Source organism: Falco peregrinus, chromosome 2 (assembly GCF_023634155.1).
Source record: "Falco peregrinus isolate bFalPer1 chromosome 2, bFalPer1.pri, whole genome shotgun sequence".
In the NCBI taxonomy this organism is placed as follows: Eukaryota; Metazoa; Chordata; class Aves; order Falconiformes; family Falconidae; genus Falco; species Falco peregrinus.
In genome coordinates, this window is record NC_073722.1 from 73,647,825 (window position 1) to 74,801,257 (window position 1,153,433).

The 1,153,433-nt window shown below is 38.3% G+C and overlaps 3 protein-coding genes across 6 annotated transcripts in view; all 3 read right to left on the reverse strand.

The window, feature by feature from the left end:
* Positions 1–10,752: 10,752 nt before the first annotated feature.
* On the reverse strand, positions 10,753–12,578 carry ATOH1 (atonal bHLH transcription factor 1). The gene has a single exon (XM_055797258.1). It carries the CDS (start codon positions 12,503–12,505, stop codon positions 11,621–11,623), a length of 885 nt encoding a protein of 294 aa, XP_055653233.1. The 5' UTR covers positions 12,506–12,578; the 3' UTR covers positions 10,753–11,620.
* Positions 12,579–26,554: 13,976 nt separating this feature from the next.
* On the reverse strand, positions 26,555–756,783 carry GRID2 (glutamate ionotropic receptor delta type subunit 2). Its single transcript, XM_005232525.3, has 16 exons — positions 755,712–756,783; positions 609,697–609,852; positions 335,725–336,009; positions 321,072–321,277; positions 266,213–266,266; positions 258,092–258,265; positions 252,842–253,003; positions 244,452–244,571; positions 187,830–187,931; positions 169,162–169,359; positions 161,704–162,016; positions 140,275–140,413; positions 129,873–130,068; positions 98,839–99,005; positions 33,130–33,370; positions 26,555–29,005 (listed from the first exon to the last, which is right to left on the reverse strand). Exons 1-16 carry the CDS (start codon positions 755,797–755,799, stop codon positions 28,583–28,585), a joined length of 3,024 nt encoding a protein of 1,007 aa, XP_005232582.2. The 5' UTR covers positions 755,800–756,783; the 3' UTR covers positions 26,555–28,582.
* A 160,890-nt stretch (positions 756,784–917,673) lies between these two features.
* Positions 917,674–1,153,433, reverse strand: part of CCSER1 (coiled-coil serine rich protein 1) — a 712,966-nt gene continuing 477,206 nt past the window's right edge. Inside the window, exons 10-12 of one of the 4 annotated variants that reach the window (XM_055795212.1) lie at positions 1,063,068–1,063,113; positions 1,022,379–1,022,425; positions 924,029–924,158 (exon numbers count right to left, since the gene is read on the reverse strand). In XM_055795212.1, coding sequence (XP_055651187.1) covers positions 1,022,400–1,022,425; positions 1,063,068–1,063,113 — 72 coding nt within the window. In that variant the 3' untranslated portion in view covers positions 924,029–924,158; positions 1,022,379–1,022,399. Of the gene's footprint in view, positions 924,159–1,022,378; positions 1,022,426–1,063,067; positions 1,063,114–1,153,433 lie in introns of all 4 variants that reach the window. The other 3 variants (XM_055795210.1, XM_055795213.1, XM_055795209.1) reach the window with 3 other exon arrangements.

The window sequence follows — 1,153,433 nt, forward strand, 5'->3', positions numbered from 1 at the left end:
TTTCAGTTGCATCAATGAAAATCACCTGGCATGGTTTGTACAAAAGACAGTCTGTAGACCCCAGATGAAGTTACAAGTCTGTCCCCTGTGTCACGAGCCAGGCTCCTGTGCCTCGGGTGTCACTCGGGTCCCTTTGCTGTGGGTGCTGTGCAGGTTAAAGACTGACACTGCATCGAACGGGACAGGGTGGAGGGGATTTCACTCTGCTGGGGGTCGGTTTGAGTGGGTTTGGTTTGTTTGGGGGTGTTTTGTTTGTTTGTTTTGGTGGCAGTCGGTATTAGCAGGAACGGACTAAACTGAGCGAACACCCCCAGAGTCAGCCAGCGGGGGGAAATAAACTTATTAAAACCAAAAGTTTAAGAGACAGCACAAAGCCCAGGAGCGCCGGCGGAGCCCGCAGCGCGGCGGCAGGACCGGGAGCGGCCCGGGGCTACCATGGACAGAGCCCGGGGCCGTCCCCGTCCCCGTCCCCACAGGGGATCACCCCTCTGTGCGAGGCGGCGCCGCCCGCAGCGCGGGCGCTGGGCAGCCGGGTTAGCGGCGGCGCGGCGGGCGCGCAGCGGGGCAGCCGGGCGGGTTTATCAGCGCCGCTTCACGCCGTTTTATGGCGATTTCTGGCTTCGCTCTGTTGATTCAGGGCATCATCCTTCGGAACACCTGCCTCAGAGCGGTTACCGCGTCTATATTAGGCGAGCTCAAAAGCCATGAAGTTCAGTCGCAATAAAACGTTAAAAAAAAAAAAGTTTATTGCAGGGTGTGTAAACCTAAAATTTTAAATTAATCAAGAGAACAGCTTACAGGCAACTTCAAAGGTTATTTTGTTAAACGTAACCGTGGCCTGCCATTTACGATACAAAAGCTTCGTTAAATACATTTTGGTTTAGGCAAACTATTCTTCCCGCAGGTTGGTCCTGTAGAAGGGGAAATCATGACCCTCATGGATTTTCACCCTGGGTTTGCAGCACACTCAGCTCGGGAATTTCCTATTACCCATTTCGTGGCCTGCTGTTTCTGAAGGATGGTTGCCATTAATGCCTATTTTTCCTAGATAACATGATGCTAAAGGGAAATCTGAAACGGCAACAGGAAAGCTGGAATGGATCTGTTGACACTGCACTTCACATGATTTTTCAAAAAGCTCCAAAAGTACAGCCAATATCTTCAAACGGCTCAGTAGGGGCCAGATGCTAGCACTGTTATTCAAATCAATTAAGTGTCATCAAAATCTGAAACTGGACTCCGAGGTAGAAATGAAAATGTGTAAAGCTGATTAAACTATCTGATAGTTATATAAAATAAAATGTTTCTTGTCCCAACCAAGGATTTTTCTGAGATTGTCAGTTTTCAAAAGGTAAACCCTCAAGCAACCTCACTCAAAAGTCAGTGATCTTAAAAACAAATTAACCAAAATGCAAAAGTCCATTTAATTATCAGAACCAGATGGATGGTTGGGGTTTTTTTCCCCAGTCTTACCATTAAGATTTTCAGGAAATGCAGGCTGAGGTTGATGTGTAAGTGGGCCACAAATCTTGGTGGGGAATGGCATTGCTCAGAATTGCCTCTGTAGTTTTTCCTGTCTGTCAAACAGACACTTTGACTTGATGTTTTGCATTCCCATTTCTCAAATTTTAGTTCTTGAAAATCAAGAGGATCCACCAAAATCGATGCTTTTGTAAAAAAGATGTTCTCGACTTTGATAATCTGTTGGGGTTTTATTTGAATACACAAAGGTGTGCCAAAGAAAAACAAGCTATTTTTCCCCCAATATTTCCTGCAGACTTTGAAAAGTCTTATTCAGTTTTGCCTGCTGACCCTCTGCCTAGACCCTGATCCTGCACCACCATTTATTTCAGGAACCCCCATATCAGGTCCCTACATCTCCACCAACATCATCAAGGTGTGCAAGTATAATAATTACAACTGCAAAATGCACCTACAGATACCGATTCAGTATTTAAGTAAGAAGCTGAGTATCCCTCCGCTCCCTGCTATGCGCCCAACTGCCACAGAAACAACTGAAAACCTCTGAAAACTCAGCAGCTTTTGAAAAATAAAAGCCCAGTTTTAAACTCTCATCTTTAATTTCACTTATTTCTATTTTCAGGAATAGCTTTTCTTGCTCCTTCCTTTAAGGGCACGTGAAATTATGACCACAGAGTCTCTCTGATAAGCTTCGACCCACTGCTTTCGGTTGGGCCAGGATGATGCTCTTCTACTTACTTTTCTCAATGACTCGGAAAAACAAAAGGAAACCAAAGACAGAAATATTTTTTCTAGATGTCACTTCCCCAGGGGATGGCAATACTGGTGAGAAAGCTATGAATCACTTTTTAAACTCTTGTTTGACCAGGGATACATAGAGGTTAGTGCCCCCTGCACCTACCTCCATAGTTACATAGCCACACACATGCACAGCCACAGACCCTTCAGCACTGGAAAGTATCTGGGAGGTTGTGATCTGGGGCTGCCACCACAGGCTCCAGCTATGGAAGTGCTGCAGGTACAGGCCTAGGGATACCTGCCATGAAGGTGTCACCCAAGCATCACCACAGGCCTAGGCAGGCACACGGCGATACTAGGAACTTCCTAGGATGCTGTGAGTCCCTCACAGCTACTTAAGTTACAGTGTACTAAGCTCCAGCTGCTTGAGCAGCCCAAACCTGCAGGCCAAGGTTGTGAAATCACCACTAAAAAACACAGCACAGAGTCTCTGCACCCCTGAGGAAGCCCAGTTGAGAAATTGGTTCCTTTCAGTGATACCTAGTAGCCTTTGCATGATTAGCTCATGAAACCAACTAAAATTGTCTTTCCTCAAAACATGCACAACTGCTGCAGCCTCAGCTTTGAATCCTGCACACTACAGTTTCCAAGGTGGGGGGGGCTGGTAGGGATGGAGTCAGCAGTCACAGGCAACAGCAGCACCCACATGAAGCAATCCCATTACTTGCTAACCCCAAAGTTACAGCCAGCAATGTTTCTAAGCTTTTGCTGTCCTTCTCAACAAGCAAACCCTGGGTATCCAACGGCAATTGAGAGACCTTCTGCCCTGGTTTCTACCCTCACAGCACCAAACCAGTTTTTCAAGCTTTTTTAAACAAAAACCTTTCAGAATGTTCTGAAATACAAAGAAGTCACCAAACCTTGTGTTTGTGTGGGTAAGGAAGAGAGTTATTTGGATGCATTGCTAGCCAAGTAATAAAAGCATAACTGATTTCATCCAGAAGCCTTTCCATAACCAGAGAAGAACCACATAAAAGTTTGCTTTTTTGCAAGACATTATGGTAAGCAGTGTAACATAACAATGCAAGTTTAGCTGTATTTATCACAGTTTCACAACAGACATTGCAGCACTGGTAATTTCAGAAGAATAACAGGGTTTTTTCCTACCTGAGAGGTGACTGAGGCTGGTGGGTACTGCATGTCCTGCATATCAGGCTGTGCCTTGCCTTCTCACATACCTTGAAAAACTACTTCAGACCCATAACCTCACCCATACTAGAGAGGAAACTCCAACAGGAGCAATTTGTGCTGCCTGGTTTTGGCTGCCTCACCTCCAGGTGCTCCTTATCAAACTTAATGGCAGAACAACCTATGGGTCAGGAGAATGATTTTACTTACAGAAGCTTGCATCTAGTTGCTATCCTTCCCAAGGTGTTGTTCAGCTTTACTCTGCAACAGAAAACTCTACCTCTCCCTCCCCCTCAACCCACCCTAAATAACAAGCTACAGCTGGCAGAAGGCATTTGCTTTGTATCCCCCTTCCCTAGGTGTTGGTAAGGGATGACCCTACTAAAAGGCATGGTGAACCATCCAGCCCCAGGCTGGATAGCTTTTGCTTTGAACAAAGTCTTACAACTGGAAATGTTTATGAAGTGACTGGAAGGAAGTGTGTGGGAAGGTGGTGGTGCACAGCTGCACTTGTGTCCTGCCTTTGATTCTGGGGCCCTGTTGTCCACAGAAAGTCACTTAATGTTTCTGGGCCTCAGGTCCTTCTTCACAGGCAGGATAACACCTCCCCAGGACACTGAGGAGCGACATGGGAACTGAGAACTAGATAAGCTTTAGTCAAGCTCTCGACTGTACAATTTCTGTAGGGTTGAGTACATAGTTATGACACTCATCCCACAGATCATCACAGCTTGCTGAGAGTCAGCATTTTGGGGGGCCTTCATATAACACTGGCCCTTAGTTCAACATTAGTACTGATTATCACATGATAAAAATAAAATAACAATAGTAATAAAATAACATGTGGGTAAATACAGAACAAATACTGAAGTATTGCTTCTTCCCACAGCAACTGAAATCCAAAGAAAACCAGCTGTATGGAAATACTTAGCCCAATTTTTATTGTTGGGTTTTTTTTTTTTTAATTGAGGTCAAAAGAGCGCTGCTCTGACAGGGATCCCCACTTCCCCTGGCTCCCAGCTTTGCTCTGACCCTGTGGACAGCCTAATGCTGCTCCAGTGGAAACCAGCAGCAAACCTTCTCCCAGCCTCACTGCTGGCAGTATCTCTCCTTGCAAAAAGCTTAGGCAAAAGAACTAGCCTTCCTATGTTAAAAAAAAAAGCAAACAAAAAACAAAAAAAAAACCCCACACAAAACAAAACAAAAACACAAAAAAGGAAAAAAAAAAAAAAAAAAGCACCACGACCACCACCCCTTTTTAAAAGGGGACTTTAGAGAAAAGATGTTGCAGCAGACATTACCGTGCACGGCTCTCCCAGGTGATGGGCTAGGCTAGGCTGGTGGATTTCATAAATAAACAAACAAAACAAGTCGGCCTCCTCGCACCGCTCCCGGGGAGAAGCGGGGGAGGCCCCGGGCGGGGGGGGAACGGTGCCCGGTGCCCGCCGGCTGCCGGGGGAACGGCGGGAGCCCGGGGTGTAGCTGCTGGTCGCGGATGCCGCCCCGGAGCTGGGATCCCTCATCGGCCAGGATGGAAATATTGACTGTCGATAAATATTGACTGTAGATAAGCGAGTTGCGGGTGGGGACTGAGGGCACGGCGGCGACTGCGGGCGGGCATTAGCGGCGCTCGCCCCTGCCCGTGTCCCCGAGCGTTGCTTTTGGGGTTTTACTGGAAGCAGGTGATGTCGCTAAACGGTGTCGAGCTTAGTTCAAAGTGTGCCCTGAACCAGAAAACTTTACACCTGGGAGGGGGCAGCGGAGTAGCCGGGTGCTTCGTCAGTGCATCCCGCCTCCCGGCTCGGCAGAGCCCTGGCGGGAGGGAGCAGAACACAGAAATCGAAGTTCAGAAATTTGCAGAGTCAAACCCTTCCCCCTTGCCCGGGGCCGGAGCTCCGACAGCTCCGCTGGGTCGTCGTCGGGACGCACCCTCGGGGGCTGCCCGGGGACCGGGCGCAGGCTGGCGCCCCCCGTGCTGGGCAGAGGGACGGACCACCCGCGGCGTGTCCCGCCCCGGGGAGCTGCCGGAACGGCGTGCCGGGGTCCCGCAGCGTTGGGGGGCGACGATCCCCCCGCCCCTGCCCGCCTCCTGTTAGCAGGAGGATTTTGCAGCGCGGTTTGGCACCGCGGACCGTACGCGATGCGCTGCTCACTTCCCACCCTACGCACCTCTTATTTCTGCTTCTGGATAAAACTGTGTTGCTGAGTATTGGACGGGAACAAAAAACCGCCAAACCAAAGCTCCTGAAACATAAAAATATTATTGGGTGGTTGGAGGCAAAATGATAGGCACTGACCCGGTGGGATTGAGGGATTTGCTTGTCAAAAATAGATCTTTTGCACACCGATCTGACAAGTGAAGAGGGGTTTGCCGCGCCGGTGGGCTGGGTGTCTCATTTCAGCGGGTCACGTACCATTAAAGAGGCACTTCTACAAGTTTGCGGTGAGGCGACGAGGCATTTAAAAGCTGCTCGCTGGGGAGGAAAACCCGCGTCGGCAGCGCTCGGGGAAGGGGTTAACCCGCTGGCCGCCCTGCCTATGAAATGATGGTAAATTACCCGGCGCGTTCTCCCGAGGAAGAAATTAGACTTCAAAAGGGCTGGAGCCCTCCTGAATATATATCAAGCAGATGGGCTGATGCGCTGTCTCGCTGATGTGCAGTTGATTAACCGCCCCATAAAAGTGCAGCAGCCCCGCTCGCCCGCGGCGGGTGCGCGTCGCCGCCCGCCGCTCTCCCGGGCATCCCGGCGGCGGCAGGGCGCTTCTTCGGGGCTGCCACCTCCCTATAGAGCAAGGGGAGGGAGGAAGGGGTGTCCGCCGCCGGGGACCAGGAAAGCAAGGGAAGAAGGGAGCAGAGAGGAAATAACGAAGGGAGGGGTGGGGGAAGGAGGGGGGAAAAGAGAGAATGGGGAAACAAATGGGGGTGAAATCCCAAAAGAAAGCTCGTCACGAGCAGAGGGGATTCGCTCTCCCACCGCCAAATCTGGCTTTCCCCGGCAGCGCTACAGAGCCCATCTCCGCCTCGACACAAGCTCGCACCGCAAGTCCCAGCTGCCCGCCGTGCTGAAGCGGGTGCGGCGGGTCGGCACCCCCGCACACCGAGCATCCTCGGGGGCGAAAAGCTGCGGGGAGCGGCGGAGGAGACGAGCGCTCCCCGCGCCCGGCTGCGGGACGGGGCAGGGGCGGCCGCTCCGCTCGGCGCTCGGCGGGGAAGCGCCCGGTGGCGGCACCGAGCTGCGGTGCGGGGGCGTCGCACCCATCCTTGTGGCACCTCGGTAAAAACGCCCTCTCCCTCCTGCCGGTCCTGAGCGGGGAGGGAGAAAAGCACACGCCAGAAACCCACCCATTGTAGCGCTTAAATGCCTCGCCGCTCCAACCGCCTGTGACACGCCTTGGCTGGGCTCCCAAAGGCATCCTGTGCCATTTGATAGCACTTCAGAAGAGGCCTCTCTGTGTTCCCCGCGCCGGGGCAGCCTGGAAATGGCCCGGGCCGAGGGAGGCAGGGCAGCGGCAGCGGCAGCGCCGTCAGCGGGGCCGCGCTCCCGCAGCTCCCCGGGGCTCGCAGGGGCTCTGGGAAAGGGGACGTGGGGAGAGACGGCCTGAAGTTAAGCGGGGGGTGGCGGCAGGGCAGCAGATGGCTTCCTGGGGTCAGACCCCAGCCCCGGGAGGGTGTCGGCTGTGCGCCCCGATCCCGGGCACAGCCCCTTGCAGCGTTGCAAGGACTTGGCCAGCGCCGGACGACCTGCCCCCTGCCCCCGGGGTGCGCCGGCGGCCCCTCGCCCCAGCCCGGACGCTGCGGGGCTGGGCTGCCCAAGGACGGGATGCTCGCCACGCCGGGCCGGCAGGGTCTCCGCCTCACCCACGCACAAGCCGCCCCCCTCGCCCCTTTCCCTGCATTTTTCTCTCCCCGCTCTCCCGGACAGGCACGTCCCGGGCAGAAGCGACGGCGGGTGGCCGGACCCACGAACGACTCCTGCCGGGTGCGGGGGTCGGTGCCCGTGGGTGACAGTGGCAGAGGTGGGGCCACGTGTGTCGGGGGCGCACAGCGGAGCCCAAGCCGGGAGGTGCCCCACGCGGGGCCGGGACTGTGGGGCGGAGAGGGGCCGGGGTGCTTCCCCCTGCTCCTGCACGGCAAGAAGCGGGCGTGACTGCGTGTCCCCATTCCTGCTGCGGCGGCTCGGACCCCCGTGAGCGTGTGCACGCTCGTGCATGCTCCCACGCGTGTGCACGCCGTGCTCCCGTGTATGCCGGCCTCCGCGTGGGCTCGCCGGTCCCTCTGCGGGCGCCTGCCTCCCCGCGCCATCGGAGCAGACACGCTGGGCCGTTCCTGCGTATCCTTTTCTCCTCCTTTGTCTCCCTTTCTTTGGCTTTGACTCTTTCAGGTGCCCCGGCGGTGCCCTCGCGTGCTGCTGGTTGCTGGGAGGTGGCGTGGCTGCCACTGCGCTGCTGTTGTGCGAGGAGAGGGAGGGAAGGGGGCTTGAATGCTGGCTGTTGTGCTCGGCTGGGGTGGGGGGCCGCCGAGGAGGAGGAGGCCGGTGATGATGATGATGGAGGGGAGGGGGTGACGATGGAGATCACCGCGGGCGCGCAGCTCCCTGGGGAGCCGCCTGAAAGGCCGCTGCGCTCACCAGCTGACAACGCGTGCTCCGCTCCAGACACGGCACACCGCGGCCGGGAGCCAGGCCAGACCCCCCCACCCCTCTTCGCCCCCCAGCCCCCCTGTCCCCCCCCATTGTCCGCCCCATCGCATTGTCCGTCCCGCTCTAATTAAGAAACACTGGCCCCACGGCCAGCTCCCCCCCTCTTTCCCCCTCCCCGTGGTCCCTGCGCTTTTCTGGTCTCCCCTCGCCGGGTTTAACCCTTTCTCCCCCGTCCCTCCCTCTCCCGCCGCGGGGCCAGAGGTTGAGCCCACAGCAGCCCGAGAGCTGCAAGGCAGCATTGCGCTCCGGCCGTCGCGCTGCAAACTGGACCCTCCACCCCCACGCCGCGCCTCGCCCCCCTCCGGCCCCCCAGATCCCCGAGCTGCACCCCGCCGCCGGGACGGGCGGGCAGAGCCCGGCACTGGAGCCCGCGGCCGCCGTTTATCCGGCCACCGGGGCTCAAAACGCAACGGAGCCGCCGTGCGCCTCGCACAAAGGCGACCACCTCCCCCAGCCCCCCGCCCCCCCCCCCCCCCCCCCGGCAGTCGTTTTGCACACCCCGGAGGATATTTAGCGTTCAGCCAAAATTTAACGCTCGGGTAGTGCGCTTCTGACTCGCCCTTTTCAAATAAAAGCCCGTTTAAGATGATAAAACCCCACGAAGCAAACGAGGCGAAACTGCTTCCAGGGGCTGGTGCGCGTCCCCGCTCTTGTTAAAAAACTTTGCGCTAGTCTGTACAAAACAAACACTGTCGCAAGCTCAATAAAGCGATTTATCCATCTTCATTACTTAAAGAAATGTTGTCTCTTTGTTTGTTTGGGAGATATTAAGCATGCTTAGCTTGCAACACATAGTTGATTCCTTTGCTAGTATCTTGGATACTTGGATCTGACTTTGGAAGGTAGGAGCTAATTGCTAATAATGGAGAGAAAGGAACCAGCCAGCATAGCGGGAGTGGCCTGGCATATGGGGAATGAGCAGTCTGAAATACTCAATATTCAAGTTTCCAAAATATTAATGAGATTATAGCAACCTGCAGCTATACGTTACAGCTTGTTAACGGAGTGTAAGAGAGGGGGGCTGCCAAGCGGTTGTTATGCAAACTCTATAGCTGAACCTTAAAATGGAAATGCGTCTGGGTATCTCTTTCAAAGACGTGTTTGAAAACAAAAACAAACAAACAAAAAAAAACACAAAAAAAAAAAGAAGGAAGAAAGAAAGAAAAAAAGAAAAAGACGCTCAGACAGCGGGCTCCGCGCCGTAGCTGCGAGCACCAACTGCGCCGTGCACTCATCTGCCGGGGGAAGGGTCCGCGGGAGCGGCAGCGTTGCGGGCTGCGCTTTTCAACCCCGTTGCATGACCGCGGCCGCCGGCGGGGCCGAGGGAGGGTCCCGCACCCCTCCAACGGGCGGCCGACCCGCCGGCACCCCCGGGTCCCCGCCGCGGGGTGCTGTCCCCGGCCACGGCGGCAGCCGCGTCTCCCGCGCCGGGCGCGTACCCCGAACGCAACAAATAACCAAAGCGACACCCCCAGTTCCCCCACCCAGCTCCCCCCGCAAACCGGCGGTGTTTTGCTCCGCGCATCACTGCCGCGCCGGGAGCCCACGCGTGCTCCCTGGGAAGCGAGGCGGGCTCCCAAAGCCCAGAAACAAATACCGTAAAGCGCAGGTGAGCCACCCCGCCATTCCCGGCGGTTTTTAGGAAGGCAAGTGCCCCCAGCCATGAACTTTTCACCCTGCGGGACCGTAGCCCGCCTGGGCAGGTGACCGCGGGGCTGCGGCGGGCAGGGCAGGGCGGCAGCCCGGGGTTATCGGCGGGGCAGGTGCCCTGTTGCTGCAGGCGAAAGCGACACTCGTACAGGCTCCGTTCCCGCGAGGGCCGCTCGGTCCCGGCTGCGCCTGGTTAACTGATCGCCCCTTAGACACACACCCCTCCCCAGGTGTCACCTGCTGAACCCAGCGGGACCCCGGCACCGGCATGGCTCCGGTTTAGCCCCGGGTCTGGTGTCACGGGCAGGCCGGGCATGAGCGCTCCCCCACCCCCGGGTTTAACCTGAGCCCAGGGGCCCCATCCTGCATCCTGCTCCCCCGGCCACCTGCCGCGCCGCTTGCGTGTCCCCAGAACCCCGTCGGCTTCCCCCGCCCGCTCCCGGCCCCCGCCGCACGCCTTACGGCTCCCCCTGAGGCTGGGGGGGGGGGACCCGCTCGTGCCCCCGACCCGGGGCGAGGGGAGGGGGGAGAGAAGGGAGCGGGAAGGGAGCCATGTGACCGGAGCGGTGGTGCGGGGACAGGCGGGCGCGAGCCGCGCGAAGCCCCGCACCACGCACTTGTCGCAATTCCCCCGGCTCAGCCGGGAACGGCGGGACGGCGGCGGGGCCCGATCCCGGCCATTCGCAGCCCCGCGCCCTCCGGGGCACTCACGGCCCGGCCTCCCCGAGCTGTCCCGCTCATCCTCCGCCGCCGGTGCTGACACCATCCCGGCTCGGGGCGTGCGAGAAGAACTAAACCCCGACCGTGATTTCAGGCTGTGTTTGATTTTTGTTTTGTTTTGGGACTTTTCCCCCACGTTTATTTGATCTCAAAAAAAATTTGTTAAAATTAAAATACATAAAACAATGGCAGCTGGCTTTGCTAGAATTAAAATAAACGATTCTTGTCGTAGAAAAGCTTTTTTTTAAAAAAAAAAAAAAAGAGAAGCAGAAATAGTAGCAAACACTCCATAATAAATACGCTTCCTATTACCACAAAAGCAAAATAAAACGGACATAAAAGTTTGACACGACAAAACTGTTTTCGTTTTTACGGGAGCATTAGGATTAAGTGGCTTAATTAAGTATTGGTCTCCAATTGGCAGTTAGTAGCTTTCCTCTTGAAACCGCATCTCCAGCCGCTGATAAAGTGCTTGCGCCAAGTTTCCCCCCGCAAAAGACGCCGACATGGTGCGCTAAGGAAAATCCACCTTTTCTCCGCTATTCACAGGACAAGTCGGTGCGTTATTTACTTCGTGTGTGTCTGTGTCTGTGTGTGTGTGTTTCCATAGCAATACGGCCCAGGACAGCAGTGTCCTGGAAGACGCGGGTGGCAGCGCGGGTGGACGTCCGGGTGGGGAGGGCGCCGGCGGGACCCCCGCCCGCCCGCCGGGCAGCAGCAGCAGTAACAGCAGCAGCAGCAGCAGCGGGGCCAGACTTTCTCCTGGTGCATCACCTGCTCGCCGGCGGCGCAAGCCAGGCTCCGCGCTGCAAGGTGGCGTGTTGGCAGGAGGGAACGGCAACGACTTCTAGGCAAAATAAACTTTTAAAGTGGTAACTAAAGATGGAGAAGAAAAAACAAAAACAAAACCCCAAGCAACCCTGACAGAGGGGGCGGGTAGAGTCATTCGCTAATAGCCGTTCCCCTGGACAAACGCAGGAGCTGCCGGGGGGTGGGAAGAGAGAGGGGGCGGATTGCGGGGCGACCGAGGGGAGCCGATGCCATCCGAGACGGCACCGCGGCCGCCTGCTCACCCCGCGGCGGAGTCCGTGCTCCGAGGGGCGGCCGCGGCCCCGGGGGGTGCTGGGGACGGCGCCCCCGCCCTAGCTGGCCTCGTCCGAGTCGCTGTAGTGGGAACGGGGCGAGAACTCCCCGTCGCTCCTGTGGGACCGAGGCGACGTTTTGCTCCTCTCCTGCGGCGGCTGCCCGGGCTGCGGCATGAGGAGGGCGGGGGAAGGGGCTCTCTGTCCCATCAGGGCGCCCTCCGCGAAGGCTGGGAAGTGCAGCGGGTCTAGTTGCACCGCGTAGCCCCCCGCGGCCGGCGGCGGGGGGAAGCGAGTCCTGCCGTGCCCGGGGGGCGAGGCTCTCGGCGGCCCCGGCGGCGGCGGCGGCGGCGGCCCCGGCGGCGGGCCGGCCCCGGCGGCGCAGGGCGGCTCGAAGGGAGCCCCGCGGTGCTCGGCCTTGCCGGGGGCGTCGGGGGGTGCGTCGGGGCTGTGCAGCAGCTCGGCCAGGGCGCTGATGTAGATCTGCGCCATCTGCAGCGTCTCGTACTTGGAGAGCTTCTTGTCGTTGTTGAAGGAGGGGATGACATTGCGCAGCTGGTCGAAGGCGTGGTTCAGCCCGTGCATCCGCCGCCGCTCCCGCGCGTTGGCCGCCAGCCGCCGCTGCTTCTGCACGCCGCTCACCTGCGCCCGCAGGCCGGGCCCGCCGCCGCCGCCCCGCGGCCGCCCGCCGCCCGCCGCCGCGCCCCGCGCCCCGCCGGGGCCGCTCCCGCCGCCCCGCGCCGCGCCGCCCTCCGCCGCCTCCTCCTCCTCGGCGGGCAGCAGGTAGCGGGGCGAGGCGGCGGGCAGGCGCGCGGCGCAGCACACGCCCAGCCAGCCCGGGGCGAAGCCGCAGCCGCCCGCCTCCGACCCCGGCCCCGCCGCCCCCGGCCCCGCCGCCCCCGGCTCCCGGCCGCCCTCGGCCCACGCGGCGCGCGGCAGGCTCATGGCTCTAGCGCGGGCGCCGCGCGCCCATGGGGGCAGGGCCGGGCGGGCTCGCGGCGTGCCAGCCCGCCTCGCGCGTGGCGGCCCGACGTCTCCGGTGTCGGCGGGCGCCGCGCCCCCCTTTAAGGAGCGGCACGCGCCGGGGTCCCCCCCCCCGCTCCCCCCTCCCTCCCTCGCGCCCCACCCCTCCCGCCGCCCGCCCTCCACTCGCGCCGGTCGCGTGTCGGCGCGGCCAATGGCGCGCGCGCGGGGGCCGGCGCGTGCGGGGAGCCAATGGCGCGCGGGGCGCGGCCCGCCCGGCGCGCGGCGCGGGGGAGCGGAGGTCGAGGATGGGGGGGGGGGGCGGGGGGGGGGGCGAGCCGGGGCCGGCGGCACGCGCGGTCCCGCCCCGCCCCGTCCGGGCAGGCGCGCGCCTGGCGGCCACCCCGCGCGTGGCGGTGCGGGGCGGTGCCGGGGGGGAGCCCTGACAGCGGCGGCAGGCCCCGCCGACAGCGGGCACGGGCGTTCTTCGGCACCGAGCCCGGCCCCGCCTCTGGGGACACTCCGTCGCGCCCGCCGGGGGAACATCCACCTCCTGCCCCGCCGGGCCGCCGGCCGGCCCCGGGGTTCCGTAACCGCCCGCCCCGGCGGGCACGGCGCCCTGCATCCCGCGCCCGGCGGCCGGTGGCTGCCGGTCCGTCCGGCGCTCGCTGGCTGGCATCGGCCGCGGCGACGCTGCCCGAGCCGGCGGTAAGGACCCGGGACGCCGCCGCGGGACTTTGGCCGCGGAGGTGCCGGGCGGGCGCCCTCGGCCGAGCCCGTCAGCGCCCGGGACGCGCGGGCGGCCCGCGGTACCCGCTGAGGGGAAGCGGCGGCGCCTGCGGCCGGGGCAGCACGTGGGCATCGCTGCCGGCAGGTCCCGGTCCCCCGCCAGCGCGGCCTTTTGTCCGGCCGACAGCAGCTCCCGCAGGTGGCGGGGAGGGAGGTGACTCCGAGCGCGCATCCCGACTTCCCTCCGAGCAGCCTCCCCTCCTGCCACCACCGCCCGCTCGCAGAGGAAAAGTGGAGGTTTACTCATGTGAATAGGCGTGTTGAGAACAAAGTGATGGGCACAGTATGAGGTAGATACGTTTTTTCAAACCTCAATAACTCGCAGGCCAAGGAGGGAGCGCAGCGGCCCCGAGCCGCGCGGCGGTGACATGAAATGAGCAGCCTCGGTGCAGTGCGGGGCCGCTGAGCCGCGGGCGCGGTGCGGGCCCTGGGGCCCACCTTCCGTAAACAACCGCATGTGTCGGGCAAACAGGACGCTGATGATGGGTTTTCCTTAAAAAGAAACCCAGGCAAGCCAGCGCTATTCTTTCCAGCTTTGCAATTATGTTTCAAAGGCAAAGCTGCTGGATTAGTTTTTCCTCCCTAAACATGTTGTCAATTTCTGATCAGAATGAAAACTTTTTACCGGGTGAGAAAGATGAAAAAGAGAGGAAGTTTATTTTGTTTCTATCCGTTATCCATGGAGTTGCCTGGCCACTTGTATCCAGCAGTGACTTTTGTAAGTTCCTATCTTATTACTGCGCACACACAGATGCTTATATAATTTTAAAAATAAAATCCTTTCTCCCCTGTGCTGAGCAGTACCGTTTGCCAGCTAAATACCCACCACCCCTACGGCTTTTCTTTCCATCCCCAGGCACTGGTGCATGTTCCCTCACCAGGTCCCGGTGGCACCGGCTTGCTTTGCGAGGAGTCTGGCTGTGCTTCCACCAGGGTTAAGCCCCCATGTTCCTAATCGGAGTGCTGGACACTAGCTACTAGCTGCTCCGTGCAAGGATCATGGGCCAAAGCCTGGAGATGAGCAGGAGCTTTGCCGAGCAGTAGCCACCGACACACGTTTCCAGAAGCCTAGCAAGCTCGCAGGCACAGGGAGAATGATGAGTGATGACCACGTGGCGCTGAAGTCTTTAAACACCTCGCTCCCAGCCGGCGGGCCACAGGGCTGTTGTTCCCTGACAGCAGGCCCAGTCCTCCAGCCCACAAGCCGCCCGCTTTCCACGGCTGCCTGGCCAGGACCATGGGCACGGAGGGGAGTGGTGTCCCATTAGCATCCCATGCCGATGTGGGGTGGCTGGTGCCCGGAAGGGGCCCTGGCTTCTGGGTACCCCGCGTTTCTGGCAGGTCCAGGGCTCACAGCAGGTGCCAGGATGCTTCCCTTAGCGGGTCCACAGTGATTTTATGGAGCACAGGGGAGATCAGCCTAACACCCTGGCACGTTCCTCGGATGGTCAGCTCGGCTGAGAAACACTACCAGCTGCTTATTTTTCAAGCACGTGTTTTGTGAGCACGCGCTTTGAAACTAGAGGCATTTGAGACTCACTCGATAGTTTGCCTTTGAAAGGGCATGCACAAAAAGCCTTTTTCCCCACCAACAAACACGGGGCGGGGGGGGGGGGGGGCAGAAATATTTCATTGAAACCCACTGCTCTGCGTATACCCATATCTGCTGTGCACACACATGCACTCAGAGTCAAAGGCAAAGGGTGGTTTATGTCAGTGCTGGGTTTAGCTCTGCTCTCCCAGAGTAAGATAAATGTAAGTGATGAAGAACTCCTGGGGCTGGCTGAACTCATTTTGTATTCAACACTGCCTGACCCTTTTCTCTTCCCTTTCTCCCTCTCTTTGTATGTTCAAGCCTACTTGAGTTTCTTTTTTTCTTTTGTAGAAGTTGGTTCTTTTGAAGCGGTTCGAGGCACGCCCTGCCGCAAAGGGAACTTCACGGGAGTCGGAAACACAGGCACACCGGTCTGAAACACTTACTGTACAATAGCAGGAATGTAGGAAGCCTTGAAAATGAATCTGCTCTCTAAGAAAGTGTCAAAGCTTTCAGAGGAAAACAAACTGAACTTATCCCTCTATCTTTATGCAGATTTCCCCTCCGTCTTCCATTCCCCCACTGCCCCCCGCCCCCAGTTAAGGGCTGAGGCAGCAACTCAGAGTCAGGCACATATTAGTGTTACAGAAAAATGGGTTACAAAAGAGGGGGAGAACAGACTTGCAAAAAGCCTCCTCTATCATTACAGCCAGAGACATTTTCAAAGCACATGGGTCAGCCCTCAACTTAATTGTACTGAATAGTCTAATTGCTCATTCAATCCCATTTCAAGATCAGCTGGCTGCTCTTCAGGCATCACCACCGCTTAGGAAGGATTTTATTCCTTCTCTTCCCTTGCCCCACTTTCTGCACATATTCTCCTGTTCCCTCCCTTCCTTCAGAAAACCAAGGGGGAACTCTGTTTCTCCCCTGGCCTGTGATCTGGGCTTCAGGCAGTTAAACGCACACGTGGACAGAGACAAAGTTGTGAGTGTTGCTTACCGAGGTCAGGTAATCCTTGCTGAATCCCAAGGGCAACCTGCCCAGGCCTCCAGCAGGAGCAGGGAGGGGCGATTCCTCCCCACCTGGAATGGCAAAGCCTATCTAGAAGCTACTACATTGAGCTACAACACAGAAAGACAATGCACAGTCTAATAATCGTTAGTGTCATCGACTGCATCATCAGAATATTCATTCAAAGGAAGCATTTGTATTTACATTATTCAGATCAAGTGAGCTTAAAGCAGAGGAGAGTCCAGCAGCAAGTCTCTCTTTGACTCCTCCTGTGATCCGTGCCCGATGCTTTACTGTCAAATGTGTTTTAAATACACAATAGACATGATGACTGCAAGGAATGCAAAAGCCCAGGTACCTTGGGACATCACTATGGACTCCAGCGTTCATGAAACCTGCCCCTTTCCACTTGTGAATAATCAGGACCACGCTGCTGCTGAAGCACATGTGCCCTCATTTCTGCAGAGCGATCTTCCTGGGCGGATCGTTACAATTACCTGATGTCATTTGCTTTGACTCTTAAATTGCCTGGTGGCATTTACTCCTGTAAAGATCTATTGCAGACCTATGCTCTGGGGCTAACCCTGCAGACACTTTTTGTTGTGTACAGTTAATTCTAGCGCAACTACTCCCACTGCCTCCAAGAGAAATGCAAAGCATTGCCGTAACAATACTTGCCTGCCTCCTGGGGTCATTGTAAAGCATAATGAATTCAGCTTTGTAATATATTTGGAAATTTTATCTATAGAATTTATACCTACATACACTTGGTCCTTTTTGTTTAAATGGCTATAACTGTTCCTGAGAATTTAACTTACGCTCATATTTTAAAAATGAAAAGCTTCATATTCAAGGAAGCATCACTAACAATAACAGTTTTTCTTCAGTCAGTTTTAAACACTTTCTTGTTTTTACACTCAGCTTAGCAAGGAATTTCCACTAAAACTGCTAAATGCCTTCAGTCTCACCGAAGTCTTGGAAAATTGAGGAGCTTCTCAGATGTGGAACACTTTCAACAACAGGTCTCCAAAAGAACAAAACCAAACCGTAAGGACCACTATGCAGGGGTTTGCAGGGCTGTTCCCATGGTCTGATAAGTACTGCCATGGCCCCAGACGGTTAGAGGACCTGGTCTGGAAGGCAGCAAGCAGTTTTCTCCTCTCCTAAGCTTGGAAAATCTGTCCACAGAGGTGCAGAGGCCTGCATTTGTTTGGTTACTGCTTCTGACAGGAACTGTAACCCAGAGAGTTCACAATAGCTTAGACAGGCAGCTTTTGGATTAGGGTCTGCATTACCAAGTAGACCCCAGAGCTAAGCTCTAGGAGTAAGAAGAGTTAATGAGTTAAAAATATACACTGCACAGAACTGGAAGTTTTTCCTTGCGGTGCAAGACTGCTTCAGTGCAATGGAAACACTAGTATTAAACCCAAGGGATCTGTTTGTGTCAGAGGCTTTATACCTTCCCATCCTGGAGCTCCTCATGTCTTTGACACCAAGTTATTCCAGGTGTAGTTTGTTCGCCCTTTGCAGCAGGAACAATTCTGCTGGGCCTGTGTGTGCTCACATGCACCACCCACAGGTCCACCACTTCAGCCACTCCTGAAATGAGCCACAACAAAACACTAATAACTGTCCCTGCTTAAGATGCTGCATGTTAGAAAGTGCTTTAAAAACAAGTGTTGTCTAACATGCTTTCATTAGGCTGTTACTTCATACATGTTACTGACATAAATCACTTAACCAAGAAAATGAGCAGTGTCAACAGTTTTACAGCATAAGAACAACGCTTCATCTGCTTTAAGATTGGAGAATTAACATCCAACCATCCAGTCATCACCCATCCACAGAGACAATATATTCCCTTCAAATCACCTCGTTACCTCCACCTCAATGTATCTTGCACAAGAGACCACGGAGTGTAAGTACTCCAGATTTCTAGGCACACAGAATTGCTGGTACTAATTTTTTTTTTTTTAACTGGTCACCACAGCATTTCCTCTTTCACTGTCCCTTTAGCCACTGCACAGAGTATAGTTATAAAGGTTTGCTCTGGGAAAAGATTCTAATCATAGGCTTGAAGTATAAACTAAAAATTTAGCTTGCAGACTCTCTGTGGCACAGTAGTAACGTATTTCAGTGGACAAGTGGGAAAAAATAATATTGACATGTAAGGAAGAGGAAAAAAGGAAAAATCTGACATTTTACACAGTCTGCATTGCCTCTCAAGAACAGCATTGCCAGAGCAGTAACCTGGGAGCGTGGTGGGGGTTGCTTTAGTCGTGCTGGGCCTTTGATACGGTGTTCTTCCACCCATCACCCACAAAGCTCTTGGCAATCAGGCAGCCTATGCCTGAAGGAAGTTTCTTAGTAGTGGAAATACCAGCCTGAAATCGGAACCTTTGCAGGTCTCTCCTGAGAAGAGCTGGTCTCTAAAATACAAAGAGTAAATATTTACAGTCACAGAAGCCAAAGTAATGCAGAGAACAGTGGTCTCTCTAAGAGGAGAAAAGCAAGCAAATGGACCCAAGCTGGTGCTGATCAGCACTTCACATCAGTCCTCCTGAGCAGAGAGCATTTCTGCACAAAAGAAACACTTGTCAGCCAAGAAAATATACTACCATGCCATCCACAGGAAATCCTCCTGTTTAATCCCTGACAGCAAAGAGCACAGGGGTTTCTAGGAACAATCAATGTCCAACACAACAGCACCAACACAACTTTCAGACACTACCCCTGTGAAAGTCTGTGGAAACAAACCCCTCTGAAGACATCTTCCTCTGGTCTACTACCTCATAAATGAGGATGTCTTAAGAATTTGTAGACTTGTTAAAAAAGTAGAACCATCCCTTTTATCTCTCTTTTTGTTAATTTTTTCCCTACATGGGGTTAAGATACACATACATCTCCCGGCACCGAAAGATTTAAAAATACTCTCAAACAAATCCTGCGTATGACAAAAATTAAGCATTTTAAGAGGCCTGGATAGGTGTCCTCATCGGTTGTGTTCAGAGACAGCGGTGCTCAGCTGCAGGCCTGTAGCTCTTGGGAAGCAGCTCTTCTGTGGCAGTAGGCTTGCAAAATACTGCCTGTGGCAAGATCTGTACCCCTGGCATACCCTTGAGCTGCAGATCTGATTGCTCCAGAGCTTCAGAGATACTTGCAAGTTTGGAAGCATTCCTGTTTTCCAGGCAAGAGGGACGTTTTGAACTCTTACAGAGGAATTTCCACAGCCTAATGTTCATCTGCAGTGTGCAAGAGCTACGTTGAGGCAGAAGGCGACGCTAGGCACACAGCCGATGGCCGGCTGAGGCCAGGCACTTGAAAGCTTTCACCAGGAACCTCGGGTTTTCACTAGCCTGGGTGTACAGCTCTCACAGTCCGTGTCACATCCCCTGCCTGGGTCACACAAGTGTTCAGCAGCAGAACACAAATGGCTCCGGCTTGGGAGGGAGGGATGGCAGGAATAACCTCCATCCCACCCTTCCTCCTTTATCAGCACAACCCCCCACCTCTAGCTTCATTGCACCCACGCCACTAGAAGTTATTTTTGCTGCAGGCCTGCGCGTACTCACATCCCAGAGCGCACTCGCATCCCAGCGCGCACTCGCATCCCAGGGCGCACTCACATCCCTGGGCGCACTTGCATCCCAGCCCACACTCGCATCCCTGGGCGCACTCGCATCCCAGCAAGAGCACCAGGAGACAACGTCTTGCTGGGAAGGCAGCGCGCGAGCAACATGCACCAAGAGCTGCTTTGCTGAACAAAGCCTGGTGTCCCCGCGGGTCCCTCCGTGCCCTGCCACAGCCTGCGGGGATGGACACACGGGCACTTCTCTCCTACCTCTCCCGGACAGACGGCTCTCCCCGGCTCGGGCCACCCGCTTTGGTGGCCACCATTTGCCAGCGGGGCTCGCAGAGCCCAGGCCATGCAACCAAAGCCACTTCCCCCCGCCGCAAAGCCTCGCCCTCGTGAGATGGCAGCGAAGCCCACCGGCCCGGCCCCGTCCTCCCCCCGCGCCCCTCGGGTGGGGTGTGCGCCCCGGGGCTGCCCCTCTGCCGGCAACAGGTTGAATATTGTAGGTGTGGGTGATTAAAGTGTCGCCGGCACAATGGCGGTCTGTGTCCCATTCGCCACGCCCGGGCTCCTCTTTGCAAAGCGCACACAAGAGGTGACACAGCGCTGGCCCCCGCCATTATCCCGGCGGCATAGCGGCGCGGCCCGCCCCGTCTCCCGGGAAATGGGGCTCCCCCGGCCGCCGCGGGACCACCGCGGCCGCGCACGGCTCCGCGCCCCCCCAGCGGCTGCCCCCCAACGTTGCCCACCCCAGCGGCTGCCGCCCCCCAACGGCTCCCCCTCCCAACGGCTGCCCCCCAACGTTGACCCCCCCAGCGGCTGCCTCCCCACCAACGGCTGCCCCCCCCAACGGCTCCCCACTTCGAACGGCTGCCCCCCAACACTGCCCTCCCCAGCGGCTGTCCCCGTCCAAAGGCTGCCCCCCCAAACGGCTGCTCCCCCAAACAGGGACGGGGGGTGCACGGCGAGCGCCCCGCGGCTGTGGCCGAAAAGCCGCCACCGGCGCCCCCGCGGCGCTCCGCGAGGACCAGGCGCCCCCCCCCGCGGCCGCCCCCGCCGCCAGGGCCCGGCCGCCCGCCCCGCAGCCCCAGCGCCGCCGCCGCGGCTCGACAGCCGGAGGCGGTGCCGCAGCGCCACCACCCGGGCACGGCGGGCAGAGCAGGGCGGGCAGGGCTGCCGGTCCCAGCCGCAGCAACCATCGGTCCCGGTCCCTCACCGCCGCGTTTCCCCGCCTGCCCCGCTCAGCCGGAGTAAGGGCGGGCCGAGCGCTTGTTGAGCCCCTGCCCCCGGGGGGGCAACAGCCCCTGTACGGAAAGGGTAACTCCTCGGGCCCGGGCTTGCTCCCGGGCAGCGTGCAAAGCCGATGAGGAGAAGCGGCATCATGGCCTAGTGGGGACAGTCCCCTCGTCCCCATGGCCCGCGGGACGCCCGTGCTGCCGGCCGGGCGCAGCTGGGAGCCCTCGGCACGCCCCAGCCCCGGGCCACCGGTGCCAGGCCCTTACCGGCGGCGGGGCGCGCCCGAGGCCGTGCGGGGCCGGCCCGGCGGTGGGTGCCAGCCGGGCCTGCAGGGAGGGCACGGCCACGGGCACAGGCACCCCTCCCTGCTGCTCGCAGGCACCTGCCGGCTGCCAGTTCTGCAAGGAAAGATTTGTCAATATTTACAGAATCAATGTTTTAGAAGTATTTGTGGCAGTGCGCTTTCCCTCTTCGGGCAACTGGTATGAGACAGCTAGGCCTACGTTGGTCAGGTGATGCAGCAAGCCTTTCAAAGGGCAGATCACAGTGATATTTCTTGAAGACAATGAACGTGTCTTTCAAAAGTCAGGTTTCCAGGTGTACCAGCCCTGCTTCCACCTTTCAGCCTGATGCAGGAAACACAAAGCTCCTCGTGTCCCGTGTCAGCTATACCCGATAATCTTATATACAGATACAGTCTATACATACAGATAGTCTTAACAGGACGGGGTTTTTTTAACCATATAAAGCGTTTTAAGGCATTCTGTTTTGTCAGGGCAGAGGGAGAAAACTTCATCACCTGCAGTCTCCTAAACCTGCAGAGATATAAACCTGATTCAAGCAACAGCAGATATTATTTAGAAAGGTCTGTGAAAGTTAGAGCAAGACAAACCATTCTGGCGTTGCCTGAGCACTATTTTGTAAAGCAACATGCTTTTCTGTTACACTACATCAATTTCTCGCTGTGTTCGCTGTCATGCTGCAGAGACTTGTCCTTAAAAATGTGTCAAGATACTAGGAGTAGCAAGTAACCACATTATTAGCTTTGTTCACAGTATTTGCTTTCTCTCTCCTGTTCCCCCAAGTGTAAGCAAAAGAATTAATTAGCAACAACATGGGTCAGCTGTGATTACTCGTACTGTGGTCCACAGTGAATATTCATATACAGGGAATATTCAAAACCAGACAAGACCTCCCCACTGTGTGTGTGAAGAAGCATGTCCCTGGCCAGTGGGGGAGAAAAGGGAGCTTACCCGTGGTGGCAGGGCTACAATGCACTCCCAGAGCTGCCCACTCCCCCCCCCCCCCCCCTTTTTTTTTTCTTTCCTGGCACTTGACAGGGACATGAGCTAGACCGGCAGAGTGAGGCAAATAGAACACAAACAACCCATGAGGAAGTGTGTCCCCCCCACCCCCAACTATGCTTTTTAATTTCTAGAAGTCATATAACACTTACGACCTTCACACCAGCCTCCCAGGCAAAATGCTTGCTGCAGCATCTTCTGGCCACCTGTGGCTGGGCTGAGTGGGAAAGGAGGGTCCTTCTGCAGTTGAGTAAGGGGTGACACCTCTGAGCCCTTCTTTGAGTGACAACAAAAGTTAGATTAAGGTGGGGCAATCTCCTATATGTAGAAGGAGGATATAATATTTCCATTCATGAGGCTGGTTCCCACAGACGTTTGCAGCTGGGGCTTTGATCTAGTTGATGACACATCCTGTACACAGAGAGCTAACAGGAAAGCTGCGTAGTTAGAAGGGGCTGCTGAAAAGGAAAGGACTGCTTTCCCTGGCTTGCTACATTTTCCCGGTGATGCCTCATCTATATGTACATGTACCTATATGTACATGTAATGTACCAGTGTGGGAGACTGGGATACTGCTCCTTGCATAGCAATGATGCTGCCACAGCCCTGCAGGGAGGGGAAGGCCAGGCAAAGCTTGGCTGTCCCAGTGAGCCACCAGGTATGAACCCTTGAATCATGTGTGTGGGGCATCTTTGCCCCGAAATAACCACCCCTTTGCTTTCTCACTTTCCCTTTTCTCAGAGCACGCACCTAGTGGGCTGCAAGGCAAGGTACTTAGGGGGCTGCAAAAGCAAACCTGAATGTTACACTAGGCAGAGGCTGTACTGGAGCTGCCAGTTTCCACACCCTGTGAGGTGGCTGCTGCAGCAGCTGTGGCATGGGCCAGGATAGCAATCTAGGGAAGCACCTGCAGCTGTGTGCTTACTTGAGGACCTCAGTGACTGCCTCATGCAGACATGCATGTGCGCACCCCCCCCCCCACCACCTTTTATTAGTTGATGGGTTTGCCAGTCTTATAATGGATGATAGCTGGATTTGCAAGTAAAGCTGCAGTTAAATTTGGTTTTGGCACTCTGCAGTAGTCCCTTATCTCATGTTGGTGCATCACCTGCTTGGAACAAGCATTTTTTTTGTAAAAAGGAAAAAAAAATATTCTGCATTGAAAAAAAGGTTGGCCTTACTAGTGCTGGTAGGAATAGTTAGCTACAGGAGCACTGAACTGTCATGTTATGGTGCAGGGATGTCCTGTGCTTGCTGGGCCAGGTAGCTTGCTTTTTCTACCGGTATGGATGTTATTGATCCCAGCCATTTGTACCAGAGCTCATATGGTCACTGCACCTGTTCACGTATGCCTTGCTTTGGGCAGCACAACCAGCACCTCTAGGGAGAGCTCCCTGTTGTGGAAAGCTAACCTGGCGTACAAAGGTCTCCTGCCCCAATATGTGGCACTCCCCAGCTGCTGGTGGGCTCACACACCACTTCTGGTGGGAGCTAGGGAGAAATGTGTGACCTGCATATTTGCCTCTGTAGCCCTGTTTATGAGCTTCAGAAATGTACCTAACAGCCCCTGTGCTGTTTTTAAATGGGTGAAAAACTGGTCTGAAATGAGCACTGAGGCAGAAGGAGCCAGTGGTGAATGTGTTTCTGGCCTGCGAACAAGACAACCATTGCCTCTTCCCACCGCCAACCCACCCAGGTGGTGCAGCCCTCTCCTTGACTCCCTGCTTGCCTCTCTCTTGCCCCAGTACCCTCAGGGAAAAGGCCATCAGAGTATTCAGGGAGGAAAGATTTATTTTCCCCCTTACAGCAAGGAACTGGTTCTGAGACACTGAATTCTTGCTTCTGCCTCAAATTTCCTGTGTGACCTGACTTGACAGTTCAGTTTTCGGGCTGTAATATTTTCTTTTCTTCTGATGAATGTTATAGAAATAAATTCTGTAGTACATGCAGAGCATCACACCACTGTGATGAATGGGAGGGAAGGGGGCAGGTTTTGTAAGTCTTGACAGACAGTAAATCTATTTTTATAACTATACTTCTTGAAAGGTAATATTTTTTTTCATGAAATTCATGGCTCCTGTAATTTTGGGGGCATTGGTACAGTATTTTGGTTAGGAGTTTGTTGGGCTGTGAATCATTTCACCTGCACTGAACTTCCTCTGGAGGCTTCTGTTTCTGTCCTCACAAATGACACCTTGGATGAGACACAACAAGCCGACAGGTTGTTATGATGCATTCGCAGTCGACCACTGGTCTTGATGTGACATGTGGATGCGTGTGTTCATGTCCCAGTGTTTATCAAAAACTTTGTCTGTGACTCATACTTAGGGGTAGATACTTGATTTTGACTTTTATTTCAAAACAGCTCCTCAGAGTGAAGAGGAAACAGATACCAGGACTGAGAGAGAAATGAATAAAGCAAGGATGTGTTGGTATCATGACTTTGTTGTTTTGGAGACTCTATTTTTTCATTAGCTACATCCATGAGCATGCACACAGGAAGCTGGTTTACTTTTCGTGTCATCACCTTTGTGCAGATATGAGAAATTAAACTTATCTGTGGTATTAACCTCCAGCACACCATACAGTAAGTGTTCACAGAAAGGCAGCTTTACATTCTTAGCACTTCATAGCGCCCTATGTGAGTGGGAAAGAAAGATACTTCCAAAAAGTCTGATCTATTTAGGGAAATGATACTAGCATTTTGTTTTGTGAAGACAGGAGGGAAACCCAGGAGACTGGCTCTGGTCATGCTGCGGCTGAGTCAGTGACAGCTATAATCACTCACTTGATTGACGTGGTGGGACTATTTTTTGTCTCTGGGTATTTCACTGTTGGTCAACACAAACTTCTTACTAAGTGATTCTTTGAAATCAGAGAAATATGTTTTCTTCCACTGCTTGCTTTTTGTTTGTATCTGACATGTCAAAATGGTTGTATGACGAATCGCCATGCAAACAACTCATCTTTATATACAGCTGCCTTGTATTTCCAGTGGAGCTATGGCAGCAGGTGCACTTCACAGTCTTTAACACTATTAGTTCACTGGATTTTTCTTTAAGGAAAGAGGGGAGAAATATCCACGTCTTCTTAATGTAGCGTGTTATAGAGAGTACATATATAGCATCTGTAAAACTACCTAGTTCTAGAGAGGGTGTCTGTTGAGTGTAAGTGACAGGGACAATGCCTATGTTAAAGTGAATGACTTATGATGTCAACAGGACAGCACTTTCCAAGAGGTCATGATTACGGACAAGGAATAGCCTAAAACTGGGACCCTGACCATGGAAGAATCTTTGTGGCTAAGGGAACCCCTACTAGACACTGTAATGTGCATGAGGGCTTGTAGGGCTGGTGCCTCAGTCTGCCATAGTTTGGCCTCAGAGAAAATAAGTAGAGCTCATCCCTTGGCTAATTTTTATGAAATAATAATAGTAGCCTGATCATAAAAGATTCTAGCATCCTATTCCTAGGCATTTAGTGCCCACTGATGTACGAGTCTGTTGGCATTAGTGTGTAGGCACCTTTACATTTTAACCTCAAATTACTTTCAATAATTTAATTTCCTTTAAATTTTTATGTTATCTGGATCTATTTATTTTTTTTTAATGTAATAATGAAATCAGGACTCCTTCCAGTGTATTTTTGAAACTACAAAATGAAATCCCCTGAATGCCTGCTAAGCTGAATAGAAAATTGTAAGAGGTCAAAACTATGATTAAATGAATTAAATATACTGAATGTAAAAAGCCAGCAGACCAACTTTGAATGGCTGATGTTACTGCAGTACATTCTGCATGATTTACTAATGACTAGGCCATTGAATTTAACATGTTAATGAAACTTAAGGATTGAGAAGGCCATAATGAAATATGGGCTAAATTCTCTCACACTAAAATTCTTGTCAAATCTAAATGCAGTGTATGTCCAGTATCAAAGCAAACTAACTTCTGAGCAAATAAAGATGGCAGAATGTGATTCTGTAACACTAATGACCATGTTCAAAGAGAGTTCCTAGATTACGCTAAAAAGGATTCAGGTGGGATGCAGCATTTCTACAAATTATGTCTTGTACATGTCAGTGCCAATGAACTCTAAATTTGTTCTCCAAAATGCTGTCTGTATACATTTTCTGAAATCTAAGCTTGACCTTGATAAACGTGGTAAATCTTGGTGATTTTTGTGGATGCTCTACACTAAGCTGACTCACAGCAGCCTGGTGAGGTTATCCCACCTCTGTGGGCTAAATCCCCTTCAATAATGGTGTGGCAAAAACATTAAAATATTCTCAAGTGGATGCCCTGCCACGGACCAAAAATCCCACAGCACTCAGCGATTAAACAGGAGGAAACACAAGTTTAGAAAACAATTTTATTAGACAAATTATTTAGACAAATTATACACAGAAAGCTCTGCCACTTGTAACTGAGGCCTCCAAAAAGTGTTTGTGTATCTGTATAATAGGCAACACATCAAAATAGGCCTATTTTAAATATTGTACATGGTTAACAGTTGTTTTTTTTAATAGCTAAAATCACTGCAACATCTGGTATGTCCCTACGTAGCTTGTTGAAAAGAAATTTTCTTTTTTTTTTTTTTATTTTACTCAGAAGTGTGGATGAGTTCATGAATGTTACAAGGGGGAAGCAAGTTGTGCATGCTCGTAGACACTTGCTACCCTGGAAACAAAATAGCCTTTTGCACAATAAGAATCTGTTCTGCCTTACACAGTAGACAATATTTGAAGATTTAGTACAAAAAACAGTGACAGTACAAGATGCTCCCCCAGAACAGAATTAGCATCAAAATAGAATAGATTTGAAGAATATACCTTTTAATTTATCCTAAAGCAAATCACATAGGCTGATTCCTATTAATCCTAGCCAAAGAATGAATTAGGTTAAAATAAGTGTATGGCTGCACTAAAAACAAAACCAAACCAAAAAACTCACAGGATAAACTGCTTGCTTTCTACTTAACTGCATTTTTAGTTTTAAGGATTACAAATTGAAAGCTCTTCCTACATTTCTAACTGTTACTTTAAAAAGCGGGTGCCGAAGTGGGCACTGGTTTTGCTCTCACTGCTGTTCTTTCTCTTGTTCTACACAGTTGGCACTAATGTAAAAAGTACATAGCTCCTCTAAATCTAACTTAACATATAAAGGGTTAAGATGAGTGCCAGTTCGTATTTTTTTTCCTTAGAACAATAAGTGATTGTAATTAAGGCCACATCTATATTTCTCAAGGGCTTTTTTTTTTTTTTTTTTTTTCACTCCGCTAACACCATTATTGTATTGATCAACTGCACTGATTTGGAAAATAATTTATTAACCTTTGATCTATGTATAAACTTCTCTAGAGCTATATTAGTTGTTCATGAACGTGGTATACCTAAGAGAGAGTTCCGTTTGTCTAATTAATTAATAAGTAAAATTATCAAGGTTAGCCTTATAGAATACTCAATAGCCAATGCAAAACCTAACCAAAAAAGTTACATCTAGGTACAAATGTTAAATTGCCCTGGATGTTCTAATAAAAAAGTATAAAATATGCTCTGTTGGCAAACAATGCAAGTCAGAATAACATTAAAGCAACCTGTCTTTTCTAAATGAAAAGACCCCCTGCGCTGTACATCCTTCCTGTATACAACACATTTTTACTAAAGCTTTATTAAATGAATTGCAATAGCAACGGCTGCCATTTTATAGCTATATATACATGTATATATATATATACATACTTGTGTGTATATATGTATATATATATCTGTATGAGATACTAATTTATTTAACACAACAGGCTTCTGCCATATGATACAGTTTACTGTACATAAGAAAAACTTTTAACACTGTACAATCACATAAAGGTCATATGCACTGTTGCAGTGCAAAAGTAGATTTAACTGTAGTTTGTACTGGCATAGTAATGGCTTTTTGTAATCCTACAAAATTGCATTCTTGTATTACGGGGCCTGAATGGTCTTTTAATTTCATTTGTTTTGCTTTCTTTTTTTTCCTTTTTTTTCTTTTTGCCTTTTTTTTTTTTAATTTTTTCCATTTTTTAAACTGCAGGGTTGCCTTTGGTCCACAGTTAAAAGGACACACAGCAGTGGAGCGCTGACTGGATGCAGCAGAATATATGAAAAGGACTTAAGTTATTGCAATTATAGTAAAAAAAGGCTGTGGGGGAGGAGTGAATGCCCTTCTGTAAAGTAATCCTCAGGGTTTTTCTATGCACAAATCGCTGCACATTTCCTATATTTAAAGTATATGAAAAGCCTGAAGTAACCAAAACCTAACATGGTGATAAATTGAAGAATAAGTGATTCAAGTAGTAAAGAGAGTAAGGGGAGACAGAGGAGACCAGACTGAGAAAGCGGAGAGGAGGTGGAGGAAGAGTTGTTACTAATTATCCTGATTTTTTAAACAAAATAAGAAAAAAAACCACAAACAGAAAATAACCCCCAACAAATTAAAAACAAAACCCCTCAAAAACAAAAACTAAGGAAAAGAAAAAAAGGTTACATCCATGTTAGTCCCACAATATTACAGCTGCTCCTTGCAAAGGGAGTCCTAAAAAAGAAACAGTGAAGAAACTTGGTCTGATGCTCAGATGGAGGTGCCTCGGTCTGGGTCACTACCAATATTCAGCCCCAGAGTAGGAGTTGGTTGGTAAGGGATAGATGACATTGTTTTGATGGGGCTTCTGAAAAAGCCACCGTTGGGTGCCCTGTGCCTGAAAGGGCCAGTTCGGTGCTCAGGCACACTGCCGAAGGAGAAGCCCGAAGCAGCTTTAGCAGACAACGTGCGGCTCAGAGTCTGGATCTGTTCTGGTATGAAGGTGGTTGTGGTGATGTGAGTGTTTCTGAAGTCACTGATTTGCTCCAGTGCCTGACGTGTGGGTAAAGTGTCAATGTCCAGCGGGGTCAAGTCAATCGACGAGGTGGAGAACTGTTTATGGGGACTGTCATCATCTGTGCAGAGGCTGTTCACACGCCTGTGGAGATGCTCCAGGTCGACCTCCTTGTCATCCTGGGGAATGAGAAAAACAAGAGCCACCGCTCACCATCGCCATTTGTGCTGAATTGAAGCTTCACAGTGCAATTAGAACTGTTTGGGAAGTACAATGTGCAATTAACTACAGCTGGCTGTTGGCTGATGGCATCTCTGAATGTCACCAGCAAACTCCTCCACTGCCTGAAGCTGGGTGGGCTAAGCCAACCTGATGCAGACCCTTACACCACAGCTACTTTCAAACCCTGAATCCCAACAACAGAACTCCAAGCACTACCAGTAGGTTTTCATCAGGAAAAGCCAGGCTCAGAGCTAGGTGGGTTGGACTAAGCAACAGCTGAATAACGGTAAACTTTGTGCCATGAGAGCAAAGCATAACCTCAGATGCCTGGGATGATGCTAGTTCAGTTCCGCAACAGGGACTAAATTTGGATATCAACATGGACGTCAACAGCTCTGAGGGATCAGGCTGCTGTCTTTGTCATCTTTTCAGGGCTTAAGAAAGGACTAAAAACATCTCAGGTTGCTCTTTAACTTTATAACATAAGTTGTGGTGTAGAAAAGCTGAACTTCCAGACAAAACCCCAAACATTTCTGACTCACTGACGTCACACAGAAAGGGGTACACCAGGCAATTTTAAATTATGATGCCAACAGAGGGAATAATTCTCCCCTTACCTACAAAGAAGCAATTCCATTGATTCTGATGGAATTACGCTCTTGTGGGTAAGAAGAAGAGGCAATGGCCTGGGATATTTATTATAAGAAATATATCATCCCTTCTCTTAGCTCTGTCCCTTCTCTGTCCCTTTTCCTTCTTAAATGTCTCCTCCCAGAGAACTCAGTTAAGCAGGTAGGTTTGTTATAATTGAGAATTTAAATGCACGGAAGTCTAAAAAGTGGAGAAAGTCCTGGGTGACAGAGTAAATCACCTATATTGTACATACATATTTCTACTGAACTGCAAAGCTTAATTCAAAGCAGTGTTAAGTATACACATACAGGGGTATTCCCTCAGTCTAGATAGCGCAGCTCATTCAGAACAAAAATCGATTTCAACTAACCTTAAAATTTACCTTAAGCTCTGTGAAATCTACTGGCTCTTCCAGGCCACTAGAAATATGTCACACTTTAGGACCTCACAGAGGATAATTAGGCAGCCGATAGATGTGCACTGATGACTTCCAGCCTTGATTACTGCAATTCAATGACTGGCTTGATCCAGAGCTCCCTGAATCAATGGCAAAACTCCTAGTATACCGAACGGGCTTGAGATCCCTCCTTTGCCTAGGAATGAAGTCAAGCACTCTGAAAAAGTCCACACCTAGAACAAACTGCAGGAGTTCATCTGCTTAGCAAAACGGATCACTGAATATTTGCGCTGGTACCACGCCGAACACAGAGCCCGACTGGAAGGAGCTGAGAGGCCAGCTCCCCTCCGGGATTTTACCCTCCAAGGGCAGGGACAGGGAGACAGAGTGGGGGGAAAGGGGCAGGGAACAGGGCATCAGGGATCAACCAGGGACTGGACGATCGCTGACCACAGAGGCTTGGGTTGGAGCTCATCACAGGAAGGAAAAAATGCAGTGCTCATTTCTTGGACTTAGCTTTCTGTCTAGAGTTTATTCACAGGTGGACATAGACATGGATGCACATAACAACCACACAGGTGACATCAAAACCAAACGCATTCACCAAACGCTCTCTCTAAAAACTTTGGAGATGATATGGTTGCAGGAGAATTGGGGCCACATTGGAAGCTAAAGAAAAATACAGAGGCTCTGTTAGCGAGTGCAAGTCATGACTATGTCTCTGAGGGACAGTCCTAAATGTTTTTCCTTTTTTGTTGTTTTGGTTTGTTTTTTTTTGTTTCCTTGTTTTTAATTTTGAAAAAGCATACAAACACTTTGTAATTTAAAATGCCAATTGGGAAAAGATTGGAATTTCATCACTTCTGAGCCTCTATAAGTTCCTCAAAATTGTCCTCTTTCTTCTCTTACAGAGATGCATTTGGGGCTAGGGTCAGACCAGTGAAAATATAAAAGCGGTGATATTCTCCCATGCTTCGCCCACAACCCGATCTCCACCCAATCGATACACCAAAATGAGACCCACTCACAGTAAGATTGTGCATATCTCCATAATATGATCTTTCCTCTTCTCTCTTGTGTGATCAGTAGTGAAATATTCAGCAGTTTTCACATTTAAATTATCATCAGGCTTCAGAGTCAACATCCCATTGAGATTACTGGGGCGGTTCATACTTCTCTCAGAGCTACTGTTTAAGGCTGTCTGCAGACTCAGGCAGACATCATTGAATGGATTACTTCTGGTACGCGACCAAAAAGTTATCTTCGCAACCATAAGACAATTTTTTTCAGTATAAATGCTTGCATTCTGGAGCACAAGATGGCAGCCACCAGGAAAAAGGGTTGGCTTGCTGACCACAAACTGGCCCAATCTGACCCCCGATTCTGGACTAGTGGCCTGGAAGAGCCAATGGATTTCATGGAAGCTAAAATGAATTTTAAGAAAGTTAGTTAAGAGGTATTACTTTGCTGAATGACACCCACATCCAGGATAGTGGGGACATTCAGCACGTACGTCCATGTTAAACGCAGTTTTGAGCCAAGCTTTTCAATTTAGCGTGGAGATGCAATTGTAAATGCTAAGCTAATGACCACATAAAAAAGATCAAGGAGGCCAAATTATACCATTTGTGGAAAGTACACACTTGAATTTCTCTGCATTTGGAAATTGAAATAGGAAATTTTATGGTTATATAAAATATCTGTGTTGATTTTATCTTTTCCTTTGTTATTTATTTTTATGTTTTGCACCAGATAAATATTAAGTATGAAGTTCTGAAAGTTTGGGTAAACAACAATCCAGTAAATTATAGGTTTTAAAAGTAATTCACCAGCTGAAATTATATGGTTTCCATTCCTGAGAAACCCAATTTAGACTAGAGATTCTTTTTTTTTTTTTCTTTTTTTTTTTTTCTTTTAATAATGGTCCGGTCCAGATCTTGAAAAAAAAAAAGCTTGGGAATTAAAACAGGCAAGAAAAGATTAAATGTATTCTAACATCAGTGCCAATGCTGTCTAATTAGGTAGTGTAATTAATCCTGCCTGATTACACAGCATTAGATTAGCAGGAATAAACACAATGGAGAAACTGCAGAGAAGGCGAGACTACTGCACACAAATTAACAGCAATACCCCACAAGCTACACAGATGCATCTAAGCTACACAGAAAAGCTATAATTGATAGTGCTACATTAAAGCTCATATTTAGGTTCAGTTTTGGGCATTGCTGCCAAGTACATCTTAATAACGTCTTTTTTTTTTTTTTTTTTTTTTTTTTTCAGTTTTTTGTAGATCCAAAGACTTAATTATGAATTTGTTGTAAGACTGCATAAAGCTGAGATGGCTGGTAAAGGGACAGGTAGATTGCCACAGGAAAGAAAGCGTTACACATGCAGGTGTGGAAGTAAACTCATCTCTGGTGTAAAATAACATATTTGCACATGGTCTGTGGCCAAGATTTTCTGAAACACGTCTGTAGTAGGTTTCAGAAATAAGTCTTCCCTGAATCTGAAAAATACGACATACTCTTGCTTCCCTGAACTTCAGATAATAAAACGAGAACTGAAGTTCGTAGAAGTCTCAAGAGGTTAAGATTTCTGAAAATGAGGACAAGCTTATTTAAGGAGCTAACTGCTGATTAAAGGGCTAAGCTTTACAAATCTATTTTGAAAGACTCAGCCACTGAGCCGAGGGGATACATTTTTCAAGTAGAAGCCAAGAAACCTTTGAACTTACTGGTGAGAATTAGCTCTCACCAATGGGAATAATGAACTAAATATTGATGTATTAATAATGTACTACTCTACAAGTAACAGTTGTGTTTTACTCAGAATAGTTGCATATTTATACATCATCAATATATTTTTTTTTAATTCAAGCTTTTCTAGAAAAAATAGATAAGAGATTTTGAGGAGCAACATTTACCTTAAAAAATCAGGAAGCTAAGGAAATATTTCTGAATTTGATTCCCCACCCTCCCTAATGTTATAAAGTCAAGGCAGCAATCTTTAGGGTGCATGAAAATTCCCCAGGAGAAATGGAGGGTCTAATACCTCTTTTGATGGAACCCGGGAGCCTTTCCTTTTGTTCCACCATGTTTCCAACATTGCAATGAAACAGGATAGGACAATTCCAGCAGCGAGGATGCAGAAAACACCTGCAAAACTTTTTATGTCCAGGGCACCTCCTTTCTGTTTGGTATCCACAGATGAGTAAAGATCACATTGACCGTTCTTTGGCCACCACTTATGCTTCAGTATGTCCATGTCACCATTCTGCTGCAGCTCCAAAATCCTTGAGGAGAAAGCACAGAGTCAGGGGTTACAGTGGGGCAATGAAGGTGGCACCTGAGGGTGTGAAGATGTAATCCAACCACTTAGAACCTTCCCATGTGTCTCGGAAAGCCAGGCAGCTGATGAATCCGGACAGACTGGTTTAGCCAGAAAAGAAAGCTTGAATATGGGTTGCCTGTAAATTTGAGCATATGGATATCTATGCTCCACTCTAGATACAGGAAAGCACACACAAACCTCTCTTTCTGTCTTTTAAGACACTTAACTATTTTCTTAACTAGCCTTCACTACAGTTCATTACAGACTATGTCAATTGACTTTTGTAGTGCATTAGGTATTTGAGAATATATATTTTGCATTTAATCACTGGAAAAGAGGCATTTCAACTAAAAAAAAAAAAAAAAAAGAAAATACAGTTCAGATGTACCCCGTGATACACATTACCTTACTGTAAACAGATCTTTATCAGGTTACCTACTTGCTGCTTTGGAGAAAGAGCTGAACCGTCTTAGTTGCAGTCAGTGACGACCTAAACTAATCCTGCTCAATAGGAGCATGCGACCTGCTGGTAAGTGATTTCCATAGGAAGGTTCTTTGCTGCGGAATTCACTCATCCTTGCACCTATGTACCCAGTCCACCACCAAAGATTTATTAGGCAGCTTGCAAGGCCAATGTATTTAGCTAGGCTTCCTGTGGGATGAACGTTTGAGAAACGAGAATTTTGTTTGGAAGAAGACTTTCATATTTAGTTCATTTATTCCTGAGGAGAGTGTTTTTATTTAAAAACATCCAGAAGTGACTAGAGTAGCAGCTGGGTGCATCTGGTTACCCAAAATAAAAAATTCAGTGATTACACTTAAAAAGAATAAAACAGAGGGAATGTTTTCCTTCGTGTAATAAATTTGTTTTTCATTTCAGTGTTGGAAGGCAAACAATTACTTGTGCAATCATTTGACACAGCATGACAAAAATCCAAATGTACACAAACCAGGGGAGGTCTGGGACATTGCTACCAGAGACTGTACTGCATTGAAGTGGAAAGAAAAGCTGCTACACTGACTCTGGGATACTGTAACAACTCAATGTAGTGGTCTACCTCAACCTCAGAAATATAGAGTATTAGGAAAGAGGATTTCAATGCACCTTGGTAGCATAGGGTTCTATACAGGGATCACTCAACCTCTAATGCCACTTAAACGGGTAGTCACATCAACGAAGCCACAAAATTTGCTATGGCACATCCAAACGACCATACACTTATGCTGTAGTCCTACCAGGAATGGGAGACTTCATGCAGCCATCGGCAGCTGCAATGACAGCACGGCTCTGGAGTGAGCTTCTGCTTCCTACCCAGGAGTACGTCCTACGGCTGAGAACTTGACCTGTTCAGAAGGGAACTGCTTGTCCAGCTCTGTGCTATACCAAAGGGAACGGTGCTCCTGAGGAACAGATTGCAGGTGATATGCATGGCTTTGGAGATGCCAGAAGCACCCTGTTTGCATAGCTCTGGTTACAAGAAGTGGGGCAAATTCTGTGCAATGTCTGCTGACAATACATTGCTGAATGTCCAGCCCTGGAAAATGGCAAACAAGGTCAGAATTGCCTGGGCTATGTTTTGAATTGTCCCATACTCAATGCCAACTTAGGGAAGCCCCGTCCCGAAGCTTCCGAAGGGGACAGTGATATGTCAAGGACAGGAGGACTTTCCGTTCTGTTGCAAGAGGCAGAATAGCTGCTCTGAGGCATCCACGTCCAGAGGAGCTGTGGAGGCGTGGGGACCACGTGCAGGTGGCTGTCATTGCTGCCTACAGCTGCCTATTGGGAGCATGCAGACAATCTGGAGCTGCACCCAGGGACAGAAAGAGATTTGTCTCAGAAACAGACAAACCGGGATAAGAGCCATTCCAACTAGATAAAAGAAAAATGGAAGAGGTCAAACACTGGAACACAGAATCTGTGGCACCTCCATCCTTGGCAGTATTCAAAGTCCCACTGGGCAAGGCCCAGAGCAACCTGACATAACGGGACCTGCTTTGAACAGAGGGCTGGGCTGGAGACCTTCAGAGGTCCTTTCCCACCATAAATACTCCTCTGTGACTACAAACGGAGTCCACATGCTACTCTCTATCATGGCATACAGTGCTTACAGACATAACTCGCCATAATTCGGGTTCTCGCTGCCCTAACATCCTGCATTAGGATTTACGTGAGTTTGGGCCCAAATATTCCAGTCTGTCAGGTCAGCAGGAGCAGCAGATAGTCAGTGTAAACAGAACCCTTTCATATACGTTTCTGCGGAGTAACAGGAGGTTAACTTTTGATGCCCAATCCAAACATCTGGCATATATGTTTTTATATTTAGGAATAACTGTACTATCTACACAAGACAGTAACAGAACAACATCATGGGAGTTTTTCTTCAGCAGCTTTTTTTCAGCAGCTCTAGTCCCTCAGCAGGGCTGTTTTCTCTCTTTTATTCCATCAGTAATAGAATGAACCATCCAACTGATTGCTCTATTCTCATTAATTAAATGATTCTTCACTTGTCAGTATAATTCCCGATTACACAAGACATCTTTTTAACAATAGGCATTTGCATAAAGACACTGAACTTTGGCTTGTTCCTTAACAGAGATTTATTCCTAATTGTACTCCTGGTAATTACTGGCAATTTTCTTTATGGATGTAATATATAAGTTCAATTATTTAAAGGAAACATAAAAAAAAAGAAGCAGAAACCAGGGATAGTAATTTTATCATTACATGGAAAAGCTTGAGAAATGGAAAGCTTAAAACGAAGCCTTGAAAAACTGCAGCGGTAAACAGATGTTAAGAGATAAAATACGTATAAAGAGAAATTGTAAAAGAATGAGTATCTAACTATATTAACTTCATACAGAGAAAAAGGTAGATCCCACTTCCGTTAGACTTAGTGAAACACTTTGGTTTTGAATTCACCTGTTTGTGGAACCAAAATAATAGTTAACATATTAAGAAGATTTAACACTACCAGGCTGTTCCTAGTTATGAAACTTCCTATTATTGTGGCACATTTTCAGAAATGAAAACCGTACTTTTACTGAAATTCCATGAAAAACAACACGAGGAAGGGAGGTTTCTTGCACGCCTGCACAGCACGTAGGCATTGCGGTACTTGGGTGCCGCAGGAGCGTCCCACACGATGGCACTCTTTCCATAAAAATACGCGCTTTTGCTGCAGTTCCTGGTGGGTGCCCTTAGACACTCTTAACAGATACCTGTTGGGTGGCAGACGCTACCATCAGTTTGTTGTTTGATTTTCACGTTTAATAAATGACTAAAATAATAACACGCAGTAACTAAATGATATCTGAATGATAATGGTGAGCTAAATGGCTATAATTCCAGAAAGTGCCTCTTTTCACAAGTCCCGGATTTTTACAACTGCACTTTTCCTTGACAGCCTTGGCTCCTTTGAGCTGGCTGTATTGGCACACAGTAGTACTGCAACATAAACTGGTAGTAAATGTAGTGGAAAGTAATAAGTAGGGTGTATGAGTTCCTGCTGTTTTGAAATACCATAGTCTTAAACAGCTTACAAAAAACCCCCTATATATTAAAACATTCTGATTTGTCTGAAAAACGTGACCTTTAAAACTTGCTTATGTATAGAGCACAGGGCTTAATATATTTTCCTCTAGCAGGCAAACTGTTACAGCAACATTTTTCAAGGCAATGGCGGAAAGTTATTGAGCTGCAAAAAAGAAAATGTCTGCATGCACTTTAACCAATTTGGTCCTGAATTCACAGTGCCAAGTAATGTCTGGTGGATATACAGAAAACTAAGCTGCCTGTGGTTTCCAAGTCTGACAGCGATGTGAACAAATCCTACTGAATCAATGGGAATAGGGCTTGATTCAGCTCAGTAACTACATACTTTGCTGCTGGCAGTGAAGTATAATTACTCCTGCAAAATACCCACAGATAACAGATAACAACCTGTAACTCCTTATGATAGCAAGGTGTCACAAATGCTACAAAATTGAGACATCTGTGACAACACTTTTTTTGATGCTTTACTCTTTCCGAGTTATCAGTAGCGAACAAGAGGTGCAACAGGCCTTTTACAATGAGATCAGAAACACCAATACATGGTCTGAGATGCTGAAGACTACTGAATATCAGCTTCCTGCACCAGGAATGTGGTATCCAGAGGAATAACCTCACCATCAGCACTGATGAGGAAGAGGAGGTGATGAGGTGCTGCTCTGCCTCTAGTATCTGGGATTAGGCTGCAGCAGAGATAAGCAAAGCCATGCAACGAGTGACTGCTGTCAGAAGTGGGAGAATAAATAAATAAACAAACAAATAAAAGCAAAGCTATATGTGTACCTCAGTGGGCTGTGCCGGAGGTCCTGAGCCAAGGCCCCAGCCCTTGCACTGTCTCTTGGGTAGCTCCCACCGGTGGCCTTTGGGAGCCCTTGGTGCCTGCAGGTGGGGCTGGGCAGCTGAAAGGGTTCAAGTAACTTCTCTATTGGCTCGCCAAGAGTCACATTCCCCAGGCACAACCTCTGGTACCAAGTCTTCTTAAAATTCAGCTCCTCTCTCATAAAACAAGGTATAAAACTACCCTGATTTGTGACCATCCTTCAGTTACCAAAGCAAACAGATAGGAACCCACAGGGAGGGTTGCTGGTTTTTTTTTTTTCTTTTTTTTTTTTTCCTTTCAGTGAGGCAACTGCCTAAATCTTTCTTATTCATGGCAATAACTGGAGTGATGCCAATTCCTATTGCATCTCCTTGAGCTGCCTTTAGGTTTTGGCAAAGCAGGCCCCCCTCTCGGCAGCCGAGCAGCTTTCGCAGGTGCCACCTGCGAGGCTGGCTCAGGGCTTCAGCATCAGAGAGGGGTGGCTGCTGCCTGGACATACGTGCTGCCTCCTGCCTGGGGAAGAGACAGTCCCAGCCGTGGGGAGGGAAACAAAGGATAAGGACGGAGGCAGGCAAGTAGGAGGTTCCTGAGGATCCTTTTCACCTGGTCCCCCACCAGCGGCACCTCATAGTCTCACTGAAACCTGATGAGTTTTCATTAATTTGATCTTATCCTTGGGGCCTTGCAGGAGACATGTTGATGCTCAAAGCTTTGACTTTGATGCTATTCCCAGTGCCAACAAACATTGTCATTCCCCAGCTGCCCAACAAATCAAGTTTGCATCACGTTACAGCCACAGACAGTTATGAGGCTGCTGAGGAGTCTGAAGGATATATCTGTATTCACCTACAGGAGGGGAATATTCCTGTTCAATTTTGTCTTGTTCAAACACACAGAATAAAGAGATAGGAAACGGTAAGAAATAAAACTTAGAAGTGTTTAGGGAGCTGGTGGGAAGGTGTTCATTCAGAAATGGCTGCTTGCCCAGCACCAGCTGTGCTACCCAGTCAGGCATCCCTAGATCTAAGCCTAGAGTTTAAAAAGGGCACTAAATAATTGAAAAATGCAACCCAGAAGCAGAGGCGGCATGGGAAGGTGTAGGGCAGAAGTACCTATCCTGAGGTGAAAGAAAGCAGGGGAGCCATGTCAGTGCTTGCTCCTAAGCAGACCAAGGACATACTAGGAGAGCTTGCAAGATGAGCAAAGCACCTGGAGGCAGAGAGTTCATTACTATTCCAGTCCTTCCTTCAACTACAGGTCTTGATATCTGTAAACAAAAATGCTGGGTTTGGAAAGAATGTTTTCTGGTTTTCTGTGTGTCTTTTTTTTTTTTTCCCAGCCAGCATTTTAATGAGCTGCCAATCATGGGCTCCATGAGAGGAAATTTTTCATGCCAGCCAAATGCAGCTTGGGCTGCCAGATTAGATAAAGTCACACTCTCTCTCCACCCATTCCCACCACTTAACTCAGCAAAAGAGCACCCTTGGGTCCAGCTGCGAAGCCTGTTCTTTGGCAGGAACTCCAAGCAGATTTAAACCCAACTTGTGCCCCAAGAGGGCAGGCAGGTGGTTGCCTTCTGATCTGCTCTTCAGCAGTGCTCAGTGTCACACTGCTGTCAATAAGAAGTCAGTGTGCAGAAACAAGGATAAGCATCTCACCTTCTAGATACAATAGAGGAAGCAATAGTAAACCAGACCTGCTGTTCAGCATTAAGGATTTGCGAATCAAACAATATTAAAGAGAGAAAGCAGCTGACCTTCTGTTTTGCTCAGCAATAAACCACTAGCTTCAGATGATGCAGCACGCGCGACTTGGATTCCATAAATTAGCATCGCTTTGTTTAAATTAGTGAGCTACTTCTTACTTAAACTGTTAAACTTACATGGACACTCTCTCAAATACAGAAGGTTAAACTTAAATGAAACGGCACCTGCAGTAATAAGAAACGAGATATTAGCACTATTTATTATACAACTGTGTTGGAATTTTATAAGGATAGCTCTAGAACAGTTTTGTTCAAGCTGCATAGTTTTGCTGAATGCTAAAAATCCAGAAACGAGGTAAAGACAAATTTCAAGTTTTTCAAGATCTTCTGCTTACTTTTAATATAGAAAGAGTTGAGTTGAGCTTAACTGGCCTTTCACCATGCAGATGTTTCCTGCTCAGGAGAAAGTGGTGATAAAAATATTAGTACCCATTTATAAATCCCAAATGGCAAGAGAATATCTACAGACAGTTGCATAAATATCATGAGTTCACTAAGCTCAGTGCTGTTATGATAAACACTAAATTAATTCATTATAGTGAGTCATGGCATGCTACCAACCTTCTTATAACAAAGAAATACACTTTCAAGGTATATTGGTTCCTGTGCACTACCTGTATTCCAGTCCTCTTTAGAAAATCACTTGAAAAATGACAGTTACTGAGCTTTATAAAAAAATGCACTCTTTCATGGCCTCAGGTTGTGCCAGGGGAAGTTTAGGTTGGATATTAGGAAAAATTTCTTCACTGAAAGGGTTGCTAAGCATTGGAAGAGGTTGCCCAGGGAAGTGGTTGAGTCACCATCACTGGAGGTATTTAAAAGATGTGTAGATGTTGCACTTAGGGACACGGTTTAGTGATGGACTTGACGGTGTTAGGTTTACAGTTGAACTCCATGAGCTTTTCCAACCTAAAGGATTCTATGTTTCTATGAGCACCTGGGGCCTAGTCTTCCTCTTGCTTTCATTACCACACACCAAAGGCAAGTCCAAGTGAAGGCAGGGACAGTTTGTGGAGTCTGCAGAAGAAGAAAGCCATCTGATGTGCTCTCTGCAACTGGAACAGCTCTGCACCTCCCCTCCTCGGTTAGCACTGGGAAAGGCTGCCTTGCTAACTGCCATGCTTCCAACATCGTCTCTGAGATCCAAAACCCAGCTGTGATGTTGCATGTGATTGCTGGGGAATGGAGACGGCATTCCTTCCTAAAATTACATGTTCTTCAAACTGTCCCCTGCAATGCTTGTGCAACACCGGAGGCAGTCATAAATGACATTTTGACTGTATGACGAGAAGTCTGATCACAGACATACAACTTAAGGACTCGAGTTGTGGGTCTCAAGCTGCACGTAAGCAAATCAGTAGCTGTTTTCACAACTGAAGTAACTGATGATTACACACAAACTCAGGACACCCCAATGTCTAAGGTCAGTGTTAGTTTCATCATTAACTTACAGACAGCAGAGACCAACACAGAGCACACTTGGGAACCCAGCTCTCCTGGTTAGGCTGTGACAAAAGCGGCGTTTTCCCGCATCAATACAGAATACCTAGGTTAGCCAAAAATGGAAAGCTTCTTACCACATACTTCTTGGATGTCTTCTCCCCAAAATCTCACCTGACTGAGCATTTCCTCCAGTGTCACTTGTCAACTGCCCCCTGCCTGAGAGGCTCTGTGGTTAACAAGCCATGTAAGAAACTGCTCTCCCGCTTAGCAGGATAAAGCTAACAATTGAGAAAAGTAGTTTAGTTTTACTTTGTTACTGTTTTTTTCAAGAGTGAGATGCAAACAGACACTTATTTGGGTCAATTACTGTTTAACCTAGGCCATTCTCAGACTTTTTTGAACGCAAAATCATAAACGTCATACATTTTCCTTAAGAAAACACCAAAATGACATCTAAAAATGTTTGTCCTTTAAGGGAAAAAAAAATGAAGAAATTAGATTGTAAGGAATAACTTTACCTAATTTCTTAAGACCATCTGCTGATGTCCTATAAGAAGGATAAACAAATGAGTTTGCTGAACCTGACCTACCACTGAATGAATATGCAAGCCTCATCTTCAGCTAAGAAGTAATTACTTGAGAAATCAAATTACTAACATGATTAATCTTAAGAGTTGTGGTGATTAGTGAACTTTAATTTTTATATAGCATATATGTTTATGCTACCTTTAAAAGTCAAGCACTCATTACAGCTATGACAATATGGTCTTTGCTAATATCAAAGTTGGACTCCAATGAATTGATAACCGGCAGAACGAAAGCATGCTGAAAAGACACAAGAGAGCTGAAAAGGAAAAGACAGGAAGTCCCACAGAGACCCAGAGCATATCTTCAGTGAGAAAGGGAACACCATGGGTGGTCTTTGAAAACATCAGCATCATCCTTAAGCACACTGTGGTATTTGGTTTATCAGGTTCAGGAGAAGATCTTTCATTTAAGTGTCTAGAAGCGATCATCTTTGCTTGGAGTCATGCTTCAGGCAGTGCAAAACCTCAGTGTGATACAAACTAGCTACATCCACATTCTGAGAAACAGAAGAGACATTAGTTGCATTAAGTCCTGTTAACTGACAGTCTAGAACAGCTCATTTTTAGGAGATCTATGTGGCACTTGCATGTGGCACTTGCATATTTGACATTTATTTGTTGTTTACGGAAGAAAAGATGACAAAATATATAGCTGATGATTCTTTCAGTTTTTTTAAATTGTCAAGTGATTCTTTTGAGCCCTTAAAAATGAAAAGCAAAACCTTCAGAATTTCCTTTTAGATACTATTGAAATGAATGATTTACATAGCTTGATTTAAATATCATAATTTTGATTATAAAGAACCCAAATCAATAGTTTAAAGCTATCTCCAAAGTGAACAGTTGTTGATAGAATAGGAGAAGCTAGACAGATAAATACAGTCTGAAGATCAAATCACAGTAATATGCTTTGTGTCTGAAATTTGACATTTAAAAATATCTCAAAGGCTTTTATCTCCTAAGTACTTGGTTGCAGTAGCGAAAGTTTCCCAGATCCATTCCCATCCAGGGTTTTAAATGTGCTGGGGCTTGAAATCAGTACTTCTGAACACAAACACTGCACTAACAAAACCGGTAGATTAATGTTATATTGAGGAGAGCCCTCTCCAAACAATCCTTTGGACACTGAAAGTGAAAATATTTAAGGTATCCCATAAGTTATACTAATGCTTCAAAATCTAATTCATTATTTTGGTTTGTTCTCCCAAGCAAAAGCATTTCATAGAAGAATAATTTCTAGAACCACTCCCAAAATATGTTCTTTCTTTCAAGCCTTTCTCAAATCATACTAATGAATACTTTTCAAATAGCCAGTATACTACTGTCTGTATCTGGGGAAGCCTAAGGAATTGCCACAATTCTGCCTAGGAAATTATGAGAGTTCCTGCCAAATTTACAGGAGTGAATTTGACCATCCTTAAAAAAGAATAATTAAGATTTCTTACACTAAATCTTGCAGTTTGAGAAATGCAACTCCTGCTGTTCAGGCTAAACATGTGTCAAACCACACTTCTGACATAAGTCTGGCCCAAATTACAAATAGATCTGCCTAAGACACATACCCCTAGAAATACTGCCTAGGGCATCCCAGCTGGTCTGGGGCTAGCACTGCCTACTTGCCCTTCCAAGGTGCATCAGGTAAGCCCTCCTCAAAGACACATAGGATGATAAATTTCTCTACCTTGATGAGCATTCAGATTTTAACCTCCCCTGGGTGTAGAAGGAAATGACACAAGATAAAGCAGTACAACTCTGCAAGCAAAGCCGATGCGATGCGTTTCTGCTGCCTTTTGTAACCATGTTGCTCTTATATACGGGGACGTAAGCTAGGAAATGGTCTAGTTGCTTTTCACCAGACTTAGTAATTACCTTCAATAATACACCAGCGTGCCAGACTGCCAACCTTGTGTACGTAGGTTTTCTGCCAACAGGAGAGCTTACTGACAGGTTTTGATATCTATCATCTTTCACAGTGCACTTGCAGGACTACCAGCAGTACGGAGAGGTGAAGAAGTTTGGCACAGAAATCCTGCTAGCTACTGGGGGTTACAAAAGTTAATAATTGATGGTTTATTGCCCACCTTCCACTGCAGTGTGTGTCCTGAGGGGCTGCAGTCTACTTTGCATGATAGGAATCAGAGCTTTAAGCAGCCTGGTGTTTACTCGAAGAATCACACTATGTGAAATTTCCATATTACGAATAAGTGCCTTGATAAGAACCAGTGCCATTCAAGCTGGATAACAATCCGTGGGAGGACTGAGTGTTTATTCTGTTAATAAAGGCATCTCCCTAGCAATGCTGCAGTTTTCCAAGAGCCACAGCCAGCTACCTATTCTTGTCTCCCAAACTTTGCCTAATCAGGTCCCTTCTGCATTGCAATAAGCAAGGTCTGAACCTGTTCAGGTGCATAACTATTTTCTTTGGCCTCTGGGTTTTAGTGCTTTGGAACAAGGCAGTGCAATCCAGACCTACCATTACCTTTGCTGCTGGAGGAAGCAGAGCGGAAGGAACTGGCAGGGTGATCTGAAGCTTTGCACTTCATCTTATACCTTTTTCCCCCTTGGATCTAGGCCCGTGTTATTCGCACAAACTTGAGGAATGTATGTTCTGAGCAAAACAAGTTTGTTAGGTAAAATATACATGTAGCAAAGCCACTAGCGTATCTAAGTCTTCTGGCAGAAATTTCATCCCAGGTAGAAACAGGAGGAAATAACTGCTTTCCTTTGCAACTAATCCATCCAGGTCAGAACTGAGACTTTTCCATAGAGTAAGAAGAGTAAATAAGCGAGTAAGCAGAGTAAGAGTATGCAGTTCTTGCCACTCTTATGCCCCATATTTCCAATATTTCATATTGGAGCATCCAGTGATTACATTCAACAGCAAACATACAAAAGCATAAATTAGAAACAGCGTAAGTAGGAAAAGTTTCAAGGAGTAATCTCAAGCTTGATTTTTAAATTGAATGCTTAACAAAAATATAAACCAGCTTCCTGACATAGCAATAGTACAATCTATTTTTTTCTTTAGCCCCCAGAACGATTTTAAAGCATTTGACATTGTGACAAAATTTAGTGCTTTTGATAGTGATGAGGAATTCTACCTTATTTCACTGCATATCTTGACGATCAAAGCCCACATGGTTAAACCAAGTAATTATATTGTATTCTTAAAAGTAAGTAACGCAATTTCAACATTTAGTTTTTCAGTCTGAGAGCCCCTAATTGTTTCTCAGCATTTGGGGGGTTTCTATGTTTTTAGAGTTGTGGGGGTTTTCCCTCCTTTCATCAATCTATTGATAACTGACCTGAAGATTAGATTCCATTTGGCTCAGGAGAATAAGAGACATACAAAACAAAAGCTTGCATAGCAATGACAGCACACATAATTATATCCTAAAAGTGTTTTACAGCTTGACCAACAAAACCTGCAATTACAGGAGATGCCTTGAAGCAAAACTTTTTCATAGCCAGCCAGACAACGGGCACACTTACCCTCTGGTATTGTACCATCACTTCTTGCATAAAATGATTAATCCCACTTGCAGTTATGCAACGTCTACCATCCAGATCTCAGAGGAGGAAGCTTGGGAGCAAAAAAGTGAACTTTCTCTCCTTCCCCCTTTCCTCCCTCTCCAGCAGGCACAGCCCATGGAGTAGCTTCCCACAGGGGCCACTGGGCTGTGCTTGCTCATGCTCTCGTAACACAGTGCCACAGCAGGCTGGCATGGTTTGCTATGACTGACAGACAGTGATGCCAGGGTTTGCCATCATTACAAAATGTATCCCTTCATGTTCCTGTGCTCTGTGCCAGATAAACTGTGGCTAAAAGAAATAACCCCAGAAATAAAACACAAGGCATTCCCAGGTGCTATTTTATCAACTCCTTTCTGCAGAAGGCCAATGGCTTTGTAGGGAATGTAACAGTTCTATAGCTTAGGTCGAAACTAAGCGACTTGGCACTGAGATTCAATTTGGATAAGCTGGTGAGCCTATTCAGATGATCTTTGCAGATCTTTTCCAAGATCAACGGCATGAGGTCAAATTCTGCAGCTTCTTTTTGATAGCACATAGAAGTGAGCTCCTTCTTTCTGCCAGCAGAGGTAGAGCCAAGAGCCCCATGAGGGTTTCTGTTGCTGCGTGTTGTTCAGCTCAGAGCATGGGGCAGGTCTGGTGACAACCAGCTCTCAACCTCGCAAGATCTACTGCAGTCAAAAGAAGAGTTTGGACGAGAGACATAAGAGAAAGGGAGCCATATTAAAAAAAAAAAATATCTCCAAAGTTTAGAGAAAGAATCAAGACTATCCTGTCTTCTTTTGAAAAGCTGTCTGGCAGGAGAGATGGGAGCATGAATGGCAGGATATTCCCAACCCTAATTTCCCAATTCCAGAAAGTAAAAGTTTACTTGTGGGTAGGCAAAGGAGGATATTGACAGGTTCTTATTTTTTTTACCCAGCCACCTTTCTCTACCTCTGCGTCAGGCTGAAAATTAGGATTCCACCAACTGGCCCTGTCGCCATGCTGCAAATTCGCAGCTGCAGAAGATGACACACAGTAAATCACTGTCCTCTCCCTGAGAGCTGCCATAAATAATGCCACAGGAGTTCTCCCCCTGCAACCAGCAGCTGCCTGCAACTGCTGGAAGCCGAGCTGTAATGCAGCCCCAGGTAGGGAATGGAGAGAAGGTAAAACAGAACAATCTGAAAAATAAGATCCTAGCATTTATCATCACATTAACTTGTAAGCCTTTCAAAATAATTGCCTCTCCTCTCCCACAGGAGAATTTCTATAAGGAAGTTGCCATAACTTCGGACAAATTTCATGTTAATTTTCTGAAAGTATCTAATCTTACAAGTGTTTTCATTAACAGCAAGTAGTATCACTCTGCTTTCACAGAGCAGAAAGCTGAGGCAGAGACCATGAAACAGGTACAGCAAGATCAGACCTCAGATGAGTTGTGGAAGCAGCAGCTGAACCCGGTCCCTACTCTCTCTTTTCCCTTTTGCAGTAAGCATATTTATTTGTTCTCCTAAGAGAAGGCGGAAAAAAGAGAAAACAAGGGAAAAGGGCAGTTTGGCAGGTTATATGACAGCTGGAAAAGGCTGAAGATGTGAAAGTGTATTAGCCATGACTTCCCGAGCAAGCAGGTGGCTGACTCTATTGCTCAGCCTCTACATCACTGACAGCTTTTGAAGGCTTGTGCTGCAGCACAGCCTCTCTTGCTGGTGGCAGGCACTTCCCAAAGATGGGCACAGCCTCTGGGTTACGGCAGGGATGATGGGCTGCGGGGGAGCTGGAAGGGACACGGCCCTCCCGGCAGCTGGGCAGTACCGCAGCCCCTCTCCTGCTCTGGAGGGATTAGAGCAGTGCCAGTGGCCAGGGACATAAGGGGGTGATGGAAGAAGGGACTGAAACCCTTCTCTAAATTCCCAGCCCTTTACAGCATCGCTTGGCACCTTGAAGGTCTGCACTGTTCACACCTTGCATAATATGCTGTCTTTAAGTACATTTTCCTCACCTAATTAGGGTCACACCTCCCAAATACCTGGAGTCAAGGTCCAGGGGATACTTCTCTCCCTTTCCTGTGAGCGCTTGACTGCAGAGAGAGATCAAGGGTATGTATTTATGTACATGTCATGGATGCTGCCTGTAGCTGGGGGTAAACAGCTACTACCTATGGTAATCTAGATTCAGCCCTCTCATGCTTGGCAAAAGGTAGGAGCAGGGGCTTTCTGCAGCGTAGTCATGCTGTTTTAAGATTTGTATAACTATGATCAACTACATGAAACAGTTTTAGTTAGGAATTTGCTAATCACCAAACATCGGGCTAAAGTTTCCCTTGAATATTTTTCTAGCCAGCATGGAGGGAAAGTGGATTTGCCAGAGTTCTGTAAATACCTTTTTTTAATAAAGATGTACCCAACTTCTGAGAATTGGTTACAGGAGGGGAAAAAAAAAAAAAAAAAAAAGACTACTCCAGGAACATTCAGATATGGCTGTGATTTACTGCGGAAACAGTGATGATAGAGGGAGCTTTCCATGGAGATTGTTCCATGGATATTTAAGGACTAGCAGATTCCAGTAGTTTTTTTTTATTTAGACTAGTTTTTAATTCTGACTTCAACTATAAGAAGATTCCTTCCTCCCCACTCCCATTCTCCCTTTTTGGTTGTGCTTCAGGTCAAATTGGATGTTCTGGCTAAATTTCTCAGAGAGAAAGACACACAATGCAGGATGTATGCAAATGGGGCTCCTACCCTGTTACTCAATTCAAAACAAGGACTAGAAGCCAGATCTCCTGTATAACGGGGGTTATCAGGTAGAACAGTCATGCCAGAGACTCTTGCCCCTGCAAGTAAATCTCTAGTTTAGGAATCTACCACAGGGTGCAGGAAAATCAGATATAAGAACCTGCCTGCATTAATGAGAGCTGTAAGCCTCTGGAAAAAACAGATACTGCATAGTTTTCTTCTTATGTGCCCCCCGCCCCTGAATTTTTGCTTTCTTCTCATGTGCTCCCCACCCCCCCAATTTTTGCTTTCCAACCAGCTCTTTCAAAAACTGGAATTAGATGCCCAGCACAGCATTTCTTTGTTGGAGAAGACCACCTTCAGCTGCTTAGCTTCACCCGCACTAGTCACTCACTGCTCTTTCTGGCACAAGGAGGACATGGATGCAAAAAAGGGCAAAGCTCACCCGTACTGCCTGCCCGAGAAAAGCTCTTTATTCTAGTTAGAAAGATTATGGAAGGCTAGTAGCAGCACTAACCTCTTTTTAGAGGTCAGAGTAAACCCTCTACCTTCTCTCCATTCCCATCTCTTAGGACAAGCAGAGCACCACAGCCAGAGAAGAACCCAACCAACAACACACTGAGCACAATGCTGTGCCTGCACTGTGGTAATAAACCAGCACCTGATGCCCAAGGAGTGTGTAATCACAACATGTGTCCTTTGATGGTGTAATTCCAGTTACAGGTGTATGGGATCAAGGAAAACAGAACCAGCTGTAGAATAGGGCAACACAGACTTCCCCTTGCTGGAAACAGAAGCCAGCACAGCAAGGCAGCAGCTAGCGTAACAGGGGTGGAAGGATATTTTGTTTTAATGCTGCTGCTGGCAGAGGGGAAAGCCAGGCCTGGCAGCCCAGCACAGAAGATGTTTACAGGCAAAAAGATACTTATACTGGCTAATTTTCTTACGTCCATTTTACTTTAGGGCAGCAGTACTGACAAAAGAGTTGGTTATTGTTCACATCTATGTGAGAATTCCCGTTTTACTTCTTTTCCTGATAGATGAGCTCCTTAAGACTACACATATTTGCAAATTGAATGAATATTTGACGTGATACACTATGGATCTTTTAAACTTCTTTTTAGTGTGAGCTTTGGGTTTAACCATGTTTCAAGCAAAACCCTTTAGATACAAGAATGAAGTTCAGACTTACCGCTTGCTTTTTGCTTCTTTTTCTTAAATAAATAAAGCAAAGAATAAAACCCATGTGAAGACTCACCATCTGATGAGTGGTTTCAGTAGAAAAATAGATTCACATTTAATCTTTAAATAATTTTGGGGATGTGCTATAGTTTCAGGTTTCTCTTTTGTAAGTTTTGTTCAGAGGACATGAACGTGAACCTATTTTGCATTTGGCACAACTATTTTCCCAGTTCTGTGCATGGCCCTGGGGCTAGGAAGAGAGGCCACTTTACTGCGTAAGTGGCCACATTACAGTGGTTTCTGAGATGCTTCAGCCTTGTTTACCTGCTTAGATTTTGAAGTCAGGGGAAGGAGGGCTCTGCTTGCAAGGGACAGATTTAAGATCACAGGATTGCTTGAGTCTTATGTCCAGAAAATGCATGAAGAAACTTCCATGCTTCTTGGAGGTGCTGAACCTTTGCCCCAGCAGCATTTTGAACTCTCACAATAGAGCATTTTCCCTAAAGTACCTGCTGAGAAAGGCCAGTGAAACTTCCAGGTTTGCATTTCATTAGCTGTTCATTGCTTGCAGTCTGCCTTGCTGTGGGGAAAAACCATCACAGCATCACCCTAAGATGCTTGAAAACCAGCGAGGAAAATGAAAGTTGTGTTTCCTTTTCTTTAAATGTATCCCTTTTGAAAAGCTAGTATCTGTTTTTTGGGGCTCTGATTCACAGCTTTGCAGTGTGCAGTGCTTTATACCTTTGCTATTTCTCTTCAGCCTGCAAATGAAGGAATGTGATGCACTCCTGTTTACCTCATAATATTACTTGACTTCTGCTTTATAGATCACAGATTAAAAAGGAGGCAAAACAGCTCACATGCTAAGCCAAGAAAGATGAGAGGATAAAAGGTTATGAACCTGAGGTTGAGACAGGCAATTGTACATTTAAGAAAGAGAGGCAGAGGTGGGACATGAGCAGAAACTGCAAATACCTGCTGTGTAGCAGCGCAGCTGTGGGGGATGATTAGGCTGGTAGGGATCATTGGGTGGTTGAAGCTGAGACAGGACATTTAACTGAGGCCCCCTACAACGGGGGAAGGAAATCTTGGTGGAGAGCAGGGACCTGTGGCACTAACCCTGGTGAAATCCCCCTTAGCTGCAGGGAGATGTCCCCAGGCTGGGAGGGCTAGTGCACTGAGGAGGCATGGTGCTGGTGGAGTCAATGTCAAACCTCTCCCTAACCATGGCCCCACAGGTGTTTAGCGTCCAGTTCTCCACTGAGGAGATTTTGACCTTCTGTGCTTTGTTGGAGCTGCTCTCTACAGCTAAAGGTTTAGTGGGGGGAATGGGGTCATCAAACTGATTGACCTCATTTGGCTGGAGGAGGACTGGTGACAACATGGGTAGGTGTCCAAGGAAAGTAAACAGGCTAGTTTTATAGGCTCCCTGTTTTCGATCTCAGTAAATCATATATGGGCTTTCATGACAGTTTCAGAAAAAAACAGAGTTACCTGGTAAGTGGCACCGGAGAGATAGGTGCTCATGCACTCCGTAGAGACATGAAAAAATGGCACAAAGCTTGTTAGTCATGCAGCCTTAAAATGTAATGAATTCAGAGTTTTTCATACTGACACACAGTTATAACATATAACAGTACATTCTCTCCCAAGCTGAGAATTTCAGGCAATGTTTTCTAAAGCAGCTAAATAACACCAGCATCTCAGGATTTTGCAAAAATAGACCACAGGTTTGGGGAATTTTACCTTTCTTGCCATGTTATGAATGGTGGTGGTAAAGGTCCACCCCCTCTATCTCTAACCACCAGGACAAGTCCTGCCCATCACTGAATCCCTACTGAACTTTCTCTTATATGAATGCATCTTAGACAGTATTACATTAATGGCATATCTGACTCTTTCTTGCAGCAGTATCCCGGTGGAGTGCTGGCAGGTTTGAGGAATGCCAGCACCTCACAAGGGGTGCAAGAAGATCACAAGGAGCACATGTTGCAACATTTTTTCGTGTGTGGATGCCCTTCAGAGAGATGAACATTTCTCACACTGGTGCTTTTGCTTTAGTGCAATATGAGATCTCAGCGTGGACATTCAAACCACCAGACACATGCATGCGGCCATGTTAGGGTAGCAGGCAAATTCCATCATCTTTATAGAGCGTGCAATACCACACGTGGCAGTCAAGCAGCAAAGCTATTTTCCCCCTTGTAATTACTTACAACAGCACTTAACCTGTAAAGTGCTGCCCCCCTGCCCATGCTGCCCTGTTTAAATGCTACAAACAGCAAATGAGGTGTGAAGGCCCGCCCTCACCTCAGAGGCCATCAAGTATGGTAAGGTACAAAAAACTCTTAATTAGGCTACCGTGGGTTAGAGGAGTGATTTATATGGAAGCACGCATGAAGCTATTGAGAGGCGCTGAGAGAGGTCCCTGTCTGGTAGTGCTCGTACAACATCAGCTCCAGGTCATTACTGACCTTGACAGAAAATACAAGATGACTCCCCAGCTCCCTCTTGATTACAAGGGGCAGGTGGGAAGAGCAGCCATATGAAGCTGTGCTTACAGTGTCGGATTTTTCTCCAACGTTCAGTACCCACCATGCAGAAATAAAAACGATGCAGCCATAGCTATGTTGCTAAGCTCGATGACTTTATGGTTTGTATCTGATAAGATGCTGGTTCAGAAAAGGTGTCCAGCACAGCCACTTCATTAAGAATGGAGCCCACAGCCTTTCAAATATGGAGTCTTTCTTATTCACTAGATTACTATCTGTTCCCACTGGGCTAAGTTAAGAAAAAACACCCCTTGGCTGACTCATTGCAGCAGCCAGTAGTTGCTCAGTTTTTCTTATTAGTACCTTGTAAAAAAAATTCCCAACATGTTTAATTTCAAAAACTTAGTAGTTGAAAAAAGCTAGCTAGAAAAATAAGATAAAAGGCAACTGTAGAAAAAATCATTATCTTAATTACAGAGCAGCTTTGTCCTCTAATGGGAAGGTAATTTTTTCACAAGAGAGCATTGCTTTAATGGAGTATGTGCTTTAAATAGGACTGCAGCTTGCACACTACACTGAACTTCTAACACCTCACAACTTGTATTTACTGCATTTTAGAATTGTACTAGTGCATAAAAAACACCCATTTCCCCCCCCCCCCCCCCCCCCCCCCCCCAGGATTGCAGATTCATTTTGTAGAGCTCCACTGCTATGGAACTAAATAACCTGTGATATTCAACAAAGTCAATCAATAACAATGGACATTTGGCTCAGCGGGTTTTTGGTTGGGTAGGTGGGTGGGTGGATTTTTTTGCCATGGCAGGCATTGCTTTCTCTTCTCTGCAAATACGACAAACAAACTTGCAGAGGAGTAGAACATGATCCTCTGTCTTCTGCACCCCATGTGGCTGTTGGTCAGCTAAGTGACTCTAGGAAATTGTAGTTGAGCCAAAAAGGGGTTGTTTGTCCCCAAAGAAGTGCTACCTGCAGCCCTTCGCCCTTCTGAGATTTAGTGCCTCAGCTGCAAGCCAAGGGAGCGCCCTGCAGCCCAAGCTCCTGCTTTGCGCTTGAAAATGGTGCCATTGCTCTGCCCTGCAGGCTCCGCACTACTGGCTGCTTTTGTCCCTTCTCCCATCCTCTGTACTCCTATTATTCTGTCTGTCTTCAAGATAAAGCCAAACGTGGTGGAATACTGTGGATGCCTACTTCACAAGAGACTGCTGAAAAGAAGTTATTGGCAAAGAACCTTTTTGTTCTATGATTGCTATTCTGTCTTCTTGCCTCCAGCAAAACAGAAAAAAAAAAAAAAAGAAAGTAAAACCCCACAATCCTTCTTGATGTAGGGGTTTTGATGTCCCTTCGCTAATACTGGGTATTGCACTACACTATCCAGTTGGGAACTGGTCTTGATGTTAATTCTGAAAAATCACGTTAGCTGAAATCACATCATTTATAACAAAGTTGCCACTTTGCATGTCTGGAAATTCATTAAAGGCATCCTAACATGCTGGGTGCTCAAGTGGCTCTGGCTAAGGAGTTCTGTAGCAGATTCTGAAGATACAGCACTATTTTACACAGCTCATATCCTAAAGGAAAGAGCATTACAAACATTTCTCTGCTACACTTTTTCTTGCAGTCCTATAAATACTCAATTAAATTCTCTAATAGTGTTATCCTTTTAGAGGGGAATATAGAACTGTCCTTTTCAGATCTTGCACAAAAGCATGCTTCTCCTGGGTGGGAGTAAAGGCTTGGAGAGCATCAGGTTAACTCTGAGACTTAAGGCAGTCTCATAGGACTTATAGAGGACATAAAGGATGGAAGATTCATGCAAGCCTTAAGCTGGAGTCTTTACAGGGGAGGTCCTTCTGATCAGCAGTTGCTCCTGAAAGGCTCAAGGGCAATTTATAAAAGAGGCATATCTTTTATAAAGATTGAAATGCACAACCACAGCTTTGAGGAACCCATTGTCAGTGGAGTGAGAAAACTCATGTTCATGATTACAATGAGAAGACATGACGGCTGTAAGGACTCCTGAAGAACATTGAAGTGACTTAAAAATAGGAAGCTACTTGAAGATTCATAACACTCCATAGGTTGGAAAAGTTGTTTTGTTGCCACTAGCTCTCTTTGGTAATCAACATCATCACAAAGCTGTCTGCTTCCAACAGACTCAGATGTTCCTTAGCTGGCAGAAAATACATTCAGCCTGCTTGCTTGGATGTAGGTAGGACAGGAACGACCACCAGTGCCAAAGGGCAGAGCCACAGCCACAGCTTCCCAGTATCTGTAACATCTTTAATATCCCACGCAGGAAGTTGGAGGTGTTGTATGATGTTAGTCAGCTGGAAAGTATTTCTTATCTGCCCCAGTGGCTCCTGAAAACTGTCTGTCAAAGTAGAGAGAGGGTGGAAGCGCAGATCTTGTCTTCTGGGAGTATGCCAGTGGGAGGATGCTGGATGAACGGTTCCAACACTGGTGCTAGAAGTGCTCTTGAAGCTTTTGAAAGTGTCATTGTAGAGTGCTACAGGAGCAACTGAAAGCTGATGGGGGCCAAAAGTGTATTTTCCAGGAGGCTTGTAGTCAAACGTAGCAATCCACTCTACTACACCTTTCTTAAATATCCAAGGAACTAGGCTGGTGTATACTCTCTAGTGCACCACTAGAAGAAGAAAGGATCATTGGATTTGATCAGGAAGGTGGTCAAAACTATCATCAAAAAGGCTGCCCAAAGAACAGTGGGACTCATGGCAACATTCTGGTGGCCTTCAGACTTGTGGAAGATGTGAAGTAGGGCTGCCTAGCTCACAAAAGTGTTTCCCATCTGGCACATGAGAGGCACAGCCATGGCACTGTCATGGGCACAGATCCCATACCAAAATCTCCAGCCAATCACCTCTGGGAGATCCTCAGAGATAACAGAAACAGGAGTTCCACCTTCGTCAGGGATAGAAATAATTTCTGGTGCAGTGCTGTGCAGAGAAAGTGCTTCTCCTGAACCTAACAAAAAGAGTTAGGCCCAACAATCTTTTTCCACTCAATTTTCATGAATTAGGTTTTTCTCTCAGTGGTCCACTTTGGATTCATGAGATGAGTTATGACAAGGACATGTCCTTTTCTGTCAAGAATGTATCATCCACCCTGGACCCATTCTTGATAGGGACAAACCATAATAAGATTGATTTCTGATCATAAGCATTGCTTGGGAAAGTAGTTGCAATTCTTTTAATTTACCTATGTAAAAAAAAAAGTAAACTAATACTGGCTCAATGTCTGTTCAAGGTTATTTTTGTTAAGCTATATATAGTGCAACATAAATAGGAAATCTAAATATTCTATGCAAATGTCAAGACACACTAAATATTAGGATCCTATACAATGCACAGTGTCAAACACGACAATGAAGGCAGGACTTACTGCTCACAGTCCAAACACGTAAGCCACCATTAATTCAAGTGCTGCCAGTAGCTGATCTACTTTGTATAGAAAAATTACACTAAAATATGAATCAAAATTTGAGCTGTGCAAACTGAGTTTTCAGAGAAATACTTGAAAATATAGTGCTGCAATAATAAAACAAAACTACAAATTATATTTTCAGTACCCAGCTTGGCATATATAATTACTCATTTCCGAGAAAGCAGTTTGGCTCAGTTTTTGATAATTTTAACTCAATATTTTATTCATCATGGTGGCTTGTGGAACATCAGTTAAAATAGGAATGCTCATACTTGCAATTCCTCTTTTTGTTCGAATAGAACTTCTCAGACCTGTAATTCCCATTTTTGTTCATGCACTTGCAGTTATGGCTTTCTCGCAATATTTTTTCCTAGGGATAGGTGTAATATTTCTGAACATTACCATCTGTAGAAGAGCTGGTTCTGTGTTAAAGATTCAGAAGTGATAGCTAAGCAATACAGATTCAGTTCCTTACCAGGGAACAGCTGCCCAGTGCTTTCATATAGGAGAGCCTGATTTGCAACTTCATTGAAGAGGAAGCACAATAATGCAAAGTACAAATCCATCTTTTATTCTGCTCTGCCAGGGAAAAAATACATTTCCTCTACAAAAATGGGATTCCTTTTAGAGTTTCTACATCCTCATTCAAATACAATGAATAACCAATAGGCTATATCTAATCTCCTGTCTTGATCTATAAATATCATTATGACAAGTGTTTCTGCAAAAGAACTTTGTCTAAGGGATACTGCAAATCTTGACTTTCAATTCTAGAAATCTGGGTTCAAACCTTGGAAATTAAAATTAGGTCTGTATAATGTTGACATAGATGACTTCCTTTCTTTCTGTACTAGAATAACTTAAAAACACATCTCTCCAAAATTGGGAATACAGTCTCTTAAATCATGAATCAATTCTGGGCATTCTTCCTTTAGGCAAAAAATCTAAGTTTTGACAATAAGCAATGCTGATTTCAGAAAGTAAAATATGCCAACAAACTTTATGGCTATTGAGGGTAGAAAAGATTATCTTCACAGCATGGTCTCCTGCAGAAGAGAGAGAGGGAAAGAGAAATTCTGCCCACAGCTCCCACCACAAGCCCAGCTGGTGCTAGAGCAAAGGCACATCTTTCTGAAAGATAAGATTTCAAATCTCTAATAGAAAATCTTTCATGCCCCCCTTCCCTGCCCATGGAATTGTTCCAAAACATAATTCCCATTGTTCAAAAGAAAAACACAAACCAAAAGAACCAAACCCCAAGCTTTAACTCATGACTGAGTCCATCTGCCTTCAATTTCCGACCTTTAGGCTTTGCTGTCCTTTTCTCTTCCAGAATTCTCATCAAAATTTTCTTCCCACATAATCACACTATAACCACACCATAACTGATCACCTTTTCTTTCTCATTTTGATAAAGCTGAGTAGCTTGAGCTTCTAGTATCTTTCATGACAATCATGTTTCTCAGATTCCAGACTGCTTGTACAGCTCTGAATTTTTATGATGAAATGAACTCTTCATTTACCAGAAATGACCTCAGTACTAATGACCAATAAAAATCTCACCAGTGTGGCATACAGAAACAACTTTTTTGTTGTTTCAATAGCATCCAACTTGCGCATTCAATTCTCATTATTCCTCCTTAGGACTCTCCAAATAATTAATTTTAGGGGCTGTTTGTAGTAGAAAAAGATAATTTCATTTCTAGCAAAATGCTTCATCTGGTCTGTAGTACACGCATTGTTTCAGACTTAAGCAGTTAAATCTTTCATTTTTTTTAAAGTGAAATGAAAGGCAAAATTAAATGAAAAATATAAAATTAATGTTGAACAGAAAAAATATTAACAACATTTAGGGCCAATATTTAACATTCATTTTTGGGCCCAATTTCTGAAAACAAAAGAAATTTAAGTCCCCATCACAGCATACTTTCTCTCCTCTTGCATTCTTTTCCCTCCTGAAATATCTCAATGATTTCAAAATTTCTATGAGGGCTAATTAGGATTAAGCCAAACTGCAAAACCGAGACACAATGACTACAAAGGTCTCATTTCCATGCAGTTTATTCCACCTCAGAGTGAGTCAAGTTAAGTAAGAACATGGTACTCATTATTCTGACGAATAATCTTTATACACACAGTTATTTACATGAAGGTGGACTGTAGCAACCTGACTGCAGGGCCCCAGTACAGGCCAAAAGAAAAGGAGGGTGCCCTGAGTCACTCAAGGCGAAATACAACTCAGAGAAACTTTATTAACTGTAATGCTAAGTTAGCACCGCGCCGGTGCAGCTGGCAGCTAGGAAAGGAGAGAAATATTGCTGTTTGAAACTTGAATATCACTGATTTGAACATTTTTGAAACTATAAACGCTGGACCCAGCGATGTCATTTTAAAGTTAATTTTCAGAGAGCTAATACAAGAGTAGTCAATGCTGCAATAAACCAACACACATCACTGAACTATTTATTGTCAGAACAATAGCTATGATACGCACCACCACTATTCTAGAAAACAGCCTTGCTATTACTTTTTAAAAGGGAAACAAATGCAATAAAAGGTTCTCAGCCACTGCAAGAGCAGTAACAGTATTAACATTGTTTGAAAAGATGGTCAAAGCACATGAATCATCAGCATCTTTTGCGATGTAACTGCTGTGTTTGGAAATTGCATTTCCCCACTCATTCATATTATTCTAACCATTCTTCCAGCCCATCTGGTTTTTAAAAAGTCACCACGTGTCCAAGTCCAAGAAAAAGTAGACAAGAGCCTTGGATATGCTTTTCTCCTGCTTTCATTACAGACAGGGAAAATATCGTTGCAGGTGCCCCCTGTGAGCAAGAAAAGCTGTCCTTCCTGACAAGCAGCTCTGCAATGTGACCACGACCTGCTGATGGAGTTGCTAAGGTTATAAAGAGGTCCTCTGTGGGAGACATCTTCACTTGTTTCGCTTAGATTTTGATGGATGCAGAGGGATGCTTGATGTGGGAAGGAGGGAAGGATGAAAAGCCATTTTATCCACATGAAAGCAGAGTTACCTACATATGAAATGGTTTTGGAGAAAGCCCTCTTTCTCCAGGAGCAGTGCACCAGGACAAACCTTGTTTCTGACATACAGGGGATTTCTGCACAGGCCAGAAGTGACAATCACACACAGAAATAAAATTAGCAGAAGTGAATCTGGTCTTTACCTGTAGATTTTCCTGCAATCTTATGCAAGAGACTATTACACTTTCCAAAGGGCAACAAGGCTAGAAAAAAACTAATAGGAGTGAGGGTCTGGATATGGCAGGTCCTAAGTGAGGTTTTGTGTCCCTGCATCAGAAACACTAAAGGAAAACATCATCTGGGCTTTTCATCCTAGCTGCTTCTACTTTTGTTCCTGAAACCGTGCCTCCTCAGTAATGAAGGCTACTAATGAGGGGAAAGGCAGAAAGGAGCTGGGGAAGGTGGAGGTGGCCTGCCCCAATTGGGACAGAATTTAAAGCAATAAAATGTTGAGCATCAGACTGCAGCACTTACAGACTGCTGAGGAGACTGGTTAAAGCATCAAACAATCAAAAAGCCTGCTTCCTCTAGCCCCTCTATGCTTCTTCTCTGTCCTTTGAGATCTGGACCCCTTCACAACAGTCCTACTCTCTTCCCCCACACTTCTTTCCACCCATCTTGCCAGCCTCAGTCAAGAGGGCGACTATCTCAGATAGCACTGGAAGGGAAGCTATGCCTCACTTTGCAGTTTATTAAACTATTTGCCTCATCATATAAAATGCATAAGTTTTTGTTCCCTCTCCTTACATCCTCATCTTAGATCTCCAGAGTAGCCTTTTCCATGGGAGGATGGGGTGGGAGAGCTACATCTGCTATAAGAGACATCCACCCTTGTAAAAGGGAAGAATGAACTGAAAACACCAGAGAGCTCAAATATTGACAAACAAAAATCCTTCCAAATGAAGTTTTAGTGAAAAAAAGGTGGCTGACCAGAATGTTTCAGAGCATGAAAAATTGTGAATAATAAACAATATGAGTTCTGTTTTACTAGAAAATCTCATCCCATAAAAAAATAGGTCTTGTGATTCATCCTTGATGCCGGTTAGCAGACTCTACGTTCAGAGCACAATGTCTTCACTGTCTATAAATATTACTATGTCCAGTAAATCCAAGGCAATGGCAAGGGGGCTGTAAAACTATCAAGGGTACCGTACACTGCAGTGGCTGTAAAAAATGCCATAAAAGAAAAATGATCTTTTATTAACTCTTTTGTTTGGGTAGAACTTCGCATTTTAACAGGGCATTTAGCATAGGGATAGCTTTCCAAAAGCAGCAGTCTCTCTGCCCACAGAGCAGATCTGGAGCCCTGTGAAATCCTAAAATGACTTCAGCCAAGAGGTGAGGCCCATCCCCATCTGAAGAAGCAGGACACTCAGTGCTAACACAAAGATCACCTTGCCATCCCTTCTTCCATACTCTTTTTCAGTATTAATCACACTTGATGTAAGGGGGAAGGTGAAATACAGCAAAGAGCCTAAAGCAGTCTTTTCTGTTACAGTTTTGCTTTCAGAAATGGAAACCCTAGTTTGCCAACTTGCTGTCTACCCAGATGATGCCCAGAGCCAGTGTGAAGCTTCACTGCCAGTGCCAAGGCAGGAGTTGGCCCCATGGCACAGTGTGAAGGGCCACTACTGCTTGTGCAAGAGTTACTTGTGAGATGCTCTCAGGACACACTTGACAGCTCAGGGGCCGTGGATGGCTGATGGGCCACATTTATGCACTGGTACCAATCCATCCATAGTTAGTATGGTAAGGCAGTGTGTGCCTTTCACTTACAATGAATTCAAGTGTGAGTGTAGACTGATAAGTCTGCCCGTATTTTTATATGTTCTCTGCTGAGACCAAACCTCCATCACCTGCTCAAATATTTTTAATTCAAATATGCAGAAGCTCAGGAAAAAAAAATAATTATTATATTCCTCTGAAATCTCAATACATAACTGCAAAATCTCAGTGTGGAACTGCAAAGACTGATGTCTAAAAAGTTACGCGCAAGCCAGCTAGAACTAAATGCTATCCATTTTAAATATCCCGTGTTGCTAAGACAATAAGAAAGTTGTGTGGGGCCTGACAGGTGCTCTGCTGTGCTGTGGCTTAATACCACAGCTGATAACCAGGCTTTTATTATTCTCTTCCTGCAATGGGATATGTCGGAAAGTATGCTGGTGTATCCATAAAAATCAGAATGGTGGGGAATTCTGAAGTGCATCAGACTTAAAAGATGAGGGAAAAATTTGGTCTTGACCTCTAAACTGTTTACTGGTCTTAAAGCAAATACTAAAGGGCCTTCAATGCCCTGGCCAGGGTGGAGACAACACAGATACTAGAAAACTCAGTTGAACTGCCTTCAAGTGTCAGACCTGACAGGGTTATGACCAAATCAAGGGAACTTTACAATTAGAAAGCCAGTCGCAGCATCCTCTCAGACTAGACAGACAGAAGTTGATTATTTCAATGGAATAAAAATAAATATATCTTTTACAAAATAAATATTTTAGAGGTTTGATAGCATTTGTCAACAAGTGCAATCATAACAAAATACAATACACCCTGAAGATTAAGTATGACTCTCGTGTAATGCCAAATGAGTACTTCGGGAGTTGTTTTTACATATCAGGGGTTTAGAACTTGGCCCTAAGAGCATTAATATTTCCTTTAGGAATAGCACATTAACAGCAAATTCAGCAACTCCCTTCATGGTACATTATAAACACAACTAAAGCAAACTCTGCCTCACCCACAGAGAGGTTCAATCTTTGGATAAGATAATTCAACACTTCTCATTCCTATTAAAAATATCCTTCAGATTGATGTAAATTCAGTCTGTATCATCTTTTCTATTACAAAAGGGTCTCTCTATATTAGGACGTGTAGAGCCTAATCAAACACAAATGTTTACTTAAACTAGTCAAGCTCTCTGTATTTTGTACTAAAGCCAACACATTGTATCTGATGAACCCTTCTACTTTTCTGGCCATGTTGCCTGGATTGCATCTGAGAACTAAACCTATGGAATTAAACCTATGGAACCTATGGAAACTAAACAAAGGAATTTAAGTAAAGAGCTTAATGAGGGAAAAATTGCACTCTGTTCACTTTAGCCTTTTGCTGCATTAGCTAGTAACATTTTTAATATGGCCTGTATTCCACCGAAATGCGTCCCACAAATACTTCTGCAGCTGCACTGAGAGGGAAGAAGGCAGCACTGCTTCCACCCAAACACGATTTGCCAAATCACACTATAGGATACAAGAGCAGGATTTGCTCCTGCAGGCACAGTAACTGAATTTCCAAGGTAAAATTGGATGATGTGGTTTGCACCGTCTCCAGAACCCCTTGATGGAATTACATCTGACTGATAAATGATATAGTTTTCAGAACTGTATTTCACACAATGCGTGGAGCCCTGTGTCCTAAAATCTCGATGGGTATAATCTACGTTCTGCTCCTGACATTCCACCAGAGGCTTACAGTACAATGAGCTGCCCTTGCTCAGACATGAGGCTGAAGGGGAATGCCCACGAGCTAATGGCAGCCTGCTCCTTGCCTAAAGGAGCTTTCCTTTCACAGAGGACTCTTTGTCCTCTCTCCCTAGGCTAATGAGAGAGACAGGAGGTGGCAGGGAAATGGGATGTCTGCTGCTGTCTACAACTCCTCTCCTTCCCACAGAAAAGCAGGACAAACCCACAGAGCATCATCTACCAGGTTTTCATATGCTTGGTAAACTGCAAGCATGACCAGCATCAGGGACAGGCTGCTGAATTTGGTTTGACCAATATGTCCTAAAGAATTGCAGCGTTCTTTTATAGCTGAAATTTTAATATGCTGATAGAAAGTGGGAATGAAGAGGGATTAAATTTTGGGTTCCTCTCATGCCTTTAAGTAGAGGACAGCACATGCCGAGGGAATGGATTTCAGTCTAAAAATGTAGAAGAAATTGAAAAATAACCTGTATATAACTTATATAACTGTAGTAGTCCTAATGGCAGCCTAACCCCCTGAGAACTGATGAAAGAACAAGGTTTGCCTTCCTCTATCTGTCCCCTGACTAGAAGGGAATACGCAATGAGGTTGGACAGAGAATAAATGAATGAGAAAATAGTCATTTAGTATACTTATTTAATTAGTTCTTTCTGCCTCTAATGGTAATGTGGCAGGATACGAGACTGAACAGAACAAGGTAGCTGCCTGTGGCATAATTAGGCCTTTTAAGGAGGGGGAGAAAGGCATCAGTCTGCACGGGCTGGCGAGAAGGGAACTTCAGTGAGCACCCAATTCCATAGCTGGAAACATGCAGCTTCTTTAACTAATGCATCTGATAAAGCATTCAGGTTGGTTTTTTTGGTTTTAAATTTTTAAATAAAACACAACAGTTATTTATCAGTTGACAAGTACTTATTGGGTGTTCTGTCTGCTAGATGATAGTGGAATCCCCAGACAAAAAGCTGCTCCCTAGCCCCAAATATGTAAAAGATTACCTTAAGTTTTAACACCTGAATGCTTTTTAAACAAAAGAGTGAGTAGAACTGGGACATGAAGAGCGGAGGTCACCAGGAGGGAGGGCTGCTCAAACCTCTCCTCATCCCCCTGTCCTGGTTTCAACAGGGACTTATTGGTTGTGAAACTACCCTGGTCTGCGTACTCGGTGGTGGGTCACCCCTGCATGTTGGGCAGTCCCTGGGCTAATAGAAGGGCTAAAACCCCTTCTCCCCAGGGCTAATTACTGGAACATTTAGGATTTTTGAAAATTCTGAGTATCTTTGGTCCATTGCAAGCACCATGGCACAGGTCCTGTGACCCTATTGCTAGGAATACTGCGTGTGGTTTTCACCTCCTGGACTTGGTGGATATTTACACTACCAGTTGTAACTACTCTAGCCCCCATGGCAGAAACAGTGACTGCTCCAACCCCTGTGGCTGCTTCAGCCCCCGCAGCTGGCCCTGTGGCTACTCCCACCCGTGGCTTGCACTGCAGCTACCTCGGTGCCTGCAACGAGAGATGCAGAAGACCAACCTGTGTCAGTGTCAGCAGCCCCTGTATGTAAGCAGAAATGGAAACAGAAAGCAGCTTGTTTGGTAAAGGAGAACAGGAACAAGATGAAGAAGGCAAACAAGAAGTAACCTCTCATCCCTGTCTCTGAGTGAACTGTGGGATACCCTGAAGGATTATGCCCATCAATCAGGTGAACACATTATCACCTGGGGGTAATAGTTTAAAGCTGGAAGGCAGGGAAGCCAAGCAGCTGGGATTGTTTTCCAGAGAAGGGGGCATTGACAAGGCAATTGGAAAAGTAATGTGAGCCCTCAGCCTCTGGAAGCAACTTCTGTCAAGTGTTAAGGAAAGGTATCCCTACAAGGAAGATATTATGTGTCACCCAAGCAAGTGGACTGCAACAGAGAAGGGTATCCGGTACTTGAGGGAATTAGCCATGAGAGAGATGATTTATTGTGACCAGGATGACCCACAGTCACCCATGGATCCCAATGAAGACCTACGCAGACGACCCATGTGGCAGGAATTGATACAGAGTGCACCATCAGCGTATGCCAACTCATTGGCAATAATGACTTGGAAAGACAATGCACCACCAGTGGTGGATGAAGGGGTTTGCCATCTCCAGGACTATGAACATAGCATCTCTACCTCCATCATCTCAGCTGTGGAGAGGCTGGTCCAGTGACCTGATGAAGATATATCCTACTTTTCACCTATACGGGCCCACATCTCAGTTATCAACCTTCGATGCATTTCTGTTTGGAAGGGAGAATGTAGAAGATGCACACCACGGCGTACCCTGTGGTTTTACTTGTGGGACATGAGGAGGTGGGATGGAAAACCTACCTCAGTCCTGGAGGCAGCACTGCATGAATTACAAGGAAAATCAATCACAAATAAAGAGCCTTCCAGGAAGGCTGCTGCTCCAGTATCTGCAGCGCCTGTTATGGGGGCTAGTTCAGGCCAGCTGCCCTGGCCATGTCCCTTCCCACTTTCCCGTGCCCCTCCAGCCCTCTTGCTGGCAGGGCCTGAAAAACTAAACAAGTACTTGACTTAGTATAAACATTACCTGGCAAGAACTAAGAACATCCCTGTGTTATCGGCAGTGTTCTCACACCAAAGCCAAAACACAGCACCACACCAGCTATTAATAAGAAAATGAACTCTATCGCAGCCAAAACCAGGACACCCCTTTAGGGCCAAAAATAACCACTTCAGGTTTTGACTGAGTGCCCTGGAGCTGGGTGCTCCCCTTTTCCTAACATACATGGCAAGGAGCATCTTAACACACAACCACACACACCCCACTGGGGAAAGGAACACCTTTTGAGAGGTTATTCAGCCCACCCAAGACACTACTGGAAACACTCAGACAATTTGGTTACCAGCAGCTTGTAAAACAAAAGTAGTGTAAGGTAAAAAGCTGACCTTGTAAAAGAGCACTCATAGATCTGTGTGATTTGTTCAACACATACACTTGTGTATCAGGAGCACACACACTGCCAAAAATTCTAGTTACAATAAAGCAGCAGCCTTAACTAAAATTCTTTGATTAAAAATACTATTTTGGGCAAAACCTAAATATTTTCATTGGGCCAAAATGCATATGCATACTCACATATACACATCCTCAGGCAAAGTGTAACTCTATTATAACCCTACATCTGTAGCATTAAAATCTGGACACTCAGATAAACTAAGTTTCTAATGGATGTTTGAGCTTTTCAAAGAATCCTGCCTCAAGTCTCACTCTTTGCTGTCTTTTTCTAATGTGTCAGGTCTCCAAACAGCTTCAGTGTCCATCTGCAACATAGATCACGGCTTGGCAGAACTCTTTCCCTTAAACTAATCAAAGTTTTGCTCTAACCTACACTCCTATGAGAGATAGGACAAACGTTACCTTAAGTGCATCACTGTTCATTTAACAGGGTACAATAAAAACACAGAAACACAGATCAGATTATATCTGGTAAGAAGCTGCTCTGACTGCAGTTGATAAATAACTAGCAACTGATTTTAGTTGGAATTGAACTACCCAACAGGTCAGTAAAATTAGTATCTACCTGAAAGTTACTGTAATTACTCCAAATTGTCTCACAGAATTGCATAAAAATAACACACAGGATCAAATGAGGAATTAATGTCAGGACATTGAAAACGGCCTAGAAAGTAGTATTAAAAAATGTGGTCTGATATTGATCACAATATTCCTAATTCAATGGCATTAATGTTTATGCCTTTCTCACTATTAATAAGCCTGCATTTTTCTGCAGCACACGGAGAGACACTTTACGGATCCTTCAGTCTTATTTATCAGGTAGACAAGCATTTCATCAATTATTTTTGCTTAGCCATGCTTTGCACGGAGTTGCCCTTTTATCTCTTGCAACGGTCTAATTATGCAATTAGGAGTTTTTTTTCCTTTTTTAAAATTCAACTCAGCTTTGTATTTCAGCACGCTATCTTTAGCTGGGGAGATGAATAACACCTCTACTTAACTTTCATGGTTAAATTTTTGAAGTCTGGAGCTGTTGAGGCCATTCCTAGCAGATGTTTGGCATCAGCTTGCCCCTGTAGAGCAGGTACCTGGGTTTTATCAGCCTGCAGGTTGCAGCCAGCCTCCCCAGCTGCTCATAAAGCACCATATCAGATACCTCCACATTAATCTGCCCTCATATCTCCCCACCTAGGACTTGGCCTTGACATTTTCAGACCAGTCCATGCAGAGGTGCAAATCATTGTGACCACAGAGCGTGTTACTTGCACCTTCATGCAAACACAATAGGCATTAGTTAGACACCTGGGATTCTGAATGCACCCCAAAAATCAGTCTCTCTGGGTGTCATGATGATGTCCACCATGCCTGCACGGGAGTCAAGACCCAGAATTGCACTGGTGGTGGTTTTCAGTCCGGAAACCAGAGCCAAAAAGGGGGTCAGCCTGCACATAGCAGGCAGCTAGCAGGCATGCCGCCCTCACGTGTTAAGTGGCAACAGACTGCTTCATTTTCAAGAACTTATCTTTGTTTTTTTCCTAAAGGGAAAAAAAAAAAAAATCAGCAAACAAGCTGATAGGTGACAGCAGACTAAGCCAGTGCCTACTGAATTCCTGGGAGAGAATAATTGACTTTGGTGTGTTTTGGACCTCTCCTTCATTTTGCAGGATTATTATTTTATCTTATATATGCATTGCTTTATATAAGCTTCGGTGCCGCTCCTGCAAATATCCTGACTTTGAAAAACTAGAGCAAAGTATAATATCTTTGGAGAAGAGAGAGAGATGATAACAACGCTACAAAACAGACTGTATATCTTGTAAAAAAATACTAGTGTCTGAAGTTGCTGCTATCCCTTTAATCATACTACTTAAGCTGAAACAGAGATTTTGCAACTTTATGAGCAAGATTTGCTCACTGCTAGGAACAAAAAGTGAGCACAGGTTAACATTAGACTGGACAGTGCACCTTCTGGACATGTTTGTAAGCTTCTTACTGGAAGCAAATAGTCATACGCTTTTCAAGTTGTGCTCCTTGGAGAAGCAGCAGCTTTTTCCACTTTCAGATGGTTTGACTTACAACTGTTGCATGTACTGAAGAGAACAAAATAGTAAGTAGGTTTTGGGGTTTTTGTCAGGTTCAAAGTATCAATTTAAAATTGCTGCCTCTAGTATCACTTTAAAAAACAGAACAGGTGTACACAGCATTACTGTTTCCAGATCCATATGTATTTATCTCAGAAACCAGAATACTGGGTTTTTTTTACAAGCAGAACTTTAGCATCTCACCATTCTATTAAAATTGGGACAGGATAGATGAATTAATGGATTTTGTTTACAGTTTCTATTCAGTTCATTTATTCTAAATAAATACTTAGGTGAGAATGACACAATATCAGCAAATTGAAGTGATAAATTTCACATTTAGTGGTCATCATGTTACTTCTTTTTTACCATTGATTTATAAAAATGATAAAATGTACTATATAAACCAAATTAATTTAAAATTTACATAGGAATTATTATTTATTACCAGCAGGAACAGCTGCTTTCAGGGTTGGGAAGTCAGTACAGAGCCCTGATCTAACCTGAATCAATATGCCTGAATATCTGACAGCAGCTTTCTGAATATGAAACTTTGATACAACCTGGTATGATGGCACAGGAATAATACTGGTCCAACCCTAAAACTATATTCTTTGAAAGGAGTTTGGCCTGTAGGTTTCACACAGGGTGTGATTTCTTCTGTCCTTCCATTTCCTGCTCTTGCTGGCTGCTGGAGCCTGGCAGTGCATGTGATGTGGCTGTTCAATAGCCCAAAGTATGAAAAATACTTAATAATGACTTTTTTTTTTTCACCACGGTTAGCATGCATGAAATGAATGAGGCTTCCTGCACAAGGGATAAATCTATAACTAAATGTCAAAAACTATAACTCTCTCTGAAGGTAGCTTATTAAGAATTTGCTATGGTTCATTTTACAGTGACACTTCCATATTCAGGAGTGTCAGAGTACAGAGGAGCAGCCTGGGATCAATTCATTCTGACATAAAAAAAAAAAAAGAAGGGAGATTTAAAAAAAGGGAAATGAGGGAGAACAAACTGGTATCTAACAAAGCATCTGGACTCATTCAAAGATAAAGCAGATTCAAGATTCATTACTGAGCCCCCCAGCCCCTATCGGACAGGCTCTGTGACACAGTCAGGGTGATAATAGCTCACTGGAGGAATGCATGGCAGTCCTAAAGCCCCATTTGCTTAAATAGCATGATATAGTTCTTCCTCCCAAATCACGTATTAAAGCTCTGTAGAAAAACAGTAAGAGTGAAATACACAGTATGTGTATGCCAGAAAAGACCAACACCAAAGCTATTGGGAGGAAAGTGAATTAATGACTACAGTAAACTCACATTTCTGGTACTATTACTTTTTAAAAGCAATACTGGAAACAAAGCAAGGTTTTGCTTAGAGGCAACAGCAAAACACAGCTCTAATTCTGCAAACAGAGAAAGAGAACAAGGACATAGGTTTGAGGTTAACAATCAAAACCCAAACCTGTTCCAGGTGCTGTCTAAATAACTGCAAGTGAAAACTTCCTCTCTGGAAAAGGCATCTCTGTAGTAGTGTGCCAGCCTCACCAGAACACTGGTGGGGAAAGCTTCAACACCACTGGAAAGGGAAATGTCTCTCCATACTGTCTCCCCCAACACACAAACTTGTTTACTGTTTGTCATCATCTTCTGCTTGGAAAACGAGGCACGGGCATTTTCCACCTTTAGTGAAGCTTTTAGACCTCTCTAAAAGAGAAAAATGGCAATGAAGGTCAGGCGCAGCTTCAGGGAGCACTGATCAGCTCCTTTGGTCCCTCCAAACTGCTGCAGAGGAAAATGGTGAAAACGAAGGGGAAGCACGAAAAGCCGTGTGTTCCTGCTGGCTCAGCGAGACCCTCTGGCAACGTGTCTCAACAAATGCATCGTCCTGAAGGTATTTATTTATAAATTTGCTTTCACAATACCTGTCTGATAGCTGAGGTGGGACAGTTACCAAACTACCTGGGTGGTTATTGGCTAAGTACTCAATAAAAGGGATTAAGACATGCTCTAGCAGCTCTGTGATACATGGCAGTATTCCTGGGAACTACCATCTCTTACTGGCAAAAGTTCGATGTCACCTTGTTTGCATTTAAGTGCAAACTCCTGGAGAGTAAGCCTCAGCCAGAGATGTTTGCAACTCATCTTGGCTTTGTTCAGCTCTCAGACATCTCCAGTTCTGGGGCAGTTTCTCCACTTACATATCTGAATTCCAAGTTTTTACACTGACCTTTATATCTTAGCTTTTGTAAATAAATAAATAATCAGCCATCTTTTAATCCCTTTTATCTTTTGGGGTTATCTGTAATGCCACATCAGAAATGAAACCCATCTTCTAATGAACTAAAAGCACCAGAGCTCCCAGACCCGTGCATCTTTTATGGAAGTCGGTCTCTAAGAGCCTGTTTATGAGAAAGAAAATTACTGCCTGGCCCAGAGCTTGGACTTTTAGGTGCTGCCTGCCTATAAATTTGCAGACTATACATAAGAAAAAACAAAACACACAGGGAGCAAAAATTAGGATGCTTTTAAAGGTTCATAAAAAAAATGGTAATTGTAAACCACCTGACACACCTTTATGGTCTTGGGTAGGGATAACATTATCAGTAAAAACGCACAGGTATCTCTAATAAGCTAGCAATTTTCTCCTGGGGCTTCTCATCCTATATTTGCAGTGTCTTACCTCCACAGCTCTGGCTTTGGGTGTCAGCAAGCCTGGATGTGGCCTGGAAAGGACTGATGGTGCAGGGCTGTGGGGAGGTCCCAAAGAAACCAGTCTGGGGAGAGAGTCAACACTGAGGGCCCCTTCTCTTCTCCTTTTAAAATACTGTGATTAAATGTAAATGCAAGGAAAGGTCCCTGACTTTCCAGAATATGAAGTCTGGTCAAGGCCATGAGAAGTTACCTATGATTTCTAACAAGTGGCTTTTTACTTTACCACAGAAGATGCCTCAAACTGCTCACAGTGGCATTACCTGGGCAATAACAGCTCAAATGCCACTTCTGCTGATTTTTCCCTCCTTATGAAAATGAACAAAATTGGGTGTTAGAGTCACCTGACATTGCCGAGGTACTGCTGCTGCATCTTCTGCCAGTTTCTTAGATGCTTTAAACTGTTATTAACAAAGAGAAAAAGTTTAAACAATGAACAAGCCAACAACTCTCCACCACAAGTAGATACATAGAGAACAAGTGAAAGCAAAAAGGTTAAAAAAACCACAAAATAAAACCCCATGTTGCTAAGGAATCTCCCAATTCCTGAGGTGACTCCACATGCTCTTATGGAGGTTGCCAGTAGCTCTAGTCCCTGAGGCACCTTCTGCCTAAAGACTCTTGCTACATGAACCACACTGAAATGCTCCCCATGTTTATTCTTGTGTGTGTAAGCGCATTAACCTTGGCTTCCCTTTTGGCAGCATCTTGTCCTGATTTCTTCTGTGCTCCTCAGCGGCTGGAGCTGACTCATGTGCCATCAAAAGGAACGTGAAGGGCAGTGCTGGTCGGGGGATGTCTCCAGCCCTACACTTTTTGCAAAACTCTTCTCAAGTGCATCCTGGCACAGCACTGACTGTACCCATGCTCGGGTCCTGAGCCTGATGTAAATGAAGTGCTTGGAGAGCAACCACTGTGGTTTAAACTGCTGGGAGTGTGAGCACTTCCAGCGCCCTAATGCAGGATAAGAGGCTTCTTTAGTAACTCTGTTGCAGTCAAAGGATGATGCACATTCGGAAAGCTAATTATACAAGCACATGTTTCAGGACAAAGATCAGATTAATACTTAGTTCCAAAACCCTTCCTTACTTGTGGTTTTTAAGTGGCTATTGTCTATTCTTTCTCACATTTTTGATCGCACAATTTCTGAGTACAGAGAAACAGGATATATAAGTAATATATATTACACATGTATTACATTTTGTATTAAAATGATTCAAAAGACACCTCTGATGCACATAATGCAATAGGGGGTCTGTGCTCTCCAAGAGCCAAGGCAGGAGGTTTCTTCTGGAGAATTTTGGAGGCTTCTGGACAGAAGACAGCCACATTTGCAAAGGAACAGACAGTGAAGCTCTCTTCCCCTCCATCCTGACATAATTTTCTGTCTTCTTTCTTCTGCCTGGTTTAGAAGATCTACTTTCTCCCTCACAAAGAGAAAATACCTCTTATCCAAAAAAGCGTCCATTTTAATCACATTAGCATTAATTAGCAGAAAAAAATTATATTCTTATGACAATACTAATTACTTGCGAAGTTCTAAATACCTTCAAAGCATTGCATAAGAATGAGTAGCATAATGCATAACTGCATGCCTTTTATCAACTCCAGTATTAGTTGATGATCATTAAATATTTTCTGGAATTAAAATGCACGGTACTTTATAACTGAAGGCCCAATTGTTTAAAAGAATAGAAGCCACAGAAGCAGCTTTCTAAGATGGAAGAAAGTTTCCTTTCCTCATCAGAGCAACAAAACATGTTTAGCTTAGTACATTTATTGTTTATCTTATTATTCAAGGGAGCACTGTACATTGCAGTTGTGTGTCTGTTTTTCAGAGGGACTGTGGATAAATACAGTTTATTAAACCCTGCTGAGACAATCTGTTGTGTCTGTCTGTTTTAATGCTGTTATAAGTCAGTTAAGCATGTACCATACTTGTTAGCTGCATATATACTAATCTAATGTATTGATGGGCTGTCAGTACAAATACCTAATGAATATTAAAATACAAACTCAGATACAGAAATGCAAAGCAGAGCCAGCATGTGGTCAGCATTTTGAGGGACAGGCAGAGAAAGGAAAAGACCAGAGTTCAGAGTAAATGACAGTAAACACTCATGAAATGAACCTGAAAACAAATCGCTAGCAGCTTCCCAGGAAAGACGGAAGAAAATAATAATTAGCAGTCTCAAAAACATGGGCTCTAAATATATGCTGCGAACTTTGTCTTCTGCCAGCTGATTTCAATATAAATGAAACAAAGGACAGTTAGAAGACCACTGTGCCAGTAAGACAAAGAGAACTAGAGAAAACAGAATAAAGACACCGTACCAGGGGAGGGAGGGCAGGGGAGAAGAAGAAATCTCCCACTCTCTCTTCCACAATGTTAATTTTCTGTTTAACAATGGCTCTAAAAATGGATAACAGTTGATACTTTGCATGCTCCGCATAATATAGTCTTTCAGCAAAAGCATGTACATACAAATCTCTCCTGTTTCGAGTGAATGTGGCAGGAGTTTGTTGAGCATGTTTCTCCCTATTAGATCATATTCAGAGCTGCAGCCAGCTGCTTGTTAGAGATTCAAAGCCTTATGCACCATTCAGTCCGAGCTTAGAGGCATGCTGTCTCTCCTTCATGAGGTTTGAAGTGAAAAGCAAATTACAAAAAGAAAGCCCTTGGGCCAGAGGAGAAAATATCAAACCACTGTGAGTGGAGAGGCAGCAGGGTAGAGACACGTGAGCAGCCACAGGGCTGACAAACCCAAGAGAAACAGCCCAAGTCATGCAGGATCTGCCTGGAGTCTGATGGCTGCTTCCTTCTCCCTCTCCTACCTCTCCACAATCATAAAAGCATCTCAAGGTGACAGGGAACTGGTACAACTACCAGCTGCAGAAAAAGGCAGAAGAAAAGAGCAGTTAAATAGCAGGAGAGCAAGAGGGAGCTCATGGTGGACTCCTACCGGGGAACACCCTGCCACCAGTGCCGAAGGAACACTGAAAAGTGTCCAGCCCCAAAAGCTACCCCTGGAGCAGGTAGATCCTTTACAGCTGGAAAGCCTGCGTGGACCTCCTGCTCCCACCCTACTGGGTGGTGACCCACTGCCACCCAACCAGCAGGGACTGTAGGGATCTGCATCGTCCCTGGGATGAAGGGACTGCAATGCAGATGCTGTGTGCTCATCAGCGTGTGGGGACACGTGGAGGCATCAGGAAATCTCTGCCTCCACAGGCAACAAGGGAGATGCAAAGCTGAAGCAGGCTCCATCAGCGGTCGTTAGGGAGAGTGGTCAGTTTTGATTTAGAGGTGAGTGACGTTTCGCACAGCAAACAACGGGGGGTGGGGAACCTGCAGATTTATCTATGGCAGGGCCTTCCTGATTTGCAGCCAGTGGCTGTGTTTGCTGATGGGTAAGATGCACAAGGGCTTGTCAAAATTTCAAGCATTATGTAAACACCCAGTGGAAAGGCAGACAGCAAGCCTTTGAAATGAGAGGGAAAATCAGTGAAATTGTAAAATCATGTTCATAATCAGAACCCCACGTTACATTAAATATAGGTGTCCCTGGCAGCATCAGTCACAAAAAGATTTAATAATAATCTTCTGATCAAATATGATCAAATACCACACCTTATAGTTTGAGCTAGAAGAGAAGAGCTAAACATACAGGTTTCTTTAACATCCCTCTGCCCCCTTTGCTGCTCCTCTTCCCCAGTTCTTCATCAAATGACTTTAGTTTTTCCCCTATAAAGCTATGGGGTGTGAAAAGCTCTCTGTTTCCCCGGTCATTTGGGCTCTGGCTGCTCCTTCTCCAGCCCAGGAGAACTGCAGTGGTGACCATCAGAAATCTGCTTGAGGAGCCACAGCTGGGTGGCAGGCTGGGATAGTAAAGCAGAGGAGGAAAGATAATCATAGCTTGGCAAGGGGTTCTTCATCACCTTCACTTTACAGGTAAGCAATCTCCCTGGGTGAAGTGGTATGGGCAGGGTCACTGCTGGTAGAAGAGAAGAACAACCTGCTGGGAAAGTTCAGGAAGAAATGACTTTTTGGTCCACTGGTTGGGTAGATGATGGAAAACCCAGCTACAGAGATCAGGCAAGGAAAAGGAGCACATGATTTGAATCCAAGGGGACTGACAATTTTGGGACAGTGAAGAGCTGAATTCTGCACTTATTAGAGCTTTCTTACTCAAACCAAAATGGGGGTTGCGTAGAGCTCAGTGCAAAGCCACCACCAGACTTTTAACAGACAAGAGGGATCTGGACAAGCACTACTGCCTAGGTCCAATCCATTTGTAAATCACTATTCTCCTAATTTCCAGTTGTGGTTTTGTTTTTTTTTTAATTTGCTTTCTGCCATCAGAATAAGGAGTGGTACACAAAGGTAGATGTCAAGCAAACATTCAGATCAGTTTAATATGATAGAATGTAAATAACACAGACTCTACATTCGACGCTTACTAAATAAGACTGCACTGCATTATTCCTGTCTCTTGTGGCTTTTTTCATTGTTTCTGGCAGGAAAGCATAGAAAGGCAGGAAATAACTTACTCTGAGGCTTTGCTTCTGTAATAACTCACTAAAGGCCTAATCCTGTTTGGTTTGAAAAACTTTGATGGGACAAAGGATGTTTAATTTAATCAAGTATTAAGGTCATGCAGAGAACAAAAAATATGGAAAATAAAGATGAAAAAAAATGGAATCCTTCCACCAAGAGGCTGAAGGCAAGAAAAAGAAGTAATATGCTAACTAATGGCTTCATGCATGAGTGGCTAGAAATATTTCCTATGCCCAGTGAATAACCAAAACATCTGAAATCACCCTTTAAACAGGAAACAGCTCCTATTGCTGAAAATGGACAAGCCTGTAAAATGCTTCACTGTGCAGCAGCAGCGCTGAACTGAGCGGGGGCACAACTGTGAAAACAAGGCTGCACACACTAATTTGCCTGTAAAATAGGGAGGAGAGGAGGGATGAAGGCTCACCTCCATGTGCCTCCAGTCAGGGAGGGATGGCGGCCGCAGCCAGCTAGTGCAGCTCCTGGAGAGCAGGGCTAGAGGGGTGTGAGGCCAGGGCATCGTGGGGATGTGCTGAATGAGGCAGAATAAATCCCTGCTCAGCCAAAGCTGACCTGGTGAGCATGGGGAGGTGTAAGTGTGCCCACTGGGGTGAAACATTTCCAAATTCAACCAGCCATCCATGCATCCATCATCCAGGCACGAGGGCACGGAAAACGACCTCATTTCCTTTGCTCAGTCATCTTAACAGCAACAACAACAGAAGAAACTGCCTTGAAAGCCTGGCTTAGCTAATATATGCAACCTCAGGTTCCCATCAGCGTCACTCCTGCCTGCTGCCTTCTTCAGCCCTGCCACATGCCAGGCCCGCTTGACTTGCCTTGGTATTACCTGGGCACTCAGTGTGCAGCTTAGCTACTGTACAATCCTACTGCTTCAGCTGCAGACTCGAGCATCATCTACTGAGAGTTTTCAAAATACCTCTTTTTGCATTGCTCTGGTCTTGCAGTTTCTGTGTTGTTAAAAGTCCAGAAAATAAACTGGTCTCTGGCACTGTCTGTGGAGGAATTGAGGAAAGGGAAATGTATTGCAACTAAATTTCACATTTGAAGCTATGTAAAGTTAGTCCCAATCAACCCATCACTTGTCAAAAATTAAGAGAAGGCCATCATTAGCCCTTATTTCAGCTGGTTTGAAATCAGTAATTAACTTCTCAGAGAAAACAGATATTTTGCAGGAAATCAGAGATGATATTTTTGCGTGTGATGTACTTTTTGAGCCAAAGGAGGCTGCACACTGACAGTAAATATTATGCCAACAAACCTCAGTAGGTTGGAAGAATCTTCTTCTGCCCTAATTGGGGATGGTTTTCAACAGTGGGGAGATTAAAGCTGAAGTAAGGCAAGACATCTAAAGGGCACTAAGCAGAGCATTACCAGCGCGAGGTGTTCTTATCAACCACTAGCAGAAATGACAGAGGAATAAACGCAGCAGCGACCAGCTCTGCCCTGCACTGCTGCTGGCTAAGGGGCCTTGACCTGGGAAGAAGAAAGCAGGGAGAGAGGCAAAGCAACGTTAGCCCACCACAAACCCTAAGTAACAGGGACTCCAGGGCAGGAATGCTCTGGCTCACCGGTGCTTTCCTCTTGCTGGGATCTCATGTGGACCAGAACAAGGAGCAGCTGCAGGCTACAAAACTGCTGGCAGATCTTGCTGGGCGAGTCGCACCAGTCACAGACCTGGACAGACTTGGTTTGTCTGTAACCACAGCACCCAGTCACTTTTGCATCCGTAGGTTGGCTGCTCCTTGTTTGCTTTTTTTAAAAAGCTGGGAATTTGGGAAATGATAGAAAGGCCTGTCTTATCTCATACGGGGAAAATGCTGATACAGGCTAAAATCAGCAAGCTCTGTAAAATGCTGCAACTCATTTAAACAAACACAATTGCACTCACAAGCATAAGTATTAAGAGTACAGCTGACAATCATAAATCATGCCAACCCACTGTGCACATAGGAAGGGAAAAGAAAGCTGTCACTTTGGTGCTCAGACACCACAGTGATGGGCACCATACAAGTGGATAGTGCTCATCTAATATAAATTAGATAGTGGTTGCTTAGAAGACTACCATTACAGAGTATAAAGTGCTGAAACTTGGGTAAACCAATAACATAATATTTCCCATAGCAAGGAAGACAGGAATGCCACAGGAGGGTGAGGTTTTTCTTATTAATGACTAGATAAAATACGTGATTCATTCCACTTTGGAAAAACCCAAGACAGCCGAAGCAGAGGGAAATGCAGAGGACATATGAAGCACCAGGAAAGGCAGAGGACAGATCTGCCTTGTCAGGGAAATGAGCTGAGTGATCTAACAAGCCTTTTCCATCTCCAGCTCCTGTGTTAAGGGCAGGGTTTTCTTCAATTTGCAAAACTGCCTCTGCCCCAGTCAGGGCAGCATGGGAGAGAACATGCAAGGGGAAATTTCCTGGCTTCTCTTTTGCAGGGGTAAAAGCATGCAAACCTGCTAACCTGCACCCTTGCCTCAGCTCAGAGGGTCTCAGCTCTACTTAAGTACCAGTGCAGCTAAGAGTCAAACCGGTACCTTTTATGTTGTAAAATAAATTTAATGCAACCGGGAAAATAAATTGTATTCTCTTTTGTTCTAAACTGGGATCTAGTTGCTGACATGGATTATTAAGTAAAGGAGAACAAAAAGGACTGGGAATAAACAAAAACCTATTTAACAGAGCAGCAGCCCTACCTGTAAGGAATAACAATGAAAGGACAATGTAGAGTATTTAAGGTGGTGGATGACTTTTCATGCCCATATCATCATGCCAGCACAGTCCAGCTACTCTGAAATTTGTTTATGTAAATAAAAAAGACAGACACAATGTACAAAAAGGAATTTGATGAAAGAAAATTAAACTCTCTACAATAGCGACACCCAGCACTGTTATGGATGCAGACCCTTGGAACATTTTTTATTATAATCTCTTATAGAAGGCTCTAAATTTTACCATAAAAAAATTGCTTCATAATAACACTTGGCACACAGCACAAGATCTTAGCCCAGAAGAGAGTGCTGATTTCTTTTCTTCTCCCCGTACAGACCAAATCCTAAATTCACTTCCAAAATGAAAACAAATAAATACATTTTCATTAAAGAAGAATTAAGCATGACAGTTTGGTCTGTCTTACACATAAAGAGAGAAAAGAAAGTTGTTCCTCATTTAGAAATATACTGCCTTCATGGGCCACAATGGCAGCTGGGACCTAAGCAATGAAATCTGTCAATTCCGCGTAGTGATTTAATTGCTTAGGGTATTTTAACAAGTTCCATACCATACAGGATAGCTATTGTTACAAACAATTGCTTTCTTAAAGCTCCATATTATGCTGCATCTAAATATATAATCAGAACTGGCTGAAAGTCATTGAAGCCTGCAAAGCCACGAGTATTTCCACTGGGTCTTGCAGGTAATTCAGCCCAAACAGACCTTGCAAAACTAGGATAAGGGAAGGTATCTCCAAGATGTTGCTGGACAGAAGAAAAGCTCTACAGATCCCTTTTTGTAGTACAGCCTTTGTTTAGTCTACTTTCCCAACAGGGACTTTAAAGAATCTGACTCTTTTCTCCCCACAGAAAGGATGCTCAGCATGCTGGAACAGATCTGTGCTAAATACTTAGAAATACTGAAGGAATAAACAAACCCGGGAACGTTTTTTTTACAAACATCCTCTGTGCAGGCTGATATATACAAAAGTTCTAGTTTTAAGATGACCAGAGCATGGATATTGCTAACTAAAAATGAAATTTGAGCATGTTTATTCTCACTAAAGAAGCAGCTATCAAAGGCAAGTATTAGCTTCAGCAAATACTTAGTTATTTCAGTAACAAATTGCACAAACAGAAAACTCCAGAGTTGGCTACAATGAGCTGATCCTTAGAGATCTAGGCTATGATTAAGAACAGATGAGAAAAGACTTGCAAACCTCTGAATTATCCTTGCCTTTTATGTAGTCGGTCTGGAAGGCGATGCTTTAATGCATTCTTTAAAAAGGGATAGAAATTAAACCTGATTTTGCAGGATGTATGGAAAACTGAATTCTGAAAAATTAGTACATCTCTCCGTTTACAAATGTGACAGTGCATGAAGTTAAACGTTTTCCATAGTTACTCATGCATAATTACAAAAGATTTAAATAGCAGCTTTATGAGTTTTAAATGAAGGCAGAAGGTGTCCAGCCTGTGAGACTGCTGTGTTAAAATATATTGGCAGGGACTATACAAAAGCAAGCATTTTCTAGTAGGACTGGGTTGCTCAGTATTCTGAAAAACAAAACAAAAATGCCCCTCCATTTGGTAAACTTGATTCCTGGCTATTGTCTCCCAGCTTTGCCAATGGCTAATATACGCAGGTATCCTTTATGTAATAGATCCATTACATTTTATTTCCTTGGCTCCCACCAACAGTTTCTACGAAGAATGCACTGTTACTCACTTAAATTGGACAATTTGACAATAGTGGAGGGAATAATAGAGAGGAACCACAATTCCTCAAAATGATAATAACCTGCAGAGATATTTTGCTGCTCATTTTTTAACCAAAACCTGACATTTCTCATTATTTCAGAGTGCAGACTGCCTAATCCAGAAGTATATCTATCACAAGTAATCCAGGTACAGAACTGACATTACAATTATTTTTACTAGTACTAGCCAAAAATGAACTATGTCTTGATGACCAGAGATCAAATTTCTCCTACAGATATAGCAGCGTACCTGCATTGAAAACTTCCAATTATTGGAATAAAAACATGCAGTTGTCAATCCCAAGAAAGTGTTTAGGGAAGAAAGCGTCTCTATTTGACTCCATTTATTACTTGCCAATAACCCATCCCTGTCAAGTAACAACAGTATTTTGTATGTTATTTAGCATGTAAAAATCCATCAGAAAGCTTAACAAATTTATCTATCAAGCAGATAACAGTAGTTCTAGTGTAAAATGCTTGCAATAAAATTTCAATCCATTGGAAATGCACCTGAGTCTGGGTTTTGCTGGAGACTCAAAAGCAAGCCCAGTTTTGCTAAAAGGTTCAGGACCCAGTTGAAGAGCACTGAGGAAATTAATGTTTTTCATCTCACAGCTCTTACATGAAACCAGGCTCTTGGTGGCAATCACAAATAATACCTCTGACTATAAGAAAAAGAGAAAAATAGACTCTGTTCTACTTCTATCAAGGCTGTTCTGCATTTTTTTTGCAATGAACTGTAGTAAATCTCAATGGCACCATAGAAAAATTCAAGATTCCTGTAATTGTTCTACTACAATGAATAATCAGAGACCAAACGTTGTGTTATTATCATCAGCTACATCTCTGATGCAATCTGCATTTATTATTCTCCAGGTTTACAAAGAATAGAGACTTGCTTAGAAGCACTGTGAGCTTTAGTTTATAACAATGGCATTTTCTTCTGTGTTATCATTCTCTTTATGTTGAAGGACTGTAGGTGTGAGAAAAGTGAATGGAATTAAACGTTCTCTCAAGAAAACCCTGAATAACCAAATAAAGTGGTTTTTTTTTTGCTGAACTACAATAAGACATTCATATCAGGCCTTTTCCTACACAAATGACAAAAATTGGTATTACCACATTGCTACTTCACTACATGATTGGGAATTTTCTACTAAAGGCCATCTTCAGGTTCAGAGTAAAACAAAACAAACAAAAAAATAGCAATACCCCTATATTTATGCCTCTTATATTTATCACTTTTACTGAGGTTTCAGTAAAAATTATTTACCACGCTGAGGGCTGGAGTGCATAGCTGATGAAGAACAGTATAACATACCAGCTAGGAATTTATCGCTTGGATATGAATGAGGACAACAAAGGTTGGGGTGTAACAGTGACTAACTACCACCAGCGCGATGAAGTTACAAAATGGGTAAATGCTGTGCCAGATATGCTCAGCATCATATTACTGATTCAAATTGTGGAAGGTACAGGCGTGATCTCATCCGACACACTCTGCACAACTTCCCTTATCCACCTTCAGGAAACCAGAACCGGTGTAGATAAAGAGACAGGGGGATGAACAGGAAAACAGAGACCTTATCTCAGAGGAATAAAAGCCTTTCAGATGTGTATGAAAAGGAGGAGAGCTTAGAGTGAGTGAAGGCAGAAGCAGAGAAAAGCACTGTGAGGGAAAAGCAAATGTTAATAAAAGCAAACAGTTACACAGTGGCTACGAAGAAATCGAGACTGTAAAAAATGGGAATAACATGAACGTGGAAAAGCTTCCCAGCAGGAACAGCACCAGAAAAACAACAGACCTCCCAGGGGAAAACACTCAAGTGAATAAATATCCTCCAGACTGGTATTGAGATTGTGCTTGATGAAATTATGAAAGGACTCATATAGTGTGCTTGCCTATCATAGCAGGATAATGGATTCGGTGACCCAGCAGATTCCTTTGATTCTTACGGTCATATAACAGCAATAAAGCAAATTGCCTGTAGCTTTGTCACTTGGGTCTTATATCAGACAAATGAAGATCTTGGATTGCAGATCTTAAACAAGCACCCCAGTGCAACAGCAATGGGATTTGGCATGCCCCATTGGTGTTCCCCCAGTGGTGAAGGAGATAAGTGGTGGATGAAGGACACCAGACCTCACATCTAACCACACCTGCCTTTCTCTGCTCTGCCCTCCTCCTGCCAGTGTCCCTTGGTGCTCCCCCTCTGCATGCTTGCCTGGGAAACCTGGCGTGGGGCAGCTACCCGGCTTGGCCAGCTGCAAAACTGCCCATGTCTAGCTCCCTGTATAGCCAAAACACGAGCGGGATCTCCGCCCAAAAAGGCCACATCAGAGGCAATTTGGAGCACCTAAGGTCAAGTAACCTCTGGAGACCCTTGTGTGGTGCACAGCTGTCAACAGCTGGCTGTCGAAAAGTTAGCTTTCAATGGCCTAGAGTAAGTGGTCTTTCTAAATAAAAATGACTATATAATAGTAATGAACCATAAACTTTATTAATGCCAACCAAGCTTACTTAAAATATAAGTAAGCATATAAATAGCTAAGTAAATGCAAAGTTATTTCAGAGCTCTGCAGGGGATGTTAATAATGATAGCTTCATGCTGGTGAGATGAGACCCTGACGTTAAGTCTGCTCAAAAGTTAAGGTTCCCTTATGAAAAATACACCTAAGTCTTCCTGGTCCAGCAGAGATTTATTTACAGCAACCCACTTTTAGTACTGCAGACTATAACACTATTACTCTGGCTTTATTATTAGTGTGTAAAACACATATACTAGTGAGCTGAAGGTCAAATCCAAGTGTTTGATGGATGGATGGTTCAGGTACATCACCTCATTGCAAAGATATTACACTCCATTCTGTGCTAAAATGTGATACTGGGAAGCACTTTCTTTCCTCTCATTCACTACGTCTTTGCAAAAGAATATAAGATTAACTCACTTCACCAGCCCTCTAGATATCTGTAATCTCAAACCACTATCTCTAGTGCCTTTTGCGGCTAATAATCCTTGATATACAATGTCAGCACAACTATGAAATTAAAGCCAGCATCTTATGGCAAAATGCCTTCCAACACTGTTAAAAGTTTTGGCCTCCCACAGGAAATGAATCATTACAGTATTTGTTTCCTTCTGGCTTTGCTGTCAAGTTCTCTGTACCAAAAAACAGCCCAGGGTTTTATAATGGCTTCTGTCATCCCACGTCCAGCTGCCTCAGAAACACATAGAGTTGACTTCAGCCATCGCTTTATCCATAATTTCATCCTAAAGAACCCCAAGCCCATCAAAGCCACAGAAGAAAAATTCCCATTTTATTATCATATTGAACATGTCATGTTCTTGAAATAAACCAGCATCATGAGGCTTTAATCCTCTTTCAACTTACCCTAAATGCCATCAATCAGAAAACTGTCAGCTCAAGTGTGACAAGAAACCTGCTTCCATTCCCCTGAGGCCCTGGTGAAATGAGTATTATTAGCCCATTTTTTCCTTTAAAGGGTCTCATTACAAAAGAGCGAAGCGTCAAGAAATTCAGTCTCCAGCACAAGATCAATATTGATACATCCCTTGTTGAGAGGTTTTAAAATGCTACCCAACATGCATCAAAAACCTTTGCTGTTTTCCTAAGCCTGTGTTTAAGAAAGGCTTTGGAAGAGAGGCTGTGTGACTTCGGCACGCATGTGACAAAGCATCCCTGCAGCAAAGCTGAAGCACATATGTAACGGCTTGTGTGCAAAGACGCTTCTTTTACCTCCATTATGAAAGCCAGACTCTCAACAGAGAAGTAGGCAATGCTTGCCCAGACTTTTGCCAATCAACAAGCTAAAGGTCCTTCTCCTCTTTGTCTAAACATAAACTGGCCATCGGGCAGCCCAGGATATTTCAAAACACCTCTGTTTATTTCAAGTTGCTCAGCAAAATAGTAAGTTCATACCGAGATGTGCCAGAAACATAATTTTGTCCTGTTAGGTGTATCTGACTTGAAAGGAGTGTGAAGCATTTTCTACAGATTTTGACAGAAATGAGTTTGATCCTGTCTATGGAGCTATGAACTGAGAAAATTTTAATACACACTTTCCCCCTTTTCCAGATTTGTTTTGCATGGAAGGGGTTGTTTTATTTTAAGAAAAGAAGATCCCAGGAGAGCATATTTGAATATGTATATATTGTAATACTGCTTCAAGGCCCCACTCTACTAATTCTCTCTGTCATTCTTTTACAGAAAAGAGGATTGATAGATTACTCTTACAAGCACCTAGCATCCTTACATAATTTTGTTTATCTTGCATTTTGGATATCAATTTATGTCTACTTACAAGGATTTAAACTTCCTCAGTCAATACAGACAAAATTCCTGTGGGAGAAATTTAGTGGGTGGAGAGGTTTAGTAGTTGAGAGCATGAAGCCTTCTTGTTTGTGTTTATCATCTGGTAAAAATAATCTATAATTCAGTTAGCAGTAATGGTATGCTGTTATCACGCATAGATCTTCAAGCTTACGCAAAGAAGTTTTCAGACTTAGTTCTGCTTCCACTTCATAAAAAATTAACTAAACCAACCCACCCATGTTAGAAGTAGCAATAGGCAGGCCTAACATTCAAAAACACTGAAATAGAAATACCAGCATGTGGGCTGCATCCACAACATAATCCAGTCAGATGACAGGAGACGTGGTTAGCCTCCGTTTCTGTAGTCTTTGTTCCCTAGAGCATCAGGGAAGCTGGGGCTAAGCTATGCAGAGAGGATAAGGACGTTGATGAGAGTTCATGATTTTTCAAACACGTTTGGGGCTCCTTTGTAAACTGCCTCCTAGTATCAAATGGCCAAACCATCTGCAGGATGGGTGGACGTATGATTACTATTGCAACTTGAAGAATGTCTTCATAGAGAACAACCCATTTCTTTCATCAGTCATTTCAAATGTCATCATGAGTATTAAAACCCAAAATAATAATATCCATCTAGGAGCTAATGTGAAATACATACAAGGTATTAATTGAAGTCAAACTATCTACCAACTGCTAGAGCCCCAAACATTTTGGTCACTAAGCTGTATTAGAAATTGATACTTTATGCCTCTTTAAACTGATACTTCTTCTGGCCATCAGTTTTCCTACCTTCCTCCAAGCATACAAGATGGAACCATCTGATGGTAATTGCCATGACAACTGATGCTGGTCCCAAGAGTGCAAAAGACAATACCGCCAGCAAAATTCAATAAACAGCATAATGAAGTAGAACAGATCACAGTAAGTTAGTTTTGGTTTCATGGTATGGACAGGGAGCAGTCTGGAGGATCTCCTGGGTGTCCTGGGGCTATACACATCCCTGGCTGGAGCATTCACATATGCTGCTGAGGGTGACCTAAGTCCCTTAAATATGTTGGAGAGATGCTGCAAAGGAGCAAACTATAAGCTTGGAGGAGAAAGGCAGCAGGCTGATGGCAGGGGAAGAGCTGTTTAAAATGAAGTGAACAGATTTGCAGTCAGCACCCTGGTCCACAAAGCATGTCTGATGTAGGAAAAGCTAGAGGAAGATTTTCAGAGTACAAATCAGGATTAGGCACCCTCCCTCCAATGCATTTTCAACTTCCTAAGCTTTCAGCTTACTGGCCTTCCCATCCCCGCCACAAAGTAATCATCTAGACAAAAGACAAAAAGACAAAAATCTAACATGTTCTTACAAAATTGAAAAGAAAAGAAATAACCACACTTGTTTTTATCTACTTAGGTTCTAGTAACTAAGGAAATGCCTTAATTATAAGCATAGGTTAACCGCACGACACCATTTTAGGGCTGATTTGGAGCTGGCTGGCTGAATTAATTGCATCCCTTACCTTCAGGTTTCTTTGATGTGGAACCTTAATTCAGACTCTCCTCATTTTATGATGACTGATTCTGGAATTATTATAAGCATTCTTTTCTATTTCTATCAAATAATGGGTTTCTACTTTCAGCCTTTACAAAGATTTCCATTTAAGAACTTCTAATGACATTTAAGTATCTAGCTAATACTAGGTAATTTAGCTAACTACAGTGTTATCATGGAGCAGACAGGGTAACATAGGAGAAATAGTGTGCTGAAAGCATCAGTTCTGATTTACAAGACCTTGAGCAACTGCCTCATAATTTCATAATTTGTTACCTATTTTGATTTAAAAAATAATCCCTGAATATAATACTATTTCCTCCTTCAACAACAAATTACTCCATTTCATTAAAACCAAGTTAAAAAACTGAGCTGAAATTTCTTTGAAAGAAAGGTCAAGTTCAGGGTGGGTAATAAACCTCCAGCCAGGAAACAATTCCCTAGAAAAGCAAACGTTGCCAAGAAAGCTTCCTTCAACCCTGCTGTCAAAGAGCTATGACTCAAGGCAAGCACCACTAACACCCCAAATGAAAGCAATGGAGACTACTGAAAAGAACAGCAGACAGAAATAAGGAACTTTCTTGCCCAGATGCAATGTTTACATTAGAGCTGGCAGTATAGCAAGAGGCTCACGAAGGCCAGCATCAGGCCTATGGAGAAAAAGACTTTGGTTTGTAGGCAGCACACCAGATAAATTGCCATATCCATGAACAGTAAATCATCAGTTTTACCTGAAAGTATCACAAACTGAACTTTAAGAAGGTGCCTCCAGACAGGAATAAAGGATCCTGTCTATCCAGATCAATGTATCAGTGCAGACCCACAGCATTTCTGTTGAATAAGGATACTGCACTATTTACACACAGATAACCTGCACCATTACTATTAAGATTCAGCCCTGCGATAATTCCAGCTGTAAAGGATTGGCTAGATGTATATTATTGATCTAAAGGGCTGTAACATTTCAAAATTTAGCAAGGAGCTTATCGTTGCCTAGCCAAGATGAAGGGCTGTCATCTCTACTTTTTCTTCAATTTGGAAAAAGATACTAGTGTGTACGCAAGTGCCTGTGGGGAATGAAAAAGCTTCTCTGTGAGCAAGCAGATCTTCAGAATTGAACCTGAAATGCAGCGCTGTGGGAATCATCTTGAATTGCAATGGGCTGAAAGGAGCACAGTATGATCTGCTCCCAGTCCTGCCCAGGACACAAGTCTCGTGGCGAGCATCACTTACCCCAACTTTATTTCAAACACAAGCAATAAAATGATGACAGTTCAGCCCAATGAGTAGACAAACCACTCACACTTCTTAGAAACTGGGAAAAAAGGGAAATGATAAATCCTCTCTCCTTCACAATGAATAACAGCACTGATTCTAAACACCAGTTTTGGGTTTGAGGTGGTTTTGAGACCACCTCCCTCAAGGGGCAAGCTCTTACAGCCCTCTTTGTACCACCTGGACCCAGATCCTGCCCAGCCATGCTGGAGGCTGCTCCCTTGCTCCCATCCGGGACTTCACCCCGTGGACCACTATCCCTGTTTGGATGTGCATGGGACAGGAGGTTTCTACAAAACACTGAAGCAGCAACAAGGGTCGGTGTTAACTGAACCAGCAATAGGAAAGAACTTTGAGCAGAAAAAAGGAAACAGCTGGTGGTGCCAAGGCACCAGGTAATTTGAAATAAAGCTGGCAGGAGGGAGAGGAAGGATGCTGTGCCTGCACTCAGCCCACGGCTGTGCAGGCTCCGCAGCCTGCAGCCTCCCTTAATCTCAGCTATTGCAGCTCTCAGTGGAAATAGAGAGGCTGCTTCACCTCACCTCTGCCCTGAAAAAAAAAACCCACCAACACCAAAATGACCCTGAATTTGAATTTTTTCCACGAAAGAAAGCTAGTGCTCGGAATAAGGAAGGAAAAGCTGGGAAAATGGGCAGAAAAGGGATGGTGGGAGAAGCGATGGCTTTGCTAGCCGGCTGAGTGATTTGTGGAGTTATGTTTGATGTGTCATTCATCCCCCTGAGTTTGGTTTCCCGCTACCCATGGGAGTGATAGCCCCTTCACTTGTAAAGCAGACAGAGGGTATTGCTATGCTTTAGTCCTCTGCTCTCCGCTGCTGGCCCAGCTGTGCACAGAAACATTTCATTTTGGGGGTGAGAATAAAATATAAATGCTGCTGCCGGCAGAGTGACTTACCTATATACACAATCATGGATCAATTTGTTCTTGGTTTAAACACCTATCAGTCATTCTTTCTAAAATCCCTTATTTTCAAAAGGCCTTACATATTCAACTTGGAGCAAGACTGCTACTCTTAAAAAAATTAAAATGACCGTTGTAGGTATTTCTAATTTAAAAGGGACACAAAAATGATCAAAACCCCTTCACTTCTGCTGGGTTTTAACCATACTTCATTTTCAATTGCTTTCTTTTTATGGATTTTACAATTTTCTCCAGATTTATAAAAGATGGTGGAAGAACACAGGGGAACTTGATGCCACGGGTGAACCCCAATGGCTTTTTGAAAGCCCTGGTCGCTGCACAAGCATGACTGTCAGAGCTGACATGTTGCTGTAGCTTTGCACAGCATTTCACAGGCAAAAAAAAGAAATGAACATAAATTCCCTGTTTCATGGGGATATTAATCTTGAGCCTTACATCTAAATTATGCCAAACACATATTTATAGGATTAAATTCTCCAGTCAGCTAAACCAGTATAAATCTAGTGTAATTCCATGATCTGAAGATCCACTGCTAATTAACTCAAGTCCCCGCCAAACCCAAGGAAATTAATACAACCAAACTGCATTGGAAATAGAATGCATACTTCTCAGCTAATGCAAGGCTCAGTCCTGCGTGCTTCCTCTCACATGTTGCTCTAGGAATACCCCAAGCAAAGCCAAAAAATATCAGTCCTTACCCTCTCTTAAGGCTGCAAATATGTGCTTACTAATCTGCTACTTTTCTCTCCAACTATTACTGCAATGAAGTTTGTTAAAATAAAAAATTTTGAATTTTTAAGTAAAAAAATCCAAACGAACCCAAAACAACAGAGAACCTGTCTTACGGGCTTTCTGTCGGAATCTGGTGTCTTTGGCGATATCAGTGCTCTCTTTGGCTGTGTTTAGGCATCCCACCTACGAAACTGCAGTCAACAAGTTCTTTTGCCCTTTCATGCTTGTTACTAGCTGAAACCTTTCTGCTTTGGAGGGAGCAGCTGTAGTATGTAGTTATCTACAAAGCCAGGTAATTAACTGGCAGCTTTTCTTCACTGCTTTGGTAATTCACCTGTTGTTGTACTATTCTTTCAGCTGAAGACAACAGTAGCAAATATCAGGAAAAAAATATTTTTTTAATTACAATAAGCATAATAGGATCATTAGCTTTCCAAACAAGTGTGCTTCCCCTTGGGTTCGGTCCTAAAGTGTAAGGGCGTTTAGAGCGAACTAGCAAAGCCCCTGCATGTTATCAAGCACATGCGAGAGGGAGAGAGATGTGCTCATGTGCCATGATAAATTACTAGCACTAGGACTTAATCAGGAGTGTAAGCACCCTCTCGGGCTAGGCCAAAACCCCTCATTATATTGTGCTGTGGCTATAATGGACTGATTATTAAAATCCTTCTGTTGAGAGTGATCATTAGAGGAATATGACAAAGTACTTGATTATGAGAATGTCCAAGTATGACATACTTTACTGACTCATTACCAGGCAGCAGAAAAGAGCCATTTTCAATACCTTGCATATGAACTTAAAAAATTAGATTTTTCCTGATTAATTCTGTTGCATGGGATTATAAATCCTGCCTTTCCCTCCCCTCCTCCTTTTTAAATTTTTTTTTTTGGCTGGTCATTTAAAGTATCTATTTCTGTTCATTGACTCTAATTTTATTCTGTTTTATCTATTGTTTTATTGAGCAATTTCAATGTTCTAGTTCTATACAAGATTTTTCCCTTAGTCAGGACCTGCAGTCTGTAATATCAGCAATCATGGCAGTTCATTCTGACAAACGTATGTCAGAAAAAAACTGCTGTGACTTTGAAATATTGAAAGTGACTGATAACATAATGTGTGAAGCAGAATAAATGCATGCAAATGGAAGTTTTAGCTGAGCAGTCAAAGTATGAACTAAATACAGTGTCAGAGCTCTGCACTGAAAGCTCTTCGTGCAGGTGGTTACAATGGCAAATTACTAAATGCACTTTGCAAAAGTGTTTTGTGAATAAAGTGACAAGCACAGTTTTCCCCTGGCCACATCATCCTTTTCTTCTGCTTGCACTTAGTCACAAAGCAGAACGAAATCACGTTTAAGTACAAGACCTGGGTCTGGAAAGGCACTTGGTTTTCTGAAAAGTCATCAGAGCTATGACACCTGGGATCAGGGCCCTGCTTTATTTTGGGCTAACCTGATCTGACTACCAAGAAAGCAGCATATAAAAAACATTGGGCAAAAAAGTCCCCAGCATACCTAATTGATTGGGTTGGGCAGAGACTCTTTAATGCCTGCAGCTGGATGTGTGCTCCAGGTGCCTACGTGCCCACATCCCGTGACTCCGACCTTTGGGGGTATGGTACACGGCACAGCCCAGCCAGGCTATGTGGTAATTTTAACTGTGGTAGTGCACGGCACAGAAGTTTTCCAAAGCAATTTACTGTTTATACCATGCCAGACAAAAATCTTGATGCAAGCCTCTCTGCAGCTTACTGCCTTGGTTTCCTTGCCACCACCAAGTCTTCTTTGGGATTTGGGCAGGAGTTCTTGGGACCTCCTGATACCTCATCCTCACAGCACTTTTTTCTCAGGGCTACTGGCATCCCATACATTCAGAGAACAAAGGCTTCCTCACTCCATCTTCACCTTCCAACTAATCCACAATCCTCTATAACCACCGTGCTCAGACATACTGGTGAACCTCCTGGGAATACTATCCTATCCCATGGGCTTGCTCTGACACACAGCAGAAAGCTTCTCTGGGTAGTTTCCTTAGATTTCTCACTTTGCTAATCTCCTCCCTGAATGGAGCTGGGCAATAAGGAAGGCTCCATTTATTCCCCCTCCACAATAATACACAGTAAAGCACCCAGCTCCTTCCTCTCCTCTCGCTCCCTCTGTCCATGCAACCAGCTTTCTTCTTCCTCACATTCTATCTCAGCAAGGGAAGACACCTCTGCTACAAATGCTGCTACCATTCTTCCTTGGCTCTACATTCTGGAGACTTTCTACAAAGCCTTTTTTCCTTTCTTTACCTCTGAACTTGACGGAAGTCATCAAGCAAGGCTAGCACCTTTCTTTGCCTACCGACAACTCAAGGATTGGTGACAAACAGCAGACAGATGTTTTATGGCAGGGGAAATCTCTGCAGGCTGAGGTAGCCCCTGTTGCAGCAGTTCCACGGGTAGAAGCAAAATTCTTAGCTCAGGTGTGGATGAATCCCTCTAGTTGTCATACTATCAAGTTAACTATTTACCAGAGCACATTTCAGTTTTGAAAAGAAGCTCTATTTTCAGGCAGAAGCCTTTCATTTTTATCTGGAAAACAGGGCCAGCTGAAGACTAGTTTTATGGTCCAGCTAAAGGTTAATTACCTTTTAAGCCAACAAAACGGGTTAGGAAAGATTTATTGTTCTCTCCTGTTTTGCCACTCTCGCTCATTTTAACTGAAATAGGTTGACCAGTGTTTTGAACAACGTAGGTCAAGAGCCAGGAACCTCTGGCAGATAGTGCTGGTATGGGATAGGTGAGCTAAACCCTTATTTGTGGTTGTTATGGTTCTGTCATCAAGACAGCTACATGACTGGATCCTTCCTATTTCCAGGGAAAGCTTTGCACTCATTTTCCACCCCACTTTAAAGGCAATGCTGCTGCCTGACTCGGTGGGGTAGTTAAACTTGTTCCTCTCAAGACTGACGCACACAAATGTAAGAGAAGGCAGCCAGAAAACAAAAAATGTACTACACGAAAGTGTACATTAACTGTAAACCTAATCTCTTCTTCAGGAATAAATGAAAAGGAAAATTCTTGGAGGGAAGCCACTCGCTGAAACTTCTTTTAGCTTTACTGTCATCAGACTTATAACCAAGCAGTTTCACGTTCTGCAGCCATGCACTTACTCTATAAAACTTTAAAACACACAAACCACTCAGCTTACAATAAATGTTGCTTCCATATAGTTGGAAGAGGAACACTGCTTCCACTGACTGCTGCACACATGTCACTGGGTAGTATCTGGTCATTTTACACGCCAAGTCTGAAGTGCCTAAGGCTACAGAAGTGAATGGAAAGTAGCTTGCAAAGTGATATCTACTGGCAATTTAACGTGTTACAATTAGACTGTTTTCTTTGGGGTGGTTCATCAGTAATGACGGGGAATTACTTGCCTTTCTGAAACTTTGAATGCAGCGCCCTTTTCGAAATTAGGCATTGATTAGGAAAAAGAGAAGACATGAAGCTTAGTCAGGGCACCTCTTCTCCAGTGTGCAGCAATTCCTTCATCACAGCATCATTTGGATTCAGAGGTGCTGAAGCCAGCAGGCAGCTCGCTGATTCTCATAGCTCTATGCTGTGTGAATGCCAGAAGATCTAGTGCCTTTCCCTTACGATTTTCTTTCTCGTGCTTCATCTCAGTGCTGCTACTTCAGGCTCCTTTAACTTACCCCATCAATTAATATTATGATATATTTAAAAAGCCCACTAATCTGCTTGCTGCCTTTATAAGTTTTCATTAATTAATTTTCATTTATGTGCATGTTATAAACTTCAGACCTGCCAATAGACTAAAAAGTTGCTAAAGTCTGTGTTTCTGTAGGTGTCTCCATCTCTTTCAACTTCTAATCATGAATTTACTGTGAGACCTGCAAGCACCAGATACACACCATCAGGAATCAATAGAACTATTTTTCCTGCTCTTGCAATGCGATGTGTAGGAACCACAGTTTCTCTGCAGTCCTACAGCCAGAAATCCCTGCTAGCAAGTGAGATGCAAATGGATAACAAAGCCAGGAAGCACTTCTGATGACAGTGCAGGATCTTCAAAACCTGCAGCTCTGCATTAGGCAGTTAGTGGATAGGATGCAAAGGGACAATGTCAGATCAGTCTGATCCTTGGGGAAAGCTATTAGCGATGTGCTTATACAGGATTACAGGACACTGTTGGCTTGGATCAGATGGTCGTGGGCTTGGCAGAAAAAAGAAGAGAGAATAGTGGTGGGACAAAAGCCTTCTGCTAGGGCTTTCTATGAAGTAACGGATGCCATTTTTTAAAATCAGAATGAAGCTACATGTTTTCTTTTAGATTACAGGACTTCATCCTGGATTTGGTGGCCCAGGAGTGAGCTGTGCAGAATGCGACCACCCTGTCAGGGCAGGTGGCTGCCTGGCAGAGCAGCGCTTCCATGAGGTGAGTTTCCCGGCATGAAGGCCAGTTGTAGTTTATTTTGGATGACCTGGGTCAGGAAAAAGGAAGGTGTACATGTTTTGAGACTTAGGGCCTGGTGCAATTCCCAGTTTCATCCTTATGAGTCTAATGTAGACAGAAAAAAATAAGGATAGGCTGTGTTAGTTTGGATGGTCAAGAAATATTACATTGGTGTATTACTACAGGGGTTTTTATTTAGTGTCCTGGTTATCTGAGAAATGATCTTGTTATTATGTGCCTCTCTGAAGTTAAGGCTTTTATTAACAGTGACTATATCTGAATCAATTAAGACTGGATTCTCATGTTAGATTGCTCAGAAATCCAGTATTTTGGATTTTTTTTCCTCTCACTTATCTAATTTCAGTTATATGAACTTGTGACATGATCTAAGGGCAGGTTCTAAGAACTAGTTTTCTATTTAAATGCATAAACTTGCTTCAAGTCCAATGATTCTCCCAATTTGTAGAGTTTTCTAATTATCTGCAATAATTAGAAAAAAGTTCTTTTGGTGGGGATTTTACTAATTTCTCTACTATATTTTTCAGAATGTTATATATGCAGCTCAGAATACTATTTCAATTCGAAGCAAATAACCAAGGCAATGCAAAGCTGAGCTCTTACTAAGGCATTCAATGTTCTGCAAATGATTGCTGTATTTACTGATGAAAAATCTAATTAGATCATTATCGTCGTCCTCTGCAGTGTTAGGATGTAACCCAAAACTTTTATTGTCTTCATAGCTGGTAAAAGATAAATCAGAGAGTAAGGGACACGCTCTTGGAATTTCATGAAGAAAAAATAGATCTCCTCAAAGGAAAGGGTACACAGTCCCAAGGACTCAGAGAAAGAAATCAAGGCAGTTAGGAAGGAAATAATTTTCCTTGCACTGGAGTCTTTGAACAATTAGTGACCTCCAAGACACAGAACAAAATCTAAAGCGAGAGAATTAATAGTAAGGAGACAGGAAAAGCACATATTTATGACTCAGGGCAGGAACTTTCTAAAACTCAGGGTTTCACTGATGAGATAAAAAAAGGATGAGAGAAAATCCATACCATTTCTTTAAAGCACATTTCTAATGATTTGCTAAGGGGGAGTCTGAAACGCTACGCGGTGGCTCTCTCCTTCCAAATCTTGGTCATCTGAAAGTGCAACACTTGCTGCCAGTGATGTGTCTTCGGGCTTGCCACGAGGGAATCGTTGTAACTGTCCATTTCTTGCCCTCCCAGGACAGAAAGGAATGATTGGCTTCCCTAGCAGCCACACAAATTCTTTGCGACCTCTATGATTTATCAATTTAACCCTCAGCCAAGTTCATGTATGGAAAGACCACTATTTTTGTAACATCTATTCTTTCTGTAATTTCCAAAACTATAACACGATGATTATTATTTTAAAGAAAAGGACTAGAAAGATGGAAAGGAGTGATTAATTCATGTTTAGCATATAAAAAAAAACAACCAACCTTTTTTCAGAAGTTGAAATAGAATAATATTCCATTTTCTGTCATTACCCAGAAGTGCTACGTTTCTTTGCATTTACTATGCTGCAGACTGTCATGTTGCAACATTTGTGGTCAGAGCAAGACATAGATTTACTTACCAACATACTACTAGCTAAGATTAGATAAAACATAAATGGACAAATAATGGTGCTCTATCAATAAACATATAAGTAGCCTTAAATGACCCCACAATCAGCTAGTGCAAGAATAAATAAAAGCATAAAAGTTTTGCAGCTAGATACAACTGCATACATCTGCAAAGCACAAAACCCCTAATTAATTGCAACTGATTCAATCTGAGGTTTCTGCAGAAGCTATGTGGTAGTTGTACCTTCCATACATTATACCATCTCATACCCCACCTCTCACAGATGAGACACTACACACTAAGAGGTGTGCAGCTGCTGCATCTTCTTTTGACACACAGACAACTTTAGGTATCTGTAAGCTTGTTCTTGGCCGGGGTGAGTGCCATTCAGGGATACAGCTGATGAACAACAAGCAAGAGTCCCACACTGTGGACTCAGGGAAATCTTGCCTTTTTTTTTCTTTTTTTTTTTCTTTTCTTTCTTTTTTCCTATTGCAACTGCTTCCTTTTATCTAAGAGTTGAGTCTTTGGGGCAGAATGCACATGGATGCTCTTGGGACATAAGAAATGCAAAACAGCTACGGCTTGATTTTTCAGTGGTACTGGTGTTGACAGCTTCTAGTTACTTCAGTAAAAAGCTGGCTGCTAGCCTCTGACGAGTATGAAATTGGTGTTTCCTCTCCCTCTGCCTCCAGCACGCTGGGTGGCCACAACAATAGTGCAGAAGAGAGCGAGCCAGCAGAGGAAGCAGGGATGTGAGTGGGATCCGAGCGCTTTGCTGCCACCCTCTCCTTGACCCCCACAAAAAGCCAGCCGCCAGCACAGAGCCTGAGCCATTGCTGCTGCACTGTAGGAAGCAGAGACATCCTATGAAATACACAGAAAGGAGTTTGCAATTATATTTATACCTCCCAGGGGTGCAATGGAAGTTTTAAAGTTTAGGGATGAAAAGACTTCTTAACAGGTGTCAAATTTAGTGTCAGCACACAGTCCCTCATGAACCGAATGACACATCCTCTTCAAACTCTCCTAGGAAATTTGGCAGCTCCTATTATTAAATCATCCGTCATTACCTTGAAAGAAAAATGTATATATATATATATATGTAAAATTGACGTGCTACCTGGATGCTGCTGCTGCTGCTCAAAAGGTTGTCTTAGTGGCAAAGAAAAGGGGTCAGCAATCTACCTCAGCACATCAAGTGGCTGCCTAATGCATGGCCAGATGTGTTTGTTAAGGTCTGCAACACGTGAATGAAGTCATTGGGATGCTGTGACAGGTCCATCGTTCAAATGTTACCCAGATTATTTTCTATATTATTTGCTCTACAGCCACACACCTATTTTCAGGATGGACTTGAAGCAGCTGCTTTCAGAGACAGTGTTAGGCAGAGAGTGGTCACAGCCACGGAGTGGGACCCCAGCTGCCTACTTTACGATCCCAATACAGCAAAAAGCCAATCTCATTCTGCAGTCAGACCTCTCACTGCTCCTCATGTCTTTGTTCTGGCCTAGAAGAGATTTTCTGCATGTGAAAAAGAAAGCTCTCAAAGACCAGTTTCTTTGCGGTGATTTCAGTTGGTTACCCTTCTCATTCACTAAACTGTACCCATGCAAAATGTATTTTTGAAGACATATTGATATTGCACTTTGAATGGTATAACATTTCTCATCAAAAACATTTTGTTCATCCCCAAAATGTTAGATTTCCTTGAGTCTGGAAAGAATAACCCTGAACAGTGTTTCATTTTCTGTGTTGTGTCTGGAATTAACTTTCTAAAAGCCCAGCAAATGTACATGGAGTTTCTAAATTATGTGCCTTTTGCCGCACTCTCTACTAATATCTCACTATACCTGAACTTGCATTTGTAAGAATAATTCTGATCTTAAATTCCATCAGTTCAAATATGTGGGAGCACTCACTCTTCTCTCTAAAGAGTATAGGCATCACCTTACACTTGTAAAATTATAAACACAATATGAACCCATGCAAGCAAGTGTACCTCAATGGCAGCACATTCCCTTTTGAAACTTGCTTCATTGCAATAATTTAAAATCGAGTATATATTGAGCCTTTTCTGTTAATTTAGCTGTAGCCTAATATAAGTATTTTCACCTAGTTCCTTGGTAACTGGAGGCTCATTCTGTTCTGGTAGGACTGCATTCCATGCAAATCCCCAGGCGCTAGCTGGTAGCAGCGGTTTGAGGCTGGGAGCAGGGCAGCTGTCAGCACCAGCTCTGCAGCACGCTCAGGGCACTGCAGCTTGTGTGCTTCGTCAGTGTGGTGGGTACTAGGTAACCAGGTGGTCATCAGCTGTGCTCCCACATCCCAAACACAGGTACATGGCCACTAGGCCCATCACCATGGCTTTGGTTCTTACAGTGTTCTCGGTTGTTTCAGGCTTCTTTTTAGCACCTCACAAACTGCCTGTGGTATAAAGGGGCACAACACCATGATCACTTATGGGAGGAAATTGCATCAGGGAACTTAATTTTTGCAAGGCCTTGGGTGTGTTTTGATGACACCTCAGTCAGCATTTCAAACTGATCACAGGTTTAATACCTTTCTTATGTAGCCTAACTGATGGGTAAACTCCTGTAGAGACTGGAATACTTAACAGAGCAGGTGAGTATCATTGCAGTCGCCAAAGGCCACAGTATTTTGCATGGGTTAATCCCCTGAAAAACAACACAGCAGAAATCCCAAATGCCTAAACTTTACCACAGTGTTATCTTGACTGCAACTCATGCCCCTTAGCACTGGGCAGAAGGGGTGGGTGTTTACGCCTCTCTATCTCTGTTCCTGTTTCTCTGGGAATCGCCTGAATGTTCAGAAAAGGTAATGAAAAGCCTTAAACTCATGCCTGTGCTTCCTGCACTGAGACCAAAATCTGCTGTAAGCTTGCCAGACCTTTTACAGCTGCACCCTAGGGATTTAACACTGTGCAGCTTATGGGTTTATATGAAATTTCATAAAAGAGAAGCCCTGTATTTCCACATAAATATATTTATTTTGGGAAAGATCAAGAAATGCCAATATATTTCAAACTAGTTCCCTACTGCATTAAAGAATGTGAAATATTCATGTGAACATTTGCTAATCCTATACAGTGGAATCTATTTCCCTCTCTATTTAGCATACAGGCTGCAGCAGCTGAAGGTTGTTCAGCCTTTTCATTAGGAAGAAATGTAAGAATGATTTGTGAAAACCACATGGAAGTAATCATATGGAACAGCACTGAAGGGTTTTTAGAACAAAACCTTGTAAGCTACGTTGTAAGCATCTTTCATGTGTTTGTTTCTTATATGGTGTTTCACAGCTTCAAACTGTAAATTTATATTTATGGACATAATTACAAGTGCAATATAATATGCTTTCATAAAACAGAAACGAAAATTTAAGGGGCAGCACACACATTTTCATAATATATATCAGTAGGTAGCATCACTCCAAGCAAATTCCAGTTTCTCTGTTCAACCATTACTCTTGATAATGTAATGAGTAACTTTCTCATCAGTGCCAAGTTTTGCGTATCCATCCAGACTCTCCTGTGGCCCAGTATCTCACAAATAATCCCTTTTTTCATCCCCTCTGATAACTATAGTAGGAAATGGAAAAGGAAGAATTCTGAGTGCCTACGATCCCTGTTTCTATCAAGGGAAAACATCTGACCTTGGGAATTCATTTAAGTCTCCTTATGCTATGGATTCCCTATGCATTAAATAGAAATGACATTTACTTTCCACTGAGAAATGCTAATATTTAAATACTGATTCAAAGATCCTTAGATAAAAAGAGCTATATATGTGGAAATTTTTAATGCTTCTTTCTGCTTTCCTACAGCTTCAAGATATAAGAATACACTGAAATGCTGAAAATTTGTTACGAAATAAAATTGTACTTGGAAATGTCAGGCCTGAACAGACCAAGTCTGTTCTGAACAGTCCAGAAGTCGCTCAAGGCAGTGTGTCAGGAGAAGATGTAACCTAGCCTCTCCGGATGCTGAGTACTGAATACAACCAAGAACATCATCGCTCACCAGACCCAGCCGCGACCAGTTCCCCCATGTATCAAGAACTGTAACAAGTATATAAATGATGTCAGAAGCAGTTCTTAAGGGGCAGTTTGGATACATCCACCCTGAGTTGGAGCGCAGTGGCAGCGGGGATGAGAAATGCTCGACTTTGTGGTCATGAGCCATGCCATGCCATTTGGCAGGTTCACTGTATTTCATAATAAAGACACAGCCTATGAAACTCCCCTGTGTCTTCAAATTTTTGTACTCAAGCTTACATGGGCAATGGTCTGAATAGGATGACAACACCTTGACTAGCACCTGAGATCTGCAACAGCTGGAAGCATTCCTTAGAAAGATTACAGGAAGAAATTTTACTCCTCTGTTTTGCATGGAGACCCCGAACACTACAGAGCCAGAGACTTTTAGCAGAGCCATCCTGGTCATGGCTGGAATATGAAAGTATTCAGTATATAATTGCCTATAATGCTAATTGTAATAGATAAAACATATATACGTTTCATTCAAATTAAATTTTTCATTGATCCTGTGAACTTTTGTATTACATTACTACTGTGTCAGCACAAAATTCAGCCAAATCACTCCCAACACAGAACAGATTCAAAGAATTCAGGCTTTCTTTGTTCCTGCAGTATGTGTGAGCAGACAGTGATTCCTCTGAATCTGCTTATTGTTACTGATTGACTACTTCCCCCCCACCTCATTCTATGGCTGAAGGCAAAGGCAAGAGCCTGAATGAAGCATATTTATATGACATAATGGTTCACATTCATTATGGCAACCACAGAAAAGAAATTACATCACAGCATCTGTAAAGTTTTGTTACATGCATCTAACACAAACCATTAGAAACTGGGTTTACAGAATAGGTTCAGAATGAAAAAGGATCATGAGCTTAGCACTCATCTTCTCCTAAAAGCCAGACTGCAGATATTACACTTCTACAATATTTTGTTGGTTTTTACTTTTCACACACATCCTGATCAAGGAATCAATACTAAATGAAGCACAAATACTACCAAGGCACAGTGCATACAATTATTTTAATATTTTTGCTCCTGGTAGAAATGCAGTATCAGAAGCATCTCACTTTTGTAGCCCAAGAGATGGATCAGTACTGGGATAAGCATCTAAGCTTTTTGGTACTAATAATGGTCTTTTCACTGAAACATCAAATGTTCTTGTTCATCACCTTCAGTTTTCCCATCAGTGCCCAAGCTTACTTTTTTCTCTTTAAGAAAAGTGTTCTGTGACAGGAAGGGTTGGGTTATGCTGTCCCTCTATATAGCAAATGAATCAACTTTTTCCTCATTTTCCTGCTAAGGAAGTTCAGCCTCTCTCATTAATGCTTCCAAAAGAAACAGGAACAATTAAAATAAGAGCAAACCAAAGTATTCTTAATGCAGTTTCTAGAAAAGTGAATAATCCTATGTCTTCAAGGAAATGAATCCCCATGTAAGAAATGAAGTGGTTTGCAAGCCCAAGATGTTTTCCCTTTGCAGAAAATTAAATTAAAAGAAGGATCCAGAGCTGAGAGAAACTTTCCCTTGGGACCTGCTCCTCCTTCTCCAAACCCTTACCTTTGTGAGAAAACGTCTCGGTAGGGGCTGCCGTGCTGCAGTGCGATCCCATATCCTCTGTCTGCAACAGTGTTCCCAACGGTGTAAAAAGAGCAGTCTGCGTCGTTGATGGCCACATAGTCCAGTACCGCTGCATCCCATACAAAGGCGTAGTTCCCATATTTCACCTGCAGTAAACAGAGGAAGAGCTCAAACTACTGACTGTCAAGTCCGAAAGGAAGTTGGTGCTCCTAAAAATGTGGCGGTTTCAGCAGCCTGTTCTTCAAAAAAAGTGAAGTATGGGTGCCCAGCAGCTGCCAGCACAAAAAGCGCACCGTGACTGGTGCCGTGCAGTGCTTTGCCTGAGCGCCTCAGCAGAAAGGAAAGAAATGTGATCTGAAAACAACATGTCAGCGAAACAGCAACATGCAGGAAACCTTTCCTTTCTAGGGAACAAGGGAAACATCAGGCTCCCTCCAGCAATGCTAAATTCCACCCCAAACTTCCCACTAAGCTTTTTGCTTGAGCCATAAAACCAGCCAGTTAGAGGGAAGGTAGGTGTTCACACTGGGAGAAGTGTGGGAGGGTAGGCATGGCTACCCAGATGGAAGACCACTGTTAAGACAGTCCATGTTTCAGTCATGATCCAGGCTGCCATAGGCGTCACCAACACCTATTTTTCCTTTGGGCTCTGTGCACAATTATGAGCAAGTTCATGCAAACTTTTTGGGATTATTTTTCCAGTATAAAGGGCTTTCACGTATCTTCAAAGACTTTCATATAGCAAGATCGTGTAAGCCATTTGAACTATTTGACTAAGATAAATCCAAAACAACCAATTACATTGAAGAGCTATTAGAGTAACATTTTATTATTCATTCACATGTGAAACAAATCCGGATTTTTCTTTTCATTTGAATATCTGGGATGTATACAAAATTTCAGCATTTGTTCAGAAGCAAGCTTTTAAAAACAGAAATTCAGTCTAAACTAATCCTTCTCTGTTTCAGTGAATTTCTACTTTCCAGTCAAATCATGTTTTTCTGAAAAAAATAATAATCTCTAGCTGCTCTACCAGATCTTTTACCAGTTTTCTGTTTTGTTGGTCTCTATGTCATACCTGAAGAATCACATTGCTTTTTTCCTGACCTTCTGCTTGGCTTCAGTCTGCGCTTTCCCTATGCCATATTAGTCAACTAAGCTGCAAAACTAGGCTGAACCCATTGACTTTGTATATCTAATGGGAATAAATATGTGACAGTGAAGTGAAAAGTAAACAAAACGCAAAAAGGCCATCTGGGGCCAGGCAATCCAGAGAGAATTCAAAACCAAGTCAGCATGTCAAAATAAGTGATGTCAGTGCATCATTTAGATTAGGCTTTGACAATGTAGATTATGTTTTTGAAAAGTGTTTACATATCAAAGTTACTGAAGCAAGCCACACCGGCTGCTTGCTCACAAGATGTAGTGCACAAGGAACAATTGCATTTGGGACACATTCCTTTTCACTGCCGGTCTGGAAAAGGAATATTTCCTATTTACATTCATAGGCATGGTACCGGGAGGATTTGTGCAGGTTTTGGATCAGAAAGGGAACCATATTATCTGTGGACTATACATGATTGGCAGGATAAAGAAAATTCTTTTCAAAAGACACACACACATACACACACAAATGCAGGACTGGGTCAGGCTCTGAAAATAGTAAAAAATGCAATTTTTTTGCCTCCCAGTGGAGGTTTAAGTCTATCTAAATGGCCATGTTAACAAACAATACAACTCCTTTGTTTGTCTTACAGGCACTGCAACTCACAGAGCTCTTCCTAGCTTGGGTTATTCTGATCTTCCTACAGGCACCACTTGGCTAAGAAATAGATAGCATGATTGAGGGAAAAAACCCTTCCTGGGAGCGTTTAAAAGGCTTATGACTCAGCCTGAGAAAGAATCATGATGTGCAGACAGTAAGGGAGAGAAATAGAAGACAAAAGCAGATCAGAAGGGGAGAAATGAATCCTGAAAAGGATCAGGTGGACTTTCCAAACAAAGGAATTAAGGAAAAGCGGTGTTCAAAAGCTGAATTATTTTACATGTGGGGAGATAACCTTTGAGGTGATGATGAGCAGAGGGTTCTATTTTAACACCCACTTTAGTCCTAACCCAGCCTTTTAACGTCCTAGTGCATTGAATTCACTTAAGTGCTTGTAAAGAGACTTACCAGCTGCTCAGCTGGTCAGGAAATGTACTCTTGATTTGGCTGCCTCCTGGTAAAACAACTCACAGTGAGAATATATAAAAGTGGATAGAGCACCTACTGTCAATAATATCTGTGATGAAGCAGTATATATAAGATCGTTAAAGCAGACCTGGTAATATCACAGTTCAGGTTCCCACAAAGATACTGTGTTTCATAGATAAGATCACAGTGAGCCTCCTGTGCACATAGATAAGTGCACAGGGCAGGAGAGATGGAAGATCCAGAAGGGATCATCCATCCACCTACCTTCAAGAAGATCACATGCAATAAAATACATCCTTTTTAGCATTTCCCCCCTATCCATTTACAAATCTAGGGAATTCAAATCCATGGCACAAAGCTAAGTTGGAACTGTCGTGCTTGCGATCGCTCTCTTTATGAAACTATTCCTCAGCCAAACAGTTTTAACTGCTATTCAATGTATTTATTTTTACTACTTTTTTTTTTTTTTTTTTTTTTAAAGGAGCACTTTCTTCTGTCATTCCTAGTTATTTCTCCTTTTGCAGTTCTAAATACTCTCACTTTGGGGCTGACACCTTTCCATTCTCAATGAACCTTTCTGTTACTAGTATATATACTGGATATAGCTTTCTTTAATCTTTCCTTGCAAATCCATCAGTTCAGTCCTCATTAGCAGTGACACCACTTTTGAACTGTCTCCAATTCTTAATTTTTATATACAAGAAAAACACCTGTTTCTCTAAGAGAAAATCAGTTTTCTGGCAGATCAGGCATATGATTCCCCTTGAAGCACACCCCTCTTATGAGATTCAGAGCCTAAATTGTCTGCCCATGGATCTTTCACACATCATAAGACTGGTTTTAGCATGAAGTTCTAAGAATAAAATTTTGCTAAAGTATAACATATCTGGAACACTGCTGATATTTTACAGATTTGCACCTACAAATAAGGGGTAGCTATACTATGAAAAGGGAGGATGATGCTCTGTTGGAAAGGAGAAGGGAATTTCAGAACAAAATTTCAATTAAAAACATATATCCTTCTCTCTTTGTCCCTCTTACTATGAGAAACACACATTTTGTAGCTTTCCAATAGCTATGCTGAAGACTTCCACTTTGGGCCTCAAAACCAACAGCAAAAAATCCAGCTCTGCATTATGAGAAAGTTAAGGAGCTTACAGTCAGTCAGTTATGAGCAAAATCTCCTTGGAAAAAGAAACAGTTCTTTGTAACATATATAAACCCAATACTTGCATAAGATCGCATCCCTGAATGTGTATTTCCACAACGTTATATTGGCATTTTGTAGTGCGATGATAACATCTCGGGATGGTGGCAAATCTGAATGCTGTTCACACACGACTGCACAGCCCAGGATCACCAGGGAAGTGTTTGCAGGAGGGCAGTGTATTATCATTCAGCAGCAACCCCAGCTTTCCAGTCTGCCAGGGCACGGAGAACTGACACTTCAGTCTCCTTCCCCGTGGCATCCTGCCTGTCAGCAAGGCAGAGGCTAAAAAGATTTTTGGGGTATCTTATGAGTATTACTTAGGGGTGGTGGTGGTGGTGGTAGTGGTGGTGGGTGGAATTACAGGCAAAATTGAACCTATTAGTTGTTCTTCAGGGTATTTTGAACTCATGCACTACACTGGTCCTGAAGTGAAGCTGGGAGGTATGGTACCAGACAGAAATTTGTGACTTGACTTCAGAGTTTTGTGAGAAATTCCAAAGGAGTTACTGTAAAAAGAGTTATTACACAGAATAGGGGCCATCAGCACATAGGTGGTAAAACTGTTTCTATAAGTCTGTTATATTTCTATTTTCTATCACTGCATATTTACAAGATTTTTATTTGTTGAAGCCCTGCCTGTAGATATTAGTTAAAATTTGTCTAAAACCAGTCGACTCATACGAGGAAAGCATTTAAAGCTATTTCGCTGTTGCATATGCACATACTTCATGCCATCAAGTGGATAGTATTTCTTCTTACAGCTAACCTGTTCAAGCAGAGTAGGCTGAATAATGTATGTGTGTACAATTCTAGCATGCTAAACGCACGTTTCTAGTCTAGAAAATTATAAATTTCAGAAAAAAGTAATTGTAAGTAAACAACAAAGTACTGCAATTTTTCATACTTGAATTCTTGGACAATATCTTTTCGGTAAATTAAATTCCTTTTAAAAAGAAATACAAAGAATCCTCATGAAAGGAAAAATGTACACAGTAATCTGCACTTTAAACAGAACTGGCAGTTATTTTTCCTGCAGACCTCTTATAAATATTTCATCATATATAAAATACGTTACCTGTTCTAAAAACAATACAACTTTTAAGGCCAGGGAAATATTAAGTTTCAACTGATTAAGATGATATTAATTTCCTGGAAAAAAATCTGAAAATTAGATAATGGTGATGAAGTACATTTTCTGAATACCCTGTGCCTACAGCCCAGTGGCGCAGTGGTGATGCTTTTTCTACTGATTTTCATTATGAGTCAGGCACCATCCTTTCCCTCCGAGTGCCGTACACCTTTCCCCGCCTATGAAGTTGTCAGCTGTATTTTAGCCAAGAACACATGAACAGAAACAGAATTCCACAGCACAGCAGCAGTGACTCCAGCTCGGACCTAAACCCAATCAAGGGCACTGCTCCACACAGCACTTTCAGGGTCATGTTCTCCAATAAGGACCACTGCACTGCACTGACTACACAGAGGGAAAACACCATCTGATGCTGCTTGCCACGTGCTTATCAGTGTGGATGTGAGACTTTGGCATTTACAAATACATTTCAGAAATGAAATTTTTGACATAATCTTTGCATATTCAGCAAGAATGCATTAGCTGCAGCCTGCAGAGGGCTGTACTCCATTCCACAAAACTGCCTCGTCAAGGCTGCTATTACATGAGGAATGAAGAAGAGGGAACAAAACCGAACAAACATTTGCAAATATCTGAGTGAGAGCCAATAGACATAATGTGGATATTGTACTCTGAAATGGGAAAAGGCAAAGATAAAATTCGTGGTGGAAGCTTAAATCTAGATTTTCGAGTTGTCAGATATTGCCAAACAGCCTGATGGCATTTACAACACTGGGTTTTGTTCAGCAGAAGGGAATGGAGACACATTGATCTCCATAATGCTCTTGCAAGAAGCCAATGAAATTACTGTTTATTGGACTTAAGCAGAAGTCAGATCTACCTTGAGAGAAATTTTCATTTCCTAATTTGTTTTCCTCCAGGGACAAAAGTTTCAAGTCTTGGTTTTGTTCACAAAGGGCACAATTGTGACTAACTTCTATATGGATCCCAGTGAAATAAAATCTCACATTTCATCGTTGTTGAATAAAACCTAATTTACAGTTCTCTTGAAACCGAACTTTCTGTACTTCCAAAGTACAATTTTGGAGCTTCTTGCCCCACACTCCCTTGCAGGCTTGCACATGTGGCTGATTTGCATAACCTAAGAGTGAAATACAGTCATGCAGTTGGGGATGCAGAATACAAATTTGACCAACAGCTCTTTGCAGTGTTCTTTGCACAGGAGTTGGACTCCCATGTTGGTGTTAGAGCACAGAATAAAAATTCCTATATACATAGAACTCTATTCAGTCATCAAAACATGCAGTTAATTAAATACTACTTAAATACTACTACTACTACTGACAACAACAACCCCCCCCCCCCCCCCCCCCCCCCCTTTATGATGTCATTTTGCAGGGTCTGTAGAAAGCTGTTTAAACTTAAGGGGCACACTGTGACAAACATTGAAACTTATTCTTCGTACTTATTCAAACAGAAAATTGCAGAATCATTTCTAAAAGTGTTATTGAGCTACTGCCCAGCAGAGAACAGCAGCAGGAAATGAAACATCGAGGAGCTTAGGGGACGAAAGGAGAGGTTAGAAATGCCAGCCTCATCTCCTCTTCAGTGTGAAGTCTCTATTTCATTACATTGTCATATCAGCTTCAATGGCATGTCCATTTGCTCCAGATAAAACTTCATCAGGAAAAGCATTAATTCCTCATATGCAACCTGCCACCAACTTCTTGAGAAAAAGCCTCATGATCACACATTCACTTGTTACCCTGGGCAGACTGTGAATAATTCATCCAGTATTAGAGGAATTATTCAGGTATGAGAACTTTGTAATGAGAGGGCAGCTTCAAGTTAGAATTTTTCCAGTGCTCACTGCATTCACATTTTGCCATTGTAATTAAATGCATCTTGTAACTTACAAGAAAGAAAGTAACAAGCAGAGCAAACCAGAGTGGAGGCCGATCAAAGGTGGTTGGGAGAACAGAGCCAGCTGCTTCTCCAGGTAATCACAGCACAGCTTTTAAAAGGCAGCAGATCACACTGATTGCTGACATGCAGCTGAACCACAGGTTTCTTACAGCTAACATTAATTTCAGATGGAAGAGAAATATGAGAAAAAAACAACAGACAAAAATAACTCAGCAAAGCAGACCTTTGAAAGGTAAGGAACCAATATTTTTTTTTTTTATGCTAGCTTCTCATTTATTTTATGACAGCTAAGTGTTGGAAATAGCAATGGACACTCTTTTAAGGGTATCACCAGTGAAGGTCATATACAAAAATGATATGAAAACACTTCAGGTTCCTCAAAAACTTAGATCTGTCATAGCCAAGTGGCAGTCTCAACAATGAGTCAAATTTAAATGAAATGTCACTGAAGCGTCTCCCCCTTTCTGATATATTTGTATTTTTGTGATAGCTAATCTCCAATAAAAGAATGATTAAATGAAGAAAAATACACAGATCAATCCTCTTCATTTGGGTGAAAAAGTAAAATTTTGTGGATTAAAATGTCACGAAGAAGATAAATGCAAGTGAATTTAGAAAAGCAGCACCCTTCTTTAAATCAATCCAGCACCACACTAACTGAATGTTCTTGTCCCCATTCTTCAGACTAGAAGCAGAGTCTAACTGCAATTCCTGGGTAGCATTCTCTATTCAAAGTAGTACTTAATGAATACCAACTGCAAGAATAGAAAAATCACCAAAGGTCAAAAAACTACTCATCAAAACCGTTCATCATCTGAAAAAGAATTTGAACCACAAGAAAATTATTTGAATTATTTGCAGAACTACCAATGTTACTGGAAAATCCTCCAGTAAAAGCTCATTTGAAACAATAGAGATTCATTTTAGAAACTTATTTTGAAGAAAGTGACTTAACTTTCAGTTTTTAATATTCCTTGTACAGGAGCTCTGACCACTTTCATAGTGGTAATAGGATTCAGGATGTTCCACTACTCGTGCAATAGAATTGAACTATCTTGTTTTGAACCATTTTATCCTTCTTTCTTCCATAAGCATCTCCTTCGCAGGTTTGGATGGAGCTAGCCTGGTATTGTACATCTAGACTCAGTATCCTGAAGCTCCAAAAGAAATTTTTTCCCCCCCACCCTGACATTACATTGCACAAAAATTTAGCATGTTTCCCCTCATTTTGGTACCCTGCAGGAGACAAGAAATGCTAACCGCTGGCAGCCTGCACTGCACCTCAAAATCTTGGGCATGAAGGAACAGGTTTGGATCATAAAGCTCAGTGCTTCCACATCAGTTTGCTTTCATATAGATTTTGATGGTCTTGAAAGCTACTTCTTCCTCTGGAAAACCTGCATAAAACAATCAATCTTCTCTAGCAGTGATTTTTCCCTCAAGCACAGCTTTCATGTGGTTGAGGAAATAACCAGACTGGGATTTATCCCAACCCTTTAAGGTTTCTACCCTTCAGCGATACCTGGCATCCCTGTTCCCCCAGAGTTCAATAAGGGCCACTACAGGGTGTCTCTGTTTCTTTCAGGCTGCTCATTCAGGCTGCTGCACAGATTGGCATCACAGACAGTTTCCAGCAAAGCATTCTGGCAAAACTCCACAGTGAAATTTTTGTCCTATTTCCAGCTAACGCAACCATTTTAAGCCCGATTAGGTCTCCTGCAGGCAGGTCAGTCCCTTCTGACCACGTGGCAGATGCTGTGCGAAGAAATGTTCCTGTATCCCAGGGTCAGTGCATTGTTATGAGCTGTTGTTCCTCTAACATGTGGGTTCCTAATGCCACCACACTGCCCCTTGTCGCTGGCTTCTCAGGTCTTTGGAGACCCTGCTGCCGAATGCATTTTAATTCTCACAAGAAGATACTTCAAACCCACAGGAAAGGAAAACATTACGCTATGTGCTAAGAAGGTCTTCTCTTTCTTTTGCAGTTTAGAACCCATGAAAAACATTAGGAGCTGTGGGAGGAGGAAGACGAGTGCAGCAGGAGTTTTTATTCAGTTGAGACTGCCTGCTTGCGGTTACCATGCAGACAGATAAGAAGCTGACACAGTGTAACAAGCTGTCATGTATTGTCCCTGTAGTCTTAAAAGTGACCTCCTCTCTGCTGCTGTCTGCCCCACAGCAAGCTGCTAGGGGGAGCAGGGTGCCAGGGTGAAAAATGCAGATAGCATATCTGCAGTCCAAAACACTCAGCATTTCACAGCTGCTGACTAGGAAGTCAAATCCCTTGTATAAAACAATTATTACAAAGAATGTGGTTACAGTCATTTAAAATGCGCAACTAAGCCTCTGCCAGGCAGAACAACCCAGGTAAAGAAGCAGGCACCCGAGTTCTTTATGTGCAAAGGTAAATAAAGATGCAAATGGTGTTCAGAAAGTGTTTCAAGTTCAGACAGCACCCAAACCACTGTAACTTATGCATCTGGGCCCTTTTCACATGCAATTAAGGAATTTGTATGTTTATTACAACTGTAATTTCAGGTGACATTTGGGCTTTTGCATCCCTACAGAGTGAAATACTTACAGCCTTTGCCTTAACGGGTCATAACTTAGCTCATCTCTGGCCACAACCTGTGTAGGCATTTCCATTTACCCAAGGCTATAACATCCATTTTGCACCTTTGTAAATAATGAATTAAGTGCAAGTCACAGACTCCCATTGTATTTGTTACTAATACATCCTGACTTGGCCACGTAACAGCTCAGATGACAGAAATGAGTTTACAGTTGACAGAATTGGGAAACAGCAGCCAAACATCAACTAAAATAAATAAATTGTTGAAAAGCAATCAGTCAATTTGTTATCATACTGGAAGATCCATTCAGGACTGATACCTTTCATGAAAGATTTCTAATCCCTTCTGTCTCCTGAAACAGAAATCAGCAGAAATTCCTGGGTAGTACACTTGACGCAAACTTAGACAGATAAGGTTAAACACAGATCTTTTGCCTGATGAACGTGATACATGGAGCTGGACAGAAACCAGTTCTCTTTCTGCACAAGGAGTTTCAAGATTTTGAATTAGGGAAAAGTATCACAAATGTTGGAACCAAAACAAATGAAAAAAATCCAAACTGGAAAAGATACTATTTCAAAAGTTGATTTCAACCTGAATTATTTTCTCTGCAATGGATTAATGTTTAAAAATGAAAAAAACATATTTTGATCAAAAAGTTACTAGTTCAATATGGAGATATCCTATGATGACATGTTGACAATTTTAGAGCTTTTAAAGGTAAACAATGTTTTATAAAAATACCTCCTTCCTTACACAGTTTGAATTACTGTAATATTCCAGCAGATAAATCCCTAATGACAACTCACTCTAGTTTACTTGATATATGCTTGTAGGCATCTTAAAAAAAAATCTAAACACATATAAATAGAATCATTAATACAAAAACAATTGTATTTCCTGCTTCACTATAGATTTCCCGTAAGTCTGCTAAATCATGGAAACTTATGTCTCCTTACATTTTCCCCCAAGCCTTTCAGACAAAATATTCTGTGAAATCTCATTATATCATAAACAAGAAGAATAGTTCTTTGGTAAATACACAATGCAATTAGTCAGCCAGTCTAATTTATTTTCTTAATTTGTGTTTGATATGTATACCCTGTGTCACTGGTGGTCTTTTGAAAAATATAGTACAATTGGGTTAAATTCAAGTACTTGTTTAGTCCTACCACATTAATAAAAATGCCAAGGCATCTGAGATGACTAATGAGAAAAGTGGAGTTAAAATATTTAAGAAATGGAAAAAATGATGGTACAGGGTTTTTTCAATTTAAATTGTGATGATGCAATGCAATCAGCTGATTTGCCTTCTTAAAATGAAGTAGCAGTTCACCTAGAATTAGTAACATCAGTTGAGATTTTCTTAGTTACACAGTTCACTTGCAAATCAGGTATTTGTACATGCAGCATGGTCAGCTAAATGCCCATTTAATCACTTACACCATTAAATATCTTACTCAAGTGAATGAAATAATTTCATTAGTTAGCACCAAACAACAAGAAAGGAAAATTAAAACTACAAGCAATAACATCGTAAAATCAACAACTTGACATTCTAATACTTCATCCAATGTTCAGCATGTATGACCTAGCATCTGTGCGGGGATGGCTTGAAAAACGCCACTGCCTTGTTAAGAAATGTAATCTCACTCAGTGTTGTGTTATTTATTTTACTGAAAACCTTGACTACAACAATAAATATCTAAACTGATGGTTAATTGTTAGTTACATTTGTATCATAATGTACCTTAAAAATAACTTATCTTTTCAGAACTATGCCATAAGAAGGACAGTACATTGGACACATATATGCTAAATGCAGGGAAGAACTGCAGGTTTTCCCTGGCTTTGGAAGAATTAGAGAGAAGCCGCAGTATTCCACTGCACCTGGAAACACATGAGCTACCAGCACAGTGGCAAGAGTGGACAAGAGGCCTTAACTTGATGCCAAAGCAAAAAAAAAAAAAAAAAAAAAAAAATTACTTGCCCAGGTCAATTGTACTGGCATTCTTCTTGTTCCTTAAGTATGGATTTTAAAATGGAAACCAACGAACACAATTTTCTTCTTCACTTATTCAGTGAGGTGTTAAAGGATGCTGCATAGCTTCTCATAAATTGGCGATATATGCCTGACCAAGTTTTCAGGAAAAACAGCTGTGTGTCTGCATCTGTACACACAGCTCACACAGACAGCTATGCAGCTGCATAGCCTTTTGTATGTAGACACAGCTCTTTTCTATCTTCAGTTATATTTAAATATAATACACAGTGAAACTGCACACACATGGGTTCTTCTTCTGAAAATATGATCCCTTCAGACACAAACGAAAAGCATAAGTCCTACTGATGGACGGACACCTATATCAAGTTCAATGTAGTGCCTTTGTTGCCATTTGTATACCACTCATGTTAAATTTTAGGAAAAGTTTACTTCACAAGCTGTATACAAGAATGCAGAAAAACACAATGCCAGGAAAATATATCCCCCTTTATCTGATATACGACATATCTACAAAAAGCATATTTTATTGTAGCTGAAGAAGATAAAACCACCATAATATATTCTCTTGTCTCTTTTGACTTCTTTTTAACTATGTTTATTGTTTTTGTCATATTTCAAATTATTTAGAGCCAAATAATGTGAGTTCTATGGGAATTTAAGGCTCAGTACAGGCACCTACATCTGGCAGCTACTGAATAAGTAAGAGTCAGTTCAACGGACTCAGACTGTACCTACACGGGCACACGTTGAGAGCAGAACCTAGGTCTAGCAATGCTCAAGCTGAATGAACTGAGAGATAAAACACAGACCTCTAAGGGCTAAAATATGGCAAGAGCATAATAAAAATTAAAAAATCTACAGGTTGAGTACAATATGATAAAGATTAAATCAAAACTGCAGTCGCATAATATACACATAACATGGGTTTTAGAAACACCTCACAGCTTACAAATTTTAGAAAGCAGTAATAGCTAAAACGTACTGAAATCCATATAGAATGTGTGCAATATAAATCATGAAAGGATGCAATACAATTTGACACAGTATCTGTCAAAAAGTGTACCATGTAAAACTCTATGGGGACCAAAGAAACTCCACCAGGCCAAGGACTACTATTAGAAAGAAATTAAAAACAAACTTTCTGTGAGTTTCTCTGTTATTTAGATGTAATTTGTCTTTGTTCAGCTAGGAATGGATCTGGGAGATTTCCCCCCCACAATATTACTCGGGTCGTGAGGTCTGGAACAATTATATCCCCTTCCAAATTGGTGGATGCAAATACAAAGAGAGCCGAGGGTCTACCACTGACTCTTTTCAATGGATGCCAAATCTGAGCTAATGATTTTTTATGTTGGATGGAGGGAGCAGTTAACTCTGAAGATATGAGAAAGGGTGTTGTAGAAAGACCAGGCAAACCTTTGATGGGATGTTCTAGGAAGGTCGAGGAATAGGTGGAAAAGCCCGTTGATGAGAGGTTGAACTGGGCAATTCAAGATTTTGAAAATCAGGACATTAGTTTGGGAGTGGGGAGGTATGGCAAAAAGGGTAGTAAAATCCATCAGATAGTATTTATGTGGTCTTGAGGTACATGCTTGGCTGATGTTTCCACTCTACTGAACTTAATTTTAGTTTTGCAAAACTGCTATCATGTCTGATAATGTGGGGAGACTCTCAACACCACAGCATGAAAGCATGTATTCGGATGTACAATTCTCTAAATCAAGACCGTTATTGGCATCTATGGAAAACCAAAATAATTCCCTGCGTATTTTCCACAACTGTTGTCATTCCCAAACATATGTTATACGTCATTATTTTAGCCTTAATTTTGGTATGAGCTCTTTTGATTTACTTTTGGGTTTGTCTATTTTGATTCATTTCCTTGATCTCATATTTTGTTTCATTTTTTGTTGTTCTCTCTTTGTTGTGTTCCATCTGCTGCTCACTTTGTTAAATCTAAAATGATATAACGATCAAGCTAATCAAGAATAAGATACTGTTTAAAGAAAACCATCTCCTTCATTTAGCTCTCAGCACAGCTATAGCATAAGCAGAGCTGTTCAATTTAATAATAGCATCATCTGAGGGAGTGAAAGCATTTTGCAAACATTCATTAACTGATGCCTATATTTTCCTTTTGTGAGAAATTGTTCCTGCCTTTGCTGTTTACCCCTGCCCATTCTGTACCTACATTATTGTGTGTTGTCTCCAGACTATGCTGTGAATTGCAACATTAGGGACCCCAAGAGGGATTCATGAAACAACTTGTGTGTAAAGACAAGACTTGAGCAAAATGTTAGCAATTGAGGACAAAATTTTGATTCTGAAGGTACTGCTGCTTATAAGCACCTAATGTTTTCACGTCAAATTCTTCTTTTAAGCAAGCAGTAGATGTGTGCCTCTTCTCTGTAAGGGATGAGCAGACTGGTGTCCTTTCTGGTACCAGTGCTCCATGAAGACTCATAAATGAGGTGATAGAGTACCAGTGCCCACTGAGAGGCCCAGTCCAGCAGCTTCCCCAGTGCATACTTGGAGTGTCACATAAACCACAACCATGCCCAGAACTCCTGCAATGTGTGAAACAAAATTCAGAAGTTTTCAAATTTAGATTTGTTATCTTCTGACCACCTGCGGTGTAGGAAGCTAGCCCACACCATTTCTCCATGCTTTGGAGACACATTTTTTTCCAGTGTCTCCCAGAGGCCACAAATTCTGACTGTTTTGGACCAAGGTATGTTGCAGTACCTTGGATCAATCGCAAGAAAGATGCCCTGGCCATTCATCTCTTATAACAAGGAATACTCAGGAACTGCAGCCAGCACTTAGTGAAAGATGATGAGAAATTCTGAGGTTTCCTGGGAATTTGTATCCCAGTTAGGGACAAGATTCACTAATGGGAAGGTGGCATGTTCTAGATTTGTTTACTCACAGGTTGAGAATTCTTGCTAGGAAGGTATTTGTGCTGGTTTTGGCTGAGATAGAGTTAATTTTTTTCGTAGTAGCTAGTATGGGCCTATGTTTTGGATTTGTGCTGGAAACAGTGTTGATAGTTCAGGGATGACGCTGAGCAGGGCTTACACAGATCCAAGGCCTTTTCTGCCTCTCACCCGCCCCACCAGCGAGCAGGCTCGGGGGGCACAAAAAGTTGGGAGGGGACACAGCCAGGACAGCTGACCCCAAGTGACCAAAGGGGTATTCCATACCATATGACATAATGTTCAGCATATAAAGCTGAGGGAAGAAGAAGGAAGGGGGAGATGTTTGGAGCGATGGCATTTTGTCTTCCCAAGTCACCATTACACGTGATGGAGCCCTGCCTTCCTGGGGATGGCTGAACACCTGCCTGCCCATGGGGAGTGAGGAATGAATGCCTTGTGTTGCTTTGCTTGCGTGCGTGGCTTTTGCTTTACCTATTAAATTGCCTTTATCTCAACCCACAAGTTTTCTCATTTTTATCCTTCCAATTCTCCCCCCTATCCCACCGGGGGTGGGGGCTGGAGCCTGGGGGGGAGTGAGCAAGCAGCTGTGTGGTGCTTAGTTGCCAGCTGGGGTTAAACCATGACAGTATTACAAGGAAATCCCATCCCGAGGTGAGAGGGATAAAACAAAACAAGCTTCCTCTCTTTGACTGATGTTATGGCCAGAACCCCTTGGTACTTACAGACTTGTATAATACAGCTGCTTATCTACTGTTTTTTTCATTACATATGCATTGTATTTTCCACCCATCTTGATACAGTCCCTGGTATTTATATCCCTCCCTATGTTATATTCAGCAGGGAATGGGGTCTGTTTTGTTTGATTAACTAGCCATTCTGCAAACAGCCATAAACACCAATCAGCCCCTGTGCAGTGGGAAAGCTTTAGAGCTGGGAATGGTAAACAACCCTCTCCTGCCACTGCAATCCCGGAGAGGGAGTTGTGCAGTCTATCTAGATCAGTTATTTTATGCAAACTGATTGAAGAATGAAATGTGATTACAGCCTGGTTAAAATACTTCTTAAAATACTCTACGTGGCACTTTAATCCTCTCCTCCCATAGCTTGGCTATTAAAAAGAAACTGATTTGTTGTAGTCACATTTTAAAACCGGACAACTCTGCCACCTAATTCAAATACAAAGAGACATAAACTGCTTGCTGGCAGTTGAACTAAAGAGAACAAAATGGTGGAAACCCCACAGTCATCATTACTTTTCAGCCTAAGGAAAGATTCCGTGTATTTAACAGATGAATTTTAGCTTTACTTTTGTTTGACACACTAAGAAAGCCAGCTTACCTACCTGGCATACCTCCTTCAATGCTAGGCAGTTACTTCTATATTTTTAACCTGATGCCTGGAAAGTTCACTCCATCTACATTGCTTTCCAAGAAAAACACTCAGAAAACATGTTCTCAGTTGCTTGAATCAGGTCAGAAAAAGACAGTAGCAGGAGGCATCATAATATATGGTACAGAAAAAAACCCCCCACATTATTTTTTTTGGTGCTTTAAGGATTTTGTTGCATATGAAAGGTATCAGCCCAATGCCAGAGAATGAAAGGTCTTTTATCATTTTTATTTGCTGCTGCCTATGCAAGTACACCACTGACACATGCTAACCTTGCTGGTTTGAGTAACAGGAGAGAGAAAACTATTTTTCTACATCTATCTGATCCTCTGCTCAGCTGGGACTGCCACATTGGTGACTATAAACACGCAAAACCTGCAGAAACTGAAAATACTGTTTGGATAATGTTTAGAAAAGCTCCTCTGCACATCAGCAAATGAGCTCAGAGGGGCAATGTTATGAGGGAGAGCCTAAATAATGCCCTGCTGCGCTACCCCCTGGTCCATCCCAGGAGCTGTCCACAGATCGTATGCACAGGCACGACGCGCATGCAGAGTCCCATTTTAGTTTAAAACACTTCTCTCTTAGATTTCAGAGCCCTACGTAGATGTGAGGAAGAAAGCTGGGTGAAACTTCTGGCTGAATGAGATTTGACCCCCCCTGAAATATTCAGTGGGAGTTAAAGAGGTGTGTCTTCATTTTACATTACTCCAGAGGAGGCAAGTGAGTAAGGCTGGAGAGCAAAGTGGCCACAAGAGCCCCTGAGCGTGTCCTGGCACCAGACCTTAGTGCAGCCTGACAGCCTTCACACTGGAGACTTTCTGCTTACTGTAATTGTCCTTTAAAGAAATAACCCCTTACATCCCAACCTCAGGATTTTGTTGGCATGAGTATGGTTTAAGCCCACAAAAGTTAATCATATTCTCTGGCATCCTCTTGAGCAGGACACCAAATATTCTGTAACAACTATCCAAATTTGAACAACCGGATCTGGTGCTTCAAACTGGTCCTCTTCATCCTCTCTACCTCCTTAAACACAACATAAACATATTTTTTTTACAAACACTTGGTGTTCAATAAATTGCTGTATTCCAATAACATGCAGTTTTACTAGAACGTTTCCCACTATGTATAATCAGATGACTGAGGACAACATCAAAAAGCAGCAGGCAGCAAAAGTTTGCTCAATATCTAGTCTTTCAGACCAGATGTTTTAAGATCAGACCTCAGAGATCTCTCTGGCTTTACGACCTGTGCTTGCATTTATATGCATATAGGTGTTTAGAAGCACAGACCTGGAGTTTGTAAACATAAACACCATTTTGGAGATATGTAGGTAAAATTTTGGCTTCCTCTTCTGTACCTTAAATGACACTGGACTTTCTCCTCCCTCCTGTTCTGAGACTAGGATGGCTTTAAGGGCAATCATCTGCTTTAATTAAAGCTTCTGATACTTAGATACTTGATACTTATATATATTAGAGACTAGAAAGGTTGATTTTCCTAAGTATTCTGCCATTGTTTTTTAGTTTAAAATTTAATTTTCTTACACCATTCTTACGACTTCCCTAGCAATTCACTGCCTACCAATATGATTATTAATATCTTGATTATATTATTTAAGGATGATAGTCTAAAAATAATTCTATCACAGCAGCTGCAGGCTCTCCTTGAGCTATCCACTTTTGCTCTCCTATTACTTATGGCTGTAAGAGTGTTAGAATTAAAAACTCCTGAATGATTTCATGAGGGACTATTACATGTCTTACAGTAGCAACTTGCTACAGATCTACTACTCACCGCAATTGCATTTGCTGGTCTCTGGAATAGACTTTCACTTTGTTTAGTAACAAGTTATTTAAGAGAAAATTTACAAATCTGTCAAACTGTCTTATGAATGATTTGTATAGCAGCTCCAAAAACACAAACCAAGATCTTCTGTTGACTTTTGTACCTCTCACCAATTCAGACTTGCAGCCTCACAGTCCAAGCCATGCTTTAGAGCTGGAATACACAGCACATTTTTACACATCCCTTTCTCATTACGTCTATTCACATCTTTTTCCTGTCACATATATCCTTTAAACAACCTTACATTCAATCCCATCATTTGCATTTGTTGATGCATCACAATGTATTTGGGTATTATTAAAATATGCTAATACACAAAAAATGATAGCTGGAAACATTTAAGCAAGAAAGTGAATACATTACCAAGTTCTGTGCCTGAAGCAAGAGAGTGCTCTCCTGTCTCCATCTATTGATCATTAGACAGAGCCTGCATTTCCCTGATCTGTGCATGGTATGTCCCCAGTGCAGCCCACCACACTGTGAGCCTGCAAGCGGGCTTCAAAGTGACAGTCAGAGTTTTGGAAAGCTTTATTTGATTGCAAATTGAAAGTCGCAGAGTTCATTGCACAGGTAAAGTGAGACAATGTAAGCCGATGGAGATAGCAAAGGGGATGCATGACTGCATAGAGAGGAGAAGGGTCGAAAGAAGAAGGGCTCAGAGAGCTGGGAGAAAAGTTGGGATAGCTGGTAACCAGACAGAAGGGACAGAGGGTCAAAAAGCAGGAAAATGAAACAATAAGAGGGAGAGAACAAAATGAAGAGAGAATTCAGAAGGAAAAGAATGAGCTGAGGTGGCTGGAGCTGTGCAGGAGTTTGTGTAGTCTCGGTACGGTGGTGTTATTCATCTTCATGGACCTGGAAAAGTTACAGAACCTCCGCAGGAAAAGCACTAAGTTAAATGGAGATAAAATGGAGAAATAAGAGCAAACAGGACCAGAATAACAGATACCTAATATTTTTCATGTCCCCTGTAGCCAAACAAGTTTGGCTCCAAGTGCCAAACTACTCTTCTCTGTCAGGCACTTTATAGAGTTTTTCTTAGGATAACGAGAATCCAGAATGAGGAGTCAGAGCACAGGCACATGTCTCTGCTATGGAAAGGGACATGAGCCACAGAGAGGGTTTGGCAAGGAAGCTGTGGCTTTACTATTGCCTTTGCATGAGTGAGTTAAATAAAGCAGGGGAAGGATAGGAGGAAACAACAAAGGAGGAGACATAATCCAAATTTCTATTTCTCCCTGAGGCAGCAATTTTTTACAGGCTTTTTCCACTGATGGTTTTGAAAAAGGGATATGAAACTACATTTGAGCACAAAAGAAAATGTGTCTTTGTTAAACTACACAAATTCAGATCTTTTCATCACTCTCCCATAGGAAAATGGCTGCAAGAAGCAACCCAAAGAAGTAACAAAAAATTCTTCAAAGAGGACATTTTACTCATCCCAAGCTTTGCTTCCCCACAGGTTGCTCATAAATGGCCCACATCTCATGTGACCAGACTAGGAAAGCATATTCATAGGGGTTTGTAAGTTCCATCAGGAGTCTCTTGTTTAATAAAGAGCAACTTCAGAGGCCTAAAGTGTAACAGGACATACTGTGTCATATTCATTCCAATTCCTGCTAAATCAAAATAAATGACTACTTCCCAAAGGGGAATGATATGCAAGCAGCACACCCAGTTTCTGAGGACACCAGGTGCTAACAGAGCAGAGCAGCGAGTGCTGAGCTCAAAGTCACTCTGCAGTAATAAAACCTGAGATAATGTACATGCTACTCAAAAATTCAAAGCAAGGTATACCCTTCCACAAGCTACTGACACACAAGGGGAGGTTCAATGTTTTGCTAGCATTCCAGCACAGCTTGCTCATCCCTCTATGTTTTTTGGTCATTTAAAGCTGTTGGTCATACTTTCCCGCCCCCCCCCCCCCCCCCCCCCCCGACAATACCGATGGAAAAGCCTAGGAAGGTAGTATATACAATTATAGCAACTGCATTAGAAGTAGATTTATGGGTTGGGAAAAGTAGAAAAAATTTATTATTGAGCAAAAGTTTCCCTGTACCACTTTTTCATTATATATGTTCAACATGCTTTCACTGTCAGATGCCATGCCAGGACTAATGTCACTCTAACAGCAGTGCCCAAATGACAACTGACACCCTACAAAACTGCCCCCTCAGTACCTTTCTGCCCCAAAGAATCTTCCTCTCCCAAACCCTTCCTGGCCTCTACAGCTGATAAACAGGATGGAGATCTTCATCATTGTGTTGTGATTTTAATTCATAAACTCATAGAACGCTTTGGGTTGGAAGGGATCTTAAAGATTGTTTAGTTCCAAACCCCCTGCCGTGGGCAGGGACACCTTCCACTAGACCAGGTTGCTCAAAGCCCCATCCAGCCTGGCCTTGAACATTTCCAGAGATGGGGCATCCACAGCTTCTCTGGGCCACCTGTTCCAGTGCCTTGCCACTGTCATAACGAAGAATTTCTTCCTAATCTCTACCCTCTTTCAGTTTAAAGCTGTTCCTCCTTGCACTATTGCTACAGGCCCTTGTTAAAAGTCCCTCTCCAGCTTTCTTGCAGACCCCCTTTAGTTACTGGAAGGCTGCAATAAGGTCTCCTTGGAGCCTGCTCTTCTCCAGGCTGAACAACCCCAACTCTTTCAGCCTGTCTTCACAGGAGAGGTGCTCTCATCTCCAGATAACAGCATCATCTCCATGGCCCTCCTCTGGACTTGTTCCAACAGGACCATGTCCTTCTCATGTTAGAGGCCCCAATGATAAGGATATTGTGTGGGACAGTGTCAAAAACTTTGCACAAGTCCAGGTAAATGATGTCAGTTGCTCTTGCCCCATCCACCAATGCTATAGCCCCATCGTAGAAGGCCATCAGATTTGTCAGGCATGATTTACCCTTAGTGAATCCATGTTGGCTGTCACCAACCATTTCCTTATTTTCCATGTGCCTTAGCATAGATTCCAGGAGGATCTGCTCCTTGACCTTGCCGGGCACCAGGGCGAGACTGGCTGGCTGGTAGTTTCCTGGGTTTTCCTTTTTACCCTTTTAAATAATGGGGTTTATATTTCCCCTTTTCCAGTCAGAGGGAACTTCACCGGACTGCCATGACTTCTCAAGTATGATGGGTGGTGGCTTCACAGCTTCATCCATCAGTTCCCTCAAGATGCATAGATGCATCTTATCAGGTCCATGGAGTTGTGCACCTTCAGGTTTTTTACATGGTCTTGAACCTGATCTTCTCCTATAGCAGGTAGTTCTTCATTCTCCCAGTCCCTGCCTTTACCTTCTGTGACTGGGGTGGTGTGGTTGTAGTACTTGCTGAAGACCAAGGCAAAAAAGTCATTGAGCACCTCAGCCTTCTCCATGTCCCGGGTAACCAGGTCTCCAGAGAGAGCCCACATTTTCCAGTCCTCCTTTTATCACTGATGTACATATAGAAGCTTTTTTTGTTGCTGGCCAGATTTAATTCTCCTGACCTGATCCCTGGCTGCTTGGACAGTTTCTCTGTATTCTTCCCAGGCTACCTGTTGTCCTTGCTTCCACCCCTTGTAGGCTTCCTTTTTCTGTCTGAGTACGTCCAGGAGCTTGTTCATCCATGCAGGCCTCCTGTTTTTTTTGCCCAACTTTGTCTTTGTTGGGACACATCAAACCTAAGCTTGGAGGAGGTGGTCCTTGAATATTAACCAGCTTTTCTGGGCCCCGCTTCCTTCCAAGGCTTTATCCCATGGTACTCAACCAAGCAGATCCCTGAAGAGGCCAAAGTCTGCTCTCCTGAAGACTAAGGGAGCGAGCTTCCTGTGCACCCTCCTTGCTGCCCTAAGGATCTCAAATTCCACCATTTCATGGTCACTGTGGGCAAGGCTGGCCTTGAGCCTCACATTCCCCACCAGCCCTTTCCTTGCTGGTGAGAACAAGGTCCAGCATAGCACCTCTCCTCGTTGGCTCCTCTAGCACTTGGAGAAGGAAGTTAATGTCAACATTCCAGAAACCTCCTGGATTGCTTATGCCCTGCTGTGTTGTCTCTTCAACAGATACTGGTGTGGTTGAGTTATGCCATGAGGACCAGGCACATGAGGCTGCTCCTATCTGTCTATAGACAGCCTCACTCAGTCTTTCTGGTCAGGCAGCCTGTAGCAGACCTCCGCTACAATGTCACCTGTCCCTGCCCTCCCCTTAATCCTGACCCATAAGCTCTCAGTTGGTTCCTCATCCATTCCCAGGTAGAGCTTCAGGCACTTCAGCTCATCACTGACATAGAAAGTGACACCCCCTGCTCATCTCTGCTGCCTGTCCTTCCTAAAGAGCCTGTATCCTTCCATTCCAACTCTTCAGTCATGGGAGCCATCCCACCATGTCTCTGTGATGACAATCAGACCACAGCCCTGCAGGCTACAATATATGCGCATGTCTCTAACTCCTCTTGTTTACTCCCCATGCTACATGCATTTGCACAGAGGCAATTGTTGGGCCCCAATGAAGCTCACTTACTGGCTGGAGTGCTGGAATTCCTTTGTGTTGCTATTCAGGTGTTCTCCCGCTGATCTGTAATCTCTTTCCAGGCTCAGGACATCTCTTGCTGGCACTGGCATCAAACTGGTACCAGTGGGATGGATTGAGGTTTCCCTTCCCAGGCAATTTTAGTTTAAACACCTCTTCACCAGCTTGGCAAGCCTTTGACCAAAGATGCTCTTCCCCTTCTCTGTCAGATGGACCCCATCAGCCCCCAGCAGACCAGGTTTCTCAAAGCGAGTCCCATGGTCTAAGAAGCTGAACCCCTGGCTGTGGCATGAGTCCCGCAACCATTTGTTGATTTGTCAGATTTGAGAGGTCCTTTCAAACCTCTCCCCTTTGACTGGAAGAATTGATGAAAAAACTACCTGCACTCCAGAGTCCCTTACTCCCACTCCCAGGGCTCTGCAATCCTTCTTGATACTCCTCAGGTTGCTCCTGGCTATATCTCTGATGCTCATGCAAAACAAAATAGTCAGTGGACTGTATGAGGCTTGATAGTCTCTCAGTGACATTCCTGCTACGAGCCCCCGACAAGAAGCACACCTCTCTAGCGAGCACGTCAGGTCAGCAAATGGGTGCCTCCATACCTTTCAGAAGAGAGTTGCTTACTACTATCACTTGAAGACTTTTCTTAGTTGCACTTGTTACATGGGGAGCAGAGAGAGAAACATGCAGCAGAACTTCTGTCTTGGTGCAAATATATCCATAAAGACATCTGTTTTGCAGTCTTTACTAGGGCCTGTATTTTACTTATTGGATGGTTTCTAACAGCACTCATGAGAGCTGTTTCTCTTTCAAACCTCTCCAGCACTAATGCATAATAAATGTGCTCTTCACATAGTAATTACTCAGAAACATTTTTTTATGGAATATGACAATAGCAATAGCATTGCTCTGTTAGACCCAAATATGCACAAATTAAGCTACTTGTTTGTAGGGGTGGGCTCAGCATCCTTTTCTGTTTATGTTACCCTTTCTAGCAGGTGCCTCCCTAATACTGAGTGTTGATAGCTGAGAAAACTTCAGCAACAAATAATGCCAGCAAAAATGTCCTTTGAGCATTATCCTGACATACTCATGCTCAGCTTTTATTATCACTGACTGCAAATGCACTCTTTTTCTTAAATTATTTCCTAATTGTCAGTTTTCTTACTCCCTGCTCCCTTCCAAAATTTCCCATGCCCTAAAAATCCCAGCTTCAGGAGGGAGCTCAGAATTTCTACAATTTATCCCTTGCCAGTGCAAACGAAAGCAGCGCGCATGCTGCTTACTTATTCAGAAGTTTTAAATCTCATATATAAAGCTTGGGATTATGGTATTCAGATGTGATATGGCCATCAAAACAAGTGGGGATACCTACTACTCTGGCAGCAATTTCCAAAGTTGCAGGCTGCCAGAAAAAGGCACATATAAGGGAGATAAACTAAGCATTGCCAGCTGCAAACTCATCATACAGGTAGCCATGAGCAGTTAGTCTGCATGTTGTGGTCTAGCTACACTTGCTGTCAGAGTGTGTGGTGTTGTGGTCCTACCCTCCCCACCTATCAAAAATACCAAAAACTCTCCGGAGATTTAAAAAAAGAAAAAAAAAAAAAAGAAGGAAAGCTCCTATTTGTTATCTCAACAGTTAGAGATTGAGTGCTGTTTAACACAACTTTAATTCTACTTTTTGCATGTATGTAAAGATTGTTTTAGATCAAATACCTGGCAATGAACAGTTTGCCTTACGGTGGCAATTACCTGCGTAGTTCCACAGAGTTGGTCTCCCATCAGGACAGGGATGCATCCCGAATAGTCCACTTCTACACAAAAGAAACTCCAAGTAAAATCTCCACTGACAAAGGAATCAGTTTTCCTCTCCGGACTGTTTTGCCATGTAAAAAGATGACTACAGGGTTAGAAACAGGCTAAAGTGTGAAGCACTTCACTTTGTATTTGGCCACCAGGATGATGATCACTCCTCAAAGGGCTATCAGCCATCGTTTCTCCATCTGAAACACCTGGATTCAGCTCTCTGCAGAATGCAGTTCTACAGGATTCAAGAAAAATTAGTTCCTCAGGGTATATTTTGCCATTTCTTATTTTTATTGGCATTTGTAGTCACAGAATATGATCTTATTTTGATAGGTACTGTACAAAATAGGCTACCAAGAAAAATAGATTCCCAGCTTAGGCATTCCCAACCACTCTCTAGGAAAGGAAATTGTCTACGATAGCAGGGGAAGAAACCTGGGCACATAAATTAGGCATCTAAAGTTACACGTGATGGGAGTACAGTTGTAGCCATGACAGTTTAAGGATCTAAGTGAAGCAAATTTTTAAAAAAGAATCACCTTTGAACAGAAGAAGGGATATATCTGTAAGGGGATCCCTAAATAACCAAGCTTTAGGCAAACAAACCTCTGAAAACTAGCAAAAAACTTTAGGATTAGAAAACTGCCTCTGAGATTAATGCAATTATGTTAATCAATGAGACAATTCAAGAGAAGTGTGTACCTGGCACCACTGAAGCTTGAGAAAATGAGAGATAATAAGGACTGATTGCTCAATAAAATATTCCCCCCCACCCCATCTTTTTGTATTGTGTCAGACTGTTATGAACTTTAGCTCCCATGCTCATCTTTTGAAATATAAGCTGTAGCTGCCCTTTGAGGATGAAGGCTGAAAGGTCAGGCACAGAGAAGCTGTTTTCTGAGAAATACTTTGTCTGATAATGGCCATGTTCATTAACTTAGTTCATTTTGGGATACAGTGTTCTTTGGTTTCACCCACATCACATGAATGATGGTATTTAGATGACTGTAGTGTAAGTCCCTCTGTCCCTCTTATTTGGCAGTTATAAAATAAGCTAAAAGAAGGGAAAGAGCAAAAAAACAATAAAATAGTGCTGCTCAGTTAATGGGTAGTGATTGTAGTACACCAGAGACCTAGTTGTCAAGGTTTTTGTTAGTGTAGTAACAAAGGAGAGTGTTAAGGAGTTTGAAGAAAAGGCAAGACTACTGTCTTGAGGGAAAACTTTATACCTTATGGAAGAGTCCTTGGAGAAAGCATAAAGATGCTTGCTCAAAAAAGGAGTTGTGCTGGAAGCTCACACGAATGATTTCCAATTCAGAAATGAGAAAGCTACTGGGAGAGTTAGAATTGACCATGAAGGGCCTTGAAACTCGAGACAACTGGTTTGTTTGTTTTTTTTTCCTCTTTTAATTTTTTTTTTCCCCAGGAGCATTTTCAATTGAACTGAATGCAGAAAGAGTGTTTTATAAAGGTCCCAGAAAATAACACTGAAAACTAATGAAGCGATGGACTGAGGGTTGTATGGGTAAATCACAGACATGCTATGGAAGGTCAACTGGCAAAACTTAAACAGACACAGAAGCTTAAGCAACAGAAAGTCACAGGGAAGAAAATTAAGATGATTAAGTCAGCTACTGTAGGTTTCCTGTGGAACCAAGTTAGTGGTCAGACATGAAAGGACAGTAGAGGAATATACACAAATTTTATTTCAGATAAAAGGAGCTCAGTTCAGTGTAAGAGAGACAGAACTGCAAGTTGTCTCCCTGGAGCCACTAGCTGAATTTGTTTGGACTTGAGAATACTCTGGGATGAGCTACAGATAGAAAAGACTATGGTCTTAGATGTAGGATGACCCACAAAAACTGGAGAACAGATCTGGAAAATTCTCTAAGATAATAGAGATAAGAGAGCAAGCAAAGACAGTCATGAAAGGTAGAGTAGCATGGCACCACAGCAGGACATCAGTCAGCGACATCTGAGGCTGTTAAAGTGACTGGCAGGCATATGCAGGCTGACCTTTGAACAGTAGTCATGAGCAACTTGGATGGCATTTCAGTGAGAGCAAAAGGGGGAAAGCACATTTGGGAGCACCTAAGATGAAACAGGAGAAGTTGAACTCAGATAAAATTTTCAGGAAACTTTGGAGACAAAAGGAATATGGCAGTAGTTGGTAGTAGGCTTGCTTAGTTGTTGGATGAGCACATGTCCATGTAGATCCACTTCTTGATATGTAGGCTAACTCAAATTTGGACTTACATTTTCATTTGAATAAAATGAAACTCTGCAGAAAATAACTTTTACAGGTGTTCTACTCAAGATAAAACCTGTGAAAACTTAAGAAAGTCAAAGTTATATAAAATTTTAGTATATGTGTAAGAGCATTTGTGAGAGAGAGCAAGCATTTTGTTCAGCCTACCTTGAATTCTAGGAAAATGAGGCAGCAGGAAAACAGTTTTGCATTTCAGGTTTAAAGCCATGCATAGAATCTTCTTCACACTCTGTTAACTGTTACAGATCAGTTATTAGACATCCAAAACACACTGACTCCCTAAGCTAATCCAGATAACTATTAGCCTTTTGATAATGCCTGAAAATAACACCGCACCGTGTTTGTAGTGCTTTCTGGACAGGACTCTACATTTTTGCACTGCTGCAAGTTTGTTTAAGCCCTAGATATGGAAGCAAAGACACACAGGATTATAGGGGAAAAATAAGTAGCCAGACCATCCATGATAATACAAACTAAAGACAGCAGAACTATTTCGTACCCCCAGGCACCTGTCAGCTCCAAGTCATGGACTGTACAGGAGACTGCAATTGCAAAATAGATAAATTGCATCTTCAGCTTTGGGTCTGAACACGTCAAGGTGTTAAGGGTATTCCTGAACCTTATTACTTGTAGAACAACAACAGAACATCTCCTCTGCCCAAGAAGCATCACCTCCAGAAGCAGAGGGGAACCAGGGAACCAGTGTCTGGTTGATAATTAGTTTGCTAACCAACGGCTGCATAGTGTAGCTGTTCTCCTTGTAGTGAATTGAGGTATACGGGCAACTGGAGTACAGTCCAAGCATTTTTATATGTGCTTGCCTTTTTTGCTTCCTATCCATTTCTTAGCTACTGTCTAACTGCTGAATCACAGTACAGATCCAATATCAAAAAAGTCTGTCTTGTTATGTCTTGTTTTCAGTGCCTTTTTATTGGCCAACTCCATGGTCAGAAATGTTCACAACAAAGATGTATGGACTTGCATATATTAACTAGATCTTTTTGTCTATCTGGCAGATCAGTGTATCTGCCACCAGAACAGCAATTCCAACGGCAAATTTGTGAGTAAATCAAGATAATTAGTTAATTCAGGAGTTTTTTTGGCCCATCAGTAGAAATCTTCATGCTGTTGCTACTGCTGAAAACAAATTAAGAATAACCATGTCCACTTACTAACAATTTATTCTAGCACAGAATCGCAAATCATTATTACCCCCTTCTTCCCCAGACAAATCACCTTAGCAAAGCATTGTTATGACCAATCCATAGGTAGTTTAAACAATATTATTACTATTAAGTATTCTCAGGAAGGTAAAAGTGCCACCCACGTTGTCCAGGGAAAAGAAACGGTCTCAGCAGCTGCTAGCATGTTTCCACTGGCAATGCAAGTAGGGTCACAAGAAAATAAAAATCTCAAGACCCAATTCCTTTTAATATTGTGTGCAAGCTGGAGGAAATATTGTTAGAGCCTAAGAGGAGTTTCTTTTAACGCACCATCCAGAGGCATTATTTCACCTGACAGTCATTCGCAAGTTTCCTACCAGCTAAATATTTTACAGATAAGAGTTAAATAGACAGAGGTTTCAAATGCATTTGGATTCTGCCTATGCAGCGCGGGAAAGGAATTTTCCACTTTGTACTGCTGAGAAAAATGCAGACGCTGTAGGCTATGGTGTCATGTTCAGAGGAACAAGGTGGGTAGGATAGGGCATTAGGCACTATTATACTCTAGGGAAGAAAGTGCAGACAGGGGCACAATGGAAGTGCTTCATTATATTTAAATGGGAATAGTTCCAAGGACAGGAAAGCCTGTGGTGCTTGTAAAGGATTAAGCAGGGTAATGTGCTTTTTAAGAAGACATAAAGAGGTATGTAATATGATATGTGTAAGCCTAAATGATTTTTCTTGGAGTCCTCAATGAATGTTTAAGCAGGCATGACTTAGGCCTCTGTAAATCCTCTCCGAATAAATAACTTCTGCAAAAAATAGAGATTCCTTTAACAGAATGAGATGCATATTTCATAACCTATGCAAAAAAGGAAAATCAATTTGAGATGCACAAAACACTTAGGAATAACAAAGAAAAAATAAGATAAAAGTGAATATTCTCCAGAATAATCCAAGCATATATAGGAATGCAGCTACCTCCTCATCCATTTTGATTTGACAGAGCAGGAAGACAACTGAATGCTTTCCTATCTTCAGCTCAGATCTTCAACTGCTTTTTGCTATCTTTTGAGGGAGGAAGAGAGCGTAAGTGGCAGAATATATCTAAAGTGCTTGAGCTTTTCAGGCTGTCTCCTGTTTGAGGTGTTTAAAACTCCGCTCTCGCTTCAGGGTGAATCTACCCAGCTGCTCTCTATCTAGACCTGATGGTGTATATATAGCTTTTCACTATGGATGGAATAGAAGCACACACAGTGATATGTATGCACCTGATTTATGAGAACAGGACCAATAAATAACTAAACCTGAAAACTTACAATGGCACGATCTTCCCATCTTATTTCTCTTGCCTGCACTGCTCTCCTGCCAGGAAAAGCAGGTCACAGTGGATTGCCTGATGCAAAATGGGACTACGCAATCATTGTCATTTGGTTGTATTGTATTTTCACTCACACAGGCGCCATTCCCCATAAAGTCACTGGTACGGGAAGCATGCAGTCCTGCTAAGTGGAATGATGCAATGAGTAAATCAGAGGTCGATCCCCCCCTCTTTCCCCCTGTTTATATATACATTAGTATTAAACTGCTACTTTCCTCAAAATAAGAATTCCAACTCTACTGTAATTTGCAGAATAAAATCAAGACAAAACTGAAGTACTTTCAAGATATAACAAAAATGTTTGGCAAAGCCTTTTCTGTGATGGCTACTCGCAAACCCCATTTAACCTCAGAAAGGGTGCAGCAGGGAGTGTTGTTAAAGAAAAGCATGCCCACCACATCCATAACATCCTTCCTGCACACATCTCTCCCATGGTGGTCGCTTCTACCACAGTCTCTTCATGGTCACTAGGCAGCCTGGTGGAAATTCCTTTCCCTGTACCCATTTGGAAGCACTTGTTAAGTCTCAGCCCTCACTTGGCACTCCAGGAATGTGTGCCAAGGCAATGGCCTTGGAGAGCTTGGATGAACTGCTGTTCAGTCATGCTTTAAGTGCTGATTAATGGTAGAAACAAAATGAAGCACAGAGGGAGACCTGTTGGCTTAGCTTGACTAAGGTTATAATCTGGTTAATAGCTCTGATGTCGCCAGTTAAATTCATTCAAGACCCTGAAGAACATCATGAAGTATAAAAATAGCCTGAGGGAACTCATGAATTCTTTCCTCTGAAATGTTTTCATTTTTTTGAAGTATGTTATAGAGATCATAATCTCTGCCTCTTATCAGCTACCTTTTCCAATATTAACTTTCCTTGCTTAAGACTAGCTCTTAACATCACATTCTTCATCCAGCTTTCTTCCTGAGCAAGCCAAATAAAATCTCCCAAAAGCTTCTGTGTGAACAGCATCTGACAAATAATCTTTTTCTATGTCATTTCTTCCCATAAGGTGAAAGAAGTGGAGGAACTGGGAGAACTGGCTTAGGCCCAATTCTGATGAACATACACATATAGGTGGATGTGTATATTCATCAGAATTGGGCCTAAGCCCCGTGATATTTTAAAACTGGAGGGTGGTTGGCTTTATCCCATGCTACAACTTGCTTTTTCAATATCATTTGCAAGTGCTTATTCCTGGGAAGTAGAGGCATGGGAAATTAAAGATCTCAAATATTTCTGGTTTTGTAGGTTTTAGGATGGCAACTGCCATGTTTCCATGAATGAGAAATCAAAGACACTAATCTGGAATTACCTGCCAGCATGATACGCTGGTTGCTTTTTTCAGCTAAAGACCATTAGTTAACACAGCTGTGTTTGACACACTCTGGTTTTTGATTCCTCTGAAACTCTTACTATAACTTGGGAAGGCAAACCAGGAGGAGGGCAGGTTCTTTTATACAAAAGGCAAACCCCAGTTTTATCAGTCCCTTACAAACTAAACTAAAATATATTTTCTCAAAAAAAGCAATTTCCTGTAGCAAATAAATCTTCAGTGTGTCTTTTTTTCTTTGCTTTTTCAGCTTATGACTTTATCTAAAGGGGTTTCAAAAATGCAGCTCCCCAGGGCCTCTCTTGCCTCTTCTTTCATGCTGTTTAGTTCTTCAGAGGAGAAAATATGATCTCAGTTATACAGAGGGTAGATTAGTGATTGTCAAAACTCCAAAGAATCTCTGTTATTTTGTGGTTCTTTTATTATCAAGAGATCACCAGTGATTTCATAATTCTTTTTAACATATTCTTTTCTCTTACATGTTTGTATCCAGTGTCAAAACAGCAGAAAATACAGGTTTTCCTGGCAAATGGATTTCAGTGGACACAAAAGGCACTTTGTCTGGATTTTCAGAAGTGTATAAACCAAGCTTAAAACAAGTGAACACACAACTTCCTGGATATTTGCTCTCATCAGTGTTCACATTTTGAATTTTAAAATAAAATCTAAAAAATATGGTATTTCTCAGGTTTGATTTAAAAGTCTGAACATGAAAATATGGTAGTAGGGAAAAGGTTTATATACAGTCACTCATTAACTCGTATTCACTCTCATACTGAACCCTTTCATGGACTAGTGTTCTTATAAAAGATGTAGCTGTCAACCAAAAAATTGGGAGGGAACTATGGCTTTCACAAATGTGCCTACAAAAATTGACTCCTGCTCTCAAAGTATTTTGCCACTTTTAAACCCACTACAGAAGGTGGCTCTAAGACTCTTCTTTAAAGCCAGATCATCTTTTTCTGCCTGCTTCTCTTAAAAATACATGATTCAGACCTACAACTGAAAGCCAAGATTTTCAGTGTCAGGAGTGTGCACAAATAAGTTAATTAATGTCTCGTACAGCACATTGCTACATATTCTGGGGTTATAAGTCCAGTGATCCTATTCCCATTTTGCATCCTGACAAATGCAGTCATCTTTCATACCTATAAAACCCTCTTGGAGCAAACATTTTAAAATGTTGAAAACAAGGTATGTAGCTGAGAAGTCCCCATTCTCTGTGCCAACGCAAGGGGCTTGCAGAAATTGGTACCAGGAGTGATCATTATTTGGGTGCAATTGCATCCCTTATAGTTAAAAGCAACAACTAAGCAAATGTGGTGTTACAGCTGAGCATCTCCAACGGGAAACAAAAAGTAAGTCATACCAGTACCTTCTGAATGCCTGCGGTCGACTCCAAGACGTTGTTCTCTGAGCCATTACTTCTGTTAATCATCCGCCACATTTGGGCATACATGCTGTCTCTCTCAAAAGGGTTCATCCCTTTCACTCGGACGTGCTCATAGACTGCAGAGTCCAAGACAGTGCCATAAGGAATATCCGTCTGCCTTGAGAGATCCTGGAGAGACCTTAATTGTTGGTGAAGAAAAGAGACACAGGAGACTTGAAGCCACATTTTCAAGAGGAAGAAGCTGCAGGCAAGTAAAAGGGCAACACATAGGAGGATGGCTGTCAAGCCAGTTTCTTTTGTTGCTGGGTGGCTTTTTTTTTCTCCTCCTTTTTTTTTTTTTTTTTTCCTTAAAAGACAAAGTGAGACTGAAAAACTCTTTTTATGGTTTAAGACAGAAGGAGGAATACAAAATGAAAGGAGTGGAAAATATGAAACTGGATGAAAAGGGAACAATGGAAGGAGTAAGAGGATCCTATCAAATGGTGAGCTCCTTTGAGAGGGGGCAAAGGAGAAAAGGGGGCATTGCAGTTCCTCCAGCCGTATGGAGCAAGTTCAACAGAAGCTGGGTAACTGCCTATGAGAGTACGGTGCCACCACACACCCTGCTGCTGGGGAGCAGAAGAGGTAGCACCAGAACTCACCAAATCTAGCCCAAAGGATCTGGGCTGAGTACTTCTACGTGCTGCTGGGTTACTCAGTGAAGAGCAGCTTTCTGGTGGCATTCCTGCACTGAACGGTGTACCCATCACACCAACCACATCCTACACTATTTTCAGCAATAGGAAGATTTCTGTTGTGGTTTCATGAAATGCCTTTTCATCACAGTTCAAGCTATTTAGTCCAATAAATTTGTTCTACTTTACATATTATCTAGTCTTATCTATTCCCTATATGCAAGAAAAAAAATAACCATTTTAGAAGTTTCTAAAGCAACTCAAATATGGTTTTGTCAGCCCTACTTTGGACTTAAAAAGGTATATTGGAACCTTTAAAGTCTCCTTACATCTTGGCCTTTATTTTTCTGTCCTATAGAATTGCTGTCCCATACTTTTGGTTCTTTAATGGCATTCATTGAAGTTTCAAAATAACTACTGCAATATGTTTACTGCCTAAAACCCATTACAGCTTTCCTGGTGCAAATTAACTTTGTATAAACTGCAAAAATCTAGTGGATGACACCTAAGGACAAATCAAGGAGCTGAATGCTGTTTTAAAGCAGGCAATAGCAAACAGTAAAAGCTCATCGCAGCCACAGAAAATGCAAGCAAATTCCAAGTTGTGTTTCTGAAACATGTAAATATAGAAGCTAGTGAAAATGGCCCTACAGGGGGCAAAAAAAATTGAATTCTTAGGTGTTCCAGGGATGGCACTGAAGAAAACAGTAATCAGACCTCAAAGGATATGTATGCCTCTGAACACAACAGAAAGCAGGAAAAGAAGAAATCAATAGAGCTCAGTGGCAAGGGTTTAGAGGTTAGTTAAGTCAAAAAGAAATCCTTTGAAATTCAGACATATGGGCTTAGAATAATATTGAACAAGACCTATATTCTAAGCAGATAACATACAGCAAATATATAGAAGGGATAAATTTAATTTTGAAGAGTAGATAACTAATGGTATTAAAACCCCCACAATCCTCTCCTCTATCTCCAACAAGATGGCATTCCTCTTCAAGAACATAAGCAGCAGGGAACTTGCAAAGAACCAGTACACATATGGGATCATCAAAGGTGAGCTGCTAAATAAAGCTTTTTCTGAAACCAAGTATATCGGTCTTCTACTAGAGGACTGAGACATGCCCTTTTCTAGGACGAAAAATCTGAGACCCTAGTAGACTCAGATATCAGGAGAATAAGTACTGCAGCTAATTTATAATCAAAAATTATAAAAAAAAAGAAGGAATAAAATTATCAAGTACAGGTAGAAACCTATAAGTTCTGAAAGATTAAATATGAAATGGATGAACTGTTAGCAAAAATGTGAAACCTCATTATGGCCAGTGTGTGAAAGGGAAGCAGTAAATATTTTTTAAAGGCTCTAGTCGTAATCAGGTGAATATGAAAGTAAACTACTAAGATGTTATGCTTAGGTTTAATAAACAAACTGAAATAAGGATTGATACAATTTTAAAGATCAGTCCTGAAGTTTAGATATAGCCACCAGGTAGGTTTCTCCAGGGAAAGCATTTCAATCATCTATTACACTTTGAAATTACAACACCCCCACCGTGAATTTCAAAAAGGCCTTCATCTCATCAGACAATATAAAGAAGGTGGAATATGGACAGGCTACAAAGGATGAATTTAAAACACTTCCTGACAACTCTGAATAGCATTAGGAAAGCCAGTCCTCAGCTAAAGTGAATGCTCTTGAGGGACTTCAAGGGTAGCAAGAACAGCTTTTGCAGAACTAAAAGGCTGAACAAGGCAAGTGTGGACCTGTTTAGGGGAACAGCACACACAGCTAAGGCTGGGGTTCTCAATGCCTTCTTTGCCTCACTTTTCCCCAACAAGGTCTCCCAGGTCTCTGTGACTAGAGGCAGGGTTCAAAGAGGCAATGAACAACCAGCAGTAGGTGGTCAGGTAAATCCCAGCCAGACAAGGCAGGGAGTGATTGACAACACTAGACCCACAGAATCCCATGAGGCCTGGCAGGCTGCATCAAAGGAAGGCTGTGCAGAGAGAGATGTCCAATGTCCTTGCAAGGTGGCTTGCTTCGATTTTTGAAAGATAAGGGCATTGGAGAATTCCCTGACCACTGGAGAAAGGAAATGTCCAGACTATACTCAAAAAACATAAAATAAAATGATTCATGGAATTAAAGCTGGTCATCCAACATCATGGAGTGAGTCCTTTCAGAGCACATTTATGAGCACATGAAGGAGAAGAAGTTGGTTGGGAGCAGTCAACATTGATATACCAAAGGTAAGTCATGCCTGACCAATCTGGTTGCCTCCTACAGTAAAACGACTTGGTTTATGGACAGGACTGAAGAAATGGATGTAGTTTACTTTAACTACAAGGCTTTCAATACTGTCTCCCACATTCTTGTACCCAAATGAGGTCTGCCTGCGTGGGAAACCAGATGGATATTTTCTGATTGGATAGTCAAGATCACAGGGTAGCTCACCTGCAGGCTGGTAACAGATACCAGAGAGGTCTAACCTGGGATGTGTCTCACCAATAACCCAGAGGAAGTGAGTAAGCACTATCTTGTCAAGTTGGCAGGTGACGTGACATTGGGGGACCAGATGATTGCTCAAGGACAGGCTGCTATTCAGATAGACCTAGAAAGGCTGGAAAAATGGGCTGAAATTCAGTAAAGACAAATGCAAAGCCTTCCACCTGGGGAGGAGTAACGCCCTACAACAGCCCAGGCTGGGGTGCAGCTTTGCAGAAAGGCACCCTGGTAAACAGTGGTGGGCCTTGGTGAGCATTTCTCTCTGCTTCACCATTAGGCAAAATGTTGTGTAGAAGTAGGTGTATGACTATTACATTGACAGTCTATCTGTCAAAAGCATCACTGATGAAAAGCACTAGATAAATAGAAACATACTATATTCATCCATTTGTGTTACTGCTGGTGCTGTAAATACACTTCTGTATTTCCTGGCAGTGCTCAGAAGTGCAATAAACTATTACAGGATACATATTGTAATGTCCTGTAAATGTTGTGTTGTTATGCCTGCTGCTAGAAAAGTATACAAAAAGTATTTACTGAGTCTCTAATTTCTAGTGACAACACCTAGTGAAATTGCAATCATTACAAGTAATGTAAGCCATATAATTTCTAATATAAGAAGCAACAAAACATTTTTCTGAAAATTATCGCTAACTGGTATAAGAATGATATGTGTAGCTGCTGCTACATAACAGTACAGTTAGAAACAGCATAAAAGAAAAACAGCTCCTCTGTATATCTTGTGGCTATAAAAGCAACCATGCTACTTTCAGAAAGACACACCAACACAAGACACAAGCTGTTAGTCCAGAAGCGTACTACAATCAGGTATGCAAACCATAATACAAACAGCCTGAGAAGCAAGCAAGAGTGCCATCACACACGAAGGCATCACCAGCAGGGAAATAACAAGGAGGAGAATTATGCCAGTGCCTTCAGGAAGGCATGTTGTAGCTGTCAGGTCTGGGACTAACTACAGTTTGCAGTCCTTTACTGTTTGGTGTTCTCTCCTAAAACACAGGATGCCTCTCAGCTGCGCTGCTCTGCATCTTTTCACAGTTGCAGGTGCTTCTCTGTGCTGATAAAATGATGTCAAGAAGACAAGAGCAAGACAAATATGCACATAAACTCTTTGGATGCTCTAAATGCTGTTGTCAGCAGCAAACTCTAAGTTTTGGTTCACCTGACCCAAAGCTGGAAGTGTACATGTGCATATATATATGCTGCTGCATAGGCAAGATGCAAGAATGAAAAAGACCTATCACATCAGTGACTTCATTGCCTCACACAAACATGTTAAAAGGGATCACAATATATATGATTTCTTGCAGAAGCTGTTTTTATAACCCACTACCCTGCAGACTACTGGTATGACATTCACAACCTAGTAGCTATGGCACAGCAAAATAAAGAGAAATGACAAACCTTAATAAAATTAATACAATTATTAAACCATTGAGGTTCCTTTCTAGAAGAAAGAACTTTAATAACTGCTTTGCCTCCAGCCTGGTTTGCAGGTTACACATTGTTCAATGTACATTTATTCCTGGATTAAACAACTCATTCACTGTCCAGACAAATATATTTAGTGGAGACAGAAATTCCCAGCCTCACTATGTCACCCAGTCTCACCACATAGCTGCCACACCAGATCACAAAATAAGGAAAAAGTATTTTTCAAGCTGATTAATTGCTGCAGGGTAACCTTTGATGCCCAAATTCTGATACTGTTATCCGTGCTGGATGAGCATTTAATTTTGCAATAGTTTTCCTGATCTCAATTGAACTACTTGCAGATCAAAGCATACATCTAAGATGAGTAAGGGAATTATAATCCCACATTTTAAAAAAATTTATCTCTTTGAATTTCTAATTTTGAAGCAATAAGGTAATGAATGATAAAAAATGTTTAAAAATAAAAAAAGACGATATAGTTAAAAAAAAAAGAATATAAAATAAAAAACCTTTAACTGAGCTTGTATATAGACAAATTCTACTTCCAGGGAAATGACCATGCAGTCAGGTCACAGTTTAGCTTGATTTTGGTTATCACTCATGAAACGTTGCAGAGAAAAATGTGGTCCTTATGGTAAGTTTTTTTCTCATTGCAATTACTGGGGTAATATTCCCATACAAATTAACTACAATATAGGGCTATTCTGAGGATGAATTGAGTCATTTGAGGATGAGTTATTAAAAGACATATGTATTTTTCCGCATTTGTTGATTTTGTTTAGTATTCTGCACCTTAGTCGGGCAGCAGTTGTCAGGTCACTTTCATTTTCTGGCTTAGTACAAATGAGTTGCATTGTAATGTAAGAAATTATCTCTGCTTTCACCTTGAAAAAAAAAATCCCAACATATTAGGTTCTGCATATATTTCTTTCCCCAAAGTATACCCACTTCTATAAATTAAAATCCTAGACTTAGAATTGGTAGTATGTTGTTTGTGTATGTCAGCCAAAAGTGTTTAAAAAGTACACAGAAAAGGTAGAAAAAAAAAGGTCATCTCCATAAAGTGATACTGAAGGCTAGTTGTTTTGTTAGGATTGACTGTTGCACAGAACTGTCTGCAAGAAGTAGTCACTAGATTTTAGGAGAAAACGACTGATGTCATGGCTTACACTGAAGTCTTTATTTATGACTAATTCAGATAAAGGTTTCCAATGTTTTTCTTCACACACACACACACACACACACACCCCCCGGACATTAAGTGTTAATTCATAGGCTTACTGAAAGGGCAGACTAGACCAAGATTTGACTGTTGGCAGTGACTGCTTGCTAGCCAGTTTGAAGATCTGTGTGAACCAGAACGTTAGAGGTAAGGTTAAAGAACATTCTGTTTTTCAGCGTAAAGAATTCCTACTCCAATCACTGCGTTCTGGTGTAACCCCCCTGGCAGAAAAACTTGTAGGCAGTTGTTTTGAGCTGTTTAAAGCCTTGGGGACATCTTAGCTTCAAGTGAATCATGGTGTAGGAAAAATGTTGTGAAAAGAATGACTAAACAAAACAAGGATGACACAAGGCATGCTTTACCACTATGCCCCCATTGTTTGGAGGCAGAGGTCTTGCCTATCCCATAGGACATATTACTTATGACATGGAGAACATAATGTGAACTTCTTATTTGACGGAAAACACGAGAGGCAGACGCTCCTCCATAACGTGTACAATCTAAAGTCTTAATCAGGCTTCCATGCTTTTAGAAGTGCATTAGATTTAAACTTGAACATTAGATTGAAACTTGAAACCAGCTAACACCGGCCTTTCAAATGACAAATTCTTTTACTTCCCTGCTGCTCATCCCACTCCCTCAACTTTCCCACAAAATTTCAGTGCCCATGAGAATGTGGTGACACCCTCCCATTACCCAGCCGTGCAGTAGTCTGAGCAAAATCAGCCTCTGCCAGTGGACTAATTCTGTCCTAAAGGAACCATAAAACATGGTAACGACAATACTGGTTCAGTGATGAAATTCACAGCACCAGCACCTATGACAAATAGCTCAAGACCTCCAAGTTTATTTGGCATTTACCAAGAAAAGCCACTCTTAATTATTATTCGCTTATGTTGCATTTGAGACAGCGGTCTAAAGATTTAAGGAACATAGAAACTATGCTTTGCTGCCATGATGTTTTGGCATTCAAAATGCTGACTTGATTTAAATGTCATCTGCTATGTGGGTCAAGTATGAACAAAAAATACATCTAGGAACTACTTTATGACTTTTGTGCCTCTACTCCTGATATTGGCGTGTTGCCAGAAGATGAAAAGCTAAGCTCCCAAAGGTAGCAAGAGTAGCTGTTTTTCAGGAAAAGAAGATTAATGCCCACTCTTATTCTTCTTATGTCATTTAAAAATTGTAACAATTTGATCCAAATTAATCAGTGGACTGAAGAACAAATGCCATCAACTTCAAGTGAGGTTACACAGCAAAGATCTACTTCAAGACTCTCTAGGAAAGGAAACATTTAACTATCCTCCCTAGTGCATTACCTAACAAAATTTTATATGCTTTTCTTCTGAAAATAGGCTTCCGGATACCATGAGGCACTAACTAGGAAGAGTGGCTGAACCTTCAGACCAGCTAACAAAAGGAAGCTGCAAGAGCTCTGAGCACTATCTACACATCCAAAAACTGAAATACAGTAACTATGAAAATGTTTCATGGAAATGAAATGCGCTGTGGGCTGCTTGAATCCTCCTATCTTTTGCAAAAGATATCACAAGGACCATGCCTTCAACAACACGCTGTAATATCTGACACTAGCTAGAAAGCGGAAATGAAAACTTATTAACTACTTGTTACATCTGTGCAAACCCCCAAACTTCAATTTCTTTTATTTTTCTGACTTCTCTGAAGTGGCTGGGTAGCACTACAAGCAGAATCTGGTTCATTTTCTTTAAATACTTAAACTCATTCCCATTCTGGCCTTCAAACCTCCCCAAGGTACAAATTGATTTGTTAAAAAAAAAAAAAAAGAAAAAAAAAGAAAAAAAAAAAAAGAGCATCAGTTTTTTTTCTTTATTGCTTATTCATGTTTCCCACTTTGCAGTAATTCAGCATGGTAAACAAACAGCCTCTCTCTTACTTGCTGATTTGAGTTCCAATTTTGGCAATTTTGTAAACTGAAGTTTTACACTCCCACCATAGTTAGGATAACTTCATTCCCTAATGGATACTTAACACTTCTAATTACTCTATTTCTGAGCTGCAAGCACTATTGAAAAATGTCTCCGTTCTTTCATTCCAGGAGCTTTACAGCTGCAACATTTTCTACTGAATAAAACATTTTCAGTGACTTTGCCCATAAATAATACAGCACAAAGGCCAATGTAGTCTCAACTGTACATAATAACCTCAGAATTCCACTGAGGATTTTCTAGTGACATCATAATAAACTGCAAGAAAAAGCTGAAGATGTATTAAATTATAGTTTGGCTATATTTTGTTCTTTTTTACACATGATGAGAAAACTCAGACATTTGTCACAGTAATTTGAACATTTTTCTGGACTACTTCAAAACTAGAAGGGACATAATTTCAAAGCAGGATGCAGGGGCATATTTCATATTTGTAAGGACAAACTGAATGAATGAATGTATCATTATTATTTATTTTGCAAGTACAAATTCCCATGCTGTTTCTTCATGCTCATTAGTCAAATGTAAAGCTTTTTAAACTTAAAAAAAATAAATTAATCAATCTCCCTCAAAACGTCAAGATCAATGTTGACAAACATTGACACAGAATATCATTTTACACCTGTCATGAATGATGAAGGGATTAAAATTGAGACTACAGAGTTAACAGTTGCGTTGTGTCAAAATACCTGCTGCACATTATGGTCTCAAAGTCTGTTGTTCAGATCTTGAAAGAAAATGGTAACCTGATTTAACTGGTAATACAATTGTACCAGGGGAATTATTTGCTCATGTGATTTTAGTCTGGTTTATGTATCTCTGTCTTAGAGTGCTTAGCCTTCAAATAGATGAAAGTGTTGAGGTTGTTACCCCAGAAAGGAAGGATAACAACCATAGATACTCCATTCCCACATGGGAATGAATAAGGACTGATAATGCTTGGGTAATTTGGACCACAGGAAACCAATTTCCCCTCTCCACCCCCCAACACCCAAGGAGCAGGGAGAAAGAGAAAGGGTTTATGAAGTGTAAGAGGATGCTCCTCATGGGGAGAGTTAAGAGATAACCATGCATTCAAAGTGAGGGGCTCTTTCTCCTCTTGAGTCTGAGCTTCGGCTTCCAATCACAAATAAAATTTGGCTGCTATTGTAGATGTTTCTTTGTCTATGTGCTGCTATGGCCTGGATTGGTTTTAATATGCAGAAAATCCTTACCTAAAGGAAAAGTGCCTTAGAGAGGCCATGGTGATTGGTTGGCATGTAGTGATGCTTGAACCCAACCTATGAATTCACAGGAGTGCAAAGCTCCCCCTGCCCCCTGAGCCACACTAGTGGTTCACTGTCTCAGAGATTTGGAAAGCAGCTGAACTAGAGGCTGCAAGACCTTAGATAATGATACTCAGAAGACAGGGACTTGAATCAACAACTGGAGTGAGAAAACTGAATTTTCCCTAAGGTCGGCATTGAGTCTGAGTTGAACGTCAGAATTTTACCTTTCTGGAGGAAGAAATACAGCAGAACATGCCTTTCTTCTTTATAGTTACATTATTATTTCTGCAAAGAAACATTTTTGGGAAAGGCTAGCTTTGTTACTCTCGCATACTTTCATGGACTTGTAGCCTCAAGACTAAAAACCTGCTATGGAAAAATGGCCAGCTGCTCCTTGAAGTGCTTGGATAGCTAATGCTTCACTGTATATTCTAGTGTCTGCTGTGACCCAAAGGGAAGAATTTTGGGGGTGGGAGAGGTCAGTGAAGCAGAGGGAGCAAGGATAACTCAGCATTCGTCTTGCTGAAGGATAGGAGACCAGAGAACAAAAGGGTGGAGAGAGAGGGTAGGAGACCTAGAAATGTTCCTGTGGCATGGAGACATGAGAGAATCTGGAAAAAAGGACTGGAAGGTGTGACAGAAAAACAGTTCACTGTAAAAGGAATAGAGAAAGAGAAGGACGTTTATGTTAGGGAGGCATGAAGTAAAAGAACCAATAGACAAAAAAAGAGAACAATGTATCTGTTAATGTAGTAAGAGAGCACCTGGGAGCAGGAGCAAAGATGACTAGTAAATGAATTTTTATTGTTGCTATTAACACATTTTGGTCTTGGCAAGAAAATGTGAATTCAGCTTTGAGCTCTGCATACAAAGAAGAACATTGTGCTCCTCCTGATCAAAGTGTCAGAGCACAAGTGTGGGATGAATTTGAATGGAGAGCACAGTCTGAAACACACAAAAATTTTTACTTTTTCATTTCAAATACCGATATACTGCCTATCTCAAACTCAATTGCTTCTTTCAAAATATGTATGTGTGCATACATATGTGTATGTATATATGCCACAGAATAGTATCTGCCAGAGGCCCACAGTCCTGATCCTAAAGACAAAGTGTCTCCAGGGAGGCTGGCAGTCTATGGTATATTGTTATTTTTTTAGCTTCCAAACTACTTCTCAGGGTGATAAAAATTTCTTCCTTTTCTCACATTTAAGTATAACATTCATACCCTTCTTTACGTATATGTATGTTCACCCCCCTTTCCCTCTTTTTATTCTAAATCAACTTACTGGATGGAGTTCTCAATGCGTGTGATGGTGAGGAAAGCTGCTAGGTTTGCTGTGTAGGAGGAGATGACAATCAAAGCAAAAAGCCACCAAGCTCCCATCATCAGTCGGGTTGCCAGGGTTGTGTATGGAACCTCTCCTCCTGTGGGGAAGAAGGAGAAGCAAGAGTTTTAATTTGGCAGAAGGAACCAAGATCCTTATTGCTCATGCGTTGCTGAAGAGAACTAGGTCCCAAGGTCAACAGGGTAAAGCAGTTAACTAAAGCAAGGTGCTTTATTAAATTGAGCAGAACTTTGAAGCACATTTTCTATGCAATGAAAAGTGCTGAAGGAAACCCATACTGTCAGCTGTCATTACTGTATTTAATCTCTTTTGCTGTTGTGCCTTTGACTACAATTCATCTGCCAGTCCAGTCCAGTAATGGAAACAGACTTCAAGATCTCAGAACAAAACCAGCAAAAGTAAATTCTTAAGAGCGTTTTTTCCTTAGAGATCTTACCTACAAACTTTAATTAAGTTTTTCTAGCATTCTTGAGAACATGAAGTTAAAAAACCCCATCAAAACACAATTACTTTTCACAGTTCTGTAGGCAGGCAGATGCTTATGTGAACTATATGTATACACATAACTTCCTGCAAGTGAACTCGGACACGAAATAAAAATAATCAATCACACATATTGAAGAAGAACATAAAATTGTTTTGTATTCCCATAGTTGTTTTCCTTTAAAATCCAACTTCCATGTAAGCACAATGTTAGTAGGAATTAAATTTACCAGGATGAGCTGCGCACTTGTGTGACCAGAGCCAAGTTTAACAAGCCATGAAAAGCATTACTATTTATTCAAATAGCTGTCCCCAAAACACACTAGTTTGGCGTCTTTGAAAGATCTCTTTCAGTTAAAAATGTATGAATCAGAGATTTTTAGATGAAGGAAAAGTCATTGTTTCAAAAACACCCGTTTTGTCCGCAGAATAGGTTCTGCTACAGCTACAAGTAACTAAGGGGAACAGGTGAATGCAGCAAACAGCCACGGTCAACTGCTCAAAATGTTCATCCTTTTCCTCTCCCCGTATACTCAGCAATTTGAAAAGTTGTCATTTTTTTGAGACAGCTTTCTCAGATGCAAAAAAGATGGTACAATACCTGGGATTTGCAAAAGCAGTTTGTTACAGATTCAATCATCTGTAATGTGCTGGATCTTCACTTACATAAAAACTTCTTCACATTTCCCCAGCAAACAGGTTTAAAGGCAATACAAATCACAATTATTCCCATTCCAAGTACAAATAATTTTCAATTATGCACACAAACTAGGTATTTAATCAACACTTGATTATGAAGGATCATCTTACTGTTTTATTCAAAGTTTCTCCTACCTATACAAAGCATTGGGAACTCTGCATCACTGTAGAATAAACAAATTTGAAGCTTTTTCTTATTTCACTGATGTGGAGTTGGTACCATATGTGAAATAATTACTGACTCCATTAATTTATATTTTTGCTATATAAGTATAAAAATCCTTTGTCTTTTAAGAAAAGCCAAAACCTATATTAGACCGGCACAGTTAGAAATAAATTTCCTTTTATTTCCAATATGCCGTGTAATAATCTGAAATAAGAATCTACCAATCAGATCAGGAGATAATTCAATAGAAGGACTTTCGAAGATGAACATCAATTTCAAAATCTCTGGTTTTCTCTCCTGCATAAATTTTAAATGATTTTAATAGAATATTTCTACTTTACTACAGTTTTTACAATGTCTTTGGAATACTTAATTTAAAAATGAGTTTTAATAAAGTGAAAAGAGCAGACAACTATATCAATTTAGTGGAAAAGGCTGTTTGCCCTTTTAACTTTCAGATGCTAATCCCCTCAGATAACTTTCATATTGAATTGAATTGGGTAGAGTGATAGAGAAGAAGCCAATGATCTCCTGGACATCCCTGCATTTTCATTTTTCAGCTTAATGAGTAAAACTTTAGGTTCTCACCTTTTTTTTTTTTTTTTATTGAAACGAAATGTCAGAAAATTGAGGACCACTGAAAGTCACATACCTGCCTTCTGGTTTTCAAGTGAGGATGCTGTGTAACAAGTGCCCATGAAAACCACCGCAGACACCCCAGCCGCAGCATTCCCTTACTGTTCGTACAGCATAGTTTTTCCATACACCGGTAAGGCTGTCCCCACTACTTACTGCTGCCTTTTCTTCTTTAACACCCATGTTAACAATAGACTAAAAAACTGTGAGTGCTGGTTATCCCTAGTGCTTTCACCCAGGTGTTTGTGAAGTCTTCTTCCTAATTCACAGTTGTATCTTGTATATCAGCAGCCAAGAAATGAAGCTTGAAGACAAAGCCCACGTCCAAGTACACGTATAATAAACACATCTCAAAATAATTCATCACTCCTGCTCTACTCCAAAACTTTTGCACTGATGCTCCTTAAACCACCATTTCTAAAGCAGGAGTGACACTGCAACTGCAAAGGTGAATGATTTTTAAGCAGTACAGGCAGGGTACTCCACCCCTGTCAGTGAAAGAACGAAACAAAAATCAAAGGAGACCTTATACTGCCATAGTATCATTTCTTTGGCATCTATTAGGAGACTTAATGTGATACAGTCTTATTCTATTGTACTGTTTGCTTAAACACTTCCCGCACCACGACAGCTCACCTTAAGAAACCTTTTCAGTCCCTTCCCCCAATTTTGTTTCTAGGGATAACACTTTCCAGAGTTTTCTTTCAGTCCAAATTTACATGTTTTCTCAGTGCAGAAGAGTACCAAGTCAGTTAGGAGAGCAACAATCATTGGCTTTCCATTCACGTTACCATGAAAAAGAGCTACAGACGGAACAGTCACTATTGTTGACTTTAAATTAGTATGCAGAAGAGACATGCATGTAAACCCCTCTGAGCTCTGCTTCCCAGTACCTAGTACTAGTTTCAAGCGCATGGACATTTTTATGGATGACAGCATATTCCAGTTACAAGGGGTTAAGCACAGGACACACAGCACAAGGGAAGAGGGAGCCAAGAAGATGATACAAGTCTTTCCCTGCTATTGTCTTTCATATCATACCGGCAGAGCTTAATAACCCCTAATGGCAAAGCGGACCCCCTGATGCCATGTAAACACATGTTGGTGACTGGAGTAAAATCTGTCCTATGACACCTTATTCATATAGCAAAATTCATTAATGGGAGTTAACATGCTGGTTGTGGTTATATTAAAAGCATTACTGCTGTAACATGCTGAGCAACACTTAAAAATGCTGGGCTCCACTTATGACACAAATTGAAATCAGACACCCAGCAGCCCTGGAGTTGCTTTGTCATTTTGAGAGACTGACTTCAAATGAATACAGAGACTGGATTATTCTTTAGATTTGCACACTACCTGTAGATCACCTATGCAGTGGCTACAGCTCCTAGTATAATTCAGCTGATATTTTTGATGTCTACTAAAAATCATTTAAAAATCTAGTCTGCCTTTAAAATTTTCTGATTGCATGTGCAGGAAGGCAAAGATATTTTCCAGAGTAAATTGAACTCGCAAAAATAAATCTTATTGGGAGTTTTCTGAAAGAGCTGAATTACCGTACAAGTGACAGTGAAAGAAATTACTTTTAGTCCTCCCACTCTCATCCAATGCAGCTCTCCTTCATCAATCCTAGACTAGTTTAATGCTGGCCTACTTCAGATGACAGGTTTAGACTGCAACTTATCTTATGAATTTTTGTTTCTTCCCATTTCTTTCCAAGTGCTTCAAGCTAAATATCAGAAAGTAAGAAAAATAACACATTGTCTTGACAAAGCAAACAATATAATATATAATTACAACAGACCTAAATACCAGGAAAGAAAACCACTCTAGGAGATAAAATGTGAACGTAAACAGTTCCCATAGTGATTTCTAATGCCTTTTAAGTTGTTCTTCCTTGTTAGCAATAAATGTAAAGTTTTTTTCAAGTCAAAAATTGCAAGAGAGGATTACAGGCAAGAAGGAGGAATGAAATAATGAGAAAAATGGGTAAAACAGGAAAATTGAGGATCACAGCCTGGTGAGATCTTGGTATTCCATAATTCTAGACATAATTAAAATAATTAAAAATGCATAGGCTGTTTCTCCAAACATCTTGTTCTCAGGGATTTGTCAATTGTTTCCTTGAAGAAAAGTGGTTCATCTGCGTAGTCCAGAACTATGAAAGTATTTCAGATAGAAATGGAGAAAGTTTTTTTTTTTATGAACAAAAAGAAATGTTGAAATATTTCTTGGAGAAGTTTTAACTGAAGTCAACATTTCTGAGATCAAGTCTGGTGGCAGTCATCTTGCTGAAAAGTGGTGCAATTTTTGTTACTAGTCATCCAGGCAGTAAACGTGCAAGGTAAGGTCTCTAATTTAATATCAATTTAACGACTTCACTGGGAATGCACAATATTTATAAATAAAACCCATTTGCTTAACAGCTCAAAAATATTTTTAGTTTACTATTACTACAGCAAATAGCTTGGTAGCACAGAGCCCACAATACTGAGAAAACTCAGAACTGATTATTGAAAACAGTAATGCCTTTTGAAGATTCATTATTGAAATTTATTTTATAAACAACCTCACATGCAGACAAAAGCCACAAACCACCATGATTCTATGTCCTGAACTTGATAACTCTACTAAATGATGTTTCTGTGGTGAGTTGAGAGCTGGACTGGGAGTCTGCTGCAGCTACTTCATATGTGAAGAGAGAGGCTTGGATGAGAAGTCTCTACCCTTCTCCTACAGGAAGGACACTGCAAGAATCACAGCTTGCAATTTCTATTTGTCATAACCACAACTGCCAGGGAAATCCCAAAGACTAGGTTTTCATTATAGACAAAACTAAATTTGTCACCAAGGCTTACTGTTGAGGCTACCCTACCATTCTCACTTTAAGAACGTATCTCAGTTGTGAATAAATTTGTCAGATTTCAATCATTTACTCCTCAGTAGTCTCTACTAGAGGTCTGCACTGAGCTGAATTTCTGTGTAAGGTGTTTTATCCAGACTTTTTAAAAATAATTTTGAGAACCACGAAAAAGATGTTAATTGTCACCATTTTGTTGTGGAATCCAGTACTACCAAACTTGAAAGCCAGAATCTTGATTGTGCTTGGAAGGGGAAGGCACAGAAATAATAGGGTGGGTTATCTGGAGACAGATTTTGGTTTTGCTTTTGCTTGCAAATATTCTGTCCACATTCAGTGAATTATTGGCCTTTGGAAAAAACCACAAAGGACTGGGAATTGGATTCAGTTTAGCCTTTAGCTTGTTAGAACAGTCACATCAATTATGCTGTGCATCTGCAATTTCTATTTGCACAAATATAAAGTGCAGAGTTCTGTTGCAAATAGTTTAGATCAATGTATGTCTTATGTTTTCTTTGTGAAAGGGACATTAATAGAGAGTGGGTGTAAGGGGAGTAGTCTGTATTAACAAAAAGGAAAAGGCATTTTATTTTTCAGCTATTTTTGCCGTGAGAAACAAAGCCTAAAGTTTGACTGAGGTCTGTTATCTTTACAAAAGTCTGCAAAGCAGAGCTCTTCAAAGGCAGAATCTTTCAGGGCATTAGCTATTGCTATTGTTCTGTTAAAAACTTTCTCGATAATATAAAATCTCTCCTGTTTTCAATTGGAAATGTTCAATTGAGTATAGGACAAAAAAAATACTTTACAGTCAATGAAGCCTGTACCTATTTCTACCAGCTGTGAAATAAATGCAGCTTGGAAGTTGTTGGAAAATCTCTCATCATGACTTTTTCTTTCTTTCTTTTCATTTTTCACCCATACTTTTCCATTCTTCCTTGAACCGCGCAGAGTGCATTAATTTCCATAACATATAAGCTGGCATGTCATAACCTGAGTTTATAATATTACATTGTGCGCTGACGTTAACACCCATTGACCACAGCAGGCATGACATGTATTCTTCAACAGGAGAATACAATCCTTTGAATTGGTAATGCCTTCCAAATAAGCTTGTAAATCACTGGTTGAGTTCCCTAGTCTTGCAGATATTGGCAGATTGCAGGGGACCGAGAGTAGGGAAGGAACTGAGCATGAGGCAGGGCTGGCAGCCAGATTCTACAAGGTCTGGACAAGTTCAAAAGCCAGCTATTGCTTTTATTCATCACACCACCTGTTTCTCCCCTAGCACTTTATTTTTATTAAAATGTAGTGATTTTTTGTTTTAAATTTTTATATGAAAAGAAACATTCAGATATTTTATTTTACACATGAAATGTTTCTTCAGGTTTTACTTCCTAAAGAGAGAGCTCTGCACCTAGGCATCACTACTACCGTTAATATTAATACTATGACAATGCTCCAAATATATGAGGTTACAAGTTACAGGAATTGTACTTTTGGTTCACTGGAAGCAGTAGGATTGAAAGGGAACCAATTTTTAATAGTAAAGTGATTATAAAATCTTCCACCAAATCTAAAAGATCAAGCAACATTTTTTTTTTTTTAATATAAATAAGAATGTAAAAGTCATGTGTAGTGGAGGTTTTCATTGTCAAGGTATTCTCACTTATTAGTTTTCTGAAAATAAACATGAAGTAAATGAGAAATTCAGAGGAGATATTTGAAACATTTTAAGACATTAAAATATTTAAAATTTTTCATATTTTCTTCTATTTACCATAAAAATAATTTAGTAGCCATTGTAAACTCATTTGGATGTTGGTATTCGTTAATCTTATAATTTGAACTATTAGATAAATTTTTGAAGTCTGTCTTCCTAGCATACAATTGATAGAGGAGACACTTTCACATGTGTACTCCAACGGCATTACAGCTCTTCAGAGTTTATAGCTGGCCCATTCTTTTTGCTGAACACAAGTCCTTTATGTGACAAACACCGTGCTTAAGGGACATACTGAACATATCCTATCTCTGTCTATACCGAAAATCTCCTTGCGTATCCTTTGTCATCAGCTTCCAACAGTATTCTCTCTCTTCAGGTACTGTTCAGTGTCTAGCTCAGGTGTGGGTCCTGGCGATACATTATAAAGCATTTTCTGTATGCTGCTGATATACTTACCGTGGACAGTCTTTGGCTTCCTTTTCCCCATTATTTCTACAGCCTTCCTCCTCCTCTGGATGATTTTGAGGAGACAGGCTGCTATTGTAGTCTTTGAGAAACACTAATGTTTTTTATCAGTATATATCTTCAATGCCGTACTTTTTAATGGTGATATCTTTTGAAACTGTTAAGTGTTTGTCTATATTTGTGAAGTCTTTCAAGTTGTTACATCCATACCTTAAGGTGGAAGAAACACTTGAGTTGAAGGTTCAGTTTGGTCTTTAGGTTTTACATTATATTTTTCGGCTTTATAAAACCTGCCCAACACTCCAGGAGTCAGATCAACAAATAGTGGTCCTGGATGGTCCTTAACAAGCTCTTTTAAAACGCTTGGGTGAAATTTGCTTGGATGTGCTGATTTGAAAATATCTGATGTTAGTAGCTGTCATTTAGCATCCTCTTGAGTTGCTCTTGACATGGAAAGTGTTTAATTCCCTTTTTCACCAACAAAGAAAAGAAATACTTATTGCTTTCCCAGCATAACTACTTTGAATGGTATCACCTTCACCTAATGCACTACTTCCATTTAAGGTTTCTTTAGCTCCTAATAAAATTTTCAAAGCCCTCCTTCCTGTTGTTCTCAGCTCTGACTCACCTCTGTGTACACTTGCTCCCCACATCATTTTTGCTAAAGTTTGTAGCTTTCAACTCTTTGGTGTAATCAATGTTCCTTTTTCTTTCCATCTGCTTTATATGTGCATTCAAGATGCTTCAGCATGGGCAGCCTGAGACTTGAAACATACATCCTTCAGATTGAATGTCCCTATTATACCTCACACTTTCCCTTATGCATTACAGATATGTGCTAGAGGAGCTAATCTTCCTCTGCTTCAGTGTGATTTGGTGGTCCACAGCAGCCATTGACTCCCATCTCATTTTGTGCTCCAGCTATTAGCACATGGTCCCACAAGAAATCAAGATCAATTCTTTCCAAGTTCTCAATGCCTCTGAAACACCTAATGTCATTTTGACGTAGTGACACTCTTCCCCTTTTGCCCACTTTGTCCATCTGTCTTTCAGTAGTTCATGGTGTCATATGTTCCTGCTAGATTTTAGTAACACCACAAAGACCACATTTATATTTGTGAGTATTTCCAGCTGTTCTTGTTTATTACTCAGATTTCCTGCACTGGTCTATAGGCAAGTCATGAATGTGTTCACTTTGTCGTCTGGTGCCCTGATTAATTACACACCACACACCACCCCCCCCACCCCCCCCCCACCCCCCCATGTCTTACTTCTGAACTAAACAATCACTTACTCTTTACCATTTGTTGTTGTCAGTGTAATGATCCCCTGACTAATCTCATTACACTTGCTCCCTGGAAGATCGTTTCCTTTCACCTGGGTGGGAAGCACTGCCCTCATTGCCCTTCCAGAAGGGAAGTAATGATCCACAAAAGAAAGCTCTCCTCATTTACTTCTCCCCTTTATGTGACAGGGACAATATCTGAGATGATCTTTCTTCTCCTTCAGGCTTATTTCAAATCACTTCTAATCATTTGAAATCTGTAAAGTAGTTTGAGAAGCTGCATCTTATATGTGCTTATAGATCCTTATCAACAAATTTGGAAGCCAGCTAACCTGAGGGCATATGTGCAACTTTGTGCAGGTAGATACAGGCTCCCTCCCACCTCCTACCAAGGAAGCCAGGCATAAACCAGCTCCCATCTGAAAAAGAGATTACCATGCTACCTTGTCACTCTTGGTTACTTCTGACCAGTAATCACCTCCAAGTTACGTTTCCTATCTTGCAAACTCCTGAAAATCCTCCATTTGCTGCTGCTGTACATCTGTTTGTATGTGCCTTTGGCATTTAACTTGCATGCTAAGGCTCATTGCTCAGCTCTTTTTCCTCATTAATAGGAAGAGATTACCCATGCTGGGATGTCAAATGATGGGGCTAATCAAGGACCAGTGACACTGCCACCAAGCCCTCATCAAGTTGCAGCCCAGTGTACGTATCTTATAAATCTAGTCAAAGGGCCCTGACAAATAATGTGATGGACAAACAGAAATGTCCTAAAGATGGCCCAAACGATTACCCACAAACTATTTTGCTTGAAACACAGAATCTTCAGTCATGTTCTTTGAAATCCTCCTCTCTGAAGCTAGGAAATGCTCTAGCACCAAGGAAAGGGCTAGTGCTACCCAGTGCAAAGCATTTCAGCCTACTGCTGCGTTGGCTCACCACTGGATTAGCAACCTGCAGAGTCTTTATAAATTTGAGCCTCTACCACTTCTATTGTCAATTTTTTTTTTCTGTCTTCAAATACCAAGCCTGCCCAGCTTGCTGTCTTTACTGCAATGGCTTCATTCTAGAATGTGACAGAGGGCTAATCATTTGGCCACCAGACTCCCTTGTAAAACTCTGCCAAGACACAGCAGGAACTGTCATAGGCATCCTTGATTAAAATTTTTTTTGAAAATTAATCTATCTGCAAAAGTCAGACATGGCTATTCACTACATGCTTCCAATCACTTGTTTATACAGAGCCCCCCTTTTCTTCCTAGATCTAATTTTTATAAAACAGTAGTTAGAGGCTCTATAAAGCTGAAAAATAATCCATGACAATAGCACTACTAAGGGCAAATCAAGGAGGGCAGCCAGATACAACATCCCTTTATGTAAATGGGGGTTGTACCTGTAAAGGTCTGTTTTAACTCTGTCTTAATGCTCAGGTACTGTGTACAGGCTTTCTGTAATGTTTGCCATTTCCATTTTGAGAATGAATGAGTCAGAGTCTCTTCCAAATCACTGCTAAGCTATGACCATACAGTGCAGGATTCAGCCTCAGAATAATCTAGATAGAACTGTGCTCTGTCTTTTACTACTTTGTAAAGCTGCTGCTTTTTCACAGCTGTAAAAACATTCCATAAACCAAACCCCTATTCATCCTAAACATAATGATCAGGTTTGCAGAGAATGAAAACAGAGAAAATTTGTTGCATGGGAGAAGCAAGAGCAAGTCAAACCCAAAATCTAGTGGACTTTGTTAAAGGCTACATTAAACAGACATTCAAGCCTCTGAGTAAAATTTAGAACAGTACAATGATGAACATTTTTACTTTTTCTATTCAGGAATTTTTAGGTAAAATGCAAACATTAAAATATATACTGAAAGTACAAAAAAGGGTCTAATAACTGCATTCCAGAAGAAAGGGATCTAATGTGATAATGGAAAGTCTAACCTCTTTTCAGCTGAGCTGAGATTCCAATTTTCTGCATCACTAGCAATGATAATGTTACACAAACAGTGTTCAATCATTAAATTAATTCCCATTAAATCAATGTCCTTAAAGGCCAAACAGTCCTTTAATAATTACCTGATTAAAATGATGTTAGCATAACATATTAGTTAGAGCATATTTATATTTCCTTTCCCAATAATAAATCGTTTCTTTCCACCCATTTTGCTGAAACAGTGGCAAAGAGGCAAAAGTTGGGGAAGGAAGCATGTCGTATCACCACGTAGCAAATGGCTGTGGTCTAGCTTCTCCTGGTATTGGTGATACTTCAACAACATACATTAATCAGATTTGCACTTCTATTATATAGTTTTTACAGTATGAATCTTAAAAAGCTAAAGGAATTAATTCCTAGCTTTTGAGTCCAGACCCACAAAATAAATGACTTATTTCAGATATTGCAACTTTGCAGTGGTTGAATTCCATCTTTCTGTGAAATTAGAAAAATAATGATGTTTTCAAATGAAAATCAAAGCACATCATAGATAAAAGAAAATGTTACAAATAATAGTGTGCAGTAATTTAATACCAGTAACTTGTAGTGACTTGTGCAACATAATTGCAGAGATAGGGGATAGATACACTTTAAAGTGCTTCTAAATTTTTGCCAAATGTATCACAAAACTACATTTTGTTTTTCTCTTCTGTTATTACAAAAGAAGAGTAATGGCTGCAGCTAAAGTTTGAAACGGAGGCATCTACTTGTATTTGCTGAAGTTACTGGGAGCTCTTAGATGAAGCATTACTAGATTTATACTACACATATCCAGATGCCAAAATATCATGCAAGTCTCCATATTTGAAAGCAAATCTTTTGATTGCTGTAACTATGACCAGATTGGAACTGTGAGGCTGGCTGCCCAACTCTAATGAATAAGTTGGAAAAAATCTCTCATATTAATGCTGCTAAAATGCATTGTTTTACTAGAAGATTTAGCAGGGTTTCAAATTTAATTTTGGGGTTACCCAATACAGCACTACTCAATCACATAATCATAAATAATAGTGCAATAAGCCTAACAATTTTACCAACAGCTGTTTGCTCAAAAGAAGCTTTGACCAGATAATATTTCACTGCTACTTTTACAACATGGGACAATAATTTTACATGATATGATTCTAGACATACACACACACAGAGGCAAACACAAAATGGAGCTCAAAGTACATGTGTAACAAATATGAGGAGCTTCCGAGGATCCTACCCTGTAGCACTGCAAGGTGTGCTTTTAAGATTGCACCCGACTGCATGCCTGTATAAAGGCACTATTTGGAGCCACCATGAATGCATCAAAATGATACATGCATACTCTTATTTTAAAGAATATCGGCACCTGATCTTACCAAATCACCTTGCAGACTGGCAGCCTTCTGATTAGATTTCAGGAGATGCTGAGACCCAGTCTCCCTATTACTAATGGCTGGATTCAAATGCTCTACAGCCTCAAACGATCCACCACAATTATCATCTACGGTACATATTCATAAGTGGGTAAGAAGTTAACTGTCACATATAGTTTGCATAGTGGTGGCCTTTCCACAGAATAATGGCAGAGTTTTACATAGTACCTTCCCGGATGGCAAAAAAACCCTGTGCACAATGGACTGAAAACAGGCCATCTGTACATGCAATTAACATTAAATCGAACAATGTCATTAATGAGGTATTAAAGTGCTGCTTTAGCTAAGAGCCTGTCAGGGAGGACATTATGAGCACGAGGGAGAAAGTCCCCTTTGACTGAAACTGAGCCACTATGAACCAAGTCAAACAAAAGACAATTCAGTCAGATCATAAGGATAAACAGTAATTCCAGTAGAGCCTCCACAGCTTTTGACAGGTACTTTTCCCCATCATCTTTTTTTTTTTTTTTTTTTTTTTTTTACCTTTACACAGCTCCAAGACTCAGATTTTGGGGGTGAAGGGAATTTTTTTAAAGAAGATCATATACTCAAAGATTGTTTTTGGCTTGAAATTTCAAAGTATTATGAAATGCTTTATAAATCTGTTCTTGCAAGCTTTCCAAGCATCCATCATAACAGAGTGCCACCTGACTACTTTGGAGGCAAGTGAATCACAGACATCTTGGCTACATTAGTTTAGTTTTCATGTCACTAATTCTAGTTATCCTTTAATTTTCAGGGTGTTTCTCTGCAATGAACTCCTAACCTTACAGAATTCAATCATCAGTAATGCAGAAGCTCTAGTTATGTTACTAAATAACACATTTTAAAATTTAGACTAAAATTCTCCTTCAAGGGACATCCTGTAATATTGTTACCAAAGTGATCTCTAAAGCTCAGATAACCTAAAGTAGTACGACAGGTCATAGGAAGAGTGGAAAGAAGAAAACCCTTGTCCTTTTAAGTTTCACTTAGAATAATGCTACAATGTCATTTATTGATGAAAATAACTAAGACAAATGTTTATGTTTGAAAGATGAATAACCTGTTTTTTTACTGCAAATCAGATATCAACCTGCTTAAGATCATGACTCAGATTTGTCAGAAGTGAAAAGCAACTTCAAAGATGACTTTACTGGATTGTGAGGATTTTCCTCTTTGAGAGCAGATACAGAAATGAAAGAAGCTATTGTAAGAACAGAATACATGCTTATACCTAAAAATGTTCTATTAGCAAGTATATCTGGGTGTGAACTATGAACACTCCCACTCAACAGATTTATTATCAGCATTCCTTAACAGCCTGTTTGCAGAAGACTTTCTATCTTTCCCCTTCACTGTTACCTTTATTCTATCCCAGTGTGAGGGAAGTAGACTCCTCAGTCAAAACCACATATTTCTTCATCTCCATTTTTATCTGGTAAATGGGGTATCACACATTTTTAAGCCAATACCATCTCACTAACTTCAAAAGCACTGAAAAGGTAAAGTCCTACTTTATGATCTTTCACTTCCCTACTGACAGTAGAAGAACAAAAATTAAGCAGCATGAGGTTCCTACAAGATAATGCTGCTGTAATGAAGGCAATCCTCTTAATTTGCATGCTGGGAAGCTGAGTAAATAAAAAAAAAAAACAAATAAAAGCCCCAACAGTGCTCTTTTTCTTGTATTTGCTGAGAGCGGACCTTCATCTCAGCAATCAGGGAAAGCAACGGGTTGGTTAGCTTAATAAAAAAATTAATTTCGTATCTTTATATGCTTCCTTTCCATATTAATTTTGGCCTACTCCTTTTATACACATTTTAATATTACAAGAGGTCTGAGGAAAAAAAATCTTGACAGCTGAAGAACAGAGACTCCTGTCAGCAGCATCAAAATCTCTTTGCTGCTCCTGCCTTTACAGTTTACAGGCAATTTTCCTGGCACCTACCCACCAGTTGGTGTTACAAAGAAAAGCTGCATGGGTGGATACAGCTATGGCACAACTGTTGCAGAGGAGGGACTCCCCACAAACCAGAAAAGCAATTGAGAACTACCATGGGTCCCAAACAGCCCAAACTGCCAACTTAAGTGTAAGCTTCTGTGAAGAAAAATCAAATAGCAGGGCAAGCTGGGCTTGCTTTTTCAGTTTCTAAGCATCTTCACAGATAAAAATGTGGGTTACAGTCCTCCTCCATGCAAGAACCATTCAGTTCCTGGCTAAATTGGTCTACCTCGCTTTCTCAATTAAATATATATTATACACAGGTGAACTCTGAAAAGTCATAACTGATTATTTAATCTGATTCTAACTACATTCTTTACCCAAATGTAGTATAAAATCATGTTAGAAATCAAAGTGGTTAAAGAAAATACTCTGAGTAAAATATTCACCTTAGGATGCTTTTGAAAGAACAGAGAAAGATGGATAGGTGCCACAGACACCCAGTTCTACTTTCCCTTTTGCCTCATTTGGTTTTGATCACCATTTATGCTATAGCCAGGCAGACATTACCTTGTCACAGTCAATTAATCAGGCTTGGAGCTAGTCCTAGGGTAATGAAGGTGTTTTTTGGGCTTTCACACTGCCATTTATTCTCCACCTCCTCACAGAAGTTGTGTCAGGCACAACATCTCTAAATATACTGCCTTATGTACCCAGTGCTATTACTCAAGCGAGCAAGTGCACACAAGATATAGAAATCCATTATTTTAGATGCCTCTGAGAACTGCCTGAGCCTTAACTTCAATTTAGGGGAAAATCCAAGTATATCTCCTGGCAGTTTAATACTAGTGATATCACATTGCTGCAAAAAAATGCCCACACTGTTGAACATTTTACTTGGAGCATGGTTATTCCTTGGAATTACATTTTCAAAACGAGACAATCATCTAAATCTCTGAAATTGGTATGCACATAAAGCTACATCCAATATCTGCAAATGTGCACTGTCTGTATACATGACAATGATTCTTAGGAGATATTGTCAGTTCCAGTGATCACTTGTAGTTTCCAAACACATTTGAGACACAGAACACAACCGCCAAAATTTAGTTAGTTTTGAATACTGTTAAGAGGGCTGACCAAACCATTGAGACGTATGGAAAAGCAGCATGGATAACACAGGGCTGTAGTAGCTCTTTCAGAGAGACGACTTTATGATGTAAGCCTAGATTTAATATAGTAAAATGAGAATTTGGGGTTTTCACATTTAAAGGTGGAAGTATAATGCCACAAACACACCTGCTGGTGTGTGTGCTAGAAAAAGATGGAAATTGTTTTTTTTCTTAATATGTTTGGTATCTGACTTTCATTTTCCCAGCTTAGTGCATTTTAGGTTCAGCAATTCTGTTCCTCTTGTTAAAGGAAGATGTCAAGACTTGGCATTAGTTTGAAGAGCAATTAAAATAGTTAATTAATGAGACTGGCATTTAAGTTTTGCTTTCTATCAGAACATATAAAACATATTTTTATGAAGGAAGATAGATAATATCTCCCTTTTACAACCGAGAATTGATATACAAATTATTAAATGAAGTATCTATGGTCAGCCAGAAGATGAGGTGCAGAGTCAAAACTGGGAACTAGGTCTTAGAACTAAAGTCTTTATATGGGATATTTTTTGTTTTCTAAACTTAAAAAATAATTAGGTTTTATTGCATGTGAAGGTATAATTGATTTCTAACGTGTTTTTTTCAAAATGCTTTCAAAGTTTTCCTCTGAAGATTAAATACATAGAGATTGGTGTACAGTTAATTAAGAGAAAATGTCACTAAGATACGTTGTTACAGCATAATGGTTTCCTGCTGATATGGATATGCCAAGAGTGAGATAAGCAAGATGAAGTAACTTATTAAGCAACAGCACACTCCAGGCAGTGCATTTCAGGAGGATTCTATCACAACTTGGGTAGTAATTCAAGGAACAAGACTGAGAATTCTGAGCAGCTTTAACCATCTGCAAAGTATTATAATGACATAGAAGTGCCAAAGCTTGGAGTCTATTTTATTGCTTTTATGAAATGTAATTTAAACAAGGCAAACAGTAAGTTTTGCTCATTTACTGAGCATTATGAACATAATTGACCATTACTGACACCATTGATGACCAATCAAAACCTCCAGTTGTGACCAGAATTTTAAACTAACCAAACATAAGGGGATAAAAAAAATGGCCCACCAGTGATGCTTACATAATTTCATAACTTTGCTAGGTTAAGAAAGAGTGTTAAAAATTCTGATGAAAATAATACTTTTGTGGGTAATACTTCAAGCATCCATTATCCTGTGGTCAAACTGTATTTATAAATATATCAGAATTGTTTGTTTTGTTGTAATTACTGAGAAGTGATTAAATCTTGAATGATTCAGACATTTTAAAGATATTTTCTGTTATAGCAAAAGAGTCCCAAAGATAAAAATCTGCCTGGTTTTGTTTCTTACAGACAATGCCAAGTGAAACAGAACCTTGCATCTTTACCTGCATAATCTACAATCCTGCCAGACCAGGTCAGAAATACTTCCTCTTACACAAAAATGAAAAGTAAAATGAAGGGAATAGGATAAGGGAGAGACAAAGCCTTTCATATAAAATGCAAAACATAGTCATTTTCTATGTAACTTCATTATTTTGTTTACATTCAGCTGAATTCTTTTAAACTAAGTAAGCTTATCACTGTATTCCTGAAGGAAAATTTGAGAGGCTGCTCTCAAAATAAAATCCTCTAGAACATTCCTCTGCAAGTTCTTGGTAAAAATTACAGAGCATTTCACTTGTCTCAAAAAATGGTCTATTATACAAAAAGGCTTGGGAATAACTCTAAATCCTGAACTTCTGCTCCTTAAATCATTGGTTTTCTCTGGTAATGGTGAGAGCAGAGTGCTCTCTAGAGTATTGCATAACAAGAGCCCATAAACTAGTAGGAAGCTGATAGAAAACCTTCAGGAGAATAAACTAGGTTCTCAGCAAGTATAAAGAGACATTGTGCCATTGCAGTGAGTTGATTCAGTTAATCTCGATGAAGTTTTTAGTAAATCCAATTTTCCCTCTGAGACAGTGCTTTGCTCCCTGTTCATATAGCTATTTTCCAACATTGGCGTGTTCTAGCGAGGGCAAAGTTTGAAGGAATAGCAATAATACCAGGGCTGAAGAGAAAGAAAATGCAGTTGTACAGAACAGCACAAAAGCTGAGCAAAGACTATATAATATATCACTCAGACTGGATGAGGTAGGAAGGGACCTCTAAAAGTCATCTTCTTCAAACAGCCCCCCGCCCAAGCAAGGCCACCTAGAGCCGGTTGCCTGGTACTGTGTCCAGATGGCTTTGGAATATCTCCAAAGATAGACACTGCACAAGCAACCTCGGCAACCTGTGCCAGTGCTCAGTTAGCTGGGTGGCCCCCAACATGCTCTGCTGCATGGGGTTGTTCCTCCTCAGAGGCAGGACTTGGCACTTCTTTTTGTTGAGCTTTGTTGAATATATAATGATAGATGACTGGGGAGGAGCCAAGTCAGTGGGGAAGAGCAGTAGAGCAGCAGGACCAGTGGGGGCATGAGTGATACCCAAGACCACAACACTAATGGTGAGGACCAGTTGAAGTGTTAGGCAGGCAGAAAGCAAGACCTGTGAGGAGTGGATTGAGAAGCCAAGGGAAAATATGGAGGGAGAGAGAGAGAAAACCCACTGAAAAGGAAATCAACATCTTCTGTCCAACTGGCAAAGAGTAATTTTGAAAAGCAGCACAATACAGAACTTTTCCCACTTAGTTTTCTGAGATAAGCAAGTGGAAAAGAACAAATTCAGAAGCCTGGCACTAGATTTCAATACGACTGAAAAAAACCACAACTCCACAGTCTGAATCTACAAATTTGCTTCAATCTTTAAACATAAATACTCGGAGATAATAGATGTTATCTGAGCTATTCATGCCTGAATGAGTAGTTTAGAACCAGAAGCATTTGATTTTAGTATAACACACAGCACTGCATGGCAAAGATCACTAAAAAGTCTCTGCCTTCTTAGTGGTCATAGTATATTGCAGATTCAGTGGGTATATTGGGTAGTAAGAGAAAACGTTTCAGTGCACTGGACGTAGTTTTTTGTTTAAATGAAGGGCTTGAGTACTGAATACCCCCCCTCTCCCCTTTGCAGTTTACACACTTTTGTATTAATTAAGCTTCTCCAGTTACATTGCAGTTTTACCCTCAAAATTGTCTCTTGTAATAAAAAAAATCACATGTATCTTACAAATACAAAAATAACGTGTATAAATACACACACACATACACTGATTTCTCTAATGAATGAATATAAAATTAAAAGGGCAACTGTGAAATTCTACCTCTATGTTATGGAGTCTCAAAGGAGTATCTAGACTGGTCACTGCAACATGGGGAAAAAAATAAACAATTGAAAGCCAAGTTCAAGACCTGAGTTTAAATGATATAAGAAGCACTGACAATAAGTTTCAAACTACCTTTAAGGAAACAATTAAAAATACTTACATTTTGTGACTATGACAGTAATTATAGCGCTATCTTAAAACCTATTGGCTTGGTCTGTACTAACTCCAGTCTACAAATGATGACAGTATTTTCCTCTAATGCTTCAAAAATTGCAAAAGGTTAAAACTTGTTAATAGAATCTAATCAGAACATCAGAGTCAAGGCTGAAAGAAAACACAAAGTGACACAGTGGACCAAAGCTACTTGTTAAATCTGCAGAGTTTTTTACTCTTTCAGAAGAAACAAGCAAAAGAAGTCCTCCCTGTGTCAAACAAAATGGTTTATAAGTTTCTTAAAAGAGTGACTTGTATTTTTGCACCACAGGCCTCTTTTTGCCTTAAGAGCCTTGGCAGGTCTGGAGCCAGCCTGTGTGCTTGCAAATCTTTCCTCTAGCAGTAAAGAGTAAAGAAAGAGAAGACTACACTAGAACGTGCTTGCTAACCCCAAACAAAAAATCCAGCACTATCAAAGCAGTAGTAATCCTCAGTTCATGCAGCTTTGCTCCTGTCAGTGCAGGATATGAAAGTATCTTTGACTGTATGTTTTGATAACAGAAATGAGTACCTTGTCATGTTTTAAATCAGCAGCTGAAAGACTTCTTAAGTGAACATGACAGTATTTGAAATGTCCCATGCTGCCACACTTAAGATATGCCAATCACAATTAATAGCAACAGATTTGCTACTCAAAACAAAAAACCCCAACCCGATCCTGCAGAGTTTATCTGCTGAATGAAGAGCTGATGAGTGAAAACAGAAGCAAAATTATCACAATAGCCAGCCTGTCAGTGGAAATTACTTTCATTTGTCTTTATTCACAAGGGTTAGTAAACAATAATGCTTCAGCTAATATAGTTTTTGTTATGTTCAAATTGAAAGTGAAACACTATTATAAATAGATCTCTTTTTTTGCACTGGATTCCTGAGGTCTTCTGAGTCTTTATGTTGAAATTCATCTACATTTCATATATTATGGTATCAACCCTATTAAATTTGTGCCATTTTTCCTTATAGCAAATGAAGGACTGTCCTGCTTGTTGCTTGAAGGAGAGATGTATCTATAGCTTTGCCTCATTCAGTAGGAACCAAGTGAATATTTTATATTATTCTAATGGATTCTAAAGAGTTGTGCTGAAAATCCACTTGGTAGGGTGGTAAGATATCTCTCTCTCTGTGTAAATGAATTCCTCTTAACTTCCAAGATCTGTGAATTTCTTTTTCTGAAGTCCCACAACTGTTTTGGTGCTTCCAGCTTTCAAATCCCACCAGGGAGTTTTAATAATGCTGAGTTGAACCTGATGACGCTCTTACAGTGGGGAGTGGATGCAGATCTCCTTGAAAAAAATTATTTTTATTTCCTTTTTACAGTAAATTCTGCTTTTTTTTTTTTTTTTTTTTGCCATCTGGTCCCTCTTCTTTTCATCTAATTTCTTCCTCATCTCATGCTTAATTCAAGGTTTTCCCCTAAGCCTTCCTCAAGTGCTCATTTTTACTGACTGGTCAAAACAACCTTTTCTTTGTAAGCTAACTGAGCATGGACTGAAGGGCTCCTTTGCAGGCTACCACTCTGGACCAAAGACTTAGGAAGCTTTGGCACACCAGGCAACACAGGCTTACTTGGGTGGACATAATGCAAACAATTCAGATAATAATTCATGAGATTGAAGTGTGCGGTTAAATTACTTTGCCTCCTTTAAAACTTTGCTGGGCAGTCTCCTATAAAGCTTTTAGAGACTAATGATGTTGGAAGTACAGCAGGGATGCTAAGGCTAATACCAAGCAATAAACGTATGTAAAATTACTCACATTCATGCAGTAAAGAAACTAATCCACAAGTTTTAACCTAACAAGCAGACAGATATAATGAGTCTAGCTCTGTAACGGACCAACTGCTCTCTCACAGTTGGATTCCCTAAATGGTTACACTGGGAATATTTTGGACAGAAAGAAAACTTTATAAACCCACCCACATACATCCAAAAAACTTTTGTAGCTCTTAGCTAACTCCGAAGTCTTTGGTTTTCTTTAGAAAAAATCCACAACAAACATGAAACAATCTTCAGCTTTCCTCAGCTGGCCATCACTGCTCAATGAAACGATAGTTTCAAAAGTAAGGTCTCTAGGTCAATGTGTTTAAAATCATACCTCTTGTAGAAATTCTCAGCTTCAGCTTTTCTTCTTTCTTTTGGGATGTTGTTTCATATTTTATTTTCATGTATACCTTTAGCTTTTATGGATGTAATCTGATTGTTTCTAACAGGGAATAATGTAATTTCTAAGTTACAGATCAAAAAAAAATACATCTGGGAGTTTTGAGGCTGCATGCAGTGGCCATGGCTTTTTGTAGAGCAGATGCTCCACACAATTACAAATAGGTATACCTGGGGTGCAAGTAGTGACTGATGAACAATTACATAGATATGCCAGAAGGTATTTGTTTCGTTTTGTTGTCAAGCGTTATTACCTAAATCTTCTTTGTTCTCATATGAAGCTGTGCTTTCTTATTCCACTTTGCATTACAACCTTAATTTGTAGGCCAAAATTTTAAGTAGTGTGTAACAAGCCAAGATCTATAGCCCCTGATGTCTTTAGGATGCATGGTTAAAGCTCTGCCAGAAGAGGTAGACTGTGAAAGACTTGGGAATATAAACAGAATTGGGAAGAGCCTGGGCTACACCAGATGCTAGAGGGGATTGAAAAAGCATCCATGGAGACCAGAGAAGGTTGAGTCTAAACATTAGACAGGAAAACTGAGATAAATAAGAAGAGAGAGGAAAGAACATCAGATGCAATAAGACCATTTAGCACTGGTGACTAGTTCTAAACTTAGTTCAAAAGTCAAATCCCAACATTTTCTGTCTGACTGCATAAGAACATAGCACTCGGGTTAACTATGACCAATTCTCCAGCAGATGATGAGAAATACTTCTTTTTCCCAGCAAAACATCATCTTCCTGTAATTAGACAACTACAAATCAAAACAAGCTAGCATGTAGTGCTTCGAACTTCTCACAGTTCCCACACTGAGTAGTCAAGACTCTTAGAATCCTTATAGCACAAGGCTTTGTAATGCTTCCAGTCCCTTGTGGGCTGTGGGAGGGAGGCAGGGAAGAAGAAGGTCTCTATAGTAATGGGTAGGATATATAGGTTTTCCCTCTGTCTCTTACCTTGCTGCACAAAGGATCCATACACAAACCACATGGAGTTGTAGAGGGTTGTGGAGGTCATGGATCCCATCTGAAGACGTGGGGGGTTGAGCCAGTTCAAGAGGTAGACCAATAGCCCTACTAACAGCACAGTGCCAGCTATGCATGCCCACAGGGAGAGGTCAAATGGTGCCAGGCAAGCAAACATGTCCACTGTCTTCTCTGCCTTTCGAAGCAGCACGCCCACTGAGTAGTCCATGTAACGTGTTGTGAAGTCCACCACATTTTCTCTCTCAGGGGTGATGGTTAAGGCAGAAATCCCTATATCAGCTCTCTGAGGAAAGAGGGAGAGAGAATAACATGCATAAGCTGGAGCTTCAGTAAAGATCTTTCCTCCGTGATTTATTAGCAGCTAAATTTATGAAGAAGCAGATGCCAAGGCCAAAATCTAAAGCATCATCATGTGAACACAGAAACGTGAGTAAGGCTTGACAAGAATAGCTGTACCACCTATCTTAGTTTCTGTAAGCAAATCTCACTTGGTGAACTCGGGCACATTAGCTCTCCATATTGTTATTTTCCAAGGAATCAAAATACTGCAAATACAGATAATAGCTGGAGGAAACCTACTTCTGGTCATTCTCAGCTTGGCTTTCTGAAGCCATCATTGTCATAGTGGCAAAAGGCAGACCTTTTGATTAACATTTCCAATTACAGGAAATTAGTTGCTTGACAGAGCCACCCGATACGCAAAATTTTGATGACATGATGATTGCGACAAAAGGCCACTGCACTGGAGGCACTTGAAATTCTGAAAAACTTCAATTTTAGCTGCGGAGTCTGAAGTGCAGAAGAGCAGATATTTCACACAGTTCCTTTACTATTAACTCCTCTATATCCTCCTGCTAAGCAGTTCTCGATGTCAACCTGTCCTGCAGCTACCTTGGACTTGCTTTGTGCCATTTACATTTTTTATAATTTGAAGAACCCTTTTCAGATGAGAAGAGAATGAACAGCATTCCTTGATCTTATAATTATATTTCACAGCATGTCTGGGTATTAGGTCTCCGGAGACACCAGGTACAACTACAGCAGGTGTTATTTTACTTTTCAGAGGTACAATTAGAACTGCAGTGAAAACAAGAAAGGGTATTTAAAGCAGACACATTATCACCATATTAAAAAGACCAAATAAAAAAAAGACTTTAAATTCTAGATATTTTAATATGAAAAAGAGTGCTTAAAATACTTTAAGCAGCTACTAGTTTGATTTAATCCATTCCTGTTCTGTCTAAAGCAGTATGTGGTCCTTTGGAAGGGGGTGAGGAGAGAACAAAGACTTGAAAGTAGAATGTCAAATTTTATTAACTCTCCCGAATTTCTTTCTTCTTGTCCAAAGAAGGCAGAGATTTCTAGCTCCTTAGAAATGTGATGAGAAATATTAAGTGGGAAGCTATGGCCACTGAAACTGATTAGAATCAAATTTGCAAATCATCTGGGCTCTTTTATGCCATCTGCATAACACTGCAGCCCATGGTACAAACATACCTTTAATCACAGTGCACTTCAGACTTCAGTTTTAATGATGCTACTTCAACTTTATATTAATTGTTCACTGGTTTGAGAAAGTAGCAGAAGATAGCTGGAGGCTTGATGATTTGGACAAAAGCGCATTTGAAAATACTGTTTTGCTTAAAAGCCATGAATTAGAGCTTCAGCTTTAATTTAGGGGTTAGATACTCTAGTGTCTTAAGTGAAGCAGTGTTGATGTGCACAGCTGAAAGCATGTCTTCATGAATTCACTTCATGTCCCTTTCTAACAATTTTTTGTGAGTGATGATTTAACTGTCCTTTGCACATGGGCAACAGTAATCTCAGTCAGTAATCCAAGCAAAAATTTGATTAGAATTGTCCATGGAAACATTCAGGTTGTCTGAGTCTTTATCCTCTGATAATAAAACTTCTAGTCAACCAGTGACTTGAGTGATTCACAGTATCTGCTAATGGTTAAGTCCTAGCTCCAGTGAGCAAGTTGCAAATCAGCCATCATTTGAACTGTTTTCCACAATTATGAATATAAATGTATTTTTAAAATAATTTACAAATTTAAAAGTCCAACGCTCTGTACCAATTGCTGTCAAACAGGAAAATATGGTTATATTTAATGAATAGGGTTGTTTTGGTTTTTTTCCTGAATGTATATCAAAAAGTGAAATTGGAATTCAGGGTTAAAGGAGGACACGTGGAAACACAAAGTCCTAGACTTACCCCCTGCTGTTTAACTTTAGCTGTGTTATTAAGTAGCAGCATGTTACTAAAATACTTCCTTATCACACTAGATTATTGTTATATTTGTAAGATGTTTAAAGATTCTCCACTGAAAAGCAATACATGTAATTAAAAATACTTTTGACAAATAATAGATCACTGTAGGACTGAACAACTAATAGATTTTTTTCTCTGCCTTTCCCCCCCCATTTTTTCAAAGGGAACATTTCTCCATGAAATACATTGAAGGGCACTGCATGAAAAAGCACAGTATGTGGTAGTTGTAGAAATATTGCTTCTATTTTACATCTCTGGGGAGCAGCCTCTCCAAATTTCCCAGCATTATGGTTCAACTCTGGTTGTCAGCCAGCTATGACAGAGGAACAATGTTGCCCTGATGGAAATGTTGCATTTCCTTTGTCATACTGCAGCAGCAACTGTGATATAATTATGTCTTGCAATTAAACAGTGGTAGTAAAGTAAAAAACAGAACGGAGAGAGATAAGTCCTGATTTCTCAGTACTCCTGTGTTAAGCTGTTTAAAAAAAAAAAAAAAAAGAAAAGTTTACACTGAAATACGACAACTCATATTCTTAACTTACTAAATTGAATCATAAACACCAGTTTACCAGAAAACCGTTTAGCACAAAACCAAGCTTAAGCTTAACAGTTGATCTACTGACGGTGAGTGTCCTTAACTACATATAGATTCTGTCAACTTTTATCAAAATTGGAAAATGCAAAAAAATGAAATGCTTGTCATTAACGTGTCAACTTGGATCCGAGAAGACATCAGCTTGAAGAAGTTAAGGTTCACTTAGAGTTTCTGAAATAGAAAGGCAAATCCATGCAATTATGTCAATATTTAGATATAAAGCTGCCAATCTGAATTATAAACATGTAAAACTCTCCACTCATTAAGTTTTTGCAGTGCCAAAATCAACCAACTATCAGCATCTTGGATATCTAACACATTTCTGATGAATGAAAATGTGACTCCTGAAACTGACTGAAAAAAAACGGCAGAGGGCATTATTTTTCTTTACGTGACCTGCTTAGAAATTTATGTTCCTTAAAAGCAGTTCTCCTGAGGTCATTGTAGAGCAACATTACCAGAATCAGAAAATCCAAACTACATGACCAACTGGATCTGATAGCATTGTTACTGGTGTCACAGAACCAACTCCATCAGCAAAGCCTAGAAATCCCTGAAATGTCCCTATGGTATTGCTTAAGCAAGCACATCTCGTACACACAGGAAGCTATCTGAGATGATTCCTGTGGTTCATGATCAAGAACAAAGAAAATAAATGAATCTACTTAAAATTGCTCCTGTGAGGCCTTTCATTTTATCCATTTTCAATGTTAAATCAAGTTTGAACAAATGCTGGAAGCAATAAACCATAGCCCTACAAGTTATGCAGTTATTAATATGGACATGCAAAAATTAATTAGAGAGACATTTTTGCTCAAGTTAACACACATACATTCAAATAATTCTCCTTTTACTCGGCTATTATTTTTTCTAGTCACTTTGTCCTTCCTGTGTGCTTTCTTCCTTCTTATGCTACTCCCCTTAGGAAGGTGCATTAAAAAAAAAGAGCCTCATAAGTCTTGCAGCTTCTCTTAGAAATGTTTAGGCATGTATTTAGTTTTCCTTTTCTGATGAATCTAAGTGGAATCAGGCAGTTCTCCCTATGTCATTTACTCTGTGATGGCTCCTCATTGGAAAAAAAGTACTAGCAACCGGGGGTAGCAAGGTGAAATGTGGGAAATAATGGTTGATGGATATGAATATCACTGAGAAGTCCAGAGCCATGCTGGAAAGCCTACTGTCCTCCCCCAGAAGCAGCATTAACCACATCTCTTGCCTGTCACACAGGCTCATCCCTCTGGTAATGTGGACTTCAGGGCAACTAAAGGAAGTGCTGTGAAAAGACAGATAATTAACCGCAAGAGAAAGATTTGTGGTAAAGCACTGCTCCTCTGAGATGGTTTTAGCCTCTCCACAGAAAGCTGTTCTCTGAACTGATCCTGTTTGCATGCTGAAGCTCTGTGGGATGCACTAAAGGCTCTGGTCATTTGACAGGAGAGGGACAAGAGCACTGGGTGCTTCTCTCAAAGAGCATTAATCCTCCATAGACCTTCTGGTTCAGGTGCTCAGCAAACAGAAAGCATTGCAAAGCGTGGTTACATTCAGCTTATTTTGACAGGCGGTGGTGTATGGAGCAAGGGGGTACCTAATGTGGGTCTTGACAATCAAAGGAAGGGAGGTTTGAATTAGTTTCCAAAGTCAAATTAAAGACCCGTTGCTTTTACTTGCTGATTCCAGCTTCTATTTTAGCAGCCAACAGGGATCTTGTTTTCAAAGCTGGAACAGAGTGAACTTGGCATAGTGTCAAGTCTGTGAGGCCAGCTGTGGACCTAGGTCATGTACTTGGCACTGCAGGGTTTCTGCCCTGCACTGCAGCTCAAGCAGGGCTGCTGCAAATGAGAACAGTCCAGGACTGCCCTCACTGACACCAGGACCTGCATCAGAGCCCGCTGCATGGTGAATCAGGTTAATGCAAACAGTATATGCTGATCTTGAACACAGAAAATATGTGCTTGCTACAGCAACTGCCAATTCATATGGCACATTTTCTGTAGTAGCCACAGACATCCTTTTTAATGAGATGCCCTCTGCAACTATCCAGAAAGAAGGTTGTAGTGAGGTAAGTGTTGTCTCTTCTCCCAAATAACAAGCGCTAGGACAAGAGGAAACGGTCTTGATTTGCACCAGGAAAGGTTTATATTGGATATTAGGAAAAATTTCTTTACTTGAAAGGGTTATCAAGCACTGGAACAGGCTGTCCTGGGAAGTGGTTGACTCACCATCCCTGGAGGTACTTAAAGGACATGGTTTAATGGTGGACTTGGCAGTGCTAGGTTAATGGCTGGACTTGATGATCTTAAAGGTCTTTTCCCACCTAAATGATTCTGTGATTCTATTTGCTCAAAAAGAGAAGGGAGCTATTTTCCATTACCCTTGAGTAGGACTTATCTTTCACTAAATACATGGTTTCCGACTCATTTCTGGCTCATGCACTAACAGGCAAAGAGCACTCCCTCTGTTCCTGGATTTCCTCCACATCTTGGTCAGACTATCGTGTAAGATGTGGTTGGGAAAACAAGGAAACACTGTGTTTTAAACAGGTTAGACATTTAATTTAAAATTATTCTCTGCTCCTCTGCTTCCTCTTACAAAGTTGCTAAGCAGATAGATATCTGAGTTCTGGGAGCAGAACACAGTTCACAGTAAATAAGAAATCAGCCTTTCAAGAACAGCTTGTACTTGGTAAGGGGTAGATATGCGCTGGCTGCTTGCCCAGAGGTTCTCTTTTGCCTTAAGAGAGACAAAGAATGGGAGAGAAGGACACAGTGAACCTTTACTACTAATTATGTAAGGGGTAAGGAAGATAAAAAAATTATACACTGCCATAGCATTGGGAAAACATACTTTCTGAATTCCGAATGCAGCTGTGTTAACACTTCACGCTTTCTAACTGTACAGGAAGATTTCATATTCATTAAGACTCATTTACAGCAAAATTGAGGCAGACTGGTAAATCTGTTCCACTCATGATATCTATTTACAGTTCAAGATGGTTACCATCTTAAGTGTAGTATTAGAGTTATATGAGTCCCTGCCTACTAAGGGGACAAGGACACTATACATATTTTTCAGTGAACCATTTGATTTATTTCAGTTGTTATGAGTTCTGCCTTATGAATCATTCATTCCAAATAAATAAAAGATGTTCCAGGCCCTCTTCCATCTCCAGAGCCATCTAGGACTAAGACCCCTTCAGCTCGTGTTATGCAGTGGCCAGCTGAGTCCTTTGCTGAGTACTGTAGAGAGCAGGGTATAATATAACATCAGATTTAAGGAGCAGAAATAATGGTAAAAATAAATCAGTAGGCCATTGTGGTGCTACATCTCATACTAGACAAGGGACTTTTAGTTGTTAAAGTTTAGAAGATGGAGGAAAATATACTTTTTTAAGTGACTGCAGCTTACCATCTATGATCACAACATTCTATCTTCCAGCTACATAAAGGCATAGGGAGACGGCAGAGGAGGTTTATCTCTACCATGTAGATGTAGGAACCATGCCAGGAGTATGGCACGTGTGGCTGTTTTGCAGTCCAACAGACTTCCTGATACTCAGGAAGGCAGAAAAGGTTAAACCTATCTCTAATTTTTTTTGTCACAAGGATTGGGTTTTTTGGAACTTTTTTCCTTTTATTTTTTTTCCCCTTTACTGCAAGACTTGTTTTTCAGCATTTTTCTAAATTTTAGCTGAAGTATTTAATGATTAGGTCCTGTATCTGACCACATTAGTCCTTATTCTTTGCTGAGAATATCAATTAAACAACACCTGCAGATTTGGAAAAGCACTTCCATAAGCAACCAGTAAGTTATATGCGTGAATATGTACTGCAGTTATTTAAGGAAAAACAGCAAGTGTAGGTCTCTATAGCTGTAAAATCTGCCTCTACAGGTTAACTAAGAACAAATAAAATATGTATGTTCATGGCACAAATGAGACATCAGCAGAATAGAGTCTGCATAGCCCTTTCTCGCAAGATGATAAGATGCTAATGGGGGAATAAAATGGCACAATTATTTGGTTTAATTTATTTATGATACAATATTGAACACAATGTAAAATTAAGTAGACTAAATGGTTTATTAATTACAGAATACAGAATATACTACTCTTGATTCGTATGTCTACATAATGGGTTATTATGTATCAATAAAACATTTCCTGTTGATTATATACTTCATGTATTCATCACACCAACATTTTTCTAAGTGCTATATATTATTTATGTAATATATCACTAATTACTGCAATACCAATTTTTCCTCTTTCAAACAGCCTCTTCAACTCATTTGTGTCAGGTCTTGCCAAATTAATTAGGATGCTGTGCATCCCATTATTTGACTATATTCAGATTTCATACTGCTGTACTTTCGTTGGAAAAAAGAGATTGCCCGGCTGCTTGAAGAGTTGCCAGCAAGTACTATTTCCAGCTTTTTCTTTAATGCCCAATGCACCTGGGCATACTACAAATGCTGGCGACGGGCAATGAACAAAGTGCTATCAATGACTCATGAAAAAAAGGTTACTGGCTGATGCAAACATAATATACCAACCTTACCTTAAATACGAGTTCTCCTATCAGTCCGTTCCATGACCCATCATCCTGAGGACTCCCATACTTGTGATCGGGTGCAACATAAATTTCGTATTTAAAGCCGAGGTAAGTAGCTAAGGCTTCCAACACGTCTATTGAGAAACCTTGATACTTCTTCGGTTTTCCCAGAACATTTTCAGACACCATGACAAAGGGCTCTTCCTAAGTAGAAAACAAAGGAGTCAACTGTTAGTAAAGCAATTACATGTCACATTTGAGTGCTGTTTTACTGAAAAGTAAAGGAGGAACTATTTAAATCCTACAAGACTTTGGCAGTGGTGCCTCCTGCATTCTGCAAAATAGTATTTTATTATCTGTTTCCTTCAACTGAGAAATTTTATTCTCTATTATGTATTTCAGAAGCAAACCTCCTATTGTAACACTGCAACTGAAATGCTTTTTGGTGATGCCTTCTGACCGCACTTATGCCTGGCAGAGCAGACACACACTACATGTCTGTCCATAAATATGGAGGATTCTACAGTGCTGCCAGTTTCCACTGACTGGGAAAACACGGAATCTCACAAACACAGCTACTAATTCACACTGTCAGGAATGAAAAACATGGCAAGATAGGCCATACTGCAGAAACATGCATTTCTCTTGTCCTTCTATTATAATCTGAATATAAACTAGTTAATTTTAAATACTTCTATCCAAAAAGTATGCATTTGATTAGTTTAAGAAGAATCAATGATGGGACTTAAGTCTGTCCATAAGAACAACTGGTGAATATTCATCAAAAAGATGACCATAAGAGGATAGAAGTAGATACTGAAAGTTGGAATTGGTTGATACGATTTCCAAACTATGCTTTGCTTTTCCTTTTTCCCAAGATCTGTAACTGTTTTCTCTATTTTTAAATGAATATTTCTAATAACATTGCAGAAAGAAATGATTTTTTGGCTAACTTTAATTTCTTTCCCCCCTTCCTTCTTTTTCTTTATGTTGAGTATTTGATTTCTAGAAATTCTCCTTGATATCTTTGAAAATGAAACACAAAAAGAGATCATATTTCTAAGCACAAAAAATATGTATTTGCCATAGATGGATCTCAATTCTGTTTGTTCTTTATTTTTTCTGAGAACACCTGTCTGATCTACCTAAGTAGATCAAAAGTATCAAATTTCCCCAAAAAGCATGAGGGCACTGTAACACTGTTGGGTTTGTTTTTTTCTTTATTTGTGGTTTGGGTTTTTTTTTTTTTTTTTTTTTTTTTTTAGTATGCTACATTTCCTCTTTTTTAATTCTTTACATGATGCTGAAATTTAGTATGAGTTTATCAGGAACGTCTATTCTGATGTGCAAAGTTACTTCTGGTTTGTCATGGCTTGGCCATAACGTGTACATGAAACCACTTCCTGACCACTTGCTCCCAGTCTGTACAAGCATACAGAAGAATACAGAATTGTTTTTCTGTAGTAGTTGTAGCCCAAAGTTTGGTTGTATTTGCAGTGGCATTTTTTTGGAGTGTTTAAATGATTTTTTTTTTTTTAAATTATTCTACTACTTATCTCTGTTTGAATCTGAAGCCAAAGTACTTTTCACATATTTTTCACTAATAATTCACTAAATATTTTTGGTTTCTATGTCACAGTGTATGAACAGGTATCACTGCATTGCAGGCCGGATGTTCTCGGAATAAGAAAGCATCATTTGTAAATGCTTGAGTTAACATTCACAAAGATAGCCATATGCTGAGGATGCTGCCAAAGAAACAAGGATGCAACCAGACTGCACTGGCAGGGTGTTCTTTTCTGACTACAAGAAATCCAGAAAAAAACCCCAACCCCCCAAAACTAAAACAAATCCCAAACCCAACCAAAGAACCCCCTCCCCCCAGAAAATAAAAAAGCAGAAGAGTTGACTGTCTCAAGTTACTATTTCTCAGTTGTCAGATAAAATTTCTTTTTTCCAAATTATCCAAGATCAGCCAAATGGAATAAAAATGGAGGACAGCAAGTGCAAGTGAATTTTTAAAGTAATTTTCCAGTGCCTGGGTTCCAAGACCATTGAAGGAGTTGAGACTAAGTTGATGAAAGCCTTTCCTAAATGAAAACAGAGTGAATTCAGCTTTGTTGATGACTTGGATGAGAGATTCCCTACATACAGACTCAAAACTACTGGAAAAAAAATGTTCCTTAAAAAAGTAAAAAATGTAGTTTATCAATTGAAGCACATTATGCAAAACATTCTAAAGATTTGTGTGTACAAAAGATGTTTTAGAAGTTGATAATTTTCATATTAGAAAGGATTTATTCTTATCACTTCTAAGTTATTACAAAATAGTTGTTCATAAACTGAATCTTTATTCAGTTAGTTAAAAAGGAATTGCTAATTGTATTGATTTAAAACAGTTTAAAATGCAGTTTATCATGACTAATTTCAGTCTTCTATTAAGCTAGGTAATATTGTTCGCTGTTGAGAGATTTATAAAAAAATCCAATGTCCAATGTGCTACATATTTAATGAAATATGAATAGTTAAATAGCTTTATGCAAAGCAACTAACACTTCCCAATTTCTGTTGACGCCTGGAGCAGCAAAATATTTAATCATATTCTAAACAAAGCAAAACAAATCTATTGCTATGTTTTTTGTGATTGTTTGAATTTCTCAGAAGTCATTGAAAGAGGACAAAAACATTTGTCATGATTTTTTTCCCTCCATAAATTCTGCAGGCTGAAACTATGCCAACTGTCCTTGGAGGACTGGGAGGGTATTATGGGAGCTCCTATGGAAAGACATATACATCCTTACAATATTTACATTAAAATGATTGTCTCCAATCCTTGGGAAAGCAGATCTTGTAGAAAAAAAATACACAAACCAAAACCAGCCAATACATTTCTCACCTACTGAACAGAAAAATAATAAGAACAAAAAATAAGCTTGTAGAAAGCAGGTGTCAAAAAATGACAAGTTAATTGATGAGTCTGGAAGTGGTAAAATGTACCTGGATGATGAAGCTGCTATTCAACCCCAATAAATTCAAGAAAATCCTGATATACTTTCTCTCCAAAGCAAGTGGTAATTCTAACTATCTGAGCTGGTCTTTCTCAGAGAAGCCATACAATCACCATCCTTGGAGATCCTCAGAACTCACCTGGACACTGTCCTGAACAACCTGCTCTAACAACCCTGCTGAAGGACATTCAAGGGTCCCTTCAAACCTAAATTGTTCCAGGATACAGTGAAGCAATCCAAGGAAGGCCACTGTTCCTGCTTCTCCTTTTCTTCCACTTTTAGAGGCACCTCTCTAGGGGACTGATGAGTTTTTGTGGGGCAAGAGCAGACTCCACAGCCTGTAAAGTCAGGGAAGTCTGCAAAAGCAAAGAAGTCATAACATACATGACTGAGGAGGGGGGGGGGGGGGGGGGGGGGGGGGGAAAGGAAATTAACAGATTGCTCTTCCATAACAAATCTTGGTTTTGCAAGACAGATGATTTGCCTCACTGGGCCCCATAGCCATCAGATACATTTAGAGTATGGCTTTGCGTCCAACCTCAATGGATATCCTTTAAGAGAGGAGCCACTTTCTTTCTACTTTACCCCCAGTGTGACTCCTTGCCAACTGAGCGCAGGGCTATGAAGCCCACAATAAAGGCCTCTGCTCAAAATTGCTCCACAGTTACCACTGTCTGGTTTCTTTTCAGGATCTAAGCTATGCTGCTCGGATACAGAGGAGGATGGGTTTAAGACTCGATGTGGATCCAAAGGATTTTACAGAGTGTTGTGGATTAACCCTGGGAGACAGCTAAGTACCACACAGACAACACTACCTGCAGCAAAATGAAAGTCAGCAGCAAACAGGTAAAGTTTATATTGGATGAAGCTGTGCATATTTCTTTTTACAACTGTAAGAATGCAAAGTCTGGTTCCAGAGATGATTACCCTCTGAGCAAGAGAAGCTGCAAAATGCTATCAGACTATCACATCTTAGGAAGGCTAAAAGCCAACCCAAGATTAAGGCAACAAGGCATAAAAAACCGAAAGTGTTGGAAAGATGGAGTGATAGTACAAGTACGTTGTACAAGAAGCTCACAAAACCACTTGTCTCCATTAATTTACCTATTACCATTGGGTTTATAATTATTTTAAGGAAGAAGCTACACGTAAAGCTTGACATAGGTTAACAACATGCTACACATTAAGACTGATATAATTTAACATCATCTACCAGAGCAACTAGCTACCTTCTACATGCAATAGGTCTGCTGATGCTTGGTTCCTTTATTGAAGTAATTCTACTATACAGCCATCACAAATCTACTCAACTTTTGTTAGCTAAGTTGACCTAATTGCCAGGGGTCCAGACAAGCGCTGAAGTAAAACTGTACAAGCAGAAGTGAGAGAAGTACGTGCCCTTTATTGTATCCGGGAATGGTTAAGCAACTCAGGCATCTTACCCAAACCTATTCTCAGATGTTCAACTCAATATTATTTGAGCACATTTAAATGAATTAGGGTTTACCACTGGAATACTTGGTTGAGTAAAAAGAGTTATCACCGTTTTCCACATCCAGAACTGAAATGCACAGATGGAATGACTTGTAGAGCTGAGAAATGAATCCAAATGTGGTGGGTCAGGGATAATCACCTTAACCATAGAATGTTTTCCCTCTATCTTATTTTGATGCTTTAACCAAATGTACTTATCTATCTATCTATCCATCTGTGTTGTGATGAACCATGAAAGTAAAAGCAGGAAAACCAATAGTGGAAGGCAAGCAGTAAAAGAGAACAAAGCAAGGTGGGATCCAAAACTGAGATGTCTAGACCCAGGGAAAGAAAAGTCTTCCTCTTGAAAGAACTGCCTGACAGGGTAAAACTGCAAGTGGACAGAGATGGTAATGTGCCCTGGTCCAGGAAGAACTGCTAGCAGGGCAATATAGGCACAAAAAGGATGGTCACACATTCAAAACCCAGCTCTTAACCTCCACCCTGAATTTTACACAGTGGGAAGCAGGGTACAGAGAATTTATTTTGTATTATTTTAAACATATCAGTGGAAATCAGACATTGAAAGTACAGAGCTTGAAACAGTCTAGATTCAAGATTAGTAGAAAGAAATGCTGCCCTTCATTGCTTTTTCCAACAAGATAAAGGGCTAACAGTTCTGCCTATTCAGGACTTAGGCCCTGGTGCACATAAAACTGAAATAACACAAGGCTCTGAAAGTACTTCAAAAGTCCAATATTACAAATAAAAAATATAGTTTTTATCTACTCTGATTAAATTCTCAGACATGTGACAATAATTTGGACATAATAGTCTGGAGTAATGTTTTTATATCCTTTACTAGACCACCTAATAAATTAAAAATAAGAAAGAAGAGAAAAGCTTTTGGCCAGGGAAGACCTTCATATTTGAAAACAGAAGCAGCAATACTTGAGCTAAAGAGCAGAAAAGAACAAGCATTCTGAGTTTAACTTGGTTATGTTAATTAATCAGACAATCAAAGAGAAACATTGGTTTGTAACTGTGCTACAGAGGTGGGTGATAAAGTCAAGTGATAAATTCAGGCCTTAGAGGAGGCAGGGAGGGAGAGCAAGAGAACAATTGCTTGTGAAGCATTCAGAGACAACTTTATATAGGGAAAAAGTATATCCCTGAACCCAGAGTCTCTATTCAGGATGATTTTTAGCAGCCAGTAGAATAGTGACTTTAAATTCCAAGTTTTAATAGTCATCTTTTATTTCTTCAATGAAAATCAGGTTTTAGAAGATTTGGTATTTTTGTATAGATTCCTTCTTTTTGGACAAATTACAGAAAACTCTCTTGAAAAAACAGAAAAAACGTCATTCAAATCTTCAAGACAGCACTCTAAATACATGACAGCAAGAAAAAGTTGCATTTGGTGGCCTGTTTACAATGAAGTGGTGGTCTCAGCCCAGCTGTTAATGATTTTACATGCACACCACATCATCACAAGATCAATGAATGGGCAGCAAGGCAGATTTTCTCTGTAATTACAAGGGTGGATTCTGTGGCTTTAAGTACTGAGACTTATTTCAGGATAGAAGCTATATGGAGGCATGATACACTGCTCTGCTGCACTCATGTAAAGAATCTTGCTTGCTTTAAAGTTAAAAATGTTAAAAATAATTCTAGAACAAACTTTATAAAAAAGTAAAACAGTATGTTTGGGACTATTCTGCTCAGCTGAATCCTCTTTTCCTAATAGTATAGGCAGAAAAAACTTCCTACCCAGGAGGCTATACAGAAATTATTAAGTGAACAATAAGTACAAGTAGCTTGTGGGATCAGAGAAATTGATCACTGCTGGGATTTTACAGCACATGTTAGAGCTTGACTCTAAAACTGCAGATGGATGGCCTTCCATGCTTCAAGTATGTTTGGAAGAGAGTTTTGAAATTAGGTAATTATATGGGTGTTTAGAATTCATAAAGCATGTGAAAATGACCTCTGTGTCTACTCATCAGAAATTTCTGAACACACTGGAATATAATACCTTAATAGTGGCACTCTATTTGTTAAATGGGTCTGTTTTAATTAAATCTTCCCTTCTTCTCTACTGAAATTAGAAAGAGAGAGGATGAAACAGAAGTTGGAAATAAAGCTCAGTTATGGGCAAGACTGTCAATCTGTGCTCAGCCCTGACTCTAGAAACAGCGGAGAGACACACTAAATGATTCACATAGCCCAGGCAGAGCCTCAGCCATCACATGAAGTAAATATTCACTGTGACACTTTAAAACTCCCATTACCTGCAAATACTAAGAAACTGCTCCCAAACCTGACATTCACTGATTACCAGATCTCGCAACTCCCTCCCAATGACTGCTGGATGACCAAGCACAGCCATTATAACCAACAAGAAGCACTAAGTCTCACAAGCCACAACCAAAACATTTTCAAGCAGAGGATGCTATTGTATTGTTGCTAGGTATAATTACTTCTTTCTTGACTCATAAAATAATTAACCCCCCACTTTTATATGTTAGCTATTTTGCATTTCTTTCCCCAAAAGATTTCGGTGAAATATGCATCCCCAAATACTTAATTTCCTCAAGTGCTTTATTGACCACTGTTTTGGCTAGGAACAGCACAGCAGCTTGTTACTTTTAATTGAACTGCAATGTACATTACTTCATGTTAGAATCAATGACCAAAATTTATTTGAAATGTTTCATTCTCTCATTACAGAAATTCTCCCACTAGCAATGGTTATGGAAGTTGCTGCAAAACGTAACACAATCCCCACTCCTTAATAACACTAAAACAAAGGTGCAGGTTTCAAACCTACAAAATCTTAGATAATTAAGGTATTATAGTCATTATATACAATATATCCAATTGTGCCAACAGGCTGTATAACAGCATTGGTATCCAACCCCACTGGTCTCAGATCCTGTGCTTTTCAAGCAGACTGATTAGAAAGTCAGTTGTACTAACAGAAAAGTTGCCTTGTCTGCAGCAAGAAGCCAGTTCATGTCTAGAAAAGGTGAATACAATGTAAAGCGAAGGTGATTTTACAGTTGGCCTTTGTTTACCACTATCTTTATGCATCTGTTTAGTCTCTTTTTTTTTTAATGACAGTTTTATTGTCATCTTCAAGAAGACATGAGTTTGACCTTTCAGTTACAGTACTTTCAACAATATTTTTTTCTGCTGAATGAAACGGTGGCTTATGGATTTCTTATGTTATTTAGTTGAGTGCTATTTAAAAGAAACAAAGAAAAAATGTTATCCCCCCTCCTCAGTACCTCCCATTAGTCTGCAACAGGATTAAGGCTTTCAAAGCGATGTATGGCAATGGTGTACTAGGACCCAGCCAAGCTTTGTATATTGATTTTAATTCACAATAACTTAATGCACCTGATATAAGTATAATGGCTCAGAAAGAGCTATGATAGGAATATGGATTGAGAGTGGAATTGACTGGAGTGTTTTAGAGTATGTCTAAACAGCACAATGTTAGCTTTAACATAGCTAGCTCAGGTACTGGAATTAGAAAAAGCGTAGTATGGGTATATTAACCTGCTGGGAGCTGCATTATACCTCTTCCAGCAGCCATGTAAGAGCTTCTATTCATATAACAAATTCACATAATACTTCATGACATTGCGCTGTCGTGCAATTCACCTCCTTTTCTACCTTGCATAGTATGGAGGGATATTACAATCAGAGTAAGAACAACTTTCTGTTTAAAAGCCAAGTTTCCTGTGTGCTCTGGGAACTACCTGAATGCAAATATGCCCACAGAGCAGCTGGGTAAGGGTCAGTGAGAAGTTCAGAGCTAAGGAGCCTTGAGAGGTAGCCCTTGACATACAGATGAGTTAGGTTGGTCCTCCCGGGTTTGGCGTTGCACCTACCTTGCTGTCAAACTGTGGCCCTAGCCAGGTCCCAAAACATTTCAATTCCTTGATATTAATCTCATCTAGTATATAGCACCTGCTACTTCAGAAAAATGGATTGGGAAAATTAATTGAAAACAAAAGGGGCTGGCTTTCCCAGCAGGCTCTGAGATTAAAGCTTGTAAAACAAATGATCGCAGTAAGCATATGCAGTGTGAATAACCATAAGGTTTATGACCTACCTGTTTTAATACAAGCTAGGTAGCTCCAAGGGACATAAAACAACTATTAAAAGTAACCTATTCCCTGTCAGTGGCAATCTCAATTTGGCAGTTCTATAGGTGTGTCGAGGGGAAAAGAAATTGAAAGAAAGGCTCTGCTGCTATCAAGGGATATTACCTTCTGTTATAGACTCATAGAATTGTTTGGAAAAGACCCTTTAAGATCGTCCAGTCCAACCATTAACCTAACACTGCCAAGTCCACCACTAAACCATGTCCTTAAACACCACATCTACAAGTCTTTTAAATGCCTCCAGGGGTGGTGAGTCAACCACTTTCCTTGGCAGCCTGTTCCAATGCTTGACAACTCTTTCAAATGAAGACATTTTTCCTAATATCCAATCTAAACCTCCCCTGGTGCAACTTGAGGCCATTTCCTATTCTGCTGTCGCTTGCTATTTGGGAGAAGAGATCCACCCCCACCTGCCTACAGCCTCCTTTCAGGTAGTTGTAGAGAGCAATAAGGTCCCCCCTGAGTCTCCTTTTTCTCCAAGCTAAACAACCCCAGTTCCCTCAACAACTTCGCATAAGACTTGTGCTCTAGACCTTTCATGAGCTTTGTTGCCCTTCTCTGGACACGCTCCAGCACCTCAACGTCTTTCTTGCAGTGAGGGGCCCAAAACGGAACACAGTATTCAAGGTGTGGCCTCACCATTGCTGAGTACAGGGTAGCTCCCTTGGTCCTGCTGGCCACACTGTTTCTGACACAAGCCAGGCTGCTGTTGGCCTCCTTGGCCAGCTGGGCACACTGCTGGCTCATGTTCATCTGGCCACCAGGCAGCACCCCCAGGGCCTTTCCCACCAGGCAGCTTTCCAGCCACTCTCCCCAAGCCTGTAGCGTTGTGTGGGGTGGTTGAGAACCAAGTGCAGGACCCGGCACGGAGCCTTGTTGAACTTCATACAGCTGGCCTCGGCCCATCGATGCAGCCTGTCCAGACCCCTCTGCAGAGCCTGCCTGCCCTCCAGCAGATCAACACTCCCCTGCAACTTGGTGTCTGCTGCAAACTTACTGAGGGTGTGCTCGATCCCCTCATTCAGATCATTGATAAAGACATTAAACAGAACTGGAGTCAGTACTGAGCCCTGGGGAACACCACTTGCGACCAGCTGCCAGCTGGATGTAACTCCATTTACTACCACTTGTTGGACTCAGCCGTCCAGCCAGCTTTTTACCCAGCGCAGAGTACACCCGTCCAAGCCATGAGCAGCCAGTTTCTCCAGGAGAATGCTGTGGGAGATGGTGTCAAAGGTATTACTGAGGTCTAGATAGACAACATCCACAGCCTTTTCCTCATCCACTAGACGGGTCATCTTGTCATAGAAGGAGATCAGGTTTGTCAAGCATGTTGTTATAATGTTTGCAGGCAGAGGAAAATGGAATTTTCAGACAGAATGCCTCCTTGGGGGAGAAGCAAGGCAGGTGACTGAGGGCAAAAGGCAAAAGGCACTTCAGGAACCTTATTTTCTTCCATCTTTGTTTATGGGTCATCATTCTTAGTCTCCAAGAAAGAAAAGCAGAAATTCCACTTCTTTCTGCTTCATTGCTTTAATACTGGCACTTTCCCTGCAATGATAAACTTTTTAGCAGAACCTGTTGTAATCACACAGGGTGTAATGGTTTGAAACTAAAAGAGGGTAGATTTATACTAGATATAAAGAAGAAATTTTTCACTATGAGGGTGGTGAAATGCTGAAACAAGTTGCCCAGAAGGGTGGTAGATGACCCATCTGTGGCGACATTGGACGGGGCTCTAAACAACCTGATCTAGTTGAAGATGTCCCTGCTCATAGCAGGTGGGGTTGGACTAGATGACCTTTAAAGGTCCCTTCCAACCCAAAGTATTCTATGATTTTATGTTTCTATTCTATATTAAAGATTAAGTTTTCTCATTAGGCACCCAAGTATATTAAGTACATTGATGTGCATGAACCGATGGCATGCTGTCTGCATGCGTGGAAGGGAGAGGTAGTGTTGAAATATGGCCAATATAATGGCAGACATAAGGATACAGAGGTCTGGAAGGGATCAGCATCCCAGCTGACTAGCACAGTGTAGAAAGTTTTGGTTTAATTCAGCTTATGGCACTAATATGTATTCTGGAAGTTTGTGCCTGTGCAGTAAGCTAGGACTGTACAGGCAGTTTCAGGAGGCACAACTAAGGAGCAACTTTTATGCTGAAATGCTGAATGGGAGCGCAAGCTAGAAAAATAGTAGGTGCTATTTGCTATTCAGGGTAAGAGGGAGAAAGACACATATGAAGGCTTCTCTTGAATGTTCATAACGATTATAACTGCCACATAATGCAACTATTACCGACTTTCAGCCTTCATGTTTCTATCTGCCTGACAGCATAAGCTAAAAAGTAGGGAACTTCAGGGAAAAGGTGCCTCATTGTGGAATCCCCAGCACTGTCTCCTTGCTATCTAACAATACCTGGCTCAGCTGAAGTATAAATGTCTTTCCTTATTTTCTAAAATGAAAGGCTTAGCACTGCAATAAAAGTGCCTGGTTTTTATAATTAAATTGTTTGTAACTGGTACTTTCACAAGAGGAAATTTTTACTTAAGAAACAATATAAAATGCATTATATAGAGTCTGGGCATAAAAATACTATTGCATTTCTTGCATACCCTATATTTAAAAATACCCAAATTACAAATAATTCTAACTAAATTTTCTGATCAGAGTCAGGTCAATATAAACTGCTCCTGCAACCCCCTCTCCTTCATTTCTAATTCTCTATACTTGTTACTATGTTCTTTTATTCCAATAATTCCAACCTGTTTTATTTTATTTGCCTAGAAATAGATATGGTTTCATGGAAATGCAAGCTTGAAAGAATCTCTAAAACCTTATTTCTTTCCTCTGACTCAGGATAAATCTACCTAAACTAAGCAAGATAAACATGAACCTACTCTTCCTGGACAGACCTCTGACAAAGCAGAGTCCACAGCCTTCTTAAAACAGAATGATTAAGTATTCTAAGCATTAGAAAGTGTAATAGGACCTCTGAGAACTGCACTTACCTTGTGATGGGAAACATTTCCTGCAACTATTAATAGTCTGTTTATCCTTAAAATCGTTGACAAAACTTGACCATCCAAAACGCAATTAAGTTCCGTTTTTTATTTTAAAGATATGAAAATAATTTTTAGGAGAGTAAAAGGCTATTCAAATTGTCAGCACACATCCCAATCCATTTAAAAAAATCCTCCTTACATTAGGAATGAGCAAACTATTCCTAAAAGCTGTAAAAGTGAATAGTTGGGGTTTTTTAATGTAAGAACTTCAGTTTCAATAACTGCTTGTCCAGAATCATGCCCTGAAATCTGAATTCAAGTTTCCAAATTGGAAAATTTGCTCCATGAAAAGATATTCCAATACCAACTGACTTTTCCATATGTGACAGCCAGTCTTATCATGCATATCTCACACAGAATGACACATTTTATGTCATCAAGCAGGGTAACTATGAAGAATAGTAAATAGTAAGCCTAATCCTGTCATGCATCATTGCTTCTGATGACTTAATTCTTTTACCAATGAAATGAACACCTCTACCACTGTTGCTATAATTTACCACCATTTCACTCAACATTTTTCTTGATGTGTTTGTCTATAAAAGATCCATTCTTTCCAACTTTCCTTCAAATTTTGTCCTGGTTTCGGCTAGGATAGAATTAATTTTCTTCCTAGTGGCTAGTACAGTGCTGTGTTTTGGATTCAGTATGAAAATAATGTTGATAACACACTGATGTTTTAGTTGTTGCTAAGCAGTGCTTACTTTAAGCCAAGGACTTTTCAGTTTCCCAAGCTCTGCAATTGAGCAGATGCACAAGAAACCGGGAGGAAGCACAGCCAGGACAGCTGACCCGAACTATCCAAAGGGATATTCCATACCATAGAACATTATACTCGTTATATAAACTGTGAGGTGTTGGCCAGGGGCTGCTGATTGCTGCTCAGGGACTGGCTGGGCATCGGTCAGTGGATGGTGAGCAATTGTATTGTGCATCACTTGTTTTTTATTCCTCTCTCTCCCTCTCCTCTTCATTACAATTATTATTGCTGCTGTTATTATTATTATTATTCCTAGTTTATTTCAATTATTAAACTGTTCTTATCTCAACCCATGGGTTTTACTTTTTCCTGATTCTCCTTCCCATCTCACCAGGGGCATGGGGAGGAGGGGGAAGTGCACGAGCAGCTGCATGGTACTTAGTGCCTGGCTGGCGTTACACCACAACAAAGATGGGTATGGGCAGCCAAAAGGAAGAGAAATCAAGACACAGGGATTCATTGCTGCCTAGGAAATTTTGAATTCTTTACAACTACCATGGAATATACTAAAATTTCAAGGTTTTCTGAAATATTTTAACTACTGCACACATAGTATATACTATATACATTACTGAGTTATAGTATACAGATTTTATGACAGACTCCAGATAGAATAAACTATGTCACTCAAGTTTTCTGCCAGCCAAAGAAGGTAAGTTATCAGAGAGGGATTCATCCCTTACAGGTAAAAGAGTAAAATATGTTTGCTCAAAACTCAAATACTACAACTGATGAGGATAGTCAAGTAATATTTCTTAACCTTACCAACTCCTAAGGCATTTCTGCTGACATAGGAAATTCACTATGGTGTACTACAGTCCAATATACTAATCATGTTGAGACACAGAGCAATATATAATTTAATACAATACATGCTTTAACTAAAAGTATTCTTTTCAAAGATTGTAGACACTGGTGCATAGAAAGTGCAGCCTGGCAGAATGAAGAAGGATTCACAAAAGTGCACACCATTCAATTGTGAAAATGGGAAAAAGGATCAGAACTACATGGGAAAAGTGAGCATGAAAAAAATGGGAGAAAATGGAAGAGGCAATATCTATGGGATTATTCTGATTGTACACTATTATAAAATATTTGTTGAGTATTTCCTGAGGTATCCCACACATAATCTTTGCAGCAGTTGATATTTATTTTACAATCATTCACTGATGTTTCTGTCCTGCCATTTTTTTATCCTTCATCACTTCTGACCATTTGTTCCTCGGCATATGGTCTTATTTCATCTCTCTCATGCCTTTTCTTTTTCCTATCAGTCTGAAAGCTACTCCAGCTTCTTGGAAAGGACACTTTTTACTTTGTTTAAACCAGTGTTGGAAGTCAAACCCCAAAGACAGTCTCAGCTTTTAAAACCAGAACTTAGCTTTGTATCTTACTTTTGATCTTTTCTCTGAGTGGTAAATTCAACAGAAAAAGGGAATGAAGATCCAGACCTCCTGCCAGCTCATGTCCCTAAAGATATCATCTGCTTTCAGGTTTGTTTTTTTTTCCTAATCTGGGAAACAAATGCTCATGCAGTTAATGCCAACCATTGAGAATTAAACTAGTCCACTACGATAATTTTTTTCTCTGGTGTAAGTGATCTTTTACTTTATCTACTCTTGCCTACCCTTTTGCCAGCCCTCTCACTACACCGTGTCCCACAGTGCCCACCTGGAGCCAAGGGTCACTAAACTGTCTCTGGTCCCTCTAGCTCTATGCAAGTAATCTAGGTAATAACACTCAAGAAATAGTGCATAGGGTTGTATGGCAAAGCATAATTCAGTATGGGTTGTTATTATTTTTCTTTCCTTCATCCTGCCTGCATTTTCAGAACCATCCAGATATGAAAATACATGCCTCCTGCTTGGGAGCTGTATTGAATTTTCATGTAAAGTCACAAATATATTTTGCACCATAAGGAAGTTACATCTTATGCACTTTCAGAAAAGGCTCTGTACTTTTCAATCAAGGTGTTAATTCTTTAAAATGGGGAATTTCAAACTTTTTCTTTTCAAACAACAGGGTTTTTTTTTTTAGAAACATAGTTTTGTGAATACCTGCTGGCCTATTCATTGTCAAACAGGCCAAATCTCATTCCATTTCTGATGGCTTAACATGTATATGAATAATTCATTAATTGCCACTGCTACTAAAATGCTATTATGAGAATATCTGCTGTATTCTAGCTCCCTTTCAGTAAAAGTGAGAAGCTGAAAAAGGGGAGAACAAACTGAAATAGCCAAAATGGATATCTAGCTAAATTTGTGCTTGGACAATTGTTCGTTCAAGACACTCTGAATTTGTTTGGACTTACTATGCTGACCTTTGACTGAGCTGTATTTCAGAAATTCAGAATACATTTCACAAATTCACGAGCAAGTCACTTGAACTGAAAAGTAACTTGTCAAACACAAAGTTCAAACTTCAGCTGAATGAGGGGAAGCAGTCCAAGACAGAGACATTTAAATAAGACAAAATAAATCTTTTTTGTGTAGAAAGTGTGGTACTAATCCAAGTTAGATTAAAACGTTGAATCACATGTACATGGGCATGACTATAGATCCCCTCAGAACGAACCACAAAGAATTATTTCTTATTCCTATTTATGCAAAGGATACAATTTGCATTAACTTCAGAGGAGCCAGGGTTCCCTGCCAAATGAAACCAGAGATGTACAATTTGGGGACACACTGTATTTTGTCATATTCGCAAAGAGATTTTGTTTTAGATCTGCAGATATGCATCCCATAATTATTAAATTTATCTAGGGAAAGGAATTAGTAGATGGATGCAGATGATGGGAATCATTCAGCACTCTCTTTTTGAAGGACTGTTTTGGGGAAATTAGTTGCAATCATTTATCATTTTCAGACTGTAGAATGTTTCAGTTCATAATAAGGATAATGCAGTATAACCCAGGTATTGCAATTCACTATCCTCTCATGTCCTACTGCAAGTTTTAGAACAAGTCCTTTTCAACCTGAAGGCATAACAAAATGAAATTGGAAGATAGAAAGACACAAGAGATTCAAAACATTAACAGAACAAATTAACAAATTAACTTTAACTTCTCAAATCTCAATGAAAAAGAAACCTATTAATAAAGTTCAGTAGCAATATTATTTAATTTTAACATAAACCACCTTGTCTCCCCAGATCAAGACCATACTGTTTGAAAGTGGCAGAATTAATAACTAATCATTCATAGTCAATAATGGATTTGTTATTTTTGACAGAAATTAATTGACTTAATTTAAGAACTCTGAAGAAAGATGGAAAAAGATGTATGATAAATATCATCACTAAAGTAAAGTTGATGGGTGAAATCCCTCCTGCACTCACATCAAAGGGAAGAATCACACATTTTCATCACACAGGTTAAAAATAAATCTCCAGTTTTGTCCTAGCCGCCAGCAGATACAAAACCAGATGAACACTGCAATTCCACAAATTGCTATGGCCCTGATTTACCTGAAAGAGTTCTGTTGGTTTGTTCAAACTAGAACTCGAAATTTTTCTTCTATTTCACAAAATTAATAGCCTTAACAGCAAATTTCCTTTGATAATAGCTGTGAAATGAACAGGGCTTAATGAAATTCCAGTCATTGTCTTTGCTGACCAAGTTTTTCTAAGAACAAGTTTTTCTAAATTGAGTAACAACAAATAAAAGGACTAAAAGTCTAATTTTAAAATGAGAGAAAACAAGTATTAATACATTTTTTAATAGCTTTGCTTAATTTCCAGTGTTATGGCATCCTAGCTAAGACTCCACTCAAATTCAAATATTATATCTATTTATTCATTGTATTCCAGGAAAAAATAATATAATTGCACCATTGTAATAAGCTATGTGAATAAAGATGGGAACCAAGCTATAATTAGCAACAAGTAAAGGCCTGTAAATTTATCCTATAGCAACATATATGTCTGAAGTAGTGATATGATAATGACAACTATTTAGAAGTCAGCATATCTTTATGATTAATCCTTACTTATAGTAAGAGCAGCGAGAGAAACTGTTAAAGGGTAAGGACTGTAACTAATACTTTGTCACCCACAGGGGTGGCAACAATATCTGTGGATATCCAAAGATTAAAAGAGGTTAGAAATAATTAGATCTTTGCAATTCTGGCATCTGCACTGTCCAACGCCTCTTCAGGCTTTTGGTTAGTAACCCTGATTTTCTGCCTGCCTGTCTGCCTCTAAGCCATTGGAGTTTATGGATGAGGGAGAAATGGTATTTTATCTTCCTGATTTCTGGCATATGGGGGAAAGTACCATCAATCAAGGAAACTGATAGTGAAAAATATTTCTTCTGGTTCATGAGTTTATGCTTCTTCCCTTTATGTAGTTTACAAAATCCTTGTCTTTCATCTTTCCTAAGTAAAATCAAACAAACCTTGATTTGTATTGTGGTTCACAGTCGGTTTCATCTAGATTGCACTGACCAACCATGCAAACCTCTACAATTTTAAGAGAATAAAGGAAGCTTTATGCTATGAAACCAATATGAAACATTTGCATCTTCCCCATGTATTGCCTTCAGTGCATTCTATATAAAATGAGACAGTTAGCAAAATGTTAAATTTAAAAAAGCACAATTCAGACTAACCATGGTTTTCACTAGTTGTGCATGGAAGTTGTCATGAGTTGTGCTCTGAAATGTAACAAAGCCAAATGGCTTTTGTGTGCTCATGTGAGGCATCGAGCAAGGATTACAGTGAAGAGACAACCACCATGTGCTGTGTGCTGAACTTTAAACGTCTGCCTTCTGGATTTATTATTGATATAGAATCCTATCAGCATAACTAATGACTTTTTTTGTATTTTTGCAAGTTGCTAAATATTCATGCTATAATGACTTAAAAGAAGAATGTTCACTGGCAAGCAAACTCAAATAACGGGATGAAATCAGAGGAATGGAATGGGGAGAGACAGAAGAAGAAATAATAAAAAATCAAAAGGTACAAGACACTAATTTGAATTTATTTTGCTAGACAACCTCCCTTTTTTTTTAACAGAATATTGTACCAAATCAATTAGCATGAGGGTCAGGCAAATCACAAAGTCCAGCCACTGCCACCATGATGCTATTGTGGTGAACATGTACTTAAAAGTATAAACCCCCCACTACTGCTTTGTCTTTTTCTGTGCCTTCACGCTTATTAGGTTGGGGTTTGCTTTTTTTTGTACGTCTCACAGGAAGTTCTCTAGCATACTAAGAGCTGGAACAGACTGGACACTCCAACAGATAATATAATTAATTGGAGGGGTACAAAACTCCTCTGTTTGTGGCACTGACATGCTCTGGTAATTTCACTTTCCACCCCTGGTTGAGCCTTTTCCTTCATCATATAATGTAAGCAATGCAAACCGTGGAAACCACTCTTGCCTTGTTCTTCATAAGCAAGTGGTCAGGCCCTCAAACACCAAATTGGTAATGGAAATCACAAGGAGATAGTAGAGACAGTGAAGTAGCTCAATATAACCTTCACAGTTCTGCAGCCTTGGGTCAACTTTATGTTTGGGCATCAGTCTAAAGAGGCCTACATGTCTTATTAATTTCTTTTTAGTTCTTTCTTCCCCTCCTCCCAGCTTTAATAAATTCTGCTCGCACTGGCCTCCTACCACAAAATACCTTCCTATTCTGGAGGGAATTGTCTGTTCAGTTTTAAACCAACTACTTTGCTGCAGCTGCTTAATTCAAAGTGTCCACAGAGGGGAAGAACCTGGCTGAAGAAGATCTAGGAGGGGACAGTGGATGTTTTACTGTACTAGAGTTACTCACCCTAAGCTGACCTTGAATATTTTCTGTGTGGCAAATTGTGTCAGACTGCACTCAATTTGGCAAGGTAATTGGAAAGCAGCTACATCTTATGAATCGTTTAGAGTTTTAGCTAGGTAACTTTAGCTAACATGGCACTTGAGGTTGCCCTTTATCAGTTCATATGGTTGCCTTATCTAATTTAGTATGTGTCTGTGGAAGAAGCAGATTTTAATTCTGAAATGAACTGTACTGATAAATAATTTTATTTTGTGTAAATTGCTCCATTGCTCTGGTATTTACAAGCTGGAATCAGACACTCAAACATCGATTAATTTCTTGGTAAAATGGTGTGTTTAATAAAAAGGTGAGGCAAGAGGAAGAAAATACATTCCTGCTAGTGCAAAAGGATGAAGATCTACTTACCAGCACAGTCACCACACGCAGAACCACACCTCGCATGTTATTCTCCAGCTTTCTGTCTGTTAGTGACCCATTCAGACCAGTGATGGGATTCCAGCAGCCAAGCTGAAAGGGAAAACGGAAATGATTTGCTCATTGCCCATTAAAATTTGCTAGTCATTCCTCTTAGGTAGCTTTAAGCAAGAACACAAGAAATAAACAGTACACCTTCTGGAACCAATGAGATGAAAAATCAGAGAAGGGCTTGCACACAGATTCATCTTTAATTTGCAAATTAAGCAATTAGGGATATCAGTTTACGCTCTTAAATACCAGTGTGCAATGGATGACAGCATCCAGGGTTTGGTGGTATATGTATTACTTTAGAAGAGCTCAGGGAGGACTTCTATGTTAATGGAAAATATTTAAAAAAGTAGTATGGCTGTAACAATATTTGTACCTTGCTTTCAGTAATACACTAATTGGAGAAATAATAGCTACTATAATTTTAGCATGCTGTCTGCTCCAGCCCGTCTTTCCTAGCAGAACTCTGATGAAAGGAATTACACTAGTTTTAATTAAAGCTTATACTACTCATTGATAATGAAACAGCAGTGATTTTTAGCAAGGTTAAAAATCACATTTAAAGATGATTGAGGAAAAGACCATTGAATAGGCACACCACGGTACTGAGAAAGGACTGCAACAGATAATGCAGTAAAAAAAGCAGCAGCAAGATGTGCTGCATTGGTGTTATTGCATTTCTTGGGCTTCTATGGACAGAAGCTTTTTCTTCAGGTTTCTCTGTAGGACTAACTGCCTTTCAATCTAGATGTAGTAGATACTGACCTATAAGTTAGCTTACCTAAAAATATAACTTTCTACATTTTTACACAACGGTAGATGCTTGTCTTGGGTACAGAGAAAAAGACCAACCAACCACGCATCCCTTAGTACCATGTACAAACATTACAAAGTTTCATTTTTGGAATTCATTACCACATTCATCTGTCCTGTACAATTACTACTGTTAAATTCAAAACCCAACAGGACAATGACTGATTGCAGAGGAGTTTGGAGCAGAGTCTCAATTATAGCATATAAAATAATTGCCTATGTAAACCTGTTATAGAGTAAAAAGAGGTAGGCACCTGCAGGTACCAGTTCTTGCTCTGAATTGCATCCTCCATGGGCTGTGCACAAAATCTATGGAGGGATGCTTATCTTCTGACTCATGTAGGTAACTTAAGCCTCTAAACCCAGGTGGTTTTCATGTCTCTATTTAAAGGCACAAAAGGTCTTGCTCTAACAAGACCAAGATTAACATCAGTAGGTTACTGCTGGGCCCAGTGGCCTCTACCAGGATTGGTCTCTCAGAGAATGCAACCCTATAAACTGTGAGAAATATAAACTGTAAACCATCCAAAATATTTCTGTACTTTAATGCACAGTCACTGAAATGGCAGGGTACCTGACCCAGCTGAAGGGGTCTGTGAAAGAACGGGAGTACCTTTGCTGGTTGTGATTGAACACAAATTTACAGAAAGAGTTATTTTCAGTCCTTCATGGGAAAAGCTTGTGTATATGTGTTTCATAGATCTTTCAAAGTGAGACAGAAAATGAGGAACTAACTCTGAGTACACACATTTAACAAATTAAGAAGTAGACCGTTCGAAATATTTGTTTTCTCCATTACATCCAATAAGGTATTTCAAAGCAACTTCTAAATTATATAATTTCAATATATTGATATCAATTCTTTGAAGCTGTCTCCTTAAGAAATGCACACCTCAAAAAGCAAAAACCCCAAACCTTTCTGCAATGGTATAGAGGTTAGGTTTGACTCGATGATCTTAAAGGTCTTTTCCAACTTAAATGTTCCTATGATTCTATGTTTCCCAACAGAAGATGGGCTTAAAACAATGTAGCAATGTCTCTCTGCCATTTTCAGAAGGGCTCAGGGCTGTCCTAATTCTTACCACTTTGAAGTTAAGATTATACTATTGTCAGGGGATGAGCAAGGGTAACGATGACCATACTTTTAATGTCAAGTAATAATTGAATCAAGGATCTACTGGATTCAGAACTCTGGCAGAAATCATTGGAAGTAGCAGTAGGATACGAGGAGGAATGAAAGTACGAGGCATCGTATTTTTCTCTTGCAATTACTCACCTTCCCAATAGCTATTTCTAAATAAAAGCACAAACTACCACTGCTTGGTTTCCTCATTTCACATTTCTATCTGATCACAAATTATAGTGGCCATCTCTGCTTCTTCTGTACCTCCACAGCATGTCTAGCTGTCCACAGCAGTATGGATGAACTGCTGACATGTTCCAGGTCCTCATCACTCCTCTGGCAAAGCCTTCCAATGCTTTGAGCTGAATAACCTAATTGCTGAAGTGTGTTACCTGTAATAACGCAGTGAAACATAGTGAAGGCATTTGAAGTGCGCGCGCTGTGCGCTGTATGGGATACATCACTGCCATCCTGGGAAGGAAAGCATTTGATAGTCTAATTTTTCTGTACTAAAAATATTGAAAATGGCATTAAGTTCAGAACAAAAGTGCATTAAATCAATTTGGCAGTTTTCATTCTTAGTCACATAAAGAAACTAATTAGAACTTAGATACAACTAGCATAACCAAATGTGCTGGAAGTATAATCACCACAGAAATTGTTACTGCTTTTGCCAGATTTTAAATCCTAGGAAGTTACTGAAGAGCCTTTGTATCCTTTTGAGGTTAAAGTATATTTTTAATTGTGCACATTAATGCATACATATTTATATAATTAACTTTTTAGCTTGACCAATTCTACCTTTTTAAGGAAAAAATCCCCAACATAACTGATTCCCAGAAATTTATCATAGCACTAATTTTCCTTTAAAAAGGCACATTTTATTTTCAATTATCATGAATTCAATTTTCAATCCAATTGTTCCTTTAAGCAGCACAGTCATGGCAAAGACAAATGTGCAGTGCCTTGCCAATAAAGTTGAAATTGATTTTGAGTGGGAGCTGCTTACTGTTGTTAGGTGAAAATGAATCAACATTTATTGATGACAATTCGAGCTTGTCATTGCAGAAAGGAGCAAATGATACTATTGTTGAAACAGCAAGATGGAAATGGTATAAAGCTACCACTTCAGTTCTACTTTCTACCCCTCAACTGCTTCTGCAAAACATTTGTTACTTCTGTATTTACTTCCTTTTTCTTTTTTTCTGTCTCTGATAGTTGAAATGAGAGAATAGATTGGGCAATAACAGAATCCCAAGGTAAATCTGGTTGATTTGTGTAGAACAATATGGGCGATGGGAACTTTATTTAGGACAGTACTTGTCATCTTCATACCATGGAAATGTTGTAATTTACATTGCTTTGTACTTCTGTTGCAGTTTCTTTTATTTAACGACAGCATTCCCTCTACTACATTCAGATATAAAATGATGAAGATTGAGAAGTTGTCAATGTTCTGCTTCCTTTAATATCCAATTAAAATCTCTTTCTGACCACCCCACCTCCTAGCTTGTTACCCCCTCTATCATCATTATTAGAATGTGTTTTGCTCTCCTATTTTGCTGGCTGAGCCAAAAGTTGACCTCCCTTCTTCATTAGATATTTTTGCCTATATGAACTAGGCATTATAGAAGGTCTGTAATTTGTTTATGGATACTAAAATAGGCAAAATCTATTTTATATAAATCTGCAATTTCCAGACTCTGATTTATAAGGAACTTGGAACACTAAAATCTATAATGCCTTCACAACAGACAGATTTTCTCCCCTACTTCCTATGTATTCAGTGAACTCTGCTGAATACCTGAGAGCTTTCACTTTTTCTTTTTTTCCTGACAGAGTAAAATGCAGATTTCAATTGTGTCAATTAATCAAGAAAAATACATTGGCCTGATGTGAGGACAATCACAGAAAATAAATAAAACCAGAATACTAATACAAATGCATTACTTAAGTGCTTGTCATTCTAGGAGAGTGTAGAGTGTTCCGTTATTTCAATTAATAAAGAAAATATACAGGACCGGTTTATCCAGCTCTGCAATGCAATGTAACAAACTTTGAACTCGGACTGCATCACAACAACTTCCAAAACAGTCAAGAGCACTAAATGCTCTAGAGAAGCTGCAAGGGAAATCTGAAAGATAAAACACCCTTACATCTGCAACTGGAATTCATCAGGATACCAGGATCACTATCACCCCTCTTTCCTTTATTTACCTTGCATTTAAAGAAAAAAACAAACAAACAAAAAACCAAAAAAGAAACCCAAAACACAAACAGAAGAAAAAATATGAACAATATCTTGGTTTTACTGCAGACAGCTGGACAAAATATTTCTGGTGGAAATGCTCATCAGAGAGCACTGTTGAGGAACTGTTTAGCAGCTCATAACAGAGCTGGTCACCCACAGAAATGCCGCCCCCCTTGCTGGCATTACCCATATGTTCTTCAGAAAACCCCTTCTCAATTTTCACTCAGGTACAACCTGCTTTAGGAACTGACTTTTTTCAAGATATGACTTCAACAGAAGAAATGTGCATTAATAATGCCCTCTTCCATTTCAAACAATAATAAACTCACAACTGGAAAAGACACCACGAAGCTGTCATGAAACAGCACTCAGCTAGGAGATTCCAACTCCCAGGTGTGCTGGGAAGACTCAAAATGAGATACACAACAAAAAATAATGATGAAAAAGGACTTTTTTGTGATGTGTAGATTCAGTATTTACAAAATTTGCTAGGACACCAGCTTAGGTAAAATTCAAGCACAACATCATAGAAATAATTTTGCACAGATTATTCCTGATGCCTTTTGTCAGCTGCTGTTTAATGTCTGACAGTGACCAGGAAATCAGAAACTAAATGCTACAGATGAAATGTCCTATGTCTCACAGAAAAGCCAGAAAAAATATGTTTCAGTTGACCTTCTGCTACTATCAGTTATATACAATTTAGTTGGACACCGTCACCTGCTTAAAGAGTCCTTTCAGACCTAACTGTTGGTCAAGTAAATCTGCAAAAAGTCTGATGGTCAGGGGTTAACTGAGGGCGTCTGTACTCCTGGACTTTATTAAAGAAGCAAGGATCAGTTTTGTTCTTCACAGTAATTTCCTAATACGATTGGTTAGCAGGAAAGCTTTCTGTTTAACTTCTTCCTTCACTGGAGCTTAGGTAATAGTCAGCAAATAGTAAGTTGTTAAGATCAATAGAAAATACTGTGTTCAACAAATTGGATAATGTATAGCAGCACTTGCTTCTCCTACATTGTGTGGTCAAACCTATATAGTTCTGTGCATTCAGTTAATTATTTTGTACAGTATGTTTTATTGCTTTAATTTTTCTCTGGACCAGGAGGAGTGACCTGCCCCTGGACTCACTCTATTATTTTCAAGATATGTTAGGAGAATGTGAATACCCAAGTTCAGTTTTATATCCAGTGGCTTAAGGATTATAATTGCAGCAGTCAGGGTGGTCTATTTGTTTTACTAACTGATCACAGACACAAGTGCAAGTGACTTAAGTAAGAATTTCTTTCCTTAAAGCTAAAAACACATGGCAGAATAACACTGTACACAGTTAATAAAATATTTTGCTTTGGGGACTGCCCAAATTTCTTTTTCTTATTGAACTGAGATAAAGAAGCTAATGGAAAGTTACCTGCCGGTAACCTGCTGTTTGCTCTTCTATCAGCTCTTGCCTCAATATTTTTGCAAGGACTCACACACCCAGATTGGTGCCAGAAGTTATAACTGGATGTTTTAGATGACTGACAAACGTTGAATATATGGGGAAAAAAGCACAGACTGCATAGCTGTTCTCAACACTGCCTGCTCCACTTACGAAGCTCATGCCTGGTGATTAGGCCAAGAAGCTTCCAGAGAAACTCTATTTGTATGGTTTCTGGAAAGTATAGTAAATTACCACATCTCAAAGATAACGAACCATCTCCCCAAACCAACAGTGTCATTCTAATGGTCCCTTACTTTTCCTCCCTTCATCTCTAGCTTACTTTTCCTATTACTACTTTCCCTCTCATTTGAAATTTGGTGGTTTTAATAATTTCCCTCCTCTAAGTGCCTTCCTTTTTATCTTTGGAAAACACCCTTTTTTCCTCCTCCAGTCCTCTCTGTGAAGTTAGTACTCCAGCAGTTCCCTAACCTGTGGTTATCTTGCTCTTTCCTATATTGCAATGCCTCTTGCCATTTCTCTGTGCACTTTCAGCATACTTTCTTTGCTCTTTGCTTTTCTCTCCCTTGATCTTCCCTGCTGTTTCCTGTGCCTTTTTCCTGTCTTGCTTTTTTTTTTTTTTTTGTTTTTGTTTAGGGTTGGGGTTGATAAAGAGACCTCACTTTTCACTTCATTCAGCTTTGAATCATCTTTCAAATCACTTTGGGTCCTTCTTCCTTTCTCTTTAACCCTTGGATCTCCTTTTCTCTCAGGCAGTCCTCTCAGGAAACTCCCCCTCAGCTCCTCCCTCTTCTCTCATATTACGAGGCAGATGGGACATAACAAAATACATTACTGTATAGCCCTGCTTCTCTTGCTTTCACTTTTCTTATTTTTTTCACTCGTGTCCCCTGAAATCCTTACAGAACTCAGAACAAAAGACCCAGCAAGGATATTAACGAGCCAGATGGTGATCTCTCTCCCACTGCCTCCATATTTCAGTTAAAGTCAAATACTCAGAAAAGCCTGTTCTTTGACCCAATGCAGATATCATCCATTTTCTATTCGGCAGCTTCACAGTGGATTGCTGTGCAGGAAACCCTCCCCTGGAAATCCCTGTGGTGCTCAGAGATTGCATGGCAGCAAACATTCACAGGGGAAGCATCCATCCCTGTTCATGTACCCTGAACCACAACCAGAGGACAGTGAAAGCACACGCATGCAGGCCACTGGCACGTGCTGGCATTGCTTAAATGCCAAAATGACCTTTGTGAGGAAGCAGGTTTTGCTCTTTTGGTGAAAATTAAGGTAAGAGTGTAACAACCGACAAGACCATGTTGTTGGTGGCTGGGGTTCTTTGGTCAACAGCTATAAAGAGGTCGGTAACCCCCCCGAGGTGAGTAATACACTTGGCTTTCAGACTTCATGATGTGACCTAGCTCAGCCATATATCGCCCAGAATACACTGTGAACAACAGGAAGTTGGTAAGGAAGAAAAAGCTTCACTAAAGAGAGTAATTAGTCGTTAAGTCTAGCATCTACTTTTATATGATTTATTTAACAATATATTTTACTGTCTAGAGTCCATTTTATCACTTTTTATAGTTTATCAGGTGACATAGGTGAACTTAAAATGACATAAATAGACTCCTCCTCCAAAAAAAGGAATCATCTTTCCCCAAAACACATATACATGTATTTGCTTTTCTGTCCGGGAGGCAAACCCTCTTCTGGACTATCAAAGTTCTTCATGAGTTTTACTCTGGCAGTATCATTTTCATTTTACACAGGAAGCTTGCTCACGGGTTTATGAATTATTCCAGGGAAATTGATAATACCAAGAAAGTTCAGGCTTGTGTGCAGTTTAGATATAGTCACTTTGATTTTTAATTGCAAATTCTCATCTCTCTTCTCATTAAGCATATTAAGGGTTTAAAAGGATGTCTTTTATCTAAATCATGTGATGTCTAAAAAAACCCCATTAAAAATCAGAGTTTATAATTGAACTTGGTCCACTTTGTGCTGGGACACCACTGCATCTTCATGAAATCAAAGCAAAAAATATTCAAAATTGCTACTCCAGCTCATATTAGATCACAATATACAAGATTTTTGTATCATAGTAAAACCTTTGATCAAACTTGATCAGAGACAGACAATGAAAAATATTGTTTTCCACTGGGTTGCCTGAAACTCCCCCTCTGCAGGTAGCAAAAATCCTGCACAGCACATTTCAGCTTTTCATCAGTTCCCTGGGAGTGTACAAACATACTTCAATAGGCTCCCAGCTTTTCCTTCAGCTTAGTAAGGTGCTTTTGGGGGACTTGATTTTTCAGAAAGGGTTTGACAAAGTGGAACAACAAAACCTGCTTGCACTGTTGCAGGGCTCAAAAATTCTGGGGGCAGCATTCCAGAAATAAATCAAAATTGTAATAGCATAGAACCAACCCGGCACTGTTTGACTTGGAAAGAAGTGGGTTTCCAGGGCAGGATTCTGAACAAACCTAGTCCAATAAACCACATAAGAGAATCCTTCAGAGTAGACTAAATTGGCTTGTACTGAACACCCTGCTTCTGCAGCAGACTGCTGCCAGCGCTGAGTTGCTTGGGTACTTCTACACTGCATTGCAGTCAGCTCTGTAAGCAGGCATGCTGAGAAGCACCTTGGCTTTTATTCTGCAAGGAAAATCTCCCTTTGAATATAACCAGTGAATTAGCAGTCTAAGAGTCAGTTTTGGAAGTAAATCCATATGGAGAATTATGTATTAGCTTCATCTATCTCCAAGCTGGGAAGAAAAAGAAAGGCTGTTGTCTAGCTCCAGCCTAGGAGCCACAGTAGTAAAGGAGTAGTACAGATCTGTGCTTGTACTATCAAAATCCATGCTTGTTTTAAAGGCAGGTGACAAGGAACAATGTGTGTAGGTACATGTGGGGCCCCATGAGGCTACAGAACATCTGGACTAATCTCAGTGGCACTTCTTTAGCCCTGTTTTTGAAGTGTAAGCAGAATTATCACACTACTGTTCACACAAAACTACGTCAATTTTTGTGTGACAAAATAATTTTTTGCTTTAATTTTTTTTTTTTTAATTTCAAATTTAATTCACACACACAAAAAAGTGTGATAACTCTACAGCTGGTTATCTTTTCATGAGAAGCACAACGTTGTGAAGTATACTTTTTCCCAGGTATAACATATGGGAATCTCCCTTTTTCTTTGCCAGGCTAAAGGATTTTAAATGAAACAGTTCTCTACCACCTACCCAAAAGTAGATGTATTTATTTATTTATTTAGCTACTGAATGCTCTTTGAGCAATACTGCTGCTGTGGTATTCCTTATACATGAAAAAAAAAGAATTGCATTCACGGGACTTGGTAAAGCATGGGAAATGTTCCTAGGATGCGCATATCATGGAAATACATGTTCTGAAAACCTTTGAAAGAGGACACCCTCAGTTTTCTATAAATACTTAGACTTAGCATGTCTGGTATTGCTACGTAATTCTTGACTTCAGCATGAAACACAGAATAAGAGACACAATGAAACACATCCCTGCCTTACTCAAGGCAGTGATATACTGGCATGAAAAAACTCCTTCCAAATCTCAGATACAAAGTCAAAAAGAGGCATGTGTGATAAGATATTATTTTTATCCCAAAGAATGTGGGTCCCTGTCTCCTCAGACACATTCACCCTCTCATCACCAACATGACAGGCAAAGGAATTAATATGGAGGTAGTGTGAGAATTTGCACCACTGTTCAGTGCAGACGATATACATATCTTAAAGCATATTTGTACCTGTCTAGAATCTGTTCAAACTTATACAGCATCAAAGTAGCTTACACTCTCTGTTGTTTAGCGCAGAAGAATTTGCCAGCTACTTCTTAAACATAGTACAAAGAAAGAAAGCTCTGATGGGACCATCTCCTATTCAGACATGCCAGTGCAACATGCTTCCCAGGCACAGGGGCTATGAAACACCTGCTTAGAAAGCATCAACAACAAAGACAAAAAAACCCCAAACAACAACAACAAAAAGCCGATGAAGCATGAGAAATTCATATGAAAGGACAATTTAACTAATTTCCCTTTTATATATGCATATATGAAGGAACTCCTGGGACTGCCTAAACAACGGAGACCTTTGGTGAAAAAAACCAAAACAAGTTGTTACTTGAATATTGCCTTCAAGATTATCTCTACAGAGAAGCTAACATGACAATGCAGCACACGTAGCACTAGATGATAAAGTGCTTTCCGTTGATTCTCCAGATTCCTGTGATGCTTAAATGGGAAATGCAGAGATTGAAACAATCTTTGCTTACACGTAGATCAATACTCCAGTCCTAAAATCCAGGATTTATTCTGTGTTGACAGAAATAAAAAGAGGCTTGCTATGTTGGATATGTCGCAGACTTACTGGCTTGATGCTGGCCAGTAAATCAAAGCAGCGTTTTGTCATTGATATGTTAGAAAATATTATTCCAGTATAACCCATGCTCACAGGATGTATGGCTAGAGTGACACCAGTTTTCAGTGATCATGGACCAGATATTACAAGTGATTTACTGGACCATACATTTTTGAGAGTTTGGTAGTAAAGAAAATAAGGTTGTGGGGTGTTTTTTCCACTCCCTTAGCACAGAGCAGCTGTCTTAGGAATCAGAACCGACAGCAAAGAAATAAAAAAAATTAGCACCAAATGACCAAACAAAGTATCACTACCAAGCAACAGCTGAGAAGAAGCAACAGCTTCTTCTGAGGTTGTTTTTGGACCATGAGGCTTGGAGCAGTGGATAATAGAAAGGTCAAGAGTGAATTTAAGGAGATGGTCATGGCCAGCAACCTGGATTACAAAAGGCAACATCTTTCCACTAAATGCAGCTGCAATGAGAGCAGATGTGTTCACCTAGGGTCCTAAAGATCGGCACAGGGGCAGGGGTATCCGGCACTGGGAAATCTTTGAAGAACTAGGTCATGGTCTGTTTCATACCATGTTCCTTCCCTCCGTGGGTTCCAGATAATCCTTTCCAAGATTTTTGTTTCCAGATGATCTAGCCTTAGTTCCAAAAGCACAAGTCTTTTAGCATCAATAAACTGTTACTGACATTATTTCTGTGCTAGAGGCTCTGAGAGAACTGCTATGCTGATAACCAAATGTTATGCTGATAATGATCAGAAGCAATTTCCTCTCTAACTACCAGCACTATAATCTCATCTTCAGCACAGACAATACATTCAGCTTCTTTCCATTCTATATACCACAGGACATCTGCTACATCATTATGTAACAGAAAGGCTGTCCCTGAGACGGATCTGTGCTCCTATAGCCTTCAAAGATGCCCTCGGTGACACTTCAGAGGCATCATCACCTGATCACCAGGAAAAGTGGCATTCTGAATACAGAGTGTTTTTTGCTGGTGGTGATGCTGTAGAGCAATCACAGCTGAGACACATGCTGTACAAAACCTGTATAAAATGTTTATGTTATACGTGCACATTACACAACATACATGGTTAAAGGCAAGTTTGGAGCCCACTGTATTTACTACTAATCAGTGCTTCACAGAAGAATACCTAAAGAATCCCTAGCTGGACCTGTCAGCAGCTAGTTCAGTGGAGCCACATACAGGAGTGGGTGCTTCTGTATTAGAGAAACAGAGGCGTGAGTGAACATAAATTTCATATGTTGATTAAGTGTGTGAGTGTGGGGAAGTTGCCTGTTAAAGAAGGGGTCTAATAATAGTATGACATTTTGGAAAGAAGTGAAACATTTCTATATGCCTGTTATTTACTACCGAAAAATTTTAAAAGCACCACAATAAAATAGCATTACAGAGACAGGCTATGACTCTCTCTGACGTATAAAAACCTACTCTGACAATTAGACACAAAGTTTCTAAGAAATCTTTGAAATGTGCTAACAACAACAACAAAAAAATCTCTTCTGGTTTACCATCAGCTGGAAAAAACTGGAAGATTAAAGAATTTTGGGAAGGAAAAAGTTGAGTTTTGCTTACTGAGACAAAACATTTTTAGTAAATTGCTCTGGAGAACCTGAATGACTAACAGTGGGAGTGATTTTATAAACTCATTGCTCCATACAGTACAAGTATTTGCTCTTGCTATGGTAAATAGGCTTGTCAGAACAATCTACTACAATCTACAACATTTAAAAGGTAAATGATATGTAGTACAATACCTGAAGACTCAGATAAACGATCCTTGTGGAAAACAGTAAACCATTAGGTTAAAAGATGAACTGACACTTCTAATAAGTCCTCTCTAGAATAGCTGAATCAGTAAAATACATTTTTATTACAAATGAAAATCACAGCTTTAATGATACTAGAATTTGCCACAGAAATAAATTAGCAACATATCTTAGTAATTAAAACTACATAAACACATTATAAATCTATTTTGCAAAGGATCAGAATTACATTTGCTAGTACACTATATTCCCACAATAGATCCTGTTTAGCATACATATTGCTGAAATTGTGTAAAGAAATAAGAACTTAAAACCACTGAGATTTTTCTTAGCTAGTTTAATATTGCAAAGCGCCTTCTAAGAACACACTGTGGCATATATGGCAGTGATTATTTACCCAGCTAAGTAGTTATACTGTGCTCATTACAGTGTTTCTAGGATTTAATTTTAAGGGATAATATGAATTTTAAAATCACCTTTTGATTTGAAAAGATCTACTACTTTTAAGAAGGTAGAAATGTCTGTCTTAAGATTATATTAACAAATCAGTAATTGGGCTCAAATTACCTTCTTGAGCACATTACAGCTACTATACTATACTTACCTTCAGGCACACTACAGCTGCTATGCTTGCCCTGATTGCTTGCTGCTTCCCATTTGCAACAGTACCCACTTGATAAGACTCTAAACAATCTGAGGTAGGAACTATGTTACTGCACACGTTAGTTACCTATGCAATGCAGCTTTTTACTGTAATCATAGTTGTCATTATAGATATAGCCAGAATCAAGTATTTTGTCCTCATTTTCCCCTGAGTTTCATCTATACCTTGTTTATGCTGCCTGCCTGACAGCTACCAGTCTGTTTCTCCTGTATAACCAGTTACTGAGGGACTGAAAATCTCCAAGAATTCTCTTTGTGTGTGATCCACTCATGGATATGCCAGAATCGCAGCCATTATACTATATTGAGGAAAGTAAGTATGTTAAGTTCCTTCCCAAGAGAAGAGAGAAATTTCTTTAGTTGGAAAGGTGACTTAGAAATAATAATATTACTCCAATTGTTAGACACAGTCCAGAAACAGAATCCTGGAATCCTGTTTCTCAACATCCTGTGAATACCCCTGCATTATTTTCGAAGGCACACTCAAAATTTTTCACTGGGGACACTAATTATCTTTCAATCAGTAGGCCCTGAGGTTAACAGCCACACTAAAGAAGCTGTAAATACCTTCAGGGCTAAGAATGCTTGTTTGAAAGCTTACTCTTGTCTGAGCGTTCATCTCCTTTATAGTTGTGACAGAGAATTTTACTGGTTAAAGACATTATTACTACAGTTTCAGAGTTTAACACAAACTTCTCCTACTTTTTCTTTCTTTTTTCTTTTTTTTTTTCTCCCCTTCTTTTACTAATACCATGGTGTTTTAAAATTTCACTGTCAGACTAACCTCTATCTGTGCAATCCCAGGTAATATGCTGTAAATCCGCTACTTCAGGCTGGAGAGAAAAAAAAAAAAGGCAAGAGAGCCTATTACCTCGTGTGGCATCTATCCATAGTCTAAAGCAGAGATGAAGGCTATTAGTCTGTCAGCATTAGTTCTGATTTAAACACTTTGCTCTAGACACTTTCATTAACTGTGTTGGCATAGCTATATATTATTCATTTAACGTGCACTTCATTACACTCCTAACATGCAGTCATGTTTTGCAAATATAAGCCTGAATATGAGGCATTCAAAGCTAGAGTCTTGGTTGCTGTAAATCGGAGTATTTAAGTGAAAATAAGCCTCATTAGTCTAGCTGAGGATCCAACGCAATCTCTACACTTGCAAATGTAAGTATATTTCTTCCTAGAATAGGTCCTGAATATGTCTCTATGTTTAGTATAACACCTGGATTTTATGCTCAGCTCTCTTTTCATTGCATTAAAACACTCATCAAAATGAGAATTTGTACTGTTCTAGGAAAGGTAAAATGACTCTATGTAAGATGCACTAAAACTAACTGAATAATTCATCTATTTTTCATATACAAATTTATTCATGGAATAATATCCTCTAATAGCTCCATTTACAGAGATTACAGGCAGTTTCTCTAGAGCATTCAATAATCAGAAAGCTATGCTGGTTTGTTTGGCTGGATACATTGTCCTAAAAGAGCATCTCTGTCTTGGGACTGGACTATCAGGTTTCTGTCATGAACATCTGCATTTATGATTTCAATTCTTTCCAGCTTTAGAACTCATGAAAATACAGACCACACACTTTCTAAAGTAAGCATTAACAGTAACTTAGCAGAAGCATTACACAGCACATGATAGTCCTACTTTCAATAATTGTCATTCCAAGTTTTAGCAAATTTAAAATCCTTGAACAATCAGAACTAAGTCCTTAGGCAAACAAGCAATGGTAAGTCCAAGCCCCTGGCACACAATCCAGTCTGTCTAGTTATTTTGTAATTTATTTTTTTTTTTAAAGATAGATTTGAAAACTCAAGAGTACTATTAACAATGTTTTAAACTATAATACATTCACTAATGTCCTTCTACCCCAGCTAATGGAATTCATAATTAGTTCAGTAGCTAAGAGAAATTCCTCAAGATTTCTTTGCAGTTCTTGTATGCTATGTCCCTGATGAAAACAAGGTTTAAGCCACTCCACCAGGTCTATTCCTATCTTTAATGCACTGGCATCTTTTACTCGCATCTCCAGATAGCTATTAGAGTCATATCTCTTTTGAAAAAAAATCACTAGTCAGCTCAGTCTATTTCTGTGCTAATTATCACTCTGCTCAGAATGACTATATTGAACAGATAACCTTAACATATGCACATTATTTTGAATTGTGTAGGTTTCTGTCTCCCTGCTCATATAGAAGTGTCATTGTAGTTCTGCTGGTATAATTCTATGTACAGCCTAGGCTTGTAGAGAGAAGTAATATCTTTTATTAGACCAAGAGATACAGTCAGGGGAGAGAACAAGCTTTGGGCTCAGAAGACTAATGAAAGTCCTATGAGACAAAAAAGCTTTCTTGGTTTTCCTCCAGCTGTATTATTTGGTCTTATAAAAGATATAACCTTTTCCCTATAGGCCCGACTGTCCTTGGTTATAATAGATTACTTACAGTGGAGATAGGTCAAGAAGGATTTGTAGAACAAAATAAAGTAAATGAAAAAGCCAAAAACACAGTTAGGGAAGGTAAAATCATGACCTAGATAAATAGCAAGTCCTTGCATAAAATAGCCTGTCTGGCAGTCCTGAAGGCAGTCTTTTCAACCTTAACACCATTGATAGGGTTGCTTGCCAAGACTACTAACCTCTATACAAAACACAACCATCAGTTTTTTAGAGAAAGCGCACAGGCAAGTTGCTAATTATCACCACTGTCTGCTATGTGCAGAAAGCAGGCAAGAAATTGGATGGCACTCAGGTGAAGTTAGGTGCATCCAGGAGATTTAAGGATATGAAGGAGGTTTAAGGATATGAGGGTACTGAAAGAAGAGCTCCCTATGCATACCCATAGCAAAAGGAAGGCTATGGAAAATACAGGCTTGCTGCTCAATGGGCAGGGGACCCAGAGACAACAAGCAAACAGCTGAGGAACATACTTTCTTTGACTGAATCTTTACTAGCAAGGTCTGTTCCTGGGCTTTCCAGCTCCTGCATTTAGTGTCAGAGCCTGGGGGAATGAAGTACTACCCATGACACAGGGAAATCAACGAGGGAATGCTTAAACAAGCAAATAAGTCCATGGGACTGCACAGGTTATATCTGATAGGACTGAGGGAGCTGGCGGATGTCACTGCAAAACTCTGATGTTTGAAAGGTTGTAGTGACTAGAAAAAGGCAAACATCACATCCATCTTCAAAAAAGCACAAGAAAGAGGACCCACTGAAGCAAAGACTGGCCAATATAACCTCAGTTCGTTGAGGGATTATGGAGCGAACCCCTTTGGGAGGCATTTCCAAAGACATAAAGAGGAGGGAGGTGCTGAAGAACAGCTGGCAGAGATTTCCCAGCCAAAACATGCCGGATCTGCTGATTGTTTTTTGCAGTAAGGATGACTGGCTTGATGGATGTTTGCTTGACATTAGCAAGGCTTTTAACATGGTCTGTATTCTTGTGACTCGGGCTACATTAACAACAGCATAGCCAACAGAGAGCTAGGTTTGTTCAGCCAGGAGAGGAGGATATGATGAGGAATCTTATAGCTGCCTATAACTGATGGACAGGTGAGTTACACAGAAGATGGAGCCAGACTGCTTGATGGTGGTGCATAATGAAAGAATGAAAAGCAGCAGTCACAGGTTGCAGCAAAAGCAATTCTTTGCTGATAGAGTGATCAAACACGGGGAACAGAGGACCAAGAGATTTTGTTTAAAAGAAACAGCTTTTGTGTCATTGCAAATTATGACTTTCTCAAGCAAGTTAAATCATTGTAGATGTCTTTACTCAAAGGCTATATAGTCACCACAGTTAACAAAATTTAGTGGGGGAGGAAGGGAACGACATGATCCAGGTTGCCGGTCAGACAGCAGTGAGATGCCAGGCATAATCTAAAAGAAAAGTGAAGCACACACTTTCCATCTGAAGGTGATGTTCTCTGGGGATCAAGGCAGGACATCCTGTCCATGTGCTTCACAGGCAGTTAATGCCTTTGAAATGGGAAAGCAAACTTCTGTAAGTAGAGTGAAGAGAAATGGTGGAGATTTTAAAGCCTCTCCTTCATCCCAGCAATTTCTATCTGTACCTTCCATACAATCCTCTGTATCTTCCATCCAAACAACCTTATTTTCTTTTTAGACTTTGATTCTTCAGATTCCAGTTTATCAATTAAGCCAGATTGCTTTTTACAGTACACAACTGCTTCTTTACTTATCTGCAAACTTTATCAATGACAATTGTCTAGTTTCTTGAAGAATGTTGATACAAATAGTTAAAAAGGAAACAAGCCATTTTTCTTGAACATAAATAGACCTCAGAACTAACAGCAGCTGTAAGACAGAATCATAGCATAAACTGATGTATTACCAGGCAGGTATAATAGATGGAGGTTTAATCACTAGTTATTAAGGTCACCCTATGATTTGTGCTATGAAGCATCCTTTTTTTTTATTTGATATTGGTGATTTGAGCTACATAGGCTGAAGTTTTTCATACCAGATGTCAGTTCAGGGTAAAATAAACTCTGTCATAACTCATACACACACAACATGTGAATTACAAAAGCTAGTGTTTAAATAAATTGGGCTTTTTCAAATTTCTGAGTAGTATTCAACCTTGGAAACGCTTTAAATACTTCTTTTAAAGTGATAAGGTAGTGTTTTAACATAACTTCTCCCAGGTTCACCTCCTACTGTTTTTCTACTTGTTTCACACTTTCTGGCTGGAAAAATTCCAGGTTTTGTCTTTGACTGGCATTTTATTTATTTATTTATTTTATTAAATAGGACAAAAAAAATCCAACTCTGCAAAAGGAAGATTGATGAAAAAACATCTCAAATAAAAAAACCAAACCACAGTAATCTAAAGGTGTCATGACTGACTTTTCATGCTGTTTGGGACAGTGAGCTCGATTCACCAAGGAAACAAAGTCGTGAAAAGTGCATATGCTAGCTGAAGCATTTCTGAGATAGGCAAACAGCTTCGCTGTTTTCGCTTTTAAACTGTCCTACAACTCAGGTGTTAGATCATCTTGATAAAATCTGCTTTAGACAAATTTTAAAGTCCTGCTAATATGCCTTTCCTTGACAGAATGGGACAGAAGTCTTAATTCATAGCTCAGAACACTAGAATTAGAGCTTTAGATTTTAGCAGGCTCTTTAGAGATTGTTTTCAATTACACCGCAAAAGGCACTTTTACAGTGTTAGCACTAACATTGAAAGCCTGAAATTTCCTGTGGACTTCACAAAGCTGTTTCTGATAGACTAGATAATGGCTTGCTAGTAATCAGTCATATAAAAAAAAAAAACAAACCAAAAACCAAAAAACTATTTTATGGGTTTGCTTTCTGCCATTTCTTCTTTGATGAAACAATTCTGTGAGCACCAGGTATTTCTGTCTGTTCTTTAAAACAAGGAGCTCTTTTTTTTTTTTTTTTTTGTTTAGTAGAGCACAGAGTGCTCACATAAATACCTCAGGAAAGATGTCTCTTTGAATTGGATAAACTTGTCTTGTCTAAGGTAGACTTGACTCAGTGATTTGTAATTTCTCCAGGCATCAGGCCAGCTATTTTATTCTGACTTTAACTCTCCCACTTTGAAATCAATCATAGGTGCCTATAATAATTTAAATTAACACCTTAAAAACCAACAACACACTACACCCTTCCTTAAATGTAGAAGAACACAAGATAAAGCAACTTCTGACACTCAAGAAATATCTTTTCTGTACTTTATCTAGAACAGAGATCATGTATAAAAAAAAAATATTTGCAAATCAAGGACCCAAGGAAATTATGAAAAACTGCTGACATCTCTGGATCAGAAGTGCCCTGGGTTTAGCTGCTCAGCCACATTTTTATTTTGTCTTTCTCAAATTCTTAGGGAACGTGGCTGAAAAATTCACTGTGAATAAATTATGTCATGGAAATGAACTGCCCCAGTTTCTGGTGTTTTCTTCATAGCTTTTAGGTATTGACAGAATTAATAAAACCCAGAATATGGCAGAGTCTTAGACCATCACTTCAGTATTTCATTCTTTTGACTGAATGTCTGAAACTCTTTATTGGATCATCTGATAGAAAAGGACTCAGTGGCACATCCTTGGCACAAGTATTTAGCAGGGAATTCCTAGTCAAAGAGGGAAGATGAGCTACAATGGATGACTTAAAGGTGTCCCCACAGACCACCAGCTCTGGGATCTGCCATGGGTCTGGCAACAGCACCAGCATTTGTAGCAGACCATGTAGGCTACAAAACTACATGCAATCAAACTAATATCTGCAAAAATTATTTTTGGAGTCATATATTGGTTTTAATCCCTGCATCTTTTAGTCCCAGAATTCCTAGACAAAACATGTAAGTTAAACCTTTCAGTGTATTGTCAGAATTTAGGAAATGAGATAATAAGACAGTGAAGTACCATAAGAAATAATGGGTGTGCAGTGGGACCACAAAGGATGGGGTTAGTTGCAATATGTAAACACTCTCACCTGATTTCTTTGTGTTAAGGATTTTGTAAAACCTTCAATTATTACAGTACAAGACTGCAATTCTAAAATCTTGAGTTTAATATCAGGCTTCTTGGATTTGTTTTTGTTTTTTTCGCAAAGCAGATGCACTTACCATTCTCTTTCTCTGCAACAGTGAAGCAGCACAATAGCAAAAATAAAATACAAAAACCCAGATGACAGAAAAGATACTGTGCATCATTAGAAGAGTAAAATTCATTGCAGATGAAGAAATCTGTATGAGTTCATCTGCAAGTGTAGAGAATACACAGAAAAAAAAACCCCAAAGACAATTCTTTTGGCTCAGAGCCAGGGCTCACGACAGGTAAATTACCTAGTTCTCACAGATGTCTTCCTAAAGCTTACTGCTGCTGTATCATGTACCTCCTAAATATTTATGGAGCATAGATGCAAGTTAATGCAGTTTACAAATTTTTCTTGCCTCATTCCAACTACATGAAACCAGCAAAGCTCATAAGCACAAGGGAACTGGACTTACAAAGTGTAAATTAAAAGTGGAATTAGGATTTTGTCTGTAATGAAGCTACTGTCTTCTTCAAAGACACAGGTAAGATGAACATGAAGCTTCTTCTGTAACACAGAAGATTCTGCACTTGCAATGCCTATAGTGGGATATGTGGGAGAAACTTGGGGTGATGAGCTTCCCACTGCCCCATATCCAATATCTTGTCCAAATGAGCAGAATCAGACATAAAGATGTATTATTGCAACAAAGGAAAACACACACACACACACATAAAACAAACCCTTAAGGAAAGACACAAAAAATAGATTAACGTCCTGGTCAAGCAGTTCTGGATCCAAGTAACTCAATGAAAATTCAATATCTTTTCATAAGTCTTCATTATCATCTTTAATCATGATCTGCCTTTTTATGACCCTTTCTAAATCTTAAAGGGTAGGTTATCATCAAAATCACATTAAAGAATCACTGTTCCCTTTCCACTTCACATCTGCTTTTGAAACTGTAGGAATATAATGAACCTCTTAAACTGTATATAGTCAAAGGTAAAATGTTGACAGCTGTGATGAGAAGAATGAATTTCCCTTTATGTAAAAGACATGCTTTTTAGGCCGTATATATCTAAGAGGAATATAAGTTTTGAATTTCTTCCTTGATGTAGTATTCATATAAGAGCAGTATTTCAAATAGCCACGGTTAAGGCTGGTAAGAACTGTAGTACAATATAGACTAAGTTCCAACAATTCTGTCATAGCGCTCTTACCATTCCAAGTGATCTTCAAATAAAATTCAGTAGGAAATGTCGATAGTAATAAGATTCAAGAGAAAAGAAAAAGGATGGGAAAAAAATACTACTTAAAAATATTTTGTCTCTTTAATGCTGTCCAACACACAAGAATCTCATTGTCAACGATAAACTGAGTGATCCCTGTTGACTGCAACCTTTCCTCACTGTTACACCATCTTGGTCAGTATTCAAGTCCTATCAAGGGTTTCCAACAATTTGAACCGGCACTGAAATTAGTGCCTGAATTCTCATTCTCTAAATCATGATAGATTAGCTACCTTACCTCATTAGGATGCTAGGAGTATAGTTTTGTAAATGCCTATCACCATTGAGAAGAAATAAACTTTTATGAATACTGAAATGACAAAAGTATTTGGCTAGATAACTACAGACCCAAGTTTAAAGTGGAACAGTTCAGAACGAAACTTCAGAACTCACTTTTGTACCAAAACTGTCCATCTTTTTAGACATTTGTGACATTCTAGCACTCCCTTAGCCACAAATTAAGCCCTGAGCTGTTTGACTAGAGTCTGAGCACTCCTTTGCTTCCCATATACGTTGACAAATATAATACTGACCTCACTACCTTCCTATAGAAACTGTTTCCTGTGAGGCTGACTCAAGCACACATTCACACAAATTCTATTCACATTCACTGCAAATAGCACTCATGACAACACCAAACACCCTATTTTTATGATATTTTGGTTTCAACCCTGTGGCTTTTAAAATTGCATGGCTTATTACATGTTGACAGGCAGTTGATGCTATGGAGAACACAAGTCAAATGCCAGATTACTTTTAAGAGAGGCTGAAAACTGGTAGATAACACAGATGGAATTCTATTAACACAAGGTGTGAGCTGGTCTGCAGAGTTAATGCATAATAGATTTCTCCACTTTGTAAATTCTGTTCCCACTGCTGTTAATGAGAACAGTGCATTTAATTTTCTTTGCAACATATCAACAATCTGATATCACAAAAATGACCAAGTTAAATGCTTCCTAACCTGAATGCTGATTTCTCAAATACACAAAAGCCTATCTATAATATGATAATAGCTTAAGTGCTATGTTAAATAATGCAAAAATATTTTAAAAGGGTAAATCAAGCAGGAATTATGAAAGAAATTCAATTTCAGTGACACAAACTGAAATATGATGTAGATGTGCCTAACTTGTAAATAATTGAGCTACACAAGCCGATATCTATTATATCTATACTTCAAAATAAATGTCATAAATTGCTGTGGAAGCCAAGAAGATTTCTGAAAGTTTCTAGAAACAGTTCTAATTTGGGTGAGAAGTCAGATACCTTTCTTTGCAAGATTATATCCATTATCATATATGAAATCCCAAATGGTGTGCACTCTGAGAAATACTGTTCCAATATGAAATATTTAGTTTGCATACTGAATTACCTGAAAGAATTCTATGTGATCATTGAAGATTATTAATCATATCAAGTTGATTAATTTTAATGTGAAACCAAATAAATCTTAAGAAGTTTGGACATTTTTTCTGCTTTAACACAGTGATATTGCCTAAACTCTGTCCTCCACACCCTAAAAATAACAACATTGACAGAGAAAATTCAGGGATCAATATGCACAAGACTGACGAATTTCATGACCCAGCACCAAACGAGCAGTTATGCAAGGATTTTGATACCACAAATATCAAGGAAGAGTAGAATCATAGAAATGAAACCCAAGTAAAACAGAATATGGTTTTACTTGCCTGAAAGATTTTTTCTGGGGGTTTTTTTTGTGTTTTTTTTTTTTGTTTGTTTGTTTGGGTTTGTTTTTTTGTTGTTGTTGTCATGGACAGAAGCAAGACCTCAAACTCTATCTTCACCATATTTCTGAGAAACAACTGATTTGTATGATTAGACTTGATGGTCTTCAGAGCTTGATATGTAAGCCAAATAGGATTCACTGGTTTTATTTCTTTCTTTTCAGGGCTTTTAAAAGCAGATAGATAAACATTGTATCATTGGATTCTTGTCATCATTATTTCTCATCATTAGAGGTAATTAGTAATAGCACTTTTAATGTAAATTGCAATCTTTGCTGTTTATTACGTGGTGGTATTACTGTGATTATTGCTGTTGTGTTTAGGTACCTAATCAGTACTAATACTAATCACTACAATGATGACTGGGAGAAGAAGCTCCCATCTGATGAATTACAATACAAGAAGGAGCAACCTCTGCTACTCAATCATTTTGAGATGTCACTGTCAGTCAAGTGCTGTCTTACAGTTCAACATCTGCTGGAAATATTTTCCTTTTCCACTCAAGCTCAGCAGCAGCTCAACTACACCATATGTAAATTTTTATATTTTTCTTATTCACATTCAAAAAATTAAATTAAAATGATTAGGAGTCTCCCTACTTTCATAAGGGATATTTATGGATGACAGTCAGTCACTAGTGGCTTGGACTGGATTCCGACCAGTGATGTAAACAAGGAACATTCTGCAATTTGTTATCATTTCCTAAGCTAAGCACAATGATGTTTTACATGTTCACATCAAGGAAAAGCATGTAATTTGTTCGAGCTGCAAGCGCAAACTTCTTGGCAGAGCCTGAGGGAAAGCAATGACAATAATAAAATGGATAGGCAGGTTCTCAAGAGAAGTGAAACTGTTTTCAGCTGCACACTTAAAGAAAATCCTGCAGTGGAGGGGCTGAAAATGTCTGCAAGAGTGCTCCTGGCTATCCTGGAGGTGAACAATTAGTTTATGAACTACAGACATGCTATTAGTAAATGAACTCAGATAAGAGTCAAATTCATTTATTTACTTAACTCTATTGTTGGCAGTGGAGCAAATCCTCAGGGATATAAATTGGAATTGGAGCTATGACAATTTCTAGCATAAGAGTGTTGACCCTAGAAGTATTTATTTTGTTTGAAAAAGTAAAGGCAGTGTATATGTAAATGAGATGCAGCTTTCCAGCTCTGTATAATTTGTCAATATGGACGTTAATTTCACAAAGTCTGAGCAATCTTTTTTCTAGAATAGTAATAGGACTTGATCCCACCAACCCTTAGTTCTAGTAGTAATCTTATTATGGCGGTGGGACTAGAGGAACAAAATAAAGGCTACTGTCATGAACATTTTCAGGTGAATGTGCATCATATGACAATTTCTTTTATATAATTCCTTTGATGTGTTTCCTGGTGTCTTTCAACATAATGAGTAGCGCTAAGAACTAATGATGCTACGGCATCTATTAAAAGCTTTTTGATGCATTTTCAGGGAGTAGTATTTTCTGCAATTGGATCTGGATGTAAGTAAAAATATGACTTTACAGGGGAAAACTGATATCAAAACTACTGCTACCCTTTCTCCTCTTCATTATAGAAGGATTTATACCTGAATGCAGAGAACATTATGGAGCTTAAACCTGTCACATGAAGTGTTACTTGTGAGAATTTCCTCTCCTGGGAGTTTCAGGTATAAATCCAGATTCTCTGATTTATTCCCACTCTTGATAGCACTGGCCTCAATCTGCAGACTCTGCTTTTAAGGATTTGCAAAGAGCCTTAAAGCATCTTTAAAAGTGAGAGTGCTAAATCCATTTCAAGGTGTGTCGTAAGATCATAATACAGGTTATAGACATATTTTTCAAAATGGACACATTTAAAATGTTTTCTCAGACACAACACTGAATTAAATCACTTCACCTGGAGCTACTGAAAGAAAAATGCCAGACATAGAAAATAAGAGCATATTTAATTTCCATTTTCATTTCACCTTTTCCTTAAAACTTTTGGATTTATTTTGTGTTCATTTTGATCTGGCCTAATTAGCATTGACTTCAGGATTTTTGGTTGACTAACAGACAGATCCATCCTGATTGTAGTACACATGTTGTTAGACTCTTTCAATAACATTTTCTCATAATCTTTCTCCAAATCATTCTGTTTGGAATAAAGTTTCTAAGAAAAACAAAGCATAATTTTGTGTAATACATGTATCCTGCGCTATCTTTAAGTTACGTTGAACTCATCTCAAAATAAAGCTTAGAAGCATCTGTTTGTTTTAATAGTTAATCTAAGCCTCTGTGTTTGGGGCGCTAATCTAATTGGTCAATTACTTAACAGTTAAACACACAGCCTTGTTTGATTTTGCTTTGTTTTGTTTATTCCACGTTCTTTTCCAATATGCCAATGTTATTCCTGTCCTCTTTGGATTTATGACTTTATCTTTCATTCATTCTTTATATACCTTCCTCTTTCCTTTCTTATTTCCTGCTGTCTGCTAGACACAATCTCTCCATCCCTGCAGAAAGCAGTGGATATATTTCAGGAACATAATAAAAGCACATGGTTAGGATTGGCTTCTATCTACCAAAATACTATGGATGTCACTGGAATTTTAGCCTGTACTTAAAAATAAGGAAGAGCCAAAGAACTCAAGCCCTTTTCAGACTGGGATGATCAGAAAATGGTAACCTACACCAGTAATAACATTTATCTGGACTCCAAAGTCAACTGCCATAATTAAAACCAATGGAATTCATTAAATGGTATGGGATGGAGAATGGTTGACTTGTACAACACTAACAATGTTAACCAACATCTTCCAGAAAAATCTCTTTTTCATAGCCTTAATGTCACTTAAGTATCTGTAAAGGCATTAACCAGCACAAAGACAGGTAAAGTAGGTATCTGCCAGCCCCGTACAGTTGCTTGAAATATTTACAAAGTCAGAATGCAGGAAGACATATCAACTTGTTTCTAATGCTTTTGCCTTGGCAGCAACTACTGCCATTGTCAGAAACAGGCAATAGGGCTTGGTCGATTTTTAGTCTGATTTTATACAGCAGTTCTTGTCCTACAAAACCAGAAGACCTACATGCCTTATCACAGAGTATTGCCAAAGGAACATCACTGGTGTTCAAACCTCATTTATCAGCCTTATTTAGGAAACTAGCTTCGTACAAGATAGCACATACCACATAAGCCTGCTTAGCCTTATGGGTACTTGAACACATTTTAAACAACTAAATACACACTTAATTGCTCTATTATTATTTTTAGTCAGGATGAATTTAAACATGACCTTAATTTTTTACTTGAATCTGGCCCAGTACATATTTACTTCTAACATCCATACTTGAAACTTAAATCCCCCATAAACAGCCTTGTGCCGTCAAAAACTATAAAATGTGAAGCATGTAATGCCACATCAGTTACCTACCTCACTGGAATAAACAATGTTAAATCAAGCTCAAAAGCCCAAAGGCAGTTTTAAATAAACAGGTAATAAAAGCTTTGTTTCTTTTCACTGGAAAAGGTGAGTTGCCCAGGGAGTATCTTCCCTTTTCAGTCCCCTCTCCCATTGCCTTCCATTAATTCCACAAATAAGTAGCACTTATTTTCTCCAGTTTGCTGCACAGCTCTCCAGGATAGTCCTTTTACATACAGAGTCACAGGTTTGCTGAATTTGGAACAGAGATTGATAAGCCACATTCTTTTTGATTAGGAAAATGTTAATATGCTTTCAAAAAAATAAGGGAACATCTGTATCTTATCAAAGATGATGCAGCTAGAACTTCTGTGAGCCATGCTTGTACAAAAATATTATAGGAGTATAACACCAGAATTCTGTACATCATGAAATAAGCTATTCTTTTCTTCTTAATTTATTGTTCATTGAGTGTATTCTTATTTCCTTAAATATTTACTGTAATGCTATTTCAGCAGGCAGCACATAACAAATTTGTGGTCTTCCCTTGTGTGGTTGTAGGCCATGGGCCTACATAATACATATTATGCAGTCACACAATTTGCAAGTTGTCTCTGTAACATTTATTATTCCTGCTATCATCTCAGAATACTTTTATGTGCCAAGACACCTTTTTTATTACCAGAAAAAAGAGCCAGAAAACATACTAAAAGCAAGATTCACATTTTCCAAGTTATAACTTTCATAGAATGTAGATAAAGGTGGCCTTGATGTTTCCAAAATGCATGTATTCCCGTGATATTCAAGTTTCAGTATCAAATGACTGGGAAATAAAAATGAAAACCCTGATGTTTCTAAAAAGACTTAAAAAAAATATGTATTTGTTGGCCAAAGATATACTTCATAAAAACTGCATCTTACTAAATTTTCCAGAGAATGAAAAAAATTATATGCCTTGTCTGCCCTGCCAGGTTATCAGGTAATTCAGTTATCTCATTCTCTGATAAGTGTAAATTACTCAGAAGAAAAACAATGAAGGAAAAATTTCCTTGGTTTATATCACACACTTCACCAACAGAAAGCTATTTGATCATCCTGTAAGGAAGCGGACCACAAAATCATGATACACAATGAGATGGAAATAAAAGAAATATGGACACAATTTTATTTACAGTGTTAAGGTTTATACCTCTGTTCGATACCTTTACAAAAAAGTGATGTACATCTATTTTTGGTAGATGGGTATGGAAGTGGCTAAGAAGGTCTAAGAATTATTACATTTACGTAGATACCTCTCTCTTGTTCCAAAAAAATGTCGTCAGTTCAAATGTTGCCCAATTTGACTGCAGATAGTGAAATGTAGTTATTTCCATCTTTTATCTGATTTCTAAGAAGAGCCCAGAGCAGATATTATACAGTAGATATATGTAAGAGTGGATGTCAGCATTGCAATCCCCTTTTCTCCCTCCTCTCAGTTTACCTAAACATCTTTAAGTGCAAGATTTTTCAGTTCACTCCATTGATTTATCTTTTTTCTTAAGTAAACACTGACCTTTCCTTCTACTCTCAACTTTTCTCTTAAGGTGTTTTAACATAGTCTTGTGCTTGGAAAAGTAACCTGTTAATTTTAGCTAAAACCAGACAACGTGGCATTTTCTAGGTTAATGAGCTAATCAAACAGGCCTATAATACCAAAACTTTAATGACAGGTAACTTGGTGATTAGTCCAGCTGTTTGCATTTTGCTTGCATTTCTTGTGGCAGACATTCCAGATCAAGTTAAGAGAGAAGTAGCTCTCCCAGCAGCCAGTCTGGATAATACCAGTCAGTTCTGTACTTGGGTGGGGGATACATGAAGAAAACCCAAACTGCATCAGAAAATGGACAGTGTTTCTTCAAATACTGTTGTTTGGAGAGAGTTAAAGTATAATTTCCAGCCCTAAATTTGCATAGACGTATTTTAAACAGCACTGTGCACTAACTGTGCACTTATGCTGGTTTTTACGGTGTTTAGCTACTTTTCTACTGATGTTTGCATTTTTTGAACACAGATTGGTTCAGCATATCAACGAGTTGTGTTTTTTTTTTTTTTTTTTTTTTTTTTGCAAGTGGGAGGAGACTATGTTTCTAACAAGATGTAGAATAATGACCTAAGCAAAGCAGGGAGTTACAGATAGGAGTGAAAATCTCACCTCTAGAACTTTGATATAGCTGGGCACAAACCTGTCTCACAGTACATCTGTGCATCAGGCTCACTCAAATAAGGAGACAGCTTCTGTGTCTAACACCCTCCCTGAAATTGTTTGTCCATGAAAAGATAAGGCAGTCATTTCTGATGAAAAAATACTTCTTTTTCCCCATTTCAAGTCGGTGGAGAACATCAACCTCTTCTGCACAGGCTGCTAGAAACCCATCAAATAGTTGTAATTTCTACAGTAGGGTATGAGCCAGGATTTAACCTTAGGCTGAATGAAAAGCTCACGCCGACTTTCCATCTCTAACATAAAATCCCAATGCACAATGTTTATATGTATTTCTTGGATTCAGGCTGCCTCTTATTTAATCAGTATAAAACTTCATGAAGTCTGTGGCAGAAAATACTCTAAGCACTGCAAAAGGACAGATTTTACATTTATAGTACCAGTAAACCCAAGACAAGTTTACACAATTGCAATTCTGTCTCACAATGAAGCATTTTCATCCAAAACTATTTAAGGAAAATATATACAATTCTTCATCTACAGTCAGACAAATAAATGGGCTTTTACAGTAAACAGGCAACATAAGATATTTGACAGCAACCCAAAAAGAGGCCATAAAACCACCACTTTCAACTTTAATGGAGAAAGAAACACCATGATTTCATGATTAGCCATAAATGCCATGCAGTGTGGAGAGTTTTGTTTAGGAAAAAAAGATAACTCAAAATGAAACACAATGTAATTCAGACTACAGCTAAAACAGATGAGGACAGCATAAGAAGAAAATGAGAGAAGAATCAGATACACAGTAAAAAAAACCCCAAACCCAAACAACGAACCAAAACCCCCACCAACTATATACAAAAGGAAATGTAGGTAGCAGTTTGATTTCAAGACATAACAATGAATTGGCCCGCACAACACCAGGATGCCTGAGGACAAGGAAGAAATCACAGCAAGGGCTCCAACAAGCAGGGCAGGCAGCTCCAACTCCACCATGCCAGAAGCGCATAGGAACTATTAAAAATGCTGCAAAAAGACAGGGCTACCACACTGCTTCACACTCCACAATAACTTGAAGAGCGAAGCTGGCAACCTCTTGCAGCAGCATTATGAAACTAGGATTGCCACATTTCTCCCATGTTGAAGTGTAACATCCCTCTCTTACCAAGGTGGATCCCGCCTAATCTCAGATTAGCCGCCAGGTTTTTTTTAAGCTTGAATATTATCTATGTTTGGATGTCAGTTCAAGACGTATGGACAGAGCTATAGTTGCACCTACTGCATTACTGCCCCTCTTTCTCAGACTCATAACTAGTCACTGCTACACTGCTGCCAACAATCCTTCTTTTCCAGGGGTAGTAGCAGTGAAGCGTGCATTTGGAGGAGCTCGAGTATTCTCACCTTGCCCTTACTACACCTTTGCTGTATACGAACTGTACAAATCAGCACAGTACATAGATTAAGTTTTGAATATTTTACTGGTAAAAACAATATTGCACATTAATTGTTCTTTTCATATGGTTCACAAGTGATTATCAGTGCTTAGAATCAAATCCTGCTATTATTACTAGTAGGACAATGATTGCTGAACACAAACTTGTTTGTGCACAGAAATGAACGCATTGGTGTGAAGCAATTAGGAAGAATAAGTAAAGATAACACTATAAAGTAAAAAATTAGGTTCTGTGGAACATAAAGTTTTGCAACCTATCAGATATAATTGCAGAGGTACGAAGGTCTTTGAAAAAGCAAAGCAAGTATAGTTGATAACGATATTCTATCTTGCAGCAATACCACGTTTTTAAGGTTGTGGTTTAAAGCACTTCGAGTTCATTCATAAATCTAGTGCTAAAAGCCTGAAACCAAATACTAAACTTATTACTTATGTGAGTAGTTTCACTGATTTCAACCTCTGGAATAAATGAAGATAAACGAATGAAAATATGTAAAAGGAATTAACCTGTTACACACGTACTTCTCATCATACTTTAGCATTTCTGATGTGCTACATTACAACTGTGTCTTAAAATTAAGAATTAGGGGAAAAATAAATCTTTCAAAATCATTTTAACAGAAGTCTACATGAACGCATGTGTCCATGCACATACACATACATATATATTAATACACACTTGATGAACATGAGAAAATCAAAGACCTGTGCTTACAGACATGGCCACAGATTTAGATTATGTACATTCCAGATACTCAAATTTCCACAGTCTAGGCCTAATTTTTATAGAAGTTCCATGAAGAGACAATATCAACCAAAATAAACACCTCCTTAGAACAATCCTGACTTGGTGAAACAATTCAATCACTTTAAATCCAGTGGACAAAACACACAGCTTTTTGACCTGTAAAAAAACCCCCAAAATCTCTAGTGGCGTCCACAGATTTGTAGTACTAATTTTGCCTAGAATAAGCACGGAACAAGCAAGACACAGTGCATAAGTCGAGTGAACTTGGGAATATGGTATCCACAGAGACAAATTTCTCCTACCTTTCTTCTACCCATGTCAAATAGGCGGAACTCACATCCAGGAAATAAGGAAAAGGAAGAGGCCAGGTTGTCAGTAACCAGAAGAAAAAGAAAGAGATAGAAAGATTATTCCCTGCCTAAGCATTGAGGGAGGTAAAGAAGAAATAGTTGAAGAAGAAAGTGGAAAGGACCTTGCAAGGCCACCTAACTTCACCAGTTTTTATAAGGCAAAGGTAATTATAACTGTACAAACTTTAAAGACAGACCTTTGGCTCTCATGAACATATCAAGTCATCATATGTTCCCCATCAGAGTACAACATGATGCACTGCACTTTAAAGCTCTGTATGACCTTACTGAATGAAGGGGTTCACTTCTGGCTGTTAAAGCAAGCCACATGTTCTTTAAATACAAGTTAAGAGTTTAGAGCATTCTGTGACTGGATGCACTGAACAGTAAGAAAAATAATTTTATTTTTTTTTCTCCCCAGCTGTATTACTCCAGGGACTTTTCACACTAAAGTGTCAAACTTGAAATGAATGTATTCTTTTCCTCCTATGAATTAATCCGTTAGAAAAATCACAATCAAAACCATATTGGGCATAGGTCCTTATACAGCACAATATTCAAGTCAGATGAATGGAAATGTGTACGTGAATCGGGCTTGCTTATTAAAAAACTTCATTCATTTAACAGGAGCACATTACGTTGATTTGTTATAGTCCTATGGCACTTCAATAGCCCACAAGTACCACGTTACAATATTTAAGAAAAGATACACTATTAGATAAAGTATTTCTGAATAAATCAGCAGTGATTTATCTGATTTTTATAGAAATGTCTCATGAGCAAAGTATATGGGTGATGACTTTTTTCCTTTTGGTACAGGATGAAATTGCAAAATACTTTTTAAAATCTTCAATGACATTGCAAGTTGCAGAGTTTGTCATTGGTAATGTTAGATTGACATTTATCCTTTTGTTCAAATAAGTCTGCCTAATAAAATGTCCATATCTTTTTTTAACTACATAGCTTTCCTTTACACTTGAGGCTTTAAATACATTTTAAATATTAATAAAACTTTCACAGAAATGCAGAAAGAGGGTCAGGGGAGCTACTACAAAAGGCCTTACTCTGTCTCCTTTAGTTTTATGTGGAAGTATTAATGAAAAACTTCATTAATATTATATGAATTCAGAGCCTTCACTCAATTAGAATGCATGTAACTTCTTATTTACATTACTTTTACTTTAGGGTACTCCATTTAACAAAAAATGTAGGGGTCTGAGGGTATTTATGCACATATAGAAAGTGCTATATTGCAGAACTCATGCTCCAGGCAAACTTCTGGATTTATGAAATGGAAAATTGAAATTCAGTGGGAACATTTCCAAAAATAGGTGTTTGATATGACAATTCCAGCTGTGGGAGAGACTTATTATTGTGTGCTGGTTGAGGTTTCCTTCTTTCCTTCCAAGACCTGGAGTGAAAAAACCCGCACTGTTCACATATAGAAACATCCAGAGCCTCCAGGAAACTGGGAAAGGTTGAATAGATTTAGTAACTGTGCTGCTAAGTACAGAATTATGGGGGGAACAACATGCCTCTTACAGTTTAGTCAGAAATAGTAGAAGTTGTCATGGCATATAGAGAAAGTCCTTTCTTAGATAAAATTAAAGGAGAAAAATTATAAGAAAGGAACAGTTTTATATTAGCAGGATATTATCTAATATCCTTGTATCTGTACTAATCTCCTGGGATCTGTGCTTTTTGACATATTCATATGTGATCTAGAAAAGTTGATGAATAGGAGTGACAAAGTTTGCATACTGTTAGCACAATAATTCAATGGAGTAAACATGAAATCGGATGACAAAGAATTCAGATAGATCTCATGGTATTGACTATGATACAACAACAGATGACATTCCGTGTTGATAAATGTGAAGTAAAATACACTGGAAAGAACTATTTTAATTGTAAAAGAACAATAGCAGTGTGTGTGTTCCAGATTTGCATAAATATCAAAATCTTAGAAAGCTTCAAAAAACATAACGAAAAATACATTAATCCAGGTCCATTAAACATAAAGGAACTATCTAGGAAGTCTTTAAAACTTGCAGTGCTGGAATGTGTGAAGGTCTATGGAGCAACTGCAATGTTTTCCTGTTCTTAAGCATTCTCCATCAGTCTTCAACAAAGTGTACTGGACTAGAAGACCTTCCCAATCCCTCTTATATGATCTGAAATACATTTGTTGCAGCCAAAATCAGACCTGTCTGATTTATTATTAAATATTACCAATATCATTTTTTGATCATATTACACTGCAAAAACACTGAAAGAATATCTGCAAATACTCACGCTCACCCCTCCTCCAATTAGTACATCTCCGTTCTTTCCTCTGCAGTATGGTCTCCCCTCCCATGCCTACAACCCTTGCATAAGCAGACAAGATTCACAAATTGAACAGGCTTTTTTTTTTTTTTTTTTTTTTAACATTGGTTCTACTAGATTAGTCCAGCTCTACATATGAAGAAAAATTCAGAAATTACTAGTTTTGAAGAATAATATAACACGGAAAAGCAACATCCTGCAGGAATTTTGCTAACTTCACTGTAATAAAAAATTCACTTGTGGACTCAAACATGTAGTTAAGAATTTCACTAAAAGGCTTTTTGGAATTTGGGATCAGGCTGTTAACTGGGGAAAAAAAGACTGCACAATGGACAATTTCTACAAGATAAGTAGAGTGCAACCAAACTTATATGAGGTTTCATAGTTACTTTTTTTCCAATAAGGCTTATTCATACCTTCCTGGATATGATGTTTTTAATTCCAAACAGTAAGAAAAAAAAAAAAAAGATAGATTTAAAAACCAGAACTAATCTGTGAGCTCCAGGCAATATTATGAATGTAGTGAGCCAAATGCTATAAGTAAGCACATTAAATTTATATTCATCGTTCATTTGTATGGTGTAGACTTACTATTATTTAGTAGGTGAATTTTATATAAAACATGTCCAGTTACTTGCCTTTGCTAGTAAACCCACTTGAGCATTTTCATTATATGTATTACATTTAACAAAGTTAAAAAACTTTTTTAAAATTTAAGTGTCATCACATGTAGATAAAGAGCACCTTAAATTTCTTCTAATAAAACACATTCTGTACTCACAAAATGAGAAGGGGCTTGAGGGAGTCACTTCTTTGAAGAAGGTACAAACCTTGTGGTGAACAATTAGTGTCAAGCTCCAGTTTGAGCTCCTCCCTTTGCTTCCTTACGCCCATCTGTTCAGAGTTAAGTATTTGGGAACGCAGTTCCTGGTGTCTTTCTAATTACACATCAGAGCCCCCATGGTAATGTGCATACCAATTATGCTTTTAAAAGCACTTCTTCATTTAGCCACAGCTTAGTAGGCAGAGAAATGCAGCAAAAAAGGGAAATGTGAAAGAGAGACATGCAATGTTAGGACTTGGGAAAGATGTATTACACTAAAATAGAGGCATTTGCTTCCTCCAGTCAGAATAAACACACGTAAAAGTATATTCACACATGGGTCTGGTGCACTAAAGTTCATATTGTGAATTCTGTGAAACACAGTCTACGCTACCTAAGGAATTTTCAAGCTGTCATTTTTTTGAATCGGAGTACAAAAAGGAAATATCTCCATTCTAGGCTGGAGTACTACTCAACCTGGTTCTGAGGATGTCTTTTATGCCATTTGATACACCTTCTTGCCTCTGATACTGCTGCGTAGATACTAACCCCATGCTGTAGACTTACAAATTTGCCAGTTCTCTCTCTCTATGCAGCAGATGTCTTGCCCTGTCTTTACGTTCCATGAATGGTGTAGCTGAATAGCTGGCCAGTTATCCATGGTTTTACTATATGTCACAACAGACTTAACAGGTAAAAGCTAATTATCAGGCAAGATAGTTCAGGCAATCAGCTCAGTTCCTTAAAAAAAAAAAAATAAGAAGAAAAAAGATGATTTCTATCAAGGTGTTCAGCTGCATAGAAATTGTACTGCAATAGGACAAGAATAGGATTGATTAGAAGCTATGATACGTTCACAGATCATACTGGGAATATCTGGTAAGCACAATGCATCTTTAATGCAAATCAATATAGACAGTCTAATGATGGCCCTTGAGAAAGGAAGTGCAATCAAGCGGCTACTCCGAAAGACAGAGCTGGTCCAGCATGAGCACACAGGTTCTCTCTTCCTAGCATCAATAGGAGTGAAGAATTTGTCTGATAATTATGGCAGTTCAAACTATTTTTGCTGTTAAGTAGGCTGTGAAATTCAGGAAGATATTCTGGGTCTTGCCTTATAATAGCACAATTACTCATTGACAGAGCACAGTAGCACCATTGTGGTGAGCCGCCAGCAAACATCAGCCTCACAAGCTGCAGATCACATATAATTTGAACAGAAGTTGTAAAGTTTTCCCCATATTGTCTTGGGATCTTCAAAAACCCACTCTCAAAACCATGAAGTTTTGCAGTAGCTTTTTTAAAGAGAGTTTTTTGAAAGTTACAGAGTGAAGGCACATATGCACCTCCAAAGCATCCGATCTTATTTTCACATGCTTAGCTGTAATTGTGGGCCCTGTTCACCAAAGAAGGTGAGTAGTAATTTTTACAACATTTACTGATTTATTTCAACACAATATCTAGAGTTAAACTTCTTTCTATGAAAAATTTTTAACAGTCATGCTAAGTCTCTCCAAAAGGTATGGTCCTAATTCTACTGGTTTTAGTAACAAAATGGAGTGGGGGTAAGCAGCAATATTCAGCAAAGCAAAAACACTTACATTGCTAAAATGTAGTCTACATTCCATGTTAATTCAGGACCTTGAGTTAAATATAGATTTTAAAAATAGGTTGAACTAACTTCCCCTATTCCCTGTTCTCAGTAAAGTCATATGTAATTGAACTTGCAGGATTTTGAAATTAAGACTAGAAGAAAGAAACCAAACATACCTCTCCCCTAACAACCACATTTCCGTCTGAAAACATTGATCTCTTAAAGGTATTTCACTGACACTTTAAATGCCTCAGAGTATATATAGGTACACTATTGGCAGTAAGCTATGCTCCTGCAGACCAAGCGCAGGAAGAGATGAGAGAGCTTGCACCAGCCCTTGCGAGGGATGATCCCAGTGATTAACTGACCCTATCCTTTTGCCGTCCTGCCTGAGTAAGTGTGGTGGGGGTCAGAAGTCAGGAGAAGCACCTCTGAGATCACTTCAGACAGGTCCAATGCCCATGGTTTGAATGAATTGTGTGTGCCTGGACCCTTAGATCATGAAGCGCTGTGTGAAGAGCAGCACAATCCTTGAAGCAGCTGAAATGAGCAGAACTGCTCTGTGCATGCTCTCTGCACGCCATGTATCCTCACTAGAGGAAATATGCAAGGGGGAGAGCAAAGTTAATTATTACCTCAAAGAGTAAAACTCAATCCATGTGATATTTTCATCTTTTTGAGACTAAGGGCTACAGTTTCCCTTTGGTTTTTTTTCTGACATATTACACCAGCTTTCATGTGGTGAGGCATCTGAAGGTGTCAGATGATGGCAAATTAGACACTCAAATTCACAGCAAATAGCTTTGCAACCAGAATGCTACTTCACTTTTAAGCAGGTACCTTTTTTAATGGTAAAAAAACCCAACCCAGACAAGTAACCAAGAAATCAAATGAACACATAGTGCTTAAAAATCACATGGATAAATCATCCTTGGAACTTAATTGCCCATACAGTTCTGAACATTTTGTTAAATGGATTAAATACCTGTAAAGTTGTAAAAACACCTTAGATATTATTACTTCTGCACCCAAACTTAGGAACTTAAATCTTTAATTTGCCATATAATTCTAAGTGCTTTCGTTTTTCAAGATACTTAAGACTCTTAGCTCCCATTAACTTTGTAAATTTAGATTTCTAACTTCTACTAAGCAAAAAACAACTCTCCATGCTTCTAGTGTTTTAATCAAGTATACTTTTAGTGTGGGATAATATTTCCCTCTCCAAGGAACAATTATGTAAATAAAATTAACATATATGTATTTATTTACAAAACACACACTTAAAAGCACAGCCTTTTACACAGTGTACTGTTTCATCTTACAATCTTACAGTTTAATGATTAACACATTCATTTATTTTTTTTTTAATTCCTGATGTGTTAATTATATAAATATCCTACCACAACAAAGAATGGGAACTTTGGCTATGTGGACTTTTTTATTTAGTGTATATTCCACCACACCATTTCTAAAGTACCCTAAAGAGTCATAAATGAAAACTTATACCTAAAGGGAGTCTAACATATCTAAAGGTTTTCAAGCAGCTTTACTGAGTTTTCTGGAGATAATGTAGTCTTGTTGGAAGAAAAAAAAAAAAATGAAGTGAAGCATTCCAGTAAAATATATTTGTGTGTGTATATATATATCTGTATGTACTTGTGTGTGTGAAGAATTCTGTTTAGCCTACAGGAAGATTAAAACAGCTTACAGCAAAGAGAATCTATCACAACAAATAACTCAAGCCAATAGAAAAATCAATCCAGTATGCCACAGACAGAGCATGCAGTTTAACAAATCCACTAACACTCAAACATCAGGAACAAAATTTGAAGTGTAAACATTAAAGAATACCACACGGTGAAATAACAAATCTGAAACAAGTTAGAAATGGCCACAATAAATGATATCTATTCATGACTAGAGACCATAGCATGACATAAGAGGAAAGCATAAAGTAGAATAATCTCCTTCTCATAAATCTGTTGTCAGCACTCATGGAAGCTCTAATGAACTGCTCCATCAAAGCCTAAACCCAAAAATAAATGGCAAGTGACCCTCTTTGAATTCCCCATCCAAGTCGCTTGGCTCATTACACACTTACATTAGAGTGATAAAAGTCTGATGAGTCATTCAGCAGAACAAGAAGAAAATCCAATTTGATAGCTTCCCTGAGTCTGTCTATTATCCTGTCAGGGAGGGGCAAAAAGAAGGAGAAAACTGACGACAAGAATATGAAGAGTTAAGAAGATAAAGACAAAAGTGCTTGGAGGTTAAGAAGAAAAGAAAAACCAAGAAGTAAAATGGTTCCCCATAAAGCTATTAATCTCAGAAGTTAAACCCCAGGCACAATTTCCTACAACTGTCTCAGGTGTAATGTATTCATTACTGCTATAAAGAACACTATGACGGCAAAGCTCTGCGTTTACCATCAGTATTTTGGAAGAGAGGAGATGGAGTGACTTTCCATTCAAAGAGGGCTCAATGGAAAGAACTGGAAGAAAACCAAAGAAAGGCCAATAATAAGTGCTGCTATTCACAAGCAACTCATGAGTCTTTTACAGACTTGCAGCAAGTGAGCCCTCTGAGGAACTTAGGAACCCTCTGAAACAGGGATTTCCAAAAGACGTATGACTGCCAGGAGGGAAAAGCCTCAAGGCTTTAGAAACAGACAGAAAGACCTGGAGCCAGAAGTCCACCTTGCCTTTGGAGCATTCAGTATTTCTGAACATCCTGCATTTGAGGCTGGGCTATCTGTTTTCACACAGAGCACTCTTTGGCCTAGGGCTTTATAGGAAAAATGTAGGCCACCGGCTTTTGTGTGATTGCAGCATATATAGGTATGTATATGTGTGCACATATTAATGAGCTTCTGTACGACCTTAAAATGAAACTGAGCTCAGTCAAAATTTTTTGTCAGCTATCCCAGGTCTTCCTACTGCTCTGTGCTTTAAGAGAGAGATGCAATTTAAAGATTATAACTGTTTCTACATATATAAAATATAAAAATAAGAAATTATTCAAGTCTTAAAATTACAAGCAGGCATGGCATTGGGAATTCTTTTCATTAGCTGAATTACATAGACAAGTCTAAGGCCAGTGGCAAAAAGCTAAAAGTAAGTGTTTCCTCCTGATTGATTTTTCATCTTCTTAGGAAGTCAGTAGTAAAAGTTGGACCGTGATCTTCTAACTGTAAAGAGGAACAGGAGTTATCTGTATCCAGCTTTTGACATTTCATACTGATCACACATACTTGGAACCCTTGGATGGCAAAAACAAAGCAAAAGAAACAACACAGAAAGACAGCACAGGAAGCAACCATATTCATTCCCTTCCTAGACTTCTCCCAAAACAGTGTTTATTCCTTGAAAACTCTTCTGTTCCCACATTGACAGGGGCACAGGAAAACGAACATCCTTGTTGTTCTATCACCCAGTGATACCAGAAACTAAAAACGAAGAGGGAAAAGAGATGTCTTGCCATTCCACAACATTATTGAAAGGATTCTCCTTACCACCCACCCTGATCTCCTACCTGCTTGCTCCATACTCATGTCTAATTTGCAGCAGTCCTCAGCCTAAAACTCACCTTCAAGTGGTGATCGTCCAGACTAGTGAAATCCTATACATGGGATATGTGGAGAAATGCACCAGCCAGCCAGGTTTGTATTTCCAAGTTAAAATGTTGGCCTTTCTACTAATACAGAAATAGCCCGTAGAGAATACTAGCTGGCTGTGAATCTGTCCTCTTCAAAAATGCAGTAGGGGATGGGACATAACCCCACAAGACTGACTGGAAATAACAGCTACGTAAGAAAGAAGGCAGGGAATGGTGTGGCAGCCCAAAGGCAGTTCACAACACTGTGTGCCAAGATTGTTGCATCAAATACATTGCATTTTTAAAACATGTCATGATTCCTTTCTTTTTGCTGTGTTGAAAGAGATATGATTGTTTCCCCTTTTAAAGACACAGACAAAAAATTAATAACCTCCTCTCAGCCTGGTTCTTGAATTGGTTTTGCTCCTTCTAATTTCCTGCCAAAGCGTGTAGTCAGTTTGCAAGGTGACATTTGCAGAAGCTCCTTACAGATTGACTGGCTGAACTGCTGGGGAGCTGAGAGAATTCATATAAAGAATGACCTTCATTCATTATCAAGTCAGACCTGCTGATATTGCCACATGCCAGAAAACCCACCCGCTCCCCACTCAGTGATCAGAGAGGGCTGCTGCTGGATGCAATCACAAGCAGGACAGCAAACTGTAGCCTAGATGATCTGCAGTTTCTGAAAACCCTCTGGTGAAAAAAGGCATGGTGCTGCCTACTGAATACTATACAGGAAAGGAAAAACCCAAATTTTTCTTGAAAGACATTCTGGGTAGTAACAAAGCATTATGTGGAGGTTAACAGCAACTTCAGGCAGTAAACACGCAAATATCTTCTCTAAGTAAGCATCTGTAGGCTCCCCTTGTTTTTCCATCACAATTTGCCTCCCTTTCAGCCTTTTCCTTGGAAGCTGCTGCGCTCTTGGTGCAGCTCAGACTTTCTACCACTGTCATGTCTACGCTTCCATTCTCTCAAATGGAGCAACTCGGAACAGGAGCACTTGCCAAATTTGCGTTTGGTACAGAACAAGTCATTGCTCTGTATAAAAACATCTAACACAGATTAAAAATGTTGCTATGTTACCGACAATGGCAAATTGTGTTTTAAATATTTCTCATCCAAAACAACATGTCTGTGCTTCAGCAGCAGAGCAGACTCTGAACTGCTTACGTGGCTCTGGAGATGTACCAATTTTCTGTTTTCTTTTACTTCTTTGGCTTGAAAAAACACATTGGCAGAAGACAAGACGTGTTAGTTTATTTTTGCCCATCCACTCCTTTATAAATATTACCATAACATAGACCTCCCGAAATATATGGCAAAACATAACTTTCATCAAAAATGAACCCTGTGGGAGCTGCAGGCTATATGTACAAAATCTGTGGCATTTCTAAATTATAGTACCTCCTGCAGTATAAATTCACTGCATTTCTGAACCAATAACGCTATCACTGAGAAATTTGCGTGATTACTTTGAAGTAAAACACAGAATTGACTGAAGTTTAACTACAGTCCTTGATTTAATTTAATCAGATTTAATCATGGCACAGAAATCAAAGCTCATGTTTTTGTGATGTTTTTCATAAGGTCTTTCATAATAACATGTGGTTAGGAAATCAGTCATGTTTCAAGGCTCCATGTATGACTTCTCAGTTCTCCCGAATATCAGGCAAGAAGCATCGGTTCAGAGGTAACTCAGGGAGCTTGCAAAACTCGACTTTCTTTTCACAGAGATATGGAGGAGGAAAGATATTTACAGACTCTGAAACTAAACTGTGAAATTAACTAGCTAGTATCTCCAGTTATCTTTTGCAGTTTTGAACTACCTTGTAGGGCAGCACGTCCCTCTAGGTGTTTTAGAGGGAGATTACTAGTTAATGTAGGCACCTGAATTAGCTGTCTAAAATTGATAGATTTTAATAAAATAGTGGCTAGCTCATTATTCCAGCAAGCAATTAAAAAGTCATTAGCTTTTTCATTGCTCACAAGACACACAGACTTTGTTTAAGCTGTTTTAAGAATATTTTTATAGAATTATGGAAAAGGAGATATTGTCATGATATTTGTATAAGGCTGAAAACACAAATAAATATTCCTATAAACATATGTGCACACATCATAGCTCAAACCAATGACATCACTCACAAACTTCAAGCTGAAATAAAGAATACAGCCATCCCAACTTCACGGATACTTATGAAACTACAATATCCAACTTGCTATGATTTCCTGGCAAATAACACCTTGTGCCAAAGGAAAAATGCTTTTTGCTCTTGGTTTAAGATTTGTGAAAAAGAGACCAGTTTTAACTCTCACCAAGAGAGGGCAGTGAAATATCTCAGATTATTAGAAAATCTCACACAAGAGCCATATAACTTTATAGCAAGTATGATAGCAAATAATCTCTGCAGACATTTAATTTTAAATTCTATGGAACATTCAACTGACACTATTATTTTTAACTAACATCGTCTCACCCTTGAGTAAGTGTACTGTTGTGTTTGGAACTGGAAAAAACAGAAAGAGATTATGGATAAAACTGTAAGTGCTTATGAAATAAGATTTTACTTTTTCTTCTGTTTCATACAGGTTTTTCAAAGCAGAATATTAAGAAACACCTTCCTTCTACAGTTAGGTTTATAGCAGTAAGTTTTATTTTCAGTTTCAGCTGACTTCTCCAGAATGTGGGGACTTCACCGCTTAGCTCTGTCCCATACTTTTTCTTCTTTCAAAACCTAAAATGGCAAGTTAGAGGGCTCCTTTCGTTACCAGCTCTTAATGATCCTGTTACAGGTAAGCAGCAGTGCTATGCTGTTCAGAATGATTGTGTTTAAGATGTCAGTATATCCTTTTTTTTTTTTTTTTTCCTAAGGTTATCTCAAGACCTATCTTGAGAAGTTTAAATTATCCTATTTCAAAATCTTTCATCAAAATATCTGTCATAAGTCTGCTATTTGTGGTCTCTAAAGAACTGCAACATCTTCAAGTCAATGGCCTCTTGCAATTCTGAGTCTACTGCTATCCTTACAGTTTGAAGAATACACCTGGCAAAAAGCCAGCACCTTTCCATTTTTCACACCAAGGTCAAGATTACTGTTTTGCCAAGTCAAGATAATAACAACAACAGAACATGTGACCTTTCAATGGATAGACGTAATACACAGGAAAATATTCTGTCATCTACAGAAAGATTTTGGGAGTTACGTTCAGCAGGATTTAAGATAGATCACACTGATGATAGAATCTGGCCAGTCTGGCACATGATTATATTTGTACTTGCCAAGGCACCTTTCAAAATATATGGTAAAAGTGGTTAAAAAAAAAATAAAAAAGAAAGAAAGAAAGATAGAGACTTCCATTTCATTTTATCAATGGTCTTTGAAGGCTTAGAGCAGTTTTAAGTCCTTTTTTTTTCAAATGGATTTAACTAGACTAGACATATATGGCCTTTTTCTCTCTAAGGTAAATGGAATGAAAAAGAAAATACAAAATAAAATAATGAAGAGGACAAACATTTTTTTAACAAGGTGTCATAACATTCTGTGTTTTCCTTACTGATGATTTCATTTTGTCTTGCAGAAATGATTTGCCTCAGTATGATAAAGTGGCACATCAAACTAGAAAGCATTTTTTAATGACTAATGGACTGATTGACAATTTAGATGTTACAAAGATGTTAGAGAAAAGCCTAACAAAACTTAGAAAAAATATACAAACAGAACAAAAAAGAATTTGGAGGAATCAATCTGTGATAAATATGGAGTACAGTGTTACATACTGAACACAGTAAACAAGTGGGTATGTGGTACAGTATCAGAAAAAGTTCAGAATTTCTTATTAAAGTTTCCTATTACGTTTGTCCTCATCCCTCCCAAATTGTAAAAGCAGCATGAAAATATTTGTCATGAAATCAGTTTGATGTGAAATTAACTCCCTTTTGGACTGAGCAGAAATGCTTCAGTACATAGGGATGCTAAAAATATTTGTGTTCAGTGCATCAATCCCTGTTTAATGCAATCTGTTGGTGGCCTATGGTCACAAAGCGACATAAAGATTGTGTTCTCATGTGGGAAGATATCCATCACTTCGTTGGTCTTGTCATATTGCTTTCCTGCAGACCCAGTAAGTGGCAAAGCTAAAAGCAAGCTGGGTGTAAGATCTTCAGCAGTAAAGTTAGTACCAAGAGAGGACAATAACTTCCACATGCTGTTCAGCATACAAGCCCCAAAGCCAAACAAAGAAATCAGTTTAACTATCCAGAATCAAGTGTATCAAGAGACTCATTATAACTTTACTGTAGACCAAATTAGCTGCGAATTATGCTGGCCTTTCAAACATATTTGAAAAGGTAATTTGTGAACAAATAGGTCACAAGATACTGGAGAAATACAATTTACCTTATCTTACACTGACCAAAGGCTGTTCTTTAAAACCTTTCTGCTAGCAACCAGACATGTTGACTGTCCAAGTACTGAAGATTGGGCTTTGGATAAAATATTTCCATATATCATTACAATTGTAGAACAAAAAGTCCACTTTACCTGTTCCTACCTTTGAAACAGACTGTTACAGATAACATAAAATCCATCCAAGTGGCATTTTTTTTTCCAGGCTATAGTCCCACTCTAGAATAAACTTTGTGGAATTCTATATCTACAAGAAAGGCAGGAAGGAGGATCCGGGGAAGTACAGGCCTGTCAGCCTGACCTCGGTGCCAGGGAAGGTGATGGAGCAGATCATCCTGAGTGCTGTCACACGGCACATGTGGGACAACCGGGAGATCAGGCCCAACCAGCATGGATTTATGAAAGGCAGGTCCTGCTTGACTAACCTAATCTCCTTCTATGACAAGATGACCCGTCTAGTGGATGAGGAAAAGGCTGTGGATGTTGTCTATCTAGACCTCAGTAATACCTTTGACACCATCTCCCACAGCATTCTCCTGGAGAAACTGGCTGCTCATGGCTTGGACGGGTGTACTCTGCGCTGGGTAAAAAGCTGGCTGGACGGCTGAGTCCAACAAGTGGTAGTAAATGGAGTTACATCCAGCTGGCAGCTGGTCGCAAGTGGTGTTCCCCAGGGCTCAGTACTGACTCCAGTTCTGTTTAATGTCTTTATCAATGATCTGAATGAGGGGATCGAGCACACCCTCAGTAAGTTTGCAGCAGACACCAAGTTGCAGGGGAGTGTTGATCTGCTGGAGGGCAGGCAGGCTCTGCAGAGGGGTCTGGACAGGCTGCATCGATGGGCCGAGGCCAGCTGTATGAAGTTCAACAAGGCTCCGTGCCGGGTCCTGCACTTGGTTCTCAACCACCCCACACAACGCTACAGGCTTGGGGAGAGTGGCTGGAAAGCTGCCTGGTGGGAAAGGCCCTGGGGGTGCTGCCTGGTGGCCAGATGAACATGAGCCAGCGGTGTGCCCAGCTGGCCAAGGAGGCCCACGGCAGCCTGGCTTGTGTCAAAAACAGTGTGGCCAGCAGGACCAAGGGAGCGATCATCCCCCTGTACTTGGTGCTGGTGAGGCAGAGCCCTGGACAAGAAGAAATGGCCTCAAGCACACCTTTTCACTGATAGGGTGGTGAAGCACTGGAACAGGCTGTCCAGGGAAGTGGTGGAATCACCAACCCTGGAGATATTAAAAAACCACATAGATGCAATCTTAGCTGACATAGTTTAGTGGTAGACTTCACAGTCCTGGGTTAACAGTTGGACTTGATGATCTCAAAGGTCTTTTTCAACATATATGATTCTATGATTCTATATCAATTACACCCACCAACTCCCATCACTAGCTAAAATCCACTGTATGAAAAAACCTGCCCTGACAGTAAACTGGACCCTCTAATTCAAAGCTTGGACTACCTCTCCCATAACCTTTTTTTAAGCAGGTTTTTCCAGTGTGCAAATGAACATTCAATGCATTTTATGTCATTGCCTACATCCCTGCAGCAAAGCACAGAAATTCTCAGGCATTCTTCTTTGCTAATGCAACATTACTTGTCATGCACTTTGCAAGACAAAGCAGGCTCACACAGTCTCCAATGTCAGAAGCAGGACTTGCAATTTGAGGGAAAAGCTGAATGAATTAGCAACAAACATACACTTAGCAGCTGCCCTGGATGGCTGGTTCAGGGATCGCAAGGCAAGGTAGTTGCTACAGAGCAAAGATGATTAGGAAAGGTGAAGATAACTCAACGTATACAGGAATGCATACAAAGAAAAAGGAGTTTATAGAAGTGCTTAACCCTGTGGCATGAGTGGGACTGATACTCCCTTTAGGAAGTAATTAAATACTTAAACAAAATTGCATTAACACCGTTCCAGTGAAGTGATAAATGTGGTATAATCATGGATACATGCTATTTAACTAGTTCCTAACTAAAATATTTGTTTTCTTACTCTGTATATTTATGTCAAATATTTATCTCAAGTAATATAATACACAGTTTAAAATAAACTGACTAATGAGATCTCAGACATGCGCATTCAATGGGGAAATCACACATTTTATCAGTAGTTAATACATTTAGAGAGCTAAGAGTACCTGAGTACTAATTCAGAATACTAATAAGTTTAGAGTATTGAAACATTCTAGAGCCAAAATGATGCAAAATACCAGTATCAAGGCTTTAAAGTATTATCTATTATTTTTTAAAAACAGTCAAGTTATAATGAGAAGTCAGTAGAGGTGTATACAGACTGCACATTGTTCAAAAATATACATAGAAACCACTTATGGCTTGTTATTAAGGCACTCCATTAGAATGCATACTCTAAATCATATTTTTATGATTTATAAGTACATTAATTATTATAAAAGCGTATTTTAAAAATAAAAAAACCACCCGAATCCAACATTCCAGACTAATAGCTTTATGACTAGATAAGGTGCAGAAACAGCCCGGTTCAGCATGGATCAGGAAAATGCAGCAAAGATGAGACTAGTTCTGAGCTTCAAGGGGCTCCAGGAAGAAGCAAAGACGAGATAGAAGAAATACAAGGAGGCAAAGCAGGAAGTAAATTAATTGGAAGCACACAAAACTGCCAAAGATAATACATGTAAAGGGTATAGCATAATTAGCACAGGAGAGAGCAACCTGTGGCAGTAAGAGAAGAGATAACTCTGGAAATATCTGCAATTACACTGAAATAATTTGTGAAACAGTGCATGGCCCAGCCATAGCAAAACAATCCTTACACTTCTTGCTTTAGCCATGGTTTGGCTCCTAATCTCTGGTTTTGGTTTGGCTTCTTTATCCATCTCTCCTAGGCAGAACTGTTGGATACTTTCATGAAAAAAAAAAAAGGGCTTTATTTCCAGGGGTTTAAGGAAGACACCGTTTCCTACACCATACCCTTTACTCTCAATATATATGATTAACAAATATGTTAAAATTATTAGTTACAGCTAGTAAGTCATTAGTTTAAATCCAACTGTTATAAACATCAACTTATTTTTTTTAAATAAAACATACCAGTTTCGACATATTATGCTACATTTTACTAAACCGAGTCATATGTTTTACATATATGACCAACATGAAAGCCAATTTGAGCTCAAATTTCAACAGAACACCCTCTGCAATTTAACCCATTCCTATCCTTTTCTATTTACACAAGAAAAGCATTCTGCCCACTGCTATAATTGAGGAAGAAACAGCCATAATAATTTTCACAGGTTTTGAGAAATGCATAGTAGTAATATTGGAAATAACAATGAGACTGTTTCCCATATAGTTATATGTTATATGAGAAATATAACAGATATTTCCCACAGGTTCCAGACACACCTTGTCAAATTTCTTAAAACTTAGTATTTCCCTCATTTACTTCTAGTCTAAAGAGTTTCAAAGTCTTGTTAGTGCTTACAATTTCCTGAAAAGCTTTATTTTTCAGAAAAAGAGGCTCTGTTTACCAAGATTAAGATGTGAAGTATTTGAGACTTTATATATATAACTTTTTCTATTACTTCTGCTGTGCATTTTAAAGCAGCAATACAGCATGACAAGAGTATTTATTATTAATTTTTATTGTAACTTACCCTTTGATTAAGGCATTATATCATCACTAGGTAAAAATCTGAGCACTGTAATTTTAATGCTGAATCAAAAGATCTTTCAGCATTATGAAAGAACTATAAATATTACGAAGTCATCAAAAGCTTCATCTTTATTATTTGTACAGAATGCAGAATATGCAAGGAGGTGGCCCTTAACAATTACACAGAAATAACTTTTTTATCTCTGGAAATCACGTTTAAGATTCTTTTAATTGCAGGATACAGCTATAGCCACGTTCTGGGAAACATATCACAGCATTGCCATAAGTGCAATATTGAGACAAAATGACATATCACTTCTACTTCTGAAGTTCTTTTGGCAGATAAGAAAATGTAACTGAAAAACTTTTAGGTTAGAAATTATGATTTATGCATAGTAAACTCTGCCATATTTTGAAATATATGAGCTGAGTAATTCAGCTGGAAACTACAGGACATTATAAACAATGATACAGCATACAAGTTGAAGTCACAGGGACACTTCTCTTTGCCTTCTCAAATATCACTATTAGTTTCTTCCCCATCTTAAAAACACCACAACAGACAAAGATTTACTGTACTTTCATCTGTGTTGTGCTAACAACAATGGAAAGCAATTTCCACGGTTTGACACATCATTTCTCCTTTCTCTTTAGCTATCTACTGTACGCACATACATTTTCTGGTCCAACCCAAACGTGAGACTCCCTATCGACTCAAGCTGTTCTCCCTGATGGGCATCACTTTCCTCTCACCAGGGAACAGCTGACCCTTGGCTCTTTGTTAACGTAACTCTTTCTGACACTTGCCTATAGATGCCTACGTCCTTCTGATGAATTTGGGAGCCTTTAGCAGCTTCATGGATGTTTTCACATTCCTGCTCACTGTAAATCTACTCCCATGGCTGTAGAGGCTGAGGGTAGTAGATATTACATATATATATATATACACAGACATATAAGGGTGTTCTCAGTGGAAATCTACAAATCTACATTTTCATTGAGTTCAATTACCAATTTCCCAGTCAGCTAATGACTTGGCTAGCTCCTCTAGATCCCACAACCAGTGAAGGGAGGACTAAAGGAGTTAAACGTTCAGGTTTGGGTTCACCCGCCTTTGGTAGAAAGTGACACTGAATACTTTGTGGCCACAGAGTAAAAGATCATTTGGCTTCTCAGGGCCACTTGCCGCACCGCAGGAAAATGCTGCCTACCTACTGTCAACAAAATATTCTGCATCATGTTCAATGAATTATAGAGTTTTGACCAAAAAAACCAACAATCAAAAAATCCCCAAACCAAAAAGACACCCCCCCCAAAAAAAACCCCAAAACCCCAAACACATAAACAAATGGCAAACTGACTTGCTTTTGTCTCTGCTATACTTTAATATTCAATATCTAACAAGACGTGTTTTCATATTTACCTGCTAATAGGCTAGCTTGAAACAAAGAGATCTTACTGCAAAAGAAGACAGTTCTGCCTACTTTAAAACTCGTACAAGCAAAATTTTGATTGATATGAACCTTCCAGGCCTTTCACAGGTGTACCATAAGGGCTCATCTGAGATTCAGCAGCCTACAAGACATCACAGCCTTCAAGGAGAAATCCCTCACAAAACGTGCAAATTAGAAACAAATTTATTGAAAGGTTGGATCAGATGATCTTTGAAGTCCAAGCTGGGCTGTTCTACCAATCTGTGTTTTATTATGATGGGGAGACATGGTTGGCAGGACGTAGCAAGCTATCTAATCATGTCAGTCGTGGCTTGTGGTTGTTGAAAAAAGCAGTTTATCAAACCTTGTGAAATCTGTGTGGATCTGCTTCCACGTATTATGGAGTAAGATCTCTGTTATAACCCTTAGACGCATCAGACTTCCCAAGGCTTCACATTGAGCTCTTAATTCTGAACACTGAACAATACCTTTTACTACCCTCAAAAGCTAAAGCTAAATGACTTATTTCCTACTACCAACTCTTCATGCCTCCTGTTAAAAGACACAGATCGATTTTTTCTCATCTCTTTCTCCTGTCTACATGGTTTTCCAATTACTATTAATTTTTAACTAGGATACCCAATTTACATCCAAATTTGGATGGAAATATTTAACTTACTGAAGATACAGTTATTATCCCCCTCTTCACATGATAAATTAGCTCCAACACCCCCTTCTTTTGGATTAATGGAGGGTTAAATGCACTTATTACTTCTTCCTACTACTAGAAAATGTAAGTTTGTTCCAGTGACAAGTATTCTAGGAATGAATCAATTTTCATCAGATGACAGCTTTCATGAAAACCAAACCAACTCTACAGAGCAAAAGACAAGCATTGAAAACTTTTGAAAACTTGAATGCTGAAAGGTATCTATAATTAATTGAGAATCCCCACCTTAAAACAAGTAATTCCTGGTCGATCTAAGTGTTTTATCCTATTAATTTCAAGGATGATGAACCACATTCTTGAAACAGCACCCACTGAGTGCTCCTTAAAGGTGAAAAGGAGTCCCTAGTGGGATTTCCAAAATTGAAGAGAAGCAATATTGTGTGAGAGTTCAATAAAGCATGAAGTCCATTCTTAAATCACACACAGTTCCTTCTGACATTATTCAAAATGTCAGTTTTGAGGCACTTAAAAGTCCCCAAAGCACTTCAGATCTCTGAAGTGAGTTACAAAGCTAATTTGCTCAGCTGGGGTGTTTGAGGGTAAAAACTCACCACAACTTGCCAGTCAGTTCTGCAGATCCATATTCACAGCAAAGTTTTCACAGTTACTCAAGCAGAAGAAAAAGGCCATATAACCATAGTAAAGGTATTTCAAAAGTGGTCCAACCAATCACACTGAAAACTGTGAAGCATTACTAATTGCAAACATCGAGTTTGGAAAAACAGAAGTGATATAACCCTTGGCCTGGTTGACCTGTAGCCAACCGCAAGCAGTTCAAGAGAAAGAAAGGAACCCAAAAATGAAGGAAAAATGTCTAACACATACAAATCAAGTTTCACATGCTACATTAACCTGACCAAGATTCAAATCCAAATTCTCTTTCCCAGTGTAGTTATTAAAAACCACCATGCTATTTCTGCTATTCAATATTTTTCAGGGCAAAAAGTTTGTCTGCTGCAAAAAAGAAATGAATGAAGTTCTGTATCATTCTTTGCTTTTATGCCCATTTTTAAGCACTGAATAATCACACAGGAGCCTCTGTGGTTAGGCACTTGCCTAGTAGCATCAACAGAAAAAGGAGTTACTGGTATAATTTCTAGCTTTATTTTTAATTTATTATTTTTGACTGATCTTTCTCAAGTTTCCATTGTCATAGCAAGATATTAAAGGAAGTTAAAAACCACAACTTTGAACATGGAAAATATTTCTCCTGTTCTTTGCTGTCAAGACAACTGCGTTTTTGACAGGAGATGGGTAAAAGTGTAACCTCTTATCCCGATGAACAAAAATTAACAAAACCCATGAAGCTATATAATTTAAAGTGCATAAAAAAAGATTTATCTCTTTGTAATGAAAGCAATCAGTCAAAATAGGCAGTTCACAATCCACTGGAAGTAGTTTTCAGTAAGAAAATTTGTATCTGTTTTGACAAGAATGGAAATTCTCAGCAAAAGAGAGATGGACTCATACCTGCCAATATTGCTAGGAGAAATACCGCAGAGCACCAAGGTCCCAAGGGGAATTTCTGTTTGACATCAGTGCTTCTCCTCAATGTCCCATTGCACTCTCTCCTCCTGCCACCCTGCATTTTCCCTTTTTCACCACTGTTCCCAGTGTAGGAGCAAAGCTCTCTTCACTCCAGAGTGCTGCAGTTATTCAGAAGCTTGAAAGATTTTTTTGTGGTTCAAAGCCCACTCTTCTAGCCCTATAAATGTTGTTACTAAAACCCATCCAACCTGCATGCTGGAAAGTGGATAAACCTGTATCTTAGTTGTTTGACTTGAACTTTTACCCAGGCACTTAACCTTATTTTTCTAAACTGGGAAATCTGGACACCCACTTGTCTTACAGCCTAAAATCACCCTTCTATTTTACAACAGGCTTTACTATATTCAAACGCCTGAGCACGTTGGAACTTAGTAGATGGTTGACTGTGCTGCTTCTAAGGAGAAATAGGTGGGGTAATATGCCTCTATTGCACTATGTTTGCCTTGGCTTTGTGGACATTAGTTTAGAGTTTGAGTTCTGGGTGAATTTGCTTATAAACCTGATCCTGAATCCCATGTATTGCTGGTGGATGTCCTTCTCCACAGGTGAAGAATTCACAGGGAACACATTGCTCATAATGCTGCCTGTAGTAGCAGCTCTGCTCTGCATTTATAAATGATCCCTGGAAGAAAGACTTGAATCTTGGTCTTCCACGTTCTTATGGCAGCATCCACTAAGCCAACAAATCCATCTCTGGCTTCTTTACTTTTCACTTGTTATGAACACTGAAATATTCACTCACCCAGACAAATAGTCTGGGTCAGGGCAGGCACTAGCTGAGGCCAGCACCAAGATTTAGATTTTCCCCTCCACCCTCCATCTGATTTAGAGTCTGAAACATCACAAGTTCTCCAGAGGATACACTATTGATTACTTTGAGTCAGCCTGTCTTTCTGCAGTCTCAGATTTTAAAAGAAAATGCTTTATTCAAAAGTGGAGGTAGAATATTTTTAAACTTTTGAGTTTTTTAAAATTCAGGAATGCAGTTATGGTTAATGGCATTTTTTCCATTCTCCTTTAGACTCAAGTATGCATTTAGTTTGACTTTTAAGCTTGCAACAGAAGCGCGCTTGCAAGTAAATAACAGTTCTCTGCTAACAGTAGTTTCATTGTGATAACATACAAATTCTCAACACTTTTCAGTGAAATTAAATTTCACTGAAATTTCACAAAAGATTTGCAGAAGCCAGCAGAATGTAAGGAATCAGTCACCTTATCTTCACCTATTATGTAGCACTAAATAAAGGAAGGAAATGGTACTCTTCAGCAGATTTACAGCAGATTTAAGTACTGTGCTGAACTGGAATAGCAGGTCCCAGTTCACCTAGGAGTTTAATTATCTCTTTACATTTAATACTAAGTAGTTTCATTCATTTCTAGCAGGCTGCTTAGAAAGAGTATCATGTTAGTACAGTGCCAGGTCCATTTTTTCTATCAGCACTAGAGGCAAAGCAGTTCGGCACAGCAACATGTATTTTCAGCTCACTAGAAAATACACCATTAATAATGTCTCTTTAAATTGCAAGTATATCTTCCAGTCACATCATCAATTGCATGTCAGTCTTTTGAAACAACTGAAACACACCACAGCTTAAAGTACCAGGGCTGATATATATACATTTTTAAAATCACATTACAGAGCTCTATGTTTGATCACAATCACGAAGGGAACAGGTGAACCCATCATTTACCTCAAGTAGCTAACCAAGAGAAAATACTTTTTCCACTCTTGGTTATTAGATAGTGCTAGTTAATAATGTCAGCATTGCTGTATAACTTCTCTTTTTACCTAATGAAGCAAAAAAAAATAATAGATACGCAAGGCAAAAAGTAAGTTTTAACTTTATAAGAAGAGACAGCAGTTTCCCCAAAATCAAACTATACACTTGGAATATATGTTGCTTTGTGACGCAAATGTAAGAAAAATTATATACTGGATAACAAAGCAAAGCCACTATTGTAATCAACAACTGTTCTCAGATGAAGTGGAAGTAGCAATTATTTTACTAGACTGAAAACAAAAAAAGCAATTCAATTTTCCTGTCTCTGAACAAATAACAGAACGATAGAACATTTGATGTAACCCTTAATAATCTGTGAAATAAAAACCTGCACACATGCCTCCACAGGGAAGGTCCTGCAATTCGCATTGGCAGAAGGACAGAGGAACACCACATTTGTCAGGCATTATGGCCAAAGGCCTTCAATCACATTCACATGAAATGCTTTGTGCTACAGATATCCCTCAGATTAAAATAGTTAACATTAACTCCTTAAGGACATCAAATTAAAATAATTTAGGACAGAGCTCTACAATTCTACTGGACAAATATGGAGGGCTTGAAGCATCCTGGATTACACCCAGGTGCCTCACCATCTTTTTTCTTGTGTGCCCACAGCTCCATCCTTGCTCCAATGCATCCCTAGGTGTCCCAAATGCAAAGAAAACTTTCCACAGACATCCTGGTACAGAGAGAGATGTGAGAGCCTGGCATCTCATCTCATTTCCCCACTGGAAGTGACAGAAACCATCTTCAGAAGATAAGAGAACCACATAGGAGGTAGGTGAATGCTAACAGGGATATAGAAGAAGAGCAAAATGCACCATGATCTCCAAATGTCCACATGCACAAGAAAACTACTGAGGGAACAGGAGGAAAGTCCTCTAAACTTCAAAACGTGTAGCACAGAGCGAAGATGAGCCCATTATGAATTACAAGGAACACTGGAAGAAACATGAAACCCACTTTATTTCTGCAGCTCTGATTTCTACACCACTAGGATATATGGCAGTACTCCTCTGAGCTATCAACTCCCTTTTGTTAGTTTGTTTATTGGGTGTTTTTTCACAGGAATGGCAGCTTTTATTTCAACTGTATAGATAAAAGTATTGCACTGAAATTTAAATGTCAAAGAATACATACTCAAATGTCAAACACCAACAGACAAATGCCAACAGAGAAATGTCAGAAATACACCCGTGTCTCCACTGAATGTAACTATATCTGCACAAACGCCACAGTATGATGTGTAAAAAGAATAGTTTTTCTGCAGTTCCCTTGGGATGGTAACACCACTGGTGTCAATAAAATCAGTATCTGGCAGTGATCTAACTGTATTACTCCAAGTACTGACTATGGCAACACATACAGTCTGAATGATCCGTGCAAGGTGATGGATAACATTTACAGACAAAACAGTACAAAATTTGTATTTCAAGCAAATCCTGCTCCTGAATTTGCTCACTTATGGCTAGATGAAAGACCCCAACACAATGAACTTCCACATGAATCCTCCCACTACTTTCTATGCATGACAGCAACCCCCAAACAGAACTGAGTTCAAGCAGAATTCGGACTCTTGAGAAATTCATGTTTATTTTAAAATTTTACTGGCTTTAATTAAAATCAATTGATTGTTCCTCAGGCTAGAAAAAACGCCACAACTTTACACATTTGACTTGGTGTGAACCTCTGGTCCCAAGGACTTCAACAGGCCTTTTGTCATGATTTCACTCTTCATTATCTGTTATAAAAGTACTTGGAAACCTGTTAACTAGGGAAGATGCATTTGTTTAGAAATTTCAGTCAGTCTGCTCATTGCAGCTGTTTCCACTAAAGTTGAGAAATAAAAATGGTTAGGTAGCTCTGTAGTCAGACCACTAAATATATGAAAATCTGAAGTGCACTTTAATTAGTGTAGCTAACAAAAATATAGCTGACTCCTGTAATTATTGCGATTTGCTTCCAACACAAGTGGCTCACACACTGTAGAATAAAATGTAATCAAAGAAAATATGTGAACGTTTGTCAAAAGATTAAACCAACATATGGCATTTTCCCCTTAAAAATTTTCTTCTCTATCTCTGATGTAAATGTTTTAGGATCCCTAGCTTGGGTGTTTTTTTTTTTTAACTGTAAGACATTGAATATAAATATCATATTTATTTTAAATCTTTTTACTATTCAATTTAGTGTAAAAAAAGATATGATATTTAATTGGAATTATTTTGAATTTTCTTTGAAAGATGCTTCCAAGAACAATTATCACATTCTCACAATACATACAGAAATTTCTTTCTAAGGAAAATTCCTTTCTCTACACCAGAACTCTTTCTAAAGCTTTCTCTGGATCACTGAATGCTGTTTAGAAAAAAAATTGGAACAGATTAAATCTTTTCTGCTCTGGACACTTTCTTCTTTTTAACCAGCTGCAGTGCATCACAAAACTCTAGGCATAGACATTTATAGTGCAACCTTCAGCAGAAAAAAAGTCTTAAAATGTCTATATTTAATTTTAAATGCTCATCTTGGCAAACATAAAAACCCATGTACTTTCAGGACCTAACAACTCTGCTTTTCTCCTGAACAGGGTCTTGTGACACTGAATTTGATGGTCTGATTATATTCTGTTCAAAACTCTGTTCTCTTTGACCAACTGCAAATCTATTTCCTTTCAAAGACAATGAATGTCTCTTTGTCCTTGAACTATGATAAAGCCTAAACAAGGAAGTCTAAAAAGTCTATTTGTACTATCTCATTGTTTTGCACAACTTATGGGTGCCTATGGTCATTAATCTCTTCTTTAAAAAAACTGTACTATAGTTTAAATTTGCACTAAAAATCTAAATTGTACCATCAGAAAAAAGTTAGAAAGGCTAGGAAGTCTTTTGGTACTTCTGTACTTCCAAGACTTTTCTGTGCGTCTCTCTTTCTCTTCTATCTTTCTGTGACATGGAAGAACACAATTTAATGCTGCACTCAGGCATTCATCCAGACAGCATGTTTGAAGTAAAAAACCAGCCAAAGTCAACCAATTAAATTAAATGTAGAGATACAGATTTGTCTTAGGAAAAACTACCTGGTTGCTCTAAAGAATAAATAGCTCCTTGATGCATAGCACGAAAAATAAGTCAAGTCAAAATATATTGAAACAGACTGAATTTATGGATGAGGGAATAAGGACTCATCCAACATTCTGGTCACTTAAAGACTTTGCAAAGCACATGTCCAAATATCAACAAGATCCAGTTCTGTTTAGTTTCTGAAGCATCTGTCAGGATCTCTGCTCAAGTTGACGTAACTATAGGCATGCATGTACGTTAAGGTATTGACAACAGATGAAACAGCAGGAATTGAATAACAATTCCAATAAATAGTGAAAGACAAATTTCAGGAGTTCAGAGACACTTCTAACTTACTTATCTTTCCCTTCCTTCAGAGCATTTATCTGTTACTACAGAAGGCACGCAAACAAATGATGTACTTCATCATATAGTGACACTGACAGATGGAACCAGTTTACATATATTAAGATAACTTACTCTGTCATTTGCTTTCAGACAATCACTTCAGGTTCCTCACATATACAACCTAGTGAGATCTGATACACTAAATTAAGAGATCTTGGTATTGTCTTTCAGGAGGTCTGTCTCTTTGAAGGAGACTTGCTCCTGGAAAAGCCTATTAGTCTTTTATTTTCCTAAAAGGTGCCATACAATTCTTGCTACTTTTGCCATCCCAGATGGGCAGTGATCCAAAGTTAAGGATATGTGTTGCAAATAGAGACCTGCTTCCACCATTCCGCACACAGGACTTAAATTTATTTTTACAGACTAACAAAACTGAAATATCAAGAAATAGTAATTTTGCTGGACATGTAGGCCATTTCCTCAAACAATCTAAGTCCAAGTATTTGGACCTTGTCTGGCACCTGGATACAAAATGTTACACTTATTCTGTAAAAGTTATTTTCTATTATAACACCATGTACTTATTTCAAGAAGACAAGAGATTAGAGAAATTTTGTCTATGTTACAACAGATTTTCCGCACCTATGAATTTTAATCATCTTTTGGCTGCAGCATCCCACTTTGGCCATAAGTATCAAGTGCCTGCCTGGGTGCCTTAAACAAAATTCAAAGTAGAATTTGCTATTTTGGAAATGAGTTGCAAAAGTTACAAAACAACAGCTTTCACTGGTCTTTTGCGACAGTCAACCAGCAGCTTAACACTTTCTGTATTAGAAACACCTTGATCAACACAACCTACTGCAAGGCTTCTTTGTAATAATAAAATAGATGGATATCTAGAAGTTCAAGACTTTTTACCCATTTCTTTCTCCTCTTAATGATACACAACAACACATTATCTGCCATCAAACACCTTTCTATTAACATGGAACACAAGAAACGTTAGAAAAAAAAAAAATCAGTAAAAATAGTCTTTTGTATGAATATATGTAGCCTCACCTTGCGGATGCCTCTGCCAAGATCTTCTCCATAATTTGTCCCCAAAATTTCAAAATGCACATTGGGATTTCCCCCATTTTCTGCAAATTCCAGTTCTCCAGTCAAGCCATTCACTCCACCCTATTGGAAAAAACAGGAAAATAGAGTGAAAACTCAGAGGTAGAAAAGTGTAATAACCTTTTGTTTCTTCAATAGATTTGTGCACTAACTATGCAAAATACATGCACAACTACCAGAATTTGGGCAGTTTTCCATAGGCCACATTTACCTAAAAATTCTGAAGCCTAAATTGTGCCTGCATCCGTTAAGTTCTTCACAGAAGAATCAAACTCAGTAATGCTAAGCAGATGCAATACAAACATTAGCCTCTTCGTTTATTTGCACTCCATTTTTTGTCCTTTGACCCTTCAGTGTATATGCATAGACATTCTAGCCCCATTAAATAAAAAATAAAAATAAAAAAAAGAGACTGATTTCTGTGGAAACAAATGTAAAGACAAATATATAAAAGCAGGTGCACAAAATTTAGTTTTGTTTGATCAGTTTTGCTTTTCCCATCCAAAATATTTGTCACCCAAAAGAGATTTTGACTTAAGATGAGGTTGAGTTTTCGATAAAGTTAGGTGGGTTTTGAGCTCAACATAAGCGATCTGCACAAATGAAGAAGGGCTTGTCTAGCTGAATACAGTGATTTTTCTGTTTTCCTCCACAACTCTTCTCCACTACTAAGAATGCATGAGATGAGCAACAACTGCAGTATATTTTCAAGTTTGCTTTTAATTTTACCTTTTTTGTCAGAAAGGGTTAAAATACTAAAGGTGAAACAGTGAATATTTAGTATAAAGAGTCAGAGTTGAAAGGGTTATACGCGCCACAGCAATACTCAAAGTACATTCTATACATGCCACAGCAACACTCAATGTATATTCCAGGGTTAATTCAACATGACACACATTTCATCTTTGTATAAGATCAGACCTGATCTGCAAAATCACCAGAGCCATGTGAAATGCCTACAATGAAAACCTTTAACCTTAAAAAAATTCTTGTTTTCAGATTCAGGAAAAATTAGATGTTTAACCCACTCCCTCAAAAAACTTCAACAGTATTTTAAGTATGTACAAGAGAAAAGTCTGCCTGTGGTGTAAAACCATATGAAATGCATAGCTTTTCTTCAAAACAATCGGCAAGAATTTTGCAGTTGTGATTGCTGTTTCAGTTAAGAGTATTATTATTTCACTGAGAAAAACCCACGGAAAATAAACTCTTGCAATATAAACTAGGCTAAGCACATGAGCCTTGCTGAATGATGATTTAAAAAGCTCTATTCTCACATCTTCAGTTTGAAGAAAATCCAGGAAGGGGTACAAAATTTGCATTGCCAATCCAGATTAGTATGAAATAACAACATGTTATCTTCCTTTTATAAAACATTAGTATGACTATAATAAAAATAAGGAAGTCTATCATTGAGATAGTACCTTTAAAATTTACTAGAAGCTACCGGATTAGTATTGTCAGGGAACAATAATAAATATTTCACGAAGTGCCACTTTCAGTTAAAAACAAGATATTTTGTGTATGTATACATATACTTAGGGTGTTCTTAATCTTTTCTGTAATATTTACTTTTTAGATACTAGAATAAAAATAATCAACATTAAAAAGGAAAAAAACAACATCCTGATTAAGGGTACATCTGCACAGTCTTCTGCAGGAACACTCCCAGGTCATTTTGCCCTCGGTGAAAGCCATCCAGGCAATTTTGATCCATGTCACTATGGGTAGCATGACACTGAGGTTACTTATTAGCTTGAGCACAATTCTGTAATAATCACACCTTCATGGCTTTTAGATTGGGGTTAGCACACCTCTGGCTGGTTCAGAATAAAGACAGAGTGAGCCTGTCTTTACCTGCAAAATGATTTGAACATATCCTTAGGTAAATAACTCAGTTTCACAAATACAAATCTTTTGTGTTAACTTAAATTTGACTACGCCCTATTCACAAACCAGAAGTAAAAACCTGTTCTACATACCTTTTTTCCCAGACGGTCTCATCTGGCTTTTTGGTTAATTAAGCCAGAATTTCATGGTACATGTGATGTAGAAATGCCTGCAAAGCAGCACAGATCTTCAAGGCTTTGGATCCCCATCTAACTCCTGAAAGCCTCCATCTGGCTGACTTACCCTCCCTGACAGCATAACACCTGCTCCTAGTCCTGCACCACTCTGACCCCTTACCATGTACTGCTTTTATTATATTATACTTCATATTTCCTATATTACTTCCAAAAACATTTTCTCCCACAGTGTTAATTAAACCTGTGGGTTTGAAGTAGATAAGGTATAAAAATTAATTAACCTGTTACAGACCACCTGAGCTGCACCATGATTTCAACTGAGCCACAAGCAAGGTATGGAAAAAGGAAGGGGAAAACTGGAAAAAAATGGTAAAAGAAAGGAAATACTCAACCAACAAAAATTAAAATCTGTTAACAGAGATGCTTTGTACAGCAGAAAGCATTTTCCTTTTTTCTTATTTTGTTACAAAGCAGTTTTAAATTGGGAAATTTCAATATGGAAAATTAAAGGGACAATAATTTATGGGAGACTAAGAATCAGGTTTAAAATGTAAGTAATTTTTTGATGCTTGAAACAACAATTTAAAATTTTAGTCAACTTTTAAATTTTTTTTATAAACTTTGTCTTTATTTGAGCAAATATGATTAAAAAAAGATCACTTTTTTATTTCGCCTCAGTTACATTTGAAGTAATGAAATCCACTTTTTAAGAAAACACAGGATTCCTTGGATATACATGGCCCCTAACATATAGTACAGGTTAACAGACTTACCCACCATATTTTGGAATTGAATCCCTATCCAAAACTGTTGTGTAGATCTATTTACCTTGATTTTTAAATGGCTGCAACTGGTGGGGCAAGATAAAAACTGGTTTTGTTGATTATTTTTATATTTCTGGAATCCAGTGGTAACCATAAGAACAATTTCTCTCAGTCATCTATTTTGGCAATTTTATCATGTTCCAAAAATTTCACATAGAATCATTTAGGTTCGAAAAGACCTTTAAGATCATCAAGTCCAACTTTAAAGATTTCTTTCCTAGACTGTGTACATCTCACATAGTGTAATAAGAGCTCAGATTAGATGGGAATGCTCCTGGATTGGAAAGGGCAGAGGCCGAAAGACAAAAAAGTGCATTAACTATAATACCAGTAAAAATACTAAATCTGATCGGAAACTTCTTGGAGGTCCTGATGCTTCCTCCCTACACGGGACGTACTTTGCTGGACCTGCGGGCCATGCAATCCTGTTATTGCTCTCTACTCGTCCTCATTGTCCCACACAGTCATTTTACAAGGCTTACGTGAGGCTGTTGTATTGCTTAGGGCTGAGGGAATGGGACAGCATTTGGCTAGAAGTTTCAGTCCTCCAGTTTTTCTGCATAATTTTTCACCATGTGAATCCCTCTAAAACACATACTTGATTTATGACACATGTTTTATCCCTCTGTGAATGCAGAGTGGAAGGAGATCACGGAGGAAATGGCCACCTGTATGACAGCTACAGATGCAATAACTTCCTGATGAGATTTTTCCGAGTTATTTTAGTGTTAATTATGATAATGGGTAAAAGTCAAAGAAATTTTCCTTCCACTTAACTTACAGAAGCAACACTATTTGGGGAAAAATGAAGACACAGTTATTCCCTACTCTCTCAAATTTCTCTAAGGTTGAGCTGCAACCATGCAATTTCCTGACACATTTGAAACTGAAGAGAGAAATGTCACTTCTTAGGACAAAACATTTCTGATCAACGCTCTGGGCCTTGCAGGGCTGTTATGAAACCTAATAATATAGTTAAAGCCTACTTGAGTCCTGTCTAGACAAGCAAAATAAACTACAGTTTATATATGCTTAGGCCCTACTATACTGTAAGCCCCTCAAGAAAGCACTATTTACCTAGCAGTCAGGATCTCACACTTGGGAATGTCAGCTTGCCAGTCATCTGTTACAAAATATTGTACTTGCTCTCACAGTTCCTGTTCAAAATTACTTCTTTTCTCCAAAAAATATGGTTATGCTCAGAAACTAGCTATTTTGCAATTAAGGAAAAAGCTATGAGGCAGGCAGAAAAAAGCACTATAAGCATTGCACAGGAGTTTCATATTTTATTCTTGAAAAAATCTGATATTGAAAATGTTGTTGAGTTTTCAACTCAACACACTGTTTTTAGCTGCTAATGAAGAGTCTAATTTACTACCTGAAAAAATAATTTGGTGCCTTTTTTGCACGTAACCACTGAACATCACTGCCATTTCTGAGACTAGAACTAGTTGATAATTCCACCTATGACTCATGGAACAGCACATGGTACAGCTTGTTTTCTGCAAAGGAATAGGCTCTATGTTGCTGATAGCACTAAAAATTTGCTGTTTGTCACTGAACTAAACAAATGTGACTGGGCAAAGATAGGTAAGTGTGAGAAAAGGTATATGCAGTAACTTGATATAATTTTTCTGAGTTGATCCTCTATATTAACCTACTTACATTTACTTTCCAGCTATTCAGGAAGATTGATTTTTCCAACAGTAGAATTATATTCTACTAATATTTATTTTTCTTACTGTGAAATTAGCTTTACTGAGAAATAAACAAGTGAGCATGTGTTTGGGGATAGTTCCTGCTACAGAAGTGAACTTAAAACTAATTGCTAGAGCTGTCAAAATTCATTAGAAGTATTGTATTTCCTGATTAATTTAACTATTTATTCAGTTCCATATTGAGTAGAAACAGATATCAGATTTTGATAATTGTAGTGGTATTAAAATGGTTTTTCAGGCTTTGTCCAATCAGTTGCATTCACACAGAAAAAACAGCCTTTGGTTTGTAGAAATAGCAATGCAGGAATCAAATGTTCAACAGTGAAAAGTAAACAATGACAATAGGGAATGATTCAGACAGCTATTCTGTCATTTCAATAAATGTTTGAAACCCCCTCATTCCCTGCTTTTCCCTATTAGCTCATTAATCATAAAGAAATTAGTCTGTTTACCATCAGAGTGCTCCTATTTTTAACAAGTGCTGCTGCAGGTAGAACATCAGCATCCCTTTCTCTTATCTTCTTCAGTGTGTAGCTTTATAGAGATTTCCCATCTTTTTTCTTGTTTTCCCCTCCAGAAATCGAAGAGAGATTCCCTCTGCAGCTAAAACACTGCCAGCTATTCCTGTTTCTTGATTTCTGATTCTAGAAGATAGATTTTCTTCTAGAAAAGCTTCCTCTAGAACTAGTTTTTCCTGCTTTTGTAGCAGCAAGAGTTCACTTGTGTGCAGCAGGAGATGGCAACATCACTTCCACTTTGCTGCTGCCAGAACAGCTACTTCAGCTGCTAGTCCTTTTCTATGGCAGACAGGCTGTAATTAAGCATCTTTTCCTTAACTCTTCCCCCCTGTTGTCTACAATGCAACAATACACTGAGGCGAGGGACAATCTGGGACAAGATGGTGAGTCCAGCTTTGCAATACTGGTCATTATGAAGGTAGAGTTAAAATTGTGCAGAGGATGGAAATTCTTTTTTCAGGAGCATTTAAGAAACATCAGAAGGTATCTTCAGCTTGAACTATATCTTCTTGTGATATTCCATTATACACTACAACTTTGAAACAGTGTTGATTTCAAAACAAAAATGGAGAACCTTTTATTCAGAAACTATTGAAATACCAAGGTAACTTTTTACTGATTTGTTTCAAAATTAGGGAAAACTGGTATGCTTGAGAAAAGCTTTTTATTTCATTCAATTTTAGAGGAAGTTCCAAGATGACAGGAGAGAAAAGATGTTTAAAGGAAAAAAAAGGTGAAAAATTGAAGTATTCTGAAAAAGAGAGATGAAATTCCTTTTATTACTTTTATATTTTATTGTTTTCTGATGCCTCATCAGATATTTGTCAATCATCTTGTTTTATATATAACAAAACAAAAATAATGAAAATCAATCTCAACTTTTTAATTTCAAAAGTACACAGCTGTGATCCTGACATTCTTCTACATAAGTACTTTGGTGAAACAGAAACTATACCACACCAGAAAAATAAAACGGAATTCCTTTTTCTTGTGCAATTGCAACTCTCAGCTGCAGTCTTTAGCATTCCTCTGCCTAGGGACTGACATGGTACATACACACACAGAGGGAATTTCTGTATTTCATTTTGGATGAAATTTTGACTTTCAATTTTAGCATGTTACTTCTAGGAATTGATCTCTGTCAGCAAAATGCAGTATAAGGAGTATCTGGATTATTCAATTTACAGCAATGAAATGGCTTTGCATCAAAGCCATCTCATTCAAATAGCAGAGAAACCCAAAAGCAACAGGATGCAAGTCTGGTTAGCTGCACATGTCAGGAAATTCCTTGGCATTTTAATCAAAATTTAATCAAACTTCTAACCACAGCCCTGAAATTTCCACTTACTCCTGCCTTCTTGATTGCCTTCATATTTCTCCCTACCATTTCTCTTTGTGTTTCAGGGTTAAAGCTACAAAAATTGATCTTCAACACAGTGCAGCTCTTCTGTGAAAGGTCGCAGGAGGAGTTTGTTTTATTATATCACATCATTTTAGGATTGTGAGAATTGGAAGAAGTTAAACTGAATAGCTAGGATGACGTGGCAAAGAATGGAATAAAGTCTGAGATGCAAAGACATGAGATAGTGGTAAGAAATAGCATAAAAGGTGTTTATGTAGGAGAAAAGGATCAGCAGCACATCCAAAAACAATGCAAGCAATAAAATAATAGTAATGCAAAAGTCGGCAGCCCTTTCCATGGTGGAATACTTCTAAATTTAGAGATGCTAGTAGGGCTACTAGACTTTGCCTGAAACTCCAACTCAAATAGTAAATTCTAATTCTAAAGTGGAAGTGGGTATTTTGACTCTTGTGGCTCAGGCATTCTACTTGATTTGGAGTAAGTAGAAACAGCTTTTAGTTTATTAATAAAAAAGTCTGCAATAGTATTTACAAAATGCAAGTTGAGAATAAAAGCACCAGAACTACCCTTGCCTGAAAGACAGCTTAAAATACATGGGACTGACAAATGTCAATTTGAAATTGCTCTGATAGGCTCAGAGCAATACAGTTTAGAGTCCCTCAAAGCCATATCCTGCTCCTGAAATAAGAAATGTGCCCTGGATTATCCTTGCAGCCTCATGACTTCCAAATATTAGAATGGAAACTGGAGACCACCACCAAAAGCCTTGAACTGTTATTTTGGAGCTAATGCAGACTGACCCAGGACTGGGGAAAAAATAAGCAGTGTTCAAAAGAGCCTTACATTTCGCTTCACCATCATTTCTGGTGTAGTTAAAGGCCCAAAGAAGAATGACAACTTCATGAGACAACATCATATTTTAAAGTATTTTTATGTCCTTTTAATGAAAGACATAAATATAGCAAATATAGCAGGGTTTTTTTGGTTTTTTTTTTTTTTTTTTTTTTACTGTCCTGTTTTTATGTATTTACAATGTAGGCACTGAGAACTTTAAATGTAAGTATACATTACCAGGCATTATATGCAGAGAGATGAGAAGGCAGTTTTATGAAAGACATCAGTAACAGAAGGAGATGAACTGAATAACTTACAGGGATGGGTAAACTACCAACCTATGCATATTTTGACTAAATACTGACCTAGAAGGCTGTGATAATTGTCTCTAAGTGTATGGAGGCTGTAAACATCATGAGGAAAGGGAATAACTAAGAAAAAATATCTTTAAGACTGAAGAACAGGAAAAGCAGCTTTGTCATGAACGTGATTTAGGTATGAAATAATAATCACAGGGAAGTAGCGAGAACTTACCATTTGATAAAGCACTGTAGGGACTGTTATATGGAACAGTCCTGCAATGCTAGCATATAGACTGGATAAGTTAGGCTTTTCCTCGCCCTCATTTCTGTTATTTCATTATATTAATGTCAATACCAGTCCAACAGCAAATTCCATAGAACATTACCCAGGTGTAATTATGCAACCTTTTTTTTCTTCTTTTACAAATAAAATTGTAAATTTATCTGCTTTACCTCTTAACCTGTGAAACTTTTTCAGTAGAATATTTTTCATACTTGGAAATTCCACTAGTCTGGTAATTTTGGTAAACAAACTCATTGACTTGATTTCAAATACGCTCTTTATGACATGGGGAAAAGCCTAAAACAACTGAAGACTATTTTCATTCAGAAACTGTAAGTATATTAAAATATTGCTTTGAAAAGACACTGCTGGTACTGGCAAGATTAGTATGCAACTCAGAAGGAAATACTGCCTAATGCAAGTATTTTAGAAATCAAAGACGAGGAAAGACAGGGGAAGGGTACCTTCTTGATGGTTTCCAACATTGATCGTCCTCCTTGCCAGGGCTTTGAGTTCTTCCTGATGCAGGTGAGGCTGGCCATGCTGTGCCACTTCCTGTCCTCCAGCTTCTTATGAAAGGCATTCGCCAACAGGAGGACAGTGTCATATATATACAGGTTTGAAATCTGCAACGACATTAGGAGTATTAATGTTATTATTTGTGGCTTCTTGCCAGCAGCCAGAATTTATCATTTGTTTTGTCTCACCTAAAATTCTCTGATAATTAAATGATTTATTTGGTATTAAGAAGACACTGTAAGAGTCAAAAAGTCATATCTTTGGGTCTGGTAAAAGCTTCAGCTAGGGGCTGTCACACTACAAGCGATTTGCAGCAACAAACTACACACATGTGAAGTACAGGCAGCCCAATAGCTGGCACAGCTCCATTTGTAGGATTTAAAGTGCTACTTGTGAATGTGAACAGGCAGGCTTTCTTTTATTTCTAACCAGTTGCCTAAAACTTTCAATTTTTCAGTCACCAGATACTTGGACAACATCAAATTGTCTTCAACACTGTTTTGTGCTTTTGAAAAACAGAAACTCAGAAAATTTTAAATAAATCATTTCATAGTTGGTTTTGTTCCTGATTTTTGCAGTCAATTCTGATTGAGGCAATTTCTCAAATGAAACGTGACCCAATGAAATTTTCCTCAGTGCACAGTTGCATGTCAATTCCGCAACTTACAGTGTTTCCTCTCAGAGTATTTGGCAACGCCCGTTAATTCCTTGCAGGACAAAAGTCTTACTGAGTAAATGTGTATTATGTTTCACTGTGAACATAGTTACATACATACAGTGTGAGGAAGTTCCAGTATGGTATCAAAGAGAATAGTTGAACTTAAGAAATGACTTGTGTGTCAGTTCCACTTAGCCATGTACCATTTCTATACATGCACTTTTAAATGAACACAGTACCAAGTCAGATATGACAGATACAATTTTATGTAAAAGAACAGAAGCTCAGAATTCATTAACACTTCTGAAATGAGTAATTTACAATATAGTTTTATTTCAGTCACTTCTGTCCTCACACAGCAGGAACATTTAAGTTACTAACAGTGTCATAAAGAGAAAGCACAGCTCTCCGAAAGAGAGGTTCTTGGGAAGAGAAGCAATGTTCAGAAATGAGAAGGAATGTTTAAGTATATTTTTTTTAGATAACCTATTGGTTATTTGAAGCCACGGGGCCAGAAGTTATTCAGGGAAACTCAGTTTCCTCAGCTGCACTATGAAGGGGGCTGCAGAGCATTGCTAGCGCCTGAAAACAATTAGCCAGCAGCAGTTTGCCAACTGAGGCAAGGTTGCTGTTTTTTTTTTTTTCCTCTGTCAGTCATGGAGAAGCCAAAAGACATTTCCCAGATTTGTGGAATGTGTTGGCTGCTCTGTGTAAGGGTTTCTTCATACAGATGGTTTTCTCAAAACCTTAAAAGGAGAAGGAAGCTTACAATAGAATAGTATGCCAACTTTGTGGAGAATGCCTCTATTCTGCCTCTTAAAAATATCCAGAGACTGGGAAAGTCCTGCAGCTATTGGGAGGGGGTGTATCCAAAGAAGGATAATAATGCTGAAGATCTGAAACACTCATTGGCAAATCCACGCATCACCATAAAAAAAAATTTAACCCCCCCCGCCCCCTTCCTGCCTAATTACTCCTTTCCATATAACCTATTTTTAATGTTTTTATTTTCTCATGTAAATTCCACCTTTATGCTGACTTTGCCTGTCATCCACAATCTGCTGTGTACAGTTCTCACATGAAGGTTTTGTGACAGCCTCCTTCCCTACCTAGCATCTAGGAAAGAGGTCATCTTTCTCCTTACCTTGCCAGAGCTTCCTGGGGCATTTTACCTTCCACATTTTGTTGAAGGAGATCTAATACTCTGCTCCTTTCCCTCCTGACAAACTGCCAGGGATCCTCTAGTGCCTTTACAACTCTACATTGCTAGTAGCACAAACACAGAACTTCTGATCATTATTGTTCTTTCCTTTTTTTTTTTTTTAATTTATTTAATGTCAGTGATTCTTCATTCCCTCTTTCTGGAAGATGCTTCTTTATTCTTACTCAAGATTTTCCCATGAAGTCAGTGCCTGTGAATATTTCTGTTGCAATATTCACCAAGGAACTAATTTACTTTCCATGGATGCACAGATCAGGCATCACTGTGCATAACAGGATTAAAAGCATGGATTGACGACCTGGGTTGAGATTAATCAAGCATTTTTAAAATAAATTGGATGATTTGTCTGTGTATTATAAACCTACAAAGAATTCAAAGAATTTCTGCTAAAGCTGTATTTTCCCAAAGAAGTCGGCACCACAGGGACATTTGTTTGAGGTGGAGAGGAGGAATTATTATTATTCTGCAAGGCAAGTTTATCTTACATAAGCCTTTGCCAAAGGGAAAAAAAACCCAGCCTTTAGAGAGCAGAGACAATAAGGTCACTAATGAGACTAAATTGGTACATGAAGGGCTACAGATGCCAAGTCATCATTTCCCAACAAAATGACATTGCTTTCAAGGTAGCATCTGTAACCTATTACCATCAGAATAGAAGACTACTGTAACAGTTCATGAGAAAGGATGCGCTCACTTATCTAAGAGTAATATAGCTGGGCCTTCATCAAATATTAACAGGGCTCAGGAGTACAGAGTTCAGCAGTTATTAAGAATTGTTATTCCTTCACTGATAGTTCAGCTTAACATTTACAGAAATCAATCACTGATAATGCAATGATAAAGACACACCGATTAATTTCTGCATTTCAAAATCACCCTTCCTTGTCACTACCAGAAGCATGCTTTGTTAGTAACTGTCCTGATGTATGGAGTGGGGCTGTAATTTAAAGTAGCTTTAAACTTTATTAATTTCCCAATTAAATTTACTGGGACATTTAATGCATTGCTTGGTATCTATTACTGATCCTTTATTTATTCCAAGTCTCTCAAACTAATGGCATTACCACCTGCATAACCTCCTGTTGACAAAATTCAGAATTCAGATATGATTTTTTGTTCCAGAGTGTAGAAGAAAGGTATTTAGCAATCAGATTAAGTATGAGTGATTAATCTGGGTTATTTTACATATACCTAGACTACTGTACATAATTTTTAGACAAAAGGATTGTGGCACTAAATACTTCCATGAATCCAGTTTTTAACTTCCTGACTACAAAATGACATAAATTTACAGTTGTTGTTTTAACCAGGACAATCTCAGAGACACAATGAGAGATCTTCACCAAAATATTTTTCAGTGTTTTAATAAAGGTGCTGAAAAAAAATAATATTCACACAGACTTTAGGGGGAGTAATTCAGAAAAAATAAATCAAGAAATCCACCCCTATAATTTCCAAAGAATATTTCTGATTAGTCACACTTCAATGGCATTAAAAAAAAAAAAAAAGCATTAGAAAATTTAATTTATAAACTGTTCCAACTCCCCACTGGAATAGAAGTTTATTTTAATATTATTGGGGAGAACAAAGAAGCAGTGAACAAACCCCAAAGCTACTCGAAGGTCTGTGCATAGTACGAAGACACAAGGGAAGCTGTATCAGAGTTCTTCTTCCTTTCATTTTTTAGTGTTGTCTCATTCAGCTACTAATGAAGTGCAGCCATCTCAGGGAAAGCATAAAAAAAGCAACTCAACTGTGCAGAACATTTAAACCAGTCAAGCTTCCATCATTCCTTTGAACCAAAACATTATGAAAGCTTTCAATAGGAATATTACAGCTCTCCAAGCTATATAGGTTGATCAAGAAGCACAGGTTAAGATTTAAGATTCAATCTAACATATTAAATCAAATTTTTCAATTTGTAGAGAAAAAACTTTGATATCTGGAACTTTTCTTTTTCCTAGAGACAGTTCATTATTGAAATGGAAATCAAATGGAAGTGAAGCAGAAAAGAAAACTAAATCAGAACATGAAGCTTCCCATTGATACACAATTTTGGTTTTCCACCTTGCTGCAGTTAGTATCTTTGTTCATTAAAATTGCTCTTTGAAATCTCTAGCAGCTGCACATAATCACACCCTCAGTTTTTATGCATTATCTGTAGACTACCAAAGTTCCCACGAGGACCATGCTGCCATAACAGGACAGTGCGACCTAAAGAATTTTCAAAGTTCCTAAGTAGCCTCTAGAGATATTCTACGCATCTATTGACCTTACACAGCCTTGTTTATTTTAGGAACTCTAATAGGATCACCATACACTGTACTATGGCCAGTTTTCCATGTCATCAATAGTTGCTTACTGGCTGCTTTGTGAACAATAAGTGAGAAGACGACTCTTACAACTGATCTGAAACAGGGCAAGACAGGCCACACTTCTCCTTTTTTTCCCCCTTACATATTTTCATTTTAAGCAAGGATGCACTTCAACACCTCCCTGTTTCTCGCCCATTGCTTTCTCTCACTCTTTCAGTAATGCAAGGCAACTGCTCTTTGCTGCTGTCAGACGTGCTCCTCCTGCACCACTGCCAATGCAGTCATCTTTCCAAAACTTCATAAATGACCACGGAAAAAACCCCTAAAGTAACATTGACATCTTAAGCCCATTTCACACTCTTGATTTGCTGGTGCTTTGTCATGATGATGCCTAAGCAGACACACAAGAGAGATAGAGGACTTGCTCATGGAAAAACTATGTGAAGTCAGGAGACAGTGACCATGATCCTGTTGCTGATTTCATGTAGTAGGAAGGATCTTACAGTTTAATTGTGATTTGTAATTAACAACCAGTTAAGAAAATGAGGCCTCTTTGGAACACAGGCATAGATTTAGATGTGTACACCAAGACATTTGAAACAGGTGATGCAGGTGCCTCCCAGGAAGGTTTTCCTATTGACAACACATTTAGGGCTTAGAGAAGCATGGCAACTCGGGGGACATTGGCTACGGGGAGAAAAGTCTGCTCAGTGAGATGACAAAAAAATTTTAACAGGGCAACAAAACAACTACCCCACTGCCTGGAGATCAGGTGGCTTTTTTTAAACTTTTTTCTCAATTGCTGTGGAGTGGGCAACTTGTTCATCAGCCATACTCACCCACTGCCCCAGTACCTTCCTGTCAAACCATGACCCATTAAACTACGTATCAGAGAGGACATGAAAAGTAAATGTTAAATTACACAAAGCCCCTGTGGAAAAACCTCGAACTCATGCAGAAAGAGAGATCCCTGGTGGGAATAGACTGGTATATAAACTACCTCCATGCTTTGGGAGAAAGGGTCCTTCGGATCACACAGTGATGAAGATATTCTGTGGTTGCCACGGAAGCAGCGCTGGCTTATGTTTTGGGGGACTGGAAATGTCTGACGAATAATTGTTAACCTTCCAATTGACCTTCTCACCAGCTCCTGCACATCCACATCATTTATTTCCTGCAAAATAAGGCAAGGAAGAAAACATGCATAAAGTATAAATACAGAAATATTATAATTGAATTATAAACAAAAAATAAACTGAGAGGACCAAGAGGCCTGTGATTGCTATGCAGCTATTGTCGAGCTCTGCCATAGCCTCAAAAAGAACTTGTGCATGCTTATGAAAACAACTGACATACTGCCCTTACAACAATTACAAAAGTTTAAAAGGTACTGTGCCCAAACCTCACAGAATCTTTGTAGATGTAACTGGGTTTAGTTGCTTCATTTTGGGTTTTCTCTCCTTCTCTTTTTACCTTTGATGTTTTACTTAAAGTTGTTTCACAGCATCCTTGGCAGATAAAGTGTAAATCAGTAGGAAGTCATACCATGATGTATTTCTAAGTGTAGTATTAGGAGCTGTGAAGGTACATACCTATTCAGGCCTTAAATGTTAATATCCTGGAAACAGAAAACCAAGAACCTATAAACACTGTGCAAATTAGCAAACATCATTTACAAAAGTGCAAAAAACCACCCTATGCATTAGAGCATTCTAGGTATATGCTTGTTTATAGCAAGACCCATTTAAAACCAACTTTTTACTCCATGGGGTACCTATTAAGGCTTACAGCTGAACACTCAGCTCTATGGACACACACTTTAAAGAAAAAAAAAAACAAACCACCACCTAAGTAAATACATCAATACATGAAAAGTTAAGCTTAAATATTAACTTTAAGGCATGTTAGAAAAAATAGAAAAACAGTTCTTTACATAGTATAAATTCCTGCAGTTTGGGAACATGGTGTTTAACACCATTGAATGATGAAGCCCCCAGGGAACACAGAGCAGAGGAGCACGTGCTCACAAGCAACAGCAACTGACTCCACATTCGTAAAAGATCATGAACTTTAGTTAAACACAGGCTTTTCCTGATGACTCAAATAAGGTCAAGCTGGTGTCTTTCAAGGCAATTCTGTGTCTGTGTTTTTCTTTAAAGCAGAAGAAATAATTTACATAATTGATCATTTTTTTTACTAGAATCTGTTAATCATGCTGAACTGTTTGTCCATAATCTGTCTGAATTACAGAAGCTGATGTCCCAAACTTTCCAGACATTTAAATTTGTGAGTACCCCCACAGTAAAGGAGGTGCTTGAGGAGCTCCTATTAGCAGTCTGCATTTAACATACCCTGGCATATAGCCACAGCTTATCGAATATTTCTGATTCTTACTTGTGTATTTTCCTTTTTTTTTATTTTTTTTTTTCATTTTTTAAAGGATACAGCACATCTGCACTGTTGTACCAGTAACTAATGCCAACATCTTTTTTTTTTTTGCCTCTAGCTTCCTGATCTATACCCATAATCATGAACTTAAGAGAAACCAGGAGACAGACTTGAACTACAGAATCTTATTTGTGAAAAGGAAGCACAGCTTTTTGAAAAAGCAGCTCTTATAAATGTTGAGGCAACTATTCGAGTGATTTTTGGCTTTTTTTTGAGCTTCAGTTAAGATTCTTTAATTATTTTGAAGCAACTTCTTCAGACATACTGGTGTTTGTTTTTTTCCTTTAAATTTTGGAAGAAAAATACACGAGATGTAACTTTTAACTTCTGATCTTTTAACTACAGCAAAAGTACTTTATTCTTCTTCACAGATTGTCATAGTTTCTGAATTCATCTGTTATTAATGTTCTTATGAAATATAGATTTTTTTTTTCTGCAAACAAAAATAACACATGGAATCATCTATGTCCAGTGTAATATCTCGCATTTCTGGTCAATTAATTCTTTAAGTACCACAGAAAATGGTTTATCTCAGCTTAAGATGCCATCTTTTCATTTAGTCTGTATCATTTTGCTAGCTGGACGGTAAAAAAGAAATAAATGCTGTTTTAGTAAAATGCATGTAAGTTTTTTAATAATACTTTCAATATAATCAGAAAGGAAAGCTCCAGAAGCTTCTTATGTTGATTTAAAACTATATCCTTTCTCAGGGGATTTAAAAAAAGTTTGCCTGGTTTCATTATACACAGTGCCCAAAATGTAACAGCAATACTATTACACCCTTCCTAATAATGTAATTTTGATACCTGCATGGCCCTGTTATATTGTTAAATAATACCTCAAAAGAGATTTTGACTTTCAGCTGCTCAAATATTTATCTTTTCTTCCTCAAAAATGTGTTTATTTTTTATGTATTCAGCATTTTTTTGGTGCATTTTAATTAATGTGTTATCATTTTAACCATTAGGTTACCACTTCATATTTTTATGTATCACCTGTGAACTAATAACAAAATCCAAACACCAAAGAGATTTTTGTATGGTTGCCATGGAGTTATATACATCAGTAGATTAATGACAGCTATTATTTTAAATGCTGTGAATTCCACTGATTATATCATAAATTCAGATTTTAGGGTAACAACAAAGCAACACTACTCAAATTCAACTTTAGTAATTTGCTATATAGCTCTTTGTAATTTTTTTTAATACTTGGCATTGACTGAGTGACAAGTCTTTTATATAATGACTCTCCAATATCATCTCTCATTCTGGAATTTTGGATCTGACTTAAGAAAACTATATAAAGCAACTATTGTATGAGAGGAAACAATTTTCATTTGCACTTCAAAGAAGGATACAGTATAATGATACAAGGATGGCAGATGATCTGTTATACAAGCACCAAATGTCAAAAAAAATTTACAAAATTGGCCAAGTTGAACTGAGTTGACACCTGTATAAATACAGGCTACGTTATATGGGGTTTTCTTTGAAAAATCAGAAATTCAATATATAGTTCCAAACCTTTCTTTTGTTGGTGTGAACTTGAAATAAAGGGGAGGTTGTCCTATTTCAAATGGAACAAGGATAAACTTAGATGTATATTTCATCTGAGTTGGCAAATAAATCAGGAAAGAAATGTTATTTTAAATTAATAGCTCTTCACAGATGAATTAGGAAAAGTGAACTGATAGAGGGTCACCTTGACATTATCAGCCAGAGACTCCAGTGTGAAGAAAGACTATATACTGGACACCTTATGTGCACTGCTGTTCAGCTTTGTCTTGTTATTTCAAGAGAAGCAGCCTAGGCAGAGACTTCCTATGCATCATAAAGCAACTGCACCAGTGCTGAGAGACATGGAGGGAAAGAATTTATTCACATGGTCCTATAACAAGCACCAAAGGCAGCAATATCTTTTCTTATGGAAACACCTCAACTTTGGCCCAAGATGATGATTCCAGTATTTATCATATACTGGACATCCTTTATTTTCCTGTGCATGCTGTGTCTTCATGACATCCTTCAGGACAACTTGGAAAGTGTTTCTTCCTCCCCCAAAAGCCAACAGCAGTAAGTAAGGGGCAGAGTGGGAAAGGGTGGCCACACTGCAGACCCCCTTGAGGCCTCTGGGCTGCCATTGCCCATGCCATAGCATACTTGTGCTATGCCCTTCCAGAATTTCTCAGCACTCTTCAAAAGAGGAATAGTTGATGGAAAGATGTAACTAAAGGCAGCTCCAAAACAAATGAACTGAGATCCTGAACTGCATAATCATTTGCTCCATTATACTTGCCTTAGGTTTCTCAGGTTTTGGGGAGGATGGTGAAAAAGAGAAAACCGATAGGACAAGGAGAAATCAATTTTTAGCTTTCACAGAGAAAAAAAATCGAGTTTGGAGAAAGCAGGGCTAAGTCTGTCTGTTCAGTGGCTCTCATCTGTCTGAAAAAAAAGAGCTGGCAGCTTGGTTGCTGACCTGTACCAAAGTGGGTGGTATTTCACACCTGACCTGCCATCATCATTGGAAAATGTAAGGGTTCAAATGAATCTCTAATACTATTATTAATCAACTATCCATATTAAAATGTAGAATTATGTGAACTCCTGGAAATGAGCTGTGATTTTAGGACCTGATCTAACTGCTCAAGCTTAAAACATAATTATGCTCTATGCTCTTCTTCATGGCATTGGGCTGAAATGCAGTGGAAGAAGATGAACGCATTGGCCAAGGACCAGCCCTCTCCTAGGAAAAGCATGTGTTTATCTGAAAGCAGCCTTTGAATGGAATCTTTTCTCATAAACTGTTCTTTAAAAGATTTTGTGGGTTTTGTTTTTTTGGGTTTTTTTGTTTTTTTTTTTTTCCATTCTTTCCTCAAAGACGGAGTTTTTCTAGACTCTGATGATCTGGTAATTAGAAAACTTTTATTAACTTTTGCCCTCAGTTTATTTATGGGAAATTTGAACTCATTTGTTCTTGTGCCAACCTTGCTCTCTAGCCCTTGATAATGATGCATTTATCCACACTCTGTATGTGTTTATAAACAGAGAGCATATCTTCTGTCAGTCTGTTTTGATAGGCTAATCAAGCCAACCTTTTCAGTCTCTTCTAAGACAAATCAGCTTTTCTGTGCACCTGTTCCATGCCAATTTTAATTGAGCTGGTCATAATTTTACGTATTATTGCAGATGAAATCTAACTAATTATTTGTACAGTAGCATTAATATTTTCACCTCCTGTATGGTAACTTTAGGCAGTGGAAAGTGTTTTGGGCTGTCCTTGAGTAAACAACAGTAATAGTGAACTGATGGCAGCCTTGGGTATAGCAAGACACCCCTGAATGTTTAACAGGAAAATGCTTGAGAGAGACGTGGATTTAAAGTAAGAAAAGGGTATTTCTTTCATTTAAAAAGAGCAAAAGAAAGAGAAGTAATGAAAATAATACAAATGCCATTTCTTCAGTTCCGCTAAATAAAATCTAAGCTTACTGTACACTTGTGATTTAAAAGTCATAGAAGAAATATAATTTTACTCTCCTGGGCTTTTAGAGGTTGTATTTACTATTGCGCAGGGGAAAAGAAGCAAGCAGAGACATACAGACAGATGGAGAGAGAATGTGAGAAATCCATTTGTATGTTTTGTTAAGGCATATTTAACTATGACTACATCCAAATCTATGACTCCTGCAAATTTTAAATAAAGAATTGTACCATCTGTTTTAAGGCCCTGAAGAAAGAGGAACATTTATTTGGAGACTGTTTCCTCAGCTGACTGAACTGATCACAAGAGATCTGTATTATTTGCAAAGGACTTACATGATGTATTATGCTTTAGCAAATTATGAATCCTTTCATTTTAAGTCAATGGCCCTCCTCCCACACATGCATTTCCATTATGATACAGTTTTTAAGCAAATTTGTTGTATTACATAAAATAGCAAGTAATGGGACAATAAAAATTAAGGAACTCTTTCCAGGCATTATAGCATTTAAAGCAAGCAATTAAAATAACAGATGTTACCTCACAAAGCCTAAGCAGACTCCTGATCACAAAACTGAAGGTGGTATTTCCTTTTGTATGACTATACTTGGTGTGTTGTAAGCCCTTGGCACAGTGATGGAAAAGGAAAGACAATTCCAGCTTATTTTGGTATCTCAATGCAAGGAATAACGCAAGGAAATATATGGATTTTGCAAACCAATGCATTTTCACTGTACTAGATCACCATAGAATTTCAAATTAGAAGGCCAGAGGAGCAACATTACAGTTACTTAGTTGGCACTCTGATTTAGCCAATACATGCACACAAACACAGATGTCCAAGTTGTCTTAAGATGTCATAAAAGATTCATATAAGCAACAAAACAGATAGAGCTCTGAGATAATTTCAGAGTTATATGGAATTACTGTGGTCATCAACAGCCAATGAACAACCATATCAAATGGACTTGAATGTTGAAATAGCTATTTTACACATCACACAGTAAGGGCCCCATAAATCACTGCATTTCCAAATCTTACACTGCTGAAGTGGAGGCACTGCAATCTCATTACTGCACTGGTAAAATGTTGCAATAAGCAAGTAATGTTATGCAACATTCATCAGGAAATATTTAAATTTATGTTGTAATTTCATCATAGTGATAAGGAAAAATAGGACAAAACATGATTCTTTCCATATCACTATCTACAAATCCTATTTATTGTTAATCTGATTTTTGTGTCCACAAAATAGAGATTATTAGCATTTTGAAACAAATAGAGCTTGAAAGTAAATTTCTTGAGTGGGAATATGGATTTATGTCCAGAAGGAGATTAAGCTCAGATGGCATTAAACATGTTCACCTTCTTTAAAACCGACAGCAGGAATGACTGAACAAGACACAGAGATTTTAATGGCTGTGGTTTGCAGCACAGTTTGTTAGAATGAACTTAATCATGGCTTTCCCCATTTCATGTATAAGAAGGGATAACGTACGTTTCTCTGTGTATGTCATTCAGTTCTCCTAGCTGTTGGGACCACCGAGCACAGAGAAAGTTCTGGAGTGGAGAAGGCAGTTGAGTGGTAAACACTTCTATCAGTCTGCCATTTAATCTGCTGCAACATGCAAATAACAATGCTCAGGAAGCATTTTTTTCCCCACTGAGACACTAGTTTTTGAATAAAAAGCAAAGAGAAAGCATGAACACTAGGAATGGATCTTTGGCTTTATTTTGCTTTTTAAGGGTGGAGGAGCTGGCACAGCTAAAAGCAAGGACCTTCCTTTGAACTTTCCAATTCAAATAAGATTTAAAATGAAAAAACAGTGGCAATATCTTTAACTTGAAGAGCAAGCCAGTATCTGGGACCTGCTTAAGAAACTGGTGTCTAATCTATTGATATAGCAGTTAATGATGGACTGCTTTAGGTTTAGTTAATGATTTTTAAAAAATAGTAAGTGTTAAACCTGAACAATAGAGATGATTTCAAGATTCCACTTGCTACAAGTAAATTCTAATTTAATCTGACAGGAAAAAGAAAACAGGTATGTTGTCCGCATGACCATCTGTATCTTAAAACTGGGTTCTCAACCAGCTCCATTCAGTGCTGGAAAACACACACATTGCTGGTCAGGAGCAATGCAGGACCCAGACCAAAAATTTCTGCTAGACCTGGATTGTCCTCACAGCACTTTCCGAGGCATTTTTTTCTCTGGGGAAAACTGACTAAAAATCCATTGGTTTAGACTAGTAGGCCATAGTACAATCCCACTGCAACAATGTTAGAACTTACTATAACCTTGAAAAAACAATGCTTTGGATTAAATTATCTCACAGTTAGCACACTGTACTAATGAAAATCTTGTAAATTAAGTATGAAAACAGAAGTGCGCAGTAAATCCGGAGAGCAGACCTGGAATTTACACACAATGTCTCCAAGCAATCTTTTATGCTGAGAATATACAGTACTTGCACGATCTACATGTCAGGGGAGAGTTACCTCCTCAGTGAATTCAGCTGTTCTGGACCTAAATCGTTTTCCATAAAACAGAAGATAAATCTGAATGTTGTCAAATCTACAAACAAGTGCATTGTTCAATGTTTTATATGCAAAGCCACTTCACATATTGACTTGTCATGTTTTAGCTGACAAGTGTTCACGGAAGAACTTATTTCTGTTTTAAAATAGGATCTCAGCTTAACTTCCTTTCTTTTTCCCTTCATGAACATTCACGTATGACCTGATCCAGAAGTCCACCAAAAAGCATCTCAACAATATCAAAAGGTTTGTGTATCAACCATTATTGAATTCTAGGGAAGGGAAAGATGGGATTTTACTATCAAGAAAATTAAAATATAAACAAAACACAAGCACTCCACTAAGAATGATTACATATGAAAAAGACCTTAAAAAGATCCTTTAAAAACAGTCAGTTCAAGTGAAATATGAAATCTCAAGATACTCAGAAGGAAAGGTTTTTTTTCATTCTTCTGCTTAAAATAGGAAAGATAAACCAGCGAAGTCTAAGAACTTGTAATTCTATTTTTATTAAGCAACATCCACTCCCCCCAGCATGCCTGAACTTTGTTGTTGCTACTACTTCCTGTTGCCAAAGTCAAGATCAACATGAATATGGCCAGTAAGCCTGAAAACAGGATTCATGGTAAACAACAATGTTCACTTGACAGTTACCTCATTTATAATGATCCAGTGACAGTCAAAAGCAACCAAATTAGTCTCCACGACCTGAAATAGAGAACAAACCAGGTATCAGTCAGCTTGCTTGTGAAAGCCAGAAAAAAAATTTAAAGGGATGCTCTCTGCAAATGACAAAAGCCGTGCTCTCCAAGACCTTTGTTATTCAACTGAGGATAGAGAACCTTTCTCAAAATTCTGCAGAAGCATTTGTATTATTGTTTGACTTGCTAATCAAACTTGGAAAATACATTTCATTGCCAGCATCACAGTCAAGGATAAGTTTCAGTCGACTGAGGAGAAAATGAAATAATTTCAGCCTTAATATTGTGTATTGAGAGAGCAACAGAGAAGAAGGCAGAAAATGAATATCAAGTAACTCTTGTCAGATTTCTGTAGCTCCTGCCTCTAAGGCCTTTCCAGTGTACGCTTACTTTGGTGAATTCAAAAAAAGAAAACAAGGCCAAACCAAAAATCTCCCACCACAAATACAGGGGTTCATAGAAATGCAAAGAACGGGGAGGAAAGGGTACTCTTGAGAAAAAGGGCTGTCACAGGGATGATAAATGATAGTCTGTCCAAGGCTTCATGGACAGAGGGCCTCTAATCGTCCGCCCACGCATCTCCTTTCCTTTGCTGAAAATTTTTCCAGGAGTTGCCTCTATACTGGACTGAAAATGTACTTTCTAACTGATCTTTAACTCAGCCCTATTCTTTCCTTCCTTGAATCCACTACACTTTTTGTTGTGGGTCATATTTGATTCACTGTTGCAGTGGAAATAAAGAGGGGAAAAAAATACGTTTGATCTGCTTTCATTAGCTAGGAAAGACATCTTCGACAGGAAGGAGGCCAGAAACAAAGTATAAAAAAGGCTGGACACCTTTACATTTTTTTCTAAATGAAATTAAATTAGCATTGACACAAATAGTTTTAAAACCAAATCAATCCCATTTTATATGTATAACCACCATGCTCATCTTCATTCACAATTCAAAACTGCTGCATACTTAAAACTGCATTGAATCCCATAATAATAATAATAATAAAATAATCAAAGACAGACATAAATGGAAACAAGGCTTGGAACTTAAAATGTTTTAATTTTAAAAGAGATGACTAGTGCTGAGCTGTTACTACTTGGACCATTGCACAGCGGTCGTGTTTGGCTTTTAACGATGACCAACACAAAAAGCAGCTGCCAAGGATGGCTGCAATTTATATTGGGCCATGTCCAAAGGAGAACAATTTAAGTGGCCACAAATCTTAAACAGCAGCAAAAGACCGCGTACTGATAACCTTCATTATTAATTCAAAGGCCATTAGAATTGAGATCACTGCTTATTTAGTAAAATGATAGGCAAGATTGGAAACTCTGATCTGGAGATACTGCGAAAAAAGGAAAGAGCAACAGTATATGAATGGACTTCTTATTTGAAACTCTCACATCACCAGTGAAAAAGAAATGAGGGGAAATCAATGCCATAGCTGATAATGTGCTCCTGGAAAAATTCAATATTATTAGCAGTAGGAATCAGGGTCCTCACTTTATACAAAATTTAGACTCATTTCTCTCTGTCGTGACAATGTTTTGTTATGCTGCTTTGACATTCTTTTGCATTCTCCACAGTAGTGTCCACACAGCACATGTACAGGAACAGGATAGAAACTGAATAGCTAAGCGATGGAAAGCATCACAGCAGACCCAGGGATAAAGGATACTTGAACTGGAGCATGGGTGTTCTAATCACATCTCTCATATCAAACCAGTTGAAAGACAAACACATCCAGGCACAGAGAAAAGTTAAAAATCAACAGAATAGTAACCAAGCTCTCAAGGGAGCATTTGCTTCTTATATAAAGTTCCCAAGCACAGAAAGTGTTTCACATTTACAACATAAGCAATGCCATTTAAATTTTCTATAAGACAAAACAAATCACCACCTTACTGAAGCAGAACCGATTCTGCTAGTCAATCTGCATATATTTCTGCTGCTGAAAGCAAGCAGAATAAAAACCAAAAATAATTAAAAAAAAAAAAAAAAGCAGCAGCACATCTGACATTTTCTGGTTTCTTGTCAAGTTCCTGGCAACCTTGTCTGTCCTAACTTCTGTAGAAACTCCCTAAAAATCAAGGCTCCCAGAGGTGTTAGGGCAATGACAAAGACAATAATGTTCCACAAAGGGCTCATAAGCTCTTTCTCTGTTTCAAAATGTCAGTCAACCGAAACTTCAGAATGAAGGAATCCACAAAATGAAAATTCACATTTTCTGTTTGGTTTTTAGTAACACAGTAAAAGCAGAGTTGATTTCTTCCTTGCACCTGAAGTTTTGGCTGATCAGATTTCAATGCAGTTTATCTTCTATTAAAACTTTGGTTTCAGTTTATGTAGCTTCTTTATAAATACTTGGTTCTTTGTATCTATTTAGCCCAGGCTTCTCAAATTTCGATTGGACAAGGCTTTTTCAGCACAGTACGGTTGGTTCTAAATGTCACTGTCTTTATTAGGTACAGCAGACAGACCACTTAAGCCAGACTCTGAAAGAGGCTTCCTGGTCTCAGAAGTCACTCTTATTATTTCAAACAGCTCAGGCTACCTGTGACAGATTTATTCACAACTTGCACATAATAAGATGAAATGAATCAATTTTTTACTTACAGTTGAACCTCCTCAACAGAAAGATCATGTTTTATCCATTGAAGTTTATGCATTCATGAATCTACATATTAAAGCCATTTTCAAAAAGCTTATGTCAAATTGAGTTGAACTTGTAACATACTCAGAGACACTTAAACTAATATATGCTAAATTTAAATGGGCTACAAATAGCCTCTGATCTAAGAATTCATTTTCCCTTTCGGTCAGCCAGAAGCTACTTTTTGGCATTTTCCTTAGCCCATCCACCCTAAGCTTGTTCTAGTATTGACAGTGGGTGCTTAAAAAAAATTACTGATGTTGCCCTGAGAAAGTTCCTAGATTATTTTAAATTTATTATATGAAATATAGATTTACATCTAAAATGGGAATCAGCATTACTCTGGGTTTTCAAGGCCATCTTTTCATCCTTGGGTCATTCAGTCTTACCTGATGAAATCCTAGTCCCACTAATATCACTCACAAAAGAGCTCTCCATTTCAGCAAGATCAGGATATCGCACCTCAGTTCCTCACCTCTGGACACCACTTCTTCCAGTATGGCCCATGTTGTCCATTTAATTGACTTTAAGGTTGGGCAGTGCACATTCTGACTATGTCTATATGAATTGCAGGGTACTGTACTATTATCATCATCATTAATAACTTTCAAATATTTTACTATTATTGTGCTTCTTATGTTTTTCACTGTAGAAAAACACACAAGCATATCTCTTGTTTTAAAGAAAATAAATAGAATACCATGTAAACCTTCAGTTTTGATGCTTGAAGGAAAAAGTTGTTCAACCCTAAAGATTTCTTCAAACACTAACAGTAATCGTGCATAATCTCACAGTCAGAAGATTCTCTCATTCAGCAGTTACTAAGCATAAGTTTAGAAGTTTGAGATTATATTAAATCAGTTCCCAAAAACAAATAAATTAAAATATCTAAAGCCAGCAGCAATACCACCTAGATACAATTATCCACCAGTAAAACAGTCATTACTTGAACACGGCAAGCCTTTACAATCATGACACAATGTTCCACAACGCCTTTGTCTGAATTTGCTTTTTTGTGGGTTTTTCTTTTTTTTGTTGTTTTGTTTTGTTTTGTTTTTTTTACTTAAAAAAGCCACTGCATTTTCACTTGGAAGGTATGATAAAAATTAAGATTGAAGTAAAAAAAACCAAAAAAATCAAAAGAGCATGGCTGGTTCTGCTTACAAGTGAACACAACTTAAAAGCACATGTAACATAGCTTCAATAGAAGTATGTAACGCAATTGCGTAAAAGTTTCTATGACTAGTACATTCAGAAAGTTAAAACAAGTATTTGTGTGTGTATACATATAAGACATATTATCATGTGAGTAATGATCTTTTTCTGTTTGAAATTCACATCTGCATGCATGTCAAGTGAGCTGGCATGAACTTGTGTTCTGTGCCAGGGAATAATGAAAGTAAAACATAATGCTTGCAAAGGCATAAGGGCAGTAATGAAAAAGAAATCTGATAGCTGTATACTAGAAGCATTAAAAGAATTCGATGGGGGCGTGCAGGAGGTAGGGGCTTCAAGACTCCAAGCGTTTGAATACAATGCAAGGTGCAATGGCTCTGTGACAGGAAGCAGTGCTTGTGTGCACTCCTGAAAGGCAAGGGACAGATTCGAAATTTCCATACAAGGCAGGTGAACATATTGTTTATGCAGCTCACCTCTTAAGCTAAAACTGAGAAAAACTAGAGTGTGCATTCATAATGAGAGCTGAACACCAAAATCCTGCACAGCTATTAAATGGAGGAGAGTTGACCCTTTCCAAAACAAAGAAACCCACGTACATATTTGACAAATTTTCTTTTCACATTTCCTCTAAGGGAAATCATACATGAATTCAGTGGTGGGTTACTAAACACACAAAGCTATATTCAGTGCAGAAAGCTCTCTAAAGCTAAACATAGCTGCTAGCTGGGAGAGTATTGGGAGACAGTATCATATATGTCTACCCTGTTCTTAATACTCCCTCAGGTATTTGCTTAGGGCCACATTTGCAGATAAAACACAGGAACAGTCTTTGGTCTGACCCAAGATGGTTGTTTTTGTGCTTTCAAATAGATTTTGCTTTCTTAACTGCAGACACTTATTAATTCTGTATCAACTATTGTGCAGTTCAGACTTTCTATTTACTGAAAGGGTGAATATTTGCAATGCTAAAAAATCCCATTTTGTGCTGTTGAGATGGCATTTCTGCATTCCTTCACTGTGCAGGAACGTACATAAGTAGATGAACTCCAGTATGAATGGGGAGCTGCATCCTTACAGTCTAATGCCCACAAGCAACTCCCACATTCCTGTCTCACACAACTAAATTGGTGTCAGAGGACAAGCAGAGGACAGCCAATATAGCCAACAGCTTCAGAGAATGATTTTTCTGAATTCAGCCATTTTTCATCTATAGGCTGTTAGTATTCATTTATTTTTAATGCCACATCAAATAATTCTCCAGTACTAAGAATCAAAGCAGCAAGTTAGCAGGCCAGTTCTGAAATAGTCTTCATGAAATTGTGGAAAAATCTGAAGAAGAAATTCACTCTCTACCCACTCAACCACTGCTCAGACTGTGAGTTCACACTGGAATATTTGAAAACATTGTGTCATTAGTTGCATAAATCCTGCAGCAAAGGATACAGCCCGTCAAGTACTCGGTGCCATTCAAACTCAGTCATAGAAATCCACAGCAAAAGATATAAAAGATCATTCTTAACATCTTTGTAACTTTAGAAATGCATTCATGTCAAACTCCAGCAGTGCCCCTAATACCCCATTAAAATAAATCAAACTTCTGCTTCATGAGGAAGGTGTTCCACGTAGTCAAACACGGATGCTATTGAACCAATGAGCAAGAACATGGACGAGGCAGAAAACAATTTTCATTTTCTGAAGAATTCAACTACACACCAAGGGAGATTTTGCAGAGAGCAGAAAAATGCTGTCAAGAAGACAAGTGATGAGCAAGGACAAACCATCTGTCACTGGCAGTAACTCCAGAACTTCTGAATCTTTAGAAAAGCCTGACAATTTATCACAACTATTTCTATCGTTCGGCTCAAACCTTCAAATGGGCTAAATGCAAGACAATCTAAGGCAAATAAAGCAGTAGTAGTGCCAGCATGCAAGCTTTTCACATGTGCAATAATAAGCAAGAAAGTAAAATAGCTTCCCAACAAAAAGGGCATGTAATTTAATGAAAAACGACATAGAAATTTCTCTACATCCTTCTTCCTTATACATCTGGGCCCATAGATGTGGGCCAAAACTACAAGGTATAGATCAGGACTCTTACATAGGAAACCCAGGAAAACTGTTCTTGATCTTCAAAATTCACCTTCACACATGCTTGCAAACATCTAATGAGCAGTAATGTTGCATGTATGAAAAGATCCATACAGAATCTGGCCATCTCAAATATCTCCTGCTCAAAACATAGGAGAAAGCTGCTGGGCTCCAGATTTGCCTTTGCTGCTGTTGCGACTGCTCTACAACAAGCCACCCAGATGCCATAACTCATTTCTCAAAACACTGAAGAAAAATGTCCCAACTAGAACTGGCCTTCCTCCTGACTTTCTGCTCCACCAGGAGCTGTGGTAGTGACTGTGATTCTTTTTCTGCTGGACCACCACCAAGCAAACCACATTTTCCATTTGATTTTTCACAAAAGCCAACAGATGGCATTGCATAATCTCTTGTTTTGCAAATGGCTGGTTTTGAAATAATTTAGAAAATGATTTAAAAAGTTAGTTTTCCCAAGAGTTGAACTGGGACACAAACTCCCTGCTAACCTCTTCCAAACATCCTCTGTCTACAATATGTCCTATTTATGTGGTCTTGTAATCTGAACTGCACTCTTCCAGCTGGAAGACTGGTAAATTGTTTTTGTCCAATACCACTAGATTTGTTGCCTGTCTTTTCATAGACTAACCTCTCAGAGCCTCCACTGCTATTTTGCAGGTGAATATATGCCTCTACCTAATTTTCTTTCCTAGGGACATAACAACGTGATGATTACTAAGAAACAATAAAAGCCAGGTTTCCTGTATACTTATGTGGGACCAGAAGCAACCCACCCCCTCAAAAAAAAACCAACCCAAAACCAAAACCAACCAGCCAACTGAACCAAAAAATAACCACCAAACAAACAGAAGTTAGAGGCCATTTCTTAACATTTCCTTTAAATGAAGAGATGTGATTTGACTAGTTTGGGCACTGAAAGCCATCTCCTGTATTATAAATGGCTCCTCAGGCAGTGGTATGCAAAGCAAAATCTGACAGTTAAAGACTATTGTAATAGCTTACGTACATGTAGTACTAAGAAAGTTAGGTGATAAACTGAAGACTACCTTAACTGATCTGAAGTTTGGCAAGGTAAATGTATGGAATTGTACTATTTAGTATGTTGTACTTTGTTAAACACTGCAGGATTTTTGCATGGAAATCCTGAGCTTGTCTCCAAGTTGTTTTTTTTCCCTCTTTTTTTTTTTTCTTCTTTTTTTTTTGTATTCTAACTGCTAGATCATTAAATTACCACCACTTTATCAGACTATCCGTACCATTTCTTCCTGCTGGTGCCACAGCAAGACCTTTTCTGTGACTCTGCTTTTAGTCTTTGAGCTTCTCAGTAGGGAAATAAGTTGCTGATTTATAAAGCTCATTCTTGCACACCAGAAACTGAAGCTCATAAAAATCTCTTTTCACCAAAGGCAATATTTTTGGAATCTAATTTTAATCTCTATCCATTTTCACTCAAGAGAGAGAAAACCCACACATGGCAATACTTATTTTTGTTCTTATGGAGCATCATCTCTTTCTGGGATTCCTTTCCCTGAAGTTCCAAGCAAAAAAAGAATACGCCACAGATCCATTCTGAAACTACTTGACTTTAGCTCGGAACCATGAGCACATTGTGCTACCTGCACTGGAAGATCACTGCTAGAAAGTAGAATAGTATTCTCAATGAACAGTAATGTACTTCCCACATAGAAATTGCTTATTTCAAATAACAAAGTGATTCAAACTCTCATGTAAATTCAGAATCATTACTGTTGTACAATTGCTGATACCTTCCTTTCTTGTTAAGAATTTCTTATGATCTCTTTTATATGTAACTAGATGTTGTTCATAGTGATAGCACTAAATCAATGCTGTAAAATCTCTTGTTCTTTACATGTTACTTACTTTTTTACTTTTTTTTTTAAAAAAATAATTGCTGAATTCCACATAGGAGTGTGAAATCTAAGCAGAAAACTTGAGTATTTGGGTTGAACATGGGCTTTGAATCAAACCGGTTGTCATCACGTTTGAAGGTGAAGAATCAAACATAAGAAGCCTAAGTCTATGCTAGTCTCAAAATTTCCTTCTCTGTATGGATTATGAGCTGGAAGCAGAGATTTCTCCCAACTGTGTTGTTTGTTTTAAACACCTCATCATCTCCCACACTCGAATACATTCAGAAGCTACCCTTTGAGTGAACTTGCTCTAGATTGAAGGCTGTTGACAAATCCAATAGAGGCAGAATAATTGCCTTCCTGATTTTGACATCTTTGTAACCAACTTCATCAAGGTCAGAATTTCTCCACAACAGGGAAATCTGGGGATTAATCAAGGTTTTCCATAGATTTAAATTTATTCTATCCACACACGTTATTTTTCTAAGCAGAAGCAAAAGTTCAATTCCTACTTTTAACCTTTTGCAGACTTCATAGGTAGCAGCAGGTTTATATGTCAAGCCTTACTGATATAAAGAAACCTTTCAACCTGTCAACGTGACATAAGAAGCTCAGACAAACCACCATTAACTCTAGGCCTTAACTTGTAGAGGAAAAAGGAATGTCAATTTGACAATGGATCATTCTTAATGTGTGCTTTAGGTAATTAGGCTGCTAGTGAAGAGAGTTTTGGAGGCTGCAGGAAAAAAATACAGATGATAAAATGGTATCTGTCATAATTTCAACATATGCAAATTTATATTTACTATCTCTTTAAACCTGTTGCCATTATGGAAACATATACATAATGTTTCTAATCGGGAATCATGATTAACCAGATAAAGTTATCACTTTATTAAGACAGTGAACAGTTAAGACTGAAGAAAAATACTCCTGTGAGGCACAAGATTCCTTCCCAGTGTGCATTATTATGGGCTGACTACACTCAGCAAAAGGACATTGATTCAAATAAAACTTGTAATGGAATCATGTAAGGGTAGTATTTTAAATAACCTTGCCCTTCTCATCCAGATCTGATTTTATACCTGAGTAATTCTATAGGTTGCAGTGCAGTTACTCTTGCTTTACACCAGTTTAAATGATAAGAAGAATAGTTAATTACGATGGAAAGCACTATCAGAAAGAGAGTGAAAAACGTGGGGTTTGATGAAGAACTTGAAGGAAGGAAGTAGGGAACAGCAATACAAGAACAGGGTGACTGATTCAGAAAGCTACTTGGTAGTGTGAACAAATATTTTTAACTGCCCCTGTTTAAAAGCAAGCAAATAATCCCAGAGACAAAGCACAAGTTTCTTAATAGCAGCCAATTTTCATTAAAAAAAAATGCTGTCCAGCCCAGGTACTAGCAACACAAATTAATAATAATAATAATAATACTAAAATAAACAACAACACCATCCCAATTGAATTTAAAGTAGTCAATTTGGCCAATTTTTGTCAATTGTTTTCTAGATACTAGGCGTGGGTGCTGCTGTTTGTAATGGTCTTAAAGAATTTAAGTATAAGAACTATTGAACATATCCATTTAATTTATACCTTCAAGCTGAAAATCCAAGGCTTAGTTCACCTTCTTTTTCCAAGAGTATCAAGGGAATATTTCAGACCTTCTGAATTGCTCAGCATCCATAAGTTAGCCAGATTTTCCTCAACAGGGGCTGCAGGATGCTGAGTGCTTTTGAAAACTTGCCCATTCCATTCAGGTTTTTAAATGTAAATTGAGTGCCTTGAAAAATCCAGCCCAGATTATGCTGGCAGCATGTTGCATATTTTATTAGTGATATGGAAATGTGGTTTCAACTCTTTTTGCATCTGTTAGCAAACTCAAGATCTGGTCTGACTGCGTAGCAGGGAAAATGTTAAACATCATGCACTACAGAATATAACGGTGCTGCTCTTTTTTTTTTTTTTCTTCACTGTCTGCCTTAAAAGCATTGTTGCCAAGCGTCAGACTGACATTACTGAAACAGAAAGTATTTCATTTTCCTATCACAGGCATTATTAACAAAAGTCACCTTTCAAGTGACAAAATATCACTAAAGCCATCAGCTCATTTTGCTTTTCGGCTTTATGGTGGTGCCTCTCCTGTCATTTCACATACTACAACAGTGGCAGAGGTTCAAGCGAGAGAGCCTGCATTTCTGACTTACACATAAACTCAGCATTCAGCTCCTCTCCAAGTATACACACTGAAAGCATTTTTTTCGGCTAATAGGAGTTCAAGAATAAAAAAACCAGTTTAATAGAGTTCTAACTTGCTGCAGGTTTGAAGCTCCTTATGAAAAAAACCCTGAGGCACACATACCAAGAAAAAAATCTATTCTAAACACATTGCAGATATTCTGACCACCAAATTGCAATACCAAGTGTGAAGCCTGTTTGCCATTTTGTTTTCTCTGCTTCACAAGAGATCAATAAAATGGACCACTCTTACTAAAGGTCCAAAGACATTGTAAGCCCAGAAGATGTGCACAAGGACTCACTGAGTATTAGATAGGGCATGGATATAAACAGTAGCCTTTTTTGATAATGGTTTTAAATTTTCCTGATAAAATGCCTCTACATTTTGGGAAATTCTGCTATTATCCTACTTTCAGCCAGTCAACTACATGAACTTAAGCCATAATTTAAAGATTTTTAATATTACTATTACATATTTATGATAAGCAATGTCTGTCCTAACATCAACCACGCAACACAATTAAGATTCAGCTTCTCCCCAAAAAACTGCTGGCCAGAAATCTGTTTGCATACCTTAGATCTGAAACCCTTCATATATAACATTGAAAAGTTTTAAGAAAATAAGTTTTTTGAGTTGAATACAAAGTACTCTTACCATGTTCTTATAGTTGCTAATGGTTAAGCTAACTAAAGTGTGACAACTCAGCAGAAACTGATACAGGTTAAATTATATTCCAGCTGTAAAAAGAAAGAAAATATGTACATTTTTTCCATTGTTGTTTGAAGCTGGTTCCATGCGGTAATTGCATATGGATCCAAAGTGTCCAAGCAGCATCTACTTTTTTTTGCAAGACAGACACTGGCGATACAAACATGCCAGAACTGCAGGCTCAGGCACACCTGAAATACAGCTGCAGCTGGGACAGATTCTAACAAACTGGAAAGAACTTTATCAGCAAAAGACTAGCACAACTGACCAACAAGTATTCATTTACAAAAGAAGATGAAACTTTCTAGACATCAAGTGTGGGTGGATATTCTAAAACTTCTGTTTTAAGGTATTAAAAACAAAATGCAGAGGTATTATAGGAGAGGAAAAAGTTGCAATCATAAGAAACCCAGAAAACTATCAGCATTTAACATGCACAGTGCAATTTGAGCAATTCTGTACAGTTCTTTAATAATTTATAGGGATTAAGCTGCTAAGGATTGTTTCTCAAATTTTCACTGTGAAAAGTGGCCCATTTCTTTTGGTTTATTGAACAAAGAAGCTTAAACTAGATCCTTGCTATCATCTTTTAAAAATAAATTGGAAAGCTTTGATCGAGAAAAATGAAAGGAGTGGGAGAACTTTAAGAGGATTTGAGCATTCCAGAAAAGGAAAAACAGCATGCACTCTGTTAAAAATAGAGTTAGTTCTGCATTTTAAGTTTGTGAAAGCAGTGATAGCCTTAGCAAAATGTGCTATGAAGAAAAATGAATACCTTTTCAACTTTTGCAAAAAAGAAGTATTGAAGACCTATCTAAGCCCAGATTCCAACTGTATTTTTTTATGGAAAAGAAGCTAAAAAAAATTTTTAATTGTTTTTTTTGGGGGGGAGTTTAGATTGATAAACATCAGTAACTTGACTCATGGTAACAGTCCCTCTAAAGCCAGAGCAATTGTTCAGTTGATGGAATTCCTCATGTGAGGAAAATAATTCATATGTCTAAGGGATAACCTGCACAGATACCTTGATGTAAATCATGAAAGGCACATTACAGAATGTCATAATTTTTCTAGAATCAGATTTCTTTTTCCCACAGGTACTGTCAAACATCTCTTTATCTTTAAGCACTGCATTTTCGTAGCATTCTTTCAATCATCCTTTTTGACCAACCTGAACCAGAACAGTGATAAATTTCCTCCTGTTCCAACTATCAATATTGTGGGCACGTGGTCTTTGCTTTTGGACAGTGATAGAGGAAAACTGACAGAACCATTAGCCAGACAATCCTTGAAGTGATACACGAGCTTTACACAAGAATGATCAACAAGATAGAGCACTGTTCTTTCCAGACTGATTGATAGGAAAAACAAGTCGGCTATAAGGCTGTATTTTGAGTTGGGAGAAAGTACATCAGAAGTCCTCTGTGGGCCTCCAAATATACAGAGCGCAAAGCTGACCCAGTCAGAAGAATAAAAATAAAGAAAAAGGAAGTAAGACAGGAAGAAAAAAAATCACAGCCATGTAGGAAGGTCATTATTTGGTCTATTATCCAGGAAGTTGGAGAAATACACATCTGTCATGAAGAAGTAAATTACAGTGAAGTTTGCTGTTCACTTAAGAAAAATTCTGAATGTATGAGCATAATTATGGCCCACCTCAAGTCCAATTAAATCCCAACTTAACTGGGGCAGACAGGCTAGCACAACCCAGTAGAGCTGTGTCAAATATCAGGTGACTTCCTGAGCCATTTTCCAAAGCTAAGCTGGGGACAGGATGAGGAAAAAACCTTCCCATGTCCCCCATCCCTTCCCTGTTCAGGAACCTCACCTGTGAGCAAGGGACCATGATCACTGCACACTGCTGTGTAATTAAACGTAACTGCTCAGGCCCTGCTAATTGCAGCTGAACACATTTCTATAGCTGCTTTTAGGGGCACACTGTATTTCCTCGGTGTCTGCACTGCCTATTCTCATGATGGGTACTTATGTTTCTGTCAGCCACAGACCTCTGCTTCAAGTCACCATGCTTTCTCATCTGCCAGTACCACATTTGATCTCCACCACCGAAACACCATCAGGACGAGAAGAAAGATTTTGAAAGCAGAGAAAAACTACATCAGCAGAACCTTTCCTAGGTATTTTTTTGCTTTTTCTGGGTATTCCTTGCCTGTTTTCTTCATCCTTTTGGACCGCTGCCCCCCTGCTGAGCAAGAAGCCTTTTCCCTGGCTGTCACAGCAAGAGCAACCTGGAAAGTTGTGGCACATTTGCTCCCACTTCTTGCCACTTGGTTAGGCAGTGCCTTTGGACTGAATATTTTTATGGTACTTTTTTTGTTATGTCCACACTAAGCATTTTGTCTAGAGGATCCAAGAGAATTATTTAAAAAAAAAAAAAAAAAAAAAAGAGAAAAAAATTACGAGTAAAATCTCTTCTGTGATCAACCAGGAACTTGAAGGGAAAGGGACTTTACATAGATATGTATTAAAGTTCATGAGGGACAGATATGTATTAAAGCTCAGTGAGAGAGACAAAAGCTCTAAGTAATCATGAGAAATTGAAGTTCACAATTTTCTGCACTAGCATCCTGCAAACATTAAAAACCTTCCTTAGTGCAATGTCTGATGCTTGTAACATTGACTACAAACTAGAGCTATCTGAAAACATAGCGCTGTGTTGACTAAACAAAAGCTTATTTTCCTCACCCTACAAGACACTATTAATGTATAAATAAATGCATGCACCACACTATTCTTATTTTCTCTATCATGTCTTGTCCTATATGCTGTCAGCTTTTTCTGAGAGATCAGAAATGTGCCTTTGTACATGTGCTTTACACGAGTTAAAATGCAGCCCCTAAATTTATTTCCCAAACCAGGAATTTTCCAGGATCCTGGAACACAGAAAGTTTTCCTCATAAACATCATAGAAAATTTCTTCCACTGAAAAAGATTCAGACTTTGATCCATGACCCTCTGTACACCATAACATGTCTCCAAAATGGAAGAGAGACCATCAAAATTGCTTATTGTGTATCTATTTCACTCTCCCCTGGGCAAAAGAAGATAAGAGCAAAGCAGTGCCATATTTCTGTCAAAATATGAATCTTCCTGAATGTACATTTCAATAGACTTTTTTAATATATGCTTATGGCAATAAAATATATTTATATCACTATTGTTCTGAACTTGTATGATGTCTAAGAATGGCATCCTGGCACATGACTGAGCAATAACTGAAAAAAAATGAGACACCTTCTCTGGCAAGAAGTTATCAGTGTTCTTATGATTACACACTGGCATTTTAAAGAAAGGAGTTTCCTTTTTGCCTTTACTTTGACAACAAATGCAATAAAAAACTTTTAATTAAGTATGCAGTACCATGTCTCCCAACCCCAAAATCAAATTTGATCTGAAAGTAGCTCAGATCAGAGGCATCGTGACAAGAACCCCTGCTTTTGTTCACTATGAAGAGGTATACATGGAAAAGAATGAAAAGTCATACTCCTAAAGCAACTTAATAAGGGTTGACGTCTTGGAATATTTCATGTTGTAAGCACAAAACCTCTTTCTGGAGGCAGCAGGCTTTTCATTACAGCGTGTACTTCCAGGACACACTCTATTTGTAGTATACCCTTACACATGCACGAAGGCTTTACACAGCCACCCACAGCTGTGCTTCATTTTTTTAAAAGGCATTTAAAGCACTTGCGAAAAAGTGCATGGACTGCCTCCTTTGGAGGTCTCTGAACCTTTGTTCAGTCTGTACATGTATGCTTCTCAAAACCCATGGTGTTATTTTGTAGGTACATACATATTCAGGGAGATGGAGGCACTGAAAACATAATGCTAGGTTAATCAGGCCTGTAAATTGAAGGCCCTACAAGTAAAAATATGTTGTACATTTTTTTCCTGCTCTTCCTCTAGTCCTAGGGACAAGTGGAGAATATAGGAAGGTGCAACACCATGCTCTAATATGCTGAATGAGCCCATATTTCATGTTCAACAAGTTCCCATCTGTTGCACTTGACACAGGTCAGTGCTTTGTAGATACGCAGGCATGGTGAACAGCACCAGACCTCCTGTGTACAGCTATGGGTGTTCTTTTGCACTGGGGCATGGAGCCTGGTCTTTACACCTCTTACAACTGTCACAATTCATTACTGAGACATTAAGAGAAGGCTCTAAGGAAGGGTGCTACTTCCCCTGTGCTCACTTCAGGTTGTGTCACATTATCTCCTTACTGATCAAGACACATATAAATGGGAAAGAGTAGGCTGTACCTTCCTTTCCAAGATAGATAATGAAAGGAACAATTGTGAAATGTGCTACAACAGCTACATGGAACATAACATAGCAGGGAATGGTTTTCACTCATTCTTAATACAATTTTGTCCTCAGTGGGATTCTGGTCCTAGACTCAGCTGGAAACACATTGCTACAAATAAATTATAATAATGGTGAGGTTAAAAAAAATAAATTAATTTCTGAAACCTTTCTCCTCACTGAAAATCTAGAAAGAAGGTATTGCCTACCAGTGACATGAGCAAAGCAGATGCATTCTCAGCTATATTCACACTAGCAAAGGTAATAAATATCCTGTTTCCCCAACACCGTTGCAGCTGAACTGGTGGGTGCAAGTCAGCATTTAAACAGCATTCAAACTTCATTAATGCCAACTGAATGCTGTCTGAGGCCTGTCTACAGTAAAGCATGTGTTGGTGCTAGTATGAATGAACCTACAAAAGTATTAAATTAGATAATAAAGTGATCAATTTCAATGCAATCATAACATTTTTCTGTATTTTGGTCTTGAAAGCTTCCTTTATAATCTCTAGCACATTAATTAAACAGAATTTTACCATTTCTGCTGTGTAAGCATGGAGGAAACCTGAAGGAATCCATAAGAAAAAAGATGAGAATGATAATGAACAGTCATCAGACTGCCTCTTGATTAAACATACACACTAATAAACCCCTGATAGCCGTTCTGTATAAGCACTATTGAAATATTATTGCTCAGTAACTACAGTAAGTGCCACTGACTGCAGATATGAAAGAATACATCCAAAAAAATATATCTGATTTTAAAAATGTGACCTATATAATGAAGCAAAAATGACACCCTCCTAAAGGGAAGGAAATGTCAGGGAAATTCTATGGATATTACCACAGAGCACTGAGCCTCAAACAAGAAAAAACCTCAGACAGAGAAGAATCATGTGCAGTTTACATCTACCTGGCTTATTTTGCATTGTGTTTCAGTCTCAGGAAAGGAACACAAATCTTTCAAAGTATGCACCTTCTTTTTCAACCCTCCACCTTCCTCTTTGCTCAAAATGAGGATATAAAAACAATAGAAAAAGGATATGTGGCCATATTAAATTTGGTCCCAAATTATATCCCTTACAAAGTTAATTTTAAGAAGCTTTTATTCACACTAGAAAAAAATTGTGTTGTTTCCATGACAGCATAGAACAAGCTAGTAAAAGGAGCTTATATTATTTTATGTGAATTATTTATGACAGTGTCCAAAACTTAGTGAAAGATCTATGTTGGTTAGTGAGATAATGAAGGCAATATAAATTGATTCAGCCTGTGTCGTTATATAACCTGGAAAACTGCTGTGTAATGTTCATTTAAATAAGCGACTTCTTTTTACCACAGTACCATGATCTGGACCTAAAATAGGTCCAGTAAGCTAATGTTTTGCCATCTGAGTTTCTGGTCCTCAAAAAGAAAGCTAAATCAGCAGATCTCTGCCAATTTATACTTGCAGAGCTTAGACACCTAGATTTTAATATGCATAGTTAAAATGAAGTTTTATATTTTATATGGTGGAAAGTAGGTGCAAGGAAATACTTACCCTAAAGGTTTTTTTGCTCCCTCAATCTTAAAGACAGGAGCAAACCTTTATGTACAGCCCCAGGACCTTTGACTCTGCTTCACGCAGTGGAAGCCGACTGTTTTCAGCCAATTGATGTTATTTGGCTGTGCTACCACTTCATTCCCAGAATAACGGGGTGGTATTAGGGATTTATTAGGGCAGAAGCACAACTTGCTCATGGGAATGAAGAGTAAGTGTCTCTGAAAATAATCATATACAGATCCTTAAAAAGTCTTTTCCAAATAATTATGGAAAAAATTGTTTCATCATGAAGGGCTCTTACCTGCCCTTCCTTTTGTGACAGTGATATTTTCTCATTCCAAGATACAGAGAAACTCACCTTCCTTGTGTTCCTGTGTCTTCATAGATGAATACCAATGCAAATGACTAAGAACAGAAGGGACTACAGTGAATTATTTTCTTACAGTGTCTCTAGCTCTGTAATTAAAGGCAGGTAAAGCATGTATCAAATAGTGACAAAGAAAAGTAAGCCTCTACCAAGCTTATTTTAAATAAATAAATAAAAATAAATCCCAGGCATACGCATTTCTCAATGAGATCTGAAGCTGGATACGACCTTTGAATTCAATAAGCAAACTCTTTAGCTCATGGATTGTGGGAGGCTGCACATCAGAGTCCAGAACAGTATCAACATACCAGTTCAGCTCTTATGAAATAAATCATGACTATACCTTCTTCTTCTAAGGACGTCAATTATTGATGTACCATGGCAATGCTTGAGAAACACAGGGAGAACAGAGGTTGAGCACAAGCTGTTTAAGACCTGTTGATTTACTTGCAGTTATTTAGTCCTTTCTATGCAGTCAGTTATTGTGCTAAACAAAGTCCTTGGGGTGCAGCATTTACAGTTAATTACGGAACTGGTATAATCTGTCTTGCTTTCAAATTAACAATTTATCATCGCAAACAAATTTTTTTTTTTTTTTTTTTTATTAACAGCATATTAGCACAGCAACTGTAGTGGCCACCCAGTCTCATTTCCTCCCATTATTAAGACAGTTTTTCCTTTTAATTTAGTGAAAGCATGAGATTTTACTACTGCACCTATGACTCAGCTATGAATGACTTATTGAGAAAGTTTTCTTTTCAAATACAAAATAAGTCACAGACATAAATGTAAACAAGACTAAGCCACTGTACATATTCCTGGTGATAAAACTATTAATTTTTTTGATAATAGAGAGGTTTTTCATTTACTTCTTGCTTAGTTGCTACTTTCACGCAACATTCTAATGATTCCAATAAACAGACAAAAGTTCTCCTAATAAAATGTTTCATTATGGTTCTTTTCACAAATTCACTGCCTTCAAAATCTGTAGTGCTCACTATTCATTAAAAAAAAAAAGTAATTACAGCAAGTAAGATGCTTTCATGTAACAAATTGGCAGTCTGGTTGACTCAGAGTGAATGGAACTAAATTCAAATTATTCCACAAAGTTTAAGAGCTTTCTTCAACAGTAGTTGATTTTCAGTTCCCAGAATTTGACTAAAGTTATGTTCTAAATTACACCCTGAGAAAAAAGTTATTCTTGTAGTATTTGTGATTTTGTGAGAATCTAGGAATATTAAAACAGTTATTAAACAGTGATTCTTAGGTGTTTTCCAGACTAAAGACTGTTCAGTTAGATGGACATGCTCCCTGATGTTTATTTTCACCAAACTTGTGCTTCATCTATTCATATTACCACATAGTGAATAACACTGAATAATCAGAGAAAACAAAGATTTATTTCTAGGTTTCCTTCTCACCATAATAATTGCTTCTTAGAGCACTGCTGCAGAAGAATCAACAGGGGCATGCCCCTGAACACAGAAAAATGGCTTCAATGTTAGAGGCTCTGAGTCTCTAACAGGCTACTGACCTGTACCTACGTTAGCCCAACTAAATGGAAACATATTAATGCTATTTATGTTTGTTAATGCAAGCATGTGAGTATGTTGTCAGAAACTGATTCTTTTACTCATAGGCAATATGTACACACATCCTGCAAAACTATGAAGAAGTGTTATGATATACAAACTGAAATATTATATTTTTAGGTAATATTGAGAAACAGCTTTTCCCAGGATAAATTATAACTAATTTATCATAATTTTATAGTAGTGTGCTTTTGAAAAAAACCTTTCAGCTACAGGGGAAAAAGTGTCTCTGCATATATGTATATGTAGATGCATTTTGTGCTATACAATCTATTTTCTGTAGTATACTTGCAGCAGAAATATAAAAAGTCAGAAGAATAAAAAAGGTAATTGAATGAAGAACTATTTGAATAAAGCACAAAAAGCAAAAATCTCACATGCATCCACATATCCTTCTATTCAGAAGTCTCTTCGGTGCCAAAATGAGTTATACAGAGTTCTGTATATACTCTATAGCCCCGCTGAATTCTCATGGTAATTGGTTAATCTGCATATAAGAATATATTCTCTGGGGAGTTTGCTTTAAACTTTTTGACAATTTGAAACAAGAATAGCAGACAACAAAGACAACCTGTCAGCCCAAAGCCCGAAACAAAACCCTGTTAATTACATATAGTGACTTTTGCCTTAGCCAACTTGCTCTTTTAGAATTACAAGGCTACCTGTTGCTAAGTCCCTCTCTTCTTTGCTCCAGTCAGTACGCTGCAGTTTCATCTCAAATTGTATATATATCTCCCAAATGAAAGTTCCATAACACCTAAGGGAATGATTCCCCACAGCTTGAGTCGATAGCAATGCTGAGAACTTCACACAGAAGCATTGAAAGAACATCTAAAATAAAACTACCCTCAAAATGAGAAATGAACTAATATGAAATACAAGGTTAGATAGTTCACAACTGCATGCAATAATATGTTCACTTGCCTTTACATGCATACAAACCATCTAAACTTTCAATAATCAACTGGATAACACTGAATGTATGGCTAGTACACCCTCAAAATGACCAAGTTCCCTGCCTTCTCAGCTAGCCTGAACAGAATCAAATATGAAAATACAGGGCAGAGCAAAGGAAGCAATGACTGATGAGAAAGTAAGATACAGGACATCTGTGACACTGACCAGCTAAGAGGGAGGAAGATCAGCTTCCCCTTATATTATCTACTAGAATGAAGCAGTTCCCACAGGTTTGTTATGAAAAAAGAATGCTGTTAGATGATCCACGACAACACATAAGAAAATATAGATTTCGGTATTTACGTTGATGCTTACTAACTGCTAGATGCCTTTACACAACACACTGCAACAAACAGACAGGCAAGCAGGGGAAGCTCAAGAGAGATGAGCATAATTGTGTGGCATCTCGAAGTTCCCCCTTGTACCTGCCAACCTTTGCTCTTTTCCTTCCCATTTTCTATTAGTTTCCCTTGCTGTGCTTTTCCTGAACTCCAGCTCAGCATAAAATCCCATTACCAAAATGTCAAGGCAATAACCATACCTTTATCTTTTTCCTTCCTTTTTTCGCCTGCAAAATATATACACACTGAAGGTGTTATTATGGCTTTTTAAGTTTTAGATAATTAATGGTTAAAGCTCAGGGTGGGAACCAATTATGCTCCATATCCTGTAGTGCATTCTGGAGACCTCACGGTACATATTGATATACAATGTACATCACCAATTATATGCAAAACATGTAGTTGGTATTCAGTGGAGAAATATGGAAATAACAGTATGGCAACTATGAGGTTACTTAGGAGTCCTAAATCTTATATAAATAGTAGCAGGTACAACTCAAATGCTTAAGGATCTGTAAGTTTATTTTCTAAAATAGACAGAGTTATGAAAACTGATTTCTTGTGCTTTACTTCAGACACTCAACACAACCTGATAAAAGCCTGTAACAAGTCCTTTCTTCTGCAGGGAAAAGGACACTTCTGGTGGTCAGTGGAAAGTTCTCCAGCACTCCTTACACACACATATCCTGCTGACTGCAATTCATCAAATCTCCAATTACAGCTCCAATTTTTCTGTGACACCTAATTGACAGTTATGCAATGGGGAGGATCGCATCTGGCTGCTCTGTCACAGTAATGACACTTGTCCATGAGCCCACCCTGTCCACGTGTGAGAAAGCCCCCTCCTAAAATGCCTCCTCTCCCATTCTACTTTGTTTTGTGAACAGGCAGAGCAACTGATTCAGGTTTAAAAGGATCACAGAACTCATGTGCAATTTCTAAGCAAACATTCCTTGTTGTTGTGGTTGATTATTTCACACCTTTTTCCTACACAACAGGTGCTTGTGGGTCAACAGGCAGAGACTGAATTGGTTAAGAGTAAATGGAAGAGCAGACAAGGCCAGTTCAGTATATATAGGTTTAGAGTATAAACATATATACACAAAGCCCCACTAACTTCTATTGTGTCATGAATACATAGCGCCACCAGAAGTGGAGTATACCAAAAGCAGGAACCCAGCAATAAATACATCTGTCCATCTGGAATAAGTGAGAGCTGCTTCAAATATTTTACTATACAGCAGCTTTCAGAGCTGAAACAAAAGACAGAATATAGCCAATTTTCTTAATCATTAGTCAGCTGTCCAGACATTGGTAATGGTGACATTTCAGGTATAGGTTTTCTTCCTCTCTTTCCTTTTTTAAAGTAATGGGCATGCCCCTGAATCCGCTCCAGAACAGGTTGCCTCACTCAGTGCAAGGAACCTGTATACAACTCTACTTGAAAAGACATGGGCACACCACTGTCAGTGAGGCATCTCTGCTACTTTGTGTGAACAAAGACAAAACACTCAAAACAACAGAAAACAGAGACAAACTGTTAATAAGGAGCAGCAATAATACTTTTCTGGCTTGCTTTGAAAATTATAGAAAGAGGGCAAATCCTTTTATCCTTTGAACATGACAGCACAAGTGCTACCTGGCAGAGCAGAGCAAAGAGCCAGAGTACCAGATCTGTTGTCATCCCTTATTAATATAAATACATACATAAATCAGGATTAAACCCATACCTGAAGAATTTCTTTTTTTAAGACAGGTTTGCAGTATTGAGATTGAAACACTCTTCTGTGCCAGGCTACCTATTTGTAAAGTGTGAATTGACACCCCCACCCCAAATATCAGTGCCAAGAAATGCTGCTCTTGAAGGTCTAGCCAGCAGCACTGTAATGTGGAAGGAAAAAGAACAAAAGGCACCAGTGATCCACCTCTCCTTTCACACCCATGGTTTCTTTTGCTTTCCCTGCAAAAAAGGAACCATTGCTAGTCTAACAACGCAAAATGCTCAGAGCATGGCTCTCTCCCTCTGTGGGCTGTAGGGTTCCACAGTCTCTGTGACACCCACTGGGAAACAGTTCCTTCCCTTGGGAGACAGAGGGTGGGCGAGGGCTCTTCTGGCAGTGACAGCTTGCAGACTTGACTACCTTCACTCAGGACTGTTTGTATTTTCCAAGAATCAAATGCTGCACTGAATTTGTTGTGCAAAATGACAGCTGAGCAGCTGAGTGGCTCCTTTCTCCTCACTGAGTTAATAGCATCAGACACATATGCCACTGCAGAACATGGCCTGCCCGGTGACTGATTTGTCTTGCTTTACACATTACCTGGATTTTTAAGGTTAAAAGGCTGTCACAGTGTAGGGACTATGTAATTCTTTGCATCTGATACAGAATCGAAAGCTGGCAGTAAATTAAGCATGAGACAAGGACAGGATATTGACAACTACCTGTTGTCAAAACCCTCACCATAATAAAAACCTTTTCTGTTAAGAAAACCCTTGAACATTTGTTTTAAAAATTTCTTTCCGTTTTCTGTTGTGATCTTTAGAGATCATATCTATCTTAGAGCTTCACTCTCTCAGTTGGCATGTTCCAAATAAGGCTGCTGATGCCATCCATATTAAAACTAAATTGTTTTAAGATATCAGGAAAGCAAACGGAACTTCAAGCTGGGGATAAAAGTAGGTCATGAAAACTTCAAGGGACCAGCAAAGTTTCTGCCTCTAATGTATGTTTATGAAAATTCACCTCAATTCCCATTCTGTCCCACCTTTTTCTTAGTACACTGTTTGCATTGTAAATGCCAGCAAGCAACAAAATGACTATCCTGAGAAATAAAGAGGAATCCTCTGTAGCAACAGTGATTTCTTTCACTTCCCTGGCTCATTAATTAGCAAATATTTTCTTTTGAATGCCCATAGACTATGTCCAGGAGACTGTCTAAGAGGGGAGAGTTTAAAATAAGCAATGGCAGAGCTGCTGTAACAACCAGCTAATGAAGCATCGTGAATCCTGTATGTGAACAATTCCCACTCTTTGCAGTTTGAATTAACGATGATTTGTAGGGTCAGACCTTCTGTTATGAGAAGTCATAAGCTATTAGCATTTTGAAGAATGTAATAGCAAACAAGGGCTTGAAAGTTTTATTCTCCTATTTTGTAAAGTGCTGGTTGTTTAAACTTCGTTTTAAGGACAGGGCATCTCAGAAGCTCTGTCACCTGGCCAATATAGAGCAGTTGCGGCAGTCTATTCCCATATTCCTAAGAACTTAAGTTCAATAATTCCTAGGTGTTGCAGTAAAGGCAAACAGGGAAGCGTTTTTCTAAAATGCTTAGAAAGCTGAGTGAAAACAAATACTGGATTTCAGAAAGGAGACCAGTATCAGTCTCTATAATGCTCCATGTGAGTATCAGAACAAAAGCAGTTTTACAGCAGAAGTATTTGCTAGTAAGGCTAAAAATGATAAAAACAGGAAGACAGTTATTTAGAAAAGCTGTATTAAGGAAATTATAAAAGTTTTGAACTGGCATCAAATTTTCATCCAGAATGAGATAACTTCACATGTATTTACACAGATTAAGTTGTCTCATGTACAGGCATTAGTCTCTCATATGTTCGAAGCTTTAAATTCTGTTTCGATAGACAAAGACCTAAACTGACCCAAAATTAAAGTTCCTTTCATTTTAAGATAACTTGACAGCTCAGTGGAATGAAATGATGAACCATGAACAGAAAATAAGGTCCAGGAAAATAAAACTCAGTGTATATATACTTGAAATTCAACTAATATTCAATGTTTTTCTAAAAAGCACAACAGATACTATGCCTCAGCATGGCTTTAAGAGTTAAGCCCAAGATATGTCTGTCTTCATCTTTGGTTTCATCAGAAATCTTTGCTTTCAGAGAGAATTAATTTGTAATAAACTAAAACATTATATTCCAAGTGAGAAAAGTGGATTGTAGAGAAATCATTCTGGAATGGCTTTTCTGGGACAACTGTATAGACCGAAACCCCTTATTCTTCCCTCATATGAACTACTCCACTACTTTCCCCTCTTACATTTCCAATCGCAACTAAGTAAAAGAAATAGAATATGAAAGTAAAATGAAGCAGAGTGGCTTCTGATACAAATGAGAGCAGGTAAAAAAAAAGAACTTGGCTTCCTAAAAGTATTTCTCATCTTTAACTATAGCTATACCGTTTAATAAGAAGAAGTGTAATTTCTGTAGGTTCTTGAAAAATCTTGGCAAATTCCTGTGTTAATCAGACAGAAACCCAGAATGGTGAAAAGGGCACTTCAGTTAACAAGAGAAGGCTCTTGTGTTCACTGAACACAAGGAAAGAGAAGGAGCTATGTGGAGCAGGGTGGGAGGCATGTTAAACAAAATACCCCAGGTCAATATCATAGTTATATGAGGTACAAGATAATATTATAGCTTGTAGACACTTGACTACCTCTGGGGCAGATCTCTTGCTTGTGTACTTCTTTTTTCAAAGCTGTATCCTGGATTTTACTAAAAAAACCTCAAAACAAAACCTCCTGTTCTCTCCATCCTGATCATAATATAGAATTTACAAAGGACTAGTAAGTAATAAAGCATGTATGATTAGGATGGTAGCCTGAGGATGGTGATAAAGTCAGAACCCTCATTTTCTAAAAGTAATAACCATTTGCATCCATATTTAAGGGGGTGGCCACATTTTCTAATTGTTATAAATGTTTTGCATAAAACTATTTCAAATGGTTTCATGCAGCAACTCATTCTGTAGTCTAGGTACTTTTCACTATTGTAATTCCACTGTTCTAATATTTCAAAGTGATTAATTCTTGTTCTCACATGAGGTGCTTATTATATATATTTTAATTTCTGCTGATATTTTCTTTCAAAGTATTGCCAATTTCTGGGTAATAATTTTAGCCATTGCTTAGCTGCAAAGCTGCAATTGAAGCCAGGAGATCTCAGAGGAAGATGGGTTCATTTTGGCATTTCTCTCCTGAGAATCTGACAATTAAATATTTTTCAAATTATGTTCAGAAACCTTTGGCTTATCAGACAGGGAGACTATTTTTTCTTTTTCGTGAATGCAGCAAACTGTTTGCATCACCTGAATTGCTCCTTCCCGAAATAATGAAACCTCATGAAAACCCATTACCTAATTACAAAGGCCCTTGGATTCATACTGTAATAATATAATCATTCCCAGCTTACCAACAGTTAAAAAAGACAACTATATGAATCTGATGTTCTGACCTGAGTAAAACTCCATTATGTTCAAATCTGCAAAAGATTATTTTTCCCCTTGACATATGGAACAATCCTGCAGGTAAGATCTTTTTAAAATGCCTAAGGATAGGATTTATTCAAAGAACAACAGAAATCCCAACTTTTTGAATGATCATTTGCATCTACATTGCTATCTTAAAATCTCGGATTCCAAAATTATTTGAGTGAAAAATGAAAAAGTAAGAGGTAATGTCAGTCTCCGCAGGGCACCCAAATGCTGGTTCAGGTCTTCCCTCTCCACTGCCCAGTTCTACCAGTAACACACCAAGCTTAAAATGTAAAACATAATAAAGCCAAGCTGAAAACCTTTCCCAGGGGCATAATATGCTGCAGTCTGTATTTGTCTGTTTTTCAGCTTTATTTCAGTATAAATACAGTTTTCTGTAATTGTAATATATGACTTACTGGTATTCTTCAGAGAGAAAGTCAGTTACATGTCTGACCTCCTAAATTCATCTGCTGTGTTTGTAAGGAAAAATAGCAATATATACATCATTATTCCATGTAAAACTATTGCTTTGGTTGGCAATATTTTGACGTTTTAATAGTACAGATTCTGTATAGTATAGTAACTTTTTTTAGAATACTTACTGTAGGACGATTTCTGGGGTATGATATAATCTATACTACAGAAACATGGGAGGAGTGTTACTTTTAAAAATATGTATTAATAACAATGTCTCTAGCTTTCAGCTTGCAAAAGCTTCTTATGTGACTGCTGGTAAAGGGATTAATTTCTTGCTCTGGATTTGTATGTTTCTGTTCTGTTTTCTCCAAGGTACCATTAATGAAAGCTTCTTCACATGATATTCATTGCCAGTTTACAGGATTTGTTAATAATTAATATGTATATGATATCAACATTAATTAAAATTTAGATTATATGCAGTAACAAACTGTGTAACTACTCAGCATTTTACTTTTGCATAAGTACATTTGCTAGAAGAAATTGAGAACAACAGTTACGACTGCTCAAACTACTAAGACAAATTTTTTTTATAGCTTAACATGAACAGCCACATTAGACAATCTACTGATGTAGGGGATGGAAAATGGAAGACATATAGAAGAAAGGACAGAAGCAAAGGACTCATTCTGAATGGACTGTTTCAGTTCATAGCCCTCTATTCATTGAACAGTCAAGATAAGATAAAAGAAGAAAGGAGGACTGCTGCACTGCTGCTTTCTTCTCTACCTTTAGTAGGTACAGGTGCAATAGCATGACCTTTCCTTTGATAGTATAAAAGACAGGAGGAATTTCTAACAGCTAACATGCAGTACTTGATATCAGTAAGAAACAAGCGCTGTTTTAATTTCTAGTCTACCTTCCCCCCTTTCCAAAACAACCCACAATACAATAAACAAAGAAAACCCTTTGAAAGTGATTATAATTTACTAGATTGACTTAGCACATGGTTTAGGCAAGGACAGCAGGGAGAACTACCCATCACAGGATCATACTTCATGTGTATCTTTTCCCACAGCGTCTGAGCATGTCATGACCATTTCTTGTAGCTAACTGTGCTAGCTACAATAAGGTTAAAAGAGAGGGAAGACCCAGAAGACCTTCTTACCCTTCTGGCTTAGCTCTTCTCTCCACTGCAAGCAGCCACCTTTCAGATAAAGGCACAGCAGGGCTTTCTTTCACCTGGACCTTCCACTATGGCAGCTCAGCATTTTCTTGAGATGGAAAGAGCATTATACAGAAAAACAGCTAAGCTGCTAGCACTGCCTCTAACAGGCACTCAGGTCTGAACTCCAAATATGCATTTCCTCTAAAACACTAAAGCTCTGCAACATAGGCAGCTATTTTCTGCTTACTACTCTTTCTGAGAGGACCTTTCAGTTGCTTACAGGAGCATGAACCCTGTATTCTTGCTCTACAAAGCCGGAAATAGAAACAAAACAGAAATGCCAGAACAGGGCTTAAGAATCCCTTCTTTTTTCCACTTTTTTTTCTTGCATTATATTGAAGAAGCCATGCTAATCAAAAGGAAAGGAAGGGAATGGAAGGGAACTTTCCATGGAAGTGCTGGACTTCATTCCTCATTTTGTAGCCACTGAAAACACATCAGACACCTAGCAAAACACTTTGCCTTTCTGCAGTATCCTAGCCTGAATCACTAAGTAAATAATTCATATGCTTTTTACACTTTAGAAAATTACACTTTTCAGACACTAGACTTAATAAGACATTCCCTCCGGGAGTTTGTTAAGGTGCTAGAAAAGTTCCTGAATTACAATACTGACTTAAGCTTGTTAAAGCAGTTGTTTAGTAACGTTCAACATAACAAAAGATTGTGCTAAGTTTTGTAGCTAGAAGCAGCATTTACTGGTACATTTGGACTACACAGAGTTCTAACTATAAAGTTTAAACCATTTTTTCCCTGACTGTTCCAAGTACTATATAGGAATCTGAAGTGATAAAGATGATACATTGTTAAATTACCTCATTTGAAGCACAAATCATCAAAACTGCATGAGAAAAAGCTGACAGATAGGTTATCACAAGACAAATCATATTTCACATGTTAGTATTATTGAAACACCTGAAAGTGGAATGTAAGACAAGGATCCTTCGCTAGAATGCAAAACAGGTTTTGCGTTAATCTTGGTCTAGTTTCTTCTGCATGACAAAAATTTGTGACTAAGATCCATTAAGTCACCTATGGCAATGTCAGTTACTCAGTGGGAGATACAGCTGAGGGTCTGGCCATCGATGGGGTTGGAATCAGTCCAAATTTAAATGACTTGAGCAGATGTCATTTAAGTTCAATCTACCTTCCACACCTTCAATTACCCTTGAAGACAGAAACATACTCCTGCATTTCACAGCACTGAACGGCTTTGTTATTAGGTCATTTTACCTGCACTAAAGTAAGTCAAGCAGCTAAAATCCACAGCAAAAGGATCCTTTGGCAACTACTTGCATTTCAAAAAGATGCAGATGTGGCAGCCACCAAGAAGCAAGGGACTCATCCACCTTTACAAAGAAAGTCATTACAGGCATAGGATTTTAGATTGCTGACCCCTGCAATTAATGTGCTTATGATCTATTTTCAAGATTTCTTTTCTGTATTTTATTTTAAAAACGCCTGCTTCCAAGATGACAGAAGTTTTCAATTTTACTTGAAAATAAATTTTAACTTCTGTTTTTGCATAACCCTGAAAGGCAGGGCTTGTAAATGGAAACATCAGCAGACCCTGACATGCAGCAAGGCTATAATGCTTCTCCTAATGACTTCATCTTGGCTAATGCAAGGTATTGCCAGTCAACAGACGGTAAAATTTCATTTAGTTATTTATGCAATATGAATACAAAAAATAAATTAGTTTTTTGCTCAACAGCATAAAATGAAAGTACTGAATTTTAAAGTCTGCAAATCTCATGCGGATTTCACCTCGATTCAGATATTATACTGGTGTTTGGAAATATGAGCCTTTCTGTGAAATTTCCATTAAAATCCAATTTACCTACTTTATAATTTTAAAGGCTTAAACTATAGTGCATGGTTTGTGTTCTCTGTAGCCTTGAAACTGATTTGGTGTTTTCCTAAGCTTTGTTGAATAGTTTGTGACCTTCCTTCTCTCTTCCAAATGTCTCTCTCTAAAATATTAATACTCAGAAGACAAGGGAAGAGCAAGCATGTCTGTCTGACAGAGAGATGAGGACAGTAGACCATGGCTCCTAAGATGTGGAGAAAAAAAAAAAAAAAGACTCCTGGGAACAGCTTTAAAACATATTCAAAGATAAAAAAGCTACCTAATGAGAAAATGTGCTCAGAAGAAGCTTCCCCTACTTTTGTCTACATTATGTAATTGCCCAGTTTGGACTTGCAGCATCACTTCAAGAAAGAGAATTGATCTGGGGAGTGGAGGGAAAAAACAATACTTATCAGGCCAGAGAAAACGAGTACATTACAAGAAATGGTGGTACATTCCATTAAGTATACAAACCTTCCAATTACTCAAATGGATTTCCAAGCTCTCCCTCATATTGTAACACCTCATATTATAGCACATTACCTCCCAAGACTGTAACCGTTTCTGTAAATATGAATACATATTACAAGAATCAAGACTCGTAAAGTGTTCTACTTCTGAAAAATGTGACTGAATGCTTCCATTATAAAATACACTGATTGTACCCAGAAGAGAGGTTTAAAAACCTGGAGAAATTGTGGTCAAGTTTTACCTCTCTCTAAAATACTAATACTGAAAGATCCATTTAATCTGATCATAACCTCAGTAACCCAAAGTAACGTGTACTCTCACAGCATTTCCAAACAATATTTTGATTGATTTCAGGTTTTGAATCTGTACAATATATTATGAACAAGTATGAGCTTGCTCTACCCATGCTCTTACCTGAAAGTCAGAAAGACACACTCCATATTAATATTCTGTTTTTGTCAACAGAGATAATTAAGTGACATTAAGCATTATACCATCTGAACTTGGTTAGCTTCCTATCTGCTCTAACTGTGGACAAAAAAAGCTCATGTCTGCCCAAAATGTATTCCATAGGCACAACCCATTGGAAATTCATCTGTTACTAGTCTCCTGCCCCAAACACAAAGGCAATTACCTGCATTACAAAAATTTCTATGTGTTTGTGAACTCACAAGTTTATGAGAATGTGCTAGTTGTAGTATGTTGTCTTTAGTGAAATATTAGGACAATTTAATTTTACTTTCTTAATTCATCCACATCCAAACATCTTGATATTGTTGTTGCTATGGATTTATACTTTTATGTCTGCATATTTATTATTATTAACATGGTATTGCATTTATGCTTTTAGTTATATTTTAGCATCGTGAAAACAAAAAGCTTCAGAAGGGTTTTTTTTCCTAACATTACATTCGAAACAAAAGTTTCAAATACTGGCTTTTCATTGCAGCTCTTTAAAGTTTAGAGATCTCAAAAATTATCTCTTCTGATCATGTCTCTTTACAGCTAAGGTTGAAAATATTCCCTTCTTTATATGCACTTAAACATGTAATGGAATTCTCTTTCAGATTTCCTGAATGAGTAATTTATAATGCAGATATTTGAACTTGACTATTATTATTTAAGGAGCATCTTTTGTCTCTCCAGTCTCTGCCATCTACACACATACTGTGCTGCTGTTTGATCAGGATGCTGATACAGTAGCAGAAGTTTGAATTTATAATTTAAGATTTGTAACCCCATATATTTCACACCTACATTACATGAATTGTCAATAGTGATTTTGGTATAAATATAACACATGTATTACATATTAAAAAAATATCAGATGCACCAAATAAAACACAGGAGTATATTTAACTCCAAGATACCTAAGACATGTGTGATACTTTATGGGCATCAAAATATTATACCATAAAGCCTATATTTTTAAAAGGCTGCAACCAAAGCAATACCTAAGTGCACACTTGAACACTAACCCACCTGCTGGGATTCAAAATGGTCTACACTATATAAATTTCCACTGAGGAAAACTGTGGGTAAAAATCAAAGGGAATTTAAAATGTTTAACCTCCCTACATGCCAGCAAGTGATTTTCAGGTATCAATATATGTCTAATGGCAACATTTTTAATGTTTAGTATCTTTAAGATTTTAGACCAAATGTTAGCATGCATCTCATGTCATTTTGTCTCCAGATGGTGAAACAAGATGGTTTAGCTCAATCTATATGAACAGCTTGATGGAATATTGCCATTTCATAACATCAGGAACCTACCATGAGTACCTAAATGTAGATTCAAAGCTTGCTTCCTTGTCTGCCTTGTAGAGCAGCAGCTACCTTAAGGGCTGATAACAGTAATATTGGAAACCTCTCTGCCCTCTGAGTCAAATACAGGAATATATCTTGTCCTTATTTAGTTCTGAAATCAAAGGCATGACCCATCTTGATTGCCCTGTTGCAAAGTGAAAGCTTGCTGAATTAATTGTCTGACATTTTTTAATGACTTTTTGCTTACAGTCCTAAATCTTGTCTAAATTAATTTCAAAAGACATACATAAAAGCATATAAATGAGACATGTGACAGAGGTCCTGATAATTGCCAGCTGTGAAGCACAGATTCTTTGAGGAACCCCAAGTGCTCACTGGTAAGTCCCAGTTCTAATAGTAATTTGATACCTAATTCTTTTAGGTTCTTTAAATTTGTTGTCAAATTTCAGTTTAAGTCTTAAGTCACCATATTTTTCCTCCACAGTTGAACCAATCAGAATGTTTCTGACTTTCTGTTACACGATACTATGTAAAACAGTAGACATCATCTCAGGGTTACATAATTCAGTACTTCTTTAAGTGTCTCATTTCACATGTAGTAAGTTTTAATTATTGTTGCTGTTCAATTATATGAAGGGCAAAGCACAATTATTACACTTACAATAAAGCAAGCTAAGGACAGTACTGATCTATATTAATCAAAACAAAGACCATTTTACATTTCTTCACTATTTAGATGGTGTATGTTTTTATGTTAAGTCTAAGCATAAAAAATAAAGCTCCAGCAACTTAGTGGCAAGGAATGAGATTCAGCGAAGAAAACTGCAGGAAAGTATATATGAAATATCACATATAGCCTGAGAGCTTTCATCAGCATAACTGTCTCCATAACTATTTCAAACAGACATATTCAAACAGATATGAACAAATATCTTTCTGCTATTATTTGATACTTATAAAAAAAAAACCCTCTGAAAAATTGAAATGAATTTTTCATTTAATAGTTCTCCAAATCCACTCTGCAGTCTCCAAAAGAATTTGGAAGTCTCTGCTCCAGCCTAGACATATGCATCTACTACAAGGCGATGGGTACAATTTACTGTTGTAATTGTGAGGTCTTTTACAGGTTCAATGACTGAGACAAGGTAACTTGATACAGTTCTGAGCTACTATACCTGAAACAATGTATGGTGCTTTTGTAATGAACTTCACATTTTCTAAGGAACTGTGTCACTTGTTCTTGCCCTCTTTTTACTGTCATCTTCCTAACGCCTCCAAAACCAGTTTCTATGACACAGCAAGAAAGCTGCTATGATAGCAACGCAAAACGTTGGATTTCTTAGTTAAACTATTAAAACTTGTTAAGTAGATTGAAAATGTAAAAATCCATGGATATGGAAAATAATTCTAATAAAAGTAATAAAAGGGCAAAAAATACTGACACTTAATATAGATTTTTTTTTTGTTGTACATCTGTTTCAAAAAAGACAGACACATTGAGAAATCACCATGTAAAACGAAAACCTTTTCCAAGCCTGTGCTTAGATAAGAAAACCAGCCACAGGGCACAGGACACCAGAGATGGACATTGAATAACCCCCTCAGCACAAAGGTTCCTTGCATTAGATACTAACTGGCACAAACTAGTGCTGGAAATAGCAGTCGCCTCTTCAGTGTGAATGTGAATAGGTTAACGCAGCTTCAAGTTCACAATAGAAGTGTGTGCTGTCTTGTCACTGAACATTATGGCAAGCATCTTTATGAAAGTCAGTTCAGCACCATGCCCTTGAAGGAATTATTTTTTGTAAACAGGCAGACTATTTTGAGGCCACACATGCTACCTGAACAAACTTTGCTTGCTCACATTGTCTTCTCACTGTTTCTTTCTAAGTTATGTATGACTCGGTGTCACTAACATCACAGAGACATAGAACTAAAGGACCTCTTATTTATCATTTTTGATTTTTCTGATATTTTCAATGTAAGCAACGAAGATTTATGTTTTAGACCATCTTTCATTTTCTTTCTCATACTGGCAGGTAGTTCCTAATTGATATGTTAGCCTTACAATGTACTGTCCTACGGAAATAAAGAAACTTTAACAAGACTGATATAACTTGGAAACACTTCATTGTTACTGAAAATAAAGGCACATTCCTTGAAAATAATTTCATAAATTGCTTGGAGATTATATATGCATATATGCAAATAATTTATTCATACAAAAGAAAGATACTCCATTGCACAAGTGGAAACTGCAGTGTGAGAGAAGTTGGTCCTCTACTTTGTCATATACACTCAGATAACCCATAATACTGACTTCTAGCTCTGATTAACCTCTCAGAGTGACAAAGGTGTTTGAGATGGTAAGTTTACTTCAGCATTGCTGAAGTTTACAAGTATGAATGCCTGCCACATTTGAGGTGAGACTTAAGGTCCTTTAACATCTTATCACTTCTGAATTTTTTCCTAGTTTTACTATGCCAGTTCCACCTTGTTTGTGAGATGGAAACAGTTTAAAGAGTTTAAGAAAGATTAAAGAAATGTATGTGACAAAAGAGTTTGATTTAAAGACTGTAATTAAATGAAGTCCCAATATTTGACTTTACCAGAAACATTTGTTGTCGGTTAACCAAGGGAAAATATTTGTCCATCTGTCACACAAAACAAGTGTTTCTGACATTTTATGAGGAACTAATTGCTATGGATAATATGATCTTTAAAAATAAAAGATTTGTGGATCCATCATCACCAAAACTGGAAATGTCAAACATAATTAATCTGGGATGCAAGGAGGAAGGAAATGCAACCTTAGAGACAGAGATGCCAGATTGTTGTCTCTTTATAGGAATATACAAATATTGAAGAACACACTTGTTTTTGGAAAATGTTAAAAATGAGAACAAAAAAGGCTAATTTCTCTGTCCAGAGAACCTGTGTATACAGAAGGACAACTGTGGAGGTAAAGTTGCACTAGATAAATCTAAATGTATGCAAGTATTGACAGGAGACTAACAACAGAGAGAAAACCACATGTAACTAATGTGTTCAAATGGTAGGAAATTAAATGTTATTACTTTTACCAGTGATTTAAGAAATTGTCTACAATAGCTTGGTTTGTGAAGAACACCTAGAAATTAATCTGAACAAATGTTCGTGCCTTTTGTTGTTTTTTATCCCCTTCTCAGTGATCACAATGAATAGAAGGAGATATAGAAAATTTTGCACCTCAGTGGTTATGGCTGTAAAACAGCACAAGAAATTAAATTATGATATGCACACTGAATAACAGTTAATATCCAGATATAATGTTCTGATGTGTACAAATAAGGTGAACCATGATTTAGATCGAAGTTTTAAGCTAAGTCTTAGAGCAGAGGTATTTTATCCCTTCTATCCTTTTACAGTACTTAATACAAGTGGGCACTCAGCAGAACTAGTCTACAAATACTATGTATGAAATTGTAACATATAGTGTCTTCTGTAGCTAAAATTCACCCCAGAGGAATCAGAGTTGACAGAGTATAGTTTTGGAAGATGAGGAGTTATGACCAGGTCAGATGCGAGAGAGGTAAGTGTCAATAAACAAAACCGTAATCAATTAGAAAAGATTCGAGTTTCACAGCAGTCATTACAACTGCATATACTTATGCATTCAGTATTACTCAGGCATTTTAAATATAATTATTTATGTTACAATACATTTGAATGCATTAAGTACAGGAACCAAAACCTAATTCTTCCTTCACAATGGTACCAGAATTGAATCTGCCTGTTTTATTGGACTTTCACTTATAACTAAAAAGAGTTTCATCATATTTTTGTGTTACCTGAGTTGGTTTTTGATTTTCTATTTTATTTCCAAGGTTTTCAGTAATTTTTGTTTGCAGGTTGTACACATGTTTTAGTAATTGTTTGTACCAACCGATCCATACTAGAGCTACATTAAATATTCTTATTATTTTATGGCTTTATGACAACATGAAGAAACACACTTCACGTTTCAAGTTTTAATTGGTGATACAGATCTGGTAAAAAAAGGTGCTTCATCTGTTTGAAGACTGTTATTAGAAAGTACCATTGTAGCTATCTTACTTGAGAAGCGGATAATTATCTGCTGGGTTAGAATCACAGCACTTTTAAACAACTAAGCAAACAGTTGAAAGGCTGAGAAACAACTAAGCAAATAATAAAAGAGTTGGCACAAAGGACCTGCAACATGCAATTAGGGACAGAGGGGAAGGTAGGACCACAGCAGTCAGGAAATTAGGCTAGTGTGGGACCTCAGCCCAAGGAAATTCTTCATAGTGTTGCATGAGGAAGTCCAATAGGTCAAAACCCATCTGGGCACATGCATAAAAATGAGCGAGAACCTGCCTTCTGAAAGTTAGCACCTGAACTGTGAAAACAACACAGATTGGTTAGGTAGACAGGTGGATGAGGAGCACAAAGAGGCAAGGAAATACTAGTCACTACAGTAGGCAGTTGTCTTAGTGTAGCAGCTGCCTGTACATTGTCAAGTTAATCATAGGCAAGGTGAGAAAAAAATTCTGAGGAAAGGTTTAAAGCAGGATAACGTGTGGTTTAGTGTGAATTAGTAGCGTGCTCTTTCCACATGCAAGGCAAAATCATGGCAGAAGCAAGATCACTGAGAAAGAAAACAATGAACAATAATAGATGGGCAAAGCAAATAAAATCTGACATCTGAATGCCATTTAAAATATGAAAGGCAACATTCAATACTTAAAAAAAAAAAGGTCCGAGAAAAAACAAAAGCTTTGTATTCTATACCACTAAGAAGGCAGACCCAAAAACAGATAGATGATTAGAGCAACAAGCTAGCAAAATATCCTTTCATCAATATTTTTAATAGCTTCAAAGCTGGGTGAGATTGTATTTAGCAAGACCAAAGAAATTTTGCAACTGCAAGGAACACACTGTAGCTGTGCACATTTGAGGAAGTCTGCACCTCAAAGTTACTTTTTCTAGACAGAATTATCTATATTTAAACACTGGACAGATGTGAAGATCCTGAAAAAGGGCAAAACTGAGCTGTAACGGATGGATAAGAATCTAGCAGCTTGCCTAGAATGATTAGAGTAAACAAATAAAGATTAAAACTTGCTTAAGTTTAGGTGATTAGACATTGAACAGATGTCTGGAAGACAGGAAACATGTTTAAGTTGAATGAAGATCCAGAGAGAGGGTAAATCTGCGAGTCGGCAGCAGAGAGCAGAACTGGAATTAATGTTCACAAACATAATTTTCCAGACGTTACATACATAGAGAAGATGGCAGGAAATAATTACGCCCAATTGCAAATCACCAGCATCCATACTGTGAGAGTAATCCATAGAATGAAAGCTTGGGTTACTAAGAGCTATTAGATTGACAAAACTGGCCATAGTAACATATGAGAAGCTAGGACTTACTGATGTTAAATTTTGTTGACTAATAACTATTACCATCAAAGTCTTAATAAACAAAGAACTTCCCTTTCCAAGTGCAATTTTTCATATTTTAAAATTATCACATACTGAAAGGATGATGTGAATATATATTTATACCTTTATTACTGTTACTAAACAGAGAACTTCATTTCATAGCGAATTACCAGTATGGAAAAACATAATACATAATACTAATGTAAAATAAATGAAACTTCCTTATGCAGAAATGTGACAGAAGGATCAAATTCTACACATCGAACAACAGGTATAACAGCAATGGGTTATGTCAAACAAATCCACCCTACAGCTATTACGTGAGATATGAGCTCCCTGAAAAAATCAGCACTACCAGATAATCAGTTATAGGTCATATAAAAGGCATCAGGGAAGGCTTTTTGTGAAAAACAAATTAATTGCAGAAAAGTAGAATAAAGCTATTTATTTGTTCAGATATGCTTTTGTGTGAAATATGCTCTTGTAAAAAACATCTAATACTCCATTTGTCTTAAATGGATCAACTGTCTTCTGCCTCAGAATAAACTTTCCCCACTAAGTGCTGCGTTTTCTGGCAAAAGTGATGAAACTGTCCTTGCTGAAAACCTGGTATTTCTGTATATCACATAATATTGAATTAAACTAGCAGAACCCACGTGCTTGTTTTGGCTGGGATAGAGTTAATTTTCTTCATAGTGGTTAGTATAGGGCTGTTTTGGATTTGTGCTGAAAACAGTGTGGGTAACACAGGAATGTTTCAGTTATTACTGAGCTGTGCTTGCGCAGCATCAAGGCTTTTTCTGCCTCTCACCCACCCCACCAGTGCGGAATCTGGGGACACACAAGAAGCTGGGAGAGGACACAGCCAGGACAGCTGACCCCAACTGACCAAAGGGATATTCCATACCACATGACATGACATCATCTTTAGAATATAAAGTTGGGGGAAGAAGGGGGGTGGGGGGGAGGGGAATGGGATGTTTGGAGTGCTGGTGTTTGTCTTCCCAAGTCACCATTACACGTGACGGAGCCCTGCCTTCCTGGGGATGGCTGAACACCTGCCTGCCCATGGGGAGTGAGGAATGAATGCCTTGTGTTGCTTTGCTTGTGTGTGCGGCTTTTGCTTTACCTATTAAACTGTCTTTATCTCAACCCATGAGTTTTCTTACTTTGATTCTTCCAGTTGTTTCTCCTATCCCACTGTGGGGGAGTGAGCAAGTGCCTGTGTGGTGCTTAGTTGCCAGCTGGGGTTAAACCATGACAACCCAGCAGGAGAGGAAGTTAAATCCTTGAGCAACTAGAGGTGCAGGACTAAGCAAACTGCAGAATGAACTCAAGTCAACACGATAAAGGAGAAGCAGGCTGCAATGGAAGCTGAGCTATGAGTTGTGAGGAGGTATCAAGGTTCTCCACCCTGACACTTGAGGAATATGAAAACAAGCATCAAATTTAATAGGTGGCTCAAACAAATAAAACCAAAATTTTCAAGAAACCAGGAGCTAAAAGTCCTAGTTTAGTCCTACTGAGTGCAGTAGGTGTGATTGCTTCAGGCAAGCAAGAAATGTATGCAGAAGGCAGACAGCTCACCATCTTCAAATTCCAAGCGCTCTGTCTTGAGGTCAGATTAACTGGTTAAAATAAAAAAGATGAAGTAGAAACATCATAAAGCAGTCATATCTCCACCCTAGCAGACTGGGTGCTACTAAAGGAGGAAGGGCATCTCGTCATCAGGGCATTAACTCCGGCAAGATAAAAAAAAACAAAACCAAACCCACATATGGGACTTGGTGTGAATACCATCAGATCATAACACAAAGGAGGATATAACTCAGACACCCCACGAAAAGCAGGATGTCGTCTGATCAGAAGGCACAGATTACAGAAAATATTATTGTCAGATATAAAATAAGTGTGAGTTGCATGCTTATTTTCCCTCTGAAACTATGCAGTAGGCCCCACAAAGGGAGTGATCCGTTAGCTGTGCGCCATATGGACACCAGTGACAAAGGAAGAGAAGGCAGTCATGCACAGAAAGGGACCCATCCAAAGCAGTATGGAATCTAGCAGTAATCACTTAAGACTGAGAGACTGCATGTGATTCCACAGAGATGCAGACAGACAAACTTGTATTCCTAAAAAAGGAGGTGACAAAAAACTTCTTTAAAACAAAAGGAACAAGACCATAGCCATATTATACGTATGTTTCCATGCAAATCTTAGGAAGTTAACAAGACAAGAATGATTAAGTGATCTACCCGATTTTAAGTAACAATCCCTGTACAGGGCATCTTGAAAATCTTGCTCAATGTAAGATTTACGAGGCTAAACATTAAAGAAATTTCAGATATATTGTGGTAAAGGAAAAAATCACTACAGTAAGACATTAAAAAGAGATAAATATATACAAAAGAGCAGTCAAAAGAAGAAAATGCTCTACAATGGAAACTATACGAATTGCATTGAAATATAAACTACATCAGGTGTTCATAATGTACGCAAACTATGGAAATACATTTATTTTGAATCTTCACTTAAATTGATCCTCAACAATCATTAATTTTCCTTGCCTTTCATTGACTCTTTCCACTTAAGTGTTTCTGCAACAGAGTATCTCAACAGAAAAGTAACTTTTCACATCAAGCAATATTACTTCCAAGCCCTATGAGGGGATGCACATTTGCATCAGGCTTAAAACTGTATTTCACACTCTTACTACATACGTGCATATTTGAACTTAAATTTAATCCTGTCAAACTTATTTTAAAATCCAAACAAAATGTTTGTCAAAACTGAAAACAGCTCCAATAATTTCTTCCTGAGGAATTCTCTGCCTTTATTCCTCTTCTCCCAAGGGAAAGCATTATGCAATTGAGACACAATTTTTATCCCTATTTTTGTAATGTACATTAGAAGTATCAAAAAGCCTTGCTTATATATATCTTTTTAGTATTGTACAAGCTTAACAAAAAATTTCTTGAGGTAACACTAACATTTACACCCTAGGGAAAACCACTGTGCTGATAGACAGACAGTATACTGTGAAGTCTCTGCTTTGGCTGTTTGATATAACAAATATAGCGAACAGAAATGACAATGTGAATTTAATTTTTTATTTTGGATTAAAACAAACATTCAGTTGATTTCATATGTTCTTAATACTGTTTTCTGAAATTAAATCTCAACTCGTCTCTCTCAGATCTCCAGACTAGAAAAAAAAAATAATATGGCACAAATAAACGCATCTGTAAGTTATCAGATTTCACCCTCCGTTTCATTACTAGTTCTTTCACTGAACTTCTGTACTATTAGTACATATATTATATGTAAGTTTTCTTATGGCAAAATAGCTGTAAGAAACCAGATCCTTCCTTCTAACTATCAGTTTACTTTAGACCTCAGGCCTAAAAAGGCACTTTTATTTTTTTCTTCAGTTGATCATTTCTCACTGATAATGGACAGAAGTCAGATAATGGCACTGATTTCTGGATCTGTCAGCAATCTTGACATGGTTCACCAAGTTTCCCATGGTTCATCTCCATGGGAAATGGCAAACGTAGAGAATATAGCATGAGGGGTTTGTATTTTCACACTCTTTAGGACTGATCCGACAGCTGGGATGGGAAAGTGGCAGTACGCTATGGGATCTCTCACCCTGTTCTGCCTCCTCTCTTGTTCAACGTGCGTGTGGTGGACCCAGCTACACTTTAGCCTAAGTCTGCCAACTAGTTCAAAGACAGCATGTAGCATTCTGTGTCCTCTTTGAGCACTAGTTTGATAGTCTACTTGGATTCACTGTTGCAATCCTAATTAGGATCCTCAGAAATGTCAGGCTGGAAGCCACTATCTAAATAATATTTAAATGAAGATTGATGAAATGGAGAATGAAAAAGTACTTTCAGCCCAAACTTAGCAGCTGACAATATGGATACTTAAATGCCCCAATACGAATGCCTTAACAGCAAAGACAGTAGTGTTCTCTCTGTAATGAAAGACCCATGACCTCAATACACCAGGCTGAAATGTAAAGCGCTAGGCTTGGAAGTAAGCTTGAAACCTAGTCAGGAGAAAAGCAGCATGAAAAATGTCATGTAACTCTGCAGAGGATGTCGATATTTGAAAATTTGGTTTTATTCCACCTTGGAATAATTTTTAAATTCTATGAAAGAGATTTCAGAGCCAAGGCTATCAGGTAGTCTGCCTGACAATCTTGGAACCACAGATCATAAGAAACTTAAATTTTCTCATGGAAAAGAACACTTAGCTGGCTTCAGTCAGGATCTGAGCTCTTAAAGTCAATGAAGGTTTTCCAACATTTAACTCATTTACAGAACATAAACCACAGGCCCTATTCATTAAATAGTGTTTTCAACAGCAGCATACTGCTGGCATGATTTCTGCATTACAACTACACTTTTTGGCTTATACATGTGTTAGACAAATATATGTGAAACAGTATATAAATAAAACATGTTTTTATTTTATAATTATTAATTTCCACCTCCTAAAATTATGGCAAACTGTACAAAAATATTAAAAAAACAACTAAGCACAAATCAGATCCATATTGATATTGCTACTATGAGGATGTGCCAAAGAACTAACAGGGGATATGAAGCGTGCTTTAATTTACACATTTTAACTGTAAATTTTAACCAGCTGGTAGGTGTGTTTTGCAGGCTCTTCTCTTTGCTGATCTGCAAAATACAGAAAGGCTCTGTGACTCAGCTTTTCCAACTCTAGTTAAAGCTTTTAGCTCCAAGGAGCACAGTTCAAACCTGGCTGATATTTATCACACACTGGTTTTTCAGAGTTGTCCGATTTAGAGTCTGACAGACAACCACATTGGTAAAGAGCTGAGCACACACTACCTACCCTCCAGGCTACCATCTAACTTCACCCGAGACCAAACCACCAGAGCATTCAGAGAACCAGATCTTCACTGAGAAGGCAAAAATGACTCACATATTTTATAAACCACAGAATGGTCTATGGCTGGACTGACACATTGAATCACACTCTGAAGGGGACTAGGAGCTACTGTACAGCTCAGGTTTGAAGAGCTGATATCAATTTGAACAAGTAAAGAGATGGAAAGTTATACTTTGCCGTTGACAGAACATCAAAGCACCTGGAAAAGTTATGACCCAAAGTACCCTGAGGCTTCCACAGAGCATATCTTTCCGTGTTATCACCTGGGGATGCTGAAGACTCCATAGGCCCCAGCTGCAAGGCTGTCTGTGAAGCAGGAATTCTGTAGGCCCAACAAACCCTCTCTCCTGAGAGAGGAAAATTTCAGTACTACAGTGTTTATTTATGGAAAACATATCCATCTCTGTGTCTTGGTTTCAGCTGGGATAGAGTTAATTTTCTTCTTAGTAGTTAGTACAGTGCTGTGTTTTAGCTCTGATGTGAGAACAATGTTGATGGGACACTGATGTTTTTAGTTGTTGCTGGGTGATGTTTATATTAATTCAAGGACTTTTTTGGTTTCTTGGGCCCTGCCAGCGAGAGGGCTGGAGGGGCACAGGAAATTGGGAGGCGACACAGCCAGGACAGGTGACCCAAGCTAGACAAAGAGGTGTTCCATACCATATGACGTCATGTTGAGCATATAAACTGGGGGAAGAAGGAGGAAGATGAGGACATCTGTCATTATGGCGTTTGTCTTCCCGAGTAACTATTACATGTGATGGAGCCCTGCCTTCCTGGGGATGGCCGAACACCTGCCTGCCCATGGGAAGTGGTGAATGAATTCTTTGCTTTGCTTGCATGATGGCTTTTGCTTTACCTATTAAATTGTTCTTATCTCAACCCTTGAGTTTTACATTCCTTTCCGATTCTCCTCGCCATCGCTCTGGGTGAGGGGGAGTGAGCAAGTGGCTGTGTGGTACTTGGTTGACGGCCGGGGTTAAACCACAACACTCTGAAAGCTGCAAGGGCTTTCAGGATGCTCTCTTTGTTCATATACATGCAGACAATTCAAATGTGAACTCCTTTTTGAAGAGATCCCACATGAAAAGCTTTCATTCCTCAGAGCATCTCAAAATGCCAAGTATGTTGTTTTTGAAAGTCCCAGTTTAAATTAGAGCTTGTGGGAAGTTGCTTTCATCATTGGTTGATTAAAAGTAGAGAAAGCTTGATTCATGGACTTCCCTTTCCCTTTTCCTTCTCATACTTCCCCTCAGCACATCTCACTTCTTATTCAATACAAAAAATGGCAAATAACATATGTAATAACTTCTGGCATTTTTTCCCTGCTATAATCCCACAAAGAAATGCTTAGTTACATGATGAGTATCAGTGTACTTCCCTAAGCTAAGTCAAGCTGGCACTGCCTGAAGGTCTTATTGTGACCTGTCTCCAAGTACCTGAGGAGGAGTTTAAAGGAGTCCCTGCTCTGGTGCCTCTATAACTAAATGAATGTTTTATGAAACCACTTTAAGGCTACTTCATTTACTGAATTCCTAAAGAAAGCTGACAAAAATTTATCTCTTCATTTAATCTCTTCTGAATTTGTGTCCATCTAACTCCTCAGTAATGCCGGTTCAGAAGCCAGATAACGCACAAAGGACTGAACAAACCCAACTACTTTCCTCTTTTAACCCAGCAGGCCAACAGTATAATCTTGCAAATTTCCTTTTCCTCTTTTTCTTTCTCCTAGTGTTTTCATGTCCAGCCATTGCTTTTTAAATTAATTTGAGCTGAAAATGAATGAGTAGCAGTAAGAGTTTATGTTATTTGCTCTGAAATGCAGGAACTTCCGTAAGATAAAAATATTTATCTATCTTAAGATAAACATTGATTTCCTTCCTTAGCAAATCTCATGTGGTTCTCAAGATTATGTTTCAAGAAGCCCTAACAGTCTGGAGTATGGTATCACTTTTCAGACTTTGTTTCAGAAAATTATAAAATCGCAGAGTGGTTTGGGTTAGAAGGGACCTTTAACAATCATCTAGTCCAACCCACATTGACCACCTCTTCAAGGTTCAGGTTCATTGGTTATCATGTATCACAACTAGTGCCAGAGCTAACTGATGGGTCACCACTGAGCACGCCAGCAGCAAAAAGGATGCAATCTTAATTCCAAAGAAAAGCACTCATCAAATTTGTGGCAAGTTCTGTCCTAGAGAATCCTGAAGAGGTAACACCACATTATGTACTAGCTACTTTTTCATGTCACCGTGTATTTTTCATTCATCAGAGGACAAATATTCTGTCAGATTGCACCACAGAATCTGGTCTCAGAACGCTTAACGTTACCAACACTCCCAAAACAAGTTTGCCTAACACACATCTTAGTACTTGTATAATTACGTTTTCATGAGCAATAATTAGAGAGGTCTATGTTTTTTTCACTGCAGAATTAAGGTTTATCAAAAGCTTCAGCAGTGCTGACTGGCTAGTCACTTGTAAGTAGAGATAAAATGAATGAACCCTCCAAGGAAGCATGGGGCTCTTACTAAAACATAGGGACCCTAGTATGGATGACATAAAAACCCCGTAGACAACAGGTTTTAACAAAATAAAAAGGATACTTTTTGCATCTATTCTCACAACCAGCAAAAGCAGCTGTTATTATCATTCATGGAAATTCTGAGATGAATCACAACAATTAATTTTCCATTTGAAATGAGAGCATGCAGGACAAACCCCCCCCCCTTCAAATATTTTGAAACCATTTATAAATAAACTAAATAATACAAGTCCTAACCAGGGAAAAATCATGTGGGGAGGTGAGAAACTAATATTGCCTAAAGCTAAAATCAGCTTTTGATATCAGCGGTCCACAACTCCTTACACTCTGTGGAGATGACAAAGTCAGCTACTGACTGCTAGATACTTCCAATACAGAAGAAATTATTTTATAACAGTCCTCAAAAGTAATACTGTTGATTATGAAGTGTCCACAAAAGCAAGCTGAAACTTAAGGTACCCATCATTATAGCAATTGTTTCTAATGGTGTATGAAGTATTTGTATTAATTTGCAGATAATTATCCAATTTGGTTGAATAAATTTGAAAAGAAAGAATTTAAGTTGACACAAAAATTAAATGCCAAAACTGTCACAGCCAGAATACAACTACAACATGCATACTGAAAAAAGGAGAGGAAACATGGGAGACCCTGGCTCAGCTACATTTCATAAGCAAACTACCTTCCAACACTATGAAAGAGGTGACAGAGCATAAACTATCTTTATCTTAGAGCAAACTAATGAAATAGCTTCATCAGTGCCACCGGGAATGTTTTTTAAAACAGAAGAAATGATGACTAGTGGTTCTCCTCATTTCAATCTAACAGACTGACAAAACGATTTAGATATTAATTGATTCTGAGTTAATTAATTGTGCTTCAGGTTTAGAAACATTCAATACTGAATTTTCATTGTATAAGAAATTGGTTACATTTCAGGGATACCTAGGTAAGCTAAAGCACTGGCTATACTTCTGTTTACTGCTGGGAAGGAAGGAGGCAGAACAGTTCTGCCCATCAGGCAACATGACTTTGGAGGAAGAATTGGATTTGAAATAGTTTTGTCAGATCTTATCTCCAGTTTAAGTTAATCCTCTCTAGCTGTCATTTTATTTCAAAAAGACACCCGTCCTGTGGCAGTCAATTGCATATTAGTTTTGCAGATATTCAGAGGGGGCTTTTATAACACCTACGTGAATCAGCCACCCTCAGTTCTGTGGAAAATACATACCTTAATACACAGACTGTCCCTACCAATGTGTATATAATAGCTTTGTTTCATTGAAGTGCTTTATATTTATTTACTTATTCTGTTTGGCTGGTTGAAGCAATTTGCTCCCTATAGGAAGACATTTGCGTCCCAAGAGGAAAATACGGAGGTGTTTATAGTAAAGCTATAAAAGCAGGGAGGAAGGATAAGCAGTAACCAAGACTATCAGATCCAGTTAAAATTGCTGGTGTAACAACAGGACAATATAATTAACTATGATAGCAACTTAAGAAAGCAGAAGAAAGAACAGCCAACACAAATAGAAGAAGAAAAGAATTATTACATCTTTAAAGATCATGGGAAGTCAGCCTGTCAGTTATTTTAGTCCAGAAAACAGCATACCGAGCAAGATCCTGAAGAAGAGAATGTCAATGACTGAGTCATTAAAAGCCGTGTAGAGTAACAGAAAGAAATTTATAGGAAAGCATAAACAGTTGTCTGCACAACAGCAAACATTGCAAGTTTCTCATAAAGTACGTAGTACATCTTCTACGCAGTACTTAATCACTAAAGCTCCTCCTCTTTTTCTCTCAAACACACTAGCAGTTTAACTATTGGTTTTATAAACATTTGCAATAAATTACTTATGAAACTAAAGAGTTGTACTTAGTCATGAATCAGCATTCCATGTTACAGGTTGGAATAGAAAGAGAATTAAGAATAGAAGAAGAGATCTACAAGCTCATTAGTTCCAAAATTCAAAGAGGAGAGTAGGTTCAAATCCAGAATACTGGTCAAAGGTATTTTTCTTGTTTCATTATACTACATGATGAAAAACTTGTAGAACTACAAAAAAAATGATAGCACTGTACTATCTTCTGTACTGATGACAAGACAGAGCAATTATAGTTATGCATAGTCATGCATACATCAATATAGTAACTGTATAGACATTTTTTATTAACAAAGTAAGTTTTGGTTTTATGAACAAAGTAATACGCTACAGATTTTGCTGTTGACACCAGAGAAATAGACTTGGATCACATCTCAGAATTGTGCTGCCCTCTGGCATCAGCTAGAAACGAGCATCATCTGAATATCCGTCTATAATAAATAACACATCACTAAACACAATGAAGACAAAAAGAAGAAAACCCAGAAAGGAGAAAAATGTACGGATATGCTGTGGTTTTCTTTTGTTGCAAAATACACAAATGCTCTGGTTCATATCGGCTTTGGACACAAACTTCAATGACAATCTCCTTATACCACCACCACCGTAAAGGATGAAACGCATAGACAACCATGGTACCATCCACAGGATATATTGATCCCACCAGACCTGTAACATCAGGCAGGCTTTTGTCTCACTTTTCACATCGCAAGCATATGAGGCATGGTTGATAGTAAGATGAGCATGCCCGTATCCTGCTTTTCCTCAGCTGCTGTTATTAGCAACCTTAATTAAAAACCAAAACCAACATGCAGCCAACACAAGTGTGCCAACCTTAATTGTCAGGAAAAACAAAGTACAGCCCTAGTTTTAAAATTCATACCAGTGCAAAGGACCTGCTGATGGCCACCAGCTCCTGTTTTTCTAGGGCTAGACCATTTGTGTTGGGATAGATTTCCCATAATGTTTCTTCTTCCTTTTAGATACTAAAATAAACCACTTTAGCTACAGTGAGCACTGCATTCTGCCCCAAGAACACCAACACTACATTGTGAACCTGAATTTTACTCTCCTCCTGATACCTACCTGAAAATACAGGACCAGGAAGGATTGCTTTAGGTTACAGTCACAGTAATGATGCACATAATACAAATCCCTTTGAAGCTGATTTATTTCACCAGTGAGACTTACTTTCCTCTTTCATTTTTCTGTAACTAAAATGTTTTATCTTTGAACCTTTGCCCTATGTTCAACAAGTGCATGTAAAATCTATACTAACATCACTTTGTTCATCAAGCATTGGAAAATAACAGGAATTTTCACATCCAATCATTCAGCCATCAGCTGGATGGCCTGTACTCAAGGCTGCAAGAGCACAAAATGTCAAGGAGTTAGACTAAATGATAAATCCAGGAACTTTATCAGATTTTAGCTGAAAGATAAAGCCTAGACGCCACCAAGATCCCCATTTCCCCTTCTTGCAGGTTACAAAAAAAAGTCAGCAAAGAGACTTTTCTGCTACATGTAAAGGATGAAAGTTTCAACTTATTCAGCATTCTGAATATGTTTTCTGAACATCCCTTTACTACAGATTTGGAAGATGCTATGAAGTAAAAAATCCTTTAAGCCTCTAGCTCGGTTTGCAGCTACAGATTCAGTGTTTAACACAGGAGAAAATCAAAAAAAGATGTAGTTCATTAGATTGTCATTAACAACAGCATATTACAGCAGAGCATGCTGAATGGGATTTATTCCACCACAGACTATGACATAGGAGAACAGACTCAAAAGAGGCAAGTACGCTCTACAGGAGAGTGCAGGTCTAAAAAGCTTACTCTTAAAAAAAAAAATAATTGGTGAAAAAGATGACCTTAAAGATTAGAGCAAACAGTCACTGACATTGCAAGTTCTGATTTTAGCCTCTCGAGACCATCTCTCCTGGACAAATTTGAGTGTAACCAACGTATACACTTATGATAAAATGATAAGAAAAGGAGATAAAAGTAGCAGTAGGCAAGTTCATATGTCTACTGCTGATTCTTCACCTTCATCACTGCCCCTGCTTCATCAGTTGTTGCCTTTAGAGACTTCAGACTTGCATTTTATGTAAACAGATGTCCTGCTTTCAGCTGCAACAGGGTTATTTTCTTCTTAGTAGCTGGTACAATGCTGTGTTTTGGATCAAGTATGAGAATAATATTGATAACACACTGATGGTTTTGGTTGTTGCTAACTAATGTTTATACTAAGTCAAGGACTCTTTAGTGTCTCAGGCTTTCCCATCCAGAAGGCTGGAGGGGCTCAAGAAACTGGGAGGGGACACAGCCAGGACAGCTGACCCAAACTAGCCAAAGGGCTATTCCATACCATAGAATGTCATGATGAGTGTATAAACTGGGGGGAGCTGGCTGGGGTCTGCCGACTGCTGCTTGGGGACTGGTTGAGCATTGATCAGGTGGTGGTAAGTAACTGTATTGTGAGTTACTTCTCTTTCCCTTTTGGATCTTATTCTTCTCTCTCCCCTTCTCACCACTATTATTATTATTATTGTTATTATAATATTTTACTGTATCTCAATTATTAAATTGTTCTTACCTCAACACACAAGTTTTACTTTTTTCCCAAAACTCCTCCCCATTCCTCTAGGGTGTGAGTGAGCGAGTGGCTGCCTGGTACTTGGTTGCTGGCTTGGGTTAAACCACGACAGCATGATTGTTTAAAGATTCCTGGAGATTGCGAATAAACTCACAAAGATAAACTCTGAAGGAAATAATTCTTCATGTCTGCATGATGGAAAAATTACCCTTTCCACTATTATTACCATCAACTACCTACCAGCTATTAGCTACTACTATATTGAATAGTACCCAGAAAATTATGACATACATACTAAAGTGATAAACCATCAAGTCACCCCTCAGCCTAATGGGAAATCCAACAGGCTTCCCATGAGACCTGCGGATGATTTTCCAGTCTATCACTGGATCACTTCATCACTGCTGAATTCAACTGACAAATCCTTTCTTCTGCTATCTCTGTGTTGCCTTGAAAAGAAGGTGGTCTTCAGACAGTAAAGCTCATTTAAAAAAATAAAATCCACAGTGGGTTTTAGAGATGGTAGATGAATACGCTTTTACTTTTGCAGAAAACATATGGATGTACACACAAAAATGTTTCTATTTAGCTCTTATGCACTATACACAGGTAGGCAGGCATTACTCTTTTTGTCAAGTGAAGACATGTGACTCAATAATACATTCAGAAGTCACATAGCACATGCACAGCAGAAGAGAATCTAGCTTTCCTAAATCCCAATTTGATGCTAAGTCCTGAGACTGGCAGCCCCATGGCACACACGTAAAAGGCAAACCAGCATATTTTATATGACAGAAGATCAAAAGCTCAGATTTACAAGATTTTAAAGATGCAGCTATGGAAAACAGTAGCTAATAGCTGAGCTACAAACTCAGCTGTGCCACAAATAGAGGCAAGGTATCACCTAGCAAATGCACTTAAGGAATTCATTAGATGGGAATGTCTTCTCCAGAGCTGATTATGTGGACTTGATGCCTATCTGGAGTCTTCCACCTCTCCCTGTTATGTGTATTATCTGTCTACACCTGAGCAAAACACACTGCTATCTGCTCCCGCCAGAAACTACAGAATTTCTGTCACAGGTTTCAGTGGAAGTAGCACCCAAGTGCATTAGATTCTTAACTCCTATTTTCAGCTGCATTTACTTCACCTCATGCCTGAATACCACGCTTTTGACTAAAGATGGGATAATTTTCTTTATTAATGAAAAGAAAAAGAAGAACAAACCAGCTAAATGTTATTGTAACATTCCTTAGGATACATGTAAAACCTGTAAGCACAGCACCACAGAATAAGGTAAAAAATAATAATAATAAAAATAATAAAAAAAGAGCTTCCATGAACTTTGGACACACAAAGGCTGAAAAAACTTTCTGGAACAAAAGTTGAATAAACTTTCCTAATTCACAGCAAATAAGCTGTTTAAACAAGCCTATTCAGAGTACTGTGTAACACTAAAGGCAAACCTGTGTCTTTAGATCTAAACAACCTGTGATCTGCTGCAGCATCAAATCTAAAGCTGAAATCTGGTACAATAACAACTATGTCACTATATGAAAAAACTGTATTTTTTCCTGATACTTATGTTTTAAATTACCTATTATTTTCAACAGAGGAATAATAATCAAATATAATAAAACCCAACTTGCCACCAGGAATAATCTCGTTTCACAGAATAAATACTACTTCTCGTTCTATTCACAATAACCTTTAGAAAAAACACAGTGAAGGTTCAATAGTAGAAGGTATTTTAAAATTATATTTTCTCCTTAAACATTAACTTTTCTATCTCTGTTTCACTTGCCCACTACATGGCAAGAACTCCTCCTTTATACTTCCTTTATAGGCTTTATTCTATTTTCCCTGTCTGTTTTAACATTTTATTTATAAAGAATGTTTTTATTCATTAAAGTAGTAGTGTAGCTTGTCTTCATCCAAGGTAGCCTTATTTTAGTACTGTCTCACATAAGTCTAAGGTAAAAAAAACCAATACATGTTACTTTTTTAAAAAAATGTGTAATAGATTGTACTAGTGCCTAAAAGCTACATATTTTTAATTTTCTTTGAAAATGAATATAGACAAATAAAAAGGCACCTAGAAAGGTTGGTACAATAAGCATGTCTGCATACACACAGGACTTATTGCTACAATCCTTCCTAAAACACAAGAATTTCCATCTGAATATGAGCAGAAACTTCACTTTGAGGGTGACAGAGCCCTGGCACAGGCTGCCCGGAGAGGCTGTGGAGTCTCCTTGTCTGTAGACATTCAAAACCCACCTGGACACGATTCTGTGCAACCTGCTCTGCAGAGGGTTGGACTAGACGATCTCCAGAGATCCCTTAGAACTCAATTCTGTAATTCTGTGATTTGGCAGCTGCTAATTTTGTTGAGTTGAATATATATTTTTAATAATTATAACCCAGTTCTGTGAGGCATGTGAGCTTAACAACTTCAAATATATGTTTAACAGTGAACATTTCCAATATCTCTAGCATAATCACTTGCATGCTTGAAGTCTTGATATTATGGGGCTTTGTAGCTTCAAGTTTATTTCAGAATGGAGCCTTTGGAATAATAATAAGTTAGCATTTTTTAATTACACAAAACATACAGTGTACAGTGAGCTGAAGAGCAGTACCCTCTCCAATCTAAGAACTGACAATGCTCACTACATTGACAGTTTGGAGTTGTCAAGTGTTCTCACAACAGCTTTGTTGACTGATACATGTTTCCAGTGCTCTGAAATTTGTTTTAGACAAACTGCTGAATCTCACTGCTGCAGTTAAAATGTGTTCTTACCTCTTTCTGTAAGAGGTCACTATTCCTGCAACAGAACCAAGAGAAGAGACCTAGTAAGAGGCAGCAAAGTATATGGTCACATCTGCTGAGTTTACTGCTGGGATGGTAATCCCTCTGTCAAGGGGAAGAACTAACAGCTGGAGGTAGCAGTTTCTTCAGCTCCTAGACCAAGGTCTTCCAGAACTTTCCTGTCAAAACTCCAGCAAAATCCCTAACTGATGCTAGGGCTCTTTTACCCATGGCTTACTGTATTTTCCATGAAAGTCTTCCGCTAGTAGACATAATTTTCTTATATATCTAAAAAAATGAATCAGCTGCATCATCCCTCCCTTGTAGTCTTATCAGGTCCTGGACTCTGCACAGAACACCACAGTCATATTTCTGCACACAGTTGATAAGGTAGTTTCCTTAGCTAAATGGAAATAATGTTGTAAGCAGAAACATATTGACAGCATTCTGGCGTCACTGAGGACACCTGGCTTGCTTCCTAAAGCCTTGTGTCTCAAAGTGACTTTGTTATCCGCAGAACCTCTGTTGCAACCTGAGTTTCCTGGCCTGTTCCTCCTCCTACCCAGCCTTCTCACACTTGGTTTTAGAAGCCCTGACTTTGCAAAACAGGTTCAACACAGGGGTGATTTCTCTCTTACCTTCCCTAAAACTCTCCTACTGTTGCTTGGAGGTGCCTTCCTGTCATGGCTGACATGCTGATAGGGAATTTCTTGGTCCAAAGAGTCCTTGTTCTTTTGCTAAAGCACCAGGTGATATTTTTCCTCTTTTTTCTACTTTTGTTTTCTGCCACTTGACCCTGGAATTTTGCTCTCATGCTGAGCTGGCAAGGGCAACCTATTCCTTTTCCTTTTCTCTTGTATGGATTTTCATATCCTGGAAGTCCATCACAAATCAGAAGAACACATGCAAAAAACTCCCATCCCAAAACAAAAAGCTAACAAGTGGCATACAGTTCATGTCAGTCACCAGTGCTGTCAGGTAGCATAGCAATTTTTATGCAGGATGGTTGGTTCTGAGGTGCTTTCCAGTAACCACAAAAGATTCAGTGGGAATAATTTACTTCACCTGTGGGACCTGGGTGATTATTTAAGGGTACAGGAAGACCTAATCCTACTGAAAAAAACTGAACGATGTATGTTCAGTTCAGTTCACCGAATAATGCCTGGCTAAGGATTTACCAAGATGCTGCCAGAAACTGATATGGGGAGAGATCCCAGTCTCTGCTAGCTCCATACCACTGCACTACTTAGCCACACTGAATGTCACTATTTTAGCAGATTTTTTTCCGTTCTGCCCCTCCATCCCCTGCTCAAAGCAATGAAAGACATTAGAGAACTAGGCTGGCCCCTCCCTCTTACTTTACATTAATCCTTTAGACATTAAGGAGAGATGCTGTGATACCTGCTTCCAAGTCTTGCTGCCTTTTCATGCCCCACAGAGGGAAAATTAACACATAATAGTTAAAGAGAAGATGAGTTTTAATCTCCATAGCCAGAACACTTTATTTACATCTTAATCTCCATTTTCTTGAGTATGTAAGTGTAGATCTCACCTTTGCAAGCTCTAGAGATAGAAAAGCTGGAGAGAAAGAAGGGATCTAACATCAGAAAAGCAATGCTGCTTTAAAAAAGAAAAAAAAAAAAAAAAAGGAAATTAAACCCCAAAATATTCTTACTTTAAAATAAGAATTTCAGAGAAGAAAGAAATTCTACCACAAGAAACCCCCGATTTACAGACTGCCTGTTTACGCAGGCCAGTGTCTGACTACCCTGGAAAACTTGTTACTTGCATAGTAATCAAGCCTGCGCTTACTACAGCTGTTGCAGAGTGAATGAACAATATTCTCAGCTAAACAATGAGGGGGTTCAGCCAACTCAGCCATCTGAAGGACCAAGCAGCAGAGACTATTTCAGGTCTGGGGAGGAAGGCTTAAAGCTGAATCCAACCATGCAGCTAAAAGCAGGAAAGCCATAAAAACCCCAAGGGCTTGTCTGCATATGTAGCTGTTTCTTATTAACTTAGTAAGGTTTACATGCTAAATTTACTAGGTTAGACTGAATTTTCAAGTTAAACTGGTCATGCACAAGGCACAGTCTTTGGAATAAGCATGTCCACACTTGAATTGTTTAGGAATATCTTAACCCATTGGCAGTCCATAGGCTTTATAGCTTCTTTACCACGCAGTTCAGCTTCTGATTCAACTGCGAAATAATGGCTTTTAATATCCACTGGCAAAGCTATCCCAGCAAATTTCTCCTTGCATGGACACTGAGTGTTGGAGCGCAGTTATACAGGTCATTCCCTGCCGCCAACAGAAAAAAAGTACAGCAGTAATCATACTTCTATTTGAGTAACTCTCCTATTGAGAGTCCTGCTGTCAGTTTTACTAGGCACACATTACACTCCAAATAAATGCTGTTATGCTGGCAAAACCTGTAAGGTAGCACCCGATGTGAGGCTCTCTTTTTGAACCCAACTCACAAAAGGTGATAATGACCTTTCCTGTTAGTCTTACAGCCTCCAGGAAAGAACGAACTTTGGGAACCTTTTGTTGCTAGATTTTGTTTTGTGTTTGGTTTTGCATTGTTTTGGGGAGAAGAGGAGGATTGTGGGTTTGGTTTAATTGCTTTTTTCTTGGGGTTTGGTTGGTTTGGGTTTTGAGCAGCTAATGCCAAAGTGAGAACACTAAAATAAACTGTTTACTTTCTTGACAACATGTCCATGGCAACTTCAAAAGATGACAGTGACTTTGTTATTATGCTTGCGTGTGTAAAAGTAAATTATAAGAAGGTGTATTTTTTAACAAAAGAATGTTTCTCTTTAGAAACAATACAGAAGTTTTGTTTCACTGAGTTATTGTAGTTAGAGCCCTGAACCCTGCTGCTTTTAGGTTGAAATGTTAAATATCTTACAATGCCACTTAAGAAAAATAAAACATTTGTGACTTGGTGATGAAAACAGTGCAGAATAATCTAAAACATGCCCACAAATTGTTTACATCTTGTAAAGCACTGTAGACATTTAGATAGAGCAACAAAACCTCATTACTCAGAATTAGCAAGCTTCAGTGTATAATAAGAACAGAATGCCTATCCAAAAAAAAAAAAAGAGAAAAAAAATTACAAAAAGAAAAAAAATGAACCCTCATTCTAATGTTCCCAAAAGGCATTCAGTTTTTATTTAAATACATAGCATAACTTTAGCCTATCCTCTTAAATTCTTCATTCATATCCAAGCCTTCATAAATTCCTTTACCTTACTACTCAGTAGTACACGACAGATCATTATTAAATACTATTTTATACCAAAAATAAATGCCAATCAGGTAAACACATTTTATCAACAAATACACATTACATATAACTAAATAAAATTGTCGGTTATAAAGAATTTTTAGTGAGAGACACAATGAGCATGGAAATAGCCATACAATAGCCACAAGCTTCAAACAGAAGTTTAATGGCTAATTCTTCTGCATATTTCCCAAATGCTTTTGCTCACACAGAATGTAGTTATACTGTTCTGTATGCACATTTATGAGCATGAAAAAACACCCTTGTGCACGATGATCTTTGAAGAGAGAATATTTAAATTTTTAATTGGGGTTCTAGGGGTTTTTTTTTGTTTGATTGTTTTTATGAAGTCAAATAAGCTAAATCTTTTGACAAACAGCTGCAGTCTTGGACAACAAAACAAGAAGTTACCAGTGATAAACACATACCTCTGTTATGAATGATTTGGCTGTTGAGGGGTTCATTATAAGAATAGCCCGTCTCAGAGTATCCCGATAGCGGTTCAGTTCTTCTATTCGCATAGTGGCAAAGAGCCCTGTGATCATTTTATTGATGTTGTTTTCTACTTTCTGCAGTGCTACATCCATTCCCTGTTGAGACACTTTGTCCAAAAACTCTTGTATTCCACGGATATCTAGGAAAATCACAAGCCAAATAAGATTTTAATTGGTAAGTAGAAAAAAGACACAATTAACCGTTCAATTCCTTTCACAGAAGTGTTTTGTTCAGTGCCAGGTATACCCCTGTGGGCTTTCACTTAATATTAATTGGATATCTTCCTGACCTATGTTCATGGCATTTCTTGAAATACTTAAACAGAGGAGAGAATAGCTATGTATCAGCTACTGTCCAAAAGAACCACTAGAAAACAAATGTAGAAAAATTTCTAGCAACTTTCCTAATTTGGTCATTCAATCATCACACTTGTTCCTTATTTTTCTTAAAGCACTTTCACACTAAAATCCATAAAAAGCAGTGAAGCTATGACTGTAACACTGTGCTTCTTTTGAGTGAAGGTTGTATGAGGGCAACAGAGGGAGAAAAAGGTAGGAAGCAAATAATTTCCTTTTGCAGGACTCAAAATTATGTTATCTACTGCAAGATTATGTAGCTTAATGTATCTAAGTCAAGCTTGAGCTGTTCACTTATCAGAAAGTCTTGTTCTGTTCACTAACCACAGAAAGCTGTGGTTAGTCCTGCAAACATGAGGCTAACATGGCCAGAGGTCCACGCTGCAGGGGGAGAATTATGTGACTCCCCTGCAGCAAAGCATCAGCAACATGACAGAGAAACCTGTGTGATACACCCTTGAAAATATTGTGGAAATTTCACACGTGGATTTAGTATGGGAACTATGATGGTGAAAGTACAAGATCAATGCAACTAAGGTGTGGCTGGTAACCGCGGCAGAGGAACTCTGCTCAGCCCCAAGGGAGCCTAGCAGGAATACTCCAGCATCTAGACCTGATGGGACTTCAGGGAAGAGATGGAAATACCTGAGCTAGAAGTCTTTGTGTTGACTTTGCTGGAAAAACTGTATCAAAACTATAACTCAAGTTTTCCTCTTTTCCAAGCCAAGTGAATACTCTTCTTATTGAGCTATAATTTCAGAGTTCTGGGGAGCTCAACATACTCTGAAGTTTAAAGGTTCTGACAAACACAGGTGATCTTGATGCTTGACTTCAGGTTATGGCAAAATAAGCTATCTAAGAAGTTCTGAGTTTTACAGAAGTCCGGCAGCCCTATCAAGAAGATCTGAGGCTTAGACATTCACACCTTGATCTGCTTATTGTTGGCCACAAACAGCTGCATATGGAAATCAAAATTCAGTCTTTACATTAGAAAAAAAGCTCTGCCTGTCTTCCCCAGCAAGAATGTACTAATTGGAGAGTATTAGAGATAGCCATCTTCCTCCAGCACCAGATTACCAAGATACTTCAAATTACAACGGTTTACAATCAAACAGTCCATGAAAATAATTCAGCAGGGTTAGTCTTGGAAGTTGGACAATCAGCAAGTTGGGTCTCTTGTCTAGAGCTCTAAAATACCATGAATTGGAATGAAATATTATTTTAGGCATTTAGGCTATTTCAGGCATTCAGCACTGCAACCCCATTCTTCAGACACTGCTGAAATACCAGCACAACTAAACACTTGAAGAATAGTTTAAACATGAATAAAATACATGCTTACCCTAAAAATAAACTTCCATAAGAGAATCAGATACTAATTACAGCTTCTATTTAATATCTAAATCAGGAAAATTAAATTCAATCTAATCAGAGATGTCAGAATTTTTTTTTTTTTTGGCATTTTAAATATCAATTTAAGAAGCAACAAGATTACTTGAACTGCTACAAATACATCTAGTTTTATGCAAATAATAAAATAACTACTTTCCACTTTAACCCCTTCATTCTAAAGTTTCTGATGCTCACCCGCTCTGAGTTAGTCAACATCCAGACAAATGAAATAAAAACTGAAGAAAACTGCCCAGTTGGAGTCAAAATTATTGAAGTAAAAGGAACACATGAAGATAGGATCTAGATACACTATCAATATAGGGGGAACACTATCAATCAAGGGGAAAAGGTACTTAGGCTATAAGAACCCTTTAAAGTTCCATAGCATAAATCCATATATTCTTCTCCAACACCAGAAGAGGGTAAGCAGGAACCACCAAACAAAGTTTTATTTGTCCTTTCAAAACAAGAATGTAATCTCCCTTGACCTGAATTTATAAACACACTGGAGTTATTAGCCGATATTCTGTATAATCTGTGTTGTCCCAGAAGCCAGATTATGGGATCAAATGGCTTTGTTTGCCATGAATATCCGCAAATGTAAACAATGAAACAATTATCTTGAATCTTCACCAAATGAAGGGACAAAAGGCACAGAGGTCCAGTATTATTCTACAGTTCTACATTTATTAGGTGACCGTACCAACAGTATGGTACCTATGTGATACACTTTTGGAAGAACAGCATGATTCTAACGGAAAAGATACCAAAGTAGGATTCATAAAACTTCTTTACTAATTCTGCCTTTGGCATTGATACAACAAAAAGCTGTGGGCAGGAAACAAATACAGACTTTGCTTATACCTCAGTTTACCCAGTAGAAGAATGGAGGCATTGGTGATGCTCACCTGCTGCTATGAAACAGCAGAGAGCACATAAAAAAACCCTGCTATTTAAATGCTATTTAAATAATGATGGTGCTTCCAATATTTCGGCAGCAAGTCACTAGCAATGATCATATTCAAAGCGTATGCCAAAGAACAGATGCTGCCACTGAATGGGCAGCATTATCTTTCCTGCGTGGATTGTCTCAAAGTGGCACATATCCACACTGCACTCTGGAATAATCTTTCTAATACGTAAACTCCTTCTGCAGAAAAATCTGGCAAGCAACCTGTGGTACAGATGGCTCTGCTGCGGAGACACAGGACTGTTCATGTTTGGAACACAGGTGTTTCTTGCCCTGAATTTGCTAGCCAACCTGTTGCCCAGCCAGAAGACACATTTCTATTTTTAATTTAAATCAGATGAGTCACAGTAATTTCCAGAAATGCAGAAGAGCTGCCCATTATCACCAATATTAATTATCCTCCTTACTGATAAAAGCCAAAGTTACCACATAGAGACAAACCAATGCAAGAGCCAAAGCTGCTATCTCCTCTCCTGACTCCGTGTCACTATTAGCATTACATTTTCTGTTTTTTCACCGTACAGTCATCACTTCCACTCTACACATTCATGCACAAGAACATAGAATCATTCTGCAGTCAAATACTCCACATCAGATGTAGGGTTAAACCAGGCTGGAAATTTAAAAGAGATATTACCAAACATTCTCTTTTTCACCAAACTTGTAGCTGATTTAAGATATTATGAAGTCAGCTTGGAAAGTCTAATAAACAAAGAGGAAGGCAAGCAAAATTTATCAAGGACTCTTGGAAATTACCTTCCCTGTCTACCCATACATAACCATGCCACCACAAGGCAGACATCCATAGGAAGGTCTTATGCTCTGCACTGCTGGTGCACAGAAGGTCCAGCACTGAACACACTAGACTGGCTGCAGCTACAGCTAAATTTTATGTGTAGAGCATCCTGCATGGGCAACCACAAGGCCCATGGCCTCCTAAACTCTGAGGATCTGCCTGATTATATTCAAATGGAGTTAACTCAGCGTAACACCACTCATGACAAGATCTGAATTCAGGTGCCAGCCTTACCACAGACTTGTCCTTACTGAGTCAGTTACTATGGACCTGTCCTAAGAAAGAACTTAGAAAATAAAGTATAAGTCAAATCAAGTGCAAGCACCTAAACTCACATTGTCTTTTCATTGAATAATATTTTTGATACTGGAGAAACCGCAACAAACAGGTATCTTACATGGTGTTACAGAGCATGCTCAGTGCAGAGTTAAGCGCACTTCACAGACTACGGCTCCTATATCTAAATCGCCTTAAATGACCAGCCTGGCAGGAGCACAGTCAGACCTCACCTAACACAAACAATAGCACTATTTAATGGAAAGCTCAGTCGTTCTGTGACAGAAAATGTGCCCAGCCAGGTGACAGGGAAAAGAAGTCAGTATTTTCAGAAGATCAGGAGGATTTAAAATCTGTGGCTTTCCTTGTCACCAGATATAGAAAAAACTGTCTTTGCTCTCTTTTCATTGAGGTCTCTACACTGTATATAAGAAGATTCCTGTCTTCCATGTCTTGATTTTAAGACAAAAAATAAAACATGGTTCTTCCACAAGGTATTATTTTAGTCACTGGATCAGATGTTCCTCTCACTTCTTTGTTCTCTCTGGCCCTGCGTCACTTCCCTTTGCTATCTCTGTTCCAATGCAGAAGAACAATTTCAGAGGGAGCAAATCTCCTACTCCATCTTGGGGAAAGCTTAATGATCAGGACATTGTAGAAGAAAATATGCCAGGGTTCAGGCATCTCATATAGGAAAACCAGTATGTATATGCAGTGAAGATTTTATAAGCTGTACAAAATGAACAAAAAGTATAAACAATTCACATGCTAAGTACTTCTTATACCTTATTATAAATGAGAAATCTACAAGTTAGAAGCAGATGTAAAGTTCCTAAAAAAATTTCAGATCACACTATGACCAGGAGAAAAGAAAGATGGCACTATTCACCAACAGTAATTAATCTATCCACCTCCATCAGTGTATTTCATCTAAATTACATGGTGCTCACTTAGTACTTTGGTTATTTCAAAACGGGTTTACAGTCATTAGCTCATCCTCCTTCTCATACCATTTTAGATCTGAGAACATTTTCCTCACAGTATCCAGATGATAAATACCAACTGATTCAGCTGTGGCAGTAAAGGTGAATGCGCCCGACATAAATATTCACTGGCTGATTTACACAAAAGACTACTTTATTTGTACAGTTGATGAGAAAAGCCTTTGTATAATAAATGACACTGTTCAAATTCTTAGCAAGAAAGCTTTATAAGACTAGCACAGTGATTCTTCCTTACACAATGATGGCTGAAATGACAGCAACTATTAATTATAGAAATGCACTGTACAGAAGGGGGATGCGCAGCTCCAGCTGAACTATGATGGTGCCACTGCTCTGCTTAAAACCTTGAGCAGTGTTCACATTCCTGTGCATGTGCTGATATTTATTAATATGGTTAAGATCTAGACTGAGGAAAACAACAGTTTGGCATAATCATTCAAAACCAGTCCATACTACTTTCACGGGAGTGGGATTCCCTCTTATTAGTTAGCTTATATGTAGTTCAATGAACCTCCAAAGTAAAACAGACTAATAATACTAAAAAAATTCTACGTAGCTTCTTCATATTAGTGTTTAGGAACCGAGAGTGAGTAGCTATTTGAGCTAGTTTAACTATCTAGCTTCAGAGAATATAGTAGCAGTAAATTCAGGCTCACATGTTTAATTACATATGAAATCTCATTTATATTATCAAAAGTTCTGGAACCTAACATGTGGGGATAAAATTTCTTTGGGAAACTGAAAATATGTAAATGGTAAGAATGATCAGGTTTTCCTCCCTTGCTTGCAATTTTCTGATACTTCACACATGCAAAAGGACAATAAATTTTCTCAAATTTCATAAAATGATCCAGCTGAGAAAAGGGAAGAAAAATATATTTATATATTCTTTTATTTTTGAAGATATTTAGAATTCCAACTGTAATAAAAACAAGCTCAATTTTATTGAGATGAATCTATTGTGGTACTACTGAAACGCCTATGTAATTTTTATTTTAAAGGATCATCCAAATGCCATTTCCATCAATTACTTTCTAGTTTGTCCTATATCAAAATTATTAGAGATTATACTTCAAATAAGTCAATATAGATAGTCTGAAACAGCTGAATCAATGTTGGGGGAGAGATACTAACTTTTACAGTTCTTAAATCCTACAAAACATAAGTTTCCAACATTACTGGTGATTGACACATGATTTTTCCTTTGAGTTTCTCATTTTTTTAACTGGAATGAAAGGAAGAAAGGAAAAAGCAAAGGATAAAAAAGATAAATAAAATTGAAGCTAGAGCTAATCCTTAAGAGCAGCAGCTGCTACCTTAGCTTCTCAAAAATGACAAGGGAATCAGATTGTGATCACCCCTCACCGTGGAGGCTGACAAGGCAATATACTCTATAATCACATACTTTTGAAAGTGTAACCTGCTTTCTAACTCTTCATTCAATTTCTTTTTTTTTACTATAGTTTGTATTAGAGACTTCCAAAAGGCAGGAGTTGCCTTTGAGTAAAACAACCTCTTACAAAGAAATAAAAATTTCCTTGCCTGGTGTCTCCAAAGATTATAATGGCTTAGACCCTACTGCTGTTTTTGTGCCAAACTTCAAACATTATACTTAAATCCTATACAACTGTACAGCACAGATCTATACCTCTGTCTATACCTATATTTAATAACAAGTGAACTACACTTCTGTCTATGATCCACCAACTCTCCCTGTTGGTTTTCATAAGCATGAGGAACCAAGCATCCCCTTCCAAGGAGGGGGTGAGGAATAGCATTCTGGTAATAAACCAAGTGTGACTATGTGTGTGATAACCTTACTGCAGAGAAATTGTTATCTGATTGTGCATCAATCTGCTCCATAATAATTTTCTCAGTTGATAAAAAGTTTATACTATAGAAACAGGAATATTTTATGAGTGGACTGTGCTGTGAACAGAAGCTATAAAAGTGACACTGATAAGCTAAGATTTAGAAATACTGTAATAAATATTTTCTAGCTTTTTTCTGAATCATTACTTCCTCTTTTTCTTGATTGGCTAAAACTCTTAGAAAAGTTCTCTTTTCAATTTATGATAATAGCTGGCATTTCTGATGTTACTGTGCCTAACTCATGCCTTTTTTCCAACGGCAGTATAATTTATTCAACATGCAAAGTACTTTGTTCAATAGTTTCCTCATGTGGTAACAGTTCATTTATTTAGCTGCCAAAATGCCAGTTTACAAACTCAATTTTAGTATTTCTGAGAAGATATTAAAACAGTGTGTCGAGAATTGAAAAAACATCACAAATGGTAGTAGAGATTAGTATACAGTTCAAATATTCAAATACTCTTAAAATAAGTCACTTTTCCTCTGATGCTTGCAGACTGTGTACATATATGAGAAACCTCATGCCTCCGCAAAACCTTGAGATAACATCTCATTTACAGCTATCACCCATTACACAGATACTAGGAGAACATTTACAGTTTTATTTTGACCTCAGCACTGAAATTCTAGATATAATAAAATATTTGGTGTTCCTTCCTTACTAATACAACTCAGACGGCTGTGAGGGCAAGCCTTCAAATACTTTATACATTCCATCCTTAAAGACAACAAACATGAGAGAATGAGAAACCATCTCTTACCTTCCTACATATTCACTTACAGTTCCTGGAATGCATTTCGCCAACGATTATGTGTTTGAAAAGCAAAAGCACGGCCATTGTTCCACTACAGACATTTTATAGAATAGTTCAGTTATCTCAGAAGTTGAATAATTTTAAGGTCAACCAAATTATATATTCAATTTCTGGTGGCAATGTCAACCAGAAAAAGCAAGTTGTTAACAAAAGTTCTCACAAACAGATGCTAACTTACCATATAATTGACACATTAAAGTTACACAGATGAGAAATACATGTTCCTTTCCTTATCAGGATGACATAATAAATACTAAAGGAAAAAAAAAAGTTCAATAATAAGCTTGAATTAATTATATGTTTATTGAGGCACAGTGAAGTAAATGAGTATGGGAAGCTGGCAAAGAGCCAGATGAGTAATAAACAGTTTTAGGACTGTCTGGAGACAGGCTTGAGAATATTATAATCATCAGGCAGCTGAAAACAGCCTCAGGGTAATTATACGCATTTGCAATCTATTAAAGGGAGCATGATTCTTTTATGAATCTATATTAAACTTGCATTAAAACTTTAAATGATCTGAAAATGTTATGGTTTCAAACACATCTTTGTCACCGGTCATCATATATTTATTTCTGGAAAATGTGCGTGCAGGAAAGTGTCAATGGAATTAGTTTGTTTAAAGGAGATAGTAGGAATCCAGGGTCCATATGCACAGGTGGGCATTATCTCAGAATATTACCCCTCTTACAATACAGGAGGTAGCCTTTCTGCAAGGAGCTCAGCCTTTTGAGTTCCAGGTATAATCCCTTTTTTCCCAGGATCTTTAAAGAATAGTATTCCAATCTTATTGCATTACACACTATTTGAAAACAACCGCCTTCCTGGGGCAGGAATGGGGAAAACGCTCTCTTCATATTTTCACAGACCTCTCAGACTGGAATCCTTAGTAATACAGATCTCACTGCTTTCCTCGTTGAGATTGTATTTTATATTTGTCTCTTTCTCCAAAATTCTCCCTCGGGCTGAGCCTGTGACATCTTTCTACTGATGTGACCAGGTACCTAGCACCACTGCCTTCATTCTTTCCAGGTGCACAAATTATCTGAAACCCCAGCATATGCTGAAGAACAAGAAGGGAGATCCATGAGGATGTTTCTGTGAGACAGATTCCCTCTAAAATCTTTCCTACTGTTAATCCCCTCCCCTTTCAGCAGAGTCTTCAATTACTTCTTCAACCTCCATTTGCAATGAGAATGCCTTCTTTAGCTTCACAGGGCAAATTCCCTTCATAGCCTTCATGCTTGTTTTGTTTCTTTTCTTTACAAAAGTTAAAATAAAATTACCACCTAAAGGAATGGTAAGTACCCATTGCCAAATATAAGTAGTATTAGTAGGAAGGTGAAAAAACTGTAAGCAAAAATATCTTAGTTCTGGAATTGGTAAATACCACAAATGAACAGTGATGTTTGCATATCAAAGGCACGCTGTGTTGAAAAACAAAATGTTAGGTCAGAAATTTGGACAGAGAAATGGGGTTTCTTAACCTTTTTTTTTTAATATAAAATGCAGAAGGGTTTTAAAATATTACTGCCACCACTATTAAAAAAAAAAAAAAAAAAAAAAAAAGACAAAATTAATTCTCCAGAAACAATCTTATTTTCCTAGCCTTTCTAGATGAAATGCAGAATCTATCTGCTTTGGTACTAACAAAACATTAAAAATAAATATTTTCAAACAGCTAGACTTTCTTGCTTTCATCTTAGAAATGGAGATACCTACACTGTACATTGCACAAAATCCACAATAATGTTTTTGCAATGATTGACTGGTTTCTTCATAAAGAATTTACTACAACAGAAAAGTATCTATGCATTCCTGGAAAATACAGTGAACTGTAAACTGCCTGAAGAGTAAGACATGAATTACAAAAGCTTGCCCCTTGGTACTCTACAGAGATAAAACCCAGCAATATGCTGGGATTCTAGGTCAATTACTCTGCTTATACAGCCTGGCCTCACACACTCAGATCTCAAATGACTGTTTCATTTGTTTTCCTCTGTGACTGAATGTGTAAGGGTCTTTTTCATGTTACTGTTTGGGGACTGGCTGTTGTCAGATGCCAGTCTGTGGGCTAGGAAGGATTTGCTGTTTCAAATTGCATTTTGCTCACTTTGAACTTGAAATCATAAAGTAAAGACGTAATAACTTGGCAAAGCTTGCTGAAAACATTTACAGATGTCACTGGCTCTTTTTATAAATCTAAATTTTGCGGTTTCCAAAGGTGTAAGTTATACATTTATAGTATCCAGTCTGAAAATGTCTTCACTGAAAAGGGTGCTTAAGGTCCTAAGGAAGAGTTCAGAGACTTACTGGAGGAACTGCCCAGTCTCTACACTAGCTTGTAAGGAGATGCACAACTATCCTCTGCAGCAGAGTGATCCTATGGTTTGAGCTGAGCAGTCAAAAATGTAAACAGCAGGAGCAGATTGGGCTGCTTAAATGAAGTAAATTTGGCTTGTACTTACTGCGTGGATAGTAATTTTAATAGCAGGTTGAGAAAGGCATCAGTCTACTGCATAATTTCGCTGCATTTCATGCCGCCTACTCTTTAACTCTGCAAGAAGACTACCGTTAATGGCATTTGAAGAAGTGTAGAATTGTCCTTGAACGCTTTTAATATGCTCATATGAAATTTTCTTAAACAAAATCAGATTTCATGTGCCAGGTAGGCCTTTATCTTATTTTACCTCAAGGAACAGAAGACACTGAATACAAGCAGACTGACTACACTATTTCCACTGGAATTTTGATCTAGATCATCCCAGCAGAGAACAAGGATGGTGAAAAAGATGATGACTCATCTCATTCATTTTCACAAATTCATCTGAATACACTAAATGTGAAAATACAATTATGGTAATGAAATCCAAACAAACATTACCTAAGTCTGCTCAAGTCAAAATGTTCCCTTTTCTCATCTCCTCACTCATTAATTGTTACTGTGTATTAGCTTCACATTATTTATTGGCAAGGCTCCACCACTGACAAAAGACTATGGCTTTACTATAATCTCTCACTAGTTACTCAGCTTTAACTAAGTTGACAGCAGCAAAATACTTTTTTGATTATTAACAAGGTGTCTTTTATTTGGTATTCAAATAACCAGCCTACTTACAATTTCACTTGGAAAAAACTCATCAGTTAAAAAACTTAGGTGTCAATTATTTCAGAAATGCATTTCTAACTCACTTCTTCAACACCCAGCTGGTTATGACTTAATGAAAGAATTGCTTCCTTTAAAGACTTTGACTGTCTTTGTTTGTAAAAAACCTTTAAGCAGACTTGAATCTTCTAGCATCTAGATAGAAGAAGTGTTGAAATTTTAAAACTGAATATAGTTGTCTACTTCTATTCAAAAAAGAATTTGGGAGTTTTGAAATACGGTAACATTGGGGAGATAACTCTCAGCCCTGCAGAAAGACACATTTCCAGTAATAAACAATAGTCTAACTCTCCGATAATGAAAAGGAATCTATGATAGACTGCAAGATAATAATCAAAAGCAATCCAATCCATAGGACTGAAAACCTATGGTATTGATAAATTGACACATAAATGCTCGCAGCCTCTTTTAAAGGTGCAAGGGATCTGGTTTAGCACAGTATTTACTTTTGATGTGAGCCCCATTTTACTGTAGGAAAATTTATTTTAAATATGAAAGGCACGTTTTCATTCATAGAGTGAAAGTATTGGAAATAATTTCAGTAATACAACTCAAGTATTTTGTAAATTGTTAAATTAAATCACTATACAAAATTTTTCAGAAAGGAAAGTGTTGGTGTTCTGCTGGTTGCTGGAACCATTCCAACAGCATTTTCATATTTTCTAACTTACAAAAAGATGGCAACAATGGGAAAAGAAAAAAGAAAAAAAAAAAAAGGATTAACACATACTAGAATCTATATCCCCATTACTTCTCAAGTGCCATTTACACTATGGAGACATCACTTAGTGTTATGACACACACCTTGAGAAGGAAGGATCACTACATACAAAAAGCCTCACTGGGGCAAGAAATTGCTGTTTGCACAAGTGCCAGTTCTGCAGAGGACAGTGCAAAACATATCAATAATCTCTTCCTAATATGAATTTAATTCTAATACAAGTGTTGCTCTCCCACCTACTTTAATGTTTAATACTAAATGTTACATTGAAATGTCTAATACGAAACTGCTGCAAGCAGTTAAACTGAGCAAAACTTCCAACCAGAATTTGATTTTAGGTCTGTATGAGCTGAGAAAGGCAGTAAGTCCCACACTGCAGCAGACCCTCTCAGGCAAGCTGAGGAATGAGTGGGATATTTTGGAGGGATTTTCAACCACCCTTAGCTGCACTGACACAACAATGGGATTGTTTACCCCTGGACTTCCACCCCATTTCTGCATGCCCAGTCTTGATTTCTTTCTAAAATAGGCACAGAAGCAAAGGGTAATCTGGGATTCTTGGGCCAACGCTCTTTTACAAAACCCAAACCAATGTCGTGCTTTTTGATTTTTATTTTTTAAAGTATTTCACGTCTATACACCCATCTATATGAACAGCTTTCCCAAACATCACAGAATCATAGAATTAGAATCTGATGGGAGTTCAGGACATGGTGTAGTCCAACTTCCTGCTCAAAGCAGGATGAACACCGAATTCAAACTTCTCCACGCTACAGTCCATTAACAAGTGATTACAGCTCCCCTTTTCATGCCCTGAATTTCTCCATACCTCCCACTCTGTGCAAGCCCTCCTATGGCTAATACAGAACCTGGGAAGAGAAAACGTGCATTGCTAACATACTGGAAATGCTTTGAGTATATCAATAAAATAGCAGGAAAAGGGGGAAAAGTGACATAGTTTGTTAAGATTTATAATAAGCTCCTGGCAAGATTGCTCTCTAGGGACTGATAAGAAAATAATGTCATCGTAGGTACTAGGAAAACTACTGCTATAGACCAAAAGCTGACTAGAAGAATTAAGAACAGACAAAATGTGTCAAGCCTAATGATTTCTCATGAAACAGGGTAGGGAGGAATTAGAGAGGCATTCCAGTATGAGCAAGAAGAGAGACAAAGAACAACTCCTATGGTAATGGAAATAACAAGAGAGGCCTCAGGTTACAGTTGGTGATCTGAAACATCTGTTCTCTTGTTCCTTATTAAAGGTGGAAGAGGAGATAGTAAATGAAATCAGAAATATAAAGTTTTATAAACAAAATGTAGGAAGCAAAAAGACTATAGAAACTGCTTGCTGCCCTAGGATGGCTGTTGAAATCAAGGATTTAGCACAATTTATAGAAACATACCTTTGCATAGGTAATAGCCCTATCCAGAGCTGCAGATTAACTGAAAACTCAGGCTGCATTTAAAGCCTTTCTATTCATGATATTAGTCCCAAACTATGCACATATACAAAAAACACCACCACAAAACCCCTAAAACCCCACAACCCCATCCCCCCCAAACCACCTAAAGCACACAAATGGTTAATAAAGGAACAGATTGTTCAATATGTACTAAATGTAGAAGAAAAATTTTGCACTTTCCCCTGATGTATATGATAGTGATCACTGATCAGAGTCAGATTAGCAATCGATTTTAGCCAGTATGGCATTACTTGTAGACTACTGAAGCCAGAACACCGTAGAGGCTGGTAGAAAGACTTAATATTTGCCAAATGTCACATCTTGGGATGACATGTCACTGAATGAGTTACAAGTCTGAAACTTATTCCTTGTAGGCAGACATCTGTGTTACATAAGTCACACCATAATCAGATTCCTACCCACAAATCAAGAACAAAATGACATAGTGTCTGAACTACGTTCTCAAATTAAACAATGAAACTTGCATAATTTAAAACTAGTATGTATGAATATATTTATTCAAAACCATTAATTACAAAATTGGTTCAAGGTTTTTAAACTCAAAAATACATGCAAAAGGATATCTTTTAGCTAGCAAGATTATGATCTTCTTCATAGGTACATTGCTACTTAAATGCCCAAACTCATAAACCATGAACAAATATACTCTTTGCTGCAAGCTTTTTGGATGGTTTTTGTGTGTGTGTTTTCCTTATCCTATGGCTGGTGCTTTTAGGTGCTTCTCTGTTATAAATAGGAATTCTATTCATCATTTTCTATCGTTCTAATTTAAGAATTTATTATGTAGCTGGGGAACAAAAAAATCAATAACACCTGACCTGAATGCACCAGATATTATGCACAGTGAATCGCTGAAGTGAGCATTTTTCCTTAACTTTGAAAATAAGTTTTAAAATGTTCATCCAAACCAGTCATGATTACTTCTGAATAACGGATGCATCTGAAGAAAACAGGTCTGGTTTCAAAGCAATTTTCCATAGGAAAAAGATCATAAAATCAGTTAGATAATGCACCTGTACTAGGGAGAACTATCCAGCTCCCCTCTCAGCCATAGAAAATATCTGTTCTGAACTCAGCTGAGTCACCAAGTTGGATGGTGCAGTCTTGTGATGCTGCCATCTGTGTCGCACTTACTCTAGCACACAATCATCAATTCAGCACCTTTCAGGAACACCAAATGAACTCAATAGAAGGAACACTGTCTTCTACAGGCTCTCCTCCTCAAGTTATTCTTTTTACAGAAATTATCTTTAAAAGTTTTACATTTATGAAGAGAAGCTCAATTCTTGCCAAGGCCTCTGACCTACATTCACCACTGCTTCAGCGTCTGGCCATCAAATATATGCCAACAAAGAGGAGAGATTCACCACGCAATAAACAGTTCTACAGAATGCAAAATCTTACATGTTGGTGCTTGAATTGTCATCTTATATTTCTACGGTCCAAAAAACAAGAGAGCTTGCTCAAAACTTTTATGCTTCATAAACACTGGCAGAATAGAAAGCCAGAAGAGTTCTCCATTTATCAGCAAGCTCAAAGAAATTATCAAATAAACCTGTAAACACTGATGGATTTTAGAAATAGATTTCTCTGAGGTGCTGTGAAATGCTGACAGAACCATAAATGTTCATAAGCAAAACGTAACTTATTGGAAGACTAGAAAAATGTAACGTGACTGCTTTCAACAGAATTACAGATTTAACACAATTACCCTGCTAAATACATACTTACCGTAGTCATTATCATAAAAAATAATGAATTTCTGCCAGGCATATTCTGTGACCACCCTCAAGATGACATCGTTTAAGTAGACAGGGGGGCGGACAGAGAGCGTGTAGTCATCATTGCGGTTGCTCCTGGTGAGCCCACAGCCGCTCCTCGGCGTTCCTGCTGTTGAGCGCTGGATGAAGAGGTGAGGGATGTGCATGGCATCTGCCAGTGACTGCAGGGATCCTGCTGAAGTGCAGCCAATGGAGCTGACAAGGGCCAGGATGCCTTGGTTCATCAGGTCACAGGCTGTAAGACAACACAGGGATATTCAAGATGAGAGGGGTTCAGCCTGTAGGGCCTATTTTGCTGTTGAAATGCAGACACTGGTATTTGCAACACAACAGGTTCAATCAAGTAAAACACAGAAAAAAATTTGCACATTGAGTGGTTTAGACTTGAAATTCATTAAAATCATGCGGTTTCTCTATTCATGTTGAGCTGTCTTGTGGTGAAAGCTGGAAGACTGCCCTGTGCACCTTGCCCAGAGATGAATTACCCCTTGAAAATGACACCCACCCCTGGGCCTTCTGAGGAACTTTAAGAACTGATTCCAACTACCAGATTAACATGATCACCTAAGGAGATAAACACTATTCAATGTCTAGCACAACAGCTCCATGAATAGGATCATTTCATTATACAGAGAAAAATTGAAGAAATAATAGCTCAGGCTTGCCATCAACTTTTGAAGACTATGTATATGATTACACACATTAACTTGCCCAAGCAAAAAAATGAGTTCCTTTTGGATTTTAAGACATATATGCAATAATCTTATGTAACTTTTTTTTTTTACCATGAAAAAGCTAGTCATAAGTAGCAAAATATTTTCAAAATTCAGTGAACAGTGTATACACATTTACTCTTATGGCTTCTTTAAGGAAGGCACGGAGTTGTTTATGCAAAAAGTAACATCTTGTAACTAATGGACCTGTTAATGAGAGCTGTGTTACAGCAGACAGTCTGAAGTATACCACCAATGACATCCACATTAATACTAAAGGTGTTTATAATGATTAATGTTAATGCAATCAATCAATATCAAAGGGATTAATAATGATTAGGTCTGTAATTTTGAAGGATTTCCCTGTGAAATAAAGCAGAGTCAAGTGTTTATATTAGGTTTCTAACAGACTTGAGAGGTTGAATGAAGAGACAACATGGGTTTTTAGCATAATCCCCAGAGCACATCCAAGGCTAAATTTTTAAATACTCCATTTGCCACTGGCAAAGCTACATGTGCAGTTAACCTGCATTTACACACATACATTAGGTAATGGAATGGTAAAGAGTAATATGTATTCACATATGAATAGCTAATGCTAAACTGTGCAATTACTTATTTTGCAGGAATATTCTGTACACAAAACAGGTGCAGGTAAAAACAAGAAACCCACATGTGAAAATATATTCCCCTAAAAATACAAAAACATATTTTAACACCAGACCTGTTGTCTCATATCATATGGCTCTTACTCACAGTAAGTAATGTTTTACTTCACAAACATTTACCGATCTCAATGGGACTATTTACAGTGTGAGGAATAGAGTTCCACATTCAGGCCCATGTGGAGACTGACTTTGTAGCAAAGGACAGCACTAGAGGTCAGGAAGGCAGAGAACCACCTTCTAAAGCCAGTGCATTACTCTTATTAAAATATGGATATCTGGAACATGCCACGATTCCCAAGGCATACTTATCCTACTGAGACTCCGTCCAATGGGAACATTTCTGACTATGTTTATGCAGATACCTATGGGAGGGCAAGTGTTCCCACAGAGAGGTTTCAAAGTCTTTTGGCTTATGACAAAATGTTCCCTCTGTATACGTTCTGAATATAGCTCAGCTTTTGGGCCAGCTTCTGGGCTTCAGGTTAAAAGTAACACATTTTCAATAACCATAAGTATCCTTTTTCAGAAAGGTACCAAATATCATTGGTAATTAGACAAAAAAATTATCAGTATTGCACAAGTTTTGAATATTCAGAACATTTCAAAACAATCTTACTAGCTATTATTCTTTTATGCTGGTTGTTACATTCTTCATCATCACTTTCAACAAAGATAAAGGGCTTGTCAAGTTATCTTTTTTAGGGATATGCTGAATCTCTTTCTTGATATATCATTCTCCTGCACCAAGTACTGCAATATCTAGGTTGCATATCCCAGTGAGATACTACAGCTTGAGAAACAATTTTTATTCAAATATTGATCTACCCATCAATAAATACCTGTAGCTATCTATATGTCAATAGATAACTTCATAGCTAGATAGCGATAGACAAATAAAATTGATGCTAGATTTTGCAAAAGCCTGCTTTTGATTCAGCAAAAATTTAAGTCTACATGGTCCTGATGCCACCTGTTCAAATAAAATATGTAGCGTGACCCTCCAGTTTCTTAAATGAGACTTCTAAAAATATGGCAGAGTAGAACTGCATTACAAAAATTGCTTGAAAATGTCTAAATTTCCATGCACACTTACAGACTGAGAATAACCACTATACTCCCAATAATGTTATGAAGTAGGGAACATGCTTTTGTGAAAATTGTTACTGAAACACGAAGGCGAAGAAAACAGCATGGTACATTTAGCTCCACAGGGACGAATGTTAATACTGGCAAACAAACTGATTAAAGGATTAAAATCTTCCCTCTTGACACTGCACTGCATTTGTTACAATAGCCTCAGGACTGAAGTTGCCTGTGTGGTTCTTTCTTCCATGATATGCTTATGAGAATCCTGTGTGCTGGACTGGGGCAATATGGACTTAATTATGCTCACAAATAGACCTTATTCCTGTACACTTAGAGACTACTTAACATACAGAGAGTTAGCTCCTGAGTAAAGGGCTATTATCTCAGAGGCAGGTTTTTCTAGAAGATGAGTGCATAAGTTGCAGAGTTTGCCTCAGGGTCACTTTGACTGGATTGTTGTTTAAACAGAAATAGGATTTCTACAATATATACATATGAAGTAAAGCCTATATGATATGTCAACCTTATGTATGATATTGATATTTTCCTTAGTCAAGCAGAACTTCCATTGGTTCCAGCAGAAGAGTTGATTGGTAATGAACACCAGACAGGTCTACACATTTTCTTAACCCTTTTTCCCCCTATTTGTTTGTTTCACAAACAAAAGTCCTATTAAGTCCTTTTCCTAGTGATCCAAATCTTTCAATTGTATCTTATCAATTGACTAAAACCTCTGGTTCAAGCATATTTGAAATCCTGCTTGCATTCCCTTCTTAAGCTTGAGCAAAAAGATAACCAAGTGATATTTTTGTCCCATCTGTGTTAAAAAAATCCACACGCTCACACATATACATATATAAGGACTTAAATGTTATCTTGCTGTTCAAAACTCTGTTGCAATTTAATCTACTATGACCTCCTCAGAGATTGTATGTTGAAGCTGGTATTTAGTCTGCTGCCAATATGATCAAGGAATATTACTTTGCCATCAACTAGAGAGAGAAAAATATTGCTCTGTCTTTTAAGTCCTCAGTCAGGACAGGAGAGATGTCCAATTCAAACGGACTTGAAAAGCTCCATTGAAAGTTTAACAAACAAGGAGCAGATTAGTAATGGTGTTCATAAAACACTATTGTTCCATACCATTAGCTATGTTTAAACATAAGTTGTCCAGACATTCATTTGCCCTCATAACCACCAGATCGCAGATGCTATTAAAAACTGGATCTTCAGCTAAAGGAGTAAAACTCACCACAGAATTTTACACGTAACATAGGGATAATACTAAGAATACCTATAAAATAACATAATTTAAAATGTTTTTCCATTGTATATACATGGAGCATGTATAGCACACACTAGCATGTACCCAGCATTACTTTTAACTCTTTAGCTTATCTTGTCTTTTTCAAAATGCAAAATTACTGAATTTCCAACACTACTCGGCTGATCATCAATTAAATGTCAATCAAAAATCAATCAAAACAAAACTCCAATCTTTTAGAGTAAAATTTCTTCTAAGCTAGTTTGGCATGGCTTCTAAAGAAAATAAAAAATCTAATTTTTTGGTCAGTATGCTATTTTTAAGACTAAAGAGCATAGCCAATGCAATTTGAAAGAAATATTTTACATCTAGACTATCAGCTGGTATAAGCACTTCCAGCAAAGCAGAACTTAAATGGCTATGGTTACAAATGTGTCCTTAAAATGTGTTCTCTGTAAAATGGAAACAATTTTAGGTCCTTAAGTAACTACTAGTTGCTGTAAGTTAGAAAAAAAAATTAAAAATCTATAAATAAGAGCAAATTTAAAAAAGATGCAGGCGGAAAAAACAAATATTGAGATTTTACTATTGCTATAAATGTGAGCATATTGCTTGTTTTTCTCTTTCTCTTCCTGATGATAAATCATAACAAATTACCTTCATACACCACAAACTGATGAGCCAAATTTAAAAGAAAAATAGTAAATGATATCTGGAGACCTTAGAAACAGTCAAATTTTGCTCCTATTAAAACTGCTGGTTAAAAAAAGTCAGACCAACCCTTAACATTATTTTTTGGAAAATGCTAAGTGCTGTGCCTAAAAAGTGGGTTGGGTAGTATCCCTTTAAATAATCCGAGATGTATTTTAGGGTCCTTCTTTTTATCTTCTACATTTTAGAAATTACCAGGGTCCTTCCAGAACTCTAATGTTGCTTGAGTGAGCCTATGTTGGGTGAACAGGAATTAGATCTAAATCCTGTTAGTCCTGGTCCCATGGGCCTGACCTGCCCCAGTGTCATTCCCCTCAACATCCTTTTCAAAGCTGGCAGAATTTCAATCTCACTGCTCCTGGATGTTTTCCACATATTACCCACACTGAGTAGTGCTTCAGAGCTATTTAGCTGGAAGCTATAAAGCTGGGGGAAAAAACCCTCTTTACCAGTATCTCTGATTTGGACTACGTAGTGATGGTCTATAAACAAGTTTTTATCTTGTGCATCCACTCTGTATTTTGAAACTGCTATCAAGCACTCTGAAACCAAGAGGGCTCAATACAATTGTGCCAGATGAGCTTTCCCTTAATTTCTTTAGAAGGTGAGTATAGCTTTTTATCTTCTTACTCTCTTTTGGGGTCTGTATGATTCACCACCAGATGGATCACAGGTTCTCTGAAAGGATATTCAGACTTGTTCCCCATTCTAACAAAATAGCCAAGAACCTAAAATCTGATCAGAGGTCAGGGAGAAAAATCAAGTCCATAAGAAACTCAGGTTTTCCCCATACATTAGTCATTAAGAGAATACTTACATATTTATTAATACATTCTGGAAATTCATCATCCATTCCATCACTGAATTTGTACTAACTCACATCCAAATCAGAATAAAAGCTGGTTCAAGGGGCAGAATACATTAGGTGACTTGAACATCTATAAATAGGTATTAAAAAAACAGAACTACTATGTAGATTTGAAAATATAAGCTTTTTTTTTTTTTTTTTTTTTACTTTGAGAATAATATGTTTCTGGCTGCTCCTCAAATCCTTTCTTAGTTTAGGGATGCTGATGAAGACTGAAGGACCATAGCATGTAAATTCCCTGTTGCAAAGGGTAAGAAATAAGTTTGAAGTCTGGATTTATTTCACTGAGATGTTCTGCTCCCTCCTCCTCAAGCAGCTATGATAACCACAATGCAATTTTTTTGGTCTTTGTCATCTTTAAAGAACAGTCCCAAAACAATTGTGAATTCATTGCAGAAAGATAATGTGTTCACATGGAAAAAAAAAAGTCATAAAAACTTACAAGAAGTTTAAACAGATAAACTACAGGTCTTTCTGTTTAGCGTTCATCATTTCAGATGCAAGAAGTAAGGATAAAATGTGATTATGAGACCCATGAACAAGTGAGCCTGGCTTCAAATTTTCAATAAATCTTCTTAGTCACTTTTGGATAGCAATTCTTCTTTTGCAAATTATTTTGCCTTCATAACACAATGGTTCATCTCAGACTTAGAACTGAATTATTTCAAGATGAGTGACAGAACATTTTTAATATATCTTGAAAACTATTGAGAAGGAAATAAGGGTAAGATGGGAGGAAAAAAAAAATTGACTGGATTTTAAAGAATATTCTCCTCTGCAGTGCAGAGAACAGACTCTATCCTGTTCATTTTCTTGATAAGGTTATAGAAAGCCATTTCATTTACATCTTCTCTGTAAACATTAGCCAATTTCCCCCTACCCTCCACTACATTTTACACAACTTGGACAGCTAACAGTATTTTAAATTCACTTGTAATTAACCTTTAAGGGATTTTAGTTTGTCCTGACTCTAAAACAGACTTGTGTTTGAGTCTTAACAGCTGTGCTTCCTAAGCCTTGGGATTTCTTTGTTTGGGAAAAATCATCCAAACTTCTGATATCTAAGAGTAAAAAATATTACCAGAGAGTGTATTTGCATCTCTGTTGCACAACACACCACAAACGCTTTTAGAAGTTTTTACTGAAAAGCATTTTGTGAGCATCTTTTTTGGGTCAGATTTCTTCCTGTATAAAAGCTTTGCTGATTATGGTAATGTTAAATCCATCATATTAAAATTTAATAATTCATCTGAGCCTTGAAAAAATAAACTAGAAGTCTCACAAGTTAGGAGGCAGGTAAGACTTATACACAAATGGTATTTTGATACCAATTCTTGCAGGGCACAATGGGAGAGCATGAAAGAAGCACAGCTGGCAAAGCTTACCAAATGGAAGGCTCCGCAAGTTATCTTTTTTGGACGAAAGTCCAGGATATTTTTTTTTTTCCTCCAAGCCAACTTGCAGTTCTTTTGTCCAATTCTAGAGGCACACAGAGGGCATGTGTCTTGCCAGATTACCCCATCAGGTAGAGAAACAGCAGTACGATGTCTTCTATTTTTTGAATCTGGTTTCACTTGGTATTTAACAGTTGCACCCAGGCTTTGTCTCAGAGGAGGGATGGATTTTAGCCCTTCAAGAAGCTTGAACTGCTTTGAAAAACATTGTTAACTCCCCAGCATTTTAAAGAAGTTACACAGCCACACATCTTCAGCTGAAGAATGGCTTAAGCTGTTGTCTCTTCTAGTACGTGAACATGAGTATATTCCCCCAAAAAGTGCCACAGCTTCTCAGGGTGCCTGTGGTTGAGGTAAAAAGTGGTTGTAGTGCTGACAGGCCTGGAAAGAGAAGACTCTGTCAGCCAGCACTGTTGTAGAAAGGTTCTGCATGAGTGCTAATGGGTGGAGAGGGGCAGGGAAAGGAGGTTAAATTGATTAAAGCCAGGCAGTGACATTTATCGGAGAAAGGGCTAGAGATGCATCACAAAATTGACCTCTAGGATCCTGACATCCCAATGGGGACGTCCATCTGAAAGTTAATGTAGCCCATTAGAAAATAAGGAATGCAAGGAAATCTGGGCCTAGATTCCAAGAATGACTCCAAATTCCTCCCTCTTTTTGTGCTGATCCCTCAACTGACACAAGCCAAATCTCACCTACTGCTAACATCCTTGCTCAAAGTGTCACATGAGCGATTTCCATTCATCCATTCAGCAAAATGAAAGCTTTTCATGTGTAGCCAAGTAGATTACACTTGATTAACTATTTAATGATGAAGCATATAATTATTTTAGTCTACTGTGCGACTTCCTCTGTCCCTTAGTTTGTTCGTCTTCACCCTTGCACTGTTGCTGAATATTTTAATCTCCCTAACCAGCACTGTTTGAGAAGTTATTAAGCAGCACATAGTGTCTGATACCCTTTTAGATAGCTAGCTTGCCTGCTGCAGAGCAGACAATTGCTGCATAGCAGCAATTATACAGAAACAAAAAGGCTGTCTTAATATAAAATTGAAGACAATTTTAGCAAAAGATGACATCCTGATAAAATCATAGGGATTTACTCTAGTTCTGTGTTCTCTAAAATGCTGTGTAGAAGTACTGAGGAGAAAACATCAACAAAAAACCTGTTTAAACCCTGAGCATCAACAATTCTCTTTTTATGGACTTGCTCAAAACAAGTCAGGGCAACATTCTTGTTGAGAGAATAAAACACTAAACTTGATGCCGTTTGACAAAAATTACACTTTCCTTGCCACCTATCAGACAGATTGTCAGCAATTTTCCCTTCCAGCCTTTCTATCTCAGATCTAACTTTACCTTCCTGTCTACTTTTTTTTTTTTTTTCCCTGCCTAAGCATTGCAGAATATTGACTTTCATCCCCCCATTACCTGTTTTCCCTCTCTCCTTAGGAACTGCTCCAGTCAGGCAAACCAACTTGCTCTCCCTCTTCATGTTTCCTCCCTCATCTCTTCTTTTAAAACCTTTTTCTCCCCACCTACGCCACCACATCTCCTCCAGTGTGAAGAAACAAGAATCAGAGGACTTGACACTGGACTGAAAATCTGAAGGCTCATATCCTGGTCCGGCCTCTGCTATTACTTTGTAGCATGACTAATTTTGGATGAGTAATCTGATTTCTTTTATGCTGTGGTGATTATCATACTTTGACACCTTTGTAAAGCAGGTGATGCATGATCTAAATACAAAGGATTACATTTGTGTTTCCCCCAATGATTTTTTCCAAGGTTAGAAGGCCCATTTCTTAGCGTAATTCACATTGCCAGAACTTCCTTTACATCTCCTCTCTTTTCTGAGTGCTCATGCTTCATAGCCTCCCTTTCTTGCCCAAACTATTAGTATGGAGACAACAGGATCTGCTGCAGAGATGCAGTGTGAAGCATAATACCACAACCTAGTCCAGGGCAGACAAAAGAATACACAGCTGGTAGCATTAGTTTAATTGGAAGCCCTACAATGGAAAGAGCTGCCTGTGCTGCCCTAGATGAGCTTGGCATTCTCCCAAGCATAGATATTACTGAACAATACTGCTCAAAATAAGACCATCCCCCAAAGGAAAAGAAATCTGTGAGCAACAATCTGGGAGAGCTTTCTTTCCTACAGTGCAAACAACCAACATTCCGAGAATGTTCTGCTAAGGGGACAGTAAAAAAAAATTTTATTTTTTTTTTTAATCTAACATTGTAGAAAAAGAAAACTATGTTCATAAGCCAAAAAAGGGCACACAATTTTTTCTCTTTTTTTAAAAAAAAAGCAAAGAAAAAAAGGAGGCAATTCTAGTAGACAAGTGAATTGAACAGAGCAATTTGAAGAGCAAATAATACTAAGACTAGATCTTGCATTTGCCATGAAAGAAGGAAACAGACTTTACATCAAGATAAAAGAGCTTTGTATAAGAACAGAAAAAAAAAAACCCCACCCACAAGGAAGACAGTACATAAATTGCAAAAAATACATGGGTGTGAAAAAACTGAGAAGTCTGTAGGAGTTCAGAACATCAGTTCCATTAGCAACTTAGCCACTCAAGAAAACCTTAGACGAGTCAAAACAACTATCACCATTATTATTTGCTAAGAATAGACATTGTGCTTATTTCACTGACTGACACACAGAATAACAATCATGAGAAGAATAAAAATATCAACTACCTTTTATAGAACAGTTTTTTATTTGTAGCTCTGAAAATGCTTTGCAAACAAGCTCAGCATCTTCATCTCTATTTCACAGAAGAAAAAAACCCCACAGATGTGCCAAGGGGAATTACTTGCCCAAGGTCAGAAAGCAAAGCAAGGAAATTGTTTTTCATGCCAAGCTAAAACATGCACAAAGACAGAAAAAGTCTTTTGTTGCAGCTTTTCATTGTTTGTTTTGTGCATTATTGTGCCATTGAAAGCATTTTATGTTGAGTCCAATATAACTAAGCTTTAAGAAAAGCAAAGATTTGAAAGGCAATGTGGCATACAACAACAGGATTAAGTGACAGAGTTCCTGATGTATAAGTGACCCCACAGCAAGAGCACTGTTGATTATGGGGGACACATACTACAATACTGAAACACAGGCACATACATAATAAGGAATGAATCAGGTAAATAAAACCAGAGCTGCAGCTGTGAGACAGTCTTGGCAGATAGCACAAAATGCCAGCAGACATGGGGAATATATTAGAAGTAGAAAGATTCAATAAAGGACTGATCATTTCACAAGGAAATTACACATACAGTGTTCATAGAATCATAGAACGGTTTGGGCTGGAAGGGCCTTACAGGTCATCTAGTTCTAACCCCCCTGCCACAGGCAGGGACACCTTCCACTAGACCAGGTTGCTGAAATCTCTATCCAAACTGGCCTCGAACACTTCCAAGGATGGGGTACCCACAGCTTATCTGGGCAATCTGTTACACTGAAGGGAAGATGTAAGGTATTGAGGTAAGGGCGAAGAAGGAACGGGTTGTGATGACCACGCATGGAAAATTCAACTCTTGGGAAATAAACACTCATGATTGGGCATTTTGGAGAAAGGCATAGACTTATATCAGACTAGGTATCTGGTACCAGAAACAGAGGAAACCAGCATCTGAACTCACATTACTTACAAACATCCTCAGCATAGTTTCATGTCTGATATGCAGCGTGACTGGTCTGAACAACCTCAGATAAGCTACATATTCACTAGCAACTACATAAGGTGGTGAAAGCCAGAACACCACATTTAAAAAGGGTTGAGGATACAATGCTTATGTAGTGAGTCTATCAATTCAGAATGTTAAAACTGTACCAGTGGAAGGCATAGGAATAACAAAAAAAGAGAACTCACATGTTTTCACAAGGAACAACAATAACATAATATGAAGAGTGAAGGATGTAATCACAGCTTTGAGGTCATAGCGAAGGGTATTAAATGCTAGATGGTAAGTGATAAGACAGTGAGATTTGCAGCTGGGAAGTAATAAATCCATTTAGACATCAAGGAGGAGGATGTAGTTTGCTGTGATGTGGGAGTAATAGAAGAGAGCAGAAGATACAGGAGGGAGGCCAGTAACAGTGATACTGTAACAGCTGAAGTGGTAGATAGCCAGTGCATTGACAAATGTGTCAGTTAAAAGGGCATTGAGGAAAAATCAGCACGGTGCATGTTAAAGGCAAAGGAGAAGCAGAGCCTAGCAGCAGTGAAGAGGAGAGAGAAGACAAAATATGCCTAATTCTGAAAGTCTATTTTTTCTCCCTTACTCCAGGAATAATAATGGTGCAATGTTCCTTTGGTGCCAGTTGCAACCTTTTACTGAGATTGTTTTGACTTTAATGGTTGCAAGAGATGCCAGGAAAAGAAGGTAAAACAGTTTTTCTGTTGCTTGACTTTTTCCAAAGTCACAGAAAAAGAAATTTACATAACTACAAAATGGAAAATAAACATTTTCAATAAGGAGCATTTAGGTAACAGTAAACATTTAACCTTAATTGAAAGCAGCAGTTGTTCTAAACCGTGCATACCATGGTAAAATAGGATTGCCAGGAGATTTGAAACCCATCTCTGACAATAAAGAGACACATGTACAACAAAAGACATAACCAACCAACTATGAGAAATCGATTGACACAAATCCTGTTTGGAATCAGAGGCAAAGCTTTCCTTTGCCTGTAAGTAGCATTTTGGAACTGTGCCTCTCCCTTACAAAGACAAAACCACGTAACCAGTGTCACCTTCCAAAATTGGAGCAGAAGTAGTTTTCGCTGTATAGCGCAAGGCAGCAGTGCCACATGCAGGTCCACCACATGGAGTGATGCAGTTGAACTACTGAGTCTACTTGCTTGCTTTTTGCTCAAATGGAAGCTACAAATTTCTTCCACTCTGAAAAACTTTCAATTGCTATTGGATCTAAGCACCTGTGCTCACTGTGTTACTTCAGATACCAGCAACTTTATTCCTTCGTTGCAGTCTTCAGTCCTGTGGGTGCAGTATTTCATGTAGTGACTGACATGATTTTCTCTCCTTTCTGCAATGCCTTCATGAAACAACTGCCACAATAACTCCATGCAAGAGTAGTTACACCACTACAGGATTCTGCCTTCTTGGGATATTTAGTCATTTTGCATTGGTATGACCTCACAAGTTTCAAGCAAGTTCTTCTGTCACTACTGGATGTGAATGAGAGTGGAACCAGGATAATTGTGTATATCGAGAGCTCCTGGCTGTGGATTGCAAATAGCTTCATACTCTTCGGCTTGATTTTTCTATGCAATGTCACAGTGGAGGCACAAAACGCAGGGATGTTAGCTACAGATGTTAAATGCCTCTGGGGCATCACACCTGTGTGTTTAGCTCCAGCACCAAGTTCTGCGCCCGTGTGGAAAAAAAGACCCACTATCATTTAGCTTGCATAGCTTGCAGGGATGCCCTGGAACTGGCACTAAACCAGAGTACTACATACTACCATCTGAACTGCAGTACCACAAATGCCATGCCGTAGGACAGGAAAGAGGCAAAAAAGAGAAAAGAACTGACAAACAGTATTCTTTTCATTCAGGCATGACCAATACTTTATGAAAGCAAGGACATACATTTATTCCCATTTTAGCTCAATATCTGAGGTATATAACAGATTAACATCGGAAAAGCTGAAGTTACAAAAGTCTGTTTTACTGCCTAGTACTTAGGTAAGCAGGAAATAAGTCTGCTGTATGCATCCTACATGCACAACAGAAAAAATGTTGGTGTTTCAAAACTGTTTCTTTAATGCTGAGTAAAGCACAATTTTCTTAGTTATGTGAATACTGCCAAGGGTGTCGCAGCAATGCCTACATGGTCTTTGTGCCATTGGGCTAGTCTGATCAAAGAACAGACACTGCCTACCTTTCCCACTGCATCTCATTAGTGTGCTGCAAGAGGTGTTCCACAGAAAAACGGAAGGTCAGTTTTCAGAAATTTAATTACAGCCAAGAGTAAATATTTTCAAAATGCGTTGTAATGCATGAGTTTGCATAATTCTAGTGCATTATTCCATTGTCTGTAAGTCTGTTTCTGCAGAACTTGTTTAAAACAGGAGGCTTAAGCTTAGCAAATAGCCATGATCTCATTTCACCAGTTTTGAAAGGTGTGAAGTTTTCTGACTTTGGCAACAGTTATGCCTGATCTTTGCCTATGAATTAGTGAGGAGACAGCCAAAGTACACTTTGCCATTTCTCAAGTTCCATACGATCAATTATTTTCCTTTGTTAGCAGGGGAATTTCAGACTGCTATGTACTAAGGCACCATTGGCCTGTATTTTTCTCTTTCTCTCCCCCTTGTTGCTTTTAATGCCAGCTTATTTTTAATAGGAATGTACTCAATATAACAGATTTTTTTTTTTTTAAGAATTATATGCAAATATTTTCTTATTTGGTATGTCTGCAGCACCCATACACACAAATATGTATGTATACAAGAAGTTATCACATGACTGTCTCCAACTTCTCCTTGTGCACAGGAGTATACGGGATAAGCTGCATGGGCCAAATGCAAAACCAAGACAAAAAGACAGGTTTCAACTTTAAGAACATAAGCCTTCATCGTTTGTGGAAGATGCCTGCATTTCTAAGCCTTTAAGTCATCCAACCACAGAAAGTCTAAGGTCAGTGGTTTGTAAAGTTTCAATTAACACAGGCACACATTTAGTATTAGTGCAAAAGATAACGCAAAATCCAGTGAATCTGTCTCCACAATAGAAAATGAAAGCCTTTTCTAGCTCAAAATTGACATTTGAATTAACGCAGCTTTAATTCCTTTTTATTTTGTATGAAGGCAGATGAGCAATATGAAATACCATGAAACAAGAGGATTTGCACAGAAGTTTGAAACACATATGACTGTCAAATTACTACACTTCCCAAAGTAAGAAATAAAAGAGGAGACAGCAGAGAGAGAAAAAAAAAAAAAAAGAATCCTCTTCCCATTAATTTAACAGTCTCACCAGTTTCTTTCAAGGGGAGATGCTTTTTTTTTCTTGTCCCCTCATAGTATTTGGACTGCTTGGTGCCAATTAGCACTTAAGGCAATCTAACTCCATAAATGCCTTAGGAATGCCTCCCAGGTATCATCAACATGCCTTATCCCAGCTCCACCCTGAGGGGCCTTGATTTCCCCAAGACTTCCTTTCTTTTCAAAGGCAATGCAGGTATAGAGCCTTGAAGAGTCCTGTATGAAATGCTTCAGCCTACCTCCCCAGCAGAACAAACCGCAGCCACAGTTTTACCACCGAACTTGTGTGTTAACCTCACTTTTGATGTTTGCCATAAAGACAATAAGCTATATAGATATTTCTCTATCTACACTGTGTTTTGCAGTAAAGTCCTATGTGAACTTCCACAGAGGAGCCTGGGAGATCAGTTATCTTGTGTTTTCATGTACAGATTCTTGGGAGGGTGTCCAAGTCTACCACCAAAACACAGATTTGCAGATTTCACTGGAGAACAGCAATGAAATATACCATAAAAGTTCTTATGATATGGGAGGAAGTTCCAGAGGTCTGCAGACCATAAGCGATCCTCAAACGTCACCTTTTCTAGGATCTGATTCAGCTGTTTCTCAAAAATAACAAATGTGCAGTTCAGGCCATGGTTAGTTCTGAGATACAGTCCCTGGCTGAATGTATCCTACTGCCCTATAATCATGCGTACACCAAGACATCACGATATGGCATGTTTCTAACAGCTGAAGGACAGCTTTCTTCACATGCAATTTTTTTATACCTGGGAGTATAACAGAAATAGAAACTTTTTTCGCTGCAGAATACGTGAACTGCCCACTGCCTTTGGTTATTGTCTTTTTGCTGTTAATAGGAGCTGGCACAGGCTCAGAGATTCACAGTAGCACATCCTGCTGCAGAGCTAGGGACTACTGTTATTTGTAAAGCGTTTCCTCTTTTCACAAAGGAAGATTATAGCACATAATACTGTTTCAGTGGACCGATACCTTTGTTTTATTTTTAATAGATACAACTGCAAAGGGAATTGTTAACAGTATGGTTGTTATGAAAAATAGATTAAAAAATGATATGCTTTATAGAGAACACTGCTCACATGAAGAATGATAAAAGTAGTAGGGCAATTTTCTTAAAATACAGGTTATGACCACTTTCCTGCAGCTGAAATAGAGGATTATCAATTCCACAAATCAGAAACCTGATCATTTCAAGCAAGGGGATTTTTGAATAACACATCCTTATGATGTCAAGAAAGCCTGGACAAACTATACTGGGGAAACCTTTATGTAAAGACAGTCTGGCACTGGGGAGGCAGACATCTGTGACACAAAAGGAGGAACGGCTACCTGGCAAAGATCACTTTTTGTCTGACTTGCCATTAGATACTGACAGCCATGCTTCTTTCCACATTCAAGGGGCATACCACCTTTCTAGATGTTATTGTTCTCACCCTGTAACTTCCATCTACAATACCACTTGGTTTTCCAAACTGTTATGAACAGGAAGGGGACACTGCCAGATATACTATAAATTACGGTAATTTAAACAAACTAAAGACAAGGTCTTACAAACTGAACTAAGATAGCACATGCTGAAAGTGATCTAAATTACAGGGGGAAAAAACTCCAACCAATCCAATGCAGGCACACTGTGGTATCATGTTTACTTTGTATGCCATGCATTTACTCTGTAATGTAATATTAAAAGAAAGACTATTATAGTTCATAACAATTACGTTATGAATTTTACCAATTCAGGTCAATCAGTACAGATCTATTGAAGGCTATATGACAGAAAGTGGAACTGAAAGTAATACCTTAACTTCATCTTTTCAGGAAATCTATCACTACCGCTACAGTTATTCCAGACAGGATGGGTAAAACCCCCAGCACAGACAGGCTGCTGCAGGATTTTAAATGCTGCAGTGTTTTAAAAGGCTTAAGACAGGACCTCTGCATAACTCTTACCAGCAGTTGTCTCTGCAAGCAAATGTCACCGGTTTTCCATCCAGAAGCCTGCTGATGCCTTCAAATTGCTGAATTGGTTCACCTGAATTTGGGCTCATAAACCCTTCTTTTTACCCACTTGCTCTGCCACAGTGCTAAATAACATTTTCTTTATGTGATACAGCCCTTGCAACCCAAATGCAGATATTCTTTGAGGGCCTGTAGTACTGGGCATTTTTTTTTATTCATTATAAGCTTGCTGAAAAACACATTTTTTGTGCCCTGCTTACTTGGAGAGACTTACTACTTGTGAGTAATGCCTACACACATAATCAACACACGAGCTATTAAAGCAGTCACTCAAGATGTGGAGGATTCAAACTCAGGTTTATTTACTTAACACCACCATTCATGCACCCAGTCCAAAGAAGCCTGTTACTACTTGGACAGGAGTATACCAGGTGGTGAAGCCCCAGACTGCCTCTTTGCCCATTTCGCTTTTGCATAGGCTGTCAAACATGTAATGGAACAAGGACTGTAACTCAGGGGTCCAGCAGCATGCTATTCTCCTATCAGACGTTCTGTCCTTATAGTGCAGTGATTATGAGAGATATAAGTTGAACTCTTTTGTGGCAGAAAAGACCTTGTGGTTCCCATATCCTGACCGCATACATGAATCACTCAGCTATCACGTAAAAGAACAAAATCTCCTCCCTTAGGAATTCTGTGAATCTAAACTCTCACTTCCCTTGCTGCTTCTTACAAAAACTTCAGACAACTTACTTTGCTTTGGGTAGATGCGTTCTTTTAATCTCTTCTTTTCAGCAGCCAAACCAAGAAGCCTAATTGCACACAAGCAGGAAATCCCATATCATCCAAGCTGTCTTTAGTAGACTGCTGAGAAGGTATATGGAACACATATCCAGCAAACATCTTAAAGAAAGGAATTACAATTGCATTGCTCCTCTTAAGGACAAATGATATGGCTCTCAAGTGAGATAGGCTAAATGCACATTGCTACCATCGTAATTCATGTATTTAATCTCACCCTGTTGTGACCTCTGAAAATACTAAGGTAATTTATCCCCTTTACTGCAGATGGTTACAGAGCATTTGACAAATCAAAAATTTACACTCTATCCTAGTACCCAGTAACATGCTCTCAATGCCACAGTCTCACGATCTTTTCAAATGTAAATGAGATGCTTCCTCTGAAATCCGTGGACAAAAAACCCTGACATAGAATTTTCAAATCCAGCAATATAAAGAAACCTGTGGTGATTTTTACATAGATTTTGAAAGAAAAATGTGTATTATAAGGGTAGATGACATTATAAAATCATAAGTACAAAACAGGGTTTGACATTTAGCAAATATTTTGCCATTTTATTGATTGCTGAAGAGAGTAATACTTACAAGGAATTGTCCGAGGGCTCACTACTTTGTGTTGTTCAAATTTAAACACACACCACCCCTACCACAATAAAAAGCCACCCAAAGCAAAATGTACAAAAAACCCCAAACCAAAAAACCCAACCCAACTTAAATCCTTCCAGGAAAACAGGAAATGCAAACAAGACAGTCAAATGTCTGAACATAAAAAGAAACTAAAATTATAATGCTTCAAGGATTTTATTATAAAATCAAACCCTTCAAACATTTTGCTACATCCTAAATACTCTCTTACAGAACCTAGGGAAACTCCTTACCATAATAAAAAGAAAATTATATTTATCAACAATAATGTATCAACAGTCCTGGCTAATTAGGAAGGTCCCAGAAGACTGGAGGTTAGCAATGTGCCGCCCATCTATGGGGAAGTACAGGCCTGTCAGCCTGACCTTGGTGCCAGGAAAGGTGCTGGAGCAGGTCATCCTGAGTGCCATCACGCGGCACATGCAGGACAAGCCAGGGATCAGGAACAGCCAGCACGGATTTATGAAAGGCAGATCCTGCCTGACAAACATGCTCTCCTTCTACAATAAGATGACCCACGTAATGGATGAGAGGAAGGCTGTGGATGTTGTCTACCGGGACCTTAGGTAAGCCTGTGACGCTGTCTCCAACAGCAGTCTCCTGGAGAAACTGGCTACTCACAGCTTGGATGGGTGTACACTTTGCTGGATTGAGAGCTGGCTGGATGACTGGGCCCCAAGAGTGGTAGTAAATGGAGTTACATCCAGTTGGCAGTCAGTCACAAGTCACATTCCCCAGGGCTCAGTAGTGGTGAGTTTGGTTTAATATCTTTGTCAACAATCTGGACAAGGGGATTGAGTGCACCCTCAGTAAGTTTGCAGGCAACACGAAGCTGACGGGGGAGTGTTGATCTGCTTGAGGGCAGGAAGACTTTACGAAGGGATCTGGACAGGCTGGATTGATGGGCTCAGCCAGTTGTATGAAGTTCACCATTAAGTGCCTTGTCCTGCACTTGGATCACAAGAACGCCATGCTTGGGGTGGGGAAGGGTGGCTGGAAAGCTGCCTGGCAGAAAAAGACCTGGGGCTGTTGCTCAACAGCCAGCTAAAGGTGATCCAGCAGTGTGTCCATGTGGCCGAGAAGGCCAATAGCATCCTGGCTTGTGTCAGAAGCAGTGTCCAGCAGACTAGGGAAGTGATCTTCCCCCTGTGCTCAGCACTGGTGAGGTCATGCTCAAATAGTGTTCGGTTTTGAGCCCCTCACTACAAGACAGATATTGAGATGCTAGAGCATGTCCAAAGGAGAACAATGAAGCTGGTGAAGCTTCTAGAGCACAAGTCTTCATAAGGAGCATCTGAGGTAACTGGGCTTGTTTACTCCTAAGAAAAGGAGGCTCAGGGGGACCTTACTGATCTCTACAACTATCTGAAAGGAAACTGTAGATAGGTCTCTTTTCCCAGATAACAAGTGACAGGACAAAAGGAAACGTCCTCAAGTTGCACCAGGGGAAGTTTAGATTGGATATCAGGAAAAATTTCTTCACTGAAAGGGTACTGAAGCATTGGAACAGGCTGCCCAGAAAAGCTGTTAAGTCACCATCTCTGGAAGTGTTTAAAAAATGCATAGATGCGGTGCTTAGGGACATGGTTTAGTGATGGACTTGGCAGTCCTGAGTAAACAGTTAGACTGATCTTAAAGGTCTTTTCCAACCTAAATGTTTCTATGATTCTGTATGAAAAGCTTCATTTTAGGCACTTACAGGAATCCACCTTCTGCTTCCTCTAACTCTGCTTTGCTTTTATTCTTTCCTGAACTGAAATTTCTTGGCTGCACTAGTTTGAGACATACATGCTTTTAAGCAGTGACCACAAATGAGCACACACAGCTTTATTCATGAGACAGTGATAATAGATATTGAGCTTAAAGTTACATGGGAGACCATTTACCTCACTGACATATTTTAAGATTTCATTAATGTCTATTGCTTTGCACCTGAACAAAACCACTATAAGGTTTGTTGTCAAAAACATTAAAACCACAAAAATGACACTTGATCAATCTTCAAACCTTGTCTATATTTAGTGAAATAATGCAGGTGAAAAAGAAAAGTTAAAAGGCTTGGTAAGTGGTTATTTTTATAGACTGAAGATGCTGCAACAGGAAAGAAGAAAGATTGAATGAGGGTCATCCCACAATCAACTAGAAATAAAGTTTATAGCACTCACTCATCTAGGATAAGGGGAGCCCAAATGTTTGAGATGCTGATCTAAAAAAAAAAATAAAAATCACTGAAAATAGAAATACGAAGACAAATATTCTACATCCCGTTCGCATATTAACCTGTCCGGTTATTTTTTGGGGGAAAAAACCCCAAACATTGTGGACCCACACAAGTATTTCCAAAAAAGTTCTTTTTGAGCATGCACAATAGCTCCATTTTCATATATAATGGAAACAAGTGTCAGTGTAATTCCCATTAGCAATAATTAATTTTTCTGAGTGGCAAAACCAGGTTAAATTCAAAGCTAGTATAAGCAAGCGGAACTCCATGCTGTTATGGATTTTTTTTAACAAAAATCCACTGCGCTTTCATTTACGCTCTTTTTCTTTGATAGCATTTTACCTAAGGAAATGTTGCCTTATCCCATGACTACTGATAGTACCGCTCTGTATCAACTGGGATGCACTATTCAGTACTCTGAGGTTAAGAAAATCACTCTGTAACATCAGGAGAATCATATCAGATTGCTGGAGGTAACAGCTCTTCTAATCCTAACAGAGAGGCTTCATCACTCCTGGTAATCCCTCAGGAAAGAGGGGATGACAACATCAAGGATGCTTTCCTCCTTACTACACACAGGCCATTTCAGGTTGCTGAGTCATTGGATAGGATCTAAGTCATCAGATCATCCTTAAAATATCACATTTAATTAAAACTTTCTTGACCCTTGCTTCTTTGTCATCCTTCTTTCATCAAATGCAAGTCTAGACATTGAACCTCAGAACAGCCTCTTTCTTTCCTGCTGCCAAAACTAACCCTGGTATGAAGGATATTTATGTTTCTAAGTGGTTGGGGCATGTCCCTAGCCTGAATGTACTTATAAAAAAAACTTACAGAAAGAAGCAGCAAATTAATCTTGATTACTTGTTTTTTTAAACACCGATTCCTTACACAATTGCAAGGTACTGCCATACTTATTGCTTTATAACATCTCTCTCAAGGACTTGTAAAGAGAATGTTGTTAGAGACCCATGCATCTAAACAACTTTAGCAGATTGAGAGAAACATAGATAAGAAAAAAGTGGAGCAGGAAAGAAAATGTTTATTTTTTTCCAGTCCCTTTGGCATTTGTAGAGGCTTTGGAGGAATCAATATTCCCAGATTTATAAGAAAAACAAGCAGGGGGGCCCAAATTTCATGGCCTTTATAGAAGCAGACTTCTTGTTAGCTCTACCAAGGAAATGTCAGATCGCAATGACAGCCCACATCAGCAGCCACTCGAGAGCCATCACCTTGACTAAACAGCCTGGAAATGGGGAACTGCATGAGTCATCAGCTGGAAAGTGCTAAGAGGCTGTCAAAAAAAAATCCACCCAAACCCAAAACACATACACAAGATACTGTGTTGTTTTTAGCTGCAAGTGAACATAAAAATAGGTCTCCTAGTTATAAATTATTTTTGGTGCTACAGAGAAGTGATGTGCAAAGGTGATCTCACTAGATAAAAGCCCCCTGCAGAGCAAACAGAGACAATAACTACTATTGCTAGCTCACTGGCTGTGGTGTGATTGGCCATGATGTGCCAAGTCCAGCTTCAGGAGCAAAATCTCTGTGGGAAACAGTGACTGATATTTGACCACAAGCACTACGGTAGCATTATCATGCAGAAAGCAAACAGCAGATATATTGCACTCCTTCAAAAAGAAATCAGAAAGCTGCACTGTTTTTTAGTTACTGAAAAGAAAAAAAAAAATCATGTAAATGCATATTAGTTATGAGCCAATAGAGCATTCATCTGGGGGGAAAAAAGGGAAAAATAGCAACTTTTAAGAACGGTTGTTGGCCTGAGCACAAGCCAATCAATCCATTATAGTTTAAGAGCAAGCTGCTGTGATAGAGGCTTTAGATCTCCACTATATAGCATTTGCCAGTTTAAGGTGGGGATGGGGGTGCTGGTGGAAGATGTTGGAACCAGAGACCTCTAGGACAGGGGCTCGCCAATAACTTGCAGATGTCAGAAGACTGTTCATTGGATGCAATGTTTTGCCAAATTACCCCACAGGTACAGCAGATGAGAAATGTTCACTTCTCAGAACAGGTGAATTCCTAGGAGTAGGGGCATCTAGATTATATATATTCTCACAACATCTAGGATGGAAGAAATTAAAAAAAACTGTTGCCAAGCCAATATGTACTGACTCTCATCAGAATGCAATTTTCAAACAGCACGCCACACCCCACCATGATATGAAATACATAATAGACTCCTCGCCAGAATGACAGACAAATATTTTTCTTTTAAAAACAGGATTTAGGGATGGGGGAGAGCAGTTGAGAAGAATGTAACCAAGTAAACATATATATTATCCAAAAACATCACTAAAATCAAAGTATAGAAAGAAACATCCACATGCCCAGAAGAAGATGGCAGTATATCCTGCATTCATTAACAGCCAGCTTATAGCTTGCCAACTGCTTGAACTTCTTCCAAATGCTTTAGCTAGCTCAAATTTGACTGCAGTCCATTTTGGCCGCAAATATAAAAATATGTCCTTCCGTTCATGTATATTGCAATCATTTTGCGAGTACTAAAGCTAGGCATTACAAGTACAACATGCATTACACTCAAGCATTTATGTGCTCTATTTGGTTATTTTTATCACATTCATGTATGCAAGCGTTCATCTCAAATCATTCAGACCACATCAATTTCAATTCACTTAAAGCACAGAAAACCTCTATGCTTGCTTCAGAAAGTAATACATCTAAGTGATTCCTTATTAAGGAATGGGAAATATTTCTTTAAATGTCTTATTTTTAAGGCAACCTGTGTTTATTCTTTAGCTTAACTGGCAATTACATTAGTGTAGTACACAAAAATTGTTTCCTACAATCAAAACACTTCATGGACGCTACCAATCTAAGGTCATTTTCCTGTACAGCTTTGATTTAGGAGGAAAAAAAAAAGGGAAAACTCAGATTATTTTCATAAGACTATTTCATACTCCATGGAAACTCATACAGCCAAACTGAAATTATTTTCTTGACATGGCAGTTTCCCCACTATACTTCCTAGACTGAAAAATGACAGTAAACTAAAAAGATAGCACCATAAAGATATTTGTTGACTTTTTAACACCTGAGAACTTCACCTTACTAAAATTTATTTTTTGTGGCGTTGAAAGTTATATTGCCAGGATCTACCACTCTGCATGATTTGTGTGTAACAGGGGGAGGAACTGTATATAAAAATACATACCTAGTGCCATTATTTAATTTAGCAACCACAATACAGAAAATACAGTCCTGGACACTTGCTTGTTTGTCAGTATCCTCTGACAAATGTGAAGAACTAATACCGTCATTATAAATGTAAAACACAGTACTTTCTGGGTGGCCTGTTATAATTATCAGCACACTATCTCCATCATCAATACCAATATTGTGTCTTGCATTCCTGTCTCTCTGTGTGGGTACATAGATGGAGTAATGTCCCCACCTTTTGTCAAACCTGTGGTTCTCCTGAGGAATTATTTTCTAGTTCTTTAAAATATCAAGGTTGTATTAGAACAGTTTTCCCAGTAATGCAACTGCTTTAGTACTCTTGGCATGCTCTTAAAGAAACAGCAAACCCAACAACAAATAAAATTACTTTTGCTAATGGGTGCATGTCACAAGGTGCTGGCGGGGGGGGGGGTGGGGTGTCGCTGTGAGGTTCCTGCAGGTTCCCACCAACCCGCCACAGGGCATGGCCAGGCCCCGCAGCCAAGGTGGCGGTGCCTCAGGGAAAGCGTGGTTAACAAAGGGCAGTTACACAAGAGAGAGGAGGAGAGAACATGGAGTCGAGGAGCGGGTGATGAAAATGGCAGATGATGAAGGCTGGAGCAGGAGAGGGAGAAGGTGTCCATGGCAGAGCACACATCCCTGAGGGACTGCGGCCCATGCATCTATGCAAGATGAAGATCTGACACCTAAAGGGATGGGGCTGGGGAGACAGCGGTCACTGCTTTGGGTATATTTGTGGCATGCTTCCTTGTAGCACCAGATTTACCACAGCACAGTAGCAGTAAACGTTCATTTTCATCATGTGTATTGTTACAAATCTCACTTAAACATGATTCTGACATTTTCTGGTATCAATGGGCAGCTCTCACAGATCTCTTCCACACCAGTAATGAGTTTCAGCAGTGACAAATGATACCCTCTGCAGTTTTTTCTCACTCGTCTTCTCAATACCTATTTTCTTCAGTATTCCCTGCCGAGTATCCTTTAGAAGTTTGAATCGTCTTTTGACATAATAGGCAGGCCAGTGGTTCGATAAAAAATATATTAAATCTTGCAGGATCAAAACTCCAAATGCTACTGGAGGTGGGAAAGAGGCATTCAAATGGTGGGACATCTATGCCAAATTAAGTTATCTTAGCTGAAAATCTTGGATAGTTAGTTTGTTGTTGCAGACAGAGGCTGATTCAAACCTTAAACAATTTTTAAAAGAAAGTCTTTCTGGAGGTGAAACATTTTACCTTAGAACTGTCTGTTAGAAGGCATAAACATCTCCCAATAGAAACTTATATATTTTGGTTTGTTCAGTCCTTATATGTACCTATTTTCAGGTATGAGGATTTAATATTAGGAAATCTTTTCATATCTATACATCTCTCATTCTAGCAGCTAGTATCAAAATGCTTAATTTTTAATTTTGAAATAATAGCAATTTTAAAGTTTGAAAAACCTCTGTAAAACTATTTTTCTGTATATTTACCTAGAGGTTAGATAGTTAAATATGTTTATTTCTGTCAGCCCGTGTTTCATTTGCTATACATGAATCCAAATAGTATTTCCACCAGCTGACAAATAAGCTTTAAAATTTGCTGCAATGTACCAGACATGACGAATACCCGTTAATCATGATCACTTAGCCCAACAGCCACAACTCTCTTCACCCAGATGAAGTTTGCTATTTAAAACCAGTTCCTCCTTTTAGCAGACTATGCTTACCAAATACAGTGTAGGCTAGAAATACAGACAAGACCATAAACAGTAACCACAGTCAAATTCCTCTCAACCTGGGGCAAAATATGAGTACAAAGGCCCTGATTTGCCTTCTTCTATGTGAAAACTTGCAGTGTGCCTCACTGCCTGACCACCTAATTCTCCATATGTATTTGATTGAGAAATGGAAACGTCCTACTACCCTGGTCTCTCTTTGGTTTGGTCCATGACATGCATAGCCATGACAGTAACTGCAATCTGGAAAGTATACAGACAGACAAGAGACTCGATAGACAACAGCAAATAGAAATCTGACAGCAAAGCTAATTAGAAACAGATTTGTGTTTGGATATGACAAATCCCCTAGTAGTTCAGTAATAAGTGTATTAACTAGCCCTGTTGTTATATAATATTGTAACGTTTCCAATTGTTTAACTTGGTGTTATTCATTATATCATACAAACATATCAATTGCCACAAAAAATGCCGTTTTTTGTAAATGGGCTGCAGCACTTGGAAGGTGAAGGTCCGTACAGAAAACCTGGTTCTACTGAAGACAAAGGCTAAAGTCTTCTCTTCATACATCTTATTGCTATCAACAAGCTCACTTTTCTTGCAGAGCAAGGGACTGTTTGCTTACTGTCAGACCTTATAAAGTTTTATTGTATTAGAAGGAATGTAAAAAAATTCCCAATTACCTACTCCTAAGGGTAGAAGAGGAGACTTTTAAACTGCCATTTCTTCTGAATTTCAGTGGTAGCCTCTCCCTCCTTACATGGCTGTAATAAATGCATATGTATTACACACACATAATTATAGTATACATGACATATATACTATATAGAAGTCTCTGATGAGTGATAAAAATAATGCAAGACAATAAAACAGACTAAAACCCCTGGGTGACAGGCATTATCAGAGCTGCCCTATGAAAAGTAGGGTCAGGTCTGAGAAACCCAAGATGCTTTAACATAACGTACATCTGTCACTTAAAAAGAGTTTTAGGTTGAATTTTTATACTGAAGCACAGCAGCCCTCCCTATAATGATGAGGTCTTCACTTTTTACATGGTATAAAGCTATGAAATGTAAGAAGTTCATAGTGATGCTAGCAATCCTTCCAATAGCTCTGGAAACAGTAATTCACCCATTAAATAAAAATTTCTAAAGTTTTACCATCATTTTCCATGTCTGTTTCTTTCCCTCCCCCTCCTTCTACTTTTTTAATTAAAGCTTCTGAGGAGCACTGATTGAGAGGTCTTTTATCCTCTTATTGCTTTTTTAATTCTTTACCTCAGTCCTTTTATACTCCTCCTTAATCATGAATGCAAATAAAATTCAAAGTGTAATCAGCAGCCACCTAAGGAGAACATTGAGCTCTGTTACCATGGGAACAGTCAAGTCAGTCCTTGACCAGAGGAAGAATCACACCTACTTTTTTGCCTTATTCCCTTCACCTCCTTAGGTTTCAAACCACACATGCTTCCCTGGAACATGAGATAAGTGACAACAGATATTTGCCACTGATTAATGACAAATGGTCACCAAAGTGGAGGTCTTGTGCATACAAAATCAACCACTAGTGGCAGTGGCTTATGTGCTGGTCCTCCACATCGCACATCAGCCTAGGGGCTCATGGGTGAGGGTCCTGGTCACCCAAAGATAAGCACTCATCCAGCCTCTGTATCTCTATAAACAGCAGTGCCTCAGAAGTTCTAAATTTTTTTTTCACTTCAACATCTAGAGAGATTACATTATTGCCTTCCTATTAAATGTCTCTAGAAAGGTCTAACTGACCTGTTCAAATAAAGGTGCCAAGACAGGAGAATTTTCAGATGCAAACAGGAAACTTCACATGAACTCATGACTCCTTTTCTACTCTATTTGAGCTTATTTGTTGAAGTATATCAATTACATAAACAGTCACCACCACATTTTAGGTGCAGCTAAACAAACAATGCCATCAAAGTCACAGAGAACCAGATTTTAGTCCAATTATTAAAAGGAGATGAAACTAGACAGATCTTCCTGCAACACTGTAATGGAAACATTTGTAATTTGAAAGATGCTTCCAGCTACCTTGATCTTCCTTTACTCTATGGAAAAAGAGGAGCAAAGTATAACAAAACTGCACAGACAGGGCCATGGTGCTGTTTGCACCAGGTCTGATAGTGCCCTTGTAAGATGGGTTGACCCTGGCTGGATGCCAGGTGCCCACCAAAGCCAGTCTATCACTCCCCTCCTCATCCAGGCAAGGGAGAAAAAATATAATGAAAGGCTTGTGGGTCAGGATAGGGACAAGGAGAGACCACTCACCAACTATCGTCATTGGCAAAATAGACTTGACTTGGGGAAATAAGTTTAATCTATTACCATTCAAATCAAAGTAGGATAATGTGAAATAAAACCAAATCTTAAATCATCTTCTCCCCACTCTTCTCAGGCTTAATTTTACTTCTGAATTCTCTACCTCCTCCCCTCCACGGTGCAGGGGGATGGGAAATGGGGGTTTTGGTCGGTTCATCACATGTTGTTTCTGCTGCTCCTTCCTCCTCAGGAGGAGGACCCCTCACACTCTTCCATTCCTCCAGCGTGAGGTTCCTTCCACAGGAGACAGTCCTCCACAAACTTCTTCAATGTGAATCCTTCCATTAGGCTGCAGTTCTTCACAAACTGCTCCAGCTGGGCTCCTCCCACAGGGTGCAGCCCTTCAGCAATGGACTGCTCCAGCATGGGATTCCCACAGGGCCACAGGTCCTATCAGCAAACCTGTTTCAGGCAGGCATCCCACGGGGTCACAGCCTCCTCTGGGTATCCACCTGCTTTGGCATGAGGTCCTCCATGGGCTGCAGGGGCACAGCCTGCCTCACTGTGGTCTTCACCATGGGCTGCAGGGGAATGTCTGCTCCAGCAACTGGAGCACCTCCTGTGCCTCCTTCCTCACTGACCTGGGTGCCTGCAGGGCTGTTGCTCTCGCACACCCTCACTTCTCTCTTCTGCTGCAATTGTGCAGGTTTCCCCTCACTCCCTTCTTAAATACGGTATCACAGAGGTGCTACCACTGTTCCTGATGGGCTCAGCCTTGACCAGTGGTGAGTCTGACTTGGAGCCAGCTGGCATTGGTTCCATCTGACATAGGGGAAGCTTCTAGCAGCTTTTCACAGAAGCCACCCCTGTAGCACCCCCCCCCCCCCCATCCCCCCAAAAACCTTGTCTCACAAACCCAATACACTTCAACACCTAGATCTTCTGTGTAGGGGCTCTTTCTTACTAAAGAGCCCCACAGCCCTCAGTAGTGCTGGCACACTACAAAAAAAATATTATATTCAAGTAAACAGACATTATATTAACTATTTATATGATTTTAGGATGATTGTTCTAGCAACTTGCACTTCAGCCTGCTCAATGCCTTGCTGAGGTTCTTGCCATACTTTGATACTTAGCATACTTTGTCAGTGTAAACAGCTTAGACCACTGTTTCCAAAGGAGGGGGGAAAAAAAAAAGTTGGATTGTTTCTGCAAATCCCCAGACAGAACTGCTTAAAATTCACATTAGATAAACTACAAGAGATCTGAAGAAGTAGAACTATTTGATAATGATGGCCAGTTTTGTCTTATTACTATATGCTTCACCACAGCTGGAGCTTCTGCTCAGCATTTGATAAATGACTGACTCTTCTGTTGTTCTTTGGTAAGTGAACGGGACTCAACAGATTGTAAATATGCTTGAGACATTCAGCACTAATTAAACTTTTAATAAATAAATAAGAAACCCTGTAATCTCACCAACTCAGACAGAATCCTCAAGGGACAGCCGTTGTCCTGACTGAGGCAACTGGATATTTAAAGCACTTACATATATACATGTATATACACACACATTCAAGAAAGTAAATGAAAACAAATAACAAATCCCAAGTAATTTATTTCCTTTAACTTTTATTGGGAAACTACATTAAATAGCCAAACTCTAGAATTTCATGCTTATTTAAGATATGGTTAATTGCACTTTTACCCCTTGGCACTTGTTGAATGCATCTTAATTAAGTGGAATTCTTAGTTAAAATGTCCCAATTCAGCCAGTCATCTACATTCACTCTCTTTATGCCAAACCAGTCTCATCAGAGATGTCTCACTGATGTCCCAGCTCTAGTAAGTCTGTTCTAATGAAACAGAAGTAAATCACAAAGGATGCCACTGCACACATTTGGGAGAAGGCAAAAGTGAAATACACCACGTTCCCTTGCTGAGTGAATTTTATTCTGAGCCATTCCCAATTACATCTCTGGGAACAGAAAGAACCAACTTGCTCCTTCTTTTCAAACTGAGATCTGACATTCAACTGTACGTGACTACTTTCCTATAATATCTTTATTCCTCTTTCAATCATTTTGCAGCTGAGTACAGCACACAGCATACTTGCAAGGAAGACAAAAAGGCAAGTCCTTGAACAGAACTGTGTGCTTTCTACCACTTAATTTAATTGTCTGTGTCATATGAAGAAACTAGAGGCCCTTAGGTATAAGCAAAGCTTGACATTCAAAGTGCTTGTTAAACATCATCTATGTAAAACCTATGAAGCATAGTATGAGGTCTGTGTTGTGGTTATAGACAGCATTTTTTGCCGGCAATTGTAAACTCAGTTTACTTTTTGAAACATCCACTGCTGTAAGAAGGCTTCAGAAGTTTACTTTGAATGTTCATCTTATTTTCAACAAAGCAGACAACAGTAAAACTGTCACTAAAAAAGGAGTATCAAAATAAGAGATAAATGAAAGATAAAAACCAAGAAAAAGAAAAGCAATCTGAGAAGAAATTGCTTTGATATGCTATTAGAATGACACTTTGTTTTGGCACCATGTCTTCCTTGCTTTATGCCAGAGGCTTACTCCAAATAAAAACATTGTACATTTGTATAAGAATTGATGTAAGTATGAGCAGCAAACCATAATATAATCTAGCAGATTTATCTAACATTGCAATCTCCTGTGGACAGTCATTGTCTGGATTAAGACAGAGAGAGATTAAAAAAAATAAAGAAAATTAAGTCAAAGGTATGACTATAAATGGTAATGAGAAAACCAAAAGGAGTAAATGGGAATTATATAATGTATAACAATTTTTAATTTCTCTGATCAGGTATGATTCTCCAACAAAGGAAGCACAGAGTATCATTAGTATAAAGGACTGCTTAATGTGGTTAGGTTTCCTGTTTCCTGGCATAATGGTGAATATGGGAAAAAGGTGAAATACATTGAAAATACATTTTATCTTCCAGTTATTAATACAAAAACCCAACCAAACAAACCCCAAACCAAAACATTAACACACCAATCTGTCTACATATTTGGTTTGTTGAAGCAAGGCTAAACTGGGAAGTCCAAACTCTATTAACATTTGGAAAAAAAATAAACATCCACCTACCTCAGAACAACTGTTAATCACAAAATAGATGGGGGCACTCCGCCCTTCTCTTACAGTCTATGATTCTTTTTTATCTAGAACAGTAACCATGATAAAACATGTCATCTGTACCTACAATTATTCCAACACTGCCTCTGGAGGGCCCATGAGTTCTTTTTTTTCTCTTACTTTTTATCATATGGTACATTTATAATTCATGTCCTTTAACTACACTAATGTATTTTATCTGAAGGTTGCTACTGTTGCTTTTCGCTTTTTACTCTCATTCTGCTTAATACCTTCTTTCAAAACCAAGCCCAGATGCTCATGCCTCTTTCCTAGATATCAAATTTTAAATCCAATCTGCTTGCAGTTAGTTGCAAGCCTCTGTTAGCACTGTACATCTTATGCTTTTGAGAGCATGACATGTAGCGCACACCCAGCTCTTACATCTTTTACCGTTCTGTTGGTGTACATTCCTTAAAACCAGCCTTGTGGGAGTGCAAAGCAGTTACCTATGCTAAAAGAAAGCTATAGAAAATCACATCACACACTGCCTTCTGTAAGTCAGCCGAAGATTCAGTTGGGTGATAATAAGTAGCAATTTATTCATCACCTCCAAGCACAATACCTAGAAACTGAAGCCCTTACAGCACTTTACATCCCAATCCCATTGGGCTGAGGCACAGACAAGGTCTTGAATTGTTCCATGGTCTGAGAGAAGGAGGTGGAAAAACTATTGTTTTCATAGAACGGTTTGGGTTGGAAGGAACCTTAAAGATCATCCAGTTCCAACTCATCTTCCACTAGACCAGGTTGCTCAAAGCCCCATCCAGCCTGGCCTTGAACACTTCTAGGGATGGGGCATCCAGAATTTCTCTGGGCAACCTTTTCCTGTATCTCACCACCTTCACAGCAAAGAATTTCTTCCTAACATCTAATCTAAACCTACTCTTTTGCAGTTTAAAGCCATTGCACCTTTTTTTTATCACTACACACCCTCATAAAAAGTCCCCCTCCAGCTTTCCTGCATACCCCTTAAGGCACTGGCAGCTGCTCTAAGGTCTCCCCTGAGCCTTCCCTTCTCCAGGCTGAACAACCCCAACTCTCTCAGCCTGTCTTTATAGGAGAGGTGCTCCAGCCCTCCCACCATCTTTGTGGCTCTCCTCCGAACTTGCTCCAACAGGTCTGTGTCCTTCTTACATTGGGGGCCCCAAAGCTGAAGGCAGTACTCTAAGTGGGGTCTCACCAGAGCTGAGTAGAGGAGAAAAATCACCTCCTTCTGTTGTAGTTGGAAGTCCAATCAGCCTCACATGGAGTACCAATTACTGCAGCACAAACAAACTAGCAAGCTGCAACAAGGCTTTTACCTTCTGTCAGATTCTACTGTCTTTGTTGTTTCTCCTTCCTCCAGAGGTCAGACCACACCACTCCTCTATCCAACCACCTCTCCCACAAGCCACAGGGCTATTTAACTATTTAGGAGGAACGAGCTACAGCTGCACATCGTCCATGTCAACGAACCCACTGCCTTCAAGGCAAGGCCACAGCTGCATATTATCAATGTCAATCAACCCACTGCCTTCATTCCTCTACATCCTTCAACCTGGTGGCCATGCCTCTTTTGATGAGGCCCAGCATACGCAAGCTGGGCTGCAAGCACACATTGCCAGACCCTGTTAAGCTTCTCTTCCACTAACACTGCCAAGTCTTTCTCCTTAGGGCCACTCTCAATCCATTCACTGCCTCACCTGCACCTGTACTTGGGATTGCCCTGACCCACATGCAGGACCTTGTGCTTGACCTTGTTGAACTTCATGAGGTTTGCATGGGCCCACCTCTCAAGCCTGCCAGAATCCCTCTGGGTGGCACCCCTTCCCTCCAGCATGTCAACCACACCACACAGCTTGTCATTGGCGAACTTGCAGAGGTTACACTCAATCCCGAAGTCTACATCACTGATAAAGATTTTGAGCAGTGCTGGTCACAGTACTGACTCCTAGGGAACGCCAGTTGTCACTGGTCTGCACATGTGAGGAAATGAAGTCCCAAAATCTCACCTGATCTTCTTTAGGAAGACTAACTCCCAGGTCATTTATTTACTGATATAGGTAGGAGCTAAACTTTTAAAAACTTAACTTCTGTGTATAGAATAATTTCCCTTCTGTTTATTTTTCACTTGCGTGGGACAGATGTGAAAGATACATCATTCACTTCCATTGAATATTTTAGTGCATTTTGAAAACCCAATACGTGGGGCTGCTTTTGTAAAAATTAAAGACAGAGATTTGTTCTTACTGGTGCATTATGGCATGTTTCCCTTAGAAATGTCTCAAAACTCTTTAGTATTGCTGGACATAATGCCCATATTCAAAACGTATATTCATGATTTTCTTTCTCTGCATTGTGATGGTTACAAGGTAAAGAGAAAAAAGTATTCTGTACATTTTCTAAAAATTATTTTAGGATTAATAACTGTACTGTGCCCTTTTCAGGTAGCTACAGATCATTTAAATCCCACATAAGTGTTTATTTATTCCCATTTAGTTTCTTTTAAAAAGAACCCTCTATTTCCCCCTGTAAAATCCGATCAGAAAAATTTTTCATTTTGCATCAGAATGCGAGGCAGGCCGTGAAGAAAAAACACCCTTCAAAATCAAGTCGGAATGTTATAATTATTGCAGCAAATGCACTTTAGTACACATTTGCCTTAATAAGATGTCAAAAGTTATTTCACCATTAATTGTTATGTATCTTCAGTTTTAACTTCTGAAACAGTTTTGCTTTCCCTGTCAGTACCAGAGAAAGACAGTCATTGTTTTAATCAAATAGCCTTCAGTTTTTGTCTTGAAATAAAATGTCACTTTAAAAGGAAAGGCTAGTTTGATGAAAAATTATTTTCTTCTATTTTTCCTTTCTGATCCAGCATGTCTGCAATTTCAAAATGGAATTATCTTCATCCTTCAGGAGTAATCTTCATTAAATGGATTGTTTAAAAAAATAACGTATCTATTGTTCTGACTGTGAAATGTAAAGGGAGATGGTACAGCAGTAACTTTTCCAGTGCAAAATAATAGTAAGGTACTGAAATGCTTTAGTTAACAAATAACTGCAATATTACTTCAAACAGAATAAACCTGATTGCAAGGTGAAATTAAAACAAAACAAAACAACCCACACTCCAAACACTTAACTTCACACCTGCATTTGGCAACTACTTATCTAACTGATTAACAAAAAATTGCACATTTCATTTCTCTCTTATGGCTTAAAGCTGCTTCTGTATCAGACATCATTGCCCCTTTCTCCTTCCCCAGAATTCAATGATATGAAAATACATTGCACTCTCAGTAACCAAGACAGCTGATAATCAACACAAGCCATGACAATGACAGAACTCCTGGTAAAGTGGTAAGGGGTTTCATTGTCATTCCTGGGAGTTCAGAGATGCAAGAAGTATAGGCAGTTGCAAAGTAAATGGCTTAAGTACTTCTAGTTTAACAACTCTAGTTCATTTAAATTAAAATTTTTCTAGTCACTTTTGTAAGTTTAAGTTGGGTGGAAATTATTCGATGTTAAAAAATAGAGCTTAGGGACATGTCAATATCATAAGACAAATTTTGGGCATTAAAATGGCTTTTATATAATCCACAATTATTGCTAGCTTGTTTCATCTCATGTTTGCATACCCTCAGAAGTGATAGCTCTAATCCATCTGGGGTTAAAACAAAGCAATTTATAAGTATCTTTAATGTGGCTATAGAAACTGCCACTACTTTTCCATTGTGGTTGCCTTTAGTTTTTTTATTTATACACTTCAGCTGTCCTCTTTAATAACAAAGTTAGTCTCTTATTCAGGAAGCAATACCTGAATATGAAATATTATAGATCAGATATTTTTTAATGTAGATAAAATCATGGCATAGTAAAATAAAAAATAAGTTCTAGTGCCTCCAAAAAAGGGAATTTATAACTCAAAAATCACTCTTTGCAGATCATGTTTCAATACAGCTATACCCACTCTGTTTTAACTGGAAATAAAAGCAGTATTTCAGTAATAAAAATAAAACTTTCATTACAAGCTAAAAAAGTTTAAAAACCCCAAAGACCTTAATGACAAATCAAAGACATCCAGAAAAAAACCCCCACTGTCCTTCAGCACAAAAGGAGACATTTTAACTTTCATCCCATTAGTAAGTTTCCCTTTGCTTGCAAAATTTCTTGACCTATCTCTGTTCCCTAAAAGCTGTGTTCCAGAATATATAACTTGTTCCATAGGCAGAATTTTGCAGCTCTTCACTTAACCTGGAAGCATAGGAGGAAGTTACCAGGTATGAACATAAATGAACACTATTTATAACTAATTCAGACACACCAAAACAATCAAAGGACATAAAAGTGAATGAAATGTCACAGTACCATGGCCACTAACCAAACTGCAAAGAGTAAATTCAATTGTTTCACACCACAATGTACAAAGAAATATTTTGGGATTCAAGGGACTGAACTAGCCCTGAGCACCAGGCACTGACTTCAGATGATAATTTTTTAACTGTTTTAACAGAACTGTAGTTCTCCTTGCAATATTCCTGATGCAGCAAAGCTTACATGTAACCTGTTAGGAATCTCTGCTGAATCAGGCCCTTTCAGCACTTACAGGCACTTAAAGCACTGATCTACAAAAAGAAAACAAGCATTTGAAGTTATAAAGAGCTAAATGTTACCTGGTATGTTAAGGAAAAATAAGAATACAACCAAAGGTAAATCTTTAAAAGCCGGAGAAAGACAATTCCCTTCCAGTCAAAACTCTTAACTGCTGTTGGAAGTTATGTAAATATTTAAGCATGACCACTTAACTGCCATGGAGTTCTTACCCGTAAACAATGTAATGCTTTGGAACACTTCAAATATACCACTTTACGTTTCTTCTATACTGTGTCTTACATGCAAATGTGTCTGTGCTCTCCTACTGTGTCATAACATGATGAAGACTCCAGCTCAGAGAAAGAGCAAAATGGATATTTTTAAGGATTGGTATGTGTGTATACTTTGGTCTATTCTGCCTTCAGTGACTCCACAAACATTCATTCATTAAATCTGCAGTGTACAAAGGCTTAACACAATGATTTCACTTTTACATAATGGTCTCTGAAGCTTATATGTTTAACTAACCATCTCAGATGGTTCCCTTGTCATCATTTCCCATGCTGACTCTTGGTTCAGCTTACCAGCTAGCATCTGCCAGTCAAAACCAGTCATACTAATATAGAGCTGTGGCCAAGGGTGATGAGTGACGGCTTCACCTCTCTCTGGTGACAAGTTGTTTTTTAAGCGTGAAAAAATGCTGAGATGGGCACTACAGGCTTGTATTTTCCAGTTTACAATTGAGTAGTTTTGTTTTTTGTTTTTTTTTTTAAATTATTTTTTTATTTGGTTGGTTAGTTGAGGCAAAAGATGTCACATCTAGCTTTACAAATGTTTAAGGTGTAACTTTTCCTCACCCCTTCAGAAACAGATCCAACCTCTGTAACTTTCCTCATGGGTCTGAACCATGCACTAGAGGAAAGAAAAGTTAATTTCCTCAAAAAACAAAACAAGCAGCAAATCTGCTTGACATATTTGACTTCTCTGAATCAAAAATACCTACTCTTTATGTTGACGAGAGCAGTTCTTGAGTTCCTGTTGGCTAAGATCAACATCTTAAGCGAAGGATACATCACAAACTTCAAGTCAAAATGATATTCATATTCTGTCAGATAAAATGTAAGCCTGCACAAGCCCAATAAAACATCTGTATGGTATCAATAGAGAGTGAAGTGCTTGAGGTAGGAATGAATATCTTGGAAGTTATGAGTTGGCTGGATATTTTGTAGAAGACAGTAAAAATAGTAGTTTCCCCTGTGTACAGCATAGGGAAACCCTTTGTAAACATTGTACATATTGTATGTACAGTATTTAATGCTCTCCTAGTTTATGTTTGATTTACTGATAAAAACGTTCTGCAGATTTCCCCAGCTGTGCTCCCTTAGCAGATTGTGAGATGCAGTGATCTGTTTGAGAGCAGCTGTTAGTTCACATGTGGTTTTATTTGCATCAGTGTAAAATAGCAGCTTGCTACATGAATAAAACATGCTTTCTCTTTGCCCTATTCTGGTAGAAAGTTTTATCTATTTAATTTGCTTTCCCATGGAGGAGAACTTTATTTTTAAATTAGACTAATTTATTTTTTAAAAATTAAACATAATTTTCAATTATGTATTTTGAGATTCTGAAAATTCTATGTAGTTTTTTTTTGGAACATGTGGGATTTCATTTTGGTCTGAACAGACATACCTTTGCAAATAGATCTAAAAAGGTGTTCAGTCTATACTTTTGTTTGAAAAGCACACCTCCATGCCATTCATCAAAACAATCAAATGGACAATATGCTTTCAGAGTTATATGCAGAAATACGCTATCTTTGATAGCAATGGCAACTACCTAATACTTCAGAAATTTTCAAACAGTGTCTAATTTAAATATCTAGGGAGATATTAATGATGACCTTCTATCCCTATGCCACAGGTGCTAATCAGCATGTAATTTCAGTTGAAGTAAGTAAGCCATAGGAGACCTTCAAGAGAGGTTTTAAAGTGTTTGAAGCCCACTTAGACTGGATTCATGCCCATCACTTCCCAGTGGGACTGACCTTGACCTTCCACATTCAGTGATGTGTGTTATTACAGAAGTGCCCTTGCTGTACAAGGCCACTGATCTCTCATGTAACTTCCCTTGGGTTTCAGTCTCTCCCATCAAACACGGCTGGGAACTAGGTTCCAGCCAGGGACTTAAGAGAAACACTCCAAACAGCAGCTTTTGACAGCTCTGGGCTGTTCTCTGTGATCTCCCTGAATGCTTTCAAACAGCTGTTTTGTAAAGACCACCCACCCTACTGGTGCCTTAATACTGTTTTCTTTCTGTCTTAGGTTTCTTTACTATTTAGGTAGAATCATTTAAGTACGCTGCTCCATAGTTCCTTCATCAGTTGAGGAAATGATTTTTGTCAAAAACATATAGCTTTTTTGTGCTGGGAGGTGTGTGTGTGTGTGGTGGTGCCATGTTTTTTTTCAGAATGCTTGTTTAGTATCCTTTTAGTGATTAATCGAGTTTGATAAATATAACTTAAGACCACACTTCCATGCTGCTGTGTGACAAGAACAGATGAACTGAGGCCGTTTCCTTTACTTTTAAAAACAAGAACCAAATTTTTTATGGAACATTTTTAAATAGAGAGAACACTACCTGTTTGTATAAATGTTATCTCTATAAAGAGCTGAAGAACTAAGAGTGAAATTAAAGTGTGACCTTTATTGCACACACATTTACCTTTCCTCTATCTGTTGCAAGAGGGCGGTAAGGAGGAACTATCCAATATGTTTCATTTCAAACACACCTCTTATGAAACACCGGGATCCAAGGAGAAAAAAAAAAGAAAATTAGTCTTTGAAAACACTTCAGCAAACCTTACAGCAAATACAAAGGTCAGCATCTTATTCCTTTCCATATGAAATAAGTCACAGCTTTATCTAATTTCATCAGGCATTATCCAATGTTTCTTTTATTTTTTTAAGATGTCCATTCTGCCTCCTGGATTGCAATTCCTCTGCCATTCATGAGATTACATCTTTACCAGCTACAGCCTCACCAGCCTTTACAAAAGCTCCCAGATAGCTTCCGCAGATACAGTGCACCAACTGTTTGTCACTTTTCTGCAACAGCTGAACTTTCAGATTGATTACAAAAGGAAACAGTGATAAAGTAAACAAGATGTGTCACTGGTTTGGATTCAAGGAACTAGATTTTGCCACTCCGACAAACAGCATTACTCTCCCTCCAGGGGGGTAGCCAGGCTATCCATAAAGCAAGGCATCATCTACGCTGAACAAGGGTTAAGGACCACGCTCCATATAGAATCACAGTACCACTTAGGTAGGAAAAGACCTTTCAGATCACAGAGTCTGACCATAAACCTAACCCTGCCTTGCGTATATCATAACTATACATCATGTATATGTGTACCATGACACACACATGGACTGCTCCAAATACTCTATTCCTGTTCTTACTCTTTTAAATTCATGCAAACCATGCAGCACCCACTCAGCACACTAGCTGGCTGCAGAACCTGCCATCTTTCCTTATGCAACCTTTGTCACCAACTAGATTTTTGAATGGATTTTAAAGAGGCATTAGCACACTACTCTGCAAAATATGCTAGACAGTTTGGAAATGCTTATTGCATATAAATTGGATAAAAGCCTTATCTTACTCCCCACTTCACTACCTAATGGACAGATTTATCTGCTCTCCCCTCCGCCTGTGCTTCTTCCCTCCCAGGCAGCAGGGAGTATACCAAGATGAGTATACAAAGCACTATGTTTTGAAACTCACTTTAACTTGTTGCCTACTAAAGTTCCTGGAGCAATGAGTCCCACTGCCTAGAGACCATTCTTTTGAGACCGTTCTCTGAAGTGATTTCATGGACTTTTCCCCACTGTACAGCCTCCATTGAAGTACTGTAAGAAACAGTGAGCAAATAAATGAAAAATTCTTCGTCTTATTTATACCTCTCGTGATTTCCAACAACACAGTTCTGTTCTCCTCAAGAATCCTATTCTATTTTAAATCTCTGTGCCTAAAAATTGCAGAGCTCAGCTAATATGAATTTCAGCTGACCATCTTTTTAATAGTGCTGTGTTTGAAAAGTCACAATGTCTCAGCTGAATCCAACTGCATTTTTATACTTCCACTATGGATTTTACATTCCACTGAAATATCTATAAAAAGGCTTTTCCCATTTAATCATGGTGAACCTTAGGCTAGTAGCAAGAAGTTAGTATATTCAGTCCCCTGTCTCTTCACTGCTTCACAAAAGAAATACACTCCAAAATAAATGCATAAGGTAAAATGATGAACATGATAGCAACAGCCTATCACTAAGAATGCTGGGAAAAAAGCTTACTGGTATTTCTATCGAAATAGTGAAGGATAAGCATGAATTAAACTTATTGGAAGTGGTCAATAATTCAAAATAATACAAAGTTGAATAAAAGTATACATACAGAGTAAAAAGACTAGAAGGCAGACAGAAAAACTAATACAAGTGAGCTAAGGTTTATGTTACTGAGGACAAAGATAAGTCAAATATTTTTACCAAACCTGTCTCTCAAACTTACTACTGATTCTTTTTGCCATAGTTCTCTACCTGCAGCATTCAGCCAGCATGAGCTGTAGAAAACAATCTATGGTTCACTAGAGCAGACTAAATGCCCAAAGCCCATTTTCAGTTTTCACAGCAGTTTTCCAAGTAATTTCTTATTGGTATTAAAGATACAGCTTAAAGGTACAGAGTAGAAAAAGTGTCTGAGAATTATGTTTAAAAAATACCCTTAATTCGAAGTGCTCAGGAAGCAACATCCTCAAGAGCCAGACTAAAAGAAGAATTATCACACTCATTCCTGCTCCATTTTCCAAAGAAACGACATTACATTTTAATTCCTGGCTCCAAATACATCTTCTGGTTTGGATCTTATGAAATCTTATGATAAATGAGTAACAGGGTTTGAAACTACATAGAATTCAAAGTAACAAGAAACTTGTGGAACCAGTTCACTGCATACACTGACTGACATTTGAGCTGAAAGCCACCAGAACGGCTCAAGAGATTTTTGTGCCCTCCAGTCAGATTAGATCACTGATATTAATTTTCAAACAAATTTAAATACAACTACTGGTTTCTAGTCTGCTCTCACTTTTTTTCCTATCTTCTGTTATTGCTTAGCAGCCAGTCCTGTTTTGAAGTCAGATTCCTGCTAACGAGCAGTATGACTTCCCAAATTTTGAAGAGCAGGCTTGCCCATTTGGTAAAATAATGCATTAAAAAATATTCTAATTGTCTTAGAGGGGGGGAAAAAAACCCCCAAAAAACAGCAAAACACCCAAGCAATCACCAACCCTCAATATCAGCCATGTGATAGTGTCCTGAAACAACCCAGTTTGCCAGACCTTTACTATACAACACTGGGGTTATGGGGGTTTCCCCCAGCTTTGTTAGATCTTGATGTGGGCCCCCTTCAAATCTCCATCCCCTTTATATCTGAAACAGCCTCCTAACCACTGGCATCCCATCCATCATATTCCCCAGAATACAGACTTGACAAATGGCCAAGTACATGATGTATGGTTTGGAAAGGAGAATGCAAAATTAAAAGAAGGACCAGGAAAATATGGTGCTAAAGCTGATCTGCTGCTTCCTGCCTCAGAAAAGATCTGAAGCTTTTCCATCTTATGTACTCCACTGAAATAAAAAAAAAAAAAAATCTATTCTGACAGCTCAGTTTGGTAAGACATCTGGCTATTGTGGCTGGGAGACTGGAGGTGGAGTGGTTGGTGTTGACAGTATGGAAGTAAAAGCCACACAGAATTACTTATTTTCAGCCTTTCTATAACTGCCAGGTAATCTGAAATACATCAATAGACTCTAACAAATAATTTTAACCAGAGAGAGAACTGGCCTTATGTTCTTCTACACAATACTAAGCAGAGAAAACCAGATCACTTTGTTTGACTTAGCACTGATAGAGCTGCTGCTGCTTCTCCTTCTCCTACAGGTTTTAGGAGAACATTTGTACTTCAACAAAGTACCCAGTCACCACATCCTTGGGTGGGATGAAACAGAGAACCTCATTTCTGAACTCAACTCTTAAGCCTGTGTCATAGGTCCATGTTTGCTCCACAGCTGCTGAGGGATGTTTCCTCGTGTAGCTTTTGCCATTTTTCTGCTGCAGCTAAAGTGTAAAGATCAATGTCAAAGGAAATATCTCAGCAAGCAAAGAAGAGATGATACTAGTTTCAGTTCTAGTGGTGAGGTTCTGCCACTCTGCATCAGAAATAATCATGCCTTTTTACCGTTGAAGACCATGAGGCCATACATAAGCTCAGGCACAGCTTGTGGCAGAACTCTGCTTTTTGAGAAGGTCAGTGAGAGACATGTTACTTTAGGCCCACACAGATACACAGACTCACACAATCCCCATTTACGTTTTTTAAAAGGATTTCATGCAGTTATATTCAGAGGGATTTTTTTTTTCTTAGAAACACTACATAGTAATAATGTCACAAAGCTATACATGCTGCAGAGTAAAAATTATCAGAACCTGCAAACAACCCTAAAAATTCATGCTCTCCCCTGAAGTTAATTTAGTAAAGTTCTTACAAATGTTCCTGTTCAATAATTAAATGGAGTATAAAAAAAATTAAACCTGGCATAACTGCAGTGCTAAAATAATCCTGCATTTGCCCAATGAACTGCTTGGCAATCAGCCAGATGTTACATTTTATTTAAATTCCCATATTACAATGCTGACATTATCCCAGTGTACCTTCTCCTTTCTTTTCTTTCTCCAGTAGCACCAAAACCCTCAGAATACCTCCTGTGGCTGATCCCAAAAGTTCAACACCAGCTTCTTAGTTGTGACCGACTGTATATTACGCCTGGAATTCAGCCAACTTGAAATTACATACAAAAAGTGCCAAACATAGCAACAGGAAAATGAGACAAGTACATGGTTTTCACCTTAGGATATAAGGTTGCATATACATCACTACATTTTAGTACAACACGAATGACTTGCTCAGCTATAGCACAGTCTCCTTCCCCTCAAGGGCTGTAAAAACATAAGCAGAAAGTATCAACCAATGGGCTTTGATATTGCAATTAACTAATATGCTTTAACTGCATAATTTAATAGTGTGTGTGTGTGGGGAAGTAGTATTTGGAACAGACACTTCCTCAGTTAATAAATGTGTGCTATATGAGATCTTACTGTACATCATTCCATAAAACACACTTTTCCCCTCTGGTTTTCTCACTACCACAATGTCATGGCGCTTGTGTCTAAACATGTTTGAATAAACATTACTTTTATGGTTTGCAATGTGGACAACAAAATAAAAGGCATCTTTCTTCTCAAATGGCTTTTTCATTTTCATGTACAACACAGTAATATTCTCCCAGTATTTTCTTAAAAATAAAAACTGTTGAAAGACACTTATATGCAATTCAGAAAGCTACCTGTAATGAAATTATTACATATTACTACAATGATGTGTTCATATCCCAGTGAAAACCCCCAAAGGCGAGTTACTGCAAAGCTTAAATCACCCCAACCCTTTGGCTAAGATCAACTTGAGCAACACTTCAGTATCAGATATACGCTCTGTCTGAGAGACAGCACAAAACCTGATTTTACAGTCTAACAGTTCTTTTCCCCTTCTCAAAATATTTTAGAATTCTAAAGTTTCTGATCTGATGATGTCTTCACCAAGGTCAGGTATCTAAACTGAACTATTATGAAGCATTTCAGAAGAGTCAGTCTTCATTATCATTTCAGTAAACTATGTATTAAAAAGGATTCATGTAAGACAACACTTGCAGACTAGAGGGTCAAATCTTCCTTTTGTAAAGAAAAAAGTGCCTCAAAATACTGTCAGACTATAACTGTGAATTTTCATGGTCCTCGAACTATTAGAAAAGTTACATACACTCTCAAAGTTGTGTTTGTCAACAAAATGAAGCAGCTTTTTTAACCAAATGAGGTATTATATCTATATTTCTCAAAAATCAAGTGAAGCTGCACTTTGCTTACTGCTGAGTTTAGAATATTTTTATCAAATACATCAACATTTTTGTAGGTACAACATGAGATTTCTGGAGGAAGCTTTGTCTTCAGAAAGTGCCAAGTATTCCATTTCTGAAAATGCAGCTCTCTGGAGTTACCCATGCTCCTCACTCTGAGCGAAGCAATGAAAAACACTAGTGAACTTCTACCTCTTCACCATTCAGTGAGTCTCAAACACTCAGTTTTAAAATGGCACAACTTGGAAAAGGTATAGTAGACATCTACCAATAAACAGCGTAATTTTATACTCTGTTATCCCCTTCTGGTCCTCCCCACTCCCCCCAGCCCCCCGTCCCCTCCCCCCCAATAACATTAACTAATGCCCAGCCAACCACCAGGTGATTAGAGAGCATGTGAGGGAATCATTGTACCTACACTAGACTGCGACAGCTTAACATTTGTGAGAGAGATCTTCAGCTGAGGTATTAAAACAACTTCACACAGAACTTCTAAAAAATAACACCAAACAAAAAAAGAAAATCCCCTTTTCTGTTCCTCATGCTGCAGAGACAAGCACCACAAAAGAACTCTTATCAGACATCCCTGCTCTGCTCTTAGCTAGGTCTATGGGTTTGCAGCTGTCACACATTAGGAGAAGACTTCAGAAACCACAGGAATTGCCAAATGGCTAACTCTACACCTTACAAACCCAATAACTGCCTGGATTGCTACAACACTGTATTTTGCACATTAAGACAATACTTCTTTCCAGAATAGACAATGGCTTTATGCAGCCTAAATGAATTGCTTAATTCTGGTCATGGTGAGGCATAATGGACCATAATTTATTTATTTTCTCAACATTTTTCGAAAACTACTTTCTCACCTCAGATACAAAGATCTAAGCTGGTTTTATCTAATCTATTCCCTGTAATTTACCATTTAAACTGAAAACCTTCCCTAAACTAGTTCAAAACCCATTGTTTTTTCTTCCATAAAGTTCTCTTTCTTCAATAATTCCAACAAGCAGAATACAATGATACTTCTAATCTGTTTTAAAATACTATTTGCAAGGAACTGTGTGTTTTGCTTTTGATTACTCTAACAATTTATAACCATTTCTTTATCATTTCTCTTTATTACTAAATTTATAATAATATGTTTTTGTTAAATGTGTAAAAAAATATTAATTTACCCACACTCAAATCTTTGTAGATTTTTGTAAATCTATTACATTACCTACTACTTCATAACCCTATTTCTGTGCAGCAGAAAATTCACAGTAAAGATGGATTATTGTAATACTTTTACACTCACCTAACTTTTGGGAAAATTTTCATATATGGATTCATCAGAAAGTCAAAAGCCTACCAGCTCCTGCTAGTTTCTTAGTTCAAAGTGGCAAAAGCAAAGCAAGCTGTGAAGAACCAATTTATCTATTGCTTCATTTCTGACACAACCCAGAACCTGATAAACCCAGGTGATAGTCTTTAGAGGCAGGTGTAGAGGTGTAGCAACACTAATGATCTACAGGGGAAAAAAAAAATCACAGGGGAGTAACTTTAATGAACCCATAAGAAAACCCCCACTCGCTCTAGTTGCAATATTTAACATTAAACCAAATTTTTTCTTAATAACATGTGGTAAATGAGTGAAACTCATAAAATTAACTCTTTTTCACATTCACTAGCTTGTACTATTAATTTCTCTATTAATCCCCTTGTAGCATCAGCACTAGATGTTCTGCTATACTTTTCAGGTACGCTAAAGAGACTGACTTGTTTGAAACTGACAGCATGAAAGGTGAAACTGAAATGCAAAGGACACACTGATTTGGGAAGGACAGGCTTAGCAGTCACTGTCCTAACTCAGTGAACAGCTCTTTTCAGTAACTCATATATAATGTTACGTTAAAACACGGTTATGTCATTGTGTTGCATCCATTTGTTTCACTACAAAACAATCAAGAGACAGTCTGACTAGGAAAAGAAAATGCCCTAATCCCAACTAGGAAAAAGGCGCCTTTACTGATATTCACAACTTCTTATTTTGTTATTATTAATTGTGTCATATTTTGACATATCCATCACATTGTGACATGTCAAAAATCATTGCCATATTTTGTGCTTTGACTTATGTCATGAAACACCATATAAATGAAAAAGCAAAGCTTGGGATTAAAATGAAACTCTGCATGAATTGAAATGTCATAAATTTCCCATTATTTTCCTCTGAGGGAATTTTAATCAAGTTGGACAATGGAATATGGTTTTTTTTGCTGTAACTTTTCCCAGTGCAAATTTCTTTTGACAAAAATATTCCACCCCTTTCTATTCTTGAGACATCCTAAATCATCTTTTCATTACATCAAACTACTGTTAGTATTTAGCAATAATTAGTGTTATCCATTCAACACCAAACACAATAACAAAACATATTATGACCAAACGTAATACATAATTCATTACATTTTTGAACAAAAAAGCATTTTTCATAGTGGCAACAAAGGTAAAATAGAAAATTTTATTTTCTCCAAACATCCTGAGAAGTCTGCACAATTCATACTATTTACAAAGAATCAGAAAAAGAGCCAGAAAGGATCTTAAGAGATCATTTAAGCCCCCACATCAGGATCAACTATATATAAACTATTCATGTCAGATATTTGTTTAATCTATTCTTAAAACCTCCAAAAGATGGAAATACTGCAGTTTCCCTAGGCAATCTATTTCAATGATTCACATTCTTTAGCTTAAAAGTATTTCTTAATACCTAACCTCAGGCTCCCTTGCTGAATATACTTCCATTTTTTCTTGCCCTAGATACATTTGGAGAATCCTTTGTTTCTGTACTCTTCCAGTGTTACCATCTTCAGGGGTTTTTAGGTTAAATAAACTCAATTCTTTCACCTTGCCAAATATATTCATGTTTCTAACATGGTCAATCATTTTTGTTCATCTCCTTCATCCCCTATACAGTTTAGTTCATGGAAGACTATAACAAAGAAATCTTCAAACTTATGCAAAAGCAATTAATTCAGCCGTACAATTTACTAGTCCACTAACTAAGCTGCATTTCTGGAATAGGGAGAGCATACTCAAGCAAGTCTTGCTACTGGTTTGTACCTTCTCCTACTAAAAACTTGTGAAGGGATTGAACTTGTCAAAGAAGAAAAGAAGGAAAAATTGTGCAAAGCTATACCCATGTGCTTCATTGAATGTGGTGCCCTTGCTATAAAATGCAGTTTCTGAGCTTCTGTGAATTACATACAGGTTCTACTTTGCTCATACAGTGACTTACGGAAGTCCATCCTGGAGCAGTCTTACAGGTTCTGTGCAAACGAGAGATCAACGGTTGCAACGGGGTACCTCATCTGGGGGACTAGCTTTATGCTTTAAAGCTTGGAGGCAAAACCCTAACTTAGAGGTGTGAATACCATAGACTCCTAACCCCAGGGATCTTCTTAACTACTTAGAAATGCTATCTTGAAAAAAAAAAAGACCCTCTAAAACTTAAATTTTACATTATTACTGATCTCTTAAATTCTCTCTCCACTTATTAGTTGGTAACAAGCCTCAAATCATTTTAGGTTGGTATAAGGAAGGGAACTGTGAATAGTGCATACATTCTTCTTTGCAAGAGTAGGTATTTCTTTAAGGTTAACTGACATTTCCTCCACCTCTTTTGCTAGTCAACAAAACTGGCAAGTCACATGCTTGAGACAGCTCTACAAAAGCATAACACAATATCCTTACCCTCTTTGTAAACCACATATTAAAGACATTATGAAAGCTTTGTTAGGGTAATTTATTACATGTCCTTTAACAGGCTGATGAACAGTTATCTGAAAGCTATTAATTACAGGAATACTATATACTTGCATCTTAGAAGTGATCAGGAAATATATTAACATGTCAGGGTTGCAAACAAAACAAACTAAAGAGTTGTCAGTGGTCCCAGTTTTTCTGGGTTGGCAAAACAAATGACAGGTGGCAGAGATTCCAGTCACTCGAGATAGCTACTCCTCCTTCACAACCTACAGCTGTGCTGATTTAGCCCTAAACCATCCCACCTCCCTATTTGTCTGTAAGTCTAATTCCTTGGTTAGGTATTTAGGAATGGTAATAGCTTGTTATAGAAATTAATTATATACTCCCATCACTTATTCCTGTGCCAAAATAGATCAGTCTCAGGGCTATCTAATATTACCTTTATAATTATCCTGCTAAAAACCAACTCAGTTCTAACAACTACAGAAAAGCACAAAAATGTATGTTGGGAGAGACCTTTTAAGGTCACCTAGTCCAATGCCCTGCGCAAAGCTGGGCTAACATCAAAATTAGATCTGTTTGCTCAGGGCATCGTCCTGCTGAGTTTGGAAAACCTCCAGGGATAGAAATCCTATAGCGTCTCTGAACCTCACTTCTAGGGTTTGACCTCCCTCATAAAGAGGATATAAGGAAAGATGTTCCTCGATATAAAACAGGACATAATGTGTGTGGGGAAATAGAACTCCAGCTCTTAAATCCATCTAAGTTATACAAAGGCAAAAGGAGAAAGAAAAATTTTCTCATCAGAAAATGCTGGCAGCAGCAAAATAAAACATAATACATATATACTCCCATGTAAACAACATCCTTCCCTGTAGCCAGCCTGCAGAGGATAGCAATGCCATTCATTTTATAGTGCTCTAACATAATGTTTGAATTGTTTCTTTTCTACAGATACAATAAATGACTTAGAGACATTTATCATACTCCCAAACAAGATCTCCTTCCCTGTTAGGCATGCACTCCATTTTACAGTAAATGTGATTTTGACAAGCCTGAAATGCTAGTTGAAAGAGCTGCCCTTGCCGCTAGATCTAAGAAATGCTTGAGAAGCTTCCCCATGACTGCATCTGTGAGAGTTGTGCCACAGCATTACTCAATAAATTGCTGACTCCACAAGAAGCATGACCCTACAAGTCGAGTGTGCTTTATTGTTAGAATGGCTTACTTACACTTACGGATTGATTAAACACAGAAGCAAAATCTGTCTGCTTTTATTTCTCTTTCTACTGTCTCATTTTATGTAGTAAACCCCCTAAAAAACAAACCCCCGACACCAACAAACAAACTTCATTGCTTTCTTCTTTCATTAGGAGAATATAAAACAATCTCCAAGCATGACAGTTACCACCATGACGCAGACTAGCTAAACTGTGCAAACCTCATAACAGGAAGTTATTTCCTGAACCGAGACAACAATTATGCCAGCTTTAGCTATGGAAATTATAGTATGCATAATCTAATTCTTTTCATTTTTCAAAGGAATTCAAGCCACTGAAATTTATGTAATTCATTCAACTGTTTTATTGAACAAACTCCAGTATTCATCTGCGTGTAACAAAGAGACAACCATATTTTCCATTTCCATTTTCAAAATTAAAGTTACTGCAGGAATGAGTTGCAGTACTCGCAGCTATTATTACCTCTCCAGCCCTCATTGTGGAGGAGCTAAAAGCAAAAATCTGCTCACATACAGTCAGGTTTATGCTCAGATATGACTTTGAGAAGCAAGCAGGCGCAGGCAGTATACAGAGGCAAAGCTGGCAATCATATATTCAAAAGCTGCACTATCACTCACTGAGAGAACTGAAAGTATTTCATTTAACCAGAATATTATAACATTCCAAATATTGTGTGGAAAATTAATACTGACAGAATAAAAGTGATCACATTTACTTAGCCCCATTTGCTGATTTTTTTCCTAAACTGCACACTAAAATGCAATTTAAAAATAAACCCTCATTGAAATATGATCCTTGAAATGTTGAACATGACAGAGGCACATTAAACAGCAGCCTCAGTAGACTAGTCTGCATTTAAAGCTATTCAGTTCTATTAAAAAAGATAACACAGCTCAGGATGTATCTAAAAACATCTCCAAACTGTTTGGACAATTCAACAGATACGTGGGTGTTCTAAGTATGCCCTTAGTTAACTACATAATTATACTTAAATTTCAACTTTGTTATTGCTGTAGATTCAAAGGTGTAAGGAAATTTACAACCAGATATTTTTACCACAAACTTTTCAACGCTATGTAGTTCTTTAAGGCTGAGATCATACGTCAAGCTCAGCATAACTTTTTATAGTGAAAGATGAGAGCATTAAAAATAATAACTGCAGATAAGATCTTGAAAAATATACACTGGGAAAGGGTAAACCAAAAGTCTAAATGCCAATGCAGAGGGAGAAAAGGATACTCCTTGTGTCCATCCTACAAATATGTTTGAATGGGTAGGATTGACAATACTGAGTCCACCTCTCTGATGTTTCTCGCTAGAAGATTTGCCATCAGTTTGAACTTAACGCAGCAAAAGATTTGTTGTCTTTTTGGGAAAAGACCTCTGGCTTTCCCAAAGCCCCTTCTTATTTCAGCTGTCTTTCCACTGAGGATTGATGGGATTGGTATTGTAATTGTACAGAAAGCAGGAGAAAAGGTGGTTTTAAGGAAGGTGCTTAACAGAAGAAACAGCTAAAGGAAAACAAAACTCTGCACAACAGCAGTATACACCACTTGACTAAATCTTTCTGTCCATAGGCTGAAAGTGTTTTTATAGACACAAGAAAAATATTGAACTCTGGGAAATGCTGCTGAAATTGGTTTTCTATATATAGCCTTACAAAGAATTATAACAGCAGATAAAGGTCAGCTACTGTGGTAGGTAGCTGTCATTATCATTTGTTGAGTGTAATGAAGGTTTTTGTGTAATTAATGTCACAAATTTGCTACATTTGGGGTTTTTTTTGTGTGTGTTTTTTCATGCAGGCAGACTTTTGCCTACGTAAAAATGCCACAGGCTACGGCTGGAATTCCAGTGCCATTTTTAGGTAGAATTTCAGAGTATAACTGTGTGTCACAACTTGTACATGGTCTTCCAAACAAATATTGCAATACCACATGCCAACACATGTGGGGCCTGTGACCACAAATTAATATCAGAGTAGCACCTAAATGTTTTAGTTTTCTAAACAACTCATGCAGTCTACATCTATATTTAATGAGTGCATCAAATATAAACAGAAGAAAATGTTGGTCTCATTTACCCAAAATATCTGTTTATTAATGTCATTTTTTTTCTTGAAAATTCCTTGCTTGCTGTAATCAGATTCAAGAATGTTCTTGAGTGGTATTTCCCTACTTTGTTTTTAAGCAATTTTTTCACAGAATTTGCCATAAAATGATAAATTAGCACAAAGAATAAAAAGAGACATGCTTCTTAGCCCCTGAAAAATTGCAAAAACGTATTTTAAAATCTCTGGTTGGTGACCAGACTCTAATAAGGAGCAAGCCCTGCTTTTATTTAGAGGAGGAAAAAGAAATTAAAAAATCGAACTCCTTCGTTTTGCACATAGGGTTTGGAAGTTGGCATAGTAAACAATCTTCTTGGCCAGCATGCTATATTAGGTCCAACCAAAACATTCTGAAGTCACAAGGGAGGAAGGGATGTGGGGGAAAAAAAAGACATGGTTTAGAGGATGAACAGTGGGAAAATGAAGAAAAAGTTATCAGGAAAGTGGGGTTGAAACAGATGTAAAAGTGAACTTAAGAAAGATATGGGACAAAAGAAGATATGCATACTTTGAAAAGCAAGTAAGAGAAGACAGTATTGTGAAATAACGAGGAAAAACATACATAGGGATAGACTGAAGAAGAGTATATCATGTGAAATCACGGCAATTGAAAACCTAGCAGCCAAAGCAACATCAGGATGAAAGAATAAGTAAAAGAGCTGGCATTCAGACAAGCTAAAATTAAAAAACAGAGGCTGTTTTATATTGAAAACAAAAGGCAATGAAGCTGTTGCAAAGTGCTAGGAGAGGGGAAGAAGTAGCGTGGGAGAATTGAAGAGACAATCTAGACTTTCACATTTAAAGTGGTTCAATTACTTTTGAAAAGGAAAAAGCATGGGTTTATTTCAGTAAGTGGAGGAGGAGTGGGGGTGAAGCTCTTCAGAGTGGGATCAGTTTTGAATATAAAGAACAGGAGATACAATAGTCTAGGAACAATTAGTATATAAATCATTTATTGCATCACACAAGAAGTAAAACCAGACAATCCTGCAAAGTGAAGAATCCTATCTGAGCAACCAGGGAATCTAAGAATTTAATATAACACATTCAACATCAATTCATCAGGCACAATAGCTGTTTGTTTATGTAAAATAATATATCAAAAGCTTTATGAATTCTGGCTCACAGACTTGGTATGTTTGATACTTGAAATTTTAATAGGTTTGAGAGAAGAAAACTCTCCAATGAATAAAGCTGTTTTGTCCTACAGGCATCTCATAAACTGTTTAAATAGAATTTAAAACATATTTGGTATCAGAACCAAAACTATTTTTAAAATCAACATATGATGAGTTTAGGGGTTAATTTTCCCACAAGAATCTCAAATACATCACAAAAGTACTATATAATATATATAATGTGTCAGCTGCTTTTGTAGCTTTTACTAATCTATTTCCTAGCCTTCAGAAGCCTTTGCTCCTGAAACACACGCTCTACCTGTAACATAATCCCATCTCTGGATGCCAAGCATTTTCGCTATGGGAGGATATGGTGATGCATGCAGAGTTATTATGTGGCTCAATGAGCTGTGACACAAGGTACAACAGTAATACACTCAGGGTTGAGCGGTGAATTTTAAGGCAAAGTCCAGATCTGAGGCAGTTAAGAGCCTCGCCGTCACATCAAGGAGAGCTCTGAGCACCAGGAACACGGAGTGTGCTGCTTGGAGGTCAGGCACTGGCCACTGGCAGTGGTCGATCTATAGTGATGCTCACCAAGTTTGACCTTTTCTGCCAAGATGACACATGCTTTTGGGATCGTCTAAATGAAGAGGAACACTGCCTACTGCTGGTGGACTCCAAAAACCCAGAAGCATTATTCCCGAGGAGGTGAGGAAGTAGACTACATCTGGCTGGGATGGAATTAACATTTCTCGTGGCAGCCCAAATGGTGCTGTGCTCTGGGTTTGTGGCTAAACCAGCGCTGATAACACACCAATGTTTTGCTTATTGCTGAGCAACGCTTGCACACCTTTGAGGCTTTCTCTTTTTCCCACTCGCCATCCTGGTTAGTAGGCTGTGGGTGGGCAAAAAGTTAGGAAGGGACTCAGTTGACCCAAATTGACTACTAAAGGGATGTTCCATACTATACGTGGTAGTCAGCAATAAAAGCTCAAGGAAAGGTGGAGGAATGCAGGACGTTTGTGGGTATGGTGTTTGTTTTCCCAAGCAACTCATGCTCAGGTCCTGCTTTCAAGGAAGTGGCTGGACAGCTGCTTGCCAATGGGAAGGACTGAATAAACTCCTTATTTTGCTTTGCTTTCACACACATCTTTTGTTTCACTTATTAAACCATCTTTATCTTGATCCCTCAGTCTTCTCACTTTATATTTCCCCCCTATCCTGTGGGAGAGGGGAGTAAAGGAGCAGCTGGGTGAGTACTTGGCTGCTGGCTGGGGTCAATCCGCCCAGGAACAATTTTTGATTTCTTACACTGTGGCTTGAAATTGCATTCAGGAACAAATTATTCATCCCACAATCACAATGATAAATGCAGGACCCTCTCTTATACCCAGATGCTGCATCACAAATATTGCAACAGGTTGATAATAATATAAAAACTCTTTCCTGTTCCAAAATTCTACACCACAAGGTGCATGGTTCCACTTGGGAAAATAACTTGAGGCCTTTATAAATATGTTTAACTTTTCTGACTGACTTGTTTGACAGTTATGTGACTACAAAAGCCAGAGGTAGAGGAACAAAACACATGATTAGAAATTTTATTGTGCTTACACAGCTATGAAATATGATACTGTGCTGGTGCAACCTAAGGGCTCAGACTCTCAGTAATCTATCTGGAATGCTAATTAATGCTTGAAAACATATGAAGGCAGTTTAACATTTCTCCTGGGTGGACTTCCTCAGAGATAAGGATTACTACATCATCAGTCTGATATATTTGTATTGTATTTCTCAAAAATATGGCATCTTCTCAAAAACAAATATCAGCTTGCTGAGCTTCTGTGAACCAGTACAATTTTGCCTGCTGCTATTTTCCTAGAATAGGAACATGATGAAAGACTGATTGGAACGATAGATCAATGTAGTACTCAGATGAAACCCAGTAGAAAACAGCAGTTCTCACCTCCACAGTATCTGTGCATTGATCTTAAAATTTTAGATCCTGGATTCAAGTCTAAAAAGCACTTTAATTTCTAAATACAGTTGTCAGCAGACATCTGCTTGCCTTTGTATTGAAGACAGCTGGTGTGGGAGAGTTAATAACAAGGAAAAAATATAAAAGAAACAGAGTCCTTCATCACAATTGAGAGCCAAATATTAATATTTGCAACTATAGGCAAGTCCAACAAGCTATGGTTTTTATCTCTTATTGATCAACACAGTCTTCATAAATCCTAGGTATGAAGCAATGGGTAGAAGAGACAAGGAAGGCCATAATGCTATACATTTAGCAGTAGTCTAAAGAAAGAGCTGAAATATATAAATTATGCTGCTATTTTCACTGGATCTTTTGTCATTGTTCTTTCAGTGAATATTAGGGACAGAAGAGAGGAACTTCAAAAGAACAGATAATATCTGAAGTATGGACAAGCTGACAAAAGAGATTAGTGATGAGATGCAAGAGATCAGCTCAGCCAGATAATCCTCAACATCTGTGTAAAATATGAAGGAGAACATGAAGGTTATGTACAGGATTACTTTCCCTAGCAAGAATTGTCTGAAGGACAACAGAAAAGAAAAAAAAAATTGTTAACATTAAAGACAGTTACCACAAAAAGGTAAGTTTAAAAGTTAAACAGCAGTCACTGCTGCTTTATAAAGTGGGAGCTACAGGCTAAATGAACAGGGCTTATTACATATGATACAAGAGGTCGGTTCAAATACAGAAATTGCCACGAGGAAGAGGAGGAAAAATGAAATAGAAATTTACATGTCAGGAGGTTGCCAGTCTTCATTGTTCCTTAACGTTAGACATCTCTCCCACCCACCGTTTCATAGACTTTTCCTGTTTTCTTTCTTGTGTGATTTTCTCAGTATGCTTTGGTGGTGACGCTGACTTTTGGAATCAACACCTCACTACCTAAAGGAGAATTTTATACTTCTCAAGATTAGTATTTTGGGTTGTTCACAGGCTTGCCCAAACATCCTCAGTTAGGGCATACACCTTTTGGTTTACACTACAATGGCTTTTGCACAGTTTTGTGAGATACAGACATAGTAGAAATGCATAGTTTCTGCTGTACAATGTGGTGGCTGCACAGAAAGTAGTCACTGATTTCCTAAACTACATTTACACACCAGGGAAGTAACAGAACTTGTCCATTTTGCCACCACCATGTATTACAGTCTGATGAGCAGCATATGTTAACTAGAGAGGAAAAGCCATGTAGAATGAGTGAGACACTTGGAAAAGGATATCTTGCGGTTCTGCACATGCTTAGCATTCTGATGTGCATTGGTAACCTGAGGCAGGTATGCAAATGAATTTGTGAACCTATTTAGGAATTACTCTTTAGAAATTACATGGGACTGTAATGTCTTTTTTACTTTACCAAGTATAGCAAAACTGTGATCTTAGTGATTTTGTACATTTACACCTGGGAACAGAGATTCTCATCAGTTCCAATAAAGAGCCTACCAAGTGTTGCACATGCCTTGCTCAGAAACCTGTGTCATGCCGTGTTACCAATCCATAAATTGTAATGACTGTCTGCCTAACAGGTTGTTGTATGACAATGCATTAGTTCTTAGCATCTATGAAAGGTACTCAGACACTTTGGTGAATGCTACATTTAAGAAAACTGAATAGGTAAGCAGTTCAATTATGTAGCATTACGTCTCAGTAATAGCCAAGTGCTTTGGAGTTTCAGGGAAAGTGAGCATGTGAAGAAACTTGTTTGAGTGTTAGATGCAATGCATTAACTTGAAAAATTACCTCTGGAACAGTTTGTTCTGCAGCAGCAATCAGATACTGCTATATTATCTTATAGCTATTTTTTTTTTCACTTAATTGTAGGAACAAATTCATCAGACCATCAAAAAAACCCTCCTGAGAAGCAGAACAGATATAAATCAGTGTAGCTCTAGTGATTTTAATAGAACCACACCAACTTACTCTAGTTCAAAACAATAATTTAGGCCTTTTCTTGTTGAAGCTCGTACTTCTTGAAAAATAGATAATTTTATATGTATGCTGTAAACAACAAGGACTAGAATCATACCACATATGGCAGACAGGACTGGGTTATAGTCAGCCCGTGCAAAATCTCTAGTAAATCCCACAATGTTACAAAACATCTCAGAGTATGGCCTGCTACTAGTGTTTTTCTTGTTTGTATGCTTTGTTTTTGAATATATTTGAAATATGTTTGAGTTTACCACTAGTGTTCTTTATGTGACAGCCCATACCAATGCTGTTAAAGTATTTTTTTCTAAACACTTGTAGAACTCCCTTGGCTGTAAGTAACTGCTAGGGCTACGTTAATCTCTTTTTGGTGAGGCACCTTGCATTCATACATTATGTCAGTTACAGATGAAATCCACTATTGACTTTTCTTTCCTGTGTCTGCACCAATAGCTGAAGCACAAAGTACAGATTCCTACTTTATGGAAATACATTTGCAACCTTTTCCTCATTAGCTGGAGCTGCCTTGATTCCATTAGCCTTGGCTAGGAACACTTTCCAGCTCTTTCAGTGTCTGACTACTGCTTTACAAAGGGAAAGAGAAGGAGGGAAATCTAGGATTTAGAAACAGTTGTAAACCCTCTTTCACTTCCACTGCAAGGGACTATTAAAGTATTTTAAAATGAATGTCTGAAAGAAATATCATTGATGCACCTATAGCACAGGCATTAAGATAAAATAGAGTGGCATCTAGAGTACCCATTGAACGTGCTTTCAAGCAGTTACAAAGATTTACCTGTATGGCTGAACAATCCCTGGCAGAAGAATCTTGCACAGGAAGATCTGAGAATAATAGAGATGATCTGCTTTTCTTTTTTTAGGACTAAAACTCTTGCCTTGATACACTGTGAACCCAAAACACACAATATAAACTGTATTACTGTTTCCCTGAAGGGTCTGATTTGCCACAACAGGTAAGTATGTGCACAACCTGGATTCAAGTCCCTCTCACTGCTGTATCCCCGTTTCTTAGATTTCTGAAAACATAAAGATGGATCATTACACAGTTAATACAGCACTAATTTGTTGAAGGAGCTATTCGTGGCTGGAATGGTTCAAAGATTTCTCTGTAATAGCTTCCAAGCACTTAAGTAAGGCAACACTAAAGACCAGAATTTTTTAGGCGATGAGAAGCAAAGAGGGTTCCTGTAGACCGGTGAATTGACACAGGCTCATACAGCTTTACTGAGTAACTGCCTTCACTACAAGCTTTAATTCAAGTGTGTTTTCTACACACTAATCATGAATCTCTTAATAAGTAAAATGTTTGGAAAAGGTCTGTGCATAAAGAAACTGACTGGGAAAAAGTAAGTTAATTTTGAAAATGACAGTTTTGCCTGAACCTTGGACAATTTATTTCTGTGCTTTTAATTTCTAACCAACTCTACTTTTTATTTAGATTGCTTTCTTCAGAGCACCAGAGTATTATGTCGTAAGGATTTTTCACAATCCCAGTGATCTTCATTGCTATACTTCCATAAACTCCCTTTTGAAAGTTATTAACCTTTCTTTTTTTGTTTTAAATACTTTTCCCCATCAAATTCCCTCTAACCTTACATATTCTTTTTGTAAACATCAGTGTTCAATGGCAAACATTTTGTCACTAAAAAAGAATAAAAGGAAAAAAATTAGAAATGTTTTCTAGAAATTAATTTTCGAGAGGGAAATTTCATTTATTATATGCTTATTGTATTTGGAAGAATGTAAGGATATCAGAGAGAAAGGATGAAAGTCTTCAGACCTATTAGTCTTGCTATATGTGTGGAGCTCTAGTAGTGTCATGACCTCAATTCCCCCATGATATTCCATCAATAATACTAAGGATGTGGGTAGAGTTTTCAGCCTCTTCAGCTCTTTCTGCTAATTTGTCACTCTCGAAGTTCTTGAGCTAAAAAACTCTCAGGTTTTGTCTTCTATCGATATTTTATAAAAAAAGTTATTTACTGACTTAAAAGTAAAAAAGCTGAATTTAATGGAAGGACAACAAAATTTAATTATCTAATCTACAGCAAATTCAGTGTCATGTTCAGCAAAATCAAAGATTGTAAATATATATTTGAAAGCAAATATTTGTTGGCCAAATACTAATATCTGAAAATGCTCATCTGATGCAAATTAATTGTGCAGCTTATACATTTTCAGTATTCAGAAAATACATGTACAATGAAGTAAAAAATATATTTTAAAGCATGCACCAAAACCTCATCACCCTCTTTAAAATTAAATAAGTATATACCAACATATCATCCTGTTTATTTTTCCAGAAACATCTTCTCTGATTTCTGTCGTCTCTTATACTGAGGCACCACAGAGCCCTACATTTTTAATCATCTTTCTAGATGAAACTTCAGATCTTCAAAGGTGTTTAGATACTTATTTCCCTTTGATTTAAATGAGAACTAGGCAGTTAAAGAATAAAATGTGCCGGAATATGAAAACAGAAATTGTTATCTTTTTCAGGAAAATATTTAAATGTTTAAAATGTATCTTACATAACTACAACCAACCAAACAAAATGGTATCTCAAGTATATAGGAAGAAATTTTCAGCCGGTCAGGATGCTTTATTTACTGAATTCAGTAGATTACTTCAATGGCCATTGACACCAGGGGGTCAATTTTGGGGGCAAAATGTCTTGGATACTGGTTCAGGGAAGGTCTGGAAAATGAAAAATGGTACCACCTCACTACCTGTGCAAGTCTTCATCCCTTCTGATTTGCCCTCACCTGAGACATCTTCTCACTTCTGTCTTTCCACAGTCACCTTTTTATTACTCCTCCTCCCTAGGGTATACACACACTAGGATGTGACACAGTCCCCATGCCATCTAGCAGTGATTCCCAGCAATCCTGCAGAGGTTAAGAAGTTCCAGGGGCCGTTCCCAATAGGTGTGTTTTTTCAGCACCCTGATTTTGTAAAGATGAAGTGAGATCACTGGAATACACAATGGCTACTCACATCAATTGACTCAATGCCTGGGGACAGTGTCAGCATCCTTTACAGTGTTGTCTTTGTTGACACTATTTCTGCCTGTCCTGCTTCTTATTTCTCCCATGAAGTCAGCTTTTACACATCCATATCTTTCTGGCATGGGGAAGGGACAGGAAAGGGTAAGGGCCTGTTGCTGGGCAGCAGTAGGACAGGCAGGACAGAACCAGCCTTCAGAAATAAGGACAATGACAGCAAAGATCCCAGGACTGCAGGAAAGCTCAAAAGTCAACTTAAGACAAATTATTTTTTTCTTTTTTTTTTTTTTTCCTTCCAGAAATCAGTGGAATCACCTTGATTAGTTTCAGAAAGAAAGGGTCCATCTGAATGATACCATAAATGGATGTTATACGAGAAAATTCAAAATGTACATTTGCCATATTATTTTTAGTTATGTAAAAATGATGCCAGCTGAATGTGAATCTTTTAATGCATAATGAGTAGGGGAAAACCACTATTTGAAAAGTTCCAAAATATGCATTAGTACTAATTAGTCTTCTGTAATAGGATTAAAGAGCTATAGTTAAGGACAATTTAACTTTATTTCATAATGATTTATTCTTATACGGCATTTCTCCAAAGTGCCATTTCTCCATCAACCTTTAAAGTTCAGTCAAACCAACTTAAATAAAATCTTTACTAAACAATGAAAGCTTCTTCCTCTTTCTTCTTGACGTACTAGTTCTATGCCTGAAAGAACATAATTGAATGAAAGAATACAAACTAACTGAAACTGCATTTTCAGAATCTCTGTAGGTGTAAAAACATAGTATTAGGAATGCACTTTCCTAAGGCAACCATGTATAGGTCCCACTGGTTTCAATTAAGCTTCAAAGAAAGCCTAAGTTTACAGAAGATATTTTAATTTTATAAACCAGGACTAACACTTGCTCTTGAAGTGATATTCAGAAGCAGATCTAAGCAAGCCTAAATAAGCCCAAATAAAGAATCTGAAAAGATGACGCATGTGTTTTTCCAGCCCTGTCATATATGAAATCAAATTGGGCTTCAGGTTCACATTCACTTGTTAATGATGCAGGTCACTTGATCCCCTTGCCCAGGCTGGTATATTGTATGGAAAGTAGTAGAGGGTGAACCACAGAAGAAAATTATTAAAACATATAGATAAAGAAAACACGAGAAGAGTGGAGAACTGCCTTCTACCATAACTTTAGTGTTTCTTTTTAATGGTTCAAGGTCATATAAATGACATTATGATAAGTGGAACTCATTGTGATATTGGAGTACAAGTGTAGAACTACATCAATTCTAAATTCAGCCTCAAATGACTACTGTATTATCACAGTCTTCCACATAAATATTCTTTAATATATCTCATAAATATCTACAAAAATACAGTGACTTTCTGAAAAACACTCCTAGAAAAAATCACTCGATGTTTATATACTGTTTTGGATTTTCAGAAAAAAACTGGAACAAGACTGAGGTATGAAACAAACATTCTCTTTTTCATCTGAACATACTCCCATAGCAATGCCTTTTTAAAAAGCAAATCTGGCAAGTTGTGTATTTAAAGTATGCTGGAGCTATACAAATCCTTCTAAGTCTTTGAACGACAAAACATCTAGAACAGTATGTCATAGGATGTGACATAGGTATTTGTTTGTTTGTTTGTTTGTTAAGATTCAGAGGAATAGCTGCCTAGATCTCTGCTTAAGTATGTTAAAAGTACAAAAATGCATCAATGGTTGAGGCAGCAATAAACAAATCCTTTACATTTGCATGTAAAGTACTAGGGTTTGGATGTGCAAAAGTCTTGAAAATATTCCTGCTTGTTATATCCTACGTAGCCTTTGCAATTTTTGAAACAGAAAGTATGATGCTTTCATATCTGGCTGTATACCAGTTAGGGTAATTGCATCCTACCTGCATAAATTGCATTGGCAGTTTTCATTAGGCATGATATTATTCTTTATTTCCAACCTCACAGTGTTGCTATATGCTGTTAACACACAGATTTTTTTGTGCTTCAGCCAAGAAGCAGCTGCATGACTGTGAGGAAAAGCCCACATATTCATTGTTTCTTTTTTATTCATCCTATTCCCACTGCTTTCCAAAACCAGTATTTGGGCTAAAATTAAGAAGCTGTGAAATAGATAATACATTGCAATAAGTCTCTAATTTTCTAATTTTACACTCCACTCTGCCTTTTTTAAGGTTATAAGAAAACCTTTTTTTTTAAAAAAAACCACAAACAAAACCCCCACACATTTATTTGTTGTATTTCAGACAATTGTTGAGGTAGTTATAAGCTTTTCTGAGTCCGGGTTTGTTTTATTTTGGGGTTTTTTTGAATGTTTAGGTATTTGATTAGCTTATGGGAAGAGGAATGAAAAATCAAAGTGGTATTCCATCAGAACTTCATCTGAAACTAAACATTAAGGAAGTCTGGAAATACATAAAAGAAATCATCCCCCCTACATAACAGAACATGCTGCCCAAGTCCTGGTGCAGAACCTGAGAAAATCACCACCTATGTTGATGAACTGAAACCAACGGCAGCAAGGCTGTGTCTCCAGCACAGAATCTGTCCCAAGAGAGGTCTTTCTATTTGTTTTGATATGTTTCTGCATATTTATGTTAATTTGTAAAATTCTGCACCAAGCTAGTCTATTTCTTTACAAATATAGTATAGTTGGTTTTGCTCGTAGTTTGCAAGCCAATGCTTATGAAATAATGATTTTCAACTTTTCAAAGTCAAATAATTAAGTAATTAATTAGATATGCATTAGCATCTCCTTAAAAATATTTGCTGAGAATAACAGTCTGAGTGGATTTGATTCAGAAAAATTGTCATTATGTGGGAAAATTCAGATTTCGGTAATAGAGTCAGGAAAGCAGTTTGGACTAAACCGTTGCAAAAAACAATCTCCCTAGCTTGTATTGTTTTGTTTTTAACTCTATGACCTCTGCAATGGAAGATAAAATATCACAACAGTGACATTAACTCCATTTTGCTGCATCAGCAGCATAAATAAAAAGATAACTTAAGGATGGTGCCCAGTTGTACTTTCTTCACTTTTTCTGCCTGAAGTAGAATTAACATAAGGTAAGGTAGATTAATCTTAATTTATCTAACAATCTTGATGACATTCCCTAAGCTAGACTCTTGGAAGACATTTTTTATAACATCAGCCTTGATGAGCTGAAGACAGGAATGAATGTGTACACTCCTGTGGCTGCAGAGGTAGTTTTTCAGACCATCTACCACAATTCCATCGTCAACGATAAACAGAAGTAGGTTATTATACTCTCTCTTCAAAAATATGATTAGGCTAGAAGCTATAAACCATACAGTTACTAGTACCAGAAAGATATTTTCTTATATGTTAACATATGAAACCAGTAATGCATTTGGGGGAGGAGGAAAGAAGGAGGGTGGCAAAGGGCAGATTACTGAGCACAGTCAATAATCAAGTCTTTAGGCAATTACACTGAATAAAACCCCCAAATAAATATCACTCCAAACTGACTTCCATCAGGCCCTGACTTTTTTAATTTTTCTTTTTTTTTTTTTTTAGCAACTTTATCAGATCTAGTAATTATTCAATATTCCTTGGAAGACGTGCCATTGATAAAAGAGCCCCATAATAACATGACATCAGAACTAACAGCAAGTACACAACATGGACCCACATTGAGGCTTTCCATTGACTTCTTCATGGATAACTGAAGAAATATCTTTTCTCTTAGTGTCATGATAAAACCAACACCACAAGAATGCCAAAGCCATTCTCTCATAGTGCACTTTGCTATCCACTATATCTGACAGCCAAGGCAGACAAAGAAGTAAATTTTTGTCTTTGCCAATAACTTCTGAAAATTTCTATGAGACAGAGATGTCAGTGAAGAATGGCCATCACCATACTAAGGATTGCGTTTCTGGAAACACACCAAATATTCCTTGAAGTGATAAATCTAGAGAACTTACCTGTGTGGCCTTACAAAGACTGGCTAAGATGTTTAAAGACTGGCAGAGATGGGGCATTACTCCATCCTCTGTTGTGAAACCAGATCAACAATGATACTCACAGTCAAAACCAAAACCCACTTCCACAGATACTTGAATTGGCTTAATACACACATACATGATTAAACTAAGGAAAAAAATGGCAGAAAATGTGCTTGCCAAGGAATGCTATTTTGTATTTTGCAAGTCAGGTTAGCACTAAGGGTTGTAGTGGTATGAAAAGAAAGATGACTGACAGCTTGAAAACCTTGATGACTTGTTTAGCAATCAGTTGCAGTGCCATTTGATCTGCAAATAATTTTTCCCTACCAATTCCAAAGAGGTGACCTTTCCTTTGGGGTTTGCCTCAAAGGTGATAACTGAAGAGGACAGCTCTCATACTCTAAGGGTTAGAAAACACTTTAAAGGTGCTCAGTGTCTGAAGTTTTAGGTCTTTTAAATTAAGACTACAATTTTTATTAGCAGAGATCTAGCATTAATAATCACAGAGTTCCACTAAATAATCAAGGAGGTGTTCTTTTTAGGAATGGAAATAAATTTTCTGTTTTTCTAAATCTTACAACCAAGTATAATGAATCTATTCTATACCTAGGCCCATATTTCCCTAAATTTTTACTGGAAAGAAAGTAAGACTTTATGTCTTGTGTTCATACAGCCAGTGCAAGCCTCCACAGCCTCTGCTGGACAGAGACATTGGTATGGCCAGGGCAAACCATTCAGAGTATTGCTGAAATCTCTGTTGTTTGTAAATTTTTATTTCTTTTTCCAATAAAGCCTTTAAGGTGAGCAGAACTACAAACATTATTTATCACCTCGCACAGGTAAATCCCCAAGGCTCAACTGTCTCCACTGCATCCAGAAAGGATGTGCATTTCTGACATTGCTCCAGTGGAGGTCAGTGGAACCTACAATTTGTTTTATTGTGTTTATTCTATTGAACAGTCTAACTCCCAGTTTTTCTATGATTTTTAAGCCATGATCTTGTGAAGTAAATGGCAGAACCATTAAAGAAATTTCAGGTGCACCTCTGATAATGGTTTATGGTGCTTCAAATATGTTTGAGAATCAATCATATTCCATTGATTCATAAAGTCAGGAGTAACAATTTTGAACAGAAAATTCTTTTATTATAGATACACATACCTGATCTAGGACTATATGCATTCCTTATTGGTAACAAGAATGAATGCTAGTGGCCTATGGAGTGCATAAAACCTGAATTACTATCACTAGACAACACCTTTACTAAGGGAGATGAAGGAGCAACATTACAAAACAATAATATTTAGGAAATGTTTTAGCAGCAAAATGTGAAACAAAATCCCTCCTTCACTAAGAAATTTTAGTGCACTGAGAGCGCAAATTAAATTTCACATTGAAACAGTTGCAAAAAAACCCCTTTTGATGTTCATATGAACTCTTAAAACAAATATAAAGTGTTTCAAGACGACATCTCTGTTTTCTTGGTGTTAACGTCACAACCCTACCACAAATTTATGTTTACTGTAATTCTCTGAGATTGCTCAATTTAGTGGCACAGTAGGCAACATTAAGAACTACTTCTTGTTGCAGGACATCAAAAAGTTGACCATTTTACAAACTGGGAATAACACAGTTGTATCTTCGACCACAAATTCTCTCCATCCCATTTGTGTTTAATTTCCATTGAAACCTCTAAGGCATACTGTCTGCACTGTAAGCCTACACTCTAGATTGGATGTTTGGGTTGAGCTAAAGTTAAAAAAAAAAAAAAATCAAAAAGACATCAGTGAATATTGAAATGTTATTAGCCTGGTGTAAATGCCCCTCTTTCTCCTCCGAGTCCTGACATGATCTGACTGACTTCTCTTGAGGGTACTGGATTTTTGAAAAGTGGGTATTAAACCATTTCAATGCACTTTTTTTTTTGCCTCTTTCAGGTGCCTCTAGAAGGAATATCCATTCCCAATGAGTGGCACTTTTGTTTTCTGGCCAAATGCTAGCATACTCATTATCTCCCACAGCTTGCAATTAGAGCATCCTTTTCCTTTCAAACTAAACCCTTGGAAATGGATGGAACTGGAGCAGCTCTGCAGCTTCCTGAAAGTAACTGACTGATCAGTTGATCCATGGCTCTATGAAATATCTTTCGTCTTTGGAAGATCGTTGGTTTTAGGAAGTTTGCTTCATCAATTGTTTCACTTATATTGAAGAAAAACTACATTATACTAATCCTAGAGGTAGATGACAAACTGAAAGTTTCTCTGCCTTTGTCAAAGTTTACACAAATCTTGAATGATATTTTTGTTTTGAATCCTTGACAATTATTAATGCAACAAGTTTTCACTAGGTGACTGATTGAAATTTTTCCATCCTATATATAGTAATTAAAGATTGCTGAAAATATATTTTTTTGGCCAGAATGACCATCTGTGAGAAGAGCTCATTGATTTCAAAGGAGACGTGAATACTTCAGGTGTATTTAAACTATTACTGCTTCCTGAGCTGTGCTGGGGAAATTGCAAGATTTTCTGTGACAACTCTCAGGCAACAGAAGAGCCTCAGATCTGCTTGGACTGTCTAAGATCATGTGTATCAGTTACCACATTTCTGTCAGCTGTCTCTGTCAGTGTCCTAATAAGGAGGCAATGGCCATCTGCCTGTGCTAACAGCATCACAGCCAAATGCTGCCCTACAACTGAATACGAGGCATCAGGACCTGACTGCAGTTATACAGGGATGTAAGAGAGGATGCTCTTCATGGATGCAGTCTCTTACCACTTGAGAATATCAAATAGCATTCACTCATGAAAGTGTCCTGGCTAGTGCTCTTATCCACCTTAAAAATGACACTATCTGGAAAACTGCCATAACAGTGTTGCTCTTCCTGAACGCCCAGGAATAAAGGAGCAGATCTCAACCCAGATAAGGGATATCTCTTATGCAGTCAGACACCACCTTTTTGGTTATGCAGCACTATGAAAGTATGAAGGTTCTCTTTCTTGTTTTTAAACTACCACACTGTATCTGGCAGGATCTAAATTCTAATATATTCTGGAAAGAAAAATTATTCAGAGGAACATAGCAAGGATAAATACACATAAACCCTACATTTTGTCTCACACCTGCCACCACCAGAAAAATAATGTTAACTAACCACACTGATGCATATACTTTTACTGTCTGCCACTGTATAAGCTGAGAAACACAGACCAACATATGCAAGCACCTGTACAAGCAATTGCAAACATAGACTAAAATATTTTTCAATATAAAAGTGAGAGCGCTTTAGGCACTCAATATACTACAATTCCATGTAATTCAAAGAGTTCTATTAAGCATTGCTCTAATTGTACATCACAGTTCTTGATCTGTGAAGGGGGATAATAGATGTCAAGTCACTGTGCTAGTAACCCCTCATTCAATTTGTATTTTCAAAATAAAAATCGTCCATTACTCAAAAATCCTTATGAGCACACTAAAAGCATCATCACAAAGCCATCTGTTTTAGGCCATGTAGAGCTCAGTAACAAAACAAATGTTGCATTTCATTTTCAGATCCGGGCTTATTGATTATTTAATCTCCTTTGCTGCAGAGTATGCCAGAAGGCCCTGCTCTGGAGGCAAGTTGCAATGAAAAGAGACAAGAGTTTTATTAGTGCTAGAAGACACATAGCTCTGCTTTGGGAAAAATTACACAGCTCTCCAATGAGAAAAAATAATACAAATGAATGAGGCCTGACAAAAAGCAGAAAAAAGCCTGCAGCTGCCATAAAATTGATAAATGCTGAAAGGGATCTCAAAGATAAGTGTAATGATGCCTAAGACAACGACATTTCATTATTATTTCTCTGTAGTTGTCTAGGAGAGCAGGTGAGTTTTTGATGCGTTCTCTACCATGCCGATCACTATTTTGCCAACTGAATTAGAGATGAATCATCCACAGGATCTGCAGAACAGTCTAGTGCAGCTCCTTTTGAGACAATAGATCCTTTTGACAACGCAACACCTCTTGTAACAGCATTACTGCCAACTTTATTACCTGCTAACAGAACCTAGAAAATTCATTGCCTGTATACATCTACACTTTTTAACAGTTGGGAACGGCACAAGGAAATGTTGAACACTCTGTGAGTGGGTGCTGTTTATGGCATTGTGATCTTTAAGAAGATATGGCAGTCTCTCTCTACTTCACGTATTTTCTGATAGAAGGGAATAATTTGACCCTCTGTTTTCCACTGACAGATGTTTTCAATGGACATAGCTGGGAATAGCAAACAGACTGATGACCACTGCAACCCATTCAGGCATGCAGGCACTCCCTCTCCACTACCATTTGTGAAAAGGCAAAAGTCAGCATAGTCTCAGCTGGGAAAGAAAAGGGATTTATGTGAGTGGGTATACACCCCTCGTCCCCAAGTAGGTGTAAAGACAAGCAGCTGTTTCTGTCAGTTGTGCAAAGGTGACAGATGGACATTAGCTCTAGTTTTAAGAAATCATAGTAAGTAGGAAACATGGCTGTAAAAACCCAAATTTGTCCATAAGCTAACTTTTTCAAAATCTTGCTTAGCTCCCTTCCGGACCAATTTGCTGAATGCTGACTCAGAGTACCAAGTCTGTTTTTCACCTACTCTCTGCATAGAGAAATTGATTCAATTTCTTATGAATTAATTTCTTCTCACTCCACAAATTCTTGGTCGTTTAAATCACTTATTTCTAATAATAGCGTATTAGCATCAATCCTGTTCCCTCTCTCCCAGGGTCTTGCGCACCTTGATGATACCCCCCTCATTCTAATCTCCCCAGAGCATCACAGATCAAATTTGGCTAATCTTTCACATCTTGCAGACTGTAAATTAGAGGTCCCTGTTGCAACCTAATCTCAGCAATGTCCTTCTTATTATAAGGTCACTGGAAGTGCACAAATTACTCCAAATGCAATTTTATTATTTCTTCAATATGTGCCAAAATAATTTAAAATGAATTATAAGCATAACTGTCAATTTACAACCCTATATTAAAACTGGCCTCTTTTTCTGCTGCTACGTAGTACTCTATGCAGACACTATCACCTACAAATAATATTCTTAGTTAAGTCTGCATTTCTCTTCCTTTTCCTGTTGTAGGGTGTGTATTATTACTTTTGGGTCTCAGTTTGATTGCCCTCTAAATTTTTGTCTATAATCCATTAAAATAATCCAGTATAGCTTTCTGTGCCAGTAGATTATTTTAATGGATTAGACATATTGTATTTAAGGAAAAAGTCTGAGTTACGAGCATCAGCCAAAGTCTTGCTTTGCCAGTGACACAATCTTTTTCTAATATGTCCTCCTCCAAGGTCATTTACACATGAAGCAAACAATCATTTCTAAAAATATCTGATGCTACCTAGAAATTCAGCCAAAATTTACCAGTGTTTACCCATTAAAAGAAACAACAACCAAACTCAACGTTTTAAAGCACATGAAATGTTCCTATTAGTTTGATTTCACTTTTTTTATAGCAGCCCATTTTGTAGTATTATAGTAACAAACATTTACTTGAAATTTAGCTGATGAATGCCATATGAGATAGTCCTATAATAGTATAACAGCAGGGCTTTGTGGAGAGGCAAAAGAGTTTTTACAGATACCAGAACTGAATGACTAAATTGCGGTAAACTTTATACAGTTTCTTTTTATGATTCTCTAGAATCTGACAGGAGGGATTTAATTCTCTATTAAATTTTACATAACAATTAAAATATTCAGGCTAATGTATGAAGCATACTTTGAATTACAAGTGAGATTTCTTGCCATTCATGAGCAATTATGCCCTTAATAAGTTCTTACTGTTGTCAAAGCTTTCTAGCTTGTCAGTAAAGGTATGCAAGAACTGATCTCCACAGGAAGATTTATAATTCAAAAATCTCTCCAGAAAGCTCTCAGTAAAATCTGCCTTTAGGAACTACCAATAATTTTAATGCACAGTTTGATGAGAATCACCCAGCCTGGGGTCCGAGTGAATAATTTAGGAAAATATTTGTAAGCAGATCACAATTTCTCTGAATATATTCATTACCACACAAAACTGCAGTAAGCACAAACTTTTCTATTAATCTTAGTGGGTTCTGAATTGGATACTATTTTAATTTCCTTTAAATGCATTTAAAGTAGGATTTTACTTACTTAAAAAGAACCTTCTATACAAAGCTCATTTACAGAGCACTGAGTATTTGCTGGTTGCTTTATTTGGATATCATGTTGTTGCTCACGTCAACATGAATGACATGACACCATTCTTTCCCATTGCAGGAACACGACTCTAATCCTAATGAAAGGGAGAGCATGTAAAGGTAATGGGATATTTTAATGTCTCTAGAAAGGCTCAGAGATCAACTGGATTAAGGTGTTTCAAAAAATTTCTACACCAAGTCAACATTGCTTATCCCCAGAAAAACTATGTAAATTGAACTTACATCACTATGTTATACTGACAGTGTGCAATCTTTACATTCAATTTATTCTATCCTTCATGGACATTTGGGAATCAAAGAGACAAAAATACAGAAGCAATACTGAGACTGTGTAATTTTTGGGGCAACAGCATTAGAGCTTGCAGACAGAAATTTGGCGTCCTGCTTCTTAAGCAATATTCCACATGGAAAAAAAGATCATATACTTACTGATTTTTTTCTTTCTCTGTACCATGAGCCTAAGTTTCTTACACAGATTATCAGTATGCATGAAGTATCCTGGTTAGAGTGGGCAGAGGAATACTAATTCCATGCTCATTTATGAACTTGGTGAAGTTTTCAGGTTCCTGGCAAAATCTTTGGGTGTGTCTGCAGTGCAAAAAGCACACCTCTATCTCTGTACACTCTTTGAAGGAAGAAGTTTAGCATTCCAGTTTATGAGAACAGATGTCTATGCTAGCATCCTGGGACCACAAACGCAGCGTTCACCCACGGCCACAAAGGATGTACTACAAAACTTGCTTCTCACTTACATTAGTTCTGAACTGGAAAACTTCATTGAGCAGTTGCTTAACTCAACAACTCAGTGAAACAATTCTTTCTATGCCCTCTTGGCAAATGTGCAGAGGTGAGAGTAAGAGCAGCACCAAGTTATACAAACAAATGCAGTCTTGGGTATCCAGTGCAAAGCTGTAAGCTGGTCATTTATCCATTAAATAATTTTTAACTTCTTAAAGATTCAAGAAACCTTCCTTTAATTTAGCTTTTAAGCTATTTTGCTATTCTCCTACATGTGGAATTCCTCTCTAGATGTTGGAATTACCAGCAGGTTTTGATGTTATTTTATCTCTTTCGTGAGCGTGTCACATTTCCTTTTGTAGCAGGATATTTTTTAATCCTTTCATCCTAAAGTTATTCTCCCCTCACCATAATGATTTTGGACATACGTATGACAGATAATCAATACTCTGCAAGCAGTGGTCAATGCAAACTAAACTGCATAATGCTTCTTGAGTCACCACCCCCCAAATCTCAAAGCACCTACAAAGAATCCAAATTCATTACTTTATTACTTATCTACCAAAGCTGTGCATTTGGTTCATTTGAACGTTCCTGCAGAGCTGAAGGAAAACCCTGCAGACTTTCAGCTAGCCAAAGTCCACTAATTGCACTGTGTTCCTGGGATGTGATTACTAGAGTGTAGGAGTAGAGTAGCTTTTTTTAGGTTTATTTCCATAATCACACCACCAAAGAACCACAGCTAATGTCCACTTGCATTTATAACTGAAGACTGTGTTTCATATTGGAAGTCAGTAACAGCAATAATAAGGGAAAGTATCATTAAATGGATGGGGTTTGGCTTTCCTCCAAAGCTACGGTCCAGCCACATTTCATAGCTAGATGGACAAGATATGACCTGTTACAGTGTTCTGCAGCTGGGTTGGCAGCAGGCAGCACTTCATGAGTTCATGATTTGCCTGGAATAACAGTACACAGATTTTACCACAAAATTATGAAGCGATTCAGAATTGTACAAGATTCAAATGTGTGTATGCGCAATACATATGCCTCCATGTCACAGGACTAAAACTGGGAAAACACACACAGGGGAAGAGTGGAGGAGAAGTGAGGGTGAATGAAGGCCTCTGGAGATTTTGTCTGAGAAGGTAGCACATGCTAAATGTGATAATGGCAAAAGAAAACCATGAGACAGGCAAACAGCCCAAACAAACTATGTTTCAAATTCAGCAACTCCTCCTACATTTTGTGGGTATTTTTTAAAGTGCAGATTTACTTAAGAGTGGAAGAGATATAGATATCCTGCTAGGCCTGCTGTTTTGATCAATGTTTGCTCTGCTCCATAAGTGAAACTGTGCATGCCAACCTACCCTGCCTTTCTGACTGGGGGAGTAGGAAGAGCTATTTGGGAGCAGGTATCTGCAGCCTGTCCTTCCCACCTCCCCTTCCCAGGGAACTCCAGTCACTCACCAAGGAACGTTGGACAGAAAAGGCTTCCTTACCCCTTCCGTATGATGTCTACCATGGACCTGCTGCCCACAGGTTTGACAAATCCTCTGTGAACCTCCCCCACTCTTGCCTGTTTGCATTTTCTGCTCTGGCAACAACTTCCAAAAGTTCAATACCACTCCTAAAGAAAACAAAGAAAGTACTTTCTCTTCTACATTATAAATGGATTTCCCATAGTTTTGGTGCATGCAGCCCTGTTCTACTTTATCATTTTGTTCATCTCTGTCCTATCCTCACCACAGCACTTCTTCCTCCAGACCAGAGCCCTAGCCGTTTTACTCTCCCTTCAATAGCTTATTCCTTATGCTAAGAAAACTGTTACTTGGCTCTTCTAGAGCTAACAGCCTTGCCACATTTTGCTTACTGTGGCCCTAGCCCTAGAATGTGTATTTATCAATAAAATAGAAAATACTATGGTCTGAGGTTTCTACTGGAAGAAGGGCTTTTTGCAAAGCCTGATATTATTGAAGAACAGAACAGCTCTGAAATATCAAATCTTTTTGTGATGCCTTGGAAGACAGGACACACAGCTTCATGGAGCGAATTAGAGTAATGCTTTCTGCAGTCATGAAAAGAAGCATTTAAAAAGTGAAACAAACAGAATCACATTTTCAAGATGTAATTGCTGTCTCTGGAGTAACTCCCAAACCTCAAGATTTTTGTGCATTTCTCATGGATTCCCAAAAAGGAAAAAAGGTCAGTCTTGGTAATCCTGGTGAAGCTGAGGGCTACCGAGAATATCTTGAATTGCATTATTGGTGTCAATGTTGATAAATAAATTCAAATATTTTCTCATTTTTACTTTCTCTGTAGATTTCATATTGCTATAGTAGAAGGCTAAGCAGACACCGTATCTGTAGGAAACGAAGATTATGAAAGATACCTAAACTGGATCATTACAACAACTGTGTCCTTTGGGACAAGGATGTATTACTGTGATAATACCTGAAATCCTAACACTTCAATATTAATTTAGTATTTATGGAATACAACACAAAATCTTATGTCAGGAGACCTTTCCAAGACTTCAGCACTTTAACACAAGCTATTTAATAAGTAAGAAATAAAAGTAGATGGTAATTCTGTACAACTTTCAAAGCAAAGAACTATGGGACAGATCAAAAAAATAATTTAGGTGCTTACTCTGTCAAAATCAATGGATCCATGTAAATCTTGAACTAGGTGTTATAATTTGGCAGTTCATTAAATAAATTTTGTTTAAAATGAAATTACTGATAGTGTGTAATTGGTTTCTAAAGTCAATGCAAAGTACGTCTTTAGTCAAATTCCCAGTCTGTGAATTGAAATAAAGAAACACAAAAATGGTAATATTGGAGAACTTTGTTTTGCAGGTTGTCAAAACTGGATACAATTTTCCTTAATTAAATCTAATTATTAAATTATGCAGTTTTAATTAGTTACAGATTTCAGATAATCTTTCTCACCAATGTCAAAAGTACCCAAACCATGTCACTCACACGTGTGTTCCTTAGTGAAAAATTTATTGTAATGATGGCTCATAATAACATGAAAGATTTTCTTTCCTTCTTCTTTTCACATATGAAATAGAATAAAAATTAATTGCTCTTTCCAATTCACTATGGTGACTTCTGAAAGTAACCACTCAGCTGACACAATGCAGCGCAGAGGAGCTCATGCTGTTGTTTTTATTCTCATCCTCCACACAGACTCTTGGGCTTTACTTAATGAAACATCTACTATCTCCCTCTCTGTTAGCCAAGGGTGATCTTTTGTAAATTAATGACAGACACTTTCCATAAGTAAATAAATGACACTCCTGAAGGCTTCAGTACAAGATACAATTATATACTTACCCCAGAAGAAATGGTTTGTTTATTGCCAAGATTAAAAACAGAGTCCAGAAAGAGAATAATTTTAAACTAAAGACAAAAAAACAGTGACAAATTCACAAATCTTCAGCTCAGATTTTCCTCATAGGGACAGAAGGTCTTTCTACTTGTGCATTTTACCATAAATAAAGTCACTAGGTTTAAATATGTTGTTGTTGTTATTATTATTATTGATTTAAATACCTTGATCATGCCTATGAAGTAAGCAGGACTAATGGTGACACAGCAGATCTGAAACAGTAATCCATACAGTCCCTTAAGTATTTGGAAAGAGAATTTACCTTAGTCATATTTGTATTCCTTTTTAAGGTAAATTCCTCCACTAATTTCATTAAGGATTTAGAGAAATCTGACCTATTTACTATATTGGAGAATCACAGAAAAATGAAGGGTGAGACCATCAAAAAAACAGAGAGCCCATATCCAAAACAAACACAATGAAGTTGCTATATTTATATATCATCTTTCACAAAAGCAAGCTGTTTTCTGCCCCCATTCCAACCCTCCACCACTGGACTCAGCTGGGAACCAATTAAAGCGGCATATATGCTTTTTCAAAACCCCCAAGTTTGACCCCAGGCACACATTTCAAAGCCCTAATATTATCATTTTATATATTTCTAAATCAGTTTCAAGTTTCAAAATAACCTAAATAATATACCCTCTTTTAGAGTTGTTTTTGTTTTCCAAATGAATTTGTTCTTTTTGGCAAAACTGGTGATCAAGAAGAGATGAGGAGGAGGAAGGGAGGCGAAGAGAAGGAGGAGAGGGAGAGGGACACTCTGTCCTTGAAGATGTATATTTAGGAAACAAATGGCTGAGAGCAACAACTGTGCCGCTGCGATCTGCTTGCCTGAATCATCACTTCTCACCAACTACCTTTGTATGGGAACGTACACTTGTTGTAGAGTCGAGTTTTTTAATGCCTTTCAGTGCATGACAATCTAAGTTGATCAATGTACTACACGAAGGTAGGATCTTAGCCAGGAGGAGACCCCTATATTAGCTTTCATTTAACTAGCACAAGGACAACAGTAAAGCCAGAAGTTTGGCCTTCACTGCATCAACCAGCCAGGTACTTTAGGGTAGAGACTATCGAAATCTGTGTTCTTTCAGTAGTCCTACTTCCTTGGCAGGCTGAAAAAATGACCACTAAGTCCCACGTGGTGTAATCATATATTCATTTACTAGCTAGACACATCCTTCAAACTGAAAAAATCTGCAGGAGAAATGGACATCTTTGCTTCAGATATGCACTCTTTCCCAACGTTATGAAATGAGCTAGGTGTGCCCAGAACTAGTGACGAATGATACTTTATGTAAAAAAAAAACAACCCTGTCGTCTGAAATTTTGTGATCATGTATTGTAAAAAAAGGGAAACACTTCAAATGTCATGGATGTGACACACATCCTTTCCTTTCTTCATGAAGAATTAAAATGTGTAATTTTTACAACTCAAGCTAGTCATTACATTCACCAGTTCTGGGTAACCTGACTTTCAGACCTCTCCATCCAAATTTTGGGAAAGCCTCAATAAATCTCTGCAGACTAGATAGTCTAAAACTAATAGCAAAATAATAGCAAGTGTCTTGTCTTCATATAAAGCTATGTTCTTGCAATGAAGTGTATTAAGTCTGGGGTTATTGTCCCCTCTGTAGCACTGTGCTGTCGCTCCAGTCAGCATCAAACTTGTTGCTGAAGTTTTGTTCAAGATGCATGCCACTGTACGATGCTATTTTTATACAATGTCTTTCAGAGCACAACGACAGTTCTGACTACAGGTCCTTGCTGTGATGAAGAGGTCACTAGGTCATTTTCTAGCAAATAAAGGTTTTTTGTACAACAAAAGCTTGTTGACCATGCCAATCCTTTGATATATAAAAAAAATCCTCTTAGATTCAATAAGGGGAAACTGTATGCTACTGTTCTGTATGTAAACAAGATATTTGACCTATAAAATATCCTGAAAGTAAAGGGGCAATGGAAAGAAGCCAAGTGGCTCTTCAAAACTCTTATTTTTACCTCTGATTTGGTAGTCTCAAAGTATGAATTTTAATATGTTTCAAGTCAGCACGCAGTTTAATTTCATTATTTAGATATAGAGTAAGATGTAGCTATAATTTAGAAATGAAATTCAAATGCATGTTCACATGTAAATAAAGTTTCAGTAATCTCCTACAGACTAGCCACTAATAAAATCATGAAACCAAAGCAGTAACAGTTTTAATATAAACAAACTTAGCCAAGGGTATACATGAACAAGTTTCACATGTGACATCACCTTTCCTTCACAAATTGTCATCAGTTTGCTATTGTCTCATAATAAACAGAAAGGAGGGCAGGAGGTGGAACTGGAAAGAAATAAGACATTTAGCACTGAAATGTTTCATACAAAGTGAGAAACAGTTTCATGCTGAAAGAAATACTTCTGTGAAACACAGATGCCGTGCTGTTTATCTAATGACAAAACAGTTGAACCAGAAAGATGGATGGATTCTCACTGGCATTTCCTGCTGACCACGTTAAGTACCATAGCTGAGAGATTTTTAAACTTTCCTGGAATTACTTGCCATAAGACTTGATTGAACTAAATGTGCTTTATGCAAATCTCTGAATATAATGACAACTGGTATCAGCAAAAAGGGTTTTCCTTGCATTCACTCAAACTACAGCAAACATAGCTATGTAGCCTAAAATGCAGAAATAGTGCTTGCACAAAGACTTCAGGGGGGATAATAACCTTTGTTTGCATCATCAGAGGATTTGGGCATTTTTAGATTTCACTCTGAATTACAGAGGAAATGAGCTTGAGTTTCCACATTACTCAGTGCAATCAATTATAATACTTTGAATTAAAGCAACTATCTCTACAAATGCTCATCACCACCCTGCAACATGATGCAGACATGCTAATTCCATTAGGACATTCTGAAACCTCAGTTACACATCTTGCAATGCAGTCTCCAAATGAGCTACTGTCAGATTTGCCTAAAATTGCCAAGAGAACAGTCAAAGGGAAATTTTTTATGGTAAAGCTTAAACAGGATCAAAAGATAAACTGGGACTACCACACCACTAAGGTCTTCAGCCAGCCAGCAATCCCCCCTCCCCCACAAACAAGAAAAAAAACACTAGCTACAGCTTAAATTGACATAAGATCACTCACCGCTTTGTGGCTAACTCAGTGGCTAAAGTAAAAATGTAGAAAATTATCTCAAAGGCCTTTCCGAGAAGAATATGATCGCTGTTGTTGTTAGACTGTTGAGGCTATTGTTCTCAGAACATTTAGCCTCACTCAGATCTACCTTCTGTGTTAAGTTCAGCCCTTCTCAAAGCGCTGGAGCTGCGTAGGTGAGCTGCACTGATTTACATCATCTCAGAATTGGACTCAAAGACTTTAAGTAGCATGCTGAGATCGGCTATGTAACATCTATACCAGAGCATCTAGGATTTGATTGCAATATAATGAAGAGTCATTTAAGTAATTACTTTTGCATAAATTACTCTATGCCGGTACATTCCAATCTATAATTGCTGCACATTACAAGCACCATGGTTACTAATCAAGGGGAGAAAGGAACTCGAGACCTGGCAAGAGCAAGAGAAATTAGGTAGAGCAAATATACGGTTAGACTAAAGAACACATCATTCATCTGCCATCTTGGCATGTAATACGCATATAAGCAGGAAGGTAAGAAAAAGGACCCTAAAGTGACACACCTAACTACCCCAGCCCAGAGAACACATACTTCCATGTGTCGCATAAATATTAGCATACGGACTAGATTCGATCAATGTAATAAATACCCTCCTTATGGTCTAAATAAAAAGATAAATCACGTTGCCCACATTGCCATGGTTGTAATTCCATAAAGCCCAATAACAGTAAAAGAAATTGTTCCATTCATTAGAGGAAACCCTGTGTCCTGGATGTAGCAGCCCCCCCAGCCTTCCTTTGTTTTAGGAAAGGAGTCCATGGCCATAGCAGAAGTCCTGATGTTGATTTCCAATAGCAGGGAAAGCACCACACAGGACTCCTTGGAAAATGTAAGGAGAGTAACGTGAAGTAGAGTGCTGGTAACCTGAGGGAAAGCCCACACATTCCAGAGACAACATGGGAGCAATAGTTGCTGATGATTTCTGATGAATTTTTACAAGCTTGTTATGAACCTGGCCTGAATTGCAGGCTCTGCAGTCAAAGCCAAAGCATTTTTGACTTGCTACTCATATTTCATTAGCAATACTTGGCACAGCTGGCCTCTTATGAAACTAAATGCCTTGTGACAGTAAGCGCAGCATGATGAAAGCAGTCTGGAAGAGATGCCGAATGATCTTTGGCCTTTATTTATATGTGACATTTCCAGAAAAAACAATTTATTAGATAAGCCACTAGGGAGTAATCCTTCAATAGATGTCTATGACCATGTTCTTCTGGCAAAGATTAGCTTCTGAGAATGTGAGCCACAGGTTAGGAGGATATGTTCTGCAAAGCAAAGTAGAAATGGAAGAATAGGAAGGGAGAACCCTTAAAAGTGAGTCGTATTTGGACTGAATGACTCCTGAGGCATCACCACGTTAAAAGGTCCCCACAGCACTTTTCTTGGTAAAGCACTGGTACTATCCACCAAGATCAGCTGCCCCACAGCTCATTGACTGATGTTAAATAAATCATCCATATGTCACCATTATCAAAAATAATGATTACATACCCCCCGACCATATTAAAAGCAGAGTGGAATATGATGTAAGTACAAGCAATATGAGAACAAAAGGTGACCGATGCAATACACTGACATTTCCAAAACATCACAACTCAAGATGGTTTTCTTTCACAAATTCCATCTGCAGTCCTGTCTCCCATAAAAGTGTGCAAGTTACAGCATCTGTGAGTTTACAGATTATGAAAAATAACATGTGGGAGAACATATCATGTCACTGATAGCAGCTTCAGCCATCATCAGAAAAATCATATATTCAGGAAACTGGGTCAAAATCTGAACTGCTTCCCTATCATCTGGAACGAAGAGATTCAAAGTTTCTGCATAAGGTATGGAGACAGTAATTAGTAATTAAAAGGCATAATCATTGAATACAACATAGAGTGAGAAATATGGGAAAGAACAGGTTTTTTGCACCCCCCCACCCCCCCACCCCCCCCCCTCTTACAGGTTGTGTTGATGGGCTATGCTGTCTAGCAATCTGAAGCTAACAAAGTCTTCTGTGTGGGAATAAATTTATATAGACATATGACACACATAGCTACATAAAGACATATGCCCAAACACAAACTAATCCCTTTGATGAACCTAGCCCACAACTCTAATCATTACAAATTTTCTTTATAACAGAGGCTATATTGAGATGCACAAACTCAATGCAATTTCACTTGTAAAGTACTACAAGCTTTATCCTTTCAGAAGGATATCTGGTTATATTTTCTCCTCAACTTTCAGCTCTCCTTGGGCCCAGATTTAAAATTTTCCTGATGTTAATTTCTGAAGCTTAATTATGCTACCATGGTTCTTATTCCCCACTAGACATACAGTGTACAAATCTACAGAGATACAGCTCCTGGCAAGAGCTCTTGGCAAAGTAGTGTGTCTCAGAGCCATTTTGACTATTAAAGACTAGGCACAGAAATACTACAATTTGTCATAAGATGGTTAGAACTTGCTGAACCCTCCCTTGAAGTCCTGCTGAAATGTTTGAGTCAGGTTTTGAGCATGGCCTTTTCCTTGAGATGAACAGAAATGCAACAGAAAGATGCAGAAGGAACAAGAGAAAACTATAGGAATGAGAATATCTTTGCAGACTAATCCCTCCAAACCTCTACCCTTCTAAAACTATTCTGAACAGATGGCTAAAGGTGTATGAAGCCAAAGCTGTTACTTTACATGAAATCTGCATTAGATTTAGAAGTTTCTGCTGCTCAGTAGTACTACAAGTTGTACAAAGAAACAGCTTGCAATATACCTACATGCTTGAACGATGCTGGCTAATATAGGATATGGCCAGCTATTAAAGTTTCCATTTGGGATTAGACTAAATATTTGATCTATGTATCCCAGCTGATATTATAGTCTGTATGATATGAGGGAATTTCTCCCAGAAGGCAAATAAGTAAATGGAGTAAATGAGATAACAACAAAACCATAAACTTCATTAAGTGAGTTACGGCTATCGAGTCTTTATTCCATGTTGTAAAATTACCTTTCAATAAATACAGAATTCTAAAAATGAAGGAATGAAGTAATATGGGCAGTCATGTAACCTTAGCTCTTTCCTCTACTCTGCAGAATTAGTGATAACTAATGTGATTATTTTTTTTGTTTGCAAGCCTCCCAGCTTCATTCATTGCTGCACATATCTGTATATGTATTGAATCATGAGTAATTAATTGCAACCATCTGAAAAAAAAAACATCTTGAACCTAGAAATGAGGCTGTCAGGCTAGTCATCAGCATCAGTGAAAATTATCACCAAGATAAGTATTTCTCTCCCAACACCTCTGCCTATGATATGGCAAATTTCTGAGAAATATAGCATTGGATGCTTAGATCATACCAGTTGGCAAGTAGAGAAGGTTGTCAGCAGTTGACGGGAAAAAAACAAGAATCCCAGCTTTTTCTAACAGTAAAATCCTTGCTTTCATTCTTCTTCCAGTGAAAAATACAATCCAACACTAAAAACCTGTTTTCAAAACTACCAAATTCACTTAGAACAGAGATTTAGGTAGTCAAACCAGGGTACAACCAGTCACGGAAACTGTTAATTGTCCAAAAGGACACAGTCTTTGTCTCATCTTTTTCATTCTGAAATATGGTGTCTTCTGTAGACAAACAAATCAGATATCACAAGGATTAGATTTACTGCAGTTACAGGAAGAACTGTATTTGCCTTACAAATTCTTGCAGCTCTCTCTTCTTCATCCCTACTAACCAAGCACTAGCTAAACAAGGTGGAATACTGACATAGCGTGGCTAACTTTGTGTTATTAGGGCATTAAACACCTTGTTATTACTAAGACATCAAGAGCAAGGCAAAACTCTTTTCAGTTGCTATTTATCTTTCAATGGTGGCAGTAATAGCGCTGAAATTTCTCTCAAAAACAATTTCAGCTTTCACATTAAACCACCGCATACTGTTGCCTATATAGCATCTATTGTTTCCAATACACACAACAAGCCACAAATGCTTTTTCAGCCACAGGTGTTAAGGATACCCAAGACTTGATTCGAGAAGAGCACAGAAAATAAGCTAAAGTTTTTCACCTCTGTTTCCTCAGAGAACCAGGCTGCATGTCATCTCTGCTCATCTCAGTTGTGAGCAGATTTTAATACAGTCTGTTACACCTGGGACAGAACTTCAGTGGCCACACAAAATAAATTTCCTAGTTTTTCGCTTTTATATTACATTTTTATATTAGACGAATATGCTCTGTTACTAACATAATAGCTTGGTCTGACCTACATAAGGATATATGGACTGTCAATGTCAGGTGAGCAGAAGAGATCAGGGAGCAGAGGCATTCCCCCATCTTGTGTGCATTACTCACTTGAATTCAGCACATGACGGCCAGAATAAATCTCAATTTCTAGCTTAAGCAAGATATTAATTTTTCCAGCTCTTATTATTAACAATGATGGCTGTTTTATTTAAATAAGCTCATAGAGTACTCAGAAAGGAAGCCATGAATTAGATCCAAAGCGCTTGGTTTCCACTAGAATAAATGTGAATTTTTATCAGTGAGCAGAAAGATTTATCAACTAACTCTAAGAAGGAGGATTGAAGTCTTGCTTACACACCAAGAGACATGGCCAGACCCAGAGCTATCACATGGCTATTTTAAAATATACCACTGCTAGAAATTGTATTGTAATAAGTCAGTATAAAGTATATTCTTTAGAAATGTCATCCTGGGAATAACTCAATTCCTCAGGATCTCAAGACCCAGCTGGCTGAGGATTACCGCACAGCAAACAGGCTTGCTGGAGATTTTGTTGGGGTGTTGCCAGTTTCAGTTCTGGTACAACCAAAGTTGTTCTTTGCTATGAGGGAGACAAGGACAAGATGCAGCACCTGATGCGATCATTAGCTGCCCACCTGCTTGTGTTCTCCAGCAGCATGTGAAGCTGGGGCACAGAAGACAGTTTTACACAAAATGCAAGCACCAGTCACCGGGTAAGTGACGGACTTGTCAAAAGGGGACACACAGCAGCAAAATCCCACCTTGTCTGTACAGCACCCCTCCAACTAGAAAAAGCAGCTTTATAAAAATGACATGGCAGCAAGGAAGGAAGAGAAGGAAGAGAAATCAAAGAAAAAGAGTGCAAAATCATAAAGAAAGTGACAAAGATCACTGCAAAGGATACCTTTTAAACAATGAAGTGAGCTGGATGTCCAGAATTGTCCAGCTGGGACTCAAATATGACCTGCACGTTTGAAATCTGTCTAAAATTGCGTGTGGCTTTAGATCTTTCTAGGGCACTAATAGGCTGGAAACATGGCTCTCATGTCACTTCTTTCTCCTCTGTGCACAGAGACGTGTTACAGATGAGTCTAAACATCTGAGTGCCTAGGTTTTGCACAAGCAAACAACTGCTGAAGATGCAAGGAAGCAGAAAGATGAGGACTTAGCCACAGGGAAAAAAAATAACAGATCACTATCAAAAGACCATAATCCAAGTATCTATCATGATTTAATGTTTCAAAATAATAATACTTCCATTAAACCATATAATCAGCTTCCAAACTAGAAATATTTCCTAAAAAATATTTACCAGTGTTAAGGCAAGTTTCTTATTCAGAATTGTAAAGACAACACAAAACAGAGTCTGTCATGCAAAGAGAGTACAACTATCAACATGGAAAATATTTACGATTCTCTGTTGAAGATGATGTTTAATGAAGCCAGTAAAAATGTAAAATTATCTTCTGACTTCAAACTCTCTGAAACATTTAAATGAGTTTATGTCGAGAGCAGCCTGCTTTCAGCAACTACTAATACAAACCATTTCCCTGCCGTCTTGGAAACAGGCCTTTCAGACTTCTATGGCCATATTTTCCAAGTCATGTACTTTACACTACAAACACATCTGTTTGAAATTAACTCATGAACATGATTTTTTAATGTGCACAATAAAGTCACAGGGTGTAGCTGGCCATATGCTAACAACTGAACTGTACACCTACCCTCATATTCACTACAGATCTGTTTATGCACCAAACTACAAAAGCCTGGGGAATTTTGGCTTTTTTTCTTGTTTTGTTTTTCCCCTCTGTATTTGTACACTACTGACTTACAAAATATAACAAACTTAGGGACTGAGATAGATGTTTTCCTACGTGGTCTTCAGCACTTGGAGTATACTATCACTCAGGGCTTGCTTTTCAAAGCAACTCTAACAAATAATTGCCAGCATGTACTTAAATGTGTGTCAATCATGAAAAAACTCACAGTCTGTCAATATGTAGGACGAATTCATTGTGCAATTTTATGTGACATTACTGAGGATTCGCAAGGAAAAAAAAACAACAAATGCCAGAAAAACTACATCCTGTAATGATCTGCTTCCCAGTTACAATGAATCAAATGTAACCATGAAGATTATGCTGTGCTATGAAACATTAAAGTTGATGCTTCATGTCTTTATGCTGCTCTTAATTAATTTATCAGCAATATTCTTCAGAGATGCCAGCATTGTGCTCAAGAGCTTTGTTCACCTTTCACTACTGAACCCTACATTCCAAAAGGCAGTAACAAGCAGCAGTTTGATGTCTGACATAATACATAAAATATAGTTTTAAAAAGATTTGAAATCCCAGTGTTAATTGTGAAGGCAGAGAACGAACTGCAGAACCTTTGGTATGACAGTATCACAGGAGTTACTTACCAATATTTACATTAAATTTATCAACTGAATCTGAAATATTTTTTGCTTCAAAGTACAAATGAAGTCTTCTTATTTCATAATGTATTCATAATATATATATGAGTATACCAGGCAGTCAGGAATCATATTCAAGTGTCTGGTATCTTAGATGATACACGATATCATACTGAAATAGAATTTCTAAATGGATTTTTTTCGGTATCAACTGGGGTGCCCCTTGCTTGACTTGAAACATACTCTAACATTATCGTCTAGAAATGAGATCCAGACAAAGCCCAGGACATGGGATAATTAGAAACTAAACAACCCGCTAGCATATTTGCCCAACCTTCAACTACTGCTGGCTGAAAGCAGAGTTCATGTCCCCTAGTTAATGCTGTTCCAGGGATTGTTTCCTCCTTAAATTTGTCTAATTGCTTTGCATTTTTTTAAAACCTATATAAGCTTTGCCTATCTACATCATTTGGCAAGAAGGTGCACAACAGAAATATTTGTATGCAAAGAAGTAACTGGTTTGTGTAAAAAATATACTTGTGTGCAAGTTGAGTAAGCTCTTGAGTATAATATAGGATTTTGAACATGCAGCTGGGCCAAATAACAGATAGTTGAGATAATTTTGGTGAGTTCTATTCTGGAGAATATCTTACTATAAACGACAGCTACTGGGAGACTGTAGTTCATACCTGGACCTGAATTGTGTGATAACAGTAAATTTTCTTTTCAAAACTAGGGCTGAGGAGGATCTTTTGTTTGAAATGATGGCTATTATATGTGAAAGAAAAATCATAATATTTAGCTTACATGAAAATAACTCCAGAATAATCAATATATAGAAATGATAATTTACACATATCGGAGGACCTGACCCTTTCATATTATAAAAAGCCACAGAGCTACAAAGCCAATGCCTTGTGGATTATAGCTATGCACTCTCAGGTGCTACGCTGTAATGAGGACAGGCCTGTTTAATATTCATTACTCCTCTTTTTGTTTGCTCAGTAGAGAGGGTATTTGATCTCTACAGTGTTCAAATGGACTTTACAGACTAATTTCCCATAGGTAGTCTTTTTGTTGACATTCCTATAAATTGACATTGAATCACGGGAATAAAAGGGGGTGGGGAGAAATAAACAGTTGCAAAGCTTGCTAGGGTTCATGAACTGAAAAGTATTTTCTCTTCTGAGAGCACTGATATTTCAGACATCAGAAGATAATTTGAATTTTAGCCCTAAATTAATTCTATCATATGGTGCTTCCTTCTTATGTTTGCACAGGTGAAGAAAAGACTGATATTTAAATTATCAGTTTCTTTAACATGAATAAAATGCACATTTATAAATGAGTCATTCTGTTATAGAACATGAAAAATTCAGAATGCAGTCCTGCCACTCTACTGATCACAAAGAAACAGGATTTGTGACAAAAGATTGTCAGCTGAATGAAGCAATGCAACAGGTTGCCTCTGGCAGTGACCAGTAGCTGATGCTTTATAACACAGCAAATAAAAACATAATGCATTTAGCCACCCATGCAGTGTTGTACACAAAAGTGGGTTGGTTGGTTTATTTTTTTAATTGATTCTCACATCAATAGGCTTATATTTTCTAATACGCAATTTGGTTATTCTTACTTTCACACAAGCAACAATGCATACATCTTGGAGGTGTTGGCCAAGAACCCACTTATAAGATCCATTCTTCTATAATACAAGAACAACCCAATGCAGAAAAATTAAAATAAAAATCCATAATTAGCAAGGCAACAAATGAACACTGCAATATGCCACCTTGAATAGAGAAAATAATATACTATTAAAGACTCTCTTGGTTATCTTAGCCTGACAGTCTTGTGATTATTCTCATCTTCCAAGTTTTTCTTCTATTGTTCCATAATCCATCGTTAGACATGAAGAACAATTTCTTAGCATTTGTAATGCTCCTGAGAGCAGAAATGTTTTTATTTGTTGTTTAAGATAAATCTTTTACCCTACCAAGATAATCAGTTTGACTGAAGCAAAAATTTTCTAAACATCCATGGTGAGCCAACTGGAAGAGAAAAAGGCAAAACTGAAGACAGGGCTGAGGCCACCTGCTCAATGAACTACATGTGTTCAGATGGCAGAAGTCCAAAGTATTATACTGAAGAGACCCATCTAACTAAATGATTAGATTTCCAACAACACTGAAATTTCTGCACTGTCTTGTAGACAGTTCTTTATCCCTAGACTTCCAAATGATATAAAGGATGACATTAGAGCATTCTGAACACTGAAACCTCTGTAGTGGTTTACAGACAGTTCTTTACCCTCCTTTACCATTCATGCCTTCCACTGACCCTTTACTCATTAATCATGGTTTGCTAGTGACTTCAGAGTTTATCTATGTTTAATAACAGGGAAATATCTACAGTCTGGGAACTGAGCTTTGATTTGAATAAAAAGTTATTTACCAAGCTGCACTAATGTGAAAAAGCCCATGAGAGCCAGGTCTTGTGTCATGTTAGGTCCTCTTTTTGCCCTACAGTCAGAACCCAGAGTCAAACCCATACTGTCGTTGTCAACTCACACTACTTCTTTAGAGGACCTTTGACCAAATTCTTCACTTTCCAAGAAGGATCATGACTTTTTTGTTTGGATTTTGTCTGGGGTTTTGTGTGTGGGTTTTTTTTCCACCTTTTACTACTGTGAAGTTGGAAAAGACCCTGGGCTGTTAATCTTTAATGAAAATCCTGCAAAATAGATTTCAGAGCTCTGCCAAACATTACATGAAGGTAAACAGAATTTAATAATTCAAACCAGTCATTCACCTACATGATATTACAAGTACTTTTACCTTCCACAAATCTGCAGTGAGATTCTTACATAAAGCGTACCAGTAGCTCTCCTTTTATTTATCAACATCTCTATTGCTCATTCCACTTTCATGCAAATATTTCTCAAAACTGCCCCAATGACTGAGCCATCAGTGCCTCATTTTCAAAGGAGAATTCAAGATAATTTCTCAAAATGTCAGAGGAGAATTTTGTCCCAAACCACTATTAAATTTAAATCTGAGCTGGTTACTGGCTGTCCTTCAGGCTGGTAATAAATCTGCCTTAGACATTTGGAAATTTACGAGTTCATCTGCCCTACATAAAATCATAGAATCATTTAGATTGGGAAAGACCTTTAAGATCATTAAGTCCAACCGTTAAGCCAGGATTGCCAAGTCCAGTACTAAACCATGTTGCTAAGCACTGCATCTACGTGTTTTTTGAACACCTCCAGGGATGGTGATTCCACCACCTCCCTGGGAAGCCTTTTCTAATGCTTGTCAACCCTTTCAGTGAAGAAATATCCAATCTAAACCTCCCCTGGAGCAACTTGAGGCCATTTCCCCTTGTCCTGTTGCTTGATGCTTGAGAGAAGAGACCTACCCCCACCTGCCTACAACCTGCTTTCAGGTAGCTGTAGAGAGAGATAAGGTCCCCCCTGAGTCTTCCCTTCTCCAGATTGAACAACTCCAGTTCTGTCAAATGCTCGTCATAAGACTTGTGCTCTAGACCCTTCATGAGCTTTGTTGCCCTTCTCTGGACACGCTCCAGCACCTTAGTGGCTTTCTTGCAGTGAGGGGCCCAACACGGAACACAGAACTCAAGGTGTGGCCTCACCAGTGCCAAGGTCAGGGGGATGATCCCTTCCCCTGTCCTGCTGGCCACACTGTTTCTGATACAAGCCAGGATGCTGTTGGCCTTTTTGGTCACCTGGACACATTCATATTCAGCTGGCTGTTAACCAGCACCCCCAGGGCCTTTCCCACCAGGCAGCTTTCCAGCCACTGTCCCCAAGCCTGTAGCGGTGTGTGGGGTTGTTGTGACCCAGGTGCAGGACCCAGAACTGAGCCTTTTTGAACTTCATACAATTGGAATCCAGTTCAGATCCCTCTGCAGAACCTTCCTGCCTTCAAGCAGATCAGCTCGTTCCTGCAACTCAGTGTTGTCTGCAAACTTCCTCAGGGTGCACTCAATTCCCTCATCCAGATCATTGATAAAGATATTAAATGGGAATGGCCCTAATACTGACCAATTTTTGGTCTAGAAAGCCAAGATGTGACAGGCTTACAGCATGGTCAGTACTACATATGGCTGGCCCTGGAAAGCCTTACAGATAACCAACGCAGTAACACTACTAAGCCCTGGCTGAGAAGGGCAGCTTACCCACACTGGCATTTCTTCCACAGCACAGTTTCCAGCTCCCAAGGTATCTCAGACTAGTTCAAGTCAGCTAGCAGCAAAGCCCAGCAAGTGCCAACGTGAGCAGTGACAGTTGACAGTGCCCACACCTGCCACGTTTCAGGCAGCGGTTAACTTGGAGCTGTGCTGGGCCTGTGGATTATGTGCCCTGCAGCCAACAGGCTACATCTGCCAATTGAAACTCATTTTAAAGAAATCTAGTCAGGATGCTGCAAGTTTATTCTAGGAGGTGGGTGGGGACAATTAGAAGGCATTCAAAAGCAAAATCCCCATCCAAACTGAAAACTCAACAGTGCCCAGCTCCCCACTCTTTACTCCACTGCACAATGCAACCATGCCTTCATTTAAAAAAAAAAAAAAAAAACAAACCCAAAAACCCCAACCAAACAACCCAACACTTTGCATTGCATTTACAGTTCACACTGATCTCGTGAAGTATAACCAATTACCAGACAAGCTCAAATCCCTCTACACAAGCTATATTTGCTCCAATTGGATCCTCTTAAGATTATGGTGGATGATTAAAGTCAATTCCCTAAAAAACATTGAAACTCACATATAACTAATTATTTGAAGCTGGCAGGACTACTACAAATGCCCAAAGTTAATCACTTTGTTGTCTGTAGGACCAAGGAAAAGAGTTCGATTTTAAGTTTTAATATTTGATCCAAGTTCAACTCAACGGGCACAATTCTGCAAATGCTTCAATAGGATGAAGAGCTCTGATGAGAAAAGTTGTGCTGCTGGAAAGCATTCACGAGACAGGGCTATGGGAACTGTGACCCATAAATTAGATGTCACTGACTTTATCCAGAAGAAATCCTTCAAAGTAGGAGTGTATCACTGCTGGAGCAATTACTTTTCAACGGTTTGTTGGGGATATTTTGGTCCTTTTAAATAATTATCTAACCCAGCAGGGTCACATTAACTCTGAGTGCTGGTTCAGTTGGAGCTTGTCCAATTGTAAACTGAAATCCCCTGACCTCTGAGGCTCAGAGAAGACCTGTTAACATAATCTGCACTGATCACTTTTCCTAATTTAAACTGTTTGGGGTTTTTTCCTTCATTTTCTGAAAAACTACCACAGTGTTTATAACAGACACTTTCAGACTCTATAAATTAACTCGGCTTGACCTCCAAAAGAGAAAAATGTTTTAAAAAGAGAAGTGGTAATTATTATGCTTTTTGTCTGTGCTGCTTGTCAATTTGCATAGCATTATCTGTAATGCTTTGCAGAGCTTTTTTTTGGAGGTCATCTAATCTTGTTAAATCTGTCACAGGGCTGCCATCATATCAGACTTGGACAACACATTTGCAAAACACAAGTCCTTAGCAATGGTGATAAATGTGTTTGTTTCTGGCAGTCCTACCACACAGATGCTTATTATGTATGTATGCATGCATTTACATTATTTAATCAGCTTTAGAAAAGAGAAAAAGGTCTCAGGCACCCAAGATACAGTTTGCTTTTGTATGCACTTACAGCTTGCTTGTGATAGTTGTAAGCAAGCATTATTTGCTAGCTTATCTGGAAAGGTCATGAACTTCTTAGGGATTCCACTGTTAGTATTGTTAGTGATTATTTAAATAGTTCTAGCCATGCAGATGGAATAATAACCAAAAGTATCTTTGCCCTGCCTAAAACACACCAACTGGAAACTAAGACACAGTAATCACCATCAAGTTTAGGGAAAGACAAATGTTTCTGTCTGGACTATTTGTATCGGAAATTTCCTGTGGCTAACAAAATACATGAAACTAGTAAGTGGACTGTACACAACTCAGCTGCTCTTATAAAGCATGTAGGATTGAATTAATTTTCACTTTATGAATCCAGTCCATAGGCCTGCCAGAATCACAAAGAATTGCGGGGGAAATCTACAGGCAGAGGTAAATCTTGTAAACCCACACAGACAGGAAAACAAGTGTTTCAGGCACATGTAGAACTAAGAAAGGGAATTTAAAAAAAAAAAAAAAAAAAGACAGATGCTATTCAGAAGTTGGCAGTTAAAAGGTAAATTGCAAGCAAGCCATTTATTTTCCTGAATATGAGAAAAAGGAGCATGTCTGTTTCTCAGTGTTTCATAAATCCAAAACCTAATATCAACCAGCCCGTTTCAAGAGCAGCGTAAGTCCATAAGCTGCTACCAGTTGAGAAACCGAGATAGAAAACTTCAGTTTCACTGTTGTCCTGAACTAGCATTTCTCACTGCTGCTAAATTTTAATTACTTGACCATGCTCGTTAGTATCAAAGATAGTAGCTTATATTTGGTCTAACTTACAAAACAAGAAAATGCATATAAACATGAAAAACTAGGTTCGGTATTCCCGTGCCGCATTCATTTACAGGTGAACAGTCTCTCAAAGCTTGTACTGCTTAGAAGTAAAACTTAATATTTCCAGTATCTTCCATTTCAGATCAAATTGATAAAATAACTAGAAAAATGGAACGATTTCCCTACTGTTAGGGAAAATATCACATACATGTAATGCTGTCAATGATGAAAAATGTTTTGATGGGCAAGCAAACAAGAAATTTGTTACTAGTTACAGTCATGATGAAGAGTGGATGAATTAAGGGGACATGCTTTCATTTTGGTAAACTGCTGAATGAATGTAATTACCAAAAGTATTATCTTAATTTGGTTCAAATGGACTTCACAATTTAAAAGACAATTTATTCTTGTCAATTTAGTGACAGAATGTGAAAAACTGAAAAAGACAAGCTCAGGTAGCCTGAATACTGACTGCTGTTCTGTCATCTCCTGCGAGGAACTTCAGCAAATAAACTGGTAGAGCGACTGTTCTGAGATCAAATGTAGCAACCCTTTGTAGAAAGGTCTGTTTTTTGGGCTTACTACGGAGTTAAGTCTGTTTCAGATTTGATGTTAGTTCTTACATTTCTTTGTATGTGGTGTACTGACCTTGGCCAGCTGCCAGCTGCCCACCCAGCCACTCTCTCATTGCCTCCTCCTCAACAGGGCAGGGGGAGAAAATAAAATTAAAAACCTCATGGGTTGACAGTAACAGCAGGAAGATCATTTACCAATTACCATCATGGCCAAGCCAAACAGAACACAGGGGAAAGTAATTTAATTTATTGCCATTTAAAATAGATTGGGATGGTAAGAAAAAGACAAAAACTAAATCACCTTCCCCCACTCTCACCTTCTTCAGCTTCATTCCTTCATCCCCAGCTCCTCATCACAGTCTTAGCTATTTACAGCAGAGAGTAGACATGCTTAGGTAAACAATGACATCATATTTTGCAGGAAAACACTGATATATTAATGCTGGTTTATGCTAAACAATTACCATACTCATATTAGAAGATACCTCTAAAAAGCTGCTGCTTGAAGGTCAGCTTGACTCTGAAGACAGTATTGAGTTACCAAAGTCTGTAGATTACTTTTACTTGTTTGTCTTTTCAAATCAAGACCCACTTTCAAGTATGAACTTACAAAAATTTAGAGGAAAGCAAAGCTGAGAACCATAGTCCCACATTAGAAATCCTGTTAATAACAAGTGTACAGTGATGATTAACACAAACACTGTGTACAGTAATCCTCTCTGAAAATATTACTTTCTTTTATAGGTAACAAATGACTGTTAAAAGCAGCATGAATAGTTAAATAATTTGTACTTAATTGGTGTAAGTCTGGTAATTTCAGTGGATTTGCCTATATTTCACAGGAGCCACGTTTAATGGTGGATTCAAACCTAGCTTTGCAATCTGCATAATTGGTTTTGAAAGAATAAAAATCACAATTAATCACTCGTTTTTATGGATCAACATTATTTTCACTCTAACATACAGTAAGTTATTTTAGGTAATATAGTATTATCATTTAAAGATTTTTGACCTTTATTCCAAAAGTGAATTTTTATTGTCCAATAATACTTTGCTAAGAATCTTGCAAATGTAGTAGTTTTTTAAAAAGCAAGTTCCTCAGGTAGTATCGTGGGGGTCATGCATGAATTACCAGAAAGAGAGGATGGCAAAGTGACCTCATTCACACTGCTGTTGGTGAGCTGATCTGCAAAAGGTTGCAATGGAAACCAGTTCCCAGCTCTGCAATTATCCAAGTACAACAATTCATGTCACAAGCTGAGAATACTGTAGAACAAGACAGAAATCCATTCTGTTTATTTCTATACATGCTAAGTAATTAATAAGTACTGACTGGAGTAAATCACTTTTCCACTGATACAGGCCACTACATATATTTCTACTTGTACAGCACAAGGAGGTGGATTTTTAAAAGACAACTGAGAAATACAGATCATCAATGAATTCTGTTAAATGATAAGATATGAAGCTCCTCTCAGCACGTTGAAAATTGCCCACATCAAGTGTTTCTAATTCTAAAATAAGAAGTGAAAATTACAGTGTTGCCGGTATGGACTTTAATCTTTCTCTCTTGGTTATGATTACAAATGTCTAAAATTTCTGGATATATTTTCTCGAATGAGAAAACAAATATTCATTGGCCTGAATATACTGGTAAAGAGAGACATATAGCACTTATCATTTGCCAAGAAAAATATTTTTAATATATACAAAATATGTATGTGTGTATGTATCTCTCAGAGGGTGAACTATACAGCTTACTGCTTATATTATTGCGTTTCTGTTTAAGCAATAAGCCACATATTCACTACTAAGTCATAATTCCAAGTCTTCCTTGACAATCTTACTGATGGTTATACTAATATTGAGTCAGATTATCTCTTAACAGATCTTCCCAATCTTTGCAATATTCTAGAAATTAAACATGACAAGAAAGAACAAATTCTTGCTCAAAAGTCTGTAGCTTTTGACCTGACTAAGGCACAAAGTGGCAGAGGAAGGGGTAGAAAAAATTGCCAATCGATTAAATTCTGACTATTGTTTAGAGGACAACAGCTTCATTTCACTATAAGTCAACTTTTGTCCAATCTCTTTGCAAAAAGGCTGTAGTGTCTTCTTCTCAGAAGAAAGAAAGCAATGAAATCTTACCAGTAATGGCAATATAATGATACTAAACAGACAAGATATTTTAAAGGAAAATCCCAACTAGGGAAAAATATAAGTACTTATCATCCATTTAATAAACTCCTTTTGAAATAGCTATTGAATCAAAATTAGTTGGTTTTTTTTTTTTACAATTACATTGAGGCAATCGTATAATTTTGCATAAATGTGAAAACAAAGCGGAATACTGTCATAATTCCAGACAGACTACTGGTTGTCTGATGGGGGGTCTCCTATCTTGCGTAGTCTCGGCAACTTACTACTCAAATGAATTAATCCTCCAGGCAAGAAATTTACCTCAAAACAAAGAGTGGGGGAGAGGCAGGGGGTGAAACAGTACACATGTTTAAGAAGGCATGAAATACTTGATTTGAAATATCTCTGTACCTTTAAATAAGAGCTCATTGACAAAAGACTTGATCCAAAACTTTGATCACATACAAAGATAATTTTTTGCTCTGGTCTACTCAGAAACACTTACAGGACAATTACCTTTGACTTTAGAGAAGTTTAGGTCATTGATTAAAGAGAGGGGAAAAAAGTGTTGTGTTAAGCAACATGTGTGAAAAATGTAAGTTGGCCATTCAACGTTACTCACACTAAGTTGCTGTGAACTAATGTGGATGTGAGCAAGGCAGAGCTCTGGACACTGACATGCTTTTCCCTCCCACAAAGAAGGTGGGTGAGGTGGGGGGGATAGGCAGTCGGGATGGAAAAACACTGAGCTGTAGAAGAGATGGAGTTGACTTCTGCTGTTGACATTATCATTTTCTCACAAATTTAGTTATGCTTACAACTCTGCTTATATCCGATTCAACCCACCCCCAGTAAACAAACTTGATAATATTTCTATAAGAATAAAAAACTAAAAGGGTGTGGGGAAAAAATGCCCTAAATCTTCCATTTGTCAGACTGTTATAGAACAGATTCCTAGAGTAGGCATATGAGCCATTAGCAGAGTAGGAATAGCTTTTTTTTTTTTTTTTTTTAGTTTGCTTATGTTACAGGTTAAAACATATACCATCTTGATTTCCAGGTCTCCAAGGAGACAGGAAAAAAACATATTCCACTTTCAACCCCACAGATATAAAAATGCTTGAAAGTAAAGCAAATTGTAAGGAGATAATCTTTAGGAGATGATCTGAAAATCATTTTGAGAGATCTCAATTTTCTAACCTGCTATACTGGGGGTGATGTAAGTTGATGAAGTATGATCTTTTGTGATTTCAACAACATTTTGTATCTTCCTAGAGAGGTCATGAAGCATAAGAGAAATTACAGACTGTTATTGATCAGCTCGGTGAAGATGCTACCAAAATGAAACAGAAACTGTGAAAGATTTATGAACAATTTCCAATAACTGTTTCTCTACTACAGAGATGTTCCATGGTAGTCACCCTACATGGGCTTAGGTAGTCAAAACTACTTAGTCATTCCAGAAATATAGCACAGTCTATACACAAATCTGTAAGAGAATCATATAAAATAAGTGAATAATTGAATGAAAAGTCAATATTTCAAGGGATTGCTTCACAATGACACAACTAGACACTGTAAGAAAGAAGCAAGAACCCATACAACCATTTAAATATTACAAGCATCAACCCAAACCTTACTTCAAATTACTCGAGATTAAAGAAGTAGTCTAATTAACTTAGCAAATATTTGTGCTAAATCAGGTGTGCTGTGATCTTTCAGTTGAGAACAAGTTGATGAATCTATTACTATCCTCCAGGGTCATGTGTGCTCACTGAAGAGCAAAAGGTTGTGGTTTCAGGAGAAGGGCATGGCTCTGGCAGGGAGAAGGGGTACTCTTAGCAAAGACACCTGCTAATAGCTGGCTAAATGTGACAGAGCAAAAGTTTCAGACCTGGAAAATGTCCAAACTGAACTCCAAGGAGCTGGAGAGTGACTATTTATGTACTCTATTTATCCAATATATCTACGGTTGGACTCTATGATCTTAAAGGTCTTTTCCAGCTAAATGATTCTATGATTCTATATGTCCTGTGCAGTATTAAGTACAAATATTTTACTATTCACAGTTGCCTTTGAACACAAGCCATTTTTGAGTGCTTGTGACAATTCATTTCTGGGTGCTAGGAAAAAGCCCTGATTCTGTAGGCTCACATAGAACAGCATTTGTTTACATGTACCATATGCATATTCTTTCTTACTATGTATATAAGTCCTATTACTCTAAGAGAATACGTAATTCTGTACTCCTTTGCATTTTCTGTTTCCATCCAAAGCTCAAAAATACGGGGGTTGGGGGTGAGGTGGGGAGATACATCTTGGTTATTTCCATCCCAGGAAACAAGCAGCAGCATTATGCTTTGCAAAACAAGCTGTCCCTGTGAAATTCCTGCCTACTTCAGATTCAGTTGGCAGTCTAAGCTTTGAATAAGCTTCACAATTTCTAACATGCTTCTTGGGAAAGCTGCTGCACATCAGAGTTTCCAAACCTGTGTGAGACATACAAACTGTGTATTTTTATTTTTCATGTCAAGATTACTGAATTATTCAAATCTGGAAATACATACTAGCAAAATGCACTTGCCTCTTTGGTAAATGATTAAACAGTGAAGCAAAGACATTTGATACTGGAAATTGATGCCGCCAACTAGATGGCCACACAACTTGTGGTCTCTATATTAAAGTATTTACCCTTAAACCACTGTCTGAAGTCCGCCTTCCCAGAATACTCCCTCTGAGAGCCCGACTGCCTGCATCTGTTCTGAACACTTTTGGAACCCTCTCTTAATGCTAAGACACTCTAAGTCACCCAACACATGATAAGAGGCTCAGGTCTGTGTTTAATATTTCTCCTGCAACTGATCAAAAATTCTGTGCACCACAGGCCAGGGAAATACAACATCCCAGGGCTCTGTGTGGGTTTCTCCTCTTCCTTCTCCAAAGTTCTCAGATTTCCTAAAGTAACAGGATCCTTTATTTATCTTATTACACGGGGCTCCAGGCCACTCACCATCACTCTTTTGTTATAGCACTCTTAATTATTTTCTTTTTATATGAGATGTCATTTAAATATGCAAAGTGGAAAGCTAGTTATGGTAAGCTGGAAGTGTCAGTGGTTTCCACTAGTCAGATCTTGTTCTGTATCTAGAGTCAATTAGATAGGTGGTGGAACCTGCTGTTTCCCTGAATAAATGGCACACAAATGGTGCATATCAAGAATGACACCTAGTTCGTTTCAGGCTAAATGAATCTTTATATACTTCCATATGTAAAGATAACTATAATTCACTGAAGATGACTTCCAATTCACAAAACCACAGAAGCCTGACTGTACATCAGACAGGGCTGAAATCATCACCATGGGAGAATGCATATTTCCACAGCAAAGCACTTTCAAGGATCTTCAGCAAGCTGCTGCAAACTAAGAAGAATCTGTGTCTTCAGCAGTGCCTGATAATACAACACAGAGCTTTAGTTTTACAGGCTGACACTTTGAGGTAACTGGTGTGTAAGAGCACCCACTGGACAATTGTGAAGATTTTTGTCTGCTCTATCAGTAGCTGCTATAATACATCTTCTATAGGGTATGTGCAATGCGGAGTTGTAGCTTGGTGAACATTTGGAGATGCTTGACTGTTATGTTGTAGGAGGAAGTGCTACCATGGTGTATCATGTCAATAATCCATGTTACTCAGAGTGGAGCATCAAGGGATTAAAACATTCCCCAATTACACCATTCAGCACAATAGACTGTAAGAGCTGTGAACGAGCCATTGTGTCACTATTAAGTGTTTTGTCATGGTCTGTCAGAGAATACTAAGGAAAATTCAAGTCTGTAGATTGCTGGTAAGATAAAATGCAATGTCTCATTCAAATACATATGAAATCTCCTTGTGAAAGATTTACAATCAAAGTTCCTCTTCATGCTGTGGGAATTAGCTGTATGAATTCTCCACACACATCACAGGAGAGACCCTTGTGACAGCACAGCAACAAAGGATTTGGAAATTTGCTAGTGAAAAACCATTGAGAATTTACTGGTAGATAGGCTTGCTGTCTTTCACTGGCTTTTCTTTTCAAATGAAATAGTAAGTTCTTTTTAATGCTTTTGTACTCAACCATGCAGAAGGCACTGGTATTTATCTTGCAAAACTTCAACTAAGTAATTTCCCACCCACCCACCCCCTCCCTTACAACCTCCTTTGAAAAGTATCTATACTCCTAAATCTCTCTTGATCCCTCCTTCTGAGTATAAAAGGAAACACTTGTAAATGGGTATATACAAACTTATTGTTGCCATGTTAATACTCAGGGTTTCCAGCAGTGCAGTGTCATTGTTTAGTGGTTTAACCCCAGGTGGCAGCTAAGTACCAAGCAGACTCTTGGTCACTCCCCTCCCTACCCACCCAAGGGATGGGGAGGAGATCTGGGGGGAAAAGTAGAACTCCTGGGTTGAGATAAGAACAATTTAATAATTAAAAAAAAACCAAACAAAAAAAACAAAAAACCCAAACCACCAAAAAACAAAACACAAAAAAAACCCCCAAACCAAAAATAACCCAAAACCAAACAAACAAAAAAAAAACCAAAACCACACCAAAACCCACCAACAACTGTAATGAGAAAGAGAGAGAGGGAGAAAAGAATAAAATCCAAAAGGGAAAAAACCCCAAGTGATACACTACACAATTACTCACAATCTGCTGACTGATGCCCAGCCAGTCCCCAAGCAGTGATCGACAGACCCTAGCCAACTCCCCTCAATTTTTACACTCAGCATGACTTTCTATGTTATGGAATATCCCTTTGGGCAGTTCGGGTCACCTGCCCTGGCTGTGTCCCCTCCCAGTTCCCCGTGCCCCTCCAGCCGTCTTGCCAGCAGGGCCCGAGAAACTGAAAAGTCCTCAACTTAGTACAAACATTACTTTAGCAACAAATAAAAACATCAGTGCGTTATCAACATTTTTCTCATTCAAAAACCAAAAACCAGCACTGCATCAGCTACTGAGAAGAGAATTAACTGTATCACAGCCGAAACGAAGCCAGGCAGAGAGAAGATGTGCTGCCACTTAACAGAAAACAGGACTGATGGAGTCACCCTACATCAGTGAAGCATCCCCGTGATAACCAGCGCAAGCAACATTTCCAGCATCAGGTTTATGGCAAGTCCAGGTTACTGTGCTCATGGCACAGTTGTTACAAGCCTTTAACCAGTCCCACCAGAGAAAGACATTGAAAGCTAGGATGTGCAAAGCATGCCAGAGCAGAACCTGAAGTCCTTCCTGCAGTGCCTGTGTGTGCTTTAAGATTACCACTGCAACAGGGTACAACAACCTCTATTACCACAGGCAAATAACATTCCAGGCTAGAATTCAGCAATATTCAGAGACTTACCTTTTTGTTTTGACATTGCTGTTTTCAGATACAAGAACCCCAGCTGTGTAAACAAGTATTTTCTATGAGAAAATGTTGGGTTTGTCCTTGAGGATCTCGTCCATATTCTCTCCCTTTCATTTTATTCTTTTACATACTAATCTAATATGTTGTTTCATACCATCAGAAGCCTCCGATAAGAGTTAAAAATACATATGACAACTGTAATGTAATTTTTCTTCTTCATTTAGACAGATGGTCACACACTACAGCCCACTCTGTTGTACTCACTTTAAATAGCACCCAATCTTAAGACTGAGCTAAGGTAAGACACATTTAAGGTGATGTTGTACACCAGATCCAACATGGCAGGGTACAGGGAACACTTTTACCACATCTCTAACTCACATAGGGTTAGAAGTCTACATTGGGCTGTTTGCTTTGGACACCCATTATTACAGTCTCGTGTTTTCTTTTAACAAGGTTTGTGCTAAGTCTTTCTGACCAACTTTATGCAAACCACAAACAAATATGTCACCTCATTTTAACTTGCAGATTTGTGATTCATTAGAGGAATGGATAAAAAGAAAGTCAGTAGCCAAAAGCAGTCTGACAATGCCAGACTGTCAGAAAACACATTAAATTAGAAGTTTGTATAGTTTCTGGCCTCACAAAATGAAGCAGAGAACAACTGTGGCTGCAGGGCCATTCTAATACAGAAAGATGTGTTTTAATAATGGATGCAAAGTATTTTATCAGCACAGCAAGGAGGGATGAGGGTGGAAAGATGATGAATGACTTAAAATTCTGCAGGGAGTTTCTACCTATGTAGTTGTTTAGAAAGATGCCATGCTCTGTCACACTGCTTTCCTTTTCTCCAGGCTATAATGAAATGAGTGCAGCTAGGGAATCATAACCTCATGCAAGAGCATGGCATGGTCTTATCTGTCTTTAAGATCTAGTGCTTTACTATCTGCTTCATGTAGCATCAACACAGAAGATTAATTTCCTCCAAAGAACCAAGGCAGAGTCTAGTCCCTTTGCCTGCAAGAAATGCAGTTGGGATTAGCAATCACAACACAACCTTTTCGCTGCACTTAGAGATACGAGTCTATTAAGATACGGCAGATTGTTTCAGACTCTACCTGCACTGCAAAACACTAGGACCTTTTTGTTAACTACCTCAATGCTAAATATTCAAGAGACTAATTATCTATAATTACTGTTCATGAGCTATATCCACTACACCAGCCTTACATGCTTTTGTTCAAAGCCTTTTGTCTTTTGACAAAAGAAATAAGGTCTACTGGTCTCTTTCACAATTTATTTTATGGTAGTGTTCTACCTAGTGCCTAACCGAGATATGGACCCTTAATATCAGCATTAAAAGCAGTTGAACTTATCTATACATACATATTCTGTTTAAGATCAATTCACACCACTGCCAGTGATCCCAGAAAAGCACATTTATATTTTACTTCCTTTAGGACCAAACTAAAACAAACAAAATTAAAGCTAAAACTTCCAAAAGGAACACTTACAAGTTGGATGTGGAAATTTGAAACTCACTGCTCTTTTACATGTAGGCTCTTTCTAGAGAGAACATGCACTTACAGAATATGGGGATGCTTATGCCATTTTAGAATCAAGATTTTTATATTTACTGTACAACAGAAGTCATAAGTGCTTGATTTTATTTTGCTTTTTCCACGCTGCTAGTAGCTAAAGAAATACACAAACCACAGTGCAGATGCTGTGTTTCAGCAATACATATTTCTTTTTTAAATCACAAGCAGTAAGAGGGTGGACTTTCACATGGATTTCAATAAAATCACTGTAAATTTTTTTCAGGTTATTTTTGTTCATAATTTCTTAAAAAAATAGTACTTTGCTAACTTCTAGTAAGACTATTCCACAGGTGTTCCAAGGAAACAACTGAAAAAACGCAAGATTTATTAACTTTGGAATGTGCAACCAAATAGACAGTTTCACATACACTACCTTGGAGCTTGTCACTGTATTATAGGACACATACAGGTCTCCTAAGATAAAGCAAACTGCAAATGCTGTGGCTAAAGCACACAAGCATTAGAGGACAAATTAAATCAGAGGGATAAAAAGCAATACTTGGTATTTTGCTGAGAGTAAACCACAGGACCACAAAGTGTTGCATACAACCTGTATCAGGTGTCAGGGACTTCACACAGCACACCCAATGCAAATGCTACCAGTCAGCTACCAGTTAGAGCAAACAAGCAGATCCTGAGTCACACACAAACCACACACCCCTTAGCAAATTACACATAAAATAGCTAGGGTAACACCATCATAGAAGACAATTTAACAATACTGGAGATACAAAGGCTTAAAATTAAGCTGGATTATGAGTACAAGACCGGGAAACTACAGGAAAAGCCACGTTACAGTCAGGGTAGACAGAGAAACTGTAACATGGTCGGCACCAGCTCCGCTGCTTGTGCAAATGAGTGTAGTTCCCAGTATTTCACCTGAGCTGGAATCAGACTTCTGGCCCTCCCGAAGGCAGGAGACCCAGCCTGTTATCTCCTTTCAATATTTATCTTGCAGAAAGAGCATGAACAACACAGAATCTCTAGTAACAGGTTATGCTTCTGAGGGTCTAAATGGCTATGCAGCCAGTCATGTGCTGACAGAATCCATTGTGTTCAACTGGCTTTGAACACAGGGGAAGAGGCAGCATCATTTGATCAACTGAACTGTTAAAAGTCATTTATTGCAAATTTTAAGAAAATACGTACTTAGATTAGATTCCAGAGAATAGAAGGATGTGTTGACAAAGGGCACATTTATTAAAGGAGACCTAATTGCATACTTAAACTTAGGTACATGCTGCCTTAATGGCAAATGAAAATATGCCAAGCATTTTATATTTTCCAGAACAAGGGCCAAAGACAATGGAAGAATCAAACTCTCAACGCAGAGAAACCTCTTCTTTTTCCCCATTTCATCACAGATAAAGTAGCCTCTGGATGCCCTCAGATTAAAATATCTGCATACTAATAAATAAGATGCTTCACAGAAGAGGATCTCTGTTTTCTGCAGTCCCAGTCACTGCTCTGCATATATACTGCATTCTTATGCATCACAATGGCAAAACAATTGTCCTTAAAACTGGTGGAAAGCATTTGGTAAAAATTATATTTATATCTAACCTGTTTGCACTTTTGTATCTCCATTTTGTTGTATTTCTGTCAAATCCTGTCTTTCCTACCAGTGCACAACAAAGAAGATATCACACTGAGGAAAACTGCCTCCAATCAACAACTATGCCTCTCAGTAGATGATAAAATCACAGAGGCTACAAGGACCTAAATTTTCCTCCAAGGCTCTGGAAGGAGATGATGCATGACTGTATGTTCAAAAATCCTTTTTGAGGGTAAAAAGAAACAAAACAATATCCTCATTGGTTCAAGAATGGGAAACTGAACTGGGAAGAAATCACAACACTGATCCCTCCTTTGGTTTAATCTGATCACCGTGATCATGTACCAGGGAATCTATTTCTTGGTCCCAGAGTCACTCTGCTAGTTTTATAAGTCTTTTATGAACTAGTGATGCCAAAACAGCAAAGAGTAGCTGCTCAGAGATGAATTTTGTCTTTAAGCAGCAAAGGTATTTATTTTGTGCAACGTTGGGGAGCTAGCCGATTTGCACTGGACAAACTAGCTCCAAAGATTTCAGTGAAAAGTTAGGAATTTTATACAGTTTTTTGAGAGGTTACAACATCTTTACATACATACTCATTTGATTTTGACAGCTAACCATTCCATTCACAATAGGTGGGATCTAGGTAGTGAGAGAGAGAAGGGGGGGGGGGTTAAGAGATAGGGTAAAATTTAACGACTATGATAGTCTGCTTAGCTGTTTAGAGTAAAGTTTAACGATTATGATAGTCTGCTAGTCTGCTTAGCTGTTTAGGGTAAAGTTTAAATGACTATGATAGTCTGCTTAGCTGTTTACATGATTTGCTTGGGTGCTGTGATAAGGTATACGGGAGTAAAGGGCTTTATGACCATATAAGTCCAGAGAATAATTACAACTTTGCAAGAACAAGCCAAAGCCGGTTCTGCGGTTTGGACAAAGACCAGGACGTTACTGAGCCTGTGCCAGGTGTGGGGGCAACTAGCGGAAGACTCGCCTGCCTTCATCCTCAGGACCCCCCGACGACCACCACCAGGGGACACTGCGCAAACTCAGTCGAGAGAAAAATATGGAAATGACTCGCAGAACTAATTTTAATATGAAGCGGGGATAGGTAATGCATATGTATAGGCGTATTGCAACATATTATGAATATGTAATGAGTTGCCCTATAAAAATAGAGCAAGTTTTCGAGTCGGGCACGCACGGTTTTTGGCGGGACTACCCCCCGTGCTGCCCAGCGCTGAATAAACATACCTACTTTACAATCTTACAGATTGTGGAGTCTGCTTTCCGCACGTCAGTAGAGTAGACCTTTCAATTTTCTTTGTTCAATGATTTCCTGACTTGATGGTCTCCTGATCTCCTTCAGGTGTCCACCTTATCTTTTCTAATTATTCAGAGTACATTCCATTCTCAACACAAACAGAGCATCACCCAGAGCATTGTACCAAACTCATCCTGACTAATCTTTTTATTTTAAGATCTTGTTTTGTTTCACTGGTCTCTGTGGAAATGAAGGAGACAAAAACAGCCCACAGTCATGTCCATCTCCACCTAACCCATGTGTGTTTAAGAGGAAACCTGTCTGAAGAGTGCAAGGGGAGCCAGAATTTTATTCCCAGGGTGAGATGGGAGGATGCGAACTGCTTATTTACAGAAAAGACAGTGTGTACCTCTTGTTCTGTGAGCAAGGATCATGTCAATGACCAAACAGAAGTGAAAACAAAAATTATGTGGAAAAACAACCTGTGAAGCATCAGCAGCTGTGATCCAAGACAAAACAGACAATGTGTCTCCCTGGTTTCACAAATCAATGGTTCCTTGGGGAGAAGAAACCGTTGTTACATTGGCCCACAGTAGCTTCTGACAAACTGGATGAAAAAAGCCTGACTATAATTCAAAGCAGACCAGCACAGAGGATGGGGAACTGGCACACGCAGATTTGGATGTTCACCCCAGTACATCAATCTTCAGGATTGTTCCAATCCTCTTACCGTGTGCTAAAGATTTATATGAAACCTGGGGCTTAGTCCCAGATGATTTGACTTGCTAAAGACTTCAGAAGAGAAGAAAAAGAAAAACTAGCAAAACAATAAACACTTTTTTTTACTGTATTTCCTTTACCTTCAGTCCTGCTTGTGCACGGGTTGTAGGGGCTCAACAGTAAGAGCTCTGTGCGAATGTGCAATCACAAACCCTCTTGAGACCGCCAGCTGCCGAGCAGGCATGTGCTGTGCATGCACCACACAAGAAACCTAATGGTATAGCAACATATTTGCCACAGTCAGACATTAGAATATAAAATAAGCAGGCACTTGAATACTAGCAAAATAACTTAAGATCCCCATAATTTATCCAAGTGTATATTAACTATGCTTCTTTCTGTGACAATGGCAACTTTTACTGAAAATAATGCTCTCTCTCCTCTTGCAATGCTGTCAGCAGATATACAGAGACTGAAATTTCAGTATGTGACAGAAGTTGCAATTTTGTATTCTCAGAGGTGTTAAAGCATGGAAAACAATAAGAATCCCAAGATAACATGAAACACCAATAACATTTGAGCCTAAAATAGTGGTTTGTATTGTGGAAAAAAGCACAAATACTACCTAATTCTAGGAACACTATAATAAGCAAGCACATATTTTCCTTCAAAATTTCAGATGGGAAATGGGGGAATAGAACTGTGCTTTTGAAGTCACACAAAGACAGCAAGGACCCCAACTCATGTCTTTTTAAATCTCCCAATCAGGTGTGCATTAACAGAATAAATGCATGGTATTGCTTATCTTGTATTTTGAGACTTCACAGGGAAGGAAAGGTTTGCTTGCTTCTAACAGCCTTCTGATATAGCTGGTTTGGCTTGGTCTTTTTAAAAGATTATCTGTCATTTGCATTTATTCCTGTAGAATTTATCAGTCACCTCTCCCATTCTGTTCATATACCTTTCCAAGTTTAATGGATGGGCAGATCATTTAATTAAAAAAAAAAAAAAAAAGAAAAAGAAAAAGGTATGGACTATTCCCAAGACGGGGAGGGAAGGAAAAAGCCCTTTATTAATGATCCATGCATTATTTATCACTCTTATGAAACCAATCCAAACTGTTCATTATGATCCAATGAAATTTTAAGGTATTCCGAGAAAGGTGAAAAACTGACTATGCAGAGAAAAAAATGGTAAGGTTTCTGCAACCATGAAAGAATACATGAAGAATACAGAACAGTGAAGGGGGATTAAGAAAGAATTTACTTAAGAGAAGAATAATTAAAAACTTGAAATGTGCCAAGGCTGGAACTGCAGCTTATCTGAACATTCTTAAATTCCTATAAATAAAAAACCAGGCAAACAAACAAAATCAACTTCTGGTGAGTTCTTAATCCCCTAATTACCTGAAAGAAATCTGTTCACTCCCTGAAAGTTTACTTAACAGCAGAATGTGTACTTTGTGGTATAAAAGCATATTTTTAAAAATATTGTAGTTATGAGAGCAACCTGTGAACGTTTGATGGAACACACTGTGTATTATATTGTCTGAATGGAAGATGACCTTAAGTAATTTGTTTCAGATCCTGAAAGGATGGCTGAAAAAAAGGAAGGCTGACATTTCTCAGAACCTCAGGAGTTTCCAAAAAGATAGTCTGCAATAGGAGGAAAGCTTCATTTCTCTGGTCATTTCTCCTTCATCTCCTTTAAAGTTCCATTCAAAATAAAACTCTACGCTGAAACAACCCTTCAGTGGCTTAAAAAATGCTATGATTTCTTCAGCCAAAATGGCAGAGCTCTGTTATCCCAACTGAACAAACCGAGCTCGCGGTTTGAATCCTCTGAGGGCTACTAAACGCAATGTGTAACCATGTGAACAACTTACTTGAGTTGAAGTCTAACTAACAGCCTGTGTAGCCCTCTTTCCAGGGGCAGTCTGAACTGGGCATCTGGTTTTGAGGAACTTCAGTATTTCATTGCCAATTGAGTGGAAGCAATACCATGAGATTAAAAATCCCCACTTCGGGGGGGGGGGGGGGGGGGGGGGGAGAAGAAAAGAAAAGAAAAAGCAGGTTGACATGTTACCATTCGTGAAATACTTAGCGACAATATATCCACGCTTTCTACTGAAATTCAAGTACTAAAGACAATAAGTACTGTCAATTTATCCCTCCACTAAGTGCTATTTTGTAAGGATTTTTATTCTCTCAATACGTTCCACTTGCGTAGGACCAGATTCTGCTGCTCATACCTACATTTTACATTTTGTCACATAGTACAGTACAAACATCAGCATCAACAGAAACAGGGAAACTAAACTGTTCTTAGAACAAATGCTTTGAGTATTAGATTTTAAAAACTTGTTTGTATCCTTACCAAATCTCAAAATACACTTTAAAGGCCTCCTACTTTTATCGCACAGTTTTCTTCAATGAAGTATGTGTTCAGGGTAATTAATGAGGGTCCTAAGGAAAGGTCTGCTTTCATACAGTAACAAAGTAGATACAGAAAGTTTCCAGAATAAATCTTTTCCTCAGTGATTACAGAAACCAGTGTATCACACATGATTTAGGACTAAAAAAAAAATAAAATCACACACAAAAAAATCAGAAACCTCTTCTTTTCCTTATGGAAAACTTTTATTTAAGTCTAACTCAGAGAATTTGAGGGATATTTTAATTAAAGCCTACTCTAAGCATGTAAATTCAAGGATAACTGGTGAAAGCAGGAAAATACGCTGTAGAATATCTTTGATGCTTAAACAGTCAATAAGGGTACAAGCCACTTTAAGCTATTTAATTGCAAATTGCAAAAACTGCTTAATATCATCGCTATATATAGTAAGCTGTTTTATGCATAAATATGTCAAGGTCATTTGGTGCCATTACTAATATAAGAAGTCATTCAGTAGAAATGTTATTAGTTGGGGGATTAATCAGTCATACAGCAATGCTTAAGCAACTTCTTCACAAACCTTGCAAATTCAAGGGTCACCTCTCCAAATACTTAAAAAGGACAATTACTTCTTTCCTCAGTTTATAAATCCCTCAAGGACACTAAGTTGGGTCCCAGCTATCAACTTCTGAGGAATTTCTGCTCCACAGAGGAAATCACTTCATACCTTTCAAATAACAAATACAACAGTGGCTGTTACCACCCCTATCTGTCCTCAGTAGATGACTTCTTGCACATTACTAATCAGAAGCACTATGTAAGGTTTCATAAAATTAAGTACATTCACTATTACCCACTTTAGCTTATCAATGACAAACTAAACTATGAAGTGTGTCAAAACACCTTTAAACAGTATACAGTTTCCAGGTGAACAGTGTCTATATATTTTTTTTTCCAAAAAAGAAATCAATAATTATAGAAAATGCTTGTCTTAGTTTAACTAACCTAGAAGACTGTTGATATATGAGAAAGTCCTGTTCAGTGGTGCAGTTATGATGACAAAAAGCCCACTGTGACTAAAATAATGAAAGATGCGTTACTGAGAGATTTCAGAAATGACCAAAATGTGATGAACCCTTTATGCTTTGCTAATTATTTAACAGTTTGTAGCAAAAAATATGCAAAATCTCAAGACCATGATGTAAACAGAAGTCTCTAGAAATGAAGGAAAACGTTAGGACTTAAAATTCTTTTATTCCTATTTCTACCAGAAATAGTTCAACCTCTTGTTTCTTTCCAAAGAACACTAAAATTGGAACAAGAAAACCAGCGCAGATGTTAATCACCAGTGTTAACTTCCAAATCCTATGTACTGAGCTAACACACTCCAGAAGATACCACTTTAAAATGTAATCCAAAAGAAATTACTGTCCTGATTACTGGGGTTTGTGTGCATCTTTCTTTAAAACTTGATACATTTTTCAGTTTTCACTTTGCATTGGGACATCTGATACTGCTGTGGGAAGGGAATAGCTTCTGGTTAAAAAAAGATTAAAAAAAAAAAAAAGGAAGAAATTTTTACAAATTGCTGCTCATACTGCAACTTTTAAAAGTCATAAGAGAAATTTAAAAATATTTGATAAATATTTTTCCATAACCAGAGTCACTAAAGACTTACCTGAAACTAATTAAGAGTGAAATGAATAGGCTTTGAATTAACACTTAAAATGTGTGATTAGGATGTAATTAAAGTAAAATGTGAAAAGGTGTGTATTTTTAAATTTCAGAAATTAATCTAAAGCTTATTGTCTTTCCAGATTCCTTCCACGTGTGTTGATAATGCAAAAAGGAGATGAAGAAAACAATAGTAGGTCAAATAACAAGAGGAGGAGCTTTAGTTTCTAAAGCATTAAAGCATTAGCAGATATGAGAAATGAGTTAAAGTTATCCATTCTATTGCAAATATTGTTCATTAAAAGACCATTCATCTGCTTTTTTTCCTTCACTTGAGCAACCTTTTCCAGTCAGAAAGCACAGACCCAATTTGATTGTTCAGAGATTGAGATGAAGCCCATGTAAGTCCATGTTTTCTCATGATGCCAACAGGCTTTGGGTTGGTTCTTTGGGAAGTATTAAATCATAGGATTTCACCTCACTCAGAAATAAGTCACTGGGTAACATGCACAGTTCATAAACATTAGCAGCATCCACCCGTATGGAATACAAAACCCCCTAAGAAATCAAATATGTTTAGCATAACAGTAATATTTTTATATAGCATATGTAACATTTGATATACACACCTGTAGGTATATATAAAAATGTATACACACACTGTATGTACCATTATCTACTTACAGTTTTTTAAGAATACTGTGCAGCTGAAAATTTAATTTAAACTCAGCCAGCTAAATATGTCTGTCAAACTGTAACTCTCCAATGATTTTTCTTCTACTGCTTATTCTTGCCTGTAATACAACAGCTTCAATACACACATATTTACAAAAGCTCTAGTTTCTAAAATAGCCTATTTCTGTTCCTCTCTCTTCCATCCTATATCTATCACAAACCCAAACCCATGATTCTTCTACAGGTGGCTTTAAATAACCTCCTTTTTTCCCTCCATGCAGCTGAGGAGAAGGCAAAGGGCAGGAAAGCAAAGCACTGAACTGACCGTCAGATACAGCTGAGGGGCAGTTTCTTCATGTTAAGGCTGGATGTCAAATGGGGCAGCTGGCTCAAACCTGCACCATGATGCACCTAGATAGGACAAGTGCTCTAATGCTGTCTATCTTTGGTTATAGGACTAAAATGCTTTTTCAAGATCCACACCTGAACTCAACATGGTAATTATCTGCTATTTTAGACAGGAACTTCACCACACACAGCTTTTCCTAAAAAAGAAGCAATAGTGGCAGCATGACTCTGCTCTTCTTGGCCTGCTTTAATACCTGACACCAAGACATAAAGTGTTTTTTACTCTGACAGGGGTTTGTTGGGTTTTTTTGTTTGTTTTTTTTTTCCTAACCATTTCACATCTACTTTTTATAGTACCTGATGAGTCACAGTGAGACAGACAACTCAGATAAATTGTATCATAGCCAGTAAAACCCATCTCACAGCTGCTCTCTACCTATGCAACAGAAACATCCTTCACCATAAGTTCTGTTAAAATAAGCTGTCAATAAAAATTCCCCACATTTATCTGGAAAAGAGTTGCTGGCAGAAAAGGCCAGTAGCAATAAAATCAGAGATAAGGCACTGCTGCATCAGTCAGCGTTCAGCGAGGAAACAGAATCAAACCACTGCTTTACATTTAATTAGGATCAGGCAGAAAAAAATATGGGGCAAAATATTCAGCATTTGTAAATCACCTGAGCTCTGCTGAGCTTTACCTATTGACATCCATTAAAAACACAAGTCTTTCTGTGGAAATGAAATGCCCTGTACACTGATTTGAAAGGGAGAGGAAGATGTTCATACACTTGTTAATATCCTGTACATCCCATCCAACATTTCCCTTTCAGTGCAGCGCCACGTGGACATGTACCAGCCTACCCTGAGCAGATATTTACAATCTCTACACAGCAAAATGGCAGCCCCTGGTCCTGGATGTGGTATCTAGCTTAACTGCAGGCAAGAAGCTGTACTGCCTGGGATGCTCTAATGCTGGGTATGAAACAACACTATTTCTCTATGCACTGCACAGCCACAGGAATACCCTTAATAATCATTCTTGTTGCAAAAGCACTAATATAGTCATTTTATGTGTGATGAAAGTTAGGCAGGGAGACAGTAAGTAAATTGACCAGCTACAGGCAAAGCCAGGAGTAGAAAAGAGATTTTCAAGTCCCAATCCATTGCTGCCACTTCTAGACCATATTTTCATCTTCTTAATGCTCCACTATTGATTCCCCTATAGAGCTCCTTTCAGACTCCATATGTCTTAAGCAGAAAAGACAAAACCAGCTGATCTGTATTGGCACAAAGGCACTCCATTGTCTTGCACTGATGTACTAAAAACAAAACAATGTTCAAAACAATCCAGCATAAAGCACTAGAGCTGAGGACAAAATAATTAATCTTCTATTCTTCTAGGGTTTCACAATATTTCTTTTTGCTTGTAGAGAAATACTTACACAGCACATCTAGAATTGCATCACTACTGTTTAGCTGAGAGCTAGGAAGAGGCAGAAAAAGTGACCTTCAAAATGCCGGTTACAAAAAGAGACTGTTTCGGACCTTTGAAGTACCTTGTTACCCCACATAAGCTTCTGAGGTCTCAACATTTGAGTAACCTATCCACTCCACACAAGTTCCTTCAAGCCTGCTCAAATTGGGTGGTTGGAGGAGGTCTGGTTCTTTAAAAGGAGCAGGCAGAGCTGCAACTCTCTGGTCCCAGTGAAGTCCTCAAAATCCAATTTAAAAAACACTGAAGTGCACAGATCTCTTGCAGGCTCCTTAGCAAGGGATGTGTATCATCAGACACCATAGAGGATTAGTTCGATTAGGTCTGCTTTCCCTCACTGCGGACTATGGAACCTAGTAAAACACGAATGCTTTTCATCAATTAGGTTGTTTGTAGAAAACTTCTTTTACTTCTGAAATTGGCTGCTAACTGAAGCCATATTCACATGATAGTTTGAAACCATGTGTTAATATTTGAGGTTTAATTACAAAACTGTCCCGGATGACGTTGCTTGGTGCTGTTTCCCACTCCCAATAGTTAGGGGGTTTGCACAGAATATGAAACTCATATTCAAAAGGTTGTTCCCTTTTGATCAGAGGGAGGTGAGGCTGTAACTCCCGCTGTAACCATCTGCGTATTTCAGTGGCTTGAGTAAGGTATTCCCAGTTTCTCCCACTGACACTGTTCATGTCAGTGAACAAAAAATGGGCTGGAATATTTTAAAGAAAAAGGGCTGCAAGTCTACCATTCATTTTCCATTCCTTTTAAAGAAATTATGGATTTGGCCTCTGCATTTGTCTTTGGGCATCCTATTCATCCAGAGATGAAACACTGCAACTCACTTATAGTTTGAAACCTCTGTGTATTCATTTCTGAAGAGCTTTAGTATAACTTGGTTTTGTTTACAATTAATTCCTTTTCCTAATCACTGATCTGAATCCTTCCCTCTGTGCATATTCCTTACTTGAGAAGAAAAAAAAAACCAAAAACAAAAAACTTCAGTGCTTTCTTATCATGCATTTTATTTTTGTACTGTGAATCAATACATTTTGCTTTAAGGCATTTCCCTTCACATTCTTCTAACCAGCGATGAGCTGAATGTTCATCAGTAGCTGTGGGATACAGCAAAGAAAGCAAAACAAACTGCAGGGTTATGCACTGCTTTCTTTGGGAATGAGGGATCAAATCCAATAAAGGACTTATACATCCTTAATCTAACTTTCCAATGACTGTGTCACAGAGCACAAAGAGCGTTCAGGGTACCCCACACTGAAAATCAGCAGATTTCATGATTCCACTGGTACCACAAACTGAGCAAGAAACAACCTGAAGTCTGCAGATGGATTATACATCTGCTAAAAGTTCACCAGCAGAAGCAGGCTGAAATTGGTGTCAATCCTTGTCACTCTGTAGGTTCCGTAACGTGAGGCACCTTGAAATGACGGTGTATCAGTCACAGGAGTTCCTGTAATGTAAGGCGCCTACCTATTCCCTGTTTGCCCAAACCTGTAATGTTCATTCATATGGTTTCATAGTGAAACTCAGCAAAGAGTGGAATAGGTGGCAATGATGCTATCCTTACTCCCCTTGCATAAGCAACAACCGTGTGTTGGAAATTCAGAGTGAGGAAGAGACAGCTCTCGATTCATTCTTGCTCCTCTTCTAGAGGGGGACTTAAGTCTACACCTACCAAAGGAAATATGCCCCATGCAGCATGCTGGATGAGGAACTAGGAGATGCAGCACAGTGAAAATAAATCAGTGTTTACAAAGCAGAGGAAGGAGTGCAACTTCACCTTTGAAAACTCAGATGAAAGAAGTCACCCTAATCCCTTTTCTTGGGCTGCCCACGTGCGTCATCCAACAGCTGATTACCTGAGACACCTAAAGCAAAGCCAAATGGCAGGCAGGCCTCCTAGGCGCTAGAAATCAAGCACTACTCAGGGTGGCAGTGCTCCTTTCCCTGAAGTACCTTCCCACTCTGCAGTCTCAACAAACCCCTTCAAGACTCTTCTCCACTGGTCTGAGTGAGGTCAGTTCCACACTTCCCTTCCAGAGGCCTCTTAATAGTGACGTTACTCAACATCCATTTTTCCCAGTAAAAGCTTGATGGACTAATTAAATAAATTTTACAAATACCTTTACTGCAAATAAATGTTATGCCTTTGAAGTCTACAACATTTCCAGCAAATTCCTTTCATTATGCAGTATCCTTTCTACTTCGTAATTAAAACAACTTTAAAGTAATCTGCTGGGTTTTATACTCAGGCCTTCTCAACTCTTATCTTTCTTTATGAGTAATAACAGCCTTATATTTATAAAGCATTATTATATGAGAATTCTCAAGTTAAAAAATACAAACTTTGCACAAATGCAGAGGCATGTTTTTTCCACATAACTCATACAGGAAATTCTTAAGTTTTCCTGTTGAAATTTGGTATGTACCAAAAATGCTGATGAGGATAGTTCCTATACTGATAAAAGGAGATTAGGAAGTTTTACCTCAGACAGAGAGTACACTCAGTATACAGTCTCCTGAACTACCCAGATTCAGGTGGGTCCTTGTCTGAGGGACCCCTGTGAATAATGTTTCCAGCATTACATTTTCTAGGGCCATTATGGTCAAATTTCATTGAAGTTATGATTATGTATAAATATGTGTGTGTAGTTATGTGTATTACTAGAAACTGTGCCATAAGCTGTCTTCTGTACTAGCTGTAGGAAAATAAATCTTGCTCCTCATGCTAACATCTTTAGAGACTCATAAAAAAACCAGTATCTCTTGTGGAGTGTAGGCCAACATATGATATTGAGGATGCATAAGTGTGGGTGTCTGTCCCGTATTTAAAAAGATAAAAAAAGATTATGATATACAAAGGTTAAAAAAAAAAAAAAAAACCAACCCAAAAATGAAGACTGTATTTAAGTGCTGCTTTTGGAACAAGAAGGTGCAAGAAGCATTGCAAGAATACAACCTTTATGCTAACATAGGTCATCTAGTAGAACCTTTTATTGCAACAAGTGAAGTTTAAAGTTTAGCTTTGACATTTTACACCAGAAATGGCTCAGTAAACAACCACCACCTCCACACATCAGGGATATATCAGTTTCATTGAACCTTTTTCCACAATTTTTTTCAGGTCCAGAAGAGAAATTTCATCATACAAGAACAAGTAATGCAGTACTACCAGGGTTTGAAGAGTTTCTAAATGACTCTCTTGAATTCAGGTCTGCCATACTAAGGTCAATAAACTAATGCACATTCCAGGCTAGGTGACCATCGTACTCTACTGACTTCCTACTGTAGGTAGTCTAAGCTTCCTGCAGGGTGTTGGAGTTATTGGTCTGCTATGATAACAGCCATTCCAATTTTTCACTGCACTACTTTTCTGGAAAAAAGTAATAAAATCAACTACCTTTCATGTGACCTTTTTTTTGGTCTAGCTGTCCTGGGTCTGGCTGGGACAGAGTTAATTTTCTTCATAGCAGCTCCTGCGGTGCTGTGTTTTACGTCTGTGACCAAAACAATGCTGTAGCCCACTGATGCTTTAGCTACTGCTGAACGCTGCTTGCACAGCATCAAGGCCGTCTCTGCTTCTAACACTTGCTCCCCCAATCAATAGACTGCTGGGTTTGCAAGAGGCTGAGAGGGGATACAACCAGGTAGATGACCCAAACTATCCAAAGAGATAGCCCATGACCTATAACATTATGCTCAGAAAAAAAGAGGAGAGGAGGGGGCTTAGGGGAGTTAGCCATCTTTTGCTCTAGAACTGGGCATTGGTCTCCCTGTGGAAGGGAATGAGTGATTGCCTTTGCATCACTTGTTTTATTCTGTTTTCCTTCTCTCTTCTTCCACTTCTCCTTCACTTATTACACCTATTTTATCTCAAGTCACAATTTTCTTGCTTTTACTGTTCCTTTCTTCTTCCCCCATCCCACTGCGGGGAGGAGGAAGGAAGTGATCCAGCAGCTGTGTGCTGCCTGCCAGGGTTAACACGCAACAGCAGTGTAGTTCAGTGATACATAAAAAGTGTTTCCTGCTCATTTCTGCTCCCTGGAACATAAGTCAAAACAGAGGGAAAGGTTTGCCTGTTCACAGCTCTTATAGTACATGACAGAAAGGGAGAAGAAAATGGCAAGACACTTGGTGCAGGCCCTCTGTCACTACACACCACCAAGAGCAGCAGTCTTAGACAAACAAGCAATGAATAACTGACTACCAGTGCTGCGCATTTTGAAATGGCTTCTAGTCCTGTGTGAAGACATCAAGACACTGGAGATTTCCCTATTTTGTCTAGTGGCTTATGTCACTGCTGAATTAACACATCATCATCATTAAATCTTTTGAATTTACCTGCCTTTAGCTCTCCATCCTCACTTTTTGTTATGCTTTCCTCTTCTGATTAGAAATACATGTCCTGTATTTTCCTTCTTGAGAAGGTGTTTATGCTTTGTACTTCTCCTATACTTCCCTATTTTCTTAAAAAAATTAAACAAACAAAACCAAAAAAAAACACAAACCAACAAACAAACCCAACAACTAAACAACAAAAAACCCAACCAAACAACCAAAGTCTGGTGATATTTGTTTTATCACCAGAAATATTTCTCTTATTCTTTTAACCTTTGAGTCTCATTTTGGGAGTTAAAGATTAAACCATCAGTAGACTAGAAAATGATAGTTGCCAAGGATTCAACATAATGATTCAAAACATGGGTCAGATGCCCTGCTTGGTACACAAGAAATATTGGTATTTGGTATTTCAAAGGGCCCATTCCCCAAAGCTATTCAGTATTATTTTAAAGAGGTCTGAACAGAAGGAAAGCGTTAGGAAACTCTTGCCTTCTTTAGATTGGTTTATTAGATGACATCCTGAAATTTCTGATGACGTTCAAATAGCTCCGTAATACCATACCAATGGGAAACATCACAGAGAGGTAGGTGGACAGAACAACGGCCCTGTATCTCAGACAGCAATTTATTCAAACAACTTCTGAATCCATGAATCTTTTCACTTACTGTCTCCATCCTTCTGCTGGAAAGAGCTTATTTTCCTTTCATCTAGTTTCCCCGGGGAGAACATGCTAGTGATAGATCAAGATACTCAGCAGAGATTTCTGAGGCTTTCCAGAACAGGTGGAATGTACCATGACGATATGTAGCAGAGGGCACCACCTTCAGCATGGATGCCCAACCCTCCAGCACTGTGCTCATCTTTTGTATGGGGAAGGGACATTCAAGAGTATTCCACACGATAATACCCTTTGCTATTACTTTTCAGTATTAAGCAGGATATTTTTGATCTCCTAAACTGAGAACAGAAGTTGGCATGAACTGGACAGGGTACTTCAGGGACAACTTTGACCTGAGGGCTGAGAGCATGCTTAAATTTCAGAGCTGCTCTACATTTTCACAGGAAGAAACATCAGTCCATCCAGCTGCACTCCCCGCCAGTGCTGAAATAGCCTTCAAAAGAAATATAGATTTTGGGGCAAGAATTCTCAGGGAATACCTTTTGCTTTCTCTTAAAAACAGATGAGATACTTGACAGTTTATATCTGAGCCTCTCCTAACCATCTTGTACTGTTCAGCTTAGGAGACAATTTCCTTCTTGCACACTGCAAATACAGACTATGAGTATATAAATGTGAATTTCTATATATTGTGCCATACTTTGTTTTTGGCTTTGCAAATCTAGTAAACTTTGTCTCTTAAAATCTACCCAAAAAGCTAGCATTCAAATTACAAGCAGTAGAGCCTACTACAAATGAACTATATTAAATACTTTCTACTTTGGCATAATGAATTATACTTCCAGAAAAAGACTATTGAAAGGGCTTCCTGCAATTGTTTCACAGGTAAAAATGTCTCCATCTATAAAAAGGATAAGTCTAATCTGAGAAAAAGGTAGTTTAAGGATTCAAATAAGAATGCTTTTCAAGAGAGATCCACTACCAGCAAGCCATTACTTTAACTGCTATTTGTGATTTGTAAAATGGTGATTTTACCAATAGATCAATTTGCTGATTTGAAACCAAATCTTTGGCACTTGAAATCAGAAACTCATTTTTCACTGAACTAAACCTTACGCATGCTTCTCTAAAAAGCCTGTTTCTAAACAGAGGAGGGGAAGAGCTGACTGGATAAATGATTCTGTTACCAAAGAACAAACACAATACAAAGCTGTTTATATTATCTTGCCTACACAGCACAGTATAACATTCTCCTTCTATATAATAGCATATTCTGCATTTATGGAACAGAGATATTGTATGTTATGACAGAACTGTTTTATCCTGTTCAAAAAATGACATGCATCAATGGGAAAATATCAGAAGAGTACAAGGAGGAGATTTTTTATTATTACAGACATGGTAGACTGTCGTAAATTAGCAAGGCCATTATAAGCCAGAGCACCGATATATGCTCCCTGACAGAAGCTCATTTCAGAAGCTCTGACATCTTGATTAATGCTATATACTAGCACTGCATTTTACACGCTACGTATCTTTAAAAAAGTGTATCACCTTGGACAGGATTTTGTCCTAGTTCTTGGCAACTGACATTAAGAAGCTCGGTATGTGTCTTAGTTAAACATTAGATTATGACTACTAATTATCACTCAAATTAAGACAAGAAGCAAAAAGTCTAACAACTGATTTTGGAAGAAAGGGATTCTTGTTTTTCTACAATGGAAATAAATGCACAAACAACATGCAGTGAGCTTAGGGCATTTGTAAGACAACATATTTTCAGAAGTTAAAACAATTCAGTTGATTGCATTAAGCACTGCTTGTGCTTGCAAATTTTCTTAGATGCTGTTTGCTGGAAACTGTTTCATAGGTGTTCTGTTTCTGTAACCATTCCACTATTTCATCTTTCATACAAAAGGAAGTCAGGGCCATATGAGAAAAGCTGTACTGAGTATTTGAGATGTAACTCTACTGGGTCATAAACACACCATGTGTTTTTTAATGCCTGCATTAAATTTGCCATTACCATTATGCTTTACAAACATGGCTGAGCTTAAGCCGCAGGGGTATTCATCACAAACAGGAAGAAAACAAGAGATAGCTGCCATTTTTTAATGAATATAAAAAAAATGTTTATAAAGAGATTTCTTACTTACCTGCCACACCTCCCAGCAAGACATTCCTGCTACATCCATTAACATGTTAGGAATAACTGACAGGAATGAGAAACAACGTGCCCAGCACCACATACAAATTATAGCTTAGCAAAACCAGACAGAAGTAGAATTCCTTAATTTATCTGCCTCCAACTTCCAAAACCATGTCGCTCTGATTCTCCCTTCACAGCAACAGCACTGCACCAACCTCATCTTCACAGGTGCCCTTCCTACCTCTCAGGCTGGATGATAGAAAACCAAGATCAAACAAGCACAAGTGCTTTCATCATATGACTGATCTGCCCAAACTCAGGAGAACAATCTGATTTATTTTGTAGGAAATAAGAAGGGAATATTATATGTTTTAAAATAATACAACTTTCAGATCCCTTTGACCAGCAGCCAGAGTATGGCACTCTCAAGAAGCTGAGACACTTTTGTGGGTTATTGATTTAAGTGAAGCCAGTGAGACACATTACTGTACCACAGGTGCAACTCCAACAGACCTATGATTTTTATTTGGCTTCCATACTTTTATGCCGATTGGGCTGATATCAGTTTTGAGAGACAAATTGCCTTTATGAAGTGTAATTCATTCAACTGGCAGGTACAGATCTCCAGTTGTGTTTGAGACACAGTGCAGGTTATGTCCAGAGATGGCAAACAGGGTATGTTGTGGTCCATAAACCTTGGAAAACTGTGTTTGAAGAAAAACCACTGGAAAAGAGAAAAACAATAATCAGCTCACCTTGAAGAGCGATTCGGAACCATCCCGTGTGGGTGGCTGTGAATATCTCACACAGTGCACACCATTTCCTTTACTGAGGGCCAGGGGAAAGAAAGCAGACAGGAAGAAAGTCATTCCAATCAACAAGGAAAGCACTACCTGGAGAAGGCTGACTTTAGAAATATAAAGGCATGCACCCTCAAGGTGCTTCTTTTAACTGCAGCTTTGTTTGAAATACATTTGTTACTGCTTTGTGGGACCTTACAGTGGCCAAGACTTCAGTTTCTTCACAGCCTCTCCTGATGATCTTGCCCTCAGGCACATACTGGCATTCTCCCTCCTTTCAACATGTGCAGGCAGGTCAACTTTCTTATTTTTCTTTCTCCTGGGTGCATAGTGTCAGATGAGGGAAGATTAAAGTATTATCACACAGCTTTTGATTTAAAATTAGCTTATCTGTTGAATCTCTTTCAACTGGCCTTTTGAAAAGGATAATATATTCCAGCCAGTGAGCAAAGATGTCTCCTCTGGCATTGATTGAAATAAAAGAGCAGTTTTGCTTGAAGAGGATTCCCTTTCTGACCCTTCTTTCACTTGAGACTTTTACCTGCAATTCTGGTAACCCAAAGCAAATCTCTGGCATATAGTCATTAACCTCATGAACCAAAACAGAGTGAAACTTTGTAAGAGGCATACCAATTTCCACACTTCCCTTCCACCAGAAAATTCTCTTAAATTTTCTAATCACTGTTCATTTATGCTTTACCAGCTAATCTGTCCAGTCATAAAAGAAATAATTAAAAGATTGCATTCATGTACAATTAATGTTCAAATTGATTGCAAGTGAAAGTCAGTTTTTGCTTTGACATAATTATGGAAGTGTACACTAGAAAGAGTTAGACAGGTGAAGACCACAGGGTTTGATATGTGAGCGTGTGGGCTTAACCCAGCTCTTTTCTGCTTTGATGAAGCCATACAGAGAACTGACAATTGTTTTACAATAGAGAGTCCTTATTAATCCCATTACAACCTATACTGCCTGTTCATGTAGACAAGAATACTACATACTGGGAATGATGACTATACAAGCAACTCCAGCTATAGAAAAATTAATCTATCACACCAGAAAGGATCTGTAATTAAATCTGCGTAAAATCAAGCCAAAACTCTCCCTGATCACATATGCCCACAACAGCATACATTCCTTTATAAAATAGAAGGGAAAGGTCTGTGTTGGATCCTGTACTTCTGCTGTACAGAATTTCTTGACAATTTTAGAAAGTTTCCCACTGGCAAGGGATTTAGGGCCAGAATTAACACAAGGTGTGCTAAGGACATTTAGTGAAAATAAGATTTTTGGAACGTGTGGTAGTTTGACCCTGGCTGAATGCCAGGTGTCCACCAGGCCATTTTATCACTCCCCTCCCTCATCAGAAGGGGTGGGGGGAGAAAAATAAGATGGAAAAAATCCCTACTTGTGGGTCAAGATAAAGGCAGTTTAATGAAGCAATAGTAAAGGTTGCATGCGTGGGGGTGAAGGAAAACAAAAAGATGTTACTCTCTACTGCCTATCAGCAGGGGATGTTTGGCCACTTCCCAGGAACCCGGGCTTCAGTACGGATAGCAGTTGCTCTGGAAGACAAACGCCATAAATAATGAATAAACCCCACCTTCCTCCTCTTTTCTCTTAGCTTTTATATCTGAGCCAACACCATATGGTATGGAATATCCCTTTGGTCACCTTGGGTCCCAAGACCTTGCCCACCCCCAGCCTACTGGTGAGGGTGGGGGGAAGGCTGGAGAGCCAGCCCTGATGCTGTGCGAGTGCTGCTCAGCACCAGCCAGAACACCGCTGCGTTATCAGCGCCTTTCCAGTTACCGATACAAGCACAGTGCTGGGAGGGCTGCCGCGGGGCTCAGCCAGACCCAGTACAGAATGCCATTAAAACATTAAAAAAAAAGACAAACAGTGGAGAAGTGTGAAGTACAGCATTTCTAAGATCTCACCGTAACTTTCTTCAGACTAGTTAACATTCACGACCAAGTACATGTATCACTCCTTCCTTTGCCAGCATTATGGTAGTTGTTTCTCATTAAAGCTACAGAAATCAGAAAGTGCATTGTTAGGTGATATCACCAGGAAATCTCCTTCCCACAGTGAAACTCTTCTACTTCTTTTTCCTTTTATAGACTGACATTCAGAAAAAGGAAAGCTTGCCATTACTGACTTTTCAAATGTGCAGCTCAAGTGAAGGTGTGCTGCTCGAAAAACAATGCCCTGCAACATTTTTTTCCAAGTAAAATGTGGATGCACCAAATGTTTACATACTGTGAAACATTCATGCTTGCTTCAGTTGTAGTGAGTTAGCAAAATTAAAGGGCCCTAAGGTCTTAAAAGACCATCAAAAGTACCGGCTAGGAAGGGATTTTATTACTTAGAAAACAGACCTCCCAGATTTGCAAGTTGCCAAGTATAAAAAAGCATAAAAATCTACCCCCACTCCACATTATCTGCCATGTTTTTTCAGTAGATAAAACTGGTTTTGCTTCAAGCAGACATACTACTAATGAGTTTGAAGTTTGAGTTGTTTTATCACATGGTATGAAGCAGGTTTTAGCATTTTTAATGGAACAGTTGATTTCAGATGGTACACTGTATTTCCTCTTTATCATAGCCTGTAAGTTATAGGAAGCTCATCTTTAGTTTTAATACCTGTTTTACCGTGATATTTTCCAATTATGTTTTCTTGAAAAAATCTTTCATTTCCAGCATTTTTATAATTATGTGTTTTAAGATTAATGTGAATTACCATATGGTTTAAAATTCAATACACTTCAGTGAAAATTTGCATGAAGCACACCTGGATAAGTTTGGATAATGGCATTTTTGTCTGTATGGTACTCAGTGCTTAGCTCGTAATCAAAACCTAGTACAGATCACACAAAACTCTTGATGAGCTGTAAATGAGCTTCCATCAATCCACAACCCTAAAGCAAGCCCCACCTAGCTGCTTCAACATTTTTACATGTGCCACTCTACCTGAGGGTGATAGATTTGTGATAGACCATATGAAGGTCAAGTTCTTCATGGTAACTACCTTTGAGACTCATCAGCTGACTTTACAAGCCACAAACCTGGTGGTTGTGTGCAAAAGTGTATGGGATACTGCTTTCTCAGTTTGCACCCACAGTTTGTATGAACATACACACAGACTATTTCCTCATGTAGAATGACTAGAGACCCACGTACAGAAGATCCACTCGGATTTTCGCTGTCTTGGTAAGTCTTACACGCCAGTTTAGGAGACCTCCTGACCAGACGTTTATATGCTAAAGCATCTAAAAGTGCCTGAAAGTATTACAGAAATCATACTGTGTTAGGAAACATTTTGTTATTCCACATGGCTGCAGGCACTGCAATATTGGCCAGCCTGAACACCATGGTGCTTCTACTCCATAAGGCCAGTTAGGATTCATAAACTACGTGCCACTGCACTTACATCCTCTGAGCTGCTCAGCACACACCTGACACAAGCTTGCAACACCTGACTAAGTGCAACACAGAGCAGCAGAAACACAGCAGGAGAAAAAGAAACATGCATTTTTGCAATAACCACCTATCGGGAGCAGGTGAAGGATCACAGGCTGAACTTTTCCCTACTAGAAGCAGTTCAGATCTTCTGTTTATTCACTATTAGTCAACACAAAAGTCTAAACTGGGTCCCTTAGTGGATTTTTTTTTCAAACAGAACAAGTGCCTGAGAAACACTGCAAAATTCAAAAGGACGGAATGAAAGAGGCAACTTGGTACATGAAGAAAGGGATGAATCCAAGGTACACACCATTCATCCCATCTCTGTGAAGGGCAGAAGCAACAAGAGACCTGCTGCCCTCTTCCTGGGTCTGTGGCTTTATCTGTTGGGCTACCGTCATGCGTTTTCACAGCTCTTCCTGTCTTTACTGGAAGGCATGCTATTCACCCCTCTTGAAAAAACGATGAAATGAAGTAAACTCATTACTCTGCAGCAAGACTCTCTCACTCCTAGGGTCCTAATCACAGATAAAAAAGTGAAGTTTGGCTTTAAATTCTGTCTTATGCCAGAATAACCCCTGTATGTCCCAAGATCAGTTTAGAAGTGAATATAAATTCAGAACACTTACCCAACAAAACTTTATCAGGTCATCTATTTCCCTACCAATCATTTCTTAAAGCTATAAGAATAAAAGTAAAACTAAACATTAGAAGCCTTAACCCGTTTATCTGTACAACAGTTGGAGACTCTGCCAAACTGATGTGCTGACCTCTGAAATGCAATATAGAAAGGGGGAAATTCATGCAAAAGTATAGGAAGCTGCAATGCATTTAGGCTCTCTACTGTAAATGAAGCAGCACATGAGTTCCTAGACATATGCCAACCCGCCCAATTCAAGTAACTTTTTTGTCAGTATCAATCTCATGACAAAATGTTTTGCAGGACCAGAAATGCTCCACTGCAAGCACCACAATAAAGATAAGTAAAATCTCTGCAAGGAAGACTCTTCTCTGTAAAGGAAAACATTAGAGAGCTGTTTTAATGCTGCTCTCATATTTAAATAGTTTTAAAGAAAAAATACTTTGCATTTTTGTAACTCCTAATTTATAGGAATTTCAAAACACTCTGAAGATACGAATAAATTCCATCTCTTACTTCCTATGAAGTATGAGAATGTTATCCCCATTTCAACAAAAAGAAGCTTAAGGTTCTGAGATCAAGCAACTTACCATGGGTTACAAAGGAAGTGTAAGGAGGAGAGAGGAAAAATGCTACAACTCTCTCATCTCCTCTTCCCCCCTGCTCCACACAACTGCAGCTTTGCAGAGTAATTTAAAAATGTATCTCTGTGTTTAAAAAAATCAAATTGAACTTTGTTTGCTCTCAACATTAAAAGAAATGTCTGGCATAAAGGGGAATGCACAGCTTTAGCAAAGGGGGAGGGAATAAGTCAGCATGTTCTCAAGGTCTTCCTTTCAGTAGTCTTCTCCCAGCTGCACAATTCATTTGTCTTCAAAATACTCTTCCAGCATAACTGACTCCAAACCACCCCATCTGCTAAACAACAAACTCTTCTGTTTCTTCTCAGTGGGAACGTGGAGCATAAAAGTCAAAGGTTATGCAAAAGTACCCAAGGACTCATTGTGATACACGGGATTAGCTAGAGAAGAAGAAATATATTTATTTGTTTTGATGGTATAAGCGAAAAATACTTAAACAATTGTGTGTGTGTGATTTTAAGTCAATCTGGGGTTCTTTTTTCCTCTATTGTTGTAGTGAGGGGAAAAAAGTCAGAAAAAAAAAAAAAGTCTTCCTCACCTGAAATTAAATTATGCTAAATTTCATTTATCAGAACCGTGTGTGTGTGTGTGATTTTAAGTCAGTCTGGGGTTCTTTTTTCCTCTATTGTTGTAGTGAGGGGAAAAAAGTCAGAAAAAATACAAAACAAATAGTCTTCCTCACCCGAAATTAAATGATGCTAAATTTCAGTTATTAGAACCGCTAATAAATTTTCCAAAATAAATCATTTTCCAAAACAAAAAAATATAATTAGATATCATATTTTATTGTTTATAAAATAAATTGAAAACTATTTTGTAATTAAACAATGTATTTTAAAACATTTCTGCCACCTTCACTCTAGTTTGCAGTCTATCTGATCCAAAGCTAAAGATCCAGCTTTCAGACACCACCTTCAAGGGCCAGGCTGACCAAGGAGATAAGAGGGTCACTGGGTGAAGAACCTCCTATCATAGCTCAAAAGCCACCTCTGCTTACCCCACAATTTGCTGCTTAGGGCCAGCCTCTGGTGTCCAAATGTACTGACCCTGTCAGGTGCTTTGATAACCTTTTGCTATGTTTTTCTGACATGCTTTTTGCATTAGGGAACCAGGTTAGGTACGATAAAAGCCTACTACAGACCTTCCTGTTGTAAATAGCCAGCTGTGAAAAAAGGGGAATTGGGGACATACCAAAGCCTTCAGCTCCAGGGCTGTAGATGTTATGGTGGGGGCTAAAACTAATCTGGCAATCGCAGACACACACACACACTTCTAGTTAAATACCTTCCTTTCCTTCTGACAATAGTAAACACATTGATAAGCAAAAGGAACTGAAGATAAGCTAGCGGGGTCACCTCTTTGTCACATCAATTTTCTCTTGAAAGAAATTGCAGAAAGTACAGATTTCCAAGAGTGGATCGAAAAAGACAGGAATATGGTTGAGCTGTGTGACAGCCATACAAGAAAGAAAAGTCACGTTCTTTAGCTACAATACTGGTAAACCCAAACTGAAGTATTTTGTAGCTATGGAAGTCACCCTAATCATGGCATGCTCCCCAAAGTATTTTACTGGTCATTTCCTTTATACCCAAGCTGGGGCATGTAGTCTGTGTGCTCTTTATAACTTTGGTTAAATATGCTTCACAAATTCCAGCTGGATTCTACCCTGAGTTTATGTATGGTAGTAATAATAGTATAAAAGTCCTCTTCTGAAGCAGCATGTTACTTGTGAACCTCTTCAGGCCATACCAGTGGTGAAAAGTCAAGCTTCAACTGCAATAATCAAGGTGACAGGGAGCAATAGTGGATGGTGAATTATGCTTCTAAATATCATTACACACACACACATGTATTATTTTCTTAGAAAGAGATAAACCGGTAGTTTTTAGCCTGTTAGAAGTAGTATTTAGATTGCCATGAGTCACTGTGGATTTGGCTCAGAGAAGAGATGCTTCGGATGCTCAAGAATTTTTAAATATCAAAACCTTAGAGAGTACATATATAAGGAATTATTTCCACACATCAAAAATAACATCTCTGTTCATCATCAAACAACAATTGTGCTGTATATTTACTCAGGCCATAATGATCCTTGTTTACTATATCAGCCTGTTCTACCACTTCTAGTACTGGGACTCCACTAGTTTTGAGTATTACACTTTCTAATATGGTGTATTGCCCTGCATCCACTGCTATACCTGTGTCAGTTCCTGCCCAGGAACAGAAGACAGAAGAATTTAGCTTGGGGAAAGTGCTTCTGCATGGGGTACAGAGCTGACTAAACAACCCTACATCATACAAGCTTCGCAGTCCCAGCGGGATGCTGTGTTTTGCAAGGGGAAGGAGGCACGTGGCTTTTGAGGGATGCAGGTCAGGTGCTGGCCATGACCTGTTGCTGCTGCAGCAATCCTGCAGCCTCCAGGGGAGCACAGCCTGCCTGAGCCTGAGCCAGGATGGATCTGAGGGTGCTGTGACCTGCACCCGCCGCTGCAAAAGCTCTTACAACAGCTCATGCGAGCGAGGTGTGGAACACTACCTGAAACCCACTTGTCTATCCTCTACTCTGACATCCTTTCCCCTCTTCCTGTGGGGGACATGTTAACCCAGAAAGAGAACACAGGGCAGTATTTCGTAAGGTAAGGTGGAACAACTAACTGCCCACTGACTCTTCTGAAAGGTGAATGTGCAGGACCTTAAACCCCAAACTGACAATCACCAACCAGCTGCTGGCCACACCACTTCAAGCAATGGTGACAGTAGCTGAAATAACAGCATGTGCCAACTAGACTTTGCTCTTTTCAGAAACTGCTTTTTCCACAGGGGCAGATATTTTAGTCTAGGCCTGAAAGCCATTTATTATCAAAGAATCCACAGAAACAAAGAACATTCAACAAGTGGAAAGGAAGTAGCATGGGTTTACAAAGACCCTGGCCCTGCAGAATGTACCCATTTCACAAGACTTGAAGGAACATTTCTTATTTCCATTGTAGAGTCTTAACAGATTAACTCAGCTATCACCCGTCTAACGTGTCTCCCACTTATGTATTGCTTGTAAACCAGGCTGTCCTTTGAGGTCAAAAGCAGTTGAAAAACTGCAGTTTTTTTCCCAGTCTATATCAGAGTTAAAACTCCCCAAAACACAGCAAGTTCCTCCCTAAGTTCCAGAGTCAATAACTGAACTATATTCTCTTACAAAGCATTTGGAAACTCAGCATCATTAACTTTCTAAAGAAAACCCTTAAAATAGCAATACTGTCATATATTGGACATGAATAAGTTTTAAAATCTTTGAACTTTTCACCAGTTTTGCTCTCAATCCACTCAGCTCCAAGCCTGCTCAATGGTTAAACCAGCTTAACTCATTGTCATTATATGTCATAGATACAAATACATTCAATTTGCATGAATAACCCAGTGTTACTTATGCTGAAGACCATACCAATACAAGTCTATGTTTAATTTATTTTTTAAAAGTTCTTTTCCTTAAACCCCAAATTTTAGCATTTTTCTACTCTTTTTGAACACTATTAAAAAGAACTTTGATATGTTATTTATTTAAAGAAACATGGTCAAATTAGGTTTCGTGTTTTAATGCAATTTGTATTCGAAGAAATCAATAATGCAGTAAAAAGGATTGGACTGAAACAGCCCAGCTCTAAAAAACGTGTCTGGAAAAGAGCTTCTCCAACTACATTGGTAACCATATAACAGTATCCATAACTTCCCAGTGGTGAGGGTTTGTGTTTTTCTTTAAACCTGGGTGCTGGATGGAAAGCTACATTTTTGCAAAATGAAGTTATTTCTATTTATACAGGAACAATTCTGAGAACTTCTGTAGCCAGTATCATACAGCACTAATGATTTACCAGTCTTTCTTTCTTCCCCTTTTCTCCTTAATGAAAACAAAAAACAGCCATTTAAGTGCTTCCTGAATCAGGACCAACTTTCCTAACGCAAGACAAAGTGTAACTCAGAAAAAACAAAGCATGATACATGTGGGTTTGCAGTTTTAAAACGGTCTCTACTTCAAGATGCAGAGTGTCTAACACAGTTCCTGTGTACCACATTACAGCACCTGAATTTCTCAGAACATGTTGGGGTAGTTGTTTCTTGTCTGCTTAAATACATTTCACATCATTCTAAGTATTTAATGACAAGACATAATGGGCAAAAGAAAAGAAAGCTGTGCAGATATTTCAATAGAGTACCATTTTAATTCACTTAGGCTTAGAAACTGCTTTTTTTAGCAGGTAGGAGGACCTGTCTTCCACCTGCACCCCCTCCTCATTTTAAGGGTAAATGATAATTAAAACTGTCATTTCCACTTTAGAGTAAACCAAGGATCTTTTGGTAGGGAAGATAACTGTTCTGACAGCTGGGTGCTCCTTTAAACATTTCACTTGCTTTCACTCTCATAATCTACAGTCTGCAAAACAGAAACATGAGGAAAAAAATGCCATCACTGTAATTAGTGAGAAAGGATTTCATCCTTCATGCATCTTAGAGCTACCCTGCAGAAGATGACATCAAGTGCCTCTCAATAACTTCATCATGCCATCAATCCCCGCTTATGTCACATGGGCATTGCTACCACTCACCACCATTCAGGAGGGCATCAGCACCTTTAAGGATGGGATCTTCATGCAAGTGGGAAGAAGATGATTTTCTGTATAGCACCCACTTTCCAGGGGCAGTGGGAGGGGTGGAGAAAGAAAGCAACATTACTACTTCATTTCTGCTTTCCTGATGGTTTATGCAAAGAGGAACAGCATTTTTTTTTGCAAAATGGAAATAGCCAGTCAATTGCAGGAAAAGTAACTCAGCCTCGTGCAGCTGCCAGCCATGTTGTCTCTGGACAAACATTTCAATTCAGTCATGTTTTGTAAATGGGCAATGATGCGTTTGGGGAGATATTTTTTTCAAACCCCCAAAATTTCTACATAAAGTCAGCTATGGAACTCTGCAACTGGCATCCTAATGAATGCCACCAATACATCAAATGCAGTTAAGGAGGTTAAAAAAAAAAAAAAAAAAAAAAAAAAAGTAACCTGCTACACCTCATGAATTCAGATGTGAAGACTTATTAGAAAAGTCTTTCATTTCAGATTCATGAAATGCTTTATGAAATTTATGATTTTTTTTTGTGCAATCCGAGTTTGTAAAATGAAGCTATAGGGATGAGCAAAAGGGCTGCTCTATGGATTAAGAGGGTAGCTAAGAACATCCTTTGCTCTCCGTTCTGACTTGTCATAATATGTCATTGCTTTAGGAGAAAGACAAAACGAATCACGTCCAGTTGCATTACTGGTACAATTTTAACCTCAGGAAAAATTCTGGACCAACAAGAGCACATCATTATTACTTTTTGTCACTATTATTCCAGAATCTACAGTTCTGGAGCAAGAACATAGCATTGCTAAACCACTGCCTGTTGGCAAAATAAAAAAGCTCTTTCACAAAACCCCATGATATCTGAACAAAAGGACAGAAATTATAAAAAAAATACCCTAAACAATAAAAAAAACCCAATAGCACCATACAGATGAGAATGGTATATCTCCTCCCTTTCTATTGTCTCCTTTTAAATAATCATTTGCATCCTTTCATGTGTCTCACTAGTACACAGAAAGGGATACATCTTAGGAAGCCTTCTGAAATAGTACAAATTTTACTGTAATTTCCACCGCACAGAAAGAGCCTATTGACCACATCTGTAGGCAAAAACTCTTGAGAAACATTTGAATCCTGAAAGGATGAATGTCATTTGACCCGAACTCCAACAAGGGAATGTGCCCATTCCCTCTCCCAGAAACCAAAGCCAAGTTATAAACACAAAACCAAAAAACTCTAATACCAGACATTTCCCTCAGTCTCTCTCAATGTTCCTTAGACAAACCTTTGCTAAATTTTTGTAATTGAAAGCTGCACAGTCCTTGTGCAGAATTGCTTTTGCAGACCATAATTACTGAACATGTTTACAGTGTGTCATAACTGTAACTTTAGCACATTATCTCCATTAGATTTTAAATGTAATCTAAAGTAATAGTAAAACTTGCTTTTACATTTTATCTGTGTGACTATCACCAAAACTAAAGAGAAACTGCAGCCAAAGTCCACCCAACTCCTTCAACATCACTTGAGTCAGACCCCTGATGTAGTAAAGCCCAGTGGAGTAACAGAGGCTCCATCATTACACCCGGACTAAAGGAGAGAGGGGCAGAAAGTTTGTCCCAGCCTCCAGATTAAGTGAGTGGAAAGCTATTTGCTTCCCTATATTCAAGGAGAATGAATTTCTCCAAAACATCCAGGATTTTTGCAAGAAGTTCTATTTTGAAATAATTGTCTCATTAAAACAGTAGAGATTAATCTTTACAGATTAACACTAGCTCTTAGTCTTACAAAAGAGATCTTGATCTGTGTAGGAGGTTTTGGGTTTGGGTTTTTTTGTTTGGGTTGTTTGTTTTTTTTTAAAGTTTTTTCTAGCCTTAAAGAAGATCTGTTCTTCCACCTTTTCAAGCTAAAGGACAGTGAAATCATATTTTATGTTTTGGAAGCCAATAAGCCTTCCTCTGGAAAAGCATTTGATTTCTTCACAAGCATTGAACAGTACCAATTTACAAGTTTATGGTCAACAACCTTGTTTTCCTCTCAGCAGGTCCAGCTCAGGAATGCAGCTACAATGCAGTCCTTAAGTCAGCTGAATTCTTCTGAATTGCAAGGGAACTTGGGAATCCAGGTACTTGTATAAATTCTTTCCATTATTATGAAATTTCTGCATCATCAAATTCCTGAATTTATTTGGTTTTTAATGGGATAGAAAAAAAAGAAAAAAAAAAAAAGCATTGACTACTACTTTGTCCCTCATTTCACCTACATGCAGGACTCTGGCACAAAAAGGGGCATGTGGAGAAGTTTGAACTCACAACTCAGTTTTGTCAAGTTTTTCTGTGAAAATGGGATTATTGTGATCATTAATCATAGGAACAGCCACTGCCTCTGAAAGAAAACCCATACATCTTCATCACCACACCTCAGAGTGAAGGAAAGTATTCAAATGACTGTTTTGTTTAGTTGTATGCACTTCTCATTGTTTTTTAGAATTTTCACAAAGTTTCCAATTGGGATATAATGGGAAGGAAAGGGAAATACTGATCTTTGAGACCTAGACAAGTAGGATCCATACCAGTGAAGGGCTTGTGACTCACAGCATGCCTTAAAAAAGAACAAGGGCTGCAGCCTTCCCTAACGAAGGATGGTTGTAAACACATAGGCACAGCAACATGATCTGATCTGATGTGACCAACACAATGATCTGGCACACAGTGAGAGATTTTCAAGGGGGTTTATGACAGATGATCTATTATACTCCCTGTTACCTAAGCAGTACATCCCAAGCTCAAGAAAGGTTATATGGATGGTCTAGCAGGCTTTATTTCTTATATGCAGCTCTAAAATGATGGTCTTGGAATTGACTTTCATTTCCTAAAAAAGTTTTCTAGCTTTTTCTTTTTTAGTGTTCCTGTAACACTATTTGTTGCTGACTCCATCAGTTTTGAGCAACACCACCTGTGTGACACAGATTACAGAACATATGTCTACTTCAAGCAATATGTCTTCAAACAAGATGGGCTTCCTCCACACGTTGCACCTCAGAAGTGGTCTTTCCCCATATATTCTACGCAAGCCAACTGCCTTGCAAAGACTGCTTGCCAAGGTAGCTGAGAGCCAAGGTACTGTGATCTCATACAGATGTGTTACGGTTATGTATGTAAATCTGCAGCATTAGAAAAAAGAAAAAAAAAAAAAAGGGTGAAGCTCCTCTGCTGCTTAATCTTGTTGACATTTGGATCATTGCTGCTGATGGTGCTCGTGTAGGTCACTCTGACAGCTCATGAGAAGGCGTGTGACAACTCACAGAAAGAGATCTCACACTTTTAGCTTCTGCCTGAGCAGGACATCAGTGCGAAAGGACATCCACTCTGACTTGTGGTTAGCACTTCACAGAAAGCCTGGCATCAAACAGGCTTCTTCAGTTACCCGAGAGGGAGCCTGCAGGGAAACATCGCTATTTGCTGCCTCTGTTCTGGATAGAAATGAGCTTGCCCACACTGCTGAAATGAGGTAACTATTGCTGCTTCATCGCACATGGCAATCTCATTTCAAACCACATTATTTCTCCTGTTCAACAGTGAAGTCTAAAAGGGAAAACAGGAAAGCATGAACTAAGTAGTATTGACAGGTTCAATTTAATAAACAAAAGTTTTATGAATATTGTAAATCAGAGTTACTCAGACTTTGAACACTTTTGACAAATATTTCAGCCTTCCAAAAAGAACATATAAAGAGATTAGTCACATGAAACATCTCTGTGAGTCCTGAATACAAACTGATCGTTATATACGGGATGAGGGGGGGTGGGGTGGTGGTGTCTTCCTGTATCTGTAAGCACACACTTCCACTAATATTAATGAATATAATATCAGTCTCATTAGTTTTTTATATTTATCTATTCATTTTTGTAGTCTGGGTATTTCTTGGATAAATTTAATTAAACTGTGCCTGTGTTTTCACACTTGGAGAGCTTGGCATGGGTGGTTGAAATGCACGTGCCTACTTGATAGCCTGTTCTGTTTGCTTAACAGCCTTGGAGGGAGGAGGAAGAAAATGAAAAAAAAGAAAAAGAGAGAAAAAAAGCACGTCCTTCAAGTCACTTTGACTAAAACCTGTATTTCTGCTTTACTCAACATTAACATAAAATCATTAAACTTGCCTGTCTGATTCTAAAAGGACAGAAACTAATTTTAATTCCAGTAACCTGGTCACTCTACATTAGCACTATATAGGGAGGACATGAAGACATCACTTTCCCCTCTCTCACATTTTGCAATGTAAAGTAGGTTACATACCATTGCATGGGTCTGTAATATATCAGTACCAGTCGAGAAGCTGAAAGTGTATTATGACCTTGGCAAGCAGGTAAGAATATACAACAGAGTTTTAAATTAATTGTTATCTAATTGCTGACTCCTTTTTGGAACAGCCGTTATGTCTCTCTTTGTCTTCCTTCCCCCCCCCCCCCCCCCCCCCCCGCCCCGTGAACTCCAAAGAGGGTAATTTCATATCTGAAGTGCTTATTTGGGCCTAAAAATTGAGGCTAAAAATCTAGGTCCTGTTGTAGTTGAAGAAAGTTTTGTCACTGACTTCAAAAGTGTTATACTTTCACCTTGTGAAATTTAAAATCCTTGCTGGGTGAATCTTGCATATGTTTTCCATGAATACCCAATTGTGTCAGCTCTGAAAAAATAAGTTTAAGGGAATGTTGTAGGAAAAATACAGGACAAAAATGGAGCACTTTATTTAGAAGGAAACAGATCTGTGCGGAAGACTTGAGGGAGAGGCCAAAAGTGGGGATTCTACAAAAGAAATAAGGGAGAAAATAGGAAGGCTGTTACACCAGCAATTTACTTGACTGTCAACTTCATGTATGCGTTGTAAGCACACTGCATGTGAAGAGCTATACAATTTCACGAGCTGTTAAATTCTGCTACAAAAATCTGAAAATGTGGGTTTTGGTTAACATCCTTTTTGTCACTGAAAGCCACAAAGTACATAGAAACCCAATTTTAATTACTACTACCTTTCTGATTATCCTATACTTTTCAGGGTATACTATTGTAGTAATATTCGTGGACATTCAACCTCACAATACGATGAGTAAATTTTTTCAATGCATAATCAGTTTGCTCTATATTTTCACCTAGAAAGAGGCTCTGAAAAAAAAACCAAACCACACCCACGTGAGCAAAAAACACAACTATATTTTCATGCAAAAAACCCAAAAGGACTCAAACCCAGATGTGCAACTGCAGAATTTAAGCCTTCACTTTTAAGTATTTGAACCAGTCTTCTCTATCTATTTTGGTTTGACTGCGGTAAAGGCAAAATAGTATTCTTATAGCCACATTCATTAATGTGCAGACTATAGATTCATAGAGAAGAGGGGATACATGAGTGAAAAGCAATCTTAACCCCACATTCACTAACACAAATCATTTATATTTAGGTGGACTACAAAGCAAGTTACCTGCTTTTGCCCTGATTTCACTTATGTCAACCAGTTTTGCAACTATAGCACAGGGTCAACCAAATTCTGTATGCAGGTATGTATGACAGGTTAAGGGGCTTGTTTTCTTCCTTCTGTCCTCAAATTCAACAAAACTGTTATATTTGCACATCCCAACAGCAAGGCCTTTTGTGAGCCAGCACACTTCTGCCCCTATAGATAACGAACCACCCAGAGCATACTATATGCAAACACAGAATAACAGTCTGCAAACAAACCTTTGCATTGCATTCTCATAGATGCAGACTATGTCACCTCCTCCTTCACCTTGTGGCAAGGCACAAGCTCACCCCTGTGGAGCCTGCTCCTTTCCAGAAGTACAGGCAATCCTGATCTCCAGGCACAAGGATTGCACAGATTAGCTTTCCAACGGTATGCTTTCACTACTTTGCTGCATTATTCGCATTACATTTCCCAGTTATTCCTGCAACTTAACTAGCACTATCCCACCAGAACTATCTTCCCTGCAGAAAGGTGCTGCACCCAATATCCATTCATCTCTGCGTTGCTATAATTAATGCTAAGCTCCAAATTGGATTAGCCATGTAAGGCAGCTCCGTAAACAAGTTAATAGGATCTCTCTGCTAATGACACTGTTACCAATATCCAATTACTGTAACCAGGTATTAATCTAATGCTGTTAATCTGTCAGATTCTAAAACTTAAAGCACACTGCTGTAACATTTTAATACAATTAAAAATTAATTTTTCCCCTTGACTAAAATATGTGTACTAATTAACATTTTATTTTGATATCACAGCAATGGATATGTAGAAAACAAACAAACAAACCCCACAAATCAGCACAAAGCCTGGGACTTCTGTTACTGCATTAGTCAAATTGTGATTTTGACGACTTTTTTTTTTTTTCTTTTTTTTTACCTGTTAGGTAGAGTAAGACCAATGTGTCCAATTCCCTTTTTTGAATAAATGGCAAGAAGTTTCTAGCAATTCTTCTAAAACATTTTAAAAACAATTAATAAAAATAAAAATTATTACTACTGGAATCCACTGTGGAATATTTATCTCTGCTCATTATTTAAAACTATTTTTTTTTAATTAACTCTCTGCTCATTATCCACTGCTCATTATTTAGAGCTTTTCTCTTCTAGGTTCTTTTACCCAAATGTTAAATACAGTGTATCAAAGAAGAAATGGTCAATTACTAAAAAGAGAGCCAAAGCTCATTTAGAATAGACCACAAACCTTATCACCCAAATGATTGAATGATTGTTTTTGATGATAGGAAAGGGACTAGACTAACACTATAATTATGATTTCTGTTTGTTTGTTCACTCTTAACATAGCAAGTCATGAGCTTGTTAAGCACTTATACCATCCTCGGTACAGGAAGCTATTGTAGTACATCAAGATACAGCAAGATGAACCCAAAGAAAAAAACAATGATCCACTAAAATTTGCATTCCAGACAGCAGTTATCTCACAAAAAAATCCCCATTATTTTCTGAATATCCTTCCCACTGTAAAAAAAGAAGAAGAAAAAAAAAAAAGACAAAAAGGGAAAAAAGGTAACAATCAATACCTAACATCACAGATTTCATGTTTCTGAATGAATACTAACTCCATTTCCGCTCCCAGTCAAATGTGTTCAGCTCAGCTCCAGGTAGGCATGGAGATGCACTCTGCTGGGGCAGAAGCTGTGGGCTCCTCTCACACCTCCTACGGGCTCCATGCTCAGGACTCCCGAGGGAGACCTATCCCTCCCCACTGCAGAGAAGAGCTATCTATGTGTGCCCACCAGGTTGGTGGGGATGGCCAGGACACCACTGCCCTGGGGGCAGCGGTGTGGCTGCGCTAGTGAGTGCTGGAGATGAGATGCTGGAAAGGCAGATGCAGAGAAACTGGTCACCACTGTAAACAAGCCAGATCACAGCATGAGGTTTACACACCACAGTATGGGTAAGGGATTCAGCTTGCCCTGAAGAAGAAAGAGCTTTTAACTTAGCATAAGATCAAACGACTGATCTTCTCAAGAGTCTGAGGGATAAAGGAGACACTAATTAGGGGTACAGAGAATCATATCAGAAAACAGAAACTAGACTGCAATTACAAAAACATAAAACAATAACGTGAGGCTGGTGTACAAGCCGGAAATCTGAGGCACAAAATCAGATGCAAGCAGAAAGAGATACCAAGGGTAAAAACAAACCGCAAGAACTAGAAAGAAATAACATAAGTGACATCAGATGTTAGAAAAACAGATAAAAGATTGTGTCAGGGGATATGTAGAGAAGTTTCCAGTCCATCTTCTCTGGATAACAGAAAGACACCTTTGCTAGACACTTAAAGAACTGACACAAGCACTCTCGTGGAGAAATGGGGAAACGGTAGAAAACAAGCAATGATCTTTAAAAGCTTGGGACTTACAGACCAGCATCAAGGAGCACAGTTAAATGGCAAATGTAAAAGCCCACATAGATCCAGAAGTTACACAGTTACATTCTCAGTGTGGTGGAGCACAACCAATATTTCCTGGCTGCCAATTAACTTAAAATGGCTTCAGTGCTTCCTGAACTGCGTAGGTGTGTTCTCTTTAGCACTTACTCTTCTGGTACAGACTTACTGACTCAGGTCTCCAATTGATCTGGAAGCTCAAACCTGTGCTCCAATGCAAAGTGTTATGTCCTACAAATCTACTCATGTCTACATTATATTACCCTTATGAAAAAACAGAATTTGACAAAGACTTCAAAATCAGTAATATAAAGAGAGTAAACACATTATTTGTCATCTTAAGTACTATTAAAATGATAGGTAATGGTATATGCTAGTAAGTAGTCCTAACTGTCTCTTCCATGGGAGAAACTGGATAAGATTAAAAAAAAATGTAAATAAAATATTATCACATCATCAGAGGTCTGAGGTTCAAATTATCAGAGGTCCATCAATTTCTCCTTGTACAACACAAGCTGTAAAAAAGCATGATTGCAAGACTGGGACTTGTTAGTCCACCCTTTTCTGACACCCCACATAAACATGTTTGCAGTAACAGGAAAAAGCCTTTAAACCGACAGAACTCCAGACCACTTACTGGCCCACGAATAATCCTCAAGTAACTCTTCCTGAGATCTTCTACAAGCCTTTCTTCATATACTATAGCTCACATCGCTTGTATAGTACTGTAATAAAAAGTGCAATTATATATTTTTAAAGGCCTGATAAAAGCTATCTCTTCATACAGCCCAGAAGTCTTTGTTTCATTTTGTACTTCCTTAGCTAACGTAGGTGATTGAACGCACACCACATTTTATAAAATATAAGTATATAAACTTACAGTATGTTCTAAATAATACCAGTGAAATGTTAATGAAATATAATTACTACTTACTCAGGATCAAGCAAAGAAGGACTTTGGAAAGTATCATCAAAAACTAGTCAGGAGGATCAGGACATGAAAGAACAGATGCATAACTAGCATGTCACGGGAGAGAGACCACAGGGAGATCGCCACATTTGGCCATCAAGCATAGATCTGGCAAATGCAAGAGACTTCACAGAACTTCCTCCCCAACACATCAGCCTCTGCTGGACAGCTTTTACCTTTATTCTCCATCTCCCAATAATGGGTGGGCTTATATTTTCTTTCAGACAGTTGCTAAAAAGCAGAGCCAGAGACACTCGTATTCAACATACACACACACTTACACAAAACCTTGATTCTTCTATGATGAATGAATAACCTATGCAGCCAGCAGAAGTTCTCTGAATTTGAGATGTCTTGCTGTCTGCAACACAACAGGTCAATGGTTCATAAATCTTTTCCTAACCTTTCTGCAACCCCAAAGTGCCCTACATAAGAACAGACAGGCAAGTGCGACACTTACCAGTGCTTGAGTGTTTTATTTTTTTTTTTTCCTTTTCCAGGCTAAAAGGTAAGTAATGGGAAGAGAGATTGCTATATATCTAATGACTTGGCAACCTAAAAATCAGACTTACAAACACTATATAAAGTTACACTTTCTAAATAAATCTATTATTTCCCCAACTATAATTCACATTTTAATAACTGTTGGCATGAGAAGTTATAAAAGTCTTAAAAAAGTGAATACCTCAATTTTGGCTATATAGGGGAAGTATTATAGTGGCAATAAGTTAGACTGTCTTATGCACTATCCCAGCTGTGACCTCCTGGAAACATTGTCTACCTCAGCTATTGTTAAAGCTATGACCACTAAAGGATGAAGTTTTCACTGAATCCCACTTACCAACAGCTGGTATCTGATAGCTCCAATCTAAGTAAACATTAAACATGTTATATATGCTTGCTAAAGCCACAAAACAATGAAGCAGATGTATGTTTGCACTTTATTTTTTGCTAAAGAAGTAGATTTGTAAAGTAGCCTGTGGAGGTATGGAACACAAGACTACAAAACCATAATACCTTCATCAAAACACATTTTTGTTGTGTGGTAAAGAACAGCTGGGGAAAGATTCCTATTTCATAAGTGAATTCAATTGGCCAGGTTTCTCTCTAGGACCACAGTAAAGGTAATAAAAATAAAGGTCTGTGGAGTGGGGCCTTAAGAGAAGACACTTCCACTCCATTTTCTTCCTCAGACCCTACCCAGCTAACAGGAGGATTCACGCACAACAATGTCAGACAGACAAGTTATTTACGTAACACTGTCATGCCTCAGAACTTCACACATTCCTCCCAGAACATGCCAGGACGTAGGTAGGTACGTCAGGGCACCTATTCCTACTGCCACATTATTTTCAGGCCTCTCCTGATGGCCAGAGTACCCAAGGAAACCTTGGCCAGGAGCGTGTTTCCTGCAGGGTGCCTAGGGGGTAAATCACCAGGTCCTGAGAAACCCCCCAGCACTTTGGGACTCCACCATCAGCACTTGCTGGATTATCCTGCTTGATCTTGCTTGATCCTGCTCTTCCTTCTCATATATTATAAATATACCACATGCAGAGTACTTCTCTTCTGAACTACTTTTTAACCTATGTACAACAGGGAGGAGGCCTGCTTGTACCCTTCCCCCTTATATCTTTCCAAACACACAAACAAAAATAATTCCTCCTAAAAACAGGACACTACTGCCTTAACCCATGTGAGCCTGTGTCAGGATGAATACTCTTTTCTAACACAAGACTCCCCTGATGGACTTCCTAAGAAGTCCCTGCCTCATGCACACACCTTCCCCAATCTTCTCCCACTCATCACATTGGCAGCCCAGGGTCACAACAAAGGTGCTGGATGGAGGAGGAATGGAAGAGTAGGTGCGCAGCAAGTAGCATGCCCATACACTCATTCACGAGAGGGTCTACGTACAATGTTACCTATATGCTGCCAAAACAGTTCCCTACCCATGTTGCCACCACACAGTCTGGAACCAGATGCTATTGCCCCTCCCCAGCATTCATTCTTCATTTTCTCTTCCTGTGTGTTCCCTTTCTCTGTTGTCTCTGCTCCTTTTACCCAAGTAGTAACTTGTCAGATACAGCCCACATTCAGTATAATTTTATTGGAAGTAGGTGATCTACTATTCAAAAAAAGATGTGAAAAACTCTGGGGAAACACTCAAAGACATGCAAACACACAATCCTGGCTGCTCAGCTGCTGGGCCAAAAACATGTGGAAAGTTGGGGTACTTGAAGCCCATGATATTTTGCAGCTCAGCTTAGCATGTGACAATTTGTTTTTTTTTTTTTGAGCTCCTGGTCTCAGACCATTTATAGTCTCCTGGCTGCCAGGTCAAGTCCCTGCTGGAAGCTCCTGCAGTTGCAAAGTCCCATTGGGGGCCACCACACTTGCATACAGGGCAGCAAATCCAGAAAACCTGTTACAAACTGTAAAAACACTTTGCTATAAAGTATAAAAACGTATCTTGTTAAGTGCAAGCAAACTGTACTGGCCTTGCAAAGGGACTACTTAACCTTGAAAGGGGTTCTACATTCAGCAGCGCTGCATAGATTTACCCATCTGCTGAGAGAACAAACAAAAAACTAAATACAAAAGAGAACATATATAAGAAGGTAAATTCCTTCACAGTGATACTAAGATATTTCACTCAGAGCACAGTCAGATTACATAAATAAAATTATTTTTTATTCTTCTTACTGGACAAGTACACAATATTCAAAGCACAGCTATGAAATACTTTTATACAGGCCACCTTTATTTATCATGGCAAATACAAACTAGTATTATTTTAAAAGAGAGCACTTAGCCACAGAAAAAAGATCCCTCAAGATCTTTTCAGATTTGCTTATATACTAGAGGCTATTTCCACGGAAGGGCAGATAACTCAGGAAAGGGACATAAATATAAAACAGGTCTGTCTTGACCCGTATAGGAAATTGAAAAATATTCTTTGGAAAGACTGATAGTCTGAAAGACCATCTAACTATGCCAAACAAGAATTAAGTTACTAGGCTCCCTTTCTTGTATTTTTCAGTCCTTGCATCAAAATTACCAGCCATTACACATTACATCAAAAAGTATGAACCATGCACTCAGAACATGTTTGATACCAAATTATTTATCCTTGCTCAGATGTGTGTGGCATCATGACAAGGCATGATCACATAGCCAGACTCAGATTCTGCAGTCCAGAGAGTGCAGGACATAGTCTGGGAACAAGTGCAGTTGTGGTGGAAGAGGAGATGATGGCTGATCTCCCAGTCCTGACCACTGGTAGCCAGAGACTCATGGTGTTATGCCCCAGTGCCAATTCAGATGCTGAGGGATCTCACCCTCCAGCTACCACTCCAGAGGGGCATGAGATCTTGGTCCACCATTGCTGCCTCCCTTTGTACCCTAGACAGTCTAAGACATTCTCTGAAGCATTTGTAATCTGGGGTGTAGCTCTCCACCTCTTGTTTCCAGATTTAGGTCCACCCTGAGTCACAAGAAGTAAGGAGTGCACAATAAAGGAGACACTACTTCTTCTGCAGTCTCATCCTGCACTAGAGTGAAAAGAGATGACAAGGTCAGCATACACCCTTGCTCTCAATATGCAATATTTTGGAAAGAAAATGATGAAAAAGGTTGAAACTTCTTGAACAGGTCACCTTTGCTTTTTATTTTCATCTCTTTTAAACCATATGCCAATCTGGAAGACAAGAGCACTTACGTGAGGTTTGGGTCAGGGAACAATCCTTGCATAGACACTGCCTCTTACCTCTGTCCTGCAGTTCTCTTTTGGGATTCCTCACCTGGTTTCAACCCATTCATAATATAATCCAGAAATGGATTCACTGACATGCTGCTCCTGCTCCTTAAGGGACTGGGGTGAGTTTCCTAACAGAGACTATTGATGCAGGTCTTCCATCTTCATTCAGGGTGAAGCAAAATGTGTGGTCCAGATGAACCCTTGTAGCTCTCTGTGGATTTCTCCTGGCTACCTTACAGCTCTAGAGAAGAGCTGATGAAGATATTTTGGCAACTGCTGGTCAAACAGAGATACTGAGGCACAGTCTCCTCAGAAAGTGGTTTTTAACCATGACATTTCTGTAGCTAAGAACCTGGTTAAGGGAAGCTTGCAATTGTGCAGATATGCAAGATGTTTGACTTTTCTTACAAGACGTACCTCCATTCCTTGAAGTCTGGTGTGCTTCCTTTCCCTCTCTTTTCTTCTTGCAATGATGTGCTTATTCCACATTTCAGATTGCGGCCTCTTTCTCAAAGCCCATTTGGATCTTCTCTGCAAAAGGATTACTTTCACAAACTGTTTTTATTACTTCAGAATACACCACCTTGACCTTTCACATAGCTTTGTGGATAGCTCTGTTCAAACTGTTCTGCACATACACACTATATTGAAAGGAAGGCATAGATCTTCTCTCTGAGCTTTGGGCAGAGAAACTCTCCAATGAAGCACACTCTACTCGATGTGGAAGCATCCCAGCAGCAGTGGGAGATGGATGGTGTGGATCATGCCATATGTCCTCTAGAGAGATGTGCTGGCAGAATCAGTCATTCCAGGTGGGTCCCTATGAGATGTGAATCATTCAGACTGTCTGTACACACTTTGGTGGGTGCTTTTGAGGTTTCACCCACACGTGCCAGATGGGGCACCCTACCGGCACTGCTAGGCACTTAGCCAAGGAAACTGAATCCCTGGGAAAACCTATCAGTGCAGTAGTCATGCTCATGAACACCTGAAGTCACAGTAGACACACTTTCAAGATTGGTGGATGGTGGTGACTGATAAGATTAAATAGCTGCTTTTATAGCATTTCATAATTGCACAGCAGAAATAGCCAAAGTGCTTTTTCTTGTGCATTTCCCCAAGACGGTGATTATGAGCATCAGATAGACTCTAATATCCGATAATGACAGAGGTTCGCCAGCTACACATGGTATTTTTAAAATGATTTCTCAGTATCCAAAAGCCTCAGTCAATAAATGTTCTAAACTGACAATGTAGCAGTTAAGAATGAAAGCGGCATTTTTCATGCTTCTATATGCCCTTAAAAATTTCAGTTTCCCTATATAACTTTAACAGGAGATACAACAAAAATCATGATGCATTAAGCATCTACAGATGGTAAATGTGTAACACTGATGTCCGAAACTTATGGTATGGAAAATAAAAACCTCATTTTCTAGTAGTTTTCTGTCTAAGACAATGAATTAATCATTTCCGAGATAAATTATGGAATTTCCCTTCTGTAACAACAGTAGAGTTCATACACCGTGGTATGTACTAGGAACTACAGAAGAAACTCATCTACCCAGGCACTGCATGGGTTTATTGAAACTGATTTATCAGTTTCAATTCATCTAAGCTCAAAAACATCCTGCGTTCTCAGAACATGATAGGCATTGCTTTTCTTTGGCTCCAAAATAAAACATTAATCCAAGTCAGTTTTTCTTAAAATTTGTCAAATTAGTTTTATGACCCTACCCAGACTTAGATTCATTCAAAATTAAGTAGAAAAGAAATCCTTGAACACAGGTGCATTGTACAAGTCACACCAGAATTTCAGGAAAGCAGTTTAAATTACTCATACTGGAATTTGTCAAAAATAGCAAACTTAACATATCTTTTTTTTGTAGAAGTACCACAGGGTTTAAAACAGTCTGCTCGGTTCTTTAGCTTGACCTCCCACCATATACACAACAGTGCAAATAACACTTTTAGCTATAATACTTCTAAGCTCCATTACAGTATAAAATGAAAAAGAGGAGGACACCTCACATTATTTCCAGCAGTGCCTTTGTTGATACCAGAAGTCACAGCTAAACCTTGTTAAGTTTATGAAATCCCATAGAAGCACTAAACAGATTATTAGTAGTAAATATAGTTATTCTATATACCAAACTACAGAGAAGTACTTTGGTTTAATTAGATTAATTCATGTTTCATAACATCAAAACTTCAGGTCATTTTGCTGGTTATACACGATTTCTGCCTAAGGTTTAAAATGGTATTACAAATTTAACATATAAGCTGCACTTTTACTGTTTTCACTCTCTGGTACCAGCCCCTGGGTGTCTCTAGGTCACCAACAACTGAATATCCAGATATGTAAACATAATTTAATTCATTAATTAAATACAGGCTTTAACATAAGAAGAAAAAACATTATATTCATTGCAAACAAAGGCAAATCAATACTATTTTTTTCCCCACAGAGCTTTATACTATTATTACTTGTCTACCACTGGAGATAGCGATTACCCTTAGGAATTATGAGACAAAAAGGTAAGTCACTACAGTTCAATAGACAATTCTTATTAAATGGAACAGTAATTCATACTTCAGCACATATGAAATCTCTGTGGCTTTTTTTCTCACCATTTTTCCAGCTAATCACAGGATATAGATTATGAAAAATGGGAGTAACCCTGTTCTTTTAAGCTTAAATATTCACCATCCAACTATAAAATTTACAGTATGGAGAACTTTCCCATAAGGCATTTAACATTACTGATCCTGAAATGTGAAAGTTAAATATAAATATAAAAAATCACCCAGAGACAGTGTCTTTTGTCACTATCATGTAATCTCTATTGACACAACATCTATAGAAATGACCATGTTGTTCCAGGAAGTTACTACAGGAACAGCACTTAGAACAAAAAGTCTTGAGTTAGATCTCCTGAATTTTATCCCTAATTAAAACACAGGGTGTTATCTACTATGAAGCATTTAATTGTCTCTCATTCAGATTGAGGATGAGTACAGTAACATTAACATGCAATATATCCATATGAATCATGTATACACATGTGTTTTCTACATATTAATCAACATCACAGATTGGTTACCAAGTGTTGTAATTGGTATCCTTGCCTAAAGTTCCTGTGTAGACATGTGGTTATTATATTAACAAAGTAGGCCTCCAGAAATATTTTACACAGTGATTGAAGTTCTGCATAAAAAAAAAAAAAAAAAAAAAAAAAAAAAAAAAAGTCCCTTTCGGTTCATTAAGTAGATGAAAGAGCACAACAAAAACTGTTGTGTCATATTCTTACTTGGATCATGACTGCCATCACTAATTCAGATATTTTCTTCCCGTCCCCCAGTACTGCAGTCCCAATGCTCTATCCTGTATTGGTTATAGACAAGAGATAATATGTGCTGTCACCGTTTTGCTAATGATGTGGCGGCATTAAGCAGCCAGAAGCAGCAATAACTGTTGTTGCAACTGTCTGTTTGCTGGACTCTAAGTAATAAAAAGTGTCTACAGAAAATATCATAGACAATGATCTATTCCTGCTGCCTTGGCTCCGAATAACTAAAAATAATAATAAAAACAAATATCATGGCTTTGTTAGTGCAACGATGAGTACCTAGCAGGTCTCAGCAGATGACAGGGTGGTGAGAGGACTTTGGTTCAGCTGCAAGCAAAGCTGGAGCATGCTTATGTTTACTTGTGTTACCATTTAATGTACCAAAAGTGTAGTGACCCATGGGGGAACAGCAAGTGACAAGACATCAGCAAGTGACCTTGTTTATAGACAGATGTCGGAGAACATCAAGAGCTCTCTTTGGTTTCAATGACAGAAAACCCCGAGTTCAGAAGGGCCCTATAGACAGAAAGCAGTCGGCAGAGTACAGTACTTCAGAGCCTTTTTGGACATGGAGGTCCTGATGGCTTCAGTCCAGCCCTTGGCTCTCAGACCCACTGTCCCTGACTCTGCTCTGACCTCCATATTCTCAACACAGCTGTACTCCTTCGTATCACCTGCACTTGCTGCTGCCCTTGAGGCCTCCTCAACAGAGCTCACCAGCCATGTCCTGTAGGTATAAGGGCACACATAGACAGCTAAGTTTTTTGTAGTTTATCTAAGCAATTAACTTACCTGAAAATCTTAACTGATAGCCAGTCTAATAGTTCTGAACATCCTATTGACTTGAAAATCTACGGGGCTGTTTAACGTTTTAAATCTTGATGAAAATGTGTTTGGCAAACTGATTTAGATTAAGCAGTGATCTAAGTGTCTGAGATTCAAGCTGTTTTCTTGACATTTTCTTGACACAGAATCTATTATTTTCATGTCTTCAGAGTAACCTGAAGGAGACCAAAATCCGTACACCTTTGTCTTTCATCTAAAGACCTTAATGCTCCTTGATGGGCACTGCAACAGAGCAAATTGTCTCAATGTAGAAAAGGAAATCTGTGAAACCAAGGCATGCTTCATACAATAAACAACACAAAACTACTGATTTTCTATATTTAAGGTACCTTCCAGGTATTTAGCAAAAGAATTCACTAGTCAGCTCTGTTCTTGAAACATTTTTCTTTGGTACTATTATTTTGACATCTTGTTCTGAATTAACTCCCAAGGCATATTGATTCCTTTTCTCTTTGGTCTGCATTTTCCAGATCAGGAACCCTTCATTTACACTCTCAAGACAAAGCTTAAAATACTACTACTACTAATAATAACAATAAAAATGTCAACTTCTTCCTAAACTCCTCAACTATTAAGCCTTATGGTACTTAATATTTCAAGTGTGTCTAGGCTGCATATGATTTCAGAAACTGTTGTCATGATTGCAGAAATTATTTAAATACACAAGTACTCAAATGCATACACATACATGTGAAACAAAGTATTTCACACTCAGAAGATCTGCACTAAAAGAATATTAAAGATGTAATGCCAAGTACTCAAAACCTAGGCAAAGTGCCTGTATTAATTTCTCTCTACACTATCAGTTTTTAATTTCAAAAAGATAATTTATTTCCTTCCTGAGGGATGAGTGTTTCATCCAGTGTGTAGTGTGGAATCATATGACATGAATGAATCAGGGCTGAACAGTGAAGGTTGCTGTCTATGCCTCATTTGTTGCCAATGCTGCAAGGAGTTAATAAATGGAGTTGGAGACAGACTGAAGAGAAATGAAGGTTTGATGGGGAAGGCAATTGAATGCTACTCTGGAGAATTGGATTCCATCCCCATCTCTGCCATCTAGCTCCATTGTGATGCTGGGCAAACACTTCACAGATGGCTACTAATTGTGTCTTTCATTTCCTGCATGCACAGTGGGCAACACCTGAGGCCAGATTTACAGAAGTGCTAAGAATCCAAACAGCTACTGCGTTTGACTGAAACAATTTTCTGAATGGAAACATTACTGTAAAAACTTGATAATTCTGAAAATTCAGATCATGCCTCTTCAAACAAATGGTTGCTTGACAATTTTGGTCACAATCTCCTGAAGAGTCAGTCATGTATTTGTGAAATATAGATAAGGCAGTAACTTCCCTTTGGGTATAGTTAGCATAAAATCATTAAAGTTTATGCAGCACTTCAAGACCATGGCCCTCTAATACAAAATTCCCACTACAACACTGATAATGATGATGTAGAGTATTTAGTGACTAGTTGCAATGAAGTGCACTAAATACAACATTCAGATATGCATCAGGGAGGATTAAAAGTACAAATACATGCACTGAACAACTGACAATTTCCTATGTAAGACTTCTGAGAAAATACTGTGACCTCACAGGAAAAACTGTTTGTAACTATAAACAAAAAGGTAATGGATTACCAACAGAAGGCAAATTGAATTCTGGTATCTCCTACCTTTCAAATATTTGATTTTTGCAATCCTAGCGTTCATATTTTCAGACACATTTTGTACTTACATGAATGCATGTACATAACAGAAAAATTTCTGTCAGATTTCATAACAGTTTGCAACTGTTGCCTTGGGAACTAAACTTAAACAGATCAACTGGTTGCAACCTTGAGCCTTTCTAAAGCTGCGTTGAAATTTAGCTTTTCAATACTCCTCAGTATGCAATTGCTCTGAAAATGAAAATATACCACAGAGTGCAGCAACAGGGTTCCTATGAGATTATGAGCAGTTTCTGTCTACGTTGTTGTTGTACAGTTCATAAATCAGGCTGGCTGATAGTAGAAGTCACACAGGTTTCCTAATGTCATCTAATCCACTTCAAGAATTATTTCTGAAATTAGCTATATCCCCAATTCACTCTGAGAAACAGGTATCAAAGTTTTATCTATATTTTTCAAACTTTGTAACTGAACTCTATTGTATTTGTCTTTACAGTTTGTGCATGTTCTCTTTCTATGCAAATGTTGAATAAATTCAAGATTAATGTTTCACAGTAGGGCTTATCTTGATCCTGTTGATGCATTGGTGGCTATACCTTGGCATTCCCTTTTTGCTTTTATCATCAGATCACAAACTGGAGCCACCTCAAGGCTGGTCTAAATTGTGCTCAAGTACGATAAACAAAACCCTTTGGGACTCTGGGATTTACTCTAGCCAAATTTTTTTCCATCCCCCTGCTCCCCAAGGCATCCAATGACACAAATTTCCTATTGCAGGCTGCAAAGAGAAGTCAAATAAGATAGTTCTCCTGGCACAATGCCACTGAGGGATTTTCTTCCCTCCAGTACACTCCCTGAGCTGTGCCAGCTGCCCTGCTGCTCCTACCTGCTGGAACAGCGCAAAACAGTGTGAAAGATAACGGAAGATGTAGGCCACAATACCTTTCTAAAGAAAGCAATAAATCTCATTCTGCGTTTTGTATTCAGGATGTTTCAGATTAATGCATTTAAAACCATAGCTCTCAGGCTGAGAAAAAGAGAGTTTTGTGTTCCCTTGCCTTGCCTGCAAGAGGCTAAAGTTTAGGGACTTAGAGCACACAACTCAACGGGTAAGAGATAATGAACACAGATTTGCGTGAGTTGGTTTAGCAGCTGTCAATCTGTCACCAGCAGCAAGAAATACCATGAACAGTTCCTACATCTATGGCATTTTTTGCATGTTTCTTTCTGTAAAGAGCTTTCTTCCTGCAGAGAGTGAGCCATGGATATTTACATGCTCTTTAGGTCTAAATAATTATATTTGCAGGCTATTCTAAATAGTATCAGGAAACTTCTATCAAAAACTCAACAACCTAAATTTCTGCTGATAACGGTACTCACCAAGGAACAGTTTCTGAAGAAGCACTGTATGAAGAACTGTCAGTTTTCATTTGAGTTTTGCATCAGAAGGATGCATTTGGAATGATAAACTGTAAATTACAGCAAACCGGAAGAAAATTTTATAAATATTAGTTATATTCACCAAAGCATGACTCCGACACACTTAATACAAGACAATCAATCAAGCTTAGCTCCGTTAAGCTCAGCTACTAACCAAATAGCCGCCAGTGTCAGAAACAGTCATTGCTTTTGAAGCTCTGAGTTAGAAGTGGAAAAAAAGTTTTAGCATGTGGTATGTCATGTGGAAAGGAAAGTACTTGTGGCTTGGATGCACTGTGAAAGGGAAACCCATGTGGCTGAGAAACACTGAGTAGTGCTATTAAGATATAATTTATGCATATTTAAACTTCAGTCCAAATCACCCCCATGTGATTTCTTTTCCATGGCTTGACATGCTTCTCATTATGCTCTTCTACCTTCTGACCAAGTTGTGCTCAGCTGAAGTCATGCACTGAGCGAGACTTTGATACATTGCTATTCTGGCCCTGGAGGTCCACATTTACCAGTGGCAATGCTGAAAAAAAAACCATCAGGCAGATAGATGTATTTCATTCTGAAAGGAAAAAATTCAGGAAGAGGCAAACCAGACATGCTGCATGCTATTCTGAGTTTGCATTTGGTATCTGTCTAACTCTCTCCAGACCTAGAGACCAAAAGCCACGTAGAAGACGACAGCTGGCTTTCAAGATAGTCTTTTTTATTAAAGCGCAAGACTTGCATGCTTTGATTAATTTCCTATTCAAAGTGAATGATAATAACACTTAAATAAATAAAAATCCAGGGCTGTACTGCAGTATCAGCTATTTTAAGATAATTATCTCTGGAGGAAAATGGAATGATGGATGTACCAGCAACAAGTCGTCCTCAGATTTATACACATTTAACAGAGAAAGTGGCAACAAATCCCCAGCTTCATGATTCCATCTGCAGAATTTCAAATTCTTGTTTATGCTGCTTACAGAGACATACACATGGAAGTACTGTGCTCATCTATCAACCCCAGTAGCCTGTACCATAAGCTTTCATAATACAGTGCCTGATCTCCTTTATTTACCACAGTTTAGTCCTGGGATAATTTTTTCAAATTCTTTTTTAAATGTTAAATACACTTAGTTTTAGCTTAATGATCATGTTTGTGACAGTAGACTCTGATCCACTTTGTGCATATTTGCGTTGCATCAATGAGAACAGGACAAAATGACCTTAGTACATCCACATAAATTAGCTTTAGTCCAGCAGAGCATTGCTACAGCTGTACCTCCTCCAGTGCTAGCTTGTCTTAATTTACTTGCAATTTAAAATTGGATTCCAATCCCACATTTTAAAATAAGAGCCTGAAGTTTCCTCATAGCTTTCCCTATTTAGAAATGTAGTTCTGTATCACCCTTAAATATTTCTGCCTGGCTACTTTTCCTTCTGGCTGTCGGAATCTTACACCAACAACTTCCCATAACATTATTTCCTTTTATGCTGGGCCTCCATCCTATGAAGATAAACAGGGCATAAGAGAAATTGAGGCCAGACATGCATGCAATCAAATAATTGTTTTCATGTGTACTACAGCCCTTATTTAAGTCACGGTTCTTTCTAGATTAAAACTGCCCTTCTCAGAGCAAAGGTTATTTGCTGAGGCTTCCACCATGCTAGCACACCCCTACCACTTTTTTCTCTGGCCCCAGTCACTGGAAAAGGGAGCTACTAGGCAGAACAAGCTCAGACAAGTAGAGAATATGAATGTATGAGCAGAGTTTCCATCCAGCTGTGTCCCCCAAACTCTGCAGCACTTCATATTATTTCCCTCTTAACGTCTTCAGCTTTCTCACCAGAAGATTCGAAGTCTGTCATTCAACCTGGAAGTTTTTTGTTAAAGCAAGACAAACCCCCACACTTCAAAAAACAAATTACTTCAGGTTCAGAAGGATGCACTGTTGCATACCTTAAATGCAATATAATGCCAAATCAGGACACCTCCACGGTTCTAGGTACTTCTTAGACTTATTTTAATGTAACCTTTCTGGATTAACTTTTGTTGTCATCTTTATTCACCAAACCTTTATTTCCAGACAGTGAATTTTCACTACAAAATATCACCTTCCAATACGCTTTCTACACCAAACCATAAGTCACTAACTCATCGCTAACTGGAATAAACTCAAAAGAAAGTAACCCATAAGTGTGCTGTATATGGAGTCTTAACATAGGCATTTTGGAGCCCTCACACACTTTTGTGCAGGAGTGTTGATCTGCTTGAGGGCAGCAGGCTCTGCAGAGGGATCTGGACAGGCTGGATCGATGTGTCGAGGCCAGCTGTATGAGGTTCAACAAGGAGACATGCTGGGTCCTGCACTTGGCTCACAACCCCATAAAATGCTACAGGCTTGGGGAAAGTGGCTGGAAAGCTGCCTGGTGGGAGAGGACCTGGGGGTGCTGGTCAACACCTAGCTGAATATGAATGTGCTCAGGTGGTCAGGAGCAGCCTGTCTTGTATCAGAAACAGTGTGGCCAGCAGGACTAGGGAAATGATTGTCCCCCTACACTGGACACTAGTGAGGCTGCACCTCAAATCCTGTGTTCAGTTTTGGGCCCCTCACTACGAGAAAGACACTGCAAGAGGGACACTGAGGTGCTGAAGCGTGTCCAGAGAAGGGCAATAAAGCTGGTGAAGGGTCTGGAGCACAGGTTCTATGATGGGTCTCTGAGGGAACTGGAGTTGTTTAGTCTAGGGAAAAGAGGCCTCAGGGAGGACCCTGTCGCTCGCTACAGCTGCCTGAAAGGAGGCTGTAGGCAGGTGGGTCTTGGTCTCTTTTCCCATGTAGCAAGTGATAGGGCAAGAGGAAATAGCCTCAAGCTGTGCCAGGAGAGATTTAGATTGAGTATTAGGAAAAAAAGCATTGGAAGAGGCTTCCCAGGGAGGTGGGTGTGTCACCATCCCTGGAAGTATTTAAAAGGCTTGTAGACGTGATGCTAAGGGACATGGTTTATTGGTGGACTTGGCAGGGCTAGGTTTACGGTTGAATTTGATCTTAAGGGTCTTTTTTCTAACTTAAGTGATTCTAGGATTTTAACCATAAACCTGTGTGCTCTGCTTCTAGGTTCCCATGTTTGCACACACAACACTAGAATATAAGTTCTGTTGACAAGAAGATCTCACCACCCTAAGATTAACAGAATTTTCCAGAATATTCCAGACAGAAACAAGACAACTTGACAATGTTTTTTGTTTATTTTGAGTTTGCATCCTCAGGAAATGAGGCATAACAGTATTTGTGTTGATATTTAAGAAAGCAGGTTTCCCGGGCAACCGCCATTGCTTTGCCTCCACAGGTTGCTTTAGTCCACCATCGCCTTGGCACTTGTGACACAGTGCAGACAGAGCTGTGCTGGCTTGTGCCACTGCCCCCACCAGCTGCTGACCTTAGGCTGGCTGTAGAGCCCATCGCCAAAGGACGTGACCTGACCTGACTCTGAAGCCTGACCTTGCCTTCTGGGTAGAAGCCCAATTAGTTTTCACAGATCTTTCCTACAGCTTCAGGTTGTCAAACCACGCAACACCAGGCCGGGTTAAACTGTCTCCAAAGAGACAGCAGCTACAGGCCAGCTCTCTTGTACAGCTGGCAGCCCATTTAAATGAACTGATATTCAAGAGCTGAAGGGAGGGAACTCGAGAGAGTGACAGACAGACACAGGGTGAAGTCTTTGCTTCCAGAGGAATTGCTGTGATGTGTCTGAGCAGATGGTAACAATGAAGAGGGAAACCTACAAGAAGAACGGGAACTTAATTTCTATCACAAGTTGTTAATAGTAGCTGAGGCTCAAGCCCTTTCACAGCTGAACTGGCATCTGGATTGATCGGTATTGACAGCTTGTTTACCAGGAAGAACTCAAGAAACTCCCCAAGTAGCCTAAGCTTCTTCCTTGCAATGCAGGGAAAATACAGTGAGGGGGAGGCTAGCTCCTCACACTTTGCTGCTGCAAGAGGAAAAGAAAACATTTTACTTTCTAGTTTTGCATTGAATTTAGAAAATTTGACTTGCTAATCTTTTATATGTTGGCATTCTTTCATCTTCTTGAGAGATAAATATTTTTAATCAGGCAATTCCCTTCAGGACAACAATGATTCAAATTACTCTGATGAATGATATCAATCAGTTATTAAGCATGAAAAATGTGTATATCAAAGCCTAACAATGTTTATACTAACAAAAGTGCAAAGCTTTTTTCGTTCTTCTTAAAAAAACCCCACCAAACTCTAATAGTTTTCTTATACACTCAAGAGATTTCTTTTTCCTTCAAATGTTAGAATAAATCCAGCGGTTAACTGGTGATTTCTGTTTGCAGTAGAACCTTATTAAATGTGGAATTAATCAAATTAATGGGAGATACCATGCTGTATCCCTGCAGATACATAGAAGAATATGTTTTCAAAGGCTGCTTTTTAAAATGGAAAATTAACATTAAAACGACACTGTTGACTTTAAAGTCCTAGACAGCGTTGCCTTTACTTCCTCATTATTTTGCCAGATGTCTATCTTGACTCCGACAGCAACTGACTTTTAAGGATTTTAAATGATCAGCACATCAGGCCTTCTCCCTAGCAAGTTCAAGCACAGAGCTCTTCCTCTCTCTGTTCCTCATCCTAGGAGTCAGACTATGACCCTTGCAGCAGAGAAGGTGGCTTCAGTAGAACAGGACCTCTATGAAAAGTACTCATCACTCAGCTTCTCCATGGAGCAAGGGGAACACCTGGACTACACCATGAGGTTTTTATCAGCAAACACCATGCAAATGTCTGCCCCAGGGCACCTTAGCTGTATCTGGTCATTTTGCAAACTAGCTAGGAATTTCTAGTGAGCTGCTGCAGGAGATGTAAGGGGGAGATGGTTGTTTCAGGCAGAATCTAGGGCATGTATAACCACCGGCCTTGCTTGTAGAGAACCATGAGTTGGCATGAGTAACTGCTATATAACCTGAGCATATACCATGATTGCCTTTACCTTGTTCCTATGGAGATAAACAGGAATGCACTGCTCTCAGCAGATCCTGGTGGCTTGCTGGACAAACTTAGCTGATGAATTCTTAATGGAGGAGCATTTATGCATTTCCCACCTAGTCCACGTGCCTGACACAGTCTATTTACCCTGTCTTACCTTTAGATAAGCAGCATACCTATATGCAACATTCCTTTAATCCACAGCAGAAAGGATGAATAGGTTTGTTCATTTTTAAGAAAATCCTACGAAAATTCCAAAGACCACAATGCCAACAAACCTCATCACAGACAGAATCTGTGTAGTGTGATCAACTTAAAGGGATTCATGTGATGTTGGGATAACCAAGGTTCCCAGCATCAGAAGGAACTTAAGCTTACTATTTCTTTTCCTGCCACTTCTCTTAACAACAGAAGGGACATAAGACTGCTGTCACCTTTTGTACTACTAATGTTAAGTGATAAACTCGTTAATCAACCTTGAATGTCTGTGCCTTTCTTATTGAGATTCCAAAAGAATCTGCACACCCTCTGTGAAGAAGAGGATTAACAAGGTGTATCAAGATATTCATATGCTTCTGTCAGCTACCATACTTCCTTAAGAGAGAGGAAAAAAACCAAACCCAAACAAAATGAAAAAAAAAAAAAATGCCACCACTAAACCAAACCAGCTCTCATTAGCCAAACCATTTGTTTTGAGCATAACACAAGGACTAAGATCTGTAACACAGGGCTGGAAAAAACACACTGCAACATCAAGTACCAGACCTGTTCTTCCAGGTGTGCTCAACATGGTCTGCTTTCTGCACAGGACTAACATTAGGAGTCTCATTTAAGAGGCCACTTGGCTTCACCTACTGTTCACATTCCTCCCCATCACCAGTCACCAGTAAGAGTAAAGTGCTCCATGAAAATCCGCTTGCCCATTGCCATTATTTTAAGCTCCCTCTCAAGAGAAACAAAACTGAATGTTAGATCTCTGACATTCAAAGAAAGGAAGACAATTTCACTGACGTTCACAAAAGGATCTCAGTAGAAGATAAAACCAGTAAGAACCTACAAAAAAATGACATTCTGAAAATAAATCGGGAAGCACATTCACTATACAAACAACTCCCTACAGAAGGCTGACAGAGGACAAATTATGCTCATCTGGATTAAGTTATAGCAAAATTAATTCATTTTATGAACAGAAAATACGTATCAGTAATGAGCACTATAAACACCTAAAGCAATGCAAGATGCAGCTGCAAATTATGGCATAACATCTTCTTTACAGCTACTTTCTTTGTCATTATGGATCTAAACATATTGTTTAGCTGCTGGTTGCAGGACTCATTTTTACAAAACAGTATTTGTTTTATGCACAATACATCTGGTGCTGAAGATAAAAATTCAATATACAAAACATATACATGAAGATATTTTGCTTAAGTTAACGCAGTCATTTGAAACATCCTACCTTCATGAAGGAAACCAGAACAACTTCCAAGTTTAATTGTCTATGCAAAAGATATGTATGTTAACAGGGATTTCTCGCAAACCGTAAATCACAAGGGTTTGCTCGAAGGAAGGTATTTGGCATGGAGAGGTATTAAAGAAGACTTCCAAAAAACCTTGCTGAGAAACATTTTAACTAGGAGTGCAGAAATACAGAAAATACAATCCTGTGCACAAAGTTCATCTCCCAGCAGTGGGTAAATGCCTCATCCAAATTGATTCTGGCCAGTATTTCATGCTTTAATCAACAAATATATGTTTCAGAAATCTGGGGAAATTAAAAAAAAAGAAAAAAAGCAAAATATAACAAAACATGGGTCCTGATCTGATGCCATGAAGGGTATTCATTAATGCAGCAACAGATGGTTAATCTGCCAACTTAAAATATGTCAATTTCATTTAATTAAAAGTCAACATTATTATAATGTTGCCATCATAAAATCATATTCTGACAGCAATCCAAATTTTCCTGCTGTTTTACTTTTAAACAGAAACTTTTTGATGAGAAGCACACACTCACAACTTCTCCTGTGAACATTCGCATGTCTCAGTAAACACAGAGCAATGTCTCTTCTGGGCTCCCTCCTGCAGTGGCTTTCCCACGCACAGCAGCATTTTGATACCTCTACTCCTACACTTGGTAGCATTTCAGGCTGCAGTGGGCTCTAGAGCCAATACAACTATGCTACTACTGGTACTCAAGCTAACCGGTTTTGTGTGTGATTGAATAGCTCAGCCCTCACCCCGAAATTTGCAGTGTAAATACACAGCAGTGGGTATAACTGTAAACGAGGTATAAGTCATCGTATGGGTATCTATAGCTGGTTTAAGTTATTTGTAAGCTACTCAACATAACGATGCATTTGGCATCAGGTAATACTCATTCTTTAATGTCACATGCCACAAAAGTAAGCTGGTGCTGAAGCATGGAGAGGTAATCACTAGCATTGGCTGTTACCACTGGATAGAGCAGTCAACTGCAAAACACCATGACACCAAAGTTACCCTGATCTCAAGTCCATCATGTATGATGCAGATCCAGTTCTGTTAATAGTATGAAAAAAAACACCTTGCTGGCTTGGATTAATTTGCCACTGTCCCAAGAATAAGAAAATAGATATAATGCTTTTGTCTAGAGGAAAACCAAAGCTTCCTTTCCCCCCCTTTTGTTTGTTTGATTGATTGCTTTTTGTTTTTAACTGACCAAAGAGCACCTAATAGTTGACCTACAAATATAACGCATAACAGCAGCACCAGGACATACCGGCTCAGGGACCAGAGTATGAGGACTTATTTTCTATGTTCCAAGAAAACACCTACAGGCAGTCTTTTGAAGCCATTACAAGCACATAGTCTGCAGAGAGGGTGAAAGAAACTCAGAATGCTGTTTCGCTGTATGTTCCTGAGCTAAATTCCTGACAGCCACATCTGCATAATTAGCCAGCAGCCATCTAGCCCTTCCCTAGCCCCTACGGACATCTCCACAGCTGCTGCAGCTCTGAGCAGCGGTGCTGGACAAGAGGCCAGGGAGAAGGACAGAGCCAATCCTCCAGATACCACCACTGAAAACAAGCAGACAAAGCCTACATTTTGCAGCTCCTAAGCACAACTCTTATCTGAATGCAGTGTCTGAATTCGATCAACACGGCACAGCAGGCAAATGTATGGGAACAAATTCATCACTGCTCCAGTAGGAAGGTGTGCAATGACAATGAATAATACAGTATTTACACACGCCTCAAAGTATTAAGGCATGCTAAGCACAACTTGGTACATGCTACCAAAACTTGGTAGATACTAACTTGTTATTTACATTTCAATAACTGTGTCTTTTCCTCCAGAGTTTTTGAAGTTTACTCCTTGATGCACAGAAGAGTGACAACCACATTCCTCTTAAAAATATAAAACCAAAAAATGTACTAAATTCTTTAAAGTGGAAAGGAGAAACGGGTTGCGGGGTTGTCTTAGCAGTTTGTATTGGTTCTTATTTTAATTTTAATAGAGACTAGATCAGCCATTTCAGATGCCAATCTGAAATCTGGATGGCACAAGAAGAAAATATGAGATTTACATACATTGATTATAAGAAGGCAGGCACCAGCAAATTCTGGTATTGCAAAGCAAGTGGGAAGGCAGAAGCTGCAGACAGCTGATACATTCTTGGCTTATATTTCCCATGCACAGCCTTGGGTGAGTTTGCCATTAACAGCTATAGAAACATGGCTGTGCAAAAAGAAACAGTGTCTTAGGCAACTACGTCCTAATCTACTTGAAACTGTAGTATCGTGTAGAGATTTTCTGTTATTATCAGTGTATACATAAAAACCTCAGTGGAAACCCAATGTACAGATCTAAAGATAAAATATAGGTCTAAACCAAACATGATTCTAACAAGCCCATCCAACATTCCCTGAAGTCCTACAAAAAAGCAGAATTCAACTGGGTCCAACTGTGAGAGAAATACACTTTCTGTTAGAAAAATATGCAGTGAACCCACAATCTCTCTATTGTAGGTTTTGTGCTAAATAGCACAGAAATTCAGTAAACGTGATGCCTTGCTGGGTACAGAGATGTACTCAACTTTTCCTGATGTTCAAAGTAGTAAACCTGGAGCGAACACTAATTATGAGTAATACTGCTGTTTGCACAAAGAAAGCACTTGGGGAAATAGGACTTCTTCCTTTTTTGTAATTGAATTTTGAGCACTGTGATTTACTTCAGTGTAAGAAATCATCACCCAGTTTTAATGATTTTTTTTTTTTTCTTTTTGGTCAATATAATGAAGGAAATTATAGTTTTCATATAGATAGCAAATGATTACACCACAAACCTCACTGACATCAGCTACCTTAGTAACTCATGTCTGTTGGAGATGCCCTGATGCTTAAATACTTCTTCAAAGCAAAGAATGAAAGTCCAAGGACACGTCCAGTAAAGATAAATTTTTTCAGAAACAAAACAATTCAGTTCGCAGAGCTCTTCAGGATACGTCCCAAGTATGTCACTATGTCAAAGAAAGAAGAGAGAAATTACAGGAAAATATGAAATGCTTACAACCTGATCCAAAGGTCACAGGAATCAAAGGAGACACTCATAATGACTTTGGCAAACTCTGGAACTTGACCATCGTCACTTGATAAAGGACATTTCAGAAATTTTACTATTTTCTTATGTTATTGCTGATCTAAAATCAAGAATAGGTTCAAAGAACTAACAATAAATACATACAAATAGTTGAGATACTCAGTACTGCTCCATGATAATACACTGTCATTCTCACAGCATGTCTCATGAAAGTACTGTGAATATTAAACTCATACAACTCCTAAGCATTTTAGGTATGATAAATAGAGATCATAGTCAAATATAAAACTTATGCTGATTACCGTATATTTTTGGATATCACAAACTTAACTTTCTATTTCAAGTCATTTATTTTAATCCTAACTAAAAATAACAGACTTGCCAATTCCTCTGCTAGCCTGACAAGTAGTCTAGACACGGTTAGATAATAGCATTCACCTTTGACAGTCCCCCTGAGGTATTAAACATTTATTAATAGTTTAATAAATTCCAGTCAAATAGTGCTTTATGACAGTCACATCAGTTCATAAATTCCAAGATGTTTATAACTACAAAGATCAGCTTTGTCCAGAAACACCTGAATTAGCATAAATTATGAACATACAGGTGTCATTGACATATGGGATATAAATATAATTGATCAAAAACATATTGCAAAATTCTTTTCATTCTCCCATTCATCTCTCATACAGGCAAGAAAGAGATATATTTGTTTTGACAGATAGTCTAATGAGCAAGTAAACATAAAAATATTTTGTGCCATTCCAGAAATTTTCAGTTTGGCAAAACCATACTTAAAATTTCCCTAATATTATTCAGCATTTTGTATTTGTATGAACAGCTTTAATGAGAGGCAACTCTTGGTAGCACTTAGACCCACAAGTCCACCACAAGTTCCTCCACATCCTGAAGTATTTCCTGAAACAGTTTCTCTTTTCCTTATAATCCATACAACCTTGCTCTTCTAGAACTACTTAGTTTCTCAAAGTACACCCAGTATTTCTGAATAACATGCAGCGTTTTACAAAGTGAAGATACTTTTCTTACAAGTACACCAATCCACATAGCAAAGGAAATTTTTCCGTTATAGAAAAATATTTGAAGCATGCATGCTGTTTCAAGGATACGCATTTATCTAAGCCTTGTCCTTCAGCTTTCATATATAATTTCAGGCCATCACTGCCCAGCAGAAGGTTTAGCAACACAGGAGATAATGCCTCTATGTGACTCAGAAGCATCCTAATACAGCAATATCTAAGTATGGGCTAATTCTAAACCTGCAAAGAGCATCTGTATTGGTCGATAAGAGATCTATGCAATCGTTAGGTCACAGATCATTCTACCTGAATATTTCAGGCTGTTGCAGTATACCCTCACAGCTTCAGTGATCATAAATGCTTTCCTATCCCTACAACGAAAGGTTTAATATTGCCAAACACATTTATTTCCTCCATCTTTCTTTACCCCCAACATAGTGCATGAAAAACAGCAGCCTGTACAGTACGGCTAAAATGAATGAGCATATGGACCTTCATTTAAGAAGGATAAACTTGTTCTCTGCTGATTACTTAGAGAAATATAATTGGTGTCCAGCTTCTGCAGCTACCGCAGAACATCTGGATTTCCCCTACCTCTCTTTTTCATAGACAACAGAAGGATGAAAGTTCCCTTTCTATCTAATGACTGCAGAAAGGAGACCATTGTTGGTCTTGGTGGGGAAGGAGGAAATTTGATTTACTGATGTTAACCTGACAATGAGTTTTGGTTGGGATTGTTCCCATTCCTTCCAGAAAGGCAAGGCAGAGAACTTAATCCCCGAGCAGTCAAAATGAGAAAAACAGTCATAAATGATTTCCTGTACAATCCTTGGTTACTTTTTGTACTTGGCCACAAATCAAGAGATCTGATCACAGACCCTTCTGTTTAAAGAGTCAAGGTCGACTGAACTAGTAATGCATGTGTGGTGGGTGGGGGTTGGTCTTCAATGTGATAAAAGCTCACTTGTCTAAGACAGACAGATCAGAGATGTTTTATCCTTTTTAGAAAATCTCTTTCAAAATATCTGTGAGTGCTTCAGGAGCTAAAATACCAACTTACAAATTTGTTCATAAATGATAAGGCTCATAGTTGAAAAGATCTAGAGATGGCCAGTCCCACAGGTGTTACATTTCTCAAACTATTACTGCATGGTCAATTGCTATTACTTTCCCTTTTTGACTTCTCATTAATTCTTTGTCCAAGAGTACCAACACGGGCCAAAACATCTGAGGAGTCACATCACTTTGTAACTCAATATGAAGAGGAAAAACATGCAGTTTCATGGATTCCAGCACATGTGGCCACACTCAGGACCTACAGAACTTCACTGGTGTCAATGCCAGGAGGAAAGGTTGGTCTGTGGTTTGGTGTCACACTGGCTACAGCTTCTATCCATGGCCAGGCAGAACCTCAGCAATGAAGCAAACAGCCAAGAATTGTATCCAAAATACTGTACCACAATTATTTGCAGTCAGGAAATAAGATCCATACACCTGAAATAATGATGAGTCTATTACCCCATAGGCACTCCAAGATGGTTCCACACATCTGAATTTTTCCAAGCAGACCATCAGACACCAAAAGTAGAGAATTCCTACCCTTTGGATGCTAGCATGTAGCAGAAAAACTGAGCCTCTGGGGTATGACCACATTTGTCAGATAGAGATGATCTGCACTGGAGAGCTGCTAGCCTCGGTTCACCTACTAAGGGGATGGGGGTAGGGAGGAGTGCTGCAAGCCTGGAGATGTGTCTGAATGTGAGATGCACATCATCAGGGTGGAATAACTCAGAGCAATCTGCTCCAACCATATTATGAACAAAGCACTGACATGCTTCCCCCTGCTGTGGTCGAGCCTGCTTAGAGTCCTATCCAGGCACTATACCAGCAGAGCAGGTTTTGGTCTTTCTCTGAAGGGCAAGTGATGCTGTATAGCTAATGCTCCCCCTGGCACATCCTTTTCGTGTGAAAATACAATTTACCCCTTTACAACAGTGCCTGCTGGGTCCTGCTATGTGGTACCCTGAGGTCAATGTGTCAGCCATGGTCTGGATCTAAATGGCCTGATTTTTCCTGCCACCTCTTCTCCTTGACACATTTCAGAAGTTTCAATAGCAATAACGCTAAAATAGAAAGTAAAATATCCTCCCAAAGATGACTTAGACAAATTTAAAATACTAGTGGCAGGGGAGACTCAGAGGACACCTTATGGCTCTCTACAACTACCTGAAAGGAGGTTGTAGTGAGGTGAGTGCCAGTCTCTTCTTCCAAGTAGCAAGTGATAGCAAGTGACAAAGAAATGCCCTCAAGTTGCATCAGGGAAAGTTTAGATTGGATATCAGGAAAAATTCCTGGACTTGGCTGTCAAGCACTAGAAAAGGCTGCCCAGGGAAGTTATCATGCCACCATCCCTGGAGGTATTTAAAAGATGTGCAGGCATGGCACTTAGGGTTGGATATGGCAGTGTTGGATTTATGGTTGGACTTGATGATCCTAACAGTCTTTTTCCAACCAAAATGATTCTATGATTAAGATCCTAAACTCATCTCTGTGGCTTGCATTTCCCCTCTTTCTCATGAATATCATCCTGTTTCTCCCCAGCACCACCACTGTTCCATAATCAACTCTACAGGACGAGGTTTTCCCTATTCTTTCACTCCTACCTTGGCTGGATGCTCTTTTCCCCTCAGAGCTCTATCTCTCTTATCCTTCACCTCGTCCACCCTCCCTCACTCTTTCTTCTTGCTTTTTTTCAGAGCACCACCCTTCTCATACCACTTGGTAGTAACTGCACTGATAAAACGTAAGCAAATTAGTAATCTTTTATGAATCTGTGATGTATCAAGGTTTGCAGCATCTCTCAGGTGTTAGCTAATGCTTAACTTCAGGGTTTTTTCCTCAATAACTCCTGCACTATAAACCACAGGATTTATTTGCATGTATCTTTGCTCTTGCCTACAAGTTAGCTATATGAAACGAACTCACAGACATTGGTGCAGATATCTGAATTCTGGGATTTTTTTTGCCTGGACCATATTTCTCCAGATAAGCAAAACAGTCAAGACAAACCCCTTCAGAATATTTATAGTGGAATAAATTGTACAATTTGCTAGCAGCTACTCCCTATGGCATTTTGTTAATATAAGCTAAGTAGCTTTATTTGCTTTACTGCAGCCCTGTCCTGTTTGCCTTTTAATGGCTTCTGTGTGTGTGGCTTTCTTTCATCCATCACTCAACAAAGAATTTTAAGACAGAAAACAAAATCGACTATACCTAAATGATCCTGCTCCCAAATGGGAACTTCTCTTACTGTCATGAACGCTTAACTAGCCAACAGCACAAAGCGTATTTTTGCTTTTGTTTATTAGGAAAAACACATTAAATACATGATAAAGTTTTTTTTTTAAAAAAAAACCAAAATAATTTTAAAAAGGCAATAAAACCTACCAAGACACTGTTTTCAGGTAAAGGAGCAACTCCACTTTGGTACATATTTTGGGAATGATCATGGGAGCCTTACTCGACAAAGCTAGAAGTGAGATATTTTTGCAGGTACATAATTGATGATTTGACACAGACACTGAATGAACAGCAATTTTCCAGATGTTCTGCACCTGAGTTCCCAGCTATAACTGGCAGTTGCGTGCTTAACTGGGAACATGCTTACAAACTTAATGTTTTCCACTCAGAGCACAAAACATTTTCTTTGCCTTTAAGTAATAACTGTTACTCACAGATCAGTCTGAGAATGCATGCAAGCACAGACGTCACCATGCAGAGTAACATATCTTATTTAGGCATTATGAGACTGATTTGAAATTCCTGATGAATGTTTTTTTAGTAGAAAAAACTTGTAAGGGTCAGACTCCAGCATTATCAGACAATTGCTCTGGTTCAACATATAAGCTTACTCACCACCCATCACCCCTAAACTGCAAATGCTGAGCACTTCTTGGGTTGGGGAGTGTTTGAGAGGCAGTGCACTGTAAGCTTAATAATGAATATAATGAAAGAAAATGCCTCCAAATGCACTGGGAGGAAGAGATATTTACAATTATATATTTTCTTACATTCTGGAATGGTTTTTAGTTCTCCCAATCCATTACCTCTGTTCTCCCAATCTATTACCTCTGAAGGTAAAAATTCAATATTAAACAGATCGTATCAACATGTCTTATACTAGTCCTGAATAATTCTTCCAGAAAAACAAAACAAGTTTAACAGTCAAGCAAAGAAACAAAATTAACACAAAAAAAACCACCAAGACAGAACTGAACAAATAACTGATAACACAAATTGTTAGCTATTTGATCCTCATATATTACTCCAGGTAAAAGACTTGTGAATATATATTGCATATAATACTTTTGGGGCTTCTCTGCATCCGATAAGTTTGCATATAAATAGGCAAAGACATAGTGCGCATGACACTATTTCCTCATAACTTTTTTTTTTCTTCTTCTAAGGTTTCTTACCTAATTAGAAAGTATCTCTGCAATTGAGTGAAGAATTGAAAGTATCTACACTGAGCACAACCACAGGCTAGCTAGTGAACTACAAATTTGCCTGCTGTAATTATTCTTCCCCGGCTAGAAAGAAGGGTGAAAAAAGAACCCAAACTTATCTAAATCACACTATTCCGCCACCACATATCAGTTTCCAAAAGAAAAGAATGTCATAGGCCTGAATATAAAGGAAATAAAATTTTTTTTCATCAAATTATCAGACTATGGAAAGTTTCTGGGATGATAGTTATGAAATCTGTTGTTGATATTCTGCAGTCATTCTCTGGGATTTTGAAGAAAACTGATTAATATTTTCATGATCACTGTCAAAGTACGTCTGTAACTAGAGTAAATATTTTCTACTAATAGAGTATTCGGATGAAGATGAAAGAGAGGTTGTTGAAAAGAGGAGTTAGAACCAAGGCCATACTGAAAGCACAAACAGTTTTACTCAAAATATACCTACTTGGGTACCATATTTTGCAACTAAATTGCCTAGATCAGAGATAAACAACAGCTCAGTCAGTTTTCTGTTCTCATCCGGTTCTTAGATTACTTCTGAAATATATCTATTCACGTGGAAACACCAAGCTAGGGACTTCACCAAATGATGCCAAGTTTCTGAAAGACATTATATGGGAAGTACATCCCTTCTGTTACCTTTTCCAGGAGAAAACAATCCTCTTTAAACATAATCCCAGAATAAATCCAGTGATAGGAAAGGAATGCTTTTTAATTTGCACTGCAGTACCCAATTCTGACATGTATCCCTTGTTGCCACTGGCATGTTTTAAGGACTTTTGCTCTGTCTGGAGATCTAACGCACAGTGGAACAAGAAGATAAGGACAACACACCAAAGATTTCTTAAGGAATTTACCTAAGAGCTATTGATGAGAGATAAATAGGTTTTCTTTATTGTGTCCATGTCTTTGTGATCAATTCCAAGCCCTCCACTTATGTCTAAGAAGAAAAAAAAAATGGTTCAGGGACAAGATTTCCCCTCCCCAAGGTAATTTCCAAAAGTGATTTTGTGTAATTCATTGCATTAACCGAGCACTAGAACCCATCTTTTAAAGTGATGAGTCATTCTCACGTAAAATCAAAACCAATTTCCTACACTAAGCGTATTATCTATAGTGCATCTGGTTGGTGTCAGACATCTTTAAAATATGTTAGTCACACCAAATGGTAGGGTGTAGCTTCAGGTTTTGTTCTTACTTTGTGCTTTGCCAGTTCACTAAGAAAATAAAAACCCCAAACCCAGACTTTCTCTATTTTCTTTTGCAGTATCTAACATTTCCATAAAATGTATTATGAAACATACCTGGAGTCTTTACAATAACATTGAGCTGTGTTATGTTTCTAAATCAAAATCATGAAACTCATTAGAGCTATTCAAAGAGTGCAAGAACAGTTCTTCAAAGAAGCCTCAGTAAATTCTAAATATACATATGCTTACTTCAAAAGCTTTCAGCTGAACAGGAATTGGATCTTCAGAAATACTTCAGGATCTAAGGAATGTCAAGGAAAGATGAGAAAAAGCAGAGAGGAGCTTTTTCTAAGAAGTGATAGGGAATCAGACTGAGCAATGCAAAATTTTCAGAATGAGGCCAAACAACTAAGGAAGAGAGAACTGCTCTCCCAGAGGTGAGAAGGCGGCTAAGATCTCCTCCTAGGACTTGGGCATCCTAAGACTAGATGTTCAGTTTGTATAACACTGTACTGATGTAAAGATGACACAAAGGCCTCCTGTGATAGGTTTGCTACTCTCCTATTCAGCTCAGTATACCTGTCAGTAAAGTCCTGAAGTGAAATCACATCTTCACTGATTCATCAGTGTAACACACTTAAAATATCCCTAAATAGACAATCTAAGAAATTTAAGAAGTTAGGGTTTGGTTTTTCTTCTTTTTTTTTTCCTGTCGACCTGTCGATTTTTTTTTGTACACTGATTCCATTGATTTGTACTCAGTTTTATGATATATCCTCAGCCCACTTGGAAATTAAACTAACACTCTGCAACAACCCCCCTCTACAGGAGCTTGTACACTACAACAGGAGCCATTCACAGCCTGTGGCTCTTTCCAGGCTTAATTTTCCAAATGATTATGCATCTTACTGTTCCTCACAAAGCAAATCCTGAATAGAAACTGTGTTTCCTAACATAGGCTGCAAGCTATGTTAGACCATCTCAACCATAGCCACCCACCTGAAAAAAAATGTAGGGAGAATGAAAGTGTCTGCACACCTGCAGCAAACACAGACATTTCACAGAATCATAAAATGGCTAAGTTAGACGGGACCTTAAGGATCATCTGGTCCTTTTTCTTGGCAAAAGCACAGTCTAGACAAGGTGGCCCAGCACTCTGTTCAGCAGAATCTTTAAAGTGTCCAGTGTTGAGGAATCCACCACTTCCCTGGGGAGATTATTCCAATGGCTGACTGTTCTCATTGCGAAAAATTTTCCTCTTGCATCCAATCAGAATGTCCCCAGGAGAAACTTGTACCCATTAACCCTTGTCTTTTCCATGTGACCCCCTTTTAAAAAGGGCATCTCCATCTCCTTTGTAGCCATCCTTTTAATACTGGAACAGCATGACAAGGTCTCCCCTAAGCCTGAAGACTGAAAAACGGAATTCTCTCAGCCTTTCCAGTCTTTTGATCACCTTTGTGGCCCTTCTCTGGACCCTCTTCGGCCTGCCCACTTTTTTTTTTTTTGCATAGTGGGGACCAAAACTGAACACAGAATTCCAGGTGTGGCCTGAATTCACTCACTGAGCAGAATGAGATAATGAATTCTTTATCTTTGTTAGTGATGCCCTTCTTGATACAACCCAGCATCCTGTTTGCTTTCTTTGCCACAGCAGCACACTGTTCACTCATATTGAGTCCACCAGGACCACCAGTTCCTTTCCAAAGAGCTGCTACCCAGCTGGGTAGATCCCAGACTGTGCTACCCTCCTGGATTATGTTTTACCAGGTGCAAGATCTTACACTTGTTGAAAATCATAGGGTTCTTGTTAGCCTACTCTTCCAGACTATCATGGTCTTCCTGCAGGGTGGCTCTCCCTTCTTAAGTGTCCACTTCCCTACTCAGTTTGGTATTATCAACAAACTTCATCAGGGTACACTTGATACCATGTAAAAGGTATGGTGTAACTTTCTGACTGGCATGGAGCTCAAGTTCCTCTTGTTTGTTCCCTAGGCAGCGTGCATTGGTATACATGCCCTTGAGTTGGCTGGTTTTCTGGTTCTCATCTTGGGAGGCAGCTAAGGAACATTTGTCACTGCTGTGGTTGGCCTGGCTTATTCTCCAGTTGGCTGAAATGGCTTAAGTATTGCCACTTGGGACCCCGCCCCACCAAGTACTTGAGTTTAAAGCCTGCCTCACCAAGTTGGCCAGTCTGATGCCAAAGATTCTCTTGCCTCTTCTAGACAGGTGGATTCCATCCTTCCCTAACAGCCTATAGTCATCAAAAAATGCCCCACAATCGTAAAAGCCAAAACCCTCACGACAGCACCAGCCATGAAACCAGAAGTTGAGTTATGTTATATGTTGATTTCTGGCTGCACCTTTTCCTCTAACTGGTAAAATGGAAGAAAAGATAATTTGGGCACCAATACTTTTCACTTCCATCTGCAGGCCTTTGTAATCTTCCTGGATTCTGTCCAGGTTCCAGCTTGCAGCATCATTAATAACCATATAAAAGAGTAGCAATGGATAGTAGTCTGTGCTTTCGACAATCTGTGGAATGCTTTCGTCAACATCTTGGAACGTAGCTCTGGGAAAGCAGCATAGGTCTTGTGACATCCTGTCAAGCCAGCAGATGGGCACAGTTGTTCCATGTAGTTGTTCAATTTAATCTCCAGAAGCGCAATCTTGCCGTCTTCCCACTTGCCACAGATGAGCACCACTGAGATGGTGACTGGGGGAAGGAACCTGTATTACATGCCCACGTTACAAGTGGCTGTGTGCAAACACAACTGTGACCAGTCAATGTAGCTGACACTGCACTGATTAAATCCTGATGAGCAGGAAAATTACTGTACAAGTTGTTCCAATGAACAAATCTGAAAGTAGTCAAATTTCATCTTAAAACAAAGTACAAGAAGAAAGATGCAAAAGGTCCAGTTGCAATGCTGCTTTTATCACCCTAGGAAAGTTTCAAAATTTCCACGTATCCAAATCAGAAGATTACATCAAAATCTGAGGCTGAATGTGAGCTGACAATTAATCAAGCATTAATTCCTAATATTATTTCATCCTATCCTTTGCAAATAGATCAATGAATCATATTATCTTGCTGTACAAAATAATATACCTGCCATGAACAGTCACATGCAATATATTGAAAATTGGATGTCCTCTCATACAAGACAGAAGGTGCATGCATGAATACTACTGCAAGTACTTAAACCCAATTAACTTTATACAATTTATAATTTATATAATTTTCTTCCTCCCATATTCATTAGCATTGTTTCCTTTTCTTTAAACTTTATTTTGACTGATTTTTCATCCCATACTTCTAATAACCTCTGTAGGGACCATAGCATATATTCAAATGCTCTGCAGCACTGTATTCTGAGTCAGACAAAGCCTTTGTATCTTTAAAATATCGGGGGTGGAGGAGCATGTAACAGAGAATCTGGAAGGTCAGTAATGTGTAAACAAGTACAGATGTTCTCTGCCGAAGAGTTGCTGACCTACTAGAAGGCACTCCAAGTGATAGCTACAGAAATGGATAACTGGCAGTCTTCCACATCTGGTCCAGCTTTCACGTTCACCATATATGCACATAGGTTCTGTTAGGAAGCAATTTCAGGGGCGTAAGCCTAGAGTTCAAATCCATCTTGCATTTCTCTGTATAAATCTTTCCCCTTTTTGTGGCCTCCAGCCATTGGGATTAACCAAGTTTCAAAGATGGGACATTGTCCAAGCCCAAATGAAGTCAGAGGATCCTTCCAGGCCTGACGCAGGTACCATCTACGACGCCTAGCAAGCATGCTGTAAATACTAACAGGGTAACCTCCAAAGTCAACAGCAGTTTTGCTGCTCATTTCAGAGGTGAGTACTAAAATCCCACAGGTGTTACGGCAATCCCCCAAAATTAAAGAAGGGCATAACCTCTTGGGTTTTTATTATTGGTTGATCATCCAAAGCACATTGCAGTGAAGAGAAAATCACTTGATCAGTTCTTCATGCATATGCATTTACACATTTAAAAATTTTACAGAGCTGCCAGTGTCATATTATGCTATAATCCAAACTCAAATAATATCAAACACTGTCAGAGGGGATGCATTTAAACATTCCATTTAAAATCTACTGTTGATCATGAGTATAGTGCTTCCTACTGAAGCTTTTTTTTTAACTTTTAATACGAAATACAGACTCTGCTACTATATAGTTAAAAATAAAGCCTGTCTTTCTAGCTACAACCAATGTATTCATGTAACTATTTTATATATACACCAAATACAAAGACAGAAATCCTGATATTTTTGCTTAAGATAGTTACTCCAGTAATTCCATTTCTTGACTATGGACAGCTAGGAAGTGCTAAATTCAGTCCAGACTCTGCTGTTAACAGTCACCCAGTGGCAGTGGCACTTTCCGTGATGCTCTCGGCAATTATGTGCCTGGTCTTAAATAGCTGATTGTAACAGTAATAGTTTCAGGGCCCTGCCCAGATTCAGATTCTGCCTGGAAACTTTTACTCTTGAAAGATTTCCCATTAGTGAAAGGTTTGGCCAGGCAGGATCAGAGCCCCAATAAGAAAGATGATTGCATCCTAGGTGCACAACAATACATAAATCTGACCTCACCTTAGCTAGCAAATAGCCAAAAAAGTAAACAGCAGCTCCTTCGTTCAGCCTTAGCAAGCCATAACAGAAGTAGAGACATGTGTGTTACAAGCACATGGTCCCGTAATACAGCAGAGAACAGCAAGACTGTTCTTTCCTGATGGACACAGATTAACCACATACTCTACCACAGCATCAGGAAAAAAACAGAAGCTGCCCAGAGCAGCTGTTCCTCTGCTGTGTCACAAAGTTAGAAAACCGTCAAAACATCTAGCAGGTGAGCTTTAGTTATTAGCCTGTGCAATTAGCATATACAGAAATAACCTGATGGCTCTTGAGCCATGACTAAGAAAACCCATTACAGAACCCAAGCTGGCAGACCATGCACGACCTTAGAATGGAGGAGAAAAACACTTCATATTCAGCTGAATGCATCTCCTTGTTTTTTCCCCCAATGGATTTTTTTTAACAACTTCACCATCTTGGGTGGTCTCCTTATATATTTAGTACTAAATACAACCTGTGCTTAATTACTCTTTTGTCAATTACATTGTAGAAATAAAGCTACAACCTTACCACCTGTGTCTATGTAATCCTCCTCTGTGTGTCTAAGCAAATGAAGTCATGGTTGTTGCAATCAGGAAGTCTCAATTATATTTTTTCCCTAAACAAACATTGAGACTCTCAGTCTCTGTCTTTCACACACACATTTAGCTTCTCCATGTAAAACCCTCTTAGAAATGTTTGAGAGAATCGCACATCACCTTCTTGTATGGTTACAGGAAACCTACAGCAATTACCTAGGAGGCCCTCTACTGCACTGCCAAGTCTGGCTGTAACCAGCCAGATATACACATAGACACACCAACACCCACATCAACTACAGCGCTCTGGAAAAATCGCTTTAGTCACTTAATCTTTCAAAATCGCTTAATTTCTTCTGGTGAAGGAGGCTGTATGAAACACTGTTGTAAGTCCATTGACAGAATGCTTAGCTGACAGTTGCTCAATTGAATAAAGATATAGAGACCAATAGAGGTTGAAAGAAGAACAATTCAGAACATAATTGTCCAAGGCCCTATTTTCTTAATCCTTCTAAATCACAGCAGTGCAAAGGTTTATGTTGCTCCAATTTGTCTATCAAACTATCAGATCTGTCTGAGACCATTTTAAGCTGCGCATTGTTATAGTTACTAATACTTCATCGACAGATGAAAAGATGTTTGTAAACTGCAAGCAAATGGTCATAAACCTTTATACTAATTCATTGCAGTCATTTTATTTAAAATTGCTTATCAGTTCTAGCATGAGGACTCAATTATCTACCAAGCATTTTCCTATTCATATAAGCATACTGTGCTCAGGGCTCTCTTGGAAGGTTCCCAGATGGATGTTGTGTGAAGGAGGCAAACAAGCAGGAAGAAAATATATGGACCAGAGTCTGCCCAAACACTTCTAAATGATTATTTTATGAAAAGAGAAAGAGAAATCTTAGAGACATATATATTATTTCTGGCAGTAGTGCTTCATTAAAAATAACCCACAAGTGAAACAAGATCACTAATTTCTTACTGAAAAAGGAAAAAGTAGGTCTTAAACATTAACTCTTCAGGCCTCTTACTGAAAACCTCACCTTTAAAACTTCTACATTGTACATAAATTAAGCTTGGCTTCTGACAGAAGTGTAAAATAAGTCAGGGCTACTTGAAAGTCCAACCTTCCCAACAGGGGTGTGGTTTGGTTTTTGTTGTGTATCCTTAGGTCTATCAAGTTGCTTACTTCTTGTCCTTGCTCTGAATACTTTTCCCCTCTGTCAGACTCCTCCCTCACACACACACCCCCACCCACCTTTTAGTTAACTCAAGGAAAAGCCCTTCATCTTTAATTTTCACCTTAATCTTTCATTTTCTCCTTCATCTTTGCTTGTGATATTTTTCTTTGTTCATTGTTCTTTCTAGCTTTATATATTCACCTGAAAGCTGTTCAACAAGCTGCATTTTTTTAAAGTCCAGAGTAGAATATATTTGCATCCATTCAGTGAGTTAATTCAGCTCACACAAGCATAAATCCTGCTTTAAAGATGTCCTACACTTGCAACGAACACAGCACTAGCTTAAAATTACAAAAGTCCAAGAAGCTTTGATACAGGACTTAAGAGAAATTGTACCACTGCCCTACAGCATTTATCACATTTCTTCAATACCCTTCTCTCCATCTGCAGCTCTGCCAAAGTCACTTGCCAGTAGCTTTATGACTACATCTATTTGACATCTTTATCCTATGTTTGTCATTCTTCGCCTTCCCACCCTTAACCTCCCCGTACCCCCTTTCTTGACCCCAGTCTTCTCAGTTACACTGTAATAAGGCTTTCGCATTCTTTTATAGCCAACAGTGCTACTGTTTCATCATAATTCTGTTTCAAAACAAAAAGTTAGAGGAACTTAAAAATTCATCTTCTAATTCATTAAGTGTTTTATTAAAAACAAAGCACAAACACTTCTGCTTTTGGAGCTGGTGTATTTTCCATGAATGCCCAGCAATATTTATTTGGTTCATTCCTCTCTGCTTTTGCTTCCATTTCTACAAAGACATCACATGGAGTTACTTAGTTTCTACCTGGCTTTTTCTTCTTCTTTTTCTGAGCTGCACCAAGCAACAATACTATTAAGAAAATCTTGAATGTACAGACTGAACAAAATATTTTTTTCTGTTAGTGTCTCGGAAGTAAGTCCATCTACCTGCTTGAAATAATACCATTCTTTACATTGGTTAAAATAATGGGATAAACTAATTTCAGCCTTTTAAAATAACAATCAGGCCCAGAGGATTCACCTTGTGTTGTTCACCAAGTATTTTAACGTACCATGCTGTAAATAAAATACTGGCTTCCACAGAATTGACTGTGGTCTTTAAAAAAGATGTCATTATCTCCCTGTTTTGACTGGATAAATTCTTCCCAATAAATCTAATATTTAAAATGTCACATACATTTTATCAAAGTTGTCTTGAAAAGGTTTATTACTGTGTAGGGTTTAATTTCAATCAGGACATTATATTAGAGAAAGAAAGAAGAGGGGGCTGGGTGAGGAAAGACGTTAAAGAATCTATTATAAAGAGGACATAATGAGGGTGGATTGAGCTCACATACTAGGCATATAAATTTTGAAACAGAAACTATGATTTCCAGTATTACATATTTTATGTCTCCTCATAGCTAAGCCAAATATTTAGCCAAAAAAACCCTGATTTCCAAACATAAACCAAAATTAAATGAAAAAGAAGGAAATAAACCAAACAGGATGGCAACTCTTCTGAGAAGCTGCCGAAAGAGTGGATTTAAGCTTTTCATATTGAAGGTCAGGATATAATTCAAGTTGGATTAACAGGCACTGCAACTTAAAATAATTTTAAACTAGGAAATTATATGAGATTTATAATCTGAAATATCAAAATGCATCTCCCACACACCTTATACAACCCTGAATTGCTGGAGAACTATTGATTAATTGTACTCCACCTACAATTGCTATTGAAAAAATAGCAAGAGAAATTGTGAACAACACAAAATACTTTGAGAATCATCAGTAATGGCATGCTTCATCTTTGGAACTGCATCCTTAACATCAACTAAGAGGCAAATAAATTGGAACTGAGAATACAACTGGATTTCAACAGCCCTGAATCACTTTTTTCCCTTTTAGGTTATCCTACACATGCATCATGGAGGAAAGAAAGAAAAGGAAGCACGGGATATGCTGTGCTGAAAAAATATTTTTGATCTTTGGTTTTGTTTGCTGTTGTTTGGTTTTGTGGGTGTGTTTTTTTTTTTTTTTTCTTTTTTTCTTTTTTTTCCTGTAAATACCCTAATACCTTGTCGGAATCACCTTGTTGGTTGGTTGGAGGTGTGTGTTGCCAACCCTCTTTTGCATCAGTTTATTTGGGCATGTGCAAAAAGACTGCACCAGCGGTACATACAAAGCTTAAGAGTATAAAGCAATTACTTATGGATGAGCACACATACAAGACAGCAAGTTCAAGAGTTGCTAGGCTACTCATTACCCTGATAAAAGATTCAAAGGGGTTTTGCTGGTCAGGCAGACCCAAGCCCAGAGGAGAGGGCTCAGCCTCTGGAGCAGATTCTCCGTACAGCCAAGCTGCCACCCTTCACACCTCTGCTGTCACCAAGGACCCGACTGGCTCACAGCTACATCTGGTGACCTACAACCAGCCTCTCCATTTTCTTTGTTTCAGTTTTTTACACTTTTCCATACTGCCTCTTTTCCTTTCCATTCTTTGAGGAACTAACAGTCCTTGTCTCTACAGTTCTACCTCTGCCTGTAATTTTACCTTTTTTAAAAGAAAAATTCTTACAGGCTTTCTCACCATTCTCTCCCATAGCTTCACAATTTTCTCAGACAACTGGGTTGTGCTAGAACAAGACCTTGGATTCCTGGGAGAGACACAGGTGAACTGAGTAGAGCAAGAAGAAGTTATAGGTTAGATGCAGGTAGAGAAGTTTACAGTGTACAGAGAAATCAATATTACAAGAGTAAAATTCTCATTTTGACACAAGTTTCTAGATCCAGCCTAAACCAGAAATAAAAATACCTCAAGTGTTGCACTGAGTGGAAAAAAGTTGCTACAAAACATCAAAAAACCCCAACAGTTAAAATATCTAAACATGGCCTAGGCTTATATGTATTGCAACATTTGCTCTTCAAATTTTAGCATTTATTAAGTTATGGAAATTTCTTGCTAAAACAATTTGCCATAAAGGACTGATACTCTTCTCACCAGCAGTGGAAGATTTATGCTCTTCAGCAATTTCAGTAAAATATCAGACCTTACAATACTGGTTTTCTCCTTGCTCTGATTGCTTATTGCTGAAAAAGTAATATCTGAAACATTTTCTACCAGTTAATTTATTAAACCTGATGTCAGTGAAAGAGTTAAAGAATTTAGAAGCACATTTTTTGCCCTTCCTTAACATCCCATGCTTTGTAGAAACTGGTGACATCTTTAGAATACCTGGCTAGAGTTATTTGAAATCTTATTTCTCTTCTTTTGTGATTTAACCTTTAATTTTTAGCGTTCGATTGCCCTTCTGCCCCGTAAACCCACTTACTGTTTAAGAGCATACCAAAGCTCTTAGGGTATCCTCATATGCTGTGCCATAAATCCTGTTTCTTCATTCGTACACAGGATACTTTCATTCCTCTTATTGAGATAGAAGAAATCTAATTCTCTGTATTAATAGATCCTCATATTTGGAAGTCAGTGTTTAAATATTTCACATAGATGTACCTTATGTCTTTATTTCCTGGAATTAAAGTCTAAATGATCTGGAGACTTCAATGCAGAAAAAAGTGCAGAACAAGTCCAAAGCTACAAAATAAATCTAAAACCCATCTGAATAAATACAAAATTATGTTTTGTTCTTGAACTAGCATATCTCAGATCTTCTTGGAGTTTTCTCAGAAAACAGGAAGAACTTTTTGCATCATGAGAACAACTAAGTTTCTTAATTGCATGCATAGATACTCTGATGCAAAGTCAAACCAGTTTACCCACTTAAAAGTACACAAGTTGAGATGTGTAATCTCTTCAAAGGCAGACAAACTGAAATTCAAGTACATGTGATATTCTGGCAGTCCCACGAAATTACAAAGGAAAAACCATATATGAGATGCTAAACTGCCATTTTTTTTATACCAGCACCCACATGGATACTGAAATGTGCCTTTCCCCCTGAAAAGTCATCCCTTTAAATGTTGTGGACAGGTAACAGATTTGCCTACAATGTTCTTTTTTACCATTATGCATCCAGCTTTCAAAAGAAGAGTGATCCACTGAAATAAACTTTGTAATAAATGATGTTTTCTTCAACTCAGCCCTAGGTACTTATGCAATCTAAAATATCAAGATAGATCTCAGAATTTTTCCAGAATCAATGATCAGCTAAGAAAGGATGTAAATATAACAAGTCAAAAAAACCTGCCTTCCAGCCAGAAATTGATACCTTCCCTTTATTTTCAACTTAAACTTCAGAGCTTAAAAGCCTTTAGCAAGAAGAAATATTTTTTCTATAAGACTAATTGATAGATACACCATTTAGATTGCCAAAAGTGACAGAAACACTTCAGAGATTCAGAATAGCAATGTACCTTTTTGAAAGGTACCCTGTCTGTGCATTTTAATACATAACCAATGAAACTGCTGCTTTTATGTTCAACATGGGTTCATGTGTTTTACTAAATCTAAGCAGGGATTTATTTATTTTAACCTCTGCCTTATTACTTGTTCAATAGCATAAGGGATTTCATGTTTTTATTGTATCAGAAGCCCTTTCAGAATATACATTATATATATATAATTATTACCCACAATGCCTATGATTTTGTTCTGATTCTCTTTCTGACCACTGCATGAGTGCATTAAAATTATATACCACAACTATACTTGCAAACCTACAATTAGTATTTCAATCCTTAAGATAGTCTAGAAAGGTTTTTCAGAAGTTGGATTTATTATCATAGCTACAGAAAGATGGATTTTTCCAACTCCCCTGGCCATTACTTTGTAACAGAAATCCCCAAATGACATGTTGAAGTAAACTTCCAATTTATTTTGAGGTCATAGTTTCTCAGATAATAGGGGCTATCTGAATCTTACTACAGTATGGTTTGTGAACACAAAGGAGAGAGTTTATGGTCTCATTTTTAGTTGCCTTTGAAATTCAGAAACACTGAAGTTTAATGTCATGTTGTGTAAGTTATCAACTGAAACCTCCCAAGCAGCAAAACCTGCTGGTTAACCTCACTGGTAACACATCAGTGCTCCCCTTGCTATTATCTCACACATTTTGAGAATGTTAGGCTTTGCATCTTGAAGTAAGACAGAATATAAAGTATTTTAAAACTGGGCTTATTAGGTCATTTCTTTTGTATGAGGGTCAGCAGCACTAAAGCACTATTGGCAAGTAATACTTGTTCAGCTGCTCTTTCATCCAAAAAACTTTGATAGCAAGACTTCAGTTGCTGAAAAGGTTAATGATTTCTAAATGACAAGAATACGAAAACAACTGCAAGACAAGTTTTCAAAATTACACCTTTTACAGATGGAGCAGATACCTTTCAAGCTTGAGACCACAATACCATGAAAAGCATTTGGTCTTGCCCATATCACAAAGGAGTTGAAGTTTTCCTAAGTAAGAAATTATGACAACCAATATGGGTTTTTTTGCCAAACTCCACATCATCACTAACAGATGATTCAAATGAACAGAGAACAATGCACTTGTATTACTGCAAGCAGACTCTGCTATCTCATTACACATTTAACTCCACACTGGGTTAAAACAAAAAGTTTGCATACTGTACCTCAGTCATTTTTACAGGACAAAACCAGGCAGATTTATGAAGAGAATTTGTTCCTGACTTTTAGCCTAGTGCAGTAATTAACAAGCATTGGTGAGGACAGGAAAAGCTATTATCACACAGTTTTGGGGTTGCTTTACTGTTGTGGGGTTTTTTGTTTGTTTGTTTGGGGTTTTTTTGTGTGTGTGGGTTTTTTGGGTTTTTTTTCTTTTTTCTTTTTTGTTAACATAACTTTTTACAAGTTCTGTTGGATATTTTTCCATCTGTTAAGCTCCAACTTTTCCCAAAGTCACCATTTCCTATGTGGAGAAAGTAGCAGAAGCCAGAAAAGAATTATTGTTCCCCATAAACAAGCCTATCTCAATAAACACTGAATCAATCCACTTCTCCATATTCCCAAGGCTCACACAGCTGGAAATGTCAATGGGCATAGAGAACACAGAGCTAGGCTAAGGCAAGGAATTCAAATTTGTGGAGCTATCACCCATGCAATCTCCTACCTAGGCTCTGGGGAAGACTTGGGTGACTTCAAAACAGGATCAGCCACAGCCAATGTGTAATCAGGACACTGCCTAAGGCAGCTAGAAATAAACTGAGAAAAATAAAACCAATTCCATCAAGGCCAGGTTCACAAAGAAATGTAGACATTTAAACATTATTTCAATATACTTAATCTCAAGAAAAGTTAAATAATCAGTAGAATCTTAGCTCCACCACCATGATGGGGAGAGATGTAAGTATTTCAGGTTCAGAAAGCCCATAACTTTCTGCCACAGTCAGGTGTTGAAACTACTTTCTACCTAAAAAAGAAAAGAATGCAACTCTTCTTCCTTTAAAGTATGTAATAACTCAGTAGAAAGAGGACTCATACCAAACATGAGACGCTAAGATTCAGTTACCTCTTCAAGCTTTCAGTCTTCTCCCATCAGTTGCTGGAATACACCACTACAGACTTAAACTTTTAAAATGACTCACTCTCAAAAAACCCAAAAAAACCCAAACCAAACCAAACCAAAAAAACAAACAAAAAAACCCAAAACCCCCCGAACTGCAGAGATCATAGACCATTTGAAGTGGCCATGGTCAACAAGACTTTGCCATTGTCTTTACCTTATCTGTAAGTATGCCAGGGGGTATGAATTCTGCACTGCTTTTGTCTGTGAAATTGAAGAGATAATGGCCAACATGCAGGTTGAGATCAAAACAGGTGCACAGAAAATGGTTCAATATCTGTTCATATAAATTCACGTGTGATGCTTGTGTCTGTTTTAACATATCTGAAGAGACCACTTCCTTCTCAAAGACATGTTTCTACTGAGATTAAATTGTTGACATACCAGACTTTCACAGGAGTTACTTACTGGGGAGCAGGGTTTTAAAGTTTTTCCCTGTTTTCTACTGATAAACATAACCGAAAACCAAACGACTTGCCTTTTAAATTTTATAGTCACTCACACAAACAGTATTTCCTTTGCTTCTGGGATGACATTGACATGCTTCTTTGTTACATGACTTCCAATTTACTTTTATGACAAAGCCTTCATACTGTTAATTTTCTCTAATTTTGTAAAAGCCAATGCTATTCAGATTGTTCCATTTCTGAAATCTTCAGTACAGCATTTTAATGACATTTTCATAATTTTATGAGTATCATAACTGGCAGAAAATTACACAAATAACATGGAAAACAGAGGAATTCTTGGCAGTCTATCAGCTCAGTTTGAACAATTTTACCAGAAGTTGCAGAACATAACTTAAGTCTTCCACTGCAAGCAGACCTACCTCTTATTTTAGTTCTTAAACCTGCATCTCGTATTTTATTTTGTCAAAAACAAAATGTCAACAATTCAGAGGGGAGCTCTCTTAATAGTGAACACATTCGATATCTCTAGTGTTATTTCAGGAAAAAAACCAACCAACAAACAAACAACAACCAACCAACAACTTTAATTTAAGTGCACCCTGTAAACGGAGAATCTCAAGATGAGAATAAGTTCAGCCACAACACTACAGTCAATAGGCTTTGGGATTTAATCAATGATGTCTTCCATGAGTGGTGAAGTGAATAATTGCAGCTGCCCTACTGTAGTCAAAAACATCATTTGCAGATTCATTTTAGCCTTCTCTGGAATAACACAGCAAGTAAATCTCCATCAAGTCACTCAGCAATGCTTTCCAAGTTTTTTTAGCCCTTGCAGCCCCAGGTGAAAGAATTAATTTAACAACAAAGCACTCCATCTGACTGGGAAATCATTGCCTCATTGATTTTTTTATCACTTCATAATATCACACCAATATTTCTTAAAGAAAATTTACTAAGCTTTGGTATGGCAAAGTGCACTGGGCTCAGCCAGGTGTGCAATTCTATTGACATCTTATGTGTTTGAGGTTCAGATCAGAGAAACTTATTTTTCTAAATAAGATAACTTCACAGAAAATAATTATGAACTCATTTTGCTAGTCTCGCATCTTACATGTGCCATATTAGTCTGCGATCCCTATATCCTTAATACTTTAATCACCACCCAGCAAAATTTCCATGGATAACAAGTTTCCTAGGCTTTTCAAGCCCAAAATAGCAGATTAAACAGGTACGGAAAACAAATGTCAACTTTCCTTTGAAAAGTAAACCACCACATCTACTTACAGCTTGACCTTTCTGCTCTTCAGACCATTCAGCTCGGGACTCACTGATGCACAATCCCGCCTCTATGTGACTTTGTTTTGAAAAGGTGCAAACCATTTCTCTTTGTAATGCCTACTGGATCTCCTAATGGAAATCTGGACGAGGAAGCCACTGAGCAATCAGCACAGGGGAGAGGAGGAAATCAAGATAAATAGGATCTAAATCTATCATAATTAACTTCAAGAGGGCCAGTTCTCTTGCTCTCCAGTTATCAGAAAGGAAATGACACCTTATCTCCCATTTATCAAATTATTAGAAGGCATTCAGCCACAGCTGCATAACAGACTATTGCCAAACACAGCTGTAACTTGTTACTGCCCTATGCTGTCAAAGAAATTGTCAAAAAACTGCTTTCCAAGAAGCCTGAGTGACTCTCATTCATCTCAGCTCCTTTAACATATTCCTTAAGCGCTCATTACTTTTATTACTTTGTTCTTAGTTAAGACATTCTATGCTATTGAAACAAGTTATTGCAGGAAGTTTGGATCTACTGCTGAAAAACATTACACTCTGAGTAATTAACTGCCTCCGATTCTGCTATTGGGAATTTATTTCTTTGAATGTAAACCTCTGATAAAGAAAATCAATCCAAAAGAAAGTACCACATGAACAAAGTAGCACGAAAATATACTGCAAAATGTACTCCCCAAAATGCTCTTACTTAACCATTCAGACATACTAATAAAAATCCACAGTGAATTTCAAAATTTTCAGTTACTTATAAATAGACACACACGTCTGTATATGTCTGTCTCTCTGTCCAAAGTTATTAAAGGTCCTGGTCTAGAATCTGCATGTCAGCTAATGAGTTTGAAGCATTTGTACACAACTAAATTAATTTAAAATACACAAACATGTAAAATAGGAAGATACACCTTTGAGAAAGCAGAGGGAAGATTTTAATTATTTACAAACAATAAAAGTTTTATTAAAAACTTGACTGTATCAATTTAAGGAATGCATTCTGACAACAATGATTAATTTTTAGAAAGCTCCCAGTAAGCCAAACAAATTACATTTTGGACACTTACCAGAACAATTTCTACAAAAGATTACTGTCCCTTTAGAATAAGCCATTCATAATTGTCATTATCATCCCACTAATACAAAATTGCCAGTCTCTTGACCATTCTCCTCGTAAGTCTCCAAGGTTTTCCTGAAAATTCAACATTATAATCCATTTACTTGAAATGAATTTTTCTGTTTAAAGTCTGTCCAAAAGCTTGTGAAAATAAGATTGGAAAAATAAATGCTATCTAAGCTCTCTAATAAAATAGTGCTTCCATTTTTTCTCATGACAGCCTACAGAAGCACTATATTACAATTAAAATTTCCAGTAAGTTTTACCAAAGCAAACAGATACTGTCTTCATGCGCTAACTAACTGCAAACTACTCTCCCTTCTTGTAAAATTATAGAAACAAGGGTTTAGTGGCTCTCCTCTCACCCCTCACCTTGAAGGAAAGCAATATTCTTCACGTTTCTGGATCTGATAAGCATCTAATCATGAAAATATTCATTTGTTCTGAGCTGCTTTTTAGCTGGGCAGGAGTACACAAAACCAACCCAATTAGAATAAACCCCCTGTGTTAAAATCTCAATATGAGTGCAACATTAATAATAAGCACATTCTCACAACATGTAGAGTAGCAGTTCCCATGGAAACTATAAGTCTCACTGTACATCTATTAAAGTAGGGCCCTTCTTCACGTAAGTGCCAAAAATGCAGATAATTTGCCAGCAATTTGTATGTTATGTATTTATATGGGTTTACATGCATCTTCTATTGCATTAGTATGAATCTTACCAACTACAGTTCATGCCACAGTTGTTTTCTCCCACACAAACACTGGAAAAAATCCAGTATGGAAAATTGTTTATCATGTTATACACCATTTCTCAACTATTTTGACATGCCTGCTGTGACTGTGTGACCTTCAAACCACAGACACTCTTTAAACATCCCTTGATGCCAGTTAAAAGGGTCAGAGTCAAGATTTCACAGTAGTTGCTGATACTACATGCCCTGTCCTCTTTGCAAATACAACTTCATGGATCATACTCCACTAATACTGCTTTTGGTTCCTAAGAACCTTCCTGCTTTCTCCTAAAAATGTATTTTCCCTTTGATAAAACAGTACTTGGATTAGTATTTAATTAAAAAAAAAACCCTAAGTTTCTCAAGTCGTCTCTCAAATCTCTTACCATCACTCTGACAGCCGACACCTCACTTAGTACAATAACTCTTTGATTTTGCTCTGCCTTCATTTCACTGATAAATTTTTGCTTTCACTACAGCTGTCACCACCAGCCCCCTGCCCCCAACCACCCCTTTCCAGTCTGCTACAGAAAGCGTTAGACATATCTATGCTACTCTCTCAAGTATACTTTGTGATCTCCATCATGCAGGAAAAAATGCTAGAAAAAGCTTCAGGATCTAAAGACATACATCTGGGTCAGGTTCAAAACCCAAAGCATAGGCCTGGATCAACTGTCTTAAATACTTTCTCAGTCCTGACAAAACATCTCTTTTGGCAGACTCTTAATTCATCCAAGAAAGAATCCTGTCTATGACATTATCTAGATAAAGTGTATGAATACCATTATAATCTCAGTGCTCTCATTTGCATCTTTTATAAATACTGATGCTCCAGGGAAACCTCGAGTTATATACTGCCTGAACAAATTTTGATAAAGTTTAGTATGCAGTTACTTTTCAATGCTTTTCCAAAGTTTATACAAAAAGGCAGACCTTACCTAACTCTGTGAAATCTTACAACCCCTTTCTAGAAGAAGTAAAGCAAAGAACACTATTCTTTAGGACATCTGGGAAGTCTCAATGTGGGATTCATTTAAAGCACTGACAGGAATGATGCACATACCAGAAAAATTGTCCTGTTTGTGTCTGTTCCCAGGTAAAAAGTCTAAGAAACAAACAAAACACAAACCCCTCTGTTCAGAATGACGTACAGACCAAATCTGACTCACTAGATATCCTGGAGCACTAAAGGAGTCAATATTTAATTTGAATGTTGCAAATATGCTGGGATGTACACTGTAAGCTTGACCCTGAAGTCAATTATCTGCATCGCAGATATCAGTAAAGCTATGTTTTTGAGAAATGTGTGCTATATTGTATTTTATCAGCTACATCTTAAACTAAGTTGGTGATGCTCACATTACCTAATCATTGCTGAAACACAGTGCACTTGAACTTCTTTAAACTAGTAAAACACAGTTAATTTCAAGATAGCCATATGAAAAAAGTTCCTCAAAAATATGTACACTCCTAGCTTGAAGTTTAGCAGAAGAGAAGTTCAATAATTAATATATATAAAAAAAAAATATCCAGAAACTCCAAGCAGTTGGAAACTGGAAACTTGATAGGCAGGCCCTATCGTTCAGCAGTAGGATACTAACAGGGAAGTAACAAGATATGCTGCCAATGTTCCACTTCTGAGTCTTATTTTCCCTAACAGTGAAAGAGATCAAATTTGGAAAAGGTACATGAAGTTCTCTGCAAGAGGACTTCATGAACCCTGAGTGTGCTGTCACTGTGACAGCCTTGAGTAGCTTGCAACTAGTCACCGTCACCTGTCCAGTGTTCCCTTCACTTACCAGTTAAGTAGGCTCTTTCCTCATCACCAAACCTCATATGTGTAATATTTCTGAACTCACCTTCATAACTACCTTTCCATCTACTGACCTGTACAGCTCTGCAGACCTTCACAGGTCATCCTCTCACTTATGGAGAAATGTCAACAGAGCTAGCACGTTCAATATCTAATTTATCCCAGGCAACTCTGGCATCCATTTTCAGTTTCCATCCACCTCTGATTTCTTTTTTTAGAAAAAGGAAACAATGTGCACATGCTCTCTTGAGCAACACGTAAGGCACTCTGATGACTAAAAAGAGGCTTTTGAAGTCTGAAGTACCCTCACTGATCCAGTCTGCACTCATAGCCGTGCAAGGACTTGAGTAGTGCAAATCCGAAGCACTGAAGAACTTCAGTCTAGATGTTCACTCAAAAATGCACACTTTCATCATGTTTATTAAAACCTCTCCTGTCTACCAGCCCAGGCCCGAATTTATGAGTAAAATACTTCAGACTTGTCAAGAATGGAAAATGTGGGATGAGCAGAAAATAAACAGCTGCAAAAACAGTGGAGCATTTTCCTTCATAAGTATGAAGTCAAACAAGTTGGATCCCATGGGCAAAAAATCCAAATGTATTCCATTCCACTGGCCTGAAAATAAACAGCAATAACACTAGCATTCTGGATAACAGCACGCTGTGGATCTTCACATGTCTGCAAACTCATTAATGCATTCTCAAAAAGCATTCAGATACAGAAGTATGACTAACCTTCTTAGTGGATTAGTAAAGTAGTATGTGGTGAATTTCTGACTTTCTTGTTTGTTAGAATCATAGCCTTAGTCAAGAGAGATGGAAGGAGTCTTTTAGGAGACATCAGAAGACAGATTTATATAAAAGCCAGTGCAAGTCATCACTCTTAACATCTGTGCTTTTAAGAAGCTGAAGACAACCATTTATAAACCACACCACAACATACACAGCTTACCAAAAAAGAATGAAAAATTGTCAGGGAATGAGCTTTACTCAAAGAATTTCAGGCATGAACTATGCAAGTTATCAACACAAAATACACAGGATGACTGTGTATACTAAGGATATATTAGGAGATATTACCAAACAAAGTGCATACGCTGCATAAAAGAACACTCAGATACAGATTTTCTCATCATCATCTTAATTTTTTTTAACTATATTCTTCCGATTTCCATTTTTTAAAATCTCATTTACTTCTTTCTTACCATTCTTTGTGCGATCTCCCCCCACTTACTAACCATCTTTTTTTTTTTTTTCCTCCCCCCTTCGGTACATGTGATTTGTTTACCTTCTCCCCCATTAACCAGGTAAAACCATTTAGAAAATAAATAACGATACAAGACATTCCTGTAGTGAATTTCATAGAAGGATTAGAAAGCTGTTCATTAAATTTAATTAAATGTAGCAACATTTCTCTGCCTGCTGCAAAGGATTACAATAATGAGTTTAAAGATGAAAAAAAAAGGAAGCCAGAGAAGGTAGGGTCAGTCCATAGCTCCTGAAAGAGAAAAAAAAAAACCATTTGGTGTGTTGATTTTCCCTGCTGATGCCTCAGACTTTCAATTTTCTCCCAAGTTCACTGCTTGCTTCCCTCCTGTACACTCTGCTGAGCACCCGTATTCTCGTAATGTAACAGGCATACAGAAACAGCTTACCCAAGACTAGACAACAAACCAAAGGCACATACTGCCAGAACTAACTCTGATTTAGAAGGTCCCAACTCATTAAGAGAATTGAAAAAGGTGTAAGATACATCCCACATTAAAGATAACGTTCTCTGAATAGGGGAGTTGTAAGAGCATCATGCCCTGAGGGCTGCCAGTCACACTTTGCAGGGGTGGAGGCCAGAGCTCAGTATAGAAACTTCTGCTACTTAATTCACACTTAGTCATACCTGCATAGTCACAATGACCTGAACAACAGCTTGGCTGGCACAAGTAACAGTCTAGAAAGCTGGGAACCTATCATTACAGATCAACTTACAAGTGGAAATAAGATGTTTCTAAGGGTTCAGATATGTTTGATCCAAGCATTTGATCTGGGAATTTCTCCATGTTCTATTTTAATTTATTTGTATATCAATTCAGCTAAAAAAAAAAAAAATCCTTAAAAACTACAGCTGCACAACTTAGCATACATTTTTTTGGATTAACTTAGTTTTCAAATAGAAAAGTGAAGAGCTATTGAAGTTATGAAAACTGGACAAAAGTTTCAGAAATCATTATGAACCATAGCATGAAAGTTCAATTAATAACACATGTAATGCTCAGTGACACTAGCCTCATAAATCACATCAATGAGATCTTAATAAAAGGGGGACAATCCTCACTTTAGATATAATCAGTATTGACACTTGGTCAGAAGAAACTCACAGCAACAAGAGATTTCATCCAAAGGACTACAATCAGATAGATGTTTCTTGTAAAATGAAATCAACTGGCAAAAAAGGAAGAATCCGTATTTTTAAAAATGTATTTAAAAGGGGAAAAAACCCAACTTTCTACACTATGGTACAAAAGCTTATTTACCTCTTTGAGTATTCTAATATTCTTCTGTAAAATTAGGAATTAATATTGACTCATCCAGAAAACACAAAGGATTCAAATAAGAATGATGACAACCCATGGGTTGATTTCAAAATCACAGTTGGGATGTCTTCTATCCCTGACCTTTGTATTCTGTTGCCATGTCTTATAACATCTTTATTAACGTCATTCATAAATGAAGGAAGGAACTATGTCTATAAGCAAGAGTCACATCTTGTAAGGGCAGTATGTTTGACTTTCAAACAAAAGTGAAATGGAGCTTTGCTTTTTCTGTGTAATTAGCCCATTGATTTTCCAGGAAATATCATTCATCTAGTTCCATCCTGTTTGTGTCCTCTTAGCCATTAAAATGCCTGTTCCTTCAGGTACTGGTAAAATTAAACAGAACGTCGGATATCACAACACAGGACATTTCCAAAAGCTAGTAAATAACAAAAAGAGGTAAAATCTTCATAATGCTCTGAGTATTATGGGTGAAATTAATTCCTAAGGTACCTGTATGGAAGTCACAGTAACTTACCCCAATTCTGTAGCCCTACAGGAGGTATAGGACTGTCAAAGTGTTTATGATCTACTGAATTGCAAACCAATGGCTGACATATTGCAGGTAAAATTCTGAAACTTTTGAAATAGGTATTGTTGCTCTGGAAGAAGAAAAGGGCACTTGTTACTTCAATAAATGTGTCATTGCTATGGTCTCTAACAAGTCCCTAATTAATATATTTAAGTATAAGAATGTACAATCTGAAATACAGCTGCTTAGTCTTTATTGTGATGCTTAAAACGTCTTAATAGAAGTGAGGATAGACAGGAATACAAATAATAACAAATAGCATTCATACTATTAAAATCAAGGGAGTCTACATGATGCTGGCAGGGCAAAAAACTGCCTGAATTCACATCTTAAGTCTTCAGTTAACTTGCAAGTGATGCAGTATCTAAAGTAAATGACACCAAGTTACAGTGAGAGTTTATATAGCTCATGTTCAGCATTGACTGACAATTTTGTAAGGTCCATGTTTTCTGAAATACAACTGATATTTCATTTGCAAGGCTTTCTCCTTGGAAATTGGGATTTTGTTGCTAAATATTAATGTGTTCAATCTCTCTCAAAGTTTGCAGTCAAGGGCAGGAAACCTTAATAATATCTTGTAATAAAGTGTGATGTTTGCCAAGAGAAAATTAAAAGCATTTAGTAGATTTCCATCACCTATAATCCATGTTCCTTAAATGCTTACCCTGCCTGATATAGGTTTGTCTGAAATGGGGCAGAAAAAGCCAACAGCTTGTTCCACAAAATACTGCACCAGTGATGTACGTGACAGCTTTAGAATATTTTCAGCATTTGTCTCTATTCCTTTCTTAATGCAACCTAATGATTTTTATGGTTCCCGAACACTAAGTAGAGGTTTTTCCTGGAGCAGTGACAATGTCTAACTTCTGGGGAATGCAGGAGGTCCCTGAGTAGTTAACTTTGATTAGAACATCCAAGTTTTTGTATTACTGTTTTGGAGCTATTTAAAGTAAGCTAGTAAAAAAAAGTGACTTTCCAGATGCTACAGCTTTTTCCCCAAATTTCTGTCCGTGTACCGGTATCTAAGATACAACCTGAATGAAAAAGACTGTTTCAAGTTTTTCTAGACATATAACTATCACAATTTTTTTTTTTTTTGAGAGCTGTTTAAAATTTCTTTTTCAGCTCTTAGAAATGGAATAATTGCACAACCATTCAGTTATGAAGAGATAAAAATCTTCCAATTAAATATCATTCCAACAGCTCTCCACATAGATTCAGTGTAGTGTATGAGTCTCACTTTGACCGTGCACCGTATTACAGCTCACTTATGCCTCTCCCTACAGCTCATTTTTAGTAATATGGTATGTACTGCAATTAGATGCCCGAGTTCGTACATCCATCTCTTTTCTGGTGCTCTGCCTTCCATTTCATGATTCCTTCCCTCCACTGGTACAAGCTGCTCACTCATCTAGAGACCAGAAATATTTAACGCCACATCCTTACTGGTTTGCCCAAAGATTTCTGAGACTGTATTTTTGGTATTGTCATCAGAGGATATGTTAGATTTGTGTCAAATATGAACTACATGCACGCTGCACAGCATTACACGGGTAATATGTTACAAATCGGATGCCTCTGGCTGCTTTCTTGTGCGTTCTGCCATCTAAATTTCAATGTATCTGAGAGTAATCACACAGAAATATACGTTTATTCAACATCCAGTCTGCTTCTGGCAGCCTGAAATAAGAATGTACATAGACTGACTTATTTGTAACAATTACAATGAATTCTGCCAAACTAGCATTGATAATCTAAGACAATCACATCTAAGTTTCAGATGTGGAGTGTTGCTGGAGAAGACTAGTAATATGAGTGAATAACAGGCAAGGTAAGTATCCTCCTGTTAGCTGCAGGACATCTGTGCAGAATCTGCAGTATTTTATATGGTACTTCAATACTTTGTATATAGGTTGTATACAAAATTTGGTATAGAGGCTTATAGAGGCTTTTACAAGTCTAAAAACCCCCAGAATTGGTAATCTATGTCATTCTTCAAATGAGTTAAAAATATAGCTTTAGGTGCTATATCTGCTCTAAAACCTTTCTGCCACATGAGAAAAACAACTGAGTAACACTATTGGCACTGGCTAACTGTTGTTTATGATATACATTGAAACACGAAAGCCAAAAAATACCTTTACAGAATCTGTCTGTTTGTATTTACACTGGTTTTACTAAGAATTCGTCCCAAGTTAACTAATTCAGGAGAAGCCCCTGATTTTATAAGAAGGGTTTAAATGTGGTGCAAACTGCCTGAATAAGTGACAGGCATCCTTGGACTGCATCCAGGGACAGCAGGCACAGCTGGAAAGTGGAAGTCAAAGCGTATTAGTTATATTAGAGGATTTTTAAAATAAACTGACTTACAAATCTAAGTGGATTTTTATTTCAGATCGCTATAAAGAAAAGCAGCAAAATCTTTCAGAACTGTGCAATTCATGTCAAATTCTATCTGGCTGAGATACATTAATCGGGTATTAGTCAATTGAAGAGTACACGCCAGTTTAACCTATTCTCAGCAATAGCCAAAGCAGGATTCCTACACTTTGCCAGTGAAAGTGCCTGCTAGGAAATAACTGCAAAACCCACTAATAATCTATAAACATACTTATTTTCTCTTAGGTATACCTATCTCACGTCCCTTAAATTACCTACCATGGACAGAGCAAAACCTTGGCAGGATGAAAGGGTGGAGAGGAGTACAGATCCAGGGAATTCATGTAAAATTCTGTTCCCAGTGGTGTCAATGTAGATGTTTTCCTGCCTCTAATAGGATCAATTCATTACACCCTAGTAAGTTTGCAAGAGTGAAAGAGCTACCAATTTCTCCCTTCCTAGCTGCTCAGTCTGATATACCCACATGTATATTTTTCATTTCAGTAATTTTCAATTACAACACTTTGCTCTTTGTCTTATGAAACATTTCTTTTTCTGAAATCTGATACATAATACACAGCTTGCAGCTACATATTTTTCTATAACAGGATTTGCTAACACAGTTTCTTCAACACAGCTTTTTCATTGCTGTTGCTGAAGGAAGAATATTTTGACTCAAAAATGCTTCTTTTTTTTGGTCTGCTGTTGGACTGACCACCATATAAAAAGAAATCTGAAACTGAAAAAACTAGAAAGCTTCCAACACAAAGAATATTAAGAAATACAGGTGAATACTTGGATATTCTATGAGCAGGCACATCTTAATGTCAGATTTACATAATCTGTCTGAAGATAAAGGTAAGTAAAAGTCATCTTTTATCTAATCTTTTTATTGACCTTCAAGCAGTGATGTAGAAACAGTAAAAACTTCATGGCACTATTTAAATGAAGGTGAGCTGAATGCATAAAATGTTGTGATAATCAGTTACTGGAAAAAATATTCAGTCTCAGCCTTCCTGGTAACGTTTACCTAAACTTTTTCCCAACCTTAGTATATTTAGATTTTGGGGTTGAGTTTGCTGATGGTTGAACGCCCTTCTGAATAGGACCTTATTTCTTACTTGGTTTTAAATCTCTTCAAGAATTGAAGTAAAGAATTATTCTTGAAGAAACCCAACAAGTAAGCCTGATTTGAACTATTTACTAGTGACACCAGTGAGCTTCGCTGTCCGAGTATCAAGGAACACTGCAGCCTAGAAATAGAGTATTTTGTCACTGCACATGTATACAAAAAGATTGAACCTGGGAAAGTGAGGTACCCTGACTGAAAAATCTCTCTGTCTATAAGCATTCTGCACCATTCTTAAAGGTACACATTAGTCTGTAGGATGTATGGCCATACATCTGTGTGCATAAATCTTATATGTTCTAAGAGAAAAGGAAATCTCCCTAACAAATTTTTCAGCAAGGACAGACTGAAGTTATGGGAAAGACAAATATGTCAGTCTGAAGGGAATACAGGTCTTCTAGAGCAAATTTCGTTTTATTTATATGTCTATAAAACCCATCCTACAGGGAAATCCACCCAGCATTAAACTATTACTCTCTTGAAAAAGAACTGTCATAAACATTCAAGAGCATAAGAAGCATCAGGTCTGAGATACCATCAGTAGTACTCTAAGAACTAGGAATTATTTTACCATGATCAGAGTACTAGACAAATGAGAATAGCAGTGGACTATTATTTTGGGTGGGCAGAACACTGAGAGACTGAGGCTTAATTCATTTGACTAAATCAGTACACCCAGTACATATCTCTGTTAAATATTTGTTGTTATGTCAAATCTTCCCTCTTACAAAAATAAAACCCACAAAAAGCATGTTGGTTTTGTGCTTGTAGCAGTACATATAGCAGAGCAGAAACAGCAATCTTATCCTTCTTAGCCTTATCACACTTTTGCTAGTAAAACATCTGTTAAACCTTCAGCATAAAATACATCCATTGATAATGCGTGGTTGAGCTCCTTAAGTTAATAAGCTTATTGTTTATAATTGTCTAAAACAGTGTAAGCCATTAGCTGGTCACCAGTGAATACTTAGTCTGCAAAACTACTACGGCTCTTCTGATCATATATATGGTCACAGTTGAAATACCTGGACTAGTCAATATTGAAAGAATATCCTAGTATTACCATATCACCTAATTCAGAAACCACAGGAAGATGTTCTCCATGCATGATGGTGATAACACCTACATAGTCTCTTGGGCTGCTCTTGCATTTTTATATGATGTAGCATGGATCCCTGATCATCTGGGATGGCATCCATTCAAATTGACACTTGGGCCATACCTTCAGGTTTTCCGTGAAAAGCAACCAGTATACAACAGCAACAGCGGCAGGAAGGGACGGCTTGTGCACACTCTGGAATCAGGACACTGCACATCTGGGCTCAGACCAGTGTGAAATAATTTGCAAAATGCTCTGAAATATGCAGTATGAATGTCTGCAAACTTTCTTTCAAGCAAATATCTCAGAAACACATACTTGCTTAACAACAAAAGTAATCGCAGAACTATATCCCATACCACACTGATTTATAAGTACTTACGAAGACAGTACAGGTATGCTAGTTTGACTGGGAAAGTCAGAAAATAAAGCACAAAAATAAATTAAGTAACTTTGATATCCTACTATTGCTACATTTTATGGATGCTATAGTTATACACATCAATAGACCTGTGTTCTTTCTTTAGCTAAACAAAAACCTCTCTTAGCTAAATTGTCAGGCATTTGGACTGTACAGTAATAGAGTCCAAATACAAATACAGTATCCTTGTTTAATTTCTGATACCTATGGAGGTAAAATAAACAACCAGATGAGAAGAACCCAGAAACTTATTTGATTAAGGTAAAAAACTGCTAGGGTTTATCACATATGCTTACTTTGAGGACTGCAAGGTCTGTGCACCAAGTACAATGGTTAGCTGGCCTTGAATGAAACAGTGTAAGCATTCAGCCATTCAGCTGATAAACCAGCTGTGATGATGTTAAGGAAAGCTAAGTAGCTTCTAGCTCTAAAATAATATGCAAAGAACAAAAGAAGAAAATACATTAATTCTATTATTTTTAATGAACCTGTAGCAAAAGCTGAAAATTTAAAACTTGAGGTGTGATTGCATATAAGAGCTGGAGAGACTGGTTCAGATAAAATGAGGAGCATCACAGACAATAAATTACCTATTTCTCTGAAATGTAAAAAGTTCAGCTTTAGATGTTTGTTTTCCCTTGCCTGATTTTCCAAGCAAACTAAAATTTGAAGACAGAAAACTACAAACAAGATCAAAAACCTCAGAATTTTTCTGCTCCATTTGTGACTTTAAGGAACTACCAGAAAGCTTTTTGCCAGGACACTGCTCATCGTTTTCCCATGAATGAAAAGACTCAAAAGGATAAAATTTGAGATTAAAAAATCCCTTAGTATGTTATCAAGTGCCAAAACCATTGTTGTTGTGCATATAAAAGTTGCCTATTTTCTTAGATGATAGGGATAAAGAATGAAGTTTAATGCTATACAGTCCAAAGTCAATTAAGAACAAAACCACTCAAAAATTATAGCTGTGTACCGTTTATCTCCTTGAAAGGGCTGAGGTGGCAGGTGCAATACAAATGCTAATTGTGCTAGCCAGCCTCTGGCATTCAGGATAGGGGCATCATGTCAAAGGTAGCATTTAAGAAGTGGTGGGCGGGGGGCAAAGCCACACTTCAGTGCACATACCTTAACCAGATTTAAACAACTTAGGTGCCTAAGAGTTAGTTGTTTAAATCTAAGTCACTCACACAGATATTCCTTTTAGTCAATGGAAGGACAGAGGAAGCTCCATAGGGCTCTGGAGTTCATCTACCTTAAAATAGGATGATTTACCCTTGGAAGTCATCCATCTTTCCATTTACTATAGAAGGGCTTAAACATTAACATAATTTAACATAAAAACCTTTGTATCAGCTGGTGAATGGCAACAGTTCCCCCCAGCTGCTGTTATACATTTCAGGTAAAGGTGAGTCTGCAAAAACTATCAACGTCAGGTTCATAGCACATATGCTTCAATTCTGCAAAGTGCCAGAGCTACACCGGTGGGCCACTGAGGTTCCCCTTACACTGTTCAATGTTAGGAAGCCTGTTTTCTGGTCCTTTTTATGAAGAAGAAAAAGAGTGAAAAAATCCATCACGAACTAGTGGAATGTGAAATTGTGGATCTGTCAGCCTGTGCCCATGAACCTACAATGTGAGGCTGGGCAGACCAAAAATAGAAGCTGAAAGCATCCAAACTGTATTGACGCTTTTAAATTGATCTGGTGCTGAGAACAGGCTGAAGGGGCTGTGTAATTTCTCATATGAAAGGGTAGAGAATGAGCAAAATGAGAAGCGTACAGTCTTCAGTATGTTTTTCCTCCTGAGCATTTAAGATGTTGCAGGTCTTGCAGACATTTGGAAATACCCTGCTTAAAATGAAAGTAGTAAACAACACTGATCTTTACCAACTTAGCAGTACCAGGAAAGGAATGAAAAAGCAGCTCAAAATTCACAGGGGAGACAGAAAAAAAAAAAAAGGCTGAAAGGGTCACTGCGGACAGACTGTAGCTTATAAAATAATCTTTGAAGGTTAAAATGCATCCTAAAGAATGCAAATAGATTATCATTATCTACTCCAGATATTTGCTTCTTATTGAGAAGCTCCATTCCTTGCAGCAATTACTTAATCTTTTCCAGCAGTGTCTCTTCATGCTTTCATTGGCTTTGGTGCGAGCTACTGTACATTATGCATGACTTAAATGGGAAAAAATGTAGCTGAAATGCTCATGGCTACCACTTTTATGGGTTGCTGCCAGCAATATACACACTTTCTTCTGTTTTTTTGTCTTGGGTCTTATTTTAACTTGCTACATTCTAAGTGAACAACCACATGTGACCCCCTGGCTACCAAAAAGAGGAAAAGAGCCTGGTTTTCATTGACTAAATTATGATCTGTTAAGGACATTTAAGTGCGTAAGTTTCTTAAGGGTGAACTTTTCATAAAAGCTGACAGAGGGCACTTTCTGTTTATACTGTGAAGTGATGCTACTTTAGCAGTGACCTTGCAAACCCACTTTACTAAGAATGTATGCTGGGAAAGGGAATATGCTTGACTAGTTTTTCTTATTTGATTTCTATCATGTTTCTTTTAAACTTGAGTAAGCTATGCACTGCTGCATACATTATTCCCATTTTCCCACTTGCATTTTCCTTGAGATATAATTTTCAGTAATACCAGGCTTCTCCCTTTTCCTTTAAAGTCAGAGTTGCCATTTACTGCGTGGGGCAGCAGTAAGAATGACTCCTCAGCATCTCTGCAGGAGAGGTGCTGGCTGCTGTGAGATGCCAGGTAAACCACACGTGCTTCCCCCCTGCCTCACACTCTGCATCCACACAAAGTCAGTAATCCTCTGTACCTGCTTCAAGTGCCACAGAGATTAAGTAGGTTTTATTGGGGACAGCCTTTTGGCTCCCAGGACAAGTTTAGTTCCACATCTTACAATGACATTTTGGTTGATTAGGGGGCTTTGTTGTACTACTGTGAGCTGCTATTAAGCATGTGCTTTAATATGAGTCTAATGTGAGATTTACCGCATTTGCTGTCATTTCATCATTAAGAAGCAAACAACAGCTTCAGCCACTGCCATCCTCCAGCTTCAAAGAGCAATTTGGCTAGCAGCAGTCCATGGGAAAGAAGGGGCAATATTCTCAAGTAAAACAGCTGCCTTTTTTAATACTTTTCTGAGGAGATGGAGCATATGATTTCTTGACATACCCATGCTCCATGGGTAGAACCAACAGCACAGCAAAGTTATTTCTAGATTTAAGTTTTGTTTGAAATGGTAATTTTATGTTTTTCTATTACATGTAAGGACAATTACATTTTTTATGGAACCTTAATCATGGTTTCATTTTTCTTGAACATAAACTTATTTTAAAATGGCTCTGCCATAGAGTAGTGGTGACATGAAAAAGCATAAGATCAGCAGATACAGGGGAAAAAAAAAAAAGGAAGCAGAAAGCCTAAGGAATAAACAACAGATAAACAGCACCACAAGAAGTACATTGTACATGCTTTGTTTCCTAAACAAGGAAAGATAAAGACAGGCCAAAATGAGATAAATTTTGTAGGTTCCTCTTCAAAAGAAATATATAGTGTTTGGGGTTTTTTTAATTGTGTAAGTAAAATTCAGGTGGACTCTATCATGATAGGTGATATTATTTCAGAGCATACAGAAGACGAACGACTTGTATCCAAAATAAAACAAAATGTTACTTCTTGGCAAAACAATCACAATGCAGTCTAAAGAAAATCAGGCTAATTCATTCTCAGAATGATATGTCAGATTAAAATAGTTACTTTCTGGTATCATTATGATGAGACAAATCTAATGTCTCCATCGTACTGTGGAACAGTGATAAACTTTATTGGCAAAGCTTTCACTGTATTTACTGTAAAATAGTCAGTTTGCTCTTTTCTGCAGATAGCAAGACCGTTTGTGTATGATAAAGACAGACAACCTTTACCCAATTATTTATTGTATTTGGTTTCAGTGAGGTTTTAAGGAATTGAAAGTGTCATACACTATCAAAATTTTCTCTTTCCCCTGCAAGACAATCAAAATAGTTTTCAATGTAAAAACAAAACTGATAAAGTCAAAACATCTTTTTGAATTGCATTATCCAGTTCCATAAACAATGCAGGGGGAGAAAGGTGTTAAATGCCCCATAATTCACAATTGCATTGATCAAACTGAAATGGCTTAAATTATTGTGCAGAAAGCTATACTAGCTTATATCATGATTCTTCAAGCCACAGTATGACTTAAAAAAAGTCACAAGAAAGAAGAGCTTCAAGGTATTGTGTGTAGTAATTAATTATATATAATTTTACTTTCCTTGCAGGACTGGCTCTATAAAGTTTGGTTAACACAGCTATAGCTATATTTCTTGACTTAGTTCTTAATAGCCAAATGGAACTCCTACCACTCTGTTACTGAGATTTAGTACAGCTAATAAATAAGATGACAAGTTCCTTGGAGCAGGACTCACCTTATTATTTCTGTAAAACTTAAGCACAATGATAACACTACAGTAAGAAAACACAATATTATCTATTCATCGTGGTCCATTCCAATGAGCCAGTCAGAACTGTGGTCTTGTGCAGAGTTTTATTTTCAAAGCTTCAAGTATTCCAAAGGTTCAATGCATACTAAAAAAACAACAGCTGTAGCTCTCTGAGACTGGATGAAATGAGGTTCAGTTATTCATCATGCTACAGAAACAGGACAATGTGCAAATTTCTGGTCAGAGAACTGGTCTGGGGTTCGGGCGTGGAACAGAGCAATGATGAACAGTTGTGCAGAACTGCTAACTGCAACTTTAAGTGACATCTTATGTTTACTGATAACCAGGATCACCACCAAAATTACACATTACCACTGAGCAGTTTAATATGCCTAGATTGTGCTTGACAGTTATGTCAGTAGTTCTACAAAATACTATGTGAATTTATAGATTTTAAACTCTAGACAGTGAGATGACTTCTGTGATACAAAAATCCAGCACACCGTCATAACATTCATTATAGGTGCTCTCAAACATCTTTTCTTTTTTGGTCGCAAAGTGTATTAAAAATAACTGTAAGATTTGAAATGTCACCACTAATCTTTCTAGTATCGTTTAGCAGCAGGGCAACATCCAGTCAGAAACTAAGCGTCAGCATTGGTTTATATAAGGATGATAGCTATACATAGAATATGGCTGAAAATAGCCCATCACCATAAAGGATTTCACCGACAGAGAGCATGTACACATGTACACATACATACACATGAAAAGGATCCAGGGAAATCCCGGTGTTCCTCTCTCCAGCTTTCATCAACTTAGAGAATCCACGGTAACGTAAGGACAGTGTAACACTTCAACAGTTCATGCAAATGCTGGATTATGATTTATGCATTAAGAAGCTATGCAGACAATGCATATAGAGCACAGCAATACTCCCCTGTTTCTTCTTTGCAGGAGGAAAGCTTTTCCTGCACTTCCACACACTCTGCCAGACTCTGCAAAAAAAGGAAAGCAGCTCCCCACAACATTGTTCCTGGTAAGAGGTGGGCAAAACCAATGGAAACTTGGGGCTCCCTGTGCCTGGATCGCTCCACACAAAAGGTGATGGAGTGAAGCAGCCACACCGCATCCAATACGTAAAGGGAAGCTCCCTCTATGCAGGTATTTTAAAAAGAGTTTTACAGTAACCTCAAGCGATATTTAAGCTGGAAGCACTGAAAAACCCCTGTATAGCCAAACTTACAGATCTGCTTACTTCAAAGCTTCTGAAGCTGAGTGCTCCAAAAGCACCTCCCAAAACTGAGCTGGCTTCATACCATACCCCCACCACCTCCGATGTAAATACCAGGAAGCAGTGGAGAACCCTGGGCTTCCTCAGCAGGAGTTTTGCCAAGGTCCACCACTTACATTCAACACAGTTCTCCTCCCCAACAGAATGGTGTTACAGTCTTGCCCTCCTCCAAAACAACTACACTTCAATATTATTAATGGCTCCTTGAGGTAAAAGCAATTTTTCTGAATATTTGCAATGATTAATAGCTAAAGAGACATAATGTGCATCCTCACAGATTAGCCATTCAATCTTTAAGTTGTCAGGTACGATGTTAGTCTGAAGTGAGATAACGCAACTCGGGTATTTAAGTGACAGTTGAACAAACGAAAGATTAACATGATGTGCCAGTGTTTAAAGCAGCAAGACAAACAGGACACAGTTCATTTTTCCTTTCTTTCAAAAATAAAAACATTAAAATGACTTGTGTTAGTATCTGTGTGTACAATTTACAAGAGCACGTAATGATTTGACTGTGGGTTTCTTTTTAACAGAAGAAATGCAAGAGTCAATGGAAGCTGGATATTCTTTGCAACTGAAAGGCAAGCCTTTAATTTTGAAATTATTGGTGTTTGGTTTTGAAAGTCTTTTCTTCTTCCCGCACTTTCACCAATTCTGTTTCCCTCTATTTTCCTACTTTACAGAGGAGACTACTTTGAGGCCACTTATGCAGGTGGACTGCAAGAAGCTGCTCAGAGCTCCTGCTGTGAGGGGATTCAAATGAAGAGTCAGTTTAATCTGTGCATATAAAATAGGCCAGTGTTATTTACAGTGACAAATTTAGGCCTTGATGTTGTAAAAGAATTATGCATATGCCTAACTTGACACACAAGAATAGTTCCTTTTCTTGAGTTTATTGTAAGGCAGAACAGTTTTCAATGGCTTAGGGGTTTAATTTCCATTTTCAAGTTTATCTTACACACCTATAAGACTCCATGGTTTTGAAAATGGAACTTAGCCTAGATTGTAATTTCAGTGCTTATTTTTTTATACTAACTGAATATATGTTGTACAGTACCTTCAATTCGTTTTTCTTATCTACCAATGTAAAGGAATGAATTTTTAATACAGCACCTCTTTGGAAAGGGACTGCCTGCTGCAGTAAATAACAGGTAAAAATCAATGACAGCTGTACGTTGCTTAAAAATGAGTTCTGCTTTTTTGTCATCTCTGTTCATAATTTTCAGGCTTTAGACATGTGGTTAGAAAAAACTTGGGGGTTTTCTGAAAGACGAGGCTATATACTCAGGTTCATTATTAATATGACAATTAAATCAAACACATTGTACAAGTTCCAAAATTTAATATTCAAGAAGTTGGTGAGTTAAATTGGGGGCGATGGGGAAATAGAAATGTATATATGTATAAAAACCACACTGTTGAATACATCATATTAGCAAAGATCTAAGATGTCTCAGGCACTTCTATACCCAGTAAAGAAAAGAAGCTTAACAATTATATGTACATGAATACAATTTCAGTTCCCCAGGGCATTTTTACTGTGTACTGTATGTTTACAGATGAAATACTAAGATAATGCAAACATTTAGGAACACCTGTAATGGCTTTGACCAAAGGTCCATTTACTTGGTGTGCTGACTGTGATGTGCAAAGATGCAAGATACCAGAAAACTGATACCTCCCCTGCAGCATACCCCTTTGCTTTTGGAAATCAAAGATTTAGAGATATCAAGAGCAAACATCATGGAAGTCATCTACACTTAAAGAGTTAAAAAATTTCACATGATAGACAAAAGACAAAGGACCAGATTCTGCAGCATTTATTCAAACATTTCTTTATCTCAATGACTTCTTGTGATGCCCCCTAGTATTTTGTAGTACATCAGATTTCAATTGCATGCTAACTTAAATATATATATTAGTAGTGGCTAACACCTCATTTAACTTGATTATGACATAGATTTGATTGGTTTGCAAAAAATAATGTCATAAAAAGTGTCTAATACTGTGAGAAAATTGCACTTCTGGACCCTATCAACCTCTTGCATTTTCAGCTGACAAAACACACACGTTTTTCTCCTTTGCAAAGCACAGCACTTAACCTGAGCCTCCCAAAGAGTCACTGAGATGAAAATGATAATGGGTTTGCTCAGCAAGCGGGCCACTGCTTCACCATGCCAATGGGGCCCTTCAGCAGGCATGAGATGCCTGTGTATGGCAGAGTCCTGCACTGCCCACCCCCTCAGCTGCCAGCAGCTACAGGCTGGTGAACTCCCAAACACAAAATATAATATTCTCCCTTTTTTAATTTTTGGTGGTTGTTGAAGTGTTTTCTTACCCTAATGTCCATTCCAGGGCCCAAGCACATCACACTTCTCCCACTCTTGCCTGTGATGGACAAGGAAAAGGAGCTACCAAGCTGGTCATTGAGACAATCCCCTACTGATTTTTGCAATGTAAACAGTTGGGTAAACAACTGCAGTTTTTTCTCCTTTAAACATGTTCCATGTGCTTGATCATTCACAGTGAAATCTGTGTGAATTTTGCAATTGCAGAAATTCTGGAAATTTATTTTCCTGAATTTAATGGCATTAAATTATTCAAAAACTTGATAAACCTCCAGAAACTCAATAATACCGACTTCCAGACTGCATATACATTTTGGCACCCCTCATGCTAGAAGAAATGATTTTAAAAGGCTTATACCATGACGAGATGATACCATTTTGTTACACACGAGATTAGCAATGGTACCTCATTCTCACTTAACAAGAATTAAATTCAGTTTAAAATGAATTATCAAGAACAGCGATGCTGCCATAGTGAGTCAAATTTTCCTTTCACTGGAAATTCTTTTCAACTTCAGTTGTCATTCTGCTGCATTATGAAGGTCAAAGAGTCTTCAGTGCTGCAGCAAACCAGACAGTAAAAATGACAATGTGAAGGCTAAAATGTATCAAGCATTTTCCATGTCAACATGTCCCCAATGAAAACCCCTTCCACTTCATGAACTGGACAAGCTCTATGCTTCATTAAGTCACAGACAGCAAACTCATTAAAGATCAATGGCATCTTCCAAACGCGTTTTGTTTTTCTTTAGTCCGAACATATGGTCATAATAATCATCTAACAGTAAGCTTGGGCACTGATTTTTAATGGAAAATAATGTTCAGATTGGCCCAAGTAATTTGCTTTTATGTTTCTGACCTTGTTCTGAAATGAATCCCCATAGTTCCAAAACATTCTCATTCCAGGTTCTCAGTTCTCTTGCCAAGAAAGGCAGATGTCATGTTTGTAACTTACAGTATCTCTGTTTCAGTCATACCCCTTCCTATAATGCTGGTACTTGTGTTCCCCTCCTATGCACACATCAGCTCCCAAAGAAGAAAAAAGAGGTCCAAAGCATTACCTGTAAACTAAAGCTAGTTATAGCAATGCAGATATCCCTCACAGAGGAATGCTGTGCTTCTTTCTAGCATGAGAAATGTTGTCACTTCAAACATACATCAGCCTATTTTACCATCTGTGTAGGAGCTACATGAGCCCAGAAAAGATCACAGTGAAGTGTGATCAAAGGTCTGGCAACTATAGCGACATATTTCATTGCTGAATGGGGAAAAAAAAGAAAAAAAAGTCCCACCGCATTTGCTACTGAGGCACTTTCATACATTGGGGTCTTATTTCAAATACAGTGGCCTAAAAGCACAAATTCTCAGCTTACACTTTCACTTTTGTTTCCATCACATTGCTAATTACATATACAGGCACTATCAATCCTTTCTTTTCTGGCATCCATTTGATGGTGAGTGCTAATGTGTACAATTGAAGTAGGAGTGATACAGCTGCAAAACCTCAAAACTTCAAGACAAAAGGCAGGTCCTGCCTGACAAACCTGATCTCCTCCTATGACAAGGTGACCTACTTAGTGGATGAGGGCAAGGCTGTGGATGTTGTCTACCTGGACCTTAGTAAGGCCTTGGACACCATCTCCAACAGCACTTTCCTTGGACTTGTTCCTCCAATACAAGAACAAGGACCCAATGCTTTGGATAGCCCTACAGTAAAAAGGGCACTTCAGACACTGATATCCCGTGCTCTGATACTAACTATAATTCTGCATTTAATCATAGTCCATTGACCATACTTCTGAACTCAAATAGCATTTCTCAATCTGCTTTCATAACCATCTTAATCCCATGTGACTATTACATGACTATTTTAAATATTTTCTTCCCATAACCCTAACTCAAGCTTAACAAAATGGCAATGAACTAAAATGCCACCAAAATTAAGAGCTATTTCTTCTGACATTTGTGTTATTCTCTGAGACCATGCAAAAACCTGCAATAAACTGAGGGTTTTGATCTTCTATTGCCAAAACCTAGCCTGACCTCTGGCTTTAATCAGTCAAGCCAATTAGCAGCAGGTAGTCTTGTAGGTCTTCTTTTGTTACACAGTTGACAGTACCTTTTAAGTTCTTATTTTCCAACCCCCTTGAACTGGAAATTCGAACCAGAGCAATGCCTTATACTTTCCTTACATAGTGAAAGCAGAATTCATCTATTGCTCCTCCTCATACCAGCACCCATCCAAAATTCTGGGCATTGGCACACCACAGAGGAATACAGTGCTTCTACCTGCTGCTGCTGGATTCTTACTCCTAACTGCAGCCCTAACCTTAGTTTTTACCATAGCTGAAGGGTTCTTCACTTTACAAAAGCACATATCAAACAGCTAACCATTTAATCAGTAGTGTTCACCTGGTATGAAAGATAATGTTAGTTCTGTAAGCCTAAAGAAAACTACTAACCCACAGGTCTTCAGTAGCTCCTTTCTCAAGCCAGCCCTAAACTTTGTTTTAATTATAGACTAATGCTGCATGTGAACCAAAGCATCCTTCAGATGCTAACAACCATCTTAATCCTAGTAGGTTTACAGGACTTCAGGAAAGACCCCAGTCCAGAAACTGAATTGCCAGCTTCAGATTCTAATCCTAGATTTAAGCATAGCTTTACGACCCATAACTTCACTGATACAAGCATTAAAAAAAACCCAGCAGTCCTTTGCAAAAGGGCATATCTCTGTCCTGTTGATTTTTAAAATGTATTAACGACAGGTGCAATGTGCAAAAAGCTGAGAGGTGACTCTATCATTCTTTTTCCAAATAGACTTCTAAGAGTCCTTTCATAACAAGATGTCCCCAAGAAAAGTGTTTTAAAAAAGAAGTATAAACCCAGGATTAAACATGCTGCAAATTTCCACATGATTTTGATTAGTTAAATGACTTTTCTTTTGTTCCTCATTTTTGTCCTACAAGGTACCTGTCTATATTTAACTTTTTTATTACACGTCATTAACATTCAAAACTGGAAATGAAGTTTGTATCAAAGTCAAATGAATTAACAGTAATTCAAGGAAGAAAAATGTTCAATTAAAATTCCAATACTCATTTTTACAGTTTAATTTCAGGCTTACATGTCACAATAGTGCAAAATAGACAAGACATATTCGATCACTTAATGATGAAGTAATATTTGCATAGAAAAATCCTTCAGCAGTATGTTTATCTCCAGACTCAGACTGTTTGGACTGTCTGGAGTTCACATATGGGAAATGGCTCAGATATTTTGCTCAATTTTCAGTTTGGTTCAAAAACTACTTGTCTCTTCTGTCTAACCATGTCTTAGAAAGCTACCACTTTTCATGTGTGGATGTTTTTTTAGCAGTGTCGACATTAGTTTGCAAAGCACTTCAGAACATGGGGGCTGGAAGGCACTACGCATATTTAAGTTGTTATTATCACATTCTGGAAAATTTATTCTTGACAAGGGTTCTTTTGTGGTTTTAGCATCTTATTTTTCTGCTTTCCCTGGATTTGTAGTCTCTTTCCTAAACCTTCAGCTGTCTAGAGGGTTTTAAGTGGTTGCAGCAACTGGGTATTGTGACATTTCTTTACGTTTTCCTACAGCTAGTGCTTGGCTTCACTCACTTTGTTGCTCTTAGAATTTTGTTAGACTTGTTTAAAGATGCACTTGTTTTAGTGCTTAGAGTGGTCTACCTGCTGAGTTAACAGTTATTATTACTTGTAAGGGGAAAATGTATTTTGAAAGAAATGAAAAACATGCATTAGTGGAGAAGCTTTTCTATCAGCAATTAAATAACTTATCTGAATTACAGTGACAGATTTGCAACTGAACTAAAATGTCACTTAAAAATTACACCTATGAGAGCATCAATGTGGCACAATTACTTAACTGCTATAAAGGAATATAATTCCTCTAGGAAGGAACAATATTGTAGCAATCTAAAGTCCACATACATGATTATTTTAGTAGAGCTGAAAAGAAACATTTCCCCCTCACTTTTTCATATCCATTTAAAAAACGACATACTTTGTAAACGTAAATGTGTTTCTTTATTAGCCATTGGGTAAGACCTTTGTGCAGCCAGCCATGAAGGCAATTCTTCGGTTTAACAAAAGGAAACACAACAAATCAAAAAAAGCAAAGACGACTATTGCTGAAACAACCTCATTTTCAGAGACAGAATTTTTTAAGGGGAGTGTCTTCTATCAGTTTGCAAAGAACCAGAAGTACTAGCACATACAACTCCCCTGATGGTAGCTGATTGTCAGTGAGATTACTGCTACACAATATACCCAGCACTGGCTGCACACCGCTAGTACTGACATACCCAAATCCAGTGCAATTTTTCAGTCATAATTACATTAACTTCACAGAAACTATTTAAGCGCTTCAAGTTAAGCACAGAGTAATAATTTGTGAACTGTTCTGTACCCTCTTAGGATTAAAGACACAGACTAATTGCAAAATATACTAATACCAGTGGTAAAAAAGTATTTTTGATTTATTCACATATTGCTTAAATAGCATATGCATAATTTCACTGCAATCAATGGAAATCACAGATTTCCATATCACATGCTAAATGCTGAGGCTGATTACCATTATATTTAATTTATACTAATCAGTGTGAGCCAAGTGGGGCTTTAATATCATATGGAGATTTATAGCAATTATCTTTTTCTCTTTTTTTTTTTTTTTCCTCCTTTTTTTTTAAGGGAAAAAAGGAAATATACATAGAAGAAATGTACATAGGGCCAGAAATGGATATTCATATAGAGCACACACAATAGGTGCTTAGAAAAAGATAATATGTATTTGAAAGCCATTTGAAAGTTGCCATTTGAAAATATTTCAATACAAATATTTATCTTTCATCTTGGAGATTTCTCTTGAGAAACAACAAAAGAATTCAGTAACCTTTTTAACCCCCTTTACTCCTAAAGATATCTAGAAATAGTTCTTATTTTTCTCAGAATTCAACAAAAATACAAGAAATTTCCACATATTTTTTATATTGGAGGAAATTACAGATTAAAATAATATCAGCATATGGTAAATATGTATGTTACCTCAGCATAGATTGTTTTGATTTATATACTGAAAGTCCTAAGGCTTGCATTGCATCTTGTATTGCATGGCCATAAGAGAAAAAAGCAGAGTGAAATAAAAATAATTTTTTACCATACTAGGACAAGACTTCTGATTTTTCAAGTGGTGCAGCTGAAAGAAAGAAAATTTCAATTGACAGGACAATGCCAAATCTGATTCTCAAAATGCCATCAAATAAGTGACATCTCTCACACAACTGAGGTAACCCCTGGAAGTGATTACCAAGAGTATAGAATACATCAGCACTGGCTTTTATATTTTATAATCTGTTTGGCTGGGGTTTTTTTTGTTTGCTTGGTTGGTTTTGGGAAAGAATGGTAGGAGATTCTACTAAATGTGTAGGGAGGACATTGAAACAATTGGTCTATTTAACCTTCCATGCTATCTACTACTTCTACAGGAAAATAAAGAGGCTGTTTTTCCTCTGTCTTCTGTTTCAAAATGAAGCGTTAGCCATAATTCCATACTAAATGAAACATAACAACACATGTCTCTCTCTTAATACATCTAGATTTTCCTTTTTGTTGAAACAATTCCTATTTACGGCAATAACGTTACAGAAAAGAAAAACTAGGTCCTCGTTTTTTTACACAAGCTTAAAATCTGCTCTCATACAAAATAAGGTTAAGTCAACTGAATTTGATCATCTCTGGGGTCACAGCTGTTAAACATTAATGCTGAAACTTCAATGGTTTAAGAAACTGGAGGGTACTAGTGAAGTAGCACAGACCAGAGCTGGAAGGCCAATTGAAAATAGCAAGACTGTAGAACGGACTTCAAGCCAAGGAAGCTTACACGGCACATAAGATGATATAGTCCATTTTCAAGCCTGTGAGGCAACGTGACAAACAAATCAATGGGCAACCTGTGGAGAAAGCAAACCAAGGCCACAGACATAGCGCCCACAGTCGACAGCATAAAATGCGTTTGATGTATGGGAAAAATAAAAGCTTTCTCACTTAAAACAGAGAGTGTAAGGATAACAATTCTGAATTGAAGCCTTTGAAAAAAACTCAAAGGAAAAAGGTGGCATCTTCTCACCATGAGAACCTGACAAACTATACTGGGATCATGAAAAATCATAGTATGCATTCATATCTTTCTACTGAAGCCAAAATGACTACTTACTTCTTCACAACTGACTTGCAGAAATTATATTAGACTAAAGATATATGAGATCAGGATTACCTAATTATCTCTTTGAAATTGAACTATTACAAAACTCTGAATTTAGATCCAGAGCTCTGGATTAATTCTAACTTTCAAATTATTACTTCTTGAAATATTCATCTAATTTAATACTAGCAACAGATTAATGAAAAATAAAAATAAAAATAAAAAAGAGCAGAGAATGTTAGTAGGAAATACTATTCGAGTTATGTCAGAAACTCTTTTGCTTTGACAAAAGTGAAATAAAAATCCGTTGATTAGGCTACCTGAACATTTCAACTACTTGAATTGTAATAGCAAATGAAAAAGAAAAAAAAAAATAAAATAAAATTAGGCAGCCTTTCTTTGGGACTTTTTTTTTTTTTTTTTCCAAATCAAGACTCTAAAGCTAACTTCATGTGAATTAGTTCATGCTATTCTGATTTAGGGATAAAGGACAGAGACAAAGACATCTGGCAGAGAAAGGGGGGAACTCTGATCGATCCACAAACATTTCCTTCAAGAGGAAATTCACAAGGCAAAGGCAGAAATAGCAGTTAAGGCATGATGAAAATCAGAAACACCTTCTGAAAAAATATTTGCTTCATTAAACATGATCCTCAGACTCATCCATTTCAATTTAAAATGCTAAACCACCACAGTTTGTCACAGCTTCCACACTCTGTCATGTCAGATTTTCAAGACCTAATAGGCTGCAGAAGACATTACTGAAGCAAGATGTTTTCCATAAGGAAATACTATTTCATAGTAAACAAAAAGCAAGATACTGGAAGATATTCCCCCAGTCCTCATCCCCTACACCACTTGGGATGGGGCAGGAGGTAGAGGAGTCAGGGATGAGGAACTGAATTTGAACCTGGGAAAGAGGGCGAGGTATTTTACATTTGGTTGTTTATCACTGACCATGTCTATTTTCATTAGTAATAAATTAAATCAGTTTTCTCCAAATTGAGTCTGTTTTTACCTAACAGTAACTGGTAAGCAATCTCCTTGTCTTTATCTCAACCCACAAGCTTTTCCATCTCCCTCTTGTGGTTTCTCCTTCATTTTCTCCCCCTGTCTGGCCAAGAAGGGGGAGAGAGAGAGCAGCTTGGTGGGCAGCTGGTAACTGGCCACGGTCAATGCAGCACAGTTATTACAGAGGCTGTAGTAACAGGGACAGGTGAAGTACACTCAGCAACAGAATATTCAGGGTGTACCTTAATGTGTTATCTTAAAATTACACCTCACACGAAAGTGTACTACAATGACAGAACAGGTGCCTGCCTACATTTTTAATGTCTTCCCCTATCCTCAGGTTACCTGGAAGATGAAGTGACTCTGAATGTCAGAAGGCATCACGTCATAGCATGTGGTTAGTGTTGAAGGATTGGGCAATGTTAATTTTTGCTTAACATTAATAGCTGCATGGACATGGTTGGATCAGGTTTGCAGGTCTACATATACCTATGCTGGAGCACACTGTTCTAAGAGTTCCTATGTGAAATTTCTATTTCTGTTATTTAGAAAGACATTGATTTCCAAATGATGATTCAGCATCTACCATCACAGACTACAAGTGGAAAAGCATAAAAAAGGACCAATATGTAATTGGTTAGGTCATTATTTAGAATTTTAAAATTATATTGAGGAATGCAGAACAGCTGTACTCTTTTAAAGGGCAATATACCATATATACCTACATTTTATAACACTGTAATAATATCAAAATAGATTTATGATCACGTGAAATAATTAGGAAGGGTAGATTTTGTTTAGTCCCTTTTACATTTATCAAGGTTAAAAGAATGCATAACATTCATTGGACTTCGCAATAACAAGCACAAATGCAGATCAGCTCTTTCCTCAGAGTATTGTTACATTGTATTGCCATAAAAGCTGTTTTCTTATAATATGGCTTTTCTTCTTTTTGTTACTGCTAGAATTAAAGAGAAAATTACCTTCCTGAAACCCCTTACAAGAGACTGAATCCAATTATCCTTCAGCCAGTGAGGTTTGAAACTTAAGCTCTTGCCAAGAAAACAGCTTTTTGGAGTTCAGGTGCACTGAATACACATGAAATCAGAATTATGTCACTATTATCAGCTCCTCACTACACTCTAGGTAAGATTCTAACCAAATATTCGCAGACATCTGTTTCAAATATCAAGAAGAAAAAGGGTAGGGAAGGGAAGAGGTTTGGCCTGGGTAGGCTATAAGAGAATTACAGACACTTTAAGGATGGGCATTGTATTCATCACCTCAGAAGTTAAGCATCCAATTCTTACTCTCACTGGAACAAGTCAGAGAAATTGAGGATCTTGGCTCAGATTCTGTCCAATGGAAATGATGCATATTGAGAAGAAACACAATGCTGGCTTCCCAAGATGGAAAAAGAGTAGTTTTACTGCTGAAATTAACTCAGTCTCAACAGGAACCAGCATCAACACCAGTTGGTCCTACTTGTGTCTGTTTGAATAATTTGTTGATTTTGAAGACAAATGTAAAAGAAAAGCAGTAATTAAGATTTATAACAGCGTTCTTTGTTGCTGCATCTGGCTGGATGTTTGTCTTGAAGTTTACCTTTACTGATTTTATTTCAATCTCTAAGAATTAATAAAGGCAACAACTAATGCACAAACTATGAAGTAAGACCCAAAAGTGTGCAGAGAAAATTCTATGCTCAAAATTATTACCAATTTCAGAAATCAGCATCTGGAATGACTAAAGCAGAAGTGAGAGCAGAATTTATCCAGTTGCTTGGAAAATTAATTCATAGACATAAACTATATTAGCAGTTCCATATAACACTAAATTTCCTTCCCCTCCATTATTTAATCTTACATTCTTTTCTTCTTAAAAATGTGTTTCACAATTGTGTTTAACCAACAGGAAATTTGACTTGTAGTTCTAATACTGAATATTGACAGCAAATTCTCATTATTACACTGCCCAGTTGTATAACCTCAGCACTTTTCATAGTCAGTTACAATATCTAAAAATAAAACTCAATTTTTGTTTTGAAATTTGTCATCCAAATTCCAGCAATAATATCAATCACGAACAGAAGAAGATAGAAAACAATAGATTATAATGGTTATTAATACACAAATGTGGCAGAGGTTGGGCGAAACTTGTCCAGAGCTTTCATCTGATTCTGAGACATCAAAACTGTCACTGAAAGTACACATGCAGCAAGGGCAATAGTGATGCTCTTCAATAGTATCAGAGAATCAGAGAGAATATAATTCTTTCATGTTGGATGGGAAAAGTCAGGAGCATGGTGCCTTCAGAAGTGTTTCCTCATGGTTACTCTGATATGTTACTCGATATAACTTCTGATCAAATGCTTTTTGAGTCCAACGGCCAAACCATGGACTCAGTATAAGACCAGATACAGGAAGATCACACATGCCTTGTCCAAATCATGCAGAAAAAGCAGGCCAAAATTCCCACTGAATCTGGCTCCATGCATATAACTGGAGGACAGCAGTGACAATACAGAAGATGCAGTCTGTTCTAAACAAATGACAAATGCAGTTTGCCTAGAAGTTGTTAGCCACGTGAATCCCATTCAAGAAATCTCCAGAAATCTAGCACACAACAGTCAATGATAGCTTGCCGAGTTAGACATTTTCCTAGTTTCCATTGGTACAGTACCACTGTAAAAATCTTATACTCCTCGGCATATACTTATTTCTTTAAACACTACAGGCAAGGGCGGGGGGAAAGAATAATAATATATATATACAAACACAATAAACTGGTTCTCAGCCAAATCCTATTACTTGGAAATGTAAATTTACATGCTGAGCATGGGTTTTTTTCTTTCTTATCTCCACTTTTTCATTTTGCAGCACTAAAAGTAGCTTTAGGGTGCTTTAATATTTGATTCCATTGAGATTCTTCAATGCCTACATCTAGCTTTGTAAACTTTTTTTTTTTAAAAAAAGAAATATCGCAAATACCATTGGTAACACTTCAATATCTAGAAAGACCAAAAGGGAGAACACATGCATTAATACATCATCCAATATGGGTTTTTTGATCCTAATAGTTATCTGAAAAAAGATTGCCACTCATAGTATTTTAGTAATTCATGTTACATATAACTTCGGCACAAGACAATAAATCTGCACAGACGAGAATCAGGTCACACGACAGAGAAATTGGAATGCAATTATATTTATATAACTTATTTTTTTTTAATTATTTTTATTGGCATAAGGGATTTTGAAGAACCCAAGAACGTTCTCCAATCTAGAGGAATTCCACAGGACACTTTTCCAGATTTGAACTGAGAGTTTATCCTGAGAGACTTATTGGTGCACTGATTCAGATAACACCAAGGAATCTTTCCAATGAACATAGATTTCTTAGGGTGAGCATCATTCATAGTTGAGAAAGTTGGGGACCGTTTAGCTGGGAAAGTTGCTGGGAATAACTTACTTTAAATAGCAAACTTTATGCTTAATTGATCTCAGCTAAGAAAAAAACATTCTGTGGTTATGCTGAAATGACAAAGATAAAAAATGACTCAATGTACTCTTTTAAAGTGTTGCATAAAACATATACACCAATTATGTCAGCAGTTCTCAAAATATTTGTCTGCAGAACTGTTTTATCTTCCTCAAAATAAATTTAGACTATGCATTAGCTTCTCTGTAGTTTCATATATATATATATATACACACACACACATATATATAAAGTGTACCACACCTTTGTATCCTAAACCGTGAAATTAGTTTTAAAATAGCAATTCTGTAAGGTACTCCTTTTTTAACAGATTTTATGGAGTTGAATGCCTTTCAGCCTACCACCCTTTTTTTTTTTTTTTCTTTGCCTTCCAGACTGAATGAAAGCTTTCACATTTTTCTTTAGAAAAGCAGGCAGAAACTTTGCAAAAAAAATGTAAGAGAGAAAAATATAATCTACCTTGTTTTGAAAGTTTTCAGTCAGGAAAAATACCTGATCCATTAATATATAAAATAAGTTGCATCACACCTCTCCTTCCTCCTTTGCTGTGCCGATAAATAATTGTACTGATATTCATCATTAAATATTCTTTAAATTTTACTCAGCTCCTGAATACATTTACTGAACAAATTTCCCAATAAATCAGAGACTTAAGACATCAGAAATCATATTGATTGAAGTAACAAATACCACATGCAATGCATTTGTCTCAAGTCAAGGGTAAGGCTAGTGTTTTGTACATCGTTTTATCCTTAAAGGTAATAGCTTTAATTTCCCCCCTTAATCAAAGTAAAGACAAGCAAACTGTAATCATATTCCAGGAATTAAATTGGTAACTGATTTCAATATTGGCAGCATTAGAAGGGAACTTTCTATTTAGGTCTGGTTCAAAGAAGCTGCAATCACAGTAAGTTTCTTTTCCTTGAGCTGGGGCTGAAAGGGTTCGTTTTCTCAAACATATTCATGAAAATAGGACATAATTCTGTCTAGGAGAAAAAATGAATTCTTTTTCAACACTTGATTCTACTCAAAAGTACCTACTGAATTTGTAAGGTATTAGTTCAGTCTGAAGACCTCACTAGAACAACGTTTCCACAGCAGATAAGTAACCTTTATTTGGCGTCTGTATTAACTGTTTTTTCTGAATTTTAAAATATTTAACTTTGGAGTTTTGTCTTCTCAGTCTTGACAACATATTAGATCAATTTTCCTATGACTGAAGGTGCAACCATCAGCTGAGAAAACAGGTCAACAAACATATTCAGCAGCCTGAGGGCAAAACATTTCGAATAAAACAAAAATAAAGCTTGATAATATAAAGACAAGCATTATACATGGTCCCCTATGAGCCTTCTCCAGCATTTTTCACAGACAGATTAGAAACTATGGAAAATTTATGCTCAAACAGTCTCACTAACATTTAATTAATTTCAATGTACTGAAACAATTTGTTGTCTTGCAATGTAAAACAACCTCACTGAGGACAGTGCTAAAGCTCATCAGAAAATGTTTTTCCCTTTAAATAAGAGCAAAGACATATAAAGTCTAGCAAAGTTATATATGGCTTACAAAAAGCTTGTAAGCTTCAGATGTTGAGAAAGGTGCACCTAAGAAAGAACTGACAATTTAAGCATCATCAATTTCATGTTTTCATCACAGACCTCAAACTGCTTCTTAATTTGGCAATCTAAAGGTTGTATGCAACAGAACTGGTATGAAATAACGTTTGCCTTTAATGCCAAATCATGTAAGACTTTGTAGTTTTAAATGCGGTTCATTTTTCAAATGTGAATGTCAAAGCAAAGCTGAGTTGGTTTGAAAGAATAAATGCAATAAATGAATATAATTCAAACATTAACCTTAAGGATGAGATTTGAGCAACATTTGTAAGAGTGTATACAATTTTATTAACTGGTATATTTTATGTATTCATTCCTTTTCCCACTCCGTAGCAAAGCAATGGTAAGATTAGAGCACTATGTCCATACTATATTTGGAAGTATAAAAATTATCTTACAATGGAGCTTATGTATCTCATAAACTGTTTCTTCCAAGTCATAGATGTAATTTTTCTCATTAAATATGACAGCACATCAAAGCTTTCAACATAAGGTAGATACTGTTAATAACTAGAACTGGAATGTTCCCACCATATAGCACATCAGGCATGGGCAGGTATTTGGAGATATGGCTATGAGATACTTCCACTTCAGTCTCTCTAATAGACTTAACCCCACTTTAAAAATCTTACCCACAATTATCAGGGTAATGACCAGCTTTTTAAACTCCCAAGTATTTTACAAACAGGAAAGAACAGCATCCATTAAAAGTGACCTGAAGCCATTTATTCTATCACATGGGGTTTTTTTACCAGGAATGAAATGAACAATGAAGGAAACAGAGAAGGAAGGAAACAGAGAAGGAAACAATGAAAAAAAACAATATAAAAAAAGCACAGACAATATGGAGTTTATCGAGATCTATGTTTGCATAAGTGTTAAAATCACCAGCTGAGGATGCTAGTTTGGCAAAAAACCCTTCACTTTAGATGACACCACTGGGAACGGCCACAAGCACGGGCTCCAAAAGCAGGGTCTGAGCTAGCACAGGAAGGTCTGACTGTGCAAGGCACAGGAGTATGGAAGCTGTGGAAAACAAATCATCAGTCAGCCACCAGCCTATATAGAGGATCTCGTGGGTGGCACTTTAATGTTGGGGCCTGCAGACAAGTTAGTTGACTTCAAAGACTTAGCCGTGTACGTTTAAGACAGCCACAAACTGTCAGGTATGTAAACAGGATGTGAAGAACCAGAACTTAGAACCGCAGCATACGGGCACCTACAGCAACAGCAAATAGCAAACAAGAAGAAGAACACAAAAACCTGTCGGTGTCTGACACATGTACTGTATAAGATATATAAATAGTTTGTATAAACAATTAAGGCTATTTTGTCCAAACCCAGCCATGTAGACATGGTGTTTTTTTCAGTCCGCCTCGACTTGCGTCACCACACTTTAATGCTGGAAAAACCAACAGCAAAGCAGCAAGATGCTGTTTCTGCAACTGACCTCCCTGCCTGTGCCATGAGATCGCACTAAGCTGTGCTGAGTACGGACCAAAGTGGATTTAAATGCCAAACTCTGCTGAGCTTTCCATCCCATCGGCAGGGCCCCGGGGGACCAGGGCTCCTAACCAAGCTGCACCTCAGGAAAACACTCACTTCCACCAGCACTCCCTGACCGATTAATAAGAGAAAGGGATCTGTCTACTCCGAGTACACATCCCCTGGGATATATTTTAACAGCACCTTAAATGGTCCTGTTATTTCATGCTGGGATTCCTACAGTATCCCTGTTGTCTAAAAACATCTCCTTCCCATATATTGACAAGAAGGAATGTGAAAGATGTAGAAAAGCATGAGCAAAGATAATAAGAACGTGAAATATTTCCTCCTTTCACCATTTCTCTAAGCGTGACTCTTCCTCTTATCCTCTTTACCCCTACCTCGCATGTTCATAGATGGCCTTCCTATTCCAGGATTTGAAGAGGATACTAGATTGACAGCAGATAATGGAATGAGGATCAGTATTTCAGCCTCCTTGGGAATCTCATATTCTGATTTCCAGAAACATGATACCCTGTAGATGAGCTTCTAAATGCATACTTAGCTGCCAAAAGAATGGGTCTGTCTTTCCAGTATAGAGTGACTTAACCCATGAGCTGCTAAATGTTCAACCCTTTTCAATGCCAGTCTATTTGCTTAAGTATTTTTCTTTTAAGATCTCAGTCCAGCTATGTGCTCTACCATCATTCCTCACAAAAACCCACGGGACAAAGACCACAGCTGTTATTTGTTATTGACCAAACACCAACAGGTCCACCAGGTTTCCAGATTTCCATTCACCCAAGGAGTCCATATGGGAGAAGGAAAGGTTGTGATCATGCCTCGGATTTCTTTCCTGGGCAGTTAGAGAACATTTGGGGCTGAGTTTGTCTTGAAATTAGCAATGAAAAAGCCATCTTGGGTTCCAAATTACAGGCAGATTCAAAGAGACAAAATCTATTTCAAAGCTAATTGAAATCATTAGAGGTACTTTGAAGAAAATAAACTGTATTTAGCCAGATTTTAAAAAGTATTAATTAAACGGTCAACACACTGACTTCCCCAGTTGTTTAATGTCTGTTTATTAAAGAAGAAGTTATCACTTGCCATGAAAAATGAACTTTTCCAGAACAGCATGCTAACTGAAAAATTATTTTTCTGTTTAACGTCATCTACTGCATTTACTGTTTATTACATGTTTTCAGTAGTAAATTCCTAATTGTACCAATTCTGTTACAGGTTATACAGATTTTAAGTGGAATTAGATAAATTAATATAGCCTCACTACTGAGCGCACCTGTGCTACGTATCATTCCTAATATCTACTTCTGTGAGTTAAAAATATCTGTCACTGAAGCATGCATTGTCTTTTCTTTCTTTTTCTTTTTTTATTGTAAATACATTCCATGCATAGGTAGGGGACAAAAAGATGAAGTATAAGAAACCACTGCTCCAAAAGCTGTATTTAGTGTCTTTCACTAGTCTGTGAATCTTTTGTAAATATTTTCATACAGACAAAGAATTTGCACTGACTGATGTAATGGATTAATTTGCTTCAGCAACTGTGTGGTTCCAGACACAATCCATCTAAAACATAATTAAAATACATTTGGTAGATTTGAGGCTAAGCTTTTGGAGAACAACAGATTACATTAGAAAGATTTTAATGAGGACAGGGCTGATTAAATCCTTGCTTCCTCTTTTGGATAGGAACTGGGGAATCCTCTGAATGAGGTTAACATACAATTTACCAACTACAAGTATATAGAAAATAAGAAGAAAAGAAGGACTAAAATAATCATGGGGTGTTTTGAATTTTTAGTAGCATAAAATAAACATGTTTAGCTTGTATTCACTTCACTAGAAGAAAAGAAAGTGTCTGTTATGTATCACTGTCACAAAAGCACTCTTATCTATGTATTATTCCCATATCACTTCCACAAAATAGTGCTGTTTTCATATTATGTCAGGTATGTTTTAGCATGCATCATCCTCCACAGCCGAACTAAATGCTAAGTACTCAGTGAAATAAAAACTGTTTGGGTAGAAATATGCCACACTTGTGAAGTAATTTACATTAATTAGAATTCACATTAGCAATGTTAAATACCCTCTGATACCTCTAGATGAAAAGAAAAGTGTTGAGTCTTCTGTGGGATGACAGGATGCTTTTAAAGTTTTCAAAACTTATTGAGGAAGACAGAGGTAAGGTCATCCCCAGAACCCAGATGTTGTGGGTTCAATTCCCAGCCTTGTCACATATTTTCTATTTCTTTCACTTTAGGTAAATCACAGAGAATTTCTCTACTGTCTTTGACAGAATTAGGAATGTAGCAATACCCAATATTAATTCTCTGTCTGCAGACTGAATATATTCATTTATTACTACCATGCTGCCTGGATGGATTCATTAGAATTTGGGAGACAACCAGCTGCTAGGGTGGCAGAGATCATATTAATAATATCAGTGTTAATGATCGAACTCTTATAAATTTCAAAACAATCACCTGAACAAATGTCCAGATGTTCAAAACGATTTACCACCTCAGGGTTCCGGTTATAGACATCTTGCTGGCCTGTCCATTCCCCCAGTACTAGAAACAGAGGGCATTGAATTTGGCCTCTATGAATTCAGGAGACCATGTTATTTTTTTTTTCTAAGATCCTATCCTAAGCCATCCACATTTCCAAGAAAGATCAGGTGAAATAGAATATCTAGAATAGAAGATTTCCTTCTGGTATCTTCTTTTAAAACCCACAGGAAAAGTGCAGTCACAAGCAGTGAGCTGGGACTTCACAGATTCAGAGATGTTCTAACAGTGTCATGTGGTTATCACGCAATAAATCTCCGCTGGTTCGCTATAAGAGCTGGATTCCCTATTAGGATACCTATATGGCAAGATCAGCGTTGCCCAGTGTCCATCTGACCATTTGAACTTCCTCACACACAAGTCTTTGAAACCTGCAGCTACTACAACCTCTTCAGTATATGATCATAGATTTGTAAGATATTACAGAATTACTACCTAATGTTGCATCTAGTTGCTATTTTATTTTTAAATTTTATTGCAAAAAAATAGCTTTTGTAGATCACTTCGGAAATGGTCTAATGTTATGCACAAAAAGCTTAATACCATGTTCCATCTTAAACATTTACACCATGACTCTGTTGTAAATCACCACAATGATACGCTCACTTTGCATTTTAAAATTGAAGCAATCTTTCCAACAGTAAAATTCAGATGAATGTGCAGACAATAGCTCTTCTGGCTGACTGAGAGATGAAATGTTTATTATGATGGTTAAAAAATAATGCTAAAAAAGACTACTGAGCTTATCTGCAAGCAGATCATAAGCAAGGGAATGTATTTCTCAATGTTAATTTGTTAGATCACTGAAATTAGACATAACTGAACTACCAGACACACACATACTGCAGAAGAAGGAATAAGCTTATACACAGGCCCCAGTTAGAACTGGGATTTTTTAACAGTGTTTTTCAGACTAGAGCTAAAATATCTCACAATACTGTGAATGTATTCTGCTAGTATGAAAATTCAACTACTAACAACACTTAGAAACGTGTCTCAAGAAATGAGATGATTTTTCAACAATACAGTTGAAAAAAATTTAAAGACCCCAACAGACTACAACACTTTGGAATACCAAAGGTCTTCAAATACAAAGATATGTTCTAACAACCATATGTGTATACTTAACACCAGTTGTAAAAAATCCAAGTAAGAGGTTATGATGTGCATGCAGACTCCGTGTCAGCGAACCCAGAATCACTCAACAGAAAACTAAAGACAAAGGAGCAAATTCAGAGTGACCCAGCTTACGACACAGTCACACCAAAAAATAGGCTCTTTTTCAGAAAGGCACATACTTGCCCTGGGTGCACTCACATTGACGAAAGGAGTGAGACTGCTGTGAGCAAAACCTGAGCCCGAGGAAATAATCTGTTCAACAAGACGGGGTATTTTAGCCCAGGTGGAGGAGGATGGTGCTTACCACATTCACACAGCCTGGGGGTAGCTCAGAGCACAAGCTGTGGGAGCTCAACATCTCTCTGCCCAAAGCTGTGCTAGCACAGACAGATAAAGAGGTGTCATGGAAAGAACCGAGTGAAACAAGAGAGCAACACACAGGTCAGAGCGTGAAAGGGGGAAGGCCATGAGAAAACAAACTGGTTACCTAGAACTCCATCAGCAAACTATCAAGTACATCCTTTGCTTTTCTACTAGGAGCTTCTAAATTTCTTGATTCAACAGCCTACAACCTTAAAATATGCCTTGGTTTTAGGCATGTCATCCTATATAGAATTATATCTATTTTTAAAAACTGCAAGAACAACTACTACAATGAGCATTTTCCCATTAAATATTAAAGCTTTTTCTTTGCTATAAATATTTTATATCTTAAAATCTTGCATAATACTTTTAGTAGTGAAGTTCCACAGCCACCAAGACTTAAAGTTATATTGTAAACCTAGAGGATTCTTACAATCCAAGTTGGTCAGAGAAGTTCTGCTTATCCTCTTTCATTTAATTAGTGATTCAAGTACTAAACTCGTTTATTTTACTTCTGGGGAATCTCATGTGCAAAAGTTTCTAATCATGTAGAACTGTATTAAATACAATAACAAAAGGCAGGTTATCATTTACTGGGACTAGTACATCTTTGGACAAAGCTAAGCCAGTCAAATGCATATGATTTAATGGCTTAACATGGTACATAATTGATTCAAAAGCCATGCATCCTCCAATTTTCACTTCATTAGGCTATTTACATTTCATAATGCCTTTCCTTTTTATATTTTAGTTAACTGACATCCAAACTTGTTTTGATCTCTGATAGTTCTTCATGAATGGCAGGACACAGGCTGTGACTGACTTACTCTGTCCTGCAAGAGTAAAACATGAAAAAATTGTCCTTCAATTCCACTGATCCAATGTGTCCTTGCGCAAACCAAATCAAAATCACACTGGCCCTTAATTTCACTCTTTCACAGCAACATGAGCATTTTATACTGGGGTCGCTCTGAGAGTCTTCATTCTCAATATAGCAAGTGAGTATAACACCTTTTTGAATGTGCAAAATTTTGAATGTGGAACATTAAAATAAAGCAATATATAGTAATGTGTAATGTGAGCTATAAAAAATGAAATGACAGAGAAAAACTGGCATGTGTGCATAGTCCAGTGACATTACAAAATCAGCACTCACTTCCACTTCATTTTCATTACCTGTTTTTCCCTTTGTTTTGTTTATTTTCTCTGTGAATGTATGCAGTGACATATACTTACTTCATTCCCAAGCTCTCTAATCAGTTTGAACTACATCCTTGTACTTCAGTGAGGCACTCATGAAGAACCAAGCATTTTTCATTTCAGGAACTTCCAAAGATCTTTTGTTTCAGTATACAAAGGTCAAAATATACAATTACACTATAAGAGATGGGCAGATTTCTTTATTTTCAGCACTTGCTTCTTTAGATTTCACCTTGGGGACACATTCATGTGACACGTTCTCCTGTACAAATTATGTGAAGGAGAAAGCCCAGCCTACACAAAGGAAAAGTAAAAAAAGAAAAAAAAGAAAAAAAGAAAAAAAAAAAAAAGAAAATGATTTGCTGAGATTATTTCCATGACTACCAATTACCACTGGTTTTAGTAGCGGTCCGGCTTAGAGGTAAGGATGTGCCATTCAGGGTACCTCTGACTATGGCCACCTACACTAGCACTAGTTATTAGCAGTATTTAGATCCAAATTATGGCTGTTTTTTTCAAATAATATTGCTAACATGGCATATACACAGTGCAAGTGGAAAAGGGACTGAAGCAGGGCACCCACCCTTTAGCAAATCTGATCTCTACAAAAGAAAGCGTTCCAAGCATTTTTCTAGAAACTGTACATAATATTTCAAGTCTATTTCCTTTAAAAGCAGAGAACTATGTTTTTCAATTTCTGCTAATAATATAACTAGAGAGATAAAGGAGAACTATATGGAACTGTTCATAGAATTAAGTTATTCATAAATAAGCCCTCAGCTTGCTATGCAGCTGAACTTTCCTACAAAGTCTGAAAGGGCATTATATCCCTTCCACTGGACACTGTGGGAAGGTTCAAGAAAGCTACACAGGGTGTTATTCTCTATTCAACTTCAGAGCTGTTCTGAATTGTTTCTTTAGACCCTGTTTTATATATATATACGTATATAAATAGATTTATAAATCTAATATATCATATAGTCTTTTTGTTCCTTGGAATTATTTGATGGAAAAATCTTAGTCTTTGAGACTATTACTATCTGTATGGAGTTATTTTGACATGAGCAGTTCTTCAGTGTAAAGCCTCTTTGCTGAAAAATAAGGTTTAGCAGTTTGGGGTGATGAGTTGAGTCCCACTACACCTGTGCTGTGAGAACGTCCACTGCACAGTGCAAAAGCTAAACTGCTATGGAAGTTCCCACGCATGCATGAAGTTTGTTGGGGTTTTTTATTGCATGAAGCAAAAAGAGCAAAGCCATACTGCTAAGCAGAACTGCCAATCATCCCACACTTGCCTGGGATATCCCAAGCCAAGGTCCTGAACAGGCCAGTTTAGGCTGCACTTAAACCTATGTCACCTTCTACAGAGGACAGTGTCCTAGCTGCTGCAGCACTGAGGGATAGACTTTTTCCTCTGCCTGGCATTATTAGAAATAATTAATCATTACTTAATGTCACTCACCTACAGCACAGGACAGGAAGCTGGAACTCCAGATCTAACAAGTAGTTAATTACTAATACAGCATGGCATACTTACAAATGAGAAGATTTCAAAGAACACAAAGCAGGAATGTGGCATATTCAAGATAGGGTTTGAATTAGGTAGGGTGGGAATCTGCAGTCTGGCTTTTTCTATCTCTGCTTTTTAGCCTTTACTTTTGATAAGAAGTCTTAACACTGCCAAAACTGGTGGGAGTATTCCTGCAGAAAGTTTTGGTTTGACAAACCTGTCTGATCTTAGAAGCATAAGCAACAATTTTTCTTTTACCGAACTTATTCCAAATGTTGTGGGGAATTTGAGCGACAAGAATTAGATACTTTCTGGGCTGTCTGACAGAAAGGAGACAGACACTTCGGATTGCCACAAAAAATTACCAGCATGCCTAAATAATTTAAACATAAATTAAATGGTACTGGGAAGGAGCTCTAATCTCAAATGAACACAAAGCAAGTCCCATTCCCAGATCAACAAGCAGTAAAGCAGGTCTAGCCTGGACACCAGAGAAATTGCATCTCTCCAGAGAATGCAAAAGATGTGAGAAGCATTTAAGAGGAGGGGGTGCTCCTGACTGGCAGGAACTGCAGTTTGGTCAGCAGTCAACAACCAGATCTCACTAGTATTGACCTGGTATCTAATGGAAAGTAAAATATAAAGACAAAAGAACACATATGTGGCGCCAACATAAGGTTTTGTAATTAAGGTTTTGGAAACCACATCAAGCCTAGCACACAAGTCCACTGCTATGGCTCTGGTGCTGATGGCACAGGGCAGGACATTTCTGTGATTTTTTCATACTTGCTTTTCACTATGTTTTTTGAAAGACCAGACTGTAATCACACATTCTCATATAATAAATACAGCCAGGTTCATTTCCTGCCCACTTTGCTACCCATTCTTTATTAATAATTATACAATGTAGACTTTCAATAATAATTGAGGAAGAAAAGAATTCACAGCCATTGCTTTTGCTGATAAATACCCATGTTACCTTAGAAGACACTATCATCTAATACACATTAGACTCCCTGTGTGGAGAGAGGTTGTATCTTTGAATTGTACAGTGCATATAATTGATGCCTGAAGAACTGATTTTTTTTAAAAAAAAAATATTTAGAGCATTCAGCTGTTTTTGTAGAAGAGTCTGCTTCTTTCCATTGCATAATCTCTGTGTACACATTTAAGATTTTTACAATATGAAAGGAATATGTTCTGTCACTTTAAAAATTAATTATTGGGAAGTGGGTAATATAAGAACACGATAGACAAGCAGTGTGGTGTAATGGACTAAGCAATTCCTAGAGAATGTGCTGCTGTGAATTCCTCAGCACTTTGCTAGCATCAATTCACAAGAGCTTATCTTTTGCCCTGCATGAATCAAGGCCTCTGACACTGACTCTGCAGAGTGTACTGATAATAACAATAATAATAAAAAAGTTTGGTACTTCATCCTATGTTTGCTTTTGTACTTTTGTGGCAGATATGACACACTCTGCTTCCCATGATGGTGGGGTTAAATAGCCAACAACAGATGCAACATCCAATGCACTGCTAGAACTGTTCAACTGTAAAATAAACACTGCTTAGCATGTTTTAAATAAATACTAAAGAATTAGAAAGCACATGGTATAAACATTAATCTCATAATCCTCCTAGCATGTCTGCTGCTTATGTGAACACAGGCAGGTGGTTCGGGCTGGGGCTGCCATCAGCTCCAGCCTTCAAATATACGCAGGTCCTAAATTTAAAAAAAAACAATGAATAATCACATTCTGCCTGAAGCTGTTGGATCTGGCCTGGTTGCTCAGGACAGTCTGCTAACTGATGAAGGTGAGATGTATGTAAGCCCAGCCTGGATACACAGCAAATAAAAGATGCAGTTCTTGTGCCCAGAATCTCTTATAAAGAGAATAAGCAACTTCTTGCTTTCCGTTTGGAAAAAGTGCAAAATACACAACTCACAGGTATATCCAGATTTCAGCCTGTAAAGCATATCACACAATGGGACTTGGTTAATCATTAATTTTTGCAATCCACCAATGCTGCTGTTTGGCACCTTTTTCTGGAGGGCATAAACAGCTATTTGGTGTGACACGCCAAAACCGCAAATGTGTCCCTAAAACATGACATGCAGTAGCTAAAGGAAACTCGTTTTCCCCAAATCAAAATCAGCATGTCACAAAACAAATGTACGTATCAGGTTTTTTTCTTTGAATATAATATTCATGACACAGTCTGATTTTCTTTCATTCCAAATAATGACAGACTATGAAAGCAACACAGATCAGATTTCTGTTGAGATTTAAAAGCCTTTTGAGGTCTTTCCTGATCCATTAGCTATTGCCTATCAGAATACTGCACATACAGTGCACAAATGCATGCAGGAGGTAAAAGTGCAACTGATTTATGCTTTTATTACTTGTCACTACCAGCTCAGGAAACACAGTCTCTAAAATTACTTAGGTCTGGATGATTTTCTGTCATTAACATATTATAACCAGAGCTCAGAGGTGATCTTTGAACTTTGAACTGTATTATTTCCAATTTAATGGAAACTGGCATCCATTAGTCTTAAAAATAAATTAAGTCCTTCAATAAGGAATCTAATTCCACTTCTAACTATAAACTCCACAATATCTGGTTTCTCACAACTGGTAGCAAGATTTCTACAGTAGGACTAGTTGATCTTTCTTAGAAATAACAAAACCACTTTTTTTTTTTTAATTAATTAAAAAATCCCCAGATTAGATGCTAAGACACTGCAGAAAGATTGTTACATATGCTAGCTCATTTTGGCAGCTGGTTTCTACTAGCTATTGCAAATATTGATGGTAAGAGCCTCTCAGAAGCAGAGTAAATAGTGAGAATGGGAGCAGAATTGGTCCTGCTCTACTACCAAGGAAACTCTTGGTCACCGTCAAATCCAGGAGGAAAATTAAAATTAAACACTTAGAATTCGTTATTGTTATTTAGAAGGAAAATTATTTCCTTACTCTTACACAACTCCAGTTATACTATTCATTATCAGGGCTTCAATTAATTTACAAGTTTCTGACGTCATGACTAATCCCTCTCTGCTTTGTTTTGTTTCTCTTTCTCTCTCTCTCTTCTTTTTTTTTTTTTTTTTTTTTTTTTTTTAACTAATGGCACAGGAAGAAAACAGGATTGGAAAGAAGGAAAAGAAACAGAGGACAACTTGTACAGGGTTCTCTTAAAAAACTGAGTTTTAGGATATCTGTGGATGAGGACAGAGCAGAGAGACCAGTGTGATAGCAGGGGAAGAGATAGGAATCAAGGAGTTGTCAGTGTAACAGTTCTCTTTTAAATGATGAAGTCCATGATCTTTTCTCGTCTCTACTAAACCTAGCAAGGTTTGCTCTTTCCATCAATACTCTTCTTTCAAATCCACACTGTCTCTCCTTCAGCATGATTTTGCTCAAACCTTTCACTGTCTGGAAAATTTGGGTCAAGCTTTGCATTGCACTGCAATTTTTAAAAATCATGCAGCTTTCTCCATCCCTTCCCAAAAGCACAGGAAAAGAAGAAAAATATGAAATCGTATGTTATCTTGCAGAGGCAATGAGCTCCTTTTCACATACCAAGAAAGTAAGTAATAAGGCCTTAACAGTAAAATTTTAAAGCAGTTTTAAAATCTTTCTTACTTTTTTTTTTCTTTACTGTTCTTTCATCACCAGAAAGTTCTATGTGGGGAAGAATTATGTTCTTTACAATGAAGTTTCCAGTGATGATAAGGTAAGATTTTAATATGATATGCATAACAGATAGGTTGCTTTCTAGTTAATAACACAGCAGAAAACCAAACCATGAACCAAGTTCTTAAGGATTCAATAATGTTCTCTGTTTATCATTCCTTTATTTTGATAAAAGTAACTACTGCAGCATGAATTGTAGAATCAAATAGTGCATGAGCTCAGTAATGTGTGAATTTGTTCATGCAAGTATATTGAAGTTAACTGCTTCCATCCAGGAAAAAGCAAAATACATACTCCAAGGGAGTGTCTCATTTTCCACCTTCTTTAAAATTCATTAAGTGACTCTGACTGTTTACTTTTTACAAAGCCTTTGATCTTTCAATGGGATTTTCAAAAAGACCTACATGACATGGAAGCACAACTTTCATTGATTTTTCCAGGAAACCGGTTCTAGATTACTTGTCTGCTTCTGAAAATCCAATCTCCCATGCTTAACCCTCCATTCTGTTCCAGTCAAATACATACAAAAGCTTTTGTGCTGCAAATGCAGTATGTGCTGCCAAGAGTGAGCAGCAATCAAAGAGGAGGGGAAGGATGAACCACACCAGAGGCACCCCCAGAACGGAGAATCTGAGAAGTGCATCTCACAGGTGAAGGCTTTTCACGACTGAAGTCCAACAAAGCAAAGACCAACAGCACAGTTCCTGCATTCCTTTCTGAAAGGGTACTTTGTGACAAGAGATACCCAAGACATTCACATAAGCCTTCTCAAACATCATACACCTAAATGAATCGGGCCCTAGTCTCTCTGAGACCTCTTTGGCTGAAGTGAGTGACTTCTCCAGAAATACTTGGAACAGTATTTTGTCTGGCAAAAATGGGCTGAAATTTTATTGATGTGGCAAATTAGTAAATACGTATGTGAGTGCATCTTTGTTTCTAGTTCAGGATCTGTGATTCTCAGTACTGCTTTGAACCAAATTCTCATTTCTGCAATCTGAAAATGTCTGGAAAGACTGGGTATTACCTATCTCCTACTTCTTAAATGCACCCCAGGGGACTCTGGAATAGTCTGAATGAAATTCACTGCTGCAAATTTAGCTACCAAACACTGTAACATATAGAAAAGTCAATTTCAAAGAAAGTGAGCTTCATGCACATTTACATGTAAGCCCTAATAAACTAACTAATACAGAGCTCAGAAAATTTCCTAAATAAGGCATATCTTTCTCCTCATTTAAGATTCAGCTTTACTGTTCTAATAGCAAAATGTAGACTTAAAGAAGAATTTCAGGAAGATGGAAGGAAGCTGGGAAAAGATGTGGCTGATGTGGCAGCACCAATAGAGTTGATCTAGCGAAGTCCATATTGCTGCTCTGCCTGAAACCACAGATTATTTATGCTCCAGTATTAGAGGAAAAAAAGAGAAAACTGCAGGCCACCTGCTTCTACGTTGCATAAGGTGAGCACAGTTTTGCTCTTAAAATACAGCAATCCCTCACCCTTCAGCTGAAGTATGGCTATGGACTGCGTTAGAGAGTAGATGCTAGCAATTAGCACAAACGAGTCCTATTAATTAAATTAATTTTTAAACAATTACGGTTATCACTATAATGGAATGAATGAATGGGGATGAAAACACTAAATAATTTAGATAACGCACTGGAATAAATAATTTTCTTGTGTTTTTGTCAGCCATATTTCAAACAGAAATATTATATATTGAAATGCTCTTTGCTGTATGTGTGGAAGTGAAGTTTAAGTCCTATACATGGGTATAATTTCAAATCCATACCTCTTCACTACAATAATGACAAACATAACAGCTGGATTTTCATATGATCTACTGTTACAACTAGACTTGAAATAGAAATGCAACTTCATACTACCAAAAATCAGTCTGCAAGCACAGTAGCACAGGTATTTTAATAATGTGAAGCTGTTCCACTGGTACAGAAAATGTAAATATAAATCACTAAGATAAAATACAATAGTTTATTTTACAAGTACACAGAGATAAGATTTCCTTCCCTTTCAATTTGCTTTTTGCAGGTGTAAGTTCTTAGGCTTCATTTATACAAACACCAAAGAAAAAAATGCGGGGTGGGGGAAGTGAAGGAGAAACACTTCCTATGATGCCCTTCAGTTCAGTGAAGCAAAGGTTAGCTTAACCAAACTCTCCTTTTGGAAAATACATGGCTTGCACTGTGTGTAAGAACGGGCAGAAAAGGGGGAGGCATAAAATGGGCAGGTGATAGACAAGTGGGATTCATGTGTTCACAAGAGGAAGTGAGCAAGCGTCAGTCTAGTTTTTTCTGTCTATCTACTGTTCTGACTCCAGATAAGGGCTAATTCCCCTTCATGGGAGTTTTAAAATAACCCTCTGTTCATAAGCCATACAAAATCAAATTCTACTAAAAGTGTTCCTACTTGCCTAGTAAAAAACATTAAGAGCTTGGGAATTCAACATTAATTTTCAAACACCAAAAGAACAAATCATCACGCTTTTAAACCCACACAATTTTGTGCATCTCTAAACACACACCCACACTGTTCTCATTAAATCATTAAATCAAATCTGAGCCCATTTGTGGAGCTTGCAATGGCACCACAAACAAAGTGAAAGGTATTACAGAAAGTTCATGAATAATTTAGGAACAATAGAACAAGCTGTTTTTAGTGTTGCCAAAATGCAATGACGTTAATTTTGAAACTGGAAGAAATATTTTAAAAAATACATTATTAACTAACTATAGCACAAGCCACACTGCCATCCAGAAACTAGATTTATAGGTGTTTCTGTCTGTATGTAATAACAAAGTATTCTAAAGACCTGAATCTACAAATTTGTCTTACCATCAGAAGTAATTATAGATACATTTGCTACAACACTTCTGCATTATCTTCCCATAGAAAGAGAAAGGATCCACCTCTTTTTCATCATCACTGCAAGACATTTTCCAAGGTCCCTCTTCACACTGTGGAACTAAAGTAGTGACTTTTGCAATGTGCTCAGTTCTTTGGAAAAAAAATTGAAAATCACAAGTGGCTTTTGAAAAAAATGACTTAATAAAATATTTCATCATATTATAAATAAGAAGAGAGGCTCTGCATTTCAAATATTCATTACCCAGGTAGAGATTTAAGGTCAACCACAAGCACCACATGATGGCCTAGACTGTTTAATTTTCCCCACATGTATGTTTTTGTTACCAGTTACTGTTTCCTCAGCTTTACTTCCTGCATGATATAGTATTTTTCTATTTCTTATGTCATATTTGCTCCTTCTTAATAAGACCTTTCATAACAGAGTAATCCAATCTATTGATCCAGGTTGACCAAAACCTGCGGTTACGTTTGACTGCTATGTGATGGCCCACCCTCTCTCAGTTACTCAGTAACCACACCACCTCCACCAACACACCTAGCTATGCCAGAAGAAAAAAACCACATCATCTTTAAGCCAGACAGCCTGCGTGTGATTATTTACAGCTTTGTATTTCCACACAACTACTTTGTTAAGGCCACTGTGATTTCCATGATTAGACCAGTTATCTGTATCTTCTAAGTTTTATTTGCTCTAATGTCTGGCAGAATATGATATTGAGAAAAGATATTAGGAACCACTCAATGAATGGCAAAGAATTTAGATGCAAAATTAAAAAAATAATAGGATGACTGTGAAGACCACCAATAACTTCCCTGAAACTCACTTAGTATCATCAATTCCTGTAAGTAAATAAATAGAAATTATGATTATCATCACTGGCCTTTAATACTTGTGAAAGACTAAACCCTGTTTCAGATCAGAAAAAGTGTGACAAATGGCTTAATTCTTTATTTTGGAAATTAAGGGAGACAGTTCTTAATTGCAATGAAAGCTGTAAAAGTCCCAAATTACCTAAGGGTGAAAGAAGTCACTCAAGCTCCATATTCCTGAATCTTCTCAGACCAAGGTGTTAAGTCTTTGAGACTAAGCAGTTACATCTGAAAGAATTAAGAGCCTAAGACCTAAATCTGAGGGATTCAAGGAAAGAAATAATCAAAGACAACAGCAAGTGACCTGAGACCAAAATCTTAAACTGAAGCTAAAAGTCCAAAAGGGGTAATTTTTGTGTTCCCTCATACCCCTGAACTGAACTTATCTTGGAAGTATCTTTTTCCAAGGTGGCGGGGGAGGGCTACTTATTCTTTTCATCCATAAAGTACCGTGGCAAGTGTAACGATCAGCTAGACAGCAGCAAAACTGCTCCATGAGGACACATAAAACAAGGCCACAGTTTGCAGGACCACAAAGACAAAGTAGTAATTTTAGCTCTGGTCTTATGTACCATATCAGCAGTTGCAAACAGTTACAACTACTCATATTGACTGAAAATAACAGGACTGCACAGGTGTAAGTAGAGGGCAATTATACAATGAAAAATATCATTCAAGCACACAACATCATTAAAGTTGCAGCACAACCTGATTTACAGCTCCCAGAAGTACTATGTAGTACTGGCTGTTTAGAAAACATATCATTACTTGTAAATTGAGGATACTTTATATGAAAATCACTGAAATACAGAATTGAAATTAAAAAATGTCATGCTTTCCGATTAACTTCTTGGTCTTGGACTTTCACCCTCTGAATACAGTACTGATTGAAAGAAAGGCTTGCATGCAGGGATGCAAAAAACAGAAGAAGAGAACAGAAGGTTTCTAACACAGAAAAGGTGCTTAAACTTTGACCAGACTCAAGAGGTTTTGAGCCAATTTAACATTTCTTCCTACATGTTTTCCAAGCATGTGGGAACATCAGAAAGGCATGTCCTCCCAGCAGTGCTGGTGAACCAAGAGTGCCTTCCCCATACATCTTCAAAGCCAATACAGGCTATATTAAAACTACTTTCTTCTGTGACAGGAAGAAATCTGAGAAAAATAGCAGTGGTGGATCATAAAACACTAAGATAACTTAAGCATAATCAGTATAACAGTTTTTTTCATTCTTTAATCCCTCTCCAAAGATTGCGGAAGAAGGCAAAGCTTCCAGAAAGCAAAAGCAAAAACAATACTAAGGATAAATTAAATTCCAAATTTATTGCTAGGCATAACTGTGAAGCATTAACAATGTACAAAATTTCATCTAAAGTTATTAAAAACATGACCAATCTCCGGTGTTTTTTAAAGAAATTAAGCAATAATTTTATTCTAAGTGAATGTTCCAGAGGGTAAATGACTTCTGCAGTGCAATAAATGGTACAGCAAATTGAGGAGTATATTTTAAAAGCAGGAGCAATTTTCCTTCCATAACCTTCACTTGAAAGAACATTATTGCTATTTTATTAAATGGACTAAATGAAAAATAAATTAGAAGGTATTTCATGGGGTTTAAATACACTTAATATCACAGTGAGATATGTGGATTTAAATGGCAACTTTCTAAATTATACCACATTGGCAGCACAGAATATACAGAATATTTCAAAGAAATCAAGCAACATGATGCGACATTCACTATTGTTTCCTAGAGGAGCCATGAATGGTATTAAAGATCTATTCCACCTCTGCTTATGCAACTTATTATTCAAAATTTTGCTTCATATAAAACCAAGATTTTGGCAGTGTATTTCTCCTCTGCACAAAAAAAGATCGAGCAAAATCTAGTGTCTTCAAGATATACACTCTATACAACGTATGTATGGGGGAAACTGTCTTTCATGGCAGTCTGATGCCTTTCCCAACCAAGAGAAAGAACATATCACTGATGTGCCAAAAAAGTTGCTGAGCAGGGTAATTTTCTTAATACTAGGAGAAAGATTCAGTTCTCAGAAAATATGGAAAGGTTTTTTGATGTTACAAGGTGTTCTACAACACAGCACAAAATAATTAAGAAAATAGGTCTTACACTGAAGCTGTACAACACAACAATAACTCATGACTTTTTGCCAAGTTGCCTGGTGGGAATGTAAAAATTAAAGACTTCTTGTTTCATTGCAAGAACAACATCTGTCATCTTTACCTAACTTGTGGGTAACTAGGGTATTCATGTTTCCATTGATTTAGTTCATTTTCATAATGTAGTTAAACTGGCTCAAAAGTATAGGGCTCTCCAGTGAATCTAACCCTAAAAGGAAGTTATTGCCTTATGCAGAAAACCCACTGGGGGAAAAAAAAAAAATATTAACAAAACATTGCCACTGCACAGCATTTTTTTTCATTGTCCTGTACTTGAGTCCCTGAGGATTTTCCAAGCTGTTACATGACTGCAAGTTGACTCTGGAACTGTTGCTGAGGTTGATGGCAAAGCTAGGAGCTAGGGTGAGGAACGGCACTGCCAGGCACAGTTTGCCTTTAGCATGTGCCAACACAGGCTGCAGCGTCATGGTGTTTACCTTGCTCACATAACACTCATTGCATTTCTTTACAAACCTACACCAAAATGTCTTCTGCTCCTTCTTTATACGCTGGCAGTTTGAGACTGCTTCTTTGCTTCTGTTTTGTGTATTTTCTTGGCTGAAAATTTTCATATGATGCTTCATGAAGTTGCATAAATATGAATATTTATTACTTGAGCTGCACAGGGTAAAAAGGCATATGGATAGCCATGTGCAGAAGTACTCATTGCTGATTAAAAGTCTATAACTCCAACAATTCCTAGTATTTTTCCATGATGGGGTTATTCATTAGTTCTCATCAGGATATTCAGTCTAATTTTGGCACAATCCCAGTTTTGCAACGGGGTGCAGATCACCCTTTTGTGCAGACTGAAGGACACCCTTTTTGACATACAGAATGTTTTCTTGGTATCTGAACACCAAAGAAAGATGTTCACAGCTACAAAAACAAATATTCAAAACCCCACTGCAACAGCTTTAGCCTAATTTTAAGGAAAAAGCATTGGTCCGCTACCATTTTTTCTGCTTTTTCCCAATAGTTTGAATTCACTGGCCCACAGATTCTCAAAAACAAAAAAAAGTGAAAACCTGTGGGGAGTAGAGGAGGACCACCACCAGGAAACCACTCTAGGAAGGTTCCTTTAGCCCTTTGCCACTTGGGTATATGTCTTTGCTGCTGATAACAAAAAGTTATCACCCATGGGCTGAGCTCCATGACCTGAACCATGGCCCTTTGCTGCAAAGACATATAGTATCTTTGGAAAGAGGGACAAGAGGAGAAAGCAAGGCACACAGTATTAATACTTCTTTCAACTTAAAACCTCTTGAGATATCATAATATTCAAGCAGGCTCTGACTGACTCCAACATGAATCACTTCATTAACCGTAGATATATAGCAGGCCTTTTGAGCTAATACACTTGAGGCACAGATTTTTCCTGTGGTACAAAACTAAGAAACATCTAGAATAATTTTGAGACATTCTCAGACTCTCAGTTCAGAAAAGTGAATTACCAGTAATAGTTTCAAAGCTCAGTCACTCCTTTAAATCTACGCTGGGCTAATTGAACCATTTTCCAATTTCTCTGGTAAAGCTTTCTTATAACTCGTCCTTGAAAACCAAAAATTGGTCCAGAACTTCCAGAGTTCAGACACGACCTGTGCTCCACAAATGTATCTTAAACAAGCTTTCAAGTCTGTCACAATACTTTCCAAGCTAAGGATAAAAGTCATACATGTCAGGAAGATGCTTAATTCTGTGGTACAGCTATATTTGTAAATTATAAGCATAAAGCTTTTTAAAGATATGCACATTTTAAAAAAATTATATTTTATAGTTTAGGCAAATATTTGCCTTTTTTAATTGCAAAAGAATAGTTTAGGACTAAAGCAAGAAACTTTGAATATAGGTAGTTCTGTGCACATGAGTGCAACAAGCTGTCTCCCATCCTGCAACATCCTCACAGTCTGTTGTGCCAAGGGCAGCTTTCCCTATGCTGAGACAGAGTTTACAGTGGCAGATGTCTCACCCTTGTAGTCCAAATTAATCTGGCATAGTGAGGAAAGGATGCAGTCTGAGAGAGAGAATGGGGGAAAAAAAAAAATAGCTGTTTCTAAAGCAGTTTTATAATACACAAGTTGTCTTTTTTGTTGGGTTTTTTTTTTTTTTTAATTATTATTATTTGGGTACCTTGCTCGTCTATGCACTCTGCCTTTTTTCCAATAAATCTCTCTTCAAGATTAACTCTTGCCTATGATCCATAAAAGCCATTAGTTAAAACATTATAGCCAAACTGATTGACATTTGCCAACAACTGATATAATTTATTTATTGACACATAAAGCAACATTTTCAAACTATAAAACTATCTTAAATCATGGTCATATTTTGTTATGCTGAATTTTGTCTTTCTGCCTCTCTCCTCCCATATTTTAGTTCTAGTTATGGCATTTTCCTTCTAATGTGACTACCCACTCATAAGCAAAGGTAGCCAAGCACAGAACAGATAATGAACTTCGGTGCTATCACAAACTCATAAATCCTTACCAGCAAAAAAACCAACAAAAAAACAAAACAAAACAAAACCCCAAAACAAAAAAAAAAGGAAAAAGAAAAAAACCCCTGGCTCCTTCCAGATCAAAATGGTTACAGAAAACCTTCAAGCTGTTGGAGTTATGCGAATAACACAACTGGTGTATTTCTTCAAACACAGACTAACGTAGGTAAACAAACTGTCATATTTTTTTTTACTGTTTTATGTTATTTCAGCTTCTTCAAGCCAAAGAAGAACATGTATTCTTGTTGTAAATGAAAATAATTAAGTGTCCCACCATGAAGAGCCATTTGCTCTTTGAATAGAAGAAATGCAGTACGACATACTTTCTCGATAAAATCTTCACCTGAAATGTATACCCATGAACATGGCAAAATTATATTTTAAAAGGTTCTCCAGAACCTGGAGCGTAGTCTGTCAGGTATTTATTGAAGTCAGTACTTTAGAGGCACAAAGTCAGTATTAAATATGGCTTTGTGCTACAATAGTAGCAAGTGGACCAAGCTGCAAAGAGGTGCAAATCTGAATTTCCAGTAGAAAGGAAATTGCTAGAAACAGACAATGACCAAGTTTTTGCATAGACAAGTAATTTGCTTTGTTGTTCAATAGTTATCTACTTTGAAAATAAAACTATGACAAAAAGTCACTTATACTCCAGCTGGATTGATGATTTATCACTTTTGCTACCCTTTCACTGAGTAGCAGACCAATAGATAGTGACTTCAAGTGACCGTAAACCCAGAATTTTGAATACATTAGAGGAAAATAATCTGTACAGATAAATGTAAAAACAAATACCAAAGTATGATTTTATTCTCTTCTTACACAAAATTGGGATGTAATTGAATTTTGTGATGACAGCTTTGTGTTAAACCATCTTTTTGGTCATCCCCCCCTTCTTTTTCTTACTTTTCCATGTGGACTTTCATGTTCCTAGGAGTCAACGGCAAAGGCTAGATTTGCTGAATTACTACTCAATTCATTCTCCTAGGGAGCAGTGTCTGAAGATGAAGATTTACAGGTCACAGCACCTAGTCAGATGAACCTGAGCAACTCTCTGCAATTGTGTAGGTTTAAAAAACGAGTTTGGATGTGTACAGGCAAGCAAATGCTGAGTAGGCTCAGGAGGGTTCTGATACCTCTGCATCTGTCACCGAATCACAGTGCTACTGGATTGCTGGGTCTTGCCTGGCTGTTCATACTTCAGAAAAATTGTTGAAGACTGAAGAAGCTTCAAAAGGCAACTGAAGAAGCTTCAAGCCCTGAGCCTAAAGAACCAGGGAAGTATGCCATAAAAAGGAGCAGTAATCTGTTTCACTGATCTAAAGGAACATGAAGGAGTGACTTCATTATAGTCTTTAAGAACTACATGAAGCAGAAAAGTTTGATAATGGAAGAATCACAAATGAATGGCCAAAACCTGGAGTAAGATTAATACAGTCTAAAAATAAGGAAGATATTTTTAGCACTGGAGGCAATGATCCACTGAAGCACCTTATCATGGGTTGACATCAGCTCTACAGCATTAGAAACATTAACATTAAGCTTGGCACTTTCCAAAAAGCATAGTTCCACAGATCAGTGATTACTATTTGGAGAAAGGTTCTGGTTAAACAGCAATAATGATCCTTCACAACCTCCTAACACTGAATCTAGAGAAATGATTGGGAGGTGCAGTGGAAGAAAAACTGCAGTGACTGGGTCTCAGGTGACAGTCCTGCACATGGAAACCTCACAGTAAAGCAGCTAAGAAGGAAAGATATGTTGACTTTCCAGCAGATGACATAAACAAATTGTTATAGCATCCACTTAATTGTTTTATTTGAATGTATTTCAAATTCAGTGGCATCCTTGAATGATTCCTAGTCAGAAGGGAAAAAAAAAAAAAACCAAACAAAAAAAAAAAAAGGAAAAAGAGGAGCTTAATTAAATTCTACGAACTCAAGAATTCGAATTGACAAAGACCACCAAAACCAAGATGTTTTGTCAAGGCAACATGAGCCAAGAATTGCCTTTGATATCTGTTAGACCTGACAGCTGATAATATCAGGCATCATTCGTATAGAATACTGATGCAACTAGCTGCGATTTTAATTTATAATGAGAGGCAAAAGCAATGCCTATAAGCAAAGATAAAATCTCATGGTTTAGACATGTGATGTAATTTTTAGTTGGATTTTTACTTATGCCTATCAAGCAATACTGAATATAACCCCTGGATGCTGGTGTCAGACTCACCACAACACTGGTAAGGAAGTGTTACCTCTAAGGGCCCAATTTAATTTTTAGCAGTTTAGGGTTTGATAAATGTTGGAAGTTTAGCAAAAAAGGAATTCCCTCCAGCTAACTTAGTCAGATAGTTTACTACAGCATGAATAACTCCATCTTTGTCAGGTAATTATAAAGTAAAATGCAGAAAGGTATTTGAAAATCATACCTTCATGAGCAACCCAGTTTCCAAAAAAAAAGAAGAAAAGGAAATACAATAGATGAAAAAAGGATAAGGGTATTATTCTAATTTGTGTCAAGCACTTGAGCAAATCAGGAATAAAATCAAAGACAAAATACACAAGTACAGCCATTTCACGTGTACTCCTATGGGCTGCAAGACAAGATTTAACCCAGACCATCACAATCAGGGCGGGGTGGGTGTGGGTTGGGGGGCAACATTTGTGATTAGCCAGAGACTGAATATTTGCATCAGAATCCTGGAGCATTCACTAACTGTTTCTTCCTGATCTGTGAGGCAAATCAGTAGTAGTGGACAGCAAATATTTCTGCTTTCACTAATCATTCATTGCTGAAAGACCTATCTGGAATATGCACAAACCTGGAGCTATAAAGTTGTCAGAGAACTTCTATTTTTCCTCTCTCCCCCTTCCCTCTTCACTGTAGAAGAAAAGCACAACTTACAAAGCAACAGATATTGTCTTTCTAGCACTATGCTGTTCCAGTTGGTTTGGATAAGACAGGTTTTGTAGGAATTAAATAACAGGTGAATAGAATAATTCCCAATATTACTGTATAGATTCATCTGCATCCAGATGTTCTTGAACTCCCTCAAACTACAGTTGCTTCTTAAGAGACTACAGATTAAAAGTAGTTCCCCAAAGCTTTTCTACTGAAGTTTGTTTTGTTACTCTATCCTTAGGCAAACAGAGGCATTAGAAGTTCCTTATAGCTGTAATTACAATTTCCACAGCTGATATTCAGAGAAACAGTCCGGAGTTTCCATACTGTTTCATCAGAAAGTGGAGGTTCACTGAATCCCTTTCTATCATAAAGCATATTCAGACCCTACCACATCTGTCATGCAGATCTGCAACATATCTGTTGCAGTTCCCAGAGATCAGGTCCCCAGGTTGGATGGGGAAGGTGACTGATCCCTGCATATTTTTCCAGCACCTTGTACTTTTCCACTCAAAGAGTAACTGTGCCATTCTCAAAATAACTAACTTTACAACCTGTGGTGGATTTTATCTTGGCTGGCTGCCAAGATCACCCAGCCGCTCTCTCACTCAACCTCCTCCACAGGATGGAGGGGAAAAAAAAAAAAAAAAAAAAGAGACAAAAAAAAATCTTGAGTGGGTTGAGGTACAGACAGGGAGATCCCTTACCAGTTACTGGCAAAGGTAAAAAAGACTTGACTCGGGGAAGATTAATTTAATTTATTGCTAATTAAAAATAGACTAGGATGGTGAGAAACAAAGACAAAGCAAACCTACATAACACCTACACCCAAAACACAACCTGAAGGCCAAACACCAAAGCACAGTCTGCATATCAGACACAGCCACAGCTCCATCATTATTAGTGATTGTCCAAATGTCCAATCCGAAGTGTCCCATGTCAGCTAAAGAACAAAATCCAGAAACTACTTAACATAATTGCGATGGACTAGGTCTTCAGCTTTTGTAAAATGGTTGCATATATTTGCATTGCAAACGATAAGCAACAAAACCTCATTATTCTCACCTGAGTAAACTAGGGGAGAAGACAAAGGCCTGGAAACTGGTATCTCCTGAACTGGCAACAAGGAAATGCTCCAGCCTGTTCATTGAGCATTTGGTAGCAGTGGTAACCAGCACCAACGTCGTGAGTGGAAAGCCATGTCCATACAGTCCAAGGTTTGATGTTTAACTATTTCTATTTTTAAAAGTTCCATGTAGGGTTTCAGGGAAAAAAAACAACCAAAAATAAATAAAAATTGGACAACAGCCTTGCGTGTACAGTACTGTATAAAAAACATGTATGGAAAACTAGACTGCATTTTGGAACATAAGTAATATACAAACCATTAGAGGAGAAAAAAACATATGAAAGTGAACTTGGGAAAGATGATACATTTCTATGAAGCAAATTGAACTTCTGGAAAATTATACATTTCTAATTAAAAGTCCAGAGGAAAGAGTCAGTTATGTTTCTAGGCTGGCCATTAGTTCTTCTCTGTGCTTTTCTTACTGGATCTGATTGCCAGAGCTACCCATGTAAAAAGCCTCGTTATTTTGTTGTTTCAACAAAGTAGTGTGAAGGTGAATGTCCCTTCCCATGCTACTGAAAGAAGATTAAATGATCAAAATAAACCTGCAGTTGAAAGTTAAAAGCATGTAAACTGTAACAGACTAAATTAAGGATTATCACAATACATGAAAGAAAATTACTTTTGTGAACTATGCTTTTCTTAAAGCCAGGCAGCATCCTTGAACTGCATTTAATTAACTGAAAACGAGCATAGCTATCTACAGTATCACTAACTCTCCACTTTTGTAACTGTGTTTTATGAGAGAGAAAATAAGAAAAAGTGAAAACAGAGCTGTCTGTACAAGACCAGTGATCTGCATGATACATTCATGTCTTTGGAACAACACCAGTCTGCTTAGCCCATAATTAGTACACCTGTATTTCCTAAGACCTCACTTTCAACTACGAAATAAAATACACACGTGTAGATTTCCAAATTGATCCCTACAGAACTTACAGTTGAATTTCTGATCCTTCTTGCTTCATGTAACTATGAAGTATACGGACATATTTTTTGCAGATATTTTAGGTACAGAGAGGTTGTTTTGTACTTCCATGTAATAGACAGTAAGTTTTGCTGTCTTGTAAATTCATGGCAGAGAAACCACGATGAGAAAGGAATTATTGGAAATTAAGCATGTAATAAAACCACATACTTTTTTTTTATTTTGGGATTTTTTTTACAAGCTACATATGCAAGCATATGGAAGCCCACCCAGGCCTACAAACTGTAGCAGGAAGGTGAGAGGACAAACCTAACAAAGTCCTTACTTATATTTTTCCTAAAGACCTGCCACTACCACTGCCAACAAATGACCCCATGGGGCAATCATGTTGTTTTATTTAATGAATTCTCTAAATCGTTTTCTTTCAGCACTGCTAAATTATGTTCAAAGACATTTGAACCCTCAAACATCGGCTCTTAAACCTCTTAATACACTTAAGGCTGCCAAGAAAAACTGCAGTCACAGAAAAGAACAGCTCTAATATGAAGGTGAAGGTAGGCAACATACAGCAGAAGGAAGAGAGAATATTTTTATTTCTATCTTTTATCAAAAATATAGGTAGAATACATTTTCCTTAAAAATCACTCTTTGCTAGTCACATATGAATGCCTGAACATTATACGACAAACTGTTCAAGAACTATGAGAAATAGTTTAAGAACTATGAGAAAATCCATCATATGCCTAGCCCAAACTTCTACTGCCTCCAGCTGTGACTGTGAATTACAGTTACAGGTCTTTCCTGCAAGGAGAAAAGAACAAACCATATTTCATATTCCTTTACAGTGTATAATACTTAATGTGTGTAGAGAAAAAAAAATAACGAGGTCACCTCTCAGTCTTTTATCCCTCATCTAAAATTTTATCTTTGCACCGGTTTTTCATAAAATATATTTTTGTTACCTGCATTGACCCGATCATGACTCATGTGAGCTTTTCTACTCAAGCTCATTGTGATTTTCTTCTTGCTAGTATAACAGGTCATTATATTAGACAGCAAAACCATGCATAGTATTTCAGGTCTGAGACTAACAAGACCATATATCCTAGTGCTAAATACATTTCCATTTTATTGATATTTTCTCTTTCATATCCATGGCACTGTCCTTTTCACTGCAACTCAGATTATTCTTTTTATTACTTAAGGTGTTTTAAATAAAAGTAACTAAAGCTAAATCCATTTCTAATGAAATGAGGGGAAGCTCTGCCATTGACCATAGTATTACCATGTTACCGAATAAAAGCTGTGTACCTTTTTGTCCCCTGCATACTATTAATTCTTCAAAGCACATCCAACACTTCCAAACTTTTGCTGATTTTCTAAAGTATTTACATTCTCCTGTGAACGTGCAATGTCTTGCTGCGATGACCACCATCTGCTTTATTTTTAATTTGTCATTTATTATATAATGTACATGTATACCGTATAAAGTATGTTATAATGTAGCACATTGGGAAAAAAGTGCTATTATTTGCTTTGTCTTGCTGCTGCACATTGGATCATAATAAAGCTTCTGGGGAAAGCAAGTATTTCCTTGGGGCTGAGATGCAAGGCGAGCAAAGAGAGGGGAGGAAGAAGGACTGGGAATGGGATTTTACTAAAGGGACATGAGCCTGGACAGCAGAAACGGCTGAGAGAAGTGAGAGGCAGATGCACAGACAGGTCTCAGAGGTGATGGAAAAAAGGACTTTGTCTGGATACCCTGAGGAGACTACATAAACATGGCTCTTTTGCTGCAGAATTGCTGGGGTGAAACCAAGCCTTGAAGAAAGGTACTGGTGGTACCAGGGAAGGAATGTGAAGGCTGCAAGTGGCAAGAAGTCAGGCAGAGTAAAATCTGACAACTTTTAACATTAGTTTCCGTTTACATGCTATTTGGGCCGGGGCAGGGGAGGAGCAGGCAAAAATGTCTGCTTTAAAATATTAATTGCTATAATTTCTACTCAAGGTGAGCCTGGCTTTTGGATTTAAAGCTATTTTTGTCTTTTGGGGACACTTGCTACAGGGAAGAGCCTAGGAAAATCCACCTGAAGGTGTATCTGACTCAGTCTCATTGCACATACAGAATGCCAAATATTTGTGAGACTTGTCTATCACACAAAATATAAACTCATAAGCTCTCATCTGAAGACCGAGAAGCCTTATTACCTATACACAAACTTGTACTTACCCTTGTGACCTCTTTCCCATAGATAGCACAACTCTGCCAGAAAGTCAACCAAATCCTGAGCTGCATCAGAAGAAGTGTGGCCAGCAGGTCAAGCGAGGTGATTCTCCCTGTCTACTCCATTCTCATGAACCCACCCCCCCACACACCTGGAGTACTGTGTCCAGGTCTGGGGCCCTCAACATAAAAAGGACAAGGACCTATTAGAGTGAGTCCAGAGGAGGACCACAAAGATGATGAGAGCTGCAGCATCTCTCCTGTGAAGACAGGCTGAGAGAGCTGGGATGGTTCAGCCTGGAGAAGAGAAGGCTCCAGGGAGACCTTAGAGCAGCTGCCAGTGCCTGAAGGGGCTACAGGAAAGCTGGGGAGGGACTTTTTACAAGGGCATGTAGCGACAGGACAAGGGGGAAGGGCTTTGAAATAAAGTAGGACAGATTCAGATTAGATATTAGGAAGAAATTCTTTCCTGTGAGGGTGGTGAGGCACTGGAACAGGTTACCCAGAGAAGCTGTGGATGCCCCATCCTTGTCTGTGTCCAAGGCCAGGCTGGATGGGGCTTTGAGCAACCTGGTCTAGTGGAAGGTGACCCTGCCCATGGCAGGGGGGTTTAACTAGATGATCTTTAACATCCCTTCCAACCCAAACCATTCTATGATCCTATGAAGTCTCCCAAATTCATGGCCCTTGCATGTAGAAGCTGCAGTCACATTTTTAAAAGTTATTGTGTATGCTCATTGGAGACCTAGGTTTCTAAAAATGCATTTGTCTACAGTTAAGTTTTAATTTCTAAGACACTTGCCCTATTCTGCTCAGTGCCAGTCTCCTTGATGACTTACTGTTATTACGTACAAGTCCCTGGATCTTTCCTGCAGGTAATGCTTGATCTCTCTCATAATTTCAGCAGTAGTACTAGCTTATTTTGCATAAGTAAAAAAACAGCTCTAGTTTATCAAGCAGTTTGATAAAATTCATTTTTTATGTGCATTTATAGCAAGGTGTTCTCTAGAACTTTTTTTGCACTTCAAGAAATTCAGTCTGAAACATTGTTTCTCTCATATTTGGTAAATATTCTTCCTTATGTGGTAAATATACCAGTACACAAAATACATCAAATAGTTGTTTGGTAAGTACAGTTGAGTTTTCTCTGCTAAATAACTGAAGTGTTTTTCAATAAAAGGAGAGGAGAGGTACATACAAATGTAGAAGTACCTTATATGTGATCTGTTTTATTATATCTTGGAAATATTAGGGTATTATCTAAATGCTGCCTAAATAGATTCATTGTCCAGACAGATCCATGGCAGCTTGAGGAATCTTTGGCCTTTTACCTTTCCCTTCCTTCCAGGAGACCTGTTATGCTTAGAGAGTTTCTCCAGCATGAAAACTTTCAAAAAATTATGGTTATTTACTGTCATCTAAAAGCTCTCATGAAAGCTTCTCTGGTAGCCTCCTGCAGAACTAAATGAACTTTTATTTTTCCAGGTTTCATAAAATTCATCCAAGCATTTGGAGCTTCTCAGTGGTTCAAGGGGTGGAGATGCAGTCACTAACATTTTGAGATTCTGCCTCATTGAAGACTAAAAAAATCTGATTGAAATGTGAATTGGATGCAAAATGTTTAACAGGGCAGAGACTACAAACATCTTCAGGACAGCTCATTTTACAAGGGGAACTATCTGAGTGTACCAGAGAAATTGCCTTACTTTCAGATTCAGCCTCTGACACATAGGTCATGTACTACACCACCAAAACCTGGTCCAGATACCCACTGCCCAAATAATCATCTTTCAGTCTAATAACGAGCTGAAAATATCTGCCTAAAAAGGAACAGAATGCAGGCATCCATCTGTGAAAAAAGTAGGCAGGGAAAACATCGGGGCAGTAGTGACTGGTCACTGTATTTATTTTACAAGGGAAGCTGAGGCAAACCATTACAAGAATGAAGAGATTCCTGCAGATTCTGGACTGAGACGTCAGGATGGGACTGCTCCTCTATAGTTTCTGCCAACTCAATACTCCCAAAAGGTAACGCCACTTGCATGTACAGCTTTTACAGAAGGAATTGATGAAAACATTTATAATTCAAATATTAACCCAACTGAATATTCCTTTAACAAAGAATACTGGAGTGGTGGTGTGTTACAGTTAAATAAGAATTCATCACAAGTCTCTCTTGTGGTGCTAATCATTCATTGATGTTTCAGGAGAAAACTGAGGGATCTCTCTAGCAGGTTACAGGAGTTGTGTAAGGAAAAATGTGTTAGCAGTACCTCATACCTAACAAAATATTCTGTCTTACAAGGGAAATACCATACTGAAAAAAAAAGCATGTTCATAGCACATACCAGTGTGGCCACACACACAAAGACAGGCAGCTGCTTTAATCACTGCACTCTTAAAAATTAAGAACTCAATTCTCTCAGTAGTCTTAATACAGCAACAAATATCATAATCATATTAGAAATCAGGTAAAAGAATGGGGGCAGCAGGAAAGCAGATGTGCATGTTCAGTTTTCGAGTATTTAAATTCAGGAGGGAAGCAACACTGAGCATGTGTGTTTTGCATCTGAGGGGTGGGGGGGTTTAGTTCTTTTGCTCTGAGGCAATGCTCATTTGATTGTAATGGCATACCTTTTAATAATTGAAGGCATTTAACCTGAGTTGCAACCCAAACCATTTTCTGCAATCTAATTTACAGCTCTTCAAGGCATGAGTTCTTTGCACAGGGATAAGTAAGAGACGCACCATGGGCTGCCATGATTTTGCTATTTGATTTTTATTTTTCTGCTTCAGGAAATTTCAACCATGCAGTAAAACTAGATAATATTTTGTGGCAGATTATACAGTCTGTGGTATGTACAGGTACCATTCCACAGTTATGTTGACAGTGACATGAATAAAGGCAATTTGATCTTCCCTGGAACACATTACTGCAAAAATGGAATGATAACATGAATCAACACTATATTCCATTTTCAACAACAAGAATATAAACATCTGTATTTGTTACCTTTCCTTTTTCCTTCTCGATCCACAAATATTTATATTTTTTAAAATGCTACCTTCTTGTACATACAAAACCAGTAAATAAATAGCACATTAGACATAAGAAAATGCAAATTCTGTATGCTTCACCCAAGGGCAATGCAAAATCCAGGTAAGCACCTAAATTTCTGTTCTACAAAAGACACACCAGGATACTTGTTTTTCATCTTTCATTGATGTACATTTGCCAGTTGCATGGGATGATATGGGAAACACAGTTAATAATAGACCATAGTCTGCAGTTACTGTATCAAAGCTGAAGCAGTGCTGAAAAAGTCACTGAATGAGAAAAGGCCAGATTTCCTGTTCAGATGATAGCTAACACACAGCATGTCCTGTCACACGTAATTCTTTTTTTCTCTCATAAACCCAATCCTTATTATGACATCAATTAACATACATGCTGAGGAATGAGGGTATGAATAGATGCTAATGAAGCCTAGCAGAGAAACAGACTTAGATAACCTGGTATGTTGTTCCCAACTCTGAATTCTCCAAATCTTTGAACCATTTCAGTGTACTTCAATTTGTATGTCAATAAAAGAAAAAAAAGAACGGACATAGGATGTCTTAAGCAAATTGATTTTAACCTTAAGCACAGAAGCAGCTGAAAATAACCTCCAACAATCTTACATTTAAGAGACAGAATCATACCCAATTAATTTTAATTATGTTACTCCATTAGCACTGATTTTCTTTGAAACTGCAGTGCATGACCTCCTCTACACTAGGTGTTAGCACCAAGGCAGAGCTTCCATCATAACAAACTACCTCACTTAAACTTCATTACATCCTTGCACTAATGGAGTGGAAAGGATAAAGAGAGCATCTTACACTTCTTCTTTTGCCAATATCTCTGCCCTCGCAGAGTACTCTGCTAGTTCACAAGCTCATGTATGCACTAGAAAGATGCTGTTGTCTGCTACAGTAACTTCAGCATAAACTTCTATCTTCCACATAACTTATTTCCATCATAACATGGCAAGAGGAGGCATAAGTTAGCATATCAATTTTTTATTCTATTTCAGCTGCTTTATCCTAACCCACTCATAGCAATTCCGCTACCCCTGCCATCCCAAGTGCTTCTCCTTCCCACCCTAAAGCTCTTCCCACCATTGCCTGGAGTTAAAATTTAAAGGCATTTTGAAGTTAGAATTTAAAAGAATACATATACAGACCCTTCTGTTGCCATCATGCAACATGTCCCCTGAGCAGAAGACAGTAGGCTTCACATTGTGCACTACAGGCAAAACAACCATTCACTTGCCAGAGGAAAAGCACAATTCTACCTCAAACTCTACTCTCAAATTGACACCTCAGATGCTAACAAAGAGGAATTTAGAGAAAAGACACTGGCACCCTTTTTCTTTTGAATGTATTTACTCAGAGTACTGGAAGTTAACCCAGGCATTCAAAGGGTTCACAGATTTTAGTAAGACCTCTTGGAGACATTGCTTCCTGAAACCTAGTAGCTAATGTAACATTTTATAGCTCAATCTAAAGGTAGCCAGAGTCCATCACAAGAGATTACTTCAGACCACTGTGGACCTCCAGAGATAATTTCATTAGATCATTTGAATACTAGGCTTTAAATAGCAAATAATGCAATTTTGAAGAGACTGCATTCTTAGAAACAGTATCCAAAAGTTAAATTATAGGCAGAACTCAATATTAAACCCCCGGAGACTCTTTAAAGCCATTTCTCCCAAGAAATGAGCCAAAACCTCTTGAATTATCAAAGATGGCAAATCTGCTTTCAGTAGAAACTCTCCACAGATCATTTCATTAAATCATTTGATCACTGGCTATTAAATAAATAATAATAATAAAAAAAACGCCACAATTTTGCAGGAGAGCAGAGAGGGAAAATAGCTATAATGAAGTATAGCAATTTAAAGTTGCATTCTTCACACATCATTACTGTCATTAGAAACATACTAATATGCTAGCAAAGTCGCATGCTAGAACCAGTGAATAAGGATACAGAGTTTGTTTGAAGAAATTCAGCAAAATTAATTTATCCCCACAAATATCTGAATTTCTTGCTCAGCTTTGTATGTGGAAATACTGAAAACAAAAATGTTCATCAAGGGTACCAGTAGCCGACTTTCTGTATTTCTCCATCACTATGTAGTCCAGGATTATTGAAAAATGTGCAAAAAGTATTTTAGGATTTTGATGTATCTTCTGCTTGGGACAAATTATGTTCTACACTCCTTTTTAAAGAACTTGACACAACTTCAAATAATTCATATTATTTGTACTTATATTAAAAAAGTGAACTGGAATTCATACATTTGTGGTGTGACCTTGTCTTCTATTATACAACTCTGGGTCTCAGAGGGCAGTGACAAAACACCAATATGCCTGCTACATTTTTTGTGATAAAAACTGGAAAGAGATGGGGGAAAAGGAAAATTCAGCTGTGTGTATGAAGGGAAAAGAAAGGTGACTGTCATGCAGAGACATGAGAAAAGATAAAAAATTTGCTAAAATGAATAATATACAATTAAATAAAAATGCATTCAAATACATTTTTTCTTAAGTGAATCTTAGAAAAAAAAAAAAAACACACAGAAACTGCACTCTTGAAGTCCTTAACAACACAGAGTTTGCCAGACTGCATCAGGCTATTGGTCTATCAAACCAGTAAGCCAGTGACAGAGGCTTCAGGGAACTTGACCATGCAGCATCTACACAATTGCTTTGGACAATTGTTATTTTCTTCTAGAAATTACTATGCATCCTGAAAGATAGATTTTGCTTATTTTTTCTTAGTATGTAGAACTATAAATGTTACTGAAGAGAAAAAGAGGTCCTTGTATTACAGGCTGATTCTCTTTTACCTATTTTCATTGCTACAAAGCACAAGAGAACAAAGGAGACTGTACTAAATGGATGATGACACCAGACCTTTAACAAATAGTTCACAAGAGACTAAAAACTCCGTAACGCATCCTGTTGTACACCATTATACTGTTATAGAAAATATCTTTGTACATGTTGAGGCTATTAATTCTTTCAAGTATGAAGACTGAAAATCCAAGACAGTTTTAAAAAATCAACAGCACTTTAGACCTTCCCTGTGCACATGTAATGAAAACCTCTGAACTTCCTACGCCAAGAAGTACAGACCCCATACCAACTGAATTAATGACCATCATTCCCTGTGTCAGAAACATTTCACAGGACTGCAGTCACATCCAGAGCTTAGTAATTCTCATCATAATGTGGAAATGTTCTTAGGTTATTTTTTACAAGCTAAGCAAGAGCTAATAAATGGGTTTTTTTATATAATCCTGGACTGCACTTCACTGCCAGGAGGAAGACCTCTGCTGAGCACCCTAGCCAGGGAGTGCTGAAGCTGTGACTCCTGAACCTGCTCTGAGCATGAAGTTTCACAAAAGAGCTGATCCAACAAGCTGCTGTTTATGAAAACAGGTATTTACCATGTGCCAGTGTCCTGGGCTCCTGCTTACAGTCATATTTCCACTGAACAGGAGACTCACTTCTTTTTGGCTGGGTTTGTTTTCTTCTAGATTGGTGAACTGAATTGATTATGCCAAGGGAATAAGTGGATAAAATGCATGTGGCCAGGAGTGGAGGGAGGGAAGAAACAGTTAGATCATGCAATCTCACTTTGACATTAAGTGTCATAATTTAAGTGCTGACACTCCCAGGCCAGGCTGAGATAACATGGACCAATGTTCTCAGGTGATACAACCTCCTCAAATATATCTGAGCAATAAAGGCTGTGAGATCTGCTTATTTATTACCTGGCAGTTTCTGCATTCATTTACACTTGCAAAAACGGACTGCCACCAAGTTTAAGGGCATTTTATATACCTTCTTCACAATGGTACAAACATGTAATGCACTGCTCTGGCCTATTCTGATAGGGAATATTAAATATATATATTTTAACAAGTCAGCTGATAGATTGTATGACAAAGCTGCAAAGCTTGAATACTAGAAATACGGAACATGGAGATCCTGACCTAGGTGACTTTGCTGATAATAAAACTGTTACTGATTCCTTCTTAGGTACTGGAAAAGGGAAAAACAAACAAACAAACAAACAAACCAACCCACAACCAACCAGCAATCAATCAATATAAGTGTTACAGATCTGCTAATAAGTTAGAATTAATAGACTTTATTTTATTTTATAAAATCATTTGGAATAAGAAATATATTTTAATGAACCTTGTAGCTGCACAGCAAAAGCTGCTATGAAGTCCTTTGTACAGCCCTGTACCAAGGCCAGAAGAATGGGCTAGAATCATTGTTTAAAACTTAGGTAACAAATTTAGGATTTTACTGATTTCTTTGTATTTGACTAGTCTTCTGTATGTAGAAAGTGTATTGAAATGTCAGAATATAGAATTAATGGGAACTGGGGAGAGTCGACTGGAACAACTTGTAGTTACCTGCCAAGAAACAGTGAACTTTAGTAAAAGGTGATTCCAGTAGGGGGAGATCGCAACCACCGACTCATATACCACCTACCCAAATCGTACCCCAGACCCATTTCTGGACCTTTCTAACCTTTACTGAGCAGAATCAGATATGGGAGGAAAGTATGTTAATGATTTTCAGGAAATACTATGATTATGCATGAATATTTAATGAATATGCATGGATAAGTTCTATATATGGTGTATGATCTTGAAACTTGGTGTGCATTGGTCATGAGAGGACTCACTCACGCACCCAGCAGTCAGTAAAGAAGTGTCTGCTTATCTATATCACATTGGTGTTGATAAGTTCTTTCCTAGATTTCGGTAACATAAGCGTTCTGCTCAGCCCAAGATATTTTAAAATTCATACCTACAAGTCAATAAACAATCACCAAGATTAAAGAACCCATCTTGAGTCTTGGCAAAACTTTTTTCTGTGGGGACAAGGAGTTTACTCATCTGCTTAAAGACCAGTGATGCAACTTCCCATCAGCAAGAGGTCTGGGAGGATGTCGTTAGAGTGCTGGATTACAACACAGATTCAATTTCACAGCTTCACAGCTGCTGGCCTAAGGCATAGGGCTGTAATCTCATCTTTGCAATTTTTTTTTCACATTTTCTGTGTTTCAAAGACTGCCTGGTCTGTGTCACCATCACACCTATGCAACATAATGCAAACACCTGGATAGTCTACCAAGTCATTCCCCTTAGCCATAGTCTGTTTCACATCCAACAGAGAAAATGAGGACATACTTGCAATGACCTGGCATTATTTAGCTATTTCTCCATTTAGTTCGTAGTTTGTAGTTTGTTGAGAGAGACAGATGACAGGCAAAATAGACAGATACTTTAGTGCCCCTCACCATGGCATCTAATCATGGATCTAAGTAGTGTTTTAGGCATAAAATGAAATGAAGGTCACAATGTGAGAAGGATGAGATTGAAACTTCTTGACCTCTGATCTTTTAAGCTCAAGAGTGATGTGTCCTCTGAATTTCAAGCCAAGGAAGATAAAAGGAAAAAATGTGTGCCACCACCATGGTGTAATCATGCATAGTTAGGTGTTCCTAGCCATCAGCACTTTAGCATACTTGACTAGTGATGTATGAAGTAGGCCACCCCTGGAAATTGGTTTTCTTGCCCTGTGTCCGGCACCAGTGTAACCAGAGGCCATAAATACTTTGGCTGTTCGATATCCTTTTACTTTTATTTTTTTAGAATGATTTATTCACGTAACCAGGTTAAAATTGCAGCAGTAATTCAGATTGGGGATTGAAAAGCTGTCTGGCTTCAAGGCACTTGGGAGTTATTACCCATTTAGACTACAGGCAGAACAAGCCCTGTAGCCTGATTTGCTGACATTTGTCCAAAAAGGTTTCAGCACTGCTGTGTTAATCGACTGGCCTTGATTTGGGAAGGGGACAGAGCACAGATTTACTCTCCCTTCTTTCACCATAATCTCAATTCCTACTTCCATACTCTTTTGGACCACTTAAAATCTGTCACCAGAAATAATTAGTGACACTGAAACGCTACTGCTGCCTCTGTTAACCAAATTGTTTTAAGAACTGTGGTTCACTGAAATTATCCATTAGCTACAAAGCACAGTAAAACAATGTTTCTAAGATAACAGCCCTGTTTACGTAGTGCTAGCTGTTTGCTGGTCTCAAATATAGAAGAAACAAAAGATATTGCAATAAAAGGGAGGTTCCTGCTTTAAGCTTTCATAAAAACAGCCTGTCTTAAATTTTCAGGCACATCACATCTAGAAAGCAATTGCTCTGAAATTTTCATGATTTTCAGACCATATTCCAAAAAGTGACTTGCCTATCTACCTGACACAATCCACAGAGCCAATTTAAAGCAGACTTACACAATTCATAGCAACATAGGGGCATAATATCTGGATTATATACCCCTCATTTCACCTACTGAATTTAGTGAGCTTTTCATAGGCCACTTAGGAAGCAAATAAAAATATATCTTCTTTTTGAAACAGAAAGGCAACTTTGGGTCTTCATGTTCGCGAAATAATATTATTAGCTGAGCTGGGACAACAGTCCCAGGAATAGCATATATAAGGGAGTTGGAAAACCAAATGACACTCAGATTGATCAACTGTCATTAGTTGCTTTCACTCCTACTTTAAAATTTGGTGAACAACAGCCTATCCCTTTCCCACCAGTGTTAACACAGTAACAACCCAGATGTAGTGAAATTATTTTATAAATATGGGCTTATCAGCTTTGTTCATGGCTCTTCTTCTCACCTCAATGTAGGTCCCATATGTGACTGAAACACTTTCCTAAGCAACATGTTAATGCAAGTGTGAAAAAATGCAAAAAGCAGTGAAGGAGGTGAACTCATCTAGGAGCAAAAGCCAACCTGACACACAAAAGTACGCTGAAAGACCCTTTGCACCTACTTGCCTAGATGCTGGGGTAGCCATCCTGTCAAGTACTTCAGATCTGTATCACTTCTCCTTCTGTCACCACTTCCATATTGCTGATAGATGCAAACAGTATTTGCCAAAAAACCACATAATTTTTCAACTGGACACCATAGAGTACGCACAAATCATGCAGATTTGGAAAGAATAAGAGCGTAATCTGTTTATCTCCTTGATGCTGAGCTGACTAACTGCACAAATTACAACAGAGGAGGGGAAAGGTGATTCCGTCCCAAAATAATTTGAAGTATCCTGCTGACCTGACCTGAGATTGGAAATTTCCACCAAGCTCTATATCTGGTGATTGGTATCTCCTTTATGTTACCACAAATTACAGAAAGGCATCTAGTAGAATTTTCTCTGCCTGGTCATAGCTTACTTAGCATCGTATCTTAAGCCATAATTGCAGAGTTCATCTAGAAGGATCCCAACTTCACCCTCTGCTTGAAGTACAAGTCTGTAGGTCTTTCCAAAGGTTACATTTTTCTCCCTTCATTCTGAACGTATCTGATCAAAGCAGCTATTTTAAGTCTTTTTAATCAGATATTGGTCAAAAGGCTTTATGCTGGCATGCAGGAATTCATAATCTGAACCTCTGAGATCCACCCACAGTGGAAGAGTTAGCTTTAAAATAACAAATCCAAGTAAGCGCGACGGCACAGAGCTCAGTGAGCAATACTAATTCAGTACCAGGCAGGTCTCAGAGGTTCTGCTGAGATTCATCTTGATGCAGTCTTCAGTATTGGCAGGCTCTGTGCATAGCGGGGTAGTAGTCTTTTTACTGGGGGGAAAGAATGGGGAAAATGTAACAGCTCCTGTCACCTGAAGGGTGCAATGGATACGGAGTGACAGGAAATAAAGCAGCTTGCTGTGCCAGGGCAGTGGGGAAAAAACTGCGCTCTAGAGGGCATGTATGGGTGCACAGAACTGCAATCTGGGCAAAGCACTAAGAGAGAAACACTGGGTGCACCACAGCTGCATCGTACCCTGTCTGAAAACCTGGGCAACCTTCACAATACCTACAAATGCAAAAATACTGGCTCACACTTGACTGCCTGCTCATCATGCCAGAGGTAGCAAATATTAACATTATTCACAAATCTGCGGTAAAACACAAACTTTTCCCGTTATTTGGGAAGTATTTTCAGTCACTGGAATATAGAATCAATTTTTTAAAAAGAACAAAAAAACTCCCCAAAAGACACTCCACCACCAACCCTGCCAACTGGAAGGAATGCTTGAAGTGCTTAAGTGCTTTCCCTTCAGGTGGTTATGATTGCCAAGTTTGCTTTTGCAAGAAAATAAAGGCATTGTAGGCTTTTCAAGTGTTCAGCACAAGGATGCCGCCTAAGTAAGACAGAACTCATGTTGATTATTTCTGTCTGCAGGCAAATTCAAAACTTCTTAGCTGCTTTTTACAACTTCAAGTTGTACCTTTCTGTCCTTTACAGTTCTAGTCATGGACACCTGACTGCACCTTTGGATCAGTATGGTCATTACACTACACAAAAAAAAATATTCATAAGAAGCACAGATTAACAAGGTACATATTATTCCTTCTTCACTTATAAACAAAAGTGTTTTGTTGCATGGTGCTGGGAAGAAAAGCCTGCTAGAAGTTTACCCCTCAGTACTGGATTCACTATTCATACAGCTGCAGGAGCTCAAAACAGAATAATTTTCTTCTGATCTGAAAATCTAGAACTGAGATTTTCACCCATCCTACACTTGATGAGGATGACTCTGGACAGGTTGAACTGCCCAGCTGCTCATCACAGCCCACATCAGAAAGCTTTTATTTATAAAATAATTTTTAAAAGTGTTTTATTTACGTTATTGCAGCAGCATCTAATTGATTCTTGCATCCTTCTAATGATAGAAACATATTCTGATTCCTGCCTAATAGATAGGATAGATGTCACTTTACTAATTTATTTGCTAGCAAAAGGCTCCTGTCTCTGGTTTTATTGGTTGCAATGCAAACTAGTCTGAAGTCTATGTGCAGGCTGCCAAATAAGATGGCTAATGAGAATCTATGAGACACACAGTAGACAAAGACAGTGTTTTACCATGCTGGCTCCCATACCAGATTGTTTGGGGTTTTTTTACTTTTGAAGAAACTGATTTTTCTGAGTGAGAAGGAAGGTGGTAAGAATCACCGCTTGACTAGATTTAATGAGCCTTTGCTATGGATAACTTGGTGAGCAATATATCTTACAGTTTACATTATATTTGTGGTGTTCTAAATTAAACTTTTCTGGATGTCATACCTCTCAGCCTTAGCACCTCAGTCAGTAAGAGATACAACAAAAATAAAGGATATGTACACCACAGAAAAAAAAAAGTAAAGAAATGGTGAAATTATCCACTGTTTTTATATGGTACATGAGCTATATATTCTTGACCTGCCTGTACATCACAGCAAAAATACTCTAATCAATATATAGTAGGTATAATTTATACATAGCTATCTCATAATAAGCTACGTCACTGATTTTCAAAAGCCTAACTCTTATTCCAATATCTGCAAAGAATATTAGCAGAAATTAGGAACCTATACCTTACCACATCTGAGCCTTTATCATTATGCTCAGCAAATACCGCACTCATTTTTTATGCTACAATAGATATATTCTACAGTATAAAGCTATCTAAATTGTGATGCAGAATTTACACATTTTACTTTTCTTAATTTGGCTGAGATCTGTTAAGGTTTCTTCTGTTTGTAATAATAAAAGAATATTTTTCCTTTACATTTAAAGAAAATGGGCAAGGAAGAAACAATAATAATGAGCAGTGAAGATGACGTAAAAATAACTAACATTTAAAAGTACCCTCTTGAAAATATCACTTGTTTGCATTACATCCCAAGGGAGAAAGATTAGTACTAATTGAAAGTAATATTACTGCAGTAATTCCAGGAATAAATGACATGGTTGTGGTTCAAAACTAAGAGAAAGTGATTATACACATCATACAGATTACATACACTCTCAAAAAAAAGAATTTTTAAATCTAAAGGCCTCTCATACCTATGGTATGGGGTCATGTCTACTTCTGCCAAACACTGTGTTCACTCCTGTTGTCATTTTTATATACTATTTCTGTTTTGCTTTTGCTCTGACTGCACTTAAGATTGAGTGTGTTACCAAAGGTAAATTGTATTACTAAACTTACTATTTCGACTTAGCCATTGGGCTCAACAGTGCTCATCCTGTCTTTTTCATGCTCCATCAGTGTTAATAACAATATTATTGCACTCCTTTTGGAAGTCACAGACAGAAATGACGTCAGATAAAATCTAAATCCTACTTGGCAGATATACCAGACATTTTTCCACTGGATCTGCTGCTCATCTTTGATATTTCCACCTCGGCTGACAGAAGCTGATTTTTGCCTAATTAGCACCTGTGTATGGTCTTTCATATATTATGCTAACTGGATCAACCCCCCCAGTTATTTTAATCTGTTAATGTTTTCCATTCAGATTTTGTAAATAATTAATTTTGAAAGGTTTCAGTGAGGCATTGATTTCTTTTTAATCTGTTATGTCTCAGCAATCTCACATAAATAATTTTAACATTCCCTTGTTTTATTCTGTGGAGATGTGTATAGGTAATGCAAGTCAGTGGACAACCACAGCCATAGATATGGTAAAGTTGAGGGTATAAATATGCCCCAGACTTCATATTTCTTTTCAATCACAGAGCAAACATTGAGTACATTAAACAGGATTTATAAGATTTTCGGTTTGGGTTTGGGTTATATAGCTCAGCTATAGAAATCTGAACTTCCAAATTTGCATAAGGCTCAAATGAACAAAATCTCTTGTCTTGGAATAGGGCCATCTCTAGCTGGGATGCAGACAATGCTGCTATTCATCATGTATTTGGTTAGAATTTGTATAATGAAAAAATCCCCACATTGCTATGAAAGGTCCATATGGAACAAGACTTAATTATGATTTGTGAAACGAAAAATATCCAAGCTGATGAAAAGGACAAATGGAGAAATAGGAATTGTTGCACTGGTTTGTGGGAAAAGGGTCTGCGGTAAAAACACTCTTAAAAAAAATATTTTTAAAAAATAGCTTATACCAGATACAATTTGAGATTAAAAAGAACTTTCTGATTATTAACATCACCATATTCAGCAATTACCAAGTCTGTAAAAACTAAGGAACTACTTCTACTAACACCATTTTACTTTATCTCAAGGAAATTGCATTTAAATGGTTTGATCAAGATCACACATAGAATAGAGGTGGACTGCATCATCCCTGTTTTGCCTCCATCTGAAGTCGACTGTGCAAGGTAAAACAGAAAGTAGTCCATAACGAACACCGACTTTGTGAAAGTCTGTGTAACCGTTCTTTCAAAATGTTAAACTGAAAGCACAATTCTACTACAATACTTGTACAGCCCAGTTTTGCAATGCACTGTGTTCGACCCTGTACTTTCCTGAATCTGAAGGACACCTCTTTGTAAATACGGATGTCTCCTAGCAATGAGGCTGGATATGCGATTTATCAAGAAAAAGAAGAGAAGGAAGGGAACACCGTTTCTTCTTAGCATCTTTTCACATAGGTCAAGAAAGCAAAATCTACACCTATCCTCTCTCTCTCTCTCAATCTCTCTCTGGAAAAATAAATAAATAAAATCCAACAAACCGTAAACTTACTCAGAACCAAAGTACAGTGTCTAGTCTAGCTTTCCTGTACCCGAAGAACAATGAGAGAAATAAAGCACTACGTGAGGAAACAGCATAAGTCAGTGGAAGAAACTTCTGCCAAGGTAGCCACATACAAAAGGGCAAATGACTTAGAGAAGCATCCTTCTGCCAGTGTGGGTTTTTTTCAGGTCAGAAGCTCTCCCAGCAGAACAGAGGTGGACTCATTTTTCTCTCTCTCTGTGGTTCACTGGCTACTTCGTATGTTGGAAGATTTCTAATACAGACTGGCTCTCAATTATTTCTGGGATACATCAGCCTACACTACAAACTGTGTTTCCCTTGCAAGAGTCACACAAGGTTTTGTATGAAATCAGAAACATGCCTCTAGCTGTAGTGAAGGAAAAAAACCCAAGGCTTTACACAATTTGAGTGTGGGACTTTGCAGAGGCACACACAACTGCCAGAATATTCATTATCTAGTGATTAAAAGAAGCTCCACAGAAACACACAGGTGCTTTTTCCACTACCTCACTGTGAAAACTGGCATGAGACAACAAAATGGAAATTGCCGGTGTCTACACCTCGAAAAAATTAAGTATAAATCCTTCTACTAAACAGGTGTGAAGTTCTGCTAGGCCTAATACACTCAAAAAAATCCCTTTTTATGATAAAAAAACTCAAGCAATAAATTGACATTGAACAATAAAAGCAGCTTTTTAACCATTTTGAAGCATCATAATTCTGCTTGTACACTACTTTAACGAGCAGAAGTTGAGCTTCTCACTATACTCTAAGCTGCACCATTAACATAAAAATGTATGACATCTATCAAAGTTAATAGGCATAACTTTAAAAGCTTCGAAGTATAAGAGCAGAATAAAAATGAAAGCTCTTGTCTCCAGAATGCCTGTAACTGCGAAATCCGTACTCATCACAGCACTGTGCCCTAGGTTTTTCTGCTCCAAATATAACACTGCCAGAATGTTATTTAAGCAGTGCTGTGAGTGCTCCTTACATTTTTAGAAACACAACCACTCTTCAACAGAGAAACTAACAATAAAAAAATACATATACAAAATAGCTATATTTCACAAATGGATTTCAAGTCACACACCAACTGGAAGAGAATAAGTCTTCTCACTCTATTTTAAGTACTTCTGTTAGCTTGTTTAAATGAAGTCTGGCATCATGCATTATCTGTACTCATGCTTCCAGAGTGATAGCAATACTCAACAAAGAACAAATCCAGTAAGTCCATTAATGACTGTTTTCTTATTACCATACTAAAGGGTGGGATGGTTGATGTCTGCAGTCTGTCAGCTCCTCCAGCAACATCTGATGTCTCAGAAGAAGGTATAAATTGCTCTCTAATTGACCTACTCATCTGTACGTAGGCATAAATTATCTCATTGAAATATATGGGAGATCAATAACAATAGAAATTGGATTTTATGTGTGTTTATCTCATTCCACAATTAAGCCTCAATTGTTCTACATGCCTATATCAGTGCTTGATACTGTCTCTGATAAGAAATATAAAACATAAGCTCAAGCCTAACTATGTTTAATTAAGAAATCCCTACACTCCAAAATAGATGGCTGCTTAAATTAGACTTATAACATATCCATGATAACTTAGCAGTGCAGATGCAAAGACTCATTATTTCCATTTATAATGATTATGAGAGAAGAGGATGATCATATTAACAACAAACCAGGCAAGCACATGCACATTAACATCCTGTCAAACAAGTCTGATGGGGTAGGCTGGCTGAGTAGAATTTTATGATCCTCCTAATAAAATATCTGTTGAATTTGACAATGGGTATTCGTGGAACAGGACATTAATAGACCAAGCCTGAAAGCTGGCCATTTGGCCAGGCAAAAAATGTTTTCTACCTCACTTCCTTGTTACTAACCCAGGAACATAATTTTCCTGGAACCGTTAACAAATTCTCCTCTGACTATTACACTCTAAGCAGAAAATGAAGAAACCAGTTTTTACACATTAGTAAAGCCCACATGATCTGTTTCTCTCTGCATAGCTTGTCTCATCAAATAGGAGCTCAAATACAACCTAAACGTAATATGGTAAAAAAAAAAAAAAAAAAAAAATACTGTTCAGGGATCAGTTTGTCTAATATTCATTCACCTCTGGATGAAAACACAGACACTATTTGATAATATACAGTAATGCTCTACAGACTTCAGGAGGTATAATTCTTATTCTAGCTAATCACATACAGAGTTAGACAAGATGATCTCAGTTTATCCCTTCAACCAGTTTGGCTTTAGCTCTTTAATTCCAGAAAGTGAGTGATAGGTAGAGAGAAAAGGTGGATAAACAGAATTAACTGCGTCCACAAGCATGGAAAGTCCAGAGCAGGCAAGAACGACTGGAGTCAGGAGGAAAAAGCAGTTTGTGGAACCTGTCACTGAAAGCTTTGCTCGACAGCCACAAATAGGAGCTTGGGAAGAGATATGCGGCAAATATAGGTGCTGCCCAGCACTTCTTCTGTGTGCACATCTGCTACTGAGATGCCTGTATGGCTGAGACATCTATCTCTACAATGCTTTGGAAGGAGTTCTTGATTTGGCACCACATTTGGTTTGATGGCATGAAACAATTACCTCCATCCCAGTAAAGCCAATTTCAGCACCATGGCATGTACCTATGTCAGGACATTGGACATTTGCACCTAGTGGAGGGAAGACAGACATAGATTTTGGAAGTGGAAATACAATAAGTGCTCTTAACAGTTTCTCATCAGTCACCATTTTATACCTCCTCTTCCTTCCATTGCTGGAATCACTACATTTGATTGCCAGTACTGCTTCTCCCATTCCTTCCACTTCTCTGCAAAAATGCATACTTCGTAGTTCTTTTCTCCCCTTCTCTCTCCCTAAAGGGAGAGCATCAGGGACCTTTTCAGTTTCCAGCAGCTCTTTGTATCCTAAGATGCTTGCCCTGTGCTGCCAGGTACACATACGTGTACCAAGCTGAATGTAAAGTCTTGGTACAACCATGTAGAGCAATGAATGAAGTGATGAGATGAAAGGAAACAGCAGTTCCTTCAGTGTAAGCGTACGATGAGGTGAGGATGTGTCATAGAATATGTTCCTGTAGTCTAAAACAGTTGCACTGGAAAAGTGAGATGAAATTAAGTTGCCTGCAGTTACATTTAATGATATCCTGAATGTCAGTCATTCACAGAAAGTCGGTATACATCTCAAGTTTTGGGTTCAGTTCTTTCCTAGGGATGTGGGGCTTATTCTGTATGTGGATCTACAGTGAAAGCACAGGCAGAACTATTCCTCAGATGAGAAGTTCTCACCTTACACTCCTGATGGAAAGAAGTAAATTCATCTTACTCTCTGCTGTACTCACGCAAATTAGTTTCAAAGGTACCTAGGTGAATAACAGTGCTGGACACTTCTGTAACTTTCCAGGTATGAAACCCCAGCCTGCTGAATCATACTGTTATGATCTGCAAGCATCAGTATGGCAAATACTACCACAGGAAAAAAAACTACAAAGAGCCAGTGTCCCTCTTGGAGGAGCCAAACTCATGTCACATGCCAGTTCCTCTCCTTCTTAGGCCATCATGCTTTCTCATTTGCTGATTTGATCTATTAACACAATCAAAATAAAAAAATTAGCTGGATAAATGGTTTAAAGCACTACTGATATATGACAGATAAATAACGTCCTAAACACGTACCAAGTATTACAAAAGGTTGCTAAGCCTCTTGTTCGCTGCAATCTCACATTTTACTTATAAACTTCGTGGTATGTAAATACACGCTCGTATCTTAAAAACAGAAATAAAATAAGCAACAAGACAAGAATTTTTTTGATGCCAAGATTATTTGGACAACTTTAAGGGCAATTCTCAGTAACCACTCTTTACTTGGCTCTCTACAAGTTAATTGGTGAATGTCCTGTTTTTCTTTCATTACCCTACATTGCAGTATACACAAATGAATTACAGTCTGACTGCTCTTTATATGAAAGCACTAGTACATCACATAAAAAATTACAAGTGTCAAATATCAGAAGTCTAATGAAAATAAATTTGCTTTCCTTTGATTTTGTCTTCATATTTTTGAATAGGTTGCTGCACTGTGTATGCTGTAATAATACAATTTCCAATGGGTCTCGGTGAGTTGTTGGTAGAAAAAAATATATTACACTATGTGATGTCTTGCAAAGATAAATATTCTTGGGGAAAAGAAAAGGGAAGAGTGATGTGTAGAAGAAATTGTAACTGAATAGGCAATAAAAATTAAGTAGCTTTCAAAAGACCAGTGACTTAGGAAAACAGCCACAACTGGAGACAGCTTTGACTGAAGTTTATTACTAATGTACCTGTAATAATAATTTTAACAATTGCTACTTGGTGGGATGACACAACAGTACTAATACAATTCCCAATCAATTTTCTCTCTCTCCCTCTCTCCCTAAATCTGGGCATTTAAAACTGATGCTGCAGATCTGCATTTTATTAATAGAAAGAATAATTGAAAGAATTTAAAAGCCTAGCAGCCAAATTTCTTTGAAGTTTTCTGCTCTAAAGCCAAATACTCAAGTTGACTCCAACTCACTACAATAGATAGAAGGGTGAAAAAAAGAGTCCTCTGAGTGCTTTCTTGGCATACTGCCATTAACCAAATGGCAGCTAGTAATTAATAATCTTTATCTAAACAATAATTCATACAGGATTAAACTGCCTTACAAATGCTATGGTTTGATGCTGCTGAAATTATCGTGACCTAATTTTAAATCAGTGTTTTCAATGAAATCATCCTCTGACCCATTCTATGTGTGTATTTTGGCTTACAAGGAAGCAGTAGGAGGTGCAAGAATATTTGATCTGGTGAGTGGCAACACATCTACCTTTTTTTTTTTTTGATGATTCTTACGTTGAATACATTACAGAGTTAAGCAGCCTAAAAATCTGCCTAATGAAGAGAAAGTTAATGAACAAAATGCCAACATCCTGCACATTATAGAGAACATCTTTGTCAACTTCAGATAAGAAATAATGAGTATATTCATAATTCTGGCTTCCAAATGGTAAAAAATATACCAGAAAGACAAAAATAATAAAGAGCATATAATAATATGGTTAAAGAGTAATAATAATAATAAAATTCCTTTTTAAACTGATCTCTGTTTTGGTAATTACAGCTTAATAAAACATGAGCAGTACCATTATCCATTATCAATAAATAGCCTCTTTGGGCCAACTTTAATTACTTTATTTGATTAAAGAGATTTTTTTATCTGAATTTGCACTTCAGAACATTTATGAGCTGGTTTAAAATATTATCATCTCAACATCTAATGTGGAGAATGCAGATCCTTTTGCTTGATAGAATTGCCCTTATCTCTAAGTCAGCAACAGTTTAGCAAAAGGCAAACACTAGCCATCAGAAGTCCCAGGGTGTATTTGTCTCATCTTATATGTGGCATTTTTCATAACACAAAATCTATGCAGGTAAAAAATGCTGCCTTAGAAACCCAGATCCTGCAGGCAGCCACTGGATTAGGAGACATAAATTTCACTATCACAAAATTTATATACTCCCTTTTAATATGGGCCATTTTTTGTTCCTCTGTTTCTCAAGTACACAAGTAATAATTTCAAAGTGATAACTTTAAACATTTCAGTGACAGAGCAATTAAAGGAAGCATTCAGCAGCTTTTAGCATGCCTTGGTAGCCTCTGTTCTTCCCTTTAGATTTTGTTCCTTCTCCTGCAAACATCTGAAATGAGATGAACAGGCAACACAGAGAGCTGCGAGTTATAAGTAACCCCCTGCTACTTTGTGGGGTGAGGGTGACAGTTTAATACAGGTAAGCTATTGACTGGTGTACTTGTTTAAGTTTCTGCAATATTTCCCAATGAAGCCGTCTCTAAGAATCCTAGGATTGCCCTACAGCCAATTAAATTACCATGTTCAGCACTGCTGAAGTTGCTATCCTTCACCTTCAAAAACATTAAAAATGCAAATTAAATATATGTTATATTAACTGAATAAAACATGAAGCTCTCTTGCCCTCTTACAATAATGCAGAGCAAGGAGCAAAGAGTGAATTAGGCAGTAAACTTGGGCTTATCTATCCTGTATTCAGAGTTTTAGTTGGGATAGACAGATTTAATTTGTTTGTACAGCTATTGAAAACTACCAGAACGTGATGCCACAGGAAATGGGTGAAGGGAATAGAACGGATTCAGGATGCTCACGGATGTCAAATTCTTGCTGCTCAAGTATGGTGCCTTTCAAGTGATAGCAATTGCAACCCTCTGAAACACCTCCTCTACCCCATGCCTGAATTTCGCAGCCTCCAACACACATTATGCTAAATGACACTCTCAGGACCCTCCAAAACTTGCAAATGGCAAGTGGTATTAGCTCACTCTGGGGAACATTTCTCTCTTCTGCTTGGACATCTGCGCTGCAGTGTCATAGCCTTGCTTTTCCTGGTGGGTTATCATCACACAGTCCTTCGGAACAACCCAAACACTGATGCTGTAATCAGATAGGAAGGTTGGGCTGCTGGCTACAGGCTACTGCAAAGAAAGTGGGGGAAAACAGCACTACCATTCATAAAAGCATGCATTTTCTGTATCCGTTTACATAATTTTCTGGAAACAATCTCATTCACCAAGGAGAAATACTTTCAAATAGGTAAAGTTAATGTCAATAATCCAAGAATGCTAAGAGTCAGATGAGGAAATAGTTGCTAATATGCTAGTATTAAATTTTAAAATAAAACTTGAAATAGTGGGCTTTTTCTGCAAACTAGAAGTGTTATTATTGCAGTACTGAAAGAGGGTGACCTGATAACTACAGGTCACTCACTGTGGTATCAACCATCACAAAGAGAATAATAAAAAATTATAGAGGTGATAAAGATTTAGAGAGGCTATAATCAGTACCAACTGGTCTGATAACTGTATAAGGCTGAGATACAATGCAGGTACACTCATGGGAAAATGTGTATTTTATAACATATTTTAGAAAATTCCAAAATTAGGTTTGTTATAAACTGCTATTTACCTAGAGAGGTAAAACTGCATGAAATGACAACTGTTACTAAAGCAGCTCCTATTAAGATAACAAGACAGTTTGTCTGTAATGAAATCTTATGTTAAGTTGCTTACTCTGCAGAAAACTAAATACTATCCAAACCCTCATGTTTTATATGCAGAACACCAAATAAAACACTAAAACAAAAAATAGCAAAATTCCACCTCCAGGAGCACTAAGAAGTTTTCTTCTGCTCCCTCCTGACCCTCTTTTTCCATCTTTTCCAAACCGCGTAGTGTTGTTTACACATAAGAATATTAAGCAACAAGAAAAACTCAGTCCTAGAGAATAAGGGATATTCTTGGTTTTTGTTTCACCCACACACACACACATTATGGTGAATCTTTGTCTCAGGTAGTAATATTTGAATACCTTAGATTCTACATGCATGGAAATTTTTACCAAAATAGCTACTCATAAGGAAGTATCTTCATGGACAAACTAGCTAATAGTTTGCACAAACTTAAAGAGACCACAAAAAGATATGATCAGAAATAGTTATTCCCCTTTTAATTCATATCATAGCTTAACTCAAATTTGGGTACAAAGTAACCTTCATCCCATTTTGGCCCACTGTAGATTTTTTATTACTAATCCATATGACCACAGCCCTGCAGATCTGTAAAGAGAAAGTCTGCCATAGGGAACCCAGCCAAGGAGCACGCACTTTTTCCACATTTAGTGAAGTCGAGAGTATAGTATATAGGAAGACAAAACATGGTTCAACTGTTTCAAAAGGCAGCTTGGAAACAGCAAAGGTAAACCTAATAAAACAGACCATTTAATTTTACACTTGTATACTTATGCTCTACATAATTCCATAGCAACAGTCAAGATATGAAAACTCGTTATTAAATTGAACTTATATGAATCTGGAGATAATGAAATAATCAGATTGCAGACTTTGAGCAAGCTCTAGAAGAACTGACAGACAAGCTACCAAAAGCAGGCAAATATTTCAAAGTTCACTTTCATCTAAGTGTAGCATACGACCTGGGAATTGTATTTTACTTTTCCAAAAGTCTGGTATTTCCAAAACTGCAATCTATTCTATCTAGATATATATTCCAGCTGCCAGATGTAATGACTCTGCATGACAGATACTTCTGCCAAATGATTTTTATTCCAGGTAAATATTTATGAAATGTCTATTTCAAATGCTGAAGTTGCTGCTACAATGATAGGTTTAATGGAAAAGATTATTGATGCATTTTAAGATAACATCATCTATGTTCTTATAGCCTAGGCAACTATAAGAATTTTATCACAAGTTAATATCCTGTATGTACCTACACACACCTCTACCCAAAACTATTGAGTATTTGTTTTCTGTTTGCAGTACTTTTTTTTTTTTTTCTTTCTCATTAATGCATTGCTAGGCATAATTACAGAGAATTTATACATGTGACTGATTTGAAGAAATGTACTCAGATTCCTTATATTGGCTGAAAAATGCAAACCCATTCCTTTCTTGCCATGTCACTGTTCAGGCTTTTTACAGAGTCCAATAGATATTACAAGCATGGGTTTCTACTCAATTCCTATTTTGAAAGTGACAGCTAGAGAATTAGGCTTAAACCCTTCATATCTGTGTCTGTGATCTATACACCAATTAAAAAGACATAACTCAACCCCATGGGAGATGGCTTTTCAACTCTTTTCAAAGAATTTGAGAGTCCTCAGGAGAAATTCAGAGAAAAAAAAATAGAGATCCTAGGTTAGTCAGGCACACTAATTATTCCCTCTTAACGAGTATGTGTGTTTCATATTTTTCTAAAGGTTTCTTTCATTTCCCATTACAAAAGAACCAGATACACAAACGCATTTTAGAATTTGGAATGATATAATTTACTTCCATTTGAAAAGTATTTACACTTAAATCAAATTTGGTTAATGTCACATATGTTCTTCTGTGCATCACAACTGACATCCTCAGAGGCTGCAATCCTTTCTTCAGGTTCCACAAAACCAGAAAGAAATAGAACAGAAATTTTGGTATGCACAAGTCTTTCTCCAGCTTTTCCATAGTCTTTCTAGAATTCAGCTTTCTAGAGAAGAGGTAACTTAAGAACTTAACTCTTTTGACGTATTTGAAAAGTCTGTTAACCCCTTCAGAAGCCACATGCAGACACCCCAATACTTCTAAAGCTCTCCAGCTCTGCAGTCTTCAGACTACTATTCACAGTAGTATGTGTGTAAAGGCTTACACTTATCTTTTGAAATCACAATGGCCAGCCTACTACTCCTCAAGAAACAAAGCAAGCTGGAAAAAGTGATAGTTTCTTAGGTAAAAGAAATTTCATCCAGTCTCTAATCCTGCAGCTGAGTAGCAAGTACAGGTCTCCTGTGATGGAGAGTTCTCATCCAAAACTGCATTCAAAATGTCTTCTTTCCAGCTGGGATGTTTATTTCCCCAAAATGTACAAGCCGTCTTATATAAGTAATATGAGCCTTGCAATGTTGTACAAGCTGTCTTATATAAGTAATATGAGCCTTGCAATGTATCCTGCACTGCTTCACATGTTCAAAATCGGAGGTAGTTGCAGGGAAGGAAGACTTCAAGCCATTTTTATTGCGCTACTCTCAATAAATATTTTTTTTTTTTTTACTTCATTTTGCATCCTCTTAGAAAACTTAAAAAAGCTACCATGACCTTTTGGCATTTGCCTTTTGGACGGTTTATCAAAATCTCTATCATAAACACCACTGGATTCTAACATGCATGATATTAAACATGTTTGGAAAGGCATAAAAAAATCTGTTACTTTCACATTTTTCACTTTGTACCATCCCTCCCTATTTTCCTACACATGAGTGGTACAGTTCAGCTTGTCAACTTCTGAGAAAGAAATCTTTGGAAAAGTATGATGGCAGTCTGTCTTATATGCTACATTGTTTCTGCCACTTTTTCACAGATCTTTCTTAAATTTCCTTTATTTCAGTTACTTTTAATAAAATTGAACATCCCTTTACATTGTGAAGAATCTGAGAAACTCTGAAATAGCTTCTCCTGAAGAATGGCACCTACCAAGATCTCACACAGCAAGAACACTTCGCAAAACACACAAAATAAAACAGTAAGAGGATAAGATACCTTGATTTCATTTTGCTTCTATTATTTTCAGTCTAAACTTCAAATAAAATCACTACAACAGACACATTATTGAGTACATGGATTTTTTTATATGTAATATTTTCCAGCGTGTTATTCTACAATTGATCTCACTGAAGTTAACAGAAAGTTTTCCTGAGCCTGGTGCCTCTGAACATGACCAACCACACTGATTTTCAGAGGTAATTTAGAGTGTGCAATTTGCATTCTTTCATAATGCCAGCTAAAGCTTTTGTTCTAGATTTTTGTATATTCATGTCGTAAAAATCAGCCAGATAAAAACAATCACTGTCAGAAATAACCCATGACCTGCCAGAAATAACCAACAAGAATAAACTGAGAAGGAGGAAAGGAGTGGATATGTTATGTTCATCCCTTAAAGAAAAGCTCAAGAACCTCTCTAGAATTTGTCTGTGGAGAAGGATACTGGAGTTTAGAAATACAAGAAGCATTCACATGAAGGATAACTGCTCAAGATTCTGCTTTTCATTATCAAATCAACTGTGAAATCACTTATCCATAGGCAGTTCTGAACTCACTTTTTTTTTTAATGTTGTAAAATAAATTACTTCTTCAGTTTCAGATAAGAAAACAGCATCTGCTGATTCACAGCAGCTTCTAACTCTGCCATAAAGTTAGATTGCACATGAAACGAATGTCTGAAGAGCAGAAAATCACCCAAAGAGAGAGAAGAAATTTATGTGAATCGTGTCATAGTTTAATCTCAGACAGCAACTAAGTACCATGCAGCTGCTCACTCACTCCTGCCCTCCCCAGAGGCATAGGGAGGAGAATCCAGAAGGAATGTAAAACTTGAAGGTTGAGATAAGAAATAGTAACAACAACAAATTATAATGAAAGGAGGAAGAAGGAGAGAGGAATAAAACCCAAAGGGAAGAGGGGGGAAAAAACCCCCACAAGCGATGAAAAAATAGAATTTGCTCACCACCTCTGACCAGTGCCCAGCCATCCCTGGACAGTGACCAGCAGGTCCCACCAAACTTCCCCTGGTTTAAATACTCAGCATGACTTTCTGTATTAGGCAATATCCCTTTCGCTAGTCTGGGTGAGCTGTCCCGGCTTGTCCTCTCCCAAATTCTTGTGGCCTTTAAGCCTTCTTGCTGGCAGGGCCTGAGAAACTTAGAAGTCCTGGACTTAGTATAAATATTACTTAGCAACAACTAAAACCATTGGTATGTTGTCAACATTATTCTCACACCAAATCCAAACTACAGCACTGCACCAGCTACTAAGAAGAAAATTAACTTTATCCCAGCTGAAACCAGGTCAAACTGGCAAATATATTACATGAATCAACCTTGTTTAAGGACTTGACACAAAACTCGGAAATTCCTGAGATATGATCTTAGCATGCTCAAATACATTTGACAGGTACATTTCATTTTAAAAAGTGATTTGAGCTTTGGAACTAGTTCTGCTCAAATTCAAAGGAGTCAGGATTACAGCAGTTGCTAAAAACAAGTAATAGCACATTGCCTTTCTTGCTGAGTTTATTGAAAGGAGGAACTGAGACTAGTGATACCCAGCCCCATTTGATATATCCACAACTGTTTTTTTATGTGGAAAACAATTCTTAAAAAATTTGATGCTATGTAACACATCACAACCTGCTAAATTATTTTTCATGGTATTTTGTCTGCAAAGAATCTGAACCTACCTCAAGCAAGCCTAGCTGACCTAAAGGCTCAGCTGGCGGAAGGTTTAAAGTAGCACTTTACAGGAATTATGACTGCTTATCCTCCCTTCTGACACAAAAAGCCCCTTCACAATAAATTTTAATACTATATTTTCAGGCACAAATTGATGAGGGTCAAGGGATCCTATGTAAAGAGACAGAAACAAAACCATTCTACAGAAATTCTTCATGGTGTATTGCAATATAAACAACCAAATATTGATATCCTCCAAGGCTCTCCAAAAAAAGAAGTTGACAAATACTGAAAATTAAGTATGTTTTATGCTTGAAAAATGGTGAATTGAGTGTGCATTGACCTAACAGGGCCAAGCAATTCTGCACAGGGCTTCCCTGGATGCCAAGCTTCTTTTAAAAGGTTAATCCTCCAAATAATGAAAGTCGATGAAAAAAATGTTCCAACTACAGAATCCCTGTGACCTATGAATATAATGCTGTTATCTGGTATTGAAAGAAACAATTTGCCTATTAGGAAGGAAAATACAAAAAAATCCCTCTTCCTTCTTGGAATACAGAAAAACACTTTTCTGAATAGGTTTTCTTTTTTTTTTTTTTCTTTTTTTTTTCCCAAGATAAAGGTAGGACTACATTTTTTCACTCTGTAGGTTAACTAACACAGCAGAGAAGATTACTTTAAAATGTTTTCTTAAGTTAGTGTTTTTGGAGGTTTGTTTTAAACTCAGTTAGAACTATTCTAAATGAAGGTAACTGTGTTTGCCTAACACAACTGGGTTAGGCAAGGTACTTCTTGCTCCTGTGCTGCGCAAATATCTCTAGACTTTCTCCCCCGCTCATCAGAGGAAGGAATTTCTGCCCCACAATGTGTGGAACTCGATGAGCCAAACATATAAAAGAGTATGATTTTGGCTCGGCATTTGATTCATCAGTGCCAAATTAAGATGAAGTGCAAACTACATTAGAAAGAAAATTTTGGAAAGGCAAGAAAAGGCAAGTGGAATTTGTCTTTCTTCATCTATACCCATGTACTCCATTTTCCTTTTTTTTATCAGAGAATTAGGATTAGCAAAGACTTCATGAAGAAACTCAAATTTTACATGTTTCAAGTAGAACTATTGAGCCTTTTAACAAGTGTCTGGACAAGTCTGTCTCTATGCGCCACCTCACACATCAGACTGCACCCATTAGAGGGCACATTAGCTGTTATAGTCTATGTGATCTTCGTTTTTTAAACTCCTAGTGGTCTGAATGGATTTCACCTTCTCCAAACATTCCTCTTCTCTGTTCAGGAAATAAAGTTTGGGCACCCCTTCTCGCTGAAATGGCAATGCAGAAATGCAAAAGTCTCCCCTCTTAGGGCAGCTGGCTGCTGCGGTATTTGACTAATTAATGACTGTTTGCTTTCAGCTTCTGGTGACTAACATTGTAACAAAGCTGGTCCAATACCTGGCTGCATCTAGAAGGGGAAGTCATGCTTCCTTCCTCTGCCCTTTGCAAGGGCTAGCCATCACAAGGCTTACCAGTGAGCCACAGCTTGGTACTAAAGAGATGTAACATAACATTTTTTAAAAAAGAAAGTAGCTTCTTGCTGGCTTCTTTTCCTGTACCAGCTCACAAAGGGATGGGATGAACATAAATTGTTTACCTGTAACATGAAACAGCAATTTCTTAGTACAGTGCTCTGGTGCTTTTTGATGACCAAGCCCAGTACATCATAACCCCCTTGTCATAAAACACAGTGTCAGAAGCAAAACCTCTGTAGGCTTTTACTTATTTAACTGTATTTTGTGGCCTGGTATTCTGGAAGATTCATTGTGATTTTAAACTTCTTTCCAGGTATCACAAGGCATGGCCATGACATGCAGCCACATTTTCTGCTTCCAGCAACAGCAGAGGAACTACAGGCACCTGGCACAGTCATTTGGGCAACCAGTGGTACAAGCTGTTAAGATCTCCAAGTTTCTGAAGAAAATATACCCTTACAGGAAACAAAATAATGACTACTAGCTGTCAAAGAAAATTAAGTCACTGATTCTGCATTGCTTAAGTATATCCCTGCTCAGGAAAGCCTTTAAGCAGGTGCTTAATTTCCATGTGTTAAGACCCCTGTGTTAGTGCTTTACACCCTTACATAAAGATCCCAAACACAAACTCCCTCTTATGTGTCAACAGCACATGAGAGGCTCTGCAAGGGTCCTGTGTCTGTTCTAGGCTCAGAGTAGATGTTTTCTGATTACCATCAACACTACCTGTTGCATCTCCCGCTGCGAGTGTTCCGCTTAACTACTGCCTCCTCCAGAGCAGCTTGTCTCACCTCAATACTCTTTCAGACTGCACAATGAAGAACTGCAAACAATTGGATTTTAAGGAGGAAAAAAAAGTTTCAGAAGAGCCAGTAATCATGGAAACTAAAGGCACACTGGCAATCAAATAGAATGAGCATTAAAATCCCACAGCAGACATCCTTTCAAAAAGATAACATGAAAGGTTATAGTTTTCTGATATGATTAGCATGTAATAAAACTCTGCCTATTTTCAAAATCTGTCCTTGTAACTGATCTCTTTTCTCAGATATTTTTTTTGTAAATTGATATTTAGTCAAAATTACTTGGTAGTGTACAATATAAAGGGTCTAAGTAACAGTGAACCAGGCTAAAATATAATTAATTTCCCCATCTAAGAGAATGACCTTCATAATTCACTTCAGGCTTCACCTCCAGAGTGTCATGGATCATTTCCTCATTATCAGAATTAGATTTTAAAACACTACTGTCCTCCATAAAGTACACTTTTCCTCTGATTATATAGAAAAGAGTATTTTCAAAATTATTTGCAACAGATAAATACCCAGTTGCTCAAATGCAGAGCAGTGTATTTATGAAGAATACAGCCTGTGCCCAAAAAGCTAACAGATTATAACAACAACAAAGAAGCTTGTAAATGAAACAAAAGATATTTGAGAAGAGAAAGAAGAACAAGGAAGGCTCAAAGGGGAGAATTACACTAATAAAACAATTAATTAATTAAAATTAATTACATTGACTTTTAGACAAAACACAGGTGCAGATGCATACAGCAAATATGGATCTGTATGCAGTCAAATCCATATTTGTATCTAAACTATCAGGTGAAACAGACTTTCACTTAATTCAGAGAGTTTAGTCAGGAAAAGCAAAAGCAAAATCCCAAATTAATATGAATGGACTTGGGAAGACTTCATGCAGCAGAAAACAACTGAATGAAGTATTTTATTGCTTGATCGTTGCCACACATTTCTGCAAGCTTGCAGGCTGTGAGGCCTGTCTGTGAATATACATTTCTTCTGTTGAACAGTGATGATTGACTACTGTAGTGATTTTAGTGGACATTGCTTCAGAAAAAGACGGACAGGAAATCTGGATAGGGTGTCCATTACTTATTTAAGGAGACTACTTTGGGGGACTGATAGCCTAGGGTGCTGGCTAAATAATTGGCATCTAGGAAGATGAAGCATCTCTCATTTGCTTTGTCTTTATACTTCTGTTTGTTAAAATACCCCCAAACCCTTCAGGCACAGTGGCTTTAAACATTTAAATGTACTACTGATATTATCTAATCACATAGCAATTTGTATAGCTCTCCTAAAAGTAAACCACTAGCAGTGTGTCAGAGTATATTAACACAGCAGACTGAAGCACTGTGTTTAATAAATGAAAACATATTGGGCATTTCTGAACTGCAAGTGGAAACATGCATATTGCAAAATCAGAAATGATCCTATCTGGATTTAAGGTGTAAGTACTGCAGAATATCAGCCTATCTGATTATCCTATGGTAATGTGAGAAAATTCACTCTGCACTCTACCATCAAAGGGCATCACACTTGTCCAGTTATTTATTCATTTATTTGATTCACCTTTTTAATCGAACTAAAGAGGTTAATAGCCTGCCTCACAGTCACATGCTTTTTAAAGCAAAAGCCAGGGAAGGAAATTCTTTCAAGCCTATTAAAATTCCTGTCTGTCATTTGAAAGTGTAAGGTCTGATAGAAATGTCAAAATCTACCATAAAAATTAATATTGAGCCAAACTTTGGCAGCCGGCAATAGCAGCTGGCATCGGTGTTAGGAAAATAACTCTTGCTGGTTTAAAGTCATGAGAAAGCAGAAGGAAAAAAAGACTGCAGAAAGGTGGTGGGATAGGTAAAGCAAGCTCTGAAACACTAGTCCTTGGTTTGGTGTGTGGTCCTACGCAAATACCTCCAGCCGTATCATTGTATCTGAACACTGTGATGCACCCAAGTATAACAGTAGGATGCTACTGGGTTTCCTGGTCATGCGAAGAAAAGTGGTTTCCGTAGATACACTAGTATGCTTTCCTTAAACCACGACAAAGATATGCAGTAATCATAAAACATACGTTCAATGCATTTTAGGTACTCTGTGAGACAACGTGGATAACAGTAACTAAAAGGCAGAATCTTGCCCTAGCCTGCACTGTAGAAAGCCTCTTTTTCCCCCCTTTGGCTCAGCAATTTGGAAAGCAAACTTCAGAAAGAGCTCTTCAACTACACTAATATCTGTAGTTTAATGTTTCTAGATTTGCCACCTGCGAATACTAAGGACTGCTGAAGTTTGTACCGCTTTTCTTTAAACCATGTTTCTCACATTCCTTAAACTACCCAGGAAAAATCCTTTCTTGATAGACTGATTTGTTTATTTAAATATCTGGATTTGGGTGAGTTTTCTAGACCTGAAGATAAAGGATTCTCTTTATATATATATATATCTTCCGGTATCTGCAAGTCCAGTGCAACTTAGAGCTGCCAGAGTTTGCTTTCAGAATGGAAACAAAGGTAATGGAAGGTGTCTTGCAATTGGAGAAAACATTGTTACAGAAGGAATTAGGAACTAGAAAATGCTGGAGCACAAAATTCAAAGACTGGAGAATGGTGGAAGTCTTGCAATTACTGTTACTGCTGTAACAGCATGAGGCTTTCTCAAAACAAATCTGATCCTCTTTTTACAGTATGCTCTGGGTACATTACTTCCAGGCAAAGGAAGGTCACAATAGCTTTGAAATTGATGCTGAAAATGCTTTAAATACACATTCTGCTCCTCCTAAACTATTACATGCCCCTTTTCTAGTTCAGTCAATGCTCACACTCACCTTCTCCCTGATCTTGTCCCATGCAACCACTGTCTTGCCAACTGTCATGATGTCACCAGTGTTGTAAAGACTTTTTTCTTAAGCTGCCAACACTCGGACTCCTGTGGCGCATTTATGCAAATCAGAGATCTGATTGATTTTGTGGGGTTAGCAGGACTAAAATGAGAACAAAGCCTGTGTAAGAGTACCAGGCTTCTCACCCAGTACTTTGAGAACAGGGCACAGTGCCACCACTGCTGGTATGTTATCTAGATGCACACAGTATGGGTAATTCAAAAGACTTTGCCATATTTTCTGAAGTACTGATGATACAAGCAATTTGTAATTGCAAACATTTCCAACAGTTTCTGATTTTACAATGGAGTTTTATATCACTATTGAAATGCTGCTCCTCCTCTTCTCCCTTAACTTTTTATATTTTAAATCCTAGTTGAAAATTATTTTTTTTTCCTCAGTATTAGTAATATCATTTTTCATCAAAATCCAAATTATTGGAAAAGAAGAAAGCAAACCTGGAATGAAAAGGAAGGGCAGTGAAGAAGTGCAATCCTGTAAAGGTTTAATTTGAAACTGAACATGTACGGGTTAGTAAACAGCGCAAGGAAAGTTGAGAAATTTGAAGAAATAAGTGACACAATGTGAAAGGAAGTTTAGCAGTCCATGAAATCATGAATTTAAACAGGTTTCTATAGCAATCAGAGAAACGGGAAAGGACAATCTTATTATATTCATGTAGTCCCAAAGGCCAAAGCAGATGTATCCATCAGGCTGTAATTCCTGACCGTAAAACTTTGCTTGAATAAAATCCTGCATGTGACCTTCATACATATTGCTGCCCTACAAACCTCTGTTACTCTACAGCTGAATCCCATTTAGTTATGACTCACTGACTTATTTACTTCACTGATCACAATAAGCTTTCAAAAGACATTACGAAGGCTTGAGCCCGTGTCTATAAGCATACTCTGGTGACTAACCTGAATGACAAAAAGTTTGGCTGAAAAAAATAAAACACACATTTATGTGATTGCAGTAGGAAAACTTGTCAAACAAAGTGGATTTCAAACAGTATCAGTCAAATTATTTGTCATGTGTTATTGATAGCTTATAGAAAAATACATTGGATTACAAATAGAGATATTATTTGGATAGGTAAAATGTGATATAGTCAAAAAAGGAGATAGGAGAAAGGAGCAGAATAAAAAAATATCAGCACCAAATAAAAAGAAAATATTTGCCAGGAGGTTTAAAATACTGACAATGGATTTCCAAGGACCCTAAACACCTTTGGGTGTTGGTGCTGCCAAGCTCCAAAGATGCTCCAGAGGCTCCTAATGCCTCCTTGCACTGCAAACACCTGCAGAGTTTGCTCCCTAACTCTTGGCATGCAAGTGGAAATGGCAGCACGGAGGCTGTAGGAACTGTGCTGCCCAAGGATACAAATCAGCACAAGCAAAAGTATTAACTGTGGTTCAAGTTATCAAAGCTCCCCCTGCCCTCCACATGCCTTAGGATTGGAATCCTAGCAGACAGCAATAGCTGCATCAATGGAAAACACCTTCCCTCAAATCTAATTTATTCAGTATTTCAAGAATACAACTTGCAGAAAATGTTTAGCGAATCATTAGCAGAAGACTGAAACAGGTATTTAGTAATCCCTCTACCAAGGTAACTCATAAGAGAATCATACAAAAATGCACAGGCTATTGTAAATTTCACATTAGCCATTCAGGAACCATATGATCATATTATTAATGAGAAATTAAGGATTGGAGAAAATAGCAGGCTTTGAACCACAAAATTTATGTTCTAATTATGAGTGTATTGACGTAAGTACAAGAACAATGAAAGTAAGAGAAAGAAAAGAAAATATATTCTGACAAGCAAGAAAGAGGTGATATATTTATCTTGACCAAATTTCCCAGTGAAAGAAAAAAAAAACCCTGCACATTAAAAAGAACTATAGAAACATGACTTTTCAAAAATAATTACAGTTTATGTATGTTGTAGAACTAAAAACCTTTTGAAGGCCTATCCCACCCCTATTTAAATACTGCTGCAAACTGAAGTCTCACAGGAAAGGAAGTAAACTTTATGCTAATACATATTATTATTGCCACTAGTATGGATCTGGCACCATAATTCCTTACTTCATAATGTTAAAATACCTACTTGCCACCATGTAAAAACTGATTATCCTTACTTTCCTCATTGTCTATACAGAAACATAAATTCCGGCTTTCCCTTTGTAGCACCCGACACGGGCACAGCATAAAAAAGGCAGCCACAATATTCTTCCTCTCTCGATCACAGAAGCATGTAAATATTTTGAGACCTCACATAAAAGTATTATGAATATAGTGAAGTATATTGTACTGAAGAAAGAAAGGAAGAGAAGAAGGAATGTGCCATGTTGGACATTTCCACAGGTGCGCGTCCCTGTGACAACTCAGCGACTGGCTGCAGCTGCCGCAAGGGCCGGGATGCACCATCTACGTGTTCCAGTCACCCTTCCCAGCCACTCTCCTCCTCTGCAAACTGTTCCCTGTTCCTGACAGGCTGGAGCTACACACACTTGGCCACACACCTCGCTGGTCTTCACCCCAACCTACCAACCAGGCTTGCCCTAGCCTTGCCTCCCCCCTTCACAGGGCAACCTCAGCCTCATCCCTTATGATGGGTGTCCATGCCACCCCAGGAGGCTGATTTACAAACATGCAGAGTAAATCGCGTGCATCATGCTCCCTGTTGGCCCTCTCTGACAGAGCATACACTGAAAGAGATAAAAATTTCCCTAAATTTAAAAAACTCAATTTCACCTCCTATTTCCATGCACTAGAACATGCCTATAAATTGTTCCTGAGGGCACTTCCAGTGATATTATGGGGCATGTCATTCACAGCTTTTCTAGGATAAAACCACACAGCTTTGCCATAGTCTCATCACTCCAATCAGAACTGTTAATGAGATGCCCTAAGGTACAAATGGAAGACATTTCAGGACACTGTAATAATTTATAAAAACAGATTCATAGGGAAGAACAGCAAGTACCTCATAGCAGCCAATCATCTTACATTAATTATCTTTACATCCCAAAAATCATTATTAAGCATCCAAGTGTTCTTGTTTACTTTGTTTGGGAGTTACTTCCTAATTTGGCTAATAACATGAAATAAAAGGTAGAAATTATACATATTGTCCATTATGTGAACCATTACGGAAAAAAATCTGTAAATATCTCTTCTGCACTAATGTCTTGTTTTATCAGACCTTTGCTCATGTCTCCGTAGTTTCTGAAATTCAAAACCCAATGCAAGTTTTTTAAGAACCTTCTCTATGCAGTAAAAGGGGCATATTTTAAAGAAATGTACAACAACTTCTGTTATTACTGTGGCTTTAATGCTTGAAGTTAACATTTTACTGGACATTAAAAACTCTTTCTTTAAAGGCTGTTCTGACGTTTAGACAAGATAAAAAAAGTCAAATCCATAAAAACCCACAGATATTCTGAACTAAACCAAAGCAAACTTTAAGCAGTTTATATATAATATTAATAACTTAATAACATAATACAATAAACCCCTAAATTTTGCACATTAAGCTCTACCTAATAAGAGAGGCCATGGTACCTCAGACTCATATTAGTGTTACGCTTCCAAGAAAACAGTCACACTGGCATGGAAACAGCAAGTTTGGGCATACTGAATGCCATACACATTTAAAAATATAAGATTTAGTCTCCTTCTAGTATTTCTTTTACAAATGGAATACAGATATGGCCTAAGTGTTTAGATTAAGTGTTTCTGGCATTTAGTATAGTATATTTTGGCTAAATGTTTTTCCAAAGGATAAACTATGAAATATGGGGCAACACTTAACAGAGATTGCTTTCCCTGCTACAAATGCTTGTAAGAAATCCAGTTAAAGAACAGGGGACAAGTGATATAAAGATGTGGAGGAAAGGAGAAAAGGAGGAAACTGGTGAAAAATAACTGAAATACTACGGTGCAGCTTATGCCTATATTCAGTTAAAACAAAAGAAAAAATATTAACTGTGGTAAAATAGTTCAACAAGCAAAAAATTCACAGATAAATGCACACAAAAGATGCAACCTTTATTCTTCAACCCAAATTATGACAAACAAACCACATAAAAGATAGTGACTATGAGGCTTGGCTAGCTATGCAGCTGTATTTCACCATGCATTTACAAGAAACAATTTTTACTGGCAAATGCTTTCTTGAATTCATCAATAGCATGACAGACCTTTTCCCCCCTAACATATGGAAATAAAATTTACATCCAATCTACTCCATTTACATTTAAAATATTGACGCGACCAAGATATTTTCAAAAATGACAAATGTAACTTCTGCAAAAATAAGTAATAGAATATTGAACTATGAGATCATTAACTTCTTTGGAATGTTTACTTCAGACACCCGTACTTTCTTTAAGTAAGAAATAAGTTGCTTAAAACATCATTCTGAGAAATAATTTCCAACTGATCTAACACAACGAAAAAGGAAATTAATTATTAAGTTTTGGTGTTAATGTTAATCATGGAGCATCAGCTAACATTATCCATCTGCGACAAAATGGAAGAAAACTTAAATACTAACCATGTGGAAAGTATCTAAAAAAGATTGACCTCACCCATTTTTCCCCTCTGGATTCTAAAAGTATCTGTCAGCTTCCATTTTTATGTTTGCCTTTTCAGACTGAAACAGATTTAATTGATTCTGATTGGAATACTCTCAAATCACTTCTTTTTCTGCCCCACCTTATCAAGCCCAAATTGTAACACTTCTCATTACACAGGTCTATGCATTTATAAAAACTAACAAAACAAACCAAAAAATACTAAATTCTCAAAAAAATATATTTTTTATAAATATAAAATTGTCATATAAGCATTAAAAAGCTTTTTATTAACATTGCCTTGTCAATAGTCCATTGAAGCCAAACAGGTGTTGACCTTTGAAATCACAAACATCAGAGCAACTGTTTGCACATTTGCTGTTTAAATCTCAGGTTCTACCTCAAGTGTCAATACAGAACAAATAAGAATACAGAAAGTCACGAAAATTTTGTTTTCTTGTTAAGAAAAGTTTAATACTATACCTACAATAAATGTCTTTATGTGTCTCAGACAGAAGTTAGTATGACAGAACAGCAAAGAAACAACAAATCCTTAGAAAACAGATTTGAGTCCCTATGCATAAAGACTCCATGGAGCTGTCTTGCCAGACAACTGCTCAGTCACACCAGCGATTTGCTAATCCAGCTCAGAGGGATTTCAAATATTGAGTCCTGTTATCATCCTACTGCTATCACAGCAGCCCAAAGCAACATCCTCATCTCTTGTCCAATAATTGGGGAATAACAAAGGACAGACTGAGTACAAAATCATATTGGACACAGGTGGCTTTCCAAGTCATCAGGTTATCTCTAATCCCTCCTATGAAAGAGGTAGCTTTTTCAGTGTATGTGCTGAAAAGATTTTCCACACAACAACCTATGTTTTCCAATTAAGTGCTATTAGTTGCACAAAATTAAACCAAGAAGTAGTATTAAATAGTCATAAAGTAAGGACTATCACTTTGACAATAACTTCAAAACAGCCTACAAAAGAAGTAAGATGTACACAAATTGTCTGACTTTACCATTCTTCAAGAGCCTTTATTTACAAAATAGATAAAAGCTAAGTTTATAGCTTTGAAGTCACTAGACCGACACAAACCATAGCGGCTAAATCCAAAATATTTGCAATAAATGCAATATTTGATATTCTATGTAAAAAAAAAAAACCAATAAAAATTACAAACTTATAAATCCAGGAAGCTATCAGTGTAGTACTTTGCATGTCTCTGCAGAAACAACAGCAAGAAATCTGTTTACATGTCCTACCTTCTTGAACCGCCTGAAATGGATTGTTGCCATCCACAAATGTCACTGAACATGTGATTTTCTCCGTTTGTAAGATTTCATCATTCTGGTTGAGATCAGCAACTGCCATTCGAAAAACTTCCTCATCTTTTTTGGCCGACTCATCAAAAATTGCCCCTGGAGGGAAAAAGAAAAAACAATACCAAAAATTACATTGCACCTTTCACCTGCAGTATCCCAAGCATTTATCATAAGCACTTAAGCATTTTACACGATAACATCATCCCTTTGCTCACTCCTGAAGAGCAGTTATCTCAACACAGAGCCCAGAAGCTACTTTAAAATATACAGGATTTCTGCATTTTGACATAATTTAAGGCATAAATTGAGGAGAAGCATTGATTCCAGCTAGAAATATTGGGGAAATCTAGTTAAAGCACAAAACAAATAATCTGTATAGGAACAAGGCCAAGAAATGAGTACTAATTACCTTTCCAAAAGTGCCATTTAGTACACTGAATGACTGCAACAGGCTAGGATATACATTTAACATCGTGTCTATTGACAATTTAGAAATATAAAATTCAAATGAGGGGAGGTTAAGCCTAAAATGGTATCAGCACTGGGAAAATGAGTAAGAATTGACAACCATGATCAATAGACTGTTCAGCAGCTGATATAAACTATTTCAAGTCTAATTCCTATTAGATTTGTAAAACAACCACTCCAGCTAACTGCCTGACTCTTGAAATCAGTAAATTAACTTTAAGCAGTTAATTAAAATATTTTCTGCCTTTATAAATCTGACAGAAAGTGACTGTTTTGCCTTTTTCCCCAAAACATGTAACCAGTGTGTTGCAAACAAGAAACCATTAAACTCAAGAGGTGGTAGAGTGAGGATGGCCAACCCTCACCCAGCCAATTTTTCAGCTGTATTGCAAAAGAACTCCAAGGCTAATCCAGAGGGTTTAGGGTTTGGTTTCTTTCTTTTTTTTCTTTCTTTAAACCATAGGGGTTTTAACATCACTCATTTCCTATTAATTTACATTTGCTTCTTGTATGAACCATTTATGCAGAGATGGCACAAATTACATTGTTATAGTCCTATGAAGAATGTTATATTGTTTAAAACCCTCAAATCAGAGCTTTTAGATTTTCAAGCACCTTTAAAGCTTTTCTTTCCAGGCAGTACATTAAAGAGACAGACAGGATGCTTCAAAACAAGGCTTTGAAAACTGTATTTAAAAATTATGAAATTTCTTCAGTTTTCAGGTTTGTATTTGTGAGTGTCTGCTGTCAATAAAAAACTTAACTAAGGCAGCATATGTGGTTATGCAGCCAAAGAGAACAGAAAATGCTTATCACTACTGATTTCAGTTAAATACCTGCAATTGATGCTGAAAGAACTGAAAAAGGAAATGGCTACTTTAAGAGAAATAAACCTCATATGCAATGTTTATCACCTTTTTCCCACTGACCTCCAACATTCATCTCCGTGCCAGCACCACTCATCCTATATGAGCGTCATCTCTTCCTACAATCTGACCGCTTTGACTCCAGCATTTTCCCTCCTGAAGCTGCTGCCATCTGGAACAGCTGTTCTTTACCTCTCCACCTCATTCACCTGTCATCTCTGTGCAAATCTCAGCTGAAAACATTAATTTTCTCCCTTGCCTCCCTTTCTATTTCCCTTCTTTTATTTAGCTCCATAAAGTAAAACTAAACATGGCTGAGAACACACTTGGTATGGAAGGTGCTGCAAACTGTGTCTTCTCCACAAAGACGAGTATTTGTGTACCCAGGTAACCTTTAAGGGTACAAAGATTTTGTCCAACAATATGCCTTAAAACAATTTGGTTTTAACCTCATGGACCATTCAAAGCAAACTGACAAATGCTTCACTGTGGGACACCCCTGTGCAGTGATGACATAGCTCAGCAAACATCTGAAGGAACAATTCTAAATGGCTACTAAGTCACAAGGTTAAGATTAAGGAGAGAAAAAAAAAACAACAAAAAAACCAAAAAACCAAACAAACTTGGAAAATAATGATAGTAATTAGTTGAATTCTATCCCTGTAGAGTGATTCTGTAACAAATGCCACACTGGAAGGAAGGGAACACACACAGGTTTACACATACACAGGGCAGCTGTTGACTGTGTTGCAAAACAGCATGGCAAAACAAAGACCTTCCAGCCAACACTGCAGAGTACAGCTTCTTATTCTAAAGAAGGGAAATGTCAGCTTAAGCCTGGCGTTGTCCCCAGAATAATCCAGGTCATTTATTGAGTAGAGGATTTGGCATGTGCCACCATAAAAATCCCCTTGAGCTCCACAGCCCTTCCACCAGGCAGCGGAGAATTGCTCCCAAGACAGTGCATTTGTCAGTCCAGCATTAAGTTACTCAACAGATGCTCCTTCTTGAGAATCTTTCTTATTCCTATCACACACATATATCCCCAATAAACTCCAATGCTTTTTTGCCCATTTCCCAGCCTGACACAAATCCTGCATCTGATGGCATCTAAAGGTATAAGGAAGCAGATTAGATGAAACTTCATGCAGCTGTCACAAACTACACTCTCTCACTCTAGTATAATTGCTCCAGTTTTGCTCTGACCACTGCTTATTTCATTCATGCCTCCATGTATCAGATGCAAACTTCAAAATTTCTCCTCTAACCACCGCTACATCTGGCATTTCAAACAAACTACCTCACAGAAACAAGACATTATCCACGCTCTAGCGCAGGAGTATCTCCATCAGTAAAACAAATACATATGCAGGTGAATTGCAAAGAAGTTGTAATCATAGTTCCCGCCTGAGCATCCTAGCAGAATTAGATTGTCTTCCTTCAGAAACTAAGGCCTTATTCATTAGAGTATCTAACTTAGCTACACAAAAAGCCTTTAAAGATATAATAAAGATGACACTGCTCCTTTCAGGACATGGCGGTACAAGCAGCACGTGCATTATTACACTCCAAATAGTGATAAGAGAAATTTTATTTCATAACTGATTCTCAAAGCTTAATCTCACTTGTTAAATAAATTGGAAAACATAAAAAAACCAAAACAAACCACTTTCCCCTCCCCCCCCAAAAAAACACCAAAACCCCCACACACACAAAAAAAACCACACACCCCCCCGCCAAAACAAAACCCAAAATACAAAATCCCTGAATAATTTTGAAATTGTTACTATTCTCATATATACATTTTTAGGTCCCTGTGTTTTATTTCAGCTATGTTCCATGTGTCTATATAGATCTCTACATTACACAGGTTGGGGGGGTACTGTTTTTGTTTGTTTTCTAAAAGAATAGTAATTTCTATGAAAAGATAAAATATATTGTTTGGATTGTACTAATCATGCTGGAATATTTTCCTTTTCCTGTGGTTTAAGGAATCATCCTCTTATTGACAGCACTGAATTTTCTGATGTGAAACAGGTCTATCTAAATTTTTACAGCTAGCTCAAAACGTAGCCTTTAGCTACGAATACTTTTAGTATAAGGTATGATTTTCTTGAAGTCACACTGAAGTTTTGATGCTTCTTTCAAATAGTCTTTTAACCAAGTCAAACAAACAATCCAAATAAATGGTATCACACTTTAAAATTACTTCCATAGTGTGAGCTACATACGCTTTCATTTCTTCATGTACAGCTGCAAAATGAGAACCGGAATGATCACAAATTTATTTGGAGTACGTGCCCAAAATGAACCCTTTCAACTGTAAGAAAATTTGTTAAAGAAAGTAATGAACAGCTGAGGAGAAAAAGCAATTTATTCCTACAGATAGTGTGAGACATTCACTCTCTAGAAAATGATGCAACAAAAAAAAACTATTTACAAAGCAAAAAAGTCTTCAAAATTGTAAAAAAGTAGATGCTGTTCATTTCTTTTCAACCCCCACTGCTCACCTCAGCTAAAACAGGCATCACACTAAACATGTCATTACTAACTATGCTCAAGGAGTATTCCCATGATCACATCAGGAGCCGACATGCTGACACAGCAACTACTTTGCACCGGTTTCCCCTCCTGCTTTATTAGCATGTCATTATTTTCAGCTTTATTTCAGAATCTGGATGAGGAAAGCACAAATGTAATTCTCTATTGGCTTTTTAAAAAACCCTCAGCACATCACTAGTGTCCTGTAGCTTAGCAGAGAATTCTTTGTGTTTAACTATCTCATTCACCTCGATCATGTCACCAGGAATCTGTCAATTTAAATGTACCTAGACTAAATCATACAAATGCTCAATAAACTCACCAAGTAGTAATGACATCATTAGAAACGCTTTTCAAAGATCACTTGTTCTACTGACCCATACATTTAAAAATATAATCTAAATTAGATATTATCAGCTATTTCTATTATTATCTCAACTTATTCATCAATGACCAAGATGAAGGGGTGGAGTGTATCCTCAGAAATTTTGCTGAAAACACAAAACCAGAAGGAGCAGCTGATACACCAGAAGTCTGATGCGGCCACTCAGCAAGAGCTGGACAGGCTGGAGAGCTGGGTAGAGGGTAACCTCGTGAAGTTCAGCAAAGGCAAGTGTAGGGTCCTGCACCTGGGGAGGAACAACCCCATGCACCAGTACAGGCTGGGGCTGACCTGTTGGAAAGCAGCTTTGCAGAGAAGGACCTGGGAATCCTGGTGGACAGCAACTTGCCCGTGAGCCAGCAGTGTGCCCTGGTGGCCAAGAAGGCCAGCGGCGTCCTGGGGTGCATCAGGAGGAGTGTGACCAGCAGTTCGAGGGAGGTTGTCCTCCCCCTCTACTCTGCCCTGGTGAGGCCACACCTGGAGTGCTGGGTCCAGCTCTGGGCTCCCCAGGTCAAGAGACAGGGAACTACCAGAGAGGTTCCAGCAGAGGGCTGTGGAGATGATCAGGGGACTGAAGCATCTCTGTTTTGAGGAAGGGCTGAGAGAGCCGGGCCTGTGTAGCCTGGAGAAGACTGAATGGGGATCTTATCAATGCGTACAAGTATCTTAGGACAAGTGTCAAGAGGATGGGGCCAGGCTTTTTTCAGTGGTGCCCAGTGGCAGGACAAGGGGTGACAGCACCAACTGAAACACAGGAAGTTCCTTCTGAATAGGAGGAAAAACTTCTTTACTTTGAGGGTAACAGAGCACTTGTACAGGCTGCCCAGAGAGGCTGTGGAGTCTCCTCTGGAGATATCCAAAACCCACCAGGACAGAAGACTGCAACCTGCTCCAGGAGAACCTGTGTTAGCAGTGGGGTGGTCCAGAGGTACATTCCAATCCTGAACATTTTGTGATTACGCAATTTCTATAGTAACTTGCACAGTTTAGTAGAATCAGCCCAGAAAACATAAAAATGGGAGAGAAATGCATCGTGACTGCAAGGATGAAGTATGAAGAGAATTAAAGCAACGCTCATCTTTCTATTGACTAAGAAAAGACAAAGTACACTGCTTGCAGTGTTTTCAAGTATTATGATTTTATTATCTATGAAAGTATGGCATTTCTGGACCTCAATGTCCCATATTAGTCTCAGGAAATTAGGCATTTCATTTCAAAGAGGAGGGGGAGTACATGGATTAAATGCCATTGTGAATTGAGGTCACAGCTCAATTTCAGCACATAGGCTTGATTTTTACTCTATAACATTACACACATACACCTCACCAATAGAATCAATATACAGTTTGCCCAATAATTTTCCAGTTCACAAGTCCAGTAATGTTTGGAGAGAAAAGGAAGAAAATGAGGAAATGTAAAACACAGTAACTTTCTGAGTGACTATATGATCTTCTCAGCAGATGCTGATTTGACAAAAATTCTTTGCCCCAGCCTGTTCCAGTGTCTGAACCCAATTCCACTGTATTATCTACTGCTGCTATCTCATTATTATTCTGAATAAGAAACTTTACCCTGCTGCTGGGAAAAGGGTGACCATTCTCTTAACACTCAGAACTGGAAGCTAGGGGGTTTAAGTCCTCATGGCAAACCTCATCAGAGATTTCCTTCAGGGCTATGAGCATATTGCCACAGATGTAGCTCCCCAATATGAAATCAGGTTAGGAGACATTAATTTCAGGGGGTTTAAATCATTAAGACGGGTATTTGAGATCCTGAGATACATTGTAGAATAAAAGACCATGTTATTTGTAGTCTATATGAGTGTCTGTTTGGAAAAAAACGTATAGAATCAATTCATTTTAACTATAATGGCAAATGGCTGGCTATACAACATACTATCATGTCTGACTGAATGTATACATACAGCTTTAGAAGGCCAACTATGTCATAATGGAATTATTATCAACAAGAACAAGAGGGACTTGATGTGTTTGAGAGTCTAGCTGCACTCATGTAGGAATTTAGAAGGTCACATACAGAGACCTTCCCTTGTGCACACAGCTGCCATTATCATGGAATTCAGTATGCACTACATACAGCTGGACCCTAAATCTCACTTGTGACACATTTAGAGCATCTGTTAAGTTTTCCAACTGACTGATAGGCAGTTGAATATATGTAATCACATCTTGATTTTTATCAGCAAAGGGAAAACATCAGCATGCTTTGCCTTTTTCTAAAGTTGACTAAGTTTTAGAAACCCTTTAGAAAGGGCACAGTAAGTTTGGTTTTGTCACTGCTGCACAAAGGGAGCGGAAATCTTCCATCTCCTCTGTATCAGGAGGGAGTTTCTAGCAGATGTGTCCTCAGCTACCTCACAATCACACAGCAGATGGCAGGCACAGCACAGGGCTTGGGGGTCGAGCCCCCCCCGACCCGAGGACCATGGCCAACTCATGGGGGGTCAGCGGGGGGACTCTATCTCGGGGCAGAGTCAGTCCCTTGCATCTGAAGTCACAAGCCTCAGGCATTTCGTCCCCAGAGGCTCCCTACTCTGCATCACAGGGATGTTGGCCCCAGAGTGCATCTAGGCCAAGCTGAATTTTTTGAAAACACTACTTGTTTGTTCATTTTAATTTTTTAAGACTTTTACAGCTCCCATGATGATGGTGAAAGTGACAGCAGGGTAGGATGAAGAGCACCTGTGCCAGTTCCTTCTGCAGAGAACATAATGTCCTCCTGCCCACCAAACTGTAAAGATAAGATTTCTCTTTCTACTTTATATACCTTGTATTTTCACAAGCACAGCTAAAGAAACTGAACAATACATCAGCACATATTTTTCACTATTTAACATCAGACGTAAAAGAAAGTTAAAATAATCACCTTAACAGAATATCTTTGCCAAAACTAAATCTACACATACATATGGAAGGTCCACATGTGACTTTAAGCAGCACAGGTGAGCCCAGAGAAACTTCACTGCGGTTTTGGGATTACCACTGATGCAAGACTGCTCAAGCAACAGAAGCATCAGGTTTACTGTCTCCACCCCCCACAATGGACTTTCGTAAAGGTCTGCTTCTGATATAGAAGGGTTGATGTTTTACCAGGCCACACCACATGCAATGCCATTTTCCCCAAGACCACTGAGAGTGGTTGACCATACATTACATATACCTGCATACAGGTTGCTGCTATCTCCAAAACACATTCTTTAAGCAACCACAATTGCATTCATTTTTAATCTAATGAGAAAAAAAAAATGTAGCAAGTATACAGTCCACACCTAATGAGAATACATGAAAAAAACCACCCACATTATTTTCCAGGGAAGCCATCCTACCTGAAAATCTTGCCATCTTCTTCTGCAATCTGGTGGACGTATACAAACAAATTGCACATTACAGGTATTAAGGAATTAGAGAAGCTACCCTTTTAGTTGGACAAAACAATTAAACCAAAGATTAAAGAGCTGGATTGGAGAATGAAAGTGTTTTCCTCCACGTTTCTCCATTCACACCCAATTTCAGCAAAAGTTATGTATACACAAGCCTAACTTTAGGCATATGAATCTCTCTCAAGTCACACCTTAAAATGAGACTCTGCTGAGCTTAATGCAGAGCTGCCAACTTTGTATGGCACCACTTACTCTAACCACTGCAGAAGGTACCTCTGCTCACTCTGCAAGCCACACTGTAAAAATACACAGCCCATTTCTGTTCCTTTTTTAAGTGATTAACCCTGTGTTCTCAGTGCAGCTATACGTCTGGAACATCATACAGGCAACAGAGCAATTCCTTCCCTTTACTGCTTTCAGGTTTCTAACTTTAAATATTTGAAATGAAGTGGTGAATGAGGAATTTTACAGTTCTTTTCAGTATGGCAAAGAGGCAATATCTGTTTCAAATACAATGAAAGTAAGAAAAGTGTATTTATCATCTAAACACAGAGAAATCTCTCCATTCTTCTGCTTAAGCATGATTGATTTTGTCCCAATGTCCCAGTAAAACAACCAACATAGCTCTGCTTGTTTCTGACATCTAATATTTGTTTTAAATAACTTGACTACAGAAGGGTATTACACTTTATATATTTATTATTTTTTTTTTATTATCCCCCCCCTCCCCGAGTAAACTACCCAGTTTTGGAAGTAGTTAGAGGGCTTAACAGGTTGTCAAACAAAATAAAGGCTCAGCTTTTTATAAGGTCTTCTGAACAGACGTACATACAGTGAAAGTCAATGCTTCAGTAGGAAGCATCCTCATAAACTCATGAACATAATCAAAGGCATCTTAAAAGGCAATTCTAGAAAATCTCCTAGTAAATAATAAAATCCCTTCTCAGTTGCTCTCTATTCACGTTAACTTAAGTGATATTTCAGTAGAAGTGTAAAAACTACTTTATCAAAGGAATAACAATTGACATATGTCTTGCTTTTTTTATAGCCAACTGATTGCTCAGATTGCAGAACCACAAAGATTTTGTTCCTGCAAATTGAAAAATACTGCATAAATACCTGTTGCAGCATTGGAGACTGCTATCTACTTCTGTAGATGCAGCAGGGCACAATGTTACCATCATATAAACAATACATTTTATACGCAATGTACCTTTCACAGGGTAAAAATTAAGATATATTTTGTCAACAGTTCCACTATAAACTTGATGTGGTGATTAACTACAGAGATAATATCTTCACATTCATTATGCAACAAATGAGCTGATAATAATGAGAAGCTTTTCATGTTTTCTATCATATCCATAACTATCAAGTTGGGGTCTAGCTGTGAAAAGCATCTGGTTTGGTAGATATTATTGCCATGTTATTAATATCCCATACAGAAAGCTAGTGTGATGATCATAAATTTGCTGAATAGTATCTGCATTCTTGAACAAAATATTAAAAAGAAAACTTATTATCTACATTCAGAGCTTGCTATATGCTGTTTTAGAACCAGAGCGAACACTGATTCAGTATACTATTTCGTCATTTTTATTAGCCCATATTTGTGAATGCAAGAATACCTCACAAAGCTATGTCAACAAGGATGACTGCATCCTAAAAAAAACCTTTTGTTAAGCATTTGTCATGGCTTACTGTCTTCCTGTCATACTTGTTGCTCTACCTTAACATGCAATTCTACTTCGTAATTTTTTTTAAGTTAAACTAATGCTTTAATTAATCAAATGATACAGACTGGTAGGTAGAGATGGAAGGAAGACTGCTGCCAAGCCATTTCTTTATGACATGGAGCAGCTGCAGCACCTGACTCCACTAGCAGCTGAACTTTTTAGAGACCAAGATTACCAATATGCTAAAGTCCCACAAAACTATGCCTACATACACACACAGAGAGATGTAAAAGCGCAAGGATTCCAGTGTGAGATTTTCTGAAACACAGTTTTTTGCATTTTCTTTCCTATTTCACTCTAAAATTTACACAACCCTTTGCTGCACGTAGTTTAATCATTTCATGCAGTACAGCAGCCTGGCTTATAACACTGAAATACAAGTGTTGACACTAAAGATTGCCATTGGGAGGGTATTACAGGAACAGGTTATTTCTGGAGTACTACACTGTATATAGATTTAGCCTCCTATTCATTGTAAAATAAGACAGAGAGGCGCTGAGTCAGCATATCATAAAGTCACAGAATGGTTTGGGTAGTAAGGGACTTTTAAAGATCTTGTTCACACCCCCTGTATCATAGCAGGGACAGCTTCCACTAGATCCAGTTGCTCAAAACCCCATTCCAACCTGACCTTGAACACTTCCAGTGATGGGTCATACATACTTTCACTGGGTGTCACAGAGAAGTACAGACAGACACCTGTTAAATATATTGCTTTTAAAAATCTATCTGATACCACGTGTAGTGTTATGAATGCCATGGTCGAGAATTAAATAACAACAGGGAGGAAAGCAGCAGTGAAAAACTAGTTTATGTGCCTGACTAAAAGGCAAAGGCTGACTCTGAAATTAATCCTTGTCTTAAACAGCTTTTCTTTTCTCTAGAGTGGGTTTTTATTCTGCTGGAGGAGAGGCATTCAACAAACCTACACACAAACACAGTCTTTGAATGGTAATGGAAGAAACCAGACAAATTAGTCTCATAGCCATCTAGCCCGTTTTCTTGCCAAGGCAGGACTGCCCTGTAGAATGCAATTTACATTCCAGTTGAAAATTAACATGTAACCTCTTTCACTGTTATGTCACGAAGAGGGTAACAAATCTGGAAGCAATCAGTTTCCGACTTCAACACAAAAAATAGTTATAAAAATATAAAAATCCCCTAAGAAATAGCCACTTTCCAAAAAGAGTACTAATGGCCCTGTCTCTACTACCGTTTCTTATTTACTTCTCAACACTTTTGCTGAAGTAGTGTTACTGCCCTTAATTGTAAACTTTCTATCCTATCATTTTGGTAAAAGGACAATGCATGGTGCTCTAAAATTTGCTTTACAGATATTCAGGGCTATGGGCTCAAAGTGACTTCATGATGATGGATACTGAATACTTAAATTCCTTGCCACTTTTTATAGAAGATAATGCCGTATTATCTTTGTAGTTCTTACACATGTTAGAAACAATAATTTCTAATTTGACAACTCATAATTTACACAAGTGTATAAAAAAATAGACTCTCAGAATATAACTCCCAGTAAGCTGTGTTAAACTTTTTATTTCAAAAATTTCACCCAATACATTCTGGTAATGATGCTTCTATTTCAGAAAGGGCAAAGGAACAACTGGAATATAAGGAAAGTTTAATGTCATTCTACATGAGACACACCAAATATGACCAAAAAGGCCTGCTTTAAATTCCTTCAGTTCTCTGATGCAATTTGACTTCATGCTTTGTTTTTAATAGCCCTTAAGTTCTTCAGCAATATAAAGCTCTGAAAATTGCAACACTGTCATATGAAATGACTGTGAATTTGCATTTCCCAAAGCCTCACTGCAGGTCAATTAAATGTAGTCAAGTTGTGCTAGTAGTTCACAGCATGCAATATATGTCTGTAAAAAAAACATTATTTTTTTTTTAAATCAAGCCATAATTTCTGATTTTTAAGACAGAAACTATGTGAGGACTGAAGAACTATTTCTTCCATTGGTTTCTATTACCTTTGTGCTTTTAGAAGGCAAAATTTAAAAGTAAGAGTGAGACAGCAGCTGAGCTATTTCCATAATTTGTGCATGTTTCAAACAAGTCTTTGAATCCAAATATTCCCTTCCTCTTTCCCACATTTGTAGAAGACTTCCTAAGATAGTGCTATGTAGTAGGTTAATTACAAACGTGGGGCTGAGAACCTATTTCTCTACCATTTAAAGAAGTAACCACAGGAGAAAAATGAAGCATAATGTCAGCCTCCAGCTTCAGGTCCACAGTTGCTATAATCTCAAATCACCCCAAGTTCACAAATATTTTTTAGAAACTAACCTGGCCTTTGACTGTTTTAATGAAACCTAGAATCATACATTTGGTTTATTTCCTGTCAAGGACCACTTACAAAAAAGCCCTATGCAAGTGAATAATTATATTCCCATTTTAGAGATTAAGGAATATTAAGCAGATGTGCAGTGACTTCTCAGACACTAATTAGTTGCCTGCCAAAATTAGAAGAATCTAATAAAAACCTGATTACTCAAAGTACCTGTCTTTATCACTTAACACATATAATCTTGGAACAATGATATTAAAATAATAGTAAGTATGTTATTATTATAGATCCTAGTTTTCCTGCAAATTTAATAGGAAACCAGGCTTGGGTTTTTTTGTTTGGAGAGCTTTAAGGCGGGAGGTTGTGGGTTTTGGTTTGTTTTCTTGGTTGCTTGATTGTCATGGTTCTTTTTTTAAGTGAAGTGGCTGCAAACTGAAGGTGACAAAAATCTTGTGTGTGATGTCTTGAAGATCATTTTAAATTGAATAGACTTGATATTGAGTAACTTAGGTAAATATTTTTTTTAATTTTAACACCTTATTGAAATCAGAAAGAAAAATGCAAGCTTGAAAGTAGCTAAAGAAATTAAGAGTTAATGTTACACTGGAAAACCAAGACAAATATTGTGTCATTAACCATATTCAAATTTAAACATGCAATGTAGAGACTGGAAAATGAATTTTAAAAATTCCAGAAGTTATACTTGTGGAGGGATAAAAACTCTTTATATTATTTCAGGATCTCTACTGATCAAGTTTGTGAGGAGCCAACCAAAGTGAGAAAGAAGCACTTTGCAGCAGCCAGTTGTAGCCAGCAGATCATTTTGAGAAAATGTTCTTATTAACGTACAAAAGCGAAAAAAAGAACAAGCAAAACCCCCACTATCATGAAATATAGATTATATTTTTTTTTTTAACAAAATACTAATAGAAACTAAAATAGTTCCTGTTACCAACATCCTGGGAACAGATCGAGGTTTTGTTTCCTTTGAGTCAGCAGCACAGTAACTATAAACAATATGCATTTTATTTTCTGTCATTCGATAAGTACCCAAGTGATGAATGAACAGGAAAACCCATGTGAGAAGTGTAACTTTCATAGTATCCTTCTTGTAGTCACTACTAGCAACTGTCCCAGTTCACTAGCTTAAGAAAAGACATTGCTTATAAACTACCAATGCAACTTTGACAAAACAGCCCTAGTAATCATGTATATAATAAATATGAATGCTATAGAAAATCAGGAAATTATTTTACGAAGCAGAAGGATACATGTTTCATTCAACTCTAGAATCCAAATTCTGGCCTCCTTTGTACTTAAATACTTCAGTGGATACACTTAGCTCCACTTTCCAGTTACTTCTGCCTTAATCAAATCCTTTTATGGTTTGGGAAAAGGTGAGCAAACAGCTGTCACTGATTTTGCCTGCAGGCCTGTCACATGACTAGACATAAAGCTTTAAAATTTGTCTACAGGTTTTGAATCTTATTATTACTGCATCATTTTAATTAATTATTACTGTATTATTACCAGTTAATGCAGAATACCTTGAGTATATTGTGGCACATTTTATTTGGGAGAATGTTGAATGAATTTCTACCTAATATGAATGCTTCTTGCACCCGTTACTCCTAGTACTTGATTTCCTTTTCAGAGGTTAGTAAAAATCCTGCAAATTTAAGCACCGCAAGAGGGATTCCCTAGAAGAGTGTTGCAAACACAACTGATTCCTTAGATTTGGGGGTTTTTTAATATATTTCTCTTGTTGGCTTGTTTCCAAGCAAAAAGAGGATATCTAAATATTCCATATTTCATAGTAACAGAAAAGGCATTTCTAAGAATTAGATTGCAGCTGCAAGCATGGCTTCAAATTCCTCATTTTTAAAGGCGGGTACTCCTTTAGTGAAGTCATGATCTTCCATGCTAGATCATCAGTGTACAATCATCTCCTGTCTGTAACTAAGTTAAATTTATTGTAAAATAAAATTTCTGAAGACTATGAAAACTATACTGCCCAGGATTAGAGCTATGTACACACTGCATAACAACAGAGTACGTATACTAAACTGGCCCTTAATGAACAGGAATATTTAGTGACAAAATGGTACTACAAGTGCGTATTCACATCCAGATCTCTTCCATATCCTGCATTGCAGATACAATGTAATGTGAGTTTACAGTCAGATATGCAGCTCTAAAATCAAATTGTAGGTTGTAATCCAAGGTGTCATGAGCAAAATTCCACTTACTTCCTCTTGATAAAAGAGAAATAATAAGAACTCAGGACCAGCTAATGCTCTACAGAAAAAAAAAAAAAATAAAAAAATTACTCATTGGATTGACAGGGCAAGCAAAAAGTATTAAAGTATTTCACTGATTCTTGGATTACAGAGGATTTTCTTTCAGTATTACCCTTCCAGCCTCTAGTCATCCCAGTAAAACATCTGATGATTCCTTTTACAGACTGAAGAAAAATAAGCCTCACAAAGCATCTTACACACCATTCAAATATAAGCATTTCTGTTTTTCAGTGGGTTTCTGTGTGATCCCCACTCCCCCACCCACCCCCCACCCATATATTCTTCCTCTTTGGTCTTAGAAACAGAATTCTAAAACAAGACTCCCTGAAGCATAAGGTACAATTTACACCAGGCACTGAAGAAGGCACAAGAATGCAGAACCCTGCCAGTTGTGCCATTACTATACAGAACCTTCCTACATTTCTCTTCCCATCCTCCTTCACTTTCATTGGGCTTTGCTTCAATTAACTTTCAATTACTTTCTGGACAGTAGAACATCTTCACCGGTGCTATAAATATGTGTGCTACAGAATACCAAGATGCTGTGCTGGTGGCCAGGACATTTTCATGGGACATAGGAGTTTAAACTCCTAAAACAGAATAAAACGGAGCAGAGCTCTTGAGATCTTTTTACAAGTTCTTCAGTAATGTCATAGAATACAAAAGAAAATCGCAGGATCCTCCACATTCCACTATGCTTCATAAGCAAGGCAGTTCATGCATCTGACTCCTATCGAAAATTCAAGGATGTAAATCCCAAAGGACTTTCATACTATGGCTCTCTGTTTCTTACAATTCAGGAAAGAGCAAGGTTTGAAAACACAGCTTTATGATCAGCTTTGCTTATAGAAACCAATATGTATTCTGGCTGAAGTTTCAGCTTCTCGCTTTGGTCATCTCGGAACATAATCACAAAACACACATGCAGACCATGTGTGTTTCTGACCCAAGCCCCAGTAGCTGATAAAAGCTTGATGCCTGAGTAACTTTTTACCATTGAATATGTAACACTGGCTATTCCACCTCTTATAAACTGGCTTTGGAACAATTACATATCCTCAGAAGCTTTTAGTCTCCATTTCTGCTTATTTCTCTATGTCTGAAGGCATATGCCCAGAAAACTGGGAAAAGAACCTGTTAACTCAGGCTTGAATATGAACGACTTAGCATATTTCGCTTCTCTAATTACTTTAAAAAAATCCCTTGATACTTCTTTATATAAGGTGGTAGGGAAGTTCCCTTTCTTATCTACGCAGCATATCTAAATAAACACATCATGCTAAAAGGTCACATTGTATTTACAGTCTGCAATAAGCCACCATGCAATATGAAATTCATGGAAACTTTGATTAAAAAATGAAAATGCATATACAAGCTCAAGGAAGAGGAACACTCGGCAGAATTATCTGTGCATACTCATGCATACACACTCTCTAAAGGAAAGTGAAGGAGGAAAAGAACATGTTTCCCCAAAGAGAAATGGCATGATGCATTTTCAAAATGAAGGCAGAGCTTACTAAAAGTGTAACAAAAATTGTTCAGGTAGAAGTCATGTGGGGTTTGTAGGCTCTATCCTAGAACATGAAAGAATGACAAAGCTAACGAAGACTATTTCATTACAGTTCTTCTGCGTTAGCATATATAGGCTATTATATGAGTCCATGTCACAAGCTTCATTATAACCCTAAAGAATAAGGACCCACAATTCAAAAAAGTGGCAAATCTGGAAAAGAAAAAAAATACAACCACCATCACCAAAACCCAACATTGTGGGGCCAGTTCTGCTTCTTTAAGTGACCACTCACGCTACTGAGTCATTATAAAACCTTTTAATTTCCACCTAAACTTTCATAAATAAAATCTTCCAACCGCCTCTTCCTACGACTGTAGAAGAGCCTGTTTACCATACTACAATTATAGATTTACAGATTACCTGACTTTCTTGCACTTGTTCTTTTTATATTTGGTTACTTTCTCAAAAATATGCAGAAGAATTAGACAGAATTTCAGGAACAAAAATAATACCTGAACTCACATTAAAAGATGGGAAAATTTATGCACAATAAGATGATCAAACAACAATTAAGAGTGATTGAGCAGCCATAATCACTCATTAAATGTAAGAGGGAAAACATTTTCTAATAAACTCCTATAATGAAGTTATTTTTTCTAAGAAGCCAGCAGTAAACAGCTATCCACGCACCTTTCATCAACAATATCTTTATTTTGTAGCCTGTATTTCCAAAAACATTTGAAAAATCAATAGCAATCTGCAGCTCTACTGTCATTTAAGTAATAAACCTTCTTTTGAAAATATCTTCCAGTATCTCCTGGGCTGCTTTTTGCAGCCTTTTTACTATCAAATACTATATGCAGCTTTTTGCAACAGTATCAAAATCCTGGCGTCATCTTCTGAAAATAAAGGGGAGTAGAACCATGTTTCAAGAAGTGTGTGGTGTCTGTGATGCAAAGCATGCAAGTACCAGGTTACCCTCAGATACTGGAAATAGTATATGTGGTTTTAAATAAATAGTTATTACCATTTCAATAAAAAAAGAACCTGTAAAAGAGTTTTTTTAAGCAGCAAGCAGGAAAGTAATCATGATAATCATTGCAGAGAGGCTAACCTGCCTTTCACCTGTTACGTTGTTCAGGTACTGAAACAGTCTTGATAGGAATGTAATTAACTGCTTCTTTGAGAAACTAGAACTAATTTTCGGAAAGGTTATTTGTGACACATTTCCTGAGAAACCTGAAAAACTCTGGGTTTCAGGAAAAGCCTGACACTTGACCTACATTCTGCAATAAATCAATGCACACAGGACTGCTTGGTATCTCCACACAAGTCGAGCATGTATCGTCCGTCATCTTTAAAACAAAACCATTCAAACCCAGATTCTCACCAAGCATGGAGACTCAGTGTTGGTAGGGCATGGTAATTAAATAGACAGAATTTTTGCAGCCTTGGAAAACCAATGCTAAGAGCTTAGCTCTTTACTCCAGGGAGCAAAAAATCACCAGTAGATAGAGACTAAAACCCTCTGTCAGGAATTCTCATATGTCCACCAGTTTAAGTTACACTATAAAAGAATTGAATATATTTGAATATATATTCAATACATATCCAATTTATTTTTCCCCCTTTTTCAATTGCAAATCCTATAAACAGGAGTCAGTGTGAAAAGAGCAGTTACAGAAGCTGCAAATGAGATAAAAAAAAAAAAAAGAAGAGGCAGAAATGGCAAGCAAATTACCAAAAAAGAATTTCTAACTTTGCATTACTTCCCGTAGATTTACAGTGGGGTTAGAGATATTATCCAGGCAACCTGACCTGGCTGCAGCCATTTTGCAAAAGAATGGCATTGCGCAAGTGAAGTCCTGTGCTGAAGTGCTGCAAACGTAGAGTAGTAATCGGAGGTTCACTTTTTACTGTCATTTCAAGCATCTCTCTTGCCAAATTAAAGGGCTTGGCAGGTGATTAAAAAGTGACCTGAGGTTGTACTTTAAAGGAAAATATGGCATAGGCTGCATGTCATCTGCAAGGTAAACACATTCTTGAAGAGCAGCTGATCGTAAAGTCACCCTAGGACTCAATGTAGTTGAGGTAATCTGAACCAGAAAAACAGCATTTACAGGGTGCAGACAGTTTTTCCTACACATTTCAGCAGGCTCAAATACCATGCTAAGAGAAAAGCTTACCCAGTCAACATTCACTACACTGATTTATGTAGTAGGCCTCTCTCATGCACGCATATTATCCTTCAGCGTTATTACTATTAAGCTACCAGATCTTTCAAAGCTGTTTGCTAATCAAAAACCCACCAGGACTATCCATTTGCAACTGAAGAACATAGTGTCAAGGAAATTTCTATATATATTGTGTGAGGAAGAGACACTTCCTGTAGCTTTGCTGCCTTTGAGGGGCAGACATGCCAAGTGCTGACAGGAGGATGAATAGAGCCAGTCATGCTAAACATGCATCCTATTGTTTTAGGCTGTGGTGTTGGTCAGATCCACTGTCAACACATTTTCTGTTTCTCCCTCTGCCTCCCCCCCCCCCCCCCCCTTTTGTTGTTGTTGTTGTTGGCAACTTATATTCATCCTGTTGGATTCAAGAATAATATGCTGTGAACTATGCTGTATCTGCTGGAGCCACTCTTTTAAAGAAACACATACACATTTAATATTCTGGGTTTGGATTTTTTTCCCCCAAAAGGAATCTACAGATAACCCCTTGGGAAGTAAGAAATGTTTTCCTCCTTTTGAAATTAAACCAATCTTGTGGAAATTCACCGCATTCCCTCCTCACAACAAGGACAACAGGGTTTCAAAAGAAGGCATTGCCTGGGGGGGCACACCCCTCCACTGCACGCATGTGTGCTGCCACACACACATGTACGTGTATACATGTAGGTTTGCACCTCTTTATTATTGCTTTACAAAAATTATGTTCTGAAGGGAGCAGTCTCCCAAAATTTAATCATGCTTTTTTTAAAAGACGGGTAGCCTGACCAATGATTTGGCCAATAACCCAGCCTGAGCAAGTTCTTTTGGGCAGAAGGAGCTCATGTTGAGTTAGAAACCTCAACGTGGGACATGCAAGTTGGGATTCAAATGCGGACAAAGTCTATGCACTACAGGCGTTTAAGACAATGCCTATTCTACCACTTTTTGTGAAAAAATTGCAGCTTTTCTACAGTTTTTTCACATCCATCTAAATAATTCCTTAAGCCAAAATAAAATGTTAAAAAATGAAATTAAACCAAATAAACTCTCATGAAAGCTGTTTTATTGTGTAAAGATACTTGTGAATGATGAGGTAAAAGCAAAAAAAAAAAAGTGTTATCCTCCAGATAAATATTTTACTTGCAGTGTCACAAATAGATGCATTTCCTGAAGGAACATTGTCCAGGACTTCAGTAAGGTCTAAAGATTATTCAGAAGTTTTTTTCTGCTGGTAAATGAACATAGGGGTGAATGATGCCTCAAAAGAGCAGGAGGCCTAACATAGTTTCAAGCTTAAAACTTCTGGAGCAAGGACAGTGACTTGCAAGACCTTAAAAGTCAATGACAATCCAGAAGGCAACTTTGGTTTTGTTTCATTTTCAAACCAGATTAAACCGGCAACTAGCCTTGAGCTTAAAGAACAATAAAATGTACACACACTGCAAACTGATTCCTTTCAGGTTTCCCCTTAGGGAAAGCAACACATCTGTCAGCTTAGGGAATGCCCTCTCTTGTCTTCCTTGTGGCCAAGTAAAGGAACTGCCTAAAGAGATGCTTATACCACAACCACTATGAATTAAAGCAAAAGATGGTAAAAAGATAAGTTGCCATGGCTATGGCCTACACACATCTGAAGAAAGAATGAAATTACAACCTACAGGGAGAGGCTGTCAAAGCGATGGATGGCAGAAAGTCACCCTGCTAGACAAAATAGGAAAGACTGTGATATCTGTTCTTTATCAATCACTCAAACTGCATCAAATTACTCTTTTTTTAACCCTCAAGCTTCAGGAAGGAGAAGACAGGCTTCTAAGGACCTCTATGTTATTGCAATGACAGGGAATCAAAGAAGAAATAAACCTTATGGAGGATGGGATCAAAAGAAACAGAGGCCTGTCAATCTGTTGCAGGGCACCTCAAAAAAAGGAGAATATTTTCTAAGCCACAAGATATCAAAACCTGTCATCCAGAAACTACCCCTGATCAGCAGGTCATGCATTGAGAGATTTTAAAACTATTCTACTGCTTCACAAAACTATTCTACTGCTTCACAAACTTAAGCTGCTTCTGGTGACACCACCGAAGTACGAAAGATTTTCTAGATTACTGAGTAGACACATCTTACTTCAAACTCTACAAATTTATGAAGAAAAAAAGGAAAAAAGAAATGGCTTGCCAAGTTTGAGTTCTTTGACAAATATTTTGAGTAGTATTAAAAGACTGGAGAGTGCATTCTGAACTGTAAAATAATTATTTATTATTTTAAAAAACAACAACGAACGAACAAACAAAATCTCCATGTTTTTTTAAATGGATTATTGAGCAAAAGATACTGACATTTCTGGGATGTACCATATGCAGACTTTGGAAACAAAGGAACAAATTCCCCTTGGCAATTTTTCGCACCCACATGCTTCAACTTTACCTTGCTAACTAGGTAATGGGATTGATTAGCCCATTATACTGTTCTCATCCTGTGTTATGTGACCTCAGCCTACAGCACATTCAAGCATGGGTACTCTTAGCAAGTCTCATTAATTTCTTCTTTAGTTTTGTTTTTCAGTGTTCTGTTCACTAATGCCTGGATCCTTTTTTAAACCCTCTTCTCAACTCCTCTCTTTCCCTTTCAGCTTTAGCTCCAGTTTGTTTCTCTGCTCCATTTACCATACTATTTCCAATCTATTCCTGTCATCACCCACTAAGCCTCTGCGTTCTCTTGCAGTCTCTCTCAGGAATGTATTTTTCTATCATACCTATAAATCCTAGTCTGCCTTTAGAATATAAATACGATGCTTAAAAATTAAATAGGAAAAGATAACAAAATAAGTCTAATCACTTCTGTACATTTTTATTTTCCATTCCAAACTTTTATTCTCAGTTACACTTTTAGAATGACTTTGTAAAAAAAAGCTATTTAAAAGAAATTGTGACTTCAGTTCTCTGGTTTCCAGTTGTATTATTACTTTAGAAATGCCTATCTATTTATTTTCCACAATAAACCCTAATTGCTGCACTCCTCCTACATCCACTTTCTTGCAACCTAAACACAAATAAGTAGGTGGAGAAGTAAATGGACATCACAAGAAAGGAGCACAAGTGCTAAGAGAAAACCCTGTTTTTATAAATCAACTCATTTCAGACGCCTTTATCAGATTTATTAACATAATGAAATTATCATTGGCTGCATGCAAATGGAAGTAAGAGCAGAATAGGTAATAATTTGTGGTTTGGCCGTATTTTTTGAAAGAAAAAAATATGTTTTTCCAAAAGCTTCTGATAATTGTCACTTTCCAATCTCACAGAAATTGTATGAAGATAAGTACATGAAGAAATGTGCAATCTTTTGATACTACAGTGGTTTGGGCTAAGTTGGAGCCCTAAGGTAGAATTTGTCTTGACCTCAAATTTGTCTAGCAATTCAAAAGAAAAAATAATCACTAAATATCCATATTCTAAGGGAATGCAAATGAATCTATCAAAGTGAGTATTCAGAAAGTCAGGAAATCTTAGTCTGGATTCCTCTCTGGAGCATTTGCTTACTCTTATCATCCCACAGTTAAAATCAGAAAAGCTTTAGCATAGTTATCGGTTTTCATTTTTAGAAGTGCACTAGGCTAGACTTGCTTCATAAATGAACTTGTAGTGATCCCACAGTTGCCATTTTATCAAGAAAAGATTTTTTGCCTATAATAATTACTGTTATGACATCCTGTAGCATTGCTAATTTGATGTTACAGGTTAGCTCAATGATTCCAATATTAGGTATTAATAATGAAATAAGTTGTTATGGGTTTTATATAAAGACTTAGTAACATGTAGTATACATTTTTATTATTCTAGGACTTCAAAATAATATTTTACGTCATTAGACTTAGTCTAGCTTTATTTAATTTAAATAGAAATACTACAATAAGACTGAAATCAAACAGTCCCAGTGCAACACCAAAAATTTCTATCATTTTGCAGATATGCTGTTATTTCAGAGATGCCATTTCTCTTTTCTGAGCACAATGGTGCTAATTACAATATACAGTGAAGAGCATCTGGAATCTAAAAATCAACTTATGCCTCTGTAAAGACATCCATTAGCTTCAGTGGGCATTGAATCAGGCTGTTACTGCAGATCGGTCAATGTAATTCTCCTCGATGTGTCAGACATTAATGAAGTTAATGTGGGAAAGAACAGCACACAGCAAACAGCTGATGACAAAATTGCCCAAAGCGCTCACCTACCGCTGAAGCCTGCCCATCAAGCACAATTTCATAACCTTCTGAAAAGCTTTCAAACTCCAGACAATATTCTGTTGCTGTCATTAGAAGCACACTCAGTGACTTTTCTTAATCTGTTAAAGGTTAGTACTCACTGTTATTTGAGGTTACCTAGAAGCTGCATTCTGGCACTGCTTTACAACACTGATTCCAAGCAGGAAATTTTCTGCCCAAGTTTATGAAAAGTTTCATTCTCTGCTATCTACAAAATCAAAGTAACAACAGAACAGTACTTCACCACCTCCCAGCTCACCCCTGCAGCTGCCATAAAAGATGAAAAATTCACATCTTTCTTTCCTTCGGGGGCATGCTGCTTTTACAGAAATTGTGTCATCAGCTTGGACACCCTGCATTGCGTGAATTTCAACTCCACTTGTTTGGGAGCGAAGAGTTTTGTTGGAAAAGTCACACATACATATATATAAATAAAACCCAGGTACCATTAACCTTGCAAAAATGAACTTGCCTTTGAAGGAGAGCTTTTAGATTCATCTCTAACTCAGCAGTTACTGACATTATTGAAAGCCTAGTCATATTAACCTTTGCAATCAAGAACCTAGAGTCTTCTGGTCTACCGATAACATAGGAACACAGATGGAAATTTCTAGCAAGTCAGTCAGCCTGTAGCCTCAGTATAGGGTACTAACTTAAGACTATATACTTCCCCAACCAGATTAACCCAAATAAAATATTAAAACAGGTCTAAGACTTCTAGTATTCTAATGACCTCATTTAGGTACCACATAATCTCTGGAGCACTGCACCACTCTGTCTGGACACTCTCTACATTTTTCCTTATAAAATGCCTTCTGTAAATATTTTTGTTGGTGTTCTCCAAAACTGCTCATACTTGGAACCTGATACACTTCACTTGCTCAGCCCCATGTCCGACAGGTGTGAACACAGACTCAGCATATTATTTCCTAATAAGATAACATGTACATAACTTCATGTAATGGTCTTAGTAAAATAAGTATTGCTCTGATTTCTAAAGGGAGGCATATGCTTGTATGCAAGCAACATTTTTAGAAGACATTTGAGATATTCTCCATTCACCTTTTCTGTGTGAGATTCTGCACACTCAGCACTTCTAACCGTCAGATTAATACTGCATGCTAAACAGTTTCTTTGTCAAAGGCTCATCTATGCTGGCACACAAGAAAATTGAGATCAACGTAAATAATTCTAGCATGAAAGTTTTCTTGCAGAGTATACTTCTCAGAAACTGTCTTCTTTTACACAGCTATGTTCCAGTAAAGATAGAATTACAGAAATTTAATCTCTTTCATTTGATATAGGCTCATTTTTCACGCTCCTTTTGCTTGACTCAACTTTGTTTCCAGCCTGGAATAAGTAGCTACAAGAAAAGTGTTTCTGTTCCACAGCAGAACTAGCTCACTGCTACTTTGACTCCCCTAAGTCAAGTTTTCAAAGACAGATTCTGGATAATACCTCCTCAATGCCAGATTCTTTTGGGCTTTCATTTTTATCTTTTTTTGTATCATTGTCCAGAGTAGATGTGGCACTACTAAGGACCATCTCATGCACCTCTTACTTAAAAAAAAAATTACTTTGTCTTACAGAGGAAACACAGAATGTCTGAAACAAACTGGTAGGTCTTCAGACGGGAAGACCTTAGATAAAAATGTTACTGAACATGCAGACTAGAGATCTCTGGCAACTTTGGCAAACTTTTTTCTTGTCTGACAAACACAGCCTAATGATTGTAAGATCTGTGCTCTGCGTCAGTAAGGCGTGGAAGGGTTTCAAGGAACTTAAAGCAAGGTTTCACCACACAGAAGAGAGAGGTGTCAAGACAGTGAAAAAGCAGATACCCCCCCAGTTACAGAAAAACGCTCATAGATTAGAGGTGAAGGAGACTGGCTAGGAGTGGATTTGGATGGTGACAATAAACTTTACAATCTTTCAGGCCAGTTGCCAAGCACACAGAAAAAGAATTAGCTGGAAGCTAGGCAAGTTTCTGATGGTGACTCCTTTCCAATAGGAAAATTTCTGTTGGAACCCTGCCTGACTTCTATGCTGTTTTCTTCACCATCAGTTTCTTATCAAAACTGAAACACCTTGCAATTGGCTGGTTTCTGTAGAAAATACCAACTCTGATTATTAATTTTTTTCCTTTACTCTAAATGAAAGCCAAACTGATGCTGACTGTAGTTTGCCAAGCCTCAGATGACTCAGACTGAGTTGCTTCAGGTTAGAAATATCTTTCTGCCCTTGCCGAGAAACTATTTTCTCTTCATACAGAACAGAATCAGAGACTTGCAAGTCTTCTGCATTAAGGTGAACAAGTAAAACTTCAAGTGAGACAGCGCACTATTCTCTATTCAGTAAATCCCAAAGACGTTTTAAGATTCTGAAACTGCAGTCTAAATTACCAGGCTTGCCTTCTAGATCAAGAAATAAAGGTTCATGGGTCTAGACAAATGGGCCAACAATTGTCTCTTTTCAGATGACCAGTCCAAGGAACATTATTACAGTTTGAAGACGTATTAACCTTTTGTCACAGTTACTCATTTAGAAACACACTGTATTGAATGAATTTTCTTCAGTTAAAAAATGGTGTTGTTCATGTGAAGAGGTGAGCGCCACTTAATCAGTGTTACAAACTGCATTAACTGTATCTAAAAATACTGATGGGGAAAAAAATGAGGTATCCTTTTATTGCTTACATTAACTTTATGAATTACATATATAGTTCCTTATAGAGTAATTATCACACCTCTTTTTATAGTCAGGAAGTCAGCTTTCATTTTCATCGTTCTATTAAATATTTTAAACACCACAGTGAGGGAGATAAAGCACATGAAATTCCATTTCTAAAAACACAACAAAATTGGCAGGGTGACTCAGAATCAGATGCAGTTTCTGAAATGACTGTGAAATTGAACGTTTTGAAAATAACAAGATTTTGAATTGTCAACATCCCTTTAAAGTACTATTTTCCGCCAATGTTTATAAACATCTGTTATAAAAGACAGAATTACATTGTAAGTTAATGTCACAGTATGGTTAAAAGGGGAATCAAAGTTTAAACTAAAAGAAAAAAAAAAAAACCAAAACAAAACAGAGCACAGGTAAGCAGACATTTAATGTTAGCCAGCCCCAATAAAATAATAAAGATGATGCTTCCATATTGCTACTTTCATTAGATCAGCAAACTGCATAATTTTCATCTGAGACAGGACAAGCTTTGCCATGTAGCAGAACATGTTTTTTCATAAACATCACAGAAAGTAATTTTACCAGACTACATAATCCTCCACTGCTCTTTTAACAGTATAAAAACTTACAGCCGGACACAGTAAGTCTACTGTTGAGCTATCAAAATACTTGAGGATCTGAAATTATAACTTGTGTGATCATCTGGGACATACTGTTGATGGTTTATGTTAATCCAAATAAAAATGAAACTCACAAATCGAAGTCAATTATTCAGGCCTGGTCAAATTTTGAGGAAGTTAAGATGATCTATGAAGCTCCAGTGACACGTTTTTTATTATCATAAACAGGTAAGACTAGCTAAAGATCTGTCCTTTGAATTCAATTCCATACACTGGTTCTATGACATAACTAACTGAAAATAATACACAATATGTCATTGCTGTTCTTCAACCACACAAAACGTATGGCTACCTTCTGCAGAACATTTCTAAAATATCAGGTTATCTTCATTCACTTACAATAAACTGAGCACCCCGTTTATGATTTCTCACCATATAGGATTTCAGCTTCTAATTGAAAGAATAAAGTAATCTTAAAAGAGAAAGGGAGAGAAAAAAAGAAGGGCAGCCAGAAGACCTGCACTTCTCATTCAGATATTAATCAACCCACAGCATTTCAGGGCAGTTCCCCCCCGATAGAGGTTTGCCAACAGATTACAGCATAAAAAAATCATAATGTTTCAGCCTTCTCTCATACACCTCATTAATGAAGTAAAAGGCCTTTATTTTTCAGTTAACTGTGCTGTTACAGCATGTGTCTTTCCCATTAAAATATAATTCAGACAACAGTAAAGCAAACACCTGCTACTTGCCAAACACAAAACAACCAGCATAAAACTCAGCTTATTTCCCTTTCTGCATTGCAGAATGTGTGCAAACTCTAGGAGGGGAAACTGTAGGATATACTTAGATAAAAATTAGCTCTTCAAAGGGTGCATATTAATTGAAAAAAAGTTTTCTAGAAAAACCTTATAGTAAAAGGTTTAGAGAATTCAGTTCAAAATGTCATGAGGATATATTTTCTCTCACCCTACATCCTAGATGAACGTGGAAATCCTCACCATAACATATAAAAATGATTTAAGAATGGCTATGGTTGGTTTAGCCAAATCATGAATAGCCTTCTCCCTAGAAATACTCCTACATCTTCTTCACTAGCAAGCCAATGCCAGAAGTTTTGCCTCTTATCACATTTAAAAAAAAGCAAAAAAAAAAAAAAAGCTGTCAGTCATAAACGAGAAAGAACTTGGGTACTCAGCTTACCTGTGCACTGCCATGACTGCTAATGGTCTGAGAAAATGTTTCTTCTCAGTGTTATATCTGTTGAATGCATTTGTCACTTATTTGGTCCAAGAGCAGATCAAGAATGCTACCCTGCATGGTCACTGCATTTAATATTACAGCTGATAGACAACACCACTGACCTCTAGAGATAGGCCTGGAGGGCTGACATGCATTTTTTAGAACAAAAAGTGCTATTTCATTGCATGCCCAAGCAGTCCTGCTGTCAGCTCTCTCTTCTAATTGCCTGCCACAGGGTGTTAGAACCAGAAGTCCTTACAACTCCATTGAATATAAAAGCACTTATGTCAGGGGCATGAACAACTTCAGGTGATGTACAGCCGTGGTCAGCTTGACCCTAGGCCACCCATCTCTCTGTCTGATTCTTTTTCTCTACATTTTTGCCAACTAACAAAATATATGTGACATCAAAAGAAGACCTTTGTGTTATAAGTGTATATACCTTCTTAAAGTTAAGAATGCTTGTCTCTCAAAACTGTCTTCAGGTGGGAACGGAAATCTCACTTTAGGAAAGCCAGATCTTCAACTGGCTCTATCATCTTGTTGTTAAGTTTTTGCACTGTCACTGGTACCAGATAATATGATCTGAACAAACACCACAAGAGGTGGAAAATTCCAATAAAGATCATCTTGAAGTCAAACAAAACACAGATCTCCTCTTCCACTTTCTCTCTCCCTCAACAAAACTGACTCATTATCAACACAAGTAAGTGATTAAAAATGATAGTTCTTTGCTATAACAGGTAAAATGTTGGACATCTGTGCAAGTTAACAGTCAGGTGGGTTGGATGGGTCACAAGGAAACTTGTTGAAAGGATGATTTGCATACATCAATAAGAGAGAGAAATTGGTGCAACTCAGTTTGAGAATTAGCTGATGACTTTTGTCTGAGAGGCCTGAAATGTAGATAAACAAGAAAAGAAAATAACAAAGAACAATACAGACTTTAAATGACAGGAGATTCCGTAACACCAAACATAAATACTTAATACCATAGAAATAATAATCTGCATGTATTTAATTCCTATCTTATTAAATGTATTAACATAAATCAAAGAAAACTCATTTGGTGTGAGGATATACATCATAAAGCAGAGATACCTGTATTCTATCTAAAATTACATGGGTTTGTAATTAAAATGTCTAACTGCTAGTAAATATTACTATAATGAATTCTCCAAAGTTTAGAACTACAGCTTCCAGTCTTAAGTAGCAAGGCAAATAACTGACACCTGAACACTAAACATAATTTGGTATTTATGCCTGAACATTAGCTTCTAACCAGAAATAAATGACACCACCACCCCTACACCCCCCAAAAAGAAAAAAAAAAAAAAAAAGACTAGTCTCTCCTTCTCATAGAAATTCTTTTATAAATCTGCATTAATTCTGCATGAATATTGTAAAATCTTTCCCTGTGGCTGTTTTCTGTGGAATGACCTTGTGCAAAAAACAAGAGGCTAAAAAAAGCATAGCTGAAACTTTGTAGAATGGGAGTGCTAAAAGACTGTCCATGGGGACTAGGAATAGAAAAATGCTTTTCTTTACTATTCAGTGGTAAACTCTAGCCCTTATATTTGCTTCTCAGTCCAAACAAGATGATGCTTGCCCCTGTCATAATTGGAACTGTAAAGGCATACATTTGTATGGTAAGTGTAAAAGCACATTTTTTACTTCGCTGGCTTTCTGACTTCAGCAGTGTTTCACGGGGATAAGGAAGACTGTTGGGAAAAAAAAAAAATAATCTTGTAATTTAGTGCACTGGACTTTGCAGGCAAAGCTACTTTCCTACTTCTAAAGAATCAGTAGCATTGTTGGGCACCAGTATTATTATAAGAACAAATTAAAAATCACATTCAACGTTTCAAGCAGAAAAAAAGGTGCTGTCAATGGGGGCCAGAAACCTTAAATACCAGAAACCTTGATGATACTGCTTCTGCTACCACAGAAGAAAATTGAAGACAGAGAGTTAAAACTGAGATCTATTTTCTTAGGTCCTCCAGCAAAATATCAACTGATCAAATGACAGTGACAGTTGCTAAATCTTTCTTCAAGGAGTAGTTCAAAGTGTCACTGTGAAATAAATAGGAGTCTCATGCTTTCTATACAGATGCCCATTGCCTTTCTACTGTACAGGTTTTTTGTACTCAAATTTTGGCTTTGTCTTTGGTTTGTTGGTATTGGGTTTTTTCACCATTCATTTTCAGTACAGCCACACCGAAAGGCTAAATTTTAGGTTGAGAAAAACAGTGAGAATGTTTCCAAGAGCTTTCAAAAATACCAACAGAATGAATAAAATAGTGCTTTCATAGAGCGGCATTTTGAAGCTCATTTCTTCCCAATCCCAGCACAGCTAGGAGACGATCTGCTGTTTGCTTGTAAGAATGAACAAGGAAATACACAATTTTCTGGAAGACTACAAACAACATTTGAAACCTTCACAAAGCTGGGGTTCAAGTAACTTTTGAGCATAAGACTAAAGCTCATAACCATCCCAGGGTTAATGTAAAGCTCCTGCAGTTGGCAGAGCACCACAGAATGTGGGCTCACAGGGCAACTGGCACCTGCAGCTTCCACACCCACCAGAAGACAAACTTTAGTTTGTCTGGATCCAAACCTGAACAGCATGAACACCTCCTCTACCAGTCCCACAGACACTACTGAGGGGAACCTTGTCTCTTTCATGACAAAAAGCCAGAAGGGAGCTGGCATAACATCCCTGCCTTCCTGCAAGCCAAGATACAAGCGTTCGATAATTTTTAGTGACCCAGGCTGCACTCTGACTTGGAAATCCAGCAAAATGATTTCAAATACCAACTGGATTTAATCTGCTAAATGCACCTGAAAGCAACAGTTCTCTGGATTTAATACTTGACATGAGAAGCACAACATAAAAATAAATACTGTCATCTGCTCTGATTAGCTTAGTTGTATCTCTAGTACTTTCCTGCTGTGTCTCAATGTTTTTCAAGAACACATTTTCCCCAAGCAGTGCCAGTCCTTCAGATTTAACACCTTTGCTTGGACAGTGATCAGTCAAGAAAGCTTCTGAAGCCCAGGATGAAAATTCTGGTTGAGACAGAGCTAAAAACTCAGTCCTGATTTAGAGCTGCATCCTTTACATCTCTAGTGAATGTGATATTCCCTATTGGTTGCCTCAAAATGCTTTTCCTGTTCATTTATTATTTTCTTCCAAATTGGACTGAAAAGAAATACTAAAATAAGAAAGTTTTTAATGAACTAAAATGCCTGATTCTTGTCCACCCTCCCTGTCTTTAAGGGAACTCTGGTGGCCACATCTGCCTAATGCACGTTTAACCTTGATGGTACTTGTAAGCTGGGAAAATCCCTTGGCGAAGATCTCATTTTTTTTTAGATGGATAGCTGAGTGATATGCAGAAGTGGTACGTAGTAAGTGATTTATAACTTTCTGTATTTTAAAGTGAGTCAATGATGGGTGTCCCTGGAAGGACACAGAAAAGCCTCTCTAAAAAAAAAAAAAAAACATCTGTAGGTTTTTTTTCCTCAGATTAATATGCATTGGAAATCTTGCAAGAATGTCCTCAGAACCATGAAGAAGTGATATTTGACTTAGAAACTGACTTTTTTTCAGGTTTCTTAAATATTCTGTTTTGGTGAACACATCTTTAACTAAGACATTTAGCAAAGAAGTTGGAAGGAAGTCCTCATGATTAAGAGCCAAAGGAGTTATGAGTACTGGGAAGATCAGCAGCGAAAGAACTGACAAAACTGGTAAGAAAAAAAAAAAATCTAGACCTCCTAGGTCTGCATCGTAAAGAAGCAGAATTAAAAAAAAAAAAATACAGCATAGAAACTCCACATTCCAGTCCTTTTTCAAGTTATTTTCAGCTCTTTTTCTCAGTCTGACCATCTAATTTGTTTCTTTCACCATTTTTAACACCGGTCTTTGGCTTCACATCAGACTTAATGCCATCACAGAACTGTGCAGCCCTAAGGACACAGTAGTACATAGTAACACACTTTTCCTTTCCCTTCAAAAGAATGGCAGGAAACAAAATCGGCTCAGCCTCTGAGTGTTTTTCTACATGCATCACTCAAGGGTCATGTGTCTCATAGGATGAGCTGTTAAAAGCAAGTAGTCTCTGCTTTTATGTCTGTATTCCATTAAGGCATTTAGCGTTGTCAGAAATTAAATTCAGAGTAAATTGTCAAACACACTGTATGTAAATGTGAACCTGAACTCTTCAACCCAGCTGTATTTCAGACTGTGAAGAGGATGCTGCAGCAACTTCGTTGAATATCACTTAGCAAAACCTTATGATTATCTCTTGTTCAATTTAATTCTTAGTTATTTATATTAACAAAAACATAATGAAAACCAAACCCAAATAGCTGTAAGAAAGCAGCAGGGAACTGCTTTTAACTGTTCACTCCCCCAGTTGTATTTCACCTTCTACATCTGTCTTTAAAACTCTTTGACAGCTGAGTTCCAGACTTGATAGGCTTCTAACAGCTAACTGTTCAACTCATCTCCAAGACTTCAAACTGCTCATTAAAACAGGATGGCTATAGGCAACAACAAAACTAAAAGGAGTGTGTTATGATCTGGTTGCTTGAGAGAAACCAAGATGCCTTTGAGAAACTCAAATCCACTACCAGTTGAAAAAGAAAATGGTTCTTTCTGGAGAAAATTTGAAAGTTATAGATCAACCTCATCATGCTTTTTCTCAGCTATTTTAAACCCCCATCCCATGCCTCTCACTGTATTTGCTTACTGTTATTTCTTCATTCTTGTACTTAGAGGAGAAGATCTTAGAGCAGCAACTACTTGCAGCTAGGAGAAACTGTGACCAGCACATATTTCCTAAGATGGCTTTCACATGAAACTCCAGGGTAATCATCCAAGAAAACTGTCAGCAAAATTTAACTGTTACAAATTCAACATTAATAAACAGTATAACAATAAACAGCGATCATTAGCTTAACTACAATTATTTCTACAGTAAATTTTTAAATAGGTACATTTTATTCCACATTCTAAAAGCATTTAAACATATTTAATGTAAGCTACACCAGGCAAAAATCATGCAAATACTGAGCTTTTGCTTCAGTGTGGTTTGCCACGGTGGAACTAGCTCATTAGAGCTCCTCAGATTTAGTATGTGACTGCATGAAAGGGCCTTTTCAAATTTCTGGTTTCTCTCTCAAGATGACCTTGTAAAAAAAAAAAATTACTAATGTGTTTCACTATTACACTGTAAGTTATAGTTTTTGTCAAATTTAGGAAATTAGCATACAATTTTGAAACAATTATGAACATTTTGTAACTTTAGCCCAAAATGTAGTATTTCCCAGGCCTCTGGGCTCTTCAGAACACCTGGAGAGCAATCAGAAACAATATCTAAAGAAAACTAATATAGAGAATAATAATTTAAAAAAAAGGATCTGAATACCTAATATATAATTGCATTTGCATTGGAATTAAAAACCAACTTCTGCAGAAAACGTGCTACTAAGAAATGCAACCCAAGGGCTACCATTATAAACAGAACAAAATAAAAGAGAAGCTGATTTGCCTGGGGACTGAAAATAGCTCTCAAGTTTAAGACAAGATTCTTCTTCTATAAAGCTGTATCTTCATTCTGATTGATTTGTCTATCCGATAGTTCCCCTAACAGTTTTATAATGCTTGTTCAAAGAACAGTCTGCAAAAGTTTGCTTCCTTTCTCAACACAAGGCCTTCTTCCCTTTGCAACTGGCTGACTCCCGGGCCAGAATATAACATTACAGAAAATCTTAATTGAACCCCATAACCTCTGTAGGCCAATTACTTCACTAGCTAAAAAAAGCCCACCACCCCAAACCCCCCAAAAAACTACCAGAAAATCCCAATTATATTTAACATGTGAGTTTATCTGGCAAGTATCTAGTAATGAGAAGCTTTTCAGGATGTTAATGAAGAAAAGGTAAAGCACAGTATCAGCAAAACAACCATCTTCTGAGCACTTAATACTAAATGAAAATCACTCACATACTAAAGTATGTTTGCTCTGGAGTGGCCATAATATTAAGAATGGGGAGAACACTATGGTAAACTATGGACTACTTGCAGATTATTTATTAACCTTAGATTTATTCCTTGTTATGCCCTGAAACCTGTAAGTAAATTTATTTAATGACTCAGAGTATGTTGACAAAATCTTGTATGGCTCCACTGAACCAGATTTTGGGCCAAAATTTTGACTTGTTTCCTCTTTTTAGAGTGGTCTGTGCTAGGAAAACAGTATTATTCTGTGCAGAAAGTCATGAAGATATGTATATCTATGCAGCATTTTAATAAAATACAGTTTTAAAATCCCCAAATCTTCCAGGGTTGGAAACCTGAAGCTGAAAAATCAGGAGATAAACACACAGCTGAGTGTACGGCGTCTAAGCAGTGAGGGAGATTTTGTTATGCAGCATTGCTGGAGCCCTCTCCACAAGACATCATCCAGAACGGCAAATACTAATCTATCTCTGCCTCAAAGCACAATGCACTTTTTATCAAAACAGAAGTCTTGCAATTAGAGATTCCTAAGTAACATTTGACTCTATCAAGGGTTCAATAGTATCGCAAAACAGGCCACATTCATCACTCCCAGATTTTAACTTTCTATAATACGCTGACATTTACGTTGGTCCACATCTAAATGTGTAACTTTGGGTGATGCAAAACAAAGATATATTCCACATTTATTTGTTACAACATTAAGAAGGTCCACTGTTTGGATTTTTAATCGCATACATTTTCTAACATGTACATGGATGTAAAATATGAAGAGAATACAAACTATGTGTCTATAAATGCACATACGTCAGATGAACTGAGATGCTCATGGCTATTGCCTCTGCACGCACAGCTAGAAAAACTAGACATACTTTATCAATATATAGTTTAGTTATGATCTTAACTAAGAAGATAAACAAAAAACTAATGAACTGCCCGTGTGCCAGGTCATAAGAAAACCCGTCACAAAATCTTGACAGAATTTTAATTATCAGGGGGCTTAATGCTAAGCAAAAACATAGTGAAATAATGAGAATAAGTAAAACAGAGTATGTAACCAGTAAGGACCTAATGAAAACCAGTAACATCTCATGATATATAAGGGTAAGTACTATAACTGATTTTGCATGTCCTATGAAGTTGATAAACTGTCCTTGTGAAAGTTACAATGACTGTTAACTTGTCACATTGCTGTTTCTAGAAGCTTCCAGTACCAACAAGATCATAAATTTAATCACAGATATTAAGTACTTGCATGATCCGCAAATATCGGTTCATTACCTAGGCTACCTGATTCATGTTAAAACTGAAACCCGTTTTCTATCAGCAGAACTTCAAAACGTGAATTATAGGTCCGTTCACTTATTTTAAAAACATTTTTTTTCCTTTGTACTAAGTGAATACAGGACAACTCATGGCAATATCAAAATAGCCTCTAGCTATAAAGTCTCCTCTGAGCCATAACCATTTTATCTGCAGGGAAAAACCCAAGGTGCTCTGCTAGAAAGTCAGTGCTCAGTAGCTCGGTAGCTATGCACCTACAGAGTTCACTTACCAATATCTGAACGCATAAGGTGGCATACAAATGCCAAGTTACCAGTTAACTGCATCAAGCAGAATGATAGATCTCTCTTTCTGCCTCTCTCATTAGACCTGGAAGTTGACCTGTGTGTTGAAATGTGCATACTAAACTCAGAAAGCTTATTTTATCTTGTAAAGGTCACACAAGTACTCAAACTGGTATAAAAATTTAAAACACTACATTAGTGCATTTCATTTTCACAATTTATAATCTTCATGACTGATTTAGTACTGTTTAAAGAGTTACAAAGAATATATTCATGAGACTGAAAATATCCATTAGATTTGGATGACAGACTATGGATCAGCAGTCATTACTTGATCTTTTTTCCTCCTCTTCTTTATGTTGGTCTAGTCTCACACTTTTTAGTTTTGTTAGCCCTAAGCATGACAACAGAGTTGAGTACACTGTCCATGATGCATTAAAATTACAAATCAGTTAATTTTATGTGCATGCTACACAGCTGTGACCTAAAGAATCACCAGAAAACAAAAAGAAATTGATTAGCTGCAATGCTTGAAAAAATCAGATGGCACAATCCTGAGGTTGAAATACGTTACACTTGCCTGGACATCCTTGCTGATTTTCTCTTTCCATCACAGGAGATAAATTAAAAAAAGAAGAAAGAGACAAAAATTATGTGATTTGCCAAAGGTCATAAAATACATAAGTGGCTCAGCAGGGAACAGATTTAAGGAGCTCTAACGTCATTCTAAAACTATGAGTCAACAGTACCTTCTGGGTACATATTCACAAGGGAACGCGTGGTGCACAAAGAAATACATAATTTGAGTACTTGATTACTCGCTTTCTTCAAAAGCCAGGACAGTTTGCCCCTAATATATACGTGTAGCATACTCAGTATGTAGCTCACTTTGTCAACTAACAAAAAAAAAAATAAAATATTCCACAATCTAATGCAGATTTAACTCCAAATAATCTGCAATGGCAGGTGATCATTAGCTACAGGTAAGATAATTTCTTAAAGCATGTGCATTATGCAAGACCAAAGTTTTCTGGTCCAGGTTTTTTGTGACAGAAAACTCAAGATGCTGCAACCCTGACTGAGCAGCTAAGAATACAGAATTGTCTTGGCACAACATGGTATGGAAAGGTGCCACACAACTTCAAGCCAAAAGCATCCTATTATCAAGAAAACTTAAAATGCAAAGAATACAAACTCTCTGAAGGAGAACCAAAGTAAATTAAGTAAAGCCTGGCAGCTTGTGTCTTAGTGAAGCATGCTAAATTTATACAGTAGGTGGAGACACCTCTTCCGCAGAGTGAAGCAGAACTCAAGTTGCATCAAGCTGGCATCATCAGAGCTAGTTGGAATTCAAGGGCCAAGGTAACCAAAGGCTATGAAGAAGGAAGCAATAGCTTTAATTCAGGCTGCAAGTTACTTTACTTCAGTGTAAATTTTGTTACTATTTTATTGCTCTTGATACCTTCTTGGTCTTCCAGGTTATCAGTTTCTACTTCTAAACCCTTCAAGGTAGCTCAGTAAGTGTCAGGCTCTGTAAATAAGTTATTCAGCCCTATATTTATTTCTGTACTTTCTGGATATTGCTTTTCTTTTAAAACGTTTATATAAATGATGTAAAATAAGAGACAATGGCGTAACTAATTTCAAGGAAGAGGGTGTCACAATATTCAAAACAGAGCTGGGAAAATTCACTGTTAGTCCTGAAAAATACAGCATACTGTGTGACTTTCTAGAGAAATAAAGGAAAGTTAAGAAAATTATCAATAGATTTAATTTCTTTTACTTCAAGCTGATTGACAGGACAGTATTAAAGGCTACATCAGATTATCATCCAGAATTAAAAATACAAAACAATGTACAAGTGCCAGTCTCAGATGTCATTCAGTGACTGACTCAACCCTTTGGGACTGAAGCAAGAATGATCTGTCTGTAGAAATATGTTCTTCCTCTAAAATGAAAAGATAGCTGAAGAGTCATTATTAATTCCTTTTCGTAAAGCTAAGCATGCAAAAACAAAATCCAGTGAAAAATGCTTGGCAGTGACTGCAGGTGACTAATCAAAGTATCCAGAGGCAAAAGATGTAACCATGGCACTAGAAACTGAACCCTAGTTCCTGAAGAAGCAATAAGGGTTCTTGGTGGTGAAAGATGAGAGAAAGAAAACACAGGGCAAACAAAGTATATTTGCCAGATATAATCCAGAGTTATCCAGAAGCGTGGCTTCTTAGACATTCAGAAGTTTGTGAACCTTCTCTAAGTGATAAATATACAAACTGTATAACAAAATTCAGTGGCCTGGCTGTGCAAGTTGCATATGCAAGCAACAAAAACCTCAAATGCTTGTTGGTATATATGGAGACCCCATGCAAGACCTATGATCCCAGTTTTCCCTGACCCAAAGAGACAGGCTTTTATAGCTAAATACAGAGCACCAAGAGAAATCCAGTATGACCAACTCAAGAAAATTGTCCAACTTTTCCAACATCTAAAAGAGTCATTCAGAGCCCAGATAAGCTTCTACTCTGCTTTTTATTTTCCCTGCTCTAGTTCACACAAAGCTATCATTAATGCTTTCAGAACACCAGAATTATTGGGTTTTAGAAGGCAAAGGATGATTTGTTCCTCTCTTCACAACTGAAATTTTGTTGCACCCTAATCCATGGCAAGACTCCCTTTGATGTCAATGGAATCAGGATCTGAAATCACACTTTTCCTGCTCATCCTCTAGCAACTGAGTTATTGGTGCTAGTTCCTAACTATCAGAGAGGATCAGAAAGACAGCTGATTTTTTTTTTTTTAATAGTGTTGACTGAGTTACCTAGCAATAGTTCTTAAAGTAAAAAACAAAGTGAAATAAAAAAAAAACAACAAAAAAACCCAACTCTGAGAGTCACACATGTGAAGTACTGACTCATAAACCGTACCCCCTACTCATTTGCACAAAAGTTCTGGGTCCTATCTTGGTTGAGAGCAAAAGCATAGGAAGAGGAAATTTCTTACAGTCATTTAAATCATGGGAGCCTTATTTTGCTTTTCAAATGAAAAAATCTAATCTTCAGAATAACTTTACTAGCAAAAGCTGTCTTGAATTCTGTCTTCCAAAGGACAGACCTTAAAGTCATTTGGAAGTTTTAAAGGTTTATTCTTACTGGAAAACCCATTTAAATAAACATTCAGGCAGACTTTCCTTAGTGCAAAAGGAGCTTTTGAAAACTTTAAAAATAACTATAGGGTTTTCAGCCTCCCAAGGTCAGTCTCCTTTGCACAGTGACTGCCAATCTCAGTATCAATCTTATTTCCAACTGTTAAACTTATAGCACTGCTTGAGAAATGCTCTTCCCAGTGGAAAATATTTCTCTTGCAACACTGATAAACATAAGCACAAAATAGAAATCAGGCATATTCACTAAAACAATTTAAATGTAAACAACAGAGACAGACAGGCATCCACTATGTGAATAAGATCCCAATTATCCAACATTGGTCTATGGTTAACTACAGCAAGAAGTTACCACAGCCTTGAACACAGCCAAAACTTAATTGAACTGAAGTATCCAGAAGGTGAAGAATCTAGTTGCAGGACAAAACTTAAGTCCTTCAGCAAGAACAGGAGAAAGAAAGCAGTGCTTTGAACGGCCATGTGAATGAAGGTTGTTAAAACAACGTTTGTGATGTTTCAAGTAACCCTTTCAGAAATGGATTACTGGGATGAGTGCCAAACTAAAAGAAATTTACCAAAGGATAAGTTATTTCCATAGTATAAATGTGTATCATACTTAAAATGCTACCAGAAGACAACGCAACTTCTTTGTTTGTCATAACTTTTCCAAAAAGCCTCCACAGCAGCTTTACTTGATACAGAATCAGATCCTTGCAAAACACTAAACTCATATTTTTTAAAAAACAATCCAGGAGGATTTTTTTTCTTCATTTTATAAAGGTTCATGTAAAGCTATAGAAATTACTTACAGTAATGTATCTTCTAATATGAGGACTTTAGTCTCAATTAGAAAAAGGCAAAATCAGTAAGCACTTTCTTCCCACATTTCCACATTTATGATGTTCTGCGTTAGACTCATTGCTTTTCCAGCAGTGTCAAAGTATGCATGTTCCCCTGGGAACATATACAAATCAGTTACTTGTTATTTTTGTTTGCTTGCTGTGCCAATCACAAGGATGAGCATAAGGATAAAGGATTATTCCAACTTCATTGCTTCTGCCTCAGTGATACTTACTTAGGGAACATAGTCACTAACACATCTCCTTCAAATTTTTATGCAAAATAATATCATGATTCTGCTGTCCTGGTATTTTGAGAGACTAGAGTTTGTGCTGTAATTTGTAGTATTCTAACTTGGTTGCTTCCTGACCTCCTACTTTCTAACACTGAGTAGGGAGTTTAGGAAACTACAGTGCCCATATGTTACCCCATGTGGTCCATAAATATTTCTCTTATACTTTGCTAACTAACATCAACAATATTTCTGATATTTCTTTGCAATTGTCCTGTAGTTTCTTGGATTTATTTTGATTTTGTGTAACTTTTTCTATCTTTTTGACCTATCCCTTTACTGAAGCCTTAAGTTCTTGCTAGATGGTTTATTTTCACCTACAGGAAACTACTGTTGCACCATTAATATGTATTTTCCTTTTTACTCTCTCATCCTTTGCGTGTGTGTAGATACAGATATATACACACACAAAAAATGCATTTGCATATATATGCACGTGTATGTATACATAGACATATTTAATTGTAGTAAACAAACTTCTGAAGTACTGTGAAAAAATACCTAAAGTAAATTCCATGCTTTGTGTTTCCTTATTTTACTCTTTAGACCAGATACACTTGACAGTTTATGAAGATGTGCTGGCAGGTTCCCATTATCTAGTAAAGACTCCTTTTACTGAAGCATCTTAGTCACAATGCCCGCTTCAGCATATTAATCTTTACACCTCCCCTGAGAGACGAGATAAATACTATTATCCACTTTCACATAACCTAAACAGAGAAGTTGCATCTAAACTTGTCTGTGAGTAGCAGTGGCATCTGAAAGAGACTGTCAGACTTCGGTTTCCTGATTTGGTGGTTCATAGTAAATTATTTTCATCTCCAAAAGAGATCGCTCCTTTTTCATTTTTATCACATCCCATAAATATATAGTGTCTAGCTCCTTCCCTGCTCTCACTTGCAGAACCAGCACCTTGGCTGTTGGGATGGGTGCTGAAGCTATGCAGGTCCTCAATAATCAACAGCAAAATGTTGCTTTCTAACATTACCTACAATGATCCATTTCTACTTCCCACTGCCACTGAGTGAAAAGAAAGAAATCAAAGTATAATGTCAAAACAAGAATGGAGAGAAAGCTAAAACATAAACTGCAGTTAGAAGCTTCCATGAATTACAAGAAAAAAACCAGGTTTCTCTTCCTTGGGAAGTCATTCAGATTCTGCCTCAGTGATTGCTGCAGGGGCCAACAGAATTGTCATTTCCACAGGAAGTCATTTTAACGCAAAAAGCCATAATTTTAACTTAACCTCGAGCCGACTGCTTATGGTTTTCTTCTGCTTTGCCATCATAGTGATCCTTCTGAGGTACAGCATAGTTGAAAGCTCTGGAGGTGACTTTATGTAAGAGAACAGGTCAAAGCTAACATCTCCATCAGCTCTGCCTACATGTACTCAGCAGTTGCTATTGAAACAGAAACTGCTGACCACCAGCTGTAAAAAAAAAACCCAACCAATCAAACAAATAAAAAAAAAAACCAACATAAAAAACCACAACAAACCGCACCTGGAAAACTACTCATGGCAAAGGTTCTCAACAAGAGCCCCCATGCCAATTCCAGATAAAACAATCTGCACCTAAGGATCCACTCACATCATCAGGCAATACAAAGAAAAAAAACCATCAGAAAAATGCATTAACTTTAGAATGAAGTATTACTAAATTTTATCTTCTACTTTGTTTTTTATATTTTAGAAACAAAACACAAAGCACCATTCTGCTAATAAGTACCTCAAATAACTCACTTCACCTATCTGCCTCACCAAGAAAGTCAGACAAGCCTGAGCCTGTTTTAGTCATTCTAACATCCCCTCCTAGCACAGAGAATTCACAGCCTAGTCCAGTACTCAGCCATTCTTGCACCAAGAAGGTCTCCTCTTTACATCCATTTTCTCCAAACTAAAAGTCTTCCTCCATATGCCTTAACTAAATCTCACTTTGGCTAAGGTAGCAGATTCCTCAAATACAAATTTGAATAGTTCCATTTTTGTAAAGGCTTTTTACATGTAAGAAAATCACATCTTATCCCAACATTTTTTTATTCCAAACACTTCAAATGACGATGTTCCAACAATCCACAAGAAACACGACATCTTCTAGCATTCCTGCTTTTGTCAACTTCTTATAGACCTTGTCCAAATTTTTCTTGAAGTCCAGAAGCCAGAATGAAACATAAAACTCTGCATAAGATTTTCCACCTCTGATGTAGAAAGTGAAATAAGAGTTTTCAGCTTTACATTTGATGCTGCAGTCCTTAATTAAATATTTTTTTTTGTTTTTCTGGGGTTGGTTTTGGTAGGGTTTTTGTTTTGGTTTGGGGGTTGGTTTTTTTTTGGTCAATACTCTGTTAATTGTCATGCAGTTTCTGCTTCAGGACCGAGATGATTTTCTATCACACTGTTTTCAACCCAGCTACATTCTCCAGTGCTAAATCAATATTTTTTTAATTATTTCTAAGAAGTAATTCCTTTGATATTTGCTCTTGTTGAATTTCATCTTATTGATCTCAAAATCTCTGAAAATTTATAACAGTACAAATTTACAAAGTTTGGGACCGCGATTCCTGTTTCTTAACGAAATGACAGAGAACTAGTCAGGGTTAGTGTGTACAGGGTTACCAATAAGGCATAATTATCTTTGAATCATCTTGTATTTGAATTATTTACAATTTTATTTCTTTGAAAGTCATGTGGTGAGACTACCAAACAACTCACTATATCACATGCCTAGGCAAACGTTCCTACACAGAACGATGTCTCATTTGTTTGACGTTACTTTTCCTTTGTGAAATCATATTGGCTTATTCTTGTTCTCTAGGTTAGTAAGAACCAGTTGTTTGTTAATTTGCTCCAGCCTCTTTTCAAGTCTTGAAGGCAGGAAAGAAAGGCTATTAGATCAGTCACGCTTGCTTTTCCTCTTTTGAAAGATTAATTACTATGTTTGCCCTTCTTCAGCCCTCTGGGGCCAACCCATCCTCTATGAGCTCTCAAAGATAAACACTGCTGGTTTCTGAGCCATTGATTCTGTTAGCTCCTGAGGGATTGTAGGTAAACCTCATCAGACCTAGTTGACTTAAATACACCGTTCTGGGATAAATATTCTTTGACTTCTGCTTTTCCTGTTCTGGCCTATGTTCTCATCCTACTGTTGATTTTAATTGTGTTAAATTGTTGTGACTTTTTTTTAAAAGGCTTGAAACACACAAGAAAATGGAGCATTTCAGTTTCATTTGAGGTATGCATTATTTTCTCTTCCTCTCACTTAACCAATGGATTTATGGTTTTCCTTTGTTTTCTTTTAACACCTAATGTGGCAAACAGAACACCTTTATGGCCTTAATGTCTTTTAGTCACTGGAAATTTCTACGTCTTTTCGACTTTGTCCTTAAATGTCTGTGTCACCCTTTCACGTGCCATTAGCAAGATGGTGTTATTACCAGTGACAATACAGTTCTTCCTGATTTTAGAAAGGTTTAATTAAACCATATTTTTCTTTTAATATACGTTCTGTTTTTTACAACAAAATAATTTTGTGTCTTGCTTTTGATATTGCTTCTTTAAGGAACCTATCCCAAGACCTTTATCCCTTAAAAAATCCCTTCTATCTAATTAGTTTATAAATTGGCTGAAGTCTACCTTTCAATCCTCATTGTTGCTGATTCTTCTGCTGTCATTCCTTCTTATAGTCAGAGAGATGGTTCTCAGTGATCCTTTGAAGTATTATGTTTCTAAGGTGTTTTTGGAACAGTTTCATCCTAATGGCCTTCTGCTTTCAGTCTGAGCTCTAGCCTTGCTATGTGTTAGAATCAAGTCTGAAACAGTTGCTCCCTTGGTTATTTTCCCCACCTTAGCAGGTCTCCTTTGTTTGCTGGAACTATGGAGAAAATAAAATTTATTTTGAGGTGCTTTAGCAAACACCAATTCTTTTAGTCAATCAGGTATTTTCATCGCAGCTGTACACATGAACTACCCTCCCACAAACAAATCTATTGTGACAAGTTTCCACTTACTATTTCCTTTTTTTAATCAATCCCTAAAACTCTTTGATGTGGAGCCAGCTTTAGAATGAAACTGTACCTTCACAGTATTTAGTACACTTCTGCAAATTTTTGTACACAGTGAATGCATTTTTTCTGCTCCTGTCTTTTACGTAGGAACTGACATAGTAAGTTCCACATATTTAAGGAAATCATAGTAAAATGTTTGGGGGAAAGCTGTATAACTTCCTACTAAAACCTGTGCAAAACCTCCCAGCACACAATATTGTGGCAAGTTCTCTCAAATCATCAGCTCAATAAATTCTTCAGACAGGAAGAGGGAAAAAAATTTCTTTCAGCTAAGAAAGATTGTTTTCTATGACTAATCTCCTGCTGGCTTCACTGGGAATAAAAATGATGTTAAACTTTACAGATTGCCGACTAATGCTAGACAACATATGGGAAACTGCTTGACCTGTTTGCACTCATAATAAAGAAACCGTTTTCCCCTAAGGACCTACAATCTCTATGAAAAAAACTCAGTGGTATTTTCATATTCTGCAAATCTTTGGTGTAGCCACTTACTGAATACTGTATGCAGCTGTGATCACAATATCTCAAAAAGCCTATCCTAGAACTGAAAAAAGAAAGATTCTTATATCATGAAGAGTTCGTTGGGGGAGAGGGGGTAATGAGTAGATGTAGCAGATTAGGTGACATGTTCACTTAAAAAAAAAAAAATCAGGCATCTGATAAAAACTATATGCAACATGAAATCTCTTAGTTGTTTTGTTGGGTTTGGTTTTTTGGGGGTTGCGAAGTTTTTGGTTTGGTTCATTGGTCTTTTTTAATTGGAAAGATGCCCATATGGATGACAGTTAAAGACCAAAGAATCTGTAATGAAGTCTCTGAGCTAACATTCCCTTCACTGCTTTTTTAAAAACACAAACTTCTGTATATATTTGATAAAAGGGTCCTATTTTTTTAGTATAGCATTAAAAAATTATTTCAGAACGTTTAAAAATAAAGAGTGTTCAGCCAGGAAGTATATCTTTATCATTACAATTTGCATCATCCCTAAAGAGGAAATGGGAACTCTTCAGCTAACATACAAAACCAGTATTACTGCTCTTGTCCTTTTGTTGTTATTAGCTAAAAAATGCTGCAATGCCCCCATTGCAAGTGCCCAAAAGGTAATCCATCCTGCCTCAACACTGCCTTACACTGAAGGCCAATAAAATGAAGCATCTCCTGAAATTTGAAAACTTTTGATAACTTTTCAAAGAATTCCCAAGATAAAAATATCTAATACTTGGTATTTGGGTTTTAGCACTGACTTCTTGTTTGAGTAATTTTGCCACAGAATGTAGTATATGAAAAAGGCAATTATCTAGAAACAAACATTTTTTTTCCTATTACACTGTAGACTGAGTGATATCTTTCAGAATTAATCTGTGCATTATCAACTGCAAGTAAAAGTGCATTGTCAAAGTTCAAATGTATAATATTTACTTTTTCAAATATTCCTAAGCATTTCACTGCTTAACTGATAATGTTTGAACAAACAATAGATTAGTCCCCTTGCAACTGGATAATAATGAGCAACGGAGAAATATTTTGCTGTACTCAGGGACTGAGGCACCAGAGAACAAAATATTCCTTCCAGCCAAGTCTTATAATATTTTTTTCTAAATTTGCCTAGACTGTGAATAGCGCATGACAGCACCCTCCCTAGCTACTTTAACAGGTTCTAGTGTGATGAAAATGCAATCTACATACAGGATTTATGCCTTAAAACAACACTAGTAAAAAGAAATATCCAACATTAACAAAGATTAAGGTCTGAATTAAACATTACATAAAGAAAACTGAGAAAGTTAAAATACACCTCGCAGGAATACTTCAGTAGAAGTAGTTGAAGTCTGAACAGCTGGTAGCTTTTGCTACCACTTATACTTTGCTAGATTTATGTCACCAGAACTTGCATTCTAAATGTTTAAATTACAGTCCTGCTATGTCAGTGCCCTAGCTTTCTAAATCAGAGAAAGGACTGGGATCAAAGTGCCATAATTCAATGAGCAAGAAACATGTCTCTGGTGCATTCTGGGTCAAGTATTAAAATGTAATCTATTGTTTCAATTCAACATTCCTTTCATTGCATAAAGCCCTGTTACATTGATAAGAAAATGCATTTGAAGAAATGCAGCGGTGACTCTCAAGATGACATCTAGATTTCACTTTCAGTATCAAATAGACTGTTCTCAACTGACTACAGAAGAGACCACAGCTGGACCTCTGTAACAGGTCAAGTCTTTTGCATCTTCTTTGGCTAGAAGTAATGCACAACATCAACCAAAAAAGTAAAATTTAATGCAGGTTCAGTATTTACTGCTTTTTCCATTACTTAAGTGGTTGACACTTGTATCATTGTTGAGGAAAGTGTGATGACACCAACGCCAAATAAGGACACAACAGACCTGCTATAAATTCCACAACATTTTTAGGGTAGAGAGGGAGATTATAGTAAATAAGGATGGTAAAAATTACAAAAAAAATTGTATTTCTGACAGAGTAACAACATTTTGGTTTTCCTAAATGAAGCTCAGTTCAGGTAAGTTATGTGGCACATTAGCTGTGACATTATGGCGCCCCTTGATGCTTTGTAACTAAAAGAACCCGGGGGGGGGGCTGGGGGGGTGTGACATGGAAAAGCAAAACAAAACAACAACAAAAATCCACCAAAACAACCCAACAGGAACAAAAACTTCTCCACATTTCTCAAAAAAAAAACCAAAAAACACAAAAACAACCCAAAAGAAAAACCACAAAACCAAACCAAACCACCAACCCTATAAAACAGTTTTTCAGATTTTACTTTGTAATCCCATACTTTCTTTGCTAATCCAAGATGTTCTGAAGGCAGATTCTGAAAACCACACATTAATGATGATTGATGTGATTAACAGTGCTGAGATAATAATCACACAAACCTCTGCAGTTGGCTGTCAGCTGCCAGACAGGCCCTTACAGAGGTGTGATCCTTTCAGCTAAGAAAGTTTGTTTCTTCTACAACTAATCTTGTTAGCTTCACTGGGAACAAAAATGATACTAAACTTCATAGATCACTGACTAAAGCTGGACAACATACACGAAAATGTTTGACCTGTTTGCACTCATAATAAAGAAACCATTTCCCCTAAGGACCTAGAATCTTTATGAAACAAATTCAGTGCTGAGGTTTCCTAGTTAATGTTTGTAAAATGTGTTGAGGTCTGGGATGGAAGCCACTACAGAAACACCACATAATTTCCTATGATAAAAGAAGAGGGAAAAGCACAGAAAACAAGCTTCTAATCTTGAAAGTAGAAGTGTCATATGAGTTGTTAATTGTTTAGCATAATTGTAACCATATGAATTCTTAAAAGTCTATTGCTCCATTGGGTGCAGCATATTTTCTATAATAGAAGATGAAAAATGACAAGTGAGGTAATATTTTTGCAAAACAATTTACATATTATAATGGATCACAAACTCAACATAAGTAAACAGTGTTATGTTTTTACAGGGAAAGATAAAAATCATACTGAAATGTACAAAGTGGCATTCAGCCTATAAAAGACATCAGTTAATTCTTTCAGTTTCTGCAGTGCTCTCAAGGAAGCTGCAAGAGCACGTTCCACTTTGCACATGTCACATAGAGAAAAATGTAAGTTCAGTGATAGACCATAAGGTGATCCTCTGGGGGAAAAAACCCACAAAAACCACCAAACACAACACAAAAGCCAGACATCAGTGAGGACAATAAAACCTGGAAAACCTGATCTGTGAGGACAGATCGAAGGGAGACTGTGTAGTGGTAGAACTATTAATATTTAATATTTGATAGTCTAGCTAATAAGTTACCTTTACTAAAGTAACATTATTTTTAACTAAAAAGGTAAGAGTCTGTGATGATTGCTAACTCCCCAGTTCTGAGCTAAGTTGCAGCTGAGGTGTAACTATGACATCAACTACATTGTACTCCAGAAACCGAATGACTTAGAGCCTGCCTCCCTTACCCTGAAATCACCCCCAGGGAAAAACCATCAGAGATTAATTTATTCACACAATCCGAATACTGACAGCATACATACAAAAGCTTTAGTGATCCCTTAAAACACATCAGACCAACATTTGATCTGATTAAAGATGAAAAATCTTCCACGACAGCCATACAATAATGGTCTCAATACCTTGAGTTACCACAACTAGGATTATATCGGAAAAATCAAATACCTTCAATTAGTAATACATCTAGTTCAAATGATGAATAATTTTCTCATTGTTTTAAAAAAGGTAGAAAAAATAGACAATAATTCTCACATTTTCTTTTGTTTGGGTAATGATTAAAAGGAAAATCCTCCAAATTTCATTTTAGAAAGGCAACATTAGGGAAAACTAGAGATGTGTGAAAAGTGGGAGTTACAAGGCAAAGTATTTTATAGCAGTTGCTACTAGTAACTGCCATAGTTTCACACACTGTATAAAATTGCTCTGTTGTAGCTTTAGATAAGTATGAACAGTAACTTTTGTATTATAATCTTTACCACCCTTTCTACTTTCAGGAAGAAAATTAAGAAAGCAAATAAACACCTCAAGAGCTTATATTTTTAACTATTCCATTTCCCACTCCTTCCTTCAAACACGTTTCTTCCTTCTTCCCTTAAGTATTTTGATGAGAAGGCAGAGTTCAACACAATCCCAGAGATAAGTAAATGATAGTTAATTCCTACAGAGACCATAAACAACCTCATCACTAACCAACTTCAACATAACTTACCTTCCTTATGTTGAAATTCCAGGTTTCAAACACAATCGGTGTGTTAAAAGTGCATGCTTCATAATTTTGGAGTTCATTAGCAATTTTGAAAAGTTGAGTAAATAGAAATCATTTAGCATTGGGCTAAAGACGACCATTCTGACAGCTCAGAAATAATTGTTTTATGCCAATCTGATTTGTTTTGCTTTCAGAAATCTTAAAGATTTGTTAAGTAAAATAACAGAGTTTGGTAATCACATAGCCCTGTGTCATAAATAATATAAAAGTGGAATACAGCATTTGGGGCGAACAATTTACTGAATTCATAATGCATTTAATATGAATTAGTTTTCTGTTTTCCTTAAAAAATAAAAAAAAAATATCTGCATTTTTGCAGTGCAAGTATCTTGTACAAGCTCTGAACAATCTGGCCACAGTTCAAGGTGGTACTCCTTTGGTCCCAAAATGCCGCACTACCTCTTCCGTCTGCAGGGCAAAAATTTCTCCCCTCTTGCTTTAATTAGAACAGAAACAAGAGTTAGCAATTTCTACAGCATAGTTGAAATTCATCACTCTTGCTGTTTTCAAGTCAACATCCCATTAGACCTCGTTCTTTCAGAGCCCTCTTTAATGCCACAGATAACATCAGATACCAGTTTCCTTTCTGGTCAGTAGCCTTCTGATCCAACGGCCAACACAGAACTTTTCTAATGATGTACAACTTGAGATTTCAATTATTTCATTTTATTTAGAGATAATTAAAAAAAAAATTGGAATAGAAACTGAAGTTAATACACCTACCGAATGGGTATGGCCACATGCACATCGCTGGTTCCTCTCACCCTCACTTCCTACAAATTCATCACAGAAAAAGGCTAATTGATGCTGCTCAGAAGCTTTTTGATTCCGAAATACTTTTTCCTTCTAAATTTCTAAGTCACATTTGTCTTCCACAGAAGCAGGAACTTAGTATCATGGGCACAGATCATTGTGTGAGATACAAAAATGAGACCCCATAACCAGACAATCAAAAAGACTTGGCTCTTTCTATTGTTTTTTCTTCTAGTCCAGCACCTGGGTCTTACAGGCTTTGCTGCACACTGAGACACAGCATCAGATTTTGTGACAATTGGGTAACAAGTGAAAGCACTTGCTCCCAAAGGGTAAGAGACTAAGATCTCAACAATTAAGAAGCTGTAAAACGTGTTGCTTAAGCACAATTTTTGACATTGGTTTATCTCCACTGTCATTTCCCATGTTGTCTTCAAGGGTTCATTACCAAGTCTGTCCTCTCAGCCCTTTCACCAATGAACATATCAACGTATAGTGTAGCAGCACCTGCACCAACGTAACAAAAACGCATCTCAACTTGCAAAGAAGCAGCCTTCCAGAGAGAAGGAGTTAAAATGTGAAGAAAAAAAACATGTAAGGACAGAACAAAAAATTAGTTTCTTAAAACCAGTTTATAGCACATCACTCTGAAGAAGACTGTTTATGCTGAAGGAAATTCAAAGCATGAAAAGAATTGGGTTACAAATGTTTTTCATCAGAGGAAGCCGTATAAACTTGTCATAAAACTGAATTGAAGATAAACAACAATGAAATTTCCATTTCTTAAGGAAGTTTCCAACCAGAAGAGCAAACAGAACAGTCTCAATTCTGCTGCCTGTGATATCCCACGAATATGAATATGCATATAACATAACACACACTTAAACCAGATATTCCTACTGAGAAGTCATTACCATAGTCAATTATTGTTTAAAAAAAGTGAAAAAAATCCCAGTGCCTGAAGTTAACATGTCTAACCACTGAACCGATTTTCAAAGGTTACCCGATGACATTGAAATCAGTAGAGCCTTGCCTCTGATTTCCATTAGACTAGACTGAATTATTAGAGACCTAGTCACTAAAAACTTTTTTTTCTTTCTGAATTCTGAACTAACCTGTTTCTTCTGATAACAGATTAAACTGTGGTGTAGACCTCCTGCTTTCTGAGCCAAGTTGCATTTTTGGATGAGTCACAGACACGGTTCTACTTTATCTTCAGTGAACAAATCGCACCAGAGTAGCGTGCTAATTAGTGAGGAGATGACTTACATTGACAGACAAATATCATTCTAATTACTAATGATGAGAAAAGAACTACAGAAAATACCCTTGTGGTATAACTGTAACACCATCATTGATGAATAATATAAATCCTATTTAACTATATGGAAGTTGTGCATGGAGAATTCTCCAGCTCCTCTTTTAATCAAAGCAATTGCTACAACCTCTTTTACAGTCTATGCTCTTCTATGATTTCCTCTGTCTTCAAAACTACAGAGAAGCCTGAGTCATCCTGCTGCCCCTTTTCAGTAACTGGGTGCCTTAATCTCTTCTTTGATGTTTCTGCGACATCAATGCATCACATTTTACCCACCCATTGAGCTTTTTCCAAATGGTTCTAAACCCTGACTTTGCCCATTCCCAATCTCAGATTAGCTGTCCCCATATAAGAGGCTGGTTATGTCCAGCAGTGAGGAAGTGATATTTTTAAAAAATACATGCTGCAACTGAAAAGATTTGTAGGGAGGAGGTACAGAGCCTTACTAACCCAGGCATAAAATATAGCAAGCTATAAACGTTTATTTTACCCCAGTCTAAAGCCCACTTATTTTCAGATGAATCTGTAAAACTGCCTTTCACCACCCTCCCATTTGGCTAGAAATTATTCAACAGGTAGATTACTAAGAATTGAGAAAATTCTTAGAAAACAAAAAAATCAGGTCAATCAGATTTTCCACATACTATTCTTCATTTTAAAGTTCATGAATAAAAAAAAATAGATTGATTAATTTATTCATTAATTTTATTTTCAGGTTCTTAAGCAGCTGGACACTCCTTTTTCATCTGAAATGCTCTAGAGAAATATTTCAAAAAGCTGAACAGTGATTCTTTATAGGATTCTGTAGTAGGCATTGTTCACCTCTTTAAGAAGTCATTACAGTACTTTGCTTAATATGGTGTTATTTCAACTCTACATAACCTACATTTCAGGAAAAACCTGACCGTAGCAGCCAGCCCCTCTGCAAGCCATACTAAGTCATACCTGTAGTTTCCTCGCTTGCTCTAAAGACATTTGTTTGATTAGCAACTTCCACTTAGAATTTTAATGCCTTTCACCACCCATCTAAAACAAACAGGGCGTCCATCCAAGCACCTCTGAACACCTAGGAACCAACTTCAAACCAATGATTTTCCATTTTTGGTGTAGCAATAATCCTCCCCTGCTGCTATTATTGTTTTACATGCATACCTTGAGGCTTGTTCATGTTGAAGCGCTCAGCACTTGTTCATGAATAAAAATTGTCTTGTTAGTAATACAGTATCATATCAAAGATGGGGATGGTCGGTTTTGGGGTTGATCATGGCACCTAAGTGACTAGTTAAAACTGCAAGAAGCCGCAGCAGGAAGGATAAATGCTGGTGATACAGAATCCTCAAACAGTTACACTTAATGACCACTTAAGAGTGTCAAGGAAATACAACTCTGTTTAAGTGCAAGAATTAGAATTAAAAAGCCAGGTATGACTTTTGGTATAGTGTTATTCTAAGGAGAACAAAAAGAGGTTGCTTTGAACAAGCAAAGAAGAAGGACAAGCATCAGCATGAGACAATGCTCCAGTGATAATTTTCTAAAGCTCTTCAGTACTCCAATAGTGTAAGTCAAAGCTCACCTTAACAATAAGCAGACTGGTGCCGAAAGTGTGTCCAGTGTTAGAAGAAACTATTAGGAAGCAGCTAAAACTGTCTAGCACGTGTCTCACCTCTGACAATCTCAATCTCCTGCTAAACTAAATATACGCTAAGGTAATTTTTTTGCCTTATAACTTTATAACTCCTTCATATTACTTGGTGGGGTTTAATAACTAAAGTTGTAGGGGAAGTTAGGCTGGTTGTTTGGAAAATTAGGTGGAGTTGTTAGAATTTAGAGTTGTTAGAAATTAGAATTTCTAACTCTTTAGAGAGAAATATAATCCAAGAAAATAAGCTGATGACTGCCACTCTTAGTCCCTTCTTTGGAATAATAATAAAAAAAATCAAATACTTGCTGGGAATTTCAGACTCATAGAATCATTTAGGTTGGAAAAGACATTTAGGATCATAAACAATGATGACATAACCGATGACAGCAAAGTCCACCACTAAACCATGTCACTAGGCGCTGCATCTAGGCATTTTTTAAACAAGTCCAGAGATCGTGATCCCACAACCTCCTGGGCAGCCTATTCCAATGTTTGACCACCCTTTCAGTGAAGAAATTTTTCCTAATAGCCAATCTAAGCCTACCCTGGAGCAATTTGAGACTGTTTGCTCTTGTCCTGTTGCTTGTTATCTGGGAGAAGAGACCTACCCCCACCTGCCTACAACCTCCTTTCAGGCAGTTGTAGAGTGTAGAGAGCAACAAGGTCCCCTCTGAGTCTGCTCTTCTCCAGACTAAACAAAGCCAGTTCCTTCAAATGCTCCTCACAAGACTTGCACTCCAGATCCTTCACTGGCTTCGTTGACCTTCTTTGTACATGCTCCAGCACCTCAATATCTATCTTGTAGTGAGGGGCCCAAAACTGAACACAGTATTCAAGGTGCGGTCTCACCTCTGTCAAGTACAGGAAGACTATCATTTTCCTAGTCCCATTGGCCACAGTGTTTCAGACACAAGTCCAGATGCTGTTGGCCTTCTTGGCCACCTGGGCACACTGCTGGCTCATGATCAGCTGGCCATCAACCAGCACCCCCAGGGCCTTTTCCACTGGGCAGGTTTTTGGTTTTAATTTTTTCTTTACATTTATTTTTAAAAAGGGTCATCCATCTTTAACCAGCTCAGCACTTCTTGGTGTCTTATGGTCCTCCTTGGTCACAAACATAATTCTGTCCTTTCCTTCTTGCTTAGAGTAGGACTTGGCAGAGCTGTCTGGTGCCTTCCCTGCAACATGCGCATAGACTGGCCCTGCCAGCACCCTGCCCCACTCTACACTGCTCCTCTACCACCGCCACAGCAATAGGCAGCGGGGCACTGCTCCATGCTATGAAATCATGTCAGAAAAGCTGTTCTGGAGAAATTTGTTTTTAAAGATGATCTATTTCATTCTAACTCTTCATGGTGAGTTGATCATGGATAAAAGAGTAAAGCTCCTGCCTTCTCTTGGAAAATGCCTGACCTCCAGAATTCACTTTTTTAGTCAGATCTTCGAGGTGGTTACTTCATTTTTAGCTCTGCTGTTGCATTTTCAACTACATCAAAGACATCAATATGTTCTTCTGTTGTGCTTAAAATATTTCTTGGTCTCAGGAACCCTAACTGCAAAACACTTCCGCTCCCCTAAAGCAATCCATCTCCATCATAACCCTGGCATTCTTGGAAGCATTGCTTCCTAGTCACAGTGCAAAAAGCACTCTTTTCACCTTAAGACCAGAGTTACCAGTCACTTCTTTGAGCATCCTTTTCTCTTTTTTAGCATGGAGTATAGCATTCTCAATGCACACAGATTAACACCGAACCAAATATTCAGATACAGACTGGAAAGGTCTACAAGGTAGAGGAGGAAAGAGTAGCCACAGCTCTAACAAAAAAGGTAGAAGGCAGAGGGCAGCCTGATTAACTATAACTATATTTCTAAATTTCTTTGCTTTCATGGTCTCTTTCCACACAGTGCCATCTGGTCCTTAACCTACAGATTGTTTTGTGATTACGCTTGCATGAAAAAATGCAAAGTTAAATGAGGTTGCACTTGTTTTTCCGTGGTCAGATAACACATCTCTGGTTTTCAGTACCTTGTAGTCTTCACACGAAGACTACTCACTATGCAGTGCAGGCTCTACTTAGCAGACTAACACATCCACTATTCCCTATAAGTCCAGGAATGGAATGAGTTATTTGGCTTATATTACTTTATTGTGATTGCTTCACAGTTTCCTAATGATCTGCAAACTGAAAGGAAAATCCAAATAGTACAAGAGGAATACTAATGACATGGTGTTTTATGAGACTGTTCAGAAATGCCTCTGATGTACATAGCTGAAAAGCCCCTAAATCTTCGACATTAGCTATACTGCCTGCTACTTTCTTAATAATAATAATACAATAATAATATAATGATAATAAAATAATAATAATAATAATAATGGGGGAATGATACATTTTAACACTTTTTTCAATAATTTGAATTAACTTATTATCTATTGCTGTATTTGAGATAGATATTTCCAGCCTCACTGTTTTTCCCTTTATTTTGGGGTCTGAATGCCAGAATGCCTTCATAGAGCTGAGGCACAATTTTATCCCACTTCGGTGAAGTGAAACAATCTAAAATGTTACCTGATAAAGGGTCTAATTATTTCCTAAACAGGTATCCTATACAGCACATATACTTAGCTTCTCTGAGCTCTTGTGAGTAGCATGCATCATCTATTCAGATTACATTTTTATCTGTCTCTTAGCCAGCACAACTTGGCTAAAGACATATTTCAATCAATAAAAGTATTTTGATTTATATATACATATATTTGATTTATATAGGCATATATACACAGAGGTGCATATGCTCCCACCTATTCCTTTCACCACAAAGTAGACAATGTGTTTAGAAAGCAAAGCAAAAAGTACAATTAAATATGCAATTTTATTACGTCCTGTCTTTGCTTCATTCTTAGTTTTTTTAATTCATTCTTAGGAAAAAAGTCACACCACTTCCACTGACACTTAAGCTAATGTGTTCCTAGCATATAAGTTTTTTCCACATTAAAGAAAATCACCCTAAGAGAAGAGACAGCAAGAAAGAAAAACAGACACAAAACAAAAACAGAATTAGATTCAAGCAGATGTCTAGAATCAGCTCTGACATCACTGAAATTAGGAGTCTGCAGCAGGCATTAATGAACTGCAGACCTACACTGCAACAAGTGCAATACATATATTCCAGGATATTGTCTCAGCTTTTTAGTTGTCATTACACTACTACAAACAGGTTATGAAGTGTACCTATGTTGTATATTTGCAGACTCAATTATATTTGTTATGTTGACAGGTCTTCAGTGCTTATTCAGGGAGCTATTCACTACCAGTTTACCATCTAACTTACCTTTTTTTCAAAAGTAAGAAGGAAATAATAGGTTGAGGAAATAAACCGTTTTCTTCAAGACCATTGCCAGTGCAAACTAATGAGATCTAAGCAAGGTGTAACACTTAATGTTTTATCTAATGGGAAAAGAAAAACCCACAGCAATAACAAAAACCAAATTAGTCTGGTTGCGTAAAATCTTTGGTGACAGGTACAGGCACTGCACCGAAACACCTACTTTGAAATTTGTAAGGTTTTTTCCTTCCTTTTTTTTTTTTTTTTTTTTTTTTTTGAGAATTAAACAATTAGGTTAGCAAGTAAACTAAAAGCCAGCCACTAAAGAAAAGCTAGACATGTGCAACGAAGCACAGCCACCTCCACATCCCCTGTGTAGAATTAACATATATTCATTTAATGTGCATCAACTAATCAATTACTTGGTCACTCCTTTCCAATTTCTATAGGCAGGTAAGTGCCTTTAACACTTCTGCTTAGGATTGTCTCAAACTGTCAGGACTTCCATTACTGCAAATACACTGCCAAGCATGACATGGCTTACTGCTTTTTTCTGTGCTGAGATTAGGGTAAGGGGAAACTTTCTAGATCCATTATTATGTTGGATACTTAACTCAGCCCCAAAGTTCTATAATGAAAATAATACATTAATAAAAGTATTTATCATCTTCATTTTTACACTTTTGTGACTGTGCTCTCGACAAGGTTAAATGCAACATTAAGAAAGGCTGACACTTCCCAAAGCAGAAGCCTGATAAGAAAATTTTACAGGTTATCTAGTAAAAAGGATTCTTCATTACCTACTCCCAGATTACTCTCAAAGTTTTGGAAGACACCATTAAAATGTTTGGTAGGATTTAGCACTTCTCCAGTATTTATGCTTGCCCAGCTGTGGCACAAAGCTGCAACTACTAAAAAGTGTCTGGGCAGCCAGTTTTCAACACATTTTGTTATACTTCCCTTCTTGCCTCTTCCAGCTGCTTTGACATCAGTGACAACTATGTTCAAACACGTGTCAAGTTTGGAAGACAGCTGTTAGAAATATGTATTTCAATTGTTCTTCTGTCTCAGAAACCTGAATGAACAACCCAAGGCATGACAGCCAATTACAGCATATCTGCATGCAAATGAGCGTGCAGACAGGCAACTTCCATTTGAAATCCCACCATGACTGTAGAGCCTGGCCTGAAGGCTGAAAGCAGTTGTAATGCTTTTATTTACTTTCAGAAGGCCTGGGACACAACAGACTACTTACAGCTAGCTAAAAAGAATACTTTATGAAGTGGATTCAATAAATGTGACTAAACCCATACCACTGGTTACACTCATGGTAAATACACTAAGATTTGAGAAAAAACAGCCTTCTCCCTGTGACCCTAAACACTGAGAGAACTACCAGCTTCCACACTAAGAATCCTTCCCATGCAAATGACATAACCAATTATGGCTAAAAAAACCCCAAACTCATTGAGTCAAGTACAATATTGACATGTAAGAACTTTTAAACTGTTCTTCCTACAGTAGGAACTTTTCAACCCAAGCGTCAAATTTTCTCATTTACCAAGATGGCAAGCTGTTTTGCTGCTGTTGCTCTTCTAGATCACCAACAGAAAGACTGAGATTTAAGTTCCCTTACTTAAACACACAAGTTGCTTTTTCAGCTGGCTGGCAGAACTCTCCTGCTTAACCACATTTATAATGAGTATTTCTCTCCCAGGTGGGTGGTACGCAAAGGAAATCCAGTCAGAGCTTCCTACTGGGAATTACCATTACAAAACATCATAATTACACAGTCAATTTTACACCTAAAGATATACCAACACCTTTCTGAGATTTCAAATAACTCCAAGGAGAGCTGAATATACTGAATCTAACTTTCCACTGGTTGTCAGTTTCTTGGTTCTCATGTGGAATGTTCTGCAGTCCCTTTGCATACATATGCCATGGTAGCAAATCAGTCCCCGAGTCCTTTCAGAACCACTGCCACTTCCTTAGCCATGTCTCCAAGACTGAGCTTCTTCTATGTTTTTCCCTACGAAAGGCTGTCATGCTTCCTTTCTCTAGGTGTCAGCTTTCACTGCTACACACTTCCATTAGCCCTGCCCAGCATGCATAAGTAGCTAAGCATACCAATATCTACAGGTGATACAGAAATTATCTTGCCAGCAACATTTCCATTAAAGAAAAGAAACATTAGCATAAAAAGGTACAAATCTATCTTTTCAGTTCCTTACCCTTGTCTTGATTATGAAGCCAAAACCAAAAACTAAGCTTCCCATCAGCACTTCAATGTGTCATTTATGCTACGTAGCTACTATTACTAAAGAGTGCAGCAGCATAAAAATAAAGCGAGTAAACTTGTCTTCCTGTCTGTTGGTATTATTTATAACAATTGCCAGTGGATGGGATGTTAACAAGTTCTTTTCCCAGTTTGGCAATGGGCACAGCCAGTTGATAACAGTCGAGAGTGTTGGAGTAATTACACTGACTTTAAAACTGCTTTGAGATCTTTGTGCTGTGATGAAAGATATCCAAGAGGAGCCAGTAGTTACATAAGGCACAGATTAAAAAAAAACACATGTTTACTATTTTTACCTTGCCAGTAAGTGTGTCTGGATCAGTCTGCAATGGTAAAAAGCTTTCAGAATAATTTAACTCCTCTTGAAAATGTTCTACAAAATAGTATAGTAAGAACAAATTCAGAGGCAGAAAGACATTTCTTTATAAAATCAAAGTGATTCTAGGTGGCCTGTAACAGATACAAAGTAACATAAAAAAGATAAATTTCAGAAACTTCATGTAGCAGGATCTCAGCAGGCTTCAGAAATAATAGTCTATAACTAGCAGTGAAATAATTCTAAACAGTTTGGGATGGAAAAAGAGCTGTTCTCCTGTCAGAGAACAAAAAAGCTCTCACTTAAACTTTATCCCACCAACATCCCCCAAAGAAAAATATTGGGATTTTTTTATTGATCATTTTTACAAAGTTTGCTGTCTGTTGTGGTTTAAACCTGGCCAGCAATCAAGCACCATGCAGCTGCTCACTCACTCCGCCTCACCCAGAGGGATGGGGAGGACAATCAGAAAAAACTTGAGGGTTGAGATAAGAACAATTTAATAGGTAAATCAAAAGCCGCACACACAAGCGAAGCAAAGCAATCATTCACAACTGCCCATGAGCAGGCAGCTGTTCGGCCACCCCAGGAAGGCAGGGCTCCATCACGCATAGTGGTTACTTGGGAAGATAAACACTGTAATGCTGGATGTCCCCCCCTTCCTTCCTTATTCCCCCAGATTATATGTACTCAGTACGACGCCATATGGTGTGGAATATGTCTTTAGCTAGTTCAGGTGACCTGTCCTGGCTGTGTCCTCTCCCAATTTTCCTGTGCCCCTCCAGCCCTTTCACTGCCAGAGTGCAAGGAAGTGAGAAGTCCTTGATTTAATATAAACCTTACCCAGCAACAATAAAAACATCAGTAAAAACATTCTCACACCAAATCCAAAACACAGCACTGCACCAGCAACTAAGAAGAAAATTAACTTTATCCCAGCTGAAACCAGACCACTATCATACCTGTAGTACTTGACAAAACATGGTATCACACAAAGCATTCTTAGAACCAGTTTTTGATTTTTGAGGGGAGTCCTCCAATACAGAATTGGCTGCACACAGTCCACACCATAAAAAGTTGAAAAAGAAACAAATGGTAAAAAAAATGTTAGGGATGTAGACCCTCTAATAACAGCAACATCTGTTTTGAGGTACTTCCCCAACTGGAAGGAGCTCACTCTTACTTATTCATTCCTTTTTATTTCCACGTATACACCAGCTGTAAATGAATGAATATTAATAAATGAGACATCAACTTCATAACTACTCTATTTTCATAGCTATATCTTAAAACATATATCATCTTAGGTTCTCAGATTCTATCCTGTACATATCCTGTTTTGAATTTCAAAAGGACACTTCAGTAAATCAAGATCTCCTCCCAAAGGATTGTTCTGTGGTCATCCTTGTACAAGAACGTTGATAGGTACAGATTCTTAAATGGGTAAACTGATGATGCTCTAGAAGACAGATACTTAAAAAAACCAACCAAAAAACAACAACAACAAACACCAACAACCCCCCCCAAAAAAAACCACAATAAAAAAAGAAACCAAGTGATGCGGGCCAGAATTTGAATTTGCCCATTCTAAGAGAAAGCAGAGGAAGAGGTGGAAAGAATCAGAATTCTGACTTTACATTTATTTTCAAGTATCACTTAGACCAATTTACTATCAAGGGTGAACTGTACTAATATAAGCAGTAACAGTTCCTGCCACAGACTAGAATCAAGAAACAGGATAACCAAACAATAACCAAACTTAGAGAAGGCTAAAAAGTTTAAAATCCCAATCCATTTCATACTCTGCTAGGCTTTTCTGAGAAATAAAAAATTAATATCATAGGCAATTATTGTTTCTACAGCAAAACCAATACACAGAATAGGAGTAGCCAGATGGGGAGGAGAAGACACAATTATTAACATGCTGCTTTTATTTATTCCTTGGAGAGCACTGCAGCTGCAGGGAATCCTGAGTAGATGTTCAATTCCAGAATTTATGTTATGTAGAAAGAACAAACGTGAAACTCTTCACTCTGTTTTGCTGCTAACATGCATCCTTTACATAACTCACTGCATGCAGCTGCCATTCTTTCAAGTACCTGACAAGCCACTAAGCACAATACCTTATCCTTCACTGAAAACAGCTCAATAAAAAATTGACAACAGTTGATTTGTAAGTATAGTCATCAAATTAACAAAAAGCCTTTTTGTTCAGGAAATCCATCATTTAAGAGGATGCAAGCATTACCATACACTGGCACCTAATTGGGACAATTATGTATTTGTATGAGTGACTCATTTGTATTCATACTCAAGTGTACATTGTACAGATGGAGTAATACATTGATATTCAAGCTTTGTGTGTTAACATCATGCATCTTTTTCAAGTAAATTAGAAATTAATTCTGTGTACCATAAGCAATACAGATAACTGGTAAAGGAGGAAGACTATTCACACGGCTAGTTATAACGAAACCCTGTCCTTCACAGGACATCCATCAAAAATAGTTAACTTGATAACAATAACTGGTCTATCTCCAAAAAAACCCAACCATGTAACCACAAACCCCAAGTAAACTAATAATGCAAGGGGTATGTGGAGCATGTAGCAATAAAACCTTTATATTCTTACCAGGCTTCACTATCAGCATATCTGTCTTTACAGAACAATTGGTCTCTGCCGTTTCTTTTCTTTTTTTTTTCTTTTCTTTTTGGTTCCCCTTCTTTAAGATTTGAATTCTTCCTCCTATAGACAACATGTTTTCTTTTCTGTGACCAGATTTGAATCTAGCACATTTTAGGCAGTGCTAGAAACGGAAATGACAGAGTAAGAAGCCCAGAAGCATTAAAATTTAGTAATTAAATTCCTATTTGAAAGCAAAAAACTACTGCATCCTCCATTGAGGAACTGTTGTCAGCCACCAGTTTCATTGGTATTCATTTTGGGTCATGAAAGAGGCAAGAATTGCAGACAGAAGAGTAATATGGTTTGCATACAAAGGCAAACTGCTGTCCTGCAAGGTTAAACAGAGATAATTTTAGAAGCTATTCCCGGTAATGTATTTATGCAAGTTTTACTGACCTAAATGTAAACTTTAAACCAAAATAAAAACCTCAACAATCTTCGAAAGGTGGGGGCATGGGCGGAAGTCTGGGGCATTGTTACTTTTGGCTAAAGAAAGAGGAATTCTCTCTATCCATACATATATAAATGAAGCAGCCAACATCTTAAACATGCAGTATGACAGCTTTTTATAAGGTTAGTTCTTTTAAAATAGCATTTTATTATGGTCCATTTATCAATACAGACAAGATCATAAATAACAAGTTTTTATACATTTAGATACAGAACTCATCCCAGAAAAAGGCATGCTCTGTCTCCTACCCACACATACTTTCCTTCACACAATCACAGAATGTTCAGTGTTGGAAGGGACCACTGGGGATCACCTAGGCCAACCCCCTGCTAAAGCAGGTTCACCCAGAGCAGGTTGCACAGGATCACGTCCAGGTGGGTTTTGAATGTCTCGAGGGCAGGAGACTGCACAGCCTCTCTGGGCAGCCTGTGCCAGGGCTCCGACACCCTCAAAGTGAGGAAGTTCTTCCTCATATTCTGAAGGAACTGCCTGTGTTGCGGTTTATGCCCATCACCCCTTGTCCTTTCACTGGGCACCACTAAAAAGAGCCTCTGGTCCCATCCTCTTGACACTTGCCTTTAAGACATTTGTAGACATTGATGAGATCCTCTCAGTCTTCTCTTCTCCAGGCTACACAGGCCCAGCTCCCTCAGCCCTTCCTCATACAGGAGATGCTCCAGTCCCCTGGTCATCTTCACAGCCCTCCGCTGGGCCCTCCCCAGCAGTTCCCTCTCTCTTAACCTGGGGAGCCCAGAACTGCACTCAGCACTCCAGGTGCGGCCTCATCAGGGCAGAGAGAGAGTAGGACAACCTACCTCCCTCGAAGTGCTGGCTACATTCCTCATAATGCACCCCAGGGTGATCCCACTGGTTTTCTTGGCCACCAGGGCACACTGCTGGCTCATGGGCAACTTGCTGTGCAGGGGATGTACTGGTGCATGGGGGTGTTCCTCCCTAATTGCATCTCCTTATGCTTTCCTTTGTTAATCTTCATGAGGTTCCTCTCCATCCAGCTCTCCAGCCTATCCACGTCTCGCTGAATGGCTGCATCAGCCACTCTTCCCAATTTTTATCATCCACAAACCTGTTGAGGTTATACTCTGTCCCTTCATCCAGGTCACTGATGACTAAGTCAAACAGGACTGGAACCAGCACTGACCCCTGGCGCACACCACTAACTAGACTCTGCACCACTGATCAGAAGAACCCTCTGAGCTCTGCCATTCAATCCACTGCACTGTCCACTCATCTAACTCACACCTCCTGAGCCTACCTGTGAGGGTGTTATGGGAGACAGTTCCAAAAGCCTTGCTGAGGTCAAGGTAGACAACATTCACTGCTCTACTCCTTATCTATCTAGCCTGTCATTTCATCACAGAAGGCTGTTAGGTTGGTCAAGCATGATTTCCCCTTGGTGAATCCACGTTTACTCCTGATGACCTTCTTTTCATCCACATGCTTAGACATGACCTCCAGGATGAGCTGTTTCCAGGGATGGAGGCGAGGCTGATCAGCCTGTAGTTTCCTGGGTCCTCCTCCTTGCCCTTTTTGAAGACTGGAATGACATTGGCTATCCTCCAGTCCTCAGGCACCTCTCCTGTCCTCTGTGACTTCTCAAAGATGAGAGTGGCTTAGCAATAACATCTGCCAGCTCCTCAGCACTCGGTGATGCATCCTATCAGGGCCCATGAATTTCAATTCTATTGAGGTCTTAAAAACCCCAAAAGACTGCAAACTTGGACAGATGCTAGAAAATGTAAGGGACAATCCAGAGCGAGTCAATCTTTCTTTTTCTTTCTCTGTATTGTGAAATTCTCATTTCTAGCCACCCATAATCCATTTACATCCCTATATATATGTCATAGCTATCTCCATGGAACGTAAGTTCCAAACCACTTTTTCCATTCTGGACTGGCATTTTGACAAACCACCAGATTTCTGTCATGCTGCTGCTATTTCTACTGAGAAAAAGGACTAGCACTTGTCACTGAAACTTACTATATATATTCCCTGGCATGTAATTTTCAGCAATGATAATAAGAATCATATCACTTCCAGGTAATTCAACCATTTAAAAAATGTAAATAATATGCAACACAAACTGCTTTTTACTGATGCTGCAAGTATAATAGTAAACATGACTGATATCCTTAGAGGAAAGGCTGTACACATACAAACTAGTATCCCTAGAATCACAGCTGGAAGAATACATTTACAAAATTGGTAAAATATTTTAATAGTATGTATACCATCACATGCATTCCTAGTTATCTTGAGCACCAGAAACCTATGATTGGGAAGCTGCAGAACAGACTTTTCACGGACTACATTAGCAGTGAATCAGAGTAAGAAGATCTATTTCAATGCAGCAGAATATGGTACTGCACTTGTTTTAGCAAAAATGATACAGAAATCAGCGGGCAGAAGACAAGGATCAGCATGGCACTTTATGCTGCCCTCTGGTTCACAACATTGCCCTTGATGTTATCTTATTCTGTGACAAAGCAAATATCAGTGTTCAAAGCCAAGACTCCAGTGAACTAAATTTTTACACAGTATTTCACCAGCTGCTTTTTCAATTATTTTTTTTTTTTTAGCAGTAACTTCAAAAATGGCTGGACAGACCACAGCTTGGGGTCACCAGCTTTCTCCACATTCACATAACATAAACTTCAGATAACTCAAGTTTTCACCAGAAAAAAAATAATATTGTGTAATAAAGTATTTTATTTTAACTAGTTATAAAATTGTGATGTGAAAAAGTGCAAATCAAACACTTGTAAAAACTAAATCAAGGATTTTATTACCAAAAAGGAAGTATAAAAACTTCTCAGTATTCTCACATTCAGAACTATTTCAAAAACAACTCAGTAATTCACCGTTATGTATGCATAGCATTCAAATAATTTCCCTAAGAAAAAAAATATGAGCCTATACTTTCCCCAGTAAGACTGAGAAGTCCATCATTAAAAGAAGAGATCTTTCCTCAGGATTTTGTAAATAAACACTGCAGTGATATACCAACTCTGTACACTAATTTAACCACATTGTACAATAAACTCGTCACACCAGAATGCTGGACGTCTCATCATAGACACCAACTACTGAGCAATAAGTAACAAACAAACCTTACTAAAGGTTGTTGGGTTTTTTTAATTATTATTATTTAAAAAAGAAAGCCAAAACCAACCAACCAGCCACCACCCCCACACACAATATCAAAACTTGAAGGCTCAGATTTTTCTTTCTTTTTAAAAATAAATTCCTAAGAAACTTGACTTTCTTCCATTACTCTGCTCCAACCTGCAGTCCAAAAGCAACTTCAAAGCCTTGAATAAATGAAAACTATAGCCAAGAAGAAAAAATTTCCATGTTGTGTTCATCCTTTCTGTTATTTAGAATGAGACACAATCCTACTGTTTGCATGACTCTGTGATGTTAGTATATAAAGAACGAAGGACAGAAAGCTATCCTTTGACATGAATTTGCTTCAGTTAACTTGTGTCATAGACACACCATTTGGAAGAACTTTTGATGGTTTAATCCTTCTATTTTAATGAAGATTTACCCTTGAGATGCTACTTAAAATCTGATTTGGCATTGGACCAAAAAGTACTCTGATAATGCAGAACAATAAGAAGTTCCATATACTGTACTAGTAATTTCCTTGATACGTTTTCCTTACATAAACTTGACATACATTTATAGTGCCGACACTACAGAGAATGAAAGTAAATACATTTTTCATTTTCTTTGCAACTTTTTTATTTTTTATTTTTTGTTTAAAATCATTCCATTTGTGCTGGATGTAAAGGGGGAATGGGTATACAGGTAATGCCATTAAAAACTCTTCAAAATGGTATCTTGAATGGTATACAACCACTAATCTAAGGTTGTTGCAAAAAAGGAAGAAGAGACTGCATGTCTAGATTTGCTAAGAGGACCAGCATTCTTCAAGAGTTGTGATAGTAAATGCACAAATGAGCAGGTCTTTCCTCTTGCTGGCAGATGTCTGCCTACTAGAAGCTGGATGCCACTAACATATTTTTGGTTTGCCAATAGCAGACAACTCCATTTCTCATTGGTGGTGTTTCATTTCTTTAAGCCCGAGTCGGGGGCCTTTATATGATTTCTTTTGGAAAAGATGGAGGTTAATGGAAGCCAAGCTTCTCATTCACACACCAGTTTACATTTGAGAAACATGAACTGAGAGATCACCCTGATATGTTTAAAACAAAAACAAACAAAACACAAAACTAAAACATGGAATTAAAAAAGCAATTATTCTAACTGCACATTTGGAAAGGTAGTGTGTGCTAGTTTTGCAGCTACGCACGCATTCAGAAAATCATGTGTGTTACCATAAAATCATTCTCAAAACCTTTAAAATTGTGATAGACTAATAATCACAGTGGCAGACAGCTCCTTTTATTTATTTTAGGGTGAACTCCTATTCTACCGGTCAGTGGAAAGACTAAAGCAAGAATCCAACAGCAGCTCTGTTAGAAAGCTGCCTTTCATAAAACATTCCAACATTTCAGGGTTTTTGTTGTTTGGCCAACAAAAGTAAAAATTTCCTATGAAATTTTATTTTGTAAATGTTTGAATTTTTTATTACAGAAATGTGAATGTAAACTTAGTATTGTTAAATCATTCAGTTCATATTAAAATGTTCTATTTCAGTAAGTAAAACTGCTGTCCCTTCTGTATATTTACAATTCATTTCATTTTAAAATTTTTACTAGAACATTTTTATTTCATTTAAGTCTGGATATTTTATTTCTTCTGGTATTAAAATAGGAAATGTTTTATAAAGGAAACTATCCTTTTTGCCTAAATAAAGCTTCTCAACTAATTTGGAATATTTTTTTTTTTTTTTTTTGCTATTGAAGTGTCAAAATTACATTCACACAAATAATGTAATTTTTTAGATGAAGTATTTCTGAAAAGAAATGATTCTGTTTGAAAGTCTGAATCAGTTTTAGGTGTCAGGTGCCTGCTACAAAATCAACATGGGAAGTTTTACCCTGCTGTTGCTACACCCACCCAGTGCCAAAAATCTAAACACCAACATCATTCTGTAGACTTCCAATGGCCTTCACTGGAGAGAACAAGTAACCTAGCAGATGAAAACTGCAGAAGTTCAAATCAAAGGTAATTAGAGGGGAAAAAGAATTTAAAGGAAAAGGGCAATAAACACATGCCTGAAAAAACTACATTGTCGGCATCTCAAACTTCCTTAACTTGTAAATTTTATTGAATGCTGATTATTTAGATAGGAACAACAGAAGCTTAAAGTCTTTATGATACATTGAAACTTTTTAGATACAGATTCAAAGCATTTTATTAGAAAGTCTACACATCTTTTTATTTTCTGATAGAGGGAAGCAAATATCATTCTAATGGCCTTGCAAGCTGCACCTTTAAAGTGAAAGAAGGACATGTATTTAAGCTGTGATCATAAATTTATGTCTCAACTATGGAGTATCTTTTTGTGTTACTGGGAGAGAACATCTTTGCCTCCATACAGGATGTACTAATTTGTAACTCCCAGCCACAAAATAATGAGGTGGCAGAACAGAAGCAGCAAAAAAGACTAGTAAATTGGACTGTATGTTTAACTCCAGTCTCAGCCTACACACAGAATAGGTGGAAAGAGACCTATATTGTTACCTTCTGGTTCATTCAATCAGCTTCTTTTATAGGTTAGTTTTATTATTTTTCACAGCTGCAAAAGTTCAAATATCTTAAGAGCAAAAGAACACGAGACTACTTGGAGGTTTTTAAATGCAATTTTGGGATGAGTCATCCTCATAAAAATTTCCAGTGCTCCACCCCAAAGGTGATCCACCAAAGCAAGAAAGCTGATTAGAGCTGTTGGCTACAAGAGAAGCAAAATTTTCTGATATACTCAAAACAGTCACAAGTGGTAAGGTCTCTATTTAGTGCAATTTAGCTTGAAGGGAAGAACAAAAAATTTACTGAGATAGGGAGATATAACTGAAAATATAATAAATTTATTCATTATCAAAAATACTCATTGTATAAAAAAATGCTGGGATTCTCATTAAGTTGCAATTTGAAAGTATGCCCACCTTAATGAAATTTCCCATGAAAAATATTTACTGTATTCCACCTCATTTGCTGAAAAATAAGCTTAAAATTGTTATAAACTACTGTTTCTAGATATTTAACGTATCAGTCAAATGCTAGTTTTATATAAACATTAGTAATACTGAGGTCTGCTCTATGAAGTAGCTGTGTTGAGCTAACCTAGGCTAAGCAATGAGTCCAATGAATCCATTAACTTTCTTTGATGTTCTACTGCCAGAATGGGAAAAGTACCCACCCAACAATAACCACGTCACAGAACATTTTGTTTGTTCCCAACCAGAGCACCTTTAAAAAAAAAAAAAATATTGAAAAAAAAACCAAAACACCCATAAAACCCATATAAAAAAACCCCAACCAACCACAACCCAAACCAAACTGTGAACACTGACAAATTCCCACCATGGAGTTAACAACAGCATTTCAAGCTGTTTGCTAAGCTCCAAAGACAGATGGCTGAAGAGGTTGTAAGAATGACTTCAGGGATACTCACTGCTAAGAGATCTCTGTTTTAGGAAAGTACATCCATCACTGCTGTTATTGTGCCAATAACATTTATATTAAAGACAACAATGGAAAGAAGCAAGGTCACCTTTCTGAATCACTAAACTCCCAAATGACTCCTATATAATTTTCATGAGAGAACTAGTACAATTACTTACTTGCTCTTAAACAGAAATCTGCAAAGTCACAATAAGAAAAAAACTGATACAAGTTTTGTCGAAACTGCGTAATGATGCATCACTATTATGCACTCCGTGGTATGGTCTTTTCTTTTAACAAACATGCACGTATGAATGAACTTGGAAATTTTGCACACATACCTATATAATCAATTTTTAAAAACATGATATTTGTATTTATACATACAGAAAACATGGAAATTTTTCTATATGGATAAGCAGTAGTAACATGCTTTGTTTGAAAAGTGAAGAGGTTAGCAAATACCAAAATCAGCTATAAATATACCTTGTACATGTGAATAAAAGTACTTTTCACTCTTGGCAACGTTTGTGGTACTTATCTGGTACACTTCAGTATTTCAGATATGTCAATCTAAAGCAAATCCTAGTCAGTGAAGCATTTCCTCAACTCAGGCTTCAGTCTCATTCAGACTGGAGACTTGCTCTTTTCTAAGTTTATCCCACAATGCCAAATGTGCAAACGTTTACTAGTATTAGTGAACTGAAATCTTAAACCTGCTTTCAGCCATGGAAAATGCCTCAAGGAACTCTGGTGGACAAGGTTGTCAAATTAAAAATTTGGTCTCCATGGCTGCTCTGGGAATTGAACAAGGAAGCCAGTGTCACATAATGTTTGGACTTTTCTTCTGACAGCTCATCTCGAAAAACTACAAGAATTCTTCTCAGTAACTTGACAGCTGACTTCATTTCTCACTGCCCAAAAAACAGTGGGCATATTAAAGTGGTGTCACGACCACACAGTGATTTAAGAAAAAGCTATAGATACTTAATCTATTGCCAGGGAAAAACTGAAATAAGATGGCTACTAATTAAGGAATTAGAACTGGAATTTATATGTATTTTCTAGAATTTAAGACTTTGTAAGACAATAACAGATTGTAGATCCAAACAACCTACAGCAATCTCTGTTATCACTTCCATTCCAACAAATATTACAGTACTCAACAAATTTTAATGTATGTAATAGCTTCCAGTCTCTCTTCAAAATTTGACTTGTTTCAGTTGTAAGCTGTGACAAAAATATCATGGCAATATACTTGCAAATAATTATTAAATTAAGGACAAATGAGTACTGAAGACAATTTTCTAAATTGTCAGTTTCACTTATGTGGACTTGTACTATTTTATTTCATTCCTTCCTGTTATTTCATTTCTTCTCCATTACAAAATGGTCTATATAAGTATAATCTGAATGCATTTTTTTTAAAAAAAAATTATTATAATTCTCCACATACTTAAAAGTCAACTGCCTGCATTAATAACAGGGTAAATACCTCACATCTTGAGTGCACAAGATGAAAAGACCTAAAGCATCTCTTAATTCCTGATACAACATTAAGTTCAGCCTTTTATAAGTTAAGAAACTTCATTTAAGCCCAGGGGTTATAATGCAGGCCTGTTGACTCTGGGCCATCTATGGTCACATCACACCCCCAAGATACAAGAGTTCCTCTTCATGCACTGGTGTTCTCAACCTTTGGCTTGCCTACTGCTCTGCCTCCTGCTACATCCAAATTTCAAAAACAATCCACAAGTTTCCCTTTTTAAATCTACATTAGGAAATCCTTTAACAGAAAATGATAATTTAAAAAAAAATTCAGCCTTAATTATAATATATTAAGATATTTTTTCATGTCAAAATCCTTTTAACCTCCAAGAGAAATATTTAGCACAGACTTTGCAAGACTGTCCTTTCACCTTCAGGCCCCATAACAGAAGAAAATGCCATCCTTCATCAAGCACAGAAAGACCAGTCAGATCTCTTTCACTCCCTTCTCAAATACTTTATGTACCATAATACCCTCTGAAGGGCTCAGGGTGGAGAGAACTGGGTAAATTAGAGAAACAATATGAATAACAAAGTCAGCCAAACATTCTAAACTATGAATATTGGAGGGGTGCACCTAAGAGTCACTGGCACACCCAACCAGAAGCCCTACACAAATCCCATGAGCTTCTACAGCTGCCTGTGTACGCACTGACAGTCTCTCCACAGCAGCAGAAAATCCTGTTCCAGAGTGGCAGGTCTGCAAGCCAGTGACCCCTTTCATGTTAAACTGTTAATAATCCAGCTTAAAAGCCTTGTGGCATCATATACAGAGATGGTGTGATTCATATATTAAGGTCTCAATAAAGCCCTTAGAGATCAAAATGAACACTCTATTCCTATACACAATCCTGATGACTAGCTACTACACTAGGAAGTAATACTTCTGATTTGGCATACCACAAATTCTGTGCAGATAGAATTCCAGACTAAGATAAGGAATTATTGGGAAATAAACTACTCAAATTCCAGAAAGAATACATGACAAAATTCTGCCTTCTCATCTAATGAAATTATAATGCTTTGGTACCTGAACCTTTTTTCTTTTCTTTTGCTCTAGATATCTTTTTTTCTTCTGATGAGCTTCAGTAAACCACATAGAAAATAATTTTCCTTTGAAATATCAATAGCTTTGAAATGATAATTTTATTGGGGAAGGGATCCAATTTCATAGGCCATACCAGTTAAAAACAAAAAAACAACCCAAAACATTAAAAAAACACCAAAACCCAATCCTACACACACACCAAAAAATCCTACAACCAAGCTTAACGAATCTTAAAGAAAGGCAAAAAAACACCAAATTGCATTTTGTTAACACTGACCATCACTTTCCCTGATAAAAAATGAAAACTACAAGGTTTCCAAGTGCCCCTGAGGAAACCTATTTCACAGTTACCATAATTTGCCATCTGTAGTTTTCTTCTTTAATGAAGTCTTTAGAACAGACTTCATTGCAGATGAGTAGGAACTGTTAACTCTTCATTGTGGGGGTTTTGACAACTTGTGCAAGCTCTTCCAAATTAGAAGTTTATGCATATTAAAATGTAGGTTTATCCTTTCTTGTATGAATCATTACATATTCTGTTAGCCTGTTAGTCAGGAAGAACATATCAGTTGCACTTTAGAAGCTACAGATTTCATTACTATCCAATGATACATTCAAACAATCTGCTACAACTGAGTACCCAGAACTTCATGTTCAAGTAAGTTACCATAATATAGGCATGACTGACGCTTCATATCTTTTTTTCACATTATTAGATGAGATAAATTTAAAAAAATATGGAAAATATTCTCTTAACTTAAAACTGTTTAAAGTTGCTTTTATATTTGTCAGTCAAGATTAAAATCATCATCTAATGCTTTATTGAATTATGGAAAAAAGATATACTACTGAAATCACTCAAAGATCATTTGACAAGCAGCATATATTACAAAAATTATCTTAAAGCCTTATTTGCTTTCTAAATAAGCATCAACATGATGCTGAGCCAAGATATATATTCATTGCTTTATTGTCACCTCAGCCTTTCATTCTCTGTCTAATTCATCTTTCAGTCTGTTGTGACCTAGACAGGGAGTTCTTTGAAAAATATCCTGTAGGTAATACAGCAAACTAGAAAGCATGACAAAGTATGAACAGGTGATTTTGAAAATGATGCAGTTTTTTTGTCAATTAACTGTCAGAGTCACTTCCCTTTATTTTCACAATTATAAATCATTGGCACATTTGTGACAACCCTCACTTTGTACCTGTATCTTATTTACCTAGAATTTCTTCCTCATCTGCAGACTTAACTGTTTGTTAAAACCACAGGCTATACAAAGTCATGAAACTACATGCAAGTATAAAACCTGCTTCCTACACAAAAGATTTCAACTACTATATAGTCAGCATGCCTCCAAGGTAACAATTAAAGAAGGTATAAGCAGCTAAATCACTGAATATTCCACTTTCCACACATCGGTTCCTCTTTCCAATCTCACCTATGTAATTTTCACTCCCCCACTCCGGTCTATATGTTTCAATGTTTAGCTCCTCCTCTGGTGATGATCACGCTTTATGAAGGGTTACACTAAGATCTGTGCACCTGTGTATATATTTATGACCCAAGTTAAAGGTATATACTGGCTGTTAAGGAGGAAGCATGGTTTGTCAGACTAGCATAATGGAGGTTGAGAATAGGAACATAAACATGGAGTAAGATGGGAAATGGAAAAATTAATCAAATTGTCCAATCTCAGTGTGTAAGATATCCAATCACAGCCATACAGCTAATAAAATTTAAGTGGAAATACACAAAGAATCACAAATATTAAAAAAAATAATAAATGGGTAACCTTAGAAAGCAGCAACCCTGTATTGAAAAAAACCAACAATTTTCTTCCTTTAATGAAGTCTTTACATTTATGCAAACAGAAATTATTCTCCAACCGCTCCAACAATATTTACAATTGCTGTAATATAATCTAATAGACAGTCAAATATGAACCATAAAATACACAATAAGTAAATAGTTCTGTTGCAACTTTTAAGCGCTCGCATTTAATAATACTCTTCTCTTGATTTACAATCAAGATAGTGAGATGTACTTTCAGTGTTTTTAGTACTGTACTAATGGAAATGTAATTTACCAAAACAATTTAAATATAACATCCAGCTTCAGAATACAGTCTTGTAAGATATGTCAGAAGTCGTCTTATCTGTACCATTTCTTTGGATACACTATGTATAATGAGAATATTTATACAGTTCTAGTTTTACAGTCACTTTTCATATCAGTATTTTCATTTACATTAGTAAGTAAACCTGAACTTTCAGCAAGATGTTACCTTTTTGACACCATATGCTTGAATTTCAATTAATGCCATGTGAACATACTTATTTTCCTTTCTCTCCTCTTGCCAGCTACAATGTGGGAACACTAAAGTATGTAAGGCAGCATAGTGTATGAAGCTTTATCCAAATTTCAGTTTCAGAATATTCAATTGCCCTATTCCCACTAATTTTCAACTTCCAGAAGTTACAATCACTGTGTTTCAATATACACATGCTGTCCTAAAAGCATGGAGGTCAGCTGACTGAACTCCATAGAAAATGCTGGATAAATGTCAGACCTGTTCTCTTGCATGGAAATAACACTACCCCAGTAAAAGACTAAAGAAGGTTTATTTACAGTAAGGCAGAAAAGGAGACTTCATTCCTTTTCGTTCACAGAAGTCAGACACTGAACATGTTATCCCCTGATTCCAGGACTAAAACACAAGCAAACTTCTGAATGAAATATAGCTTGAATAGAGAAAGTATTAGACTTTGAGAAAAAAGCATCCTCTTAGTCAGTCATCTTCACAGAACCTAACACAGTCTCTGCATGGAGGAAGAGTGGGGACAATCGTACAGTTCGCACAATAATAACCATGTCATGATAGACTCCCTGATACCTTGTGACATGAAGTGCTTGAGTAACCCAGTGCAAAATTTGACTTAAAAGGAGCTTACTATGATTAAATAAAAATAACTACACATTACATTAGACATATCTAAGTCTCAGTGTTAACTTGATCAATGTCTGCATACGATAGTTTGAGAAAAAGGGAAAGATGTAGAAGAAATCATTTAGGTCAATTATTCTTTCACTCCCCAATACGACATAGACATGGGCATACTGGAGAGATTCCAGCAAAGGACCTCAAGAGAAGGCTCAAGGGGGATCTTCCGGATGTGTAAAAATACCAGACGTTGGTCAGTAAAAGGATGGGGCTGACTCTTCTCAGTGGTATTCACTTAGTCACTGGGAGGGTGGTCAAAAACTCTGGGCATAGGTTGCCCAGGGAGGTAGTGGAGTCTCCCTCCTTGGTGATACTCCAAACCCAACTAGACACAGTCCTGAGCAACCAGCTCTAGCTGACCCTGCTCTGAGCAAGGGGTTGGACTAGATGACCTCCAGAGGCACCTTGTGACCCCAACTGTTCTTTGATTGTGTGTATGATACTTTGAAATCAATTGAAAAAAATTTAGGGACTTCAGATGCTACTCCTTAAAACCTTCTATTTTCTAATTTCTCAAATAGGCCTTAGAAGAATAATTTAAAAAATCAAAGCCTACAGAATCAATAGCTTAAAAACATTACTTAAAGAGTTTTGCATGCTCTTCGTTTTCTTAAGATACCTTGTGAAGTTCCCCCATAGTTTCTCACACATCAGAAGTACTAAACACCATCATTTTAAGGTCTCAGTGCTCACAGAAATAAGGCGCCATCCCTCTCTTGCCTCAGTAGGGAAATACATTATGTTAATCAATCACTCCTATTTCCATCTAAAGAGAAACAGCTAGTACTAACAGAGCAGTGCATCAGCTGGCTCTACCTTTGACACAAAATACTTTGTTGGACTTTAAAAGGCAAGCCTGGCTTTGAATCATTTGGCTGGTCTTGGTCTTTTTCACTGTCAACAGCAACACTGACCATTTTGTCTCAGAAAGCAGTTGATACTTCTACAAGCCAGAAACTGGTTGAAAGCACAAGGTTAATTAAATACAACATGTATATAGGAATATAAACAATCATATAAACATCCTATAACTGGGACAATCCCAGGGGGTGGGCCACAGGATTGTGGAATATGGGGGGGGTGGTGGTGGTGGAGAAAAGTGTACCTCAAATCAGTATTTTCAGCTTTAGACTCCCATAAGTGGAATTCCCACATGCTGGAACAGAATAGACACACAACATTTCTCCCTTCCAGAGCTCCCACATACTGAAATTGATTATATTTTTGTTTACTGATAAATTGCTGTAATGCATATTTCTATTTGTTTCCTTTTTTCAACACAAAGAAGACTAATATTTAAAAAAGAAACATTCTGTAGAGTCTGAGGAGAAAGATTGGGGGGGGGGGGGGGAAGGTGCTAAGAAACTACAGATTTTCCAATCTGTCAAAAATAGACCTTTTAATTTGAAAATGCCAATATGCACAAAAATATCTAACTAGGAAGAAGAGCATAAACACAAGCTTGTTATGGATAATGAACTGCAGTTGCCCACTGTGTAAATAGGGCAATACTACTGAGTCAATACAGTACTGGTAGAGAACAACACATCCTCCTCACTTACTCAACATTTTAAAGCTCTCAAAAAGACTGTCCTGTAAACCAAAGAACGTCAATTTAGACATACTAGCTTACAGGTGATGGCAATTGTGAGCTCTGTCTAAGGCTTCTGAATTAACTCCTGACCTCAAAATTGGTTCAAACCATAATCCTTTATGAGTTCATTTGAAAGCACCTCCCTTCCTCTTGAGGGGGTTTAAAAGTGCCTTATAAAATGATTAAAAGAAAAGAAACAACTTAAGAACAAACAGGAACAAATAATCAAAAATCAGGATACAGTAAGAAAACCAGCACTACAGCCATTACAGGTAGGATTTTATCTTTCTAAAATGAGTAGTACTCATTTTCCGAGTAGGTGACTCTGATCCATCTAAGAGTTCTACATGTTAGTAGTGAGTAGTCCTGTGAACATCAGTGCCTCCAGTTAGATATGGCCACTTATGTGGAAGGCAGAACTTTCTGTCTAACAAACATCCACTCAGTTCACTTTTCCTCATTTACTCCCCCTCCTTCCTCTCACCCTTTGCTTTTCAATGACAGCAAACACAGGCAGTTGAACATTGTTGCAGCAAAAACAAACCAGTAGACTGCAAGAAGGTTTTTACCATTGGTCAGATTCTACTGTCTGTGTTGTTCCTCCAGAGGTCAAACCACCCTGCCCCTCCTTCATCCAACCCCCCTCTCCCACACTCCTCAGTGTTATTTAAGCACTTAGCAGGAACAAGCTACAGCTGCACATCATCCACGTCAATCAATCCACTGCCTTCAAGGCAAGGTCACAGCTGCATATTATCAATGCTCACCAACCCACTGCCTTCATTCCTCTACAGAACATCTTCCTTTGAAAACATCCTCCTCCTTTCCATGAGAGCAACTCCAGACTGAATAGGTCATACCTGGAGTTAAAGCAAGGCTTACACTTATTTTTATAACCTTTGCCACCACTATAAATGGTGACTCAATTAAGACTCACTGATCATGTTTTTCACAGAAGAACAGTTACTGTGAGTCTTACAATAGGACAGAATATGTGGCAAATACATTTTAACATGTCTGTGCAGTCTCCAATACAGAAGAGAGAGAAGACAAACAAGTTAGTTACACACAGTGGTACTAAGATTTCCAACTGTGCAAGGAAACCTGATCACATATTTCTGCAAAAAATCTATCACTTCAGGGGATTAATCACTATAGGGATGATACAGCACCTCTTACCTTCTTTGAAATGGAAAAAAATGTCAAACAAAAATTAATTGGTTACGCTAATGAGTGCCGAGGTCAAGTGGAAATCTGAAGAAAAGCTGTGGCATTCGTAGAACCTAGTAAAAATGGTACTCACTATGAATGATGTAAAAGCACAGGCTGTACAAGAAATACAGGTTTTGTTCACAGTGACAACCACCTTTTCAAAACTTTGCCTAAAATTGTGTCCCACAGTGCCAACTAGGAAAAGAAATTGCTGATTTTTCTATTGTTTTTCTAAATTTCAATATAACCATGATCTGCTTGAAGGTGTGTTCTTTAATCTCAATTAAATCCATTATATATTTTCCTGTGTTACCCCATAACCCATCCTGTAAGCCATTGAAGAAAATGACATTTAGAACTAAGGTTCATTATTCTACAATGTTTTAAAGCAAAAAAATGCCACAGGTCTACTACTTGTTCACTAGAGGTGGCAGAAGGAGTGTTACGCCCCAAAAACTTGATGGGGAAAAAAGCGAGAAACACAAGCAGAATGTCTGTTAAAGGTAGATAATAGACCCATGACAAGGTTTGAGTCTCTTAATTTGCAAGTGAGTGTTGATGGACTAAGACATTGTTTCTCTCCCACAATTGTGATAATACTTAATATGTGGTATTGTAAAAAATATAAATACTTGTACAATTAATGCATACTACTATATGAAATTTTTAAAAAATAGATATGTGGTAGGTCAGCATCATCACAATCCTACCGCAAGCAGACAGAAAGAAGTGGATAACTTCCCGAGACATTTCCTGGTCTACCTGCCTATGTTTTTGTGAAAACAGGTTGTAAGTTGCAATGCACAGCACAGTAGAAATTAATTAAAAAATATACTGTTGTTATTAAAAAAAATAAATGCATGAGGAAACTTGTGAAATTCAACAAGGGCAAAGCCAAGTCCTGTATCTTGGATGGACTGACCCTTTCCACTGGTACCACTGGGCCTAAGTGCTAGGTTAGGAGCTTTACTGATAAGAACCCAGGGGTCCTTGTGGATGTTTGGCTAAAAATGAGTTATCATTGGACTCTGGGATAAACAAAGGCTGATAGCCTACTGGGCTATAACAAAAAAGGTTATGGTAAACATGAGTGAATCCACTGGAGGGCCACCCAGATGATCAGGGACCAGAGAAAACAGATTTGTTCAGCCTTGAAGAAACAAAAAACTCCAGAGAACTTAATGGCAGACCCCCAGTACCTACAAGGAGGCTATTGAGGAAACAGCCAGGTTATTCAGGGTGGTGCAATGCAGAAAGTTGAGAGACAGCAGTTATAAGTGGATGGTTCCAACTGGACCAAGGTGGGGACAAAAGAGGGGTTTACTATGAGGATAATGAAGCATCAGAACCCAGAGAGATTGCCAAAGGTTTGTCCTCAGAGACTCTAGAGCCCTGGACAACATGGTCTGAATTTAATGCTGACTCTGCGCTTTGAGTCCCTTTTGGACTAAGTACCTCCTGAGATGCCTCCTGACCTGCAATGCTACATTGCAGGTGATTCTGCAATGCTACATTGTGAAAGCAAAGGGATACACAGAAACACCTTAGAAAGCACAGCAAGAAAATACCTTCTGTATTATTATTTATATAACCCTTGTATTGCTGATGAAGCTGTCTTTTGAAATAGCTGAACAACTGATTTGGGGACCAATGTATTTGACTATGCTACCATCAAAACAGGAAAAGAAAGCTGCACATTTCTCCAGCATTATTTAGTTTGGAGAGACATTTTAGCAAAAAGCATCATTAATGTTGTATAAAGAATAGAAATGTCTGAATCACCAGCAAATACAAGAGCAGGTTAAATTTCCTGCTAATTCTCACATGATACATAGCTTGGTTGCTCTCCAGAAATAAACAATCTAACACAAAAATACATCTCCTTACTCAAAAGGCAAACAAAACATCAAGTAAACTGAAGACAAAAAAAAAAAAAAAAAAAAAAAAAAATTACTTACTCTTATTTCACCAGAAAGAAAAGACAGGAAATAACTAAAATTAATTTTCATCTCATTCTAATATTTAGCTCAAACTGCTTCAACAATGATTTTTCTAAAACTGTTTTCAATACTGCACAAGTCAATGCTATAGCCACAGAATTCCCAAGAGTGACTATGTGGATATTCTGTAGGAAGATAATGCACACTCTGTTATTCAATTGTAAAATACTAAGGTTGTTCCAAACTTTAATTAGCACTGACATGAGTTATTTCTGAGATATACCAAATTACTTGGGTTTTTTTCCAGTACTTCAAGGTTAGTTATATACGATATACATTAATTCACGCAATGACAAAGAAAAAATTATTCTATATGCAACCAGTAATTTATCACTGAAAACAAAGAATACGTGTAAATGAATGCCTTGTCCTGACACTGGCTTCCCTGCAGCAAAATACAGAACATGCTCCTCCACAAACACACAAATGTACTGATTTTACATGCTGTGATGGTCCTATTGACTTCAAAATACCCCCTTTATTCCTACATTCCTGAAAATCTCACATTTTTCAAGGCATCTTCTCATCCCCGAAAAAAACCAAAAACAAAACAAAACAAACAAAAAAAACCCCACAACCCACAAACAAGAAACAAAACCAAAACCAAAAAAAAAACCAACCAACCCAAGAAAACAACCCCAAACCTGAAATACCAAACCATCTTCTTTGGCACTTGATGAACACTATTCCCATCAGAAATCAAAAGGCAGCATTTGCCTGGCAGAAATCCTGCATTATAAGGGGACTGAAGTGCAGTAGCTAAAAGATGTCACACTGTCATCCTACTTCCTTGATTAAAAGAAAAAATTAAAAAAGAAAGATATAGACAATCATTCTTTAATTACTTTTATAAAATATTACTAACACCAAGAACTACTTGCTGGTAACAACTCTCACTTCAAGGCAACAAATGTAACTCTTATGAACATACTCCTGGAAGGAATGCCCCAGTTCCTTCGAAGAGAAATACGATTCTTTTGCTGCCCTAATCACTGATACATCTTTTCTCAAAAGGAATAAAAGGCCAAACGTACTGCCCTAGAGTTTAAGGCACTTCAGCATATAAAATCAATTGGGCTGTTCATGCACTTAAAACAAGGTAGTTGCTTAAACACCGCTGAATTAGACAAAGAGGTAGAAGTGAGAACAAAAGTCTTACTTTAACTCTAGGGAAAATGTGCTTGGTTAGGCCTGCTTGTTTTTCATATTTATTATCTTATCAATGTCTACAAATACCTTAAGATTGAGAGTGTCAAGAGAATGGGGACAGGCTCTTTTCAGTGGTGCCCAGCAACAGGACAAGGGGGAATGGTCACAAACTGGAACACAAGAAGTTCCTTCTGAATATGAGGAAGAACTTTTTTACCTTGAGGGTGACAAAGCCCTGGCACAGGCTGCCCAGAGAGGCTGTGGAGCCTCCTTCTCTGAAGACATTCAAAACCCACCCAGATGTGACTCTGTGCAACCTTCTATAGGAGAACCTGCTTTAGCAGGGGGTTGGACTAGATGACCTCCAGAGGTCCCTTCCAACCCCGATCATTCTGTGATACTGTGATTTTCTAGGCTGGGGTGCTACTCAGAGAAACGTTTCCCCAGAGATCTCTTGCAGTGACTATGAGAGCCACCTTTTTCTACATGGTATTTGATTCTCACATATCTGCTGGGCAAGTAATGATGAAAACTGATTTCCAGTAAGCTTTATCGAAAAGCAATCCAAAGCCCAGCACTGCTACCAAGAACAAAAATTGTATTGATTAAACAGAAAAGTCATTCTAATAATAACCAGAGACACATGTAATTGTAACTTCTTTCTTCTGTAGAAAGCAGTGAGAAAAAGAAAAGAAAAAAAAAAAAAAAGACAAAAGATCAGGTTACAAGAGGAAAAACAAAAGACTGGAGCAAATACAGGTAAAACTACAGTTTAGTTATTCAAGTGGCATTTGAAAGTCCCATTCAGATCAGAAGACATTTTTCATAATCAGAAGATGGTAGGTGTTACATTCAAGGTACCACCAAGTAAAACTAACCTCCCTGTATTAAAATCAACGATGACAGTATATAAAATGTCATTTAATTTTGCTTAACTCTGTTCTTAACGCAACCTGAACTCTGCTGGCAAACTGCTTTAATTTGCAAATTTCATATATGAAGCTGAAGGCAGAGAAAGAGGTTTGAGCAAAGCATTGTTTGAGGACAGGTTTTAGCAGAGCAGAATTGAAATTGTGGTCAACATTTCTCCTAACCAAAATGTTTCATTAAGCTGAAGCAGTATGCTAACCAAAGAGCTCTAGGAACAGGTATTTGATAGACAGCAAATACTGCCTACTTGGTTTATTAGATCCTCTATAGAAAAAAAGGAAGTATTATTTCACACTGTTTAAAAATATCATTGGAAGGAGACTAGGTTTTCTTCTGATGTCTTAGGGCACTGTAATCACTATGTGTTGAATCAGAACAGCTAGGTAAAAAAAGGCGTTGATTTGAACTGCAATGCATGTTCCTATCATTGCATTACCTGTCCATGCAAGATATGCGACCAGGTCCAGATAAGACCGCTAACTCAGAAACTTGAAACGTTGGCCCAAGGATTGAAAGCAGTACCAAACTGACTCATTTGGGTGAGTGTGGCTTACATTAATAAAGAGGAACAGGGAAGTCATTCTTGCCTTAAGAAAAAAAATCCTTGAAAACAATGCAGTTAAAACCCATAGACTCAGTTTCAATGTCTGGACCAAAACAGGACAGGTCCTTTTTGAGGTCACTTAAAAAAGGCAAAAACCCAAACTGAGCCAAAATAACATTAAGTGATTTAAACTGCTGTAAGAATTTAAACATAATTCAGATGTAATTTCTACAGTGATGTTAATTATACAGCTGAGGTAAACCAGCAAGAAGATAGGCACAAATGGCAGATTAGTTGTCTGAACAATGTTTCTGGCACCAGCAGGGAAGACAGGGGAAGTAGTAGCAGGAAAAAGCAAGTAAACTTGGCCAAAGCACCAAGACCAAATATGTCTTTTGTGGAAATACCTCCCCACTCCTATTGATTTAAACAGCAATTGTGCCATTTACCAACGTGCTCAGATTCAATCAATACAGTATTTTGGTCATGCAGATTATGGAATGATAGCTGGAGTGCTTTACATGCGCTTGGCATAAAGTCAAAAGCCACTGTCCCACCAAGTCTTACTTTGCCTTCAAGAGCAATGGTGCAAATAGAGATGAAATTATATAATGACCAAGTTCACAATTCTGCAGCAAAGAGGTCAGTAAGCTAGGTATCAATAAATTCATTTCAAAAAACAGTTTGGGCTCAGACCCAAGTACCTCTAAACATGTACAACAGAGTCAAGAATCTGCTTGATACATGCTAACATAATAGTTAACACATGTTCAGCTGCTGTGATTTTAACAGTGACAGAAAATTTGCACTTTATTACAAATACTGTTCTGTTTTACAAGGAGCAAGCCATGCTTACTTTCTTGGATTGTAAAGTGGATACATTCCTGCAGCAGTGATGCAGATAGGAATGGTACAAGGTAATTTTACACTAAGTAACATTTATCATAAAACTGTTAACATAGATGACAGTATCCAAGTCTCTTGTTAATTACTTGACTGTAAAACTTTAAGAGCTTTAAGTTGAAGAGTGTTCTCAATGGAACAGACATAATTAATTCCCTCAGAAAGAAAAATAAACAGCATTTTAAAAAATGCATACTTCTGTGTAATGATGCAAATGATGTTTCCCAAATTTCTACCTCTTTCTTCCTATTCCCTCACAGAATAGTAAACATGCGCAGGATTTATAACAACATTGTAACAGTGGAAATAAATGTAAAAGTTGGCTTTCCAAGACTTCAACAGCAAATATGAGGTATGAAACAAGATTTAGAATGAAGAAAAATGTTATTATAGGAAAAGGTCTGTAACTGTGGTTGAAATAAAGAATATATTTCATTAAAGTGAGACCAATATCTGGTACGGTTATTTAGTCTTTGCTAATTATTAAAACCCAGAACAGAACAGAAAAGGAAAACCAGCAAAATAGGATCTTCCAGGTACGCCATATATTCTCATGAGGCTTTTAGGTTTAGTAAGCAAGAGGTGAGGAAAACATTAAAATCCATTATTCTTATTACAGTTTAAGGTTTTTTTACAAGCAACAGGACCCAACAATATACTATAAAGTTGTTAGTGGAAATAGAATTGATTAAAGCAGAAGTATTTTTAAAGATGCTGTGAGAAAAACAGAAGACAATGCTTGCTGTTAGTAAACTAGTGACACAAGATTTTCTTTTAAATAGCAAATGGATATTTGAAGAATAACACATTTCAAGTAAGCTATTAAGGGCTAAGTTTCCCATAATAGAAGCAAATCTCATTTTTTGCAGTACGCATTTTTTAAGGGCAAATCAGAAAAAAGTCTCAGTTTTAACTTTTTATATAATAAAAAGAAGAAGAATAAACAGAAGTATATTATTCATGCTTTACAGAGGATGAAAAATGTACTGTCGGGTTTTCTTCTTCCCTAATTTTCTCCTACTCTATAATATATTATATTGGCAAACGGAGTTACAAAAAGTTCCCATTCCTTTCTCTTCTCGACTGTCTTCAGGAAAGAGCCTGACTTTTTAGGAGCCTCATTGCATCGGGTGGAAGAGACCATCTATTTCCATCCTACACATTTACCCCATTTAAATTTTCAAGACACATTCAACAGAACTTGGAAAACTCATTAAGTTTTCAGTCTATTATCAAGCTTACATTATCAATCATGACTACGTCATCATGGAACTGAGCTCCTGAGTCCTAGACCTATACATTTTCCACACTTAGAAACGGTCTTTACAAACAAGTCAACCAGCTCGCTCTGAGACAATTTTGCTCTAGACACTATTTTCCATATGCAGTATGGACAAGATTACACCTCAGTTGACACATCATGAACACTTGGAACATCTTTTCTAACACTTTCCCAGTGAAGTCTGTGCCTTCAAACACCCTCGATGCATCCTTAAACCAAGTCCCATGGCATGTAACACCTACTCTTATTCTCTTGCTTCAAAAATACAACTTCAGCAGACTACAATACAGGCTTCACATAATATCAATAAGACTGCAGCAAAACCAAACAAAAAAAACCACGAAAAAAAGACCAGAAACAATCATTACAATAAAGGCATGCAGAAATTACCAAAGGCAAGCACTCTGTAGAGTTCACTTTGCTAGAGGACCAACAAGGACAAAGTCAACTTTGCAAATGGTTTGGGAGTCAGGCATAGTGTAGACTTAGTCAAAGACAACAGTAACGGCTGAAAGCACATTTCATTAAGAACCAAGGTAACAAATTAACAGCAGACTAAAAAATCCCTACTCCATTTCCTACAGTTAGTAAACTTGAACTTTTTGAGACTCAAAGGGGCAAAATTAAAGTTGAACTGTGAGTAGTTATAAGGCAACATAGAAGCTATCTGGATCACTCAGCTGCTCCTAACAAGGTATCCAAACAGATGGGTTACCTAAAATTCATAGTTATTTGCAGGAGGTGATACTGGTTTTGGATGGCAGCTGAACACACAAAACCTTCATTTCATCTTGATGCTGTTTTACTCATAAGTTGGGGCTGGCAGACAGAACAAGACAAAAATGCTGATGAATGCAAAGGGCAAATAGAGAATGATCCTTCTTCCTTTGCCTTTGCATCTCCTTCCTAAGGCTGTTCTTCTGACACATTGTGTGTTTTAAACATCAGAGGTTCTTTCTAGGCATGCAATGACAATTTTAAGACAGAAAATACAAAACTAGCACAAGCATAATGTGAGGCGTATGTCTTTGCCCTTCTCCTGCATATTTCTTCCCACTGCTTTCACCTATGCCAGTGTTGCATGTCATGAAGTACTATATTGAATGTCATAGTGCATGACAAGTTATATAATTTTCACATTTGGAAAAGCTGCTGTGCCTGTGGCATGAAGTATTTTTTTCTTTTTAATCAGTATACATCTAATGCAAATTTCGAATAAAGATGCTTATTTACACAGAATGCTGTGAGCAGCATACATATCCTGATACACAGCAAATCAGCACAATGGTTAGTGTTGAGAAAGTGTAGTTAACTGATTATAGCTGGAAATTAAGGTTTAGGACTCCTGGATTCTATTCCTAGCTCTGCCACTGATAGTACTTTATAATATTGTAAAGAATGCTGAGGCATAACTGTCTGGGTTTTACCTGGGACAGACTTAATTTTCTTCTTAGCAGCTGGTGATGTTTTTGGTTGTTGCTAGGTAAGGTTTATACTGAGTCAAGGACTTTTCAGTTTCTCCGGCCCTGCCAGCGAGAGGGCTGGAGGGGCACAGGAAACTGGGAGGGGACACAGCCAGGACAGGTGACCCAAACTGGCCACAGGGATATTCCATACCATAGGATGTCATGCTGAGCATATATAGGCTGCAGAAAGAAGACGGGAGGGTGGGGATATTCTGTGTTATAGCATTTGTTTTTCCAAGTAACCATTATGCATAGTGAAGCCCTGCCTTCCTTGAGATGGCTGAACACCTGCTTGCCAATGGGATGCAGTGAATGAATTCCTTGTTTTGCTTTGCTTGTATACATGGATTTTGCTCTATTTAATTGTCTTTATCTCAACCCATGAGTTTTCTCACTTTTACTCTTCCAATCCTCTTCTCCACCCCACTGTGGGGGGAGTGGCTGCATGGGGCTTAGTCATCAGCTAGTGTTAAACCACACCAATAACTAATATTTATAGCATAATTTAAGGCCCCAGGTGAAAGGCATATTCATCGGGATATAATATGACAATTAAAATTTGCTAGTTAAAAAAAAAGTCACTAGTGACATAAAAATTCAGCATTGTAAAGTGACTTGGGCTTACTGTTTCTGAAGGAAGTCTTCTAAAACATGCCAGCTGAAGATCTGCCCATGGCATTTGGAAATGTATGCTAACAGTTTTTCATAGAATCATAGAATAATTTGGGTTCAACGGGACCTCAGCAGGTCATCTGGTCCAACCTTCTGCCCAAAGCAGGGTCAGCTATTCTTTAATCTTTCACAAAAAGCCATTTATCATTCCCTCATAGTTACCAAGAGCATCGTGGATTGTTTAATAACCTGATTACAACGACAAATTAATCAACCCTGAATTTTACTAATCCAGTTACAGTACCCTCAAAGAACTCAACACATGTTTGGATGCACAATGCAGTTACTAGTGATACAGGGCAATTCATAAAATTTTAAAGATAAAGACAGTGTGGTTTATTTAGCACTGACTCTGTTAAGAGAGTGTAGACATAGGCATTCTCTGTTAAGGAGCCAAAGGGTTTAATACTGTGTTTTAAGTGTATGTAATGGGAGAGAATGCCTACAACGGGTCTTCTATGGATGGGGAGCCAGAGCTCAAGAGCCATCAGGAAGGGGAAACATTACTACAGGTCTGAGAGTGAGGATGCACTTCACTAGCAGTAGCTCACTATTTATATGCACTGTGGCATGAGTCACAAATGGCTCACATGGCCACAACTGCCTTTTAATACAAAGCTGGTAGAGAGCAGCCTTGCCCTGAAAATATGGGGAATCATTTGATAAAAAATCCCTCCATGCATTTTAGGAATGCCTTGAATGACAATCTCTTTCATTTGAACTAATATGTATATATATTTTTGGGGCAAACAACAGTAAGGAAATGGAAACTATCATCGTGTCCAATTGATCACAGAATTCAATCCCCGCAAACCTTCTTCTTTACCTCAATGTCATATATCCTATAAGGTCAGTATTATTTGTTTCAGGAATACCAATAATGTTACTAGCAGAGAGAAGTTACGAAGACACAGCTTCTGTAAAGTTTTTTCCATCTACTTGCAAGTTGACATATGTGAAGTCTTTGCCTAGTCAGATTCCTCTGACAAGACTCTTCAGCTGGCATAAATCGCCACTGCCCTATTGTTGATTTCTGTGTTTTGATGATTCAGCCCACCAGAATCTAAGTCATATCTTCACCAATATTTTAATGTGCTATTTATAAAAAATCGCTTTTCTCCTTTCAAAGAAAAGAAAAAGATGACCACAAACTAATAGATGGATGATGAACACCTGCTTATTTGAACTGGCATTTAAATTTACTCACAGCCATTGGGGATCTAAACAACTGTGACTTGATCACAACAAGCAACCATGAATAGATAGATCTCAGTCTAACAGGAGCACACCTGGCAGAAGTACACTTATTTACCATGCATGTTTCATAACATCTGTGGTTTTATTTACAGATAGGAACTGAGACAAAGGCTAAATTTTATTTACCAAAAACATGAGTTAAAAAAATCCAACTTTATGATAAGATACAGAGTTGGCAAGGTTTGATTTACTCTACAGTTATGCATAGATGGACAGTTTAATCCATAGTAGCTAAGATGCAGAGCACGTGTCAAGAGAAGCAAGCTAAATATTAACCTGCTGCATGTGGATGCAAGATAGATTTGTGTGTGTTAGCAGAAAATGAAATGCATTACCTGACTTGAGGTACAAACAGAAAAGCAGAAGAGAAAGACTAGCAGAGGCACTGCATACCCCTCAGCTGGTTTAGCCTGAGAATTCTTCTCAAAACTGTACAGCAGCTCTCCAGCACATCTAGATAAACGCTACTTTTAAAACTGTTACCATAGCTATCTCTGGAGAAATATTTTTTTTTCACTGCTATGTCTGTTGATTTCTGTCTTTTTTCCTTTGACAGCCCCCAATCCTACTTGAACTCTCCTCCACTTCCAAGTCTGTGCTTGTACTGAAGGTAGCCTCTAGGTATCTGGACTTCAGTGACAACAGGCTGAATCTAAACTATCTTTATTTAAATAATGTTTTAAATTATACTGTATTTCATAATAAAACCACAGCAACCTGTTTTGCTTCTGCTCCTGAGATGTTTACAATTAACCAGAGTATAATCCTATAATGCCATCACACCTCTAAATTCAAGGGTGTGTGAAAAGAGCAGACAGGAATACACACTGCACTCCAATACACATTGTGTGTGCTCCCCAGCTCCCAAGTTTATGAAAGCTACGTTCAAAATCCTCTGTAATACTAACATAATTAAATGGCTGTTTAAAAGCTCCAAGTTCATACGATGTACTGAAATAATTTGCGTAGAAATTACACCATTTCTTTTCCCAAGAAAAGAACAGAATTTAACACACTATCAAGAAAAAGCAGTATTTGTCATTCTTTATAGAAAGAAAGCAATCTCCTTAACACTAAGCAGGTAAGTGCTGTATATTTCATGCATATCCAATACAGTTGAAGAGTGGGGACACAGCAAAAAGATCACTTTCTGGATCTGTAGAATTCCACCAGGCAAACAATTAAGCACTGCTTTGTCTGATTGGGGCACTTTGACCAAAATTTTCTCTCTCCCATCTAACATAATAGAGTATATTTTAGGTCATGCCCAGTTCCATTAATGTAAGTATACTTGCAGCTTTATGCACCATACATAAAATATTTCTATAAAGCCAGCCATAGCAGCAGTGGTATTATGCTCCTTTGCATAGTCATTCTGCCCTTGCAGATTGGGTCTTGTACAGTCATAATTAAATTCAATCAGCACTAATTTATCTTGTATTTTAGCCAAAATTATTACACTGATGGGCTGCAAGTAGCTGTAGGGCTTGCTTTACTCCATTATGACAGGAATTGCATTTGTTTATAAAAACTAATAAATGGTACCCAATACAACTAGAGAACAATATGGTGGCAAGCTACATAGGTTAAAATGCTTTTCCAGATACAAGTAAGAAAGTCCTTAAGACAGAAATACAAACTTTCAGTCTAAATATATCATTAACAAATTCAATCTTTTATTAACTAGGGCCAAACCAAAGACTTCCAAGTCGTTTCTTACTATTAGAAAGGAAAGGACTGCCTAAGCTTTAGATATACCAGTTAGGCAAATATCAAAAAGAGAATAAAAGTTTAAAAAAAAAAAAAAAAATAAAAAAAAATAAAAAAAAAAGGTGCCAGTACCAAACGGTGAACAATTACTTCAAAGTAACAAATAGTCTTGATTTCAGAATTAACCTCCCTGGCCAAAAGAAATTAATTAAAAAGTAAAGACAGTTGCACAGCAAACAATAAAAGGCACATAACTAAGTATTCACAATTTTATTATGTAAAAACAAGTCCGGTTTTATTAAACAATGTTATATTTTTTATCATCTAATGCTACTGCTATTCTGCTGAATACTAAAAACACCTCAATGGATATAGAACTATTTTTCACCATCTATACTACTATTCTCCACGGAACTATAATGATTTATACTAGATGAGGATCTAACCCTATTTTCTTTCCTTAAATCCAATATTTCACATGAAATCCACTTTGCAGAACATGTTTACACTTCATTAATACATGATCATCACAGATTTTATTCTGTTATCTTCTGTATAAAACTAGCCTCATGAAAGAAACAGCTTGTTTATGAGGATTTCAACATCTTAAGTATATTTTGTCCTTGCCAAGTCATATTTTTTTTTTCTAACCAGATAAGCAGTTTCCTGAATCAATATTGTAATAGTATCTGAGATAATTTTGCCTCTGAAATTGGTGTTTAGGCATCCTAAGGTATAATCAGACTTATAGTGAGATGCTGTCTTGGTCTAGGTAAAAAAAACACCTTCCCCTAAGGCTACTACTGGGGGGGGGGGGTGGTGGTGGGGGTGGTGGTGGTGGAATTCAAAGAATGCTCCACCACCAAGGCACATTTACCTCATTATGCTAACAATAACTTTTTTAAAAAGATTCATAAACAAAAAAACCACAAACAGAACAACTGAATGTGAAGAAGCTAAGGACAAGAAGTTACAGAGAAGTATTTCTTATTCTCTAGTAAAAGTACACACACACAAAAAGATTAAAACAAGTTTGGTGATCCTATATAGCATCATAGATATTACATATATTCAGTGGCTGTATCTAAGTCATGCAAATTACAAGTTACAGCTAAACGCAGGTAAAGAAATACTACCTTCTGGAAACGTTCACTTTTTTGAGAGTTTTGCTGATACAGATGATCCCATAGCCAAAGACATCCCACAGCCTCAATCATTTAAGTAGACCTTGTACATATCAGTCAATGCTACTTGGCAGTAGTGTCAAAAGTACTAGAAACTGTGGCTGAATGCTTTCCTCAACAGATGAAAAACCTTTCAAAAATTGCTTTGTTGAGTTTCAACTATTTTTTCTCTCCAGACTGTGGGTAAGGGCTTCCACAAGAAAAATATATTACTATGTATATAAGTATATTTATATAATTATATATATATATACTTATATACAAGAATATATACTCTAAAGAGTAGAAAGCTATAAGTAATGGAAAGAATTCAAAGTTTCAGTCATGAATTTTGCATCTTCATTAGAATGGGGGAAAAAAATAATTCTAAGACAGCCTCCAATATGTTGAGTAAAGTATTAACCATGAAAGCAGCCCCACATGGACAAGTCATGAAGTGCTTTTAGTGATTTATCCATAAACTTTTAAACACAATCTTAATTATTTTGAAATCTTTTATACTATTTTTTTCTGTTAATAAGGGAAATACAAATGCCAATGCTTTATGTTAATTACGTCTCCTGATAACAATAAGCAAATAACCATACTTCTCCAGATATCTTTTTTCTCTCAAAATTACCTCCCCTACTAATGTTATAAATAACTTACATGCAAATACATCTAGAAATATATGACTAAAGTGAATTTAATGTATATATTAATTTGAAACTTGTAATGCAGATGAGTTCCGATAAGCATAAATATTAATACATAATGTGCAAATTAAAATATGCATATAAAATTTATGTTGTTTATACTCTGCTTTCAGAGGGAATAACCATCACTGATAGACTGGTTTGTTGTACAAAATTACTTTTTCATAGTAATACTGATTTTTTTTTTTTTTTAATATCCCAGTATAGGAAGTGGACACATTAATCTACTGCACAATTTCACAAAAATTGTGTTTGGGGCTCAGTTCTCATTCTTTTGCCTTCAGACACACAAAATGGAGGAATCATGAATTTCAGGATTAAAACAGAAGCATATATTGTCTTCTGTCTAGAAATAAACTTGCTAGAGCTCTCTGATGGTGACAGGACAATGTAAACAACTTTTCAAATATTTTGGAGTGCCAACTCATTTTTGCACATGCTTTTTCCATTTCATACTGTGCACCTGGCCAAAAGCATTGTCTTATTTTCCATTATCGTTCAGCCCTTCCCACCTAAGACTGGGATATCAAGCAGTACCCTAACCCTGTACCTTGCTGTATCCTGAGTGCAGAAACTTCTGTTCATTCTCAGTCCGACTATTGGGGCAAGAAATTTTGCTACTTCCCCTAATAAATCCATATTAAGTACTTCTCAAATAGGAAATAACAGGCTATAACAATTTTGTATGGCATTTGGGATAACAGAAATAATATTACTATGTTTATAACTGTAGTTATTTTAAGGTAAAACATTTTGAATCTTGCTGTGTTTCAGTCAGTGCTATCAGTGCTTTCAGTGGAGGGGAAAAAGTCCATTTCTACAGCTGACAAAAATTAGTAATTCACTTATTGATGGTTACTTAGGAATTAGGTTTGTTCAGGAAATAACAGTTTTGCTGCATTCATAAAACTAGGTAGTTAATGTCTGCAAACCCTAAAGGTGCAGTTTGTTATTTTTTTCACACACACACACACACACACCCCAAATATAATGTTCTTCTGGAAAACCAGCCAATATTGCCACAGCCCTGCTGAGGCCTGGCAGGGGCCCAGAAGCAGCGTGATCTCTGGCACTTAGGCATTCAGCTTCAAAATTTGACTGTGTCCTATCGACATCTATCTACAACTATTAGTCTGTTAGTCATAAAACACTTGTTGTCATGGTGGTCCTGATTTTTTTCCTGTAAATATCTATCCACATATCACCTCGTCTCAGTCTTTACTGGGCAAAGCACTGAACAGGCAAGTCTTGGAGGAAAACTTTACAATTTTTTTGCATTATCTTAACATAAAAGTAGAGCTTCACAACATATTTCCTTTGTTGAATGTGGAAATCTTAATAGTTACCTCAAATATATGTGTGGTTACTGCTGCTTTGGTCAATGTACTGGTGATGCTTTCCTCGGTGCTACAGCTTCCATTACTCTGATGAGGCAGTGGCACCCAAGAGACACAGCTTGATACTGTTCTTTCCCTTCCAAAAATGAGGACTATCTTTCCACCCTCTCTTCAAAAATATTCTGTTTGACTTTCCCATGTCCAAAACACCAAAAAAACCCACTTTTTTTCTCTACTTTAGAATATGTTATTATGCAAACCTAAATAAACACAAAGTATTTTTTACACACTGAACTCGCTGTCACTGTTGTCAAACCATGCTCTGAAAAAAAAGAATTGATTTAGTTCCTCACTGTACATGAATGCTTAAAATGAGGAACGCTTCATGGAGTTACGAAAGACACCAAGCTGGCAGGAGGTGGCAGAAGGGGCTGGAAGCGGGTGCAGGTGCCCAGGCGCCGGCAGGGGGAGCTGTGGGACAGCTCTGTGAGGCGTGGCTGGGGCTGGCCCAGGCCAGGCACAGCCGGTTCCCGCCGGCTCCTGCCAACCTGCTGCAGGGCGTGACTGGGCTTGCAGCCAAGATGGCAGTGCCTTGGGGGAAAGTGTATTTAAGAAAGGGGGGAACAAAATTGCGTAACACTTGGTAGAGAGGAAAATGTGTGAGAAAGAGACCAGCAAACACCAAGGTCAGTGTAGGAGAGGGAGGAGGTGCCCCAGGCACCCAACCACTTATCCATGCTAAGGCCCAGGAGAGTGCCCAGCCTGGAGCAGGGGGAAGGTGTGAGGAGGAAGGAGCAGAGAAAGCGACTGTTATGGCTTGACTGCAGCCCCCGCTCCCAATCCCCTGGCACCACTCAGGAGGAGCAGCTCGAGGACATGGGAATGAAAGAACGGAAGAATGAAGTTGAGCTGAGGAGAAAGTGGGAAGAAAGTGTTTTAGGTTTTGTTTCTCACCAACTTACTCTAAAATTGAAGGAAGGCAGATGATGATGGTTTGATTCTTCACTTCAAGATAACAGGGGAGTGGTTTGCTCAAGAGTAAAAATAAGACACAGAACTTTTTTTAACCAGATATTTAAAACCACACATTCTATTCCAGTTTTAGGTCTATTTTCTGACTATGGAAAGTATATTTCTTCCACCACAACAAAATGATTCTATACATGTCTTACCAACTGTCATTGAGTTTTCATTTTCCCATAGGTTCTAACCTGCCCATTAGGTAGAAAAAAAAAAACTGTACAAAAAAGCCTGTTAAATATGACTCAAAATTGAGTTTTACCAACTCTCTGACAGTGTAGTGCAAAATATAAGTTCCCATCTGCAAGAGAAACTAAGTGTCCTTATTCCAGGAAATGCAATTTGGCCGTAACTTTTATGCCCTCAGAAATGTGTAATTTACATTCTTTCAGTTTAAAAAGGCCACTGTAAAAGGTGTCACCTTTATAAAAGCTGTTTCAATAAAACTTTACATCCATGCTATATTTTAAAATTATTTTGACCTTGAATTCTAAATTTCTGAAAGGTGAGTATATAACACTTCTTTCTGGACAACCATTTAAAAAAATATATACAGATATTTCACAATATATCTACTGCATTCTAGACAACAAATTAGGACACTTGGCAAAAAAAGATGTATTCCACCTTAGCTTTTAGGGAAATATATGCTATAGTTTGGAGCCTACTGCATTGGTTCACATAAAACAACTACATTTTTTTAACAGTTAATTAAAAAGCTTAACAGACTTGCATTTCTGGCTTCCCAAGATGGCAGAAGACAAACCGATTTTATGCCAATAAGGGGAAGGATCTGAATCCCTTCAACAGAAAGAATTTAACCCCAGTCTTGCAAGGAAATGCATAAGGTACAAATCAACACAGAGTAGCAAAGCTAAGATGATCAAATACTAGTGTAATTAAAAAACCAAACCAAAACAAAAAAACCCCCACAAAACCAAAAAAACACACACACACAAAAACCCCACTAAAATAAAATCAGCATTTTTTATTTCTTATAGCACATCTCTTGAGACAGATCAGCTGCCAAATCCAAGTGAACATCTTCAAAATATCATATTTCCTATTACCCTGTAACATCCAATATAAGTGCAGTGAAACAATACCTTTTACTAAGGCGTAACTCACCTCAAGACAAGCTGTTTTTATGTGTAGCCTGCTTCCTGCTGTAGTGTAATAGTGTGCATTCCTTAATAGTACTCGCATTATGGGCCAACATCTTTTCTTCAAGGATCACCAGATCTGCACTCTGAAGTGTTTTTCTCTATTCAGACATTTAGCCTTACCTATGTTATTTCACAGTTAACAGCTATCAGCTGTACTCATGTAATTTCTTTCTGTACATTTCAGTACAGAAATTATATATAATGTATTGCAAGTCCTCACATGCCCTTTTCTCCTTGATACAGTCTTACACATCACTAAGTCATTCTTCATAGTTATCTGTTATCTCCCTACCCACTACATGTGACACTTTATACCCTTAGTTTAGTAATTGCTCTCATGGCTTTGTCCTCCACCAAAAGACATCTTCTCAGTACGTTTTTCACATTTCAGTTCTCTCAAACTTTTGGTAGCACATGACATTATTTGTGAGAACGAGAGCTTTCAAAATGACTGAAATTATTTTAGACTTCAATTTCTGTGGCTCACTTCTGGGATATACCTGACAATATAACTCTCTTGGGAAGGGGAAGAGAAGCACTCTCCTTAAGATTTAGGATTTTTCTCTGCTTTCTTATATACAGGCTGACAAAGCAATAGCATTTTGTCCTATGGTCACAAGGAAAGCACTAATTAGAAAAATGGTCAATAGCAACAAACAACCGGTGAAAAATTCTTGCCAATTGAACTCCTGTTAAGCTGAGTTTTAATTCCTATTAGAAAGAGCAGGGCTTCTGTGAAAACAGGAAGATTTTTCGGTTGAGCACAATTCCTGTTTGCAAATATTCTGCCCTTCATATTAGCAGCTGTGTTTTCAGTTTGAATGTATGCTATACTTGATGTTTTCATAAATTACAGATCTAAACGGTGCACATGAGAAGCATGGGAAGATATTCCTGAGGCTTACAAAAGCACAGAAATAAATATGCTATAACATACACATTATTTTTCTCAGATATTTTATTCATAGTGCTCTCAGGGTTATCTGTTTGCACTTTATGAACAGAAGTACATTAGTCCACTATAAACATCTACAATAAATATTGTATGAGAGTACTTTTGAATGTAGGGCAGATTCGAAAATGTACAAAGAGCTCTACATTAGTGGTATTAATTCAGTGGTATTAATTGATGAAATATTTCATTTTTATCTTTTTCTCTATATAATTATGCATTTACTATATCTGTTGTATTCTATTCAAATGGAGGGAAGAACTTCTGGAGCAGTAGTAGCATACTTTTTCAAATGTACAGAAAGAAGTGAAAAGTTGAGATCAGCACACAGACTGTCAAGAACATCTAAGTGTCCTAATTTCCCATTTTGTAGAAGACTTATGTACGTGCATCATTTCCTACACATGTTCAGGCTTCTCTGTAGATACCCGAGCTTCTCAAATACTTGAATATAAACATGCTATGTAGGTCTCTGCAGGACTGGGATCTTTTCCAGCTCTTATTGACTTCAATGGGAATTATTTTATCCTTCAGCGTGTATTGTCTAACAAAAAACATGTTAATGTAATTAGACTAAAGGTAAGAATAGAACAGCTAGAAGTGTCAATAATAATTGGGGCCGTTTGAAATGGCACAACACCTAAATTTTCCTCCAAATCATTAAACAGCAAATTCCCTAGCTTTCCATGTTATCTTTTCTCTCTGGTTTTTGTGCTTGCAAATACAGGAAGATTCAACTTCTCCATTTTCAAGTAATGCATTTTGCATGCCAGTACAAACACAATACCAAGATGCTAAAGAAAAGAAACATCACGACTTATAAAAAAGGGCATGCTAGCACTTCATTTTCCTCTGCCTTTGAATTATCCAGGGCATTACAGAAAAACCTTTCTCCTCTCTTACTGCAAAAGAAGATTATGGTACAAACTTGGACTGTTAAAACAGTCTTCAAACTGAGGCACAAGCATCTTTAAGATTGGTTCAGGTTTTTTAATTTTCTTTCTGAGAGTGACAGAAAGAGTCCTGGGGCAGGGACAGGCAGTGGACCTGACTACAAAAGGTGTGCTCAGGTCAGGACCTCCTGCAGCTGGTGCCCGAGCTACAGGAGGTGGTGAGAAGGCTGCTTAACGTTAGGGAGGCTGAGAAGAACTTAGATAGCTGGTTCCAAGCACAGTCTGCAGTGAACCAACAGCCTGCAGCGAGACAGCTAAAAAACTCCCCTTCTGGCACACACAAAAGAGAGGGGAACCAATATTAGGAAGAAATTCTTTACTGTGAGAGTGGTGAGGCACTGAAACAGTTTTCCCAGCGAAGCTGTGGATGCCCCATCCCTGGAAGTGTTCAAGGCCAGGCTGGATGGGGCTTTGAGCAACCTGGGCTAGTGGAAGGTGTCCCTACCCTTGGTACTAGATGATCTTTAACATCCCTTCCAACTCAAACCATTCTATAATTCTGTGAATACTGCTCTTATATTATAATCAGGACAACGTTATTAACAAGCTGAAACAAGCTATACTTCTTACACGTCATGCTTAAAGACAAGTGGGCTGAGACTGTCATCAAAGAATCCTACTGTCATCATGAAAACCATGCAGAAACAAAGCAGCCCACAGTCTGGACTAGGGATGATGGTATTTCTTGCTGAATCAGCAAGGCTTTTAACAGAGATGGCAGTTAGATTTACCACGTGGCTCTCTAGAAAAAGTGAGGAGGAAATTGAGGTTAGGAGATTAAAAATTTACAAAAATAACTCCAAACTGATAGGATAATGATAGTGTTTATACATTAAGCTAATATAACAATACTTAATTATTCCTAAGCACGCTAAACAAAAGATTTATCAAGTGGGGTCATAATGCAAGTTTGTTTTCATTATATTACTACAAACTACTCATGACTCAGTCCAACTGAGAAGCAGGAAGAGCAATAACAAGGTAGTATTAAAAACATTTGAGACTAGAAATTTCCTATAAATAGCAGTCACCCTATGCCCTCCTCTATAATAAACCCATAGACTTGTCCTTCAGTGAGATTCCCATCTGGATAAACACCTTTTTTCACACAGAGTAACAGTCCAAAATTCCTGGAACCACATTGTTTCACTGCTGCAGTCATTGAAACACAGCCAGAATGTGATCCAGTGGACTATGAAGCAAATAGGCAGGCCTTCATGGCCAGTATAGAACCATGAACAATAAAGTGTCCACCCCTGTACAGAAGTCATTGTAGCAGGTTACAGTCATGGGGTTTCTGCATGAAAATGTCCAACTATCCTGTTAGAACTTTGATTTCAAGCCAGGGTTTTGTCTATATTGCCAAGTGCCACCCCTTTGACACAGATTTTTTTGCATGTGCATGCATGTATACGCACACAGTTTAAAATACCCTGTTCACAGGTGTGGGAAGAGACAATGGGCTTTCTGTCAATGTTAGTAGAAGCAAAACAGTTAAACAGATCTAAAAAGCAAGTAGAACAATTCTGCTGTTGTACAGAGAATTCATTTTCTGAAAGGGACAAATTCTGAATAGCTTTGCTGGTTGTAGCACTACTAATCTCCTTCCAGTTAATGTTTAAAATCAGAAGCTCTAACAAAGATGGCTTATTCAGAAATATTAATATAAGATTTTAGTTCAGTATACACAGCCTTTTCTCTGACATAAACTGGACATCACCAACTTAAAAAAATAGTAACTCACACTTCTGTATGTATTTTGTGCCTTACTTGCAAGATAAAACATAAACCCCACAGTTATTATGCTGAGATTAAAATCTTTCCCTTATCCTCCAAGGAGTGTATTTTCTTTGTACATTCTTAGTAAACGTTATTTTAAGAGCTGAACAAAGTTGAAAATTCCGGAGCTCAGCCATTTTAAGTTATTCTCTTTCAATTGCAATGCATAGTCCTGTACAGAATCTGCAAGAATATTACATTTGCATTTTCAAAATGGCTTCTCTACACCAATTGTCCTAATGATTAAAAGACAAATTATTTGGAAGAAAACAGAAAAACTGAGTGATAAGTTTTTCTGCAATCAGTGTCTCCAATATATATGAGAATGGGATATCACCAAAACAATCCATCTGTGAAGTATGCTAAGGGATGACTACATTTGGATACAGCAATTAATCACCACATTATTTATAGCACTTCAGAAGCCGCTTACAGTACATTAATCAGGGATAACTTCTGCTTAATTAACAGAGCTGCCAAAAACGTCAAACAAGACCATAAAAAATAGAATTGAGTAAGAAAGAATTACCAAGGGACTAGTAATGATGAAATATTAAAAGTTCCTCTTCAGGAAAGGTCTTCTCCCAGTTTCACTTCCTACAGCACCAGTAAGCAAGGAATTCCAGCTACAAACAGCTATGCTGGGTGACTGTATTAGTAGCACTAGATACCAGGAGTAAAAAGAAAACAAAGTAGCAGGAAACTGACTGACCAAGTTTAGTGCTCTGCCATGGGCAGGCATGTGGCTGTGGAAGCCATAGGAAACAAAGAATCAATGGGGTTTTTCAATTTTTTTAAATCTTCCTTTGTGTAATTAGGACCACTGCAGTGAGAAGGTACATGGACTACTCCTAAATTCGTTGTCTCTGTTACAGCATGGACTCTGACAGAAGAAAAGGAGTAGCATGGAGTTTGCTATTTAATCTGCTTTTCAAATCATGATTCAGTGGAAGTCTTTTTATTATGTAGAGGCTAATAAGATAAAATCCTTTTTGCCAGAAGTGTGAAAGACAGTGTAACTCTCCCATTCAAAGTACCTGTAAAGAAGTTTAGCAATTAAAACTAAGTAAAACATTAGTGAGATATGGGGAACATGAGTAATTTGTATGTTGGGGACATGCAAATTAGAAAACAAGATCTGGTTTAAAGGAATAAAGAAATTGATATAATTACATGGCTATTAAAAGTAGCTTATATGCTGAGTATTCTGATTTACATAAGCAAATTTACTTCAATTACTACATGCAAATGGTAATTATATCAAGTAAAAACAAATTTTTATTGAAGACGTATAATTATAGAAAACATTAATGAAAACATTAAACTTTCAAGTTTAGGTCTTCAGTAAGAAGGGAGGATAAATAAAATACACAAAAATGCTCTTATTATTCAGTGCACAGCTGAAAGTTTAACTATGAAGCAAGTATAATTAGGTTTCATCGCTTGTTTTTAGCATAGTGTCTATAGATCTGCAAAGGTATTAAGATAACCACTGGAAATACCAGTGAAGTGTTTATTGTTACTTGTCATAATTTTAAATCCTATAATAAAAATACCCTTTTTCTCTGTTGAAACTGTCTTTTCTTAAGTAAATTAAGGTATCTAAATCTATGAATAGTCTAATATTTTACATGTATAAAGATAGGTATTTAGGAACTTCAGTTAGTCTAATAACATTCACAGAAGTCTTCATGAAACTGTCACTTGACACCAGAACACGCATACACAAAAACCTCTTTAATGTGTATGTTTGTATGTATGTTGTGTTTATGAAATGAAAAAAAAAAAAAGAACAAAAAAAAAAAGAACTGAAATTAGAGTGAAACCCTCTTCTTTTCAGAAGTGGCTGAAGAAAGATCCATCAATTGATTTGAAAGAAGTTATTTACATGTTACTTACAGCTGAGGGAAAAAGAATCTTAGAACCTATGAAGATGGAAAAAAACCACCAATTAATTTATTTGAAAAATATAGATCTACATAAATACCACACCGAGCTTTGTTACTGTGCCCACCTCTCCACCAGGTTAAAAGTTGCTTGTAGTAGTAGAATTTTGTGCAGTATAAAAGCACTGGCCAGTGCTTTTGGTATCGTCATTTCAAATAGTATCATTCACGTAGTTATCATTTCTCTTAATGTTTCTTGAAGTGCATTTGTCTCCTTGTACTGATAACCGAGATTGCCATAAGATCACTCAAAACACACTTAAAGGGTTCAAATTAAATACTCAGGTTACCAGATAACACTCACACTGTTTCAAATCAAGCTAGAAAATAATATACCCCTCCCAGTACTTGTGTTTTGATGACTTCGTTGAGCTTTCTCCTGATGACTCGAGTGTATTTGAGATCAAGGGGTCCTGGGGCAGGAAACCCTCTATAGTTACATACAGAAAGGATTAAGAAATACAGTTTTGTCACAATACAGTTAAGATGAAACTATCAATCAAGAAGCCTATACTTTACTCCATTTTATTATATCAGCACTTTTCTATGTTTTGTTAGTATTCATCAAATGAAGGCTGGCAGCACATAAACATGTATATATACACATGTATATAGTAATTCAAGCAATAAAACACTGTATCAGTCAATTCTCAGCAACAGCGGGCAATGATATAGTTTCTTCAAACAGGTGTGGGGACGTAAAATGTACCTCTACCTTTACCCAGGGACAGTTCACTACAACGAATTGCTTAAAATAATGAAAAAAAAAAAAAAAAAAAAAAAAAGTCTAAAGTGGATGAAACAACCTGATTACTCTTCAGACATCCCAGATTCAGAGTGACTTTAATGACAGTCCAGCATGTATTACAAATGGCAGATCAGTCTCTAAAGAATCTTACAATTCCTACCTAAAATGCAACTCAGTTTGCTATTTAGTGACAAACCCTTTTTGACTGAAACGAAACATTATCCAACTTAAGGCACTATTTCAATACAAATAGCATCAGGCCCCCAGAATCACAAATACAAAACACACTCCTGAATATCTCTACAGCTTGTTGTAAAATATCCCTTTCCTTTCTTTTCTGCAGAAGTCCTTTATCACTGATAACTGCTTTTAGACAGGCAATGTTCTTTCACTACCGATAAGTACCCCTAGACGGACAGACTATGCCAGACAGATAAAACTGATGCAGATAAGCAGTTTGAGCATTTCACAGAACTACAAATAAAATGGTTTCTAGAAATGAATGATAACACACAAGCCCAGTGAAAAACCTCTAAACACAATGAGGGTAGAGTAATTGCCATCACTTTACCCAGAAAATCTGAAAAATAGAAATAAACATGATGGACAGAAAAGACTCCATCTGTAGAAAAGCAGCATTCTGCTTTGAATCAGAATGCATTTAAAAAATGCAAGATAAGTAAACCCCGACAGGCAAGACCTAAGCTCTCTGTGACTATAATGGAGTCAAATCAAATAACTCACCACACTTGGCCACAAAATCAGACCTAAAAACTGGGACTACTATGACAACCTATCAGAGTCACCAAATGGTCTCATGAAAGGTTCTGTATGACACAGAAATTAGTTACCTGCGAACCAAATGACATGGCATCAGCTTTCGCTAACAACATCAGAGACACCTTAAAGTCAGTGGGAGGATTCTCCTAGTCTTACGCCTAAAAAAAAAAGAACAGGTTACCCCCTGATCACACAGCAGCTCTGACAGAAGAAGCAATCTTCAGAAAACCAGTGAAAGAAGGAGAGGTGGTTTTGCATCTTTTAAGGAAAACTCAAACTCACTGAAACTCTGCAGGTCCTAGAATTAGCTCCAGGCATTTATGTAGGCAGATAAATACCAGTCACCAGACAACTTTGTTAGGTTGGCCCAAAATCATGGCCACAGTCCATTTGAATGACAGGTAAAGCCTCAGAGAGAACTCCCTTGAGCATGAATAAACTATTGCAAAATGTCTATCCCTCATTCAAACCTTGAAACCCCAGGGTTACTTGCATTGTCACATGTAATCCAATTAGTAACATTGAGGCTAAGCTAATTACAGTAAAAAAAAAACAAAAAAACAATCATCAGATAAACCTTGTGGTTTCTGTGGTTTCACACTCTGCCTTTAATACCTGTCTTAACACGTAATACAGGATTTTCATTCTGAACCAGCTTCCGCTGCAGTGGGACAAATAAATAACAGAACTACTTAGGAGTCATGTGCAATGCATTCTGCATAGAATATTAGGTTGGAAATGAAACCTTGCATCCTAGTAATCAAAGGAATCAGCTTTCAAAGGGAAACTAATCCTCTTTTAAACCTAAAAGACACAAATAAATCTAGCAAAACTGTACCCTACAAAACTGTTGTCTTTCACTAGCGGATGTTGGAGAGCAATCAGCATGATTTAGCAGCGCTCCTGGAACTGACATTTTACTGGACAATTTCTGATTTGTATGAAATATGTAATTCGGAAGTATTTTGTATATCCATATTAACTAGACATTGGAAATAACTCTATTAAGGATTAACCAGTGAATTGGGCAAAACAATTACTCGGTAAGCAAAATTGTCCTCTTCCCTGATACTTTTATTAGCTACAACTTTGAGCTTAACTTTGGCATGCCTTTGAAAGCACTGTTTATCAGCCTTAATTTTATGTCTCAGCCTAATGTAAAACATAGCCACTTACCTCATATTCAGTGGCCTTTCCTGAGCCTCTCTGTAATCAGCTCTTTGGAAAGCTTATAATAACATTTCATTCACTGGGGATTTTTTAAAAAAAAGAAAAAAAAAAAACATATGCAGTGGAGTTCACAGAAATCCTTTTCTATTTCCTTTTGCTTGGATACCTGGAAGATTTTAATGTTTCTGTTGATCCTCACTATGTTAACAAGCTAAACTGACTGTGCTCTGACAAAAGAAAAAACTAATGAATAAGAGAACAAAACAACATAAAAACAAAATTATATATAAACTACTGATATAAGAGAGGTCTGTGACAAGACCAGGAATGAAATTACAGTATGGGGTCTGTGAATCTACTAAGCTAGCTGATGATCCCTGTTTCATTGTCATACACACAATAAAACATTTACATAATAAAGAAAATTTCACTGTACTTGAATTTACATCTCAACACAGTTCTGATTCTCAGACTTTCTTACAATACTCTCTTAACATGCAATAGCCTACAAATGTATCTTAAATATAATTCTTGTACTTCAAAAATATTCAATCAACCTAACATTTCAAATCAACTAACCTACAGTATGCTATTAGATAAGGATTATCAGGCTTTCTAACACTCAATCCAAGAAAGAAATATTGCTATACACACAAAATATATGCATTTTCAACTCTCTTCCTTTGCCGTTCTCTTGTTGCATTCATGCCCCTCCCATTCTAAATGACATCAACGCTACTCAGCATTGGTACCAAATTCCCATTCTTGCTCTTTCAGCCACCTGTAGTTTCTACCAGCTCGGCTCACTACTCTTCCTTTCCCATATAGTACATTCGCACCTTCCTATTCTTCACTATTGTTATTATTTGTTTCCTTTCATCACAGACCTACACTTTGTTTCTCCTTTCCCATGTGTGTGCCACCATTCTAAAGCTCCTTACCTCCAGCGATTTGCTGCTTAGGAGCTTTCTCAGTCAGTGGTGGTATATTTATATTTAACAGCCCTCTTGAAATCTCTTTCTCTGCTTTTGTGCACTTGCTTTTTTAGATCCATAAAAACCACTCAGCATTCCTAACACCCAACAGCACAATTGTGCACAGCTTAATTTTGTCTTCTGAGGAGCATCTTCTCTTGCTCATTTTGAGACTGCCTTCTGCTAGCTTCATTTGATGCCTTGTTCTTGTAGAGAAAGAAACTGTAAATAATAATTCTCTGTTCATATTCGCTCAGCCTTACAATGACTTCTGGATTCCTGTCATATACCCTTTATTCATATCTTTTTCTAGTCTGAAGAGTCCTTGATTATTCAATTGCTATGAAGGAAAAAATAATTCTTGAATAAACTTTTATCATTCTTCTTCTTACCTTTGCAAGTTCTAACATGTCCATCCAAAACAGACTTCAAAATATGTGCATACTGTGAATGTATACATACCCACAAAAAATGTTTCTGTTTTTTTTCCACACTTTTCCCAGTAATTTCTAATAGCCTGGAATTATTCATTGCAGCACCTACATCTCATTCTTAAAAAGCAGTAATTAATTGGTTACCCATAATTGTGCATGACTTCAATTGGGACCTTTTCCTACCTCTGTTTGCACCTCCCTCACATTTGCTTAGACTTAATTTCATCTGCTTTTTTGCTGCTCTTATTAGTTGCTCCTTCTCTTCATTATCCTGACTAGCTTGGCAATCTCATAAGAATTTCATTATTAGTCACTATAAAACTACTTCTCCAGAATATTCAGACACTGGTGCAAAATCCTACAATATCCTCTCCATTAAGAAAACTGAACACTAACTACCACCCCGTTGTTTTGGGGTACTTCTAGGTATTTCTCCGTTCTGAGTACCTCTCATCTTCTCTCATGGCTAGTTGGTTCTTTCAATACTGTTTTTGGTGAAAAATCGTTCCAAACACTTTCTGGAAATCTAAACAGATCATATCAACAGGACTTTTCTAGACCCCAAAGTGAATTCTAACAGTGAACAAATGACTGAGTAAGCCATGTTGAGTCTTCCCCAACACATATGTCCAGTAACTATTTCTTGTTATAGTTTCTATCAATTTGCTGAATGCAAGGTTGCTGGTTAGTAGTTCCCTAGACACTTCAAGAAAGCATTTTATAGCTCAGCATCACAGTGATCCTGGTCCAACTCTTTGTACCAAGGAAGTTTTAGGAAAGAGACAATGCAGTAAATATAGTTGTTTAACTATTTCACTCTTAGAGGTCCTCTAGAATTCTTGGGCAAACGTCACCAGGCTCATATATTTTTAAACTATATTTACTGCTTATTTTTCAGTTTATTCCACTGCCTTTTCTACTGAATTACATTCTGTAACAACTCCTGGGTGGGAGGGAAGAAAAGATGTCAGCATGTGGGAATCTGTCCAATTTTTTTTGCATCTACTCTTACTGCAATAAATCCTTTGTGTATGTCTGCGTGCTGTGCTTCAACTTATACTCTGATCATTCACTGGCCTTACAGACTACCTGATAGGCACCCCATGCCAGATGAGTTAAAGTCTTTGGAAATTCTTTCTCAATCTTGTTTGCTTTTCCTTACTACCTGTTTTTTACATTTAACCTATAAGATTTAATATTTTTTTTATTATTATTTTTGGTGTTTGAACGGGGATTCACTTTTGTGAATACTATTTGTGTATTTAGTAATCTCCCTAATCCCAGTGTTTAACATTGATGCTCTTTTAATTTTTTTAATTAAATGACTTTCTAAAATACTTTAATGCATACTTTTTTTCAACACAGTGGCCTGAAACAATATCCATGTCATCTGTAAAGATTATTTTTTAGCTGCCTTTCTCAGTTTATTTTTAACAAGTATCCTCATTTTTCTAAAACTCCTGTTTGCGGAATTGACTACTGCTGTACTGGTTCTTCTGTTGTTCCTGAAACGATGTTGAATTTAAGCATGTTGTTACAGCATACTTTCTCAATAACGTTGTGTCAGTAAACTGCCCCTCTATAGATGCTCTCACTAGCTTCCTCAATGAAGTCATTTATGATGTCTAAAAGTTTAGTCTGAAATGACTTGACAGCTACTACCCAATTGACATGGGGGAGCAGCAATCATGGGGAGCTGAAATAGCACATTCCTCTTGTTTCCTGACAAGCGTCTCTGACCTCTCCTGATATGCCAAATTCATTGTCTCCACTGATCAAGCACTTATCAACATAGTCATATTACTTATACTAAATTTAGGCCTGGAAATTCAATAAGGATTCTTAATTACTCCCTGACATAGTTAACTTGTTTATCTGAAATAACCTTGCATTTCATTTACTACATAGCACTATTTCTCCATGTACATGACCTACTCTTTCACACATTACCTTGTTGTTATCCAAGTACTTGTTTTCCTTCCAGAAAATTCCCAGTATGCTTTTTACAGCAATAGCCTAAATTAAAGATAGGCATCCTATAAAATGCAGGTATCATGAATTTTACAGCTCCCCACAGAAACCCTTAGTATTTAAAGAATACAACAGTGGCAAATTCAATACCTCAGACATTGCAAAATTCCAGAAATAAGCCTGTCTAAACAAACTCTCCCCGATATCCTTGTATGCATATAGCTTATTCTCTATTTATATTCAAATACTATATTTCTACAGGACATCTGTTTTGTTCAAAGCAGGGTATGGGTAGTACTCAATTGATAGTTATTCATCTTTTCTTCTCACATTCACTAACCAGAGTGTAATCCCACAGTATGTTTACTGGATACGATCCAAACCCTGTGCTGAATACAGAATTACCTCTTTCCTCATGGGTTTTCTATGGTTCTCTTATTGTATTATCTTGATGTGCTCCTCTTTTAAACAAACGTAATTAATCTTGCTTCCTAACTTTCCTGTAAGGTGGTCCATATTATACACAAGGAACAGGGGGCAGCAATGAAAGGTAAAATTGTCCATGAGTCAATTAATAGTAGCTGGCTAATTAGAAAACAATCTCTTAGAACCCACTATATATCTCTATGAAACACATTTCCAATCGTATGATTAATGCTATAACCGCTCAGAACTTCCTTAAGTGAAATATCATGTGTATCAAGTGAGGGAGCCAGAAAAGAACAAACATGAATATTCAAGTTTGTGTGGCTAGCTGCATATTCAGCAAATGTTGGTTCTTTATAGCAAAGTTTTCCAGGTTATTTTGCTTTCTGTTCCATTACCTCTTTTTCCTATGTGCCTTGTGTTAAATAAAGACAATCTATGCAACTTTGCTTCATTCTCATAGCACAGGTTGTCCTGAATGTAGCCTTTTTAAAAAAACCCTTTACAAAAACCAAAAAAACCCCACTTGATCATATAATTAGATTTATACAATAAGCTTATGAGATAACTGTTAACAAGCACATTGTGATCCTCTGTGTAGACAGTCTGTAGAAGAACACGAGATGCCTATCCTACAATCAGGTCTCACCAGTCCTCACTGTCAACTGTGAGCAAGTTCAAGCCCAAGCTCTGGCGAGTAATACACACAAGTCAAACTGCTCTCCCATTGCTTCTCAAACTTATTCCTGTCCCCCTCTCCTGCATACACCTGCTTATGCCCAAGCTCAGGATTCTTCACTGCACTTCACCAGGGGGGCTGTCAACTACTGAAAACCAAGACAGGGAATCTGAGAAAAATGAAGATGAGGGAAAAATAAACCAATTTGAACAATCCTCTTGCCATGCAAACAGAACAAAATGTTTAGCTCAGCTCACAGGATAGGGAGCACTGAAAACAAGTGCAGCAGGTCCATGCTGCTCGGCAAAGCGATTGAATAGACAGTTGTGCTTAGACACCAAAGCCACATGTTAAAATTTAACTATCTTCTTAGTTTTCCCTCATGTTGCTCGAAAAATGTAAAGGAGTTAAACAGCTTATACCCTCAGTGGTTTCTTTGAAAAACCATAACAAATGTGTTTAAACTTCACATATATGGACATTTTCTTAACAATTCCTTTCTTTCTTTTTTTTTTTTTTTTTGAAGAAAAACGTAGAAGTGTTTTGTCTAAGAAAAAAGCTTTTTCATTTAACTTAGTTCCCAGTTACTTCTAAAATGCACTGAACTCATCATGCAGTTAGAGAAGCAGGAGCACCTTGGGAGTCTGCATTTAAGGCAGACAGAAAGTCACTGAAAAATCTACAACACACAATGGAAAAAAAAATCTGTTTGAGACAAGTTGGGTATGAAAACAGTCCACAGAGATCTGAAGGAAATGTAGTAGAGAAATTGTCTTCCAGGTAAACAAGAAGGGCTTTTTTCAGCCCTTTAAATCTACCCATCTGCCTTTTCAGAATTTCAGATAAGCTCCAACAAATAGTACTTAGGAAGCCAGGATAAAATTCTCTTATCCGAGATCTCAGTGATTACTGAAATAATGTGTAGCAGCATTGAGGACAGGCTACAGATAAGCTAGAGGAGATGCAGGGTGATAATCCACAGGTACATAAAAGGCTGCTAACAAAGGAGGATGGGAATAGCCTGTTTTCCATGTTCATTAATGGATTCAACTTGTAGCAAGAACAATGCATATTAAACATAATGGAAACTTTCAAACAGTGAAAAGAGTAACAGACTGTGACAAATTGCCTGGTAAGGATGTGGAAAGTCTGTAATTAGAACAGACAAGACAGATATCTGCTTGGAACGATACATATAAAATGACTTGGGGCAAGAGCATTACCTCTTGAGGCCCATTCCAGTCCTAGTTTTCCGCTTTTCTTTATACTCTGTAACAACATACCAAAATTAAAACTATTTCCCTAAAATTCTCTGTGTAAGAGAGAACTGGCCCTTCTCCCGGTAGCCAGCGTAAAATTGCTGTGACTATTCAAGAAAAAAGGGAAAAATGAACATTTCAAGTTTCCTTACGCTACATCAACTGAAATACTGAGAACATCGGAAATGCTTCCACCTTTGCATGTGCCAACAAATGGAATAGCTCTCTGGGCACACAGAAGTCAGAGCTGCATATGTACAAAATGATTATGTGCTAAGTCAAAGTGCAGTGACACAACAGCATTCATGTAAAAGTTGATTGCCTGATGTGAATATACCTCATCTACCTTTGGCTGTTGGGAAAAAATAAAAAAAAAGTGGAGGGCAGTGCAAGGGGAAATCTGTAAATAACAGTGTCAATTTTTCATTCTTCTGGTATGACAATGATCGTTCCTTATCATTGTTACAACCACCTGAGCACTTCTTTTTTCTTCTAGTGAGTATCTATCTGAGTCTAATTTATCTTTTTTAAATGAAGGCAATTAAACTGGTATTGAAGAGATAGTGTTCCTCATGTTGCTGTTTCAGCATCCTTCCCCAGTCCCCTAGGTTTCATTTAAAAGGTGTGCTGCAGCCTGTGACCCAAGAGGGCTGAAATATACATGAACATCTGATTCGCAAGGTCTCTTCTGATCTGAATTCACTACCTACACACTAGTGAGCTCCAGCCCAAGACTGACTGAGACCGTCCCTGACGCTGCAGCTCTGGTGGACAGCAGGCAAATCAGGCCCAGGAATTGGAGCAGAGAACAGGTAGCTCATTTCTCCAGTACTTTTCCTAGATTTATCAGAAGAAAAGGACAAAACGTAGTGAAGGAATCTTCATGACAAAAATACAAAAGGAGGACAAGACAGACATCAGAAGGGGTATGGGAGAATAAAGGAAAAGTGAGTGACAGTTATAGGTAGATAAGAAAAGTGACTAAAGAAGCTGGCAGTTGAAGGTTGAAGGGAAATGGTGCAGGGGCAGGTATACGTCTAAAATTCAAGGAAAAGGTGCTTGGGAAAGACATCCAGAATGGCCCTGGGGGGAACCTGGGACTTTATTAGAAGCAGAGGAAGCATGAATAAAATAACTTTTTAGATGAGTATTGGGAAAAACAGGAATACAGATAGTAGGATATAAGAAAATGTAGATAATTTGGAGAGCAGGAGTCTGGATTTGCTTTGCAAGAAACCTGAGAAGGAGAAGCTAAGTGGAAGAAATGGAATTGATATAAAGGAAAACAAAGATCTGAACTAAACCTAGGACTGTCAGGGAGCTGAGGTGGTGGTGGTGGAATGGGACAATGGAACAGGAAGGAGACAATGAAGTCTTGATTTAGATCCAGAGGACAGGGAGAACATAACAGAAATCTCATCATGAGAACTGGAAGAGAAGGAGGAGGGGAAAAAAAGAAAAAGACTGACTCATACAATGGCAGGAGGGAGAGACACTCACTGGCAAGAAGCCTAAGTAGTGAAAACAAGGTCCCAGTAAGTAAAGAGAAATTGCCTAGAACAAGGAAAGGAGAAAAGTGGAATCAGACATGGGATAATTTGGAGTAAATGGAGTATATTCCACACCAGAGCCTGGATTGCAACCAGAGAATCCCCAGCCTCACCAACAGCCTGCTGTCAGCAAGCATCTATGAATCCCATCTGAGTAAAACCCACATATAGTGGGCTTTCATAGTCAGTCAGCAGTTGTGTGCTCTCATTTTCTGGTTGCCTGACTGGAGACCCTAGGGTCTGATTTGCAAAAGTGCTGAGCACTTGCAACAGTGACTGAAGTCAATGGAAGTCACTGTTGTGAAAATAAATTCATTAATGTTTGTGATGTGCTCAGATATAATGGCAATGAGTAGCATGGAAAAGCTCATGAGAAAATGAGTCACTCTGACTTCAGAAAGAATTTAAACGGAATGTAGTAAATAAGATACAGGGATACACATTGAACATCAAGGTAAAAAAGTATCAAAGTTGCTCACAGGGGGAATCCTTTCAGTCTATCCAATGCACTGTGAGGTAGAAGCTATATAGGGCAAAAATTAGAACATAATATAAATAAAGAATATTAATGTAGATACACAAGGAGAATATTTGTCTAGCATCATGAATGTTTGACTTTTGAAGCTGTATTAGCTAATTGGTGTTATTTGTGTAAATGTTAGCTATATATTCCACTCACATAGATAAGTAACTGGTATGACCTCAACATACAAGCTACATCTAAAATGCAGTTCCTGTCTTGCAGACTTATTAGTATGGGTCATACACACTAAAGTCAATGGGTGATTTGGGGATGACTTCCATCAACATGAGTTCAATTCCATTAGTTCCACTTCAAGTAGTAATACAAAATGCTTTTCTCAAATTTGTAAATACCCTGGGAAAAAAAAAAAAAAGATAGTGTTTATTGGCCCATTACAACCTAATAAACATTAAAAGAAATGAAGTAAACAATTGTTATAGCATCCTAAAATAATGAAGTGATAGTTTTAACAGCGTTGGAGTGGTTTTATTCTGCTTAGTACTACCTGATTCCTCTTTTTACTGTTCTCAATTTAGCTAACAAGGCCAGCATAATACCCACAGTTCCTGAGGCTACTCAAACTCACACAGTTTCTCCCATACTTGTTTGCTAGACTAGGGCTCAGATCAGTTTAAATCTTGACCTTCTTCACTGCTAAATTTAGTTTCTTTTTGCATTACAGTCAGTTTACCATTCTGGTTTCCAAATACAGGTGCAGTTACTGTTACATGACAGTTTTCCAGTAAAGAAAAATTCAGCTGGCTTAAGAACTAAGTAAATAAATTAAAGTTAACATTTCTGGAAGGGACTGCCCAAACCCAGAAAACAGACGGTTAGCACTCCCAAAAAGCAGGATGTATTGAGTTGGGCAACCCAAACATTTACCAGCTCAGGAAAAATCTCAATCTGATTGCTCAAATACAAAATAAGCTGGAATGTAAGTCACATGTAAATCCAACTCCTTCACTTTCAAAAATCCATCCCTTTGATTCAGAATGGATCCAAAGGTGCAAAAAGTCATTCACTGCTGATTCAATTGAATCATGAACAATTTAGATCATTATCAAGATCGACATTTTTTCAAGCTACCTCCAAGGCCTATTAGATTTTCACATTATTGGATAATTTTTTATCTGTTTGACAAGATCGCTTATATCAAATATTCCTGTAAAAGCAGTCAGTCCCATGCTATTTGTACAGCACTGGAATTTCATACTTACACATTGGGAACACCTTAGAAAGCAATGTGAACTCCTGTGATTATCAACAACACGGAACAAATGCAATTTTCTTAAATGCTTATGTAGCATCTGCATATGGGCAAGCAGAGACCTACAAGAGAAGTGTCTTCTGCTTTTGTTCAGAGCTTTAAAGTGTGTTGTTCCATAACAAAACATTTTTTACATCCATACTTTATCGTTTGGTGTTTTTTTTTTTTCTTTAAGTACAACAAAGATGAAGGCTCTCATGGAAATGCTTTACACAGTAATTTTCACTGTGAATGTGTGAGCAAGTTCAAATAAGATATGAAACTCCAGCTGAAAGCATTTTGAAATTCCAGCTTTTCAGCACTTTCTGGTTCTCCCCAGCAGCACTCCTATTAGCATTGCAGTAGCATCCAGTGACTCCTGATGTGGCCAAGGACCTAAATTAACATCAATGATACTTCAGAACTTTTAGATTTTATTTAATCAAGTATACACTAATCTTGATGTCTATCACAGATGTCACCCAGCAATCCACGTCTTAAAGTACACACAGCTAAACAGAGATCAGTAGCCTCAGCACCCATGAGCAATACCCTTGCATATCAGTTCCCTGTCATCTGTGACACATGTACATCACAAATGTTCTCAATTTTGAGACTTCAGTCTAATTCTCTAAGCTGTTTGGGGTTTTCTCCATGTTTAGATCAGAGATAAAAATGGACGGGATGAAGTGGGTAAAAGGGTCACTGTTCTGAAGATATTTAGCAGATTTAAACAGCAATATCATGTTATCTGCATCTGACCTGCAGCTTCACCCCATCTGTTGAGAGCTGAAAAGAACGACTGAAACACAAACCATGTTCTCTCATGTTGTGGGTAACCATGTCCCCAAAGATTTTCTTAAATCCCCACAGGGAATTCAAAATGGAAACAAATGGTGAATAAATGCTTGAAAAGAAATGGTCTAACGTCACCCCTCAAATGATAAAATGAATATGACACAAAACATCTGTACATTTTAAAATAAATATATTTTGTAAATTTCATTTGTAAATGAAAGAGTTCCCATCTGAAAAACAAGACAAAACTTAAAAAAAAAAATAAAAATTGAAATTTAAACCCAATGAGATGTACCACAATTTGTTTGCTTCCCATTTTAATCTATTGCATTAAAAGGGATCAGAATTCAGCATTTCACACTTATTTATCACCTGGTTAAACATTTAGTAGCACAGCACCAGGGAACTGCTGTGCCACTGAGCAGAACATAGACTAATTCTACCCTGATCAAGCAGCAGTCATTGCATCTCCATTTCATTAGGTTACCCTTAAGAGAGATGCCCCAGTACTGTGGCTATTCTAATGAAGGTTGTTATAAGTAAGTGAAGTGTGGTGCACAGTAATTCAAATGTTTCTATGGCAGAACTATAGAGCACCTCAACAGGTATGCAAAAAAATATTTATTTTTTTTTTAACCTGAAGCGCACTATAGCTCTGTTTCACAGCTATCGGAAGGAGAAACATCCCAGGTTTACATCTTCAAATTTGTCTTCAGAAATGCGGGACTGAAGTCAGCTGATAAACTTTAAGGCTTAATTGAAAGGAAAGCCTGTCAGTAGCTTTCAGTCTCATTTTCCTTCTGGGTAACAGACTCAGTTTTAATTTGTTGTGCAAGATGAGCATGAAAAGGTAAGACTGGGTCACCTAGTGAGTCATCACACAAAATAAATGACTAATGGGTCTATCTGCATTTGACAGATTGAGGTTCAAATGCTGCTGCTCCTTCAGGAAAGTATCTACTGCTTGAAGGAAAAGGGGTTCGTGGCACAGGTTATGCAGGCAAGTTTAAAAAAAAAAAAAAAGCCAAAAAAGCCAACCACTTTCTACATGCTGACTTTAGAAAGTTCCTGTTAACTTTGTTTATTAAGAAGAAAAGATGATTGTGTGTGCAATCGTTTGCCCACACACAAACTTTTGCACCGACAGATACCACCTTCTTAGTTTTGCTACTGTGACCATGGCTGTTATCTATTCCCTTCATTGACTGTCCTTTGAACAGTAGAGAGTAAATTTCTTCATGTGCTTTCCTGCTTGTGCTTTTCCCCACACTAACCCACTCTGATCACTCTCTGTACTTTTTTCTCACTTTTGCTTTTCCCTCAAATTCTGAATTCATCAAAATACAGGTTTATCGTACCTTCTTTAAATCCTCTCTCAGAAAGTTTTCTCTATCATATATATAGACAAGTATTTGCTAAAACCAAAGTGTTTTCCTGAGGTTACCTACTTAACCACCTTACAGCTTTTCCAGTACTGAAGTGTTACCCCCAACTTACACACAGAATGGGGAGCAAGAGAAATACATCAAAAAATCCCAAACAATGCAACCTCCAAAATCAACACCCCAAAAAACCCAGAGAAAATTGTTTAGAAGACCTGCAGCAATCCAGAGAACCAGCAATCACACCAAGGTTAACACCAGTGTCCAAACCTGGTGTTGAGACCATTATATATATTCTATGGAATAGAAATATTTTGTATGCTTATGCACCAGTCGCTCCTAAACCCCCACACAATTACCACAGTTATTTTCTGTTGATCTACAGGAAATACTCATCTCAGACATGACTGTCTTTAAAAAGTTGCTCATTTTTAATAGAATATTAAAGAAAATAGAATTAACCTTGAATATGCAGGTTAATTAAGATCACGCAACGGCTGAGGTGGGGGATACCTCTGGAGATCATTTGGTCCAACCCCTCTGCTCAGGCAGGGCCACCCACAGCTGCCTGCCCAGGACCATGCCCTAGTTTAAGGTGCTCTTTTTCCCAGCTTTGTGAGGTGGAACCTGTCCCTTCCAAATACCCCTCAGAAAGAGTCCTATGGTCATAAAACCTAAAAACTATCCATTAGTATTTTCCTTTAGAGTGAATGACAGGACACAGGCAGAAAAACAATCCCAAGCACAGGGCTAGTCATCCTGTTCAGATGGCCAGCTTTCTTAGACTCCTACTAGAAAGTTTTAGCTGGATAAAATAAGCCAACACTGAGCCTAGAAAACTACCAGAACAGCACGTCCTTTCTTCCTTGTACAATTCTTTCAATTAGGGAGCTATGTGGAATTCTTGTCGCTTTCGTGCCAGTGCCTACCTCTTACATCAGCTCTGATTGAAAGTACTTTGGTATCGTTTGCTTTGAAGTTGGTAATATTTTCTTTTAGATGCCAACCTCGCTGCAGCAGTTGAGGAGACCACGATGACAGCATCGCAGAGTTAAACATTTGAGACCAAGTAGAGCCTTTAATTTGTTTAAAAAAAAAAAAAAAAAAAAAAAGGCAGAGCAGTGTTGAATAACATTGTTAATAGAAATAATCACCCAACTGCACCTGCATTAGCAGCTTGTGGGGAGGAAGACAACTGGAATGGAGGGAGGAAAATTGTAGCTAATAGCAAAGAGGAAGAAACAGATCAATGACTTCTGGTTTTGTTTCACTGACTGCAAAGGCGGCTTGACTCTGATGTATTCTAAAACAGCAAGTGTTTTTGTTTAATTAGAGACTTAGATTTTCCCAGTTACAGAATTTTTTATGATTTGGTTTTGTTTAATTTGTTGGATATTTCAGAGATGTGACCAAAATGCTGTTTCATTCTGCCAAACGGAGACAAAATAGTGAATTCATAAGAGAGAGAGGTTTTTTCTTTTTTTTTTCCCCAACCCTAGTGGCTTTAATTAAACAATAAGAAAAATTTCAAAAGATTCAAGTTTGATTCCTTTCACAGTTATTCAAGTGTTACTTGAATAACATCTTTATGTGAGTGCTTTGTTAGCCTATTGTACTACTTACAGTGCAAATATGTAACAATGACCTTTACTCCAAGAAGTGTATGAAGGATAAAACTATAGATAACAGCTGAGTACAATTAAAGTACAAAACTGCTATCTTAGACTTCCACAGTCAATCATTTCCACAGTATATCAAGGTCTGAATTTTTAATTAAAAAAAAAAAAAAAGAAAACATTTTAAAAGGAACTCAGACTTTTCTTGTGTATCACAGATCCCAACAGTGCAGAAATTCACTGATGGCAGGAAAAAATTCATTCTGTAGCACCAGAACATGCATAATATCTATCAGCATGAATATGCCTGAACTAAGAACATGAACTCCCACCTGCCAAGTCCACTGAGCTGAGTAAGCACCATAGTCCCAATCTTTAAAACAGATATGAGTACAGCTTTTCTCATCTTTAGAATTCTGAAATATTTCAAGACCAGTGACAACTTCATCCAATATTGCAGAGTGGGAGCTACATTACTAGTCAATAATGAAGAAAAGCCAATATGATACTGAATGCCACTGGAAAGAAGAATTGAGTTTGAGGACTCTACTTTACAGACTCTGTCTGAGAAGGTCTGAAAGGCTGATCAGCCTCAGGGAACTGTGCTAGCCAAGGCAGATTTGCCAGTGACAAATGGTAGAAATTCTGGCACTGCAGAGGACTAGATGCCTGTGGAAATGTCAAGGGCATCAAATTAGGAAAAGGTGTCTCAGCTTGCTGGACATAAACAGTTGTCCTCCAAGATCCTACCATAACAGCTTTTTGTTTTGCTCAGGACTTATAGTTAACTTTGGTGAAGGTAAGTAGGACAAAATATCCAAATGAATGCTTCAGTACTATCTATTGACAGACTCCACCAGGACTGTCAAACTCATAAACAGTGAAGAAAATATGCTACTCCATTATCTACAGTTCCTGTGCTTGTCCCTACCTTCTTTCTACACGAAAAAATTGTCATGCAATGTTAAATCCACTCTCCATTCTCCATGTTGGTCTTTCACTTGAACTCGGCAGCTGTATCAAAAGGAAGGCTACTGACGCGCACTTCACTATTAGCATCTTTTTTTTCCAGAAAGCAATGCAGTAAACTAACAGACTCATTGAAGCTTAAAGAATTACTTAAAATCAGTCACTCCAGCCAACCCAGGTTTATCAAATTAAAACAACAACAACAACAAAAACCCAAAAACCAACAAAAATACCCCACACCATTAACAGTAATTACTTCCCAACTTTTCACCGACAAATGATTTCAAAACTAAAATAGCAGAATCAGATTAAAAAAAAAAGAATAAATCACATCTAGGTAATCACACAACCCCTATTTCCTAAATTCCTTCTTCACCACTCTTTTATTCCTTTGTCACACTAGCTTGTAAAGTACTGCACTCTTGTTGGCCAGTCTCCAGGAGAACATTGGTTTGAAGGTAAAATTTCCATGATTTGACTGTGAAGGACATGCCCCTTCCAGTCACCACATCCCCGAGCTTCTGTCAAAATAATCTCTTTATTATTTGACACTGACATTCTGGAAAACATTACTTGAGGAAAAAAAAGCAAACACACACATGTAGACATGCTTGGGAGATGGATTTGGGTGGGTGGGCATATCTGACAAAACCAAAAGAACACGTTAACCTTCTACAGCAATGAATTTGAGAAGAGTCTGAGGCTCAGTGCCATTACAAAACTGCTTCGGTTTCATTTGGGGAGCACTGATGTATGGTTTAAAATTACTGTTGAGACTTTTAATGGATAAAATAAGTCACTGGGAAAACAGCATCTCTCAAAGAGCAAGTGTCCAGTCTTCCATGTGTGAACATTTCTGTTCACACAAATGTCAGTTCAGGGTACACTACGACACTGCATTTCTTTCACCTCTGACAATCCAGATAAAAGCAGGAAGAAGCAATGCCCACAGCAGTGGTGCTTATGTGATATTGATGATCACTGATTATAAAGGGTCATAAGGTCATTTGGAGTGAAACACATACCCCCATTTTCTCTGTAAGATTAGAAGACAATATTTTCATTTTAGTGTAATCTTTACTCATCCTTTGTTACCAATAATTCAAGCAATACTAGCAACTAATGTCAGTTCTGATACTTCATTGATGCTCAGCTTATAAAACCTCCAACATTTCCTCCCCCCCCCCCACCCCCCAAAAAAAAAAAAAAGGAAGTCTGAACCTGTTTCTCCTCTCTCTTCTCACAGTAATGTTTCTGGGACTGTCTGCAAAGCTGAATGACCCTGTCCCACAGTATCTGTCCAGATGTTGCCTGATCTTGTATTCACACTGTAGGTACTTTAGAGTTTCAATTTACCTTCATTCTTCATCAGTTTTGTATTAACACAGTGGAATCTAAAAATCAGAGTCTCCAAGTGCTACAGTACTTCTACTAATTCCAGTACCTACAATTGTTCACTGGTTTAATAGCATTCTGTAGAGTTAGTTCAGATGTGTAACACAAGACTAACTAAACAGGTATACTGCATACTCTATACAAATACAATAGTTCAATCCTGTTGTCTGGGCTACTCTGAATGTACTATAAAATGACCCCATGATTCATGATTCAGAAAAACGTGTCATTCATAGATTAACTTCTAGCCAGATTTACATCAAACAAGCAGGCAGAAATGAACTTTCAAATTAAGATTTTAAAATTCTCCTGTTTCTACTAAACAATCTCATCACCTCAAAAAGACTTTGACAAACACACATGGGACTAGAAAGAACCAAATATTTTTGATTTCTACTCTATAGAATGTGAATATGTTAATTCTTATGTGTAACATTCAACTAAGAATGCTAAAGATACTGGTAAGACAAATATCCAAAGAGAATTTAGAACTGAATATGAAAATGTATATCCCCTGATTCTCTTCTCACTCTACCTTCACTGAACAAGAGTTTAATTACTAATTTCAGTCAGAGCAAAACTAAACCTTTGAAACCTCCTAAGAGTACATAAGGCACCGTTAGTGCAGGGAATGTATCTGTCCAGGTTACAGACTAGAACAAGCCCAACTCCATTTTGCCAGCACCATAAATGTTGCTGTAAATCCATGGCTTATACTAAGCCCAAGGCAAGGGTGAGCCCCCTCATTTCCTAAAGTACTTCCTCATGAGCTGGGTCAGAAAGACCAGGCAAAAGAGCTCTGAATGCCCGAGAGCAGACCCAAACATCCTGCCTGTACTTATGCCAGACTTTGGCTGCTGAAAGCCTGTCATTCCAAGTCTTGTTCCTCCTCTTATGAACGAGGTTGCAAACTGAGTTGACACCTAACAAACCCAATATCCATACTGTCAGACCAAGTCTGGGTCCCATGCAAGTCTACTCAGCTAGGGGTTAGATTCTACTGTCTGCATGTGAGTATCCTGATTTAAGAGTAAACTGTTCATCTAAGTGTGAGCACAGCAGTAGCATAAGCTACAGAAAGCAACTTTCAGCTCACTCCACATCTGTCAAAAGCAGAACAAAACACGAGGAGATACTAGTAAGCATAGCTGAAAACTCTCAGCTGTCCTGAATGTCAGTGACTACAGCTTGTACAAATTAGTTCAAAGCACTTCCTTGAATATCCTTTAATAGCTAGCTGCTGCTGCGGGAGAAGGTTACACAGACCGGCCAAACAGAAGAACAATTAACTAGGATAGACTTAATGTGCCATGGTCAGGGTCTCTGAATCCAGAAGCCTAGCAGCAATCCAGAGATAATGTTATAAAGTATGAGCATACAGAAATGCCAATGTTGTGTCTCAGCAGCTTTTGCTGGAGTATTTCATAAGGCATACAAGGACAATACTTAGAGTCTTTAACAATAGTAAAAAATAAAGTTTGTTTGCCCAGATTTTTATTAGAGGCAAAATAATAACAACAGCTAAGATCACATTAGCACATTAAAGGCAGTTGACATTTCAGAAGTCTGTGGAAACATCAACAGTTATTACCTCAGTTTTCAATGAAGAGGTAAGATCTTATAAGACAAAACAAGTCTGTTGGTTAAGAACATTACTGAAGAACGGCTTTGTAGCTAATGAACACAGTGCACTTATTTTTCTCCTCAAATCCCTAAAACTCTATCAATCTGTAGTGGTGTTTGTTCACGCTAGACCCCAACTGTTTCTTATTAGAGAGTTCATAATCTTCCTCTTTAAAATCTATTATTTGTGTTCTTAATTCTTCTTCTTCTTTCTTTTTCATGTCATAACTGGCAGATGCCCTCACCTATCTTTTCTGTCCAAAACTAAGTCAGTGAAGAACTTTTGCTGTATAGATTATAAACTCAAAGACTTTTTCAAAGACTGACTGCCTGTCTGTAAAATTATTTCCACATAAAACAGCTGTCTGTCACGACAGCAACAGGTCTGAGTTTTCACACAGATGTGTACATATAATACTAAAAAAACCCAATAAGTCTCTTCCTTTGAAAAATCCATCTTTGGAGTATTCCTCCTCTGTACAGCTGCCTGAAAGCTTTTTTCATTCCTACAATCGTCATAGGTTTCTCACTTGTAATTAAATTCTCTGAAAGCTAAAAATTTGACTAATTGAAAATAAAAATAATGAGGACTGACAGTAAATACATTACATACTTTCCTGAATTATTTAGTCTTGTGTTGCATATATAAACCTCATATTTACAGAAGTTAGCATCAGTAGTGACTCTAATGAGTTTTAGCCAGTAAGGATCTCCAGAAAAAAAAACAAAAACAAAACCAAAAACCTAAAACACTAAAAGCCATCCCCTTCAGCTACATCATAAAAAGGAGAACTAGAACACACACTTGGATTATAAATCACCGTCGCTCACCCCAGAAATGAAGCCATAGGGCAGCCAGGCTGCTGAGGCCTTGTAACGTACCCCCATGCATCACAGCTTCTGCTCAGATGGAGCCGTGGCCCACCAGTCTATGAGATGGTGGGAATATCCAGGGAAGGCCTTAGTGATGGTAGCTGCTGGTTTGAGGTGTCAGGTTTAGTGCTAGCATGTGCGCCATCCAGAGTCAACAGAGGAGGGAAATGAAGCTCAGAAAAATTAGAAAGGGTTGTAAAGCTTTGGTGGCATCAGGCAACACTGTTCTTAAGGTAGCAGCCTCCCTGGTTTCAAATTCAGACACAAACCCATCTTTGCCTGATCCTTTAAGCTCAGAAAAGGTGTTTGGATTGCATCTTACCCCTACATTCCCGCCCACGATCACTATTTTAAATATATTCTTCCAAATGGTTGGAAAAGTTTCTTCCCTTAAGAGATCAACGATTTTATTAAGCAGATCTCAGTAGTTTAGCAGCAAACACTTATCCTATTAATGTAATAAACTGTAACCTCCTCAGCTGTAGGATTATAAATTACCCAGTCCCTGACCTTATCAACAAATGATTCTGTAGAAGAAGAGTTACTGAAACAAGGAGAGATACCAGTTCTCTGATATATGTTACAAAAGCCAGGCAGCTAGTGTTTGTCCAGAAGCGGGTGAAACAAATTCAACAAGGCCAAACTGATTTCATCCAGGCAGTGCCCACATAGCTCTAACTGCAGAACGGGAAGTAACAAGAAGGTTGTTTTCATTATAGTCTGAACCAGCAATGAAGAAAGAAAAGGGGAATAGAAGTTAAGATTTCTTTTAATTTGTGCATGTATCTTTGAAACTCCAGTATAAAGATCAAAGATGTGGTATTCAAAAGGAGGGAATTTTGGCATAGGGAAGATAACCACATAAAAAAATGAGGTTAAAAGAAAAGAATAGAGTGCATGTAAGTTTTATAAGTGAAAAGGCTTGTAAAGATAAATCTAGAGAACATGCCTAGTTCTTATAATCACCTTTAGTAAAGATGTCATCCATTTTATTGTCCACTGACATGCAAGCCACTTCTAAGTAAAGCAAAATTCAGAGCTCTAAAATCAAGCTGGATTATATGCTTTTCAGCAGATGCTACATGAGTACCCACCAGAAAGCACAAGATTCTGACTCTCATAATGTATAACTGATGTAATTTCTGCGCAAGCCCATATGGCTCTTGACTTTCAAGTACAAATACAGACTATTCTATTCCTATTCAACAGAAACAATAGAACTGCACATTCACATGAGTACTCAAAATTCTTAATACTAGAAATATCTGCAACTCTGTGCTCAGAGGAGAAAACATAACATTACCCTGTTGTTTTGCAAACTGCCATATAGCCAAGTCCTGAGGCAATGCTGCTAGGCTTTGGAGACCTGCTAAGGTGGACGTATTGTGAGCTGTTAATCCAACCAAACCAGGAGATGCTGCTGGAGGGACTGTAACACGCCAACAGAATTACACAAATGAATCAATATGCATTACTCTGGTTTGATACAAATCAATATGGCAGGAAAGTTATATGCTTCATACTTCCTAATCTATAGAATGTCTTGTTTTAAGCAGCAGCAAATGAATGTTATAATAGTGTTTGATTTCCTCAGCTATCAATTGATTACATGTAACCAGCCCTCCACCAGCTCTTCATTCACACAGAGAATCCTAAGTAGTGATTTACTATGGTGTTCCAGTGGGGACAGCAAAATCCTGTGTAAAGAGACAGGATGCTCAGTATAATATTTAAGCTTTAATCACACTTGCTTCAAGCTGCCATACAGAGAAATACATGCAATACAATAAAATAACAAGGCAGAATTGTACAAGTGTGACCTGTGTATTCATCCCTGGCTTTGAATCAAAGCCTGAGTGTGCGCCCCTGGCCTTGAAGGCAGCCCAAATTCAGCAACCCTGAAAGCTCCTCTCCTTGAGCAGGACAAGCTGAAACACTGAATCCTGTAAGAAATTGCCACTCACTAGACAAAGAACACCAGCTCATGGTATGACCTGCACTGCCTGCCAAGAATGCAGCTATAAATAAGAGCTTGTTTTGCTAACCCTTCAGGGTGGGAAGAGGCTGCTGATGGCTGTGCTAGAGGGGCTCCCATTTACCCTAACGGGCAGGGTCACCTCCTGTTGCTGGAAACACCCACTACCTTCTGCAGCATTGAGAAGCAGTGATCAAGATCAGAGGTTCATGAATTTGTTCCTACTTGGTATGAAACAGTTCTTACTTGTTGATTACAAGTTATTGTTAATCCCAAGCGAGCATGTGTGTGTGAAATCTGGTCCTTTCACTGTGGAACCCATGAACACAAGTCACAAATCATTAAAGGTGGTGTGACAAGTCGTCATTCTTGTCATTCTTAACTAAGCAGCACCAGTGAGATTCAGCACGCTTGCTAAGTGGCTTTGTAGGGTTGAGACAGTTTCAAGTCCCTGGAGATAGAGTTCCACCCACAGCATGGAATGTTCCTCTGGAAAGTGGTCATGTTTGTGGGGTAAGCTATTCCCTGTGAAAACTGCAAACATTACCAGCACCGTTCCTCTGAAGTTTCATCCATACCAAGCGCTTACTAAAATTCACAGACTGTGGTTTATTGACTTCAGATATGTGAGAAGTTCTTAAGCAGTCCTTGACCAGCAAAACTCTGAAAAAGCAATTTAAAGTTGTCTGTCTTCTTCCATACCTAATTCTTTCCTCTGCCAGGAATTTTAGCTTGCTGGGATTATTTTGGTTTTACTCTACATCAGCAAATGTGGCACAAGAAGATAAAAACAGCTGCATGCTATTTTTCCTCCCCTCAGATGGGGTGTATTTCCCACCTGGAAACAAACAGCACTGTATAGAAACAAAGCAAAACACAGCCTTGCTGACTGAAAATCAATTGTCTTCATATACTTTATGCTTTTTATACACAGTACATTTAATTTCCTGTTTAATTCAGCAGAATCTGTCTTCTTTCTTCTCAACCAGTTTGTCAATTTGTGACACTTGCAATGCACCTAAAACTAGCCTGCAGTTTAAAGACAGAAGTAACATGATGCATATAAAGCTTTTTCTTTTTATGAAATATATACATAATTCTAGAAAAGGTATTTAAATTTGGGTTTGTGTTTAAATTTATAACCACATTAAATTCAACTTGCATGTTAGCACATTGAAAATCTTTGAAGTTCTCTGAGAAGTGTTCTGCATAGGTATGCATGCCCGTCTATTCCAAAATCAATACAGCTGAACATTAAGTTGAGAGACAAAAGAGATCATCTTTCTTAAACTGATGAGAATTACACAGAAAGAGACTGTTTAAGAAGAGACAATCTGTGGCCTTTTCAAGACCCTCTGATAAAACCTAGTGTCTAAAGACAAATACAGGATGATCTGCATCTTTCCTGTGCTGTAGTGACTTCTGTTTGTGGTAGGAGACCTTTCTAAAGAACATCAGTAATGATGAGAGAATACATTCAGGAGATGTTTCAGGAAATGGAATAGAGAGGGGGTTTTTTGTTTCCCCCGGGGTGAAGGTGTATTACTTTTTATCCAAAGACTGCTACAGGTAAAATATGTACTTGCAATTAAAATTACAGCATAACAGAAAAAACCCCTAAACTTCTGATAACTGAAAGTACATATTCATTCTCTTTTAATTAACTGAAATCACTTTTATGTAGATAATGAATTAAAGTTTCTTACAGTTTTATGTTATTGGAACCACAGGAAAAATTCTCACTTTCGTGAGTACTGTGAAAGATATAGCTTGAATAATCTTTTCCAAGGCCATAAATGATTGGAAAGCATCAGCTTCAACCTCCTCGCTACAAACTAAACCTAGCTGCCAGGGCATTGGACCAACGTCAGCTCAGTCAATGAGACACCAGTGAGTGGAAAACGATCAACCTCACCACAAATGTTCATCACCCTAAGCAAAGTCCTTTCCTGTGTGGTTCTCCTGTATTTCTTGGGTTAGTAAACACGTTAGATTACTAAGGTTATTGTTATTTCTTTAAGAAGAAAGTTAATAATATTATATTTCATTTGGCTTCTTGTCACTAGATTTCACCAGAGCTGTATCCACTTACGTCTCTGCTAAACTGAGGGGCTGGGTGGGCTAGCTGGGCATCCATTAACAACACATTCCATTCCCTACCTGCCAGTGATACCACCACCATTTCTCACATAAACGTCAACAGTAGCAACTCAGATTAAGACAACAGGGAACCCAGATTCACCTCAGATACCTGGAGGCTAATGGGATACCAAACTCAGATGAGTAGCTGACCCAGGTATCTTCTACCTAAAACACTGTAACTGTTCAGTGACTGCTGTGGTAATTGTTCAGTGACTTGGTACACATACGTAGAAAAAGTTTATAATTTGGCATGTGCTGTGGGCACTGAAGCCATTTTGTTATGGAAGCATTCATGACATATGCATTTCAACCTGATTTTCAAAAAGTCCAAGAGCCTACAGATTTTCTAGCAAGTTGCCTCAAAGCCGTTGCCCTCACAGGAACGAGACACAGACTCTTTAGTTCAAGAACACATTAAGAAAACCTGCTCCCTCTGCCCTCAGTTACCATTTACTCCAAAAGCAGCAATTCTCCTTGGGAAACATCACAACAGAGTGAAAAGGTAGTAGTGGCCTGGCACCTATGATTAAAAAATAACACGTTCTTTACAGAGGGCTGTACATAGGAGGAAGAGAACAACTAGAGCCCTTATGGCTTAGTTTCTGTCGCAGAGAAATCTTTCGAAGGTCACTGTTTGCCAGACAAGGGGTGGTGGGGGGTGGTGGGGGGTGGTGGGGTGTCCTCCTAGAAAACCAAAACCCCAGATTACCTCAGGTAGAAGTTGTTCAAACCATCAGTTGGAAGGAGCCATGGAGTCTGATTTAGATGTTGTGAAAGCCAAATTTTGTTCACATATGACTGCAAGCAGCCCAGAAGCTATCCCAGGCAGAAAACACTGCTGCAAACAAGTACTAGAATGTAATTACATTCTTATTTTGAACGTAGAGATTGAATAAATATTACCTGTCATGTATTCATCATTCATTTTCCACACCAGTCTCATGTATGGTAAAACACACAAATCAAGCAAACAATTTTGCAAATTTTATTTGTCTTTTCGCTCTTAATAACCTTAAATTCTTTTACCATTTGCCAACATCAGATAGCTGCACAATAGTATAGGGATTAGGTAAACCACAGAGTAGTTCTCTGTAGCATTTTAAGAAATGTTTCTAAACACAACAGCTAGCACAAAAACAAATTTCCTACTGAAGTCAACTATCTGAATCATAATCTGAAGTCTCCAACTCCTTAAGTGTTTTTCAATTGCTACAGACATATGTGTTGATGGAAATATATCACCTAATGAGTTTCCAGCTACTTTGACTGGTCCATCAGCCTTGTTAGTAGAAGTGTGTTTCATTCTCTTTTTCATATTGCTAATGCACTAATGGCTAAATTTTATCATCCTTCAGCACAACTGACTAGTTAACCTAACAACTCACAGTATAGTTCCAGAATGGCTCAAAATCTTAAAATATATAAGCTAATCTCATCTAGGACACTCATTTGATTCCTCTTCAGAGATCAGGGAATGTGTTTCTCCTACCTTTTTACATAGCAAAAAATACACCTTTTCCTTCCATTCTGAGCAAAGTCAGTGGGCAAAGTTGCCACAGAGTCTTGTGGGAAGTTCTGAGAACTGCTGTAGTCCAGAAACCAAATTACTTGCTTCCTACAGAACTAGACATTGCATTAGGTCTAGTTTGAGAACACCAGCAAAACATTAATAAAGCCAACAGGGTACACAAAAATAACAATATTTACATAAAAAAGTCAAGTTATCTGCTAACGCTACCACCTACCTGCTAATATTGCATACACACACCTCCTTCCAAAAATAAACACTATTTAACTGACAGTTTATAGCTGACCATCCCTTTTAATAGGCAACTATGGATTTCAAGAACAATCAACATAATACATTTCTTCCCTCTTGTCTTAAGTATTGTTCTACATAGTTACAAATGATGAATAAGGAAAATTAGAAGATAAATTAATACCTTAATCTATTGAAATACACTGTAGGATTATACAAACAAATACAGAATTATTCATAGATGAAGAGCTACGTATGCATATTGGAACAGAAGGAAAAATACTTAGTATGCAGGAAAAATAAAAGTTAGTAACCAGAAAGAACTGTATACTCTTACCAATTCGGATAGCAGTTATCCATATAGCCAAAGTACTTAAGTCTCAGTCTAGGTTGAGGCATCATATTCAAACACAGCATTAAAAAAAAAAAACAACTTACAAGGAAGTTTTCATTAAGCTATAAAAATAACTAGTGTCCACCAATGCATTTTCTGTGTCTTTAATAAGAAAAAAGATATTAAGGTATGGAATTTTTTTCTTTACGTATAACTCACCTCACTTTTGATATTAGTATGTGGGTCAGCCCTGGTTCTGTAACAAACCTTCAATCAGAAGTGGTGAAATTATTCAAATAATTATTTTCAATCAGTTGTTGAAACAGAGGCCTCTCTGGATATTGTTGAGGAAACAAAATAGTAAAAGTATGCCGTTACATGCAACTGTGTAAGTAAATACGTGCATGAACAGTCCAGGAACTATTCCCACTGCCACACTAAACCATTTTATATATGTGTTGTCATCACCTTGTCAAGATCTAGCAATACCACATTAGTTACATATTACAGATTATATCATTCAGAGGGAACGGAACATTCTGAGCATGACTCAAAGTGACATGGAAAAGCTGAAGACACAGCATTTTGTTTGTTTGTTTTGAAGCTCCAGATACTGCTTATCTGTTCAGGATGCCCCAACTTTTCCATGGTCCCTCATAAATCCTAATAATTGCAAAATAATATGCTGAAGATAGTGATGGAGCCAGCGCTACCCACAGTTGCTCACACAAAAAACCAAGATGAGCGACTTGTCCAATGTCACCCAAGAATTTGTGGGGAAAAAAATGCAGGAATCTCCAAAGTGCAAGTCAAGTGCTTTAACCACAGCATTATTCTTACTTCTAAAGCACACTACTAATCTAACCTTGTTTGCTCAGAAGATATTCCTGAAGCTAAAGTTCTACAATAAGTGCTAACATTTCTTCCTATGACTATTTTAGATAGGATTTGACTAATCCAGCCAGCATAATAAACAATCCAATTCTTTCTAAATTGTGAATGCATGCTTAACATTTAAGACTTACAATTGTTGGGTAACTTTAAAAAATCCTACTTTTACACTGCTTGGCCTAACGCAAAATAACATTAAAAGATTTGTTATTTTAACGAGACTTCCAGATGAAGACTCTGAATTACTTTAAAATAAGATGAGAAGTACATGAACTTTTGAAAGCTTATTCAAACTTAATCGCCATAAATATTTTAAGTACACGATGCTGCAAACCCATGGACTTCAGTGTACAAATAAAGGAATACTTATATGATATGTTTTATACCTGTACAAGGCAAGTACAGATGGAACAAGGAAAGAAGGTTAAGGGGAGCTTCCTGCCCCGAAGAGATGTGACTAGAGATACTGACACATGCGCATTATGACAGCCAGATGAGAAGGATGAAACCCTAGTTAAAGAAACTCCAAGTGATAAAGAGGACAGCAGGACTTCTTTCAGAACATAACAGTGGACACTATCTGAATCACAGAAGAGGTGAAGCTGATGAAGTGACAGCACACAAGTAAGGATATGCAGAGAAAACACTCCTCTTGCATGCACTCTATTGAGTGGAACAATACAGTGTTCTTCTCTGCTCAGGTGTCATGGCACACTGCTTTTTTTCACACCTACTCTGACTTTGAACTGTTTACCCTCAACTCTCCACCCCCAAAAAAAATCTGAAAAATTAACATAAGCAATGACCCTATAGACAATGTTTATTCGTTGATGAAAGTCAACTGATCACTAAGATTTTTTTTTACTTTGCATACATTTTGTACATCAATTTAGTGGTGCCCTCCTTTCAAAAACACACGATGTTTGTAGCAAGCTATGGCTGTTAACTGTTACAGTGTCTTCTAATATTTCCAATGGGAATGTAATTCTCAGAAATATTTTTGCATTTGAAGACAGCACCTTGGTAAGAAGAAAGATGTGAAATGAGAGAAGCTTATCAAGCTCACCTGAAATATAACCAGAAGTTCAAACACAGGCATGCACCGCTCTACACTAACACTTGTTTTGCACTATAGAGTGCATGCCAGGGTTTTAATTAGCCCACTATTGGGTGGGTTTACAGTGCTGGAGTACTCTGTATCAAAGGAAAAAAAAAACAAAAACAACAACAACAAAAAAAACCACAAAAAACTGTAGCAACCACCCTCTGGTAATTCAGGAGATTATTTACAATTTTCAGTTTTAGGGTTTCAAACTAGATAGTCCACATTGAAACTGAAAATGCTGCAGCAGATGCAAAATAGAGCAATTCCTTCAGATAAGACAAGTTCATCTGCAATAGCAGGTAAAAATATGTAAAAAAGAAACAGGTAGTTTCCTATACCTGTGGAGGTGCATTTACAGTGCCATTTGAAACACTGTTACAGCTACCTTTACACAAGCTAGAGCTTGACTGCTTTCGTAAATACACATACACATTTGAAACTTACACATAAAGCCCCAATTTCTGCCCATAACAGTAACCATCCACATCAGCACTTCCCACCCTCCAGTACAACTGTGCAAACAGCCCAGCTTCACGACTCCCAATCATCTTGAAAGCGTATCATAGAATAAGCTCATTGCTTGCGTCCAAATTTTGCATTCCTGAAACAGAATAGCTTGTTCTAGTCACTGATGCAAAAAATACATTTTTTACAACTAACAGTTGTACAGTAAACTTCAAAGCTCTTGGCTGAAATGGTATCACTGTGACTGGCCATGCAGACACAAAGCAGCAAGTGACAGAGATCTACCCAAAAAGTGCAAACACGGCAGACAACAAAGTATTCAGTAAAAGGATATAACCAACCGCATGGAAAACAGAGGTTCAACAACTCAAGACAACAGCTGAACAGGGCATAACATTAGCTCATAAGGAGCCCCGATGGTTTCGTTTTGACAGTTAATATGCCTCAATCATTGTACGTCTTCCTCAAGGTCAGAAAAAGGGTCCAAAACTGAATCCACCTTCCACAAATTCTAGTCTTATTCCTTAACCATAAAACTGTGGTTTGTTTCCTTTCCTATTAGTGAAAATAAAACCAAAGCATGGAGTAGGAGGTATGCAGGGGTGCCCTGGGCAGACATCTGTGTAGACCAATGGTCCATCTTGTCTTGTCATTAGTAGTTGACAGCAATCAATGCTTCAGAAAGGCACTAAGCCCACTAAAAATTAACAAGCTTCTGAATAAGGTTTTTGCCTCTTGAGACAAAAATACTTAAAGGAATACAAACGATTACAACAATAATAGGAATAATGTGTACAGTGGAATTTCCACCTATGTTTAAATCTGGAAATGAGAAGATTCCCCTAATCAGCCTCCCTCAATTTGCACACGCATGGATACTCCATCTACATTACTGAAAGGCTGCTTATGAGTATCAGCAGCTACTAATAACTTGGAATAGAACAAGGCAACAAAGTTGTTAATGGGAAGGAGAAGGGAAGGATAAAAGGACAAGAAGGAATCACAAACACAGAAGATGTGATCCAAAGTCCAATAAAGCCAATGCAATGATTCATACTGACTTCAGAAATCATGTAAGACAGTGTCTGAAAAGGCAGAGAACAGATTTCAGGCCTAATGGTAGACATGTTATTTTTCCAAATGTTCTACAACAGAGGACATGATGTTTTACTCTAAAATAATCATCTGTAAGACTAGAGTCATGGCCCATTTTGTTTCCTTTTAAATGGCTCTGGCAGCTTTTTCTAACATGTGATATGGGAAACATTTTCTTTTTTTTCCCCCATCATATCTCCTAAAAAAGATACTACCCACACACACTCGTGTCTGTCATACTGTGTTAGTGGCCATACAACCACAGTTCTAGGGGATCATGAAAATAACATGAGCTATGAATTACATGCCCTGCTTGAAAAAGTGGCAGTCAGTGGCTACTTTGAAAATCCTGTTAACCCTTTGTCATATTCTGGTCAGAAATGAGAAAAAGGAGTGTGGCCAGCACTCTTTATTCTGATGCCCATTCCAGTAGGGGCTATTACCTAGAAAAGAAATAATAGGAATAAAGTTCCATCCAAATACAACAACATGTTCAAATGCACACTGTGGTCTGGGTTGCTCAGCAGGTGAGATGAGATGATGACAAGTTCTTTCAGATCTTTACTGAACAGGAAAGCCTTTAAGTCTGAGAATATTTCAAGGCTGTATTCAAGTCAGCAGCCTCAGTGGTCAGCAGCCGAAGGCAAAAATACTGCTTTGCATGTCAAAAACAACGGCATGCAAAATCCTTGGTTGTGCCACTGCATAAACTTCTTGGCTGCACGGTTTATGATTCTCGATTAGAAAGAAATAGAACTTCTTTATCTGCTCTTCACTTTTGATTGTGCATAAAAGCAGTTGAATACATACAGTACACTAAATAGAAGACCAAGGAAAAGTGAGTTTGGTACTGTGCCCAGGCGAGTTAGCCCTAGGACCTAAACCAGTACCATTTAAAGGCACTGTAGCATACTATGGAAACGACACCAGCAAGAACCTGAAAATCTTATTTTACAAGGAGCAGACCAATAAATAAATAATTTAAAGAGAACTTAAATAAGTATTTTGGCTCCAAAAATTATGTTGTGCTAATAAATACAATCTGTCAGCACAGATGAGGAAAAATAAGAGGTAATAGAAGCAGAAATATTTCCCAAATAGTTTCAGGCCAAAACTAATATTGATGCTTTCCCTTGCCTTTCTGAAAACATGAATACAAGAGCATTGTCCTGGGGCATGAGACCAAGTAAATGAAACTGACAAGAAACAACAAGACAACAAGATTACAGAAACTTCACCACAGAGTTGCTTTTTACTGTGTACACAGACAACACATAAAACAGGTCCATGATCTCAGGTACTATTACCACAACATGGATACTAAGCGATGCTACTAGATGGATACTACCAGGGAACACAAGGTGCACTTCTCTTGTCATTTACTTACAAATTTCAGCGACAGCTGTTGCCTGAAAAGCTGTTGTCTCAGAAACTTCTCCATTTCCTTCCTACCGTTATGCCACATCCCAACACAAATATGCTTATATGCCAATTCATAAACACATGGTCACATTATCTTAAAGCTTTGGATCTCCATAAAACAAAGGCATTGTTTGCAACACAGGTACTGTGATGATAAATGGCATTGCAGGTATCAAATTCGGTCTGGAGGCGACTGGCCCAAGACACGGTGAAAAAGACTGACAACTGCTTGTAGTAAGTACCTGCTGAATGGCAGAAACTCTCCCCCTGCTTGGCTTCACACTTTAGCAACTCATGAGCGCAAGAAACTGCTGGCATGCAGATAAAGCCTTAACTCTCCCCTGGAGGTGGCTTCTGTGATAGAATGAAAAGGGCAAACCTGGGGTGGAATGAGATAGAAGTAGCTTGCTGGCAATGAGAAAGGTAGGCAAGAGCATACAAAGCAGGATGGTCAGGGCGACCAGGAACACGTCCTAGTTTAATGGTGAGAAGGTGGTGAAAGGAAGGCAACATTACACCTGCCCTGTGTTACGTGCAGCCTGACACAAAGCTATGAGCTGGCTTTGCTGCCATGGGTGGCTCTTCAGCAAAGTGTACCAGGGTATTCCTGGGCTAAGTCATTTAGGTCCCCAACACTTTCAGCCAGGCGGCTCTACCGTTTGGCAATTATGCTTTTTAAAAGACACTTGCTTACCTACGAGTAGAGGTAGGCACTGAGGAAGAGCCACTATAAGGACTATGTTTCTAAACACTTCTAAACATTTTTATTATTTTTTTTTTAATCTTACAAAGCACCTTTCTGGACAGTTTTAAAAAAACGTGTTTAGACCCAATGATTCTAAAGAAAGAAACAGATAATGAACATGTGCCCCATACAGCATTTCACCATTTTTATACTCCACCATGGCCACAAGAACCCCATGATGACCTGCAACCAAACCACCTTCTCCCTTCCCTTGCCCCTTATTCTTTGGTGCTACTACAACAAGCACTTCTTTCCCTCGCTCCTGGTGACATCTATCCCATTCTTTGTCAAGGTGCTGGGAATAAGAGGGATCAGTAAAAATGCAGCTGCTAGAAATAGCCGTGACTCCTTCTAAAAAATAAGGGGTTAATGAGATGGAAATTGTTCTCCCTAGTCCTATCACAAGTTGCCGCTTAATCAAATTCTGTTCCTGCTCATATATGCTTTGAATCTGTCAGTACTAAAGCAGTTTTTAAGAGGGAAGATAAATATTGAAGTATGAGGAAACAAGCAGGGAAAATTAGGTCGGAATGTGTTTGACACTGTTCTCATGCAGTGTCACCATGCAGTACAACCTGGCAGAGATTACTCAGCACCCAGCCATGATGAGCAGAGAGCCCTGGAAGGGGCAGGTTTACTGACTGACAGCTGTGGACTGGCCAATTCTATTTCATCGGACTGTTATTCAGTGTAAGTGCGTGGAAAATCCACTTCTTATTCTTACTTCTCTGTATACACCAGGTATGAAAGGAAACAAAAGCCTGCCTAAGCAAAAAGCAAGAGCATGACAAGAATACCCTTAAGTTAAGACCTTATTTTGACAGTACAAGCAGTTGCTGTTCCCCATGTCTCAGACAGACGTTTGCTAACACAATAGAATGTGGCTCTCTGTACTCCGTGTCTCATATTGGATAAACCAAAACAAGTCTCAGTGATAGTATAAGAAAACATAGCTGCTTGGATTGAGCAACAGACAGCCAAGAAATCTTTCATTTACCCTAGCTCTACAGTGACTAGTCTCAAGCAAGTAACTTTATGGGAGGGTGATCAGCCCATGTACACGAAAAACAAGGAAAGCAGTGTGGGTTCCTGAGGGGCAGTTTGAAAGAAATGAAGATCTCTACACAAAGTAAAAAATGAAAGAGGCCTGACTCTTCAAACAAGCAACCAGTTCCAGTTGTACTTCCAGCATGGAAAAATAATCAAAAAGAATAATAAAAGGTAGAACTGGTATACCATCCAGGAGAGCTGGTCTCAGTATGTTATAGCTACATGGACCACGCAGCCATTGTACCAACAGACGTATGTACACACACAGTACCTGTACCCCAGCAAGAAATATTAATGACAATTATTTCAGCTAAAAGCATATGCGAGGTATGATGTACTTCTCAGCAGACCTAGTTAAAAGCATTAGTTATAGCTCATACAAGACTGAATAAATAAAACTCAGTGAATCCTTTTTAGGAGAGGGAAGAGAAAGACATCAAAAATACTTGAGGTTGGCCACTCTTTCTCTTTTCTTCTCAACTGAAATTTTTATAAAATGCATCATTTAATATGGGTCTCCAAAATCCTTCATAAACTAGGCGATCAACAGACTACACATAGCTGGTCATTACTAGGTTTCTGTTCTCATTCCCTTCTTTAAATACTCTCCAAGTTTTAGCTGTTTGTTAATATGAGTAAAGCAGCCTTAATACTGTCATAGAAAGCATTTCCTAACAGATACCAGTAAGTTACACTGGGTTTTGAAATAGATTTGAAACTGGTCTGACACTCCTCTTACTAGATGTTGAATTACTTCTGCATGTTCAGCTGAGAGAGGTCTGGGGATGGAGATCATCTGCTACTGAGAACTTTTCCAGCAGCTGATCGTTCTCTAAGCATAGACAGATTTTCACATACAGAAAGGGTTGAGTCTTTATGTGACATTCAAAACCCCATAGGAACATTAAGCAAAGGACTCTTTCTCAGTCCACGAGAGCTAAATAAGGAATGGAGCTTTCTAAATATCCTTGGTGAGCACATTCTCTTATTATTTTGCCATACCAACTGTATTTGGAGTTACCACTGAATTGCAATAGTGATGTGAATGAGAAGTGGTCGTAAATAGAAAGGATTCTGCTGAAAAACTGGGGGCCCAAGCTCAAAACTGTTAGAAGCAGGCATCACTCTAAGTCATATACCACAAATATTTACTTTTTTATGTGAGCTGAGAGTGTGACACACAATCTCTCGCAGGCAGTGGTTCCCATAAAGAGTTCGTGACTCCATGAACTGAAATACTAAATTAGACTTTTCTTCACGCCATGGCTCCTCTGCTCTTTCTGGAAATTATGGAGATTTTTAAATAGTACTAATCCTCACTGGCAGATGGTAGTAGCACTTTGTCAGAGCATTATTACATTTAAGTTAACGCTTTGGAATTTTAACGCAACAGCTCCAAGACACACTCTTCAAACCCCTCCATAAAAGAACGATTTCAAAGCTTACATCTACATCTGCTGCTGCCCACTGACTTCAAACCATCGTGAGAAGCGGCCTTTGAAACAGCAGTGTTAAAAATAATAAAATACCTTCAAAACCAAAACGGTCAGTGGGAATTTGTGAAACCAACTGCAACCAGTAACCTCTGTTGTATTGTTAAAGCAACACTAACAATACAAGACCTCTCCATGGCACTTACTCCTGGAACTGCCAGGAATAACCCAAATGCTGGTTATTCCTAGGTAGCAGGCATTTGATTGTTCACCACAGACACCTGGAGGTGAGAGGGAAAGAAAACTGCATGCGCTGGTTCTAAAAGAGAGGGTTAGGCAGAATGAAGGGATGGGGGTTACAGGGACAACTTTAACTGCTTCCAAAGCACCAGCACCAACAATTTCAATATTCTATTTATGATTCCAAGCTAGTGGTACAAAATGACGCAAGGACCTTGTTTATATAAAGTTAGCCTCTCTGTCCCTTTCATGTTCTGGACGGAAGTCTATAAACCTAGTATTTTCTGAAAACAGTTGTACTCCTTACTTGACACAACACAAAGAGCCAATTAATTCTAGCCTCAGGGACATTTGGCAGTCTTACAAAAAATGGGGGGGAAAAATGCATCCCTTTAAAAAAATGCTTAAAAAATCCTACAGTATTTTAATGAACAGTTGTGGGATTTTTTTCTTTTTCCACTCCTAAATCCTGCAGAAGATGATTTTCTGCAATAGCAGTTTCCAAATGCTATCATTATCTACCTTCCCCTGAGGAGGTATTTACCTCCTCCTCCCATATATCATTCACTACTGTTAGAGATCATCGATCTCAAACAGAAAAAAAAAAAATATTTAAAAAGCTATTATCCCCAGCTTTTATTGTGTCTCTTTTAGAGGAAATATAAGTCAGTGGCGGCCCCTTTCCTGTTATAAATGGGGGTTGGACAAGGCTGATGTTGACAGAAAACCAGACTTTAGCTTCAACAGCCCAAATGAGGACATATGCCACAACATAAGCATGAAAGCAGATCCACTCACCACTCCGGAGCTCCACTGAAGAGAGGTCTGATTTTTAATGTAGGTTATGCAGCTATTCGAGATGAGGAGAAAGCTAGAGCTCCCACTCACACTTCATGAAAGACACAACAGGCTGTGAAACCAGAAGTGTGCTACACTATTTTCCCTTTCCTTCCTTCCTAAATTAGGTCAAAAGTCAATAGAGCAGAAGCTGTGGCTACATCCATCCCTTCCTCCTACTCACCAGCCTCTGAAGCTGAGCTTACACAGAAGCACAGTACAGACCAGCCATAAACTGCTGCACAGAGGAAGCAAAGGAAGATTATTTAATCAGAGGGATAATGCTAAATCACAGGGAGGTAAAATACACTCAAAGTTATCCTGGGAGTGAAACAGAACAAGGTCTTAAAATAAAAAGATTAGTCAGGATGAGTTTGGTACAATGCTTTGGGTGATGCTCTGTTTGTGTTGAGAAATGTACTCTGAATAATTATAAAAGATAAGGTGGACACCTGAAGGAGATAAGGAGACCATCAAGTCAGGAAATCATTGAACAAAGAAAAATGAAAAGTCCACTCCACCTAGACCCCACCTATTGTGAATGGAGTGATTAGGTGTCAAAATCAAATGAGTATGTATGTAAAGATGTTGTAACCTCTCAAAAAACTGTATAAAATTCCTAACTTTTCACTGAAAGCTTTGGAGCTAGTTTGTCCAGTGCAAATCAGCTAGCTCCCCAATGTTGCATGAGATAAATACCTTTGCTGCTTAAAGACAAAATTCGTCTCTGAGCAGTTACTCTGTGCCATTTTGGCATCAGGAGCAGAGGGGTAGAAGATGGAACTTCAGTACTCGTTTGTATCTGTGTACGATGGTATTAGGCAATACAATGATAAAACAGTTCTTGCTTTTCGGCAAAGTAACCAGGTACAATTATCAGCTAAAGGGGAAAAAAAATATTAAGATCTGCCACACAAATCAAATGTTTTACAATAAAACTGTAGAGGCTGGACAGGGAGAAACAATCCCATTTTCTAATCTAAAATTTAGTTTCTTTAAAACTTAATATTATCATCTAGATAGATTGTTCTCAAAGCGTCATTTGCATCATATTATTATTCTTTTCAGTAATATTTGGGCCATTTCAGTGCCTCCTTCCTTTGGATTTCCCAACTTTCCTCACATGCATATACCTCCTCTATACAGCCTGTCCCAAACGTTTAGAGCCCTGTCTCCAGCCCACATATACATGCTATTCCCTAGAAGCATCCTGTACTCTTACAAAGCTAGCCTGGCCCATCACTCAGGCTAGCCCCCTCCAAATGTTTCCTCCATCCTTCCACGACTGAACCAACTCCTAAGCACTGCTAACCACAACCCTCCCAAGCCCCTTCCAAAACCTCCACGTAGAAGGCTCCACCCAGACCCCTCCCCACAATACTCCTTCTCCCAGAGCCTCTCTGGTGCAGAGAAGCCCCCAACGACGCTGTGTTTCACACCGACTCACCCTGCCCTTTACCTGCAAACTCCTCCTCTCCTTGCAGCTAGACACGGCGGCACCAACAGTGGCCCTAAGACACCAACCTCCGTGACAGTGACACCAAGCGCTGCTGATCATTCCTTGTCCAGCGTATACATTATATACAGGACGGGCTCTTCTGCCCGCTCCCCTCAACCATTTTATTTGACATAGTCCCTATACTCTTTGCAGCACTGGCAAAAGTAAGAGAACTTTTTGAAGTAGGTGAGTGTTTCTCATGTATCTCCCTGATGCAATCCAATTCTGTAACAGGAAGGCTACTCCAAGGAGTTGGAAAACGATTCCTCCAGATTGTTTCAATAATACTTCAGTAACATTCTAGACACTCCGTGAGAGTAGCTAACGAGGCTGCAATGCTTTCAGAATCACTGATTGTATTTAAATACATCTTTTAAACAAAGTAGGGCATCTTGCAACATAGATTTTTTTTGGCTCTCCCAAAAAGGGCTCTTTTCTTTCTACCTAGATATCTTCCAGAACTGTACTATGAAATGTTTGTTTAAACAAGAGAGATGGAGAAAGAACGTGCATGTGCATAACCACACATTAGGTTCTGTACTAGGTAAAGCCAGGGAGCAATATGTTGGCAGCTGATGACCATTTTTATTTTGCCAATTTAACTAACGTTATTGGCAATAAAGCATTGTAGGCAATGATTAGACACACACATTGCTGGCCTTCATTTCCTGCCGACACTCTTGCCTCACAGCTCTGTAATGGTTGTTATCACGTGTCCCAGACCAGGAAATAGTGACATCAGCCACTCTGCATCTGCCAGTCCCTATCAGGACATCCCTGTAGGCATATCCACCTGTGTTCATTCCTTTGCACCCAGACGGATCATTCACAAACACGAATGAATGAATGAAACTGTCTCTCAAAAGACACCAAAAGGTTTGCAACTTTGTCTCCTGGTGTACGAACTGCCTGAGTTGCAGAGATCCAAGCCCTCTTTTACTACTTCATCTTCAAATCTTCTGACAGCCAACTTCTTGTTTCATATTTGTACAGCTTCTAGCACAGTGGGGTGCCATTTCACGACTTGTATTCGCGTTATGACTTCATGCCTATAAGTAGAAAGCATGCCAAATCTCTGTGTTGTTACTTAGGTGGAAACTAAAGTCATGCCAAATTAAAGGAAAATCCAGTCGAATATTTTCAAAAGAATATTCCTTCTGAATACTGGAAAAGTGTGTGTTTATATATTGTATATGCATACATTAATACATACCCCATCACTGTAGCATGCAACATGAAATTTAAGTAGTAGCCAAGTAGTACATTTTTAAAGATATTTATAGTAAATGTATTAGTGGATATACTTCAATACTGCTTGGGTTTATAAGTTCACAAAAGGGCGAGCTGAAGTAGGACTAGTCCTAAGCATGAAAACCAACTTTTGGGGAATATTTGTCTCAAAAGAAGTCAGAATAAGTGGAATTCTAAAGAAATAAAAAGCAGCTTTATCTGTCCAAATAACAGATATTTGTGTTATGATACATTTAACTTTATTCTTCCTGGACAGAAAACAATCAGATATTTAAGAGTATAAAACATAGCAACTATCACAATTGCTTGCCATGAACTTGGAATATGAGAGAGAGAGAGAGAGAGAGAGAGAAATGAATAAAAATAGTGAAAGGGAAAAGTATGTGTATTTTAATAAGACCAATAATAGCTATCGCCTTTCACTTGCCATGTAACACACAGTCCATACTCTACACTGGTTGTACACTGCCAGGACTCTACAAGCGGCTTCGCTCAGCGAGAACTGGATGCTTTCTGCTCTGTTTTTCCTTTTAGCAACTCTCTAGAACATGAAATGGTTTAAAAACATTCTCAAATGTTTAAGCTGAACACCATAAAGATTGCAAGGTGGCAAAGGGTACACAATAACAAATATCCTTGCTTAATAGCGTTTGGTCTGGAGATGTCCCTGCTGTGTGCCTTCAGCCCATGGTATATTGCCAGACAACTTTTAATACTGGTTGCAATCAGTGAGGTAACTGCGCAATAGTCTCTTGTCACCTGAGAAAGACAAATGACATCTTCAAACATCTCAACAGCTCGGGAGCCTAAATGCAACTGGCAGTCAGTCAGACTTGAGCTCCTGCACACTTTAAAAACAGTCTGTTATCAGGTCTGGGTCCCGAACACAGGTTTTGTGTTGAGTCCCAGGGCAGGAAAGCCTGCCCTGTGCACATTTTCATTTCTCTTTTTAAAATGGATTTGCGAGAGAAGTCATCCTTATACCTGTGCATATTAAAATAAGGCACAGCAAATCCAGGCCTGATCCAGGCAATGGAGTAGTAGTGAAAAAGAGTGAAAATACAAAAACCACAAAAGGCAAAAGCCTCCAATAAATTTCAGCAAAAACCAGCCTGATGTTCAGGTCTGCTGTTACACCATCCTCCACTTTCTCTGGACTGCTCATCTGGAGCTATCTGCACAGCAGCAGAGTGGTGCTATTTGATTTTGATTTATTACAAGTGAATTATTATAATGAAATCACCAACTCGATTTAAGCCTCTGAGAAAGATATGGTTGGGCTAACAAAAAATTGTTCTGCAAAACAAGCAATTACTGTTAGGTTCACTGGATATTGGCCTTAGCAATCCAACTGATTATAGAAAGCTAATGATCTAAAAAGAAATGAAGAAATAAGAGATTAAATCCTTTAAATCTGCATGAAAGACTCCAAGAGGAATTTTACAGTGATTTTCACTGCCTCTTTTATTAGATATGTGATATTTTATTCATGGGTAAAGCAAATATAACAATTAGGAATAATTAGCATTTCAGCACAGAGTGTTATCTAATAGGTTAAAATACACATACAATTCTTCTTTTAAATAATGTATCTTCACGTTTTCCCCTTTCTGATTCAGAACTTTTCCATTCAGCATAGCACTTACAAGGAACATTATACAGCTCCCGAATAAACAGAGAGAACTAATGGCTCTCACCTTTGATATGTTATTTCCCCCTCCTTGCATTTTTTACTCATTTTCAGTTTCCTCTTCAGCATAGCTTATCAGATAAGCCCAGCATAACTTTCAGGAAACTTTTTCCTTTTCACCTTTTTTTCCACTCTACTCCCCCATCATTCCAGAACAAGTGTGTGCAATGGAAATCTGCTTTAAATCTAACCTGGCACTTACAAATCCATCAGTTCACAGTTGACTAAAACTACAGTATTTGCCTCTGTACCACCTCCACCTCTATAACTTTAATGCTGTAGTTACTGTATGATCCTTTCTCATGAAGTGTCCCTTTCTATGTGTGGTCTTTTGGGTTGGTTTTGGGTTTTTTTTTTTAATACAACACTTAGAGCTGACAGGATATCCCTTTCTTGAGCTGATGCAGCTACCACAGACCAAAGCAGGAACAAGACTCTCCAGCTGAAATGCATTCTGCGGTGCAGTACAGAATACAAAATACCTCCTTCTCTGAATTAAGTATATTATCACTGAAACTAGGATATAAATTTTGAACCTTACAAAATTACAGCATTACACAATTTCAAGCCCATTCCCTTGCCAATTTTCATAACTGTCATCCAAACACCAGTACATTTCATCTACTAACCTTCAGTTTCAGCCTGTGTCCTTCCCGTTATATACAGATCAGTTATAACTCTTCAAGTCACATAAACCATTATTAATTATAGTGGTTGCAGACACAAGAGAATCTTTTCCTTACTCCATCATCTCTCACAACTGCTTGGCCAACAATAACCAGAAACCAAAGCCAGACTGCTATAATGAAGTATAGCAAAGGAAACTGCCCTGCTGGTACTCATGGGAGGACTGAAGTACAGAAAAAGAGTGAGATACACATCTTTTTCCTCACCCATTCTTCCTCTAAATGCTTCTACTTTGGTCTTTATGTTTATATTACTATATCAAGAATACACAATTAAATTATACTTTGTAGTGGCAGACAACAGCACTTCCTCTTCTTCGTGTGCTGCTTCAAATGCACAAGCCAGCCAAGAACTGTGCCCAGGTTTTACCCAGTCCTCCCTTTCCTGGTGTTGAGGATGGTTTCACTACCACAGCACCACACTTATGTAACATGCATTTAGCACATACTCCATGCTTAGTACCTCATTGCACCAGCTCAGTATCGCACCTTCTCCAGTACAGTCTACCAGCCTAGCCAAGCAATGAAGAGGTCAATGTGACTCTGAAAAAGGCCAGTGTAACTCATTTTGGTAACTCCTACAAGCAACAGGTCAACTCCTACTTCCTAATGGACACAGTAAATGGTACAGGAAGAAAAAATAACATCACAGAAGGAAAAGAATTGCACCTGTATCCAAGAAGCCCAGTAGGAAGCCAGTTGCTAGACAGCCAGCCAATCCAGGGTACAAAATGCCCCAGAGAAACAAAAGCTTTCATGCCCAGTCCCCAGCATGTGTGTTATGCCTTACGGTTGGGCTGCGGCTGTCATACCTGCCTCTTAGCACTTCTAGATAGCACAAACAAATGAGTATATCTGGGGCTCTCAGAGGTGGGTGCCAGTGTGACTGGAGTCACGAACTGGAGCGTAAGCCCTATAGGATGCACAGGGGTGGAGCCACCCAGGTTTTGACAGACATGCCAAGCCTGCCTCTGAAATCAAAGTTTTCTTCCAATGTCACGACCTTCAGATAATAACATATTCTTTCTGGAATTCAAATCTAATTAAAAAAAAAACAACATGTGACACCTGAGTTTGCAGATGCAGAAAGGTATCCTAGTTTGCCTCATTACCAGTGTATCACCCCAAGTCAACATTTTGCAGATACCAGAGTATCATTTATCTTAATATACTTACATACCATGTATTCAGAGTTTGCTTTTTTTCTCATATGTGCTCAAGATATAGATCATTAAATGAATATTGTTTCCTTTTCCTATTGGTTATTCTTAAGTCCAAACAGCAATTGTCTATGCCTGAGAAGTTTTTTAAACACTGAAGATATAAAACACAAATTATGTTTGGAGAATGTGTAGATGAAGAGAGGTTTACCATGCTGTCATATATGTTTGAGGTAATTAGGGAAAGTAAGTAGAAACTGACAGCCAAATAGAACTACTCTTGCACATAAACTATTTTTAAACCATTGTTAACGTGCTGGGGAAAAAAAAAAAAAAAAGCAGTGGAGTAGTAGTGAAAAAGAGTAAAAATACAAACCTCAAAAGGCAAAAGCCTCCAATAAATTTCAGCAAAAAACAGACTGTCATGGCAGATTATAGATAGCTATATATCAAATGGAAGAAAATGATGTAAGTTCAAGTCTGTATCTAGGGAGTAACCTAATGGCTCACAAAAGTCATCTCCTGCCAATACCACTTGCTTTACAAGGCCAGGGAGTGGAAGAGAACCATACTTAATGCCTTTGTTCATTAAGTTAAATGAACCTTAGTTGGTAGGTTTATGTAGTCACAGTCTTAAAAGATTTTTCTCCAGTGTGTCTTTTGAAAGATGGCATTGTGAGAATAAAGACTCTGTGCATCCAAAAGTAGTCATCTGGAAGCACGCAGCAGCAGCAGCGATTGCCGTGTCCGGCATTTGTTAGGACACCACTTGAAAATGGATGGTTGGGTTTTGGTTTGGGTTTTTTTGTTTGGTTGGTTTTTTTTTTTCCCTCTGTCTTTATCAAGGACAAAGAACTTGAAATAACACTAAGAGTTATTTAAGAACACGAAAAGGAGACAACTGCTGTAGTCAGCAATCCATGGGCTCAGTTTAAAAATTTTCTGAAGTCAACCAAGCAACTCACATGGATTGCGACAGACTCGATCAGGCCCCGGTGATCACTAAGAAACACTTCCAGAAAGCAGTGACACCTAATGGCAAACGTGCCCTTGGAGGATAGCAAACCAGCATCTACAGCAAGCAAAATTCTCTCTCTTTAGCTGCAGAGTAACTAGCACTGAAACACATTGCAGGGACTGAAATACTATGGCAAATCTCAACACCTGCGGGAGAGTTTAAGATGTAGCACTCACAGAAACAGAGTATGTCATGCATGCTGTGCATTTAAGTAGAACATAGCTACTAATAAATCCTACTGGCTGCTAAGCCACAGCACACTGTATTCCAGGTCTTCCTTTGTATGTAAGTTTAAAATAAGCAAGTAACATTGGTGCATTCTAGAGCAGGGAAATCGGAGGATCTGAACACCCATCTGGAGACACTATAGACACATATCTACTTGTTTTTAATACACCTGTTCTGCTTGCTTGTCCTGCGTTTTACAAAACGTAAGTTCGAGTACTGTAATGAACAGTTAGTGACATACACTACATACCTTCTAATGAGGCTTTACCAATAGCACAGCAAATTAAATTCCTATTACCAATGCACAACACGATACAAACCAAGCTGCATTGTAGTACACCAGCTTACAAGGGGAAATGTGGATATGCATGCCACCAAGCTAGAAGAAAATCCCTTACCAAAAAAATAAAAATAAAAATAAAATCTTACATTTTAAGGGCACTACCAATGTCAACAGAAGTAGTAAACAATAGACCCCATGTTGGAATTGCCCTGGTATTATTATACATGGTACAGAAAAGCTTAAAAGCATGAACCAAAGCTCAGGACCCAGCAATGCTGGGAACTTGTCTAACACAAGGAATGCAGCAGTCCTGGCCTGCAAAGTCTAAGAGCTGAAGGGAGCAAGGGAAGAGCAGATCTAATTTCATCTCTTAGCAAAAAAAAATATAATGTATATTTTTAAATATACATTAAAAGCATATGTATAAATATATGTAAAAGCACATATAACTATATAACATATATTCTCTGAATTTGCCATTTTAAATAAAAAGAGCCAAGGGCAGTATGCAACTGACTGTATATGACTGAAGCCACTGATAAACATAAAAAATGACTTGAAGTAATCAGGGTGCCTGCACTACTGCTACACACTGCTGCAATGAATTAGTCTTTTTAAATACTTCAGTGCATTTATTCAGGAAAAACTCTTGTACCGTACTATGTGACCGCTGCCCTAGGTGATTTTGCTGCACCTAAGACACACATATTTGTATATATGTTTCTACAACAGGATATCCACATGCACATACAGATGTATTACTATGCACATGTCAAGGGAAAAAAAATGAGCACAAAGTACAAAATATAAAAGCATGAGACCATCAGCTGTAGAAGAAACAAAGCATACACAAATTGTGCAGTTGACAAGGAATGCCACCTAATCCCTGCTTAATTAAAGCACTGTTCTAAACTCCTGTTTAGGGAGTGAGGAGTGTGGGATGACTGATGTATGAAGAAAATACCAGGCAGCGTGGCTAATCTCAAAGACTTTGGAGCTTTCGAGCTACATAAATCAGAGCGACTTTTTGAATAGCCTCATAAAACACAAAATCATTGCCATTCCACTCACGACTTTCAGATTCTTCCTACAGCATACAGATCATTAGGAAACTTCTAAGCAATCAAGTAATGTGGGGCTGATGAAATTACTCAATCAATGCATGTGCTGAGAGAAGCAGCATAATACAGAACTACAGAGTTTTGACACAGTAACCCTGCCCCTTTCTTTTTTATATAGGGGTAAGGGAAAATCACAGTGGAGTCGACTCATTTCAACATTTTCACAAGAGTGCTTAATGTAGTCTTTCTGAACTGCCAGTTCCTATTTATAATAGCAGGGCAGCAGAAACATACAGACGATAAGCAGCCCTAACAACGTTTAAAATATGATACAGGGAAATGTTTATTTTTAAATGTGTGCATTCACATACACATAGACCTGCTCTAATGATCAAAAGCAGCAGCTGTAACCATTCAGAAGACAGAAATACGAAAAAGAGTATCACATATAAATAACAGTCTCTGTACCCCTCCCACTGCCATCAAGTCATTAATCTCTTCTCACTAAATTGTAACATTTTTTGTCATTGTTTAAGAGGCAGCTGGTAACATTGATACAGAAAACATCCCTTTTCAGGAAACACATCAAATAATATGCAGGCAAGCAGGACAGTTAGTGGATTGTACTGAAAAAGTACATGCTATCGGAAAAAGGGTACGCACAGGTATCATGTTATTTCTTATGACAATCTGCCCCTCCCAAACATGGGAGAGTATTTTCCACCTGACTATCTTTACATCGTAGAATGAGAAAAAGATAATGCATGTATTTTGTTTGTTGCCTAAAGCATCGGTACTACCTCTAGCAGTATTTCTTTTCCCCTGAACTGAGCATTTTGGGGTTTTGTTTGGCTGTAAGAATTCTTCTGCAGTTAATTTGTTCACAGAGTACCCTGCCACTGCTTGTGCTAACTCACATAAATAAATACACTTTATTATTTATGTCTAAATATTTTATACTTAAGTTTACTTGCTGCAAGTGCAAAAAAACAAAAGAGGGTCAGAACATCCAGGTCACAAAATACAGTGGTGTTACTAGGGGCCAGATTTTCATTTGCAAGCTGTACAAGTTGGAATGTGTAGTTGTCTACCCATTCAGTGTTAAAATAGTTCTAATTTCAGGTCATTTGTTTTCATTGTATTCATTTTAGTAGGTTTAAAGCTCTGTGTAACAATTACCGGTTTGCCATTTTCATGGCAACATAAACCAGTCTATAAAAAAGAGGTAATCCCCTTGTCAACTGTACAAATTGTCTCTCAAGACAAATTAATCGTGTGAGAAGCAACTATTTCGGGGTTTTGTTTTGTTGCATTGGGCTTTTTCCTTCTTTTAATGAGGATTTACTGCGTGGCTGCATCTAATCGCTGGCAGCATTATAAAATCCATCAGTGGTCAAATGCATTGCATCCATCATTTCACAAGTGAAACGAACAAAACTGTCATGAACACGAAGAGAGAAAAGCCATCGTCTCCCTTGATGCTAATGCAAAGACACACAGCTAGCCCAGCAAGGCTCCTTTAGCCAGGAGGATGGGAGCCGGGATCGCAAAGAAACTCTGCAGCTGCTACACAGTCAAATTTTCCCCTTAAACCCTAAGGTGCGATCGGTCTGTTACAAGCTCTTAAGAAAGAAGTCTTAAGATGTAACCGTCTCCTAGCGTCACTTTAACAGTCTACAGCTAAGAAGAAATCATAAAAAAAAAAAAAAAAAAAAAGTCATTCTCCCTTTAAAAGGAGGGCGCCGAGCGCTGCCTCCCCGGTGCAATGTTGGATGCGATACAGCCGCACGCTGCCGCCAGGAGTGACCCCCGTGAAGTTGCGGTACCCAAGGGGAGCGGTACCCCCGGCTCGGGGGAGGGAGGGCCACACCGGGGGCTGGCGCATCGGTGTCCTGCAGGAAGGCTCCTGACGGCCGGGCTTTCCAAACGCTCTTCCCGCTCCCCCTTCCACAGAAATCCGCCACGGATCCTCACGACAGGCACCGGCAGACATATTTATAAAGCCAACCCCAGGGAGAGCGGCAGCTGCCCCAAGACCGGGGCCAGCACCGCCCCGGGGACCTCCCCACCCCCCCCGGCGGGACCCTGCCCCCAAATGCACCTTCCCCCGGGCGGCGCGGCGCGGCGCCGGCCGCTCGCCCCCACGTTTCCCGGCTCCCGCTCCGCCTGCGTGCCGAGCCTGCAGATGGGCGAGCGGCCGCGGGGGAAGCGCCCTGCCCTCCCCTCCCTCCGCTCCAGCGCATCCCCGGCCGGCGCAGGGGGGCCGCCCGCCCTCGGGAACAAAACGCCGCTCGGCATCGGGGCTCGGCGCTACCAGGAAGAAGGAGGGCTGTCGGGCCACGGATGGCTCCGGATAACGGGGAGCCGGGGGGAGGGGGGGGGAACACACGACACCGGGAGACGGGAGGAATCCCGGCGCCCTCTCCCCGGCTGGGAGCGCGGGCAGCGCCGTGCTCGGGCATCACCCGAGCCGCCCCGCCGCGGCCGGGAGGGGGGGCCCGCCGCCGCGGCCAGCTGCCCTCTGCACCCCGGCGGGGGAGGCCGCTGCCCTGCCCCGGGTGCCGCGGCCCGGCAGGCGCCCACCCAGCCACGGGGTGGCGGCCTGGGAAGGGGGTGCGGGGCCGCCAGAGCCCCCCGCCCCTGCGGCCGCCCGCGGGAGGGGAAGCGCTCACGTTGCCAAACCACCTGTTCCGCCGCGGGAGAGGGAGGCGGGATGGCGGGGGGGGGAGCTTTGCGTGGCTGTCACGATGGTGTCAGGGTCTCCCCCGCCCGAGGGCGAGCCGGGGCCAAGGGGAAGGCAGGCTGGAGCTGGGGGGCTGCGGGGAGGGACCGGGGAAGTGGCCGAGCCCTGCCCGCCCCCCCCCCCCCCCCCCCCCGATCATCAGCCGCGCAATCCCTCAAGGTCTAAAGCACGCACATACCCCGCCGGCAAGAAACCTTTACCAGAGCGGTAGGGGGAAAGCGGACGCCCAAGATCCTGGTGGGAAGCAATTATAAGAGGGGAACAAACAAAACAAAAAGCAAGCGAGCAAGGGATAAAAGAAAGCGGGGGCTGCGGGGGGAGGGGGGGAAAGCCTGCCAAGAGAAGGAAGGTTGCAAAGGAGAGCTAGAAAAGTGTCCAGCAGCACCGGCAGACGCAGCACCCCCTTACCGATATGAATGATTGAATCTGCAATCGCCGTTTTCCAGGTTCGAGTCCAACAGACGGACACGACCAGGATGAGGGAGAAAACTTCCATCTCCTCTGGAGGTCCAGGCTTTGTAACGACAGATCTCTTCGCCAAACGGTGCCACCGCGGCGCAGGAAACCCAAGAGTTTGAGGTGCCGCCGGAGGAGCGTGTAAATCCCGGTGGCTGGCGCACCGCCGCGGCCGGGCAGGGAGCGAGCCCGGCGCCCCTCTCCTCGCTGAAACCCCGCGTCACTTCGGGGGGCTCCTGGGCAGCACCAGAGTTGCTGGGAGCGCCGGCAGCAAATCCATCCAGCCCGGGCGCCGCCGCGGGCAGCAGCCGCCTCTGCTGGTCAGACAATCCCCATCCTTCCGCCGGGTCCAGGGATCCGCTCGGTCCCGGCTGCTGCACAGCAACTTCCAACCCACACCACGCACACGCTCACACACACACACACGGACACGCACACACGAGCACACACACACGGACACACAAACCCTCTTGGCCAGAGAAGCCCCAGGAGCCCGCAGCAAATAGCTCGCCTTCAGCGAGGGGGAGGAGCGGGCAACCGGGAGAGCAGGCGATCCCGCTTCCAGTAACCAGATTCCTGCAGGAAAAGCCCCCCCGGAGGCCAAAAAACAAAGTGAACTTCAAGGTAATGCAGATAGTATAATGCAGAGATTTCCCCCCACACACAGACCCTTCGCTTAAAAAAAATTGCCCCCCACAACTGGAGGAAAAAAAAATATCAATAAAGCAATCTGCAAAGGAAGCCCGGCGTGCTGTCTCTGTCGCGCAAGGTAGTGGTTGGACAGGGCAGGAGCGAGAGGAGGAGTGCCCGGAGCCAGGCAGAGGAAAGCAGATGATGGTCTGCAGGTTGCTTTTAGAGCTTGCTTTGCTGGTGGGATGCAGAGAGAGCTGGCAGCTCCAGCACCAGCCAGCACGTTGCCTAGAAATGGATCACCTAGGAGAAGGAGAGAGAGCGAGAGATAAGTGCTATCAGCCAGAGAGAGAGAAACGGAGAGAGAGAGCGAGCGCGCTTCTCTCTAATAACCACCTCCTCCCCCTATCTGCAATACAAGGGAGAAACAAAACAGAGCTCTCATCTCCCTTGAAATCTTCAGCTGGGACTAAGGAAGAGACATGGGCAGGAGTGCATACAGTCTAAAAATACATTGGGGTGGGGGAGAAGATCTTTTTGAAGTGTTATGCTCAGCTTAAAAAAAAAAAAAAAAAAAACCAAAAAACAACCACCACCCCATTTATTTAACCTTGTAACTCCACTGCAGGTATCAAGTTCAAAGCTAGATGAGCACTTTTGCTTGTTGGTCTTTGACAACTGAGTCAGGGACATTGCTTGAAGGGGAAAAGGAAAAAAAAAAATATCAGGGACACCTGGCCTCAAGGGGAAAATGAAGACCTAAAAATCTATTAATATGACTTTAATTATCTGTGTTCTTGATGGAATTCTCACAATTCTTTAAAGCAATGAATTGGCTTTTTCCTTCCTCTCTCTTTAGGTAGTGGAGAAATTTCTATGGGAAAACATTTAGAGTGCACTTTTCATGCTCAGGGTACTATGAATTCATTAACCAATTAATCCTCAGACTTCTCATGCTGTAGTTAAATACTTTATCCCCATTACACAGAGAAAGAACTGCACAGAGAGGTTAAGCATGTTCCTATAAACTATTCTAAATCCCCACATTATGTCTTATTACCCTTTCTTCTGACTTTTATTTTTCTAGTCAGGCTAAAGACAGGACACAGAAGTCAAAGAATTGCTCCAACATAGTGGTTATATCCTAAACTTACGTAAGCCATTGATAAGAGCTGGTAGTCCCTTTAGAAGTCTAAGTAGAGGTCAATCAACCCCTTTTCTTCAGAAAGAACCTTTTTTGAAGGCATCTCCTTAAGTTATAGCATTCAACTTAAGTTCATCATACCTGACTTTCACCTGTCTTCTTTCAGCCATGGGACTAGTTAGCACTTGTATACGTACAAGATTTAAGGATTTAGTTCAGGAGAAAGTAGTAATATTTGTAAGGAAAGGCAAACTAAACCAGTGTTAAAGAGCAAGATAACTGAATCTATTAAAAAAAAAACCAAAACAAAACACCCAAACCCCACCCAAACAACAACAAAACAACCCCAACCAAACAAACCACCAACAGCACTGTCTACTTTGCCTGGGTCCACATTGACAGGTGACTGCTTCCCTAAAGATGGTAACACTCAAATGACTTCAAGTGAGATCACAAGCACAAGGCAGGGCTCATCTTTTCACTGACTAGAATGGGCTTTCTCTCATCTAGGAGCTATAACAAATGAAAACTAAAATTGACTGTAAGAGACAAAAGAAAAAGTATGTAAAGAGAACAGTAGATGATGATCAGTGTGAAGCAAAAGTCTCACAAATTATGTCACGTGCTGCATCTGTCCATATCCTCTGTGCGAGTCACAGATCTGTTGTCAACAGCAAACAGTAAAAAAGGTGCTTTTTTTTTCTGTAAATGACAATTTATGCACAGTATCAGTGAGTGTAGTGGGCATTAATTTTACAAGTAATAAATTCTGATTCATCTGAGAAACTTCTGAAGCTGCTTGCTTGAGTCATTATTACTTCTCCACAAAAGAACAGAGTCCACAAGAAATGTTAATTCCCTTCTTTGGGGGGCATGTCAGAGCAGTACTCTTTAATAATGTACAATGCACAGTAGGCAGAATAGGAAATGTAATGAAAACCTTTGGAAAATTATAACCATTTAATCCTCAGTTTAGATAATACCAAGAATTTTGAGGCCTTATTTAGAAAGCAGCTATCCTTACTGACTCTTTTAAGCATCCAGTATCCTGAATTGGTCACACTAAATGGAAATTTTTGCTTAGGTCTGTAGACATATTTAACAGGACAGGAGGCACAGGACAAGCCAAGAGCTTGTACTTCACAAATACCCTCTAAAGAATAAAACCCGCTTTTGGAGTGTAGCTTTGAACAATAATTCCAGTGGTAACACTACCTGAAAATTTGAGAGGAAAAAGACTGCAGTAAATTTAAAAATAAATTTAAATAAACTTACTTTACATAATTAACATATTATTGATTTAACATGTATCCACCACAGAGATAAAATAATTTGCATTTCCTCACTTTCATTCTCTTCAATTCTTATTCATTAAAAAAAAACAACTGCTGTCATCCATTTAAAAAGACTGAAAAAAATCTTACACTATGTGGTTGGTTCAAGGTATCAGAGAAAAGTGCTGAAGAAGGATAATGGATTGAATTATCCAGTTAAAGTCAGGGGGGGAAAAAAGAGTTCCAGAGCAGGAGTTACTGATACTGTGAAAATATTGTCCTAAAAACCCCAACCCCCCCCAAAAAACAACCACAAACCAAACCCAAAAAACCCACCCCAAACCAAAGAAACTACTAATCAGACCTGGCTGAACACCGAACACAGGCCTATGAGCACCATTCTTAGAACTTCAGTGACTGCTGTCTCAGGCACTTTGGAAACAAGTCGCACACGTTTCACCCATGCTGCCCACCCTTCGCTACAACTTTCCTCCCAAAATTTCCTCAGCTACAACATCACCTCATCTTCACCATTAGCATCCATGGGAGAAGCATCACCATCAGCCAACCAATATTGCTAACAACGGGGAGTAGTCGTCTTCTTTCTACTACTCTAACTGAAGTGTGGTTAATGGTTTATGTACCTTATGTATCCACTGATCGGCTGTTACAGTGTGGCACATTAATGCAGGCCCTAGAGGAGCAGCAAAGAAAGGATGTTCTTGTAAAACACAGGCAGCGGGGGAAAAAGAGTGTCCATCTAATGTTTATTTCCTTACACCCACTCATAATACTCTGCTACCTTAACCAAGTCAGCCTGGGACCTGAGCTTCTGTCTATAGAGAAAAGACACTTAAATACAAAAAAGTCTCACGTGCCTTTTACTCACCTATGCCCCTTTTCCCTTCTGGTTGTCCATACAAACAGATCTGACTGTGCAGAGGTCAACTTTTGATTTGTTTAATTCCGAGTCCCAAGATATCCTTCAGGTATTTGAAGAAATTAATATAGTGATTGAACAGTCTCACTTACAACCTTCAGTGCTGGTAGGTGAACAGAATAGCTAAGCCTTACAACAATAGACCTAAATCACATAGCAAGTATTTACCATTCCTACACATAAACATTAAAACTCCTTTTGCACATTAGAATGCAATATTTTATATTCAAAGGTATTTCAAAACATACAAAATGTTTAGATGAGGTGAAATCAGGTTACAGCCTAGGTTAGTCCATTTGCTCAAACACCTTTTTCAGGAAGGCCCATAAGTTATTACATCAGAGGAAAAAAAACCAGTATGCATCCATCACACCCTTCTGTGCTGTACCCAGTGGGAAAGGGAGGTAGGAGAGACTCCTTACTGACCCTACTAAAGCATCATTTCCTATCTTGAAGTTTGGTATTCAATTAACCTTTTAATCTTAGCTTGCATAGTTATAAATCTTGTTAACAGTCACAGAGTTATCCTAAAATTAAAATAAATAAAAAAGGAAAAAAACCCTCTAACCCCCAAACAAACCATCAGCATTAAACTTAGTGACCTTCTGTAGCAGTGGATTCCAGAAGTGCCAACTGGCTGTGAAAAATAAACATTTCTTTTACTTGGTTCTAATTTACTCCCTCTCTTTCATGAAACAGTTCAATATTATTGCATTAAGAGGTGGGATTAAAAAGAACCAATCATCTGTTAAAGGACAGAAGCATCAATCACAAATATGTAACAGTCATACCCAAATTGTTATTGATGCCATTTGAACATGGCAGAAAGGCCAGGAAGGCCCACCTACTACTGCTAAGATTAATTTCTATTTCTGGACTCTTAATATCTTTTCTTCCCCACCCTTCATTTTTACTACATCTACCACATTTTACTACATTTTTACTACATCTACATACACTTTACTACATTACAGTACGACGTACTACTACTACTTATTCGAGTCTTTGTGGGTCATTTTTTAAATGAACGCTCCTGATGTGAAAATTAAGAGTAATTCTGTGAATCTCCATATTTCTTTGATGGCTGTATGGAAACATGCTTTTTTCCTCTCTCTTCAGATGGTATTTGGAAGTTCTGACCCGTCACCAAGTAATAACATTATAGATGAAACACAGGACCCTGTAAGACCCTCAGTACTAAATTCACGACAGATAAGCAGATTCAGCAACCGGCTCAGCACAGGCAGCTCCCTGCAGAGCCATTTCAGTGGACCCAGGATCTCCCCTTAAGGCTGTCGTTCCCAGATCAAATCCTAATTTTCATGTGATGAGGCAAAAAAAGTTGTCATGAATATCAATTTAATTCTTGTTACTTATGATTACTTATGATGTAGGCTGCAAGAAGATCTGCCTGACTTTAAAATTTGGTGTACTCAAGGCTGACCAGATAAATATCTCACGATAGTAAGTCAACTAACCATGGGCCTCCACCCCCCAGTTTGTATAGGACAACGTGAACACTATTTCAATCTAAGTAACACTGAGTTTCCCCTGGTTTAAGAACACCAACTGACAAACATCCCCCACCTGGCACTGCTGGGGTTTTTTTTGTATTTTTGTACTTTTTTTTAAATAAATGCATTTTTGAAGCATTGACATAAAGCAACTGACTGACAGACCTATCAAGAGACCATGTGTCAACAAGCAAATGTCCCTCTGCCACCGAGCCAGCCCTCAGACTCTCAGGAAAGCTGCTAGCTCTGAGAGGTTGTTTCAGTTGACATGTCTACTCAGTCTTTGCTTTACCTGGCACAGCTTCAAACAAGAAGTCATCTGGGAGGGCTTTAGTTAAGAGGACATCTGTCCATTAGGAAATGGACTTGCTTCAGTGACCGCCAAATAACCTTTAAATGCAAGCTTTAGCCCACTGCCAACTTTAAGGTTGGGCTCTGCATTATGAAAGAGGTCGGGGTTAACAGGACCATTGCAATTCTTAGTAGTGGCCCAGACATTGACTCCATAGTCCTGTCAAACTTGTGGTGAAACATGCACTCTTGGGCCTCTGTCCACTTCTGAACGATGGGGATAATCTTGCCTTTACTTAATGGAATACTTCGAAGGACTAAATTAGTTAGTTTTTTTCAAATGCAAACTATTAAATACTTTTTCTAATTTCCTTCATTCTGTTTCTCCATGCCTTAAACACATGAATGCGTCTACATCTGCAAGAGTGTGTGTGTGTGCATGTGCACATTCAGATAGATAGATAGAAAGTAATTTCATTTGGCCGTTATACAAATAAACAGAACATTAAATATTTAATGCATTTCAACAGAAAGTGCACGTTGTGGCCTTGAACATCTTATCACAAAGGAACAAATACCAAACCAGAATCAGGAGTTATCCTGCTGGGCAGAAGAAATGCAAAAAGTTTTGTGCAGTACATAGGAAGGATTTCAAAGCTTTTTTTGCTTTTTTGAAACTACATTATAACTGAATTTAGTTGAGAGCTTGTGTCTTATCCTTTAGCCTCACTACACAAAAGTCAGAAAGTGGGTATGAAGTAAAGTCAACCCTTAGAGCAACCAGTGTTATCAAAGTGAAGTAACAGGGATTGCTGCTGAGGTAGATTTATTTTGCCTCCATTTATACTCATGTTATAGATCTCCTGTGCGACCTGAGCCATCCTGTTATGTACCTCACTCAGAAGCTGTTATGCTACTGGAGGGAGGACACAGTGCCTAATAACAGACAAAGACTTCTTGGCCATGATCTGAACAGGAGAAAAAAACAAAACAGAAATCAAGTCATTCATTTCATTGGCACAGGAGAGAATGTCTCGCTTTTAGATATCTATTTATGTAACATCTTTCTAATCTTATCTAGATTAAAAGATAACCAGAGAATAAATTCTCCCTTCTCATGCTTCACCTGCCCAGTAAGTACTAAATATCAAGCCAAATCCTTCTGATGCCAAGTCCTTCTCTGTCTCTATAAGCACCCAGCGAGTCACCCTCCATCTCTAGAGGATCTTTCTCAAACTCCCTCTTACTCACCACTTTGTTCTCTTCCAGGACTTTCCTGGTTCCTCCTGGAGATGACTGACCATACCTCAATGCTGTATATGTACACTTTCACTCTTCTCTCTTGCTGGAACTTTACATCTTTCTAATATTCCTCCTATCATTCACCACATTTCCACAACCATGGCCCTTGCTGCTATCTTCCCTTTACCACTTCTTTCCTTTCCCTTCAAGAGCTACAAAAAGAGTGAAAGACATGCAAGGCACTTTCTGCCAAAGCCACCCCACAATTATGCTGGGTGAAAAGCAAGTCACAAATGGTGGAGAAAGCCAGCAGGGGAACTAAGAGAAGCAGGGAATATGCTGACACCTGCAGCCACAACTCAGTTTCTACCTATGGATCTTCTATTGGCAGCAGGAGAGGAGTCGCTTCAGCAAGTGCTTGGTCAGGTCTAAGATCTTGGGTAGGGCATGAATGGCAAACGCAGACAGCCCTCCTAGCAGCTGACAAAGGGCATGTGTGTCTTCTCTGTCTGCTGTCCATCTCACTCCTAGCTCCTCTTCTGGTAGCTGTTAATGCCTTCTGGCTCATTCTAGCCACAGGTTCAGGCTATAATAAACCCAGAGCAAGGGATGTTTATATTCTGTGGGGAAGCCACCAAGCCAAATACACCAGTCACTGGGGAAGGTGTGCACAGAGGAGGAGAAGTTGGGAAGGCTGGAGAACTAGCTTTGAGAGCATGACACCTTATAGTGGAGAGGAATCTGTAGAAAAACTGTGATAAAAGAAAGACAGCAGAGTGGTGACAGAGCACAGTGAAGTCACAGTTCACATCCGAGTAGCTCTCCATGTAGCCTTTTAGTTCATGCAGCTGCGGGACTCAGACTATTCTGGTTAGTATGTGGAGTGAAAGAACCAACCAAGAGCAAACCATTTTAACTGATCTCATTCTACATCTTCACTGCTGCTGAGAAGAGGGAGTTTCAACTCCAACAATAAAAGAAAGACCAGTCAGAAGTCACCACTGAACCAGAAATGCCACATGCTGTCTGCTTGCTTCATATCACGCAAGACCAGAATCAGCTCTGCTGCGGGTGGTGGAAGAGATAGTCGGAAAAGCCTAGTATCGGAAAACATTATTATTGTTGCTCTGCGAGCCCATGGTTCAAGCAGGGGAAAACCTGGCACATTAGATTCTTTTACCTATTTGGAAAAGTTAGAATGAAGCCTGTTAAATTTGGTGGTTTAACAAAAATATGACTCAGTCATTTGTGAAATACAAATAGCGCAGGCTTTGCTAGTTGTTTAACACCGTGGTTAAGCTGGCACCTGCAAAGTTGTACATACTTTTTCTATTGCATCTTTATTTAGTAGTAATCATTAGTGTTATATTGGACCTTCTAGCAAGACTAAAATTTCATTGTGGCAGCTACAAAAATGCATAGCAAAATAGTCCATACCACAAATACAGTACACACCAACTACACAAGAAAAACACGAGTCAGAAAGGGAAACAAGGTAGTCAGGCGTATTCCCAGGATCACATGTCGTAAAATCCAAAGCAGAATTTGGATTTGCCAAGTTGCAGCACAGGAAGCTCCCTGCCAAAACTATCCACTCTCTTTCCTGGGTGCATTTGAATACCATCTGGTCTCTTTCTAGCAGAGGTAGCAACATGAGAAAAATTACTTTTATCTGTGAACTTCTACATGGTTTTAGTATCAGGACCCCAGGAACATTTGATAATTTGTTGTAACACAAGATCTGAACTAGGGTGTGTGCTACTTTCTGCATGTTGGCTTAAAAAATATATCTCCATACAAAAATAAGTCCCATGTCTCGCCTAAGATTTGCTGCCCTGTACAATTACCAGTGCTATGTTTTTCCAACAAACAAGAAGTTAACTGAACCAAATGAAGAGGCAGTAGAGAAAGATGACTGCTAAATGTGAGAAATGTATAAATCACTACTATTTATCCGAAGAGTCAAATAATTCTCCATGCCAGAAGGCACTAATTGGTCATTACATAGTTGGATATCAGTATATCTAGTAGTCTCTAAGAGTTCATATGTCTTTCATCGATGAGACAAATATGTGTCTACATCTAAGAGTCTTTAAACACTTTATGATGCACGTTTTCATTCTATTTTCAGTAAGAATTCCTCACCTTTCCTTCATTTCTTTCCCCCCAAAAGAAATACTAAATCAAGGTAGCTGAAATAACCTATTTGAAATTTCTTGCTTTGATGCATTAAACATAATTTCCTTCTCTCTGTGTTTTTGTCATAACAAACAGCATCATTATAGTTGACATTTACCTTAATCCACAGTATTTCTGTCACAAATTAAGGAAGAACCATTAGATCTGATGACAAGGCAAGGAAGAAACTACCTAACTAACATGATAAATTATTTGTGGTGATATCCATCCACCATTTTGTCTGTACAGTACCTAAAATTAAAATAAACAACCTGTTTTTCTCAGTTTTACCTGGCTTCTGCAAGTAATTTTCATGTAATATTTACCCTATATAACCACCCCAACAGGGCTGGAAAGGCCACACAACTCTGAAGTGTTACTATTTCAATGAAAACCGTCAGAAAGACTTCATTTCAAAGAGCCTCTTGAAAACATACAGTTCTGAGGAAATTCTACAATAGATGGAAAAACGGAAACACAGAGTAAGATTATCTTCCTATTATGACCTACTTTTCCTTGATGCCTACTTCATTTGCTTAGAATTATTATCAAGTGAGTTTTGAAAAGAAGAAAGCTGAATCTTCTATTTTGACTAGGTTAAACATTTTCTTCACATTAGTGAAGTCATGCTGATAAATTGAAACAAGTCCTATTAGCATGACTGTAAAATACGTTTTGGATGACTCCAAATATTGAATGTTCCTGCATCATCCCCATCACACACACACAAATCCCACACTATCTACTTATATTACAAGCTTTCCAACCATTACAGTTATCCATGTTCTTTAATCTCTTTTCACTTTTCTTCTTTCATGTTTACTTTTCTGGTCTCTTTCTTTTTTAAGCCGATGGTTAGTATACATTTAGGTGACCAGTGAAGTATAAGATATTTCTGAGCACCTACCTGTTGGGTGAAATGCTGAGAACTATCTTGCCACTGGGGACAATGACAAAGTGCCTCTTTCTGTTGTCTTTTGCCTTTCGAGTTTGTGGCCTATTCTGAAAAGGCAAGTAGTAATAATTTAGCTTTTTTAAGTGTTACTTGCACTGAATACTTTCTACAACCCAATAATAAAGAGGGTAACCACCCCCACCCCACCCCCAAGTTACTGTAAAGCTTCATTTTAATCTTCAGAAAGGAAGGTATCAACATTAATACTGTCAAAATGTAGTGAATGACTAAATAACATTCAGTACGTCTATTGGTCATATGGCTATGGAAAAGAGGGAGGTGTTCAATAAACAGAATGCTTACATATGTAACAGTATAACACCACCGTAATTTGAATGCTTATTGAGGTCTGAAAGAAAATGCAGCTTCAGAAAACCCCACCTAATAATTACTTCATTAGACAATTCTTCAGGTAGTGTAATACTGCAAATGCATATAAATTATTCTTGTAGATAAGCAGTTACATGTTTTATGACCCTCCTTACATGCACAAATCTGAATAGACTTCTACTAATATGTGAGCTAGTTATTTAAGAAGCTGTAAACCACTTAGCTTGAATATCTGTAGCCTGACTACATACTTCTCTTGGGTATCAAAAAGTTATTCAGGAAGTTCAGCTTCACTGAAGGTCTGCTGTAAATACTGTGCTATTATTTCCCACTTCTACTGTTTTTCCCGTATACAGACATGGTGACACATTTACACAAACACTTAGAGTTTTGGTCCTTGAATATACATTACTCCTCCAGTAATTGCAGGGAAGCATAGTGGAATCACTCAAGCAGCAAAGGACATCTGATAGTAGTTTCCACATCAGACCACAGCAATTGACTTCTCTAAGTTAATTGATGAGCTGCAGTCCCAGATTTTAAACTAACACTCGCACAAAGTGAATCTCAAACTGACACAGGACGCACCCAGTGAGGGGAAAACAATAATTGCATTAAATCACATTTGAAACATTTTTGACAGGTGAATCTTGGCACAAACTGCAAAGCAGGACATCACCTCAGGGGTTTAAAGCTCTGAACATATCCAGAACCCTGTGTTAACATCAAGACTTGGTTACCTGACTCCTTTTCAAATCAGTTAAAGTCTCAACTAGATCAAGGCTGAACACACCTGCTCAACTCTGCTTCAGAGAGTTTCAGTGAAATCACAAGCTTTTCCCACATACAGAAAGCTGAACACACAAATACAAGTTTGAGTGACTAGAGTTTAACGGCATATGATTTGTCTATCTGTTCTCCATTGCATTTTTTTACTGCTGTTCTTAGCAAAATAAAGCATTAAAATCGATAAGCCATACGAACTGCCATGTCTCCTTTTTGGCTGTCAAAGGTAAATGGAAAAAAAAAATACACATACTTTAGTAGATGACAGAGCATAAGCAACTTTAATAAACACATTGTCAGAAAGATTCTTCTGCCCCTAACTTTGGGCAGAACTGCCAGCTGCAATACAAAGTAGAAGCAGTCTGATCTCAGCTCAGTAGAATTAGAAAGCAAGTAGTTGCTCATTTGTAAAAGAAAGCAGTTTTGCAAGAGGCTATCAAACTTGGACTTGAACTTACAGTCATTAAAAGGGTTACGCAAATGAAGTCCAGTAGACAAAAGTGATTTTTTTTTTAAATCAAACAATGAATTAAGCATTTTAGACTAATTAGCTCTGTCTTCTATCAAGCTATGTATAAAACAAGAATTATTTTAATATAAACCCCAGACTTTTAGTAGAATTAATTGAGAACTAAATTTTTGGGTCTACTCAGGAAAGCAGAAGTAAGGAAATTCCATCCCTTATCTGCTGGAAAGCCACCTTTAAAGAAAGTAAGTAATAAAAAGAAGTTTCTAGGGTCTTACCATAAAGCACCCAGAGGAAGAAAACCTACTTTCATATGTGACAATATCATATTTTCCCAGCATTTTTGACTAAGGGGGGGGAGGGGAGCTTGACAAACCCCAGACATGTTCTCCTCCTCCTGGATGAACTTTTGTTATCCAGACTCATGTATAAAACAGCACAGGGCTGTGGATCAGGACTGAAGCAGGAGGGGGTTTTTATAAACCCTGTGGGAAATAATACCAAACCAGCTGATGGATGTGAATTTTAAATCCCATTGTCTGTTTCCTGTGGTTTACAAAGCAATACAAAAAGAACTCATCCAAGAACAGCGTATATTTGAATAGAAGGTTGGAGTTTTGCCATCAATTTAATTTTTCTTTAAAAAAAAAAAAGAAAAGAAAAACAATGTAAAACCTGCAAGTTGAAAGACTTTGCATGATACATTGCTATCCAAAAAAAACCCCAACAAAACAAAACAAACAACAACAACAAAAAAAAACAAACAGAAGGAACAGTGTCATTACAGATAAGGCTCTAAGGTAGCAGAGTGGCTGGAACCTGACTCTGTACACTAGGTGAGCCTCTGAATTATTAGGCTATAAATAAGGAGCGGCTGAATGGTGCACACAGCTCTCAGGTCATGGTTCCCTGGGACAGGACCTACCCAGAACAGAAACATTTGCTTTCCCTAGATAACCAAATCACTGGCAGGACAGAGGCTCTCATACACACCTAGGACTAGAGTCTGACACAGCGAGTGTGTAAAAGCAGACCTAGGAGCTCAGAAGTACTCCTTGGTACAGCAACTTAAACAAAGCACCTCAACTGCTCCTGACAGAGCTGTTCCACTTTCTATAAATAATGCTGTAGCTAAGGGAGATTGACTCTCTGCTTAGACTGTCCTCACATATGATTTAATTTGGACCTTCTACCTTTGCAGTGAATGGCTCTGTCCATAGAAGTAGCAGTTATTTGGAGGTGTCTTCCCCCCCCACTCCTTTCTCCTTTTTTTTTTTTTTTTTTTTTTTTTTTTTTTTTTTGTGTGTGTGTGTGTGTGTAGGATGCTTTTGTTGAGATTTAAGATTAACTACAGGAAGGACAGAGATTTAAAAATTTTGAAAGTGTGAAAGAGATTGGTTGTATCACATACCAAATCCATGTATACTACAAACGTCCCCACCATTTTATTTTATTTTTTGAAGGTGTTACGCTGAAGTTGCCATAGCAGAGTGAGCCAGTGGCACTGAAACCCTTTTTTTATGTTTTGAACTTTGGTTTTAAAAGTGCTGAGGAACACAAGGCAAAAGACAAAGATGTGCACCCACCTTTGCTTAAAAAAAAATAAAAAAAAGAGGAAATGAAAGACTACGAGATGAAAGCATCAAAGGTATATTCACTGGTCTTTATAAGAGTTTGTGGTAAAAGTCAGTACAGGTAGAAGAGCCACCCCCAACTCAATGCATCCCCAGAAGGTCATAACCAAAGGAAAGCTAATATATAACAGACAGACTTCTTCCCGAACTCCTACCCAGTAACAAAGCAACCACCCTTTGTTTCAGCTCCTTTTAGAACATCTAGAGGAAGGACAAGAACACTGTGAAAGGGAAATAGCCAGGGAGACAGAGAAACAGAGTTAGTATTTAGCAAGAAGTAACACTCCCCATCGCTCTTGGTCACTTGTAAGTTTTCCATCCCTTGGTAGAAGTCAGTTTGAAAAAACTTTAGAGAGAAAAAGCTAAAGAATGGTGCAATGGGCAGAGCTAGTGCTGTGTTATGAAAAAAAGTGGAAAATTATTACTAAAGATTAAGTGTTAATGACACACTACAGCTGTCAGGCAACTTTTGCTTGTTTGATTTTTAACCACAATATTTTTTTGTGTATGTATCCTCATACAACTGAGCCTCCATACACATTTCCAAAACATGCATCTTAGCCTCAGATGGGGGTGGTGGTGGTGGTGTAAGGAAACGACCTTCAAAACATTTAATCTGGTTAGTGACATTTTATGATACCACTTAGAGTATCCTACAGAAGACCTTTAGCACTCCCGTTTTCAGGGAAATACTGCTTGATGATTTCTAATGGGCAGTCCTAGTCTATAGCATCTCAGAGTTACTGACACATACTGTATGTGAAAACTACCTATGTCAATTAAGTTTCCATACTATTTTTAATAACACTGCCTACTTGACATAGTAAGCAATCTTTTTGTCATGACAATACAAAACAGACTTGTTATGTGTAGTGATGTAAAAGGCAAGGTATGTTACTTCATTGGGTTTTGTCTCCGTGATTAGGAAACTCCAAATATATTCACATACATTCAGATAATTTGCTTTCCAAGCATGTCACATTTCATAATTTTATTGTGAAGCAGACTTACAGAGGAGGCAAAACACTGCCTACATTTGATAGGCAAATATCCACATATATTTACCTCCAAATCCATATTTATGTGCACTTTAAATTTACATGCATACCAATACTGCACATTTGAGAGTAGATCTGAGGCTTCTTTAAAAAGAAAACCTCTTCCTGAAGTACAAAACTTCCAGTTTAGAGTACTAGCACTGAACCTTAGAAAACTGAAGTTAAGGTAACTTTACCTGCATTGTTTTCATATACAGTATATAACAAACAATTTCATACTGGCTTTGAATTTATCTGAAGTAGTTCTGTTTACGCTGAGGTAGCTCTTGGTTCTTGCTAAAAGTTCCATTCATACTCATTTTCTTTCTACAATTGATGTTTTGGTTATTTATATGACAAAATGTTATACTGTCTGGCTAGGGAACCAAGAAAAGCCCATTTCCTTTACAGGGGAAAACTGCAAGTTCCTTGAAAGACACAATATTTTTGAGACTCCATCAAAACCTCCCAAACACCGCTCCTAAAAGTCAGGTATGTGCTTATATGATTTTGAACTAAAGAAGCTACCAAAAAGACAACAGCAAACCTACAGCTTGTTATACCACCAGTAAAGTCCTCCCTCTAAACACTTCGGTAATTGCCATTTATTTTCAATAAGGCATGCAAACATTAGTTTTATTGCATATCTTAAATACCCCCCAAAATAGTAACAAAACAAAAGTAAAGAAAAATCTTGGATAAAGCTGGGAGCATTAATATTCCAGGAGTCAGTAATCAATTTTTAAAAATTTTTACCTGTACACACAAATATATATAAAACCACATATATATGTATAATATACCATATATAGGCACACATATTTCAGCAACCAAACACATTTTCTTTGAAGTCTGGTTTGCTTTCACTGTATGAAACAAGCCTTAATGTGATCTGCCATACAAGGCAAGATGCAAAGTTTTACTTTAAACATTCATGAATTCCTAGAAATCATAGGGTTTTTATTTGAGCTGCAGACTTAAACTATTCCTCTTTAGAACATCAACCAACTACTTTCATTAATCAGCAGTAGAATGATGGTAGTTAAAAATCCAGAAGTCAATTTCTGTATCCTGGAAATGTGTATGGTATATACTAAAAGATGATGGGATATCCCTGAAGTATTTTATTTCTCTAAAAGAAATGTCTTATCTCAGCTGTTCTCCTGTATCATGGAAGTTAATGATCATGCTGATAATAAATGTACAACATCAATCAAACAGCATTTAAAAAAAGTATGACTTCCACCTCTGGTCTCTTTTTCTTAGCCCAGAAATTTTCCTGAAGGTTTTTCCTCTGATTTAAATTTGCAGAGTTCGTCTTATACTTCAGTGTTTTTACTCATAATTTTGGCTGAAACACAAATATTCTGTGATCAACAGCAAATGAGCATCAAGAATATAGATGAATCATAGATCCACAAGTCTTTGAGATCACTTTTAAGACAGAGTTGGGGAAAAGAACAAGGTAATTTGTTGAAAACAATCAAAAAGATTGTTACGCATCCATTTCTTGTTTCCTTGCAAATTTAATGGTGACAGGTACATATCAATCATCCCTTATAATAACCTGCTCAATGAGATCTAACAGTTTTATTTTTATATATTCTTTAGATTTGTCTTTTATGTCTAGCAATGCTACTTCAATCACTAAGAATACTTATAAGTAGGTGTGGAACCCTGACAATTATGAGGATCTTTACTTTGCTAATGTAATACTCTGCTGACATTTTAACAACTATCTTGATACATCAGACTGTTTCCACATCATTTGTTCACTTTCAGACATTCTGATTTCTTTCAGCCAATATATTAATTTTACTCAAAGCTGTCAATTTGTGGTGTTTGAATGTGTAGAATTTCTTTAGTAATTGGATCATCTAGTTTACTTTCCCTTTTTTTTTTTAAAGTACATACTTTGAAAACTTACTGCTCCTCACCGGGCATTCATTTAGCCTTAGAAAGGAGTATGTCTAAATTTTGTGCTTTCTCCAAATATTAATTCCATGCCTAATTAAAATTTCTCAAGTTGCCACCAGAGTTACTGAACATTTTCAATAGATTTGCCAGCAAAGGGATTTCCTCCTTAACAGCCTCATTCCTATACAGTTTGGAAAATAACTGAAATTTCCAGGCAGACCTGTGTAATCTAAAACGTTAACATAAAGAGTCACTTATTGTAGGTGTATCAGGTTCTCTGGCAGAACTGAGGGCTGTGAAACTCCTTGCTAGGGAAGTGGAACAGAGTTTTGGTTTACAAAGAGTACCTCTCTAAGACATCCCAAACTTCCCTGAGCAGTTTTCACATCTGAAAATGACTTTCAAAAATCTAACGTCCAGAGATTTCCAATGCCTTTCCTTATTTCCTTGTACAACTATCCAGTTCAAAAATAAAGTTTGAAATAAAGCGTGGGTTTAGAAATTTTTCCAACTTTTATGCAATAAATTTGGTTAGTGTTTGTAATTTGCACTCTATTATGCAAAACAATAGTGATTTTAAAATAATTTTTAGTAGGTAGAGATTTGCTTAGCCAGAAGTTAATATAAGCAAATTTTACAGCTCTCATTTCTTTGGTGAGGCACTGACAGCTGTTTGCTTCTCATGAACTCCACCAATGTCTTCAATTCACCTGTCTTCAATCAATTTTTTGTCATCTAGTGTCAGAGCAAGACTAAGCACTTTCAATTGTTCAGCACGTCACATATTGGATTGCCACACCACCAGGGTAGGACTCCGAACTATACGCTCTCTTCTTACATATACCTGAAAGCTGAAAACTCTTCTGATCAGCTACACTTCTCTCTACTTTTTACTTCCATCCCATCACATGAGAAAGATGTCAAACAAAGCACATTTCAGAAGTTAAGGGATAAATACATGCAAATTCTACACATTTTCCTTTCTTAAAATGTCAGTCTTCAACTTATTTTTTTCTCTGAAATATGAGTATTTTTCTCCTTCCCCACACTGTGTGTGTGTATACATACATATACTCACACAGAGTTGGACTTTCAGTGTGAACAGTGAGCATTACCAGCAGTTCAAGATAAGTATCACTGTGCAAGGGATCACTACCTATGGTTGAAGGTTTTGGAGATAATGCTTACATCCTTTATCAACTTCTTTGGATTCAAACTAAGTTGGAATGTGAGCAAGATATTTCCAAGTTATTTTCAACACTCTGTGTTTATTTATTTCACATTAGAAATAAACAAAAAATCCCCAAGCAAAACCACTGCTCCTATGAAACTATAAAACTTTCCAGGGAAAAAGCAAGCAAGCAGCAGGCACTGAAAATGGTTTGTCCAGATTCATAAAAATGGGAAAAATAGGTACTCCAAAGAATTTGCTTCAGTTTGTCCACTTTAGGGCAGGGTATATAGGAACAGCCCACTGAAGGATAGCCCCTACCGCAATGATTAAATGCATAACTAGCTTAAGGCAATATAGATGCAATCAGTTCTGCAAGTCGCATTAAAGCAGTAACACTTGCATTTATAAACAGGTGCATCTTAGTACCTTGAATCACAGCGCTCTGGTAAGTCTGCTTTGTGTTACAAAGTAGTATTTCAGCATAGTACTTAGCTTTATCTATATAGATGACAGTATGATCCATGTTTGTGGGAGCCATGAACTGTTAAGTCCACTGATGCTGTATTAAATTATTTGATTAATGTTTCAGTCACCAGGGTATCTATAAGGCTTTGCTGTAATTGCTAGGACATAGAAACTATAAGCAATGTTTTCTTTAATTATTCTTGGTTTCACTTCCTATGGCAGGAACATCAATTTACATGGAAATTAGGAAATTTCAGATCTCACCAATCTATTTGTCACAGATCTTCCAGGAATAGCATCACAGTCTGATCTTAGGCGTGGTTCTTGAGAAAAGACCTTAGTGGAAACAATACTGGGAATTCCACAGGCAAAAGACCTTAATGGAAACAATACTGGGAATTCCACGGGCAGGGTTTTTCCACTAACTTATCTATAAAATATTTATTATCTATAAAAACATTAGCACTGTGAGCTCCCTGGGATCAGATGCTACTTCTTATCAGCTTCCTTTCATAGAACACATTAACCTAAGTAAAAAAGGGACTGCAGACCCACAGGTACATCTGTGAAACCCCCTCTGACTTCAGCTCATTCACTCAGTTACACATGTACCTACCTATTAGTCTTAAATGGGTTTGGACCAGCAGCCCAGGGGAATAATCCAAAAAGATCTGGGTTGTGCAGAAAAAGGTAGGGGAAGCGACAGGCCTGCAGGCTTTCTCTGACTACAGACAACAGATGAAAAGGAAAGAAGTCAGTTTGACTGTTAAATATAAGCTATGCTTGCAGGGCTGCAAGACAGATTTTATGTTACAAATGAGTATACATTAAACAGGGAGAATAAAAAAAAAAACAAAACCAAACAACAAGGGAGATATAATGAACACAGAATCCTACAAAACAAGCATACGAATAGCCTATATTTTACCTAGAGTGACAACTGAAAAAGGCATACTTCTGACACCTTTCTCTTCTCCTGGCAAGACCTCGTTGTATAAATCTAACATTAAAATTCCTGTCGGATTCTTATTACAGTGAACTGAAGACTATGCAAGTTCATCCAGCAGTTATGTCTTTCAACAATAAAACGATAGGTCACGGAGTTTGAAGGCTTTTATTTATTTTCATGGTTTGTGAAGAGGTATTTGAAGATTATTTTGCCCTGTGCATTTCAGTAACAGATTCTGCTTAATTTCAGCTTAATGGGAAAACATGGGGAAAAAATCCAGGTTTTACTCTTTATTTAAGCTACTGGTATTTTCATAAACATCATTATGTACTTGGAACAGAGATAAGGATTTTCACTGGGATTTGTGCTCCTAAAAAAGGCGGTCAAGCAACAGACTATCAACCCATTGCTTTACTCCAAAGCTGAAGGAGTGCCTTACCACAAGGCATGCACCATTCATCCATGCTGAATTTCAAAGCCTCAGGAAAACACACAACCTCAGTTTCTTGGTGGCTCTCATGATTGATTTTGTGTCAACCTTACAAGATGTGCTAGTAATCCTGTGCAGCAGATCCTTTCTTGGCATTACCCTATGTTTCCCCAGCTGAACAGAAAACCCCATGAACTGAGCTACATCAAGAGAGACATCATCTGACAGTTAGGGTAGACCTTGGGAAAAGGGCACTTTGGTGTTCCTGAGTCAACACAAGGTCTTTTCTTCCTTGTGCACATAGTTCACAAAAACATCGGGGCCCACAAAGTTTTTAAGCAGATACTGCTTTCAGTGTTTCTTCTTTGATTATTTGCATTTGAGATGTTCAGTTGAGGTGTCAAAACCAGAGATAAAACCCCATGCCTCAATAAATGTATAAGTACAAATACAAAGTTGGGTCCCTGCCATTAGAGCGATAGCGTCTTTCCTGCTGCAGAAAAGCGCATCTCTGGGGTGTTTCACCTTTTGTGGTGCTGTGCAGTACAAATATCCAAAGGTGGCACCTGCCAGGGGATTCCAGTCATTTTCATAGTAACATTTGTTAGCACCGTGGGAAAACCATTAAATTCAAGTGTTCTAGCACCCAATCAATGATTGCACAGCCAAGGAGTAGGATCCTGCTTGATATTCATCACCTTGTAACTCATGAGACATTTGAATATTTTACTTTTAAGCCACCTATATAAACCATTGAATGGAGAGGGCTGAATATCCCCCTTTTTCCTCCAATGATAACCACATAAAGAGGAAGGAATGCAACCATGTCAGGCTTAAGGAACTTAAATGCAGCGACATGCAAGGAGAGGCCAACACAGTATCCTGAAAGGGATCTGTACAGCAATAAGCCTTCACCTTTCCACTGCCCTCTTTCTCACAGGATGTGTACTGGGTTATCACCATAATCCCATTCCTATATGCTTTGGAGACCTCCCTCAAAATTTTTATGTCTTGTCAGCAACAGTAACTCAGGGTTTTTTTGCAAGTCGTCAGTGCTGAAACAACTGGGCAGATAACTATTGCAGCCCTCAAAGTCCAAAGTGTGAGGGAGGTTTCTTAGTTTCATAGGTAAAAATTTTGAGGAGTCTATGAAACATATACTCAGGTTGAGTACTTCTATGTACATGAATTTACCACCTTCCATGATTATTTGCACACCCAGTTTTTCCTTCTGAATCTGACTAACAACAAAGCATGGGGGCTTTGAGCAATTTGATCTAATTGAAGATGTCCCTGCTCATTGCAGCGGGGTTGGACTAGATGACCTTGAAAGGTCTTTTCCAACCCAAACTATTCTATAACGTTATGAAAGCAACCATCCGTAGCTTTTGGCATTATATGCCAGGAAAGTGTAGCCCCAAAACTTTGTGCCCATAAACAACTGAATGAAGTCCACAAGAGCTGTCACGTACCCTTTAAACTCCCATTCTCATACAGTTCTGCCCCTTCTTCATCCTAAAGGTCATCCACTCCATGGCAAAAATGTAGTTTGGGATATGCACCCTGGTCTTCTGTGTACATTCCACATCATAGATAATATAGTCCTGCCCTTCTTCTGGATTTTTGACCACAGGCATGAGCCACTGCCGCTGGTTTACGTTACAGTTCTGTTCATAGCACATCTGCACTTCCAGCTTTTACATTCATGATGTTTTTCTACATAGGCATTAGACTTTTCACAGATAATCACAGTCAAACAATCAATTTCTTTTTTAACAGCCAGGGGCTTGTGCCTCTGTAAGCACTCCCCAGACCCGCACAGCAGCCTGCAGCTGCGGCACCTTATCCTTGTCCCCAAGTTAACTGCACAGCCATGAGAAACAGAGCCTGCAAATACCTTCCTGACATTGTAACACCATAATAACATTAATCATGTAAAAGGAGGAAACAGTCCTTGGGCTTAAAAATCTCCCAACCCCTTTTTTTCCTCAAATATGAAGTCGATATATATATTAACATGTAGCAGATCCTTACATAAGAGGATGTCACTCACCATGACCTTCCCCTACACAGACCAACCCTGTTTGTCATGTAGCTCTTTTTCTCTGAGAGCATCCATGCTTATCTGTGAGATCCCTCAATGCTGTAAACACTGCAACACTCCCAGCAAAACAGAGATCGTCACTGTTATTTTGATCAATTAAAGTTTTGCCTGTAATTTTGGGATAGGAGATAGACTGCAGCATTCTACATACAGTGCCCCCAACAGCTGTTATGGTAACGATAGTCAGGCAGAAAGTCAGATCAAAACATAGTTCTCTCTTACTTTGCAGGGAAGTACTGACCCAGTCTAAAAATTTCACCACATTCATAATGTTTAAATTAATAGCAGGAGAATATAGTCACACAAGCTGACAGTTTCAAGATGGAGCTGAGTGTAACCACGCTGTTCAAACCAGTGGTGTAAATGATCAAAACTTTGCTCTACACGCTGAACAAATGTTTCATAAGTTTCACATAGTTATACCTGGTTTAAATGAACATTCTTCTAGCCCCAAACATCTGGATCAACCATTCCCACCAGCAGAGATGCTCCGTGGAAGCCACAGGATGGTCTGAACAGTAGCTTGTGTCTTGCACAGGGCAGCACTCAACAGCTGTCACAAAAGCCCAAACTCAAGATTTAGAAGTATGAAATATTGAGTGAAGGGGAGAGAAAGGATGAGAATCAGTTGTACAGTGACTCTTCCAACCAAAGAACCAGAAATGCAGCTAATATCCCAGTTCTGCAGTCAGAAGAGAGGAAATGTTTCTGTCCTCAGATACAGCACCCAGACTCGTACAATTACTATAGCTGCAAGAAAATGCTTCATGCTTCTGGAACAGATAATTTTTCAGCTACTCTATAAAGATGATTTATGAAGAGTCTGGTGATTTCTGGGATCTGCCAGAAGTCTAAATAGGCTGTAACCTGAATAATTTAGCTGATGAACCCTAAGCTAAAAATCCAGTAAAGATTTACTAACATTCAACCTAAAGCAGAGAAGGAAAAAATAAGGAAAAAAAATATTTTTTCTGATAATATACCATTGCACTTCAACACAAAAAACGTATTTATACTGTTGTTTGTTTTGTCTCTCTCAGTGACTTTTAATTATCATTTTATCAGAATAGTGTAGGTTGGAAAGGACATCTGGAGGTCATCTGCTCCAACCTGCCTCTTGAAACTAGGTTAATGACTTATTATTTCTATATATTTTAAGTGTTACTTAGGCTTTAAGGGAGTGAACAGTAGAAGGCAGTCTCAGAGACCTGCCTTTTCTTAAGAAACATATCCCTCATTTTAAAAGTATTCACAGATGAAATATTCTACTGAACTGGAACAACAGACCATAGCTATGTATTTCTATGAAACAAACACTACACATTTCTCTTTACTCCCACTGAAATGAAAAGCAATCCTTAGATTCTGCTTTACATATGGGAACTGGCAAAGGCCAATGTGAAAGGTGATATCGCCCCAGAAGAAAGGTGGCCTCTACTTGTAACTATCCCCATGTGGAATGGGTATTCCATTTTTAGTTTTGTCATGGTTTAACATCAGCCAGCGACTAAACACCAGACAGCCGCTCACTCCCTCCCCCCACGGTGCGATGGGGGAGAGGATCGGAAGAGTAAAAGTGAGAAAACTCGTGGGTTGAGATATCAAGCCAAAGGCATGCACACAAGCAAAGGAATTCATTCACAACTTCCCATGGGCAGAGATGTGTTCAGCCATCCCCAGGAAGGCAGGGCTCAGTCACGAGTAACAGTTACTTGGGAAGACAAATGCCGTAACGTTGAACATCCCCCCGCCCCCGTCCTCCTCCTTCCCCCAGCTTTATATACTCACCATGACACCATATGGTATGGGGTACCTCTTTGGCCAGTTCGGGTCACCTGCCCTGGCTGTGTCCCCTCCCAGCTCCCCGTGACCCTCCAGCCCTCTCGCTGGCAGGGCCCGAGAAACTGAAAAGCCCTTGACTGGGTCTGACCCTCACCCAGCAGCAACCAAACCCACCCGTGTGCTGTCAGCGGTGTTCTCACACCAAACCCAAACCACAGCACTGCACCAGCTACCGAGGAGAAAATTAACTCTGTCCCAGCTGAAACCAGGACAAGTCTGCAGTCCAGTATACTTTCATTTCAATCTCCCTCTATTTCTTCTGTCATTTAAAGTGAAGAAACCCAGATCTGCTTCATTTTGTGCTTCTTGACACAGTGGAATACCTGGATTTGTCTTCACCATGTAAGAAAATGGGGTCTTGTGACTGACATATGACAGTGTCTTAAACAGCTCTACTCATGTCTGCTGGAACTATGGTGATGGCTTAGATAATTAAAAATTTCATCCTCAGATGATGGGGCCAAACGACTCTCCACTTAAAAAAAAAAAATAAATGAAAAGGTAGACATTTCTCTGCAGTTTGATAAATTTTCTTAACAAGTGTCTGTGTGGCTCATTGTTTTTGTAAAGGAGCGTAAGAGTTATCATTGAAAATGTAGGTTAATATGGTACATTACCCTGGGTAACTATGGAAAGAATTTCAGTAGTTGTAGTATTAAAAGCTTATTAATTATCATTTTATTGGAGAACAACATTTACCAACATGTTATATCTCAGGTTTCCTGTTTGTAGCCCTATTAACTGGGGCAATGGCACTGTTTATTCAGGCAGGCAGAGTATACTACTTATCTTTTGGCAGATCTGAGCCCTTGGACTTGCACATGTAAGTAAATGAGAATCTCCCTTTTGACTACAGTAGACTTCAGTTCAAACACTTTATTTTGAAGGCAGAAAGCTGACATCATTTAAAAAAACAACTATCTACCCACTCAACGGTACACCACATTGCATGCTGCCTTCCAGCATTTAAAAACAACAACAAAATACTCGAGAAATATGAGAAGACCCAGATAGGAAAAGGAGAAGGGAGGACAAAATACACCATGAAAACTTGTCCCATGACTGGTGACTTCGATATTCTACATAGGCATTGAGCAAAGCTAGGAGCTGCTTTCTGCAGGACTTCTGTGAAGGGAATTTTTCTCACAAGGGAATTAAACAAAAATGAAGTCACAATGCCATAGGGTTTTGTTGGTCATAATGGAGCAAAGATTACTTCACAGACTTACATAATAGAATAAATAGGCTTTTGAGAAAAAGTCTGTCTGCTGACATAAAAGACTGGCTGACATAATTGCATAATTAGGATTCCACTGGAACGAGGGGAAAAAACCACATCTAAACTGTCAGAATCTACTACCAAGTAGAGGTGTTTTTTCCCTTTGTATAGTAAAATAATTATGTAAGCGAAGTTCTTGCCTTAAGGACGATACTGAGGTGCTTTCAAATGAGCTTACCAGTAATGGTCAAAGCAAAATGACTTCAAAAGGTCAGGAACCACCCTGTCTCCTATCAATGCAAATGCTAAAAGCTTAAAAAGAAGAAAGCCTAAGCTAATGTGGTCTCTTTGCGTGGGAAAATTACTTGGGGGTGGGGAGAATTAGAGAAAACTAGGACCTAATAGAAGCATAGTATTACAGAAAGCTTTTTGTAGGGTATAATACAGCTATCGCTGTCAGAGTAGTTGGCACGCACGGAATCTCCTTTACCACAGCCCCCTAAGCAGCACACCCTGCCAGCCCAGCACCTGCAGGTAGGAGTAACACCAGTGCAGACCCCGCGGCCAGGCTCCATCATGCTCCCTGGTGGCACCACACAGCTGATAAGCTGCACAGCCATTGTCACATGAAGGATCTATGAGAAGATGTCCCCTGCTGAGCCAGTCACTGTGGCAAAATTACTTTCCACAGAGGAAACAATCTCATTGTAATAGCAATGCACACCTCCCTCCCAAAGTTACCTGCCTCCGAGGTGCTACTACACCTCACTGGGCACGTGAGGCCCATCAGTAACAACAACATGTGTGACTGGAGTCACTCAACCTCCACCTCAACGTAAAGAAAACTGGCTCTTCCTCTACTGAAATAAGTCCAGGAGGAGGGGAATTGTTGTCTAAACTCCCAAACTAACAAACTCCAATTTAGTGTTTAACTATACACAAATCTGTGCATAAAGTTAGGTCAAGCTGACCCGTTCTCTAAAACCGTTCTGAACAAAAGGGCTCCTAATCAAGGGAGTCAGCCTTGGGAAGGATGGGAAACAAAGAACAGGTAGTGAAAAGAATACCATTATTTAAGTTACTCAGAAAGAAGCCTTCAAATGAGGAAAGTTCTGGCTATGAGAGGAGACAGGCTGGTAAGGCATTGCAACCCATTGACATCAGCAGAAAGTTTGTTGAAAATAGGACAAAGATAATTGTGGCAGTGGGAGATCACGACCTCCGACTCGAATAGCCCTCCCAGAAGAGGGCAAAACCCCTCTTGAGAAGTATGTGTTGCTAGAACAGAACTTCAGTGGTGCTATCTGAGGATGGGTACGAATTTGCATTAGAAGTGAGAAATTTGTTGCCAATCCTACGTATTATAAATGAACATGCAACGTACTATGAAGTAAAGAAAGCTGACAAATGAGGGGAGAAGTTAGGGAAGACTCCATTGTAACTTCTGGGATCAGTCAACAGGCTGAACCTGTCTTCTCCCCCATAGGGACACCAGGTGGGTAAGAACATTGTTCTATGACTAATTCATGCTAGCTGCCATTAGCTATACTGCTTTAAGCTTGCTTTGCAGTCAGCGTATTATCACAGTCAATCTTTGAACCTTATTCTGTCACAAACTTGTACTTTATAATAAAAATCTTCAGCTGAAGTTATAAGTCTCCAGAGATTCAAGTAGTTGGAATGAACTCCCCTTCTTAACGTGACATTTTGTAATATACCTGCCTATCTAAAGAAAACTGAGTAAGAGCTTCTCTGAAATGCAAAGAGGAGAGGACAGCAACCCCCGTATCATATAGGAAAAATCTGTTACTGTTGCATTTTGTGGCCAGGTAGTTAGAAGATTACATCAATTTAAGTGTTTTACAGACAAAATTATCTGGTGATTTCTCTTTGTCTGTACTGTTAATGAAAAGTAGTAAGAAATTCTTACTTGATTATTTGTTGAGTATGCTAGTCTACTACTAGAATAAGTAATAGCTGTGTTTACATCAATATGTCTACAGAGCATCAAAAACGATATTAAAAAGCTCTGAACATCAAACTGAAAGATTATTCATGTTTTCAAGAAAATTCTGTATATCAAAGGCCCACATTGTTAACGGCTGCAGCCTCACTAAGGAAATAGTTCTACCTGCCAAATCAGAATCTGCATTTCCATCTGGACCCTCTCCAGATTTCTAAATAACTGTCTGCTATAGAAACTGCACATCTTTCTTCTATAGGATTAGCTTCCCTTGGAGGATTTTTTCCAGACCACATTACTTAGAATTAGAATTGCACGCATCAGGCATACTCCAAATCCATTGTGTTTTAAGGCTACAGCACGTCGAGTTCAGTGAGATTTGTGGCTGCTCATCTATTTGTGGAATCAGGTCTTTAAACACAAGGGTCATGTCTGCTCCTCATACTACAATATTTTAATTATATTATGTATTAATAGTATAATTTAATGTAAAACACTAGTAAATTAGTTTATGTAGGTTACAGGTATTAAATTATATTCTATATTAAGTTACTCAATTTACTGTATTTCTGAGTGCTTTCTTTCTTGAGAAATTATTTTATTCTGTACACTTGCAAGGGGAGAAATCTTATTTTCCTTTTGTACTCTGTAGTAATAATAATACTTAAGTTACGTGAATAAGCAATCTCCATAGTATTTCAACTATTTTTTAAATTCTTTTCTGCTTTAGATGCTTCCTTGTACTTGTCCAGTAGACCTTTATGGATAAACAAATACGGTAAGCTATCTTTTGGCTAGAGTATGTATTCCAATTTAGTCAGCAATCATTGGTATACCTGTTCTCTTCCTCAGCTTTCAAAATACATGTATTCCCAAGTACCTTTTAAATTGTAAAGCTAGTTCAACTGCAGGTTCAGGTATCATGTGTCAGAAGTTTCTCTCATTTCCCATTGCTTATTGGGCTTTTTGTGCTATAAACAATATGAAGATTCTTTGTTGCCATAAACAGTAGTCAATCATGTGAGAAGATGAGCATTTATATTAGAAATAGCTGCATGGTACTATAACCACGATACACATGCAATAGGTGAAGTTAACGTGAAGCATGGAATATTAACTCAAACATTTCCTGCCATCTAGTACTTTCCTTAACCATATAATGTTTAGCTTAAGACGACAGCATAAAATTAGCATTATTTGTGTTTTGGAAATAAGATTTTTTGGCACATTCCAAATAAATGTACAATTACTGGAGCATTCACTTGACAGATTATAAACTACTGCTCATTATAATTTACATTGTTTTCATAGCTATAATTGCTGGAAAAGTTTTAAAGTATTTTCTTTTGAAGTAGAGAAGTAATTTTTCACTAGTTTCCTTGTATTCAAAAGCAATTTTGCTTGACAGAGCTGATCAGAAGTTATCTACTCAAAGCAATACTATTCAGAAAGTTTTCAGGTCTGATTAGAGGGAATTAAAACAAAACCTCAATTATACTGATTGTCACAGTGCTCACCAGCTCACTCTGCGAAGAGAACTGGATGGCATTTTGATTGCTCATGTACCTTCTATATTCTGTAACACAGAGACAACTAACCTAACTGCTGCACAATCCTGTGCAGAACTACAACAGCCAAGTTTTCCAAAGGCAGAAGTTTTTAATTTTTTATGTACGTGCATATTTTTTAAACTTTCTAAAAAAACCTGAAAAAAAGCAAAGAAGGAAAACACGTTCAAAGTAACTGGGAGGGATCACTCTGAAATGCCAGTCTTTATGTTTTTTTAGATGATGATGACATGGGACTCACATGCCGTTAAGAATATTGTTTAGCTATGAATGAGAAAGAACCAGATTGTTATTCTCCAACTACATGCATCTTGATAATTCTGCAAGTTACAGTCTGTAACTTTGAAATGGAAATGAAACTTTGAAATGTATTTCTAAGACAAAGGGTGCGATGAATTATCCCTTTTTAACTTGTCTAATTAGCTTCACTTCCCCTGAGTCCCTCTTTAGTGGTTTCTTTTAACTTCAATGTCACCCTTTCATGATGACACCAATCCACATATGAACCCATTACCACAAGTAGACTGGTTTCAATGATCAGTACATAGAAAAAGAGGGAATAAACAACAAACAGGAGTGTTATGATTCTATGATTCTGTTAGCTTGATGGGTAAAATAATTGAGAAGAATCTTAAAAAAATAAAAGTGATATCTGCCACCAGAGATCAATCTTTAATTTTTTAACATAGGAATTGGAATGTAAATATCTAATCTTTCACTTTTTCATGCATGAGAAAATATATTTATATGAATATATGTATTTATTATACATTTTACTGAAAGTGACAAAAAGTTATTCTTTTGCGCTTTGGCTACAACAATACTTCATACTGTCCTAGCCTAACCTAGCAACATTTTTTTTTCTCCTATAATTACCTTTCCAAATGGTCAGTAGTTTCTTTCTTACACATTCCTCGTGTTCATTTTTCTATACAGAACCTTTTCTACAAAGTATATCTCTAATTCCTATTTAGGGATTTCCCCTCTCAAAAAGTGTTTTGATGAGAACAAGCGTCTTAAATGTTCAGAAACTAACATATGCTTTTGTAACCACTGGGGTTAGTTGTTGCTATGACTTTTTCTTCTGTTTGGTGAAATTAACATTTTCTACACCTGAATGGGCTATGAAAATACCATGGCATACAGTAATTTGTTATTTCCAAACACATAAATGACAAAATTCCACAAAAATAACAATTCCATCCAATTAATCAGTAAGAACTGGTAATTAATTTGCTTATCCCTTTGCTTTCCAACTATCTGGGAATCTATTAGTAACATGTTGGATGTGCCATTTTAATCATACACTATTTCTGTATTTTAAGATGCTGACCTAACTTCACACAAGAGGCTGGGACTACTGTTTTCATGCAAATTTCCCTGTGAACAGAGAAAAATTAGAACACCTCAGTTTCTCTAACTCCATGCATACCCCAGAGACACAGAACAGAAGTAATTTCTTATCCATGGCAAGACTTGCCTACCTCCTGCTGTGAGCAGGGACTTAAGTCAGATTTTCTCCTGCTTTCCATTCCCCTCTCAATCTATATGCTCTCAGTCAGGAAGCTGGAAAATTAGAAGAGACTTTCTACAATTTGGCTGGACTCACACACAGGGGTGGCTGGGATAAACCAAGTACCTTCTCCTTCATACTCTTCTTTACCTCTGAACAGGAGCAAAGATAGTCTGTCCTTAACCATTAAAGGTACTCTACCAACAACCTCAAATTTTCACACTTTCACATCTCCCTGGCAAAATATCATCTTCACTAAAACTAGCTCAAAGCAAATGTCCATAATACACAGACAGGAAGCAAAACATTTGGAAGAGATTCAAACATCCAAAAATAAGGTTTTCTTCCTTTGCCATTTCTCACATTCCAGCTAAAAATTCAGTTCAGTGCTGCTCATTCAACTGAAGGCCTGATCCAAATTTTTAGGCAGCCACTAAGACTATTTCAGCTGTACTAAAGTTCGTATTGGTCACTAGTGACTTAAAACGCTGAGTCAGGGTTATTGTGCCTGGTGTTTTTAGACTCCAGCAGAGTGAAGCTGTAAATCAGATAAAGGAGTTTTAGGTTTGAAAGGAATTCACAACTCCTGTACAACGCTGAGGAAAGGAGGAACATTTGAGTTTTCAGAATGAAACTGGATGCCTTTCTGTAAGTTAGGCATGACTCAAAAAAAAAAAAAAAAAAAAAAATTGAGTGTTCAGCAGTTGTAAGAGGGCAAAATGAGCAAGTGGCTTGTAACATAAGAGCTAAAAGCTAATTTCAGTTAGTGACTCAAAATGCACCATGTTGCTATTGTGCTATCTGTATCTTCAGTCCCAGTTTTCCCCATCCTGCTCAGGCTCCAGCTGGTCCCTTCAGCCTGTCACCTCTGAGCACTGCCTCCTGCGCTGTGCTGGTTCAGGAGTTTCCGCAGCTTAAATCTACATGAGCTCCCATCTGCCAGTGGAGGCCTGCTGCTCCTTAGACAAGCAACCCAAAGATGTCCCGCTGGCATAAAAATGGCCTTCAGGAAATCAGGCAACAGGAGAAATAGCAGAAGACTGGCAAAAGGAAGATGTGCTGAGCGATGATCAGAACATGGGAACAGGACGTACAGCTCTATGTTTTAGGAAGAGTAATCAGGTATATAGTAAGAAAGACAATGTGTGAACATATGGGAGTAAACATGGGAAAAGAAATAAATGGTGTGGGTTTGTTGAAAATCTAGTAGAAGATATGCCAAAATAATCTAATAGCTGGCCTGTGCATGTTTATTTCTGATTTTACTTTAAAACAGGAGCAGTGGATACTGAAAACGGAGTTGGGTTTGTATTGGACCATGGGAGCGTTACAGGGTAGCAATATAGTGCCATTACGTTATGGCATGCACAATGGGATTCAGGTGTAATACAATATAACATGCTCTAACCATTGTGTAGCACTGCAAGGTTCAGTGAGCAATACAACCTTAAAAGAAAAAAAAGAAAAAAAGAGAGGAAAAGAAAAAGAAAATCAACAAATAATGTTTATGTTGTCAAAGATTAAAAATGCCCTAATTTTTAGGTTATTTTAAAATAAACACATTTTTGCATCTACTACCTTCTCTTATCTGCATGAGCAACTAATTACTTAATGTAAACCACAGAAGATTGGCATAGTTCAGTAGAAATGTCATAAAATCATGTTTATCATTTAGATAACTTTTCATTCTGAATTTTTTCATCCTGCCATGTACTGAAATGGCTTTAGTCACTAGGAAAGTCTAATTGCTCACCCAGCATACATGTAATTTACATTGAGATGTAGTGATAAAGAATAGTGCACCCAAGTGTAATCGTGAAAGAAGATGTAAGCAGCTAAACTCTAAAGAAGGGACCAGAAATTTCCCATGGCTGGAGTGTTTTGATGAAAAATTCTTAACTTCATCTATTTTTAGAAGTGGTGAATACCTCAAGATTACCTGTCAGTAGAAAGTCACTATCAGAAAGTTGCATGTTATTTGGGGAATTTTTTGCCTAGTACAAGGTTAGAAAAATGTATCTTCAGGCGCAGATTTGTCTTAGTAATTTACCTATATTTTTTTAATATACAAGCATTAAACATAACCACTCTGCTTTATTTTGTTTTATCAAACAAGGTATAGGAACTTAGATTTGCCCAAGAGCATATAACGTATTACCTTCTAGAAATACTAAAATGATTCACAGAACTATACCTAAGCAGACAAAGAAAAACAGTACAGTAAATGCCACTGGAATGCTACCGTAGTGGAAGTGTAGTGTTACAGGAACAAAAACATCTATTTTTGGAATTATAAAGCAATTATATAGGCAAAGAAATTATTTGAGCTATTGCTTCAAGTATTTACTAATTGTATTGCATGGCCTCCTACACCCACACATCTCCTACATGGTCTCCAACAACACATTGGGTATTGTTTGTGCTTTCTGGAGAAGGCTGAAAAGCATTAGAAAATGTTTTTCAAGATTGCCACTAATTACAGTATAATGTGGCGTATCCTACAGCTAAAAATATACATTTTAAAGCAAGAATGTCAATTGAAGAAGAGTCAAGCACTATAAAGTATATGTATTTCTGAAGTTTAGTCCGGCTTCATGAGAAAGGGAAAAAAAAAAAAAAAAAGGAAAGGAAAGTACATACCACATTAGCATGAGGAAAATCTGGAAAGTCCCACTGACATATGTAATTTTAGGGTGTTTTGCCACATTTCAAAGACATTCTTTACATAGTACATTTATGAACATATAGGTATCTCTCTCTTAGCTGTTCTATAAAAGGATTGTCCCCCAAAACATGGAAGAGAGAACCTGAATGAGATTTACCAGTCCCATTAAAGCATGTGTTAAAAGTCCAGTTAACATGTACTTTAACCTTCAGGTACAGGTCTCCAACACTAGTAACTTTCGTAGCTGCTGTAGAGTTCCCCTGCAATGAATTTTCTTCACTAGTGGGATGTTTGATTATGTCAGAGAAAGCATGTACTATAATAAAATACATACTGCAATTCAGCTGAAACATTCCTTCCTGCTATGACAACCATCAGTTCCTGATTTAATACTAAGTTTGTAGTTGCATCAGACTTAACAGGTCGCAGCAATTTGTTCTGTCCAGAAAACCAGAAAGCGAATTTGATAAAGATTAAATGTCAAAGCTGATGGAGCAAACTGAACCCCTAAGAACAAATACAGGACAGAGCTGTAGAAAAAGCGGTGGTCTTCACCAGAATATTTCAAGTTAACAGCCTATTTTGAAAAAATAAAAATAGGCAAAGACTGCTGAAAATATTTCAGGTGACAATGTTATCCAAGTGATTAAACGAACCTCTTATTTAATGCTGTTAATGTAACACATGAGAAGGTGTGGAGCTACGCTCTCAGTGCTTTTGCTTTATGTATAATAAAATAAAACCGGTGTAGAATAAAGGGTAATCTGTCTAAAATATGACCAGTAAACAAAACCCTCAAAATTCAGTTGCTTATACGAGACACAAGCTTCACATGGTGGAACAATATTTTGCCTTTATCAGTTTTCAGTAACTCCTGAAACCAGAGAAAGAGGCTTTTTGTTATGTCCTGCAGATTAATTTTGTGTACCAAGGAGAGAACTGCGAGAAGCCCCTCCACCAGCAAGCACACAACCAGGCTCCCTGGCCTTCAGGTGAAGAGGGCGGCAGTCTCGGTACTTCACCAAATCTGCTACTGACACAGCAGCTTTGCAAGAAAAACAGCTTCTGGAAGAGGGAAATTCAATACCATTGAAGGGTCTGTAAATTCCTACTGAATTGTGCTTGTAGTTGAAAGTCTGCTCAGTACGGACTCAGGATTGCCAGCGTGATTTAGATATATGGTCTGAAACAGCAGTCTCCAGGTGGAAGTTGCGTGAAAGTTAGAGAAGTAAAAAATTAAACAATCTCTCCCAGAACACACACACAAACACCACACGTCCAACACCCTTTCGTGTGTGAATAAACAACTGCCGCAGATACAAAAGCGTTAACTGCAACAGAAGACACTCCTTAATGATAGCAAAATGATAATGGAAAGAAGGCATGTGACTGTCCCACTGTGACATACAATTCCTCGTTAATCTTGCCAGTCATTTTACAGAAACATTTAAGAAAACTGGGAGAACACCAGCGAACCAAATATAAGAAATTTCTTATGACAGAAAATAATTTTCCTGAAGTTTCTGGAGATTTTCCCAGATTGAGACAAACATCTTTGATAGCCAGTTACCTCCTCCTCCTTCCTTTCACTGAGTTAACTCTTTATGAACAACATATACAAGATAGTACCTTACGCATCTATTCACACAAACACATGATCTCTTTTCATTGCAAGTAGGATATTACCAACCAGTTTCTGAACCTCCCCCAAAGAGTTGTCCTAAAAGTGAGAAATACTATATTTGAAACAAAACTCATCTGAATACATCTCATGGAACCTTTCTTTATAACGTAGAAGAGAAAAGATGTACATAACAGATAATTTACCACAGGCATACAGGAAAGCTCTTTGACAGTGTGACCTTCCTAAAGTATTCATTGACATACACTACAGATAACAGAAACACATTACATTTCTCAAAGAATAAAAAAGAAAAACTGAAACATTTAATTAAAACAAATTATCAAATTAAAATGCACAGCATATAATACAGCTTTCAATCCGTCAACGCTCAGAGACATCACACAAAAACTCAAGGGCGGATGCACCAAAGACCAGAACAGCTCTTAAACTTCCTTCCCTTTTTGTTGCTTTATCATTCTGAGATTATTTGCTTTATGAGACCTGAGAGTTGATATAACTGTTGCAATCATCTCACAAAGATAGTCACCTGTTATGAGGGTAGGTGTCTTTGAAGGGCTACTTACAGCATAGACACCTATGTTCATCACATTTTGCTTCAGAAACTGTTCCTAAAAACACAGCTCTTTCACCTCTGAGCTTTCATCAACTTTCATCAGAGTTAAGCAACTGGTGGGCAAATTACCCCACAGTGTGTCTTATTTAATCTGACCTTTCAAATGGTTGAGCCTTTTCTAGCAGTATTTGGTATTTTTGTGTCTTTATTTGAGTGACCTTTATTTATACTAAACCAACCTTTATTTTCTAGCAACTGTTAAACGTTTTATGAAACTGCATAAAATAGTTCAGAGATAAGTGCAGGAAGGCAGGTGACAAATTCAAATCAACAGCATGAATTTAATCCTTGACATTTCACTAAAGATTCAGCTACCCTGTCTAATTTATTAAAGAACTGTATCTAGATAACGTTTCTAAGCCCAAACTAAAACGTAACAGACAATCATGGATTCATGTAATTGCAGACCTGGGACATATTGGAAAAAGATGAGAACAAAAGGCAACATGTGGTACAGTGTGAGAAAGTGTTCTTTTGAAAAGGGGCTGGACCCTTAAAAATCAGTAGAGTTTATTTCCATTAGGAATTAGAAGAGATTAGTTTTTATCCTTTTACTTGCTATGGTCAGAACATGTATATTATATCTGCATGTGAAATTTTTTTATTAAGTAGGATTTAAGCTTGAGAGAATATACCTGCTGTACTATACCAGCAGCACTTTCTTATTTAAAAACATTTTTACCTATACAACAAAAAGAAAAGATTGCATAAAAAGAAGAAAACCTGGAAGTGAACAGGGAGGGGGTCCTGCTGACCATTTCACTGCCCTATAATCCTTAAGTGTCTCTCATCCCAACCGATTAAAATGTGCACAAGTGAATGGCAGCAGGCTTTCACCAGTAAACACTATCACAAGCAGGCAGCAATTTATTTGATTAAAATTCTAGGACAGAAGAAGAGGCAAAATTTTTATCATATTTTGTAAGAAAGACCAACTTATCTATACATTCCTCAAGGACAAGATGAGGAAATAAATTCCGCCACCTAGCATTTACAGACAGAGCATTTTATTCAGTGGGAAAACACTTAATATTTGATTGAGTACAGACAAAGGTTGCTTTTAGCTCTTCAGTAACAATATAATTTGACTTTACAGTCCTTACATTACGGATCTCCAGGAAGTATTGCTTCTCTCCCATATCCTGGTAGGAGTATTGCTGGAAGCACCTTCAGAGAACTTCAGCTTGCAAGTCAGACACAGGACAGCTGCCAGGCCTGTACCACTAAAATGCCTGTTTGAACAGAGGGATGGGATACTGTAGGCCAAGCAAAGCATTTGAAAAGAAACATTTCCAAAACTTCAAACTGAGTTGCTGCCAGAAATTTTCCTATCACCACTTGCAAAACTAAAGCTTGATCTCTCTATCAGTCTTCTGAATTTGTATTCTTTGGCTATCTCTCAAAGCTCATGGAAACCAAGGTGGGACAAAGAGAGTATCTTCTCTCCTTCTTCACTGGTAAACAGCTGGCTCTTCTCCAAACAAAAGATTCCAATACATGTGCCAATATCACTAGGAAGGTACGTGTGCCTTCTGACCTTTATGTGATGGGTAAGAAATGCAGGATTAGGCTCTCCAGCTAATTATCTCTAAGCACATATCTGTGTGAGAGAGATTTCTATGTTATTCACCCCACGCCAGAAAAATCCCCTTAGTTAAATACTTAAACAACTTGCTAAAAGATATCTGGGAAGCACAGAATAACATTTCTCAGCAATGTAGTAACAAGGACAAAAAAAAGTATTAAGTTAAATCTAGACATAATACTTAATGTTTCATAATAAAATATTTATACGTCACTTGTTTCCATCCTTTCCCTGCCCTTCCCCCCCCCTTTTTTTTTATTTTTTTTTTATATTTTATTTTGCATAAGCTCTTCTGCATATGTTCAATGAAAACCCTCCAGAATATGGTTACTTATTCTATAGGTACCTTTATTCCAAGGTGGAAAACTCCATTTAAACTTTCTCAAAAATAAGAAACACCTATTTAAAAAAATCATTAAAAGTGAGGAAGCAGCAGCAGATCTATTTGTTTTGCTGGTTAGATGGATACCAGCAACATCTAAAGGAACTAAGAATCCCATAAAAGAAAAGTTAAAACCTCAAGGAATACAATTACCTGCATTATGGTAATTAGCAATTTTGTCAATTAGTGGCTTGCATTTGGTGGATACTTTAAGTGGTAATTTTGGTAACCCACAATTCATTACCACAAGTGTGTAAAAGAAAAATTCAATTCCAAATTTGGTATAATAGAAATTACAGCAGAGGTGTATAGCAATCCCAGATTTATAACACTCCCAGGTTGTTAGCCAAGGTCTGAGAGAGCGAATAACCTAAGTGCTGCATCATCTATCTTTGTAGAGATAGATGTGGGCCCACTCTAACGTAACGAATGCAAACATACAGTAGTTGATGTAATGCCTGAGCCCTTCACAATTAGATGGATGTTAGTAAGCAGAGCCAAGCAGCTCATCCTCTAGATAATTTTAGGTTTTTAGCATAGTGGACAAAATTTAGTGGCACCTACGCACTGAAATTCAGAATATAATTTCCTAGATATTATGGTCTTCATGCTACACATAGGGACGCCAGCAGCAAGAGAAAACAAAGATGTTTCTATTATTTCTATTATATTTCTATTATTTCACAGCGGGCTCGGCAGAGGTGGGAGCAGGAGCAGTGATTAGACCCATGCTTAGCACAATGCTTAGCCCATCAGATCAAACATCTGTAAGCATCTTTTAAGTTGTTACATGCTTATAGAGCAGAACTACATAAATCTGGGATTTCTACCCATCTGCAAGTTGAGGGGAACACCACTTTTTGTTCCGAAATGATGTTGAAGGCTTCTGAAAGGGTTTCTGAAGTTCACCTTCTTCCCCTAAGTTTCCTCATAAAAGACAGAGAATGATTTTTTTGTGGAGCAGCCTTCTCTGGCACATTCCCTTTCCTCCTTCCCCGCATGTTGTTTTACGATAAAGAGCTTTTCCCGTTGCTCCCACCATTTCTTATTGATGGGCATCCCAGTGTCAAACCCTCCAATTATCCAGAATACTTGCCCTGCTCCCTCAGACCTCTACTCTGCACTAAGTGTCAAGCAACCTCTGCTTCAGGTATGAAGTCTGAAACAATGAGGTGGGCAGGAGAGAAATAATCTGTTGTATCCAGATGATCCTGATACACAGTGTTGGGAGACATAAGCACTGCCATGGTTTTCAGCTTGGCCACTCTGTCTTCCCTGCACCTTTCTTGCTCCCCTGGGCCTCATCTTATATGAGATTATTTGGAACAGAATAAGAAATGTCATTCTGCACAAATCAGAAAAGAACATGCTGCCAGTGAAGTGGTTGAGTCACTATCCCTGGAAATATTTAAAAACATGTGTAGATGTGGCAACCTAGGGACATGGTTTAGTGGTGGACTTGGCAGCGTTAGGTTTATAGTTGGACTTGATGATATTAAAGGTCTTTTCCAACCTAAATGATTCTGTGATTCTATAAAAAGAAGCTGGGATAGATACAACAAACAGTGGACATCTAGGAAGAAACCAAGGCAGGCAAAGGTTGGGAGCTCTAAGAATCATAGCAGGAGTCTAAGAGCCCAGAACCGTGCTGCGTAAGTCAAGCTCCTACCTGTTCAAAGCACAGTACGTCAGATATACAAGGGAAGTGTCTGCCTGGGCCAGGGAGCTGAATCAATATTAAAAGGGATCAAGTAGGAAATGTTTAACTGCGCTTTGAATAGCTAATTTAAGGGAGATGAGTCTTATCCTTAGGGCCACATTTCACATCCTTTCTTCCTTAGTAGTACATTGCTTAATCCAAAATTACTCTTTGCAAAGTATATATCTTTGCAAAATGAGCAAGGGTGTTACAAGCTGACACTTCTACTATATAACTCCTGAGCCAGGGACTAGCTTTTATTGTATGCAGAACAAGCTTTAGTTGTGCTGTTAGCACTACTTGAATATACAAATATTAACTAGGTAGTAAATAAGCAGTCTAAGCAAGCAAAAAATCCTGAACTTAATACTTGGTGCCAAGTTCTCCTAATGATAAAATGTTGAGTAAGGAAAGATGGATATTTTTTTTTTCTCCCCCTAAACTTTTTAGTTACTTACTTCTGTTAAACTCTTACACTTGAAAAATGCTGCCATATTCCCATACATGCAAAAAAGTCACAGGACAACTGAATAAAGACATTCATTATTATGGCTACAGTCACAGTGACAGTCAAACAGCTTACAGGAACCTGGCAACATGAATGTTGTATTATTCCATCGGCTTGATTACAATGCTCTGTATGCTATAGTCAGGGTTAGAGCACTGAATTTAGTACTGCACAGAACATTGGATTTAGTACTGAACAATGACATTGCACATAAAATTTATAGTGCAATTTACAAGTGAACTTTAAAGACCTAAATCAAGATATCATAAAAGAAAAAATGCATCTTTTATTACTTTTTATTACTTAAGAAATTGACCGATAATAACATTAAGTCAGGCAAGGTGCAAATTACTAAACAGATGTAATCATATCACTGACATCTCCTAGTAGCAACTGGATATGAATTAGTATATTCATAGTCTTTAAGACACTGTTACATCATCTAATCTGATTCCCAGTATTTCACCAATTATTTTTTTTTCCATTTTCCCTGTAGCATGCCAATAACCAAGATTTGACTATAGTCAACAGAACAAGAAAGAAATGATTATCTATCCTTATTTTGGCCCTCCAACATCCAAACTCTGAACCAATGCTACTGCCTCCTATGGCCCACTGGTTACACCTTCTACTTAAACCAGGGACTGATACCTACTAGAATCCAAAAGGAAGGTCAGTAGGTGATACTGCGTTTGTGGCAAGGTGAGTGGAAGAAGCCAAAATTGACTGGGATGTGTTAAACCAAAACAAACCAACTCCGAACACCCAAACCAAAACAAACATCAATTCCACTTCTAAAAAGGATTAAACTATTTGTGGACTGTTACCAAGCCTAACTGGCAGAAAGAACGGTTGGTATTAATTTGAAATCTTCAGGAAATACACAACCCACACTTCCCCTTGGCAGTTTGTTTCAAAGGTTAATCACTTTTGGCATAAAAATCTGTGTCTTATTTCTACTTTGAGTTTATGCAACTTCTGCTTCCATTCATTAGTTCTTGTTATGATTCTTTTATTGGATTAGAATAGCCCATTAGTACATTTTCTCAAGCCTGTCAATCATTTTCTATGACTCTTTTCCACATTATCTTCAGGTTGTTGTTCCATTAAATACCAACATCAGATTGTGCAGTGCAGCAGAATCAGTCTCAACATTACTTTTATTACAGAATAATGGAGGTAAAAATCACTTATTTACAGCAGATCTACTATCCTGAGGGGAAAAAATAAACCAAAACCAGAAAAAAAGCTGCGAGATACCATCTCCTGATAGCAAGGCAGTGTTTGTACAGCCTCATTCTGAAACCTCTAGTAATTTAGATTCCTCTAGTCTTCCTTCCAGCTGCTTCAAAACTTCCCCTAGCATATGTAAAAAAAAAAAAACACCCTTCATTTTATGCCCATCGTATTGTGTTTGATGCATAGGATAATATGGAAAATACTTAATTCACTCTGTCAGTGCAGCTAATTTGCATATACTTGAAAACTGTCATCTTACCTCCTCTGTCTCCTTTATATCCCAGAATCCATTGCCTTCAAGAATTCTCTAAACCCTACAGTTTCCTAAGCTTCCTATCATTTTGTCAGTGAAGTTTTTTAGCCTTTATTCCCTTATTCAGAAATTCCATGAAGTATGGTGCAAAAGGTTAGAAAACCATAATTAAGGTAAGGCTTTACCAGTACTGATAAGGCAGTAGGCAGGTCTCGTTTCCTCATTTTACTGATGATCTGCATCTCTGTAGCCTGTCTACCTTTAAGCACAATCCTCAGAGGGCTACGTGTAGAACATTAATGATAAGCCTAAAATCAGTGCACATTTAAGTAAGGTTTGTATAAAAGTTAGACAGCATTCGGCAATGCTCATCACCATCATGAAGGCTCTGTTCAGACACAGTTCTATAGATCAGTAAAAAGGCATTTTTCACAATCATTGAAGAAGTGATGGCAGATGTGAAAGGATGAATGGGTAGTGGGCTCTGTACTACTGCTGCCGCCTCTCACCTGGCAAAAAAACTTTACTTGCCCTAACCAAGGAGAAAGTTTAGTCTGATATGATCTTAGCCTGTATGTGGTATACTACTTCTGCTTTACATATTCTGTGATGAAGAACATGCTATTATGTAGTTTTATTCCTTTTGATAGCATTCAGTTTGGGTCCTTGTCCATGTCTGGGCCATATTTATATTACTACCACTACAATCAAAAGCGGCATACCTATGAAAATGTACCATCTATGTCATCAGAAGAGCATCCAAATTAAATGCAGCATTATCAAAATTCTACTGTAACAGGTCTACATTAGAGATTTAAAATCACAGTTCCCTACACTTAAATTTCAGATTTTCTAAAGCCTGGTTATAGATTTGCTGTTTACAATACAGACAACAAAAGTCTCGTGTGGATAATGAATTCCACAATTTAAGTATATGCTATGCTATTCACTGCAAAAAACTGTCATTTTACCCTTTCCCTCAGTTTTAGAAATAATTGAAGGAGAGTTTTTCTCTGATACATTTCCTCCATCATAGTCTGTCTTTAATATCAAGTTAAGTACAAGGTCTTGTCTTTTATTCTTATGTCATTGTTATGAATATTAATAGTAGAAAGACAGACAGTACTTTTTTTATAAAACTCCATTGATATAATGAGTTCTTAACTGAAGTATAACATATTCTCTGTGTTCAGATTTTCAACAAGTACCGGTACTTTAACTGGGAAAAGTTTGCATACGTGACTTTTCTTTACAAACAACTTCATCATGTATAAAATTTTTTTTCACATGTCCTGCAGTTTGAAGAGGCTAGTCAAAAAAAAAAAAAAAAAAAAAAAAGAAAAGAAAAAGAAAAAAGAGAAAAGACAGATAGGTATAAATATTTTGGAAAGAATTAAAAAAAAAATGAAAACATCATTATAACTCTCTACAAACCCATAGCGAACTTGCTTCTCAAGGAATGTGCAGCATAATCCTCTGTCTACACAGGCTCTAGTAAAACTGGAAAGACTTCAAAAAGGGAAGATGAAAGTATTAGACTGATTCTGTACAAAAAAGTGGGGTTAGACTTGAAGACCTCCTGAAACCTTTTCAACCTGAATTATTCTATGAATGAACAGGTACAGGCTTATTAGTCTGGATAAAGAAAAGGATATGCACCAACTGTCTGCTAAATCATGAATGGCGTGGAGGGAAAAGGTACAGACGGATCGCCACCTCTTATGGTACAAGACCTAGGTTGTCTCAAATAGAAATGACTAGGTGACAAATTTTAAATAACCAAAAGTAGGTAGTTCATGACATAGCTTGTAGCAAAGCTGTAGGGTTCCTGGTGAAAGGATGCTGCAAGTTAGTCCAAGTCTGAGGAAAGCTTGGGTATCTTCATGGAAGAGAAATACTTTCAGGGTTAAACATACAGAAAGCCCTTCTAGCTCAGTAACTTTCTAAGTTATGCATGGTTTGAATCTGGGAAAGTAATGAAGTGTTACTACACACTTGCTTCAGCAGCCTTATGCTCTCTCTCAAGCATTTGCGTTTCCCCCCCCAGCTACTATCACAGACAAGAGAGCAGGCTAGATAAATGTTCAGCCTGTCCTAGGACAATCTTTCCATTATATTACCTTCCTTTGTCCTTAAGCTAAAGCATTGACTTCCAATGTTTTAACCTGAATTTTGCTCATGAATCTTTCTTCATACCCCTTTAGTTGCCCACTTTAAATGAAAACAACCCCCGCACTAAATCCTGTCTTGACTTTGATCTGCAAGTGAAACGTTCTTTCTTGAACCAGGTTTAATAAATCATTAGTATACTTTAATTACGTTTCTGGATTTTCTTAGAGACTTCTTATCTGGGAATATGAGGGCCTGATGGGTTTTCACAGTATGCTACCTAAAGACTATGCCTGCCAGACTCCCACAGTTGTCAAGAAACACTGCTCTGGCACAGCTCGCTCTTCCTCTCAGTGAGGTTCGTGTCAATCAATAACAGGTGCTGAATCAGCCCCTCAGAGTGAAATACTACTTTCACTAATGACAGAGCAGTCCAGGTACACCTGCAGTTCTGCTCAGGAGGAAAATGCCACTGGACCACAAGGAGGCTGAACTAAGCATCTCTAGACTACTGTTCCACAGCACCAGAATGGATGGTTTTGCTTTGACTGCCTTGAGTGTTTCTCCATCCCGTCTAGAGAGTCTTTTAATTTACTTCTATCGACCACAATCTAATGGTGATGCTACCTTCAGGCTTTTCCCTCCCTCCACAGCGTGTCTTCTACACATGTGAAAAAACTCCTATAGAAGACATATATTTGGAAAACCTCTCCTTTTAAACCTGTTAAAACCTAGTTTTATTGTGGTCATGATGCCTAGAAATTATTCCTGTCTGACACTAGTTAAATAAAACACTTCATTTAAAAGGAATCCTTTATTCCATTCTTCTTCCAAGGCCTGTGTTTTGTAGGGCTTGCCCTGTTTATGTGAGTTATCTACACTCTTGTTCTGATGTGCCCTTTATCTCATGGGGAGAGCAATTATATTAGCATTTTCGGTAGCATATGTAGTACAGAAGTGTTTTACTCCTTGCTGTATAGTTCAGTTCCCACACTTAACATATATTTCAAAAGGCAATTTAATCTTCAAATTCTTGCTGGAATGGGTACAATAATCAGATATTTGAAACTATTTGAACATGTTTACCAGCAGTTCAATCCATCTCAGCTTTGGGACCTTTTTCCAGCTTCAACTTCACTTCAATTTTTCAGCTTCAAGGCTTTCAAATTCAGTCCTCTTAAGACTCATACAGTATTTAAGTGGCACTTAGAGATGTTTGAAGGAGCAAAATACAACTCGTAGGGTTTGATACACACATGAAGTTTCACCTTCTAGCAACATCTAGCTATACTAACCAAGCTCTTAATAAGTGGTCTTGACATGAATGCATTAGTGTTGTCCTTATGTGGTTAACATTTGGAGTACAAGTGTGCAGTGACCAAGATACTATTCAAATTGAAGTTGAAGCCAGCTTTAGGATCTCTCTCTCTGTCAAATTCAATTGACACATCTGAGCAGTGAAAATAGATTTTTAGTTAGTTTACATTAAAACGTCACATTCTATACCATTTTGCCCATTTAATGTTGTTCCTTTTTTTAAAAAAAGGTCTGAGTTCTGGGTCTGTTCCTTCCTAGCTAATGGAGAGAGAAAAAAGAAAGAAAAAAAGAAAACAGAAAATAAAAAAAAGCCCTAACAAAACAAGAAAAGAGACACAGCCCCACAGTAATAGTTCCAAAGTACAATCAAGACTTGGTTTCTGTTTGAATCTATTCTTAAAGAGTGCGGCAAACCCTTTACTGGCTTGCAGACCCATGCCTTTAAGTAGCTTTGAAGGAAGATGACATAAAAACATGCTCTATAAGTGTGCAGTGAGCAAAAAAATAAAAAAAAGTAAACTTTAATTTGCACTATAAATTACAGCTATTTTCCGCAGAAAGGTCTAATATCTTTCCTGGGTCATCTAATTCCATCACCTCTCAGATATCTCTTGTTGATAAACATAAAAAACCTCTGCAACTATCTAGAGTTTCCATGATGCTGAGCTATAAATACAGAAAACTAAATAAAATTGAAGTACTGTAGCTGCAAGCAATGACACAATATCATCCACTTAGAAATTTCATCTACTCAGTTGTACAAAGGTCACATTAAACACTCTGAGCACAATGATTCAGGTAAAGGCCTCACATACGACTGCTGTAGCCCATCGTGGTTATTGTGGGGTTTATCCTTTCAGCAAATACTAAGGCACGGATGTTGAGATATTTAAAAACAAGTTGTTATTCTGAATACTGGGAAAGTCACCACTTAAAATGAAACAGTTGTTCTAGTAGGCTACCTACTGTTGCCAAATGTACCCTGGTACACAACAGCATGTGTACATGGGTATTTAAACATAAAGGAAACACAAACTCTGAACCATGTTCAACATCTCAAGTGTCTAATTATGAACCAATAATTTTCTTTGATACTCTGATCTGGGATAGCAGTTTTTCCCAGTAGAAACGAACTTATACTACTGGTGTGCTTGATTTCAGATTATAGAAAGATCCTCCAATGCTGTAATGAATGCTACATCTTTATTAGTGACTGATTTATTGGCTTACATTCCTGCTGTCATGAAGAAGAGGTACCACAGAGTCACTTCAAATAGAATGAAATATGCATTATGGGAGAAAAAGTGAATAACCAGATATAAAAAGTATATAAAGATATATATTTATTTTCAATTTTCTGCTTCAGAAGACAAAAGTAGTTCAATTTCCTCTGCATGGTGTTGCTTTATAATAAAATACTTCTCTTTTTTATTATATATATAATATATATAATATCCATATTATATAAAAAATATTTTTAAAAAAAAAATACTTTTCCATTCAGATGGACAAATCCATGTTTCAAAACAAAAAGAAGTGCTCATGATTTGGGGGCTAGAGAATCAGAAACAAGAAGTTCTACTAGCTACAGTTGCTGGCTTTCAATGTCTCGTTGAGGCAAACCCAAGAAAAATCACCGATGAACAGATTTTCTGTAGTTAGCAAAGAGATATGTGCAAATCATAGTTAAGTTAATGATTAAAAAAAAAGGTTCAATTTTTAATAAAACCATAAGTACTAGACAGCTAGAATTTTCCTTCTTTATTTACAACATCAGCAAGGTAGCCAAACCCTTTAAATAAAGAATCAATACTTTAAAATGCAAGCGATTGTCAAAGTCATACCCTTCTCACATTTTGGGTGATAGAAGGAATATTTTAGCACAGGAGATTGCCCACAAGCACACTGAACAGAGAGAACAAGTGAACACTGCCGAAAAATTACAGAAGTTTTTTGAATCTAATATTTTTCATTTTGGAATTATTTTTCCCATTGCAGTCATTGGACTACTTTTGCAATATTACATTAATAAAACAAAACTCTTTGCAGGTTCTTGGCAGTTCTTTTGCATCATGGGGATTTAATGATACACATGGATTCAATTTAGGCTAGTGTGCTAATGCAATCATTTGGAAGTCCATGGTTTTGAGATTTCAACAGAAGTACATATAGTGAAGACAACTCATGATGGATATAAAGATTAGGTAAAGAACCCAAAGCTGATTTATATGAGCCATGGAAAAATTCTTTTTTGTTGTTAACTACTTTATCAACAAGGAAAATTAGTTTTAGAGAGTTAATACAACTCTTACATAACCATTAAGAATGAGAAACAGAAGGTAAGAGAAGCAGATAAAGCCTTAGATAACGTGAATAAAGTACAAGTTCCAGTCATTTTAATGTTATGTAGTATATGAGATAGAAGAAGAGCCACAACTTTCACAAACTGAACGATGAAGACACGATGGCATTACAGCTGATCATTATAACGTCACATTCTGTCTGTTGCCCTAAGATAAAAAAGCAGACCATTGAAAATCCCATTTCAATTTGCAGCACTATTAAATGCTTCAGAGCAATCAGATAGTGAAGACCAGTTTTAGGATCCCAGCACACGCCCGAAGTTGTAAATGAACTAGCTAGACTAACACCTAGTTTCATTCCTGTGGTTTTGAATTGCATCGGCTGAACTTTACAAACTTCCAGGATTTTGACTGCTGTTCCTCCAGCCACTGGGTGGAAGGGCACTGGTGTGGTTACCTCCACTCAACCACGCTGGAGCCCCAGCTCTGTCTAAGAGCACCCATATAACCGAGGGCAACCTGAGACCTGGCAGGAGAACGCGGCTTCCTCCTCCATTGTGCACTTTATAGGTTATTATTTTAGAGGCAGTCTAAAGCTCATCAGTGGTAGCCGAGATGTTTACATGCTACTCTGTTCAAATAGTAACGTTAAGTAATTTCATGCAGGAAGCATTCACTGCAGAAAGTAAACCGATATGTTCTTATAACCCACACTGCCTTAAGTTACAATGGCTTAAAATGCTCTTGCATTCAGTAGTGGGAGATCATGTCGACGAAAAAGATTGCTCATGAATACTTGAGTAAAAAATTTTTCTGGTGCTGAGATTAAGTTACTTAAGAAAGTAATTAAAATAATTTCTCTCTGTCTCTCTTTTTTTTTTTTTTTTTTTTTTTTTAAGACCTCTCCAATGCTGGCTACCCTGAAGTGCTTGTAAATAATTGCCTGCTTCATTGGAAAGATTCTCATATTTCTGTTACAGCAGATAGTGACCAGGTTATTGTTATAAACCTCTTTCTTAGTTTCACAAAACTGACACGAGCTTAAGCACATGTTTTAATTTGTCTAAGATGGAAGGTTCCTATAGCATGAAAATTACTAGGTTAAAAGTTCTAGTACGTGGAACAGCAGAGTATATTTTGTTCCTATAATTTAATTGCGTTAACAGCCATTGAGCCATACATTTTCCTATAGTTTCTAATTGTTATCTATTCTCTAATGTTTAAAGATGTGCTTTGGAGGGGTGGGAAGAGAACTCCACTTACTTGAGAACAAGCACTACAAAATGGAGTAGCAAGTCCCTCTTAGCGGGGACCTTACTCTGCAACTGCTTATAGTACAGCATGGAATGTTACATATGATAGTAGCAATTTGTGATTCAGGTTGACCAAGAAGAGGATGACATGTCTGCAAGGACAGCTAAGGAACGTTTATAGTGCAAGAATACACTTCATTTTCAGAAACTGGTGAAAACCTGCAAAGCAGTTGCATTTTGCACATCAAAGTTTTAAAAACAAATGCCACACCACTCTCCTGAAAGATAAATAACTAATCTATCCAAACCATTATTTTTTACAGCTTTGATAATTAACTTTTTCACTCAGTTATGAAAATTAAACTTGGTGTAAGTAATTTATTACTTTTAATGTCAGTTTGATGACTTAATAAAATAGTTTCTCATATAGAGAACAGCAAATTAAGACATTTGTGATTTATTAATTGGTATGTCTTAAATTGCAAATATTTCTGAAGCTTATGTACAGGAGAGCACCTCATTATTTTGAATACATCTTATTAAAGGGCCAAGGTCCTGCCTCTTTCCCATGAGGAAATTGTCACTTTATATTGTGCACGAGTTTATAGAAGCAGTAAATCAAGTGAGCCAATGTATAAATTACAGGGCATCATATGAGTATCAAAGTACTTTTTCTCCACTCTCAGTTATCAAGGTTTCAGTCTCAATGGATCTGTGACTTGCTCTACATTGCACTTCCTCTTCTCATATTATAAGTTATATTCTTCAAAGTCAAAGTTCCATGTGAGCAAAGTATTTCTAGGTCACAGAAATAACTGGGATAAAACACATGTGGTATAGGACAGTTTTACTTGACATAATCAGTCCAAGTCAGGCAAGTCAACAGTATCTATTCAAAAGGAAATCTATTTGCTTCTGTTCCCAGAGCTGATAAGTTGACCTGGACCTAATCAATCTTCATGCTGGTGCCTTTCCATCACAGAAAAGAAACATAATAATAACTTACTAGCAGATACTATATATGACACCTAACCTTTGCATCCTGCTCTAGAATCATACTCTAATTGTCATTAAGGCTCCCTGCATGGAAGAACAGATAGCCTAAGTCCTTCCCTCCCTCTGTTTTCTAATAGTCTTCCAATCTGTCCTATAGAAATAACACATTAATCTCTTCTTGGTATGTTTGGGCTATATCCACTGTGCTTTTCAAGATTTGGCATCTGTATCAGACTTCTTTTTTCTCTTTCCCCACCCCCTCATGTTAAGGGTCTTAAAAAAATAAAGGGAAAAACCTATGAGGAAAGTGATATCTGCTTTACCCAGATTTTCAGTTTTGTGGTAGTCATGGTGTAGGTACTGTACTCATGCAAGTCAGTCATACTTTGATGTAGGAAGTTCACCAGCTTAGCTGAAAATGTCATTTGACATTCACATGTGTCATCTCATCCTTAGCCACCTATGATTTTTCTGCTCAAGATGCATCTATCTCTTTTGCTTCAGAAAGATGATTTAAAACTAGGAAGCATTAAAAACAAACCCCCAACAGCCAACTATCCAAACAAACAAACAAACAAACAAAAAAATCTCACACACCAAAGAAGTAGTTCCTAATCACTTGAACAACTCAAAGTTTGTTAGATGTATATAACCTTACTTCTGATAGTCACTGTTCCCTCCCATTTACCTCTGTACAGCAACAGAATCCTTAACACAGATTAAAAATGTAGAAGTAATTATCTGGGGGGCCCAAAACTTAAACAGAAGACAAGGGAAGCTGTTATTTTAACTACTCAGGGGGAAACCATTACAATGGCAGCCCTCTGTCTTAGGGTTAATTGGCACTGGTATCTCCAATATAAATAAAAGCACTTCAAATCAACCTACCAGCACCTTTCACTTGTTTTCTATCTAACAGTTCACCTGCTGTAAAAGGTATTTCTAAGCATCTTAAGTCATAATCTTACCCATCCCGATCTGTCTTCTTCACATCACTCTGAATATAGTGCCTAGGAAAACTTATGTGCTCTCTGAGAGGCAGGAATAAGTACTGGAAGTCTGAGGGGGACTTTGCATTTTTTGATAATGCCTTATTTTTATGTGTCCAAAGAAGAGCAATGAAGCTCGTGAAGGGTCCAGAGCACAACTCTTGTGAGGAGGGGCTGAGGGAATTGGGGTTGTTTAGTCTGGAGAAAATTGGGGGGACGTTACTGCTCTCTGCAACTTCCTGAAAGGAGGTTGTAGAGAGGCGGCTGTGGTCTCTTTATCAAGTAAGAAAAGATAGGACAATGGGAAATGGCTTCAAGTTGCACCAGGGGAGGTTTAGATTGGATCTTCAGAAAAAAATCTTCACTGAAAGGGTTGTCAAGCACTGGAATAGACTACCCAGGGAAATGGCTGAATCACCATCCCTAGGGGTATTTAAAACACATGTGGATGTGCTTAGGGACATGGTTCAGTGGTGGATTTGGCAGTGCTTGAGTTAATGGTTGGACTTAAAGGTCTTTTCCAACCTAAACGATTCTGTGAATTTGTGTTTTCTTTTTTTTGGTCTGTTCACATGGAAACAAGTCGTCCTTTTGTCATTTTTCTCTGGAGCTTTTGAGCTTTAATCCATCAGAGTTGAGTCTGAAGTTTCCGTTTTGGAAAAATAAAAGACTTAACTATGTGCTGGTACTATACAGCCCCCAATAATAAAATAGACTTCTGGAAAGCATTTTAAACCTTCTGCTAAATAATAACACTTATCCACAGAAAAGAATATCAGTTTGTTGACCTGAATATGATAGTGTTTGTCACCTTGAAGCAACAGCCATGGAGTTTTCTAGTAGTGAGATGCATGTCCAGAAAAACAGTATAATAGGGAAGAGTGAAAGAGTAAGTACAGATTGCACAAATCATTGAAGGCCAAACATTATATAAAGGAGAGTAAGATCAAGTGCTGCATAACCATTTTTATTATTTTTATTTCATCTCCTTTTGCTCTGATCTGTTTAACTATGAATTTTTCGGTAAAGATATGAAGCATTCTTATCTTAAAATGTACTACTAGTACATAGCTAGATTAAATAGTATTGACTGAGTTTCTTTAAAATTTGGGTTTGTTTCAGCCAAAAATTGAGAGCAATTTTTTAATTTATTTATTTATTTTTTAAATCACAGCTGTGGCTTGAAAAAAACCAAAATATTCAAATACCCTCAGCATAGCAAAACAGATCCAAACCAAACACTAACACAACACTTTTCCCCAGTAAAGCCTGCTTACTGTTTATGAACTCTATTTTTATTACCAACTGTTAGATTAAAAAAAAAAATCATGTAATTATCCTGATACCCTCTCTAGACTGTATACATTTATAATAGACTATGTAAATAATAAATTAAAGTGATGAAATAAAGAATAACTGCATATTCTAATTTCTTTCCTTCAACTGAACACTACTTTAAAACAACTGTTTCAGATCAAAACATTATAGTCATTCTTTTCATTTCCATTCATGCATTAGAGACAATGGGATATAATTAGAGAGCTGTGACCATTTTTAAACCTTACAATTCTAAGCTACAATTTTGTAACAAAATAGATTTATTTTCTTTAGCTATCTTTCTTTTGTTGCACTGTTAAGCACTTTTCACACTCAATTTCCATTTTGTTTCCTTAATCTGAGTGTCAGGAAGTCTCCATTCATGTCCTATCAAACCATATAAACTGCAATGGATTCCCTGTAAGCAACTGTTTGTCCTATAGGTGTGTGCTAATGAGATTCCGTGACATTTATGAAGTAAACTGACTCAGATGATCTAATAAGATAGAAAAAAAAAAAAAAGGAACCATGAAACCCCATTGTTATCCAAGATCTTTTTGTACAAGTGCTCTGAACACATGTCCAAATCATTCCCTTTAGATACCAGGACTTTTTGCATGCATAAGAGTGAAAAGAATGGTCTCAGTCAGTCACCCGAGTTTTACCACATATACTGGACACCTGTTCGAAAAATCTTACTCGTCTGATGGCACATTTTTCACATTTGCATCAATCCTTACCCTCAGCAGACAGAGCACTGCCTCATCACACTCTGGGGACAGGACCTTTCATGCTTTAAAGTTGTTTATGACACCTCATCTTCATACCAGTGTGAGTTTCTCGTCTTCTCACATGCACTTTTGTTTGTCTTTCCTCAGCCCTTTCACTCCTCCTCTCTCCATCTACTGTCCTTCATCTTTGTCTAACATCTCCAGGTCCTCTGGTTTTCTCTTATCAGTTAAATTCTACTTTGTGAGATCTTCCACCAAGCCTTTATTTCTATTTGTTCCTCAGTGCAGGAAGAAGCTTCTTTGACAACTATATTGCTTTCTCTTCTAGCCAGTCTCATCTTTTGCCTTGCCCTTCACAGCATGAGCTTCCATGGCTTGCCCTTATGCTCTAGATCTGTGCCCCCTTTATATCTCGTTGAGTGAGTATTTGCAAGTATTAAGATTATCATCTATTCTTTTCCTTCATGTTCCTTAACTGCAACCTGTCACTGCCTCAGCTTGTGTCTAAACACAGTATAAGGAACTAGACATAAGGAATATTAGACATTCTGTTAGCGTAGGATTACAGTGCTACATCTAATATTAGTTATAATCACATCACACTTTTCACATTAGTTACAGCTTGTTTATATGGCACAAGTGATGCTGCCGCTCTGCAATCACAATGAACGCTGAATGACTTAATGGATGCTGCAAGGGGTAAAAGTCCATTTAGGACTTGCAAGTATCAGGCAACTTTTCATAGCTTCCCCGAATTGCCTATTTACAAGATAACTCCGCATCGTCTCAGAAGTGAAGTGGAACCTACAGAAGGCAGCAACTTTATCAGCTGGTCTTGTTATGATCGCAAAAGCAGGGCACTGCTGCACACAGTTAAACCATCCATGTAGACATTTGTCTATCCTGTGTCACAAAAGCTACTATTTTGCCTCAAAATACCTTTAATCATAGTTTGAATAAACTGTCTGAAACACTCTTGCTCTCACTGCTCTGCTGTTGCTTTTTCTTTTCCTTAAGTTTAAAGAGGGAGAGAAAAGAAAATTATCTTTAAATCCAGCAGTGAAGTTGCTCTTTTCCTTCACCCACCTGGCTCCTGTCATTGCTGATTCTCTGGCATTTCAAGCTCTTTGTCTAGTTCAGCCTTGCTTTGCCCAGCAGCCCGCTGTTGTGACTAAGGGCAGGTAATCGCCTTCACCACCAAATGACCGAGACATCCAGAGGCACCCAGGGCAGGAATTGCTGTCTGCCCATATTTTGCAAACGTATACAACCTTTGATTTCTACTCAACCTAAGCATAGATGTGCATGTAATTAGGCACAATCGGAACTAGAAGAGACTGGGGGTGGGGGAGTGGATCCCAAAGCATCATTCCCGTTGTGGATGATCCAGCTAACCATCTTTGAACTAGACAAAAACATATTCTACTTGATAATCCCAACCATGAGGTCTTTAAACTATGGTAATATTGCATATGCTTTAGCATAGTGACTCAGGGAAAACGTCTACACCTTGACTGCTGTATGTGAAATCACAGGAGGAAAAGTTGAAACCTATTCACATCCTTCGCACATCTATTAGACTACTGAACTTCTGACAAGATACAGAGGAAAAAAATTGTTCCTTATAACTTACAATCTGGACAAAACTAATTGTTTTTCAACACCTCAACATCAATTAAGGTGTTCCAGTGTACAAATCTAAATTTATTAATATTATATTTCTAACTCATTTAAGAGAACAGTTTTCCCCATTCCCAGAAAGCAGAAAATTCAAATATGATAGAATTTGCACAAGGTTAACAATTTAGGGTGATTGCAATATCCTTACTCATATTGGACAACACTTTACTTTGCCAGTAGCCTGAGTTACTATTTACAGATAAAATTATCACCCGAAAGCAGAAAGCATGACAGAATTCAGGTCTGAATTTTAATAAAATCCAATTTAAAAAAAAAAAAAATGTACAAAATTATATAGTGTATTTACTATTAGGAATACTAATATAATAAAATTATAATAGTGTCCCTTACACTTTTGTCAGATAGATAGCAGCAATTCAACACACACAGGATTGTTGCATTTGTACTGAGATCCAAAAAAAAAAATGGTTGAACCTTTATTACGGAGCAATTACAGATACTTGTTTCCTACAAGAAGACTGAGTCCTTCAAAAGCAAAAAAAAGTTGTGTCCTGTAAGCCTGGATGTGAAGTTACTACCAGGGGTGAAACAGCATTTTCTCTGCAATAAGTGCAGCACAAATAGCACAAGTAGGAGGTTGAATGAAGTTTAAGCTATGTGCTTTATTTTTCAGGATCATATTAAAAGTGTTTAGGTAAGATTGAACTCTCGAACTAGCTGGGTCTCCTTCCTCATTTCTTTGCTTTTGTTACTTGCAGAACTAAATGATAGTTCTCAATGGTTACTTGCATAACATACCTGAATGACAATGAGGAAATGTTATTAGCTAGGAAAAAATTTATAACTGGAAACTGGTACACCTTAATTGAAAAAAAAAAAATCACTTATAATCACATTGCATAGCACATGCCTCGATAAGGACATAATAAAATATATCATTAGCAGAGTGCCCTGTAATGCTCCTTAATACTTCTGTTGAACAGTATGCAACATTTTCATAGGAATCGAGATGCCCACAGTTGTGAACATAAATGTGTCATTATCATCAAAACGAGTAGTCAGCTATGTCAAAACAGAAAACAATCAAGTTTTAATAATTATTCAGGAAGTTATAGCTTGCAAGTACATTCTTTCCTGAGAATTAGTATTTTCAAAATAGGTTATCATCCATATGTAAAGTTCCATATGTTTTAATCTATCACTAAGCCTAGAATTCTTTCTGATTATGCTGGAAAAGTTTTAAATCCTCCAGTTTTATGCATGTAACTAAATAGTAAACAGAAAAACTTTCAGAAAGCAGATGTGCCTTGCCACCCTCAAGAAACCAAGCTGCAAAACTGTTTTTCCTTATACCAATGAAAATTCTAAAATTTATAAATCTGGGAAAGCTGTCATTTACAAAAAAAAAAAAAAAAAAAAATTAAAAAGGTGGAAAGAAAAACATGAAAGAATACCCTCACATTGCATATTCTGATTGCATTCAGAAAATGGAGGCAAAAGGAAAAACTGAAAATGCCAATATGCAACATATATACTTTTCTATTTTGAGAGTTGAAGAAAGTGCTAATCTCTACTATCATCTTTGCAAAAGAAATTGAAACCACGGAAATTGTAACAAAAGGATATTAAGTGTTGATAAGAATATCAAGCACTGCAATAAGTTCCATGTTAATCCTACCCCTTTTAAGTAAGTATTATGGTGCAGACACTCATTAGTCAGCCATGTCCTCTTTTTCTCTTTCTTAAAAAAGCTGTCCTACCTTTGGGATGCACATAGAAATGTGAAGAAAAAGACAACATGTAGAATTAATATTCTTGTAGTTAGTACTCTTGCATTTTCTTACTTTCAAATACCTGACATTTCATACATTTTTTTTTTTTTTTGAAGATGACACAGGACATGAAGCTTTTTTACCAAGAAATCCATCAAAGACTCACTTTGATTTAAGAGCCTAGAATTGATAACATCAGCTTTAAAGAGTCACCTTCCTTCAAGAAATCTTGTAGCTAGCAAACTGAAGACAAGTATAAGGACAGTTACGAAAGAAGGGTCTGTCACAGCACTCTCCAAACTAGCCAGCTGCAACAAAGTCGTTTACCATCACATACCAACATACTCTTCATGCCAGCCCCTCTGGTGCTTTCTCCTCATCTCCCCTCATCCAGGGCCATCTCTCTCTTCTCTTGCTTCTTCCTCTTTCTTCCTTGACTGCCCAACCCCTTCACAGAACCAGCCACAGCTGCACCTCATCTACATCGGCCAACCCACCTCCCCTGAAACCAGCCCACAGTTGTATATTATCAATGTTAATTAACGCAGCTTCATTCCTTTACAAGGTTCTTTACTAGATCATCTTTGAGTAGGTAGAAGCTCAACTAGCTCTTCATGGGGGTTATGTCACTAAGAAGTTGCAAACAAGTCCTGAAAACAGGTACCATGCCAGTCACAGTGGCAAACCCCATGAAGTACCATGGTTACTACCTTGCCTTGCACATGTTCTTGGGTTCACAGAGGGAGGGGAACAAGCATCATTGCCTCCAGTATCTCTTTGCAGACCTTGACTAATCAGTTATGTCTTCAGAGTAACTCCTCCAAGACCTGTTTAGCACATTTGCCTCATCTTTCTACAGCTAAAGCAAGCGACAGAGAACCAAAGGGTAGAATCAGCACGCTGAAAACATGTTGTGCTAACAGGCTGCTTTGGAAGTCTGCAGAGTCCTAATTAACCAGCATGGTTCCAGAAACACCAGTGCCAGCTTGCTGGTGGTACACATTTGCAGTGTTATTCTGAAAGGTCTTTACCAATCAATTATGAGTACGTGGAGCGTGGTCTAGTGGAGGCTGGTCCCAAACTGTGTGTGCATGAGGAAAGGGAGGAGCAGCATGCTGAACTGGACCTACCATTATAACTTGAAAGGATTATTTGGCTGGTTTTACCCTTTAGCAGTGCTGCACTGGCAAGGTGTGCAAGGCCAGGATCCTGCAGGGCCCCGATATGCTCAAGATTGCTCAGGCTTCTATTCTTTACTGATGGCAATTGTAACACATTACTAAGTTAATTGATGCTGCCATCAGTAAGATTCATTTGCTTATCATTCTTTCAAGGACCCCACTTATTTGTTGCTGTTGTAGATGATGGATCTGCATTCGTACCACAGTCAGGCCAACTGCAAAATACAGTTGTATGCTAGGCAGTTGGACCAGTGTGGCTGGCTGAGCACTTGAAAGACTGAAGGCAAGATGGCACTAGCTCCCAGTTTGGATGCAATGGCTCAAAACGTTATTTATAACTCTTGCTGGCTACCTACTGCTAGCATAGCTAAAAGTGGATGTTTTCATAAGGCATGTACCCTGCACACTATTTTATTTACTGATTTGTCCAACTGGAAATCAACACAACTAGCAATATCAGCCCAGCTGCAAGAAAGGCAGTGATGAGTACAATATGAGCACATTTCCAATAACATGATTTGCATCTTGTATGTACATCTTGTCTTGTGCATTGCCACGGAATTTAGTATACCTGCATGGTACAAGAGTTTAAAAGCATGCTTATTTTAAATTTCTGGGATGCTGTGAAGTGTAGTATTTGCAGAGTGTGTTGTGATTGTAAAGCTTAATAGGCTTCAGGCAAGTATAGCTGTGCTGTTTAGCGAGCGTTGTATCAGAATTCTCATAAAATTAATTTCTACAGGTAATTTAAATATCTCTCAAAACTTTTCTAAAAGCTTTTGGCTTAACCACATCTATGAATTTCCTCATAGATATCTTAAAGACAGCCACCTAATAAAAGCAAAACTAAGCACTTAATAAAATATCATGGAAAAGGAAGTCCCAGGCAGACCAGCTCATCACTTGCGATAACAGTACTGACTCAAGGTAATCACCATTTAAGACTAACATTCAAACAAAATTTCACATTTTAAGGATGGCTACAGGCAACTTTAATGTCAGTAACGTCCATATCAGCAACTTTATATCTCTAGTCTGGTGGCAACAGTCTGCCTTCCCTTCTCCTTCACAGGTGCTGCAAGAATGTGGAAGGGTTGTCCGTCTCTGTACGCACCCTGCAGTCCCCAGAGGCTCAGATCCCACACTGTATGCTGCCCAGAGCAAGGCGGGCAGAGCCCCTCACTTGGGTAGACATCCTTGAGCAGGAGCATGGGCTGCTCCAGGGCTCTGCATCCCAGCCACCAGCTGCCCAGCAGGTCTTTCCAACTGTCACTGTCCTCCAAGTAATGACTAAAGTTTGTGAGCACTTCTCAAGACAGCTACGAAATTGCACATTATGAATACCTCTGCAGTACGGCACAGCAGAAGTCATCTCAAAACCATGTGACAGAAATAACATCTGCAGTCTAGCATAGTCTGCAAGGAAAACGAGACTAAGCAAGGTGATACAGTGTGCCATCCAACTACCAGAGAAGCAGGTGGAAAGACTGGAAGATGGTGGCACTGAGTATAGACACCAAAGGTGTGTCTATAGTTGGGCTGTGCTTTGCTGGGATCAGGACAAGACTGTGCATCTCAAACTCTTGAAATAAACCAAATACTTTCCACCCCCCCCTTTCTGTTAAGTGTGCTACAAACCAGGGAAGTGGTTTTGGCAATCTCAAACACAAATACAGGCCGGGCAGAGAATGGATTGAGAACAGCCCTGTAGAGAAAGACTTGGGGTGTTGGTGGACAAGAAACTCAACATGACTCAGCAATGTGTGCCTGCAGCCCAGAAAACCAACCCTATCCTGGACTGCATCAAAAGAAGTGTGAGCAGCAGGTCACAGGAGGTGATTCTCCCTGTCTACTCCATTCTGGTGAGACCCCACCTAGAGTACTGCATCCAGCTTTGGGGCCCCCAACATAAGGAGGGCATGGAGCTGTAGGAGCGAGTCCAGAGGAGGGACATAAAGATGATGAGAGGCCTGGAGCACTTCTATAGACAGGCTGAGAGAGTTAGAGTTCTTCAGCCTGGAAAAGGGAAGGCTCCAGGGAGACCTCATAGCAGCCTTCCAGTGCCTAAACGGGCTACAGGAAAGCTGGGGAGGGACTTTCTTCAGAGGCATGTAGTGATAGGACAAGGGGTAATGGTTTTAAGTTGAAAGGGGAAATGGTTTTAGACTGAAAGAGGGTAAATTTAGGAATTTGGAGGGAATTCTTTTCTGTGAGGGTGGTGAGGCACTGGAACAGGTTGCCCAGGGAAGCTGTGGATGCCCCATCCCTGGAAGTGTTCAAGGTCAGGTTGGACAGGGCTTTGAGCAACCTGGGCTAGTGGGATATGTCCTTACCGTGGCTTGAGGGTTAGAATTAGATGACCTTTAAAGTCCCTTCCAACTCAAATCATTCTATGATTCTCTGCAATGCACAAGTAATTTGGTACTGTTCATATATGACAGATTAACAGAAAGGAATATTGTTGAAAATCAGGATTCACATTCACATATCATTCCTTTTTTAAAAAAAATGAATTGGAAGATTTAAAAAAAAAAGAATATATAATGTCATATTTCTATCAGGGAAAGAAATATTTTTGATAAATTTATCTGCTGTGGATAAAAGAATACATATAGAGCTATGTTGCAACATTGTTTAATGAGGTACACTGAAATGGAATTACTTGAATGCAAAAGCAAGCGGGGGAGTTGGGGAGAAAGGAAGTTGGCTCCTCAAAGAGATAAAGAACAAGTGACAAAAGGACAAGATATGACATTTTCTTACTATGTTCAATTATAGGTGACCACTAGAGAGTGTCCACAGCTGAAGAATCATTTGACACAAACTACTGGTTTACAAAGTGACCTTTAAGAAGTTTGGATTTTTTCCTCTGCCTAAATGCAGTGCCTGAAAAAGGTAGTTACTTCTCTAGGTACAGCAGACTATCTGCAGAAGACTGTCTTTATTGTGCTATCTACAAATGCAAAAAGCCCTCAAAAATATACACAAGCCTGAAGAAGTGGTATCAAGCAGTGGTAATGTGTGGACCTTTTTAAAACACATCATAATAAATTCCAGGTGTGAGTTTAAAAGGAAAATGTTTTACACTAACTTGTTTCTTCTATGTACGACCTTACAGAGAAAGGGGTTTATTTACATATGTCATTATTTAGAATGGAAATGATTAATCTAAGTCAGCTATTTCATTTTAGACTACACTGAAATGAATGCTACAGTCCACCTCATGGGCTCATGCATAGCAATCTAACATGAACAACCTTTGGATGATGCCAAGAATCCACATTTACCTGCAGGGTCCATTAAAATAATAATTTTTCCAAAAGGGTGACTTTGGTTGAGAGGGGTTTTTTTTTGTTGTTTTTTTTTTTTTGTTTTGGTTTGGTTGATTTGGGTTTGTTTTTAAATTAGGGAATTACAGAAGACACTACCCTAGCTAGAGATCCTTGCCTGGCAGTCCCAAGGCTGTACATGGATAAAGCAATACTAGCAGAGTTCCCCTGCCAAAAATTCTAGCCTAAAGGAGGTCTGTGAGACCTGACCTGGAGTAGTTATTTCTGCATGAACAATCCCAACTTCTTGATGATCTCGGGGAAACTGTGTATAGTTATATAGCTTTGCCACTGAAGAGAAGAAAAACCTTTCAACTCCTTGTGCGACGACAGCATAGAGCCGATTTCCATGGAGGGATCATTCTTTCCAAGCTCTTCAGAGTTTTCTAACAGGAGTCAATCGGAACAAAATGCATTGTGTAGAAGTGCACATATACTGGATACAGAGCATCCTGTAACTGTGTTTATTAGAACCGCTCAAGAGAAAGAATGTCACACAATGTTCTGATTTTGACTTTAAAATATTTTATTTCCAAAAGTATGACTTTTACATTCAGGAAAACTAAATATTTTACCTTAAAATTATGAAACCCAGATAATTACTGGAGAATTACTAAGTTGGTAATCATATACTTAAACATACGAGTAACAATTTTGTGGGCATTGGTGTCAAAATTGACCATTGATAATTTATAGGAAATGTTCACAGGCTAACAGGAATCAAAGCACTGATCATAAAGCCAAATTTCTATACTGACTGTAGTCTTTCAAATTTGCTATGTAAGCCTAGAACTTGAAAGAATTTCTGGTGAAAAATAATTTATTCTTACTGCCACTACGAACAGTGGTCAAGTAAAAAGACTAAAAAGACATTTAATTCAGACACTTAGGAGGAGGAAAAGAAAATGCAATGTTTTTAAGCAAGAAGGAAGCACAAAAAAATTTCTGTACGAAATCGGAAGATGCCACCCATAGGGTGCAGGGAGCCTGGGACACCACACTTCAGGCTTAGCACTAATAGTTGTAACAGGGCACCAGGACAGAAATAAGGATATCCACACTCTGCAGTACTTCTTTCTTCACATATACAACAGCATTCACTAATTAGCATTCTGATAAATGTCACACCCCTCTAACTAGGACTCCTGCAAGAGAACAGATTCATCACAGTGTATTGGCATGGCTCTAAACAATAGATTAGCAGTACCCCTGCCTACAAAGGACCTTAATTATAACCCTGCGCTAGGGACAGCACTAGATTGTCATTATTTACCCACAAGGGGAGAAAAGCCTGGTGATATGATCTAATAGGTTGGAACATGGCTTGATGTAATGGATCTGGCCTTGATTTTCCTGACAGAGTGCTGAAGGTAAAGCAATTTACAGAATTAATAGCACCTGCTGCCTAACTGCTTTTGTTTATTAATAACTGTTAAGTAAGAAGCCTTGCATCAGGTTAGGTACAGGAATAACTGAGTTTTTAGGAGTCTTGGCATCTCAGGTGGAATCAAACACAGTGTTAGGGGCCACGGTTTTGCACACTGCACGAGAGAGAGCTGGGCACCTCAGAAACCTGTATCAGATGTGACAAACACTTCAAACTAGTCAATATAAAATCTTATGCTATAGCATAGTATGTATACATATCACACATATAGTATGTTTATATACTGTGTATATATATATATATATATATATATATATTCTGTCACATTGCATGCCTATGAACTGCTTCCCTTCCCTGGGTCACCAAACCCTGACTTGAGCTCACACTGTGCCTGACACTGAGTTGTTGAAGCCCCAAATCGTCCCCAGGAGTCAAGAGGCAAAACTGTTCACAAGGACAGTTTTTCCACTCAACTCCGTGTGTGTTCTGTTAATGTCAATAGTGGTTTCCTCATCATGTTAAAGACTAGTTATTAGTACCCTCGATTCAGAAAAGTGGAGACAAAGTTCAGTTTCTCTCCTAGAGCCAGAAAAAGCATGATGCTATTGATGCTCTGTCATGCCAAGTAGTGTGCTCAGCTTGGGGAAGAGGGAATATTTTGTTCTCATTCCAAAACACTTTTTATATATACACCTGCACACACATTTATAGCTCTATATATACACACATAATATATATATTATAAACACTGAACAAATGGTAAAGAGTAAAAGCAATTATTTTTATTATTTTTTTTTACACTACAGAGCGGTGTTTCCAGAACTCCTCACCTCCCATCTGAGTGCCTTTGTCACTAGACTGCTCACCTCTTATTGCTCCTTCATGAAGTGTTTTGCCTGCAGATGTGCAGCAACCAGACAGTACAGTTCCGTATTAGCTGTACAACTTCTTTTGGTCTGGAAGGGTTTAAATTATTTTTGTACCAGGCTATGAAACAAAGTGTTTTCCACTTCTTTATATCTGTCCCTTCCAGTGGGTGCTGTAAGCACCAGGAGAAATATTATACATCTCTTAATAAGTATTAAGACATTATTTCCAATTCTTGACTTAACTATCCCTCAATATCTTTTTACAATATCAAGAAAGAGATCTAAATCAAAAATTTGCCCATAATTTTTCTTTCAATACGTGCTACTGTCTTTCTGCATACCACATATTTGCAAGTAGACTGTAGTAAAGACATTGAGAATAATGACAAACTAGAAAACAAACAGCTTTGGCAGCGAGTAGGAACATGTGTAAATATAGAAAAAGACAGCAAGTCCCCCAAATAGTTACCAAATTATAAAAGCAAGTAACTAGCTCTTCATTATATTAACTGCAGCTTCTCTTCTACTGCTGGAGTGCAAATAGTTACTGAGCCTCAAATAATATCCAGGGACTCAGGGCATATAAGTACCCTAAAACTAAGTCAGAATAGAAATAATTAAAAGAAACAAAAAACACATCCCCAAGGTGTCCAACTAGAGTAAGCCAACAATTGCAGGCTGTTTTATTTCAAAGATTTGGAGTTTAGCTCGGGTCGAACTGCACAATTGCAATGGTTTCTGATTCTCCCAATAAAAGTGCTTGGGATCAAACAGATCAATCACTCTCTAAAGGCTTAAACCTTTGAAATACTTGGTTGTTTGTTTTTTTTTTCATGGCTATTCAGTTGAAAAAGTTTGCCCACTGGAGTTGAGCAGAGTTAGAGTCCTGCAGACCTGCAAAAGCACACATCGTGACATGCTCCCTTGAGGCCCTGCTTGCTTCCATGTGGAAATGCAGTTGCAAGATATTTGAGGGGAATTGTAGTCATTTCAATATTTTTCCACAGGTTCTGTCAAAAGGTTGGGGAAACCTTTGATTGAGCAAAAGGCCATAACTATCACAGCATGGAAAAAGCACTGTGCAGCTGCTTGAACAGAAAGGTTTATCAAAAGGGTGAGAGAAATCATTCTATTTCAAGGTGATTCCTCATTGATCTTTCACGAGAAAGAGGGGATACTCCTCTCAAAACAAGTCTTTGGAGCTAGGTCGTTTGAAAGCTCCTGGTAGTATTCTTTGGGGACTCATCTCTGCAGTAATTTTTCACAAATAAGATAACTGAAAACAACCCACAGATTTTCTTATCCTATTGTAGCCATGAATCAGAAATGCAAAAATGCTAATTTGTGGTGCTTGACAAAAAATGATTTTCCCCATAGTGGTCTTTGTGGCATTATTTTCCATCTACAAAGGCAACACACAGTCTTATCTTGACATCAGAACTAGAAGGAAGATATATTAATTCTCACTGAAAAGTAGCGTATTTGGTCCAAACCCAAACTAATAGTTCAATTTTGATTAAGAACACATCTTGAAAACTTTACAGCCATCTAGTAGGACAGGAATTCTCCTTCAAAAAGAACTGTTAATTTCCAGTCCTTTTCAGAAAAATGACAATGTGAAAATGACAACTTTCAACTCTCTTCACAAGCATCCAGTCTCACATCATCTGATTTCGGGTCAAATAAAAGATGATACATTTTACTCCTCTTTGTCCTACAGGACTGGGATAGAATGAAAAATCTGCATGCTATTTCTACACCCAGCTGACAGAACAGTCACTAAGTGCTAATCAGTTACACTTTGCAAATGTATTTTGAAGTGGGTTTAAAGTAGCTTGTAAAGCTCCATTTTCAGTGATCAAATGGATGCTAGAAAGACATGGTCATAACTGTACCCATAGATGTTTTCAGAGCTGACAGTTTGCAAGGTGAATAATTTCTAAATTAACTGTACTCCTTTAATAGAAATAGACACACTTCATAGTTAGGTCAGTTAATAGCTAATTAACCCAGTCAATAGACAGATGTATTTAGAATAGATATTTTTCTATCAAACAAGCCAATGACAATGATATTTTAAGTATAAGTTGACTTTCAAAATAAAACTCCCCTTTACTGCCATTGTCAATATTTAGGTGCTGAATGAAGCAATGACCATAAAATGCGATTTTGTAGCCACTGATCCTGAAAGGTACTGCACAGTCCTGGTTTGAGGGGGAATTAAAGGTGTCAGAGTAAAATAAAGGAGTAGACAATAATATCATAGAAAAGTTTGGGTTGGAAGATCGTCTAATTCCAGCCCCCTTGCCATGGGCAGGGTCACCTTCCACTAGACCAGGTTGCTCCAAGCCCCATCCAGCCTGGCCTGGGACACTGCCAGGGATGGGGCACCCACAGCTTCTCTGGGCAGCCTGTTCCAGTGTCTCACCACCCTCACAGGAAAGAATTCCCTCCAAATACCTAATCTAAATCTATCCTTCTTCAGCTTAAAGCCATCACCGCTAGCCCTATCACTACATGCCCCTGTAGAAGATCCCTCCCCAGCTCTCCTATAGGCCCCGTTTAGGCACTGGAAGGCTGCTGTAAGGTTTCCCTGGAGCCTTCTCCAGACTGAATAACCCCAGCTCTCTCCGCCTCTCTTCGTAGGGCAATCTAATGTCATATAGGGATTCATACCTCATGCTTTGGGGTTCATTCTGCAGATCATAAGATTCCTCAAAAATTTTGCATCAGGTGGGTGCAACAGAAAGAGAAGCCAGGCAGCACCCAAAGTTAAAATTGGTAAAATCCCCTGAACCTTCCTCTAAAGGGTTTTTCTTGCAAGAGAAAGCAACAGTTGATTTATTTCATCTAGACAACATGCTGGAACTGATTGAAGTGTTTTGAACATACGATACATAACCATACTGAGGTTTTTTTCCCTGCCTTTAGGGTAGGCCAGTAAAACATTGTTTTACAAGTGCGTTCTTTGGGTTTACCTTTCTTTACAAGGTCACCTTTTATAATTAGTGATGGTTTCAATTTTGCAAGTGCTCCATCTATGGAAGCATTCAGAACTGTGAGTTTTAATCTTGGCAGCTTTCGCTACCAAGTTTCTTGCTAAAGGCAGACTTTCATATGCTTCCTTCCTCCAAGCTACATTTAACTGTGATCATTGACCTGATTTAAAGATGCAGAGGCTAGACAACTATTTCATACAGAATTAATTATGCCTTCAGCCAGTAAGCTGGACACACTGGACACCACAGGTGTGATAAGCTGGGTACCTACATTATCTATCCCTGTGTTGACCCTCGGCTGCAGTCACACTGCATAGTCATATAACCTTCCAGATTGCCTCTGTGATGCAGAGGCCTCTGAACTCAGCAGATCAGGGGCACATGCTTTCTTACAGCAGGTCCCATGTGTTCATGCTGAAGTGCCAAGAGTACTTCAAATCTACAGGAAAAGACGACGCAGAATTCAGAGGCAGCTCTGGATGCCAATGAAACAGGTTGCAGTGCAGCAGCATCCAAAAAACCCTGAAGACCACTTGCAATACTGAACACAAAACAGAAGGAGGCTGCTGCCTGCAAGCACTCTGAATGGAAGTGTAATCACAAAAAACAACAGCTTGAGGAAAATAATTACAAAATTGAGGCTCTACCTTGCACTTTGCTTTCCTCATGGTAACAAGCACATCTAAGGATCTACGTGATCCTCAGACCTGACAATGGCCACATACCATTAATGCATCTGTACAGCCTTAACGTTTAGGTAACATTCAGCCACATTGCACAGAGCTCAGGATGAGATAAAAGACTTACCTGGGAAGCATCTTGCTGTTATTAATCTACTTCTGGGACCTGACCTAACCTAGTGATATTTATGAAATACGTCTACTGACCCAAAGTGATTACTTGGCCAGTAATATTAGCCAAGCTTTGAAGTGCTGCCTGCCTTTAAATTCAGAAGATGAAGAAGATGCTTGGTGCTTGACCACACCGGTACCTGCATATAGCATGCAAATAAGTTGCTTCACAGAAACTAGTACGAGATGGTGACATTTCTGGTCTAAATTAAAGCACAGGGATACTACAGAAGTTGGAGTGAGATACTAGAATGATGTTAGAAAGATTCTAATCAACATGTAGAAATACTTCATAGGGCCATAATTCATGTAATGAACACTGACAATTACCTTATTTTCTTGTTCTGATTTATAGTTCTGGAGTCATCCCCAACCTTCTGCTTTGCTAACACTGTCTCTCCTAACCTGGTACTAGATCCAGACTACAAGCAGTTATAGGGGAAGGATTTAATTTGTAGATAGATAAACCAAGGCCCCCCGGCAATCCACAGTAAGCAAGCAGGAGCTACGTTACTCACATCATATCTTAAGCCTGGTTAGTGATAGCATCAACTGTAAAGGAAAGTTATAGTGCCTTCATGCTACGGTACCTTAAAGACTGTTTTGATCCCAAAACAGCCTAGGGCTGAGAGGGCATGAAGATACTGTAATGCTAAAACCTACTTTACCTTCTACTCTCTAAAGTTTTATCACACTATTCTGGAAAAGCCAGGGCAAACTTCTTTTCTGTGGGTTTTGTGAGGTTTTTTTTGGTTTGGTTTTTTGGGGTTTTTTTGTTTGTTTGTTTTTCTTTGTTTGTTTGTTTCTCTTCTATTTTTTTCTTCAGCGTCTGGGATAAAACTGACATGCAATACAAATAGGCCACAGCAGTATTTCATATTTTTCTAGGAGCCCAAAACTCACATGGCTTCAAGCAGCAGAGGTACAGAGACAGGTGTGTTGGTTGTGGTTGGGATAGAATTCATTTTCTTCACAGTAGCTGGTATGGTGCTGTGTTTTGGATTTGTGCTGGAAACGTTGATAACACGAGGATGTTTCGGTCATTGCTGAGCAGGGCTTACACAGAGCCAGGGCCTTTTCTGCCTCTCAGCTACCCCTCCAGCAAGCAGGCTGGGGGGGGCACAAGAATTCAGGAGGGGACACAGCTGGGACAGCTGACCCCAAGTGACCAAAGGGATATTCCATACCATATGGCATTGTGCTCAGCAATAAAATCTGGGGGAAGAAGGAAGGAAGGGGGGATGTTTGGAGTGATGGTGTTCATCTTCCCAAGTAACCATTAAGCATGACGGAGCCCTGCCTTCCTGGGGATGGCTGAACACCTGCCTGCCGCGGGGAAGTAGTGAATGAATCTCTTCTTTTGCTTTGCTCACATGTGTGGATTTTGCTTTACCTGATAAACTATCTTATTTCAGTCCATGAGTTTCTCACTTTTACCCTTCTGATTCTCTCTGTCCCTCCAGGGGTGAGCGAGCGAGCAAGTGGCTCTGTGGTGCTTGGTTTCTGGCTCGGGTTAAACCAGAACAGCACACCAAAATTAAGTAGCAGATATAACCTGGCAGTCCAAGTTGATTCAGAAAAGCTTTTTACATCTGCCAGTATATCATAACTCATTGCAGGTGAACATAAAGAAAAGCTTTTAGATTTTATAGCAGCACCTGCAGCAAAAAGTTATCCTCAAAGTATGACTCACCCTCACAGCTTCATTCATAACGTGGGTAGCACCTACTTCTCAAGTGCACGGCTTTGAGAAAAGCACACGCAGCTACACACAGATGAGCAGAACCGTATCGCTACATAGCCTGCAGTCAGCAGAGGGCAGTGGAAAGTATTTTCTGCTTAGGAACTTCATTTCTGAATCTAATGTTTCTATTATCCTCTGCATTTAGAAACATTTTGTGATGTTCTGCCCTGATACTGATCTCCCGTGGTTTTATAATGAATTGGGTAGAAAAGCTCCGTGGTTTTTGTTTTGTCTTATGCCTTCAGGCTTTTGGAAGGTATTAGTCTCTCACCCCTCCTTGATTTTAAATTCTGCTTCATAATAATAGAAACTCTGGAAAATGAACACGCTTAAGTATTTCTTTCACCACGTACTAACAAATCTGATTTTAAAAGACACAAGCTTTAGATATAAAACAATTCACAGCCCCTCAGCAAACAATAGCAAGCAATTTCCCCAATTTGATATTCTTACAGTATTTCTATGAGTAGCAGCAAAGAGACTGCTAGTTTAGACAGGCCAGGGGTCATCAACAGCCCAGGCACTGCTTGAGCTAGTCTCATCTCAGCTAAAGTAGCAACCGCTAATTAAAATAGATCAGTTCACCATACTAGAAAATACTTTGAACATAATTTCACATTATTTTGTCAAATTAGCTAGCTGCGTTTAGTAACTTCAATTAAAAATAAAAGACAAATTAAAAAATAGAGTGGTAGTATTGCTTAATCCACGATTCCCATCTTGTTCCCAACACATAACAACTGGGAAATCATTTTTATTCAAGGTTCCTCATCATACTACATTAAATAAAATATCATTAAATAGAAGTTAACAGATTTTTAAATTAAGTTTTTTAACCGGACAAATGGTTAAAAGGCAAAAAAACAGTTCACCTTGCACCATCCAAATACCATATCAACACAATTTTTCAATAAATATCCTTTCCTTGCTGAAATGCTATTTGAACATTTTGAGAAGAGCAGGATATTGCTACAGCAATAGTAAATTTTTAAAGATTTGCAACTAGTTTATTGTTTCTGAAGTAGAAACATACACAGCCAGAAGGACCAGAGCCACCACAAACAAATCTGCACCCCTGGAAAAAAATGCTATGGCTAAAGGGCACTTTGGTTTCTTAGACTTAGAGAAGAGTTACTGTAGAGCAAGGACACCATCTTAAATGCAGGCATCTGCTTTCTGATAAGCCTTTAGTATGTCTTATCAAAGGACCATTAGCCTTGGTTTTATTCATAATCTGTAGAGGGGCCAAAGAAAGGAAGACAGACAGATGTACCTCACTGGGAAATAAAGCTACCGCCAGCAGCTTCTTAGTGTTACTTTAAGGTTTTCAGTTTCTTTGCAAACCTTTATCCCATTTCTAGTTCCCAAATGACTAAAGATTTCTGGAAAAGCGTCTGAACAGACATTTGGCATTCAAATTCCTGTCTTAAGATTGGCATACTGATTTCTCTCTGCCAACGTCTTGTAAATCACATGAACGAAACTAAAAAAAGCAGCATTGTGACCAAAGCCAGATAGCATGTCCTATTAAACTGTATTTTATATTTATAGCCTGCACCAGTAAAGCAGCCATAATTAAAATAGAGAAAATATACTGTGAAAAGGCTACTTGCTTTTACTAATCATTCCTGATGATAGGAATGTGTCCAGTAGCTTTCAGCCAAGACCACATGGTGCTAAATCTTCCATAGCCCACACCGTAGGTTGCCTTTACGTTACACTGTCATTGCTTGCTATAAACCCTAAATGCAAAGGCAAGCTCTACCGTGTTTTTATTTTTCCTCTAGCTTTTTCTTGATATTGAAAAATTATGTGGTGTCTTCCTAAAACTTAGTCTCATTCCTCTAAATTTCAGGCGTTATTGATAGTACATGAAAATCATTGTATGTAAATAATCTTAACTTGGGGGGGGGGGGGGGGGGGCATCGAAGACAAATGCAGTTTCATCTGTAATTATCATCCAGTCCTAATATCCCACATTATCTCTGAGTCATAAAGCAACATTAAAAACTTGCTTTTTTACTTCCCCGAGTTTTTGTTGATTGTCGGTGTGGGTTTTTTTTTAAATATTTATATGTGTATGAAATTGACATTATACCAGAACAACACAAATAGCATCTTCCTAAAAAAGCTCTGTAAGAATATCAGTTGCTGGCAAGGAGTACAGTCTATGAAGTCTAATCGTTACAGCAATATAATACCTCAGTAGGGACCACGGTTGCCTCCTCAGCAGCACTGCAAAAAGCCAAAATTAACTCTGTCTAACCTTTTGAAGTTGAGCAGGTAGCTCAAAACTACCCCGATCCTGCCAAAGATCAATGTTTCCACTAGGTATGTCAACATCACAATTTGTTTTCTAGGCATACACACAAAATGCCTATGACCTGATTACTCGGCATCTAGTTATGAGATCCTTGAAAGGCTTTTCATCAGGAAAGGAAAAAAAAAAAGTTTTGGCATCCTAAGAGAAAAGCTAAAGCTAATGAAATGCACCCAATAATGTTAAGGTTGCTTACAATTGTGAGGCACAGAAAATAAAGGTGAAGGGAACATAGACACCCCACCCCATTCTCCACTCCCGTTCCACTGCTGGCTGCCTTATGCTCCCTTTGAGCAGTTACCAGCACTGTCTGATCAGCACTTAGCTCAGCTTTACCCAAATCTGACCTTGCTTATTTTATAGCAAGTCTCAGTGGAAGTTCTGTAACTTGTGGAACAGTTCAAGCCAGAAAACTTTGCTAGCTAAGAGCTTCAAAGACATACATCACACCCCAAGAGCTTACCCCATTCCAAAAGAGGGTGCAGGCACTTACCTGCAAAGGAGACTCAGAATTACAGCTCCAGATTTGAGCTTGCAGCTCTGTGAAAGGTCTTAGAAAGGTCCCCAGTCAGCACTGATTTATCAAAGCTTGCTGTTACCCCTGCCTACGTATCCTAGAAATTTTGCCTTACTAAAATTTAGACCATAAAAACAGTCTTCAATAGCAGAGCTCTTACAACCATGTACCAATGTTGTAACTTTAATAGAGGAGTGGGGGGTGGAGGGGGGTATTTGTCCTGAAATCAGGGTTTTAATGATTTCCAGCTGCTGGCAAGGCAATTTAAAGCCAGCTGTTGCAAAAGGGCAAATCTGTGCCACTGATTTGATCTGTGATGTCAGCAATACTTAAAGAGATGATTTTTTAATTTTTTTTTTTTTTTTTTTTATGGTGTGCTAGTCAGAAGGCAAGTGTCAAAAAAGATAAAAAGGAAAAAAACCTGAATGTTATATAGGTTGTTCAGGCTGTATAAGGCTGCAGGAAAGTGCACCTGAACCTTTTTCACTATGCTAAGCCATCCTGCGCCCAAAATAGTTACTGAGAATTGATTGCTTTCCAAGCCCGTAGAGTTTACACAACTATTCACAACTGCACATAACTCCTCATACTGAAAAAAGGCACGTTTTCATACAAATATTTCCTACTCTCTAGCTTTAAATTTAGAAGTTTCTTTTGCTAGGTGCTGTCACATTGCAGATGTCATATTTTCTCCATTTCCAAGCATCTGTAGGGTCTTCACATGTCTGAGTAGGCAAAAAGAGTCTCTCAATACATTCTCATATTTCAGGTAAGGCTGAGAGGAAAAAACCCAGCAGGTTTACCCTTCCCAAATGATGTAAAACCTCAATTTCCATGCCAGTAGCATTTGACAGTGCCTTTTGAGGGGCATTATTTGGAGACTCTGCTATATAGAAACCTAGCTTGCTTTCCCTACAAGTAAGGGATAAACCTCTAATGCACAGTTTCTGCAAAATCATCCTATTTACCCTGGGAATGGTAGCAAAACTTAAGAGTTTAAATATGGCAAAACATAAGCACATCTCTAGAGTTCCACAGCACAGCTGCACAGCTCTCAGTGGGAACATTCTTGCCTTTCAGGCTATGACCTGTCTGCTGTGGTCAATCAGCACAGCTCTGAAAGGCTTTGTGTTTCGGATTGTGACAAGCCCAGGATGTGAGCGGTAGACACCACTATGAGAATTCACCAGGCCTCAAGTTTATGGGACTGGTTTGGAGGTGTTTTTTTGGTACATCCCAACTCTTCCTACTTCATAGGGAAAATACAGTACATAAAACCAACCTGACCCAATGTTATATCATCTACTGGAAAGTGCCTGTACAGGGATATATTATAATACATAATTATTCAGAATGGCTCTCATACCCTTGACACAAAAGTGCTAAAATATTAAGACTGTTGTAAAGCAAACTGTTTTGTGAGTTACAGAATTATTTGGCACTGGCTTTCCTTTGTTCTTGGCTTGTGTCGTCTTTAGTTTTGAGTGGTATCTGCTCACCAAGCTAAGCCAACAGGTGTAGATATACCTTTGACAGTGAACAAAACCTAGATTTAGATGCCAAGCATACGAATACTTTACATTGTACTCCACCTTTCTACCACCCTCAAGAACAGACTCAGGGTATGCAGATGATCTTTTCTGATCAGTTACTTGGCAAGGTCTTTAGCAAAAATTGATCATTGACAGTAGAGCAGCACTGACAGTAGAGAGAGCTACAGAAGACTCAGAGAATTTGATTTCGTTTGATACCACTTGCTTATGCTCTCTGCCCAACAAAAGATATCCTACCATACAGCAAAGTTCAACAATGTCCTCAAGCTTTTATTACCAAAAGAAAAGAATTTCATGGTAAATCTCTTTTAGATGCTATGCTTGCTTCCAGCAGAGATATTTCTCTTCAGTAAACTCAGTTGGCGAGAGTACACTCCAGCCACAGCATTCAGTCCTTGCACCCTTTACTCAGTGCCAGCTGACCAATTCTCTTCCTGGAATATACCTCTATACACCACACTCAGAAATGCTGCTGTATGCAGTAGAATCCACTTAATCCTATGTATGTCCAGCCCCAAAACCTGAATGGGAAATGCAAAAGAGAAAAGTATAACCAGGACTGCCTTTTTCCTCTCATTTTTTTAATTAGCCTGGCTGACTGCGTCTGCACACTGCAAAGGCCTGTGCAGAATGGGAGAGAAGCCGTCTTTGTATGTGGAAGAGGTTTGGTAGTAGCTGAAATAAGTGCTCTTCTTTGACAGTGACTGACAAGCCATTTGGTAGGAGGCATTTTAAACAGCAGGCATCTTAAAGTAGCTGCTATCATTTAAAACCCCATTCAGTCGTTAGAAGTAGCCAATACACAGCAGTGATGGGGTCTGTACCCGTAGCCGTGCGAGAGGGCTGATCCGCACATCCACAAACCCATGGAGAACGATGTGGCAGCGCTGCAGCCGCAGTCACAGCTGCTTACAGTTAGCCTGCTGCAGCCGAGGAGAGCAAGAGCTGTATTACGCCTTTCTGAATCAGATTCCCAAGTAATTTTTCATAAATAAGCTGCAGTGAAGAGGATTCACAGAGCATTCCCCTTGTTCCACAAACCTGAGTGATCTGTGCACGCTTACGGAGTCTGTGCATGCATGCAGTCCGTTAAACCAAAAATCTGCGGCAGCAGTGACACAGATTCTTTTTGCATTATCAAGTCAGTTTTAAACGGAGGAACATAAAGGCTCTGAAGGAATGGATTTGTGCTCGAGTATCTTCATCAGAACCCTCGGGGGAAGGTTGTAAATAAAGCTCATCTTTCATTTCAGCAAGAAATCTGTCATCCCATTGAGCCATAGCAGCATGGAGTGACTTGTTACTTACACAAACACTTCACACTGAAGCAGGGTGGTAACAAAGGAGAAGACAAAGCCACAAGCAGCCTGTAAGAAAGTAGCAAGTGCTAAGAAGAGGTAAGCAAGCCGGTCTACCACGAGATTGTCACAGAGTGAATGACGTACTTCACTCATAAGAGGGAAGCAAAAATGCATTTATTGGTATGAAACAGAAATTTAACAGAGTTTGATAGTAAATGTGACACTGGTTTCACAAGATTCGATGGCAGGGTACACTTGGCCGTTCAGTGCACAGAGGATGGTCAGACAAAGCTGTTGGGGAGATCCTCCTGTTGAGTCATGAGGTTCAGGAGGGACCTCCTTGCCTTCTGAACTCCTCACAGCGGACTTAAGGCATGGCTGGATCCAGACTTGGCCAACAGTTTACATCTAAAAGATTATAAGTGAGCAATCAATCCTTCACACCATTTAGCTTAGATTTCAGTTTAGCGTGCTATTAATTACCAATAATCTGTTGCAGCAAGGAATTTTGACCTCAAGGAGTAACCTTGAGAGGTGTACCTACTCCAGGGGAGACCCTGTCACGCAGCCCGCTGCTGTGCAGGAGAGCTCAGCAGGCTCTGGGGCTGTCCACTATTTATGGAGTAAGGTAATTGACTCATAGTCATATTTGCATACCAGAAGTCAGTTTCTTTCACACTTAGCTTGAGTCTGACCAGCACCATTAAGTGGGCACGTCATTCACAACAGCCCTTGTCTATTGTGTCCCCTGAGTTCACTTTGAGTTGGACATAGCCCTCACCACCCAGATCCATCCATAGGGATGGCCACAGATGGTTATCATTTGAGCACTGTTATGGAAACAAAGTGGGGGAGCACATTTTCACACTCCACCCTGTGACTATAATAAATTCATCTTGCCCTCACAGAGCAATGGTACAGTCACCTCTTGCCTCTGTGCTATTAATAGTATACTGATAATTTATATGATTACAGATCCACGGTAAGTAGACAGTCAAGCACTGCTATTTGCTATGCACTGATTTGTATGTTTTGGGTGGTTGATATTGTTTGATTGGGTTTATGATGTATTAAAAATTTATATATAATATAAGTAATAGACGTTAAAGTTAGTAAAATCACAGCTGGGTGAAACAGTAAACTAAGAAGTTCCGTTGCTGTCAGTGACCATCCAAGAAGATTTTCCCACCAATTGTGTTCTCCATCCTTCTTTACTTTTTCCAAGACATGGTGTATCTCTTCTATGTAACGATGAACGATGATTAGAGTTATTTGTCCATTGATTCAGATGTATCCTAGCAGTTGACATGGATCATCGTGCTGCAGCGGTTTCTTCATCAATGTAAGATGTATTCCAATGGGGGTAGGCAATAAATCTGGAGTCAACATATAATTAGATTGTAATAATTGATAAGAAGTAACACAGGCTGAATAATTAAAGTCAGATCCCATAATTTTAGTAGAATTACAAACACAAATATTTGAATGATTACTTGTTTTTACAGCGATGTTAACTACAAATAATAAAATCACAAAGTGTTCTCATACAAAACCATCCTTTTCCAATATATACAAGTATAGTTTCAGGGGTTTTATTGGGATGTATTTCAAAACAACGGACATTTTGTTCATTACCAAGACAAACGTCTTAGGCTTTGATAGTGTTACTCTCACAAATAAGTCCTTGTTGTCCCCATGCAACTCATGCATTAACATCAGTAATTTGCCATTTCCTTCCATTTCATTGGGCCCATACTCTATGTTCTAACGGATATAGTTCCATTGTCATTTAATAATAGTGCAATGATTGGGTATATGGTATATACTGAAACATTGTATATTGTTAAGACAAAAGGCACGGCCTTATTTTTGACGGAGTCATAAGTAAAACTGACTAGATACCACCTAGAGAAATAAAGTCTTTAACACTGTGACTCAAAGAGTTAAAAAAACACCTGCTTTTTCAACCTAAATAGGAGGTCCTGCTGCACAGAAGCAGCCTCTCTATTTATTTTTATGAACTACATTAAAATATTTTTCCAGATAATTCTGCTATTGCAGTATTCCAAAAGGATAGACACATACTAACGATTTCTAAGCAAATCTGAAAGGGTAATGATTTTTACATCCCACACGTCATTTGGTGCTTGATACAAGAACTGTTTTATCTTAAACATCACAAATACAACACTTCCTAAAACAGCACAGGTTGCACTCTGCTAAGCACCACCCAACAGCCACTTAAGAGGGAAAACCACAGGTCTAAATATTAACAACATAAAGCCTGACCTATTTATTTACAATTTAATATAACCCATTGCAAGACATGGGGTCAATTTTACAATCTTTATTTGGATAAAGCTCCCATTAATTTCTAAGATGGTTTTACCTTCTCAGGAAAGATCAGGCCCCCTATTCACCCAGGGAAATATATGGAAAAGGAGTCAGATTTGTCGTAACCACAGATACCTTCAGTGTTAACAAGGCATGCAGGAGAAACTATTTTAAATGGATCAACACCAGATATTATTTGTTGAGAAATAGCTGGGAATGAGGAGAAGACAGGTGAAGGCTAGGAAAACCTGAGCAAAAGGACAGACCAGAACACTTAAAACCAATCTCACTCTAGCCAGCGGTAGGATTTCTCTGTTCTCCTACTGCTCTCTACTCTTAGTCCAAAGAAGTAGCAAACTCTGGTGTTTACCTTACAGGTTGAGAAGGTCTCACAAACACTGATCAGCTGTGGTCCACCATGATCTGATTTGTGGGTGCACCAATTAGAGCACAGTAAAGCTTACCCATTTTTGGTATCTGACCTAGTCTTCTCTCTTGTTTTTCAGATGTTTCTAATTCATGCATTAGGTTTCAGCCACTGGATTTGCTCATAACGTAAGGTCAACAACATGCTCCCTTTGGAGTCCTCTGCATTCTTCCTGAAAGGACTTTTTGTTACCTAATGCTCTCCACCTTCTTCCCTAGCATGCAGGCTTTTCCCGTCTTTCTACTGAAGAGGTATGCACAGCTGTCAGACTGAAGCTAAACAATGCATATGTTCAGTAACCTCAAAAGGTTTTCCTGTATTTTCTGTACATTATAAACCTTTACATACCTTTATAAATGAAGCCACCCGAATCATGGTCAGTGAGATGTCTTCTGAAAAGCAGCAAGCCTTATGCACATCTGATAGCTGTGTGTGCAAGCACCTGAATACTATCATGGATAAGGGGACACGTAGGGAAGGGCAGAGAAGATACCACAGAAAGCCTAAACTGTATTAAAGGAACCTACATTATCCTTCCTACAGTAATAGTAAGAACAATTCAAATATACAGATGATGTTTCTAGTGTAAGTAGAAGTCCAGTGTCAATACATACAGACATACTTGAACAAAGTTAGGTTTCTCATAGATAAAAAACTTCTCAAACTCACACTACTGACTGCCTAGAAAATTATCTTAGAAATTCATCACTCAACCTCTTTATTTTCATAAGTCTTTCTGGTGTATAAGCCTTTTCCTGTCAGCCAGAAACTGCAGCGATGCAGGCTGAAGCTCATTGAAAAGATACAGAATGAAATGATACCAAGAAAGAACTGTAAAATAAAAAATAAAATCATATAAAACCAAATAGATCAAATCACTGTGACCAGAATAAAATCTAAAGCAACAGATGAGCTATAATAACAAATCCTCTATCACTGAGACCAGTGAAGTATGCATATTTGTTGGAGGGAAACAAACTCTGTTACAAAGGACAAAGCATCTGTGATATCTTCCATCAGCCTGAAGAGGAACTCTACCTGAAGGGCTTCCCAGAAGAGCTGTGTGGAGCACCTTGGGAAAATGCTGACAGTGAGAGCTTTAGAGAAATCAAAACAGAATTGCATGCAAGACTAAACCAACACATGGCAGTCATCAGCAAAAGCCCAGCCAGCTCCCAGCTAGGAAAACATGCCTTATCCACAGGTTATAGAATAAACACAGATGCAGCAAAATGAGTCACCAGAGAAAAACAAAAATTTAAACTGGAGGCAAATGAAGCTTTTTGCACATGCATGACAAGAAATCCATTGAGCAAAACTAATTTTATGTCTCCGCTGGAATAGTTGTCTTGCATGTTAAAAATAAAAAGACTACAATGGTGAGAAGGAAGTACCATATAGTTTCAGAGTCTAGGGAATAAAAACAACCAAAACCCAAACACAAAATCAACCAAAACCCAAAAAGCCCATCCAAATAAAAGGGAACATATATCCCAGAAATTTATTTTGTAAATGAAAAATATTAAGAAAATAATAAAAATAGTTCAGTGTTGTCAAATCAATGCGAGAGGAAACAATATCAGCACATAAAATAAACATTCATACTTCTTTTATTAATTTCAAAAAAGTTAGATTCTTTTCACAGAGCCTTATGTTAATATATTTTACTTTCAGTGCACCTCATCTGACAGACAGCAGCTCATTAACCCACAATAACTCGGCTGTGGGTCTAGTATACTTAATTTGTCTTTTCACACCAATAAATCTTACTTTGTTTCAAATGACAAAGCATAACTACTGTAACCCCGTATCCTGAGGCATACAGAAAATAAGTGGTTTCCAAAACACATAAATACATGAGGAACACATAAAGAAAAAAAAAAAAGAAAAAAAAAGGAAAAACAAAGGAAAAAACTCTCACATTCTCACATCATAATGATTTTATTTTCTTTTTCATGAGTAGCAGAATTGGTCATGGAATTAGACCTTTATTCCACTTGGTGCTCTGCAAACTCTGAGTGAAAAGCCAGGTTCAGTTCCGTGTATGCAGTTAAAATATTAATCAGGAGTCTTCTGAAATGTGTGTTAAAGATAACAAATATTTTCATAAAAGCTCGAGTATGAGGGTTATTTCAGAAAAATGCACTGTGTGATGCGGGTGCTTCATGCCCAGCAGATCCTAGCCCTTTACTCTATCAAAGGAAGTGAAAAATGCTTCCAATACTCTGCAAATATTTCTACTGTAAAGTAAACAGGATTTATAAACTCTGAAAATTAAGAAAATGACCTCAGCTTCTATAATTTTTTTTGTATACTATTACGATTTTACATCTATTTATCTCCCAATAAATAACCTTTCTAGCAAAAAACTCTGTTCATAGCATAAGAACCGTTTCCTACAAGCCAGCTCTGCAAAAAGAACTGCTGTCAGGTGGCAAAAGACATGGTTTTTAGTCAAGTGTCACAAGTGGGTTACCCTGTGTGACTATATCATTTTAAGAAGTTGTTTACTCTTTTGGTGGACACCTTACCACCTATGTATGCTTATTCTTGGTTATTTAACACGAGAAGGAGCTGAATAAATACTTTGAAAGTGATCTGCTGTTCTCAGATAAAAGGGGGACACAGGGCCAGATTTTCAGCAATATCCATGGGTATATGTATACTGACATTTGTGTGCATTCATGCTTTATGTTTCAAAAGCTCAAATACCGCAGATTTCAGAAATCTAAACCTGTTAGTTTGTACAGGAAGGGAATATATCCCTTCTTTTAAGAGATGTAAAATCACAACTAGTGAACTAACATATGAAGAGAGAGTATTCAGCTACCCATGGATAGCTGGGCCTTACAGAGTCGTCTGTCTTTTTCTACGGTAATGATTAGTGGTATATGCAAGGTTGTAGTTTGATTTTGGGCATGGACCTGTAGGAATTGCCATGAATTCTGTTACAAGGCAGCTCTGGATTTTTTAGTTTTTCTCATTTTTTTTTGTTTGTATTTTAAATAGGTAAAAAAAACCAAAAAACAACAGATCCAGACAGACTTGTCTGGAGATATATTTGCAACAACAGCAACAACAAAAAAAAATAAATGGAAAATAACAGTAAATGCTAGTTGCTAAGCAATACACTTTTCATAGTCCAGATGGAGTCCCATCCTGCATGGGATTCTTATTGTTTCCCTTTAAATACTGTATAATAACATCAGTTGAAAACATCCTCTCCAAATGGCATCCTGTGATTCTGCAGAGTGCTTGATCCAGCCTCACTGAAGTCCTGAGTGCTGCCTGAGGAAAGCCCGGCTGTCAGGCAGTTCCCATGCCCGAGCCATTCAGCAGTTGTCCCATTAGGAGCTCGCTGCATTTATGGGGATAAGCAACAACATTTGTAACTGCTCCGGGTTTTTTGTCTCTCTGGCAGGTGTGGAAGGGGAAAAAATAAAATATGGAAATTCCACTGGTTCATGCCTAGGCACTCCCCACCGCCGGAATAGTCTTTCTTGCCAGCTCATTTCCACTCAGGACAAAACTAGAAAAAAACCCAAAAACCTAAACACACGCATAAAGGCGATCCACAAGTAAACTACACAAACAGGAAAAAAAATTAACTCAAGAGCAGGAAGCCAATGATTTATCACAGTTCAGCCTTGCGCAGTGCAGGCAGGACCACAGGGCACCGTACTGCCCCTGTATGGGGGGGCAGCTCCACCAGCGTGCTTCCCGAGTTGAGGATGCTTCCTAATATGCCATTACATCTCGAGCAGAGCAGAATAGATCACACACATGTACTTGCACAAACATAAAAGCATGTCCCTTCCAATCACCTTTGCTAGCTTAGTTTTCTGAAATATTGATCAGTATTATCAAGTTTCAAAGCAGATGTACCAATAAACATGTCAAGCCGAAAACTCAAATATTTATTTACTGACAGCTTTCAAATTTCCTGAGTATCACTCATACAAAAATAACTATAAGATTTAAATATCACAGTGTGTTATTGCTGTGAGATGATGTGTAACAGCTGGCAATCTGCATTTTCTGAGTATTAAATATTACTGAACAACGTTAAAGAACAAACATACTGTTCTCATAGGGCCCGATTTGGGAAAATGAGAAGCTCTGACTCCTACTCCCTTTGCTGGGAGCCAAGGGAATTCATCTCAGAGGAATGCTTTGGAAGGGTAAGCTTCAAATTAGATTATTTTTTTTTATTATTATTACATTCTGGATCTATAATAAGCACAGCTGTTTACTTATGTGCTAGCTATATTTAAATAGACATTAGAGGTTAAAATTTAATTTTCTAATTTCAATAGTATGTGCAAATGGCCTTGCTGCTGCCAAAAAGTCATAGCATGCTATAAAAATCCATAACCATCTTCATCTCTGTTTTCATAGTGTACATGTGTATTAGAATGGATAAATGTGCTGACATTCAGAAGCAGCAATGAGCTTTTCAAAATGTCTTCTCAAAAATGGATAGTGTAGCTGGATGCATGTCGTAGCCAATGAAATGTATTTGAAAAAATTACATGGCATTTTGCTTGCTTTCATGTTTATCAGATATTTTCCCAAGTGAGCCTATGTTATACGAAGAACAAACCAGGAGGAGTTTCGCTTTCCTTCTAGTTTCCTTCCATTGCTACACTCTTCCAGAAAATGCAATGCCACCACTTGTAGCCCCTGCAGCTAAACGTAGAGCTGTTCTTTAGTGTATCACACTAAAAGCATCACAAGAAGACTTTTTTTTTTTCAGAAAGGGCTACATTGTGCGACAAAAAGAGAACAAATGAATGTTTCTTAATTTCACTTTAGCTTTATTGCGTTTTCCTTATTCTGTATGTTGTGCCTGAATGTGTTATAGTCTTCTCGTTAAATAAGGTAATTTAGTGAATGTGTATTGTTTGTCTTTTTATCATTAGAAACAATTCAAGCAATGGGAGGAAAGAGAATTTATTCCATCGTTTCTGGTGCAATGGCTGGTCTTTGTCAAGTTTACTGATTAAAAAGGACGTTTCTTCACTTATAATTCTGTTATACTTTAAAAGGCCTGTAAAGAGAGTTTGCATATGAGCTCCTATTTTGTGACCTGCAGGGGTATCTTGGTTGGCTTTTCAGCCTTTGGTAGTTGTGTCATTTTAAAAATATCATGATATATGTTTATATTATTATGTACAGTATGTATATTTATGTGTAGATACAGAGTAGGTAAACCCCTAAGTTTCTGTTATAAAAGGGTAAAATATAACAAATATAAATGGCATTATGCAGCACTGATAGGGACAGCTGTTGAACATTCATTGTTTAACTATGGAAATAAGACTTTTTAAAGGAATAATGATGTTATCTTAGCTTCCTCAGTGTTGTAACATTTCCACTCTTTTGCGACTTAAGAAAGCTTTATTTTTATAGTCTAATGCCAAAAACAATATCGGAGAAAAGTAGAGAAATATGGAAGTCGAACAAGGGAGGGTGACCTGATATGAGAGCAAACCTCATCAGAAAAGGAAGAGAGATAAAAGAAACCTTCTTCCACATGCATGAGCATGCTTAAGCTGCAACGATATTCTCACATATGTGCTCTGTAGGCATAGGGAGGGCTTCAGAGTCGGTCTGAGCAGTACCAGGTAAGAGCAGTCAGTTTGCGGCTAATAGCAAAGCACGTGGGTACATTGAAAATGGAAAGGCTTTAAGGCAAGAAGGAGGAGGGGAGAAAACTGCAAAGGGTGTTAAGTGAGGACACACTTTCAGAGAATATCAGTAATCCTTAATGCAATCAGAGGTCTGGTAAAATTGAAGTACATAACTGCTTTACAGCCATGGAGAACGGGCTGAGCTCAGCTGGCCTTGGCACACTGTGCTTGGCAATCTGCTCTGCAAGATCCTTACTGACTTCACTGGGGTTCTTCAGGGCTCAAAACGGTTTTCAGTGTGAGCCCAGATTCATACCCAGAGAAAGAGGCCCAAAAATAGCCAAGTCAAATGAAAAAATGCAAAGGAAACAGAAAAGGAGAAAGAGACTGGCTTTAAGATGGTCTTTGAGAACTTAGTATGGCATTGCACAGCTTAAAAATTTACAGAGTGCAGAAATGAGAAGCAAAACAGAGCACTGACACACATGGCAGTCTGAGGAATTTAAAGATGAGTATTGGGAGTTGAGAGATGGGAATTAATTCCCTAGTTGCTGAAAGCTGAGTGCCATTCCAAAGTGGCAGAAAAGGAGGCACTGCAAATGCAACATCAAACATTCAAGAAAACCTGATATTATACCATATTTCTACTAAAAAACAGGGTGAATGTCTTAGTGTGACATCAAAGGAAAAAAAGGAGGGTAATGTTATTACTAAGTTTGGTTTGAGGCTATCTTATATTAAAAGTCATGAAGTATAACTGAACACAGAAAAATCCTGGGCAGCAGAAAATATTTCCCAACAACTTTTATTTGTCTGTGGAAATCATTGAGATAAGGCAGAGTGAAAATGTCTTAATATGAGTTCCTTAAAGAGGACATCTACCAGGTGGAAAAACATAGGCAGACAGAGCGAATTCCCCAACGATCATCGTATCACACATGTGTAATAAGCAATGAAGTCCAACTTTCGGTGCCCTTCCACGTGGAGAGAAACACGCATTCAAGTGGAAAGTCCTTGTAGCTTCAGACTGACAGCCTGGTAAAGTACAGCTGTGGGTTTAGTTCGACATTTTCGTCTGTCTGAAAGTTCCAGCCACCACCTTATACTGGAGGAGGAAGATGGTCAGGCTGAACTGAATTCCCTTCTTAAAAACCCTCTCACTCTCTGATTTCCTTCAGAAAACTTTAAGACCACTGATACAAGCTGTAAGATCTGTAGCAGTTTGAAGCTCTGTCAGCTCCATTATACTGAGGCCTCTTTCTGCTAAACCAGTCAGTATGGTCTCTTTGCCTGACCCTACAAATATTCCTCTGTTGTCCTCTGCTTAATGTTTAGGTCAGGAACCATTTGTGCAGGAATTCCGTTTTGTAAATACTTTTACAAACTTAGCACAATTTAGTCCTACCCTAGATTTTAGACATGGTCATAACAAATACTAACAACGAGAGTGGCCAGAATAAAGAAGCTGTTCTCTAATAAAGCTGTGTCACTTGGAGAAGGGATTAACAAAGCAGTAATTGGGTTTTCTGTATAATTTTCACTTTAGCAGTAGAAAGAATACAGAACCTTGCAGTACTTCATGTACTAATACAGTCCTTGAGACAAGCTGTAAAAGAGATGAAGCATCTAATCGCTGGAAGATAGTTATAAGACTTATTTATGCCAGACAGAAATACGAACAGTCATTTCTCTGCAAATGTAACAAGATACTCAAGATTTAGAGATATTACTTGCAGTTTTTTTAACAAATTTCCAAACTTGGAGTGGGCGATAAAATAACTGCAATTGACCATGGTTTAAAAAATGTAAACTGATTTTTTTTTTTCTCAATTTATAGCTGTGTAAAATGTTGGCCATTAACATGGCAAGTAAAAAAAGTTGTGCAAACTGGCACAGCTTAAATGAAAACAAATGCCAGTTCATGTCAATGTGCCCCCAAAAAAGGTATTACAGCTAGAAAAATGTTCTGGTGAAAGGAGGTGACTTGCAGAGGGAAAAATGGCTGCTTACTAGCGTTTTATACCATGCTACCCTCAGATTTTAAAGAGAAAACCCAAACCTCACTAAAGCTTAAAGTAGCAATAGCTTTCCAAGGGTTTAAACTGCTTGAAAAGCTGGCTGTAGTGAACATTGTTAGAAGGCACAAGGTGCACCGGAGGGGTTTGCAGTAAAGCCAAAACCAAAGTAGCTTTCAAGATCAGCCAGAAACTGCTTTTTCAGGAGCTGGGCTAGAATTAATGCCAAATAAAACGCATGCTATTCCATAGAGATTTTAATGAACCTGCTTGAAGGCTATGGAATGAAGGTGCCATTGGCTTGGAGCGACATTTCAAAATAACCCTGAGCAGGCTGCTTGAAGTCCAAACATTTATAACAAAACTGAACAAAACATGAGCAGAAACTCTGAAGAGGGTAATGAAGTTCTGTGAGCAGCATCAATCGCTTCCTAAAACACACAGAGAAAACAGACTATGTTCTTTTTTTTTTTTAAAAAAAAAAAAAAAGCACCATGTGAGATACATTAAAATCCTTTGAAAGGGACGGAAGTTTGCTTAGCTCCTTTGAACATCTTTAAACAGTGACATTCAGTAAACAAGACCTGTAGAGAGAAATTATAGTCGAGCCCTCCTGTCCCTCCAAGCTAAGTTCTTTGGTATTTGTCTCTCTTTTTCTTCTCCATCCACCCCACAGTCCTTTTCATCTGTGTTTCACTTTCAACATACCACTTGGGATCAGGAGATAGCAACAGCCATGGTATTTCTGCATAACTGTGCTGTGCCAGAGCTAGTGATGTTTATTCACTCGTATACCTGAGCAGCAATTCCAAGGCATTCCTTATTTCAGGTTTTCTGTTAGGAGATTTTCTCACTACTACTGGAATCTGAAACATGTTCCAGTCAACTATGTCGTAATTAGAAATTATGCTCTAATAATCGGTGCAGTTTTCAAGCATCTCAATGTTCAGAAAGTGGATCTTTTTAAAGCCAGCACTGGAGAAGAAGGGGTGCTTCTTTCATCAGCTATAATATATTTTACACCTTGCCAACCCCCCAACCCCACTCACCACCCCATTTATGTTCTATGCACCCTGACCCTAAGAAGAAATGACCATCACCACCCGACACTGACAAAGCTGGGCTGCTGTTGCAAGGATGAGAGTGCTTCTTGTTTGACCTCTGAAGGCTGGGCCAGGTTATTGCTCTAGTAGTATTAATTAATGGTGACAAGTTCAAGTTGTACCAGGAACAATGAATGCTGGATCCTGGCACTGTTCTCAGGACAGCTTCTTTGTAGTAGTGTTGCCCAGTGGTATGAGGCTGCAGCTGAATCTGTGAAAACATGGAAGGAAAACCTTAGAGGAATAAGAAAAGCCAGGCCATAAGTTCTACCTTGTTAAGCTACTGCAAACTTTCTAGTGAAAGCTTAGCTTTTTCAGTGGAGACCTTTCAGAAACCTGTTTTTATTTTGAGGAGAGACTCTTTCCTTTTCATTTTTTTGCAGGGAGCTACAGGGGATGATATTAATGCATAAGGTATAGTATCTCAACAAGTATGCCACCCTGATGGAAGAGTTTTTTTAAAACAGTCTGGTAGTTAGATTTTTCAGCCCATTGGTAACTAAGATTATGTCATCAGCTTCAGACACCAAAATGACTTGTAATATAGACACGTTGTAGAAAACGTGTCCACATTTCAATTCTACTTTTTGCTCATTTTTTTCTGTTACTTTTGAACCAAATTTTACAAGAAAAGAATGGATTAGACAGTTACAGCGTATCAATGTTATCATCTTACCCAAGTGAAATGCAAAAGCAAGTAATGCTTAAGTGGCAAAAAAAGGTAAATTAAATCCTTGAAGGTCTTTACTATTTAGTACTCACATTAACAGCAGCACTGTTGATGGCCATTATGAATGTCACTCATTGCCAGTTCTGACTGCACTCCTGTACCTGAACCTGGGCTGGCTGGAGTTAACACGCTTCCTTGAAGAGTAAGAAATCGCAATAATTTACATGTGCAGCTATTCAAGCCTGGCTGAACATGGTAGGGATGAACGTGTTTGGAGCAGGTGTTGAACAGCTCACACATAGCTTGTTTGGTCAGAAAAAGAGAATGTGTTTTGTTAGTTCTATGCATTGGGAACACTTAACTATAACAAAGAAATATTCCCAGTACCAAATACCTGTGCTCTTGGCTATAAATGGCAGACCCAGTGGGTGGGGTGGGGTGGGTTAATTATTTTTTTTAGAGCTTTTAGACATACTTTAGTGAATTATAGTTTGAAAGGCTAATGGGATATTTGCATGGCCCCCAGCAAAGCTGTGGGAAACGTCTGTTTCTGGCAAGCAGGTAAGTGTACCAAAGCTATGAATATCCTCAATAACTGCTTCCCCAGCCATATAAACAAGTATTAAGCACAGCCGAAAATTGTCATCCTCTTTGTGTTTGGATTCATAGCAAGAAATATCTTTTTCTAGACAAGACCAGGAGGAACAAAAATGAGCATAATTCAGATATGTGTGTGATGAAAAAACAGCAACCCCATGCAGAGTACCATTTCCATTTCCCTCTTACTTTCTTTTAGAGAGTATATACAGACATAAGTCTTGCGGACCATCAAAAGTCACAGTGATGCTGAAGATGCACACAGTATAAACAAACTCTTTCAAAAGAAACAGTAGACTGGGTGATATCAGGTTTAGGATCTCAACAGCCTTTCACTACAAACCTCAGGGATTTCAGGACTAGGCTGCAAAGGCCTACTGAGAGAAACATTCATTATTTGCGACCTTGAATAAGGATAAACATAAACAAAACGCTGACAAACAAACAAAAAGCTCAGCAGAAATTATACCAAGTGGTTTTACTACATTGGGAGTTTTGGTTATTAAAGTGTGTGGGGGTTTTTAGCAACAGTGTACCAATTTAAAATAATAAAATCTAATGAAAAATTAACAATAACATAAAATGTTTCAGTAATGTTCCCTGTAATGGCTGTTGACATGGGAAATAAATCATCAAAAGGATTTCTGAAGAACAAATTTAACAAAGAAATATCTAATAAGAGTGGCTTAGATAGCTATTTTCAGTACATATACTTAAAATGTAATTCTACATTCTCCTACATTAAATATTTAAATTCTCATAAGGAACAAAGAGCGCGGGACTAACTCTCTCTCTCTTCAGGCATATTACATTTCAAAGCAAGGATGTCCTTAGGATCCAGCTAAAGCCTGGACCTGCCACTGTATTCTGTTTTTTGGCCTCAAACTAATTGTAGCAGAAAATTAATTATGTCCAACATTTCAAACTTAAACTTTTTAAAAAGCAGCTTGATCCTGAAGGGCAGGAGTTGCTCAGCATGTTACATATTGAAGCTCTAAGTGGCCTGATTTTTCAGAACTGCTTGACTTGTCTAACACATTAGCTTTTGATAGAACCAGATGGTGTTTAGGTCTCAGTATTTCCAGGCACCTTGACACAGATCCTTAAACGCATTTCTGTATAATTCAAACTGATTTTTAATACCCCCGAGGGTCTTGCCCCTGGGTACATAATGGCAACATTCAGAAACTGCAGTCTAAGCATTAAAACGGTGTGTGACTGTGTCTGTGTAACATGTGCAGGACAAACACAATTTGAGGAGTAGAGAACAAAGGAAATAGGTCTTTTTGTATTAATCTAAAACACAGGAGAAAGACTGTATTAAAGTTCTGGCCTTTTTTTTAGTATTATTTTACAGCCTGTGACTTGAAAAAGGACTTCAAGGTTTAAAATCTGCTTAGCTATCTCTAGCTGAAGATCTCTTTTTTTTTCAGGGATATCAGGTTGTGTCTAACAAATTTTAAAACAAATAACTGGAATGGTGAAAGTAAACCAAGGAGAAAAATCCCATGTATATAAGAGATGATTTTACATTTTTTTTATCACCCAAAATACATAAAAAGCCTGAATTTAAATAAGTAAAAGCAAAACAGCTTGAAATTAGGGCTAGTTGATTTGCCAGAGTAGAGTGCAAGTCTTCTAGAAGATTTTGCTTCTGAAAAGTGGTCAAATGTTGCACGGAAAAAGCTCAGCTGATCGCTGCAAGGTGATTATGCTGAGCCTTCTGTAAAAGGACTGACTTGAAATATAAATGTTCTGTCCTTGACTTCTATCAAAACTCTAACACTTTCTGAAGTTTATCACAAATGCAAATGTTGCTTATACCTTTTGGAGACTTTGAGGATTTTATGAAGTTATTTATAAACTGAAATAAAAAATAATGTCAGCTACAATACCTACTTTGTAATTGAACCCCATCTTCTTTTGTGGGAGCTTGTGGAACCTCAGATATAATTTTCTAGATCTCTTTTGTTTAATATTTGCCTACAGCTTGACATGCTGCTGCCTGAATTTAACTAAAGCTATCAGTGAAGCAATGCTAAGGTTTTAAAGCCAGAGCAATCTGCGACATTCACCACCCACCACAAATACCCTATTCATCTTCATTTTCTTTTGAGTGCTACACTAGTCCAAATATCTTCATCAAAATTACTTCCTCTTCTTGACCCTGCTGTGAAATGAGCTGTATGACTTTTACAGACCTACTAGGGATAGCATGCAGAGGGGGAAATATATATCGAAATAAAAAGTCCTACCGCATTTTAATTCTTCTTTTGGCCTTTTAAATACTCCATCTTCAAAAACAGGGCACGGGTGAGTGTCAAGGATAGTAATTTCTCCAGCTCGCTGTATTATTCACAGCATTGCAGATTGTGTAAGCAACTCCTTTGCTTTTGTTACAAACAGATACAAACAGGTATTACTGAGGTTTATTTTGTGGGGTTTTTTTGGTTGATGTTAAAAAGCAGGGAGGAAACAGGAGGTTGCAGAGGAATCAAGATGAAGCAGCAACGTGCACAACCAATCCCCCTTTCAGTGCAACATCCGAGGCAAGGCTTGGTGTGCAGTAAATGTCTCACAAGAGCATTTATTGGCAGCAGGATCCTCTAGTGGCCCTGAGTAGTCAGAGCAAGGAGAGCTCACCTCCTTGGCTCCCCTGCTAAAGCAAATCCAAATGCAGAAAGGCTGCTTGGGTGTCTCATATTGTCTAAAGCAGATTTTAAGGCTGACAGACTGGCAGTAATTATTAGTTTTTTTCTTTATTCTTGCTGGATCCTTTTGGCTCTGTGAGCATCTTACTTCTTCAAAGAACTCTGCTAGAATAACCTTATTTAACCTCATCTTTTACTCTCAAATTAGTCAAAAAGTATTTTACATTTTAATACAACATTCCTTCAACTTGTTATTTACTCAATATCCTAGCAGGAGAGCATCCATTACCTTATTTTGTTTTCATGAAACCAATTTCTTACAGCATCTGTGTATTCATGTGGGGTCTTCTCCTGTCAGATCTGACTTTTTATTGAAGATACAGGCAATGTGAAGATATTTTACAATGTTTGCCCATTTAAACTTACCAGCAAAGTATCACAGCTATAAACAGTGTTTTCATCTGAAATGTAAGGATTAATGTTTATACAGAATGACCTGCAGAGCATGGAGATTTTAAAGTAACGCCCACTTTGTTTTGATGGAAAATTATGGAAGCACTTGGAATTGTACTGTAGAGGAAATGAAGTAGTTGACCTTTTTTATGCTGTTCAATGTGATCTTTACTGTGAAGTAATAATGATAATGATGGCAAAGATGACAATGCTTGCTGATTTGAGCTACTCAGAATAATGAGGAAAAACACGTCCTTAAACCTGACTTATAAGTAAAAATAAGCTGTTAATCCTCACAGGTTCCCTCTAGTATAGAATCAATAAACTCACAAATATATTTTTTTTAAAATCCATGTTACTCAAAAAAGCAAAAAGTAAACAGAAGAGGTAATTGTACTATGAAATCTTTGCCTAGGGATGCTGCATTTAAACCAGCTTCCGGAATGAAGAAATATAACAGTATTATTGAAGTAAATACAATTCAATCTTATTTAAAATGTGATGCATTTCAATGGTTCTGACTCTACTCTCATGAACATTGATAAAAATAATTCAAGACAAGAGTTTCATTGTTAAACTAGAGACAGGCCAGGATCAGGCCCTTGCTACTATGCTCTGCAGCCATACAACTGATCATATGTATTAGACTTTGCAATATTTTTTTTCAATAGAGCTTGGTAAGACACTGAACCATGGCTTTTGCAAAGTGCTAAAAATGCACAGCAAGAAGGAGCACTGAATAAGCAGAGAGATGGATGACCCGAGTTGACCGGTCTTTTCAGTTTTTACCTTGTTATCTTATGGGTCTCTCAGTAGGGAATGAAGAGAAATCCAATGACTTTCCCAGCCTGAGGATGGTGTTGAATATCAGACTCCTTAAAAAAAAAAAAAAACAACCCAAGAAAAAACACCAACCTCTGGTCTTTCAGTTGTGATAAGCTAGAGTCACAAAAGGATTTTGCTGTTGCAATTCTTTAAGCTAATTATTACATCAGTTTCCAATTCCACAATGGACTTCAGCAAGCAGAATTGTACCCCATACATTTTCTTCCCCACGCAAAAGAAGGAGTTATTTTAGTCAGAAAAGAACAAATTCAGAACTGGAAACTGGACTGCCCTCCAACACAACCAAGAGTTCACAGTAATGATGTCAAAAGTTTTAGTCTAGTGTTCCTCTTGAAAAATCTTAAGGGTTTTGGTCTAGTTTTTTAAAAAATGCATCATATGTTTTTATAGGTGAGATATATGCCTTCAATACAGCTCTAGCAATTGTACTGAACAGCCTTGTACAGAGGAGCACCACTTAGCTTATTTCTAAGACAGAAAGGTTTTTTTTAATCTTTTGATAAGAAAAACAGTGATTTTTTATACCCATTGCAGGTTTTCCTTTACATATTGCTTAATACTGGTTGTATGAGAGTTGACATGAGCTGGATTTTGAGAGAAGAGTGGGCACGCAGGGAACGAAATCTTCTCAGTTTAAGCTTCTACTGCCAATGTGTTCTCTGCACCAAACGGCTATCCACAGGTATTTTGATTAAAGAGGAGATCTTGCCTATGACCTAGCCTATTCAAAACCTTATAAACAAATTAAACTAAACTACCTAACAACTGCAAAGAAAGCAACACAAGATAAATACGATCTAAAGAGGGATCAGGAATCACCATTTCATTGTATCCTGAATAAGCAAAAGACTGAAATAAAGGGAGCACAGCAGTCGAAGTTTGAAGTTGGAAAAAGTGATCTGTCATGTCTCCACTGATAGGCACATATATAATGTATGCAAATTACCTACCTAAAGGTGTAGCACAAGACAAGTATCTTTCTATGAGTAATTTAATCACTGAAATCTTTTAACCGGATTAACAGCCTTGAAGAAATTCCCCACCAGCTACATATTGGACAAATTATTCCCCTAATAAGAAGCAGTCCTGTTCAATACTATCAATTCCGCCTGCTCTCAGAAGTGGAACAACTCTGAGGCATCTGGTAGCAACATTACTCAGGTGGTCCCATGGAACCAAAACCAACCACCAGAAGATTTTTGTATCACAAACTGAAAACCAGGCATCCTCAGTATATCAAAGATCTACAGGCTTCAGGGCCACACACCCAGCTGGATATATTGCACCACGCGGGCAATGAAATGGACCCTTTTGAGATACACCACCACAGCTGATATTTAGAATTCTGGCATGATATATCATATTCAGGATAATTTACAAACTCACTGAGAACTGAATAGAATTTATATGTTATTAAAATGCCAGATAGCAAACATTCAGCATAACTCAGACACGGAAGGTTACGTACCAACAGGAGCAAGCTTGCATTCATGTTTGTATATTCTCACTCTTTTATTTTTTCAGCCCTTCAAAAGCTGAACACCATATTACTCGCTCAATATTCATTATTTACCTATTTCCTTGATACCCATTAGCATTTTGGTTTTCTTTGGTGATGGATTAATATATAGACATCTTTATGGTTTTTTGCTCTATTATCTTGCCAGGAAGACTAACAGAATAATATTAGTTACAGAAAGAATACTGTGATTTAATGTACGAAAACAGATGGTTATTTAAAATTACTGAGTTCTAATGTTTAATGTTAAGAAACATACTTAATAACCATAAATGTGATGCTAATTAGGCATAATTTATTCATGTATCCCTTTGAATCATTGATGAATTTATTTGAGAAAACTAGGTTCTTCTGCATGTTAGTTTATTTATATGCCACAAAACCAAAAATATTTTTAAACAGTATCTATTACTATAGATCTATTTTTACTCTTATTCAGAAGAAAAGAATGTCACTTCTGTTTTAGCTTGAAAGTTTTTCTGCTGGCAAATACATTTTGTAAACTGACAAAAGAATTGGTAACTTCAAACAAAACCTAATTTTTGACAATGTACAAAGAGAATTCAATGAACATCTTTATGTCAATAGGAATATATATATATATATATGGTCTGAAAACTCCTTCAGCTAAATAAAGCTGCATTCACGTGATCTTAAAATAGGATAGCCAGGCTACAAATGTATTAGCAGTTTGATTAGACATGTAAGAGCTATGTACAGCACTGCATAGTACCTCTTTTGTAAAAACACCTGTACATGGCAGTAGTTTCAACTATGTTCCTTGAAATGCATTTCTGTAAACTTTTTTCTACAATTTGCCACCCCACATGTAAGAAAGGGTGTGACTATTGGACATGTTATGCTAGCCTATACATATTGACAGATATAATAAGCCCAAACCAAGCTTCATATTCCCTCAGGTGTCTGGATGAGCTAGTAGCTGCAAATTTGCTTAGTCAAAAGTCTAGAACACTCAATAAATAGACATCTATAACATCTGTTCTCCTTGGGTTCTGTTTTCAAATGACAATAAAAAGTTCCAAATGTTTGTTTGAAACAATATGCTTTATATCACAATGTAGTGTTGGTCACACTGCATGTCATCTTTAACAGCCTTTAAGATCTTTGTTGGCATTACACTACACATCAGGCATTTTTGTTAAGAACCATTTTCTCCTCAGTGATATATGTACTTAGTCCACATCTCCAAAAAGATTCATGACTGACAAGAAAAGAATGGAAGTTCTTTCTCCTGCCAAAGCAAATAGTTTTATACAAACTTTGTTTTGCTATAAGGTAACTGAGGGCAAAACCACAAGAAACCTTTTATCCTCAAAGGAATTAAGTCCAGCAACTGCTCTGTATTGCTAAAGCTGTTGCTACTAGTGTAACAGAGTCTTTACTGTATGACTCAAACAGGGCTCCAGAGCACACGGAGAACTCAGGGAGTCCAAGTATGACTCAGGCTTGAAGTGTCAGTAGAGCCTCAAAGAGATACAAACTGGCAATGGTGATGAGGTATAAAAACAAAGGAACAAAATAGCTAAAATTGTTTGTGGGTCACAAAGCACGTATAAGGCAAAGAGCATCAGGCTTCTGTCCATTTTACTACAAAATTTCCAAGTTAGCACCTTTTGCTTTTGCAAACAAACAAGCATAAACCCAAGCGAAAAACACAACCCAGGTTTGCTGTTCTTAACCAACCCTGGATATTTTTGTCACCTGGTGAAAACAAATCTAAACTGTAATGAAAAAAAAAAAAAAAAAAAAAAAAAAAAGATTAAGAAAGAAACTCAAAATAACTTTCTGAAAAGCTACTGTTGAGAAAGAAATACAGAAAATGGACAAAGAGAGGGAGGAAACTTTGCATTATCATAAGCTATCATTAGCAAAAAGCCATGCTGAGAGAAAGATATTTGCTTTAGATAAAGCACTGACAAGCTAACATCCAAAATGAGAAAGCATTACAATTACTACAGTAGTATTTGGGTACAAACATTACATTAAATGTATATGTAAAGAACAGGGGTAACAAGGCCCTCCAAAACCCCTGGTTTTCATATCCCTGTAGAAACGAACGACCTAGGAAAAAAAAAATCCCCGGGTACCCATTGAGCCAAGGTATGAGCAAACCTGCAATCCTACAAGCCTGTGTAGCCATGAGATGGCACCCAGAATGATGGTCTGCAAAAAGCATCTCAGGACTACAGGGTGCCTGCGCTCTCATTAATTACAGTTTCCACTGAGCCATACACAATGCCTGTTTAGTCCTGGCAGTTGCACCCTCTGCCACGTTACTGAAGGAAGACAGGAGTACAATCTTCAAATGTTTCTCAGAGACAGAATACCAAGTATGAAGGGGAAAAAAATAAACAATTGTAAACAGATGGTGAGACGCATAAAAAGAAAGCAATAAGCAGTTAGATTGCATGCAACCTTTCACCTCAGTAATACCAGTTTAAAACTTGCATATTCTAGGGTAGCACCATTTCTCAGACAATAAACATAAATATAAGACTGAGCCTTTGGCTTTATTATCTCTTGTCACAGAAATGGAGAAATTATGCCTTTGGGAGTCTCAGCTCAATGGTAGAAATGATTATTAGGAATTTAAGAATTACTGAAATGGAGGGAAAGAATGGAGTATCACTGTACACATCATAATTCCAAAAGATAATTATTTCAGACATAGATAAAGATAACATAACACTGATGGTTTTAGTTTGAGAATACAAAGTTGTGATGTACCAGGACACGCATCAGCTTTACACAGAAAGTGAAAATGAAAACCACTTTTTTGTATGTGTCGGTACGTTTTTTAACTATTAATATACGCTGCCTCTGCAGCAAGAAACAGTTCCTTTAATTGTTTCCAAAGTATCAGCTACTCAATGAATGCTGCAAAAATGAAAACAACAACTATAGGTAAAGAAATTCAAGTTCCATTGCTAAGCTTGACCATTCGATAAGTTTCAAGAAAGAAATCCAGGTACCACAACTTATTTTCATCACCTCACATGAACCCTTCCCTTGCTGACTGTGCTGTACTCTGTAAGGTTTTGGTGCAGCTTTAATTTCTTCTCTATAAGCATCAATAAACCTGGCTAAGAAGCATGACAAGGATTACTCCTGAATATTCTAATTACAGTGGCCTTTGTATCGTCTCTTGTATTATCATTTGTCTTGCACACTGATGCAAGACAGCTGGGAAAGTCTAATCCCTGTCTGCTGAAATTATTCCTTATGGGCTGCTTACAAATGGCCTGAAATCTAGAAAAGATACAGGTGGCTTAAACATACTTAACTTCAGCACTGTTTTTCTGCTGAGAAGAGCTTGGACAGAGGCATGGTCTCCAGGGACACTTTTTTTTTATGGTATGCTGCATCAGTTGTTACAACTAGAAATATAGCAACACTTTTCAATACCAGTTTCTGTGCCATGGACCTGGCATCCACAGATCTTCATCAGGAATGGGAAAGAAATTAAAACAAAAAAATACCAACAACAAAACAAAACTGAAACACCTATGAAAACACAGCCTTGGTGAAGAGATGAGTTCTTCAATAGAATAATAAAAAGAAAATCCATTCTGCTCTCAAAATCTGCAAGATTTATGCCAAATGACCTGAGTCAAAGTAAAGGATGATGAAAGGCCTGGTTATTTCCCAGCACAGTTGCACTCCTCTTCTGAAGCAAGGCTGGAGCTTACAGTCTGAAAATACTCCCTTTGTTATGATATAATGAAATAAATATCAGACTTTCTGAATTTTGTCCCACCTCTGGAGTTACTGAAAAAATATTTTTATTGAAAAAAAAAATAGTTATACTGTCCTAAAGATTCATAAACTAGAGCATTCTTTTTGTCCTTACTTAAAAAATAGTATCAAATTCAAAGCTACTTTTTTTGTTTCAAACTTGTATGAGTAAATCATAGATCTAAAACATCAGGGTCAAGAAAATGCTTCCGAGTTAAGGTCCAGTTTATTTCAGAAGAATGAAAACACACTGAAAAAAACCTGCCTAACAGTATTAAAATAAAAAGGGCAATTTCCCATTGACTTTTATGAAGGCACAATTTTCCTAAGCAAACCAGGACACTTGTGTACCAGAGAGGACAGTCACTGATTTTAAAAAAACAAAATTATCAGTATGACCATCCCAAGAGACATTTCAGTAGTGAACAATCACCTAATACCTGTAGGGAAATAAACTTCTTGTTGCAGTAGCAACCGCACACCTGAGTGAGGTTGTTGCTGCATTTCTGTTTACGTGGCACTCAGGAAAAAATAACATTAAAAATGGCTTGTCCAAATTAGCAGAGCAGCATGGTGGGATGTCTTCCAAAATCTTTTCCAGTGAATCAAGCTGTCCTTCAAACATATCCATCATTCAGAGGGTAACATCTTCCTTTGTGGTTTATTATACTAATTCTTTCGAACAACGAAAGCTTTCCAGGCAAGTACGTACTGATGTGAAAATCAAAGATGTGCTGGGTTGAAAGGCATCCAATGGGACTACCTGGTTCATATTCCTCCTTTGAGGCAAGATGAAGTGCATTCCTAGGACACCTCAGGAAGATGTTTGCACGACCTGTTCTTAAAAACTCCTGGCTTACCTCTTACCTAAATCTTATGTCTACAGATTAAGATTGTTATGTCTCATCCTGTGTGCAGAAGTGACACAAATTCTTGATAACAGTTTTGATGTGCTGGAAGATTTTTTTTCCCTATCAACACTTTCATGTACCACTAAAGCAAACCCGGCACTGTCAGACTTGTAAATCTATATTAATTATTATTTGAAACCTGTTACTCCCTTCTAAACACCACATTATTTTTAAAGGGGGGTATGTGGGAAGGGTCATGATACTTCTGAGTACAGCATCTGCTATTATATTCCACGCAAAAGGGAACAGAAACAGTGCCAGCATCAGCAGCAACAGAATCTGTTTGCCTTCCTCCTCCAGGAGCAATCCAACATGTGGAAACATGAGGGCTCTGTTATTTGCAGAAAGAATGGCGATTTTAGTGAGACAGGATTTATCTGCTTCAAGTTGAGCAGAAGACTGTTTACATGACAATAATCTCTTCATATGCTGCAGAAGATCTCTGGTACGTTAGCACCATGAGGATGATGTGCAATGCTACATTTACTTATTTAGCCGTAAGTCGTAGGTATCAATATTATGGAGGATTTCACTGAAAACTGACTTTAACTAAAGAAAAATTACAGAGTTACTTGAGAAGATTTGGGAATCACTTTTTACCAAACTCGAAATTTTTAACAAATCTCAACTAACATGATTAACATGGACTGAATTTCAGATATTTCAGGTACAATCTAGAGGATTTTACCTCAGGAAAGGACACTGGACCAAATGTGGGTGTGGAAGACGTATCTTTTATTTATCACAGAAATAAGAGTAAATACCTATTTTCCAGGATTATCTAGCTTACTGCTGACTCTTCATCTGTTACAATAGTCTCCTCTGTTTATTAATTTATGCCTATAAATAACTTGTGTCTGGTAATTATATGAAATGGTATGAAGCACTCATAGTAAGACTAAGCTCAGTGCAGGTTTTGATAATAGGTGTTAAGCATGTCTGATCAATCATTTTGACCTGAATTATCAAATAAAAGCCTAGAAAAAATAATTAAATGAGCCCCTGAAGACACAGATAGGACACCATCCCAACAAGTCACCAAACCCAGGAGATCTAACCTGCAGCTAGTTTACCTGAAAGTCCTTTCTGAGATTTTTCTCAGGAGTAAACATTTATAGTAATTAGTGTATGTGAAGGATGAATTGTAATTCTCTTCTACCAAAGTGTTAACATAAATACAGCAATTAGCAATTATTGATTTGGTGCTCAAAATATTGCCACTTTAAGGTTGTGTTCTCCCCTTTCCTTATTTTCAGAAGTGTTTTGCACAGTGGTGCAGTGACCCCTCTAAACCGGAGAATTATGATGAAATAGTGAAGGGACATGCTATGCCACAATGCATATAACAATACATCTGATGGGTGGGTGCATTTTAATTTTTTCTTTTTTTTTTTTTTTTTTCCTTTTAGCAACTCTATAACCTGGCTTTTAACTACTGAAGTGTCATTCATAAAGCATAGATTATATTCTTCAAAATACTAATGCATTAATCCCCTGCTGGAACATGGATGAAGAACATACATACCTATCCCTGCTGCTGGCAGGTTATCTAGTACCATAAATATAGAATACCTTTGCTAAGACACACTACGCTGCCATGGGAAGAGACACAGTAATAAAAGCTCAGCCTATGTAATACTAGTCCAGAGTTTCATTGTTCTCCTTTTGTTCCTCTAGCAGTCTGCACAGATAAGAGTAGCTCCCAGGTTATCTCATCAGGGACTGGCTCTATAATTTGCTCTGTGTTCCTTTGTCCTAGGAGAAGGCCCAATTTATTCTGCTTTTTTTTTTTATTACCACTTTTTTTATTTATTTTTTTAATTAATGACTGGAATAGCGGCAAGACCTTTTTTTTTTCCCAGGACATTAGCTGATCTTCCAGCACCTATTTGTAATTTAATTTAATTTCCATTACTAACCTATGGATGAGGATTTCCTTGCATACAGAGTAGCAGCGGAAGCTTGCTTGGTTGTGGATACCTGAACAAATACATTTGGAATATTAAAACCTGCTAATTAGAGGCAGTTCTCCAAAACCAACATGTGTGCCTACTTATGTGGGCAAATTACAAATTCCACTCCAGCTGGACAAGAGAACTGGTTCAAGGATTTTGTTTTCAGCAGAGATCATAGCTTTATTCATCTGGAACTGCTCTGTATATAAGGATGCCTCTAGACAGGATAACTGGCCAATGGACATGATTTAAACTAGTTGTTTTCTAATAGATATGCTGTTAGACTAGCCAGTTATATGCCAGGTTTTCTTTGCAGCTTTATGGAATATCTTTATATAACCATTCATTTTCACTGTCAGACTGTATTTCTTTTATCTTAGTGTGCTTCCCAGAAGGAGATCTAATCTTTAAACATAACAGCAAAATGTCAGCTTGCACTGAGGTACCTAAGGCACCATTCACCGCACAAAGATTTTGAGAAATAGCGATGTTGCCACTTAATAAAGTATGAGACAAGTAGCAACAGCTTAAAATGTTGCCTTTAAATAACCTATTGTCCACTAAATTTGTATTGAATTAACAGAATTATAACTAAACCCCACGTTATTTTAAATAAGGTTCTAGGACTAATATTGGCATAGCATTTGCCTTAAGAAAAAGAATTTGCCATGAATCAAAAATCAAATCACTTTTGAATTAAAAAATATTATAAAAACATTCTGTGTTAAAATTACAATAATATCCTTACCAATGTATTACTTGTCATTTTATTTCTTTCTCAACTCCTGGTTATACATTCCTGCATGCTATCGTTAAACTTAGAAAACAAAAGATCTGGCTTTTTTTCTTTTTCTTTGCAAATACATTCCAGGAGTATAATTTTCTTACAAGTAGACTTGTTATGAAAGTTTTTATACTGGTTGGTTTTTTTTCCCCAAGGATGTAAACATACCCAAAGGAGTACTGGCCTTATCTAAAAATATTTTGCAGCATTTTTTTAACATGTGCCAGGCTTTCTGTGTACCAGAATGAAAAAAGGGGCTTTACAGAAGAAAAAAACTCAGAACAACCTAACAACACATTTGGGATATGTTTTTCACAATAAATCTGATTAAAATTATCAGTGGCACAAATTTCCAGGAGCAAACAGTCCCCACCTCTAAAAAGAAATGTCTTGCCTGGAGAAGCAATCACAGTTCTGTCACTGGCAATTCCAACTTCAGATCCCTAAGGAATGTTCTTCAGAAACCTAAAAATTTCTGATCTTAGATCTGATCATCTCCTTTCTCTCTCTCAGTACCTCTTACTGCCTATTCGCTGGTAATCCAGCATGGATAGCAAAAAAAACCCCAAACAAACAAACCAAACCCCCACAACCCTAAAAATCAAAGATACTTGGGAATATGGAGAAAATCTGAAATGGTGCCTTATACATTGGGATCAAAAAGTAAATGACATAGACTAATGTGTGAAGACACAAAACCAAGGTGTATATAAATTGATGGATGATTAAAATGTTAAAATTAGAAGACAGGGGAGAAAGATGGATAATCTGTCATTTTCATAATACATCAACATTTGCTCATATCAGAGATTTTGTTAAAGCCCATTTTATCACAAACTTCAGACTGCTGTTTGCCTTAGGAACAAAGCTTCTGAACAGAGGGGATAGAGCAAAAATGTCTGAAGAGCCTTAAACAGAGCATTACAATTGGATGTTACTATAATAAAACTGCAACACTGCTCTGAAGCTGAAACAGAACCTCATGGCTGTTACTCAATAAATTTCTAAAAGATAGGTTCAATAAAAATATATCCAGTTTCCGCATTATGGAATCTCACAAGGCCACAAAAGCTTTATATATTGTATTGAATTATGCCTGAAGCATGGATTTGTAAATGAGAAATTATCTGTTCCTAAAACCTAGCAAGAAGATATCATTTTGTTCTCCAAAACTGATTGTATCTCTCCCCTACCTCACTTCTTTTTTCCTGGACTCTAAAGAGCAGGCTAAAATAGCAGAAGATATTGAAGATTTTTTGACTGTTTAAAATACTTACCTGCATACCAAAAAATGCAGATGATTTTTTAAAAGTGAACAGTGCCATGGGATATTGTTACACTATGATGGGACAGTCTTTTTCATGTTCTTGCTATGATTTTAAGTAGGTAGGATTATTGTGTACAGCACTTGCTCTATTAGTGAAGCATGAACACAAAGGCTGTTGCTGAGATACAATTGTTTTCTAAAAAGCGTCTAGGAAATGCTCTGTGCTTGCTTTGTTTTCAACCCTAATATGTCTTTTTTGATACATCTGTGGGTTCTGTCTATGCAAATGGACATACATGCACACTAGAGTAAGCAGTTAAAGTTCCTCTCCATTTTGGATAAAAGAATATTCAAATTATTCATTTAGTTTTCAGTAACTCACTGCCTTGGAGTCATGGATAACATTCACTTGGAATAGCTATGATAGATCTGCAAGAAATTTGTCAGAAGTCATTACATTTTAGCTACTAACTTAATAAGACTTCACCATTCAAGAGGATCAGAGGATGAAAAAAAAATATCTAATGAAATTTGGATGCATCTTTCCAACAAGCCCAGAGTTTCTAAACCAGTGTGGATTCTAGTTTTTCATAAGCTCTGAAACCAGTGCTGCAGCCAGAGATTGCTGTGTGTCCTCTGTAATGTCGCCCGGTGAGGGGCTGTATAATTTAGAAAAGCAAATCAGAAGACTGGTGCCTCCCTGTGGAAACATCACTGCATTTTCACAGACAAATGTCAGACTGATCCAGCCATCAAAGGCAATGCTGCTGACTGTCTGAGTCAAAGACAAAAAAACGCCAAATCTAAAGATAACTTTAATGGAACAAATATAAAAGGATCAAAGACATAGAGGAAAGGAGGTGCATGCAACAGTAGCACACATTGGAGTGAAGCTGAAAAACAAGGAAATTCAAAGAGAGGGAGGGGACATGATTTCCTACTTCCAACATTTTGACATAAGCATGGCACCTAAAAAAAAAAAAAAAAAAAGGCATGAAGTCATGAATCTGGTTCACTTCTCCATCAGCTCTGTGAGCTTACCCGCAGTGAATTCAGCAACAACCCCATTGCACACAGTGACAATGTGTTTCAGGCTGACAGCATTTCACTGAGTGCAGGGCAAACGCTATGGTCCTAAAAGCATACTGAAATTTCAGCTACTACCAACTGGAAAAGTTCCACTGGACCATCCTGCTGAGAAGTCACTCTTACCAGTTTTCCACAACTGCCACCCATTGTCATGGGGTTATGAAGCTGCTCTGTTCTTTCCAACCCAAGAGGTACAGAGTCGGATATGAATGGACTATGAGAAGTAATGATGAATAGATGCTAAAGACTGACAGTGGCTGGTTACTGACCTGGTAGGTCTGAAAAATGTTTGTGGACAGGAACAGAAAAGGATCTAAATGGATTTAAAACACCATTTATGGGTTTAGTCCTGTTTTAGGACTGAATTCCTCTCCTGATGCAGGAGATTCACAGCAGTGGTGAACCGACTCTTGCTTTAGATGATTCCTGCACAGCTCGTGCTGATGAGAGCTCAGCTTTTGCTCCAGTTAATGTCATCTAAAGAATAATCTTTTAAGGTCCAAGCCAGATACTATAAGGATAAGCTAATCCCCTTTATGTCTATCTATCTCCAGACTAATAGCAAGAGAGAGTAAATGTTAATATTGTTATATTAGCTCTATTATTTATAACAGAAAACCTCAATCTCTTAACTTCACATCAGCTGCACTCTGCCTAGCTCTGCAGCTTATGCTTCCTGACCTTACCAGTAGCTAACTATATGGCTCTTTAAATAAGATACACATTTAAGTTACAATAAAACCAATTTGCAAGTATTGTTATTCCAGTAGGCAACTGGAAATTGCTTCTTACAGATTTAGTGCATTTTTTGATAGTAAGAAGAGTTTTTAACAAGTCCTAGGGCAATATCAGTTTGTCATAATCAGTAAATTGCATCCCTGTCACAGAATTTTACATAATGACTTCAGCAGAGGTAGCTACAACTATTAACTCGAGTAATTCTTCCACAGTTTCATGAGCAGGAAACCTCTCATGTTATCTCTAAAAATGCATCATTAAAGTTAGCAGCTTTTCCAAGCAATCTACAACTGCAGCTTGCCTTACTGTGAGCATCAAATAAATGTAATTCCTCAGAAGTACCAACAGGAGAAACCCACCACAACATAGGTACCAACTACTTATTGACAACAAATGAAAAAATGTAGGAGTACCTTTTTTCTGCCCTGGACGTGTTAATTTCTGCTCCTCTTTCCTCAGAAACATATGACCACAAGTCAGTCATATGTTGGGTATTGGCCAACAATGTAATCCACATTTCCATCATCTGGAGGCTGGAAAAATTAGAAAATTGTTGTAAAATAAAACTTTTATCAGAGATCTTATGGATTCTTTTCCTATGGTTCTTACAAAAATGTTTTGAAGTAATACTTTTTGAGTGGGTCTACTGGTAATATCTACATATTGCAATGATACTTCAGTAAAGTCTACCTTGCCTCAGATTGTAGGCAGAAATTAGCAAATTTTCAATACCTGCTCTTCTTGATGCTTTAAAAATAAGTTTAAAAAACTGAATTTATTAGGGAGAAGGGCTAACAGCCAGGTTTATGGAAAACCACAAAGCACCAAGTGAAAAGGGGAGTCAGAACCTTGGGTACAGATGATTTTTTAAAAATTTTGTTTTAACACATTTTCAGAAACATAGTGCATGGAAGGAAATTTAAGATAGTCTTTAAAAGACCATTGGTTTCAAATTAGACAGTTAAGCTGTTAAGAAGCAAATAATGAGGAAGTCAGTGAGAACAAAATTGCCAATTATGAGAGAAGTGGAATCTGAAGAGAGTATTAGTTCTCATTTTCATTTTTCATTTTCTACACCTGTTATGTACTATGCAGAATCCAGTGGTTGTTAATCACTCTGCAGTACCACAAACATTCAAATATTAGAAAATATATTTACGAACATTTTTCATTACCTGTTTCTACATATTTAGATATCCACGTACAGGTACTTCTTACCTATCATGTATCTATGGTTTCATGAGCTTTTAAGGTTCAAACTTCAAAGCTTTCTTTAGAACCCTGAGCTCCAGAACTTTACTTAATTTCTTCTCCTTTAAATAGATATGAAGTTGAAATGGTTGAAAAACCAGAAGAATCAAAAATGTCTTTCATGAAATTGGAATCAGCTCTAGGGAAAACCAGCACTGTAGGATAAGGATTCTGACTGCTTCTTTGATTAATGCTTGTCATCTGGGATGGTTTGTGTTGTTGGAGTTTTTTACTCAATATTTCCATAGATCCTAAACAACTCTATAAAATGTATCTTGATTAAATGCAATACCATGTAAATAGAAGCAATGAGGGGTGGGGGGTGGGGAGGGGAGTGAGATTATCAGAGGCTGGTGTGACTTTGAGGAATTGCCAATCTAATATTACCAAATGTATGGTCATAGTTGCATAGGTAGATAATGCTAGTTCTGGCCCTTCAGCTTAGTCCTCAGTTGCACACTGATTTTCAAGTAGTCTTCAGTATTGCCTTGCTTGGTCATATGAAGACATAACAATGACAAGTACAGTAGTACAGAAATGTTACATGTACACAATAAAAAATTAATTAAAATTGCTGTGGGAACTATGACTTTGATTAAACATTGTACAGTATGTTAAGTAGTCCCTTTAGGTATTTGACGCTGAATACTTAACACTAAATTTCCTTCAGTTACTTTGGCTAAAGTATTTCCACGGTTCTTTTTGCAATAAGATTTTGTAAATTTTGTCATATAAAGAATCAGACTAAAGTTTTGATAATTGTTTTGCACTTTTTCATATACCTATAAGGAATTAATAGTGTTTTTACAGGTCACAGTTCTTCTAATCACACATAACAAGGCTGCTATTGTGAACGCTGTACCACTGATGGTAAATAAAACCTTCTCATAGTTTAAAAAAAATGGTAATATGTTTTCTGCCATTACATAAATATAGAAAAAATTGGTTTAAACTAAAATAAGATGTGAAATTAAAAATTTCAAATGTATTATCAACCTGTATTTTCATAACTGCTACTAGATTTTTGAAACCTTTCAGCACTTGACTCAAGTTTTGCCAAAAGTTTGACTTCAGGTGTGTCTGCTAAATCCTTCAAACCATGGCTCATCCAGCTCTCAAGCCACGCATTTGTGTGTGTTATAAACTGAGATTACACTTTCTCTGATTGTTTTAGGATCTACCTAGAACATCACCCATTTCAAATGTGCTGGAAACTTTCCATAGTAAAAGTTTCATTTCAGTAAATTAGATTCAGGATATGTTAGAATTAAGATAGGATATGTTAAACAGAGAGAGTTTATAAAAATATGTGTTTTCCCCTTAATTTTCCATATACAGTTTGCATCCTTTGTGGCCTAAATTAGCCTAAACCCAACAGCAGACAAACTTCAGCTACTCTGACAGAAATTATCTATGTTACATGTCAACCTCCGGCTACCTTCTTTTTCCTTCAAGTTTCATTTAAATTAGTTCAGCCTGCTTTTAGGGGATGAGAATACAGTGCTTTACACTGTGATGGAAAGTTTTTGTGCTTTGAAATGAAGGCTTGAAATCAGAAAGTGAAATGTCTGAGTGTCAAGAATGTGCCTTTTGCAGTCCCTGTGAAAATCCAAGAAAAAAAAAAGTGGCAGGAGGATAATACCCTGTGTTCATCCACTCGATTGAGCTGCTCAATGTGGACCCTCGGGCAGGAAAACACGCCTTCACGGGAGGCAAAAAAATATCCTAGTTCTGACCTTTCCATGGCAAAAATATGGCACGTTGAGTCAAGACAGATCCTCCCCAGGCTCAAGGGGTTTGTGTAAAAGCTTGTGTCCTTTTCAGCAATATTAAAATCAGTGATCAGAAATTTGTGTTGATTGGTGACAATTCAAGTAAAATTCCCTGGCCTCCCTCAGATGCCTTGCCCGTGACCCTGTCTCCTACAGAAGCAGCCCTGCTCTGCTGCGGCATATTGATACTGATGTTAATACTGCTGCCCCCACCCAACGACATGGGGTAGAGGAATGAACTGTGCTCAAAGCTTAACCAGCCAGATTTATTTAGTCATTTATTTATCCAGACCTAACCTCTAAAGAGAAAGTTCTCCTTATAGACAGAGGAGCAGTTTATGCTGGTTTAAATGTACATGAAACTATGGCCTTAGAATTGCCTTTCAAGGAAACAAAAATCACGTTTTAAATGGTGTTTAACAAGGCATTAATGGGTGTGAAACTCTGAGCTACTTTATTAATAATGAAGTTGACTAAAAATTTAAAGAGGCAAAGATCAAATAAAGATGAAACAGACTGAATCTTATTTTTATTCTTGCATCTTTATACAGTGGAGTACTTCATGTCATTTAGTCTTTTTAGACTTGAAGGAAAAATGATCTCCTGCTGTTTTGGGAAAGCTGTTGAACTGGACCAAAACTGTCCACTGAGATACAGTCAGTTAAGGAGAGATTATGGGACTGCACCTTCAAATTATCATTCCAACATGCAGTCATATGTATGGAAGTGTTTTTCAAGAGCAAGACCCAGTTCCCCATAGTTTACAGGAATTTATTAACATAGGCACAAGAGGATCTCCTGTGTAAATGCAGATTCCTCATAGGGTTGTATTCCCATCACAAAGGTTGAAGGGAGGACCAAGATAATACTTTTTAATTCAATGTACAAGTCCACTTTCCATTTTGGCTTTCAGTTCTTTATGTTAGGGGAAGGAACGGCAACATGTTCATAACAAAACATGTAATGACAAAGCATGTGCATAAAAGCATCATTTATGGGTTGCTTTGTAAGAGCATGAGCTAGTCAAAATTATTGAAATAACTCCCTCGCAACTTCTTGCAGTGAAGATATTGTGAATGATTTTTGTAGTGAATTTTCTTCTCCAGACAATAATTTCCCTGCATGCTTATATTCCCTTTCCAGACCCTCTTATACACAAAGAAAAGGAGGCAAATGCAAAACCAAAAGAGTTTTAAATGTAATACATTATGTACTGTGTATTATATTCAAATGCATTTGATTAAAAATTATAGTCAAAATAAAAAATGTTAGAAGTGAAAAACATTTGTAACCATTTAAAAGAAAAAAATAATTTTTCTGGTTCTTTTCAAACTGTCTCCAGATATTGTATTTGACATCTTCAGTTAAAAGACTTCAGTGTAAATTTAAACTTTAGTAACTTGTTTATTACATTTGCATTGCAAATATGCTCTTATAGTGTAGTCTGTTGCCTTGGTTTAATCCATTTTGTAACATAATGTGGTTGGTTCTGATAGTCCCATTTTTAAAAAAAAGATACTAAATTATTGTGTAATTATATAGCAGAAGGCACAGGAATTCTGTGCTTTCATATGTTTACGTTTGCCTTTGTTACAAATCTATCCGTTCTGACAATTAACAGTCCCAATTAAATTGCTTTGGAAACTGATAAAAATCTCCGGGATGTGGCCTTGATGTAATAGAAAATCAGGCATACTCATTTTCACAAGGATGCTTTAAATTTCTACTACCACCAAGAAGACTAAACTCAGGTGCTGACTCTTTACAATTATGATTGCCATTTACACTAAGGCCTCTTCACCTTTTCGTGCTTTCTGAAGTAGCATCAGTGCAAAAGTGAATCAGATCCATTTAGTCAATGAGACAGTAATTTATATATTTAAACTTGGGGGGCTGTGGGTGTGTGTTTATAACTGGCTCCTTGGCATTTTTCTATGATTATTCCTTTAGATGTAATCAATAACTGTTCACACAAGAAATAAAACCTCTTATACAGTCCTTCCAGGGACATTTCTGTAGTTTCTTTATGTTTGTCTAAATAAAAATGAAAATAAAATATGGAAGGTTAAAGCAACCTCCACTTTAAGACATTGCGATCATCTAACTTGTACAGGTTCAAGTAGGATATATTAATATGATGGTTAAAAGTATGTAGCAGTCTAGAATACAATTAGATGCTTGAGTGTGTTTTTGAAAGCATGTGTTTGCCTCACAGCCATTGAGATCGCATGAAACGGCAGCTTCTATCCCAAGATCTAGTCTCGCCACCAGCAAAAGCACTACTTGCATTCTGGATGACTATGCTCCATTAGCAGCATTCAAACTCTTGAATAAGAGCATCCTACATAAAAATATCCCAAATGATTACGATTTCCCCTTCTGGAGGGTTTGGTGTTAACAAATTAAGAGCTCATTTTCTCTTATGCTGAGACAAAGAGCTGTAGCAAAACAAGCTTGTGCTCATAGGAAAATGTTACCAACCAAAGAGCCTACATCCAGGTTGCTTATTTATAGCTCTCAAGGCATTGTTAAAGAAGGAATGTGCTGCTATCGCCATCTTCCAGATGAGTAAATGGGACAGTTTTGTCACAGAATAGTAAGAAATCAAGGCAAGTGTTACATTTATATCATTTTCTATTCAAGTGACACGGGGCTTGCTCTTCTTTAAGCTACGTGCTATATTCCTTTTCTACAGCAGTAAGCCATGGCTACTATTATAAATTTTTTCTGCTCTGAAATTACCTTATTGGAAAACTGCACAATACTTTAAGAGGAATTTAAACCTCCTGGCTCTTCCTGTGTCCTTGGCTTATGTCAGAGCCCCAGCAGCCTGTGAAGTGCCTTAGATGCACACAGAAGCTGAGTAATTATGGCTCTGTTAAATGGAATTCTAAAGAGAGTTCATCAGGGATGTTTAGAAATTAACTAATCCACAAGATAGGCTTGTGAATCTGTTTACCATCCAAACATGAATAAAAACATTAAACAGATGATGGTAAATTGCAGCAACTGTTAAATACTATTGTAAACACTAAAAGGAACAAGAGTAATGGCAGGAGCAGGGCCCAATATTCATGGGGGAAAGACTCTTGTACTTACACCTTTTCAGCTGAAAAATGATGAATAAAAGTTACCAGACTGGAATTTGGTCTTCTCCATCAGCTCTTCTGTGCCAGCCTAGAAAAGCAGCCAGAAATATTTCTTTCAGCAATGCAGTATTTACAAAATATGGCCATTTTCCTGCCCCATATCCTCAGACCATCAAGATAAAAAAGATGCTTACGAACTCCGAGTCTCAGTGAAGAAGCAAGGACTAAAGAAACATCTACTACTCTACTATGAAAGATCTCATACTAGCTTTGCAAAGCTCAACTTTTATTATTACCTTTCCTTTCCATTACTTTGACACATCTCAGTATAGAAGTGCAGAGAGGTGACAATAACATCTGAATATGTTTTATCCCTCTGGTTCATCTCCTTATTAGGTCTTTTCTTGAGAGGACAATTGCTATGGCAGGAACATCAGTACTATTGCTGCCCAAAGTAAATTCCTCCTAAATGTAAATGTTTAAATATTAGCACATTTCTATACGGTAAAATTGATCATGGCTGCATGTCAATCTGCCACCACCCTGAGGCTTGCCTCAGGTTCCAGCAACATCTGCTAGCAAAGAACTGTCTGTGATCTGCCCTATTCCTTCATGCCCCTGGTGTTCGCTACTGCAAGAAAAGGCCATGAAGACTTACTCAGGCACCAAGGAAAACCAAAAATCATGAAATTGTACATGTAAATGTTGATGGTGTTTTTTGTGGTGGTTAGTTTTTTTGTGGTTTGTTGGGGTTTTTCTGGGGGTGGGGCAGGGCTGCAGGGATGGCCTCTGCAAGGAGAGGATTGGGAGCTGAAATGTAAGCAACTTTTTTACCTCGTGTGATATTCTGTAAAACATCAATACAATTAAAGTTGATACGCTAAGGACATCTAAGAAGCAAGGAAACTTAGTTATAACCAATTCCACAGATTTTCAAGTTTTCACAGACACCCACCCAAACTATATGCAAAGTGCAAAACATAGTGTACCTCATCAAAATGCCTCAGCTCAGATCTGCCATTGCTGAATTTCTTCCAACCTGAACTGCTTACCTTTAAAATGCTGCTGCTCTCTTACAGTTTGTCAGATGGATCACTTTTTTTTTTTTTAATAGCTAATTACCTTGTCACAGCCAACAAATGTATTGCTGACCCTTCTCGCCCAAGCAGAAGTGCTTTGGGTTCTTTCTATTCACAGAAAACATCACTGAAAAAATGTCCTGTACTTGGAGAAATACTGTTGTTTACACAGAAGATACAAACTGCCCTTTTCCTTTCAGCGTAAAGTAACAAATCCAGCAAATTCCTTTCCCAGAAAATACTGCCCAAAGAGACATTACTAGCTCTCACTTCAGGGTGGCAGCAGCATTTGATGCACAGCTGAGACCAGCTGACCACTCAGCCCCAGCTGCATCTGCTGTCAGACCTAGGGCATTGCCTTACCTTTCGCTGTTGAGTCTGAAACATCTAGGGCTGCTTCTTGTGAGAAACGGGACTGCAAAAGGCAGTAAAACAGCTATCTTAATCATGCTGGTGGTCTTAAAAGCTAAACTGAAAGAAAAAAAAGAAAAAAAAACCCACCACAAACCCTACAACCTTAAACACTCTGATGGTGATGCTGTTTGGTGCTTGGAAAAAGATGAAAGAACTATCCTTTACCTGAGTACGTGTACACCAGTGGTGTTCCTCTTCAGACAGAAAGGAGAAAACCAGCTCTGTTTTCTGAGGAATTCTTCCTGAGATTGGTAGACTGCTTCAGGGTAAATGGATTTTTGCTCTGGAACTGCTCATTAATTTCAAGTTGGACTAGAGGATGTAAGTCAAAAGTTTGCTAGCAACACTGATAAAAGCATCAAAAGAAAATCCTTAAGTCACAAGCACAAAACAGAGCAAGACCATATGTTTTACGCTGGGGCTAAAGGCCCATTAAAAAGTGCAGGGGAGTGGGAAGGAGAAACAGGGGGAAGTGCTGATGATAACGAATCTCTTTTCTTACCTTGGTTGTACAAAAGAAGAGCTCACATGATCTATTTTGTGATTAAAAGCTTTATTGCTAAAGGAAAATATAGAAAAGAGCTTAAATTAGTGCAAGAGGAGGGTTGCAAGTTAAGTGACTTTTTAGAGTAAAAATTCTGAATAAACCTTGGAGTAAATGGAAGATGGGATTCTCCCACCCAGTTATGTGCCTGAGACTATAGTATCACAGTCTCCTTTTCTTTCTGTTCATAGTTTTGCCCTTTTCTCTTCATATTAAAGAAATTATGGAAAACCTCTTAAGTAAAAATAACTACAATCTACCTAACAGGGGCATGAGAATTGCCTCAGGTAGAGAATGAAGCTGAACTGGGTCTCTTACCATCACCTACAAAGACATTAAGTGGAGCTATTGTACGAGCAGAGAAAGCAGTGAGAGATATTCCTCTATCTCTCTTAAATGACCTGTATCCTCTAGTAATGACTACTGTGTTAAATCCATGAGGCAGAAAGTGGCAAGGGAAGAAAATAACCTTTTTCTGGATAGAGACTCTTTTTAAGCATGGACTAGAATACTCAATCCTATCAAAACTGAAGCCTTTTTAGGCATGAACAGAAGCAGTCTTCTATGTGCCTGTGGAAAATTGAGATTAAAAAGTATGACAGTATTAGAAGAGTGAGGCTAGAGCTGTTTGAAAATGTTTAGGGTTGCAATTTAGGATTTATTTATTTTTTCTATCTCTGACTTTAATGGGTTTGAAATATGTGATGTGCTTTAAATGTACTGACTCTAGCTTCCAAGTCTTGGTCCAGAAGTCTTCTAAACTTTCAGGGGTTAGTGCTTGTACGAAGCGTTGATTCTAACATTTGTTACCTGAGCCCTAGATAATATTCTCATAAAGCAACTATAAAAGTGAGAACCTGAGTCCTGCTTTCAGACAGCTTTATTCTATTGACAAATGTGTGCTTACTCACTGGGACAGGGAGGTAGGCAGGGTGGGGAGAGAAGGGCATTTAGTTACTCTACTACTGCTTTCAAAAGAAGTCCTACACCACATCTGTGATGTGCAAGGGACTTCTGTTTGAAGATCGCTCTGCCTTTCCCCTTATTCAGCTCTTATATCCACATAATACTGTGTCAGGAGAAAATATCAGCTCATGACCCGGAATCACTCTCCCTGTAGCCCCACTCCTTCTCAGATCCAGAAGCAGCATGGTTGGTGCTAGAGTCAGTAATCTCCAAGCAGAATGTCTTTGATCTCATTTTCTAAACCTGTTTAATTATTAAGTCTCTATATCCATTATGAAGTACCAGATAAAACCGAATCATTTAATCAGTGGGTAAAAATATGTCTCTCAAAAAATGGAGGGAAAGCAAGAATGAGTGGGAGTAAACAAGGTCGTGTTTCTGCAGTTATACTTGGTCATACCAGAAGACTATTATCCCTGGCTCTGGGGATTTTTTGTATGGTTATCTACATAGTAATGCCTGGTTCTGGATGGGGAAGGACTCTAGAGAAAATTGAAAATGTCCAAGGAAGAAAAAAGTTGATTCTTCTTATGTAAGTGTGAGGATGATGGGGGTGAGAAAGGTGATTTCTGGACATTTATTCTTTTTAGCACGGTAAAATTTGGGACATTTGGTAGACAGTCCTGTCATGCAGACTTCTTTAAGGGTAGTATAGAGGCGTTGAACCAAGGAACAACAAAAAACTTGCCTTAATGAAATGCAAAAGCCCCATACATTATGCAACTTTTAGGTATACCATATGACCAAAAAGCCTTTTAAATATTGCTGTTCAAAACCAGCTAGACATACTAGAGAAATATAACTAACTTGCCCCTCCCAAGACAAGGACTCACTGCAGCTGAACCACTTCTCTGAAGTCAGATGAGATCATAAAGTTAGTTATTAATACCGTGTATGTAAAAAATGAAGAGAAACTTTTCAAAACAGCAATTCCTTCTATTAGTAATGGTCTTCAAGGGAGATCACTACTCCTGGTGTCCATGCAAATTTGAGTCAGTCTTTATCGTTCATTAATAACCTCCGAGTTTCTACCAAGATAAGTTAATTCCTCTCATGTTTTAGGTTTAAATTTGTTTGTTTTCCTCAAAGTTCTTTAATGGGCATGTTTTGGAGAGAAAGAAGCTGTCAATTACATTTTAGAATGTGATTTTGGGCAGAGACATTTATTTTCTGAGCATTGAAGTCAAATCTGACTAAGAACTGATAGGCCAAAGTCCAACCACAGTGATCTTTGCAAACTAAATACTGTATCTTTTTCAGTATTTTGACAGGAAACAAACTTTTCCAGCTGAAGGGCCATGGTGATACAGTGTATGGAGAGGTGTGCAAATATATGTGTGTGTGTGTGTGTATATATATATATGTGTATGCATTCAGAGCTGTAAACAACTGTGGCCTTTGCTTCTAACAGCATCATCCAGGTGATCCTTGCTGAAGTGTAAGCTTTATGCTACGATATCCACATTTCTATAGGAAGTAGGGAAAATGTGTTTGGGGTGCAGTTTTCAGGAAAGTACTTATTTTTTCAAAACTTCAAAGAAAATTGCATCCACTGCTAAAGAGAAGTAATGGTTAGAAGTAGGGGGATAAATAGATTCAAAGGATTCACAGCTTACAGTGTTTTAAGAAGTGATTGATGAATCAAAAGGACTGTGGGTTAAGTGCAGATACGAATGAAATTTTCAGAATTTACAGATCCTAAATATCTGTACTGTAGTTGAACACAAGGCACAACAACAAATTGATGGATGGGCAGTTCTGTCCCTCCAGTCCATGATTCTTTGGGGAATCACATTAACGTATTATTGATAATTCTGCTGTCTTCCCAGAAGAACCACAGAAGATAATGCTGCTTACTAATGAGACCAGCAAAACCAAAATACATGGGAGATGAGCTCCTATCCATCCATTCTTGCCTGGGGCTGCACTTCCGTGCAATCTATTAGTCTCCTTGCAAACTGTCATGTTGGACTGCTGTTGTCCTGAGGACAAATATGATGAATAGGGTCTCAAACTTCTGTTACCAGATGTAAAGTTTAAATTTAATTTCATCCTAGCTCTCAAAAGCAAAAGTATCATTTTCCCAACAAAGGTTGGTTAATTTAAATATCCCAATGGGAAAAATACTAGCAACATTTCTGTTTTCCCTTGTAACCAACACATAAAAGATCCCAGCTGAAGGAAAGGAGAAAACCAAGAAAATATCGTGGCGGGTAGTCAAAGATAGAATGATGTCTAGCCAGCTTTAGAAGAAAGATCACTATTGTCAAGGAAATGTGAGATGTCTTTTTATGACAAGAAATATACATTTACAAGGGTTAAATGCAGGTAAATTGATATTTTCACCTGAAAAGTGAGCATATTGCTCCCTTTTTACCCCATCCGTATGTAAAATAAACATTAACCGATTTTAATCTTTAAAGTGTGCTCCTAAGAGTTCATGGGAAGCATGCTTTATACAATTCTCAATGCATATTTGAAGAAATAGTCAGAGGTATTTATATGGATATTAAAATCAGCAATGTGTTTTTTATTTAGATTTTTAAAGACACTCGAGGACTCTGGATGTTCAAATGTTATGCGCATTTGCAACACTATTTCACCTAGCATCACTGTCTGAAGATCTCATGACTGCAAAGAGTTATTAGACATGCAGTTATGGTCAAGGATCACAGCAGTATTACAGATCTGTGTTTGTGCTTTTATTGTTCAGTTCTTCTCAAATTAGTCAACGCTAGAAACAATGGTCTTCCAAGACCTCTCACCTCTGGCATCTGGTTTCACTTTTCTGCAGCCTTCTTAACATTGGCAGAGTTACTGCTTTTTTAAAGGTAGATTTTAAAAAATTGCCAAGATTTGTTTAATACTTGTCTTGGAGTGTTACAAAGCCTTGGTCCCTTTGAATGACAGAATGAGTAATGGGTGGTAGAAGCCATTCCTCTAAAAAGAAGCACACTGGTATAAAATAAAGCATTTAAGAGCAGTACTGCCTGAAAGGTAAAACAAAACAACAGTTTCCCAAAATTGTCACTACGCTTGCACTGACTGCGATTATTCTGTCCACATGCAAAATGCAGCCCAAGATGGAAAACCCAAAATTTGGTTATACAGGGTTTGGTTAACTCACATAACAGTAATGATGAATGCAGTAACAGTATGTGGAGAATATATTGGAAAAACTACAGATTTTTAGATCCAGGTTTGAATATTTTTTTAGAAAAAAATAGGGAATTAGATATGACTTGAGAAAATATAATATATATATAATAAAAAGAGTAACTTAATTATTGTTATGAAACAAATCATGTGGTTTGGTGCAAGGTTTTTTTGTATACTACTGGATATTGAAAAAGAATATTTGAGTGTATTTACGCTTATGAAAGCAGGGCAGGATTATAATTTCCAGCTTATTTACATTATAAAATAGAGTAGCTCTCTCCTCCCAATAAGGACGGAAATAGGGCATCTTAACGTTTAGTTATTGAACAGTTGCTGCATGTCTGCAAAATGCAACAAGCATAACAGAGAGGAAGAGGAAGATAAAACAATCATTCTCAGAAAAATTGATTTTTCTCTAATTCTCCCTGTCACTTCAGCATTCAGTCATACAAATATTTATGTCTACCTAAATGAACAGAGAAGAAAGCTTTGTTGGGGCTTTTCTGAGATGAAGCTACACTGACATGACGGAAGTAAGTGTGGGAGACAGTAGACTCAGGAATAAATATTGTCTTCAGTTTTCCCACTCTGCTGCTAGTTTATGTAAGTGTACACCACTCACCCATCTATCAGCCAGCCGCTTCTGTGTTCAAACCATTAAGACTAGCACCTGCAAGATTTCTCAGCCTAAAAGCTAGCCTAATAATTCAAATTATCACAACTCATGTATATATTTCTCTCTAGATTCACATATGCATACCAAGACTACTTCTGGATATCACACTGCAACTAACTTTCACTAATTATGGAAAGATTTCATAATACAAAATCTTCAACAGTAGAAGCAAAATTAATTTTCTGCGTAGAATTTTTGTTTCATCCATCTAAAAGTCTTAATAAGAATATATCTGCAAATTCTCCAATTCTTGCATTTTTAATTCAGGCAACACTTTTTCCTTTAGTTGTTAGGGCTGCACAATCAAATACATTCCTCCTGCATTGTTTCCTAGTGACCATGTAAGTTGCTTTCCAATTCCAACCTGCATGCGTATTTGGAGAAAGGTGCAAAGGAAGGTGACACGCTGCATTTTTAAAATGGAAGAAGAGGCTAAATGTGGCCCCTAGACCTTACACCCCTGAAAGACAGGCAGGCTACATTCTTTTTCCTCTACAGTCCTCTATACTAAGGGGGGCATAACGAAATTTAAATTGTTGTCTTTCCCCCTCCTTTTCTTTGTTTTCTTTGAGGCTCGAGCTAACAAATTTCATTAAATGGGAGCCTGGAGAAAAAATAAAACAACCTAGAAACAGCAGAAACAAGAATACCATATGACATTTTTGGGGTTTTGTTCCCTCTACAATCTACTGAATAAAAAGAAGTCTTGCTGCTGAATTTCCTGGCTCTACTCTAATTCAGACGTCTACTCTCGTGCTGTTAATCGTTAATTTATAATCTGACTTAAAATATTAGAAATAACCAATACAGAACTCCCACAGAGAAAACAAGCTTTTAAGAAAAAACTAACAAAGAGAACAGGTCCAGCATAAAAAAGAAAGGTCAGGGAATAAGCAAGGGTAAGGCTTTCTCAGATACTGTAGCCCTCAATTGTTGTACACAAGATGCAATAGCGTAGTGCAGGTCAACAATATGCTATAAAAATTGATCATAAATCTGAGGATCATCAATAATGCAGCTGCATTGCAGTTTGCTGTATGTAGTTCCTTACAAAGCTTTTTTTTTTTGACCAGTGTTAGAGGGAACACACTGACTTTTGTCTTCCTTTAACTCCTTCCCTTATCAAGGCACAAATGACATTGCACTTCAGGATTCTTACCTCAGCCCCTGACCTCCAAGGGCTGCTTAATAAGCCTTGTATATTATATTTTTATGTTTTCACTGACTCTGAGCAATAAGCAACCTTGGAGAGATTCTGCTTGAGCCAAGTTTTCTTCCATAACTTTTTTCTACTTTATGTACTTACCAGGTAAGCGAGAGGTGAATTGTATCTAGCACATTTAGAGATCTGTGATAGAGGTAGCAATTGTGAATAACTGATTTAATATCCGAGATAATAAAATGGGTCATGAAAGAGGGCACAGACTTTGTCAAATATTCTAAGACAGAAAAAGGTAAAGAAAAAAAAAATTCACAGCTGCAGGAAGTCACAGGTCTTTGACTTGTGCTAGCCAGACCAAAACAAAATATAGGCAAGAACAGCTTCTTGAAAGGAATAGTTTGATGCAAGTTCATGGAAGCAATCTTTATTATGGCCATTATCATCACTTTTTGGCCTCACATTTTAGGCAAAACCAGCAACCCCATGTTTAAATCTGGGTTTTTTGCATTGATTAGTGGTGCCTTAATACTTAAAAATATGTCTTATTCACAGTCTCAGAATGGTATAGTCCTATTTTACAGGGGCACACTGTAAACGATGTGAATATCACTTATTCTCAGTTTAGCTGTTATAATTTATGTGACATGCTGTCAGATGTCTTCCAGATTTTGAATATACACTGTCTACAATGCCAACTGCTAGGTCTGTGATACTTCGAAAGAGCTAAGATTTCTCGCAATTGCTTCCGCCTCTAGCCTCAGTGATCAAATCTCAATATGCAGATTTGGAATGCTTAGACATCTACATGCAAGATTTTTTTAATTTGCTCTTTATGATGAAAAACTCTGGTCTTTTTAAGTCTCAAGTGAAAATATTTCTGACTTTTAAAAAATCCCCTACATTGCATGCCAAATTCTCACCATATAATTGAATATGACTGATCTTCTGCCAAGGCCTGAATAGGAGAGAGAACTGCCTGCAGACATGTTTTAAAATTGTGGTTAATAAAGCACTTCAGTCAGAATTATTTCCTTTTCTTGTGTGTGTTAAAACTTCATTCTAATGTTGAGGGGGGTGGGAAATAATCTGATGCTGAAATTAATTACAAAACAAACAATTTGATCAAGGCCCCAGCACAGATCTGTCACCCACCTCATTACAATCTCAAATTTCCATGAAGTTATCCATAGTTTGCTTTGGTGTTTTCTCACTCTGTTTTCACGCTGGCAAATTGTCTGGTACTACTCTGACTTCAGGAGGTGCAGAATCTGTCTTCTGGATGGGTAGTCCGTTCAACAGGAACAAAGCCAAGACCCCCACACTGGACACCTAACATTTCAGTGCGCTTCTAATTTTTGCACAATAATAGTATTATTGCTCCCACCCTCACCATTCTGTTCAACAGACCCTGGTATTCAATGGGCATACATCTCTTACTGGTGCTGTGTCTGGAAATATTAACCAAGGTCTTTAAAACCAAGAAATTCCTGCTACGATGTTATATTCTAATCCTTACTTATTTCCTGTTAGCTGTAAATTGTTGCTTTTGAATGTTTCTGGTATCAATTTGTTTTGTTTTGTAAAGCCAGAAGTCTGCTTTCAGCTACAGCAGTATCACTGCGGGTCCATACTTGGCAGTTTCTGTAGAATCACAAATAACTTTGTCTTTTTTCTCTTAAACACAGATTCTTTGAAGACACCATTTGGGCATGCCGGAATGAATGATTTCTGGTGGACAGAAAACAAGCCATCCTTTCTGTCACTGCTGTGGTAGGCTTCTGAAACCAGACAAAAGCTACTAAGGAGATACCATCCCACTTACTGTAATTGTATAACCCTTATAATTTTCTGGTGCTACATAAAAGAAAAGGAAACTAGAGAGAGAAAGCTGCACTGATCCTGCAAACAGAATTTTCTTGAACTTGGTCTGTTTGCTGCGAATCAAGTTTGTATCATAAAATTACTACACAGTATTTTTCCTTGATGCTTGCTAGGAATTATATGAGTAATATCTTTCTCCCAAGCACTGGTAGACACCTCATGACTAGCATCCCAGAGGAACACCTGTGGCTGCACACCTAAGGTGAAAAAATTAATGCTACTGCAGATGGCAAAGATGATCGTGCCAGCATACCTTTCTCTACGAGACTGGAGGAAAGCTCAGTTTTGAGGCTCTACTGACCTGGGCAGTGACAGCACAGCAAATGACTAACTCAACCACAAAAGTTTCAATATCAGATGTTTGCGTATGTGTAATGTCATAACTCTGACTCTGTGTTCTGGCGTAACAAAAAGGCATGGGAAAACTACTTGGAAAACAGTTGTATTATTACATCGTCTCCTTCTGTCCCAAAGATCAAAAGATAATAATTTAAAAGGCATGCTGTGGTTGAATAGTGACCAGCAGAATGACAACAATGCAATAACAGACTTCAGTATTTCAAGTGATGAACAGTATCAACTCCCCCCAAGATGTTTAAAAACATACAAATAGAAGTGATTAATTTTAGCAAGTTACATTACTGAGCATGTCTTAATAAAAGCATATTAGAAATGCTAAACCATGCTGCCAATACAGTTTCAGCTCACCTTGAGACTAATAAGATAAAATAAATGTTATGCCATACTATATTTATTAAAACCAGTTCCATATAAATATCTACATGGCTTTTTTATTTAACTGTAACATGAGCTGACCAGAGTATTACATCATACTGGCATAAATAGTCCACAATGACTTATATGTCATGTCACACAGCACTTAATAGCTGTTTAACAGTAATATTGGGATTCAGTTAGAAAAGTAAAAGCTTTCAAAAGGAGATATCATGCAGTAGGCTTCTACTGAGTGGTTCTGAGACACCTTTTGTAGACTGGGGGAAAAAAAAAAGGTAATATTTTCTGTATGTAATCTTTGGCAAATACAGATATAATCAATTCCTTATTCCCCTGTTAAACCATTTGAATAAAGGGAGGTTTCAAATGTGCAAATGCCAGCCAGCTTTTGATTCACCCAAGAACAAAGAGTACGTTGACTATTTTTTATTGTGTTTGTTGAAAAGTCCTTGTTTGTTCATTAAGAAGTAGTTAAAATAAAATGTACAGTTCCGAACCAGACCATGGCACAAAACTGGTCATTTGGTATCTGATGTGACAGATCACTAATGTAAAAACAAAACAAAAGAAGGGGATGGAAAATAGATTTGACCAAAATTTGAAAAATACCAAATGCAGAAAACGTACAGTCACATTAAGGGAACTTAACCTTGAACAGAAGAAATTTGACTTCTTCCTCTTGAGAATATGAGACGAATCAAAGTTTGGGAGGATCTTTATCCAGAGATCTAAAGCTATCACAAGTTCTTGCAACAATAGGGCATGTTGTGACACCAAATCAAACTTGTATACAAGCACACCAGAGACCTGGTTGAATATTAAAGGCATAAATAATTCCTCCTCAACTCTTACTCCTGATCAGTGAGTGTAAGTTGCTGACAATAAGCTATGCAGCTCCCTGCTTTGCTGTTCTGTCAGATTGCCAAGTGGTGTGAAATGCTTCAGATCATACATAGCATGTGCTCATCATTTAGGAGAAGATAGAAAAAAGAGAAAGGAACCCTATTGTCCTGCCTGCCCAAAAACTGTCTCAACCTGCAATAGCTATGTACAAGAGGATCTCTGAGAAGCTATGGCTTATGGGTTCTATTTCATGCTGACAGTATATCGCTGTTCTAAGCAACACAACCAGAGCAATGCACATATTGTTTGGGTTCTTTTCAATAATATTACCATGTCAACACAGGTTGAACGAGAACAGAGTCACATTGCATTCAGTATTTCCTAGACACACTGGAAAGATATTCTCCAAGACAAGCAGATGAGCAGAAATGAGCACTGTGAGACTGAGCAAGAGAGGGAAGAAGGACCCAGGTTTTCTTAGTATGTCAATCATATAACACAAGAGCTTTTTAATTCCCATTTTGCACATTGTCCGCTCAGTGCCAATTACTCTCTTTACCTTTTCCCAAGAATCCAGCCCTTGACCTACAACGCTGTGATGATTTTTAATGTTCTGCAGGAAGGTTGGCTTAGTTAACCCTGATACACAATGAAGCAAACAAAGCATTCCTACTGGTGACATGAAGAATACCCCACTGAAGAGCTTTTTAATCCGCAATCCCATAACAGTTTATTGCAAAACATATCAGACTTTTTATTACTCACCCACTTTTGTAGAGCTATTGTTACACTGCTCCTGAACACATCCCCATACTCTTGTCATTTCCCCTATAACTAGAAAACCAAAAACTATAAACCTAAATTCATGCCTCTACACAAAGGTAAACAAACTCTATAACACATTTTCTGCCTCAAGGCCATCTATAAGCTACTAAGCTATAAACCTCAGAGCAATGTCTTTTAGAACAGAAATGTTACCACATTACAAATGGATCTCAGTCTTAGTAGTACGAACAGCAACTGCTATTATAATGAATCAAGACAGTAATCTGGATATTTTGATTTGTATGATTAATATGCTTTGTATTTTTTGGATCATTTAATGAGGCCTATCATGTCTTTTCTATACCTGAAATTGAAAAAGAACTATTTCACAATTTACAAATGGGGATTTAACTCTTTCTAAAACCTTGCTGTTGAATATAGTTTTGTTGCTATCAAAATTTATATCATAAAATATCCTATTGTCTGAGATTGTTGTTACTAATAGAACAGATTATGCTAACTTTTCATTGTTATTATGGACAAGCACATGGGTGAAGCAGCAAGAACAGTGGTATATTGGAAGCCAAGCAGACTTATGAAACTTTATTCTCATGATAGAGTTGACTAAAACTCATTATTAGGTTAATACATTGCACTTGACAAGAAGCAAAAAGACTCATTTTGTTCACACATGATAATAGAGCATTTGGATCTCAGTAGATCTGTATTCACTTTTTTGAAGTTTACATATCCCAAAGGAGGTTTAGATTAGTGTACATGGGATAGATTGCAGCAAGGACATATGTCAGAGAAGAACTGACACCAGAATGGCAAACCTTTAGTTACGCTCAGGTAGCAAAACCAATCCCTTTAAAATGGGTCAGGAATTCCAGCTGTGAAACAGGACTTTAAAAATCCCACCCTCCAACAGAGGAGCGTGCTTCTAAGTGGTTGCTGCATATGTATCATACCATCTTTCAGAAATTAACCAAAAATATATTTGAGAAGATAAGGACTAAAACTCTCATGCAATTTTTTCCCCCAAACAATGAAATATCTTATGGAACCACTAGTAGGTACCCACAAAGGCAGGCTGTCCTGCTAACATGAATATGATCTTTCTGTTTTGAGTCTGGCTGTAATGCTGTGGCATTACTAACGGTTAATACATCACATTTTATTCTAATATTGGGATGCTGAAGTTACAAGTTGACAGAGGACAGAAAAAGTCACATGTACAGGACAGTGGCTGCCCATTAAGAAATTCCTGCAATTTTTGTCAGTTTGAAGTGTGGCTTAGCCATTGCACTACTCAGCCCTGTGACCCTTTGAGGCAATGAATGCTCAGTGGGAGGAATGCTGTTGCCACCTTCACTCCGATGTACAAATCAGCCCATCCTTCCCACTATTAGAACATTAGTCTTTTTATTGTAATTACATCCTAGAAATTACAGTGCAGAAGATATAATTTCCTTTAAAAGTTGTAGAGGAGATGAATGGTAGAGGAAAAACTTTCTTGCTTACTACAGTAACCTATTTTTGACATACTTTAAAACAGTATAGTTAGTTGATGTTTGTTGCTAGTAGTGCCCAGAGTTGCCTCTCCAATCGCTGCTAATTCTGTTTCAAGAACCTATTCTCAACTACACTGGTTTTGTGTCATACCACTAAGCCACATTAGTTGCTGCAGAGGCTTTTTCTCCACTGCCCTACCCTCCCACCCCCCCCACCCCCCCCCCACCCCCCCACCCCGCTGTGTCCCATCAGCCCACATTCAGTTACTTTTATCACAAACTATAGAAAACCAGGTTTGGCACACGGATTTCCTTAACTCGTGCAGCACAAACACCAACAAGTATAAAGCAGGTCCGAAGAAGTTCAAGCTCCAGCTTCCCCTTCCACAAATTCAATCCTGTTGTTGTAATTTGTAGCCCAGATTTTCCTTCTAGTTGTTCTCTCCAATCATGCATTTATCAAGAATTGGTTAATTGATTTTTTTTTTAAGTGAAAGACACACTGAAAGTTCCTTATGTATGGCAAAAGGACATTTATCAGTTTGCAAATCCATATTTCATAATGACATAATTTCATTAGACTGCGAGATAATGTTAAAGGTGCAAATGGGTGTCGAATGAACTACTGACAGAATTCTGTGTTTATGGTCAGTTAACTGAGAAACTGACTCTACCACAGGAAAATTCCAGTAATCTTTGACTTCTGTTGAATTTAGTTGTTAGAGTTTGTTTCCTAGGGGATATAAAATACCTCAATAAAATGCCACTTCAAAAAGTAGAATAAAGAAGGAAATCCTAAGACATGGAATAACAAGAGGTTGTGCTATTGTTTACCTCTACTGTGGATAGCAATAGCACAAAATGTTATATTTTTTATGAAGTTGGATTTCTTTGGTTGTGCACTTAAATGAAAAAGCAAAAAAGAAGAGTTCTCTAGGGTAGTCAGAGGATAAAAGAAATAATTGTCTTAGCCTAACATAGGAAAAATCAAGGTAGCAAATGGAGGAAGAATGCTCTTTAAGAAATTTTACTTTCTTCCCTTCAGCAGGGGCCCAGAAGCTGTCTGAGCTTAAAGGTAGTTTTTTGCTGTTGCCATTGCATTGCCACAACTTCTTAAACTACCAGGTGTCTCCCTGTCTTTAAAGCCATGCAAGCTTCCATGGCAGAGAAAGTATGCTGTAAAATATTAGAGAGGAAATAATCTTGACAAGGCATAGCAACCCTTTTCCCTCCATTCTGGGCATAAAAAAGCCAACTAACCATACACACATCAAACCCCAGAGAAAACAGCTGAGGTAGTTGTGGAAAATTAGTAGTTTTCAGTGTCAGGATATTTCTCTAATATTCAGTTGAGAATCACTTTCATCTACCTCTAGATTCCGACAGCAATTGATCATACTTCTAAACTTTCCCTCTGTCAAGCTAATTGCTATGACAACTTTAATACTTTGGTTGTTCATTATTGTGGTCCTATTACTTTGTTTCCAGAGTATATTTATCTTTGTCAGCCTTTTCAGATAATTTTATTCCTGCAGCCCACCGGTGTACATATATAAAAAGATCTACCGTTTTTTCTAGTTCTTAACTGCATTTGCAATAGTGAAATGATATAGGCAATAAGTATGATTTCACTGAATGGTATCATTTCCCTGCCTTCTGATTAGAGGCATCCGTCATGTGTTCAGGTGCTTCACATCATCCACGAATACACACACAACATCATTTAAGTAATATTCTCTCAGCATTGCCTTCATGGGTAAGTATGGTGGAGAAGAAGCATACAAACCTAAGTCACCAGAAAAAAGGGAATCTTATGTCAGAGAAAGGGGTGAGAGGAAAGTCCTAAACTGCTAAAAGGATTCAGTAGTGTCAAATACTTTCTTAATAAGATTTGACAGAAAGCTTTCTCAAGGTCGGTCTGCAAAAGCACGTAGCTGACTTAAGAGTGTATATCTGTTGATGTCATTCAAGGTTCTTGGAATAATCCAATTTGAAATGTGTTTCACTTTTTGGTGTGATTACCACGTGTGTCTTGACATCCATGTCAGAAGTCAAACTCCATTGATGCTTTTGCATGTATAGAGAGAAATATTCTTACCAGGAAAGCAATGTCAGCTTGGGAAGGTTTGTAAGTCAGGCAGAGATTGCAGTTAGTTCAGTTTCCAAGCCTGTACATAACGGTGTTAAGATTTTTACCTTATAATAGCACTTTTTCTATTAGAATAATTTATTTTTGCTATTTTTGTATTTAGAGTATTGTTCTTGATTAGTCATATTAACTGGCGCTGTATCATGGTTAGCAATTGATTTTTACTTTGAATCCTTAAGGCCATGACTTTTATTTGTTCCATCACAGATCTCCAATGTATCTCTAAGGAATCAATGTAATTTCTTTTGGAAATTACAGATCCCAGGATGTTTTATACGTATTCTTCACCTATATTTTAATTTATTTCTCCTGTTAACAGGATATGTTTGTGAATTTAAAACATGGTTTTGCTGAGGATAGGAGTGTCTTTTGCTGTGTGAAGTTATCTGCTGTGCAAAATTGGTATTGAATTCCTGGCCATAAAATGTGTGTGCCGTGTGTGTATTAATCACCTGACTGCAATACTTTGTGTAGTTTTACTTGTATGTTTTCTTTTGAGTGTATTTTCTTGTCACTATTTGTGCTTCTATTTAAGATTACTTTGAAAAAACTGATGATTTAGGCCAAAGTCTTGACTTCCTTCACAAAATTTATAATTGATCCCTTTCTCTCCTGTTCATGGTTAATGCATACACACTTTCATAGTATTACCGAAGCCAGTGGGTAGCTTACACCATTAGTGGATATGTACTTTATATATATAGATCTACTTAGCCTCGAAAAAAGAACTAAGACACGTCCCTAAATGTACCCACTGCCAAAGGAAAACCTCAATGAGATTTAATTGTCCTCTGTAGTAACAGGGATATTTTTCATGATATTTCAATTGGGAATACAGTATAGTGGATGTATTATAAAGTGTTCTTGTTTTGTGTCCTACTTAGGCAGCAAAATCTGCCAACTTGGGTAGCATATTCAGGGACTGGAACTGGCATAACTCACATCAGCAAGGCATTCACATCACAGCTAATGCTGCTGATCAAAAGGGCACATGTAATAATACTGTTCTGCTCACCTCCAGTCCACTTCCACCCTCACCTTGGTCCAAATATTTGTGCAACCAAACTGCAAATCACACCAGGCAATGCTGTAGATTAAAACCATTATAGGCAAAACTAAAAATCATAACCTAAACCCAGTTCAAAGTACAACTCTAACAACTACAAAGACATCAAAATCAGCTATGAAGTGCCACTGACTGCAATGGTCCACAAAACCGTGACCCAAAGAACTCGAAAGGCAGATTGCATACCTTTGGTTTTTTCCTTTCTCACTTGCTTCAGCTCCAGCTTCCCCTGCATATCCTGCATACCCCCCTTTGGTAGAATTTCCTGCATTTTATCACAACTTCCCAACTTATATCCCTTATTTTTCACACAGCTAACCTTTTAGCACTCTTCTGCTTTAGAATTCATTTTGCATTTGTTTAATGAATTCAAAAAATTCAAAATAAGTGTAAAATAAATCCTGCCTCGGGTATGATATCCACGGAAGTTACTAGGTCTTTTTCCTGCTTGAGCTAAGCAAATACAGGCTCTGGTCTATTGTGAAGTTCATATTAAGGACATAATTAACTGCTAAAAGAGAATAGCAATCTAGGCAAGGACCTAACAATACAACAAAAAGGATTTTACAGTAAAAAGGAACAGACATATTTTGTCCTTATGGTCCAGGACTGTGTTTTGAATAAACTGTTTTAGCTTAGTATCTGAATCCAAGTGAAAAACACTGTCAAGAAACTTCAGTTACAAAAAACCTCTGCTTTATAATATTACCATTGTCATCTCTGAAAACACAGGATGGGCTAGCGTTTCACTAGGTACCAGTCCTGTGCTGCTGATGGGAGACATTATTTTTCTGCATGAACAGAACGGACTGACAAAGCATTTTCCTCCTCAAGTTTTAAGAATGAGTGAGCATGTGTGTAAGGATGTATACCCACAGCATTCTGCTGGAGAAGGTGAACTTTGAATCATATACCCCCGGCAGAGAAAAAAATAAGTGTGAGCTAACAAAAGCAAAAGAATGAGGGGTAACACTCAACAATTTCCGGAATAAATTAGGAGTTGTGATAAGAAGGGAATAAAAGGAGGAAGAGAAGCAGTCTGGTCAGAGTCTAAGATAAATGTTGCATTAAGAATAATCCAGAAGCAATATTGAAGAATCAGCAGTGGCAGTGATGTTGAAATCTGCAAACATGATTTTTCACATATATATTTGGGGAGGATCACATAAAAAAGGTGATTGACCTGGATTTTTGCCAAATGTATCATCGGTCAGATAAGATTTTATGGTATGTCTGCTCCTGGTTTCAATGTGTGTGCAGTTCAGGAATTTGCCTTGTAAGCAAAAATTGCTCATTGAACTGAGAGCAGGAGGTCAAAAAGAAACAATCTTCTTCCTACAGTAAGTCACATCATCTTGATCTGAATTCAACCTAGGTAATTGGAGAAATACTTATTTGGACCAATAAGAGTTCAGATACAGAGAGAGTGTATGAAATGTCATGAGCTAAACTTAACGTAGAAAAACTCAAGAGAGGAGGGCAAACAAATTCAAGCTTACTTTTTGTCATCAGTGACTATGACTGTGGGGACCGCGGCTTAAGAACAGGTACTAAATAATCTAGAAGAAAAATAGATGAGAGTTTCTTATTACTCATCCCTGTTGTTGTTCTGTATTGTTGGTTTCCTGTGGTTTCTATCAGTAAGGCCTTTACATCAGCAGAACATCTTCCTGGTATAAAACTAATGTAAACCATATAATCATTATTATTACTCTTCTCACTTGCTGCTAGACCAATTGTTGACAAGCAGCCCATGAGGATTATCCAGGCTTACCAACATTTGCTGAGCAAAGCAGCAAAGCAAAAAGAATGGACTTGCACAGACATGAAGAACCCACTAAAGAACACCGAGTCCTTTCCAGTAGAGAGGATGTTGCCTCAAACAGCAGGGCAGAACAGCAGAGACAAAATGTTGTCTTCAGCAGGAGGGAAAAATCCTGTCCAAAAAATGGGAAAAAAAAGGGTAGCTGCTCATCTTTGCATAGATCTAATGTCCTACCTTAATCTGGTAGGTGCCAGCATAGGAAGAGGTTGCCAATCAGCAAATGAGTAGGAACCAGGACCCGAGTAGCTAGTCCTGTGTTTGCCTCTGTTCTCCAAAGCCAAGCTTTCCTGTTCGGTTGTTGGGTTTTTTTCAAACTGGGGGTGGGGAAAAGCAATTTAATTCCTTGGAACTGCATATTTCTTTCAGGACTTCATGGGGTAGCCTCATGGATGGTGTTTTACAGCCAATGGCTACCAGCAACCCATTGAGGGCCATTAGTACAGTCTTTAGTCTCCAGTGGCTGGGGCAGGGATGGGAGAGGGACAACAGACAGACAGATGATGGACACAGGAAAAGTGTTAAAGAAGTAATTTGTTTGAAAATCGTTTCAATACATTGATTTATTTTGGATGCTAGATTATATATCCATCGGTAAGGTTTTATTTTCTCCCTTCAGAGCCTTTTTTTCCTCAAATTTCTTTCTTAACTGCCATGCTAACAAACCACCAAAAAATTCAAGCCAAGACAAACTAAGAAGTGTTCTCTTTAACATTTCATGGCTATTACAGGTTATTCAGAGCAGAAAAATATCTGATTTGTTCACATTTCAGGATTTGGATTGATTGACAAATCATCACAGATTTCTGCAATATGTCCTTTTAAATGAAGTTAGAAATAAAATGTTTCATCTTAAGTAAAATGAAAGCACATCAGAGACTACCATATGACCCTGCTCCTTCCAAGTATTAAAAGGCAAGCATATACTTTTATGAGAATGACTGATTAATGAAGATTTAATTTAGGATAAATCTCATTTTATGCAAATAATCTAAAATTATTTTCTAACCATGTATTCTACCAAATATGTAATGATAGTCATTTAATGAAATCATATTTGTGTTAGGCTGACAGACAGGCTTTGAATGTCTCATGCTTTGGTAGAACAGAGGCTCACATTTCCAATAACTCTTTGCAATAAAAACTATTTTATTTGAACTACTTTCAATACTTTATGGACCTTAGAGTATTTTCTTAATGATTATGCTGTACAAATAAATTTGAAATACTTTAAATCACACATTCCCATCCAGCATCACAATGTCTTACATTTAAAAATTTACATGCTTGTATGTCACAAATTTACCAGGGTTCAGGGTTGGATGAGGGGGGTGGGGGAGTTTTAGGCAATACCGTATTAATTAAATTATTGTCTGGGCTTATATCCTTTGTTAGGAACCAATCCTTTTTCAGTCAAGTTACCGGCCAACTTACACTAAGCAGCTTTTTGATATTATGAAGCATACTTAAAATCTATTAAAAAAAAAAAAAGTCAGTTGCCTGATTTGATTCAGAAGAAACAAGCATATTTTCTCTAAGAGATACGTTAGAATATAGGCAGCTATAGTTGTATTTGCTATTTTTAATTTGTGTATAGGTGCATACATATGCATCTCCATCCACAGTTGTATTCAAACACAGAATGAGGACCAGAACGTGAAGGTGAAATTATTCTTCTATTGAAGCACCTATAACAAGTCTATGTATAAATACTAAACAAAGTGACATGCACTCAAACAGCCTGGTCAGTTCCATTGGTATAGGTTACTCCAAGAGAATAGACCTGTACCAATACAAAATAGGTAAAGACTCAGATATTTTTTACAAGGCACTTCTAAGGATACCTTAAAATGTGTGAATTATGTGTGAGTGTGTGTTCACGAGATGATAAGAGTGAGTGCTCGTTGTAAAACAAATATTTATTTTTGGTAGAATATTCCTTTTGCTTACCTCAAAGACCTTTAAAGTGAAATATCCATCTCAACAAAGCACACCTAAGCAATTAACTATTTAAATAATTTTTTTTTTAAAAAAAGATAAAATTTAAAAGTGCTAGAGGATTTTTTTTCACAAGCACATATAGACAGACAAACAAGAGGGAAAAGTACCTCGAGGAACAAGGAGAATCTAAGCAATCTAGTATAAGTTGACGCCTTTATAGATCGTGAGGAAGAGTTATACAAAGATTATAAAAAAAGAAAATCAAAGGTCTCAAAATGCATATGAAGAAAACTGCATCTCATTAGATAATGAACTTGTTTTTAAGTAATCAAAATTATAGTGAATCCATTAGTAATGCTGTTCTTAGGATTAATAATGAAGACGGCTATTGTGAATGCCATGTAGAACAAATATTTCCATTCTAGATGGAAGAAAATTATATAAACAACAGGTAAATGAAAGTTAACTAGAAAAGGGGAGAAGAAAAAGATACATGTTAATAACAAAGAAACAATAGAAACTTCACTCAAAAATGAAAAATTTCAGAACAGAATGTGGTATTGTTAGAGCTGAAATTGGAAACTATACAGTGCAGATTAAATAAACCATGAAAGATATGAATGCATACCTATCTTTTCTTATCTCAGTTTGAATATTGTAATGTATTCTGCAAGTCATCTATATGCTTTTAAATAAACCATGAGCTTATAGTTTTTATCTTACAGCGTACCAACAGCATTGTTCCCTATAATGTAAGTTTTGAAACTTTTTTACCTATTGGAACTCAGAGGACACCTACAAAGTTATTTTCAAAGGAAAGATGCATGAAATACAATTTTTACTTCAGTAGTGATATGCATTGTCTTGAATAAACATTTTGTATTTCCTAAGCTGTTCGAAACTGCAGTCACACTAAATAATATTATTTTGATACATCTATTCTCATTAGCTCATCGCGTGTGGAATTTTAATCTCATTCTCTAGGCATTTGATGGAGAATTTGGATTGAAAAAAAATACTATTTCTTTTTTTAAAGGGTACTAGGCATTTAATACTTTTAATAGCATGTAACATCTCACAGTTCAAAAAACTAAGTTCATTGCCCAGAACTCACGAGTAAAGCATCTTCCAGTTCAAATTTCAAGCAGCTGCACTGCACTGGTTAAGATAACAAATGTTAAAAAGATTAATTTCTTTGAATACTTGGTAGATCAAAATGCTATTATTGTCCGCATTCTGACCAGCAACATGCATGTGCTGTACTAAAATATATCTTTGACATTCATCAGTCTACTAATAAAAACATGAAATGGCAAGCTGTCGGTGGAGTTAAAGAAAAGGAAGTGATTATTAACTCTTTTGGTGTTTTTTTTTTTGTTTGTTAAATCTAAGAACAAAAACCAGGGCTCATTTTACGCAGTGTTCAAAAATTGCATCCTTTTTTCAGAGGCAGTACAACAGACCAAAAACGTTCTGAAAAGAAAACGCTTTCTGAATGGTGGTTTCATCTCTCATTGCAGAAGGGACCAAGGAAGGATCTGAGGGCACTCTGTGCTGAGAACAGGGGGAGGGAAAAGCTGTCTAGGTGTAATAAATTGTGAGGCATGCCGGGATAAGAAGTATTCAGGTACTGAAGTACGCAGCCTGCTATATTAGATAATTTCAGGCAGCACCTTTTTAAAAGAGACCTTAGGAAGAAATGGTACAGATGCTGCTGTCAGTGTTTCTTCCAGGAGTGAGGGTACACTTCAATACAGCTGGAGGAAAATTTTAGTCTGGTTTTGGTTTATGTCATTTTAAAAAAAAATTTAGAAAATGCCTAATTATTATCGCTTTTTGTCCTCCCCATCCCTGTAACAGACAAGACAATTTGTCACTGCAGTGGTCGTGCATGGAAGCTAGAAGCTATCTATTCATACACAGCCAAAATCTGTTTACTGATTTGGACACAGTTCTCCACAGTGTCATGCTGGAAAGCAAAAGTTCATCCCATGAAGTGTATTTTCTTGTAAGGTGTACATCAGATGATTAGGCCCTTATTCATCAGGCAGGACTATTTCATTTCAATGGAATGACTTCGATCAGTGAGTCACTACTTCATTCAATGCTCCTGTTCAAACACACTCAGCTTTATGCTGTTTTTAATTTAAGTTCATTTGCCTTGTCCTTTCGACTGATAGATTTACTATCAACAAGTTGTACAGCAAGAGTCAACCCCCACCCCCCAAAGTACCGTGGCTTCTTCATTATTGGGTTTGATTGCTGTTACTATCTGGCCTGCTCATGTCATTTTGTGGGAGGTAAGATAAGGTGGGAAAGAGATCAAAGCATAGAATAAAAAGTAATATGTAAAGCACAGAATATAAAGTAATATGTTTATTTTAGGGTTTTTTTTTTCCAAAAGTTATTACTGCAGTGGAAAACAGCAGATGAATTTTACTGCATGTACATCCATTTCTGTGAAGGGCTACAGAATCCAATGCAGAAAATGCATTAATATTTACTAATAAAAAAGGATTATATGTATTAAATATGCATGCACTGATATGAAATGTGGACTATTTGATGTATGACGGCTGCAAGAATTCACAATGTCTCAGACTGAAACAATCAGGCAACTGGAGCTTATTCAGCCTCAATGGATTCACAGCAAAAAAACTGCTGGGCTTTCTGCTCTTTGGTAAAAAACATCAAACACTATTTTATAAATAAGTGACAGTGAGCAAAATTAGCTGATGGTCCATATCTAGAAACATCTTCAGCAATGCATTATTCATTGAACTATGTACTGAATTTATTGAAAGAACGTTTGGTAGAGTTCGCTTAAATTGGCTTTCTGTTTCTTACACAAATTGCATGATACAATAAAATACTTGTAATGATGTAAGACACTTTACATGCTGTATTCTACATATTAAAGAAATTGACAGAAGTATATCTCTAGGTGAATAAACTGAGCATGATAGTCCAAATAATTGTAACTTAACTGTCTCAAATGAACAGGATGTTAAAGCAGAATCAGTTAAAACTCAATATCAGGCTGCAAGTGTCAGGTTCAGCCTGGAAAAACACCTGTTAATAGCCTTATTAGATTTTTATGGAGTAGACATAAGAATCAAGATAGCTTTATCCATAGGAGCACCAAGTAGTGGCATCGTGTCAAGGCATATGGAGCGATTTCTACTTTTATTTTATATTGGTGCCATTTGTAGGATACTCACTTAACTTCTGAAGTCTTATGGTGAGTACTAGATTTTGTTTCCTGTCTCAGCTGGAAGTGTGACCACTAATGGCGTGGCCCTGAAATCCGGATGATTTTCTTCTAGCATATCTCTACCAATGATAGAGACAACAGGCCCCTGTGTGACCCTCAAGGACACACAATTTTACAACTCTCTTAGCCATCAAGTCTTTTTCCATGGTGCAGGACAGGGAGGAGAAATTGAAAAACAGTTGCATCTGCAGTGGCTAAATCAAAAGAAAAGATTTCCCAGGACCAGAATATAGTGGAGCAGACACTAAGGAATAAAAAGAAAAGTTTTTGCCAACCGTACCAGTTACAGAAGGTGCCCTAGATTTCCATCGTAAAAAGAGAAGTTGGTCATAGATGAGAAGAAATGGTTAGCTGAAGATGCCAGAAAGAGCCCTAGAAGATAATTTTTTTTTATTTTATTCTTTCTCTCTTTCTTTAACTTTTCTTATTTAGAAACTCTGGGAGAAACTCTGTGTTATCTTCATCCAGTCTCTCACAGAACTCGCAACCTCTAGTTTCCTTCTCTTCCTCTACACCCCACGTTCATTTAGCACTTACTCCTTTTACGTGAAACCTGGACATTTTAAAGCATGTGATATCACTTTGTGGTCAAGAGACCATAATCTCAGGAGTGGGTGCCAAAAAGTAATGACATCTGCAGTTCCATTTAGTCACCTTGCTTCTGAAGCAGGTCAACATCCTTTCTAATACGTGCATGGGTTTTTGAAGGATTTATGTGTGACTTACATGCATAATATGGAGATGTCATTATTTAAATGGCATTCAGCCAGTTTTCAATTATGTACATGTCTGAGGTGAGTTTATTGTGCATTAGTTAAGTAAAACAATTCATTTATAATTACAGAAGTATCTAAAAGCACATATCCTAGTGTACTCATATTCTCAGCCTCTTCTATCTTCATCCATTACTCCCACAACAAGAAGAAGAAAAAAAAAAAAAGAAGACAGGGCTTATTTCTTCCATGTCTGCTATTTGAGAACATTCAGTTCTTCATTTGAACATATTCTCTTAAGCTTCCTAGTAAAGAATTGATATTTCTAGACATGATTGAACACATTTATAATTATTGGGAACTACTTATAGTTAAGCAAACCGTACTGCTAAATTAAACAGTGCCAGACTAGTTGACAAAACAGACAGTGATAAATATTTCTTTTCAAATATTGTGATTGAACTCGATAATCAAATATCTACTGAGAATCAATTCATTCCAGCCCTGTAAACTGTGAAATCCTCTTAAAAGATTATCTTGGAATGTAGAACTATTACAGCAAGAAAAACACTCTTCATGCCTAGGAAACCAAGCACAAACAATACCACCAAATTACTCAGAGAAGTAATAGTGTCCCTCTAGAATGACATTACAAGGAACAAAATTAAACAACTTAACACAAAAAAATGAATTACAGTAAGTGATTACTCTAAGTCCCCTGTGGTTTCTGAAATTCATCTGCCTCAAATCACAACTCACAACTTAAAACCTCAGAAATGCACCTAGGAAACCTCTCTTCTCCGAACAGACTCTTTCATTATGCTTTCCTTTCAGTTTGTTCCCTCACTTTCCCCATTTATTCCGCCCCCACCCCCACCCCTACCTATTTGACTTTCCTTTCTTCAGCTGACCTCTTTTTCTGCCCCAAACTAATCTATTAGTTACCTCATTGTTCTTCCATACTCCTCCTTTTTCTTTGTCATGCTTTTTTTAGCACTGAAAGCTTTGAACAAAGAATGGTCAAGGCTAGGAACAAGTTATGTATCATGTTATGTATTGTCTTCTGATTTAGATTCGAGTTCCTTTAGGCACTTTAGGTTTACTTTAGACTTTTCAGAATAGGTGAGATGTTTTTTCTTTCCCATGTTTCTTCCTCTTCACTCAGGTAATTTTTAAATAAAGTTCAGTTCTTAGCATGATATAATGTCTTCAGCATCTCTTTTTATCTGTGTGGTGATAAAAATAAACATAAAGCTATACTAAACAAAGAACTCAGCAGACACAATGCATGTACAGGCCACATTGCTGCTTGTCGTTTTCACCTCTTAGAACCTCGCACTTTCCTTTGATGGGCTCTGACATGGTAGTAAAGCCATGGTACAGGCATAAGCAAAGAAAATTACCCCTAAAGTTCTCAAAAATATGCTTAGCATTATGCAAAATTTAGGATTACTAAAAAAAGTTCATACAGTTTCCTCAAAAAACCTCCAGCAATGTTTTTGTCACTACAAGCAACACTAACCTACTGCAAGAGCGAAGAATGCTTTGGAGACTACTTAAACACAGAGAATACACTCCAATAGGCAAGATACAAGAAATGACAATGATCCAGCACCTCCATTATCCTCAGAAAAAGGAGTAAGATTTCAGATACTTAGTAAAAGCATTCCAAGCACTCATCTTGAAGAAATTATTCTAAGCAGAATCCTGTTAGCCAAGAACAGCAGAGGTAAGGTGCAAATGTTCCCTGAATTCTCAATGTCAGAAACTGGGCACTTACACAGTTAAGTGCCAGACCCACTGCAGATTCATGCCCCCCAAACCAGTAATGAATTCTGATCTGGCTGAGTACAGTTCTGTGTATTATCAGCTATTAAGATGTGTCTACGTACAATGAGGTAGTTGGAAAAAATGAAACTTCTTTCCATATTAAGATGCCCTAGTTTCCTACAGATCCACTAAGAAATATTCTCAATGTTTTACATACTAGATGTACTGTATCAAATCAACTTTCTCATATTTTCAGAAATGCAAATCACTGAAAATAGTCTTTCATAGTGAGATGAACACAGTGAGATGCGTTAGAGGGTTTGTTGATGATGCATTTCATACTGCAAAAATTTGTTAAGTGCCAGCCATTGATAGATTCCATAGCATGATGGCACACTTTTCTTCTGCTACCCTGTAGGAAACAGATCCTCAGACAGTTCGTGAGACTCCAGCTTATGAGCCACAGCACAGTTCCACCTACACCTACACAGCAACTGGAGTGTGAATGAGTTAAAAGTACCATTGTAACTATGTCAGATTTACTTTAGCTTAACCAATTTGTGAATTACTTCAAATGACGAAACTCCTGTTAAAGTGAAATATGCAACCTTTTCCTTCTTTTTTTTTTTTTTTAAATAAAGGATTTTAAGAAATTTACCTACCTTCCTGTCATATATGGTTTATACTAATAAATAAGTCAGCTCACTCACTGGGGCTGTACATTTCTGAGGTGCTCAAATTTTCACCGACACATTAAAAGTGAAGTTTCCCTTCAAGCCAAGTAGAACAGTATATGATGGTATCCTGTTCTGAAATTTCATCTTGACCAATGTCAAGTTCTCCAAAATGTGCTCCCAATTAGAAAATTTGAAAAGATTTTATTTTGGCAAGTAATTTTCTGATAACACATTTACAACAGCTAAAAGAATATTGACAAAACTGAAGAGTTCACATACAGTCTAGGTACTTGCAGACCTTAACAGTCCTCTGGATTAACTCATTTCAGGACTTTTAGAATGCAAAATAGTAAACATGCATATACAGTCAGGAATGCATTTTCAGTTTGCCAAAAAAAAACCCCAACCAAAAAACCCAAAACAACAAAAACCCACCCAAAATTATTAACCCAGGATCATTTTGATCACTTAAGGACTCTGCACGGACATATAAGTTTTCTCCTAATTTTTCCTTATATACTTCTGATGTGTTATCTCACTTCAGTGCTACTATCCACAAGCTAGATCTTGTACCATGTTTTTCAAGTGTCCTTTGCCATTTCAAATCCCTTTAAAACTACTTCAAGTGCATTTTTTACCCATTGATAAAGCAGCTTACTCTAACCCAATTTGACAAATAGCATTACTTGTTTCCACTGAGGCAACCTTTGTCTTGCAGTTTTTCTTTGCCCAGTACCATAAGTATATACTGCTTATATAAAAACCCTCACAAAAACAAAAACCAGAAGCCTAAACCAAAACAAACAGAATTAAAAAAAAAAAACACAAAAAAACCACAGAACAAAAAAAGCCCATTAACCACCACATTAGAGCATCTTTTCTTCCAATTCAACAAATAAACTGTTTTCTTCTATATTCAAAATTTTTACAGTATCTTGGGGTTTCAGTCAAGGGTCAGAGTTAATTACGTAATATACTAAGCTAGAAGGTGTGGTTTGGTTTTAAAAAAAACGTTTATTGAAAAGGTCCTTACCTCAAAGAATTTATAATCTAGGTAGGACAGGATTATTTTGTTGTTGTTGTTGGTAAGTGTTAATCCTATCTTTCTACTCTGTGGATAGGAGAAAAGAAATGGCAACAAAAGTAACAGTCCTACTTTTACCTGGTAATCAACTTGGTATTACTAGAAAATACTGTCCTTTCACTGTATTTGAAATCTTTTAAAGGAGAAAATGATCAAAGGAAGTGTTCTTCACATATGCATTCACAACGGTGTTTACAAAGCACATGAGGCTGAAGTAATAATCTGGAGGGGAAAAAAGCAGAGGTTTGGAGGCTTGGATATTTTGTTTTTTGATTTTTTTAATCCTTTTTATATTTTGGAAAAGTTTGTATTGGGGGGAATCAGCAAGAAAAGTATTAATAAGTGGAAGAGAAATGCCATTTTCTGTCTTGAGGTGCCTGGAGTTAGTATCTAGTACCAAAGAGAGATTACATTTCATAAGCATGAGATAAAAATACCTTTCAGATGTTAATGCCATTGTTAGCTTAAAATTTATATGAATCTGGAGAGTCTGAAAAGCTATTGCATTGAATAACACTGTGTAGAAAGGGATGATAATTAGAAGCAAATGTAGAGTAAAAGAAGGTTTTTAACTGAAATGTTAATGGATTGGAAGAAGCTTAGAGGTTTTATAAAAATAAAATTACATTTTCTAGCACAAATTTAGTGAAAGTCCACAGATTATTTTCATCTCCAAGAAATGTGATTTGTTTTAATATTGTATGCTATTCCATTTAGTAATCTGAAAAAAATTGTAAACTCTATATACTACATTTTTTTACTTACTACATATTCTAAGGAACAAGTGCAGTGGGAATAAGGTATCTACATGTTTCTGTGGAATTGTGTGGGAATAGGTATCCACATGTTTCTGTATTGGATTTCAGAGGCAGCAATGCCAAGAAAAAGAATAATTTCACTCTGTTCTATGGAATTACTCCGTATTTACAAGGTTGTATCTGAGAAGAGGTTTTGGATTTGCATTTTTTTCCTGTAGTACTTCTCTCAGATAACATATGACTTAAGAATGAAAAAGATCCTACTCTTCACCATTCATAAACTACCTACAGAATTATGTTCCTTTATTAAAAATAGAAGAATAAAGCTTTTCCTAAAAACAGTGGTCTACAGTAACTTTTATAAGTTTGAGATCCGGCAGAAAATTTAAAAATCTATAAGATAAAAAAGGACTAGGTTATAAATATAGATATTTAAAACATTGTGAATAAATACTAAGGACTTTCTGCCTTGTCTGTTTTTTGTAGTCATTTAGAGCTTTGGGGGGTTATTTTTTTTCTCTCCTTCTCTGCATTGCCTTTTCAGGTCTGTCTTCAGAGACTTCAGCATTCACAGCAACAGTAGTGCAGCAAATGGAGAAGTAATATGAATCCTAGCAGAGAGTTTGATCGGAGTGGGAATGAGACCAAGAGCAGGCAGATCAAGGTGAATGACTAAGAGGAGGGTTAAAAACAACACGTAGAAGAAAATGTAATCAGAAAACAGCAAACATGAGAATTACAGAAGGTGGCTTACAGAAACAGGTGCACATTTTGTATTTTGTGTGGTGAATGACTAGGGGGGAAGCAGTGATTTAGCAAACAGAGGTTTTATAGCTGATGAAGGATGAGCTAAGCCGGCTTTGTTTAACAGCTTTGTGTAGGAGCAGGGAATGCAGTGTCCCGCAGTAATTAAAATGAGTGGGAGGACTGAGCAATAGGGACCCTGGCACTGGACCTCAGTCAGCAAACGGCTGAAACCTGTGAGAAAGACAAGTAGCATTCCTCAAGGAGCGCACACCATAAGGGAAGAGGCCATTATTAAGATATTTAATATATTATCAGTTCAAAAGAAGACTACAGTATTGGTGTGTTGAGTTCAACATTTTCCTGTTTTGTGGTTAAGACTTGTAGTTTTATGCATGCAGCAATGCAAACTCTCCTGTTTGGAAAAGAGTACAAAAATTTACAACAGCTGGTTTTGTCTGCACAAAAAAAAGAAGAGAACCAACTGGACAGGTAATCACAAGTCAATCCTTGTGAACCTGTGGGACAGGAAAATGAAAACAGAGAAATAAATTAGAGAATGATACTTAGGTATTAATTCTTTAAGCCGCTAATGCTTTATATCATGATGAATATGAATACAATAATGAACAGAACCTGATCTTGAATAGTGAGATACAAGTGCAGCTACATCCCACATGAAAAGAACAGGATCATGTGCTAATCTTTTGTTTTCACAAATATTGTCCTACACTAAAAAAAACAACCAAACAAAAACCAAGAGAGTGAAACAATTACAGCCTTTTGCATCAGTGGCAGATCTCTACCAAAGATAAATCACTTCTAGGGGAGGGAAATGTGATGAAAATAAAGATGACTAGTAGTAAGGTAACAATTAGGTTGTGATTAAAGTTGGTTCTTCTTCAAACATCAGCTATAAAGAAGAAAAACACTGAAAAATCAAAGCGTGTATGTTTCTGTGTGACATAGGAATTGGAGCTTATAGTTTTGACAAATACTGAGGGACATCCAAAGTGGGGTTAAAGGGAGAAGAAAACAAAAAACAGACAAAGTATCTGCACTAAAATCTGAATCCAAATAAATTGATCTATATTGTCAGTTTTCTACAATCTCTACCCTGATCAATAGTATTCTACTAGCAATTATTATTACTTTGGACTGTACCTTGGAAAAATTATGGAACTGCTTATATCTCCATTGTTATTTTATGAAATCAGGGTTTTCCACTATTCTGTCTCTTATACTTTTATATATGCCAGAACCAGATGTTAAATAATGTTATTTCATAATGCTGCTCAGTTGCAAGACATTTTTGTAGCATAAGTGAACTTGATGGTCATGTTCAAACTCCTGATTACCTTTACTGTAATAGGTGTTACTAATTAAAATGTAGGGCATCAAAAATATTTGAAAGTTTTCAGGGTTATGTACCACCTCTTTCATTCTTCTTTCTGTAATACTATCTCCATCTGTCACTTTAACACACACCCCACCCCATATTTGTGCACTTTAAAATGCTAAAGCCTTTGTGCAGAGAACTATATATACAAAAGCTTTTCTGTTTTGGGCAGACAGGTATTTGTCCTATATATCCAACATGTATCCATAAATTCTCACAAAAAAACAAAACCAAAAACCAACCAACAAACAACAACAACAAAAATAACCACCCCAAAGCCAAATAAAACACTTTTGCAAGGTCTCTAGAATTTCAGATATCCAGAAACAGCCTTTCTGGAAATGATAATTGTCTCTAACTGCAGATTACAAATATGATAAAGATATCTATCCACTATGGCAGCATGCGGGCATAGAGCACAAAAATCTCTATTACTGATGAGTCAGGTACCTGACTACTCATGTGACACTAAAAATGTAACCTTAAAGCAGGAGGATGGTTGGAGTAAAGAATTTTCTTTCCAAATTTTTATTTTAGAAGATTCTCCAATGCTGCCTGGTGTTTGGCTTTATGTTTTCGGGCAAACTGAAAGGTATGTATTAGCATGTTTTATAAAAGACAGTTTTTGTAGACCTGCTATGGTGCAGGTAAAGAAAGGAAGAAGTGATACTGATAAATCTTTTGTCATGCCTTTCCCCCCCACCCCCTCTCCCCTCAAAATCAAACATTCTATAGCCAGAAGAAAAGGAGCTCCACAACAAGAAAAATTGTAAAACTGTTTAATCCAAAGGTGATAAGACAGCTGTGCCAAACTAAAGGCTCACTGCTGTCAAAAAAAAAAATAAAAATCTGATTCCACCATTTTCTCCTTTCATTAAGCTGTGCCCTCACAGTGCTTCAGTTGTGTAAGTCTGTAAGTCTGGCACTTTCTGCAGTGAACCAGGCTGGTTTATCAAAGTGACAGGAAAGCATTTCAGAAAGAGACAAATGTTTCATGTTTTCTGCAGGTTTATTGAGCAAAACTGGCTGATCAAGAGGTCAGTCAAGTGCTAAAGCTGAAACAGGAAAGACTTTGGGACCTCCTGTCTTGGAGTACTAGTTGGAATAGTTAGGTCGACCCTTTGTGGCAGCACCGATTTTGGCTCAGCCATCTCAAACACCTCTCAGGATTAAATCTAAAGGTTTGCTCTCTGCCTTTAGCCAGCTGACCTGCTATCGATACATTCCTGACACTCATTCTTTCAGGATTTCTGCCTTTCTGATAATGGGAATCCGTTCTTTGGTTGCACACATTAAAGAAAACTACCACCTACTGCATCATATTTCATAGCTTTTCTTCATTTCTGAACATCTCCAAGGGCTATAAATTGACTTGTTAACTGTCATCATCCCTACTCAGTGGAAAATTGTTTACCTTTACAAGAATCCTTTAAATTGTCTAACACTAACAGAATTGTTTCACTACCTTGGAGGTGTGAAAACGTCTGTTGAAAGAAGTGGCAATCTCACAGGCCTGGCTACCTAATGAACAATTTCTCCCTTCTGCCTTCTAAGTGATGAGTCATCCTGAGACTACAGTTCAATTTAGAGTGAAGCAGCTTCATCTACTGAACCTTGCATAATTCTATACATTAACAAACATACTTGATACAAACATCCAAGTGGGATTACTGTGTTAGTTATTGAAACTTCATTGAAATCATAAAATAGGCTGAGTGCTGGAGTAATAAAGGATTAACAACTCACACTAAAATAGCTCAAAATATACATTTTATGGAATTCAGTTGTGCCTCGCTCCCAATGGATTTTGTTGCTTCTGTATTGCAGCTTCTTTCTATAATGAGAAGACTAGGGAGTGTACCTGATGGAACACCATACATAATGCCCTTTGTTGTATGCTGTGATGCACATTGTGTGGACACTAGTAAGGGTTATGCAGTGAATGTGGTAGAAGCATGTTGGTAAAGGCTCCAGCACTGGTTGCCCAGTTTAACAGGCTTATAAGCAATTTTAACAAGGTTGAGCACCTTCAGTTACTATGATTGGCAAAAGAAATCTCAAGTGCTTGGCAAAACAATAGTCACTGACAATCACTGCTGCATGTACGCTTGTTCTTGTATGACAAGGCAGAATTAAAATTAGTATGAAAATTCTTAGACCATCCATGGAGTATTTAATAGTGATAACTTCCCCCCCTTGTACCAGAAGAATTGTATTGGTGAATGTAGTGTTTTAGGGAAAAAGGAAGTGCAGGACAAACCTTGCCTCCTTGGGGCAACACAAAATTGTCTAGTTATCTTTTACCACAGAGTTGTTTGCATTCTTTTTGATAGACAACAGTTCTTTTGTTAGAGGAAGAGCAGAAGGTCAATGCAATTTCTTGCTAGAAGAACATGGAAATTGTATGAATAAAACCTATAAAACCTGAGCTTGCTAAAGCCAGTGCTTCACAATCAGCCTTGGTGCCATCTAAAGCGTACATGGTAGGGATGTATATCAGTTCTTTCAGTGGACTCCACAGAAAACTTCCCTGTATAAAAATGCCCTTTTTAACCTCTGCTTGGAATACATGCATACACACAAAAGTGCATCGGTTGAAAACAAGAGCACAGGTTTGGAATAAACTTAGCATAGAATTATTTAAGAAGTAGAATTTACTTAGACATTTTCATTAATTTTAATTCGTATCAACCGAGCAATCGTCCGACCTCAGATTCCAACATCCTTCGTCCTGAATTAGTTCTACTTGAATTTCTGGGGAGTAAGGAGCACATCAATGTGGATTCAGGTGAGGTGATGATATCATATACTGCCATTTCTACATTTTTCAGTGTCTCATCATCTGACTGTAAGAAAAAGCCATGGAAACAGCACTAATGATGTGCTTACAAAACATTTCCTGAAATGGCACTAGGCAGATGAAGGAAGTAGTCATCTGCTGCAGCTAGGAGCAAACTCTGTTCACTGTAATATCAGAGAAAAATAAGGCATTTCCCCTATTTAACTTTTTGTTCAAAATGAGTCAAAGATGAACAGGTTTAACACTTATAGACCTCCAGAAAGTTTTGTGTTCGTAGAGCACTTGTGGGTAATTTACAGCTATTATTGATTTAACCTATCTACAGGCATTTTTAATGCAGTGAATATGATTTGTTCTCTGACTTTCCCTCCAGAGACTCACTTTGGTAGCAAAATAAACTTTATAACAACAGACTAAATAGCATCATTTTTGCTAGCACAGCTTTTCAGCACAGTAGAAGGAGCAGTCTGCTGGACCCCTGCTGCTGCTCAGATTTCCTGTCATTGTTTGAAAAGTTAAAGCTGGGAACAATACTTAAACATCTACAGTCACAGATCCATAGCCCCAACCTTGGCATCCTAGTCCTCAAAGGATATTGTGGGTAACTGAAACCATGCCACATGTAATTAGAGATTTCCCCTAGGCTCCGGCACTTGACACATTTCTGATCTGTAAGTGAAAAGTAGCTTCTACTGTTGAAAATCAGTTTACATTTAACATTTCATTCAAAACAATACATCTTCTAGCTCTAATAACATAAAAACCTTTAAAAAGGTGTATCTCAAGTATTATCTTGCTTAGGGGCTAAACCTATGCCTGTAGAATATCTCCTGGATGTCCCTGAAACACTACTTTTACTGATGGAGCCTGTTAAATATGACTGGTCCCAAAGCACTGCGTGAAGTGTAGAGCCTTCACTGAAGTCAGGAGACAGTGAACCTCTTCCAGGGTCTGGCTCTGAGTCTTTGTCCTCACCAGAGACAAAATAAAATAAACCCTGGAGGCATGGGAGCTAATCAGAAAGCAGATTGCTCTCCAAACCCCTTTGCGGTGCCATCACACTGTTGGAGTACTTCCAGTTTCCCAGATGGCTAGCTTTATGTTCAATTTGCATGTTGGAAGTTCAGTGTTTTGGGGTGATTTTGTTTTTAGGTTTTGGGTGGCGTTTCTTTTTTACCCTGTCAAAATGGTGACCTGAAGTTCCTTCCACAACTATTTGCTCATTATAACCATCCTTCTGCAGATACTCTCTTACATTCAGGCATTTCTTGGACTCCTTTTGATACTAAATTTCTTTGAAATTAAACATATCACTTTCTATGTCCATGGAAAGAACAAAGTTGAGGTTTTAATATGTAGTTGGGTACCTTCTTCTGTGCTGATCTGAGCACATTTCATGAAATTAGTCATTTACATCTATATTGTTAAAACCTTAGGGATGTTCCTCACGTGATTTAAGCTTTCTATGTCCCTTTTAACAGCTTGCTTTCATTACAGGAGAAACAATGCTTAGTACTCCATATCTCTATTTCCAATTTCTTTTTTTAAAACAAGATTATTCAAAACTTTAGTCCTTTCAAAAAATACTACTCAGGTCTTGAAGGCTTTTAGTCAATGATGTGTACCTATAAAGAGGCTCAAATGCTAATAATGTCTATAACATAATAATTTGGTTGCCAAGAGTGTTAAGTTTGTGTTAGAGTTAAATTACACTAAACCAGACAAATTTCCTTCCTGGACATGAGGATCTATTAGACTGCATTACAGCAGTGTATTTATTCTTCTGGTATGTTTGAACTAAATAAGTAAGTTATTTTAAATTGTTATTATTTGTGTGGCTCTCCTACTCCCTCCTTGTTATTGTAACCTGGACAAATTAATAGTTTTGGAAACTACCAGCTCTCAACTACATGTTTTGCAGTTCAGGCTTCTTTGCAATACATACCAGTTGTTGCACATCTTTTAAATTGCCCATTTGTGCACAATCCTCTCCTCCTTGCCACAACCTCATTGCATGACTTCAACAATTATTTTTTACTAAAACCAGCTAAAGACAAGATATCAGAAAACGTATTTCCAACTTTGTTATTTGTTTTCCTCTGTTTTGCCTGAACTACTCTGTCACATGAGGTTAGAAACTAGTTTGGCCAAAACAAATTCAACAAATTTATACTTCTGTTCCACATCAGAGTGCACTCATGATCCCAATTTCCCTGCTTTTTCATTGTTTTTTTTTTCCATCAGTTTTCTTTGCATTGTCTTCTTGCAACTTTTGTAACCCAATATATATATCAAATGCTTGTGAAGGTGTTTTGTAAATCTAACAGTAAAAACAAGTTCCAGGAAGGTTGCTGGAAGAAAGGAGACACCAAATAGTTCTGGATACTGTCAGCAAAAAGTGTAGGTTCCTCATTTTGGTCAGAGGTTAGAAGGTCGAGCCTTCTAGCATTTGGCTATTTCTACAGTTAAGAGTGTAAATTCCTCCCAAACACAAACGTTGTACTATCACCTCCAGTCTGCTGCTTGTTTAGCAGCCTTGTTAATATGAAACAAGCTCTATGCATCTATGAATTCCTCACCAGGGTGCTAATCAGCAATTCTTAGTCTAGTCACTAACATGACAGATTTTGGATAATTTCCAAATCTTTTCCCTACTATAGTTGCACTTCAGAGAAACTGGTTGACCCTACTCTGAGACTTCCAAAACACATCCAATACATGCACTTTTCAAAAGTTTCTTGTAATCTAAACTGAATAATTGCACAAATATATGCGTCTACTGTGGAAGTAAAAGTTTTGGTAAAAGAAGGGCAAAACCTCAGCAGTAGTCTTTGTTAGACTTTCTGAGTCCATCAAGGAGTATAAAGACTGAACACCTTCCCAAATGCAAACTCTGTTCATGGTGTGTGTTGAGGGATGCCTGAAGAGGTGGGAAGGAAGAAGAAAGATGACCAACAGGCTGAACTCTCAGAGCAATATTAGATTTAAGTTATAGCACCTCTGGCAATAGCCAGAAGCTAATTTGTGGGAAATGAGATTCACCAAATAAACATCCTGACTGCTTATGTGACACACCAACCCCAGTGACAGCATTCACTGATCTAGGGACTTTGCAAGCATGGTTTAATGGTCATGAGAGACCTGCTTCCCAGTAATCAGTCTAATCCCAATTTGTATCCTTTTATAGGTTTTGGCAAGCCTGCTTGAATAAAACCACAAAACGGGCTTATGGTGCTTCATTCCTGGAATATGTTTCCAGTATAACCTGATACAGTCTGTGCATTCTGAGTCACGAGAAGAAAAAAAAAATTGATAACTTTTAGAATTGATATTATTACACATTGTAGAACCATATGAGGTATGGATCATTTTTTCAATATTATGGATTCCTTGTGTAAAGAATTTGAAATATGTTATAGTGGTTTACGGTCTTCAATAAAGATTATTTTCTTCTCCAAAATGCTCTTATCTTGAGTTACTTTAGTACTTTCTTAGTCATTATAGAAAAGAAAAACTAAAATTGACAGTCAGGTGAGTTGTTAGACCTTGTCATATATTTTTTTTTCCTTAAACTCAACACTTTGCAGATAAGATCGTCATTTCAGTGCACTCCCTCAGAGAAGCATTAGGGGCCAGAAGAATTTACAGGTGAAATCCAGGATTGACAGGTTGCCCTGCAGAGCAAGACAGGTGGCAGTTTTTTTAAGAACTCGTATTAAACTCCAGGAACTAAGCAAGGGATTAAAGTTCAAAGCAATTACTCACTGAATTCAGCTAAAATTTGGCTTAAATTGTCGAAGTGGCAAATTGGCTGAGTCCAGTTTAAGTCCTTGCTCCTCTGTTGAAAGTCAAAGCAGCACAAAAATTTGTCCCAAAGGAAGTATGACTTTATTAACCATAAATAACAGCCCATTTCCTTAGAATATAGGAGAAGTGTGAGTACATGCCCGCTGGGAACAATAGCTATCATGGGGAAAACTCATGTCATGCTCCCAGTAGAATAAGACAACTGGTCATGTATAAACAAGCAGGTGTTCAGCATTCAGATGTGTTTCTGCAAATCAGTCCTACCTTTTGCATGTATTGAGCCTGCTGGGCAATCTGTAAGGAAGTTCTGCTGACTTAGCAATAGAGGTGTTTCTTTACTTCATCTGGGAACAAATAGCTAGAAATGACTAAGATCTAAAATACAAGCTGAATTTATCCTCCTAGAACTGCTTTAGAGCAATCAGTCATAAGGAAAAGCTAATTGCTAGAACAATCTGGGAAAATAATGAACTAACAAGTAAATTTTTCTCTCAGGATTTAAACTGCTTTTCTTGTTCACTTTTCTCCTTGCTTTGCAAAATTAGCATCTGTACAAAAAGTAAAGAAAGAATGCACTTGCCTTTCTGAAGTATTCAGCAGCTAGGTAAAAAAGCAATAGACCTTATCTAATGAACTGGGACATGTATCAGAGTCAGGCAGTTGTAGTCTGTAGAGCCAAGCAAAGAAAATAGCCCAAAACCTTAACGCAGCCGGTACCACAACCAAACCGGCAGAAGATCATTGCTATCAGAGCTGTTTGGCCATGGTATGCGTATTAATGGGTAAAGGCCACATCACTTACAACTAAGACCATTGTTGACACCCTGTATAAAATTTTAAAAAGCTGTAAGTTCACACAACTTTTTTTATTTCCAAGGAAAGTTAGCAATTAGCTAACTGAATAGGCATGTGTCTTACAAGTATTTTCACAGTTTAAAGTGCTGCCAAAACAAAAACAACCCAAGCCCTCTATCATGGAAATGTATCTTTTCCTTGGTTGTCTTACTGACAGAAATAGATCTCTGATCTTTGATAGCTTTTCTGAAAACATACTAGTTTTTTCTTTCTTCATTTCTAACAGCAAAGAAAAACAAGACAAAACTGGGTCAGAAATGAAATAAATATATTTAATAACAGGTGCAGATTTTCTTAAACACAAGAAAAAGCTCTGCAGCCTTAGACATTTTAGGATGCTTTGGTCTGAATTATTTTGCGGTTATTTGAGTGCAAATGTGTGCATGAAAAAAACCCTAATATTAACATGCAAACATACTGAAAAAAGCCATAAGTACTCCTGGAATGAGAAATGTATAAATTTTTGCACAGTTATTAAAAAGCCCTTTCGTAGTTCAGCTTTCACCATTTCATAGAATTTCACTTGACAGTGAACAAAATATCCAGATCTTACTGCCAGTGTCCCAGAATGAGCAGACAGAGCAGCTAGACAGAACCACTGCAAACCTGATTTTTGTAACATCAAGGTACACAAGCAGCAGAAACTATTCAGCAGGACTTTTGCCTTAAAACTTGCTAGCAGGAGAAAGAGAGAGAGAAATAAAACTTCATGGAGCAAATTCCAATCCTCCCCTGTCCCCAAGAGCCTCTCAGATTTTTCCATTGCAATAGATAAAACATTTGGGGTTTATTATAAACCTAACACTGTGACTGAGGTACATTAGCATTCAAAATACCACCAAGGAAAAGATTGCTTCATACTTGTGTTAAATGTTTTGATAACAATAGTTTAATCATTGAGAGTTGTAAATACATGTCTGTACCTTTATCTGTCTTGTATATTTGTCTACTGAAAGGTAGAATGCAATGGTAAGATCTTTATCCCTGGATTCCCTTTTGCTTCACTTTGTTGTGCGGCTTGAAGAATGGGGGGGGGGGGGGCGGGGGAGGGTGGAATGCAGACAACTAATATGCCTGTGTATAAAGATTAATACCTTATTGGAATGCTACCTCCAAACCCCTTAAAGATTTTGGTGTAGGGGGGTGGTTTTCCAGCCACTCTTAATTTGTACTGAACTTTTAATGAATTTTTATTCAGTTAAAGATTTTTTTCTGGGCTGAAAAGCAGAAAAAAAAATCTTGAAGTCCGATTGGGTTTTTTTTATTTAAGACAAAGTACAGGAATTGTTATTCATCTGAGTCCCCATATACAGAAAGGTGATCACTTAGATCTCACTTCAGTACTGCACGGTTATGTACCTGCAAGGCAAAGTACTACAAGTGGCTTTCATAGTTTTGCTCCTTCAAAACAGACACAAGTTCCCATTAACCTGAGTAGAACTAGATTTGACTTATTACTCATGACAGAAATACTTTTACAAGTATCAAGTCAAAAGGCTCACCTACGACCTCAAATACTTTAAATCCACAAGGAACTGAAGTAAATATTGGTGACACTGATACTGGCATATCCAAATTTCAGACCTTATACAGACTGTGACGATTACAAAAACTTGCTACGACCTGGTTCAAGATCAAACAATAGTTCAAGTTAGGAAAAACATGTCTCCAAATATTTGAGAATTAACTTGTATTGAGCTTGTATCATTGCTTACACAGCTTTCAGTGTCCAAACTACGATACACTTAATGATGCATTTAAAACTGGAAGATTCACCTTCCCGCATGACATAGCTTTGTTACCTGACTGATGCAGAAGGACAGGCCATTACAACGCCGTTAGCCACGTGCTTGGAGGGGGATAACCCTTCCAGATGGCCCTCGCATGAGGCATACACCAAGAATGGTTAGTCACCTAGAACACACACCATCCTAGCTCCTAACAGTCAGCTTGGAAGAGGTAACATGTCCTACACTGAATAGGTCACAGTTTTTTTGATAGTCATAGACTGGAGAAAATGATATGCACTAATCCTTGCCCTGCAGCGCAGGCTGACATGCTGTTACTATAATCGCATGTACAGACTGGTGCAGAACAGAACGAGTATTTTTATGGGGTTTATCAGTACCTAGAAAGGTGAAAGGAAAACTACAATATGCTCCTGACACAAGGGGAAAGCATTTGTTAGCACTACTGATGGGCTAATGAGGGGTCAACCTTCAAATATACCTTATCTTCTCAGCGTCTTAAAGTATCCATCTTATTTCTAGAAGCCCTGCCTATTATTTTGATGCCTAGTGCTTTGTCCTTGTGCCCATCCTCTCCTTTTCTCAATTTTCTTCTCTCAAGCTAGAAATTTGGCAGATGTCCTTGCAAATTAAGAAGGAAGTGTATATTTCTCCTTTCTGTTCAGGCTTTCTGCCGGGTGGGAAGCAGTAACCTTCAAAAGGTGACTGGCAGCCAGATTATTGGCAAGCAACACTCTTGTAATACCAAACAGCAAAGAATAAGGGACAAGGACAAGTACTACTCTGTTTTTTCCCTCCCAATATAGCAACCTGCTTTTATTTTTACACAATCACCATTATTTCCATTAGGGACATCCTTTGAAAAGTTCTTCGCCACCAAAGATTAAAACTGACAAAGCAGGATCAAGAATTGCACCAGACTGTAATATTCGGAAATTACAAGCCCAGCTCTACCATTAGGTGCTGATGATATTTTACAGTAACACTGATATGGCTAAATTTTGCTATATTGTTGGGATAAACTAGTAATTTTAAAATGTATCTTCATTTCTGTAACCACATTCATCAATATAATTTCTTGACCCCCCATTGCAGTTTCTGTCACTGAACATAGTTTCAAGGCCTCCCTGAGAAAAGGATTTCTATCTAGGCACATGATTCTACTGCCTATAGAACATCCGACTGGACTGATATGAAGTTTCTTCTTTCTCTAAAAACAGAGTAAATTATTTTTATCTAAACACAGTGACTGTTGTGACAGAAATAGTGACCAGTGATGCAGACATTGTGCTAAATTGTGGGTGCAGATGACTGCAAGCATGAAACTGCCTCTGCAGGGACTGTGCATTTTTGTTTGTTTGTTTTTGCACCCACAGAAAAACACCTGTTTTCAGGCTCTGCACCCCTCCACCCATATTACTCAATAGTCAAGGTGATTCAGTTTGGAAATAAAAAAATACCAAAACTACCTCCCATGGTTTTCTACTCTGAAAGTAGAATTTCACAATACATTCTTTACTTCATTCCAAAAAGCATGTTAAATTAACTATTACTCATGTTTACTATCAAAGCTCTGTATTTTCATTCATGTTACTTTTCATGATTTCCACTGTTGAAAAATAATAATAATAATAATAATGAAAATAAAAATCAGTTTCAGTAAATATCTCTCTCCAGCCACCTCAGGCTCTTAAAAAACCTTATTTGTTCACACACACAAGACAGTAAAGAAGATGGCAAAGATTTATCTTAAAAATAAATCTGTAAGAATTTAGACAGATCCTTTGGATTGCCACGAATAAAATAGGAGAATTTCCAGATTATAACTTCTGCCCAGACACTTGGTGTAGTAGTCACCTTCACCACTCTAAATTACGTGCAGCTGTTAGGAAGTTGAGAGAAGGCGCTTTTAGAAGCATAGCCCTTGGATTTATGCAATAGAGTTTCAAATACTCGTTTATGCTTAAGCCACTGGGCAACCTGCAGAAAAACTGTTCAGGTTGGGTTATGAATTATGGTTTTCAAAATGCAATTAGTGTCCAATAGGCTTCACGAGAATATATGAGTCCTTCTTGACATTAATTGTATAAAACTACTCATGTAAGTTGGGCACACATTTAAACATTCTACTCAAAGTAAAATGGCAATTAACCTTATTGCTTTGTTGTTTTGAGAATACAAGCAGGGGGAAAAGTTAACCTTGAAAAGTTTATTTGGTAGAACTATATTGAAGGCACAACTGAAAGTTGCTTTCCAGGTTGTAGCAATGCTCTCAAGTTGGCTCAAGGAAAATAACTGAAGTTTGTGTTAAACTGTTTGAGCTGCCTGCTAGAATTCTTTTTTATGAGCTTAATGAAGTGCACATTTAAATTTTGACAATAGCTGCTATGGTAATATGTAAGCCAGTAATAATTTACTAATCTAATTTAGTCAAAGTGGTAATTTTACATACATAATACACAGCAGCTACTCCCAAGGGAGTTGCTCTTTCCCTATAGGAATATTTAGTTTTCTGTTTCTGCAAAGATATACTGCAGCCAGCCTTTGTCATGCTGAAATCAAGAAAACTTGTCACTTCATTTCTGCTTAAATAAGCACATGACTTTCCACAGTGTTTTGGTGAATGGCGAGAAGCACAGCCAAAGAGGTAATCGCAACCCACCTAGTCTTCTATTCCAATCATTAACAGCTAACAAGAACAGAAAAAGGCAAAATTTTCCTAAGACAACCAAGGAGGCAGATCATTGCTTGGGATTTCCCTTTCCTTGTTTTAAAATCAAAACTTCTTCCAGTAACCACATTTATAAAGCCACTTGTGCTGGGACAGCAAGGTAACTGATTTTGGGTCCTTCTTTATCCCTCCTCACTCTGAGCATTGGCACCATGAGGGTCAAATGTTGCTTAAGTGAACTTAACTAACTTCAAAACACTACAGGATGTGGAGATGAAGAGGTTTAAATGCTTTAATGCACTAGGAAAAGCAAAAAAAGTTATTTGACATTTTCATGTGGACATAAGATTTTAAGAGAATTAGGATCTTATTTTTTCCACCATGCTTATTTCTTAAAGGACAAACTGCTTAAGTTCACCTTGAACTTGTAAAGGTTGGTTTTAGAGCCATGTTTATTTTGATATTATTATTATTTTCTTCTTCATTCTCATTTTTTGAGCCTAATCAAAGCCACCAAAACACAGGCATTCCTATTCTGAGATTGCAGGACATCCCTGAGAAGGAAATTTGAATAAGAGGAAGGCACATTTTTCTTCTTGCAAGCCTTCAGCAGCAGTGGTGAAGTTCCCCTGGACTATGATGAATAGTATATCCCAGTTCTTCACACGTGAGCAGGGCAAGAAAATTAAAAAAAATAAAATAAAATAAAAAAAAACCCACCAAACACATCACCACAAAAAAACTTTGCTTCTGTTACATTAAAAAAAATTAAATCTCCCCCTTGATGGTTAGAAGGTGGAGGCATGGTTCCCTTTGACAAACAACACCAGCTTATGAATTTTGATCCACCTGTCCTTAAAATAAACTTTACAGTTCCACCCCAGTCCCATGTTGTAACATGCTTTGCTTGGCTTATCCAGCATGTTTTCTGGTCGACCCTAAAGTCTAGACAAATCTGGGAAAGAGGTCGATTAGGGAGAGATGAGCAAAGCACCCCAGCAGGTTTTTACAACATTTTTGCACTAGAGTTTGTATTATTAGACAAAAATAAGCATAAATAGATCGTGAATTTGACCAAAACGTTCTATGAGTATTTCTTTCATTTAGCACATCAATAACTTCTGTTTACATACTGAAATCTAGCTTCTTTATTTCTTCCTTAGTTTAGCAGAGGTTAAGCATATTTTTTAAGCAAAAATTTCATTCTCTAGGATAAATTATCAGTAATTTAACTAGGTTACGATGTATCAAAAAGCTCATCATAATGTACTGTAAACTAAGTACTGTTGCAGGATGCTAGACAGGTGGTGGGTTTGGGTGTTAGAATTTGACTTAAGAAAAAAAAAAAAAACCAATCAATGGGAGAAGTTAATTCAATAAGCTTCTGTTTCACTTAATACCAATAGCACCTCCACTGTGTTAATTTGTCCTCCGCATACCACAATAAAAAGTGTCAAATTCTTAAATTTCCCATCACACTGAAGAAAGGTCTTGAGTCTGCCCAGAATAGCCAGCATCTTTCCTAAAAGGGCAGATGCAGTGTACTAGAAAAGCAACGGCCACAGACAAGACTCTAGAATCCACTTGGATGGCACTAATTTATCAAGGAAACTACACTTTTTGTTAGAAGACAAATGTAGGGCCGAAGAGCCCCAGGTATCTTCAGACCTTACACAAGTGATTGCCAGGTACTTGTTCTGAAAGATGATACTATTTTCTGCTATTAGTACTGCAGAGCAACACAATTACGTAGCTAGACTAAATTCCAGCACAGATGCAGCTGCCAGTCCTTCAGTGTGCTTTTACAGGGCGGTAACAGAGCCACTGAAGGAGTGGCTGTAATGGGAACCCTCAGGGCATCTTATCTAGGGATTGCTGGAGTCCTCTGCTTCTCTGATACATAAGAAACTGCTTAGAAAGTTCCAGTGCACCCCACACCATCCAATACTGCTGATAATGGGGCTGTTGATTCATAGAGTGCGACAAGAAATGGTGATGATCAAGCAGTTCTGTGACAGCAGCTTTATGCTGTGAGGCAATGTTTCAGACAAGAAATCAAAATAATACTTTTGCAGGCATTTGTCTATACACATTACACCCCTTCCCCAGAAGATTAAGCATTAACAGACTCACCCAGGTTGTCTTGCAAATTGATTAATTTGACTCGAAGTTATCAAAGTACAAGAGATGTATTGGAAAGACATAGAGTTTAAGGTGGGGGTTACTTATTTTGTTATTTAAAAATCAGAGCTTTTTTCCCAAAGGCATCACAGACATCACTTTCTGGTTTTGTTACATATGTACAATTGTATGTATAATTTTCTTAATCTACGTAGGAGAGAAACAAATGGCTTCTCTCCCTGCCCTGCCTTTCTCAGACTGCCAGACAGTTTCAAGTATTACAGATCTTGAGCAATCATCAGTACCATTTTTAGGGTGACAGATGGAAATTGTCATTATTTCTATAAATATTTAAAGTAGCTTAGGCAATTTCTATGAATATTTTGCTGCTTTATAAATACCTCAAGTAATTCACTTTCTCGGTTGGCTGTAACGGCCACAAAGTAAAATACAAGCGTCCTTCATTATTAAACGTGCCTTCCAAATAGGAAGCAACTGTAGCTCTTGTTTTCCTATCTGCTATTTTTTAATTATGCATATATAAAGCCCACGCAGTGATATATTTACCACCAGAAGGTTTTTACACTGGGAAACATAGCACAATTTCAGTGACACAGCATTGAGTTTAGTCTTTTATGGGCTAAAAGCTTGGCATCTGTGAAGTTATGCTACATGTAGAAATTGGGTTTGGGGAACTGCACAAAGTCTTCAGTGATCTTTTGTTATGTCCAAAGACAGAAGGCTAAAACCATCTGGATAAATTAAATACCCATATGGCACGTCTGAATAATATGACATGACCTGGTGGCCCCATGCCTGAGCTGCTGTGGAACAAGCTGCAGCTAATTTCAGAAGGCAGAATTTGAAATTACCTGACAGCATAGTACCAAGGTCAGAGGATGCATCCGATTCGGGTCAGGGCATATGTGTTCCTGTGGGTTTACTACCTATTTATTCAATAATGCTTCTAGAGCAATCGATTAAGCTGTAGACTAAAAATGATATCTACTAATAATAATTTTAAAAGACTCTTAAAGAAAGAGGGGAAAGCAGTTTTTAAGCCTGGGATGGTTACGCATCCAGTTTACAGCACAGTCCTCCAGTTTGTATGCAGGCAACCTCTTGAAAGGCTTTAGAACCACATCCATGCACAGCTGAAATACGAGCTAAGTAAATCATAGGTTTTTCCTGAAGTAGCCTGCTCTGAAACACTGCATTCTCTATTTCTAAAAAAAACAAAAAAGAACATTCCTCATTGAGACAGTTTAACATTTAGGGCTGGACAGTTATTTCCCCATAAACAGTTTAGCTCTAAAGTATAGATACAGACAGCATGATTCAGTTTGTATCTGTTGCCATAAGCGTGCAGCAATTTGAATGTTCTTTCTGGTACTTGGTACAGAACACGTGGTACCCGAGATCTTCAACAAAACCCCCAAAACTACGGAACTATTTTTGAACTGGGAAAGGGTACATTATAGAATAGTTCACTCAGGCCCACAAAGCCAGAGCCTTTGGCTTCTTATGGAAGTACTGAAGGATACCTGTTGTCTCTGTGCCTGATTTTCCAGGCCTACCCTTGTAGGGATGAAGGTATTTAAGCTTGGAGAACTGGGAAATGCAAGACAGAGGGGACATCCCGGCAAGAAGCAGGGAAGGGAGAAGACATGCGTTGCAGAAAGGCAGCTCTTGGGTCCCGTGCCTGTCAGTCTCCACTGCCCAAGTTCTTCATGGATTTCACAGGCTGGCTGCTGCAGAAAGCAATCCAGCTGCAGCCAGGTCGGGCCCCAGCAGGTTCACCTCAAGCAGCAGAAGTGAGATACATGACCAGGGTCTTCAGCAGAGTAATTTCTAGAGAACAGGCTAGCAAAACAGTCCCTCAAAGGGTTTTGTATGAGGACTACAAGTTACTTTTAAGTTTAGGATAACGGCAGAATGCAAGGAAGACAGACATAGAAATATTGGAAGCAGTTAACACAGTAGGAGACATTTCTTTAGTAAGTACTGAGATGTGTAACTGCTCCTTGAGTGAAAGGCATTCACTGGTTATTTGGACCTATCCCTCCCCAAGCCAGCACAGGAAAACCATTTCAGCACCAGCCATCCAGAAGCTGCCAGCTGCTGAGGGTGGGGAGGGGAAACTAAAGTTCTTCAGGGTATTTGGTTGCCTATTTTTGACTGGATTATCTGAACCATGACGGCAGCTGGCTGCTACTGTGGCACGTGTATTTTTCTGTAGATTATAACCCTGATGTTTAGAATAGTTTATTTCATTAACAAGCCAACACGAACAAGTTGGCTGTTGCCAGCAAACACCAGCATGTAACAAACCAGACCATTGTGTGCCATTGCTACCAGCGTATCTTAGAAAAAATGAGTGCTTGCTGCACCTTCCCGAGAACTGTTGCAGACAACAGCCGCCTTTCAGCATTTACCTTACTGACTCTACCAATGTATATGATCACACTAAAAGTGAGAACGCAGAATTCTGGAAAGAAAAGGCTAGCTATTGTTTAGGTGCTTTTCTTTCACATATCAGTGTCCAGAAGTCACTGTCCTTCTAACTACTTTTGATCCACACCACAAACATCTGCATTTTCTGAAGACTTTAACGTCTCTCATACACACACCAACTACAGAGGAAGCATCAAAGGTCACTGAAAGGAGAGATGCTTCCCAGTTATTTAACTATCAGATGGCTAGGCCTTCAATAAATTTTTTCATTATAATTTCTTAGCGAGACCCTGTGATGGTAGCAGACTTTGGCTAAAACTTTTCAACAAGTCAAGGAAGGGGCAGCTTCACAAAGAAGGAGGCCAAAGCAACGATCTGTGGGCACATCTGTTGGTGTAACAACCCTGTCCTCCTTCCAGAGTTTCTTCTGTTCCTCCAATCAGAACAGAAATAACAGTCACTAAAAAATACTCCCAGCATTTCCAAAGGGAAAAAAAAAAATATCTCAGCAGGTTGCTGGGTCTGGGATATTCCTTTACTGAACGTGAAGTCAAGGTGACAGTGTAATGATTGTACATACAGTCATAATGTGCTTGGCCCTCTCCCCCCACAGTCTATATGGGCCAAACCATACATTACTCTTCTTTGAAGGCAATCAGAGCCCTGTGTTTCTAGATTTTCCCAAGGAATTTGAACAAAACAGGTGCAGAGACAGTACCAGCGAGCCTGGCTCCCCCAAGCATCTAATCAACAGCCCAATAAGTTTTCTGTAACAACTGACATTAGAAAATGTATTATTCAGAGGGAATTACAATCAAACAAGGCAGATGGTCAAAGTGGAGAGTGGGATGGGGAAGAGAGCTGGGGTTCAATGAAACAATTTCACAAAGCTGGCACGGAAATAAAATACCAAAGTCTTGAGGGATCAAGATGAATGTTATGTAACTGCTAAGAAATAACGGTAGGATACTCACAACTTAAGGAAACTAAATCCATATATAAAAGACCTCTATCATTACTACAAAGGGGAGGGGCAAGGAGTTTCTGAGCAGACAGTTCATCCTTAGAAAAAAAAAAAAGCGTCAAGAGTCATGGTCACTGAGCCACCACTGCCTGTGAGACCTACAAGGGGAAGTTCTTTTGCAAGGCATAACCTGGGAGGGTTTTTCAGGTTGTTTCAAACAGATACACCAGAACCAGTTAGGAATTTTATCCTTGGAGTCTGCCTTTCAACTCAGGATCCTTGTAGCAAAGTCAGAGCTGTCAAAGTCCCAGTGGAATTTATGTGGAAGTGTAAAACACTTCACAAAAAGGAACCCAGTTACTTTGCAGGATTTGTTGCCTTTATCATTCCATCAGTTTTTCCACTAGTCACAAGTGTAAAGGTCTTTCACAGCAAAAAAAGTTTTTTATCTTGCTTTCATTATTTCTCTAACAAAGTATAAGGTTTTTAGGAAATGGAGATGGTCAGTATCTAGAACTGCTGTCTCCCAGTCCATGCAAATTGCATTGCCACAGCAGTACAATTCAGTGTTACAGTTCCAAGACTCAAGCTCTTTAAGTTAGGTTGCTCCCACTATATATTGCTGTTTTCTAATGCCTTTATGCATCAGACAAAAAGCAACAGTGTACACACACGTCCTGGTTCTGGCTCAGAGAGAGTTAATTTTCTCCTCAGTAGCTGGTGCAGTGCTGTGTTTTGGGTTTGGTGTGAGAGCACCGCTGACAGCACACAGGTGGGTTTGGTTGCTGCTGGGTGAGCGTCGGACCCAGTCAAGGGTTTTTCAGTTTCTTGGGTCCTGCCAGTAAGAGGGCTGGGGGGGGCACGGGGAGCTGGGAGGGGACACAGCCAGGACCCAAACTAGCCAAAGGGATATTCCATACCATACAATGTCATGGTCAGAATATAAACCTGGGAGAAGAAGAAGAAAGGGGGAGGACATTCAGAGTTATGGTGTTTGTCTTCCCAAGTAACTGTTACACATGATGAAGCCCTGCTGGCTGGTCTTAAACCACAACAACGTCGTTGAATAATACTGCATTTTGTGGATGTACTTATATTTTTAGAGTTATCAGAACATAAAGCATTATAAATAACAATATGTACCAAACAACAAGGAATTACTTTGTGGTCTGTGAATATTTCACTCTGAGTAACCAGTAGGTTTTAAGGTATTTATGTGATAAGGAATAGATGCCTGCCCTACTGTTTCACAAAAGATGAGAATAATTTACAGGGAAGTAAGGAAAAACATATAACATGTAACCATGACAAAAATTTTCCAGGAACTTTACAGACTATCACCATGAAAAGACTAAGCTGCCCATCATTTTGTACGCAGGCAAGCTTCATAGAAGTGTTGCCACATAAAGAAACTTAGCTCCCAAACACTGTATAATCTTTGAAAATTTCAAAGAAACTTCCTCTTTCTTGCACTTGCATCTAATTTGATGTTCCTTCAACTTCATTGACTAGAAGGCTGATAATACAGTAACTTAAACTCACAGAAAAATATCAGTCTTCTGTACAGGTATGGACTAACACTGTTGTAGATTAAAAATTATTCTTCTACTGAGATAATAATAAATGTATTTGAGTTTTATTTTTTCCTTGTAGGATACATATATATATATATGCTTGCAAGTAAAATAACCTATTAAGTTTCATACTCCTACAAGGCACCCAAATACTAGAAAGAATTATGTACACCACTGAAATGGAGCAGCTATTGAACAGTGTATTGTAACACTAAGAAACAGCTTAGAGTAGGACATATATTTTTAACAGTATTACTGACAGAGTAGTAGACATCCAAGCAGTGTGAAATGAGCTACAGCCATGTCTACATGCAGAATTAGAGACTTTCAAAATTGGGACTGAAAATGGTATACTGCTTGTCATGAAAAAAAAAAAAAAGCAAACCCATAAGCCAAATAAACCCGCTGGACTAAGAATGCAGCCCATAGGAATTATTTACATGCAGGAATAAGTTGAAGTAGAACTTCGCTGGCCACTAGACTATCATTTATGACAGGACTAAAATTCACTTTAGTCTTCATTCTTCTTTTATTAATAGAGCACTGTTAGTGATGACAAATATTTTATAGCCTTACAAATATGATTATTTCTTCTATATTTGAATCAAAGTAATATTAATGCTTTTGGGCTTTGAAGGTCAAGGCACTCATTTAGATATGGTACAAGGAAAATGAAGCAAAGTGGAAGAGTGTTTTATAACACCCTGACTTGAAAAGCTGTGATGGACAATACACAAACATGCACATAATATAAGCAAAAGAATACAGCAGAATGAGAAGTTGAAGAGAAGAAAAAAATCAAATTAGGCCTAATTTTAGTTATGGAAATTACTATTTTCACACCAAGAACAAGTGGGAAGTGGAGTAGGGAACTGAGAATTGTGGATGCAAAATTACTTTGATAGTCAGGAAATTGTGTGATAAGGAATTTGCAAAATACAAGGCAGAAAGAAAATATTTTTTTCCTGCAACACAGTAGAATTTTTGTATGTACCCTTTTGACTGTGTAAAAAGTTCTGAAGAGGTGTTTGTACTTAATTATTATCACAGTATCAAATAGTTTCAGTCTACAGTTCTCATCAAGTGATTAAAGAGCCTAGGGAAAAAATAACCACAGAAGCACAAAATGGTCGGGGTTTGGAAGGGCCCTCTGGAGATCACCTAGGCCAACCCCCTGCTAAAGCAGGTTCACCCAGAGCAGGTTGCACAGAATTGCATCCAGGTGGGTTTTGAATGTCTCCAGAGAAGGAGACTCCACAGCCTCTCTGGGCAGCCTGTGCCAGGGCTCTGTCACCCCCAAGATAAAGAAATTTTTCCTCATGCTCAGAAGGAATATGCAACACAAACAGCATTGCAGTTTGTGCCTGTTACCCCTTGCCCCAGTGCTGGGCACCACTGAAAAGAGCTTGGCCCCATCCTCTTGGCACTCACCCTTAAGACATTTGTAGACATTGAGGAGATCCTCTCAGTCTTCTCTTCTCCAGGCTACACAGGCCCAGCTCCCTCAGCCCTTCCTCAGAAGGGGGATGCTCCAAGTCCCCCCACCGCCCTCGCAGCCTCCGCTGGGCCCTCTCCAGCAGTTCCCTGTCTCTCTTGACCTGGGGAGCCCAGAACTGTACCCAGCACTCCAGGTGCGGCCTCACCAGAGCAGAGTAGAGAGGGAAGACAGCCCTCCTTGACCTGCTAACCATGCTTCTCCTGATGCACCCCAGGGTGATCCCATTGGCTCACTTGGCCACCAGGGCACCTGACTCATATAAGTCTTCTGATTGTGACAGATTGCTAACAGCATTAAGTCATGAAAGTATTTGAGTTTATTGAAGTGCAACATGTAAATCACCAACAAAAGTATGAAAACAAGTCAAAGAAGTGCAAGCTATTTCAAAGAAAACAACGCAGGCTTATCATAGAATAACATAGGATTTTTATTAACCAATTCTCTTTTGGCAGAAATGAAAGAAAAACTGTAAGAGCCCTTTATGTTCACTTCAAATATGGAAATATCTGAATGTGCACCTCTACAGTAAGGTTTAAAATAAAAATTCTGTATACATATTCAAAAAAATATTTAATTTTTTCCATCAAACATAGAAGTAAAAATAATGCCAACTAGAAATAGGAAGAAATGTGTATTAAATAATACTAACAGAATCCCATAGCACTGTTTTATGAACTGCCTCCTCAAAGTAACCCATAGAAATCATATCCCTGGTAATCTGATTAAAAAACCAACAGAATGCTGCTTGATATTCTTCAGAGACAACAGTGTTTGTATCCAAAGGCTATGCATTTTTTTTTCAGTCAGTGCACAAAGATTGAATTTGAAACAATCAGGTTCTTATTGCACACAAGTTACAAAACCTCAAAAGAATTTAAAAAAAAAAAAGAATAAAAAAGGAAAAAATCAGAAGACATAGGGTACTGTAATACTAAAATCAAATGTCAGGGTTGTGCCTTGAACATTTTAAAATACTAAGTAATACTTGCCTGTTAAACAGGAATTTAACTCATTTATGGCTTTGTAGAGTAAAACCACTAAAATCACCCATGAACTTATCCAGTCAGAACTTAAGATATTTTTTACAGCTTTCTTTTCAGGACATAACTGGAGTTAGGCACCTTGGAGCAAATATCTTCACTATTGTAAATTATGCTCCAAGCTGGTTTTTAAGTTGCCTTTTTCAGTGCCTTATCACTTAGATAAAATATTCTTGTGTTTTGGGTTTTTTTGTTGTTGTTGTTGTTTTTAAATTTAAGTTACCATCTCAATATCAAAGTTAAATCCTGCACTAGAGTATGTTCAGTGAAAAAGCTTTCCATTGCCTCATGTAGAACTGTACTCTTCTCAATACTCTTCAATGGTGCATTATTTATACTTAAGCTTCAAGTTAATATTTTCCTCTTTTTTTCATCTTTGTTATACTTTTAAAGCCTCTAATTCAAGTAATCTGTATGGTATTGCCAATTACATTTAAAAAATTGTTTTCACCAGTATATAACAACTGGCCTTGCAGTGTAGTGCTATTGAAATTAAATGGATATTTAGCAGCATACAATACAAAAATCAATGTTTCATTAGTATTTCAATGTTTATAGTGGTCAGTAGTTTTAAAAAAATTACCATCCTGAACAGCAAGATACTCATAAACAAGTACACAATGAGAAAATGATCAGATATAATGTCTAATTTTAATATAAAAAGCAGAACACTTCCATTAAAAAAAAAATGCCTAAAGCTCTCTAATGGCCTTTGTCAATATTAAGCACCATGTACAATTTTCAAAAATAGGCAAAGTTGGCCTAATTTTAATCCTCCTCAAATCATTTTGAATTTTACATAGGCCAAACTGGAGAGGTATTTGTGTAAAAGTTTTCTCACAAGAAACATGGTCCCTCATTGGAAAGGAAAACCACTTAACAACCCCACTTAATTGCAGCTGTTGATGTAGGGTGTGAGCCATGACTGTCTCCAGTTTTCCTTACTGTTTAGAGGATGCCAATACCTAGTGTAAAGGCATTAGAATGCTTGCATGAAATACAATTATACAAACCTACTTCAGGTAGTTAGAATTGACTATGCAAAGGTCAAGGCTTTACGGATATATTTTATTTTTTTTGTCTGAATTGTTTCTGCATTGCAATGCAATTGTGTTGTTCTGTTCACACATCCTTCAGATAAAGATAACACCCTGGTAATAAAAAAAGATGTAAATTCACCCAGGTGCTGCTTGATCAAAATATCAAAGCACCCTTATCCATACTTTGTGGTGTTACGTGATCATTTTATCCCATTTCTTGTTATTCCAAGAGATTTATTTTACAAATTTTACTTCAGTGTATTTCACATAAAATGGCTGTGCAGCACCACTCCCAGAACAGAAAAAGAGCTATCAATCTGTCACCCTTTACCCTTCCATTAGATTTTTCCCAGCTACAAAACATCTGTTCTCCGCATACACAGGTTTTTATATACCGTCCATCCTCTTAAACAACATCAGATGCATGCATCACTAATTAAGGACTTTTAAGTGCTTATATTCTCCTTGTAATATTGACCATCTCTACACACAATCTGTAGAGTATATAAAAAAAATAATTATGTTTTCTGCACTGTTAACCATGGGAAACAAATATAGATTTTTTTGAAAAAATTAATGATTTGGAGAACAAAGCCTGATAGTATAGCTGGACAAGGGACTTGAGTAGGAATGCTGTTTCTTACCTCTTCTACTTATCTGGGGGTTTTGAAGAGTATTTATATGTAGATATAAGTAAAAATACTTTTTAAAAATATTCATTTGTTACCTTGTCAGAGAAGCAGGATTTGATTGTTTTACTTTGATGGGACTGTTCACAAGCTTGAAGTTAAGAAGAAATTTCTGAACCCTGTTGAAATCTACTTAAGGTAACAAAAAAAATACAAGCTAATTTGTAGTTCATATTAAGCCTTCACATAAAGTGCATTGACGTAGTGGAAAATCAAAATAAATTAAAATTCTACTACTACTGTTGATATACATTTAAAAACTACCCTATTAAGCCCTTTTCAATGCAATGAAAGCAGGCTTAAATCAGGCAATGCATTTGTTTATACAGGTGCTTAAGTAAGTTTATCAGTCTTTTGGGGTTGATGTATATCAGCTGTAACCACAACACATCAACAGAGCTGGAGCCTTCAGTCAGGAAGCAGAATTTTTTCTGTGATGTACTGCTTGCTGTTCTAGCAGCAGTACAACAGTTCTGGGAGAAAATATTAAATATTATAATGATTAGAGATTACAAAAATCCAGTGGAGCCTTCTTAAAGCAGAATGACACTATGGTGCAACCTGTCTACATAACCAGCACAAGTCCATACCTAAAGGGAATGTTTCTGAAATCCAGAGAGAAACACTGAGGGTCACTATACAAAACAGGAGGAGATATTCTTTGCATGCTAGAAAGATGTCCTCAGTGGAGCAGTTTCTGCTTTATAACCTCTATAGGGTTTTGGAAAGCTGGCTGATATGATGCTGCATCCATCAGATCCTTACAAATCTTTCATAGTTAAGAACAATCAGAATAGGTATTCCACCCCCAGGAATCATGTAGGGACCTTCAAGTAAGTTTATAGTTGCCCTGCTTTTCATAGGACCAGGATTACCTCTGCAGAAATCCTCAACAGTCCTCCATTTGTGTTTCAAATACAGGACTGAGGGCAAAAGGACCCATAACTAGGGTAATGATTTACTGGTAATGAAGGTAACAAAAATGGCACATCCAAAAATATTTCACAGCTGTACAAAATGCAAATGACAGCTGTGGCTACAAATTCTCTCAGATTTATAGGACATTTATGCTAACAAAAGTTTTTTTTTTTCTTTTATTTGGATACAGAGAGATATTTTAACTGTATTTTAAAATAAAATTAACCACAAAAAAGTTTTGAAATACTTCAGTATGTTCCTTTACTATTAACTTTGCAGCAACAGAAAATCCTTGAAGATAATTACATCCAGACAGTTCTCCTAGACTGAAATTACACTGCAAATCTCAAGCCCCTCAGAGAGGACAGATATCTAGTGTCTTTTATACTAGGAGTTAGTATGATATGCATCATACTGGATACACTCTCACAACCTGGACAGATTGTCAGTGAGGACACAAGATCCACACAGAGAGAGTTTACTAGGTTAAAAACAGCACATGGCATTTTTATCTTTAAAAAAAATAAATATGAGCAAGATATGTTCTGCAGCTGCTGAAATTTCCCAATGATCTTAGAAGTGCCTTACAGAGGACATTACAGTAAATTCCTTTTAAAGGCAGTCATGGCCTGCATGATTTGAGTATGTTCTCCTGAGAGATCTCTGCCAACTTCTTGCTAACTAGAAAACACTAAAATAGATCCTGGAAATGGTGCTGTGTGTTTCTCCAAGCTGGGAAAACACCTTCACCATTACTTTCAATGTACTTTCTCACTCCGTACTGCCTGGCTCATGTGGAACAAGCTTCAAACAGTAAATTCTCTTCCAGAAAAAAAAAATAAATCACCAGTAGCAAGAGTGGAAAAAAGAGGGCATAGGACATATTTCATTAATGCACTCGGATTCAGTATGCTTTTGAACCACTACAAACATCTGTAAGAGGACTCCTCTGGATTTTTTTCTCCAGGTAGTTATTTTAAAGTTTTGTTAGAGGTCACTTTTACTCTACTGGACTTCATTTATGATGTGCATAGATGTATGAAGAGTCCTGCATGGATTTTTTTTTAAATTATTTTTATTTTTATTGTTAATGTGAAGGGGAAAAAAAAAGAACATTCACTATAGATTGTATGGCATTTTTGCTAAATTAAATCTTTTCTTGTCTTTTCTGTAAACCAGGAGAAATTTCTGATTTCAGAGGTCTCCTATGTATAAACTGAGACTAATTGGATTAAAGGCCACACCAGGTGACTTAACTCAGTATATTCTGATTGAAGTCAGTGTTACATCAATCATCAAACCAGTGGAGATATGGCACAACAGTTATGGCATATAAACTACAGTATTGACTCGTAAATAGACTTTTTTTTTTTTTTTTTTTTTTTTTTTTTTAGTTTGGAGAATATACTGTGTATTTAACAGTATAAAGTGAATCAGCACAGACAGAAATCAGTACTTCCATACTGGCTTTTAGGAAAGGAAAAAATATAAACTTTTAGGCAGTTACTGCAATGAACTTGTAGGACAAACATGAATATCCTAGGTAAGCTTTCCAATGCTTATCTAAACCTCATGTGAACATCTTAGTCTGGATATAGTCTCTTTAAAAATTTCCAGAAAAAAGACATGTAAGGAAAGTCCTTCTAACATTCATGTGGATGCGTGTATTTTGGAATGAAAAGCAATGAAGTTAAATAAAACAGTCTGGATTGAAAAAAAGGAATCCATTCTGGCTGTTTCATTTTAGGTATAGAGGGTCAGACCATCTCGAAAAGGTGGCAGAAATTTATGTCGCTGCATGCTTTGAGATGTCAGTAAATAGTCTAAATGAAGAAGAGGCTTGTAGTAATACTTATCCCTCTGGTATGCACCAGTACACAGCTTGAACTTCATTCATGTGTACAAGGTATACCAAAAAAACATTTCCACTGCTCTGAAAGCCAAATATAATAACAGTACTGGACAAGTTTTCCTTCCATCTTAATGATTTGTGACCAGGGTTGGCCCTAGCATCTTACTGTATCTTATAAACACATCTTGTAGAAGTATTCTGGTAAGCAAAATAAGGGTAAGCCTAGAGATGATATACTTTCAGGTGTGGCTCTATTAAATTACTAAAAAATATTTAGGACACAGATCTAATGTTTCTTTTGACCAGTGATTGTTTGAAAAAATGGGACATTGCTTCAAATGGGAACAGCTTTTCTTTGGGGATTTCCTCCTTCTTAAAATGCCCTCTAACACCCTAAAAGATACAGAAGTAACAAGAAGTAATTTTCAGTAGAAATTTTACAGTTATGCTTTGTTATACAGAAACATATTTTAAAAAAAGGAAAAAAAGGTACATCTGTGGAAAAAATAATAAGTGCCTTTTCCCCCTGGTGTCATGTCTTTGGATATGTACAGCCTTGGAGAAATGTATAAATAATTTTATACATGGAACTCTTAAAAAACTAGAGATTTTTAGTACAAAGGAATCAATTCACTGCAAGAATGCCCACATGCTGTTGTTTTATGATTTACTATATACACAAGAGGATCAAATGAAGGACCTCTGTTTTAAAGTTACTGCTGTACTGTACATTAACATGTGGCTAATACCCTTCTCCAGGTGAGATTTACACTTAGTATTACAAATGACATAACAATGCTGAAAATACTGATATAAAACAGATTCAAGATGACATTTTAAAAATATCCCTCACTTTAATTGAACTGTTTTCTCCCGTTTTTTTTAAGTATCAGCTTTATAAAAGATTCTCCAAGAAAATAGTAGCATTTAAAATGTTCTTTTTGAAATGTATAGATGGATTTTTTTAATAAAGTGTAATCCAAAAGTCTATTATTCCAGGACAAAAAACAACTATAGATTCAGCACATAAGTTAAAATTGTAGAGGTTTTTTGTTGGGGTGGTTTTTTTTTTTATCTTTTGTTTGTTGTTTTTTTTTTTAATGTAGTATTGTGCATTTGTATCCTGGAAAAAAAATCTCCTTGATTACTGTGTATGTTAATTTATTTACAGATCTTAAATATAATTGCATACATCAACATTTGAGATGAGCAAGACTAAAATGTATTGTAAGAACCAACTGTCCTTTCAATCTACCATGACTTCATGAGATTGCTCAGAAGAAATGTGATTCTGAGTAGTGAAATTCTGTTACTACTATTTTTAACTTTTTTGGTAGGCTTTAAACTATGAGTTTCAATTCAGGACTGGGAGTCGTGAATACCCATAGTTAATTCGGTCAAGCTGTGTTTGTGATTTTTGCACATTCTGTTTTGGCAGTAGCAAAGCACACACGACCATGAAGAAGTTTGGCAAATGTTTGTCTTGGTTCTTATGTATCCAGCTCTGGATACACAAAATTACCACTACAGAATATTTAGACAAAACCTGCTCTCTTCAACATCAGATAATGTCATAAAATTTGCTCTAACCAAATTAAAGCCATCAATAAATAGAATCCTGAAAGTTTATGCTGCTGAAATTACTTTGCAGAATATCTGCCAAGCTCCTAGTTTATTTTTTTCTTAATCTAACCAACCCTTGTATTAATCCAAATATTAAGTAGTTAAGCAGATATATTTAACATTAGGTAGATTTTGTGTGATTAATTAATTTTATATGCCCTATGCGATTTACCTTTTAAAAGTTACAGCATTATTTTTTTTTGTGGCTACAGAAGCTTCATTTTTCATTATAAGCTACTTCAGTAAAGTCACATCAGTTTGGTTCTTTATGTGATGCTCCTTTGTCTTTCATTATTAAATCACCAGTTAAAGACAGAGGTGACTTGTCTCAGATCTGTCTCAATTGTATTTAAGCCACATTATTTATAATCTACTAACTATATATCCTATTATCATTCAAACAGATTACCCTCCATCAGAGACATTGTAAACTAAGTGTCATGTTCAGTATAAGTGACATGTTTAGAGTAAATTGACTGAGATGCCTGTTTTCAAGCCCTCTGAAAGGGAAAAACAGGATCTTTTGCTACTGACAAGTCTACAAGTTCTATGGTGTGATTAGATGATTTCATATTCCTATGAGACCAGTATGCTACATGTCAGGCAGCATTAGATTAATCTCACTGGTGTGTAATATGTCAGGACCAGTAAACCCACTGACATGGTATAAACCAGGTCGTTAAGTGCATATGATACAGTCTACAGAAATTATGACTTACACAGGTAATTTGGACTGGGTAATAAGACAATTTCTCTCACTTTAGTCTTCCACCCATTTTTGGTTTGGGAAGTGAAACGAAATTATATGATGCATTACATAGCATAGAATGTCACATTGTGTCATGAGTGATACAGTGCCTGTACAGCACAAACATCACCACAACTTGACATGCCCCCATGGAAAAAAAAAACCAGTCGAACAAATGTAGCTAAATAAAGGTGGGGAGAAGGAAGAGAAGGTTGAGGCACCAAGCTGACATCCTTAATTTGGGACCCAATTACTGACTCAAATACTCAGAAAGCCTCTATGATCCTTGCTGTAGAGGAAAATCAGTCAATTCCTCTACCTGTGGCACGAGGCATTAATAAAGTACATACAGCAAGAAGTGGTAATACACCTCTACAGGTGAGCAAATTTCATTGTATTAAAAAAAGTGTAAAAAGAGGGTCCTCAAAGATTTCTGACTCCTTATTTCCCTAGTCTCTATGAAATTCAAGAGGGTTTACTAATTACTTGTCTATTCATTCCTCACATCTACTTTAACAGTAACATTATTAAACATACACAGTATTATTTAAGATCACCTTCTAGAACTTCAGAGAATGATAATGGCTTATAGAGGGGGGAAAAAAATATTTAGCCAATTTTGGACTAGCAATGCCAGCCAAATGGTCCCATTTATTATACCCATTATGACTTCTGCATGACAAATCAATCTAGTTACCTGACAACCTAGTTCATCCTTTTGTGACAGTCCCAGATGAGAAAGTATGGAACCTACAGACAATGTTAATTTTTTACTTTATTTTTTTTCAGGTAGCAGCAGATGAAAACTGAAGACTGATCTATAGGTGAGTTTATGTTCCTCTTTAATCAACTCTCCTTCCATGGAAAGAATACAAGCACCTGGTTACCCATCTTGTTGACCTAAAGTCTGTAGCTCTGCTGTGTGTAAATTGTGGTGAAGGAAAACATTTTTTCTGCTGTACATGTGTAAAGAGATGGGCCCCCTTGGAGGCTGTCCGAGTCTGCCTGTGAAAGTGGTGTGCTGCCGAGGTACAGCAGTTTGGTCTTTTGGAGCTCCTGAGAACATTGGGTAGCTGTCTGTCTTGGATGCTGGCTTTGCTGTACTTGGTGCCGTGGTGGCCAAACCGTTCTGGGTGACCTCTGAAGAGAGGGCTTCGTATGTGCCTCTAGTGTGCTTGATGACTTCCACGATCTCCTTCTCTTTTAGGAGGTTGCTCAGACACAAATTAGACAGCTGACAGCTCTTGCTTTCATAGGCCATTGCTTGGTTGCCTGAGGAGTATCTAAAAGGGTCCTCGATGGGAGTATGTGCTGACTTTCTGTCCCTTGTGCTGAGATTTTGGCTCACCATTCTGTTTGGATATGTAGCCTAGGGAAACAAAACAAAAAAAGTATTAGTAGCAGAACACAGCAGGAAAATGGTGTAGGAAAAAGCACTCCTCACTATAGATGTACAGCACATGTGGCTGGCAGATTCAAATGAAAGCCGAAGCTCAAATTTGTTAAAACTCTCAAAGCACTGCTAGCATAAATAGGAGTATTGTTCATTGATATTTAACAGAACTAATATTGAAAACTACTTATTACAGGTAATGATTTGGGCTTTTTTTTTTTTTTTTAAATAGTTTAAATCAAAGGAAGTGTTGTGGGGTTTTTTCCAGAACATAATAAATGGATAAATAGCTTCCATGAATTGTAAGCAGATTTTCAGAAACATGATGAAAAAATAAGAGTTTTGATTGCAGAGAGTTCAACACTTAATTCTCTCAAATACTTATAAAATTTAAACATCTTTTGTGAATATCTTCATGCCTCAGTTAGGCTCAGAACATGCTCAATTTTCGTTGTCCCTTGAATCTAGGTGTTCTGTTGTGTACCTACAGTTAAATACATGCCAAAATGCTCTGCCAGAGCAGAGCAATAATTTTATTTCAGCTGCCTGCAAGAAATACAGTGTAAGAAGGATTCCAGCATGTTAGCAACTTTTGATGCTGTTTCAGCATGCATGCATTTGTATTTGTTTAAATAAGGAGAATTTATCTGTATATGGCAAGCAAGATGACTGCATCCACTTAGTCTGCCGCTTCATTTTGTCCTCCACAGAACACCTGGCTGGGGAACAGATGATGGGGCTGTGGGATCTTCTCTCACACACTTTAAATATATACTTTCAATGTATAAAGTAAAATAAAGTGTTAAGGGGAAAATGCTAATACAGTCAAAGCAGAGTTCTGCCTGTTCCACGACTGACTATGAGGTAGCTTCCAGAGGTGATGTGCAGGAACTGAGATCACAAGATGTGCTTGTGGCTGAGGAATGGCCTCAAGCTGTGAATGTTCAGAAGGCTGGTCCCTAGAGGAACTCGAGCTTTGAGCCTACATGGCTTCGTAAGAAATCTTCATCTCTTTACATATTGGTACAAAACTTATATAATACAAATTTGCCCAATTAGAATTAAATACCTGAGAGCTGTATGAAAGTTTCAAAAGCTGTTGACGTAACCTACTTTACCGTCTTTTGTCATCTAATAGTGTGTGTGCAAGTTAAAAAAAAAAAAAAGAAAGAAAAAAGCATTGAGTGGAGTGGTGGATGCGTTCCACTACCTTCTCCAGATACATCGCCATACAATGTTTCAAGGAAATCTTTACCTTACATTGCAATCAGTGCAGCTTTGAATTTATTTTTTTTCTTCTTTTAACTAGTCAGATTACAGTAACTAAGAGGCAGTTATGTGAAGGATTATAATAGAATCAATTGTACCTTATTTTAAAATTTTTTTTGGAATACACATTTGCCCTTGTTTTATCACTGTCACACTTTCCCAGGTACTGGTTAAAGCATGTGGGTAATTTGCAACAAAAATCCAATTTTACTCCAGATAGGTTTTCTGCAACAGAACTCTGAAACGACATAGTAGCAGCTTTGTGACATTTACATTGCTACATGGGCTCTGACATTGCAGAGCAAAGCTGAGAAAATCAAAAATTATCCCAAGCCTTACAACAGTACTTCACTAAAAACTTTTCAGGATGTTTCCATGATTCCATAGGAAACTTTTATATGTTGTTTCAGGACAATCAACATCACTTCACACACATTTCTATTTTAAGCAACACAGAAGAATGATACAGTCAGCATTCACAGCCTACATCCTTTATTTTAGCATAGGCAGGCTAATGGTCATGCTTCTATGCAGATCTGTACACAGGTTTGGATACAAGTACTGCAGTGCATTTTAGGCATCAGAGACGGCATTTTCAAAAATTATTAGTACTGGAGTAACATTTCCCCCATTTAATTCAGTGTTGAATGCACCCAGACTCACAAATAGGAGTAGAACACTTCTGGAAAACATAATTTAAGTTTTTATGTCTGCAGAATGTAGAGGTATTTATGTATCTCTATGCCAATAAATAAAATCTTCCTACTGGGACAAGACAGTCAGATTCAATGTTCTGCCAAAAATCCCTGCATTTGTTCTAAGGGAATGGTTCTGGAATTATCATGTCACCCTATGCCCTTTGACAACCTAAAGACTGATATCATAGAACTGAGAGGAACTTAATGATGGGACATCTAGTCTATTCAATATTTCTGGTTGGGATCAGTTCATCCCTGTGTTGTTCCTGACATACCTTTTCTAACAAGTTGTGAAGCACATTCATCAACATAATCTGTACAGCCTCCTCTTCCACTCTTCCACTACATTACCTTTACTTCTAGGAAAGATCTTCCTAATGTATAAACCAAATCTTCTGTCTGCAAGTCTATTCCTTCTCTCTCCTTCTTCCATGGAAATGAGGAAAGAATTGCTGTTTGACCTCTGAATACCCGTTTCTGTCTTTGAAGAATGCTGCCAAGCTACCCCTTAATCTCCTCTGATCTAGAATAAAAAATATCACATTGATATTTTCTCATAGGACTCATCTTCTAGACTCTTGAGTCATTCACCCTTGTCTTCTATATAGATACTTTACAGGAATTCCACATTTTTTTTTGAAACAGATTATCCAAGAGTATAGTACTTAAGGTAATCTGCCACTATGAAGCAGAAGAAGCACTATTAATCCTATGAAGGACTTCTTCACCTGTTTCTTTTTAATTCACTCCAACATGAGGTTAGTAATTTTCTTTGGAAACAGCATGAAATTGTTCACTCATGTTCATTTCATTGTCCACAATAGTTCCAAGATTTTTGTTCTACAAAATTATTACTACATTGTTCAGCTAATTATTATTACATAGACATAATTCCTCATTCACCCGTGTTGAATTTAGTAATTTTTTCTCTGAATTTTTCTCTCATGTATTAGGATCATTCTGAATTCTGGTTTTATCCATTAATATCTTTTCCATCCCACCCAATTTCATGTAAACTGTAGATTTAGTAAGAATATTCTCTAGTCCACAATCCAGGTAGTAAATTAATAGTATCAAACACTATCAAACCCTACTTACTATAGCCTTCTGTTTTAACACTGGGCCATGGGTAAGTAATTTCCAAGAACAGTTTTCCAGTTTAGTCTGTATTTGTTTAATTTCATCTGCATAGTATGTTTATCAGACAGTATTAAAATCCTTACTAGAAGCAAGAAATCTGATATCTAAAGCTTTTCTTCTAGCCAGAAAGCCTGTTACTGTGCTGTTGAATGAAATTAGATTGGTTTGGCAATTTATTTGATTTCTAATCCATGTTGGCTCTTGCTCATTTCATTTTCTTCTATGTGCTTATAGTTTGTTTGATTGTTTGCCTCAAGTTTTTGTCTAAGAAGTGAAGTTAAACTAACAGAAACCTTATAATATATTTAAGGTGAATCATAACGTCTTCCAACACTCTACAAAAACAGACACTGATACTGCACTCTGATCAGTAATAAATAAATACACCTCAAATCTTTTCATAGTGGTATACACTGCTCAGTAGAAAGTCTAGGAATTAAGAATTGTTTCTTGTCTTACACCAGTTATTAAAGTGCCAATGAAACATGTAATTTATCTGTTTAGTCAGCAACTATCCTTGTTATTCTCTTCATTCAGTGAGATTATTCAGTCATAAGCAGCATGAAGTGAATAATCCGAGTGTAAACGTGTTGCTGCAGACCTTTGTAGCCTTGGCTACAGAGACCACTTCCAACAAGAAGCATGACCATTGCAGGAGGTCTTGGATACAAGCTGTTGTAAGAGTCTTGAGAATGGTTTCACCGTTACCTACCTCTCTTGAAATTGAATAAAAAATAAAAACTTTTAGGAAAAAAATCTTATTAAATGAATTATACCAACAAGGTAGGTGTTAAAGTAAATACAGAACAATCTACTGCTTTTGAAAATGAAAAGTGCAGAAGCAAGTACAAAGTAAGGCATATTGCTGAAACTGGCTACCAGTTAAAGGTACAAGGCATGATTACATTATGTTTTTTATATTGCTTTTTTAACTTGATCTTGATGAAATGCTGTTTTGAATATGTGGAACCGTGGCGTTCCTTTGCTCTTCCTAATCAAGGTTGTATTTCACACAAAATATTTTCATTTTAGAAAACACGTGCTGGGTTTGTAGGTCTCCAAGATGTTTGCTTCTGGTTGCTGGCCAATGTGGTGAGACAGTGTGCGTATATATATGATGAAATATTTAATTATATATATATATATATATATAAAAATATGTATGATGAGGGAAAGGCCCTAATTTTGTGAACTTGCTGAAATTCCCCTTCTATTGAATAATTAAACAAAAAACAGGTGGTGACAAATTAAGATTAGATTTTAAAACATCAATAGAAATGTAGAATATGCCATCAGTATTCTAAGGCATTGGTATGACCCTGTCTCCAGCAATAAGACACAGGTGGTTAACAAGGAAAGACAGAGTCACTCTATGAGATGCATAGTTAGACACCAAATGAGCAGAGATTTTAAAAGAAACACTGCCAAAAAGCAATACTATCATTGCTATCTATGACACATTACTGAAGAATAACTTCTGATCAGGAAAAGAGAGAACAGTGGTCAGATGGGAGTCAACATCAACAAGATATCCTTCCCCCCACCCCTGCCCCAGTAACATTATTCTCCCCCCAAAATATTATCAATAAAAAGTCCAATGCTGATTTGAATTTCATGCAAGTTCTTTTGCTGTCATTCAAACATTTTTATGAAAATCACAACATACAGAATTTTAAATAATTGCATTTTGTTGTTCATTCGCTGAGTTCAGATAGTTTAGCCTGAAAGAATGTAGTCCAACCAAGTTTTCTTACTGGCCCATTTTATAGTTATTTAGAATTGTCATCATCTGTTCAGAATAAGAAAAATATCCCAGAATGAAATGCTCAAAGGTGAAAAACACACATGCAGCACCAACAAGAAAGATACTTTGGAGAAACTCAAACCTTTCTTTTTAACCTACTTCTGCTTATCTTCCTGTAAATGTTTCAAGCTAGATTTTCTGCAGTGGACTCTTAGGTATACCAATTGCATGCTATGAGTGTTATATGTGAGCAAGCAAAGCCACAATCCCAATGCATCTGTTTGCCAATTTGAAGGCTGAGTCCTTATCCAAAGCCGAAGGTGGCTTCATGCCAGTCATGTTCCAGCCTAGCCCAGAGCAGCTGCAGGGCTGCTGTAAACTGCTGCTTGGCAGTGCTCCAAGGAGCTGATCTGCCAGCTGGTGCCTGCTGAAGCAAAAAATCCATTCATCTCTTTCCCTTTTATTTTTCAGCAGCTCAGCTAGAACCAACAACTTCTCTGCCCCAGAAATCCCAAAATGCTACCCTACAGTATGCCTAACTGTGGACCCAGGAAATGGGCTGTAATTAGGATGCAAATGTGGCTCTGAAATTTCTTTCAAAAATAGCCCATTTTAAATATATGGAGAGAAAAAAAGCAGCCTCCTTTGTTCTTTCAAATATGTCTTAAAGTTCAAGAGAACATCTGGATTTGAATTTCCTGATCAGATTAAGTACAATAAAAATGCATGCTTTCTTGCTTCTATTTCTCAAAAAGAAAAAAAAAAAAAAGAGAGAGAAAAAAAGAAAAAGTATTTCTATTAAAATCTGATTGGCTGTAAAATTTTGATAGGTTTGTATCATGATCATTGGTGATTTAAGGTACATGAATTTCTAAATACAAAATTTAGAAAGATCTAAATATTTTCGGTTTGATTATTCCACACTGGTGCCAAATACATCAAGATTGAACCAAAAATGGGAACTTAATATTCTTAAAATATTTCTTCCATTATTTTTTTTGAGAGTTCCTCTTTTTGACTGTCAGTCTGGCAATTTTTTCTTATATTAAGAAAAAAATCCCCCAAACCCCTCAATGACCCACTTTAAAGTAATGAAAACTGACTACTCTTACAGAAAGCTTCAGAATGGAACATGCTATTAAAACCACACTGCAGCCATTCATCACTTTACATTTTCAAACCCAATGAGTGAAATACGACAAGTTTTAACGACAAGACAATACTGCTGCAGGACATTTGAAAATGGATATTGTTGCTGACTGTCTTGTGATAAAGTACTGATATAAAATGATAGAAAAAGACATGAGTTACAAAAACACCCCAAAAAGGGTGCAGATATTTAAGATGCCTGTGCCCAGAGGCATCTTGGAGTCTTAGATGACTATTATGCAATTCTACCAAGTAGAACAACTTTCTTAAATGCGTCATTCTGACAGCTGGCATAGAGAATAAACCCAAACAAAACACTCTCTCACCAGTGTACCCAGTGTACCCTGACAGCCAACTAACAATGGCATATTCGAAGAACACGGTTTTACCATCCCAAAGGATTTTTGCTTTCAGGGGTGTTAATGGAAGCACACCCTAGAGAGAATAACTATTCTGACAGAAACCTGAAGACTTTCTGGATTCCCTCAAGTTCTCTACCACTTAACTATTTTGTGTTTGTGAGTACATGATAATGTAAAATGTGTTCTCCAATGTAGTATTAACTATAAAGCCCAGCATAGCTCACTTGGCCCTTGTCAGGTCTCAGCTGGACTGAAACATCTTCTACAGAACTGCCTCCATTTGCAGCCTAGCCCAGAATTCATAAAATGTAAAGCAATGTAAAGAACTCCAGAAAGAAAACAAGGTGCTATAGCTCTATATTTCTTCAAAGGATGGAAAGGATGAAGCCCTGCATCATGCATTTGAATTTATATCCCTTCAGATGCTTTTCACAGTTCTGACAGTTTATATAAGTGCAGATCTAATTTACCAAAACACAGGTTAACCCAGTACTTTGGTATGCCACATTTGTCACTATGTCAGCTCCTTAATTTCTACACCTCCTCACTTTTGTGCTTACCAACTTCCAGCCTAAAGATGATCCAATACAAAATGTAATTCAGCTGCAGCATGTAATTGTTCTTCATCCAAGTCTCCTAAAAAGCACTCACTCTTACTGATTTCAGTAACACCTGAGAGTAGCTTTTACAACCCAGATCTGTACTTATTGATCAACTGATGCTGCCTTCTGGCAACACGCGACACATGAAAGAAAGAAAGTCCAGTGTGGCAAAATAAGGCATGGACTAGTATCAGCAGGTTATGGGTAAGAGCCAGCTGCTTATCAATTTGCAAGCTGTCATCTGTTACAAAATGAATGCAGCCAACATAAATCAGAAACATTTCCCTTTCTGCCCTTCAAATACCTTTATTTGCTTACTGAAAGCAAAAACTTATGACACACCAAAATGCATCCCTCTTCCCCATAATGCCCTTTTAACCAACAGGCCTGTTGAATACAAGTGAACTACAGCAGTGAACTAATGTCCTGACCGGATTTTATGGTAGTGGTTATACAGTGTGACAGAGGGCTTAAATAAGATATTAATCTTCTCACAGCATAGAATGATCTTTGAAAAATTTCATTTATGTAATTAACAATGCGCAGTTAAGGTGTAAATGGATGCAGTGGTGTTTTATAAAGTAGGAAGAAAATAGTGAAGAATTCCCCATTAATTTCTAGTAACTTACAGTAAATCACTATGCATTCTCAACACTGCATTTCAAGGGTACACTGGAAGATTTTTCTCATTAGTAAAGCTAATAGAAAATTTTGCATTTTACAGCTGTTTACTATGCCTTCCAAATTAAACATTTGGAACTATGGAGTCATTCACCATTGTTAGTTATTTTCTTAAAAAAATGCTACAAAATTAATTTAGATGATACTGAATACACCTTTTTATAACCTATGACTTAAAATTATAAAATTATAACTACAAAAATACAAATGAAAAGTAAAAGCTACTAATTAGCGTGGATATTTCAATGACATGACTACGTCATATCACACACTATGTAAAATAATAAATCTTATTTTACTCAGTCCATATCTAAGACATCCCAAAGATCAGAAAGTCAATCCAGGAAAAGTACTTTTTACCAGACAGACTTTTCTTATTTCAGACCTGTGGATAAAATGGTAGGAAAGGTGCAATGGACTTTTACCCCCATTTAAAAAAAGTCTGTTAAACCCCTAATCTTGGATTCTTACAACACCTCTGTTTCTCTTGATACCTTTGGCATCTTTTACTGACCCTCAGTTTCTTGGGGTAGCTGCAGCTACTGCATCTAGTGATGAGGAAAATATGTTCATTACGGTATACACAGGCTACACCTTTGGTTATGGGCAGCAGTCTAGAAGAAGGTGCCCAAGTCAGAGTTGCTCAGGGACCTTCTAGACTCCATTCAAGGGGACTGGAGAGGCCCTGTGTTCACCCAGCACCACAGGTCTCACTGTCTCTGTGCAACCCAAGAATCAAGGGTCACTTGTGCCACACTTTTAGCTACAGTCTTAGAGAAAATCGTAAGCGTCTACGATCAAGGTCCTCTTATGCCTAACTGATGCAAAATGGACTGGTAGAAGTGGATCCATGGGAACACTAGGGTCACTTCAAAAGAGTTCATGCAGTGTAAGAAGTGGAGTATGACACAAAGGTCTGGGGAGACACTAAGGGAGCTTGCTCTGGAATTACAAGTAGGAAAACTGCACAAGTGCTAATTAGCCCTTCTGAAAGAGTGTGCTACTCAGCTGATACTTATTGTTATGCTAAAACAGGTGTACTGGCTTTGCAAGCCAAACTAGTATTTCTGTACAGCATTTGATGTGCCATGTTGACATAATAAGTTGTTCAAAGACCTCTGCCTTGTGTCTTATCTATGTTTTTAATGGCCATATGCCTGAAAGCTGTGAAGTCCATTTCTAGCCTCAGGCCTGATGTGTGGTCACCAAAACCTGATTATCACATCTGTAGATCATCTGAATTAAAACTGACTTGTGGGTAGCAATTACCTTTGTCAACTAACTTCTATTATATGCATGTTCAGGTTTTACAAAGTTTCTAATTACAGTTATCTATTTTCCTACTGTAATGTCACCTAATATGAATTCCTATAGTACCAGAAATTCCACATGTAAAATGAAATTCCTATGACTATGTACTCAGATAAGATACTACGATACAGTAGTCTCAAAAAGATTTAAATTTGCAATGTTCATTTGTCTACACACTATATAGCTCTATACCTGAGACACACTTCTAGGAAAAGAAAGAAAAAAACCATAGTGTCCACATTAATTGCTTATGAATTATTTAAAAAGTGGAGGAATGCATTAGACATTATGTTTACAAATGTATCCCTGTTATCTTTAGAATAAGAACCTTAAATATTTTGGCATATGGAGCTCTTGCTTTATCAGGTGGACATGCAGGAACTCAAATCTCTGTTGGGTCTCTGTGTATTTTTATTATCTCACCTTCTATGAAGAAAAGAATCATGTATACTTATCCTTAACTTCAGGACTTTCTTGTCTCACTTTCAATTGAATGTCACAAATCAGATTTCTAATGAACTTGTGCCTTTCATAAAAGGGCACACAAACCCCCAGATGGACCGTACTTGGGCAACACTCACCGTTTTGCATTACACTCTTTAACAACAATAAAAATGCTTCCATTAAACTGAGTTTCATGAATTAGCATCCTTAGTTTTGAAACCAATACAGGCTGAACTTACAAGAACAGCAGGGGAAATTGTATACATTGGCAAATGATGTTCAGCTACTGTCATTAATCAGTGACAGTGTCCCTCAGCTCAATATACAGTCTGCAAAGGAGAAATCAAAGGACTGACAAAAATGGCATATTTTATCCTGATGACAAGAAAAGAAATCCTAATTGCCCCTTTAATTGACTTGTTTTTTTAATTTTTATTACAAGATTTCTGAGATCAAAACATCCTGAAGAGAAAGAAAAAATAGTATTTTTATTTCAATATAGATATGAGGACACCTCTTTAAGGAATGAAATATCACAGAGTAGCCAGATTTTTTTTTATCCCTGAAGAAAATTTCCATAATTAAGTTCTTTTTGTGGTTAGACAAAAAGATTATAACATCTACAATCAAAACCTAGCTGTAACTGGTCAGGTTCAGTGTGTTCAAAAACATGCAGAAATAATTTAGACTTCTATGACAGGATGAAGCACTACTGTTCTGGAAGGATACTGACTCCCTGCTTTAGGATTCAGCCAGGAAAAAAAAAAACAACCCTGTATGCACTTTGCACCATAGGATAACACTCAATGAATCAGATTTCATTCATAATATAAAAATTTCCCTTAAAATATTTTCTTCAAAATTCTTCTTCAAAGATTTTACTATCTATGATGGCTGTAAATCTATGCTGAGTGACTCATTCCATGTCTAGTTCTTTTTAGGTATCGACAATCTTAGAAATAAGGAGAGAACAAATAGGATTCTGTTGGAGTAGGGAATAACAGCTCTGCTTCTTTTTGGTTTGGGGGTTTATTTCCTGTTAAACCAATGACCCAAGAACGTACTGACTTTGTTGGTATGGAACTAGTGCATATAAATCCTGTTCTCTGATCTCCATCTGTCAATCTCAAATATATTTACAGTAAGAAAATCTTGTCAGGGAGAGGAAGGGGACTCACAGCCAAGAGGTATAAGTAGTTGTGGAGGAAATGTGACCTCCATAAGGAATCCATACAACTGATTTACCTGAAAGAGATATTGCTCTAACAAAACAGTTAGTGTTTGTAGTTCAATGACATAATTTCCCTCATGTTCTAAAAAAAATCCAGAAATCTATCTCCTGTCATTTCAAAATTGTATATAGTCAGCGGTGATCAAAAATTTCCTTTACTGCGTAATTTCAAAGTTTCACATAGGTAAGACAGCCCATCAGGTAACTACATAAAATAACCTCTTCCCATATATGTCAGTGGTTTACAAAAAAGAAGTACTTCACAGCATCTTGAATATACCTGTATAAAAGTCCATTCAGTTCAGCTCTCTTTAAGGCAGCTAGTCAGCTCTTACAAGGTGAAATTATCTCAGAAATTTCATGTATTTTAAGGCAAGCAAAAAACATTATAATCATCTTGTCTGACCTTCTCTGCAGTAGAAGCCATAGATTTCTCCTGTGAAATCACATAATCCAAAAAGAGAGTAGAATTAAAGCATAACTTAAAAGGCTTAAAGTAATGGAGTATGTATTTTATTTCTTCATAATCCACTAAAATATTTTTGTAACAATGCAATCTAGGTCCTTACTGGAAATGTTGCTATAATCCTAAATTAGTATTTGAAGAAAAGAAAACAAGCAATATCTTCTGACAAAACTGCTGCTAAAATACACTAGGAGATAAAATGTCTCTAAAGAGCAGTGGGACTACCACCTAAGACATTTAGGAATAGGCAGTTCTTGGAGAAAGCACTGGTTGCGTTTGGAGTTATCCCTGTCTGGGAAAGTTTTGGTCATGTAAGTAGTTATATGATTTGAAGATCCCATTTGCTTTTATAGATTGTTATAGAGGATGCATGACCATGAGAAGCCCACTATAACCTGCAAAATGACAACGAACCCAACACTTCGCAAATCCTTCTAGTAACATGATCATGTTACTTGGATAAATAACCTTACTTCCCATCTTACTTCCCTGGAAACATGCAAACAATTAATGCAGCTATTTCAAAATACTCAGCTCCTTACTTCCTTCAGCAAAACCGTATTACACAAATGCAGTAAAGGAAAATGAACAAAAGGAAACAAAACCACAAATAAGCACCCACTGCAATTTCTTACTTTGCCTTTCCTTCTAGGAAAACCAACAACAAAAATTTTGGTAAAATGCTGAAATCCCTTCATTGGTTTCTGCTTCTCTATTCCTAAGAAAGTTTAGTAAGATTAATTTTTATATTATACCCCCAACTTTTTGTAATAATGCGACCCACAAGTTTTCTTACTTTTACTCTTCTGATTCCCTCCCCCCTCTCACTGTGGGGGCAGTGAGCGAGTGGCTGCCTGGTGTTTAGTCACCAGCCAGGGTTAAACCATGACAAGGTCCTGGTGAACACCAGGTTGAACATGAAACAGCAACGTGCCCTTGCTGCGAAGAAGGGAAATGGTATCCTTGGCTGCATTAGACGAAGTATTGCCAGCAGGCTGAGGGAGGTGATCCTTCCCCTTTATTCAGCACTAGTGAGGCCATGCCTGGAATATTGTGTCCAGTTCTGGGCTGCTCAGTACAAGTGAGATATAGACATACTGGAGAGATCAACAAAGAGCCACAAGGATGATTAAGGGACTGGAGCATCTGTCCTGTAAGGAAAGGCTGTGAGAGCTGGGACTGTTCAGCTTGGAAGAGCAAAGGCTCAGGGGGATCTCATCAATGTGTATAAATACCAGACGGGAGAGTGCAAAGAGGATGCTCATCACAGGTGCCCAGTAACAGGACCAGAGGCAATGAGCACAAACTGAAACACAGGAGGTTCCCTCTGAACCGCAGGACACATGTTTTCACTGTAAGAGTGACTGAACACTGGGACAGGTTGCTCAGGGAGGTTTTGGAGCCTCCATCCTTGGAAAAAGCTTTCAAAAGCCATCTGGATATGGTCCTGGACAACTGGCTTTAGGTGGCTCTGCCTGAGCAGGGGGGTTGGGCAAAATGACCTGCCAACCTCAACCACTCTGATTCTGTGAAGGTATTTGCTAGTCTGAGATCAGATTAAGGCCACAGGTGAGAAGCAAAAGTCTGAACAGCATGGGGTTTAGGAAGTTACATACACATAAAGCCTGCAATTCACTTTCTACTTTCTCTTTTTATTTACACTTTATCACCAGGGCTGAAGCTCTAAAGTCTGTCAATGCACTGCATTGGTCTTAAATAAGATCAGAGGAGTTTACAGCTTCATCTGGCAAGGAACACGAATTTTTCCAGGAGGTGAGTCCTTTGACCAGCTTTAGCACTGGCTTGCAGCCATGCCACTCCAGCAACAAATAGCTCTCAAGCCACTTTCAAGCAGAGAGATCTTCGACCTGACCATCAGACTTTCTGCTGTAAGCTCAAATCCTTATGAAGCTGAATTCCTTCATTTTGTAGTGTTAGTAGTGTTGCAAACATTCTTAGTTTCCCCCCATCAGCCCAAAGAGCACTGTTTTAAAAATGTGATTTATCTATAAAAGTTTCGTTTCACGCAACCCACAGGCAATGAACCTGCCTATTGGTTGAGAGGTCCCAGCACTTAAACTGGCTAAAAATGTAGCCAACATAGCTAAAAAGGCACCATGTTTAAAACTCACAAAAGCCCTAGAAGCAGGACCACAAAACTTTGCACGTAGACAACAAAGCTGTCTAAGGCAACATACCAGACATTAATTCACTGTAGACTGAAAGATAAAAGACAAGCAATATTTGAAATTCATGAAGGAGGACAATGTGCACACACACACTCACACGCACCCCAGGGACTGATAAAAGATAGCCTCACATTTGAATGATATCCACCAACTCATAAAAGCCCATAAAGTACACACAAACACACACCCCCCAGAATATTTCAACAGCACACCCAAAATAGAATATGTAGCCTATGCTTACAATGCATCCTAAGTGATCATTATTTAGTAGGGGATATCTCATAAGCTGCTCATCTCACCTCTGGATTTCTGCCTCTCAGCCATTGGCAAATATCTGCCCTCACTTTCATAAACCTTTCAGGAAACAGGGAATACCGTTATAATTCAGGGCACATATCTACTCTGCTGCCTCCAGGCTTCCAGCTAGTGTATGTCATCTACCTTTCAGTCTCTCAAACACAATCTCTGTTGTGACCTGGAAGATGCTTAGGCACTAGTTTGGCAGTTCTTTGCTCGGGTCCCAAAGTGAAAGCCTTCCTCAGCTGTAGAAACAGAGATTAAGCAGGGTGTCCTAGAGTGGTAACAAGTATACTGGTGCTATTCATGCCTGTACTCCTAGGTGTGCTGAAAAAGTACCTTTGTCTCGTTAGGAATATCAAGCAGAAACTTTGAAAACCACATTTCACAAACATTTCCATATCAACCAGGAGTGAAAATGATGAATCAAGTGTTTATTTGGCATTGGAACACAACTAAGCATATTTGTCCTGACATGTATCTATCTAACTGCTGCCAGGATAGTCCCAAGATTACATTTCCCTGCAACAGGCTGAGCACTTGTATGCAGAGCTAACAGTAACTTCAGGAGGACTGGCAAGCAGTAGGACACCCACCAACTGCTACCTGCCACATGCAATAAGCAGCACAAAGCCACACCATCAGAACAGTCTCAACAGTTCATCTCCCCAGGCCAAACAGGTTAACAGCTGACTTGTGGCTCTTCATGTAGGAATAATTACACACTTCTCAGTGGACAAACTCTTGTGCTATATGCTGCCTGCACAGTGCTAGGGAAGGAAACTAAATGCAGAAGCAAGCTCTATACCTAACCTGATTACCTCAAGCCTGCAACACAGTCTCTTTCTTTTATTTTTTTTTATTTTTTTTACCACATCAACTGTTTCTTAGTGCACAGTATGCTGCTGCTTTGAGAAAATTCAGGCTCAAGCAGCATCTCTGTTTCATCTTTCTCTTCTTTGTTTTCTTTTTCCACTTGTTCATTTTCCTGGAGGTGCAGCTACAAGGAAGAGGAACTTAAGGCAGCTGCTTCTATGCCAAAAATCAATCTGTTGACCAGTCACAGGGACAGTATGTCAAATAATGCCAACAGAAAGTGGTGAATATGCCTGAGGGCCAGGCTGCAGTGCAGAGAACTGCTCCTGCCCTGAGCTCCAAAGAATTTGAATGCTGGTGTCGGAAGAGGAGGAGATTATCAAAGTGGGAGTCAAAACCTTCCTCAAGCTTGACCTGTGATGTGGCACTCTGCAACTCCCTTTCCATGAACTATCCTGCCTTGGAAAGTGGGAAACACACAGATGCTTGAAATCCTTTCAGGAGATGCAGTGATATATGGAGTACATCATGTTGCAAAAGAAAGCTCTGACTAACTCCTTTGCAAACTGGTTTTGAATTGAAATAGGGATCTTGACTTTTCAGACCACTTCCCTTTAAATGCAGAAAAGCATGTGTCAAAAAATAAATAGAAAGCAGCTGCTATGCGGAAAGAAAAGCACTCTCCTTTTAGTACCTGAAGATGGATGCTGAAAGTGTACAGGAATACCAAACTTTATAGGGGAAATATGTCACATGCCCATTCAAAAATGAAACCACTTTTAAATAGCAGAAATGTAGGTTCTCCTTTCTCTTCAGAATTATTTAATTGAAAAATAGTCCATATTTAACACATTTCATTTTGAGACAGAGCACCACTGCTTTGAAATCTTAATAGTGGATTTAACAAAATTCATGCTATAAGCTCAACACACATCATTACCAGAATCTGTAACCAGAACGCCTCATCGTAATTTTTCATTAATATTATACCACATGCCTCTGAAAGCTCTAAGGGCATCTAGTATTTTCTTTTTTTTTTTTTTTTTTTTTTTGTTAAACCTGGTAACAGTCATTAAGCTTTATTTTAATAGGATTCCAATCTTATAATATCACCTGCAAATAGGATCAAGCAGACTTGTATGTCCACATAAAGGAAAACAGAATTAAAAATAATACCTACAGAACAAACACAGAAACTTTTTTCTTTCTATGTTCAGTATACATTTACACAGAAAAAATACTAATGATTGTTATTTAAGATCCTATTTAATGAAAATATTTCTCCTTCAATCCATGGAGCTTTTAACATTAAATTGTTTTCAAAAAATGTTGCCTATAATAAATCTCATAAAGGCAGAGAAGCAAAGGACTCGCACAGATATCAAAAAGCAGAAAGGAAAAATAAAATTAAAAAAAAAAACACTGAAAAAATAATTAATTCCTCACGCACAAGAAGCATAAGAACAGGTGAGGTCAGACTAAATCCATGTGTATGCGTGCACATATTTGGGCTTATGTCTATGCCCTCATCAAAATATACATGTCCCAGTATGAAACCTATAGATTGTACAGGTTAATACTTCCATAATGTTGCTAGAAATTCTGGCATGATGTACTGGTTGAATTTGACCATTCTGTTTCATACAGCCAGTGTAGAAATGAAGTAAAAAGCACACTAAATCTAACTAGTCCACAATGCCATAAACAATATCTATCATACTTTATTTCATTCTCTTGGGGGGAAAAAAATACACTGTAATTTGCTAAGCTATTTTCACTTCATTCTTAACTTTTATGGCTATTACTAGTAGAAAACAACAACAGCTTGACTTTTTAGTATGCAAAATGCTAGATCAGAAAAAGACACATAAAAGAAAAAATATGTGCTACTCTCCATTTGTACTATGTCAGCAAAGCCTTTAACTAGGTAATCTTAGTAGAGTTTGCTAATTATAGGTGATTTCCAGTTCTTACAAATTACCTGGGGAAGACAAAGAAATGAGGTATGAGAATAAGATAATTTATAGGTGTATGGCATTAAAAAAAACTGATGTCCTTACCTTGCCAATATTTTGCATGTGAATTATAGTAAAAGCACAGTATTCCAAAGCCTATTTCAGAAATGCCCCATATTTAACAGATGTGTCTCTATTCAGACTGTATATTGCTATGTTTAACTGCGGTCATTATTGTTTCCTTCTCAAACATGGGGTAACAGGATGCCTACACTGTAGGGAATCACCTCAAGCTCTCACTAAAAAGAAGGATGTAACACTTACAGAGCATTATTTAAACTTCTGCCCTGGAGGCTTGGGGTTCTCTGCAGAATATTTCTCTTGGGAACCACATTTTTGAAAACTGTATCAAATAACATGGCCACTGCTACAGTAGCTGATATGGGGCACAACCCCACTTGCACAAAACTTACCCCACTATGTAAGTTTTGTACTTTGGTCCTCTTTACTGTTTGACTCTCAGTAAATGTTTCCTGCTGCTTTGGGGGGTGGCCTCACCCCCAGCCACCCCTGCCTGCTAATTCCCTTGTGCCAGTGTCAGGGTTTGAGTGGCTATGCAGTGAATTAGATAAGGAAGCTGCCATAGCTGGAAACTATGTCTTTCAAATCTCTCTATATGTGGAAAGTTATATTTCAACCAGAACAGTTCACTGATCAAGCTCATCATGCGATTGTACAAATGCTTTCTATTCACACAAGGAAAGCAGCCAGACAAATCAGCCAAAGAGGAAGATGGAGACCAAGATCTCTTTCCTTTTTTTATGAGGGCAGCAATGAGGTAAGTGACAGTGGGTTATGTGAAAAAGTTTGGTGGGGATCCACCTCCTCTTGTGCCTGAGTTCTGCGGCCAGGTGCACAGTACTTCTGCTTCTATGGCACTGTGGTTGGCATTTGGCCCTGAAGGGAAGCGAGACTCACGTAGACCCAGGGAATTATATAAAGTTCTGCTGGGAATGGATCCCACCTCCAGTGCCAGAGTTGTCCCTGTGCATAACTATAACCTTTATACTCCTAGTGCAACCTCCACTGGCACCTCCACCTAGCCTGCTTGGCTACTGGATTTGCCGCGTTAATCTCTGAGACTTTTGTTCCTCATTCTGGTTTGTCAAGGTGTAGAAGCAGCCGCAAGTACTAGCTAAACTTTCTCCTATATTTGACATTAGTGAGAGTTATCAACTTTGGAATTTCACAAGGTCACCATCACTATCTAACTACTAATTTTGCTTTTAAAGAACTTCTTATTCACTCCTTCACTATGAAAAGGTCATAAATATCCAGCAATTATGGATATTTTCCAGTATATTAATAATTACTGTAATATTAATATTGTGGTAAATTTTCTTGTCTTCAAGTACATAATGATGAAAAAACAATCAAACCCTAAAATACATAATCAGCTCTTCATTATTCCTTCTAGCATGTAAATTATTAAAATACTTTTTAATATCATTATTAATTAATATAAATATATTGGACTAAACACATTTGCATGGGGTTTGCATTGGTTATATATCACTCAGGACACTAACCTGTCAATTCACTTCCACTCTGAGATCAGATCTTTTCAAAGACAGACATAGGATATTGTTCTCTAGGGTGATTTTTTTTAAAATTACCTGCAAAGCTGTTATATTCTTAAATTAATCAGTTTTTTTAAAGAAAATATACAGATAAAATTCATTATTTCGATAAATTTCATAAGAAACATGAAATGATTCTGTAAGTGTTGCTATGAAAACCTAGTGGTCACAAGAGGGTGTAAAACATTGTTACCCATATTATGGAAGTGTCAGTTGAAAGGATGATATCAGGAATAAAGTACTGGAATGTCTCATTTTTCAGCAGTTCAGCTTTGCTAATTTTTTCTGTTTGAATTTTAACTTCTCCATTCATACAACCACTACCCCTGCTGTATGATCACTTCACAAATATCAATACGATTATTCTTATGACAATCAAGGGAGAAAAGGAAGAATTATCAGCTTATAGGTATATGGCAGACAGACGGTTGATGATTTCCTAATCTTACACAAGGATCTCTTGACCCCAGGATTGACTCGGGTTTTCTGGATTCCAGTCCAGAACAACATGGTTCTCACCCCTTCGCTACCTGTAAAAGATACCTGCATCTACACTTATACAATAAAAGGGTCGTCATTTGTTATTACAAAGATAATGAAATTATTAATGCACTCTTGTACTGGAACACCTGAATTCCATCTGCTCTGGTTTGGCAGGCATTTGCTTATTTTTAATATGTGACAGAGTCTGTATCAGATTATTATTTATCACCTTTAATGTTATTCTCAAACATGCTATTCAATATAGTACAAATAAATCAGCATCATTTCTATGCCCTGTTATATATATAGAAAAACACTTTTCCAAAAATTCTACAAATTTTAATTACTTCACTATTTCTGTCTTGAGAGGTAAGATACTAGTTTTTTTGCTTATCCACGTTGCTCACAAGCAAGTGATTTAAATGACCCAGACAAAGCCTTTTTCATAATTAAACCTTTCTTTTCTTTACAGATTTCTGGGAGGAGATCTTGAATTTAGACAAATGATTGCAGATGGTGATATAAAGCTGTACAGAAGATAAGCGGTAGCTGTAGCTTTCAGGTGAAACTCTCTATTTTATACAGAGCCCTTGTAAGATCTCCAGAACATTTTATCCCTGAAAATAGAACTTAGGTAGGATTTAAGTCTTTTGTATACACTTGCGCTAGCTGCTTACAAAGAGCAGTTGCTCAGTGGATCTATTTCTATAGTCAAGCGTATACCTACATGATTCCTACTAAAGGTTTGGGCTTTAAGGAATACACTTAAAAGCCTTCTTCAGTTGGGCTGTTGTTCCCGCCCCCTTCTGATATCTTTTGAGTAATGGGAAAAACAGGAGCTGCTGACTCTCAGGAGTATCAATAGAGTCAATACAGTATCAATACTGTCCCTGTTTTTATAGATAGCAAGTCAGATAATTTAGAAGGAAAAACCCTCTTTTTCTTCTCCATTATATTTAGTGGAACGTAATGTATATATTCATATTTTAGAAGTAGATATTTTAATCAGTGTATATTTTAAAGCAGATCATCAAGTACATAGTCAGAGTTTTTGAGCTTTTCAGCAAGGACACAAAACAGAAATCCTTGTTCACCTTCCACATTCTCTGTTTACGATGGAAGCTCTGACACTGCTATGAAGAAGTTGCCACAATACAAGAACCCTTTGCTCCTAATTTTTATTTCAAGTCTCTGAACTCTACATGTTTAAGCTATGAGTTTTCTGATAACCTTGTTTGAGACCTAAATTAAGCATCTCTGAAGTCAGTGTATACTTCCATCACTGGACTGAGCAGATTTGCTAAAAACATCTTTAATCCTACTTCAAATTTCTGGTCTTCTTTGTCTTACTTTTTTTTTTTGTTCCCCTTCTTTTTTTTTTCTTTTTTTTTTCTTCCCTTTTCCCCCCTATTTCTTTTAATGATTCATATAAATTCATAGCTACTTTTACTGTCTCCTCATTCATTCAGGATTGCTTTCCTGTCTGAAATGTTCCTGCTCTGCCCTTCCTCCCCAGCATTGCTAACTATCACATATATTCATTAAAAAAAAAAAATGTAGAAAGAATCTAATTTATATTTCCAGGTGCAGTTATATAAAATTCTTAAGCTGCTGCTTAGGCTCCAGTTCAGCCCATAATGATATAACTCAGTAGTTTTTTACCAAGGAATTTACAAACTGACCCACTAACTTTAGAGAGCTGTGAATTAGGCCCTTAGTGATTGGGATTTATTTCTGTACTTTTTAGCATGTAGGAAGTTCCAGAGCACATTAAGCCCCTGCTGGAAAGAAAGCTCCTTAATACTATATTAATGTATTAGACATTTTAAAAGAGAAGTTCATATTACTACTCTGATCCTGAAGTGATATATCCCAAGTAATACTGAGTACTTACCTGGAAATAACAAAAATATCATTCCTCCTTTCAAACAAACCCCAGTATACTCGACAAAATTTACCATTATCATGCAGCAGGACAGTAGGCTGAATTTCAATGAAAATAATAACCCCGCTAAAAATCATTACATAACAGTAGAAAAATCTCAGAAGATTTCTCTAATGATTGAGGCTTGAACTTTGTTAAAGTGTTCTACTAATCCTTAAAAAATGTCTGGAGGAATTATAAAGGACCTTTTGCAATTTCACTAAGTCTCTGTAACTCCAGTTGACTGTTTCTGAAAGGGAGATCATGGTATTTAGTCTTTTGAAAAGTCCCAATAAAATGTAACGATGTAGTATTTAAATTAAGTTTGGAGACTATGTCCTAGGGAGCCTAAGTAAACAGGGCTTTTCATGTTATTATTTGCTGTTGTTGTTTTAATAAAAATAATAAAAAAAAAAAGAGAAGCTAATTGATTTGTAACAGAAAGCCATTTTATTTTTCTTAACTTTATTCATAAAGTTGCTTGTTCACATTCAAGCTAATTCAGTCCTTATTGAAACAAATGGGAAAAACTTGATTTGGTTTCATTGGGCTTTGGGTCAGGACCCCAGTGAATAGCCGTAATTCTCTGGCCTTTATTTCTTCCTTCTTCATCACAGACTGCAACGGAACAAGAAAAGATTGCGTATGACACAGAACACAATCATCTATTGTACTCTCATATAAATTTGGGATCATCATTTCACTGAAAATTGTTGCAGTTCTCTAATTTTACAGAACATGGTAGTCAGCTTGCCATGTTTCATATGGAAAAAATAGCTTCATGAAAAATACATGAAATCTTTAGGATGCAATGCAGAGGGTTTGGGCATATCATTATGTCTTGAAAAGGAGACATCCCTAATGTCTAATCTTCAGATCTTAAAACTCTTGTTTGTGCTACCAAGGTAGAGATAGCTACCCACCTCAGGGGCTCTGTTAAAGCTAGAAAGAACTGCCTGCCCTAGGGCTGCAACTAGTCAATGTCTGAGTAATGACAATCCTAGCCACCGAGTTGTTTAGATCGCTGTGGTTTATGACCCACTCCCTGTGGTCATTCTCTCTTATAGCCAAGAATCAAAATACATCCTTTTCCCTCCTGAAGACATAAAACTGATTAGCATTAAAGTCAACAACTGACTTAAAGCAAGAAATTTGGTTATTTGAAAAACTGCTCAGATTACAAAATCCTGAAAGTAGTACCAAAACATTGGAAAAAGGAAAAATGTAGACTAACAACTCAAATGTGGCAGCATGACAAACTGCAGAACCATATGATACAAGCTATTTTATGAAGTATATTACAAATATCAAACTGTTTTATGAAATACTAATTTGCATCTTACTGTACATTGCATTATAGATAATATTTTAAGCTTCATTTCTGAAACAGCTATAGAATATTTTCAGCCCATTTCTTTCTCAGCAAGTGCACAAAGTGTCTCGTTCTGTTGATAAGGCTGTTGTATAGCAGTGTAGTCAACAGTACTCAAAAGCAAACAATGCAGATTTTCATGGCAGAGTTCGTATAAAATTTCACTTTATTTTGAACAGTAAAGCTGAAAACCTATCACCTTGTGGGAGTCAAAATTAAATCTGAACCCAAACTTGTTCAAAACTAAGAGTTTTGAGCCCATATAGCACACCTAATATTCATTATGAAATGCAACATTCAAATTTCCAGTTTAACATTACGGTTCAAAATTGCCAGGGGAAAGATTGAAACACAACCTCCGTATTTTCAAGGGAACAGCAAGACAGATTATAATTTACAGAAACTTATTTTGGTACTTTCTTAATTTTGTTCAGTCAAGCGATAATAAGAAACACTGTAATTCTTATGAGTAGTCAATATTCTGTAATGATCTTGTTCAGAAAACCTCACAAGAAGAAACAGAAGTCCCAGTTAGCTTACGCTGTGTAATAAAATGGTCAGTTTAAGCAATGCACGCTATTCTTCATTTTCGTCCTTATAATAATGCATTACTAACACAGCATTAGTATAGATTACATTACAATGCATTCTGCAGTTTAATTAGGGAGCATTCCTCTCTGAATCAGCAATCCCCAGGTTTTATGCTCTTCACCAGCCAACGAATTTTATTCTCACTAAGAAGAGTACGCCCTGTGAAGTCTACAGGGCGTGTTGCACCCCTGCATGGAGGGCTTTATCCTCCTACACGGCTTCACAGAGGAAGAAAAGGTGAAAGCAATGAAGCTCAAAGGGATCCTGCTTTGGATAATCTTTCTGCGTGCCTGTACTGAGTGCAGGGGCCGGGTTCGGGGGGAAGGGGGCTGCGGGGCGGCCCTGTGAGGCGCGGCCTGGGCTGGCTCGGGCGGGCACAGCCGGTTCCCGCCAACCTGCCACAGGGCGCAGCTGGGCCTGCAGCCAAGATGGCGGTGCCTCGGGGAAAGCGTGGTTAAGAAAGGGAGAAAATGCTGGGCAGAGAGAGGATGAGGGGAAAAAGGAAGGAGGGAAGGAAGGAGGGAAGGAGGGAAGGAAGGAAGGACAGAGGGAAGGAGGGAAGGAAGGAAGGACAGAGGGAAGGAGGGAAGGAAGGAGGGAAGGAAGGAGGGAAGGAAGGAGGGAAGGAAGGAGGGAAGGAAGGAGGGAAGGAAGGAGGGAAGGAAGGAGGGAAGGAAGGAGGGAAGGAAGGAGGGAAGGAAGGAGGGAAGGAAGGAGGGAAGGAAGGAGGGAAGGAAGGAGGGAAGGAAGGAGGGAAGGAAGGAGGGAAGGAAGGAGGGAAGGAAGGAGGGAAGGAAGGAGGGAAGGAAGGAGGGAAGGAAGGAGGGAAGGAAGGAGGGAAGGAAGGAGGGAAGGAAGGAGGGAAGGAGGGAGGGAAGGAGGGAGGGAAGGAGGGAGGGAAGGAGGGAGGGAAGGAGGGAGGGAAGGAGGGAGGGAAGGAGGGAGGGAAGGAGGGAGGGAAGGAGGGAGGGAAGGAGGGAGGGAAGGAGGGAGGGAAGGAGGGAGGGAAGGAGGGAGGGAAGGAGGGAGGGAAGGAGGGAGGGAAGGAGGGAGGGAAGGAGGGAGGGAAGGAGGGAGGGAAGGAGGGAGGGAAGGAGGGAGGGAAGGAGGGAGGGAAGGAAGGAGGGAAGGAAGGAGGGAAGGAAGGAGGGAAGGAAGGAGGGAAGGAAGGAGGGAAGGAAGGAGGGAAGGAAGGAGGGAAGGAAGGAGGGAAGGAAGGAGGGAAGGAGGGGAGGGAGGGAAGGAGGGGAACATAAAGGGAAAACTTACTAAGTATTAATAATTCAACAGAATGTTTTTCCATCTCTGTCTGTTCAAAAAGCCATCAATGAATATGTTTTGCGTAACTTTGCTATTTACATGATGCAAAAAAATATGCTGAAATCTGATCTTCACTGGGCACGTTGATCACTTGCAATGAATAACGAGATGTATTTTTTGGTGCACCTGTAAATTCTATTTCTTTTACTTGAACACAGTAATAACATTCAGAGAAGGAACTGACTAGTACATTCTTCGAAATTAAAAGTCAGCAGACTATTAGCACAAAATAATTCCTTTAGAGGTATTTTCAAACTATATTTCACTGAAGTATATTACTTACAGATGTATTACCAGAGCCATTCAGTATACTTGCCAAATGTATTTTCAGCACCACAACCAACAAACTAATGTCTTTTAGATTTGATAGCAGCATCTCAAACCTCACAGTTTCTCTGCTTTATCAGTGTGAATAATAAAAGAACAAATAAGCTTCTCATAAGCTTGACTTGGTGGGTTTTTTCCTCATACTTATAGAAGAAGAAAGTCTTGCAGCAATGTGTATAAGGCCTTTGTTTTCCAGATTTGTTGCTTAAAAATATATTTTTTTCTTCTTAATCTGAAAAGCAGTTTCAGTGTTCAGTGGATGTGAAAACGATTCATAATGGAGAGGAGAACACTCTTGGGATACGAAGTGCTTCAGGGAAGAGATGTAATATACATACAAAAAGTAAATAAATTCCCTTTTCACTACCCTCTGGTGTGAATTTTTGTAAATATCTACAACGTGTTCTGTCAATACTAATGCTGAAAACATGTATCAAGATTGTGACACAGAAAAAAATAAACCCAAGTAAAATTCATTTAAAAGTCTCTTTTTTAGCTTAGACCAAGGAAAATCAAGCAATGACTTTCTCATTAACAGAGAAAGTAATTCTCATGTTGCTCCAGTAGCTTCTCATTCCAGTGAGTGGTTTTCTGATCCTCTACAAAAAATAACCTTGCTAAACAGACTCTGGTTATAGATTCTTTTTAATTCTATCTCTTAAGACAAAGAAATAACAGGAGCAGCATTGAAAATTGTCTTCACAGCTTCTAATATACTCATGATAAGTCACATCACACCATCTAATATATTTCCTAACACAACATCTAATTATATAATGCTTATGCAAAGTCAAGCTAATATAGAACAATTAATTCATATTAGCTTGCCACACTTGATTGAAACAAGCAGTTTTTATATGATACTATGGGGCTTCATAATCACTTAAATAGCACATACTGCAGAAGTTTTATTGAACGATGACAGGACCAGACATATTATGAAGGCAAGCTTTTGCTAAATTAATTCAGTATAGCAGGACCATATGCAATTACAGTTTACTTCTGATGTTATGAGGGTCTGATACCCTAGGTAGTGATATGACATAACTTGATACTGAAAATTATATGCATGAATCTTAGGGTTTCCTCAAAGCTTCTGACTCCATGGTTACTACTAGGAAAGCATCCAAGAATTCACAAAGGCTAACATTATAACATTATACATGTTCTATACATATATGTACTGCACAGTGAAAATCAGTACATAACCAAATTTGTATGTTTCTTTACTCCTCCTTCCAGTTCCTCCTTATTCTACAGAGCTCTTAGTGTCTTCTAATGACAAACACTAGAGGACATACAGTTGACAACATGATAGCAAATTCCTTATTTGTTTATTGCCTACATGGGACCCACAAGAGAATATATGTCCAAGTATTGTGGACCTGTCACTTTTGTGTTTCATGTCTTGCACATACACGTCAGGCTACAGAACTCCAGGAGTACAGAAACGTAATCTAAAATTCTACCAGTAGTAATCTTAGCAATTTCCACAATGTAAGAATTGACCATAACAAATGCTTTACCTTATCCTTGTAATGTCATTTGCTGAAAATGGGGATCCTACTTTTTCATTGTATATGTCCACTATTTTAAATGGCCTTACACCTACGCATTAAGTTAGCCTGCCAAATTTTAATAAGGCTATACCATAGAGCAACAAAGAGAGTTTTAAGGACTCCAAAGGTTATATGCATGAATTGAGTATGCTGAACTTATTCTTACTATGTTAATTTGTTGGCAGCATCACAGCCATTAGACTATTTTATTAGGACTAAAATCACTGATAAATTGATGAATGCTGGATTATACTTCTGAAGTATTTCCACATTTTAGTACAATTCTGAAATTTTCTCACGTTCCTATTGTAAGACTGATAGCTTGGGCTGCACCAGCAAACTAAAACGTGACATTTCAGTCTGTTGATTTAATGGACTGTAGGCAACACATTTTCATATTAGTGTTGTCAATATCAGGGGGGGGGTTACATATTTTTTTTCTTCCAAGTCAACCATTCAACAGATAAGTTATTTTAAACTTGATACCTATTTTGTACTCCTCCTCATTCCTCCCTTACTCTGATAATCACTTGAATGATACCTATACCTCTGTAAAGATGCTTCTTTAAAATTCCAAATCCTACGCTCACATTTCCTATATTTTTCCTGTTGGATATTACTTATTTTAAAATCAGGAAAGAAAAAATAATCCTTTTGGCCATCACCTCTACAGCTCTATACATCATAAGCTCTCTGTGAATCCCTAAAATTGGGGGTTGTGTTATATTGCCACACACACTAGCGTACAACAAGTAGATAACTAATCACTGCATTAAAAGAAACAAATCTGGTCCCTGAAAGCTCACACTTAGGGACTACGTGCGCATTGCAGTATCTGATTTGCATGTGCCTCTTAGCTATATAACTGTAGGTAAGCTGGCCAAGTTACTACAGGTGCACAGGTGACTGATTTTGAAAACCTGACATAACACGCAGGAAATACTTTGATGTCCACCAAAGACATGTCACTCTCAGATATTTTTTCCCCACGGTAGCTCTGCTAGAAGCCAAAACAGGAGTTTAAAACACCACACTGAAAAGCTGCAGTTTATTTGGAATGCAATGAACGTTTCAGTCTTTCAGCCCTGACTAAAGCTAAACTGGCATTTATTTCAGTGACTCATGGTAACAGAACCAGATCAGATAAAAGTAAAAATGTTTCTGATTAGAGACACACACAAAAAAAAGGTGCTCGTTACAACAAGTCCCATATACAGGTTGTCAATATTGAGACACCTAAAAACACAGGCAACTCTTGAAGTGATAAGGAGAGTTGCTTCAGTGTTGCATTTCTATAATAGATTACACAGTTCATAAAGACCTTTGACATAAATTAAGAAAATCAAAGTATGCGATTTTGTAGAGTGAATGAAAGGAGACAAAGAAAAATATCAAGGTAATGAAATAGTAACACAAAACAGTTTCTCGGGGAGGAGTTTGTCTAGTTCCTGACTTTTTCAAATATATATTTCTCTGAATCCTTTTAACTTTTTGAATATACAGATTTGACAATGGCAACCTCCTTACAGAAGTGAGATCTGTCATTTTTGCTGAAAGACTTCTGCTTAGCAAAACTGAATTTTCACCTTCAAGGGCACTGTAAAATATTGCCATAGAGACCACCTATTTTTAGAAAGAACTATCAAACGTGCATCTAGAGCTCTGCACTTGCTTTTTCTTGATCTGAATAATGTGGAGAATAACATTTTGTGAAGCCAGAAGGGAAGTACTGTTGATACTGAACACTGAGAGAAAAACAACAACAACAAAAAAAAACCAAAGCGGGAAGGAGGTAGGGTACAAAAAGTGGTAAAGAGTAGAATGAGAGAGAGGTTTTGATTTCACTGGGTTTTAATTTTAGTTGCAAGCTTTTGTCTTATCATCAGTTTGGAAAATAGTACTTTTCCTCACGTGCAGAATTCTGATGTGCAAAATTCAAGTTCAGCTCATTCTCATTGTGTAACTTGCAATCATTCCCTTGAAGGAGATGAACACCCAATACTGCTCCTTGTATTCTTGAATAGTAAACCAGTGGAATCTTTGCCATAATTTTCTGCTTTTGTTTACTTATTTGCTTCTATTTTAGCATGTAATTCCTTGACTATAGATTTTTTTCATCAGCTTTTTTTTGGCATCCATTCCACTGCAGCTTGGTGGAGGAAAGCCACAAAAGACTTGGCAAGTATTAATAAGCAAACCTGTAGTGCTTGCAACCCCTGCAGCTTGGAACTAGCACAGCACAATTAACTAGAAACAGTTGAGCACTGCAACAAGCCCCTATCTATATTGCCCTGGTTGGGTTAGCTCTCTGATATGAGGATTTTCTGTAGCTGAAAATCTCCTCTAAGCTGATTTATGTAACTACTCTAGGTTGCTTTTGGAAGAAAAATTATTTTCTACCATCTTTGCCATAAAAGCATAACTTCATACACTTCCCCTTCTCCTGTAAACCAAGAACACCAACAAAGCCAAAAAACAGTGCACATGATAGAAAGATGAGAAAAAACCTGAGATATTTCTTTTCACGCTTTGTCCACCTAATAGGACTACGACTTGTATTAGATGCCAGCTATGCCTTATGATTGGTCTGAAGACTAAGAGCTTTTTAAAGATTCATGGAATAATGAATCAAATCCATCTGTTCTATCGTAAATGCCTATTCAAGAAAAAGCCAAACCTTCCCTATTCAAATTTTATATTTTTATCACCTACATATGTGGCATATTAACATCTATTTTGTTGCTGGAGCTAAATACATAAAACAATAGACTGTTTTAGTGGCCCATAACAGCACAGACATGAATTACTACTGATGTGACTTATTGTTCATGGTCCAAAATAAATTCTAAATTATTATATTCAAAGCTGTCTTCACTTACTGTTGTTTTTAACCACCATCATATGAATTGGTTTTTATTCTTTGAGATCATTCATAGACCAATAACACTTTTATTATACCAATCCTCCCTTATGTAAAAATCCTTTTATAGTTATATTGAGACATTCTTTACTGTCTCAATGAGTGTCATTACATTCAATGACAGCACATATTCAGTAAGGTGTTATTTGGTATAAACAGAACATTAAGCTCCAGCTCCAGATTTTCCTTTTTTCTCTGCATGTACTGTGTTCATCAAGATCAGATTTTTATCTCTTTTTTGTTCCTCCCCTGTTCCCACACATACTTGTTTTCCTTGGACTCCAAAAGAAACAGTTTCAAACCCAGAAAAATTACAGTCCACGTTTACAACAATGAGCAATGTCACTGGAACAAACATTTTGCAAACTGGTAAGTTAAAAACAGGAAGACTGATTTCTTCATTTTTTAAATGAAATGTAACTTGCCACAATTTGTATTACACACACACACACAGACACACACACAGAGACATACACAGAGACACACACAGAGACACAGACTCTCTCTCTCTCTCTCTTGCATACGCACGCACGATTTGCTGTGGCATGCTAGGGACCTGTGTGTCCACATCACACCTTGAACGGGCAGTGAACTTCACACCAGTTGCTGGTTCTGGTTGGCAGTGCCCACACAGAAGGAACATGTTGCCTGAAGACCCTGTCTCTGCATTGCAAATAGCTTCTGCATGCAAAATCAGCTGCAGCTACACCAGGAGGAAAGTCAGCTCAAACATCCCCTCAAACACACACGTGAAGACTCAGACAGACAAGGCAAAACTGTCACTGCAGAATGAAACTCTTGGGAATGTGAGGTCACTTTGGGGTTATTTTAACTTAGTACCAGAGGTATAATGTAGTCTTGCTTAAAAATCTGTTAGAATTCTGCTTTTTAAATGACACAAATGGAGATGTGGCACCTGGAACAGTTTTTCCACTGTTTCTCAGAATTTTCTTTCCAAGTTTCTAATGCTGAATTGATTCATCCTATTCAATTGTCAAAGTGTGTCACCTACAAAATTTCCTTAACAAAAATTAAACAGCACATAGCCTTTGTTCCACTATCTATTTCTAGAGAAAAAAAATATGTCTCACATCCAATAATAAAATCACAGGGAAGCTGGGAAGTAACTTTTTTCTTTTTCCTTTCTTTATTTTCCTTTTTCCTTTCTTTATTTTCCTTTTTTTTTAAAAAATAAATAATCACATATATAAAAAATAACATAACACATCAATGGAAATATGTATGGAAACTACAAAACACACCAAGAGCTGTGGCAACCTCATTTATAAACCAGAACGCTAAAAAATAAAATAATATTGCATTACAACTATTTATATATTAAAAATGCTTACTAATAAGAAATCATTAAATATGTTATTTGGAAATTCAGCTAATGGTGTGCATTCCAGGAATTTACAGTACAAAAAGAGTAAGCAGTGACTAAACAGGTTGGCAAATTACTTTCAATCTATGGATAAATATGCTGTTTGATATTTTTGGAGGGCGACAGACAACAGCATCTATCATATATAAGGTTCTTCAGCTTTTCTTCTGAAACACTACATCCCTCCAATAAAAGAAAACTGAAAGACAGTATTGTGCGAAGTCTGATAACAATAACTCACACAAATGTCAATGGTGTCTCTGCTCAATGCTGCTGTGACTCGCAACCATAAGAAAAAGTTCCAATGGCACCAAGGTGTGAAACCTGAAACACTGGCTGTGAACACAGAGATAAAGTACTAGCAAGGTTTTCTGCGGGGTGACAGAAAGATACTGAAAGAGCTTCTCAAGTGAAAACACATCATATTCATAACAATGCAATAATAATGCTACAGATATGAAAACCTGAGAGAAGCAACTGTTTTCTATGTAACAAAGCTGTTGAACAAGAAAGGCTTAGAAAATCTATGCACTAAAAAAGAATATGTAAGGTCAATGTGACAGATAAGTTCAGTGGAATTAGAAATACCCATTTCATGTATTTTAGTATGTGGTTTTTAATATCCTAAACCCGGCATTTAATGTGGTGACTACTGGTAGGCAGACATGACTTTTATTGGAGGGATTATTAAAAATGTACATTAAAGTGTACCCTCTCCAGCAATGATACTGAGTGCAATGTAATGTTTATTTTGGGAGATTATGCCTTGAGTTTATATGGGGCTAGGCTGAAATACATGGGGCTGGGCAGGATGAACCCAACCCACTGTCAAATTTGTAACACTTTATGTGGAAAATGACACAAAGCCAGCAGGCTGTGGCTTTCCAAGTGCACTCTGTTTAGATCTAATGCTTACACCAAAATGATCACTACTTTGTCTTTCAGTATAAATCCCACCTGTATTCATTGTTCTGAGATTAGAGACGGGAACAAATATAATGCAAATCATATCAAAACCACTGCATTAAGGATACTGTGCAATAATGATGATGACGATGATAATGATAATAATAGTAATACTACTAATAATAAATAGATAAAAGGAAACAGGAATAGCACAACTTTCAGAAGTTATTTGACCTATGTGCCTAGGCAGAATCATTGATGCTTAAACCATACTCTGTAATGTTAATTTTTTAAATGAAAGCTCTCAGTAGAGCTCCACACTCTTGAGTGACTCCTCCCACACATTGGTAGCAAATCACCAGTGTTGTGACCATGTTTTCTTGTTTGCTGGGATTAATCAGTATTTGAACCTATCATTTTGTACTGAAAGCTTCTCTGGACAAAGGTCTTCTCTGCTATTTCCCAGAGTACTGACAAAGCTTTCACTTAAAATGTTTTATCTCAACAAGAATATGCTGCCACTACAATTCCCCCCCACCAGCAGTTCTTCTTGTGCCTTTTGTGGCCCACAGGTAATAGTAACACCTAAATTTTACGGTCTTCGGAAGTAATTGTGGTTTAACCCCAGCCGGTAACTAAGTACCACGCAGCTGCTCACTCACTTCCCCCCACACACAGAGGGATGGGGAGGAGATTCAAGAAAAAGGTAATACTTGTCAGCTGAGGTAAGAACAATTTAATAACTAAAATAAATATAATAAAAACAACAATTGTAATGCAAAGGAGAGAGAGTGGGAAAAAGGAATAAAATCTAAAAGAGAAAAAAAAAAAAAACCATAAACAAATGATGCACAATTGCTCACCACCTGCTGACTAATGCCAAGCCAGCAGCCAAGCAGCAGGCAGGCCCTGGCCAACTCCCCCCAGTTTATGTACTCAGCATGATGTTCTACGGTATGGCCGGTTTGGGTCACCTGCCCTGGCTGTGTCCCTTCCCAGCTCCCCGTGCCCCCCCAGCCCTCTCGCTGGCAGGGCCAGAGAAACTGAAAAGCCCTTGACTGGGTCTGACCCTCACCCAGCAGCAACCAAACCCACCCGTGTGCTGTCAGCAGTGTTCTCACACCGAACCCAAACCACAGCACTGCACCAGCTACCAAGGAGAAAATTAACTCCATCCCAGCTGAAACCAGGACAGCGATGTAGGAGGAAGCCATCACCCTCATTCTGATCATGTGCGCTTCCTCCCCAGCACCTGGAGCCTCTTTGCACTTTGCTTAGGCTATCACACAGGGACTATCTACTTCTCTTTTGAAATAGAAAACCTGAATAACTAATTTATTTTATGACCGAGGGCAATTATGAAGGAACCAGAAAGCAAATTAGATTGTACATGTTTAGGCCTCAGATATAAAATAGATCAAAGTAATTTCACCATTCCACATTTCAAAATGAACAACAACTATTTGATGCTGTCTTCATGAGAAATCACTGGACTAATGAAATTTTCTGATGAAATCTTTATTTTCATTTCCCAATCTATTTAAAAGCCTCACAAGGAATAACTTCATATAGCTTCAGTGAATTCGTGGTGTTCCATCAAACTTACACAGAGGAGAATCTATCTGGGCCACGATTTTGTGGCAACCTTACTTACAGTTTGAAGACATAAGCTTATGAAAAACTCTAATAATTCCAAAGTTTTATCAGACTTCAGAAAGCATACAGAGTTAGGATAGCATCTGGCTTTTGACAATTTATGTAAGGAAGTAGCTTGTTTCTACACCCTACCTGCCACATCTGAGGGTTTTGAACAGAGGCCCTTCTTAGTAGCCAGTAACAAGCAGTGTTTACATGGCTATAAATACGTTTACAATTTGCAGAGAAACCTATGGTCAATCTTGTCTTATATTAACCTATCTTAAGGTGATTGCTGACCACCATCTGCTCAAATACTGGGACTCACATCCACAGAAGTTCTTTCATTTGCTTTGCTGGAAGAAGGAATTATATCCAAGAAGAAATAAAGATAAGGATGTTCAAGGCAAATTTTGAAGAAAAAGAATTCCATACAAGAAAGAAGAATTTTGTCTCAATTTACAAGTTAATCCTGTGATGCAGATCTTAAATGTGAACCATCTGGAGAAAAAAAGGTAGATTTTTCTGCACTAAGATTTCATTTCAGGTACATGGGACAAATGCAGGACAATATATGACCCTGCAAAAATTCATACAACCAGCAGAAGGGGTGGGGGGTGGGGTGGGAAGAAAGCAACAATTGTCTGACAATTGAAACATGATTTTCTAGAGTTACTCCTTCATTTCACACCTATGGAAAACCCCTTGAATTTCCACCTAAGACTTCACACCCAGAACTACAACTAAATATGCCAACTTAACAAATCAAACAAGAAATATGATGATAAAAGCCATTAATACTATCCATACAGACCACCATGCTACATACTAATTAGTTTTACTCACTGGCTGTATTACTCTAAATATCACTGTAGTTCTCTTGATTTGTATAAAATTATATTTCCTTTACTATCCTACCTAATACTGTTGATAAAGAAGTCAGTCACTGGCATGGTGATTTGCACTGGATTATATAAATCAAGGCTTTCTCTTTATCCCTCTTTTTTTGTTTTTGTTTCTGTTTTAATGTTCTGTGTGAGATGTGTGTTTATACATCGGAATGTGTGTGCATTCCTGTAATATGCAGGGAGGGCGACAATCTTGCTAGCAGCTGACAAAGACCCAAAGGAGAAGATTCATCACACACACAGGCTCCACAGACTGGGATGTCACCTATGATCGTATACATTTTACGGGATGAACACTGGCAATGATACAGTCAAGCTGCTATGGTTACATCAGTTCTTCAAATGTGACGAACATTTTTGTATTCCTACTGGTAAGGTGGCTAACAATTGTCAGAGATATATGTATTTTTTTCATTCCAATAACAACTGGTGCTTTGTCTCTCCTCACTGTTGTATGTTCAGTTGTTTATTTATTGTTATTGCTAAACAAACCAATAAAACAGAGCCAACTGAGAAAAATGATATAATTTTGATATTAAGTACTGCAAATAGGGAATTATCCCAGTAGGGTGGTGTTGAAAACAGCACATTTCAGATGCAACCATAAGAACAAGCTGAAAAATTGCAGGAATCCTACGTATGAGGACACAAATACACTGAACAAGATGTTATTTTTCAATATGTATGCCTGTGTACGTGTGTATACGTACATGAGAGAGACCTTATTCACAGTAATTAGCACAGATCTGGAAATAATTATTTTATGAAGCTATAGTACTTGCTGAAGGAACTGCCAGATTTCTTCCTGTTTATTCTTATGAAGACAATTTTTATTTAAAAATCCTAGAGTTTTTCCAGGAGACTGCACATTAGTCTCTCATATTTACATATACATTGCAGCTTCCCATGCCAGAAAACTTCAGTAAAAATACTTTTTTCTATAGGCATGCTGTGATTTTTTTTGATCCTCATACAATCTGTCAAAGCAGAATCACTTTCCATAAGAACACTCAGCAGCAACTGTCTTCTTGCAACTGAGATCTGTGACCTCTGACTACCAAGCAGCTTCAGTGACACGCTGCCATGACTGGGGCTGTTTCACACCAAGCTCCAGTATGCTACTTCGAGGAAGTTTAATGCTGAATCTGTTTGTAAAAGTAATTTTTCTTTCTTTTCTTCCAAATCACAGAAAGGTTTATCACTTTCACCTCTCCTGAATGTGGATGACATACATTTGGCCACCTTATAAAAACTTGAAATTGTAGCTTCACACATTATAGAAATCAGAAAAGCCAAAATGGAAGACAAGACAGTTTAATTTTGAATTAATTTTCCGAAGGGTGGCATAAATGGGAAGACTTAATTGAGGATGTTCTTTCATATATTCTTATGAGTGGAAATTAAAAGCAACAGGAACACATATAAGAACATGAGATATGCAGAAAGTAAGGGATGTCCAGGAGAGTGTAAAGCAAATAGGTGTTTTAAATTGGCATTTGTATAGTGGATATATAATGTAGGAAAGCGCATAAGTAGTGCTAAGGCAGCAGTCACAGAGGATAAGACAAGGATAACTCACAAAGAAACATTTGGGGACATGATAATGGACTTAAGCTAGGAGGAGAAGATCTCACATTGTCAATCACAGAAGAGTGAATGAATGGAACACAGGAACAAAAGCATGACAAGACAGTAATCATCACTTCAAGATAAAGAGCTATGCTTTTACAATCATAAATGTTCATTTTGAGGAAAACTTTGGAACTATGTCAGTCCATAGGTATCTCCTATCTAGAATCAAGTACTACAAATAATGCACTGGTGCAGCAGTGTTCAGGGACTGTATGTGATTTTAGATTTAAAATCTTTTGTACCGTAAGGAAAGGATTGCATCTGCATTGTATACCAGAAGCTACAATTATGCAGATAGCACAATTCAATCCATTATCCTTACAGCTCTTCATATGGAGTTTGGAATATAGAGTTTGTCTGTGAAGATCAATGTGATAGTGAGTTAACACCAGACACACTGTACTGAACATTAAATTGTACAGTACAGATACTGTGTTTTTCAGATAGCAATAGCTGCACTTTGTTTTTATAATAATCCGGAAAATGCACACTGCTGTTGCAAAGTGCTGCTCAGAAATTCACAGATAGGTTTTCTTCTCGGACTGTCCTTTGACATGTGTACATTTGAGGCAAACACTAACAGACCACCTGCTGATCTGCAGGATTACCAGATGTTGCTTGTGTGTGGTGTTCTCATAGTTAAAGAATAGCTATCGTCTAACTGAACTGGGAGCTAAGTTCATCCAAGCAGGCTGTTTTTTCTCTAAAATAAAGGAGGTATATGACTAGGAAAACAAGATCAGGAGTACTGTAGCTCAAGTTTGGCAACTGGAAGCAAATGTCCACCTGAGCTGGTGGTCAAACAAACAGTTTGATCTGCAGATTTGATTTAGTCTGCAATTGAAGAGGAATACGTTCCTGGGGCATTAGAAACAGCCAAAAGTGACTTGCAGAAAGTGAAGACTGACTGTTCCCTAGAAAGACGGAAGCCTTTAGTGTGGAGGAAAATTTTCTAGCAGATGTTTTTTTCCTGTTTACTTGTCCAAATGTTTGGCAGTTCTTACTGCTGTTGTCCTAAATTCTTCACCTTTTTCTGTTCTTTCCTTCTTCAGAAAAGTAGTATCTTTTGAACTTACAGAATCCAGTGTATTTAGAGATGCTCCAGGCTGTTACTACCTCTAGACTAAAGCAAGCTACAATTGCTTATTTCCTTATTTCCCAACCTCAGTTCTCTTTTAACCCCTAAGGGGCATAAAAAATTTTAAATGCAAAGTCTGACTGCTTACCATCATTGCTAATGTACCTTCCCTATTAGAAATTACTAAAAATAGAGCCTATACAGAAAAAGGAAAACACAAATTTATGATTTCAGAACATCAGGTCAGTGCTGCTTCCGAGTGTCATCTGGAAAATGTGAAGGGCTTATGCTGCACTAGGGACATGTTGCTGGACAAATAATACTGCAAACAGGTATGGAAGAGAAAAAGAGCAGAGTTGGAGATAAAGTAAGTGTGTTTGTGTCTCCTAACCTTGTAATGCTAAAGCACCAACAGACTATTTCTAAAAAAAAATAACATGACATAATAAACCATCTGCCTAATGGGAAAACTCAGTCTTTTTCCATTTAAAAGAAAAACTTTATAAGCAAGGTGAAAGAGCTGGCAAGCTGCTAGCAACAAATCTAAATCTGTAAGATGTGTAAATATGCAATTTATTAAACACATTTTATAACGAGACAGAAAAACCCAATGAATTCCACAGATTTTTATGGAGATATCCATATACATAACTGTAATGTTCATATTTACAATTATCTCAGACACCTGCTAAAAAATTATCTTTTCAAAGGTAATGAACAATGAAAATATGAAAAAGAGGGATCTGTTTTCTTGTAAGAAATAAACAGGGCATTAAGTAATTAAATATAGACAATGGTTTGACTGTGGGGGGTTATAAACTATTCTGTGATCATCCAATTCTGGTACTAAAAGCAGCACTTTGGGAAGCAGAGAAGAAAACACATCTGCAGACTACTTAACAGAGGAGGCTGCAACGCTTACAAACAAAATCCGTCTCCTTAGTTAAAAAAAATAAATAAATAAAAAATACTGAGCATGTAGAAGGACAATGTATTCATTATGCTGGGCACAGCAAGACCAGGGTTTCAGAGGGGGACTGTGAGCAGGCACATCACACACGCATGTGAAGTACATCAAGGTTTTGCAGTTTGAGCTACTGTTGCATTACACCTCTGTACAGAGAGAAGGGGACTGGCAGAGCAGCACCGAATCGTGGTATCAGCTGCTTATTTGTTTTTAATGGTCAACATGGGTCTTTTATTTCAGGTGTCCCTTGGCATAAAAACAATGACTTACTGTTTGATGGATAAGATGTGATGCAATTTAGTAAATGACTTGTCTACACCTAGAAAAGCACTTAAACAATAGCCTTAATCTGAAGCAATTTAGCAACTGTCATTGACTTCAGCAAGACTATTTATATGCTTAAGAGTACCAGGGGTATTAAGAATGGATGAATTGCCAACTTTTGCTGATTTTTTTCTTCACAGAACACCAAACCAAAATTCCTAAAATTACATGAGCTGGTTTCAAAATTTGGAACTCCTGTTATTGCTTCTAATTGACAGGGAAAATAATCAGAAAAAGATACAGAAAACCTACAGCTTGCCTAAGACTTATCACTGTGCTGAACCACTGTTATGCTGTATGATAGAGTTCAGTTCTTCCTAAATTAAACTTCTGTCAGTGACAGCTCATAAAGAAGGCAAAATCCTTTGATTCCTCTGCAATACAGGAAAATAAACCTGAAATTCCCTGTCCTTCATATTGATAATTCTTTAAGCTGTTTGCATAAATTGACATTTGACTGAATTCCATCTTAGATAAGTCAGCTGAAAAACAGGGCTGAACCAAAAGCACTAAAACTCCCTTTGTTAACATTTACTTGTATAATAAACCATTACTTTATCGTGCCGGAACAGTTCACCTATGGCTTTTCCCATTCCCTGTATATTTATTGGTGTGCATGTAGATTATGTAGGAACATTTTCATGTCCTATTCACAAGAGGAGAATATACTGTAGCAATTTCTGTATCTAATGATTGCAGTAGGTGTACCATTATTATGCCCTTAGTTCCCAAGCCTCCCTCTGGCATTTTTAAAAGCTGTTGTTGCTAGTAACCAAAACTCGTTTATGCATTACTGGAAAGGAACTATAAGAAGCCAAGGCAGGTTTTTTTAATGCTGCTACAAAGTGAAAGAAAGCCCAAAGGAAAACAGCAAATTATGAGAATCCAAGACCCGGCAAAAGTCAAATAATTTTCATCATAAAGATAGTGGAAGACTGCAAAAACAATGGGGTCTCTTGCTCAAAGATCTATTTTTAAGGGAGTTTAATTAAAAAATGTTTGATGTACTCTGCTTTGAGCACAGCTTTGACTTGTTTCAACTTCAGTGTCACAGCATATGGCATAACTTTTTAGAGCAGCTTAGCTCCAAATGACTTGGTGAAATGCATTATTCTAGCGCTCTTGCAGAGAGACACAGAAATTTCAGGCCAAAGGTCCTTGCATGGTGATCTTGTTATCTTTTCAAAGTCTAGGAGCACTAGCTCAAGCAGATAGCTAAGCTAAGCTGCCTGCTTAAAACAGGCAGGGGAACTGAAAACTATTCTCCACAGTTCAAATGCTCATTGTTCAACACGGAAATGCCTCACCTAATGTTTTGTTCGGTAACCCCAGTACCATCTGTTTGGACTATGGCTTGCAGATTTCTGTGTTAAAGAGTTCTTGCCAGCCTGCCTTGTTTCCTTGCTAAACACAACCCTCATCATTATTTAAAGAAGCATCAAATAAATAAATGTTACAACAATAAATTCCATATGATAATAATAATAAATTCAGTGTAACAATACGTCTCAGTGAACAATATTTGGGTAAAGGCAGAACATGTATTTGCAGTGGAAAAAATATGTAATATCCTATTTAACATACATTATTGTAATACTTAATAATGATATATGTTTGAGTGGAATGGTTCCACTGATCAGGACCATTGTGGCAAATAAAACTGCTTCCAAAACACCAAATAAAAGGTAAAACATATTACTTGTTACTGCACTCCTAAAGAGTCACTGAAGCATCTGAAACCACACAGTAACAGCTAAAGAGTAGTACGCTATCATGTTTAGTGTGTCATATTTTCTCCTTCTTCATACTTTAAAAAGTATTTTTGTCAGAGTTGCCCATGACTTCATGAAAATACAGTTTCACTTTTCCCTATCATTTTGTAACAAAGATGCAAGCAAAAAGGGGATAAATTTATTAGTTAATATACAGAAATATTTAAACTATAAATCTGACATGATTCAGATACGTAAAATCACTCCTTCCCATATTGTTCCATTGCCTCCACAATCCATAGCTTTTCCAAGCTTGTCAAATCATCCTTTTGTCCTCCAACATACTCTGGAACAATATCTTGTGATGACAGTGACATTTAGTGATGACTGTAAGTCTGATAAACTGATTATTGAGTTCCTATCATTTCCTATTCTCCTCCCCCACTTCTATAAAGCTGGAATAAAGAAACTCAGCTACCTGCACTACATTAATTAGTCACAGAACCACAGAATGTTCGGGGTTGGAAGGACCTCTGGAGGTCATCTAGTCCAACCCCCTGCTAAAGCAGGTTCGCCCAGAGCAGGTTGCACAGGATCGCGTCCAGGTGGGTTTTGAATGTCTCCAGAGAAGGAGACTCCACAGCCTCTCTGGGCAGCCTGTGCCAGGGCTCTGTCACCCTCAAGGTAAAGAAGTTTTTCATCATACTCAGAAGGAACTGCCTGTGTTTCAGTTGGTGCCCATCGCCCCTTGTCCTGTCGCTGGGCACCACTGAAAAAAGCCTGGCCCCATCCTCTTGACACTCACCCTTAAGACATTTGTAGATATCAATGAGATTATTATTTGATTAAGTCCTTTCAGCCTTCTCTGTAATATTGGTCTCAGTAAAACTGAGCCATCTGCAGAATAATGGCAATACCATGAACTGTTGTTTCTTGTGCATATAAAACTAGACTCACATCTACATTATATCAACCCTAATATTGTATTTCATGAGCAAGAGATTCAAAGCCGATTCTGATGTTTATATGTATGCATTGGTTATCTTGGTTGTCAAGCAAGAGGGTCTTTTAATGTTGCAGCTTCATTTGGAATGGAGTAGAATGGAACAGAATGGGCCAGAAGAGAATAGAACATTTCAGTTGGAAGGGACTGGCAATGATCATCTAGTCCAACTGCCTGACCATTTCAGGGCTTACCACAAGTTAAAGCATGTTATTAAGGCCATTGTCCAAATGCCTCTTAAACAATGACAGGCTTGGGGCATCGACAACCTCTTGAGAAAGCCTGTTCCAGTGTTTGTAAAGAAATGCTTCCTAATGTCCAGTCTGAACCTACCCTGGCACAACTTTGAACCATTCCCACACGTATTATGGCTGGATACCAGGGAGAAGAGCTCAGCACCTCCCTCTCCACTTGCCCTCCCCAGGGAGCTGCAGAGAGCAATGAGGTTGCCCCTTAGCCTCCTTTTCTCCAATACTAGACAAACCTGGAGTCCCCGGTCGCTACTCATAAGACATGCCTTCCAGCTCTTTCACCAGCTTTGTTGCTCTCCTCTGGACACATTCAAGGGCCTTCATGTCCTTCTTAAATTGTGGGGCCCAGAACTGCACACAGTACTCAAGGTGAGGCCCCACCGGTGTTGAATAGGGCAGAACACAGCTGGTTCTCCCGTGTGTGACACACCACAGGATGAAGTTTGCCCTCTTGGCTGCCAGCGCATGCTGCTGCCTCATACCCAGCCTGCTGCCGACCAGCGGCCCCAGGTGTCTCTTCTGCAGGGGTGCTCACTGCTCTCCAGCCACTCCTTTCCCAATTCACACTTGTGTCTGGCGTACTTCCCACTAACTAGCCTTTCCTCCAAAATCCTTCTGTGTACCAGTGAAGACTGAATTCTCTTGTACCTTTCTTCCAACTGCTTGATCTTCTTATCTTTGACAAGTATTCTTAAAACAGACAAAGCAATATGCAAAACAACTATTCTTGATTTCTGCCTGAATACTGTTAGTTTCGTATTTGCAGATGTCCCCTTTTTTCTTCTACTAAGCTTAAGTTTCATTTTGCTCATATTGAATTAAGTATAGTAGGTTGCAATCTAACTTTTAAAGGTAAGTTAAAATGTGGCAAAAAGAACTGTTTGAGAAGGCGTATTTTACCATATTTCTAATAATTGGGTAAATATTACCTATTCTTCGTTAGGGAAATGCAAACAGAAGGAGAATCCAACTCACCCAGAGTAGTCTGCAAGTCACTAGATCATCTAGGAAAAGAACAAATGAATCCTAACTCCCTGTTGTTTCCAATCTACTGTATAATGCACTGGTTTAACCTGTACTTTTAAGTTCTTGATTAATGAGTGCCTTTGCAGAAGGACTTTATCAAATCTTCCCTTTGCTCCATCTGGGTGAAACCGCTTATGCTTTGGCTAAATGAATGTTCTTCCTCCATGGAGCACGGGGGAGGAGAGTGAGAAAAAGGCTGTAGCACTGTTTGGCATAGTCCTTTTGCACATCAGAAGACAGTGTTTCTCATGAGCAGTTCTACAAGCCTGACTCCATGGTCTTCTCGTCAGTGCGCATCTACACTTTCTAATGAAAGCACATAACTTTTTATCAGCTACTCGTCCAGCCCATTAATTTAAATAGAAAGAAGTCTTCTACACCTGCTTATGGTAAGAATCCTAATTAGTATGAGACCTCTGTGTAATAGGATGTCAGTTATGGACTTGTGTGAGTTAAAAGTACATTTATTGTCTTCTGTGGAAGCAGATCAAGACCTTCATCAGGAAAGAAGATCCTATTTCAGTCTTTGACACTTTTAACTCTTGTTTCTGTAGTATTATTGACTTCAGTGGAACAAGATACAGCTTAAGTCAGGATATTAAATGTGGTTCTTATTTAATACGTCTCAGAGATGTTCTAGCTATACACTTCAGCAGCTCTATTTCAAAAATGCTATAAAATTTTATTATGTCGTTTTGATCAATTTTGCACTTAGGAAATGATAGTATATGTTCTACTTCTTCCTCAGCAGAGGAAATAGAACAAAACCAGGTGAAGGTGAATCATCAGGATGTGTCTGAGTGAGTGTCAAAGAGTCACAACTGGAAATATAGCTTTAAACATATACTTCAGGCTTCGCAAAAGATTGAGACAGCATTCCATTCCTGTAGTCTCTCTTGTGTGCACTGTGTCCCACCATCTCACTTCAGCTTTCTGGAATTTGTCTTACTTTACATTTCCAGTTTGCAAGTTTCCTTTTTTCTATCAAAGGTATTAGGACTTCATCTATGTGTCAGAAGACGCACACCTCGAAGTTCTTATTTCCTTGTTTATAAAAAACATAGCTGATCCTGTCATGAAAACCGACACAAAAGCACAAACATAAGTGAAACCCTCAATGACTTTTTACCACTGCTTTTACACATCCATGAAAATGCAAGAATCTTGCTCCTTTTTGTTTATTATACTTCACTTCTCCTCAATTCCTTTCTTCCCTTCCCCTGCATATGCACAATTTTTCAGCAGGTTTTAGCATTCCACATTTCATAACCAATATACAGAGAATTTTGCTTTCTGAGACTCGTGCTGTTCCTTGAGTGAATCAGACTACTTTTCTAATGACTGGAAGATGCTCCATTAATTCTTGTAATCATGATGTTTTCTACCTACTTTATATCCTCCAACCAAAGCAAATTGACTCTGAATGAGAGTTGTCCTGTTTCCTTCCCTCTCTCTGTCTAATAGGTTGAGATATACAAATGACAACTGGTATGATGCCTATATAACTGCGTAAAATAACATTCTCAGATGTACTGCCAGACATAACTATATTGTAAAAAAAAGAGAAAAAAGCTGCAATCTTGCAACTACTTTGTGAAAAGCGACTAAAATCAAAGCAAAGCTGTTCTGGTGGTATGTGCACTCTTTTTTCATTTAATCCTTTACAGCATTCATTCACAGCATCAGACACTAGATTAAGACCTCAGAATTTATCTCTAGACAATCCAATCAGTTTTTAACAGCACCTCAATAAAATAAAAATAAAGCCCCACATAGCACACAGACTAAGGGGCCTAAGAATTCAACTAAATTATAATCCAATAACATTTATTTTTACCAGAAGTAATATCCAGCTCCTCAAAAATGTTTGAAGACATGAAAGCATCCTGAAAAGGCTAGAATCTATCATTCCTGTCTAGAGAACAGATAGAGAAACCGAATGGAAAAGAAAATCAGATTCCCAATCCAGCTGCTGTTTACAATGTGACCTTTGCACAAAGTGCAAAGTGACTGAATATCCAGATTTTCTGAAGCTGAAGTACCAGAAATTGGCATGTGAATGGAAGCAAGTAGCCTTCCCCATGCACCCCTCAATCCAGAATCTACACATTACCACTCATGCTGAAGCTCTTCTACTAACTCTTGCAGAAAAGACTTTATATTGGTAACCTAAGTATTGAATAATTATGCTTCTGTAGAAAAGGCAAATGCATTAATCAAAAGGACAGAAAAAACTCCAAATCAAAAAAAGCAAAAATACAAAGAATTGCAAGTAAAAGATTAGTATAGATAGGACCATGTACAGGGCATCATTTGTGAATATTCAAATAGCACTTCTCTCAAGCAAACAGCACACAAGGGGAGTGGGTGTTTCAGAAGGCCTGGTGTAGGATTCCTACACACACGTAAATTTTCACACCAGAAAGAACAGCAACAAGCATAAAAAATAAATGTTTTAATGAAGTAATTTTTTTCCTGAATGCAGTGTTATGTTTTGTTTTTTAACTGCAAATTTTATTCCTATCTCAAAGTCTAACAACTTGACAGAGCTGCCACAAAGACAACCCAGTAAACATACTGACAAAGAAGGGCATCTTAGCTGGAAGCCCTGGGACATCCCTGATAAGCTCTGCTGAAACCTTCTTGATGGGGAGTACTTGGCAGGACAAAGAAACCTTGATGGGTGTAGGACAAAGAAACAGTGATAAAGAACTGACCTTCCAGGAAAACAGAAGTCTGCAAGAATTACTCTAGAACTGATGTTCTACATCTAGTTGCACCAAAAGGGATTAAAAGTAGATTGCTACCTACCTGAAATCAGCTTCTCTGCACAAGACCTCCTGGACAGCCAAGACCTGAGCTGGGGACACCTGGCTGACTCTGGACTCTGTGGCACAGGTCATCTTTGAAGTGTGACTTTTCTGTCATCTATTAGCTCCACTGCTGGGAGCAGTTTGGTGACTGTCATACTGGTAACACCTCACATAATATATTTATAGGCACACACAGAGGTAAAAGTTCACAAGTATATACTTGCTTACTAGTTGGAATTATGTAATTACTTTTAATATAGATATATTTGCCTCCCTAGCGGTAATTTTGTAGTGACTTGCTCTGTATGTGTGTATATATATTTACTAATAGTAGTTTTGTAATAATTTGTAATAAGGAAATTCTCAGAAATCCAGACCTGTGTCCTTGTGTATTGCAGAATCCTGCTCCCACTGTCACTATTTGTACACACTTGTGAGTCAGGCAACCCTCACAGGCCATCCCCATCACCACTACTGAGCTGAGAAACTATCCATCAAAAATTTGGCATTCACTTATCTCTTGATAGCCAGGGCCAATGTTCAAAGCTTATACTAACTATCAGTGTCCTTTCCTGGAAACATCAACAGCAGGTCTGGACTAAGCATTTAATTTCCATTGGGGGATCCTCTGTTAACTTTAGTGTCAATCCTTTAGCAGACATTTTACTACCACTTTGAATATGTGTAGCAACATACCTCTATAAAAAGTCCAATTATCATAATTTGCCTCAGGACAGACTAAAAAATCCTGAAGTTACAAATACAAAAATTGGTAAATTCAGAAATTGTCCAAATGCTACGAAAAAGAAAATTAGTTAAGTGAATACTTGTTCAAAATTAATTAAGTGAATTACATGCACAAGTCTATGGGGACAGATGGGATCCTCTCTCCATCATTTATGGAGTCCTGGCAAACTAGGGAGGTCCCAGAAGACTGGAAGTTAGCCAATGTGACACCCATCTGCAAGAAGGAGGATCCAGGGAACTACAGTGCTGGGAAAGGTGATGGAGCAGATCATCCTGAGTGCCATCACACGGCACATGCAGTACAGCCAGGGGATCAGAACAGCCCGCATGGGTTTATGAAAGGCAGGACCTGCTTGACAAACCCAATCTCCTTGTACAAGATGACCCGCCTAGTGGATGAGGGAAAGGCTGTGGATGTTGTCTACCTGGACCTTAGGAAAGCCTTTGACAACATCTCCCACAGCATTCTGCTGGAGAAACTGGCTGCTCTTGGCTTGGAAGATTTACTTTATGCTGGCTGGATGGCTGAGTCCAACAAGGGGTAGCAAATAGCTGTGCATCCAGCTGGTGACTGGTCACAAGTGGTGTTCACCAGGGCTCAGTATTGGGGCCAGTCCTGTTTAACGTCTTTATCAATGATCTGGACGAGGGGATTGAGCGCAGTAATTTTGCAGACATCAAGTTGTGGGGGAGTGTTGATCTGCTGGAGGGCAGGCAGACTCTGCAGAGGGATCTGGATGGGCCGGATCGATGGGCCGAGGCCAATTGTATGAAGTTCAACAAGGCTCAGTGCCGGGTCCTGCACTTGGGTCACAACCACCCCACACAACACTACAGGCTGGGGGAGACTGGCTGGAAAGCTGCCTGGTGGGAAAGGACCTGGGGATGCTGGCTGGTGGCCAGATGAACATGAGCCAGCAGTGTGCCCAGGTGCCCAAGAAGGCCAACAGCAGCCTGGCTTCTACCGCAGTGTGGCCAGCAGGACCAGGGCAGCGATCGTCCCCCTGTACTTGGCACTGATGAGGCTGCATCTCAAATCCTGCATCCGGTTTTGGGCCCCTCGCTGCAAGAGTGACGTAGAGGTGCTGGAGCATGTCCAGAGAAGGGCAATAGATCTGGTGAAAGTCTGGAGCACAAGTATTTTGAGAAGCAGCTGAGGGAACTGGGGTTGTTTAGCCTAGAAAAGAGAAGACTCAGGGGGGACCTTATCTCTCTCTACAACTACCTGAAAGCGGGTTGCAGGCAGGTGGGTGTCAGTCTCTTCTCCCAGATAATAAGTGACAGGACAAGAGGAAATGGCTGTAAGTTGAGCCAGGGGAGGTTTAGATTGGATATTAGGAAAAAATTCTTCACTGAAAGGGTGGTCTAGCATTGAAACAGGCTCCCCAGGGAGGTGGTGGAATCACCATTCCTGGAGGTGTTTAAGAAACATATAGGTGCAGTGCTTACTGACACGGGTCAGTGATGGACTTGGCAGTCCTGGGTTAACAGTTGGACTTGATGGTCTTAAAGGTCTTTTCCAACCTAAATGATTCTATGAATAAATACATTTCTAAAACAGCAGAATATCTAAATACGGAGAGTCATTATTGTCAATCCTGAAAAAGTAATTGTGTGAAGATGATTATAAAATATGCCACTCACTTTTATTACTCAATATTAAACCAGACATAGCACAATAATTACCATTACTGCTGACTGTTTGAACTGCTTTTACTCTGTGCTGACTGTATTTAAAATAATCTTGCCTCCAAGGATCTCTTCCCTCAGAAGCGAAAATAAATGTTACTTCTGTGTACAGTTACTTACCCTCTCAAATCTTTTCCAATAGTTTACTGCCTTTTCTCCACTGAGGTCCTGAGCAACTTTCCAAGTGCTTCTGTACTCCTGCCGTCTCCCACACAACGACACCAAGCTCTCTCTCGTAGACTGCCTTTAAAAATGCTCTTCATCCATTTTATCTTTTAAGCCTGGAGCTTCCTGGTATATTTTACACTTCCTTTATTTTCTCCTTTTTGAAGCTTCCCTCACAGCGCCCACATTCTAAGGGGCAACAGCAAATCCATTATGGCTTCCTATTGCCCTCAGTACCCCAAACTACTGCTCTTTGTGAGTTTGTGTTGTAGGTACTGGGAAGGTGTAGAGGAATGAAGCTGGGTTAATTAGCATTGATAATATACAGCTGTGGGTTGGCTTCAGGGGTGGTGGGTTGGCCGATGTAGATGAGGTGCAGCTGTGGCTGGTTCTGTTAAGATGTTGGGCAGCCAAGGAAGAAGGAGGGAGAGGAAGCAGCAAGAGAAAAGAGAGATGATCCTGGATGAGGGGAGATGAGAGGAAAGCAGCAGAGGGACTGTATGAAGAGTACACTGGTATGAAATGGTAAAAGACCTTCTTGCAGCTTGATGGTTTGGAGAGTGCTGTGACAGGAAGGTTCCTACCTGCGTAACCAAATCACCCCCCTTTGTGAAGACTTCTGCCATAACCACGTGCCGACTGTTTTGGTAGTGTGTTTGACGCTGCAGCATCCCACCCACAGTAAACTTAGTCTGGAGTAAAGATATGCAGGGCTGAGCCCTGGGACCACATGTTGGATTGGCATGTGTTTAATTATTTTTTTATGTGTTCCCTATTGCCTTCTGATGATTTTGATGCAAAGCACAAATGTAAGCCACTTTATGAGATTAGAGATAAGAGAGCATAGGTAACAGAAGACTTTCATTCCTGAACCATACTGCATGCTTCATGTATTTTTGTAAAAAAAAATGCTCTTTTTCTAACATGGAGATCTTCTCTTAAGCTTGATGTTGTTACCTGGGTAGGTCAGGTAACTTGCCAGAAGATCTATGATCATATTTATCATGTCAGCCTGCTTAAGCCAAGATGTCAGCCTGCACTTTTCTCACCTCCATATTTCTTCTGGGAGACAAGTTCCTTAATTTCAAATGGATTCAGGACACTCTTTCCATCGTTTTGGTCAGTGGTTAGTGGATTAGCTTTCACTCAGCCTCCCTCCACACTTCTTCAATCTTAGAATAATATTATTTCTTCTTACCAAGCCAGAGCACGCCATTGGTATTTAAGGGATAAAAATCTGATACAAAACCCCAAAGTAATCATGGTGCACATATTTAAACCCACAACTAACAGAAAGGCAGTATTTCTAGTGCCAATGAAAAAGAGGTGCTGCAAGAGATACATAAGGAAAAGAAGCATCCCTTGAAAATAAAGACTTTCCATCATTTTATGAATTCTAGAATATAAATAGAATGTAAATAACAAATGCCCTGCTATCTATACCAGATTTTCTATTATGCAGTCAGTCAGCTTAATATTTGGGAGCTTTCTTCTTTCTTGGAAGTAATGTAAGATTCTCTGCTAGGTAACCACACATCCCAGCACAGTGCATGCCAGCCCTATGGGAGATCACCACAAAGTAAATCCATTTAACTCTGCCTGCTCTTTTATTTCCCCAAACAGTTAGGAAAAAAATGATCTACTTCCCAATGGAGGGACAGTACATGGATCATTTCTCGGGAAAGTGGTTATGTGAATAATGATGGTTACTGTAGCTGACTACAGGTTTTCTTGTTCTCTGGGAAACCAAGTGAATTTCGTTGGATAAACTGCCATAATGTTCTGATCAGGTGCATCAGAAAAGTCTTCGTATGTACACAAACTAGCTTTCCCCCCCCCCCCCCCCCGGCCCCTGAAGCACGTAAGATATAGAAACACTTCTGTACATCAAAATGCTCTGCAGAGTTGAACAAAAAGGGGTGGAGTGCATGGAGAAGCAGAGAAGAAACAATTTACACAATGCTGATTAAGAAAAAGAGGAATACGCATCTTGTCCAGAGACTCTAGGTCAACAGGAAAAATAATCAACTTTAAGATCTTTTGGCTTCTAAAGCTGTGCCTAAAAGAAGGGAATAAAGAGTCTGCAGGATAAGCAGTGTCACAGAGTACAGAAAGAAAAGTTTTACAACACAGAGAAATACCCTTACAGTTGGGAAAAATGTGTTGTACTGTACCAACATCAGTCTAAGGTCAGTCATTTTTAAGCTACATAAAGTTAATTCTATCATTTCTGTATTCATGCCAGTTACAGTCAATTATTTACTGCAATTTCTTTCAATGCTGATAACATGCCAAAGACTAACTTTTCAAGTCTTGCTGTTAAAAAATGTATTTTTTATATTTACTTCCAAGTATTGGTAATAATTGCCTTTATCATAAGTTGAAGATGTATTATCAGACATGTTTTCAAAGGTAAACCTGAATTAAAATTTGAAACAAAATACGGATATTATGGAAGAAAGCTTTGGTGTTTTTATCTAGCATTAAGAACTTTATTATTATATTTTCAATTACAGTTTCAAAAGAAAAGATTTTTCAACAAAATATTAAGTAATTCATCTACTTTTTTCCTCATTTTGAAAATAATTGAATGCTTTGTACATTTTGATGTGTGAAGATTGTTCCCAAACATGGTATTAATAAATCTTATTTTTAAATTATTTTTCTGCATTCTTATTGGTCAGAAGTAAGCTTTGGCCACAAACTACGCACAAAATTGTTTAAGTTGTATGCATAAAGAAACAGCATTTTTTTTAAAACAGTTATACATAAAACATTTTTTTAAAATGTTGGTCTTCTCAAATGAAAAAAAAATCCTATTCATCAACTACAATCCAATATTGCCACATGGACGATTTGAAAATGAAGCTGTTGATAAAGAATTGATGCTTGATTATCACCACTGTGTTTCTAAAGACAAGACTTGCAAAAATAAAACAAATGTGTATTAAATCCAGCCTAAACTGTAAGTACTCAAATGCAGAAAGCTAGTCTATTTTAATAATGCCAATGTGAAATGCATGTAAAATCAACTCTGAACTGCCATGTTTTCCTAAAAATGAACTTTTTTGTGCACAGCTTTCCCTAAATGAATAATCTATAAAATGTTAAGTGATTTGTTTGACAAAGCATAACACACAAAAAAAATATTCTAGTTTCTTCTAACTTCTGATGCTTTACTGGATCTTGTATACTTCCTAAAGCCAATGTTACAGCTACCGTCCTTATTAAGAGTCATTAGGATGTGATTCTTAACCATATTTAGTCCAGATGTTATCTGACATACATACATTTCTTTTTATTCCTACCAATACTGGTCAAAGCATTCAAAAAATTATTCACTTTCTTGGTAAGGGCTTCCTTAGGGTGTTATTTTACCAAATCAGATGTGAGACACAAACAAATGCTTGATTTTGCCTTCCAGCTGTAAGTAATTTCCTACTGATTCAGTTTTTTAGTATATAAATGAGGCAGGTAGGTGTTAAGTACAAAGAATAGCCCAGATGAACAATTTCCTTCTGTAGAAAGTTAAATTAATTGCAATTCAGCAAATTTATTATGCCTATAACAAAAGTAGGGCTATTTAATAGCTGACTGGGAAATACTGTACACATTTCCTTCCACTATTGCTGTAAAATTATATAAAATATACATGCCAAATTCATTTATTTCATAAATGATGACTCACTGCAACCTGATAATTCTTCTGACCTGTCATTTAGGCGGTATCTTTCTTTACTCCCAGCAATCTCTCAAAGCTGAGCTGTGCAATGGCCTATACGCAATAACACTTCATCTTAAACATACATTGAATTCCAATGTGGTTTACTTCTTCAGCACAAACTAAGCTGAACATTTTATTTTCATATGCAGCACTACTGTCATTGTATATCTGGAGAGAAGATGACACCTACTTCTCATGCTGCCACATGAGCAAATCTTAAGACTTGCCCCTCTAAAAGTCAGGTTTTCTTTAACACACAGTATTAAAGTGACCCATTAAAGTTCAAGTATTCTGGCTTTACCTGTTTAGCTTAATAACATCTGAAAAAAAAATATGTATTGAGGCTGGGCAAATTGATTCAGTCTCAAATGAATCTATCCAATGGACAGATTTAATGCTGCTCATGCAGTAACAGTACTTGTGCATCAGTGCTGACTTTATTTTAGTCCATGTTCCCTGTACCAACATAAAAGTCTCCTAGGACCTGACACACCACTTACATAGTACTGAAGGACACAGGCAAACAATTAGAGGCCTACATATTTAAAAGTCAGAGAGTAATTTTGATAGAAAATATGGAGAAAAAAATTGTAGAAACTTTGAATTAGGCCTTCCTTTCTTTTCCTAAGCAAAGCAATTTTTTTCTTTGGCTTTTCATTACAATAAATAAAAAAATCAACATCATCTTGATAAAAACATTTCCTTTTTTTTTTTTTTTTTTTTTTGTCTTTCTAATCCACAAGACCGTATATGTTTCACTGATAAGGTCTGGGTGGAAACTGGAACTGTTTTCAATTTTTATTAAGAACCGAACAAAAACGATCTAGGTTTGCTGAGCTTTATAAATCAGAATAACTATACTCAAATATTGCACTAAGCTTCCCAGAAAAGTATAGAGATTTTAGCTTGAAGAAGGAGGTGAAAAAAGAAGAGACCAGGAGTGATGCTGCATGGTATATAAAACAAAACTGGAAATAATGCAGTTTGTAACACCAGAGAAGAGTTCAATCACTGCTTTTTAAAGATTACCTCCTTTATGACCCTTGCTGCCACCAAACTAAGTGTAGACACCAATTAGCTGTTCTGTTAGTGTTAAACACACAGATTATCCTAAGCAATGACAGCAGGAAAATGAACACAAGTAAACGTGGTGCAAGTCAAGCATTGAGTTCTGCCAGTAGCTGCAGAGGAACAGACAGGATGTAGAAATGTCTAAACATAATTAATAAAGTTAAATATGAAAAAAACCACGTACTTTTGGTTCTTTCAACCTCCCATCTGAGTTATACAGAAGAAAAGGGATATGCTAAAATCATAAGGAAACCTACTTAGGCAGAGCTGTTCCCGTTCTGTTTGTACAGAAACATACCCTTGGGTCAGCGTGAAACATTTGTGAAGTACAGCCACGCTAAACCATAAGCCCATTCTGAGTCTTGTCAAGCCTGTATTCTCATCATAGGGCTAAACATTATGCCTGCTGGTGTACCCATACTTAGAAAAAGTGCTAATACTCAGTAAATATCATGTGTCAATTCTGCTTTAAAGTATGCTTTATAAATAAATCAATCAAAAGTTGGTTCAAACTTGAAAGTACATTATTAAATTTATTTTCTAATGGAAACATCTGATGCTGCATCTTTGCTACAGAAGATGCTCGTCTTTGAGCTCCAGAAATTATCGTTCAGCTAGTCCCTTTTATTTCCATTGTCCCTTAGTGTAAGGCCTTTTACAGACTACAGCGTGCAACTTATTCTTAACTGGCCACAGCTCTGGAGCTAGGACACTATTAAACCACCACAAATATTTCCTCCAGTTGTACAGGTTTTGGCTGGGACAGAATTAATCTTCTTCATATCAGCTTGTTTGTGTTTTGGATTTGTGACCAGAACAGTGTTGATAACTCAGGGATGTTTTGGTTATCACTGAGCAGCGCTTGCACAGAGCCAAGGTCTTTTCTGCTTCTCACCCACCCCACCAGCGAGCAGGCTGGGGATGGGCAAGAAGCTGGGAGGGGATACAGCCGGGACAGCTGACCCCAGCTGATCAAAGGGATGACCATATGACATTGTACTTGGCAACAAAAGCTGTGGGGAGGAAGGGGGGGGACTTTTGGAACTGTGGAGCTTGTCTTCCCAAGTTCCCATTACGCATGATTGGAGCCCTGCTTTCCTGGGGATGCCTGAACACCTGCCTGTGATGGGAAATAGTGAATGAACCCCTTATTGTGCTTTGCTTGTGCATGCAGCCTTTGCTTTACCTATTAAACTGTCTTTATCTCCACCCACACATTTTCTCACTTTTGCCCTTCTGGTTCTCTCACCCATCCCACTGGGTGGAAGCGATCCAGCATCCAGAGGGGCTGAGCTGCTCACTGGGGTTACACCATGTCACTGGTGCTACCAGGCTGCAGTCAATCACCATAACAACACTTCCTACAGCAATTTTTAGCGTTTATAATATTGGATATAGGTGGTTCAGAGTTTTGTTATAGAGTTTGAGTTTGTCATAATTGCAGCAGATAGTTCAAACTGGTACCCTCAGATAATTAATCTAAACTATTATAGTGACAGTGGAACACCATAAAACAAAAGCTGAAGCTACAGCATGATGCTGCTAACAATACTAGATGTACTGGTCTTTATTTAAGCCTTTCTGCTCCCACCCCTTTCTAAAATTGCAAAAATTACTCTTAACCTTTAATATTTCTATGAGAACAAGAGAGGAAAGAATGACCTGATTCTACTCAGCACTCTACAAAAAAAACCCTGAAATGATTTATGCCATAAAGACCTCATAAATTTGGATGTTAAAAAAAGCGCAACAGGAGAGACCAGTAAATTGGAGGACAGTCATGTTAAGTACTGACACCCAAGCAACCCTGTGTCAGATGGCAATCTGTCAATAGAACGGGAACAGAACTGAAGTACAGTACTGAGGATTACTCTAGAGAATAAATGTGAAGCTTTGTGATTTCTGATGTAGAAAGAAAGACAAGAGAAAACATTTATTGTGAAGCTAAATAAATGGAAAAGTTGAATCCTGTTTGGATTTACAGCATTCCTGCAGCAACACAAGTAGCTGATACAACTTTCAAAACTTTTCAAAGTTCATCAATGACTACTCAGCTCATCAATATGAGCTGAATATAAAGTTCATCAATATGAGCTGAATATGAAGTTCATCAATAACTACTCAGCTGTGGGTGCTTACGGTGTGTGGGCCCCAGCATAATGCAGTCCAAGCACCGAGGTGCCTGGAAGGTGTCCTACATAGGTATCACAGAGGGAAACATTTGAATGGGTGGCTTTACTTAGCATTACATTTTCTACCTGAAAAGGAGTTGTTGGACATTGCCTTGAGAGTTATTCTGGTGTACCCTAGAATGCAGGATGATCTGGGTTTCCACTCATAGGTTTTCTGAAGAACAGCTGATATTTGAATTCCCACTCCATTCAGGGAATGACTTCTCTATTAAAAACTGCAAGAGGTTCTCTTTATCATATGATGACAAAAACTGTCTGGAAGATATTCAGTATTATATTCCAGACTATCAGGATATGGATATATGCTACATAGGTAACAACAAAGAAAAAGAGAGTGTCTGATTTATCAAGGAGAACTTAGAAGTCCTTGAGAAAGGAACACGAGATAAATGAGGACAGAAGATGGATGATGACTGAATATGCTTCAGATGGTGAGTCAGTTATAGGGATAGATTGTTGGCCTTATTCTCAGCAGAAAAAGCAACTGGACTATGAAATGATCGTACTAATAAAATAGCATTTTAAAAGGTTGGAATGATAGCAGTGTAAAATTTAAATTATGCAGAGAAATAGAGCCTAGATTGCATCTATTTGAAGTAATAAGACCAGGGGGCAAAATACACTATCTGGAATGTGACTAAATTCAACATATACATCAAATTGCAAGGGAATAGAAAGAAAGTGACAGGTGTGATTTAAGGCAACACAAATTTGATTAAAAAAGAAGTTAGGAAGAAGACATATACTCTCAAGGCTGCGTACAGTTAAAACCATATGGAAGCAAACAGAATGAGGCAGAAAAGTAAGAATAAGTGAAAAGGGCGGAATTGAGAATGATTAACTGAACATACAGACAGTATTGACACTGATTACAGGAGTTAGAATGTAAGTAATACATTGCTGCAATGCCACAGCTCTGTGACATTTGGCTGGAAAGGTAGATTGACAAAAGGACTGAGAAAAAGTCTTGATGGAACTTACAAAATATCAGTGAAGCAGGCTGAGTGAAAGATATACAAATAGAAATTAAATTAGAATCTCAGCATGGATGAGGAGGAATAGGAGCAGCTAGTGAAATAAAAATAGCACAGAAAATAAAGATGAATTGCAGGCAAGTCTTTAAAATACACAGGATATGAGCAGCTCAATGAAGAGACAGTGGGACCATTAAGGGACAAGACTGACATTGTGGTGACAAATGAAATCAAGATGCTAAGAGGTTGCATGAAGTCTCTGCCTAGTTTTTAAACATCAAAAGCTGAAGGTGATCCCTGAGATATCTTTCTGATAGAGAAGTGCTTTACTTACTATTTCATTACTACAGGGTAAAAACCACATGATAATAGGGCATGACTTCAGGCACAGAGTAAATATTTAATACCCTGAAATCAATGAAATAGGTCAGTGTGCTGGTAATCAAGAGCTGAAAGATGCACTGAAACAATTAGAAGGACACAGGTCCAGAAATTAATGAGGGTAACAGCTAAACCTTTGGTGGATGGTTTTATCATTCACACAACGTTGAACAAATTCCAGGAGATAGCCAATAAGTGCAGATGTCCCCATAGGGAAGAAAAAAACCCAAGAAGATGAAGGAATGATTCTGTCTTCGGCTGTGAGTGCACACTAATAAAAAGGACTGTATACAACATGCAGTGAATTAAGGGCCAGCCAGCCCAGATCCATGAACAGAGGATCACACCTGTCAGACATGCTTGAGTTCCTGCAAGCACATTATTGAGCTGGAAAGCAAAAATGTGAAGTAATAGATACTATTTGTCTGAAGTGAAAAACCGTCACAGTGTAAAATCCACGTCTGCAGTGCAGTTTGCTCGTGTCTGAGTGCCACAGCAGAACAGAATTGTTAAAATTAATTAAAGCCTACTTACAGACAAAAGAAAAGGTCTTAGCGAGAAGTAATTATTAGAAATGGAGGAAGATAAAAGATAAACCTACCTGTGCCACAAAGCTTAGTCTTGGGTTTGGGTTTTTATTCCTTACATATGAGCACCCAAGGCGATGACATAATTTTCAAGTACAATGGAACAAAGGAAATCCTTTCAAGAAGCAGATGCAATACCTTCATCAGCTAGGCAGGGATAAAAGCTGAACTGAAAGAGTCTCCGTAACTGTCATAATATGCAGATGATAAGTCTCACAAGAAAATGTAGAGTAAATTGAAAATTATGACTACTATAAAAAAAAGGGAAAGTGACTTATGTAGGAACAATGAAAGCCCTCTTCAAAAGAAATCCTGCAAATGAGATTATCTTATTTCTGCCAGTTATAAACCAGCAAATAACCATACATACATACCCTTCCAACTCTCACACTGATAATTTCCAGCTCACGCAGGTGTTACAGAAAATGTAGTCCTTCTTATGGAATTCTTATGGAATAATCAACTGAAATACTGCGCGGAGGGAACCTTGTTTTAATATATTCAAGATACTTCTAAATTACTTAGAACAACTATCAGTAGCTACATAGTCACTATTTTCTTTAATCATAATTGAGCTGCTCCCACCCAACCGATCCATATTACAGTTATGAATGTGGCAATAAAAGCTGTGTTCCTATCTTAGAGATATACACAGCCAAGACCTATTCTGACTCTCCAGTCTATTTTTTAATCTCGTCCACAAGTTTTAAATCACACTGTAATTTGACTTTCTTTCAACCACAGCAAATTTGCAGTGCATTATAGACAGGAGAGAAAAAGAAGTAAAAAGCAAGAAAAGAAAAGGAAAAAAAAAAAAACCAACTAGAGAAAATGTCAGCTGCAGAAGGCTCTTGATTTCCACTTCTCATCCATCAATGTTCTGTGAAGAGTTTAAGGAAAGACTGACTAAACCATTTGCAACTAACTCTTGCTGATTACTGTAAGAAAATACGATCAATGTTAAGAACAGAGTAAAGCCTCAGATAATATAGTAAAAAGCGATCCTGCCCTGACAGCCAGGACGCCCATAAGACCTGATAACCTTTTATTTCTGTATTACTGTGCTGAATTTATCCAAAGCACCTTTGAGAAGGGTGGATGTCTCGGGCAAACTGGTAAGAACAGTAGGCATGTTTTTTCTTTATAGTCAGTTACAATTTTTGTAACAGATAATTCAGTGGTAAGAAAGTTAAATGCAGCTCCACCTATATTGTTTTTTAGAACAATATATTGATTATACTACATTTTCATCAGAAAAGTAAAACTAAATCGACTTATGATGATGATGATGTAATTTTTGTATAACACAAACCGTCACTCAGATAACTTAGAGCAATCAAAAAGGGTATTTAAGTGTAACACAACGATGACTTTACCATAATATAAATGTGACAAATACAATAAAAATTAAACATTTTTGCCTTCTGACTAAAAACATTCAGGAGTTTTATTCTGTAGAAAATTTAATCATAGTCTTCCAGTTTGGAATGGAAAGTACAGTTTTATGCATTTGATATTCCAGACATATAGAGCGCACCACTTCTTCCTTGCAAAGAATACCAAGGGTCACATAAACAGGTGCAAGGAAAAGTAAAAGTATAGGCAACAGGAGTGAGTGAAAATAAATAAGAAGGGAGCACAGCAAGAAGATGAAATGAAGCCAGGTATATGTAAGAAAGAAATAAAGGGGAAAGGGAGAAAGAAAGGACAGGGAAAGATCAATCAAATGTAGGGAGAGGGAAAAGCAAGGTAAAAAATGCATATGCCCAGTAACAACAAAAACCTTCCTATCTTCATTTCTCATTAAAAATCTGAGGCCTAAACCACTTATCAGAAACTGTGCGTGCATCTGTTTTTCACGATATAGAGGTAGAGTAACCACTTTTGTTTCTCTTCATTTATGTTAGCGTAAGTAAGAAAAGAATTCTAAATGCCAGGAATAAGATTACCTTACTGGTATCTCAGGTGCAGAATTGTAAAAATCTAATACATAACTCTATGTTTATGAATATAAAGTTATATTTTATTTCTCTGGATTATCTCTTCACCTTTACTTTAAACTTTGCATGTGGTTTGACATATTTTTGGTCTCATGACCCCAGTGAACACAAGCATGCTTATTTTAAATAGATAAATAGGTAAAAGTGGCCTAATGTGACATTTTCCTGCATATCCCTCACGCCAAAAGACACTGCTAAACTTGGATGCAATGCTCACAGAATGCCTATCCTCTGAAAAGGGAAATTAAATCCTAGTAGCACTTTTACATTAAGTAGATAATTTTGGTATGAGCCACATTTCCGTGGGAGCTGTATCCCTTTATAAGGTCAAAAGAAGCGAGCATCCCTTAAATGCAGAATACTTCATATTTAACAAATAATAGGCATTCTGCACCTCGGCTGCTCATCTGGGAATTAGATAACAGGGATTTAACTTTGGCTTGTAAATCACAGTATCCAAACTACTTGAGCTAGCATAGAGCGTTCAGTATTGCTGCTGTTATACATTGGCCCCAAATTCTTGCTTTCCAAAGGCAGGTGAGACCGAGAAAGGATATAAAAAGCCACATTCCTGGGAATTCCTGGGACCACCAAAAAATAAAACAATAAAAAAAAAAATAGCAATATCGGATCTTATACTCTCATATAAAAAGGTCATTCATCCCTGTGAAGTTTGACTAACCTAATACACTCAAGCTGTCTAGAATTAAACTATAAATCTAGGCCCACCACGCTCAATCCCCTGCCTGCATCACTGGCTTTCACGAATCCATGATGACAGCAGATCAGCTGAGGTGTCTTTCCATGTCATCATGCTGGAAAACATTTAACGCTGAGAGCAACATGAAAGCTAAAATACTGCTACCGAAAATATGCAATATGACCAACAAATCAGGTACACACTAGTGTTTTCTACTTTATATGGTGCAATTACAACAATTAAATATAATAAGCCTTTCTATATTATTTCCTATTCACTTCCGAACATGCTACTTGAAAATAAGAATTCAATTTTTTTCAAGAATATCATCAGCTTGAGAGCAAACAAAGCTACGTTAATGGCTGACATTCATTTCAAGAGAAAAATCAGCTTCTGTCTATATTGTTCATTACTCCTCATCTGCACAAGCCTGGAAAGAAGTATCATTTTTCAGATTATCACCCTGTTAGCACAAGGAAGGAGAAAGTGTAATGTATCATAGATTATAAAATATAATTAAAGCTTGCACAGAAGAAACATCATTAAAATTATGTCAGCCCATTGCAAAAAAAAAAAAAGAAAAAAGCCCATTAATTATAACGGGGCAGAGGGATGAGAAGAAAGTGGCAAGTAACAAACTTATCTGTAGATGCCCGGATTAATTTCACCCGTAAAACTGTCAGTACACTACCACACATATAAATTCCATAAATACAATTTAGATGACTGCAATGATGGTAGTCATGAATAATGTGAACACTAAGTATCCCAGGACTGCATATGAAGATTAAAGCCTAAGGTCACAAGTTATAATTGCAGAGCAATGCTAGGATCAATTTTGAGCCACTGGTGAAGAGTCTGAAATGACAGAAGAATCCCTGGAGTAGCTAAAAATCTCCCTTCTGGAATAAAAGAAGATTATGCAGACCATCATATATATCACATTATAGTATGTATTATGTTCCTATAATCTACTTCTGTATGCAGCTGGAATCTTTATGCATTTGAAATTGCAGTAGAGCACCACAAATATACACAAGTATGTTATGTATGGATGAGTACACATAGCCAAGCTTCCTTTCTTCCAGGAAGGAGGAGATCTAACGTAATGGAATAATTTCTATTGAACTAGCTAAGAAAAAAATCTGCACAGCTTTACAAATAACAAATAACTATAATAAGCAAAAGAAACACTAAGGTTCAAAAAAATCAAACATTCTCAAATAATCTAAAACATTTCTGATATAATATTAATATTAATTACACTATTAAATATTAAATGCTGTACCACAAAATCTGTCAAAACCTTGTCACCCTTCTCTTTGACATCACTTCTTCTACTTAGTTAAACTTACGTTGGGAAGTCTTAACTTTTCCAGTTTTCCATTATAATTTCAAAACATATCAAGAATTTAGCCATACAGTCTAGTGAAATGAGACATAAATACCACAGAAAATTTTGACCACCGTGTATTTATCTTTACAGTAACCTTATTTATCTTAGAAACTGCGGCCATGAGGGTCCCTATCAGAGACAGTAGTCATCTTTCAACCTTGGAGAAAGGGTAAGAAGTAGTTTAAATTTAAAACCAAACAAAGCAACCCTACATATCACTTCAGGAGAAGATAACTTTCAGACACTTCTTTTGTTCAGCACAAAGTATTTTTTCTGAGAACAATGGAGAGTATCAAATAGCTCCAGCTCAAGACAAAACAGATTTGTATCTCTATAATAAAAAGAATGAATGTGAAGTCCCATATCTGAGCAAGGGCCATCATCACAGGGCTACACAATATTCTAAGACCCATCATTTTTTCCTGTTGGTATTTCTTGATTAAAAACCTTGAAAATGTGCTGAAATAGGGACTGAAATACAGGCACTACTTTCCCAAGTGTTCACAGTCACTTACGTACCCCCTTTTTCCTTGCTCAATGACAAAACAAAGGAAAACAATGGGTTTGAAAGAAACCACAAGGAAGAATCAACAAGAAAGCCTAAAAGTAAGTCAGCCTGTAACACATGATGACACTATGTCTAGGATGGTAGGTGGAAACTGTGATTTCATATTCTCCAGTCAAGTAAAAAAGTCAATCTAGGCGCCCATTGCCTAGGTTATATGCTACCTAAACTGAGAGCATGACGTCCTCTTGCTTTCTGGCACTGCAGCTGGCTTTAAAAGTTAGGCCTACATTTCTGTGGCTTTATTTTTACTTTGAAAAATAAATAAATGCTGAAATGCAAAAAAAAAAAAAAAAACCAAAAAAAACACACACAAAAAACATGCAAAAACCAAAACCACCAAAAAAACCCCCAACAAAAAACAACCACAACCCAAAACAGAACAAACAACAAAAAACCCCACCCACAATTCTATTGTAAATACATTTGGCACTGGTTTTGAGTTAAAAAGAACATAAATCCAAGGTTTTTGTTTCAAGAAAACAATTGGAAAATAAAGCAAGCAGTTAGCTATCCTTCCAGGGGAGGAAAAAAAAGAGTACACTAAGCTTCAAAGGCAACTGGGAAGGTATCGAAACAGTTTCTAGATTAACTGTAAGGACATGTTTTTACAGCATACAAAGGCATATCACTACAGAGGTGTATTGGACAAACAAAACCCTGCACACACCCAAAACATTTAAAGAAATACATGATTTTAAATAGACTTTCAGAGTAAAGAAAAATACAGCAAAGTTACAAAATCCAATCATTATTTTGCAAAGTAGTGAACAATTTAGTATTTCACTTTCGTGTGATTCTTCAAGTCCTAAAACACCAATCTCTCCCATACAAACTTTTATCTCAGATCAGAACCTTATTTATCAAATCTGTTTCTACAAATAGCTTAAATGGAACTCAAATTGTATACACAGTGAAATCTTCTGTTCCCAGTTTCCTAATCCCAAAAACTCAAAATGATTTTCAGAAAATCTGCTATTTATTTATTTTTAATGAGGAATACGAAAGTGCTAACATATGCTCCTTTGAAAGAGTTCAGTAACTTAGTGATCTGCAGGGAGGGAATTAAAATTCTCTGCCCTGGGGTAATACTCAAGATAATATAATCACTGATAAAGTAATATCATACTTTATATAATATAATCACTGGATAATAATCACTGCTAGAACAGCCTGCTGTATAGTTTTATGCTGAGAAAGACCTGTCCACATGGGACCACCTGCAGTACACTGGTACCCTACCAACATAATCTTCCCCAGGGAAACATGGGGCAACACATCACATCACACCAGCACTACATACCTTCAGCCTTCTCTGCACCTCCATAACCGGGAAGAACCTGGTGTTAAGATTTGAGGAAGTTACCAGTGTGGAAAAATACAATTTTACTTATTTCACATGAGTTGCATAGTGAGTATTGTTCTATGACATCACATTTCTTACCTCCAAACTTACCTAAATTTAAATAAACTCAATATAAAATGTTTGTATCTGTCCACATTGGCATCTCTTTTTCTTATTTTTTCTATACATGAAATCTTCGAACTCTTATACAATGTACTGCACCAAAATTATGAAAGTTTGGAGTCAATACTTCAGTTCCAGAAAAAAAAAAAAAAGAAAAAAAAAAAAGCGAGCAATCCCGACAATTAAGGAAGTGATTTTTGCTCTTCAATTGTGCCTTGCACACAAAACACCAGCAATTTTTAGAGTGCATTGCCTTTACAAAATTCAAATTGCCTGTAACAGGGAGCATTGGAACAAGGCAGCCACTGCCATTCTGGTCATTGTGCATGGTTTTCTGCAATGGTATCACACACTCACTGACCTTCATATGACCTCAGGAATGATGCTTGTACAATAAGTCACTTGCCCAGCCAACATACCTTGTTATATCAATGGCAGGCAAAAACTTTTCTCTTCTTCTGCATGACACTCAAGGTCAGCATGGCATGCCAGTGAGGTTAGCAGCAGGAACGAGGGCTAGGCACACTACACATTCACTCTGAGAGAGACCCGGGATTCATTTGGGACAACTTCCTAAACCTAGGCCAATTCAAATCCCTGAGGAGGATTTGAATAAGCACCAGCCAGCATTTCTCCTTTCCCGTTCTCTTCCTTGACATGCCTCCAAACAATCCCTGTTCTCTTTTTTTCAGTCTATAGATAGCTTGGCATCAAGATTTCTTTCCACTAAAAAAGGTCAGAAATAAAAGAAAATACAAGGGATGCAGCTCTATCTGAGGACTACAGGTATGATAAAAAGTACCAGAGCAGTTGTAACTGGCATCTTCATTTAAAAAAGGACCTAAGTCAAGAACCAGTCATAGGTAACGAAACATGAAAGTTAAAAAAGTGTCTTCAATTGCTGTTAACTCTTAATTTACACCCTAACACTGAGTACAAAATATAGAGGTTTATGAGTAAAAAAAAAGTAATCAAAAGCTTAACTCTCTCCTTTTTACCAGGCTGTACACAATGTATTTCAGTTCTCCCTGCAAGAGAAGCCTTTCATTGTGTTATATGTACTTTCACAATGCTCTCATCGCAGCAGTATCTATCAACGTTTATACTCTGTTTCAGTAATACCTGCTCTCCTGGAAAAAATAAAACTCATCCTTCTATTCTCTACAGTGCTTCACGAGAGTTAGGTTTCAAGTACTTTAGTCAGGGACAGAAAAGAAGCTCTAGCTACTTGAAGATTTCTGCAATAGCTAATAAAAACTGGAAAGGACAGAGCAAACTGGAGTTCAATACCAGCTTATCAGTGCAGGGACGCAGTCACGTGAAGTTTCTTTGCTTCAACAGAAGGAAATTGCAATACTTCATCTTCTGACAGCACCTTTTTTTCTTGAATCTCTTATGTGGTCTTCACGGCACTGAGATTCAAGTGGCTAACATATGTGGCACAATTGTGTCTGTCAAAGGATAAATTTTGGCTCAAGAATCAATGTATTTATTATCATATATATAGATATATATAAAAAAAAAAAAAGGTGCTGTGAACTGCAAATGTTGTCCCACTCCACATACACAGAAAGAGAAAAAGAGCTTTTCCAAGCAGAAGAGTGAACTTCTGTAATATGTACCTGTATTTCTGACATTAGATCAGGGCATGTTAGCAATACCCAGCACAGACACCCCTCCAAAGGACAATGCACCCACCAAAGACTTCTTAGTACTCACCTGTTTATCATTTGATAATAAAAGAACTTCAACCATGTCAGATGGACTGCGTGATGCACAATTTTGCACATACTATTTGAAGACCTCTACAAGAGCTAATAAAAAAAAATTCATAACAAATCTGTGTTGTGCTTGTACGCACCCTTCTATTCATACCACAAAACTGAAATGTTAGAGAAGACCATCTCCATTAAGGATGCAAATAATTTTGCAGCTAGTGATCACATTTTTCATTTGGGAACATCTCATAATCAAATATCTAATAAATCATGTTTTGCTACTATCAGCTCTAACTCCTCATATAATTCTCAAAAATGGAAGGGATTTTCTAGCAGACGTCTGCCTAACTAGAAAACTTTTCCTTAAAACACAAGTTTCCATGATGCACTCTGAAACTATTTTCTCCCGAATAATGCTATAAACGAAACCTTCATTTTATTGCTGTGCCTGTACAGCTTTGTAGCTAGGCTATAGCTAAAAAATGGAGGAGAACACCTGGTTAAGATCTTTTTACCTGTCTCCAGGGCTAGAAGGTGTCTTTACTCGAAGCCCTAGTTATGACAGAGCTTTTACTGCTTTTTTTCTTAAATAACTGTGAAATGAATACTGCATACAAAGATGCTTAAATTCACTGTCAAACAGACTTTTTTTCAGCATGCCCTCATTAGCATTTGGTAATCACCAATACTACATTTAGTGGAAGACTGTTCAAAGAACAGTTGAACCATGTACCAAGGAAGTTCTGGAACACTCCCACACTAAATGCCAATTTTACAGCAGGTTATCAAGTTGATATTTTTTGTTCAGTTAGAAAAATACATTCAAATAAATTCTTGTGAAAGTTTCCCACCTTCCATTAGATGCAAAGTGCCTATTAAAGATGCGGTTTTACAAACTGGTATTTTGCCTAATTCCCCTTTGTATTTTTCTATATTTTGTTCAGCTACATAGACAAACTTCCATTTCTCTGGCCCTATTATTGCTTACACTGGCAACACAATCATCCTTTTCGAATTCTGTGAGTCTGACTGTTCTTCACTAACGCTAACTGACCTAAAAAAAGGAAAAGCACTAGCTTATTGTACCTACTACAGATCTTTGGTAAGGTGCATCATATTCTCATAACCTCATATATTTCCTTCTTTAAGGACAAAGAGTAAAAAACAATGCTTACCTCAAATATTTGATTTACGCCTATTGGTTTTATATTATGTAGTATCAAGAACAACAGGAAGCACTAAATGAAATAATATATGTTAAAGTTTAAATGAGTTTGTCACTTTTTCTGGTGCTTTTTGGAAGACAACAAGAAGATCACCTAAGGGGTTGGTCAGGCTGGGTTTTTGCTGGCTTTATTACCCAGCAGATGGAATGGCAAATGTGTGACATACGGAGAAAGCTATCTTATATGCCAGTTTGTTAAACAGATTGTCTTCATCATCTGACCACTGTTAGAAAGGCAATTGAAAACCACAGGCTTCTAGCTTCTCCATAATGAATGTTAAAAATGCAAATATGGAGCCATTTCTCACCCTTCAAAATGACTGTCAAAACCACACACACAGTTAAAAACTCTACACAAGCCAAGGTGCGCTGGTATCGGCAACAAATCCCTGAAATCCTACCACAGGACCCTGTGAGAATTTAAATCTTGAGAACTGGTCCTTGGTTCTATCCTCATGGGTATTCAGTGGGAAAAGATTTCAAAAGTCTGTCAGTGCGCACCAACAATAAACACTGCCTTAAAAATTAAAAAAAAAAAAAAAAAAGGAAAAGGAAAAAATATGTTCTTGGTCAGCACACAAGATCTCAGCGTTAAAAATCAGGAAGGTAATTTCTGTTGCATTGTTTGTGCTGATGATGTACTAGTGTACCACACTGACAGATTCTGTGCATTAAACAGGTTGTGCTACTATTAGCATTCTTATTATTATATTACAGCTATATATTATCATAGGCACATATATTCTCTTTCAGCGTGTGCAGTTGGTATGATCAGGTGATAACTGTAACTTACATGGCAGTGTACAAGTGGTCAAATACTTCGAAGCACTATGTCTATGCACAGTCTGATTTTCAAGATATTAAAACCAGTTAGTCTTGCAATATATTTAGATGCAAAAATAGGAGAAGGGAGTTTTGGAACTGTCCTCCACACAGTGCAGCAGGGCAGGAAAATTAACCAGTTTAAGCTGGAACTTGCAAAACTTATGGGAAGGAGAGTGGAAGTCTGAACCACATTTTAATTGTGTGATTCATGTGTCTATTTCTGCTGGTTCAGCACAGTAATACTTGTCAGCACTAGGAATACCTTTTCCCTTTTTGATGCATAGTTTACTTTCAGTTGCTGCAACTGCTATAATTGCAAATAGGATGTAAAGCACCGTAAACTGGCATGACTTTGTGGTACCATTTCTGAAGTACTTGATGTGTATCTGCTCTCATGCTTCAGTCAAACCAATTAGTATTTTTGGGGACAGCAAAGTTTTTGCACATCCCACTAGGTCGATAACATCACTGGGGCTTTGGTACATGCCATGGGGTTATAAGGCAGTTGTACTTTATGCAGACACTGATACTACAGAGACCCAGGACATTATCAACATCGTTGTCCTCTTACCTAGGGGCATGTTAAAGGTTCTGCTTTGAGTCTTTTACTACAGGTTTTGAGACTGCCAGAGACAGTTGCACCTGCCCTGTGTGCAGAGTTGAGTCTTTGTGGGGGCATCAGTAGCCTTTCCAGGGCACTGTGTTCAACAACAGATATACTAATTTTCCATCCTGTGGTCCTGTATGCAATTATGTTTGTGCTGTTGCTGAAATTAATTTTTACAAAAAGACATTTGAAATAGAACTCCTTATCCTTTTTAGCAAATTTCATCTTTAAAGTTTCCCTCTTCCCATTGAGCCAAGCCCAGGGATATGACAATAGCAAGTCCCACAAGAACACCAAAATGCACAAATATGCTCAGAAAGGTACTTGGAAATATTAATGTGTAAGAGATGCAACTTTGCTGTGAGCCTACAGCAATGTCTCTAATGCATATATTGCTTAGCATATGAACAGTTGTAACACATTTTAAATCAAGAGAACATTCCCCTTCCCCCAGGGAATTTCAAAGGTTAGCATTGCTTCAAACACTTGCAAAGCAAGCTACATACAGCTCAGTCACTTGGTTCAGAACATAATGCTGGCTTAAGTGTTAGATGTATCTTACTGAGAAATGTACCATTTTTTCTAGCATCATTAAGCTATGAATGCAAACAATTAGCAGAACTACAACTGCTAGAATCATGCTGTCTTACCATTTACATTAATACAGCCCAATGCCATGACACAGTTACAGCCTGTGCCACTGGAAGGCGTTCATTAAATTCCACTTCTATGCATTCACTCCACTCATGCTCATAATGATTATTTTTTACTTTTATTTTTATTTTAATACCATTCCCACACTGCTTGCTTTGGTACATGCTTTATCTGAGCCTATGCCTTCAGAAAAAAATGAACTAAAAAAATTGTCAGTTTGAAACTTGAGCTTTTTACTTTATGACAACATTTAAAACCAAGTTATACCATTTACTGCTTTTAAAGATCCTTGCTTTCAACTGTTTCTGATTCCTTGAAATACTTTGATACAATTAAATCTTACCACTTTGCCTTTAAAGAAGGCAGAAAAAGACAAAGCAATTAAGTGAGTCTCTCAAGGCACTGTCAATGGAAATAACGAATGCTAATGAATAATGCGGAAGCTTTTTTTAAAGGAAAATTTGGTTGTTGTTGGTTTTTTTTAACAAAAGTATTTGTTTCTTTTGAGTTTTTCTTAGAAGACTGAAAACAAGCAGTTTATTCTGAAGACATTATGTGCCTTTGGTCTTCCGCTGAAATAGTATTTTTTTTTTAATGAGGTGGCACGATTTTCTGCTGTTTAATGAATATAGAGATATTTTCTGCCCAGCTATGTTTAGACTCACAGTTCAATACTCCAGCTTAACTTCATATTTGCAAGGTTTGAATTAGAGATGCTCCAGTAAAATGCACAAGCACACCCAACACCCAAATACCTTCTCTTTCAAACACTTACTGGTTTTCACCTATTTCCATGCATGAATGGAAACACTCTGTTTCAAAAACAACCCATGAGCTTGACAGCTCAGCAAATGTGACAGGTGAATGAAAAAGCCTGCTGAACCCAACAGGAGACTGCCAGGCTTGATGCACACAGTACGGGAATCTCCTTGGAAATCGCAATGTAGAAAATGAAACCACAATCTGACATTAAAGAAAGGCAGACATCCTTCTCTTAATATAAAACAGAAAGAAAAATAAATATTGTGTGTGAAGTTTGGATCCTAACAGCCCAATCTGGAGAACTAGTGACAACTAGGGAATCAAATGCCACTTCTTATTTTGACTCCCTAGGTTGAACAGCTTTTTAATGCTTCTGCAGTGTGTAAAACTGTTATAGACCCATATCAGGCTCAAATCAGAAATCCTTAGTGCAGTAATGGCACAGATTATTTCTCAGGTTTAATTCCACTGAATTTATTAGGATTAATTTGAAGCAAGATATTAAATACCATAAATAAAGATACCATCTAAAACATTACAAACTTCATGAAGAATTACTCATTCCATTCTCTCTTAAGTAGCGTACATTCATGAACAACAAGAACCAATGGAGTTCGCCAGGATTTGCATGAACAGTTTAGAGCATCTCAAAGACAGGAGAAGAAACCCAGAAGCAGAACTATTGTATGAGTCTAATCTTTAATCCTAAATAAAGGGGAATTTTCTAAGTCTCCTACATGCCTCAAATCTTTTTTTTTTCCTTCCTTTCATTTCCCTCTCCCCCTCTTTACCTGTATTCTGTTGTCCATGAATTATAACAGAAGTACTGCTTCCAGGTCACTGAATTGATTTTGTAAACCTTTTCTAAAGGCTAGATTTCAAAGTAAGCTTGGCAATCCATGCATCCAGATCTGAAATAAATACAAACTACACCAAAATTCCATGGCTTCTTTCAAAAATCCTGTCAAAAACTGGAAGTGTAAGTGTCAGATGACACAACTTACAAAACTTCATTTTTTATAATGCATTTCAGTGACCTGCTATAATGAATTCCCCTCAAGAGTGGAGGAGCAGTAGAGTTCACTGTCACTTGGAAAATCAGAGGAGTAAGAGAACAGCTTAATCATGAAGGGGAAAATAAATAAATAAATAAATAGAGAAATAAATAAATAAATAAATAAATAAATAATTATATGTTTCTTCTAACGCACTTAGTATAGGCCCCAGCAGGGAATATTGATTATTCCAAATGCATATAACTTTTCTAGAAAGAAGTAAGAGCATACTGTGTAACCTAGATGGCCAACAGTGAAATACATCCATATTTGCCTTCATATATCTCCAACAGTTACTTCAACAGTATTACCTTTAGTTTTAACTGTGAAATGTTTCCGTCATAAATGATTCACAGTGATTTTAGTAGGAGCTGATTTGGGTCAATGCTGAACAGATCTGGAAATCTGTCCTCAATTATTCATCATCAGACTCAGTACAAATTGTAATAGAGAAGAAAAAGCAGGAAAAATAAATTCTCCCTGACTTTTTTTTGTTAATCCTATTGCAACTGCCAATGAATCTTCTTAATTAATAAATATTTACTTCTGAATACTTTATCTTGGTCAAAGCTGTCATCAAAACCACATGCAGATGTTAACTTTTGAAGTCCGTACTTCAATGCAGCTTAAATTACTTTGTTCATTGATAACCCAAAGAGCTAAGTATCACAAGCACTTTAATGACTTAAATTAAAATTGGCAACTATTAGAAAATAAAAATGTCTTTTCTGATTTTAGTTGCTTAGGTTCCTTTACATGTATTGTTTATGGACAGATCAACATGTCACATGAGAGTCTTTTCTTCATTATACCTTTTATTACTACAGTAGCTGGCCAAAGTAAATAACAGATCTGACAGATGTAGTTAATAAAAGTTATTTACTAAATGACGTCCAGGGCTACACTGGGACCAGTCAGAAAAACAGCATTTCTGAAGTGAATGATATAAAATGTAAAAAAACATCAGTATCATTGCCGTAACAAAGTTCCTATGGACAGCATGGATTAACAAATCACGTGAACAGCTTCATTCCAAACTAAACTGACTACAGCAACAGGTATATATAGCCTCACAGGTCTGAAAGTGTGTATTAATTAACAAACCGATATTTCTGTGCCCATTGCAATACTTTCTTTTTGGCCCTCATGCCAATCTTCCATGGGGTTTTATTGTTCTTTAGTAAGTAAAGGCATCTACTGTGTCAGCAAACCACCTCTTGCTGAATCTGCAGCAAATTTGCAAATATTCATCAGAATTATTTTAACTCAGGAAGTCGTCTTTAAACTTGCACAGTTTGCACAGAAAAACATACAATAAATTTTAGGCTTAGTCAATGACTCACTGTAACAAGTGATGACTGTAACAAGTGATGACCTTGTGAGTGGGATGGAGGGTATGAATCTGATAAATTAATGAGAAATCTTTTTCTCACAGAGTACAGAAGCCAAGTAGGACTCTGCCAGTAGATAACGTATTGTGCTTTGCTTTATATTAAACAGCTCCTTCTAGAAGGAAAGATAGTGAAAAGTATGTATTGGTGTGCAAACCTCACTGGTAGGCAGCATGTTACAGGCAGATGCTATCAGGAAACTGATACATCCACCAAGGATCAAATCCATACACCTGACTGGTGTAGAGTCAAATCTTTCACACCATCTGATGAAAGATGTAAGGACTTGGTCCAACAGGAGAAGCTATCAGATGTCCTGTGGCCCAGAGCAGCAACTGGGGACAAAAACTTGAATTCTTTTATTGAGTCTAAACACAATCCTTGCAGCTATCATGGAGCGCATGAAAGTTATCACGGGAAATCAAGATGCAGCTACCTGAATGGCTACCTGTTCACGCCAGAGACCTCCCCTCCTGTAAACAGGAGAACCAGAAATTCTAAAAAGCTAAGAAAAAGGAATGTAATTTTAAAAGTTCTATGTTTATACAGAAATTGTTAAGTGTTAAAAAAATACTATGTACTGGCCACTGCCGCCTTCATATATATGGGAAACTCAGATTCTTCAATACAATCAACATGTGCTTGCATATGGAAAGTAACTTCATGCTTTTAACAGTGATCATGCCACAGGCTTCCTGGCTACCAGCAAACAGGACACCTGTGTGCACTCTTTGATTAAGTGTAGAAGATACAACACTACATTTGGTAGTCTGTGGAAGTGTGCTCACTGTTACAGGGACACCACATTGCCATGTTACTAAAATATGTGCCTCCTACAGCAGCAGTGTTTTGCAGTCAGCACAAGTATGGCTATCCACAGCCACCAGCTAGTTAAAGCACATAAGCGTAATTGCATCACTGAAAGTTACACTTGAAAACGTACGCAAAGTGTTAGAGACAAAAAAATTCAGATGAGGTTAAAAACATTAACACAAATGGAATTCACACACTCATTGAAAAGAATCACTTCTGACTGTTTCCCCATCCATATATTTGTGTTTTTTATTGCAGGCATGTGTTTCCCACTGACCCATAGACAGGCTGGACATTAAGGTCAAGCACATGACACAAATCAAAAGTGAGGAGGTCATTATGATAATGTTGTTCTCCAAAAAGCTACTATTATTTGGAGGATAATAATTTTAAACAACTCTTTGAACAGAGACTGCATTATGCTTCCACTGATGTCATCAAACAAAAAAATGGCTAAAAAGAGCAATCACACAAACCCAGAATTAGCAGCCAGTGCAAAAACTTTGCAGATTTCTTTTTACCACTATATCAACTGACTTACTTTTATTTCCTCTACCTCTGGAGGAATAAAGAATGACAGCAAATTAACTATTTATAGTTATAAAAATAGTGACTTCCATCTGCTATAACTTGTAACTGCTGTCCCAACAACTTGCATGCTTGATGAGATATGAACATCAGAATATAATTAGGTAATATGAGTGATGTATAAAGTCACTTTTCACTAAAATACCTTTTTAAAAAAAACATACTACTATACCAGCCAGCCAGTACATGCCAGGTATACCCAGATAATCAGAAGTTTTGAAAATTTTTGGAACATTATATGGAAAAAAAAATTCCACTTTGATGAGCTCTAGAGGACTAATATTGTAGTATTGCCATCCACAAATGAGTACATTACTAAGACAAGCAGTAAGCAACCTTTAATAATAGATAATATTTAGACAATGATACTAAGAATCTGGAAAAAAAATCCACCCAAAATACAAAATGAGACTACAGCTGTTCCCATTTTTAACCTAAAGTATCTCAGCAAAAGTTAAAACTTTAGAAGTGCTTATGTGATACCTATTAACACCATGTACCTATTTTTTATGTAACCCTGATTTTTTTATCCAAGTATCAATTCAATTATCCACTGCAATGTACAGGAGAAACACTGTTGTCAAATGAAGGTCTCACTGAAAATAACAACTGACAAACTGAAGCATTAATTCATGTTCAGGAATATTAAATACACTTTATTCCTAAAAGAGCACATCTAAACTTTGCAAACTAATACACTAAATAAATAAGCTTCACACTTTATCTCACTATGCTTGACTCTTTCCATTTAGGAAAATCCTAAAAAATTATCTCATGGGGCATCCTGGGAGAGGTTGCACTGCAAGTATTTAAATTGTAACTGTTCTTTAGAAAAGATTTTCCCTAGCAACTTTTGTAAATAATTTTTTTTTTCACATACTAGAGGAGGAACAAAGGCTTATATTTAAATATACCTTGAGGTCTAGCAAATAACTTAGCAGCCAAGGTCTTATAGCAGTACTTGGAAAAAAACCAGAACTTCTAACAAATCTGCGGTTGTTATGGGCAGCTCATCTGTAGCCAGAGGTTTTGTTTATTTAGGAGAATAAAATCCCTTTGGTTTCATAACAGAGAGAAAAAATATGATTTAAAGTTATACTTTGAGTACTTGATTATATTTTCTCTGCAACCACTATTAAGAATTATTTTTGGACAGCAAGCTGACCATGAGCCAGAAGTGTGCCCTGGTGGCCAAGAAGGCCAGTGGGATCACCCTGGGGTGCATCAGGAGGAGCGTGACCAGCAGTTCAAGGGAGGTTGTCCTCCCCCCCTACTCTGCTCTGGTGAGGCCACACCTGGAGTGCTGGGTCCAGTTCTGGGCTCCCCAGGTCAAGAGAGACGGGAAACTGCTGGGAGGGCGCAGCGGAGGCTGCGAGGGCAATGGGGGGACTGGAGCACCCCCCTTCTGAGGAAGGGCTGAGGGAGCTGGGCCTGTGTAGCCTGGAGAAGACTGAGAGGATCTCATCAATGTCTACAAATGACTTAAGAGTGAGTGCCAAGAGGATGGGGTCAAGCTATTTTCAGTGGTGCCAAACGACAGGACAAAGGGCAACGGGCAACTGCAACACAGGCAGTTCCTTCTGAATATGAGGAAGAACTTCCTCACTTTGAGGGTGTCGGAGCCCTGGCACAGGCTGCCCAGAGAGGCTGTGCAGTCTCCCGCCCTGGAGACATTCAAAACCCACCTGGACGCGATCCTGTGCAACCTGCTCTGGGTGAACCTGCTTTAGCAGGGGGATGGACTGGAGGATCCCCAGAGGGCCCTTCCAAACCTGAACATTCTGTGATACTGTGGCTTTCAACAGACAAACAGCACTTCTGAAAGGGACATTCTCTTTCTCCACTGAACAAATCCAACTGTAAAATATTTGTCTCAAGTTGGTGACTGAGAAAAACCAGATTTTCAGCTTCAGAACAGTCCAAATGATTGCTCCCCAAAATTAATAGCAAGGAAGCTCACAGGAAATAAGTTTTTAAATTATCCTTTCCAGTACTGGAGTATATTTCTTTTTTATTCAATCATTGCAGGCAATGACTCCTAATAAACACTCATAATTAAGTCAAGTTTAAGTAGCATGATGATAAACACCTTGTGATTATTCACTGAGGACAACCCCTTCCAATTTGGAATTGTTTCAAATGGTTGTGGTTAATCTTATCATCCCCTTTTATACAAGAACTGAACCTGGGCTCATGATGGAATATAGGTCCCTAAGTTCTGCTGACTGCAAGGGTAGCCAGGTTCCAAGTGTTTCTAGCATCCAAGGAGAAATCTCTGCCTTCTGGTGTAAGGCTAGATATAGCTGTCTTGACCACACTGAGAAATGAACCGCTTACTGAAAAAGTCCTTGCTTTTCCCATGTGGACAGCTCCCCTGTTCTGAAGGTTATAAAGCATTGTTTGCCCTGCTGACCCTTCAGCACATAATTAGCTTTTAATTAACTAAAGAGTATGTGAATTAACAAGTTGCAAAACCAGTTGACAGTTAAAGGTAAGGCAAATTTGTTCATATTTTGTCACAATGGAAAAGTTAGAAGAACATGCAGATCTACCTGCTTCAATCACTGTAAAGTACACCCATGCAGAAATTAAGCCTCCTAAATACAGGACTCAGCAGTTCCATTTCTCACCATAATATATGCTTGATTTATGTACATACACAGCCACGTACTCATGATCATTAAAGATAGCACCCACAGTGCTCTGCAACTTCATTGTATTTTTGAATTCTTACCCACACATTCGTGGACATAGCTGTAACACAACAGGATTTACCTGATCAAAAAACCGCAGACTCCTTTTAACAATCCATTTTAATTTAGGAGGGATAGGAAGGGCTTATTACACACACACACATGAGGTTTCCTAAAACAATTTGTACAGATAATTTCTTTCTTTCAGTTATTTATTTTTGCTTGTATGTATCTTGGAAAGGCCAAGCATGAAATTGGAGCTGTAAAGTGAGTCAGAATGTATTGATATGGCTCTGCTCTGAGATCTCAATAGCTGTGCAGCAAAGCAAGAAGGGTAAAGGGGCTGAATTATTCATTGAACATTTAGGCATCAGCAAATAACACTTACAGTGAAAAATGCCCATTTTGCAACAATAGGTGTGAGGCGTACACATGAAAGAAATCAGATGTTCCAAACCCCACCTTGTAAGACCATCATAGAATCTTTTTCTTATTAGTAATTCTGACGGAAAAGAATACTAGCAAGTTATTTACAGGAGGTGCACAGCACAAATGGGTTTTTTATTTCACTTAGTATAACATCTTGAACATCACTGTATCAGCTTAAAGGGAAAAGACAAACTGATGAAAAATTGATATTTTTTTTCTTATCAAGCAATTGCAGTGCTGGAATAAAACAGCTAATATTAGTATAAACTTAGTACAAGAAATGAAAATATGTGAACTACACCTAACTCTCTCTCTCTATATATATATATCTCAAAATATATGTATCATGTAACACAAGCAAGTTGTTACTTTTAAGTTCCTGCTTCCATTCCTAATTCCACTTCTGTGATAACTTTCCCAGACAAATCCTTTCAGTCAGAAATTATCTTTAGGCCAAAATTTAATTATTTTCTTATTTTCTAGCTATTCAAATTTTAAAAGCTTTCCTCCCCCCCCACCTTTATGCCCACATCTGTAACTAGATCCATTTTATGGTGAAAGCGACTCAACCAATAAATCTGAATCACCTTGGTGGCAAAGTCAAGCAGCTGCAAAACGTCGTAACAGTGCAAATGGAAAGCTGATGTTATACAAGACGATGCAATATTGTTTTCAGATTGAATTAATCTTTGATGAAAGGTATTTCTGTTGCAGTTTGAAAATACATGTTTTTACTATTTGCTATTTTTTGACAGATCCAGAAACAGCAATATTTCTCATACTCAACTAGTTTTCAGTATTCACAGTTCTAGTACTTTGTTTTGTTTTGATTTCATCTGCTGCAGGGCTAATCCTACCATTTTACCAGAAGCCTACTGCTACATCTTCTGAAGGACCACTGGCAGTATCATTTGGGAAAAAGGGGGAAAAAAAAATAAAATAGTACAATCACCTCTACTTTCATTGGTACCTCAGTGAATTCAAATCTTTTACTTTTCCTTTTCCTTTTCATTGTAGTTTGTTTCTAGCCTACAGACTTGCCAAATTTCCTGCCTGCTGCTTATGAACAAGAGAACACAGAAGGAAATAGGCAAAATTGTCGCAACACAGCATCTTGCTTCTGACTGTAGCCAAGACCTAAGGCCTAGGGCAGGACGTGAGACCCCAGGCAATCATACAGACACAGTTTTCAAATATGCTCCACCAGCCTCCAGACTTTTTAAAAGAGACCATGTAGATTTCTACCTCGGCTTTTCTTTGTGGTTCTTCAGGAACAACATCATATACGAATGTGTTTAGTGACTGCTGCTCTTAACAAAAGGAAGCAGCAAAGCACGAGAATTTTGTCCCCTGCAGACCACATCAAAATGCCACAAAAACACCTCCCTCAACTACACTGGCCTTGCTTTCTGCTGCTGTCAAAAACCTCTGCACCTGCAGCAGAGGCAGCAGGAACAAATGTGTTCCTCGGGCTCAGTGGCTACAGCTCATTGCTGGAGCACAAAAAGGACTGTTGGCTGGCCATGGCAGTCTAGACATACATGTCTATCCACTGCTCCTGCTGTGGCATTACTAACCCTTCACACAGAGGGTGGTAACAAGTGTTGGCAATCTCTTAGAACTGCAGCAACCACAGCTGAAAGAATAAAGGTGAAAATTGACATCGCAGTAAGACTATTGCATCACTGGAGGTGGCTTTGTGCAGAAGTGGCTTTGACCCTGATTCTGGAACAGGGAGATGGATCCAGACAGACTGCAGCTCAGCAACAATATTAATGAAGTGGCATAACTCATGTATTAGATCAAGTTGGATAGACATGTAAGATGCACACTGCTTTTTGTTTTCAACAAAAACTTCATTGAAAATATTTCCAAAACCATCACCTGTATTGCAGCATGGCACAGCTTCTGTCATGTGACAAAAGTAATTTCCTTAGTGTGTTCTCATCTGTAAATGTCCACTTGCTCTTTTCCTATGCCAGGCCCACATACTAACAGAAAGTAGAAGAGATTATAGTTTGAGGCTTTTAAAGAGGAAAACAAGGTTGTGATGAATTACGCTTCCATTTCCTAATAAATTATATACACCTTTATATAAAAGAAATTATTCTCTTGTTTTGAAGTTTGTACAAAATAAATAGCATTTCCAGAGAGCGGAATAATTCAATTGTACTTCTACTTTTAATTAACTACAGCAATTATTTATTATTTTGCTGTACTACAAAGAATGAGAGCTATGTATGAAATGAAAGCCACATAAAATAAAGCTTTTTATTTAATTCAGTGTTATTCCTTTGGCACAAATTTTGTAAACTCCTTGATACCATTGTGAAAAAAAACTGCTGGCTTTTATAGAAAGATTCTGTAAATGAAAGTAGTACATACACATCTCGAGCAAGAGCAGACTCCTAATTGTCATAGAAGTTGTGTAAGCCATGGCAAGGAGCCATCTTTAGCTGAATAACCTTCAGGTTTTTAGCCAAGATGATATAGAGATACAAAACTGTAAAGCAAAGTCATAAAGCAAATGGGGGCAAAATAGTCCCAGACAGCAGATTCACCATTGCATCCGCTGAAATTCTCTGCCCTTCTGCTTCTAGCCCTCACTGATAAGCTCAGGATTGCTTTTAAAAGGACCAGCTCTTCCTAGAAATTTGGCTGCTGCTCCAGAGGATGTTTCAGGACTGTACTGTCTTAAGAAAGTTTACTACAACAGCTGAAGAGAAATGGAGCAGAAACTCCCAGGGAGCCAATTCTGATTTTGTGGAAAGGTGTGAATGACCTACTGCCTAGCCACATGGCTAGGTGGCTACCACGGACCCTGCTATGCCTCAGGAATCCTTTCAGAATAAAGTAAGATGGAATGAAACTACAGGAAAAAGTCACATGAAATTACTTCATGAAGAAGTATCATGCTTTCCTTCTTACTTTTCTATAATATTGCTGCATTCTGTGTAATACTTCAAACATAGGTCTGCTCTGCTAGGATGAAGTCATCCACAAACGATCTGTGTTAGATCTTATTTTGAGCCAGCAGTTAGACCCACAAGCAGAATGTAGCCTCATTACTCTTTGCTGTCCATCACAGGGATTTTACAATTGCATCTACTCATATCTCCAGATAGACATCCTGCTCAATATTTATTAACTTCTGGCTAGCGAGTGCATGTTCACCTTTTATGTCCTTTATCCCATGTTATTGTTATTCTATATTTCTCCACACAGAATTGGAAATCCATCTATCCAACTTGAAGCCAAGCCTGTCTAAATCACTCCCAAGTTCACTGCTTTCTTTGGCAGTTCCAGCTCAACAGAGGATTTCATCACATTTCAAATTCTTTGTCTTAAGTCTTTAAACACGTACCTAACAAAATCCTTCTTAACGGCTTTCTATCCGGAATAAATCAATTCACCTCCCTTATATCAAACTGTGTCCACTCACGTGCTTTCTAGCTGCTATTCTCTGATATGACCCTCAGTCCTTTGTCACAATTTCTAACTTGGAATTTTAGTTATTTAAGGCTGACTCCCAAATAATTAATCAGATAACTTCCTCCACTGTCAATTCAGAGAGAAAAGAGATCTCGTAACATCTCTTCACCAAGTTTACTGTATAAACTACTGCAAAACTTCAGGGGTGAGAAAAAAAGGAAAAGAGGAAAAATTACATGCAGCAAACCGTTCACTGCCAGAGATGTCTATCAAAGGGATCACTCTCTAAGCTCCAGATGGCAGGTCTCCTACAGGAAGCAGCTGGTCCTTTGGCAGCATGTCGTCAAAAAGTGCCAATGGCTAAGTCCGTCTGGTAATTCAGGGCCACCACAGGAACTTTATGCTGAAATTATTTCAGCTGTACAAGCTAAGCCTTTGCTCTACAGTGGACCAGAGACAGTAGCCAGACCCACTGCTTTAGCACATATCACCCACCATGCCAGTGGTGCTCTCTTCCCCGTGAGGGGGTATGTGGGTGTACCAAGTGCTTTGAACTGCTTTTAACATAACCACAGAAGTTGGTAAACTTGATCTGTTAGTTTATACTGTTTGCAATTTCTTTAAGCAATGATATTACTGTGTGTGTAAAATAGCTAGCAAACCTACAGTCCTAACGTGTGTAAGAAAAGTAACAGGTCATCTTTAATGCATGGTGGTCAATACCCTGATTTCCTTAAACTTTTATTCAGCCCTTAAGCTGAAGAATTCCTCTAAGCTCAATAGTACTTATTACTACTTGTAAACTTAACACATTCCTCAGCTAAAAGACTAACTATAAACTGATTTTCTTTTCAAATGTATCTTTATTTCTGATCAGCGTATTTGGTATATAGGGTCTTCTAGAAGCTCTTTAGAACAGGAGCCAGGTAGCTTGCTTTCAATCACACTTTTAAAACCAGAAAATGCATAGCTCATCTTCCTTCTATATTAAAACTCTCCTCAACACTTTAAAGATACTGATCAGTGATTCCTTATTACAGCATTTGTAAGATGACCACCCAACTTCTCCAAAGAGCAATTAAAGTTAGTGGGTGTTCAGCAGACTGTTTCCACTAGTGTGCAATACGCTCACCATTCGTAGTGTTGGTCTTCCTACACTAGCGATATCAGTTGACAGAGAACATAATCCCCTAAAAATTAGAACACTTTCTAACTTATGTAAGTACGGTAATAGCTTAGGAAACAGGCAATGACACACAATGTCGAGACTTCCAGTCAGACTGCAAAGCCCTGCTCACTCCACACATCAGTGGCACCAGCTGTAGCCCAATTAAACTCAACAGTGCACAGGTGTTCCCAGAAATGAGTAACAAAAGCAAACTTCCCTTTAGGGTTCTGAAAAAAATTACAGTTCTTTAACTTCTTCAGGTCTCCAAACATCAAACAGACTGAGGAAACAGAAAAAGAGAAAATGACAACCAAAGGAATAAAAATAATCTGAATTAGAACAGTGTAATTTAATATATATTTGTACTAGAAAATACATATGCTCATGATTTACTTGTACGAACCGAGACTCATGAAACATTTTAGGACTTTGACATGAAAGCTCACTTGGTTTAGCTCTGGATTACAGTTCTTCTAACCCAGGAAAATAGCATGTATCATCCAAGAATCAAAATGCAATATTTCTAAGTAATATTCTAAAGCTTCATCTTTTATTAACTCTTATAAGCTATCTGCAGCAAAGACAATTTGGGGTAAAAGTAACGCAACTAGCTGTCTAGCAAATTTTGGCAACATTTCAGCATGTCTGTGAACAGAGTGGAATCAATGCACATAAAATATCAAATAGAAAATGTGACCACCTCATTCTAAAAGTTGAAAAAGCTCACAACCACAATATTCCAAAGAGCTAATTGAAAGATGAAAACAAGGAAAATAATTATATGTAAATGTATTAATGGGAAAAAAACCCATATTAAAATATCCCTAGAATAACCTGTTCGATATAAGAAATCCACTTCATTTTCATGCTAAGAAATTAATCAAGCTGAAGATTTGGAGTTTCATTAATCAGTAAAACATTATTTCATTATACCAATAAACTTGCTCTGACAAAATGAGCAAATGCATGTTTATTAATTAAACTACTAGAGAGTCAAGATACTACAGTACAGTTGTCAGCTTGTAAGATTTATAGATTAACATACTCTTATTAAAAATAGAGCACTTATACTGAGTAATTGATCTTATTTTCTTAACAAAAGCTCTACGAAAAGCTGTGCGGCTGTACAGAGAGCACAAACAATAAAAATTTAATTACACTATGAATGACAACCTTTTCAATTGGAGGCAATATTTACCTTTATTGATATGCCCAGCTAATATCATAAATATCACTGGCAGATGGTCAATTGTCTTATAAATTATTCTAATATATTAACTGGCAATACAGCAGATTTTCAGGTCATAAAAATATACTCATTAGTAATACTGTTAATTCTTACTCACTGAACAGAGAATTTGCAATTTGATAAGGTAACAACGGTCCTACAAAATGGATAGGTCAATAAAGGAGAAGCAGGCGTTCAAAAACTCAAGACACTCAAAACAACCAAAGTCCATAATGCGGCTACATTTGGTAGACCATGGGACAACATTAGTGCCTAAAATAGTCATTACAACTGCAGCACGATAATGTGGAACATTTTTGGTCCTGCAGCTTCTAGGTGGGTAGACATAACCAACTTATTCACAGATACCAGTTTTAACGTTTTTTCTTACCTGACGTTATCAGTTGAGAAAGATAAAGAATGTACAAGCACGTTGCTCTTTAATTAATTAACATAGGAGTTGGACAAGGGAGCTGGCCCAAAAGGAGGTTTTATAAGCCCTCCCTCAGAAGTAGTTTGGAAATGTGATTCAGTGTTGTGATTCCAGCTAAGAGATCTGATGGATTCAGCCAAAGGTTGGGATGTTTTACAGGTTTATTTTAAGTTGAAATTTAAGAATGTAATAAGGCAGGAGAAAATACCTTGTGAACTAAAGCTGGAAAGTGGATCACCGAGCCTCTGGGACCAGAAACCTGGATCTTATACTGTGCTTTTGTTAAGCCAGTGTGTATGACTGTTAACTGCCCCACACCTACTGCATCAAATCTCTCTTCCAAAGAGAGTCATAAAGTTCCACACATCCCCTGAAAAATCTATTCACAGAAATTGTTTTTATTTACTCTGGAGAGAAAGGCTCAGAGACAGGATTCAAGCTTTCTGTGCCGAGCTCAGCTCACATCCCTCCTTTGTAAACAGCTGATTCGAATCACAATACTAACATAGAAAAAGTTTTTCACAAAATAGCCATTCATATTCTTTTTCAAACTGCATACAGAAATAATTTTCCCTATCTCTCATTCGTAATAGGATTGCAGATGCTGCTTGATGACAACGGCACTTGTGAACAACATTTAGTTTCCTTAATTGGGGTTGCATGGAAATAGAAACCTGAATGCAAAAACCTGCAAAGTTTGCCTGTAGGTTTCATAAGACTTTGCCTATTGTATTGCTGATACAGCCCACAGGTCAGCCAGGGAGCTGGCTTTTCAAGCAGCTTCAGAAGCTTGGCTGTGTTGCCAAACTGCAACCTGACAAAGTATGGAAAACCAGTGCTGCAGACACCTCAGAACTTCTGCCTTGGTCAAGTTTGAAAAAGAGACTTTTTTGTGAAAGTAAAATTTCTGCATTTCCAGGACAACTGTGCTTTCACTAAGACTCAAACGGTCAGAGGCATGGCAAATCAGTCACAACGGTGAAAGCCAAGAGGTGGCCACAAGATGCCACAACAATTGTAAGCAGTGACAGTTTCGCTGTTGATTGTTTGGAAAGACTGGTACAATGCTAAAGAGACACAGTGCTTTAAGTCTGCTTTCTGAAGCCACCTTGAATTACAGTTGTGGGACAGCTCTTTTCTAAAAAACATGCTTAATATTGAGGAATACCTGGCTAAAAAGTGACCAAGAAAGGCATTATTTTTTTCAACCTTTGAACATATTACTTTTTTTCTTGGTATTCTGTAAACCTAATCAACATGCCCTAGATGGTGCATGGAACATGAAGAAGTTTTCAGAGAAGAAAACGCAGAGAACATTTTCCATCTTTGCCAGTTCATCAGATTTTTATAAGATTGCTGCAACCAAGCCTAGACTTGGTAGGTTTCAGATTACAAAACTCTGGGAACAGATGTGCCCTTTGGCATTTTCACTAAAATGTTTTTCAATAACACTAGTGAAAATTCTGGAGAGATTACATTAGGATAAGAAAGTATTTCCCAAATTGTTACAAGCTCTAGGAAAACACATAATAAAGAAAAACTACAGGTAGCCTTAAGTATGTCACACTTGTTGTCTGACAAGTATTATACTCATTGTGATATAAGTATACAATTTATATAAACACTGTATTACACTTTCAAAATATAATTTAGGGTGTCAACTGCCACGTAAACACAAATTGTTTTGTGGTTGCTGGGGTTTTTTGTCACAAACCTTGAGCAAAGGGCTGAAGAAAGATAGGAAAACATGTCTCAAAACAGTTTAGTCATGCCCCTCCCAGGCAAAAGAGATGAAGTGATTAGTATTAGCCTTACTACACTGCAAAAACTTCCCAATAAGAGAGGAAACAGAACCAAGTTCCAAAATTAAATGTAAATCTCAGGGAACGAGGGAGCCTTAACAGACTCTCAGTTCCTTCTAGAGACATACAGTAGCATGACAATTTGGTCCTTAATTTCAGGAACAACCTACTAGTTTCTCCTAGTTTCATTTCACTGGCCCAGAGGGCTTTTCTACAAAGGTTGGAGATGAAACAGAAATAAAATAAAAATATAAAAATTTTCTGATTGCAAGTATAACCAAGGAAGAACTCAATTTCAGAAAGTCTTGAAAGGCATTAAATTGTTATAACGAGATTCCCACCACCCCCCGCCCCTTATACAACAGTGGATAATGTTCTGAATTACAAGTCTCTTTTTACATATAGTCATAAATTACGTTGTTAAAATATTGATAGAGTCAGACCTGGTTACTTCAAGCCAGTTTTGCTTCTCATTAAGATTTAACAGAGGGTGAAGCATGTATGGTATAATGTCATGCAGACTTTGGGACACAGGGAATGTAGCAAGCATGATGAGGCAGGAATACAACAGCAACTGAAATGTGTTAGAAATAAACAGAATGTTCAGTGGGGAGAAAACGGTTTTCTTTTGGGCTAATGGTAAGGGATGAAGGCACGGCCACCGCATATCCCCAGAGAGTTTACATGCAAGCAAGACTTCAGTGGCTCCTTCTCATCTGCCACTTCCTTTGCCCAGTGAGTGCCACCAGTGTTTATCAGAACACCTCTCTGCATGCCACACACACCTTGTGGGGTGAATACGACCTCTCAGGTAACCCACTTCAACTGCCGCCATCCATCACAGCTGTGTGTTGGGGCTTGAGCGGTAGGCCACGCAAACAGATGACATAGTAAATCTAAATGGGCTTTTAAATCTATTGTGAAATAAAGGAGTAGTTCAAAGTAACTGCATTAAAAAACACTTTACAAAGTCATCACTTTGCAGAGTGGCAGCACATGCACTGTAGCTGCAGATCAATATAAGATCCCACTTCATTTAACCCAAAAGAAACACCAGCATGTAGTAATTGTGACAACGATAACAAATGTGTTCTTGAGAAGTGCTGAAAAGAAGTGACTGTTACCAGGCAATTCTAAGTTGTCCGTACTATCGGAGACTGCAGACCAGCCAACAGCAGCAAAATATCTTTTGAGTAAGAATTTGAATGAGGAAAAATAAGAAAACACATTCAAGAGCTCAGATTTAGTCCCAAGATATTCAGCTGAAGCATTACTATGATGGCCATTATTTAGTATCAGAAAATTGCCTGACTTGAGACTAAGTGACAAAATACAAACTCAGGGAAAAAAAAAAATCAAGTTTTTCTTTCTTATAGAATCCAAGTTCCCAATGATGAACAAAGATTTCACATGCAAATTCTTTGTTCCATAATATATAAGTTGGAAAATCCAAACAATTGCAGAGAAAAAAACACCCTCCCACCACATTCCTACAACATTACATCTCTCAACAAAAAAATAATCTATAAATATAAGTAAAATATTGCAGTAGCTAAGAGAACCTGCTGGTCTACATTGTGACCATGCATTATTACCCCAAAGCAGTTGCAAAAGCATGGGAATATCAAGAAGGGGAAAAGAAACATTCTTACCAATGTTATGAGTATAGTGAAATGATGAATAAATTCCAGAGGGAAACAGCAAATACTATCTTTACCAACGTCCAAGTGGAAACTACAGAAATGTTTATTTGGAATTAACTTATTGCATTTATTTAAAAACAAAATTAGGTAGAGTAATTTTCCTTAGTGTTTCTGAGTTCTTGGGAAACATGCCTCTTTCTGGGTTCCACCAACAGGAGTATAACATGCAGTAAGTCTTACATACAGTGTTTTAAAATCAGAAAATCTGTGATCACACCCAAGTTTGCCTGTTACGGCCAGTTACAGATTTGTGGTATAGATTAAATGATGAAACCAGAATTTCCCAGGTCATACATTTATTCTTCAGCTATCCCATTGCCTTTTTATCAACAGAGAAGACAAACACATCCTCCTATAACATCAGACTACACCATCCACCTGACTAACAATTCAAGAACATAAAAATGGTTCCTTTTTTACTGTATATCGGAACCAGACTTCTTAAAAATGTAAAAATCAAAGAATTTAACTCATATTGGGCATACTAAGTCACACTACATTTGAAGGCATTTCGGGCCTTACATCAGAATTAAAACATAACTCTCCAAACTTTCACAAAAGGACCCTAATAACACATCTCCATCGTTTCTCAGTGTGGCAGCACTGCACAACTCTACAGACATTAGAGAACTAGAGACTACAATTCGCAAATCCTCCTTAAGCAAAAAGCTATGCTGCTGCTATGGTTTAATTGTGATGAGGTAAGGTAAATTTTATGGTAACACAGGCCTTTTCACTTGCGCTCTCACTTCTGACAAACAGAGTATATAAATAGTAAATAAATCGCCTCTCTATTATTTATCATGCATCAACCTGGAACTTCCTTCTCTGATGTCAACAGAAAAGTAATTGAAATATTCACAAGTGTCCTAGTTTACAATATTCGCTACAACTGTAGTGTTTAGCTACAACTCCAACCAAGCTCTGTTGGTCTTGCATAGAAGGTGCAAGCCTTGGCTTGAGGAACCCTGACAGGTGGCTCCCTCAGACAGTGGCAAGGCACCACCAGAGGAAGGGTGTTCTCCGTTCCCCAGGAAGGCACTACAGCCCACCTGTTTTGCAGTTCCTCCGGTTCCACTGAGTAATACAACACTGCCATTGTTACCGAAATCTCGGACTGAAGAACTTATCGACACCAATGTGGTGTAGATAAGCAGACACTTCTTTATTGACGGCCGGGTGCGTGAGCGAGTCCTCTCACGATCAACGCACACCAGGTCCCAAAATCAGATTCCATATATAGAACTTATTAATACATATTCATTAATTATTCATACATAATCATAATATTTCCCGTAAATCATTTACATACTCTCCTCCTATATCCGATTATGCGCAGCAAAGCTTAGAAAGGTCTAGAAATGGGTCTAGGGTACAATTTGGGTAGGTGGTATATGAGTCGGTGGTCGCGATATCCCCCTGCCGGAATTACCTTTTACTAAAGTTCACAGTTTCTTGGCAGGCACCTACAAGCTGTTCCAGTCGACTCTCCCCAGTTCCCATTAATCTCATATTCTGACATTTCAATACACCTCTGCGTACAGAAGACTGGTTAAATACAATGGAACCTTCCAACCCTAGAGTTATTACAATAGTTCCAGGCCCTTCTTCTAGCCTTGGTACAAGACGTACAAAAGATTCCATAACGTCTCTTATTGCGTAGATGCAAGTTTCCTATAATTTTTTCCTTAACCTTCTACATTTCAATTCTATTAAATGATTTTATAAAATCAATTAATTAATCAAATAGAATCAATCGATTTTAACTTATTAACTAATCGGTAACACCATGGGGCTGAGCTTTTTGCAACCCCCCCACCTAGTTATTTTGGACATCAAAATAAAGCACAGCAGTTGCACTACCATTACAATGTAGTGGGATATAAAGTCCCGTGAACATCTGGAAGTAGATACAGGTCTATACGTGAATAAATAAATACCTGAATAAATACTCCCTAAAGTGAAGGCATTATTCAAAATTAGGTTTTCTGACTGAGTGAATGTCTTGTATCACTTCTTTGAGAAGGTGGCACAAAAGATTTTTAAATACAACCAGGAGGCAGTATCAATTTTTTCTCACTTCTTCATACACTAAAAAACTAACAACCCTCCCCTGTCCAACTGTGCGAATGAGAAAGAAGAAAGAGGGAATTCTGCTAAAAGGCAAAGAGACTCCAATACTGAAATATAGAGTAAATATAGAAGCTCAACTGTAATAGTAAAGCACCCCTTTGGGAAATTCTATATTAAGGCTACAAATGTGGCCACAAGGACAATAGTCAAAGGTACAGTAAATGACTGTAAGATACACTAGTGAAAGAAATGAGAAAAAACTATGTTATCACTGTCAAAATAGATTGCTGCTACACTTAGATGTAATTAAGTGAAAAAATCAGAGAACATATCCTTCAGATTTATGAGACAGACTCATTAAAAAGTTGTGAACAACATGCCAAATTAGATGACAGAAATTACATTAAAATACTGAAAATACGTTGTTCGTGGGTTTTGAGAAAAGAAACTATCACTGGGTTAATATTCAGAACTGCATGTTCCTTTTACAGCTTCTTTGCCTAGTGGTTCAAGCTACTACTTGTTAGGTGGGAAGTGACATCCTCTGTTCTATTATTATTGTTACTACTACTACTATCATTACTAAATCAAACCTTGCTTTTACAGATTATCCAATGGTAGCAAAACAGGCAAACTCTCAGATCTGAATAAAAGACAGACATAGGTTTGTAGCTGATGAGCAGTGAAGCAGACCTCAAAAAAGATTAGCAAGCACCAAAATCCCAGCGTTGCCTGTAGCTGGTTGTTGGTATGAGAAATCTCACAAAGCAAAACAAATGATGTTACAGGACCTTCTGCTGACCCAGATGGGGAAACCAGGCCTCTTTCATATTGGATCTGGTTAGATCAGAGATGGTTAAAAAGGAAAGGACTAAATAAAATTTTGAAGTTTTTGTATATCCTACTAAATGCAAATGACAAAATACTACTGACAAGGTCTCACCCAGAAAGAGCGTAATTTATTTTTACAAAGTGAAGACTTTAAAAATGATACGTCACTTATTCTGCTTCAGCCTTTTTAGAAAAAGCTTATTCTTTTAACATGGTTATCCACATCTAACAAAATGGCTGGTATAAACCTGGTGCTACCTGCAAGTCCTGTACTTAACCTTCCCCTTTGGGTCCCTGGACAGGCTGGCTGTAGGTCTGTCGCTAGTCTTAACTGTCATGGTCTAACCCTAGCTGGCAACCCAGCACCACAGGGTGGGGAGGAGAATCGGAAAGGAATGTAAAACTTGAGGATTGAGATAAGAACAGTTTAATCATTTAAACAGAATAAAAGGGAAAGAACAATAATAATAACAACAGTTATAATGGAAAGGTGGGGGAAAGGATAAAATCCAAAGGAAAAGGGAGAAAGGAAAACAAGTGATGCACAGCCCGACTGCTCGCCACCCGCTGACCAATGCCCAGCCAGTCCCAGAGCAATGATTCCCAGGCCCCAGCTACCCCCCCAAGTTTATATACTAAGCATGACATCACATGGTATGGAATATCCCTTTGGCCAGTTCGGGCCAGTTGCCCTGGCTGTGTCCCCTCCCAGCTCCCTGTGCCCCTCCAGCCCTCTCGCTGGCAGGGCCCGAGAAACTGAAAAGCCCTTGACTCAGTGTAAACCTTTCCTGGCAACAACTGAAAATGTCCACGTGTTATCAAAGTTGTTCTCACATCAGAGCCAAAACACAGCACTGTACTAGCTACTAGGAAAGTTGACTTCATCCCAGCGGAAACCAGGACATTAACAATCATGACAACTCCCAGATCACCTAGTAATGCAAACCTGGTAAACACCTGATGTGAGTCCAGGGCCATATTTTAGGCGGAAAGCACAACAACAAAAGAAAAGGCAGTTTTAACATTACTCAGGCCATACTTGAAGCCACCGAAGACTTCCCAGGTAAAACTAACCTGTCAAGATTGAGTCAAACAGTGAATTCATCCTGGATTGGCACTTTAGTTGATGTAACTGTGACACTTCTGATTTGTATACTAGGAGGTGCACAAACACTGCTACCACTTTCCTATCTACAAGTCCACAGTTCAGGATCTGCTTGGGTAGGGACATTCAGCTCCAGGTGTTGGCCACTTTATAAAAGAAGTATTCCTTCACTGGTTACTACTGCCTCCAAAACACTCAATTTTCTGTCTTCCACAGACAAGGAACAGCAAATGAAGAATGATTCACCATTTAGTTCCCCTCAAAGGATTTCGTGTGATGAGACATATAGAGGCACTAATAGACTATGAAAGAAGTGTAAGCTAAACTAATTGAGTAGTATTGATCCACTAGTGCTAGGGAGATTATCATGCAACTTTACTTGCTTGCCTAGCTGCAAAGTCCTCACAATATGGAAGACTTCAAATGGAGTAAATTGAGAAAAAATTCAACCCTTAGAAAAATGAGAAAGAATCACTTTCAATATGAAGGAAATACATTATACACAGTATCAGTACTGAAATTGTACACTTACTGGTTAAACCAGCTCTCAGCTGCGCATTTAGCAACCCTGTTGCAGAAATACTTAACACACACCCTGCATAGCCTAATTTCTCTTTGGAGCTTCACAAATATTAGATAATTAATCTTTCACCATTGCAGTTTCACTCTGCAGCACATCTTAATTTTTCTTTATAATTGAAGCTCAAGATTTTAAATGGCACAGAACTGTACTATTTCTAAGGAGAAAGCTCCATGATCTCATCCGACTTAAATTTGTATCATACCACAGCTAAAAACATTTTAAAAATGGATAGAGGAAATATGCATATTTATAGAATGAGCGACAATCACTTTTCTGATTACTATTTAAAATAAAATGCATGTTGACAGTCATAACAATAATCCTGTTTTACTGGAGGTTTAATGGGATTTGTGGCTGAAGTTGGGACTTCTGCATTGCAGCCAGTTGAAGCGCTAAAATGTCAAGCACTGACTGATTGCTGTCTAATTACAGACCCATAAACAACTTTATATGGCTGTAGAATGACTCCCCTAGGTTTTGGCAGTGTTGCCATCACGACTAATTTCAATTGTGCACTGTATTTGACATAAAATTTTCTTGTTGGACATTTTGGCATTAGAGCTGGTTAAAATCTGGGTAAAGCTTTCCCAGTTATCTTTGCAACAAAAATTTTGTCTCTTGCCTCTAAAAATTGTTTCAGCATTTATTTTAATTTCTAATCCTTACTTGCTGTTGAAGCTGAAAACTGCATCAAGAGACATGGTGGTTTTGTGAACATGTAGATGTTAGCTCAGGACAAGAAAGAAATCATCAATTCACTGCAACTCAGTTGTGAAAGGGTAGAGAAGCGTGTATGCTCAGTGTCCCACCTCTTACTCAAAGCATTAAACCCCCCCCCAATCATATAGTGTATAATTTTTTACAAATGTATTTATCCCTGTAAGGGTGTGAAACCCTTCTGAGCTCTTTTAAATCATACATGACCCCTACCTCTTTCACAATACAGCAAACGTGCAAGGCAATGAACTGTGTAAAACTATGACTCTTCCCTCCAGGTGATGTAAAAAGGAAAGAAATAAGTAGGAAGAACCAAGAGTGAAAGAAAGGTATGAGGAACTTGTCTTTTACTGAGGAGCAGGGAAAAGGTAGATGTTTGTTTCCAACGGCTTGATTTTGGAACTATCTTACGAAACCTTTGCCTACAGCTTTAGATTATCTGACTTCCTGAAACATCTAAACGGCAACACAAACAAGCACACGTTCATTTGGAGCAGAATTCATAGAGGATTAGTGTGCCATCAAGCTCTGCAAATCTAAATTGCCCCCAAGAACACAAAAAGCAGATTTTAGTAATAAAATAGTTTCTTATTACTCATTCATATTTTAATAATATTTCAAGTTCTTAATAGAATTCATATGACTTGTACTAATGTCTTATCATTGTTCTTCAATTGGAAAATGAATTTAAGTGAAAAATGACACACTGTTGTGCATCAGTCTCTAAGGACACTTCTTCACCTGTTCTACAAGGTATAGACTGATTCACTCTTTATTGACACATCTGTTATTTTTTTTATTAATGCTTTATTGAACAGTCCATCTCATTACCTAATTATATCATGCAGATTTTAAACAGCACAACACTGTGAGGTCAATTAAAGATTTTGTTAAACCAACACAAGAGTAAAGTATATGTTTTCCTTGGTGTATGCTTTAAAAGCCAGTCTCAGGTTTGTTTGTTTATTTCATTTCATGCAAATAAGCCATTTAGCTCCCACAGAAAATTTCACATTTCCCAACACACTTTCAACTCATTTTTCTAATCTGAAAGTGTAAACCTAATTTGAAAAGTGTACAATTTCAGTACTGATACTGTGTATAATGTATTTCCTTCATATTGAAAGTGATTCTTTCTCATTTTTCTAACAAATACCCTATTGTATTTATTACATATTACTTTTTTGTTTGTATCTCACTGTATTTTGTTTCACATACGAATAACAACATTTTCACTGCCCTTTTAAGAGCTCTGTGCGTTTTCTTAAGAAATTGGTTCACTGAACAGCATAAAAAAATGCTGAATATTTGAAACAGCCACCCATTCCCATTCCATTCTGTACTGCTGAGTGCCCTGCAAATCTAGTTTTTACTGTAAATTTGCACAGTTCAGTAAAACTTTAAAATTACACCATTATGTTTGCCTCTCTTTCCTACTGCCCCAAAAGACTGTGTTACAACTCTGACAAAAAAAACCAACACAACTGATCTTGGCGACTAAGCCCAGTAAGACACATTTGCATGGAGTAGTAGCGCTGGTGCCTGAAGTATTGCCACAACACTCCTATTTTGGTCTTACTCAGTGTGTTTTAACCCTGGCAGTTTGGCTGAAGGCTCATTTAGACCTAAATCATGTACCTCTGTGGTCCTTTGCGCAATCTTAGTCTATGCTTGTGTATATATATTAAAGGAATTATTTTTTTTCCTCCCTCTGAAGATGTAAAATCACATTGTTTTTGTGACTGACAATGAAGCTGGTTAAACAAGTTTCCCATCTGTCTGTCCCTTGACTGCTCATTCCTGTCTTCAGGAGTGACAAAATCTCTCTCTACTTGAGCTGTGCTGTAATAATTGGTGGCACAGCTGCTCTGTAAACCAAATGCCTGATTTGCTACCGAATAAAAAGAAGCTTTAAAGTTATTTAAAAATTAACCCATTCAATCTGTGCTGTTTCTGTGAAACAGACAACAGGTATGAAAAATGATCCCACAAAGCACTATATAATCAATACACCATCACTTTGTGACAGTATCTTTTTATATCAAAATGAATAAGCTTCTGAATACCATTTTCTACTATGGCCTACTCATGATAAATACATGGACTATCATTTACCCCTACTTACACCTTCTTTGGAAAGGTTACATACAGATAATATGAATATTTAAGATTTTTTCCATCAGTCAGAGAATGGAGAGAAGCATCACTGCCAACAATAAGATATTAATCTGATGGGCTTTATAAGTGAATTTGTAGAATTATTTAAAAGCCATAGTTCTCTTTTTTCTAAGACTAGAAATGTGAACTTAATGGTTTTGTACATCCTACACTGGAAATACAAAAAAAAAAAAACCAACCTGAAAGCATACCATTATCGTAGATGATACTATTATCACAGGTTCAGGTTACATTCTGAGTTTTACTATTTTATTTGAATGTTTTAATTCACCCTGATGATGATTGCAGGGCCTCCAACATTTGGAAACAGCTATGCACTTGTGCGCTTGAGCTCTTTCATTCTTTCCTCTGTTGTCTCACATTCTTCACAACTTCAGCAATTTTTCCTTTCTGCTTAAAGAGATTTGCTTGACAGTAGCTAATAAATCATTGTCCCTTAAACATGCTGTTGAAGTTTCCACAAAGCTGGAGCTTCCTAAATTAGTACACATATCTTTATGCTCTGCATATCTGCAAAATGGTGTGGTCAAATCCTCTGCAGAGTACTGCAATAACCCCTTCTCCCCAGTCCTACCATTGTAACTGCCCAGCACTGATTTGCTGCTGAATCCTGTACCATAGTATGAAGCAAGTTCCGTTGCAAAAAAAAATGTTCTTCATCCTAAGTGCCACAGAAGTGAATTTCACTCATGAGTATCCCTTTAGACTTCTCTCAGAGTTCTTTTCATTCCCATTCTTTCCTTCTCTGCCCATTTTGCTTCCTGTAACTCTTTTTGTACCTGACTGCAAGCTAGACTCAAAGAGAGATTTAGATGAGGCAATGACAGACAAGGCAGCCACTCATTTTCAAATGCCCAGACCTGGAGAAAATCTATAATCCTTAATTGGGCATCTGCATTCCTTATTTAGTTCTTAGGAGTGCTTCATAAACTGCCTACTTCAATGGGAGGTAATCCCCTCTCATGCTAGATCTGCTGACTCAGGACTGCAACGTTTGCACCCATGGGGTACCCCAGGGCACGCCACCCTCCCCGCCAAGGGAGGAACCGCCATCAGCTCTTGGACAGAAAGGCAGCAGCTTCTCACTCCTCGTGCAAAACAGGAGGAGAAGGTAGACACCTGGGGGATCATTTTTTAAACAATATTGTTTTCATGCCCTCCTGAGCTGCGTGACTGAAGTCGGTCATCTCCACGCACCTACTGAGAGGCACTGGTACTGGCAGAGAGTCAGGGAGAGCAGAGCCTTTGCTGCTCATCCTGATGATGCTGTGCCACTGCAAAGGGGGAGATTTATAGGCTCAGAAAGAAGACAAGTGATATAGAGAATAATTTAGAACCTTTGAGGTAAGGGCACTCAGGAGACATTAGTCCTGAACCGGCATTACAAAGATGAGCAATTGACTAAAACAAGAAACTGCATTTAAAGTGAGGCTGGCCACTAGGGCTACAGCAACTGAGAAGAGTAGAAAACTAGAAGGAGGAAGAGAGTAAAAGCTTGGATAACAGTATAGCTGCTGAGATCTTGATTCTACTTGAAATCCTCCTTAAAATACCAGTAGCCATGATTTTATGGCAACTTTTGGGGTGCTCCTCATGCTTACAATCTCCTTTATGTCCTACGCAGGTCACCTGGATTACCAGTAACAACTCTTTCTCCATCACGGTTGCCCTCTGTTATATTCCTCCATTAATTTCTGATTTTTTTCCCAATTACCAACAAATATATCTGACTACACTTAACTGTTACATCCCTTATTGATTTCTTACCAACTTGTTATTTATTTGAAGCAAGTGCTATACCTCTGAGCAGACACAGCTCTCCCTCCCTTATTTCTCTATGTTGGGTTTTTTTCTGCTTTACGGTTGGACTCAATGATCTGAAGAGTTTTTATCAACCTAAACAATTCTATGATAAATACACATTAAAATACTTGAGGAAAACAAAAAGGCTTGGTTAGACAAGCTAGTAGAAGCACATGTTTTCCTGGATGAAGTTTCTGAAACAAAAAATTGTGTTTAAGAAATTAAACCAAAACAAGACAGAATTGTTACTTTGGAAAGCCTTAGCAGTCAATTTCAAAGGCCCATCAGTAGTCTGTGATTATTGTGAGTGGTTAGCATGGGAGAAGGCAGTACGCTTTCTCCGAATAAGGTTTAATGCATATTGATCCTAAACTCGTTCATCCCTTCCTTCAGGAAATGACCTGAAATTACAAGCCACAAACCTCCATGGCACTATTCTTATCTTAAAATGTAAATTATTACTGAACACATAGATGTCCTCGTCCATACTTTAAGACCTCCTGTGGTGTCATGCATATGAATACACTCTCCTCCAGTGGGAAAAAACCTCAATGGCTAATTAGCAGTATGCATAAATAACTTCTGTGGGAAACACACATTTTGGAAGTAGTAATTGGCACGCTGTCTAGCATCTAGTTATGTTGCATGACACACATACGGCTGGAAAGAAGAAAACAATCACTGCCTCAGCCTACTGTAGTATCTTCTTAAATAGCTTAGATGAGTGGAAATGGATATAAAGTGATTATTCCAATTATCAAAGGCTCACAGGAATACACTGAGCTATGAGAAACTTCCCCTTATTTAATGAACTGCTTGAAATTAGAACTGTAAAAAACAGCAAGAGAGTCAAAAGCTGGATGATGTTCAGCCAACCTAACTGCAGCAGCGCAGGGCAGCAGCATGCACCAAGCAAATGGGGACATGTCCCTCTTCCCAATGTGTGCTGACAAACACCACTTAAGATCTCTGAAGGACTCCAACTAGACTTGAAAAGAACAAAAATGACATTTAAATTTACTCTGAATATCATTTATCTATTGCATAGATTTACTGAAACATGCTGCTCTTTGCTACTATCTTCTGGCGTTTGTCTGTTACAGTGGTGTGCCAAAAGTGAACCATTTCATTAAAATCTGAAACAAAAGGAACTGGTACTCTCAGTTACAAAAAGTCAGGTTTTTTTAAAGATACTACTTGTAGCAGAGAAGTAATGGAGAACACCTGATCACCATGATTCAATGTCTGCACTTAATTCCATTAAGTATTCATTCTCCCAGTGCATTTCAAAATCACCCAAGTGCATTTTCTGAGAAACCTGGAGCAGTATCTTCTTTATAAAATAAAATTACAGACAGATTTGATTTCTTGGTTTTCCACAAAGTTATAACTGTGCAGAATTTCAGCTGCTTCATGAATAGAACTACAGAGGTCTCCTTTAACTTAAGTCTTTGGGAGTTTGGGGATATTTTTTTGCAATTTAACATGTTCTGCATAAATCCAAACCAGCCATATAAGAAAATCCTCTGGCAGGTTTTTAATGATCTGGGTGAAAACCCACTTTGATATCTCACAATTTAATCAGAGAATAACACCTATATATAATCTGAAATATCAACGATATACTGTTTATGAAAAATTACAGTATTAATTATATGGCATTCCATTCTTATGAACAAATATATTGATCATATGTCTTAGCAACTAAATAAAAGCAGCACTGATAAAAGTATAAAGTATTTAAATACCAATAGTTTCACCCATACAATCTCAGTAAGGTAGCTCAAATTGCTAAGATGTGACCACAGAAAAAGACTTTACATATAAAAATACACAGAACAAAAAAATCAGTAGCACAGGCCAGATACAAATCATACCCCTTACATGGCCTCATTTAGTAATGACTACATGTAAAAAGTGATAATCTATTCTATGCAATCATTTAAGGGATATTTGTGATAAATAACATAATACTAACTAATGTAATCAGAGAGGGCTTAGATTATCAGGACTGAGTTTTAAATAACAGTAGCTAAACACAACTTGTCTTTTTCTCAATTCACTGTAAATTGGTGGTCAATACAGTATAATAACACTTTGGTGTGAATTGCCCTACTCTCTTGCTAGCAACATATAAGGCAGAAAATAGGCTGCATTATTTTGCAGATTTTATTAGTGCTGTTGTAAGCAGTGCTACAAGATGAGGCTTTGCTGTGTGTTCTGACTGTTCCCAGAAGCAAAACACAGACCTGTACATTTTATTCAGATTCTCTTCTCCTCCATTATCATATATCTTTATCTTCGCTTACCAAAACTTTTTCAATGCGTACAATTTACTGAACTTTGACCAAGAGACTGAAGGTTACACTAAATATATATATGTATATATATATATAAAAAATATATATAAATATATATATATAAAAATATATAAAAATATATATATAAATAGCTACTGGAATTATATGGTCCTCACAAATCAAAAAAGGAGATGCTTGAACTTCAGGAGTAATCTTGAGATTGCAAAACCCTTGGAAAAGTGGAACGTGTAAATTAGCAAACAGATTTAAATCTTCTTTAAGTACCTGACAGGTATATCGTGTGCTTTTTTTGACCCAAATACTGTTCATAGTGTGTAACTATCTCTAATTTGAATGCAAGAATGCTGCAAAATCACCAAGTCTACTAGTGGGATTAGACTCACAGTCATGTAACTATTTGTCCATCCATTGCATATATGTCTAGTTATCTCAATGTTTACGGTTCTTACTTCTCTAGGAAGCCCACTGTTCCAAACAAATCAAATTTTAATTATTTTAAATCAAATTACAATTGTGCTTTTGCACAATGTGATTCTACAGCAGGTACTATAACAAAGCTATTACCCCACGTGACTACCATAACTGAACCATGATCCTTATCTATTGGTTTAATTGAGGCAATTAATAGCTAATTTTATATCCCACATCTTTTACCTTTCTAATAAGTAGGGAAAATCCATTAAGGTAATGCAATTATTTAGGTTGGAACATAACAAGGAAGCAATGATAGTTCATTTAGGTTGACCTCACAATAATGTACCTTGCAGTTTGGATGCTACAAAGCTGCAGCTTGCAGCTGTCTAGGACCACATTTTATTTATGGCAATATACATCCTGAATACCTCTACATAAGCTTGTGAATGACATACTGAGATGAACCTTAGCAGCTCTAAATGTTGTTACCACTAAATACAAGAAAAAGCTGTGCATATAAATCCAGCTGTTTCAGAGTATTACTTATAAAAGAAGTACTCGCTACTCCCTTTTTTTGACTTCCTAAAATTTATTACCATTTTACAGTCTGAAGTTGAGGGAAGAGACAAACCAGCTCCTATTGTCCCAGCAAAAAAGGAATTTACATAGCAAATTAATTAGGTTTACATGGGAAAATGATTATGCTGTTAAAATTGTTGCAGAGAAACTAGAGATATGAATGTAAAGGCCGAAACATGACTAAAGAGCCTAGAAATAGTCATGGTTTAATTTTCAAGATTTTTTTTCTCATTCTGAAAAAGTTATACTTCTAGGTACACTGCAGCTTAGAGAATCATAAGGACTGTAAGTTGTTCCAAAATAAGCATTAAATAGAAAAGGTTGGCATTTCCAGTGGTATATGAGATGTGTCACCATCAGAAGGAACTGGGTTATATTAATTTTTTCACCAGCTCTGGATCTGGTAACTTGAATATAGAAAGAACTTTTGATCTTTCTTATTTCTTGTATGAAGAGTGCTTAGGAACAAAACACTTAGGTTTAACATGTCTATGTATAATAAACGTGCATATGCTCAGGAACTCACAGTCATTAATTACATGTTGTTTTTTTTTTCCTGAAAAACAGGTTTAACACATGGTTTTCCACTATCACCAACAAGTTTACTTGCAACAGCTTATAATGAAATTTTATTCTGCCAAACTGCAAAAGTAATCAAGCCACAAGCCAGTGACATTCAGAAGCATCGTTAGAAAGTCATAAAAATTAGCATCTATAGGTTCTTTCTACTTTCTCAAAAAACCAAAATAAATTAAAAGAATCAGCTAGCCATATAGCAATCTGCACAAAACAAGTTTCTGAAAGCCACATAAACACTGATATTTTGGATACCTAGAACTAGAACAATAAGGAATGAAAAAGTACTAATTTATTCATCAGTGCTTACCGTTACAGAGGTGCAAACTACAGCTGAGTATCAAGGATTTAAATAAACCATCCACAATCACTATGAAGACTAACTGAACAATGCAGCTTAAAGATTTTTTTAAAACTGAAACTTCATAGCAGATGTTAATCCATGGACAATCAAGAACCTGCTTTCTAGTCCATTAAGAAAGACAGTACCTCTTTGATGCAGAGCATTAGCTAAAATAACATAAAAAAAAGAAAAAAATAATTCATGAAATCACATTCCTGCAGAAATGTTAGTTCATATCCATTGGAAAAGAAAGAGAGAAAGAAAAAAGGTTAATGGAAAAGAAATCTGCTATGAAGATGCACAACACTAAAAAGATTTGAGAACAAACATCATGTTTCCACAGACATGTGACACTGTACCTGGTGATGTGGGAATTGCCTTCACACGGTGGTAACGATTACACAGACTGTAATGAAGAACACAATGTGTGACAATGGATGGAGGGAGGGAAAAAGAAAGGGGGGAGGAAAAAAAAAAAAGAGAGAAGGAATGAGAATGATATTAATACACATATAACAAAGATGAACAACTAGAAAACTTCATGGACATACTGAAGAATTAAATGCCCCCTCCAACTCACTTGTGAGACCTCTAAACTAAACTGATCATTACAGACTTCACCCTGACATTTGGTTACTTTCTGCAGTAAAGACCGGCCTTCTGTGAATACAGCATTTCAGTTGGTATAACCCTCCGTTATTAGAGCATTACAGGCTGTGGAAACAAGTCCCACCACTGTCACCAGAGGGCAGCTGGGTTTTGGTTGTTGACTATCTTGACCTTACATGTTACATTAAGTCAGGAAAGCATGGAGTTAGATGTTTAACACTTTTGCAACCACTGGAGTCAAATTTTGGTTAAATCAACACAAAACCCACTTAATATATATCATAAAAGTCCACAGAAGGATAGGGGTGTGTATATATAAGAATATATATAAAATGATATATATGTAGAAAAACCACCTCCAACTTCATCCCATGACTGTATCTTCTGTTTTACACTATCAGCCCCACTATTTTGTGAGGAAGAAACAAATGGAGCGGTAAGAGAAGCACGAATCTCACCAAACTGGTTCACTGGTACCCAAGGGGAGCTAAACAAGAGTGGTGTGATGCATCTGTTTTCAGGAAGCCTAATCCAGGCGTTATTGGACCTTATGTGACTGGTTCCCCACAGTGTATTCTGCAGCTGAAACACCGCTTAGGAGGTTCCTGTTGATTCTCTCTTGTACTTCCTTCACTGATGTGCTTAGGCTCCCTCCCCCTGAAAAAGGGCATCGTGTAACTGAAGGGAAGAAGTCTGCTGGGGTTTGGGGGAGCAGGGATTGGGGGCAGCAAAGGGACAGGACCTCTTTAACCACTGTGGGCAACAAAACAAGGGCAACTTTAAGCAGTAGCAAGACTGTTCACGACTCTTCAGCTGATACGCAGACAGAAAAATAAAACTGCAGATAACCTCGGACTACAGCAAACCACCAATTTTTATCTGTCATTTTTATGTAGTGTTTTAATCACTGCCGTAACACTGATATCAGATTTACAAATTTTCTGATACTTTGGTCCACTTAAGGAGTAGACTCAACTGTCAAGATGTAATCGCTGATGAAAAGCATTCATAGAAAGAAATATAAAAGAAATTACACTATAAGGATCTGCTGTTATTATTCATTGTATCCTTTTTTTCATTTTTTCTTTAAGGGTAAATAGCCAGATTACTAACTGTTGGGGGAGGAAAGGGTTGCATATTTAAGTGCAACGCTCTCTTATGCATAGAGAGCACTCAATATAAAAGAAGCTGAGGGACTGCATTCTGCATTTCTGGATTCACAATTAGAAATACAGCCATAAGGACTGGGCTCCTACTATGGTTTGGGTTTTTTTTTTAGTTAGAATACTAGTTCATGAGAAATTAAAGATGTTAGTATTCCTTGGACTGCTCTATGTTTGAATCTGTTTAATAATCTTCTCTCGTCCTGACAATATCCATTTCTTAGAAAGGAAAATGCTAGTCTAAATATGATAGAAATTTGCTAGTAAATATGCAAAAAAATGAAAACTTGTTGAACTGGTACTCCTTTGTTTACCGATATTATCTGTATGACCTCGGTTAATATAATGTTATTGTATTTGTATACTATATTGACTAAATAGATTGTATATTTTGCATTTATATATTGTATATTTTGTGTATACACAGATCACGTTCATTTTCTGAACACTACCAACCACGTTATTTTGGAAATAAACGTAAAACTTAGGCTATGGGTCCCTTAAGCTGGCAAGCAAATGAACAATAAATTCACAATAAACAATTACACAGTTCTATTTACTAAAAACTGAGTTTGTATCCATCTTATGCATTTTTTTTTTTTTAAGGCAACTATAATTTAAGTACTATGTAGAGGTTTTGGTTCAGACATTTTACTAGTGTAATTTGAAAAGCATAACAAATGAACAAAATTGAGAAGCCAAATACAACTAAAGCAACACATAATGATGAAAAATAGCATCCATTTTTGCTGGTATTCAGCTGATTTATCTGAAAAATCATTAATACTATTTTCAAATTAATTTAAATTACTTTGTAAATCAGCAATAATTAGATTATAGACTGAAATCCCGTGTTGTAAAGCAAAATTGCTATACATCATGCAGCCAACTGATGGTTCAAAGGGAAATTCTGGAATCTCTGCAAGTTGATTCTTTTTATGCTACCATTCTCCTTAGCGCACCATCACAGCTCTCAATTACTGAGAAAATAAATCTAAAAATAAAGCATGAAACTAAAACCTAGATCAACACAATGTTTTATGTTCTAAAGTCACGTATAAATCAAAGAAGTGAAAGCCATTGTAATAACAGATGAAGTTCAAGGCACCAGGATGAAACAGCAGTTGAATCTACTGATGCAGGCAGCAAAGTTACCGTGTTATTCCACTTCTTCCTCGTATTTTCATTAAAAGTGGGAAATTTGGCAGTAGTTTAAAATACAGATTCTGCTAAAATTTTGATGGTAGGTCAGCAAAACCATGGTTAGCTGATAGAAGTTAAACGCCTCTACTACTAATTGGATACCACTAAAGACTGAAGGAAAACACTGAACAAAGAGCATTCAACCCAGTTGCCTAAAACAGAAAAGAAGAATCCTTTTCAAAAAGTCTGCTGAGGACTGATAACAATCCCATAATGTGAATAAAAATAATCCTAAATGCAAACCAACACCAGCATCAAGATTCAAATTTCAGTGCAAAGGGTCCTGCTGAAGCCACCCAAAGCTCTGTCACAGTTCATTTGGCTTTCTGTATAGCTGGGCTTCATCCTGGACTGACAATGTCACCACAGGCAAACACAACACATTCCTAGAATTTGGTTTCTACTTTGCATTTTATTACAATTTCAATAAAAAGTTCGGGGAATAATCCCCCTACTCCTCCATCCTTTGCATGGCAACCTATTTCCTATTCCCACATGAATAAATCAGTATTTTAGGGGGGCAGGCACATTTTCTGTCTGCTGTTGAAATTCACCCACAGAGAAGTTGTGCCACTTAATCACTGGTTTGGGCGGTCAGGAGGAACACCTGGAAGGCATTTTTTCCTCTTTCACCACAGTCCAAAACAGTCATGGGACAAACGGTTCTCACTGCTGATGTAGACATAGTTAGCAGCTGTAAGATTTGAAAGGCAAACACTGACATGAAAAGGTAAAAATCCTCAAGAAGGACACCCACCCACCTCCTAAAAAGAAAAAACAAAAAACCCCCAGAGGATCAAGGGACAGCCACCCAGCAGCAGGATTAGCTGCTCCAGGGAGCCACTGAGGGAGACCTTTCCTCACCCGACTGGCCAAAAGGGAATGAAGAAGGTCGTATAAGACTGATTTCTCTGAGGGTTTTTCCTGTGACACCCTTTCAGCTCTCAGTCAGCAATGCTCTGTGTTGAGCGCATCAAGTGGCAATTTCTTTCATTAACTTCTGCTGGGTAAACTCTGTTCTTCCACATGTCACTTCCCATTCCCTTGCATTGATTCTTTGATTGATTGCACCCGTCTGCCTATGAATCAATTCAGAATCCTTATTCCTACTGCCCTACACTGTAAACTACTTCTCCCAGATGAAGCCATAAAAAAAGGTTGTCCTAAAAATATATGTCTCATTTCCTGTTTTAGAAAGACAATTTGTCCTTCTCCTTATTTTTTCATACAATTTCCTTCACAAGTATCATCAGTACTACATTTCTTGCTATGTCTTAATTTGAATGGTTCACAATTGTGTTGGCTATGTCTCTTTATTGGGAAAGAAAAATGTTTTTGTCTGGAAACATCCAATAATCACTTGGAAACATTCCATAAGAATTGTTGCAAAATGAATGTTTATAAATACTTCCTTGATATAAATAGATTTCCTGACACTTTTATAACAAACCTCCAAATAAAAGACATAGTCCTAAATAAATAGCTAATATTTGGTAAAACAATTCATATTATCTCTCCAATGGAGCATGTATAATAAGTATTTTGCCACAAAAGGGAACAGTTACAATTAATTATTTCTATGATGGTTAACCAGCATGAGAGTACTGCACACTTAATCTTTCATCAACAAATTTTATATGGGACTGTAACAGAGAGAGATTTATAGGAAGACTGGGAAAAGACTCACATTAGTAAATTTTCATGGGGGTTAACTCCACATGTAGCGACAGCACAAAAACAGGAGGTTAAGGGAGGGGATTTGTGAGTTTGGCCTCGCTGGAAGTTTTGAATGCTGGGGGAAAGTGACAGGACACAATTTAACAGAGGCAGGCTCACGAGGATTTGTATTCAACCTTGAGACTCAGAATGAGACTTCTACATTTAATTCTCAAGGTAAGGGATCAAAAAGTCCGGTGCAATAACTCCTCATATATATCATGCTCAAGTACCTTACTCCATGAGTAGACATACTGATTTTAATTAATCAATCCATTTATTTCCAGGCATTTTGCTGACTGGAAAAAATCCTTCTTTCCAAACTCACTAAGTTCTGCCTTTAATTTGCCTTTTAATGTAAAAGTAGGAGTGCTTTGGCATGAGAGATTCATGCACAAGATAACCTTTAGCTATCCAGAGTCACGTCCACAGCAAAACACAACAGCAATCCAGCTGTCCTGTAAAACAAGAGTTTGGTGCCAGGTACCTTCAACAAACAGCAAGAGAAGCAGGCAAACATTGTCCTTTACACGCTATTTTGGCAAGCACCCACATCTGGCATCTTCTGTGAGGCCCTGTTGGAAGCCACAGAGTCTGGGAACATTGCTGTATGAAAACCATATCTGAAACTTAAAGTTTGCTTAACTGCTTCATCAAGATGGTGATCAACATTACTCTGGAGTTGTTCTGGGCAAAGAACAAACTTCCCTTCATTTCCTCTTGAAAGCTCAAGGCTGCTTCCTAAATTCATTGGTACATTGCAGCAGCTATTCAAGAGGATGAATTAGGTTTACACAGACTTTTTTAGGGATTTTATTTCATCAGAATGATCCCCTCCACCAATTTAACACTAGTACACACTTTTCCTATTGAAATATTAGATTGCTTCTCACCATATAAAACCTAAACTCGACAGCAGCATAATTGCAAAATGGTATCGAATATTTCATCTTCCACCAACCCAGAGGATATATATGTAGAATCATACCTATCACTGGTTCATCCCAAATTGTCACTGTTATAATTTAAAAGAATCAAAGAAGTTATACCATCAAAAATAAGACTGACTGAAGAAGAAATAGCTAAGAAAATTGCTGGTAGGATTCCATACAGAGCCCAGTATATACCAAGTCCTCCTTACAAGGGATGCTGAATACCAATTTTTTGCAGAAGTTCAGGAGTTTTCAGTGTGGCTAGACCCTCATCTCCGTTAAACACAAGACATTCTGTGAAACCACTTCAAAATTTTCAGCAAGAAAATCCTGTGACAATCATGAAAGATGCAGTTAGGGACCCTGATTACTAAGCCAGAGCATCAGTTAGGAGCTATTGCAGACTGCTACAGTTTAAAACAGGCTTGTGGCTTATAGTAAGCTACGCAGGGACGACAGAGAATGCTGCAGGAGAATAGCACTCTTCCAGATTCCACACTGGTGTGGACCTACCACACACTTACAAGAAACATGGACTTTTCCAATAGACTCCAAAAGCCCATTAAAGCTTGTTGACCTTTATGAATTATGTGTAAATGTATAAGAAGAAACCAACTCTGTGCCATAGAAAAATGATTTCATGTAATGCAAACACATTAAAAAAATAAAATACATTGTGGTTGTGATAAGAACAATAGTGGGGGGGAAATCAAAACACCTCAAAGATAAAAAAAGATAAAAACACCATCAGCCTGGACAAATGTGTGAACTTTCTGACATTACTTCCATTGAAGCAAGGGATGCTTGCCATCTAAATACTCTCAATACCTTGAAGCATTTGTTCTTGAGGGATTTTTGTTTCTTTGTTCTACAGAAAAATTCCTAACTGGGCGTGAATGACAAAGTGGGGGCACAAGGGATCCTAATGGGTGAGTTTTGTATATTCAGCTTGTACAATGTGTCTAAACATTCAGCTTGTAGCAATTATTTCATCAGCTTGTACTACAAGCTCTTGGTTTTCCACTGTGCTAATGAGTTGAGCAGATGTAAATAGAAAGATATTGCTCAGAAATAAAATGTCTCATGTTTCTCTCTGAGGATACCAATCAGACAGAAAGAAAAAGAGCAAATCAATCCCAGATTTACTTAACCTTGCTATAGCATAAAATCCTAGTTACAGCATGAAATTTTTTCAGGGCTTTTTGCTATTGTATTGGTCTTGCATCAATCACATGTAATAAGGATGGTTATAGACCTGTTACAGTTCCATGCTCTTTAACTATAAAAAAAAGAGAACAGTAATATCAGAAAGAAAAACGAGAGCCTTATTGACAAAACTGAAAAGATGATTTCTTTTGGCAGATGTCTTCCAAAAAATCACAGAACAACATAACATTGAAAACTATTATTCAATAGCAACATGGAAGTGTCATGCATATATATTTTAAATAATTCCATAATTGTTATAACATTTCAATTTATATCTGTATGTCTCATATCCTCCGTGGAGGAGGTCAGAACATGACAACTGGTTAAATCTGTCAAACTGCATGGTTTTATGTACATCAGCGTGCCCTGTTACTATCCCAGTTATTTTGCTGACCTAGAAGGCCATATTGGGCACATTTGATTTTTCACTGAGATACACACACACACACTCTCTTAGAATGTATCTTCCACGTCTGGGCTTGAGAAAAAGCAATCTGGGTTTGCAAAGTCTTTTAAAAGCTAAGTAGGGTTTCCTGAATATGTCACTTCCTGAATAATAAGTGGCAAAGATTTGCAAAAAAGCATGTGCAAACACTTTGAAAGGTGTTTGAGTTTTTACTTCTAGATTTCCTACTGGAAATCATCCAAGAATTATGGCAGTATGTATAGTATGATTTGTATAATCTTGCTAATTCCTCTGTTCAACTTCATGGCTGAAGCAGAAGAGTTTTCAACACAAAAGTTTCAAGAACTGGCAATGTCCAAGAGTTTGAATTAAATGTCATTTCCACCCTTGCTGCTGCTGTCAGTTTTATGAGCTGTGGCACACACAGAATATATTGCATACTTCGAGCATGCTCAGCAGTGTTATTTTAAAACCATGACAGATGTATAGCCCCAGCAGGGTCTCGCATTACAGAAGCCACAGCAACCCTGCCACACAGCTGATCCCTTTGTTCACAGAGGCAGAGTATCACCCAGGAAAGCCAACTGCCCAAACCCATACAATTCTTCCACCTATTAAGTTCCTACTGAATTCCAGCTCAATTTCTACATTTTATTCTGCTAATTTTAGGTTCTTCATGAGACTGACACAATTACTGGAGACGTTTTTTATTTACCAAGTGCTCACCTGTAAGAAGAGGAACGAAAACATACAGAGTAACACTGGTCCTAACACTGAAGATTGGTCTCTTGACTTGGTACAGTATGACTAATTTGTTGATTATGTCTGAAGAGCTCTGAAGTTCACCACCTTCATAGCAACTTGCAAACACACTTTTTTCTTCAAGCCCATTCATGATAAAGTCAAGGAAAAAAGACAGTGAGTGGGAATCCACTCTGTATATTTCCAATGAAAATTTGATGTAATCAATTGTCGAGGATGATGAATCCATAAAAAATGAACTGCTATAATTGAGAGAACATTATGGTAGGATCTTTAGTTAGCATCTCTCCCATACATTTCTTTAAAAACTCATATGCCATCTTTAAAACAAGTTTTTAATATATCCAATTATACATCAAACAATAATCTATCTCCTGGTGAGAAAAATAAAATTGTGCATCTATAACAAGCAAAAACTCATATGAGAAGCAATCTAAGCTTCTGAAATGACAGTTCTGTCATGACAAAGTATTTATTTGATGAGAAGGAATAAATTTTTCCCCATCATTTTCCTAGTCTTTCTAACCCAGGAAAACTTTCTTTCTTGAGCTGGCTTTTCCCTTGTACAGAAAAATATCAACTGTCTTTGCAATGTTAGGAGGCTGTCATATACCACAAAGCCCCAGGGTTGTCTGTTCACAATACGGAACTCCACTTGTGAAAGCAAGAATTTTTTAATTTCCTACGGAGATACCAGGACTGCATAGGTATTTAAAGTTCTTGCAGGTAGAATGATAAAAGGTTCCTCTTTCATGAGAGGGACACAAATACCGCTTATCCCACCTGAGCGCCAACACAGCTATGAGTATGGCTGGCCTGTCAAGAGTATCAGTGTTTAAGGTGAAAATCCAAACAAAATAGCTACAGTTGTAGCTTCTTTTCTTAGAAAGGGTACGGATTCCAGGGTATTTGGCTTGGTAGCCCACAGCCTTAAACCCCATTTCAACCCTGCTGCAAAGCTATTACTCTAACAAGGCAGCAAATTAGACCAAGAATAACTTTGGTGTGAAAGCTGATTTAGAGCTACCTTAGCATGTAATACAGACAATCCTTCCACCAGCAGCAAAACAACTGAATGTGTGTGATAACTGCCAGAGACAAAACAATCATGCTAATCAACCTCATATTCGCACACCTAGTCACAAAAAGGCCAGATACTAGAAGCCTAAGAGCTTAACCACAGCTTTTCAAGGCTTTTGTTACGGTTTTCAATGGTGAACTTTTATGAAGTGAAGCCACAGTAGCTGTTGTTGACTCCATTTGCCTAAAAATCTCAAAAGTTTTAAAAATTTAGATTTCCTCAAAACGGGAAAGAGATTCAATACACGGAGTTCAAAGTCTATGAGGAATGTCTTCAAATCACACAGGACGGAGGGACAGGACTAGATTCAGTTTTGACCCAGACATATGTACAGAGCTATGATAAGGTTGGAAAACTCACACGTTATTTGCTGAATTTGAGACACCTTCAATTATTTTTTATAGCTTTGTCTTTTAGCCAGAATTGCCTAAGTCACATCCAGAAAGCTTCAGTCAAAGTCCTGCTACCATCTGCCTTGACCTGAAATCTAGCCAGGTATGACATTGTATAATTTCAGGTGTATGTGGCCTGTCTTCACTGGAAACTGGGTCATTAATGTGCCCTTCAACTTTGCTGAACTCCACTTCAGGTGAGCTTTGTGTACTTCTGGGTTTCTTTGGGAATCATTTGTCCAGCTCTGCTCAGAAATTTCACCAGTTAATTGGATGTTGTCCCTCCTTCAATTGGATGCTCTCCTTCCCTCAGCAGCAATCCTCGGGCAGCCAGATCTGCCATTTTATATTAGTCTTCCACTGAGTAACAAACACAAACACAAACAGATTTAATAAAGTCGAGAATTTGTTCAGTTGATTCCCAGATGGGTCTGAGATGGTAAGGTGGCAGTAAAATGGCAAGGCCATGCCCAGGGTCTCCAAAGAGGATATGGTTGAGAGGCAGCATTTATTGAGTCAATGAATTCTAACAGCATAAACTTATTCACGTTTCAAAAGGAAAAATTATTTTCACACAAAATTACAGGGCAAACAGAAAGAAGGGATTTGCTCCTCTTTATAGACAGAATTGGAATGGTAAATCATAGGAAGGGACTGCAGAAGAAATTAATTTCAGAATGATATTTTTTCCCCAATACTATGTTAAAACAAAAGTTAGAGAAATAGTAAGTAACACAATCCTTGCTACTGTCATCCCTAACAAATATCCAGGGAATACTCACCAGTTTATAATGCCTCTCTAGCTTACGGGCTAGTTTGAAAAAAAGTGCTTTCCCCATGTTTTATCATTTGTAACTACAGTAACCATCTTATCTTTTCATTTAGATGCTGCTTTAGTAAACAAGTAAGTGGCTGACATGCCATGACAGGTGATTAAGATTGTGTATTATACAGTATTCAGAATTCTCTTCCCAGGTTATCAACCCAAGCATAATGATGTGTTTTAAAAACATGCACACTTGGAGAATTCCTTTGATAACAACAGTATCCCAAATGTTTATGCAGCTGTTTAGCAAAGATGCTCTTTCGGACAAGAGTGCCTGGTTTATACATGTGCATAGAGAGAAAATTTCTCTGTGATACAACTATCCTTATAGATTAACGGAGTCAAAAATAGTTTAAATGTGGGTTTGAAAGTTTAGAAAACTTTTAGGTCAGCAAAAAGGGCTACATACTATCAGGCCATAATTCATTCTGCAAAATGTTTCATTTTGCTAAAATACAAGTTCCAAAAGATTTTACAAGAACAACTGATAAATCTTTCTTTAATAATTACGATAATATATTAAAATAAAAAAGTAATAATAATAACAACAACAACAACAATTGTTTTAGCCTATCAGACCCCTCATTTTCTCTTTTATCTGTTTTGCTAGCTTGCTTCCGAGATTTTTTTGTACAGCAATAATAAGAGAATCAAGGGTACAGGAAATGCTTTATATTACTTGCTTTGAAGTTATACTATATACATTTACTTTATTCTTACTAGAACGTCATACATAGTCCTTTATGACATAGGACTGAAAATGAGCATCAAGCTTTTTGAGTTCTAAAACAAGCTGATATAATTCTATTTGGTTTTTGCTAAGTAAAAAGCAATTCATATCCATATTTAGAATAAGTAGACTTTGTTTACAATATATCACACATTACAGAAAATATTCTGATGTTTGGGTAATTCAGACCTCTGTATTAGTAAATTTGACTCAGCAATATAACTAAGATGTTAAATTAGAAGTCTAAAATATTGTCAAAAATATAGTCTACTTAGTCCTACCTATAAATGTATCTTTTATGTTTAAAAGTTATTATATTTAAATATAAGCTAAAATATAAATATTTATTCATATAGCCTTTAGAGTACCTCCTGGTTATCCTTGTTGGTACTATTACCTGTTTCACTCTGCGAACCTTTCAAACTTTGTAATGAAAATTTGAATCTAAATCCTTTGATATAACCTCCCATGGAAGTAAATAAGCTTTGAATCCAGCAGAAATTTGCAGTTTTTCAAAAACTATCATAAACACTTTAAATACTTAAAGCTGTCTCCTCTTCTTTGGTCTCAAAATAGGAAAAGTTTTTTCCCCTCTAAATCAGGGGAAAAATAAACACCATCAAAAAGAAATACATCCAAGATTAGGTATTTTAACATTTATGATTGCCTTCTATCCTCCCCAAAACTATCCAAATAAAGTTAAAGGCTTGACATCATGTTTTCACTGTGAAAACATTGTTCAGGTTGTTTTTCTTTAGCACCAGCGAAGACAAAATTTGAATACACCATTTTCTCTGTTGGGGAAAAAGTTTCAACACCTACCACCTACCAAAACCTAATATACAAGGAACCCAGAACTTCAGCATCAAGTGTATAATCTCTGGTACTAATACACCACACACAGCTTTAAAGGCCTCTAGAAGATACAAATGCTCGTAAAAAAATAAGTCAGTAAAGTTTTTATATATGATCAATAAAAACAGATGACAGTTTTAACTGAAGGATTTTAAATACAGCACTGCTTCTCCCAAGTGAGCACTACACACTTCTCCAGCATAAGCTAAGCATGAAATTCCATTCATAGGAATAACCCACCTATAGGACTATTCAGTAAAGCCGTGACTCACCAGAAGGCAGCTTTCTGTTTGGAAAAAAAACACAACAAAAACCAAAAAACAAAAAACAAAACCCCCACACACAAACCCCCAAAACACCTCCTCCACCACCATAAACCCCCAAACAGATAAGTACTCCAGTAAGTTGGAGTATAAACTAAGAAAAAGATGGACATGGAAGAAAACATCATGCCAAAGAAGGGGGTGGGGGTGGGGAATAACAGAGGCAATGACCAGATGTTGTCTGCCTAAGAATCCTAAAGGACCTTGGGGCTGCAATAGCTAAATACTACTTGCAGGATATAATGTCATGCTTAAAACAGCCTTGGCATCTAAGGACTGAAGAATGATAAATGTGATTTCAATGGGGAAAAAACACATGACAGATTGAGAGACCCACAGATGTTGATGTCTGTGCTAGGGATATAATTAGAAATAGCAGAAAGTCTAGAAGTGGCGTACATCAGAATAAATGTTTTCTGCTTGAGAAGAGCTGGCTGGTTGATGGTTTGCCGATGGTACCATGTTATTCGGGATACAGAAGGCAAAGGCTGACTGTTAAGAAATGCAGAACATTACAAGGCTGAGTGGATGGGCATGAAGTGGCTAGAGTGAGATCATCTCTGAATTATGATCTGTGGCTCTGGAATATCAGTTTAACGCTCAGCAGTGCTCAAGAAAACAAAAGGTACACCGGAATTTTTAAGAAAGGGAGAAAATCCAAAGAAGGGTAACAAGGGCTATCAAAATACGGAAAAGTTTCCTGTGCAAGGAACAACCAAATAAAAAAGGGCACTTTATCCTCAAAAAGAAATCATGATAGGACAGGAAAAAGTTGCTAGGAATGAACTATCCACTTAGGGTAATCAAACGAACAAACAAAAGGAGATGGATCTTCCTGCAGCATGTCGCAAGTCACAAATATGCCCTGCACAATCAGTGGGAGGCCTGGAAGCCCCCAGACAAATTGCTCGTAGGCAAGGGACAGAGGAGGGCTGATCTTGTAATGTGTTTAACCCTACTCTGTGCTAACCTAAGGCAGATCAAAGCAGTCTGAAGGCTACAGCAAGTAGGAAAAAATGTGATGTGAGGGTTGACTATTTGTGGATGGTGTGATGAAACCCCTTACTGGAGAGCTATTTGTGCACAGCTCTTAGGTGCCTGTGAAGAGTGATGGACATGTGTACGGAACCAAAGGGTGGGGTGGGGTGGGGTGGGGAGAGAGGACAGAATGAAAAGAAAAGAAAAAAAAAAAAAAAAAAAGTCCTGACTCCTGACTCACAATACTAAGGAACAGCACGAGCATCAAAGAAAACATGAGGTCGTAAATTCCCTCATGAACATACCTAAAATCTGATCAAATCCCAGCTATAGCTGTGCTTGCTGGTAATAGATACAAAGTTAATTTTACCACAATCTGTAGTTGTTAATTAAGTCATACCTTCAGCAACTGGTAACATAGAGTCCCTCTGCTGTGAAGCATCGTGGCAAGCCATAATACATCTCTACCCTCACTGTAGGGATTGCTTTGCACACTGAGATTGAAAACCAACAGGACAGGTATGGAAAAAATATTCCATTGAGGGTTATGACGTAGCTGGAAGCATATAGGATATGGAGTTGAAAACACCTGGGCTGTGGGAAAGTATAGGGGAAGGCACTATCACAGGGACTTACCACTATTAGATATAATACAGGGTAAGCTGACCTTCGTATGCTTTTATTTAGAAAAATCACTGCAGAAAGCAGCCTAGAATTAGAGAAATGAGGTCCTCTGATCCATTTTAACAATCAGGTCAAGTTGTATGTAGGGGGGCTAAGCTGAAGAATACTCAGTACTAAGTCAATTCATGACTTTAAATACCATCAGGCTCTCACAGCAAGACTATGAAAAGGATTCTGGATACAACTGATTTTCTGTGTATGTTTTTTAGCCAAAAAACTGAAAGCTCTTTTACGTAGCCTGAGTAAACTCTTCATTTAGTTCTATTCTTCAATACAACTAGGTTCTACTTTTGGGTGCACGTGTGAAAATACTCTGTCCTTTCTCTATACATGACTAAGCATGCACATACAAAAGATGTAGTTGCTTCTAGTGCAACTAGTTGCTGCTGTGAAATAATTCAAGTTTCTCTTGTACCTTTTCTCATATTTAGAAGAGCTGGATTTTAATCAAGAGAAATGAATGTCAAACAATTACTCTTCCAAATAGAAAAAAAAAATAGATTAATTTCCCATTAAACAATTGATTCATAAAGTTGTGACTAATGAATAAACATCTCAATTTTCCAAGATAAAACTAATGAATCATTTTACCATCCCAAGTATTCCAGTCTATTAATATTAAATTGTGATTTCATCTTGTTTTTCTTGTCTAGTGTTGAAAGAGAAACAGAATAGTGCCAAGTACTAAGGATGTGCAGGCACATTATTTCTAGCAAAGTAATAGTAATAAAGGAAGAAAGAACTGTGAATTGGCTCATGTATTAGCCATACGGAACACTGCCAATGCAAGTAAGCAACGTTCAGTTCAAAAACTGAGTGAGACCATGAGTCTGATTCAAGACAACACACTACATGGCTGTGCCACATACTTTAATCTCTGCTTTTCTGTGGAATGCTAACAACTCTGAAAGAAACCTTGACCAACAAAATATTTCTGTCTTGGTGTTTTATCTGTCTCAAAGCTGTCGATAAAAGACGACTCCTCTGTTTTCATTGGCTTCATAATTAAAAAGGTGACAGAAAAATCAGAACAGAGGATTAGCTGAATAAAAGGATGGGCATTCTAGCTAAAGCATCATTAACTTATGTGGGCTGTTTTTGGTGCTCTGTTGATACAGCACATCTGTTTCATTTTAGCAGGAGGTCAAGCAGCATAACCAAACCCAACAAATGTCAGAGTTAATGTGGTACTGCATCCCAGTAAGCTCAGTTTCAGACATACTTTGGGGTATTCTCATAAAACAGTCTTCCAAATGTACAGGAGACCAAAAGTAGTAGCAGCTCATGTATACATCCCTGTAGCTTCACTTTATTTTGTATCTTAAGCAATGTATTGATCTTTTTGTTGTTGATGCTCTTTTCACCAATACTCACTGATATATATTGCTGCCTCACCTTTTTAAAACATTGCCAAAATGAATGGTACGAACAAACTATTATTTACATTTAAGGAGCTTCATAAGCCGTCAAATGCTTACAGAGGCCAAATTCTTCCAGGACTTCCAGAACCAAAACTAAATGCTAACCGTGTTTGCACTATGTTTTTTTTAAGTGTCTTTAAGTCTTTAACTGTATTTTTTTAAGCATCTTCTATTGCCAGTAGAAACAAGGATGGAAATATTAAAACCTAAAATAATTGTCAGATTTTACAAGTTGTAATAAGGGAAACCTCTGAAGAGTAAGCTTCAGGAATTACTGTCTCTACTTGTTTCTGTACTCCACTTACACGATAGGCACTCAGAACTGTAATTGTTGATAATTTCCTATCCTCAGGCCTATTCAAAATTGCTCTGTAGCACCAGAAAGAAGAAAGAATTAAAATGCCCACTTCTACATCTAAGGGAGCTATACCACATGGAGGTTAGCTTTTTTGCTGACCCGTAACGAAGAAGCCATACATTGATAATACGAGTAGAACTATGACCAGCTCCCCCTCTCTGTCCTGTGGTTATCCTAGCTTTTGTTTAAAAGTGTCAGAGGAAAATTAAAAACCCTGTTGAACTGATACACTTACAAAACACACTCCATTGTGTATCCGAGATAATACAACCGTGTCAGACTTCTCAGAAGTGGGCTTGTTCCAATTTGGTCAATGTGGTATACAGCATAGTAATTTCTACTTTATGTTCTCCCACCACGTTTTTCAAGACAAGTATATACTCTCAAAAACCATCACATAGAATGAATTGCAGTATGATGACATTAAGAAAGATCAATTAAAAGTTCAATTATCTGCAATTTTTAGTGCAAACATTCGCTTACTACAGCCAGGAACTAACTTGGTGTGACCCACCTCTAAGCGAGGTGCAATGTGCTGGTAGCTAATGTGTATGCCCACTTGTGCCTGCGCACCTGCCCGCGTGGCACCCCAACTGTGTAAGCAGGGAAAGAAAATGTTATTCTGGAAATTTTGTATGGTGGATGCAACTGAGATATTTTCAGCTGATGGTTATTAGGGAGCCTACAACTATTAGCACAGAAGCAGGAATAACAAAAATAAAACAAGTGTGATAAAAACACAGGGATCCACATAACAAAAGGTCATCAAATCCCTCACAGAAAGTAGTCAAGCCATGAAGAAATATAAGATATCCACACAGAATGCTTTCACAGTTCTGACTTCTGTGTACCAGAATATATTATAGCTCCATAATCCTCTTTTGAGGCTATGTAATCAAAAAGGGTGTTTCTGTGGGCTTTTTTCCACTCTGATATGGAAGGATTATTTACATTTCAAGCTGCAAAACTCGCTACAGCAACTACTTCTATGCAATCAGGTAAGTTTTATAGAAACTGATTACCATAATTAATTAGTATTTTCAATATTTTATTAGAAATTTATTACACCCGTCCTGAAAATAATGGATTTTTTAACAGATCAAAGAAACGCTGTCACTGAAAATTATTGGTTTGCAAATATAATCATTACTTTATCCCACTACTTTCTGCATTTATGATGAAGTCATTTTATAGCTCTGAAATCAAATCCTGACATAAAAATTTCTCAACTTGCAGGCAAAAAGCCATGTTGTTAGTATTCCTGCAAGGCTTCAGAGCACCTGTATATCAACCAGCAACCACAGCAGGACTCTGATTTGCTAGATTTGGTATTTAAACTCCACTACACAGCAAACGTGATTTTGTATGTGAAACTTATCTGCATAGCTTGTGCTACTGTTTCATGCCTGGAATATTCAGTTAGAAAACTTAAAATATATACTTTATATTAGAGAATATTCATATTCAGAATTTGATTGGAGTGCTGGCACTGTCCTTATTCTTTTTAATGGAAAGACTGTCAGCACACTAAGATTTGATACTTCCAAGCCCATGCTCTTATTTTAAACAAATAAATCAATTAATGAATGGATTTATGGACAGTTGCTTCCATGGAAAGCATTAGGACCAAAAATCTTGAAACTATTCCTAGGGAGTGATTAATCACAGAACAAAGAACAGAAGGCAAAAATCTTACAACTACATTGCTTCAAGGAACAAAACCACTGTATTTAAATGTGATTTTTATTCTAGCCTTAAAAAATACCAGGTGATCATTGCTCCACACATGGGGAGACCAAACAAACAAACAAAAAAAATAAGACTGACTGTATGTGGTCAATGTTTACTCAGGCTTTTAGTATCCTTAGTATTTGGTGACTATGAAGTAAAAGAAAGGGCAGTGGTCCCAATCTCCCAGAAGAAACAGTGTGGGCACCAACAGCACCCTGAAACCTCCTCGTCTCAGGAGACAGAAGCAGAGGCTGTGTTTCCATCTCAAAGAGCACACTGTGTGTTGTGGGGACCAGAAAGCAGCTCACATGCCTCTCCTGTCATCAGGTAGCCACCAGCTAAACTTCCTGGTCTTTCCTCTGCTGTGATTGTGTCTCAGGACTGACTGTGCTAACTCTGAAAAACCTGGGCTTGCTCTCCCCAACAGTGAAAATTCAAGAGGCTTCTTCTAATTGCAATAAAAACACTGCAGCGTTATCTTTGTTTGTTAAGATACAACAATTAATTAATTTAAAAGACAGGTGAGACCTTTTTCTCCTTGTGCATTATAATACGGTATCTCATCCCCAAATTTTGTGTTTCATTTTGTAGTGAAATGTTTTTAAACCCTTAACACTACCACCACCTATAGTAAATTTGTTAAAACATAATGAAAAGCTTCATCCAGAAGGCTACAATATTCTGAAAGACAGATAACACACAACTATCACTGCTTTGTGGAGCCCTTTGCGGTGGGCTGAACTCTCTCCTTCAGCAGTCGGAGAGAGCTCCCCACACGCATGAAGGTAGCAGCCTCCAAGTGAAACAGCTCGTCCTGGGCTCTGACTTTGCCATTTATCCCTACTTCTTCTTTCACACTCTTGGTATTCCACAGGCAACTTAACCCCCACCCCACCCCCCACACGTGTGGTTTGGTTTACTCACCAGAAGTAATCAAATTACAAGGTTATAGCCTGTCTGGAAATAACTTTCTCCTAGAATTCTAGTCTGTAAGATAACAAATTTTCATAATACGGTTAGGAAAACTATGGAACAAAGGAAACAAATATTAGGGATGCCTTATGCAGGCATGCTGTGTCTACATATGAAGCTGCAGAACTGCATCCCACAGCACAGCAGGAGCAGGGCACATGGGGTACAGCTATTAATTTATCTATCTATGCTACAGATAGACTAATTGGATTAATACTGAGGGGTAAGGAATATCCTAAACTCTGCAGGCATAACAACTTGCTAGAGAAGTTAATCCTTCACAGGAATTGCTCTGTGAAAGACGAGAAGTATAAATCACATTACTATGATCAGTCTAGAACCTTTTCCAATTAAGAAGCACTTTGCTGCATCAACTGTCCAAGAAATCAGAATTGATAAAAGCTACTACAAAACAGGAATAAAAGTATCTATAATTTACACTCTGGCTTTACAAATTAACATTTTGTTGTGGTGAAAAATATATTAAATTTCAGATGCCATTTCCATTGTTTACACCCTATCTAATAATTTAAAAAGCACAAAGTACGTAGCGTTATGTGAATAAATACACAAATAATATTGAGTACTTCTGGTCCTGGAAGCGCTATCCTCCCCTGTTGAAAGCGCACCTATAGGGAAACAGGTAGCATTTTTGTAAGAACCACCTGAATAACAGACAGGAATTTACTGTAATGCACTGTTAGTGACCATACACCCTGGATGCCACATACTATCCTACCCTTGTACCAAAAGTCATTGAACAGTTATACCTAGCACCAGAAGATGATCAGTCTTCAAAGTCGTCTTCCCAGAGCCATGTTTTCTATAATTCAAGCAGTTCACTATCCTGACTAAGCTTACCATCGAAAACATTCTCTATGAGAACCAAGATGCCTCAAGAATAGCTAGATCATGAGTGCTGCCTGTGTGTAAAGCAATATGTACATAATTTTTTGATCCTTCTCCTCAATTATTGGAGTCAATACTTCCCAGATAGTCCTTTTTTTCCCTTTCTCCTAGGAGAATCTCAACTATACGTAATATTACACAATTATAACATAACTACCTCCTTCCTGCCTCCACAGTGAATGAAGCATATATTATTTTTTTCTTAGACACCAAACATCTTATTACACCTTTTTGCTACTAACTTCTCTTCTGTCTCAGAAGTACCGGCTGCAATTCCACCCACATAAATGGATGCATGTCTAAATAAACTCATAGCAGTTGGCTTTGTTTTGAAATTTGCTGTGTCTGTGCAGCCCTTCACAGACTGAGAACACTGTTGTTGAATACGATACCAACTATGACACAGTCTCTTCAAATGGGGAATAAATGCCACTTTCCATTTCCCTTCAAAAACTAATATTAAATAAAGGTGTAATTTTAATGTTTAGGTTGATATTTAAAAGGGCAAACTCCCTAGAGAGATTATATTTCTGCTTTTCAGCATTAAAATCAATAGTGCCAGCAATCTGTATCGCTTTCCACAGATGAAGAACACAGCAGTTTATCAACTAAGTTCACTCCAGGATCAAATGATTGGCACTGACTTTGAAGCCTTTGAGCACTTTAGCAATGCTATCTGAATATAACCTAATGACTGCATTATAGCAGAACCCACAATTTTCTTGTATTAAAGTTCATATATCACATGTAGTGATGTTCCTGAGACACTGAGGTTTTCTAAATATAAGTTATTTCTTAGAAGGCAACGTTAAAAAAAACAGTAAAATATGCTACTTCAGACTTTTTTTCCTTATATCCTATATTCTTCTTGTATTTCTGGCTCTTACAAGCAAGACAGCAAACCAGTAAAATCAAGATAATTTCCAGCCTGCAACTGTGAAAATTAATCAGATGACTTGTAGTCAGTCAGCAAATAGTTAACACTGGCATCGACAAGCCAGAATGGATCCACACAGAGGAGATGACACCCATCCAGACAAGTCCAAAGAGTAGCAGTTGAGCATAAATAACTACTTAAGGTTTTGTTATTTGCTTGGTGTCCCTGACTCAGTATACAGCCCTCAGCAATGCCCAGTTCCTTAATAACAGCAGTGGCAACAAAGGTACTGAAAGAGTTAAGTTAAATTTATATGTGAATGTATACTTCTAAAATATGTTAAAGGTCCACATCCAACCCAATCTTTAATTAGTGCAAAGATGGTACGCTCCATTTATGGTCTAATAAAGGATTCCATTAATTTTTCTATATACTACCATTCTTTAATACTGTGTACAATGGAAAGCTTGTCTTGGAATAAGTCACAGCAAGAAGGAAAACTTTCATAAGAATACAAAGTGCTCTGGTTTGAAAGTTACTATGTTTTACCAAGAAAACTCTAAAAACAGAGTTCTCAGGTGAATTATTTCTACCTCACTGACAACCAGAAATATTTTTTCCACCAAAAGCTTAAGTCCACTTCACAAAATTAGTTTATTTGTAATGCTCACTGTAAGATTTCATCTTGTATGCTGTGGTATAACTACAGCTTACATGCACACTGTATATGAGGGCTAAGTGTAATCTCAGACAGATCTGCACCAAGGATAGGAAAGATCTTTTTTCTCTCTTTTCATCCTGTTAAAACACCACAGGGTAATGTACACTTAATGGGATCTAAGTATATCAAATGATTTATACGGGGTGGGAAAGTACCAAACTTATTTCTCATGTCGACAGACTCTCAAGAAAAGCCATTCAAGCATAGTCTCACTTTTTGGCCTGATCTGGGGCTGGGCACAACCTAATAATATAGTTTGAAGACATTAAGCCTCATTTATAACTTTATTTAAATTATTTTATTTAAAATGTGTTACCATTAATACTTCAAAGAACGTATATACAACACCTTTGTGTAAGATTTGGTGCAGCTCTCCAGCTAAATCAGGAGGACAATACTCATATCTCTCCTTCAATTTAGTCATTCAGGGATCAGAGTGGAGAATATGTAATGACTGCATCAGGCAAGGACCAAACTGTGTATTAATAGTAATCCTATAAATTATAATATAATTAAAATCATAAGCTTATTCCAATTTTCAAAAAGGGTAACAACGTCTAATCACACTGCCTATTACGAACCACAGTTGGCCTTAAGCAGGTAGGTGACTTCAAACCTATGAAATGTGTATTTATAAATGTCAAGCACCTCAAAATTACTCTGACAAGCAAGGAAAAATTATAACTGACCAAAAAAATGTAAAACCCTGGAAAAGCTAAAATCATAATGCCAGTGGACCAAATGCTAAAACCACTGATATCAGTGGACCAGCATTTCAGTGACCAGGAAAAACGACAAAGCTAAGCACTTAAATATTCTCATTGAGAAAACCACAGTTTATACCTCTATTCACTTAAATTTACAGTGAACTGACAAAACTCAAAGCAAAATTAAAATTTCTGAGGCTACTACCTGGTAAAAAAAGATATGGAGAATTTAAGCTAAGTCTGACAAAAGCTGTTAATGCTTGCCCGAAGCACAAAAAGCATATAATAATTTTGATGTCAGGATCTCAAGGTGAAACCAGCATGCAAAATTTTGTAAGGTGAATCGCCGTGAACCCTTTTCAAAACCTATGCTGGAGATCAGATTGTAACAAATCCATCTGATTTTACAGATTTGCATTTGTACCGCTGATTTCAGTTGGGAATGGAAAACCACGTGATGTATTGTCTCCAGTTTTCCTTCAGAGGTGTGACTGTGCACTACCCAGTTTACCAATGAGGACTTCCACTGTTTTCTGAGAGAGATCTGGTGATCAAGAAGGTAAAAAGCCTGCGATAAGGTGAAATAATGCAACACTTCCCAAGCCTGAGGACATCGCCTTTTTAAACCTGGCTGAAAAATTTCCTAAGTGGAAGATTGCACTGTAAAATTACAGCTACATTTCCTGGTATGATGAAAAATAGGGTTGCTACCATTCATATAAGGGAAAAAAAAAAAAAAAAAAGTTCTGTCAGGAATTTGTCTTAGGAGAGTAAGAGGTGATACCAAAGCCTGTCGTTATGCTTGCAAGATGCTCATCTCTGCGTCTAGCTTGACTGCACAAGCTTTAGATAAACATCTTAAGCTGCTTTACCAGGACTCACATTTATATAACTCTTGGTAAATGCAGTGAGGCAGTTAGCTGACTGCAGCATAAAGTTAAATAAGGATATTTTTTTAATTATTTTTATTTTTTACCTGAGGAAAACTGATCAGATGTCCTGCTTTATAACCATACCAGCTGCTTCCATGGGGCAACGGATTTGACCTCGCAAGACAAGCCAGTTGTGGAGCCAAAAGCACGGCCATGCAGATCTGGACTGATGGGAATGAAAAGTGGCATTTTGCCTTTTCTCTTCCCTTTCACCTTAACTGAAAGAGCATACCTTAAACCATGTTCAGTTTAGATCAAGATGAAGTATAATATAACGCTAAGAGTCTGAATCTCTTGTTTTGTCCAGAGTCCTGCAAGAAGGGTAACACCATGGCGACACAGTTTCACCCCTCATTTTCATCTTTGAAATACAAAATGGTAATTCATTTCTAGTGGTGGATAAGCTCGTCAAGACTTACTGGCTTCTTTTGGCAACAAGTGATACAGCATTAGTACTGACTACTCTTCTCTGGTATCACTTATTCTTCTGAAAGAATTACCACTGAAGGCATAGAAGCCCTCATGACAGTGACTGCAAGAGTAAACAGACATTAACTTCCTTTGTGTTTTTTCTGATTGTTTTAATTAATCACTTATCTTCCAAATGCTTACTAAAATCATTTGGCTTACAAGAAAATGCAAACAATGGCAATAACATGGAAAGTTATTTCTTCTACAAAACGTATTTACACATCTACACTTTTTCTAACTGTAGAAAACCAATGTTAAATTATTTCAATCTGATTTTTTATTTTTATTTTCACTACCGATTCTGAATGGCTAGCACATAATGTGCTATATCTTCAAATACATTAATGTCAAGTTGTACCAGAAAGGGAGTAAAAACAGCAATTATGTGTCATTTTGAAATCACTTGGTAAAGCTAGTAGGGTGACACAGGGGAAGTAAACAGTCAAACTATGCAGAGAATATTTGTATTCTGATTTTTTCCTTCCTTCCCTTTCATTTTATGAGGTCGTCGGCCCAATATTTCTTCATTTTCTGCTCAGACTGAACTACTTTAAAAAAAATCGGCTTCAACTAAGTTTTAAGGTGTATGTTTTCCAGGTTCCTCTAATTTTATTTTAAGTGAATATATTATCAGAAAATACATGTTTTACTCCAAACAAAACTATTTTGACAGCTTGCATAAATATGTTTTATGAATCTAAATGAAAAGGTCTGGTACCACATTAAGAAATACCATACGCAATAGTCAGCCATTTCAAGTTATTTTGACTGTTATGGTAATAGTGCTTCCATATATTCAGAAAGCCTTGTAAGAATAAAATTACTTCTTGCACTGTTTCTAAATGCAGTACACGTTTTCATTGATATTTATTTTGTAATAAGGTATACATTTCTGTTATAATTCAAAATTTCACTTTCTAGAGATGCTGAACATGCCTGTGGATTTCACAGGGCTGCAGAAGAAAGAAGCAGCCCCACCACGGCTCCAGTAGGTGCTGTACGGCACAGCAGCTCAAAGGGTAGCTGGACAAAAGTCAGGAGGTGACCAACAGATATTAATTCTAGCATGGACTGTTGACTATCACAGTAACAGAAGCACAACTGTGTTAGCTATATAAACTTAATTTAAGCCACTTCAAATTACTCGTGGGGGGCAAACCAATCCAAATCCAACTGATGATTCTAAGAACTGATTTCTGCTTGCACTTTATTTTGTGGACATATTCTGCACAGCCAGACCTCACATTTCATACACTGAGTTTCCCAACCACTCAATCTATTTTTTTATTTCAATACCACAATAAAAAGAAAATGTTTTAAAAAAAATCTTTTTTATTTTTTGTTACAAAACCCTGGTAAGTTAACCTAGGAGCCAAGAAAAGACTGCAATCTCATGATGGCATGACAGTATGTTACTTTTAAATGCAATTATTAAGCATACTTTGGCTTATGGATGTCAAAGTAAACATATTTTCTTCAATAATAGCTATAAAATGGCTCCAGATAGCCATCAGTGCCCTTTCAGAAAGGCTTATTTGTTCACTTAAAGTCTAGCCAGAGAAATAAAATGTGAATTAAAAGAAAGCAGTACCTAAACTGAAATTATGTACTACATCTTTAACTAGCCAAAAAGCAACACTTAGTTTTAAGTACTTGTTTTGTTTATAATTCTCCTGATTTTACTTAGAGAGATGCTGTTTCTTTCTCAAAGAAGATTAACTTCAATGGCTGAAATAGATGAGCTTAATGCCAGAATTACACTAAACACTACAAGGCAGAGTAATTTCGTGTAAACTCAGTATCACAAGTGTAGAGTTTTAGGGAAGACATCTAGCATTCGTTGTTACTGAGATACTACAAAGAAGAGGAAGCTTGTAACTTCAAAGTTAGAAAGTATTAGAAAGATGATCCCACTTCTGAGAAAAGAATCCTTTGTAACTTCAATATTCATTCTGTTGGTAGCTTCCTACATCAAAACAATTCAGTTATTTGCTAGGTAATGCTCTCTAACACAAACAAAAAACAGAGTTCAACATATTACCTTCATTAGCAATAAAGGCACAAAAGTATTTTATAATATGAAGGTTTTTTTCCCCTCATAGATTTAATTGGAAAAAATCTGAAACCCATTAATGACACCAGAAAGTAAACATAAGCATTTAGGAATCAACATGTCTAATATATCAAGGGATTAGCCTATAAAACTCATTATAAAGCAGTCCTTTTGGAAGAAAAATGGGCAAAAGTGTATGGACTATATGTAGATGCACTGTTTTTCCCCGAATTGGCTACCTAACTTTTATAATTTTATACCTTTTCTTTAAAAGTGTGCCCTCTCAGACCACAGCTTATTTACTGGTTCATAGCCAAGGTTAAGCTACTGCCTAATATCCAAGCCAACAACTACACACTGATTATGTAGAGCAGTCGCAGACTTTCTTTTTTGAAGAAAAGAGATTTGTATCTTAGCATCACCAGTGCACTTTGTCTCCAGCCTCTCTCTTGCTGGGAGATGTCTGTGAAGAAGCAATACAGAGCCATGTTGTTCAATAATGTTACAAAACATACACACATGAAATATAACTATATGGCTGCAGGATCCTATGAAAAAAAACCACAACCAACCCCACAAACAAAGAATCAAACAAAAAAAACCCCAAAAACCAACACAGAAACCTGCCTTTTGCATTTCTTGACATTGTGATCAGGTTCCAGGGGAGTCGAACGGCCATTTCATGCCACACGCTTGGCAAAATCTACTTGTACTACAGCTGTACTGCCATCGAGGAAATCAGGCACAGCAGAGTCCCTCTGGTGCCACTGTTTCTTCTCCAACAAGCATTAATAAAAACAGAATAGGGAAAACACACTGTGCCCGGGGTGGGACTCCACGTCATCAGCAATCATAAGGATTTAAATAAATCCTGTAATATTTATTCATATTAATATTATTTAGGGTAAGGATAAGGCTTGACATGTCACTGGGTTATGACCCCTTTTGTGACTTCCCAAAGGAATGCTTGCAGACTTTCTTTTTAGCATAAGATCCGGTCACCGAAATTGGGATGTGCTAGGAACAGTTTTGTAGAATCTCTTGGCATTTCATATCAAATCAACACAGGTAAGTATAACATTTTTCCTTTGCAGCTGATATTAGAACTAGACCTGATACCTGCTAAGAGCCACATTTGGACGCTGAGGGTCAGCATATGCAAATCCCTTAGTGGGATCAGAATGTTAATTGCTACATGCTCAAATTATTTGCTTTCAGCTGCTTTAGATACGTCATCCATCAAAGATAAATTACAGTATTTAAATTGCCTTCTGCCTGTTGTTTCCAAAGGAAAAAAAAAAACCAACAAACCCAACCTCCCCCCCCCAAACCCAAACCACAGATCAAACAGTTATCAAATAGTTAGTTATGAAATAAGGAATATGAAGAATTACTCCACCAAATTCAGAAGCAGGGCAACTGCTTAAACAGTATACTTGGAAAACTACAATATAACACATCATCCTATAATTATTTAGTTAAGCATTTTGAGGGAATCTTTTTTACATTATATTATAAGTCACAAGTCCATTAGGAAAAAACATTATCAGCCTGCTTCCTGCAGTGGTTCCTTATGTACTTTATAGCTCAATGTAAATGTGAATACAGAATCTGTAGCGAGGCATCCTATGCTTACAGCAATGACACATATGTTTGGCACGCAGAAGCGCTCAGACTCAGTAGTTTTCCTTCTCAAATGAATTAATACTGCAGGGTATTTTTCATGCTATTGTTTTATTACATATGACTTATTTCACAAATTGCATTTAAATTTATTTTAGCACTGAAGTAAAAAAGAACTGTAAAATATCCAGATGTGATTCTCATTTTAGTCTGTGGCTATATTTGACAGTTCTTTTAAAAACATTTGAGATACTTATGCTATCATAAACATAATATTTAATATCATACTGAATAAACAATAAAAAAGATTGGGTTTGCATCCAAAGACAGATCACACACTTCATAAAGATGAGTAGAGAAATAGTTTTTCACATCTTGAGATTTGTGTTCATATTCAACCTGGACATCTAATTGAAATTATTGTATTGTTAAAGCTTTCACTTAATGAGCAGCTCCAACGCTCCTAACGGATCATTTGGATGTACAAGTTGCTGGTAAGTTTGACAGTTGGGTGTGAGATCTTCCAAGATTTTATAAGCATTTTATAAAATAATAAAAACCCTTCGCTGTCACAGGAAGTCCTCCTAAATGCCCCGAGCGTCCTGCTGTGTGGTTAGTGCTGAGGCAAGGAAACACAAAATCCATCACAGGATGGAAACACCATCACGCTTGCTCCAGGAACACAGACACATTTAGTCATACACGGGAATAGTCTCATTTTGTTCTCATGAAGTTAAGCACATACAACCACCCACCTGGCTGAAAGGCATTATGCAAAAACACCCACAACCAATCTTGTACGTAGAAGTAGAAAGGGAAGACTCACAGCCCTCCAGGTGAGCATCCCTCCTCTCTGTGTTCTGCTCCCGTAGGATGCTTAAGAGGTTGAACAAGTAGGTGCAAGTAGAAAAAAAAAATAAATATATGACTGCTATTGCTAGCATCCCATCATTATACCTATTTCACTACTTCATGCCACGTGGATACTGACAATTTAAAATGAAATCTGCAGCACTTTCCTACGATCTCAGTGTAGGTAATTTAAGAAGAAAAAAGGAAAGGAGGCACTGCTCTTTTTTATACACCGTCTTTGATGTTATGCTAAAGTATAGCCTTACTGTTCCCAACCTAAAGTAGCAGTTGCTTTATTTTGTTTTAATTAACTCAGCTTATTTTGCTATTATAAGTGACTATTAGATCATTCTGTAAGGTCAAGAACGCATCACAAAAATGAATACCTTGTGTATTTGAAAATGGAAAAATATCAGAATGCTATTTCCACTGTAACCCAAAGAACAAACAACCAAATACTTCTGTTAGGCATGTGTTAGATAAAACATTTTAAATATAATTTCCAACTTATGAACAATTACTGCTGCTGAAAGAAAAAAACATGTGCTTACAGATAGGAGACAGCAGCCTAGCTTTACTACTTTTGTACAGTACAATTACATTTCATTCTCTGAAATTTCGCAGCCAAGGAATGCCAACAGGCCAACAGAAATCTTTTGCTGAGCTTTCTCCTATTAAACCCGCTATATGTTCACATGTCATTAGCCAAGAAAGGATTGACATAGTCAATGAAACTAAAATTACAGCTATGGCTGTAGTTTTGCTTATAGCCATAAACCGGTAAGCAAGAATATTATCCAGTGTGCAGGCACCACCATACATGCCATGGCTGAGGGCTACCAGGCAGTGTGAGGAGACAGGGGATCTTGTTCATGCAGAGTCACCCCAAGCTCAGAGTTTATCACCTGCAACTCTTATCCTTCTCACGGCTGGCCCTGGCTGCTAGCAGAAAAGCAAAAAAACCCAAACCAAACCAAAAAAACTAACAAGTCCTGTTTAGCCTCAAGCTGCGCGTTCTTCACAGGAAGACTCCTTTACCCTTTCTAATGAAGACTGAGTACTGACTATACTGATTATAATTCATCCAGGTAGGAGTGAGTAGGCAAAGCAGATGCTAGCAAATACACTGCACACAGCCAAGACAGCCAAAATCCAAATTAATTCAAACTTTAAAAGCTTTCCACAAGCCCCACCAAGAAAAATCACATGCTGAAGATCTCTGTCAAGGTTTTACCTATAAAAGGAGTAGCTCACAAAGTAGAAATTCAGATGCAAACTGTAAGCTAGCGAGGCTTACAAAACACTTGCTAGTGACAAGTACAGACCAAGCTGAGCCCCCAGTAGTATTGTCTCTTTTTTCAATCTCCACAGATTTTGATTTCTTTTTTGAAAAGACACTATTAATAAATTAAAGAGAATGATAAGGCTTTTCACATCAGTACCTATAGTTGATGTTAGAGGAGATACAACACAGTCAAATAGAACAGGCTGCATTGAAAGGACAACCCAGAAGGAGGCAGGGACACATGGTAATGCCAGGGATTGTTCTGTACATAAACCCAAGACCAGAGCAAGCTGAGCTAACCTTAATCCTCCTGGAAGAAATACCAAAAGTCATGAACTCACAATTTTGGATTGTTTCTGTATCTAACTAGTGAACCACATGTCTTTGTCCTGCTGCCTGTGCTTGTCTTCCAAACACTGCTGTTTACCTGGATGATGGCATTCTTCTTTTTTGGAGTCATGCTTCAGGTAGCTTAAGTGCCCAATCCCTTAATTTCAGTGTCTAAACCTACACATAAAAATTAAATATAAGTAGCCAGGTGTAATGATGATAATTTGATGACTAACATATTAAATGCTAGCGTAAGGCCAACTTTATGCATGTACACACTATCCTAACAAATAATTGTCTCTGTTAATCCTTCTTATATCTTTTAACCTGTAAACCCATGAAATACTGCATACTTTTTTAGAGAGGGAGAGTCAATTACCTATACAATCTAAGTCATAAAGCATTTCTACTTTCTGGTTCTCCGGTCCAAACCTAAAGTAATTCCCAGAGCTAAGTTGAGAGAGCAGGAAGGAGGCTGTGGTAGAGGAATGACAGTGACCAAAGGAAATGGAACAATTTATTCCACTAGGGAATTACCATGAGCTTTCTTCAGCTATCCTGTCAGCACAGAGGAGGAGGTTTTTTACTGCCAAAACCTGTAATTTTAAACTAAGTAATAAAATCCCAGTATATATTTATTATATATGGTACAGTTCATTTTTACTACCTTAATTTTCACATATGTTTTCTTTGGAATTATGGTCTTTCGAAACCACAAAGATCAGATACGTAGGCAAATGTCAACAAATATAAATTATTTTAAAATAAAATTCTGAAAGCAAAACCTCTATATAATACACTATTTTAAACAACAAAACTAAGGCAATTATTGGCCTTTTGAAGAGAAGGGATGTAAAAATTATTATTGCTTTATAGAAAAGCTTAACGAGGTTTGTAGTGAGTACTGCTTTTATTGTATTTTCTTATAACAAATGCTTGAAATAGCTTCCAGAGAACATTCAGCAGATATTTAATTCCCAACAACAGATGACTAACAAAGCACATAAAACCCTCTCATTCTCTTCCTGTATGTTTGAGCTTCAGCAGTATGACCAAATGACAACAATGAATTGACTTTTCAATAAAAATAAAGTACATACTTTCCAGATGTTAGAAATGAGTGGATGTAAAGGAAGGAAAGCTTATTAGAAAAATAACTCAAAGAGGAATGATAGATAAATTCAGTTGATATATTGTATAAAGTATTATATATATTGCTACTTAAAATCGCACTATACCAAATGTTCATTTTTAACAAACCATACTACATTATTTGTATTTATAGTTCCTATGGGTGAACTTGATAAATACCCATGAATAATTCAAGCATTACTAATGTCTTGCTTCATCACATTAAAAACAAGTAATTCTAATTAGTGATCTATGAAGCATATAAAATCTATGCATCTTATAGGAAAATGACAAAATGAATTAAAAAAAAAGGGACAAGGAGAGGGAATAATAGAGTAGATCATTTGTCCAGCTTCTCTGTAGAAAGGTACAGACTGTGTTATGTCTGCAAGGGACAGAACAGCAAAGGGTGCATTGCAAGCATACGTGTGTGGCATGGAGTAATGGTGAATATTTTTATTCCAACTTTTAACTCTTTTACAACCATCTAAAGCAAAATATCTATCAGACTGCTTTTTCTACTGTTGAAAGAATGCAAAATCCATTGCAATTGCACATGCCTAATCTTAGAAGGGAAATCTGGGGAAAAAAATCATGCCATCTGTACTAGATGTTGATTAAAAGGTGGCATTTTTAAATCTATCCAATGGACCTTAATACAATACAGAAAACTGTTAATAGTTTAATAGCTCTAACAGAAGAGCAACGAACGGCATCATTCATTATTCAGCCTATATACACCTAAAGTTATGCCAAAACAAAACATGTTCATGGTATCTCTAGTCATAAATGCAAACAGCAGTACACAATAAATGTAGTTTCATAGAATTTCTCCACTGCATTAAACATAGTCTAATGGAAATAGCTTGAAAACTTTTTAATACTGACTTGCTTATTAAGCCATTCAGTAATTTAAATAACCACCTTCAGCAGTCCCAAATTTCATTAATCCTCTGAAGACAGAACTACTGACCAAAAAAATTAATACAATAGTTTTTAATTTAACTACATATGAGAGAAAAGCACTATTCATTACAACAGTGACTCAAAAAGTAAATACAGTCTCCATAATTGTAAATGTTGAATATCACCTAAGGTAACTAAAATACAAGTGTGTAAGCTGTTTAGTCTTCATCATAAAATGATGTTGCAGTTCCTCATATCATAACATTTTTTTCATTACTGCACATATTTTAAATCAAAAGAACATGGGTCAACATTTTCTTTAGTTTACATTCTGCCTGAGATTGTTTCACTTAAGTCTGTTCCAACATCAGTGAGAAGACCAGTTGTCTGACACAAAGATCCTGAGAAAGAGGCTTTTAGCTGCAGGTTTTACATTTTCTCAGCAGATAATGTTCATTGTTCACGTCCATCCTAACACATCCTTTCTCTACCACAGTTTCTTTGACTGGAAGATTTATCTTGCATTGCTATATGCTCTGCTACGTGACTATACTCATCAGTGAGCTAAAGCATCAATTTTCTACAAGTTCTTTTTCTTCCTTTTCCTGATGCTTTCCTTACATAAACATCTGATAACTATGTGATCAACAGAATGTTTACAATAATTGAACAACTAAGCTGCTAGTAAGAAAAAATTTTCACAGCAAAATTTAACAATAGGCAATTTGAAAGTATGTCTTGCTATTACTATAGCCCAGTAGATGGTCACCTGGAGAAAGCGACGGGTTTTTTTCATGGAAGGGTCCAGGAACAGCAGTGGTATTACATTGGTCTAAAGGGCAAGTACTGAATGAGGAAGGTTACTCCACTGACAAAGCATATGCTAGCACATGCCTATACTAGCAAGTCATTAAATTCCAAAACAGTTGTAAAAAAAAATAAAAAATCTGTCAGATTTTAGATCATTCACTAATAGGAAATAGGATTACTTTGATAGGTAAAATATTCAGAATAAATGAATCACTGAGTTTACTCCTGATAGAGATCTGCCAGATATTCAATTACATGACTCAAAATAGAGTTAGGTAAATAAGGGACTCTTCAGTTTGATGCCTGAATGGAAAGATCAGATTAATCAGAAAAATCTTGTTAGGCCTAAAACGAAATCTTACTTTAATTGAAGAATTATTTACCATGTTAACCTTATTTTTAGGTTAGGAGAAAAGTATCACCACTTCGAAAAATCATTCTCATCTAAAAAAACTTGAAACCAACCATTAACTTCTTAAAAAAAGAAAAAAAAAAATCAGTTGTTTTAGTAGCTGAAGTTTCTTAGATTAACTGCATAGGAATTTGCAAACAGAAAAAAACCTTTAAAGACAGGTGCAGCTTCAGGGGACTGCATTTTTTCCCCTTTTTACCCAGCTCTGCCAGTGCTCCCCAGACTGCAGAAGCACTGGCTGGAAGGGGCCTCTGGAAGTCACCTTGTCCAGCCTCCTGCCTGGGACTACCACCAACTCCAGGTGAGCTCTGTCATGCCTCTGCCTGGTCAAGTCTTGAAAACCTTTGAAGATGGAGATTTTTCAACCCAAGTGACCTGTCCCAGAGCTGCACTACCCTCCTTGCAAAAATTTCTTCCTAACGTCCAGTTTGTACCTGCCAAGCTGTAATTTATGGCCTGCATCCCTTGCTGCATCATCTGGCACGATCAAGTAACTCAACCAGCGAGTAAGCTCTCTTAACGAACTATGGTTAAAAGCCATCTTTTTGCAGACACAAGCTCCAGCATTAGAGGTATAGTACTGAAAGCTCCCTCAGATCATGTAGAAGCTTCATGAGTTTCTGTAGAAAATACAGAGCTCAGTCTTAAGTACAAGTATTTATAATTTTAATTATATACATTTTTCTGAGGTGTTAGAGCACGAGAGGTCTTACAGATCTTCTTCCCTCCTGCAGTGACCACAGACGTAGTCACCACAGAATTTACTCCTGGAAATGCAAAAAAAAATATAGGGTGTAAACAACACTGTCTGTTGGAGGCTGCCATTTCAGCTCATTTTCGGGGGGGGGGGGGGGAACTTACAAAAACCCAGAAAACTAAAGAGTTTCATATTGTAATTACTTTACAACACTTTTGTAATAATTAAGTATATTTTACAGATGTCTTGAAGACAGAACTTCCAAAAACATACAATTACAGCTACCTGAAGTAGTTCCAGAAACCCAGAGAGGAACGCTTTCTCTTTAAAATTATTGAGTGTTTTAAAATTAATTTAGCAAAAGCTACCTAATTTCAATGGATTCCCTTAGTTTTCACCTTTTAAATTTAAAAAGAAGCATAAAAGAATGTGTCTCATTTTTACACACTATAATGGCAGCAAAAAAAGAAACAACAAACAGAAGAAGCAATTTCTCAAGTTCATTGCTTTTGTAGTCTCCCTTGATTAAGGTGTAATCAACTCTGTGAATGCAAAGCAGGACAGGAATAACTGATTATGTCTGAATTTGGTGAATTTTACCCTGATAGACTATTTACTTCAATGATGACAGATTAAGTCTTTGAAGGACTACTTTGTTTGAACTGGACACAGTATCTGAGTTTTAATACAATTATGACCATGGTGTTTTTTCTGTGCTCAAGGATAAGATACCCAAGGTGGCAACAATGTATTTGCTTTATTTCTTCTTCCATATTCAGGTGTAGTATGCACATCAAACTTGAAGACTTTTAATGTATCGCTGTACATATGTCTAATACTATTCTCCCTCATGAAGCACAAACTGCTGAACACAAAAATTCATTTTTCTAAATTCCTTAATGCTGTCAGGTAAAGAAACACATCCCTTGGTGTAATACCCTGTTTGGGGAGTTCTGTGCTAGCACGATCTAAATGCAATATAAATTATTTTTCTAAGAAGAAATCCTTCTTTTAAATCATGGAATTAAGAAACAAAGACAAATAAAACTCACATGCTAAGCTATAACATAAAAACTTTTTAATTCTATTCTACATCTAAGTTCCATGTTTTATTGAGTGGGTTCCAAATTTGCTTAAATGAATTCTCCAGTCCCCAACGTTTTAAAATAATAAGTTTTTAAAAACTTTCACTGTGGTAATATTTGTTTCCATAGAAACAGGACTGAAAGCAGGAGCTGCTCTTAAAAGAATTAGAATTCTCTCCCAGAAATGAAAGACTTAAAAATAATAACATATTAATAAAGCTATTGTCAGAATATATATTTTATCATTTTGGAAAAACAGAGCATGATCTTACATCCACTGGAGTTAATAGGACTATAATTTGTGATTACAATAGAATAAACCTAAATCACTGAGAACATATTACTGAGCTAAAATAATAGATCAAAAGATTATTCAGTTAAAGGGCTAATTTTCTAATGAAGTTTTAAATTAAATTTAGCAGGTGACTATCAGTTGAGGCCATTTTTAGAAATATTACAATGAAGAATTATGAGCCAAAAACGTTAAACAATAGATACTAAGGATTATTACTATTCACATAATTCATTTCTATTACCGTTGCTTAATTTTTTGAGAGTGAATTACTTCATTAAAATCTGATTTTACAGCCAGTCAGGTGCATTTCTAAGATCCAGCCACACAGTAAAGGAACATATGGACATCACGCTGGCATAAACCTAAACTTCTATAGGATTAAGAACATATATATTTTATAGTAATTAGTTTTGCTTTTTTCCTCACAGAAGTCTAAGTGCACTTGTCTGCGTACCTTGTAAACATTCAAGCATCTCCTGTAAGAAAATTAGTAACTTAAGAAATAATAATTTACCTCCCCCAAACTCATAACTCCAAACAGAATCTTGAAGAAAGAATGTATCCAGGATGGGCTTGCAGTTACTAAGGTTCCTGAACGCATGCAAATCTCACCTCTGCAGAGTTCTGCTGAGTTAAAGAGTTACTCGGGTTCACTGATGCACAACTATAATTTTTAAGTCTGAAATGATAGACAAGGACAACTTTTTTCTCCTTTGCATCCACTCCAACCACTTCACTCTCTGGATCAGCTTCTGTTATACTACACATATATAGTACTAGAAGAGCAACAAAGCTGGTGAAGGGTCTAGAGAGCAAGTCCTACGAGAAGCAGCTGAGAGAACTGGAGTTGTTTAGCTTGGAGAAAAGGAGGTTCAGGGGAGACCTTATTGTTCTACAACTACCTGAAAGGAGGCTGTAGGGAGGTGGGCGTTGGTCTCTTCTCCCAAGTAGTAAACAATAGGACAAGAGGAAACTGCCTCAAATTGCACCAGGGGAGGTTTAGATTGGATCTGAGGAACCATTTCTTCACTGGCAAGCACTGGAAGAGGCTTCCTAGGGAGGTGGTTGAGTCACCAACCCTGGAGGTATTTATAAGATGTGTAGATGTGGTGCTTAGGGACATGGTTTAGTGGTGGACTTTGTAGTGACAGGCTAATTGTTGGACTGAGCCTTAAGGGTCTTTTCCAACCTAAATGATTCTACGATTAAGGCAGACACAGCCTTTGATAGCTCAGGTTTGAGTAAGGCTTGGGGATTTACAGTCTCCACAGCTCAAAGAGGCCCAAGAAATCAGTATTGGTCACAGCGACAGCAGCACCCAGGGTTTGGCAGGGTAATTACCATCAAGTTTGGAAGGAAGCATGGCAAAAAGAAAATCTGAACAGCTTCAGACTTCAAGCATTCTTCCAGGTTTTCTACTACTGAGGAATCAAGTAAAGCTGCTGCAATTCTCCTACACAAGGTGTGTACATAACTTTTCCTAGAGCTGACTAAAATTGCACATTCTGTGACACATACAAAATATTTTCATCTTCAAAGGTTAATTCTTTACCTTTTCAACAGTTAATTACTTATACTGCTGTTCTCAATCTGCCATTCTGCTGCACATACCTGGTCAAACCCTTCAAGTTATCCTGAAGTCACCAACCTAGCTAGGCTGACTAGCTTGAATAACATTGTCATCGTAAATTTTACTATGTAAATACCTTCGTTATTATTCTGAAAGATGAAATAGGTATTTGAATAATTTCAAGATGAAACCTGTCAAACAAGTGATACCAGTCTTACTACAGACTTTGAGACCCATCACTGAAACTGGTGACCCTGTGTAAAATTAAGACATTTAGCATTTTCTTAGTCAGATGTTCAGTCTAGAGAACTTGTATCTGTCTTACAGTTGGGGTGAGTTTCACACCCTTCTGTGAGGGTGAAATTTCCTTACAAAGCTCAAAGCCCACCAATTTATTTTCCTATGCTCACAGGTTTTATCATACATAGAATAGAATTCTGACAGACAAACCTTTGCAGAAAATACCATGGTTGGACTTTACAAACGTGCATGTATTTTTAATAAGTTTTTTTAGCCATTACTTTAACTGAACTACTACTCACATCTCTTGACTCCATATATTTTGATCAACTCTACAAGAAAATGACTGCCAGTACTTTCTTCCTAAAAATCTATTTTTTACTAGCAGGCTAGCCGACTCATTTCTAAATTTCTTTAAAATTCTGAAAGACATTTTAAAACTTTTAATTTGCAACTTACACATTTACCATCACCACCTCAGGGTTTTTTTTAGCTCTGTATTAGAAAACCACTCCCATGAAAAAGGTTTCTTCCTCCACAATGCACCATGACTCAAGAAAACATTTAACTTGTCAGTATTGCATCTACTTTCCTTGTTTTCTCCTTCTGGCTGACCAAAGAAGCTATCCACTCCTTTGAAATATACTGACAGTGGGGAAGTACTTCTTTAAGATTATTTTATTACTTGAACTATCTATAGTATGTAGAATGGAAGTTACAAGAGTTAAATTCCTATTTTCTGCTATAATTTATGCCTTTAAAAAACCCACCATGGCTGAATTTAAAACTTTGAAGTATTTATGCTTGCACCAAGTAATTAAGCTTTTTTTTTGTGAGCTGATAACATTAAAGTGTCATTTAACAAAAAACTAAGGATTTCACTTCCTTTAATTTTGATGTTAGGTTCATTTATTTTTAACAGTGAATTCACCGTTACATGAAATACCCAGCCTAAAGGTTGGTTTAACTCCGGTAGATTTTGGCACTTGGCTTCTCCTTAGATGGTATGAAATTATTTGGATACAATATGACTATTTCAAGTGTCTGAACCAATTTGTTCTGTTTGCAAAGTTGATTGTCAGGTACCATGTAACTGTATTGATTTTTGTTGAGATTCTACTGTCTTTCAGGAATATCTATTTTATCAAGGGTTTTTCTTTGATATTTCTTCTCACTGATTTCTTCTTCTAAAGTAGTGGTAATCAAAAGTGGTAAGCATTTTTCATTCCCTGAATTACATGTAAATGATAATACGTTTTCTGAAAAGGTACTGCCCACTGTCACCTTCAGTTGGCAGCTACTTAAAGTTTGAGGACATTACACGTTAAACAAGGAAACTGTTCAGAATAAAAAGTCTTGATAAAAAGTACCGTAGATATAAAAAAAAAAAGTTAAAGCTTTGTCATCTGGTACACAGCCCACTAGTTTAATCCAATGGTCCAATGGTTTAACAACGGATATAAACTTAAAACCTTTACTTTAAACCATTATGTATTTTTGCAGGACAAAAGTGGAGTTTAAAGGAAACTGCAATGAAAAAGTGTATTTTCAGAATTATGGGGTTTGCTCATCTTCACATAATATGCAAATAAAATGTTCCAGCAGTTTACACTGCACAGTATACCAGTTTCACTGGTGCATTTGTGCTTCTTTTCTGTGTAATGAACAAGTGACAGGAAAAAAATACAATAGCTTGTCTGTCCCTAGAGCAATTATACTGCAGATCTGCCCAAAAAAACAGGAGACACTTTTTTTTTTTTGACACAACATTTTATTTAGTCTTAATTGTATTTTGTTAATCTGTATTTTTCTTTTACGTCAACAGTACTACAATGGCTAAAGCGGGGTCATATAGCTATCACTGGACTTCTGATGACATCTGTATTCACTCTAGACTCTCCATTCATTTTGTCCTCTGTCTTTACATCTTATTTTGTTGATAATCACAAATGATCTCACATTTGCGGTGAGTTTGGATTATATGTTCCTTTATTTCTGCTTCTGCTGGTGTCTTCATCGTAAAACAGAAATGAAGATGCAACTTACTCCATTTCAAAAGGCATGTTCGTGTCTTGTGTAAAGCAGTCTTAACTCCTATATTGGAATCTATTAATTATCCTTGTACTAAGTGTCTCATAGTTTGTATTCAGACTGTTAAAATGCCCCATCAGTAGAAGCTTGTTATTTTGAAATGTTATATAGACAGCATCTTAGTCTCAACTATTCATTACCTTGCCACAGTTCCCCAGCAGCTTCTTTGGACCCTGGGCTACAAGAGGAAATGTCATAACACAGCACTGGCCCAGATGCCACTCAATGTCTATGACATCTTCGAATGCCCAGAGGTGCATGACTTCCCGGTGACCCGCAACACCACCATCAAGCCTACCCTGCTCACTCTGGAGGCGAAGCAGCCACAAGTCCCCAGTAGTCTAAAACATCTTGTGACAACTCAGATCAAATTAATTTTGCCTCTTGTATTGCAGTAGATTTACTGTAGGATCCCTGGTAACACCAATTGGAAGAAAACACAGCCTAACTTTCAGTATCTATGTGACAGGACACAGTAGCATTCCTGCTCTGGATTCCCAGGCATTCCCATTTCCCACTTTTGTACGTGAACAATAATAATCTTCAACACTTTGCAAGGACCAGAAAAGTTACCACTAATTTCTGGAAGACAAGTTTAGGATGTTCAAGCTCTATTTTAGCTTGCCATTAGAAGAACTTTACCATAACATATTCATAGCTCCATATAATCTTTGCCTCCCAGTATACATAAAAGCAGAAAACAGCTGGCTGAAATAATCCAGCACCACCTTGTTTTCCCTCCTAATGTCACAGATTTTCATATATATGTCTTTATTTTGCTTTTATTTGCTTCACAGTTAAGCCACTGCTACACTCAACATATGCAGTTTTAAACCCACTTCTCCCATCCCACCATTTCAGTGATTTAGTTTTACTGTTAAATCATCAGCTAATCTTGGAGATTCTGACCACTTCTTCCAAACTATTCATGCATATATTTAACCCAACCATTATCCATTCCTCTGTTTACTTCACAGCTCTGCATCTTTATTTAGGTACAAAAATCTTATCCTGTCTTTGCCAGATAAAACATTTTCCGCCCTTCCCACACCTTCCCTTATGTTCAAATCCCAGACACATCATTACATGACACTCGGTCGTTCATCTCAAACAGGGGCTCTGCACAAGGAAGCTGTCAACAGTGGTACTGTGCACACTTCCGATTATTTAAAACTAAGCATGTTAAAGGCATGTTATTATGTCACTGAGCTTCTGAAGTCTTCACTGATGTTGTTAATCACGTAGACCAGTCACAGGATTAATTTAAATGGAAGTAAGGCAGGCAGCAATTTGAATTTTCAATTTAGTAGACTTCTAAGTGTCATACATATATATATATTGATAAAAATAACTTCAGCATTGTTTTTCTGAAGGATTCAATGAGAATATTAATTCTTTTGACCATACCTTAAAATAACTCTAACAGGAGCATAATTGTATTTCATGAAGTGTTTCCTCTTGACAATTTTTCTCCCCTTAGATATACCCAATAGAATAGGAACATCTTAAATAATTGCACAAAAGAAAAGGACAGTCATATACAGATCATACTTTTTGTTACTTTGGTAAGACCCACACTCATAGACAAATATTTTACATTTTCTTATGAATACACAAGAGCAGCGTCAGTGAATTTATGCAAGCAACATGTTTCAAGACTGCCAACAATGAAGCATCGTTCAAACTGCACTGTATTTTATGAATAAGCCTGTAATGTTATATTCTAATGAATCTATTTGACATTCAGTGGTGTGATGCAGTGCAAAGTAATTTTAATAATGCAGTGCATGGCTGTAGCTTATTATATGCATATGGAAGACACCAATGTCTTTAGGATGGACATTTAACTCAAGGTAGGAGGAGAGAGACAGAAATAGACTCAAGGAATGTAAGAAAGTCCTCATCTCAAAGTCTGATGGTATTCTGAGAATCTATGTATTCAATATACACACTCACACACGCACACTGTTAAAGCAGCAGAGAGATCATTTGGAATTAGAATGTAAGCCTTTCTCTTATTTTAAAAAAATTAACACATTATTTTTGCAATTTCTCAGGTTTTTGGGTGGACAACAGGGGAAATTATTTTAATTTAAAAGAAATATTATCTATTGTCAATATTTCCAATGGATTTAAGGAAAACAATGAATAAGATTCCTCTACAAAGGTTCACTTTCCTCCCCAGCTCAGGGGATGGACTTGTTCCACAAATTAATTAGAAAGAAAGTCTTATAAAAAATACAGCTGGTCTCAGTAATGTCTGCCTTGCACCATATTGTTTGATTTTCTATATCTTAGTTTTTTGAGATCCAGATTCTTTTTTGTTTGCACAATGGAAAGAATAATTTGAAGAATAAGAAAGAGATTCTTCAGTTTTAACAATGCTACTCATCAATATGTTGAACACATGATCTGAGGATATTATTCCCCTCCAGACTTTGAGTCATTATGGTATTTTCTTCCCTTATTGCAACTCTAGTGCACAGCACAGCCCCAATTCATGATGTGTTGGACAAAACGCAACAAAGAAATAAAGAAGGGGTCAATAGAAGCTGTTAGCTACAAACACATTACAGGCAATATACAACACCAGTGGTTGGATATTGACCTCAGGGCATTAACTCTATATTAGCATGCCATGCTACAGCACATGAACACATAGTCATCTTTACAACACAGAGCGGAATTTAAGAGACTCACATAATTGCCTGCGAGAAGGTACAGGAGCACTTCCAAATGCTGTGCCCTGTAAATAAAACACATTTTTTTTTTTTTTGGAGCAAAGGATGTCAGATTAACAGCAGCAGCAAATGAAAAAAAAATGACAAGACATGAAGAAAATGAAGGCAGTGAAACAAAAGAGGCTGTTTAGATAGAGGAGCTTGTTATTACTAAAAAACCTGCAGTTCCTACTTTCAGATAAACATAAATTATTAGTTGAGAACGTTCTAAGAGTAATCCACACATCAGTGGACACAATGAACCAGAAAGAGAGAAAAAGAGAGAGAAAGCAGGCAGAAAAAAGTATCAGCATAAGACAGGCATGCTCACACTTGCCAGAAATTAAATTTGATGGAAAGAACAATGGATAGAATATATATAAAACTAATTCCTTTACAAAAATAAGAAGGTTTAATTACACCAACGTCTTAGCTGATACCATCACTGTTTGAAGGTAAAGTACATTTCAAACAGGTAGGAAGGAGAGCGAGTGCAGTACAGTTTGGTTCCTGCCACTTCGTCCTCATCTCTTCTCCAAAATCCTTTAACAAGTCCTCACTGGGTCAGTTTGATGACAAGTGATAGGAAGCACCTTTATTAAAACCCCGATCAATATACGCAGTATGCTTTTCCCGTAGATAATACACAAAAGATGAAGCAGTCTGTGGCAGCAATTACCACAAATCTCTGAAATACCAACCGTGCATGGAAAGAACATATGAAACAAATGCCAAGCAAGTCATACCAGTTGGGATATGTAAGGAAGCCTCTTCTCAATGCAATCCTCTATCCCCACTCCCTGCCCACCCCCACCCCCCGCCAAGGCCAGAAAAACAAACTCATCACAGAAAGAGATTAAAAGAATGACTACATAAAGAGAAACCCTAGTGTATAAAATTTGAAGAGCAGGGTTAAAACAAACTATATTGTCTGATCTTTAATTCAGATCACTAATCAGAAATTTGCTTTGGCTTTGTGTCCAAGACTGCTTCCTCCTTCCCAATGTAAAAGGGTACACTGATCATTTGGACTGAGTAGTCGAATGACTAATTACAGTAATATTTAGACTGCATTTATTGCCTTAAAAAGAAATAACAAACCACAAAAATATAATAAAACACCTGAAACTTATGAGACTTGAGTGGAGCTTGGCTTCCTTTGAAGTAATTTTGACTTCTATCATCTTTTTGAATTCAAGGCTATGAACCTATTTACCAAGCATTTAGACAGTGCTAGGCATTTCTTCTTTGGGATCATTTTTTTTTTTCCCCCAGGTTTTCTAAGATTCCATTTTCCTTTACCTAGTAAGAGTGAAGCAAATATATGCGTATCTAGAAAGCCCCATAGAGAAACCATCTTTACACCACTGCTCCCACATTACTTCATTTAAGGAAAGCCAGAATAATTAGGATTATTCGTCACTTCAGAAGCCATGGCTGTGCTGCTGAGACCACAGCTTGCTATGCTGTGGCCACGTGCAGTGCTGGGTAGCTCTGCAGAAGCCATTTGTCTCACTATGCCACAAGCTTATCACTCTGAGGCCAACTCCTTGAGGTCACAGTCACCACAAGAAGTAGCCAAGGGAGCAAGCTGGGGTTAACTTGTGTTGGAGCAGCAAAAAACCCACCAGCTGCCTCCCTTGTTTCCAAGGTTGCATGGGTGCCAGGAAAAAGCAGTAAGCTCTCTTGTTTACCAGTGCAAGCAGGCAATGTGCTCAAAGCCCTTTTCTCCAGGGCAAGCAGTGCCCTGCCAGTGCACTATCGCCAAATCCCACAGTTATCTGTGAAGTTATTTCAGCACTCCCAAAGTTCACCTTTCACCTCCAGCAAACTTATCAATGTAGCCAAAGGACAGCCTGGTTTGGGTACCAAACCAAATTGTACATTGGCACTTAAACCAGTTCTTCAGTGTCTGCTAAGGCTTTACCAATTATTTCCAGTGCTCTCTTAAATCTTTTGGAAACAAAATACAGTTATTTGCAATACTAAGAATACACCTATTCATCTAAAGCAAAGCTAGAAGTATTGAAGAACACACATTGCGGAAGGACAGTAGCCACAGCGTCCCCATTCTGCCAACTATATGCTATTCTGCTTTGCTTAAAGGCAGCTTTCTAAAAAAGCTGAGATCCTGTTGTCGTGTATCTTGCCTCCTCCCCTGGGCCACTCTACAATCTCAGGAGTCCCTGTGTAGAGTTGGGTGGATAAGCATCCCTTGACCATATCAGCCAGCACTCTTGCATGGCTGAGGTGGGGAACTGACTGTACCAGCAACGTTACCTATCTGAATTGTAACATCCCCTTATGGCCTTGTTACATTCTTTATCTGAATCGGAAAGGTATGGTACCACCATCACCAGAATTTGAAAATTCAAGTAATTACCAACTCCGGTTGTGGCCAGAACGGAAATTTGTTGTTGGCTAAAGCCAATCATCTCTGATCCTATACATGGCAGTCCTAAAGCGAGGCACTTTTGAGCACTCCTGGACCACAGGGGGCTGCATCCAGCATCTGCCTCTGAATGAGATGCCTCTCAGAGCTTGCAAACTCCAAGGTTTGTGAAGTTAGGAGGACTGTTGCCAAAAGCTGATGATGGAGCCTGGGCTGACACGCCTACTCCTTGAGTCTCAACCCTTCACCCACTGAGAAATACAAAGGTATTTGACGTGAATATTTCACTGAACTCGAGGGGAACTTTTAGCAGGTACATCATTGTACATTCATATATATATATATGTACACATGCACACATTCATTTGTGTCTGAGTGCACGTGCGTGTGAATTGATTTTGGTACCTCATAACAAGTACAGAATGAATGTTACCATCTTGGATCCATGATTAATTTACTGTTGTGATTATAGTAAATCATATTGGTCTACTTTGTAAATGATAAATTAGTCAATGATTAAGTGCTGCTAAACTCTTGTGATCAACCTTAAACTGTGGATAAACCTTAGACAATCTTTTGATATAAACTGTTGTCCAAGTGTGAGACTGAGATTGGATGTAGCTGCACCTAAGCTCTATCAAGAGTTTAGAAAGCAAAGAAGTCCAATCTGAATCTCATGACTAAATAGAAGGGTGTGCCTTTCCCTTTTATATCTCCAGTCTCTGTGTAAATCATTCCAGCTTAATTTTAATTTGATTCTTCTTTGTGTGATATATCTAAGCAATAAGTAATAGCGGAAACCTTGCCATCAAATGTCATGAAGTCACACTCCCACAAATTCATATTAAAACTATTTCGCTAATACCTTTGTTGGTGATTCTTTAAGTGACCTAACTACTCACTTGCGACAGGTACACAGTGGTACCTGATATTATGGTGCCTCCTAAAAGTCAGTTTTCAGTTCATCATTTAAAGACATTGAAATGATTTGTGAAACCATATATAAAACCAAAAAGCACAAAGTAAATTCATCTGACAGTGGTTACCTGACTGCTTCCGTATTTAGCCGAAAGTATTTATTTTTTTCCTATGCTTTCAATGTGTACCATCTACATTTTCCCCTGCCATGCATCAAAAAGTAAACATTCAGACACCCTTATCTTACACAAATCCATCAACCAAAGAATTGGGAATTTAATTATTCATAGTTAGTTGCTATTTTCACTACTGACACTGAGTACTGTATTTCTAATGACCATAATGCTCCTTTGAAAAGCAAGATGCCAATGCATTTGACTGCATTACTTCTTCATGTTTCTGATTTCCAAAGTAAATGGCCTTCCAAGAGGACAAGGATATATGCCTTTACCTTTTACCAAGCCTTCCTTTCCTTTCTTCCCCGCATACTCCAGAAATAAATGTTATCCTTCAGTACCATCTGGCACAATGATAAGGAGCGTTTTTCAAAACTAAGTCAAGTTTCAGACATTCTCCATGGAAAATCCAGGCTCTGCTGGAACTCTTTGTAGTTCCACAGCTTATTCTTGTACAGCTTTTTTTTCCTGTCTTCTCTGTGTGTAGTATAACACTTAATCCTAAAGGTTTCTAGGTTTCCATGATAGCCTCAGTGGTAAATACTATATTAAGTTTTCCAAATTCTCTGTGATTCCTAGAAATGTAGAGCGTTACACAGGAATAAGATAATGCTATTAATAATGCACAGGCATTGTAGATGACTCATAGTTACTAAGTTAATGATTTACAGAAGTTAGCACACTCTCAACTGAAGCTTCTAAGTGGCTAACCCTTCCCTAACTTTTTACTGCAGAATATTAACTAAGAGTTCACTTACAGAATTACATCTCCCAAAATATTGCTCTTAGTAACAGCAAAGTCTCAGTTTGGATTAATCTTTAAATACTATTGCAGGTATTATGTTCACCACAGGATGCTGATGTGTATAACAATTTCCATGCATCTTAAACCTATGACTTACATACATACCTGTGACTTATGTGTAACTCATTTTCACTTAAAATGTTTTTAAGTTCTTTTAAAGGGTACATAAAACATGCTAACAGTAGCACCTTCTAAACCTTTATTATGTAAATGCACAGAACAGAGGTACAGATTCAGCATCTTGGGATTACTGTGCACATTTTTTTTTTTTGATTGATCCCTCTGCCTATATCAGCTCAATGTCGCTCAAATTTTGAATGCTAAATATCTCAGCAAGTCCATGATAAGACTGATGAGAAACAGGAAAAAAGTTTTAATGATGACTGTATTTTTCAGCTTTCCTAACCACTTTGAAAGGGTCTTTAGATCTAATTAATTTAACATACATAAATAAATATCTCTCTGCTAATTCATTTAACATGGAATTAATTTTAAAAATTATATTCTCTATATTAGTACTTACATTATGCTTCCAACAAATGTCAAAATAGTCCAATGAGTGCAATAAGTTACACTTCTTCAGCAGCCAACTAGTGTGTCAAAGGAAACTAAGGGCAGGGGGAGAAGTTGATTATGATTAGAGACCTTCTGGAGGGAAAGCTTAAAGTGACAGCCCCTCAATTTCACCTTTCAATATACATGTAAGGAGAAAATGGTCATCAGTCCCTGAAAAGTCAGAGCTCAGCAGACAAGAAAAAAATCCATCAAGCCTCTAGAAGTGAAGTTGCCAGGCTGCCTCATTTATAACACCTGGCCTATTCAGTGGACCAATAAGGGAAGTAACAGTTTTTACAACTGCTTTGCACGTAAACAAGTTTGCACAAGTACGATGAGAAGATACACTTGCCCAGGGCTTGATTCCTGCCTACTTCTTTCACTCTGTGGCACAAAAATGCCCAAGCATTGAGATTTCAGTCTGAAGTGCTTGCTGGCCTGCTGGCCTGGGAGCAGCCAGAGCTCATCCTCTAGGACTAAACTGCTAAACCTGTCAGCACCTTCTATTTGTTGATGCAAAGCACATTCAGATACCTTTTGGAAAAAAAAATAATAAAAAAGGCTTAAATGATCTGTGCAACCATATCAATTTACTTAGTATTTACTATAGCATCAGATGCTGAACTCAGCACTAACCAGCTAGTTAACTTCTGTGCCATGCAATTCAGTGCTACAGTCTCTGTTCCTGATGAGCAAAAAATAAGAGAGGTTTTTATTTTCTTTCCTGCCTACGTGTAATATATCCTCAGCACCCTCTCATTGTTAATGCAGGAATGTTTGATTACCCAAGACATCCTCAAAGTGAATCTGGATTTTATGCACCAGACAAACAGATAGACTGTCATTCTGTTTACATTTCTTCAGTCAGTCATTTATAATTTCATTTCACTTCGCTTTCAGAAATGCAATCAGAACACTACAAAACTCAGTTCTTTTTGAAAACACTATCAATTTTTAATCTTGTCAAGGTGAGAGTATGACACAGTTTCTGTCAGAAGTCACAGTTAAGTATTCACTGGAAGCTCCAATGAACTCCGCAAGGGAATCTGGCATTTAATTCCCACAGCTATATTTCTCACATCCACACATTGAACAAAACCAGTTACTGGCAGTTTTTTAAAGTAATGACCACAAATGCCAGCCAGCCTACATATTTGTTACTGTAGCTATACTGGAGCAACAGCAGCAAGGAAGTCCGGATGAAAAGGGTTCATAATGCAGCCTATTCAATGGAACAAAACATCCATGTATTAGTTTGCTGTTTGAATGAAGCCATTCAATAAAAATACTTTAGCAATTGCATACATTTCCTGCATCTCTCTGAACTTTGAAGTTATGAGTTCACCTGTTATTAACTGCATATAGCAACTAAAGTCCTCTGGGTTCACCTTGAGCAACTTGGAAGTCTGAGTACTGCAGTATATGAAATGATCAAATCAATTCAGCTGAACCGAATACCCCCCCCGGTAGCATAACTACACAAATATTGCTGTTCTTTTTGTGTCACTTTCTATGAGGCATCTCCACAGAGATGTGTATTGACAACAGACCAATCAATGCCAGAAGAGAGCTCGCTACCCATCAAGTGAATGCTTTTCCTATAAATGCCCCTTTTTCTCTTACAGCACAAACCCACCTCTTACAGGGTTAAAAGAGTGCTAATTAAAAAAACCAACAAACAAGCAAAAAAAAACCAAACAAAAAAACCCAAAACCCAAACCTACCACCCCTCCTCAACTCCAGATTATGATTTTTAAACAGACTACTCACAGCAGGCAATATTTTCCCCAGGCAAAGTACATAATACTTTGACATGAACTTTGAAAATTAACGTATCCCTTTTTCTCGTGACAGAAATTAGAGCGATAACTCAGAATATTTCACAACACTGCTAAGAATAAAAAGCACAGTCTTAAATGACAAGCTGTACTGAAATCTTAGTTATTACCACACAATAAATTGTTGAAATGATCTCACAAGATTTCTGAAAGATAAGTCCTCGTCAATACATGATGGCATAATACCATTGATATGTAAGATCTCCCAGAGACAGAAAAAACTGCTAGAACACCACCAGATTCTCCTATAAGGGCAAAACATGCTCCTTTCACAAAAAGAGCAAATACTAAAATGGTAAGCTGTGCTCTGATATGACAGCTTTCACTTGTATCATGCAGCACTTCACTGGTTGAGTACATCAATGAAATGATGCACCGAGTAGTGTGCTGCTGCTCCTGAGTTCATTAAAGGCTGCCTTGGATCTACTACTTTTCCATTGCAATGTCACTCTTAAAGGGTTCTAAAAAATATACTTAATTCAATATAATGACATTAGCAGGTCTCCAGATATTATGGTGCCACCACATTCTAAAACATGCAGTCTTTACCCAGCAAAACTCACGCAAAACAGGAAATCTTTTTCCTTTCAGACGGAGATTAGAAAATACTACCAAAAAAAAAAAAAAGAAAAAAAGGCAAAAAAAAGCCCCACTACTTTTCACAAGCAATTGTTTACAACTTAATCTCTTTTATAGCATTATCCAACTTCAATAACACCCAACATTGTCTTTACAATCCCTCTGATGAAAAACTGCTTGTCATTTGTGTCTTTTTCCTTTATTAGATTTCAGATTGCAATGTGTTTTACCTTAAATAAAGAAACAAGAAAAAATATTTTGTTCCTAAGGTGGCCTGAAATACCACAAGGCCTTCTTACAACTCCAAAATATTTAAAGCTATGTGCAATTCAAGGTGATAGCACAGCAATCCCACGTATATATATATATATATATTTTTAAAGTTATGCCCAGGTATGAACAAAATTACTAAAAGAAAATAGCCTGAAAAGCAAATGCAGCTCCATAGTCTACAGGTATATTAATACAAATATGTTCCTCCTCCAAACACCTTCCAAACTGGAGTTATAGCTCAATAAGAAAGACATATTTCCATCTTAAAGTTATCAATAAATATTTTAGTAGCAGTCTCTTGGCACATTTTCAACTCTGAACCAACAATTACATGCACTTTTCAGCAATCTGCTTCCACATATAAGTGAAAGATCCTAAAATACACTTTCACACCACATTTTGGATTGCAATCTCATAAGGCCAAACTATACATACTACATTACATCTAGATACAATCAGGCAAGGCAGTAATAGTTTTTCTGGGTACCTACAGTCCCTTACATGATAGCAATAGGATAATTTTTTGAAATGGATAATCCAACTAGCTAGCTTGAATTTGTTAATTGAATGCTTCCTTGCCACTATCTTACTAGCAACAACAATCTGCTCAAATTGCTTACGTGGAAATTTCTTATAAATTGTGAATTTGTATGCCTCAACATCTGCTGAAATACTGTTCTTCCATTTAAAAAAATAACACTGTAATTTGTAAACATAGTAAAAAAGTCCATGAAATAGGAAAATATTAACTCATTTGCAGACATCTCATTCACGCTAGAGATGTTGATTTCTGAATCACTTTATGACCTGTCTGTCTTTACCCTCTCAGGGGACTTGACTTAAAAGAACTTGAATTTAGCTATTGCTGCCTTCAAGCTTGTACAAGTCGTTTTAAATATACCCTATATAAGTCTTTCATGAACTTGGTCTTACAAATCCCCTAGGCGCTATTGGCTACTGACATCTTTCATTTAGGGCTTATTAACTGTACTCACTTCAGTAAAAGTGTTTCTATTTTAGGGCTGTCCTTTGTAAATTCAGACTGAAACTGCTGGGCATCCTCAGTACTTGGTCAGCTTCCACCCCTTCTCTTGTTCTCATCAGCCGAACGTCGCTCTTCTGCTGACAATGTGATCCAGGTTGATAGCATGTATTTAGATCCTCTTGCACTCATTTTTGTAAAACTGGGAACTTTTTGTCTGCTTCTACCTTGTTTGTAACTATGATACCCAGTTCTGCAACATGATGTTCAGCCATCGTTTGGCAAACATAAAAGACCCCATTAAAATTATCATCAACAACAAAAAAAGGAATTAACTACATTACACAGCAAGTCAATTTGGCATATCTTTTAAGGACAATTAGAAGCCTTCTCTGCAATGAATTGTCGCATACATTAGATTGTGTCACAGACAAATAAAAACCCCACTGTTTAATATTTTTTTTTATGTCAGAAAAATATTTTTTGCTGGTATTACAGGACTGTAGGTGGCTTAAAGAGTAATAGGTACCTCGCTGCCTCCCAGAGTGCGTTAACTTTCTAATGGGTGGATGTCATTTCGTATGTCAACCATTTGGCTGGAAGCAACACCTGGTGGGTGTATCTGATATTGTCCAGGAATATACACAGTAACTCCGAGACATGGATACAGAGGGCTTTTTTTAAAAAAAACCCTGATTTTACTTAACCATAAATTACTCCCTGCTTCATCACAGGAAAACTCTCGATTCAAAGGGAAGCAAAAAGGCAAATTATTTTGTTTGTGAAATTATTTTTTTTTTTTACTTCCCATTCATAGCTGCTGCACTTTTGTTTACAAAACTGGCTTCATATATGCACATATGCACATGTATACTAAGTGTATCCAGAACATACAAGTAACACTTAAAAAATGTGCACGGTGTAGATGTATGCACATCCTATTTACCGATTATCACAGAACCTGCACCATTCTGTTTGGAAGAGGCGTCAGCTGGTCATCTGGCTCTCCCTCCTGCTCAAAGCCAGGTGTTAACAATGAATTCTAACTTAACCACCCCCAAATTAAAAATTCACTAGAGAAAGGGCAGAGACCATTGGATGATTATATCTACATCAGAATATAACACTGTGGTAAATGTTTGTATAAAGCTTAATGGAATGCCTAGAGATTAACATTGCCATTTTAATTTAGTCAAAACCTAATGCTGAAGCACATGTTTACCGCTGCCTTTTCAGCTCATATTTCCACAGCGCTCCTTTATTTCTAAAAATAAACACCAAAAAATCCCAATCTCCTGTGCTTTCGTAAAAAAAAAAAAAACAACACACAAAACCGTGTTAATGCTAAATAGAATTACAGGCCAATGAACAATGAGTGTGTGAAATTTAGACTTTTCTCCCAACTACAAACTGCAAACCTATCTACATACTTAGAATGTGCAGACCTGCAACATTTGCTTTGCCACATTAAATAAATACTTCCACAGTTCTGTATACTATTTTCTGTAACAGTCTATGTTTGAAATATCCCAGCAAGACAAACTAATTTTCTTATTTTCAAGGGGCGAATATGGAATTTGTACAAATCACCATGAAAGTGATTACCACTGCAGGTTTCAATGTGGTTACATTAGAGGTCTGACCAAAAGTCACTGGAAATCTTTCACATTTGAGAGTACTTTCGTCTTGTGCAAGCTCAAATATAGTGTGGAGCTCTTTTTCCATATATGTGTTGTTCACATGAAGTCAGACACTCACAGTACTCGAGCTGTATGAGAAATTTTTAAAAAGCTCTTATTTAACCGGGTTCATTTTAATTTTATCTGTCACAAATAACAAGTAGGTAACATGAATAGCATGATAACACAAGTAACATGAGTTAAATTAATTTGATGGCTCAATCAGGAAAAACAAGGATTATCTAAAAAAATCGCATGATTATACACAAGCAAAAGGCAAGACTGGCAAGGAAGAAAAGAAATAGATATTAGGAGATGAAAAAAATATTAGCATGAAAGCAATTGCCATCAGATCAATACTTGATGGCCTTCATGAAACAGTGTTACTACTCCTGAACTGAACAGATAAATGCTGACATTACAACAAAAGACTACTGCAGGGGGATGGAGATGAGGTAGGCAGGGAAGGAGAAAACATCCTTCAAACAGATAGAAATATATTTTTTTTCAGACTGTTGATTCAGCTTCATTTCAGAAACAAATTATAAATAAAACCACACACCATACAAGAAAAGGGACAAGATTCTGGACACATCTCATTTTGATTTTTATTTTATGGGCAGTGTGACAAGCTTCAAACTGCCTGGTAGGAAATGTGTTAATCTCTAAGCTCCTGAAGACAATTCTCTTCCCTGTGTATTCTTTTCCCTTAAAAAGAAAACCTTTCTTTTTTGTTTTCAAAATAGGTTGATAAGAGCATCTTTCCCGTTGAACCTTACAAATAATAATTGGAAAAAACCCAACCAAAACAAACAGCAGGAAAATTAAAACAGCAAAAAAATGTATTATTCCTGTTCCTAAACCATAGCCTGATTGATGTGGGTTTTTTTCAGCTTCTGAATTAATAGAATAAAATATGATTCTTTGTTGAACAGATGGTCAATCACGGGAGTTTGCTATTATATTTAGCTTTGTTAACTGTTTCTTGGCTTTGATTTCATTTAATTTTACATATATGCACATATATATAGTTAATTTGACGTATGCTTATCTGAGCAATACAGAGTTTCAGCTTTTTCGGCATGTCCAGATGGAGATCGGTGACAAGTGGGGTCCCTCAGGGGTCCGTATGTAACCAGTACTGTTCAGTATCTTCATCAGTGACAGAGACAGTGGGACTCAGTGCACCATCAGCAAGTTTGCAGATGACACGAATCCGAATGGTGTGGTTAACACACCTGAGGGATGGGATGCCACCCAGAGGGACCTGGAAAAGCTTGAGAAGTGGGCCTGTGTGAACCTCATGGGGTTTGAGAAGGCCAAGTGCAACATCCTGAATCAGGGCAACCCCAGTATCAATACAGGCTGGGGGATGAAGGGTTTGAGAGCAGCCCTGTGGAGAAGGACTTGGGGGTAGTGGTGGGTGAAAAGCTGGACATGAGCCGGCAATGTGCACTCACAGTCAAGAAAGCCAGTTGTATCCTGGGCTGCAAAAGAAGCGTGGCCAGCAGATTAAAGAAGATGAATCTGTCCCTCTACTCTGCTCTTGTGAGATCCTACCTGAAGTCCAGCTCTAGAGTCCTCAGCACAGGAAAGATGTGTACCTGTTGGAGCGGGTCCAGAAGAGGGCCACAAAAATGATCAGAGGAATGGAACACCTCTCCTATGACGCAGTTATTCAGCCTGGATAAGAGAAGGCTCCACAGAGACCTTATTGTGGCCATTCAATAATTAAAGGGGGCTAATAAGAAAGATGTGGACAGACATTTCTACTACAGCTTGTTGCAGTAAGACAAGGTGTGAGGGTTTTAAACTAAAAGAGGGTAGATTCAGACCAGATGGAAAGAACTTGTTTATGATGAGGGTGGAAAAATACTGACACATTGTCCAGAGAGGTGCTAGATGCCCCATCCCTGGAAACATTCAAGGTGAGGCTGGACAGGGCTCTGCACAACCCGGTCTAGTTGAAGATGTCCCTGCTCTTTGCAGGGGGTTGGAACTAGATCATCTTTTAAAGGTCCCTTCTAACCCAAATAATTTTGTGATTCTATCATTCTATGTAATGTAGGACTACCCGTCATCTTTTTAGAAAAGCCTTTTAGCATAGTGTTTCAACAGCATTTTAGCTGTTTATGGAGTTTATTGCAAAAAACCACAACACAACATTAAACATGGCTACAGGGAATAACTCTGTTACTGTCTGTCCTGGTTTTGGCTGGGACACAGTTAATTTTCTCCTCGGTAGCTGGTGCAGTGCTGTGGTTTGGGTTCGGTGTGAGAACACTGCTGACAGCACACGGGTGGGTTTGGTTGCTGCTGGGTGAGGGTCAGACCCAGTCAAGGGTTTTTCAGTTTCTCGGGCCCTGCCAGCGAGAGGGCTGGGGGGCACGGGGAGCTGGGAGGGGACACAGCCAGGGCAGCTGGCCCGAACTGGCCAAAGGGATATTCCATACCATAGGATGTCATGCTTGGTATGTAAACCAGGGAGAGTTGGCTGGGGTCTGCCGATCGCAGCTCGGGGGCTGGATGGGCATCGGTCAGTGGGTGGTGAGCAACTGTATTGTTGATTGCTTGTTTTCTTTTCTCCCTTCCCTTTGGATTCATTCCCCTCTGCTTCTCTATCCTTTTCATTATAGTTGTTATCACAATAATAATAACAGTTCTTATTTCAATTATTAAATTGTTCTTGTCTCAACCCCTGATTTTTACATCCCTTCCCAATTCCCTTCCCCATCACTCTGGGGAGGAGCAGGGGAGTGAGAGAGCAGCTGCGTGGTGCTTTTGTTACCAGCTGGGGTTAAATCATGACACTAACCTGTGTGGTGCTATTACCACCTGAATGTTTCTGTTACTTGATTTTATACTTTCTTCAGTGTTGATGGCTGGCAAACCTTTCAGAAACACTCTCTCTATTCCATTCAGTCCTGTCCTTTCCTCAAAATTAATCTAGAAATACTCAGTCAAATGTTATTTTTTCCAACGTCTTCTACTCAAGTGCTTTCAAATCAAATGAATGCCTTAGAACTACATTAAAACATTGTGAATGCCGCTCAGTCCCTTGCCTTTGTTTCTTGTCAGATGCCCTGAGATGATCTTAATGCATATTTCCCTAAGAATACAATGCTGCATGCCTCACACAAAGGGGTGTGTGGCATAACGAAACTTAATTTGGCTCCAAACATTTCTTCCTTCCCACACTCCACAACTGAACTAATATTTTTATGCAGTCCCAATATAGAAAAGTCTTTTTAGCACTTGATGCATTAAAATTCATTACTATAATTAGATTTACTGGTATTGCCTATGCCATAATAACAACTTCCAAATTTTTACTGAATGGACAGTAGGCTCTGAGGAAAAAAATATGTATCTATTTTACTAAGTAGCTTCATCACTGAGGCATACAACAAGAGAAAAAGAGGTGGGGTGGTGGGATGAAAATCAGAAAACAGAAGAAATGGAGAAACATGGGTAGATGTTGCTGGACTAAAACGTCTACTTCTCTTACTAGAATAAATAACAATGCCAAAGTCAAGGAGATCTCAGCTACAGCATAAGGATGATGCTAGTAGCTGTGTGGAAATTACTTCTAATAAACACAGCTCCATACACAACTAAAAATAAAGCAGGTGACATTTCTATTTTGAACTCCAACCTGCTGAAGATGCTTTGGGTTTAGGTTTGGGCATCTTTGAAATTTGCATTTGATTAGAGCTGATTCACAGCAACATCTAATGCAGCTTTGTACAGCTGGAGATACATTCAAGCTGTGTCTAGTCTTCTAATTGAAACTTCATAACACCCAAATCACTGATATAAGGCTACTACAAAACAGATAAGATTAGATATGAATAAATCATAATTATCAGAAAGGAGGTTATTAAACACAGTAGAATTGAAACTTGTATGAGAAGGCAAGATATTAAAAGAGGTCTCTGAGTGAGGGCAGTGTTACACACATACTTATACATGGGAATTGATGCCATACCAAAGTTTTCAGCAGTAACATAAAAATGACAGTAGCATCTTGTGGTTTAACCCCGGCCAGCAACCAAGCATCACACAGCTGCTCACTCACTCCCCCTCACCCAGAGGGATGCAGAGGAGAATCAGAAAGAAATGTAAAACTCAGGGGTTGAAATTAGAACAATTTAATAGGTAAAACAAAAGCCGTGCATGCAAGCAAAGCAAAACAAGGAATTCATTCACTGCTTCCCATCAGCAGGCAGGTGTTCGGCCATCCCCACGAAGGCAGGGCTCCATCACACATAACAGTTACTTGGGAAGACAAATGCCATAATTCCAGATGTCCACCCCTTCATTCCTTCTTCCCCTCAGGTTTACATACTCAGCATGACACCATACGGTATGGAATATCCCTTTGGCTAGTTCAGGCCACCTGTCCTGGCCATGTCCCCTCCCAGCAACCCGTGCCCCTCCAGCCCTCTCGCTGGCAGGGCCCGAGAAACTGAAAAGCCCTTGACTGGTTCTGACCCTCACCCAGCAACAAGTAAAAACGTCAACAATGTTCTCACATCAGAGCCAGAACACAGCACTGCACCAGCTACTGAGAAGAAAACTAACTCTATCCCAGCTGAAACCAGGACACATCTGTTTGTTTTCTGTATCACTGATGAGAGTCACCTTGACTTTTCCTTATTATTTTCAGGTGGTTTTTTTTTTCTTTTTTACATAGCCTTGAGGCTATGTTACTGTCAAGAAAGGACACCAGCTATTAACAACTAATGATGGCAGACAAAACTGTCCTAGAGTGACAGTGGTAGAGTTAATGACAAACATGGATTTTCAAAATGTTTCCCCCTCCTTTTAGAGAATGTCTACACTAGAAAGAAGGAAATATTACCAAGAGCATGAAGTATACATGCAGAAGCCTGCCTGGGGGTTGAGGGCACATTTTCTCTGTCTCCCAATTTAATAAACATTTAAATTGACATATAAAGGGAAATCAATGGGGTACCTGTCATCCCATCAAAGAACCTGGACCTCCGAGTACTTCTTGTCAAGTACAAATCTCATTAAAACAAACAAACAAAAAATTATAACTGCAAAAGTTATTTTAAAAGCTGCCAAGGCATGACTAATAATAGCTAATGTCAAATTTAGAAATTAAATCCTCATTTACAGATCACTCACTGCCCAAATGAAACACCTTCAAAACAGAAGTCCCATCTTTATAGAATTGCATGTTTTGAAGCGAAACCCATGTGATCAAAATGGTTTATCTTACTACCCACTAAGAATCATACTTGAGAATTAAAAAATATTAGCAATTCTATGGCACATAGCATTTCAGCATTTTGTTTGACACACAATCACGTAATTACCGTGCAGTGAAAAGAGGCATGGCTTTAACTATACTCTGAGTAACTCAAAATCTTTGTGAACACACAGGAGTGAAACTTCTTGAAGTGGCTCATGTACCTAAGCCTACAAAAGACAAATATTCTTTTTCTCCAACAGAATATATAGTGGACACACACTGCCACTATGCCTTCCTCAATCAGACATACAGCAGGGAAACAATTCACACTATCCTTGCTTTGAGAAGCTCTTCAACTTCTTTTTCAGAAACTCAGGAAGACTCTAACAGGGAAAAGGCAGAGAATGGATGGTGAAGAGATAACACCTGTCGAGGAACTGTAGTTACTATTAAGCCCCCTTCACGTGGTACCTGCAGTCACAGGAAGAAGGGTAGGATGGGAATGCCACCTAAACTGTAGGGATGGGGCATGGGGAAACAAAGAGATTCAAAACTGTTCATTTTCAAAGTCTACTAACCTGGAAGACTTCAAAATCTTCACACACACACCAAAAAAAAAAAAAAAAAAAAAAAAAAAGATTTTGTATAGCAAGCTCTACCTTTCAAAGCTCAAGAATGGAATAAGAGGCTTAAAGTATGAAAATCCTCCAGACAGTTTGCAGCATGTCAGTGGAACCCCATCCTACTATGAAACAGATGCAAAGAAACACTCAAAGGAAAACCTAAATTGCCCAGAAAATAAATGTTACATTGTACATGGAGGTAACTTCAATGACCCAAGCCCCAACAAATATTCGCTGTGGGAACCAAAGGAAAAAGCACCAGACATGTCAAGGAAAGACAAGCCAAAGATTTTTGAGATCAGCAAGGAAATACATCACCCACCCAAATATATGCAACAATGTGCTCTCCGTTGGAGAGATCGAGCCAGCTGCAAAGGAGTCTGAAACAGAAAAATCACATGAGTGTGTTGACACTGCAGCAACTGATAACAGTCAAAATAGAAATGAAGAATTAGAATTGAAGGACTATAGCTCAGAATTACACCAATTTCCTGATTCCTTGTGCTTTACTAACACAGACAAGGCCACCAAGGTCTTGCTTGTGCTCCCAGAGAGGACCTACTCTGTGTCCAGGGCCACAAAGGTGGAAGGTTAATGTACTGACTCACAGCACCAGCTCATCATTTCCATACAAACTATCACGTCTCATTTGAATAGCTTTGTGTGTAGCTGAGCTAGTGCTAGTTAAAGTGTGCCAAAACCAATTAGTGAATAAAGATGCTGCTATAGCAACAGCATCTAATTTTCCAATTAGTAATAATTGCTGAAACACCTGCCATAAATCATAAATACATTTAGATTGGGGGTGTGTGTCTCTGAAATAAATTTTGCTTTAAAGTTGTTTTTTAAGTTGACCTTCACCATGATAATGAAAGAGAAGAAAGTGCCAGTTCTCTTTTTCATGTTATCACATGTAATACAAAGACAAAGTATTATTTATTTTTAAGGGAATCCAAGGAATGTGTCCTAAAGTCTTAAACTAATTAACTACACTGTGCTTAGAGATTCCCAGGCAAGAAAAATTCCGGATGGAAGTCAGTTTACAATGAAGAGCAGTTCAATGAATGCAGTATTGAAATACCACCTGTAAGATGCAAATGCTCTGAGCCAGAAAGACAAAGCATACAGTAGTGTTACAATAAACAATTGTGGGATCAGGCAAGATACAAACCTCAGTGTTTACCCTCGATGTGTTCTGAACTCTGAACATGCATTTTTTTTTACATGTAATTTTGAGTATATCTGTACTGTCCAGTTCCATTCACAAATGGAAATGGGACTCACATTTGCTCTGTGTTGGACCTAGAACGTTTTAGCATGCTTTCGTAGCAGCCACTATCCAGCCACATGTTGGAAGTATCTGAAGTCAGTAAGCTGATGCCGACTTCCACTCTTAGATAGCAGCTGTGGATGAGAGTGTAAATTCCTATGATTCTCACTTACTTAAATTTTCTGTATTTCAAACATTTACCCTTGCTCCCCACTCATGTAGCAGGTTTTCCAGCAGTTCTGAAAGATTATTCTGAAAACAATACCTCGTTTTCCCCACTTTCTGACAGGATCCATCTGATTACACAGAGTTAATTGTGATTGCTCCCCTAAATATATTCTCATACACAGTGGATTTAGAATAATGTGACAGCAACCATACAGTCAACATGCTGATGTGTGTAAATCGTTTTTCAAACACACATTCAGTATGGACAACAGGCAATCCTTGAGGAAAGAGGAGAAAAGTAGGGGGAGGTATTACATCTTACAGAATAACTATGCCCCAGCTTTTTGTTGTTTTGAGGAACACTAAAACCCAGGCAAGCTCTTACAGAGGGAGAAGACAGTGTGCTGTTTTCTCCCCTGTAGTAAAATGATTGATTGTACAATGGCAGAGCATTTCACATAGGTCAGCAACTGAGACTGTAAAAGACCAGCCACACATTAGTTCCCTGCTCGTAACAGCCTAAAATCACACATAAGGATTCCCATTTAAGCCTCTTCAGAGATCCTAATCGGAGTGAACATAAGCAGTTAATCAGAAAGGCAGGTTTCACAACAAATTTAATAAATTCCCAAATGGTCAAGCCTAGCAGTGCTTCATGAAACAGCAGCAACTGCAGCGAACAGATGTGGTTTCACAAAGATAAGTTTTAACAAACACTTTAAGACATGGCTCAAAAATAATGTTTCTATATCACAACAGAGTTTTGACTTGTTTTTTGATATGAACAGAAGAGATGTAGAACAGTGCTAAAGACAAATTTACACTTTTAATAATGTACACTGATCACTGCATTTACATTTGTAAACTGATTATGCCATCTGTTGGGACCAATGGAAACAATTTGTTGAGTAGTTTTCTGGGGGCGGTGGGGTGTAGGGGGTGTGTGTGGTGTGTGTGTCTGTTAGCTTATCAAAGATAAGCTGCTTTTTGTGGTTAAAAAAATAGAAAATAATAACTTAGAACTTTAAATTCAATATTTGACAGGGAAAAACAGTTGTTACTACATCAGACAGTCAAGTGCAGGAGCAACTAATGGTGTTTTAATACTCTATTTTTGCAAATAACCTAATTAACTTTTTACAAAAGTGTCCTCTAAGTTACATACTAGTGCATTGTGCTTCAGAGTTTCAGTACCATGTTAACTTCAATAATTTATATAAAATCACGGTCCTTGCCCGGTTATTATTCCTGAACTCCAAAGGGACATCTTTGGGTAGAGAGGCTTATCTAAAAATTACTATTTCATTAAGCAATTCACTTTCACTTCACCTTTGAAAAGAGATGTCACAGTGACAAATACATTTTGAAAGAACAAAGTTTGTCATAAAGGCTCTTGCAGCATTATTAATTATACTCACACTTAAAATGCTTAAATATAAAACATGCTTCCTTTATATACTTAAACCATATTGAGGCATATAGGATGCCATGGAAGCTATCAGAAATCTTACCACTGAAAGGAATCCAAAATTGTGTCAGGACTGAAGAAAAGACTTAAGGGCCATTAAACAGCATGAGTTCTGTTATGGGGAATTCTTTTTCTGATTTATTTCAGCCCCTGCAGAACTAGCTTTTCATCCTGAAGCCACTTCCTAGAACTTCTATGAACCAAAAGAACATGTAGCTTAAAAAACCCAAACCCATCCTATTTGGTATTATACAACAAGCTGAATCCTCTACACTTAAGTTTATGACCGGCTTTTCGGAGAAGGCCTTCTCCTGTATTTCTAAATCAGGTAGGAAACAAAGTATGCTTGAAACACCAGGAGAACTCCTTCAACTCAAGTTTTCTCATATATATATGAGATTTTCATATATATATGAAACTCATAGTTTTAAAAATAACAGTATTTATGAGATTCTTTTTGGTCATTAAAAAAAAAAATATTTTCAGAACTTTCACACCACTGCAGGACATAAGCCCACTTGCCTTTTAGCACTAGTAATCTCATTGACATTGATGAAATTATTAATGCTTTCAAAATTAAGTGATTAAGCATATTTTAAATTTTTTTTTTCCTGGCCCGGACCTCTAGGTAATAGGCTTAACATACTGCATAGGCTGTACACAGCTATCACAGGATAAAGTAAGTTTTAAAACAAATCAAAGAGTCAAGTATACTGTTTATCTCTGGTCCTTTTGAACTTACTAGTCTTTCAGGGGGACAATTATGAATTGTGCTTTCTGGAAATGCCCAGGCTAGTGTGAGAATAAAGGATGTAGATATGCAATTACTTCACAAAAGGACAGATCTACAAAGAATTGATGGTGGGCTATACTTTAGAGAATGAGCAGACTTAAGATTTGTATTGTGAATTAAGTTTTAATGAATTCCCTGGCAAGTTTTATCAAATGAACTAAAGGAAAGGGAAAAGAAAAAGAAGACTGCATGATCATGAATTAGCTAAATGAAAATGCTATGTATGTTTTAAAACAAAAAATCCATCCAAGACAGAATGACCTTGAACATGTAGCTATAGCACTAAACATCAGGAGGTAAAACACTCTGTTATTTCAGTGTAATGATGAATTGACTGCCTTGGTAAAAAAATATACATTGTAAGAGTATTTCAAAATAACAGTGGCATATTTGTAATATGCATTTTCTGACAATAAGAGACTGCAAAATATATTTTTTCTTTACAGAACATTTAAAAGGGAACAGCTTTCTAAAAGAACTAAAATAATCAATTAAATGTACAAAATTTTAAGCAGAAGAACATTTATCTCTTTTCTTAATATCCCTCTGAGAGACAGTAATCTAGAATTAGATGGGCACCATATCACGTTCAATACACAAATATAACTATCAAACGCAATTATCCCAATGCTGGTAAGAGTTCACTGCACAAAGTGATTTTTTTTCCTTTGATAACTACACTAAAGAACTGTTTTTCATGACAGTAAATAGAGTTTATGGAGTGATGCAGATATATTATAGGCATGAAGTGGTTATTTGGACAAAACCTTTCAATCCGTCTGTCACAGAAGTAGTTCCATTTCCCATTTCCAACTGATGATAATTTTAAATGTAATTGAAGGCAAATTATTTGGGGAGCTGGGTAACTAAAGTTTTCAAAATCATAAGTTTAAGGAAATTTTTCAACGGTTTTTATTCTATATGAGATATAAACTGACACAAAGAACAGTGGAGAATGTTCTGTTCCCAACAAACTGAACTTATCTGTGCACGATATAATCATAGCCCCAATCTCAAGTACCAAAATTGCTGGTTAAGAATGCAGCTACTAAGGAGAAAGAGCATGATCCAATGACTTTGAAAGAGCTCATCAAACATTGCACATTCTACAAAATCACAGCGACAATGGCAATTTTATTCTAAGGGATTCAGTGTTCTTCTGTGAAATTACAAGACAAAATTCTCTATGGGAAAGCAACGAATTTCCTAAGATTTAATTCCTGTGACTAGGATCATAGTCAAAGATGAGGCCAGAGGCATAAACCTGATGAGAAACATTACAGCTCATCCCCATGATGTCATGGAAGCCATAGGAGCATATCTGACCATGCCGAGGCCCAAACTAGCCAGAGGAGGCTCAGTCACCCTTTCTGCTCCCCAGCAAGAATCATTAAACTGCAACCTGTATGATATCCTTTGCACCAGTAAGAATTTAAGGCTGTAGACACATCTTCAGAAACAATTTTTTTGTTTGTTTTAAGGGTGGATCTCTCACAATCTATTATGGAAAACAGATTTGTTTTTTTAAATTTATTTATTATTTAAGTAACAGAATAGTCAGAATCTTAACTTTTCCCCCTCCAAGTTTAGATTTTCTTTAGAAATGAGACCTAAAGAGATTAACTTCCTTCTGCATCAAACAAATATAAAACTTCAACATTAATGAAGCTAGTTTTCTGTTGTATGAACACAGTATTACAGGATGGTAATATAATCATTAAAGTTACAGTAACCAGAGAATAGCAAAGCACTGAAAACTCCCATCTACAAACAGATTTTTAAAAAGTATTAAAGAAACTGGCCATCTTCATAATTTCATGCAAAATACTACTGTCAGATTAATTACATGTCTGCACTTTTCCTTCATCTGCACTTACCTGGAAAAAAGATGGTTTTTTTTGCTATGAGATCCATGCGCCAGTAAGTTAAAACTTCAAAATTCCCAGTGAGATATGGCCTACTAAGAACAGTAAAGAAAGAGCCTAATACCTGCCCTAAAATGATACTATCTCAGTAACAAGAATATGTTTCTCCTCTATTCAGGACACATTTACTAGCAAATAAAAAAATAATTTTGCTCGTTCAGTGCTAGAAAAATACTTTTTGAGGCCGTCTTCAAAAAATCAAGAAATATTTATGCATTAATAGAGGCAGTAAATTGTGGTCCTGATCAAAGTAATTTGGCTTTCAGCTTCACCTTCTGTTTTCTCCTTCTCTTCATAATGCAGCTGCTAGCAGCTGCCCTTTATTCCAATAAACTTCTGGGTACACATAGATCCTTCCTGCCAGTCAATATAAAGACTCATTAGACACAAACAAGGTGGAAAAAAATCCAAGCAGCCTGAGAAAAATTCTGACCCACTGACATCAACAGCAAAACTTCTGTTTCTGTGTGACCAGTGCACTATCTCCATGCACTTCCCCAGAGACGTAAAGTGGTCTAATGGTTTCATCTCAAGTCAGAAAATGTCCAAAACTGCCAGATTTCAGGTATGACCCTGGGCAAGCCACACAGCTGCTCTCAATTTCCTCATTTGCAACATGCAGATCATAAATCTGGCAAATGTAATAAAATAACCAAGTACAATTACTTATTTTTGCCTTATAAAAGGCAACAGTACAGACCTGATGTTCAGAACTTTGTATCCAAGTGCTAGTAAACAGGAGGAGCTAGAAGACAATTGTCTACTTTTATAATTATTGATTTTTATAGGGTACATATCACTTGATTACCTTGACACTCTTTAAATATGGAGCTTCATAAAGAATTAACAAACCAAATACACGAATAAATGGACCTTATATAAATGCCAGTAGCAGACCTGCTTTAAAGGACAAAAATGAAAGAAATGTTATTAAGCAGGCTAAATGTCACAGATTCCTGAGTGCTTATGCTTAATTAGAGGAAGACTTTGCTCCAGCAACATATTCTTAATTGAAGAGAGTTCATAGTTAATTGTATACCTGCGAGGAACAATCTCCATGGATTGCTAAACTCTATAAACGTGAAAACCTGAAGGAGGCTTTTTTAATGTACATCCCATTGGGGAGATCTGTGAAGAACAGCTAAGCGCCCTCCCTTATATATCGAATACAGAAACTACTTTTGGAGCATCTCCTAAAAGCTAATATAGTTTGGTAGTTAGTAATTTGCCACCAGGACTTTAATCCTGCAGGCTCCACACAGAAGGTCCAGTTGTTCTGTCCACGCAGTGCAGAGGTCTGCCTGCGCGGGCAAGCCCTGTATTTGCAGCCACACACACTATCCTCACAAATACAGCTCTTTTGATTTGTAAATTCTTTTCTTTCATTTGTTCATTAGCAATAATAAAGATGCTTAGCTCTTACACAGTAAAAGGTTGTACAGAAGTCTTAAAACATCGAGCAAACCTCTCAACAGGATCTCTCCATCCCACCCTATTGACAAGAAGTTGCTGGTCAAAGGGCTTGTCTTTGTGCCATCTGACCTGTGTGATTTGGTCCTCCAGTTTGTGTTCCTTCTGGCAACGTCACCAAAGGGAAATTCTTCACAGAGCAATACTGTTTATGTTACCCTTTACCTACATTAAGTTAATTTTTTATGTGAGCAGAGACCAGTGACAGTCGATTGTGTTTTCCCAGAGACCCTCCAACCACCTGCAAGAAAACACCTAGTGGCTGAACTAGGTTCAGTGCAGACTGAACCACTGGTCTTCCCTCTCACAGGACTGCCATTAAGGACAGTACAGAATGGGGGAAATCAATAAAGATCGCCAAGGCAACTGCTGAAAGGGAAAAAGAAAAAGTGAACTGATCAACAGATATACTTTTTACCATGGAAACTAGGGTACAAATCCACACAACTTCTTTTTAAACAGATTTTTTTTAAAAGTCTGCTGAAGTTTTCTCCTAGGTCCACTCTATTCCAACCTCTCACCATTTCTTGCACCACGTCATTTAAATTGTGGGCAGTAATTGTCACTGTAGCGGAGACAGGACCTGGTAATGAGCAGAAGAAAAAGCAAGGGACCATAACCTTTTAGGCTGTTTTTTTCAGGAGCGAAATCATGCTGCTGCTAAGTAATGGCAAATAGAAAACACCTTTATTGCAAAACATCAGAAAGGTTGCTGCAACTACCATACCAATCACAAAAAAATAACAGGAACACTGACATTATTATACCTCTCTGTGGCACACCAAGGACCGACAGTATTTGCCACCTCATGGACAAACTGTAAAATACAGACAGTATGTATTTGTGAGTGGCAGCATCTGGAAGCAGGATTAGAGGCTTTCAGATGAAAATTTGTTCTGTTCAGATGAACTGGATTTGCAGTCTTTCACAACAGTTTTGAATATTGACTACAGCTACCTGTACTTGGACCTAGCGTTTTCAAATCCCTTGTAAACAGAGGAAAAATGCATCTTCCTAAACACAGTTCTTTCTTTCAAAGGACAAGGTAGAGTTAATATGAAATAATAAAAAGAGGGAAAAAAGGAGAGAGACTATTATCCTATTATGTACCCATCTGGATCAAAGATGTTTCTAATGTACAATTTCTAGAGCAAGTTTACTTGCAAGGGCTCAATAAAAGTAAAAATCTTCCGTACTAATGCAGAAACTAATTTTCACATACACATCACAGCCCATCACAAACTACATTTATCAGAGAAAGTAACACATGTGATTACTGCGTACCAGGATAGAGCATGTGATGAGCGTTCCTTTTCCCTCCTCCCCCACCAATGTTTAGTAACATTATTTTTTTTTCAGTGTAATGTCATTTGAAATGTGTCAATTAACTGGCTCTGAATTCCCAACCCTTATCCTAAAAAAATCCCAAACCTGACCTGCTGCTTCTCATTGCAGTCACTGTGACTGCTTAGAAAACTCATGTTCAACCCCTTGCTTTTCTTCTCAATCTGTGACTAGGTTGTTTGAAAAAACTATTGCTAAGCTGGGGAGTTCTGCCATTTGTCTTAAAAAGGTGTTAATGTTAAAGGCCAAGCTCAGCATTTGAATGCTAGCACTGTTAAATTATTAGATAAAATATGAAAGACTCAGCCTGAGTCATTAAAATTTCATTATTCAGAAGAGGATTAGACTAATTTGGTTTTAAACCTCATTACCAATGTAGAATAAGGATCAACAATACAATCTCAAAATTAAACCTAATCTTAAGTGAAAACTCTGCAGTTCTTTTCATCTTCCTTTTATATTTCGGCAGTCTGCTACACTTGGTTATACGATTCCCTTTGCAGGTTTCAGCAGTTTGAGGGTCAAATGGCTGATTTTCCAAGAGATTGTGGTATCAGCTCTTGCTCAGATTCAGATATGTTGATGCTGGATTTCTTTTTTTTTTTTAAACTAGTAACTAATAAATACCAAAGCATGTCCCTTCCAACTATGTAAAACACCCTTCCTGCAGCATTTCTTCATAGAGCGCAATGCATTGCAACTTAGTGATCTTTCCTCCAATTTAAAAGGAAAAACAAGGACAAAATTATGCCAAGACCTGCATCTTGTGGTTTGTTGGTGTCTGGGTTTAAGTAGTGTTTAGTCAAACAAAAAAACCACTCCACAAAGAAGAGAAAACTGAATAATAGTATTAAAAAAAAGAAAAAAAAAGAGAGAGAGACTTTGTGAGGATTAATTCAGAACACCATTCTGCTTCAGTGTTATCCAGAATAGACTAAATACAGAATTTAATTTGTAGCAAGGTGGTAGAATTTATATACTGCCGATAAATCAATTCTTTCATCCTTCTATATAAAACAGAAAATCACGAGAGTAATTATGATATATTTTATACTCATTACCTTAAAGGCCAGTCTTACAAAACACATCAAGAAGGAAGGTGAAAGAAATCTCAGGCATCTCACCAAATGCATCTCACCAAATTGAACAAAACACCTACCTGCAAGCAAACAAGTCTGCAGACTGGGTCTAATGGGACCACTATGTAGACAATTGTTCTTTTCCTCATTATTTTACTCATATAAGACCGCCTTATTGATGTTGATACAGAAACTCCCATAGAAACTCCAGTTCTGAGCAGAGCCAAACTATTGGTTATTAATCTTACTTTACTCCATATTTTCTCACTTCCTTTAGATATCCAGTGAATCTCATTAAAAGACAAAATTAAACCAGACTAGATTTATGAAACTAGTGTAGTCTGAGTACTTTTTTCTTCTGAGGACAGAATCCAACAGGATGTCTAGCTTATATGCCAATTTCATTTATGTTATTTATGTTTTCGCTATGGCTGCTGTTCATTATACAGATCACTTAATAATAAGTTACTAAGACTTTTAAAAGCAACAAAACACACTAGTGCAATTACAGTGACCAGCAAAAATCTTCCAAATCCCATGTCTGTATCATAAAGGAAATAAAGACGACTCTACCTGAAACTAAACTCTGGACACGTTTTCTAAAGCTGTCATTTCTGCGTCTAGATCAGTATTAATAGTATTAATCCTTTATCCTCAAATTGACCTCTCAGTTCTTGGAAGTGCTGAGAATTCCCTCTTTTTCAGGCTTCATGTATCTTACCTTACCCAGGCTTACATGCTCCTCCACCCTACCAGAAGGGCTGTGACAGTAAGCCTCCTCTCCCCTTGCTTAAAAGTTTTCTTAGGTCTTGTTCTTATAAGTGCAAATCCTTCAACTGTTCTGATTTCTCTCACTCCCCTTTTCATCAATTTTTCTATCATCATCTTTGCTAAACCTTTCGGCTTCTCTGGCTTACTTCTTCCAAACCTCACACCCTGAACCCCAGAAGTTTTCTGCCCTGCTGAGTCACTACAGAGCACCTGAAAAGTTGCACTGAATGCCCATCTATATATACAGAGATGGGGTGGCTACTCCTGTAAAAAGGCATCTGCCAAATTAAAGAGGAAAACCCCTTTTCTCCAGAAAGTTCTTGGAAATGTTGGTGCCTTTGCCATGAGGAATGGTACTTTGCTTCCTGCAACTGGCTAGCTTGAGACAATGAAACTTGTGAAACCATATAATAAACATCATATAGCTGCATCTTCCTGCAGCACCAACGATTACAGGGTTTTTTTCCCAGTCTATTAGAACTACTTATTCTATTTTCTTTTTTTTTTTTTTTCCTACTGAAAATGACAGGCAGGAAAAATATAAAAATCAGCATAATTGCAATGAATTAATCTGGACAGCACTTTTTCCAAGTGAGTTGCCAGCACATTAGCAAAAATAGAAAAAAAGATCACAGTCACAAGCTATCAGCCTGTATTGGAAGCAGTTGGGAATAACTGTCCTCCAATCCCATTTTGCAAAGAAATCCACATCTAATGCTTTCTCACGCACACACACACACACACAAAAAAAAAAAAAAAAACAAAAAAAAAAACAAAACACACACACCAAAAACACCCCCACAAAAAAAACCAACCAAAAAACCACACAACCAAGAATACCAGGACTGAAATATATGCTTCCTTCCTGTTTCTAAAACTCTCTAACACACTCTGCAGGTCACTAGGCGTCATGTCATCATTTTACATTCTCAGTGGAACAGGGGAAAGCGTATCAGGACCGAAGAGAAGGGAAAGTAGATTGTAAAGTCTCTTCAAGAGGGGAACAGAAAATAAAAAATAATAATAATTTAAAAAAAAAAGCAGGTACAGCGGCTACAGTTCAGGAGTTTGTTATTCAAAGACCAAACATCCCGCTTGCACAGGAATTTAAAGAGTTTTAAAAGTTTACTCAAACATGTTATTTTACTGCTTGATTAGAATAATGGCTTTGTTTTCCATGGCTGTACCTCCTTTCCTTGGAGCAGCACTAGGATGGCAAGTGAGCTGGAGGCGAGGTGGGGGGGGGATTCAGTGCAGTATGAGCACAAAGGCACTCTACTGAGTGCAAGAAGGTTTGCAAGAGGGAGGAAGAGCGGGAAGGAGATTCTCCAACTTCAAAGCATGCTGACCACACCCTGGTGGCTCCTGCAAAAATGCTAACAGCCACCCACTGCAACCCATGACCCTTGCAATTACACTTGCACTGGTCTGCATAAAGAACCATTCCTTTTATCCCATCAGAGCTTCCTGATGCTCCTTGACATCTTCAGCTAGCCATACAGTATCAGAAATCGGATAGAGAGTCTCTTGTTTTGCCAAGTATGACACTGGTGTCCACTCCCCCATGGTCAAACTGGCTGGAAAAGGAGTAAACACAAAGATGTGCAGCACAATACTTTATACAGGATGTAAAGGTTCAAGTAACAGGTAGAGTGATCACAGACAGTGAATCAAACTCGGACGCATCTTGAAGTTTACAATGGAAAAGAGAAAATAGACAGTGAATTTAACAGTGTCGGAGGGTAATGAACCTCATGAAGTAGCCACAAGACCCGAATTATTTTAAGCATTTTGGTGATATCTACAAAACCTACAATAACTTCTCCACGTAATTTCCAATGCTAGTTAGTTCCCTGTAGGTGCTGCTAGAGTAAATACATGTAGGCGTGTGAATTTTAAGACTACAGTCTATACCTCTGAACCGGCCACTGCTTCTTTCTTGAGATGAGCTCTCAACTGTGACAACTGGTTTCTTGTACTATCTATAAATGTTCTCTTCATATAAACAATGTCTGTTCTACATCTCAACAGGAGTGACTCTCCAGGAATAGGGAACAAGAAGTTGGAATTACTACTTAAACCCAGGGGTTTATTTTACATTTCTAGCTTACCCAGACTCTGAAAAGTATACTCTGCTATAAGCAGCAGAGCTGCTTAAAACTTAAGAGCCTTTAAACTGAATGGTCAAGTTTTATAGACATGGCTGGTATCTACTGATTCACCATTACTGATCTGAAGTTCAGAAGTACAGATCTCAAAATGTTCTTAACCAATTATAAATGCAATTTATAGATATTCATTTTGGCATGACATTTTCTACCTATGAGAATTGCTCTTCTCATCAAAAATATCTTGTTGAAGCCCACTAAACAGAGTCTTCCCCCCAATGATTTCAGTCAAGGTACCAGACAAAAAAATTGGCATATAAAAAAAAAGGCAGGTACAAGGTACTCTTCATGCTAGAGGATGCCTTTTTAAAAACTCTTGCCCTACATATACTTATCCCAGAAATGAAATCTTAGGCATGATGCATCATTTACAATTTCAGAGATTATTTTATTGTGGGAGAATCTTGGAGGCTGGTTAAAAAAATAAATTTGACATAATGGTAAGTTTGATTCAGCCTTGAATATTGGGATAGCTTCTGCTGCATTATACAATCAAGATGGATGACTGGATAAAGAAATACTGAACAAAATGCAAAAGGGTTTTATAAAGAGCCATCTCAACACTAAGGTTGAAATAACAAAACCTAAATCCTGCTGAATTACTTGAAAGGATAGAAAATGTATCATTATGGAATCAAGATAAATCTATAATAATAAAGATATATTAAAATACAGTAAAGCTGTCTTGTAAGTCTTTCTCCAACACTGACAGTTTTATGATGTATATGTAATCAAAATATGTTTGTTGTTTTTTTCCTAAATAATGGGTTATTTGATTTGAAACAAATCACATTCAAATCTTGTCATAATATTTCTTCTTCCCTCCAAGTCCATCATGTCTACATTTTGTCACTATATGTGCAACAAAAATGTTAGTTTTCCAAAATGGATAAGCTTTTAGCAATCAAATTGTGCAATAACTGCAGTAAATACTTGCTGAGAAGCTTTTTGGGGTATCACATTTATTATGTATTATGCAGCTAGCCTAATTAAACTAATTAGTTAAGCCGACAAGTGAGCTAAACAACTTGGTGATTATATTCTTTAATAAACATGTCTTTTTGTTTGACTTTGGGTTGTTTTGGTTTTGTTTCAGCCAGCTTTCAGTGTTAACTTCTGATGCTAAACCCCTCCAGAGAAATCTTTACAAAAGCAAGCAAGCAGTTGATAGCTAAAAGCTACCTTCTATCAAGCAATTATTTACACCAAACAGCAAGGAAATACAATGTAAACAGTGTTTCAAGCATCTAAGTCCATACAAAGAATTACACACAACTACCTGATTAATTTTTTACATGAAAAACTATTAGCGTGCACCCGTAGAGTTTTCTTAATCATTATCTTGTGCAGCAATAATGTTGACGAGATAGAGCACAAGCCCTCTTTGGAAGGACTTTGCCAATCTTTAGTCAGGCTGTCCAATGTCGAATCTCACAGATGCTGAGGAAATTTCACGCTTACCTGGCTATACTGAGTTCACGAACACCATGGTTCCACCCTTTACTATCCATAAAACAGTTCCAAACTTTACTGTGCCTTCAAACACATTGACCTCTAGGCAGGGGAAAACCACAACTATGTTATTTTTTGAATATAGTTTATTTGTACTAAATTTTCAAGTTTGGCGGGGGAAAGAAAAATGAAGTTAAGGAGCAATGTCTCCTTTTGACTATTTAATAGGCAAGCAAAGAAACGGGTAAGTGATTTAGCAGTGCCACAGTTACATAAGCATACATTTGAACACACATTCAATTCAAAACCCCTACCCTCTGGGAATGCGTGCCCTAGTTTTCCTGGTAGCCTACAGCACATGCCAAATCTGAAATGGAAATATTTCCCTAATCAGCTAAATCTGGGTCAAAATGTCAGCTCAGCTTAGGTCCAAGTCATTGCCACTTATGATCTCTAGAACAGTTATAATGAATACTTGTGTGGCACGAGGGACCCCAGACATTAACGGTGGGACACAGTCTCCTAACAACTACCACACAGTGAAAAATACAGACACACTTATGCTTTCCTTTGGTATACATGGATCTGGCTGCTCACCTTAGGAAAGTAAGCAGTAGGACAGAAACACTGCACTTGTCTCCATTGCCTTTGTGCCCTCTCAAAGGCTGCACGATAGTTCCTGTTCTATACAAAACACATGTTGCAATCATGATTCTTACCGGGATGCAGCTAGTTTTCACAGTAGCAGCTTTTGCATTGTAGCTATAGCAAATTAAAGGCACTTATTTTTAGCCAGTCAACTAAGCTACTTGACTAAAATACATAATACACACAACGTTTTCAGATAAAAGCCCACTTAAAGGAAGGGGCAGACACACAATACTTGGCAGGAATTGCTCAACTGTGCTGAAGAGGCGGCTGGTGACAACAGCTAAATTTGGGGTTAAGCAGGTAGCCTCTTACTGAGATGTACTGAGCCCCTTGCCATCTCTAGCCAGCAGCTACTGATATTTTGCAAACTAAGATAGCACAGACATTATTAGCTGTTCCTGTTCATTTACATTGTATTAAAAAAAACAAGCCATCATTGATATAAAAATAGAACATTACAGAAAAAAGCAAGGTCTGCACTCCACAAACTGCTAAATAAGAGGTGGGGATTTATTAATTATGGAGAACAACTGTGCTTATGCAATTATTGCCTTCAGTGAGTTATACAGATCAAGAGAACAAAAATGAAACAAAGTCTTAAAGCTAGCCCATCCTCTGACTTTACTAGGTTTATAGCAATTTACACCAGCAGCATGCCTAGCTCTTTGTTATGACACTTCCATTCTTTAAAGCCACTAATGCACAATCTCAGCATTAATTTCAGATTTTTTTTTGGTCTATGGAAAAAATTTACATACATTTGATGCATATGAATACATGCACACACATGTATCAATAGTACTATAGATATGGACATGTTACAAAAACTTAAATTGAGTTGTCACGTGTTCAAAATCACCTTCCCTTACTTTGGAAATGGTTTCCATTTTAATGTAATTATCACATTAGTCAAAAGAAAGCAGACTGACTAGAGTACAATTACACTACTTGATTGTCTTGGACTACATCATTACATAGCCTGAAAGTAAGACACCATAACCTATAGAAGGCTACACTCTTCACCTAAACCTGATGGTTTTGCTTATTATATACATTTTGTTGAAAACAAACCTTTGTAGGGGGCTATCATTTATACCTGAGGCAATCCCCCAGAAGTTCCTGTACTCTGCCTAACCTGGTGCTGAGAGCACGCAAACAGCTTTCCTTAGCTACAGAGAGTATGTTTCAGGGCTTAGTCATCAGGGATTGTTTAAACAGAGGGACATCTGGCACACCTCCCCACAGAGACCAAACAAATAATTTCTAATCTCCCTCTACTGTATCAGGGTCTGCATTTCATCCAGTGCTAATTTGCAATTTTACTGTGCATTCCATCATTTCCACAATACTGTGTAGTAAAAATACCCTGCTTTACGTTTATTCCAGCTGAGAGGAAAAAAAAAACACCAAAACCCTAAACAGAACGGCAACCAGAAGAGCTCTGAACTGCGAAAAGACCAAAAGAAAGTTTATTTTTCTAAAGAACACTCACCTAGTACTGTTGATATTGGTTTTAGAAATATATTTGTGGTATTTGGCAGAACTACTGAATTGTGCAAAGTCAAGAGTTTTAAGAATAAACAGGGCAAAATGTGGCAATATAAAATGTATGTAATTTGAGATAATGGAAAGGGTAAAATGAAAAAATGATACTCTTAGAAGTACCAGTTCTATAAAAATTTCAAACCAACAATTTTATGCAGCAAAATGAACAAAGCAACTCTACCAACAAGGCAATTACTTACTATTCTTTGTACTACATGCAGAAATGGAATTAAGAACAAACATTTATGTTTGCAGTGCAAAAACAAAGCTTTAAGTTTTGTATGTTAAAAGACTTTTAGACTTCCTCCTCACCCCCCTTACTTATTTTTTAACTGTTCTACTCTCACTTTTCATCTGAATGTTTTAATGTAAATGAGAAAGAGGATTGTAAGGTCTTCCACCAAGGGGTCTCAGCAGTGGAGATACACAGGTGGAATTTTGAGTAGGATAAAATCCACTACATTTTGTTTGAAAGATGAAGAGGTATTAAGAAAAAAAATGATCCTCTGAGAAGTATATCACATGTCATCTGTATCAAGCAGGGTAAAAAATATGACTATATTACCCAGCTGTGCTAGGCAGAGTATCATAAAACAATTTGAGCTTCTCTCTCTTAGTTTCATCTGTTAGCATATGTCCTGTTTTTCAGGGAATAACCTAATACAATACAAGTAATTTAGAGGTAATTAACTGTAAAAGCCTTTGAATGGATTATCATTTCAACAAAGAAATCAAGTCATTATCTATACTCAGATACATTCAGGGACTCTTTCATCATAGAGCAATATTACTGCTATGCATCTTGGGAGGTACATTGCCTTCTACAGTCTCTCTGTATATCTCAGCCTTAGGACAGTAATCTAGGCTTTTATAATTATATCCAAATCATCATTTGAAGCTGTTTCTACAGACTGACAGTGTTTTGGAAGAAAAAACCCCGAACATCTTGGGGTGTGTGTGTCTACCTGGGATTTGGAGATGTTGCTGCTCTTTAACTGGCCATACGTGAGATGGAGGAGCAGGCCGAGTGCCCCCACTGAACTCCTAAGCTCTGGCAATGCCATCAGTCAGCAAACAAAGCCCCCAGCCTTTCTGAAACTTATATATTTTTGCTCCCAAACCATACAGGAATCAGCCTGGACAATTTAAATACGAAGATTGTGTCAGCAAAACCTCTAAGCTCAGTTCGTGTGCACATTTGCCCGTGCCTATTTCATTAGTATTAAGAAGAAGAAATCATGATCATGATCAAGGTGTCTCACAAAAAGTTCTGTTGTAGCCCATGAAATTCAGTAAATTCTAATTCCTTTTCAGAAGAATGTGTAACTGGCTTTTTTTTCCTCCACCCGAACAGCTGGAACAACATACAAGTTAACTGATCCAGGTATGGCTCTACCTTCACCTTGAAGAAGCCTAAACATTCATAGTTAGTTATGCAAATATTACTGAACACAATTCAAGCCATTATTCATACTTTAGAATGAAGAGCCTGAACAAAAGCTATAATAACATGATACCAAGATTCCAAAGTGGAAGATAAATTACATTTACTCAGCAACACCACAGCTTCTGTATATTTAATGATGCACATTAGAAAACCCGCCAACATCTGCCAAGGAAGTGATATATTAGGCAGAAAATTGGTCAAGTTAATAATACTAAGGGTTTGTAATTTAACCTCTGGAACCTCACTATTACTGGAAGGCATTTATATACAAATAAATACAATCACACGTATATCCAAATGGGCCCATACATAATGCTAGGCCATACTAGCACTTGTCACGGCAGCTAAAATATACAGTATCATTTCTGTGTAATTGTCCACAAGAAGAAAGAATTTACATCCTTACACTTACATTTCTATGGCTTTTCATATACAGCTTACTTGTACATTATAAACACAGGGATGTTTGCAGATTTTTTTCTCTGTATGCAATTATACCTCACATTATTTTCACATGTATGTGCATCTATATACATGCTCCAGACTACAAATATCTATGTAGATACTATAAGTAGAAATATGTATATACAAAAACAGTGTGCATTTATGTTTTATTGTTAATTTGACATGGACAAATTTCAGAAGGTATAAATCATTTACTTCTCACAAAAAAAAAAAAAAAAAAAAAAAAAAAAAAAAGAAATCCATCCTGAAATCCTGACATACTTGAACAAGTAACAGTTTATCTTCAAATCTTAAACTATTATTAATATGATTTCTATATATGTATAAGCTAATTATACATCGTTATGACCTAAAAGCTTTTGAGCAGAACAATTTCAGTTCAGTTTCCATAACCAGTAAAATCTTGGTTAATAAGTTGCAGTAATGTGGGGTCACTTCATTCTGAATTGGGGCAATCAGTGGAAGGAAAAGTCAGTCTGTGGCACAGAGACATTTCATTCATCCTGCCTTGCAGATGTAAAGCCTCAGCCATTTCAGATGCACTTCAAATTGTCTTATGTATCAGATACATACATATTTAAATACTTTACACTACTGAAAGACATATTAACATTTATATTGACTTTTAAAAATACCTGTATAGACTCAGGAGCAATAAATGTCAGTTAACTGCATTTTGATGACAATACAACCTCATCTTGAAAAACAAAGTTTCCATTTCCTGTGGTTTCCTAAGCACCACCAAAGAATATGAAATTATATGTCTGGATTTCCTCTATAATGTAATATATAATGCTATATAATAATATACTAGCCAAGAAGCAGCAGGCAACAGTTCGATCCATTTAACAGGTGGTCTTTATAGTTTCCAATAAAGATGCAAGTGTGCTGGAAAAGGCAGAGTTAAAAGGGATAATAACTACAGGCAGGTTTTTATCTTCTAGGAAAACGCAGACTTTTATTGTCTGGAGGAGATCCATACACACAATAGACAGTGACCTCATATTGGGCACTACATGCTGTTCATCAAGCTTGGCGTTTCATTTGCAGTAACTGTTACATATACTGGAAGAGACCAGCTCACAGTCTCTAAATGTGGATCATGATGCTACCATAGACTGAGATATAAATATAAATGAACCACTGCAATTCATTTAACAGAAACTTACCTATGTTCAATTAGGATTTTGAGTGAATTACATTTGGAAGCATAGTAAATTTATTCCAAAATCTTTGCATGCATAATGACCTTTCAGATGCTAAAGAGCTATTTAGAAATCCAGTGTTATAAATGTAATAATCAAAAGAAATGGGCATTTGCTCTGAGCTCTGAAACTAAAGAATTCTTTTATTCAGTTTCCAAGGATTCACAGAAATTTAAACACTGAAAGAGTTCACAGTTTTGAACGGTAAATGAACAAATACTTTGCTAATTTGTTCATTAAAGATGGGTTTAATGTCCTCTGGAGGATTTTTGAAAACTGCAGAGTAAGTGCTTTGACTATTTATTTATTTATTTTTAATACTGCCTTTTGAATAGAAGTAGTTTTAGGTTAAACCAAGATGAAAATTTTGGCAGGTATTTCCACAAAAGAGATACACCTCATTGCCTCTGCTTTCCATTACTGTGTCAAGGTCTGCACGCAGCAATCATTACCACAACCTTCAAGCACGCTGCGTACTCTGCCAGTGCTCAGTTAGGAAACAATATAGCCAAGCCAGAGGCTAAAGTGTAAGTACAGGGTATGCCTTGCTGATCTTCTTGCATCTCAAAGGCCAACAACTCTTACTTCCAAAAAGGAGGAAGCATTAAAGCCTAATACTACCAATTTGAGAAAGATGAAAACAAGGGAATTGCGTTAAGTTTTAAGTCTCTATGTAACAAAACTAGCACAAGAGCTTAGTTAAAAATCAGATTTCAGACTACAGAATACTGATCTCAGTCACAATTTTTCACTAGCACCATAATAACATCCGTTGTTTTTTTCATGGAAATTATACAAAATAATCTGAGGAGCACTCCTTAGGCCTTAACAATACCAAACAAAAGCACTTGAAAATAGAAACATTTGTTGCCACTGGCTGGTACATGTAAACTTGTATCTAATTATATTGGGGAAACTAAAAATGAGTTTTATTTCATTAACAGCTTTTTTATTCTACCATCTACAAATAAACAGGACATGAAACTCTACAATGCTTACAAAGTTTTCATAAGCGACACTTCTTTTCAAGTAAATGCTTCATCCTTTAAAGACTGTCCATGACTTCCAAACTAACGCCACAGCAATACTTCTACTCTATGAGATATTAGCACTACAGCATAGAACGCAGCAGAAGGGGGAGGTGGGGGGGAAGAAAATAAAAGGAAGATACATGTTTATGTAGGAGCAGATTTTTGGGGTTGGCAGCTACATAAAATAAGTAACAGGAATGGAGGCAAAAGGAAAGCTAATACACTCTAGATGAACCACTCAGGTGATATCTGAGAGTCACAAAAACGTTTAGAAATAAAGAATTGTTTTGTTTACGATATAGAAGTATCTTGGTAGAGAGCTGCACTTCAGCCCTGTGCAGCCAGACCTTCAGCTCATAAAATGGTGTAAGCTTTACTGAATGAAATGGGGTAACGTCACATTACATTGCAGAAATATCTGCCTGGTATATTTTTAGGTACCTATAAAGTTCATTGTTGCTAAAGAACAAAATAATGATGGTATATAAAAGCAATACTGGTTTACAGAGCAACATTAAGATGAACTTTATATAATCATTAAGCCTTATGGTATCAAACATATGTAAATATAGTATGCTTATAGCTGGAAAGATTTGTATTTTTATAGAAATTATTTTTATAGAAATGATTAAAAGTGTTTTAAAGTTTGGGAACTGAAGCATTTCCTTTTTATTTCCAAAAAGATTGTGTATTTCAAATACGACATTTTTAACATCAAATTTTAAAAATTTTGTCAAGAAACAGGAAACTAGTTTCATATAAAAAAAAGGAAATGCTTGCAATGCTTTTTTTCAAACTCTAACTTCACTACCTGCTGTAAATATAGTTTTATAGTGTCATTATTTTCAGTGTTAAAAAGCAAATTCTTTACTCTGTGATTTTCTCATCTTTCATTAGAACTGAATGATACCATTATCCCTGTGACCTCCTTCCTTCTGTCATCATTTTGATGCTTGCATTAGTAAGCATCAGTATTACAAGTAAAGTCATAATACTAATTCACTGATTTAGTACTATTTCCTGTATTTCTCCTTTCTCCATTCTCTTCCTGAGCGATTCATACTCTATTTCAGACCTTTCTCCTCGGTGTCTGTGTTTGGAGTCCTTGTATGGTTAGCAGAAAGAGCTATGCTTCAAGTTTACATGATGGAGACAGAAGACGCAGGGATCTTAATGAGATTCAGGATTATCATAAGAAAAGCAGGCAAACAAGCATACTTTTCCTAACACTGTGAATGACAAGTGTAAAGTTAATGGCAATATAAAATCTCAAATCTGATAGATAAAACAATTGGCTCAAGAAATACTATTTGCTTTCTGGACTACAAAAACATCTGCATATCATCAGAAGATGTTTGTACTGTAAATATTTTAAATACGGTTAAAATTTAAGACAAAGATTTTAAAATCCACAAAAGCTCCTGAAAGGCACTTTTACGACCTTCCTTATTTATATATTACATTAAATACATTTATTACTTCCTTTATTGCCCTTCCCAGATTTGCACATGCAGACTGTAACATCTTCATCATAACTATCTGCTGCTATTTTTTTCTGCATAGGAGGCTCATTTTTTGTGAGCAGTTAGGTCATTGTTTCCTGCTTCTTGAAAGCAAAAGTAAGATTTTAAAGGACTCATCATCAGTTTGAGACACCCTTACATCTGCCAGCTTTGCCACTGTCTTCGGCCCTATGTTAGTTACCTATTTACCTCCACTGTGTAACAGGGCATCCACAGATACTCCAACATGCCAAGATATGATAATGGCATGAGTTCATATGCATCCTAACAGTACCTAATGACTTGCATCCCGACAGCAGTAGCAGGTTGTGAGAAGGACATAAAATTCATTTATTCATAAACTATTGAAGCTGTTTCTGAGAGAGGCAGAAAGCTGCTAATCAAATCTACTGATGCTAGACAAGAACAATTTTCTCATTTTTAGTTTGTGAAAAAAAGGCTTCTGAAACCATGGGAAGGTATATCACAGGCAGCAGATACATCAACTACATCTGCCCATTCCTGGAAGATTCCTAGTGTGCAGATAATATACAAATAGTAGCAAAGACTAACCACTAAAAAGGTATCAAACCAGTCTGAATAAGTCTAAAGAAGTTGAACGTTCATTCTAGTACCATAATGTGAATGGGTACAACTGCTGGGGAGACCAAATGGTTTTCTATTACCCTTCAGGAAACACTTTAAAGTGCCTTTCCTAAAGCAAACTTAGCATTCTGGATTCTGATAAAAAACATGTCACAAAATTATAAACAGGCTAACCAACTAGCTATTTTTTCCAGGAAGCTTATTCTGCCTGAAGCTCATTCTGATATGAAAGTTTCTCTGATATAATCCCACCTGCAACCATGAATTATACTTCTTATTTTAAACTAAGAAGGAAGATCGATTATGCGTCTTTTCCTTCAAAGCTTGATACAGCTGTAAAAATTTTAAATGTCTCTTTCATGCAAAATCGTAGCTCTGCAAAGGGCTATTCTGACAGGAAGTTTTCCAGACTGAATGTGTTTAACTATTGCTGGACATGTTTTTTGATTTTCTGCGGCACATATACATGGATTTAGATTGCTTAATAAACAACAGTTATAAAAGCACATCACTAGGAATAGAGTTTACTTAAATGGAGGAGGCCATTAAAAGCTACTAGTGCAACAGAATGGTCAGCAGCTCACCCTCTTGGTGCCAAGACTAGTGTCAACTCATATAATAAATTACTTCAAGGGAAAGAGACAGACAGCAAGCACAGTAACTCATCAAAATGCTGGATTACTATATATTTGCATGTCATTAATTCTGTCTTTTTATTATCACTAGGAAAAAAACCAACAAACCACAAACAGGAGGGAAAACTGCTTAGAAATATGAAGCTGTATTTCACAAGTTGTAATGTGAAAGAAAACTGCAAGGACCTTCATTTCCAAAAAAGAACTCCAACCTTAAGACAGGAATTATTAATCTATATCACATGCATCTTTAACCATTTGTGGTACATCTTTTTAGCAGATTTCATAAAGAGTGGGGAATGACTACTAAAGCTGGGAAGACTCCTTCATTTTCCAATCAAAAATTGGAGGATGTTGAGCAAATATCTGAGGCCAGCTACTCTAGTATAGCTTATAAAGTACTTCCACATAAATAAATACCATATTTCACAGGACAAAGCTTGAACTAGCTCTTTAGGACACTGTAGCATTAGCAACAGTTTAATGGCAGCCATAGAAAGTAGATTAACTCTACCACAGTTTTCCATAGTGAGATTTGACAATACTGTGACGCTGCAAGTCTTCTGAAGAAGGAAAGTGTGTGTGTGTTTGAATGGCGCTGACAACATTTTGAGTGCCACCACAATAACACCAGTGAAGGCTTTTGGACTCAATCCAAGCAACAGGTTGAACTATCTTCTGAGAGAGAGAAAATCTAAGCTTTAAAAGTTTAACACTTGCTCAGACAATGACAACATTAATACGAGTGAACTTTTCTTATGAAAACAGTTTGTAACCGCTTCAGAAGTCTCTAAGCTTTATCTCAGCATTAATCTGTCAAAGCTGTGTAACAATAAGAGAAACATACACTTGTATTCTATTATCTTTTTATTACATTCACAATTTTTACTGTCAGAAGGCATCGTATACATGAGGTTTTTGTCTCTCCTAGAGCAGGACACCTCGCTACGCATTTGATAGCTGCAGCTGGATGTTACTGCTCCACCTTTTGCCTCTTCCTGCCCCTTTCATTGGTAAACAAAGAATAAGGGGTGGGGCGTGGGCAGTGATTTTAGACACGGTACCTTAATTGACAACTTGCAGAACACAGGACTAAACAATTTCACATAGGACTGGAGAATTTGCATCCTGACAGGGCTTCTATGAGTGTTACGATTTGCTTCTATTCCTTTCTCAAGCCTGTTTACACCTGGTGAATTTCCAGCTGATTTTGAAGTTTTAAAGCAAATCCTCAGTTTGATTTGTTGCAAAAGAAATCTTCCACTGATCTTTGTCTACTACGTCTATCTTATTTACTTGTAAGGTCTTCCATGTAAATATTTGACTAATGCACAACATTACTATACTGTAACAGGACTGCCTAAACAGTATTCTTCAGGATAAATTGCATCAACACAAGGCAGTTTTACAGGTAAAAGAAAATGCGGCACTTCTTAATGATGTGCAGCACACTGCTTTGATCTCTTCAAAAGGCATTTTACTAGAATGACTCCTATAACATAAAACTTTAGTTAGTAGGTGATCTCCATTTTTTAAATTGACTGTTTCTACCCACTTTTGGTTAGAAATACAAATATATATACATAAAGCCTTTCTGTCCCATTTTGGACAAAATTTAAGAAATTCTTTGAATATGCATTTGCCTCCTTAACTATAGTATCCATTAAGGTAATGAAAACACCTTAAAAATATTTTGTGCCTGGAAAAAACACAAGGTTTATATATATGAAACAGAGATTAAGAAACTCATATTAAAAAAGTCCTAAAAAGAACTAAAATGTTCCTAAGTCCTAGCTCCCTGAGGAAGTCATTTGGATTTAAAATTATCTGTAATAAAAAAATGAAAATTTAAATTGTCTCAGCACTGGCTTATTCTCTTAAGTAATTGCAGCAAACTGAAGCACCCCTTTAGTGTTTCTCATATGCAAAAAATAGTTTGTAGATTCGGCAATTCTGTTGATCTTTAACGTAAAACAGACTTGAATTAGAAGTAATTCCTGAATATGTGAATAATTTAATGTACCTTTTATGTATAAATGCGTTCTATCATGCTTCCTCAAAAACCACACCATTAAAAATACATTAGAAGGGTATTAAGAGGTTAAGGCTATCTTTGGCCAGCCTGCATTTTGATACCGATAGAAGTAAATTTATGAGCACTTTAGAATATGCAGAATACTTACTACCTTTTTGGTGTACATACATACACACTTCATAACCATTCCTTTAGGGTGGAAAACAATACATAGGATTCTACAACCACAACAAAGAGAATAATGAGGGCTTCAAAAGACTCTTTTGCAAGAGAACTTCATGTGTTCACTCTACGTAACTGAGAAAAAATTCTGTCTTAAAAAACCCAAAGTGTTTAGATTCAAACCATTACTTCATCTAAGTAACTTATTAATATATTTCTCTTTTCCTCTACCTCATGAATTACTCAATATTTGTTTGGGAATGGCACTGGATTTTGAAGTCAACTAACTTTTGAAATTTCACAACTATTTTTTTTATATTAAGTAGTAGAAAAATAGGCTGATCATCCTCAGGAGGACGGGGGGGGTGGGGGGTGGTTGGCAGGAGAAGAATATAATTGAAGTTATAAGCGAAGCTGGCTGCTACCCAAGAACTCTACCAGCTGAACTACAGAATTAATTGTTGATCTGAATTCTTCTTATATGTAGCTGCAAAATTATACTGCCCAGTTAGGTTGGCAATCTAATATTCGAAGTACACCTTAGATTTTTTTTGTATAGTACCCAGCAGTGAATTCCAAGAACTAATTAGATAGCAAATTTACATCCTTATTTGTAGTTTTAAAAACTTTTAATGCAAGTTTTTGTTATTTCGCTGCTGTTTTAACTCAAAATCCCTTTTAATTCCTCCCTCCCCTTCAATCTGAAGAAACATGGTGGAAGGATGGCACATGAGCAAAATAAAAATCTTTTGACACTGGCTATGAATTATGCATTAATTCTTGGTCAATAATACAAAATTAGTTCAAAATTCAAAATAATTCAAAATTCCCAAGCTAACGGTCACAAGTTTTCAGATTTTATTGGAAAAACTCAAATTAGAGGTGTGCCCAATTATGCAATACAGGCCTGGTAATGCTTAGCCACAGAACAAGTGAACAATCACTGGCACTCTCAGATTGCATTTGCTTTGGTAATAGCTGATCAGCACACCTTTCCATCCCTCAAGTGGATGTTAAATAATGGTTTAATTCAGCATCTGGACAGAAGTTAGATGCAATGCATTAGTCTGCTAGGGCCAACAGAGTTACAAATGTGTTTCCAAATGCTCACTGACAATAAAGCAAATGTCTCAGGTCTGTCAGCTACCTTTATCACAGACCACAAAGTGAGAATATAAGGTAAATGAAAACTGTCAATTCAAAATGACTTTTCCTTTTATAAATTAAACTCTGCTTGAATGAATGGATTGGTACCTTCTTTCTTCCACAATTGGTCAACAATTATATTTCTCAGTTCTGGGATAGGGTCAGACTGAATGGAGTAGCAGCAGGGAAGAAAAAAACAAGGACAGGCAGGAGAAAAAAAAAAAAAAAAAAAAAAGGAAAAATACTCGAGGCATTTTCTCCTTTTGTCTTGCTGCAACAGACCAGTCCTCTAAATACACTGCAAGTAACACTTTCTTGCTAAGATGCCTGCTGTGCATTGCTCCTATTAGAGGGCAACGCGTACCAGAATAAAACCCAAGTTAAATACACATTTTAGTCCAAAAATCTAAAGGCAATGGTGCTAGAAAATCCAGAGGATAAAGAAAAAAGACGCACTGTAGATATAAGAGTCCTGGATGAGTTGAAATCTTGATTTTGAAGGGTATGAAATCTGATCCTGATTAGTAGGTCTGATCAGGCTTCCATCACAACCTCTAGATACTATGTGGAAGACTAGCTCAGAAATCAGCAGGTTCCAGGTAATAGTAGCAGCTTACACTGAAACAGTATGGGCAGGGAGCATTAAGGCCCCAAAAGAGTTTGCTCAGTAAATTTTTGTTGGAGTTACCACATCTGCAAAGTAGCCCTCAAAAACCTGATTCTTTAAAAACTTTAACTTTTACAAGAATAGAGTAGGTATTCTAGTGAGCTGCTTTAGTAGCCAAATGAAAACTGAAGTTGCTGTCTTTCTTCCAAAAATGACTGGTATTTTGTTCTTCCTAATCTCATAGCATTCAGAATTAAAACAAGGTGTCTTTCATTAGGACATCTATATGGCAAGGGGGAAGGAATACAATTTGTTCTAAAATGAAATAGGTCAGATACATACACAAATGACACATCAGGTAGATAGCAATGACTGTGAATGTGACTAGCTGCTCATATAGAAGGAAGGTTGGAAATTTAAGTAACAACAAAAAGCCAAAGACTTATTCCTCACTCATTTAACAGGTCCAAACTGGCAAGCCCAGAGATGAAGCAAGTTTGTTTTCTGATGCGTATTTTGCATAGAAATGCAGAATTCTGCTGCAGTCTTTTGCATTGTTGCAGCTTGTCTATTGGCTAACTTAAACTGTACTGCTAAAAAGAAAGAAGAAACTGAAGCTTGGTGTAAACACTAAAGGGTAGCTGAAATAATCAGCATTTATAGTGGTCTACGCTAGTGATGCCCTACCTACACATTAGCAAGTGGACAATTCCAAATGCACCAAAAGGAAATATCTCAAGACAGAGACTGTGATTCCAAATCCCCCTTCCCAGTTTTCCTGCAAAAAATGGCTTCCTAGTCATTCTGTGAAAGAGTAAACTTTCACAAACCTACTAATAATTAAACACCACACTACAAGGAAATAACCAAAGCAGACAGCAAGTTCTGTGAAGTAAAACGAAATGTATACTCCACTTCCTAACATAAATATAAAAGTGGCAGCATGTATGAGACCACTGACACAAATACATTTTTATCACCCTACTGACCAATGTATACCAAGCAAACATAATGAAATCTGAAAGAATTTAAGTGGGAAGAGATACTAAACAGTGTATGGGTAACAGGATCTGGTTTACAATGTTTTTTTACATAGTTAAATAGATTCCGGTCCTGCTGTTTCCCAAGTAGGAAAATCACGGTGCCCAAGTTTACACATAACTACTCCTTGATAAATAATCGCTGTGGTTTTGTACAACTATTCTCTTAGAGAACATATTTCAGTTATAAAAGCAGCTTTCCCCAGAAGCTTTGATGAGCAACCCTGTGATGGCTGGAGTGTATTTTTTTTTTAGGGAGTAAAGGAAAAAAAAGCAGTTTAATTTCCAAGCCAACAGTATAAAACAGTCAGCACTCAGTGTTTTAATTGAAGCTCATTTCCACTCAGTCTAGTTTGAAATAAAGTAGCACGGGTACCTGAACAGTGTCATCAGCCCTACACAGGCTACCTAAGCCCATGCATGTGCCTGTATACTCAGACAGTGCTGTCTAGATATGTCCTAAAATATGAAACTATGCTTTTCGTCCCCAAGCAACACCTACAAACAATTTGTCACGCAGATTTACTGTATCAAAATAAGTATGCAGGATCTGAACAGAAATCCAAATATGCATAGATAACAAAAAGCAGTTCCCTGCCTTGCTTCACGTGCTGTCTGATATCACTAAAAGTAGATCACAGATGTGACTTTCCCTGGAGTCACCTGCAGCTCTGTCTTCAGCGCTGTCACTGAAAGGGAGTCACAGTTGAAGGACCCTGCTCACCTTTGCTTCCCTTACTGCTCTTGTGCCTCTCTGAGGCAGCTTGACACGGCCCCCAGCAGCTGCGGTCAACTCGGAGGCCATGTTCGGTTAAATGCTGCACCTCTGGGGTTGCCTTTCAGGGCTAGCGAAGACCCTGCAACTGGAAAATATGCCAGAATATATACCTATACATGCACATGCGTGTGTGTATATACTTCTGCACAAGTGACACGCAGGAACGTTATCATGACATTAGGGGGTCACGCACCAGCATCATGAAACAGTCAGCGTAACTATCATTTGTTGAATTTGTGCTTTCCAATGAATCTCTAATAAGAATTATCATCTTTCTTTTAATCCATGGCCTAGATAAAACAAGTGACAGAGGAATTGCCTGCCCTTTTCTTTTTGGAGGTGAAAAACACCCCCCAGATTACATACGTAGTAGTCAAAGGACTATGGAACTAAGTGCATGTGGGGCTTGCAAGGTCCCGCTGTTTGGGACAAAGGAGCGAGAATAAGCACACTGAATCTTAATTTTTGTGTAGGGGCCAAAGCCATGTTTGAAAAAAAATTATCTAGTCTTCCAGTAAGATATTTTTCCCTTGATATTTTAAGTATTTGCTGTTTGATATCCTACTAAATTTATTTCATGCATGCATTTGGTGGATTTATTTTAGATTTATACTCTTCTACTTGTAGTCTGAAATTAGGAGAATAATATTCTATGTGGATAATTATTTTTTTTCTGAGAACACAGAAAATAAGTATTATAATTTATTTGGAATAAACAAATGAAGTGAAAATAGGGTAATAGCTCTTTTTAAAAGAAATGAAGGAAACCTAAAGTTCCTGATTCTTGAAGAATGTAGACGAAATCTTACATACATGTATAACTATAAAGTTCCACCACAATTAGGTTTTTCCTGCAGTTTTGCTTTTGAAAATGTACAAATATATGTAAGTATATAACATACAGAACAAATCAATAATAGCTACTCAAAATAAATGCTGACTGTATCCTTTTATGGAAATGCCTGTGGAAAATGTAATTCATAATAGACCAGTTCTTCTTCAGTACATTTGTTTTACTATTTCTGAAGATTTTACCCCAGCGTGATTTTTTTACCCTCCCTTGTGTTAGTCAATTTTGACTGCTCTGTGTGTTCCAAATTAATTTCTTTCAAGGTACTTTATTTCCTTTTTGGGGAAAAAAAAAAAAAAAAAAAGGGAACATTGACAGAGAACAGTTGCTGTGGAAAGCATATTTCCCCTTTACAACAGAAGCTGAATTGAAGTACACTGACTTTTCCCAATACCAGTACAATTTAGAAAGTGTTCTTCTATTGCTACACAAAAATTACCTTTCACAGAAACCAGCTACTGTATTTCATGCTGTCCAAAAATGCCCCCCCAATCAATGAAAATGTTAAACCTACATTCTTCCATTTAAATATCAAATGAATAAAAGAACTTTGTGACTGCAGAGTGTATGTGCCAAAAATTCCAGCCTAGCAGCTCAGTATGCTGTCCCTTGGAAATCACTTTCAGCAGTATGTAGGTCTGGACCTTCCACGTGCTGAAACACTCCTCTCTGGTTTGAATTTGTCCAGTCCCAGTGACAGAAAGTCTTGCAAAAGCTCAGGCCTGGGGTTAAGTTCCCACTGTAACACAGTGACAAACCTGCCACACTGCAAAACTCACCAGGTCTTCCACGTAGGTAAGGTTACCCTGGTGGCATGAAGTAACTTCTCTCAACTAATTAAAGCACTTGCAAGCCAACTGGATTCTGGGGGAAGAGGGGGGAAGAAAGGAAAAAAAAACCAACCAAGTGTTCCAGACTGGTACAGTTTGTGTTTCTGCAGGAACCAAGGGAATAAAAGTATAGCATAGAAGAGGGAGGAAATAAGTGGATTGGGCAGATGCTGAAGCGTGGAACAATCTCAAAAAATGAGACAACCCCATTGTCTTGGATGTTGATCTAGAAGCATGGCTATCTGCTACAAACTTGTTGATCTAGAAGCAAGGCGAACATAGCCAAAATTGGGCTCAATTTTAAAGCTGTCCTGTTCACTTTGTGTTTTGGGCTTAATGAATTGCTTTCAAGGGCATTGGAAAGAAGCATCAATCACAACTGGGACACACTCTGAAAACTCGAGGGATCACATATTAGAAGTCATGTCCATAAGAGCTGAATACTATCTTGAAAGAGCTGCAGAAAGCCAATCCTACCATACATGTAAAACAGACACTCAAAGGGATCTAAGGCAGAAACTCATTTGAGGACTCCCAGCACAATAATGAATGAAGATAATTAGCTCGTTAGTAAACAAGATTTTGACATTTGGGACTGAGACTATGCGATTTAGACAACACATGTTAAAAACCTCACATAACTAAACCTGTTTTTTGACCCTGTAGATCCTACTGCACTACCTTTTATTCAGAACCAAGTAACTCATCATATTCATGACCTGTCTTTTGAAGGTTTTTACTTAAGGTCAGGGGTAGCTTCTGAGACAGGCACAGCAGTTAGCAAACCAATAGGAAATGAAACCAACAGACTGGCTAGCTTAAACACCTTAGCACCAGCCACAGCTCTGGGTACAAAAAGCCTGAACCCCTCCCCACGCCAAGTAACAAGCAGCCAGAGCTCTGCTAGAAATAGATCATAGCAACTTCCACTTCAGTTTCATCTTCAATAACCCCACAAAAAACCCTTGCTAAGACAGTCAAATAGAGTACGAAAAGAGAAAGAGTTTCTTACCATACAGGACTGTAATAAAACAAAAAAGAAATAAAAAACCCAACAATTTCAGAGTGCAAATAGATTAATTTATCAGCAGAATGCTGAAGATGTGAATCTTCGCTATCCATCATACGTGAGAAACTGTGGCAATCCAGTGAAGTTCCACAGACTGGAAAGACGAAAATATTACCCGTATTTTTAAAAAAGGGAAAGAAAAAAAAAAAGGAAGACCCAGGGAACTACAGGCTGGTCAGTCTCACCTCAGCGCCCAGCAAGATCATGGAGCAGATCCTCCTGGAAACTGTGCTGAGTAAGGGACATGGAAAATATGGAGGTGATTGGTGACAGCTAACATGGCTTCACTAAGGGCAAATCGTGCCTGACAAATTTGGTGGCCTTCTATGATTCGGCTACAGTGTTGGTGGATGAGGGAACACCTGACTTGTGCAAAGCATTTCACACTGTCCCACGTGACCTCCTTGTCTCTAAATTGAAGAGACATGGATTTGATGGATTGATTGCTCAGTGGATAAGGAATCAGCTGGGTGGCCACACTTGAAGAGTTGCGGTCAATGGCTCAATGTCTAAATAGAGACCAGTGACAAGTGGTGTTCCTCAGGAAATGGTATTGGGGACCCTCAGAGGTTGTTATTGGGACCAGTGCTGTTTAACATCTTTCTCAGTGACATGAACACTGGGATTGAAAGCCACCCTCAGGAGGTTCGCCAATGACACCAAGCTGTGTGGTACTGTCAGCATACTGGAGGGGAGGGATGCCATCCAGGCTTGAGAGGTGGGCTCATGCAAACCTCATCAAGTTCAACAAGGCCAAGAGACAGGTCCTGCATGTGGGTCTGAGCAATTACAAGCACAAACAAAGGCTCGGCAGGGAATGGGTTGACAGTAGCCCTGAGCATCAAAAGATGCGTGGCCAGCAAGTCAAGGGAAGTAATTCTCCCCCTCTACTCTGCTCTCATGAGACCCCACACCTGGAGTACTGCATCCAGCTCTGGGGCCCCCAACATAAGGAGGACATGGAGCTGCTGGAGCAAGTTCACAGGAAGGCCACAAAGATTATCAGGTGGCTGGAGCACCTCTCCTACACAGACAAGCTAAGCTAGTTGGGGTGGTTCAGCCTGTAGAAGTGAAGGCTCTGGGGAGACCTTACAGCAGCCTTACAGAAGGGGGCCTACAAGAAAGCTGGAGAGGGACTTTTTACAAGGGCATGTACTGATAGGACAAGGGGGAATGGCTTTCAACTGGAAAAGGGTAGATTTAGGTTAGATATTAGGAAGAATTATTCACTGTAGGGTGGTGAGGCACTGGAACAGGTTGCCCAGATAAATTCTGGATGACCCATCCCTGAGAGTGCTCAAGGCCAGGCTGGATGGGACTTTGAGCAACCTGGTTGGGTGGAAGGTGTCCCTGCCCATGGCAAGGGGCTGGAATTAGATGTTCTTTAGGTCCCTTCCAACCCAAACCATTCTATGATTGGTGATGACCTATGATCTAGGAGTCTGCTGGTCTTCTTGTGTATTACCATTTCCCTACAGCATATAATAGAAAGGTTCATGAGGTGACAATAATGGAGGTGGTAAAAACAATGTCTCAGTTTAAAATTCAAAGACACAATTTATTTGAAAACATTTTGTATGCAATCCTTCCCATAGCATGGAGAAGAACATCAAGAACTTGAGCTACTTCATGTTTTGCTGGTGTCATCACAAGTTCATTCCTAATTCAGGATAACATAGCATTTTCTCCTAATCACCCTGTCCACTTCCCTAGCCCCCCAACAGTATTATCACAGTAGGAAAATAGGGGAAAGGGGGTGAGGGAGCCTGAAGATGTAACTGGTCTGTTAGTAATGAAGATACAGACAAGCAGCCATCACAGGAACTCTTGGTAGGAAAAGTGTCCATGCAGAGTAACATTCATCAAGTTATCTCGCTTAGGCTGTGCCAGATGGAAAAATTCTGCATTTTGCAAATATCTGGCTCTAAAATGTGAGGTTATGGCAAACTTCTGGCACAAAACACGTGCCGATAGTAAACAAATTAATGAAACCAGTGCAAAGCCACAGGGACCATATTTCCTCCGCAGTGTAAGTCACGCTTCCATTAAAAGGAACAGCAATACAATTACAGTACCCGTTTCCTGTATATCACCTCTCATCAGACATCATTTTCAGCACATGCATTATTCAAGCTCTGTAACACTCTCGGATTCGAGAGTATTTAAATTTGTGCTTGTTTTGCCACCATAAGTTGATCTGACCATTTCCACAACTAGTTTCTCAAGAGAATCTCATTGCAAATTTGGTCCCAAATTTGATTATTTTTTATTGCTTAAGATCAGCATAATTGAATGAAGAGCACTCTCCCATATCTATTTGTGAGACATGTTCAGAAAATTCAAAAGCAATGGACAGCTCCAAAATTTCAGCATTGCACAGAAGCATCTGAAACCAAGAAATCTAAGTATCTCTGTATATGAATTCAGATGAAGAAAAAAAGGAAGGAGAGTATTAGTAGATTGTAATATATTTAATAGGAAACTCTAATGATTAATTGTCCATATCTAACATCAACATGGTAACTTTTTTGCTGATCTTAAATATAAAAATATTTTGGCCTCAAACAAAGCAAAATAATTTTCTAGATTAAACTTTGGAAGTGTTTTATAATATGACTCCACAGTAGGAGCAGCTATTCCTGGTTTACCTGTTTCTTTTAGATGAGGGAACGAGTATCCAAATGCAAGCCATGACAGAAAATAACGGAAATTTTTTTATGACTCAAACCAGTTTAGTCTTGCCTGAAGAGAGTCACAGTATTGAACTATTACATTCTTCTAAATCAGGAAAAAACAAAAAGAAAAATAATTAACTTTTAAATATCTATGCTATTTTTTAACCTCATATTCTTAACATGATGTATATAAATCATTGAATTGAACCAATAGTCTATTTTTTGAGGAAAAAACACTAAACCCACAAACTATAAAAAGTATTTGTTTTATGTCATATAGTGTAACAAATACTAAAAATTATCATTTTTTATTGACAGGGAATATTCTGTATTGAGATGTTTGTGTAGATAAACTAAGTAAAAATGTACTAATGTGGACACTGAATTATTCCTTTATATTCAATTACAGAGACTAATATGTCAACTCAAATATATTTGCTTTAGTTTAGGTTTAGTCATTTCAGTCTTTGCCAGTTACTATACAAACTGATACAAAATGTACTAGATTGAGAAAGAAAGTAAATAGGAGATATTGTTGATATTTTTTCCCACTGATTTATAGTATTTACACGAAGATTCCATTATTAAAAGGATGCCAATTTGAGTACTACCTCCCCTTTAAAAATGTCAAAGAATTGACTGTTTTACAAGGCTTCAAAGAAAAAGAAGTTATTTAAATTAACTTCTCATGTTTTCATCTCGTGGTTTCAACAGTTAGCTAGAGGTATTCCCTACTGTGAGACAACTATTGTGTGCAGAATACAGTTCATATCAATTAGATGGTAATGTTTTTAAAGGTGACAGCAACCACAGAACAGTGAAAAACTATTCTGTTTCGTGAGAAACTCTGTTGGTTTCCATAAAATTCAACAGACATTGCCTTTGGTAGTAGCAGGAATAACTAAACCCTCCGCGACTACAAAACCATGTATTAGTTAAAGTGAATTCCATGAATTCTGGAACTTGTATACATTTTGTTGTTGGTGGTGGTGGCGTAGAAGACATATCTAACAGGAAAGGGGGAGCATTTTAACAGCTAAGCAGCAGTTTGAGAACATAACATAGACATGGGCAAAATGAATTAAACTGCTGCTCATGTATACAGTTCTCTCGTGCTCTTCAGTAGGAATTTTAATGTCCAAAGAAACCAACCAGATAGAAGTGTTAAGAGCCTAACCTATATCCACAAATCTGGAATATTATCCTGTATTTTGATGCTCCAGAATACAATCAGTACAGCTTTTAATGGGCCTTACAAACATCCGTGCTGGTTTGGTTATGGTAGAGGAGAGCTAGAGTAACACTACACAAGTTCAATATCGTGATGCTATGATCAACATCAAGACTCTGCTTGCTTTTATCATAGAGTTACTGGGATCTGATGCTACAAAGAACAAAAGGTTTCAAGACAAAATTTAAGATATTATCACGGTAACCCAGAAGTGAACAATTCACTACCCATGCATGGAAAGACAAAACAGAGGCTTGCTAAAAAAAAAAATCGTGGAAGACAGAGGTAAACAATGATATCAAGACTTCAGAATTTGTGAACAGTTTTTACTACATTTATAGAGCTCTTCATGGAGAAGGGGTGGTTTACACTACAAAATAGACAGAAAGCCAAACAGTTATCTGCAAGTCTGAAGGATACACAAGTAGCAAAGAAATTCCTCTGTTAAACCCGATTTCTTGCTTGTCTGAAGAATACAATGAAATAATTCAGTATCCACAGCAAGATGGGGGAGGGAAGGAAGACACTGGTTTTAGGGCTTAGGTTGAAAGCCTTTACATTTCCAGGAAGAATCTTTATTTGGGCAGCCCACCCAGATGATAAGAAGACACAGAAACTGTTCTTACTCCCAAACCACATGTTTTTTTTTTTTTATAACCACATTTGTATTTTTTTCTTAAAAAGCTGAAGATCACATTGCTAGGACTGTAATCCAGCATAGCTCTTAAAATGACATTACATGCAGGTATACGGAGACATGTATCTGTGTATCTGTTTTTCTAGATCAGGACAATACACTTGAATGAAAAACTGAGTCAGTGAAGAGGCCGAGATTATAATTATATAGTTCAGTTTTGATAGCCAGTTTTGAATTTTCTGTATCATAACCAATGTTATGAAAACATTTTTAGTTGCCGAGAAACAAAACAAAACAAAAAAAGCAACAAGCACATAACAATACAGCCTACTAATTCGTTGCTAAGGAAAAAGTCTTAGCCAAGGGGGAGAAAAATTGGCTGAACAAGAGACACGAGACTGTAAATCATCCATTTAAAAACATATCAGAGTGACACTGTTGGCTAGATTTTCATTTTTGCCACACAACGCCTTCTCCTATAACACTATTTACACAATCATCTCTGGGAAACTGTCTGGGAAAGTCAGCTAATGACTAATTAAAGGGATTGCTTGTCAAAGATGGCAAGATGACAGTTTGACCTTCCTCCCCCATTTTTATACTTCCCCAAACAAGTTGCTGCTTTTCTGATTTGTGTCATATCCATTATATCATTTAATTATAATTATATACGTGACAGCAAGTAATCTTTCCACAGCACACATAAGGAAAGCATAAATATTAAAAAAGCAGATGATTGCAAATGATTTGAAGAACAAGTGATTAAGCTTAATGTTTGTAATTTAAAAGGCACAGGCAAAGCACATTCACCTACACACTTCACAGAGATCTCTTGAGCAAATACAAGCCAACATAGCTCACTAGATAATTTTAGTATTATTTAGTTTATAAAGAGTGCTATAGAAGGAAAAACAAAAACAACCAAAAACCCCCAAAAAACTCCTCGCAACAAAATAATCCCTGCCTCCTATGGTGGCCAAATTTTGATGGCATATGTTCATGAATACTATGAGGATCAACAAAAAAGAAATTTAAAGCGAATATATGATACACATCCCTTTCAGGTGAGGCTGCTATCTGAACAGGTTTAAGCAATACCAGCACTGAATTCTGTATGCTATTGTTATGCAGTAAAATATATTTAAAGCCACACAAAAGTTCAGTCACTGAAAGTAAGAACAATACCTTTCTCTTTCTTTTTTAGTACAGAATATAATGTCACACACCACTATGCATATTCAGTGCTGGATATGGCTTTCTGTTGGCATTTTTCTTTTTATTTTTCAGGTTTTTTTATTTCAAATATCCAGGTGTAGTATGTGAATCTGGTTTGCATACAGTATGGCAAATGTATACTGCTTGCTAACTTTGCCCTAATTATTGGCTGCGGCTGGTCATATCACTCACTTAGTCCCAGCAGAATACTGTGGCAAAAGTGCTGGAAGTCATTAGTAATTAGTCACAGTCTGACAAAAGCCAAAGATGCATTTTTTAAAAAAAAATATAAAAAGTGTTGTTCTTTTTTAAGGGAAAACAAACTCCCCCAAACAAACTGCAACAAAATTCTCTGCATTTGTGAGTTAGTTTATAATCTCTGCAGAGACACTGAATATTTAGGCTTTCTTTTGAAGAGAAGCTTGGAGCTGCCTGCAAAAAAGGGACAAAAGAATTTCAGTGGCACACAGGGGCATGGATTTGAAAATTAAATTTACTACTCCATCACAGCTTGTCAATTCTCTCTGAAATAAGAAACAATAATTCATAGAATCATAGAATCATTTAGGTCAGAAAAAGACCTTTGAGATCACCAAGTCCAATCATTAACCCAGGACTGCCAAGTCCACCACTAAACCTTGTCACTAAGCACTGCATCTACATGTTTTTTTAAAAAACTTCCAGGGATGGTGATTCCACCACCACACTGGGAAGCCTGTTCCAATGCTTGGCCACCCTTTCGGTGAATAATTTTCTCCTAATATCCAGTCTGAACTTTCCTGGAGATTCTTGAGGCCATTTCCTCTTGTCCTGTTGCTTGCTTGCTGTCTGGAGAAGAGGCTGACACCCACCTGCCTGCAACCTCCTATCAGGTAGTTGTAGAGAGAGATAAGGTCTCCCTTGAGCCTCCTTTTCTCCAGGCTAAACCACCTCAGTTCCCTCAGCTGCTCCTCATAAGACTTGAGCTCCAGACCCTTCACCAGCTTTGTTGCCCTTCTCTGGACACGCTCCAGCACCTCTACATCCCTCTTGCAGTGAGGGGCCCAAAACTGGACACAGAATTTGAGGTGCAGCCTCATCAGTGCCGAGTACAGGGGGACAATCACTGCCCTGGCCCTGCTGGCCACACTGTTTCTGGTACAAGCCAGGCTGCTGTTGGCCTCCTTGGCCACCTGGACACACTGCTGGCTCATGTTCATCTGGCCACCAGCCAGCACCCCCAGGGCCTTTCCCACCAGGAAACTTTCCAGCCACTCTCCCCCAGCCTGTAGTGTTGTGTGGGGTTGTTGTGACCCAAGGACAGGACCGGACACTTCTCCCTGGTGAACTTCATACAACTGGCCTCAGCCCATTGATCCAGCCCATCCAGATTCCTCTGCAGAGCCTGCATGCCCCCCAGCAGATCAACACTCCCCTACAACTTGGTGTCATCTACAAGCTTACTGAGGGTGCACTCAACCCCCTCATCCAGATCATTGATAAAGATACTCAGCAGAATTGGCTATGATACTGAGCCCTGGGGAACACCACTTGTGACTAGCCACCAGCTTGATGTAACTTCATTTACCACCACTCTTTGGGCTTGGCCACCCAGCCAGCTTTTTACAACATAGAGTACAGCTGTCCAAGCCATGAGTAGGCATTTTCTCCAGAGGAATGCTGTGGGAGACAGCATCAAAGGCTTTACTACGGTCCAGGTCCAGGTAGGCCTTTAGGTAGGTTATACCCCCATTACAGGAAGTATTCAATTAACAGAGAAGTCATCCTAACTAAGTGTGTTTAATTGACCATTTAGGACAATAAGAAAACATTTTTCTCAGCTGTTTCCTCTGAATGAGCTCTATGAACTCAGCCTTGTCTGTGAACATAAAGGGTTTGGATCAGGATAAGTTTATCTTTAATCATTAGACTGCAGGTTTAGACATATGTGAAAGTCAATAGGTTTGAGTCAAAGTGCTTTGATGCAGCTTTTACATCCTCATTGCTAGATTAATAATGAGCTGTTTTCTTTACTGCTGGTCTGACTGTAGGCGTCTATGTAGAGGAACTGAAATGTCCTAATTAGAAGGAGAAAGAAAGCAATCTACTATGGCAACAAAGCCAGAAAGTATTCCTCTCAATTACACACGTACACAGTTGAAACGAGCTGTAGTAACTGTGCATTTTTTTTCCTTAGAACACTCACCTCTTGACTGGTAACTCTGAGTGAATATGTGCTCTAGTACAGACCTTCCTGACGTGCTGGAGAGGTTCTTGACCTTTTTTGGCCAAAAGGATCTACTGCTCTACCAGACAATGACTCACCTTTTTTGGGGGGGTGGTGGTCTTGTTGACCTGCAGGTCTTGAAGACTCTTGTTGCATACGTGAAATGTAAAAGCCAGCCAGCAAAGGCTGAGTAGGGAGGAATGATTTTCTATGGTAACCTCTCTCTCCCTCATGCTTGACATTTTCCTTTTACTGCATACTTGAGAATATTGCTTGACATCCAGTTTTAGGAAGGGTGGAAGTAAGTGGTTAAATTCCCAAAAACATTGTCACTGATATCTATGTGCATACAGAGGTATTCAATGTTACATACCAAAAGCAAACAGCCTTTAGGCTTAAAGAATTGATTTTTCTTCCATCAAATAATCCCTGCTTTTCCTAGTTATCATTATCTTTCATAAACATCTGTCAGACTGAGTATATCCATGCACAGTAACATCATTATGGAAGTGTGAAGCATTGAAGTACCCTTCCATACAGACCGAGAGCAATTATGGTCTGATCTGGGGGCATTGTGAGCACACCTAATTTCCACTGACTTCACTGGAGTTTTGTAAAGCAGTATGTGAGTCAGAACAAAAGGGTAGATTCAGATGTCAACAGGTTTCACAGAAATGCATGCAATCTCAAATCATTCTTGACCTGTCACTGAAATATAGGAAGAACCACACGTCGGACATCAAGTATATTACTTTAGAAGAGTGTGGGAAAGAGCAGGGCCCAGTTCCAATCACAAGCAAAATTTCAGTCACTGAAAAAGACTAAGTATAAGCCACTTATCTTGCACAGGAATATCCTAAAGACCTTGATCATGTTAGGAAAGAAACAGAGAGACATTTGTTATCATTCTCTTCTGGAATTACTGCAGCTAAAAAGTTATCATGTATTTAATATATGATTTTTATTTTCTTTGGGATATTGGATTTGGGAAAATCCTTTTTAGTAACATATGCTAATGCACAGGAAAAAAACATTATAGGCTGAGCTCTTAGTTCAGTCCTATGTATTGTTCTGGTTGCTGAATACTTCTCTAGATAAAAAGTTTTTTCAAGCGCTTATCGCTTGCTAAATTTTAAACTGTCTGGGCTGATATTTCCCATCCCTCAAGCTGACTTTTAAAAACTGTGAAGCTGAAATAAGTTGGCTAAGTTTGAGAACAGCATCAAAGCAAAACACTTCAAGATAGAGTTCCCAAATCAACACCATTCACTTCAAAGTTTTAGTGCCTCAGAGTATGGAGGTTAGAGAATCCTTCTCTGTATTTCTTGGATATGTCCTTTTTCTTTCTCAAGAAAGGAATCCAAACTTGGGCAAATTACAAGCTACTGAATAGCCTTCACCCAGCTTCATGGTAGAAAAGGTGTCATTTGGCTTCTACATTTTCCTAATTTTACTTTTTTTTTCTATCCCCAAAACAAACCCTATTTTCTCGTGTCCCTAATGTGCCTACAAAGCTGTAGCAGCTGAGCAGGACTTCACTGGCGCTCATTCCTCCCACCAGATGTCCAGGGTTTTTTTTCTGCAGTTCTTAATGTGCTCCCAACCCCCTTCCTAACCCCCAATTATCCTGTTATTCTGCAGATGCTCACACAGTAAAGAAAACGAAAAAGCACTGGGTTTAAAGACAAAGAATTGAGGGGAAAGCCAGAAGAAAGGCCACAGGATCCAGAGCGCACAGGAAGAAATGGAGAAAGAAGGCAAGAATCATAGTGGAGGAATACAGACAGTATATAAAGACATTAGCAATCAGATGCAGGCTGAAGCTGCAAAGTTGAAGAGAAGATGAAAAGAAAAGCCTAGAACTACTAGACTTCTAATTCTGGGACAAAACCAACCTTCTTTAGTCTCAGCAGCCACCTGTGAAATTTTCTTGTCCCAATCAAATCTGTGTTGTTCCTTGGTGAAACAAAAATTTTCATCAGAAATCACTGAAGTTACAAAGTCAAACGTTGTCAAGAGAGGAGACACCGAATTTTAGGTACTTCGTATAGCCTGAATGTACAGCATATTGGGGTGAATCATAATGCAGAACCTGATAGCCATGCATTTTTCCTTATATCACTTTTTCAGTGCTCAGGGTAGTACTACCCAGTGAATGATCACATCGGTAGGATAGATGAACCTCCTGTCTACATATATCTTTATTAAGTAGAAACTGGAGACAGTGATGTTACTGAGGAGTACCTATTGAATTAGATCCTTGCTTCCACCATCAAGTTTTTAGAAGCAGTGAAGCCAACACACACACACACCCCGCCCCAAGTTTCCACAGCTATCCACAAGCCTATATATTCTACATTTGCAGGGTTATACGAGGCATTTAGGGATTGATTTGATAGAGTACAGAATGCCCAGGAACACAAATTAATGCAGCTGGATCCATACTTAGAAAAATACAGAACTAAAACCAAAGAACACTTAAAAAACAATCCAGATAGAAAACTTATGCATTTTTGACAATTTCAAGTGTTAGCATTCCTTTGCCTCAGTTTTCTATATATGTAAAACAGGCATACAGCATTGTTGCGATAAAACCATTATGTTTGAGTCCCATAATGCTATTCTGTAGTAGATGCACCCAGTTAAGACTGCGAGAACTCCGATTCCACCAGTTCTAACCAAATTTGAAGGTGTAATAATCTTTTAATATAGCTTTTGAAATGCAATTTCTGAACACATTTACATACTAAACGTAATAATGTGCCATTAAACTTTGTAATCCAGGTATATTCGATATACATGTATATTCTAATAATGTGCCCCAATATGATCATCATTATGTATTACTGGAATCTGCAGACAAAAAATTTAAGGTAGTACCTAACAATGACACAACAAAAAAAAAACAGTTTACCATCATAAAACAACAAAAAAATAATTCAATTTGCAACAAGTTTCTAAACGTGTATGGCATATTTCCACCTAACATTTTCAAAGCACTGCATGGATTGCTTCCAAGACCTCAGAATGAAAGCAAAGGGACTGTTTATCTTTTGGTAAACTGAGTTTCATACAAACCAGCACACTTTCAGCACAGCTTAGGAGAGGAAAAAGCTGATTTAATGAGATTAGAAATTTAATGACATTACATATGCACAAATACACATACTTTCTATTTAACTGGGGAAAAAATGAAAATATCCATCTTGCCACTGACACCTATCAATGAAAAATAATAAAAATTTCTTTTTCATGTGCCTTTCAAAAACCAGTCCAGAATAAGATCATATATCTAGCTGCAACTGTGCTAGAGTACAAAATGACAATACAATTAATAGCTCCTCTAGCTGTCATAAACCGATTTTACAAATTACTTTTGTGGTAGCAGCATCAAACATCATCTATATTCCCCAAAAGTTGTCTGGAAGGACAAATAACTCAAGAACTTCAAGCTTACCATTGGATTAACAATAAAATGACAGATGTTTGGAGCAAAAATTTCTTACACTGCATTTACAGTGTCACCTGCCTATGAACAGGAACTGGAAATAATGACTTTTCTCACTGTCCTAATGAAGATGAAATATATGTTCCCTTGGCTAATCTTTTAGCCAGGGTGCACAGTTTCAAACGACAGACAAAGGTAAATGAGACAGAGCCCCAGAAAACACTAGGGTTTTCTCTTTGTGCAATAATCGGTACAACACCATGCTAAAAGAAATACTAGGGTAGGGGGAGTAGGGGGAGCAATTAGCACACATTTTAAAGTTGCCTCATGGTTTTAGTTAATTATAAAATATAAAGATAAAAAGTTGAGTTTGATCAGTAGCAGATAAATTTCCATTCAAAAGCAAGACAAATAAATTGGGATCTACATCTAAACTCAAGACTTGAAATAAACCCCAAAATAAAAAACTTCCTCAAAATACCATTTTTCCAACTCATTTTGCATGAATACCATTCCCAAAACATTTCATTTTTCGAAAGTAGTCTTGAATACACATTTCAGCTCTAGATCCATTTCCTCAGTTTCATTTTGTTTGCTTCTTAGATGAAGTTTTATTCCAACCCTACATAGAAATAAGGGTTAGTAATTCATCTGAGATTACACAAAGAATAATTAAGGACTTTTTTGGTTTTGTTGTATGGGTTTGGTTTTGTTTTTGTTTTTGTTTTTTTTAAGGTATGTTCTGCTACAAAGCTAGCTAACGGTCCCTTTAAAGGACATGGTTCGAAAACCAAAACGTGCTTTGGATCCCAAGAAACTCATCATTATAAAATTAGTGGGTTTTTTGCAGATGGGCAAGAGAAGGAAACACAGACAAGAAACAACTAAGAAACCAACATAAAAACCAGTCCATCCCTAATAGTTTATGTCATATGAATGCCTATTCGATCCAAGGTTTCCCTTTGAATCCTATCAGGAAAGTCAATTCAGAACATAGCGTTCAATGAAGACAAACTTCTGGGTGTTTTTTTTTCTTCTTACAGGCATATCAAATTGCAAATTACAGTCAAAGAAAACCAATCCCTTTAAAATGGAATTTTAAAATACTATTTTGAAAATAAATTTGCAAATTCAGCTAGAACACCAAGTACACTCTACTTAAGGTGCTGGGAAAGAAAGCCATAATCATGCATAGAATATTAATATTCAAACCAGTACCAATAACAAAATGACACAACATAGTTACAAAATTAATTTTTATCTAGTTTTAAAGTAACAGTACAACCTCAGGCCACTACAAGATCAGAATGTTTTCAAGTTTGAACTGAGGCAGTAAGCCACATCTCTAAAATCACTTGCTTTGAAGAGCGAAACTTGCATGATCCAACAGCCTTTTTCAGGGCTGTGGATGGAAATCTATTTAGATGATCACAGCCTGTCAAAGTTTGTGCTTCCTGTAACAAAGAATTTTCCAAGTACAAGAGACAGGTGAAATCTTCCCTACACGGTTCCCCGAGGATTGGCAGCTATTGGCAGCTAAGGAGCTTCCTCATCTATGGAAGAGTAACTATTTCTAGAGCACAGCTAGTGAGAGCTGCTCAGTGCAGCCCAAGCCTTGGGACGTATCTAGCTCATAGAAGAAGATATTTCTACCTCTCACTAGAGCTCCAGGAAAGATTTTCATTTATGCTTTTTAAACCGTAAAACACTCTATACCAATTAAAACACATAGTGACTGTTCAAATGGACTAATATTTGTCATCACCTACAAAAAATTTAAAATATTAAAAATTTAAAAAACCTAATCTGACCACTATAACCACTATCTCAGTGCTTATGTAAAGTGCTATATATTATGCAAGTCTGCCGCTTTTGCATATGAAGATTGTTAGCATAATGCCCTTCCTAAATATTCGCTTAACTATCTCATACAGCTACAACAAAAAACCACTAGCACTTCCACTGACTACGAATATAAAGTTAGTACCTTTCAAACTGTCTTTGAGATGGGATATCAATTAGAACGTCAATATAGTATAATTATGTACTGAAATCCTAAACCAGATAAACACATGATTACTAAAGATGGGCAAAGACAGATGGCCATGAAAAGTAGCAGTTGTGTCACAAAATTTTATTACCTATTCTATATTTTAATCTCCCAGAGGTCTGCTGAATTCCTGAAATCTCCACAGTACTTTAAACATGGCAGACATGACATTAGGTAAAGAAGGATGCATGCAAATATCTTTACCTTGCCCTTTTACTAGATTTTTTTTTTTTTGCATAGAAGTAAACATGCTACCTTTCCTTCAGTTTGAAATATTATAGTGTTTAAAGGCATTGCAGTTAAATTTTTATTTCTAAATTACCTAAATTGTGCATTTATAGTGTAGAGGATCGGTTACTGCAAACCTAAAGCTGTTATATTATATCAGCTTTATTTCTAAAATAGTTTTTAGCTTGAGTTGATACAGGAAAAAATAATTGTTAAAACAATGGATAGTTCCAAATCAAAATATATTTGAAATCTGGTTCCTTTCAGTGGAAGGACATCAGATGTTCAGCAAACAGTCCAAGTAAGTCTTTTATACAGAGAAACATCTTTTTAAAGCACAAGTACCAGCCAAAAGTTCTGATTTTTCACCAGTGGGAAGGAACACAAAAAATTATCTTTGCATCATCTCCCAGGACCACCCCCAGAAACACACTGATACACATCTACTTCCTTTGCTGAACGGGGACAGCTGCTGGCCTTAGCTTTGAAACATTGATCTAAAGACTATAGGCATTCCTTTGGCTGGGCTGAATTATCATGCACTTACAGTGTAAATTACTGGTGATATTCAAAGAGATTATTATGGCAGAATCTACAGGCTTCCAGGGAAACTTTCAGCTTAATCCATCTTTATGTCAGTGCCATTAGCAAAAGGGAGACTATGTTAACCCTGAAATCAGAGAAGCAGTAATGGGTTGTGGGCATGTCCAAACTAACATTACCCGGCGCGTATATACATAGCAATGAAATAATGGCCAGACTGACCTTAGCTTTCCATAATTATCTACCTAGGGTCCAGGATATGCATCGCATCATATGTTCACTGCTGCTCCATCTCTAATACCAGGACACACGCAGTGGCTCAAGCTAAAAATCACACTTTAGCACAGCATACAGTCACCACTGAGAATTAAGTTATATTTTCCTGGCTGAAAAAGAGTCGTAGAATATTAAACATAATGGACCTGAACAGCAATTTACGAGCAAAAGCTTTGGGCTTCCACTAACATCTGTCTTGGTAAATAATAGGCAGTAAAAGCAATTTTTGATAATCCACATGAAAGAAGCGTTCGAATGTCCTATGAAATACTCCTTGAAAAGGTCTTCAGAATAAAAAATATGTATCAATTTTTAAGCAAATACAGACATAGATATTATAGGAAAGAAAAAAGTCACAGACTATATGATTTTAAGAGTTATTTTAGAATTTTAATTTTGCACTGGTTTTGATTTTTTTAGGGAAAAAAACGGCTAATTTACAATGTGATAATACTGCTTTCAGGAAGCAAAAATCTACGTACTGCTGAATCACTGAAGATCATCTATCTGCAGCCCCTAGAAACGGTACAATGGGCAAATACTTTCTCTTATAACCTAGCAATTATCAGAGCAAGGTATGAGTTTCAAAGAAAGCATATCCACTTAAATGTTGCTTTTATTATTTTGAGGAGGAGAAGATAAAGTTTGTCTGCATTTATCACTTTTCCTGGAAACTCCAAATACGCCCAAAATGCTACAAGGGACTAAAAGTAAGATATCTGACAAATTCAATTTTCTGAAGGTTTTTAAAACTTCTGCCTAAAGTTCCACTTTTACTTGACCACAATTTATATTACACAAAGTGTTACAGAACCTGTATTTCAGGTTAAATAACTTCCTTCATTAAACTAAATTATTTTCAGCGTTGCAAGCGCCACTTGCTGAGGTTAAAATCCAGTTAAAACTTCAGTAAACTTTCTAATACCCTACTTACCCAGCTGATAAAGTTCATTCTTCTACTGATAATACTTAAGTATGAGTGTCGGTGATACAAAAACAATTTGTCTTCCCCTAGTTTGTTCCCCCTGTCCTGACTCTACTTCTGTTCTCTCATTTCTGTGGTACTAGTCAAAATACATGTGATTTGCTAAATGACTTGAGCTCTGAATATCTTTGAGATTTATCACAAAGGCTGATACTTGAACTTAAAACTTTAATGGCACACTTACAGTCTTATAATTCAGAGATAATTTCACCGAGGGTAATTCACTAAGATCAATCAGATCTAAAAAAAGATAGGGTGGGGAAGAAAAAAAAATATGAAACTAGCAAGTAATATACAAACGAGAGAGTCTTTAACAGAACACCTTTCATTAATACAAATTTCTAATTAACCATGGAACATTTGCAAGTCATGGACAATGAACATCTACAAATCAACTAAAAAGAAAAAAGGCACTGAGTTTGCCATGGAGATCACCTACCAGTCTGTGGAATCTGAACACACTATAAACAGATGTTTCTGTGTATGTAGAAACCAAAACCTGAATGTCAAGCACCACCAGAGCTTTGGATTCTCATTTATCATTTTTCACATCTGCATTATTTTTCATCTCTAAATTACCCCTCTGTGTTTACTGTAAGTTATGCACAATAACTTCCAAGTTGAAACGAGCCTAGCAGCATCCCCGCTGGTTTTGCCAGAGGCAGGCTTTGCTCTGGCTCACCCAGCAGAGCTGTACTGACCATTGTGCCTCAGGACCACCACAGGTCTCAGATTCTGCTGTGGTAATGTGAAAATTGTACACTCTGTGGAGTTTGCAAAGGATGCTGTAACCCAGATTATTACACAGACAATCGCTCCCCAGTAATCATCAAAAAAGTGCTTAGTGTAGCATTTTTCTATTATGACTTTCCTTTGTTTTGACAACTCTAGCTTCAATTTTACCCTGGTTTTCCCCTCTTGCACAGTGTAAACCCAAAAGTGCTAATATCTAGTCCTGCCTTACTTGAAATTCAAAATATGAAAGTAAAAATACTTAAAAACTTGAAGTAGGCTAAGGAGAAAATAAAAGTGCATCACCTAAGCATGAGAACACATCCAAAGCCACTACAAAAGCAACATATCTCGTTGCACACAACAAACACATAAAGCACAGGATCCTCTTGCTACATCCACCTGCAAAATGAGTGAATAAAATCCAAGTTCACCTCTTAGAGAATCCCCTGCATGGATACGTTTCTTTTTCTTTTCTGGATGGACTTTAGCAGAAGGTACAACAGCTGCTCTTAGGAACTGAAAGTATTTATGCTTTTTTTCACAGTCTGCCCACTGATTTCTGACCCCACAGAGCAGAAGGAGAAGCACAGGGACACCTTTTATAGCTCATACAGTCCAGCTGAGGCAGCTTCTTTGCATGATTGCATAATGGCATAGGGATACTTTGAAATAGTGGGTTCTTTTCATTGAATATTAGACAACTGAAAATTATACGCTCTTAGGAACTACAAATATGAAGTAAACAGTTGTATCTTTCCCAAGGGTAGGGAAAGCTGACATGTCCTAAAATAAATAAAACACTCAGCTGTTCAGACTAGGAATGATTTAATTCTGTCTTCATTTTTTTTTTTTTTTTTAACCTTCGGAAAGAATGGGTGGCAGATTGATTTGAAACGAGGTTAACTTCACAAACCTGTGTGACTCCCTCTCCCTGTAACCCTGCTGGAAGCTCCTTCTCCACCCCCACCCTCCCCAGGAGCCTGTGTAGCAAGGACCCTGGCTCTGACACAGCCCAGCTGTATTGCCTTGACTCAGGTGGCTAAAACAGACCCATGGAAAAATCTGTAGAGGGCTAGGAAGGGTTAAATTACAGCCAGAGGGCAGGCTCCTGAGATGGAATTGTTGGCATCTTTGTGAGTCAAGAAGGGGAGTACTAGGGTGGAAGGTAGTGCTGTGTCCTGCTGGGATGGAGGCAGCCCTTGGTCACAGGTGCTGTGCCTTGCCTTTGTGGCTAAACCAGCATTGATAGCACACCAGTGTTTTGGCTGTTGCTGAACAGCATCAGGGCTTTCTCTCTCCTCATAGCAAATAGGCTAGGGGTGCGCAAAAAGTTGGGGGGGGAAGGACACACCCAGGACAGCTGACCCAAACTGATCTAAGTGACCATATGGCATTGTGCTTATCAATAAAAGCTCAGGGAAGGAAGGTGTAAGGGGGGTGTTTGTGGTTATAGTGCTTGTCTTCCAAAGCAAGTCTTGCACATGCCAAGGGGTCCTGTTTCTCAGAAACTGGGTCAACATCTGCCTGCCAAGGTGAGGTAGCGAATGAATTCTCCTTTTTGCTTTGCTTGCATGTACAGCTTTTGCTTTCCCCATTAAACTGTCATTATCTCGATCACTGAGTCTTCTCAGCTTCTATTTTCAACTTCAAGTGAGAAGTGAGTGGGTGTTGGCTGCGGTCAACCTGCCACAAAAGGTATAAAATCCTAAAGAGAAAACCCTTATTTGTTTCTGTCAATGGAGCTGGTGAGATTCAGCAACTTGAGGATGCAATCCTGACAGCTGTGGAAGCTGGACCTTGCCTGCCTGACTGATGCCTTCCCTGGCCAGCAAAGACTCTTTGGGTGCCTTGTTAGCAGTGATAAGCTAGAGAGCTCAGTAAATTCTTGCTACCTTATTTGTGTGTTAGCCAATAAGGAACTGCTTTAGGTTTTAAGTTGCTTACATCCTGGTTGCAGAACACTCTCTGCATCAAGCCAAAGATGCCCAAATAAACTGGCACATGCTGCTACATAGAACTCAGATATCTTGACAAGCTGCATGCAGAAAATTTAGACTTACATGTACAGATGCTGTGCAGGGGAGTTTGATCTGTTCTGTGCAGGCAGTTGCTATCGGGGACTCTAGCGTCTCAGAAAAACATATTCTACATGGCCAAGTTATGCACTTTCAAACCAATCAGTTTATAAATAGTAATGACATGGTATGCTGCAGGTCTGCTGTGAACGAACTATTGTACAAACTACACAAGAATTCACCTAGCAAAAGTCTGCTGTCAATATTCCACAACTCATTCCAGCTAATCAGACTGCTCTGCTTACTATCGCACCAAAACTTTTCACCAAGGGGCTAAGTATGAGATAATTTTTCCATTATGTCAATGTTTGTTTTATGCCAGCTAAGAATCTATTAATGAAGAAGGAAAAAAAAAAAAAAGCACCAAAATAGCTTCATCTGGACAGGCAACAGCTGAGGGCTCAACACTTCCTTGGCAAATAAGAGCACAGTTCCAGACCTGCTGCTTTGAGACAGACCCCAGCTTTTCTGCCACCCACATGTCACAGGAGTCCCCTGGGACCCAGCCACAGGATACTCCAAGGTGCTCTGCAGTTTCTCCTGAGAACTCACTGAATATGCAAATGAATATTCATTAGAACAGATAACTGAATCTTTACCTCCCACTTTGTGGGTGACTACTGTAAAAAGCAGGAGAGAATCTCATCTCTCCATTGCTCTAGCTGTTTCTTTACGCACAAATAATTAGAAAGTAATTTTAAAAAGCTTTATCAGAATATTCCTACCAGTTCCAAGTCATTAGCCTTCGCCCCTGCCACCAAGACTGGAGTTTATAACTATTCCTGTCTCTCTGGTTTATTCACTCTTAACAGATCCATTTAATCTCATAGCACACAAAGTTTTTGGGGTGAAGGGAGCAAAAGACTTGATAAAGGCAATGGTAGAAGGAAACAATCTTGCAGCTCAGATTTTAAAAGTTTCCTATGGATTTGGACACTGAAATCCCTGTTAATTTTTACAGTATCTTAAGGAAACTATTAATGTAAACACTTTGGAAAAGCATCATCTAATTCTCTAGATACGCAGTTTGCACCATTTAATGAAGCTCATAAGAGAAACAGCACTGAGATGAACGAGGAAATGAACTAGAATTTACTCCCCGATTTATCCATATGTTTTCTGTGCAAGCTACTTGCATTTAAGTCTGAACATAAATTTACATTTTCTCTTTTATAGATTGCAAATTTAAGCACAGGATATATTAAGTCATTTTCTGTAGACTATATAGTAGGTCTGTAAAAGAACAAACTCGGTATCTCATAAGGACAAGCAAAATGATGGCACTCAGCAGTATAATATTGCACTCAGCTTTATGGTGATGAAACCGATAAGTTATACCACAATATAAATGATGCAGTTTTAACAAATTATGTTGGAAGGTATAATAATGGACTAACAGTAGCATTCTTCTCAGATACTTAAGATGTTTTTGGTAATACTTACTGGTAAAAGACATTGTTAATATACGGACACATCTTCATACTTGTGAGTTATAATGCAAGTGACACAGAAAGCACCATTTAATATTATTAAAATTGATATGCCAGTGAATCAACGTACTATTCTCCACTTTTAAAATAAATTAAATTAGATTTTAATCTTTTCTTCTTAATTTACATTTGTACTCCACATGCTGTGTTCAATGTTTGATATGCTGTCTAGCAATTGATTAGGAGTATTTACTAGTTAGCTGATAGTATACAACTGCCTGCTTTTATTTTCCAAGCATACCTCATGCTGTCATTTCCTCCAAGAAGCAAACAAAACTTCTTTTTGCATTGGCACAGCCAGCAGTCAGCTTAAAACCATCCAGTAATACATGCTTTGTAATGTACCCATGACCACCCCATGGGAAACAGCTGCAGTCTGCACTACAGTAAGTCAGTGCACCACAACAGGCAATTATTGATAAAAAATATGTGATGAAGCTCTGAATGTAAAACCCGCATTTCTACAGCGTGACAGTCGGCCCAGGTGTCAGGCCAGAGCTGCATGCCGTTCAGCTGGAGATCTCTGTAGCAGGCCTGCACCTGTGGCACATCTAGATGGCGAGCCACAAACGAACTTACTGTCCAAGTCAGTCAGTGACCTAAAAGGAAATCCGCAGACAGACGTTGCTTACACCAGACCATGAGGAACCAGGGCTTCTCACAGAAAGACTTGGGCTAATCAATCTTTTGGACGTCACACCTGTGATGCCACTCTCTGTGGATGCGCATTAGGAGCCACACTGTCAGCTACCACAATTACAAATCATATGTGGTTTATGTAATCAGTAAGGTACATCTGATTAACAGCCACTCCTTGATGAGGTTCAAACTTGACAGTGCTCCTGAGGATCCTACCAGCTGGGCAACTGAGTAATTTGCTTTTCTGACTCCTTTCAGCAAATCTACCCAGCCACCACACAATTTCTTGATGTTACATATCAGCATAATTATTACTGATTTCTCATAATGGAGTCAAATATCTTCTTCAGAGTTGGTGTTCCATTAATGTCTTTTCCCAATCAAATTTAAAAATCAGTCTATAAAATAATTACCAGTCATGAGGTTGTTATGGATAATATCAAAGGAAATTTTAATCAAAATGGAAATACTGAATTGTGTCTTTTGCAAGCCAGTTTCATGCTGAAAAATCATATCCATACTAAAAAATACTTTTATGTGCTATAAAAACCATTTCTGTGTTAGTCTTGCTTGTGTTCTGTTCCCGTGTTCACTAACTAACCTCTATGAAAGTACATAATTTTCCTTGTACCTAAAATAGTGGTGAAGGGTCTTTCTTTGCTACTTGTGAAAGTTGGACTGAATTAAAGTGTCAGAAAAGCCTATGCATGTAATTTTGGCTTACATGTCCTTTTTCTTTTTATCCTTTGTCCTGACCTATGTATGGCCTTTCTTGCAATACAGCTTGAGTTACCTGTACAACTACACTTTGAACAACAGTGTAACTTGTAATTATCTATCTTCAGTAAGTAACTATCTTCCAGGAAAATGACAGTCCATATTTTAATAACGTTTCAGCTGTAAAAAAGGAATCCAGAAAATGTCAAAAGCCCCCTTTAAGAAAAGTTCTGAATATATTTGAATCTGTATCTTTTTGTATGCATCAACATGATCACACATGAATTCTCCTGTACATGGATTCCTTGTGTCATTTGAACCATCTTATATAAAGGCCATATCAGAAACTAGGCCTTATCTAAATATTGAAGTTATTTCACCAGAAATATCCCCATCTCACCTCAAGGCACTTGGGTAAACTTATCAGAAGAAAAATCAAGACAAGAATTATGTGCATAGCTTAACGATAGCAGTCCTATTACAATGAGGAATGCTATCATGTCAGTTCCTGCATTCTCCCTGCTCCAAATCTATCAATCAGAGATGTCTGGTCTGTCACATAAACTGGGACAGAATTCAATTGTTCTCTGTTTATGAAACACAGACAATGATATTACCCAGTTCTTCCAGTCCTGTATTTTAAAGCAAATGAACTATAAAGAAAAAAAAAATATTTGCAAACCTGAAGACTATGTTTTTTAAAAACTTCAACTACAACATTACCAAAAAAATAATAAAGGGAACACAGGATTTTTCACAGCATATTTTAAGATGAACTAACTAGAACAACTTTAAACAATCTAAGCTTAGAAAGCACCAATTTAAAAAATATTATTGGTGTGACTTTTAGGGCCAGTGAGATTCTGCTAAGGGTAACCTAAGAAAGATTCACGTTACACTGCATATTAAGATACAGTGTCTTGATACTACATATGAAGGTACAGAAGTCATTTGAAAGCCAGAGTACTTTGCTAATAAACCAAAAAACCTTAATGTCAAACAATTAAATAAGACAGACTGTTCCATGTCTGTGCTTTCACAGACTGCAGTGCAATTCATCATTACTCTATCACACTCAGCCCACAGAAAAAATACATCTTCTCAAAGCAGATCACTGAGAATGAACGAGACAGCCAAAGAATGGAAGAAGAAAACCATTAACATATCATTTTCATAAATAGACATAGTTAGATAATGAGGTCCAGAAATACTGAACCACATGACCAATGTCACACAGGAAGCCTATGGCAGATTGAAGATGTTAAGACAGATATGCCAAACCCTAGTTTGGTACCCTACCACGTACAACTTCCCTCTCTCTAAGCTTATACCTGTGCAGATCTTGAGAGAAGTAGTTTAACATTAAGAGGAAATGCAAAAAATATATACTAAGTTGTTCGGCCTGGACAGTATTTTAGATATGGCTTACCGTGCTTTGCTTGAATGCTTGATTTCTTTTGTCTTAACACATCTGTTTCAAGAACACACTGTTTTCACTGCAGCTAATCACAACTGAAACCTGTTCAGGTGTCCTGGTTTCAGCTGGGACAGAGTTAATTTTCTCCTCGGTAGCTGGTGCAGTGCTGTGGTTTGGGTTCGGTGTGAGAACACTGCTGACAGCACACGGGTGGATTTGGTTGCTGCTGGGTGAGGGTCAGACCCAGTCAAGGACTTTTCAGTTCCTTGGGCCCTGCCAGCGAGAGGGCTGGGGGGCACGGGGAGCTGGGAGGGGACACAGCCAGGGCAGCTGGCCCGAACTGGCCACAGGGACATTCCATGCCTCAGAACATCACACTGCACATACAAATGGGGGAGAGTCGGCTGGGCCCTGCAGATCGCTGCTCAGGGGCTGGCTGGGCAGTGGGTGGTGAGCACCTGTATTGTGCATCACTTGTTTTCTTTTCTCCCTTCCCTTTAGATTTCACTCCTTCTCCCTCCTTTTCATTATAATTGTTATAATAATAGTTATTATTATTGGTTTTATTTCATTTTGTTTCAATTATTAAATTGTTCTTATCTCAACCCTTGATTTTTATATTCCTTCCTGAATTTCCTCCCCATCCCTCTGGGGAGGGGCAGGGGAGCGAGCGAGCAGCTGCGTGGCATTGGTTACTGGCTGGGATTAAACCATGACATCAGGAAAGCGTTTTATTAAATAACTCTAAGTGGGGGGTGGGGGTGGGAGATCAGATGTTACTCAGCCTGCCTGGACTGATACTGCTAGCTCCCTGTTTAAACAGGCAGGCAGAAAGGACTGCTCATACTTGTTATTCAGTGGGAAAAAAAAGATGAATGGTAACTTGTGCCAAATATTTTTAAGTGTTACGAATTTACATCAGCTCAGAAGTATATGCTTTTGAACACTGAATTTTAAAGTGGGTTAGTTTTTTCTTCTGTTGCTTAAAATGCTTTTCGCCTGTTAAAAATAAAAGAAAAATATGATATTGCAGTAAGAAAATGAAAAATTCAACAGACTGACTTCTATAATCCAGTACGCATGACACATCTTCATGATGAAAGCTACAAACTGCTGTTTGCTTATGCTTTAGTTTTTCATTAATAGAAAATGACTTATAGGTCTTGTCTGTGAGCAACACCAGTTCTGGTAATTCTGAGACAGAAATATTATCTAGATGAAATGATAGATACTGAGATGTTCCTTGTTTCTCTTCCTGTATCATCTTGAAAATGAAGTCCTTTTTATCTTTCTCCACAACAAAAAAATAAAAGTTTGTCTATTGCTTACTCTACAATTACTTCTGCAATCAATATAAAAGATTGTTTGTCAGTCATACAAAGAGATCCAGCCATTTGGAAAATGGCAGTGTTTTAAAAAAAAATATATATTTATATATATATGCACAAAACAAACCTAGCTTTTAGTTGTCATCTTTTCTGTCAATAATAAAAAAGCAAACACCAGTGTGGATAATGGATGAACTAAATCATGTACTGTGTACTCAAAACACCTACGGAACCAAAGGGAAAACTGGGGACTCAAACCAAAGAAATACGAATTGGACAATGAATGCAACACGTGACTGGGTAAAAACAAGTTTTGATTCCAGGAAAACATATTAGGAAAACAGTGATTTTTTTTAAATTTTATTTTCTTTTTTTAAAAAAAAAAATACTCCTATATCAATGCTTTGTGGAAAAAAAAATAATTTTCTATGTAAGTATGAAGAACACAATTCCCAAAGCAAAGCACTACTGTATAGTCAAGATTTTCTGTATTCTTTTAGTATTTTGGTTTCGCTTATTACAAACACAGTTCTTAAAAAAAAAATATGCAGTCATACATAACAGAAACCTTCTACGTGTTTAATAACATGCATAGTTCTAAGCTTCTGCTCACTTTCTTGGGAAAAGGGGAATGGCAGGCAGCAATCCTTTCTGCACATTGCTTACATTGGAGTGCACGGGAACTGCATTGTGCCAGCTGTTTTGCTCAGGAATGAATCAATATTGTTAGAAGGGTCAGCACAACACACTGAGCATGTATTTATTGTCCTAGCTGTCATTCTTCTCTCTACGCTCACATAGTCAAACCATAGAAAAACTGGTGAATCACAGTGGATGTATCTGTGAGGCTGATGTCACCAGATGACAACTCAAAGCCAAGGTGGGCGCTGAAGCAGCACTGCTCACCCTGGAAGGTGCTTTGGCTGTGGCCCTCTCCCTCCCGTACCCACAGCCGCCCGGCCTAAAGGAGCTTCCATCTCTTTCATTTTCAGATGATCTAGTTTCTGAGATCATAAGTCAGAGCAAATGATGCTGGCACTTAGAGGGGGATTACTGGTGTGTGTGTGTGTGTGTGTTATACGTTTCATTGCTCTGTTTCATTTCTATTCATAACATTTTAATGGAATTATTTAAAGGTCTGAGGCCAACAGGTAAGGTTGGGTGGAAACAAAGCAACACCCACAAACAGAAGTATACCACCTGCACTGTGGTTTGACACATTTAAAGCCCCCCAAAAACTAAGCAATCATTTCAGTAGCATCTTGATTCAGGGGAACATATATTTTGTTCCCATTTTATAAAATATGATGGCACCTGATCCTACAGGGTGACAGAGACAGCGACCCCAGACTATTGCTTATTTGCAATGTTAAAAGTTTATTAACTTCTGTTTTCACAGCTCCACAGTAAACAGGCACAGTACTGTTTGCCAGATAATCTTCTCCCTGCAGAAGCTTGTTGCTGTAGCAACCTGTTGGAACAGCTGGGATGCCAAAGTGGCCACGCCACACGTGCACGCAACGCACGATAGTTCCAGGAGAACCAGGTTGGAACAACAGAACAAATCCAGTTGCAGCACTGCTGAATGAAGTATTTCTGCAGTTATAATATTGTTTAGGTAGTTAAATCCACCGAGAATGAGTCGTTTTGTACAGGTGAGAACATCAGGAGATCTTATGTAGATGGGAATCGCCATAAGTGCAGTCTATTAATTTCTGGTCAGTTTTTCCTCTCCACTACAAAATGTAGTCCTGAACCCATCAGAGATTACCTAAACATAGACTTATCACCCTGACGATTCCATTTTCAAGCCAGCTGGCACCTGGATGTTCTTTGCAGCCAAGTCTTACAGTGACCTTGACTACGTCATAGTTATGGCATAATTCCTATGCTAAGTTTGGGTATTTACTAGAACTATATTCTGTTATTAATGAAGTACCAGGTTAATAAATTAATAAATAAAACACAGCAAAAGGATAGGTAAGTGCTGATAACTAGGATGAGTATAATTCACATGACAAGTAAAAACCATACCCTTTATGTATTAGCCAGTATAGTTAAAAAATCCTATTTATGCATTTCTCAAATCTGGTAAATTTAGATACAAAAGGCTGCCCAAACCAGCATCTCCTTACAACTTTTGGCAGGAATCTTGGCTTTGGAAACTGCACAACCTCACCTCCCTGTCTCTCTCTTATTCAGTTCGCACATGCAGGGGTTTTGTGGGTATTTTTATTATCTGGGCTATCTCAGTCTCTCCCACTGATCATGACGTTCAAGAGATGTGCTTACATATTCAGGCATATGCACACATACCTACTTCTGACATAATAGTCTCTGTGTGCATATATGTATACATACCTGTATATGTAACACACAGAAGTATTATTCATATGTATCAGGAATGGAAACACATATATACAAAGTACTGTAGGCATACAGCACAATAACAGGATTAAGACTACAGTCAACTCTAGTAGGCTTCTAAGAAACATGCAAAATATATTAAAAGAAACAGAATTAGAATATTTATAATGACTGAGTACGTAAGAATGGGGATATGATTAGATACATTTATTCAACGTAGAATAAAACTTTAGATATAATTCCCTATTGAAAATGAGAGAGGAAATATATTTCCATATGGAAGTGAGCAGACATACCTGGACACATCTAACATGCATGTTTTCTATGTATGTATTAATTATGCGTTAATTACAGAAAAACAGAGTGATTGAGGTTGGGAGGGATCTCTGGAGGTCATCTTATCCAACTCCCCTACACAAGCAGGCCCAACTAGAGCTGGCTGCCCAGAAACATGTCCAGACAGCTTTTGAATACCTCCAAGGATGGAGACTCCACAACGTCCCCAGGGAAATCTATGCCAGTGCTCTGTCAGCCTTGCAGGCAAAAAGTGTTTCCTGATGTTCAGAGGGACCCTCCTGTGTTCCGTCACCAGGCAGCACTGAAAAGAGCCTGTCTACATCCTCTTTGCACTCTCCCTTCAGGTACTTATATATGCTGGTAAGATTCCCCCCGGAGCCTTCTCTAGGCTGAACAGTCCCAGTTCTCTCAGCCTTTCCTCATAGGAGAAATGGTCCAGTCCCTTCATCATCTCGGTGACCATTCATTGGACACTCTCCAGCGTGTCCATGTCTCTCTTATACTGGGGAATGCAGAACTGGTCCCAGCAGTCTAGGTGTGGCCTCATCAGTGCTGAGCAGATGGGAAGGATGCCCTCCCTTGACCTAGTCAATAATTTGCCCAAGGTGGCCCAGGATACCATCAGCCTTCATCGTGGCTAAGGTACACCTTAGGCTCATGGTCAGCTTGGTGTACACCACGACTCCCAGGTCCTTTTTTGCAAAGCCACTTTCCAGGTGGCATCTCTCCCGGTTGCCATGATCATTCATAGATTACTAAGAGTGGCATCACAGTGACAACAGCCATCTCCCCAGCACTTGTGGGTGCATCCCATCAGCGACCATGGGTTTATGTATGTCCCATCTGTTGAAGTATTCTCTAACCTGATCCTTCTCTAACAAGGGCAGTAGCTGTGGTAAATTAGTTACATAGAGATAATTAGTAGATGTATACATAATTAGTACCTTTGTACAGATCAGAAACCAAATTACAGAAGTTATCTAAATTTAAAACAAAACCAAAACCAGAAGTGAGGTTTTAATTCAAAAACTGGGTCCCAGCTTACTGCTGCCATCCTCTTCTTTAAGGCACATCCTTCCAGGCAGCAGAACAGACTTTAATCTTTTCTGCCTGGAATTCAGCAGCAAGGGTCCTTTCTTGCTCAGAACATTTTCCTGTATTTGTTTAATGAATAGATTCACTTTATGTAACAAAACACAATCTGGACTTTTAATCAAGCTGATTTAAGTCCCTGCTTTTAATTACAACCAGATAAACAATCATAACCAGTGGAAGTTAGAGGAGGTATAAAAGATAGTCTAATATGACTAATTTTCTCCATAAAATGAAAATGTTATCTTTTCTAGCTTATCTTGCATTGTACATGCACCAACATCTGTACATCCAGTAAATATTTGCATGTCAATATTTTAATAACATTAAAACCCTGCTTAATTATAACAGCACAGATCAGTTTCCCCTGAATTGTATTACCAAAAATGCTTCTCAAACATAATTGCCAAATGGCTTGTTCAGATCTCTACAGAAAGGGCACTGCTCATTGAGAAACAGTGTCAGATCTTTGCTATCAAAATCATCCGCAGGGGACATATTTTACTGTCTCATAATGTTTCTAAATCTTTTGAAACATTTCTGTGGTCTCATAAAGATTTCCCTTGATACTCTGTAAACAAAAGGTCAGATCTGCATTTACCCAGGTTCCACAGTTATGGGAGATTTATCACTGCATTATCTGAAGATAAGGCATGGGCAAGCAAGCTGGAGCACTGTATTGATTTCAAGCAGCAGAGGACTCCAGCTCTTATTTTGCCTTTTTTTGGTGGATTTTTTTTCCCCCCTCTTAGCAGAAGTGAAAACTAGGCTCAATAGAACATTTTGGTTTGTGAGATCACCTAAACCACTGAACTAAAATGTTGGAGATAAAGCAAGCCACCCATATGAAGAGGCCCCAGCAAGAAATTTTGATTCTTTTTCTAGCTTTGGCTGATGAGCAGTCTTGAAGCAAACTAGTTATCTGAAGATACAGTTCTGGCACAGAAACTATTCCGGATTGTCAAGCACTGAAGGAGCAGAAACAGTTTAAACATCATAAGCGAGCCTGGAAAAGCTTTACATAGTAGGGTATGGTTATCCTAAATCACACAGCAAAGAAAACAATGTTTGTCCTTTCCCTTTTGTTTACTTTAGGCATTTGACAGAACTTTCTGCGCAGTTTGTTTTCTCTGCAGTGCCAATTCTCTGTGCCGTCTCTATTGTCAGCCAGCACCAGGCACAAGCAAAGGACCAGAAGCTATTTTTAAGTTTTTCCTTCCATCCCTTTCCCCGCTTCCATTAATTGGCTAGGTTCAGGTCCACATTTTCCCTTTAAGCTAGAAATTGCTTGAGCTTTTAGTGTTAGGTTTTAGCAACAGATGGTACACTTCCTTCTGAGTTAATTCTGAACCAGTATCTCAGGGCTGAGATAGCTAGAGGTGTTATCTTTCAGCAGAGATCCTGATTTTATAATCATTACCAATCCAAAGCTGACTTTAAAGAAAAAGTTGTTAAGCTCTGCTGTGGCATTATTCTGTGTCAAACAGCTGCTTCAATCCATCTAAGAAAAAGATGCTACCAGAATGCTGAAGATGCAACAATGAAACGGTATTAAATGAAGAGTTATTCGCTATTTGCTATAGAGTAAAATATCCTCTCCAAACTCTCCCTCCAGAAATGCCCAAGTTCCTGCAAGTTCTTTCCAATACCAATGAAACAGCTTTCCTCAACCTGGGGTGTAAGCAAAAGTAATAAAATAAAATTGATATTAAAAAAAAATCCCCATAAAATGGGGAAACACAGGGAAGAAAACAGTTAAAAAAAAAAAAAAAAAAAAGATCAATCAACTGTGAGAGCAAAGCTGGAGTGGAGAGAAGGTTAAGACAATCTGATAAAGTTAAAAGGAGAACAAGAGACAGTTCTTGGCCAATAAAAATGTGGAGAGTGGTGTAAGGAATCCATGGAAGCCTGATGGGATGAGTAAAACGGTAAAAGAAAGACAGCAGCAATGGGAAGGGCAGAGAACACAAAATCACCTCATCAGGAAAATGCCAATAGACTGAACTGTGAAATCGAGATCTAATGTTAGGAAATTCAATAAACTCTAGAAATATGTTGGGAATTTAGCAGATGGGCACAATAAATACATATTTTTAATTTAACATGTTCTTACAATAACTCCAGTATTATCACCATGGGTCATGAATCTATTAAAAATATGGAAATAAAGGGAAAATGAAAGGAAATGAGTTTGGCTCTCAGTATTCTTGATTTCTTGCATGAAGAGCAAAATTCAATTGAAATGTTTCCTAGGGCAGAGAAAGATTGAAAGAAAATTGATGGTACTCTACGGGCACAAATAATGTTTCATAGGTTTGTCTGTGGTTATCATAGCTAAAGGCTAAATAAAATATTAAGTTTGAGTGAAAGTTCAAATCATACGATATGCAGCTACTCTTACTTTTTGTTGTCTAAATAAATTCCTTTGCAACAGTGAGTAAAGAGCTGAAACTGTAATGAGCCCTACTGTTTTGACCTCTGAACAAAATCTTTATATTTAGGTATCAAAAGGTTAGATAACCTGTTTGGATTGTTGGGTTTTTATTTTCTCCCCCAAGAGAGGCTGTGGATGCTCAATTTGGACGGATCTTTTACACAGCAGCCTCTGAATTGTCCCAAAGGCAATCTCATTTGCCTTTCAGCTACTGTCTTTTGAGCATATTGACCTTTATCCTTATTTATGTCCAATAATTTCAAACTAGCATAACATTATGCAGAATTTCTTTTGTAAGGGACCCTTACATTTGTCTGCAAGTAGGACACTTTCTCTACAGTAATTTGCAATCAAAATTCAACCACTTATTCCCATTAATTAGATTTGCGGAATAACTGGGAACTCTTAAAACATGTATGGCATGATGAATAACCTTTGCACTAAACATTATTCTCTGGTCTCCTTTACTCCTTTCAACACTAAATTCACTATGTCATCACTACTCACTTCGGCAGTTTTTCTCTTCACGTCTCTTCCTCCTGTTCATAAATCCTGTAATTCATTTACTAGCGAAATTTCTACCTTTCTTCTACACAACATACAATATACACAATAATATAAATAGGAGAAATGCCCAATAAAACACACAGACGAGGAAAATAAATATATTGTTGCTTGGAGTTAGTGTGGACCTGATTGTTAGTTTGCTTTCTTGCTGGCAGGGCCTGATATTTTCTAAGAGGAACAATGTTTCTGTATTGGAAGTCATTGTGTGATGTAAAGTGTTAAAAGAACGGTATTTGTATTATTGGTATAAAAATGGATAAAAGTGAACAGTCTGAGCATTGTTAAAATACAGACTATCAAACAACATTACAGCTACTGTACAAAGCCAGGAGGGACTAAAATATGTTTCTTTTGCTTCGGCAGATAAGCTTTTGTGCCCTTTCTCACCAGACATGGTGAAAAGCAGGGAGGGGTTTTGAAGGGAGTGGCACGTTTCTGCTGATGTAACATACAGTTGCAACACCCTGAAGCACATGTAAACTGTGGGTCTTGGAGGACAGGATTAGGAACACGCCATCTGCCAGACAGCTGATTCCCATGGGTGGAAAGCAAGGCACACAGGCTGGAAGAGAGCAACAATACACTGGAAGAGGTTCTCCTGTGAGGCAAACCAGGATGATGGTGGCATGGCTGCGTGCATCAGTCCTGCAAGCTAGACACAACCTCAGAGCACCAAATTATCTGCTGATGCTTAACAGTGATGTTCTATCGGTAAGTAATTTTGCCCAGAATGAGTTCATTAGTTTTCTCCAAAGATGTTTCCAAGATGAATAGGCTAATGATGTATTAAATCGGCATGTATAGTTACTACTTGTTTTTAACATCACTGCCATAGCCTGTACTCCAGTCTGACCAGTTTGCATTTAAAAATGCAAAACCTTTGGGGAATAAATAAATAAATAAATTCAGAAAACGTGCAGCGCAAATTACTTAACAATGTTTTCTCCCAAACCAGTTCAGTTTTGATCTCCCTGTTTATCCTTCTGCTTTATTTCCCAGCATGATGATATACTCTGAACACAGGACTGCATTTGTGGAGCACCAGGCACAACGTCCCAGCCCTGTTCCCTAGAAGTACTTAAGGGCCATCACAGTATGAAATAATCTTAAAGGGTTTTTGTTACTTTCCTGTACACCTATCATAGCACTGCTGAATAAAGCTGTGATCCTCTTCAGAAGATCTCCCTAGAAACCAGAAGTTGCATGAGGTTTTAAATTGGTACCTATTGTATCATACTAAAAATGTGCTGTGAGAAATGTATTATGCACTTAATTGTGTGTGCTATTGCCCTGGCATTTGCTTACTGAACCCAGGACCTCTAGATGCCTTCTCACTAGCATTTACTTTGGAAACAGCAGCACGAATGAAAAAAACTAAAAGCTTTAATTCACCATTTTAGATTAAACAGGTTAAGGAATATTTTTGTTTAGTACTGGTTTCCTCTAAAGACAACTGGGTCAACTCCTGTTGCCCTGTCTAGAGCTAGCAGATAATCAGGAGGACTAGAATTTTTCACTGAATAAGATACCTATCCTTGGCAGGAATGTCTTTTTTAAAAAATATATATTTTCATTCAAGCAACCTTTCAGCTGGCAAGTTCTGATCTCTCTTCTACACCGAAGGTTTGGGTTAGGTTTACGGTTGACACTGTCTGGCCTGTTGTAGTCAATACAATACACTCAACAAAAGTGAGAAGCTTTCTGGAATAGTGAGCAATTTATATTGTCCACTGAACTATATATGACACAAAAACCAGTAACATTAGACTTCAAATCTCTTTTTTTCAAAAGCAGCAGGGTGTGCATGAATAGTGCCTATCATGGATAGGAACAGCCTGTTTTAAAATAATTTTGTTTGTTTTTTTGAAGTGGAGATACAAAAATAGAGCAACCCAGGTGCACAGACAATCAGCCAAGATTACTTCAGTCAGGTACAAAATCTCTTTCAAAGCTGTAAAGTTAAAACCTATTATTTGTGGAAGTGGATAATAATTGCTCACTTTAAAATAAGGTCTACTTATTTTAATACCAGACAATCGCAGCATTCTGGAAAAGTATTAGTGTAGAATATCTTATATAATTTTTCCTTGCATATGGAAAAGTTGTAAGAATTAGCGCAACTTCACCTCCTCTCCACCAAAGTCTTACAAGCAGATTTCTCATTTTGGACATTGGATTGCTTGCCAGCCAGCTTTTGTCAGGAAAACCTTCTCAGCTCCCAGTGGCAGGTCTCTCAGGGCTGAGTATCTCTCCTCCTTGTATGTTGAACTTTTATGTTTAAATGCATTAGAAAGAGTTCTGAGTATTTAAGTAGAGCAGATCAATATGGACAACGTGCCACAATTTTGGCTTCAGTAGTATGTGCAACAACCTTATTCACCCTACATGTAGTTAGTGCTCGCCCAATCCTAAATGGCTCCAATCCTGGAATGAACCCCACCTCATTCAGCTGGTGTTTCCAGAACTTAAAAAGAAAAATCCTTACCATGTTAGAATATATAAGAAAACCGATTAAATTACAAAGCTCATACACTTCAAATTCAATCTGGACTTAAATTTAATTATACTCACAACAAATTATTTCACTCATTCATAGTTTGGCAAGGCAGGTGATATCCACAGAGTGCTAAAAACTAGAGCAATGCAAGGGTAATGAAAAGAGGAATGTGACATCTTGGAGAATGTCTCCAGACGGTTTGGATAGTCTCCAAGCTGCAGTCAGACTGCAGAGGATGGACATGCTCAGCTGAAATCTTTTATGTACAAAGGCCACACTTCTAAAGATGCTTGGGTACTTCACTCCCAGCAAAATTACAGATCGCAGAAGTGCTCAAAAGCGTTTTGAGGATGTATGCAGTTGCCAGCAATCTAACGGGATAAGCATATAGGCTTTTTGTTGAAGATGTAAAATAGGAGGAACATCAGGATGGAATCCATGAAAGGCAGGATGCTGAACAAAAAGTCTCCCCAACAAGACATTAGAAACAGGGGGCTTCAGCCTGAGGTCTAAGAACTCATAACCAAAAGTTAAGTTGTTAGAACATGCACCCAGAATGTGAGAAAACAGTTTGATTTCCCTGTTCAGCCTCAGGAGATTGAATTCTCCCAGCAGGGTGCTCTATTAGCAAGCTGTCCCTTCTTGTGGAGTGGGAAGCTTTGATCTCCCCCACTGAAACTATGTGACTTCAGAAAACAGGAACAGTGCCCTGCACCGTGCAGAGACAAAACTTCTTCCCCCTGCTCCAACCGGTACTCAGTATACCTGAAATGCACTAATGCATAGACCAGACCTCTCGCTTCCTCCCCAGGCATCTGTCTCAATGGCTATATTCATAGCATCATAGAATAGTTTGGCTTGGAATGTAACTTTAAAGGTCATCTAGTCCAACCTCACTACAGTGAGCAGTGACATCTTCAGCTAGATCAGGTTGCTCAGAGCTCCCTCCAACCTGTCCCTGAATGTTTCCAGGGATGGGACATCTACCACCTCTGGGCAATCTGTGCCAGTGTTTCACCTGCCTCGTTGTAAAAGACGTCTTCTTTATATCTATTTTGAAATTCCACAAACACTACTTACTGGTCAAACAAGTCTTTAAAATGCTGTGAAAATTAAACAGGTTCAACAGACGGACTGGCTGGAAGCATCACAGACATCCAATAGCCAGTGGGTGTTATCACCTTCTGGGAGGCCAGTGATGGGCAGTCTCACCTCAAGAAGAAAGGTGCACAGCTACTTGGTTTCCTGAATCCTAAGGGACAGATCTATTTCTTCAAAGAGGTAGCAGGAGACTGTAAAAAAGTGGGTTACAATCCAATGCATCTGCTGCAAGAACAACCACTATGGTGGTTATTGCAAGAGAGATGGAAAAACACTGCCTAATTTGTGGAGCTTGAAGAGCAACAAGAATGAGATAAGCAGCAGGCACCTCAGAACTGCATCCCACAATATCTAATTTCAGAAATGTATGTACCCTGCCCCAGGAAATAACAACACTAACACAGGCTTCCCAGGATAAACCTTGCACTCAGATGTCCAAAAAAGCTTTTAAACATCTTGTGCCTTTTGTAGATCTCCCTTCGGGGCTCCTAGTTCTCACGGGAGATTTTACATTAAGTTTCTGTCTATCAGCTACTGTTGGCACAGGAGCAGACAGCCTATGCTGTTAAATGATTGGTATCTAAGGATATGAACCTCTGAATTTTTCAGTGAAGGGCTGATTAGCCAAGGATATAAGAATGGTTTGAGATTTTTTGATGGAAGATAAGAGGAGACACTTGCACTCGTTACACCGATGCGTAAATGCCAATGACCCTTTGTATTTAATGAGACAACATATGTATTACGTGTTTACAAATGTGGATAAAGGTTCCCATCTTGGAACCCTTCTGACAGATACAAAGTTATGCATGCACGCATGATCACGGCCCTAGGGAAACTATAACAAGTATTAACAACTAACATACCTCTTCAGTAATAAGCAAACAACTTCTACATGGTGACAAAAACTTTTAAACATCATCCCATGTACCAATACTTTTGCTCTGCACTTCCTTTTTTGCATTACAGTTTCTTTTTCTACACCAAGATACAGTACTTCGATACGGAAACTTGTTTTGTAGTTTGACCTCCACAGAGTCACCTCCAAACTTGAATTCTTTTAATTGTTATTTGACACTGTGGGAACCAACCTGGCTTGCAAAGGAGGCCAGGTGAATCCCCAAGGTTTAGTGTTCTGTTTCATTTCTATAACCAGTCGCTAACTGTGAGACCATTTGGCAGCAGCAGTCTTTAAGCCTTCAAATAATTAGTTCTTGCTAAAATAGGCAGAGATTGTAGAAAGAACATAATATGGAAGACTAAAACACAAAAACCCCACCCAAAACCCCACAACCCACACTTGTGCAATGTGCCCTACTTGGAAATAGTTGCAGAAAACTTTGCCAGCTAAGATTGTACCTGTATATACCCTTACATTTCAATTAAAAGTAGTGTAAGAGAAAGAAAAACCTCTCAGAAGTGGTATGTGTACAAAGTAAAAAAACCCAACAATTAATCTCAGCAATTAAAATTGGCAGTAAACAGAAAAGAATTTGAGTGGGGAGTAATTTTCTCTTTAAATATTCTGTACAGCTCCACAGTGTTTTCACAGACTACTTTGAAGAAATGTTAACATAGAGGAACATATTTTAAAAACATCTTTTAAAATCTCTTACTTGCTTAAAAAAAAAAAGAGAGACCTGTAAGAATTTCCCATAATTAGATCTGTGGGGTGTTTGTTTATTTGTTTGTTTGAGGTTTCTAATCACTATTCGTAATGCTCATTTATATCTAAGAAGAAACACAGCTTTTCTGATACCAACAGAAACATCAACTGCTGGAGGCAAGATGTCATACCTGTATCTTAGTCTCCTGGTTCTGAAGAAAGTGGTCTTTAATGACACTGTCGCTGGATTGAGAACATCTCAACGTTAAACACAGAAAAGGGAGGACTGGGGATGACAATCCACTAGATGACCTTCACATCTTAGAAACTACCTGTGGGGACTGGTGGCTAGAGACAGGGATGCAGATGGGATAAAGGGTCTTAAAAAGCTACAGATCTGTCTACAAATGATGCCAGAAAATGGGGGATGGTCTTCAGAACTGAGTCTTCTGTTGTTCGGCTGCTAATATTTATTTCAACTGTAGAGCTGGACCGATCATCATGCAAAGTATAAAAAAATCTTGGAGGATATTCCTTTCCCATACAATTGACAGTCAGCATGTTGACAGGTTCATTCCACCCCTGGAAAAAGTTACTTTTTTTTTTTTTTTTTTTTATTAAAGTAACTCAAAATTAATTTCTTTCTCTGCTTTCCCACTGTTTTCACTCCCCTTTTAATCTCCAGAAAGTATACATATCAGAGTATCTATAAAGTTTGATACTAGTTACTCCGGGTTTTGGGTGTTGGTTTCTTTGGTGTTAATACTTGTCTTTTAAAAATATTCTTAAAATATTTGTTTGGGAAAGAACAGATAATGAGAGGGAATTTCTTTGATTTATCAGCAAACTGGAAACAGATAACTGAGGATTCTCACAGCAACCAGCTGTCCTAACTTTTCTGTTTTCTGTTGAAGATAATGGAAAAGGTGAAAGGCCAAATGGTCAAAAGACACTCTTTCCTGCTGTTTCTCAAATGTAAATCAGTGTTTTGAGGTCTCAGCTTCTGAGTTGTCCCCCTGCCCCCCACCCCATTGATGTATCAAAATGCAGTTGAAAAGCAAACAGTGGATTTAATGGTTCCTGCTACTGGTGTTTACAGTTTAGATAAAGTGTTTCTGTGGGCAAGAGCATTGCCATCATCTTTCAGCTTCCCTGACTGTGTTTGTACATCAAAATTCACCATATACACAAGATCTCAGATGAATTCTGTGATATACTCAACTCAGCACACCAGAGAACCAAAAGTCCAAGTTTTCCAATCGCCTTTTCTAGAATAAGGAGAGCAATATGTTTTTATTTTCTAAATTAAGCAGCTGTTATATATCCTGCTAACTTCCAGCTGGGGTACAGGACTTAAGGGTGTTGCCAATGCTAACGATGTTCCCACACACTTATAACTTCTAATGATCTAACATTGACAAGTTTGGGTTGCAAAAACCAACCACACCCACAAAGAACCTTCCCCAAACCCCTTTGTCTGTTGTGATCATCAAGATACAGAAATGAACTCTGGAAATAAGCGTATGATCCTGACAATATTCTGATATTGATGTGATTATGTTATAATCTTACTCTTATACTTAACAAATTTCTAATCTCTGGAGAAACAAAATGCACCTGCAAAAGAAAAACCCAGCACTCCTCCTTTCAGGTGATCCTTCTGGACTTAAAACATGTGTAATAAAAACCAAACTAGCCTATGTTCAGGGGTTGAAATCATGTTATGAAATATGAAGTTTCAATAGAAAAGTTATTCATTATAAACTGTTGGCTGCTGCGCTATCAACAGATGGCAATCTACGCATGACAAACTCATCCTGCTGAAGTCCATTACTTACATCTCCTTATGCTCCTGACTATTTGCTATTCCACATAGAGTCAGATACTTTAAAGAACCATAAATGTGCTTTTACAGAAAAGGCATTCAAAGTATTAAAAAATTGAATTTTAATTTATGTTTAGATAATGGAAACATTCCACTGATGTCTGGAGCTGGGAAGCAGTGAAAGGCTCATTATTTCTTATGAAGTCAGGGAATAGCTTCAAACTGCTGATTCGGGGATGTCCACCTCAGAACACCATTTTATTTTCAGTAACTACTAATACCAGCTGGAAGTAAAGGATTTGCAACAATATCCAGGAAATCACCAGCAATCCTATAAAAGTCTCCAATTCTGTTTATATCTACACAGCTAAAAAGTGTCGGTTTAGAATTTTGTTATATTTGTATAAAAGCAGGAGGATGTCAGTGGTTCAAGACTGCACCCAGTCATGGGTAGGGGGGAATCACTCTGGAAATCGTTCTTTTTAAAACAGGTGAACATGGTTTTGCTTTAATAACCACAACAAACTCAGAAGAGCAATCAGAAACACTTAAGATCATGTTACATACTTTCCACAGTGTGCACCCCAGTTCAGTGTGAGCAACATGCTTACAAACACCGCCATATACCTGTGCATATATGAAACCGCCTAGTATTTTTTGTAGCTTTGGTCAACTTTGAACAGGTTTTAAAAGTGAGACTCAATTTAACAACTAACGTAGCTGAAGTGATTATTATCTACAAAATAATTAGCTTTCTAACTTAATTTTAAGAGAGTCTGTCCTGGAATACTTTTAATATAGGCCAAGTATAGTGGAGGAGAATTTTGTCTGAAACAGTTGATCAAAGTCTTTCCCATAAAATGCCTGAATTCTGACAATTATATAACTTAACTCTCCCCATATATTTCATAGCAGCTAATAATCAGCTATACTATTAAATGTCCTATGGGTGATATAATAAAAAATAATGCATGTTATTCAACGACTAACTGATTAGAAGTATTTATTGTGTTTAACTACCATACTGTGTGATAGCAGATCAGTGATTTCAATGAATGCACTAACATATAAGGTAATCTATATAAGGTAGTTATTGTAATAAATTTAAATAAAAACAGTATCAGGGGATCATATTTCTAATCAGCATCCTTTATTCAAATTCCTGTTAGAGTCAGGCTATTATCAACAAGCAAGAGAAGATACTCTGTCAATTGCTTGTGGTAGAAACTAGTATGAGTCCACAAATATTAGAATACAGAGACAACATGGGAGCTTTGCCTGCCTGTCCCCAGAAGTTTCCGAGAAGGAGACAGCTGCGGGTGGTGACAGCAGCCATGAAGAAGCTGGCTCCTGCTCCTCAACCCCAGCAAAGCCAGCAAGCTCATCAGAGCAGGGATGAGTCTCCTGATAATTACACATTGCCACCACTGCTCTGCCAGGCCTGCAAGACTCTAACCCCCAGCACAACTTTCCACGACTCCATACATTCCTAAGTGAGAAATCAAGCAAAGGAGGCAGGAGACCTGCATGGATGAGCATGGAGCTTCTGGCAAAACTCAGACAGAAGAAGGAAGTTTATATGATGTGGAAAAAGGGACAGGCCACTTGGGAAGGATATAGGAATGTTATCAGAACATGCAGGGAGGTGACAAGGAAGTGCATCAGCAGGAAAAGGACAACTGCAGAAAATGCGGACCCACTGCTGAATGAGGTGGGGGCCCTGGTGACAAAGGACAGAGAAGGCAGCTACTGAATGCCTTCTTTGCTTCAGTCTTCACTGCCAAGGCCAGCCCTCAGGTTTCGCAGACCCTGGAGGTAAAAGAGGGAGTCTGGAGAAAGGAAGGCTTTCCCTTGGTTGAGGAGGATCAGGTTAGAGATCATTTAAGCAAACCTGATACCCACAAATCTATGGGCCCCGGTGGGATGCACCCGTGTGCTGAAGGAGCTGGCAGGTGTCATTGCTAAGCCACTCTCCATCATCTTTGAAAGGTCATGGAGAACAGGAGAGGTCCTGAGGACGGGAGGATAGCCAGTGTCCTTCCAGTGTTCAAAAAGGGCAAGGAGGAGGACCCAGGAAACTACAGGCTGATCAGTCTCACCTCCATCCCTGGAAAGGTGATGGAACAGCTCACCCTGGAGGTTATCTCTAAGCATGGGGAGGAAAAGAAAGTTATCAGGAGTAAACAGGGATTCACACAAGAGAGACCATGCTTGATTAAACTAATAGCCTTCTGTGATGAAATGACTGGCTGGGTAGACACAGCAAGAGCAGCAGATGTTGTCTACCTTGACCTCAGCAAGGCTTTTGACACTGTCTCTCTTAACATCCTCACAGGTAAGCTCAGGAGGTGTGGGTTAGATGGGTGGACAGTGAGGTGGGTCGAGAACTGGCTGAATGGCAGAGCTCGGAGGTTGTGATCAGCGGTGCAGAGTCTGGCTGGTGTGCCTCAGGGGTCAGTGCTGGGTCCGGTCCTCTTCAACTTAGTCATCAATGACCTGGATGAGGGGACTGAGTGCACCCTCAGCAGGTTTGTGGATGGTGCGAACTGGGAGGAGTGGCTGACACACCAGAAGACTGATGCTGCCACTCAGCGAGAGCTGGACAGGCTGGAGATCTGGGTTGAGGGGAACCTCGTGAAGTTCAACAAAGGCAAGTGTAGGGTCCTGCACCTGGGGAGGAACAACCCCATGCACCAGTACAGGCTGGGGCTGACCTGTTGGAAAGCAGCTCTGCAGAGAAGGACCTGGGAGTCCTGGTGGACAGCAACTTGCCCATGAGCCAGCAGTGTGCCCTGGTGGCCAAGAGGGCCAGTGGGATCACCATGGGGTGTATCAGGAGGAGTGTGACCAGCAGTTCGAGGGAGGTTGTCCTCCCCCTCTACTCTGCCCTGGTGAGGCCACACCTGGACTGCTGGGTGCAGTTCTGGGCTCCCCAGGTCAAGAGAGACAGGGAACTGCTGGAGAGGGCCCAGTGGAGGCTGCGAGGGCGATGGGGGGACCGGGGCATCCCCCTTATGGGGAAGGGCTGAGGGAGCTGGGCCTGCTCAGCCTGGAGAAGGCTGAGAGGGGTCTCATCAATGTCTACACATACCTTAAGGGCAAGTGTCGAGAGGACGGGGCCAGGCTCTTTTCAGAGGTGCCCAGCGACAGGACAAGGGGCAATGGGCACAAACTGCAGCACAGGCAGTTCCGTCTGAACATGAGGAAGAACGTCTTTACCTTGGGGGTGTCGGAGCCCTGGCACAGGCTGCCCAGAGAGGCTGTGGAGTTTCCTTCTCTGGAGACATTCAAAATTTGCCTGGACACGATCCTGTGCAACCTGCTCTGGGTGAACCTGCTTTAGCAGGGGGTTGACTGGATGATCTGCAGAGGTCCCTTTCAACCTCAACCGTTCTGTGGTTCTGTGAACACCTTTATTTGCTTCAAGCCCATTTATATCATTACTGTTATGAAGCAGAAAAAAAAAAGGTCACAAAAGTGGCTAGGTAAGTAACTTTGCAGACCCATCTCAGCAACAAAAAGTAATAACTGAAAATCTGGACTTTAAGTAACTCTGATTTTCATAGCAAACTGCTAATCTCCATACGTTATTTATTGCTTTCTGGTGAATGAAACAACAGATCTGGCCATAGAGTTGTGATTCTATCTTATGTAAAAGAGATGGCAGGCTTCAGTAGAAAAACTACAGTGCTTTTCAAGAAGATCAGAGTTACACAGGTTGCTGCTACAGCTCCATGCAAACCTTTCACACAAACAAATGCAAACAATCTCGTTTATGCAGCCCTTCCAACAGTCTTAAAATGAAGCTGTTTGCAAAGACATTTCTCTGCTAAGCAAACTGATGGGCCAGGGTCAAATATTTTCAGCTCGATGGCATTTGCTTAGTTGCAAGTATTGGGAGAGTTTGGTTAGGGTAGATTCTGCACCACACAAGAGGGAATAAAAAAAAAAAAAAAATTATTCGAAGGGACAACACAACAGAGCCCTTCCAGAGATCACAAATAAACACACGCAGGTGCAATTTACACATGCAATTTATTATCAGTGCATTTTGTCTCCCCTGCATCCCAGTCTCATAAGCTAGCAATTAACTGAAAATTCCAAGATTTCTGCATCATAAATTATGATAATAACATATTATGAAAAAAACCTCTTTAAAATCTTTAAAAAACTTTTTAAAAAAGTGGCTGATAACTCATGGTGTAACAACTATGGGCTGGTAGGTCTTCACCAAAGTTAATGACATCACAACAGCATGGAACTGGTATAAACTAAAGGAGAACGATGCTCCCTTCTAACATATAGTAATCCAAGGCCTTGAAGTGCTCAGGAGGATCATTTTATAAGCTGGAACCACACAGAACATTCAATGCATGTGATGGCATACATGATGAGGGAGGGGGGCAGGCTGCAGCAGCTTGCATTGGCGTTTTATAATTCCTCTAGTAGAAACAAGCAACCTAGTTTCCATGCTAAAGTCCAGGACAGCAAACAATGCACAATTTGTGCAGCTGAAATGCAAAAGACAAAAAGCCTTGAGAAAGTTTTACAATCACCACCTTATCAACTAACAAATACAATTTTATAAGAAATGTCCGTATAAGTGTGCATGGTTTCTAGAAAATAAAAAATGTGTGCCATTAAATAGATTCTAGAAGAACTATACTATGCAGTTTGCATAAAGCGAGTAATTTTAAAACAAGACACTAATATAGTGAGTTTAGTTTCAAATAAGGTTATCCAAATTTTCCTCTCCTACATCCATGAAAATTAAAATACAATATAGCTAGGCATATGCATACAAGACTGAGATTGTACTGCAAGGAAACATTCAATAATCAGTTATATTTTAGTATTCATTTTGTGTAAGCATGTAAAAAATAAATACCAATATATGACATGGCTTCTCTATGTATGAAGCTTATTAAAAGACAGTAAAATCTCTACCTGTACATTTGCAGCAAAATTATGGAACAAAGGAAATATTAAATTATTTACTTGTTCTAGGAAGCATACAAATGTTGACTTAGAAAAAAAAATCCACATCTTACATATTTAAAATATTGTATTAGACATCTATTTCATAAACATACTGTATTTTTACCTAAAGTG

Coding starts and splice junctions, on each gene's coding strand:
- ATOH1 (XM_055797258.1), bottom strand. CDS start 12,505: ATGAGCCTGCCGCGCGCCGCGTGGGCCGAGGGCGGCCGGGAGCCGGGG.
- GRID2 (XM_005232525.3), bottom strand. CDS start 755,799: ATGGAAGTTTTCTCCCTCATCCTGGTCGTGTCCGTCTGTTGGACTCGA. Junction 130,069..140,274: donor CGCATTGAGAACTCCATCCA/GTAAGTTGATTT, acceptor CCAACAATTAAG/GTCTCTCCAGGATCTCTCAA. Junction 33,371..98,838: donor CGAGACGTTTTCTCACAAAG/GTAAGGGTTTGG, acceptor TTTCTCCTCAAG/GATTTTGGAGCTGCAGCAGA.